General features: G+C 33.3%; 5 protein-coding genes across 6 annotated transcripts; 1 reads left to right on the top strand and 4 right to left on the bottom strand.

The window, feature by feature from the left end:
* Positions 1-71,932: 71,932 nt before the first annotated feature.
* On the bottom strand, positions 71,933-160,633 carry Tnks (tankyrase). The gene is made up of 28 exons (XM_035372492.2): positions 160,362-160,633; positions 154,107-154,331; positions 144,369-144,577; positions 133,039-133,133; positions 131,525-131,591; positions 128,752-128,938; positions 124,951-125,072; positions 121,951-122,042; positions 120,603-120,681; positions 120,165-120,336; positions 115,613-115,689; positions 112,045-112,196; positions 111,859-111,925; positions 107,449-107,547; positions 107,220-107,313; positions 106,970-107,095; positions 102,087-102,196; positions 99,130-99,252; positions 98,894-98,959; positions 97,224-97,336; positions 96,873-97,122; positions 93,561-93,678; positions 92,358-92,446; positions 92,108-92,182; positions 88,504-88,687; positions 85,977-86,085; positions 84,344-84,500; positions 71,933-79,738 (listed from the first exon to the last, which is right to left on the bottom strand). The coding sequence occupies exons 1-28, from the start codon at positions 160,549-160,551 to the stop codon at positions 79,664-79,666; spliced, it is 3,522 nt and encodes a 1,173-aa protein (XP_035228383.1). The 5' UTR covers positions 160,552-160,633; the 3' UTR covers positions 71,933-79,663.
* Positions 160,634-297,327: 136,694 nt separating this feature from the next.
* Hsc70-5 (Heat shock protein 70 cognate 5) lies at positions 297,328-364,958 on the top strand. Its single transcript, XM_085817663.1, has 17 exons — positions 297,328-297,556; positions 312,584-312,630; positions 315,190-315,459; positions 317,776-317,900; positions 335,642-335,715; positions 337,303-337,406; positions 343,853-344,015; positions 344,109-344,201; positions 346,904-347,113; positions 347,288-347,377; positions 347,790-347,927; positions 350,149-350,253; positions 350,969-351,086; positions 351,198-351,292; positions 351,385-351,477; positions 361,003-361,143; positions 364,637-364,958. The coding sequence occupies exons 1-17, from the start codon at positions 297,455-297,457 to the stop codon at positions 364,727-364,729; spliced, it is 2,061 nt and encodes a 686-aa protein (XP_085673789.1). The 5' UTR covers positions 297,328-297,454; the 3' UTR covers positions 364,730-364,958.
* Mnat9 (microtubule-associated Nat9) lies at positions 363,244-400,099 on the bottom strand. 2 transcript variants are annotated; one of them, XM_035366716.2, is made up of 8 exons: positions 399,936-400,099; positions 397,633-397,742; positions 397,486-397,542; positions 392,263-392,343; positions 391,001-391,060; positions 380,127-380,221; positions 375,499-375,525; positions 363,244-365,055 (listed from the first exon to the last, which is right to left on the bottom strand). In XM_035366716.2, the coding sequence occupies exons 1-8, from the start codon at positions 400,013-400,015 to the stop codon at positions 364,918-364,920; spliced, it is 648 nt and encodes a 215-aa protein (XP_035222607.1). In that variant the 5' UTR covers positions 400,016-400,099; the 3' UTR covers positions 363,244-364,917. The 2 variants fall into 2 exon arrangements, with proteins under 2 accessions (XP_035222607.1, XP_035222608.1); XM_035366717.2 differs by lacking the exon at positions 375,499-375,525 and having other exon boundaries at positions 399,936-400,097.
* A 17,118-nt stretch (positions 400,100-417,217) lies between these two features.
* On the bottom strand, positions 417,218-797,754 carry LOC118195411 (uncharacterized). The gene is made up of 11 exons (XM_085817665.1): positions 797,395-797,754; positions 669,390-669,580; positions 531,560-531,663; positions 505,594-505,683; positions 462,899-463,034; positions 448,214-448,287; positions 443,596-443,783; positions 440,998-441,104; positions 433,951-434,092; positions 428,651-430,001; positions 417,218-422,346 (listed from the first exon to the last, which is right to left on the bottom strand). The coding sequence occupies exons 1-11, from the start codon at positions 797,484-797,486 to the stop codon at positions 422,239-422,241; spliced, it is 2,583 nt and encodes an 860-aa protein (XP_085673791.1). The 5' UTR covers positions 797,487-797,754; the 3' UTR covers positions 417,218-422,238.
* Positions 797,755-870,251: 72,497 nt separating this feature from the next.
* On the bottom strand, positions 870,252-889,532 carry LOC118188434 (cytosol aminopeptidase-like). Its single transcript, XM_035358873.2, has 3 exons — positions 889,166-889,532; positions 873,948-874,732; positions 870,252-871,604 (listed from the first exon to the last, which is right to left on the bottom strand). The coding sequence occupies exons 1-3, from the start codon at positions 889,492-889,494 to the stop codon at positions 871,216-871,218; spliced, it is 1,503 nt and encodes a 500-aa protein (XP_035214764.1). The 5' UTR covers positions 889,495-889,532; the 3' UTR covers positions 870,252-871,215.
* Positions 889,533-1,092,940: the final 203,408 nt, after the last annotated feature.

Consider the following 1,092,940-nt stretch of genomic DNA (forward strand, 5'->3'; position numbering starts at 1 on the left):
CAATAAATTCCCGAGAAACTGTAATGACTGGACTGGGTAAGGATCCTGAGATTGGAAGCATTTATGAGTATTTAAAGGATCCTGAAAATTTTAGCCACCAAGATATTGTGGCGATAAGAAATAGGGCAGCCCATTACGAACTAATAGATGGTCTATTATTCTATACAAAAACTAGGAATTCCAACAACGAATTTCGACCTGTTATCCCAGCTAGTCTTAGATTAAATATCCTGCAGGAGCTCCATGACACCCCTTTAGCTTCTCATGCTGGTATTCGAAAAACTATCCAAAGCGTACGCGAGGCAGTCTATTTTCCTGAACTGCAAAAGTTAACAAGGGCGTATGTCCAGTCCTGCCCAACATGTCAAGCAGTTAATTATATTAATTTCCGCCCGGCCGGGTTTCTAAATAGTATTAAATCCGATTTTCCAAATGAAATAATTGGCATCGATTTATTGGGCCCTTTCCCAAAAAGTCAGTTAAATAAAAGTCGGTATCTCCTTGTTATGGTTGATGATTTTAGTAAGTGGACCGAAATTGTTCCCTTAAAACGAGCCTCCGCGAAATTAGTTACTGATTCTATTTTAAATAAATATATTTTAAAATACGGGACGTCCCTAAAAGTTATATCGGATAATGGTCCTCAATTTGTAAGTAATATATTTGAAGACATGTACCAAAAACTGGGCATACGTCATTTAAAAATGGTCCCGTATCGGCCGCAATTAAATAAGCGGAACGGGTCAATAGAAATATAGTGAAAATTATCCGTAGTTATGTTAAAAATTTTCATAAAAGCTGGGATAACTATGTCAATGAATTTGCTTTCCCCCTTAGGACCGCAAAACATGATACAACGGGCAAAACTCCTGCTGAGTTATTATTAGGCAGAAAGATTATAACGCCGTTAGATAAATTATTTTATGTTCAACAAAGAGCACCAGAATTTAAAATGGGTGATATAGAAAAATTAATTAAAGAAGCAAAAAAGAACACTGAAGTAGCACAAAGAAAACAGAAGCTCTATTATGATATGAAACGACGGGGAGTAACTTATAAAGTAGGAGATGAAGTATTAAAAATTAAGCATTCACTTTCTTCAGCACCAGAAGATAAAACCGCCAAATTTTTTCCACGATTTGAAGGACCAGATGTCATAGAAAAAATAACTCACGCTGTAGTGGTGTTAAAAGCCAGGAATGGTGAAACATGCTCCGCAAACCTTGACCAAATAAAACCATACTATGACCGTAATAAAATGCAAATATTTAAAGATCTTTTGCAGGATCCAGCACGGCAGGCACGGCAGGCACAAGCTCCAGAGGTGGAACAACGACAAGCACAAGGACAAGCCATTAGGAGGCAGGAGCAATTGAAAAGAAAGTTTCCCCGTTGGAAAATTGAAGGTAGCAAGAAAAAGAAGCCGTTCCACCGACCAGAAAAGAGAGCTCACGACCACCCCCAGAATGAAGAAGGGAGAAGTACGAAGAATGCAAAGAAAGCCAGGAGAAATAACGGCAACTATAACCCGGCTCCCAAACGGAAGATCTACTCATCGGACAGGACTCTACGCAGCAAATGTCGCCGAATTGCGGAAGGACCACCAGCGGCGGAGGAAAAGATACAAGGAAAATTTGAACGGCCAGCAACGAGATCCAAGCAGGAACGAGAGAGAAGTGTCCCGGTTCCACCAAGACCAGCTGCCATCAAACGGCCAAGACCACAGGCAGAGGCGAAAAAGAAGGTATACAAGGGTGACCGAACTGGAGGGAAAAGAAAGCTCCTAGAGGAAGGAATTGAAGGGCGAGCCCGCACAAGAAGGAGGATAAATCAAACACGAGTCTTCGCTACCTTCCAGGACTGGGCAGAGAAAGGAATGTCCGAATATCACAAAGGTAAGTAAAACTTTATGTTACTTTGCAAACTTAAGTTAATCTTTCATTCTTACTGCAAGTGGCAGAATTCAAGACGTTTTACCTCATGTGAGGTCTACCTTTATCGCCAAAAAGGCGAGAAATGAGTTGTTATCGATTTTGGTATTATGTTTTTCAATTACTCGTGCGTAAAACTAAAGTTGATGTATAATAGGAATGTGTAAATACTTGAATATTGTAAATGTTATTGTAGAAAATTTTATTTAAAAGATTCTGGCAAGAAAGAAGTTTTGGTCTGAAAGACTTTTGAAATGTAGTATTTCAATGTAGAAGAATTGGCACTTGCTTGGAAAAGAATAGAAGTTAACAATGTACTACTGATGTATGTTTTAATTTGCGTAAAATTAACGGCATGTTAATATGTTCTTATATACAATGTGAACTATTATTTTAAATGTTAAGAAATACTGTGATATGGTAAAAGTGAAAGTAATGCCAAACATTTTAAACTTATTCGTGTGACTGAAAAAAAGAGAAAAGTATTGTGAATATGTTTTAAACGTTGAATGAATGTAGTTAGGCTCTCTGACGCTACACTTCAGAGTTAGCCACTTTCAGAATAGTACCTCAGGATTTAGAGATGAAGATAAGGTGTGTTACGAGGTCTTGTTATGTTGAATTTTAACACGTTAGTGTTTGATTGTAGACGGTAGTGTTGAACACTTGTACATAAACACGTTCGTGTTTGGTGTTTTCTATTACAACACATGTCAGAGAGCACGGGGAGAGAATTAAATAAAGTCATGAATGAAATAAGAATGTTAAGAGAAATATAAGTATTCATGTTACTTGCCATTTAATTGTGTAACATTTCATTAAACTAGTTTTCCTTCCAGATCTCTGGAAGGAACCAGATTTCAATTAAGAGCTCCTGTTTAGATGCAGTACAGATGAAAAGTAATTGTCCATAGAGCTGATAATGTAAAAACAATTTTTTTTTTTTTTCAAATTTCTAGTTTTTAGTGAGGAATGTTTGTAAAAGATTGGCCTCGCGTTAGATTCTAGAGCTAAAAGTTTTCAACAAGGTCGTTTTAGACCTCAGTTTCAAACTAATTAACTCTGGCGGGAAGTATGTAAGGATCTTAAGTTTTACTAACGTTTATTTTATTTTAAATCTTTACTATCACTTCTTATTTTCTACTTCCGGCCAGAATTAAAAGCTTTAACTTATTTATGCAAATTTGTCTGGCGAACGCCAAGTACTTAAATTGTGGCTTTTTGCCAAGAGAGAGAGGAAGGAGTTAGTAGAAGGAGGCCGCTTGCCTTAGCAGTTTTACTCCGTTGCTGATTGCCTTCCAGGCCAGAGGTTTAATCCTCTTAATAATTTTAAACGTATTGTAGTGTTAACAGTTCTCTGTACTACATACGGCTTCCTGTTAATATACGGCCAATCTTCCACGTAGGCCCTTGTTTATTATTCCAAAGTTAAGTTAGAGTTTAGTTAATATTTTTATATTCTTACGTTCAGACCACAAGTGGTTAGTCTCTGTATTCCGAAGTCCGGAAATTATTGTAAAGAGTGAAAAATAAAGGGTTTCGTATACCCTTCCTGTGCATCTTGTCTACTTCCCACATTTATTGAACATAGCTATCAGTAAGCTCCCTGTTCCGAGTCAGGTTTTTGAATGTTCCCCAAGCAAGTAAGGAGAAACACTGAACCTGATATGTTCATCTCATTTTGAGTGAAATAAAGGGTAGTTAATCTTCCTCGAGTCTGCATTTTAGTTGTTTGAACTCAGCGATAAGTCGCAAAAATCTTCAACACATACTCAACGTACATTTTTGTACAAAATGAGTGAGGAACTCTGCAACTTTAATATTGCGATTTATAAAGTTTAAATTGTGAATGTAAAATCTGAAATGAAAATAAGAAAATTTTTTTAAATATGGTACTTAATATGATAATTTAAAAAATACAATGCTATCTTTGCAAACATTTATTTATTACTGTCACCTGATTGTTATGTTATAACAAATTTCACGTAAAAGGAATTATGTAACATTTGTGGTATTGAAAAGATCTCTGTTAGATTAATATTATTATACGGTATTTTAGTCTTAGCCTTTCAAGGGACATTACGGTCAGACTGATTTCCCACTGCGAAAAAGCTGCGTGCTAAAAATTTCAATCATAGGCAGTCAACTGGAATATTATAAAACGACAAAGGAACATTTGCAGTTGATAGCAGTGGTTTCTAGGAATTCGATATTATTTTGTCTGGATTTAAGGGTACTGAAGTCACCAATAACCGAGTAGCTATGTACTTGTATTTCAACTCTTTGAATCTTGACAAGTCGCTTCGTAGATTTTCTCCCGTGTCACGTAAATATGAGCAGGTTCCTTTAGAAAATATTCTAAGAAAGCATCACGCTGCCTTACGTATACTTCCTGTGGCTTTGCCACATTTAATTAAACAAATAAACAATGGTGTTGATTATTTTAAAGTACTTTTAACCTAGAAGTTCAGTGTCCACCTCCCCAAATTATTAAAGCATCCTACACATAGTTTACTTGTCGTTTTTATCATAAAAATTTCATCTGTTTAAAAATTCTCATTTAAAGTACTGTAGAAAAGATTGGTAAATCAAATGTTATTTTTCAACGTAGAGAAAAATCACATATTTTTATGCCGTATGCATAAATTTTGTTATGCGTTTTTTATGCTTTTATATGCACTATGCGACGTGAGATGGGTATATTTAATCTTTATAAATCATGTTCAAAATTTCTTTCAGTTGTTATTTCGAGCGAAAACGATTTTTATTATCCTGTGCAATATTTTTTGTTCGGTAAATTTTTCTGTTATTCTACATTTTGAGTCATAAGATAGTGCTACGAATTTTGTACATTGATAGATGATTTTATCGCAATTATGTATGAAATTGTTGCACTTTTCTGTGTAATGTAACTCGAAAAAATCAGGAGACAAGCTATGCCAAAAACGCAAGAATACAGGGGCAAGTTTATTTAATATTGAGGAAGTGGGTATCTCAGTAATTTGGCAAGATATCGCCAAGCTGGCAGCGGTTTTGAAGACTAATTTTTGTCAACAAATTTGGCAAGCAATCGCCAAAAATCGCCAAACTTGGCGACCATTTGGTGGCATTTAGGTGTGGTCTCTGTATCATCGTAATAGGTATTGTAATTGAATAAATGTAATTGATCACTATATTAGCTGTAACCGTAATTCGGCCGTCATACGCCTTCAAGTGATTTAGAGAAGCAGAAAGTACTAGAATTATCTCAATGGCGGAAAAACTTTATTAAGCCAGAGATAGCATCTGCTTTCAGTTGTTGTTGTTAGCTGTTAGCTCAGAGTGAGTTCGGAGTACTGAGATATCTCCGAGTAGTTTTTTCTTAAACTGCGCTTTGCAATGCGTTGTGTTTAACGTTCATAGTAGTTTGAAGTGCAAGTATTTATTGTATCGACTATCTTTGTGGAAAGTTTCAGACCTCTGAAGTGTTTCTTTTGATAAAATAAATTTTAATCGGAGCTGTGTACATTCAATCTATTACGAACCCGTACGCATACAACAATAGCAACAATACTTCCTATGATAATACATAAATGTTTAACACAGAAACATAAATTTTTTATACCATTTAAACACAGGTATTCTCATTTAAATAGATAGCTTTCTCCCGCCGTTTTACAATGTATATCGTTAGCTTTCCTGTGTTTAAAAACTGATATTTCTTAGTCTTACATATTCAAGCTGAAAATACCTTTTTCGCTTAATCATTACTCTGAAACCCAAACGTAATCTATAGAAATAATTCTTTTTTTTTCTGTCTAAGAATCTAAAATTATCTCTCAAAAATCCGAAACCAATTCTTTTGCTAAAACCTCCCTAAGCATATAAAATTTTCATACAACACGCATCGATCGAAAAAAAATTCAGTTATTTATTTGTATCCAGGGACAGATTTAATCGATTGGTTCATCGAAATCCTTATCATCCACCAACCTATATATCAGTGTACGTCAAAAATCAATCCCTTGGCATTTTTTCCCTCTTTCTCCCTTTGTCATTGTGAGGGCAACATTAACAAAAGGCGGGAGCTTTAAAAGAAAATAGGAGAAAAAAAAAGGTTATCAGGCCCTGTCTGCTTTGATGCATTTTTCCTTCTCACGTTAAGAAGTTATTTCAAGCTTAATATCGATAAATTATTCATAATCGATAAAGGAAAAATGAGCCAGTGTTTACCGCTGCTGAGATGGGTTTTATATTCTTCAATAACGTTACACGCACATGGTTTAATCCCTTTTGCCCCATAAAAATAATTTAATGGTATCCAGATATGTGACATGCGTTAAAATGAAAGAAACAAATTTATGTGGTAATCAAAGTTCCACCGGGTTTAACCAATCATCTGATGAAATATCTTGATGAAAAGATGCAGTACACTATCGATAAACTGTGTAAGTAATTTTTCTCTTATTATGCAGTTTTCTCTATTAATTTTAAACGCTTAATTTTCAATAATGACAAATCGCATATTTGGGGAAGCTTTATAAGAGAACATGGAGTTACAGTTTTCCGATACTTAATGCATTAAAATACGACGTTAGAAGTTAAAACAATTTTCTCTCAATGACTTTTTGATGCTTCTTTTATATTATAATTCTTTGTCTTTTCTTTTTTAGAATTATTTCATTCACTTTTAGCTAGAACTCCATTAGTTGTCACCTTTCTTCTTAAATCTTCCCAGAGATTAAACCTCCCAAAGAATGGATAAAACCACTTCTTCTCTTACTGTTAGATGCCCACCACCGGCCGAGCGATAAAATCTCTGAAAACTGGTAGTTCGTACCTGAGTTCGATTCCAGACAAACAGGCTGGCTGCATGGGCATTTTCATGGGTTTCCGCACGTGTAACGTGTATACGAGCCAGTTTCCCTTAGAAAGGCCTCCACAAACGTAACCCTGCAGTTAAGCACATAGCCCTAGTGTGCTTTGCCGTAATCAACTAAAGTAAACTAAACTTACTATTACAGTCGAACTCGCTTATAACGAGCGTGCATTGGCCGCGATGTTTGTTTGTTATAATCGAGTTCTCATGAAAAACGGGTTCGTGAAAAAAAATATAAAAATTCATACATACTTACAATATTATAAATACTTTATTTACTTTTTATTTCTGCACAATACAAAAGAAGTTAGTTAATTTGCTTTGAATTATGTTGTAGTGTCCAATAGATGAACTTCTGTCTGAAAACTGGAGTAGCAGGAGTAATCGACAAAGCACGTACTGGGAAGTTATATATTGATGTTACGGATGTCATCGTTACAAGTCCGTACAGGCTGTGAACAGTCACTGTTATGTAAAAGGCTTTAAAACCATTTGCGAGGAGTCTGAAAGAAGAAAAGATTGTATCTTCTCTACAAATAGTGGTTCTGTTCCACGGTTATATACGGCAGCATGCTACTGCTGCAGCTGTGGCTACACTACCTGAAATAGTTCTGGTCAGTACTAGAATACTCTGCATGCAACCTAGACTTGATGATATATAATTTGGGTCTACCTCAGCGCTTAAAATATACAATTAAGCGGAAACAGGTTCCCTTGCGATGGCGAAGGATGTAGTGCTAAATATTATGACACAAAGTAGGTTGTTTTACATTTTGAATCTTTCTAAAACGTTGCAAAATCTCAGTGTAATTCAGTGTGAATGACTAAATGTTAGTCAATATGAATGTAAATGAATGTGGAGACAAAAAAGAGAAAGTAGATAGAATAGATTCACCTGATACTGAATAATAAAATCAGTCTTAAAACCTTTAAATGAGTGTAGTTAGTACTGAATATTTAACCCGAAAAGTACATTTCTGTAAACAACTTTTATTTTAATGAAAAAGAATTTTTTTCGAAGAAATAGAAACATGAAACATACTTTTCGAAAATAAAGGTGAATAATCTTAAACTTGAACTCTTACTTGTGCGAAAACTTGCTTACCTAGATCAAATACTCGTCTTCATCTGTTATGCTTCCACGAAGAGATATCTTTGATCATTTTGAATAAAATAGAACATAATCAAAATGTTTTTCCGTCTTTAGAAAAATAATTTCATCAAACAAATACGAAATTATTTCCATGAACACAGTCGTGAAGCTTGAGAATTCTTTCTCAGCATATGAAACACTATCATCTCCCAAAAAATTACCCAGTTTTATGAGAAACTGGAAATTTTCTGGGAAAATTCTTAAAAACAAACTTCCTTTACTATTAGCACGACACCCCACATGGGCCATAATCTTCTCTACAACCCTCTTCCTCTTCCGTCTTCGTTAGGCTAGAATTTTGCATTTAGTAATTGTCGATACAACCATTATAGATTGGACTCTGGTTTATTTGCCCATTACTCTATATTTAATTTTTTTTAATATTAAAAAAGAAGAATTCATTCGGTAAACGTAATCAGAAAATTTGAGATTAATTTTAATGTATTTAATAATATTACATTTTTTTTATAATTTTTATAATTCTATATTAGATCTATATCCCCACAAATCGTCAGTGTTTACAATACACACAAAAAAAAATTCTTACAACTCTCCTTTCAAAAACAGCTAGAGGAGTTTCTTTCACTTTAATTTAAATTTCAAAATCAGATGAAAAGATAAGCCTTACATAAAAGGGTCTTGTATAAAAAGTTCCAAAAATTAGAAACATTTTCATTATAAAAGTTTTCTTAATCCATGATACAGTTTCTTAAACCACGATAATGCCTCTCTTAATTTCTGTATAAATAGTGTTTTAAAACTTTACCGAGATTAGAAAAATATAAAAAATAAATACTAGCCGCTAGAAATAAATCTCCAAGTACTTTGCTTCTGTTGGTTTTGAGTATAACACTGTTATTCGTATTATGAATCGCTTAGCTCATTTGGGGCTACAAGAAAAAATGCGTTATTTCGAATCACTGTTAATCGAGGTAACACTAAACGGAGTCAGTACAGTAGTTATCTTCTATAACAATATATAATAGTCCGTATAGTGTTCGTTTCTTTATTTCATTGAGAAGGAGCACAGTTTCATTATATGGCCCCTGGTCAACAGAATAACTGGAATTCTGCTGGTTTCTATTGCAGCAAAGTTCGAAATTATAACTCAAAACATTGTTGTTATTGTTACTCTCGTGTCCATATTACATAGAAAAATGGTTTCCAGAGCCTACTCCAAAGAGGCTAGACTTTTTCCACCCCATTTTGAGAGAAAACAACCTGTAGGGTCCGCCCTTTCCCATCCCTCTCCCCTTTCAGCAAACCACACGAGAGGAAAGCAAACCCTTTCAGCAAACCACACCAGTTCGCTGTATATTTAGAGTACCCCACGTCGCACAGACACTATACATTTACAAACATCAATGTCTTCTCCGGGATTCTAACCCGTGCACTTTTGTACCACAGTAGGCTCGCCTAACCATCTGGGAAGCACTCGAAGCATTACACAGTTCTTATTAAATTTACTTATATATATATATGTACTATATGCATATAAAAATTATTATAAAAATAGATTTAATGGAAAGAATGGAAATGGAAAAATTCTTTCCATTTTTTAAAGGACAGACATGTTTCAAGCACATTAATTTTGACTCCTTTGATGTATTAAGCTGGAACCTATATCCGATAAGTTTCTCCGATGCATCTCTGTATCATTTAATTTTACATTCTTTCTGTGTTTCTCGGAATAAATTTAAACTTTAGGTAAAAGTTTATCATCTCCATAACTTTTTTAAAAACTTTTCATTTTAAATATGATAAGAATTTTAATTTTAATTTCCATTTTTTCTCTGCTATAGAACTAAGCTAAATATTTTATATTATTTAAGCTTATGTGTAATTCCTGATTTTATATATTTATAAAGTGGAATTCTTTCATAAATAATCTAATCATTATTGATTAAAAATTAAACTTAAAACTGCTGTTTCTTAGTTTAAATTCCTAGACTGTCTACTTATGAATTAATTTTCTACATAATTTACGCAAATTCGATAGCGATTAAAAATTTTGCACAAATATCATGAAGAATCAAATTACTGCAATATTTTTGACAGCTTCTTTTTTCACAAGCTGCAAGTATAAAAAAAATGAGGTTAACAATTTGCAACTACTTTGCTGTTTCTTCTCAAATTTCTCTGTGACCTCCCCAAACCACAAATACCCCCATTTGTCGGTTTAACATCGGTGAAGATATCTGTATTGGTAGTATACCAAAACCGCTTTTAGGTATGCTATAGGCATGCCATCTATCTTTTTTTCAAAAACATATCTAATTTGTGGAGAATTCTGTCAAGTCATTTTAAATGTGGTAACGCGAAGGTTGTTACATGCAGAAATTGGAGAACTGAGATCCGTGCTGCCCTCTATCAGCAGCTACAATAAACGCGGAATTAAAGAATGCAAGCCCAAGACCGCGTTCATGATCATGGCATGTTTAATTGTCATAAGTTTTATAGTTTTATGTGTCATGTACATTTCATTGCTTTCCGCTTTATGAAAGCAATGAAATAGAAACGGCAGTCAAGATGTTTAAATGCACCATTAAAGTGTTCATTGCTCATACATAAAAAGGATTATATTATAACTGAATGTAAGAATAATGCCATTCGTGGATATATTTATTTTGAGCTTATATTGCGTTGGATATTTTACGACAAAATTCTAAAAAATATTTAAACTAATCTGTATATCTCGAAATATTCATACTTAAATTTGAAACTTTTCGTTTTAGTTTGAACGATGACTGGACAATACAATGAATTATGCCTTTTTGAAAAAATGCTTTAGACGCAAGATAAAGAAATTCAAAAAAAAAAAAAAAAACTGCTCGCGTTTTTCAGTTTGCTGCTTTATTAATACTAATAATGATAATTCTTTACATTTTCCTTTCGTCATTTGTTGATGGAATGGAAATGATAATTTTCTTTTGAGTGTTATAGTTAAATTGAGAAATATTCTTTTTCCATGCAAAATGTTTCTTTTTAAATATTCACTTTTCCTTTCTTGTATTCTATTCTTTTGATTTCCTAATATAATTGTGTGGTACACACAGTTTAAAGTGTTGACGCAGACAGTTTATCAAATACACAGTGCTAGCAAGTATACTATTAATACCTTTCAATAAAATCCAAGTTTACAGTACTATTAAACCCTATTTTGATAATATATTAGTATTGGACAGTTAAAATAGAAATAATGGTAATTGTACGACACTATTATTTACATTGTTAATCTGATAATTTACTGTGATATTTTTAATAATCTGAAAAATCTATCTCGAAATTTTAAAGAAAATTACATAGTTAAGATAAAGCTTAATTTTTACATTTTAATGTACACCTTTTAGTTTTTTCTTTTTCCTCTGGAGATAGATGCTATTTTGTTTTCAAAAGGCTTTAAGCCTAATTACAGCTATTTTACGTTTTCGAAAATCTTTGAGCCTTTTATTTAAATGATACAAATTTAAACTCTTACTGATGTAAGATTTACACATCAATGTCGAACTGTAAGAACTGTGTAATGTTTTGAAGGAAAGATTTGTGCTTTTCGGAAGAATTTGGTACGAAATGTCATCTGTAAGTAACAAAAGTACTCTAAATTATTAAAAGTACTTTCAACGAAAAAATATTTGGCTGAATATTTGAAAAAAGAAGATGGGTGTCAGTTCTGGTAAGTTCAATGCCAATCCAAATTTTGCTTAAAGTCAAAATTGACGTTCTCCTTCTTTTGTTCTTAGTGCTATGCTAATTACAGTGTAATTAAACATTTTACTTATACATTTTCATTAATTATTAAAATATTTTAGGATAAAAATTAAAATTAAAAAAGAATTTTTTTTAAATGTCTGAAAGCTTTCAAATTTTATATTACGCCCAAAGGGGCGTTTTTTTTAACGTTTGGTGTTACCTTTATTTATTAAATATATTTTTCTTCGCAATTAAATAACATAAAGTTCAGTTCAGTTCAACAGCAATCTCGTAAAATAATTTTAAAATGAGCATATCTTTAGAATTTCCGACACAAAGTCTCGCTTGCTAAAAATGTTTTTATGGTGTTGTCATTGCCCGCTTTGAAATCGTTGAGTTTGTTAATAAAAAATTCGTTAAAGTTTCACAAAATATGAAATAGATAATAAAACTAATTGCAGATTTCAAAGTTGGGCTTCTAGATGCCAATATCCGAGTGGAGGACTACGTTATTCAGAATTTGATGTCTCTAGGTATTTTTTTTTCCACAATGAGAGAAATATACATATATTCCTTCAGATTCTTCCTTATTTAATTTCTTTAAATGTAATGCAGAGCTCTAATATTTGGTAGCAACAATTTGGTAGCAACAGAAGGGCTATTAATTTCGTTTTGGCATTTTGCATCGTCCAGTATAAAACGCTGTGCAAATTTGCCCTTCGAGTTGATAATCCTAAGATATATTAAACTAAACGGAAATTTACTTTTAAAATTACTTAAAACTTTTTCAAGGAAAATTTATTTACCTTTAAAAAGTTCATGCCATTTATCTTCCTTAACGTATTTGTTGCCTTGCTTCCATACCAAAATCTTGCGTTCGTTTAGAATGTGTAATGCGTCCTTTTGTACCAGATTTTAAATCATGTTCTTAGCTTAAAAATTGTTGAGAAATATTGAATTGAATGTATATTCTATTTGCCATTTCTCGAATTCTAAAGCTTTAATAATTAAACTCGACTTTCTACTACAATATCTAAAACGTCTTTGAATCATCCAAATGTTACTGTTTTCTTTATTCCTGAAACATACATCCTTTGAAATGAACTACGCTATGATAATCTAGTTTTGCAATGCAACGTATTCACATCAATGACCTCAAAATGGCGGTTCGCGGGCCGCATGCGGACTTCGAAGCAGTTTTATGGGATCTATGTATACATTTAGTAAATTAATTAGCAATGCTATTATATTAATTACTATGATGAGAATTTGAAGAAAGGTTTAAATTTTAATAATTTACAGACAAATTTTCACTGCAATTAAAAACGAATGTGAATAATGCTCCAGAAAATTTACAAATGAAGCTAATTAATTTATATTGTGATATATATCTCATTCAAAAATTTTAAGGTACAGATTTTATAAACCTTTTATCTAATAATAACCAAGAGATAAGTTGCTAATGTACTCTCAGTTGCTAATTTTTGCAATAAAAATAATCAATTTGTTTGGGAATATATGAACGGCTTTTGTTTCGCGGATAAAATTTAATCAATCTAAAAAAATAACCAGATTCACGGATGAACATCTACAGTTCCTGATAGAGATAGTTTCTGGTCATTTTTTCTCCAAGGTTATAGACATTATCAAAATCGAAATGTTAATCAAAATCGAAATGTTAAAAATTTAATAAATCTAAAAAAATAACCAGATTCACGGATGAACATCTACAGTTCCTGATAGAGATAGTTTCTGGTCATTTTTTCTCCAAGGTTATAGACATTATCAAAATCGAAATGTTATCAGGTGTAAGAAATAAAGAAGTTTATTTACATGCAAATAAACATACGTATTTTCTCTTTATTGATCAAAGCAGAATTTAATAAATAAATGAAAGATTCTTAGACCAAAAGGAACATTAGTTCAAAATGGAATGTTAGTCTCGAAATGGCATTGGAATTCCGGAAAAACAACGGTACGTAGCTCCATCAGATTTTGAATAACGTAGTCCTCCACCCGAAAATGTGTACATGAAAGCCCGAGTTTTGAATTTCGAATTTGTTTTCTTTTATCTCTTTTATATTTTCTAAAACTTTAACGAAATTTTGGTTAACAGATTCAATGATTTGAAAGCGAGCAGTGGCAACACTGTACGGAATAAAACATTATTATCTCCAGCACGCAAGACGGTCTATCGGAATTTCTAAAGATATGCTGTGTTTAAATATTTCCTGATTTTGCTTTTGAATTGAATTTTATGAGGTGTAAATGCTAAGAACGTGATATTCAATATATGAAGTAAACACACAAGATTTTAATAATAAAAGAACAAGCCATTTTAGTAAGGAAACTGAACATTGATAGGATGAATTGATAAAAGACTAAAAAAAAACATAAAAGTGTATCTCAACACTGTTAACTACTGAATCTGGAGCTTTAAACATACACTACTATGCTGCTTTAAATTGCTTGTAATTTTGCTGTTGAATTGCATATGGCGTAAGTGCGAACAAAATTGTGTTTAATAATAAAGCTAAAAAGACATAAAAATGGGTTATTAATGAATCGAAAATGAGTGTAACAGCATACTGGTAGACTGCGAGCTCAGTAAGAACGTAAAAAACTTTAATAAACCCTTTTGGGTGATCATTAAAATTTGAAACTGTTCAGATTCTTTTTTTTACTTACAAATTTTGTCCCATTTTTAAATATTTCTTAATTTATTTTTCTTAAACTAAATTTAAGTTACATAATGGTATTAGAACTATTTGAAACAAACTTCAGTCTGGAAATGTAATATTAGCTATCAATATTTTTAAATTATAAAGTGTACTCTACAAAAATTTCTTTTAGGTACCAACTTATAAATTTCAGACAGAAGATAATTCAAAATGAAGTTTTTTTTTCTTTCCGTCTATATTATCATTGTACATGTACGATTTGATACATATTTTGCAAATAAAATTTAAAGAGTTTAAAATTAATTATAGTTTAAAAATTTATTTCGTTAAAAAAATTTCATTTTGGTAAAAAGTAAATGGTATTTATCCATTTATCCATTTATTAATCAATGGTGTTTATCCATTTATTTTTTACCGGTCCGTAAACTTTTTTCAAACCGTGTATTGACCCACATGCAATTTGAGCGTTTTACATAGTTATTAAATAATGGAAGAGTACTGCCATCTAGTGGATTTTATGTTAATCTTTCTTTAGAAGCGGAACGACATGAAAAATTTTGGTAAATTAACAAGGCAGTTATAGTGCGCAGAAAATGTCATAAACTTTTATGTTCAAATATTGATGCAAATAGATTTTTTCAACTTGGTGAACCTACGATGATCTTTTTTAATATAGTATATAATACACGTAATCATAAGCATATTTAATAAACCTGAGAATTAGCAATATTTAATTTAGCACCATAGTTATGAGTTGTTTCCATTTAAATTAAGATATTGGAGAACTTGAAACTTGAGAAAGAAATGAATTGAAACTGTGTAATTCTCGAAATATAAAAAATAAATTACTTAAGTCAGAAAACTAAATTACTTTATCATAAACACCGACTTACGCTGCACATTTATTAATTGAAAATATTCTCATTTTATATTTAAATATCAAACAAAAGCATAGACCGAAAATAATGATACTAAATCAACTACATTTAAGGTTACCTAGTTGCTTTTAAAAAGCCTTTAAACTTACTTCCACGTGTACATACTCAAAACGCTTGCTTCTAAGACTATGTTGGTTATCCTCTTACAAATGCATATATAAAATGGAAAGGATAATTCCTTAAGGAATTTAAGGAAAGATAAAAATTTTAAATAATGTTAGTAAAATTTTTCTTTTCTTTAATAATTTGAGGAACCAATTATTATACTGCAAATTAGGATACAATCTGTAAATAATATCTTAAACTCTTTTAAAATATTTTTAAGTTTTTCGGTAAAATTTGAATTTAGGAGAAGTTTGTTTCATGTAAGTGTGGCTGTAAGTAGCTGTACCCGTGGCTGTAAATAGTGAATTTACATTTGAAAGTATCACTGATATTATTGCAGAATATTTTATCTAAAACTTTGATAGATTGTTAAATTCGTGTAGGTCCTAAAAGCAAATAAAACATGGAGGGGGTAAATTCTTAAAAGAAATTACCTTTGGAATGCTCCTCTTGGCTAATTAGGGGTTGGACATCCCAGATTCAAATAATAGAATTACAGAGTGGTCTTAAACATCGCAGCACATGATTACCAGTATTCCACATACGCTATTTTTCAGCAATAGCTTTGAAGCAAATGTTGCACAGAGAGCATCTATACAAATCCATACAAAAAATCCTCGTTATCTGCCAGCTAAATTAGATAGATATCTCACACCCACAGAATTAAAACGATAATTGCTATCTTCACAAAATTTTACTTGTGTACTCCTCTAGGCCTAATTAGACTGCCTCCCTTTTTTCTTATCAAAACTCCGACTTTAAAAGGTAGCGTGCCGGAAAGGGTTAAATCAAAAAAAGTTATTTTCACATAGCTCTTCGACTTAACCCTTGTGTAAAATTTGTCCTGAAAGTTTTCTATTTTCACTATGCTTCTCAATTTTACCATTACTCCAGTTTTACGAACCATAGCAAAACACCACTTGCAAACCCAACCGTTGTATCCAGACTTAATTAATATTTATCTAATACAGCCTGTTTTTTACTTCCTTGTACGAAGTAAAAAGGAAGTATTGTAATCGCGAAAAGTTTCAGGCATCATATTTCAACGCAAATATCCATTTTCCCCACTATCGAATGCAATTTAATGATGTTTTTGCGTCACATGTATACACAAGGAAAGGATAAAGGACTCTTTTTCCCCCCAAAAAAAATTGTAAAACTAATTTTAAATGACTTCTGAAGATAAGTTTTTGTGGCATCTGTGCGTACGCATGTATCTCGCATAATTGAAAACCGAGCAGCCTCAGAACGTTGAAATTTTGTATATAGGACTGCTATAACATGTAGTTGTGCACCTCGTATTTTGGTTGCAATCGGCCGCACCAAAAGTATATAAATATATGTATATATATATCCACTCTATTACTCGGCTCAGTGACCTCAGTTTCTTTATTCTTATATATTTCTGAATTGCACATTTTTTGCTTTAAGAATGATTGAATTATGTTTTTCTTATCTTCCGGTTAATGTTTTTATGCCTGTAGTAAATCTGCATGCAATAGTTTTAGAATTATCAACAATTTAAAAGTTGTTTAAGTGCCTCTAAGCCTAATAATTTTTTCCATGGCGGCCAATGTTTGTTTACATTTGAAACAGCAGAATAGTAGATTTATTGGCAATCTAGAGAAAGTAAGCTTCGCAATAACAATGATAACGCCTTCTTTTATTATTGCGAATTAAATCATGGTTAATCCATTCTGGAATTTATTTGAGTAAATATGTGTTTAAGATTTACTTCATAATTTTCAATACAGATATCTTGAGTTTTAATGTATTTTTGCCTTGTCGCGAAGTGAGAATTGAATTAATTGAATGAGAAATGCTGAATCGTCTGCGAAAAAAAACTGTTTCTTTTTTTTTTTGTTGTCGTTGTTCTTTGTTTAATTTCTTTTATACATCGTTTTAGATTTATTATAATATTTGAATTGAACATGTGGCAACGATTTGATAATTCTTAAGATGATATACATTTTTTGCATTCTGAGTTAAAAAAATGAATGAAATGTAACGCTGTTAAGTGAACCTAGGACCAGAGTGTCGCTATGGTAAACAAATATAGTGAATTTTAAAGAGTGTATTTATTCTATTGTGGTTTATGCGCTATCGACGAAATAGATGTAATTCAATCCAATAAGTTTAAAATAAATGCAAGAAAAAATGGGTATAATTTAATATTCCGTACAAGGAAGTCATGTGATGGACACATGAGATTTTTTTCTGTTTAGGTACTTAACCACATGTAGTGGTAGATTGTGAGCACCGAGTGAGTTATTTTTCTGTTAATTCCAAATAAAAAGTTTGTTCTTCTAAGACCTAGCAAGAATTCGATACTGAGTCTGAGTCTATTCAGCTAGGGTCTACAGAGTATAATTCAAAAACATTCTAGAAGACTCTACAATATGAATTAAAATATAAAATAAAATTTGCATAGGAAAAGTTTATTTTTAGCCTTAAATAGCTTGTTCATTTCCTAGTTTTCATTGAAATTCTAACACCTAAGCAAACAGTTTCGTAGCTACTTATTTGCAGCAAGTACCTTAACGGTGTTTGATTAAAATGATGAGATGTGGGCTTTTTATTACTTGAAGAACTACTATATTTTGTCATTTACGCGTGTCATTTATGCGTCATTTACACGTGTTTTAAGCCGTGAATTTACACACAGGTACATTCGAGTAATACTCAAAACCGTGGTATATGAAAGGACTGTATAAATCAAAGGAGTCCTGCGTTTCTTAAGACTGATGTGTGTAGATTGGTTCATACCTATGCATTGAAGTCCCATCTCCAAACATTTGGCTGCATTTGGCGAACTTCAAAATTTTAGAGCGCGCATTATTACGGCAACCACAATTCGGGGGGGAAACCACCATGGACAGAAATGAAGGGAGAGGCACATCATACTGAGGCAAAAAAACATTGAAAGACTGGGCCTCGGAAAAAGCGGCTATTCATCAAAAACACGGGCCACTGCGCGTCGATGAATTTTTTTCCATCGATACACGAACACTATTTGAATAAAAATGGCAAATGATATTTTAATAAAATCGGTCCCTTTCAAGAGAGTTAGAATTTTATTTAAAGGACGTCATAAGTGACATAAAAATAGGAAATCTCAGATGTGTGTTTTTATGTAAGTTTTATGTAGGTGGAAAGATAAATCTCCGCTGATGAGACACTTTACGGTTCCAGTTACCATCGGGCATTAAATAACTGCTATAGCTATAAATAGGAAAAGTTACTTTTTTTACGAGGACATGAGATGGGTATATATAAATTTCGATTGAAAGGAAAAGTGGAGTTGTTTTCTTTAGATAAATATGAAATAAATATGTAACGTTTGTTAATAAATTTTTTGTTGTCCGCAACTCATGCTTGAAAGTGTGTCCATAAAAATATCACTAAAGGAAAACGTTTGTGTGTATTGCTTTTCTTGTTAAAAGCTACACTGTTATTTTAAACAGTAACTTGAAATGAAATATATGCTTTTCTATTAAAAAAAAATGAAAGCAAAAATATTTTTTTCTTTAAGTTATGTATAAGAGCGCATCATTTATATTTTATTTAAGAAATCGAGTTAAAATTTTGAAATATTTTAGGGAATTATTGCCTACAGGAATTTCTTTTAAATTAATTTAAATTTAAAAAACTAAATGTCACGATTTTTATGGATATGTATACTTAGCGGGAAAGTTAGAAATTTTCTTTCTTTTTTCTTTTTTTTTTTTTTTTTTTTTTTTTTTTTAATTATTAGAATTGAAACTTGAGCTATATTTTCCCTGTTACCAACCAATATTCCTAGTTACAAACATTTATAAAATAAATTACTTATAAATTATATTTTGGTAACTTATTTATTTCAGCTATCACACTGCTGACCATTAAAACTTCAATATCAGAAAAACATATCTGATTGCAAGTAAATTCGCCTGATTCGTAAACCATGCCAGGACTTGTAAATGATAAACTTATACAGACCGTTTGCTTCGGTAATCTCTTCCTGGAAGTAATATATAACAGGAAAGAGAAGCTAACAGCTTCTAAGAATTGGAATTGTGTTTACTTATCCTTTTTGCATCATCTCATATATGGTAGCAGGGCAGCTCGCCCTGCCAACAGATATTCGATGTTGATCACAGAAGAATTGTGAAAGATCAAGACTGCGAAATATCCTTCCGAAAAACAGATATTCTTACTGGACCGAATGCAGCCACAATGATGGGAATATGGTTTAGCTGGATAATAAAGAGAAGATCTTACCGATATAAAAAGAAATCCAACAGGCATTGTCCCACCAACAAATAATCACCTTTTGCCCATGGTCAGCTACATCACCAATTCTAGCTCACAAATTAGAGTCGCATAGCTAACAATCTCTGTACATACAGTCCGATATCTGTAAAATGAAAGATTTAAGTTCCCACTGCTTCGATTACTGTTGATAGCACATCATAGCCGTTTGGAACTTCAGTGGTACATGGAACGTCGCCACATCGTAACAAGACATCGTCTTTTGAAGACACCTAGTTGCATAACCATGTTGATTTCATCAATGCCTGGAGATCTTTTACTTGTCTCTTAACGCCGCTCGGCTCCCTCGATAACCATATGATTAAAACTGCTACATATTAGGAGTTCAGCCCAGACAAATGGGCTAGCCCTGTATGGTGTGTTTTCCCCGTGTGTATCATGAATATAAGCCGCTTTGCTTCAGAAAATCCTTCACAAAGGCATACCTTATTTTAGGCAGTTAAGCCCCTTTTTTTTTTTGCCATTGGTTTGCCTAGACTAACCCAAACCCCGCAATAACAGCTGCTAATAAATCAGTGAAATTTTAAATGTAACTGTAACCTGAATTCGAATTTGTGAAATGTGAAGTATTTTTTTAAGTAATTTACGGGATTTAAAAAAATACTCATGCTTTCGTAGAAATTGATACAAATTTTAGCTTATGTAAATACAGCAGGATACATATACAGAATGTAATTAATATATAAATAACCAAAAATCTCCAAATTTATTTCATTAAAACATCTATATATTAACATTTATTTCCTTTAATGTTGGAGATCATCTTTAAATAGTTGGAAAATCAAGACACCGCCGTGCTCGTTGTACACAAATGAACGTAGAGAAAAGAACAAATGTGAATTACCCAATGTGTAATGTTAGGTTATGCAAAGAAATCGTTACTTAGTATCATACGATGTAAAATTTATTTCATATAATGACGTTTTCTAGAATAATAGGTGTGCTTATAGTAAGTTGATTGCTACGTGTGGGACATAAGTATCCCACCGTTATATCCGGCTATTATAACTTCACAGAACACTTTTTTTTTAACATTTTGAACTGCGATTGTTATCACTTGGCTCATGCCTATAAAGTTAGATGATAAATATGGCTTTTGTATCCGTCATCTATCCTAATGTTATAAATTTAATACCCAACACTGTAGGCAATGGTTATTAAAATAATTCATTCCATAGAAAAATCAATGTGTTATAACTTATTACACGTTTTAAATATACGTTATTAAGCAGTTCATATTCCATTTAAATTTCATGATGTAGAAATTATACAAATTAAATATAATTAAATTCATAATAACTCTTAGTAACTACAAGATAGTAGTTACACAAATGAATGTACAGTACAAATGAATTTATTAATGAAAAAACATGTTTACTCTTAGAAGTGAGTCTAAATTCTTTTCTACCGATACGTTTTTCTTTAACTGGCAATATTAAAACCAAATGCTAATAAATCAGTGAAATTTTAAATGTAACTGTAACCTGAATTCGAATTTGTGAAATGTGAAGTATTTTTTTAAGTAATTTACGGGATTTAAAAAAATACTCATGCTTTCGTAGAAATTGATACAAATTTTAGCTTATGTAAATACAGCAGGATACATATACAGAATGTAATTAATATATAAATAACCAAAAATCTCCAAATTTATTTCATTAAAACATCTATATATTAACATTTATTTCCTTTAATGTTGGAGATCATCTTTAAATAGTTGGAAAATCAAGACACCGCCGTGCTCGTTGTACACAAATGAACGTAGAGAAAAGAACAAATGTGAATTACCCAATGTGTAATGTTAGGTTATGCAAAGAAATCTTTACTTAGTATCATACGATGTAAAATTTATTTCATATAATGACGTTTTCTAGAATAATAGGTGTGCTTATAGTAAGTTGATTGCTACGTGTGGGACATAAGTATCCCACCGTTAACTACGGCTGGGATATATGTGTCCCGGCCTTTGACTAAAACCTGTTTGTCAGAAATATCCAAAATGCTAAATTTGCCTTAGTTATGTCATATTTTGTTCACTAAAAATATTTTTTTATTCTTATACAAAGGGTTAGTAAACGACCAGAATGCGTAAGTGCGACTAAGAGTAATAGCTGGAGTACAAAATAGCAACGTGCGCTAGCTAGGAAAATAACCTTCTGTCCAACTTTCTCGTTGCGCTGTTTAAATGCTCTTTTCACCTAACTTAATTTGTATCCTGGTGAAGAAATGCGGGGGGAAATAAGAAGTTTAGAAAAGGTACCCAAATTAAAATAACATGTTATTCAAACTAAGGAAAACTCTACACAGTGACCTCAAAGTTCACAATATCTTCAACACTGAATGAAAGTAATCTGTCTACGAGGTAATGTTTTGACTTTTCTGTAGACCCATAACAAATTAAAAGGTTTTGAGAATAAACTTGGTTTGCAGAATAGTTATATCAAATAGAGAATTTTTCACCATTTCCAACTTAGAATATTCTCTTGTGATTGCTTATGCTCACTTGTCTGACGTAGTCAGCCCGAGTCCACGAAATTCCCCGTGGCAAAGAGAGTTAGAATATGCCTGCCTTTGGCAAAAGCCTTGAGCACCATTCAGGTATCAATGCGAATTAGCTCGGTTCCTCCCCCAATTTTGATGGAGAGCACCCCTGGGGGGACGAGTACGAGAGTCTTCGATCCCTCTCCCCTTCCACCAAACCACACGAGAAGACTTTCGGTTCGACGCATATTTAAAGTGCCGCCATGCCGCACCGACATATACAAACAAATGTATAGTGTCCGTGCCTTCTCGGGGATTTGAAACCGAACCCTTCGACAAGGCATTCAGCGACGCTAACCACTAAACCGTTTGGGCGGCATCTTCTATCGTTGAAAATTACATCATTATTAGAAACGAATTATGACTGATATATGTTGGCATCTCAAAACTCAATTCCCAGTTTGAAACTTATTTTCGAAGTGGTAAATATAACGAATTTTCAGTAGTTCTAGATCCTCTTAAGTGTGATTTTCGAAATAACAAACTATCATTGAATGAAAGAGAACATTTAATCGAGCTCTCTAACCACGCCGGACTTAAATGAAATTCAAAGTAGAAGATACGATTTATTTCTGAGCTTTCTAATCACCAATTGAAAAGGAATACAGTAAACTGTAAAATGATATTTTAAATTTAGTATTCCGTTTGCTTCTACGTATATGTATAACAAAATGTTTTCATCACTCACTCAGATAAAAACAAAGGACCGAAATCGACTTTATGAATGTGCCGATCTGAGACTTAAGCTTACTAGCATTCTGTTATGAGTTTTTGTAGCTAAGTAAATAATTTTGGTGAAGTTTTGTTTAAAATTATAGTATCTTTTGTTTGATGTAACATAAAGTCTGAAGAGAACGAAGATCTGCCGGAAAAATAAGATTAAATGGGCAATACTCTTTAACATTAAGGTAAATGGCAATCTCGATAAATTGGCATGATATCGCCGTGCTGGCGATAGTTTGGCCAACTAATTTTTGTCGTTAATTTCGGAAATAAATCGCCAAAAGTTGTCAAACTTAGCAACCATTTGGTGACATTTTGTTTTTTTCCCTTATAACTGTGTAATTGGTACTGTAAATGAATAACTGTAATTGATCCTTATATGTAACTGTAATCGTAGCTGGCCCTGATATGTAACTTTAACAGTATATGCCTTTGAGTAATTTCGAAAAATGGAAGGTGCTACATATTTCTTGGCTGCGGGAGGAAATGTATATAAAGCCCGAGAGAGCATTCAGTTCTCATTTGTCTAAATCAGTGTTGATATCGGAATATTGAGAGAATTAATTCCGAGAGAGCTTAGCCTTTTAGATGAGCTTTGCATTGCCCTGTGTTTAGTAGTGTGAAATGTAACTACTTTGAAGGTTCTTTGGAATTGTCAAATACGCTGTACGAGTATTTCGGTGGAATGTGTCGAGACCTGTGAAGGGTTTCTTTTGGTAAAATAAATTTTATCAAGCTATCATCGTTTCTTTGTATATTCAATCCATTAGGAACCAGAACGCATGCAACAATACATTCAAACATGGAGTGAAAGAATTGAAATGTTCATTCATCAAATGTTTTTTTTGACTTACATTTCAAAGAACAAATACCAAAATTTCATGTATAATTGTACTAAAATCACCTACCTATGTACAAAATTCATAACAATATCTTATGGTTTTGCTTGTCTGATCAGTCATCCCAACTAATAAAAATAAAACTGAAAAAAAGAATCAATTTTTTTAAAAAAACCAACGACAAATTTATATTGTAATAAATAATTTTCATTTACTTGATTACGGCAAAGCACACAAGGGTTATCTGCCTAAAAGCAGGGACGCCTTCGTGGAGGACTTTCTAAGCTAAACTGGCTCCTATATACGTTACACATAGGAAAAACCATAAAGGCGCTCATGCAGGCAGCCCATTCGCCGTGACTCGAGCCCCGGACCGAGCTACTAGTGTTCAACAACTTTACCGCTCGGCCGTTGAGGAGCCCATTGTTATAAATGAGACAAGCAACTGAACTGTTTCCAGATTCGCATTCGTTTTTTAAGTAGCTGTAAAATAATGATAAAAAAAGTTTTGTAAAGGAGACTATGAAGAAAAAAAATTAGTCCACCCACACCAAACTGTATTCCCTAAAAGAGGAAAATAAGCAATCAGCGCCATCTCTTGAGACAAGAAGAAAGTAGAACCAAATCATAAATCAATATGATGGAAACCGATCAAGAAATAGGGTATGAGAATTTGATTAATGATCTCGTTTCTAATTTTTTCCCATCAAACTTCAACGGAAAGGCAGATGATCGAATCATTATGTCCAAATTTATATCTTTTTTTAAAATTACAAATGCGAGAGTTCTCTTCATCTGTAGACTACATTCTGCACACAAGAAATGCAATACAAGTTCGCAGATTTTGTGAAATAAGTTTTAGTAAACAAAATTAACCCCTTGAAGCGCACATATAAAGTTTTAGAGCATTAGGCTATTTTGAAAAGCCGGAGAGATGAAAAATTAGCAACCGCCTTCGCCTGGAATCAAACCACGGACCTCTGGAATACCGGCCCAGCGTGCATAACCACTACACCACGAAGGTACGCTAGGAAAGTGTGAGAAATACCTTATAAAGTAAATAATTAGTTAAAAAATAGGATATAGAGTAACAGAATGGTGATGTTAATTTTTTCTCTTCCTTCTTTTTTGGTTGCTGTTGTTTTATGGCGTGTGCGCGTATTCTGTTATTCTAAAAGCAGTATTTTCAATGAAATGGCTTTCACACTTCTAATTCTTTCAAAGAATAGTTTCATCAAACGAAGAAGCGAAGCCGAGGAAAAGCACCATAACTAAAAAGCTGTCTGTGGTCAAATTTCCGTATGGCCAATCTTGGTAACACGCATCTCAATCATAAACAGCTAGAGTGCTTTTATTTCCACATTCACTGACAGTTTCATTGAGCTGGGCAGCGATCCAAGTCCCATTAACATCGACTTTACAAGCATTATGTTAAGGACAATACTATCATCCTCCGAGAAAAGATAATGCTCTCCTCTGGGATAGGCTTCGAAGTTGCGTTGTTTTGCTCCTGATTGTTTTTGAAAGTCCCAATGGCAATTTCTAAGTGCTTCGGAGGATTAGCTTCCCTAGATATCTCTGAAAGAATTTGCCCTAACGCGTTTCAATAATATAACACTCCAAAAACTTGTTGTCAGGATTTCTCTTTTCTGGAACTAATCTGGAATTCTGTCCTAGGAAAAGAGCATTTTATTTAACTTTTGATTTAAAGTGGGGAAGCGGGTATTCGTGTCTTATTCTTTATAGGTGTAACTTCCAGATTAAAAGCTGCAAAATATAATAACTCTTTTATTTTAATTGGGAAACTTCCATTTATTTTAAGACATTTTTAGTTAAAATCAGTGCCACACAGCTGAGGAATTCTATAGTTATTAAGAGCGACTTTATTTTAGAAAGTGAAACTAATTTGCAACTGACCTGCATTGCCTGTAGCCAACTGAGCTGTATATTCACTTTGCGAAAATAACATTTAGGCTTAGTTAAGAAGATTTAACTTCATTCTGGACTGAAATTATGTCAGTATAAATTAGAATTCTATTAATTGTTGAAAAAAAAAACCTTTTCAAGTTTGAACTTTTAATGCAGAGAATTTTGCTCCACAGCCAGATGGGAGTAACAAGAATATGAGTTAAGACATAAGTTAAAGCATAAAATTACAGACTTTGGATACTTTTATAATTTTTTATAATTTGCACAACCTCTTGTAGCAAATAAGTCTGTAGAATTTGCAACAAACAGTAATCTTATAAAATCAGCTTAAAGTGTGTGCATGTATTACTTACGTAAGTAGTCTCAAACTCCCGGTTTCGGAAGCAATTTATACTCCCCGTGGCTATATTTTAATTGTTTATTTGTTGCAAATACGGTGCTTAAAGTTTTAGAAACAAAAATACGGACTGAGCTTACACGTGCGACCGCAATTGGAAGGAAAAAAAAAAGAAGAATAAATAGGCTGGAGTTTTGTCACCTATAACGCCGGCACATCAGTCCACGTGATAATGTATAAGAATTTTCCATGTTGATGTAGTTATTAAATTTTTCCCAATCCGACAGCTGGTGGCGCTTCAATATTCGGAAGTTTCTGGTTTTCATGTTAAGCTTAAAGGTAAGTTAGTTAGTGGTTTATTCAACATATTGGAACGATCGGAAAAAATATCAATCTAAAATTTTCTGTTTAGTTAACACTGAATTTGAATTACAAAGTGTAATAAATTGAAATTTTTTGCAGGTTACTTCAGACTTTAATCTGTGCATAAAAGATAGAAAATAGATACAAATACACCATTAAAATTGCAACACCATGAAGGAAAGCAAATACAAAAAAAGATATTTATTGTGCGTAAACAGTATGGCATGAACGCACAATAAAATGACGGAATTTGTAAGCAGTCTCGTTGCGGTGTACAGGAGTGCAAAATTTGTAGAAACAGCTGCCAGCCCTGGTAGCTAAAACGGCCTTTACCCGGTTTAGCATGGAGTCGAAATGGGCTGAAATGACAGAAACGGGCAAATCATTTCATGCTGCTTCAAGTCTGTACCACACTTCACTAACCGTATTAGCTGGAAAGGGGTGGCGGGTTATTTTCTCAGCAACTCATGACCAGATGTTTTCAGTGGGTGACAGATCTGAAGACAGTGCAGGTCTGGTCAGCAATCGAATACCCTGTGTATGGAGGAAACTCATAACGTCATGTACAACACGTAGTCTTGCATTACCTTGTTGGAAGATTGCATTTGGCAGGCCTCGAAAATAGGTCACAACCACCGGACCTAAGATATCAGAAATGTACCGATGTGCGTTCAAATTACCATCGATCCGAACTAGAGATGTGCGTGTCGTGTACCCTATTGGTTGCCCAAAGCATCTCACCAGGTGCAGGGCCATGCCTATATCGAATGTAAGCTAGCGACATGTGGTCTCCTCGGAGCTTCCAGACACATATACGGCCATCAGAATACTGCACACGGAAACGGGACTATGGTCGCCGGGCTGGTGGTACACGCTCCTGCAGTCGTCGACGCACCCTACGAACCATAAAAGCAGCGACTGAAATAGCCATTTTCAAAAATATCAACGAATGTAGCATAAAATCTGACTCCCAAGCAGCTATTCTTGCTATTAAGAATCACTTACCTTCCTCTCCACTGATATCCGACATAAATTTTCTTCTTGGCAAAATTACAAACTACAAATTTCATGGATCAAAATGGACATAGTGGCCATTTTTGGTAATGATCAGGCAGATGAACTAGCCAAAAAAGCAGCTATAAATCAAGATGGTACTGAAAACATCATTCCGTGGCCTCGATCAAATTTCGAGTATCAACTAAAATATCTTGCTTCAAAATCTTGGCAAGATTTGTGGAACAATGCTCCACAGGGAAGACTGACATATAACTTGATCCCCAATGTAAGCTTCGCATCTCTATACTCGAATCCTTAACTAAATTACTTTATTACAGGACATGGACCCTTCCCCACATATTTCTACGGAAGAAATTTGGCAAATTCTGATATCTGTATATGTGGGAAACAGGGAACTCCTTATCATTACACTTTCTCATGCCCCTTAACTGAGGATATTCACATAAAATCCCCAAGAACTGATCTCCTGGCATTCCAAAGGTTTTTAATTAATGATAAACATAAGTATCCAAAGTTTCAGAAAATTATGTAACGACTCTCTTCCTACGGCCTAGATCTCTGTCAAGTCCACATACTGCTTAAACTTAGTGAACTTTTACATGCTGCGATTATGGACAAAATGGCTCCGCTCGTGAATTTTATAAACTGCAATACACCAATATATCTGAAATAACCCATGGACACCCACCCTTTTAGCATTATTAATACAATTCATTTTAGCATTGTGTTGCCAGTACTAATTATAATTATCTCATTATGTTTATCTGTTTATTAATTATTTTTATCTCCTATTTTTGTTGCACCAAATCAGATGTTCAATTTATCTTGTGTATCTCAAATCGCATTCCGACTATTTTGTAATCTACTTATGTCCTACATCATTATTTTTAATAAATACTGGATGCGGGGCGTACTGTAGAATTTCACGATGTACCGTAGCAGGCAAACTCTAGATTTTTTGGAAAGCTTCAGTCTATGTTAATTCTTATAAAACTTGCAATTTCCCCCTTTTTTTAGCGGATACTGGGCGTGCTGCAAACATACATATCAAGAGAATGTTATACATCCGATATTTACAAAATTCCATTTCTTTATCCTAATGACTCTCAAAGAGTAAAACTTCCTCAAGACAAAGCAACAACTCATACTACGAAAGGTACCACTGTATTCCTTAAAACAAATGAAGACTGATACAGGCATTGCGTATATGCATTTTCAATGTATTCCTGCAAAGTCCTCTTACGTTTCATCTCTGCACTATTTTACCTTTGATCTGTAAAGTAGAGGGATGGAAAACAATTTCCTAGAAATTTAACGAAAAACCCTTCTATTGTTGAAATCACGATGCGGACTGAGATAATCCAGAAATAAAGGCTGGAAGGATCGAAAATTTTAAAAAAATACTCATTACCTTTCAAACATTCAGTAAACGGCCTTGAAACTGTTCTAAAAATCTGTAAACATCCTCTGTATTTCTATCACAGAACATATATTAAATTAGAATTTATATGGCAGTAGGTATTAAAAGTCATCCTAATGACACAATAAATTTTCATTTATAATACAAATTAAGAGAACAAAATGATCTCCTAGAGCTTTGTTTCTGCCAAATATTTTATTAAAATAAATTTTGATATTTTTCTGTAAGAGATGAAAATCATTAATATTGTTATATAAACAGCATTTTGGTAAAATGTGCTACAAGCACAGACATACATTTTTATACAATCGGTTTGAAAACATCTCAAATTGCAAAAACAAGAAAGGCAATATATTAATTCTGCTTTTTTATGATAGTGTTTCCCTGCGAATGACATAAAAATATTTTTCTTTAAACTCAGAACTGATGAATCTTTGTTAATCAACTGGTGCGATGAACCTTCAAGAAACTAGCTTATAAATGGCTACGAAGAGCAAAAATTTTAACGGTGTTTTAAAAATTCTTCTAATTACCTTGAGGCCACAATAATGAAAATTCTTTCTGTTATGGTGATTTATACTTTATAAAAATGCTTCTTCTTTTAAGCAATTGCTAATGAATATCTTTGCTCAAATATTCATGGGTTTTATACGCTGAGCTCGTTTTCTGTCCATGCTGTCATTTTGATTTCGGAATTATTTTCTGCGTAAAAGTCATTTAGTTTGAGAGAAGAATAAACTGTTAGATGTTCCTTTGTCTTTTATTTTAAAAAAATAGTTTTCTTTCTTAAACTAAGTTCTGTAAATAAAGTAAAGTACTGCTCTTGATTGTAATTGCAAAGGGAAAATTTATTTTCATTTCCTTCGACATGCAATTTTAAATTCTGAAACACATTATTTTGTAATTAAAAATTAATCTATTTAAAAATGAGTGAACTGATTTTATTCTACAAATTTCGGACTAAAGTGGCATTTTTTATTTTAAAATAAATAACAATAACATGCAAAACACCAAAAACGAAATCATAACGATAACATTTTTAATTAGAAATACAATGCGTGAATATTCAGTCAAATATTAAATGATATTCATAACAGTATTTCAATTGAAGTTAAAGGGTAGTTTATTCACCATTATTTAAAGCACTGAAAGATTAGCTTCACCTTATATCAGATATTCAAGTTTAAATCAAAATGTTTCTTTAAATGGAAAGTGTAATTATATAATGTGATTAATTTAATTACTGTAAAACAAGCTATTATGTATTATATTTTTATAAGTAATCGTAACCGATGGGTTTAAGTCAAAATGTAACTTAAGAGTTTATAAAATAAAAAGTAAATTTCAAGGAATGGGAGCGGCATTTATTTTTCGACATATTCTTCTGCTATATTTACACACACTTTAATTAATACTTGAAAAGCTTCGACATAGAAAATTTGGTAATTCTCTTGAACAATGTTATGATGAATGGCGACTGTTTTCCACTGACATTAATCTAAAATGTCGATCTCCGAGAAATTCTTCTTTTAAGATTCAAAGAAATCTGTTTTGGATGAAAAACGCACCTTGATTTCAGTGCAAAGTTACACTCTTCTTTTCTAGACAAAAGTATAAATCTGTCTTAATGCACGGTATGCAGTTTTTTTTTTTTTTTTTTTTTTTTTTTTTTCAGAAATGTAAATATTTGTAAAACAGTTTTTTCCTTATTGTCAGAGAAAGATTCTTTTGTTGAGCAGTACCATATCAGTTACTGCTCAACAGTTATCCAGGTTACTTATCAGTTATCCAGAACCCCTGAAATAATACTGCAGATTCAGATCAGCATTACAGTAATTTCAGCAATTTTTCAATATTGAGGTTTTAAAGAGATTAGTTAAATTCTGGTGATAAGCCAGGTAATAATAATCTGGTAATTGCCAGGAACTGCAAATTATAAAAAAAAAAATCTAGTTCGCTTACAATAGCTTTCTTGCTCGCTATACGCAGCTTTATCCTAATTAAACATTTCTCCATAGAAAAACATTCAACACCATTAAACTCTTCAAAAGCGACAAAACTTGGCATATATAAGAAATATATTCTGAAAAGCATTACTTTAAATTGAAACAATTACACATACGTGAGTGAATATACATGGAACAGTAAGCTAGTCTGGATGATACAGTTTTTTGTATCCCATTTGGGTATTAAAATTTTAGATGATAAATTGTTAATTTCGCATGGCCATTTATTTAACAAATGTGTCAATTCCACCCAAGCCAAGAGTACCGTACTTTGTGACATCAGCCCAAGTTCCTAGTTCATCCTCATTAGGACGGCGTACTCACCGGACAAGAATAAGTAGGAAAATAAAATTTGATTCGTATAATAAAATGACGTTAAATACCTGAATAAATACTCGTTAAATACCTGTTCTAATGACGTTAAATACCTGAATGACTGGATTGTAGGTCCTACTCGAACAAATCGAACACAATTCTTTTGACTAAGTTTTACAGATACACTGTACGTAAATTGTAAAAGTAAAATGTCAAATGGCAATCAGAAAGTTCGCAGTTGTTTATTCGATGAAAGCTATCCAGTTTGTGAGGAAGAAACGAAACTGATGAAAAGTAAAATCGTATATGAAACAGAATATTATCTACAGTGCTATTATATGGAGCCCGAACGCAATTAAAAAAATAAAAGAATGCATGTACAAAGATGATATTAAGTATAACAAATAATAACAATAATAATAAAGATGAAGATAATATACATGTACTTCATATAATTAACTGAGCATTTAGCACAGCTTTCAACCACATATTATTTGTAGGATTACTGTAGTCATAGTACATTCTAAGTTGTCTATTTCCTGTTGGTTTTCGTGAAATTTTCTGTCTATGAGTTAGTAGTAGTTGGAAATGGACTACTTTGAATTCCTCATAAATTATGTTATTGCGAAGGTGTCAGGGATGTTTGCCGTAGAATGCGATTCTAGACAGTTCCCAATTTCCGTCTATTGGTTTACAAGAATACGAGCAAGACTGTACAGGCATAAAAAATATGAGTCGCAAAACGGATTTATAAATGCGTAACTTTTCAATAGCAGAAATCTGTTTCCATCAATTAAGGGGCAGAGTTTAGTTTTACGCGTTATAAATTTCTGAATAATAGATACAGTGACAGAATGACACAGAATTTGTGAGAATCATATCAAGATAAAGACATTCTTAGCCTGTTTAAAATACTTGAGATTCCTGTTGATTTTCTTCGTCCTGGTAAACAAAATAGTTACAGTTTTGACCATTATATTCAATTTCTCTATTCATATTTTATGTATCTGAATGTGGTTTTGTAAATGTTCGATAAGTGGACTAAGAAATGCATTATGAGGAAGTATAGATAAGCGTCAACATACATTGTAAATGCAATATTTGGTACCTGTGGAATGTAGTTCACAGTATTCAATACAGTAGGTATTTGTTAATATTTTCTTTCTTTAGGTTTCTTGTAGGTATGGGCTCAGTCAGAACTCGAGAAAAATAATTTTAATGATTACTTTATTACAGGTTCATCATCTAAATTTTTACTATGCACACAGTCAGCACATCATTCAGATTCACGAGTCATTCTCCAACAAAAACCACGCGACATTCTTCTTCAAACAGATTAACTTAGGTAAGTTTAGACACTGAATTAATTATATATCAATTTAACATAAAATATATTTAAATTATTAATTAAATCTTAAAAATTATCTGCAGTTATTTAAAAGTTAACACAGTAAGTATTCAATAGAGTGGACTCTAACAGAGATCCTTGTAACGCACTGGTTAGAATAATACGGTGAGTAGACTATGTACTTACGAAGTGAACGACAAAGTGTCTGCCTGTCAAGTGGGATTTAATTATGTTTGTAATATAATGTGATTGATCCAGCCAGACACGATCTAAAGCTTTGGCCATATCAAATAATAGGCATCCAGTGAACTTCTACGATTGAAAGCTGTCTGAAATCCTTTCGACAACTCTGTAAAGTTGGTTAAATCTAGATAGATTATTTTGAAACTCGAAGTAGTTAGGGATAATGATGTTGTGAAATTCCAGATGTCCTTGAGTTCTTTTAAGTAAGACTGCGTCAATGACTATGGTGAGCTATGTTAGTAAATTAATCAGTTGATACGTTTCCTCTGCGATATGCATTTCGTTAGGATTTAAGGTGGGTGTGATCCTTATCGTTTTCCACACGTTTGGTAAATAGTCATAAATAATTGAAAATCTTACTTACCTTTAAAATTAGTTTAGTGGGAAATAGCTTAATCATTTTGGTTGTTATTTCATCAATATCAGGGCTCTTTCTTTTCTTGAGTTTCTTAACATAGCCAAAAACTTGAAATATAATGAACAATGGAAATGAACAGAAGGATTGGAGTAATGTTTAAATTAAATTATTAAAAATTAAATTAAAATGGAGTTAGAAGTAAAATGTTTTCTTGTTGTATCGTGAATGTCATTGTTGCGAAAATGAGATTCCAAATACTGAACAAAAATTTTGGTTTTCTCAGTTTCAAAGTGCAACGGAAGGTTCATTTAACCATTCATCTTCATGCTGATATCGACAACAGCAGAAAATCTGCAGTTTTCATATACTATTAAACTCAAAAACTAGCTTAGTAGAATATCTTTTCTATCACTCTTTCAAATGATATTTTTGACCCCAAATGTCAAGCATTTAATTTCTTTCTCCAAATCTATGCTGAAATTAGCACAACTGTTACAAACTTTTTGTGCTGTTGCAGGTTTTCATTGGAATAATTTATGGTTTTAAAATAACTACTCATACAAAAGTTACCAGCTGTGTATTGCACGGCTGAACTGTATGTATGACAGTAATAATAAACTCAATAGGTAGCTATGCAATCTGCTATGACAAGAAACATCAAGACCGCATAGCTTATTCACATGCTTTCGTACAGGATTTTATTATTAATATCCCTTTACGTTTATCCTACACAGAGGGAAAACTACAAAATCTCTTATGTAATTACAATATTCATGTAGCAACCGAATACTGAGTAAAACTGCTGCTTAAAGTTTATGTTCATTCGATCACTGATTTATAGCAGAAAAGGCTAAATAGCTGCACAGCCCTCTTCATTACGTTAACTCTAATGCACAACCCTCTTCGTTACGTAACACGAATGCACAAGAAGAGGACCGTGCATTTGAGTGGACTGAAAAATTCGTTTTTTGTAAATTTAAATCACCTATAGGTGGAACAATTGCCTTTCATCAAGCGTATTTTAATGTGTGAAAATCCAAATTATATTTGTTGTTTGGTTATGGAAATCTTCCTAAACAATTCATCTTTATACTGATTGTTTGAAAGCTAAAATTTTAATATTCTACATTTCAGCTGCGCAAAACATAAAATTTTCCAATTATAAATGCAGTTTTATGACCTTGTAAAACTACAGAAACATTTGGGCGCAAAGACTTAAATGGCCAACGACAGCCATATTGTGCTTCAAACTTGTAGCCAAAGAGTTTGTTCTTACTATACTTCATTTGAGTGTTGAATCTGCTGCATTGATCGGAATCTTTTAAGTCTGAAGACAGTTCCCAATCTCAGAAAATGCCTAGAGCGTGATTAGATTTTGTGTGCTCTGTGTTTGGGACACCAGTCTTATAAATAAAAATGTGCTGCCAATCTGTGCGGACATAATAAAGCTTAATTTGTTTAATCGGCAAGAACTCTTTATAAAATTTAAACAAGAGTCCAAATCTGTGTACTGAATACACGCAATTAATTAGAAAGTCACAAGCTGCACTGGAAAATAATTATATTCATGTTTTTTCAGCTCAACAAATATTCGACAAAGTGAGACATGGCATACTACGACAATTGTTTCGATTTTCATACCAAATACTTTGTTATTAAGAAAAATTTGAAACAAAATGGCAGAATTAATAATTCAGAAATAGTTGTCTTATTTAGAGAGTAGACGGAGAAAAGGCCTTTTAATGTTTTACTATGTAAATTCAAAGTTTTTAACTTTTGCTTGTATCTGCAGGCGAAAGAAATTTTTTAGCCAATCAAAGAACATTGAGAAAATTGGCCATTGAAAAAATCGATCAGAAAACTACAAAACCTCTTGAGACAACGTTGCAGTGTAAAACCAAGACGGAAAAAAAAAGAACTCAAATACCTTAGTTGCAAGAAAGTAAAACTACCACGAATGGGTTCATGGTTTTCCTCCATGTCTTCTGAACAAACTACCCTTTGTTCTTTATTCCCAAATACTTCAGATAGAGATGAAAACATTGAATTTGATTCTGAAGGAAAAAAGGCTGTATAGCAAAACTAAAATCTTCAGCTTTTCAATAAAAATGAAATTAAAATGTTTAGCTCAGATATATCACAGAACTGGAGTCTCAGATTAGTCAGCAATAACTGTTAATGCTCTTCAAAGTATATGAAGATTTTGACCGAAAAGGACACAATGTGATGAAATGCAGCAAGATCAGAAGGGAAAGAGCAAGAACTTGAAGGAATCTTGCAACGAAAATTAAAGCAAGACCTTATTTATTACCAATGAATATGTTTATTTTGCTAGACAAACTAGTAACTCGATATACAGCCATTCCCTCATGGTGAATTCTAAGTAGTTTTTATTTTAAAAGAAAAACTAGCCCAAACCTGCACTACATAACAGGTAATTTATGGTTAGAATCACTGAAGCTGGTATTTCGCATGAGTATGAATTTTCAAGGTCAAACTGACAGCAGGTCAAATGCGTTAAGACAAAACTAGCAAAGATAACTAAATGTTTTAATCAGATTTGACATTGATTTTCTTTATCACATTTCTTACTTCTTTACATCTTGCCATGCACTTAAGAATTTCTTATGTGCATGTTATAAAATGTGACGCATTAATACATGGGCATATACAAGTTATTTTAGCAAATAGGTTACAAACTTTCAGGAGAGATAGACGATTTCCACTTAGACGATGGAAAATCACATAGAAGTGCATGGTCGAACAGGCTTTCCTAGCGCGGTTATAAGAACACAAAACACAAGAAAGGAAGAACATGCACAGGAGGAGGAATCATGTTTATTATGCTTAGTACAGCAGAAATCAAGAAATAAGAACAAACAATCGTCATCAAAGAAGATACTTGAAATTAGGAGCCCGGACCCTGATCCAGGTCTCACATCACTGGCATATGGAGAGACTGATGTTCTGGAAAATGCTGGGTATGTCCCGGACTTCCCCAGCAGCTTCCACGTTTCGTGCAACATGTTCCTCAGCACTTCTAACGAGAGTTTCGTGCACTAGTGTCTTGACGTACCCCTAGGGGAAGTAGTTAATACAAGTGAGGTTTGGCGATTCTCCTGGCCAATGCACCGGACCGCCCCAGCCGATCTCATTTTGAGCCGATCCCGTTTCGAACGTAATATCGAACGCCTTCTTTGATGAAGATTGTCTGTTTTTATTCTTATTTCTTGGTTCCGCTACACTAAGCATAATAAACGTATATTTTCATTATGTTCGTGTCCTTCCTTTCTTATACTTTGTGACATCACTACTGCGCCAAGAAAGCATTTCCGACCATGCATTGCCATGTGATTTTCAATCGTCTAGGTGTAAACTATCTCTTCTGAAAGTTTGCAACGAATTTGCTGAAACACCCTGTATATGCCAGTGAATTTCCAATGAACCTTTAGAAAAGTCTTATATCTGCATTTATATCGGCTAAAATTATTTCATTCTCGCATAAGTTTTTCCTAATCTCGACTGGTTCTTATTCACAAGGCCATCTTTTAAGCTTTATTCTAGTCCATATGTAAATCAATGATGCTTATATTATCAAGTTTCATATTATCAGTTTTTATCGATCACTTGTAGAGACAATAGATATTTTTGAAAGCAGACAAGATGAAAAATGAGCAATATCTTTTCCTGGAATCGAACAGCGAACCTCTGGGATACGCTGGCAGCTTGCAGACCACCACACCACGAAGGCATGCTAGGAAGGAGAGAGAAATACCTTATATACTCCCCCTTTTTTAAAGCGCAACTGGCGTGTTTAGGGGACCCAGTCGCCAAATCCTGGGTGTGGAGAATCATCATCCACTACCCTTTTAGTTCGGGCGCCGCTGTAGAAACATTAGGTATTTTTGGAAGCTGGCAAGATGAAAAATAAGCTACGTTTTCGCCGGAAATCGAACCGCGGACATTTGGAATACGTGGGCTGCATGCAAACCACCGCACTACAAAAGCATGCCAAGAAAGCGGGAGAAATACCTTATAATATTACGAAATCAAAAATTATTGAATCTTGCAGAAAAACTCTTTATCTTCTAGCCTTAAAAGGGATGACTGTTGTCTTAGAGTGCATCCCGGCTCACGTTGGAATTGCTGGTAATGAATGGGTTCATAAGCTAGCTAAATCTTTTGCAATCAAATGTTAGTGGGGATACCATTTACATCAATGAAATGAATAGTAAAACATACACTGAGGGAAAGTTCTGCAGTTAAATTATTTAAAGAAATCAAGAATAAGAAATGGCAGGATTCGATTTGTAAAATCCCAGACTCTTTCAGATCCATCGCAGTTGCGGGTTTCGGTTGGAGACCGGATATGATTGTTTCGCTAAACATCAGAATCGCAATGGTATATATGACAGTCCCTTGAGTGCTTTATGCAACCAGAATTTTGAGATGGACAGAGATCATTTGGTAAAATGTTCCGCTTTGAAGGAAGAAACCCTACTGATGTGATGTTTTTGACTGTATTTATGTTTTAATTCGTGTGTTAACCTTGTCTCTGTTGTGTGTGCTGCGTTAACCATGAGGCCGATTATTATCGGCCAGAAGGGTTGCACCACACTCGTATATTACATTACATTAGAGTCGATATTGGTGGGCTAGAGATTTGATGCAGTTAACATCCAGAGACTAATTTATTAATTATTTTTATCATTATTAATGTAAAAGTAGTCATTTGTTCCTTTTCCCAGCTTTGATGTAATTATTGTTATTGTAATGAGATTTATTACTGTTTTGTCTTTTTGTATTTGTATTTTTGTATTTTTTCATGCTCCAATCTCATGTATCAAAGATGCACGGGGTCCAATAATGTATGATCAAATGCCTTTGCAATAAAAAAAATAAATGAAAAACGCTTCATCATCACAGGCTTTCTAATATCCACAAACTTGAAATTAGCGGTGATGTATTTGCTTAAAAGTTTCTTGCAGCAAGCTAACGCATAAAGGCTCATTGGAATAGCACCAGGAATCTAAACAAAGACATTTGAAAAATGAAAATGTGTTCCTTATTATCTGCGTTTTGCTTCACTATTGTGTAAAATTTGCCGTTGAATGAGATGCATGGTTTGAAGTGTTTTCTAGATGTATCCACGTTTCATTTACGCCGGAACTGTACGTTGGTGTGATTTATGGTTTAAGAGCACATATTCCTGTTTAAATTAAGCGAACAGGCATATTAGTCTGCCTCGTTCTCTGCAAAGACTGTAATACAAACACATAAAGTAAGACATGACTTTTGTTTCTGAAATTGTTCCTATTGTTTGTAATGAAATATTGTGTAGCATCAAAGGATGAAAATGAAGGTTTGAAAGTTTAAAATCTTAAAGCAAATTGTTCTGACTAATTTTAATGCAACTGATATTGATGTAAAAAAACGCGTTTTAAAACGTGTTTATTGCTGCGAATAAAAATGAGTCGCAGATATATATCACATTTTATTTATTCGTTAAATGCTTTTATATTTCCTTATATTTAACACGTTGAAGTCCCTGATCTTACGGATAAGATAGGATAAAAGTAAATATAAAGCACGAAACATTGCTAAATCTTATTAATTTAAAACTCTCACTCTTGTTGTAGGGATATTAGAGCTCATTAGAAAGATAACCTACAAATATTGTTCCACAGTCGATATGTTGGCCGTATTTAAATCAGGCGGCATATAAAGTTCTTCTCAAGGTCAAATAAGCCTTTCTTACAATAAAAATTCTTTAATTTGTAGAGTCATTAGATTATTTTTAAGCTGGAGACTTGAAAAATGAGAAATGCCCTCACCTGGGCTCAAACCTGGACCTCTCGAAAACACGCCGAGTGTGCTAAGCGTTACACCACAAAGGCATGCAGAAAGGAAAGTTAAAAGGTGTACGAAAGTTAAAGACTGCTTCACTTATTAATGAAGTATAACAAAGTACCCAAGGCTAGCTACTTTGGAAAAGATGCTTTCGTGAAACATATTTTAAGGAAATAGTTTCATATACACATAGGAAATGTCCATATGCAGTCAACCTATTTGCATAAATTGAATGATACGATGACAAGCAGCCAGCATTAACCACTCTCTCACTTGTGTATACGAATATGAACGAAAAAAAAAACAAAGAGAATACAAATTATTAATTCGTAGTTTCTAAGGAAAATTTTCGGATCTAGCAATCTTTCTTAAAATAAAAGCTGTAAGTTTTATTTCCTGATATACAAAGGGATTACTTATCTGTCTGCATTAAGAATAAAGAAAATGATAAACAAGAAGCTATAAAATACATTGCACTTAACAGAATTCGAACCAACAATAGAAACATATTTGAATAACTTTAAGAAAGTCAAACGATATCAGCAGGGTAATCATGCTCAGTTTGCTACGATCAAATTTAATTATTAGAATAAATTAATAGCTGTTATGTATTTTGAGGCGTTAATTAATTAACTGAGGCAGCAAATTCTTGTAAATATCATATAGCGAAGCCATAACTCGTATTTAAAGTTAGGACATTTTCCGTCATAGAACGACACGCGGTAAATAGATTTCTGCAGAAAGATACTTTATATGAAATAACCATGGATAAATTAATTGCGTTATTTTTAACTTCGTACTAAAGCTGTTAACACCATTTTGTAGACGATTTTCATTGTATTTACAGAAATAGCTCACCTAAACCTTTTTTGTTTTAAATGTTCCATTTGATAACCCATTATCTTTGCTATCTCTCTCCACCGTAATTTCCAAGAAATTAAAGTCTTTTGTAGTATCGGAAGAGGTTATTTATCCCATTCCTCTTGACAGCTTCCCAAAGTCTGTACGTTGACGTTTGGACAATCCGCTTTTTAAACGCCCAAAAGCATAAAACTCCGTAGATGATATAGCAGAAGATTTAGTACAGATATGAGTATGGCCTTCATACGTGTTTCTTGTTTCATTATTTCCAGGAAATTAACAGTGGATTTTGATGTGCGGCTGCTTGCTTTGTCTTGAGCAGTCCTACTGATTGATGGCATTGTGGGTAATGAGAAGGTACTATTTCATATTTGAAAACTGGATATAAAATACGTTCTTGATAATATATGGAGTTGACCTTAATAGTTTTCTTCACTCTCTTTAATTTTTATTTGTTTTTATATCAAAACCGAGCAACAATCATAAATCACTTTGAAAAACTTTCTTTAGATTCTTTAAACTATGTTCTAAGATAGATATTTTTTCTTCTCTTTGGTGATAATAAATGGATCCCTTTTAATTGCAGTCATCTAAATACATCCAAGATTATTCTATTGTGACAACATATTTCCATTTCTGTCCGCATAATGGTTCCTCATAGAGAATTCTGTAGCACGTTCTACTTTCGGTGATATGTCGTGGAGAAAAAGATGCACATTACGTTTTTTCCCCCTTTTTAAGCTTCAAATCAGCATTGATCACTTTGTTTACAGTTGACACTGAGCATTTTAATGATTATGCAACTGTCCTTCTGCTTCGAAGATTTTCTTTTAATATTAAAGTTCTTACATTTCCAACATTCGAAACATTCCGTTTCTTCCTTGGATATATATTTTGAAACTTTTTCTCCTTGAAGCCAAAATTTGACGTTTATTTCCTTTCTTAGTGACAATGATATTTCTTATTGCTTTAGATACCGAAAAGTCTTTTCTTTTACAGCACTTTTTACTATCTAAATACAACTAATTTTCTTCGGAAAGTGTTCAAACATAGCCTTCCGTCCATTGTTTCTTTAAACATTTTTCAGGAAACAAATTTCATTCATTTTTCAGGAAAACAAAAATTGTGGAGAAACAAACGATAATTCACACTTTAAACATACAGCTGCAAGTAAAATTTTTTTTCCAAGCAGGCCGTTTTTTATAGCAAAGCTCAGTCGTCTAAAACGTGTGCGAACAGCCTCCATATAACAGTGTTGTTTTCGAAGTAAGTATTATAAAAAATATTTTCTTTGAAATTGGGTCTTTCTATTTCGGCCTACGTCTGATTACTTCATAATGAGATCTCCTCTTCATAATTAGCTTATTTTTGATGCATTTAGATTAATTCCAAGAATACACTGAATGTTTATTAATGTAATATGTTGTTATTAATATATGAGTTTAAAGTATTAAATTTAAGTAGTTTTGGATTATCTCATAATATATGTTTTAACGAAAATCTCTTCAGAGTTTCAAGTAAACTATTGCTTTCCGTTTATCAGTTTCAGACCAAATGTAATATGTTGTTTCCATTGATATAAATGTCTTGTGTGGTAAAACTGAAAAGTTTCCATTTATATTTTCATATAAGGTTTCATTGAAAACTGTTATTAGCTTTAAATAAAGTACCACTTTTGGTTGTTCACTAAAACCTATTATGGACTAAAACCTATTAACCTGCAACGCTCCGTTCAGACAGTGGAATAAATGTCATAAGTGGTTGTATTAGGTGTAAATGTCATAAGTGGTTGTATTAGGTGTAAATGTCATAAGTGGTATAAATGTCATAAGTGGTTGCGAAAAGTGGTATAAATGTCATAAGTGGTTGCGAAAAGTGGTATAAATGTCATAAATGGTGGTATCGTAGACACATTGGGTATTTTGCTTTTTTTGGAAGCAGGAAATATGAAAAATAGCAAACGCCTTCGCCGGGAATAGAACCACGGACCTCTGGAATACCGGCCCAGCGTGCAGAACCACTACACCACGAAGGCACGCTAGGAAGGCGGGAGAAATACCATATATATTAACCCTTTTAAGGGAAAGTATATAAGGTATTACTTTAAAGGGCAACTGGGGTTTTTAGGGTACCCAATCGCCAAATCTAGAGTAAGGAGAATCACCATCTTTTTTTTTAATTCGAGAGCCACTGTAGAGACATTACGTATTTTTTGGAAGCAGGAAAGATGAAAAATAGTAAACGCCTTCGCCAGGACTCGAACCACTAACCTCTGAAATACCAGCCCAGCGTGCAGAACCACTACACCACGAAGGCGGGAGAAATACCTTATAGTATAAATGCCATAAGTGGTGGTATAAATGTCATAAGGGGTTATGAAAAGTGATTTAAATGTCTATTGACATTTATACCACTTTTCATAACCCCTTTGGGCCATAACATATCAAAACATATTATATATGCTTACTTGTACAGTCACAATGCAACTACAAGTTGTTGAAATATTATTTATTGGCTACCACATTCGAAGCAATCTTCTTTTTTGCCTTTTGGGTTGCTTTTCTTTGGGAAAAAGCATATGCATTTCTTTTTAAGAAACTTATTCTACAGAGCTCTTATGACAATGCAACGTGAAATATCTTCACTGGTCCACCTGATTGTTTCCTTCTTTTCTAGCAATGCGTCAATCTGCGTCTTTGTAAAAATATGCTTTAGACGTTTTTCCAAATTCTCCGATCTATGCTGTTTTTTCCTAAATTTCGCTGTTTGGGATTTTAATTTCTGAATTTCCGATACAAATGTCTTTCTAGATGTCGTCCACCTTCTTTGTCGTTGAGCAAACATTCTAAAATTCTTCTTTTCTCTATTTTTTAATATTTTATTACAATTTTCTAAGGATATTAGTTTGTTCTTCAAATTATCAATACATTCTTGTTTATCTTTACACTTAGGTCATTCAGGGATATTGTCACTTAGGGCATTGCCACTTGTGAGTTTTATTTCAAAATCATTCACATTTGATTTTTTATTGTCGGCTTCAATTTCGTTTTCGGCCTCAAAATAAATTTTCTTTGGGCTTAATTCATGTAGTCTTTCAAAAGCACTCTGCATTAGTTTTCTTTTCAAATTTCTCCGATTTATTGGTGCTATTTCGTTTATTGCACAGGATAAATTTACTTTCATCACAGTATTGCATTTCAACAGTTTCTTTTGCGGCAATCCAAACAAGTGATATCGCATGTCATCTTCATAATCACTGCACAGAAAATGTTCACCTCAAATTCTTTCGTTTTTCACATTAATATAATCCTGTCTTTGAGATTTATGTATCCATTCTTTCGACTAAAGCAAATTGTCCTTTGGGAAAGCATGAAATAAAGTATCTCTTCCTTTCGTATTTCTATAAATGTTACGGCACGTTGCTACAGCACAAGAAGCCATATTACATAAAGGATACTTTAAATATAGAATTTAAAAGGAAAAACTATATATATATATACACAAATTATTAAATATTTGCATTATTAGAAAACAAATATGTATGATTAAAATTAATTTGGGATATGCGACTTCCAGAAAATCGTCTCGCAACTTAATGAAACTACAGTTTTAAATGCGCGAAATCAAAGATGCAGTACAGACACGTCAGATTACTTTCAGTCAACCCCCTCCATCAGGCTCGCGTCGGCGAGGAGTCGAACAAAGGAATGACCTAGCCCTTCTATTTATCCCTGGTCAGGTCGACACATTGTGAATTTTAAACAGTTTAATAAAGGGTATTTTCAACCCTTCTGTCTTGCAGTTCCTGTACAGTTGTCATTTAGAAGATAAGCAAGTGGTTCTTACAAACTGATGAAAAATTCTGTTTAACTTTCGAAACTATTGTACTGCAATTTTACTCATATTATGAAACCTTCCGTTGGCTTAGCATTGGCTTTCTTAGCATTTAGGCACATTAAGTATTCTAGCACTTAAGTGCATTAAGTGTAATAACATTTAAGTACATTAATTATTAATTACACATTAGCGTTTTTTTAAATACTACAGTTCTTAAAGCAGTTTCGATTTTTTTAAATATTCGTTATACTATTAATGGTTCGAAAATACGTTATAAAAAGAAAAGAAATATAAAATTTATTTGAATTAAACAGGAGAACAAGGAATACATTACAATATTTCAAACAGTTCAGCAGTTACAGGAAAAAATTCAGAAAAATGTGAGCAAAGCGTTTTACTGAGAAGCGACACATCATTATGGCTTCTGAAATTGTCGCATCGCGTGAATTGCGGACATGTTTATCTAAAAAAAAGCAATCATTTATTCCTAAGCGTAACTAAAGCTCCAACTATTCGATCGAGTCTCGCATTAATCTTTTGAGCAATCTCGAAATACAGATTTTCTTACATTTATTTTATTTTATTTTACTTTTCAAAAAGTGAAATTGAATTCTTTTTAAAAAATTCTCGTAACAATCTTTGTTTCTCTAAAAATTCTTTGTTGTCTTAAAATATCAATTACAGTTAATACAAAAACAAGCATTCTTAAAAAACCTGATTGAAAAGCTTATTATGTGTGATCAAGTATAATTTCTTTTGTTATATGTTCTGTTTTCGAAGAGACATTATTGCTTTGAAATAATAAATTATTTACTGTTTTAAATTTAATTATTACATTTTGTGTTTCTTGTATGCCTAACAATCTTAAAATCTAGTACATTTTTGTCATCATATTTTCGTACGCATTTATTTTTGAATTTGCTATTACAATTATTACTGAAAGCATTTCTTTCATTTTGCGCTATTTTTACGTCATAAATTATATATTGTTTATAATATTTATACCCTTTTCACAGTACTGCGACAATATATATATATATAAATCATACAGAGTCAAATACGATAATTTGTTGCTCCAATATATATGGGTATTCTTAACCAGAAATTTAAAGATTAACACTTCTGGAAAAATGGAGTTTGTGTAACAGAATCTGAAAATTAAGTTATGTGGTTAGATATATGACAGTGGAATACTATGAAGTCCTGATAAAGGTCATAATAATTTCGGATCCTGCTAAATAATATATAATTTGTAGAGTCATTAAAATTTTTCGAAGCAGGAAATCGAAGAAATTCGCAATGCCCTCTCCGGGTTTCATATTCCGGACCTTCCATACGCTTCGAGCAGTTACAGTTCCAGTATAACGCGAAAGCATGCGGAAAGGAAAGAAAAATACATTGTATACACCCCTTCCTTTAAAGTGCTAATTAGAAGGTTAAAGCAGAAAATATCGTGGCAAAAACATAGCGGACGGTAACGTCGCGAAGAAAAGAACGCAAGGCAAAAACGTCGTGGTACAAAACATCGTCGGAGAAAATAAAGCAAAGAGAAAACATCGCAGTTCTAAAACAGCGTGGAACAAAATATCGTTGTCGAAAATAAGGCGGTTCAAAAACTTCGCAATTTAAAAACATCATCGTCGAAAATATTGTGCTAAAAAACAAAGCTAAAAAACAATCATCGCATGACGATAACGTCGCAGACATGCGTTTTTCAGGCTTTAATAACTACAAATGGATATTCGCCTAATGATTTGTGAGCGCAAGATGGAAAAAGGATAATTTTCACATTTATATTTTTATGAACTAATAATTCTTTAAAAAAACAAAACAATTTAAATAAAACAAGAAATAATTTTCACTATAAGAATATCAGATTAACAAAAGTGAAGAAAATAATTTCATAATTAACTTAGCAATTTTTTTATAGATAAGGTCATGCAGTTACTTGTCTTTCTTTTTCTATTCTTTTTTAGATTATACTTTTCATGAAAAAATACCAGTGAAACTAAATAGAAATAATTTATTAATGGCCTTTGTTAATTACCTAAGTCAATTTAAAATTCTATTAAGTGCTATAAGTTGCATTAATTTTCTATGCTGAAGTTTCCATTTTACATTTTCAGCAAATATTTATTAGTTAATAAAAAAATGTGAAAGTAAAAATTATCCTTCTTTACATCTTGCGCTCACAAATAATTATGCGAGATTTTACATTTATTAAACAATTATTAAATTTTACAATTATTAAAGCCTGAAAAACGCATATCTGCGATGTTATCATCATGCGATGATTTGTAGGTACTTGATTTTTTACCACGATATTTTCGTCGACGATATTTTTAAACTGCGAAGTTTTTGAACAGCTTTATTTTCGGCGACGATGTTTTGTACCACGCTGTTTTAGAACTGCGACGTTTTCTCTTTATTTTCTCCCATGAGGTTTTCGCCTTGCGTTGTTTTCTCCGCGACGTATTTGTCCGCGATATTTTTGCCGCGATGTTTTCGGCAGATATCAATTAGAAGATCCATTCGCCAGATCCTAGTGACGAATTATCGCCCACCGATTCGGGCGCTTAGAGTAATTAGAATTTTTTTGAAGAAATCCTCAATAATTTATCCATAATTTCAACAATCCTCAAATTTTACAATTCTTCACTTTAATTCACCAAAACAATATAATTAAAATGTCGACAAAACTGTCTACCATTAAGGACAGTAAAAATCATAAAGATTACTATAATCATTTTTATATATTTACACGTGCTGTAAACTTTATTTAGATTGACTTTAATACATTTTAATTGATTCTATTTAAATTTGAAATTAAATTACATTTGAAAATATCAATCATTATTAACGTTCCTGCAATGATAATAATATTGTAAGGAAAACAGTTTCACAGTTAACGTGTCTGAACTTCATTTTTTATACTCAAGAAAACGTAATGTATGTCCACTAAGGGCAAATGCTTCAAGAAAGACAACAAAAAAATATTAAAAGTTTAATTACAATACTGATAAAAATATATTTATGTTACAAAATAAACTGATGAAATCTATTACATGAACTAAAACTAAATTATAACTTATCATATAAACCTATTATGCCAACTTATTTAGTATCATATTTAATGCTATCAAATGAAAATATTTACATTAAACAAAATGTGATATATGAACTTAATTAACTTTAAGAATTCGACATAAACTTATGATGTGAAATGACAACAATTCAAATAAAAGAAACGGAATCATATAATAAAGTATGTATCAAGAAACTATTATGAACTTGTGTTTACCTAATTATGGAATTATTTATTATTAACTATTATAAATACTAATTAATAAGAACTAAATGTCAATAAATTATTATAATTATTCTTGTTGTTTATGACCCCAATAATTAATTATTGCCAATAAAATATTATGAATTACTAAGGATTATTTACCAATATCCTATAAATGTGCTATTATGAACAATATACAAATTATATATGAACTATATAGCAATGAACTATTTATGAACTGTATGCCAATGCATTACTTTGAGCTTTTATGGACTATAACAGTTATAAACTATTAGGAAAAATTAACTATTTATCATTAATCTATTGAATATATAAACTGTGTTATATTTGAATATATATATATATATATATTGAATTACTATACTAAACTAAATTGAATTATACCTTGCATTATATCTATGTCTGTATTATATCTGTATATTGAATTAGTAAAATACTAAATTTTACTATTCATTTAAGTACTGTACTAATTAATTTAAATTCACAAAACTATGCCATCTATTGATAACTAGTCAAAATTGTATTGCATTAATTGTATCAATTGTATTATACCGAATACATATGTACTGCTACCACCAAGACCAAATTGTACAAGTCCAAACTGGATATGTTTCCAAAGCATATATGTGCGATGGCACCACTGTTAAATGTTATATACACTTTTGTATATATTTTCGAAATTTTAATAAATGTCTGGAGTCTTAGTTGGGAATCTCGGGACTATCAATGTGAGGTGAAACAAAGGTTTCGATGAGCTCGATGAGTTCGACAGCTCGATGAGCCCTGTGATCGTTTGGGCTTTCTCTAGATCGAAGTGTGGTGAAACTACAATTACATTACTTATAGTAAACATTGGATGTCTCACTACATTTCTACCAGATCAGGCCAGTGCCCTCGCCGGGACCTCCCGAATACGCATCGAGTGTATTTGCTGTTAAACCACAAAGACATGCTGAAAGAGGGAGAAAATATCTTATAAATTATTCCTAGCAAATTAAATTAGTATTTCATTTGCTTGTACCGGATTAAGTTAACCTAAATTATGTAAACAGAAACTGAAATGCTATATTATAAACATCAAATACGTATCAGATTATTGGAGAAGTTAAACAAAAAGAATCAGAGTAATGTTTGTAAATTATGCAGGACTAGTTTCGATGGTTTAAATACAGAGCCAACTTCTTCAGCTGTTTAAGTGAAAATCAATGAGACAGAATATGGTGATAAGATAAGAATGAATGAAAAGAAATCAAGCTACTGGCGCCATCTATTGATGAAACAAGAAAACTAAAACATAATTTCCTTAAATGCTGAGAGTAAAAATAGATTGGAATTAGAGTAGTTAACTAAAACTAAAAGAATTTTTTGAATGTGAAATGTCTGTAAAAAATCGAATTTACCAATGTATGATGCTTTTTGAATAATTTTCGCTGCAGAAAAATAGAAAGTGAGATTTTATGACCAACAGTTCTGGGCAACACAGGATTTCTGTGTTTCCTTTTTTCTAACATATGACTCGTGTTCTTTAACACGAAATTTTAAGGCTCTCTTAGTTTACCAATGCAAATTAAACCATATTGGCAAGGATTCCTGTAAATTCCCCAAAAATTCATATCCGTAATGGAGTCCTTAAGTGTGGCTATGGGAATTTTAATGATAGGAGAAAAAAACATTCCTAAAGTTAAATTTCCATAAAAGTGGTGTTATTTTATAGCTAATCGATGGAAAGAAAGGCATGACAACAGAATTCTTATAATCTCCTGAAACGAGAGGGTGTCTTTTATGTGTTGAGATGACAACTTTTTAACCGCTTGGTTAATAATGTTAGGTGAAACGCCCCTGTCAATTAGCAACTTCTTTTAAGTAATTTGGTTCTTTATCAAGAGCCAATTTGGAGGAGCAAACGTGAAGTGCACAGAAAACAAAAGAATAAAATGAAAATAACTTCTTTTCAGTTGAATAACATGACTTGAAGTGCATTGGAAAGCAAACCAATGAAAGGTTTACCGTAAACAGTAGTACTAACGTTGGATATGTTATGTGCGATCAAAATGTCCAGGAATGGAAGAGAATTGGATGTCTCGAGTTCAAAAGCGAAGTGAATAGCAGGAGCAATGGAATTCATTGTTAAAAGAACTTTATTACATCCAGACGGGGTAAAATTATCGTCTACGTGGAGAAACCATACCGAGAAATTGTAAGTTTCAAATAATTTCAATTCATAATAATGCATGTAGATATCAGCAAGGATGGGACTAAAACAGCTTCCAATGGCTGATCTCTCAGTTTGCATGTAATATTTATTTTGAAAAAACGAAATGTGTTTGTTTCAAACGGAGTTGAGTAAGCGAAGTTAGCTCATCAATTTTGATGTAGGAGAAATTAAATTCACGAAGTCGTTTTCTAGACATCTTAATACATCGGCTACTGGAACATTGATGATTCACTGGAACATTGGAACACTGGGGAACACTAAAACTTTGAATAGATTCAGGTTCGTCTATGATGATAATTTTGATGCCTGTTGTTCATCTTAACGTCCCTAACGACTATGACGGAGGACAGGCGATGACGACTATCCATCTGGAGAGGCCGCAAAACCAGGATTTTCCAACTTTTTTATTCCATGAACTGCCCTTTAAAGGTACATTTTTCTTCAATGGCTCCCTTCAAATTTTTCTCCTTAATATACAGGATGCAGCAATCATAATACAAGAAACTGCTAATAAAAAACTTTAAAATATCAATTAGATTAAGAAATAGGCAAAAGTTTTGAAAAAAATGGTTTATTAGATTTATTTTTAATTATTTTTTGTTTTGTTATTATTATTAACTTTACAAATATAAATAAGTTTTTAGAAGCAAAATTGTAGATTCCAGTTGCATAAAAAATTGATTTTTATTAATGTGATAGCTGTACTTGATGTATTGGTGCATTTTTTTAATATTTGGGCATAAAAATTGCTTAATTCTTAAATAAACTCGTTGAAAGATATTCAAAATATTTCTTGTGTCCATGTCTAGTTTTACGTTCTTTACTTTTTAGCCCAAAAGAGATACTCCCGAATGGGATATTAGTCTCAAACGGAATTTTGAGTTGAATCACTATCTATGGTTGAATCCCTATTTTGCGTATCATTTTTCAAATTTTTTAGTGTGTTTTCTTGCTTCTTACGTTTTTTTTATATTGTGTTTATTGCATAAAAAATATTTTTAAAACACATAAACTTTAAACACATAAACACTAAGATTTTTTATAAAGTAATTTTAGTGTCTTTCACCTCATATTTATTTTATATAATTTCTTCTGAACTACGTAACGCAGCTTTAATCAATAAACAATTAATTATAATTTTATTAACATCATTTCTTCCTTACTACATAACGCAGCTTTAGATCAATAAAAAATTATTAATTTTATTAATATTTTTTTTCTAACCAATAGGATCTTGTGCTTGTCAATAGCCTGCTATCGCCTTTTTTATCAATATTGACAACCTTTAAAAATTTATCGACTCGTTTGGGGCCTACCTACCCCGTTGGAAACCCCTCTTCGAGACCGCTGAACCCTCCACGCAACCCAGACTGACGGTCTTATATTTTAAAGGAAGGAAACATGCAAACGTTTACAAATACAGATACTGCAGACATACTTTAATCAACCATAGCGGACTTGATGGAAAATAAGACGCTCCCGCCAGACATTTCCAATAGCGGTTGGCGTGAACTAGATTTTCAAATGTTCCTTTTATCACTGAAACTGACGTTTTTCTTGTTTTATGTTCGTATAATGTGAACGCTATAATCAGATCACCATCTGACAACAGATGCCAATAAAAATTTTATTCTGAAGAAGATCTGTTTATAGTTTGCTACGAATGAGTTGACTTCATAAGAGGCAAAGTGTTGGCCGTTATTTGAACTATGCATGCATTTGCATTTGTATTTTAATGGAATAAAACATTCTTTCATTAAAATGACTGAGCAAGAAATTATTAATCCATTGCATCAGCTAAATAAATCTCAAACCCAGATGAATCAGAGAATATACGAATTAATCAAATATGCGATGTCATATATAGGAGATACCAAGAGGTCCTGCTTACTTACTCAAACTAAGCGGGAACAATAATATAATTCCAGTAAAAAAATTCATAACCTTAGAAAATTATCAAAATACTCCAAAAAAAGAAAACATATATTGGTCTGTTTACAAGCACCTACGAAAAAAATTCAAATATTCGAATTTTTATCCATCATGCCGCGTTCCCTTCTTTTCTTTCTATGAAATATGCTTTCGGAAAGAAAAATACATTGCTTAATGTTCTAACTACACGCAAAGAACAACAAAGTATGCATGAATAGCATTTCTTTTTAATAATAAAGGGTAACAATGGGCATTTCATTAACAGAATTATAGCTTTGTTCAAAAAATAGTTAAAAGTAACTTGAAATAAATTCGGTCAAAATAATAAATAGCTTCTGCATCTTATGTCGTAGCAGCCATGCTGTTTAATGTTGCAAATGTTATAAAGAAAATATTTGAAATATTTGGAACTACTCTGCACTGCGATTTGTTTCCCAAACTTTTTATCATCCCAAACCTTCTGCGTATAGTTGCGACTTTTTAGCCACACATGCTCATGGTTTTGTTCAACAAAAGAGGAAAAAGATGCTTACTAAAAGACAATTTACGTTAACTTATATTTTATTATTTTTCCTTATGAATGTTCTGGTCTTCAAAAATTTGCTGAAAATATGAAGTGTCCGGTTGCTATGAAGGACTGCAGGCACTTATTTGCAGAAAGTTTGTTGTTTAGACCAGTAGTCGTCAACCCTTAGAACTTCACGGACCACTACATATATAATTTTTTAATTTGTGGACCACTACTATGAATTTTAAAAAAAATCCTTAAATCAGACCTTTGAAACAACATATTAATACGCAAAAAGAATATTCAACTTTCCAATACTGCAGTTACAATACATGTAAGTCTACTCGTAATTTTCATTTGTTAATATAACTTTCGAAACATTTGATGTTCAGAAGCATGCCTTTATGGAAATTCAGGCTATGAGTAATACTTAAAACACTATTAACATCTCACTGATACACATATTTCGTTCACATTGAAAAATCATATGAAAAGTACAAAAATCTTACCTTCTTGTACTTTCATATAATTTTTCATTAGAAAGCTTCATATTTTGATATCACTGAAAAAGAACTTCACGAAGAGCAAGAACAAACCGGCGAATTCAAAGCAAAATCTATAAATTGAAAATGTTATGCCGGCAATTTTTAATTATTGTAAACATAATAATCATCGCAATGGCGCCATCGATCAACAGTTAGACGAAACAAAAACGGAAACTTCCAGTGATGCAATTATAAATAAGAATGCAGATGGTTCTCATAAAAATCCATCAAGTTGCTACTGACACGGAGAAAAACTGTGTTATTAACGACTAAAATAGCACATGTTTGTAATTCAAAAGAAAAGATAATTCCAGTTCGCGCTATTATTGATAACAGCAGCATATCCATGGATGCCCACTCCCACTTTCAAGTGTCACTAGATAACTTGCAAAAGTAGTTAAAAAGTCGCTAAATTCAGAAGGAATTTCGCTTAAAGTAGTAGCTAAAATTAAAAAAGTATAATCCATATTCCATAATAGGTTTTTGTTACTTGTCATTTTTTAAATTGAATCTTCATAAAAATATAAATAATGACCCAATTTTTCTGGGGACCATCAAAATGTTTTCACGGACCACCAGTTGTCCGTGAACCACCGCTTAGGGACCGCTGGTTCAGACCCAATGCATTACGTACAGGGATGTACTTGCACTGAAATTGCTTAGTCTTCAGTTAAATTTGGGGTTAGAGTATGTCATAGACATAGTAAATTACATAAAATCTCGACCAAGCAAGATTTTTCAAAACAGTTCACGATGGCGTTTTCGTGGTAATGTGCTACGTGGATCGTTTGAGATATATCAAGAAATTCATATTTTTCTGCAGTAGGAAGTTAATGCGATCGCTACATATTTTGCCAAACCAGACATTTTGAAATTTGCATATTAGTACGACAAATTTATACAGAACTAATCGAAAGAAAACCTTTGCAAATTACACAGAACAGTTTTCTGCGTCAAAATGTAAACTCGCCATATTATACCTTTATTATTACTTGGTATACCTTTACCAAATGATAATAAAGAGATATCTTGGTATACCTTTATTATCACATGCGATGTTATACCTCGCCATAATTATCATCACTTGGTATACAATCGACAGCTCCGTACCTTTTGCTGTCACTTGTCTCAAAATGTTTACAAAATTCTACGCACTGTTATTAATGAAGTAATTAAAATTTTCAATTATGATGTCCATGACCCTATTCACATCAGAAGGCCTAAATATATTTTAAGTGCTACTGTTTCCATTAATTACGATATTACTGTAATTATTACTTTTTAAAAAAATGTGTTTAGGTTAGCACAAAATAATCGCACTTTAATTATTTTTATTTAACTTCTGGTCACCATGTTGAAAAAATTTAATTAATAATTTAAATATAGTTAAATTATTTTGCTGTTAACATTTGAAGAAAACATTTATTCGACAAGGATAAAGTTTCTGCTGGTATATCGTGTTCTGCTGGTATACACTGGTACTATATCGTTGACCTTATTGTTTAGCGAAATTAAATGAAGTAAAACTAGTCTTATCTAAGACGAGTCCTGAGCATGCTTAAGCACTGTCATAAGAAAAAGAATTTTTCTAATCTTTACAAACATTATTAGTTACGCAAGCCCATTACTAAATCTTCAAAAACCAGCAGTATGTTTTCAGAAAACAAGCGGAAAATAACAGCACATCCTTGCCGCATATATAGTGTTATTAAACAGCAACATTACTATAAAAATACAACATTAAAAGTAGTTGATTTCATAAAAATAGTTATAAACTTCAAAGATGGTTTAGATTTAAGCTAGTCCATTTTTAGATCCTTTTCAATACATCGTTAATTATTCTCATTTGACATTCATCTCTATCATTATAGCTTTTTTCAGGATAGAAATACATAGACAGATTCTTTAGACTCCGGCAGACTACACATTTTACGGGCTAATAAATAATAAGTTTATGTCCCAAAAGAAAGTAATAAGAAGATGGTGATGGCAGAAATATGCTGTGAGGGATAAAAAAAAAAGAACTCCAGAAAGGGCATTAATAAACTAAAAGATGTTCAAGACCAGTTTTTTGTCTACCAGAAACGCACAAAATATAATTCTGTCATCGACAAAGGCAAATGAGCTAACAATGTTTATCCTGTAACATGACAATAAATCACGAAATGTAGGGTTTAAAGACTTCGCAATACTTTAATTAAAGTGCATTAATAATTTATTAACTTTAACGAGGGTAGATTACTTTTGATTGTGGAAATTGAAAAAATGCGATTTTTTTTATAAAATAAATTTAATGATACTTTGTTACTATTCGGGAAATACTGCAGTAATAAAGAAATTCCCTACAGGAAAAATCCAGTTATCTAGGCCTATAGTTAATCGGATCATTTATTGTATATTTTTAACGAGGTAAAATTAAACAGTTTTGAAACATTAGCCTTTCATCTCGCTAAATATAACGCACATGGCAATTAGATGCTAATTTAAGCATTTTAAAAATTTTTAGTATTCTGAGAAGACAATAAGCACATATAGGGTGGTCATAAAAAACACTTCTCTGAGATATGAACCCCTAGCGGCCTCTCTGATCAACCAATCGAAATAAAATTTCAAATATCATTATTTGAAAGTACGCACTCGAGATTGTGATGATTTTAAACAATAGAGTTCTCACGGTTACGGTTGTACAGTTTCTCACTTTTATCTTGTTAAATGTAATGTCGAGGAACCTAGCGAACTGCTACGTGAATAATCGCTTAAGTCCAAGAACAGAAACGTAAACTCAAAAAGGTTGTTATGATTGCAGTTACATATAGCATCAATTACAGTTATTCAGTTACAAAACCCATTACAGTTATAGAGGGACCGGAAAAATGGTCGCCAAGTTTGGTAGCTTTTGGATATTGTTCGCCACATTTGACGACAAAAAGTAGTCTCCAAAACCGTCACCAGCTTGGCGATATCTCGCCAATTTTAGTGAGATGGTGTTTTATTCAATGTTAAAAATACTTGCCTCTGTATTCCTACTTTTCCGGCAAAGCTTCGCTTCTTCAAATTTTCATTTCCATTATATGAAAAAAAAAATACTACCTTTTCATATATAATTTCACTAAAATTATTTACCTGTGTATGAAATTCGTAACAATATTAACAAAAATGTATTGCAATGACACATCTTTCGATTCCATATATATATAATTATATTATGTTCAGTTATACCATATCAGCCGCCCAGTCGGTATGGTGGTCAGGGAAGCTGACTGCGATGCCGAAGGGCCTGGGTTCGAATCCCGGAGAAGGCATGGTTGTAACTGTCCTTCCCTTTCATAGGAAAGGCGACGGTGGGCCACCTTGCCTCCATAATAAGGAGACCACATCCGGCCTTGTATAGATTAATGGACTAGGTTACATTTGTAATTGTTCACAATCTGCCATTGGAAAAAAATATTATACGTATCATTTATGTGCGAAAATTATATGAAATATTTAAATATTATAGAAATCATGTAATATTTTAAGTATGTGATATAGTTAACTACATTGTTTAACTGTAGAGACATTAGGTATTTTTGGAAGCAGGCAAGATGAAAAATTAGCAACGCCTTCGCCGGGAATCGAACCACGGACCTCTGGAATGCTGGCCCAGCGTGCAGACCTTCTACACCACGAAGGCACGCCAAGAAGGTGGGAGAAATACCTTATATACTCCCCTCTTTAAAGGGCGACTGGGATTTTTAGGGGACCCAATCGCCAAATCCTGAGTGGGGAGAAATCAGCATCCACCACCCTTTTAGTTCGGGCGCCCCTGTAGAGACATTAGGTAGTTTTAGAAGCAGGGAAGATGAAAAATAAGCAAGCGCCTTCGCCGGGAATCGAACCACCGACCTCTGGAATACTGGCCCAGCGTACAGACCCACTACACCACGAAGGCACGCCGAGAAGGTGGAAGAAATAACATTATTAAGTCAAGGAACATAATTAAGAACTCTCGAGTACGAATTATAATATGTACCTCTGATTAACATATATCTGACTGATTACACTTCATCAATTTTCAATGTTTCTCATTAATTTAATATTATTATATTAATTAATGTGATACTAATTGTATTATATTAATTAATGTGAGAATCCACCGCTCAAAACATTTTTGCCACGAATTTAGACACAATTACATCAATCGTTCAAAATCTTACTAAATAAACATTTCTTAAATATTGTAAATCTTCTTCCTAAAATGTTTCCAGTTAACTTATTTACAACACCTCTGACTGGATCTCATGCATAACTTCTGTTTTCAAAAGAAATCAATTTCTGGCTATGCATTATCTGGTATGCTGATGCTCGAGATTCCAGTGATATGAGATACGTCAGAAATCGGAAAAGCTGACAGTACGTGACATTCTTATTGGTTAGAAGAAAAGAGGGCTTATAAATGGATTAGATTTCCTTTCGCCCATCTGTAGTCATACTTACGTTCGAACACAAACTCTGATTTATGTTAATGAAATTATAGTGTACCTTATAATAGCATGCTATATTAATTTTCAATGCAGATTTTATAGGTGCTTGGATAGGAAGGAGCCTTATTTCATCAGGTAAAATATGAATTTTTTAGTCATTTTTCAAAGGATTTTGACTACGGACTTGCATTTTTATTTCCATCTTTATAGATTTTATTAACTTTAATATAACTGTTTTTATGTGCATTTTGTAGTTAATATGGACTAAAGGCATTAAGTTTTTCTAAATAGTAGAAGACTGATAAGAACTCTTTTGTATAATTTATAAATTTTCAGTGAATTAATAAAATTTTGCCTGAGATCGAACCATAGCGAACTTTCCCTATTTAACGAGTCTTAATTAGCTGAATATTACAAATTACGTATAAGGGCTCAAACAGGTTAACATTAAAGTATCAAAAAGTTTTTAAAAATGTATATCAAACATTCGAAAGAATAAAAATCATAAACGTCTAAAAATTTAAATCGTACTTTAGTTCTAGACTTCAGACAGTTTTAAGCTAAAGAGTTATGAGATGTTAATTTAAAAATTCATTCTTTGCAGAAAATCAAGATATCTATATAAAGCTCCAAAATCATAAGTTTAAAACTAGCTGTTTAAAACAGCAATGCCAAATGGTGGGGGAGGGAATCTGTTATGATAGAATTCCATCGTACATTATTGTTACATGGAGACTTACGAGTTTATTTGATAAAGATTAAATTGTTCAAGATTTAGCAGTGCACCCTGGCATCACTTGGCATGATGCCTACAGCAAAAATTTTCTTCAAGTAGCATTACTTTTGAAAGGATACCGAATTTCCTTCTTAATATCCAGAGCGTGGATTTTGATAATCTTAAACTGTCCTTAAAAATGGCCCGAAATCCCATTTTAAACGGAAAAAAAATGTTCTTAAAAATAAAATTTCCAAAATCAAATATAATAATGTAAATATAGCACATTTGGTAAGCATTGATAAATGGATTAAAACCCAAACAATTACTCGTACCTGTCACTTGAATTTTATTTTTTTCTTTCGAATTTTCAACCTTACACAAATGTATTACATTTGCACTGAATTCTTAAGTGCTTCTTGGGATTTTCGAAGATGCAAAATCCTCTTTTATCACTATATAAGTTTGTATACCTATTGTATACAAACTTATTCTCTCGACGTGCTGCAGTTATTGGAACATTCTTGAGCGAAACTGCATCACTTATTGCTAACTCTTCTTCAGTTTCGAAAGAGTCCGCTTCTTCTGTTAAGAAGAGAGATATTTTCCACGTAGTTTTGAAGTCACAGTTTTTTAGTCAAAACAGAGGATTTAAAAAATGCAATATCATAATTTATTTCGCTTCGGCCTAGTGCGCAGTGCATATGTGGAGGGGTTGGAGACTCTGACCATTATAATTTTTGACTGTCCAGGAACAAGTGCTCATCATCTCTGCGTTCCATCAGCTGAAAACAAACACATATGAGAAAATAACAACTACTGCAACACAAACGCGCTCAGATACATCCAGAAATGCACTAAAATAGCTCTTGGAATCTCCAATCGAACTAAATAACAACATGGCATCCTGCTATAGGTAAAGGCAGTAAAAGGAAATTCCATAAACTTAAAAAATGCATAATGTGTACAGTTTTTCAACATATCAGCGAACAAAATTAGAATCACTGGTAAGGCTTAAACAGGCTGTTAAGCACCATCTCCAAGTGGACCAACTGCACTGTCGGTGGAATAAATTAAAAGTGCATAATATTTAAACTCAGACTAGATTACATTTTTAGTTCAGAATTCGTTTTAGTTGCACATATCGTGTACTCTATGGACAAGCTAGATCACAAGTAGTCTGATGTAAAACAGTCTTTTTCTGCAGTTTCGTATATGTTGATCAAAGTAACATCCTGATTAGATAAGTAGATCCCAAATTAAAGTGTTCAACTGAAAACTGAAGCCCGGATTTGAAGAGTTTAACAATTACTTCAAATGAAAAAACACTGGATATCAAGACTGAAAGTAATCTTCAAAAACTCTCTGTTGTAGATTAGAAAAAGTAAAATGAAAGTTATTTAGTGTTGAAAATTCTAAACAGGATAATAAAAGACAGGTTTTATAATAATCAAAATATTGACAAAACATTTATCTGCAAATTCTCTACTTAAAGTGTGTTAAAGAAAACGTAAAAGCTTCTTATGTTACCATTTAAACCTTTTAATAGCTCAAAACGCTAACTCAGAGAGGCTATTAGTCTTGGAACGGCATTTTGCGTCGGTTCACTATAAACGACGTATCACCTTTTAAATTGCCGCCACCAAATGTAATATCCCTGTATTATATTTAAATAAATTAAATCATGAAATATCTACATGAATTTATGCATGTTTCTCGCATTGTGAAAAACAACGGTAGAGCCACCAAATTTTGAATAACGTTATTCTCCACCTGAATTTAAGCATCGAATTTTTAATTTCGAATTCGTTTTATTATGTATTTTATATTTTGTAAAACTTAAATGAAATGTTTTTCTGTATTTTACAATTTTTAATGAAGATGTTTTCAGTTTTTATGTATTTTTGCTTTGCCGCGACGTGAGAACTGAATTAATTAAATGAGAAATGTATCTCTAATGAAATTCAAGGAAATAAGTTCAAATGAAATTCAGCAAAAAAAATGTGTATAATTTAATAGGCCATATAAGGAAGTCATCTGGTGTCTACGTCATGTTTTCTTTGGCTTCGATTTAACTTATGTTCAATAAAAACGCATAGTCGTAATTTCTGAAGGTCGTAATTTGGTTCAATAATCAAAATATATCATGCATTTTTTTTTCTTTTAAATGAAGAGGTCAAATCTTTCATGATAATTTTTACCATAGGAAGGGAATGGTACTAAATAAAACTTCTAAACTGCAAGGCAGAACAATAAATATTTCTTAAAGATATATAGGAAAAATATTTCTTAAAATTTGCAGCCGAATCTTCTCCTTTATAATAAACAAATAAACGAAGACAGATAAAAAAACGCATAAAGTGTGTGCGTTCCATCTAGCAAAATATTATTTGCTGTTTTCACTGTCGTTAAAAAAAATGGTACTGAGCTTTATCACAAATGAATTGTTCGAAGTATCTTCATTGGATATTATTTACGCTTTTTTTTTTTCTTCACCGATTCTTAACTTCAATAAACGACGTCAGGCCAAATTTTACGTTCCAGTTCTCATCCATTTTTCCACTGCTCCGCACACAAATAGCTTATGAAAGCTAAAAATTTCTCAAGAGCTTGGAACTAAGAAGGGGTGTAGGGTGAGTCCATTCCAATCGAGAAAGAAATATTTGAAGTACCAAGATTCAGCTCAATAAAATGAGAATGTCATATACGCGTTGTTTTCATCTTTCACAATACTTTACAGGATACATTAGACGATTTATCACTTGTCACTTGGTTATAAACACAGGCAACGGTGACAGTCGCACCTATTCATCCTTTTCATAAAATGCATGCGCCTCAGCTTCCTTCCTCTTCCTTCCCATGCGTGTTAAAAATGGGAACAGTATTTTCCTTTTTTTATTCCGGATACTTTTATCAAGATGGATATTTCTGACGTGTGTAGGTGAATGATGAATGGATGGCTACTTTGTTATTCTTCTTTTTCCCGTTTATTCCACATCGAATCGCTTTCCCCCACCCCCACCCCTCGCCTCTTTTTTTGGCTGAGAAACCGCAAAATATTTTCAATATTTCATACTTTGGTAAAAATAAAGTAGCTGACTATGACCAGCATCAAGAAGCATTGAGACACGTGAAGGTTCGCTCAAAACTTTCGAATTTGTTCAAAGTTTTTTTATACCTTGAAGCATAAATAGAGAAAAGCTAGTTTGTTGAAGTCAGCAAAGAATATAATTTTTCTATTGCCAAAGTATAAATCTATTTCGAGGCTTGCTGGTTTTTTTTTTTTTTTTTTTTTTTTTTCAGGCTACATTTTGCATTCTGTTCTCTTGATTTTTAACGTACACACATTAACTTTAGCCTACTTAAAAAATTTAATCAAAAATTAAAATAGTGTCTTAATCTATTTTAAAGTAGATTTGCTCTCCAAAATGTTTAAATTACTATTTAGCATCTCAGAATGGAATTTGTTCTTTAATAAATAAAATTAGTACCTATTGTTACTAACTGGGAAATCTTTACCGTTAAATGATATGAAAATGAGAAAAAAAAATCAACTTTGAACTTAGTGGTGTCTGTTTCGGCATTTAGTTTTTATGCGTATGGAATAAATATAAAAATTTAAAAAACATAATTAAAGAAAAAATCTGAAAGCTTTCAGATTTTACATTACGCCTAGAAGAGCCGTTTCTTAACGTCTTCTGTGTTACCTTTATTTATTAAATATCATGTTCTTCGCATTTTACAGCAATATCGCGAAATAATTTTAAAATGTGCTTAGATTAAAAAATGTTTTTCTTCGTACAATTTTGCCATTGCTCACTTTGATATCGTTGAGTTTCTTAATCAAAAATTCGTTAAAGTGTTACGAAATTTAAAATTGATAATAAAACAAATTCCAAATTTGGGCTTCCAGATGCCCATATTCCGAGGAATATTACGTTATTCAAAATGTGATGGCTCTAGGTACCGTTGTTCTATCACAATGCAAGAAACATACATACATTTATTCAGATCCTTCATTATTTAATTCCTTTAAATATAACACAGGGCGATAATATTTGGTGGCAACAATTTGAAAAGTGATACGGATATTTACAGTGAATCGAAGCAAAATGCCAAAACGAAATTAATAACACAGTACGACAAAAAATACTGTTGAAATACATTTTATAAATATATATATATATATAAGGAAGAGAACTGCTGCTTATATATTGCTGCGTGCGTAGGGATTCGTAATAGATTGAATGCACAAGTCCGATAAAAGGTTAATAAAATTTATTCTTATTAAAAGAAATACAACAGAACACTTGAATTTTCCTCGGAGATATTCGTACAAGTGTTCACAATATCACACAATATAATAAGTAGTTATACTTTCAGTTACTAAAAACGATAAAATACAACACAATTCAAAGAGAAAGAGAAAGCTAATTCAGATTATTTCCAGTTCGCGCGGAACCAAACTCGACAATAAAACGAATCCCAAATTCCAAATTAGGATAAATTAGGCTTATATGTTATTCCAAATTAGGCTTATAGGGGCCCATATTCGGGTGAAGCACTATGTTATTCAATTTTTTTGGCTCTAGTTACCGTTGTTTATTCACAAGGCGAGAAACGTACATACATACATTCTATTTAATTTCTTTAAATATAAAACAAGCGATAATATTTGGCGACAACCATTTGAAAAGTGAAACTGACATTTATAGTGAACCGAAGCAAAATGCCTTTTCGAAACTAATAGCCTTTCTGGGCTATTTTGCCTCTGGGCTAAAAAAGATGGCCACTTTATAATTTTTCCTATAAAAAGACTCTGTTAGGCGTTTTCCAACTCGCTACCCAATAAACACGTACTTATATTGCTCAATAATTAATTCATGAACATTAATAACAAAAATCATTGGCATTTAAAAATATGTTTGAATTTTTTTTTGTCACTTTATTTAGTGTTTGAAATCTTGGGGAGTGAGGATGCAGATTTTTTCCCTATAGAGACCCGTGACTACTACGTACACCACCAACGAAAATGAGCTAGAATTTCATTACTGCCAAGCCGTGTCGAAGGATATGGTGGACAAGATGATTGCGCATGCCATTGTGTCCGTGTCAGTACCAGAGAAATACAAATGCGAAACATAATAAATCTGATTTTTGTAAGATGTTCAGCAGCTTACTGAACTCAAATGGCGACGATAAAAATCTAATGACACGTAGACGATAACATAAAGTAGTATTGCCAATGATAAACACCACTAAGATGAACGATGAGAAAGCTATAAAGACGGAGAAAGAAAATTAGCGAATTAAGAAAAGTGCAATAGTTCGAAGCGATAAAACGTTATTTCTTAGCAGAGCCCGTCCCGAAGTACCGAAGATAAAATGAAAATTCTTCTTATTCACTACCTAAAGAATACAGATACATTATTTATTAACCAACTTTCCTCCCCCATAGCAAATGGCTCTTCAGAAACCTAATAAATGCGTTTGAAAGCATTTTCGATGTTCTTTTAGACAATGCGGCAAACACTATCCTAAGCTATGGGCCTATTAAATTCGAGCGCAGTTTAATTACCTATGTAGTCTAACAGATTGTCTACATTCTCTTAGCAATAAAGATTTTACAACATTCTTCATTTCTCTATGAAAAAATTTCATTAATGTTTTTCAAGAATTATCGAAAAAATTATTGATAATATTACGTATAAGTGAATTTTTAATTTGAATTTATTATAAGGCGATATTTAAATAATCAAATATTATTTTTCCTCTTTTCCTGTCCTTTATACAGGGTGGAGCAAATAAAAATGGTCCGGTATTTTCCCGGAAACAGAGAACAGAGTTACTCTGTTTTCCGGGCCACTTTTATTTGCCCCACCCTATACTTTCTAGTAGAAAGTAATGAAAATATTGCAATCGAAATTTTCGAAACATTTCAGGTATCATATTTCAACTGAAATATCCATTTCGGCCACTCCAAAAATCCATTTGGACAATTTTTGGGGCCACGTTTGTATATACGCACAGAATAAAGGTATTTTTTGTCTCAAACAGATTTCAAATGGATTCAGAAGGGATATTTTTCATGACGTCTGTAAGGAATGTTTTCTTGACGTACGTACGAATGTGTGTACGTATGTGTAGCTCAAAAGCGATTAGCCGTAAAACGTTGTAACTTTGTGTATGGGACTCCCATAAAAATCTAACAACTTGGCAGTGCCCCTTTTTTATTGCAATTGGCCATACCAAATTTCAAATGAATTATTTTGTACTATATACATGGTGTCCATAATTAAACTTAAAATTTGCGAGCAGTCTGTAGCAAAATTTATGCAGCAGAATTGCATGGAAATTGAGTAATAACAGAATGAAATTATGGGAATTTTATCGAGTAAAAAAACAATGAGCTTCAAAAACTAGCCCTAGGTATGGCGTATCATAGCTTACATACATAACGTATAATCTACAAAAGTTTACAAAACATGCTCGATATGATGTCCACCATTCTCTACTATCATCTGGAAGCGTAAAATTGCATGTTCGACTGTTGAAAGCAGCATGAACTGAGGAATATTACGCACATGGCGTTCTATGTTTTCTTTAAGGTCAGGCAGAGATGTGATGGGATCACGGTGGACCATGGCCTTGAGTTATCCCCACATCCAAATGTCGCAATGATTCAAGTCGGAGGATGTAGGAGGTCAAGCTATAGTAAATTGTGGCTGATGATTCTGTCGTCATCGAAATAGCGGCGAAGCACTTGTTTCACACAACGGGCGATGTGTGGAGGACCACCATCCTGCATAAACACTATTGTATCACATCGCTTTGCCTGAAGAGCCAGAATAACGAATTGATCTAATAATGAAACATATCGTTGACTGTGACAGTGCATGTCACAGTCCTGTACTCTTCGTAAAAAAAAACGGACCCACAAGGTAAACAGTTACGGCCCCACAGTAAAGCCGCACCAAACCGTTACATGAGAAGAGTGTAACGGAATTTCTAGAAATTGATGTGGGTTTGTAACAGCCCAAATACGGCAATAGTGCGTATTTGCATCCACACTTTCCATATAAAAGTGGGCCTCGTCGGTCCACAAAATGTTTCATGATCATTCATCCTGAAGCTCAACTCGCGCAAGAAGCCGCAACGCAAAAGTTTGTTGACTATCGAGATCAGCTAGCTGGTAAGAGCTGCTGCAGTAGCGACAGTTTATAGGGATAGTAGCGTAAGACCTTTTGAAGAATCTTATGAACCGTGGAAAGAGGTTTGTTAGGAGATGCTGCAATATACGCCGAACATTAGTGCTGCCGATGGTTTCAATCTGTTTTCCTCCACTTGCGTCGCTACATCATCCACCACCTGTGCTACAACACGCTTTCGTCCCCTTCCTGGCTGAATCCCCAATGTTCCCGTTGCTTCTATTTTCCTAATCATGTTCGTTAGTCCTTGACTAGTGAGTGAACCTTTTCGTAACCACTTCAAAGACCAAAATTTCCGCAAATTTTCGGTAGCAGAGTCTCCGTTTTGGTAAAACAATTTCACTAGTAAAGCGCGTTCCTGCCATTACCCAATTTTCATGCAATTCTGCTGCATAGTTTTTGCTACAAACTGCTCGCAAATTTCAAGTTTAATTATGGACACCCTATATGTATATATAACTCAACCCCTTATCCGGCTCGATGAGCTCTGTTTTTTTATTATGTTTCTAAATTGTGTTATTTTTTTTTCTTTCTTTAAAAGTGATTGAATTATGCTGTTCTTATTTTCCGGTTAAGGTTTATATACTTAAGTTAAACTGCCTGCAATAGTTGAAAATTATCAAATTTAAAAGTGGTGGCTAGACCTAATATGGCGGCTGTTCGTTTACATTTGAAACTCTTAGAAGTATAGTGAATTAAGTCAGTCAGTGCACCAACTTCAGGTCTTTTTGTCCAGTGGGACCAAAAGTTAACTTTCAATTCTGTGCACAGAATATTTTGTCTTCCTGCCTGTTGGCAGAATTGCTTGTTTTCTAGTAGAAAGTCTATTTTTTATTGAAAAAAAAAATTTTTTACTGTTTTTAACTCTACTTGATGTTTTAAGTTTTTCTGATTTTACAATTTTTAAGGAAGAGGTTTTGCGTTTTTATATATTTTTCCCTTACAGCAAAGTGAAAACTGAATTGATTGAATAAGAAATATGTCTCTAATGAAATTCGAGGAAATAAGCTTAAATGAAGTGCAGGGAAAATTTTTAATAATTTAATAGGCTGTACAAGAAGTCATGTATTGTCCACATGTGACAGGTGATGGAGAACGGGGGCAACTGATGTCTAACAAAGGTGAGTAGGTATATGTTACACTCCCTACAATATCTTGAACAGGCAGTTCACGAGTCCCAGGAGACCTGCCTCGGGAATGCATTTGCTTCTCCCGCATGAAAGAACAGGGACCTGGATGATGTTACATGAATATAAGCTGTCAGAATGCGTCGCATACATGCTACAAGTGGGGAAAAACGAAAACGCCCATTCAGCCAGCCCGTTTGCGGAATTCGAGCCTCGAACCGAACTACCAGTGATCAGCCGGTGGCCCTTTTAATTTAAGAGAAAAGTTTTTATTTGATATTATATATAGAGAGGCCATAAAAGTAACTTGAACCATTTACGACGATTAGAAAATGAGAGAGAAATGAAAAAAAGTACTGAGAAGTTGAGGTAAGTGTGTTTATTACAGACTAAAGTTACAAATATTCTGTATGTCCACCATTATCACCAAGAATGTGTAGATATGGTCATTGACAAAAATGATTGCGATATGACGCACATAGTTTAGATATTCTGTACTTCTAAGCTAAGACTCTCCACTAAGCCAGTCAGCGAACTGGAGTTATTCCAGTAGACTATGAACTTAACATAACCCTACCACCGGTTTTGCATCAGAAAACGGCGAAGGTCATGAGAAAGGAAAATAATCGAAGAAAATGCGATCAACGATATGATTTTGAAGCAACCGGTTCACGCTCGTAGCCATATGTAGCGAACACTCTAGCAGCCAAACAACATTTCCGCAAAGTACAGTGCCCACAACGCAGGAGTAACATGCGTAGACAGTACTGATGCATAGCTTGTGACTATGACACTGGATGGTCTGTAAACTGTGGTGAATAATCTCCGAAAAACCATGGATCAAGGATAAAATCAGTCATCACTCCAGTCCATACGTTCACTTTGACATTATACATGGATATTGATAACAGGACATGGGGACTTTTCTCGGAGAAGTAAGCAAAATTCTTCGTAAATTCTTCAGTCATCACGTCAATCTGCACATTCACTTTCCCATTATGCATGGATATTGATAACAAGACATGGGGACTTTTGTCTGAGAAGTAAGCAAAATTCTTCGTAAATTCTTCAGTCATTACTCCAATCCACATATTCAAAATTCTTCAGTCATCACTCCAACCCACACATTCACTTTCACATTATGCATGGATATTAATAACAAGACATGGGGACTTTTGTCTGAGAAGTAAGCAAAATTCTTCGTAAAATTCTGCAGCCATCACTCCAATCCACACATACAAAATTCGTCAGTCATTACTCCAATGCACATATTCACTTTCACATTATGCATGGATATTGATAAGAAAACATGGGGACTTTTGTCGGAGAAGTAAGCAAAAGCCTTCGCAAATTCTTCAGTCATCACTCCAATCCACACATACAAAACTCTTCATTCATTACTCCAATCCACATGCATGAATACTGATAACAAGACATAGGGACCGTCGGACAAGTAAGCAAAATTCTTCGTACCCAGTTAAAGTAAAACTTTTCTCGTTCTGCAGAATTCGTAAAATGAAAATTCTTCGCCTTCTACGTAACAAATCAAAAACTTTTGAGCAAAATTATGTTCCACTGCGAGATCATTCGGTAAGCTCTTCGCATCCAAGTTTATGCCTACTATCTTTTAACTTGCCAACTAAATTAGGCACTGCTCATAACGCTTCTGGAGTGTTCTTCTGAAGAGTTTCGAATATATCCGCGCTGCTTCTGTGAGTCTGATTCTTTTTCGCGAAAGTCGTAACGAAAGTAGAAAACCGAAGAATGCGTGATTAATCTGAGTACAGTGCTAATAGGATCTGGGGAGTAAAAAGAGAACAGGGGTTCATGCACACTGTTGTTGATTTTCACCCGCAAAATTTCGTACTCATGAAATCCAGGTGTCTATAACAAGAATTTTAGAGATACGGTTACGTTAACTGTAACTATGACACATGCTCTGCTTCTATTTCTGCGCATCGCGAACACATGTCACCCTGTACTTAGCCTGCACGGCCGCCCAGATGGCAGTAGTTAGGGGAGCCTGACTGCGATATCGAAGGATCCGGTTTCGAATCCCAAAGAAGGCATGGATGTAAAATTGTCTGTCACTTTAGAGGAGGTAAGGGTGGCCGCCTATTAGGTGCCTCCACAATAAAATGGCCACCACTTCTGGCCTTAAGAGTGGCCATTGCCGTTATAGGCAAGTGCCATTGGGGGGGAGGGGGAAATACTTAGCCTGCACAACTTAGAGAATTTCACGCTATCCGTGCGAATATCGAAACACCGATGTTGATTATTTTAATATATAACGAAATAAAAATTTCCTACTTAAAAATTCAGATATTTATTCATTTGGCTTTCGATAATAAATAAAATAGGCATCTGTAATGTTAAATTAGTATACATATACAAAAGTTTGCTGTTAACTCTCTCTGAAATTGCCTATTCATTTATTTAAACCAACTTTTTTAAATATAAGCAGTGCAATAACTTGCTATTTTTATTTATTTTTTGGTAATAAATTCATTTGCAACTAAAAAATTGCCTTCCTTTAATGCGGAATTACGTTTAATTGCAGTTGATGCTTCCTTAAGTTAATTCGATTTTGCCGTCATTTAGGCAAGCTTTCAAAAACGTTAAATTTGAATTGCAATCCAATATTTTACATTTCAATTAACTTAGCAATTGTATTGATAAATTTAATTTGTCTTGAAAATACAATTCTCCTGTATATGGAATTTCCTGAACATCATATTCATAGCTATATAAATTATTTAATTTGCTTTCAAAGAGCATATTTATTATTTTATAGCATGCATTTTTTATTATAGTTAGTTTATAAATGGCTTAAAATATGTCTTTTTCTCAGTAACCTGTGTTATGAACAAATTTATAATGTTACCATTCCTCCTTTCCTTTACTTCATTTTAAATTTTAATAAAAATTTTACTGACTTGGAAAGTTAACAATTATCAATCATTACCTTTTCTAAATTTAAAAGGGAGGAAATGGGTATTTAGATTACGACAAAGCAAGCAAGTATTATCCATGTGGATGGCTTTGCAGAGGATTTTATACGGGAAATTGGTTAGGTATTCAAGTTTCACAAGATATAAAAATCATAAAAGTTGACATAAAGCCAGTCTGTTCACCTGGATATGATTATTAGCTTCAGCACTCTACTACTACAGTACAACTACTAGTTACATTCAATATAACTACTAACTACTACAAAATAACTACTAGCTTCAACAGCCATTTTCAGATTGGGTTGGATTGAATTTTTTAGATAGGAACAGCTTCAGTATAACCCACCTTCAAAACTTGGGGAGCCCACCAGCCGCCGAGTGGTAACGTCGCCAAACACTGGTAGTTCGGTCCGAGGTTCGAATCCCGCGAACGGGCTGGCTGCATGGATGTTTTCGTAGTTTTCCCATGTGTAACGTGTATACGAGCCAGTTTCCCTTAAAAAGTCCTCCACGAAGGTATCCCTCCCTTAAGGCAGATAGCCCTCGAGTGCTTTGCCATAATCTAATAAACCAAATCAAAACTTAAGAAATTTTTTGGGGGCGCCAAAGCGCGTCAAATACAGTGTTTGGGAAAATGGTTACCATCAAAATTTCCGACGAAACTGCGTGTTTCAAAAATGGCGATCATCTTGTTTTCACCAGAAATCATGAATAATAGAAATAAATTTACGACTATTATACACGATTTTAAAAGAAAAAAAAAATGTTAAGGAATGATTAATGAAAGTGATTAAGATTAAAAGGATCTAATTTTAAAAACAATGCCGAAAACCCTCTAGATATTTCTCCCTTAACAAATAACTGTAATTAAGAATTAATTAACTGTAAATTAAGCTTACTACAGGCGAACCAAGAATGAACCTAATTGATTTCTCAGCCCCACACTTTTTGCATCTCCAAATCTTGGATACTCCATTGAATGGCTTTTTCTGACTAACTAACCAGCATAGTAACTTACATTTTTCACAACAAACTCTATCCTTCAAGCCGCCTAGTCGATATAGTGGTCAGGGAAGCTGACTGCCATGCCGAAGGGCCTGGGTTCGAATCCCGGAGAAGGCATGGTTGTAACTGTCCGTCCCTTCATCGGAAAGCCGATAGTGGCCCACCTATTAGGTGCCTCCACAATAAAGAGACCACCACATCCGGCCTTGTATAGATTAATGGACGAGTTACATTTGTAATTGTTCACAATCTGCCATTGGAAAAAAAAAAAAAAAAACTCTATCCTTCAATAATCCACAATCCATCAAAATTCCTCTTAAAAGTTCATACTCTCTTGTTCATTCATACATAAAATACCTATTTGTAATACCCGGCTTTCCCAAACTTTTACGCTTGTTTGAAAATTCCAACTTTAAAATTTCCTTTAAGATATTCTGATATTTAATTACAACATCACTAACAGCAGGTTTGCAGCAAGCCATAACTAAATGCAAAATTCCCACCTCCAAAGTAGCCAAAAATCTTATCTCCAAAACAATATTCTCCGCGATGTCTGAGTGTTAAATAATCGCCGATAACAATGTTATGCATTTAGTAGTTAATTTCAGTCGAATTGTAATTAAAATTGTTGTATTTCCTCCTACAATGCCGAATGAGCCAAATTTTAAGAAAAAGCTATGGCGGAAAAGTAAGATTGCAGGGTCACATGCATTTAACTTTAAGTAAATGAATATCTCGGTAACTTGTATTGAAATTGAATAATTGACCACTATTAGCTGTAAATGTTAGCTTAACTGTAACTCCAGAAATTTACGGTTGTTTACAATGCGTTTGCCGAATGGTATGGGTTACCACATCCTATCATTTATCTCTAAGCTTGGCGATATTTTTTGGTGAAAAATCTGGGTGGGCTATACTAAAGGACAGCCGTTACTTTCAATATAACTATTAACTACTACAATATAACTACTAGGTTCAGCAACTATTCTCATATTGGGCTAGATCGATTTTTTTTTAGATAATGCCATAGTAGGCTAAGATTATCTGCCAAGACACTCTCATGGAGAATGTTTTTCAATAAATCAGCTTGTATTCATGTTGTAAATTGGAAAGACTATGAAAATTCTCATTCCTATGCAGTAAGCCATTTCCCCAGGATAAACTACTAACGTTTCACGACATTACAGTTTCCCTGTTGGTGGGCCAAAAATTTTATCTCCTTCCACACGTAACAGTACTGTATTTGTCTCTCTTTAAATATTTAATAATTTTCCTAATAAATTATAATGCACTCATTTCAACAATTCTGAAGAAAATTACTAGAACACAGCTGATGTTCTTTGTGGTGAATTATAAAATGTCAGCCCTTTACATCAAAAGTTTATAATAATTCTAATCAGCAAGGGAAATATTTTAGCATTTCTAGTCTTTTGATACAATGTTTTTCTTTATTCCTACCACCTCACAACATAAAAGCTGCAATATTATACATATCCATGTTTTAATCCAAGTAGTAAAGCTATCAGTTTCAGATCCTTTCAGAGATGCTAGTATGCTAGTAGTGTTTCTTGTTATTTATACTGCTTAGCAAAGTTTCATATTTTCCCATTATTCTCTCATATGAATAGCATAGTCAAATGATATTGATGGATGCTCATTTTTATTATGCAGTTCGATTGCATTTAAACTTACCTTTGGGGAATCTATGAACAGCCTTCTATTGAGATTGTTTTTTAAAGTTTTAAGATTTCAGCACAAAAAATCGAGAGAGACTGGAAACAGGCCAGCCGATGTTGGAGTTGAGAAAGACAGCCACACTGGCCTCTGATATAGAACAATAGCTTCACTAGGAAATTCTGCCTCAAGAAAGTGAAGTCTGGTGGAGAAATTTTGATTTCATAATCAAAATCAACACTCAACACAAAAATTACTAGAATATTTTCATGTAACAAAACTATTATTATCATAGAGAATTCTCAAGTAGCCTCTCTCAAGCCTATCATCATGTAGATATAAATTTCAGTTCCCAAAAATAAACCACTCTGATAAATTAAATACTAATATTAGCCTTTTACATTACATTAGAAATTTATTAATAATTTAACACATTTTAATGAATGCTGTCAAACGTATTAATAAGACAAATTTAACATTTGTATACCTGTTAAAATACCAAATGAAAAATAATCAATATAAAATGGATTACTTCTTAATGTAATTTAAATCATGAATTAAAATTCAAAATACATGCAAGATCTACTGAAGACTTTTTTTTCACCTTAGCATAAAATAAAGACAATTTGTATTTTAAATATTTTATTGTATAAATACTCAATATTATTTTATACAATTCAGCATAAATAAACGTTTATGTACAAAAACTTTGCATCACACATTGCAAAATATAACAAATATAACATTTATCTGAAAACAATTCACTGATCCAAAACAAATTTAGAATGAGATTCAAGAACACTTATTACAGCAAACTTCAATGGCTTAAAACCTGCAATGTATCTCATATATACATATTTTTGATAATGATAAATAGAATCATGATTTTTTATTAAAATAGCTTTAATTTATATTATTAAGCTTATTGAACATGATTAAAAACAAAATAAATGGGATGCTTTTTAAAGCATATGTAACACAAGCAATAATTTAATGCAAAATTTAGATTTTAAAACATACAGTAGGAATGGTACATCAATGATACAAATTAACACATCTTTGCTTCAAATAGTTTGGTTTTATTCCAAATAACATATAAAAATAAAGTTAAATGTTTAAGAACTTATTTAAAACATCTTTTCATCATAAGGTAAATATTCATTTGAACTCAATAACAGATAACATAAGATCAAAATTTAAGTATGTGGAAATTTGATAGCCTATAGTAATGAGAGAGGGGGGGATTTCATGACACACTTAACCATCATCAATGGCGTAACAGCTCACAGTGCACTGGGCCTTCTTTACAGCATTCTTCCAATATATTCTTCTCTTAGTGAGGATTATAAAAATTGTCTAGTCTCAAAATATAATGTGTTAATAGGCAGCATAATTATATTAATTATTATTATATTAATTATTTGCAAAGACTACATAACTGCCAAATTTTATTAAGTTTCATTAAAATCACTACAAGAGATTTGTTCAATACAACCATTGCTCAGTTATCAAACACTTTTGCAGTTCCAGATTTTTCAAGGAAATGCATTTTACATTTACTAAAATATAAATCTACATTTGTTTCCTCCTTTAATTAAAAAGAAATAAACTAAAGTAACTTCACTGATGAGACAAGTCTGATTCATTACATGCTCTATTGAGAGAAGGAAACAAACTCATGACTTACTACTTAAAAAATTATTTGTTGAAGTAAGTCAAAATGGTGATTTTAACAGTAAATTCTGATTTAAATAGTCTACTTCGAAAGAACATAATAATGGATGAAATAATTCATTAAAACAATAAAATGGTGTACACGCTTGCAGTTCATATTACATTATAAATAATGAACTTAAAAAAACGGACATGTCATTTCTTATGCCTTTTAATAATTTCAGATTTAAAAATATATAAATATTCTTTTTCATTTTCTCCAAATATGACATAATCTGTTGAAACTTTTTAAACAACATTTGAACTTTTTTTTCATTGTAAATTTTATTCTAATAATTTAAGAAAAGAAATTCAGATTTTATAGACCTGTTGTATATTTTATTTTTCAGAAAACAGATTAGGAGAATTATTAATTACGTGTAGAAAATACAAAGTGTTTCATAATCTATCAAATACTTATTTAGCAAAAATGACACAGTGATATATTAGATATGGCAAGTAAATAAAATTATTTTATTATATTATTTATTATTCAGAATAGTATTTCTATTATTACTAACTTAAAAAATTATTTATTTAAGCAGATTTTACAGATTTTTCTATAGATAATGAACTACTGTAATTACTACTATATGAATTAGCATAAAGCTAATGCTTCATTTTATATTTTCTTCTCATAACCTTCAAGCATAAAATTACATTCATGAACTGAGAAATGGTTGTTAATGAAAATTTCATATTCTGACATATCCTGATGAAAAATATAATTAACAATTTGATATGAAACTTTAAAAAAAATGCAAATGTCACACAATTAAGCAGAGATATTACTTGCCACACCTTGTACTTGCAAATTTGCAAGCAATGGGAGAAGCATCTACTTCTCTATGATACTTATTTGAACAAATTAGGTGTATTCCGATGAGGAATACATAATATCATAAATGATCCTAACTTGACAAATCAGATTCAAAATTATCAAACACAAAATCTAGACGGTAAAACATCCATAAAAGAAGTTTATATTAGTTACTTACAAATTTCCTTTATGTATGCTTTATTTTGCTTGCAAATGTAAATGACACATTTAATATTTAATGAAATAAACATTGCCAAAAAAACAAACTGAAATTGTTCAAACATGAAAGCAAGTAGCAGACGATGACAGTGAAACTTAAATAACAGAATTTAAAGCTTAAAGTTATCAGTTTTTGAAGACAAGCCAGTTGATAGAATTTGGAAGAAAGATTTTTTTTTTTTTTTTTTTTTAAATTGCTGCAGTAATAATGTAGAACTTTGGAATGTGAAGAGCCTGGAATGAAAATTCCTAATCTATCCCCTTCCCCTTACACAAGAAAAAAAAAAAATAAATAAATAAATGCTAATTAACATCTGGAACTTGAAATTTAATATACATGAAATTTAGGATATAAAAGAATACATAAAAATTTTAAACTCTGCATATTAGTAATATCACTTTCAACTACCTCAATTGAATTGTAATTGAATCCCTAAAAAAATAAATATGTTATTCAATACAGTAATTTCAAAAAATAATCAATCATACACAATAGTTAATTGATAGTTGAATTTCACTACTAATAAGGAACTACTAATAAGACAGAATATTCAAAATAAATGACAATACTATTTTAACAAAAACATAATATAATTATTGTGTAATTGGATATTATTGCAGATAATTTGCCACTCACAAATAAATAATGAAATAGTCACCCATAATTCAAATCTCAAACCCTTTAGTTTTGTTAAAATATTGCATAATTTTTTAAATACTTATATTAAAAAAGATTTGATCACAAATACTTAAGAGAATTTTTCATTTCCTTTATTTAAAAATGCAATAACTTATTACCAAATTCAAAAACAGGAAACAAATATATATGTTACTTAAACTAATAAATTTCTATTGTGTAAGTAATATAAATATCAGTTCACTAATTCATTAGATCAAAAAATTCAAATGTCAGTGCTCACCGTATTTCAACAAAAGAACATATATATAAACAGCATTTCAACAATTGTAACAAAAATAGAAACATTAAATATATTACAAATCAACATATAGCTATGAGCTTCTTAATTTCATCAATGAAAAAAAAAGTCACTGTTGAAAATAATTAATAAATGATGGAGCAAATTATGATAAAAGATGTTATACAAGTATTAAAAAGTCACGCAACTAAAAATGAATTAATTGATTAAATGTACTTCATATAATGTTCTTCACAAAAACTTAGCCCTGAAACATTGCTGTACTAGATCCTATTAATCTCATTTATAATACAATCTGTTTTAAGTTTCATTTGAATAAAATTTACAAAGATAATAAATTTTCAACACCACAGTTTAATGATCATGTACAAACAAAATTAACACAGCATGAGGGAATCCTTAGTTCATTCACTATGGTCCACTGCATTAAAAATGTCAGGCATTGTTACATTACATATCACAGGAAAGTACATGTCTAAACAATTTGAACAAGTAAAAAGTTTTTTTCTTTTATAAATTATGTAGTAAAAGTAACAAAAATTTAAATGCTTACATATGATGAAGTTTTAGCGAACAGAATAACAATGCATGCTTCATATAAAAACAAAATAATTGAAAATTTTTCTTCATAAACTCGTGCAGTAAGTGATAAAATCAATTAAATTTCTTCAAAAGCCAAAACTTATTAATACCATCTGGATATATATGCAAGCATCAAAATATTTTTTAAATTTTTTAAATGCTCAAAGAGCCCACCTTTGCAAAAATATAAATCTTACCATAAATTTTTAGGACAAGCTCTCCATTATATCCAGTTATGTATAATAATAATAAAATTTGTAGCAAACTGAAAAAATGAGTCTTTTCAATCATGGGTGCAAAAAACAACTGATAACAAATGTACACCAACTTAAAAAAAAAAAAAAAAAAAAAAAAAAAAAAAAGGACATTTCCAAATTGCCCATTTTGATGGGCCAGTTCATAAAATTCAACTTGTGTTTTCCATGCCTCAAAAGTGCAATTTAGGATATATATTAGATTTATATTATATACAGCATTGATCTAGCATAGGTATTTCAACATACAATTGTACTTTTCCTGAAATGATGTACTGACTTTTTTTCCATATTTTAATCCTGTCTCAGATTATGCCATACAACAGAGTTTCATAAAAATAACCCAAGTAATTTTTAAAAAATTTGGCCTAAAAACTTTAGATCCTCAATCTTAATTCAATTTTGCACATATTTATTAATCTCTCTTTTTTTTTTAATTAAACTTACTTGATTCCTTCTTTCCGAATTCAAAATTTACATTCAATCCACATAACACAGCACTTTTTTATGTTTTTTTAATTTTTATAGATTTTTTCAAAAAACATTTTTAATTAAAACTAAAAAAATTTTTTCCCGTGCCTTAACGAAGATGTATTTCTAGGTATACCTCCTGAGGTTTTTATAACAAATCACTCAAGATATAAGTGAATTTATACGCTGGCACATTTTGACAAATTTGGCATATTCATTATAAGCAATAATAATGACAAATGTGGTTTGTGAACTTTGTTACAATCTTAAATGCATTGCAACAGTTATTTTAAAATTTAAATTTACAAATAAACTTTTACTGAGGATTATTCATAGGGATTTTCTTTATTTTCCTTTATATTAATAATATCCAATAAATATTAATTAATAATACATGAAAAGCTATTTTTTTAATTTATAAAGAATATTAATAAAAAGGTTAGAGACCTTTTTTCCTCCTTTCCTCTTTTGCTATTTTTACCTTCCCTGTTTTATCATCTGGTGTTTTATTTAACTTCATTTTCTGTACAACTAAATTTACTTTGCTAATTTCAAAATTGTATATCATACAAGCATTCAATACTTCTGAGTAGGTCAAATAATATGCCAAAACTATAAATAAAACATGCTGTTTCTACTACAGAAATATTTAACAGTGGCAAATTTTACTAGAATATAAGAAATCTGCATTTAAAAATCACGCACAAATTTGGAGAATATCTGCCTAAGGGAAGAAATGCATCATGGAGGACTTTTGTAAGGAAAAGTGGCTTGCATTAATGTTGCACATGGGAAAAATTGCAAAAACTGTGCAACCAGTTCATCTGCCTGAGCTGGTTTCCAGGACTAACAACCACCAGCTTTTAACCACTCGGCCACTAGTGGAATTACTTAAATTAAACGCCAACCAGAATGCAAATTAGCTTTATGTGTATTTAATATGAATGTTTTGAATCTGGTTTAGAGACCTTCTCACAGTCATTTTTGCTGTTAGTATTTTTAAGCCAGTTGTGTTAAAAAATTGTATTCCGGCTTTAGTATTTTTATCTAGCTGATGCTTTAAACATAGGTATAAGCCATAGCCAATTAGAGAAGATAAATTTGCATATGCTTGGATGTGTCTACAGCTTTCCTCCTCTGTTTTCCATTCAAGTTTCACACATTCACTCTGACTGGTTGACTCTTATACCAAATCAGCATAAAGTTGGAAACTTCAAACTTTATGCCAAAGCCAATAAACTAGTTTTTGTGATGAAGCAAGGTTTGGTTACCTAGCAATGAAGCTCAGCTTAAACCAATTATGACATTTATACCTCCATCTGAATAGAGCCTAAGATACTACACTGACAAAAATTATACATTAAATAGTCTAAGAAACAACTCTTAGACTATTTAATGTACAGTCTTAGAATACTTATGAATAAAATGTTTGAATTTAATTGTCTGCTCTGTTAATTCAATATATTCACAAGTTATGGAAATTTCATCTGTAGCACTAGTTGTGGATTTATGTTCAAACTACAAGTAAAATAAGATTACTTAAACCTTCTTCTGTATTTTGTCAGTTGTTCAAGGTAAATATAATATATAGCAAGGTAAATATATAGCAATAATTCGCTGTCTAGTAGGGGCCATAGGATTTTTAATTCTAGTTTTCAGTTATAATTACAGATTCTAATTTACTATTTGATTTGCAAATATTTAAAGTATTATTATATTCTCAAGCACAAACAGCAGTTTTGTTAGTTTTAAAACTATTAAATCACAGTACAAATGAAAAATAAGTTAGATTTGCTATTATGATATCAGAGCTAAAGATAGGAGAAGATTGAAAAAAAGCATTACACATTACATAAAATAAGCTTCCTCATATATTTTACTAGCCCATATTTAAAGCATAGGCTAGCAACAATGCTGAAGATGGAATATAATTTTTAAACAGAGCAAGTTAGAAATACTAACAGCAAGACCTGATTGCCAGAAGCTCTCTCAACTACAGATTTAAAAACCCTCAGTTTAAATACACACCTAGCTAGTAATGTTGCAGAAAACAACTGTTTCAAAAGTTAGTGTGGTATATAAGGAATATATATATATATATATATATATATATATATATATATAAGAGGAGGAGGATTGCGGATGTATCAGCAAAATGCTGCCAAAAAAATATTAAGGCATTAAGGTTTTCTTGAAGCAATAAGAAATTACGAAGAAAAATTTAAGACAGAAAGTAAACAAAATGTTTAATTATTTTTTATTTATTTACATAAAATTCGGTCTTTTTTTGTTATGCTACTTGATTTTTGTGATTAAAAAAATGAAAAATTTGAACTTATTCAGAAATAATATTTTAATAAACTAAATGTAGGATAATAAAATTGTGTAAAGCAAGGCATAGTATAAAATCATGGAAAATTGTTTAAATAATACAACTTTCTCACTCATATATCTTTCCTGAATAACCCACTGAAATACATATTAACCGTGATTTACAGCAGTTTCTTTTTTTAAATGCACATTGTAGTTTTCAAAGGTATTGTGATGAATATGGGGTGATAAAGTATTCTTTCAAATAAAAAAAGGTTTAAATAAATAAAACATTTTTATGAATAAACATGTTTAGAGTACGCAACACAAATAAATGAATGAAAATTTGTAAAATAAATATTTGAAGAACTATAACTATGCAACTCAAATAATTAACATGAAATTCTAAAAAAAAAAAAATAATAAAATAAAAAAAAAATAAAAAATAAAAATAAACAGTGAGTAAAATATATAATAAAGTAAAAATAAATATAACACAAGAAAGAAAAAATCTTTTGTTTTGGAGGGGGGAGGAGCTCATGCAGAACGGAAATAGCTAAACATAAAATGGAAAGTTTGACAAATGAATTATTCTTCGCACAAAGTAAAAAAACTTAACTAAATTATTGATTAAACTTAACACCAAATTTTACAAAATTTGGTTTTTAGGCATAATTTGAGTCATAGAATCAAAATATTAAAATAAAAATTGGCATATCATTTCAGGAAAAGTCAAATTTTGTGTCAAAATGCATGTTAGAACAATACTATACAAAATTCAAATACATATATATATATAATTTAAGAAAGGAGAACAAACTAATATATATATATATATATATATATATCTAAAGTCATGGTTTCAAGACATGAAAAACGCAAACTGAATTTCATTAATCAACCAAGTAGAAATGAAGATATAGAACTATCTTCTTCTTTTTTGACTGAGTGTTAATATCCAGATTTTTCCTTGAGGAAGCATGGAAGCAATGGATGCATTTAATTCAAAGAGATGGTGAAAAAATTTCATAATCTATTTTACTAGAAGGTCATGATGAAGGAGGTGGAGGAGGTTCAGCATCTGGTTTTGCTATTTGGTATGTAATGAGATACTCTGGATATGCCTAAAAATATTAATTAATTATGATATAATAAAAAAGTAATAGCCAATCATGAAAACACTTAACACAAAAAAATTAAAAAAAAAAAAAAGGGGGGGGGGGACACATTATCCTTTTGAGTAATATTAACTGCTCTGTTTGTAAAAGGAAAAAAATAATAATAATTCTATTGCATAACATTGTTGTCAGATATTAAAATTTTAATTGTTTAACTAGTCAAGAAATAGCAATATATTTAAATAAAAACTGCAACTGAAAATATATTCAAGAGAACAGATATGTCTACAAATAAAAAATTGTTACTCTCCCTTATGCATACTAAGAATCAAAACGGAAATGTTCAGCTAACACTATAATATTAGCTACATGAAGTAAGTTCAACAATACATAATATTTTTTTCCTATAGCATAACAAAAAAAAAAAAATGATGTTGATGATGAAATGGCTTAAAGTCATATTTTTCACTTGAATTACTATAACTTAAATTTGAAGTTCAAAATTTTATTGCTGTACTACAAATAACACATTTTCTTGACTTATTATTTCTACATTTCTTATCACCAGGTTGCAATAATACGATTAATTACAGAATTAGAGAACAAATGTTGCCTAAACATGTTTAAAACTTGTATTTTTGTTATCATTTCCTACAGCTAGATATGAAATATAACAATTAACAAATTATAATTTTATTACATTTAAATATAGATAAACTAAAATGCAACAGTTTCAAATGGAAATGTTTCAGAAATAATTCCTGATTAGCTAGTTGCTGATTAATGCCATACACAACTTGTGGTTAATCTAGGTTAACAACATATGAGTAGCTCAAAAATTAAAAAAAAAAAAAAAAAAAAAAAAATTAAAAAGGAATGAGAATAACCAAAAACCCAAAAATACTATCAAAAATCAAAACAACACACTTTAATGTATCATTTAACAATATCTATGTATTTCAGATTTTGTATATTTAAACTGCATATTTTTGTGTGAATAAAAATAGCTCCCAAATACCCAACCATCATTTGCTCACACTTTTGTTCGCCATGCACTTTTATTTTCCTTTTTGAATTTTTCATACATAGTTTAGCTATATTTCGATGGTTTGTGATAGTAATTTTTCCACTGTTTAGCAATATGCATAACTTTTTTTTTTTTAAAATGGTTCAGTTAAATCACCCTTAGATAATGAGTTCCTGTAAATATATTCAACACTTAACTTTAGAGCATTATTTATTCTAATTTTCCAACAGCCTTGCTGTTGTCTTGCCATGTATTTCATGGAAGAATAGTTGTTAGAGCCTCAAGGAGGTAGGACTTCTTCTTACACCCCAATTTTGAAGGAGAGCACTGCAGGGGGAGGTCCGAGGGTATCCAATGCCTCTCCCCTACTGCCAAACCACATGAGAGGACTTTCAGCTCACCATATATTTAGAGTGCCCCCTGGTTGCAAAGACACAATACATTTACAAACAGCCATGCCTTCTACAGCCCTTCGGTACCACAGTAGGCTTTCCTAACCACTATACCCTCTGGGTGGCTCCAATAGCCTTGATGCACATTATAAAAACCACTACTTACAATTCATTTTCCAGATAAAACTATTGCAAATTACAGTGTACGCATATTTGTTTTAGTATACTGCATTTATTTATCTTGGATACTGGATTTGCATATTGGATTTTAGAATGATTTCAGGACTATTTAATTAATGTTTAAAATATAAAGAATACTTTTTAGGTAGTCGATCTGACAGCCTTTTTTCTGGACTATAAGTCAGCATCTTGATTTCCATGAGAGAGTGGCTTTTCTCAGGGTATTGACATCCATTCCTCTTCCATTACTTTTCAAAGTCCATAAATCATAGCGGCTTTATCTTGAAAGAGCTATTTTCAAGAGACCAAAGGCACAGCAGTCCATAGGTGAAATCTCACGGAACTTCGTAGAAATATGTAGAAAAGGTATATATGCAATACTTGTATCAGTCTTCACGTTTTCAAGAAATGCAGTGGTGCTTTCCAAAGTACGATTTTGTTGCTTCGTATTGATAAAGGTCCACTCTTTGAAGGATAAAGAAATGGAATTTCTTCTGTAAATATGTTAAACGTTTTCCTGATAGCATGTTGAGTTGTTTATAACATTTTTTCTTCCCACTCTTCTTAATTTTAATTCGCACTGTAACAAAATTCTTCCAACAAATATAAGTCCCTTACTAAAACTTTCTTTGCATTGACAAAAGGAGGTCCGAACATTTTTGCTTCTTCGTTTTTGATAATAGCTAGCCTTTTTTTGATGCAGTCATTTTAGTAATCAAAGGTCATCAAGGGTCGCAATGTATTTCTATTTATCTCCTGCTAAGTAGTTTTTATACAGGATTCTACAAATTGTCCTACATTGCCCACATGCCTCTGCAAAAGCTGGAAAATATTTGTTTTTTAAGTTGTAAATCTTGACTTGTTTAATTATTTTATTTATTGTTATTATAGAGGTATTTAAAAACTTTACAATAAATTTCTGCTTCATCAGAGTTTCTCTTGTTACCAACATATTCATAACTCTTGTATTTGGTGTCTTCTTTCTGCACAGAAGTAATTTCTGATAATTTTTTCCCTTCTGATTAATAATGCCATTTACTTTGCACATGGAAATTTTAATACCATGCATTTTGTGTCTTTGAATTATGGAATAGAAATATTTATCTTCAGCACAAAAACAGATCCTTCAATCTACAATTTATCTACATGCAATATTTTAAAAGAAGAATAAATTTAAACATAGTAGACAATATTTCGCATTTTGAAATAATCTATTGCCAGAAATTTTTATTCCAAAATATTTTCTTTTTCTTTTTGAATTCTTGATCAAAATCATTCTTAAATGTATAAACACCTTCTGTATATACCAACTGATATTACATCAATAAAGATGTGCAAAAATTTGACTAAGATTTGATTTTTTCTGTGATACATAGTTAATTAATTAGATACACTTCCTTTTTAGATTGGAATTGAAAACTTGAAATCATTTAGTTCAATAAATTAATATATATTTCATAATAATTTATAATAATTCCATATATAATTCATAATAATTTATAATAATTCATTATATAATTCACAATAATTCATAATAAGAAAACTTTCCATATACAATCTCCAAGGAACACAAATTCAATTTAAAACCATGAATGAAAAAACAAATTAGTCAGAATTTAAATTTTCAATCTCCTGTTGAAAAAAAAAAAAAAAAATGTGCTAAGAAAAATCTTTAATCGTTTATCTTTTGAATTTATATTCAACTAATTGCCTTTGTACTATTTTAGTAACAACCTACTCTCTATGTATTATCTCCAAGAAGAATTCCAAGTTTCTTACCAATTTAGGCTAAACTTTCTTAAATAGAAAACTTTACGACAACAATTTTACTTCCATCACTTAATACTTGAATTTCCAACCATTTGGTATAAAAATTTTTAAGGCAAGTCTGTTAATTTTAACTTAAATAATCAAACTAATTTACTAGTTTGATCTTCAAGTTTTTTTATTAACTACTTATTTTAAACTTTTATTTTAAGATTGTATCATTTTAGATCTTCTTATGATTTTGAATCAACTTTTAATATTCTAATACATTTACTTCTATTTTTGAATTTGAAAATGAGAGGTACAGAATATGTCTTCTAAAGTAAGTATCTTGTTCAGATTAATTGTGTTCTTATTTAGAACTTTAATTTTAAGATTATTTGCTATTTTACAAGATTCTATTGGCTTAAATGGACTTATGTCTGTATTTGGATTGAGTATTAATTGTGACTCATGGTTTGAATCTAGCAAATAATTGGATGCTTACTTGGAAGTAAGATGAAACACTCTATTAATTTAGTTGTTAATTGATGGTAGATTGGTTTATCCCCTTGATAAGTCAATTAATCTGCGATCAATGACAATAGCTACTTGTTTAATACTTAAAAAAATTTACTTTTGCTGTTGATATTTTTGCAATTAAAGATTTATCTTAGCAGATTTTTTTAAAAAACAACAAGAGATTGAAATTTAAAATACTAATTTAAATTCTGACTTTTTTCCCCCCTATTCATGGTTTAAATTGAATTTGTGTTCCTTGGAGATGGTATATGGAAAGTTTTCTTATTATAAATTATAAGTTTATTACTTTGCAACTTTAGCGCAAGTCATAGACAGCTTTATAAGAAAACAAGAGGTTAAAAACCTAGCTAGGACTGTAAAGAACATTTGAACATCCTATCTACTTCCAGATATTACATGCAAAACAATGTCAAATCATTTAAATCAAAGCAAAATAAAAAAATGTATGCGAAAAACCTATCTAATCTACACATAAAAAAATTGTGCCATTAAATTAAAAAAAAGGAGGCGAAAAAAAACCTATCCAATTTACATAAAATAGAAAAATCGTACATATAAAAACATGGTTAATCTTCTCTATTCAATGCTTCAAACATAACTTATCAAGGGAAAAGTGCTTGAAGCCCTCAACTAAATTGATTAACCCACAAAAACAAGCAAACACATTTCATCAAATAAATATATAGCTATATATACACACACACACATAGTTATTATATATACCTGTTCTCCTCGATATACGACATATTCAGGATAAGATAATCCACCCACACTTGGACGGCCTATAACAGAATGATGGCCAGGTGGTGCATGTGCCATTTTCATTGCACTGAACTGAAGGAAGGATTTGCCTAAAGTTACTCGACATAGAAGTAATTGCCTGCAATATAAATAACAACTTTAGATTTATAAAATAAGACCTACCACATTTACAACATAAAAATTCTTGATATCTAATGGAATATTTTGTTATGAAATAGATTTTGGTATTCAATCCTCTACATGGCATTTCCATAAATAGTGCACAAAGAATCAGTCATGATTTGCAACATGCTACTTAGAATGTGATTTAACATGCATCATATACCACATGCAAATATAGCACTCTTACAAAACATACTGATAGCAAAGAAACAGGAAATGTGATTTTGACAAGCAGTGTTAGACAATAGATAATCTACAGCCAAAACTATTAAAAAAGCATCTTTCATTGGTGAATTAGATTTCCTACAAAGCTTTTACATTAATAAACATCTTTCAGTTTTAGTAAATGATCCCAGTTCTAATCAGTCTACTTTCAGCGTTTAATGGAATAATTTCATACTTGTTTTTACTTTTTGTTAATAAATGGTGCCAGAGGCTTTGTTTTCACTTCCTTGGCTGCAACGTCCTTCAAATTTTTGCTTGCTAGCAGTTAATGTGGCCAACTGCCTAACATAGTTATCATAAGAAGGAAAATATATATAATGCTTTTAACACATCCAGCTAGTAATTATGATAAGGATGAACAGCTCCAATTACTGCTTTTAAATCACTTAATTTGCTAATTAAGAATAGACATATTTCCAAGAAAAAATTCAATATCTTATGTTTTGCTAAATGGCAGCACAATTCTTTTAAATTGCTGAGTTTGTTGATTAAATTTGAAAGACAAAACATCTTACTATTTGGTAAGTGGAAACATAAAGCTTTTAAATCATTAATATTATTAATCAAAACTTCATTAAGTTTGCAGAGAATATAACTTACATGAAAAATAAATTGAAATTTGGGCTCCAAGGGACACATTTTTAGATGGAGGAGGATGTGTGCTCAAAGTTTGTTGGCTGTGCCACTGTTTCTCCACAGTGCGAGGAACATACATACAGATTTTTCATTACTTAATAATAGAGATTTATCATATTTTATTTTAATTTAACAACAGGTTTTTATCGCATGAGCACATGCTTCCTTTCTATTAGTTTCCTGGCTGGAACTGAAGATGAAAGTTTAATTTAACCTTCGAAAGTTAATTTGGCTAATTTACGTAACTTATGCTGATTTTTATTGCTAGAGTATTTAAACATACTATGGAAATTTTAAAATATAAAACAAAATTATATTACAGAACCACATTTTAGTGCACAAAATAAATATCAGTTATGAACAATAAATGAATTTCCACTTAAGGTAAAATAATAAAACAAAGATTTTCTTATTACAATTACATCTTTAATTTTAATGTACCATCATACTCCTTAATTCTTAAGGAAACATGAAACTAATCTCCAAAAGCACATTTATAAAAATATACCACTTCACAGAATACTGCTGAAACTATTTTAAAAAACAAGTGTTTTTCTAAGCAAGTTCTTACCTATGACATACATAACATGATCTATCTTTATGGACCGGACATCCAGTGCCACCTCCAATTCCATACACATATTGATTGCTTTTAGACGAATTTTCAGCAAAATATATTCCTTGAAAACAAACATGAATATTTTATATAAAATAATTTACTGACTTATTATATAAAAACTTTTAAAATAATTTAAAACACAACACACATAAAATAAGAATAAATAAATAAAAATGATTGTTCTGAGATTATATATAATTTTTGCTATGTATTATGATTTATATCACATTAACATATTTCCTAATTTCAATGGAAATGAATGAAGTATATCCGATTAAACTGAATTTAACATAATAGCAAATAAGTGCATTTTTTTTTTTAATCCTGATAACTAAGGTGTGTTAATTAGAGCCATTCATCTCTTTCTCTAAACAAGAAGAGACTGCCATTTGTAGGAATTAAACACACTCCGAACATAAAGCTATGTGCAAAATTAAATTTGGTGCCATCAGCAGCCTAAAAAAAATTACTCTGATGTTGAGAAAATGCTGAATCACAAATGGGTATAAAACTGATGCATTATGTTTTGTCTGCTTGATGAAACTTCTATAGACATAAATGAAGTAATCATGCAGTACTAAAGCTCATATGAACAAAATGAATGAGTATGCTAATTTGTATCACAGCCAACTACTCAAGTAATTTTGTCTAACTGGTGTGATCACATTATAGTGCTATTCTGTAGCTCGTATTTCTAAACAAGCTTCGCAGAAATCATTCCTGAACTGCATTTTTGTGATTTTTCTCAAAATTTAATGTAACGCTATCAGAAAAGATGCACATATCGAAAGTTCCCATTATACACATTATCTTGTTAAATCACTTAGCACTGTTACTACATTTATTATATAATTAAGTATACAAATTTTTCTATATTGATAAGCACTATACATGTGATGATCCAGAACATTAATTTAACAATATAATACTCATTTTCTACGCACTTTCTAATTCAATAAAAGCACAAAATTTTAAATGTTTAAATATCTAAAAAATGAACAAGCTAATCTACTACATAATGCAAATAACTTCTGCTTAAAATCCATGCAAATATTTGTTTATATGGTCAAACCATGATTTAACAAGCCCAGAGTAACAACCCCCCCCCCAATGTAATAAACAAAACCTTTTGGTCTCCTCCAATTTCCTACACACTTAATGTTATTTTATACTGCTACAGCAAACCTATAAATATATGAAAATTGGTTATAATGAACCGTATGGATAACTTTTAACTGAAACTTTTTTGTGTTTTTTAGATTTTTTAAGAATTTCTGAAAGTTTAAGTGAAAAAAATACTACTCCTTAAAATAATCCATGTTTAGGATTTTAGGATCCACATTCCATCCATAACACTTTTACATCACTTTTCTTTCATCTTCACCCCACTTTTCTCTGTGTTCTGAAAAAGGATCTGTAAGACATGTATGAACCAGTTCTAGGACAATGAGGACACAATAAGCATACCTTAACATCACTTGACCACTGAACTAAAAAACATAAATAGTTTTTTTGATTACATTTAAATTCCTTGACTGAGTTGTCAGACTTTATTCAAGACTGAATTTACAATGGAAATTTTAAAATTGGTGTTCAGGAAAAGAGGAGGCAATAAATTATATGAATTTCAGGTATTGCGAGATCATATTACAAGGAAAGAAAATGATCCTTATTGTTTTGTTTTGTTTGAGCACAAATGTTCTATAAGTTATGCCCTTTAAATAAGGGTTTTGTGTTCTTCAGGTCTTCTGCAAGACACAGGTTATCCGTTTTAAAGATTACTCAACTTTGCTTTGCAACTATGAATAAACTTTTCCTGCAATTTGCACCATATCAACAGAAAATTAGAGATCATTTTTATTTTCAGGAAATAAATAAAATTTAAATAAATAACTTTGTTCATCATTTTAATGCTTTTTATACTGCTAGGGATAAAGTAATTATTCATGATTATAAACAAGCAACTCAAGGGAAGGATCAGATAAATGATATTCTATACAATGAATCTATTGTATAGAATTATTATAGACAAACTAGAAATAAACAGCCAATATATTTAATGGCTGTGCATAATTAGTAGTTAAAACTCAATGTGATTTTTTAATTAGATTTGTTATTCACTTCTTTAGGCAGATGCGACAGTATTTTTTTTGAAGGGGTTGTTTATTTGTTTTTATTGATTTATTATTATGCTTTTACATACTTTTGTGAAATAATCTTTTTTTTTTTTTTTTTTGATCAGATCGGGTACAGTGAACTTCCAGTTACGGCAAACTAAATTTCGGGCCCTTAAAATTTGTTATAATAAAGTTCAACTGCAGAATTTAATTTCATTCTAGCTACAAAATTCAGATCTTCCTTTTTACTTAAGTTTGAGACACAACTTTTAAAATGATTAAATCAATAAGATTTAAATGATGCTATTAATAAATTCTTCTATAATCAAGCATTCAATAATGAAATTTTAAAACCCACTTACCAGCTCCAAACATTCCTCCAATATAAGCATGCCTTTCATCAAAACCTTTTTGTACAATGGCATTGATAAATGGAGACCCATGAAATAACATACGCTCATTGGATTGACTGTGATTTTCTTCAGCAACTTCTTTCCGTCTGTGGCAGTATTTCTCCCATAGCTTTTTATTCCTAACTTTCTGAATCTGAAATTCAGTTTTTTTAAAAAATTTTCAGATAGCTGTAATAATACCACATTTCATATTACAATTTCTTTAAAATAAAAGCAGAAAATTTTTATTCACAAAATTTTAAGTTAAATATAAAAAAGTGGCCAAACTTCTAGTCCACAAAATCCACACATCAGAATTCAAGAATACTCTAGAAATCTAGAAGCCACATGTAAATATTTTCTTAATTAAAAAAAAAAAAAAAAAAAAAAAAAAAAACAACAGATTTTTAATAGAAGCAGATGTTTAAAGTAAATTGGCAAGGTTTATTCATATTTTAAATTAATGTGATTATTTATAAACAGAAATAAAAAAAACTCTTGTTGCTAGTACTTTGTTTTTAGAAATGTTTGTTGTTGTGATATACAAATTTTAAATTTTTTAAAGAACACTCTATATTTAGATAGAAAAATAAAATAAGATTTTTTTAACTTTTTAAATGATGATTTTTATTTATTTTAATTGAGTAAGATTAAAATTTTAAAAAAATAAGTGCTCTTTACAATATTGTAAATAGCTTTTTACTGGAATGAAAAATAATATATCAACATGCGAAATAGTACTAGTGATTTTTCTTTAATCTTAATCTATATTTACATATCTGAAAAGATTAAAACAAATTAAATGATATGGCGAATGCTGAGGGAAAACTGCAATAAGGGTAATAAAAAGCACTTTAAAAACGTTATAAAATAATTTAATAAAATTTTTGCATTTAAAAAAGTAATTAAACTTCTCCCATGCAATTCAATTGAATACCAATACTAAATTATCCTTAAATTATTTAATTTATTCATTAGATGAGAAACAGATCATCAGATGTACGTTCCCCCCTTCCAAATGCAAAAAACAATTATACCTATTTATAATAAGGATCAAGAAGATGTGTGGTTGAAGGGCTAAACAAAAATACATAAAAACACAAAATAAATTTCATTTCTTTATGAATACACAATAGGACTGATTTTTGTACTCAGGATTGCCTGAATTTTTCTTCAGAATGGGCAAACAGAAGTCGTGGATGTTGGATAATAAGATACTACACCATTCTCCATATAAAATATGCTTAAGTTCTTATAAAGATGTTGGAGGTTGAAAATATGTTCAAACCTTTTTCTCTGAAACTGATCATAAGGTCTAGTGACGGAGCCACGAAAGATGGCCATCTCATCAGCTGACTCAACAAACTATGATTGCACAACATGGGATATAGGAATTAAGGCTTTATCATTTGAATAAATTATATTTGCAAGTAGCAAAGTTTTCATCACAGAATGAGTTTGATCCTTCAGAAAGTTTATATAAATCCTCGACAGCAATATGACCTTGAAAAATAAAAATGGGAACACCAGAATAGTATGGGTCCCAAGCCATGATGGAACTTCCTGTATAGATCACTGTGTCAAAAAGCAATACAGATAAAATGCTTGATTTGACATTTGCCACAATATGGAAATAGTATGCAAGTTGATTCCTTAGACCATACGACGGTCATAATAGATCAGTAACAAGGGTAATGCATTGTTCCCTATGCCTTTCAGTATTCATTTCATCAATCAGTAATGGTTTGATAACTGCAGCTCCACCATAAATCATAAATTCCTTGCTTGTAGAATCCCCCTCGACAGGATTTGAAAGAATGTTTTCAACCCAGCAGTTACTTTTGAAGCTGATGTTTTCCTGTTTTTATTCAATCATCTACATTGTCCTTTTTAAGTCATTGAGTCAGCACTCTTGCACACACTGGTGTTAACTGATATTTATAAAAGGAATTTAGTTATAGCATCTCATGACACACAAATTTGTTACTTTGATTCTAGAAGCACTTCACTATACAAGATTTGAAAATTTCCTTTCTTTGAAACTTAAAAGCTCGAACAAATTCACTTGCAAGTATACAGAACAGTGTCTAAGAAACAAACACGACTTCTTAGTTGTTCGGCAAGCTTTTCACCACAAACGATATATGAACAATTAAGGCATCATCTAAATTTTTAAGCAAAACACTTTTTTTATTTTATATATTACTTAGCTGTTTCTTTATTTTTGTCTATCCCACGTTAATATTAATAGAGTGTGTTGTTATAGTATTTTGTAACCTGCTGTTTCGGTGGACATTACCCATGCTAAAAGTAGTACTGCCACATTAATTAGTTGAAGGTATGAGATTAAAGACCTTTCATTTATCATTTTGATACTATGCAATGCAAAATTTGAAATTCTTTAAAATTATTATATGCAGGATGTAAGTTAAATTATTAATTCTTCAAAAGGTTAATTAACCTAATTTATCTCAAATTATAACTAGAAATATAAAGAATAAATTACAGGTTATTACAACATAAGCCACATCTGCTGGGCCAAAGAAAACAGGCAGCTCACAAGCTGCAGTTTGATCATGATTAATATATACACACTAATTGGATAAAATATTATATAATACATATTTTATAAATACTATAATATTTTTTAAATACTACATATTTTTTATTAAAGAATATGTATATTTTTTCAGAACCCAATAAACTTGCTGCCTTTATTTCTTCTTCAATAGCAATGTACACTTAATATTTAAGGAATAATATTATAACGGATGAATAATATTATATTTATTTGTTAAGGAAATAATGGCTTTTGGTATATAACACACTTCAAAGAAAAATAAATAAATGAATAAAAAATATGGTTTGTCATATCAAACTTGTTTTAAGTAATTAGCATACATTATGAAATATGAAGCAGAATACAATTATAAAAACAGCTACTTTACAATATGGGATTCCATTCTATAACTATACAACAGCTTCTGTAAACAGTATCCTTTACAATTTTAATAAAAACAAGCTAGTACAGAGAAAACATTATTTAAGTTCTACGCACCTATGAAACACAGAACTCTGTAATACAGCAGCAAATGGGTAAAAAAAAAAATTAGTCCACTTTTAAAACAGGATATAATGCAATTGTGAAGATCCATGGGTTTTCATCGTAACACGAACTCAAAAATTTTGTTAACATTGCTTTCTCCTCTTTAAGTGCGCAAGTAATAATAACTTGTATTCGCACTAAATGGATTTAAGTTCATACAACATTTATATATATATATACATATACACATGAATTATGTCCTCTCCCCCTTCCTATGAAGGAAAATTTGTTTTTTTAAAAATTCTCCAGAATTTCTTTTCAATTTCATACATCTGCCCAACAAATAGATTTTTAAACACAAAATTATTAGAATTGAACGTTACTAACATTCTTGAACTGCTAACATTCTTGATACTTAGTATGCAATAGACTGCTAACATTCAAGAATTTTGAGGCTGATAAATAAGATACCATTTTAATTAATACTCAAAGTTTAAGATATTATCAACCATGTAAGACAAGTATTACCTTTAAAATATTATATCTAGCAAAAACACCACCAGCATGTCCATTATCTCTATGCTCCCGGATAGTGGCTTGCATCTGTTACAAATTAAAAAAATTTTAAACATCAGCCCATGCATTTGTTAAATAACAAAATATGTCTTGCTTAACAACACCCTTCATATATAAGAAATGTTTTAAAGTATAGCTAGCTATTTTACAAAATTTAACACATAACATTTTTCTCTACAGCAAAATAAACACTAAGCCATACTTCCTCATCAACTGCTTGATATTCTTTGTCCTCTGGACTGAGTTCAACCAACAATGTGCCAGGTTTATTTGGCATAAATGTAGATGCATCTAAAAATAATAGTTATGAAAGAGGATGTTACAAAAGCAACAAATTTTGAAGATATCCACAGACAAAAAACATCATCAAGCTAAGTAACTCTGATAAAAAAATAAAATTAAGACTTTATTATAAAAATAACTAAAATTTCATTGATTACTGAAACTTACTTCTTAAAGCTTAAAACTTTAATATAAAACAAGAATCAAATAAACAAGAATCAAAAGTGTATGTACCAAAAAAAGCACCATTTTAGATTCATTTCAATCATTTAAATATTTTGTGAGTAAAAAATATACCACCAAAAATAATGTAATGTACCGTTAGTATGATATATGTACTGAGAAATCCTAGTCTATAGGATTCAAGGAATCCGACCCCCCCCTTATAAAAAGGAAGTTGCAAAGTGTTTTTAGAATCAGAGTGTTCCAAAAATATCAAGAACACTCTAATTCATGTTCAATAAAATTATGCCTTACTATAGAAATTGAACTGCCCCATATTCTTATCATCCATCTGCAGATGCAGAATTGTACCACTCAAGACTGCAGATGGATGATAAAAATAAAATTATGAATCTGCTTAAAAGAAATCAACATATTTATGACAGGAGTATCATTTGGTTGCTGTTAGTCCATAAATTAATATCAGCCAAATCTTACTAAGAACTATCATAGACTAAAACAATTACCACAGTTTATATTATGGAAACTGAGGAAGAATCAAGCTTCCTCGCACTCAGATTCTTAGCTAAATTACACCAAGCAAACTGAAAATTTAGGGTATGTACATCAAGGTTAATACTTAATTACTGGTATCCATAATAATAAATTTAAGTACTGCTATTTGAAACAAATAAGAAGTCAGAGCATATTACATGAAATCTTTTTGACAAAATCTTATTTTTACACCAAGATCTTTGTTTGCCACTTATGTCATTACTGGTAGCCTCTGCCTTGTAGCTAAACTAACAAGCATTCTTTAAAAAACTGAAAATTAACTTTGACAGATAGTAATGAATTACCAAAATTAATACAAAGTAATAAAACTTATTAATCTTCATATTAAACTCATTATTAATGTTAACTGCTTTAATCAGAATATCAATTTAAAAAAAATACATACTATGGCCAGTATACAACTTTTCTATTCCTTTCAGGAGTTTATGCCGATGCCCATAAGCATTTACACCAATCTGTTTCAATTCTTCATGACCCATTTCAGCCAGAATATCAAGGGTAATCTAAAAAATTCCAAAATATGAAAATGAAATATTAAGTAATAATGCTTCAAAGTATACAAAACACTCGCTATTTCAGCAGTTGTAAACAAATATAAGGAGCATAAAATCCTTCAATGATCTTTTTCATTTATGTATTTTAACCTCTCAAAGTTCAGATGAAAGAAATAAAGTAGTAGAAGTATCTTGTAAAATTATTATCCTGATCTTTCTTTACTGTAATAATACTTAAATTTCAAAAAAAAAAAAAAAAAAAAAAAAAAAAAAAAAATCTGGAAGTTTTCAGATTTTAAATTACATCCAAAGAGGCATTTTTTTAAGGTTTTCTTTGTTACCTTTATTTATTAAATATCATGTTCTACATACTCAAACCATAAAATTCAGTTCAATAGCAATATCGCAAAATATCTGTGTGTCTGATTATGGCAAAGCCTCGAGGGCTATCTGCCTAAGGGGAGATGCCTTCATGGAGGACTTTCTAAGAGAAACTGGCTCGTATACACATTACACATGGGGAATACCACAAAAACAGCCATGCCACCAGCCTCAATATTGCAAAATAAGTTTAAAATGAGCATATCTTTAGAATTTCCGATGCAGAGTCTTGCATGCTGGAAAAAAAAAATTTTTTTTAAATACAGTGTTGCCATTAGTCGCTTTGAAATTGTTTAGTTTTTTTAATCAAAATTCGTTGAAGTGTTACAAAATATGAAATTGATAATAAAACAAATTAAATTTAGGCTTCCACATGCCTTCCATTCTATGGAAGATTATGTTATTCAAAATTTGATGGCTCTAGATACTGTTGTTTTATCACAATGCGAGAAACATACATACATTCATGCAGATTCTTCATTGTTTAATTTCTTTAAATATAATACAGGGCAATAATATTTGGTGGCAACAATTTGAAAAGTAATTCACTGTTTATAGTTTTCAATGCAAAATGCCAAAATGAATTTAATAGTCCTTCAGGGCAAATTGCCCCCCTTGGACTGAAAAAGGACTCAAGCTATTGATGACAAATCCTTGTTAATTCATATTCAAACCAAAATCAGAGATCACAAAATCAGGCATCAGAGCAATTGTGGATAAATAATCCAAGATACCAATATAATCTTTTATTCATTCTTCCCAAAAACTTTATCATTTTTACAATTCTTAATTTTTTTAATAAATATTTAGACTTCATTAGACAGAATTGTTGGTACTTTGAACAATTGAAATAATAGATTCAAACAACTAATTAATTTACTGTTTTGATCCAAATTTACTGTTTTTCTGAGTGATACTATAAAAGCATGTACATTAATTTGGCAAACTAATACAGTACAAAGTTTTTAATTTGGACGTCCATAATACGGAATGATCTATAATCTGGACCTCAAAGCTACACACTTTCTGCACATGCATAGCGTTTATATGCATGCACATAATACCTTTACGCATGCACGTTTAATGTATAACGGATGGTATAAGCTAGGCTAAAATTACCTAATTATCTATTTCAGTTAATGTTGCAGATTACGTTGTTCCTTAATCTTCTAATTGAATCCAGCTTATTATTTTTTGCAGACAGTTAGAGCAATTTTATAAAAAGTAAGCTTTCGATTATGTCAAAAAGAGTTTCCGATTCTGGAGCTGCCAAAGGATCTACAAAGCGAAAGCATGTTTCGATGTCCATCAAAAAAAAAAAGTGGAATTGCTGCAAAAAATGGATAAAGCATTAAGAAAGTGAGAGAGCTTAGTGAAAATGAAAAAATTTTGATTGACAAGTTAGTTGGTATTCTCAGCACAGCAATTACAGAACTTGAACAGCAGAACTTTGTAACTAAACAAGAAATTATGTCTGTTTATAGAATTAAAGAGAAAGTATTAGCACATAAAATGAAGCAACTTAAACAACTTACATTGAAAGAAATGTTTAATAAAGTAAACAAATAAATATTAAGTTTCTTTTTGTAAATTTTGATACCCTTCAGATCATAATTGCTCTTTATTTCATAAATTACGGTTTCATATTTTTAATTTTATAATTTCTGCATGCCATCTTACCAGATTTAAATTGATGATCTATAATCCGGAAAAACCCCTAATCCGGAATCGCCGAAGTCCCAACAAGTCCAGATTAAAAACTTTGTACTGTATACGCCAGATGACTACATCATGCAGCATGGTATAATTCAAATGACAGCCTACACTAATAATATTAGCTACCAAAGTTATGAATTTGTGAGTTATAAATAAATGATTTTCATTATTGTATATCTACAATGTTCAATGACAGAGGAATATAAAGAAAATATTATCAAAAATGAATGGCATCATTCAGTATCAGCCTATGTTGACTGCTCCTAGTATTTAAAATAGTGACATGAATAAGCTACCAAATGGCAAAAATGAGGCATAATATAAAATTATATATTGCTTCATATACACTCACTAATTTTGAAATACAAAATAGAAAGGATACATCCAAAGCCCTGACTGAAATGCCACTAAAATATATCATATCTAAGCAAACTTATGTTTTGATAACAGGATACCTCTGTTATCTAAACTAGTCTGATATTTCAATACTATATAAAACAGATCCTAGATTTGTATGTGTAACAGATAACTAAATCCTCAGAAGAATACTTAAAAGCATATTCAGAAACACCATGTTTATTTTCTCTAATGTCTGTCAAAGCTGACAAATTTTGACAGTGTGAAAAGATACGTCAAGCAATATTCGTGAAAAATAAATGAATGAACGGTAATAAAATATATAGTATTTCTTTGCTAATGTCTCACAATATTCTATCCCACAATATTAATTATGATCGTTCCCTGGCATGGTTCCAAATTTCTAGATTTAACACTCAGTAAAGAAAAGTATGTAATATAGTTTAAAACAATCTAAATAATAGTCACTATATTTGTCTCCTGTAAAAAATTGTTATGGTACTATCACAAGAAGCTATATAATAGCTCTGCAGTACTCTTCACAACCATTAGCTGAGTTAGGTACAATATAGCAAAAGTGGCAAATATCTTGAATTTCTGCTTTTGACTGAAAACATGGCTCATCTGCAGAGAGCAATAAAGATTTTAAATGTTGCAAAGATGCAGGTGCTTTCGTTATATTGTGATACTGAACAATATGAAACCACTCTTATTCAAACAGCAGGGGGAAAAAAATACGAATTCATTACCTGTTCTTTCTCAAATATGTCTGCTAAATGATCAAGGCCAAGATTTGAGAGAAAACCCGAAATCCCGATATTCTCCATTGTTGGATCTGGAGCTTCTGCTCTGTCGAAATCCATACAACCATCACCATGCTGTGATCCTGAGACTGATACATTAGGCATCTTCTGAGAAGAAAGTAAGTTCAATGAAAGTGGAATATCATCTTCCAACCCAATGACAGGAAAATTTGCAATGGTAGATGGAGTTGAAATACTGAAAGAAAGTTAAGCATTATATATATTCTCCATAAAAGAATAAATATTGATATCAAAAATTATGTTATAAACAAAATTCAAATAAAACTGAATGCTTACCTTGAAGAAGCAATAACTGGTATCACAGAGGTTGCAACAGTACTGCTTTTGGTGGATGGAGGTAATGATGGAGGTGGCATGGCATCAACAAGCAAACACTTCACATCTTCAGCCTAGAAGCAAAATCAATATTTAAATGAAATTGCTCAAAATGACAATATTTGAGAATATTCTAAACTATAATTATCATTCCTAAATATGTGGGACCTGAAACAAAAGGAAAAATTCCTTAAATGGAATACAATATCATCTGGTGATTTATTATGAAGAATATGGGGCAGAAACTTTTTCATGATCAAATACTGTGCAAAGTAATAAAGACAGCAAAATTTAAATTATTTGCATCAGTACTTAACAATACTTCATATTTTTAGCCATGCAATGAGCAAAATTATTTTTAAATTAAGACCCGTTTTAGCCCCTAAAATCATTTAAACTCTCTGAGATGACAGTGTTTTTATTTTATTCATGAAATCTTCCTCTTATTTTGTACTTATTATCTTATCTGTTAAAGCATTTTTTTTTTCTCTCACTTGCTTAAATGTGTTATTTAGAAATCATTTATATCATCCTTAATTTATGAAAATGAGTACCAAAACATTATGGCATAAATTAATAAATTTATAATTAGAAAGATAGAGCTAAAAATGCTACAATTCAGTTATGTTCTCACAAATACAGATGAACCTTCATTAGCAGACATTCCCTACACATGTCAGTTTCTGAATCCTAGGATCCTTGAACTACGAGATCAGTACATTCCCAACAGACAAAAGCCTTGGTCCCATGAATGTCTACTAACGACAAGTTTGACTGTACATCATACCCCATAATTTATCCCTCCTAAAAAAAAAGCACTCGTACAGTTAAAAAAGAATGAGTACAGTAGAATCCTAATTTTCTGATATAACATGAACCATGAGTACTTCCACAAAAAACTGAAGCGAAACAGAAAGGTCTCAGCTATCTTGAATAGGGGTAAGTTGCCAGTTTATATGTAATAAAATTTAACTTGCGCTTGTTTTCATACTTTGGTAAATTTAATTTATATTAAAAAAATAATACACTCTCACTTATTATTTACTATATTTTAATTATACAGTTAGACAGGGCAGTTATATTATACAGTTAGACGGGTATAAGAAGAGGTGTTTAAAAATAAAAAATATGTACTTTTGCAAGTGCATTTTACAAGCAGTTATTCTCTTACTGAAGTTAAAATGAGAAACGTAAAGAAACTGCATAGAATTTTGCAATGCCTTTTAGCATTTAAACTTTAACATGCTATTCAAAGGCTTTTGAAAGCATTTTATTTATTTATTTTTTCCCCAATGTTTTGTGGTCACTCTAGCACCAAAATGTAAGCAAATCTAATGTCTTCCAACTGTTTAATATATAAAAATGCTGCTGTGATGGCATTTTAATGTTTGCAGGAGAAATGCAGTATAGATTTTAGGTGCACTATGTACAATATTCAAAGTAAAGCTCTCCTAAATAATGAAGAAACTAGTGTATAACACTCATAGATATGCTTAATCTATAATACTGAATCTTACTTATTTATGAATCCATGTAATGATAAGGTTCATTTATAAGTAATTTTTCAAAAGAAATACCTAAATATTATTAAAATATTTCAAGAAAAAAAAGAACTCAATAAGTTTACATACAGTGGCCAAGTCAAATGGTGTTTGCCCTTCATGATTTTTTACTGTAGGATCAGCTCCATGTGCCAACTGTAAGAAAAGAACATGAAAGTTTAACACATAAGTCCCCCCCAAAAAGTTTACTGCAAAATCCAACCAAAATTTGTACTCATGACTTTAAATATGACAAGATTATAGATTAAAATAATGCAGAATTGCTTATATATGCAACATTATCAACAATAATACACAATACTAACCAACAAAGCACAAAGCTGTGTCCTGCCCTTTTGAGCAGCTTCATGGAGAGGAGTGAAGCCCCATCGATCAGTGGCATTTACAACTGTATTATACTTTATTAGTAATGCAGCTATATCTAAATGCTGAAATTAATAATAAAACTTAATAAATCCCCGATTCATAATTAGCTGAAAACACTAAAATTCAATAAACAAGTTTTAAATTACACAGAACCTAAATTCTACAATCCTAAGGCAATAAACAATATAAGGTAAAGTGGTAATGGAAATTAATTGATACCAATTTCATAAAATAAATAAACATATTTCACATTTGAGTCAAATAATACTGAATTGGTAAAATTAATAATATAATGTGAAGTAAAAGATTTGATGGTTTTTATGGCAATCTTAAGTTAAAATATATATACATAAGTGCTGTCAGAAATGGGAAGATTGTTTTATGTAATTTATTGAATAAATTCACTTCTTAAAAATTATGGTACTTTCTAATTATCTGTATTCCCACTGCATTCACAAAAAAGTATTGAGGAGAAAAGCAGTATATTGCCAAAATAGTTACGGGGAGACACACGATGTCATAAAAGGATTTATAGGGCAACCACACAGGAACCGCACACAGGAAATGTTTGTTTTGGCCTTTAAAAAAGCCAATGCTGCACGATTCTGAACCCGTGCAATTCTCTGATAGAAACAGATTACTGTGTACATGGGAGAACAAAAGTGGGAAGAAAAAAAAAGAATTTCTCAGAAAAAGTAAATATTTTATTACTGATGATTCTTGTTTTCCAAATTTTATTGACTGATTGCTCTTGAACAGAATTCCTAATGCACCACCATTCTGAAAATGGGTACTGCCTTTTGGTGCATTAGCTTGGAGAAAAATTGTCAACCAATTTGCAATTTCAGCGTAGGAGGGGGTAGATAACTAGAAAGGTATCTCTATCACAATCAATGCAAGCTGTATACAAAGATTAACATAAAATGCTGCACCATCAACTTGGCAAACTTTCACACAGAGTATGAGATTTAAACTCTTGGATACAAAATTGGGTAGCATACATTTTAGGAGAATGAAGTCTAGGACCATTAGCTCAGAAAATTAAGATGACCATACAGATCTCTAAACTGAGGAATCAAATGCCTAGAAGAGCACTGTTTGCAGAACAGTCCCTCTTAGTCTTGCAATGCATGGTGTAGTACTTGCCTTACTGAAACCAAAGGTTGGCATCAAGCATCACTTTCTACAGTTATGATAAAGAAACATGGTAGTGCATAATGTCATATTAATAGTGACAGTTTGGCTTGTGACACCAAATGCAGCCACATCACACCACTGTTATTCTTCAGATATAAAATGAGTATCTTGTGCAATTGCAATGATTTCAAGGTACTCAAATACAAGAAGTCTGATTTGTTTTGAGAGGTGAAAATATCTCACTTATGACTCTTATTTCCTTGCCTGGCTCAGAAAGTATGATTCATCAGCACTACAATACTCACACAATGTTTTCAGCCATATGAAGAGAACATCATAAACTAAAAACAATTTGCTACACTTTACCACTCAATATGATTTTATACCATTTTAAAATGGCAATGCCGCATGGAATCGGACTATGTCTTAGTACAGCAAACTCAGACTAAAACTGTCTTTGATTATTAAATTGACTATAAAAAATTGTGTCAAACTAAGTCCATACTGCAAACACACAAAGCCTCGAAAACCTTTACAGCTTCTCCTGATATTATTCAAGTGAAGTATCATCACACCAACCTTACAGAAACTGTCAATTCTCATTCACATATTCTGCTTCACTTGATACTTTGTTAATGATATATTCTTTCTTAATTTTACTTTTAAATACAGCAATTATAATAGTAGTATTCCCCTTTTATTCTTATTGTGTTTAATTAAATCACTGCAACCTAGGTGCAGGATTCTTAATAGTCCTTCCTTATTTTTGCTTAATTTGTATATCTGCATATATATGTAATAATTTAGGCTATCTAGGATGCAATTTAAGAGACAGAAGACGAATAATTTTTATCATAGTCGACGGTTGTAGATGATGCTACATCCATCAATTGTAATTGTGTAGTTGCAGTAAGATGCAGCAATTTGTGACTATTCAAACACTTTATTTCTAGACAAAGCAATTCTTTAGAAGCCAACTTTAAATAAGCGATTTTAAACAAAATTATACAATCTTAAAACTAAATGTACACTTCAAAGCAGAAAACTTGCCTTTTCATAATAGTAATGCATAAAACATTACGATAATTTGCACTAAATTTGTTCTAAACAAATACTCATTTCTTCCTGCTTGATTACTATGTAAATACAGCATGCGGATAGAGATAAATTGCTCAACCATGTCATGTTGCAGGAGAAAAGGAGAGATAAAGCTTTCCCTTTGTCCTCAATACATTATTTCATTACTGATACTGGTATAGGGATAGCACACAGAGGGAGAATCAGAGAAGACACAGCAATGCACAACTAGTTTTGAATTTCTGATTCTAAATAAAATCAATAACATTATGCAAAACTGTATATTTAAAGTAATAATAAGGATTTTACACTAGGAATGAGTGAAAAAATAAGAATTCTTTTTACACAATTTCAAATTTATTGGCATGCTTTAAAACAGCACCCCTGATGCAGACATTATTTGAAAACTTGCTAGTTCATTTATAATAAAATCAATCAAAAACAGAAATTTCATTGTGAATCAACAAATAATGTTTTTATAATCATCAGAAACATAGTTTTAAATGTTTAATACAGTTTTACACATATACATAGTGATAAAAAAATAATAACTTGATATGGTTGTATTCTTCATTACATTTAAAATTCATATAAGTGAACAGTTTATTTTGAAAACAAAATACAAAAGTTCCTTAATAACCTAATAAATAAATGTGAATGTACAATACAGATGCACACTTACTCCATAGGATGAAGCATTGTGCAAAGGAATTAGACCTCCTTTGTCTTGGGCATTAACATCAGCTCCATGTTCCAGAAGGAATTCTGCAACCTCTAAATTATTGTAACCAGCTATAGGAGAAAATTTTATCATTACCATTTTGATGGGAAAATTATCCCAAATATAAAAGGTATGCAATCAATAACTACTTACCATATAAAACTGATAAAAAAAATTCTGTCAAATTATTTAATTTTTGCATTTTATATAGTGAAGACCACAGAGACTTTAAACTTCATTGAGAGTCACCTAATGTTACTTTAAAGAGAGTGTGAAATAGCTGATACTTCTATTCTTTTCAGCTTTGGGCTTTAGGTATCTAAAGGTGCCTAGATTACTATTATTATTATTATTATTATCATCATTACAATTATTATTATCATTATTATCATCATTACAATTATTATTATCATTATTATTACTATCATTATTATTATCATTACAATTATTATTATTTACACTGTGTATTGGAAATTCTAAAGATATGCTCATTTTAAAATTATTTTGCAATATGGCTGTTGAACTGAATTTCATGGCTTAAGAGCAAAGAACATGATATTTAATAAATAAAGGTAATACACAAAAGTTTAAAAAAACACCCCCTTGGGCGTAATGTACAATCTAAAAGTGGGTTTTTGTTTGTTTGTTTGTTTGAGGCCTTTGCATGTGAAATTAGAGAGTAACAATAGAAATTACTCAATTGCTGATCTCAAGGATATTGATTTTTTGTTTTGGATCTGATTTCACAACCGGGATAAGGAACTACAATTAATATAGGTCATCCAGAAAGGTCTGCAGTCTTCAAATCAAAGCACGTTTCCGCTGATCTCAAGGATATTGATTTTTGTTTGGGATCTGATTTCATAACCAGGATAAGCCACTACAATCAATATAGGTCATCCAGGAAAGTTTGCAGTCTTCAAATCGAAGCATGTCTCCTCCTAATTATTTTGTTATTGCTGATAAGAAGCGACCTTTATCCAAAGTGAATGTTTAAACACAATATTTTCTGCTCACACAATACAATTCCAGCATGCACTGTGGCATAATTTTTGTTTCAGTTGAATGCTAAGAATGGAGAATAATATGACTCACAGCCAGAAATGAGAAGTGGGTAATATACAGTAATGTTACAGTAAAAAGATATGAGATAGGCCATAAGAGCCTCCTGTATTAACATCAAGAGGAGAGTTGCACCCTAAAAAAGTAATGTTTTGTGTATGATGAGCCAACAAAGGAATCATACACTATGAATTAAAGCTATCAAAACAGACAATAAATTCAGAAAAATACTGTTTCAAATGGTAGTTTTTAAAGCAAAAATTAAAACAAAGTGTGCAGAAGTAAGCAGTCATCACACAGGGTTCGTACACATTTCTGCACATGGAAATTAAGTACTTTTAAGGACCATTAATGAAAAAAATTTTTAAGGACTTATGAGCAAATGGGAACTGAATAAATTCTATTGAAAATATTATCTATGCCTGAATTTCACTTTTGTAATACCATCCTAAAAATAAAATAGATCCCTAAGTAGTATGCATTATTACTAAACACGAATTAATTGACATAATTGTTAATAAGTTTGAGAATAAATTAAACTTTAAATATGAAACTGTAATTTATGAAATAAAGAGCAATTTTGATCTAAAAGGTATCAAAATTTACAAAAAAAAAAAAAAAAAAAAAAAAAGCTTAATATTTATTTACTTTATTAAACATTTCTTTCAATGTAAGTTGTTCAAGTTGCTTCGTTTTTTGTGCTAATACTTTCCCTTTAATTCTCTCTTTGCTTTATCTCCTAACTTGTCAACCTCTCCACAATGTACCTATGAGGGTTTAATTGATCTGGTAAAAGTTAAATAGTCCAAAACCCCCGGCAGACATGAAGCATATTATCACTATGTCTGAAAATAACTACAATATCAGACAAAGGTTTAAATAAGCCTCTTATTTAAAAAGAACTTAGAACATAAAGGCTAGAACATAAAGTTCTGATGCTAACAAAATCAATTACAGCTCACTGTGACGTAATTAAACAAGAACAGTCAAATTCAAACTAATAATGTGGACTAGTGGTCAAAGATTATACAATTTAATTTTAATTTAATCTGGTTCAGTAACTCTATCATATGAGGAAATAGAAATGGGAAATTATAATAAAGGCTGAAATCATAAACAATTGGGTAATTTACATAATAATAACTGCACATATCTTTGAAGAATAATTTTCTTTATGTATTCAGTTTCTTTCTTCAACATGTTTCCTTTTCATTTTAGAATTTTTGGATTTAATTAAGGATTTCTGTTTTTCTAAAAAATACTAAATGCATTTAGAATGTACAGAAAATGTGGCTAATTTTTTTCTTTAGTAATATGAACATTCAGAAGAAATATGAAATATATATAGTAATGGCCGGCTACAGAGCTGGTGTGGCAGAATTTCTAGAATTAAGTGACACACCAAAACAACAAAATCTAGAAATAGCAAAACTTTTAGAATTTAGAGCATGCACTAGAAGCAGAATTTAAAAAGGCACTAGGCAGCAGAATTTAGGATCCACGAGGTGGAAAATGCCACATCAGGTGGGATCCACATCAGGCGGGAAAATGTCTAGTGCCAGCTCTGTGTATGATACATTAAGACATATTAGATGAATCTTTTAAAAATGTAAGTTTTTCAATTTCTTTATTAATAAAAAAAATTTTCTATAATGCCTGCCCATGTGATAAGATTAGAAGCATTTTTGATACTTTTCCATGTTTGTGTCTAGTGAAAAGTAGAGAAAATAAAGGGAAGATAAACATGTTAAGATTCTAGTATCAGAAGTAAAACATTCAAGTACTATTATGTTTTCATTGTTCTTCCAAACATTCTCCAAAAAGTAAGAAATTCATTGCAAACTTTCTGTATAATACATCCATTATGTGTTGACACCAAGGAGACATTTTTTATTTTGTCACATATTTTATCTTCTAGAATCATGGGTCTATAAATCTTGTCTTCAAATTCTTCTAAACTTTCCAAGCTGCAATGTCTAAAATCCTAAAGAAAAATTATCCTTACCATTTCTGTAACAGCAAAAAGCCAGAAATATTTTGGAAAAAAAAAAGGGGGGAAGAGAAAGTATAAAATTAATTTTATAGAGAAAACTGATGCACATTCTGAGAATTTTGAATATTCTGAGACAAATCACATGGGAAAAACTCTTACTATGAAAAAATTAAAAACAAGATAATTTATTACATAGCTAATATACTACATTTAATTAATTACATAGCTAATTTTGCTTTTGCTAAGAGCTGTTTCGTAAATTGTGCTTTATAGCATTATACCTTGTTTATTTTTCACATTCAAAATAGTGTATAATAAGTTGCCAAACTGAAACTTTATAATACAACAGCGAAAAGTAAAAATTTTTTATTTTAATGTTGTTTTTTAAATATAATTTCAATATAATTACCATTATTTTAATGAAATTTATCAATGTTACAATGTTTTAAAAAAAAAATCCTCGAAAAATTCTCAGATCTCGGAATTAAAAAGTTTCTATAGAAACTAATCTTAAAATCTGCAAAACGTTGAAACGTCGCCAAGTTTAGAACAGTTTAATAAAAATATTCACATCCCCAAAAGCGAAATGTTGTTTAAGAGCTCTTTATTAGAAAAAATTAATTTCGAAATGCTTATGTTTCACTTCTTGCTTAGAAACTCAAGTATCCCATGTTTTATATTAGAAATAGAAACAAATTAAAACTCATGAACCCATTCAAAAGATAACCATATATACGGCAGTGAATCGCCAAATGTATTCCTCCAGAATGCTAATTCACACTCAAAATGACAGTCATAAAAACAGAAGAAATTTCAGATGATTAAAATTAAGGACCTTCTGCTGGTTTTGGCCAAAATTAAGGACTTTTAAGGACCAAAAATCGATTCCAAAAAATCTAAGGGCTCTTAAGGACCATATGAACCCTGTCACAGTATTGTCTTGGCAATTCTCATCCTCACGTTTCGATGAATGTGAGACAAAGACTTATAAAGTATGGGGGCTGGGATGTTTTATGCCGTCCCCCATATTCACAAGACCCTGCACTCTTGGATTTTCATCTCTTTAGGTCACTTTAAAATTTAAAACTTGATGAATGGAGTTCACTTCTTTGAAGACTGTTAAACAGCACCTTGATTCTTTATAAATAAACTTACTCCCCCCCCTAGCTGCCAGAGAGATGGCAAAAGCCATAGAACAAAATCGTGTTTTTCTAATTCAATGAAATCTTCTCATACTTTTGTAATGCTTTATTTATACTGCTCATAAAAAAATAAAAACAAACAGAGAACTTTCTAGATAACCCAAAATTTAGCAATTGTACCTTAGACTGGAAACATTATCAAGAGAAATTAATTAAGCTAGCTTAATTACTTTTAAAATAATAATAATAATAAATAGCGACTCTCATTTATGCACTGGCATTTTAGTAGAGTTCAGTAAACTCTAATATTAATATTACCTTTTGAATCTCAAGACAAGAAAGTTATGCAGAATGTAAACATTATGCAAGGGAAATTAAAAAGTACATATAAATGGATAAACTAATAATACTTCTATGTATTTTAAAGATATTAACAACAATTATAACCTTCAATGTTATTCTTTTAGATCATCCTACACTGTATACTGCGACCATAAATCAGATGTTTATTTTGACAATTTTTTGAGGGGGCATATATGTGTGTATTTTATGGAAGAAAATCATTTATTCGTTAAATTTTAAAGAAAGCTTTGCAATAAAATCCACACATGCACGTTACAAACACACAAAAACAAAGCAAAACCAACCTGCAAGATGCAAAGGCGTGGAGTTTCTACCCTGAGAATCTCGGCAGTTAATATTCTCTGGTGTTACCAATTTTAAAACTCTACTGAGGTTACCTTTCTTTGCAGCATCTAATAAAGCAGCATCACCTGCAAAAGAAATAATCAAATAAGAAAGAATAGTTTTAATTCATAGAATATTACAATATATATTATTATAGTTTTTGTCAGAAAATAGTTTCATTTATCAAAAATAAATAATACAAACACCAACCTCTTAACAAATCTGCAACATCCTGATCTCCTTCTTTAACCAAATCTAAAGGTGTATGACCATCACGATTCTTTTTTGTTGGATCAGCACCATGCTGTAATCAACAAAAAATGAATTGAAAAACTTCTAAAATTCTTGTGAAATCATTTTATGAATTAAATAAGAGAGGTCACAGATATAATCCATATAAATTTATTTTATAAACCAATAAACTAAAAATTCAACAAACCTTTAAAAGCAGTTTTACAATTTCATATTTTCCTTTAGCTGCAGCTTCATGCAATGGTGTGAATTTCCAGAGGTCAGCAACATTTACATTGGCACCATACTAAAATATCGAATAGGAACAAATACATTAATTTTCTTCATTAATTTGCAATGTCTGCTTTTTTTTTTTTTTTCTTTCTAAAATTAAAATTTTAATAGCAAACATTATGAATTATCTATATTTTGATATGCTGCAGAACAGTGACATACATTTTCTAAAGATAAAATTAAAAAGAATTATATTTAATTATAAAATTTTATTTTTATAGCAATTTTAGTAAATCATCTTTTAGTAATCATCAACAAAGTAAATCATCTTTTGATTTTTAATATTTAATAAGCAATTTTCTAATGCTTAATATTAGAATACTAAAATCTAAGAAGTTAATTTCATTAATTACTTTTCCAACTTTCTCTTTTTTCATTTATTTATTTTGGCTTACTTTCCTATTTTTTGCCTTATTGTTACAGTTTTTCCCCTATTTCACACATAACTGATACTTCACATGCAATAGTTAAAAAAAAAAGTGTTTTTGTAAATGTAATAAAATACACAATCATGTAAAAATCCCTAAGCATTAAGTAATAATAACAATGCCTTCAAGGATATTTTTAAACTCCCAAGTAGTGAATTAAGATTCAGTGTAATTAGTAAAATACGAATTTACAATAGATAAAATATTTTCTAAATCGCTACACTATTATGATATGTTTTCAGCATTTCTTCTTAAATCTTATATTTACTCAAAAATAATACCCTCCTTAAATTTTAAGGTTACAAACACATAATGTGCCTGTTGTGTATTAAACTCAGTTGCTTTTTGCATTCAAACTTTCAGAAACCAAAACAAACATATACTAAACAACAGAAAAACCACCATTTATTAAACTCATCTCTTCTGCTTACAAAACTCAAACTGGTGAAAGCCTGATTATTCAGATCTAGAATGATAAAAGTTATTTGGAGTTCATTCCTTTATCTTTTATGTGGTGTTATCTTATCTTTTATGTTCCTTTATCTTTTATATCTATTATGTGGTGCTTCAATAAAACATGTTTAGGAGAAATTTCAGCCACAGAAGTTAAAACCAAGATCCCCTGGGGTGTTGGGAACACTTTCTTGTCAGAAACTGTTTGCAAATCTCTTAGTCCGTACTGCAGCTGAAAGCGACAGAGTACCTATATTTTATGATTAACAAAAGCATAGCTCTAGAGGCATTGGAGATGAGGTTTTTTATCATAAATGAATGTTTCCAGATGTGCATACACATATTAAGTTTGCAGGATGTTCGCTGTTAAAAGCTCCTATTGTTCCGTGTTTGGATATGTTGTAATATTTCCTTGCGTGCTTAAGTAACTTGTGTAAAATTAATTCTAACTTGAATATGAATAATTTGTGTCTTTATAAGGTTTTTATCAAGCATTCTATTTCTCTTCTGCAATATTTAATTTAGTTGATAAAACGGAAAATAATGGCACAGATCAAGCCACTGGAAATATAGCAATAAATATGCAGTGGTGACAGCAATCAAAAACTGTCTCTGCATGCAATATGCCGACACTGAGGAACAGCTGCTCAGAGACCTCATTTCTGGGATGCAGCTTGGCGACAAAAAACAATCATGCCTCTTATCGGAGATGCGAAGTAAGGCTGGTTCATGAATGACTGAGGATCTTCTTAAATTGCTTTTTCTGCAGTGACTTGTCAACACATGCACAACAGATTTTAGCCATTTCAAATGACTCATTAGACAAGCTCACCAAAATGGCCGATAGTATCATAGCAGCTACCAGAAATGGTGAACGAGTGTTTGAAGTAAAAACAGAAGACTCTGTGCTAAAAGAATTACTAATGGATATATCATCCCGCCTTTCTTGGATTGAAACACGCTCCAGATTGCGTTCAACTTAACGAAAGCAGCAGAACAAAAAAACCGTTCATCAAGCCGCCAACAACAAGGTAATACAGAGCACTGCTGGTACCATCAGTGTTTTAAAGAAAAAGCTACCAAGTGCACAAATCACTGTACCTTTCAGGCGGAAAACTAGTGCTGCTGTCATTCGACTCTACGGGTATGACAAAACTTAAATTTATTGTTTATACCTCTCAGATAAATCCACAGCATCAAAGTACCTGATTGATACGGGAGCAGATGTCTCGGTAGTTCCGCTCCCAGTTACAGAGTGCAATCAGCCAAAACTCAAGCATTACCTAATACATACCTAAAGGGAACGACGAAAAATGACAAAAGATCAATCGCACGAATGCAAGTAACCACAAATGCATTTGAGAAATGTACGAAAGATCTGTCAGATGCTACAATCTTATACCATCCTTCATCAGACGCCCTACTCGCAATTGTAGCTGACACGCTTCTGACACCACTATGGCTGCAGCACTTCACCAACAAGTTGAAAAAGGATGGCAAGCTCTTGGAATTTACTCCAAAAAAAAAAAACTATCTCTTGCTTTTTACACAAAAAAGCTATCTCCAATGCAACAGAGATACAGTGCATACAATAGAATGCTCCTTGCGTCATATATGCCATAAAGCACTTTCGACATTTGGTCGAAAGTCGTACCTTAATTTTATTTGACTTAAGCCAATTTACAGCTGATATTTGCTTCTTAAAAGGTTCAGACAATGTAGTAGTGGATGCAGTGTCTTAGATTCATATAGCTACTATTTGCACACCATCTGCTATCAACTACTAGCAGCTTGCCGAGGAGCGGGAAAATGATGCAGAATTGCAAAATATTTTATCAGGAAATTTGACTACTTCATTAGTGCTTCAGCCCCTCCCAATTGATCAGCCTCCAGTTATTCTGCATTGTGATATCTCCACAGGTCACATTCACCCTTTCGTTCCACAGTCATTTTGTCGAGCAGTGTTTAGCAGCCTTCCCTCTCTCACACCCAGGAGTTAAAGTCTCAGTAAAGCTGACTGACAATGTTTGGCCTTTAATGAAAGCAGATGTGGTATCTTGGGCTCATGAGTGCTTACAGGGTCAGAAATTTAAAGTGACACACAATACCACAAGTAAAATTGGTGCTTTTGTGATACCTAGTGCTAGTTTTGAACACATGCACATTGACCTCGTGGGACCTCTCCCTCCATCTAAAAGCTTTCAATACTTTCTTACATGTATCGATCATTTTTCTAAGTGGCCCGAGGCATTTTCGTTAGTAGATATATCCATACAGACTGTTGCAGCAGCCTTCTATGCAGGTTGGATCTCCATATTCGAACCCCCAATACGACTAACTACCGACCAAGGAAGACATTTTGAATCATCATTCTGTGATGCATTAACCAATCTCTTGGGTACAGCTCGACACCACACATCTCCATACCATCTGTCCGCAAATGGCCAATTTCAAAGATTTTATCGACAGCTGAAATCTGCAATCATGGCACATAGCATTAAGCAGTGGATTGCCGTATTGCTGACAATTTTATTCGGGTTCAGACCCATTTGAAAGCATGATCTGCAAGCAACCCCAGCAGAAATCGTGTACGGAGCTGCAATTCACCTCCCAGGAGAATTCCTGTGCCCTTCTCCTGGAACCCCAGACCCAGTGACTTTTTGTCAGAAAGCTTCGAGAATCTATGCAATGGCTCTTACCTCTTACAAATCAACCTCATGGCGAGCAAGCGGTATTCGTCAGCAAAGACTGCCACCTGCAGACATGTTTTTCTTCGAATGGATGTAGTAAAAAAAAGCCTTCAGCTGCCATATGAAGGCCCTTATGAAGTGATCAGTCGAGGCGACAAAGTTGTCACAATTTCCATATGGGGCAAAGCTAAGACAGTCAGCATCGATCAGCTTAAACCAGCATATATCACAAGAAAAGATGCTTAAGACTCAATGCCCTCAAACAATCGCAGAACTTTCCTCCCAACAACAGAGGATCCACCTTTGATGTTCTGAGGTATGCTGTTAAAAGCTTCTATTGTTTCGTGTTTGGTAACTTGAGTAAAATAAGAGAAAAATGAGAAAATGAGCGCTTAAGTAACTTGTGTAAAATCAATTGTAACTTGAATATGAATAATTTGCATCTTTATAAGGCTTTATCAATCATTCTAATATATATTTAGTAAAATCACCAAAAATCCATTTCAATATTTAAACTTTTTAAAACTTACTTAGACTATCACATTTTTATTCACAATCATGGTTACTAAACTTGTCTTGTTTCTATAGATTTTAATTAAAGTACACAACCACATGCTAGAGAAACTGATATTGTTTGTACCCACCAAAATTAAATGTTAATGAGTTAAAACCCAAATATACATATTATCTGTAACACTGTTATATGAGAAATAATTCAAATATCTACACTATAAATCAAGAAAACATCCATACCTTTACAAGCAATTCTGCAACCTCATAATGACCATATGAGCAAGCATTATGCAAAGGAACCAAACCTCTATAAAAAAAATTTACATAAATACATAAAGTTATACTTTTGAAGAAAATAAAAGATTTTCTACAGACAGAAATTTTATGAATGTTCATCATTAGTATAATAATGTTTAGTCCTTTTACCCTTTATCTTTAGCATGGACATCAGCACCATGCTGTAGGAGATACTCCACAACAGAGACCCTGTTGTATCCAGCAGCAAAATGCAAAGGAGTAGATTGTCTACCATCAACATCTCGGCAGTTGACAACAGGTAAATGAGTAGCTAATATCCTCTATTATACGTAGGAAAAGACAGATTTTTTTAGAATAATGTGCAATTATGAGCAAATATCTTAACTAATCATAAAGAGTGTAATTTTAAAATTAATTTCATTAAATCTATTTAAATGCTAGATTAGGATGAATAATAAAGAGAAAAAGAATTCATAAAAGTTATAAGTAATAATAATGCACAGGGTAATTAGTCAATAGGTTATGAATGGCTATAGAAATAAAACTGTATAAATTACTAGTGTAGAAATTAGTTTTATTTTTCCACTCAACCTCCACCAGTAATGAGACCCATCTATGTATCAGGGTCATAATACCTACACCATCCAAGTCTCTGGGCTGCTACAACATGAGCCTTAGCATGATCATGACATAAAATACACCATGAATCAATAAGCCTCGGTGATTTTCACTAAATTGCAGCAAAAATACTATAACACTGTATAATTCAACAGTCAAATTCATTGTTCACCTCTAGAAAGATATTAGCAGCACACAAAAAACAAGTCATATTCCCAGTGATTGGTGGCATAAATAACTGATTCAAAATGAAAGATGATTGTGTTGCTACATACAACACTTATTTAACAATTTCCAGATGGGTGTGCCATATATGCATTCCCTAAGAAAGTCTCTCACAGCCAGGTGTCTCATCCATGCATCACTAGAGCTTAAAGGATGAGTGATGCATATGTGCATTTTAAGCTGAACCATTTTAAAGACCACTAGATGGCATCCTATGTCTATTACTTTTGAACTGAACATAATTCTAGGATCCTAACCTTTAGTTTAATCACATTCCGCCTAATTTTGGTGTCAGCTGTTGGCGGGGGGGGGGGGAGTGTATTGTAAACAAAAGAGCTTCAACTCTTTAACATGCCACATGATATAAACATTCGAGTATATAACATCTCGTTTATAACATCTCTTCGAATCTTTTCTTTCATTCTTTTTTTCACTACTATGAAGGCTCTTTCAGGATTACTATGTTTGGTTCCATTTTGCTTTTATCGCTTATATTTTGCATACTTAACTTTCTATTTTGAAAAGCTTATTACGGTGAGCAAGCGTTGTTTATCAGAGGTAGGATATACTCAAATGGTAAATGAATCAATCAGTGACATGGATGAGAATGATGATTAATTTTCTAAAGATTTAGAGCATGATATGTCTAGTGATTCTGATACCAACATTTTGTCTGAGACTGAGTTTACCGAGTGCCTGCCTTCCAAATTCCATAAAAGATTTTATTACTTCTTCTCACAAATATTCTTCCTTGTATTGTTTTGTAAATAGTCTTTCTTGTATTTTTTTAATTAATTTTAAAATTTATTGATGTATTTTATCAACTTCGGAATAATTTGAACAGTGCCTCCAAAAATTATTTCTCAAAATAAACAATTTGTTTAATATATTTCCATATTAAACAAACAAAAGCCCACCATCTCAAAAAGGTTAAACTACTCATAGTTTCTGAATTACCTCAAAGCAGTTTATAACCTCTTTAATGACTTTCCACCATAATACAGTAATTAAAGAAATAACACTAAGCAAAATATGAAGCCTTTCTGAAATTTCAAAAAAAAAAAAAATTCAAGAATTCAAACAAAGGCATTTATAAATAAATATCTAATTAAGTATGTATTACTAATGATTTCAAAATGTTAACTTTAGATATAATTCAGGAAGATGGGGTATTATTTGTCAAATTAAAAATTTCAAACATTTGCTGAGGCCTGCATTAAGCCTCTGAAAGGCCCAGCTTTTTTGAATCTGCTTTTGAAGAAATGCATTTCAACAACATACTGGGAAAATTATGTGATTCCATTCAGTTCAGAAGAAGGGATAATGCAAGCTGCAGTAGGCAGAGTGAAAATCTTGTCATCTGGTGTATCTTAAGTTCAGCAGGTGTAGCAAAAAAAGACATCAAATATAAAAAGCAATATGTAGTGGTACACAAAATTTCTGGAGACAGGAAGAGTTACAGATTTGTAACAAAATAGCCAATCATGGACAGATGAAAAAATAAATCATCAAATCAGAAACAGCACAGCGATAAGCCAGAAAAAGTCTTCTATGAAGACCCTTGGAATTCATGTAACAAAATCTGTGCTACTTAGGGTTATTCAGACTTTGCATTCACGTGAAAGTTTATAAGTTGATAATTATGAACTATCTGAATGAGGAGAAGCATCAGGCTGAAACTCTGTGAGTTAATGTCCAATCGACTAAGGAATTTCAATGCACTGCTGCTGAACATTATGTTCCCAGATAAGGCTACCTTCCATATATCTAGAAAAGTAAGCCAGTACAACTGCCCCATCTGGTGAACTGGAAATCCACATGAATTTCAAACTCACAAAATGAATAACCCAAAAGTAAATGTGTGGTGTGTCAATGGAATACCAACTTAGAGATTTCTTCTTCATAGATGATACAATGATGGGCACTGTCTATCACAAAATACAACAGAAAATTCTCTTTTTTCCAACTAGTTGGTATATTTTCAGTTTTTGAGAACCTCTCTTAATTTTTCTCTTACAATCATTAACTTCTTGCATCAGGAGCGGATATCAATTTTGAATGTGATTCAGAGGCACCAATTCTGCATTTGATTGACTGGCTGTAGAGAACCCACATGATGATCCACAATATGGCCAAAAATGACTGGGTATGGACAGACAAAAGTTGCATGTAGCAAAAACAAGAGATCTGGATAATTTCAAAACAAAGATATTTGCCAATCAAAACAAAGATCACTACAAAAATTTCAAATGAACAATGCCAAACAGCCATTCTGGATTTCAGAATACGATAGCATGAACTAAATGAAGTGCATTGTGCTCAATTAGAAGTTTGGTAATAACGACAACAAATATGCAGTGTTGCCAGGTAAAATTTAAAAGATCTATTAAAAATTACAGGGAATTTAAATGCAGGAAAGACTTTAGAAAACCTTGCATAATTTTAATTTATTTTTAACACAATTATTTGAAAATATTTGCATTGCATTCAACTTCCAATGCATACCTTAATCTGATATCTAAATAAATACATGGCATTTAAAAAATCAGAATGATGCTCCAAAGAACACTTTGCAATTATTGGATATAGTCTCTAATCAATGTACATGTTCATTAAGTGTAGTTACTGGAATATGGCAAAGCACAAAATGACTATATGCCTAAGGAAAGGCATACCTCTGCAGAGCAGTATATTTGTATCAAGGGAAACTGACTCATATTCCCATTACACATACCCATACTGATGAATTACATAGAATGAAAATTATATTTTGCATAATTAAAATTGAGAATTCACAACATTGTAAAAAGTATGGCTGATCTTTAAACCCATACCATTGTATGGGTATAATATATCAAACCACAAAAAAAAATTTAAAATGATTAATCAATACCTTTACAACTTCCATGTCTCCTGCTTTTGCAGCTTCAAGAAGCTGATATTCAATATCGATGCCTACAGTTGTTGGCTCTATGGAAATACAAATTTTATTGATAACTATATAAAGTCAATAACTTACTTCTAAATTTAGTATATGAGATAGGCTAATTTATTTTATTAATTTTTTTTCAGAAAAACTACTCAGAATACTAGTTCATATTCGTCACTGTAATATCTTATTCATGAATGTCAAGAAAATAATGCAATTATTATAATCATGAATTAACCTTTAACCTTCTGAATGGCATGGCTGCTATTATTCAATCATAAAGTTTATATATATTCATAAAAATTAGGTGAATATTAGAAGGAACTCATTATTTTTCACCCCATGAAAATGGCTTTCATTAAATAATGAATAGAATACCTCAGAAGTCTTAGCAATTCTGCTTTATCACAGATTTGATACAGGCCATTCATATAATTTATCAATTTTGGGCAGAAAGAAGACTGCAGGGACATGATTATGAGGTTCCCTTAACTTCAAAACAGAAAATGCTGATGTGGTTTTATGGAAAAGAATAATAAAGCTATATCATGAATATATGTACTATAGGCACTCTTGTACTCGACTCTTTTTATTTAAACAGAAATTATATTCTACAAATTTATCCTCTTCTCCTCCCAATCTAAAAAAAAATAATGCATTACACATGAAAAAATTGCATAAAATATGCAATAGCATTTAAAAATTACTAATATAAATTAACAATATATGCAGGTGATTTTTTTAATTTAAAAAAAATTTCTAATATATGCTAATGATTTGTTTTCTTAAAGTTCTGAAAATTAATAACAAGTATTAATGATTTTTAAATTATATATTATTCTTCAAAAACCACTTGTCAACTTCAAAAACCACTATTATCATTTTCCATGTATTCAGCACAAGTTTAGTTAAATATAATGCAAAGTGCAAGCCAAATTTTTTTCAAATCAGCATGATAACATGTCTACATCAGACATGTCAAATTTGTGGCAGCATGTGGTCGTTGACTCATTCTTATGCAGCCCTCAGTTCTCCTTGTGCAAATATCAAAAATATATAATTATAATATACAGTCAAAAGTCTTTAATCCGGACTCGTCGGGACTTCGGCAATTCCGAATTATCGATTTTTCCAGATTATAGATCATCAATTTAAATCTGGTAAGATGGTATGCAGAAATTATAAAATTAAAAATATGAAACCGTCTTTTATGAAATAAAGAGCAATTATGATCTAAAGGGTATCAAAATTTACACACAAAAAAAAAGCTTTATATTTATTTGTTTACTTTTGTTTACTTTATTAAACATTTCTTTCAACGCACGCATACGTAAAGCATACACTACGCATAGCCGAAATTAGAAAATTGCAACAAGAAAACTATTTGATTTGTATTTGTGATATTTATAATGACGAGGAATTTGATTTAAATCATAAAGACGGAGCACATCGAGATGAAATACTGCATTTAGTAAGGAATTATAAGCCTAATAAAATAAAAACACCTGCTCTGAAGATAACGATAGTGCTGGCAGATCAACTTCCAGTTCATTGCGTGCCACGACATTCCCCCTCCCCTCCCCCGCGCAGAGCAGCGTGAAATTGATAAACAGATTTCGGAACGGTTAGATAAACAAAGGATATGCCTTTATCCAGCAAATCCACTTTTTGTTTGATGGACATCGAAACATACTTTCGTTTTGTAGATCCTTTGGGAGCTCCAGCATCAGAAATTCTATTTGACATAATCGAAAGTTCAATCTTACTTTATAAAATTGCTCTTACAGTCTGTAAAAAATAATAAGCCGGATCCAATTCGAAGATTAAGGAACAATGCAATCATCAACATTAACTGAAATAGATAATTAGATAATTTTAGCTTATACCGTCCGTTATACATTAAACGCGCACGCGCAAACGTATTCTGCGCTTGTGCACACACATATGCGCAGTCGTAAAGATCTTACGCGCACGCGTAAATGCCTATGCGCATGCGTCAACGCGGCACATGCGCAGAAAGTTTTTAGCTTTGAGGTCCGGATTATGGGTGTCTGAATTAACGACTTTTGACTGTATTTATAAAAATTTGAATTCTACTAAATATCAAAGCATATATACAATCTCAGGTGCCAAATGATCGAGTACTATATAATCTTGTGTGCATATATGCAATCTCTTGAGATGGTCTCTTTAGAAAAGATTTCTCAATCAAGGCTGAAAAAAGTAGCAAGCCATTTATAGATAGAATTAATAGAAATTCACTGTGACTCAACTTTAAAAGCAAAGTTTTAGTGAAAAGGATATCCCTTAATTTTACAAATACTTGATTCTGTAATTCCCCCAAAAGCATCAAATTTGCCTCGTATGTGATTTCCATGTTTGATAGTACATATTAGTTTGAAGAACTTTTTCATATAATGAAGAGAAACAAGTTCCCCTCAGAGAACCAGGTTAACAGATATACATCATCTGTTCTGAAAACTGCATGCATGAGTAGCATGTCTCCAAACATCTGAAAGCTGCTTGCTTGAAAAAATGCTACATGTTGGGAAAGGAACAACAGGTACCTACCTACGACCCAGATTTCCTTATTTCTTCTATTTTTTAAAGAATACTAATTTTTTAAAGAACTACTGTATTAGGTAAGACTTTAAGTAGTTACTAACTTACTAACTTTTTAAATATATCTTTAAGAATGAAAAGTATGTAATTAAGTTAATAACTTTTTAATACATCTTTAAGTCTTTAAGTATGAAAATGGCCTCCTCCCCCGTTCTTGCAGTCTGCATTATTGTATATTGATGATAATTTGATCCATTTGAGATATTGAATTTGGTATGCCTGGTCTACATGTTAAGATAGAAGTGCTGCATGGAAGGCAATTAAAAGTATCTTTCCAAAACTCTTATTTTGAAATTTTCTTTTCTCAATTGTTAAAAAATTCTTATGAATCTAGTTTCCACATATCTTTAAAATTTTATAGAGAGAAATAGAGGTAAAATAGGCATAATATATTATATTTCATGTGGGTGCATATTTGTGTTAGAGTTTTGAGTGTTTTCCTTTTATTTTAGTATTATTTCTAATATCTCCCCCACCAGCTTTCCTTTCCTTCATCAGTGCAGGAAATACTCAGAGATCTATATGATCTATACCTTCTTTTGTATTTTATAATTTCTATTTTATGTTTTTCAAATCTTTTTGTTAAGGCTGTTGGCTGCTGCTATTTATGGTTTGTTCTAGTGCAGCCCAGAAGAAGATCATAGGTTAATGAGAAATCTGCCAGAAAGGTCAAGCTGCATCCACAACATCACATCACACTCTCCTACTTTTTTTTCATATATAACTTATAAAATCAGAAAGTTGCAAATATATTACAGAAAGATTTCTTTATCATTCAATAAACACATTAGCACCAAATATGACATTAAAATTTTTTGACCCCCTAAACCAGTGGTTTGAAAACTTTTTGATGTGCAAAGCCCTTTTCAGAATCAATATCTATGGTGGGGCCTGCCAGACCTACTTTAAATCTTACACTTTAACAATGTTTATAAGTACTAAAAGGGGGGAAGAGAGGATAGAAAGTAAAGAAATGTAAGGAGATATCTAAACAATTGTGCAATATCCATGCAATGAAGTGGTTTAAAATATTTTCAGATTTACCAAAATATTTAGTTTATTCTCAACTATAATAAATACCCAGGATATTGTCAAACACTGTCATATAAAAAAGGTTATGCCCCAGTTCAATAAAACAAAACATAATATAAAAGATTACTGGTGAGAGAAAAATAAAAAAGCTCCATATAATAAGCATAATTCCTTCAATATAACTATTATATCAAATTCATTTAAAATACATACATATTCATTATTAATTACAGAAAACAATTACAGTCTAGCAATAATAGATAAATCATAAATAGCATATAAACATTTAGTGAGACATGTGCATTTGCATTTTTTACAATTTCTAATGTGATTTCATACTTGTTCTTCCTGCAACTTGTAAAGTGGATTTTTAAGATTTCGAAAAATATGTATGAATTGCTCATACTTTTTTGTAACACATATTAGCGAGAAATTATATGGAATCAGTGACTATATATATTAATGAGCAAAGCTTAATAGATTAGATCAGAAGGTTTTTTTTAATATGCCTAATGCAAAGTTTAAATCAATTTAAATGGTCTATCAAATGTATACGATGTTATTTTTTTAACTAAGACAAAAAAGTAAAATACAAGACACACTTGAAATTGGTATGTAAAAATAATATGTGAAATATTACATCTAAACCATTTTACAATTTAACCACGTGAAATGCCTGGCAAAAGAGAAATACCATTAGATACAGGGTTACTGAAATTAAAAAAAAAAAAAAAATACATCAAAGTCAAATTTAATAATAAAAATTAATAATATAAATATATTAATTTCAAAAAATTTATTTCTGTATTTAAAAATATAAATAAAAAATATAATACAAAATAAGCAAAAAATGTCATCATACCACTCAGTAATTTCTGAACACTTTCATTTGCAACTTGAGCTGCTGTATACCCTTGTAAACTAATAATAGATGTGTCAATATCGTAAGAAAGTAATATTCTGCATGCTTGCACATTTCCTTCTCTTGCGCATCTGTGCAGAGCAGTCTGACCCAAACCATCAAGTGCATTTACCTTCAAAGGAAAAAGTAACATATAAATTACTTTTCTGTTATTCAAGCTCACCTTTTGTTCAATCTCACATTTAAAATGGTACATAGAATAGAATTTGCATTGAGATAAAAACTGCAGAGAAATTTTTAATTTTTTCTCTTAACTTAGAGAATTTCAGGAAGAATTTCAGTCATATATAACCTTTCAATTAATTTTTGATGTGTTTACTCATTACAAAATGCAAAAACATACATTAAGTAAAGAAAACTGAACTGCCATACACTTACTTTTGCACCATGTTTAAGCAAAGCATCCGTTACATCAAAATGAGACTTATCAGCAGCAACATGAAGAGGTGTTAAGTATCTACATGAGAAGAAATATTTACTGCATACATGTTATTAAAAGTCAAATGTGTATTCAATTTATACACAAAAATTATTGGTGCCTGTAAGTCTGATTTGTTTACTTGATATGAAGACATTAAAAATGTACATATTTTTTAAATCATGCAAATAATGTGCATATTTACAAAACATATGTATTCTAACCATATGTATAAATGATGAATATACATACACCTAGTAAGCCATCATGAAAATATTATTGCTATTTTACATTATTATTGAAGAATTCATTGATCAATAAATTAAAAAATAGCATTGAGATGACCAAAGTATAACTTAAATAATAATTAAGTTATCATTAAAGTTGCATTTAGTAATAATTACTGAATTATATTCAATTATTATTATTATTATTATTAATGTTGCCACAATGGGAAGCGTGGTGACAACAGAGCAAACACTGGGCTGAATAAATTTAAACTTTCAATACAAAATATATTTACTCTTATCTGAAACAATTTGAAAGCTCTAAAAAATGCTTTATTTCATTAAACATTTATGTTACTGGCTTAAATGTTGAATATCTGAAAATAAATCACATACTGATAATCCCAAACATTTCTGTCATATCTGTAATTAAATTTGTAAATACAGGTGCAGAAAAAGCACAAAACTTACATTTAAGGACAGAGAATAAAAAGCAAGATAAGACATTCTGCAAGAATTTAGTTATAAAACGCATTTTAATTATATTTTTGTCTTTATTTCTATAGTTGTAAGCACTGCCAATATCATATTCGAGTTCATATTATATATTGAATTGATAGTGCATAAAACCACATGTGCATCCATTTATGTTTTGTGATGTCAATTTTGTGCTCTAGATCCAATATGATGAAACATATTTACTCCTTCTGAGCACTATTGCCAAATCTGACCAAGATTTATTACAATTTGTTGGCTTTCTGCAAATACCAACCAGAGGTCTGTGATTAAACCTCAGTCATACACATAAAATGGCATTTAAAAATCATTTTTTACCCCTTAATATTTATCCTAACATAGAAATCAGCAATGGGGATTCTATATCTTTGAAAAATTAGCTTAACATTCAAATCCCCCCTCCCTTATTTTTACAGTTTCTATATGAAGTTATGGTTAGAGAAAGCCACCAATCTGCCCAACTTCTTGGCCTAAATGCAACCTGTGGTGCACTTTGTGGTCTAAGAATCTTTAACAAGAATATGAAACTATTAGCAGATATAATTATGCAATAAGAAATACATACTCTTTATTTTTTTCATTCAAGCTTGCTCCTTTTCTGATGAAAACTTCAGTTACATGCTTTCGTTTTGGATATGGTGAACTTACTGAACAGTGCTAAAAATATTTTTAAAGTGTTTTAAATATTTATACTTAGATCTATAATGTCATAGTAAAACTAGATCATAGAAGAAGATTATTATGCCTAGAACACAGAAACTTTTCTATTAATAGATTTACAATTACACACACACACACATATATATATAAACATGAAATTTGTCATGAGATTCATGATAAAAGCAGGCTACATATCTGCAACGGGAATGTAATAAATCTTTATTTTAAAGTCTGCTCAGCATTTAAAAAAAAAAAAAAAAGAAAAGAAAAGAAAAATGTATTTCTGGCATTTATACCAATTGCTGATGTTACATTTGCAAGCATAACTTTTGTTTCAGTACACATAAAACTTACAGTCTCAGTCTTGCCATTTTCAGTTTTTCAAAAAAGAATGTGTTTAGTATGAATATGAACTTATTTGGTATTTTATTCAGAATAAAAGCAAACCTATTATACAAACAATATATAAACAAGGCTGTTTAATGCATTTTGCTCTAAAATACTATTGTTTTAGATATACTTTTTACTTGATATATTCACTTTATTAGCTAAGCAACAAGAGTTAAAACCTTTAATCAACTAAAGGCAGTAGAAATGAGGGTCGCCAAAGAGTAGCAGTAATAGTAAAGATTTACAAATAAATCTATAGAAATGTAGGGTTATATAATTCAAGTTGATTACTTTTGTATGCATGCTAGTTAAAGCCTGAAATCTAGCTACTTCTTGTTCTACTAAAAAAAGCTGGCCAAAACCCAAAAAGACAATTTATCATAAATCTAATTAAACATCTACACAAATATTTTATAAAATTCATCAAAAAGAATTTAAAAAGAATTTTAGCTGTACCTACTGATTACTAGCCAATCAGAGCTTTGACCAATCAGCAACTAAGGAAATTTTGCACAGACACAATACAAAGTCAGAAATCAAGATATCCAATAACTGGAGCAGTCTATTTATCCAGACTTTTTTAACTTTTCTTTCTTCTGACACAGTGCAACAACCAATAATATAATATTCAAGAAAAAGCAAATGAGCTTAAACTGATTTTTGTTTTGATTAGCTGAGATCTCTCCCCCCCCCAAAAAAAATAATCATTATCTGCGATAGTACCAAATCATCTTTCATGTTTTTTTCGATTCTAACTAGTATAGGCTAGCATTTTAAGCTCTTGAGTGGTTGTGGGGATAATGCATCAGTTTAATATCTTATCCAGCCCAGAACACAATAAGTGAACCCAAAGATCAATGTTTGTTTGGATAAATGTTAAGCATATTGGTTTCTTTTTGCTGGCATAGAAAGGAAGAAAGAAGAAAAATTAAGTTCTGATTAATTTGAGCTGAGGTAGCTCTGCTAATAGCATTTTTTCTTGATTTTCTGATTTGATCCAACTTAGTATTTTGCTAGGTTTGTTACCATTGTTGTTATCAAAATTAAGGTTATTCGTCAGTTTGCTGTCAGTATTGCCTGAAAATCAGTATAGAAAATGAGATAAGGATGGTTATATCTAGTTTAATTCCACGATTTGAAAAAATGTATGATGATCAACAGCTTCATTCATCCCATTAATTATTTTAGTAGCCCATTAAGTTTTTACTCAATCATATTTTTAATGACTCAAAAATGTGCTTTATTTTTACATAAAGCATGCACAAACTATTGGCTATTTTGCAAAATGTTTTTGTTAGAATTTGACAAAGGGTGCCTTGGGAAAATCTGAATTCAGCCAAGGGGCAGTGAATCGAAAACAATTCGTGAACCACTTATTAAACATGGCTTTATAAAATACATGAATCAGTGAGATGGCTGCTTTTATTTACTGTATCCAGCTTTCATATGCTCAATCTTGCAGCTCATACTTCCTAACTACATGCATAATAGATATCTATTTAAAAAAAGCATATAATAGGAGCTTGTTTGAAATGTGATGCATAAATTTCCATGAAAACTATACCCCCAAAAAATTAATAAAATAAAAAAACAATGACATAATGTAGCAATTTTTAATAAACTGAAGAAGGAGTATCGTTTTCACTCAAGATTAAAAATAAAATTCATAGATAAAATCATGCCTCAAAAGCTGGCAGAAAAAAAGAATAGAAAGAATTGAAAAGCAGCGTTTGTCAAATGTTGCCACCATGTAACAGTTCAGATTTTTAATTTTTCTCTTATGTACCTTCAACACAGAGCAGATTCTCTCAGTCTTGCCATTTGGCAAAATATATAGTCTTTAATTTACCTTTCAAATTTAACTAATCTGTTACTGATTAACAAACTTAGCTATTAAGTAAAACAGGCATTTTGTAGTAATTAATAAAACGTTTTCTAATATTATATGCAATGCATTGTAACATAATTGCTACACAGTTTTTTAATATGTTTTACATTTTCAGTTTTAATATTTTCTTAAATTTTCCAATTTTTTTAATGGTAAGCCCTTCTTTGAAACATTATGATGGTAATCTGAAATCTTCATACAAGAAACTATTTTTTATTTTTATTTTAATGCACATGATTAAACTGTTATAGATTCTAAATACAGATTAACAGAAATCCAATCTTAAATGAAAGAGTGGAGCAAATCAGAATCACTTCTCAAATTAAATCCAAGAATGTAAATTTGAATAGTATTTCAATAAAAAAATATTTGTTCATTACATAGCTTGTTAAAGAATAAATAGTTAAATAATGTATCTAACATTATTAACTACTATTAACTTTATTCTGAGAGCTATTATTTTGTTTCATTATAAATCAACACACAATAGCATTTTTTTCTGCTCAAAATCTAGTAATTCACTAAGTTTCATTCATTAATTTAAAAAAATGAAGCAAATTATATAAATTATCAGATGTTTATAAACTAAATAATAAAAATACTTGTATTTTAAGAAATATGTCTTACTAAAGGTGTATCTCCAGTGAATGGATGCTTAAAATTAATCACATCTAAAGATAAATATTTTTTAACCCGTGCAGGATCTGCAAGACGTGCTGCTTCTAATAAACAATGGCCTTTATATTCATCTAAAGGGGAAAAAAATGCAAATAAAAATGAGTAAATGAATGCTGAAGTTACACATATATATATAAATGAAGATCATAAATATTACCAACACATCTTTCATTATATTGATGATGTAATAGCCTTCAACAACTTCAACAAGATAGAAAATGCTAACATCTACCCTTCATGCCTAAAACTTAATACTACAAATACAGTGCAACATGATATTGTCTACCTTGATTTGCATATTATAGATTACAATTTTTTGAAAATCTATGATAAGCGAAGAGAATTCAACTGTCCAACACTTAAATTAACCAACTGGAATTCCAATATTTCAAAAAGAGTCATCCTCAATACATTTTACTCACAGCTGCTTAGAATTAAAAGAATCTGCAATACAACAAAACACCTTCAAGAAGTACTATACTTTGTAACAATTTTGAAAAATAACCTAATTCCTAAAAAAGTAATTCAAAATACGTTAAAAAAGCTGGCATTAACCTTATTTTTTAGATTTTTTGATTTATATAATGAAATTTTATGCTTAAAGCCTATGGGACAGTGTAAAGTGGATGGCTGATTCAGAAGTCCTAATGTATAAATGTACAAATAGTTCCTGTCACAGCTTCAATTTTCCTCTTAAAATTTGGCACAATAATTTTAATTCTATTAAATAGATTTTAAGCATTTTCTGGCTAATTCTTTCCTGTCATTAACTTATACGCCATTTCGTTTCTGGTAGCCAGAACGCCCTCTAGCTTAAAGAATTTCGACTTTAATTAACAAATAGCTATTTTTCATTATTTCTGCTTACCTTTGTGCCCATTTTGGTAACATTTTGTTGAATTAGCCATTTTTTCTTTCACCCAGCCCAAATTTCTTCAAATTGTTAAACCAAGACACCATCTTGAACCATTTTAGCATATTTCGACACATTGACCTCCCCCCTTGCACTGAGTTAGGTTTTTGCCAATGGTCAGTCACTTTTATTGGGTCTTTCCTAGTGACGTTTTTTCCCCTTTTTACATCATCCTGCCTTGTTGCAAAATATATATATATATTTTGCACATTGTGCTGCTTGTGTGTATATATATATATATATATATATACACACAAGGTAGGATTCAAAAGTTCCTGGACTGAGTCTACAACATAAAAAAAAAATATTATGAATTAAATTGTAGAAACACATCCTCCTTCGAAATAAGATCCTTGTGCAACAACACACTTTTGCCAGTGCCTCCAAAGTTCACTGAAGCATGTCTGGAATCCATTTTTGGTCATGTCCTTTAATTCAGCCTGCGATGCATATTTAATTTCATCTGAAGATTTAAATCGGCAACCCCGCAAGCATCTTGCCAATTCCGTAAATAGGAAGATATCGCGGGATGTGAAATCATATGAGTAAGGAGGATGAGACAAAACAGTTGTTTTCGTTTTTGCAAGAAAGTTATTTATTAGTAGGGATTGGTGACAGGAGCATTGTCATGCAACAGCACTCATGACTGCTCAGCCCACATTTTTGGTCTCTTCTTCCAGATCGACTCATGCAAACAACGCAGGATTTTGATGTGGAGTTTTTTGTTAATAGTGCGTCCTTCAGGAATAAATTCCAGATGCACAATACCCTGAATATTAAAAAACACCTTTAGCATGACCTTTCCTTTAGAGCAATCTTGGCAGAATTTCTGCTTCCGTGAAGATTGTGCCGATTTCCACATTGTCAATGTTCTCTTGGTTTGCGGGTTGTACAAAAAACGCCATTTTTCGTCTCCAGTAACAATTTTGCCAAGTAAAGAAGGATCTTTGTCAACAGCCAAGATTAAGTCTCCCGCCATTTCCATTCAAATTTGCTTTTGGTCTACGTTTAACATTTAAGGAACGATGTGCCCCTATGCACGTTAAGGTCTTTAGTCAGTATCAACTGACATGTGGCCTCAGATAACCCAACTGATTCTGCTACTTGGCAAATTGTTTACTGCCTGTTTGCACATCAATCCACAGACACCTTTTTGATGTTTTCATTGCAAGTCACGAGACGACCACAGTGTTCGTCATATTCAGCACTTTCCCTGTCTTCTCTGAATGATGATGCTACTCAAAAGCTTGCGTTCTCAATAACGTTTCATTTCTGTACACATGCTTCAACATTTTGAAAATCTCCGTAGCACTCTTTCCCAAGCAAACACAAAATTTGATATTGATTCTCTGCTCAACTGATGCCACTTCTTTCTATCACCGGTTACTAAATGCACCTGCCTACAAAAAACCATGAGCTTTCAACCATATAATTTGGGACAAACCACTTTTAGAAAAGGGGAAGAATGTAGTAACGCAAAATCGTTCCCGTAGTCGCACTACTACAAAAAAATTTTACATTATAGACTCAGTCCAGGAACTTTTGAATCCCACAATGTATACAACAGCACTGTTTTCAAGTTATATAAAATTAGTTACAAAAGATTACTAAATAAATTGAAAGAGAAACATGCAAATGTAAAATTTTAAACTAGGCAAAACAACTACTCTATTTTGGCATGGATTTTGATTCAAACTCTGAAAAAGTTTTGAAGATGATCAGACACAGGTCCATCTTCTTTAAGAGAAAATAAATAAATTCAGCAAAACTGTGAGAAGTAACAATCATATTTATAACTAAAGGCATGAGCAGAATGAAGTGAATAAATACAAACTGTCTGTTTTGCTTTGCTTGTTGCCTTGAATGATTTGCTCCTGAAGAAGTGGAATCTATGTTCGAATGCCCTCAAAACTGATAGAAGTTAATCAAAATCTATGTCAAAATAAGGTTGCTGTTTTGCCAGATTTTAGATCAAAATATACTTTTTAGAAAAAAAAAATGAATTCTAATTAAAATATTTCACTAATAATTAAAAATAATTAAAAATACTTAAAAAATCAGAGCAAAAAATAAAAAAATCAAAAAAGAATATTAATTTTAACTAAATGTACTGCTTGATATATATAACAAATCACACATAAATCATGTTATACCTAAAATTGATAACAAAATTTGCCTTCAGAGAATTTTACCAGATTTATCTTGATAATTTCGGCTATTAGAATTTTCATGCAAAATAAGTCTTTTAGTTAGAACAAAAGAAACTGACAAAAAAGCAATAAGTTTTAAGCTGATATCAATGGAAATTGCCTGGATTTGCCCTGAATGCTATTTGCAGCATTTAGTGACCTACATTTCTTCATTTTACTGATCTATGATCATCTTTCAACACCCTAAAGCGAAAAAAAAAAAAGAGAGAGAGAGAGAGAGACAAGTGGGCGAAAAATAGCAAACAATGTAGTGAAAACTGTACACAATGTTTGCTATTTTCACCCATTTACCATCTTTCTAGATCTCAAATGAACACAAAGAAACTGACCTCGACAAATAAATTATCATTTGCTAATTTTTTTTAACTCGGCCAAATTATTCAGTCATGTTACCACCAAATGATGAACAAAGCATTTTTGCGCATATTAAAAAAATTAACCAAATTACATGATCTATGAATTCAAAAACTTATAAATACAAATCTGATGTAAAACCATAAAAATTGCAGAGATAATTAAAAGAAGATTTGCAAATACACTAATGCAAATAAAGTATTCTGTATAAATTCAAATAAAAGTATTTTATAGCTTAATAAATATAAGTGATAAATCTAAAAATTAGCTTACAAGAAAGTCTTTCAGGAAGATCTCGTGCTGAAGCTACATCAATTGCACTTTTGGAATGGCAGTTGAGTAAGGTGGGGTCGGCGCCATGACTGAGAAGAAGTGAACAAACTTCAACACGAGCCTTTGAAGCTGCCTCATGTAATGGAGTAAACTGCCACAGATCCATAGCATTTACATTGGCACCATGCTGAAAGAGAAATATCACAAATTATAGCTCCAATCAAAATAACTCTGAACCCTAAATTGTTGACCTCACAATTTACCTGCAGATGCAATGAAATTTCTCAAATTAAGACTCAGTAAAATTGTTTGAATAACAAGGGAACACAAGGAAACAACAAGGACAGTTTGTATAAGTGGAAAGATCTATTTATGGAGTACAAGTACAAGTAACTGTTCCATTTACATTACACATGAGAATAGTCAAGAAAACTTAATGCAGCTGCTAGAAATAGATTTTAAAACAAAATATTACTGTTTTGTAGCTTTAGCCACTTGAAACAATTACAATAATTTAAAGGTGAAGTTCAACAATGGGATTGCTTTTGAGATTCATTTACTTTTTCCAAACATTTTAGCTGATGAACCAAAATGAAGTTGGTACTACAGTTAATACATACAAAATATATTAAAAGGGGGAAAAAAAAAGAGCGCACGAGAGGCTTTTATGCAGATGTAGATAGAAAATAAAATTATACAGACTCATTCAGATTTACCTCGGAAATCTTTAAAACTTATTCATCATATCCAAAACTCTAACCGACTTAAACATAAAGTGCAACAGATGCATTCACACTCTCTAGCCACTGAATGAGAATGTTAACATTTACAGTCAAATTCTAGCATCTAAAAATCTTTGAACATTTCCTCAAATATATAAGCATTGGATTATTCATGCTAAGTGTGAAAATTTTTTCGAAAATGTTATACAAAATTAACAAAGTATAGTTTGGAAATCAAAGGCATACCCACTGCATTCAAAATTCAAAATATAGATATTGTAGATTAGTTCGAGAATTAAATCTTTTACATGTTTGCATATTTTTAAATTATTTTAAATTATTTTGGCTTTTTTCTTTTTTTAGAATTTAAATTTGCTTTTTTACTTTTATACGTATTTGTTAAGAATTTAAATTTGTTTAAATATATATATATATGTGTGTGTGTAATGATTTTAAAATGCGTAGATGAAAGCAGTGGACCTCCCAACAGCTTACGATACTGCGTAGATGACCGAGAAGACCGTAGGCTTGAAGGTGGCAGAGTGGAAAGCATGATGACGCAATTTAGCACAACATATTTTGAAAAATCACAATCTTTATTTTTTCCATGTATATCAAATAATCCTTTTTCATACAAGATATTTCTCAATAATATTTGAATAGAATAATTCCCATTTTGAAGTACGACGTCATCTTAAGCAAGTAAGTGGCAGCAGCATGGATGAAAAGGGTCTTACCAGCAGAGCTAAAGCGGAAAAGGGGAAAGGTTATAGTACTTTCATAGCAAGAAGGCTGAAGTTTCAGTTCACAGTTTTGGTTTAGAATTAATTTGATTGGACGAGAGGCATCTGCATTAAAACGTTACATAAGATAGAAAAGTCTGGAACCTGTGAGAAGAGATGAATTTAGGGGCAGATTACCAAATTTAGAATGTTAATTTTGAGGTCGTCAATTATTTTTTTGAAACAGCTATCATATTTTGTTATATCTTACATATATCAATTCAGAATTACCAGCTTTAACTGCTGCTTTCCATTTCAGCACAAAATTATCATCAAGTAGGAATATTCCTGTTTCCTTCCCCCCCTCCTTCCCTCCAAGAATCCACCAGTAATGACTAATTCAAGACTGTAATGATGTGAAACAGCATACTGAAAAATTTAAGATTATTAAAAATACTGAAAAATTTAAGATGCTTTTTCATGCTTAAAAAGCATTTTATGAAAAAGATAGAAAGAAAGATTGTGCATATCTACAGTACAAAGTCTGAGATCCAGAAACATTGGGACATTGGTTTCCGAATTTTGGAGATTTCTGAGTTTTGAATCTAATAAGATTACATGTAAGAATATTCAAGCAGAACAAATAAGATAACTCAACTAAAGATGCACTAAATCATATCTTAAACTAATGCAGAACATCAAAATAATACAGACCACTAACGAGTTTCAGTTTTTAACTGTAAAATAATAGGAGGGTTACAGCTCACTTGTATATTACATCTTATCATTAACTAAATTCTAACTTTCTAGTTTTAATCCTAACAATGCATCTGGCAGGAAAATGGAATATTTTAATATTAAATATTTTAATTTATTACTTGAAATAATAATCAAATGATATGAAAAGAGATATTTATAGTCAATATAATTAATATGTGAAGGAGGTCAAATTATTCTTGTCAAATATATTCTCAATACAAAGATGTAACCAACATAACTCATTCCACGAAATTAAAATTCCACAGGAACAAAATCAAAAGTGCTTTTATTTCATTGGCAATATAACACTATATTGCAAAACATAATGAGCTAACTTGTTATCAACTATAACAAACAAAGTGCATAACTGGAATGGCAACAAGGACATAAATATATAAATCACTTTTGCCATTAAAAGTAATTATATCTAGTTACATCTACATGACTTCAGACAAATTACAAAATAAATATCAATGAAATACTTTATTGAGAACTAGAATAAATAAAAAAAAATTAATTTACTTCATATTTCAAAAAAATGTTTTTCCCACTTTTAAAATAAAAACTTACTTTGATTAAAATCTCTGTGACTTCAAAATGACCATATGAACAAGCATTATGCAGAGGAACTAGACCCCTAAAAACAAAATATAACATAGTAATGTATAAATAACAACATTTTATAGATTACAAACATGTAATGAAAAACAAATTTTTTTAAAGTTCCTTACCTCAAATATCTAATGAAATATTTTAAAACAAACAAGTATAGAATTTATACTTAAATGCATTTAGACTTGACTTTTCATCACAAAAGTAAACTGCAATTTGATTTAAAATACACTTTAAATGTGCAACATTCTGATGTAGTATACATATATATTAAAGATTTTGCTATGTTATTACTATATTTCTCAGATATTTAAATAGAAAGCCATGTGAAGAACACGCAAGTTGAAATATGAGGATGCATAAGGTTAGATTTGTTTGTTTGACAGTACCTAATTTCAAATGTTAGATTTGTTTCTTTGACTGTATCTTACTTCAATTTCATTTCAAAATATTCTGAATAAAACATTCTCAAATGTTTTTCCAGAAAACTTAATTTCAAAATGAATTTAATTTTAAGTTGAATGAATAAATGTTTCTGACAATTTGTTTAAAATGAAAAACTATGCATGTCTATGAAAAGGATTAATTACAATTTTATAAATGCAGTTACAATGATTATGTCTTATTTTTTAAATCACACTAGAAAAAATAAAAACTTACAGTATTCAATACATTCACAGACATACAAAAAAAAAAAAAAAAAGAGAGAAATTTTGTTTTTGTATCTTTTACTTCAAAATTCACAAAATCAACAAATATTATACAAATAAAAACTTAAACACTTCACATTTATTTAATCAACTTTTGAACATTGGTCTAAAAGACAATCTCAGCCAGATAATATGTCTTCTTCCTTCATGTAAGGTATATGGATCAAATTCCTACACTTATTATGTTTGTTTAGCAATACATAGTTATACTTTTGCACTATTTTCTGGTGCTCTTTACACATCAGAAACTTTTAAATGACTTTCAAATAAAATTAATCTACTTTAATGTATAATAATATACTTATTAATATATTTCTCTAATATTCAGATATACTGGCTTCATATCACCAAATGGAAGACAGCTTTTTGTAGAATCATTGCTGCAAATGTCAAAAGTCAACATGTTAACATTCCTGCTCAGAAGTCTAGTTCACTCAGCCACTTTTGTGCAATTCAGCTGAACTGAAATTGCATTTATTTTTACTGATGAATAGAGACATCAGCACAAATGGCAGATTTATTATGGTTCTTTGGCTAAGGCGAGCATCAAAAGTCACATGACTTGCCTTGTAACATAATTTTACAGCTTGCCAATTAGTGTTCAGGTATTTTATACATAGAGAGAGAGTTTACTCATTTGCCCTTTCATTCTAGCACGAAATAAATCTTCGTAATCCATAGTAATCAGGACTTTAAACTAGAGCATTCAAAACTTTTTAACAAATCATAACCTCAAATTTATACATTTTATACAAAACCTACCCTTTGTCTTTGGCATGAACGTCAGCTCCATGCTGTAAAAGAAGTTGAACTATTCGAATTCGGTTGTAACCAGCTGCCAAGTGTAAAGGTGTTGACTAGAAGAGGAAAATTATGATTTAATTCTCAGCACTGTTAATAGGTATAAAGATCTTAAATGTATTTATAAAATGTAATTTATGTCAAGAGATTTTAACAGGTTTTTATCATAATAATAAATTAATATAAATCAAACATTTTTAAAGCAAACATGAATTTTGCTTCAAATATAACTAAGTAGTTTTTATAGTTAATAAAATTATTGCAGAGTTAGGAAAGAATGTAATTTTGAAACCTTTCTTAGAAATTTAAAGCAAATGAGTCAAAATTTTTATTTAAGGCATTTGTAAGAATATCTGCATTACGGAATAAAAGACAAGTATTATATAACTGCTCTAAAGCTATATCATTTCTAACTTTCATTTGGTATATAAAATTATTAATTTCTTTTAGTAAATAATTTTATACATTTGATACAATTTTGCTTCAAATATAACTAAGTAGTTTTTATAGTTAATAAAATTATCGCAGAGTTAGGAAAGAATGTAATTTTGAAACCTTTCTTAGAAACTAGACTTGCATTACCAAAATAAATGGAGAATGAAGTGCCTTAGATCCTAAGTGAAGTTATGCCATAGCACCAACTGAAATTCCCAGTAGCACTTATTATATTAAGTTAAAAAAATTGTAACAACTCGCCATACTTTATTTATCAGAAGTTTTATTAGCTCCAAACCAATAATTGCAAATAATTTGTTAGAAGATCCATTTAACTACATTCTCTAGCCAAGAGGTTCTCAACAAGTGAGGAATTCCCCCCTTAGAGGGAATTTTACTGTTGCAGGGAAGAATGTAGTCAGTCTTTTATTTAGTTGTTAAGTGTTCAGTTTCAATTCATAAATATAAAAGGCCCATATGTATTAATACAACCACTCTGGCTCAAACTGATGATGTATGACAGACAGAAAAGTAAAAGCTACTGACTGGCTGCAAGTTAATGGTTTTCGAGCCTTTTTGAAAAAGACAGTCATACTTTTTAGCAACTTAAAATACAAATTTGCATTATTAAATAAAGATTACATGATATATTAAAAAAATAAAACACATTCATCTTGAAATCTTTCTGTAATTTCTCCCTCCTTTCTATTCATTTCTTGAAGTACATGGTGATCTGTTTTCTCTTAAAAAAAATCAGAGTGCAAACCTCAGCCATTTAAATCATTTAAAAAAAAAAAAAAGGATCTTGAGATATGATACACAAAACATAGTTTTCAACAAAATCCAGAATATTTCATAACATAAGAAACCAGAATTATAAGTTTTTCTCATAACAAAGAATGAATTAAATTTTCAGCAAGAAAAAGCAATTTATATATTTCCAGATGAGGGTATGTAATTCATTTCAGCAAGGAATGTAAGGGAAATTTGCTTTGGAAGGGTTACCCTCATGGAAAACTATGAGATAACTTATTTAGAGAAACTGATATGTATTTATACTAATATAAAAATAATTAGTACAAAACCATATAACACATACAAAAATAACTACTACATATAAACAAACCTATTTATTCTGGGACAGAAACTACTAGTGGTAACTTGATAAATTAATTCTCATAGTAGGCCATTAATTCTTATACTAATAAGGTCAGTCTTTTAAATATTCATGGATTCCACCAGAAAAGAGAAAAGACTAAAGTGTATCTGATGCAAGTTTACATTTTTTAATACAGCAATGAATTACATGGAAAAAAATTATTTGTATTATGTTCATATTTTTAAAACTTTTGTTTATATTTGTAAAGCTGTAACTTTTGTTTACTAAAATGTTTGTTTGTAAAACTAAAAATAATAATATAAAAAATAAAACATAAATTTAATAAAATATTTTTTTCAAAACTTTCATTCATATTCCTAGTCTAGTTGCTACCTTTAAGTTATTTATGAGCAATTACTTGCATTATTATTAACATACTATACGAAAAACTGTTAAAAATATTAGAGTTAAGAGAAAAAAGTCATTCCTTTAAAAAGGATTGATGCAAGAATATAGTTAGGATCCCTAATCTAGTCAAAGTTTTTCAAATCTAGAAACTTAAGTCTTTAGAATGATGTACACTGCTAAAAAAAAAAATGGGACAGTCCTATATCTCCCAATCTACTGGACCGATTGACAAAATTCAAATTGCGTTCTTCATGTCTCGAAAGCGTGACTTAGGATATATATTAGATTTATATATAGCACTATTCTAACATAGGTATTTTGACACAAAATCGTACTTTTTCTGAAATAACATACCAATTTTTTTCCATATTTCGATTCTACGTCTCAAATTATGCCAGAATACCAAGTTTTGTAAAAATCGTACGAGTAGTTTTTAAAATATTAGCCCTCAAAATTTTAGCTCCTCAATGTTAATTGAATTTGGCAAATATTTATTAATATCTCTTTTTTTATTAAACTTTTTTGATTTTTTCTCTCCCATTTCGAAATTTAGGTTCATTCCAAATAAAATGTACCCATTTTTTGTGTTTTATGTTTTAAATTTCTATTTTTAAATAATTTTTATAAATTTTTCGAAAAAAATTTTGAATTATAACCTATAAAATTTTTACCATCATCTTAAAGTAGGTGTATTTTTAAGCATATCTGCAAAAAATTAGACTTTTTTATTCAAAATTTTCTAAGATATACACGAATTTACATATTTTCGAGTTTTGAAATTTGGCATCTTTTTTTTGAGCGATAATAACGCCAAATGTGGTCTATGGATTTTTGTTACAGTGAATTGCCACAGCTATTTTTTAACCTTGAATTTCAAGTAAAATTTTACGAAGAATTAATTATATGACATTTTTTCCCTCAATGATGCGTAATAAATATTTATTAATACTATATGAAAAGCTATTTTTTTTAATTATAGATGATATTATTCAAATTTTTAACTATTTTTTAAAAATTTCTCTCTATCTTCCTTTTTTAAAAAAAATAAGAGTAAATTTTTGTAAGAGTAAATTTTTACCTTCGGCGTTTTATCGTCTGCTACTTTACTTCGTTTAAATCGAATTGTCTAAAACTGAGAATTTTCATTTGATATTTATTTGAATTTTATGACATTAACTGCATAATTTATTTCTAAACAAACTGTTGCTTTTGAAGTGGCTGAAAGAGCGGCTGATACTATCATCCACATTTTTAAAGCACAGTATATTTTTATAGAAACATAATATTTAGAATAATCATTTTTATAAAAGCCAAATTATGATATAAACATACAGCCCTCTAGAGACTGAATTAATGGAAGTTCAATGGTTATGTAGAAATGATCTGCAGCTACTTAATGGCTGGATAAGTCAACAGATTCTGTGGACAAGTAAGAATAATTATATAAACGCCACTCAACATTCTGGATTCAATTCACAACGAGGATACGATGTTTATTAAATGAATTTAAGAAGTTTTAAAACATAAAAAATCAACTGATTTTTATCCTAAAATGTATTTTTGTGTGTAGGGTATTTTCATTATATCCTTAAAATTCTAATTTAGAATGTAATTGTCAAGAACTGAATCCTAATCATCAGTAATATAATAAGTAATTATTAAGGTTATTAATAAATCCTTCTTATAAAATAGTTGCAAATATTTCAAAAAACTTTCTGTCTGAATGCAAATATTTTTCTATGCAAATATTTTAAATTTTATATTAATCAAGATTGCACACGATATCATTTATTTGCACTTCAATTCTTACCGTCAGTTCTAGTAGAAGTTACAAATCAATTATATTTAATTAAGGATTGGATTGGATTATTTAATTATGGCAAAGCACACGAGGGCTATCTGCCTAAAGGGAGGGATGCCTTTGTGGAGGACTTTCTAAGGTAAACTGGCTGGTATACACGTTACACATGGGGAAAACCACGAAAATGCCAATGCGGCCAGCCCGTTCGCGGGATTCGAACCTCGAACCGAAATATTAGTGATCAGCGTCTTTACCGCTCGGCCACTGGTGGGCTATTTAATTAAGGGATGACCATCTAAATTTAGACGCAGCATACTGTAACAGCAATTCAATTATTGGGGCAGGATCTTTCATGTTACTCCCGATTGGCAAGCTACATGATTTTTAATGAGTATTCGGGTTTTGCTAGTAACTTCCCTTGGAAATCGCGCTTAAACTAGGTTAGTTGGTTATTTGAACATAGAAAGAACATGGGAGCTATTTGATTAAGATGCTTTCATAGAGAACCTTTGTAAAGAGAACCTAGAAAACTACGAAAACCAAGCATGCAGCCTGGGTTAGACTTCGCAACAAACAATTAGTATTTAACAATCTTCAAATGCGAGGCAACTGGTGAGGCTCCAATTAAATCTCCAATTTAATATTTTATTTGTAAATATTTAAAATATTGTTATATTCTTAGACACAAAAGCAGAATTTTTGTTAACTCGTTAGTAAACTACCAAGCCGTAGTGCAAATGAATATTCAATTTCTTTTGCAATAATTGTATTCACTTAATATTCTTGGAATCTGAGCTAAGAAGGAACGTTCTCGGAAGATTAAAGAAGTGTTTAAATCCAGTGATATTAGGTTTGTCTTACAAGCTTAGGGTTGGGTTATGGGTTATTCAATTATGGCAAAGCACACGAGGGCTATCTGCCTAAAGGTAGGAATGCCTTCGTGGAGGACTTTCTAAGGGAAACTGGCTCGTATACACGTTACACATGGGAAAAACCACGAAAACGCCCATGCAGCCAGCCCGTTCGCGTGATTCGAACCTCAGACCGAACTACCAGTGTTCAGCGTCTTTACCGCTCGGCCGCTAGTGGGCCTTACAAGCTTAGGATCAAAATGATTCTGCAATTGCCCGAGTAGTTGACTTGTAAATGACTGTGAATTAAGCAGATGACTTTTAATCTTACGTTTTCAGTCAGAAAACGTATTCCAAATGTTTTGTATTGCATGGCAATGCATCTTTTCATTATTCAATAACCAATCAGAACCGCTTGTGCTCCGAAAATAAGTATGTGTACTCAATTCTCCTGCATGTTCTTCAAATTTGTCTTCTTATGATTTTTTCCTCCCCAAAACTAAAGGCCTCTCAAAGGAAAGTTTTTTGACATTGAAGAGACAAAAGGAGTATGACATCTACTTTTAGAGGCATGTCAAAAACAGATCTCTACAAGCCTTCTCTTCCATTACATGTTGTGCATTCAGACAAATAGTTGCATTAGCGTAAATTCTATAATCTATCTTTTGTTACACACTTATTACTTTATAAACATACAGTGAATATATACTAAACCTTTTACTTCAGCTTCAGTAATTCGGAATTTTTGACGGAATTGTTGTTGGAAATAGGACTTAGAAGATAAGTCAAATTGAATATTTCGATAATTCAATAAATTCATGGTCGAAGTTTCAATATTTTATTTTCGGAGGGAGGGGAAATTTTTTCAGTTTTGGTCTAATATCTTAAGTATATTTGCTTCGATTCTTTATTTTTTCCATAAAAGCGAAAATCTTACGCATGGTATAAGGCATAGCTTCAAATTAAAATTTAATAATATACAGGGTGGTTATAATTAAAGTTTCACTTTGAAACGGTCATAAAAGGAAAACTACTGGATCAAATGTTATCAAACTTTGTAACCGTGTAAAGGATGTCATGGGAATTTATTTTCCGCGAAAAAAAGAAAGTTGGAAACCTCACCACCAGGAGAAATGGCGCTGTATGCAATATTGTTAAACAAAATATGGGTCGGAATCTAACTTAACCTTTTGTTACACGGGTTTAATATGTTGTATACCCTTAAGAAACTCTGAAGTAGGCAAATTACCATTTAAAGGCGTTAAATTCGATAAAAGTCAAGTGTGGCATCCGTGTAAGTGAGAAATTCGTCCGTGAAAACCACGAATTAGCAATTAGAAAATGTGAGATCACAAATCACTCGCACAAGCGCGTACCATCTGGAAATCGTTTTCTTACAGATCGCTAATTTGTAATTTTTGAAGCCTGAATTCGGCACTAAAACTTGAAGATACTGATTCAAAACGCTTTTAATCGATTTGGGCCAAAGAAATCCCTCATGTTATCTATCTAGTTCCATTGCATTCTCTTACTGCATTCGATTGCATAGCAGTCATTCCACCCCATTTAGTGTTGAATGACAGCTAGTATTATAACTGAACCATTTTTCTCTGAAGAGCAGTCGACAGCTGGACCACTGTGATTGCAGCTCACTTAGAGTCAATGTTAAAATGTTTCGTTATACATGTACTGCAGTAACGTGGCATTTTAGATACTACGATTTTTATGCAGGGCTGGGCCCCACCTCATGTGTGTCGCACAGTTACTTAGGCAACATTTCACGAATGAAAGTCTTATAGGCCAAAACTTCCCCTCTTCCCACCAGATCTCAACCTCTGTGACTTTTGGCTATGGGGTTATCTCAAAAGCACTGTTTATGGTGATAATCTAAACAATTTGGCAGAAATGAAAAATGTGTTACGCTGACATGTCCGTAACATTCCTCCTGATATGCTAAGAGCTGCTGTTGAGAATGCAGTAACAGGATTTAACTTTCGAAAAATGCTGGACGCTACATTGAACATGCTTTGTAACACGTTTCGGAAAATATTAAACGCATTTTAAACAGATGTCTTCGTGTCTTATTTCATTTAACAATATTGTATACAGAGCCGATTTTTCCCTGGTGGTGAGTTTTTGAACTCTTTTTTTTTTTTTTTTTCCCACGGAAAATAAATTCTCATAACCTATTTTACACAATTCCCAAGTTTGATAACATTTGGTCCGGTAGTTCTTCTTTTATGACCATTTCAAATTGGAACTTTAATTATAACCACCATGTAAATTAAACTTTAAAAGTTTGACAGTTTGGTTCAAGTCCCAGCTTTAAAAATATATATATAAATATAATCTTTTATATTAATCTTCTTAGAAAGAACATTTTAAGAAGCTAATTTTTCTCGTGCATTATAGATCGTATAAAAAAACATGATCTTTAATATGATTTAGATTGTTTCAGCCGATATAAGAATCGGGTTACTCGGTGGTGAAGAATAAACACTGCTGGACAGTTTTATTTCTTTGTCATTTAGCAAAAAATCTCTTAATTAAAATATTTTTCCTTTGGACTTTGCTTTATACTTTGTTTATAGTTAAAATGTCTAGAAAATGAAAAGCTGTCTTCAGCTGAAACACAGTTGATGCAATTTATATTTTAAAAAATTGACAAGAATGCAAAATTTATGGAAATCTAGCAATCGAAAAAATCTTAATTTTCTTGTGTGAGCACTTAAAATAACCGTAGAAGGAAAGAAGAAAATTAGGGAGAAAAGTAAACAAAAATTTGGAGAGAAAATTTGGCTCTCAGACATACCAATGTTTCAAAAAGGTGGACACTTTTGAATATACTTTCAGGTTACTTCAAAGAATTTAGGCGTTCAAAGAGAAAAGACTTAAACGTGTACACCAGCAAATACCATCAATTGAGCGTGTGTTATCAGAAAAGACAAAAACGATATCATTGCAGATTAAAGTGAAGAGCGATTGGTTTTAGACTATATGGTTGTATAAATTTAAATTACGTTATAGAACATCATATCATACCATAAATGGAGAATCCCATGATTTTCTCAGTCGAATTATTTGAAGATTCAGGAGTTTATCCAGTATTGTATGTGGATGTAACCTAAAGGCGTTTTTTTCCCCTCCTGATGAAACAGCAGCCGAGAGGTAAAGTCGCTGAACAGTCCGAAAGTTCAGTCCGAGGTTCAAATCCCACGAACGGGCTGGCTGCATGGGCGTTTTCGTGGTTTTCCCCATGTGTAACGTGTATGCGAGCCAGTTTTCCTTAGAAAGTCCTCCACGAAGGCATCCCTCCCCTTAGGCAGATAGCACTAGTGTGCTTTGTCATAATTAAATAAACTAAAACCTCTTGATGAAACCAGTCTTTCCTTTCATCTCATACCTTCAAAATGTTTAGCCTCTAAAGACTGATAAAGGCTCTGACCAAATATTGATGAAATGGATTGAATTGGATTATTAAGTTATGTCAAAGCAGGGCTATATGCCTAAAAGGAAGGATGCCTTTGTGAAGAACTTTCTAAGGGAAACCAGCTGGCATACACGGTACACATGAGAAAATCCACGAAAACGCCCATGTAACCAGCCCATTTACCGGGATTCGAACCCCGGAGTGAACTACCAGTGTTCAGCGACTTTACCGCTTGGCCGTTTGTGGGCCTTTATGAAATGGAAAGCGATAACTTTATTTAAAATGATTGTCAGAAATATCAAGATTATTTCGAAAAGTTGGATGCTTTTTAATATACTTGCGGAATGCCTAAAGAAAAAGAGCAAGAATAAAGTAGAATGCCTGAAGAAAAAGAGAAGAAAAAATAAATTTTGGGGTAAAATTTGTATTTTTTTTTTTAATTAAAAATTTTTTACTCTTATGATATTTGATTCTTATGATTTCAATAATAAAATATTTGACTAAAATATGAATAACATTTAAGAAACCAAATGTAGGATAAAATTGTGTAAAGCAATGGGCACAATGATAAAACTGTTTAAAGCAGTGTATGCAAGTCATCCTAAGTTAAAATGTCGGTTTTACATCTCTCTTATTTATATATATCTTTTCTGAACGGAACACTGAAAGGTGTGTTTACTGTGCTGTACTGTATTTGCTCTTTTAATATATGCAGTTTTCAAATGCATCGTATTCTGGGTTACAAAGTATTCCTCCGAAAGAAACGCAATTCAAATAAATAAAATCAAATTCTGGAAAATTTATATTAATAAATATATTTAAAATGCTCAGTTCGAAGGAATAAATAGAAAATTTTAAAACAATTATCTGAAAAGACAATGCAACACAAACAATTAAAATAAAAGTATAAGAATTTAAAAATTACCTAAAATAATAACTATGACAAAAAATATATATAAAGACAACTATTTGAAATAAACGCTGCACCTTTATTTACGCAGTTCGAATAGGTAAATAGAAATTTTTAAAACAGTTATTCGAAAAAAACAATGCAACAAACAATTAAAATGAAATTCGAAAAAGAAAAAATTACTTAAAATAATAAGTTATAATTAAAAATACAATATAAAGAATATTATTTGGAAAAAAGGAACGATGGTGACTTTTTTTCCTCTCACGGGAAAGGAAACTAGGTTGCCATATATTAAGAAGTTCGCCAAGTGAACTATTCTTGGCGCAAACTGACAAAAAAGTGCCAACATAAATTTGTGAATTTCTCCGTAAATTTCGCTCCAAATTTTACAAAATTTCATATTTAGGCGTAATTTGAGTCGTAGAATCGAAATATGTAAAAAAATTGGTATGTTATTTCAGAAAAAGTACGATTTTGTGTCAAAATACTGTTAGAATAGCGCTATATATAAATCTAATATATATCCTAAGTCGCGCTTTCGAGACATGAAGAACGCAATTTAAATTTTGTCAATCGGCCCAGTAGATCGGGAGATATAGGACTGTCCCATTTTTTTTTTTTTTTTTTTTTTTTTTTTTTAGCAGTGTACTTACGTATTGTATTAAAAGTGTAAACTGAAAGGATATGGTGTTATTAAGTATTTCAATCTCATAAACTTTGAATACCTCAAAACTTTTGACTACCCTATGAACTCTCATAGAGTTACTTAAGAAGACCACTTTAAAATGCACTTAAATAGTGTTACATATTCAGTGATTTGATTCTGATTAGTAAATCCACTCTCTCGTTTTCAACTATTTATAGAAATGTTTTGGGTAGTTCAATATTAAATTTATTGAATATATATATATATATTTATATTGTTCAATATCAATATTAATAACCATCAAACACCTATGATCAAAGTACAAAGTTCAACTTTTAACCTTTTCGCGATGGCGCACCTTTGTTTAAGATGCTCGTGCGGGACGGAAGAGAATCGAAGGCAGTCACCGTAAAGGATGGAGGTTTTGCATCGCTAAGCCTAATTTTATAACAAAAATCAGAAAAATAAAAATTTTGCTTCTAGCATCGTAATTTTTGGTATCATTTTAGATTATTACTTGAGCTCTTATATATGTTAAAATTAGCCCTTAAAACATTTTTTCTTTATTTTACATGAAAATATACTTAAAAAATTGCTTATGTTCTAAAATAATTTTCAGAAGCGCTATTCAAATTATTCCAAAGTTTTAATGGATAAAATCCATCAATAAAGTTTAAAATTAATAAAAAGAACACAATAAAGACTATTTACAGTAAGAAGTAACAAAATTTAAAATGAAAACGAGTATGGTACATCTCAAAGCACAGAGAAGTATCACTTTGTAACTCTTAGAAAAAGTATAACTTTTTAACTCTTTAGAAAATGAATGAGTATTCTCATTTGCGTTAGTAAATGGTTCACTAACCATACTAGGGTATTCTTCATCTGATAAAGAGAGCCTTCCCACCGTAATAGACTGGAGGTGAGGCTTTCCTAAATAAAAAAAGAAGGAACGGAAATAGAAATATAGCCCAAGGCAATGCAAAACATAAAAAAACTCCACACAGTAACTCTAAAAGACCCTACTTAGTAGAAGAAAAAATAGAATAAAAAAAGGAATTGGATATAAACCAGATGTGAGAATGTTTTCATTGGCACGCAGGGATTTAAAGAGCCCACTCTCTGTTTACACTTTCCCTCCCCCCCACCACCACCATCGAACAGCTGATGAGTAAAATACCAAAGTCAAGCAGAATAAGAATATATCAAACTCAAGATCAGGAACCTAAAACTGTGTTCATTTCAAAAGGAATGGACACAGGATGCCATCTAGTGGTCTTCAGAAAAACGTTCCACCTTAAAATGCGTATACGCACCACCCGTCCTTTGAATGTGATCTTTACTGATACGTGGATGGGACGCCCAGCTGTAAGAGACATTCTTAGGGAATGCATATATGGGACACCCGTCCTGAAAGGGTTAAAAACCATATTCTAGATATGGCCTGAAATATATTGTCATATACATCTGATGGTTTAACATTTAACACAGTCAAGTAACAGATATGTTTAAAATTAAAAATAAAGCTGAAATCCAAGTTAGAAGTTACAACTAACTAAAACAAAAGAGGTTAAGTTTGATTTTTGAAATGGGACTATAAATTTAAAATTTTAGAGTTATAATATATACATATACATGGAGAGAGAGAGATCACTATATACCACTTTGATATAAAATAATTCAATTCATATATATATATATATATTACCTTCCTTCCATCACTTGCATGGCAATTAACATTTAGAGGTGTTAGTAATGCCATCATTTTTTCTTCATTTCCACTACGTGCAGCTTCTAGAAGCTCATCTTTTCTATACTCTCCTGTAAGAACAGCTCTAGCTGATGGATCAGCTAGATCAAGAGCTGTTTTCCCATCTGTATTACGTATAGCTGGATCAGCACCATGCTGAAGTAAGACTGAAAAAAGAATAGAAAGAATTTATTAAAAACTGAGGAATACATGATTTAAGACAATTGAATTATAAACAATTGATCTTCATTATCATTTTTTTTAAAATGATAATGAAGATCAATTGTTTATTTTTATATAACTGAAAAATTGTATATTTTTATATAACTGAAAAAATAAATTTTTAAAAGTTATATTTTATTTTAAAAAAACTTTCCACTGAATGTATAAAAAGTAAAACATAGCAATATTAGACTGAAAAGGTTATGCAAACCTCTGTTCATTGGTTTTTCTTACTAATATTTCTAAGTAATGACCCAGATCTTACCAACTTGCTAATCTCTAGACACTAGTAAGAGGTGCATATTCTTCTTCTCTTTAAATTATGCAGCAATTAACACTAAAGGAATATTCCCATGAGTATCAACTAATCAATCAATGTTTGCAAAAAACTAAATTTCATTGAGATGTTTTTTGTTTCAATTTTGCTTTGTGTTATTAGCTAGTTAGCCACCCTTTCTTAATTATTATCTCTTTATTATATGTATGTGTTTGTATATATCTGTGGTATCAGTTAGTTCTACACAGCCACCAGAGGGCATTACATATGCGCCTGCAGTGAGAGCAAGGCGAAAGACGAGGAGATAGATGTTGATTCCACACTAAGGTGGTAACAAAAGAACTCTGTTAAAATAGCAAGCACGAGTAGGCACCGAGTAGCTATTTAAATACTTAAAGTCATGCAGAACTGTATTTGTATCTAACAAAGCAGGAAAATGCGCAACTGTACTGTTATTCAATTTAAATCTGTAGCTTTTCTATTATAATTCATTCATTAAATGTTTTGTGGTGTGGAAGTGTTACTTAAGGATATCGTCTTCAACTCTCCACCCACATCATATATGTGATATTTTAATTGTGTAGAAGACACCAGTGCTTTAACTTTTAATAATTGTCATGGCTGAGGGTGAAGGCTAACTAACAGACAAAACTAACAAAAATTGGATTTTGATGAATCCCCAATCTTTATTTTCACACATATCAAATTATTTTTGTAGACATTTATCCAATCATAGTTAAATACGATAATTTTTATATACACTAGCTTTTAAAAGTACGATGTAAGTATCTTAGACAGGTGCATTAGTACAAAAAGTCATTAATTCGGACACCCATAACCCGGAATGATCTATAATCCGGACCTCAAAGCTACAAACTTTCTGCGCATGCGTCACAGGTGTTTACACATGCGCGTAAGACCTTTACGGCTGCGCATATGCATGTGCGCAAGCGCATAATACGTTTACGCATGCACGTTTAATGTATAACGGACGGTATAAGCTAAAATTATCTAATTCTCTATTTCAGATAATTTTGCAGATTGCATTGTTCCTTAATCTTTGAATTGGATCCGGCTTATTATTTTTTGCAGACTGTTAGAGCAATTTTATAAAAGTAAGCTTGAACTTTTGATCATGTCAAATAGAATTTCCGATGCTGGAGCTCCTAAAGGATCTACAAAGCAAAAGTATGTTTCGATGTCCATCAAACAAAAAGTGGAATTGCTGCAAAAAATGGATGATGAAATTCCAAAATCTTCCATTCCAAAATCTGTTTATAAATTTCACGCTGCTCTGCGGCGGGGGGGAACCGCGGCACGCAATGAACTGGAAGTTGATCTGTCAGCACTATCTTATCTTCAGGGCAGATGTTTTTATTTTATTTGGCTTATAATTCCTTACTAAATGTAGTATTTTCATCTTGATGTACTCTGTCTTTGATATGATTTAAATCAAATTCCTCGTCATTATAATTTGCTTCCGATAGTGAAGAAAGTGACACAGAGGTTATTGAAAATGAAAAAATTTCGATTGACAAATTAGTCGGTATTCTTGACACAGCAATTATAGACTTGAACAGCGGAACTTTGTAACTGAACAAGAAATTATATCTGTTTATAGAATTAAAGAGAAAGTATTATCACATAAAACGAAGCAACTTAAACAACTTACATTGAAAGAAATGTTTAATAAAGTAAACCAATAAATATTAAGCTTTTTTTTTTGTAAATTTTGATACCCTTTAGATCATAATTGTTCTTTATTTCATAAATTATGGTTTCGTATTTTTAATTTTATAATTTCTGCAAGCCATCTTACCAGATTTAAACTGATGATCTATAGTCTGGAAAAATTGATAATCCGGAATCGCTGAAGTCCCGACGAGTCCGGATTAACGACTTTTGACTGTATAGCTAAACTACTATTGGTTAATTTTAGGTTGTTATGTAATGTGGAAAGATCTCAAATTTAGGACTACCAGAGCAACAGAAAATGTTAACGGTACAAAATATCACTTCCTTGCAAGATTGGATTGCAGTAGCAAGAAAACTTTTTCCTTTATGGTCTTCTGCTTTAAGTTCACTGGAAGAAGTAAATAATACACCAACATTTTCAACTCTCAGGTTAAATTTACAGCACAATTTTTACCAGCCTAGATATCGTACTCCATGGCCTTTCTATAATAGGCAGAATGTTCCTGAAAATCAGGCCTGGAGAAATTTCCAGCCACAACAAGTGTCCTATCCTTATCAGTCATATACTTCTTTAAACTATTATAATGCAAATTCTAAAAAAAAAATGAACCAAAAAAGTGAAAATATTTTAAGGTAAATGTTCAGTGTTGTAAACTAAATCTTTCTGCCATAATTGATGCAGGGTCACAGGTCAATGTAATTTCCGAAATTACTTTAAACTGTATTAATGCACAAATTGAAATTATTGAGAATAATCCTAACACAAAATTATTATCTCTATTTGGAGGTCTTCCTGTGACTAAAGTAATTAAATTATCATGTAAATAAGTAGCCTTACTAATGATATAATATTTTATGTTGTGAATTCTAACCTGACATACTTATTATTATCATCATCTTGTGTTTCTTTATTTAAATTGCAAATGAAGTTTAATAATTATAAAGTATATCAGTTTAAACATATAATAAGTAAAGATATTCAATTAGATAAACTTTTTCAAAATAATTTTGTATGTAAAAATAGTGCAAGTACTAAGAACTTTGATAATTATGCTGAAAATAGTGAAACTGGTGATGATCATTTGCAACAATTGCTATAATCATAAGTAACTATAATCATATATTTGCTAAAAATAAATATGACGAAGGTCGTAGCAATATTGAACCTCCACAAGTAGTTGAAACTTCAGAATTACCCATAGCCTCTAGACCATACAGAGCGTCTCCTAAAGATAATAGTAAAATTAAGAAAACAAATAGATGAATTGTTAAAAATGCTGGAATAATTAAACCTTCATTCGGTCCTTATGCTGCATCTGTAAGTTTAGCTTATAAAAAAGACGAAACTAACAAAATCTGGATTTTGACGGATTACCAATCTTTATTTTACCACATATCAAATTATTTTGGTAGTCATTTATCCAATCATAGTTAACCCTTTGAAGGGCACCAGCATATAATATCAGTTATTTGTCAATTTTTTAACCTCCAAAAAAAAATGCTAATTTTTCTACACTGTAATCTTGTGTTTCAAGTGTTTCCTTTTGATTCACTGTCCTATGAATGCTCAATATGATAGTTATGAAATTAATAAACCTCTTTCAAAGGTGTCATGTTTCAATATTCATAAATTCCATTGGAGGGGAAGAAAAAAATTCAAAATCTTCAAATATATGACGCACACATGCTGAACCTTATATATTTAATGCATTTCGATCAAAACTAATAATTTAAAAGAATATTATTTATACGCTTTACTGGCGCCCCTACTGAGGGTACCTTGCCATAGATGGCAGCACCAGGCTTCTCTTTCTCTACTCTGTGAGATGAATGGATTTCTTTATATTATAATAGCATATAACGTAGTAACTTGTTTATGATTAATTTACAAGTCGTTTAGTATTCAATGTTATGTTCGAGGTGGATGGAGTGTTTAATAATCCTGTGCTAGGACTGAATACAAGTATATTATTTTGTGTTTATTCTTTGTCTACTCCACTCAAGTTTTTCATTCATCTGTTTGGCTAAAATTTTAATTTCAGAACTTTGCCCTTTCCCATGAGAAAGACTCATCGATTTCAATAATTCTCGTCTGGCATCAAAACGTTAAACAACTGTAGGAGGTTGAGTGTGGCAAGTTAGCCCCTAAAGACCCCCGTTGTTTCGTGTTTTCCAAAATCCTACAATGCATCTAAAATGAAAAGAAGTGATTGATGTGCAGGTGTCACACCATCTTCACAAAGGAACTGTGATAGCATCACACAAAAGGAAAGTTCACTTAAAAATACGGGAAACTAGAAATGAACTTTAGCTCCATCTCTTAGTGTAATGGAAAAAATGCTGATTTGAAAGCATGCTTTTATTCATTAGGGTATCTTCTTTGTTACTTTCAGATAAAAGACTAGGGAACACAAGGAAATATGGTTAGGATACAAATAGGTGGTTTTCGAAATAAATTTTCACAGTTGGTGAAAGGAGGGAAAATATTTCTAAGGCCAGTTTTAGATGCAAACATTTACCTTTGGAAGGAAAAAATGGTTAAATTTTTGAATAATTCAGAACAGTGATGTTTTATAGAAAATGCCTAAAAGAGGACTCACTGTGGAGGAAGCACTTACTCTGTTCAAAGAGCTTTCTTCTGATGGCTCAGATATTGCTGCTTCTGATAATTCTGATGAAGAATATTCAGCACAAAATAAAAAAAGTGAATGTCTCATATGAATCAGACTCAGATGAGAATCAAAGTCATGCTGATGATATGCAAGACATAGACCATCCCCTATTGCGCTATTTCTGTTTTTATTTGACATGGCGCTGGTGGAAAATGTAGTTTTCCAGACGAATTTATATGCAACACAAAAGGACAAACCTTTTAACAGTTTAAATTTAAACGAACTGTTAAAATTCTTAGGAATAAATTTATTGATGGGAATAAAGAGGATCCCCAGTTACAGGGACTATTGGTCATCTACACCAGAAATATATGATGCATACATTTCTGATCAAATGTCCGTGAAACGATTTACGTGGATTTTATCCCATCTACACCTTAATGATAATACTGTTCAACCTCAGAGGGGATCCCCAGAATTTGATAAACTATATAAATTGCGGCCAATTTTGTCAAATTTGGCTGAAAAGTTTCTAATTGCATTACAACCATAACAAAATCAAGCTGTAGACGAGTTTATGATCAAATTTAAAGGTCGTTGTTCGTTGAAGCAATACATGCCAAACAAACCGATCAAACGTGGCTACAAGGTATGGATGCGATGCGATGAAAGCGGATTCGTCTGCCAATCTGGCAAAACAGGTGAAGTAGCAGAAAAAAAATTTAGCAGAAAGAGTAGTAAAAAATTTGTGCACTCCGTTATATGGGAAAAATCACAACCTTTTTATGGACAATTTTTTCACAACGTATAATTTATTTAGGTTTCTAAAAACGCAAAATATTTATTGTTGCGGAACAGTAAATATGAATAGGAAAAACCCGCCTAAAAATCATAAAGAGGAAAAAGCCTTAGGAAGAGGAGATTTTGATTTCTCAGTTAGCAGCAACAAGATTACATGCATAAAATAGGAAGATAAGAGATGTGCGAATGTCTTATCAAATCAAAATCAACCGACTGAAATTCTTCAAGTACAAAGAAAGGAAAAAGACAGAACTATGAAAAACATTCCCTGTCTAAAAGCTATTGTGGACTATAATAATAACATGGGATTTGTAGACCACTTTCATCATTTGAAAAGTATATAGGAAATTGACAGGAAAAGCAAAAAATGGTGGCATAGAATTTTTTCCCATTTTTTAGATGTAACTCTAGTAAACTCTTATATTTTGCATAAAATATGCCACGAAAAATCTGAACACAAACCTCTGAAAGATTTTCGGCTAGAAATTGTCACAGGATTAATAAACTTGGGCAAAAGTGATAATATTCCTAAACATAAAATTTCAGTGAAATCACCTGTTGCCATAAAAGTACACAAACCCTTTTTGCAGTGGCACAAGTGTGATGCACACTAAGACGATGCACATTATGCAGCACGGAAATGAAACAAAAAAGAACAAAATGGATTTGTTCTACTTGTATTATTCCTTTATACATGCAAACAAATAGTGAAACATGTTTCAAAAAGTTTCATTCACAATAGCATTTCATGAATATGTACATGTTTATATTAATTGTAATTCATAAAAACCATTGGAGTTTTATGTATAATATTTTATGCTTTAGGTTTTATAATTTGCTACAATAATGAAATTTTATAAACTTAGAAAATTAATTGTAAAATGAATGCTATTTTTTTCTGATGAACATTTGGCCATAATATTCCAGAAAGCATCTGTATAACATATTTAGAAATATTTTGATGTTATTAGTTATATAAATTTTCTTTGGAAAAAGATTACGAAAAAGTCTAACATTTTCTTCTTTCTATTACAAATATATTATTATTATTTGTTTCATTATACACTTCATTTTAGAAGTATACCAAATTTTTTAAAATTTTCTATGGTAATATTAACAAAGTAATATAACCTGTGTTTGTGAAAAAGGTTGAAAGACAGTTCCACTGGACACATGGGCCTGATAATAAAAAAAAGAGTGTTTCGAAGTATACTAATACTTTACTTCTATTGCAGAGATTTTCTTCCTCAGCTAAATTATATATTACTACCTTATTTATTCAAGAGTTGAAAAGGGGCCCTTAGGAGGCCAAAGGGGCTAAAAATAAAAATAAGAGCTTTGAGGTGTATAAAATAATAAAATTGTTTAACAGCATTTCTCCCTGAACAAAGTGATATGTTACAACCTATATTTACAAAAAATTAAAAAGGGGCCTCTTACGGGCCTCGATAGTCGGAAATGTGTGTGTGCAGGGGGGGATTCTTGGTATCATAGCAGGAAGCATGCTCTTCTTTATATATTATCTAAAGCATAAAATATAACAATTTAAAAAATGCAATATAATTTTTTAGCTGAGTCGTAGAGTTTAATTTTTCAATTTTTTAATTTTTGGTTGAGTTACATCTCCTTGTAACATTATAATAGCTTAGTTACAGCATGATAGGCTTACACATGCAGTGTTATATTTACTAAATTTTTTCATAAAAAATTATATTGAATTTAAATCAATTTCAACACCTTTTTTACCCATATTTTACATAAATATGTTAAAACATTAATTTAATTTTTTAAATTTTAAATTTCTAGCTAAATTCTAAAAGTTTTGTCTTCAGATTTGCATAACTATTTGCATATTCAAGCACTCATCTCTACAGACGCACATCAAAAGCACGCAAAGTTAAATTAAAAAACAAAAATTAACAATTGGTAGCTACCGAGGAAAAAAAATGTCTTAGAGGGGCACCGGTATAAAATATATACCGGCTCTCAAAATTCAGGATTTCACTCTAGATTTTTTTTAAGTCTCAATTTTGTGTTCTTAGGGTCCATGCAAAATTTTACAACAATTTAAATTATTTTATATACCACCCCTCAAAGGGTTAAATATGATAATTTATATGTACACTTGCTTTAAAAGTATGATGTAAGCATCTTAGACATGAAAGCAACAGAAGAATTTAGGAGGAAGAACACCAAATTTAAAATAGTCAATTTTGAGGTTGCCAATTATTTCTTAGCATAGCCATCATATTTTATTATACCTTACATATATATATGTGTGTGTGTATGTGTAATTTCTGAAAATCTTAGGTCAAAATACCAAATTTATATTTTCAAAATATTAATGTAAATGTATTTTAATACTTTTAAGTATCTACAAACACATTGGGTAGTTAGATACTACATAGTTTTCAAAACTATATACACAGGCAAGAAAAATTAAGCAATCAACCATTTTATATTAACTCTATTAAATGAAATCCTAATGAAAGATGGCAGCTCAATATTAACATTATTACGTTATCTAATAAGATTATAGTTCATTACATAAATATAGGCCCCCCACTTTTTTTTTTTTTTTTTTTTTTTTGTATATTCTTTCCATACATGTGAAAAGGAATGCAAGAGGGTGCTTAAAATTCTAATTTCAACAGCTATACGAGTAGTCAAATAAAATATTTGCGCGTGAAATATGAAACATGTTGAGAAGGCATTTGATAGAATGTGGGAGAATGGAAACAGGACAGGTATTAACACAGGTAGCAAAAAGCATCATGTCAAGAATCTGAAAATGGTTTAAAGAGACAAGTGACATAAACTAACAACTAGTTCAAAGTCGAAAACATGTTGCAACAGACTTACATAAAATCATCAAGATTTGGAGTATCACGGATTGAAACCAAGTTCTCTTTACTGGCGAGTCTTGTTTTCCTTTGGAGAATTATTCCATGTGTGTTAAAATCTGGAGAACACACATAATATGGCAGAAAGCATCCATGAAAGTCACTGATACAAAAGTACTGGAATCCTGGTAGGGGCAGGCATCCTTCTGAATGTCCACACTGACACATTTTTACCAGTGAAACTATGAACATTGAAATACAGACAAATGATGTTCTTGATCCTAGTGTTGTTATAGGCAAGGCCGGATTTAGACTTGCCCTAAGCTATTTGAGATATGGGGGCTCTTTATAACTTTGTTATATTATATTTTAATAATATATTTATACTATATTTTAATTTGGGGGGCTAAGCTATAGCTTGTGTAGCTTATACATAAATCCTGCACTGGTTATATGTCAAGTTGTTTAAGGGTGAAATCAGTATTAACTCCTATTAAGTGATGATAATTCTTATCCCCATCATACTGCACTCATGACCGACTATCTTAAGAGTAAGGAATGGAGTGGCCCACTTATTCTTTGGATTTAAATCTGATGGAATTTGTGTGGAACACATTAGGATGCCAACTCCTATCACCTTAGCCCTCTTCAAGAGCTTCAAGACACTATTTGGCATGAATATACTTTGTTACTGGAGGAACCTGAAGCTAATAGCATGGAAAATTGCTGTAAAGCTTGCATTTTTGTCAGGAGTGACTGCACACCTCATTAATTTTTTTACATATCTCCAAAATTTTGTCAATCTGATTTTTTCTTGCCCCAGTTTATATCACATTATCTATGTTCTTATATAATCCCTCCCATATATACAATTTTGCATTTTTTAATATGTCAGGCATGACAAAATAACATTTCTGAGCAAATTCCACATTTTTAACTGAAAAATCATTCAAGTTGCATGAACTTTTATAATTGTCCTTCATGAAACAAGTTTAATGTTGAAAGAGTGTTTTTAATGTCCCATGTAAGGAAACTATTATTTAATAAATTTACCAATTAAAATAAAACCTGCTTAAAATTTACTATGGTTCAACAAAGATCAGAAAAACCACAAATTTATGAAAGGAATAATAAAAGAAATATACAATTATTCATTGTGTATAGCAAATTGCACTGTGAAAAATAATAATCAAAATATGCCACTTATATTAAACTCGTATACAAAAGAAATGAAAAATAAATATACCTATACAAACATCAGTTTTCCCTTTGATAGCTGCTTCATGCAAAGGTGTGTAATTCCAGTTATCACGGGCATTGGGATCAGCTCCATGCTTCAGCAACAGTTGAACAACTTCAGCATGGCCAAAGGAACAAGCATTATGTAATGGAATTAATCCACCATCATCTCTTGCATGAACATTAGCTCCATTCTGAAGCAAATGTTCAACAACATCTCTACGACCAAATCCTAAAATTTAAATTAAAATTAACTTGTTTTAAAAATTCTTTATTATGGTATATATGTAGCTGTAAATAGCATCTATAACAAAAATATAATTCATTTTAGAATGTTGTATGATTATACATCTTTAATTTGATTATAGGTGCAAACTGATCAGCAAACTTCTTGCAGAAATGATACAATTAAGTCTTCCTAATTCATTGTATTTAAAATTTAAAGAAATCATATTTAGGGAAAGAACATGATTCCACTTTACAAAACTATTCTAAATCAATTTTTTTTTTAATCCACTGAAATGCAACATACCCCATTAAAAAAAAATTAAAAAAAAAAAAAAAAACCCTCATCAGATAAATTATAATTGAAATCTTGAAATCATGTAAACACAATCCTGCTTTAAAAGTTTTGATTGTACACCAATTCATAACTGATGTATGTTTTAAGGAATATTTTGAATTTGAAATACATGAATTTTTAAAATTCTCACACTTATACGGTGATCATCTTCCATGAACTTCAGTAACATTATGATAGCAACTTTTATTCTTTCTTACAACAACAAAGGTACTTTCTGATTATCCACACTACTGGTTTAGGATTTTATATGTCCAAATTATCAAATGCAGAACATTCTTTCAAAAAATGCTTGACTTTTCCTACAAAGACACAACCATTTTTTATTTTACAATTCTGAAAATAGCTTACATTACAATTGTAATAACAATGATGAGGGTGTATTAGTTTTTGGTCTGGAAAAGAATGATACTTACTCATTGTATTCACTTTTTACATAAGACTTGTAATCCTCTAGCAACAGGTATTTGTAAAATATTCTATGCATTATATGTTTGAAATCATATTTCAATAGAATGATCCCATTATGTGAACATATTAGTTTATTTCTTTCTTCTGTCGAATGTGCACTGATCAGAGATTCAGTCACAGCATTACTGCTTGGTATCACAAATACAATTTACAAATTTTAAGAAGTTCGTAGAAAATTTCATCGCCATTGTTGCTTTTGAAAAATGTACATCATTCCCATGAAAAGTTAAATTTTTATTAATAACAATAGTTGTGATCTATCTTTGAATACAGGAAAACTTAACAAAACATTCGGAACCATCTGTAGTCACATTTTTGCTTTCAAGATGTTCCAGACAAAGTAATTTCATGGAGCTTGACATATTTAGAGTTAAATCCTTTGCAAACACTCAAATTCTTTCAAAGAGGTCCTCTATTTTTCAAGTAATTAAAGCACACTTCATAAAATTTACTACCTTTTCTGAAAACAATTGTCTGACTGTCATTCTCTTTCCAAATCAATTTTTATAAGTGTTTTCAAAGAAAATTTTAATTTGTATGACACACAAATTTATCCTCTATTATGTCCTTCATAGAGTTCAATACTGAAACTAGTAGATTTTTGAATTTTAATAAATTGTAACAGATAATTGTTCTAACAGATCATTGATCAGAATTCTTTTCTTTTTCCATGGCAGAAATTTTGTAGAGAAAAGCATGCATGCTAAAAATAAGAAACCACAGGTACAGTTACAGGATCAATTATCAAAAGACATATTTTGTAGGTTCAGACATAATATACGCATTTATTCCTAGAAATAAGTTAATAATTCTTTCAAATGCTGGAAATGCAAAGTCAGCTATATGGTTTTGCAAAGAGTCAAAAGCTATCGGTAAATTAATGCATAACTGAACAACACAAAAGGTTGCTACTTTAAGATTTCTTTTATTTAATGTAATTTTTTAAAGACAAAATGCAATATAGATATAAAATGTGGGGCAATATAAAAATATTTTAATCCTAGCTGGATATTGTGAAAAATGATAAAAAGCAGGACATATCTGAACCCTACCTCGGCCTCAAAAATCATTCAGATAGCTTCTGAAAAACATTATTTAAAAAGTGAATATTTTCTAAACTGAACATTTTAGTGATGATTACCAAGGACCAGATTTTGATAACATATGTATTTTCTTGGTTTGCTTTTTTTTTTTTTTTTTTACTTTTAAACCATTTTTTAAGTTTTCAGAGTATTTTTTGTGCTTTTAAAGGCCTTTTTGGGGCATTTTACAGCAAAAAAATATTTGTTTCATTTGATGAAATAAATTATGCCAATGGTCGCAGTATGAAATGTGATAATAGGTAACCTGGATGTAGATTTGACTGGCAAGACAATTTTACTTACTGTCAAGAAACTTGAAAAAGTGAACTACTCTGCAGTTTGCCAGCTGTTTGAAAAATCGCTAATCATTACATCGCCAAATAGCATACAATGCAATGCTCTGCTGCTCTTTTTAAATGATGCTGCATCACACACAGCTGAAGCAGGAAAATCAAAGAAAGAAAATTTAACTCAAACTGGTACATGCAAAGAAAATGTTTTTAAAAGCACATTATACACAGTGTTTTTAATCTCAAGCTCAAGCTCGACATGTTATTACAGGCTTTGCCACCAAAGCCTGTAATAACATGTTGGGGCACATGGCTAATGCATGCATGTATTATATTATAGTCAAAATTTTCAAACTTTGAAGTCAACTGTAAATAGCTTTGATTGAAATTACACAGAATGTTTTCTCCAGAGACAAAATTGAAGGAAATCTTGCTGCATACATCAGATCCAGTTTCAAAATCTTAAATCCAACTATTAAATCCTTATAAAACCAAAATATGGAACTAGCCAATGCAATACATTACACTGATAAATTAGATAATTATATTTTTTTTTAAATTAAACTCTTGTGTTGCTTAATTCAGTACTATTTTGACTAAATAACTATTGCTTCCAAACAATGCTGAAAATATTCCTCACCTTCACAGAAGCAGACTCTTAACTAAAGAATTAATGATAAGTGATAGTTTCGTTTTTTTTCCCCGGTTAAGCTTCAATAACTGTAATAGATGCCAAGATAAAATATATTCTCACAATATAAAAATTTATATTCTAATAACAGAAGATTTCTCAAATACATCAAGAAGCACATAAAATAATTCAGTACAACTGTAATACATTTGAATAAATTTGAAAAAAAAAAAAGTAAAATTGGTTAATCTTTAGATTATGGTAACTTAGAGATTTTTTGGCGACCAACCCTGCTACAGCAACCTGCTAGTTTTTTTCTGGACGCCATTTTGTTTTCACGAAGTAAAGGCATTTTTTTTTTTTTTAACTCAATATTTTTTTCCAACAATCTGCTAGCCGAATTACGCTTATGCTCGAACTTTTATGGAACAAAAGTGCTTAATCATGACGAAGATTAGGTGCGAAATTGGGAGAAAGTGCAGAATCGCCCACTGCTTGCCGCGTTTTTAAGAATTGCATATACACGGTATCATCCATGTATACGTCGACCTATTTTCACCTAAAAAAACATCCCAGAATTGCACAAAAATAGCATTGCGCACACTCTTGACTTTATCCATGTACACTGCTAAAGTCCTAGCTAGTAACCTTTATCGCCTTACCAAAATGTCGCCAAACTACCTGTTACCATATTCCAAAGATTAGCCGTAAAATTCAAGTAACAGGATGTGTAATTTTTGGATTTTAATCTATTTGTCAACTGTCTTTTTTTTAGTTTAGGAGAGACCTCTTTTTTATTTTTAAAGGCATTTTTCTCATTTTAAGTGCATTTTTAGCGACTTTTTAAGTCATAAAAATGCACAGAATTATAATTACATATGTTAGTATTTATTAGTTGTTTTAATTTCTGTATTTAGAGAAATTGCATATATTTGGTAGAATAAATTATTTTTTTTTTTTAGTTGAAAGAGTATTTTTTATTAACACATCTTATAATTGTTGTGTTTTGTATAAGTCAATCTCTTTTTAATAGGTAAGGGTGACTAGTTAAATGAATTTTTGGAAGTTACAAGCATAACAATGTCAAGATTAATCTAAATTTTGATAAGGTCAATATGAACATTCAAATTGTTTGAAATTATGAGACAGCAAATGGGCAACAAATTTAGTGCTTGTGAAAATTCTCACATTATATAATGCAGAAACAATGATTATACAAAAGTTAATTAATCATGATTCAGATGGAATTTAAAATGTAACATATGATACACCATTTGCTGGATAATTAAAAACCAGATAAATAAGAAAAGTAAAATTTGGAATTTCATTATGGATTAGATGAGATTATTTGGATTATTGCACAGCACACAAGGATTATCTGCCTAAGAGAAAGGATGTCTGGTACTTCTCTTTTAAAGAGACATCAGTGTATGTGTGTGTGCACATATAACACATGCACACATGCCAACTAGTGTCTCTTTAATGGAAAAGTATTAGATGAATTTATGGAAGACAGTACAGAGATAGTTAATTAAAATGCACTGGAAATTTCTTTCATTTTAATTGAATGATTCTGTTGTAAAAACAGGAAATTTAAATTTTGTTTTCGAGTTTACACATACAAAGCAGTATTTAAATACGGGAATAATGAATCTCATTACATAATAAATAACAAATTAAAAATATCATTATATAACCAGTTAAAAATACAGCAGTTGGTGTCAGAACTGCTGTGTCTGTGGGACCAAAAAATTGCGTGTATGTGTGTAAGACATACACATGCAATTTTATATATGACCAACACTTTTGGCTGGTATCTCTTTAATTAAAAAGTACCGTATGACTGTAATAAATTTAAAACCAACAAACAACAAAATGCTAAGCAATAACTAGAAAAAGATATCCAAATGCATATTTAAAAAATTCTTACTTCATAGAATACATAGCTGAAATATAATAAAATTTTGGGATTTCAGCTAGTAACACTTTCATTTACGGATTAGAAATTAAAGAACACAGGTCAAAGGTTCTGTTTCCTCTACTGAATAGTCTGGTTCCAAGCAATTTTCATGGCTTTTTCTATGTGTAATAAGAGCCATTACTAGACATTTTGCCGTCTGGTGCAATCCCTGCAGGTCCTAAGTCTGCAATCCAACACTTCCATAAATTCTAAAAATTTGTCTTTTTTTTTTTTTTTTTGTTGTTGTTGTTGTTGTTTGTTTGTTCTGTACTTTTCTAAGTTTTAAAAATTTTGCTGCCAATAAATTCTGTCGCATACTGCAGACATGCTGGCTTTGGCAATAGCCCAGTGCATAATATGAAGATGAGCTAATGCCTTTTAGAAATTTACCACAAAGATATCTATTCCCACAGACAGTCAGTAAACACAGTGTATCTTCTCATAGTTAACTAATAGTAATATTATTATTTACAACCAATAATAACATTTTCTCAAAAGACAAAAGCATTTACAATTGGGTGCCCCTTGTTTTTTGGCGATTATTTTTTGACAGTAAGATCGACGTCAAAAAAGAATACCAAATACACAAAACCAAAATAAGAAGTCAAAGAGTTGCACAAACTCTGTGTCCATGTACACATTGATCTGTTTTCACTTGAAAAAAACATCCTAGGATTGCACAAACTAGGCATTGTGCACCGTCTTAAATTTGTGCATGTACACATCAATCTAATTTCATTTAAATAAAATCAGGAAGCTAAAACGAAGTTAAAACTGTCATGGTAACCAGAAGTGAGGTTTCATCGCCAAAATTTTTAAAAAATTGTCGCTAATCGAAGGGGCACCCAATTCTACACTAGAGCCCACAAAGTATAATTGCGATTCATTACAAGGTCTCTTTAAATGAACTGTTTTCTTATTCACTTTGAAATTATCACTACTACTTCAGAATTCAAAGAATAACAGCTCAATTTTTTTTTTTTTGTCTTCGTTCAGATATTTAAAAAAAAAATTTTATGACACTACAGAAATGAAAGTGTCAGATTTATTAGCACGACAATGATACTTTTATGACATACAAACAAATACATAACTTTTCTCAAACCATAATACACTCATCTAATAATAAAACATTTTAAGTCAATTACAGCTTCGGATAGAAAGGATGTAAATTATTTTATCCCCCCCCCCCGTTTTTTTTTTTTTTTTTTTTTTTTTTGGAGAGTTTGACGAGAAAGACCCACTAACCAGCTGCAAAGTGTAATGGAGTTGATTTCCGTCCAGCAGCATCTCTGGCATTGACATTTTGAGGTGTTACAAGTTTTCTAACTCTCGAAACATCACCATAACGACAAGCATCAAATAATTCTCTGCCAATGTCAGAAATAAGAGAATTATCACTAGCGTTGGGTATACCCGAACGCCTGGTAGCCATCATCCATTATTGTTATTAAACTGTAGAGCAGACACACATCTTGGACATTAATGTCAAACCAGTTTTCACCAATTTCACCGTGCTAATTCCAGATTCAGCTCTCGTTGCATTTGGTTTTTACGGATAAAATAATTTTTAAAAATATGGATTTTTCCACCTGTGAAAAAATGCCGTAATTATTAATAGCCCAATCTGATTTTATCTTCTGTTTCAGTTTCTTTCCTCTAATATTTTAAACCCCATATTTCGTTATAACATATAATCATGGCATAAGGCTAAAAGTCTTGGCGTTATAGTGTAATTTCTTTTTTATTGCAATACAAGACGGGTGAGACTAAATTTCAACTTGGCAGGAAATTTTGATTGGTTGGCTTTGGTGACGTCATTTTGACGTATTTAAACTCCGCCTCTCATGTGGTTTACAATCAAAACACATCATGCGCCATGTTTGGTCATGACCAAAGATGGGTTCTTCTCTTGCTTTACCAAGATATCCGTATAGCCAGGGCTTAAATTGCGTCGGAGCCCACCGGAGGCTGGCTCCGATACTTCTTAGTTTTAGGAAAAATTCATAATTTTAGCCGGAGCCCTAAATAAGAAGGCTTTAGCACTTCTTTTATGTAACTGAACAATAATTTCAGTAGAAATCTGGTCTTGGAAACTTTATTTTTAATAATAAAATTATATTAAAAATTGCTTATTAAATTCTAATTTATCACTTTGCATACTATTAAATTTTAATTATTTAATTACTTTAACCATTAATTTTTTTAATAATGAATTATTTAATTTTTTAATTGTTAATGATTTGATTAGTCATCTTATTTATTCTTGTTCCTCTTTCCTGAAGGTCTTCTATAGGGCTCTGGTACTTCTAATTTTTGAAATTAAACCCTGCGTATAGCTGACCGTTTTGTTTTTCTAATATGCTTCCTTAGGGATTATGACAGCCATATACTGGTAAAAGGCCTTAGACCATTTACCAAAGCAAAGATCCGAAATGGTTTATATGGTAAATAAGAGAGTTCGTAAGGAAGGTTATATTGTAAGAAGTTCGTTTGGTATGAAAACTTCAGTTTTCATAAAGCAAATGGATTAAATGCAGATATTTTTTCCCCATGAGAGAAAAGTCCTAAAACTGCTTCAACTGTTTTATTTTGTAAATGAAGATAAAATAGCGCCTGATATGTGTATGTACTAAAGAGGACTTTAATTATTTAGTGAAATAAATAAGGACAAAATACAAAATTTGATATTGTAGTTTAAAAATATGTTTTTATTTGATTAAAACACTCGAGAGCTAACTGCCTACAAGGAAGGATGGCTTCCTGGAGAACTTTCTAAGGGAAACTGGCTCATATACACATTACACATGAGGAAAAACACAAAAACGCCTATGCAACTACCCCAAATCATGTTTAGAATAAAAATTAATTTGTTATTTATTATCATTTGCGATTATTAGTGGTAAATATGTATTGAAATCCATTTAGAGCAAGATCTGCAAAGAAATGAATGCGGAAGAATCTAAATTCTCAGAAGAGATATGCAATTATCTGATTATAATCAGTAGAATTTGCTTTGAGTTAATCCATATTATGTAACGTTATCAAGTGGCTAAAAGTATAAAACACTGGTAATTAATTCTCCTTTCCTTGATTTGTAGTAGTTGAATGAAATGATCATAAGATAATTTCATGACAAAGAAGCACTTAAAAGTCTATCATGCCTGAAATCTGCTTGAATGTTGAGTCATAAGGGTACAAGATCTCAAAATATATGTTAGAATGTGTCTGCGGTCAAAAAAGGGTTGGAGTAACTCCTATACATTTTGTGTTCATTAAATAATCTTGTACAAATGATTAGGTAAAGTTTTTTAAGTCTTTTGCCATTAGTTGATCCAGTAGCATGCTAATATAGTCTAACTTCATGCTTATTTTTACCCTATGTATCCATGATTTCTTATTATATACAGATAATATTAAGTTTTGGTCATTATTCATACTGTCAATAAATCAATATGAAGAATACATTTGTGATTTAAATTGAAAACGATTAGTTCAGTGTTTACAGATTCATGTGATGTAATGAAAGTTTATAATAAAATTAAGAATATTCTATGGTTTATTTTCTTAACCCGCGAGCACACGCAATGGGTATGTCATACCCATGGGCATTTTTCTTTTTGTATATTTATCACTTATTCTTTCATAAAAGGACGAAACTTGGTGAAGCTGAGTTCAAGGCCACATACTTAAATGCGGGAAATTCCTAAGGTGACAGGTGCAACGTTTTTTTAGGAACAGCATTGTTTGGGCATCTCATACCCGCGCGTGTACTCATGTTTCTCAGTGAGTCACTTCGCACTTCTCGTTTTCAAGCTTTTTTTTTTTCAAGTATAGGTTTTTCTTGAGTTGTAAGCATGACGCCGTATATTCCTTACGATGAAGAGATGAAAAGATTGAGAAATATTCTTAAAACAGTTTCTTCTAATGAGGATTCATTTAGTGAAGACGATGAAGATGTTGATGACGAAGAATATAATAGTCATCATGATTCATCCATAGAGAGTAGTGATTCAGATACAGAAACAGAAAAGGAAATTTTTCAATGTAGCAATGAGTTTTATGTTGGAAAAAATGGAGTAAAATGGAACAAAAATAAATTCCGGACTAATGTTAGAATTGGAGACAAAAATATTATAACTAAACTCCCTAGAAATACGAAGTATTCTAAAGACGTCTCAACACCTTTAGATTCCTGGTCACTGCTTATCGATGAAGATATGTTAAAACATGTAGTCGACAATACAAATATTTATATTGATTGTACGTGGAAATTTCACTCATGAACGGGATGCGAAAGCAACAAATGAGTTGGAAATCAAAGCTTTAATTGGATTGCTGTATTTATGTGGAGTTTATAAATCATCCCATGTGAACGTAAGAGATTTGTGGGCAACAGGCAGAACGGGAATGGACATAGTTCGGGAATAAATGTCAATGAACCGATTCCTCTTTCTTTTACGATGCCTCCGTTTTGATGACATTAGAGATCGTCCCAGTAGAAGAGACGTTGATAAATTAGCTTCGATCAGAGAATTTTTTGGAAATTTTGTCACAAATTGCCAAAAGGCTTATACTTTAGGAGAGTATGTGATCATTGATGAGAAGTTGGAATCATTCAGAGGTCGTTGTTCCTTCAAACAAAATATGCCCAACAAGCCAGCAAAGTATGGCATAAAAATATTTGCTCTTGTAGACGCAAGGGTATTTTATACCTGGAGTATGGAAATTTATGCTGGTAAACAACCAGATGGGCCATTTCAAGTTGAATTTGGTGCAAGCGAAGTTGTCAAACGTTTAATAAGGCCCTTATACAACTCTGGTCGAAATTTAACAGTTGATAATTGGTATATGGGATTTGAATTATCTCAAGATCTCCTAAAGAAGAAAATTACGATAGTAGGTACAATGCGTAAAAATGAGAGAGAAATCCCACCTGAGTTTCTGGCAGAGAAAAGAGAAGTATATTCTTCAATTTTCGGTTTTCAGAAAGAAGCAACACTTGTATCTTATGTGCCGAAAAAAAATAAGAGTGTGATCCTGTTATCCACAATGCATTCCGGCGATCAAATCGATGAATCTACTGGGGAATCTAAAAAGCCTGAAATCATTACATTATATAACATGACAAAAGGAGCAGTCGATGTTGTAGATGAGATGGCAGCTACGTATTCTACAGCAAGAGTAGCACGTCGATGGCCTATGGTGATTTTCTTTTCAGTGTTAAACGTGGCTGCCATTAATGCAAGAATAATTCTACTATCAAAGAAGGAACTACCAACGGAATACCATACAGGCGTACTTTTCTCAAAGCCTTAGGGATGCAGTTAATAGAAAATGTTCAAAATGAACGACGACGAGCATCTGTAGTTCCTGATTCTAGACAAACACTGACCACCGATGAACATGTTAACAATGAACCACCCCGCAAAAAACCTAAAATTACAAGAGGTGTACAGAGTGCCCCAAGAAAAAAGATAGAAAGACTAGATACATTTGTGAAAATTGTAGCAAAAGTACGAGTATATGTATGGAACATATGACCTCATTTTGTAAACAATGTTCAAAATATTGTAAGTAAATAATTTTACCTCTCCTTATTCTTTCATATTTTGTCTAAAATGAAGTATTAACTTGGTTTTACATTTTAATTTCTTTTAAAAATCGATTAATTTTATTCGGCAAATTTTTAATTACAAACGTTTTATTCGGGTATGACATACCCGGCGCGTGTTCTAGTGTTCGTCGGATCGGTGCGTGTGCTCGCAGGTTAAATGAAACTTTGTTTTTCCTCTGGAAAAAAATCCAAATAGCTTTATGTAAGAATCATTAAAGAGATCTTCATCAATAACAATGTGTTAATTAATGAAAACTATATACTTGTGTCTATATCAATAATAATAAGGCCCTTATACAACTTTACAAACTCTTTCCTTTGAAATCTGTGTATAAGCCTTAGTAATCTCAAGGTGTGAGATTTATAATGTTGTAATATTCTGAAAAGTCGCTTGACTTTAATATGTATGCAAGTTTCATGAAAAATTAAAAGCTGTATAATTTGCATCCATACATAAAAGCAAGAGCTATGTATACATAAATTCTACAGTTTTACTGTGTGGAGCAAATCAACAAAAGCATTATCAAAGCATCACTATCAACAGTTTCATCACAAAACAACTACATTGCAGAGCATGTTTCCAAAGTATATCAATTTTTTAAAGTACTGATTCTACTGAAAATGTATTGTTTACAAGATAAATAAATAGCTCTTGCATGCTTCGCCACTTTATAAAATTTTTTAAGATTTTATTTTTATTTCTGTTATTGGTTGTCATATATCTGCATACTTTTGCAGCCCAATGATTTATTTACTGTATGAAATTTATTAATCAATTCTCTTGGAATAATTTAAGTTTTCACTATTCATAAATTGTTATTGTAATCACTAGCGATTCAAAAATGCTCGATAACAAAATACAGTAGCATTTTCAAAAACACTAAGATTTACACTTATATGAATTTAAGAATTTTAAAGCACTTATTATATTTTTGTGGCATTTTTAATCATTTATTTAAAGAAATACCAGCATGCTCTGATTTGTCAGCAGATACTGAATTATGATTTTCCTTTGTAATAATCAAGTGCGATTGTTATTCCTATTATGTTCTCTATCTGTATATGATGTTACTATCTATATTTGACTGAATCTGTAACTGCATATTTCATGCTGAAACTTTTAGTTCTTTTGCACATATTGTTGTGATACGTCCTAATAAACACATTATATGTCGATGTTTTGTAAAATGATGTTGCTAACTGTACTGTATGTGTACCATCAACTGGAGAACTTTACACTAATAATTTAGTAGTGAAATACTGCGACAGAATATGAGATCAAAAACTGATTAATAAATTACTTGTGTAACTAGCAAGGATGAAGTAGTGACAAGATTAAGAGCATTTTAAATTTATATACTGTTTTTAATTCATCATATTTTAATTTATAAACTATTTAGAGATTATTTTATATACAATATATTTACATGATGAGATATCAATATATATGATCAAAAGAATCATGAATTATAAGAGTTTCATTATTTCCAATGGCATCTATAGCAGCTTTCTTGTATGAAGTTGTTGCAATATTTTCAGTACTGCATGGACTTTTTCTTTTCTTTCTCGTAAAAAAGAAATTCTTTTGTTTCTCTGCTTTTTTATTTGTAGGTTCATAGTTCACCATTTTCAATTTCGGCTTTTCGTTCTTTAATTTTGTAATCACTTTATTCAATGTGTTTTCAATATCTCCCAAAGTTATATTATTTACTGTTGTTGATGTTACAAGTTTTGATATGATACTCAGTTGATTTATAATATGGTGCTTGGTTCCTGATTTTTTTAATTTTTGTGCTGATAGATCAAGAAAGAGTTTTACATCATTTGATTCTTTAGTTTTAGCTGACTGTTCTCTATTAAGTAATCTTGTCTTTAAAATTATTGCATGTATATGTTTACAGACACTTCCTTTAATCGTGGCATCTGTGCATGTGCATACAAATGCATCGTTACAAATTTTGCACCATTTACAAACAATGTTACAATTAATGCATTGTGTATGTATTTGAGTAACAGTATATTCAAGAGTAGGGTCACTTTCTGAAATCACATGCCAAGAAAACTCATTGATTTCTGTGATATTATTAGCTGGAAAATTTATTGCTCTGTTGTGTCGTAAATTTGTTTGGTTGATCTTTGATGTGTTTGGCCCTTTTGTTGTTTTGATAAATCTCTGGAACCGTTTATCTTGCACCATATTAATAAGCTTCGCAATGCACCTATCAACCCTCTTGTTTTTCAATCCATCAAGATAAGAATAATTTAAAACTCGATGCAGTGCTTCAAGATGATTGTTAGTTGTGATGTTACATCTTTTTCTATAACATTTAGCCCACAACTCGCATCTGTTTACATAATTTGAAGCAAAATAATTAGCAAACTTGTCTGTATCTCTATCAGCAAAGAGTTTGCTGAGGAAATCAGATATCAGTGCTTCAAATTCTTTTATATCATGACATTCAGATACTACATTTAAAAATTTCAAAACTTCCTTTCGCTTTGAGGGATAATTGAATTTGCTGCTTGCAGCCATGCCTTTTTAACGTGCCAGGTGCATAGAATCCTAAATTTGGCATCACACATTACTGATGTCCATGCAGTATAATATACTGGTGCATCATCACTCATAAAGCAGTTTACAGACAGCAGTCCAACTTTGTCCCTAATACACTGAAAAAATTTTTGCATTGAACCTAAATTTACTCTATTGCTTAGGCAAAAAGCAGCAGGAAATCCTGAATTAAACTCGTCTATGACTAAAACTGTCGATAATTGAAAATCGTAAGCATTAGTCCCATGTGTGCTATCGATGCATATGCTATCGGATCCAAACTTTAAAAGCATATGCTTTTGAACATTTGTCATTATGATGATGCAGAAGTCACTAATTTCCAAGTGCTGATCTGCTGCTTCTCCTTGGAATTTTACAAAAAGAACTGAATTATCATCTAAACATTTCATTTTTTTCTATCCAGATCCTTAAACTGACAGCATCAGTTGGATGATATTGTTCATCATTACCAATACAGTAAGAATTAGAAATGTTATGTATGTCTTTTTTTGTCAATAAATGCTCCCTGTAAATGTCTTCTTTAATACTATTCCTTGTGGAATCTAATATTTTCTGTGGTGGAATGCCTTCTTTTAACTTACCTGAAAATATTGCATTTATATGATAATGTTGTATAATAATGTCTGTTTTATATTGAATTTCACAATCAAGTTCATAAAGAAACTTACCTGCAATCACTTCTCGCAAATCTTTTGTTAACGGCAAATGTTCTAGATCTACTGTGTGTGTGTTTGGAAGTATAAAATCTTAATAATGCCATTACTGGTAACTTCAATAGTAGATGGACAGTGCCCCTCTATTTTGCAGGTACCTTGTGATTTTATAGCTCTTACACCTTTACTTTTAGAATTATAAAATCCAGATCAATTACAAAGGAAGTAACTCTTTTTCCCACCTTCTTTAAGAGTTATTGTACTTCTCAAAAAGTAAGAAATTTTTTCCCTTCGTTCTTCCTCAATTTTCCATTGTAAGAAATCTAAATTTGAAGGGTAAACATTAGCCTACATACAATATAAAAGCCCATTATAATTGTGAACTAGTTAATCTTTAAAACAAAATTACTAATTTAAAACTAACCAAAATCTTATTTTGGCACTGATTGTAAATAGATACTGGTCACTTTAGCAGAATTTTTTTTCTCTTCAAGAAGAGGGACCTGTGTCTAATTGCTCTCAAAACTGATAGTTTTATTTAAAATCTACACTGAAATAAAGTTGCCTAATTTTAAGTCAGGGGCGTAGCTAGAGGAGGGCATCTGTCCCCGGGCGCAGATTCGAAGGGGCACCAAACTGATGTTACGACATTTTAGAATTAAATGTTTTCCATCCATGTCAAGCAGTAGAGGGTGCGAAACCTTCAGTTGTCCCTGGGCGCTGAAAACCCTAGCTACGACTCTATTTTAAGTTGTACATTGGCATATTTTTCTTCCTATTTGACAGTTACTAGTACTCATGTTCCAGCTAAACTAGACTTAAAACATATTCCCCAAAGTTGTATAATAATGCAAGAAATTTATTCTTAAGAGACAAATTGTCATCAGACATTTTCCATAGCATGAGTGTCATCTGGCCTATGTCTAAAGTAAAAAAACATTGTAGCCTGTTTCTTGATAACTGATACAATGTGTACAGGTTATTAAAATTTTAAGACATTGAATAAATTTCTTTAAGTAGTTTTAAAATAACATATAATAAATTTTAAGCCTCATTTACATATAATAAAATAAGTGTCTATCATTATGATACTAAACTTACGATTGAAGGTTGCCACTTTAATAAAGATTTTTTTATTAGGTCCACATTATTTTTGATATCTTCATCATACATATGCATTAAGAGATCCGTTTGTGTAATAACAGGATAGTCTTTTTTTTTTAATGAAGCACTGAATTACATGTATAAATAATTATGTAGCAGTACATCTCTATATATGTTTTTATTATTTAGAAAATGTTTACTTCATATTTCAAATAGTTGAGGAAGAGAAATATTACTTAATCTTAATATTATTAATAATAATTATTATTTGAAATATTTTTACTGAAGAATAATGGGGGTTTATCAGGCTAACAGAAAAAAGCAAGATGCTAAGGAAATTATTCTGTTATCAATTATACTCACAAAAATAGATGTATTTTATTCCCCAACTTGATGAATGAATTTGCAAAAATAGTAATTTGTACTCAGTTTGGGGTAATTCAAATTAAAAACGTTTATCGCAGAAAATGCAAATTTCTAATATCTTACCTTCATATGTATTACATGTCATTTCAACGGAGTTAAGAGTGTATCCATGTTGATCTCTTGCGTGATTTCTTAACTCTTCAAACGTTCTACATGAAAAATTGCAGGCATTAATAGGACATTTCAAATTTCCTTTAGCCACAACAGGTACTTTATGTACTTCCCGAATGTGTTCATATAAAACCTTTTTCTTTTTGTACTTTTTGCAGCAGTACATACATTCAAATACTGCTATCTTTTCATATTCCATTGTTATAACAAAAAGTTATGTACTACAATAGAAAATAAAAAACTTATTTTGTCATCAGAAATATTAAAAAAATGAATAAAAACTGTAGCATATATTAAAATATTTAATGTTTGACACAAAAAATGGTATAAAATATTTAATGTTTGACTGAAACTAACACGGTTTGCTATTCTGAAACATTTTTCATTTTCCTTTGTTCAACAAAGGAAATTTCAGCTAAATTTATCTGTTCTCAAAAGGCAATATATGAAAAATAAATAGATTACAAAAAGTTTGTCTCAAAAATAAATACTTTACAATAATTTGTAATCACGTGTTTAATTACAAGCAAACAATATCTAAATTACCAATTAAAATATTTTATCAAAAAATTCTTTTAGCTCGCCAAAAAATATCACTGCAGAGCTCAGAAAACAAGCAACCGAAAATGGCAGGTAATCCTGTGGGGTAAATCTAAAACACCCCGCTTTTGACGTCACATGTGACGTGTACCGTTGACCAATCAAATTTTCCTGCCGAGTTGAAATTTAGTCGCTCCCATACAAGACAGCATTTTAATTGCTAGTCAAGACCAAGTTCGAAGCAGTTGGTACTAGCCGGAGAAAGACGTTCACAAGATGAGTTCATATTCTAGCTAAGAAAGACATAATAAAGTCATCTCTCATGCTTTATTTAGAAGTTTCAGATGCATGATTGTCCTATTCGGATTTTCATCTGTGTACTAAAACTCTGGCGGAGCAAAATATAGCATTTCTTCAAATTAAAAACGTTCCGAGGTATTTCAGAAATATAAATGGTTACCTTACGTTCAGAACTGAACTGTTAAGAACGTTTTACAGTCTAACCAAAAATTTTAAGCCAAACTTTCTCATTCCAAAATAATCTGCTCACGTAGGATTATAGCTATAATGCAATAAAGTACAGACTAAGGACTTTAAATATATTCTGCTTTATAAGTATTTATTCATTTTTTGTATAAACACGTTAGCTTTAAGTAAATACAAACGGTAGTTTATTAATATAATTTGTGAGCAGCAACAATAATTAATTTCAGTTTATTGTTGTTTTGGAAATAATATTCTTTAAAATTTATGTATTAGAATGCTAAATTCTCTCGACTAACCTCGAAGAATATATGCTGTAAATTAAAACTGTCTTTATTTGGGAATCTTTTATGTGCATTTGTCCTTTCTTTAATTCTTCTTTCAATTCTTACTTGATGTGTAATGGTAATTGCTTTTGACCTGAATCTCTTGATGTGTATTGGTAATTGCTTTTGACCTGCTTTTTGTGTAATCGTAACCCGAGATTCAAATGTAAATCGTTTAGAAGCAGAAAATTCCATGAATTTTCGAATTTCATCTAACAATTTTCCGAAAAAAAATTACATAATACAAAAACTGCAAAGCGGGTTATCAATGAAATGTTTAATTGATAAATAAGGAATCAGAAATACAAATATTTATGACGTTAAAACGAATACGAACAATTATTCTAAGCTGACAGTGATTGTAACGCAAGCATTTCGAAAAGAAAATTCATGAAACTCAAACAGTACACATCAAGAGATGATTTTATATAAATATTTTAAATAATGGCGATGTGATATTATACAGTCGGTCACAAAAGTATTCGAACACCGGTACCCTATCAGAAAATGACAAGATGGCGTTTTTTTTTTCTCTTTCTCTCTGTGTGTCGTGTTATTCCATCCTAGGTTTTCTTCTCCCCCCCATCTTGGAAAAAACTGGAAAAAATTGGTCACGATCTCTTTTTGAATGGGGAGCTGCCATTTTGAGAAAAAGCTGATGACCCTATCTTGGAGAATGAACATGACCGCTCTGCACACCCTTTTACTCTCTCTCTCTCTCTCTCTTTGAATTGGGAAGCCATTTTGGGAAAAAGCAGACGACCCTATCTTGGAGAATGGAAATGAACGCCTCTCCCTCTCTCTTTGAAATGGGAAGCCATTTTGCGACCCTCTATTCTTGGGGAGGGAGAAAAACTGAAGTCTGCATTTCGCTGTCTCTGAATACGGAAAGCCCTTTTGGGAAAAGCGGACCCTCTTCTTTTGATCTTGGAGAACTGGAAATGAACGCTCTACACGATCTCTCTTTGAATTCAGAAGGTATTTTGGGACCTTCTAATGTTGGAAAACTGAAATGAACGCTCTACACCTTCTCTCTCTCTCTTTCTCTGAAATGGGTAGCCATTTGAAAACTCCCTAACTTTGGAAAAAAACAGAAATGAACGCTCTACACCATCTCTCTTTGAAAATGGGGGGGTGTCATTTTGAGACCTCCCTCCCCTAAACTTGGAAAAAAAACTGAAATGAACGCTCTACACTTTCTCTCTTTCGACATGGGTAGCCCTTTGGAGACCCTCTCCTCTTGGTAGAAAAAAAAAGAACTGAAGTGAAGGCTCTACACAATCTCTCTTGGAATGGGATCCATATTTCGGGAAACGTGGATTACCTCATGCTAGAAAACTGAAGTGAACCACCAAGATTGGACTCTATATAATATTTTTTTTTAATTGATAACATGACCCTCCTCCCATTTGTTATTAAAAAAATTTTTTTTGTTTTGGTTTTTATCCCATTTCCGATGTGATTTCAGAAATGCAATTCCATAACAGTTCAATTTCATTCGAGGTTAAATGATCTAAACAGTCTTTGACCCACCCATCCGTATGATTATTTTCTTCTCCTTCCTGTTGCACCAAATTTTGTAAGTCCATATAATCATTCCATACGGGAAGGGCTGGATCCTCACAAGGCTGTCTTGAAACACTTGGAGTCTCTTTGGGATGAGTGGAGGGATCTAGGATGTCTGGACCCGGCTGCGATTCTACCTCCATGATTTCTGGACCCGTTGGAACTTGTTTACCCGGCTGAAATTCTACCTCCATGATTTCTGGACCCGTTGGAACTTGTGAACCCGGCTGTGATTCTGCCTCCATGATTTCTGGACCTGTTGGAACTTGTGGACCCGGCTGACATTCTACCTCTACGATGTCGGGACTTTTTGAAGCTTGTGGACCCGTCTGACATTCTACCTCTACGATGTCGGGACAGGTTGGAGGAGAAGAAGAAGATACTGGAAGAGGTTCTGTCTGTGAGGAGTCCGAAAGAGGTTGCCTGTTTAAACAAGTCGGGGAAGAAGAAGAAGAAGAAGAAGAAGCTTCTGGATTCTGAAGCGGATCTTGCACGCCAGGTAGGTTCCGGTAAGTCGACCGTTTTTTAAGAGGTATTTTTTTTTCTTCCTCCTCATCTTCAATTGTGATGACTTCAATTTCATTCCGTTGCCGGGTCGATTTTGTTTCGGGCCATGACGACGGTTTGGTCCAGCTCCTCTTATCATCTAAGGAAGGGATGGGTAAAGGTGGCGGAGGGTTTTCTTCTTCTTTTTCTTGAAACATCATCGGCGATTGGAAAGAAATCTCCTCTTTCAATTGTTTCCAAAGCGAGTACGAGCACCGATCGACGAGAAAGTGACTCTTCTGGGTTGTGACGATGAGATATTGCGTTTTCGGGGGAACGACATAGTTTTGAAAAGGTCTTAGAATATATTTCTTATATTTCATCCTGTCGCTGACTTTAAAACTTCTTTCCTTCAGATTGGGGGACGATGATTCGTAATAGGCGAGAGGAGCGGCTGTGGTCTGAACAATATGAACTTCGTCCTCAGCCGTCGTTCTCACTCCAAACGTAAAATATCGTTTCGTGAGAAAAATATTCTTCCACCGAAAACTCGTGCGCGGATCTGTATATCGCCGGTCTGTTTGAATGGGCCGTCTCAAAGCTCGATCCATCCGATTCCAAGAGAAGGGAGATTCCTCTTTCGTTTGTTGCGATTCGAAAAAATTTCTGTATATATTCTGAACGAGCAGGTTGGAGGATTCGACATCTTGGTTGAAAGAAACGATCGCTTGATGAGGTGGTAAATGCGGAATAAATGTCGCACAATGACACGCCAAAAAAATTTTCAAGTTGGAGATTTGCTTTAGCGTCTTCAAATCCTCCCCGTTCGAAATCCGTTGAGTTGGAAAAACGTCTAATAGCGACATGGCTCCCAATGGAAAAGAAATGATCTCGCCCAGTACTCTCGTCTTTTTATATATCTATATAGACACACACAGACACACATAGAGGCTCTATGACGTCCGTTTTATTTGTTTCTTTTTGTTTCTCTCTCTCTTCTTTCCAAGAAATCTTATCTCCATGACCTCTTTTTCTTTTCTTAAAAAGATGAATGTGTGTGGGAATGAGGAAGTGAAAGTAATAATTTAATAAACAAAAATTTATCCAACCATGACGTTCTTTTTTTTCAAAGTCAACCTTTCCAATCCAAGGACGTCCAGAGATAGAGGAAGCAGGGAGAGAGGAGGAGGAGGGAAGGGAAGGTCACACTCTCTTTCTCTCTATAAATAAAAGGGGAGAGCCCCAAAGTCGTATTTTTGTCCAAGTGGATCATGAGGAGGCATCCCCAGCTCACTACGTGTATTCCTTTCAAATATAAATATGTTGATCTTTCCTTTTATATCATCCAAGGAGTCGTTTACCTGAAAGCCTCCGATTTTTCAAAATGTGCGGGTTATTATACCGTGGGGAGTTATCAAAAGATGCGGGACGAATTTTTGTCCGACGAAAACGTGTTGATGGCTCGTGACATTCCACCTTTGGATGCACAAATTTTGTTAATGAAACGAGCCAAATATTTTTACACGTCCCACTTTCTAACCGTCTCGCAAATGAATAGGATTATGGATCGTCTTGAGAAGACAAAAGGGATTCTCGTTCATTTTAGTGAATGGTTGCATAAATGTTTGCACGAACCTCTCTCGATCGAGAAGACTGGGAAGAATACCTATTATATTCTTCTCGAGGACTCTCCTCCTTCGTCTCATCATAGAGAGGCCACGACTTTTGAAAAAATCCTCGAGCAAGAAAAAATAGAATGGTGGAACAACTACCCCATCCCTCTCCCCGAGCATCAAGAGGAGCCTGTTCAGAAGAAAAAGAAAAAACCTTTCCAAAAGCCTATCCTCATCCTCCTCGATAATGATGGGGATGAGGAGAAGCCTGTTCAGATTCCTCTCAGTTTGTCAAAACCCGTCGAGGATGAAAAACCTCTCCCTTCCTCAAAACCCCTTGAGGAAGAGAGACCCCTCGAGAAGGAGAAATCTCTCCCATTGTCAAACCTCCTCGAAGATGAAAAACCTCTCCATTTATCAAGACCCCTCGAGAAGGAGGGACCTCTTCCTTTATCAAACCCCCTCGAAGATGAAAAACCTCTCCATTTATCAAGACCCCTCGAAAATGAGGGACCTCTCGATTTGTCAAAACCCCTCGAGGATAAGGGAACCAAAACTTCTCTCTCTTTCGAAGAGGAGGGACCTCTCAATTTGTCAAGACCCCTCAAGAATAAGGGAACCGAAAATCCTCTCCCTTTCTCAAGACTTCTCGAGGAGGAGGAGGAGGAGAGACCGCTCCATGTCTCAAGACAGGACCCCCCTCTATCTCTTGAGGATCCGAGGGAAACGATTCCTATTGAAAAACCATCTATCGACGATCCCCAGAAAAGGTCTTCGGAGGAGATTAGACTTCCATGTAGAAAACGAATCTGCCACAATCATCATAATAATAATAATAATAATATACCCCCTTCTCAACAACAGAATCCTACAACATTTGCAGATAAATGCATTCAAACCAATCCCTTTATAGTAACCCTTTTGATTGGAGAACCCGTGCATTAGCCTCGAAAAATAAAATGAGATTCTAGACTGTTTCTATGACCAGAATGTTAAGCCAATAGATAGGTCTAGCTCAGAATTTTTCTTTTTAAAAGAAAATAAATAAATAATCCAAAGACTATTCGTAAATATAAATGGTAAAGTCTTGAGTCGGCTGGAAAAAAATTTTCAGAGCTGAGAAAAATACTACAACTCAAAAAAAAAAAAAAAACTTTTGGTTAATTTTTATGATGTCTTAGACATGATAAAAATTAACGACCCTCTTCCCTTTTCGTCTGGGAATGTTGTCTCACTCTTTTGAAAACAAATCGTGATTCATTCATGGAATGATTGCCATTAGAGAAAGGATGAGTCATGGTCTATTTTTAGAAAGGGTGAGACATCCTTCCCAGACAAAAAGGGAGGGTCATTAATTTTTATCATGTCTAAGACATGATAAAAATTAACCAAAAGTTTTTTCTTTTTTTTTTTTCATTAGAGAATTTTATTTCAGCTCTGAGAAATTTTTTTTTCTCCCAGCCGATTCGAGACTTTACCATTTTTTTAAGAATGATTTCTCCCTGATCTATTATTTCAAAACTCCAAGTTTCGCTTCAGAACCATCTATGCTGTTGAAGAAGTAACGTGATATATGTATTTTTTAATGACTTCTGTCAAGATTGAATTGTGCAGGATCGACCTTGCGAATTTCTTCTCTGTGTCTTTAAATGATAATGATACCGAACTGCTTTTTGTAGAGCGCAATGGAAAAAACCTTTTGTATGGTTAGGACAATTCATGTGTTCGATCCCATTGTATTTGAGAATCTCTTGCGTCGATCCCGAAATGCAACAAATGGATCTTTGCAACCATTTCTCTAAAAACCGCCGTTTCATTTCTCCTCGCACCCAAATCATGGAAAAAGGTTCCGTCAACATCGTTAACACCCATGGAAAATAACTGTACGGAATTTCTCCTTCGTACCACGACAAGCCGTGATAATAATCACTCGCCCACACAGCGGTTCGTTTTTCTTTCTCGGTGAGCATTTGCCATGGAAACGGGGGTTTAAAAACAAATACCCCTCGAGAAGTACCGTCCAATGTGACGTAAGCCAATTCTTTCACAATAAAGGCTCCTTGAGAATCGTAGAAACCTTCAAAGTCGAGCACGAGTTCCATGTTTTTTATTTCTTTTTCTTTCCAAGGTGACCTTTATTATCATGATGATGGATGTGTATTGAGATACGCACGATATTATTCAAAAAACAAATATATATACGAATGTGACCTTTCCCAGAATTCATACGACCTGTCACGTGCAACCTTCTCTCTCTATATATATATAAAAGAGGAGACGGCGAGAGAACGCTATCCATTTTTTCCTTCAGGACACACAGCGAGAGAGAGAATTTTGTTTTCTTTTTTTCCTCAATTGAAGAAGATGGACATTTTGAGTGCCAAACCTCTCAAAGATTCCTACATTGTTCTGGACATGGAATACTTTCACTGTTATGATCCAAAGACGGGAGATATATGTTTCATCTTGAAAGAACTGGGCTACATCACTTGCGATTTAACCTTATGCGGATCCATGATTTTTCTCCCTCCTGTCCATTACGATGACTTATCGTCCCGCAATCAAGCTGTGGTCAACCAGACTACAAATAACCGACACGGCCTGCAATGGACCGAGGGTCGTCTTTCCTACGAGCATCTTCCTACAATCCTGAAAATACTGACCGAAAATGTGGAGGTGATCTACGTCAATGGATACGATAAAGCCGAATTTTTCAGCAAGCTCTGCCAGCGATCCGTTTATGAGTTTTACATCCCAGGGAAAACCGAGTGGCGGAACAAGTCGAAATGCACGCGACACCAATATTTCCAAAAGATGATTCATTGTGCCGAGAACAAGGTGAGAAATTTTCGATACCATTTGATGGAGGGTAGTTACGTTTTCCGGAAATTACATTGTTACCCCTCCGAGAGCAAAGCTGTCGAAGACGAAGGGGAGGCTGAAGAATCTCCCCAGGAGAACTCGTGCGACGATGAGGAGGAGGAGGAGGATGAACTTTCTAATAATAATAATAAATGTCTAAGTTGGGATGCTTTAGAGACCCAAGAATATTGGTCTCAACCCTTATCTCACCTAGACCTGAAAGAGGATCCTCAAGTGTACTCTTTGTGGTCCTCTTCTAAAATTTGGTCTTGGAGAGAACCCTTGAATGTTCATGAATGAAATGGTATGTAAATCCCTAGAGAAAAAAAAATAGAAAAAAAAAGTTCCTTTTTTTTGTAATATGTTGATTTCTTTCCAATCCCATTTCTTTTCCATAACTCCACCCCAATCGACGAGAAGAAGAAGAATTTTCCAAGTTACACAAGACGTAGAAATATTTCACAAGGATTTATAAATTACACGCTCACACATGATATATGTATAGAGAGAAAAAAACCCTCTGTTCTCTAGCCAATACGTCAAGACTTCCCTAAACTAAGAGAGATCATGAGTACCGAGGAAACCTTAGCAGAGCAAGTGGAAAGACTTTCAAAGAGATTAGAAGAGTTAAGACGGGATAGATTTACAGTTCCGCCGACTAAAGAGGAAACTATCATCGATTTCAACAAACCGCTGTACTTTCATCCCCTACCCCAAAGAATGAGACGAATGGACTCGCCGTTGAACAGTTCCAATGAGAAACAAAATGTCACTTATTTGAATAGTCAATTTCAACACATGAATATTTCATAAGTATTTTTTCCCTAAAGCGTAGGGAGATCGGATCAGTAGTTTTTCCCTTTTCATCGTCGAAAAAGATTGGGAGGAAAAATCTTTCTCAGCTCTCTCAGAAAAATTTTTCAGCCTTAAAAAAAAAAAAAAAAAAAAAAAAAACTTTTTGTTAATTGTTATCATGTCTTAGACATGATAAAAATTAACTCTACCCCCCTTTTGTCTGGGAATGTTGTCTCACACTTTCTAAAAATAGACCATCACTCCTCCTTTCCTAAAGAATAGAATTCCAAGAATGGGATCTGGTCTATTTTTAGAAACGGTGAGACCCTATTCCCAGACAAAAGGCGGGTAGAGTTAATTTTTATCATGTCTAAAGTTCAGGGTCCATCCATCTTCTTGTGTGAAACGGTGACCCTGACAAGATCGAGATAAACAAGTCCTGTGAGTTGTTTTGTAATCTTGACGCGATCCAAGAAAGACTTTTTATTTATTTTTTTTTGAAATAGGCGGGGGGTGGGGAGAGAAAATGTTCTCACGACCCTCAGATATCTTTTCATAAATATATTTTTTTATCAAAGTGTTTCTTTCATTCCGATCCTTTTAAGAGGTTGGAATGACCCTGACATTTAGATGGGGTCGCGATCCCGACAGATGTCGCGCGAGTATAAAAGTGTGTATCCTCCGCGAGATTTCTTCAGAGAACAGAAGAAGACGTGAACTGAGCTGGTAAGTCCCTTTGGTCCTATGAATATGGTTTAATCATAACTTCATTTAAAAAGACCTTTGAAACTTTGAAACTTCTTAACCCTTTGAAAAGAAAAATGTCTCTTTCAAGACGACGACTCTAAAACGTTTTATTGTTTTTTCCCCCTTTCTAGATCTTCCCTGTTATACATATATACCTTTTCGATTCTTTTTTTTGCTCCTGTTTGTGGAAGACATCACCGTATTCATCGCCATGGCGTGTTCAGAAAACTTTATCGTGCTCGATCTAGAGGGTTTCCAGTCCTACAACCACAAGAAGGGTGAATTTACCTACGTTTTAAAAGAATTGGGCTATGCGACAAAAGATTTTTTGACCGTGGGATCGTTGACGTTTGCTCCTCCTCACCCCTTCCACCAACTGAATGAAAAAAACCAAAAGACGAATGCCTGGCTGACGAGAAACCGGCACGGACTTCGTTGGAACGAGGGTCATATTCCCTACAACCATTTAGGACGCATTCTCCAATCGCTCACTCACAGCTTCTCCACGATTTATGTGGTGGGATGTCAGAAAGCTAAATTCTTTGCTAAAGCCTTGGATTATCAAAAACCCGTGACGGAAATTTATGTGCCAGATGGAATCATTTGGAAGTATCGGGAAAAATGTGCCCGACATCATCAAAGGATGAAATATTTCCATTGTGCCGAAAACAAAGTGCGCAACTATCGATGGCATATTACGGAAGGAGATTTTCATATCAATCACGTCTATCCAGACGGAACGGAGAAAGAGGAGAGGATTCAGGAGGAAGCAGACAATCCTCTGCAAGCTTTTGATAAGGCCTACGATCAGTTAGAGAAGGATCCGTCCCCAAAAGCGTACGATAACCTCATCCAGAAATGGGATAATCTGTCCTGTTTCCAAGTGATGGAACATCCGGATGAGCATACGCCTTTAAACTTGATGGGCTCTTCTTCTTTGTCGTCAACTTCCTCCAATAACTCGAGGAAGACGGAGGGTTGGGGAGACATACCTGAAAATATTCCCCATTACGATCCAGCAGCCTGTTGGGACGAACCTTCCAAAGAATCTCATGAGACCCCCAAAATATCTTCAGAGGATCCAAAGACAAAATCCACTGAGTGTTGGGACAATGAACGGACGACTCATGCTCTAAAATCCACTAAGACTATGTCCATTGAGTGTTGGGACAATGAACAGACGACTCATGCTCCAAAATCTACTGAGACTATGTCCACTAAATGTTGGGACAATGAGCGGACGACCCATACTCCAAAATCGACTGAGACTATGTCCACTTTTTGTATTCGAATATACTGAAAACGGGCGTTCACGTTGGTTTTTAGTATATTCCAATACAAATGGAGCTCCATCCAAGAAAAAAAATGATGTCTTTTTTTATGTTGTGGACAATCAATTTTGTATTGGAATATACTGAAAACGGGCGTTCGAGTCCTTTTTCCGACTATTTCTATACACATTCCACTATATTAAAATGACGTCATGGTTGAGTCCAAACAGAGTCGTCCCCGGATAGAGTCGTCTCCGGACAAAGTCGTCCCCGGACAATTTTATACCGAATTTGTATAGAAATATACTTAAAATGGGCTTGGAGGGGGGGCGGAGTCCAAACAAAGTCGTCCCCGGACCATCTTGATGACCAGACATATTGCCTTTTCAACAGCCCGTATTATTCTGAACAAAAACGTGGAATACTTTTATAGAAAAGAGAAGAATTGAAAGTGAAAGTCAAAAAGCAAAAAGGGATCGGCTGGGAAAAATTTCTGAGAGCCGAGAAAAAATTCTGAGTCAGAAAAAAAAAAGAAAAAATATATAATATATATATTATATAATATATATATTATATAATATATATTATATAATATATATATTATATAATATATATTATATAATGTATATATTATAAATACTTTTTGTTAATTTTTATCATGTCTTCTAGTCCCCCTTTTGTGTGGGTCTATATATATATTATAAATATATATATTATAATATATATATATTATAATATAATATCTATATATATATTATAATCTATATATATATTATAATATATATATAATATAAATATATATATATTATAAATATATTATAAATATATTATAAATATATAATATATACTATATATATATTATAAATATATTATAAATATATAATATATACTATATATATATTATAAATATATATATATATTATAAATACTTTTTGTTAATTTTTATCATGTCTTCTAGTCCCCCTTTTGTCTGGGTATGTTGTCTCACTGTTTCTAAAAATAGACCAGAACCCAGTCTTTTGTTGGAATTTAAAAGGATGAGTCATGGTCTATTTTTAGAAAGTGGGAGACAACATTTCCAGACAAAAGGGGGGTGAGTTAGAAGACATGATAAAAATTAACAAAAAGTTTTTTTTTTTTTTTTTTTTTTTTTTTTTTTACATCTCAGAATTTTTTTCTGAGGTCTGAGAAATTTTTCCTAGCCGATCCCATTTCGTTTTTCGACTTTCACTTTCAACTCTTCACTTTTCCTATCCACTGTCGTTGGAATTGTGTTCACTGGAGGCTATTTCTTTTTTTGCAATCTCGCTTTTAGTTTTCTCTGAGATTCTTTAGAAATGGCTATACAAATTTCACCATCTATATAGAGATGATGTCCAAACAGAGTCGTTCCCGGACCAACTTGATGACCGAATATGTATAGAAATAGTCTGAAAATGGGCTTGAGGGCCGGTTTCTGGACGATTCTTCTACAAATTCGGCCGCATCCAGAAAAAAAAAATACATAGTTTCTTTTTGGGTGGACAGGAGATGATAAATTTCTTTTCTCTCTCTCTCTCTTCCAAGATTGGAGGAGAGAGTGGCCCAAAAAAATGGGTCTTGGAAGGAATCGAATGCATTTTGAAATGCACTCATTCCTTGCAAGACCCATTTTTTTGGTCTCCTGATTCAACTCTCCAGTCTATGGAATAGGGAAAGCGGAGAACGTTTCCCCTTCCTTAAGCGACTGGAGACCATATCGCATCATCATCATCATCATCATCACCATCACCATCGTCCTCTTTCTGATACTTTTTAACGAAGGCTTGATGTCTCTGGATGATTTTGGGGAGATGATGGATCCCGAATAGAGTGATGAAAAAGAGAGGACTCTTTTTCCTTTCTTGTTCGTCTTGCACAGTCTCTCGGAGGGTGATATACGTTTCCCCGTCCTCCTCAATTTTCGTCAGAGGTCTCATGAATATTTTACACATCCAAGGGAAGAGCGACTTGTTATGCAGGGATTTCGAAGCGACGAAGGCCGCTTCATTCGAAGTGAGGACAATCTGGTTCGGTTGACCCCATTCTTTGGAGTAGTTGTCCAAATCGCCTAGTCGAAGAAAATGGTGTCGATTAGGAAAAAAGACTTGGAGAACACTCGTCGTATGCGAGACGTTCGTAGGCAAGAGAGTCAAGATATCTTTGGCATTCCAGTACAGGAATCCTAGATCCACATACGCGTGCACGTAATAGTCATCGTTATATTCCAGTTTGAGCAGCATGGCTTTTGTATTTTTTTTTCGTTCTCAAGGCGAAACACTCGTCTGATATGAACAAGAGCTCGCTGGCGATCCGTTTATATAGACTCCTCAGAGAGAGAGAGAGGGAGAGGGGAGGAGGAGGAACAAGGTTGATGAATTCTAAAATAAAAAAAATGATAACGAAATGAGATCGGCTGGCAAAATATTTTCAGAGCTCAAAAAAAAATTCTGAGATTAAAAAAAAAAAAAAAAAACTTTTTGTTAATTTTTATCATGTCTTCTAGACATGATAAAAATTAACTCACCCCCTTTTGTCTGGGTATGTTGTCTCACCGTTTCTAAAATAGACCAGAACCCAGTCTTTTCTTGGATTCTATTCTTTAAAAGGATGACTCATGGTCTATTTTTAGAAAGTGGGAGACAACATTCCCAGACAAAAAGGGGGGGTGAGTTAATTTTTATCATGTCTAGAAGACATGATAAAAATTAACAAAAAGTTTTTTTTTTTTTTTTTTTACATTTCAGAATTTTTTTCTGAGCTCTGAGAAATTTTTCCTAGCCGATCTCATTTCGTTTTTTCGACTTTCACTTTCAACTCTTCACTTTTCTATAAAAGCATTCCACGTTTCTGTTCAGAACAGTGTCTCTCTCTACCCAAATCTGAAACTCTAGTCACGAGAGAATATGAGACTAGAAAAATAGTTTAGCTTATTGATCTAAAAAATGTCCCATGCTAGAACTCAGAATTATAATCAGAGCGGGGCTTTCCAGTATCCACTTCCAAGATTTTAGATTTGTCATGGGTGACATGTTCCCAAATTCATAAATTCTTCAATTATATTCCCCTTCTTTGACAAATGGCTAAGAAATTCTTAAAGAATATCATGATAAAGATTTAGCTAACTATATATAACATTATGTTTTCTTTTCAAAAAAAATCCAGTCTTGATCGAAATGGACTTTATGCACAATTTATTGTATCCCCACCTTTCCAAGATTGGTTTGAAGAAGTGATAAAAAAAATGGGTCTGGAAGGAAAAGGGTGCATTTCGAGAAAAGAAAAGAGGACCCTCTTTTTCTCGCAATGCACCCGTTTCCTTCCAGACCCATTTCTTTTGCCTCCTGAGAACTCTCTTTCTTTTCTCCTCCCTCTCTCTCTTAAGAGGGATTGAAAGAAAGAGGCTAGATGGAAAAGTTTCTTTTTTTTTCTTTCGAGAAGATAAAAAAAAATTTGGAGGAGGAGCAAATTTTTTTTGGGTGGTGGTGGTTGTTTTTTTAGAAGGTGATAACTTTAGTGACATTTAAAGAGACCACCAGAGGATCCGTTTGAGTCTCGACGACCTTTTCTTGACGGGGGTCTGTCTGGCAATAAGCGCTGGCATATTGTTTAGGGTAAGTAGAAGAATCCGTCATGCCTGGATGAGGCGGTATGTAGCGCACTCCCAGATTAAAGAGGGTGATGAAGGGAAATTTCTCCCCCGGATAGAGCAGTCGGTAAACGGGTTGATTGGGTACAACTCGAACCAGCGGCTGAGTTAAAATGCTATACACCCAGGCCAGAAGCTGATTATTTTTAGGATTATTTTCGGCCAGATGTAACATTTCTTCGCTGGAGAGGACATATCCCTCTTGAGAACTGCCGAGACTCTCAAGATCTTTTATTTTCCTGAAGACGTGGTATTCGTCGAAAAACACGGAGAGAATGTCCCAGGTTCTTTTACTGGAAGTATGAATCAGAGGCAAAATGTCCGTAGCGTTCCAAAACAATCTTCCGTCATCCACATAACAGCGAATGCTCACAAACTCATTATATAAGACGCGGATCATCATCTTGAGTAGAAATATGGATACGCACAGCAGTCTCTCTCTCTGGGAAATAGAGTCTGTCTTCCACTCGCCTCTCTATATATACGAGAAGACCACGTGATGGACGACGTGACGGTTGACTTCTAGAAAAAAAAATCAACTTTGTCTATCTCTCTCTGTATGACCTTCTATTTTTTTCCTAAAGAACACCCCGTCACCTTTTCAAAGGTCATGGGATTGAGAGGAACGAAAGAAAAAAAACAACCATCCTTTGTATACTACCTATGACCTTCTCCTAGAGACCCCTGTCATTTTCTTCTCGAGAGCTACGTGATGAAAGCTTTTTTTTATTCTAAAGTTTATCAAATTTGTAGACACATGACCCCGTCACCTTCTTGGTTTTTTCTTTTGAGAAAATAAAAAATAAAACAACTCTATAATCATCTCTCTATGACCTTCACAAACACTCATGTTTTATCATTTTTTTTATTTTAGAATTCATCAACCTTGTTCCTCCTCCCCTCTCCCTCTCTCTCTCTCTCTGAGGAGTCTATATAAACGGATCGCCAGCGAGCTCTTGTTCATATCAGACGAGTGTTTCGCCTTGAGAACGGAAAAAAAAATACAAAAGCCATGCTGCTCAAACTGGAATATAACGATGACTATTACGTGCACGCGTATGTGGATCTAGGATTCCTGTACTGGAATGCCAAAGATATCTTGACTCTCTTGCCTACGAACGTCTCGCATACGACGAGTGTTCTCCAAGTCTTTTTTCCTAATCGACACCATTTTCTTCGACTAGGCGATTTGGACAACTACTCCAAAGAATGGGGTCAACCGAACCAGATTGTCCTCACTTCGAATGAAGCGGCCTTCGTCGCTTCGAAATCCCTGCATAACAAGTCGCTCTTCCCTTGGATGTGTAAAATATTCATGAGACCTCTGACGAAAATTGAGGAGGACGGGGAAACGTATATCACCCTCCGAGAGACTGTGCAAGACGAACAAGAAAGGAAAAAGAGTCCTCTCTTTTTCATCACTCTATTCGGGATCCATCATCTCCCCAAAATCATCCAGAGACATCAAGCCTTCGTTAAAAAGTATCAGAAAGAGGACGATGGTGATGGTGATGATGATGATGATGATGATGCGATATGGTCTCCAGTCGCTTAAGGAAGGGGAAACGTTCTCCGCTTTCCCTATTCCATAGACTGGAGAGTTGAATCAGGAGACCAAAAAAATGGGTCTTGGAAGGAATGAGTGCATTTCAAAATGCATTCGATTCCTTCCAAGACCCATTTTTTTGGGCCACTCTCTCCTCCAATCTTGGAAGAGAGAGAGAGAGAAAAGAAATTTATCATCTCCTGTCCACCCAAAAAGAAACTATGTATTTTTGTTTTTCTGGATGCGGCCGAATTTGTAGAGGAATCGTCCAGAAACCGGCCCTCAAGCCCATTCTCAGACTATTTCTATACATATTCGGTCATCAAGTTGGTCCGGGAACGACTCTGTTTGGACATCATCTCTATATAGATGGTGAAATTTGTATAGCCATTTCTAAAGAATCTCAGAGAAAACTAAAAGCGAGATTGCAAAAAAAAGAAATAGCCTCCAGTGAACACAATTCCAACGACAGTGGATAGGAAAAGTGAAGAGTTGAAAGTGAAAGTCGAAAAACGAAATGGGATCGGCTAGGAAAAATTTCTCAGACCTCAGAAAAAAATTCTGAGATGTAAAAAAAAAAAAAAAAAAAAAAAAAAAAAAAAAGAAAACTTTTTGTTAATTTTTATCATGTCTTCTAGACATGATAAAAATTAACTCATCCCCCTTTTGTCTGGGAATGTTGTCTCCCACTTTCTAAAAATAGACCATGACTCATCCTTTTAAATTCCAAGAAAAGACTGGGTTCTGGTCTATTTTTAGAAACGGTGAGACAACATACCCAGACAAAAGGGGGATGAGTTAATTTTTATCATGTTTAGAAGACATGATAAAAATTAACAAAAAGTATTTATAATATATATATTATATAATATATATTATATAATATATATATTATATATTTTTTCTTTTTTTTCTGACTCAGAATTTTTTCTCGGCTCTCAGAAATTTTTCCCAGCCGATCCCATTTTGCTTTTTGACTTTCACTTTCAATTCTTCTCTTTTCTATAAAAGTATTCCACGTTTTTGTTCAGAATAATACGGGCTGTTGAAAAGGCAATATGTCTGGTCATCAAGATGGTCCGGGGACGACTTTGGACTCCGCCCCCCCTCCAAGCCCATTTTAAGTATATTTCTATACAAATTCGGTATAAAATTGTCCGGGGACGACTTTGTCCGGAGACGACACTATCCGGGGACGACTCTGTTTGGACTCAACCATGACGTCATTTTAATATAGTGGAATGTGTATAGAAATAGTCGGAAAAAGGACTCGAACGCCCGTTTTCAGTATATTGCAATACAAAATTGATTGTCCACAACATAAAAAAAGACATCATTTTTTTCTTGGATGGAGCTCCATATGTATTAGAATATACTGAAAACCGACTCGAACGCCCGTTTTCAGTATATTCCAATACAAAATTGGCTGTCCACAAAATAAAAAAAAGACATCATTTTTTTCTTGGATCGAGCTCCACTTGTATTGAAATATACTGAAAACAACGTGAATGCCCGTTTTCAGTATATTCCAATACAAAATTGGCTGTCCACAAAAAATAAAAAAAAAGACATCATTTTTTTCTTGGATCCAGCTCCATTTGTATTGAAATATACTGAAAACCAACGTGAACGCCCGTTTTCAGTATATTCCAATACAAAATTGGCTGTCCACAAAATAAAAAAAAGACATCATTTTTTTCTTGGATGGAGCTCCATTTGTATTGGAATACACTGAAAACCAACGTGAACGCCCGTTTTCAGTATATTCCAATACAAAATTGGCTGTCCACAAAATAAAAAAAAAGACATCATTTTTTTCTTGGATGGAGCTCCATTTGTATTGGAATATACTGAAAACCAACGTGAACGCCCGTTTTCAGTATATTCCAATACAAAATTGGCTGTCCAAAAAATAAAAAAAAAGACATCATTTTTTTCTTGGATCGAGCTCCATTTGTATTGGAATATACTGAAAACCAACGTGAACGCCCGTTTTCAGTATATTCCAATACAAAATTGGCAGTCCACAAAATAAAAAAAAGACATCATTTTTTTCTTGGATCGAGCTCCACTTGTATTGAAATATACTGAAAACCGACTCAAACACCCGTTTTCAGTATATTCCAATACAAAATTGGCAGTCCACAAAATAAAAAAAAGACATCATTTTTTTCTTGGATCGAGTTCTATTTGTATTGGAATATACTGAAAACCGACTCAAACACCCGTTTTCAGTATATTCCAATACAAATTGGCAGTCCACAAAATAAAAAAAAAGACATCATTTCTTTCTTGGATCGAGCTCTATTTGTATTGAAATATACTGAAAACCGACTCAAACACCCGTTTTCAGTATATTCCAATACAAAATTCGCAGTCCACAAAATAAAAAAAAGACATCATTTCTTTCTTGGATCGAGCTGCATTTGTATTGAAATATACTGAAAACCGACTCAAACACCCGTTTTCAGTATATTCCAATACAAATTGGCAGTCCAGAAAATAAAAAAAAAGACATCATTTCTTTCTTGGATCGAGCTCTATTTGTATTGAAATATACTGAAAACCGACTCAAACACCCGTTTTCAGTATATTCCAATACAAATTGGCAGTCCACAAAATAAAAAAAAGACATCATTTCTTTCTTGGATCGAGCTCCATTTGTATAGAAATAGCCTAGAAATCAGTTCGAACGCCCGTTTTCAGTATATTGTAATACAAATGAAATGACATGAAAAATGCAAAAAGAGGAAAAGTAGCCTACCTTGTCGGAAATTCTATTCCAAAAGAGGAAAACTTGTATCCAGGTGGGCCCACAGCACGGCCGGAACTCAAGCGTAACTCGATAGAAAATCGAATGAAATCGATCCATTAAATAACATTCTTAAAAAACAGTAAAGTTTTATTCTATTCCAAAAGGGGAAAACTTGTATCCAGGTGGGCCCACAGCACGGCCGAAACTCAAGCGAAACTCGATAGGTTGAAATCGATCCATTAAATAACATTCTTAACAAAGAGTAAAGTTTTATTCACATCGAGTCGGCTGGGAAAAGTTTCTGAAAAATAAATTACCCCCCTTTTTAGTCTGAAAATTTGAAAATTGATGTCTTCAATTTTTGGAAAATTGAAGACATCAATTTTCAGACTAAAAGGGTTTTTTTTTTTTTTTTTTTTTTTTTTTTTTTTTTTCAGCCAGAGAAATTTTTTTCCGGCTCTCAGAAATTTTTCCGCACCCGACTGGATGAATAAAACATCCCCGTTTCTTCAGATGGATGGGATCACTGTTAACTATTTCAGCATTCGACGTTTCGCGTCCAATAATAACTGCCGGGTGTTCAAGAATGCAGATGCACCTACTAGATTTTCTACAGAGAAGCTTGACTGAATGGAGAGAGTGGATGACTTTTTCCAAGATTCTCGACTTTGGACCGTCAAGAGGTAAAGGATCTTTTTGTTTTTTTTTCTTTTAAGAAAATTTATGGATAGATTCATTTCTTTTTGAATGGACCTAGAAAAATAGGACAAAGTTCTTTTCCAAGATTGGATCAGAGAGGGACCCAAAAAAAATGGGTCTCGGAAGGAATCGAATGCATTTGCACTCATTCCTTCCAAGACCCATTTTTTTTGGTCTCCTGATTCGTCTCTCTTTCTCCCTTCTCAGTCCATTTCCATAAATATAGGGAAAGCGGAGAACCTTTCCCTACTTATTTTTAAAAAATTTTGTCTTTATTTTTTTCTCCTGAGTTTATGTATATATCAATTCAAATACTTTTGAGAACGGTCATCGCAATTCTCTGTCGTCTTTTCGGTTTCATTGTCCCAACACTCAGTGGACATAGTCTCAGTCGATTTTGGAGCATGGGTCGTCCGTTCATTGTCCCAACATTCAGTGGACATAGTCTCAGTAGATTTTGGAGCATGAGTCGTCCGTTCATTGTCCCAACACTCAGTGGATATAGTCTTAGTGGATTTTGGAGCATGAGTCGTCCCTTCATTGTCCCAACACTCAGTGGATTTTGTCTTTGGATCCTCTGAAGATATTTTGGGGGTCTCATGAGATTCTTTGGAAGGTTCGTCCCAACAGCCTGCTGGATCGTAATGGGGAATATTTTCAGGTATGTCTCCCCAACCCTCCGTCTTCCTCGAGTTATTGGAGGAAGTTGACGACAAAGAAGAAGAGCCCATCAAGTGGAAAGGCGTATGCTCATCCGGATGTTCCATCACTTGGAAACAGGACAGATTATCCCATTTCTGGATGAGGTTATCGTACGCTTTTGGGGACGGATCCTTCTCTAACTGATCGTAGGCCTTATCAAAAGCTTGCAGAGGATTGTCTGCTTCCTCCTGAATCCTCTCCTCTTTCTCCGTTCCGTCTGGATAGACGTGATTGATATGAAAATCTCCTTCCGTAATATGCCATCGATAGTTGCGCACTTTGTTTTCGGCACAATGGAAATATTTCATCCTTTGATGATGTCGGGCACATTTTTCCCGATACTTCCAAATGATTCCATCTGGCACATAAATTTCCGTCACGGGTTTTTGATAATCCAAGGCTTTAGCAAAGAATTTAGCTTTCTGACATCCCACCACATAAATCGTGGAGAAGCTGTGAGTGAGCGATTGGAGAATGCGTCCTAAATGGTTGTAGGGAATATGACCCTCGTTCCAACGAAGTCCGTGCCGGTTTCTCGTCAGCCAGGCATTCGTCTTTTGGTTTTTTTCATTCAGTTGGTGGAAGGGGTGAGGAGGAGCAAACGTCAACGATCCCACGGTCAAAAAATCTTTTGTCGCATAGCCCAATTCTTTTAAAACGTAGGTAAATTCACCCTTCTTGTGGTTGTAGGACTGGAAACCCTCTAGATCGAGCACGATAAAGTTTTCTGAACACGCCATGGCGATGAATACGGTGATGTCTTCCACAAACAGGAGCAAAAAAAAGAATCGAAAAGGTATATATGTATAACAGGGAAGATCTAGAAAGGGGGAAAAAACAATAAAACGTTTTAGAGTCGTCGTCTTGAAAGAGACATTTTTCTTTTCAAAGGGTTAAGAAGTTTCAAAGTTTCAAAGGTCTTTTTAAATGAAGTTATGATTAAACCATATTCATAGGACCAAAGGGACTTACCAGCTCAGTTCACGTCTTCTTCTGTTCTCTGAAGAAATCTCGCGGAGGATACACACTTTTATACTCGCGCGACATCTGTCGGGATCGCGACCCCATCTAAATGTCAGGGTCATTCCAACCTCTTAAAAGGATCGGAATGAAAAAAACTTATGATAAAAAAATATATTTATGAAAAGATATCTGAGGGTCGTGAGAACATTTTCTCTCCCCACCCCCCGCCTATTTCAAAAAAAAATAAATAAAAAGTCTTTCTTGGATCGCGTCAAGATTACAAAACAACTCACAGGATTTGTTTATCTCGATCATGTCAGGGTCACCGTTTCACACAAGAAGATGGATGGACCCTGAACTTTAGACATGATAAAAATTAACTCTACTCGCCTTTTGTCTGGGAATAGGGTCTCACCGTTTCTAAAAATAGACCAGATCCCATTCTTGGAATTCTATTCTTTAGGAAAGGAGGAGTGATGGTCTATTTTTAGAAAGTGTGAGACAACATTCCCAGACAAAAGGGGGGTAGAGTTAATTTTTATCATGTCTAAGACATGATAAAAATTAACAAAAAGTTTTTTTTTTTTTTTTTTTTTTTTTTTTTAAGGCTGAAAAATTTTTCTGAGAGAGCTGAGAAAGATTTTTCCTCCCAATCTTTTTCGACGATGAAAAGGGAAAAACTACTGATCCGATCTCCCTACGCTTTAGGGAAAAAAATACTTATGAAATATTCATGTGTTGAAATTGACTATTCAAATAAGTGACATTTTGTTTCTCATTGGAACTGTTCAACGGCGAGTCCACTCGTCTCATTCTTTGGGGTAGGGGATGAAAGTACAGCGGTTTGTTGAAATCGATGATAGTTTCCTCTTTAGTCGGCGGAACTGTAAATCTATCCCGTCTTAACTCTTCTAATCTCTTTGAAAGTCTTTCCACTTGCTCTGCTAAGGTTTCCTCGGTACTCATGATCGCTCTTAGTTTAGGGAAGTCTTGACGTATTGGCTAGAGAACAGAGGGTCTTTTTCTCTCTATACATATATCATGTGGGAGCGTGTGATTTATAAATCCTTGTGAAATCTTTCTACGTCTTGTGTAACTTGGAAGATTCGTCTTGTGTAACTTGGAAAATTCGTCTTCTTCTCGTCGATTGGGCTGGAGTTATAGAAAAGAAATGGGATTGGAAAGAAATCAACATATTACAAAAAAAAGGAACTTTTTTTTCTATTTTTTTTCTCTAGGGATTTACATACCATTTCATTCATGAACATTCAAGGGTTCTCTCCAAGACCAAATTTTAGAAGAGGACCACAAAGAGTACACTTGAGGATCCTCTTTCAAGTCTAGGTGAGATAAGGGTTGAGACCAATATTCTTGGGTCTCTAAAGCATCCCAACTTAGACATTTATTATTATTATTATTATTATTAGAAATTTCATCCTCCTCCTCCTCCTCCTCCTCATCGTCGCACGAGTTCTCCTGGGGAGATTCTTCCGCCTCCTCTTCGTCTTCGACAGCTTTGCTCTCGAAGGGGTAACAATGTAATTTCCGGAAAACGTAACTACCCTCCATCAAATGGTATCGAAAATTTCTCACCTTGTTCTCAATGAACAATGAATCATCTTTTGGAAATATTGGTGTCGCGTGCATTTCGACTTGTTCCGCCACTCGGTTTTCCCTGGGATGTAAAACTCGTAAACGGATCGCTGGCAGAGCTTGCTGAAAAATTCGGCTTTATCGTATCCATTGACGTAGATCACCTCCACATTTTCGGTCAGCATTTTCAGGATTGTAGGAAGATGCTCGTAGGAAAGACGACCCTCGGTCCATTGCAGGCCGTGTCGGTTATTTGTAGTGTGGTTGACCACAGTTAAATTAATGACCCTCCCTTTTTGTCTGGGAAGGATGTCTCACCCTTTCTAAAAATAGACCATGACTCATCCTTTCTCTAATGGCAATCATTCCATGAATGAATCACGATTTGTTTTTCAAAAGAGTGAGACAACATTCCCAGACGAAAAGGGAAGAGGGTCGTTAATTTTTATCATGTCTAAGACATCATAAAAATTAACCAAAAGTTTTTTTTTTTTTTTTTTTTTGAGTTGTAGAATTTTTCTCAGCTCTGAAAATTTTTTTCGAGCCGACTCAAGACTTTACCATTTATATTTACGAATAGTCTTTGGATTATTTATTTATTTTCTTTTAAAAAGAAAAATTCTGAGCTAGACCTATCTATTGGCTTAACATTCTGGTCATAGAAACAGTCTAGAATCTCATTTTATTTTTCGAGGCTAATGCACGGGTTCTCCAATCAAAAGGGTTACTATAAAGGGATTGGTTTGAATGCATTTATCTGCAAATGTTGTAGGATTCTGTTGTTGAGAAGGGGGTATATTATTATTATTATGATGATGATGATTGTGGCAGGTTCGTTTTCTACATGGAAGTCTAATCTCCTCCAAAGACCTTTTCTGGGGATCGTCGATAGATGGTTTTTCAATAGGAATCGTTTCCCTCGGATCCTCAAGAGATAGAGGGGGTCCTGTCTTGAGACATGGAGCGGTCTCTCCTCCTCCTCCTGCTCCTCCTCCTCGAGAAGTCTTGAGAAAGGGAGAGGATTTTCGGTTCCCTTATTCTTGAGGGGTCTTGACAAATTGAGAGGTCCCTCCTCTTCGAAAGAGAGAGAAGTTTTGGTTCCCTTATCCTCGAGGGGTTTTGACAAATCGAGAGGTCCCTCATTTTCGAGGGGTCTTGATAAATGGAGAGGTTTTTCATCTTCGAGGGGGTTTGATAAAGGAAGAGGTCCCTCCTTCTCGAGGGGTCTTGATAAATGGAGAGGGTTTTCATCTTCGAGGAGGTTTGACAATGGGAGAGATTTCTCCTTCTCGAGGGGTCTCTCTTCCTCAAGGGGTTTTGAGGAAGGGAGAGGTTTTTCATCCTCGACGGGTTTTGACAAACTGAGAGGAATCTGAACAGGCTTCTCCTCATCCCCATCATTATCGAGGAGGATGAGGATAGGCTTTTGGAAAGGTTTTTTCTTTTTCTTCTGAACAGGCTCCTCTTGATGCTCGGGGAGAGGGATGGGGTAGTTGTTCCACCATTCTATTTTTTCTTGCTCGAGGATTTTTTCAAAAGTCGTGGCCTCTCTATGATGAGACGAAGGAGGAGAGTCCTCGAGAAGAATATAATAGGTATTCTTCCCAGTCTTCTCGATCGAGAGAGGTTCGTGCAAACATTTATGCAACCATTCACTAAAATGAACGAGAATCCCTTTTGTCTTCTCAAGACGATCCATAATCCTATTCATTTGCGAGACGGTTAGAAAGTGGGACGTGTAAAAATATTTGGCTCGTTTCATTAACAAAATTTGTGCATCCAAAGGTGGAATGTCACGAGCCATCAACACGTTTTCGTCGGACAAAAATTCGTCCCGCATCTTTTGATAACTCCCCACGGTATAATAACCCGCACATTTTGAAAAATCGGAGGCTTTCAGGTAAACGACTCCTTGGATGATATAAAAGGAAAGATCAACATATTTATATTTGAAAGGAATACACGTAGTGAGCTGGGGATGCCTCCTCATGATCCACTTGGACAAAAATACGACTTTCGGGCTCTCCCCTTTTATTTATAGAGAGAAAGAGAGTGTGACCTTCCCTTCCCTCCTCCTCCTCTCTCCCTGCTTCCTCTATCTCTGGACGTCCTTGGATTGGAAAGGTTGACTTTGAAAAAAAAAAGAAGGTCATGGTTGGATAATTTTTTGTTTATTAAATTATTACTTTCACTTCCTCATTCCCACACACATTCATCTCTTTAAGAAAAGAAAAAGAGGTCATGGAGATAAGATTTCTTGGAAAGAAGAGAGAGAGAAACAAAAAAAAACAAATAAAACGGACGTCATAGAGCCTCTATGTGTGTCTGTGTGTGTCTATATAGATATATAAAAAGACGAGAGTACTGGGCGAGATCATTTCTTTTCCATTGGGAGCCATGTCGCTATTAGACGTTTTTCCAACTCAACGGATTTCGAACGGGGAGGATTTGAAGACGCTAAAGCAAATCTCCAACTTGAAAATTTTTTTGGCGTGTCATTGTGCGACATTTATTCCGCATTTACCACCTCATCAAGCGATCGTTTCTTTCAACCAAGATGTCGAATCCTCCAACCTGCTCGTTCAGAATATATACAGAAATTTATTCGAATCGCAACAAACGAAAGAGGAATCTCCCTTCTCTTGGAATCGGATGGATCAAGCTTTGAGACGGCCCATTCAAACAGACCGGCGATATACAGATCCGCGCACGAGTTTTCGGTGGAAGAATATTTTTCTCACGAAACGATATTTTACGTTTGGAGTGAGAACGACGGCTGAGGACGAAGTTCATATTGTTCAGACCACAGCCGCTCCTCTCGCCTATTACGAATCATCGTCCCCCAATCTGAAGGAAAGAAGTTTTAAAGTCAGCGACAGGATGAAATATAAGAAATATATTCTAAGACCTTTTCAAAACTATGTCGTTCCCCCGAAAACGCAATATCTCATTGTCACAACCCAGAAGAGTCTCTTTCTCGTCGATCGGTGCTCGTACTCGCTTTGGAAACAATTGAAAGAGGAGATTTCTTTCCAATCGCCGATGATGTTTCAAGGAAAAGAATAAGAAAACCCTCCGCCACCTTTACCCATCCCTTCCTTAGATGATAAGAGGAGCTGGACCAAACCGTCGTCATGGTCCGAAACAAAATCGACCCGGCAACGGAATGAAATTGAAGTCATCACAATTGAAGATGATGAGGAAGAAAAAAAATTACCTCTTAAAAAACGGTCGACTTACCGGAACCTACCTGGCGTGCAAGATCCGCTTCAGAATCCAGAAGCTTCTTCTTCTTCTTCTTCCCCGACTTGTTCAAACAGGCAAACTCTTTCGGACTCCTCACAGACAGAACCTCTTCCAGTATCTTCTTCTTCTCCTCCAACCTGTCCCGACATCGTAGAGGTAGAATGTCAGACGGGTCCACAAGCTTCAAAAAGTCCCGACATCGTAGAGGTAGAATGTCAGCCGGGTCCACAAGTTCCAACAGGTCCGGAAATCATGGAGGCAGAATCACAGCCGGGTTCACAAGTTCCAACGGGTCCAGAAATCATGGAGGTAGAATTTCAGCCGGGTAAACAAGTTCCAACGGGTCCAGAAATCATGGAGGTAGAATCGCAGCCGGGTCCAGACATCCTAGATTCCTCCACTCATCCCAAAGAGACTCCAAGTGTTTCAAGACAGCCTTGTGAGGATCCAGCCCTTCCCGTATGGAATGATTATATGGACTTACAAAATTTGGTGCAACAGGAAGGAGAAGAAAATAATCATACGGATGGGTGGGTCAAAGACTGTTTAGATCATTTAACCTCGAATGAAATTGAACTGTTATGGAATTGCATTTCTGAAATCACATCGGAAATGGGATAAAAACCAAAACAAAAAAAATTTTTTTTTAATAACAAATGGGAGGAGGGTCATGATGTCAATTAAAAAAAATATTATATAGAGTCCAATCTTGGTGGTTCACTTCAGTTTTCCAGCATGAGGTGATCCACGTTTCCCGAAATATGGATCCCATTCCAAGAGAGATTGTGTAGAGCCTTCACTTGAGTTCTTTTTTCTTTCTACCAAGAGGAGTGGGTCCCCAAAGGGCTACCCATTTTCAAAGAGAGATGGTGTAGAGCGTTCATTTCTGTATTTTCCAAAGTTAGGGAGTTTTCAAATGGCTACCCATTTCAGAGAAAGAGAGAGAGAGAAGGTGTAGAGCGTTCATTTCAGTTTTCCAACATTAGAAGGTCCCAAAATACCTTCTGAATTCAAAGAGAGATCGTGTAGAGCGTTCATTTCAAGTTCTCCAAGATCAAAAGAAGAGGGTCCGCTTTTCCCAAAAGGGCTTTCCGTATTCAGAGACAGCGAAATGCAGACTTCAGTTTTTCTCCCTCCCCAAGAATAGAGGGTCCCAAAATGGCTTCCCATTTCAAAGAGAGAGGGAGAGGCGTTCATTTCCATTCTCCAAGATAGGGTCGTCTGCTTTTTCACAAAATGGCTTCCCAATTCAAAGAGAGAGAGAGAGAGAGTAAAAGGGTGTGTAGAGCGGTCATGTTCATTCTCCAAGATAGGGTCGTCAGCTTTTTCTCAAAATGGCATCTCCCCATTCAAAAAGAGATCGTGACCAATTTTTTCCAGTTTTTTCCAAGATGGGGGGGAGAAGAAAACCTAGGATGGAATAACACGACACACAGAGAGAAAGAGAAAAAAAACTCCATCTTGTCATTTTCTGATAGGGTACCGGTGTTCGAATACTTTTGTGACCGACTGTCTGATTATACTGGGAGAACCATAAAATCGGAAAAGCGATAGTTTTCACAGTTAACGAGGCAATCGAAGGCAGACTGGGAAAGAGAGATCCTTTTTTTTTAGCTGAGAAGCAGATTGCCCTGGAAATCCGTGACTCTGACCATACAATATCTCCATAGAATCTTTGAACGGTATTCAGGAGACATCCTCCATGAGGGAAAAAAAATCTCCCCTTCCCCTTCTAAATCGACTGGAAAGAGAATGAGGTGGAAGAGATCCATCCACGAGAGATCATATTCTTGAACGTCAGACAAATATGAAGTCGAATAGCTTAAACAAAAAGTGCTTGAAAAGTCATCGAGTCTCGAAAATCTAGGCCTCTCTGTCTGAAGGAAATGAGAAAATGGGAATCTGCGTTTTTCTTCCTCAACGGCTGACATTCATCTGAAGTGACACTCGAAATGCTTAAATAGATAAACGAGAATCCATTCTTAAAAAAATTGCGCTGTGTCGTCAATTGGAGAATCGAGTCGGCTCGGAAAATATTTTGGGAGCCAGGAAAAAAAATTTTTCTAACTCTGAAAAAAAAAAAAAAAAAAAAAAAAAAAAAAAAAAAAAACTTTTTGTTAATTTTTATCATGTCTTTAGACATGATAAAAAATTAACTACCTTCCCCTTTTGTCTGGGAAAGGGAATGTTGTCTCACCGTTTCTAAAAATAGACCATCACTCATCCTTTCTAAAAAGAATAAAATTCCAAGAATGGGTTCTGGTCTATTTTTAGAAACGGAGAGACAACATTCCCAGACAAAAGGAGGGTAGAGTTAATTTTTATCATGTCTAGAAGACATAATAAAAATTAACCAAAAGTTTTTTTTTTTTTTTTTTTTTTTTTTTTTTTTTAGAGTTAGAGAATTTTTTTTCCCGGCTCTCAAAATTTTTTCCCACAGCCGATTCGATTCTCCATTGACAAGACAGCGCCATTTTTTTTAAGAATAAACTCTCGCTTATCTATTTAAGCATTCCCAGTTTTACTTTTATGAGTGTCAGCCGTTGAAGAAGAAGCATCCTGTCACTTGGGAGAGACATATTTTGAGGAGTCAACATGTTGTGTGGACCGTTGAGATCGATTTTTCTCTTCCCATTGTGTGGACATTGTTGAGCGTTTTGTGAAGCTTTGAAAGAATGGAGGGGTTTTGATGGAGAATATTTCTTTTTATTGAATTTTTAAAAAAAGATTTAAGATTGACATTTTATAACAGGTTTTACATGGAAAGAAGGTTTTTCTTCTAGTTTGACGACTTCTTTTTCTTGGGAGATGTTTCTATTGGAAAGATGGAAGGAAAGACGATTCCCACATTGAAGAAGGTTCATGAGAAACTCGTACGCATCTTGGTTCTCTTCTCGAGCTGATATATCGCTTCGGCTAACAACAAAGGAAACTGTTCGCGATAAAATGCGAGTCTTTTCGTCGAACAGGTGTCAATACGAATGGAGACGCGATCGATAGGAGCTAGACTATTCGAAAATTGCAGCCAGACACGCGTCACAACTCCGTCTTCATCCTGGTCTATTTGGTGTAGTGTTGCAATCGCTCCATTCATCCATCCTTTGGATCTATCGAGCGTTTTAGTCAATTGATATCGCGCTCCTCTTTGTAAATGGAGGACGGATTCGTATAGCTTTCCCACTGCTTGGGAGGAAGATGTTTCTTTCGCGGTCGGGAGTTCTTTTTAAGAACAGCATAACGTTCCCTTTGAAGTATTCGTTCTCGCTCTCGATTAGCTGAATTGCTTCGCCAGCGTCGTTTCTGTTCACGCATTCTTTCCCTAAGATGTTCTCTACTGGATAGGCTCATCGTGACACCACTCAAAAAGGTGAAGTGTGTGTATAGAAAATCACTTCCTTTAATTTATATACATATACTTTTTGAGGAGGGGGGATGTGAAATGACCTCGTCTCGAAACGAACCAATAGCACTTTGAGAAGACTTGGAACGAGATAGGTTTCTTAGAGAGAGAGAGGGACCCAAAAAATTATATAAAAAATCAGAATGATTTATCCGTCGACCTCTGGGCTAAAAGTAAACAAACAATATTTGAAAAGGTCAAGGTGAACTCACTGAATTCATCTTAGAAATCAGATAAGAAAAAAAAATGAGGGTACCCATGTTTCCTCTTCAACAACATAGACTCATCTAAAACGAAACTCGGAATGCTTACACAAATAAACAAGAATCCATTCTTAAATAAAAAATGGGGACGTCTTGTCGATTGAGTCTGCTGGAAAAAATTTCTGTTACTCAAAAAAAAAAAAAACTTTTGGTTAATTTTTATCATGTCTTCTAGACATGATAAAAATTAATGAACCCCCCTTTTTGTCTGGGAAGGATGTCTCACTCTTTCTAAAAATAGACCATCACTCACCCTTTCTAATAGCAACAATTCCAAGAATGAGTCATGGTTTGTTTTTTTCGAATGGGTGAGACATCCTTCCCAGACAAAAAGAGGGGACAGTTAATTTTTATCATGTCTATAAGACATGATAAAAATTAACCAAAAGTTTTTTTTTTTTTTTTTGTTTAACTCAGAAATTTTTTTCCCAGTCAACTTGGCTGGACAAGACATCTCCGGATTCTTTCTGGAATGGACTCTATGATCTATTTAAACATTTCGAGTTCCGAGTTTCGCTTCAGTTGAGTGTGAGCCGTTCAAGAAGAAGAAACCATCCTGTGACTGGAGAGAGAACTATTCCTTTTTCTATTCACCCATTGTGTTGAACCGTTCAGATATTTGCTTTTAGTAATATTTTTTTTCCTAACCCACCCGTCTTTAAACAATAGAATAGTTTGAAAGGGTCAACCCATTTTATAGATATCAACCTCATACCCTCATCTCAACGGGTCTCGAGTGGGAGGCAGGAAGGAGCAGGCGACGAGAACTAAGCATGTCTGTTTATCGAGTAGACGCATCGGGGAAAGAACGATACCCGACCGACCCCCAACATCCTCATTACGAATTATACGTTACGGATCCTGAAGGAAATCCTATCTTGGCTCGAGACGAAAATGGTCATGAGTATTACGCGGTAGATTTAAACGGAAACCAATACATTTTAGCTCCTCGACGGTATGCCCGAACGGCTTTTGGACGAGAATACTACCCGAAATTTCAAAATGGGGATGAGTATTCGCTTTATACGTCTGTTTTATTCCCTTATGCCAAAGACGAATCGGGGCATGAAATGTATCCTAAAAAGGCGGATGGAGTCGAATATTGTTTAACGGCCGGCGATCAAATTCGTTATGCTCGCGATGCTTGGGGAAACGAGTTTTATCCTCGAAGAGCGGATCAGCAAACGGAATACCTCTGTGAAGAAGTGGGGTATGCGAAAAGAGCGGACGGATCCGAAACGTATCCTAAATTTTATATCTACACTTCTGGTTAAGATCTCTCTCTCTATCGAAAGAGAAGAAAATAATAAAGAGTGTGTTACTGCAATGGAGCATTCTGACGCGGAACCTGTTTCGTATTCCATTTGGTGTGTGAAATGCCGAACCAAGACCGATACGGTCGACGTCCACTATCGCATGTCGAAAAATCGACGGCCGATGGTCACGGGAAAATGTCAGGCGTGTGGAACCAAGAAACAACAGTTTATTACAAATGCTTCCGTTCCACCTGGAATTCAGTTCCTGGATGAGGAGGAAGAAAAAGGAAAATGTTCCGAGTAAGAAGAAACAAGTATATTCAAATCAAAAATTGGAAAAAGATGGATCTTACTATTATCTGCTCTCCTAAAGCGGGTGGTTCACCTTTACAGTTTGGCATACAGACGGATTCGCATAATCCGGTTCCAAGACTCGTGAATTTTCCTCAACCGGCAACTCCACCCTTAGATACTTCTTCTTTGAATGAGTTTTCTAGCATTCTGAAAGAATATCTAAACGTCGTGAGAGAATTGATTCTTCCCCTGCAACGAAATGTTGAAGAAAAGAGCTCTGAATGTGGAAGCAAGGACACGGATCCAAAGCCAAATTCGGAGGGTTAAAAGGGATAGGTGAAAGTCCATTATTAAAAAAAAGGAAACAATGGTGATGTCATGTCTTGTCGATCGAGTCGGCTAGAAAAAATTCTCTAGATGAGATTGAAAAAAAAAAAAAACTTTTGGTTAATTTTTATCATGTCTTAAGACATGATAAAAATTAACTCTCTCTTCTTTTTTGTCTGGGAAGGATGTCTCACCCTTTCTAAAAATAGACCATCACTCACCCTTTTTCAAGGCAATTATTCCAAGAATGAGTCATGATCTATTTTTAGAAATGGTGAGACAACCTTCCTAGACAAAAATGAGGGACAGTTAATTTTTATCATGTCTAGAAGACATGATAAAAATTAACCAAAAGTTTTTTTTTTATCACTCAGAAAATATTTTCCAGAGCTCTGAGAATTTTTTTTTCCCAGTCGACTCGATGATCCAAACAACAAGACATCCAAAATTGTTTCTAGAAGAAACTCTCGCTTCTCTATTTAAACCCCTCGCGTTTCCAACTTCAGATCCGTGTGTGCTGTGCACTCAACCTAGAATTGCGCTTTTCCTCCCTCCTGGAAAGAGCCTTTTTTTTTCCTGAGCTCTTAGCATTTTTTTCTCAGCTTCATTTCCATTCTCCAGGTTTCTGTCTCCTCCTTTCCGTTAACACTGCAAAATTTCTAAATTTCTCATCACTCGGAGCTTGGAAATCTGTCATCAAAAAAAAACATGACATAGCTCTGTTTTCAAGGAGTCGGTTTAGATTCGTTAGGATCATGGCTGATTTTCCATGACGGCTCTCCAACCTCAATATTAGAGTTTGAAAGGAATAAGGTAAAAAAGTTCGTCCTAGATATGCAACGAAACGTAAAAAGAGCGACGAGGATCTAAAAAAGCTACGACCCTTTCCAGAAGGGGAGGGAGCAATGGATATTCAGGTGAGTCCACAGCATGGACTGCACGAAAATGAAACGGCTTCCGCAGATAACAGAATGTTCGAGATGTCTGTCGTCGATCAAGTCAGCTGGTAAAATTTTCTAAGAGCTGAGAAAAATGTTCGCATACCTTCACAGAAATTCTTTCCAAGAAGGAGAAGTGTGTATCCAGGTCGAATTCACAGCACAGACTGAACTAAAGTTGGAAACACGAGTGGTTTAAATAGAGAAGGGAGAGTTCCTTCTAGAAACAATTTGGATCTGTCTTGTTTGGATCATCGAGTCGGCTGGGAAAAAATTCTCAGAGCTTTGGAAAAAATTTCTGAGTGATAAAAAAAAAAAAACAAAAAAAAAAAACTTTTGGTTAATTGCATCCTGAACAGCATTTTCAATTCCCTGCTCGCGAGGAAGAGAGGAGAAGGAAAAGATCCAGAAGGAGGAGACACCTAAAGAGGTACTAAAAAGAAGTCGGAAGGTAGAAGCATATTTTTTTTTCATTAACGGAAAAAAAACTGTGGATCATTCTTTGTATATTTCTTGGAAAAAAAAGAAAAGACTAATAGTCATAATAGAGGGAGTTAGGAGGGACCCTATCTATATATAACTCTCTATATAAATCGGAAGCGTCAACAGGACGGTCCACCGAAAACAATCTACCTTATCTTTCTCAGAGCAGAGTGGAAGAAAGGCCAAGATGCGTGGACTCATTGAAAGCAAAAAAATTCGAGTGGTTTAAATAGATAAATGAGAAAAGATTTTGAGAGGTGTTGTTTTATGGATGGAGCTGGCTGGGAAAAAAAATTGGCAAAGCTCAGAGAAAAAATTTCTGAATTGAAAAAAAAAAAAAAAAAAAAAACTTTTTGTTAATTTTTATCATGTCTTATAGACATGATAAAAATTAACTCTCTCTTCTTTTTGTCTGGGAATGATGTCTCACCGTTTCGAAAAATAGACCATCACTCATCATCCTTTCTAAAATAATAGAATTTCAAGAATGGGATGTGTTCTATTTTTCGAAACGGTGAGACATCATTCCCAGACAAAAGGAAGAGAGAGTTAATTTTTATCATGTCTATAAGACATGATAAAAATTAACCAAAAGTTTTTTTTTTTTTTTTTTTTTTTTTTTTTTTTTTTTTTTTTTAACTCAAAATTTTTTTCCACAGCGCTGAGAAATTTTTCCCAGTCGACTCACTCATCCAAACAAGACATCTAAAATTGTTTCTAGAAGGAGCTCTCATTTTTTTCTATTTAAGGAACTTGAGTTTCGGCTTCCCATCAGTCTGTACTCTGCATTCAACCTGGATACCCGTTCTTTGGAGATAGGGGGGAAACTTTCGCAGTTTTTTTTTTCCTGAAACTCTCTATGGATCAGAGAATCTCACACATATCCTCCTCCGTGGATCGAAATGGACTAACCGCCATATCTGTTTTAGATAATAATTTTGAATTTTCCACCTCCTCCACAAGATTGGACTATCTCAATATTTTTTTTAAAGAAAAACAAAATTATTTTTTATGATTATTCTACAATTTTTAGGTTTTCTTTCCCCCCCTCCTCTTTAAGAAGAATAAAAACATAAAGCACATTGAAACAGTTCCGATAAATTTTGAAACTGAAAGTCCATCACCTTGTTCTCCACGGGACTAAAATAAGTTTCCCCGGTGTGAGAATCTTCTTGGATTTGAAGAGGTTCTCTCATCACACTCTGAAGCCAGGTCGAAAAGAGGAGAGCGTCTGGACCCAAATCGTTGAGCAGTTTTTCCAGGGAATCGAAGGTGATAAAAGGAGTATAGCGGAGAATCCGGCTAGGGCGGTCCGACGTATCGATCCAGAGATCCGTCGTTAAGGATCGGTAAGGGCGAAAAGGGGTTCGAGGGATCCATTGCTGAATAGTCCGTTGACTTTTCAGACTCATCCAAGTCCCTTGCTGGGAAAGGCAAGTTACGAGTTCCGATCCTCGAAAATAGAGCGTGCCCGACCCCAAGTAAAACGTGAGGGGAATTGTCTTGGCAAAACGGAAACGAATCGCGAGGGAAAAAGACTCTCGCCGTAACCACTCCATGGCGTTTGGTTTTCTCTCTCTTTCTCCTGAGGATGAGATGGAAAAAAAAAGAAAAGACAACTTTTCTCTCAGCTTCTTTTATATATAGGAAGAGAGAGGGGAAGGAGTGTTTTCGAAAAGACTCATGGGAAATTTCCTCTTCTTCTTCTTCTTTTTGGGGTAGGTGGGAGGAACTCGTTTTTTTTGGCGGAGAGAATGCGTCGGATGACATCCCGAGACATTAAAAAAAAAAGAATAGATAGGATGGATTCTTCAAATGGGAAATGCGGGGTGGTTAAGGGATCTTATTCCATTTTTTTTACTTTTCTAAATAACAAATAGAATCGGGTGGATTCCATTTATCTCCTTCTAAAAAATATAGCAACACTTGATCCTTCCCGTCCTTTTCATTTCCTGTTGACGTGTTAGATACTTTAGAGCCTCTTCGATTTTAATTAAGTAACCCCGATAGACCATCCGATCATCAATACTCCCGATATTGCGTTCGAGAGCCATTCTATAAGCAGCTTGAGATTGGAAAGGAGAATAATTATCAAAGTAGGTATTACGGCGTAAATGTTTAGGATGTTCGACTATAAAAAAATATTGTGTATAAATGCATTGATCTAATCCCGTAAATTCTAGTTTGATTAAGGGATACTGAGCCACGTCCGAGGGTTGGTAGGCGAATCGGTAGCCGGACTCTTCTTCAAATTCCTGATACGCGACTCTGAACCATTTGAATCGAGGGTCGTCGTCTTTCTTGAAGCGTCTTTTATCCATTTGTCCATGCGGGAAATCCCATTCATCTTCATAAGCTAATTTAGCCTTCTACCGATCATAATCGTCTTGTAAATTGGGATGGAGAGTCGGATAAATATGGTTTTCAAATTCATCTTGAAGCACCGATATTTTTTCCAAATCGAAGGGTGGTTCGATACGTTTATTTTTTAAAAGCTGAATTAAATAATTTTGAAAACAGTATGGCATTTTTCGATGAATCATCACCACCTGTCCTGATGAGGTCTTTACCATTAAACCATATGAAGTAGAGTATTTGTTTCTCTGGATCATCTGAAAAAAGGAAAAAGAGAGAAAAATTCCTTGATTACCTATCCACTCAATGAATACATTTATGAACAGCAAATTTCACTAATTGTTGGAGCGCTAGCATGGCCATAAATCGATGACAAGATTTCGATCGACAAGATGGACATTGCTGTGGCTGACGATGTTGAGGTTTGTAAATAACAGTCCATAAAAACTTGAGATGTACCTTTTGATGAATTTTTTCTCGAGTGGGTTCATTCGCCACGTACAGTTTTTCAATATGAAGTCGTTCCAGATCCGCATTCAATTACTGAATAAATTCCTTCGTATGTGTTTTCAGGTCTCTGGCTATAAACCGGACGCAGTTCGTAAGAGTATATCCATCAGAGGTGACAGCCAACACACCAACAATTTTTTGGTGGAGCTTGGTCTGTGAGGACTTCTTCTTTCTAGAGCACTGATGAGTGGATGACGAGGGAGGAGAAGACAGTATTTCCAAAGAATGAGTTGGAGAAGGAGAAGACTTTTTCGGTACTCTAAAAACGGGTGAAAATGGTCCATAAAAAGTGGGTTCCGTATCTGGAATATCCTCAAAGGGATCTTCTTCACATGAAATGACTAAGTTATCCGTTGCCATGTGTTCGCTATCTTTTTACGAAACAGAATGAACCCCGATTTCTTTTTCAACCATTTATATACTAAGAGAGGGGGGGGAATAAAATAGGTAGAGGTATCGAGATATCGTTGAAAAATATTTTTAAGAACTAGGAGAAAAAATTCTTCAGTAAAAAAAAAAAAAAAAAAAAACTTTTTGTTAATTTTTATCATGTCTTTTAGACATGATAAAAATTAACTCTACCCTCCTTTTCGTTTTGAATGATGTCAACATGTTGTCTAGACATGTTTGTAAACAATAGACTTCCAAGAAAAACATGATCATTCTTAGAAATCTATTTTTAGGAAAGGTGAGACATCATTCAAAACAAAAAGGAGGGTAGAGTTAATTTTTATCATGTCTAAAGACATAATAAAAATTAACAAAAAGTTTTTTTTTTTTTTTCACCCGATTCGATTGACAAGGCATCCCAGTTTTTTTTTAAGAATGGAATTTCTCTTCTATATATTTCAGCATTTCAAGTTTTGATTCAGATCCCTCTGTGCTGTTGAAAAAGCCTGCACCTCAACTCTCCTGGAAACAGTTTAAGCCATGTCTCTCTCAAGATTCTCTTTAGATCCAGCAAAGATGTGGATTGAGTCTCGTGAAAACAGTTCATTGTTCAAGAAATTCATAGAAGGATGGGGAGGTCTTTTTAAATGTACTATTTCTTTTTATTAACTCTTTTCTTATGTTTACGACCTTGACAACTTGTTGCTTTCTCAACTTCAGGTTCTTTGGTCGGCTGTCTAAAATCAGCTCTTACCTCAGTGGACGATGCATCAAATTCCATTGTACTGAATTCTCCATTTCCCGAAAAGACTTCTTTCAACATGTGGATGGCTTCTTTGGTCAATTCTAATGTTTTATCTATCGTTTTATTCTTTTCATTTTCTCTACGTTGGAGGATAGCGGGAGTTAAAAAAGGATTTTGACAACAGGGTTCAAATTCTTTCGTTTTGTCTTTGCGATTATGACGATGTATTTCTATAATCTTGTCATCCGTATCATCGGGGTTTATCCATATTTCCAAATCTAACTCTTTACCTTCAGAATTTTTGGGAGATTGATGAATAAGTACAGGATCCATCGCCATGGTTAAATTATTGCTTCTTCCTTTCTTATTACTCTTCTCCCTCTTCAATTTTTCAAAGTTTTTCTTATATAATCCACTCTTCAAGTCCCATATTCAAAGAATATATTTCTGACTTTCTTTAAAAGCTTGCAATAGCCACTGAAATCGGTATCGTATCAAGTAGGCCAGAGCTCCAAAGTAAAATAATAGAATTAAACAGACGACATAATAATGAATCTTCAATACGTTGCCCAGTAAAGCGAAAAGAATCGTAGGACCCGCCGTTACCAGTAGTAAATGAATGGCGAACGTTTGTCTCTTCGACCATCCTTCCTCTTTGGGGCTTTCGTCTTCCTTTTCAAACCGACTCAATTCTTGGTCCGTTTGGAAATTTTTCTCGATTCGTTTGAAATGAGATGTCATTCTTGACCTCTCGAAATTTTAGGAACACTTGTTCCATGTACAATGACATAATCGTACGCTGTGTTGCCTCGCAAGACCCGTTTTGTGAACCGTAAAACCGACTGATTCTCTGGACAATAAATCGGTCGGAATTCAACAGATTGGTCGGTCATACATTCTCGTTTTCCCGTTAACCTATGCTTTTCGTCTATGTGTGTATATTCCAAAACACAGGGGGAAGATAGATCGCCCAGAACTCGATGCACGTAGGGTCCACATTCACAGACGTGTCGTTCGGCGTCCCATCCTAGTCCGGGCACGTTCCACAAATCTCGAACGCAATAATCGACAGAACAGACCCACGGAGATGTTTGAATCATTCGATTACCTCGTCGATCTAAAGAATGGCATTGACATTGGTATCGGAACGATCCATCTTCTAACGTTTCGTAATAATCGGCTACTTCTTGAGCGGGTTGTTGGGTTTGACGATCTATTAAAACATTGAGAGAAGGATCACGGGCTTCTAGATGTTGACAGAGATGGGTGAAAGAGGAACGAGGAGCACAGAGCCATCCCGAGGCCGAAAAAATAGGAATTTCCGAGGAAGAAAGACAAGCGGTCCGGATTCGTTGGGGAATACAATAAGTACCCGGTTCGAGATGATTCCATGTTTTATCAGAAAGAGTGAGTTTTTCGTAAAACGTGGGATTTGTTTCACAGAGCTGAGAACAATCGCAATGGCTATCGGGACACTGAAAGATTTGGAAAGGGCAATACGTCTCGGTTGAAATTTCTGGTAAGGCTAATGATGATGAGGGAGGAATAGAAGGCATCCGGAGATCGGGTTTATAAAAAAGATTCAAGAGAGTCACTAGAAATACAATGCATAGAATGATCGCGCTCGGGTGCATCATTTTTCTTTCTTTCCTCCTTTATAAATTAGAACCGGTTCCAATCCCTACGAGTTCTCATTATACTGTGATTCGACACTTTTCCAAGGACAAGTCGCTTCTGCAACTGTTTCCTCAAGACGTTTACGTGTTCGTCGATCAAGGTATTTGTTATTTGTACGAGAAAACCAACGAAGAAAAAACCTATATTTCAGCTATCCGGCTCGATACGCTGAAGCGGCACGATCTTTTACATTATAAATACATGCTAAAATGGCCTCATACGATTGAAATCGTGTCGTATCCGAATCATCTCACCCATCCGATGGATATTTTAAATTACAGAGCTTGAGGTTCGGTTTTGATGAAAGGAGCCGTATTCTTCACGGCAATATCGTTTTTATTCTCCGTAGTATACCAATGAGCATCGACCTCCCAAATATTTTGAATAGCCTTGCGTTGTGTTTCATAGACGGGATCGTCGAGCGATTTGAGAGGTAATAACGCGTTCGGTTGTAACCGTTGTTCGGCATTCAAACCTTGGTGAACGATCCGTTTCAACATAAACGTAAGAAACAAGCGACGTTTTCCAAAGAAGACCAGCGACTCTTCTGTATGGGTATCCATAGCCGGATGAAAAAGTGTGAAATGGCGTCCTTTTTGGGGATCCATCACGTATTGGATGACGATATGATGATACCAATCGCGTTGCCGCATTTGCGAGAGGAAGTGAAGCCGTTGCAATTGACGAAAATAACGTCGGGTTAGACGATACGAATCCATTCTGACTTACTTTTTTATCGCGCCAAGATCTTTCTTTTTTTGTTGACAGGATAAACATTCACGATACAGAGCCGGCATTTCATCCAACGCGCGATCTTGTTTTAAAAAATGTCGATAATTCGGTTTGGAACAACACGCTGCTGCGTCCTTTTTCGGAATTTTTTGCTCTTTCCATAATTGGCACATCTCGTTTATGAATAAAGGCTGGATGCTCGCCATACTTTTATTCGTTTTGGGTTTATACTACTGCTACTTGTATTTCTATAATTTTTCGGTCCCGTCCCCGAAAGTTCCTTCTTCTCCTCGGACGACAACGACGCGTTTCCAATATCAGATCGAGACCTCAAACGATAACGAGGTTTCGTTTCACACCTCCACGGGAAAAACATGGACGTTTCCTCTCCCACCCGAATATTATTTCGCGGAAGGACGGATTTGGGAAAAAGATGAATGTTTTGGACAGCCCGATGATACTCAGCTCCCCGCAACGGGGAAAAACCTCTACCTGTTTTTATTACGATCGCAGAGTTTTGTACCCCGCGAAAAGTCCATGATGTATTATTATTATCGATGTCGGCACGGTCGTGTTCTAGACGTGCTCATGTGTCAAGAAGAACATTCTCCTTCTACCTGCATTCCTGTCAATCCCTGCATCGATCAGCATGACGGATCGGTTTTACCTGATCCAACCAATCGACGTTTTTATTACGAATGCCAGAACGAACAACCGATTCGAATCGCCTGTCCGCCCAAGACATTTTTTTACTACGACGCTTGCACTTTGCGAAAACATTTCGTATCTTACTGTGAAGACGGTCAACATTTTCCGATTGACGAGGTGACGTATATCGAGTGTCGTGGCCATCGACCGAAAATGATTCGATGTTCGCCCGGAGAAAAATATTCGACACATTATCGGCGATGCGTGTCTGATCTCTGCGACGGATTTCCGGATAATACGCAACGACCTCTCGCCATCGTCCAAAAAGGATCTTTTCTGTACTCTCCGGGTTACGCGATTTGTGAAAACGGAATGGTTCGCGACACTATATCCTGTCCTCATTCCTGGGATACATGGATCGGCGATGCCTTATTCCATTTACCGATGGTGTACGACGAAACGTCCCAAACATGTCAACCGCCTCTTTTCTGTGAAAATGTTCAACCGAGCTCAAAAGAAACTGTCGTTCCCGCTCACGAGTATACGAAACATCTCCCGTCCTATCAATTTTCAACATCTTTGGATCGAGCTGTAGCTTACACGTGTGATCCAACCCGAAAGCGTATGGTTCTAGAACCAGGCTATCGAGTGTCGGATCAATATACGGTTGAATGGGCTTGTGAGGATAAGTCGTCATCGTCGAAACTCGCGATAGGCGATACGAGCGATCAATATTTTGATTGCGCTCGGAGGGAAATTTAAACGTGTCCTTCTCAAACATTTTTTGACGGAAATGAATGTCGACCGCGCATCCCCGGCGCGTTTCAGTATCGGCATCTCGATGTGTTTAAATTCGATCATTTATCGATCGTTGCGAATTGGATTCGGCCCTGGACGACTCTTGATCATGAACCTCGTACCTCTTGTGACGAAACCAACGAAGAAGTTTATATTCCCGGCTATAATATTTGTTCTCATCCCGACTGCACGCCGTACCCATTCCTCAAACAATTGAAAACGGCTATTTATTTACCCACTTCTCCTCACATGTGTCTTTTCGAAAAGGGAAAAATTCGAAAAAAACGCGTTCGACGGCAAGGTTTGAAATTTTGGTCGCAGCGATTCATGAAACAGGCTTCGACTTATAGTGTTCCCGAAACGTGTCGTGAAGGCCATCGCATACGATCGGGACGATTTATTCCCGATTCCGTATTATATGCCACTTGTAATTGGCGTCAACCTTTTGTCTTTTGTCCTTCTTCCTCCACAGAAGGAATTCGAGCCACTCCGTACGGGTATCACGTATGCGTACCCAAAGAAGAAGCCTATGAAGGGAATTTACGGGTTGGATTAACCCTTCGACTTGAAGTTCAAGAGCTGAGTCGTATTATACCGGAACATGGAGCGCGATATAAAATAGATGGACGAGAAGCTGTTTTTGATGCGACGCAGCATCCCGAAGGTATTCCCCTCCTTACCTCAGTCTATGAAATTTGGACCGAGCGCGACATGAAATTGTTTTTTAGAATTCTCGTCACGCATCCTCGTTCAGCTTACTGGGAAGACCGAAAATTAAAAGCCCTCCCCGATCCTGACATGACGTTGTTGTACACAGGTGAAATGACCGAAAAGCCCGTCACGACCGATGACTATCCGGTCTCGGCCGACTCGTTGATTCAAATGGAATAAAGTAGAAAAAAAATGGATCGTTATTTAGGTCAAGGCATATTGTTTTACTCTACGGTTTATATCAGCATCATCCTAGTCGCAGTCACCCTCTTAACGAACCGGCTCATCTTTTTATTTTTATTAGTCCTCACGTTTGGTCTAGCTGCTTACATGGCTTATTTGACCGTTCATAATTCCGAACATCTCAAAACGACGGGCCAATCGATTGAAGACTGGATTCGAAAGATGTATCAAAAGATAACTGGATAATCGGAGGTAACTCATGTAAATATCAAGATCGGTAAAGGAAAAAAACATGGTTTCGGTTTACACCATAGATGAATTTGGAAAAGAACGATATCCAAAAGATCCTAAAAAACCTAAACAGGAGCTGTATTATTTCGATAATGACAATCGACCTATTTTTGCCAAAGACGAGCATGGAAATGAATATTACGCTGTGGAATATCGGGGTCATGAATATATAGCGCTTCCTCGTCGGTACGCCAAATCCAATTCCGGAGACGAATTTTATCCTAAATTAAACAATGGAGGAGAATACCCGTTAAATTCATTGGATGTAAATGTGAAAACGTATGCTGTCAATGCGAGGGGAGGAGAGATTTATCCTAAATCCAGCATTGGAAAAGAATATTATATACAGGATAGAATTCGGGAAAAGCCAGAGACGAATTACATCCGATATGCACGAGACGAAAATGGAAATGAGTAATACCCGAAAGATCATAAAAACGAGGAATTTCTCTATATCTATCTAAGTTATGCTAAAAAAGTGAATGGTGATGAATTTTATCCGAGAAAGTGGTATTATTGAAAGATCTTCAGAAGAACAGTATCCGCAGCACGGACTCATCTGAAACGAAACTTGGAAAGCTTAAATAGGTAAACGAGAGTCCATTATTAAAAAATGGTATCTTGTCCATCGAGTCGGCTGGGAAAAAATTTCTCACAGCTGAAAAAAAAAAAATCTGAAAGAATTCAGATTTTAGATTACGTCCAAAGGGGCATTGTCCCCGAAGGACTTTGATTGTGATTAATGATATGATAATTATTTTTCAATACAAATGATTTTTACAATAGTTTTTTTTACTAAGATCTATTTCAAAGATTTCCTCTTACTGCGGTTGCTTGACTACCGTTTTATTGAGAATGATTACTATTCTATTGTTTCATACAAAGGGGAAATGGTAACTATATGGAAATGGAGGACAAGAGAGAGGAGGATGAGAGAGTGTGGATGAGTAGAGAGAGGAGGAGGATTAGAGAGTGGAGGAGGATGGGAAAGCGAGGAGGATGGGAGAGCGAGGAGGATGAGAGAGTGGAGGAGGATGGGAGAGCGAGGAGGATAAGAGAGAGGAGGAGGATAAGACAGCGAGGAGGAGGAGAGAGTGGTTAAGGATAAGAGAGCGAGGAGGAGGTGAGGGTGGATCTGGGTAAGTGCGTTATTTTGAAAAGTGAATCGGACATTCTACGGTTGTCAACGCAAAACGCCCAAACGAAACTAATAGTCCTTCGGGGACAATGCCCCTTTGGACTAAAAAAAAAAAACTTTTTGTTAATTTTTATTATGTCTTATAGACATGATAAAAATTAACTGTCCCCTCTGTTTGTCTGGGAAGGATGTCTCACCCATTCGAAAAACAAACCAGGACTCATTCTTGGAATTCTATTCTTTAGAAAGGAGTAATGGTCTATTTTTAGAAAGTGTGAGACAACATTCCCAGACAAAAGGGGGAGGTAGTTAATTTTTATCATGTCTAAAGACATGATAAAAATTAACAAAAAGTTTTTTTTTTTTTAATCTAGAAATTTTTTTCAGCTCTTACAGTTTTTCCCCAGCCTACTTGATCCACAAAACCAGACATGTCAAAATTGTTTCTGGAAGGGATTCTTGCTTATCTATTTAAACTCCAAGTTTCACTTCAGATCACTCTGTGCTGTGAAAGAAGAAACATCTTGTAATTTGTAAGTACTAACTGATTTTTTAGTTTATTCACTGGTTAGTTACTCTCCCTCCAAGTCATTCGTTTTTTTCCCCTCCAAAAATCTTCAGCTTTCATTTAGAATGACGATAAAAATAAAACACAAATAGGAAAAAGATGGTCACGCATAAGTAATGCATGTAGGGTTGAAATAGGAAGATGAATCCTGTTAACAAATAAACAATTATCGTGAAATAAATCCAATTTTTCGGGGCTCTTTCGTCTGTTCGTGATTTTTGGAGAAATGACATTCGCGTTTGGGGTCGATCGGTCATGGGCACTTTATGGATAGCATCTAAATATTCTTGCACTTTCTCGGCAAAGAAGAGGTATCGATCGCTCGCATCTTCTTCTAACACGTCCCATAGAAGATCGGGTGTGATTTCTAGAACATGGTCCGTTTCCGATTGATAAAACTGAACGTCTAATCGCCAGTCGATATCGTAAAGAGTTCGAGCGGTCAGCACTTTATTGAAATGAAACTGATCCAATATATCGAGTACGGCGGACAGAATACTTATACACGTTAGCACATTGGAAGTAACCGAGAATCCTGTCGCGGCGATTCTGGAAAGTGTTGCGAGCGTACTTAATTGGGTCCGAACGACGGCTTGAAGGATGGCCGATTGAATGGGAAGAGACTGCATACTCAATTTGGTTAAGAGTTTAGGCATCCGTTTTTCAAGGATTTTTTGCGCGGCTTCTAATCCGATATCGATCCCTACATCAATCGCCAATTCATGAACCAAGGACCGTTTCACATGTTTCTTGGGCCAGTTTTGTACAAAGTCGGGAAGATGAGGAGGATATGGTGGTAACGTATGATTTTTTGCAGAGTGGAAATAGATCGATAGATACTGCTTCCCAAGAAAAATTCGCCAATATCTTGCCCCGTCGTCGTCACACAATCAGACCCGTTGAAAACAAGACCGTACGCTTCACAATAAGGCTGGTTGAGTCGTAAATGACCCTCGACGAGATTGAGGCCGGCATGATGACGAGGAAGAGAAGGATGATTCGATTGAAAGAAAACTTGTTCGGGCAAGAGAGCTAATAATTTCTTGGCGAGATTTACGGCTACACATTTTCCATTTCGATATTCCGTGTCCATACTCTGCTGCGTGTTGGAATATAAACGATCGCAGGCGGGTTGGCAAGCTAAACTGAAACCCGTTCCGAGTCGAATCCATCGCGGTTCATCTTCCAGGGAACACGATTCTAAATTTTCTTGGAAAGGGAAGCAGGCAATCATGTCACATCCCGTTTGCGTAAAAACAAATTTTTCGACGACGTGACATTGTTCCGGATCGAGGGTTTTAGGAATGTAGTAATCCCGTTTGGAGTCGGCTTTTCTTATTTGGAAGGTGGTATGTTTAAAAATAAAAGCGTACCGACTTTGAAGAGCTTGTTCGTAAATATAGAGTTGAGTCGCTTCTTGAGCATACCGAATAGCGTGATCGAGATCGTAAGAAGTGACAGTATATTCATTTCTATTTTGAAACGAATCCCATTTCATCTTGGAGGAGGGCTTTGTTCCTATATATCGAAAAAAAGTTCGATGTTGTTGCTTTTTTAACAACAAAAATAAAAGGATTCTTTTTTTTTATATAGTGACAAGTATAAAATGAGATTCAATTCAGTATTTACAGTTGCATATGGAACATATACAAAAACCAGTTCGAAAAAAAAATTTTTTTAATTAAAAAATAAATTGTCTCAACTATAAAATCCTATAAATTTTAGTTTTTACAGTTGCGTATGGAATAGCGATAAAAACCAGTTCTCAAAAATTTTTTTTAATGAACTATCTTATCTATAAAATCTTGTCAAAATCAGTTTTTACAGTTGAGGATGGAACCTGATGAAAAAATATTTTGGAAAGGATGCTATTCGAAAAACATTTTATCATGGTTAGTAGTTCTTCTTGTAAAGGACAAAAACAAGTTCATTTCGTCTAATATTTGTGCATCTAAAGTATTTAAATCTATTCCAAAAAAAATATATATAGTCTCCCACATACCTTCAATGTATTATTGGACTGTTCACTCTTTATATTCCATTAAAGAGCCATGGAAAAAATGTTCCGAGTCTCTAGGGGTTCATTTTGCCTTGTTCACTACTTGTAGTTTCTACATTTTCGTCTTCACACTCTAGTCTTTCGAAGGAAGCTTCTACAGGATCTTCTCCTCCCCTTTCCGATGGAGGTGGACTCTCGGGAGAAATAGGATCTTCTTTTCCGATGGAGGTGGACTCTTGGGAGAAGGATAACGAACAGGTTGCAAATCGACAATCGAAGGGTCGAAATAATCACTCGAAGCTAAAGTAAGGTCCGACATATTATTTCTGTTTTTCTTCTTGATTCTAGGATCCTCTCTCACATTCTTTCTCTTTTGAGAATTATTTTCTTGTTGATTCTTTTTCGCTTGGTAGTGTTCCAATTCTTTCGTCTTCCAGACTTTAATTTCGTAAAATATATTTGAAAATAGATCCTCTCCAAGATACTTTAAATACAATGCACCCCATTCGCTTACTTCATCACTGGTAGAAGGTGTAGTGTTTATTATTTCTTCTATAGTACGTCGAATCACATCCACGTAGAGAAGAGATTCCGATCGTTTGGAAACTTCGTGATATAAACAACGGACGATTCGAGCATGAACTGCTTTAAAATCTAGAACTTCTTGTTCGTTTAAAGGTGTTTTTTCATCTCCTCCGTACTGTAGATTAAAAACATACTTTTGCAGATCCTCGCCCAGCAATCCGTCTACGGCAAATAATTTATACACTTCTATCTTAGGTATTTCCTGTCGTTTGAATAAGATGTTGGAAAGTCTTATTAGATCGGTCGATCTAGAATAGTCTTTAGATAAAACTTTCTCGATCATATTCCATTCATCTGGCGTGGAGATGGTTTTATTTTGTACCAACTGCTGTTGCACATCCATCCATAAACGCCAAATGGTATTTAAACAGTATCGATGGACGGGTACAAGAGGTTTCAAATCTTGAATCAAGGTCCACGGAAACATCATCATATTAGCTATTCTTTTTAAAACTCTCAACTGAACGGTGGTTTTAGTCGTAAACAAATTAGATTGATTAAATTCTTCCAGCACGACTTCATCCAACACGTACTTGAGACGATCCTTCAAGGGTAATGTCAAAGGCTCCAGGGTTACAGTGTTTTCCTGATCCATCTTGTCCTCAGTATGAAATGAGAAAATCGTCTCAGCTCCAGCTGTTTATATACTGTGAAACGAAAGGGGGGAGGTAGAAAGGAGAAGCAAAAGTTGGGTAGTAGGAAAAAATTTAGCTTCGGGGAAAAAAAAAAAAAAAAAAAAAAACTTTTTGTTAATTTTAATCATGTTTTCAGACATGATTAAAATTAACTATCCCCCTTTTGTTCAAATGATGTTAATCTGTTGTCTCGATATGTTTCTAAAAATAGAACATGACTCATTTCTATCTTGGAAATTTATTTTTAGAAATATGTTCGAAAAGATGAGACATCATTCCCAGACCAAAAAAAAAAGAGAGAGTTAATTTTTATCATGTCTAAAGACATGATAAAAATTAACAAAAAGTTTTTTTTTTTTTTTTTTTTTTTTTAATACGGCTCTGGAAATTTTTCCCAGTTGGTTCGATCGATAAAACCAGAAAAAGGATTTCCACTTAACTATTTAAATTACTCGAGTTTCGGTTTCAGATCAGTTTGTGCTTTGGATACCAGCCTCGAAAGATCTTCAGTTAAAGTCTATTATATACACATTTTGGTAAGTGAACTTTATTATTTTGTTGAATTGTTTTTTGGCTTTTGTGAATTGCTTGGATATTGTTTCTTTTTCAACTCGTTGTGTTTAAGCTCTTTTCTTTCTCAAAACAATACGAGCTTGTCGTGGCAATCGATCTCGAGCTGTTGGATGCCGTCGTGAGCAATGACTTAATAGATATCGACAAGCTTTATTGGGAATTTTCTTATTTCGTATGTGGGCCCCACCTTCGGTCACAAACGTAATGGAATGGTTACCATATTTATGAAGCAATCGATTAGGACCCACACGAACGGTTCGAGATCCAAGAACGTATCCTCGACGTTTTCTCATAGGTCTTCTACGAATGGGTCTTTGTGTTCCTCTACGATTGATATTGGAAGGAGAAGAAGAAGAAGATGCAGACGATGAAAAGGAAGCCGAACGACTTCTTCTTACAGGACTTCTTCTTCTAGAATGACGTATTTCTAAACTACGACTACGATTTCTCTGACTTTTTCTTCTTCTTGGACTTGGACTTCTGCTCCTGCTTAGACTTGGACTTCTGCTCCTTCTTGGACTCGGACTGCGTTTTCTTGGACTTCTTCTTGAACTTGGACTCGAACTTCGAGAAGAAGGAGAAACGTACGGTCGAATAATGTAAGGGCTAGTGGTTACATCGGATTTGGCATACGTGTGGAGAGGAAATTGAACTTCGAAATCGTCGGGAAGGTCGACTTGGTTTTGAATTTGTGAAGGTAGAATATCGTCATAATAAATAACTTCGGGTGTTCCAAGAGGTGGAATTTCCTTCGAAACATCATCCTCGTTAGGATCATTCATTCTGACTTTATTTCAATCGAAACACGGATCCGACGACAGGATCTAAGTTATATCGCATAGAAGCTCGATACGCATCTTGAACCGATGTGCAAAGAATATATTCCAAAGGTCCGAATCGTTTCTTTTCTAAAATAATGGGAGGATCGACCGTCCCTGCTCGATAAAAAGGCGTGAGGGAGAGAATTTCATTCAATTGTAACACATTCCCGTGCTGGAATTCCCTACAACAGAGATAATCGATCCATTTCTGAACGAGTTTCTTATAAGCGCGAGCTTCCGCGGACGTTTTAAAACACAATTGCCAGCCTTCAATGCGATCGATATGATTCAGCATGTAATCAAAAGCTGTCCAAAAATGAAATAACAGTGACGACGTATTCCGGAAGGACGTGAGATCGATTAAAATCCATGACATGTTTTCTAAGGGAGTCGGATCGGGATTCTCGGGACTGATCCATCGATCCAGGGTAGGACTAGGACCGATCGAAAGAGCTTTCTTGGACTCTTTAACTTCGGGTAGATCCGTTTTGTAAAGGAACGTCTGTTCCAAATCCATCAGCTGTTTGGTTTTTTTCATATACCTTTCTAAACTTCCCGGGAAATGAAAATAGGATAAATAGGAACACGTATGGTATCGATCGATAAAAATCATGTGGCTCGTTAAAATGACGAGGTGTTGAGCCGTTTTAATGTCGTGGTGTAAAACGGCATGCGGAAAAGGTTCAATGTAGAATAATAAATCGCACGTGTTCGTGCTCAATTCTTCCGGTTTAATCACACGCACATGAGGGGAAGACGGGTACGTATAAAAGGGACAAATGACAAAAATGGTGAGGTGGGATAAATGTTTGGAAATGTAATCGTTGATCACATAGGGTAATCGACTCAGGTTCCCAAACACAATTGTTTTCTTGTGTTGGAGAAGGTACTGAAACAATTCGTCTAAATGATTCATTCTTTGCTCTTCTTTTTCTTTTTCTGAAATAAATGAAAAAAAATATTTAAAAATAAGGAACCATGAATTCAGAAACGATTATGAAACAAACTGTAGCTTACATTTCTTGGTTTTTGAATGAAACGTTCGGTCCCTCGATTGCCGATCGGTTCAACCAAGAAATTCAATGTTGGCCCGAGACGTGGAACCGGTTACGCGAATGGTTAGTTCATACGCCGATGCAGAATCCCAAAGACTGTATTTTATCGTTTGCTCAAACTCTGCCTCAGTACGAAACGTTCCAGGCCTCTTTAGAAAATTCGCTCGCTATTCACGAAGAATTTTGGAATAAAGTATTTACTAACTTGAGAGTTGCCCAGTCGCTTTTAGGATCCCCATGAATATTTCGAAGCTAGAACCGTTCGGTATCTTTGCTTTAGCGAGCGGATTACTCTATTCCATTTGCGTGTTGATTGTGCATGAGGAAGAAACTCACTTTAAATTTCATTTCACGGTCTTAACGCTCGTCATTTTTCTAGCGCTCATGGCCATCACATCTTTCAAATATTTAAAATACCGTTATCAATGTGAGAGAATGGAAGATATAATGTCCGCTTTGAAAATTCAATAATAATAATAAGAAGAAAAAAGCACTTCCATCATGAATTTTGTCGAACAGTTATACGAAATGACGTTGGATGAAATGGCCACTTATTTAAGTGAGAAAGATCCTATTTTCCGGAAATTGTTCACTGAATATGTGGAGTATGCCAATTTATTACCCGAAGAACAAACTCAAGCCGAAACGCTTTACCGACAATATTTTCCAGAATCGGAGGATACTCTCGACGCGTTTATTGACAATTGGCGACGGTTTAAATTACAGTATCATTCCGACAATGGCCGACAGGTCGAAGAAGATGTCGAACCGGACGAGGTGGAAGTTCGTTCTCAAAAAGGTGGACCTTGTCCGGGTTTCGTCTTTGATCCGAAGGGGAAACGACTTTACAGTCCGAGAGTCCTGAAACCGTTCAAATCAGATCGCCGGCCAAATGAATTTGATGTGTTCAAGTTTCTCATGGACAAAGAACGCAATCATGAAGTGTATCACCTAAATATTGAACCGAACGCCAATGAGCTGTATTTAGATATGTCTTATGAAGATAGACGCAACATGGACACTCGAGCAGATCAAGCGCTACGGAAAATGGCAAAAATGGTGACCATCTTAAATCAAAATTGCCATTATAAAATATTGGATCTCTATAGCGAAAGACGAATCACATAAACTAAACGCGAAAAGCCAAAGAAACAAAAAATATATTATTAACATACCTGAACAGAAGCTTGTATTCAAGCACAAACTGATTTGAAGTGAAACTGGGATGGTTTAAATAAATAAGTGAAAGTTCATTATTGTAAGAAAATGGTGATGTCTGGTCAATCGAGTTGGCTGGGAAAATTTCTGAGAGCTGAGAAAGATATTTTCTAGTAGTGGAAAAAAAAAAAAAAAAAAAAACTTTTTGTTAATTTTTATCATGTCTTCTAGACATGATAAAAATTAACTCTACCCTCCTTTTCGTTTTGAATGATGTCAACATGTGTCTAAAAATAGATTTCCAAGAAAAGTATGATTCATTCTTAGAGATCTATTTTTAGAAACATGTTGACATCATTCAAAACGAAAAGGAGGGTAGAGTGAATTTTTATCATGTCTAGAAGACATGATAAAAATTAACAAAAAGTTTTTTTTTTTTTTTTTAGCTCTTGGGAAATTTTTCTAGCTGACTCTGATCATTCTTGTTCTTCAAGATGTCAATAAAAGCAGTTGGTATATTTCTTCTTGGATTTAAGTTACGCCCGTCCATCACCTTGAACGTGTTTATGAATACGAGTGACTCATCGTTATGTATGAAAGTATTTCTCTGAAAGATTTTGGATTCATCTTGGGTAGGTCTTGTCATATTTTTTTAAATTAAATCATTACTTTTTCATAAAAATGCCTCCACCTAGCATCAGAGCTATAATATGTAGCATTATATTTCCGTAAAACATCCATTTGCGTTGATTAAAATGTTCGGCTCCTGTTTTGGGTGTCGCATCACTGTAAATAGCTGTTGCCAGGTAGCCGAAATTGAGTAACGAGACAAATACAATTCCTAATAAGATAATTACCATGATAGCCTTTGTATCCATCGTGATGTATTTTTGAATCTAGTCTTTATTCTCTTTTCGGTTACACGTAAAGTAATAAACCGACCATTAGTATATTGATCACATTGACAACCGTTGGAGCAATGAGCAACATTTTATTGTTGGCCCAGAAATCGCTCGCTGTCGTTCCTTTGGTCGTGACTTTATTCGGATCAGCAGCATCGTAAACGAAAGCCACACTGCCGTAGGAGAGACGATATACGATGAGGGCCATGATGACCAGTGTTGTCACCAGACATATTAAAATGGTTATGGCGAGAGTCGAACGAAGATTAAAACCAAACATTGTTTTATCCACTAATGATTCCTTTATTATGTGATTTCTTGATGGACTTGTCGATACCATTGAAGAAGATTGAAATGAAAAGGGATCGATTGTCCCGAATAATAGACGAGTAAATTTCGGTACATGAAACATTGGAATAGGTAAAGAAGAAAAAAACAGAGTACATGAAATAATATCATGATGGAAACGATTCTTGATCGTTCATCAGCTTGGATTCCTTATCAGGAAGAATTTCTAAGAAGTCAATTGTTATTGACGTATCCCAAAAATATTATTTTTACAGCTCAACTCTTAGACGCGCATTTACGATATGTAACGGAACATGTTTATCCCAATTACCCCTCGGCAGAAAAATTCAACGTGGATTCTTTAAATGAGGTGGATTGGGCTCATTCCGTGATTCTGGTGAATCAAGACAGACAATTATTAATCGCTCCTGAACCGGTTAAACAGCTCGTCAACCTTGATCGGCGTTTACGATACCATGAAGCGGCCGAAACTATATTCCATGGATTTCATTTCTTTCCTAAACTCTTCTATATATTTCAGTTTCGATGGATCGTGTTTCTGGTGTTGGTTGCGTGGTTTATCGAATGGAGAATAGACATTCAAAAAAAGAAATTCTTTTAAGAATATGGACCCAGATAAGAAGGTTTTTCCTATGATGGAGTATAAGCTTGGATCCAGTCCACAGCACTGACTGACGATTTAAATAGTTAAGTGAAAGTTTATTCTGGTTAAAAAAGGGTAACTTCTTGTCCACATCGAATTGACTATTAAAAAAAAAAAAAACTTTTTGTTAATTTTTATCATGTCTTTAGACATGATAAAAATTAACAAAAAGTTTTTTTTTTTTTTTTTTTTTTTTTTTTTTTTTTTTTTTTCAGCTGTTAGAAAATTTTTCCAACTGACATTGTCATGTTTTGTTACTAATGGACTTTCGTATTCCTAAGCTTTTTTTTTCATTGGTTATTTTTCTCCTTTTCTAGGTGTTCCGATCATTTCAAAGTCAGGCGTAGATGCAGTTGCATGATTCGCTGCGATCGCCATTAATATACTTGTCACGTATTTACTGACGGCATACATTTGCTGTGTGAAACGATTATACAAAGGGTTGGGGACTTTGAGAGGTTCCTTCTTTGACAATTCGTCTTGAATCAAAAACGAAACGCAATGGAGTTCCGTGGATACGTTCGTATCGTCTGCTTGCAGAGTTTCTTGGAATACGGCAAAAGCCCGATTCAAATCATGATCGGTGACGAGTTTCGTTAAATATGGAGCGATATATTTATCGTGAATGACTTTCCCGATCACGCCATTCAACATGTCAAAGATGGAATTAAACGCCATCAATTTTTTTAACTGAATTTCCGAATGGACGCATGTTTTAGCGATATTGTACATTTTTAAAAATCCTTCGTAGCCTTCTGGAATTTCGGTCGTTGAATCTAGAACGTGTTTACTCATGGGCAGTTTTTCAATGACTTTCCGTAGATAAGAAACGAGATATTTTTCGCGAGCCGTTTCCGATTCTCGATTCATTTGCTGACCGGGATCCGTGTGTTTATTTTGAAGCTCTAATAATAGAGACACGTCCGACTGTTTAATTCGTTTATGGGTAGGTTCTTCTTCCTCCTTCTCCCCCTCTTCATGGTCCATTTCCTTTTCGGATTCTTCATGAGCGCGTTTCATTTTTATTTTGATTATATGTCTCCCTTTCTTTTATTTTGATTTTCTCTCTCTTTCTCTTTAAAAGAAATGACCTTTTTCCAACGCTTTCGTGGGTTCTCCTTTAATATCGGGAAAGACGGCTGGATCTAACGTCGCCGCATATGTTTCTACATAAGGAGCTCGAGCAAACGTGACATGCCACATGCCTTCCTCATTCGGTTTCATCTGAATACCGTTCGATCGAAGAAGGTTTGGGAGGGTTTTCAACAGTAAATGGAAAGGATTGAGAACGACATGGCCTTGATAAATTTCGGGAACGTGTCGATCCTCCTCTGAAAAAAGACATACGGGATATCGATACAGGAGCGTGTAGGCGTTCGCGTGTTGACTTAATTTTCCATCCAGTTCTTGCTCGATCAACTGGCAACGTGTGAGCTGGTTTTGTCGAATAATGGTTTCGTAGCACGTTTTGACATGAAAAATAGGATCTTCGTGGCAGTGACGCGTATGCACCGTATAGGGAAGGTACTTAAAAACATATTGCATGTAGTCAAAAGGCCACGTTTCTTCGATTTGTAGATGGTGTTTCTTGGATTGGACCACGTAATAATTGAAAGGATAGGATAATTGAGTCGGGTCTAAATTCTCAAATTCGATGAACGCGACCGGCGAATAATCAAACATGTAGAAATAGGCAAACAGTTTCACATGATGGATCGGGGAATCGGGTTCGCTTTTAAAAATATTCGCGCAAGCATTATAGCCCTTATCGTTATTTTTCAAATAATAGGGATGATCGAGTCGCACCCCAATATTCCCATACCTCGGATCACACACACAACTTCCAAATTCTGCATGATAAAAAGTATGTTTTAAAGGCTGACCTGTAAAAGCATCGAAGGAACAGGGCTGCTGGAAGTAACCGGGTTTTTGGAAAGACGCGAGATACTTTTCGGAAAATACGGTCGGATCCCATACGTTGTTTTTTTCTTCTTCCTTCGAAAACGCTAATCGTTCGTGAGCGGTCATTTCTTCACACCCGAAACCTTGCAAAAGCGGCTTGTATCCAAAATCGCAAACACATTTACCTTCTTTCAAAGGATCTTTGTCTAAACTTTCTAATCGGCCGTGAGGTCCGCAAGCAATGTCTACGTCACAATTCCCCCCGCGTTCTTTTTGCGTGACGAGATGAGGATATTTACAAAAACAGGTCGCGAATTTCAATCCTTTTTGATTCACCAGAACCCACTCTCCCGTAGCTGAAGAACAAGTAGCATGGGGAAGGAGTTTGGGAAGACATTCAGCCCGAAAACATATTTGATCGTCGTCACAATCGGTTGCGTGAATGCAAGTCGAATAAAGCGTCGTCCGCTGAGGAGGGTGGTAGGAAATGGATTGCCAAGGATGGGTTGTAGTCGTTTGTGACTCGTTTCGAAACAGGTAGATCATGATCAGGTAAAGATAAAAGACGAGAAGAAATATCCAAAGCGTCATCTTCTTTTTTTCAATAGAGGTTCACAACTTTTATTTTATCGCCTCGATCTTCATGCACCAGACCGGCATTATCTCGTTGAGTCCCTATTTGTTCAAAATATTGCAAAAATTTATATTTGGTTTGTAGATTCTGGATTGATAATAAATACTTTCGAACACTGTAGACCATATCGTTTCGTTGAACCTTCACCATTTTGACAGGGTCGTCCATTATTTTTTAAATTACTTGTTTACGCCAAACATTTGATTCAGTGCATCCTCCGTGGAGGTTCCTGGACCCCCCTTAATAACACTTACTTTCCTAGCGTTTGGATCCTCTATTGGGTCTTTAGGAAGTCCTCTTGTGTCCATCGGTAATTCTTTCTGTTCCGTTTTCACCTTTTCCGCGATCGAGGTGGCTATTAACTGAAGGAGGAGAGGTTGATTAAAATTGCGGCAAGGAACGATTTTGTTCAAATATTGACTGTACTGAGGATCAATATTATCTTTTCGGTGTATAATGCTGGAAAGCATATGATCGGTAATCACAAAACTGTTACTCAACAGCGATTCCGATAAACCTCGATGAATAAACATATTATGAGGGGTGAGATAGGGAAGTTGATCCATTTCTTTTTGAGCCATCTTGGCAAAAAATCGGTAACGTCGTTTGGATAATAAATGTCGACGATGGATTTTCCATAAATCCATTTCTAAATGCCTTCTTCTTATTTAAAAATGAGTAACGGGTTTGAAGTAATTGGGAATGCCGATAATTTCGGGACACTTCTCTTCCCCTTCTACCATCTCTTCGACTACAGGGAGGGAAAGAGGAGTTTCGATATCCAGATCGGTCGAGAACAGAACAGATTCTTTAAATAAGATAAATTCGCGAACTAAACCTCCTACCTTGTACGAATTTTCTCCGAACGTGTACCGGTTAGAAATTTGAAGGTTTAGAATACCTAGAAAAGAAGTCGTCGTACCAAACATATTTTCAATCGAACACTGAAAAGTATTTTTTAAACCCTCTCCATTAAAGATCCGACTCTTTCGTATACACCACATATTTCTATGAATTTGAAATTTATCTTGGGCTCCTTTACAAGCAGAGCAAAACGCGGGATCGCACCGGTCCATGAAAAAACGACAATTCTCCGCAAATTTGTGTTGCGGATTCTCTTTCATGCTTTCGTCAATTTTAGTTAAAGGAGCACACAGTCGAGTCATGAACGAAGTTCCTGTTTTATTGTTCTCCCCCGGTTTCAAATACCAATAACCAGCCACGAGAACATTATAGCAATTTTGTAAACCAATAATGTTTCGGATGTGAACAGTATCTTTTCGAGTTCCTTTGGAAAATTGAACTTTTTGTTGACAATGTGTCTCGTACAGCGGATCGTGATTTAAAACATCTTCCCAGTCGGGACATATTAAGTTGAGAGCACCTTGACGTTCTTTTAATTCGTCGATAGCTTTCTCAAGGATGGGAGAAGAAAGAATATTCTTGATAATCAACGAATAATCCATTCTTACTCAATAGATTTCTTTTTTTCGAACAAAGTAGAATGTAGTGTCTTGGTTATTAGACTACTGGCCTTAGGAGATGTTACCTCTTCAGCAGCACAAACTGATTTGAAGCGAAAATGGGATGACTTAAATAGATAAGCGAGAATTCATTCTAGAAAGAATTTTGCAATGTCTTGTTTGGTTGATGAAGTCAAAAAAACATTTTGTGAGAGCTGGAAGAAAAATATCTGGAGAGTAAAAAAAAAAAAAAAAAAAAAACTTTTTGTTAATTTTTATCATGTCTTAAGACATGATAAAAATTAACACTACTAACACTACCACCCTTTTGTCTCTGAATGATGTCTTACCATTTCTAAAAATAAACTATGACTCATTCTTTTCTTGGAATTTTATTTTTAGAAATGGTGAGTCATGGTGTATTTTAGAAACATGGTGCTGAGACATCATTGAAAACAAAAAAGGGGGGTCATTAATTTTTATCATGTCTAGAAGACGATAAAAATTAACAAAAAGTTTTTTTTTTTTTTTTTTTTTAATTGTAAATTTTTTCTGACAGATTTTTTTCCAGCCAGATTTTCAACCGACCTTTTCACAATCATCATTTTTTAAAACTGGCTTACTATTGGTTTGTTTAAAAATGACGTCATTGCTTCAAGAACTATATACACATAACTTTCTCGTACTCACTTCTCTATACGGAATGGGGTTCCCAGCTGACATAGCAAAAACCCTATCTCGCTTCATCTACAACTCTCGTTGATGATCTATACAAAATTGGGTAATTTTTTCCACGACTTTATACAGTTCTTGATCACGGGGATCTATCTGCTAGTACGGCTTCACGTGAATTCTTAAATCATAGCGCTCATCCATATTTTCATTGACGTTATCATCGACCCCAATTAAAAGAATGTCGTAATCGTACAAGACTCTGATATGTTCCGAACATTTTGAAATATTATACTTTCGGCACGACTTTTCACATTGCGTGCGGCCAAATATCCGATACGCATATCGTGCAATATCGTGCAATGAACTGTTGATCACTCGCTCGACATAATCATCCGAACCTTTACTCCACAAAATGATATCGATATTGCAAAGACGTAAAAACTGGATCAGGAAATTGGTTTTGGGTCGAATTTGAAATGTTTCTCCTTCAAAGTATCCAAGCGTCTCATCCATATCTAAGACACAGACCACCACCATCTTTCTTTTTTAAAGAAAGAAGAAGATGAGTCGATCCACCACTCATACTATTATTGAACACGTGAAAGAAATTGTTTATTATGCTCCTTCCAAATGTCCTTGGCATTTTGATTATGCCTGTTTCCTCATTTTAAATAATTTCAATCAAAGATGATTCCACTGCCTGTTTACTTCCCACTCGATGCAATGGAGATCTTACAGTGCCAGCAGCTCTTGTGACTTGCCCGAACATTTTTTTGATTTGATCCTTCTTCATCGACAATTGAGTTCGGAGTATGTGTTGCCTTTTGCAACACATTTCCGAGAACGTTCGGGATATACAATAGGTCTCTTTGAAATGAATCCTGGACTTTATAGTGCTCGCATTCTTCAACCGGAATATTTAGCAGAAACGTTTTACACGTTCATTGTTTTCTTGTGTAGTATTTGTTATCGACTCGGAGGAACGGCTCCCGTTTTAAAATTATGTTCTTTTGTGTACACGGACCATCATCCCGTGCTCGTGGATATTGGAGCTCTGAATGTGGAAAAGAGAGAACGCATCGGTCATCGAGAATTTTTAAACGAGAAGAAATGGCATCGGTTCTTGAAACGACGAACGACTCGAGACATTATTCGGTACGTGAAACTCATGCATCCGGATTATTTTAAGAAGAAATGTCGTGGTCAATGCATTCTCTCCGAGAAAGTCGTCTTCAACGATGTAACGCATCAACTGATTTGTAAAAGTCGACAACGCAGTCTGGCCGAGGTTTTAGATACTTTTCAAGAACTCATGCCCCATGAGCCTATTCGTCAACTCATTCGAACGTGGCTTTCTGCGAGATAAACAAGAAGATGGATTATAAACAACTCGTCCTCGATTTATTGAAACAGAAAAAATATCCCATTTTAGTGGATTATGTGGTCATGGATATTTATTACAAAGAGGTTTATAAATCAGACGGGAAAGTAAAACGATTTGACTCCCCATGTTTCGAGTTGAATCAAAGATATTTAGAAGAACCCAATCCATATAAACTGGAATTTATCACTTCGGACGAGAGTAGTAAATTGGTTATTCGACGACAAATCGATCCTAAAGATTTTAATATAAATCAATATCCGGAAAAATGTTTTCGTGTTAAACTGTCCAGTCACCATCTTGCTGAATTTGATATGTTTAAATACAAGATGTTCGAAGAACAAATTTATAATTTCATAATGTATCTGAATAGTAACATTCCTGCCATTCGAGAATTTTTGAACTTAACTCACGACGAAAGTACTCGATATTTACCCCAGTCCATACGACTATGGGTGTATAACTATAAAACGGCCAAGATCACTCATCAAATTATGGATCCCGAATATTTTGGACCTCGTTCATCTCTTTTACTGGAAACACGCATGATTCAAGGTTTATTGTCACCGTGCACTTCTAAATCAGTATTATTGTCCCTTCGAGATGATTATGCTTGGAAGAATCATACCGATAAAGCCATTTTACCGTCTTATGTATATGATTACGATCCTTATAATTTATATTATTCGGATCACTGGAAGGCTCTTGTCCCGCTAGCTTTTAATCCGTTAGAAAATCCCATCATTTGTTAATATTCCAGTTGCAGCACGTACTCATCGTCTTCACTCCCGTCACGAACAAAATTGATGTAACGTTTCGTTTGAGGATCCTTGTAGCGACAGACTTGGCGAATACCCCGACAAATAGATCCCGGCAAATTTAAATCTCGATCCATTCCTCGAGTCGGTTTTAGAATCAGACCTGATTCGTTTGTCTCGAGGGCTTTTATAAACTTTTGATCGTAGCCAACACGAGCTTTGAGTTTAGACTTTCTCTTTCTCCCTCTTTTTTTGGGTAGAGGAGCCAAGTAATGCCGAATGGGTATATCTATACTCGAAGAGCGACTTCGGGATCGATTTCGGACTCTTGTTGGACTTGGAGATCGACTTCGGACTCTTGTTGGACTTTGAGATCGTGTTCGGACTCTCGTTGGACTTTGAGATCGACGCCGCATATTTGGATTTATTTCTACTTTATTACGGTTTAAGAAACGTTTTACATAGTCTTGGACACGAGGTTCTTCACTCATAGCGTCATACCAGTAATTTCCCGGAATGATTATAAATTTATCGTCTCGAAACTTTATAAACTCTTCTGGACTATAGCGGGGAAAAAATTTTTGTAAATGAGACAAGTCGAATAAAACGTGCCCCAACGAACATGTCCCTGTCAATTCAGAACGACGCACGTTTCGATTTAATTTCTCTTCTAACACTTTTTGAACATACTCAATAGGAACTTTGGAAGGATAAGACATTTTTTTTTGCTTTATATTCCCCAAATGACTTGTCCATAGAAATATAATCGGAAGAAAACTGAATCTCGAACGTGCTGGTGTGTATCATAGTAAGCGTGATCGTATAAATCAAACACATCTAAATGAGCCAAGGCATGTAAAGTAAAAATGAATAATAATTGCCATGTCGTTTCATTACGATAAAATCGAGTTTGATCTATATTGACCTGATTAGCATAATAGGTGTTCATATTGATCGTGCCCCTGTTTTGATCTACCAGCATCTTGTTCGAAGTGGAATAGTTTAAGCAGTAATTGCGATGAATTTTAATAAACTCGAAAAGATTAAAAATAACGTAGACGGGAATTTTTCCTTCCTCGGTTTCGGTTTCATTAATATATAACTGAACAACCTCTTTGGGTCCTCCTGGCTCTTCACAATAATACATGGACATTTCGTAACGGTCCAATCGACGAATTGGATTTTCCAAGATACGATTGAGAATCGAGACCCATCGTTCAAATATGAAATGGAATTTTTTAAAATCGATCGTGGCCCAATCATCCATGAATTTAAAGCATGCCGTACAAGCATCTCGCCAAGTATTAATTTTAGACTGAAGAGCCGTTTGACGACAAGATCGACGTTCTTCGTGTTGATCAACTCGTCTTTCCATATCCTTATCCTTTGTTTTTTTTTCCAAAGAAAAAAAAAGATGGCTGAAATGTATATATTCTTGATGATGTTTGGTCTCTTTCTATTTTTCTTTCCTACTTCTGTCATAGAATCGGATTCCATCCCCATGAACGAATCTATACCGCTTAAAGATTGTCGACGAGAAAAAGTCCGGTGTGTGGATACATGTGATTTTCTTTGCACAAACGGGGAAGAAATGCAATGTGTTCGAGGACTCTGTATGCCCAAACTGAATCCTTACCCGTGTCAAACTGAAAAAGGGGGTATGATTATTCTTACCGAAAAAAATGGATTCTATCAGTGGTCGTGTTACTGTACGGATCCAGCTTTTTACAATGGACCGGATTGTGGAGAATTGGCGAAAGACGTTTGTCAAAATGGTACATTTATCTATAGGGGGTTCAATCAGCATGAATGCATGTGTCAATTTCCACAAGTAAAGGCTATGATTCAAGGAAAACCTCAGTGTGTGCATAGGAATATAGCTCGGTTTTATCGGGATCCGTAATGAACTGGATCATTAAAAAATGTACGTCTGAAAATGTCTCAAATTTTTTGAAAAAACAAACCGTGACTCTATCTTACATTGGGTGCAATTAGAAATTACCCCTCTTTTCGTCCGAAAATGATGTCTCACAATTTCAAAAAATTGAAGACATCAATTTCGGACGAAAAGAGAGAATTTTTTTTTTTTTTCCTACCGATTTAATCGACTTGATCCTTATGGTTTTTTAATTATCCAGACTCTCACTTATCTATTTAAACAATCCGACATTCCCTACAGATCAGTCTGTACTGCTGAAGAGGTAACATCTTTCAACGCAGCTTCTACGTTACGACAAATGCTTCAATAAAGGTAAGAGATTTTTCCTTCTTAATTATTTTTCGTTTTACTAGAAAGAAATGATTATCCTATTTTTTTTTAACCTATCTAAGTGTTTTGAGTTCTACTTCAGATTACGAAGTGCTTTTGAAGATCCAATCTGGTTATCTTTTTCAATCCATAAAAGCAATGATCCCTATATTTTTTGAAAGTTTTTTAAAGAATAGACTCTTGTGTTACTGATTCCATCTCCTTTTTAGCTTCTTCTCGTATATATTTACGATATTTTGCAATTTTCATGGAACGTTTAATGATGGTATAGGAAGGACTAAAGGATCGATTCGGAAAATACTTTTGAAAGAATCGTTTTAATTTTCTTAAGCAACCATCTAATGATCGAGGGAAAAGTGGGCCGGCAATAACCCAAGCCAAAAATTCATACGAAAACCGATTACGTTGATCTCATATATTGGACGATGCCAATTTCTTTTCTGCATAATGTCGTCGAAGATCTGTTTCGTTCAGAAGTTTTAAAATTTCGTTTGCTTTTAAGTCAGTTTCAAGAATGACAAGAATAAATAAAGCCATCTCTTCATATTCATAGTGATCTATAACTATTTTTCTAAGTTTTTTGAGATCATTTAATGTAAGAAGAGGACCTTGACATCTTTTAATATGAATTTGGTTCGAGCGCTCCCTTTTTTCACCGAGCAAACGGTATAAAAACACGATTTTATTTTTTATTTTATTATACGATTTCCTCTTTTCCTCAGTCAGATACGTTTCATATATCTCTAGTGCTCTTTTATAATGATATTTTATACCGTCACCATGTTTTTGATACCAATCAAAGAATTCATTAAAATAAAATTCATACTTAGCTCGTGTTCCTTCCGAAATATTCATACGTTTAATAATATTTTGACATTCCTCCATCGACGGACATTGTTTGAATACTGTATTGTCAGGCTTATGTCTATGTTTAGGAAGAGCGTTATCCCAACATTTCCATCGTCTCATTCGTTGGTATTCTTTTTCTTTGAATCGAACGTTTGGATCTTTTCGCCTTTCTCGTTTTCTCCATCGATTTGCTTCTTTTACTTGTTCCAGTGACCAATAATGTTTCAAATATGCTTTTCTTTTTCTTTTCCTTTCAGATAAAATTGTAGGTTCCTCAGTATCCATCTTGACTCCTACCCTTCATTATTAATTATTATCTATTATTTTTCACTTCGTCTTATATTTTTTAATCTAATCCTTTTTTGGTACCTAAAAAGTAAATTGATTAAAAAAAATATAAGGATTCCATAAAACTTTTAAATTTTCCTTGACCGTAAAATAACAAAGATCCTAAAATCCTTACCTTTTAAATGTAGTGTGTCCCATAGGACAAACCGGTTTGTCCTATGGGACACACTAGATTTAAAAGGTAAGGATTTTAGGATCTTTGTTATTTTACTAAAAATTTGATAAAAAGGTTTATACTAGAAGGTTTCAAAATTTTATTAATGATATTAAATTATTATTAATGATTTTTTGAATGGGTGCCAGGATCTGACGCTATTGATAAAGAAATAACTTAATCCATAATATATATGTCTGAAAAACAAATACCATGAAGGGGGAACATAGTTTTCCTAATGTTTATCTTGCTGTGTTTTATAAATCATGTAGATGGTCAGACAAATCACTAATGTAATGACAAATAAACAGTAAAGCTGAATAGTATGAATAAAAGGCATAAATGTCTTATAATTAGATCCAAAAACGGATCGGAGAAATGATTCATAACTCATTTTATCTTGTTTATTCCTTTCTCTCTATTTACATACAAGTTCTATCAATATCCTTAATGGATCCAAGATTCTACTTCAACTATAAAATTGACTCATCGTAAGATTTTTTTACTTGCAGATACTCGAGGCAGTTTGGTCTGTTTATTAGAATTTCAAATACATTTCCCGCATCTGTTCTAACCAATGGATTCTGGATTTACAACGAGCGGTTTTTATCAGAAGCATAAAAGACTTTCCCATCTATTCTCTAGCCATGGATTTTAGATTTTATTAGACCCCTTAGCGAATGTCAGTTCGGATACTACGCCAACTATAAAATCGGCTCATCGTAAGCTTTTCCACTTGCAGATACTTTCTCAGATGTCTATTTTCTTCTTTTTTTAATCCGACCCTCTCAAAAACAAAGGATAATGAATATTCATAAATACGCTACACTTTACAGCCAATTTCATGGCTTGCATTTAGGAGGATTCAATGTGATTCAAGATACGATTTTTTTCCCTTAGCCCATATGCGGCTTCAACCTTCTGTGATTCGAAAACTCGCCCATTTCGATAAAGTCGTCCCGAGTCAGAAACCACTCGTTCTCGCCCTAGCCGCCTATTGTAAAATGTCGGACTTGTCGTGTACCGTTTTTCTTCAACGCAATGCATCATGGATCCTTCTTTTAGAAAACGAACGGGTCATTTTCCCCACGATCCCGAATTCATCGGAATCCTCCCACAATCTTTTCAAACTTTTCGCCACACCATTTTTTGTGAAAGATCCTAAAACGATCGAACGGTATTTACAAAATCCCGTGTTCGAAAACGTGTACCGCTCCCAAAATAATCATACAATTCTATATTTAGACGAATGGGATATACCGTATCCAGGAGGACATTACTTTGACGACGATAACGGGCCCAGATTACATTTACCAGAAGATGACGGAGGGAAAAAATATCGTCTTTGTTTTTTGTCCAAACAGGTCCATCACGAGAATGACCTCGTCCATAATTTCATCAACGAATGGAAAGATCGACCGGACGTTTATTACGATCCTCTGAAAACGCGAACGGCTTTTCCGTCTTCCTTTATTGAATTTTTACCGTCCGTGAATCCTGAGAAACCCATCCCGTTTCCCATTGAGTACAATAAGAGTACGGCGCTCATTCAAAAACAATGGACGTATCAGCACCATCCTCAATATATTGTCCAAGATATTTTGAATACGTACGATCAGAGAAATTCGCTTGAGAAGGTCGGACTCTTGATCGAATACCCGTTTCAAATCGGATTCGAAAATGCTACTCGATCGAATCCTAACGGGAAATGCATTGGACTCGTCGTCAACGGTTCTGAACCGGAAACGATTTTATACGTTCGATCACCGTATCAGCGGTACATGGAATATCAAGCCATCCCTACGACCGTGCACTGGATTCCTATTCTTTACGAACCAGAAACCACGTATCCACTTCAACCGGTCGTACTCTGTTCGACGGTCATCGGGTTTGAATACAAAAAGGCTTTCTTATGTTTAAGTTATGTCATGCTCGAATCTCATCCGAAACAACCTGCTAATAGAAACACGGCGTGTCTGTGAGCGAATTGACGTTTCTCGAGAGTTACGAATACGATTGTCAGCATGCGCTTCACCGAGTTCGATATGCTTCCATTCCTCATGATTTATGGTGTCTGACCAAAATCGAAGAAGAAAAACCAGTTCCACTTGCTAAACCCTATGCTCATCTACCTTACCTGGTTCAATCATGGCTGGAGTTTTATCATCAGAATCGTTCCACGGATCCAGAAATCAGGTACGGCAATCTGAAACTCTTTCAATTGGCTCTAACTTTGGCTCGACATAAAATATGCTTTTCGGCCGAAACGGTGGAAACCGAAGAAGAAGAAGGTATCATTGTACCAAGAAATTCATCGTCCCCGATCGTCATTCGCCTAAGTCGGGAAGCTCGAAAATTTCTCGATATTGTCCGGTTAAGAATTGAATTTATGGAACGACCAGTTTCCTCTCCGTGTGTTCTGTTGTAAAGAGAAAAAAAACGAAGCAAATATCTGTAGATTGAGAGATGGTGATTCCCTTAGCTCAGCTAGGAACTCAACTCACAAGAAGTGCGAAAGTTCGAAAGTTATCCACTGATATACACAATTCTTGAAACGATGACGTCATCTTGAAATGTCTTGTGAATCGAGTCGGCTGGAAAAAATTTCTGAGAGCTAAAAAAAAAAAAAAAAAAAAAAAAAAAACTTTTTGTTAATTTTTATCATGTCTTTAAGACATGATAAAAATTAACTCTCTCTTCTTTTTGGCTGGGAAGGATGTCTCACCGTTTCGAAAAACAAACCGTGACTCATTCTTGCAATGATTGCCATGAGAAAGGATGAGTTATGATTTGTTTTTTTCAAAACGGTGAGACATCCTTCCCAGACAAAAAGAAGAGAGAGTTAATTTTTATCATGTCTTAAGACATGATAAAAATTAACAAAAAGTTTTTTTTTTTTTTTTTTTCATCTACAGAAATTTTTCTGGGCTCTCAGAAATTTTTCCTAGCCGACTCGATTGGCAAGACATCTCAAAATTCTTTCTAGAATGGACTCTCGCTTATCTATTTAAACATTTCAAGTTTTACTTCAGATCGCTCAGGAGGGTTGAAGAAGAAGCATTTCGTAACTTGGAGATCATATTATATTCTTTTCCATTTCGGAATTGGTCAAGATTCGATTAGCAGCAGCAATCAAGTAATCATACATCTGATTACATCGTAGCAAATAATCAACCGTGATCCAATTGAGTTGAATATTCACAATCAACACTAAAAAATAGAGTATTTCAACGCGAGTTATTTCGTACGTCATATCTCCCCGTTGAGCGAACTGGTCGGCTATCTGATCTATTTCCGTAATGATAGTAAAAAAGTTCAATGGATCCACGACCAATTCTGTATTCCATTGAATTGTAAATGGAAGTACGAGGTTTTGTTCACTCAAAAAATACAAATAGCCGTATTTCTCTTTTTCTCGAAACAGCGTTTGAATATAGTCTCGCACCGCTTCCCGTACTTCTGGATCGCGCACCAGTTCGAGCGTGACGAGGCTCGTGAAGGGCGGAAATTTATGAAATTTGATATATTGAGGTACCACGGTATTCAGTCGAGGACGATATTTATGATGAAGAAGGTGATCGATAGGAGTCTTTAAGGATTGAAGTGTAACGATATCCATCTTTTCTTATACGAATTTCCAAATAATAAGGCCGATGATGACAAGAACGATTCCCAACAAGATTGGTTTTAGGTACGGTATATTACCCAAAACATCTAAAATACCACTCGTGATGGAACCCGTCACGTCTTGACTGAAATGCGTTAAAGCTTCTCCGATCGTGGGTCGACGGCATTTCAATTCTTGCGTCGGTGTACAATCGTGATATTGACAATCACATAATCGACAACACGTATCCTCTTTCTCGTTGTCGTACCCTTCACACGCATTCCATTGCTGAATAGGAAATCTCGTGCACGATTCGATCCCGTGAACAGGTTCGGGTTGACAACAACTCAATTCTTTAAGTTTACAAACCATGTCCCCTCCGTTGTAGAGAAAACAGCCCGAATTGTCCCGAATGTATTGGTTGACATATTGAGAACCGAGCGCGACGGCCGTCACCCCTCCTGCGGTCAGAAGAGCTTTCTTACTAAACACTTTATCAAAAGCTTTTTGAAGGGGTTTATTCTTCGCGACGACTTTAGCGACCTCCCCTGCTCGTTTGACAGGAATGTCGAATCGTTTAAATTGTTTAGCGACTTTGCCTCCAGACTTGTTAAAAAATCGCATGTCTCTTGACCCTTGCCGGATTTTCAGAAACCAAGACAATGAACGAATCCAATTGTATTTTTAGTAATCAAAAAATTCCTTGTGGGTCGGACAATATTTCGGCGTTTCGGAATATTCTCTGCCTGAACCATCTTCGAAATCCTTATGGATTGCAAATTTATTATCATCGAATGGAATCGGAATCGCATACCAAGGTTGTTGGACCTTTCCTGATTGTGAAGGAAAATTTCTCGTTTCCGAAAAATACTGTCATTTTACCGACACGCGAGTTCCTGGATAAACATTTCCGACCCGATTTACACGACGTCCAGTTGGACGATCTCACATTTAAACTCAACCCGTGCATCGAGCACTATATCAACCACCTGTATTCTCAAGACCCGACCGACTTGAAACGCAATAACGCCATGGATGTGTTTGATCGGCGTTTCCATTACGAACTGCTACGGAATTTAAGTGTTGGCAACACGAACGAAATTGGTTTAGGCGTGAACAATACCACGAAGATGCAAGAAGAAATGATGGTGCATTTCAAGAGCACGCTTCAGCAACGTCTTTGCGGTTTATACCACTATATTAATAATTCAAATGTAGCGACGCTTTTCGACAAGATAAAGGTATGCGACATGGCGAATGGAGGTCTCTTTGTCGACCCTAAAACGGAATTCTCTCCTTTTTACAATTTCCTGCTGGCGCATTGTTTATTCGATTTTCATAAATTACCCAATTTAGACCTCGTTCCCGAAACCGTCATTTCGAATGTCGCGTACAAGAAACGGGTTGGGTTTTATACGTTAGAAGATATTTGTCACCCTGAACCGATTGTTGTGATGGGAGAAGAAACAGGATCTTCGTATCTCTATCAATCCAAATGCATCACGTATCCCAAAGAAACGGCTTTAAATAAACAATTGACGAGAAAGGATTTGCCCGATAATCTCATTATGAAAAATGCCATGCAGTTTTCTGATACGCGGTTCCTAACTTGCTAAATGCGAAAAGGTTTGGAGAAAAAAATTGATTTGGTTGGGGGGGGGTTAAAAAGTCAGTACAGAAAAATTTCTATTATGTAAAAAGGAAAAAAAAACAAAATGGTAATATACCTTGACACAGAATCTGTTTTCATCATGTAGAAGCTTGTACACAGGCCACAGCATCAAACGATCTGAAATGAAACTCGAATGGCTTAAATAGATAAGTGAGAACACATTCTTGAAAAAAAATGATGGTCTTGTTGATCGAGTCGGCTGAAAAAAAAAAAAAAAAAAAAAAAAAAAAAAAAAAAAAAAAAAATTTTGTTAATTTTTATCATGTCTTTAGACATGATAAAAAATTAACAACCCCCTTCCCTTTTTGTCGGGAATGTTGTCTCACACTTCCTAAAAATAGACCATAACTCATCCTTTCTAATGGCAATCATTCCAAGAATGAGTCACGGTTTATTTTTCGAAAGAGTGAGACAACATTCCCAGAGAAAAAGGGGAGGGTAGTTAATTTTTATCATGTCTAAAGACATGATAAAAATTAACAAAAAGTTTTTTTTTTTTTTTTTTTTTTTTTTTTTTTTTTTTAACTATTAATCCTGATCATCCAGATCACGACGAGACCTGAGAGCGTACGGTTTATACGCAAATTTACTAAACTTGTTCTTCATAGAACTGGCAGAAACCTCACCTAAATAGACTGGATCCTCATTGCCTTTTACATCCTCAGCCTCCTTCTTAGGCTTCACTTTCTTGAATGGTTTGCACAGATCTGGATTGATCTTGCTTTTGATGGGAACCTGGTCTGGATCCACCTTTTCAGTTTTGATTTTCTCTTTATCGAAGGTAGTGGAAATGGTTTCGTTAATAATATTTCTCGAAGAAGGTTCTAAAATATTTAACTGAAACACGGGTTTTTCGATCATATTCAGAGCATCTTCTTGAAAGAGAATCATATCTCTACAAATGCCTCCTACTCTACAATACAAAGCGTCCGTTTCGTAAAAGTACCGCGAATTAATTTTAATATTTAAAATACCAATAAACATATCGTTATTCACAAATTCTTGGTCCAGGGTTTCTTGAAACACGTTTAAAAGGGTCGTTCCATCAAACACTTTGGTTTTGCGTAAACACCATTGATTTTGAGACATCTGAGAATTCAGATCATTTCGTTGACTCATTTGCCGACACGCTTTACAGAGAGAAGGTCTACATTTTTCAATGAAGAACCGACATTGTTCTGAAATCAGCATTTGGGAATGATCGGCGGCCACGGCTTTGGTAATGTCCACCAGAGGAGGACAGAGTTTACATATGAAAGAATGGGCATTCAGATTCCTCTTATAATTAGTAGCGCAGAGAACTCAATACCCCGCTACGAGAATATTATAATGATGATTGAAATCTTTAATATTTTCAATCTGAATATAACCTTTTTCTACGGGATGCTGGAACGGGATCGCTTTAGCTTGAAAATCTTGAAACTGAGGATTGTTGGCTAATATATTTTTCCATTCCCGGCTCACGAGGTTTAACGTTCTCGGGTTATTTTCAACGATTTCGTCAATCCCCGCTTTTAAAATCGGGTGCGCAAGAATACGATCGATTAACTCTGAATATTCCATAGTTTCCCTTTATTATTATTTTATGGACTTCTAAACATCTCGATCTGTTTCCTCAATTCTTTCGCGTACCGGTCAATGATTTCAATCGTTTGATTCATGCAATAGGTTAAGAATTCATCTTTAATGTAGGCTGTATGCGACCCCTGCCAATCTAACCCTCCTGTCAGAGTTTGTACGTCCCACTTGATGTATTGCAATAAAACATCGGTCCATTCTTTCACAGTCATATTGGATCGAATGCTTCGATCCACGAAATCCAATTTATTCAGCACGGATCTAATATATTCCTCCGACGAAAAAACGGTTTTTCCGTACACGACATCAAATCGTAATCGAAAATAGGACACGTATAATTGATAAAACAGGTCGCTGAGCATTTTGAAATCGGACGATACGGAGGGAGAAGGGGTTAGTTCGGTTTTAATGTGTTCCAATTCCTTTTGCAAGTGGGCTTTTTCATCCAGACATCGATCTAAAGCGTGTTTGGCCTCTTGTAAATCCAATGACAGACCTCTTACATAGTCTTCGTCGACCGTCGATACGTGCTTTCGTTTATATTTCGAAGTATCGGACATTTCTACATCCTGCGGAGCTACGAGAGCTTTAGCCAGTTCGTTTTCTAAAGTTTGGTTTCGAGACCGAGACACTTCCAGTTGGTTTTGTAAATCTTTCACTTCCCGCTGTAATTCCTCCACTTGATCCGTAGGATACGTAATGGCCGGTACAGTAGTGGGTTCTTTCACTTCGGTAATGTGAGGACGTTCCTCTAACTGCCGTCGGTATAGGTCTCGTTCCTGCTCGAAATATAAAATCACCGAATTCGCCAATTCTTCAATGGGATCCGGTATGTTCGGAAACTGGGCTCGAAGCGTGACAATTTGTTTATAAACGAGATCTTGAAATTGTCGATGCTCGTGAATCACGTTTTGGAGTTGATGGACAACAGCTTGCGGCCAATCTTCTCTTTGATCACTAGGGTCATTCTGAAGGATCGTTTTTAGGAACGTGGTTAATTTCGTTTTGGCGTAGAGAAGGTACTCATTACATTTCGTATAATTACTTTCGACTTGATCGAGTTTCTGTTTCAATTCGAAAAGTTGTTCTTTGGTTTTACGGAGCTCGACTTCACAATCGTTGCGATTCTCGACCTGTCGAGCCCATTCGATCATGCTCGACGCCAAATTATCGAATTGAACGACCGGTATTTCGGGAAAATGACCTTTCAGTTGCGCCAATTGCGTTTCGAGGGTCCTCTCTAGATTTTCTTTGAAATGGAATACTTTTTCGAGTTCGGAGAGAATCTGATCGTAATCCGTGGCCCCAAAATACGCATTCCATTTAGTCCGTATCAGAGTTACCAAATTCGTTTTCAGGACCTCCAGTGTCTTTTCCAAAGCGACGCGTTGCCGTTTTTCATGTTCTAGACTCTGCTGTAATTTTTTATGTTCTTGGCTACGATCCCGATGGAGTTGAGCTTGGATTTGTTGTAGGACCTCCTTCGCTTCGTTCTGGTTCTCAATCGATTGTTGAAGATCGTGCAATCGTTGCAAGAGGGTCGTGTCTTCCATCATGCTTTTAGAGGAAGAAGGGAGACTGTGAAGAATGGTATGAGCTAAATTGTCGGGCGTTAGCGATTGATTTAAAGCATTCCCCAGAAGTGTTAATTGGTTCAAAAGCTGGGTTTGCCAATTTTGTAAATACTGGATATATGTTTGAATTTGCTGGAAGAAAAACGTTTTCCAATCTTGGTTCGCACCTAAAGGTTTCCAAAATGAGGGGGGAAGGATCGTCTGTAAAAACGTCATAAACTGCGTTTCGTGGAACTCCTTCATTTGTTTAGCCATTTCGTCTCGAAGAATCGTCTCGATATGAGGATTTTTCTTTTGCAGCGTGTCAAGAACGCGTTGAATACCTTCCTGGAAATCTGTTTCGGACTCAATTTTCCATTTTTGCAGGAGGTCGGTTCGTTCTTTCTGACCCTGCTCCAACTGCTTTTCCAACATCCGTTTTTCGTTTTGACAAAGGGTCAATTGTCCTTTCAGTTCCTCGTTCAATTGCTGGACGTGCTGTTTTTGTTCCGATTGATACGATGTTAAAAACTGGTCGAGGGTTTCTTGTAATTGCTCTAATTTAGATCGCGACGACTCGATCATGAGCTGCTGAGAAGGAGGCGATTCGAGCGGTAAAGTTTCAATGACCGTAGTCGTAGAAGAAGGAGGAAGTTTCAGTTGCTCGATCATTTCTTGTAAAGCCATTTGCAAAGGGCGGATTAAACTTTCCGTTCGTTGCATCCATTCTTCAAGTCCCGTTTCGTAGCGTTGGTGGAGCATTTGCCATTCGTTCATCAAACGGTTTGGAAACTCGATATTATTATTATTATTATTATTATTATTATTATTATTATTCAATTGTTGTTGTTGTTGCTGTTCTACTATTTGCCTCTGCCATTGTATTTTTTCAGACTCGTGCGTTCGAATTTGTGTCTGTAAGGTTTCGTGATCTCGTTTCAATTGCTCCCACTGAGTTTGTAAGGTTTCGTGATTCCGTTTCAGCTGCTCCAACTCAGTCTGCAGGGTTTCTTTCTCCCATGTAAGGCGTTCCAATTGTCGTTGCAAATCCACGACTGAATGCTCTTTTCCGAATCGAGCGGTATTCACATATTGTTCTTTTTCCGCTAGAAAATAACGCATTTCGTTCCTGTGCTCTTGTTGGAGCGTCTCGATTTGTTTCTCAAAAGCTTTCCGATCTGCCTCCAATTGAGTTTCCAAAGAAGCGATTTTGTTTTCCAGGTCCTGCGATTCCATCGGAACAATCTCTTCCAAATGCAAGCCCGAAATGCGAAACAAGAAATCGATGATGCTCGAACTCTTTTTATACAGTTGAGGATAGAGATGGAGTAAAGGTCGACTCAGGAGAAAAGCATCGATCACGTCGTCTCGAAGATTTTGTTTGAGACCATCAACGACATTTAAAGATATAAAAGTGGGGTCGGACTGGTATTGAATAAGACATCGAACCAGTTCTCGTAACATTCTTTTCTTTTTGCTTTTTTTTAAATCATTAAAAGGTAGGCTACTTTGTTCAAATCGAGCAACATATATTGATATTTTTCTTCGGAGCGGGACGATAACCAAATCATGACTTCTTTCAAGTAGCGACGATTCTTTCTAAAGTGGGAAACGTATATTTTAAATCCTTCTCGGGTCCATAATTCATTATTTCGGTAAAACGGTAGCCAATAATTACATTGTTCACGATTCACGTCGAGGAACGTTTCATGATGGAATGACGCAATCATGGGCGAAACATACATCACTAAAGACATATTCAAAACGACAAACCAAACACCGGTTAATTTCGTGTCGTCAAAAGTAATTTCACAAGTATAAAAGTCCGATGGAATAGAATCCGTATGCAGGTAAGGTGGAAGGGAGCGTTTAAACAATTTATGAAGTTTGGCAGCCAATTGAGCACTCGCAGCTTGTCCCGTTAAATGTATGAAGTGGAGGATGAGCATGGGATGTAAATAGTGATACCAGTTGGACCACGATTCCCAGACGTGCGTATTTCGTTTGAAAAATCGGAGGCGCATGCAATGCTCTAACTGGAAAGGTTCTCTTTTTATGTAGGTCATCGTCAGATCGCTTAAGGCGCGAAAAGCCATATTGCGAGGAAGTACTTTCCAGAACAAGGAAAACGGATTGATGGTCGAACAAACAAATAAGGTATTATTTTCATAGGAGACCTTGATAAAATCTCGAGAGGGAAATAAACTTTGTAAAAACTGATCGGTCGTATCTCTAGAGACGTTAATCCAACGAGGATCCTCTTTTGTTCCATGCACGCAAAAGACTAAAGACCCACGAGGAAACGGATAGTCTTTGTCTAAATTTTCTCCTTGGAAAATGAGTCGATTTTCACTGATCACGAGAATGCAAGGTGCTCGAACGAGACCCGGGCTAAAATGTTTCAAAGTATCGACATGGAAGATGGGTAATTTGAAACGAACAGCTATAAAATAATATTGTCTATAAACATTTCCATACACTTCCACATAATCCGAAACATTGTAGTACTTTTCATTATCCATGACAGAGCTTACTTTATCTCGCCTTCTTCCTCGAAAGGAATAAGTCTACAGAGCCAACTTACACGCTTTATATATACATGAGAAATGACGTCATTCAAGGACATAAACAAGGACGTTTATGTCTAGAAAAGTAAAAGCTGGCTGGGAAAAATTTCTCAGATAATCTGAAATGTATATTTAAAAAAAAAAAAAAAAAAAAAAAAAAAAAACTTTTTGTTAATTTTTATCATGTCTTTTAGACATGATAAAAATTAACTGTCCCCTCTTTTTGTCAGGGAAGGATGTCTCACTCTCTAAAAAATATACCTTGACCCATTCTTTTATTGGAGTTCTATTTTTAGAAAGGATGAGTCATGTTCTATTTTCCGAAAGTGTGAGACAACATTCCCAGACAAAAGGGGAAGGTAGTTAATTTTTATCATGTCTAAAGACATGATAAAAATTAACAAAAAGTTTTTTTTTTTTTTTTTTTTTTTTTTTTTAATATCCACTTTAGAATTTTTTTCTGAGTTCTGGCTAGAAAGAACTCTGGTTTATCTATTTAAGATGTGCGAAACGAATTTCACTCTAAATCATTCTGTGCCGTGAATTCAACAGTATATAGGAACAGACTTTATGAAGGTAAAAGTGCTCAGTTTATTTATTCTTTAGAGGAGCACGTGGAGATTTTATAGGATATTTACTTACAAAGCATTGCTTGTATTTTTTTAAGAAATATTAATCAAGTTAAAGATATATAATCATGTCGCAAAGCCTCCATTATTTAACAAGGATTAATTCGGTTGGAGATGCGCCCAACGATGCTTACATTTTCTACCAGATGTCGGGAGGAATCTTTTACTGTAACCGAAAAGACTACGTACAATTTTCTCGATTTTATACTCGAACGTCTGCCGAAAATCTTTTTTTAACGATGGATCTTTGCTCGACGACCCATCATTCCCTTATCCTAGATATTGATATTAAAACCGAATGCGATGCATCCCTTCCTTCATCTATGCTCTACGATTATGTAGATTCTGTTATTCTCTCAACCTTAAAATTTTACTTTTTATCCCTTAAGCATTTTACTTTTATTGTGGCTATTCGTCCAGGAGGTGGTATTCATGTCCATTTGCCGGAAATTTCGATCGCTCATGATGATTATATTCAATTTTGCAGCCAACTTCAACCCCGGTTCTATCACGAAACATCTGAATTTATTTTCCAGTTGGACGTTTTAGCGAATGCGACGCTTGTGAATTCCTCCAAGCCCTATACGAATAAATACGAACCCATGTTGATTATTTATGTAGACGAACAAACCACCTGGCGTTTAGATTTGACCAATCCTAATGCTTTCAGCATGCGATTGTTAGGCATTCAATCAAAATTTAAACGTCGCAAGGATAATACCAATTCCTTTTTTCGTAAACTGCTCCACCTCCAGCCAATGGATATTCAAAAACAACTTTATGAATATATGATGCCTGTGGTGACACTGTACGATCCTTTGTATCGAGTATCGTATCCCACGCTTATTAGCAAAGATGAGGAAGCTGAACCCGACGATGAAAAAGTGGCTACGTTTGTGTATAAACTAAAAACCCCGATGTATATTTACAAAGGGAAGGATTTTGGAACCGAAGGTCATCATTGGTTAAAACGTTTTACTTTATCAAGTTTAACGGGTTTGTGATTTCAGACTTTGAATCGAATAACCGGGCTCTAAAACGATCGTACCGGGAAAGTCAAAATTCTATCGTCATCGAAAACGATGTATTCCAGACGGTGAATCAAGCTCTCAAGTTAGACAATCCTAGTTTGCATTCCGATCCCAATCCCCTTCGTACGATTATGCAGTACAATCAAGGTTACTATTTTTTACCTGTCTTTTGTGCCTTGTGTCAACATTTACGAATGTCCTCCCATACACTCGCATCCCATTTGCGTACGATATTAGAATCTCACGAACTCATAGATTCTGTAGAAAAAATCAACAGTAAAATTATAGATATCATTTCCCAAGATTTTACTCTCGACACGATCCTCTTTTGTGGTTCGAATCTCAATCCTAAAATTTACAAATTTAAAGATAAACTGGAAGCTATTATCAAAACCATGAAAGGCATTATTTTATATTCGGTGTCTGGAGATCAGCTCGTGGAACAAATTCATCGAATTCAAGAGCGATATTTTCCGATTCTCGTCATTACCATTCACAATTCCTGCAAGAAACCTCAACGCTATATGTGGAATAATATCCACGAGTACTGGCAAGAAGTGCCCCACCAGATAGAAATTCTAAACCTGATGAATGCCATCTGGTCCTCCATTCAGGCCTATGCTCGGGATCAGTTTGCCGATAAAACTAAAAACATGTGTCCTTTCACAGACATTATGAAACAGGTCAACATTAATTATGTGGTCTCGTCCATTCTGAGTCGAACCAACATTGATCGTAAAATCATTCAAATGGATCGACATAAATGGCATATTCGAACCCACGATGGGGTTCTGAATCTCTTGACGGGTCATGTAGGAGGGACGGTTCCGGAATTTTACCTATCGGATCGACGTCTGGGCATCAATTTTAGTCGACACGAGTTGATGCAATTTCGTCACGATCCGGATTTGATAGCCATCTATCGTTTATTAAACGACCGGAAATTTTTTCTACAATACCTGAAAAGCTGTTTTCTCGACCTCACGGACGATTTACTGGATACGCTGCGGGAAAAAGTGCGCGAGTTTCATGACAAACTAGAAACCAACCCACTCATTCAAAGCATGCTTCATTTTTATGTGCACATGTGTAAATATACGTGTTCCGAATACGATCTGTTCATGTACCTTTTAGATGTCCTGGCCAGTCTTCTCATTGCGACCAATTACGGTCGCAAATTTTTTATTTTGAAAGGCAACACGCGCAATGGAAAAAGTAAATTCTTTCAAATGATTTCGAAGGTCTTTGGAGGCTATAGTCATGGTATTCGAGCCGTCAATTTACAAACGACGAGTGGTCAAGGACTATCAGCCCAACCCGAACTGGCCTCTTCGTTATTTTGTTGTCGAGTAGTGACTGTTGAAGAAATGTCGGGAAAATTAAACGAAAACCTCGTGAAAGAAATCACGGGTAATTCGACCACCAGTTTTCGGAATTTATACGAGCAAAGTGTAGGAGCGATTCCCAGTGCCAAACTCATGGCTTCTACCAATACGTTCCCAGTGTGTACGGCCACAGAGGCATTTAATGATCGCGTGGTAGCAATTCCTTTTGACGCCGTGTTTACGAAAAATGCTCCATCCCTCACCTCAGAACAAGTGATGCAGGATCAATATTTACTCGAAACCAAAGATTCTATCGTCGAAGATTCCTATAAAGGTTTCTTTTTAATGATTTATCTGCATCTGGCCCACAATATTAACATGGAGGACGGCATGATCCGTTACCGTTCCGAACCTGAAATATTAGTAGAATTCAAAAAAGAATTTCTATCTTCGACCGATATTTTTACACAATTCAAACAGTATGCCGATGTACAAATCATTCCCGGTTCTGTTACGACCTTTAACGAACTGAAATCGGCCATTCGACAATTTTTGAAAACGATGCGCGACACCTCCATCCACGAAACGGAACTCATTATGCGTTTCAATGATGAATTTGGACATTTGAAACGGACCGAAATGGATTTCAGTTCCTTTTCAGCCGAAAATAATATTTCCTCGTCTTTGGATATATTAGAACCCCTTCAGTTTGAAAATGCCGAATTGAATTCGTCTCTCAAACGAAAGCATGACGACGAAGAGGGAGAACACTCAACCACGAAACATTTAAAAGTGGACGATGAACCCATTGATCTACCTCAGCATAAAAGACAAGTTATTTATTACGATAATGTTATCATCAAAAATCTGAAAAAAGACAAGAATTACTAACCTTTTTACATATGCATGAGGTAGGTTCCCAACATTTCATTGTGTAATGACTTGGAAAAAACAAAAGTTGACTGAAGAAAGCCAGATTTCAAGATGTTTCTTCTTCAAAAACACAGAATCATGTGAAGTGAAACTCGCAATGCTGAAATATATAAGTGAGAGTCCATTCTTAAAACATGGTGATGTCCGGTCGATCGAGTCGGGTTGGAAAAATTTCTTAACAGCTGAGAAAAAATTCTAAAGATTTAAAAAAAAAAAAAAAAAAAAACTTTTTGTTAATTTTTATCATGTCTTTAGACATGATAAAAATTAACTTTACCACCCCTCACCCCTATTTTGGTTTGAATCAGGTGTCAACATGTTTCTAAAATAAATTTCCAAGAACGATATGACTCATTCTTTTGTTTAGAAATCTAGTTTTAGAAAGGGTGAGACATCATTCACAACAAAAAGAAAAAAGGGAGTAGAGTTAATTTTTATTATGTCTAAAGACATGATAAAAATTAACAAAAAGTTTTTTTTTTTTTTTTAATAGAATTTTTTCTCAGCCAGCTTCGAGTCATTCTTTCTCTTCTCACTGACTATATATAAGAACGTTGTTCTTACAGTCCTGGTATTGACATTAACGTAGCTGCTAGAATAAAAGCCATTGTAGGTATTTCAGCTAAGCACAAACAGAGGCATGGAAACAACTTTTTAAGAATTTCTTCAACGGGTACCGTGGATTGATAAACGCAGTTTCCTGCAGCATCGCATGTGCGTTTATAATGTTCTGAGAGAAGATACTTGTGCTGTTCAAAATAATTCCAGGGAATGAGGACTTTTCCACTACATGTTTTAGCAAAGTAGATTTCACCTTGGGCATCTTTCAGGACGTAAGGTTCTTCATTTTTCACTAAATAATATTCGTTCCCTCGGAAATCCACCGGGTATCGTTCTTTTCCGTCCGCGTATTTGGCCAGAACGAATTCGTTTTGAATTTGAATAACGAGGGATTTTTTACGTTGTAGAGGATATTTTTCATTTCCTTTCCGATCTTTGGCATAATATGGAAGGCCGTCTCGAGTTTTAGCGAAAGGATCACCTTTGTCGGGATAGATTTCCCCCTTTTGGGAGTGAATGGCATACCTTTCATGACCATATTCACTTTTCACAAAGACTGGATCTTTTTTTCGATATTTGTAATATTCGCTACCATATCGATTCGGATAAAATTCCATTATATTGCTTTATCTTTTCAAAAATAAATTTCTCGTCTAATGATTTTATTTTTACTTTTCTTCCTGAGCATGTTTAGCTAATAAATATTGATGATATTTATTGCCGTGCATTAAATAATCCATTGTGATCCAAGTATATTTCGGATTCGCGAGTAGTGCGTAAAAATATAAGAGATAGATGCAAGTGACATGGTAATGAGCAGAATCTTTAGGAAAAAACTGACTGGCCATTTTGCGAATAGGGTCTAAGATTTCTTCATTCGATAAAATAAATTCTTCATCATTCCATTCCAGGGCATTAAACAGGGGCTGCTGATCGATTAAAAGATATAGGTGTCCATATTGCGACATATTATCTAACACGTGACGGATATGAGCAACGGCCTGTGATTGAAAATCTCGAACGAGTCGAGGCGTAATCTCAAAAAATAAATTCAGAAACCGGTACGTCGCTTGATAGTTTTCAAGTTGAGGATTTTGCCCAATCACGAATCGGATGAGTCGATCAATCGGTAATTGAATAGTTTTCAAAACAGAAATATCGTAATACTCTGCCATGCTTGTTTAATCCTTCGAACCGAAGAAGAAAAAAAAATTAAATTAAATTGAAAAAAAATGAATCATTCAACCTTTCTTCCATGGCGAATCACCGAACGGTTCAATCGACAAATAGGTCCCTCCTTTCGATATATTGTTCTTATTTCCCATACTGCCACTTTTAATTTGGAAAGAGATTTAAAATCGACCTTGGGTCTTCAATCTTGGTCCTTAATACAATTTCTACAAAAGTTTCGTCAACATCGAGTGGGTATAGAATATATAACTCTGTTCACTCGCAAGGATAAGATACGTCTAGGACCTATTGCAGTACAAGTATCAGAGCGGATTTGTTTCCAACAATTAAAGAAAAAATATGGAACTCAATCCATCCACTTAGTTGGAGCCACCTATCTAAAAGGCAAATTGAGAGATTTTCATGTGATAACCGTAGAGGATTTTAGATTCAATGTTCTCCTGAAACAAGATGACCGATAAAAATAAAACATGGAATCCTATATCGTTCTCAATTTCGAAGGTTTCGAATTGAATGGTGATCCTCTCGCCAAAGAACTTAATCTTTCTTATAATGATGACTTTTCCGACTATATTATTAAAGAAGTGGCTTATATCACCCATGATCATTCCCAAGGCATTATCTACGTGGAACCAGCCATACCGTGGTCTGAATTATCCTATTCCGCCAAACAAAGTGTATCGAGTGTTCATTTACTGTTAGCGGATATAACGCATGGCTTTTCATGGAATGAGGGTCATTTGCCGTACGATCAATTAAAACCGTTTCTCGTAGCTCTAACGGCAGGATATAAAAACATTTACTGCCCTCATTATTGGAAAATTAATGTTTTGTACCAGATACTGGCCCGTCCTATTTATTTCAATTTCGTCTCCAAGAACAAGGAGGCGTTTCATACCGCGCCCATACCAATGAACTATGAATATTCATCGTTTTGTCCGAAACATATAGGTCGGACCAAATATTGTGCTTTCCAAGAAGCTTTGTTTTATTTTCATCGCCTTCAAGAGTACAAGAAAGAAACCTTTCCGTTTGTCATTCATAAATCTTTAGAAAAAAATGAAAAAGAAAGAGACTTACCTCCAACATTATCCAACACGTTATAGAATACTTTTTTTTTCCTTCCCCATGAATGAGTCAACTAGGATCTAGGTGGGTCCCTCTTCAACAGCACGTACACATTTGAAGCGAAACTCGAAATGCTTAAATAGATAAGGAAGAGTTCATTCCTAAAAAAATGGTGATGACTTGTGAATCCAGTCGGCTGGAAAAAATTTCTCAGAGCTAAGAAAAAATTCTGTAATGGAAAAAAAAAAAAAAAAAAAAAAAAAAAACACCCTTTTTGTTAATTTTTATCATGTCTTCTAGACATGATAAAAATTAACTATCTACTCTTTTTGTCTAGGAATGATGTCTCACCCTTTCGAAAAATACACCATGACTCATTTATTTCTTGGAATTTTATTTTTAGAAAGGGTGAGTGATGGTCTAATTTTCGAAAGGGTGAGACATCATTCCTAGACAAAAAGAGTAGATAGTTAATTTTTATCATGTCTAGAAGACATGATAAAAATTAACAAAAAGGTTTTTTTTTTTTTTTTTTTTTTTTTTTTTTTTTTTTTTTTTTTTTTAACCGACTGGATTGAAAAGACATCCCAATCTTTTTAAGAATGGATTGTTTCAGATATTTTTCTTTCTCTCACGACTTTAGTTTTTAAACAGTATATTAATGCAGATTAGGAACGCAAATATGACCAAGATACCTATCATAGAAAGAATGATTTTTGTCCAGTTGGTGGTGGATTGATGATTATTTTCGTCAGACTGTATCGGGTTGGCATATATTTTCTTCTTTCTTTTCTTCTTTTTCTCTTCCTCTTCCACTGGATCTTCTTGTCCTGGAAGACCGCTTTCCACTTTCTCGACCACTTTACCCTCCGAGTTATTATATATAACTTTATAGGGTTGGAACCCGTGTCGAGAAGCGCGTTTAGATCTCAAATTGGTCAAATAATCCATCGGTTTCGAATGCGATCGGTACAAGTAGCCTATCAAATTTTCGGGTTCAATTCTAGGGTCTCGTATAAACGCAGGCGTCCAGGGCTTGTCATTTAAATTGGGAACAATGATGATTTGATCACACGTGATGGGGTATCCACTCGCAAAGATTTGTTCCTCACTCACTTTCTTGAACTGGACAATGTACTCGTTATTATATCGATCGACCGGGTAGTAATATTCACCCAATTTATTTTGAGCGTACCGGTTTCCTAAAGGTTTTTGGGTAATGCGCTTATCGGCATGAATAATTTCCGGATAGATTTCATTATTGTCTGCATCTTTGGCGTATCGTTTCACGGCCGGATCTTTCATCAATTGATCGTACGATCCTTTGTCCGTCACTAAATATCGTTCGTTGCCGTGTTGATCGACCGGGTAAATAATGACCCCGTTCTTATCATGAGCATAAAAGAATTCTTTCAGCCTCGTCATGGCAAATTGACCGCTATCCGGGTAAATTTCGCCTCCATCCGCTTTCCGCGCATACACTTGGTTCTGATCGGTATCTCTTCCAAAGATGACTTGCTGAGTGAAAGGGTGAAGGATTTGATAAAATTCATCGCCTGTAGCATTTTTAGGATAGATGGGTTTACCCTGAGAATTGATAGGATAGAACGGAATACCGTTTTTATCGAGGGCGTAAGACATGTATTCGGGCTTGTGTTCCGTATCGTCGGCCAACAAGGGATATTTTTCATTTCCTGTCTCATCTTTAGCATAATAATACCGCCCGTCGGCATCTCGAGCAATCATGTCGTTCCCAAACAAATCTTTGGGGTACATCTCGGCCCCGGAATGCTCTTTGGCATAAATTTCTCGACCCTGGTACTTTAGAAAGACGGGCAAGTTATTGATTTTTCCATAATACTCCTCAAATTTTTTTTCTCCACCGATATACACGGGTTTTTTAGCATAATGGGGAACTTTATATTTGTCTAGGGCATACAGTAGACTGGGATCGTCAGTGGTAATATATGTTTCAAATTCCCTTCGATCCTTTCTATATCGCTGATTTCCAAGATTGTCGACTGCATAATACTCATCTTTTGCCATCGAAGATCCTTTGGTAATCGTTTTGCTTTATTCGTCATTGTCGTCATGGTAAATTCTCGGATAATATTCGTCCAAGTTTTCATCTTTCGCATAAATGCCTCCTCCTAAAGCATCTAAGGCCGGTTCGTCCCTATTTCCAATTCGAATATACGTTTCGAAACCGTTGAGTTGCTTGGGATAGTATTCGTCCCCACTCGCTCTCTTAGCGTAATAAGGGGTTCCATCGATGTTCCTAGCCGGCATTTCATTGTGCAAACGATCTCGAGCGTAAATTTCATCGTTGAATTCGTTTACGGGATAATATTCACCTAGCGTATTGTTTCGGAAATACATTTCGTCCTGATCCGGAGAGAGTTCAAACAGCGGTCGTTTTGTGACGAGATTAAACGGGTATTGGAATTTATTGTTCTCTAAGGGAATATAGATCCGTTGACCGTTGGAATCGAGAGGGGCATATTCGATCGGGAATTGATTTACATCGAGTTTTCGAGCATAGTAAGGCTTTTGATGCTCGTCTTTGGCAAAATAGGGTCGATGGTGCTCGTCTAAAGCATAGATTTGTTCTTTGGTCTGAGGATTTTCCGGATACCATTCTTTTCCTCCGTAGAACAGATGCACCATTTTTCCGTTTTCCATGGGAAACATGGGTTCCCCATCACTATCAAATCCATACACGGGACGGTTTTGGGCGTCGACGGGTAAAATAGAACGGTTCAGATGATCGACGGCATAGACAGGGGTTATTTTACCGGTGATGGGAGAGATTTGTTTTGCAAACACAATATTTCCATCGGGATCCAGCATATAAAATTCATCTCCTTGTCGATTCTTAGCATAAATCTCATTTCCGTCAGCCAATTTGGCATAGCGCTTATCTGATTTCATTCGATCGGGGTAGTATTCTTCGTAATTCAGGAGATCTCGCCTATGCCGACGAATTATTTCCTCATCCACGTCCATGGGAATATTGCCTACATTATCATTATTAGGAGGATTGTCATGGATTGGTGGAGGATGGTTAGATGGATTGCTTGGAGGGTGATTGTTAAGGGGGTTGTCAACGACTGGGTCTCCTACATGATTAGGAGGAGCTGCTTCCATTCGAAGCAATTTTCGTTCCGCTTTATCAGATTTGGATTTATCCCTTCGAACCATTTTTTTAATTAATATGAGTTACTTTATTATTATCTCTTCTCTTCTGACTCAGAACAAAGAAAACAAAAATATGGTATCGATCCTCTTATGGATTTTATTATTTCTCTTTATCCACCATCCCGTTTATAATGCTTACCAGAATATTACGTATCGGACCCTTTATTACGAGACATTAGGTCAAGAATAGAGAAGAAGAAGAAAACAAAACAAATGGATTCCTTAACATTAGGAACGCTTTTAGTCTCTGGAGCGTATACGTCCTTCGTGATCCTGTTTTGTCTCATTTTAACACAAAGCTGGTTCTTTCTCCTTTTCCTCCTCATCAAGGGACTCATTTTTCTCTTTCTGGCTTTTGGATACATTCGCAAGCTGACGATTTTTACAACTTTCGGGGAATTGCTCGGCAGTTTGGTGCAAAATAAAGACGTGGGAGATTGGTATTGCCGTTTTCGTCAATGGTGGTTTAAGTAAAGAGAATGGATGCTCAAACCTTTAAACGTTTAAAACGAACTTATTTAGAAGATGAACCGATCGTTTCGAACGAACTCCAAGAAAGCCAGGCTCGTGTTTCACCGTTCGTGGCTCATAAAATTCATGAACTTTTACACTTCAAAACCCCTTCTTCTCCACCTCCTCCTCCGGGTATCGACGTCACCCACTTTACGACCACTTTCCGAGAAGAAGAGCCCCAACAACGATTAGATGAAGTCGTCGTCACCTATTTATTATTCATGGCCAATTTAATGAACCAAGATAAATGGGGACGGACGTTTCTACGACCTGGAGCTTGGGTAGGCGAATACAGTTGGATTCAACTCTTTAAATTGACCACGTACTGCGTCTTAACGCTCCTGTACCGTATTCGATGGAAAAGCGAATACTTTTTCTTTTTAGACGAAGCGGTGATTGAATTACTCCAGGGGAAAAGTCAGGCGATTCGAGACTTGATGACCCGGATCGGCATTTCCGTATCCCCACAACCTTTTTCAGCCGAAGATTATTTTCATCACATCAATTACCACAACACTTTGGTCTTTGGTCCTTATTACTGGCGGCTTTTACATTGGATGGCCGAAGCGTTTTCAGTTCAGGACGAGCAGGACGAGGATATTCGTCTCGCGAAAACTCTTTGGAGAGACTTTGTGACAGAATCTTTATATCGAACTCTCCGATGCGGGATTTGTGTGTATCATTACTTATCCAAACTCAAAACGTATAAAGAACGGTTTTTAGGCGAACACTTTGCCCACGTCTGGTTTCAATTTCATAATGAAGTGAATGCCAGTCTTCAAAAGCCACCTTATCCTGAATCGGAATTCCAGAAAGATTAAGAATATATGCGAGCTGCGTTAAAAAAATAAAGAAGCATGGGTTTTTTTCTGACTCGTCTCGGGAATCAAGTATGCGGAACAACTAGCATGGGTTCCATTCAAGATCTTTTCAAGAAATGTCAAGACGCACCCGTGACCGTTGTATTAGGTAATTTAGGAAGGCATCCTTCCCTCTTATCCTATCATTTGGAAACCCTTTTTGTTCGACATCATAAAACGGTCCATATTCTTCTCGACGATTCCAACGATTGGTTCGTCAGCGGGTTAGATCCGTCTTACGAATGCGACGGCACGCATTGCGATCTTCTCATCTGGATCGAACCGAATTTTGGAGACTCGGTGGTCAAACCAGCCTATGCCGATCGTCTCATTGTTTTCACGAGCCATCTTCATCTCAATTTATCTAATTGTCAGTTACTGAATTATCATTTAGGCGATCCCTACGACCTTCCTTCCAGTACCATGAAACCGTGGATCGAAGATGAGGCTGAAATATATCCCCACAATGAAGTGCTGTACCCAAGGAAATATCAAACTGGGAGATGGTGGAAGCAAGTCGAGAATGAAATGGATGTTGTATTTCATTTGAAACTGTGTCGTACAGCTCAAGAATGCTATCTCAGCATGTTAAACGCTCTCGAGATTATTGGAAAGTATCGTCCCAAAACCTGGCGATTCCTTCTTTCCGAATATATGAAAAAGTCATTGGCTTTAAATCTTCGGATGGGATTAAAGAAATGGGATGAATATCAGTCCCAATCCATTCCATCGGTTCGAGTCCAATCCCTACATCCGTCATCGGCTAATTTACTCAAACCCATCTATGGTCTCAATTCCTTTTTCCAGTCTCAATTAGTTTCCTCACTCTGGTTTTCTTCCTCAGGTTCGATTGATTCTGTTTCCTCCTCCTCTTCCTCCTCAGAAGTTTCCCAAGGTCCCAATAATTCATACATGAGTAAATCATCTAAATCAGCCTCATCGTCTGAAAACCTGATGCGGTTTTCATAATCGTAAATTACATCATATAAAAAAGAACGTCGCAAAGGGAGAAACATAGAAATTAATTTCTGCAGGGCATCTTCAAACGGTTCTCGGCAGACAGGACACGTCAATGCTTTTTCTCTCCAAATGTCAATACATTTCGTGTGGAACTGATGTTGGCACGTTAAAGTAGAAATGGTTTCTACATCTTCGGCGATGAGTTCGTCTAAGCAAATTGGACAACATTCGGCCATTTTGTTTCTACTGTTTCTTCTTCTTATTATAAATATTTTTTTGATTCAAAACCTATTAAAAAAATTATAAATAAGTAAGAGTTCTTCATTATACCAAAAATAAAAGAAGCATCATGTCTCCCTCAAAAACTAGTAAATTAGTCTACTCTATTTATGAAAATCAATATGAAACTTGGTGTTTACAAATGCATAAAGATCTAAATCATACCGAAACACTTCAAGAATATCACCAATATCTTATCGATCAAAAACAACGTTCCGCGAAATATATTTCAAATGCTTTAAATGCTATTCGACGAAAATGGTTCTTACCTTCTGCAGATGAGGTGGTGGTCAAGAAACCTCGTCGTCGAAAACACCAACTTTTTACAGCAGAGCAGATGAATCAAATCCGTAATCACTGTCTCTCCAATTATGAAACAGATGAACTGTCGCTGATAGTCTTATTACTTTTAGAAACGGAATTGAGGATGATTCACATCTTGGGCTATCTAAACGATGATCCAGAGAAACGAAAAGCGTTTGCGTCTAAATCTTTAGAAGTCTATAAGGATCCAAATCAGATAAAGTTATTCCAGTTTCTTTTCAATGCTCCTCCATCCAAACTATTTGGAAAAAATCATTACCAGTATTTATTTAATCTAAAGCGACGATTGAAGAAACAGTATAACATCAAAGGGGCTTCCTTCGAAATGCTGAAGCGGTCTCGATATCTCGTGAAAGCAAAGGCGAAAACGAATGAATCAGAACCCAGTGAGTGAAACTTATATATCGACTTATATATAGTTATCAACATCTCCAAAAAAAAGAAAGTAAAACCGACCGACTGGTGGAAAATATTTCTCAAAAAAATCTAATGTGGTATTTAAAAAAAAAAAAAAACTTTTTGTTAATTTTTATCATGTCTTAGACATGATAAAAATTAACTTTACCCTCCTTTTTGTTTGGAATGATGTCAACATGTTGTCTAGACATGTTTCTAAATATAAATTTCCAAGAAAAGCATGATTCATTCTTAGAAATCTATTTTTAGAAAAGGTGACATCATTCAAAATAAAAAAGAAGGTACAGTTCTTTTTGTCTGGGAATGATGTCTCACCGTTTCGAAAAATAGAACATATCCCATTCTTGAAATTCTATTATTTTAGAAAGGATGATGAGTGATGATCTATTTTTCGAAACGGTGAAACATCATTCCCAGACAAAAAGAAGAGAGAGTTAATTTTTATCATGTCTATAAGACATGATAAAAATTAACAAAAAGTTTTTTTTTTTTTTTTTCAATTCAGAAATTTTTCTCTGAGCTTTGCCAATTTTTTTCCCAGCCAGCTCCATCCATAAAACAACACCTCTCAAAATCTTTTTTCATTCATCTATTTAAACCACTCGAATATTTTTGCTTCCAATGAGTCCACGCATCTTGGCCTTTCTTCCAATCTGCTCTGAGAAAGATAAGGTAGATTGTTTTCGGTGGACCGTCCTGTTGACGCTTCCGATTTATATAGAGAGTTATATATAGATAGGGTCCCTCCTAACTCCCTCTATTATGACTATTAGTCTTTTTTTTCCAAGAAATATACAAAGAATGATCCACAGTTTTTTTTCCGTTAATGAAAAAAAAATATGCTTCTACCTTCCGACTTCTTTTTAGTACCTCTTTAGGTGTCTCCTCCTTCTGGATCTTTTCCTTCTCCTCTCTTCCTCGCGAGCAGGGAATTGGAAATGCTGTTCAGGATGCAACGCTCGTAAAGACTCCATTTTCTTCCTGGAGAGGGCGTCTACGGCAAACACCGTCTTGTGACGAAATTGGAGTTGGTAGTAAAGAGGTCCGTGAATAATATACACGGAGCGAGCTCGCAGTCGATAGGGAATCATACGATACCCGTCGGCTTCTGATTCCATTTCCCATCCATAAAGACGGATAGAAGCTTCTCCGGTTTGAAGAATATGAACCCACTCGGGTGAAACGTAAAACAGTTTTAAAAAGGTTCCAGCATCGACGGCGATCACATTTTCCCATCGCAGATAAGCGTGTAAGCGAAAGGTTCCTGCCTCCATCATCGATTGGAAAGCAAAGTGCTTGAAAACTTCGATGGACGAAGAATAATGCAGGATTTTTCCATCGTAACAGGATAAATAGCACATGGTTTCTTGGACGATTTGTTCCATACGCTCCGGGTCCCGAAACCATTCTTCGAAACGGGAGAGCGGTTCCCATTGATCAGCTACTTCGAGATTTCGAGATGACAGACGGGCGTGATTTCCCCCAGGGTAGGTAGAACTGCAACGGCATCGGCATTTTAGTTTTGCTCGGTTGAGAAGGAAGAACGAGAATGAACCCTGTAAGCAGAAAAACTCGGATCTATATAAATACTAGTGGAAAAAAGGCGGGGGGAAGGGAAGTTCTTCCTTCCTCCCAAAGAATAAGAAAAGTGGGTGGAAAGAAAAAAATCATTTCACTCTCAGGAAAAAAAAAAGAATTTTTTTCTTGTCAACATGTTGTCTAGACATGTTTCTAAAAATAGATTTCCAACAAAGGTTCATTCTTTTCTTAGAAATCTATTTTTAGAAAAGAATTGACATATCCTTCAAAACAAATTTCTTTTTTTTTCCCTCCCTCCAGCAGCCAACTGGATGGGCAAGCGTTTCGGGTCAGATCAGTCCGTGCTGACATTATTTTTTTTTAAATACAATGGAATTAGTATAGGAATGTACTAGAAACTGACCCAAGGTTGAAAAGAAAATATCAAAATCAATACTCACTTCTTGACGATTTCTTTTTTCCAAAAACCTGTCGAAGAATTCTTGATGGGTTATCCAATCTCTAGACCTGTCTGAAGGGAATCCAATCTAAGGTGAGCGCGCATTTACCTGACGCGAAACTCGGAATATCTGCATAAATAACAAAACGTCCATTCTTAAAAACTCGTCGTCTAGTCCATTGAGTTGGTTGGGGGGGAAAAAAATCCTCAGAGCTCTGGAAAAAATTTCTGAGTAATGAAAAAAAAAAAAAACATTTTGTTAATTTTTATCATGTCTTATAGACATGATAAAAATTAACTGTCCCCTCTTTTTGTCAAGGAAGGATGTCTCACCGTTTCGAAAACGAAACCAAAATTCATCCTTCTCATGGCAATTATTCCAAGAATGAGTCACGGTTTGTTTTTCGAAACGGTGAGACATCCTTCCCAGACAAAAAGAAGAGAGAGTTAATTTTTATCATGTCTAGAAGACATGATAAAAATTAACCAAAAGTTTTTTTTTCTTTTTTTTTTATCACTCAGAAATTTTTTCCAAAGCTCTGAGAATTTTTTCCCAGCCGACTCGATGATCCAAACAAGACAGATCCAAATTGTTTCTAGAAGGAACTCTCCCTTCTCTATTTAAACCACTCGTGTTTCCAACTTTAGTTCAGTCTGTGCTGTGAATTCGACCTGGATACACACTTCTCCCTCCTGGAAAGAATTTCTGTGAAGGTATGCGAACATTTTTCTCAGCTCTTAGAAAAATTTTACCAGCTGACTTGATCGACGAGAGACATCTCGAACATTCTGTTATCTGCGGAAGTCGTTTCATTTTCGTACAGTCCATGCTGTGGACTCACCTGAATATCCATTGCTCCCTCCCCCTTCTGGAAAGAGTCGTAGCTTTTTTAGATCCTCGTCGCTCTTTTTACGTTTCGTTGGATATCTAGGACGAACTTTTTTACCTTATTCCTTTCAAACTCTAATATTGAGGCTGGAGAGCCGTCATGGAAAATCAGCCATGATCCTGACGAATCTAAACCGACTCCTTGAAAGCAGAGCTATGTCATGTTTTTTTTTTTTTTTTTTGATGACAGATTTCCAAGCTCCGAGTGATAAGAAATTTAGAAATTTTGCAGTGTTAACGGAAAGGAGGAGACAGAAACCTGGAGAATGGAAACGAAGCTGAGAAAAAATGCTAAGAGCTAAGAAAAAAAGGCTTTTTCCAGGAGGGAGGAGAAGCGCGTAACTAGGTTGAGTGCACAGCACACACGGATCTGAAGTTGGAAACGCGAGGGGTTTAAATAGAGAAGCGAGAGTTTCTTCTAGAAAAAATTTTGGATGTCTTGTTGTCTGGATCATCGAGTTGACTGAGAAAAAAAATTCTCAGAGCTCTGGAAAAAATTTTCTCAGTGATAAAAAAAAAAAAAAACTTTTGGTTAATTTTTATCATGTCTTCTAGACATGATAAAAATTAACTGTCCCTCCTTTTTGTCTAGGAAGGTTGTCTCACCGTTTCTAAAAATAGATCATGACTCATTCTTGGAATAATTGCCTTGAGAAAGGGTGAGTGATGGTCTATTTTTAGAAAGGGTGAGACATACTTCCCAGACAAAAAAGAAGAGAGAGTTAATTTTTATCATGTCTTAAGACATGATAAAAATTAACCAAAAGTTTTTTTTTTCAATCTCATCTAGAGAATTTTTTCTAGCCGACTCGATCGACAAGACATGATATGACCATTGTTTCTTTTTTTTAATAATGGACTTTCACCTATCCCTTTCAACCCTCCGAATTTGGCTTTGGATCCGTGTCCTTGCTTCCACATTCAGAGCTCTTTTCTTCAACATTTCGTTGCAGGGGAAGAATCAATTCTCTCACGACGTTTAGATATTCTTTCAGAATGCTAGAAAACTCATTCAAAGAAGAAGTATCTAAGGGTGGAGTTGCCGGTTGAGGAAAATTCACGAGTCTTGGAACCGGATTATGCGAATCCGTCTGTATGCCAAACTGTAAAGGTGAACCACCCGCTTTAGGAGAGCAGATAATAGTAAGATCCATCTTTTTCCACTTTTTGATTTGAATATACTTGTTTCTTCTTACTCGGAACATTTTCCTTTTTCTTCCTCCTCATCCAGGAACTGAATTCCAGGTGGAACGGAAGCATTTGTAATAAACTGTTGTTTCTTGGTTCCACACGCCTGACATTTTCCCGTGACCATCGGCCGTCGATTTTTCGACATGCGATAGTGGACGTCGACCGTATCGGTCTTGGTTCGGCATTTCACACACCAAATGGAATACGAAACAGGTTCCGCGTCAGAATGCTCCATTGCAGTAACACACTCTTTATTATTTTCTTCTCTTTTGAGAGAGAGAGAGAGATCTTAACCAGAAGTGTAGATATAAAATTTAGGATACGTTTCGGATCCGTCCGCTCTTTTCGCATACCCCACTTCTTCACAGAGGTATTCCGTTTGCTCATCCGCTCTTCGAGGATAAAACTCGTTTCCTCAAGCATCGCGAGCATAACGAATTCGATCGCCGGCCGTTAAACAATATTCGACTCCATCCGCCTTTTTAGGATACATTTCATGCCCCGATTCGTCTTTGGCATAAGGGAATAAAACAGACGTATAAAGCGAATACTCGTCCCTATTTTGAAATTTCGGGTAGTATTCTCGTCCAAAAGCCGTTCGGGCATACCGTCGAGGAGCTAAAATGTATTGGTTTCCATTTAAATCTACCGCGTAATACTCATGACCGTTTTTGTCTCGAGCCAAGATAGGATTTCCTTCAGGATCCGTGACGTATAATTCGTAATGAGGATGTTGGGGGTCGGTCGGGTATCGTTCTTTCCCCGATGCGTCTACTCGATAAACAGACTTGCTTAGTTCTCGTCGCCTGCTCCTTCCTTCCTCCCACTCGAGACCCGTTGAGATGAAGGTATGAGGTTGATATCTATAAAATGGGTTGATCCTTTCAAACTATTCCATTGTTTAAAGACGCGTGGGTTAGGAAAAAAAATATTAATAAAAGCAAATATCTGAACGGTTCAACACAACGGGTGAATGGAAAAAAGGAATAGTTCTCTCTCCAGTCACAGGATGGTTTCTTCTTCTAGAACGGCTCACACTCAACTGAAGCGAAACTCGGAACTCGAAATGTTTAAATAGATCATAGAGTCCATTCCAGAAAGAATCCGGAGATGTCTTGTCCAGCCAAGTTGACTGGGAAAAAAATTTCTGAGTTTAAAAAAAAAAAAAAAAAAAAAAACTTTTGGTTAATTTTTATCATGTCTTATAGACATGATAAAAATTAACTGTCCCCTCTTTTTGTTAGGGAATGTTGTCTCTCCGTTTCTAAAAATAGACCAGAACCCATTCTTGGAATTTTATTCTTTTTAGAAAGGATGAGTGATGGTCTATTTTTAGAAACGGTGAGACAACATTCCCAGATAAAAGGGGAAGGTAGTTAATTTTTATCATGTCTAAAGACATGATAAAAATTAACAAAAAGTTTTTTTTTTTTCACAGTTACAGAAATTTTTTCCAGCCCACTCGATCGACAAGACGTCCCCATTTTTTATTTAAGAATGGATTCTTGTTTATTTGTGTAAGCATTCCGAGTTTCGTTTTAGATGTGTCTATGTTGTTGAAGAGGAAACATGGGTACCCTCATTTTTTTTCCTATCTGATTTCTAAGATGAATTCAGTGAGTTCACCTTGACCTTTTCAAATTTTGTTTGTTTACTTTTAGCCTAGAGGTCGACGGATAAATCATTCTGATTTTTTATATAATTTTTTGGGTCCCTCTCTCTCTCTAAGAAACCTATCTCGTTCCAAGTCTTCTCAAAGTGCTATTGGTTCGTTTCGAGACGAGGTCATTTCACATCCCCCCTCCTCAAAAAGTATATGTATATAAATTAAAGGAAGTGATTTTCTATACACACACTTCACCTTTTTGAGTGGTGTCACGATGAGCCTATCCAGTAGAGAACGTCTTAGGGAAAGAATGCGTGAACAGAAACGACGCTGGCGAAGCAATTCAGCTAATCGAGAGCGAGAACGAATACTTCAAAGGGAACGTTATGCTGTTCTTAAAAAGAACTCCCGACCGCCAAAGAAACATCTTCCTCCCAAGCAGTGGGAAAGCTATACGAATTTGCAGTATAAGGATATGTGGTCCGAAGAAGCCTATCAAAAATGTATTCGACAATGTAATAAAGAGCAATACAATTTCCTGATCTACGTTCTCGTCCGTTTGTACACCTATTACGCGTTACCTGAATCGAAACGTCCCCCTCCTCTGGATATTATTGTGCAAGGATCTGCCGGAACGGGTAAATCTTTCCTGATCCAAGCTTTATACCAAACCCTGATTCGAACGCCTCTTTTTAGCGAAGCGTGCTCGGTTCTCAAACTCGCACTCAGTCCTCAAGGAGCGGTTTACATTACGGGAGATACTTTGCATCATGCCCTGCGTCTTCAAATGAACGGGACTTTTGTTCGACCTCTGACCCAAGAGACTTTAGACTATTACAGACCCCTGTATGCTCCTTTACGGATGGTGATTTTGGATGACGTTTCCACAATCGGATCCAATTTATTTTCGCGCCTCGACCAGCAACTTCGACAATTGTGTCATGTGCCGGATAAACCGTTTGGGAATGTGCATATGATTAAATTCGGAGATTTGCAGCAGCTCCAACCGATTCGCGACACGCCCATTTTTTATTCTGAAGGGTGGTGGACGCCTCAATCCACGCTCTACTATGAACTAGTCGAATGTATGCGATTCTCTCTGGATTACGAGGAGAGACTCGATCGTTTAACGAGAAATCACTTTTTAGAACCGGACGATGTGGCATTTTTCCAGTCCCGCGTTCGCAGTTTCGACGAAATTCCTCGCGAAGCTATTATTCTCTGTTTTTCGAGCAAGGATGCAGAGAAATATAATATGAAACGTCTCCAATCCCGAGGGACGTACTGTTCGTGTCTGGCTCGAGACGTGATTTATTCCGAGAGCGAAAAATTGCGGAAGAGGATGATGAAACGGAGTCAACATTTACATCGATCTCAGATGGCGAATCTCGAATCCGTCCTCCATTTACAAAGAGGAGCGCGATATCAATTGACTAAAACGCTCGACAGATCCAAAGGATGGATGAATGGAGCGATTGGAACACTACACCAAAGAGACCAGGATGAAGACGGAGTTGTGACGCGAGTCTGGCTGCAATTTTCGAATAGTCTAGCTCCTATCGATCGCGTCTCCATTCGTATTGACACCTGTTCGACAAAAATACTCGCATTTTATCGCGAACAGTTTCCTTTGATGTTAGCCGAAGCGATCACGGCTCATAAAGCCCAAGGAGCCACCTTTCCGTCAATCGCAATTTACATGCACGGACCTTTTAATCGATTTCAACAATATGTCGCTTTTTCTCGAGTGACTCAACCCCAGGGATTGTATATTCTGGACCAGTTTCGTCCCCGCATGAAATTGGCGAGCAAGCAAAAATACGAGGAGGAACTGGAGCGATTGCAAAACATGTCCCGGATTCCGTATGATATTTCGGCTCGAGAAGAGAACCAAGATCCGTACGAGTTTCTCATGAACCTTCTTCAATGTGGGAATCGTCTTTCCTTCCATCTTTCCAATAGAAACATCTCCCAAGAAAAAGAAATCGTCAAACTAGAAGAAAAACCTTCTTTCCATGTAAAACCTGTTATAAAATGAGAATCTTAAATCTTTTTTTTTTTAAAAATTCAATAAAAAGAAATATTCTCTATCAAAACCCCTCCATTCTTTCAAAGCTTCACAAAACGCTCAACAATGTCCACACAATGGGAAGAGAAAAATCGATCTCAACGGTCCACACAACATGTTGACTCCTCAAAATATGTCTCTCCCAAGTGACAGGATGCTTCGTCTTCAACGGCTGACACTCATCTAAAGCCAAACTGGGAATGCTTAAATAGATAAGCGAGAGTTTATTCTTAAAAAAAATGGCGCTGTCTTGTCAATGGAGAATCGAGTCGGCTGGGAAAAAATTTTGAGAGCCGGGAAAACTCTTAAAAAAAAAAAAAAAAAAAAAAAAAAAAAAAAAAAAAAAAACTAAAATTAACTCTACCCTCCTTTTGTCTAGGAATGTTGTCTCTCTGTTTCTAAAAATAGACCAGAACCCATTCTTGGAATTTTATTCTTTTTAGAAAGGATGAGTGATGGTCTATTTTTAGAAACGGTGAGACAACATTCCCAGACAACAGGGGAAGGTAGTTAATTTTTATCATGTCTAAAGACATGATAAAAATTAACAAAAAGTTTTTTTTTTTTTAGAGTTAGAAAATTTTTTTTCCTAGCTCTCAAAATATTTTCCCAGCCGACTCGATTCTCCAATTGACGACACAGCGTCATTTTTTTAAGAATGGATTCTCGTTTATCTATTTAAACATTTCGAGTGTCACTTCAAATGAATGTTAGCCGTTTAGGAAGAAAAACGCAGATTCCCATTTTCTCATTTCCTTCAGAGAGAGAGACCTAGATTTTCGAGACTCGATGACTTTTCAAGCATTTTTTGTTTAAGCTATTCGACTTCATATTTGTTTGACGTTCAAGAGTATGATCTCTCGTGGATGGATCTCTTCCACCTCATTCTCTTTCCAGTCGATTTAGAAGGGGAAGGGGAGATTTTTTTTTCCTCATGGAGGATGTCTCCTGAATACCGTTCAAAGAGTCTATGGAGAAATTATATGGTCAGAGTCACGGATTACCAGGGCAATCTGCTTCTCGGCTAAAAAAAAAGGATCTCTGTTTCCCAGTCTGTCTTCGATTGCCTCGTTAACTGTGAAACCCATCGCTTTTCCGATTTTATGGTTCTCCCAGTATAATCAGACAGTCGGTCACAAAAGTATTCGAACACCGGTACCCTATCAGAAAATGACAAGATGGCGTTTTTTTTCTCTTTCTCTCTGTGTGTCGTGTTATTCCATCCTAGGTTTTCTTCTCCCCCCCATCTTGGAAAAAACTGGAAAAAATTGGTTACGATCTCTTTTTGAATGGCGAGATGCCATTTTGAGAAAAAGCTGACGACCCTATCTTGGAGAATGAACATGACCGCTCTACACACCCTTTTACTCTCTCTCTCTCTCTTTTTGAATTGGGAAGCCATTTTGGGAAAAAGCAGACGACCCTATCTTGGAGAATGGAAATGAACGCCTCTCCCTCTCTCTTTGAAATGGGAAGCCATTTTGGGACCCTCTATTCTTGGGGAGGGAGAAAACTGAAGTCTGCATTTCGCTGTCTCTGAATGCGGAAAGCCCTTTTGGGAAAAGCGGACCCTCTTCTTCTGATCTTGGAGAACTGGAAATGAACGCTCTACACGATCTCTCTTTGAATTCAGAAGGTATTTTGGGACCTTCTAATGTTGGAAAACTGAAATGAACGCTCTACACCTTCTCTCTCTCTCTTTCTCTGAAATGGGTAGCCATTTGAAAACTCCCTAACTTTGGAAAAAAACAGAAATGAACGCTCTACACTATCTCTCTTTGAAAATGGGGGGTGTCATTTTGAGACCTCCCTCCCCTAAACTTGGAAAAAAACTGAAATGAACGGTCTACACTTTCTCTCTTTGGACATGGGTAGCCCTTTGGGGACCCTCTCCTCTTGGTAGGAAAAAAAAAGAACTGAAGTGAAGGCTCTACACAATCTCTCTTGGAATGGGATCCATATTTCGGGAAACGTGGATCACCTCATGCTGGAAAACTGAAGTGAACCACCAAGATTGGACTCTATATAATATTTTTTTTTAATTGACATCATGACCCTCCTCCCATTTGTTATTAAAAAAAATTGTTTTTTTTTGTTTTGGTTTTTATCCCATTTCCGATGTGATTTCAGAAATGCAATTCCATAACAGTTCAATTTCATTCGAGGTTAAATGATCTAAACACTCTTTGACCCACCCATCCGTATGATTATTTTCTTCTCATTCCTGTTGCACCAAATTTTGTAAGTCCATATCATCATTCCATACGGGAAGGGCTGGATCCTCACAAGGCTGTCTTGAAACACTTGGAGTCTCTTTGGGATGAGTGGAGGGATCTAGGATGTCTGGACCCGGCTGCAATTCTACCTCCATGATTTCTGGACCCGTTGGAACTTGTTTACCCGGCTGAAATTCTACCTCCATGATTTCTGGACCCGTTGGAACTTGCGAACCCGGCTGTGATTCTGCCTCCATGATTTCTGGACCTGTTGGAACTTGTGGACCCGGCTGACATTCTACCTCTACGATGTCGGGACTTTTTGAAGCTTGTGGACCCGTCTGACATTCTACCTCTACGATGTCGGGACAGATTGGAGGAGAAGAAGAGAATACTGGAAGAGGTTCTGTCTGTGAGGAGTCCGAAAGAGGTTGCCTGTTTGAACAAGTCGGGGAAGAAGAAAAAGAAGAAGAAGCTTCTGGATTCTGAAGCGGATCTTGCACGCCAGGTAGGTTCCGGTAAGTCGACCGTTTTTTAAGAGGTAATTTTTTTCTTCCTCCTCATCTTCAATTGTGATGACTTCAATTTCATTCCGTTGCCGCGTCGATTTTGTTTCGGGAAATAACGGTTTGGTCCAGCTCCTCTTATCATCTAAGGAAGGGATGGGTAAAGGTGGCGGAGGGTTTTCTTCTTCTTTTTCTTGAAACATCATCGGCGATTGGAAAGAAATCTCCTCTTTCAATTGTTTCCAAAGCGAGTACGAGCACCGATCGACGAGAAAGAGACTCTTCTGGGTTGTGACGATGAGATATTGCGTTTTCGGGGGAACGACATAGTTTTGAAAAGGTCTTAGAATATATTTCTTATGTTTCATCCTGTCGCTGACTTTAAAACCTCTTTCCTTCAGATTGGGGGCGATGATTCGTAATAGGCGACAGGAGCGGCTGTGGTCTGAACAATATGAACTTCGTCCTCAGCCGTCGTTCTCACTCCAAACGTAAAATATCGTTTCGTGAGAAAAATATTCTTCCACCGAAAACTCGTGCGCGGATCTGTATATCGCCGGTCTGTTTGAATGGGCCGTCTCAAAGCTCGATCCATCCGATTCCAAGAGAAGGGAGATTCCTCTTTCGTTTGTTGCGATTCGAATAAATTTCTGTATATATTCTGAACGAGCAGGTTGGAGGATTCGACATCTTGGTTGAAAGAAACGATCGCTTGATGAGGTGGTAAATGCGGAATAAATGTAGCACAATGACACGCCAAAAAAATTTTCAAGTTGGAGATTTGCTTTAGCGTCTTCAAATCCTCCCTGTTCGAAATCCGTTGAGTTGGTAAAACGTCTAATAGCGACATGGCTCCCAATGAAAAAGAAATGATCTCGCCCAGTACTCTCGTCTTTTTATATATCTATATAGACACACACAGACACACATAGAGGCTCTATGACGTCCGTTTTATTTGTTTTTTTTGTTTCTCTCTCTCTTCTTTCCAAGAAATCTTATCTCCATGACCTCTTTTTCTTTTCTTAAAAAGATGAATGTGTGTGGGAATGAGGAAGTGAAAGTAATAATTTAATAAACAAAAATTTATCCAACCATGACCTTCTTTTTTTTCAAAGTCAACCTTTCCAATCCAAGGACGTCCAGAGATAGAGGAAGCAGGGAGAGAGGAGGAGGAGGGAAGGGAAGGTCACACTCTCTTTCTCTCTATAAATAAAAGGGGAGAGCCCCAAAGTCGTATTTTTGTCCAAGTGGATCATGAGGAGGCATCCCCAGCTCACTACGTGTATTCCTTTCAAATATAAATATGTTGATCTTTCCTTTTATATCATCCAAGGAGTCGTTTACCTGAAAGCCTCCGATTTTTCAAAATGTGCGGGTTATTATACCGTGGGGAGTTATCAAAAGATGCGGGACGAATTTTTGTCCGACGAAAACGTGTTGATGGCTCGTGACATTCCACCTCTGGATGCACAAATTTTGTTAATGAAAGGAGCCAAATATTTTTACACGTCCCACTTTCTAACCGTCTCGCAAATGAATAGGATTATGGATTGTCTTGAGAAGACAAAAGGGATTCTCGTTCATTTTAGTGAATGGTTGCATAAATGTTTGCACGAACCTCTCTCGATCGAGAAGACTGGGAAGAATACCTATTATATTCTTCTCGAGGACTCTCCTCCTTCGTCTCATCATAGAGAGGCCACGACTTTTGAAAAAATCCTCGAGCAATAAAAAATAGAATGGTGGAACAACTACCCCATCCCTCTCCCCGAGCATCAAGAGGAGCCTGTTCAGAAGAAAAAGAGAAAACCTTTCCAAAAGCCTATCCTCATCCTCCTCGATAATGATGGGGATGAGGAGAAGCCTGTTCAGATTCCTCTCAGTTTGTCAAAACCCATCGAGGATGAAAAACCTCTCCCTTCCTCAAAACCCCTTGAGGAAGAGAGACCCCTCGAGAAGGAGAGATCTCTCCCATTGTCAAACCTCCTCGAAGATGAAAAACCTCTCCCTTTCTCAAGACCCATCGAAGATGAAAAACCTCTCCATTTATCAAGACCCCTCGAAAATGAGGGACCTCTCGATTTGACAAAACCCCTCGAGGATAAGGGAACCAAAACTTCTCTCTCTTTCGAAGAGGAGGGACCTCTCAATTTTTCAAGACCCCTCAAGAATAAGGGAACCGAAAATCCTCTCCCTTTCTCAAGACTTCTCGAGGAGGAGGAGGAGGAGAGACCGCTCCATGTCTCAAGACAGGACCCCCCTCTATCTCTTGAGGATCCGAGGGAAACGATTCCTATTGAAAAACCATCTATCGACGATCCCCAGAAAAGGTCTTCGGAGGAGATTAGACTTCCATGTAGAAAACGAATCTGCCACAATCATCATCATCATCATAATAATAATAATAATAATAATAATAATAATATACCCCCTTCTCAACAACAGAATCCTACAACATTTGCAGATAAATGCATTCAAACCAATCCCTTTATAGTAACCCTTTTGATTGGAGAACCCGTGCATTAGCCTCGAAAAATAAAATGAGATTCTAGACTGTTTCTATGACCAGAATGCTAAGCCAATAGATAGGTCTAGCTCAGAATTTTTCTTTTAAAAGAAAATAAATAAATAATCCAAAGACTATTCGTAAATATAAATGGTAAAGTCTTGAGTCGGCTGGAAAAAAATTTTCAGAGCTGAGAAAAATTCTACAACTCAAAAAAAAAAAAAAAAAAAAAAACTTTTTGTTAATTTTTTATCATGTCTTAGACATGATAAAAATTAACGACCCTCTTCCCTTTTCGTCTGGGAATGTTGTCTCACTCTTTTGAAAAACAAATCGTGATTCATTCATGCAATGATTGCCATTAGAGAAAGGATGAGTCATGGTCTATTTTTAGAAAGGGTGAGACATCCTTCCCAGACAAAAAGGGAGGGTCATTAATTTTTATCATGTCTAAAGACATGATAAAAATTAACCAAAAGTTTTTTTTCTTTTTTCAGCTCTGAGAAATTTTTTTTTCTCCCAGCCGATTCGAGACTTTACCATTTTTTTTAAGAATGATTTCTCTCTGATCTATTATTTCAAAATTCCAAGTTTCGCTTCAGAACCATCTATGCTGTTGAAGAAGTAACGTGATATATGTATTTTTTTTAATGAGTTCTGTCAAGATTGAATTGTGCAGGATCGACCTTGCGAATTTCTTCTCCGTGTCTTTAAATAATAATGATACCGAACTGCTTTTTGTAGAGCGCAATGGAAAAAACCTTTTGTATGGTTAGGACAATTCATGTGTTCGATCCCATTGTATTTGAGAATCTCTTGCGTTGATCCCGAAATGTAATAAATGGATCTTTGCAACCATTTCTCTAAAAACCGCCGTTTCATTTCTCCTCGCACCCAAGTCATGGAAAAAGGTTCCGTCAACATCGTTAACACCCATGGAAAATAACTGTACGGAATTTCTCCTTCGTACCACGACAAGCCGTGATAATAATCACTCGCCCACACAGCGGTTCGTTTTTCTTTTTCGGTGAGCATTTGCCATGGAAACGGGGGTTTAAAAACAAATACCCCTCGAGAAGTACCGTCCAATGTGACGTAAGCCAATTCTTTCACAATAAAGGCTCCTTGAGAATCGTAGAAACCTTCAAAGTCGAGCACGAGTTCCATGTTTTTTATTTCTTTTTCTTTCCAAGGTGACCTTTATTATTATGATGATGGATGTGTATTGAGATACGCACGATATTATTCAAAAAAGAAATATATATACGAATGTGACCTTTCCCAGAATTCATACGACCTGTCACGTGCAACCTTCTCTCTATATATATATAAAAGAGGAGACGGCAAGAGAACGCTATCCATTTTTTCCTTCAGGACACACAGCGAGAGAGAGAGAATTTTGTTTTCTTTTTTTCCTCAATTGAAGAAGATGGACATTTTGAGTGCCAAACCTCTCAAAGATTCCTACATTGTTCTGGACATGGAATACTTTCACTGTTATGATCCAAAGACGGGAGATATATGTTTCATCTTGAAAGAACTGGGCTACATCACTTGCGATTTAACCTTATGCGGATCCATGATTTTTCTCCCTCCTGTCCATTACGATGACTTATCATCCCGCAATCAAGCTGTGGTCAACCAGACTACAAATAACCGACACGGCCTGCAATGGACCGAGGGTCGTCTTTCCTACGAGCATCTTCCTACAATCCTGAAAATACTGACCGAAAATGTGGAGGTGATCTACGTCAATGGATACGTTAATGCCGAATTTTTCAGCAAGCTCTGCCAGCGATCCGTTTATGAGTTTTACATCCCAGGGAAACCGAGTGGCGGAACAGGTCGAAATGCACGCGACACCAATATTTCCAAAAGATGATTTATTGTGCCGAGAACAATGTGAGAAATTTTCGATACCATTTGATGGAGGGTAGTTACGTTTTCCGGAAATTACATTGTTACCCCTCCGAGAGCAAAGCTGTCGAAGAGGAGGCGGAAGAATCTCCCCAGGAGAACTCGTGCGACGATGAGGAGGAGGAGGAGGAGGATGAACTTTCTAATAATAATAATAAATGTCTAAGTTGGGATGCTTTAGAGACCCAAGAATATTGGTCTCAACCCTTATCTCACCTAGACCTGAAAGAGGATCCTCAAGTGTACTCTTTGTGGTCCTCTTCTAAAATTTGGTCTTGGAGAGAACCCTTGAATGTTCATGAATGAAATGGTATGTAAATCCCTAGAGAAAAAAAAATAGAAAAAAAAGTTCCTTTTTTTTGTAATATGTTGATTTCTTTCCAATCCCATTTCTTTTCTATAACTCCAGCCCAATCGACGAGAAGAAGACGAATTTTCCAAGTTACACAAGACGAATCTTCCAAGTTACACAAGACGAATCTTCCAAGTTACACAAGACGTAGAAAGATTTCACAAGGATTTATAAATCACACGCTCCCACATGATATATGTATAGAGAGAAAAAGACCCTCTGTTCTCTAGCCAATACGTCAAGACTTCCCTAAACTAAGAGAGATCATGAGTACCGAGGAAACCTTAGCAGAGCAAGTGGAAAAACTTTTAAAGAGATTAGAAGAGTTAAGACGGGATAGATTTACAGTTCCGCCGACTAAAGAGGAAACTATCATCGATTTCAACAAACCGCTGTACTTTCATCCTCTACCCCAAAGAATGAGACGAGTGGACTCGCCGTTGAACAGTTCCAATGAGAAACAAAATGTCACTTATTTGAATAGCCAATTTCAACACATGAATATTTCATAAGTATTTTTTCCCTAAAGCGTAGGGAGATCGGATCAGTAGTTTTTCCCTTTTCATCGTCGAAAAAGATTGGGAGGAAAAATCTTTCTCAGCTCTCTCAGAAAATTTTTTCAGCCTTAAAAAAAAAAAAAAAATTGTTAATTTTTATCATGTCTTGGACATGATAAAAATTAACTCTACCCCCCCTTTTTGTCTGGGAATGTTGTCTCACATTTTCTAAAAATAGACCATCACTCTCCTCCTTTCCTAAAGAATAGAATTCCAAGAATGGGATCTGGTCTATTTTTAGAAACGGTGAGACCCTATTCCCAGACAAAAGGCGGGTAGAGTTAATTTTTATCATGTCTAAAGTTCAGGGTCCATCCATCTTCTTATGTGAAACGGTGACCCTGACGAGATCGAGATAAACAAGTCCTGTGAGTTGTTTTGTAATCTTGACGCGATCCAAGAAAGACTTTTTATTATTTTTTTTTGAAATAGGCGGGGGGTGGGGAGAGAAAATATTCTCACGACCCTCAGATATCTTTTCATAAATATATTTTTTATCAAAGTGTTTCTTTCATTCCGATCCTTTTAAGAGGTTGGAATGACCCTGACATTTAGATGGGGTCGCGATCCCGACAGACGTCGCGCGAGTATAAAAGTGTGTATCCTCCGGGAGATTTCTTCAGAGAACAGAAGAAGACGTGAACTGAGCTGGTAAGTCCCTTTGGTCCTATGAATATGGTTTAATCATAACTTCATTTAAAAAGACCTTTGAAACTTTGAAACTTCTTAACCCTTTGAAAAGAAAAATGTCTCTTTCAAGACGACGACTCTAAAACGTTTTATTGTTTTTTTTTCCCTTTCTAGATCTTCCTGTTATACATATATACCTTTTCGATTCTTTTTTTCGCTCCTGTTTGTGGAAGACATCACCGTATTCATCGCCATGGCGTGTTCAGAAAACTTTATCGTGCTCGATCTAGAGGGTTTCCAGTCCTACAACCACAAGAAGGGTGAATTTACCTACGTTTTAAAAGAATTGGGCTATGCGACAAAAGATTTTTTGACCGTGGGATCGTTGACGTTTCCTCCTCCTCACCCCTTCCACCAACTGAATGAAAAAAACCAAAAGACGAATGCCTGGCTGACGAGAAACCGGCACGGACTTCGTTGGAACGAGGGTCATATTCCCTACAACCATTTAGGACGCATTCTCCAATCGCTCACTCACAGCTTCTCCACGATTTATGTGGTGGGATGTCAGAAAGCTAAATTCTTTGCTAAAGCCTTGGATTATCAAAAACCCGTGACGGAAATTTATGTGCCAGATGGAATCATTTGGAAGTATCGGGAAAAATGTGCCCGACATCATCAAAGGATGAAATATTTCCATTGTGCCGAAAACAAAGTGCGCAACTATCGATGGCATATTACGGAAGGAGATTTTCATATCAATCACGTCTATCCAGACGGAACGGAGAAAGAGGAGAGGATTCAGGAGGAAGCAGACAATCCTCTGCAAGCTTTTGATAAGGCCTACGATCAGTTAGAGAAGGATCCGTCCCCAAAAGCGTACGATAACCTCATCCAGAAATGGGATAATCTGTCCTGTTTCCAAGTGATGGAACATCCGGATGAGCATACGCCTTTAAACTTGATGGGCTCTTCTTCTTTGTCGTCAACTTCCTCCAATAACTCGAGGAAGACGGAGGGTTGGGGAGACATACCTGAAAATATTCCCCATTACGATCCAGCAGCCTGTTGGGACGAACCTTCCAAAGAATCTCATGAGACCCCCAAAATATCTTCAGAGGATTCAAAGACAAAATCCACTGAGTGTTGGGACAATGAACGGACGACTCATGCTCCAAAATCCACTAAGACTATATCCACTGAGTGTTGGGACAATGAACGGACGACTCATGCTCCAAAATCTACTGGGACTATGTCCACTGAATGTTGGGACAATGAACGGACGACCCATGCTCCAAAATCGACTGAGACTATGTCCACTGAGTGTTGGGACAATGAAACCGAAAAGACGACAGAGAATTGGGATGACCGTTCTCAAAAGTATTTGAATTGATATATACATAAACTCAGGAGAAAAAAAATAAAGACAAGATTTTTTAAAAATAAGTAGGGAAAGGTTCTCTGCTTTCCCTATATTTATGGAAATGGACTGAGAAGGGAGAAAGAGAGACGAATCAGGAGACCAAAAAAAATGGGTCTTGGAAGGAATGAGTGCAAATGCTTTCGATTCCTTCCGAGACCCATTTTTTTGGGTCCCTCTCTGATCCAATCTTGGAAAAGAACTTTGTCCTATTTTTCTAGGTCCATTCAAAAAGAAATGAATCTATCCATAAATTTTCTTAGAAGAAAAAAAAAACAAAATGATCCTTTACCTCATGACGGTCCAAAGTCGAGAATCTTGGAAAAAGTTATCCACTCTCTCCATCCAGTCAAGCTTCTCTGTAGAAAATCTAGTAGGTGCATCTGCATTCTTGAACACCCGGCAGTTATTATTGGACGCGAAACGTCGAATGCTGAAATAGTTAACAGTGAGCCCATTCTTAAAGAAACGGGGATGTTTCATTCATCCAGTCGAGTGCGGAAAAATTTCTGAGAGCCGGAGAAAACTTTCTCTGGCTGAAAAAAAAAAAAAGAAAAAAAAAAAAAAAAAAAAAAAAAAAAAAACACCTTTTAGTCTGAAAATTGATGTCTTCAATTTTTCAAAAATTGAAGACATCAATTTTCAAATTTTCAGACTAAAAAGGGGGGTAATTTATTTTTCAGAAACTTTTCCCAGCCGACTCGATGTGAATAAAACTTTACTGTTTGTTAAGAATGTTATTTAATGGATCGATTTCAACCTATCGAGTTTCGCTTGAGTTCCGGCCGTGCTGTGGGCCCACCTGGATACAAGTTTTCCCCTTTTGGAATAGAATAAAACTTTACTGTTTTTTAAGAATGTTATTTAATGGATCGATTTCAACCTATCGAGTTTCGCTTGAGTTCCGGCCGTGCTGTGGGCCCACCTGGATACACGTTTTCCTCTTTTGGAATAGAATTTCCGTCAAGGTAGGCTACTTTTCCTCTTTTTGCATTTTCCATATCATTTCATTTGTATTACAATATACTGAAAACGGGCGTTCGAACTGATTTCTAGGCTATTTCTATACAAATGGAGCTCGATCCAAGAAAGAAATGATGTCTTTTTTTTATTTTGTGGACTGCCAATTTGTATTGGAATATACTGAAAACGGGTGTTTGAGTCGGTTTTCAGTATATTTCAATACAAATAGAGCTCGATCCAAGAAAAAAATGATGTCTTTTTTTTATTTTGTGGACTGCCAATTTTGTATTGGAATATACTGAAAACGGGTGTTTGAGTCGGTTTTCAGTATATTTCAATGCAAGTGGAGCTCGATCCAAGAAAAAAATTATGTCTTTTTTTTATTTTGTGGACAGCCAATTTTGTATTGGAATATACTGAAAACGGGCATTCACGTCGGTTTTCAGTATATTTCAATACAAATGGAGCTGGATCCAAGAAAAAAATGATGTCTTTTTTTTATGTTGTGGACAGCCAATTTTGTATTGGAATATACTGAAAACGGGCATTCACGTCGGTTTTCAGTATATTTCAATACAAATGGAGCTGGATCCAAGAAAAAAATGATGTCTTTTTTTTATGTTGTGGACAGCCAATTTTGTATTGGAATATACTGAAAACGGGCGTTCACGTTGGTTTTCAGTATATTACAATACAAGTGGAGCTGGATCCAAGAAAAAAATGATGTCTTTTTTTTTATGTTGTGGACAGCCAATTTTGTATTGGAATATACTGAAAACGGGCGTTCACGTTGGTTTTCAGTATATTACAATACAAGTGGAGCTAGATCCAAGAAAAAAATGATGTCTTTTTTTTATTTTGTGGACTGCCAATTTGTATTGGAATATACTGAAAACGGGTGTTTGAGTCGGTTTTCAGTATATTTCAATACAAATAGAGCTCGATCCAAGAAAAAAATGATGTCTTTTTTTTATTTTGTGGACTGCCAATTTTGTATTGGAATATACTGAAAACGGGTGTTTGAGTCGGTTTTCAGTATATTTCAATGCAAGTGGAGCTCGATCCAAGAAAAAAATTATGTCTTTTTTTTATTTTGTGGACAGCCAATTTTGTATTGGAATATACTGAAAACGGGCATTCACGTCGGTTTTCAGTATATTTCAATACAAATGGAGCTGGATCCAAGAAAAAAATGATGTCTTTTTTTTATGTTGTGGACAGCCAATTTTGTATTGGAATATACTGAAAACGGGCATTCACGTCGGTTTTCAGTATATTTCAATACAAATGGAGCTGGATCCAAGAAAAAAATGATGTCTTTTTTTTATGTTGTGGACAGCCAATTTTGTATTGGAATATACTGAAAACGGGCGTTCACGTTGGTTTTCAGTATATTACAATACAAGTGGAGCTGGATCCAAGAAAAAAATGATGTCTTTTTTTTTATGTTGTGGACAGCCAATTTTGTATTGGAATATACTGAAAACGGGCGTTCACGTTGGTTTTCAGTATATTACAATACAAGTGGAGCTGGATCCAAGAAAAAAATGATGTCTTTTTTTTATTTTGTGGACAGCCAATTTTGTATTGGAATATACTGAAAACGGGCATTCACGTCGGCTTTCAGTATATTTCAATACAAATGGAGCTGGATCCAAGAAAAAAATGATGTCTTTTTTTTATGTTGTGGACAGCCAATTTTGTATTGGAATATACTGAAAACGGGCGTTCACGTTGGTTTTCAGTATATTACAATACAAGTGGAGCTGGATCCAAGAAAAAAATGATGTCTTTTTTTTATGTTGTGGACAGCCAATTTTGTATTGGAATATACTGAAAACGGGCGTTCACGTTGGTTTTCAGTATATTTCAATACAAATGGAGCTGGATCCAAGAAAAAAATGATGTCTTTTTTTTATGTTGTGGACAGCCAATTTTGTATTGGAATATACTGAAAACGGGCATTCACGTCGGCTTTCAGTATATTTCAATACAAATGGAGCTGGATCCAAGAAAAAAATGATGTCTTTTTTTTATGTTGTGGACAGCCAATTTTGTATTGGAATATACTGAAAACGGGCGTTCACGTTGGTTTTCAGTATATTACAATACAAGTGGAGCTGGATCCAAGAAAAAAATGATGTCTTTTTTTTATGTTGTGGACAGCCAATTTTGTATTGGAATATACTGAAAACGGGCGTTCACGTTGGTTTTCAGTATATTACAATACAAGTGGAGCTGGATCCAAGAAAAAAATTATGTCTTTTTTTTATGTTGTGGACAGCCAATTTTGTATTGGAATATACTGAAAACGGGCATTCACGTTGTTTTCAGTATATTTCAATACAAGTGGAGCTCGATCCAAGAAAAAAATGATGTCTTTTATTTTATTTTGTGGACAGCCAATTTTGTATTGGAATATACTGAAAACGGGCGTTCACGTTGGTTTTCAGTATATTTCAATACAAATGGAGCTCCATCTAAGAAAAAAATGATGTCTTTTTTTATGTTGTGGACAGCCAATTTTGTATTGGAATATACTGAAAACGGGCGTTCGAGTCGGTTTTCAGTATATTGTAATACAAATGGAGCTCCATCCAAGAAAAAAATGATGTCTTTTTTTATGTTGTGGACAATCAATTTTGTATTGGAATATACTGAAAACGGGCGTTCGAGTCATTTTTCCGACTATTTCTATACACATTCCACTATATTAAAATGATGTCATGGTTGAGTCCAAACAGAGTCGTCCCCGGATAGAGTCGTCTCCGGACAAAGTCGTCCCCGGACAATTTTATACCGAGTTTGTATAGAAATATACTTAAAATGGGCTTGGAGGGGGGGCGGAGTCCAAACAAAGTCGTCCCCGGACCATCTTGATGACCAGACATATTGCATTTTCAACAGCCCGTATTATTCTGAACAAAAACGTGGAATACTTTTATAGAAAAGAGAAGAATTGAAAGTGAAAGTCAAAAAGCAAAATGGGATCGGCTGGGAAAAATTTCTGAGAGCCGAGAAAAAATTCTGAGTCAGAAAAAAAAGATAAAATATATAATATATATATTATATAATATATATATTATATAATATATATTATATAATATATATATTATAAATACATTTTGTTAATTTTTATCATGTCTTCTAGACATGATAAAAATTAACTCATCCCCCTTTTGTCTGGGTATGTTGTCTCACCGTTTCTAAAAATAGACCAGAACCCAGTCTTTTCTTGGAATTTAAAAGGATGAGTCATGGTCTATTTTTAGAAAGTGGGAGACAACATTCCCAGACAAAAGGGGGGTGAGTTAATTTTTATCATGTCTAGAAGACATGATAAAAATTAACAAAATGTTTTTTTTTTTTTTTTTTTTTTTTTTTTTTTTTTTTTTTACATCTCAGAATTTTTTTCTGAGCTCTGAGAAATTTTTCCTAGCCGATCCCATTTCGTTTTTCGACTTTCACTTTCAACTCTTCAATTTTCCTATCCACTGTCCTTGGAATTGTGTTCACTGGAGGCTATTTCTTTTTTTGCAATCTCGCTTTTAGTTTTCTCTGAGATACTTTAGAAATGGCTATACAAATTTCACCATCTATATAGAGATGATGTCCAAACAAAGTCGTCCCCGGACCATCTTGATGACCGAATATGTATAGAAATAGTCTGAAAATGGGCTTGAGGGCCGGTTTCTGGACGATTCCTCTACAAATTCGGCCGCATCCAGAAAAACAAAAATACATAGTTTCTTTTTGGGTGGACAGGAGATGATAAATTTCTTTTCTCTCTCTCTCTCCCAATATTGGAGGAGAGAGTGGCCCAAAAAAATGGGTCTTGGAAGGAATCGAATGCATTTTGAAATGCACTCATTCCTTCCAAGACCCATTTTTTTGGTCTCCTGATTCAACTCTCCAGTCTATGGAATAGGGAAAGCGGAGAACGTTTCCCCTTCCTTAAGCGACTGGAGACCATATCGCATCATCATCATCATCATCATCACCATCACCATCGTCCTCTTTCTGATACTTTTCAACGAAGGCTTGATGTCTCTGGATGATTTTGGGGAGATGATGGATCCCGAATTGAGTGATGAAAAAGAGAGGACTCTTTTTCCTTTCTAGTTCGTCTTGCACAGTCTCTCGGAGGGTGATATACGTTTCCCCGTCCTCCTCAATTTTCGTCAGAGGTCTCATGAATATTTTACACATCCAAGGGAAGAGCGACTTGTTATGCAGGGATTTCGAAGCGACGAAGGCCGCTTCATTCGAAGTGAGGACAATCTGGTTCGGTTGACCCCATTCTTTGGAGTAGTTGTCCAAATCGCCTAGTCGAAGAAAATGGTGTCGATTAGGAAAAAAGACTTGGAGAACACTCGTCGTATGCGAGACGTTCGTAGGCAAGAGAGTCAAGATATCTTTGGCATTCCAGTACAGGAATCCTAGATCCACATACGCGTGCACGTAATAGTCATCGTTATATTCCAGTTTGAGCAGCATGGCTTTTGTATTTTTTTTTCCGTTCTCAAGGCGAAACACTCGTCTGATATGAACAAGAGCTCGCTGGCGATCCGTTTATATAGACTCCTCAGAGAGAGAGAGAGAGGGAGAGGGGAGGAGGAACAAGGTTGATGAATTCTAAAATAAAAAAAATGATAAAACATGAGTGTTTGTGAAGGTCATAGAGAGATGATTATAGAGTTGTTTTATTTTTTATTTTCTCAAAAGAAAAAACCAAGAAGGTGACGGGGTCATGTGTCTACAAATTTGATAAACTTTAGAATAAAAAAAAGCTTTCATCACGTAGCTCTCGAGAAGAAAATGACAGGGGTCTCTAGGAGAAGGTCATAGGTAGTATACAAAGGATGGTTGTTTTTTTTCTTTCGTTCCTCTCAATCCCATGACCTTTGAAAAGGTGACGGGGTGTTCTTTAGGAAAAAAATAGAAGGTCATAGAGAGAGAGATAGACAAAGTTGATTTTTTTTTCTAGAAGTCAACCGTCACGTCGCCCATCACGTGGTCTTCTCGTATATATAGAGAGGCGAGTGGAAGACAGACTCTATTTCCCAGAGAGAGAGACTGCTGTGCGTATCCATATTTCTACTCAAGATGATGATCCGCGTCTTATATAATGAGTTTGTGAGCATTCGCTGTTATGTGGATGACGAAAGATTGTTTTGGAACGCTACGGACATTTTGCCTCTGATTCATACTTCCAGTAAAAGAACCTGGGACATTCTCTCCGTGTTTTTCGACGAACACCACGTCTTCAGGAAAATAAAAGATCTTGAGAGTCTCGGCAGTTCTCAAGAGGGATATGTCCTCTCCAGCGAAGAAATGTTACATCTGGCCGAAAATAATCCTAAAAATAATCAGCTTCTGGCCTGGGTGTATAGCATTTTAACTCAGCCGCTGGTTCGAGTTGTACCCAATCAACCCGTTTACCGACTGCTCTATCCGGGGGAGAAATTTCCCTTCATCACCCTCTTTAATCTGGGAGTGCGCTACATACCGCTTCATCCAGGCATGACGGATTCTTCTACTTACCCTAAACAATATGCCAGCGCTTATTGCCAGACAGACCCCCGTCAAGAAAAGGTCGTCGAGACTCAAATGGATCCTCTGGTGGTCTCTTTAAATGTCACTAAATTTATCACCTTCTAAAAAAACAACCACCACCACCCAAAAAAAATTTGCTCCTCCTCCAAATTTTTTTTTATCTTCTCGAAAGAAAAAAAAAGAAACTTTTCCATCTAGCCTCTTTCTTTCAATCCCTCTTAAGAGAGAGAGGGAGGAGAAAAGAAAGAGAGTTCTGAGGAGGCAAAAGAAATGGGTCTGGAAGGAAACGGGTGCATTGCGAGAAAAAGAGGGTCCTCTTTTCTTTTCTCGAAATGCACCCTTTTCCTTCCAGACCCATTTTTTTATCACTTCTTCAAACCAATCTTGGAAAGGTGGGGATACAATAAATTGTGCGTAAAGTCCATTTCGATCAAGACTGGATTTTGTTTTTGAAAAGAAAACATAATGTTATATATAGATAGCTAAATCTTTATCATGATATTCTTTAAGAATTTCTTAGCCATTTGTCAAAGAAGGGGACTATAATTGAAGAATTTATGAATTTGGGAACATGTCACCCATGACAAATCTAAAATCTTGGAAGTGGATACTGAAAAGCCCCGCTCTGATTATAATTCTGAGTTCTAGCATGGGACATTTTTTAGATCAATAAGCTAAACTATTTTTCTAGTCTCATATTCTCTCGTGACTAGGGTTTCAGATTTGGGTAGAGAAAGACACTGTTCTGAACAGAAACGTGGAATGCTTTTATAGAAAAGTGAAGAGTTGAAAGTGAAAGTCGAAAAACGAAATGAGATCGGCTAGGAAAAATTTCTCAGAGCTCAGAAAAAAATTCTGAAATGTAAAAAAAAAAAAAAAAAAAAAAAAAAAACTTTTTGTTAATTTTTATCATGTCTTCTAGACATGATAAAAATTAACTCACCCCCCCTTTTTGTCTGGGAATGTTGTCTCCCACTTTCTAAAAATAGACCATGACTCATCCTTTTAAATTCCAAGAAAAGACTGGGTTCTGGTCTATTTTTAGAAACGGTGAGACAACATACCCAGACAAAAGGGGGGTGAGTTAATTTTTATCATGTCTAGAAGACATGATAAAAATTAACAAAAAGTTTTTTTTTTTTTTTTTACATCTCAGAATTTTTTTTGAGCTCTGAAAATATGTTGCCAGCCGATCTCATTTCGTTATCATTTTTTTTATTTTAGAATTCATCAACCTTGTTCCTCCTCCTCCCCTCTCCCTCTCTCTCTCTCTGAGGAGTCTATATAAACGGATCGCCAGCGAGTTCTTGTTCATATCAGACGAGTGTTTCGCCTTGAGAACGGAAAAAAAAAATACAAAAGCCATGCTGCTCAAACTGGAATATAACGATGACTATTACGTGCACGCGTATGTGGATCTAGGATTCCTGTACTGGAATGCCAAAGATATGTTGACTCTCTTGCCTACGAACGTCTCGCATACGACGAGTGTTCTCCAAGTCTTTTTTCCTAATGGACACCATTTTCTTCGACTAGGCGATTTGGACAACTACTCCAAAGAATGGGGTCAACCGAACCAGATTGTCCTCACTTCGAATGAAGCGGCCTTCGTCGCTTCGAAATCCCTGCATAACAAGTCGCTCTTCCCTTGGATGTGTAAAATATTCATGAGACCTCTGACGAAAATTGAGGAGGACGGGGAAACGTATATCACCCTCCGAGAGACTGTGCAAGACGAACTAGAAAGGAAAAAGAGTCCTCTCTTTTTCATCACTCAATTCGGGATCCATCATCTCCCCAAAATCATCCAGAGACATCAAGCCTTCGTTGAAAAGTATCAGAAAGAGGACGATGGTGATGGTGTTGATGATGATGATGATGATGCGATATGGTCTCCAGTCGCTTAAGGAAGGGGAAACGTTCTCCGCTTTCCCTATTCCATAGACTGGAGAGTTGAATCAGGAGACCAAAAAAATGGGTCTTGGAAGGAATGAGTGCATTTCAAAATGCATTCGATTCCTTCCAAGACCCATTTTTTTGGGCCACTCTCTCCTCCAATATTGGGAGAGAGAGAGAGAAAAGAAATTTATCATCTCCTGTCCACCCAAAAAGAAACTATGTATTTTTGTTTTTCTGGATGCGGCCGAATTTGTAGAGGAATCGTCCAGAAACCGGCCCTCAAGCCCATTTTCAGACTATTTCTATACATATTCGGTCATCAAGATGGTCCGGGGACGACTTTGTTTGGACATCATCTCTATATAGATGGTGAAATTTGTATAGCCATTTCTAAAGTATCTCAGAGAAAACTAAAAGCGAGATTGCAAAAAAAGAACTAGCCTCCAGTGAACACAATTCCAACGACAGTGGATAGGAAAATTGAAGAGTTGAAAGTGAAAGTCGAAAAACGAAATGGGATCGGCTAGGAAAAATTTCTCAGAGCTCAGAAAAAAATTCTGAGATGTAAAAAAAAAAAAAAAAAAAAAAAAAAAAAAACATTTTGTTAATTTTTATCATGTCTTCTAGACATGATAAAAATTAACTCACCCCCCTTTTGTCTAGGAATGTTGTCTCCCACTTTCTAAAAATAGACCATGACTCATCCTTTTAAATTCCAAGAAAAGACAGGGTTCTGGTCTATTTTTAGAAACGGTGAGACAACATACCCAGACAAAAGGGGGATGAGTTAATTTTTATCATGTCTAGAAGACATGATAAAAATTAACAAAATGTATTTATAATATATATATTATATAATATATATATTATATATTTTATCTTTTTTTTCTGACTCAGAATTTTTTCTCGGCTCTCAGAAATTTTTCCCAGCCGATCCCATTTTGCTTTTTGACTTTCACTTTCAATTCTTCTCTTTTCTATAAAAGTATTCCACGTTTTTGTTCAGAATAATACGGGCTGTTGAAAAGGCAATATATGTCTGGTCATCAAGATGGTCCGGGGACGACTTTGTTTGGACTCCGCCCCCCCTCCAAGCCCATTTTAAGTATATTTCTATACAAATTCGGTATAAAATTGTCCGGGGACGACTTTGTCCGGAGACGACTCTATCCGGGGACGACTCTGTTTGGACTCAACCCTGACGTCATTTTAATATAGTGGAATGTGTATAGAAATAGTCGGAAAAAGGACTCGAACGCCCGTTTTCAGTTTATTCCAATACAAAATTGATTGTCCACAACATAAAAAAAGACATCATTTTTTTCTTGGATGGAGCTCCATTTGTATTAGAATATACTGAAAACCGACTCGAACGCCCGTTTTCAGTATATTCCAATACAAAATTGGCTGTCCACAACATAAAAAAGAGACATCATTTTTTTTTCTTGGATGGAGCTCCATTTGTATTGGAATACACTGAAAACCAACGTGAACGCCCGTTTTCAGTATATTCCAATAGAAAATTGGCTGTCCACAAAATAAAAAAAAGACATCATTTTTTTCTCGGATGGAGCTCCATTTGTATTGAAATATACTGAAAACCAACGTGAACGCCCGTTTTCAGTATATTTAAATACAAAATTGGCTGTCCACAAAATAAAAAAAAAGACATCATTTTTTTCTTGGATCGACCTCCACTTGTATTGAAATATACTGAAAACAACGTGAATGCCCGTTTTCAGTATATTCCAATACAAAATTGGCTGTCCACAAAAAATAAAAAAAAAGACATCATTTTTTTCTTGGATCCAGCTCCATTTGTATTGAAATATACTGAAAACCAACGTGAACGCCCGTTTTCAGTATATTCCAATACAAAATTGGCTGTCCACAAAATAAAAAAAGACATGATTTTTTTCTTGCATCCAGCTCCATTTGTATTGGAATATACTGAAAACCAACGTGAACGCCCGTTTTCAGTATATTCCAATACAAAATTGGCTGTCCACAAAATAAAAAAAAGACATCATTTTTTTCTTGGATGGAGCTCCATTTGTATTGGAATATACTGAAAACCAACGTGAACGCCCGTTTTCAGTATATTCCAATACAAAATTGGCTGTCCACAAAATAAAGAAAAGATATCATTTTTTTCTTGGATGGAGCTCCATTTGTATTGGAATATACTGAAAACCAACGTGAACGCCCGTTTTCAGTATATTAAAAGACATCATTTTTTTATTATTTTTTTATCATTAATAAAAAAAAGACATCATTTTTTTCTTGGATCGAGCTCCACTTGTATTGAAATATACTGAAAACCGACTCAAACACCCGTTTTCAGTATATTCCAATACAAAATTGGCAGTCCACAAAATAAAAAAAGACATCATTTTTTCTTGGATCGAGCTCTATTTGTATTGGAATATACTGAAAACCGACTCAAACACCCGTTTTCAGTATATTCCAATACAAATTGGCAGTCCACAAAATAAAAAAAAAGACATCATTTCTTTCTTGGATCGAGCTCTATTTGTATTGAAATATACTGAAAACCGACTCAAACACCCGTTTTCAGTATATTCCAATACAAAATTCGCAGTCCACAAAATAAAAAAAAGACATCATTTCTTTCTTGGATCGAGCTTCATTTGTATTGAAATATACTGAAGACCGACTCAAACACCCGTTTTCAGTATATTCCAATACAAATTGGCAGTCCAGAAAATAAAAAAAAGACATCATTTCTTTCTTGGATCGAGCTCTATTTGTATTGAAATATACTGAAAACCGACTCAAACACCCGTTTTCAGTATATTCCAATACAAATTGGCAGTCCACAAAATAAAAAAAAGACATCATTTCTTTCTTGGATCGAGCTCCATTTGTATAGAAATAGCCTAGAAATTAGTTCGAACGCCCGTTTTCAGTATATTGTAATACAAATGAAATGACATGAAAAATGCAAAAAGAGGAAAAGTAGACTACCTTGACGGAAATTCTATTCCAAAAGAGGAAAACTTGTATCCAGGTGGGCCCACAGCACGGCCGGAACTCAAGCGAAACTCGATAGGTTGAAATCGATCCATTAAATAACATTCTTAACAAACAGTAAAGTTTTATTCACATCGAGTCGGCTGGGAAAAGTTTCTGAAAAATAAATTCCCCCCCTTTTTAGTCTGAAAATTTTAAAATTGATGTCTTCAATTTTTGGAAAATTGAAGACATCAATTTTCAGACTAAAAGGTTTTTTTTTTTTTTTTTTTTTTTTTTTTTTCAGCCAGAGAAATTTTTCTCCGGCTCTCAGAAATTTTCCGCACTCGACTGGATGAATAAAACATCCCCGTTTCTTTAAGAATGGGATCACTGTTAACTATTTCAGCATTCGAAGTTTCGCGTCCAATAATAACTGCCGGGTGTTCAAGAATGCAGATGCACCTACTAGATTTTCTACAGAGAAGCTTGACTGGATGGAGAGAGTGGATGACTTTTTCCAAGATTCTCGACTTTGGACCGTCAAGAGGTAAAGGATCTTTTTGTTTTTTTTTCTTTTAAGAAAATTTATGGATAGATTCATTTCTTTTTGAATGGACCTAGAAAAATAGGACAAAGTTCTTTTCCAAGATTGGATGAGAGAGGGACCCAAAAAAATGGGTCTTGGAAGGAATCGAATGCATTTGCACTCATTCCTTCCAAGACCCATTTTTTTTGGTCTCCTGATTCGTCTCTCTTTCTCTCTCTTCTCAGTCCATTTCCATAAATATAGGGAAAGCGGAGAACCTTTCTCTACTTATTTCTAAAAATCTTTTCTTTTTTTTTCTCCTGAGTTTATGTATATATCAATTCAAATACTTTTGAGAACGGTCATCCCAATTCTCTGTCGTCTTTTCGGTTTCATCGTCCCAACACTCAGTGGACATAGTCTCAGTCGATTTTGGAGCATGGGTCGTCCGTCAATTGTCCCAACATTCAGTGGACATAGTCTCAGTAGATTTTGGAGCATGAGTCGTCTGTTCATTGTCCCAACACTCAGTGGACATAGTCTTCGTGGATTTTAGAGCATGAGTCGTCCGTTCATTGTCCCAACACTCAGTGGATTTTGTCTTTGGATCCTCTGAAGATATTTTGGGGGGTCTCATGAGATTCTTTGGAAGGTTCGTCCCAACAGGCTGCTGGACCGTAATGGGGAATATTTTCAGGTATGTCTCCCCAACCCTCCGTCTTCCTCGAGTTATTGGAGGAAGTTGACGACAAAGAAGAAGAGCCCATCAAGTGGAAAGGCGTATGCTCATCCGGATGTTCCATCACTTGGAAACAGGACAGATTATCCCATTTCTGGATGAGGTTATCGTACGCTTTTGGGGACGGATCCTTCTCTAACTGATCGTAGGCCTTATCAAAAGCTTGCAGAGGATTGTCTGCTTCCTCCTGAATCCTCTCCTCTTTCTCCGTTCCGTCTGGATAGACGTGATTGATATGAAAATCTCCTTCCATAATATGCCATCGATAGTTGCGCACTTTGTTTTCGGCACAATGGAAATATTTCATCCTTTGATGATGTCGGGCACATTTTTCCCGATACTTCCAAATGATTTCATCTGGCACATAAATTTCCGTCACGGGTTTTTGATAATCCAAGGCTTTAGCAAAAAATTTAGCTTTCTGACATCCCACCACATAAATCGTGGAGAAGCTGTGAGTGAGCGATTGGAGAATGCGTCCTAAATGGTTGTAGGGAATATGACCCTCGTTCCAACGAAGTCCGTGCCGGTTTCTCGTCAGCCAGGCATTCGTCTTTTGGTTTTTTTCATTCAGTTGGTGGAAGGGGTGAGGAGGAGCAAACGTCAACGATCCCACGGTCAAAAAATCTTTTGTCGCATAGCCCAATTCTTTTAAAACGTAGGTAAATTCACCCTTCTTGTGGTTGTAGGACTGGAAACCCTCTAGATCGAGCACGATAAAGTTTTCTGAACACGCCATGGCGATGAATACGGTGGTGTCTTCCACAAACAGGAGCAAAAAAAAGAATCGAAAAGGTATATATGTATAACAGGGAAGATCTAGAAAGGGGGGAAAAACAATAAAACGTTTTAGAGTCGTCGTCTTGAAAGAGACATTTTTCTTTTCAAAGGGTTAAGAAGTTTCAAAGTTTCAAAGGTCTTTTTAAATGAAGTTATGATTAAACCATATTCATAGGACCAAAGGGACTTACCAGCTCAGTTCACGTCTTCTTCTGTTCTCTGAAGAAATCTCGCGGAGGATACACACTTTTATACTCGCGCGACATCTGTCGGGATCGCGACCCCATCTAAATGTCAGGGTGATTCCAACCTCTTAAAAGGATCGGAATGAAAGAAACACTTTGATAAAAAAATATATTTATGAAAAGATATCTGAGGGTCGTGAGAACATTTTCTCTCCCCACCCCCCGCCTATTTCAAAAAAAAATAAATAAAAAGTCTTTCTTGGATCGCGTCAAGATTACAAAACAACTCACAGGACTTGTTTATCTCGATCTTGTCAGGGTCACCGTTTCACACAAGAAGATGGATGGACCCTGAACTTTAGACATGATAAAAATTAACTCTACCCGCCTTTTGTCTGGGAATAGGGTCTCACCGTTTCTAAAAATAGACCAGATCCCATTCTTGGAATTCTATTCTTTAGGAAAGGAGGAGTGATGGTCTATTTTTAGAAAGTGTGAGACAACATTCCCAGACAAAAAGGGGGGGTAGAGTTAGTTTTTATCATGTCCAAGACATGATAAAAATTAACAAATTTTTTTTTTTTAAGGCTGAAAAATTTTTCTGAGAGAGCTGAGAAAGATTTTTCCTCCGAATCTTTTTCGACGATGAAAAGGGAAAAACTACTGATCCGATCTCCCTACGCTTTAGGGAAAAAAACAAAAAAAAAATACTTATTAAATATTCATGTGTTGAAATTGGCTATTCAAATAAGTGACATTTTGTTTCTCATTGGAACTGTTCAACGGCGAGTCCATTCGTCTCATTCTTTGGGGTAGGGGATGAAAGTACAGCGGTTTGTTGAAATCGATGATAGTTTCCTCTTTAGTCGGCGGAACTGTAAATCTATCCCGTCTTAACTCTTCTAATCTCTTTGAAAGTCTTTCCACTTGCTCTGCTAAGGTTTCCTCGGTACTCATGATCTCTCTTAGTTTAGGGAAGTCTTGACGTATTGGCTAGAGAACAGAGGGTTTTTTTCTCTCTATACATATATCATGTGGGAGCGTGTAATTTATAAATCCTTGTGAAATATTTCTACGTCTTGTGTAACTTGAAAAATTCTTCTTCTTCTCGTCGATTGGGGTGGAGTTATGGAAAAGAAATCAACATATTACAAAAAAAAGGAACTTTTTTTTTCTATTTTTTTTCTCTAGGGATTTACATACCATTTCATTCATGAACATTCAAGGGTTCTCTCCAAGACCAAATTTTAGAAGAGGACCACAAAGAGTACACTTGAGGATCCTCTTTCAGGTCTAGGTGAGATAAGGGTTGAGACTAATATTCTTGGGTCTCTAAAGCATCCCAACTTAGACATTTATTATTATTATTAGAAAGTTCATCCTCCTCCTCCTCCTCCTCATCGTCGCACGAGTTCTCCTGGGGAGATTCTTCCGCCTCCTCTTCGACAGCTTTGCTCTCGGAGGGGTAACAATGTAATTTCCGGAAAACGTAACTACCCTCCATCAAATGGTATCGAAAATTTCTCACCTTGTTCTCGGCACAATAAATCATCTTTTGGAAATATTGGTGTCGCGTGCATTTCGACCTGTTCCGCCACTCGGTTTCCCTGGGATGTAAAACTCATAAACGGATCGCTGGCAGAGCTCGCTGAAAAATTCGGCTTTATCGTATCCATTGACGTAGATCACCTCCACATTTTCGGTCAGTATTTTCAGGATTGTAGGAAGATGCTCGTAGGAAAGACGAGCCTCGGTCCATTGCAGGCCGTGTCGGTTATTTGTAGTCTGGTTGACCACAGCTTGATTGCGGGACGATAAGTCATCGTAATGGACAGGAGGGAGAAAAATCAGGGATCCGCATAAGGTTAAATCGCAAGTGATGTAGCCCAGTTCTTTCAAGATGAAACATATATCTCCCGTCTTTGGATCATAACAGTGAAAGTATTCCATGTCCAGAACAATGTAGGAATCTTTGAGAGGTTTGGCACTCAAAATGTCCATCTTCTTCAATTGAGGAAAAAAAGAAAACAAAGTTCTCTCTCTCTCGCTTGTGTCCTGAAGGAAAAAATGGATAGCGTTCTCTCGCCGTCTCCTCTTTTATATATATAGAGAGAGAGAAGGTTGCACGTGACAGGTCGTATGAATTCTGGGAAAGGTCACATTCGTATATATATTTGTTTTTTGAATAATATCGTGCGTATCTCAATACACATCCATCATAATAATAATAAAGGTCACCTTGGAAAGAAAAAGAAATAAAAAACATGGAACTCGTGCTCGAGTCTGAAGGTTTCTACGATTCTCAAGGAGCCTTTATTGTGAAAGAATTGGCTTACGTCACATTGGACGGTACTTCTCGAGGGGTATTTGTTTTTAAACCCCCGTTTCCATGGCAAATGCTCACCGAGAAAGAAAAACGAACCGCTGTGTGGGCGAGTGATTATTATCACGGCTTGTCGTGGTACGAAGGAGAAATTCCGTACAGTTATTTTCCATGGGTGTTAACGATGTTGACGGAACCCTTTTCCATGATTTGGGTGCGAGGAGAAATGAAACGGCGGTTTTTAGAGAAATGGTTGCAAAGATCCATTTATTGCATTTCGGGATCGACGCAAGAGATTCTCAAATACAATGGGATCGAACACATGAATTGTCCTAACCATACAAAAGGTTTTTTCCATTGCGCTCTACAAAAAGCAGTTCGGTATCATTATTATTTAAAGACACAGAGAAGAAATTCGCAAGGTCGATCCTGCACAATTCAATCTTGACAGAACTCATTAAAAAAATACATATATCACGTTACTTCTTCAACAGCATAGATGGTTCTGAAGCAAAACTTGGAATTTTGAAATAATAGATCAGGGAGAAATCATTCTTAAAAAAATGGTAAAGTCTCGAATCGGCTGGGAGAAAAAAAAATTTCTCAGAGCTGAAAAAAAAAAAAAAACTTTTGGTTAATTTTTATCATGTCTTTAGACATGATAAAAATTAATGACCCTAACTTTTTGTCTGGGAAGGATGTCTCACCCTTTCTAAAAATAGATCATGACTCATCCTTTCTCTAATGGCAATCATTCCATGAATGAATCACGATTTGTTTTTCAAAAGAGTGAGACAACATTCCCAGACGAAAAGGGAAGGGGGGTCGTTAATTTTTATCATGTCTAAGACATGATAAAAATTAACAAAAAAGTTTTTTTTTTTTTTTTTTTTGAGTTGTAGAATTTTTCTCAGCTCTGAAAATTTTTTTCCAGCCGTCTCAAGACTTTACCATTTATATTTACGAATAGTCTTTGGATTATTTATTTATTTTCTTTTAAAAAGAAAAATTCTGAGCTAGACCTATCTATTGGCTTAACATTCTGGTCATAGAAACAGTCTAGAATCTCATTTTATTTTTCGAGGCTAATGCACGGGTTCTCCAATCAAAAGGGTTACTATAAAGGGATTGGTTTGAATGCATTTATCTGCAAATGTTGTAGGATTCTGTTGTTGAGAAGGGGGTATATTATTATTATTATTATTATTATTATTGTGGCAGATTCGTTTTCTACATGGAAGTCTAATCTCCTCCGAAGACCTTTTCTGGGGATCGTCGATAGATGGTTTTTCAATAGGAATCGTTTCCCTCGGATCATCAAGAGATAGAGGGGGGTCCTGTCTTGAGACATGGAGCGGTCTCTCCTCCTCCTCCTCCTCGAGAAGTCTTGAGAAAGGGAGAGGATTTTCGGTTCCCTTATTCTTGAGGGATCTTGACAAATTGAGAGGTCCCTCCTCTTCGAAAGAGAGAGAAGTTTTGGTTCCCTTATCCTCGAGGGGTTTCGACAAATCGAGAGGTCCCTCATTTTCGAGGGGTCTTGATAAATGGAGAGGTTTTTCATCTTCGAGGGGGTTTGATAAAGGAAGAGGTCCCTCCTTCTCGAGGGGTCTTGATAAATGGAGAGGTTTTTCATCTTCGAGGAGGTTTGACAATGGGAGAGATTTCTCCTTCTCGAGGGGTCTCTCTTCCTCAAGGGGTTTTGAGGAAGGGAGAGGTTTTTCATCCTCGACGGGTTTTGACAAACTGAGAGGAATCTGAACAGGCTTCTCCTCATCCCCATCATTATCGAGGAGGATGAGGATAGGCTTTTGGAAAGGTTTTCTCTTTTTCTTCTGAACAGGCTCCTCTTGATGCTCGGGGAGAGGGATGGGGTAGTTGTTCCACCATTCTATTTTTTCTTGCTCGAGGATTTTTTCAAAAGTCGTGGCCTCTCTATGATGAGACGAAGGAGGAGAGTCCTCGAGAAGAATATAATAGGTATTCTTCCCAGTCTTCTCGATCGAGAGAGGTTCGTGCAAACATTTATGCAACCATTCACTAAAATGAACGAGAATCCCTTTTGTCTTCTCAAGACGATCCATAATCCTATTCATTTGCGAGACGGTTAGAAAGTGGGACGTGTAAAAATATTTGGCTCGTTTCATTAAAAAAATTTGTGCATCCAAAGGTGGAATGTCACGAGCCATCAACACGTTTTCGTCGGACAAAAATTCGTCCCGCATCTTTTAATAACTCCCCACGGTATAATAACCCGCACATTTTGAAAAATCGGAGGCTTTCAGGTAAACGACTCCTTGGATGATATAAAAGGAAAGATCAACATATTTATATTTGAAAGGAATACACGTAGTGAGCTGGGTATGCCTCCTCATGATCCACTTGGACAAAAATACGACTTTGGGGCTCTCCCCTTTTATTTATAGAGAGAAAGAGAGTGTGACCTTCCAATCCCTCCTCCTCTATCTCTGGACGTCCTTGGATTGGGAAGGTAGACTTTGAAAAAAAAAAGAAGGTCATGGTTGGATAATTTTTTGTTTATTAAATTATTACTTTCACTTCCTCATTCCCACACACATTCATCTTTTTAAGAAGAGAAAAAGAGGTCATGGAGATAAGATTTCTTGGAAAGAAGAGAGAGAGAAACAAAAAAAAACAAATAAAACGGACGTCATAGAGCCTCTATGTGTGTCTGTGTGTGTCTATATAGATATATAAAAAGACGAGAGTACTGGGCGAGATCATTTCTTTTCCATTGGGAGCCATGTCGCTATTAGACGTTTTACCAACTCAACGGATTTCGAACAGGGAGGATTTGAGGACGCTAAAGCAAATCTCCAACTTGAAAATTTTTTGGCGTGTCATTGTGCGACATTTATTCCGCATTTACCACCTCATCAAGCGATCGTTTCTTTCAACCAAGATGTCGAATCCTCCAACCTGCTCGTTCAGAATATATACAGAAATTTTTTCGAATCGCAACAAACGAAAGAGGAATCTCCCTTCTCTTGGAATCGGATGGATCAAGCTTTGAGACGGCCCATTCAAACAGACCGGCGATATACAGATCCGCGCACGAGTTTTCGGTGGAAGAATATTTTTCTCACGAAACGATATTTTACGTTTGGAGTGAGAACGACGGCTGAGGACGAAGTTCATATTGTTCAGACCACAGCCGCTCCTCTCGCCTATTACGAATCATCGTCCCCCAATCTGAAGGAAAGAAGTTTTAAAGTCAGCGACAGGATGAAATATAAGAAATATATTCTAAGACCTTTTCAAAACTATGTCGTTCCCCCGAAAACGCAATATCTCATCGTCACAACCCAGAAGAGTCTCTTTCTCGTCGATCGGTGCTCGTACTCGCTTTGGAAACAATTGAAAGAGGAGATTTCTTTCCAATCGCCGATGATGTTTCAAGAAAAAGAAGAAGAAAACCCTCCGCCACCTTTACCCATCCCTTCCTTAGACGATAAGAGGAGCTGGACCAAACCGTTATTTCCCGAAACAAAATCGACCCGGCAACGGAATGAAATTGAAGTCATCACAATTGAAGATGAGGAGGAAGAAAAAAAATTACCTCTTAAAAAACGGTCGACTTACCGGAACCTACCTGGCGTGCAAGATCCGCTTCAGAATCCAGAAGCTTCTTCTTCTTCCCCGACTTGTTCAAACAGGCAACCTCTTTCGGACTCCTCACAGACAGAACCTCTTCCAGTATCTTCTTCTTCTCCTCCAACCTGTCCCGACATCGTAGAGGTAGAATGTCAGACGGGTCCACAAGCTTCAAAAAGTCCCGACATCGTAGAGGTAGAATGTCAGCCGGGTCCACAAGTTCCAACAGGTCCAGAAATCATGGAGGCAGAATCACAGCCGGGTTCACAAGTTCCAACGGGTCCAGAAATCATGGAGGTAGAATTTCAGCCGGGTAAACAAGTTCCAACGGGTTCAGAAATCATGGAGGTAGAATCGCAGCCGGGTCCAGACATCCTAGATTCCTCCACTCATCCCAAAGAGACTCCAAGTGTTTCAAGACAGCCTTGTGAGGATCCAGCCCTTCCCGTATGGAATGATTATATGGACTTACAAAATTTGGTGCAACAGGAAGGAGAAGAAAATAATCATACGGATGGGTGGGTCAAAGACTGTTTAGATCATTTAACCTCGAATGAAATTGAACTGTTATGGAATTGCATTTCTGAAATCACATCGGAAATGGGATAAAAACCAAAACAAAAAAAAATTTTTTTAATAACAAATGGGAGGAGGGTCATGATGTCAATTAAAAAAAAATATTATATAGAGTCCAATCTTGGTGGTTCACTTCAGTTTTCCAGCATGAGGTGATCCACGTTTCCCGAAATATGGATCCCATTCCAAGAGAGATTGTGCAGAGCCTTCACTTCAGTTCTTTTTTTTTCTACCAAGAGGAGAGGGTCCCCAAAGGGCTACCCATGTCCAAAGAGAGAAAGTGTAGAGCGTTCATTTCAGTTTTTTTTTCCAAGTTTAGGGGAGGGAGGTCTCAAAATGACACCCCCCCCCATTTTCAAAGAGAGATGGTGTAGAGCGTTCATTTCTGTTTTTTTCCAAAGTTAGGGAGTTTTCAAATGGCTACCCATTTCAGAGAAAGAGAGAGAGAGAAGGTGTAGAGCGTTCATTTCAGTTTTCCAACATTAGAAGGTCCCAAAATACCTTCTGAATTCAAAGAGAGATCGTGTAGAGCGTTCATTTCCAGTTCTCCAAGATCAAAAGAAGAGGGTCCGCTTTTCCCAAAAGGGCTTTCCGTATTCAGAGACAGCGAAATGCAGACTTCAGTTTTTCTCCCTCCCCAAGAATAGAGGGTCCCAAAATGGCTTCCCATTTCAAAGAGAGAGGGAGAGGCGTTCATTTCCATTCTCCAAGATAGGGTCGTCTGCTTTTTCCCAAAATGGCTTCCCAATTCAAAGAGAGAGAGAGAGAGAGAGTAAAAGGGTGTGTAGAGCGGTCATGTTCATTCTCCAAGATAGGGTCGTCAGCTTTTTCTCAAAATGGCATCTCCCCATTCAAAAAGAGATCGTGACCAATTTTTTCCAGTTTTTTCCAAGATGGGGGGGGGGAGAAGAAAACCTAGGATGGAATAACACGACACACAGAGAGAAAGAGAAAAAAAACGCCATCTTGTCATTTTCTGATAGGGTACCGGTGTTCGAATACTTTTGTGACCGACTGTACCTATAAAGGGACCATTTTAAAGAAGAGAGTTGGAGAAATTCATAAAGAAATGAAGCTTGAAGATTTAAGAGTAATTTCCATTTTCTCAAAATGACTCACAAGATTATATGTCATATGCTATTTAAAATGTTTTGGAAAGAACTCATGAACAGACAAAGCAGCGAGCTCATTCAATTTTCAAAAGTGTTGAGAGAAGAAGAACTGAGTACACAGCAAGTCTACAGTATAGATCAGACAGAGATATTTTTGTGGTGTCTTCTAAAAGAAACATCGGTCCATTCTACTGAAGATTGTAGCGATTGCATGGGGCGAAAGACCTCGGTAGCTTCGAGTGAGCAGTTGCTTGCTCGTGTCTCCATCTATTAGCACCCGTGACAAGTGCTGCAACACACGACTTCGCGTGATCTTGAAGATGGTGATAACCTTGGGATTCGATCTTGCGTCTGTTTATAATGCCAGTCGAATTCTCTACCACTAGAGCAAAAGAACTCCCGTGCGCTAAGTTCAAGAATTCCAACTCTTTCGTATTTGCGAGCGTTGAGTGGCTCTCGAGATCGCTACAAGGTGAAATACTGGCCGAAAGCAAAAACTGCCACAACTGACTACCACTGTAATCACTTAACTTTAAGTTGCTTATAATAAGTACTCATTTTCTCTCACTGAAAGGAATAAAAGTATTACATGTCACATACAAACAATAAAAACGCATGTAGAGAGCAAATGCGAAACACATAAAGAGCTACAAAATGCATAAAATTTATGAAAAAAAAATTAAATCCCACATTTCTTTCTAGCAAAACAGTCCAGTATCAAAAACAGGATTTCTTGCCTGTCTGAGGCATGGAATTCTTGATCACAGATATTTTAGCCCATGCACAGCAATTTTTTTTTCTTTTTGTCTTCTTTTCGTTTTTTAATTTTTTTTCCCTGTGTCATTTTTTTGTTTCAATTGAAAGTGACGCTTCAGAGTTTCCAGTTTTAAATTATCTCACTCTTTTTTAAACCAAAAAAAAAAAAAAACTAAATTTGCCTGAACTTTCAGTGGAGTTCAGATTGTTTTAGACTGGATCTGAGACTAATTTTTCTTTACAACTGAAAAATGATGAAATTATTTCAAATACACTAACGAAATTTATGAAAATTCCGACACTGGACCTGAAGCCGACCTGGACGGAAGGAAAAATTACTTTCGATAAGGATTTAATAATAGGCAAAAAGTATCGAAACATTTAAATAAGCAATGACAGACAAAGTAAGAAACTTGAAAAACTATGTTTTTTTTTTAAAGACGCATTTTTTCTCTTCCATTACTTTAACAATAATTTCTTGATAGGTTACAAACAAACAAGTAACAAAGGAGAACAATATTCCTAAACACTATCCCAACAAAGGCAATGCTGTTAGAAAAATATGTAATCATTTGTAATATATTAGGTAATAGGTACATAATACTTAATGTAATGGTTTTGTATTAAATAATACTTAATATATGAGTTTGTTTTAATCATTTCTGCTCAAATAATGTAAATTTAAAAAATAAATTCAAGAGGGAACAGTGCCAACAAATTTTCTCACAGTTCTTGCTTCCAAAGTGCGCGAATGAAGACCTCCTTCTGCATAAAATAAGTAGTACTAACTTTATGTAGCTATTAAAGATTTCTTCATTAAGGCTGTTTTTCTGACAAATTTTAATGTTGAATTGCAAAATGAGCAAATATTTATGAAGTTCTTGTGCTATCATTCCTGCCATTATTCAGTTATGGTTAATAGAGGTTCGTAACTGTTACTTTGAAAAACGTGCTTACCGATTTCGTCAGGCACTTTCAGCTTTGTCCTTCCCATTAGGGTTGTCGGCATTTTTCTATTAAATAAAAATACTTGTATATATCACTGTTATTCTATTAAAATATTAAATTTCAAAATGTGGAAAGCCATGCGAAGCGCTAGTACAACGTATATAAAGTCCTCCTTGATTCCAAATTTGTGTGGAACAAGAAACATAGCAACGCAGGTTCATGATAGGGTAAAGTGTAAATTTTTTTTTCATATTTTCGTTATTAATGTTACTTTTAAGAAATTGGATAAGTTCTATTAAAATGTCTGCATTTATAATAGGTACTTATTTCGTTTAATCTTTGTTCGCGTAGGTTTTGTAAAAAAAGTGCATGCATTATGTAACAGTCTGGCGCATTAGTTTTATGCGTATTAATTTATAGGAATGAAGTTGAAATAATCGCTCATTGATGTCTAAGCAGAATATTAATTTTTGAATTATATCATTCATTTATCCATTAGATAGTTGTTTAAAATAATTTTTTTTGAGATTAAACTTGTTTTCACCATAAAGTGTTTTACCGTATTTTTCAGATGAATCTACGTGTTATTTTTTCCCTTGTATTCTAGTAGAAGATAGATTAATTATTACCTTTTCGGTAAAAAAAAATATTTTTGTCTATTAAAATTATAAATAAAAAGGCTTAACTTTTACATTGTCTTGGCCAAAAGTATTGCGATTTGCAAATCTGTAGTAGAAATTTCGGTCGTTATATAATCTGGAATAGAAAATAATGTAAACTTATAAGTGATTTAAAACAAGCTAAATTATTATTAACTACTGTAGAATAAGTTATTTTTAAAGTAAAACATTTATCGCTTATTCAGAATAAAGCAGAACTTAGAAATTAAGAGTATTTATTAAATTGATAATAGTTAATCTGTTACCAGCTCTATGAAGTAAAGTCATTTGATTATCACACAAAATTTATTGTGGTTTTCAATTTCATGGTTGATTTTTGAAATTTTAATGTTTCAGTATATATGAATTATCAAAGATTTGTAAGTTGGTGATTGATTTACAAAGTGATGTATTATCTATGAAAGCAAAAAAAAATACTGTTGAAATCGTTAAATAATAAAGTTTTGAAAGATACCGTGAGTTTCAAACTTTTGAGGATATGGATCTATCTGGGAAACCTTCAAAGGTAAACCACTGGCATAAAGTATGCTTAAGGTTAAAGTTACTTCACAAATATATGTACTAATACTTTAAATAATTAAGTCAGCACTAAATTAAAGATCCATGGATCAGATCAAGTTACATTCTGGAGAAACCAAATCAACAGATGCTGACTAAGAATTTATGTGGTAATGGTGAAGGAGGCATCAGTTTAAGATTCTACGAGTGCTGCTGGTGTCTGCAGTGCATGTTCAGTAGAAGAAAATATAGATATGCACGTGTACACTGAAAAAAAAACTTGACTGTATCTCTTTTTTACGAAACTTAGTTTGATTGTTCCTTTCACATTTCGAAATTTAGGTTCATTCAAATAAGAGTAAAGTGAAAAGTCGCCCACCTATTTGGCGTGTTTTACAAGTGTAAGAAGAATTTGATTTTTATCAATTTTGGGAAAGTGCAGAAACACCCACTGCTTAGTGCATTTTTAAGAACTGCACATGCTCGGTATCCATGTACACATCAACCTATTTTCACTTAATCTCAGAATTGCACAAAAATGGCATTGTGCACTTCCTTTACTTTATCCATGTACACATCGACCTATTTTTGCGTAAAAAGTCAAAGAAAATTGACAAAACTCCAATTCTTGTAAAAAGTGCCAAAGAAATAAGTGGGCTATTCTGCACTTTACCCCAATTTACTTTGACTTTTTAAGTTAAAATAGATCAATGTGTACATGGAGAAAGTCAAGGGAGTGCGCAATGCTGAGTTTGTACAATTATCCGATTTTTTTTTTGAAAGTGAAAATAGGTCAGTGTGTATATGGATATAGAGTTTGAGCAATTCTTAAAAGCGTGCCTAGCAGTGGGTGATTCTGCACCCCACCAAATAAAATTCGTCTATTTTATGATTTATTTCATAATTTGTATTCTTAATAATTTTTATAAATTTTTTTTAAAAGATTTTGAATTATAACCTAAAAAATTTGTATTATCTTAAAGTAGCTGTATTTATTTCTAAACATACCTGTAAAAAATTAGTTTTTCATTCAGAGAATTCATGTATTCTAAGATATACATGAATTTATACTTTGGCATGTTTTGAAATTTTGCTAATTTATTACAAGTTATGATAATGAAAATGTGGTTTATGCACTTTGTTAAAATTATTTGAAAGTATGAACAATGACCTTTTTTTCTGCTCATGGACAATGAAGAAAAAGGAAAGGAAAATCTGTGGTTGATCTTTACATTATGGTAACTTGGCAATTTTTTGGCGAAAATTTGGCAACCAACTCTCCTACAGCAACCCTCTATTTTTTTCCTCCGCCGCCATTTTGTCTTCACGAAGTAAAGACATGTTTCTTTTCTTCTTATCTACTGAACACTTCTTCCAACAATCTACTAGCCGAATTACACTTATGCTAGAAATTTTATCAAACAAAACTGCTTAATCATGACAAATATTCACTGCAAAATTGGAAAAAAGTGCACAATACCATACTCCTTACGCGTTTTTCAAAATAACACATACACATAAACCATGTACACGCCGACTTATTTTTACTTAAAAAAACATCCCAGAATTGCACAAAAATGGCATTGCGCACACTCTTCACCATATCCATGTACACTGCTTTTTTCTCATAAATTAGAAAAATTTCACGAAAATACATGACAATTTTCTCAATCTTTAAACCCGGTAAAAAGAACATATATGAAATTACCTGATCGCGAAAAAGTATTTACCCTTTACAAATATGAACATTTCCACATATAAAATAAATAAAAGATCCAAAAACTTTTACCTCTAAATCATCTATTACATTATACACGTCACCAACGAATTCATACCGCAAGCATTACAAATACTTAGTATCAAATATTTAAATTATTTCCATGCACGTTTATTTCAACTTAAACGTATACCAAATTCCTACAAACATAAAATTCACAAAATAACTATCATTTCATTAAAATATAATTAAATTTAAAAACACTACTTAAAATATAAATGAGCACATACATTAAATTAATAAAAATTACCTTACAATCCTAATTACTTTAAACTAAATCATTGCTAATAACAATTTTCCCAATAATACCAAATTCCTTTCCACCTTACATTTAGAACAATGCATAAAAATAATATCCTCAAATAATTAAAAATACTAACTTACCTAATCTTCTTCAGAATCTTGATTACGTGGCGGATACACTTTTCTAATTCAATCAATAAAATTATTGAAAGATTTTTTCTGCAAATTTTTCCTCCATACTTCCTCTGCTAAATAAAAAGCAAACTTCTCTTTATCACAATGCCTAAATAGCCATTTCGAATTCACTTTAGTTAGGGCCATGGGATCCAAAAATTAAACAACACTGTTTCACACAACACACAATAAAACTAAATACAAAATTTCCACATTTTTCCCAATATTCCCCCTTTTCTGATTAAAGAACCGTAATTCGTCCATTAATATCACATGACATATCCCATGATCTCTCATTTCCCTCACGCAAAATAATGCGTAATCGGAACTGAGTACTGCTCACATTATTACCAAAGTCCCAGGTAGTAACCTTTATCGCCTCCAAAATGTCACCAAACTACCAGTTACCATATTGTAAAGATCAACCAAATCTGTTGCTATAAATCAAGAAGTTCGCAACGTGAATTATTTTTGACGCAAGCTGGAACAAATTTGGCAAGATAAATTTTTAAATATCTTAGCAAAACTTACGAAATTTAATATTTAGGCATAATTTGAGTTGTAGAATCAAAATATGGAAAAAAATCGGTATGTTATTTCAGAAAAAGGTCTGATTTTGTGTCAAAATAGGTCCGATCAAGTAGGGGACACCGAATTTACATACATTAATTTATTATTTACATTAATAATTTATCATTTATTTAATTATCCGTTTTAATTCTAAAAATAAAAATGAAAAGCAAAAGGGAATTTAAATTTTTTTTATTGAAACTCCAATTACGAACAATATATGTAAAAAATAAAAAGCAAAAGGGAAAAACATAAAAATAATAATTAATCTTCTTATTATATTTAATTATCCGTATACATGTAAGAAATGAAAAGCAAAAGAGAAAAAACATAAAAATAATAATTAATTACATTATTATTTATTTATAATTATCGGTTTTAATTCGCATTTACCATTATTATTTATTTATAATTATCTGTTTTAATTCGCATTTACCATTATTATTTATTTATAATTATCGGTTTTAATTCGCATTTACCATTATTATTTATTTATAATTATCGGTTTTAATTCGCATTTACCATTATTATTTATTTGTAATTGTCGGTTTTAATTCCCATTTAACATTATTATTTATTTGTAATTGTCGGTTTTAATTCCCATTTAACATTATTATTTATTTATAATTATCGGTTTTAATTCCCATTTAACATTATTATTTATTTATAATTATCGGTTTTAATTCCCATTTAACATTATTATTTATTTATAATTATCGGTTTTAATTCCCATTTAACATTATTATTTATTTATAATTATCGGTTTTAATTCGCATTTAACACTATTATTTATTTACCTACGCTCCGATCAAGTAGGAGACAAACTTCTCAACTTCTAACCACGCAGCAGAAGCGAAGAAAAATGGTCACGTGACCTTCAATATGAACACACAGAAGTTTTCCCTAAATCCCTCCCGATACTCCGGATTCTACAGTAACCTAAATGTCAGCAGAAAGTTGTCGGGGTCGGTAGCCGGGTTTGGCGGAAATCGCCACCACCGGCCGCTGTAGCGAAGTCGCCAAGAGCCGGTTATCCGAAAACTGCCCAAAATACCTGTGTTAGAACAAAGCTATATATAAGTATAAATATATCCCAAGTTGTGCTTTCAAGACATGGAAAACACAATTTGAGTTTCTTCAATTGGTCCTGTCCAATTTTTATTAATTTTTTTATTTTATAATAAAGAACAAAGAGGGGTTACTGATCATTAAATATAACCTTGATTAACAAGAGAAAGGTCTTTCATAAGCTATGTAAATACCATACGTAAACTTTGTTTCATTCATTAGTGTCATTTTTTATCTCTAAATTAATTTTATTATCTTGATATTTTCTCTTTGTAATATTCAGAAATATATGGAGTTATATTGAACTAATTGTTAATTTCAATTTTCTTTATAAAGAATTTTGTGTGTGAGACTTTTATTTAAATCATAGCTGTGTATGGAAACTCTTAAACTGTATGACTAAGAAACTGAACAGCGTCTTGTCTCTTTTGGTTTTTGATTCTTAGATACTAATTCTCTCATTTAGCTGAGCTAAAAACCATGCAAATTATTGTGTAACGCTTAGGTAATTTATAAAATAAAAATAAGCAATGTAAATTGTAATGATGATGTAATTTTTTCAAAATTTTTATCAGCTGAGTATAACATTGATTATGGTTAAATGATGCAATAATTTCAACTTTTTCATAAGCAAATACCTGACATTAATTATATTTAATTTGCTTATCAGCTGATATATACAGCATTGATTATGATATAATGATGCAATCTTTTCAACTTTTTCATCAATAAATTCATGACATTAATTATGTTTAATTTGCTGTTTTCTTGCATTTCTTTCAAGAAGAAAGAAATGTGATGCTGCTCTGTTGCTAATTGTGATTTTGTTATAAATATCTGAACCCAGCAATCATTTAGCTATTTAATCGATAAGAATGTTGTCCATAAAAGACAAGAATGTTGTCCATAAGGACTGATTACATCTGCAAGAAAGGGGGACAGACCACTAAGTGCATAGTTATAACATCATATCTTTGGGATTTGATTCAGAAGTCCACATTATGCCTGTTGGCTTTGGTCATATTGAACGTAATTATAGAAAATATTGTAATAGGTTTGATTACTAATATATATATATATACATTTATGTAATGTGTTGCTAAAACAGTTGGTAGGCTGAAGATGCTATAAAGATGTCCATGTTAAAAAATTTTATGAATTCTGTTTTTGCAAGGCATAATATTGCTTATTACTGGTTATTGCAAGTGTAGATAGTCTTACTTTATTACTGATTAAGAAGTTTTATTATGAAAACCATCAGGGAAGGATTTCATTTTTCATAATTATGTCTAGGTCTTAGCAGTATTATTATGTAAATCACGTGAAAAAATGAAAATTTGTAGAAACTGACACAAAATGGAGCTTTCTCTGGAACTTCACCTGTCCGGCAATACTTGCAGCTCTACAAAGCTTGGGGGAATTTCCTTTTCAGGGAGAGGTGTATAGAGAAAAGATTGTGGAACTGGCAAAAGCTCTAGTTTCCATGCATAGATCCATTTGACTTCTCAAAAGACACAACACCAACCAATATATGAAATATTAATTCAAGATATATATTGAAAAATTATTTATTAGTATTTTATTATTTTCAAGATATCAGTTATGAGTGTGCTATTATTAGACAGTTACCAGCTTAAAAACAGATCAATGCTTGTTGATTATAGTGGCCCTTGAGTGAAAGATCATCAAAATGATAAAGAAAAATATGTCTGGCTTTTATTTATCTATGCTGTTGCATCATTATGGCAATCCTTCAGCCAGGCTGTTCTTTACCTTTGAATTCAAAAGCAAAGTAAAATTGTTAAATTGTAAGGATCCTAAGTTTTACTAACGTTTATTTTATTTTAAAACTGTACTATCACTTCTTATTTTCTACTTCCGGCCAGAATTAAATGCTTTAACTTGTTTATGCAAATTGTCTTGCGAACGCCCAAGTATTTAAGTTGTGGCTTTTTGCCGAGCGGGAGAGAGAAAGAGTTTTAGGAAGCAAGTCGCTTGCCACTGTAGTTTTACGAGTGTCCACTCGATTGCTGGTTGCCTTTAAGGCCAGAGGTTTAGCCCTCTTGATATTTGCAGACATATTGTAGTTTCAGCAGCTCGGCGTACTACATACGTACCTTTTTTTTTTTAAATAAAGGGCAGTCTTAGTGCTAGGCATTTGTATACTAATTCAAAGTTAGCTTTTTAGTTAGTAGTTTTTATATTCTTACGTTCAGACCACAAGTGGTTGGTCTCTGTATTCCGAAGTTTGGAAGTGCCTGTAAAAGATTGAAAATAAAGCGTTTCGTATACCCTTCCCAAAGAATCTGTAAGGAAAAGAATGAAAGCTTCCATAGACGCAATGTAAACTTGTTTCGCCTCTGCGCCGCTATATCGAGGAGCCACGGCTATGCAGTGAAACAGCAGCGCAGGGTGGAATTTAAATAGCGCAGTCCGAGGAGATAGTAATTTTTTTTTACTTTGAAATTCCTCAAAATGTTTTATTTTCATACATTTCAGATAAATTGTGTAGCTGATCTTTTATCTTCTAATCTTTAATCGTCTAGATGTTTCGCATAGAACATCCTAAAATTCAATTGCAAAATAAATGAATAAATAAATAAATTTTATTATTTTTATGTTCCTTATTTTTCCCCTTAACCCTTCTTTCTGTAAACTCACATAATTGTTATTCTTTTGATATAATATCTAGCATTAATTTATAACTAACATCAGAATTAATAGAAAACAAAATTAACTACTGCCGTGATGTTAGATTTCTAACAAATCTGCAATTAATTACATAAATAACGCTATTTTTCTTTTCATATCATGCATATTATTAAATATTAAAACAAAGAATAACACATTTGAGGTAAAAAAATGATTTTTATTGACATTTCTCAAGTTTCAGAATATACATAAGCAAAATAATTTTAAGCATCTTCATAAATACCAAGAAATTTTTTAGACAATTATTTGGAATGACCATTATGAAAACAATGAGCAAATTTTGCAGCCAAGAACCAAAAGCATTTCACTTAAATTAACAAATACAAAATTACACTTAAAAGGCCTTTTAAAGAATTTCACATAAATTATTAAAATAAGTGATTTCATTACTTTTTCATAAAATATTCAATACTTCTTACATTTATTAATACAAGATTAAATACTGAACTTGAAAATCAAACCTTCCAGGTGTTATTAAAACCTGGGAAGAAATTTTATAAATAATCCGCTGAATCAAATAAATATTGTTGCAGCTCATCCTGATGAAGATTATTTCAAATTATGAAATTAGAAATTGATTTTTTTAAATAGCAATTACAAAAATGACTATTTTCCATCTTCACTATACATATAATAATTCTAAAAATGCTGTAGCTTGGATTTTACATAATTTTAATTTTGCAAAAATCTAATTAATCCCGAATTATTCGACCAATGAGTACATTTAATTCTGTAAGCTTAAAAAAGAAAAAACACATACCATACAATTCATAATAAATTTTTATAACTCCATATTTAAAATTTTATGAGCAAAATTTACATAACTAACTGAAACAAAAAAAATAATTAAAAACAATTACAAGTACCCCTAAATAAATTGAAAACGCTGAATTCATTATAATTATCTGACCTTAAAAAAAAAAAAGAAAAAAAATTTACCAAGAAATTTTAATTATTTGGAATGACTATTATGAAAACAAAGAGTCAAAAGCATTTCACTTAAATTAACAAATACAAGATTACATTCAAAATGTCTTATAAAAGTTGCACAAAAATGATTAAAATAACTAATTTCATTCTCTTGGTTCATAAAATATTCAATACTTCTCACATTTATTAATATAAGATTAAATACTTAACTTGAAAATCAAACCTATAGGTATTAAGAAGTTTTGTAAATAATCCACTGAATCAAATAAATATTGTTGCAGCTCATCCTGATGAAGATTGTTTCAAATCATGAAATTAGAAATTAATTCTTTTAAATAGCAATTACAAGAAATGCCTATTTTCCACCTTCACTATACATATAATAATTCTAAAAATGCTGAATGCTTGGATTTTACATAATTTTTAATTTTGCCAAAAATCAACAGTCAATATTTCGACTAATAACCGTCAATTTTGTTGCACAGCATTCTTTGAGCATAACATGACAGGCGATCCAAACCATCAATTTTGTTGCACAGTATTCTTTGAGCATAACATGACAGGTGATCCACTATTATTGATGAGTTATTTCTTAGATGGCGCTATTGTTAAGTATATTGAAATAATAACAATAAACACTGTAGATACCTGTTTGTTCAAAATTTTGTTGGCACTGCACAGGAATGTAAATATCGCATCTTTGGTGAACAGTAATCGTGATCTTTGAAGTGTGACGAACATATTAGTGCAGTTTTATACAAATCAGTTGGTGATTTATTTAACAAGTCTTGACAGGCGATCCAAACCATCAATTTTGTTGCACAGTATTCTTTGAGCATAACATGACAGGTGATCCACTATTATTGATGAGTTATTTCTTAGATGGCGCTATTGTTAAGCTTATTGAAATAATAACAGTAAACACTGTAGATACCTGTTTGTTCAAATTTTGTCGGCACTGCACAGGAATCTAAATATCGCATCTTTGGTGAACAGTAATCGTGATCTTTGGAGTGTGACGAACATATTAGTGCAGTTTTATACAAATCAGTTGGTGATTTATTTAACAAGTCTTGATTACTGCATGCGGGAGCCCATTGTTTTGATCTATAAAAATGAAAAACATTAATTTTTATATTTTAAATTTCAATAAATCCATTTTCAGTGTTAGTAGAAAAATAGCAAACTAAAAACATTCCTTATACATTAGTTACACAATCTCGAGAAGGGTTATATATTTTTTAAGAAATATTAAATTATAATTTAAGGAAAAATTCATGTACATAATATGATTTATTACATTTCTGACATATTTATACTAATTCTCTATTATTTTGATCTATGAAAACAAAAAACAATTTTATTTTCTTTAATTAAAAGAACCTCTTTTCAGTGTTATTAGAAATTTAACCTTGTTAAAAAATTCCTTTTACATTAGTAACAAATTCTGAAACGATTGCATTTCATCTAATTTTATTTTGATGTACGAAAAACCAATAATTTTACAGATATTGTGTTAAATTGTAGTTACCAGTCATAGTATCTAGTTAAACAATTTAGCATTTCTTTGTACAATTTTGTTAACAATATGATTAAAAAAGGATAAGGCACCAATAAAAAGTACACATTGTTCGTAAAGTGCATCTTTAAAATGTTTCCTTCCTTATTCACACTAATATGTAGTGGTTCCCTAAAGTGTTTGTACACTTATGTTTCAGTGAAATAATGCTGTGAGAATTTTTTATATATCTATAAATTTATCTTAGCAAAACTCTATAAAAGTATTATAAGAATACAGTAAAACTTTTGGGGGGAATTAATAATTAAAAAGTAACAAAAAAGTTACCTCACAAAAATCTTCGTGCACTTTAAAGAAATCTGCAGACACTATTACGAAATATTGCAGTTAAATTTCTGTCAGTTTTTGTAGGATATCCTGCACAATTCAAGCTTGTAATACATAAATTACAAAAATTATCTTCTAAAATATTAGAAGAAAAAATTTGGTTTTATTCAAAATCACTTCGAAATATGAGAAAATATTGGGCTTTATAATCAAATTCAATTCTGGGCTACAGTGCATTTTTTACAAATTCTTAAAGTGTATGAACGCTTTTGGGAGCAACTGTATCACAAGCACAGTTATCTTGGATATTTACAGAAGAACACTGAACTATTTGTCCATAATGAGGAACACTTAATGGAAAAAAACAAGCTATTTATTTAAATTATTCCAAATACATGAAATATTTGCTTCTCTATCAAAAATTGAGATATATATATATTATTAATAATCAAAGCTTAGTTTCTTTTAAACTTAGAAATGATTTACCTAATAGGATCCTTAGGAAATCTGAAGAATTTCCTGTCTGGTGTTTTTCGAGATGTTGTCCCACAAACACTACAGCGATACCAGGATTTGGGTTGTTTGCTAAGTAAAAGATAGATTGAGTTAGTCTGTTATTCACTAAACCACATCAAATATTGAGAGAAATCAAAATTATATTTTTATAATAATCAATATAAAATTTTCAAAAATAATCATAAAATACGAAAAATTGTATATAACTATCAATATACTACATTAAAAATAATCTTCAGTGACCACTAATATTAAATAAGTTTATAAATTTTCTCAGATAAATTAATTGGTAATCTATAGCATAAATTTAAAGCTGAAGCATAATACAATTTATTAATAAAATTAATTTATGCAATCATACATGCCATTAGCTGCCGCATTATTATAAATGGCAAATTTATTCCTGATCGCTCGTTTTGTCGTAATATTATTATTAGTTGAGTTTAAAGCTTAAAACTCAGTAAAAAAATTTGGAAAGAAATAGCAATATGCCTGCAAAAACTATTTTTTTTTTATTTATTATTTCTAAACGTATTTGTTTGCCATATGATTAATTATATAAATTGAGTTTCATATGTTAAAATGCAAAGTCATCTTATGATCCATCTTATGATCTGCTTAAATAACTAGAGAAAAGAACTGAAAAAAACTTTCGATGAACCTCTTCGAACAACGCGGTAAAAGATTGCTAATATGGCTGACGACATGCCGGTTTCTTGCCTGCTATTTCGCACATGCGCAGAAAGGTACGGAGGGTAGATGTATTGCCCCTTTAAAATAAGCTTCAGGTACATACACAGTGTCTCTTCAGTCTGACGGAGCCACATTTGCCTCAGGAAACCTTTATTTCTTCTCCTTAGAGATTCTTTGCCCTTCCTGCTTGTGTTGTCTACTTCACATCTTCTTGAACATAGCTTGAGTAAGCTCCCTGTTCCTATTCAGGATCATTCATGTTTCCAACGCAAATCAAGAGAAGCACAAGTCCTGACAAAATGACTTCGAAATCTTTTTCAGTCATTTGAAAAATTATGTACCGTTGGAAGTTTATAAGATATGGAAAGTACTCTTGACATTGTATAGGGATAAAAGAGTAATTATCTCAAAATATGAATTCTTTGTTTACAAGAGTGATATAAACTTTGTGGAGCATAAAGCATCATTATTGGAACATTTCAAATTGAGTTGGCATACTTATACAAATTAATATAGCACAGGTAATACAGTCAAATCCCGAAAATCCGCCAACTCCTGAAATCCGTGTTGCCTCTCAAAATAGAAACATTGAGTTTATAGGTTCCGGAAACCACAACATGGAGTACGAAATATCGAAAAAAGTACTTACCGAATAATGACATCATAATTACTGAATAATAATTAGTCATAACGGAAATAGCAAATTATTGACATTATGATAAAATAAAAGTGTTTTTTCCCTGCAATCTGCATCGAGGTAAAAAAGCAGACGAATCACTCAACTCTTCTTTCAAGTTCATGATTCACGTTGTTGTATTTTCTGAACTTTTTTATTTCACGAGATTTTAGTGCTGCTGTTTTTTTATCCAGATATTTTGTGGATCAATCAAGGATATTTTAAATTTCAGCACTTTTTAATACAATGACAGATAAGAAACACACTCATGTTTGTACTGTTTGCAAAGTTGAAAAACGTAAATACGTTGCATTGACGGTAATGCAAAAAAGTGGAAATTCTGCAAAAGATGGAGGCAGGTGCTACTCCTCACTTTATAGCAGAATCGTATGGAATAGTGACATGGATTGTGTATGATATATGGAAAAATAAATTGTTGAAATTTTACAGCAACGTTGATTCTAACACCGGAATCCGAAACTGGAAATCTTTGCATGAGGCGAAATCGGCAAACCTCGATGCTGTCTTGTACAAGTGGTTCCGGCAGTGGTGGAGTGATGAGTACTGAGAGAAAAGACGAAGGAGATTCATGTTGATTTAAAAATAGAGGAGCCGTGCCATTTCAGCAGCGTTTAGCTGAACAGATTTAAACAGAAACATGGTATACGTTATCTGAAAGCATGTGGGGAAAAACTTTCAGCAGATAAAGATGCTGCAGAGGAGTTTATTGATGAGTTTTCTGTGTTAGTGGCAGAAGAAAATCTTAGCCCAGAACAGGTTTTTTTAATATGGACGAGACTGGACTTTTTTGCCGATGTTTGCCAAGAAAGACATTTGTGACAAGTGAAGAAAGTGCACCGGCAGGGGTGAAAGATGCTAAAGAAAGAGTTACCATTTTAGTATGCAGCAATGCAGCTGGAACTTAACAAATTTAAACCAGTGGTAGTGGGTAAGAGCACCAATCCCAGAGCTCTGAAAGGAGTAAAATCCTTACCTGTGATTTACAGGAGTAATAAAACTTCCTGGTTCACAAAACAACTTATGACTGAATGGTTCATGGAGCATTTCATTAAAGAGGCGAGAAGGCATTGTAACAGTGTGGGGTTACCATCAAATTGCAAGATTTTACTATTGTTAGACAACTGCTCTGCACATCCAGATGCAAGTATTTTAATACATGATAATGTCATGGCCCTTTTTTTGCCTCCAAATACTACATCATTGATCCATACAATGGACCAGGGCATAATACACTGTTTTAAATGCCACTATAAATTGGAGTTTCTGAAAAAAATTCTTTCAGGTGACCCTTCTATTCCACTTTGTGATTATTAAAAAAAAAATTCACCATCAAAGACTGCATTTATTTGTTAGCTGAATCATTGAATTACTCGTATGTTTCCCAAATGACATTAGTAAATGCCTGGCATAATGTATGGCCATCTTCTCTGTTTATTGAAACTGACAGTGATTTTTCTGGTTTTAGGGTCAGTGCAGCAAGGATTAAAGCAAGAGAATTGCTTTTATTTTCAAAAGAAAAATTAAATGAGGAAGCTTTGCAAGAAGTAAATATTGTTGAATGGATGATGTGTTCAGATGAGCCAATGCTGGCATATCAGATGACTGATGATGAAATCATTGGCTCTGTTTTGAACTCGCCACAGCAAGAAGACAATTTTGACACTGACACAGATAGTGAATTTGATAGAAGTGAGAAAATATCTTTTAATGAGGGTCTGGAACTTGGTGAAAAATACCTAAATTTTTAAGAACAACAAAGCTGTGTCACAGAGCAAGACATTATGACTCTATATAATTAAAAAAATTAAAAAAAAAAAAAAAACTTACTCTGGAGCACCCTAAAGTTTTAAAACAAACCTCCATCAGAAAAATGTTTGAAACATGTAGAAAAAAATGAAATATTTTATGCTTTATTAATATCCCTTATTTTTATGTCTATTGAATACATCCCTAATGCTTTTAAATATCCCTGTAAGCACTAATGTAAATGAATACTAATACATATAATCAATTTATATATCTAATAATTAATGTACATAATAAATTATTGTAATAGTGTATAATAATTTAATTAAATGTATCTAATATGCCTTATTTATTTTGCACTTTTAGTCTGAATATTATGATGTATCTTTTCTATTCTGAAATCCCAAAATCCCCACAACCTTTGGTCCCAAGCTTTGCGAATTTCTGGAATTTTACTGTATAGATATGGAGATGCTTTATACTGTATTTTTATAGTACATTAAAATTATTTAGATATTATGACCTACAGATCAAGAAACTAAATATTAGTTTATGTTTGATTTATTCTTAATTGTTATTTTATGCATTTGAAATTTTATTGATCTCTTTGTTGATCTTGTATAAGTCACCATTTTGAAAATCATTTTTGCCCTTGGGGCAGTAGTTGTTACTTATGTATTTGTAACCATCTGTTTCTCACCCAAGGCCACTTATTATAACCAAGTGCCAAGAAGTCTCAGGTGTTAAGAATTAAAATAGTATCTTAGAATATATGCATAGATGTTTTGATTTCAATATATGGCACTGGCATCATGCATTAGAAGTGAGGTGCTTTTCACTTCCCCAGATCTCCACTGCACTCCCTATCTTTTTTCCCCAGTTAATTTGAATTTAGATTTTTTTGAATAGGATTATTTATGTTCCTTTTGATAAGTTATTGATTTAATTGTTAATCATTATTTGGAATAACATTTTTTCAAATCTGAGCCATCATACGAGTAAATTATGCAAATAAAACTTAACGAGTCTCTTCAGTTTTCATAATTTGAAACATGTTCTTCTCAATTACTAATAGAGTAACTTTATGTACTATTATGTTTTCAGGTTTTGTTATCACTGAGAAACAAATATGGTGCTCAAAGACGGTATAAGTAAGTGAATTATAATATTTAATATTTGAGGTGTTGATCAAATTTATAAATTATTCTTCATAATTTCTTTGTTAACTTACGAAAGAAATTAGTTAACATCATTCTGATGCTTCACATATACACTTCTGGGAATTAGTATTCTTTGGTTCATATTTTATAAAATGTTTTTGTGCAGTGTAAAATTTTCATTATTTGGAATAACATTTTTTGTTAATTTAATTTGACTTGCATGTAATTTAAGAAATCTTTTAATTAACAATTCTATGCAATTTTTATATTAGTAATTTGTAAGAAGTATCTTCAATTTACTTTGGTAGCTCAAAATTTTTTCCCTCCTTGTAATTAAAGGAGGGCCATGTGTAAACAATTTTTCTATATTTTTTTAATTATTATTTTTGTCCATTTCTTTTGTTATGAATTGAAAAAAAAAATTGATCCAAATCAATATTCTCTGCCCTCTGTGTAGTTATTCCACCAGCAGTTTTACAGTGTTTCTTTCCTAACTGAAGTTAACAGAATTTTATCCTTTTTTGACACCCCAGAAGTAAACCATATAGTTGTCCTCCCCTCAAAAAAAAAAAAAAAAAAAAAAAAAAAAAAAAAAGAGAGAGAGAGGAATTTGTAAATCTTTGATCAAGTATTCTCTCTGTAAATCTTTTTCCTTGTGTGATGCAGTACTGTTTCAGTTTCAGTAAAACATAATGCCTGTTATGACTTTCTGAATGGTCTTGATGAGACCTATGTTGTAGATGAATTTATTCAAGACTGTTCATCATTTGACAACTGCTGAATCAATTGTGCAATGCTCCCAAAGAACCATATTGGTTCTTGGTGGGGCTGTGGAGTCGCTAAAAAACATGTCGACTCCGACTCCAGTTTTTTTTAACAGATTGAATGTGAAATGAAATTAAAGTGAACTGGAAAAAAATTTAATGTCAAACTGCGATATTTTTATTTATAAACTATATACATTAATAAATAGTTATTTTCTATTTTGTTGACATATTAGTAAATAAATATAAGTTAGCAGGATGGATATGATATTTGCCATTATTTATTAAACTGATTCATTTAGTTACTAATCTCATTGGTGATTTTAGGTAAGCAGTAAGAACTCCCAAAATTGATTCCATTCTTTGGCAGCGAGCAGAAAAAAGAGCAACACAATGTAGAAGTACATATTTGATGATATAGTGGCTTGTTAGGATTAAGAACTTTTTCAGAAGATATAAATAACCCTAATATTTCACTAATAGAAAGGCCCACCAGCGGCTGAGCGGTAAAGTCACTGAACACTGGTAGTTTGGTCCGAGGTTCGAATCCCGCGGACGGGCTGGCTGCATGGGCGTTTTCGTGGTTTTCCCCATGTGTAACGTGTATCCGAGTTCGTAGTTTCCCTTAGAAAGTCCTCCACGAAGGTATCCCTCCCTTTAGGCAGATAGCCCTAGTGTGCTTTGCCATAATTAAATACACCAACACCAACCAACACTAACAGAAAGACTGGAATGATCTTGCAGATCTTGAAGAATCCTTCTTTCAACACCATATATAGCCACAAAAAAGCTACAGTCTGAAGAATTAACAGGAGACGAAAATGCTAGATGTAGATAACCGTAATGTTTCACTAACAGAAAGACAATGGAAAGATCTTGCAGTATTGGAAGCTCTTCTTTCTATACTGTATATAGCCACCAAAAAACTACAATCTGAAAAATTATCAAGAGGCAAGACTGGAAGAATGTGATGTTCGTTCCTTCTGAAATGGAGGGTTTATTGCAGAAGGAATCATTTCTTCAATAAAGAAAAGAGATTAAATCAGATCTATGGTCCTCTAAAAAAGAAGATCTTGCCGAATTTTTACTGTTTCTTAGAAATTACTAATGCCAGTTTTTCCATTTGATAATAAATGCTAATATAAAAAATTTGCTATGCATCAACTTTTTTCTGTAGCATCTATTACTTTTATTTAAAAAAAATAAGCTGTACCCATGTGTATATGTTTACATATATATGAAGGAGTTGGAGTCATTAAAATTCCAGGAATCTGAATTGGTCATTTTCCCTACCGACTCCACAGCCCTGGTTCTTGGGAGTGGCACAGCAGCATTTCAGCCAAAAAATAAAAAAAGCAGCTGAAGACCTTGAAAAAAGAAGCATCTGAAGAAAGAATTATTGATGAGGATTAATGGTCTTCTATAGCTGATTGTTCTGAAATTCTGGCCTAGAGGATACTGGGATTACCTTGTATTGTTAATTTTTTGCAAGATATTTATTTCATATTAATTGAGTGGAATGCATGTTATTAACATGTACACTCTTTTCCATATATTTTTGGATACTTGCGTGAAAACTTGGTACAAATTAATTCTGTTCATAGATTTTTCCTTTCTAAGTTATATCTTTTTTATTTGATATTTATGTGTCATTTATATCTGTTTATCAGATATTAAAATTGTAATTTATATATAGGTTACAATTACTGTTGCTGTACTTTTTTAACATAAGAGTTATTATTATTATTATTTTTTTTTTTTTTTTTTTCTTTTTGTGTGTTTTTAGATCTGATACTGTCAAAGGATCAGTAATTGGCATTGATTTGGGAACAACAAATTCTTGTGTTGCTGTCATGGAAGGTAAGACACCTAAAGTTATTGAAAATGCTGAAGGTTCTAGGACTACACCATCTGTTGTTGCATTTACAAGAGATGGTGAAAGGCTAGTGGGAATGCCTGCTAAAAGACAAGCTGTGACAAATGCTGCAAACACACTTTCAGCTACAAAACGTTTAATTGGTCGAAAGTTTGAGGATCCAGAAGTCCAGAAAGACCAGTAAGTTTAGATTTATTATTTAAATCTTTATTCCTCAAACTAGTTCCTAATTCACTGGTTTGTTTAATTAGAATTTATTCAGAAATATTATATTCCCCCTCAAAACATTTGAAATTAATCCTTTTGGGTGTATTCAGGTTAGCCTAATGGAATATGTTGTAGATCAATTTACTTTTAACCTTTTTCCGGCACGCTACCTTTTAAAGTTGGAATTTCGTTAAAAAAAAAGGTAGGCAGTTTAATTAGTTAAAATTGTAATTTATATATAGGTTACAATTACTGTTGCTGTACTTTTTCCACATAAGAGTTTAAATTATTTTATGTTTTTAGATCCGATACTGTCAAAGGATCAGTAATTGGCATTGATTTGGGAACAACAAATTCTTGTGTTGAGGAGTACTCAAGTAAAATTTTGTAAAGATAGCACGTATCATTTTAATTCTGTGGGTGTGCCCGAAGCGGGCACACCCACAGAATTCGGCACGTATCATTAAAATGATACTTGCCCGAAGCGGGCATACTGATTGAATAGAGCTTCGAAAAGAGTGCTGAAACGAGCATTGCTGGGAAGCGCGTAAGAGATTTTGCCTGCGAATAAAACACACTAGATTCTGAATACCATAGTGGATTTAGCAGTACCCAGGGTGTACTACAGGGAGATCTGCTACTCTATACCCCCCTAAAAAGCTCATTTTTAGTTATATGATGATTACATGCTTATGAATGAGAAAAAAAGTAACTTGGATATATGATATCTACATTTTAGTCTATTTTTTTTTTCATCATAGTACTTTTCGAAGAAAGTGACACCACCTTTCTGAAAATGCAAACCCAATATTGCATGTTTTGCTCAAGTGCTGGAATCCGTATCAGATTCAGTGTATGAAAGCAATTCGTGTAGCACTTTCAGTGCTTTAGAAATGGTCAGCACTCTTCGGTCCGTTTGGAAAATAATTAAAAATCCGAAAAAATAAACTAATATTATATCTACAATTTGAAATTATGAACTATAAAGTAAAGATATAAATATCTACAACTCAAAACTATTAAACTTAGCGCTAAGAAAACTTTGAACCAAAGTGAAATAGAACTGCTCTGGTGAAAAACCAAACAGCTATTTGATAAAATTATCTCTGACCTTCAGAAAATCACCCTAACAATTTCTTAGTTGATAACCAAATCTCCCCCCCCCCCAAAAAAAAAGAGAAAAGAAGAAAGGGGAAAACAGAAAATGAAACACAAATGTGGACACACCTTTCTATGTTAATGAGCTGCAGAGAAACAAAGATACAGTTGCCTCTCAGTGACCTAGACTCGCAGTGAGCCCAGTCTGGGAACACCTCGGTTTGCCGTTCGATATTAGGCAAGATTTCAAAGTAAAAATTTAAAACTAATATAGAATAAGGAGATTAGCATACAGCCAAAAAAATAACATAGAAATTTCCTTTCAAACAATTCCTTTTGTACCCTAAAAAAATCTGGAATATTTCTTTGAAAAATGAGGGTCTTAAAAAACTAAACATGGCTAAAATATATGGACTGATTTGTGTTGAGCTGCCATCTACTATAAATAAAGAAGGTTCAGAGTAACCTATTCTAACTTTCAAATCCTTTTTCATTCAATTTTTCTCTGCGTACAGAAGGAAAGTTTTAGGTGTGCCCAGATTGAGCACACTGTGCCACAAAGGGTTAAAAGTATTCATTGCCCTAATGATTCAGTCATAGTATGAAGCTCTTGTTATAACACTTTTCTGCAGAAGTGTTAAAAATTCCCCCAGAAAATGTTATGGAAATGTTAGATTCAGAATATTTTTAATTAGCTGATAATGGTAGTAAGTTGGTTGAAAAATATTGCTGGGATTTTAATTCATGTTAGGAAATGCAAATTGGCGAAAAGAGAAGAGTAAAGAAAAAATTACTAGTTTCCTCAATATACATGAGTTTGGGAAGAATAAAAATTGAGATAAATCAGTGATTGAGAAATATGAGAATAAATTTCATGTCAGTTATGGTAGATATGCTCATTTGTAATGAAAGACAAATCATGAAAATTTGGGTAATTTAGAAAATGCCAAATGATGTCTAATTTCTTTTAACTAATAAACTACAGAGTAATGAATAGCTTAGAGAGAATAATGATAGCAAAATAATAATAATAATAAATTATGCATTTTAAACATTTTAAAAGTAACATTACTATTTAAAAAGATGTCTTGAAAAATGAGTGTCTTCTGTTGATATGCGTGAGTGGGGCTTGACTGTATTTTCAAATTGAATTTTTAAACTTTTAACTAATATCTTTTTTTTTTTTTTCAGGAAGACAGCAGCTTTTAAAATAGTTAAAGCATCTAATGGGGATGCTTGGCTTGAAGCTCAAGGCAAAATGTATTCACCTAGTCAAATAGGAGCATTTATTTTAATGAAAATGAAAGAAACTGCTGGTAATTATATTTTAAAAATGCTAGTTTTCCATGATGTAAATCCTTGTTCAGTTAATATTTAGCAAAACTAATCATATTTACCCTAAAATAAATCTTTATTTACATTCGTAGAAGACCTTAACTAAAAACAACAAGCGATTTAAGTTTATAAAAACAGTGAATCTGTGCAATGATGTTCCTCTGCCTAATTCTTCATGGAAATGCTTTACTATTTTGTTACCATGAAAATTTTGTCAAATGTATTTGATATGAATACATGGTTTCCCTGTTTGCTTGCTTATTTAATTAAACCTTGTTCTTTATAATATAAATAAAGGCATTATTGTTTAGGGGGGGAACTGCTGAAATTCTGTTGCAGTACATTCCTTTTGAAAGACATACATGATGGCTTAGAAAGTATTAATAAAACTATTGTTCCCAGAAAGCATTAATAGAATCTTAGATTTGGCTACAATTTTTCATGTTTTACATAATTGCGTTATTACTTTGTAGCCATTAAAAACAAAATCAGAGTGCCTGTGAGAACAAAAGATAATGCAATTGAAATTATTTTACAGATTTCTTATACTGCAATCATACTGTGAACCGAGGACATCTTCAGGGTATTGTTCCATGCAGTGCGGTTCTCGGTGCAAGATGTAGTATAGAATAGATGGACCTTGTCTACCATTAATCATAGCAACAATTGTTCTTTGCTTTTTATTTGATGTAGCGCCTAGTATCCCAATGATCCCTTGGGAATAATAGCATTTTTCAGCCAGTATTGCATCTCTTGAAATTGTTTATTTGGGACAAATACCATTGCTTATACAGTACTTACAGTAGATGTTACAACCATGAATGCCACATCTCTTCAACTTTGTACATGTGTTTTCAATCAAACACTCTCCCAGTTTGTGATATCTCATTTTTGGTCCATTTCGAACTTTATGAACGGACAATGCACACATTTTGCTATACATTTAATCTTTTCCCTATGTAACTTTCACTGTTCTGTTCACATATATGCTGTGCTTGGTAAAAACTTGCCCTTAAAGTGTAGGCTCTCAGTAAATGCTATTTCATTTTTTTTTTTTTTTTTTTTTTTAAGTTTTTATATTGTGCAGTGAAATTCTGTTAGTGCAATCTTGTAGAACCAAGGCCTTTTATTTGTTATGAGGTAGGCTACTAAGTGGGAGTGCATTGGTTTCTTACTTCAAAGGTGTACTGGGATTCAGAAACTGTCTGTTAATAAGCTGTATATGTTATGTTATAATGTATGACAATGGAGGTTTTACTTATTTATTAGTTTTGCCTTTCATTTTGAATGGAGTGCTGCAGAACTTTGGGAAGTATTGTTTCCCAAATGTCTTGAAACCCTCCGATATTAAATTGTTAAGCTGAATCATTTACATTTTTACATAAAATGTAAAATTATGCTTTTCATACATTTCTTTTTGCCAGATTCGTGGACAAGTTAGATTAACAACAATAAATAAACAAATATTCTGTACTATAATATTTAATTTGTTTTTAAATATTATTAATTTTAGCATAAAAAAGGTCTTTTTACTTCCTGCCAATCTAATATACATAGGTAAGGGAGATAATGTTTTCAGTTTAGAAATTCGATAAGAGAAGAAAAAAAACTGATCATGTAAAGAAAATTGTCTTTCAGAGGTATATTGTTAAAACATTAATAAATTGGGAAAAGAAGCAAAGACTAGTTGGAACTGTTATTTGCTTATTGAAGCAAGTAAACTTAGATGCTAAAATATATGGAAATTTTTCAAATAAAAAAGACCCATAAATTTTTTGTTGTATATTGTTGCTACAAACAGGGTTGCCACACTACCTGGAAAACCAGAAAAAGTTCAGGTAATTTAAATATTTTAGTCAAAATCTGGAAAAGTCTAGGAATTTCATACTGCAATCCCCCTAAAGCGAGTTTTGCGATGTTGGAAGTGATCACTTTCTTGGTGAATTGTGTATCTTATTCTGATTTTCAACCTCTTTGGTTTCCTAGGAGCTCCTTTTCAACTTTTGGATAAATTTTAGTTTGCATCTAAAACAGGCCTTAGAAATATTTTCCTGCCTTGCATCAACTGTGAAAATTTATTTTGGAAACAATCTATTTGTATCCTAACCCAGAGGGCAAATTTCTCTTGAGTTCCATACTCTTTCATCTGAAATTAACAAAGAAATAAAAATAATTTTCCTAAAGAATAAAGCGTGCTTTCAAATCGGCAGTTTTTATGATTACACTAAAAGATGGACCTTAAGTGCATTTCCATTTGAGGTGAGCTTTCCCTTTGTGTGATCTTATCACACCACACAAATGGCAATTTTGAAATTGATGAGTCTTTCTCTTGGGAAAGGGTGAAGTGCTGAAATAAAAATTTTAGCTAAACCATTAAACTTGTGTGGAGTAAACAAAGAATAAAAAGAAACTAGTATTCTTGTATTCAGTCCTAGCGCAGGTCAGTAAACTCCCGATCCCTTCATGAACATAATATTGAATCCTAAACAACTTATAAATTAATCATAAAAGAATTATTACGTCATAAATTGTTATAATATAAAGAATTTCTGTCATGTCACAGAGTAAAAAAAATGAGAAGACTGGTGCTGCCATCTATTGGCGTGGTACCCTCAGTGTGAGTGCCGGTACCTGTTTTAAAATCGTATAAATAATCTTCTGTTAATTATCACTTTTGACTGAAATGAAGTAGATATATGAGATTCAGCGTGTGTCTGTGAAATATTCGCAGAATTTGAATTTTTTCTTCCCCTCCAATAGAATTATCAATCTTCAAACATGATAACTTGGAACAAGGTATGTTAATTTCATAACTGCAAAATATTGAACATTCATAGCATGGTGCTGCCATTTAGAATCAAAAGGAAACACTAGAAACTTATGATTATAGCTTTTGGTGTTGAAAATTAGCCTTTTTTAGGAGATAAAACAATTGACAAACAACCAGTATATTTTATATACTGGTGCCTTCAAAGGGTTAAAAGTATTAAATTCCTATGTACAAAAATGTGAATAAACTCTGTATTAGCTATATATGATAATTGCATCAGTTAATTATAATAATATGTAAATTCTAGTTTAATTATTTTCCAAATTGGAGTGTTGCAGAACTTTGGGAAATACTTTATTCCCAAATGTCTTGAAAGCCTCCTATATTAAACTGTCAATCAAATCATTGACATCTTTTCTACAAGAATGCTCATTTTTGATGTACATACATACTTGTTATTTGCATTAAAATGTCTGATTAATAAAAACATTAAAGATTGATTTTCTAAATGACAAAACTTTAAATTGTTAATCCAGTTCATGTACCTATTAACTCATTGTTTTCCTTAAACATTTCATTAAAATATGAATAAAAAATGTCTATTGTGAAAGAAAACTTTAATATATGTCTCCATAAATTCTTTCTGATAAAAAAATATGTATTGCAACTTGTTGAGTATTATATTCATTGAAAACAGTATGGTACAGTTGATATCTAAAGTAGCACTTCTTTGCTGTGATGAATATTTTTCGTCTCTGAGTTTCTTATTGCTGAAACATATTCTGAGCATAATGCAAAAGAACATAATTTTCATCAACTAAATTATAAACTATAAATTAATGCTTAATAAAGGAAAAAATCTTTGTACTCTTTTAAATTGTTAATGAAAGTTTTTAGCAGGCAGTTTTTAATTCTTTGTCATTTAAATCACTGGTGGCACATGAGTTTTATTTTTTGTGGCCCATAGCAAAGTTAAAATTATTTTAATTATTGACCATGCACTCTTTTTTAAGTATGTATTTTTAAGCATTCTTCTAATAATGTATAGTACCCAGAATACATCGAAGAGTCATTACATTATGACCAGCTGTCACTTAGATCAGTGAGCTCATCCGGAGACAAAAGTGACATAAATGGGAAAAGCAGCTGATTTATCGGATTTCGATAAAGGTCGAATCGTTATGGATTGGCACCTGAGAACATTGATTTCAGAAATGCCAAATTTAATGGGGCACTCGTATAAAACTGTTGTGAGTACGTATCAAAGGGTGGGTATTTGTAGTGAAATGACAAGTCTCCACACAGTTGGTTGTCAGACATGGCCATTAATTCCAGAGGAGAGTAAATACCATTATGTATTGTTTCCATAACTGAAGGGCAACAACGGCTGAAATAACCAGCAGCTATAACAGTGGTGATCCATATGGTTTCACCATATGGATATCTGTGGAATATCTGTATGTGTATGGGCCTATGCATCCGGCACCCAGATCATTTGCCTGTGCTGACAGCAATGTCATTGCCTACAGCACCTGCAGAGGGCCAAGGAAATGGGCATTGCCTGTAGAATGATGGAAGAAAGTCATCTAGTTTGACAAATAACATTTTCTGGTTAATCACAATGATGGGTGTTTGCAGATATGCTGATTTCTAATGGAAAGCCTAGCACTTCGGTGCAGAGTTGGTTGGATACAAAACGATAGTGGCAGTAGTATGGTGTGGATAATGTTTTCATGGGTCACATTAGGTATCCATTCATTCCCATAGAACAGTCCTTGACATCTGTGCATATGTGAACATAATTGCAGACCAGGGGCACCCCTTCATGGCAACAGTGTTCTCATCGAGTGTTGGTGTTTACTAACAAGATAATGCGCTATGTTATAAGAGCCGAGTAGTCAGGGAGTGGTTTTAGGAACTTCTGGTGATTTCAAGTCATGTCTGGTCCTCTGATAAGAATCAAGTCGAACATTTGTGGTTCCACTTGAAAAACTGAATTCAAGCTGCCACACTACCATCTTGCAATGTGCATGAATTTCAGGACCAGTTGGTCAGTGCCTGGTACCAGGTATTTCAAACTGCCTTGTCAAGTCAATGCCTTGTTAATTGGTGGTTGTTTTGAGGGCAAGAAACTTTACATTGTGAACATGCACTCATAATATAGTGGCACTTCAGTGTACATTGCACATATATACTTCTGAACTTAAAATGAAAGCTGGTTTTATTGATTTTTTAATAGAGTAGGTGGTATTTTCAGTTATACATGAAGGATTGAAATATTTAAAAAAAAAATAAGTTCAAAATATTTTGAATTTCTTGTTTATCTGAGACATTTAGTCTTGTTATCTGTCAGCAAAACTATTTACACAAGCTAATTTTGAAATTATTTTTTACTAATAGTATGTTTTGAAGTGATATGTGTTTACTATTCTTAACATTAGCTTAAATATTGTGCATCTTGCGGCACTGATTCTCATCATATGAATTGTTACTTGTGAGTGTAAAAGTTGACCTCCATTTAATCATTTTTATGAAATATTATATTTCTATAAATTATTTAATTAGAAATTGTGTTAATAATTTGTCTTTCTTAAAGTCTTAATTGATCTTTTCTATCCTTTTATGGCTAGCCGTTTGAAAAAAATTACTTAGTATACCTATACATATAATTGCATATCTGTTACAGTGTGAGTAAGCAGAAATATGTTCATAATAGGGTATGTGTGTTTTTAAGGAATTTTTTACCCCAAACAATTGATCTGGTAACTTGAGTGTTCTAGAAATAGCATGTTTTTGCCATGATGAATATTTTTCGTCTCTGAAATCTTAATGTTGAAATACAGTCTGAGCATTAAATAGAAAAAACTATTTCTATTATTATATGTATGAAAGGATATTTTTTACAGCTGTCAAGCCATTTTTGAAACTTATTTATGTATGGAAATGAATATAAATCATTTTACACTTATGTTGTCTTGGAAAAAATTCAGGAAAAAAAAAAAAAAAACTTAATTTCTTTATCCCTTTGCTTTCATACCTCAAAAATATTTATCCTTCTTGTTTTGATCAAAATATAATGGAGACTTCTGAACTTAAAATGAAAGTTTTAAATTTGCTTTTGCTTCTGTTGTTTTCTGCACATACTTTCCCCATTTATTAGTTTTTATATTTTTCTTTTATACTCTATTTGACTGCCTCTGAATTTTTGCAGTCTTTTATAGTTCTTAAAAACGTTTAAATTCTTGTAAAATTTTAATATTTCAAAAGAAAACTTTCTTGCAGCGTTCTGGAATGCAAGTGTGAAGACATTGCTGAGGATATTTGCATTATTTTTTATAACTGAAAAATCATTTAGAGAATGTAAAGAAGGTGTTTACACATTTTTAGAGCAATTTTGATAAAGAAAAAAAAATCAAATGTTTTGGAATAAAAATTTTTGGCAGCAGTTTATTTGAAATGAGGAATGCTACTTTTAAAATTTATTCTTCTTTCAAAATGTCACATGTTAACAAACTGGATTGAAGAATGTGTTTTTGCACAAATGTATTTCTGAAGAGATCTATTCCATAATTCAAAAATGTGAAATGCATAGTATTAAAATTTCAAAGTGCAAAATAATCAATATTATTAACAGGAGAAGGAAAAACCATCAATCATTACTTCTACATGGAAAGAAGACTCATATCTGAAAAGTACATACTAATGTTTCTAAAATTAAAATTGTCATTAATAAGAGGAAAATCCACCGATGCTGTAATCAGTTGCAAAGTCTTTAAATACATCTGCGATAACAATAAATAAAATAATAAACTAAGGTTTATGACTTAAAAAAGCTAAAAAAACATCATGTGCACCAGCTCTTTGTTGCAGGATTCTCTTACAGTTGGAAATTAAATATTATGCATTGTGTGGCACTGATTCCCATCATAAATTGTTACTTATGAGTGTAGAAGTTGACCTCCATTTAATTATTTTTATGAAATATTATATTTCTATAAATTATTTAATTAGAAATTGTGTTATAGATTTTTAGCTAAAAAATTCCTTAAATTCAGTCTGGTAGTTTAATGAATAACCCTATCAAGTAGTATACATTATTCTGCAGATAATACTTTTATGCCGTGATGAATATTTTTCGTCTCTGAATATGTTGTTGAAATATATTCTGAGCATAATAATAAAAAGAAAAATAGAAAAATGTTACTGTCAGGAGACAGTTTTACATCCGACATTTACAGAAGAAATTCTATGTTTTTAATCGTAATGACTCATAGCGTGAAACTTCACTGAGATGAAGCAGGTCATACTTCGAAAAGTACCGCTCATTTCTTGAAAAAAATAAAGACATAAAGATATTGCATATATGCCTTTTCTATGTATTTCCTGAGATGTGATCTGACGTTTCACCTATGGACATTGGCCTCTTGAAAAGAGACCATTGTCCATAGAATGTCCAAGAATATAAGTGCAAATCAACAGATGGTGGTCTCTGGAAAGTTGTGGAAAAGGAAAGGAAATCAGTGCCCCTGGAAATTTTACGAAAAGGGCTTTTTTTCTTGGAAATCAAGATGCAAACTTATAGTCCCCCCCCTCCCCCAAAAAATAGGTCTTTTAGAACAGACATTAAAAAAAATACTCTTTACATTTTAAACATTAATTAAACAGCCCTAAAATTGTTTCTAACATGTGTAAACAACCTCTGTATTATAACCCTCTTTCATTATAGTGTGAATAATTAAAATATATGTTATAGATTATAGATTTTTGGCTTTAAAAAAATTTTTAAATTCAGTCTGATAGTCTAATGAATAACCCTATCAAGCAGTATACATTACTCTGCAGATAACACTTTTATGCCGTGATGAATATTTTTCATCTCTGAATATGTTGTTGAAATATGTTCTGAGCATAATAATAAATGGTTATCTGAATGAAAGAGGGTTACTCAGGGGTAATACATCTGAACAAATCAAGTAAATAATAGGACTTCCTGAGGAATAATAAAAAGCTTGATTTTGATTTACCATCTCTTTTTTATGTTGAAGGATGTCTAGACATTTTATTCTTTCATTAAAGAAAACATTGGTGGAATTACTACAGTAGAAGTCCAGAAATCTGCAAAGCTTGGGACCAAAGATTGTGCGGATTTTAGGACAGAAAAGATAAATCATAATATTCAGACTAAAAGGGCAAAATAAATAAGGCGTATTAAATACATTTAATTAAATTATTATATACATTATTGCAATAACTTATTATATGCGTTAAATTATTATTACATATATAAATTGATTATATTGTTCATTGTATTATATATACACAACATCGAGGTTTGCCGATTTCACCTCATGCAAAGATTTCGGATTCCAGTGTTACAATCACTGTTGCTGTAAAATTTCAACAGCTTTTCACTATTTCCCCGTATATCTTACACAATCGTGTTGCAATTCCATACGATTCTGCTATAAAATGCACCTGTCTCCATCTTTTGCGGAATTTGCACTTCTTGCATTACCGTCAATGCAACGTGTTTACGTTTTTCAACGTTGCAAGCAGTAAAATCATGAGTGTGTTTCTTATCTGTAATTGTATTAAAAAGGGCTGAAATTTAAAATATTCTTAATTTATCCACAAAATATCCGGATAAAAAAAGGCAGCACGAAATAATCTCGTGAAGTAACAAAGAAAATACAACAACGTGAATCGTGAACTTGAAAGAAGAGGTGAGTGAATCATATGCTTTCTTACCTCAATGCAGATTAGAGGGGGAAAAAACTTTTATCATTATGTCAATAATTTGATATTTCCTTTGACTCATTATTATTCAGTAATTATGATGTCATTATTTGGTAAGTACTTTTTCTTCGATATTTCATACTCAGTGTTGCGGTTTCCAAAACCTATAAACTGAATGTTTATATTTTGAGAGGCATCGTAGATTTCAGGAGTCGGCGGATTTTCGGTATTTTAACTGTACTTCTTTATTGAGGTATGTATGCATCTTTGACATTAAAATAAATGCGAGTTGGCAGCTCATTTATGTTTATGGACATCGAATTTAGGCAGCTCTCTGTGATATACTGAAATAAATAATGAATTACATTAACCTGAAAATTTACACAGGTTACTGTAAAATAAACAAAAAGTAGTTAACACAAGTAGTTGATAAAGATAAAGCAAAATCAATAATTAAATATAGGACATACGTCATGAGTAAAAGTGAGAAATCAGTATTCAAAGTCTAGTGAAAACAAGGTAACAAGTCACAAATGTTCAGATTGAGAAAATGTGGGGCTATTATAAGTGTAAAATATAAATGTTTCAGGAAATATTATAATTAAGTCCTAGTTACTTGATAAATTTTACAAAGTTGATTTTATTTTCAATTATTTTATAATTATGTCAAATATTACATTATGTTTAGTAATAATTAGTAATAATACTTATAGATATTTTATTATACTTAGAATGGTATTACAAAAGTTTGGCCAAGATAGTTACTTGTGTTATTTAATTCCCACTTGGTAGGTCATTACTTTTTTCATTGATGCTCCTTAAAAATACTAAATTCTTATGTAAAAGAAAAAGGTGTACAAACTTTGTACTAGCTATATATTATAGTTGCATTTCAGGCAATTAGAATAATATGCAAGTTCTAGTTTAATTTTTTTTTTTCCAAATGGAGTGTTGCAGAACTTTGGGAAATACTTTATTCCCAAATGTCTTGAAAGCCTCCTATATTAAACTGTTAATCAAATCAATGAGAAATTTTCTACAAGAATGCTCATTTTTGATGTACATACATACTTATTATTTGTTTTGCTTGTTACTTACATATCTGATTAATAAAGTAATTAAAGATTGCTTTTCAAAATGGCAAAGCAGATTTAAGTTGTTAAGTCATTTCATGTGCCTGTTAACTCTTTGTACTGCTAAACATTTCATTAAAGTAAGAAAAATTCCTTTTATCAGGAAAGTCTCTTTGACAGTTTCATTTTTTGCCAGAATTCAGTCAAAAAAAATTTCACTTTTTTATTGCATTTTTTTGTTTCATTTTACATTTTGAAGTAAAGATATGCTATTAAAATTAACATTTCTAATATTTTTAAGCATTTATTACAACTTTTTTTCTTTAATGAAAATAATCAATTTTCCCTGCAAGTTTTTTTTTTTCACCTACATGAATGCAAAACAGGGAAGGTACATTTACAATTAAAATAGTACAATTACTTAACAGATATTTTCGATTTTAATTCAATTACATTTACTATTATGTTTTGATTTGATCTGATTTAGTGTGATATATCTTAAAGCAAGGCAACAGGCACAGTCCAACATCACAGTCTGGGCAAAAATACCTTGTCTCTTTTCTAATTCTTTTGCCGTTGTCATTTTTTTTCAATGAACACACATAACGCTGTCTTGCGAGTCGTAGTTTTTTTCTCTGTAGGTGGAATAACCTCTAAAAAATGTCTTTCTGTTAGTCTTAGTGGAGTTGGTAAATATCCAGGACAGCCTTTTCTTTCTTCTACTGCTGCATGCCCTTCAATAAGTCGATCGATAATTTCCAATCGAAACTGTAAATTCGTATCTTTACCGCCGTGCTTTTTATACAAAACATAAGCGCTCCATAAACAGATGTCTAGAAGATGAAAAAATATTTTTTTGTAGTATTTCTTTCCTCGTTTCTTTATTACAGGATTATTGCTTAGGTTCTGGTCCATTCGATCTACACCATCCATAACTACTTTAGGTTTTCATTTAATTTCATTCATCGAAGTGGATACTTGAACTATTTCCGGATTATGTATTGTAGATATGAGAGACACGGCATTTTTGTTCATCCATTTCATAATGCACACTTTTCCCCTCTGGTAAGCAAGCATTTGCCCTTTTTGAAGTTCTTTGTCAACAGTGCGTTGGGAACTTTCTTTATTTGAAGTTTTAACGTTCCGTACATATCTGTACAGTAACTAATGAGGATATCTGCTATTTCAGGAGATGAATAAAAGTTGTCAGACAGTATCCTTTATGTAAAAGTGGCTGCATAAGTGTAATAACTACCTGCGAAAATTTGCTCAAATGTTTGTAACTTTTCATCAAACACAGTTTCTTTTCCGGTGTATATTATCATAGACCATACATATCCAGACTTTGACTCACAAAGCATGTACAATTTTATTTTGAAGCGTGATCGCTTTAGAGGAATATACTGTTTCCAACTTAGCCTTCCTTTGAACAACATAAGACTATCATCTATGGTAACATCACGTTCAGGGATGATCATTTCTTCAAAACGAGTTTTTAAATGCTTTTAGCACGGGTCATATATTTGATAATTTTGGACACTCATGAGAATTTATGTCAAAATTGACATTATCTGAAAAATGCAAATAACTGTAAATTAATTGAAAGCGGCGATATGACATCACTTTTGGAAAAAGTGGCGTGGATGTTGAATGCCTCTTGCTCCAATACTGCTCAACAACTGGCTTTTTTACAATACCTTGCAGAATATTCAAAGCAAAAAGTACATTTAATTCATCTTTCGATGTTGGTGTCCATTTTTTGCTCCTGGAATGCCTACGAAGTGTACTGTTTTTTATGCATTGCTCAGCATATCTGTTTCAAAAACAATCTGGTCAAGCAAATAATCGTCTATGAAAGCATCATACAACTGAAGTTTACCTTTATTCTCATCGATATCTAAGTTAATTTTTGGAATTCCAGTGAAAGGAAATCTAGGAGGCGGATCCGAAGAATTGTCACAACTAATTTAAAAAAATTGTCTTGCTTGACTAATTCCATCTGTACTACTATCCAGGTCATCTAGTAAACTTTCGCTACTATCATTTACAGATAATTCAGTTTCTGATTCCAAGTCACAGTTTGAATAACAAGAAATTAGCTTCGTACGCTCTGAATTATCCATTATTTAAAAGTAAAAATATATTATTCAACTCTTACATCAATAAAATTATCAGGCGGTTAGTAAAATATAACGAGAAAGCTATACACTGAAAGATAACAATTTGTTTTCTGATACAAAACATGCGAAAAAACCCGCGCTTTTGAACCAATCAGACATAAAGTGCAAACTATCATTTACTATCGACATCTATACGAATAATTTGTTACTAAAATTGGAAAAAATACGGCCGAAACAGTGCAAGCGAAATAGGCATACGGGCAAAACAGGGAAGGGGTTAATATGTGTTTCCACAAAATTTTTTTAATAGAAAAATCTGTATTGTAATTTGTTGAGTATTATATTAATCGAAAACAACAGGGTACAGTTGATCTCTAAAGTAGCACTCCTATGCTGTGATGAATGTTTTTCACCATCTGAAATTTCTGTCTGTTTTTACGACTGCCATTTTGAATGTGAATTAGTATTTCGGACAAATATTTTTTGCAATTCATTGACAAATATAGTTATCTTTTAAATGGGTGAATAGGTTCATGGGTTATAATTTGTTCCTATTTCTAATATAAACGTTGGGATACTCAAGTTTCTGAGTAAGAAGTGAAGCATAAGCATTTTGAAATTATTTAATTTTTTTTTCTAATGAAGAGCTCTTAAACAACTCTTCACGTTTGGAAATGTAAATTCTTTATTAAACGGTTCCAAATTTGGCAATTTTAATATCGGTTTCTATAAAAAAAACTTTCAGTTCGGAAATCTGGGAGTTTTTCGACGATCTTTTTTTAAAAATATTATAACATTGATCAATTTTATTAAAATAATGTTAATATATTGAAATTGTATTCAAGAAACAACATTAAAATTAAACATTTTTATTTTTCGCTATCATATAAAGTAACATTATTTTCTATTTTGTCAACTTATTATACAATATTTTGAATTTGAAAAATAAACAAGGTAATATCTGCTTTCCAATTTAGCTCAATTTATGAAACAATTCTTTGCAAAAGCAAAATATCTTTGTAATTAATTAAAACTGTCTTCATTGTAATGTTTTCATGGTTAGAGTTTTTCCCATGTCATTTTTATTAACTATTTTACGCATTAACCAGATGAACTAAAAATTCATAGGTACTTTATCGAGAGATTGCCAAGTTAGGAGATAAAACAAGCAAAAACTAATGGGAATTTTGGTTTGCATATTGAAACAAATTTCTTAGAAAAGATGCTTAAAGAGAAGGAAATTGATATAATATCCAGAATGCCTGGAAAAGCTTCAAATTAAAAAGATGCACAAATATTTTGCTGAGTACTGTTGCTACAAAACGTTTTGTTTAAGAATCAATGTCATAAATAACATGTATTTTAAACTGTGACATGTTAATCAATTGTGATTTTTAATAGTGCCTTTTTAACAAATATTTTAAAAAACAAATTTAATAGTAACCATATAAATCTAAAATGACTAAGTAAGCTTATCTAACTAGCTAATTCAATTATTTGTAACATAACTGGTCACCCTTAAAAGTTATCTACATATTGTTGCCTTTCATTAATTTTTACCGTAGTCACAAGATACAGCACAAAAATGTAAAAATTATCGTGAAACTTAATTCTTTGCATCTAGTGAGACTTAAATTAATACAAAACAGCTTATCACCTCTGGTGCTTTAGTGGCTTATTGGAACTTAAAGTATATCAAGCCCTTGGCCTACATGATATCTGCCAATTGTGCGAGCTATAGTAAACAAGAAAGTCGGTCGCGTGCCGTGCCATTCAACTCCGTTCAGCCATGTACACGAACTGGAGCAAAATGTATACTTTTTCATGTCATATATATTTCAGTGTAATGAAAGGAATTGTGAAATAATGAACAATGTTTAGGTACAAAAGTAATTTTAAGATGTCTAGGGTGTAATCGTAATCAATTGATCAGTTGACAAAAGTAATTGCATGGTGGTTATGATGGGTATAAGAGTTTGGCATGATGGATTAAGGGATTTTTAATTCTTTATAAGAAATTATATTTGAAATGTGTGAACGTAATGAAGCTTTATGGGGAGCTAAAGTAAAAGATCGTAAAGTTTCGTCAGAAACAACTGAAAAAAGCAAAATATTGACGTTACAATCAAAGGGAAAATATTCGATGTAGAATAATTCCAATCGCTTGTTCTAATGATAATACGCGGCATTTTATGCGCAAATTCTTCATCATGAGTCAGACTCATGGCTTTTGTTTATGACACAAATTCTTTACCACAAGTCAGACTCGTGGTTATAGGCTCCCCAAGAACTCGAAGTTATGACACACAGTGTCAGACAAGCCAGAGCACAACTAACTTTAAAACTTCCCAAGCGGTGCCTACATAATTTCAGGTTTGTTCTGGTGGCAGGCCTCTCTCTAGACAAGCAGTAGTGGTGGGAACAGCCAATTTTCTGTAACCACTCATGCTGATTATGATTTTGCTTCTCATTTTAACCTGTGCCGTTTGATTTTAGATTCTTAAACCTCTGAAGTGAGCAAAAACAAACGACAAAACGAGACAAATAAGAAAAATATCAACATAAAGCTAAATTAGTAATATGTAAATAAAATGTCGCTAATCTTCTTTCAAATATGTTCAACTATTATAAGGGTAAAATATTTAATGCTGCCTGATAAATTTATAAAGTTTTTATTCACAAATTTGTGTTATAATTATATTTATCAAATTATGTTCAATAATAATGCATTCTACTTGTGGATCTATTTTATTCTTAGGGTGGTATCACATAAGTGAAGTTCAGGAATAGATAATATCTTTAATTGAATTTATTCAGTTTCCATTTTTTGATGGGTCCTTAATTTTTTTCATTAATGGTCCTTAAAAGTACTTAATTTCCATGTGCAGAAATGTGTACGAACCCTGTAGCTGAAAAACCGTGGGAATAGTGAAAAAAGAGAAGACTGGGTTAACTAACCTGAAACATAAGCTCAGAAGGAGTTGGACAATTGAGAAAATGTGAAATTAGACAAGAAAATAACACCAGGAATAAAATTTAAGGCAGTGGTTTTCTAACATTTCCAAGTCAAGGTGCCTTTTTTCAATTAAAATTTTTCCATGGCACCCTACCCTAAGTAAAAGTATGACTAACCATAAGAAAGAAATAAAAATAAACAAAACACCTGCATCTTCATTATTTTTTTAAACTTTATTAATAAACAGTGTGATTGATGAGCTGAAAAATGACTACCAATTTTTTCAAATCGTGGAATTAAACTGGACGCAGCCACCTTCATTTCCTTTTCCAAGTTGATTCCTCTGTACTTTCTTTTTATTACGGCTACTGCTAAAAACCCAGTTTTGCACACATATGACTTTGAAAATTGAATTAAAATCAACCAAGCCTTATTACTAGAAGGGTATTTTTTTATCTTTTATTGAAATCTAAAATCTATCAATTCTGTGCTGCCAAATTTTTATTACAGCTGTTATCATTCGATAACTCGATAAGATTTTCTTCTTCCACAGAAGTAAATTTGAACACTGGTGTTAAATGGATCTTGAATCCATGCAAACCTATAGAAATGTTCATTTTGAAAGTATTTCTCAAACAAAATAATTAGCTGTGATAAGTGCCTTTCAGAAATGGTTATATCAAGTTCATTTGATATCAGAAATCACGGCAATATTAAAAGCAATCTTTGGCTGCATCTTCATTCAATTTTCTTCTCTATAGTTTGAGTTTTTTTAAAAATAAAAACTGATATTTTTTCCATTGTCTTCAAAAAGTGCATGTTCTTCCCTTGTAGAGATTAAAGGAATTCAGCTTTTAAAAAAGTGTTGCATAAATATGGCAGTTTCATTTAAAAATCAGCATTGCAATATCTTCTGTATTTTTGTATCTTTCCTCTAAGAAAAGTAAAACATTCTTGCCACAATTTCAGAGGTATGTGATAAAAATATTGCTATTAGAAAGCTATCCTGCATTGTTACAGTATAACAAAGACGAATGTTTGGCTCCCATATCCTCACACAGTTTTTTTAAAAAACCTTGCTTTTAATGGACGAGATTTTATATAATTTACTGCATTTACCACACATTCTAATACCTTATTAAGTGCAGGATTCGAATGCTGCAACACAGTGCTTCTGTATGAATAATGCACTGGGTCTACTGTACATTTGATAGTTTGCTTTGAATAAGTCCTTGTAATCCTCTATAGCTGCCAGACATAGAGAATGAAATATAAATATAGTTAAACAAAGAGAACAGAATGAAAAAAATAATGGTGTTGCATTCAGATTTTTATTAAAACATGTTTAATATCATCTCCATCATTTGATGACCAAAAGGAAGGTGTCTTCTATTTTTGGCATTGGCAAAACTGCAAATTCCAGCAATCCTGACCTCATACTACTCTCGATAAGAGAAGCAATTAAAGCATTCATTCACTGACTAGAAGGAGAAGGAAACAATTGTTATGGAATCTGCTTCATCTCTGACATACCTATGTAACTTCAAAACCTCTGTGTAGTTGCTAAGATCATCATTATAAATGTTTCTGTCAAATTACAGCAACATTTTCATACAAATCCAGTAACGAAATTGTTATTTTTGCTGTTTATTTGACTGGTGTTTCTATGATGAGTGTAAATGATATGAAATCCGATTTACGACTGCAGGGAGAAAATGACCCCTGAAAATCGATACTCATAAATCCAAATCAAAAAACACGCTGAGTTAACTTTAGCAACAATATGAATCATGGTTTCTTTTTATGAAATGTGTCTTGGACAGGTCGTTCTAACCTTGTTCTCAGCATAGATTGTTATGAGGTTATAGCATGATCATATGAGAAGGTGCAGCATTGGTTGCTTACATTTGCAAGAATATTCTGGGCAGCTACTTTACTTTTATACAGGGTCAAGAAAATCTAGATTATTTTTACCTTCTCACTTCAGTTTTTGTTTAGTTGGGCCAAATGTCTTGCTTCAGTTAATTATGAAGCTTATAATATTTCATGGTGTCCCTGTGAAAAGGCCACAGTGCACATTTTGGGAAGCTTAGCAATGGTAAACATCTGAAAGTGGTATATTGAGATGCTTTCAGAGAATATTTTGAGTGTCTGCTGTTTGTGTAGTCATTTAAATGATATTGTAAAAAATCAGTTGTGCAGATTCTTTTTTAGATTATATGCCCTTATTTATTTATACCTGTTAAAAACAATCCTTGCTTTCATATGACTCAGTCTTGTAGATGCAATTAAACAATGTTTTTAAATTTTGTTTTTTTGGAAACACTGGTGACAATGTGTGTATGGGGTGGCTGTAAGATTTTTAAAGAAAATAATTTTGCAGTGTTTAGATTTAATGTATATGTTACCGTGAAAGACCGAAATTGGAGAATGTCGACTTTCATCGGAGAATGTCAACATTCACCAAATACGTCGGTGAAAGATCGAATATTGCATTACATTCTTGTATATTCGGACCCTCACCGGTGTATGTCGACAATCACAGATATGCTCTAGTGTAGGTCGAAAAGAGAGGAGTATATGTACACGCTGTCATTGCAAAAGAAAGTATTCCACAAATAAATACAATTGTAAAAGCAAGTACCTCTTGTGCAGTTCAAAGTGTCATACTAGTTTATGTTATTGCAATAAATAAGATTTAAATCACATAATTTAGTGTAAGTTTTTAACTTCTGTTATTTTCCTTTTCTCATTTTGAATGTACTGTGTGTTTAAAGTTCTTATTTTAAGTCTCAAGTGTTTTTTTTTCGCAATCGTTTGGATTATGGAAAAGAAAATGTAATATTCTTATATGTTCACCATTAGCACATGGTGAATGTCGACATTTACCGGTGTAAGTCAGAAATAAGATTATTTGGAAAATATTTCGGACATACACCAAGAGACTATGTGAATGTTGACATTCACCGGTGAAAGTCGACATTCTCCAGATTTTGGTGTTTCACCGAACATATACACTCAATTTGTGTATGCAGAAAAAAACTTATGTGCTGTTTTCTTTTATTAGAGAGCTATCTTGGAACACCGGTAAAAAATGCTGTAATAACTGTACCTGCTTATTTCAATGACTCACAGAGACAGGTATGTAGACCCGAGACATATTTTTATTGCTAGAGACTTTTTTTTATATAGCAGTTCCTTTTGTACTGCTATAATATTCAAAATTTTAGCATTTATAACCAAAGTATTCCTTTAAAATTTAAAATTTCTGATTTAATCTTTGAATAAATTTACACTTTAAGAAAGAATGAGATTGAGATGTACTGAATTGGGATGTCTGGGTCAACTGTTTTCTTAACTGCAGTATCCAGTTTTTGATATATAAAATATTAGCAACATTTTTAAACATTGGTTATAATTAATATTGCGTAAATTTTTCTTTTATCTAAATTGGATATCCCAATAGTTTTAAGTAATGAAATTCTAGGTGAATAGGAAGATTGCATTAGTTGTGAAAATCAGCTGATGTCAAATGTTTGCTTAATAAATTACAATACATGTATTATATTTCTAATAGAGGTTATATATATTCTACCCATTCCCTCCTAACATTTGACTTTATTTTATTCTAACCAATTATTTTTAGTTTTATTTTCCCCTCCTGATTTCAGTTTCCTGCCGGAATGTAAATTTTTAATGTTGTTGTATGCAAATCTAAACGTGTTTCAGAAGCAGTATATAAGCTCCATTTAAAGAGTTCAAAAATAGTAATAGCAGAGTTAGTTTTGAGTTTATGCTGCGTGTTTGAAATTAGCTTTCTAGTCGGTGTTGGACACTTTTCAGTTTATACTGATATTTCTAGACTTTGCTGTGTGCAACCGATTTAGTGGTTTAGTTAAGTTAAGAAGCAGGTTGTTAGCCATTTTAATTTCTTGTGATTCGTTGCATTTTTTATTTTCTGTTAAATTTAAGATAGCCACAAGTGATGAATTGTGAGAATTTTTGGTTGCATTGTAATATTTAGCTATAACTTTTGTTCTTTATGTCTATTTTTCTGGCTGTAAATTAATTATATTAATTTTGTTTTGGCATTTTGCATCAATTCACTATAAACTGTGAATCACTTTTCAGATTGTTGCCATCAAATATTATCGCCCTGTGTTATATTTAAAGATATTAAATAATGAAGAATCTGCCTAAATGCATGTAAATTTCTCAGATTGTGCTAAAACAACGGTACCTTTTTGCCTTCAAATTTTAAATAATGTAATAATCCACCAAATATGAGCTTCTTTAAGCCATAATTTGGAATTTGTTTTATTATTTTGTTTCAATTTCATATTTTGTAACATTTTAATGAATTCTTTCAAAGTGAGCAAAGGCGACACTGTATACCGGGGGGGGGTTATCTCCAGCAATACTATATTGGAAATTCTAAAGATATGCTCATTTTAAAATTATCCGGTGATATTGTTGAATTGAATTTTATGATTTAAGTGCAAAAAACATGATATCTAATAAATAAAGGTAAAACACAAAATGTTTAAAAAACTCATCTTTGGGCGTAACAAAATCTGAAAGCCTTCGGTCGGTGCAATTCATCTGCAAGATACTTTTCTGTACTTCAGTAAAAGCTAACCATGCCAGCTGAAGAGTTAATGCCAGTGTAATATCTTGAGTACTTTTACTTAATATTGTGATAGAAATTTTCCCTCCTAATTTTTATAGGCAACAAAAGATGCTGGACAGATAGCTGGTTTAAATGTTTTGCGTGTAATAAATGAGCCTACTGCTGCTGCTTTAGCTTATGGTATTGACAAGACAGATAAAATGTGAGTAGCAATTTTGTTCAGATTTAAAAAAAAATAATTGGATATATTTTAATTATGATCTTATGTGTCTTGTATTTTTCCATGAGATTGTTAAATAATTACCGTTCTCCTAAACTGTCTTCATAAAATTCAGTGCATTATGATTAGTTTTCTGTAGCTTATGATCATTTTTCAAGCTTTGCTTTTGTTATTTAAATTTATTATCTATGTTTCTTAAATGTTGCTGTTCCACTCAGACCCGTATCTGTCATGGCAAAAAATTTTAATTTACAAATTAACACAACATATTGCTGTTTGTTAAACAGTGTACATTTTATAATTTGTATTATCATGGAGCTTTATCTGTCCTTCTCCAGGTTTTGTATGATCCTTAAAAATACTTAAAAGTCCTTAGGGTTTTGGGAGACAATTTTTTTATCTTTAATTTCAGCCATAAACCTCCTTTTGGTCCTCAAAAGCTCCTTAGGTCATCTGACGTTTCTTTGTTTTTTACGACTGCCGTTTTGAGTGTGAATTAACATTTTGGAGGAATATTTTTTGTGATTCATTGATAAATATGTATTTGATGGGTGAACATTTAAATTCTTTCCTACTTCTGAATGTAAATATACTCGAGCTTTAGAAGCACTAGCCCCTGCTTTGATTAAACATTTCGAAGTAATATGTTTTTTGCGAATGAAGAGTTAAAAAAATATGTGCATCAAAAACAACTTTTTCTTTTTTGGCATATGTGTTCTTTTATTATGTGGTGCAAAGTTGGGTGACATTTTGGCAATTTCAAAATCAGTTTGTATACAAACATTTTTATTCCAAAATTAGTAAACTTTTAATTCTTTTTTTTACAAACATTGATAAATATTGTAAAAATTATGATAATAAATTAAAAAAGAAATAACATTAAAATAAAACATTTTTATTTGCTCTTGCCCTATTTTAAAGTGGTTATTTATTATTTTTTATTTTTGTGACTTCAAAATATTTTAATTTTGAAAGATAAAGAAAATGCTATAAAGAGGCACTGTTTAGAATAAAACAAAAAAGCTACTGAAATTTGTCCATTTGTCTACCATTTGTCCTTTTTCGTGTTTTTTTGTGATAAGAGTTTTTTCCCCGTGTAATTATTTGAGAATATTTAAATGTAAATCAATATTTAACTGCATTTAATTATTTGTAACTAACTGCTTACCCATTAAAGTTACCTTTACATGTTACAGTGAGTTATTGTCTTTTCTTAATTCTTATTGTGGATGTAAGATACAACTCAAAATTGTAAAAATTAACATAAAATTTTATTCTTTACAATTAATGGGACTTAAAATAATACAGAACTACTTATCACCTCAAGCAATGTCAAGCGCTCACATCTGTTCTGATCAGTGGCTCTCTGTGTCTAAGCAAGAAGCCAGAGTGAACCGCCAAGCTTTTTTTATAATCATGCTGATTATAATTTTACTTCTCATTTTAACTTATACTAGGCATAAAATCTGCGTAAACCTCTGGACTAAGCAAGTATATGATGAAATGAGGTATAAATTAAAGAATCAGTATAAAGCTGTTAGGCCTATATCACACATGCATTTGTTTCACACGAACAACTGTTTCAGACAATTTTTCTCCCTGGTTTACTACCGAAAGAAAGACGCATGATTTTTTTCCCCTTCCTTTTGAAAAAAAATTGCAAGTTGTCTATTTTCAACAATCAGCTATCAGCTTGTATGAAATGGAAAACCAGTTTCTCCTGTGTTAACCCCAGAGTGATCTGTGGTGATTGGCTGTTGCGACAAAGCAGAAAAATTGTTCCAAACAGTTGTTCTTCCAAGACAAACTCATGCATGATAGCAGCCTTAGTTAAAATTAAAATAAAAAGTGACTTATCTTCTTTAAAATATGTAGGACTGTTTGTTATAAGTGTAAAATGTAAATGTTTCAAGAAATTTTAAAATTTAATGCTAATTAATTTTTTCAATTATGAAGTAGATTTTATTTTAGATTTTGTTTTATGATTAAGTTAAGTATTAGATTAGGTTTAATAATAATGCATTCTACTTGTCAATTTATTTTATTCTTACAAATACAAAGTTAAGTTTGGGTGTAAATAATTGCTTTAGCTTATTCAACTCCAATTTGCTGATGCTGATAGGCCTTTAATTTTTTTTCATTCAGAGGTGTTTGTGCTCTGGGGAAACCCCGGAATTCCGGGGATTTTGAACTTTGATACCAGGAAATTCCGGGGATCGTCGTTCAAAAGGAAGTAGGATTAATAATGAATTATTTATTTTGATTTGGGTAATTTTGTTTGCTTTGAAAGCAGAAAACGCAAGGTCAGTGTGTGAGGTGAAAACTTTTCCTTTCTTTCTCCAAAGGCAGTGATAATGCATGAAAAGGGGGAAAAAACTTCTTTTTTGTTCTTTCCTTATTGCGAGTTATGACTCTTTCCCCCGGTTCTCGGACATTCTCTTCTGGATTCTTTTCGGCAAGTAGGCGCGGCAGAAAAAAAAGGGAGAGACTTCGTTCGACCAGATGTGCAATCACTTGACTCTGGGTTCAAAGGTCTTATCTCTCCTGGCGTGGTGCCAATAAGTAGAGAAGGGGGATTTTTCGTTGTATTAGCTATTTGTCATTGATCGCTTCTCAACTTTTTTTTCTCCGCTGTGTAAAATTTTCGTTTCATTTATTGATGCATGTGTAAATTTTTCGTTTCGTTTATTGAAATATTTTTTTATTTATGTATGCAAGAGAATTTCACTATGAAATTTCTCAATATAAATAGTGATATTATACAGTTAGAAGAAGGTGTCCGGAATGCATTTAGGTGGAATTGGATTGAACGGAGAGATGGTGCAAGAAAATAAATGTTGCTGGACAAGCATATTGTGTTTTTTGTAACTCACTGCTGAAGTATGGTGGGGAAGGATTCAAGGCTTTCACAAATCATTCTAAAACTGCGACGCACATAAAATATTCAAAGTGCATTAGACATTCAATGACTTAGAGTAATTATGCTAATTCAAAAAATACTGATGACTTACTGGAGACTGATGCTCGGCCATTGGATATAGTGACAAAAAAAGCACGCCAAGAGGTATTAATAACTTCGTTTATCGCCGAGAATTCTCTTTCTTACAATTTAGCTCCCAATTTAATTGAACTCTGCAAACAGTTGAACCACGATCAGACGGCACTAAACTCGTTGGAAATGTCCAGGACTACTGCATGTCATAAGATGAAATATGGGCTCGCAAAAACTATTAAGGAAAATATCATTAAAACTTTAAAGGAGACTCCATTTTCTCTAAATTTGAATGAAAGTACTAGCAATGCTCAAGAAAGTATACTGACAATATTGGTGCAGTTTTATGACAACAATCAAAATGAAGTTGTAGTTCATCATTTTGCATCTCTAAAGATGGAATCTTGCAATTCAGAAGCTGTTTTTAAAGCAGTTGTTAGTACTATTGAAGATAATAATATTCCATGGGCAAACTTAATTAGTGTATTAATGGACTCATGTAACACCATGCGTGGGAAAAAAAAGGGTGTTGAAACTAGACTACTATCAAACAAAGCAACCCACTTACTAGATATTGATGGTGACACATGTCACACAGCTAATAACTGTGCAAAAAAAAATTTTGCTTCATGTTTTGATAGATACTTAGATGTCTATATTACATAAAATCAAGCTCCGCCCATTTTTAGTTAAACTTTCTGTAGAAATTAATAGACAATACAATTTTTTTAATTTTGTACACCTCGTTAAATAATTTTTTCCATTAAGTAAAATTTGCAGTTATTTAAATAACAGCATTAATAATTTTAAATTTTAATGAATAAATTTAATTTTTAATTAATTTTAAATTTTAATGAATAAATTTAAGACATCTATTTTGATATGAAAAGCTGCAGTAAAAGAGAAATTTTTTTCAAAATCTGTGAATCCCTTGCCATTAAAAAAGTTAAGCCCTTGAAGAGACCAGACCATAGGTGGATGTACATTTTATGTGTTTTAGAAAGAATCAAAGATCTGTGGGGTGCTCTTATTGCATTTTATTTTCACTACTTGGATAAAACTGATAAAGGGGATTATTTTTCTTATGTTAAAACTGTATACAATAAAAGAAATAGTTCTGCAGCTCGGAAAAAAATTGTTGAAGGGGTGTATTCTTGCTTGCATTCCCAACAACTCACAAAGGATGCTTTAGCTCGGGAAAAAAGAATACTAAATGGGTTATTTGTTATGCAAAACAAAACTTTATTGCAAATGGCATTATATTCAGCAGTATTACCAGAGTTCAACACATATATTAAATTACTTGAAACAAAAAAACCAATGCTTCATTTAATACATTCCAGTATTTATAAATTGATGGCAAAATTTTTCTCTTTTTTATGAAGCCAGAAAATATAGAGTGCACATCTTATAATGATTTATTAAAAGTTGATGTCACAAATCCAGAATTCCATCTACCTAGCAAAGTAATATTTACTGGTGCAGAAGCTTCCACTCTCCTGAAGAAATTATCAAAAAATCATCCAATAGCAAAAAAATTCCAAATTTCTCTGATGAAAGCTCATACTAATACAGCACAGCATATGAAACAGAAATTACCCCTTAAAAATTCATATCTAATTAGTTTTACAGCATTAGATCCAGAGCTAAGAGGTAAAACCAGTACAATATTAGCTTTTGAAAAATTATCTTTTATGTCTCATATTTTTAGTGGTAATAAAAAGTCAAAAGTAGAAGCTGAAATAAGGTTATACCAGAATGATATTGATATCACCAAAGAAATGCTCTACACATCTGATGAAAGTGGAAATCAAGTCAAGTGTACAATTGATAAATATTGGTCTAAAGTTTTTAATTTAAAAGATTATTTCACAAATGATTATAAGTATCCTACATTGGCTAAATTGGTCAAAGCCTGCCTTAGCTGCTTCCATGGCCCATTAGTGGAAAGTGCATTCAACTTAATGGATACACTTGTCACTCATAGAACCTCTCTTAAGATTGATTCCCTAGATGCAGTGCAGACTATTAAATATGATTTAATAGCTTCTAAAGAAACCTCATGTGAAAAATATGGCTAAAAAAAATCCAATGACTGATCCAATTCACAAAGATCTCTTGCTGAATATGAACAGAAGTTGGAAAACATATCTAGAGGACTTAAAACCATGTATTTCAGATGAGTCACCTATAAAAGTCTCTGAAGAACCTTCTACATTAGCAGAAAAACAAACTGCTTCTAACTCTGCATGTGCAGTTCTCGAGGAAATTTCTTCAACTGTAAATGAGGAAAATAAAAGTCAACCTTCCTGCAATTATGAAGTTCACCACAAAAGAAAGACAAGCCCACAAACATCAGAAAATAAAAAAAAGCAGCAGAAATTAGATAATTTTAAGAATTAATTCAGGTAGTTTGAAAATTTATGGTTATTAATTTTGCAAAAAAAAGTAATTCATTGAACTTTTATAATTAGGTCATTCAATACTTCATAATTGTAATTTTTCATTTCTCTTCCCCCCCCTTCTCGAAACTCCAAAATGTCGGTAAAGTAAGTCCATAAAAGTTTCAGGGGATTTTTTGGGGTCCCACAAACACCCCTGTTCATTGATCATCCATAAAAAATCCTAAATTTCTTAAGTGTAGAAATGTGTATGAGTTCTGTTTTCACTAATGGCATCTTTTTGTGATTATAACTATAATGTTAATATTTATAAATAACATGCCACCCTTCAAAAAGCAGATATAAATGATCAATGTTGCCATTGACAAGCATGAAAATATTTTTGTTGTCATAAATATTATTACAGTTTTAAAGGTGCCATGTATGTAGTTAGCAATGTAAGTTGATTTCATGCCTATTTTCATGCTGTAAATAGTTTGAGCTAATTATTTTATATTTGATTTTAAATCTTTTTAATTAATAAATGCTTTTTTGTCCTAAATTTTATAAACATTTGTACCATTGTAAACAGTAAAAGATGTTTCTAATGTCCTGTATTGCATACATGGTTACAGATGAATTTTTTGGGTATCTCGTAACAATCAGTTTTCTGCATTTAAAAAAAACAACTAGGATTAGGTATAAAATATTTCGAGAAATACCTCATAGTCTTTCATTATAACTCTGGATGAATCTATATTTCTAATTTAGATTGTTACATTATTATTACTTGTTTTGTTTATTTTTTATTTATTGAAATGATACACAATTTTCATAGATGAACATAATTAACCTCTTGTATTATATTTTTAAGATTAAGGACTTTTAAAATGTTCTGTCACTTTCTTTTTCTGATGTTACACTTATTTTGTTGATTTTTGACTATATTCTACATAATTATATATATTGCCAAAATATTTTTATGAATATCTATTAAAAGCAAAATTACTTTTAATGACTTGCTGAAATGTATATGTGAAATTAAATTTTTACAGCATTGCAGTATATGATTTGGGTGGAGGTACCTTTGATATTTCTATTCTTGAAATACAGAAAGGTGTTTTTGAAGTGAAATCTACTAATGGAGACACATTTTTGGGAGGTGAAGATTTTGACAATGCTCTTGTTAATTATCTTGCCAAAGAGTTTAAAAAAGATGTAAGCTGTTTTCTAACTTTTATTTTAAAACTTTTTTGAGTGCATGGAATCAATTTCTTTTAATATTTAACTTTGAGTTTACTTTTTTTATAGCAAGGTGTTGATTTGTCGAAAGATACCATGTCAATGCAGAGGTTAAAAGAAGCAGCTGAAAAAGCTAAAATTGAATTATCATCATCTGTACAGGTAAAAGAATTTGTTTTAAATGTGTTGGTACTTGTTTACAATAATGAATGAAACTTCTGTTGAACAAATATAAATAATTCATAAGAGTATAATGCATGTATAAACTTTAGTTTTATTTCAGATGTATAAACCTTAAATACTTTTATTTCAGATCTGTATATTTAGAAGGAAATGGATTATGTAATTATTTATTTTAGGAATCTTTTAAGCTGCATAATTTTAATAATTTTTTTTATAATTATACGATATAAACAACTGAATTTTTTATACTCTTTCGTTATGCACTAGTCATGTTATTTGGAGCCTGTGAAAGAAAAGTAAAACACCCACCAACAGTATCATCTGGGGACTGTGCATAAACAAGACTAATTAAATATTATTACAATAGTATTGCACAAATGCATGCAGGTGCATAATGGAAAAGTACCAAATTTTTAAATTGCAGTTATAAATTTTCATATCATAGTACTTTGTTTACTAGAATAACTGATGAAGCATATAAATTTAGACAAAAAATAAATGGGAATTAGCCATATCATGCACAGAGTTGCCATCTCTCCCGATTTAGGCGGGAGACTCCCGATTTTCGACCGCTCTCCCGCCAACCCGATTTACAATGTATTTCTCCAGACTTTTCCTTATTCTTAATATTTCTCACAATTTTTATGGAACTTGGCTTAATACTTCATTATATGAACAGAAAAAAAAAAAAGTGATTTTGGACGTCTGAAAGCAACTGAATTTTCTCTAGATTATATCTAAAACAAAACCTTGCGAATCAGATGAGAATTTCTGCTTTGTAAGTAGTGACAGCATACGTATTCCAGAAACGTTGTTTTCCAGTGGGCATCGAGCTCCACTGCATGTCATCTGGCATATATTAGTCAGTGAGCACAAAACAAGCTCAAGGCCGTTATTTGGATGTTTGAACTGTCTAGAATTATGTTGTCCATCTTGACAGTTCTCCATAGTAATGCGGAGTATGAGAGGATTTTCAGTGCTGTTGTGAAAATGAGGACTAAATTTAGATCTAATATTAGTGATACACAGAAAAACTTTTATTAGCGAAAGCAGGCCTGCATGGCAATTGCTATGAACAAAATTATGAAGTTTCTTTCTAACGAAAGCAAAATTTGCCACTGTTCATAACATTTCTACGTAAACTGATTCAAGTGTCTTTTTTTTTTTTTTTTTTTTTTTTAATAGATGCAAGTAATAAAAATTTTTTATGCATAAGGTATTTTTGTGTTGCTTGCATTTAAGACTTAGTAACTATTTAAAGTTAATTCATTATTAAAAACTATATTTCTGTCATTTAAAAGTCTTTAACATTGTGAAAAATCTCCTGATTTTTTAGTGTCATAGGTTGGCAAGTATGCATGCATATTGTTATAAAATGCCCAGCTGCAGTAAGATAGCTTCCCTGCAAGGTGGGTTTAGGTTTGTCAGAAAATGGTAAGGGAAACAGTGTTGTCATATTTTGCGCAAAAATCGCCCATTTGGCGACAGAATTCTTGATATACCATAGGCGAATGCAGAACCTTCTAGAACAAATTCTTACTGGTTTGGCACAGAATGTTTTGGAGGCATCCCAAAAGCTATGTAAATCTTGCTGGTATGCAGAGTAGTGTCTTGTAGTCTGACGATCCTAAGTGTGTCTTGTCAAAGTCTCTTAGTTGAGTTGGTCATCAAGTGTATCGTGAGAATGTCACATAGTGCATCGAGTGGGATTGATGCATATTAGTGTGCATTGTTGAGGCTATCGAGTTTTATCTTGAGTGTGTTGAGCTTTAAGAACGACCAAAGTAAGTTGGAAGCTGTACCCTAGTGCTTTGCTGTGAGGCTTTCTTCACCGTTATAGCCTGAAGGCTGTGTTGCTGATTGTTTCAGCATGTTTATAGTAGTTTCTCAATGACTGTAAACATGATTTTAGAGCTGTCCTGAGCAATACTGCCTAAATGAATTGTGTTTGATTCTTCATCAAGTGCTGTTGTCAATCATTCAAAATCCACAAACCCGTACAAAATTGTAACAATATTATTGTCGAATTAAGTGTAAAGAAAGTGTTTCAGATAGCAGCAGCAGATTTTATTACCCTCCCCCAAAACCAAAGAGGTCATACATCACCTGAAGGGGGAAAAGTTAGTCATTCCATGTTTGTATCATCTATATGTAAATGTATATCAGAGCAATAGTTTTGTGTGCACATGTTCTGGTTATACTGTAAAGTTCTTGTAATGTGTTGGCTGAGGGCAGCAGATACAGTGTACTTTGTCTTCAAGCGCACACAAAAAAAATTCACGGCTTCGGGTCTGGATACCAAGGAAAATTAAATTTTAGTCCAGGTTTCATATGTAGATAACAGTGGCTGGGAACTTTCAAAACCCCAAGAAATTTATGAAATTTATTACTTGAATTTTTTTTATTCTTTTCGCTCTTTTTTTAAATTGTCATTGCATTAATACAATCCATGGTTTACTGTCAGTTATGTGAATGCCCCAAATCTCAAAAATATATATAAACTCGTTTTTCAAAAATAGTTTATCAGATGTACAAATAAAAATTCTGTTGTGTTCTTTTATACCATCAAGCATCAAAAGTAAAAGCTTTTGATAGGACAGCTTTATCGCTTTATTTTTACAAATTAATCAATAGAAACCAATTTATACTTTTCTAGTATTAAAATTTACTGTTTATTTCAGACTGATATTAATTTGCCATACCTTACTGTGGATGCCAGTGGTCCTAAACACATGAACATGAAGTTGACTAGAGCCAAGTTTGAAAGTTTAGTGTCTGATCTAATTAAGAGAACTGTTGATCCCTGCAAAAAGGCCATAAATGATGCTGATGTGAAAAAAACTGATATTCAAGAAGTAATTTTAGTGGGCGGTATGACCAGAATGCCAAAGGTAATTTTTAAAATTATTAGAAATAATACTGAATTTATAGTATACTTTTCATTACTATTGAAATTATGTACCAATTATATTTCTGTGATTTTTATGTTTTAAACTTCTTAGTTAATTACATGTTTTAATTTGATGAAATAAATATTTCTATTCAACTTTAATTGTTATTTACAGGTTCAAGAAATGGTTCAGGATATCTTTGGAAAACTTCCTAGTAAATCTGTAAATCCTGATGAAGCTGTTGCTGTAGGAGCTGCTATTCAGGTAAATAATAAATATAGACAGTGATTTAGTTAATGGGTTTACTTCAGTATTTTGACTATAAGTCGGCGAGACATCAGGATTTAGACGTGTGAAAAAATTATTTTTATGAATTTATGCATTTTGTAAAGAAATGTGAAGAATTAATATTGCAGTATTCATTCATTATGTGTTACTTACTGTTAAATAAGTCATAAATTTTTAAGTCCAGTATATATGTATCCAGTATATGTATATACTAGAATATAAGTGCCTAAAACATTAATGAGATAAAATTAACAAGTGTTCAGCTTTTTTGGAGGGGGGTTAGAATATTCTTTCATTTGTGTTTATGTACTGAAAAATTATTTTAAGCACATAATTATGTATTTTGATTATCATTATTATTTTTAACTATGTTGGTTATATTAAACAGGGTGGTGTATTAGCTGGCGATGTCACAGATGTTTTACTTTTGGATGTGACTCCATTATCCTTAGGTATTGAGACTCTTGGAGGTGTTTTCACCAAACTGATAGGAAAGAATACAACTATTCCTACTAAGAAAAGTCAAGTGAGTAAAATTTTATTTTTGCTTAAAATATGAAACTTTGTTTTTAGGTTTTCTGTTTTCATTTAGCTTTACTTGAGTAAATAAAGCCAGTAAAGCTGGAATGAACTAGTTAGAACAGTCTCTTATACACCTTATGTGTTAAATATCTTGACTAAAAAAGTTTTTTTGTATTTATCATAAAAGCGATTATCTTTTAGACAGTGGAACTTGTCCTGATGTATTTTTGACTTGGAAAATACTTTCAGAGGTATTTGTGACTTGGAAGTTAAAAATCATAAATATTGTAATCATTAATTAATTACAATAATCTACTTGAAATCGCATTTGCACTCTGGGATTCAAGTTTAGATTTAAGTGCATAAAGGAATTGCAATTTATGATCTTGTATGCTGTTTTCAAATCATATTTTCAAGAGTTTTGATACAAGTTAATTTATTAGATCGAATCTATTAGGATAATAGTTATATATATGAATCCAAAACGAGCTTCTCATAAGGTCTAATTAGAGGTATAATAAGGAACTTCAAGCTTCCATTTTCTACCTTAAGAAAATATCATGGCAATGCGTTCATGTGTTAGCATGAAGCAGGGTGCTTAACTCGTAGTGTTTTTTCAGTCGATTATTATCTGTTTTATTAGTTAGTCGATTATTATCTGTAATTATTTCTACACAAATGTTAGTCGATTATTATCTGTAATTATTTCTACACAAATGCTGCCTTTTACTAATATAGAATTTGCTTTAATTGAAAGTAAACCCCCAAAAGAAGTGTTATTTAGTGTGGTCAAGAAAACAAAAATTATCCAAACATTTTCCCTGTATATGTGTTTTGGTTAATACTCTCTGCACTTTGAAATAAATAAAAAAAATGGTTTTATATAATTTTACCAAATGCAGAATTTTTAATATAAAGATATATCCTGGAAAGTGTAAATTTAGATTAACCCGCGAGCACACGCGGCGGGTATGTCATACCCATGCGCATTTTTCTTTTTGTATATTTCTCGCCCATTATTTCATAAAAGGTCGAAACTTGGTGTAGCTGAGTTCAAGGTCACATACTTAAATGGGGGAAATTCCTGAGGTGGCAAGTGCAACGGTTTTTTAGGAACAGCATTGTTCGGGCATGTCATACCCGTGCGTGTACTCGAGTTTCTCAGTGAGTCACTTCGCACTTCTCGTTTTCAAGCTTTTAGTATAGGTTTTTCTTGAATTGTAAGCATGGCGCCGTATATTCCTTACGATGAAGAGATTTGAGAAATCTCCTTGAAACAGTTTCTTCTGATAAGGATTCATTTAGTGAAGAAGAGGAAGATGTTGATGACGAAGAATATAATAGTAATCATGATTCACCCATAGAGAGTAGTGATTCAGATACAGAAACAGAAAATGAAACTCTAGAATGTAGCAATGAGTTTTTATGTTGGAAAAAATGGAACAAAAATAAATTCTGAACTAATGTTAGAATTGGCGCCAAAAATATTATAACTAAACTCCCTGGAAAAACAAAGTATTCTAAAGACTTCTCAACACCTTTAGATTCCTTGTCATTGCTTATCGATGAAGATATATTAAAACATGTAGTTGACAGTACAAATATTTATATTGATTCAATACGAGAAAAGTTTACTCGTAAACGGAATGAGTACTTTTCTCAAAGCCTTAAGGATGCAGCTAATAGAAAATGTTCAAAATGAACGACGGCGAGCATCTGTGGTTCCTGATTCTGGACAAACACTGACCACCGATGAGCATGTTAGCAATGAACTCTCCCTCAAAAAAACCGAAAATGACTTACAAGAGGCGTACAGGGTGCTCCAAGAAAAAAGATAGAAAGACTAGATTCATTTGTGAAAATTGTAGCAAAAGTATATGTATAGAACATATGACCTCATTTTGTAAACATTGTTCAAGAAGTAAGTAAATAATTTTTCCTCTCCTTATTGTTTCCTATTTTGTCTAAAATGAAGTATTAACTTGGTTTTACATTTAATTTCTTTTGAAAAATGATTAATTTTTTTTGACAAATTTTTAATTACAATTTTTTTATTCTGGTATGACATACCCGGCGCGTGTTCTCGTGTTCGTCGGATCGTTGTGTGTGCTCGCAGGTTAAGAAAACAGTGTGAAGCTAATAAAGCATATTGAACTAAGTATTCAGCATTTTAAACTATATATATATTTGACATATATGTGTAAAAAACAATTGTTTTTTCTCAGGTATTCTCCACTGCTGCAGATGGACAGACTCAGGTAGAAATTAAAGTTTACCAAGGTGAAAGAGAAATGGCTGTAGATAATAAACTTCTTGGACAGTTTTCTTTAGTAAGTGCATTTACTGTTATGAAAAGATTTATTCTCTTTCTGTAATATGATCAGGTTTTAGCATGTTCCGGACTGTTTCATGTCAAATACCAGTTAGATCTCAAAGCTTGCAGGAGCTTTAAAAAAACAATTTCAGCAGCATTTTAGCTAATTTGTCACAATGCCAAGTTATTAAATGTGATATCTGCATCTTTACAGACTTTTTTTTTTTTTTTTTGGTGGCAGAAGTATCACATTTAATAATTTTTGAATGATGGGGAAACTACATTTGGCATTTAATTATGTGAATCGTAATGCATTGCTGAAATTGATACTAGTACTGTTATTTAACACCATCAAAGATCAGTAAAATTTTCATATATTTGAAATATTTAAATTAAAATAGAAATATGCCTATGTAAACTTAGGCCCCTGCCCTCGGAAAAAAAAGGGGGGTCACTTTTATTATCTAAATTTACTTTTTTTGTTAGATAATTTTAAAGGTGCTTACTCTTTTATAAGGGCAATCTATCAATTTTAGTTCATACTTATATTTTTATTATAATTATTCAAAAACTGAATAAAAAGAACAGTTTTAACAATGAAGAATTTATATTAACCTGATATTAAGAGTTGATTTGTATATTTTTCTATGTATGAATTTAATTTAGAAAAAGAAAATTTCTAAAGCAATGACTTAATGTTATATTGTTTATGAGTATATTTGTATCATTAGGTTGGTATTCCTCCTGCCCCTAGAGGAGTTCCACAGATTGAAGTTACTTTCGATATTGATGCTAACGGAATAGTGCATGTATCTGCTAGAGACAGAGCTACTGGAAAAGAACAGAACAGTGAGTTGGATGTGTATTTTATTAAAACAATTATTATATTTAACCCTAAAATTACATTTATTAAAAAATTATTATAAATATACCCTAAAATTATATTACATTATTTAATAGTTGTAATCCAGTCATCTGGTGGATTAAGCAAAGATGAAATTGAAAATATGATTAAGAATGCTGAAAAGTATGCTGAGCAAGATAGGATTAAGAAGGTAATGAAATCTTAAAATATTTCTAGTGCAAATGTTGTCGAGGCAATTTTAGTTGGATGTCATAACTCTGTCTCTCCTCTTCTTTTTTTAAGGAAACTGTTGAAGTAGTTAATCAAGCTGAAGGTATTATTCATGACACAGAATCCAAAATGGAAGAATTCAAAAGCCAATTACCAGAAGAGGAGGTATTTTTTAAAATTAAATTTCTACTTTACATGAGAACTTTTAATTGCTTTTTATTATTTATCCTTGTAATCAAGTTAATTGAATTATTATCCATTTTGGTTCAATTAATGTGCCAGTATTATTTTCATGTTACATACATATGCTTTTCTGTTCTTGTGGTTCTTGAGCATATTTATTTTTTGGCCATTTTGGTTTAAATATTTACAATTATGAGGAATATTCATGAAGTTCTTGCCTGAAAATTCATTTGTTTCTGTATTTGAGACAATGCAACCTTTCATGCATTATTTGAAGATGCTATTTTTAAATATTCTTGTTTTAAAGTCATATTATGTGCATAAAATTTTCAGTATATAAATTTGGTCATTGTAAGGAGATAGTGTACTCTTTATAGAAATATATGAAATGGCATTATTCAGGCCAGCAGACTTATAGAGCTTGCCTAAATCTGTGCATATTACGTTTTGAGCAAAGGAGCACATTGGTTTCTTTGATTAGAAGCATGACCCTTTCATGCTACAGTAACCTATAGGCCCGTCCACACGAGGACATTCCCGACGTAGTTGACGTAACTTTTTTGACGGCGGCGTAAATTCGCGTGACGCAGAAGACGTAAAACTGAGTACGCTCCTGTTCAGCTTTTTCGCCTGCGACGCACGCGTATAGCCAATAGCCGACCGAGTTTTTATCACATGTCATAATAAGAAAACCTTCTTGCTTACCCGTTTCAATAATATGGCGTCAGAATCACACAGAGATGAGTTTTTGCTTAGAAATATCATAACTGTATACAGCAATAAAATAATCAGCATTGTTCACGCAATCTTCAGATTTCTCAAACCGTACATATTGGTATACATTTAAAATTCTCATCAAAGGGAAAAACTGTATATTTATAAAGCAATGATCCGACCAGTATATCCATATGCTTCACCTATTTATAGCTCCGTAAGTAATAGGAACCTAAATAAATTACAGTTTCTACGAAATCAGTTTCTGCCTTACAAAATTCTCCTTAATTATTATAAATATTGGCTATATCTTGTGTAATAAAAAGCTCTATAAATATCCCAATATTAAATACACCAAAAACTAACTTCAGCAATATAACAACTTCTAAAATAAAGCAATTGACTGTGAAAGAGTATTCAATAAAATACAATTACGAAATTTTGGAGGAAAGTTACAACTTGTGTCATACGGCTATAATTTATTGAAGTTTCGTTAAATTACCTTTGCAGCGACTTCTACTTGTTACATTATTTTTCATAAGCACTGCTATCGCATATAGCTGAGTGGTTAGCGCTCTGCATTCCTCGCGGAGGAATGGAAAGATGGCGAGTTCGAACCTCACCCGTAGACGGTATATAATTCAGTTAGGTTTTCTCATTTTGAAATGTGTTTCTTATATTTAATCATGAATCATTATATTCTTATTTTACCTATTATTATTGTTTCAGGGTTGCCACGCTACCGGGAGAACCGGGAAAAGTCAGGGAATTCGAAAATTGACCAAAATATTCAGGGAAAAGTCAGGGAATTTAAGTATTTTTGTCAAAATCTGGAAAAGTCAGGGAAGTTCATACAACGATCCCGCCAAAAAAAAGCGATTTTTGCGCCGACGTCGGAAGAGATAACTTTTTGGGCGAATTATGTATCACGTGAGTGTCATTCGGGTAGCTGGCATAGAGCCAATTTTCGCAGCTCCAATTTGATTGTCTTTTAGAAAGGCAAAGCAACTTTCCCGCAACTTTTGGTTTCCAGTATTCTCGAGAATCGCATGTGCAGTGCATGAACTAAAGAAAGTACCTGTTCTCGTATAAAACAAAATGGGTTTAATCATAGTATACGGTAATATGGAGGTTAGAATCATAGATTATGTATTGTTGTGTGCGTACGGGTTCGTTATGAAATGAATGCACAAGTCCGATGAAAAAAAATGAACAAAAATTTATTATTATCATAACAAAAATGCTTAAATTTTCTCAAATTATCACGCAGTATTACAATATCTCACAGTAGTTTTCTTTTAACTACTCAAATGTCCAATAGAACGTAATTCAAAACAGCTAAAGAACGCTAATCCACGAATTCGCTACAATCAACAACAGTAGTTTTTTTTTTAAACAACAACAAACTAAGCAACTACTACAAACTGAGATGTTTTCCTCCTTTTATAAGATTTTAAAATCACGTGCTAGAATTTTCCAGTACTTTCTCGAAATCAAATAATAATTTATTTATTTAACGCACGCGCTCTTGTATTTTTAATTTTTCCGGCTTAGCTTTCTTTTAATATTCGTCACGTGCTGCACTGCGCGAGAAATAAAACCATTTAATTTATAATTGAACTAACATTAGCTTTTTAAATACCAAATTCGTAACACTGCCCCCTTCCCAAGGACTGCACGTCCCGGGCAGTACAATCCCTGGACAGGAAGCTAAACTTACAACTGTGGCATAAATGCAACTGAGGCATAAACATTACATCACAATATCAAACAACATGAACAATAAATGCAATAACTAACTTAAACAAATCAAATGCTATCATATACTAAATACAAATCAAATCAAATACACATTTAAAAACAAAAAGGACCATGGTCTGATACTATTTACAATTATTTACATTATGTACTATGGCCATAGTAATGAGCTAACCTGTCGTAAGAGTTCGAAGACTCACGGATCCGAACCACGACGTCATTCGTGTTCAGCACTGTATATGGACCATCCGAAGGTGACTGTAATTTAGGTGACAGTCCTTTTCGTTGAATCGGGTTCCACAACCACACCTTGTCTCTTTTGTTGGATCTATGTCTAGTAGCTCTTGTGTCGCATCTGGTCTTCGTTTTCTCCGCCGCCAAGTTGACTCGCTTTCGTGCAGAACGGTGCATCCCCTCAAACCAGGCCTGGGCATCTTGGATGTGTTCCTCAGGCGATGAAGGCGCATCCGTAGGGAGACTAAACAGGCGGTCACAAGGCAGACGAAGGTCTTGACTGAAGAACTTCTGAGATGGAGAATAGCTGATAGTCTTGCGTTTCTTTTCGACCCTGATATGATTTCGGCAGCTTCCCGAGCTCGATCTTTCGGACAAGGCGTCGACATTTCCAGGCGAGGATCCCTTTTGAGGATGGATAGTCAGTCATTCCAGGAAAAATTGTATTTCCTTAAAAAGTCCAATCCGAGTATGCATGGATCTGTAATATCCGCCACATATGCCGTGTGATGGTAGGCGGCACTTCCAAACGTGATTTTCAGGTTTAACTTCCCAGCTATGTCGATCTTATCACCAGACGCAGTCTGAAGGGTAACATAGGATGGCGTCCAAATAAGTTTATCTTTAAACTGTTGAGCTAAATCTTTCCTAATGATGGTAACATTAGCTCCTGTGTCAATGATCATATTGCAAGGAACTCCATCGATATTCCCATTGATGGACAGTCCGTTATTGTTGCCACTCACTATGGAGATCTTAAGCGCTTTAAAACAGGGTTTCTCATTATCTGGCAACCTCCGTTCCTTGATATGGTCATTAATTTGTTTCCTGCGTCGTTGCTCAGAAATTGTCTCAATTTTCGTACCCTGGGGTGTTCTGCAATTCTTTCGTACGTGGCCTTCAGCTCCACAGTTCCAGCACTTTGGTTTCTTGTCAGTCCTTTTCCTTCCCGTGGCATTTAATTGTCTGTTTAAATCGTATGCTTTATTTTCCGTGCTCTGGGGAGTTCTGCAGTTCCTTCGTAGGTGGCCTTCAACACCGCAATTCCAGCACTTTAGGGTCGGTTTCGTTTCACCACTATTCCGTCTTAAAGCATTCACTGGTCTTGTCAACTCATCCGTTTTATTATCCGTGCCCTGGGGTGTTCTGCAATGCCGTCGTAGGTGACCTTCAGAACCACATCTCCAGCATCTTACAGCCACTTTGTTCTCACTGCTACTCCGTATCAAAGCATCGACTTGTCTGGATAAATCATCTAAACGAGCCATCAATTGGTCCCCTGGGTCGTGGACTCGCACAGCTCTGACTGGGTAGCGATCTCTAAGAGTTGCTTGCTGGGCTGCCTCGAACTTCATGGCGTACAACAGAGCGCTTTTTATGTCCTTTACATCTGCCATTCGAAGAGCTTTCTGTATTTCAGGATCGCGGATGCCGTCGATGAAATATTGCAGCGACAGAATTTCTCTTGTTTCTGTCGGGCACTCCGAAAAGGCGAGGTGGGACAGCCTTTCAACATCCATGGCGAGCTCCTGGAGTGATTCGGTGGGCTTCTGTTGACGGGATTTTAATTGAAGCCTGCTGTAGTCTTTTAAACATTTCTCGCCAAAGCGCCGGACAGAGCTTCGAAATCTAACCTTTTGTTTTCGGGAAGAGTCTGAAGGATATCCGCTGCGTCGGCTCTTAAAGAAGCGGCGAGATGACAGGCCTTAGCTTGGGAATCCCATCCATTCGCATCCGCAACGATAGAAAACTGGGTCTTGTACACTTGCCAGGATGTCTTCCCATCATATGTAGATAGTTTCAGAACGGAATGAGCAGGCATCGATAAAAATTTAAAACCTTCAGAATTGTTTCCTACCGTCGCTACGAATTTCTTTAACGTTTCCATTTCTTTGGCAACTGCAGAAACTCTCTCATCAATTTGTTGTTCGACTTGGTGTTGGACGGCACAAACTCTTCCTTCAATTCGTTCCTCCACAGCCGAAACTCTCCCTTCTATATGTTCTTTTACAGAAGAAACTTTTTTTTCTATTTCTTCTTTCACCGAAGAAACTCTTTCTTCAATTTGATCTTTTACGAAAGAAACTTTTTCTTCAATTTGTCCAACTTTATTCTCAACTGTGTCAATTCTGCCTTCCATAGCTTCAAATTTATTTTCTATTATGCAGGTAATTTCTCTTTTCATTTCTTCTTGACATGCTTCAATCTTTTCTTGACCAGCTTGAACGGCTTTCATTTCGTCCTTAACGGATTCCTGGCCCAATTTCATTTCTTCCTTAACGGATTTGACGGCCCCTTCCATCTTTTCTTGGAAAGCAGCAAATGCATTCATCATTTGCCTGAATTGTTCTTCCATCGCTCTTGTTATTGGCATTCAAATCCCACTTCTGACACCAAAAATTGTTGCGTGCATACGGGTTCGTTATGAAATGAATGCACAAGTCCGATGAAAAAAAATGAACAAAAATTTATTATTATCACAACAAAAATGCTTAAATTTTCTCAAATTATCACGCAGTATTACAATATCTCACAGTAGTTTTCTTTTAACTACTCAAATGTCCAATAGAACGTAATTCAAAACAGCTAAAGAACGCTAATCCACGAATTCGCTACAATCAACAACAAACTAAGCAACTACTACAAACTGAGATGTTTTCCTCCTTTTATAAGATTTTAAAATCACGCGCTAGAATTTTCCAGCACTTTCTCGAAATCAAAAAGAGATATTTATTTATTTAACGCACGCGCTCTTGTATTTTTAATTTTTCCGGCTTAGCTTTCTTTTAATGTTCGTCACGCGCTGCACTGCGCGAGAAATAAAACCATTTAATTTATAATTGAAGTAACATTAGCTTTTTAAATACCAAATTCGTAACAGTATTGTAAAGAAGGAAAACCTCTCTGCAACAGACGTGGCTCCGTTCCATCATAGAGGGAAACAGCTGTGCATGCGTGATATATCTGCCGCCAAAGCTGGAAACCGGTGTCGAAGTTCGAAGGTCACGTTATCAAGAGTTCATTAAATGAATATCCTTTAAAATTTCTTTAACCACTTGCGCTAAAAAGACGTGCCACGCACGTCGAGATGTTTTTGTCTCAAACTGCGAGCGACGTGAACACCACGTCGATAAGCATTTATCGCAAAAATGAAAATAACATGGTGCACACGTCGCTTAACAACGAGATTGTTTATTTCTCAAGTTACAGCTCTGGATTGCACTCGCAGTTGCGGAGCGGCGTAAATGAGACACTTTACCGCTTGTTATAATGTAGCGCACAGCACCGCAACCGGGAAGTTTAGTCTTAGCGCAAGTGGTTAAACTCTTTTTGGCGCAAGTAAATTAATTCATGGATTAGTTATTTTCAGGCGAAAAAAAACTACGAAAATCCGTTTATAAAATTATTGCGTGGATTTTTCTCAATAATTTTAAAAACGGATTTTCGTAGTTTTCTTTTTGTCAAAGAGCGTTTCTTCTTAACACGTGTTTCTCAATTTCCTGTACACATCGCGGAGAGGGAAATTCTGGCCGCCAGGTTCCGTCGCCGAATCCCTTGGCAAATTTTTCCTCCGCATTCTAACGGCGTAATAGCATTTTACTTGTACGGAACCTTTTCTTCTTTACATAGATGTTCTTTGGTTAGAATAATAATGAGATTTGGCGACATCATGATGCGCAGTAAACGGGTCATTTTGGTCTTGGCGACAATTTTCAAAATCGTACCAAAGCCTTACCGTATACTAGAATTTTACCGCAAAATCTTTTTAAACCTTTTTTTTTTTCTTTTTAATAAATACCTTGCCATTTTGCAGTAAAATAAAAAAATAGTAATCAGTCATCTAGGCTAGCCATGTAATATAACTATATTCGCTAAAATATCGTTGATTATTATAATTCAATTTTTAAGTAATTATTTTTATGTTATTCATATAATTTAATGTTGCTTCTTCCCTCTAAATTTATTTATTATTAGTAAATAATATTTCCAAATTTCAGGAAATTTTCTCTGGCATAATCCAGAAATTAATTATAGCAGTATGATGACATACCATCACGAAATTTAATGCACATATTTTTTCGTTATGTATGCTGCGAAATAAATATAAAATACCTCAATTTATTAAAATAGATTTCTTTCTTCCGTTTAGCTGCAGAATGTCTGCAAAAAAAAAGCCTTATTTTGTTCCAGATTGGGAAGATTCTAATCTCAATCTTCAGTGGAGAAAACAACAACTATTATAATCATATTTGTGTTTTCAAGTGTTAAGGTGCCTTTTAAGAACATACCTCACGCAAATTAAATTTACCTAAAATCTAACCTAACTATTTAGCATTGTGTCGTGATTTATAAGGACCGGATTAGCCTCGTGTTGAACTGCTGATGATCATGAGTAATAATTAAATAAAACATACATTTGTTATCCAATGTATATATCTTGAATTTTATTAAGTGGAAAACTAAACAAAATTATCAAACAAAGTATACCAAGAATAATTAAGAATAAATGTCCTCTGGGATTTATTGAATAATTAAGTGAATTTGCTACACAATACAAGTAATACCATAATTAATTTACCTCTTAGCACAGCCAACGTACATTACGCGGATAGACTGGAATTTTCTTGAAACACACCTAGAAAAGTCAGGGAATTTCATTCTCCTGTTTGAGTGGCAACCCTGTTGTTTTCATTTCTTATTTTATTCATTATTATTATTGTTTTTAATTTAGTTTAAAAATGTGCAGTGTAAATAGAAATTCTTATGTAATAATATATCTGCATCTCTTTATCATATATCATCTATAAATTCTCTCTTTATTTTTACTTTATTGCATATTTTATCATACACATAATTTCTGATAAACTGTCCAAAGTTTGAACCTCATTCTAAATTCAAAAATAAATAAAAAGAAAAACAAAAGGCCAAGGGAGGATGAGTTAAAAAAATATGAAGTTGGTTTTATTTTATGGTGGATGGTGTATATAAAGAGAATTAAGTAATTTAATTCTCTTTATATATACTGTATTCCAAACCAATTTTATAAATCCTAATTTTCATACAATATATAACTTGCAAGTCTGTCAAACTGGTCGATACTCATCCTGAAGTAATTAAAAAACAAGTAATATACAAAAAAAAAAAAAAAAAAAATTAAGTCAATTCCTACTTAGGTCCACAAAGAAAAATTTAAAAAATAAAAAAATAAATAAACAAATAAAAATACAAACAAAATTTTTTTTAATTAAAAATTTAAAAAATTTTAATATGTGAAAAAGCTGTCTTAACATCAAGTATCATTCACTACAAGTTTAAAAAATTGTATTTGAACTTGAGTGGATGAATAAAAAGCATTTTATGTACTGAAAATTTCAACAAGATATAGGGAGAGTGTGAGCTAATAGTAGGAATTTAATAATTCTGTATATTCCTTTCACAAACAAGGCAGTGAAAAAAAAAAAACTCTTTGAACAGGTTGCTCTAAATAAATCTTTCGGACCCATTCTTGCCATTTTTTTGCCTCTGCTTAATAATTGCACTTAATAGTAAAGTTTCAGCTATAAAAAAAAATCATCTGATTCGGATAACTTGCCGCAAACATACAGAAAAACAGCGAAGTAATAAGATACAGCTCTGTTGATGCTATATTACAGCGTCACGTGATTTTTGCGCAAAATAATTCTATTGGTTAAACACACTCTTCGCAAGCATACTCGTTTGGACGCTTTTACGCTGGTAACATAAAAGCTCATTCGTCAGCTACGTTTCGAGCGTACTCGTGTGGACGGGCCTTATGACAAATTTCTTGCTTTCTGACCCTGATGGGTTGACATATCGTTGTACAGTTTAAGCTATCTAAAACAACACAGTGACCAGTCTGCAACAGATATCACAAAGGATATTCTGCCGGTACTTTCAGAAATGGTAGGAGTACTGAGACAAATGTTTGGGTTACGATGGAAATTTTAGTAAAGGCATAATTTTGTTGCATTTAAAATAGAATTGCTCTACAAGCATTTTTTGAAATATGTATATAATTAACATAAGATAGTTATTATAACTGAAGTTCTATAATCAAGAAAATGTCGATTTTATGTGACACCATATTTGTTAGGCTCTTATTTTCATGACATAATTTTAAGATAAAGTTCTTCTATCTCAATATTTTTCACATTGAAAGCCTTGGATTACACATATTTGATATGGCCATTAAAATATGAATGTTTTCAAAGATAATTTTGCTAAATATATATAATTTTATGATAAACTGCAATAAATAACTATTATATAAGAACAAAAGTTTTGATTTATAACTTCCTCCTAATTCCTTTCAACATAAATATTGTTTTTTCTATAATTAATAGTCAGCCCTAAGATTTGTTTGTGGGATAACTACTGTTCATGCAAGCTGAGGTTCAAATTCTAGGGCAATCATGAATACTTGGGATTGTAATAAATGGGGACATGTTAATCAGGAATGTCTCAAAAAACTGATTTGAGAGGAATTCATCAGTTGCTTATATTCCATCTCATGGATATTTTGATCAAAATCATGATGAAGCTTATACGAGAAGCCGTTATAGGTTTGCTTTAATTGAATTATCATTTACTTCTACAAGTAATCTTACAATTTTGTGGTTATTATACATCAGTCTATTTAAATATCCAGACGTGTTAAAATAATTAAAGGTTCATTAAGAGATGATCAATGGCATTCTTTTAAATTACTATTATTAGTTCTGTTCAAAAGAAGGTTTCCATATTTTATTATGGTTAATGTTTTCTTTTCTTTATTCCCAGGTGACAAATATCAAAAATAAAATTGCTGAAGTCAGGCAATTAATTTCAAATAAGGACCAAGAATCTCCAGAAATACTCCGCAAAGCTACACAAGAGTTGCAGCAGGCATCCCTTAAATTGTTTGAGGCAGCATATAAAAAGGTATCTAAATTTATTCATCATCTTTTTAATAGGCACAATTCAAAATTAATGAAAATATTTCTTTTGTTTCAAAAGAAATACCCTGTTATATTTTCATTTAAAAGTAATAAATGAAACTACTTAAAAGGTAACTAAATAAATTTAAATTGCAAATACAAGTATTGAATAATATAACCAAGGCACCATATTTCTAAGCTTTGTTAGCTTTTTAAAATTCTCCTTTAAAACTAGCATAATGAAGGTATGTGCGTTAGTATTATAAGAGAAAATTTTACTGCTAAAATGCATTCACATAAAAAGAATTACTAGTCATGTAAAATCCAAAAACCCACAAGACAAAATATCTACAGAACTCCTGTCCTATTGTTACACTTATCTTTCAATGTCTGTCCACTTCAACATTGTTTATCCATATATGTTTTGTCAGTTACTGTTATTATAAAAAGTTTTTTTTCAAATTCGTACTATTGCCATTTACCATTTTCTGAACTGTCTTGCTATGACTGTGTGCTTGATAACCGTTGGAAAACAAGAATTATGTGTTTTGTTTATTTTTCACTTGAATGTATTGTATATTTTTTACATTTAATTTTTTTACCTAACGATTGGAAAATTTGCTTTTCTTTTAATAACTAATTTACTTGAAGTACAACTTGATTCTTAAAATAAGTTTTCCCCAGGAAAAAATTATTTTATGTAAACAGATTATTTGGGATACTTCCGATATGCAAGTTTGATATAAACATAAGACTTAGGATATGCGTTAGATTTATACATAGCATTCTTCAAATATAGGTATTTGACACAAAATCTGACTTTTTCTCAAATGGCATGCCAATTTTTTTTCCATATTCCAATTCTACGACTCAAATTATGCCAACCTGCCAAGCTTTGTAAAAATCGCACAAGTAGGTTTTAAAAAATTAGCTCTCAAAATTTTAGCTCCTCTGTTAATTCAATTTGGTATGTATTTATTAATATCTCTTTTTTATCAAACTTATTTGATTCTTTTCTACACAGGTCAAAATTTAGGTTCATTCCGAATAAAATTCACCCATTTTTATGATTTATTTTTGAAATTTGTATTTTTAAATAATTTTTATAAATTTTTCGAAAAATTTTAAAATTACATATGATAAGTACTCGTACATATGATAATATATATGCATATGAAAATTACATATGATAATATACTTTAAGATGATTTTTTAAGCACAGCTGCAAAAAGTTAGAGCTTTTTATTCAAGATTTCTGAATCTATACATGAATTTATATATTTGTGCATTTTGAAATTTGGCATATTTGTTGAAAGCAATAATAATGAAAATGTGGTTTAGGCACCTTGTTAAAGTTATTTGGAAGTAGGAACGATGCGACTTTTTCCCACTTCTGATCAATGGAAGGAAAGAAAAGTACGTTGCCATATATTAAGAAGTTATGCCAAGTGAATTAGTCTTGGCTCAAACAGGAAAAAAAATGCACCAAGTTAAATTTTTGAAGTTCTCCGTAAATTTCGCACCAAATTTTACAAAATTTAATATTTAGGCATAATTTAACTCGTAGAATCAAAATATGAAAAAAAAACAGTATGTCATTTCAGTAAGTCCCATTTTGTGTTGAAATACCTATATTAGAACACAGCTATATATAAATCTAATATATATCCTAAGTCGCGCCTTCGAGGCATGAAAAACGCACTTTGAATTTCGGCAATCGGCCCAGTAGAACAGCAGGTATAGAACTGTGTCTTTTTGTGCAGTTAACTGCTTGTTATATAATCTTGTAGTGCCAACTTTTTCTGGGATTTATTTTTCTGATAAAGTATTTGTAGTTAGTGAACAAAGACTAATAGGTTAAGCTCACCAGATTTTACATAAAAGATTTTTTTAAAAAAAATACACATCTCAAATAATAATTAGAAAACTGAGTATAGTTTTGTTATTTAATCATTCATATTATTTAATTGGGCCACCCATGTTTGTTTTATAATTATCATGCACTAAATTCATAGAGGTGCAAAATTGTCAATTTGAAGACTGTAGGTGGCACTATTTTTTTTATTTAGGGGACTTTTAAGAAAAAAAAATGACAATACAAAAATTATTTTTTAATAAGTATTTTTCTACAAATTTATTTGCAATTGAGTATTTTAAGACATGTCAAGAAAAAATTTTAACGGAATAGCACACTTTATTATTCACGAAGATCTTCCATATATCATCCAGAAAGTTGGTTGGATCCTGTTTTCCTCCATTGGATATAAATTTCACAAAACACATTTTAGCACCAGAAACATAATTTATTATTTGTAAGTTGTTGAAAGCTTTGATGTAGTCTGTGTTATAAGAAGGTGTACAAGAATGAACAAAAGTATTCATGTTACCTTTTAACACAGTGCAGGTGATAAATGATAATTAACCTTTTGAGGTCCGGACTTTCCTAGTAGTAAAAGCTACCAAAGGACGGGGAATCTTGAACTGAATGCTTTCCCCCCTTTAAGAAATCACCTCCTATTTGCAACAAAGATTCTTGTGTGTAGTGTAATGGATTCTCTGAGAGGTGCATCTATGTTGCAAAAGGAAGACCTTGAAGGAGATGAGTGGTTAAAACCCTAGGGATGTCAAATTTGACATTTCAACCCACTTTTCAGCCTGGAAAATGGGGGAAAACGACATGGCCACTAAAGTGGACAACCCCGTCTTTTCAAAGAGAGGACTCTATGGCCACCCTGTCTTCAAAAGGTTAAAGATAACATCTAAAGAGGCAAAGTGCAGAGTTAGGGGATATAAACAGTATGTCAAAAAGTACAAAAGGTTAAAGATAACATCTAAAGAGGCAAAGTGCAGAGAGTTAGGGGATATAAACAGTATGTCAAAAAGTACAAAATTTTGCCATGCTATGTCTTGAATTAATTTAATGAGAAGTTTGAATGCCAAACTTTTACAGTAATTGATTTAATTACAATCTTTTCATTACTGGCTGTTTTCTTTTTAGTATTATTCTCCCAAAAATATTTTTTTAATTAAATAATATTGAAGGAATATACCTGACATATCATGTCAGGGTTTGAACTGAGGATGATTAGTTCGTAGCTTTACCATCCTCATGGGAGAATTTGACACACACACAAGTTAGCATTTCAGTCTTAGTTTTCTTTTTGAAAGATGTGACCTCTCACATATGTAATTAAGATCCTTTATAATTATGCACAATTTGTGTAAAATTAATGAGCCCTCCTTGTAAGACAAATGCATAAATTTCATTAGTAGCCTACATCTTCCTAGAATTTAGTAGTATTATAGTAGAAAATACATATTAACATGTGTATAAATGCTGCAACTTTATAGCAGTAATAATAATAATTGAGTCTATGCTAAAGTAAAGGTTTGATTTTCAGAATATAACTATATAAACTGCAGTGTGTATTTAATAAGAATTTTTTCATTAATTACTTTTGGATATTTTTTGATACATGGATTTTTAAATATTTCAGATGGCTAGTGAAAGGCAAGGTAGCACAAGTAGTGAAAGCACTAGTGAGAGCTCTACAGAAGAGACAGAGCAAAAGAAGGAAGAAAAGAATTGACATCTTTTTTTATACAGATGATGAACTCAATAGCTGGCTATAAATATTCTTCATTTTGCTTGTGTTTTGAGTTTTGAACATCAACCAAGTTCATATATAATTGTAATGATGTTCATTACTGCAGAACCACATGGCATTGTAATATAGCTCATCACTAATTATGTAGATAAAAAATTTCAAGTAAAAATTCATTTCTTTTTAATTTTAAATAAATATTCTAAGTTCTGTATTTCATAGTCAAAAGTTTTTGACATCAGCTTTTTTTCCCAGCCTTCTGTAACATTGCATATCAGTTCTATTTCTTGAAAAATATCACTTCTGTCATTCTAGAAGAGAAAAATATCATTAGTATTTCCAGTTTGCTGTAAAATGCTGTCTAAATTATTGTATAAATTTCATTGCTTGATTTGCAGATTTGTGTTGGTACAAACAAGTATTCTTAGACTTGAAATACAGTATCATTTTCTTCTTACAGTTGTGGTCAGATTTATAATGCTAGTTGATGTTCAAATTAATTATGGCTTTGTGGCTTTGATGTGATATGCGTTGCCACAAAAATAATGTACTATCTAAATTAAACAACTGGTTACAGTTCACTTTACACATAACTATGGTAAACTATGACAAGCCATACTAATGATAATTAGTAATAAAATAATTTTTCTTTCAAGTTAGGCTAATTTGTAATGAGAATGAAGACTGAAAACATTTATTCATGATTTATTATTTATCAGATATATAAAAAAGGTCAAACAGATAAAAAAATTATTAAATTTTAAAAATATGGCATAAAACTAGTTCTTTAACTTTATTGATTAAAATAAATATGACTTTAGGGCTGTCTGAATGGGAGGGATCACTAAACAGCCAGTTTATTTGCTGAGATTTGAATTAGAGTTGGAACAACCAGTATCATGATTTTATTTACCTTGCCACTAATGGCATATATTTATTTTAAAATTAGGGAAAATAAAATTGGAATCTCTAAATTGTGCTTTTTTTATTATTTATTCATAGATGTTTAAGTTAAGCTGTTTTGCAAATACAAATGTCAGTTATTGGCTGTGTTGGCAAGTTCTGAAAGTGAATCATAATTTATCTTTCTGCCCCAGTTTCTCCAATCAGCGAACGAATTCACTTTGATTGACACCTGCAATCCGGTCGATGTGCAGTGATGGATGATGTACAGATGGAAGTTCAACAATGTTCAACTTCTATCCGCATGTCTACGGAAGCATTGGGGGGTCACGTGGTAAAAAAGGAGCAATTAGGTGTCGTCACCCAAAACTGATAGCGGCAAAAGTAGCGATGAATGCTGGATCAGGGAAAGAATGTTTTGCCAAAAAATACTTATTTTTGAATTAAAATTATAGCAAGAAATTGTAATGAAAAGGTTAGCAATTAGCTGAATTTAGTTTAAAGAAAATAAGATAACTGCAACTACAGTAGTAGTTCGCAGAGAGCAGTAATTATTGTCAAGAAGATTAGGTGCAAAACATATAATTCCAAGACCATGAAATAGCAAAATTTGTCCTTATAGTTATTTCCTAGTTCCGCATACACACTTTTAATGAAGAGGCATGTCTGATTATATCAAACTATATAAACAAATCAGTTAAAAACTAATGTTAGTTATAAATTAAATTTGATATCCTTTGAAATATTCTGCTGTATTGAAGAGTATGTTAAATTTGTATTTCTCTATTTATAAATATACCATTTTGGCCAACATATATTTGTAAGAATATGGAATATATTTTTTGCACCCCGTTTAACTTCAATCGGAACACCACTTTAAAAGATAAATGTTTTGTTAAGAAATGTCCTAGAAGCTGAAGTCACAAACTGGTGAATTTTTTAGACGATAGCACACTGAAATAGGACCAAAAAATTTAGTTTTAAGAATTTATTTACTTGCTGCTGTATATAAGATAAAATTGCATACCCTGCCCATATGATGATAGCTTAGTGGTAAAGTTGACGGTAAAATGGTTTAACTTTTGGGGTTGAGAGTTCGAATCCCATATGCTTTTTCCACCCTGTCTGCAACTTTCTTAGCTTCTAGTAAAAAAATTATTTTGAAAATTTTGTAATACCAACTTAAAGCATATATATATAGTTTTTTTTTTTTTTTCTCGTTTCATTTTTATGTGAACGTACATACATACATGTGCTGAGACTTTGGGATGTTTCCAGCTCTAAACTTTCACTACCATTTAACATGACACAGTATTAATTCCCTAACCATTTTTTTTAAAAAAAATCTTATAATAATTGCTTTTAAATTCAGTCCTCTCCAGTAGAAGAGTAGGAATTAACTAATTAAGTATTTCCATTTTCTTTACCTAATGTGTATATATAAAGAGAAAATCTTATTTTTATAACTTTTATAGAAAGATATATGAATTAAAAAAATTTAAATTAAAAATATTTTATGGATTATGCATAAAATATAACTGTGCATAGTGCATTTTTAAACAAATGAGATTTCTAATAAATTATCCAGCTATGACCCTGAATAAATTAAAAATGAAGAATTCAATGCTAAAATTTCATATAACACCTGCTTTCTCTCCAAATTTGGGCATATTTTAAAAATATACAATCTCGCATGGCAGTCCGCAGTATTTACAGGCATAGCAAATTTTGTGTAAATATTGCGAACCTTTCTTTACAGTTGCTCTGTATTTTTAAAGTACCAAGTATTTTTTAATTCATTTAACTTTCTTATTTTATTAGTTTTTTCAGTAACAGTACATTTTAGTTTTAATGATATATATATTATTTCATTAATAATATTTAAGGCTTCTAGAAACGCAAAGAAAATTTACTTCAGCTTCTATGCAATTGGTGATGTTCATAATATAACCTTACTTATCTAAAAATTGCTTGCGTACTTTACTTTTGCAGTTCATAAGCAGAAATAAAAATTTCCAATAACACAGAATTTAAATCCCGTAAGTAAAATACAGAGACATCTGGTGGCAATAAATGCAACTGACTACCGATTTATGCATACTCCCGTACACATAAATCCAACACAATAGTGTAAACGGTCTTCCGCCTGTGTATAAGTTTCTCTGCCAGTTCTCTGATTTACAATAGATTTCTGATTTTTTTTCCCTTAAAATTTCTCATGATTTTCATTAGCTTGGCTTAATACTTTGTTATTTGCACTCAAAAAAGGTCATTTGGGGCATCTGAAAGCCCTTTATTTTTCTCTATATTACATACACTACCCGACATTGAAAATGAAACACCAAGGAGTGGCCCGAAAGTGATAAAACTCGGCAGAGAGACAGCAATGAACAATAAGTCATCTTTATTTCGAAATGATATGCGTAATACAATAAGGGTATATATGATACGAGAACTTGGTAAGACAGTAATTACTCAGCAGGTTGCAAGAACACCTTGGACGGTAACACATGAAGCAACCCATCTAGGTACATGGTCAGTGAGATTACGGTTGGTCTCCTGAAGAATGGCTCCCCATTCTCTGTCACAGTTCATCTATCTTCTGAATGCAGCAGTGGCAAGGTGTGCAAATGGTGTTCAATAACATCCCAAACGTGAAAGATCAGAAGAGAACGGTAGCCAGGGAATCATCTGTACAGCTTGCAGAACACGTTGGGTGATGCGAGCAGTGTGTGGTCGGATTTTATCCTGCTGATAAAGCGCACTGAGCACTCTATGAAGGGAGGGGAGTGTCACTGGCCACAGTATATCATTCATGTATTGTTGGGCTGTCAATAGAGCCTTGTATATGAACTAGAGGTGACCTGGAATCGTATAAAATAGTGGCCGAAACCATGATGCGGTTGGGCATTCTACAATTGATGCCGGATTGAACCTGTCTCTACATTGATGCCACATTTGTACTCACATTGGAGAAAAAGAAGCTCGACTCATCTGAGAACATGGATTGGATTATTCAGTTATGGCAAAGCACACGAGGGTTATCTGCCTAAAGGGAGGGATGCCTTTCTAAGGGAAACTGGCTCGTATACACGTTACGCATGGGAAAAACCATGAAAATGCCCATGCAACCAGCACGTTCACTGGATCCGTACTACCAGTGTTCAGTGACGTTATCACTCGGCCACTGGTGGGTACCATCTAAGAACATCACCCTGTGCCATTTCGTCCACATCACTCGAGCTCAGCACCATTGCAGATGGCGGAGTCCGTGATGTGGGGTCAATGGCAGTCTTTTTGATGGGCGCCACAAGTGCAGGTTCATCAATCGACAGCAAATGGTACGGTCAATATGGGAAGAATTATAAAATTTTGTAAGAAATTTATCTTAACGTTGCCAAATTTAGCACAGCAGAAAGTATTTATTTCCCAAAATGTCCCTATAGAGAGAAAAATTGCTTTTGATGTAATAATTTTCACTCTTTATTTGCAAAAAAGAAATAATTTCCAAATGTTTCCAAATCCAAGGCTTCGTGCTCAGAAACTCAAGAGTTGCGCCATTTTATATTAGAATTCAAACAAAACCTTATCAAATACAGTACAAAGTCTTTAATCCGGACTCGCCGGGACCTTGGCGATTCTGGATTATAGATCAATTTAAATCTGGTAAGATGGCATGCAGAAATTATAAAATTAAAAATATGAAACCGTAATTTATGAAATAAAAAGCAATTATGATCTAAAGGGTATCAAAATTTACAAAAATAAAAAGCTTAATATTTATTTGTTTACTTTATTAAACATTTCTTTCAATGTAAGTTGTTTAAGTTGCTTTGTTTTATGCGCTAATACTTTCTCTTTAATTTTATGAACGGACATAATTTCTTGTTCAGTTACAAAGTTCTGCTGTTCAAGTCCTGTAATTGCTGTGCTGAGAATACTGACTTGTCAATTGAAATGTTTTCGTTTTCACTAACCTCTCTGTCACTTTCTTCATGCCTTTATCCATTTTTTACAGCAATTCCACTTCTTGTTTGATGGACATCGAAACATTCTTTTGCCTTGTAGATCCTTTGGCAGCTCCAGAATCGGAAACTCTTGACATAATCGAAATTTCAAACTTACTTTTTATAAAATTGCTCTAACAGTCTGCAAAAAATCGTTAGCTGGATCCAATTAGAAGATTAAGGAACAATGCAATCTGCAACATTAACTGAAACAGATAATTAGATACTTTTAGCCTAGCTTATACCGTCCATTATACATTAAACGCACATGCGTAAACCCTATGCATGCACAGAAAGTTTGTAGCTTTGAGGTCCGGATTATAGATCATTCCGGATTAAAGACTTTGTACTGTACATACTTGTTGATAATTGCCAAAAATGTTCCTCCAGAATGTTAATTCAAAGCTGAAATTAAGGTTTTTTTAAGAACTGTATGAACCTTGTATTTGGAATCATGGAAAGGTCAAGGAGTTTAAACTTTTTAAATCTGCTTTAGAAGATTCCTCACAAAAATCCCATAAATTTATTCACTTAATTTTTTTTGTTAAAAAGAGGTTACGTGCATGTTTCATCAAAATTTAATGGCATGAATCTTCTGCATAATGAAATAATTACTGTTTACTTTTATTGCTTTCAACAAATATTATAAAATTCAAAAATTAAGTCAACAAATAATTTGCCAAATGCCATTTCAGAAGTCCTGTTAGTCCAAGAAATGAGAAACTATCAGAGTAAGTCATGAAAGAATTGATACTGTAAGCATTTGGGCAAGAAGTATTCAGAAAAACAGAAATATCCGTATTGGGAAAACTCATTAGATCAGTTTTGTTTTGCTTCCATGGAATTATGTTGAAAGTGCATTTAATAATAATCCCAAAAATGTTAAAAGATCTTTGAACATTAATCTGTTAACTGGTATGACGAAATTTTTCGTCATGCTGGGAAGACTATTTCAATAGGTATGATGAAATTTTTTGTCATGCTGGGAAGACTATTTCAATGGGCATGACGAAATTTTTCTTACATTTTTCTGCAATCTGTCACTTGACCGTTGTTCAAGAAAAATCGATCAATGGAAACACTTGTCCGCTCATAAATTGTGATAACACTCCTAATTTGCATAACTTAATTTCATTTTAGTCTGCATTTCAGTATTTTACATATTAGTAATAACTTGTTGATTTGAGTACTTGTTAGTTTTTTTTATAAATATGGCTAAAAATTATTGTGAAGCAGAAAATATTTTTGAATTGTCTGAAAGTTACTATGAAATATTGCCCGGGAGGTTTGGTAAACGAAATCGAATTCTAAGAATAAGTACCAGTTCGGAAGAAAGCGATAACGACTTCTTTACTGATGGTCCGGACATTGAATCAAAGGATGATGATGTTATAGACCAAAATACTCAACCGACTTCAGCTGAATGGAAATGTGAAAGAATATTGCGATTGCCTTTCCCGTTTTTATCTCAGTCTAGACTTGCATGTGAAGGACCTGAAGGATTGCCTTTTTTATTTCGAAAAATTTATCATGAGAATTTTGTAGAACTCATTGTGGAACAATCAAACAAATACGCCGGGCAGTTTTTTGAAAAAAATACTTCCATGAAACCGCGTTCAAAATGTTTCTAGTGGGTTGACACAGATGACCGAAAGATGAGAGTATTTATTTTTTTACTAATTTTGCAAGGAATAATAAGAAAACCTTCTTATCAGCTTTATTTCACAAAGCGAGAAAGTCTGGAGACTCCATTTTTTATAAAATTATGTCAGAAAAAAGATTCCAACTGTTAGTAAAATTTTTACGTTTTAGTGATAATGCTTTCAATCTAAAAGTGTGCAACAAAAAAAATGTACACAATCAATTCCATTTTGAACTATTTGAGAAACAAATTCAAGGTGTTATACGTACCCAGATACGGAAATATCTGTAGATCTCTTTTGCTATGGAAAGGAAGACTGTCTTGGAAACAGTACATTCCATCGAAAAGAAGTCGATTTGGTGTTAAATTGTATAAGATATGTGAAAGTAAATCCGGATACATTTCATTATATATACAGGTAAAGACACGCAGTATGGTTCGAACTATCCAGAAGAGTAGGGACCGAATCATATTGTTCTTGAATTGTGCCACAATTTGTTGGATAAGGGATATACGCTATATCTCGATAATTGGTATACTAGTACTGATCTATCTGAGAAGATGTGCAGAAGAAAAACATGTTGTAGGAACAATGCGAAAAAATAGAAAGGGAATACCATCTGATATCAAAAATTGTGTTTTGAAAAAAGATGAACATATAGCTAGGTACAGAGACAAAATAATGATTATGAAGTGGAAAGACAAAAAGGATGTAATTATATTGAGTACTATCCACGACAATAAATTTGTAGAAATAGGTGTTGGTGGTGTATTTAATTATGGCAAAGCACACTAGGGTTATCTGCCTAAGGGAAGGGAGGACTTTCTAAGGGAAACTGGCTCGTATGCACGTTACACATGGGGAAAATTACGAAAACACCCATGCAGTCAACCCGTTCGCGGGATTCGAACCTCTGACCGAACTACCAGTGTTCAGCGACTTTACCGCTCGGCCGCTGGTGGGCCTATTGTAGAAATAGAAAAACGATATCAAAACCGGAAGTTATCGCTGACTACAACAAAAATATGGGAGGAGTTGATCTTGCTGACGGACAAATGGAAACTTATGAAATCGCTAGAAACCAAGTAAAAAAGTATTACTATAAGATATTTTTACATGCCCTAGACATGGTGTGTTTGAATGCATATCTTTTATACAAGAAAGATGGCGGTCACCTAGATAGGCTTCATTTTCTTATTGAAACTGTAGAAAAAGGTGTTGAAAAATATAGAGATGGATCGCAGTTGCCATCTACTAGTACAAGACGATCATTTTTGACACCAAAACCATCTTGACTCTTTGAAAAACAGCTTGCAGACTATACCGTCCGACTCCTCAAGAGTAAATATAACGTGGAGATGCAAATTATGCTATTCCAAAGGTCTTAGGAAAGAATCGAGATTTTGGTGTCTCGACTGCAGTGTTGCTTTGTGTATGCCGCATTGCTTTAGGGAATATCATACGAAATAATTGTTTAAATTCGTTCAATTAATTTGTTTTTCCGGATTTAAAATGTTTAATTTTAATATTTAATATTATTACATATTTTAAAACGATTTTCTTTTATTTATTCCCTGCGATGTGCTGAAATTAGTGCAAAGGAAAAAGTCCCCATTGCGATACGATTTTACTGAAAGCTTATTCCCCAGTTAACAGGTTAATAGCTTACATGCTGTTAAATATTACTTGTTATCATTAAACAAAAATACAAGTGTTTGGATCTGAAAATTTCTCTCAAGAGTTCTATTCATAAAGATTTTAGGAATAATTTATCGAGTACATAGGCCAGCTTATCAAAATTCTTTATATTCCATAAAACATATTATCTTGCTAGCAGCCCCTTATTTACAATGCATATTCTAATAAAGGTTTAACCCTCTGACTGCTCAATTTTTGAACCGAAATCGCTTCAAAAATTGTGTATTTTTTATTTTGCATATTTTAAATCTGTATATGTATTGGAGAATTGAAAAATGCATTTTCCCTTTCCAGAAAATATATTTTATATAGATTTTTATCATGAGAAATTAAGCTGTCGGAAAAACCAATTTCAGATGTTATCACCAAAAAAAAAATTTTTTTTAAATAAATTTCAGTTAAATTACATTTTATTTCTATTTATTGCATAATATAAAAAGTAAAATGTATAAAATTTAAGAAAATATAAAGCACTGAGGAAAAAATACCTTAGAAATGCACTTTAGTATATGATAGAGTTCAAGTTTATTGAATCATGATCAGAGTCATCGTTATTTGCGGAGCAGTCCAAAAGATCTATATCATTATCGCTATCAAAACTAAAATCGCTTTCAGAATCTGATAAGTCATCAATAATATACTCCCTGTCAATCGCTGAACGTTTTCTAGCATTTCTGTAAGAAAAAAGCGACAAAAAGTGAAGTTTGAGCAGTGATACCATGTGCCTTCAAATGTCGTAGTTTAGTGGACAACTAATGATATCTTAATTTATTTCAATGGTAAAACGGGATGCGCTCCTTAATAAAAGAAGAAAAACACATGCCCGTGGAAATCGCGGGATGAGTAGATTTTGTTACATTTGAATTGCTCACGGGATGAGCAGCCAGAGGATTAGAAGTCTTGCTAATCATAGCTCACAGGTGAGTAGTGCGGTTCCTACGCAAACGAAATATATATACAGTCAAAAAGTCTAATCCAGACTCGTCGGGACTTCGGCGATTCCAGATTATAGATCATCAGTTTAAATCTGGTAAGATGGCATGCAGAAATTATAAAATTAAAAATATGAAACCGTAATTTATTAAATAAAGAACAATTATGATCTAAAAGTTAACAAAATTTACACACACACAAAAAAAAAAAAAGAAGCTTAATATTTATTTGTTTATTTTATTAAACATTTCTTTCAACGCGCGCATGTGTAAAGCATACATTACGGACAGTCAAAATTAGAAAATTGCAACCCGAAAACTATTTGATGTGTATTCGTGATATTTATAATGAATTTGATTTAAATCATATCAAAGACATAGTGCATTAAGATGAAATACTACATTTAGTAATAAATTATAAGCCAAATAAAATAAAAACATCTACCCTGAGTATAAGTATAGTGCTGACAGTTCAACTTCCAGTTAATTGCACGCCGCGACGTTCCCCTTCCTTGCAGATCAGCGTGAAATTGATAAATAGATTTCGGAATGGTTAGAGAAACAAAGGATATGCCTTTATCCATATTTTGCAGCAATTCCACTTTTTGTTTGATGGACATCGAAACATGCTTTCGCTTTGTAGATCCTTTGGCAGCTCCAGCATTGGAAATTCTATTTGACATAATCGAAAGTTCAAGCTTACTTTTATAAAATTGCTCATACAGTCTGCAAAAAATAATAAGCCGGATCCAATTCGAAGATTAAAGAACAACGCAATCTGCAACATTAATTGAAATAGATAATTTTAGCTTAGCTTATACCGTCCGTTATACATTAAACGCGCATACGTTAATGACGCATGCGCAGAAAGTTTGTAGCTTTGAGGTCCGGATTAACGACTTTTGACTGTATATGAAATATGGTAACTTAAACTACTCGATTTCTAAAGCAAAGTGATTAATTATTCATTTCTTTTTACATAATGTCTAAATGTAATTATTTTATTTTATGTCTTGTAAGTAAAACTTAATAAACCTATTCAAAAACAGAGGAGAAAAATTCTATCAAACAGTTTTGTGAAGAAAATCTTTAAAGTTAGACTTGCTTATGGATGCTTTACAGGAATGGTCTGCTAAATTTCTGAATCATTAATAGCGGCAGAAATTAAACTGGGATGGTCTGTGAGTGGAACAGAAAATACATGTAATGCATCAAAAACATTTAATATCATACAAATTAAAAACAATTTAGAAGCTGATTCAACAATCCAATTGAAGAGAAATTTATAGCAGTTTAGGAATTTCTAATAAATCTGATGATGGGCACAGCTTAGAAGACAATGTTACTTAGAAAATTTTAAGAATCTGTAAAATTTGAGGACAAAGATATAAAGCTTGCTTGGAATGAGCATGCAATTGAATCACAGAATAGATAGTAGAAAAAAGATCTGAGTCATGGTGCAAATTTAAGAAGAAATCAAAGTTTCATTAGCATTACAAAGCTGTAATAGATCTAAATTTACAAGAATGTGTGGCAGAAAAATTGAAGGATTAAGAAGAAAGAGTACTTACCTTTTTCAGTTTATTACCACAGAGTACCTGCAGTCAGAGAAAACAAAGACATCACAAAACTTCATGTTGCCTTCAATCATCACATGCTAAAGCAAACTGTCATTGAATGAGTGGTTATAGTCAGACATTTCTTTCCAAAACCTGTTTCACTACTTTTAAAATGATGTAAATATGAATTTGTGACTTTTGGAAAAACTATTCGTGGCTCTTGAACTTTTATGAATTCCAACATATAGTTCTTACTTACATGAAGTTTGGTTACCATGCTCTATACTGAAGTGTGGAAACATGACTGTAATATATATTCAGTATGTTATGAAAATGGATCATTTTTAAATATGCTTTAAGCCTAATGTGATATATTGTTGTGCTGAAAAAAGGCAATTCCAAGGTGAGTAGTACCCCAGGTCTGAAAGGATTTGAAATAATCCTGGATTTATGCTGAAAGGAATTCATAGACGAAAATTTCATGAGTTTGGTAATAACAGGCAATGACTTCGATTCTCAGTACCCAGGCACTGGTGAGTAATTCGCATTACATTCTGAATCTGAAAAATATAATGAAAGGAATTTAAAAAATAATGTGCATTTCATCAGTTTTTGACTGGCTGTCTAAGATACTGCGACTCCTTCCCCTTCATGAACAACAATAAAACACACATGGCAATCTCCTAATTTCCATGGGAGAAAAGTACATATAAATGATTGCCAGCTATAATTCTGAAGAAACTGTGTCTCCATAGTCTGTGTCATCCATTTTAAATATTACAACTCACTGCCTTTTGATAAAAAAACTCGAGTATGCATATAACTTTTTAAAAATAATACTGCAGGTTTGTCATGTGCTAAGAAATCAAATCAGATAATGACATAAAATCGAAATGAAAAAAAGACTAAAAATTACCAAGCAGTTATGTGTAAAATTGTATATTTTTGGGGAAAAACAGAAATTGTAATTAACTGTAAATTTTTTTCAGTTTATCAGCACTTTTGTCAGTTTTACTTTCTTATTAAGAAAAGAGCATTTTTAGTAAAAATATATATTACTCAATAAATTATATATACTCAATAAAGAGTTTAAATACACATTTATTATCACTGTAGTATGTCGAAACAATACCCCTATGTATAATTATTATTATTTTTTTTTAATGTAAAAACATTTAAGAGAAATTGGGATATATAATTGAAATTAGGGAGTGACGATCCTCATATTATCCCCGATAATTACATTGTTTATTCAATTTCATTCTCCATTTTCAGTTTATTCTTGATTCATATTTAATGCTTACATTTTAAAATGTTTCAAGATTCATTTTTAAATATCCTTATAAGTTACAATAGCATTCTCACTACACTTACTTATCCATTAGTAAATAAATTATTATTTTATTTTGTAGCTTTTGCACACATATTAGGCAATTTTTATGTGTGTGTGTGATTATGGCAAAGCCTCGAGGGCTAGCTGCCTAAAGGGAGGGATGCCCTTGTGGAGAACTTTCTAAGGGAAACTGGCTCGTATACACGTTACACATGGGGAAAACCACAAAAATGCCCATGCAGCCAGCCCGTACGTGGGATTCAAACCTCGGACCGAACTACCAGTGTTCAGCGACTTTACCGCTCAGCCGCTGGTTGGCCGGCAATTTTTATGATTAATTCAAATGTTTACTTAAATCTTTGATAATATATATACACCCAAAAATCTATCTATTTATTTATGCAATTAAACCAACACTGTTTCATTCCCTTCCCCATCCTATTGAATAAGAGTGATAAGAAGTTTGTGATAACCATGCTTCGTAATGTAGTTCAGGATAACTTTCAGTGATGCAGTTTAATTGTACCCTGGCTTTCCAAGCAGAAGGTACTGACTCAGGAGTACTTTCAGGAGAAAATTCCTGAAAGAAGCATGGATGTTTGTATTTGTCTACTCTCTAGTCTTCTTGGGAATACCAAGGTGCACTCTAGGTAATATTCTTTGGTGTTAAATGACTGGTAGGATTAGCCATTCTTAATTAATGTTTAATAAACAAATGCCTGGCTGCCGAAAAAAGAAAAGAGTCTTAATTCTGATAATTTTCAGTGAAGAGGAAAAATTTTAGTAAGCATTATTTAACACTAATATCAATACTTTTGATCAATTATTGATATCTTAAAAATATATTTCTCCTAATTATAAAAGAAAATAGAGCTGTACTGTTTGTTTTTGAACCTAACTTATTTAATACAGTACAAAGTCCGTAATCCACACTTGTCGGGACTTCGGTGATTCCAGATTATAGATCATGAATTTAAATCTGGTAAGATGGCATGCAGAAATTATACAATTAAAAATATGAAATTATAATTTATAAATTAAAGAGCAATGATCTAAAGGGTATCAAATTTTACACAAAAAAAAAAGCTTAATATTTGTTTGTTTACTTTATTAAACATTTCTTTCAACGCGCACTTTCTCTACGCGCATGCGTAAAGTTTGTGGCTTTGAGGTCCGGATTATAGATCATTCCGGATTAAAGACTTTGTACTGTACTTTATTTTCTAAAAAATGAATTCACGCAACTGGGGATATTTTTAGGAATTTAACTACTATGTCAAATGAAGAATACCTGTACATCTAAGTTTTAGCAATGAATAAAAATTTCTAAAAATAAAATAACATTATTGTAAAATTACAAGTGAGGACACACAGATATCTTTATGTTTTTCTGGCAGATTAGGGACTGTAGAAATTTAGGGACCAATTCTTTCTTTTTTGGAGAGGAGGGTTTCTTAACAACATGTTCAATAACACTAATAAACTTTCGGGACATATGCATCAGCCGCAAACGTAATTTCACAGCCAGGTGAGTCATATATGAATTGCTATTTAAATTGACACTGAGAATGGATATACCTCATATGAATTTTTGGGTACAGCATTTCATTAGTATTTTTCATTGCCATTAAATATAGGTCCAATGTATAGCAGAATTTATCATGACTGGAAAATGTTGACCTTCATTGCATTGCACTATTTTTTATTTTTTGCATTTTATTTTGGAGTGAATGCAGGAATCGTGGGGCTGAGTAGTGTACATAAATAGCTATTAGCAGCTGATATAAACACCTGCATGTGTTATCAATGTGCCAAAATACTTTGGGCCATATAGGGGTAGACAGATAGTCTATAGTTTTTAGAGGTTTTATTCATTCCTCTTAGAGTATGGCTAAGAACGAATATTTTGTTTATCATTTAGAGAAATAATTTTTATGCTTCAAATGGCAAAATGAAAACACTGTTTAACAGAACATATGATGGAGGAGTTAATTTCTAACAGTAATAACATGATATTTCTAAAAATGGAAAGTAATAGTTGTAGCAGTTCTATTACATAGACATTCACAGACAGAAATCGCAGCATGAGTGCCTTCTACATCTCAGGATAGTGCCTTAGTAGACACATTTTGGGCGAGGACGCTTAAAGATTTAAAACCTTTCGATTTTGTAGGTGCACCAAATATTAATACTGAAAATAATATCAAAGAAATTGATTTTATTATTGTTATGACAATTTTGTAAATACATTTTTAAAGAAGCAAACTGTTTCACCACCCCATCTTCTTCAAAGTAAATGAAATTTTCAGATATGACACCGAAGCAAATAAATGTGTTTCTTGGTTTCATTATTTTGATGAAAATAATCAAAAAGCCCAATCTACTTATTAAAATATTGCTTTCTTTTCATTGTTTTCATACTAGTTTTTTATGAGAGATTTTTATTAATAAAATATTATGAAATAAAATCTAGGACTGTTTGGATGTTTTTTCCACATATATTTATTTGGAATAATTATTTTTTTATATAATTCTTAAGGAAAATATAATGATAAAGTAGTAAAATTCATTCTGACAGCTACCCGAGTATTTCTCTCATATTCCCCAAAATTAGAACAGTTAGACCACAAACTTAATTTATGCAATTTTTTCCCCAAGTTAGGCTTGGGAGCCTGAAATGCCTGTCCCAACAAGAATGTGCATCTCATTAGCATGCCATCCCAAGCCAGTGGTTCGGAGACTGAGGCACGCATCGTGCAAGGGTTAAGTAATACAATTACTTTGGAATATTTTTTCTTTTTGAACGGTAAGCACTATTTTGTCTTTATTTCAAGATTGGCCACCAAGGAAGTGATCATTTTAATGTGGAAGCACCTAATAAGTGGCCACCATTACTTCCTATGAAGGGACATGCAGTTACTACCATGCCTTTTCTGGGATTCGAACCCAGGCCCTTCGATATATCATAGTCGGCTCCCCTAACCACTTCAGAATATGCAAGAAAGCTAATTAATGTAGCAGAATGACAGAATAAATAAAACTTCAACAGAATGAATAATGCTTGCCTTAAACATACGAAAAACAATGAAATAGAACAAAATTATTATTAACACAGCTTTCAATCTTTATCATTTATATGTACGAGTTCTAATATATACAAATAAGGCTTGAAAGAACTGACAGCATTAAGGATATAAATGCTGGTATCATATAAAAATTACTTGCATTTCTAAGAATTAAATTTACACTTAAATATTTTTAAGACTCAAGCAATTAAGTTAGATATAAACTAATAATGTAAGTTTACCTCAGTAAAACCTATGCTAATGAACAACTTCAAACTTCTTTCATTTTTCATTTTTATTTTTGCCACAAATTTTGTAACTTTCAGTGTGTCAACTCCTGAGAAAGAGAAACAATTTTATATATACTTGAAATCAGGGCACGTTTCATCAAGTGGTACTATGAATCTGTATTAAGCTTTTAGACAGCAGTGTATAATTTTTATTCCTATAAATTAAAAAACCTAGAATTCCTATAAAGAAGTATAAAGAAGTGATACTTTTTAGCCAGGCACAAATATCATCAATAGTCCCCCCCCCCATTTTGACAATACACTTCATCATTCTTGGCTAAAGAACTGAAATGCATACAGTGTTAGTATGAAAAGTACAAACACATTCGAAAAATGAAATACAAACAACAGTCACTCATTTAATTTTAAATAAAAAAGAAATAATTATTCTAATGAGAAGTAACATCATATGTTATATTAAATGTATTTTCTGGTTATAAAGCATTTAATTTAAACATTAAAGCAGCATCAGTAATACACATATGCAGAAATAAAAAAGATGGTGCTTTTCTTTCAATATCATTTAAAATCTGAACCATAAATAAATTTCAGAGACATTAAAAAAAAAAAAAAAAAAAAAAAAACTTGATAATTTGGATCATACTATAATTGCAATGACTGGCATAAATGTTGAGTAATAAAATACTATTTGTGAAATACAACTTCATTTTGTTATTTTCCACATAAGTTGCATTAGTAGGCAAAATGCTTTTTTTCTTGAAAAAAAAAAAAAATTACATGATTTTTTTCTTCCTTTATAGGGAAGTTCCAAACTCTCATCATAATTAAGCATATTGAAATCCTAATAAAATAATCAAACATAACTGTTAGAAATCTGCACAGAGAATAACAGGAAATCATTGCAATGTCAATGATGGCAACTGAAACAATATTTGATGATTTATCACTTGTTCCAAGCTAAAGTGTCAAAGAAGCAATATTATATCAAATACAGCAGAAGATAACAAAAAATGTGCACTAACTTGAGCATATGTGGATTTTAAAATTTTGCTATTTTCAGGTCATATATGAAAAATCTTTAAATTTAAACCAAAAAGAAGCGGGGGACATATAAAAGCAATTTCTTTTTTATTTCTGTAGATCAGGGATGTCAAACTCATAGGTACACTTGGGCCAAACAAACAAGGTTTAACTTTAGGCGAGCCGCAAAAAAAAAAAAAAAAAAAAAAAAAAAAAATTCATAGAAACGTAGATTTATTTCGAATAATACAATAAACATATATATATATTTATATAGAAAAGAACAAGAAAAATTTAATGTTTACGTCCTGATACTTGACATCTTTTCTCTGCTATTATCTTTCCTATTTCGGGAGAAATTTTGTTTGTAGTGATAACTTTCAACGCTGACCCAAGGTGAGCATCATTAATACGGTTTCTAATAGGAGACTTATTACCTTTCATGACTGAAAATAACTGCTCGCACCGATAAGTGCTACCAAACATGGAAATAATTTCATATGCGAATTTTCGAGTATTTTCAAACCTGGCTGGTAAATCAGGGTTCGTAGCCACATTTTAGTTAAAAAAATAAGCACCTATAAGCACTTTTCAAGCACATTTTAAGGAAAAAAATAAGCACCTGTCTAATTACATTACACACAACTGCTTAACCTTAAAAGAAAAATTAGACTTGTAATTTAAAATATGAGCAATGCAATATTTATTAATAGAATGCATTACCTCAACCATGGAAAACAATTAACTTTTTTGGTACTATTCGGTTTCAAGGGCCGTAAAAAATCGCCAAACTATTGTTGATGCCAATGCTGCTAAAAATAATTGCGGCAACCCTAATAATTGCGGCTAGAAAGGAAGTATAATAGTAAATAACTATCTAAGATTGATGTTTTAATTTAGATGAAAAGTTAATTTCATATAATACTTTTTTATTATTATAATTTATATAAAAATTGCTAACATAACTGAATGGATGATTGCATCGCTATTTCGCTACCGACTTATCGTTAAAGCATAATTTCATCTCGTTGGTTGTTCAAACGTAACTTTCTATAATGAATGATGCCTTTTCTCTGAAAATATTCTCGGTAAAGTGCAGAATAGCTCACTTATTTGTTCGCCTCTTTTTACAAGGGTAAAAACAATTGGATTTTTGTCAATTTTCTTTTACTTTTTAAGTGAAAATAGATCAATGTGTACATAGATAAAGTCAAGGGTGTGCGCACTGCCATTTTTGTGCAATTTTAGGATTTTTTTTTTAGTGAAAATAGGTCGATGTGCACATGGATACTGTGTATGTGCAGTTCTTGAAAACGTGTCAAGCAGTGGATGATTCTGCACTTTACCCCAAATTCTATTGCCGATTTTTCGTCATGGGCAATTCCCAAATTGTTAAATCTATAGGATATATATATATTATATATATAAATATTATATATATGTAAAAAAAAAGATTTAAAAATTAATATTAATATTTCAATGGCGTCTTAAGAAATATAGAACTATATAAACTTACGCAATCTGAAATCAGCATGTACGCTAGATTTGGTGCACTGTTAAATGGGCGCATTTGCTAGATTTGGCGCTTTTGCGTATACATTTTCGCTGTAATTTTTTTATGGCCCTCAAAACAGAATAGTACCACTTTTTTTTTTTTTTTAATTTTAAATGATAGTTCAATTTACAGAATTAGTTTACAATGACAGAAAAAAAAAAAAACTATGCAGAACTAAACTATGTTACAAGATTTAATGATGAAATTTCAGTTCAAAATATAGAAAATAAATAATAATAAGCCATATTAATTGTATTCGTTTGGCACCTAATAATAAATACAATTGATTTTTCCACTCATATTAATATTAAATAATTTAACTTAAATCAAAATTCTGAACATTTTCTAAATTTTCATTGCATAACAGTTTTCCCTTAACATATATTCCAAGCAAAGTAATTTAAGTAAAAAAGAGGCACATTTCTGAAATCAGGAGATGGGAAATTGCTTCATGCAGTCATCCTTTAATAGTAAAAGCTCAACTAACCTGCATACTCAGAAATTGCCGAATATTCCATATAGTCGAGCGTAACTGGAAAAAGAGGACGGGGGGGGGGAGATTGTAGCCGTTCTTTAGATTTTTCGGCTAAATAAATGATTTTGACATTTCGATATGTGCATCATATAAAAATAGACCAACGGAACTGAGAAATATTCTGCTTAGAAAGCACAGTAAAACTCTTTTAAGTGTTCATAAATAAATCTCAGACTGAACATCAAAATTAATTATCTCTGCAAAATACCGCAAGTGTTATTGCGCAATACGTACGGCGTAATTCTTCCATACGTGATACTACGCAATCGGAATTGGAATGAACAGCTTCCAGTATTCGGAGAATAAAGAACTAAATAAAGAAAAAGAAAGAGACTTACTAATCTGGGGTGTTTTTGATTCTAATTTTGAACAGACTGCGTTAAATTTCCGGAATAGAGTCATTCTTCGCTTGGGTTGGGTAGACCGCAAAACTTTTAGTCCTATTCAATCCAGATTGGACACTGACAAAAAAGTCTGCTGCTTCAATATTAGAGATTTTGCAGAGAAAGGGGAGAACCTCCCAACCTCCGTACTGTATAATTAATGTACCAGGGGGAAAAAAATTTTTTTTGACTATTTGATTACTTTCCTTTTATTTAAGCCATTCCGAATATTATTCTTTAGAAAGCTAATCTGTGTAAAAACACCCCATTTTTGGAAGTTTATCTATACTTCAGCAGTTACTGCAACTATATTATTATAAATATTCATGCATATGTTCATAATATAAGCATAACGATCATAATAAACACGAATATGTACTGACCACGCGGAACGAGAATGCAAATTATTAAATTCGGTAAAAGTTTACAATTGGGCGTCCCTTGTTTATTGGCGATTATTTTTTTTACGCCAAGATCGGCACCAAGAAAGCGCAATTTCAAGATGGACGCTACACGAAACCAAAATAAGAAGTCAAAGAATTGCACAAACTCTGTGTCCATGTACACATCGATCTTTTTTCACTTAAAAAAACATCCCAGAATTGCACAAACTAGGCATTGTGCACTGTTTTAAATTTGTCCATGTACACATCAATCTATTTTCATTTTAAAAAAATCAGGAAGCTAAATATTAAAACTATCATGGGAACCAGAAATGAGTTTTCCTCACCAAAATTTTTTAAAAATTTGTCACTAATCGAAGGGGCACCCAATTCTACACTTAAATTCTTGATAGAAATTCAAACGTGTATAATATTTGGGTGGGAGGAAAAGAATACCGAATGTACCGGAATTGTCTACAGTTTTCGCAATTCTTTAACCAATAGCACGACGTGCACCTGTCTGTACTCTCGCACGCGCCATAGGTTACGTTAATGCAGAGAAAGGGGGGGAAAGCAATTTCCGGGAGTATGATTCACCATCTGACGTTGCATACAAGGAAGAAAAGTTGTTTATTTAGTTTCGGCTTTGGTACGGGGAAAAATGCGCGTTCATTTAAAAAAAAAAAAAAAAAGCACTAAAAGCAAAAAATAAGCACTAAAAACAAAAAAATAAGGGCTTTAAAAAAAGTAAGCACCTATAAGGGCCTTTATATTTTATTTTCAAATATAAGGACTTATAAGCACTTGTAAGGACCGCTACGAACCCTGTAAATATTTGTAAAATTCAGGCATGCCCACTTCAATGAATTTTGCTTTCAAATTTGAGTTGCATTGAATCTCAATCACCTTCATTTGCGTATGGCTGGGTACTGAGTCAATACTTATTGAGAAAATCGAAGGGAAAAAAAAAAAAAAAAATTGTCTTCGAGGGAACTAAAATCATTAAACCTCGTTTCAAATTCAGTTGTTAAATTTGCAATTATATCTGCGTATTTTTGATACGAACAAGTATCATCTAAACTTGATTTGTTCATGCTGCACGTCGGGAAGTGCGTCAAATCTTCATTTTTAAGTTGTTTTTCCCAAAGAACTAGTTGACATTTGAATGCTTTAATTATGTCAAACATGTCCGTAATGATATGATCTTTTCCTTGTAACGATAAATTTAAATCGGTTAAGTGTTTGGTTATATCAACCAAGAAAGATAAATCTTGTATCCATATTGGATCGTAAACAAACTTACGTCTTCATTTTTCATTTTTAAAAACTGACATATTTCTTGTTTCAAATCCCAGAATTGTTTGAGAATCTTGGAGCAAGATAACCAACGTACCTTGGTATAGTAGGACAAACCCGAATATTCACTATCTAACTCACTTAAGAAAGCAGTGAATTGACGCTGATTTAAACCTCGAGATCTTATAAAATTTACAATTTTTTTATATACGACAATTCTCCATATTTATTACTTTTGTGCATAGAACTTCTTGATGTATAATACAATGCATATGATGAATGTTCGAAGGGTGAATTTCACTAAGTTTTTTTCTTAGTAATGCTACGAAGCCCTTGTTTTTCCCGGTCATTGATGGAGCGCCATCTGTAGCTACAGAATTTAATTTTGCCAAAGGTAGATTGTATTTCTGCAGAAGTCCAAAAACACAAGTAAATATATCTTCTCCTGTGGTAGTACCAGGCATGGTATTGGTTCCAGTAATTCCTCAAAAATGTTAAAATTCTTGTCACAAGAACGAAGAAACACTGCTAATTGAGCTTTGCCACTAATGTCCGTGCTCTCGTCACAGGCAATGGCGAAACTAGATGATTTTGCTTTGATCTGATCACTTAAATTCGCGGCTAAATCAGTAACTCTTTCCGCAACTGTATTTCGAGACAATGAAATTGATTGAAAAGCCTTCACATTTCCAGGACAAACAATTTCTCCAGCTTTCATTAGGCATTTCTTGATGAAATCACCGTCAGTAAAAGGCTTCGAATGTTTAGATATCAACTCGGACAAGACGTAGCTTGCATGTACCGCCGCTTCACTTTCTTGCAATACTTTACTAAACATGGACTGTTGCTTTTTCACTCCTAACTTGAGCTCTTTCAACTTTTCTTCTCTCATTAATCCTTCGTAATTGTTATATTTCGATTTGTGTTGTTCGTAATGACGTTTAATATTATATAACTTTGGTACATTAATAGTATTATTACATATCAAGCAGATTATTTTATCTTTTATTTCACAGCAAAAATATTCTAATTCCCATTTTACTTGGAATATTCTATGTTCGTCAGCGATTTTTCGTTTAATTTGACTACCACTTGGTTTTGATATAGACATACTGAATACAAAGGGCTGGAATAAACACGGTTAACGTTAAAAAGTTAACAAAAATTTATTCTTTCCACAAGAGATAAATCAAAATGCTGAAATATTTCTTCAAAAATATTCTAACAATATCACAAAACGTCAAACGTTTAGCAAAAATCAATTCAAAACAGAGAAACTAATTCTACCTCACAGCGAAATCGCTACAAATCAATCACAGCATTAAGTAAACAAACAGTTCGCTAGAACTACAGCTACTACTGAGATGAGTTGTTTGTTCTCGGCTTTTATAAGCTTTATAATTAATTTCTCGAATATACTGGAAACATCTATAAATATCTGGATTTTTGTGGATGGCAACAGCAATTACGAGATATTTATTTATTAGGTATTAAATGCACGCGCTGTTCTATTTTTAACCTTCCAATGCAGCTGTCTTTTCAAAAATCGTCTGCGTTGCTAAGGCAACATGAAGCAAATCTAATTAAAATTCTAAATAAAAAAAAACTAAATAGATAAATAACTATGAAATCCGTAACAATATGAATTAAGTAATAATTAATAATAAAGCAAAGTGCATGCACCAATATATCGTACAAAACTATGATTGGAAAACTGAGACCATGAGTTCGGCCACAATCGGCTATCGGGGGATGCGTACAAGTTCTGAGTGCACGTGTCCCCCAAAAGCCGAAGGTAGCTGAACGCAAGCTACTCACACGCATTTGTAATTTAAGTAGTGTGTGTGTCAGCTCGCTGTGAGTAATCTAACAACACTGAATAAATTATCGTTAATTACTTAGCAGTAAACATTTCATTTTTTTCTTCGTTGATATATTATTTTATTATTATATATTATTATTTGCCAATATATTGGCCGGGCCGCAAAAATATTTGTTGTGGGCCGCGAGTTTGACATCCTTGCTGTAGATAAATACATATTTATTGTATTAAGATAAAAAGCATATAAAATATGTTTGATATTTTTCAAACGCTATTTACAGAAGTTGATTTTAACCCATTGAACATGCCATTTTGATACAACCCTCCAAAAATTTTTAATTCTTTTAATAATAAAAATTTAAAAAAATTGTACTTCCTTGTTATTGGACAGCAGTCATTGTCAAATGTAAATGCTGGCCTGAAATATTGATGGCAACTACAATAAGCCTGACTAACCGGAATATTTTAAAATCATAATTTTTTAAACTAAAATTGAGCAAACAAGAGACTTTAAAAGCCATCATAAAATACATATAGGACTAAGAACAAAAAAAGCTGTTGCCAAGCAGTGTGATTTAACACCAATAATGGATAGGTACACGTCACTATATCATAGTAAGATTTTTGCCAATTCCTGATAAGCCAATTTAATTTTGGTGAAGAAAGGTATAAATTAACTGCTATATATAAATTTTCCCTCACATTTTGGAAAAAATATTAAAATTTGAGACCTGCCCTGAATGGGATGTCATGCAGCGAGTGGTATTTATTGGATTCTAACATCAAGAAAAGTGTGCATTAATGGGCATGATAAGCAACTTTATATGAAAACCAATAAACAATAGTAATCATCAGCTATTCAGTGTGAAAAATTACAACAAGCAATACAAGCAATTTAAGTCTTTATATGCTATATCCATATTTTTATCTCTTGGTAATCTAGCTAAATAAAGAAAAATCACTTCTTTCAAATATCTACCCAAATGAATGGTGCAAATTTGGCAGGATCTATGTTAACTTTCATGGTTGAGAGGATTTCATAATTTGAATAGATGTTTTATGTTCATGTGTTTAAGACATACGAAAATATATTGGCTTTTTATGTCTGAAATGCATTTTTAGAAAAAAGTTATTTAATTTTAAATGTAGGCTTTTGATATTCAAGCCGACAACAAATGAGATGACTGTTTTTGTGATTTTAGGCCGGAAATTTCTTCTTCCAATTATTTGGCTTTTTACCATGAATTGTATTTTTTACATGCATAAAATTACAGTAAACCCTTGTCAAACTGGGAAGTTACAGAACGTGATTTTGTGTATATGCGTTACCTTGATTAACTTCATTTAATTTATCCAAAGTAAGAATTTCAATTATACATACAATATGCTGCAGAGCATTGGCCATACTGCAATAGTCCTTTTTAATGACTAGTTTGAAAATTCATTTATTAAAAAATTCAAACAATGAAACTTGAGCTTTAAAGTTCTCCCAATTCTTGATAATGCTCCAAGATATGGTACTGAAGCCTCACAACATTGTAGAGGTTTTATTTCTTCCAATAACCACCATTTTCTTAATCCAATCAATGGATCAAGGAACTATAAAAACATTTAAAGCCTATTATGTTAGGCATCTTTATATCTCTGCAAATAAAGAACTAAATGAAGAAAAGCATGATGCAGTAATCGCATTTTGGAAGTAACTCAACAGAAGATACAACAAATAAATGATTAAACTTCCATGAGGATAATGAATTCATCAACAGAGAATGTTTGCTAACATGCATGCTGACCAGAATTGGATGATCTTATAATACCGGCCGACAGTGAAACCAGAGATAGTGAAGAAGATATGAATTACAGTCAAAAGTCTTTAATCTGGACATCAATAATCCGGAATGATCTATAATCCGGACCTCAAAGCTACAAATTTTCTGCGCATGCGTGTTTAATGTATAACGGATGGTATAAGCTAAGCTAAAATTATCTAATCTCTTTCAGTTAATGTTGCAGATTGCGTTGTTCCTTAATCTTCTAATTGGATCCGGCTTATTATTTTTTTGCACACTGTTAGAGCAATTTTATAAAAGTAAGCTTGAACTTTCGATTATGTCAAAAAGAATTTCCAATTCTGGAGCTGCCACAAGATATATCTACAAAGCGAAAGCACGTTTCGATATCCATCAAAACAAAAAGTGGAATTGCTGCAAAAAATGGATAAAGGCATATCCTTTGTTTTTCTAACCATTCCGAAATCTGTTTATCAATTTCACGCTACTCTGGGGAGGGGGGGGGGGGTAACATCGCAGCATGCAATGAACTGGAAGTTGATCTGTCAGCATTATCCTTATCTTCAGGCCAGATGTTTTTATTTTATTCGGCTTATAATTCCTTACTAAATGTAGTATTTTCATCTCGATGTACTCCGTCTTTGATATGATTTGAATCAAATTCCTATCATTATAAATATCACGAATAAACATCAAATAGTTTTCTGGTTGCAATTTTCTAATTTTGACTATGCGTAATATATGCTTTATGCATGCGGTAAACAAATAAATATTAACCTTTTTTTTTTTGTAAATTTTGATACCCTTTAGATCATAATTGCTCTTTATTTCATAAATTACGGTTTCATATTTTTAATTTTATAATTTTTTACCAGATTTAAACTGATGATCTATAATCCGGAAAAACCGATAATCTGGAATCGCCGAAGTGTCGACGAGTCCGGATTAACGACTTTTGACTGTATTAAGAAAAGCACAGAAACTGTTTGATTTCACAGGGAAAGTTGATTCAAACGAAGAAAGAAGGTGACACATTATGAAAGCTATTGGAGTATGCACACCTTACTGCAGAATGTTTAATAAGTTGCACCAAACATTGTCTCAAGCAAAATCATCGGCTATTTCAGGGAAAAAAAAAAAAAAAAAAAAAAAAAAAAAAATTGTATTATGTTATTTAAAAAAATTCAACTGAAGTAAAAGATTCACTGTTTTCAGAACGTTTAATTATTTCCATCTTTTTCTCGATGGAATGACATTTATGAGTCTTTAATTTCTTTTTGTTCATATCAACACTGCAGTTCCTCCGTTTGCTCCTCATGTTTATCAATTTATAAGGATGAACTATTTAAATATACACAAATAAACAGGCAAAACACAACACATTAACACATGCCCTAATGCAAGACTGAAACTGTTTTGGTGTCTTATTTGGAACAACACAGTAATGATTATGATTCCAGGAAAACCGTTATTGTAGGAAGTAATGTGTGTCTGTTGCACCTCCATACCCCAGCCCTACTCTTGTCACAGCTACAAATGCTACAGCTGATTAGAGCAAGATAAAAACAGATGGAATGAGTGCAAAACACTTGATGCGGGAGCAAACTGTTTTATTATAAAGAAAAATCTTTAAAAATTTGAATTTTTAAAAATATGTGAAAGTCAAAGGCTACCTTATTACAAAATACAAAGCATCAAATAAGTTTAAATTTTATTTCATAATTTAATGAAAAATTTATGCATTTGGCACCTTAGTTAATTATTTTAACAATTATAATTCCACCATATAATTTTATGTGTTTCTAGTATCAATTAGTTACCTTTCTTTTGCTAAGGGTTCCTTTTTTGTTTTACTTGTCAATTCTTATTTAGTGTTTTGTTGCTTATTTCTTATACTAAAAATTCAATATTCACAGTTTTCATCAATTATCATGCACCCAAAATTAAAAGTAAAGCTTGAATTTTTCTAAACTCATTCATATTCTTCAAATTTTTCAGAAAATTTTACATTCTAGAGTAACTCTCTAAGAAGGAAAAAACTCAAAGTCTTAAATTATTGTACATAACACTGCATTACTTACCATAACGTAACATGAAAAGTAATGCTTCTTTACCTTTACCTTTGGATCGATGAATAGGATCTAAAATAAAATATTTAATTTGTAATTTGTAAATGTGTATTATAAAAAATATATGCTTAAAAAGCAATATACAGCAGAATTCCAATTATCTGAATCAATTGCAACTGGACCCATTTGGATAATCAAAAATTCGGATAAATGGATTTTTCCCGAAGGGTCTATGTACACGTTAATTAATTACTGTACATTGAATAATTTCAACTGTATGTTGAAAATGGGAGAAAAAACTATTTTTACAGAAAAGAAGTTTTAATTAATTAAAAAGGCAACACTTTACCTACATGTTATATAGCATACTGTACAATAATTACAAGAGCTGAAAGTCATTGCTTGCTGAACATCTCGATCAAAGTAAGCTGACTGTCTTCATCCATTTTCGGGCAGTTAAGTCGCACATCCGCTAGACAATGAGAAGTTGCACGTGATCACACTCAGGCTGATGCTCCATCCACTTCAATGCAGTTTCAAGGCAAGCAAACCCTTCACTAGCTGATGGTCCAGTGTCCACTTCAACTTTGACATTAAGGTCTTCTTTTTCCTCAACACTTTCTTCTCTCACACTTTCAATAAGTTCATCATCATTTAGAATTTGAAACCCAGGGTCTCATAAATCACACTTCATTTGCTCCTTTTAATGTCTGAAATTGTTGATTGTCCAACACCGTACATCTCAGCCAACTGTTTATCTATAACTCATTTATCTGATTGCTCTATAATTTTTAGTTTATTCGCTAGCGATAATACAACACGTTTTCTTTTAGAAGGTATGTTGAAAAATGAAATGCACCGACATGAAAGAGCACCATCACAGTACTGTAGCAGGTCAACGACTCACTGACTGACTAGTACTCAAAACAAACAGTAACGGGTGGGCCGGGCATGTCACCTGGTGACAGCCGACAATACTGTAGCCAATAATAGAACTGAATTATGAGATGGTGACTCATCATCCCAATAATGTTCATACTTACTTCGTGGAGAGAAGCGCGCATAAACAGAATCATTACTTTGCAAATTGTAGTACATTTCCATCTTAAGTTTTCTCTTAAATTCTGAAAGCAATTCGTATAGTTGGAATTTGGATAATTGGAGTTGCACTATATATATATAAAACCAGAATTTTAAGGTACAAAAATATGTTAAGAATAAATATAGAAATAAAGAAAAGAAAAAAAATTAAAATGAAATAATGTTACATATACCAGCTATCATCACTTCAATTTCAGCAGCTCTAGGATCTTCTTGATCATTGAAATACAAGTTTACGTCTCCAATCATGGAATCTAAACAAAATAATGAGTCATTGAAAATTTATGGGCTAATAATTGTATTCAAATTTAATCCAATTTCATGATGAATTCAAAATTTAGTATATTTTTAAGAGTATTAATATTTTTATGCAATAATTCAATATTTTAGTTCTGGTTCAAATAATAAAAGTATTTACACTGATTTCCTCTTTAAAAACTGAAATTAGTAATAAATAACCATTAAACATTTGCAATTATACACATTATTGAAATATATGTAGGTAAAAAATTTATAGAACTAATTAGTTTAAGAGAGTCCCTTACATTTTTTTGAAGTTACTTGAAAGTTTTGATTTGCATTTAATAATGGATCTCTTACTTTTCCTGATTTATAACTGAAATTTCTAGTACGTATTTCAAAAAGCTTAAGTATTTACACCTCACTTTCACACTTACAGGCACTTTGTTGGAAGGCACCACTATATGGATGAAGAGAGTCAAAAGAACCACACACAAATTATTTGGAATTATACAACAGAGTGATTTCAATTGAGTTTGCATTTACTTTTTGAATAGTTCTGATTTTCTCTCATAAAGAAATCTGGTATCATCTTAATATTACCAACAATTAAAGGAAGGCCTATATGCTATTGAATAAAGAATTGAGTTAAATTCTGCTTGGATTTAAACTGTTAATTTTTAATTAACATTGTTAAAAGATCTCCTGTTTTATATCAGTGAGTATTCAAAAAGGGTATCAAAGTCAGTAGTTGAATAATGATGCTAATTGATCTGGAGGATAAATGTATACTAGGTTGGAATATAAAATGCAGAAATTTTTAAAATGATAATAATAATAGTAAAAAGGTTAATAATAGTTTAAAATTAAGAACTGCAATATGCTTGCAATGGACCTTTGTTATAACAGTCATTTGCTAAATATTACAACAATGGATCTAGACATGCTATAGACAAACATGTTCATTCAGATAGGAGAGTTGGCGGATGCCAAATTAAATAAATGTGGGTCCTTATTTTAATGAGATGGACGAGTCTATTGATTCTTGCATAGCTGTTCTATGTTTGGATACATACTGGTAAGAAGCACATCAGTCATAATGCCTTAAATTCCTCTTTTGTAGCCTAGACTAGAATAGGAAGCCCATAAATACAGTAATCAGCAATGAATTTAATAAAATATCACATTGGGGAGAAAAAGGGGATACATGATTGCCTTGTGTAACTTCTAAACTCTGACATTTACAGCTACATTATAGTACATGCAATTAATTTGATCTTATTAGTCCTAAGGGGCAATTTGCCCAGAAGGACTACTAATTTCGTTTTGGCATTTTGTGTTGATTCACTATAAATGGGGAATCACTTTTAAATTGTTACCACTAAATATTAGAACCCTGCATTATATTTAAAGAAATTAAACAATGAAGAATCTGCATAAATGTATGTATGTTTCTCGCCTTGTGATAAAACAATGGTACATAGAGCCATACAATTTTGAATAATGTATGTCTCCATCCGAATATGGGCATCTGGAAAACCAAATCTGGAATTTGTTTTATTATCTACTTCATATTTTGTACGGCATTTATGAGTTTTTGATTAAGAAAATCAATGATTTCAAAGCGAGCAATGGCAACACTGTACCGGGGAAAAAAACATTTTTATCTCCAGCACGCAAGACTGTGGATCAGAAATGCTAAAATGAATAAAGATATGCTCTTTTAAATATTTTTGTGATATTGTTATTGAATTGAATTTTATGTTTTAAGTGTAAAGAACATGATATTTAATAAATAAAGGTAACACACAAAAAGTTAAAAAATGCTCCTTTAGGCGTAATATAAAATCTGATCACAACAGCAAGCTAACAGTATCATACAGTGAGAAATACTGGCATAATTTGTGATATTACACTGATGAAATGTCTTTACTTTACACACTGCACTAGAAATTATATTTTTGGTGCAAATAATGAAATATTAAGCCAAACTACACATAAATCAGGAAAACTGTTCTCTTCTGATGCCACATATCATTTGATATTCTTCTGTAGCACTGTGTACTAGATGATACTCAAACATAATATGTCTGATGGAATAATTTCTTATGCACCTTTATTTTTTCCCTCTTGCTTATCACTTAAAAGTAATATACAATATCTGTACCAGTGTCTTTTACTAGACAGAACACTGGACAGCTGCATACTACACTACCACCAGTAAATAAACATAGGCCAAATGCTTCTAGGATAAAAAAATATTACCACAATAACAATAAAAACATTTGCACATATACAATATTGCTTTTCATCATCTTGTTATGCCAAAAATGGTAATTCAAAGATCACATATAGCAGTGTAGGGCTCGTTATCCAAATACTATAAACACGGATGATATTAAAGAAGTTTGTTAATTTTTTTGTTGAAATTATTAGAAATTAAAAAAAAAGGAGAAAGAAAATAAATATCTACATAAAAATTACAAAAATAAAAAAAATATATTCAGTTGAATAGTTAGTCTTGATAAAGTTCAGTATATCTGAGTTTCACATGTTAACAGTTAATGTAGCCATACAAAACATTACATACACAGGAAATTGTATAGGAACGAAAGCTCAGTTACTCATATCCCAAGTTTGATTGTAATTTATAAAATAAAAGGGCTCAAAACAGCAGATATTTTATAAAAAATCTTATTGGCACTAAGGAGCATAAAAATAATTCTGTTGTACTTATAAATGAATAATATACAACTTGAAAAATACATTAAAGATGCTATAAAATTTTAATAATCCATCAACTTTTAGTCTCACTCTTTCGTTCTTTTCCCTTTTCTGTTTCAGAAAAATCTGTTCCGGTTATTTCACACAAATTATATAGAAAGTAGATTTTTTTAATGACTCTATATTTTATAAAAATGTGTGAAAATGTTATCGGTGCCATTTGTACGACATCAAGACTTCATTTTAAGTAGACTTTTAATACATTATGCAGCACAACATTAATTTTCTTTTTTAAGCCAGCATGTGTTGCTCTGCTATTCCTTTTTAAATCCAGAAAAGGATAATTCAACACTTTTTTAGTTATTGGCAGATATGGGATGGTGACTGAATGCTGCTTAAAAACTTAGTGTTTGAAGTTTTCAAGAAGGTCGATACTGCATTACACACATATACATTACTTTTCTGTAATAATTCTCATGAAGGTAATATTAAAAATTTTCAGATATCTATAATATAAAGTGGTAAGGATGTTTGTCATTGGTCAGTAGTAAAACTTAGTGTTACCATTCTGCAAAATGTATGATATTAATGTTCCAAATTTAATCATAAAACTCGAAGATAAAAAAGAAATGCATTACCACTTGCTATATATTTGTCACTTAAATTAAATTTAGTCATAAAATTTAATTTTGTCACTTAAATAAGGCAGTGTTTATCCTCCAGCAAAGTAGAAGATATAATTTTTCTTTCAAATTTATTCTGTTATTTATTAACAAACTGAACAATTTAAAAGCAACAAACAGAAATTTATTTCAATGATTATTAATTGTTAACTGGACCCATACAATGGGTCATTAAAATCATCTATCCATCTACAGTGGAACCTTGAGAAACGGATTTAATTCGTTCCAGCATTGAGCTTGTATAGTGAATTTCTCGTATCTAGAAACAAACTTCCCCATTGAAAATAATGGAAATTCAGTCAATCCGTTCTGCACCTCCAAAAATATCAACATAAAAATCAATTTTTCTAATAAACACTGGTAAATAATATAACTGCAATTTACTTTTATGATAGCTTCTGACACCAACTTTAACTGTTTCTAGTTAATGAAAACCAACAACAGCTTCTAGGAGTTTTCGACAGTGTTTAGATGTAATGGTAACTCCTTTGCCTACTTCAAGTTTCTTAATTTCTTCCTTCTTCTTCAGAATAGTAAAGACTGTCGACATCGAAAAACGTAAGTCGTGCCGTAAGTCTTCGCCAATTCCATTACTCTTACACCACAAACACATAGATCAAAGAACACTTATTATCTGAGTTATCTGACGAGAGGATTCCCCGAGTCGAACTGGATCGGGAAATGACGCCACGCATACTAACAGCCTGGCTCATTGCTCGTATTTAGAGAAAAATGTTTCACTCATACTTTCCTCATATCTCGAATATAGAAGTGCTCGTACCTTGAAGCTCCAATGTATATATAAAGAAAAGTGTCTGTTTTGTTTGCTTGTGTGTGGTAATTCATACAAATCTAGTTTTATTCCAATCTTGATGAAATTTTGCATACTTGACCTTTAAAACAAAAGGATAGTCCCTGTCTACATAAGATTTCAAAAAACAACCTCACAATGTTTATATCAGAATACTGGGCTGATGTCATCCATCTTAGGTTCCCGTCGTCGTCATTGCATTTTTCCTTTATTAGTGGAATTTATGCATGCTAAATCAATATTAATATTTTTCAGTTTTAATTTTGAAATCATCATTATTCTATTTCTAATATCATTTCTTACTAAAACTGCTAGATGATGACATGTTCATTTACTCTTTAAAACAGAATGAAACCTTTTAGAATAGTGTAGAACCTTTAGAATGTAACTTTATCACTATAAAAAACTGAAGAAACTGGCCAAAGGGAATGGTGACGTTCCAAAAGCTCATTTGCGCACGTGTGTGTGTGGGGGGGATAACAAAGCAATTAGCAATTCTTACTAAAACCATTACACCCTACTGTGTTAGTACTACATTGTTCTTCAATTTTGTTTGAGCTTGTTAAAATTTTGCACAATTCATCTTGAATAAAATAGGTAGAAAATCACTGCCTATCTGAGATTTTGAAAAAACTATTTCCATCCTCCTAAATGAAGCTATATAAAAATATTTGAACAATAATTTAAAAAACTGAAAATAGTGGGAAAATCCTGAGGTTGTCATTTTATTTGATATGTGTGGAAAAATTTGTCAGTAGCTTTTGCACTGCTTAATTCTTCAAAGAAATATATCTCAATCTGGAATGATAACATTTACATAATCATTATGAATTTGAGGTTTCATTGAACTACACTTTAAAAAAATAATGAAGACAAGAAATAGATATGACTATCGCTTTCATAAAAATTCTACTTTTTGAAATAACTTATATACTCACCAGTTTCATTGCCAGTATTTTCTAAAATGTCTTTATCCAAAACTATGAAGGTACATTCTGTAAACAGATATAATATCATGAACATATATCCATGTATGAAGTGTTTTAAAAATTTCATTAAAGTCAATAAGAAAATGTAAAACATACTATCACTATCTTCAAACCAAGATTTTTGCATTAAGTACTCTTCTTCTAATGTTAGAGGCTCTGATGCTGTTAATTCCAGAAGTTCTTCATTTTGCATCCATGAATGATATCTAAATGGAGATAAATATTACTTATAATAATATGCACTTCGAAAGATTAACTAATTTTTACTATAAAAACTGTACATAAATTTAATTATTTTTAATTCTACTTTTAAAAGAAAACTGATGTAATGCACATATAACAACAGTGTAGTTAAATAGTACCTATTTCAGAAGACAGCCACTCACAACTTTTAAGGTGCTTTATAAGTCATATGAAAAATTATACAAAAATGACCTCACAAATATAAGCAATGTTAGTTAAATTTGTTTCTAATTTTTTTATAATTTCACTTAAGTTTTGAGTGCTTTGTCTTTTTATGCTTGCCCATAACAAATAAATTAAACTTGCTGGCCTATAATAAATAGTTAAATAAATTTGCTTGTTTATCATAAGTAAGCCAAAAAGACTTTGAATGAAAGCAAGAATAAATTTTACAAATTACTGCCAGAAAAGTTACTCATTTCCTTGTAAACTCTTTAAAAATAGATTATTAAAACAATTACAATAATAATAATTATCGCTTCTCGGCCTTTTCGCTAAAATCAAAGTGTAATAATAATAATAAAAATAACGTAAATGGTGAAAAGCTCAAAGATGAAAAATGTAAGTTTGTATTTTTTTCTGCAGAGATCTGGAATACGAAAGAAGTAAAATGCCCATTCACAGGAGATAAAAGGAAACAAATAATTTAATTCCATATTAAAATATGAAATAAAAATAAATCTTGGAATTTTGTAGAAACAGTTTAAGCAGGTAAACTACATATAAAATTTCTAATACCATACAACATCCGAGTTAAAGAATTGAGGGAACTTTGGCAATTCTGGAACTTACATCATGAACTAAGATGACTTATAAAATTAAAAATATGAAATGGTTATTTGTGAAATAATATGACCTTAAAAAAAAAAAAAAATTAACAACAACAAAAAAAAAAAAAAAAAAAAAAAAAAAAAGGCTTACTGCTAGCACTTATTTTGTTTTGTTAAGCATTTCTTTCAATTTAAACTGTTAAAGCAATTTATTTTTTACTGTGAATACTTTTTTATAATTTTATAGAGGGAGAAAATTTCTGGTTCAATTACAAAGTCGCATCATTGCAGTATTCAGCATCCTCTTTAAAAATCAATTTATCAATCTCTTTCTTCACTGATGGTGTTGATACTTTCTGGATTTAAAGCATTGTTACAGATTTTGTTTTCTGTTCATTATCCTCTCACTGCAATAAAGACTTCAGGTATAACATCTTCACTTAGCACTTTTTCGTATTTTCTACTAATCGAAAAATTTCATACAAACGAAAATTAGTATCTGCAACATTATACTCTAATGAAACTTTGGCCTTTGGGCTTCACTTATTGTGTATCAGGCTAGATAAGATAAAAAAATGCTACTCTTTTCCCTGTAGGACCTTACAGTTGAAAATAAAAATGTGTTTTGCTAGAAGGCAAGTGTTTAAAGATGAAACAACATGCAAGACAATTCAAAGCAAACACACATAATGACGTTTTTTGGCAAAAGAAACTTCAAGCTAATCAGAACAAAAATAGATTTATGGCAGACTTGCTTTTTCTAGAGTTATCACAACCATTCCTAATAATTCCAAGTGCATAAATTTTCCAAGGAAACATGCATTTAATTCCTTAAAAAAATAATGTATGGTTTCTTAAAACAAATATAGTACAAATTTCGATATCCAGATTTGTCTGGGCTTCAGTGATTCCGGATTTTAGATTATCAATTCAAATCTAGAAAGATGATATGTAGAAATTATAAAATTAAAATATGAAATAGTTGCTTATGAACCAATGAAGCATTCATGATCTTAAGGGAACCAAAATTTACAATAAAAGCTCATTATTTTTTTGTCTTATAATTATTATTGCATTTTTTTCAGTGTAAGTTGTTTAAGTTAAAATTTTTTGTTCTCAGTAACCTCTTTGACACATTCTTCAATACCGGTAGCGATATCTGTTGCTCCTTTTGGGTTGTTTATTAATTTTGAATTTGAGAATTTCTGCAAGTCTCTTTAGTTGAAACACAGTAAAATTTTCATTGCTCAAATTGAGAAGATCTGAATTATTCTGTGATATCATATGCACACAGTTAAAGAAACAGTATGCTCTTTGAAAACTTAATAAATTACAACGAAATCAAAAACACATAAAAAAAAAATGTTAAATATTTAGTATACAAACTTTTCTACGTGCTCTTCCTTATATGGAACCAAAATGACTTTAGAACCTACTATGCAGGTATTCGCATTAATTTTCATCATGCAATATATGTATTTGAAACACGAAACATAAAGACTTCACACCATCAGTGATTTGAAATAATAAATGCCTTGTTTTGCACCCGCTAAGTCTTTCTGTTCGCAAAGAAAATAAATAAATAAATAAATAAATAAACCTATACGTTAGAAGTTAAGGCAGAAAGGAAAGCGGACAATTTATTTGAGAGAAAAATTCACAGCATTTGATACGAATTTTTTAAGGCCAAATAAAAAAAGTGGTTTAGAGAAAAAGAAAAAAATAAGGCACAGATTGTATTAAGAATTAATTATGGGCCTAAGTAAATTAGAGAAGATGAAATAAATGCGAAAAATGATCATGAAATACCAATGAAGTACGAATGTATACATCCTTAAAGTGCAATTTATTAAAGATTGTACAATAATTAATATCGTTATTTAAACTTATCTACTACTTCACCTATGATTTTCAACATATGTTTTTGCTATTACTTTTCTCGTTTGCTGAATGGCAACAATCATTATTGCTTACAGAAAATATGCTTTCGTTTTTACGTAATGTTTCGAACGCAGTGTTCTCTGCTTATTATGTTGTTTATGTTAGCAATGAAAATTTAAGGCTGCATTTTAACTGAATAAACAGTTGTTTCATTCATCTGGAGAACTTGCAGTTCATTTGAGTGATTTGAAAGACGTCCGTAACGTTTTGTTTGCAGTTGTTCTTTACATTTTCTGGTGTATCGTGTCAAGACGTTACTTCTGATTATAAACAATATTTCAGGCAGCAAAAGGATTTAAGAAAGAGGACTTTGTCACAGAAGAAACTGGTGCGACATTGCCTCAAAAGATCACAATAATGGAACATAAGCAAAGTGTTATACTGTGCTTGAACCTCATCAAGAAGTGAAACTGTAGACAATTGAAGAGCTCCAATCATGATGTAATTCATCTTTTTGGTGACATTTTTGTGAACATTGTCTAATATTTTGCAGCTCTCCTTGACACAAAGAGCTTCTTGGTAAATGAGACAAAGACACTAAATAACTGGGTGCTTTGCTTCTATAATAAAGAACTGTATGAAACCAAATGTTGTTCCCAACATGCAAGGCGCACCATCACTAGTAATTGAAACTACTTTTTCTGGTCTTAATGTCTTGTTGCAAAAAAGCTTCCATCGCAGCATTGTAAATATCTATCCCTTTTGGGCAAAGATGCCAATTTAATCAGCTCTTCTCTCATCGTATCATCAACAACATAACGCAGAATTACTGCTAGCCTTGCATGGTTATTTATATCTATGCTTTCATCTAAGCACATTGAGTATAAGCTGCCTTTTGTAAATCAGTGGTGCCTTTTGTAAACCAGTATCACTTGCCATTCGCAGGATTCGATCTTTAATAGTGTTTCTGTTAAGTGGCATTTCAACGATGCGTTGTTTAAATTTGTCTTTTGGAAAGTCATGGAAAAGGGAATTACTCCTAAACAACATAACCTCTTTGATTAAATCCCCATCGAAAAACGGTTTACCATGTTTTTCAAGGCACAGTGAAGTTTGAAAGCTGGCCGTTGTTGGATGGTTTGTATTAGAAAGATAATTGCAAAAACCAACCTTCTGATAATGATAATTCCTCAGTTGCCTTTCAATATACATCTTCCGTTCAGCTTCATTAAGTTCGGCAACAATCTTGTGGTTGGTGTTTAAGTGCCGTCTGATATTAGGTATGCGACACACAACCCTTTCCGAGCACAGATTGCATAATACTTTTCTGTTGTATTCAGTAATCCCAAATGATTCTGTACAGGTCGCTTGAAATGATCTTCCACTATCAATGTTTAATTTTTGCCTTTTTTGCTGAAGTCGTTTGTGAGGGTTCAAGATCTGGAGTATAGAAAAGCACAAAATTTAATAATGAAGCATTAAATCTAAATCGATCATATGCTAAAAAGAGCTAACATTATTTACATATGAAAATCTTACATCTAGGCTTGGGCCCGATGCCAGTGGTATTATGCGATAAGTAAGTAAGCGAAATGTTCAAGAACAGACCAAAACACTTACTTAAATTACACAGTATCATTTTACTGTGAGTATTGATTAAGGAAGTAATATTTTAGTAGCGTGCTGGCTGATGAAGCTCTGTGTGCCAATTATATTTCATTTGTGAAATATAGTTGGCAAACTATGGCACGCGTGCCATAGGTTCGTCATCACTGCTGTGGATGCTCGAAACAAGAAATCGGACAAGAGTGATGAAAAATGTGCAAGTTCTGAAATTAGCATATCTAACATCACTTATGGCCCAAAGGTATTCCTTCAAACTACAAAACTAAAACTAGTGTCAGATAATAGGGAAATACCTATTAGGTGGTGTAGAGGTGTATTTAATTATGGCAAAGCACACTAGGGCTATCTGCCTAAAGTACTTATTAGAGAAATCCTAGATTCAGGGTCCCAAAAAAACATATATATTGAAAAATCTAGAGGAAGAAAGAGGATATAGTTCCGTGAGAAAAAGAAACTCTTTTTATTTGGAGGAATCGATTCTGAAAAATGTGAACACACATGTTGAAGAATCAGACTAAGGAATCTACAAAGTAATATAACTTGAAACATGGAAGCTTTAGACCAGCCCACAATATGTGATAATATTCCACCTGTTAGTTCAGGTCCATGAATCAAAAATTTTTAAGAAAGGAAGATAGCATTGTCAGACGTGGGTAAAGAGTCACAATCTGTTCAAGTACTCATTGGAGCTGACGTGTTAGGAGAACTTATGACAGGTCAGCGTAAAATATTGACTTGTAGACTTGTATAAATGGAAACTTCACTTGGTTGGACCTTATCAGGAAAATTACCTGATAAAGAGATATCGTAAACCAATGCTATACTCATAACTTCCCTTTTTGTGAAAGAAATGGATATTTCTGAAATGTCGAAATTGTATTCTTTAGGGATATAAGATCCTTCAGAACAAATAACTAAAGAAAAACTTCATGAGGCTTCTATGGAACATTTTTAAGAACTGTCAAAGTTGATGAAGATCAACGTTTTCTTGTTGGTTTACCATGGCCTGACGTTCATTTACCTTTGCCAGACAATTTTAACCTGGCACTAAAAGGGTTAGAAGTGACCACCCGTAAGCTTAAAACTGAGAATTTATATGAAGAGTATGGAGAAGTGTTCAAAGAATGGGAGCGAGAAGGCATCATCGAAGAGGTTCCTAAAGAAGAAATTAAGTCATCTTGTCACTATTTGCCCCATTGGCATGTGGTGAAGGCGAGGAGTACGACTAAGATTAGACCTGTGTTTAATGCTTCTTCTAAAGAAAAAGGAAATTCTAATCTCAATGATTGTGTTAAAAAGGGACTCAATTTGATAAAATTAATTCCTTCCATATTAACGAGGTTTCGCTTGTATAAATTTGGCATAACAGGTGATATATGCAAAGCGTCTTTGGAAATAAGTCTATAAAAAGAGAGAGATTTCCTCCGATTTCTGTGGTACAATGAAGCTGAAACATTATCGTCATCGCGGAGTTGTTTTTGGTGTTTCTTGTAGTCTGTTCTTGCTTGTATCAACTATCCGATACCATTTAGAAAGGAAACTAAAAGAAGCCAAAAAAAAAAATGAAGGATATTCTCTAGATATCCGACAGCCTGATGGTCAGCTTTTATGTGGTTATAATTGCTTGACTAGGGTTAAAACTGAATCACACCTAAAGCAACTTTTTGAACTTGCGACTGAAATTATGGCTGAAAGAAAATTTGATTTACGAGGAGGGAAGTACACTAACCCATCTGAATCTATTGCAAGTCCAACAAACGTCCTAGGAATGATGTGGGACAGACATATTGATACTTTTTCCATAAACATCCCTGATGTGAAAGAAGTAACGAATGTAGTAATCACCAAAAGAAATATTTTAGCTGTTTCGCACAAAGTTTTTGATCCTCTCAGCATAACTGGTCCAGTGACACTACGTCCAAAACTCTGGCTACAACTGTGCGGTCTCCTCGGCCACGCCAGACACGTATACGGTCATCAGAATATTCCACGTAGAACTGGGACTCATTTGAAAAGGCGACATTGTGCTTCTCCTGTACCCAGCGTTGTTGTCTGGAGCACCAGAGTCGCCGTCTCTCTTTATGCTGCATTGTCAAGGGAAGCCGAAGTAATGGTCGTCGTGTTGATAGCCCACGCGTGCTGCAAACGCGATACTAGGCGTGCTGCAAGCATGCCCATTTCTTGACTAATGGTCCGTGATGTGTTTTGCAGGGATGACCTCACAATATGTCTGTACTCTCGGGCGTTAGTCATAGGAGGACGTTGAGATCCAGCATACCGTTCAATATGACCCTCAGCAAACCATGGTTTCCATATTCACATGACAGTGGTTGGATGGTGACCAGTGCGACGGGAGATATCACGGGACGATAATCCACACTCTCAATAGGCAACGATCCTAACTCTATCGCATTCCGACACTTGCTGGTAAGCATTTCTTCTTATTATTCGAGACATAGTACGATATTCTGAGCAAACGCCGACCTTACAAAGTGCTTTCCGAATGAGAAATTCACTACACAGCTTTTCTTTTATACAGATTTTCAGATGTCGTTTCTCCCTCCTGCCGTCGTCTAAATTGGCTGAAATCATTTGCATATCCAACCCTCTTCTTCGTTTCATGTGATTTTGACGTTCGTCAGATCATTCCTTCCTGGTCTTGCAATTTTAATGTCCCACAGTGTATTATTACCCAAAGTAGTGCTATTAGTTTCGAAACGGTATATTGCGTTGAATCACTCTAAAAGTATGAATCATTTTTCAAAATGTTGCCACCAAATATTATCACCCTGTATTATGTTTATAGAAATTAAATAATGAAGAATCTGCACGAACATATGTATGTTTTTTGCACTGCAAAAAAACAACGGCACCTACAGCCACCAAATTTTGAATTACGCAAATCTTCACCTGAACGGGCACCTGGAAGCCCGAATTTTTAATTTCGAATTTGTTTTATTAACTATTACAGATTTTGTAAAACTTAAATGAATTTTTTATTATCAAACGCAACGATTTCAAAGCGAGCAATGAAAACACTGTACGAAAAAAAAAATATCTCTGGCGTGCGAGGCTATCTATCGGAAGTTCTAAAATATGCTGTTTTTAAATATTTTATGATATTTCTGTTGAATTGAATTTTATGTGGTTTAAGTGCGAAGAATATGCTATTTAATAAGTATAGGTAACACACAGAACGTTAAAAAAACGTTACTCCTTTTGGCGTAATATAAAATCTGAAAACTTTCAGCCTTTTTTTTTTTTTTTTTTTTTTTCTTTGTACCTTTAGCAAACTAAAGGCGTAAAAATTTCCAAATGCGGATAATAAACCTTGTGATATATTTTCATTTAAAAGAAAAAGTTTTAAGGAACACTGTTTTCAAAAGCATTTCAACAAAAATTTAGTGTCCAACTTATGTCAGTTACTGATTAGCACTTTTTGAACAAATTATTTTAGTACACGGAATGTTTTGATGCAATTTATTTTACAAAAAGCAAGGTTTAAAATAGAGAAAAAATAATATATTACCAAAAAAAAAAAAAAAAAAGAAAAGATCTGAGGTCAATGCTTAGTACAAGATCTATGCAAATAAAGTGCAAAATACAAATGTTCAAAAGCAGATGTGATGAACCACTGCATGCTGCAAATAAAAACACATTTAATTGAGAATCTTTTATGTTTCTTTGTTAAAAATTTTTTTCGTTACAGCCTCTATGTAGTCGGAGGCTCAAAGATAATAGTTTAGTAGCGAAATATTCGATGAAATTTTGTACTGCATCTTACACTTAGCTTCCGTTTATAAATATATACTTTCCGTTTGCAGTATAAAAGTAACCCAGATTTTGTTAAAGAAATTTTGTAGAATATTGTTGATGGTGAAATTAAGAAATAAGATCAAGAGTTTGAGGTGGAGAAAAAGAAACATATTCAAGAATTTGAATTAGAAGAATTAAACTAAACAATGAAGCGGAACTGCCGAAAGCACAAGCGTAAGCTAAAACCCCAGGTAGAAAATTTCTCAGCCAAATTCAGAAACTGGTAGTTTTAAACAGTTTAGCGATAATTTAAAAGACTGCCAACCCTTTTGGAGCCAACCTGAACATACTGATAGAGATGATGGTTTTGCTTTTGAAAAGAAAATCCAATATTTGGTACACGTAACTGTCATTGATTCTAGAGCAAGAGGGGTATTTGAAAGTTTTCCACCAACCACAGAGAATTATTCGAAGGCATTAGATAGTTTAAAGGTTCGTTTCGCTATAAAAGACATTTTGTATGAAGTACGTATTAGGAAATTAATAATCTGTGTAAAATACAAAAAAAAAAAAAAAAAAAAAAAAAAAAAATCACTGATATACCTCTATGACAAACTTATTTCTCGGGGCTCTTGAAAGAAACACTAGAAATTTCAACAGACAAATGTTGAGTTCCTTACACAATGGTGGAATCATGCTTTGATGAGGACTTTCTAAAAGCCTGAAATAGGATCCCATCTTTTAGTTCTGTAAAAGATGCGAAGGAACATATAAACAACTTGCTTTCATTCCTCAAGGGCGAAATAAAGGGAGAGGAAAAGATATCATTGATAATTTCAGGTTTTATTTTAACTAAAAATAAAGATACAGAGGTGCCTAGTAAAAAGAAACAGAATTTGGAAACTCAAAGAGGCAAAATTCCTACGGTATTCATGTTGCTGACAGCCACTGAAAAAGCTGAGAGAATGAAATCAAGATGCATATTTTGCAATGGTAAGCGTTCCAGTGCTGATTGTTTCAGTGCTCTAAAGCTGACACTAGAAGAGAGGCAGAAGGTAGTTTTTTTTCATTGGCGGGCACTAACCATTATAGACACGGGACAGAAAATTTACATCCATGCGTTCTCCGAGATTTGGAAGCGGGCCCTTCGTCACAGCAGTTAAACGCTTTCCCGTCTGGGGTGGCCAGGACTATTTATCCTTGTGGGGTGGCAGACAGAAGATAGTAAAGGATTAGAAATGCTGTTTTGCGTGCCTTGTTCCATATCATTCAGTTAGAAAATGGGCTCCAAATGCAGATGCCGAGCATAAAGGACATGCTTTTGTGATCTTTTCGTGGACTAAGTGTTTCTTCAATTGTCGTGGGCTTTTCGATTGGGACTGTGCTTTTAGTGCAATTTTTCTCTTGTGATTTCTAGGCATGGCTGTACGGCTGGGCACAAAGTCTAAATAATCACATTCGTGTACTTACAAAGGTGGCTCCAAATTGGAAGCAAATGCAGGATATGCTTATGCTATTCTAAAAGTACCTAAAAATAAAGTAATTCTAAAAGTAAATTTGTTTTAAAATGAAAACAGTACATCTGAAGTTGAACTCTCTGCAATAAAGATGGCCCTTACATACTACACTAAAAATAATCTAAAACATATAAAAAAAAAAAAAAAAAAAAAGTGAAATGTTTCAGATTTTAAATTACGTCCAAAGGGGCGTTTTTTAACATTTTGTGTGTTACCTTTCATTATTAAATATCATGTTCCTCGCACTTAAACCATAAGATCCAGTGCAACAGCAATATCGCAAAATAGTTTTAAAACGAGCATATCTTTAGAATTTCCGATACAGAGACTCTCGCGCTGGAGATAAAAATGTTTTTTCTGCACAACGTTGCCATTGCTCGCTTTGAAATCCTTGAGTTTGTTAATCAAAAATTCGTCAAAGTTTTAAAAAATAGGAAATCGATCATAAAACAAATTTCAAATTTCAAATTTGGTCTTCCACATGCTCATATTCGTTGGAGGATTACGTTATTCAAAATTCGATGACTCTATGTACCGTTATTTTATGACAATGTGAGAAATATACATACATTTACGCAGATTTTCATGATTTAATTTCTTCAAATATAATGCAGGACTCTAACATTTTATGGCAACAGTTTGAAAAGTGAACCGACATTTATCCGTCCGACGCAAAATGCCAAAACGAAAGTAATAGTCCTTCGGGACTCAAGTCCCTTTTGGACTAAAAATATACGCAGACTCTCAGTCTGAAATACTAGCATTGAAAAATCTTAAAATATAAGTCATCATTAATACAAAGAGTTTTGATATCATAGGATCTGACCCAGATATTCGCCCCAAAATAACTTGGGTAAAAGCAAATGTAGGAATCAAAATCGTAAAAAACAACCTTATATTTAGCGTAGGTATAATGAAATACTCAATCGATTTCGAGGGCAGCTAAAGGTCCCTCCTCATCAGGAGAAAGAAATACATAGAAAGAAGAAAATAGGAATCACAGAAACACGTGGTGCTTATCAGCACTGCACGTGGTTATAACTAGATTTTTAATCAGAGTTGCACTGGCCGCCTACTTTTACTGAGCCAGGCTGTCTGATCAAGCATAAAGGAATATTAAGCATAAAGGAATATTAAGGAATAATTAATATTAAGCATAAAGGAATATTAAGGAATAATTAATATTAATATTCCTTTATGCTTGATCAGACAGCCTGGCTCAGTAAAAGTAGGCGGCCAGTGCAACTCTGATTAAAAATCTAGTTATAACCACGTGCAGTGCTGATAAGCACCACGTGTTTCTGTGATTCCTATTTTCTTCTTTCTATGTATTTCTTTCTCCTGATGAGGAGGGACCTTTAGCTGCCCTCGAAATCGATTGAGTATTTCATTATACCTACGCTAAATATAAGGTTGTTTTTTACGATTTTGATTGTCACATTAGCGTGTTTCTCTTCTAGTCTAAATGTAGGAATATTTGGAAATGAACATGCGGATGAAGCAACAATGTCGACAATAACTTGCGCTGAAAGAAACATTTTAGGTTTGACTTGCCCGAAATCTCATCTCAGTTGAAAACTTAAATATTTGCGAAAAAGTCGCGGGAAGAAGAATGGCAAAACGGAGACTAGAGGACGTCTTTTTCGGAACTTATATCAACTGGTAGCTAACAGGTCGTCCCCTTTTCTACATTTTCCAGAAGAGAAATTTTGTACCCTCAGATACTTGGCGTATGTGGGAAAAGGGTTGATCTAAATCACTTCCCTATCAATTGCTCGTTGACCAGTAAGCATTAAATAAAGTTCAAAGCCACTATCAAATAATATATCAACTATTCAGTAAAAACGAAACAATTAGGAAAAAACAGAGGCTATTTTTCTCTACTTCTCAGGTAGAGTTGTATTGAGGTCTAAATATTTAGTACAATAGGACTATATTCTTATTACCTATGATAAAACATTAGGTGTACATTGTACTTCAAGCTGGCCTGACTTACCAAACGCTTTGTCTCTGAACCTTTGAGAACTCCATCTTAAATACTCTTATTTATATCCTGGTGAGAATTAACAAAACGCTGAAGTGATGGTATAGCTCCAAAACATATGAAAAATGGGTTAGCTAACGTGAAATATAAGGTGTCCGAAAAGAATGACTACACATTCAAATATTAATTACGAAAAACAAACATTGATTTTTCTCTTAGTGTTTTTTTTTTTTTTTTTTTTTTTTTTTTTTTTGTTCCATAAAGAAAATATCAAAGATTTTTGATGCAGTGTTTTATTCCACGATCTCAATGTAAGCACCATTAGTTGTGGGGAACACATCGAGTCTATACGAGATTTCTCACACGTTGTATAAAGAATTGCAGGATCAATACTCTGCATGGATTCTGTAATTCGACTTTTCAGTTCAGCAGTGTCACGAATTGGAGTCTGGAAAATAATGTTTTGCACGAATCTCCATAGGAAGAAGTCCAACACTATTAAGAAACCAGAAAATTTATTCTTTTGTATGCATTCTGTTTCTTGTTTACATCAATACGCACTTCTTTTTAAAAGTGTGGAATAATTTATTTGGAAATCTGAAAATCTGGAAGACTTCAGTAAAATCACTCTCAGAATGGATGCTAAATGGCAATAATTTAACAATATTTTCAACTCATTCATTTTCAAATTACCTAGTGTTACTCAGCCTGAAAGCTTAATTGCACAATAATTTCAAAACTGAAAGTATTGAAAACATCGGATTTCTGAGGAAAATAAGCAGCTTTATCAAATAAAAAGAATTTGCTACGTTACAAAAACGCAATATTGATATCAAGTAATTCCAGTATAATACCTTTTCAGACCAAAAAGTAATCTTCAGTCTTATGAATGTAATTATAATAAAAGTTTTCAAAATGATATGTTTTTAAGAAAAACGGAGAAATTTAGAAATGTTAAACAGGTAAACAGAAAAACATTTAGAGGCGTTAAATAGGCCTCTCAAAGTACAGCAGTCTGAGAACCTGTTCTCTTTTTAAATTAAATGAAAAAAAAATGCTTGAATTTCCTTTCCACCTCTTTTAATTTCATTTCCAATCATTTTCTCAGGTTAGTATTCAGATAGTGTATTGAATAATTCCTTTTTTGTGTGTTTTTGTTTTCTCAACAGAGGTTTTTGTTTTGTTTTCTCAACAGTTTTTTTTTCTCAACAGATGTTTTGATTTTGTTTTTGTACTCTCAACAGTTGTTTTTGTTTTCTCAACATTTAAAAAAAATTTCTTTCATTCCGAACATTGTTTGAGTACTTTTTAGAACTTTCTTTTTGCTTTATATCACATCTAGGTGATTTATTTTCTCATCCTTTCACCAGTTTCTGAAAAAGTGAATACAGGTTCTTTTCATAAAAACATTTCAGCCACTCAGCTTATTGATGCTCGTTGTTAAATTCTTTACGTCGAATTTGTATATTGGCGCGTTTTTCTAATTGTTTTAAATGAAATGTGTCAAATATTGTTAGATATTTTTATTTATTTATTTATTACAAATGCCCTGAAGATTGACTATGATGCCATTTAGCCTTTCAATATTTCTGAACTTTACAGTTTAAAAGCACAAGTGCAGAGCATGAATCAAGATGAGAAGCATCCAATATTTGATGTTGTCCGCACAGCACAGAGGATATGAGGGACAGTCACAAAGCCCAAGCCAATACAAGCATGCGGGCAAACAGTCATTGCCTGTATTACATATTTTAATGTAAGAGTTTTATTTTAATTCAGAGATAACTTTGAGACGTTTTTAAAGTAAAAAAAAAATATTAAAAATGTCTAATATTTCTGGCTAATTACAGTAGTCTAAAATACATATCAGTGTTTAAAATGTATAACTTCAGTGTTTATAATGTATTTAGATAATGATACTATTAGGCATAAATATGCCTAAAGTATCATTATCTAAATTTGTATTGTGTACTTATGCATTCTTGGAAAGGCACATAATGTCTGAAGTCCGTTGCAAGTAAAACAAATTCTTAATGTGGTTATAAAAATCAGAATAATACAATATACTATTTTTCTATAAATGTTATAGCCTCCAGCTTGAGGAATCAGTGCTCGTACTCTTGTCACTACATCAGCACATAACAGCCAAGATGGCAACTCTGCTCTTGTGGAACGATGCTTAAGACACCCGGGTACCTGGGCGTACCCTATCTCAGTTCGGAAAATATAAAGCTTCGAAATAGTATCTCAACTAACTTCAGATTACTTATAATAAAATTGTATCTGGATATGGATGTGGTGAAGTGTGATTGACACTCATTGTTTAACCATTAGCAATGTGTCCAGGCACACTAGTTATCCAGATAATCACCCCCAGGGCTCACAGGTGACCTTTCCAAGCGTTGCTTGTAAGGCTTTGTAATGGTACCACACCGCGGGCAGTGCCTTTTTTCCCATTATATATACATTGATGTTTTCACGGTACCTTTCGCCCTTACATGCTATGGAGGACAGCTCCAGGTCTGCTTATATACAATATTTTAAGTAATATCTTTATGTTATTCTATGTTGTGTTGCATAACACAGTGCCTCTTGTGGACAAGAAGTTCATTATATTTATGATTTATTTTCTGAGATGGTTGTTCTTGGTAGCATATCTTCTAAAAGGCGTCATCTGAATTCGGGACTTTTAAATGGTGTTCAGCTGTGAGGGAGCATGATGTAGCTAAGTTCCTTGCATAAACGTATGTAGGAAAGGGGCCATGCCCTGATAAGAACCACGTTATTTCTCTTGTTATTAAATTGAGTGCTGTGCCTACTTTTGGGAACAATTCATAAATCCTTCTTCCTTGCTCGGCATTATCCCCCCAGTTCTGCCATTCAGGTTTAGACTTGCTGCTTATGATTTTTTTAAGGTGCAAGCCAGGCCATGGTACTGATAAGTTTGTGCGTTTTGACCTCTATCTGATTCTTTGGCTAGCATCTCAGCCTCCTCGTTACCTTTGCCCCTGCATGTGACTTCAGCCAAGTGACAAAGAAGTGTTGATTTTGTGATGCTGAAGTTCTTCTGTAAACTCTTGGATTAATTTTGATCGATGGTGAGGGCTTGCGATGGCATGCATTCTGAAAGTCTGTCTGTAAAGACATATGCTGTTTTCAGGGAGTTTGTGATACTGTATTTTATTGCTTGAAGGAGCGCTACTGATTCCTATTGGAATATACTATTTTGTTGATCTAGATGGAACTTTTGTTCTGTTGTCTTGTTGGGGTCTAGGTAGATTTTGATTGCGCTGCCTTTACCTTCTTCTAGGCCGAAGCAGTCTGTATAGAGCAGGGGAAATTTATTTTTGTTTACTTCTTTTTTCATGCTTAATGTGATATTGTGAAGGGATCGGTCCTAGAAGAGTCTTGTATAGTGTAACAAGTATTTATTAACAGGTTTAAGTTACACACGGACATTACATTTAACTTTAAGAAAATTACAGAGCAAGAGTCTGGTACAACCTATCAAGTGGGACACTTGGCTTTTACTGAAGTACTTCTCTGGCTACTCACTAGAGGGCAGCCTTGTTGTCACAATTAGTTCAACACTTTATGTTAAAGGATTGGTTACAATATTATTTTTTTCATTGGATGGTGCTCATATGGGTGTACCGGTGCCTCTTACTTCTGTGCTAAAAGTTCTAATGATTTGTAATGGCTCTTCTTTCGTAGTTGTAGTACTGTTGTCTTATGGAATTCTTGTTCAGCGCGTATAAAATGTGGCATTCTGTTAGCGATTTGGTAGAGAGCCGCATTTGATGTTGTTTTGTAGTTTCCTGTGTAGTTGAGAAGGAAAGGTCGCTGGATTATATGAAGCTTTTTTGCTTTCTTTTTGTCATTGGTTCTTCCCATATGGCTGCCCCGTATAGAGCAATCTTATAGATTACTTTATGGTAGATGAGGTTTTGGATTGGTCTTCTCATCCCCCATCCTATTCCGTTCATTTGCTTTAGATTGGTTGTTATTTTGAAGGTCTTGCTTTTAATATAGTCTAGATGGCCTATAAAGTTAAGTTTTATTTTATTAATGATGACACCCAGGTATTTTAGGGAGTTAACTATTTTTATTTTAATTCCTTCTATTTCGAATCTTCGAAGTCTTGTTATCTTTTCTGAGGGTTTGTGGGTAATTAAGGCACGTGATTTTTATTGAGAAATTATTTGTTTTTGTTGTTTGCAAAGAGAATTGAAAATTTCTAATGTGTTGTTTATATTTCTTTGTAACTCGTCTCTCGAGCTACCATTCACGACAAAAGGTACATCGTCCGCTAAAGCGGTACATTTTGAGTGTTAGGGGCCATTTGTGCTATATCACTTTGTCAAACGTCAGGTTCCAAAAATCTACAGTTTTGCATGAGCCCTGTGGGCAGCCTCTGACTTGTACTTTTTCAACTGTATGGTTGTTACTTATAATGACTCTGCGTCTGTAAGTGAAGTAATTTTGAAAAATTTTGTAAAGGTTTTTTGGGCAGTTTGTGTCTTTCAGTGTTCCTAGAACCTCCGGCCAACAGAGGGAATTAAAGGCGTTTTAGAGGTCTAGGCACACTACAGCCGAGTGCAGATTCTTTACTTCATTTTCTTTTATCTGCTCTAGAATATCATTGATTGCATGTATAGTGCTTATTTTCTGAGAGAACCCGAACTGATATGGGCTTGCTGTGTTGAACTTCCTTATGTGATGCCTGAGGCGGTTCGCTAGGGCTCTCTAAAGTACTTTCCCTACTACAGGAAGAAGGTTTATTGGGAGGTAAGAACCTGGATTCGATGCATTCTGACCATTTTTATTAAAAAGAACTATCTGGCCGATTTTGAAACTTGTCGGAAAAAGACCTGTTTCTAGACATTTATTCATTAGATTGGAAGTAGATGGGAAAGTTCTTGTGCAGGATCTTGATGAGATGGTTATCGATTCAGTCTGGCCCAGGTGCTTTTTTGTTTGATAGGATTTTAACTATTCTTGAAATTTCAATGGAAGAGAATGGAATATTATTACTTGTTTCTGAGGGGTGGCTATTGTTTCTTCTGATACTCTGGAGTGGTGTTTCTTCATCTGGGGAATTATGAAGGAACACAGCATCCATTATTTTCATGATGCTTTGGGTTGTTGCATCCTCCTGTGAATTAGTTTCGTTGATGGAGTTTGGGATAAAAATTTGACACGGATGGAAGACTTTGTTGGTACATATTTTGTACACTGGTCCGTACCAGTTTTTATTGATGGTTATATACTTAATCTAGCACTTAATTTTTGTATTATAAATCTCTCTTTTATACATAGCTCTTTGCTTTGCTTTGCATCCAACTTGTTGGCTATCTCTCTTTATTCCTCAGTTCTCGTCTTTTTCATCTTCCTTTTTAATGCTCTAGTCTTGTTTCTCTCACACCTGAGTTCGGTGGTCCACCGATTGACGCGTTTGATATCGCTTGGGTATTTTATCTTGAACGAGCTTTCACAGTGCTTTTGAATTGTGTTTTGAAGTTTTGTAACTATGTTATTTAGATGCGCTTTGTTTTCTGAGCAATTTATTTCATTGTCGATTTCTTGGATAGCATTTGTAATGGACTTCATGAATTTTCGTGCTCTTGATTGGGTAATTTGGAATCTTTTGGTAGTCTTCGTGTTGAATTGAGAAGAGTATACAGTATGAAATCAGTCTATGGTCTGAGATATCCTCTTCGACGTGAACTGTCCAGTTCTGGATATACTGAGCTATCAGTTGGTTTGTGAGCGTTATATCCGACCATCCAGATCCATCGATAGTTTGGAATGTTGGTTCAGATGGATTATTGTCAATCACTGTGAGGTTCTCACTGTTAATTAAATCTTCTACCTCTTCACCTCTTGCATTCATGCGTGGGCAACCCCACATGGGATTATGCGCATTGAAATATCTCCTAATCACATGAGGAGATTTTAAAAATCTTTGCAGGATGCTCAAGTTATCTGTTATTTCTTCAGATGGAGAGGAATAGAATGATGTAAATAGTATTTCTTAATTTTCTAAATTGGGGCTATTGTTTCAATGTCTCTGGATGAATAAATTATTGCTGGAGACCAGTTTTTGTTTTGGAAGATTATCGCTGCTCTTACCGAGGTTTGATCTTTGTCTTGGTATGGGAAGATATTACAGCTAGTTGGCAGTGCTTCTACTTTTCCTTTTACGCAATACGACTCTTCGATCAGAAGAGCGTCTTATTTTCAGAAAGAAAAATTTCTAATTTAGAATTCGCTGCTTGCGCTCTTTGGAGGTTTATTTGGGTGGATTCTTGTTGTTTATGGAATTTCCATACAATTGATTGGTTTTTGATGGCTTGGGTGCTGCTAGATTATTAATATTTTGTTCTTGCTTCATTTTTGATTAACTCTTTCTGATAACTAGGGCAGACTTGGAGGTGTACTGGGTGGTCGATTTCGAAGCGAGTCTTGCTTGTACTGTTGTGTAATTCGCAGTTGATACAGTACGGGAATTCTGCTTTGCACTCTCTGATGGGATACTTTGCGCTGCAAAAAACACAGCAATTATTATTAGGGCAGTGTTTTAGCTGGTGTGAAAAGTCTTGGTAGATGAAGCATCTGCGGATTCCAGTGAATTCTTTTATTGTATGGGAGCTCCATCTCATGAGGAAGGATTTTGTTTGAATACATTTGTGAAATGCTTTTGTAGTGCATTTGAATACCTACCTAACACAATTAAGGTTCTATCACTAAGGTGGAATTTGAGGGTTTCGTCTTTTGGATCAGTTCTAGGATGGAGCTGATTTCTTGGGTGATGTTGGATTCCGAAATATGTTCCGAGATTTGGTCAATGATGATCTTCGGGGACCTCAACGAGGGGCGTTTTACATCAATATTGCTAATTACTGGTTCAGATGCTTTCAGGGTTCGTGAAAGTTCGTTAATATCTTGATCTGACTTTCAGGTCACTGCTATTCCGCCTTTTTGTAAGGGTAAAATGTTTTTGATTTCCGCCGTAATTTTGTGAATGGAAAGAACCTTTTCCGAATTTTCAGAAAGTGGTCTCTCAAGAATTTTCTTTGGGAAGATAAGGAAGTCGATGCGTCTCCTTTTTTTTAGAGCCTGTGCGTAGTAAATCAGGTTTGCTGGCGGGCATTGGGTATTCTTGTAGCAGCAAAACGCATCTCTTCTTTTTTTGGTGTGCTTCCGTGGAAAAACTGCACTAATGTCTTGATGGCACCTGGAAACTTCTACTAAGATAAGCAGGAGACAATTATACTAATTTAACGAGCCAAAAGTTAGAAATGAGCAAACATTTATTGGAGGATAAAAAGGCAGTACCGAGATCGCACCTGTATCTCCATGAGATAAATGAGTGGGCTTTCCAAGAAAGGAATCTCAGGTAAGGTATTCAAACTATGACTCAATAGTTTCAGATATTAAGCAAGTAGTTCTTGTATGAAGAACGGTTTCGATGGGTAGGAGATGAAGAATATATTTTGTTTTTGTTTTTTTATTGAAGGTTTTTTGAGGTAAATGAAGTGTTCCTCAAGAATGTTTTAGTTCGAAAAGTGTTCAGGATGAAATAGGCAATGTACCGCTGACCACGTCGTCAACCTGAGGATTTTTTTTTTCTGAATCTCTGTGGCACTGACTTCAGAAATCCAGCTTTGAATTTTTAGAGACTATAATAAAAACTGAAATAAGATCAACTCCTACTTATGCCATTTTATAAATAAAAATATTACTTTTTGATTTATCACAATATTTAAAGCTTTTGGTTGTGCAGAAGAATGTATTTTAGCCTGACTTTAATTATTTTACTTCAGTAGAACAAATACGAATTTTAGCCAGAGAGAGGCTTTTATGTAAGAAATTCTGATATTCAATGAAAAGACACAAATACGTAGCATATATAATAGTTTATTGCTAACTTATATACAATGCGAATCTGTATTAGGTCGCTGAAAGTTATAAAACATTACATTGTCTTAATAATACAGTGACCAACGAGCATGTACTTTACAAACGAACAAACATTTCAGGGTAACTAGAGACACACATTTCGAGACATCAGTCGCTGTTTACAAGAAACGAAAGTTAAAAAGAACAAAAAAATCTGTTGACATTTTTTTTTTCGAGACGTAAATTAGTGTTCTTCATATGATGAATGCATAACTATTGCTGAATATATGCTAAATTGCTTCAGAACGTAACACGTACATTAAACAACGTAAAACATGAGACATACAGAACATAAGACATACATTCAGAATGTAAGTTAAGTAAAACAATTTTACAGTGAACGAAATCTGTATGAATTTTTTGCACTTGTAAAATGGCTAAGAATAAAAGTTCGCTGAAAATGATTATTCATAATTTATGATGAATAAAAATTCTAGCAAGTTAGGAAAACATTTTAATTTCTTAAACTAAAATTTTTACTCATTATAATTTATTACTTTATAAGTTAAAAGTGTTTTTAAATGTTCAGATAATGAGAAATCAAGCTCATACATATAGTTTTACTTTTTTCAATCACTATTTACTTTTTTAACGTCATTTGGCAAAAAATAACATGTAGAATATAAATAAGTAGTGTGTAGGATATTTTACTGTGCGCACAGTTTGTTAGATTTCTTTTATTGTTAATTGCAGTGATTATTTTCATTTTCTTTTTACTTGTTAAACAAAGCAGAAAAGTGTAGGAAATTCTTGCACAGAGATAAATTTGAATACTTACTTTTTTACACATTAATCGAGTCATAGTTTAAATTTCTAAAATTATTTAGTTTACATTAATTAGGGCAAAATCATTCTCAGGTCAAATAGGATGTTCAAAAATACGTTTATAAATGTCCTAAATTTTTCTTTTATTATTCCTGTTTAGAAAATGAAAAGTTAGTTCCAATTTTAGCTATATAAAAATAAATTGAAGAAAGCAAACTAATATGAGCTAGTATGGAATTTTGGATTAGTATCTAGATTAAAATTACCCTTAATTGCTTCTTTTGCTTAATACATTTTAAGTTTTATGTAAATATATTGCTTAAAAGTCTCAAGTAATTTTTCTATTTACTTATCAGAATGACCAATTTATATAACTCGAAATTTAAATATTTTTGAATCTTCATACAAAAACGCATAAAAGTAAACAAACTTTTTTCAAATTCTGAAGAGAAATTTCCGAATATCGCTTTTAAAATTGAACTGAAGTGTGTCAAGTAAAGTATTCAAAACTCGAGTATAACAAGTTTAAAATTAATTTCATCCTTAAATTGGTTGTTCACTTCAAATTTTGAACAAATAATCTGTTCAGAGAAAGCTGAACTTTTTTATATGGAATAAATGACTTTGTATAGAGTAGCCTCTTTTCTCCTCTATTACACTTCTTAGTAATTATTAGGACATGAAACAAATATATACAGTCACAGCTAAGCAGTAAAAAATATTATGAAATCAAATTTTTTGGCATAAACTCAATGCAAAATATGGCAAATGAAAGATCATAAATAAACATGGATTTGTTGATATAAATGACAACAAATGAAAATGAAATTCATGAATGGTTAGAGTTACTCATTTTTTTACGTCGTTATGCATAAACAAAATCAAAATCAATTATATAATAAGGCTGTACTACTTTTCTCTGTTTCGGTTGCATTTAAATAGATTCTTAATGCCTAACAAATACATTTCTTTTAAACAGTTACCTTGCAGAAAACTTTAAAATTTTCAAAGTTTATTGTTGTAGGTTAATAAATAAATTAGTAGCATAAAATATTTACGAATGGAAAGGGATATGTTGTCTAAAAACAAGAAGTAAGATCTTTGGCAATTCGCCAAAATATTTAGCCCGCTTAGCAGGAATGTCAGAAAAGTATTCGCCTGAAAGAATTAAAGAACTTTCTTTTACCAATTAATTTAACTACGTTAAGGTATAATAATTATTCCTAGGAAATATTGCTGAAAGATTTTAGAATTCTTGTACAGAAATTTATACAAGATTTCCAAACTCCTTTATATAAAATAAAGAGGACTAAGGTTTTAGATGTGTATAAAATTTCATACAAGATGTAAAACATCTAAAATCCCTTATTATAAGCTACTTAAGGAGTAAAAGAAGTAAGAGCTTCTAAAAAACTTGCATGCAATTTCATACCAGACTTCCAAAATCTTTTATTCATACTTCTCATAAAATTTCTGTGTTATGTTTCAAAAGTGTAAAAATGCAGTGTTACAAATTCTTTTAAAATTACACTTTTTGTACAATAAGTACCGTGTAAGTATAATTTTTGATTGCGTACAAGATTTCTAAAATGAAACCTATTGAAATAGCTTCATAAAACACAGGCTATTAACGAGGCTATATCTTTTAATCTGTACTGCAGAAACATGACAGCTTTATCGAACTTAAACAAGTTTTTCACTACGATTTTTTATTTGAACACAAATGCAGCTATTGCGTTTTAAATAGTTGTTTTAGAATAATTCTTTATAGAGATAGGGTTGTCAGAAAAGTTAAGGTTTCAAACTAATAATTTATTGAAATAAGAACGAATATTGTACATAATTATCACACTACATCTGAAAAATAAATAGAATATTTGAAAAAGTATTTACAAATCATTCCAGAAAAAAGTAAAGACATTTTTAACGCAAAACACAAGCGGCAAAAACATAAGTATTTTGATTTATATACATAATATAATATAAAATTAGTCACCGTTTCGTGCTTTTCTTTCATAAAGATATTCATAAAAACTATTTTTAATATTACATAGAACATTTTATAAGCCATATATTTCAACTGCATAAATTCGAAAGGCAATCGTTGTTAGAGAAAAGTAATTCAGCTTTTATTCAGTTTAAATATTTTTCCCTTGCTTTATAACAGACAATTTTTAGAACAAGAAATAATTTACAGAAGTCTTACTGGGCAATTGTAAAATATTACTGATGAATAATATTTAAAAAAAAACTCACACACGTTAAAATCCCGAAGAAATAACAAAACTTATATTGCTTCTTTCTTTCAGGTTCAAAATTATGATTTTTACAACAGGTGTAAATTTTAAGAATATTTATAGAAAGGAGATAGTTCCAAGAACTAGGTTACTAATGCAAAATTCTCAAACGCAAATAGGAATTGGTTTGGAATTGTGAAATCACAATAAAAAGTGGAATGTGTGAGGAGGGCGGGAAGGAAAGATCATTTTGCACAGTTCCGTCTGCGAAGGATGATGAACCCACTGTCTTTCTGAAGAAGCCATACTGTACAAGAATAATAATGATGTTTAATTTTTGAAATCCTGCTGAAGAAGGTCCTCTCGCCTGATGAGATTCAGTCTTCGATACATCTGCTTTGATGAACAGTGTAAACCTGAGTTACCAGTAACATCTCTGCTGTCCATTATTTTGAAAAATATAGCACGATATTAAGGGTTAATAATAAACTGCGTTCAGCAATCTCATTTTTTATTTTCTGTAAAAGGCACATTAAAGAAACTTAATTAGAACAAGATACAAATGCAAGCCAATTTTTTTGTGCTAATTTTCTTTTGTTCTTTTAATGTCCTATTTATTACTTAAAATTAGCAATAGGGTTGAATTCCGACTATATTGTAAAGCAGTTAGGAATTAGTAATAATAATAATGATCCAATTTTGCATAATATTAACAAAATTGTACTGGATTTGTTTATCATTCTTATTTGCTTAGCAATAAACAAATAAGGAATGAAGAGACGAAAACGCAACAAAATAATATACAACGCCATCTGTTGAGAATAAAAACGGAGAAATATTATTATGTACAGAAGAAAAGAGAAGTCAGGGCAAAGAATAGACTTTCTTTGGTCAGGGCAAGATCTCGGCAATTTGAGGTACTTAGAGATTGGAGGATAACAATATATTTTTACAATGTGAATGATTATTCCCTTGCTTTATGCCAAACATGCTATAAATTTTTCTGTTGAAATTTTTAAGAATTTAAGAATTTTTAAGAATTTATTTATTTTTTTTACTTAGTGAGGAGACAAATTTTGTAAGTGTCTCTTTTCGCTATTTTTTGTAGCATATATTTTTTAATTTTAGTGCACTGCTGTATTAGCGTAATGATTTTAAAACCGAAAATTTTGACTGCAACGTAAAACTCTTAAAGCGCTGTCTGCGAAAAAAAAAAAAAAAAAAAAAAAAAAAAAGGGGGGGGGGAATGGAAATATATAGTATTTGAAAACATTAAGCACACTTGGGAAATTTTCAAACATTAATTTTCTTCCTTCTTATTATTTGCATTTTTTTCGCTCATTAGATGAATACTTGTGTATTTAATACGTGAACCAATATTCCAGATCTGCATAATTTGCTTTTAAAGGAAGGATATTTTCCTTTCGAAGTTATGAGCATTTTCATTTGAAATCTATGATACAGGGAACGGAATTTTTCTAAGAATTTATGTAAGAGCTAATGTTGAGTCGTGATGATAACTCTCATTACAGGGGTGACTTTCAAATTACATTATTCATGTTATTCGAATATTCTAAGGAACGTTCTTGAATCTAATTTTCCTTCCATAATAATTGCGTAAATCACGATTTTAATTTATTGCACGTTGAATAACTCACACCTAAAGCAGATTTTATAATTAGTTCTGAATTAATTATTACGGCACTTCTTAAGCTTAGCCACTGGAAATGAACCTAAACACATACTGTAAAACTATGCTAATAATATCGCTTTATGTGAATGAATTGTATGCAAATGCAATATTTCTCAAAAAATATGGAAGACCTGAGATGTTTCCTGATAAACAGTTAAGTGAACAGCATTCTCGAACACAGTGTTCGATGAATGTTTGAGATGCAATGAAACAAGAGATGAAGGTCACTTTTTTGGCGTCGCGTCACCGGTTTTTGAGTGCATACCATCTAATGATGGTCCAACAAAGTGTTCGTCACTTCCGATATAGAAAGCAGAGGATTTCCTTCTTGTTTAACGGAAGATGGTCGGATGATGTCAGACCTCACCAGTGGAAGCTGAAAGAAAGAAAAGAAGATATCAACTGACTTGCATATCATATCTTGTTTATGACAGTTTCAATTTAAAAATTTTGAATATCCATGCTATTTAAACCAATATCTCTTTAAAAGTTTTTAATACGATAAATATTTTTGCTATCTATTCAACTACTTACGTATTTTATGTCATGAAATTATAATATGTAAGGGAATTTGTCTAAGTTGTCTATCCGCACTTCCAGACGTTTTTGTTACCCTTAGAGAAATAACATTCAGTATCCAATCTCAGAAATATTGGTCGCATATTTCATATTTCATAAGTGCACATCTGTATCGACACTGAGGAAGTAGCTTCTAAAATGAAGCAATGGGCTTCCAGTAATTTTTCTGTCATTTCACATGACCTTTGCTGAGCGTTACTTAAGATGGTTGAAAATGTTTCGCCACGCTATTTCCTGTATAAAATAATTAAATCGTGGATTTCTTGTGAAAATGTTCAGTGTCAAATTAGATAAATATAAGCATACTTATATATGGAAATAGTAGAAGTCTTAGCATTTTATAGTGCAGCCTGTATGAAAAAAGATGTTCTATATAGCCAATGCACGCTTTTATTTAAAGTGAATTTTCCTAATTTGCGATGTGGAGGTTACTTTAAGTTTCTATGCTTATTTTCTTTTTCCATCTACTATTCCATACCAGAATGAGTTTTTACTATTGCGTTTTATGCAAATGAGTTAGAAGGAGTATTTAAGGAAGATTCAGCTTACTTCGAGAGAGTTTAGGAGTCCTTAGTGGCGCTTGTTTGCCGTCTGACTACTTCGTTCTGGAATCTTACGCTCAACCGTACTGTACATGCCTGTTGATAATTACCGGCTAAGTTAAATTAAGGGCCAACTAAGTTAGGTATTTGTGTCTAGCCTCTAAGTCTGTTTAGTTTAATATTAGATTAATTTCTTATTTTCCTAATTTAAAAGCCCGAGTGGAGGCTTTCCTGTAAGCCTCAGAAGGGGCCATCTGTTATTATTTCCTTGAGTAAATAAAAGGGTATTTTAACCCTTCCCAAGACTCTGTAGTGAATACTCGAACTCAGCGATAAGTCGCTACTTAGTTCACTAGGTTCCGCTACATTTTAACGTAGACAAAGTACTCAGGAACATTATAGCATTCCTACACATTTATTGGGTTAGAATTCCCATTAATAACCGTTCACTCTTAAATGAAAGAATGCCTATGCAAGAAATACTTTTCAAGCAGAATGAATTAATCTTATTCACAACGAATATATTTAATTTATTCATATATACCTTTTAATGTTAATGATAGGTATAATTAGATCAATCATAATATATATTTTGAATCTTACACTTTCAAAATCAAAGGCATGCAAACATTGAGAAAATACTAGATTCATTGTAACACTTCCAGTTATTCTCAGCTCAATAAAAAGATTATACACTTGAATTCTCATAATTCAGAGGTGTTAGTAAATGCATAATATTTGAGACTAATTGTAGCTTGAGTCATTTTCTCTATATATAAAGAGTGATAATATGCCATGAAGGTTGAATCAATTTTTCAGTGTGTGTTAAGTTTCGCGAAAGTGAAATGCTGACTATCAAATAAACAGGAACTTACAAAAATAAAAGCACTGCTAGAATTTCTAATAACATGGTAGCAGCTTATACGCCATGCATTTATAACTGGGAAAAAATGCAAAATAAAACGTAAGCAACAACATGCGCTCATATGCACAGTTTCAAATATTAAGCGTCACAAGAGCAAAAGAATCTCATTGGTCCATTTCTGAAACACCTCCCTCGATAGCGATACTAATGTGCACTTGTGAATTATGCATTGCGATCACTTTCATAGTTCAAGGTATAAGAAATTTCACTGCAATTATAGCACACTTTTCTGGTATGGACGTTATCACATATTGGGCTTTGAGGAGTTCTAGGGGGAGTTAAAGGTACGAGGGTTACTAAAGGGTCTTTTAGGAGCAAGTGAATAATAAGAACTCACTTGGAAAATCTGGTTGCTTAAACACTGTTAAAACATTTAAAGATTCCTTTGAGTGTATAATTATTATCGACTTGCATCTTTATAAGAATCATATCAATTCAGATCAATCGAACCTTCAAACAGACTGGTCCAGTTTACATGCAGTTTCATTTTTCTGTTTCATGCAATCAGAATTTGAAAACTATCAGTCTAATATTCTAAAATCATGGCCATAAAATCCCAGCTCCAATTGATGTTCGGGATAAAAATAGTATGTTTTTTCAACATATACCGTTGCCTGTGATTAATTTCTACATATTTTGCTTGTTTATTACTAATATTTATGTTTTGAGCTTATACATACCATTATTTTTCTGTTGTGTGTAAGGAAATACAATTAATACTTTGATGCAGTGCTCGTGTAATAAATACCTGAAACGTATGCGTTTTCGGTTAGATTTTACAGATTATATTCAGAAGTTGCTTCATAACATCTTGGTCGCAAGAGCAAGGGACATAGACAAACCTGAATTGGGGAAAATAGACCTTGAAAAGGCTACCGTGAGCCAAAACTGTTTGGGCGACTATAGTTTATGATACGTCAGATATTTAAACTGTTTAGGTCAAGATTGGTTTAGTTTATGTGATTACGGCAGACACTCCGTGGCTATCTGCCTGGTTAAATAAATGCCTGGTTGAGTAGAGGGATGCCTTCTTAGAGGACTTTCTAAGGGGAACTGGCTGGTATACACGTTACACGTAGGGAAAACTACGGAAACAACCATGCAGCCAGCCCTTGGACTGAACTACCAGTGATTAGTGACATTACCGCTCAGCCGATGGTAGGCTGTTTAGGTAAATTAGCTTACGGTTATCATCTGTTAATTTTTTTTTTTTGTTTTTGCACACCATTGAGCACTTATTATTTTATTGCAGAAAAAGAAGTACATAATTTTTTTTTTAATTTTTTCTTTTTCTTTGAAATGCATACAAATGCATCTTTTATAAGTTTTCTTTGAGATCTAAGAAAGAACTATTAAAAAGATCATTAAATAAAACACACAATTTACAAGTTGAATATTCTAAGTTAATAAATTTGTTTGACTATGCAAAGTTCTATTGAGCAGAAATATTTAAGGAACATTTTATTTCTAACATAAAAATGTTAAAATTTTCATTTTAAAGGAATCCTAAAATTGAGAAATCTTAATCAATGTTAAACACTTTTGTAAAATTTTTTCACCCAAAAATACCAGACATAAAAAAATTCTTTTTCTTCTCTAGAATAAATTGCTTTGACAAAGAAAATCTCTAGTTTATTATTTTGAAAGTTTATAAATTTGTTTTTCCAGCTATTCTGCTGAAAAACCATTGCTCATAGGATTATTTCTATCGTAACAATTTGTTTACAGAATAGTACAAATAATTTTGATTTTACTTGAAATAAATTTGTGAATTTGCATCTGCTCTGATGAAAATTCTGTACAATACGAATTGCATCGTTCCTTTAAAATATTAATTGAAGGATTATGTGGGTTTTCAAATCCATCAAGAGGCGTTTGTACGTTTCAAAAATAGTTTTTTAAACATAAATTTTATAACCTTTTTAAAGGAATCGTTACTTCATCAGTTTTGTAGTTAATGAACTTGAAAATATCTTGTTATGTTTGTCAACGTATTTGTACTAGATAAAAAGTTTTTAATCGTAACATTGTGTTAAAAATGAGTGTATTAATTCAATATTTAATAAGACTTTTTATACGAAAATGGTAATTGTATGCAATTTTGCTAACAATTACGTTCACTAGTGGCTAGGTGCATTTCTCATGTGCATACGGTTTCCTTCTTTGTGCTTCAAATATGAACCAGTACTTATAAGAAAAATCACCTGCGGAAGCAGCTTTTCTAAGACAACTTTAACTAGCGTGCTTTACTATAAATAAATGAATCTCGAACTTGAATATGATCATTTTTCTATAAGAAAGAATTATTTTTCGCACAGCTCTACAGAATTATACTCATTATTAATACTATGCTTGTTACATTCAGGACTGTAGACTAGTTAAAAATAGCTGAAAGTTTCTTGTTGTTCCATGATGTATTTAGATCAAGGAACGGTAACTCGATGCTATAAGCTTTTCTTAATAACTGACTGTTATTGCAATAAAGAGTTTTATAATTTTATATACTGCCTGAATGAAATGCACTTCTTTTTCAAAGGAACACAAGATACTGATGACATACAGCCATTGAATTAATTCAGATTATATTAGAAGAAATAAAGAACTACAGGAAATATGCCAAATAGTTATTGACTCTGGAAGAAATTCATGGACCTTCCAAAGCATTAAATGCCTTTTTCCCGTCGGAAATACATGATTTTACTGGAAAATGTGGCACTTTAAGAGCTATGAATATAAAGCAGAAGATTTCATCAAACAATAAAACAGAATTCGGAAAGTTATGACCCTAGCCTGGAAAACATCTTTGTCGACTGTACATCGAAATGGTAATACGATTTCGTCAACAGCTTATGAAGTATTTTAGGAGGATTAAAAGAAAAATTATGTTGCTACTTTCTCTTTCAGCTCATATGAAGAGTGCACATTTTCTTGTACACAGCTTTCCAAGAATCCTCTCAATCAGAAATAACAAGGGTTTAAATCTTGTGAAAAGAGTAAACAAGTATTTGGGTCCCTTAAAGGTAAGACTACCGTCGCTGGCGTGTCGTTTTGCGTATAAAAAGTATAGGTTATTGTTTGATCTTCCAACAAGATTAATACCCAAACATTTTCTTTGTTGCAAAACAGGAACCACTTATTGTACAAGATGGCTCTTGTGAAGTATGATCGTAACTGTACACTTTACTAGAGTTTGACGAAAAAGAACAGAATAGCAAACCTACAGTGAAACTGTCTCTTATACAATAGCAGAATTAGAATGCATAGACTGTTAGCGAACGACATCAGGATGCTTAAACCCATGTGAAGGAGCAGTGAGTGCTGACTACTTTCTGCGAGTGAAAATGTTCTTCGTCTATGAAAAGGGCCTTCGAAGGACAAGTGTTATTCACTTTTATTTTCGTCAAAGAAACATAGGTCAAAATCAAAAATTGCTTAAAAGTTTTAAAAGTTTTGCATTAATTCTGCATACACTCGAGGTATTAAAGACATTATTTCCTTTTTTTCCCCGCTAGTTTTATCAATGAAACTCCGCGCAAAATTTGCTTTATTATCCCTTTCCAAATGAATACCTATACACTGCTGTAATTTTTTTCATGGATCACAGAATTTTCTTTAAGCTGTTTATTAGTATATTATAAACATTCTTACATTTTTGTGCTGCTATTACTAATAAAAGATTTCTATTGGAAAATATCCACATTAAAATCTTCATGAGAGTCAAAGGGAAGAAAAATATAAACCGTTTGATTGGTTTATTATAATTCATGCCTTAACGATGTCACAGAAGACAGTAATAGAATAAAATGGCAATTTACGGATATGATGTCGAAGGTAATGCTGCTATTAAGAGACTTTTCTCAAGAGATAAAAATCAAAATTCAGTTTCTTTAGTTAGGGGAATAAATTACGCCGACAATTTACCTAAAAATAAACCACGAGACGACTTTAATGTAATCATCGATTAATAGGTGATTAATATCTGGTGATGTTGTAGTTTTGTAATGTAATAAAGACTAATTTTGGTTAAGAAAGTAATAATTTAAAATGTAATGTTTCTTTCTTTTAAGAAGTATTGGGATATAGGGCCAAATTCTGCTGTTATGTAATTTCGAAACGTATTCTTTCATTCAATAAAAAATTAGCAATATCGCGCAAAACAGGTATTAAAGAATATTATTTTCTCATGTTTTGGTCAGAAATTGTCAGGAAAAAATATGCAGACAGAATGTCTATGTTTTCGAATTACACATAAAAAATGCTGAAAATATGTTTAACATTATATTATAAAACATATATCCAATACCTCCTTCAGATAACAAAACCTTATCCATTAAGAATTCGGTATGTGAACAAAATATGCACTAGCATAATTATTAATATACATTATTAATAATTAATATACTGCATTAGCATATTAATTCACTATTTGGATAAGAAAGTATTAGTGTGTTAGTTAAATCACAAAAAATTACATCAATTATAAGGATTGATGGATTAGAAATGGGTTATTTTGATGAGATGCAGTACCTTCATACTAGGCAAATCACATTTATGACAGGTTTTGGTTATCTGGAGGAGATGTTGCTCCGCCTTCTCTCGAATATAACATGCGGTATATGAGGGTAATGTGTTACCTCTAACCGCATATCTTGAGTGTACGGAGTATTGCTGTAAGTGACTTGAGGGGCCACTTTTCCGCTGGCAGGGCTGGTACTATTATGAGGAGATGCAGATTTCGGCGCGGCAGCATTTCCACTCCACTTACAAGGCGAGTTGTTAACATTACCGATATCATTCTCTTGTTTACTTCCTGCCTCGCAATACCGAGGCAATTTTATGTCATAACCAGTTAAGCCAACACTTGTTGTAGCTGGGCAATCTATTGTTATGGTATCTCGCACTCCATTATTATTCCACATAAGAACGCTTTGCCTGTTGCTTTCAAACGAGGATACTTTCTCCTCCTTATGCCAGTGAGGAAGATCTCGAATGGCCATTAGTATGCTGTTGGGTGCTCCGTTGAGACCAGTTTTGGGCGCTTTGGTAGAAATTAGTCCAGAATTTATGCAGTCGGAGCTCGATGTTATGGAGGGAAGGGGAAACGTTAAATTTCCAGAACAAGCGAGGTCCCTCACTTTGATATCATGATGTTCCAATGTAACGGGTAATAAAGAAGATGGAGTCTGTATTCCCGGATTCGTATTATTAAGTAGACATCCGCGTAAGTGATCTACACCATTTGTAGCTAAATACGAGGTTGAGTCACAACAGGACGATGGCGTTGGTGTTTTGCTATCTGTAATCTGCTGTGGCGAATGGGAGGAATTCCCAAACTTTGCCGCTTCGATCTGACATTGATATAATTTATCTTCTTTGGTACTGCTTAACTGATGATTTGTGACGCTTCCCGATTCAGTTTGAAAAGCCCCCGTTGCAAAACAAGTCCTGGCAGCTGTCGCAGAGGCTGTTACGTCTAGGAAACCATTTGATGGATATTGCGCAACGGCATAGTCCGGATAATATGGCCTATATGGCAGAAAGTTTTCCGCCGATAAAAACCGTGTATTGTCTATGGCAGCTGTGAAAAAGTTCTGAGGCATCGCCGCCGCTGCTGCATACGACGCTCCTATGCCATTTACATTATCTGCAGTGCCGTATGGGTAAACATTATTATACCCTGCGGCTACTACTGCTGCTGTAGCTGCAGCCGCAGCATCGTCCATATAAGTTGAATTATCTGGCAAAGCACCTCCGACTATCGTTGGTCCGGTAGATGGACCGTTGACTGGACTCTTTCTCTTTCTACACGTAGTGATAAGATCTCGTATTTGAGACTTGTACCGTCGCGTCCTCTGGCAACGAAGCACGAAATCGCTATCTGACAGAAGGCCACTCCTGTCTGTTAGCGATCCAAGACCGCCATCGAGATATGTCACTTTGAAATCCATCGTCCTTTTTCCTAGCAGATCACGTCCTTCTTCTTCCCTGGAAAATTGAAACACAAGTGTCAAAAATTTGCTTCTAAGCAAATATACATATATATTCTGAAACACAGATACAAAGGGTTTTTGAAAAACCGGAAACACTTTTTTACAAAAGTAAATTTTACTTCTATCGATTAGGTAATTACCTGTACACTTTTTTAAGATTTTTTCTCAGAGTTATATAAAATTATAAACTTCACTTGTGGTTTATAAAACTTAGACGCTATTGATGGAAAATGAGTGATTTGACCGAGTTTCAAAGTGGTCAGATGATTGGTACCCGGCTCGTTGTTACATGTGTAATCTCAGTTGTAAAATTATTTTAGATAGTGAGAAGTACTGTATCTAAAGTCATGAAAATATACAATATTTTAAGCAAAACATCGTCTGCGACACGCAGTTATGAGAGAAAAACGAAACCTACTTACAAGAAGACTTACTCAAAGACAAGGAAAAAAAATTTTAGCCTTCCCCCAGGGAAAAAAAAAAAAAAAAAAAAAAAAAAAAAACACCCATTACTAAATTTTAAGTACTCAGCTTAATATGGAGCTAAAGAACCCAATTTCGACACACACAGTATGAAGGGGGTAGCGTAAGCTGAATGTATGGTTACAGATGAGAATATTGTGGACGAAAAAATCGATGTAAAAATAACGCAACGGAAAAACGTCATCATACATCGTGGGAGAAGAGGAAGCAAGGAGAAAGCACTTCAGTTCTAAAACATCGTGATATAATACAAAGGCTGTGAAAAACATATCAGCGTTAAAAAATCGTCGTTCACAGTATAGTGGTAAAAAAATATCTACAAATCATCGCACGGCGATAATATCGCAGAGGTGCGTTTCCTGGGTGCAAAATTTCGAGTGAATTTTCGTTTTGAATTTTGAACGTTTTGAATGAAATTTTCGTTCCGAGCGAATTTCGCGTAATGATATGGGAACTTGAGAAGTAACATTTTTATATCTATATTTCCTATTTTTATATTAACTAATAAAATTTTACTGAAAAATCAAGAACGAAATTAAAGCATTACAAATTTAGAATTTCTGAAAAATAATGCTACATAAAGCAGTTAATCGAATTTTAAATTTAAATAACTTAATTTTTCTAATTTTTTTCTACTATGCTTTTTCATGAAAACCTATTACTGCATATTTATATGAAATGTTAGCCTTTATTAGCAACATAAGTTTCAAATTCTATTAATTGCTACACGTAGCATTAATATTTCCTAATTTCCAATTTTGAATGATTCATATCTTTTAGTTGTTTACATTATTTCGAACAATCCTTGCATGTGTTTCAGAACATTAATAAAAGTAATGATTTCGGTTGAATAGATGCCCTAATGCATAATTATTGATTATGAGATTCATAGAAATAATGATTGTGATATTTATAGATCTGAGGGTGAGATGAGATTCTATTTTTGATACGCAGAACTTGTTTAATAGTTTGTGATATTTCAATAAAATTTTATTAATATTTCGTAATATTTATCTCCCTGTTAAAAGTTTACTTAATTTGGTTCAGAAAAGAAGGTTATCCTTATGAGAAAAGGATTTTGCTGTTCAATTTGAAGAAAATTGATAAAGGTGAGATGAGAAACTTAGGTAAACGTTTTTAATACTAAAGTTATATCTAATAGTATATACAAAAATGAATAATTTTCACAATAGTTTAATGCTTAGGAACTCTAATAAGTTTAGACAATTACATCAGTTTAATGTTGGTGATTATCAAATTTTTTATGGATGTTACACTCATTAGGTAACAGACGAAGAATAAACGAAAAGTAAAAACACAAAAGAATAAAAAATGAATTAAGTAAGTGGCAATTCTGAATAATTCAGCTCAACGTATGTAATTTTTCATTGAGTAATTACTTTCCCTCTACGCACGAATATTATAATTAATTAATCTCTGGAGCATTATTCACAGAAAAACCCTAAAAGCATTTTTTTTTTTTTTTTTTTTGGCCTAAATGCAATTACATAATAACTAACAGATATCCTATTCCTTTCTTATTATAACATTCAGGTTAAATATTGGTAATCAAATATTAAATAGTCAGTCGGTTTAATTAAGTTAAAAATGTGTAATTTATTTATGGTCAGTTCTAAATTGAACTAATTGTTCATTTTGAAAAATGTGGTACGATGATTGACATACATAGATAAGATCATGTAGAATATTGATGATTCTCATAATCGTATCTTGCATTTGAATGTATTCGTTTTACGGCTTCTTTCCAGAAAAATTCAAATCTGTACAATGGATTTGGTAATCATTGTGTTTTGAATTCCCTTTCAGTGTTTTGAACAGGACTTCAGATCAGATCCCTTTCCGGGACTCGAACCTGGACCTCTCGAATACGCTCTGAGTGTGCTACCGTTACACTACGAACGCATGCAAAAAAGGGGAAGAAAATACCTTATAGTTTTATCTGTTGCGATTTCATATTTCAAGAGGAATAGTTTCTTTATCCAATAATTGATTAGAAAATTATTAACTAATTCTCTTAATTTATGTTTTCTGAGCAAATTTCTATCATTAACCAGACTTTATTGATGTTTTCTGAGCAAATTTGTATTATTAACCAGACTTCATTGATAAGCTTGAAAAGAGCGGGGACTACGGCATAACACATGAGCTTTATCTGCCTAAAGGCAGGGATCTTTCGTGGAGAAATTTTTAAGTGTATCAGGCTCGTATTTACGTTAAACAGGCGGGAAAATTATTTTAAGGCCTAATCGCTGGGATTGGAATCTGGGCTAAACTATCAGTGGCCATCAATTTTATCACACGGCCGAACGTCGCATGAGCTGCTGAAGAAGTTGCGCTTATGTTGCTCACGTTATTACATTTAATTGGATTTCTTCATTATTTAATGCAGATTTTCTGTGTCAGTGTTTTAGTAAAAATGTAAATTTATAGTTACATTCCTTGATAGTGGTATTGGGAAATAAGAATGTTATATGGCTTTAATTGTTACTTGTTCACAATCCATTACAATATGTTTCTAATTCCAACCAACTTTTCCTTTAAATTTTGAGCATATCTTTAGAATTTCCGATGCACAGTCTCGCGGGTTGGAGATAAAAGTGTTTTTTCTGTACAGCGTTGCCATTGCTCGCTTTGAATTCTTTGAGTTTGTTAATCAAAAATTCGTTAAAGTTTTATAAAATCTGAAATAGATAATAAAACATTCCAAATTTGGGCTTCCACGTGCCTATATTCGGGTGGAAATGTACGTTATTCAAAATTGAATGGCTCAAGGTACCGTTTTTTCATCACAATGCGGGAAACATACATACATTTATGCAGATTCTTTATTATTTAATTTCTTTAAATATAATACAGGGTTCTAATGTTTGGTGGCAACAATTTGAAAAGTGAACCGACATAGTGACTCAATGCAAAATGCCTAAACGAAATTAACAGTCCTTCCGGGCAAATTGCCCCTTTGGGCACCACTGAGAGCAGCCATCCGAACAGACATTATTAAAAAAATCATGTGAGGGATCTCAGGCTGATTGATTGTTTCTAATAGTATGAGAAAATGTCACTTATTCATTGTTGTTCTCTAATCAGTTACGATTGTTAGAAAATCTACTAAAGAAAGAAAAACTCCTATTCTGAATTTGAGAAAATGTCATTTTGCGAAAGTGTTGCATTACCATAGGTATTTATCTTACACGTATTAAAATTATAATAATTTTAAAAGGATTGTATTACTTAGATTACGAAAATCAAACATTTAGGCTATCTGCTTAAAGGAAGGGACGCCTTCGAGGAGAATGTTATAAGTGAAACCGACTGGTATTCACGTTACCTACGGGGGAAATCATTGAAACTTCTATGCAGTCAGTCCGTTAAGAATTAACAGTTTTACTGATCGGGCGCTGGGAAATTCATTCTAAGGTGAAATAGATCACAATACGTACATCAGTGGCCTATGCGTGCATAGGATGAAGTCAGGTTTGCTGTTTTTATACACGAGTCTTGCACTTGTTTGAAGCCACTGCCAAGACCCCGTTTTTGTGACCAGGCGGTAGGCTATTAGACCAGAAGCTCCAGTCTTTAACACTGTAAAGGAAAAAGAAAACCAATTAACAAAAAATAAATAAATAAATAAATAAATAAATAAACTAAGAGAAATGAAAATAAATAATGTCAATATTAGTGACTATTTAATAATTTTGATAAAAATACAAATGCACTATCATATCAAAGTTTAACTCTTTGAAGACCAAAACGCCCCAGATGGCCCTTCAGTCAAAGAAGCACAACCGCCGGAAACGGCCGAAATTGCGTAGTTCTTTTCTTCCCCCCCCCTAAGGTATGTAGTAAGAGGTGCAGTTTCCGCAAAATACATTGTATCAGTTTATTGCAGGCAACTTGTCCTAAAAGGATTTATTTTGGGTTTCTTATCTTAATTTGTTAGGAAGTAGAAAGGATGTCATTTTAAATCTCCACACCTCTTTGTGCGTTAATGGATGGGAGGGGAGGAAACTGCTGTAAACCTCGAAAGGCATTTCGGGCGCTTCGGTATTTCAAGTGTACAGGTTAGCGAAGGCTTCGGTTTTCAAAGAGAAATATAGTTTTAATTTAACATTTTCTAGTGATTTTTTAACATTTTCTAGTGATTTTTTAACATTTTCTAGTGATTTTTTTAACATTTTCTACTGATAGTTAACCACTGTTATTGTTTAACAGAATGATAGCTACTTAAGCTCTAATTGAAACAAGAACTCTATCAGTCATCAGAACTTGATTTTTTTATATAGATTACAAAAAGAAACCTAAATTTATTTAGCAGATATTTTTGTTGCTTTACAAAATACAAATGTTTTTATTAATGATTAATTATTAAATTCAGATTTTGAGGTCAATTTATACTTTTGGTTTACACTTTTGAATCGTGTGTTAGTCTTTCCTTTCATTAGTTCATTAATTCCTTTTGAGTTTTGATACATTTTCGACTAAATTTAATCAAACATATTTTTGAAGTACTTAATATTTTATGGTAATTTATTTAATTAAATATACGTGAATGACTCATAGCAAATCTAAAATTATTTGTATTTTATGCCGTTAAGAAATTACAGCAATTTCTTAACGGCATAAAATACAAATAATTTTAGATTTCTCTAGAATTTTATTTTTTATTGATTTATCGAATTTTAGCTTTCTGAACTCAATGTTATTTTGTTGAATATATTTTGTCACAACAAAACAAGTCACAAATTTGAACAAAAAGAAGGTTTTCATTAACTTTATGTTTCATATTTGTATGGAACTGTAATAAATGAGTACACAATCATTGCGAATCTTAATAAACGAAAATGCAGTAAAATGTAAATTTAGATTTCATGAATGATTACGGAATGAGGAAGAATTCCAAATCCTCTTTATGTCGGTAGAAATAAATTTATTATCACAAAATTTAATTAAAAAAAGATAAGAGAATCATTTAGATCAGAGCTTCTTAAACGTTTTTCAGTCGCGACCCCTTTTTATCACTGAGATTTTTTTTCGCGACCCCAGGACCCCATAATATTTAAGAAAATTTTGTTAAGCATTGCGCAAATCTCTCCATAAGCATTGCGCGAATCCGATACATGCGTGAGTGAAACTGTCAATTTTTTCACTTGTACTGTAATATATTATTGCAGTTTTAGGACATTAACTTTAATTTCTAATTTTAAGACATAGAAGAATGTGAAAATTTTAAATAAGCCACAGACAAAATGACAGCGTCACGTGCAAAGCAAGTAAAATGAACGTTTATATTGAAAAAAGAATGCGTCGAAACGTTTTCGTTTTTTCTTTGTCTTTATTGTCTTGTCTTTATCTAGTTTCAGATACACTGTGCACAAATATTTGGTAATTGTAAAAAAAAATATTATAATAAGTTAAAGAAATATCAAAACTGCTAAAATTTTTGGCGATCCCATGCAGCAGGTTCCGAGACCCACAGTTTAAGAAACTCTGATTTAGATCAATCCCTTAGCTTGTTTAGTTCGGCCTGTTGTTTTTATTTGTGGTTTGGCTTCATAATTTATCACAATATTGTCAGCAGCAAATCGATACATATTGTTACGAATTTTGTACATATACGGATAATTTTAGTGAAATTGTATTATTTTTATACGTATAATATAATATGAAAATCTAGAAGGAGGATGCTCTGCCGGAAAAGTAAAACCACAGGGGCAAGTCGTTATATATCTCGCTAATTTGGCAAGATATTGCCAAGCTGGCAACGATTTTGGCGACTAATTGTGTCTCCAAATTTGACGACAAATCACCAAAAGTCGCCAAACTTGGCGACCATTTTACGATATTTTGTAACGGTTCCTGTATCACAGTAACAGGTATTGTAATTAAATAGTTGTAATTGATTTCATATGTAATTGTAACTGTATTCATCCCTCCTATTCCTTCCTTGGAGCAGCAGAAAGTACTAGAAATATCTCGGCGGTCGGATGAAATTTATAGAAGGCCGGAGAGAGCATCTGCACTCGGTTGTTGTTGTGAGTTGTTAGTTCCGAGTGATTTCGTGGTATTGAAAGCTTCGCCTTTTAGTTGCGCTTTTCATTGTATTCTGTTTAACATTCTTAGTAGTTTGAAGTGTAAATACTGATAGCACTCTGCGATACTGTGAACACCTGTAAGATTCTTTCTGCGGAAAGTTCCAGAGTCTATTACAAACACGTCCGCATGCAACAATATGTATGTAATAATATTTGCTTTGTAAGTACTATGTTTTTACATTTGTTGAAAGTGTTCGCCTATTTGGTAAAGAAAATAGTATACAAAAATTTTTAATTTTTAGATATTTGTGGTTATTTCTGAGAAGTAATAAAATCAAATGAAAGTTACCACAAATCAAAGTCACGAGTTATTAAAGCGAAGCAAACGCTATGATCTTACTCTGGAAAATTTTACGTTTAGACTGACAGCGCAAAATGTGCTATTATTATCTGGAATAGTAGAGGCTGTAAGATAAGACGTAAGATTCAATTCCGAGTTCAGTTAACTTTCTGAAGTTAGAAATTTTCTTTGCCCTTTTATATTTTGTTATTTTCGCAGACCATAGAGATCATCTATCTCAAAGAGATGAGAGTTAAGATAATATAAAAGAGCACGCAATTAAGATACGGCAGCGACTGATCTGATTTAATGAGGTTTATATTTGCATGATTACTTAAGTGGCTTTTCCCAGTTGTTGTTGTGAGGAATTAAGAAGGATCCAATGAAAATTTGCCGAAAATTAGTGCGAGATTGAACAGGTTAGCATTAGAATAAAATTATGTTAACTTATTATCTGAAGCTGCTAATTATCTGAAGAAAACAATAATCTTGTTTAAAATTATTTCTTGTTACTAAGTTTGTACGTAAGTATTTGTTTCCCTCCAAGTAGCATACATGTTTTGGTTTGAGTTTTATTTTATTGACATGCGCAGTTATTTAATTATTTTATGTAAATTCTCTTCTTATGACTATGGCTCGGCAGAAATAACCGAACCGAAGGTTAGGTAGCTCATATCAGAGTAAGATTAACACGTTATCTACCACATTAGTTTGCAAGAAAATTTTCATCAGGTCAAGAGCGCTGCTATACTATGCGCCAATTGTTTTTGATTATAAGAGTTTAGAACATCTAGAATTATACGTTTCGGAATGCTATTCGGAGGGAAACAAATACTTACGTATAAACTTAGTAACAAGAAATAATTTTAAACAAGATTATTGTTTTCTTCAGATAATTAGCTAAAGTTAACATAATTTTATTCTAATGCTAACCTGTTCAATCTCGCAAAAATTTTCGGCAAATTTTCATTGGATCTTTCTTAATTCCTCACAAAAACAACTGGGAAAAGCCACTTATGTAATCATGCAAATATAAACCTCATTAAATTAGATCAGTCGCTGCCGTATCTTAATTGCGTGCTCTTTTATATTATCTTAACTCTAATCTCTTTGAGATCGATGATCTCTATGGTCTGCGAAAATAACAAAATATAAAAGGGCAAAGAAAATTTCAAACTTCAGGAAGTTAACTGAACTCGGAATTAAATCTTACGTTTTATCTTACAGCCTCTACTATTCCAGATAATAATAGCACATTTTGCGCTGTCAATCTAAACGGAAAATTTTCCAGAATAAGATCATAGCGTTTGCTTAGCTTTAATAACTCATGACTTTGATTTGTGGTGACTTTCATTTGATTTTATTACTTCTGAGAAATAACCACAAATATTTAAAAATTAAAAGTTTTTGTATACTGTTTTCATTCAGCTGAAAATCTTTCCTGAACAGCGAAGTATCTAAGAAAGCATATGAGATTCGAAAATGATTTCTTCTTTTCCAAATATTTTTTCTGCAGTCACAAATGGTTAATTTTTTTTTAAATTGTTCCCTAGTTTTTGCAATGTCTAAAAGAAAAATGAAAGCGTTATTTTTAAATGAATCACATAGCATACGAGTTACAAAATCTCTAATAGTATCTATGAGAAACAACCAAGATTTTTCAGAAAGAATAAGTAGAATTATATCGTCAGATTCTGAATCGGATATTGATAAATGCAGTGATAATAAATATGATGTACATACCACTAATCATATTTAACAAGAATAGGCTATTTAGGAAGAAAAGAAAAACTTATACCGAAGAAAGCACAATTCAGTTTAGAGAATGGAATAAATTTAGCTGTCGGCAATAATAATTTTCGTTTCTTCCTTTCACCATTCAACAATCATTTTTTTCAAATATCTAATTTACCTTGTAAGGGCTCAAATAAGCATCAACCGTATACGGATCTTAATCAGAATTTTTGTCGTCATCCGAGCAGCAATCAACGTGTTAAGGGCCAGGCGTCACACAAATTTCTTACATGTCAACACTGAAGGGAATTAAGTTAGTTTATGAAATTATTCTACCATGGCAAAAATGATTTAGATTCTTTTCTTTCTTTTCCATTTCTGCGTGAGAAAGAAATTTTTTCGTATGTAGCTCCAGGTACACTCTTTAGGATGTTTAATGATATGCAACTGTCTTATTACAAAACTTATTTTTGGAGCGTATTCATTAGATATGAGTAATCTCTTGAGTTACCAGAGTATATACAAATTATAATAAAATGTAAGTACATGTTTTATAGCGGAATGAAAACAACAGCAAAAGATCAAAGTATTGTTAGTTCTTTCACGATTATTCTAAGAGAGCAACAAAAGAGAGTTTGAATTAAAATTGCCAAATATGCTAGAGATGTTCACTAAAAAAGACTTTTTTATAGTTCCATTATTATAAAAAAATGTTGCTAAAATTCTTCAGAAAGAAATAGGAACAGTTAATTATTCAATAATCATCAAGCAGACAAGAAATATTTAGATTAGAAGGACTCGAAATCTCGCTATGATTCTTAACTTCACTCAACATAGCTCATTTACTGTAAGCTAAAATTACCAGAAAAAGTGTTTCCAATCGTTGAGGCTGCCATAAATATGCAATAATTTAACCATAATAAGGCATATGCAATAATTAATACATATGCAATTGTTTATAGTGGATACAATATTTCAAAAACAAATGACACTTAACAGAAAATTCTAAAATCTGGGTTTTGATGAAAGGTTTGGATGTACTATTTTACACGGGAAACCTCGTGCTGTCCTCCCATGGATAGTAGACCTTTGGTATGCTTCAGCATGGTTAGTTCATTTGTTTCAGGAAGGTATGTCAGTTTCTGTGCGTATGGGGACGCTATACAGGGTGTTTCAGCAAATCAGTTACAAACTTTCAGCAAAAATAAAGTAACCTAGACAATGGAAAATCACGTGGAAATTCAATGGTCGGAAACGCTTTTCTGACACGGGTAATGATAACACAAAACACAAGAAAGGAAGAACACGAGCAGGGTGAGAAATCATGTTTATTATGTTTAGTACAGCTAAATGTTGGGAATGCTAAATTTTAGCATACATTAACGGTAAAGACTTGACAACTAAAGTGACAGATTCGACAACATTTGGCAAGAAGTAACTGAATTGACCATGGAAGAGAAATTTGCAGTAGGAAGTATGACATGACAGTTCGATTCGTGCTGTAAGGGGATAAAGGAATGCTTCCTACAAGGTGTTTCAGCAAATCAGTTGCAAATCTTCAAGAAAGATTTGTCCGATCCAATGTTGAGGGTTCATTCAGGTGCATCTGCACCTGAATGAACCCTCAACATTGGATCGGCAGGGATGGTCCAGCAAGATCGCCAGACCTCACTTGCATTGAATATTTCTTCTGTGGGTACGTCATGACATTGGTGTACGAAACTCCCTTAAACAGTGCTTAGAAAATTGTCGAACGCATCGTGGCAGCTGCTGGGGAAGTCCTGGGATCGGTATTTTGCAGAATATCAGACATTCCATACGCTGGAGATGTGACCCCCTCATCTAGGCACGGAATCGTAATTTCCAGTACCTTTTTTGATGACGATCATGGTTTATTTGTTCCTACTTCTTGGTTTCCACTGTATTAAGCACACTCACTCTATTCGTGTTCTTCTTTTCTTGTGTTTTGTGTTGTCACTACCGCACTAGGAAAGCGTTTCCGACTATGAATTGTTATGTTATTTTCCATCGTCTAGGTGTATTCTATCTTTCCTGAAGATTTGCAACTGATTTGCTGAAACACCTTGTAGGAAGCATTCCTTTATCCCCTTACAGCACGAATCGAACTGTCATGCCATACTTCCTGCTGCAAATTTCTCTTCCATGGTCAATTCAGTTACTTCTTGCCGAATGTTGTCAAATCTGTCACTTTAGTTGTAAAGTCTTTACGCCCTGCCTAAACTTAAAAAGCTACGTGTTTTCTGAGGAAATTTACTACATTTTAGCATTAAACAATAGTTAAAAATATATTTAAACGATGTATTCTGTTTATAGGTTTGGCAGTGTGTTGCAGTCTTAAATAATTTTTAATTCAGACTTACGTTCCTGGTGAGCGCTGGCTACGTAGGCAAGATCGTCATAATGGACTAGGTCGTAACATCCCTTGTCGGCAAGTTCAGAGTCGGAATATCCCAACACTTGCTTTGCCCTGGAAAAAAATTAAAAAGTGAATGTATAAATGCATACAATTTGTGACATGTGAGAGGTTTCCTTCCCCAAAGCTGGGAAAATTTTAGACAGTATTTTGATATGTAAATTGCGCACCAAGAATTACTTATAAGTTTAATTAGAAATATATGCGGTAAATATCAGAACTTATTGATTAAAAAAATCAGCTTAAAGATTTCAAAATATTCTGAATTTTGTGACCACAAAATTATAGCTTTTAATAGTTCGTAATTTTGTCAATACCTTTCAATTTGATCAGCAACTGATTTCAGAAAAACAAGAAATATCTCTTACGTATATGTTATGACTCAGTGTATGAGTTAGCACGGCTGATTAAAGATTGAAAGAGCCCAATAATAGCTTTTGTAATAAATTGTATAAACTATTGACAAAAGCTACGTGGAATGCAAATGAAAGGTAGACTTTTTTTATTGTGAGCTCCAAGAAGATTAACTGGTAAATACACAATAAAAACATAATATCATTTGGAAGTTAAAGATTGGTAAATTTGGTTTTTTTAATCATTTGCCTAAGGCAAATGACATGATAAGAAATTTATGCGTCTTTTTTTGGAATATCATAATTACTAAGAGATAACATATGAAGGGAATATTTGGGGATGACGTTTTCGCAAACACTTGTTTATATTTGTTTTAAACCTCGGAAAAGTCATAGAGACAGTAGGGCAACTAATTGGAGTCATATTATGCAGCAGAAAAAAAAACCCCAGAAAGTTTGTAACAGTATGCAGAAACGTGACACATTCCAGTGAATAAAAGGAATTTTGCTTTTATACAAATAAAAAAAAATATAGTTAAGGAACAGGATGCTTTTATTTTCTGAATTTACAAATTTCGTTTCGTATTTCATTTTTATAGTATGCACATTTCACAAATTGCTTATTTCTATTAAGCAGTAGTTTACTTAGTTTGGCCATTTTCCAAGTAATATTTTCCAAAACGTAAAAATTAACCTAAAATACAGAAAACACTATAAAAGTATCGAGAAGTCTACTGCTTGTTATATTATTTGGGGAGCAATTTTTTATACTTATTTGCCTCAGGGTTTTTTAACATCTCAAAGAAGATTATTAATTTTTACTTAATATTGGGTTGTTCAGGAAGTAATTTCGTTTCTTCCCCACAGAGGGCATAATTGTATTTTTCACAGAGAGCTTCACACTTAAGTCGCGTAGTCATTACATATTTTGACAGCTGATATAGCAAGGTTTGTGGCAAGGTTCGACTGATTCTACGCAGTAATTTTTGGTCGGGCCTCTTCAAATATGGAAAGTGAAAAGCAGCATTTTCGACACATTTTACTTTTTTACTATCGGAAAGGTTGTAGAGATATCAATTTTTTTGGAAGCAGAAGACGAAAGTGAGCAAAGCCCTCGCCGGGAATCTCGGACCTCTCGAATACGCACCGAGCGTGCTGACCGTTACACCACGAAGGAATGCTAAGGAGGCGGGAAAAATGCCTTATATGCTCCCTTTTTAAAGCGCGACTGGGGATTAGGGGACCCAATAGCCAAGTCCTAGTGGTGGAGAATCATCATCCACTATCTTTTATAGTTCGAGTGTCACTGTAGAGACATTAGGGTTTTTCCGAAGCAGAAGAGAGGAAAAATGAGCAATGCCCTCGCCGGAACTCGAACCACGGAACAGTCGAATACGCGCCGAGTGTACTGACCACTATACCACGAAGGCATAAGGCGGGAGAAACCTTATAAGGTCAAAATGCTGTTTAAGCAAGAAACGAAATATTCGATGTGTACAGCGAAAATATATTGACAGAACATCAAAACTGGTTTACAAAATTTCGATCCGGCAATTTTGATCTTGAAGACGGAGAGTTTAGGAACAGAAGGAACCCATACGTCGAGCTTTGAGTTTAAACCTAGGCCTTTCAAATGACCATGAACGCTCGAATGCGATAAATTTAATCTCTGAAAATGCTGCTTTTAACTTTCCATATTTGAAAGGGCACCAGCCAAAAAACTACTGCGTAGAATCAATCGAATGTTTTCAAAACAAGCCTTGCTCTATCAGCTGTCAAAATACATTATGAATACGATTAAGCCCTCTGTTGGGAAAAAACGAAATTACATTTCGAACAACCCAATATATAAAAATACTCTTCTCCAAATAAATTCCGTACCTTTAAAAATTAATCAATCAGTTATTGATTAACGAACCGAATTGTTCCGTGCACCCTCGAGCGGAGCCGGTTCCCATAGCAAAGTATTAACTTTCTTAGTTTTTGAATTTAATAAACGTATAACTAATAAATAATGACTTAAAATCAATAGACGTAATTTTTTAAAACTGAAATGTAATTTTACTTTTTTGATTATGCACAAATTTATCTAAATTAAAATGCATTTAATTTATAATGTGTCCAACTAATAACTTTCAGGAACGTAATACCATATATTACGTGATTGGTACAGAATAAGTTTTCTTACTCACCTTTGGTCAAGAGAGACTAGAGAGAGATCGAGTTTGTGTTTGCTTTTGAACATGGTGTCCTTGTGCGGCATTTCGAGGAGGGATGGTGGGCCGAAAGGCGTGCATACGGCAAACAAGGCCAAGGGAGGCTCTTCCGTTTTGTGATTTTGACCGTGCAGCACTTTTATTCGACCCCTGATGTCCAGCCTCTGCAAAGAGAAAAAAATAGTTATATAACGAATATTTAATCGACTCTAAATTTACAGCTTGCTTGCAAAAGGCTTAAAATACTCGTGCTTCTCAGAAGATATTATTTTAGTCATAATGTTTGAGTTAAGATTTCACATAAAACTTTTCTAACAGTTATTAAGTTCGGAATTAGCATATTTTTAGAAATGGATTTAAATAATAAAATCAAATATTTTCCCCAGTGCTTCTTTCACCGAATATTATTTACATTCTTTCTGTATTTGACATTTTAGATTAAGTTTTGGCAGAGCCTTAGCTAGGGTTTCAGCGCCCGGGGACAAGTGAAGATTTTGCGCCCCCTTTTGTATGCCAAGAATGGAAAACATTTCATTCTAAATTTTTGTAACATCAATTTGGCGCCCCCTGGATGCTGCGCCCGAGGACAGATGTTCCCTTTTGCCCCATCGTAACTATGCCTCTGAGTTTTGGTTAACCTTTGGATGGGGATTGCTGTTATTGTTCGCCGCTGAGATGGCTTTTGGCCATGATGATAAACCAAACGGAATTGCTCCATCCCAGCAGAGATTTTCTGCTGACCAAACTACATTTCCTTTTGATTCCAAAAGGGAAAGTAGTTTGCAGTGGCAAGTAAGATCTATTTTTGTTAGACTACTGGTACATTAATATGTGTTAACTAAATAACTTTGTGGTTGCATTTTCAGCTGTTTTGTTACGAAATTCTAGTACTTAGTTTTAGTTAGAAATTTTGGTTCCTACTATCATTCATCTATACAAGACTTCTTTGCACAGATTTGTTAATTAGAGCAAGGTAAATGCAAAAATCGTGATTAAGATATAGAGCTGACCCCAGTCTGAGGTATTTATCCAAACACATTAATTTTATATTTCATTGACTTGCAATACAGCCCTGTTTTTGAGTGTGTTAATTGTCCACGCGGAGTCCACTGGATTCTTAAGATGCCAAGAGCTAGTATTGGGACATTGAAAATGGTAGTTACCCACGTCACCTTCTTCTCCACAGTCACAGAGTGTTTAATCTCGAATCTAAATCTGTGGAGACAGGCCAGGTAGGATCCGTATCCCGTTAGTAGCCGGGTGAGGTTACAAATCAATGTGATTTGAGTTCTGCATTTATTTTGGGAAGAAGATGAAATATTCGCCTATCTACCTATGCGTCATTCTATCTCTTTTGTCAGTGTCAAATTAGTTTGTGAAAGGTGTCTTATTTAAAAAAAACGACCTAGGAATCTTGGCAGTTTGTTCTTGATAGCGTGTCAAGGGCCTCATTCCCTATGATTCCTTTACACACCAGAATCAGTTAAAAATAAGCACTATGACTGGTATAGTATTTTGTTGACTTGAGAGCTCCTACTGTTTTGATGTGCAATTGCCTCCAAACCTGATGAAGGGTCACCGCAAATGACAGTTCTCTGATTTTGAAGTCCAAAGGCAAACATAATCGCTGTGCTGAGAGCTATCAGCTTCGCTTAGAATACTGAGCTATTGCTTCTAAGCTTTCTGTCCATTTATAGGTGCCTGGGTCATTTTCCATGCGAAAACCTGTTCCATACCTGTGCCTTTCCTCGTTTTCAGCCGTCCGTGTAGAGATGTACAAGTATGATACTGAAGCGGTTAAATGGCAAAAAGAAAGACTCAGCAACACTTGAATTCCTACTTAACAGAATTCAAGTGGCAGCAATATGCAAGAGAAGAGAAAGCATTTTATTCTAAGAGTAGAAACTGCCGAACTGTAAACTCCAGAAAGGTAAACTAACTCTATTACTCACCTGTACACATCAAAGTTTCAGTTTCAAAGGTTGCTGTAGCTTTTTCTAATTTTCGCCAAATTAATTTTAAATGCAGCCAAATTTCAAGGCATAAGCTGGGGCCACTTTAATATGAAAGTAACCAATAAAATTTCAGATGCAGACAATAACAATTAAAAAGAAACAAACTTAAATGAAAACTTATATTTAATTTGTTTGTTTATCTGCAGTCTATGGTTTGTAATTTAATGCAACATCAAAATGTGGGATCAAGTATCTTCGTAGTATTTCTGTATATCTTGCGTCGCATGAGCTCGCCTAAGTAGAAGCCAAGTAAATGTGAAACTGTCGATGGTAATGCTTATTGCTCTACAATATTTTTGTTATTCTTGTAAATCAAACATTTGTATTTTGGAGCAATTAGTCATTTACCATTATACCATCCATGTACTGAATTTCAAAATACTAATACAACTGAATGTTGGTACAAAGTAGATGATTTCCTTTTTAGGAAAGGTCCAATAGTACAATCTTTTTCTGGTTAAGAAAAAACCCTGCAAAAGGTTTTTACTGTTATGCGCAAAGATAATTAGTTCATCAAATGGTTGCAGAATCCTGATTACGTTGATTTTCGGTTGCATTAATTCACTGATATGTCTCTAGCCCCTAGAAACTGTCAGCTTACTTTAATTTAAAATATCCTTTCAATATAAATACTGAATAAATGATGCGCAAAGCGCTATCGGAATGAAATTCTATGTCACTAATTGGCTACATCCGTACTACATTCCATTCTACATTGCAGAATTCACACTTAAAATACAATCAACTCTTTATTCAAAAACAATTTTGCTTCTGTTTCATCTAGTGACAGAAGAAACGCACGATTTTTAATGCTCACTTTACAAGCATAAAGATACGTGAACAACCTAAAGTTCATGTGCAAGTTATTATGAGAGAAATGAAAGTGAACATATTTGAATCCAGCTGTAAAAAAGATTTTGAATTCACCCATAAAGAAGAAACATGAAGGATAAGTAAAAGCTTACAACATTTATCACTTTATCGCTATTTTAGCTGTTTCTAACTCAAAGATCGCTGTGACAGACAAATACCGAATCATCTCTTACTTATATTTATTCTCTTACCGAATTTCAAACATCGGATGACGTCGATTAATTTCAAAAATAGTTACAGACAACAGTTGCGATTTTAAAATGTCATAAATACATCCTTTTCCTTTTCTTTCATAACATTTGTACGTGAAAACAGAGTACTTATACATTACCACAACCTCATTGGCGCAGTTTGGCGATTTTTTACAGAAGAAAAATGATTATGAAATTTAATAGCAAAAAATTATTTATTGCTATTAAATCAATAAACTTGCTTTACTGGTAGGATTTTATTTCTTCCTTTTTGGTGGAAGTTTTCAGCCATCGTTTTAAGAACAGATTCAAAGTCACAGTTTCTTCCATCGCAGGCAAATCTCACAAATGCATATTTTGAAATTAATTTTAAGGAAAAAAAATTCACTTTCTCTCCGAAAACCATTGGAACTTGGAATATAACAAAAAACATATGAAAATGGCAACGTTGCTTGTACATAGTTGTCATAGTGAATCATTCTAAAAATCTGGGGACTATGGTGGTTGCTCTAATACGTAAGAACCGAAGGTAAAAGCTATTCCCTTTTGGTACATTCGGGAGGGGGATATTTCATTAAAAAATTTCTAAAAAGGATATAAATTAACTATAAAAAAATTACAGCAAAGTATTATGCAAGAGAATTCATTTCAACATTTCGATTCATTGAGCATTAACATACAGTGCAAAATTCCTTGAATCTTTAAGATAATGAGTCTAAAATTTAAAACTGTGCTACTATAAGAAATCACAGGTAAATTTTCGTTAATAATTACAATAATTTTTAAAGCAGCTTATTTTAAAAACCAAGTTTCTGCTTAAAGTAAAAACAATTTCAAGTAAAATGTAAAAATGTCAGAAAAGTAAATAAAAGTGCAAAAGTGTCTTAATAATACGACACATGATGATATACTTGAAATAACCTAATAAAAATATAGTAAGGTAGCAATAAAGGGACTTTTTTCAAGAAGTAAGTTTATTTCTTTAGCGGTACCGAGTTTATATATTGCAAAGATCTTTCTAAAAGTTAGAGTACCACTAGAATCAAATCATAATTTCGTTGCATAACTAAGCACTAGAATCAAACCACTAATACATTACGTACTTAACCACTAGAAACAAATCACAATAACATTACGTACTTAAGCACTAGAATCAAATCATAATTACATTATGTACTTAATCACTAGACTCAAATCATTATTACATTACGTAAACTACTAGAGTAAAATCATAATTACATTGCCAACTTAACGTTAGAATCAAATCATAATTTCATTGCATACTTAATCACTAGAATCAAACCATTAATACATTACGTAAACTACTAGAATCAAATCAAAATTACATTGCGGACTTAACCATTACAATCAAATCATAATAGCATTGTATACTTAACCACTATAATCAAATCACAATAATATTACGTACTTAAGCCCTAAAATCAAATCATAATTACATTACGTACTTATAATTCCAAAGCGATAAAACAGAAAAATAGTTTTTAATAAACTTACCAAGAAACCGGAAGTATTGTCGAGGAGACATCGAAATCTAACAGTAAAATTTCTTTCTAATAGATGGCTGTTTTCTAAAAGAAAAACGCACGTGAGAGTATTTGCTTTGTTGGCAAGAAAAGCTTCTTTAAACAAAATAGTAATTTAAGTAATTAACTAATTACAAAGAAGAATAATAAACTCATTTGCTTGTATTGTTAAAAAATTCTAAACATTATTAAAATTGTTAACATAGCTTGTGCAAGGTGTACAATTGGAAAAGAAAAAAGAAAGGACGATTGCGTTTAAAAGTCTTTTTATAGGGACCCTATAAAATATGATTTTATTAACTGGAAACGTCGAACTGGAATCAACCCATTAAACACATATTTATATATAGAATACAGAAACAATGTTCAGAATTTCCATATTGCTTCTGAAGAAGACTTTTAGTTAATAATTTATACTTGAATCAGTCAGGAAATCTTAATGAATTAAACTTGCAAGGAGTTAAAGGTCATTTCTTTTATGCGTTGTTGTGTAACTGCCATTTCATCGATTCCATTTAAGGACTTGAAATCAATTTTGGCTTAGAATAAGATGTATTTTCCAAAGATAATTTACTGCATTTTTTGTTTCCAATAAGCAATTAAATGATACAATTTTTTAACTTACAACTGCAGGAGGAATCTTTGGAAAAAAACCTTTTTATTTCCTTGCACGATGTAAAGGAAATATTGTAATCACGAAACATTCCGGGTAACATATTTCAACGAAAATAACCATTTTGACCGCTATCGAATGCAATTTAACGATGTTTTTACATGATATCCGTACGTAAGGACAGAATAAAGGACTCTTTTTCCCAAAATGAATTATAGACCTGGTTTAATATTTAATAGAGATATTTTCGAGGCGTCTGTACTTACGTATGTATCTCGCATAACTCAAAAACAAATAGTTTCAGAACATTGAAATTTTATATATAGGACTGCTATATCATGTTGTTGTGCAACTCTCGTTTTGGTTGCAATCGTCCGCACAAAAAGTACATAAACATATATATATATATATATACCCACTCTGTTACTCGGCTCATTGCGCTCAGTATTTTGTATTCTTATATGTTGGTAAATTGCGGCTTCTTTGCTCTAAAAATGATTGAATGATGTTGTTCTTATCTTTCGGTTAAGGTTTTTATACCTTAAGTTAATCTGCATGCAATAGTTGTAGAATTATCAATAATTAAAAATTATTTAAGTGCGGCTAAGCCTAATTTTTTTTACTACAGGAGCCATATTTGTTTACATTTGAAACGTAGCAGAATATTGAATTGAGTCTTTCTGCTCCTTCTGTGTGTTTTTGCCGAGTAGGACCAAACGGAGACTTTTAATTTTGTGCACCGAAAAATCTGCCTTTTCCCCGCTGACCGAATTGCTTGTTTTCGCGTAGAAACTGTAATTTTAATTTCAAAAATGTTTAAAAATTATTTTAACTATATTTGGTGTTTTATGTTTTTCTATATCTTTCAATTTTTAATGAAAATATTTTCAGTTATTATGTATTTTTGCCTTGCCGCGAAGGGAGAACTGAATTAACTGAATGAGAAACATATGTCTAATGAAATTCGAGGAAATAAGGTTAAATGAAATGCAGGAAAAATTGTGTATAATTTAATATTCCGTACAAGGAAGTCACGTGAACTACACATCAGTTTTTTTTTTTTTTTTCATTTTCACTCATGTCTCTGTTATGATTTTGTGCAATGTTGCTAAAATCATACTTTTGTTCCAGGTATTACAGTTTAAATTCACCATGTTTTCGTTATTGAGCTTCAAGAGTTGGCAACGAGGTAAATCCTTTCTTCTATGTTTGAAAGCTGATGCAAGACTGTTACAGACAGTTTTTGCATGAAAAACATTAATATCTTTTTTTATATTAATAACCTTATTAGTCACCATTTTATAGCAGTACTTTCCTTCTTCCAAAAATAAAATATAGTGTAATATAGTTCGATAAAGTAGCCCTGCAGTATAAAGAATAAAGTTTTCTTTCCAAAGAAATTGCTATTCCCCTTTAAAAAATATTTCGCTTTTTTTTTCTTTCTCTCATTCTGATTGAAATGGCACTTTTACCATCCTTCACTTCCTCAACTCCATTTCATTTCATATCCCCGCTCCATTTTTGCTTCACTTTTGCCATCTCTTCAATACTACAATCTCTCTCGCTTATACGGGAGCGGGCAGTCGATATATCGGTACATGGAGGGAAATATATATATATATATGTATGTATATAGATATATAGATAGATAGATAGATATAAGGAAAAGAAGACGGACGGACTGTTTCGCTTTCCCAGCGTTCCGTTTATTGCTGATATAGCTATATGCAGGTAGGAATCAATACGGTACAGATACGAGGTTTGATTGTGATCTGTATCCTTTGGGATGGTCTTAGTTTAGGGGGGTTTTCGTTGCAGTTACTACGGTTGTCCACAGACACTGCGTAAAAACTCCATTTTTTATCATGGGATTTTAGTATCACTATTATCTGGTAGCGAGTGTAGGTCAAACAATAATATTTAGTATACTTGTTTGCATATGAACTACGCAAGGAAAGTTAAAATTTCGATCAGAAGAAAGAAAACTTAAAAAACTTAAAACTAGAAAAGGTTTTCATTAAAAGCATTTTAGATGAGTTTGATTTTATGCAGTTTGCTGATAGGTTAAAGTATATATACGTAAACCAAAGATGTAAATGCATACCTGCTTTTAATACTACTAATTGTTTTATTTGCTTTTGGTGATTTATGATTTTAAGCACTAAATTAAGTTTTTTGAAAATTTTTGATAGAAGTTCCTAGACTAAGTCAACTTAAATTTTTCTTAAGATCTTGCTTGGGTTTGGGGAATTAAAAATAAATAATAGTTATTTCATCTTAATATAAAGGTAAGCAATTACATAAATTCCAAATACACTTATTTACGATAATGTTAAATCCGTGATTCCGTTGTCGCATCTGCTTTGCACTTTTTGGCAACACTATTATCTTATCGCGTTTATATTCTATGAATGTGTTTTAGTGGCATTTATGTGTTTTTGTTGTTACATTTGTTCTTCTTTAAGCTTAAATAAATTTATTTAAACCAGTAATCTGAACATATAATAATCAAATAACTCAAATAATTAACAATTTGAAAAGTATTTTACACTTATTTTTACTAAACATCAAAATTATAAACCACTCATCTCCAAATTAAGGGCTCATATCTTGAAAATGTACTTTTGCTTTTTGATTTGATAATTTACCTTCCATAACAGCTATAAAATTTCTTTCAACAGCTCATATGAAATCCAGAGAGCAGCAGGTGGCCCTTCAAACAATAAAGCTTTGGATATCTAACTTGAGTTCCCAATTAAATTCAATCATCTGTATTGTTTACCTTTTACTTTTTTTATTTTACTGTTCTCTAATTCGCATATTTCTGGAGCAAGCGGATTTAAACAGTAAGGAAATGTCTTAGATGAACAATATTGAGTTGGTATTGTGATAAAAGACTAGCAAGAAGGTTTATTTATTAAATTAGATTAAGAGCACTGAAATTATTTAGCATCTTTACTATTAGTATTAGAGGTATTTTGTAGCAGTAGGGTAAAAGTCGAACGCAGATTTTGTAGCAGTGTGCTAAATGTCGAACGTAGGTATCCGCTACCCATATGGTATAGTAATTAGGGAAGCCTACTGCAGTACAGAAGGATCCGAGTTCGAATCCTGGAGAAGGCATAGATGTTTGTAAATGTATAGTGTCTGTGCGGCATGGGGCAAAACTGTGCGAAATCGTACTGTCACCTGTATGGTGCTCAATGCTCTTGCCAACGACAGGCGCAATCTTGCTCTCATTGTTGGTCTGATAGCTTTATCGCCAAACAGATGGCATCACTAGCAATGCTCCACTCACACACAGCCTTTACCTTCAAATTAGCAGGAAACTTACCTTTAAACAAACATTCGCCTTGTTTATAGATTAGAAACAACAGGCATGATGAAAACTGCTATTTCAAAAGACTGCTCCCACATACACTCTTCGGCTTATCAGAGCTGGACCTCTAAGCAACAATGCTTACATATTCTGCCAACATACTGCATGATACTATTATACAGCACGCTAAAAGCAGAGAATAGATATCTGACATGCCATTCGCATCAAGAATGCACTTTTAGTTTGGCAATATAAACATGGGGCTAGCCAGCGACAATTTCCAGGTTTGACCCCAGCTGATGAATTAGGCTTTTTGAGCAGCAGACAGTGTTTGCTCAAATGAAGTGACACTGTAGAGATATTAGGATTTTTTGAAAGCAGAAGACTTGAGACCGGCCTTCGCCAGTAATTGAACCGCGGACCTCTGGAATACGCGTACAGCGTGCAGACCACCACACCACGAAAGCATGCCAAGAAGGTGGGAGAAATACCTTATAACACTAGCAGCGTATTTCTCTATCAACCACACAAAATTGTCTTTACAAGCTTTTCCAGAAAGTCATTCAAATATTAAGGAAATTTCATGTTTCGTATGTTTTTTTAACGTATAACAAATTAATATACTGAACTGAATGAAATAGCAGACCGTTAAGATAAGCGATAAAATCATTCACGTGCTCATCAGATGGAGAAAGAAATCGCTTGCTGAGATTTTACTGACATGGAGACAAAGAAATCTGCTTAAAGTTAAAATACATTATTGCAATGTTTCATTAATTTTCGTGTTTATAACGAATATAAAATAAATTGTGTTTAAATATTAGACATCTCCATTATTCGCAAAGCAAATTAATGTTCTTTTTTAAAAGGAACTCTAATAGCTCTGATAAAAAACAGATGAATTAAATTCCTTAGCACTACATATAGACCTGACGTTTGACGGATTTCGGACTTTATGAATCAAAATTGCGAAAACCATTGTTTTTATAATTTATGCCGACAATTATCGATTTAATAATATGAATACATACCAAATTTATTTCCCCTTCAACTCTTTAATTTTAGAGATCTGTATGATGTATCTCTGCAGATACCCGTCAAAATGACCTGTAAGCTAGTTTCATAGTTAATCGCAATAAACCGGATTTTTTTCATGAAATTCTTTTCCTGTTGACAAATGGATTACTAGAGTCCTTAGAACGTTTTTACTAAATAAAAATCAAAATTCAACGGAAATATCTTTTGATAACTTCGAACCCAGTATCAAGGCATCGTGGTTCTCCAGAGCAAGAAGTATGTCATATGTCATTATCTATCAACCGTACGTGCCCAAAGCGTAAACATTAAGCAACAGGCATAATAGACTAATGAACCATCTGAAATAGTTGAGTTCCAGTCAGTGGGTTAAGAAGCCTTAGAAAAGGTTTAAGTTAGTGCGAGTAGAGAAGATCGAGAAGAAAGTATTAGAGGTATAGTAGTTAGAGAAGCGTACTGCGTAACCGAAGGCCCCGGTTTCAAGTCCCGGAGAAGGCATGGACATTGTAAATGTATGTCTCTTTGAGTAAATGTCTCTTTGAGGCAAGGGGTACTCTAAACAAGTCCTCTCCTATTGTTGGTGTTAGAGGACAGGGGTGGGAGACCATCGTAACTCCTTTTCTCAAAATTGGCGTGGAAGTCCAACCTCCTTGAGACTCTGGCAACTATTCTTGTGCGAAATACATGGAGAAGACGACAAAAACAAGATAAATATCAGCAATATCATTATAGAATTAAAGGAAAGTACTAGTTTTACTTTATTCTGACGAACTACCTTTCTTTAGCTATCACGAGTAAGTTAAAAAGAGATATTGAATTGCTGGGGAGAATAGTTAGTATTAACGAAGATTGTTCGGGTACAAGATCTGACAAATCTGTCAATACAAAAACTACTATAACTTTCTTATGACGATTAAAAAAATTACAAGTTCATCAATTTAACGTTGAACGGTAGTTCTAGAGTTAAAATTGTAAGTGTTTTCAAATTAAATGAATCGGTTTTTTTTAAGAAAGTACATGGTTTGCTATATCCGTCAGTTTGACAGATGTCCGTAAATAAAAGTATACAAAAATGTCCATAAACTTAGTGTTAAATTACGTTACTGAATTTATTGAAATTGCGTATTTGATTAAGACATAAAGAGTAACTAACTTTTAAGTAAGAAAAAAATAATGAACCAAGTTTAACTTTCTTCAAATTGGTGAACAAAGCACAAGTTGTCCTTGAAGCTATAACTACAAAACTGACACCACGTGTTCTACCAAGTTTAACTTTCTTCAAATTAATGATCAAAATACAGGCTATTCCTAAGGATGTAACTACAGAAGTGACATCATGCGTTGAAATAAATTGTAAATTTAAATAATTTAAAACAAAACTTGAGATGATAGTTATGTGTTTATGATTGTCATCAATAATGATTACAGACATGGTTATGTCCTTAACAACGGTAATCTGACAAAAGAAATAATTAGAATGAACGTTCTTTTCTAACAAATCTCATTTTAACGCTACAGCCAAATTCCTGTTAAGTGATTCCCTCATAACATACTGTTTCACATATTTAACACAAATAATGCTTCAAGTTTCGTTCTATGTCAATTGCCACTTCTCACTACAAACACTTTTCTTTCTTTCCACCGACAACGAGGCAGCCGGTCCACTGGGTAGTTAGCATATCGGCCAGGTAGCCCCGCTGACGGAAATAACTTGAACAAAAGACACACTTATAAATACATACTGTGCTCAAGACGACTGCTGGGGGCAGTGCAAACAAATGCTGGACGAAGACGATAGTGCATGATGGAAGAAGGGTGCATTGCGGGCGTGAAGAACAATTCCAGTTACATATTTACAGAGTAATGGATAGGTGGTTACAAATACTAAAAGTAATAAGAAGTAAAAAACTAGAAAGTAAAACAATGCATAAAATAAAAAAAGGCAAAACAGTGGAAACAATACATAAAATAAGGCAAAATACATAGTTCAAGGTTCATAATTCAAGGTTTACAGTTCAAGAAGATAAATATATACAGGGAATAAGAAAAGCCGAATAAGCTAACTTAAGATAAAATTAGTTCGCTACAGGTACAGAGCATACAGGGGCTGTGCTGGTGACGAGAATGGTGGCTGAGAATTACTCCAGCCTGTCTGAGATTATGCAATGTTTATGCAATCGCATATGCGTTTCAATGCATTGCGATTTTTTGAAGTAGCTTCGGCCCATGCATGGATGTGGTTTGCTACTGGTTGCTTAAGATGATATTTAGCGGTCTCTCTGCAAGCGAACAGATAGTGGTCCGGATCTCCTACCATCCCGCATGAGCAATGCTCGTTTTCGCGTCGTCTGAAGCGATGCAGGTAAGTCATGAAGGGACCATGTCCTGTTAGATACTGAGTGAAGTGAGACGAGCCAGATTTTAGAAGCCGGCAGACTTTTGGAAAAAAAAATCTGTACTATATTTGTGGCGACAAAAAAAAAAAAAAAAAAAAAAAAAAAAAAAAATCCAGTTTACAAATTTAGAAGAAAGTTCTGCAAAATCATTTGCTACTTAATAATTTAAAAATTTAGTCATATTAAACAGTTCATTACAGTAGGATGTAAGCCAAAAAATTCCATTGAAGGCTGTCCTAAGATCTGGTCCCAGTAAAAAAATTATTTTATAGCCGGAAGTTGTATACAAGGTAAAGTTATTCAACCAACATGTGTATTAGGCAGTAAATATACTAGATGATGCACAGATGTTATACTTACGAATAAGGAATTCAGTACTGAATTATTCAACTGTCGAAATATGAGTATCCACGCGTTTAAATATAACCTAAATAAGTAGAATTTTGAAGAAAAGGTGTTAGATTTAGGAGTTAATTAATAGGTAAACTTTCAAATTATGTTTTTCCTTTTATTGTCTGCATTTAAGTTGTCCTCCTTTAGTGTACTTGAAATCAGATTTTCCTTGTTTTTCCCTGGGTTATATTCTGCATGATTTTATACCTGGTTTATGAATTTTAGGCAAATAAATTAATTCTAAAGTAAAGAAGAAGAATATTATGAGAATATTTTCATGCACTATGATACATTGTCGAAAATTCCTGAGCGGTTTAAATTACTCTGTACCAGACTACTCAGAAATGTAATAGAAATTATGTCTCTTAATAATTATATCTATTATACATAATTTTGGCAGAGAAGGTTTTGGAATTAAACTGGTTCATAATTTTTTTTTCAATTTTGATTTACTTATTGAGAGTTTTAAATTAATTTTACTTAGTGTGAAATGAATATACGAATATTAGAATACAGGTATAAGTATGTAATAGTGTGGACCCGGAAGTCTTGACCTCGGTTTTTGTCGAAACAAAATTATGTAAAGCGGTATTCAATCGCAAAATAGCAAAAAGGAAACAGAAAACGAAAATCAAAATTCACAGGGTATGTGATCTAATGGAAGTTTATAAAAGTTTCCGCGCAAGAATTTTGTCTTTGTTATGGCAAAATCTTAGGTATTATATTTAATATTATTTGAAGAAATGAACATGTTTGCAATTAGTTCAATAAGAGATATTTTATGTAACAGGTAAGCTGTTGTAAAAAAGTCAAGAGCCGAGTAATTCAGAGCTGCATTATTCACGTTGAAAACCCGCGTTGAGAATTCTGAGCTTCAAAACGCGTTTTCAACTTTAGTAAGCGAAACTGACTGTGACTTTAGAAAGGAACATGCAAATAATGATGTGACCAATCAAGGCCGGTCAGCCAGTATAGTGATTAGTTACGCTGACTACAGCAGCAATAGGCCTCGGTTTGAGTTCCGGAGAAGGCATGGAGATTTGTACGCGTGTAGTGTCTGTGCGTCGAATGGGGAGAAGAAAGTCCTTTCGAGAGGTTGGTAGTGAGAGAAGAGGGGTTGAGAAACCCTCGGATCTCTTCCCAAGGGTTCTTCTTCAAACCTGCGGTGGAACTGCACAGTTAGTGTGGCGGAACTGTACCTGTATGACCAAAGGTGAATTTCTGGTGTCCCATCTACTTTTTGACTATACATATGACCAATTAGTTCTACTCTTGGCCTTAGGCAATATCTGAAGGTGATGTCTTTCTGAAGACGTTGTGAATAGTAGCTAAAACTACCGAATGAAAATTTTTAAAGGCTATTCTATCTCTGTTTTAATTAGATAAGATAAATTATGATTCAAAGAAGATCACTAGATGATTCAGAAATAGGCGCTTGAGGATCTAGCGCGGAGATACTTGGAATAAAAGCAGGTACATCATTGAATATTTCGCCCTCAAGTTGAGAGGTGTAATGGTGTGGAATCAAATTTTCTCAAAAAGAGATTTTACGCATCAGCAGTTGGTTTGGAATTTACACTGCAACGGATGATAATGCATGTTCAAATGGAGTAAACCTGGTGAAGATCTACCTCGAGAACGAAAGCATTGCTTAAATGAAGTTATCACTACATTTGGCCTCTCTTCAACCATATAGGAAACCTTTTCTTCTGGACGTGCTGTCTCTGTCCATATGCATACATCTATAGGCTCTGGCGTACTGACTCTGTCCATATGGCTAGTAAAACTCTTTTCAGAGGGCTGGAAGCTACCCTATCAGAGATATGGAAATAATTGCTGTTAGGGTACATTTGGTTGCTTGATTGGAGAGGCACAGAATATCGCGGCAGAGTTTGTTTGAAGACCAGTGGTCATGTCTATTATTACTGATAAGTTTGTTTCTTCGTTTAGCATATAATTTGCCTTTTTTATGCACAAAGTATGATGCAATATTTGAGTGATGAAACAATACTTGAACTAAGTTCGGTTATGTTTTTTATCATGATACTGTAAGGATTATGTTAATTTTATTAACAGTTAAATTTTGAGTTAAACTTCCCTTTCCTATCGCTTCTTAATTTCAACTTACCACTTCCGGCCAGAACGTAGTTTTAGAATCACGTCTGAATGCTAATGAGTAAGAGCGGTATTTAACCGCGAAGCTCTACTGTATTAGTCAGAGAGATACCAGATATTCTGGTCAGCATGCGTCTGCCTTTTTTAGGCTACTCTCTCGTAAGCTATTACTACGCTCGGCCGTACTTTAGGCCCTTGATAGTTCGCAGTCAATTAGCGTTAAGAGGCCAACTCTGTTAGAATTTTGATATCTTTGGCTATATCTCTTTAGATAAGATTAGTTTAGTTTAATTTTTAGTCTCTTAAGTTCAAGCCCAAGCGTCGTCTTTATTGTTCAACTCCAAGACGGAATTTTGTTAAACTTTAGTGGGAATAATAAAGGGTTATTTCAGCCTTCTCACTTGTTGTTTTCTATCTCACGAACTCAAGCGATTATTCGCTTACTAGTTCTTAAGATTCTTCACTTTCAAGTATGACTTAGAAATACACAGTAGAGAATCCTACAGTGGCGCCCGAACTAAAAGGGTGATGGGTAATGACTCTCCACACCCAGGATTTGGCGATTGGGTCCCCTAAAAACCCCAGTCGCCCTTTAAAAGGGAGAGTATATAAGGTATTTCTCCCAACTTCTTGGCGTGCCTTCGTGGTGTAGTGGTTCTGGATGCTGGGCCGGTATTCCAGAGGTTCCGTGGTTCGATTCTCGGCGAAGGCGATTACTCATTTTTCATCTTGCCTGCTTCCAAAAAATACCCAATGTCTCTAAAATACAACTGAATTACTAGTTTCTTATGAAAGTTTGCTCTCATGAGCAAAATTTTACATCAGATAAAGCATTACGTTTCCACTTATGTCAAATTTACTATTACCTACTTCTTCTGGAAAGCAGTGAGTTTCTTGCGAACGTGGTCGGAAAAAAATATTTCTCCAGAAAAATATTATGAATTAATCTTTTATATTCATGAATATTGATTTGAAAACATTTCCAACATTAAATGTAGAAGGCTTCTGTAAATAGAAAACCTTATTTTTAAACAGATCCCTATAAAGCAATAAGAATACTTTTTAAAATATTCATTGTGTATTCAGAGGTCAAAACGAAAACGTTCTACACATTTGCATAGAAAATTCGAGGAAATATTCGAGAGTTAATTTGGTAGAATTTCAGATACACAGTTCCGCGAGCTGAAGATAAAAAGGTTCCCCCCCCCCGGTAGAGTGTTGCCATTACTCTCTTTGAAATCCTTGAGTTTGTTAATCAAAAATTCGTTAAAGTTTTACAAAATATGAAACCGATAATAAAACAAATTCCAAATTTCAAATTTGGTCTTGCAGATGCCCATATTCGCGGTAGGATTACGTCATTCAAAATTGGATGGCTCTAAGTGTCGTTGTTTTATCACAATGCAAGAAACATACATAATTTATGTAGATTTTTCATTATTTAATTTCTTCAAATATAATACAGGGCGATAGTATTTGGTGGCAACAGTTTGAAAAGTGAAACGGACATTCAGAGTGATTCAAGGCAAAATCGCAAAACGAAAACAATAGTCCTTCAAGGACAAAGCCCCTTTGAACTAATAATAGATTGCCTTTAGTTTTAAAGCAAAACTTTGTTTTTAAAATGTCATATTAGAGTATTTCTGAAACTTATGACGCATGGTTTTCTTCTAATCGTAATCAGCAGAGAGCCGCTCTCATTTCATTTCTAAAGGAAATTCCTCATAGATTTCGTCAATATCATTTTCATATATATTTTTATACGTTAAGGTTGGATCTCTTTCGGAGAGAGATTGCCAGGAAAACAACTTTAAAATGCTTATGAAGTTACATTACATAAAGAAGACATTTACTTTGTGACCTAAACTGTCATAAACTAGAAGAAGAATATCATTTTTTAATTAATTATCGGTATTTAGATTCTTTTTTAAAAGTTTTGACTTTATATGCATCTTCGAATTATAATTTTGGGATTTCATTTCTTACATTAGTCGTTTCGTTTCGGCTGGTCGAAAAAAATTTATTATGCAATGTTTTGATAAGATTTAAACGATTTGCTGGTTTTAAAATAATAAAAGATGAATTACCTGCATCTCTGTATGTAATTTGACAATTTGGCAACAATACATTAAAGTTACCGTTAGCTATAACTATACATGATAACGACTAATTTTTAATAATATCACTAATTTTTTATTAATTAATAAAAATTTCTGTCTTAGTCGTTCAATATGTGAACACAATTACAAGCTTTTAACATACTTAGAAACTGTCAGTCCGATCATATTAACCGAATATGAGAGCAAGGACTCAGTTTTAAGGAAGTTCTATGATTTATAAGTTTATTTAAGAATGAGTACGAAATGAAAAGTAAAAAACAATGCAAAAATTGAAATTGCGAAAATTATAATGTGCAATTTACGAGCATGAACCTGGAGAAACTCAAATATGTGTTTCATAAACCATATTATATAAAAGATTGCATTTCCTATTCTGGGAAACTGAAATTTGTGGATTACCCCGAACGGTTCCTGGGAAAGAAGGCACCAATATATAGATAAACGTGTATGTATTATATACATACATAGACACACTCACACACAAACACACACACATTCAAACTCATATTTTCTATCATTCTTTCGGAAGCTTGTATTTTCTTTTTTTATATTTACTTCCTCCTCTTTTATTCAGCTCCAAATGCTGAGTTCCCACACCCACTGCTTGACAATGGCGTCGGCTGCTCGTCAAAATTCTCTCCTTATGTTTTCCTACAGTTGAATATGAATTTTCGCCTTGCTTGCAACGGAGAATTTAAACTTGTAATATTTAAATCAAAATTATGTAGGAGATTGCTGAAAAATCTCTGATCTCTTTAATCAGAAGCCAACCTTTCAGTTCTATTTATTTACTTTCACGTAACTAAATGTTCATAGAGTCTATTAAGTGAACGGATATCATTTACAAAAATAAATAAAAGCATAAATGGAGAGCTGAATTTTTATAGTTCGAAATTAAAAGTTTTCGAACGCTAAATATTATATAATGTTTAAATTTCTGTTATTTGAAGAGACACGGTAATTGTATAACTACACAAAATGTGTCTAAAAATTGGCTTAGACATTTTAGATTTAGAAGACAGAAGTTAACCATATTAGAATAAGGTGTAATAAGAGTAATTTCATTTGCTAATGGAAGTTAAAATGAGAAAGCATGTTTCGAAGAAATAGCGTATGATACTTTTCATAAAAACTATTGATATACTCCAGTTGGTGGTAAGATTTTCAATACTGCTACTATTTTTTTCTCTAAGCTATGACAGTCGAGCAGATTAGGAGGAAAATGAAAAGCAAAATTACTTTTAATATCACTTTGAATAGATAAAATTTTAAACTCTGCTTAATTTTAAGTAGTGCATACCTAACCGTCATTCTTGAAATTATTAGTTGCAAAGTTGTATTCAGTTGTTTAATAGTACTTTCTTCCATTGGGCAACATAAATAACTTCATCCATCATAAGCGACGTAACTAAGGTGTTAATTTAAATACGCATACAAGTATTTTATTATAAATTTAGCTGTAAAGATTTGTATTAAAGTGGCTTAGTTAAAAAAGTAATATATGTTTTGGACGCGTAAAGCATTTTTTAAATCTTTAGGGTTCGCTTTCCAATCATTTGATTTATGATGCTTATATAAGAAAGCAAACAATGAGTAAAATAGGAAGACAGCTGTTTCACAATTTTGTCTCAAATAATGTTGTTAGTTTTGGAATTAATGTTTAGTAAATTAAATATCTCACAAGATTCTATTTTACAGTAAGAAAACAATCTTACGCTAGTGGAGTTATCAACAGATTGAGATTATAAGGTATTTCTCCCTCCTTTACTCATGCCTCAGTGGTTTAACGGTAGTATTCTAGAGGTTTAGGTTCATGTTCTGGCAAGGGCATTGCACATTTTTCACATATGCCGTTTCATAAACATCTTCATGACTCTACAGTGGCGCCCGAACTAAAAAGGTAGTGGATGATGATTCTTCACCGCCATGATTTGGCGACTGGGTTCCCTAATAACCAATCGCTCTTTAAAAGGAGGAGTATGTAAGGTATTTTATCCCTACTTTCTGCATGCCTTCGTGGTGTAACGGTTGCACACTAGGCGAGTATTCGAGAGGTGAAGGTTCGAGTCTCGGCGAGGGCATTGCTCATTTCTTATATCTCTTGCTTAATGACTCCACAAGATGAGGATTGGAGTTTTATTATTTTAGTGCAGGGACTTTAAAGTTTCGTTTTAGTAATTGCGACAATTCATTTTTGAAATAAAATAAATATTTTAAAATTTAAATAGGTGAAGAATCATACCTAATAATATTTCATCACAAAATTGTAAAAATTATTACTGTAACTAGATTTGTATTACTGTCCGTTTGCGCGCAGTACTTTACAAATTTTAAATTTTGGGGAAAATACAAATTGTTTTTTCTTTATAAAACAAATTCTTATACACTGTTAGTAAATAAATCAAGAAACATAATTATCTATTTGTAGAGATGACACACTGAAAATTTCATATATCTATGACCATAACAATTTGACTTATTAAAACTCGAAAATCGGGAAAAATTCTTACTTTTTGTGTTGCGCAAAGGTGATTAACTCTCCTTAAGATCTTATATAAAGGCAATGAATTAAGATCAAAATGAAATACCAGTATTATACATTTTAAGTCTAAAATTATTTCGTTACCACTCGACAAGAAAGTGCTAGGAATAGACGTTGACGTACCTGTTAATAAGGCTTCCTGAAGAGTAAGACCGTTCCTGTCTGATGGAAGTTGTGAATTCCACATCAGGTGGCGTTGTAACTCTTCTCTGTCTTCTGAATGTACAAGCTCATAGACGCTTTGATGGCAAATATCCGACTAGAGGGAGAAAAAATCAATTGCATTAAATATAGTAATTTTAGTTGGCAATAATGGTAAGATATCATTTCCAAAAGTAACCTGAAAACTATTAAATAAGAATCTGGTAAAGAGTTGTTAGAAACAGCAATTGTTTTTTCAAAAGTATGAATGGTTTTTAAAATTTTGCAAATTTTGTAAATTTTATGTATGTATGTATATGGTTACATCGCAGCATACATATGTTTTATGTATATGGTTACAGCCGAAAACATCGCAGCAAAAACATCGCGGACGAAAACGTCGCGGAGAAAACAACGCAAGGCGAAAACATCGTGGTACAAAATATCGGAGGGAGAAAAGAAAGCAAAGAGAAAACATCGCAGTTCTAAAACATCACGGTACAAAATATCATCCACCAAAAATAAAACGGTTTAAAAACATCGTCGTCGAAAATATCGTGGTAAAAAAATAAAGCACCTGCAAAATCATCTCATGATGATAACATCGCACACATGCGTTTTTCAGGTTTTTAAAATTTTCAAATGTATATTCGCACAAAGATTTGGAAGCCCAAGAAATGTTAAAGACATTTAAAGAATAAATAGAAACGCAACAAGATATAATTTAATCAAAACACTATTAGATTTGTAGGGATGTATATTTATTTTAACTAACATTTTAAATTTTAAGTTCAGACTTTTCTATAAGCCTTCATTCCCCTAATTGTCAATGCCAGAATAGTTAAATATTGTAGCGCGCGAGAACGCATGCAAATTTTATAGTTTGAAGGAAGTAGTTAAAAGCTGAGTTTCGATAGGAGAAAGGGGGAGTTTAGGCTCTAGCTGCCGTCTCTGCCGTAGGTACATTTGATTATTGCTGGTTCAAGTGGCTTAATTGCATTTCCTTACTCCCACTAGCTTAAAAGGGGGTTGAAGTTCGGGATCTCGCTGAGCCCCGTAGGTTAGTTTAGCACTTGTTAAACATTTCAACTTTTAATTTTCAATTACCTGCTTTTCAGTTACCATCCAAGTAGAGGCGAAGTTTGTTAGCGTCGAGTTGATGCATTGTAAATTTTAAAGAGTTAATAAAGGGTTTGAACCCTTCTTCTGTGTAGTTTCCTGCTACTCCTGTATCCAGACAGAAGTTAACCCACCTGGACACTACAGATTAACAAACGTGAAAGAAAGTAATTTGATAATTAACTAAGCAATTTTTATTGAGGCAACCTCATGCAGTTATTTATCTTCCTTTTTATAAACATTTTTTGGCTGTATTTTTCATGAAAACTATGAGTAAAACTTTATAAAAAAGATGAATTTATTAATGACCTTTGTTAATTAACTATATAAATTAAAAATTCTATTAAATACTATAGGTTGAATTACTTTTCGACTTATTAAGTTTTCAATAAATTTTATTAGTTCATTCAAAAATATAAAATATAAAAGTAAAAATATCCCTCTTTCCTTCCTGCGTTTCCAAATCCTTATGCGAATTTACATTTACAGCTTTTAAAACATTAAAACGGCATGTATGCGATATTATAGTCATGCGACGATTTGCAGGTACTTTATTTTTTACCACGATATTTTCGGCGACGATGTTTTGAAACTGCGAAGTTTCTGAGCCGCTTTATTTTCGACGATGATTAGAACTGCAATGTTTTTCTTTGCTTTCTTTATTCCCACGATGTTTTGTAATACGACGTTTTCGCCTTGCGTTGTTTTCTATACGGTGTTTTCGTCCGCGATGTTTTCGATGGATATCGTATATATCATATTATTGAAGAACTAAGCTTTGTGAGGACCTGAAGCTGATTTTCTACATTAGTAATCTCAGTAGGGAAACTGATATTTCTAATTTAATTTCTTCTTACTTTATTATGGCTAATTATCCTTAAAGTGTGTCTAAAGAAATTTATTCTATATAGTTTGAACTATTGATTTTTATTCTTATTTTACATTGCATGCGTTCTCCGTTTTCCTATGAGCTATGGATGCTTTTTGTTTATCTGCCTTTCGATTAGTTTTATTTATTATCAGAGCACGTAATTTGTCTCGTAATTTTTCTTCATATTTTTACATATAAAAATAATTATTTTACTGCATGATATTTTGTTTTTGCATTTTTGAAATGATAATGTTTGAAATGAGAGCTGTTATACTGAATTTTCTTCAAAAAGATAAATTTGATGAATGAACCTTTGAAGTGGTAACCTCTTTTAACTTTTTCTTAACTTCAACGCACTGGGTACACTTAGATATTTTTAAATGATACTCAATTTAAAGTACCTAATCTGTTATATGTACTCTTTTTGGTAATAAATTCTTTTTAAGTCTCTAAGTAATCAGTTTTCAAAGCCCAATTTGTACGATCAAGGTTTATTTTAATTTGAATAACCAATTACTTTATGTTTGGAATTTGTACTGTAACTTTTACTTTTTCGTTTTCAAATCAGTTCATATGTGTTTAAAGGGAAGTTTTGAGATTGTTAAGTTAGAACGTGTTCTGCGTCTTGAAAGCCACGTTGCTAGGTTTGATACTTTAGATAAGAGTTTCTGTCATTGGCCTTGCATTGTACCTGCCGATAGTTGAACAAGCTGGTGAAGTTCTGAGCCAACTTCGCGTTAATTCGCTCTTAGTCTTTGGCTTTTTAGTTCTTAAAATTCAGCTTTACATATGAATTCCTACTTTGGGTTTCTCGCGATATGTGCTGACAGACTTGTAAGCATTAGGTGTGTTTTCTGTTCCTCTTGTTAAGTTTGAACCTTTTATACCCTTCTTAAGTTTCTGCTATACTTCAGATAAAGGGATAAATCGCCTGATGCCTACCAAAAGGTTGGTCGCAGTTTCCAAGTGAAAGACGTAAAACCTTATAAAGTTATATCATGTTTCAGTTAAAATAAGCAATAATTTATATTTATAGATAAAGAAGAGTAGACGAGTATTTGGTTTAGTACTAATATGAGAAGTACTAAAGGGTTAATATAATCATAAGAAAAAACTTTTAAAAAACTTAAAGAAACTAAAATATATCATTGTCTGTTTGAGAAGCCATAGTTATATTAAGACGTTATTTCATTTATTTCCCGTCTGAGGATGACAGTAGTTCTAAATTCCTTACTATTTAAAAAAATTACTTAAAAACGATTCTTGAGAATTTATGTATTTGAGAAGCAGGTAGTTTAGTAAAACGCTAGTCAAAATTGATGCCATTCTTTTGATTTCACTTTTTGTCAAGTCATGAATATCTTTGTAATTGCACTACAAAAGTAACGCATTAAAATCATACTCTAACATTATTTTCTTAACAGTGTCCTTGGAAAAACACTATGCGGGTGTTTTATTTATTTCGTTAATAGTTTTTTAATTTTTGAACGTGTGCATCCCAGACGGTATAGTGGTTAGGGCAGCTGACTGCGTTGCGTGTCTGGTAGTATACACTGGTGATCCTTAATTTAAGAGCTGGTGTTCGGTTGATTAAATTTATCTAGCATTAATTTAGTTTTATATTTGATATTTTGAATTAAAGCCCAAGTGAAGACTTCTTGTACACCCAAAAGAGACCATTTGTAAATCTATTTTGAGTCGAATAAAACGGTAATTTGACCTTTGTTTGGACTTGTTACTTACGCAACAAGAACTCAGCGAATAGTATCTACATAGTTCTTCGGTATTCTAACTTTCAAGGAACTCTATTTTAGCTGGGATATTACAATATAGATATAAAAACGGATTAACAGCCTCTCTTACGATTTTACCATTTAGTTAACCTTATTATGATTATTCAAATCTCCGACTGAAATAACTGGTTTCGTTACCTTGTGCTTTAAATTTTTCTACAGTCACCCAAATTTGTTACATTTTTATTAAAATGCTTCGATTAATTTTGACAAATGTTTCCGGATCTTATTTTATATCAAATCAATAATATATGATCTATGAATTTTAACATCCTTTTCAAAATATTTAATTTAACTTCAAAGAAATATGATATTTTCATTAAAAACTGCAAGCTCAGTGATAATCGATAATCATCATCTGAAGAAAACCATTAAAGAAAAATATACAAGCTCGTTATAAGATAATATTTTCCGAGAATAGAGAGAAATTAATCAGTGCCAGGCATGTCGATGAAAGGCGCCAGAGTCTCGTGCATGCATCACAGAATTTATTCCCTTTTTTCAAAGATTAAGAAACTATGCTGTCCTACAATAATTTAACAGCAACAACAACAACCTAAAACTTTCGACTAAAACAAAATTCCTCAGCTTCACTCGTGGACATGTGAGTCTCAAACTCTTGTTCCTTTTCCAAAATCCTCGACAAGAGCAGAAGCATGAACAACAGCGAAAAAACGAAGAGTTTCTCCTTTCTAATTAAAGCAGGTAGCGGCAAAGGAAGGTGGCCAAGAAGCACCTGGAACACCACTCACGGAACAAGTACACTCTCATCAATCTTAGGACAAGGGCAATGGATTAGCGAACTTGCTGTTTTTGGCACTTCATTTGTAGGTGTCGATGCAGAGGGAGGCGCTCTTTTGATCGTTATTCACTTTACTTTTAGAAAAATTTTGAGTTACCATCCTTCCACCTTCGAGGAAATTTTACTCCGAGATGAATTTCGGCTCGAAGAATCATCCGAAAAGCTTATTTTTCAGAGATAATCATGTTTGAGTTTCTGGCAGAGAAGGTGAAGATATGACTCCAGGAGTTTATGAAATAAAGAAGTCGATTAAAGGAAAACAGTGCTTGTTTCTACTTCGATGAGTTTAATGAATTTTGTCACGGATCTCTAGTTTTAATAAAGGAACATATTTATTTACTAAGGCCCTGAAAGCGAAACTGGAGAACCAGTTTTGGGTTCCCATAACGTGTGCTAATATTTTGATTTTCTCTTTAGTTCAGACGATGTACTGCATAGTTTGTAAAACTTTAACGAATTTTTGATTAACAAACTTAACAATTGCAAAGCGAGCAGTGGCAAAACCGTACGAAAAAACATTTTTATTTCCAGTGCTGAGGACTATCTATCGGAAATTCTAAAGATACGCTCTCTTTAAATGTGATTTTACCGTTGAATCGGATTCTTGACGTAACTGTTCTTGCCGTGAAAGCCAGGAACGTGATATTCAATAAATAAAGTAAACGTATAAAACTTTAATAAAAAAAGACAAAAAAAAAAAAGAAAAAAAAATTGGAAAAGCTATTTTAAGCAAGAAAACTGAACATCGATATGATAAACTGAGAAAATACTGAAAAAAAGAAGAAAAAAAAATTGGAAAAGCTATTTTAAGCAAGAAAACTGAACATCGATATGATAAACTGAGAAAAGACTGAAAAAAAGAAGAAAATGTATGCCAATTGTATCAGGAATTCTAAACGTACACTGCTATGCTGCTTTTAAAATTTTCGTGATTTTGCTGTTGAATTGTAATTGCCATAAGTGCAAGGAAAATGATGCTTAATAATAAATCTAAAAAGACAAAAAAAAAAAAAATGTGTTAGTAGGAGGGAGGGTAGACAGACTGGTAGACTGCGAGCTCAGCAATTTAACACACCATTTTGGGCTATCGTTAAAATCGGAAACCTTCATTGATTATTTAACAAACTCCTTTTTCTTCTCTTTTGAAACCTGAATGTAAAAAAAAAAATATTAATTGAGCGCTTTTCTATTTAAAAAAAAATCGTTGCAATCTGAAGCAAACGGGAAAAAAAAGCTTTTCGCGCGGGAAAACAGCATATGAGTTTACCATCTTGGCACATATAATTAAGAATTGGCAATATTTTTTTTTTTTTTTTCATTTTAACTTAAAGTAAAATATTCGTTGTAACATTACGTCCAATTTTTGAAACTGAATATTCAAAGCGAAATCTTCATTCTCTGCGGGACTTTCAGATATTTTGTGTTTAGCCAATTTTTATTGATTTGCGTTCTGTTCTAGTGATATGAAGCATGCAAAATGCATGCATATGTAAAAATAATATGTAGAAATATTTTTTACACATTAGTATATCTCATTTAGATGTATTCTAGCAATGCCAGAACAGAAACAAAATATACATTTCAAATACTCATGAATAGCATTACTTTTTACGAAGCAGAATAGCAGGAAAATTCAGATACTGCTCCTGTAAAACTTGTTTCTCCTTGCTTAAATTCGTTTTGAGGAGCAACAAACATTCAGGCATAGCTGAAAAACCCAGCTCAATAATCCATGGCTTTAAAACTGAAAATTTCAGGCTTCTACTTTGTTTTAATGGCCTGCTTAATGCTTATAATTACTTTGTCTCGTATTTTTTAGCTCTATAGAGCTTAAAAATTGAAATACGAAAGCATTTTGACTTGAAGAGTAAAAGCATTTTGAATGTAATAATTTTTTTGATGACACAAAATGTAAAACACGTAAAAACCTTTAAAAAAAAAAAAAAAAAAAAAAAAAAAACTGAAAAGTTGGCTTTTTTTTTTCAGCTTATGTAACTGTATTTCTAGGATACGAAATTGATACCTAGCTATAATTTATAAAATTTGCAATATGCTTCCAGATAATTTTCTTTGCTCATTAAAATTTTGTTGAATCTTATAACATTTCTAAAATTTTCTTGATTCTATAAACATATTTGAGTTTTACGACAAAGTCTTAAACTAGTAAAATTTCCTGGCTCTTTAAAGTAAAAATGCATACTTATTTTAACGTTGTTTAAGAAGCATTCAATAAAAAACGTAGTCTATTGTGGAGAACTTACAGGAAAAAGCATCAGTTGCTATGAAAGTAGCTAAACCCTTAAAGAAAATAATGAAAATGAACATTTGAAGCTAGAAAGAGCAGGAATCGTAAAACAGCTATCTAATTTTACGGCCATCTGAATGGTTTCGACTAAGAATCCGATGCCTGTGAAGAGTTCGATGGCAGGAACATTTTTATCCATTTTTAGGGCTTCGGTATGTCGTACTCTTCATAAAGAACTTCTTTTCTCATTACCTCATAATCAATTTACTCTCACTGAAGCGGCAAAGGACTGGGACTTTATGAGGAGTAATGGTGGGATGACTAAAATCCTCGCACAAAACTCCCCGCTATTTAAATCAAATAAAGTTCAATCAAACCATTATTAGACACAAGGCTTGTAATATATTGCGTTAGAAATATGTTCTATTAATTATAATACTATCTAAAATGTTGATACAAATTATTAATAGGCTGTGTTATAAATTATATCATTTATTATAAGCACTTAGTAAATTCGTTTATTGCTTCTAAATCATTAAAGAAACTACTTGCGTAATTCAGATGAATAAAAAATTAAATATCTTACATCGCAATGAATGGCAATACTCTGAAATATCTATTTCATAGGCCGAGTGGAAACTGTCATATATTTAAATCCTTAAAATTCTTTTGGAATGGTCTCACTTACCAGGCCGCATAACGTAACATAACAGCTTCCTAATTTACAAAATCATCATCTAATTTACAAAATATTTATAAAGTATATATATATATATATATATATAATAAAGCAAAGTAGACTAAATATTTTACCTCCGTATAAATGGTACTTGGGGAAATAATGGAAATCAAGGCATGAACTCAAACTGCTGGAGATAAATTGGAAATATGATGCGAAACGTTAAAAATTCCTCAAAAAATATTTTTTGTTCGTTGAGCTTTTGAGATGAAATACATAATAACATAGTGCAATTTATAATTCTTTAGAAAATTTCATTGATAATCATCAGTAAATAAAACAAATTGTAGAAATGTTAGAAGTCTGTATCGAGATCCAGCTTAAAACGTTTTTTGAATCTGCTCCTGATAATTAAAATAACAATAAGTAAGGGAATTTAAATAAGATATCTGGAAATACGAGACGATAGTCCTTCACTTAATGACAGTTTTAAGTGTTTTAATTTTACGATATAGCAAATAGGCTATGAAACCACTAGAAGTCATATTTCGAATTCTGAATTTTGGTCGTTTTCTGAGTTTACAGTGTAAAGAGTTATTGATTTGTCTTCTCTTGTGGTGTAATTGGTCAACACGTTCACTTAGCAAATGGAAGATCCGCGGTTTGAATCCCAGCAACAGCAAGATGGTTTTCCTACTTCGAAAAGCCTAATAGTCTCTACATTTGCGTCCGAACTAAAATATGGTAAACGATAACTCTTCACCATTTGGATTTAGCTAACTGAGTTTCATGCCTCTCTCCAGTCACCCTTTAAGTTTGGGAGAAACATTGCAAGGAATTATAGCAATTCCGTGCGTCCTCTTGTAGTAAAAACAGCAGTTTGAACTAACATCTGGAAGGTCAATGGTTCGAATTCCGATTAGCTCAGTTGATTATTGCTGCTCCCTGCTTCGAAAAACTTAATAATCTCTACAAAGGTAGCAAGAAATCTGTGATAAGTGAAAGACATATGAGAAGTATATACAGAATATTCTTACTTGTTAAAAATTGTTTAATTGATATTTTTTGGAAATTATTGCAAGTTAGGCGTATCCAATCTGTGGCTGTCACAAACTATTGATGCAACAGATTCGAGTCACAATTATTAACGGAAGTCGCAGTTATTGTGACAGTTTTAGCAGCGAAACTACTATATTAGTTTTCTTCATCAGTAGGTTGTTTTTTAAGCAAGCTTCATTTATTAATATCGTCTGAAATTCCGTGCCTGAGGAAGAAGGAGAATCTGCCTGACAGCAGTTTTTCGAAGAATCCGAAACTATTTACTTTCCGGACGTCGATCTGTACACTCAGTAGTGTGAAATTAAAGCGTTTAAGAAAATCGAGCAACACGCCAACTCTGAAATACCGGTTATCCGGTTCCTAACAGCAAGGAACATAAAAACTTTGATATTCATCGTCAGATAGGTGAATGGTAGAGGAACAATTTTGTAGGTGACAGTTATATGTGAAAATGTGCGAGATTTTTCAAGAAAAATCGAAACACTGATAAAGATGTGTAAACGACTGTAAAGACTATCATCACAGGCGTCAGAGTTTTATGAAGAGGGTACGCATCAAACACTGGTTGTTCGTTAAGATAAGTGCTTAAACCGACAGTATAATTAGGTACAAAAGTATAATTAAATGTAAATTTAGAAAAGAAATGTTTTTTAAAATATTTTATATTTATTTTGTTTTTATTTCAAAGTGGACCTTATTTAAAAAGATAGCCCTGTACAACCGAAACAGGAATGAAATCCGAACATTAAATTTGAAAATGGACATTGCTTAAAGGGCTTTTAATATATATGTCTGCTTTATTAAAGGAATTTAAATTATTCTCAAAGATCGTAAGAAGTTTATAAATGATGTTTTAAAGCATGGAAACGTTCGAAATTAAATTGATATTACGAAAAACTCCCTTTCATAACAACAGTTTAATTCTTTCGGGCATATTTCCTGAGCCGTCGTATAAAAGTCAATATATATGCAACACTGAATGCCATTTTGGCAACATTTGATAAATTTTAATATTTCAGGAAAATATAAACGGGATTTGTGTAGCAGTTGTCCTACCCTAAGTTTATAAGAAAATTATTTGCGAACATGGAAATGAAATGAGAAGAAATCAAATACGCAACGAAGAGAAAATTTATGTAATAGAAATATAATTTGTGCCTACTTGAAAAAAATTTCTAGTATTTCATCGATACCCATTTTTCCTGCAGGATATTTTTAAATGCATATGTATTTGCAATCTATGTTTCCGTGAATGAACTGTTTAATCCAACTGTTTTTTCCAACACTGTTTAATGTTTTTTACACTTACGTAAAAAACATTCAATGGAATATATTGAATTTACTTTTTACCTTCGAAACCACGTTTGTAAAACAAAATGTATTAGGGAAAAACTTCAGATATTAGAAAAACAGGCTCAGATTTCACAAAATCTTGCTGATGTTCTTAGTGTAATAAGTATATTTTAGCTTAAGAAAAACAAACGTAGTTTATTTTTGAAGCAGGAAACACGAAAAACGAGCAGTGCATTCACAAGCCCTCGAACCTGCACCTCTCGAATACGCGCCGAATGTGCCAACCGTTACACTGCGAAGGCATGCAGAAAGGAGGGAGAAAATACCTTATATACTCCTCCTTTTAAAGGGAGACATGGTATAAGAGGACCCAGTCGCTAAATCCTGGTGGTGAAGAATCATCATCCATTACCCTTTATTTTGGGCGCCACTTGCAGAGACATTATGTTATTTTTGAAGCACGAAACATGAAAAATGAGCAATGCCCTCGCCGGGATTCGAACCTGACCTCTCGAATACGCGCCGAGTGTGCTACCGTTACTCCACAAAGGCATGCAGAAAGGAGGGAGAAGATACCTTTTAAAGTAATGTATATTTTTCTATTCTGGCTGTTAATAAATATTGTAGCCCACCAGCGGCCGAGCTGTAAAGTCGCTGAACAGTGGTGATTCGGTCCGAGGTTTGAATTCCATGAACGCGCTGGCTGCATGGGCGTTTTCGTGGTTTTCCTCATTTGTAACGTGTATACGAGACAGTTTCCCTTAGAAAACTCTCCACGAAGGCAACTCAAGTAATAGTATTGAATCATTGTATATTTATAGTGAATCATTGTTTTAATATTCGCATATAATCATTGTTTTGAGTCATTGTATTTTAGAAATTGTATAGAATTAATGTTTTCATAGTGTATTTATAATCTAAGTTCAATTATTCATTTAACTGTATTAAATATAAAATTTTAATATAATAACTGTATCTTTAGTAGTAAGCTGTGATATAAAAGTTAATAATGACATTCAGGATAATTAGAGACCTATGTCAGATCTAAGCATTTTTATGCTTCTCCACTATAAATATTTTTTTTTAAATTGGCAATGTATGAAATATAAGCATTTGTATGCTTGTCGGTTTTTGTATACTGAGTTTAAATATTGAATTTTGCTTTAGTAAATTCATGTTGACAATGTCGTCAATTATCAATTACAGTAGTCTAATATAATCATTATGCATGGTATATCTTCTTTATGTATTGAATTGTAAGCTTTATATGTCACTTGCTAAAGTTATATTCATAACTCATAAGTACTATAAGTACTAACTCATAAGTACTAAGTTATACTATAACTCAGTACTCATAAGTACTATTCACACAGATGTAACCATTTTTAATATCTATGTCTTGTAACACTAATCAATGTGCCCTATGAATGGCTCTCGTGTGGCCCTAACATCCGGTCAGCTCTAGATAAGGGTGGACGTGGCGCTAAACCAATTAACCATAATGGTAAAGGGGTGGTGCCCACGTCCTCCGTCCCTAAACTAAACTAAACTAAACCAAACCCTCTCCTTAGGCACATAGCCCTAGAGGCTTTGCCGTAATCACATAAACGAAACGTAAATAAATATTAAAATATTCGCGCGACTATCGGAATTCACTTGTTAAATCATGCGGTCCTGAAACTCTGAAATGTTGAACACCAGCGCTTTTTGAACCAGAAATTGAGCCATAGAGACACTTATAGACACCCATGAAAGTTTAGCCAACCATCAAGAATTAACGATATATCTGCGCTTCTGAAAGCTACTACAAACAGCATAAACCTGTACAACTATATCGGTTTTAATTTTCAGGGCACAGTATTCAAGAGTAACAACTAAACACATAAACTTAAATACAAAATAAATTTTTTAGCCAAAAGGGGCAATTTGCCCAAAAGCGCTATTAATTTTGTTTCGGCACTTTGCGCTGGTTCCGCATAAACTGCGTTTCACTTTTCAAATTGTTGCCACCAAATATTATTGCCCTGCATTATATTTAAAGAAATTAAATAATGAAGAATCTGCATGAATGTATACAGGTTTCTGGCACTGTAAAAAAACGACGGTAAATTTTGAATAACATAGTCCTCGACCCGAATATGGGCATCCGGAAGTCTTAATTTGGAATTTATTTTATTATCTGTTTCATTTTTTGTAAAATTATAAGGAATTTTTGAATAAAAAACTCAACGATTTCAAAGCAAGAAATGGCAACACTGTACGAGCGAGCAAGACCCTGTATCGGAAATTCTAAAGATATGCTCTTTTTAGATTAGTTGTGATATTGCTGTTGAATTGAATTTTACGATTTAAGTGCGAAGAACGTGATATTTAATAAATCAGCTAACACACAAAACGTTAAAAAAACCCTTTGGGCGTGATATAAAATGTGAGAATGTTCAGATTTCTTTTTTATATTTTTAGCCCAAAGGGGTAATTTGCTCAGAAACGCTATTAATTTCATTTTGGCTTTTTGCGTTGATTCACTTTAAACGGCGAATAACTTTTTTAAATTGTTGTCACCAAATATTAGAGCCCTATATTTTAATTAAAGAAATTAAGTAATGATGAATCTGCATAAATGCATGTATGTGTATCGCATTGTGATTAAACAACGGTACCTATAGTCGTCAAATTTTGAATGACGCACTTCTCTACCCGAATATGGGCATCTAGAAACCCAAATTTGTAATCTGTAATTTTGTTTATTAGCTATTTTAGGTTTTATAAAGCATTTATGTTCTTTTGATTAAGAAACTGCACGATTTCAAAGCGAGCAATGGCAACACAGTACGAAAAAAAAAACATTTTTATCTCCAGCACGCGAGACAGTGTATCCGAAATTCTAAATATGCTCTTTTAAATATTTTGTGATATTGCTGTTTAATTGAATTCTATGGTTTAAGGGCGAAGACCATGATATTTGATAAGTAAAGGTAACACAGGAAACGTTAAAAAACGCCACTTTAAGCGTAATATAAAATCTGAACGCTTTCAGACATTTTTAATTAATAAATAAATTAATTTTTTTTTTATTTTTTTATTTTTTATTTAAGATTTCCATGTTTTGTAATCAGCTTTCATCACAGATTTTAGCTTTTTGCATGCAAGTTAACGAAAACGTAGGAGCTTAACTATAAGTTTATCGACACTATAACGTAAAGTATACAAGCTGATTTTCATTAAAAAGAATGAAGATTTTTTTGAGAATTATTGCAAGGGTCCATTCATCCTCACAACGCTATTTTATGGTTTATTTTTTTCAAATTAGACCTGCAAAGCTGTTTCATTTCTGAGTAATACCTTATCTCATTTCACTTTACTTCCGGTATAATATATTATTATTCATGAAAGCTTTCACTTAGAAATAGCTACATGCATTCTCTGAACAAATATTATAATTAAGAGGAAATGATAGTTATACGAAAATACCATTAAACTTTATAAGAAATGGGAAAATGTAATACACCGTCTCTCTCTCTATGCTTGTTAAATTCATTTATTTTTCTTTTTTAATCGAAAGTCGAATAACATTCACAATTCATATATAATGCAGTCATTTTAAAAATCCCGCACGCAATCCTTCGTAAAGATCAAAAAGATGTCGGACGCGCAAGGCACGCCGGGATACAAAATGGACGGCAGGAACGGAACACAAATTAGGCGCGATCAAGCAATTTTATTCCACCGACAGCAGGCGGAAGGAAGGAAAATAGTTTTCTGTCACGCCACCAAGCCTGCATCTCTATCTACGTTCTTCTTCGGGTCTTTTATTTCAATCTAGCGATTTGCTTCATTGTAATGTTTATTTTTATTCGCATTCGTGATTGTTTTGAGGTCTATTTGAATGAAGCAACTGTCTTTTATTTATTGATGTGGGAAAAAATTATTGCGACTTTCTTCTGCCGTTTTGCTGAGTCACATAATATGTTTGGAATGCTTTTCTAATTTGCTTTTATTGGCTTCTAAATGTAGGCACACTTGTAATTAATTTACAGTAATTAATTTCAATTAGAAAATTAATTTATTTCAGTTTTTTCCTATCAAAATACCATGATTATCTTAATTTATTTTATTTATGTCGCCTATTATAATAGAAATTAAAGGAAAATGTCTATAAATTTGCAATTTCTTAGTATTAACAATTTTAACTTGTATTCGAAAGAGAGAAATATTTTTAAAAAATTTCTTTCCTTGAAAAAAAAAAAAAAAAAAAAACTGAATATTTAAAATTTTTCCATTTGAAAATCTTAACTTTTAATATGAGATTTATAAAAACAAAAGTATATGTAATGTATCTTATGTCAAGAAAAATGTATGTTATGTCATTAATAGATAAAATATATAAATATCATAATAAAAATTTGTAATTTGAATTTAGAATTTCTAACTTGCTAAATAAGTAACTTTTCCATATAATGGTGTAACTATCCAATATCCAAGAGTACCTATTTAGTGCGCTACTATTGTTCAGTCCTCATTTGATTGATTATGAAATAATACAGCGTAAGTATAAATAAAACTAAACATCATTTAACTATGTAGGGATTCATATTTAATTTTAATAACCAGTTAAATTTAAGGTTATGTTCTTTCCTGTAAGCCTTCATTCCCCTGATTGTCAATGCCAGAATATTTAAATTTGGTAGTGCGTGTGAAGTAATGCAAGTTCTATGTTGAGGAGAAAAGGTTTAAGTACCGAGTTCTAGAAGGAAAAGTTAGTGAGTCTGGGCTAGCGCTGTAGCGTGAGCTTCTGTTTCTACTGTTATTGCTGGTTAACGTGGAGTAACAACTATTACTTTGCTGCCACTAGAATTTCGACGCGGTTTAGGTAACAGGATTATCTGAGCCCTGTAGAGTAATTTCTACTACTTGTTAAAATCTGCGAATTTTTAGTTAGTTCTTATTATTTGAGTTACCTCCTCAGTGAGGCGTAGTGTGTTAGCGTCAGGTCGATGCATTGTGAATTTTAAAGAATTAATAATGGGTTCTTTTTACCCTTTTCCTGTGTGGTTCCTATAGTCACTTCAGTTGTCACATTAGAAGAAAAACAAGTAGATCTTACAACTAAAGTCATCACTTGCAATTGTCTAAGCAAAGGAGAGCTAACGAAAAACTATTTTACTCCTGGCAGTGTTCTAAGATACACTACAAAATATTTATTAGTTGGAAGTATACATCACATGGGAGGAATTAAGATTTTCATCCTGCGTAATTTTGTACTATAATGCTCAGCAGGCAGAGCAGGTTATTTAGAGACGGTGTCCGCCGATAACATCGCGGTAAAAACATCGCGGACGAAAATGTCGCGGAGAAAACAACGCAAGGCGAAAACGTCGTGCTACAAAACATCGTGGGAGAAAACATCGCAAAGAGAAAACATCGCAGTTCTAAAACATCTTGGTACAAAACATCGTCGTCGAAAATATCATGGTAAAAAATAAAGTATCTACAAATCATCGCATGACGATAACTTCGCAGACATGCTTTTTTCAGGCTTTAATGACTGTAAATGGATATTCCCATAATGATTTGTGAGCGCAAGATGTAAAGAAGGATAATTTTTACTTTCATATTTTTTATTAAATATTAAATTTTTGCTGAGAAAATAAGAAGAAAACTTAAGCATAGAAAATTAATGCAACTCATAGCACTTAATAAAATTTTAAACCGACATAGTTAAGTAACAAAGACCATTAATAAATCATTTTTTATAAAGTTTTTACAGGTAATTTTTCATAAAAAGTATAATCTATTAAGTTGCACTTAATTTTCTATGCTTAAGTTTCCTTCTTATTTTTTCAGCAAAAATTTATTAGTTAATAAAAAAATGTGAAAGTAAAAATTATCCTTACATCACTTGCGCTCACAAATCATTATGGGAATATCCATTTACAGTTATTAAAGCCTGAAAAAAGCATGTCTGGGATGTTATCGTCATGCGATGATTTGTAGATACTTTATTTTTTACCACGATATTTTCGACGACGATGTTTTTAAACTGCGAAGTTTTTGAACCGCTTTATTTTCGAAGACGATGTTTTGTACCACGATGTTTTAGAACTGCGATGTTTTCTCTTTGCGATGTTTTCTCACACGATGTTTTGTAGCACGACGTTTTCGTCTTGCGTTGTTTTCTCCGCGACGTTTTCGTCCGCGATGTTTTTGCCGCGATGTTTTCGGCTGTAACCTTTAGAGACAGCTTTTTTCGAGATTTCGCTTCCTCAAATTCTTTTTCTCTTTATTCTTTAATGTATATAATACTGAAAGAGTTGAGTTTCCGAAATCCCCTAATAGTCTGTGCCAAAACTCTCTGCAAAATATCCGCAGTAAGACAAAATGAGAATTACTATATCTAAAAATGTTTAAATTTTAAATGGTTTTTTTGCACCAATCGAGACGAAATAATGAGTTTATTAAATAAGCTTTAAGTTTAATCCTAGGTAAATCGTCCGGTTGAATAATTGCTTTTCGTAGTTTTCCTCAAGTCCGATGCAAATCTTACCTTAGAAAGGTCTCAAAGAAGGCAGATTGCCCGAATGTGCTTTACCGTATTTCAGTAACCTAACCTAACCTAACAAGTACAGGTAGAAGTGTGCTGGACGCCAGAATTTCACCACTGGTTATACGGGTTATATTCTCACGGACTAACTATCTGCTCTGCCTCGGTTTTGTGATGGAGGATCCTCGAATCCATCCTCAGAGGATGGATTTGAAAGTCATCTACTCCTCTTCCCTAAGGCCGCCAGTCACTAGAGAGAGCTTAGACACTGTATAATTACGTTCATGAGAGTCGAGCCCAGGCTTAACGATATGACAGCAAGCATCGTGAACTATTACACCTATCAAGGTGCCCTTAAATGCAATATTTTACAAGTCTGCTGTCCTCTCGCTATTTATTGAATTCTAAGTTAAGCGAAATCAGTTTTTGAAAGATCAGTTCTGTTACGCGTGCATTCAGTTAAAAAAGACTGTTATAATCAAACCTTTGTACAAAATATTTAAACCTTGGTAGGAAAGCTGTATACCTGAGTTATATCTTGGTAGGAAGCCATAGCCACAAATATTTGAATTTAGGACTTCTTTTCTTATCAATCACAGGCTTTCCTCTAAGATAATCATGAATTTTCCTCTAAGATAATCATGAATTTTCCTCTAAGATAATCATGAATTTTCCTCTAAGATAATCATGAATTTTATCTTAGAGGAAAGCCTAAAATTCTCTCGCTATTACACTCTAAGTTAGATCCATTCTTGTGAGATCAGGATTACAGACGCATTCAAATATGGCAGTATTATATTAACTGTAGTAGTACATTTTTGTAGTTATGTTAATATAAGCAATATCGTCTTTTTTCAAGTATATGGGAAGAAGCTAACCCGTGCAGTAATATTTCTTTGAACTCTTCAAGTACGATTCAATACATTTTCAGTGACCCACCAGTGTGAGTAAGAGAAAGCTTCCCTTAGGAAATCCCCAAAGAAGGCAGATAGCCCAAATGTACTTTGCCGTATTTCAGTTACCCCAGCTGCCGAGCGGTAAAGTTGTTGAACCACTGCTAGTTCGGACCAGGGTTTGAATCCCGGCAAACAGGGAGGCTGCTTGTGTATTTTAGTAGTTTTTCCTATATGCAATGTGTATACGAGCCAGGTTTTCTTAGAACGTCCTCCACGAAGGCATCCTTCGCTTAGGAAGATAGCTTTTGAAAGCTTTGCAATGATTAAAATTATGTCAAACTAACTAATAATTTGTGGAAGCTTAACTTTTTCTCAAACTGGATGAGACATACAATTTGAAGATTTCTGGACTGGAAAAACTGAAGATTATAAACACAAGCATACACTTTCAGTTACTTTAATTGATTGAATAGCTTCTTAACAAAACTTTTAGGCAGGTAGGGTACTTTTGGACTGCCTGAACTTTAATGACCAAAATTAAACTGTCTTGTAATTATTTTCACTCTAGATTTTAATTTATGTTGTTACGTCTCTTATAACACATCATCTCTCTTCCTACCTTAAACAGTGATTGTATATGCCCCAACTGGAAATAGCGGAATAAAAAAAATCATTTGCATTCTATAATAACGTTTCACGTTAAAATTGAATATTTTAATACTGTTTATCAATTTTTAAAATCCAACGTTCATAAATGATTGTTTACTAATAATAAGAAATTTGGGGATCTTCATTTAAACAAAGAACTGTTTCTCAACCACAGCTTTCGTGTCTATGAAAGCAATTTATCTTTAAAATCTTTTCTAGTTTGAATATAGCTTTTTTATCATTGCATAATCAATACTGAGTTGCTAAACTGTTAATCTTTTGTTGTTTTTTTCCCCCTGATATGATGATATTAAAGGATTTAATGAGTTTAGAGGATATAATATGTATCACAGATTATCGTATGACTTCTATACGCACAAGTAGCATAAAAGACTGTTTGTTTTCCCAAATAGACTGTAAAATGCATTTAAAATGGACTCAAAAAAGATTTGTTTCCTGACGTCTATATGTACGTACGTATATATCTATTTCGCATAACTAAAAAATGATTGGTCTCAAAACGTTGTACATGGGACTGCAATGACATGTAATCTTGCACCTTCCTTTTTGGGTGCAATCAGCTGCACCAAACATATATATATACTCACGCTGTTACCTTGCACGTTGAGCTCAGTTTTCCTATTCTTATATGTTGGTAAATTTTACATTTTTTCTTTAAAAGTGATTGCATTATGTTTTTTTTATGTTCCGGTTAAGCTTTTCATGCTCTTCGTTAATCCGCATGTAGTAGTCGTAGAATTAAAAACAATTTTAAAATTTGTTTAAGTACTACTAAGTCTAACGAAGCCGCCATTTGTTTTAAGTTTGAAACTCTTAAGTAGAATATTGAATAAAGTCAATTTCTACACCAACTTCAGTGTCTAAAATCGAAAAATCTGTCTTTTTGCTCGCTGGCCGCATTGCTTGTTTTTGAGTAGAAACTCTAATTTCAACTCTAAAAATTTGTTTTCTCAAGTGTTTTATGTTTTCCTGCATTTTACACTTTTTAATAAAGGTGTGTTGAGTTGTTACGCATTTCTGTCTTGCTGCAAAAGGAGTACTAAATTAATTGAAAGAGAAATACATCTCTAATGAAATTCGAGGAAGTAAGTTTAATTGAAATGCAGCGGAAAATGTGTATAATTTAATAGGCCGTACGAGGAAATCGTGTGGTGTGCACATCAGATTTTTTTTTAACTTAGATCCTTTCAGCAAAAATATGTAATAAAAATTTAAACTTCCTGCTTCCATAATTTGTAACAAAGAATTTCTTTATTTATAAAATTATTCTATGGTTTCAGTCACACAAATGTTTTCCCTAAAAGAATTGTTTATGTTAACCTCGGTATCTTACATTTCTTATTAGAGGATGCATTTAAGCTTTTGAACAAATACATTTGAATGCCTGTGCTGTGTACTATTATTCTTTGCTATAGAAACACACTTTTCCAGTTATTTAAACAAATATAGTATTATATATTAACGAAAATACAAAAGCTGTTGTTCTGAAGTTTTTTAATGTCGGATAACAAGATGATTTTAACACTTAGAAATTTGTTTCTCTTTCTTACCTTCGTATTATCAAAATGTTAAGTTACGCTACTATTCTTGCATAAAATTTAGTTTTGTATTTTTATGCGAGAATTTCAAGATTTTTTAATGCTTTGCATTGTTTAGTTTGTTCAGTTTTTAAGATTTGTCAATTTCTCATAAATATCTCCTTCTCTTTAGTTTCTAGGTCAAATGATACTTTTGTACTAAAAATCTACATGTTTCACAATTCAGCAATTTTTATTTTTTATTTCGTAATTTTTAAATCTAGAAAAAATAAAACGAATTCTATTAATTAGGCCCGTCTAAAAAACAATATCTGTATTGAAGTGCAGTAATTTTCTTTCGCAATGTTTTGAGTGTTATAACGATTCAAACAATTTAGTTTTAAAATCTGATATTTTTTTAACTAGCTTTCTCCCTAATTCCTGTTGTTAAGACTGACTTTTATAACTAAGAATAATAACTTAATACATTTTAGCAGCTATATACATGTACAGCAAATGAGATAAATAAGATAAATATCATATTAAAGATATTTAATTTATTCTTACAAATTAGTTATTTTTATTAGTATTATTTTTATTTATTAGTCCAAAGGGATTTCAGTCCCGAAGGACTATTGCTTTCGTTTTGGCATTTTGCGTCGGACTCATAAACGTCGGTTCACTTTTCAAACTGTTGCCACAAAATGTTAGAGTCCTGCATTATATTTGAAGAAATTAAATAATGAAAAATCTGCATAAATGTATGTATATTTCTCGTATTGTGATAAAACAACGGTACACAGAGTCATCGAATTTTGAATAACGTAATCCTCCAACGAATATGAGCATGTGGAAGACCAAATTTGAAATTGGAAATTTGTTTATGATTGATTTCCTATTTTTTAAAACTTTGACGAATTTTTGATTAACAAACTCAGGGATTTCAAAGCGAGCAATGGCAACGTTGTGCAGAAAAAACATTTTTATCTCCAGCGCGTGAGTCTCTGTATCGGAAATTCTAAAGATATGCTCGTTTTAAAACTATTTTGCGATATTGCTGTTGCACTGGATCTTATGGTTTAAGTGCGAGGAACATGATATTTAATAAAGAAAGGTAACACACAAAATGTTAAAAAACGCCCCTTTGGACGTAATTTAAAATCTGAAACATTTAATTTTTTTTTTTTTTTTTTTTTTTTTTTAAATTTCTAAAAATACCATTTTTTAATCTGTATGAAAATAAGAATTGTAAAAAATCTAATTTTTATTTGTCATCGAATGCTTTGATAAATGATGATTTTTACATAAAAGCGCGTTTGTCTCTAAACGCGATTTTTTTATACTCGATGTACCTTTTCTCAGGAATTCTCATAGGTATCTAAAAGTTTTATGGCTTATTTATTAGGCTTCCTAATATTTGCTGAAACGAGCTTTTTGTGATAAACTAAGAAAAAAAATTTTTAAAAAATTTGTGGGAGAAAAGTGCTAAATTTTATTATGCCTAACAAAATATTCTGTAAATTACTCTAAATATTTCAAAAGCTCATTTCAGTATAATCAAATAGGTATACTTTAATTATACAAAAAATTTCAGACGTTTATCTACAGCAGAGTTTGAGAAAAGGTACATCGAAAATGGCCAATTTAACATTGTCGCTATGGGGGTTGCTGATACCCCTTACAAAATTCTTATTTATGTCTAATAACTATTCATTTGTTAATCGAACATAAAAAAGCTGAAACAAAAACTACTATTTTATAAATATTATTTAATTTTACATAAGTATTTGCTAATAATTAACATTTGCATACTTAATCATGTAGTTTGATACTCAGGCAAGAATTATTGAATTATTTTGAAGAGTAGTTATTACTTATTTCTTAACAAAAATATCATACTTTTTTCTTTCAAGTTATTTAGTACAAAAGCGAGGTAAGGAATTTAACTTCGGAATAAAAATCGAAAGTAAACGAAGAAAAAAATTAAAAACCACAGAGGAAAAAAGCAAAGAAAAGAAAACTAAATATAATCACTCATAACATCGCCAAAAACGCCAGAAAAAGAGCGATCATGCTACCAAATATTGCATCACTGCCATCCATAAATCAGTGAGATGCGGATAGAGGCGGTGCAGGTAGAAATAGGGCGGGGGAGGGAAGAGTGCAGTGAGGAAGGAAAACGAGCGAGCAACGATGGTACGGGGGGCAAAGGAAACTGGCATATATACAAAACTGCAATGCAAGGTGTGTAGGGGGTAGTAACAGAGGGGGAGGCACCCGAAGGTGACAGGGAACATCATTCAGATGGCTGGGAGATATTCTGCAAAAGGAGGAGGAGAGATAGGCATCAGAAACCGATGGGAGAGTAGAGTTATTGATAACCTCATTAACGGTGGAGCGCCAAGTTTCCAACGTGCTCGACTAATTATCTGTTATGTCAGGTTAATTAATGAATCGACGCGCCAGGGTGGGGTGGGGGATGAACAGTGGAAACAGAAGTGCAAGGGGGGGGCAACAGAACGTTTGGAGAATCCCCAAGAATTATAGAGACGCTGCATTTTTAGTGCTGGTTAGATTTGGATTAAGATGATTGTGAAGAGAAACTCATGGTGGCTTGTCTTTTCTGAATCTTTGAAATGGAAAGGTATTGGAAAAGCATAAAAATGTCTATTTCTTTCTCCTGTGAGAAATTCATATCAATTTTACCTTGTGCGCGCTTATTTATTAAAAACTGGCAGTTTACATTTCTGATAATTTGAATGGTATTTCAAACTAAATATTATATTATTTGCAATGAAATATTTTATTATCACATCATTTTTTAAAGTTATTTTCGAATTCATAGACTAAATTGTGATGTGAACACAGAATTAAAAAAAATTCGTTTAATAAAAGGAAATATGTTTTGATATATTTCAATTATCTTTACTTAAGCGCATTTGAAAACGCATATAATTGAAGAAATCGATATTTACATATCAACGAGTTAGCAAAGAGATCCAGTAATAAAAGGGCTTTGATCATTAAAACAAGATTCGATTATATGATTTCGTATTCTAAATATTATTAGTCCAAAGGGGCGTTATCCCAGAAAAGCTTTAGTCTCGAAACGGCATTTTGCATCGAATTATTAAAAGCGTTGAATCACTTTTCAAACTGCTGCCACCAAATAATATCGCCCGTATTACATTCAAAGAAATTAAATAATGAAGAATCTACATGAATGTATGTATATTTCTCGCATTGTGAAAAAACACAATGGTACCTAGAGCTACGAAACTTTGAATAACATAGTCCGCCACCCAAATATGAGCACCTGGAAGCTCGAATTTGGAATTTCTTTTATTATTTATTTTATATTTTGTAAAACTTTAACGAATTTTTCACTAAAAAGCTCAACGATTTCAAAGCGAGCACTGGAAGGGATAAAATATTTTTATCTCAAGCGAGTGTGTGTGTGTATGTGTGTGTATTGAGAATACGGCAAAGCACACTAGGGCTATCTGCCCAAGGGGAGGGATGCCTTTCGTGGAGGACTTTCTAAGGGAAACTGGCTCGTATACACGTTACACATGGGGAAAACCACGAAAACGCCCATGCAGCCAGCCCGTTCGCAGGATTCGAACCTCGGACCGAACTACCAGTGTTCAGCGATTTTACCGCTCGGCCGCTGGTGGACCCTCAAGCGAGTGAGACTGTTTATCGCAAATTCTAATGTTATGTTGTTTAGAAGTATTTTTAGCCCAAAGAGGCGTTAGCTCAAAAGCTCTCGAAACGTGTATGTGTGTGCAAATGAAAGATACGTCCCTTTGGGAATAATGTAAAATCTGAAAGCTTTAAGATTTTTCCCATTATTAATTTGTTTTATCTTAGCACATCGACTGCTTTTACATCACTTCGAAATATCGGCTTGAACACTGTTTATCAATTAAGAAAATCACAATTAATCGCTTTCCTTTAATCACAGCAATATTTATATAATTTTAAAAAATAATCGATTCTTTATAAACATATTAATATTAGTAAGCTTTTCTTATAACTGGCGTTCAATCTTTCTGTTTTACTGATATCCATACACCTCTGCATCCACAAATAATATACAATTCATACAGAATTCATCTATGATGTAATCTTGATTCGGTATAATAAAACAATTGGTAACTTAAGTTTAATTAATTTTGCAATACTTATATTTCATTAATTTTGGAATACTTATACTTAAGGACATGTAAAATATTGCTTTGTTAGGATTAAAATACCAATTAAATTTCAGTTATATGTTAGCGCTATCAGTAAATTTAGCAGACGACATGAGGACTTCTTCGTTTTCTGTTATTTCTTCAGTGAGAGAACTGTTAATGCTAAAATAATAATAATATGTCCCGAACATTTTAAATTTTACAATAAATTTTAGACGAAAAACTGAATAATTTAATGTTATAACTATTGCAACACTTAATTTCTTTACGAATCAATGCTAAACATACCTATAACTTCCAGGTAAGAAGCGGTTTTAGATTGGAGATAGTGTGTTAAATGTTCTTATCTAGCATTCTCTAATTTTCTCATCGTATAATATACCTTTCCGTGTAATATCTAACCCACTACAGATGAAGCAAAGTTAAAATTAAATTTTTTAATGTTCATTACATTGTGTTTTAAACAGGGCTGTGGAATCAGAGTCGAAGCTGGAGCAAAACTTTAATGAAAAACTGAGTTATTATTTTTATTTATACACTCTATGCATTAATAAATATTGCTAGATAATGAGATCTTTCTATAATCAATATACGTAGATCCAAAACACTGCATTGTTTTCGATGACAAACCAATTAAAAAGGCAAAGAGAGCCAACTATGAATTTTCATTAAGAATGAATTTATTCTAAGAACAACTGGAGTGTTATCAGACTGCAAACATTGCAAATGAGTCTCTTTCATCCTCTTCCAATTATGAATTAGATTTTGAGAAATATTTGGATAATAATGAAAAGGCTAAGGCAAGGCGAAGGGGAAAAATAATATAAAAAATCTCAAAGGTTTTAGATTTTAAATTACGTCCAAAGGGGCGTTCTTTAACGTTTTGTGTGTTACCTTTACTTATTAAATATCATGTTCTTTGCATTTAAACCATAAAATTCATTTCAATAGCAATGTCGCAAAATAATTTTAAAATTAACCTATCTTTAGAATTTTCGATACACAGTTCCGCGCGCTGGAGATAAAAAGGATTCCCCCCCCCCGTAGAGTGTTGCCACCGCTTTTAAATTGTCGAGTTTGTTACGCAAAAATTCGTTAAAGTTTTTCAAAATATGAAATAGATAATAAAACAAATTCCAAATTTCAAATTTGGTCTTCACATGTCCATATTCGCAGTAGGTTTACGTCATTCAAAATTCGATGGCTTTATGTACCAATGTCTTACCACAATGCGAGAAATATACATACATTTATGCAGATTTTTCATTATTTAATTTCTTCAAATACAATGCAGGACTCTAACATTTGGTGGCAACAGTTTGAAAAACGATTCACCGTTTATAGTGATTCAACGCAAAATCGCAAAACAGAAACAATAGTCCTTCAGAGACAAAGCCCCTTTGGACAAAAATAAAGAACTAAGAGCCTAAGATATAAAAATGAAAAAATGCAAACAACTGGCCTTGAAGAAATGTGACTGCTCTTGCAAGACACCTCTTTTAGAACGAATACAAATCTATCCTGAAAAGTTAAAAGAAGTAGCCTTAACAGTATCAGCTCTTCCTCCCATTCAGGTTGGTGCGCAAAGACTATTCTCAGCTCTTAAGTTTATCAAATCGGATCTACGGTCCTCTATTAAAGAAGATCTTACCGAAGCTACGAGTATATTCACTCCAGTTTCGATGTGAAGCTCTCCCACCCTCTTTCTCCTCACCAACCCCTCAAGACGCTTTCCGGCTCACCAAAAACTGCCCCTATACCCCTCAAGAGGCTTTTCGGATCACCAAAATCTGCTCCTATGCCTATAGTGTCTGACACTATGCATTTACAACACACACACTATACATTACCTATGAGTGCCCTTATGCCGCACAGACACTATACGTTGAGTGCTCTAATGCATCATGGACACCATACATTTACAAACATCTATGCCTTCTTCGGGATTCCAACCGGGACCCTTCGGTACGGCGAATCACTAACCACTATCCCCTTTGCGCGGCTAGATAGAAAGTAAACACTGTTAATCTTGTATACAAACAATAACTCGTATTCCACGTTGGAATGAGCTTCACTATATCAGAGCGACACACAGCTTCTCACTAAAGTATATCAGGTATAACAGAATTAGTGTAGATAAGTATGCACAGCTGTCAATTCATGCGAAGTTCATAACAACATATATTAATAACGTTGGAAAATCCTTCCTTATTCTTCGAAACAAAATAGTTAATATTACAAAACAGTACGTAATATTTACTGCGTCGGAGTGAGTTTCACTGGGTAGTTTGGGCGCGGTTAAGAAAATAAATTTTTTTCAAAGAGTTCCTTTTTGCATTTATTTTACTTTTTTTTACTTCTCACGCTTTTGCAAAAAAAAGGGAAAAGAAATTATGCATTATGTGATCCATTAAATTCGGTAAAAAGGAAAGGGAAAGGAACTCCATACATATGAGCTTAGTTTATGAATCTTTAATGAAGCTAAGTCCACTGAATGTTCCTATAATGAGTCATTAATTTATCTTCACGCGCACTAAAACACCTAAAACACGTGTTAGAAAGGCCACTTCAGCCTTTTTTGTTAATTACATCGCCCATTAGGGCGGCAACTCGATTGTTTTTGGTAATATGTCACATTTTAGGTATGTATAGAAAGGCCAAAAAATAAACCACGCAAGGGTTTTAAAGACCTTTTTAAATGGCATAAACGCTTGGCTATGTACTGAGATTTTTGGAAAAGGAAGCTGCTTTTAGTTAAGCCAAATCAAGAATACAAATCGATTCTATACCTTTTGTAATTGATCCTATACCATTAAAATCCTATACCGTCGATCTTAAACCATATATTTCTCTTTTTAGATTTCGAAAATTATATTTATTGTAAGATAATTTAGATATTAAAAAGGAAATAAGTAAATATAGACATTTTCGTACACATGCAAAACAATATATCGATTTTGATGGCTTATAAAATAAAGAAAATTTGTATTTGTTTCTGCGTCAAATCACCTCATTACCTTTCATATTCAGTGTGTGTGAACACATGCGTACATCAGCCAGTTTCGCATTTTATTGCATGTGTTGGTAAACAAGATGCGCTAAGACAGATATGAAAGTTCGAAAAAAAATTTACATAATTAAAAAAGGAACACACAGAAGAACAAAATAAGGGATTTTAAATTTAGAGTGACGCATTTCGTGAATAGGCACACCTGCCGCCGAGCGGTAAGGTCGCTAAACACTGGTAGTTTGGTTCGATCCCGCGAACTGCGGGCTTTGGGTGCATAGGCGATTTCGCGGTTTTCCCCGTGGATAAAGTGTATACGATTCATTTCCCTTAGAAAGTCTTCCACGAAGGCATTCCTCCCTTTAGGCAGATAGCCCTTGATGCTTTGCCTCAGTCACATAAACCAAACCCTTTTGCGAATCTTTTTAACTGCCGTTTTTATTAAATGTCTGTTATTTATTTCTAATAATACAATTGAAGTGACGATCCTTTTTAGTCCAAAGCGGCAATTTGCCCAGAATGGCTATTGATTTCGTTTTGGCATTTTGCGTCGATTTACGATAAGCGTTGTTTCACTTTTCAAATTGTTGCCACTAAATATTATTGCCCCGTATTATATTTAAAGAAATTAAATAATTGAAAACCTGCATGAATGTATGTATGTTTCTCGGATTGTGATAAAACAACGGTACCATCAAAATTTGACTAACATAATCTTGCATAGAATATGGGCATGCGGAAGCCCTAATTTGAATTGGAATTTTTTTTTTATTATTGATTTTATATTTTGCACACTTGAGCGAATTTTTGATTAAAAAATTCAACGATTTCAAAGTAGGCAATGGCAACACTGTACGAAAAAAAACATTTTTATCTCCAGCGCGCGAGACTTTGTATCGGAAATTCTAAATATGCTGTTTTATATATTTTGTGATATTGCTGTTCAATTGAATGCTATGTTTTAAGTGCGAAGAACATGCAATTTAATAAATAAAGGTAACGAACAAAACATTAAAGAAACGCTCCTTTGGACGTAATTTAAAATCTGAAACCTTTCAGATTTTTTTTTTTTTTTTTTTTTTTTTTTTTTTTTTGAAAGAGACAATTGTTAGTCATCACTTGCATTTAAGTGATTTTTGGCTTTTGGTTTTAGGTGCAAAAGTGGTGCAAATCCTATTTCACAAGATAGGTGGTGGTAAATGCAGCAAATAATTTGAAATGAGGCGTTTGTCTGTTTTGGTAAAGGCTATATCTGCGCTAAGTCCAATTTTTTAAATTGCATTTGAATACCTGCTTTAATTCGTATTTCAGGAAGATAGTCGTTTATTAAACCGCTATTCTTCATTGAACTGGGGTCAAAAGTAGATCTAGTGATTGTCTCTGATCTTTGCTTATATTTTCTGTAGCGAAGTACCCATGACATGATTAACTCATTTGTTGGAGGCGTGTTGTTAGTGTAGGTATAATAACTAATTTCTAGAACAACTAAATCAAGCAAGTTTGCAGACGTCTCCAAATTTTTAATTTTTCACTAGCTAGCTGTTATTATGTTTTTAACTTCACTAGCTGTTATTATTATGTTCATTATTCCGTTGATGTGTTTTATTCTTTCAGGTAGGTAAATGTACTGGTAGGCTCAAATCAAAATATTGCTTCGGATTTCTCAAAAGCTTTGATTAAATTAAAGTTTTGGTTAAAGAAACGTGTATGATTTCCTCACGTGATTCAACCTTCCCCCGATGAGTATGCGGTCCTTGGAAAGCCACCGCATTTCTAAATGACGAAGAGGTACATTATTTGAACAACACCAATTTCTTCGTACAAAGCACAAGAGAAAGAGCATTAAGCGTTGCGTTCAACCTGTGATATGCTTTACCACACTTACCTCCAGCTGTTAAATGTTATTTGAAATTCTCTGAAAACACTTTTGATGCAAGTGCATAACGAAATGCTTTTTTGTAACTTAAAGTATTCATGTCTTAATGTATGAAACAAAATCCAGAATTTTTTGTGCACATTGCAAGGTAAGCATCAGTGCAAACTGATCCTACAGCATTCATGGATATTGGATGTTCGATTGGAAACATCAATCAATCTCTTTTCTGGTCAACTCCAATGGCAAAGAAATAAAAGTTCTTGCATCATTTCTTTTCCCTTAATGTATCGCACAGATACTAGCAGATGGTTATCATTGTCAACATCAGTTGACTTGTCTATTTGATTAATCAATTTTAGAGGACTAGCTTTCCTATCTTCTGCTATCTGCAATAAATATTAGAGTTGAGATCTTGAGTGCACAATCGAATCACATCGTTTGGTACAGGAATCTGCTGAATTTGGTTTGGAACGGAAGAATGTAATACAATTTATTGAATATCAAGTACCCATGGTTTTACCAATTCCTCAAGTATTGTATGACTTTTTCGATTTTCAGCAAACGGATGTGCCCCTTTATAAATAGCTTCTAACAAAGGTTTTTGAACTGCCCCAACGTCAAATTCTGTGAGAGTGCCACTGGTATCAAATCACGCCTTCTTTGATTTAGAGATATTAAGACTATGTTCTGCAGATTCACCATCATGCGGATTGTTTAAATACTCTAACAACGTTGAAGGGTTAAGATTGGAGTCTGAAATTTTTTCCAGCATAAAATGCACTTTAATAGTTGAGTATGCCCGTTTTTTTTTTGTCATAGAAGTGAATCAATAAGCAGCGGCATCGTTTTTTATTGGCGTTTTTTCGGCTTAGCAAGATTATCTACAATCAATAAAATAACATATTTTCGAAATTTGCAGAAAGCATTTAAGTAATCAATTGATTGTATCTGGTATAGGCTTGAGCCACTAATTAATGTTGATAAAATAAAGAAAATTAGTATTTGTTTCTGCGTAAAACCACTTCGTTACCATTCATATTCAGTGTGTGTGAACACATGTGTGCCTCAGCCAATTTCGAATTTTATTACATATGTTTGTAAATGAGATGCGCTACAGATATGAAAGCACCAAATCAAAGTTTATATAATTGAAAAAGAAGCACACAGAAGGGATTTTAAATTTAGGTGTATTTGTATTTTTAATTATGGCAAAGCACACTAGGGCTATCTGCCTAAGGAGAGGGATGCCTTCGTGGAGGACTTTCTAAGGGAAACTGGCTCGTATACACGTTACACACGGGGAAAACCACGAAAACGCCCATGTAGCCAGCCCGTTCGCGGGATTCGAACCTCGGACCGAACTACCAGTGTTCAGCGACTTTACCACTCGGCCGCTGGTGGGCACTGATTTTAAATTTAGAGGGATGCATTTAGTGTCTCACTTTCTCGAATAGACCCACCAATGACGGAGCGGTAAAGTCGTTGAGCACTGGTAGTTTGGTTTGATCTCGCGAACGGGTTAGCTGAGTAAAACTGTATTGTGACCTATATGGTGCTCAAGATCTATGGTGCTATATGGTGCCAAGGACAAGCGCAATCAATAATTTAACTCCTTTAGCTAACATATACTTTAGAAACCATGATTTAATATTATGAATGCCTTTTTTCCCAGGAAAGTAATTATTTTAGTTAACATTGTTAAACATAACGAACTGAATTCTGTTAAAATCGGAATCACAATCAGTGGGTAAACAAATGAAATTTTTAAGAAGTTTCTTAAAATTACGGAGTGATAATTTTTCATAAATTTTATTCTAAATTGTTTTCAATTCATTTAATAAATTTTTTATTTATGAATTAAGTAAGTAAATATAATCAAAATACAAAATCTTTAATTAAAGTTTAAATTTCATATGATATAAGGATGTTATCAGAAATTCAGTGTTTTCTTCAGAAACATTTCACACGAAATATCGTACTTCGTTATTTACTTTTAAAATATTTAGAATGTTTAAAAACACTTTCCTTTTTCAAAAATACTTAAGTCAATAATTTAACTAGAAACTTTAACAGTGCGCAGTAAAACAGAAGAGGCAACAGTAGTAATATGTATTGAACCTAGAAGTTTTTATTTAGATTATTAACGTGACTTATTTGAGCTAGTAATAAATAAAACCATTTAAATGCGAATAGCCTGCTATAAATTTTGAGTAAATTTCCTTGGAACAAAAGAAAAGTGTTTTGTTTTGTGCGCAACATTTGTTACCTCCGTGGTAATGATTCTAACTCTGTTGTTACTAAGAACTTTTCCGTTATTATCTGAAAGGGATAATAACTGAGTTTTTTTGTTAACAAATTTGATTTCAATGTTAAAATATTCTTTTAATAATAATTTGTTTTCTTTTCTCACATTCAAAGGATACTGTATTTATGTAAATATGTAATACATGGAATTTTAATGTAGTCTATGAAAAGCTTTAGCAATAAAATTCATTATATTACTTTGAAATGAAAAATTACTTTACAAAACGACATTTTGGCAAAGTTGAAATTCTTTGCAGTTTTACAGTATCAGAACTAAAGAAAGTGTCTAAAATTAAGAAAATACAATCTTAGCTTGGCTTTTTAAAGCTAAGCGTATATATTTCAGTTTTAAAGCTAAGCTGCATATATTTCGAGGGAATGTGAAGTGAATTCTTCTGCTTCAAGAAGCAATAATACAGCTGAGGGTTTGGACAAGTGCAATCTATGTCAGATTACTTTGAAAGGCACACAGACTTTCTATGAAACGAATCCCAGTCTATGATTAAAAATTTAGTTAGTTTTACGTTTTGCGTTTTAACTATAAATAAATAAATAAATAAAAACTAAAAATCTGAAAGCTTTCAGATTTTATATTACGCCCAAAAGGGCGTTTTTTTAACGTTGTGTTACCTTTATTTATAAAAATGTTCTTCGCCCTTAAACCACATAAAATTCAGTTCAACAGCGATATCACAAAATATTTAAAAAACAGCAAAACAGCATATCTTTAGAATTTCTGATACACAGTCTCCTGCACTGTAGGTAAAAAAGAAAAATTCCGTACAATGTTGCCATTGCTCGCTTTAAAATCGTTGAGTTTGTTTATCTGAAATAGATAATAAAACAAATTCGAAATTAAAAATTTGTGGTTCCAGGTGCCCATGTTCGGGTGGAGGACTACATTATTCAAAATTAGATGGCTCTAAGTATCGTTATTTTTTCACGATGCGAGAAACTTTTACGCATTTATGAATTTATGCAGATTCTTTATCATTTAGTTTCTTTAAATAGAATATAATACATGGCGATAATATATGGTGGCAACAGTTTGAAAAGTGAGCCAACGCAGAAAGTGAAACGACGCAAAATGCCGTTTTGAAACTAATAGCCCCTTGGGTCTAATGCCCCTTTGGGCTAATAAATCATAACGGTTTAGTTGTGGTCCAGCACTACCAAATACTAGTAGTTCGTCCCGTTTTCTGGTGACTGAACAAAATGGTTTCATGTGTATTTTCATGGTTTTTCCACATGTATAATATAGATCTTTCCTAATAAGATATAGAATTCTTTTCGTGCATAAATAGTTATCCTGGCCTAGTCACTGAGTCACTGGGCCATTAGTCACTGAGAAGTCAAGACTTCTGAAGACTGTTAATTTATATTCATTTTGTTTTCTGACGAACAAGTTGGCTGCATGTCGTTTCCATGGTTCTTGGCAAATGCTACTGAATAAGAGCCAATTTTCCTTAAGAAATGGCTCGATGCAGATATATTTTTTTCTAAGACCGATAGCCTTCGCTTACTTTACGATAGCCATCCCCAATCTAGTTGAAACCAGAAGTAACAAGCTTGGCTGTAGTAATTAATTTACTAAACGTATTTTATTGATTCCACCAACAGAGTCGGAATTCCTCTATTACAGCCTCAATTAACCATACATGAAGTTAATGAACAAAAATAAATAATTATTTTTATTCTATTTATAACCAGAGAATAAAAATAATTTAGTAGATGAATTCTCAGATGCATTTCAAATAAAGGAGGAATTTCATATAAAATAATGTTCAATAATAGTATTTGTGAAGTACTACGAATAAACCGAACAGCAAGTCCATATGTGCAAATCAAATTCAACATCCAATAGATCAGATTTTGAATCACTAAACAAAAGGATTCTTTCTGTAACACAGAATAAGATATTCTAGTTTTACTTTGGAAGTATCAGATTGTCAAAATAAGTAACATAGGGATTTGTATCAGTAACATGGTCATTATTAACTTAATTATTATAATTATTCAAATTATTAGTATAATAATAAATAAATGAGGTAATAGACACGAAACAGTTTCATAAATAAATAACTCAAAAAGAAGAAGAAGAAGAAGAAAAAAAAAAAAACTCATCGAGAATCCAAATGCTTATATCGATTGCTGATCTTCATTCCCGATTGGCGACTGCTGCGCAAATTGTCGCCAAGACAGAACCTGGAGAAATCCTTTCTCTGGCAACCCTATAGGGGCAAAACCTCATTACTCAGATGATGCAATGATTCGACGTCTATCTCCCCGTTCGCATCGGAGCATACGAGAACAGCAGACGCATACGGCGCCGGGATTCGCCCGCACCATGCGAATCACCTCCCTTCTCCCCTTTTGGGAAAAAGAAATGATTAGAGGGGGGGTGAGGTAGGCAAAAAGTGGAAACCCCCCTTTTTATCCTGGGTGAAGGGAAAAAAAGGGGCGGGACAGAGAGAAGATGACGCGTCACTGGTAATGTGAGCAATCACAAGTAACTAATACACAACTAATGAGATGGCCTCTGAAGCGTTTGTTTTGGCGCTGCTAATGAATTGTTTTTCTCGCCAAAGTAAATTTCATAGTTAGGAAACAGAATACGCAGTTAATTAAGTGGTGTAATTTATTTCAAGTTTTGTTTTCAGTTTCAGAGTAAACATAGTTTTGTATGTCTACTTTTCATCGTAACTGATAATTCAACTGCAATACATGGATCAGTGGTTTAAGTTACTTTAAAATCGCCTGAAAGTTTTGAAAGAATAAAATTTGTTTCAACAATTATAAAATTATCATATATGTTGTTAAGAAACGTAAAAAAATAATAAATTTGGTTTATAACTATTTTACAATTATTTTCTGATTTCTCATATTATAAAGAATTATTTTTTTTTGATTTATGTATTTAAATTTAGCATTTATAATTTACTAGTGATGTGTGATACTTACTTTCAGTGTGATGCGATGAACCCACATAAAAATTTCGATGGAAAAATAAACTAATTCTCTCTCATTATACCAGCAACAATGTCAAGCAGTTTTTAATTATTTTCGTTTTTATAATTAAATGGTTGTTGCTCAAGTTTCATCCAATATTTCACCTATATTTAATTTTAGTCGATTAAATGTGCCAAAAATTCATCAGAAATCAATAACGCGAACAAACAAACAAACACACAAACACACAGACATTCTTCTTTATATATATAGATTTTGTAAAAATTTAAAACTTTTGATTAACAAACTCTACGATTTGAAAGCGAGCAGTGGCAACACTTCTCGAAATAAAGCAGATTTTTATCTCCAGCGTCCGATTTTTCCGAGGCGAAAATTAGCGTTTTCAGAATTTTCAGTTAATATTTCTGATTTTAGCTATTTTTTTTTTTTTTTTTTTTTTTTTATTTTTTTTTTTTGAAAAATGTAGACTTCGACCTTTTCCAGGACCCAGAAAAGAACTGTAAAAAGTTTGGTGACGATAGCTATAGTAGTGACTGAATTATTAGGGAACAAACACACAGACTTTTTTTACGTATGTAGATTTAATGAAAACAATAATATTATGTACATAAGATTCAAAATAGGAAAGCAAACTACTAATGTTGTGGACGTTATACTCAGTCAATGCATGAGTTAATTTAATAACTTAAATGATAATTCGAGAATGTATTAAGCATATTTTAATTAAAAATAATAAAAGAAGACACTAGGGTTACAACATCAAAGCGAAATCGTTTTTATTTACGTATTTTCTTCTTGCCAATCTAGAGAAAACAGACTTCGCAACAACAAAGATAAAATTGTACGCAGAGGGAGCTGCTACACTAATTTTTGCAGTAGTCTCTTTTATTTCTCATTTTAATTTGGGTACTTTTCCTTTCTGCGATAAAAATAGTAACTGTTTATAATATATAAGTCTTAACTGCGTCATTTCAAAATTAATCCGCATCAACTTTTCTTACGTAGCGTGCAATACCATCTTTTCTCCAGTCATAGATAAGGATTACAATTTGAGAATCAAGAGCTTTTTATTCTCTTACTCTTTCTTCTAAATACTTAATCATACTTCTGCTTCGTGCTAGGATGCTGTTGTTTACTTTTCTTTCTATATTACCCATCATATGACTTCAGATGTAAATCTGAAAGAATGTTATGAAGATTGTTTGCATATTGTAACTATGATGATGTAGGAATAAGAATATGTGCCTCAAGAATTAGTTATCCAGCAATAAATTATGTCGTATTTATGGTTAAGTTTGCTGCAAATATCAACCTTCTGTCTACGCCTTTCTAAGTTATTACAACGTACCTTTATCCAGTCTATTACAGTTACATTCCTACTCAATCTATAACATACGTATAAAGTTGTCACTCTCTGACTTATTGGATCCACATAACAGGCAAATATGTATAATTAACTATCACAATATTTATTACTTTATAAATAATATATATAGTAATAATCTTACAAAATAATATTTATTATTATATTTACTCCTGTTTTGTAGAATATCTTCAGTATACCAAGTTGCTATAAATGAGGTTTTTCATTTCCTTGCAAAAATTCATAGGGTCGTTTCATGTATATGGCTATAATACAGCCAGGAAATATATGAAGGATTTCTTACTCTAAAATTCTTATGCTGTCATATCCTAAGTATGTAAAAATGATATTTATAGGGCATAAATAAAAGAATTGTTTAAACAGAAATACTGAGGGAAAAAATTCTACACGCAAACACATTTTGAGAGCATTTTGGCTAACGCCTCTTTGGACTAAAAATATTTAAAAACATCATATCTTTAGAATTTACGACAGAGAGTTCTACGTACTGGAGATAAAAATTTTTTATATCGTTCTATGTTGCCACTGTTTACATTGAAATCATTGAGATTTTTAATAAAAAATTCGTTGAATTTTACAAAACATGAAAGAAATAATAAAACAAATTCGAAATGCAAGATTTAGGCTTCCAGGTGCTTATAATCGAGTGGAGGACTACATTATTCATAATTTAATTAATAGGTATCGTTGTTTTTTCACAGTGAGAGAAACATACATTCATGCAGATTCTTCTATTGATTTTCTTTAAATATAATACAGGAGGATAATATTTGGTGGCAATGAAAAGGGATTCAACGCTTTTAGTGATTCGACGCAAAATGCGGTTTCGAGACTGATAGCCCTTCTGGGCTAATGCCACCTTGAGCTAAAATTTATTAAAGTAATATGTGGGTATATAAAATTACGCACACACCAATTTAGAATTGGGATTGGTTTTGGTGAAAACATTTGACATTTGCGCGCGCACCTCCCATGTCGATTTTGTTTATATTAATAATTAATACAGAGAAGTGCTATTTTAATCATTTGAGTTCTAATACATATAGAATAAAAAACAATAGAAGAATTTTACTAAAACGTTAGCACTGAGAGAAGTACAGAAAATTCAATTTGTATGGAATGAACAATATGAATCTTTCAGTCAACAGCTAAATTTTAAATGTTATAGCTGATAGACAAATATTTTTTTTTTAATTTTGTTACAATTTCGACCAAATACTTTAAATTTTTATCGGATCCTTCTATTTCTTCACTTTCAGCTGTCAATTAATGAAGCAAACCACCCATAGACTAGATTCGGGAAAAAAATAAAGAAATGAGATGCTTGCTGGTTCAGAGAAGCAACGAATCATTTAATGGAAGCTACGCGTTTTGTTCAGAGCTTACTTAGCGTTCAATGCACGTGAAAATTAAATAAAAAAAATTGAACAAATTTTTTCGAGTGCTTAAAAGGAAAATGAGAATTTTAGTTTTCAAATAAAAGTGTGGAAAACTGCAAGCAAAATAAAAGGAACAAAAATATGAAAGCTTTTAGATTTTATACTACGTCCTAAAGGGCTCTTTTTTAATGTTTTGTGTATTTTCTAAATATCTTGTTCTTCGTTCTTAAACCATAAAACTCAATTCAACGGCAATATCACAAAATAATTTAAAAAGACCATCTCTTTAGAATTTCTAATATACAGTCTCGCGCACTGGAGATAAATTTTTTTTTTCGTACGCTGTTGCCATTGCTCGCTATGAAATCGTTGAGTTTGTTAATCAAAAATTTGTTAAAGTTTTACAAAATATTAAATAGACAGTAAAACAAATTTCAGATGCCAAATTTGGGCTTCCAGGTACTTATATTCGAGTGAAGGACTACGTTATTCACAATTGATGCCTGTAGGTATTGTTGTTTTTTCACGATGCAAGAAGCATACATACATTCATGCAGATTCTTCATTGTTTAATTTCTTTAAATATAATGCGGGGCTCTAGTATTTGGTGGCAAAAATTTGAAAATTTAAACGCCGTTTATAGTGAACCAACGCAAAATGCCAAAATGAAATTAATAGCTTTGAGCTAAAAATAGCAGAAGCAAACTGTTAATCATAAAGTCATCTTGAAATTTAAATGTTCAATCTTGATGATACATCTGTCAATTTATTATGTTTTATATAAAACGCAAAGTTTTCAGTTTAGTTGTCAACGTAACAATCATGCAGTTCTCAAAATTTATTTATAGAAAACTGCAAAACTCCCTGTGAAGAATTCGAAATTTGGAAATATGATGTACCTTCAAATAAAAGAACGGAGAAAGTATGATTAATAATATCTTAGTGTTGATAGAATAAATATTACTTATGCATCTATAGTTATTTTTTACTCATTTCTGTTCAAAAGGTGTATTCAACACACAGAAAGAATTTTAGCTTATTAAACTCGATATGATGTTTATCCACTGATTGAAGTTTAAATTACAAAACATTAAATAATGATATCTCGGTGATCTATAAAGGTAGTTGAAAAGACATTTACTTGAAAATAATTCTTTTTTTTATTAGAAGTTTGCGCGTATACTGACATGTAAACCATTTTCAAAAGTAGCTAGAATTATTTAATACAATTTAATAAGCTAGTCCTTGGTGCACCGACAGTGTTTGAAAAGAAATGCGAGATAGCGTAAATAAAAGGTTTGTTTCTTAAGCACACAGGGTAATTTGCAAGAAAGACACATTTACAGTTTAACTTGATATCTTTGAGTTTTTACGTTCCCGAATTAAAAACACTTTCCTTTTCTTTAAATTCACTTTTTTTACCCTTTTTAGACTTTAAATATTACTTTACTTCCGTTTTCAGATGGCTGAAAAGAGTTGATTCTTCTTCAACAGTGTAGGTAGAATTGGTGCTAAACATGCGCTCTTATGTCTTCTTAGCACGGAAATATCATGCCTCAAGAATTTAATTGCTGCAATATATTTTAAAAAAATGTTATAAGGTATTTTCTTTCTCTTTTTCGCGTGCCTTCGTGGTGTAATGGGAAGCATACCCGACGAGTATTCAGGAGGTCCAGAGTTTGAATGCCGGAGAGGGCATTGCACATTTTTCACGTCTTTACCTTAAAAAAAAAAAAAAAAAAATCTAATGACTCTACAAGTGGTCCCGGTGCCGCCCAGACGATAAAGTAGTTAGGGGAGCGACTGCGACACCAAAGGGCCCGGGTTTGAATCCTGGAGAAGGCATGATTGTAATTTTAACAATAACCAAGCCTAACTTTCATATCAATGCTTTTTACATTTTCCCTTCAAGACATAGTTTTTATCCCAAATCCTTTTTCTTTTTCTAATCGTACGAATCACCTACTGCACAAGGCACAATAGTCTTCGTAACAAAAACTTTCATTTTCTTATGACTATCGTTCAATTTACCACATCTGATCCGCCCCCCGGCCCTTCGCTGTGGTGTGCTAATGATAGTTTCTTCCTTCCGTGGGATGGCATCATCCTGTTCGTTGTCATACAGGACAGCTTAGGTCAGGAGCTGTCTCATCGGGTAGAGCTGTCCGTCTCTTCATAGGAGGCAACGTTGGCTCGCCTATTAGGTGCTTCCATAATAAAGTGACCACAACTGTTTCCGCTCAGACGGTATAGTGGTTAGGGAAGCCGACTGCGACACTAAAGGGCCCGGGTTTGAATCCTGGAGAAGGCATTGTTGTAACTGTAACTGTCCGTCCCTTCATAGGAGGGAAAGATGGCCGGCCTATTAGGTGCCTCCAGAATAAAGTGAACACAACTTCTGGCCTTGGTAGTGGCCAAGTCAAATTCGGCTAAAGAACCACCATTAAAAAAAAAAAAAAAAAAAAAAAAAAAAAAAAAAAAAAAAACACTGGCGTCGGAACTGAAAGGTGGTGGATGATTATTCGACACCACTAGAATCTGGTAAATGCGTCCCCTTATCCCCAGTCGCCCTTTAAAGGGAGATTATATAAAATTGTTTCTTCCTCCTTTCCGCGTGCCTTCCTTGTGTAACTGGAAGCACGTTCGACACGTAATCGAGAGGTCTGGAGTTCGAATCCTGGCGAGGGCAATGCACATTTTTCTGCTTAAAAAAAAGCCTAATCCCTTTACAAAGTTTTTATTTAAAAGGCATCGGTCTGCTAATTGTATTCAAATATAATTCCATGGTTATAAAATTTATCGTTCCTTTCTTTAATTATCAGATTGTCCAGAGGAAATCTGGTTAATCTTTTAAAAATTTGTTTGACAACCCACTGCTTTTAGAAAATTTGTTGCACGTAACTTCACAAATATTAGCAAACTGTCTACACTCGCACTCGCATATGTGAGCGTTACGCAAGTGCACACACATACAAAATGTAAATTTCAAAACTGATTTCAGCAAAAACAAGTAAAGCTCTTTATATTTCGTGTATTGAGATTCGAGCACTTGCAGAATGAGCATGGAAAAATTTATGCATTCTATAAAGCATGATGAAGAAATGATTCTAACAGTTCCGGGCAAGAGAGTACAATTTTTCGAAAAGCTTTCACTTTTAGGTGGCTGCGGATGCTGACTGTGTACTGAGTTTTGTTAAAAGGACATTTGCTTAAAAATTTTGAATTATTTCCTTGTTTACATGAGTTTTAGGATTTTTACATTTAAAAAGACTAAGCTCAAATCCGACAAACTGCACAGTTGCTTATCTGCTTCAGATCAAGCATTCTATTCAGCGGAAGAAACTCGCGAAGAGTTAAGTGTCATAAGTAAAGAGTATCGCATGAATTTATCCTCGATCATATGGCAAACAAACTGATGGCACGTATCCAACTTCTATCTATGAATATATTGCAGCATCGTTCCGCAATGTGGTTAATGGTGATGAAAATTGGATTTTTATGTTAAACAGTCTCTCAAGGGACACAAGTTCACTTCCAGTAAACGAGGAATTCCAATGCCAAAGATGCATTATGGTATGCTGAAGATCACGGTGAAATGTTTTTAAATTGTCAGTAACATCAATCCATACGTACTGCTGACAAAAGAATGTAAAATTAGAGACATAAGGTAATTTTTTGGAAGCAGAAGAGATGAAAAATTAGCAACGCCTTCGCCGGGAATCCAACCACGGACCTCTGAAATACCGGTTCAGTGTGCTGACCCCTACACCACGAAGGCAGGCTAGGAAGGCGGCGAACCTTATATACTCCCCTTTTTAAAGGGCGACTGGGGTTTTTAGGGGACCCAATCGCCAAATCCTGGGTGTGGAGAATCCTCACCCAAGACCCTTTTTTTTAGTTCGAGCGCCACTGTAGACATATACATTAGGTATATTTCTGGAAGCCGGAGAGATAAAAAATGAGCAACGCCTTCGCCGGGAATCGAACCACGAACCTCTGGAATATCGGGCCAGAGTGCAGAACCACTACACTACGAAGGCATGCTAGAAAGGCGGGGGAAATACCTTGTAAAATGACTGCGCTGTATTGCAGTAAAATACTTGACAGAACTCAAAGGAAAATAGTAAGGAAACGGTGTGTTTGTAACACGACAACATCCGTGTATACTTGATAACAACTCCAGTATTCCTTAGGAGAAAAAGACTTACAATCAACTCCTGTTTTTCGTACCCTAGCTGGTTAGTGTATCAGGGCAATATCGTTTCGTTTCTGTAGTAAAATTTTCTGGTGTCCCATGCACTTTAACCTGTGATAACTTGCAGAAATTCTAAGAGTTTGGGTTTAACTCCTTCACCCTTCATAATTCTCAAACCTTACGCTTTCAAGCAATTTCTTATATACTAAATGTTATAGTTTTGCAGCTAGCATGCTAGAAAGAGGTCGATAATCGAAGACATGAAAACCTGTATATTAAGATATTAGACCAGAAGTTTTACAAGCACGGAATCATGCGCTGGCTTAGTAGAAGAGAAGAGGCAGTAGATAATGATGATTGAGTATTACAATTACTTGTATATGTAAATTAAATAAAACAGTTACGTGTTACATTCATATTTCCCGTAAAAATGTCCTGTACATCCATTATCGGTTCAGTCCATAAGTTCATGAGCATTAAGAGTATGCGTGGAATTCACTATGACGCATTTACTAAAACAATACAATTTTGAACCTGTTGAAACTTGTCATCGTTTGACTAACATATTATTCAGTTCATGACCAACTTTTGTAAATATCGAACACATTTTAGTACCCATAGAAGATAAATATAGATAATCAGTACAAACGTGTTGTGCTACATTTTTTATTTTCGTGTGGCGAATCTGCCAGGTTTGCAGCGATAAAAATTAATTGTGTACATGGTGAACACGCTATTAGTGTAAGGACTGCCCAGAAATGGTTTAAAAAATTTAAAGTTGGAAAAAGCACCACAGATGATGAACCCCGTTCAGGACGTTTCGAACTGTTAAAACCAAATCAAACGATTCATTCAGAAGTTTATAGTGAACAACTTTGCCGTCTAAACTCAGAATAGATCAAAAAATGCCCACGATGGGTGAATATCAAGAAAGTGTTGTTTCATCATGATAACGCTAGACCGCATACGGCTCGAACAATGCTGCAAAAAATTAGCGAATTTAATTGGGAGCTTTTGCCACATCCTTCTTACTCTCCAGATATTACCCCAAGTGATTTTCACTTATTTCGTCCCTCAAAAATGTTTTATTGGGAAAAAAATTTAATTCTAAACAGGATGTACACAATGAACTTCCAAGTGTTTTTGCATCAAAACCAGAGTCGTTCTACAGCAATGGCATGAAAAAGCTGCCTGTAAGATGGCGAGACATTGCAGATAATGGAGGAAAATATATAATTGATTAAAATGTTAAATTGTGTATTTTATATTGTTTAAAAATTTACCAAAAATGCGCACGAATTTATGGACTGACACAATATTATTTGCATTTACTTGTGACATTTGATGTTAGAAATGGTTATAGAGCAGTATTTTGGACTTTGAGTTACATTATGCTAATAGGGAATTGATCATCGACGATATCTGGCAAGGGTTGCACGTTATACCAGATCTTTAATTTAGATTTTAAATTATAGTTTTTCTGGGAAATACATAACAAATAAACTGTAGTTTCTCCGAGTGTTGTCTTTTGATATGGCATAAGATCATTAAATTATCACTCAAATTATAACAATAATAGCTTAGCAAGCATATGCTATTTAAAAGATATTTATAATATATCGAAATGATAATTCTTGTGCGCATTTTCAAGAGTAATGTAATAAATATGAAATACTTCCACAGACATACGTTACATACCTAGGTGTAAGATAATCTTTTGGGTTTTTTACTTCTTTAAAGCTAACTGCAGGAGAAACAAGCGAATTTAAAATTTTAAGTGCACCCTTTTCTTCAATTTGTATCCTATTAATAATTATTTACACTGAAAAGATTTCCTCAGAATGCATTACCTTCGCGTAAAGAGAAAATTCAAGCTTACCTGATGAAAGCCCAAGTATGTTTCAACCGTGTGCGATGTGTAAAAAACTTCGCCATCACATGTGAGAATTAGAAGAAAGCCACTGAGTGCCTGTAATAATAAAACAATAGTGTTAAAATAATGTTAAAAATGTTAAAATAATCGCTGAAATTAAGCATGGATTACCTTATTAGCGGAATATTACAGAGCCATTATAGAAACTGAATTTTTAAAGCTTTGAGTACAAAATATCTTCATTTTTTTAAAAACTCGATAATTTTGAATAATTAATTAAATAGCCTGATGGGTATTCTATATTCTCCCACTAAGAGACCAAACCAAAAACCAAAAATTCAATCAACTCAAAATATACTAAATAAATTAACTAAAAATTCAATTCAAATTAAATTAATTTGTATTCAAACATTCAGTTAAACGAAGCTTCCTTTACCTCATATTTTGGATATTATAGTCAAGACATGATTTCTTTATCAATGCATTTTATTGGCAGATATCAATAAAATAGTAGTTTTTAAACAAATATCAATAATATTAGTAGGCCATGACTATTACGTTGGATGCATGCAAAGGATAAACAATATTGAAATAACTGACTAGATTACAGCTGAAGAAACAAAAAATAAATAAATAAATAAATAAATAAAAAATAAAAAAAATAATAAAAAAATAAATTAAAATTGAAACTTTTAATTTAATTCTAATAACATAAATTAATTCATACTAAGCTATATTAAAATATTAAAATGCCTAATTTAAGTAAACAAATATGGCAAGTCAAATTTTCTCTGTCCTAAAACTGAAGCTTCAGAAAAAAAAAAAAAAAAAAAAAAAAAAAAAACCATTAAGAACTGCAATTTTTAATTAAGTTAAAATTTGACTCATTAACCTGTTTTAATGAAATGTTCATGTATATCTTGAATTAAGCTACATAAAAATGTATTCATTTTAGAGATTAACAGAAATGGATTATCAGGAATTATCAGAAATAACGCAAGATTTAATTTAAAACGCAAGATTTAAATTTATTGGTCAATATTTATCAAATCCCTTGGAAAGCAATAGTTTTTGATTGAATGCACTTATTCCAACATTTCTTCAAGTCCGTGAAACAAATCTTAAAATTGTTTTCGTGAAACTTCTTCGAATTTTGTAACAAATTTCACTTTTTTGCATCAACAGACTCAAAACCATTACCACGATTTTACAGTTTCAGTGATGAAAATTAAACAAAGCTATATCCGGTGAATAGGCACCGGTAAATCTTGCGAAGCAGTATTTACTGAATTTTTTGCCAAAACTTCAGGATCAAGAACACTGGCAGTAGACCCAATATAGAGCAAAATTCATAAATTACCACAATGCAAGTAATTTTTTCAGAATTGCTTAATACCAATGCCACAGAAAATTCAAATAATTTCTTTGTTAACAATTCGGATATTATAAAGAACAATAGTATATATAGAACTAACTGCACAACCGAAGGTCTTCCTCCTTCCAGCATGCCTTCCTGGTGTAACTGTTAGCACACTCGGCGCATATTCGAGAGATCCAGGTACGTGTCCCGGTGAGGGCATTGCTCATTTTTCGTGTACTCGGCAGGATAGGGGAAAATTTAATGTTCCACATCTTGAGGTACTTTGTTTGAGCACTCACATAAATTATTTGGTCTTAGATTGAAATGAAACAGGTAACTTGCAAATTTATCGTGACTAGATAAAAACTGAGATACTTTAAAATTAATGGAGAAGACAGACTCAGAATGCAGTCTATGGTAAATAGAAGTAAATAACTTTTTGACGCCCTCAGCAGTACCATATGAAATGTATTCCCCATTACACTTAGCTAAAATCTTCATATTATGAAAGGACTTCCATTAACTCTGTGGAATGCTAATATTGATGTCGATGGATGGGTAAATTTAAGGCATCTTTAGCTAAGAAATCAGCTCTCTCATTTGCACAGAATTCATGACAAGCACGCACATAAGCAAAAGGGATATGATATAATTTGCCCCATTTAAGCGAACTGACAATAAAATACGTCGAGCATAGTTTTTGCATAAATGAAATAGTAGTTAGATAAGTTTTATTTAATTGCGCAATCATAACAAAAAATATGATGCGGACACCACATGATTTCCTTGTGCGGCCAAATTATGCACATTTCTTTATGCATTTAAACACCAAATAGAATTAAAAACCTTAAAAAAAATTTCACAATTAAAATTAATTGTTTAAATGTATTAGTTTAAATTGATAATAAATTGGTTAGTTTAAATTGATAATAAATTGATTAGTTTAAATTGATGAGTTTAAATTGATTAAAATTAAGCAGAAAGACAGATCTTTCGATGCACAGAGCTTTTGGCCCTACTCCGCAAAATGACACTGAAGTTGGTGCAGAAACTGACTTAATTCACTATGCTACTAAGTGTCAAATGCAGCGTCGTTAGGCTTAGTGGAACTTGAACAATTTTTAAATTGTTGATAATTCTACAACTATTGCATGCTAATTAACTAAATGCATAAGAATTTTAACCGGAAAACATAAGAATAATATAATTTAATCACTTATAAAGCAAAAAAGTGCACAATTTACCAACAAAAAAACATTAAAAAAACTGAGCTCATTGAGCCGAGTAACAAAGTGGGTTCACATATAAATATATATTTATATTTATATACTTTTGGTGCGTCCGATTGCAAGCAAAAAGGTAGGTGCACAACTACATGTTATAGCAGTTCTATATACAAAATTTCAACATTCTGAGGCTATTCGTTTTTCAACAGACGCCACTACTCTTCTGAATCCATTTAAAATCAGTATTGTAATATGTTTGTGGAAAAAAGAGTCCTTTACTCTGTCCTTACATACAGATGCCACGAAAAACATCGTTAAATCGCATTCTTCAGCGGCCAAAATGGGTATAGTTCGACCGCCTCATCCGCGACCATGAGCGTAAACACGCATGCGCCGTTCGGAGCGAATTATTCTTAAAATAGGGTGGAAGGATTGGGGACTTTCTTTACCTCCAGCATTAGCTATTTCCGGAAAAGAGAAGACAATTCACGTCGCGCAGCAAGTAATGCCGCCCCTTTTGGACGAGTCTATGTGTTTTGGGAGAATGCCAACGAGGGTTGCGCTTGAGACGGTCGAACTATATTTCATTGAAATATGGTACCCGGAACTTTTTTTAATTACAATACTTCCTTTACATAAACGAGGAACTAAAGTGTGGTTAAAAATCATGTAACTCTAACGGTCCGCTACGAATAAATATAATAAGGACTATGTCTAATTTTATCGAACAGTTTTAAACATTTAAAATTTACACAAAATAGTCTTTATAAAGAAGATTTCTATTTCCTATGCATCGATTAGTCTGGAAAGTTGTGCAGAAATCTCTGCTTAAAAAATTCCCCAGTTATATGCAAATTTTATTGGGAAAAATATTACTTTCTAAGTAATTTTAACGTCTTATGCATTAAGAAACAATGATCTAAGTAGGGCACAGAAAACTAAAGATATGCTTTCCTGTGGTTTGAGCGAAGTTCGTGCATTCGTTCGTGCTACCGGCATCAAGATGACCGGTGATCCCAAACTACAATAACTGTTGACGAATTTTCGAGAAAGCTGATGCCCTTAAAGTCAAGTCTTCCCAGATCAAGATGTTTAATCCGGACAAACTGAGAGTATTTTGATTGCTAAATGGAAATTACATCTCAAAAAATGACAAATGTCATTAATTTGGACAAATATTTGACTTTCAAACGAAAACGATGCAATTAGTGATTGCAAACGTAAACACGTTTTGATTTATCATATTAATAAAACATGAGAGATGAAAGATAGTCACTTTAACGAACCAGCTGTCCATCTAGATTCTATCGTGTTTCTGATGATGACTGTTCCGGTATTCTATTTTGTCAAGCATTTAACCAAGAGTACGACTAAAAAAAAAAGTTGCCTCTCTGAATTGGCATTATGTATGGATAAGGTATTATTAATGACATTCAATAAAAGTGAATTCCTGTCGAACATTTATTTTAATCCGGCCAAATAATTTTAAAAAAAAAAAATCTCAAGGTTTTCAGATTTTATGTTACGCCCAAAGGGGCTTTCTTTAATGTTTTGTGTGTTGCCTTTATTTATTAAATATCCTGTTCTTTTGCATTTAAACCATAAAATTAAATTCAACAGCAAAATCACACAATAATTTATAAGGTATTTCTCCCGCCTTCTTAGCATGTCTTCGTAGTGTAGCGGTCTGCACGCTGGGCGCGTATTCCAGACGTCCGTGGTTCGATTCCTGGCGAGGGCGTTGCTCATTTTTCATCTCCCCAGCTTCCGAAATAACCTAATGTCTCTACAAATTTAAAAAGAGCATATTTTTAGAATTTCCGATACACAGTATCGCGCGCTGGAGATAATTTTTTTTTTTTTTCCCATACAGTGCTACCATTGCTCGCCTTAAAATCGTTGAGTTTGTTGATCAAAAATTCTTTAAAGGTTGAAAAAACATGAAATAGATAATAAAGCAAATTCCAAATTCCAAATTTGAGATTTCAGATGCCCATATTCGGGTGGAAACGTACGTTGTTCAAAATTTGATGGCTCTAGGTGCCGTAGTTTTATCACAATGCGAGAAACATAGATACATTTATGCAGATTCTTCATTATTTAATTTCTTTAAGTATAACACAGTGCGATAACATTTAGTGGCAACAATTTGAAAAGTGATACAGCCTTTTAAAGTTTTCAATGCAAAATGCCAAAACGAACTTCTCAGCTAACGCCTTTTGAGCTAATAAGCAGAATTAATCTCGTAATTAAATAAACTGGAAGCTTTTGTTAAGTTATCAAATCAAGAAGTATATCTACTTGGGAAATTGCAATGATTGTGAGATAGTTGTTAAACATTAATGGATTCCATTTCCACGGTATTTCCATTTATTTAACTCTTACATTTCATACATATCAGTAACACGAGTACAATCGTATTTTAAGAATACCTAAAAGTCCATCTGCGGTGAACTATAACAGCTTCAACTAAAAAACTATTACACGAAAACATCGATCAAAGTCCTCCTTCTGTAAATTCACTCCCTGTACCCATGCTCAATTTTCTCTTTGAGGTTGTGAACACAAACACTCTTACAAATCGGCGACGGAACCAAAATTGCCTTCTTTTGTGTCCTGAGTTTTATTGGGTAAGATAGGTTAACCCGTGTGGGCAAATATTAGGCGATGTATGAGGACTGACAGTGGGTACCTTACAATGACGGGGGTCACAGGTCGAGACGGCGTCTCACTGAACAAAAGGGAGCCCTGCGGGGAGAGAAATTTGTTCTTTTCTTCGGGGTCGGAAGTCGACGGGGAAAGATACTCACTGAAATTTGAATTACTGAAGTTTGCAGTCGCAATGCTTGGCAGAAGCAGATGTTTAGTATGTTGTATATGAGATCCAAAAGTACTGCAATCCGCACTAAGCAGTTACGAGAGTACCTTTCTTACATTTTATTTGCGAATAATAGAGAAGAAATACTGAGATTTGTTTGTTTAAAGTTTAAGTCATATTAAGATATTAAAGGAGGGATTAATAATACAAGTTCGAAACTGGTTTGATAAAAAATAGTTAACCAGCAGGAAAGAATTCTCTTAGCTAAGTTACAAATTTATTAAGAAATTACTAATTTATTTATTAATAATTGCTATTATTATTTACTACTAAATTAGTTAATAAAAATTATTATCGAATTATTTATAATTAATAATTAATAATAATATATAATGTGTATAATTAATAATTAAAATTATTATTAGATTATTTATTGCTAATAACTGTTATTATTAAATTAGTTATTACTAATTTACTAAATTTACAAATTTTTAGCTGAGTTAAATTTTCTAGCTATGAAGAAAAAGAAATGTTGGAAGGAACATTTGACTGAAAGCCTTGTTTTTCTGAGAAATTATTATTGTTTTACATTTTCAAGTAACTCATTGAAAATATAAATTAATAGTCATTGGAAACATAACATTAATAGCCATTGTTGTTGTTGCTGTTGTCTAATGCTCATTTGTCTGACCTATAGTCAGGCCAAGCCCCCAAAATTCGTCGTGACAAGGAGCACAAGATACGCCTGTCGTTGGCAACAGCTTTGAGCGCTTTACAGATGACAATGCGATTTAGCTCAATTCCGCCCTCAGTTTAGATGGACAGCCCCAGAGGGAACGGGTCCAAGGCTCTCCCACCCCCTCTTCCCCTACCACAACCTCTCAAGAGGACTCTTAGATCGCCGCATATTTAGAGAGCCCTAATGCCGCACGAACACTATATACTTACAAATATCCATGCCCTTTCCGAGATTCGTGCCCGTGCTCTTGGGCAAGGCAGTCAGCGACGTTAATCACTGTACCGGTTGGGTGGTGTTAATAATCATGTAATCAGTAATACAGAAAAATTCATATTTGTCTTATTTGACACATCTAAATTGAGAAAGCAAGTTTGCAAAGATATTGTTTTGGGCGCTAGACAACATTTTAATGTCAACTTATGGGCATGTGATTGATAGTGTCTAATAAAACAGTTCATTTTTTCATCTTAACCATACTTATACTAAACAGGAAAGGTATTCTTTACAGAATATGTCTAGAAAATGGATTATGTCGTGAAATATCGGAGGCTTTGAAAAACCAGAGTTTTTCTAAATTTCACATGTTTTCGCACTCTGAACTTTGACCAAGCAAACAAAACAAAACAAAACAAAAATATCATTATTAACTTAACATTTTATTGTTATTATAAATGTGCTCTAATTAGCCTGATTCTACGATGGGGAAATTACTAAATTGAATATATTGAAAAGACTTTTAGTAGGTGATTACAATGAAAGACTGACGATCTCTAATACATATTAGAGCCATCAGATACTATGGAAGAAATATAAAAGTTAGAAGACAAACTAATTTTTACTTTGCTATAAAATAATAAGCTTTTGATTGGCTCAAACAACCGATTCCACATACGATTCTGGAATCATAAAAGAAATGTATACAGATGACCTAGACATCCTAACAAACACCTTAAGGCCATATCTTGCAATAATTATGCTCCAAGCAGCCCTCAGCAATCTTGCATGCTTATGCTTTAAGTGAAAAATGAAAGTTAATGTCAGAAAAGTTCAACGATGCTGTTTTGTCGGCACTAAACGCTACAGGTTTATGAGAACAGTATTACTTTCAGTGGTAATGTCCTCTCTCATGTCACAAGTGTTAAATACTTAGGAGATACTATAGACTCAAATTTTTTTTTCAAAGAACACACCTCAAAACACTCACTGAAAATTTTTACGGTACGGCGCTATCTCTTTCCATCATTTAGATGCAAATTTAATCTTGCCATAGGACCTAAGAGTTTTAAGTTATCTTCATCGTTAAAATTAGGGTGATATTTTCGTACATGGGTCCTGTTTAGTTATTGACCAGCAGCTAAGTCGCATAGGAAAAGACTACAAGGTCAAAACAAGGTTCTTCGCATAATCCTTATCAACCCATGGTTTATTATAAACCAGCACATTCATGATAATCTCAGACTTGAAACGCTGAATGTGTTCATCCTAAAGATATTAGATAATTTTTTTCTGCCAGTGGACAGTTACCAGAATGACGTTCTGAAGCTCAGTCTGTATATGATCCTTCCGAAATCCTTCCTAATTATGATCCTTCCGAAAATTATAAATGCAAAAGACCTATGTTTTATTAGGCTGAGTGCAAATTGATCTTTATAATTAGAACTCCGTTTCTTTAAATAATTTGAATCCCCATCTTTTAATTCGAAAATAATCTTTGTTAAATTTCTTAGCAACTATAAACAGTTCTTAGAACAGCAAAATTGAATTATCTTTTGATGCCATTCCAAATAGAACAAAAAACAAATAAAACGTTATTAATCATTATTTTGGAATTTCTGGATAAGTTCAAGCCACAAAATTTTCATCCTAAAAACATCACATAATTATTTTCTGCCAGTGGACAGTTACTAGAATGACCGTAGTAATTATGATCCTTCCAAAAATTATAAATGCAGAGGATCAAGGACAGTTTCTCACCAAGAGATATGATAGACGTCACCACAGAGTTTCAAGTAATGCTCTCATTACAGCAAGAGCTTGACCAGTTACCAATAACTAACGAACAGTGAAATACTGAATCATAATACGCTTAATCCATAAACAGCAAAATGTTATCCTGTTGTCGCTGTAGTTCTAAGTTAATTATCAAACAGATTATTAAGAAGACTTGAGTGAAGACCATAATTGCACACAAATGTCTATTCGCAGAAAATCAATACTAATCTCTAAATAACAAAAATAATACCAATCGATGCGCATACTAAATGCAAAGCCAAAAGACTCGTCACCAATTATTAATTCATATAAGCATTGCATTTGTTTTCGTTACTAAGATAAGATTCGATTGTTAATTCTGTTCCTGGATAATTTTCTCCATCTAGACAATACTTAGATTAGCGACCAAATTGCGATTGATGACCTTTGCTTTTGAAGGGTTCATTTAACAGTTACTTCTTTTGATTAAATTTGTTTTTAAGTAGTAATATTACATAACAACCGATCAAGTGCAGCAACAAAATAAGAAAAGAACCAAATGCAACAATTAGGACTGTAAACAATAAATCAAAGAATAGATTATTCATAAATTTATTAGTTTTTTTTATTTTTACCCTTACAGAAGTCATTACTGAAGATTAGCAATCGTATTATGCTTACATACAAGGCTTCAACATTATTCAGCTTGAAAAACCGTTTAAGAGGTTCTTTATTAAAATGATTTTTGAAGAACAATTGGCCCAGGACAAAATGCACACAGGTGGAAAACTGGAAAAAGAAATTTTCATTCTTAGCCCAAAGAGAAAAGCTATTAGTCTCGAAACGGTCTCAATTTCACTTTTCAAATAGCTTCCATCTAATATTATTAACCTGTATTATATTTAAAGAAATTAAATAATGAAGAATCTGCATGGATGTATATGTGTTTCCCGCAATGTGAAAAAACAACGGTACCTAGAGCCATTAAATTATGAATAACTTAGCCCTCCACCCTAACATGGGCACCTGGAAGCCTGAATGTTTAATTCGGAATTTGCTTTATTGTCTGCTTCATATTTTGTAAAACTTTAACGAATTTTTGATTAACAAACTCAACGTTTTCACAGCGAACAATGACAACACTCTACGGGAAAAAACATTTTAATCTCCCACGCCCTAGACTGTTTATCAGAAATTCTATGATATGATGTTTTCAAATATTTTTAGCCCAAACGAACATTATCCCAGATGCACCTGAAACGCGCATGTAGATGAATAGTAGTTCTGTGAAAAATAGGGTGAACTGAAATACTGTTAACGTAAGCTAACACCAAAACCAAAGAATATATGAACTAAGAAGTGTTATCTAAAGCAGTCTTTGTGGAGGAATTTACGCACTTGAGTATAAGAACATGTTTTCCATTAACTGTTTTACTTAATATTGCACTCACATAATCTCTAATGGGTATCTCGATCTGCATTATGAATGGAATTTTTTCTTCTTTAATAAAATTTAGACAATAATTATTTTAAACATATTTTCTTTGTTAGTTGAAATGCTTTTAAATATTTCAAAAGCCGGTTATATCAGCATTTAATTGGATACATTTTTAAAGTTTCCATGATCTAGAAAAGCAGTTAAATATTTACCTTCTTGTTGCTTTTCACTGCAAAATAAGATTCAGAAAGTACACGTATTCAAAACTTTAACCAAAATATGCGTTTAAATCGCTATGAAGTGGTAGCCTATGATAATATAGGTATAAATATGTAACGCTAAACGTAGACATTTCCTTTTGGCTGCAATGAGCGTTATGCAATTACCGGAGCATATATTTTGGTCATACATCTCAATTGTAAATCTATGCAGCCAATTAGATAATAGACAAGATTTATTTTGCTAAAATTCTTATTCAACGAACTCGTGTCGTTTAATCAAAAACATTATCTTGAGTTAGCATAAGTTCAATTCCGTAGATATAATAGCATGAGCAAATAGTACCGTGTTTTAAAATAAATAGGAAGTTTTAGACGATAATAATTATCTGTCGTATATATAAAAATGAATATTTGTTTGCTTGTCTTTATGCAAATCTACAGTTTCATTCTCATCTTTAAGAAACTTGTCATATTTGACCTTCAGAACAAGAGGAAGGTCACTGCCTACATATGATTTCTCAAAAACCAGTCCATGGGGTCGGCAGTCTTTATATACATATATTTTACGCTAATTTAACCAACTTTTCATTAAAAACTCAGCAATGTAAAAGCTTTGCGTTGGCACTCTGCAAAGCGTAAGATATATATGCTTCAAATTTAATTTAAAAACTCGGCGATGTAAAAAAATTGTATTGCCACTCGGGAAAACGCAATTACAGTTAATAAACAAACTCGCTATTTAAGAGAAATGTGTAGTCGCAGCCCAAACTAAAATATTTTAAAGTATGTTATCGTTCAGCAAAGCTTAAAGTATTTAAAATTTAATTTTTCATTCATTAACGTGCCTTTTATTGCATAACATGCATTTTCTTTGCTTTTTGAAAGTGAATTTGTGATAGTCGTCACAAAACATTACTTTCTCTGTGAAATCAATTATACCACCAAAATGAAAATCGATTGTTCGATCTACAATTCAAGCATGAAAGAAAAAGGTATCACGAGCTTCAGAAACAAACGAGCAACGGGAATTATGACACGAAAACGTTCGGGTACTCACTGCTCAAGCCCGTTCGTATAAGCAAACGAGCAAAGGGAAGCAAGACTGAGAAACATTCGAGTACGCACTGCTCCAAGCGCATTCGTCTGAAACAGACGAGCAACGAGAAGCAAGACTGGAAAATATTCGAGTATGGTGTGCTCGATTCAGACGAACAATGTACGTGGATTTAAATCTTGGTGCATTTCATTACGATGCTAATTATGATTACAGTCTTCATCCAACCGTGGTCGTTGGAAAAATGAATAAATTATGGATGCAATATAGATCCCTCAAATTTAAGAATGAAACACCATGAATGTACTGCGCAGGTGAAATTGCCAGAATTTAATTCACCATCTAACCATTATCAACCTTGGCATCAGGTGAAACAAGCCAATCGAAACATGCAAAACACGCATAAAGAAAAAAATTAATGACTGAATTAAAATACAAACACCTTCTTCAAGTAGCATCGCAGCGCATACCGGGTAACAGCTAGTATTAGATATTTAACCATTGAGATAGAAATTTAAGCCGTTCTTGCTCAGCCATTGAACTAATGTACTTGTTTGTTTCTAAAGAAGAGATATTATGGATTTTGAGTTTCAGAATTTATTATTAGTAATTTTTGAAGCAGTTATCAAGCAAATGTGAGTTTTGTCTCACTGCAATAGTATATTCTCTTGCACGCTTTTATTTTTGAAAAATACATATTCAAATTACCTTTTCTGTTCTTTTCGTTTTTCTTTCTTTATAATAAGTACATGTGCATGTTTTTCTTAGAATTTTAGACTCTATCATATCCTTATATCACCATCAAAGAAAATCGGTTCAATTTTAATACTTCTTACGTTTCGTGATTTCAATTTACATAAAAATTGAATTGATGTCAGCTTCGAAATTATTGTTTTTTTTTTTTTTTTTTTTTTGTAATAGTAATAAAAATTTGATATTTCTTGGAATCATTACCTTTTATGACGGAAGATAAGTCAAGAAAACAATTGCTAATCTTTTTTTTTTTTTTTAACGTAATACTGTATTTTAAACTGAAAGAAATAATAGTAAACTTGCTTGCTTCAAATTTCTCTTAAATTTTCCTGAATTACCAATGATTAAAAATGCATTAACCGCTAAAACTATTTAAATTACTTGCGGAAGAGTTTTTTTTATGATAGAATTACTAAATTTTGGTTATTTAATAAATTATACTACCAATTTCAGTTTAGTTAAATATCGCAACTGTTCATGTTTTCCACACCTTTTGTAAGGTTACATTAATTATGTAGTGTAACCAATAGTTATTTTTCTTGCGTGAACTTCTTTACATTCTTCAATGTACACAAATAGATACTTTAATGGTACCAAAATAAATTTGCCTACGGTCCCTCCAGTTGAAGGTATCGTAAAGACACCATCGGCAGGTTACCTCGACAAAGAAAACGCCGCCTCTTCTTCGAAGTGTGTGCCTCTTGTTTTTCTTAAGGGGGGTCGCAACTTGTCAAAAGCAATCTCAAATGTGTAAAGAATTTGTCTATTAATCTCTCTTTCGTTCTTTCACTGGTGGCAGCTACTAATGAGACTGAGACCCAATGACGCCTGACTTCGGAATTTCAGCTGCCGCTTTATTGCGTATTTGGTAATAAGAAAATGGGCTTATTACAAGTAGACTCCTCCGCGGGCATCTACTAATTGGAGCTCAGACCCAGTCCAAGCCTGTCATTCGGGAACAACCTATTCCTAGAGGGTGGGTAACAGAGAATGCTGAATTCTTTTTTTCAAGTTTCATCCAAGTCGAGATTATGTCATTTTCCTTTTGTATCAACATAATTAGTTTATTCCGTTGTTTCATAGCCCGAACTGTCAGCCTTATGTCATTTGGAAATTGCTGAGTGTCCGAGTCTGTAAGCTTCTTTGGATTATTAATTTGAAACAATGTAAACCTCAAATTCGAGGACGTGTGGTTAACATTACGTGAGTGCCAAATTTAGGATTTGTTTACTATTCTGCAGTTTTATTTTGGATGTAAAGAATTGTTTAAATTGAAACTTTACAAAAAAGGAGAGATGACTTCTAAAAATAATCAGACATTTTATGACTTTATTCAGAGCTTATCCGTTTAAGTCTACTCCCTTTCAATTTACTTATTAAATTCTGTGCCTGTTATAGGTCATGGTAGCCAAATATGATAGATGAAACTTTATTGAAGCAATATTCTGTTAATATATTCAGTTATAAAGTAATACTTCTATGGTTTCAATGTAAACGCTGTTGAAATAGCTAAGTTTTATTCAATTGACCTGAAAATTTATTAAATAAGTACTACTAATAAATAAATACTTTTCATGGACATCAAATGAAGTAAGAAAGAGCTGTTAAACTATTATAAAGGGAAATTAAAACAGAAATTCAAATCTCACACAATATGTTGTTATGGATAGTCAGAAATTCATGTTTTTCTTTTAGTGCCTATATGCCCCGAAAGTAAAATATTACCAATAACAGTTTATTTCTAAAAGGTTTATTTCTAAAAAGGTGTTTCTTTAACGTTTTGAGTGTTACCTTTATTTATTAAATATCACGTTCTTCGCATTTAAATCTTATAAAATTCAATTCAACAGCAATAGCGCAAAATATTTAAAAACAGCATATCTTTAGAATTTCCGATACAGTCTCGCGCGCTGGTGATAAAAATGTTTTTTTTTCCGTACAATGTTACCACTGCTCGCTTTGAAATCATTCAGTTTCTCAATCAAAAATTCCTTAGAGTTTTAGAAAATTTAAAATAGGTAATAAAACAAATTGTAAATTCAAAATTTGGGCTTCCAAGGGCCCATGTTTGCTTGAAGAACTACGTTATTCAAAATCTGATTATTCTAGGTACCATTGTTTGTTTCACAATGCGAGAAACATTTACGCAGATTCTTTATTTTTTAGTTTCTTCAAGTATAACACATGGCGATAATATTTGGTGGCAACAGTTTGAAAAGTGAACCAAAGCAGAAAGTAAAACGACGCAACATGCTGTTTTGAGACTAATAGCCCTTTGGGTTTAATGCCCCTTTGATCTAAAAAATACAGTAATCGTCAGATTATAAGGAAATTTAATCTGATCGAAATATGTAGATTCCAATTTAACACCTGAAACAATTTTAAGATAAGCTTTACGATTAGTCTATTCGTTTAAGGATTAGTGTGTGATAAATTAAAGATAATGAATATAAAATTTATTTAAATGAGTAGTTCAAAATAGCAAGGCTGAAAGATAAGGCAAAAGATTTCCTATGGGAATATTTTATAGTGAATTAGCGCTACTTAAGAACTTATTTGATAAAGAGGAAACTTAATTATTTGCAAGTTTATTTAAGCAGATCATTTGCGCACAAGATTTTTTATAACTGAATCTTTTAAGTGGCAATACGTTTTATTTTACATAACACGAAATCCGTGGATTGGGCGAAAAATGGATTCCTCGAAAACGTTTCCTTCAGGTAAGGGAAGAAAAAAAAAATAAATGCAAAATAATAAAAAAGAACAAACTTACTTTCTAAGTGAGCATAAACAAGAAATAATTATTAGAATAATTTCACACAAAATGTTTTATGGGTAAAATTTAATTTAAAGTCTTTTATGGGTTTATAAGCAAGAGTTATAAAATTAAAATGAAATTAACTTTCTATTATATACTATTTTATTCTTGAATAGGTCGATTCATGATATCTGTGAAATTTCTGAAAATGTGTTTGTATTGCTAGTAAAATTATTTAAACAGAATTTTAGGTTCACAGTTTGTTCATAGATCAAGGAAATGTTAATTTATGTATAATGCAAAGTTTTTTCAAGACAATGAATAAGCTGAAGATAATTTTAAGTAAATAAACTATATATATCAACAAGCTAAAGTGATGGTGCAGTAAATCTGTTTATTGAATCACATTATATTGTAGAAATAACCTCAGTGAGAACGAGCCTAAAGCTATTCAACAATTCATTAAAGCTGAATTTTTAGGGTTTTAGTTTAAATGACCAATTATTGTAGTTTTTGTTATCTTTTCTGAACTCCTGAACTTCCTCTCGAATTTCCTCGCTAGGTTGCAAATTAAATTAAAGTGAAGAAGATTATTTAAACGGGCGAAAAGAGGAAATTAGTCAGAGCGTGATTTCGCTAGACTAGCGAACGTTGTTAATCTGTTCTTTTGCTGTTACTCCGAGTTGCTGATACATCTTCTGGTCGTTTAGTTAAAGTCTGTTCGCCGGTGTAGGCTGTTGAATCAGCCTTAAGTAGTCTAGAACTACTCTTTGTCATTTAAATTTATTATTAAACTATTCTTAAGTTCCCACCGTAAATAGTCGGTGTTATTTTGAGCGCGAAGTACGTGCATTTTTGCTAAGAGTTTCTCGAATAATAAAGAGTTTTTGTTTACCTTTCTTCTGTACTAGTATTATTCACATCTGTGCGAGAAGTCGCCAGGTTTCATAGTAAGATCGCAATAACTGTATGATAGCAAAGAAGATGAGATCTTAAAAATTTATAAAATTTCATTTATATACTGGGTGAGTCTAAATTGTTTTTACAAAATGAGAGGGTGATGATACCCATCCCGACCATCAATAATTATCATGTAACAGAGGTTCGCATTCCGCTCTGAGAGGCAGAATATCCCGTACAGGATATGGCGGACCTGTGGCTTGGCCTCTCACCAGACATCAACTCAAGGACCTCCTTGCATCAACTCACTGGCTCTCCCATTCTTGCCACTAGATGGCGGGTATTCTTCCTTTTTTTTTCTCTAATTGGGATCTGGGAAGGAGACTAGATTCGAACCGCTCGGAGGAGCGTAAAGACGAACTTCGGATTTAGAAAACAATTAAAATGTACTGTATTAAAGTAATTATCAGCTACCATCTAAACACTGTAATTATAAAGATGTGTGTAAATAAAAAGTCATTAAGACTTAATTGAAGTTGTAATTTGAATCGAATATAAATGCCGACATAGCTCTCCCAAATAGAACTATGGATTAGAATCAACACTGGCCTTTTTCTTCTGGGTGCACATGAAATTTTTAATGTACGAGAGGCCCGTGGACTTGGCAGAAGACGTCGCAACGAGAATCGTTGTTGTACCATACAAAATCAACACACCACCAGGAATCTTCGACAGGGTGCGCCAGTCATTCATTCGCCGGTGTGAACTGTGCAACATACACGCCTGGCCGCCACTTTGAGCACTTGCTGTGAGTTTTTCTCTGATCAATAACTCAGACTGTGCACCTTCTGGTATCGTTCATTCGCTTTCCCAACACTGTTGTAAGTTCACATTGGAATTCTAATTTTACTCCTTTCTACCTCTCAGAGTGGAGTGCGGAAGGAGGGAGAAAATACCTTATAATGTATATAAAAATATGACCTTGTGCGTTGAAAAAAATCTGTTTTCCATGGTAATTATTGTTCATCTGGATGGGCACTTTCACCCCTCTTATTTTAAAAAAAGCAACTTAGACTCACCCTGTGTTTAACTTCATAGCATACAGACAATTGCTCAGATATCTGTTTTATTGCTCGGAGAATGCATGATGATTGTTTTTTTGAAAAAAACTAAAGTTTATGCAATAAGTCTGAAAACAATAAACGAATTATTTAAAATTAAATCGTGGATGTTTCACGTCTTCTTTGACACCAACTTCAGTGGCAAATCAGAGTGAACAATGCGTGATTTAATTCTTAATGTTTATAGATGTTGTAGAATCATTAGTATTTTTTTGATGCAGGAGGCATGAAAAGTGTGCAATGCCCTCGCGGGACTCGAACCGTGGACCTCTTGAATACGCACCGAGTGTGCTACCGTTACACAACGAATTTATGCAGAAAGGTAGGAAGAAAATACCTAATAGTGTATATAATAAAATATGACCTTGTGCGTTCAAAAATTTTCAAAATAGCAGCATGTAGAGTTAAGAAACTTACTTCTCAAACATAAACTTGTTTGCATGAAAAATTACCCATTATTGTCTTTATTTTTATATTTCATACTAAATATAGAATATAAGTAAATGGCTTCGAAATGCGATGTTTTGGTTTTCTCAAAGTCCGAAAGCTATGCTTATTATGTAAAAATATATTTTGAATTTTAAAATTTATCTTTTTTGTGCACAAGCAATTTGCGGTACAGTATGATACATGGAGACACGCCTGGCTGCATACAAGGGTGCTGACAAAGAAGGTAGTCTTTGTTTGAAAATTATGAGGTCAAAACTTTCTACAGAAAACTACGCCTCCTGTTGTTTATTGTTGTCTTGTGTATGTATTTAATGAAAAAATTATTGTCAGTGCCGTAAGGGAGGTTGCACTTCTACTTCGATCTCAATTTTGAGGGAGAGCACTCTAAGGTATGGTCTAGAGTGCCCCCATGACACATGCTTTCTTCGGGATTCGAATCCGGGCCCTTCGTTAGGGCGCTGGGCTAGCCTAACTTTTACACCATCTGGGTGGCTACTATACCTCCTACAAATATTGATATTGCTAATCTACTAAAACCCTGTATCTTAAGACGAAGCAAATCCGAAACCATTCTATTATGTTGCGTAGACTCAATTTTAGTTTGAGTCCTAGTTTAAAAGAATTCTTAGAACCCTTTCTTTTTCAGTAAATCATAGATGTTAACTTTAAAATGATATTGTGTACATTATTAAGCATTTATAATTAAGTATGAGAATTAAACTGAGTTTTTAGTTAAAAATAAATTCATTTATTTTTAAACAGTATGAAGCATATTTAATCGAAAATTCTGTTACCTTTATTTGATCATTCCAATATTTTGTCATTCCAATATTCCATACCTTTATTTGGTCATTCCATTTAAGTATGAGAATTAAATTGAGATTTTAGTTGAAAATACCCAATTCATTTATTTTCAAACAGTATGAAGCATATTTACTTGGAGAATCGAAAATTCTGTTACCTTTATTTGGGAACAAATTTTTAGTAACTAATTACTTACAAGAGGAGTAAATTTTGTTCAATATTTTCAAATACAGCATTTAAATTGAAGAAAAAGTATCTGATATGTACACCACATGACTTCTTTGTACGGAATATTAAAATTATACGTATTTTCCTGCATTTTATTTAAACGTATTTCCCTGAATTTCATTAACGATATATTTCTCCTTCAATTAATTTAGTGCCCACTTCGCGACAGGGCAAAAATACATAAAAAACTCAAAATATTATCATTAAAATTTAAAAGCTAAGAAAAATGTGAAACACTAGGGAAAAAAAAAACCACGATTAAAAAACAATTAAAAAATTTAAAACAATTAAAAAAACAAATTTTGCAATTAAAATTAGAGTTTCTACGCAAAAGCAAGCAATTCGGCCAGTAGTCAAGAAGGCAGATTTTTCGGTACGCAAAACTAAGTTTCCTTTTGGTCCCATTCTGCAAAAAATACACTGAAGGTGCAAAACGACTTAATTCACTATTCTGCTAACTTTCAAATGTAAACAAATATGGCTGGTACGGGAAAAAATTTACTCTTAGCCGCACTTAAACAATTTAAAAATTTTTGATAATTCTGCAACCATTATATGTAGATTAACTAAAGGCATAAAAACCTTAACCATAAAATAAGAACAACATAATTCAATCATTTTTAAAGCAAAAAATGCACAATTTAAAAACATATAAGAATAAAAAATAAGTGCGGCCGATTGTAACCAAAAGAAGAGGTGCACAACTACATGTTATATCATGTAATTGTGCATGATATAACATGTAGTTATATCATGTATATCAACAATGTCAAGTATATCAACGTTATGAGGCTGCTCGTGTTTGAGTTATACGAGATACATACATACATACATACGTACGTACAGACGCCACGAAAAACTTTCTTCTGAATCCATTTTAAATCAGTTTGAGGATTCATTTGAGGAAAAGAGTCCTTTACTCTGTCCTCCATACAGATGTCATGCAAAAACATCGTTAAATTGCATTCGATAGCGGTCAAAATGGATATTTTCTTTGAAATATGGTAACTGGAATTTTTCATGATTACAATACTTCCTTTACTTCATATAAGGAAGTAAAAGGAAGGGAAGAAAAGATTTATTTATGGATATAACAGACAAACTCTAATATACTTTTGTTGAATGTTGGCCAGGAAGGGAATTACTAAATATGGATGAGAATTACTAATATGAATTACTAAATATAGATTATCTGTTGTTGATATGGGGTGAACTGTTAATAAACGGTCTCTCCAGTGGCCGAATATTAAGATCATGAAAACTGGGAATTCGACCTGGGCTCGATTCCCAAGCGAATAGTCTGTTAATGTGGTTGATTCAGCGGTTTTCTTTAATTGTCGAGCCAAATTCCCTCAGAAAGTCCTCCTTGAAGGCATCCCTACCTTTAGGCAGATAGAAGTATGTGCTTTGCCATATTCTGATAACATAAGCTAACCTATTAGTAACGAGTCCATTTAATAATTATTACTCTAAACTACCATGAATTGTCTTCAAGTTTTATACCATGAAATTAACTGCTGAATGAGCTAATTAATTAAAGAAGTGATGCGCTCTCCTCTGTAATTAGGATACAAATTATTCGAAGAATACTGGAGTTCGCCAAAATTATTATGAAAATGGAAACTATAAATCAGAAATAAAAGAGCAGAGATCAGGAAATTAAAGAAATCAATAAAATAAATCCGAAAAGGCTAATTCAAACCCAAGAGTTTTCTACCAGTTATTCTAGATCCACACGAGACGAAAAACAAACTGATAACATTGTTATTCATAGCATTCTCACCAGCCAGCGACTGATTGAGTTCAATTCTTGAAACAGACCTTTGATCCAGCGTATATTTAGCTGCGTACATTAAGATACACTCATTCTATTTTTAACTTTTAGTGCAATAGTTCATAAATAACAGAAATATTTTTCATTTTATAATAAAATTTAAGTTAAGTAATTTTTCCCGGCCATAAGCGAATGAAAATATTTTATGTATTCTAAACACATTTATGATGGCTATGATGATGCACTTATGACAGGATAAGATGTTTAGCATGTGAGGTGTATCAGATGCACTTTCGACAGTGAGTTTACTCATCGCAAATTGACGTTAAGAGAATTAATTTCATCGCAACTCGACTTGATCTCATTGTAAGTCGAGAAGAAAGTGTAATACTGTAGAAAATTATCATTCAAAACTGACAGCTTTTAACATAAATTTGATTCACGTATGTTTTTGCTTTAAAGTTACTAACAATTTACTTGTTTAGAAAATTCTATCCACTTACACAAGTTAAATTATCGAAATCTCACCAAATAAATAACATTAAAATTGCGTAGGAATAAGTAGAAAAAGAAAAGATCTCAAAATAAATTTCTGTATATCTTGCTCTGCTCCTTTTTTTTCTATTTCAGGAAAGGAAAAGCATTATCAGCAAAATTTCATTAAATTCATGGGAGGTGCAGTGAATATTAATAAATGGGAAGCAATGTTTCATTTTAAGAAGTTAGAAAATTACAATGATGTAATACAAAAGTAATCTCCAGCTCTAGTATTTCCTCTCTGTTACACAGAAAGAGTTACTGATACCATCTTTCCTGCAATGTTCTAAGTCGCGTGCTTACCTGGCAACAGTTACCATGGAAACTAAGCGCGTGTCATTAGATGAGACGCCATTTTATAAGGCGTCCCCCCTTCTCCGCGGAAGCTGGACAGTCAGTCGGAAGTCAACGATCCCTTAGCCAATCAGAAGCTCCGTTTTGGCTGCCCTTCCAAGTGTTGCCACGACAACGGTCAAGACTCTTAAAACTAGCAGAGACCTCGACAACTAGGTAGATCTACTACTGGACCGTTTTATGTTTTTATGCCCAAAAATACAGGAGGCACTGCAGTGGTAATATTTTTATAGACCAAAATATGTCTTGGTCAACCATTTTTTTGCCCCTTTCAGTCTTTTTTCTTCCTAAGACGGATTGTACACATATTAAAATTAAACGAACATTATTCTTTATGTAATTATTTGGCTTATATTGCGTGTAGCTATTGTACTGACATAATGACACTGACCAGTGACATAATGACCAGTATCACAGATAAATTTTCGGAAAATTTTATTTATTTAAGAATAGATAGGTCATAAAGTTAGGTAGCCTATAATAATCTACAGTAGAACTTCGAATATGAGAGGTTAATGTGGATCGATGCTACGTCATATAAACTATAGTTTGGTTACAACGAAAGGAAATTTCAGAAAAAAAAAATTATTAATGTGAAAAATTCCCTCAGAGTATATGGTATATTTTTTTTCATAGCTAAATGAAATGAATGTTACATAAAAACAAAGAAAAATACACATCTGCACTCGAATTTATGATATTTCTTTTATATTATGGCAACGGTATAGTTTTGTGAATAAAAGTGCGGACTCTTTTAATTATGCTGTCGAATTCTTGAAATAAGAGAGTTGAAGGGAATTAAAATTTGCCCTTATAAATGAAATTTCTTATAATCGAATTGTGCGAAAAATTTAAAGATCTAAGTGAATAATTGCACTGTAGTTGCATTATTAGCAACTTTGATAAGCTTTGGTTTTTGCTCGACAGACAGAATTTCTTTTTCTTCTGCTTGATGTACTGATACATAAAACGCTACAGGATTGGTACCTCGAAAAGAAAGCAAATAGAAACAAAACGTTACTTTCATGGCAAGGTTTGCCATTTTGCGCATGCGATAAATGGTATATTCACTTAAGGTGACACCACGTGATTTAACATAACGTCGCAAAACTTGAAGAATCCTTGTCAAAGACATTTCAAACACTAGAACTTCCTAGAGTTCCATCTAGTATGGAAACTTGGAAGTATCTAAGTATTTTCTTAGAGTTTCATTAAAAACGGAAATCTTACTAATAAGAACTGATGAATATTGCCAGACACGCCGCCCAGATAGTACAGTTGTAGAGACATTAGGATTTTTTTTGGAAGCAGGAAAAATGAAAAATGAGCAGCGCCTTCACTGGGAATCAAACCAAGGACCCCTGGAATACGCACCCAGCGTGCAGACCACTACACCACGAAGGCATACTAAGAAGGCCGAAGAAGTACCTTATACAGGAGCTGACTGCGACACCGAAGAGCTCGGCTTCAAATCCCGAAGAAGGCATGGATGTAAAATGTCTGTCTCCTCAGTAGGAGGTAATGGTGGTCGCCTATTAGGTACTTCCATAATAAAATGATTACCCCTTGTGGTCTTAGTAGTGGCGAAATCATAACAATAGCTAGTACCCGCCATGAAAAAAAAAAGCCTCAGATATTGAATGAAATTGTATACCACCAGAAAATGATGGAGTACTAAATTTCGTAATTAAAACTTGTTTTGTTCTGAAGTATTCCCAACTTTTCTTCGGAAGGCAAAGCATATATTATATTTCAGATTAAAAGTTCGGAAATTGTAGAATATAAGATATATAATATTAATAAAACATCTAAATACTTCTTGAAAGATAAATTTACAGCAAATGTCCGTAAAACCCAATTTAATGTATGTAGGGAAAACATTTTGTGGTCTCCAAAGATCTTGGTGATGTCGTTTGTGCTATCTAACTGCCTGCTTCTAAACTATACGAATCTGTCAGGTATTACATTCCTATTTTCTTCATAATTAAAGTATTTGAAATTTTTTAATGAATGAGCATTTTTATCTCTTGTGATTCGTTTTAGGTTGTTTTTATTTGTCGCTCTTTGTTTATGGCTTGAGCACGCAGTTTACGTAAGAAGTTATATAAGTTAAGCAAAATGTTGTTTTCTTCTTTTTCTTGTATTGTGCTTGCATTTTTTGAGTTTAAATAATTTTCATATGTAGTAGAAAGGTAATTTAATTAATATTTTATAGCTTTTTACAAGCTTTATCCGTTATTATAGTGTTCCTTTGTTGGCTTTTAGCTGAACAAGCATCTTTCTACTGTAAACTCCAACGAAGTTTATTCAAAAGAAAATATGTCACCAGTAAATAAATAATAAATTAACGGTATTTATTAGTTCATCCACGACAGTTGTTCCAGAAGAAATGAGAAAAAATTACATGAGTATCTTAAAGACGTCTTTGTAAAAGACACTTATTTTAAAGATATAAATCAGTAACTTTACAAAATGTTTTGAATATGTTTCTCTTTATTTCATTTTAGAGAGCATAGCAAGAGCAGGAGGCGTAATCGAATAAAATTTATTTATTTAAACAGTAGAATTTAAATTTCAGTTTTTATCTTTCGAAAAATTAGGGAAAAATCACACATCAAAAGTACGCAAAAATAGAGTTAAAAAAAATACAGGCGGTGGTATAAAATATTATAGTACGTGCAAAATACCGCCCCTGAAAACGTTTATGTGAGCATTTGTCCAATCATTTTTTCAAATGATCAAATAATTTTTCTTGTAAAAATTAAGTATATGTACGATGTTCAAATCGATTAATTATTGACTGATTAATCTAAGGATATTTCTACGTATTTTATTTACCAGTGGGCTTATTTCCATGTGTGAGCTCTTTGCCGTGTGAGCATATTTCTAAGTGAGCATTTTTTCCATGTGAGGTTTTTTTCTCTATGTGGACATATTTCTGTGTGGGCTTTTTTCCTGTGAGCATTAATACTTGGGAGCATTATTCTGTGAGCATTTTTTCTGTGGGCTTTTTTCCTGTGGGTTTTTTCCTACAACTGGACCTCTCGAATACACTTCGAGTCTACTTCAGATTACACCATGAAGGCATGTGGAAAGGCGAGAGAAAATATCTTACAATTAGATTAACCAAAACTACGATAATTTCAAAGCCTAAGTAAAACTGAACTCCTAAAATCGGATTTCTGTGCAGGTTAATTTCTAAATTCTGACTGTGAGATTGTTTTTGTTGTAACCTCTGCTCTCAAATCGACAAGATAATGAACAAGCACGTGTTGGAGAAATGACTGAATTTATCATCGATCATAGCGCTGAGGACGTCAGTAGTGACAATATGAACTTTCGTTGGAAACTGGATCGGGATATTTAAGCTTCAGTGTTACTCTTCCTCTGACTGTAATGGCACGAGAATATTTAGCAGGGATTGATTTTACGTGTCCGACTTCATGGAAGCACAACAATCATAAATGTGTATTTCTTACTCGAGATTCGAACTCGTATCCTTTGCTTTGAGAGCTGTTACCACTAAAGCCTGAAAATGACAGGGGGATACACCTGCTGATGTACATTTATCTTAATTTAACAAGATCAACACGAAAAGGTACTACCTATCAGAGATAGATAAACATGGGAAGAGTGTATGTTTCATTCTGCAAAGAATTATGATTTATAAAATATTTGAGAAAATGAGCATGCATGTATTAAATCAGAACATTTATATTGGTTCTTACTCTATAAAGCACTAGAGGTAAAAAAGGACAAGTAGGAATAATTAAATACTTCCTATCACATTAACTAAACCAACTAACTATTAAATGACTCAGCATTTATTTTTTCATCCCTCTTTATTAAAAATTCTTAAAACCAATAATTTGCACAAATATTTCTAACAAAATATAAATATTTGTGTTATGACTTATCTCACTTGTCTGACAGTAACATCAGGACAAGCTTACGAAATTCATCGTGACAAGGACTGCATGATTGTGCCTGTCATTCGCAACAGCCTTGAGCATCATACAAGTGACAGTACGACTTTTCAGTTCCGCCCCCAATTTTGATGGAGAGCACCTCAGGGAGACAAGCCCGAGGGTCTCCCACCCCTCTTCCCTTACCACAAATATCTCGAGAGGACTTTCGGCTGTTGGTATATTTAGAGTGCCCCCATTCCGCACTGACACTATACATTTACAAACATCCCTGCCTTCTTCGGAATTCGAATGCGGGCCCTTCTTACATCATTCTTCTAAGTATTCCACCAGATGACAGACCTATCCTGATCTGGGTTCCAGATCACGTGGGTATTACTGACAACGAAGCGGTGGACGTGCTTGCAAAATCTGCAGCCAATGACTCCAGTAGACTGGAAAACGCAGTAAGTGTTCCGCAGTCCTATTTTAAAAAATAATCACGCTCAATAGCCTTTTACAAGAATGGCAGAAAAGATGGGAAAGGGAAAGCACAGGGAGGAGAACCTGCAAGTTCTTTCCGAAAGTTACATGCTCAATTAATACATACAACGGAGCACAAACTGCCCACAAACCGATATACTGCATTTAAAAATGCCAAGCTGTGAATACTGGCCGCAATGGGCGGAGAATACCTGCGGCAACAAGCAGACGAAAACTAAAATAGAGGAGGTGATCAGGCTATGCTCAGCAAGGTACTAAGAAATTCTCCCCCTTCCTTGAGAATTATATCTTCGCAGAATAATTTTAATAGCAATTCAAAATACTACAACAAGTGAAAATCAACAATAGAAAAATAACTCACCCCGTAGAATAGTAACAGGACTGTAAGAGCAAAACTATTGTAATGTAAGCATATTAATATCCAGTTGGTATGTACTTGATAAAAATGGTATTGTAAAGCACTTTAAATGATATTGAAAATCCAGTCAATGTGTAAATGAATTACGAGTTTACTTTGATTACCTCAGTAAAAGTATTGTAAATATGAATTCAGATAATGTTTAAATGTACACATAACTGTTATGATTTTATGTAACTATCACATGTAACTTGTACAAGACAATGTTTGTAATTAAGATATCTATGCTTATACAAAGGCTTTGTATGCCCATGTAATATTTATATTTATATTTTTACACGGAGGAAATATTCCCTTCTGCCAGGATGACTATTAACACTGTAAGACTTTTACAACAAAGTCAGGTCAGTGGTTATCTCAGGCGACGCTCAGTCACAGTGACTAACCACTATCCCGCTTGGCGGCATATAAATGTTTTTACCTATATAAATATTTAAACTTAGCTTAAAATATTATTCTTACTGCCGTTCGCTATAAAGGGTTTAATAGCGAAAGACAGCAAGAATCGGTACACGAAAAGTCCAAATAAAATATTAAGTTAAGATTAAAATCATAAAGAAGTCCTTACCACCATAACAAAAATATTAACTGATGTCTTAAAGATAATTACAATGTAACATTTTCATTAATTTCCCTTACCTGTAGAATGAGATCACCTTCAGCTAGGATGTCGTTGTACATGTGGTCGCGTGACTTCATGTTGTGTTCCTGAGTTGGCCTTTCTTGATCACGATACAAAGCGGCTGAAATGAAAAAAGTAAAAAAGTAAATGTTATGTAGCATTTGTTAAGCAGCGCACAGAAATGAATTATGTGATGGATGTAAATTATTACAATTGTAATATTTTTCTTCGAATAATTTAAGAGATTTCTATATATGAGATTATACAAGCGCTTCTACATGATTCTATTTATAAATGAGGTAAGTTTCATATAATCGAAGTAAGTTTCATGATGTGGAACAAATGAATTAAATATAAAATATAAAAATACAGAGTTGCACTTTAATACTTAAAAAGAAAGTTCTTTTCTTGTTTTCAGTTCGCGAATTTAATGGCTTAGTAAAATAGAAAAAATATTACAACTTGCGGAAAATATTTGTTGCAAGCTTCAAATAATACAGTGAAACAAATATACAATTAACGTCTTGAATAAACGCATCTTTTTTTCCCATTAAATAAACATTCACAGCATAAACTCTCACATTACGAATTATGATGAAACAATATAACAGAAAATCGTTTTTTGGATGTGGCTATTGATATTTATCAGTCAAGTTTTTAACAACTCGTTTTATGTATGTGATTTTGTGTTTTGTATCTTGAATTCGTCGGAAATTAATTCTAAAATTAGTTGGCTAAGCATGGCTGTTTTGTTTAAAATCGTTTAATTGAAAACTGCAGCTACCACACGAAGGCTAGAATGCAATTTTTAAAAATTTTATATTTTACATTTGAAAATATTGGTAATTTTTTAAAAGCATTTTGGAACTTTAATGTTAATCTGTACAAGATGTGTGTCAGTCCGTAATCTATAATTATAGGACTGCAGGTTTTATTTATTTATATATTCATTTTTTTTTCTCTGCTTGATATATGTACAATCAGCTCAGAAGAAGGTAAAATAAAATTCTTATTTCCGATGCACCAGAAGCAAAATATCTTTCCATTTTAGACATGTTATGAAATTCACGTAGGTTGTTTCAGGATTAGCCAAAGATTAACAAATGTTTCTGGTTCTAAATGAAGTAATCATTTTCTTTGATTTTTTATAAATATGGGGTGTTTCAAAAATCTGTATATTATCAAAGGCTGAGCATTCTTGCCAATGAGTGACCTACCAGCGGCCGAACGGTAAAGTTGCCGAACGCTGGAAGTTTTTCGAGTCCCGGAGAACGGGCTGGCTGCAAAGGCGTTTTCGTTTTCCTCGTGTGTAACGCGTATCTGATCCAGTTTCTCTTAGAAAGTCCTCCACTAAGGCATCTTTCCTCTTAGGCAGATAGCACTTGAGTTATTTGTCATAGTCAAATAAACCAACTCCTCAACGAGCTTTGCAGTTTGCGAACTTCAGAATAAACTATTAGTTGATAAAATGAAGAGTTATTTGTTTTAAAGTAATAAGATTCGTTCAGAACTACATTTATTTTAATACTGAAACTCCGCATAATTTTTAATAAATTATAAATAGACTAATTATAAACGGCGTTTGAACTATCCATACTTTCCAATACTTCTTAAATTTCATCAAATGTAAATTTTCAAGAAATCTAGACGTTGTTACCCATTTTCACTCTCGACATTCTGGAATTATAATTTACTAAATTCTCTATATACTCTGAATTTTTCTAAATATTATCTTTTACTTAAGCTGATGTTAAATATAAGTATTTCTATTGAAAAGCCAACTTCTGTTACTGTAATATGAAAAAATTCTGATTACTAGTTTCAGTTCTGATCCTCCTTCTAAGCTTCTGAAGAAGGCTAACTAATATTTTTCCTAGAAATCAATTAGGCTGTAAAGTTTGGGCGTCAAATGAGATCCAAATCTGCGCCCGCAGATGGGTATTCTACGTTAATTACTAATATAGGTAACACAGGTTCTATAATATTTACTATCAACAAACGAATAGATAATTTTTCTACAAAAGGTCCCTGAATATTGGAAATTTGCCCCGGATTGGAATTCTAACATAGGCTCATTGTATGAGTTTTTGTTTATATTTTTTAATATGGAACATGAATATGGACGAGGTCTCTTTGAAAGGTATTCCACCAATGCATCCCTTGTTGTTGTTGTCTTGTCCATGCATTTCATGGAAGAATGGTTGCCAGAGCCTCAAGGAGGTTGGACTTCTACTTTCAACTTGATTTTGATTCCCTGGGGGTTCCGAGGGTCTCCCATCCATCTCCCCTACCACCAAACGACAAGAGAAAACATTCGGCTCAGCATATATTTAGAGTGCCCTCATGCCACTAAGACACTAGCATATATTTACAAACATTCGTGCCTGATCCGGGGTTCGAACCCTGGCCCTTCGGTACCGCGGTAGACTTCCCTAACCACTATATCATCTGTGAACCAATGCATCCATTTCTTTGGGCAAATAATCCCGAACTGTTTTGTCATAAACGATTAAGCAAGCGAACTCTAATATCCACTTGCAAATTCGAAATGTTTACAGATTCCTTCTTTTAAGTAGCCTGACGATATGTCCTACAGTCCTGAGAACCCTTCCTCTTGCTCAGAACAAAATGTATCTAAGTCCTTGTGTGTAATGGCAAAGAAATGATGTAGTACCTATAAGGGTTCTATTTGGATTACAGTACTCTTCTAAGCTTCGAATTTAAATCGTTTATCCTAGAAATAAGGACAACCACAGCTCTATTGCCCCTTCTTATCTGCTTGATTATTTGTTAATTTCATACTGTAACTAATCCTTTAATATAAACTATGGCAGAGTTACTCCGGCAAGGAGGGTGCCCTCTGGTGAGTAGCTATCGAAAGACTTTAGCAAAGGGCCAGGTGATGGACCTGTTATTTTGTATCAGACTCTTGCTTTGTAATATTCTTAAAATTATATGTGATGTCCGTGTGTAACTTAAACCTTTAACAAATTATTTTTACACTATAAAGGGCTCTTTTGTGACCCCATCCAACACGATCCCCACAGTACTATTTTACAAAATCTAAATTCTGTGAAGTATATTTCATAAAAGCTTCTTCAGTTTCAAATTTTATTTTTAAGAGAGATTTATTCAGGAACTCCGTTTTCAGAGATTATTTTTATTTGCTTTTTGACATATGACCTATTTATTACTTATAACTACTTTTTTTATTTTCTTTACTTATAACTACACTGAGTTGAATCGCATTGCTCAGCAATTACAAGAAAGAATTACGACTATAGTTTTTTAGATAAAGTTGTTTGAAACTTATCCTTCACTGTCATAATTTGTTTCTTATCCCGTTTGGTAAGAAGGTAATAGTTATGCATTGTTTCCTGGGTGTAACTGTCTAACATGTCACGTATTCTGTGGGGTTTTTTTAAAGACAAATTCGCATTTTCCAAGTTTCTCTCATTGATATTCTACGTTATTTTTGCGGAAGCTGTAAATTACTACGCATTTATTAAGGATTAAATTATAGGGTTGCACCCGAGAGAAGGTTGAATGAAGACATTTTACGGATTCGCGTGCTTTTACTCTTTCTGTAGTGACAAGTACGCATTAATCCAGAGGAGATCTGAAATAATGAGAGCAAAGTCGCTCAGTCATCGGCGATTCCAATACTTGTAGAAGTCAAACAACTCAACTTTATCGCAATCGATATAAAGAGAATGCACGCTGAATGAGACAGTGGTGCAAGTTGAAATATCTTTTTTGCGCAGCGATTTTAAATCTTTTTGCTGTAAAAAAATTTATCTATCACCAGTTTGTTTCCAGCAATATATATATATATATATAGAGAGAGAGAGAGAGAGAGAGGTTTTTGAAAATGCTTTTAAAATATTTCATAGGAATATATGCCTAATCGTTTTTCACTAAAGTTATGAAACAAAATTTTAAGGAAATCTCTTCGACGAAAAAATATTTTAAATCAATAAATCTTTTAAAATAAAGTAATTAATAGTTATTTTTTTAAAAGCCTTTTTTATAAAACATGGTGTAATTAAAAATTTCTGATCTTTTAAAATTCTACATTATTTTCAAGAAGTAGTATTTTTATTTTAAATATGATCTACTGTATCCTGTGCAATACCTCATTACCTAGTCATAAACTTATTATATATAGAACTTTTCATAATAGTTAAAGTAGTTGCTTTCAGTATCAAGAACAGCTGAAAAGGCAGGATTTTGTGTAATGACCAGAAATAAAACAAAATGAGTTTTTTGAATGTTAATGGCTTTACATAACGTATGATTGCGAAAATAATTCTTGTACTTTATATGTGATAATATGATCAATCTAGAATATAATCGACAAAATACAAGTAAATAGATGCATAAGGAGGATTTAAAATGTAAAGTTTAATTACGTTTTAGAATTTTCCGTATAGAATGAGAAATTTCTAGAACTGTTTTCAGAAATGTTTGGCTCACAAGGCTGATGTGTATATCTAAGCATTTTTCACAATCTTTCAATTAATTCAATTTTTTTGTTTAATGACTAGGAACATTAGACATCATCTCAGCTAAAAGCATATACATTACAATTATTTCGTACTTGCTTTGATAAGGAGACATATTAGAATGAATTATCGCATAGATTTTTTTCAGATGAAAGTTGATAACGTTGGGACACAAAAATAATTTTAAAACTTCACCCTTTTGCTTCTTATATCTTTAATACGATATTTGTTTGCTTAATCGATTATGACAAATTAAAAGAAGGCTACTGTCTGATGGAAAGGATACTTTCGTGAAGGAGGTTTTACGGACTGGCTACATGAGCCAATCATTGGAATTCGAACTCTGGTGTTCAGTAGTTCTGTACATTTATTCACTAAAAAGCGTCTTCAATATAAAGGATAGTTTTCTTTTTTCTTAGCCCAAAAGGGCTATTAATCTTGAAATTCATGAATGAAATCAAAGGAATCAAATGAAATGATCAATGAAATCAAAGGAATCAAATTAAATCAAAGGGCATTTTGAGGCGAATCACTATAAATGGCTGTGTCACTTTTCAGTTTGTTGCCACCAAATATTATCACTGTGCATTATATTTAAAGAAATTAAATAATGAAGAATATGCATGAATGCATGTATGTTTCTGGCACTTTGAATGAACAACGAGACCTAAAGTCCTCAAATTTTAAATAGCGTAGTCCTCCACTCGAATATGAGCACCTGGAAGCCTTAAACTTCAACTTTGATTAAGAAATTCAGCGATTTCAAAGCGAGCAGTGACAACGCACTGTACGGAATGAAATATTTTTAAATTTTGCCCGCTAGACTATCTATCGTAAATCCCAAAGATATGCTGTTTTTAAATAATTTTAGCCCAAAGGAACGTTGGACCATGTGCTTTCGAAACGTGTATGCATATGTAAATGAAAACAAAACGCCGTCTTGGGCGTGATATAAAATCTGAAAGCTTTCAGATTTTTTTTTTTAACTATCACATCTTTTTACCTGATTTAGTTCCGTTTTTAAGTGCAGTGTTGTTATGATTTGGTATCTATTATCTGTGTAAAATAAACGTTTTCTAGTGCTTCCATTTCTGAATCGAATGTTCTTCAACAAACTCGTCTTGTTCGTAGCAATCACTTACGTTTCTGGAAAAGCATATATGCAGGTAATATGCATGTCAGAATACTTCTGTAGAATTCACTTTTAGATCACATACACAACACATGCGTGAAGGTCAAATTCAGTCGAATTAAAGCTGAATAGAATTCCGATAAAACTGCAAGGGTGCTAAACATGAAACAAAAGCTAATCCAAGTTGGTTGCCTGCTTGTTTCAGTGGTGATCTCATCTTTCAATAAAACGTGGGGTGTTTTAATTTCAAATCTCATCTGGAGTGCAAATCTTTACAGTTGCCCCAACTGAAATAAAACTTCTAGAAACACACGTGCCATTAAAATATTCTATACATAGTTGGGTCACGGTATTCATCTCAAACTGAGCTATTCTGTATTGCACCTCAAATTAAAGGAAAGAGATAAAAGAAGCCCTTCCCCTCCACCCGGACTCATTTCACAGTCAAATTCTAGTAGAGCTCGTTGAAATACAAAGTAGAAATTATGGAAGCTTGCTGTTAGCTTTGGAAAACTAAGAACTGAGTTAACTGTATAACGTATTTCTCCCGCTTTCTAAGCGTGAATTCGTGGTGTAGTGGTCTGCATGCTGGGCGGGTATTCTAGACGTCCGTGATTCGATTTCCGGCGAGGGAGTTGCTCATTTTTTACTTCTTCATGTTCCCAAAAAGTACCTAATGTCTTTACAGTGGCGCCCAAAATAAAAAGGGTCCTGGATGATGATTCTCCACACCCAGGATTTGGCGACTGGGTCCCCTAAAATCCCAGTCGCCCTTTAAAAGGGGAATATATAAGGTATTTCTCCCACCTTCTTAGCATGCCTTCGTAGTTTAGTGGTCTGCACGCTGGGCGCGTACTTCAGGGATCCGCTGTTCGATTCCCGGCGACAGTGTTGCTGATTTTTCATTTCTCTTGCTTTTGTGAAAACCTAATGATTCTACAACAGTTAAGGAGGAGAAGATCAGATCCTATCTGGAATTTAATTCTGTATACATATACTTAGCAAGTGAGACATATATATCACATCAACAAAACGTTTATGGCATCTAACGGAATAGAAAGATGCTGAGTCTATTGGTTTTGATGTTAAAAAGATATTGCTCTTTTTTCTTAAAAGTTGAAGTTTTTAGAAGTTCTAATTTAAAACTTCAATAATTGATTAGCTCCAAAAAGGTGGTAACACCCGAATATGGGCATCTGTAAGTCCCAGTTTGGAATTTGTTTTATTATATATTTCATATTTTGCGAAACTTTAACAAATTTTTGATTAACAATGTCAGCGATTTCAAAGCGAGCAATGGCAACATTGTACGAAAAAAAAAAAAAAAAAAAAAAAAAAAAAAAAAAAGAACATTTTTATCTCCAGCGAGCAAGACTGTGTGTCGGAAATTATAAAGATGTATTCTTTTAAAATTATTTTGTGATATTGCTGTTGAATTGAATTTTATGATTGAAGTGAAAAGAATATGATATTTAATAAATAAAAGTAACACACAAAACGTTAAAAAAAAGCCCTTTGGGCGCAATATAAAATCTGAAAACTTTCGGATTTTCGTTCTAAACATATCTTTATTCCGGTGAATAAGTTATGGATACCGTATATATATTGTCAAATCTAAAATTTAACTTATTTACTGCAGCCATAAATAATCCAGAAGCATGAGGATGGATGAAACCATTCAGTGTTTTAAGAATCTTTTGCGACTTTGCTTTTATTACCTTTAATTCAAATATATAAAACACCAATCATTCAAAAAGAACGAGTACATTGATCAAATATCAGCAAAACATTTGTAAAACACTTTGCAGAAAATTATATAAATCATTTTAAGCAGAAAAGTTTCTAAAATCTGAACAGGATATTATTAAAAATTTATTTTTCACTGAAATTTTTAGCCATTCATTTTTAAGTGTTTTATAGTGTGCATATTTTTGCTTGTCTTCTCATATCGGTGGAACGTTGTTTTAACTCATGGTAAATTTCCACACCAACATTTTGTTCATCATTCAAATCGATATGATCTCATATAACATTTCCTTGCCTATGCCAGATATTTAAAAACAGCATACTTTAAACCATTAAATTTTCAACATTATTTCCAACAGAGTTCAGATTCCGATTATCCCCGGCTTTAAATCATTAAATGGAAAACATAATTATTTTTGAAGAATATCTTTCAAGCTCTTGTTGAAAATCAATAAATTGGGAAAAGTAGAATCATAAAACGTAAACGCATATCAGCGTAAAAAATTCTCCTTTCATCATGTGCTTGCTGTCAAATGCTTTGGCTTATTACTGTCAAATACTTTGGCTTATTGCCGTCAAATGCTTTGGCTTATTACTGTCAAATGTTTTGGCTTATTGCTGTCAAATGCTTTGACTAAGCATTTATGAAATAAACTGCATGATTTCGAGCACTGGAGATTAGCAATACCTGCAACAGGGATGAATATATTCAATAAGTCGTACATTACTGAAGCCTATTACGCGAGAGCAGATCTCAAGAAAAGTTTATTTTGTGCCGCCCAACCGGTATAGTGGTTAGTGTCGCTGACTGCCGTGCCGAAGGGCCGGGTTCGAATTGCGGAGAAGGCATGGGTGTTTGTAAATGCAAAGTGTCCATGCAGCGTGAGGGCACCCTAAATATGTGGCGAGCCGAAAGTCCTCTCGAGAGGTTGATGGTAGGGAAAGAGAGTGGGACATTCTCGACCCGTGCCCCCAGGGTGCTCTCCATCCAAAGTGGGGGGGGAAGAGCTAAGTGGCACTGTCACCTGTAAGGTCCTCAAGGCCGTTGCCAACGACAGGCAAAGTCGCTCTCCTTGCCACTAGGAATTTCGTGGGCTTGGACTGGTTATAGGTCAAACAAGTGAGCATTAGTCAATAACAAAAGCAACAAGATCATTTTATTCGAAACAGAATTTTAAGTTTGTTTTGCACCTAACTGATACTTAAGTTCTGATAGTTCTAAAATTTAATTTATAATACACTATAGTCCTTGTAGATACTTAGCGTTCTTTTTTCATATATTTGAATGATATTAGATGAATTAACTGCTGAAATTTGCGATTTGGAAAGCTTTGGCAGGACAGGATGTACGATGTTTTAGGAAGAGAATTTCGACAGACCGTTAAGTATAATTACTAACTATAGCATTATATGATCGTTAAATTCTATCGTTACGAATTCAGAAATCTCATTAAATGCATCGGTATGCATTTTTATTATCCCTTAGCATACTACAAATATGCTTTTTTTTCTTATAGATAAATGGAACTATCAATTCGTTCCACATACAACATATCATCTGTGTTCTTTTTTTTCAGTCGATATCATGAGGTAAAAGAATGCTAAGATATTTGCGAGCGTCTGAGTTGTATTCGACTTCGTTTAATTTCTTAACGAAATTAATATGACCTAACTGATTTTCCTTAAAAGAAACACTTCTAGTCTTTGGGGTGTAGAAACCTACATATACAATTTTTACAGTTCCTCTCATTTTCCATAAAATATGTTAAGATGATGCTTCGAAATTCTAAGCAGAAAGGCTTAAATTAACAGTTAAAAAGTTGGTTTTATGTTTCAATCAGAATTTTGAAAACATTTGTTATAATTATGCTAATCAACAAAGCATACGTTTTGAATCATCGAAAAGTACAAACAATCATGTTTAATACATTTTTTATGTACGCTTAATACACATGAAACATGAAATTATCAGCCTGAAAGCGTTTTCAATATAATAAGTTATCTATATACAACATTGCATTAATTTAACCTGCATCAAAACTGTGGTTATCTTAAAGATTACTCCGTCAGCAGGCGAGCACAACACAGCTTAACACTAGACAGTATTTGGTTGCCGACGTCTGAACGTATTGGCTATGTGCGGTTGTCGGTGTTCTTCTGGAATGCAACAGGTCCATCAGCAGCCGAGCGGTAAACCCTGCTAGTTCGGTCCGAGGTTCAAAATCTCTCGAACGGGCTAGCTGCATGGATGTTTACGTGGTTTTCCCCATGTGTAACGTGTATACGAGCCAGTTTTCCTTCGAAAAATCTTCCACGAAGACATCCCTAACCCTTAGGCAGATAGTCCTGGTGGCTTTGCCGTAATTATATAAACCAAATCAAACCAAACTAAACTCAGGTGCAACAGGAAAATGTTTCAGTTTCGCTTCAAAAATCTTTTGCTGATATGCTAATGTGTAGTATGCCTAATTGCTAAGAAAGATATAATATGTGCATGTCCCAGTACGATTACGTATACGTCACCAGCTCAGTTGCATTGCTCTTTGACTATGAACTTTCCGTCCCGGTATGTTAAAAAAATCGATAAAACATGTTTATTTTGTTAATTTTTAAAGCAAATGTATTTAGGTTTTTAACCTGCCATTAGAGAAAGCGAAGAAATCACACCGCGTTTTTTTTGAAAGAGCAATAAACTATGTTTATTCTATTCTCTGTCGAGAAAAACCAATTCGGAATTCACTACTAATCAAATGGTCTTATTTATTATTAAACAAATTAAATACAGTAGCTTTTACATCAATGTAGGCACAAATCCTAAGACCAGAAAGAATATGGGATGTACAATTGCGGTCATTCAACCATATGTCTTTCATATGCACAGAATAACATTTAGAGAATGTATTGAAAGAAATTAACACTTATTCCTAAAGTTTTCATTAAAAGAAAATGTAGTTACTTAGTTTTGACTGAAACAGGTATTAGGATCTTCACATTTGTAAGGTCGCATTATATGAAAGCGAGTATCATAACCATTAAAATAACATAAATGCAATTTTTTTTTTTTTTAATTTCAAGGGCGCACACAAAAATCAAGTGTCTAGGGATGATTAAATGAAAGTTTTTCTAAAAAGAATTAAATCAAGTTAAATTAGTCCAGATTACTAGATAAAATAAACGGAGATATGAAATATCCCTCAAGGCCTAACTCTTCCCTAGGTCCATACTGTGAGGCAAAAGGTTTCAGGAGTCTTCTAAATAATCTTTTAATTCCTGTTTTTCTCTCAATGAGCAACAATGATATAGCGTCTCCTTTAGTTTTGCATAAAAAATTATTTTAAATTTTGGTACATTTCCTGAACCTCTCATTTTCCCTTCGCATTTCATCGCCAGGATGCAAATTTAAAGTTAAGCGAAATGAGCATTTAAACGGACGAATCTTGTAGTTTATTCAGAGCATGATTTCGCTATCCAGTGCACTCTACTAGTTTGTCCATCCTTGCTGTTACGCGGAGTTTCTGAGATGCCTTTTTGGCCGTTTATTAAGTACATCACCAGGTAGGTTGTTGAGTCAGCCTCGTTAACCTTAAATCAAATTATTAGTCCAGCACTCTTTTTTATCTTTGGATTTATTGTAACTATTCTTAAGTTCTACCGCAAGTCGTCGGTGTTTTTTGCAAGCACGAAGTGTGTGCATTTTATGTTAAGATTTTGACAAATAATAAAGGTTTATTTTACCCTTCTTCTGTACTGATATTCTTTTATGAATGTGCAAAGAGTCGCCAGATTGCCTCTAAGATGATTTTTAACTTTATGTTTGCTAAGAACGTACGATCTTACAAGGAGAGGGGACATTGCGACCCTCAGAAAGACCTCTGTACTTAGGGCTTCAATAATTTAATCGGATGTTGATGCCTAGTTTCTAAATCAAAAAATCTGATGTGTACACCACATGACTTCCTTGTACGGAATATTAAATTATACGCATTTTTTTCTTGAATTTCATTTAAATTGATTGGATTAAATTAAATCTACTTCGTCGACAGTGCATAAATCACAATAGAATAAATGCACTCGTTATAATTCACTATATTTGTTTACTATAACGACACTCTGAATGCACAAAATTTATATCATTTGAAGAATTATCGTTGCCACATGTTCTATTCAAATACTATAATAAAGTTAAAACGATGTATGAAAGAAATTAAGCAAACAAAACAGAAAAGAAACAGTTTTTCACAGACGATTTAGTATTTCTCATTCAATTAATTCAGTTCTCACTTCGCGACAAGGCAAAAATACATAAAAACTCATATATGCATTAAAAATTACGAAGTAAATCTTAAACACTTATTTCCTCGAAAAAATTCCAGAAAGGATTAAGCATGATTTAATTCGCAATAATAAATGAAGGCGTTAGTTTTGTGTTGCGAAGCTTAGTCTCTCTAGATTAGCAACAAATCTACAATTCTGCTGTTTCAAATGTAAACAAATATGTCGTCCTTGCTATATAAAACTTAACCGCATTTAAACAGCTTTTAAATTGTTGATAATTGTACAAATATTGCTTCCAGAATTACGAAAGGCATAAAAACCTTAACCGGAAGATAAAAACAACATAATTCAATCATTTTTAAAGCAAAAAATGTACAATTTACAAACATATAAGAGTAAAGAAACTGAGATCAATGAGCCGGGTAACAGAGTGAATATATATATAAATATATATATCCACTCTGTTACCCAGCTTAGTGATCAATCGGCAATATACGTTTGGTGCGGCCCATTGCAACCAAAATACGAGGTGCACATCTACATGTTATAGCAGTCCTACATACAAAATTTCAACGTTCTGAGGCTACTCGTTTTTGAGTTATGCGAGATAAGTACGTACGTACATACGTTCGTATACAGATGCCACGAAAAATTCTCTTCAGAATTAATTTTAAAGCAATTTTATATTTTTTTTTTTTTGGTGGAAAAGAGTCTTATATTCTGTCCTTACGTACATATATCGCGCAAAAACATCGTTAAATTGCATTTGATAGCGGCCAAAATGGATATTTTCTTTGAAATATGTTGCCTGAAACTTTTCGCGATTACAATACTTCCTTTTTACTTCGGGCCCACCAGCGGCCGAGCGGTAAAGTCGCTGAACACTGGTAGTTCGGTCCGAGGTTCGAATCCCGCGAACGGGCTGGCTGCATGGGCGTTTTCGTGGTTTTCCCCATGTGTAACGTATATACGAGCCAGTTTCCCTTAGAAAGTCCTCCACGAGGGCATCCCTCCCTTTAGGCAGATATCCCTAGTGTGCTTTGCCGTAATCGTAATAAACCATAATAAAAAACAATAAACCTTTTTACTTCGTACAAGGAAGTAAAAAGGATTTCTCCTACTCTGTTAAATTTCCCAAGGGATGTTCCCTAGACCCACACTGCCTCGGTCTAAGACATAAGGTTTCATGGGCCTTTCAAATTATTCCATAATTCCTGCTTTCCTCTCAAGGAAAAGCAAGCAGAGTGGACGTTGTGACCCTCAGGGAGACCATTATACTTAAGGGCTCCAAAATATTTTAATCGGGTTTAAATCAAGAAAGTTTCTAAATCAAAAAAGGACTTCTCATAGACTGTTAATATCTCCCAAGGCATGTTCCCTAGGCCCCCACCGCCTGGATCCAAGGAAAAAGGTTTCAGGGGTTTTAATCCTGTAATTCCTGTTTTCCTCTCAAGGAACTAGAAGCAGAGTGGACATTGCGACCCTCGGGGAGACCATTATACTTAAGGGCTCTAATATTTTAATCGGGTCTTAATGGCTAATTTCTAAATCAAAAAATGACTTCTCATAAACTATTAATATCTCCCCCGGCATGTTCCCTAGGTCCACAGGTTTCAGAGGTCTTTCAAATTCTGCTTTCTTCTCAAGGAACAGCAAGCAGAGTGGACATTGCGACCCTCAGGGAGATTATTATACATAAGAGCTCCAATATTTTAATCGAGTCTTGATGCCTAGTTTCTAAACTAAAAAGGGCTTCTCATAACTGTTATATTTCCCAAGGTTTTAAAGTTCCATAGGCCCACACCGCCTGGATTTAAGGCAAAAGTTTTCAGCGGTCTTTCAAATTATCCTATAATTCCTGTTTTCCTCTCAAGAAACAATAAGGAGAGTGGACATTACGACCCTCAGGGAGACCATTATACTTAAGGGCTCCAATATTTTAATCGGGTCTTGATGCCCAGTTTCTAAATCAAAAAAGAACTTCTCATAGGCTGTTATATCTCCCAAGGCCTAAATGTACCTTAGGCCCACACCGCCTGGATCCAAGGAAAAAGGTTTCAGGGGTTTTAATCCTGTAATTCCTGTTTTCCTCTCAAGGAACTAGAAGCAGAGTGGACATTGCGACCCTCGGGGAGACCATCATACTTAAGGGCTCTAATATTTTAATCGGGTCTTAATGGCTAATTTCTAAATCAAAAAATGACTTCTCATAATATTAATATCTCCTCCGGCATGTTCCCTAGGTCCACAGGTTTCAGAGGTCTTTCAAATTCTGCTTTCTTCTCAAGGAACAGCAAGCAGAGTGGACATTGCGACCCTAAGGGAGATATTATATTTAAGAGCTCCAATATTTTAATCAGGTCTTGATGCCTAGTTTCTAAACTAAAAAGGGATTCTGATAACTGTTATATTTCCCAAGGTTTTAAAGTTCGATAGGCCCACACCGCCTGGATTTAAGGCAAAAGGTTTCAGGGGTCTTTCAAATTATCCTACAATTCCTGTTTTCCTCTCAAGGAACAACAAGGAGAGTGGACATTGCGACCCTCAGAAAGACCTACATACACAGGGGCGCCAATATTTTAATCGAGTCTTGATGCCTAGTTTCTAAACCAAAAAAGAACTTCTCATAGACTGTTATATGCATGTTACCAGAGAGAGTATTGTTATGAATGCAAAAATATAATAGCATAGCCATTTTAAGAATTTAGATTGATATTTTTGTCAAATATATACCAAAATACAGAAGCTGGCTTATAATTATGCAAACCATTAAACAGCGTCTCAGCATATTAACCTTAATAACACCTTTAAAATCACGGTTTTAAATTAATATTGCTGGCACCATTTCCAAATTATAGAGAGATCGCAGAATAAACTAAGTCTTTGAACATCCGGAAATCCGTTAAGTTACTGCACTAAATATATCCACACAGCTAAATCAATCATTTTTAATGCTCATCACAGCAAAATCCGTCTTCTGTATGAAAATAAGGACTTGAACCGTTTTACCTCCCAAATCAGCAATTCATTTGCATTCTTGGCAACTCTTCCTCGGTACGCGGGGGTTGGACCACCGTTGAATGCGATTAGAACGAGTCTCTTTAAGTGTCCGTCTCGAAACACGCAAATGTCAAGTGAATTGTCACGCAATTCAAGAAAGATTCACCTCACACTGTACTTTAATGACAACAATGATAACGTTAATAGTTATAGTTACAATAATAATAATAATAACAGATGAGTCATGGATTCCAACTCAGTTTACATTACGATTCTTTATCGTGGTGTGTATTGCTATTAGAAGTCATTTGCGTCATTAAGAGGGGTTTTTCACTAATGAAAATAATTGATGTATAAATAGTTTCTCTTGCTCAAATTCCGATAGAGGTTTGTAAAAAATGCGAATGAGGCTTATTAGAGATAACTTTATACTTTGAGTAAAACTCAGTAATAAGTACTAGAACAATTATGGATTCGTTATTAAAATGAATAAAAAAGTTAATGTTAAATTTTATGTGAAGCAACTTTCTATGAGTTAAATTTAAGTTATTTATTATTTTTCTAACAGTTCCACTTACCATTCAATTGTACAACTTTCTGGGGTGAACAAACATTATAACAAGAGCCAAGAGTATAATAAGGTTTAAAACAGCTTATCTGTCAAAATTTAAGACTAATTGTCATATTTTACCACTCAATTCAGAGCATTACTTCCTTTTCTTCAATTAAAAAGTTTTGATTTGTTCCATTAAGGGTATCTTTGGCAAGAAGAAACTGACTGCCCCATCTTCTTGCAAGTTCGTTATTGTGTATAATTTTCCTTATTATACATTTGAGATGTAATAAATTAGACATAATGTCTGGCTTCATTCTTATTCAAATAAACAAACAATAAAAGGCATCAATTCTATGTGACTGAGTTACAACAACATGTTATATTTAACATCACTCATTTGTACTTCCTTGTACGAAGTAAAAAGAAAGTATTGTAATCCCGAAAAGTTTCAGGCACCATATTTCAACGAAAATATCTGCTATCGAATGCAATTTAACGATGTTTTTGAGTGACATCTGTACGTAAAGACAAAATAAAAGACTCTTTTCCTCCAAAAAAATTATAACAGTGCTTTAAAAGGAATTCTGAAGAGAAATTTTAGTGGTGTCTGTACGTACGTACGTATGTATCTCGCATAACTTAGAAACAAGTAGCCTCAGAACGTTGAAATTTTGTATATAGGACTGCTATAACATGTAGATGTGCACCTCGTATTTTGGTTGCAATCGGCCGCACCAAACGTATATAAATATATTTATATACATATATATATATATTCACTCTGTTACCCGGCTCAGTGATCTCAGTTTCTTCACTCTTATATGTTTGTAAATTGTGCATTTTTTTGCTTTGTAAAATGATTGTAATTTTTTGCTTAAAAAATGATTGTATTATTTTGTTCTTATCTTTCGGTTAAGACTTTTATGCTTTTAGGAAATCTGCAAGCAATATTTGTAGAATTATCAACAATTTAAGAGCTGTTTAAGTCCGGTTAAGCCTAATTTTTAAATAACATGGCGGACATGTTTATTTACATTTGAAACAGCAGAATAGTAGATTTGTTGCCAGAAACTAAGCTTCGCCAAAACAAGGATAACGTCTTCATTTATTATTAAGAATTAAATCAAGCTTAATCCTTTCTGGAATTGTTTCGAGGAAATAAATGTTTGAAATTTACTTCGTAATTTTTAATATAGATATTTTGAGTTATGCATTTTTGCCTTGTCGCGAAGTGAGAACTGAATTAATTGAATGAGAAATACTGAATCGTCTGTGAAAAACTGGTTCTTTTTTGTTTTGTTCGCTTAATTTCTTTTATACATAATTCTACATTTGAATAGAACATGTGGCAACGATTAGATAATTCTTCAAATAATATAAATTTTGTGCATTCTGAGTTACAATATAAACGAAATGTAACGCTGTTAAGTGAACCTAGCCCCAGAGTGTCGCTATCGTAAACATGACAGGATGACTTGTATTAACTTTGGTACTGATTTATATTCTCTAAATGAAACTAACTCGTATTCACGTTACACATAGGAAAAACTACAAAAACGGCCTTAGGAATCGATCCATTCCCCGAAACTTGAAGGGCTCACTAAAGCGGCCGAATGGGTGTGCTACTGAATACTAGTAATTCGACCGGGTTCGAATTCGGCCGAACGGGCTGGCTGCATGGACGTTTTCGTGGATTTTACATTGTGTAAACATACGAGCCACTTTTTCTTAGAACGTTCTCCAAGAACGCATCTTTTCAGCAGACGGTCCTCGAGTGCTTTGCCGTATTTAAATAAACCAAACCTAATCCCGAAATTCGAAACCTTGTCAAGACACTAGCTTTCAGCCATTCTACCTACTCGAGAATATTCGGAAATTTGTAACTCTGATCATTTTATTAAATCTATTATTAATAAATTTTTAAACTACTCATTACGTTTAATTTGATAGATGAAACAAGCTTGCCTTTAAATATTGCTAAAACTATAGAGAACTCCTGGTTGGACTTTTGTTTCGGGAAACTTTCAACAAAACATCAATAAAAATAAAATGAATATCAAGATTCAGTACCAGAACAAAAGCTAAATTATAAAGCTTAAATGTTGCTGTTTCTTTAATGCAAGAAACTTTATTAGACTCAAATGTGCATTAATGGATCCTAGTTTTCTTTTACTAGCATTAATTTCTTTGCATTATAAAATTATGTTACCAAGAAAGCGTTAAAATAATTAAAAATATAATACTAAGCTAAAGTAATATCTCATTATATTAGTTAATGAAAGGTTTCAGAACATCACATTTAAACAATTATTAGAATTATTCCCAGAATAATTATGATACCTAAATGAAACTAAAAATTCTGATGTGGAAGTCACATGAATTCCTTGTACGGAGTATTAAATCATACGCATTTTTGCTGCATTTCATTTAAACTTATGTCCTCGAATTTCATTACAGATAAATTTCTCATTCAATTAATTCAGTTCTCAATTCGCGGCAAGGCAAAAATGCGTAAAACCTCAAAATGTCTTCATTAAAAATTGAAAAATATAGAAAAAATAAAACACCAAATACAGTTAAAACAATTAAAAGAACAATTTTTTTCAATTTAAGTAAAAATTTCTACGCAAAAACAAGTAAATCAGTCAGCGGGCAGGAAGGCAAATTTTTCGGTGCACAAAACTGAAAGTTTACTTTTGGTCCCACTCGGGTTATAAAAAGAAAAAAAAATGAAGGTGCAGAAATTAAATTCACTTTTCTGCTAAGCTTGAAATGTAAAAAAATATGGCTGCTATGGTAAAAAAAATCAGGCTTAACTAAAGGCATAAAAATCTTAACCTGAAGATAAGAACATGATTCTATCATTTTAAAGCAGAAAATGCAGAATTTACCTACATATAAGAATAAAAAATACTGAGCTCAAGGAGCCGAATAACACAGTGGATATATATATATATATATATATATATCCACTCTGTTACCAAATATATATATATATGTACATCAATATAGTGGTTCGTTCTAGCGAGTAAAATACTAATGCCACTTAAGCCTGGCATTTTCTATTACTCAGAAAGATTAACGAAAAAGCTAACAGTATATGAAGCCGATTGCATTCAAAAAGGGAAGTGCACAACTACATGTTATAGCAGTTCGATGTACAAAATTTCAACGTACTGAGGTACGTTTCAGTTAACGTACAAAAAATCTCTTCTGAATCCATTTTAAATCAACTTTGATAAGTCGTTTGGGAAAAAAAGAGTCCTTCATTCTATCCTTGCGTACAGATGTCACGCAAAAACATCGTTAAATAGTATTCGATAGCGGTCGAAATGGATATTTTCGTTGAAATATAAGACCCATAATTTTTATGCGATTACAATACTTCCTTTACTTGGTACAAGGAAGTAAAAATATATAAGTAACATCTTTTGAATCTTTGTAAAAGGTTAAAAACAACCGTTTCTTTGCGAGAAATACTATTTCATCAAAAAATTCAATGTGGTTTAAGATTTAAAGTATTTAAAAAAATATAAATCCTTTTTATAAGAATCTGAAAGACAGATTTAAAAAAAAAACATACAGTTGATGAATATTAAATATCTTTACATTTTTATTTTTTTAAAGTTATTAGTTCCTTATTTTTATAAATAAACTGAAGTTATATATTAATAAAACTAATAAAAATAAAGATTTAAAAAATGTCTTCTACTTGAATGTGAAAACATAGTATCATTTCTTAAAAAACTTCAGTTCTCTTCATGCATGAATATTATCTTAAAGTGAAATTTTTTATGCCCGAAATTGACTGCCGACCATTGTTTTATACCCGACCGCTAAATACGGTCATGATTATTAAAAATTTAGGTGCAAGAAATGAAAAACCATTTCGCCATTTTAATACAAGTAGGACTCTAAAGTTAAATTTTCCAAGAAATGCATTTCATATTTAAAAACTTCCATCCATTTTGTTTTCAATTTCCAGCTGCAAATATAACACATCGTTCTCTTAAATATTTACCCATCATGATGACTAAAAAAAGAAGAGTTAGAGAAAAGAAAGAAAAAAAAAAAAAAAAAAGGACTCACGGGCAGGGGGGAGTTTCTTTTTCTCACCTTAATCGACACTTTGAGTCTCCATGTTATTACTCACTTTCTTTCCTTTGCTCCTCTCACGCACCTCTACTTAAAGAAATTGGCGGTAAAAACTACAGTAGAAAAATCAAGTCGTAAAGCACGAATGTAAAAAAAGTGGGTTACGAGAGAAGATATTAAAAAAAAAAAAAAAAAATACCGTGCTTGAGTGAATTGAAATGGTAATTTAGCTTTCGAAGGAATAAATTAAAATCGTATTTCCGTTCGAGTTATAAATGCGAAAGAAATATGCATAAAGATTGTATAAATACGCAATGAAGAACGTAATGTAGAAAGGTTACGTTATTGCTTCAAAAGTATTTTTTAAAGTTTTATTTTGAATTAAGGATTTAGTTTTCCTGTTTTAAAATATTCTTGGTAGCATAAAGAAATCATTTTGCATTTTGCAAGCACAGGTATAAAAGGCAGTACATCTCCAGTTAATCGGGTATTAGAATCACATAATCCCCGGATATTCGAAAAATTCGGATAGTATGTTTTTTACCCCTTTCCAAGTAAAGGGTTCTGCTTTTTGTTTATAATACTTTATTTTAACAAGACTAACCAAATGATGTTTTTGTTTTCGAAAAACGAAATATAAAATCCACTTTATTAAAAAAATGGATAATGAAATTGCTTATTAAGTAAGCAGTGTTTAGCCCAAAGGAGCGTTAGCCCAGAAGGGCTATTAGTCTAAAAACGGGATTTTGCGTTAAATCACTATAAAAGTCTGAATGACTTTTAAAATTTGATGCCACCAAATATTATCGTCCTGTATCATATTTAAAAAAATTAAATAATGAAGAATTTGAATGAATATATGCATGTTTTTCGCACTGTAAAAAAACAACGGTACCTAGAGCCATCAAATTCTGAATAACGCAGTTCTCCACCCGAAACCTGACACCGCAAAGCCCGAACTCGGATTTTCAAATTTGTTTTATTGTCTGTTTCATATTCTGTAAAATTTTAATGAATTTTTGATTAACAAACTCAATGATTTCAAAGCGAACAATGGCAAAACTATACGGGAAAAAACACTTTTATCTCCAGCACGCGAGACTGTCTACTGAAAATTCTAAAGATAGGCTGCTTTTTAATATTTTTAGTGTAAGGAACATTAACACAAATGCTCTCGAAACACGTATAAATGAAAGAAAACGCCCCTTCGGGCGTACTTTCAGATTTTATATTTTAATGCTCGTTTTGTTTTGTATTTAAACTGGCTTCTCATTTTGCTGTCTTGAAATCAGATCTTGATTTGTATAATAAACATAATATACAGTATTACACAACGATGTTTTTCAAAATTTGGTTTGGAAGGTTTAAAACATTAACTTTAGTTGAGTTCATTGGATAAACGGTTAAGCGATATTTAATACTGGTTAATAATATGCCAAAATCACGAATGTGAAATCACTGTAGATGTTCGAGGAAATCGCATTTAGAAATTTCATAAATTATTTAAATTTATTTTGATAAAAATTAGCTTTTACTTTTATGCAGCAATTTTGATATATTTATCAAATGAAATCTGTAATTTTCTCTTTTTTTTTATAGGCTGAACTAAGAAAACAATGATATAAAAATGTAAAGTGAAAATGCGAGACAGATAAGCAAGCAGGTTCTTTGTTTTGAGTGTTGACAATATATCACGTTAGTGTATGTTAACGAGAGAAAATTTCAGTCAATCAAAATCATCTTGTAGAGCCATTAGGTTTTTTAATCGACGTAAAAAACTATAATGCTCTCTCCGAGACTCGAACCTAAATCTCTCGAATACGCGCCGAGTGTGTTACCGTGACACCACGAAGGCATGCTGAAAGGAGGGAGAAAATGCCTTATATACACTATCTTTAAAAGGGGCGACTGGGGATTAGTGGATGCCTTCGCCAAATACTGGTGGTGATGAATCATCCTCCACCACCTTTTAATTCGGGCGCCACTGTAAAGTCATTGGGGTTTTTTTTAATGCTGGAGACGTGAAAAATGAGCAATGCCCTAACCAGGACTCGAACCTGGACCTCTCGGATGAGCACCGAGTGTGCTACCGTTACACCCCGAAGACATGCAGAAAAGAGGGAGAAAATGATAAATAAAATTGTGAATAAAATTTCGTGTATTTAAAGAAAATATTTAATGCACTTTTTAGTCCACTGCATTGGACATTAACGAACATTAAAAACATTAAAAATGTTTATTGATTTCTGAAGCGTAAACAGTTACGCTTCAGAAATCAATAAACATTTCTAATGAACAAACGTTCTAAAAAACAAATCTCAGTATGTCTTCATTTCATTACTGACAATACATAACAAGAAGCAAGTCACTTTTGTAACCTCAGATAAACGGTAAAAATCCTTAATCGTTTATAGCCCGCTAGAATTCTCGTTGCTTTCTCCTTCTACAATTTAAGAATATTCTTCGAACCCATTTATCACACTTAGAAAGGTTTTTACAGTTTCTGTTGATAGACCACACCCTGCTCATGTACTACGCAAGAAAATATTTCAAAGCATTAACGGGATTTTAAATACCTTCCAACTCATCGAGTAAATTTTCTCATAGATTGCGTTTTTTAATTTTCCTCTTTTCCTTTTATTTACAGTAGCAGCAAGTACATGCTCCGATAATTAGGCGAATTTTTCTTACGCATGTTATTGGGGTAATTTCAATTTAAGTAATTTATTGCTTTATGTTTTTGTTGGAGGAAACTACTTAAAATGATGAATTAAGGTAACCTGCTACTCGAAAAATAGATGTACGTGTATTAGCTGAGGAAAAGTAAAGGCGAGGAATTTTCCATTTTATTCATTTCATTTCAGCTTAAATAGTTAGTTAGGGGAAACACTCATCCATCCCCGAGAACCACGCATTTAAAATATAATTGTTTTTTACTCAGACACTATAAGGTACTTCTCCCTCCTTACAGCATGTCTTGGTGGTGTGACGGTTAGCAGACTCTACACGCATTCGAGAGATCCAGAGTTCGAGTCCCGGAGAGAACAATGCTCATTTGTCATGTCTTCTGCTTCAAAAATAACCTAATGACTCTACGGTGGCACATGAACTAAAAGGTGGTAAGCAATAATTCTTTACCACCAGTATTTGGCGATTAGGTCACCTAGTACCCAGTCTTCCTTTAAAAGGGAGAGTACATAAGGCATTTGTCTCTCCTGCCAGCATGCATTCTTGATGTAAAGGTTAGCACACTCGGCTCGTATTCGAGAGGCCCAGGGTTCGAGTCCCTAAGAGGGTATTGCACACTTTTCTTGTTTCCTGCTTCAAAATAATCTAATGACTCTACAACACTATGTATGCGAGATTAATGTACTATTATCAGATAATATCGTAAGTTTTGCGCCGCTTCCTCTCTTTACTGTGTAGATAATGGCACGATAAGGAACTCTAGCCTTCATCTGTGCGTACTGTTCTGGCGTAAGTGGTTAAGTATATACAGTTGGGAACTGCAAGATCCTTTGCTCTAATAACGAAGAAGGCATTGTTGACTTTTTCCTTTTCCCGCTTCATAGACTTGGTAATTTCCACAGTAGCATCGGAACTAAAATTGTCGTAAAGGGTAACTTGTCACTATTTGGATTTAGTCTACTGAGTTTTTCTACTCCTTTTTAGCCGTTCTTTAGCAATATTTTAAGTAGATATAATGTAAGAGATTATCACATTTTTTCGTACATCTTCTCGTGGTTAGATCTAGCGAGTAAAATATTAAGATCATTTAAGCCTGATATTTTTTTACTGCTCAAAAGATTAATAAAAAAGCTAATAGTATATGAAGAAATGAGGTAATAATAATGAAAAAAAGAGATTTTCGAGCATTATAAGCTAAACCAAGTGTAACCTTAATCATATTCTTATGTTTATAAATTCAGAAATCATCGTAAATGCTGTCTTAGATTTTTATATTCATTAGGAGTACAGTTATTCACCTTCTAAACGAGTAAGCAAATGAAAACGAGAAAATACAGTACTGGTTTTCTTCGTATTCTGTTTTATATAATTTTTTTTAGTTTATTTAATACAATTGAGGTTGACTAGCATCATTATTGAAATAGATAACAAATGCACAAAAGATATAGAGTGATTATGTTTTTCCTTAAAGCAGCAGAGGTGAAAAATCCTTACCGGGACTCGAACCTGGACCTTTCGAATGCGGGCCAGTTGTGCTACTGTTACATCAAGAAGGCATGCTAGAATGAGAGAGAATCCAAGGTTTTTGGAGCCTAAAATTCAGTTTTCTGAGCACCAGAATTTGACGATTAGGGAACCTAATCGCCATATTCTGGTGGTGACGAATTATCGTCCAGTGGCTTTCCTCGTGTGTGACATATATATGAGCCTGTTTCCCTTAAAAAGTCCTTCACGAAGGCATCCCTCAAGTACTTTGCAATAATAAAATACACCACCACTACCATACCGAAAACAGAATTTCAGAAGCGCTCTAAAACTTTAACTGCAAACAACTTCTTTTTAACAGCTGCAATTTAAATTTATTACATTCATTAATGCTACATCGAGCGAAAAATATTTTATGTAGTTTATAATACGAGCTGCTTTAACATTTCTCTTTCACATTTGTTCTTATGCAAATGAAATATTGAGCGTACTAAATACTTAACAATGGCAAATAATATTTCATAAGATGCAATTCTTTCATGATTCTTTTTACTATCAAAGTGCCATTTTGTCCCATACGAACTCTGTAACTGCTTTCGATAGCATCATTCTCCACTATTAAGGTTTAAGAAACAATTTAAGAAATGAATGTATGAATCTTTAGGAAATAAAGGCATTGCTCTTACGTGCAGCAGTTTCTATCGCGTGCAACCGTTAGCATACAGTTCCGGAAGATTCCGTGTTCGCTTTCGATGTGGACGAGCATTTTTCGCTGTTTACCTTTCCTTGTTATTTATACTTGGCTCCCAAATTAGAAGGATTCATCACTGAACTAGGATTTTCCAGTCGCGTTTAAGGAAGAATTAATAAAAATCAAGACATCCCTTCTACGTGCTTTTGTATTCCAACGACTTCATATCTCCTTGAGATACCATCATGTATTCGATTCCTTTGGATAATACAATGTACCTTAAAGCCCTTCCCAATTCTGGTCTCTTCTGCGATTTGTAAATTAAACTTTATGACAAGAATGTTTGGTGTAAATGTAAATAATGTTCCATTCTTAACTTTTGATAATGCAAAAAAGGTTTCTCTGCATTTATGTGAATTTGGATTTTACTGACGTTAAAATTATAGAAAAAATTATAGTATGTGTTATCCGTCATAAAATCATAAGTAATGAATATTTGCTCTGTTCATTACAATAAAAAATCAGTCCTTAAACTTAACACGTGTGTGGCACATTTGTAAATCTACACACATACGCACTTAACAAGAGAAAGCACTCTTAAATAGCACTCTTTCTCTCCTAATCTGAATAAACGCTCGCTATCTCATTTACATTCTGACATGAAAAGTGTGGGTGAAACGGAAATGACAAGAAAGCACTAAAAATTAACTATTTGGGAACTACAGATCTTCATTCTCCTAATCCTTTCCGATTTTTTTCCTTTTTACCTACAATGACGAGAAAAACTTCCAAATTATTATTTCATATCTGCTTTATTCATGCAACTGCAATTTATTTTAAAATACCGCATTTATGCATAAAGAATCCTCAGAGAACAGCAGGATTTAAAACTACAAGTATATAAAATAGAAAAGAATAAAGAAATTCAGCAATTAAATGAAAGGGCTAGATTTCTGTATAATTTATTTCGTTATGGCAAAAATTTATTAGCATCTCATTATTATCTTCAACTCATACGAGTAATGCCCGAATTATACAAAATGGATTAAAGATGTTGTATGTGTGCTAACTAGTATATGTACTAATAATAACGAGTTATAGATTCTTACTACAGTAAAATTCCAGTTATCCGAATCGCTGATTATCCTAATCTCTTTCAGAATTTTACAATTTCTCAGAATCAATTAAAGAAGAGAAGGAAAAAGAGAAAAAGGAAAACGAAGCTCCAGGAAAGGAAAGGGAAGAGACGGGAGAAGATAAGGATGATGTGTCACTTGAGGAATTAAAAAACATCCTTTTGAAAATTCCTGGATTCTCAGAAGTTAGTGCTGAAGATACAGCAGAATGGATAGTGTGTGATTCATACGACCCTGGGTTTTAAATTTTAAATGATAATAAGCTTATTGAAAGTGTGATAGAAGAAAGTGTCGAGGAAGAGGATGAAGTTGAAGTAGAAACGGGACCATCAGCTAGTGAAGCGTTTGCCGGCCTTTGAACTGCGTCGAAGTGGACGGAGCTTCAGCCGGTGTGTGACCACATGCAACTTCTCATTGTCAAGCGGATGCGCGACTTGGCTGCCCGAAAACCGATGAAGAGAGTCAAGCAGCTTACTTTGACTGAGATGTTAAGTAAGCAATCACTTACAGCACTTTTAAGTAATGTACAGTACGCTTGTACGTAAAAGTGTTGCATTTTCGTTTTAATTGAGTAAAACCTCTTTTTCTTTAAAAACAGTTTTTCCCCTCCTACATACAGTACATCTTTTAACATACATACACATACAGTACATCTTTTAACATACAGTACATCTCCTACATACAGTACATCTTTTAACATACAGTACATACAGCAATTAATTAAAGTCTACATAAACCCTTCTTTAGGAATTCCTCCAATTATCCGAATTTTTGATTATCCGAATGGCGTCCGGTTGCAGTTGATTCCTATAAATGGAGTTCTAATGTAAATAGAAAGTGGCATTCAGATGGTGAAATTCTTTCCCGCACAACTCACGTGTTCATTTTAAAACTGAATATCTCTTTATATCTGGTAAAGGTTCGGTACAAGGCAAGTCATGAAGCATACACGGGGGTTAAAAATTTCCAACAAAGATTTATTTTTCTTTTGTCGAGAAATAGCCCCACCTTAAAGCTCCACTAAGAAGTACAACTTAGGATAAGCGAATGTTTTTCACAGCAGTAACTTGCCTGCGCCGGCAAAATGATTTAAAATGAAACCAAAAAGCAAGAAAAATGCATTAAAAAGAGAGAGACCTGTTCTCTTCTGTTTTTCCCCCGTTTGCTTGTAATGACAGCCAAACGCCGGGTTTATTTCGAGAAGTGATGGGCTTTTCGGCAGTTTAGTTTGCTCCATCTTTCTCAGTTTTTTGTTTCTTCCCGCCTTTGTTTCATCATCTCTTGTCTGCTGCTGAAATTTTCTCCTTTTCGGTAAGAAAGGTTTTTCACTCCCGGAATTTTCTCTCGGTTTATTAAATGGGGAGAAAATGATTTATCGTACCCGCTTTCTAAACAGAAAGGTCAATTTCGCACGGCACCGACGAAAAACATAAAAATGCTTGAGGAGAATCCTCCCCTCTTCCTTGCCGAAGACAAGAGAGTCTGTTGTAGATGGCAACATTCGTTTCGCTGTTCGGTTGTTGATTCTTTTCACTTTCTTTTATCAACAGCTTTGAGAACTTGGCAAATTAATGTTTTGTTTCAGTAACGGCCGAACTAGAAAACTCTGTTAACGGAAGAGGATTTAATACAATAGAGGAAGGAAGATATAAGCTTTAGCAATTGTGTACGTGTTGCTTATTTCTTAAGCTGGTCGTTGGTGTAAGCCTAAATAGGTTGGCTAAAATTTCTGGACGAATAATATTAGAAAAGGCAAACGCGAAAAAAGTTTTTCAGCATTTTCTGCAATTATTGTTCCTTTATCGTAACTACTAATATCCTAAAATATATTTACAGTCACTAAAAATATTACCATAATAAACAAGTGCTTTAACAGAAGAAACTATCTCGCCACATTTCCTGCAAATAATGTTCGATCGCCCAAAGTTCTGGTGGCTTGGTGGTAGTTCTGGTGGCCCAAAGTTCTGGTGGCGCAAAGTTCTAGTGGCTTACTGTTCATTCTTTAAAGGTTTACATAAACCACAACACAAGATATTTCGCAAATAAGGATCATTTGGGTGTTTTGTGATCGTGTACTACGTGTACTCAGTAAGCATGATTCTTGCAGAAGCTGACTACCTAGTCGACGACATTGGATTCAAGTTCTCGATAAGTCATGCATGTTAGTAACTATAGTGTCTTTATAGAAAGGGGGCCCATAAATCCAAAAGGGATCTATTAACCACTTCACCGTTTATCCTGAGAGAGATTCGTCGATTTGTAAATTGTTGTCAGGCGTTAGCGACGTCACACTCTTCAAGATTAAATGTGGCCATGATTTTTACAACGGAGAGACACTCGTCATTTCGCGTTTTCTAACTCCCCCTTCCCCAGAATGCAACGAAAATGAAAAGAGGTGAGTGATAATTTAATTGGCCATAATTTCTCCAAGGCGGGGTCGCATAAAATTGATATCACGTAGAAAGATGGGACTTAGGAATGCAATTTTCCATTCAGCTGGTATTGCAATGAAACTACTTCTCATTTCAAAGGGTGCATTTTAAGGGATCATCTTTGTTAATTTTCAGATGCGAGACTATAGAACACAAACTGTCTTTTGGGTAAGTCGGGTGGTCGATTGTCTAAACAGGGCCTTGCAAGCTGTTAAAAGGACAGAAGATATATTTCTGAGGTCAATTTCAGACGTAAAATGTTTATCTTGGATGAAAAAAAGAAGCAAATATTTCAATTTCGTACATTCGGCACAAAAATTAAGACATGAAATACTGCATATTTCATCTCTAAAACTTTCTCGATGCAAACTGGAATGGAGATGAGTACTGTTTTACATTTTCAGTGATGGTGCATAATGTCAACGACAGATGTTCTTCTTAAACCAACTTGGATTATTCGAGATTCTGTTAACAGTCTGGAGATGGAATTAGCTACATCAACGATAATAACATGCGTATTGCGTCGTTAAAGTGAATCAAAATATATTTATAAATATATTTATATGTTTCTACACTAAGGCAAAAATGAGAAAATGAAACAAGAAAATATTCTTTTAGAAAGCATAGAATTAAAAAAATAGAAATTCGAAAAACGAGTAAACTCAGGAAAACTACTTGGTAAATTTCATTAAAGCTCTGAAATCATTTGACTATTTAAAATGGCCTACTTTTTAGCCCAAACAGTAAGTTTTTAGCAATTTGCCCAGAAGGGCTATTAATTTCGTTTTGCACCGTCCGCTAGAAAACAGCGTTTTACTTTTCAAATTGTTGCCATCAAATATTAGATCCCCTTCATTATATTTAAAGAAATTAAGTAATGAAAATCTGCATGAATGTATGCACGTTTCTTGCACTGTGAAAAAAAACAACGGTACCTAGAGACATGAAATTTGAATAAGTTGGTCCTCCACTTAAATACGAAGCCCAAATTTGGAACAAACTCTACGAGTTCAAAGCGAGCAATGGCAAGACTGTACGAAAAAAAAAAAAAAAATTTATCTACAGCGCTCGAGACTATGTATCAGAAATTCTAAAGATATGGTCATTTTAAGTATTTTGTGATATTGTTGTTGAATTGAATTTTCTAGTTTAAACGCGAAGAACATGACATTTAATAAATAAAAGTAATACTCAAAATGTAAATAAAAAGCTCATTTGGTCATAATGTAAAATCTGAAAGGTTTCAAATATTTTAATGATAATTCATTTTAATTATGAATGTTTTCTCCCATTTTAAACTGAATGTACTTTGAGAAAATTTTTCGATGATTGCTTTCGTGATAAGTGAATAGCTTCTCAAAAATATTTCAGAATCGAAATGCAAGTGTTATTATGTGATTTTCATCAAGTCCATGAATATAACCTAACGTTAGCAAACAAATTGACTATTTCCTTTTTTTTTTCTTTTTTCGAAAGATTATTTTACATTTTCCACCACGAAAATTGTGGATAATCTTTGTACTTTGTTTGAAATTTACAAGGTAGTTCGGAAAGAAATTATTCGTGACTTGGTTGAATTTTATCAATTATCTTATAAATTTATTGCAGAAAAAAAATGAAGAAATTATCGTAAAAATATTCAGCAATATAACGTATTCTTAGTTTTTATGAGATCGATGTTTTTTACTCATTTAACTAAATAGTCATTATTAGAACGTAAATGAAGGCACCAAAAACATCGAAAATACTAAACTGATAAAAAGCAAAAATTCATCATTCTTTTACAGGATGCCTTTCTCGCAAAGAAAATGAGAAATGGCTCACGGAAACGGTTCTGATTTGCAGCGTTTACGATCATCGAGATATGTGCGAGCGCAATATTCCTCAACATTTGCTACAAGATGCTTAGGATAGATAATATATATTTAATTAAAGTTGGAAGATAGCTGGGACTAGAGGATCGAAGGCGGATATTTTGGCGAATTTATCTCGCTTTCGCAAGACATTTGGCGAACGTTACTATAAACTAGGCTGGCTACGTTTAAATTAATATTCTACTAAACAGGTGAATTAATGTAATAAAACATTTTATTTGTCAAAAATAATCTGAAGGTTTTCAACTTTTATATTACACCCAAAGGGGCGTTTCTTGACGTTTTGCGTGTTACCTTTATTTATTAAATATCATGTTCTTTGCACTTAAGCCATAAAATTCAATTCAACAACAATATCGCAAAATATTTAAAATGAGCATATCTTTAGAATTGCCGATACACAGTCTCGCGCGCTGGTGATAAATTTTTTTTTTTCTTTTTTTTTCCCGTACAGTGTTGCCATTGTTCGCTTTGAAATTGCTCAGTTTCTTAATGAAAAATTCATAAATACTTTGCAAAATATGAAATAAATAATAAAACAAATTCAAAATTCTAAATTCGAGCTTCCAGATGCCCATATTCGGGTGGATATGTACGTTATTCAAAATTTGTTAGCTCTAAGTACCGTTATTTTATCACAACCCGACAAACATAGACAATTATGCGGATTCTTCATTATTTAATTTATTTAAATATAGCACAATATATTTAAAGAAATATAGGCGCTCAGTATTTTAGGGCTCTAATATTTGGTGGCAACAATTTAAAAAGTGATTCGCCGTTTATAGCGAACCAACGCAAAATGCGAAAACGAAATTAATAGTCCTTTTGGGCTAACGCCCTTTGAGCTAAAATTATTAATAATAAATTATTAATAAAATTAATAATATATAAATAAAAATATTAATAATGAATTTATTAATTTCAATACAAATTAATAATAAATATTAACAATAAAATTATTTTTATCTTACAGATAACAATTAGTCCACAGAGTTTCTAAATAATCATCTTTCTAGATTTATACGTTTTGACTCTGAAATTTGATTCGGTTTGTCATTCTAGGGCATTTTGCACATGTACTTTAGTTAAGAATGAGCTTATCTTTAAAGCGCAGTCTGAGGATCGAATTCCTTATCCACTACTTTTATTCTTTTTATTATGATAAATTGAAATTACGTTCACGAAATGTTGATTTTATTACATAAGGAAGTTTTGCTCCATAAAATACATATTAACACTATACATTCTGTATTAAGAAAAGCAGTGGAATATCGGCGAACAAATGTTTGGGTAGTAAAGGACATATTTACTGACGGTTCGGGTTATGACAATGGAATTGGTGCAGCATATGTGGTTTACATGTTTGGTACAGAAATAAATTATCGCAAAATTAGACTTGAACTTTACAATTCGGGTTTTCCAACCGAATTGGCTACTATCATATGTGTTCTTAAATGTATTGATGAAATCTTGACTGTAAAAGCATACATTAATATATATATATAGCACTAAAATTTGGCAGTTTTATCGCGCTTATACAGTTTTTCCAGTTTTACCAGACAAATTTCTTATTGTTTATGTAGTACTATGTTACAACATTTCGTAGAGCTACAGCTCCTGGTAACTTTTTAGCAAGGTAGCTGCAATGTTCCTAACTACTACTATATATATATATATATATATATATGTACACTCATTATCTGGGTTGGAAGCACTAGTAGATGTTGATAACACTAACATTTTGGTGTCATATATAAAAGATCTCCTTGTAAAAGTTGAGAAAATACATAAAGTGAAAATGCACTGGGTGAAGCCCATAATTGGTGTTATAGGCAAAGAGAGGGACGACATAATTGGTGTTATAGGCAAAGAGGCTGCTATAGATAATGCCGGAGATGCGTTCTATATTCAAGCATCAAAAAGAATTGTTGTTGGTAAAATCAAAGATTTCTATTACGATTGCTGGACAGAGAAATGGAACGTTTCGGGAAAAAGGAATGATTATTTGTTGAACTATGAAGTTTCTAAAAATATGAGAATGATATGTGATTTTGATTACAACTAAATAATAATTACTGGATACGGACGCTTCTCGACGTACCTGAAAAGATTTAATTTACCAAATAATAGTCTTTGTAGTTTTGTAGTGCTGAAGACAATGCACGTCAATTCGTCGAAGACTGCGTATTATATGTTAGGGAAACACATGGTTACATAAAGGAATTCTATTGCCGCAATATAGAATTTAGATTTTCAAGGGATTTGATGAACGTTATAAATGGCAACAGAACAATACTAGAGATGTTTTTGTTTGATGTTTTAGACTAGACTAGAGATTTCATGTTTCTGACTGTATCTTAATCTATGTTTTAATCTTTTAACTGTATATTTTGTTTGTCTGTGTTGGGTGTGCTGCGTTAACCATGAGGCCGATTATTATCGGCCAGTAGGGTTGCAGTACACATTACATTACCTTACCTTATCCACTATATCAGAAGAGCTAGAGTTATCAATAATAAGGAATAATAGAAATTTGAAATTTAATTTCTATCAATTAAAAATTTGAGTTGATCTGCCATTGCATGTTTGTTATTTTCCTAAACTTCATTACCCAGGGCTAGGTGAATATAATACACATACACAAAAACGCATTGCGGCTAAAGCAATGAACAGCTGACACCCTGCTGTATCTACCATTTATCTCTAGTGTATTCACGGGCCTTCTATCTAGCCGTTAGTGTGTAGAGTTAAATTTAGATTTTAGTTAAATTTAGCGCGACCCACTGCAGCTTTGCGGGCGTTTTCGATAAACGAGATTTAGTTTTTCTTTCCCAGGTTAGCAATTACTGAAAATTAAGGTAGTTAATTTGTAAGGAATTATGCCATTTCCCTGTGCGTCTTCTCAGGTGTAAATGATTAGTATGCACAACTTGTAACTGAAATATCCGTAATTCGAATTCCAAGGGCAGCACAATTAACTTTTACGTTTTGCATGTTGCAGAATTGAGTAATCTCTGCATTGGCGCCCGAACTCAAATATAGTCGGCGATAACTCGTTGCCGTTTGTATTTGGTGTGCCTTTGTGTACGGATGACTGTAAAGAATTACCTCATTTCCCTGGGTATGCTGTAAATTATTAACGTATCCAGCTAGTTAAGAACTGCGACTGTTCAAATTTTAATAGTTCATTTTTCACATTTTTGCACTTCACAACATATTCATCACTATAAATTAGTCTTTCAGAAACGAAAATTTATAAACAGTTGAATTGTACGCATGTTACTAAGCACATTATTAAATATTGTTCTTTCAAAGTAAAAATCCAATAATTATTTTTAATTTGTGTTTCTGGTATATTTTTGGCTTATAGTAATTGGTTATTTTATTTTTAGGTTATCGTAATTATTTATGTATTTAGCGAATCTGTTAATAAACAAGATGAAACAACATTTTGATCATAATCAACTAAGGATCCAGATATTTCAACATTAAACACAACTCTTTCAGAGATAAGAACATTAAGAATTGTTGATAATCAGATAGTGAAAGTAACCGAGTTTAAAAAGACAAATTAAGCTGAAAACCTTACAAGGTAGTAAATTAAATCTTTATATATCTCCTTTTTGTATTAACATAATACACTGACTACCAATAAGTATTTGGACACCTGTGATAGAAAAGAAAAACTAACTTTATTCAAAATCAATAGTTGGTACAGCCTCCACGAGAGGTAATTACAGCGTGGACCCTCCGGGGCATACTTTCCACAAGTCTTTGTATGACAGCAGGTGGTATTTTCTTCCACTCGGCTTGGAGAAGACATATAAGTTCCTTCACCGATTTTGCACGGGTAGTGCACCCCTAAATTCGGCGATGCAACTCGTCCCAGAGGTTCTCGATAGGGTTCAGGTCTGGACTCTGGGCAGGGAAGTCCATTCGATGAACTCCATTGGCACCATACCAAGCCTTGGTTAACGTCGAAACATGACAATTGGCATTGTCGTCCTGAAAGTAACAGGGGTCCAACCCGTAAAACTGCCACAACGTAGGAAGCCCATTGGCATCCAAAGTAGTGCAGTAGGCATCGGAGTTGAGGTTACCATGAATGGGAACCAAGGGTCCCAGCCCATACCAGGAGAAACACCCCCAGACCACAATTCCACCTCCGCCGAACTTGACTGTTGGCACAATGCATTCTGGCAGGAGACGTTCTCCAGGTAGACGCCAGACTCAGACCCTGCCATCCGAACGGTAAAAGGTGAACCTTGATTCGTCACTCCAAAGAACCCGTTTCCACTGATCTACGGTCCAATTTCGATGTGCTTTGCACCATATTAACCGAGCAGCGTGGTTGGACTTTGTGATCAAAGGCTTATGGGCAGCAGCACGACCATGAAAACCAAGCAGATGTGCTTCCTTACGGATGGTATTCATTGAAACAATACTCCCGGATGCCTGTTGAAACTCCTCGCGGATGAGGGCCATCGGTTGGGTGCGGTTCTTCCGAATTTCTCTGCACAGCATTCGTCGGTCTCTATCCCCCAGTTTCGTTGGCACATTCCGACAATCACCGCTCATTTTCCACTTCTTAATCACATAGGCCACTGTCGATTTTGGGTACTTCAGATCGCTAGATATGTCCCATAAGAATCGACCATATTTGTGATACCCGATAATTATACCTTTCTCGAAATCAGAGAGCTCCGAACTGCGAGGCATCTTGCATGCGACTAAAGCCGATGCTGTTTCCTACACGATATATACCGGCGGAGTCCGTGACGTACCTTAGGACCGCAGATATCGTCATTTGCATAGGTGTCCAAATACTTATTGGTAGTCAGTTTATTAAATAAGTTTTTTTAAGAAAAATAAACCTTTTACAGTGAATAGAAATCAATGTTTATTGATTAAGCATTTTAATGCCTAAAAACAGTGACAGATTTTTTTTTTATCACAAACTTTTAGACTTATGTAGACTTGAATTCGTAGATTTATAACAAAACTTTCATTATCCGAATCAAGGTGGCGAAATAACTTCGGGTAACATAATTTTTTGAATTAACAGATCGAGCTCTAATTAGCATTTAAAGGCAAAAAAATACATATACATAAAACACCATTAAATAAAGGTCCGGATTGCTACATACTTGCACATTTGTAAAACAATGTATCTGTATAATCTATATTACAATATATTTGCATACCTCTGGCTATTCAAAATAATGGCTTTAAATAATAGAATAATAATAGAAATAATGGATTAAAATAATAGAATAATAATGGAAATAATAGATTAAAATAATGGAAAAATTCTAGATGAGCAATTATCGCTTGGACAGATATTTCATAATTCAATATTCTTGGATACAGAGATAATTTATTTTTACTATAAAATATGTATTTATACCTTTAACGATTAAAATTATTGCTAATTATTAACACGTTATTTTCATGCCATTTCGTTTAAAAAAAAGTTTTAAAAGATTTTTATTGTACGCTTGTAGAGATATTATGTTTTTTTATGGTGAAGACGTGAAAAATGAGCAGTACCCTCACCGGGACTCGAACCTGGACCTCTCGAATACGCGCCGAATGTGCTACCGTTACACCACGAAGGCATGCAGAAAGGAGGGAGGACCCAAACGCCAAATCCTGGTGGTGAAGAATCATCATCCACCACGTTTTAGTTCGGGAGCCACTATAGAGAAATTAGGTTAATTTAATTGGAAATGTGAAAAAATGAGCAATTTCCTCGCCGAGATTCGAACCTGGACTTCTCGAATAAGCGCTGAGTGTGCTACCGCTACACCACAAAGGAACGCAGAAAGGAGTGAGAAAAATAAAATATTTTTCTTCAATTAAAAATTTTCCTTTACCATAAAACTACTGCTTTGCTTCTCTCACGCAACTTTAATTTGGACCATAGGATGAAATGCGGAGACACATTTGCCTATATACTGAAGTCAGAAATTCTTTTCAGATTCGAGGTTTTTTTTTTTTTTTTAAGAATGACTAAAATGTGCATAATCCTTTTAGCAGAGAAGTTTTGCCAATTAATTTTCTCAATTAATACCACGAAACGACTGAGAAGAAATATTTGATTTAAAAATAATTTTTACTTCTAGGTAAATGCTAAGTAGTAGCAAAAATAAATTGACTCTGTATTCGAATGGACCAGAATTGTGTTTATTAGTTCGTAAGGATTACTCATTAAAATTTAAAATAGGCAAAGTTATTGCACCAAACGTTTACTTTGAAATTATAAGCGAATAGCGTATAATAAATGAATTTGTTTTTATTTAGATTTAATTGTTATTTAAGGCTTAATTTATAGCAGCTGTTCTAAAGAACAATAAAAAGAAATAGTTCGATTTATTCCTTTATTTAACATATTTAGCACTAAGAAAAAGAAAACAATTGCGAAAAACTACCAATTTCTTCTTTCAGATTCAAATCGAATGCTTAAAGTATACCATGTACTGATACCATTGCAGTGTGAAACGTGCCTGGCTATCAAAAAATCAAAATTTATTACTTTAAATAGAATAACAGGACTATACAGGGTGTTTCACAAATCGCTTACAAACTTTCAGGAGAGATAGAGTATATTTACAGGATGGAAAAACACATAACAATACATGGTCGGAAACGCTTTCCTGACAAAACACAAGAAAGGAAACAAAACACAAGAAAAGAAACACACGAGAATAATGTTCATTGTGCTTAGTGCAGCGTAAATAAAGAAATAAGAACAAAAACAGACGATCGTCATCAAAGAAGGTGTTCGAATCGATTAAAGAACTCAACGATCTCAAAGCGAGCAGTGACAACACTTGCACAGGATAAAACATTTTTATATCCAGCGAGCGAGACTGTCTATCGGAAATTATAAACGTGTCCTGTTGTTAAATATTAGCCCAAAGGAGCTTTGTACGCACAATATATTTAGGCCAAAGAGGCTCTAATATCCAAATGCTCTTGAAACGTGTATATGAGTTAAATGAAAAAAAATCTCTTATTTAGACTTTCAGATTTTTATTTACTTATTAATTTAGTTTTACAGTTATAATAATAAGAATTATAAAATAAATTTTTAAACATCATTCACTTTTTTAAACTAGGAAAATAAAATAATAAATAACAATGCTATTATTTATTAAACTGGATGTTTATCATCTGCATTTATTACCATGTAAGGATTTAGAAATTAATAAACAAGAATAAATAATATACTTTCTCTTGGGCTTTAGATTTTGTACGAAATTAATTTCTGAACTCAGCTAAGCAAACATTATAGAAATATATCACAAAATTTGCCATGCGCTTTAAATATGGCAGGTAAAACCTGATACATAATAGTTATATTCTTCATTGAATTATTTAATACGTATTGAAAATTATGAAAACCACAAAAAATGGAATCACAACTAAAACCTAAAAGATTAAAATACATTATACGAAACAGTAACTCAAAAATATATTAAACACTTTTTATTTCGATTCTTTTCAAAGTTAAAATAAAATCTAGTAATTCTTTTTTGGTCTTGTAATAAAGTTTCGAGAATTGGAATTACAAATGTTTTATGCTACATATTATATGTTCATATATATATATATACCAAAAATTGACAAAATAAATTTCTATTTTGGAATTACAAATGTTTTTTTTTTTTTTTTTTTTTTTTTGTGTTGTTTTTCTAAATTGGAATTACAAATGTTTTTTTTTTTTTTTTTTTTTTTTTTTTTTTGGTGTTGTTGTTTTTCTAAATTGCAATTACAAATGTTTTACGCTACATATTATATGTTCATATATATACCAAAAATTGACAAAATAAATTTCTAAATTTTAACAAGTTTCAACAATCCAAAAGTTATAACTGTTTTTTAAAGCTAAAAAGGCAAAATGTTAGTACCTGTACCCTGAATGAAATTACTAATTTCTGTTTAACAATTTAAGAGAAATTTTCAAGAGTTTAAGTCTTCTAAAAATATTAATTCAAATGTGATAATTAATAGTGAACTTAACTATACTATAGCGCTCTTTGTTTTTGAAAAAGGCTATATAAAATTTATATTTATGCCTGGTATTAATATTTCATGTAAAATGGTCATTAAAATATATTTGATCAGATCATTCAAACCTCAGAATCGAGACAAAAGAAATTGTTTAAGTTCAGAAAATTAGATAAAAGATATTATTTTATTTTACGCTATTTTTTTCTAAAGTTTCTCCTTTCATGCTATTTCACCAGGTCATAATGCTCATAAGTCCACCAGCGGCCGAGCGGTAAAGTCGCTGAACACTGGTAGTTCGGTCTGAGGTTCGAATCCCGCGAACGGGCTGGCTGCATGGGTATTTTCGTGGTTTTCCCCATGTGTAACGTGTATACGAGCCAGTTTCCCTTAGAAAGTCCTCCACGAAGGCATCCCTCCCCTTAGGCAGATAGCCCTAGTGTGCTTTGCCATAATAAAAGCTGAAAGAAATGTAGGTAGACTTAAGGATGGGCCGAAAACGGCACATATCGAGCGTGTATCGAACAAACTCGAGCATGTATTCATGGCCAAGATTGTCATTTGTGGTATGCGGTGCTCTTGATGAGTACATTGTGGATTTGCATGACGTTCTTGCCCTTCTAAAGAAAGCAGGTTTAACTTATAGCGGGAGTATTTTTTGCTTTTAAAAGAAGCGAGGTTAAAGATAAATGCGTTCAAATACAAGTTCGCGGCTGAGAAATTTCATTATTTAGGGTACAAAATATCATATTGAGGAATTGAAACAGATGGATTCGAAATAAGAGCAGTTAAAAATTTCTCACTACCGACTATGGCAAAGAATCTAGCGTCATTTTTAGGTTTTGTGCTCACAGAAATGTTCGCGAAAATCACAAATCCCTTGTTAATCTTAGAAAAGAAAAAGATACAGTTAATCAGTGGAAGTGAATCCAGCTTTTGAGAGGTTTAAAGATGTATTAACTCAAGCTCTATTCTTGAAATTTCTGAACTGGAGGATTGTTGAGGATGTCTGTAGTATATCGTAGTAAAGCCCTTTACCAAACGCAGAGATTGCATTGTTATCGAGAAGGAAACTCTAGGGATCCCGTTACCTGCTCAGAAATTTAGGGTGTATTCCCCGGTGTAACAATATACATGGACCATATAGCTGTTACTCGTGTATATTTCGGGAAAGAAGCTATCGTCTATGTTGGCTAAGAGGACTTTCAAGTTAACTTCAAAAATTTTAGATTCTCGAGAGTCAGTAATAAATGAGTTGAATGCGGATCATGAGTTTAAAATCTATGCGTATCTATGCGTATTTAAATTTTATTTTGAGCAATAATACTAGTCGTTCTGAACATCCCGATATCACAGATATTAAGAACAGGGCTGGGAATTACAAGATTATTGGTGAACTTTTGTATTGGTGACCTACATGAAAGTAGGATATAACACTTACTAGGTAATGAACAATATTAATTATAGCCCGATAGTGTCTTCAAACAGCATAAAAGCAAGTTCTTTTTAATGAAATATTTCTAGAATTCATTTAGCAGGATCTTATTCTAGAAGTGAAATAAATAAAGACCGATTTTTGCTAGTAATAGTCGACCCCTTTTCAGAGTGAGTTGAGATAGCTCGCCTACAGCGGGATCAGCAAAAACGCTTGAGGTGTTTTAAAATGAATCTGCCTTGAAATGTGGGCCCCTACTTAAAGTAATACCCGATAATGGTCCATAATTCGGTATTTGGAATTTTAAGCTGTGGCAATCTGATGTTCGGCTGCGTGCGCCGCTAGACCACGTCATGTTTAGTAGTTTTCTGTTGTGTTATTTCGTTATGTTGTGTTTAAAATTATGGTGTAAGTGAATAAAGTATGTTTAACGAAATGGAGTCATGACTCAGGATATACACCGAGCCACTACGCACCATAAAATGGTGACCCGGCTATTCGCACGAAGCTCATACTGGTCATACTGGTTGTCCGTTCAGGAGCTTGGTTCCAGGACTTTCGTGTTTTTCCCATCAGCCACTGACATAGAGGAAACAGCAGCCGTGAACATACCAATTTACAATTTTATTGACCCGGCATTGTGGTTTGCTATGTGCGAATCAACTTTTGCTTTAGCCGCACCTAAGCCTTGTTACGGAGCCGATGACGAAATTCAGCTACTGCGTCGCTCATTTGCCGCCGGAAATTGCTTCGTTGGTTCGAGATATCATACTCCGGGAACACACAGATTCTTCTTACGAAGACCTCAAATCTGCTATTAAGGAACGCTGTGTAGAAAGCAGTACCTGTGAAAACCAGAAATTACTCGCCGGTGAGCAATTTGGAGACAGGAAGCCATCAGAACTGCTTCGTGTCATGACTATGACTAGGCGAGCTGAAAAATACAATGTGCCTGACTCTTTGTTACTACAGTTATTCATGCAGCAGATGCCTCCAAATGTCCACTCTATCCTAACATCGGTTGAGCCGCTCCATTGGTCGAAAGCTGCCAGCATTGAGGATAGAATAGTGAAAGTTACATCCGCTCAGGTAAGCGAAGTTTTTTCACCTGTATCTGTCAATGTATCTAATAATTCTAAATTGCATTCCCTGTTGGAGGAGGTCTGCAAATTGCGTAGCGAGGTTTTGTCTCTACGACGATCACGCAATGTTACCAGAATTCGCTACCAGAATTCACATGTAGAATCACACTTGGTTCACACACAAAGCACTTTAACTTGGTTCAATAACTTGGTAACTTTAACTTGGTAACGGTCACAATCAAACACTATCGAGCGGGTAAACAGAAACATGATTTAAACTATCCGAAGTTATATAAAAAGTAACTATACGTACTAGAATAGCTGCACCAATGAGTTTGCCTTAGGTCACAAAATGCAACATAATAATAATAATAATAATAATAATAATAATAATAATAATAATAAAACACCCGCAAAATTCTTTTTATGCAGGAAGTGGATTACATTGCTCGATATACTATTATTGGAGGGAAGAAGGATCTAAAAATGAAACTATTCAAAAATTAGTCAAAACGGTAGCTAGTAATGCAGATCAAGCTTCGACGAGCAGATATTCTATTGCAATAAAAAAAGAAGGGAAATTTTAAGGTCGAGAGGTTAAATGCTGAAAATTAAACTAATCTTCTGCACTGAGTCTACAGTTGGGAAGTTTTGTATAGTGTGATACTGCAGAGTGCAGATCAGTTGAAACCTTTTTATGAACGAATGGCTATGCCATTAATTAGAGAAACGTTAGAAGAAGCCCTTAAACAAAGTCAACCAAGTGCATTAGGTCAGGTAGAGGCCAATCAGCAAGTGCACTTAAGTTTGAGAGCCCGACACAGAGAGCAATGCAAAGCAGAATAGGGCTGAACAAACTCCTTAAGGGAATATCCCTTTAAAATGCCTTGAAATGATTTTAACATTTATTTTTCCACTCTTTAGATTTTTAAGTTTCCGTTTAAAGAGAATCTTGCGATAGTTATAAATCCCGTACTGAAACTTTCTTTGCATTCATGTAACTAAGTTTATACATTTTTTTCTCTTCGTTTTCGAAAATAAATAAATCTTTTTTGTTGCAGTCATTTCGGTAAATCCATGCTTCATCAATGGTCGTAATGTATTTCCATTTATCTCCTGCTGAATAGTTTTCATACAGTGTTCTCCAAATTGTTCAGCATTGAGCCAGGTGCCTCTGCAAAAACTATTCAATTATATGTCTATCTAGCTAAGTTGTAAATCTTAATTTATTATTTTATTTATATTTGCTACAGATATATTAAAGAATTTGTAACTGATTTCTGCGCCGGCTGATTTTCTCTTGTTGCTAACAATTTAACTTTAGAAACATTAGAAACAGAACGTACCTTTTTCGGGTATTCGTTTGGAATCTTCTTCCCTTGTAGAAGTAATGATTGATCCTTTTTTGATTAATATTGCTGCTTATGTTACACTTAAGAAATTTTAATACTATGCATTTCACAGCGTCTTCGAATTACGGAACAGGTCTATTTGTCTTTGGAAAGCGCAAAAACATATCCTTTCCATCCACAGCTTGTTTACATGCGTCATTTTGAAAGACAAATAAATTAAAAAGTAGTTAAAGTATTTAAAAGTGCTTAAAAGCGGCGGTCAGATTCACAAGCTAGACAATCAGTGTCATTACTAGAACTTAAAAATATTTTGCAGGTTATTTTATGCTGATGAATTCAAATCTCATTTCGAAATATTATTATATTAATTCGTTATATTATCAATATGTTTGCAATGATCCGTTACACTACCAATAAACTTAGATTATGGTTTGAAAAGGACTTCATAAAGCCCGTATCATAATTTCTCCACCCCCACAAGTTCTGATCTTAGAAATAATTTCTGCTTTCGAAACTTTTCTTTGGGTCTTTTCAATTTTTAAAATTGATCATTCTAACCAAAGGCATGAAATCAGCAAGTACTATCGCATTTGATTACCAGACATCTTATAGATTTTTGAGAAAGAGATTTGAAGATTTCTCTCTTTTCATGAATGTGTAATTTTGTCCTTGGTGTATCCATTATATTCATCAAATCAAATGACTATTTTAACAGCTTTTGTATTAACAGATTCTCTGCAAGAATAATGATATTCTGCTGCAAATATGGGTTCTTTGGTAATTTTAATATTTGTAACAGTAGTATGTTTATTAGCAAAACATTAAAATGACGTTTATTATAAAAACATTTCATTGAAAAATTCAGGAATACTGCATTTAAGATGTTGCCTGTTACTCTGATGTAAAGTAATATAATAAATGTACGTATTGTAAGGATTGCAGAGGATTTTGTTCGCTGTTTTGATAATATTCGAAAACCTTAATGTCATCAAATTATAAGGTATTTCTTTCGCCTTCCTAGCGTGCCTTCGTGGCGTAGTGGTTCTGCACGCTGGGCCGGTATTCCAGAGGTCCGTGGTTCTGGAAAACCGGCCCGGCGAAAGCGTTTGCTATTTTTCATATTTTCTGCTACGAAAAATTACCTAATGTCTGTACAGTGGCGTCCAAATTAAAAAAGGTGGTGGATGATGATTTATCCCCACCCAGGATTCTGCGATTGGGTCCCTTAAAAGCCCCAGTCGCCCTTTAAAAGGGAGAGTATATAAGGTATTTGTCCCGTTTTTCTAGCGTGCCTTCATGGTGTAGTGGTTCTGCACGATGGGCGCGTATTCCAGAGGTCCGTGGTTCGATTCCCGACGAAGGCATTTGCAATTTTTCATCTTTCCTGCTTCCAAAAATTACCTAATGTCTCTACAAACTCATAATTTTCCTGGATATTAATTTTAAGATATTGCTTTTTAAAGCTCGATATTTTATTTTTAACGATGAATTACATGAAAAAGATTAGATAAACATATACCTAATCTTTGAAACACTTTTTAATTTTAAGTTATTAAGTTTTTTTTTACGAAGGCATGCGGAAAGACGGGAGAAAATACCTTGATATACTCTGCCTTTTAAAGGGCGACTGGAGATTAGGGGACCCAATCGCCAAATCCTGGTGGTGATGAATCATCAACTACCACTTTTTTTTTTTCAGTTCGGGAGCCACTGTAGAGTCTTTTTTTTTAACATGGATGACGTGAAATGTGCAATGCCTTTGCCAGAATTCGAACCTGGAACTCTCAAATACACGCCGAGTGTGTTACCATTACACCACGAAGTCATGTGGAAAAAAGGGAGAAAATAACTTATAAAGTTACCGAATAATGCAATTAGAAATATTGAAAGTTATTTTGTGAACCCAAATGTGCTTGCTAACTTTCGTGAAAACTTTTAAACTAAGAAGAACTTTAATTATTCGAAGTTCGATAATTTAAACTGTTGGGTAAGTCGAGATAAATGTTTCCCAGCAAAAAAAAGTTAATTCAAAGTTAATATTAAATCCTTTGATAAAAAATTCTTTCATTCGAAGTGTCCCATAACTCAAATGTCTGTCGAACAGCGTTGACCCTTAACAAGCCGAAATCAAATTAATCTTCGAGCTTTGAGATGAAGTCTAAAATCGTCTTTGTAAAATCCGTTAACGAGAAGTAATTAGGCTAATTCCCATGATTTTTATGAATTTCTTTGCCATTTAAAATTTTATGAATATATAAAATATACTTTTATGAAAACTGCAGTTTGATTTGGAAATACAATCTGTTTTTATATAGATTCGAGTTAAAATGGTATTCTATATTTTCAGACTTAATTAAGCACTTAACATATTTCTTAAAGAAGTCAGGAGATAACGTCATTAAATTAACGCCATCAATAATTTTGCGATTTACTGAAAAAGAAATGCTATAAAATTCAAAGACTATAATAACTTTCATTATCATTTTCAGTGGGGCTATGTGTCATCTAATTTTTCATCAGAATCATAAGATCTCAGGCCACTATCAATTTACTTGCTTTTCTAGTTAGCTTTATATAAAGGTAACACTGATCATTTTTCTAGTACTCAATTTCGATAACTGAATAAATATTTTAAAAATCTGAAAGCTTTCAGATTTTATATTACTTTCAAAGGGGCGTTTTGTGTGTTACCTTTGCTTATTAAATATCATGTTCTTCGCATTTAAACCATAGAATTCAATTCAACAGCAATATCACAAAATATTTAAAAGAGCATAACTTTAGAATTTCCGATACACAGTCTCGCGTGCTGAAGATAAAAAATATTTCTTTTTCATACAGTGTTGCCACTGCTCGCTTTGAAATCGTTGAGTTTGTTAATCAAAAATTCTTTAATGTTTGATCAAATATGAAACAGATAATAAAACAAATTCCAAATTAGGGCTTCCAGATGCCCTGATCTGATTGACTAAATTACCAATATTGGCTTTAACTCAAAGACAGACACTATCCTAGACACTCAACTTTAAAACGTGTAGAGTCATTATGTTTTTTGAAGCAGGAGACCTGAGAAATGTACACTGCCTTCGCTAGGACTCGAACCCTGGACCTGGCGAATATGCGTCAAGTATGCTTCCATTACACCACGAAGACATGTGAAAAGGAGGGAGAAAATACCGTATATATATATATAAACACCCTTTTAAAGGGCGATTGGGGATTAGGGGTCCCAATAGCCAAGTCCTGGTGGTTACGAATTATTCTCCGCCATCTTTCAGTTCGGGTGACAATTCTAGAGTCATTAGGTTTTTTGAAGCAGGAGACGGAAAAAACATGCAATGCCCTCACGGGGACTGGATCCCTGGACCTCTCGAATATGCGTCAAGTGTGCTTCCAATTACACTACGAAGGTATGCGGAAAGGAGGGCGAAATAACCTTAACTGTTTGCGCCTTGTTGAAAGAAAAAAAAAAAAAAAAAAAAAAAAAAACGACAGCGACGTGCTTTAATCAACACAAACAATTTAGTTGTCTCTGTCCTTTCTTCCGTTCAAAGTTCTCTTAAAATAATATAAGCGGCTTATGTTTCGGTCAGTTAAAGACAAGTTTCATTGACGTAAATTTAGTTAAACATGCACAAATAATACAAAATACGCATCGCCGAGACTAATAGTAACTAAATTAGCAGCCAGGAATTATAAACTCTCCGAATTAAATAATTTGGATACTTTTCATAATATTTGGCGACATCCCGCCAATCTCCACGGCTCCCGCGTTTTCATTAATTTCCAGCAAACCTTTCTAGGGAAAAGCGATTCGGCAAATTTCGGCGTTCCCGAAGAAAATTTAGCAGACCATTAAAGACCGGAGCACTTGTAATTACCGATGAACAATACTCGTTATTAGCACATGCTGCGGTGGTGGTGGTGGTGGCCCCGCACTTCAACCCGAGCGAGGTGGTCGCCATCAATAAAGGAGTGAATGAAGGTGGGTGTTTCGGTAATTACTTAAGGATCACCGGATCGAAAGAACGCGATAGTGAGGTGAGATTCGGGGATAACGCGATTTAACTAACGATCATGAAATCTACTTGGTAAAGGAGGAAGGGTGACCTATCGAACGGTTGGGGGGACTATTAGATGAAAATACTTTCTATCAGATCCTTCTTCCAGTACATGGATTCTGGTGTTAAATTATGAGGAAAATAATTGTTTGAGGAAGTTTTTTAAATGTTAATTTAGATCTTTTAGGAAAAGATGGTAAAGAAAGATCTTTCAACGCCTGAAAATTCGTTATTATTACTATTGAAATACAGTTTAAAGTGATTAAGGGTTACGTGAGACATCTGTAAATAGAATATATCGCAATCGCAAAATGATGCAAAAATGTAAAACATTATTGTCTTTCTTTTTACTTCCTTGTACAAAGTAAAAGAAGCATTGTAATCTCGCAAAAATTAGGGTAACATATTTCAGAGGAAATATCCATTCAAACGACGTTTTTTACCACATCTGTACGTACGGACAGAATAAAGGACTCTTTTTTTCAAAACGGATTGTAAAATGGATTTAAAATCTATTCAGAGGATATTTTTTTCGTGATATCTGCACCTACGTACGTACGTATATATCTTGCATAACTCAAAAAGGAGTAGCCTCAGAACGTTGAAATTTTGTATATGGGATTACTATAACGTGTTGTTGTGTAACTTCCATTTTTGTTGCAATCGTATACATGTATCGCACCAAATGTGTATATGTATATGTATATACTCGTATATATATATACATAGAGAGAGAGAGAGAGAGAGAGGATTGGTAACTCATCTACTACCAGACTAGATGAGCTTAGTTTTTATTCTTATATGTTGGTAAATTGTATAATGTTTGCTTTAAAAGTGATTGAATTAGGTTGCTGTGTTCCGGTTTAGGTTTTTATGCCTTTAGTTAATCTGCATGCAATAATTGTAGAAATTTTATACTCTGAAACACTACTCTAATTTTGACAGGTAGTAAAACTATTTTGCATTTAGAAATGTATAACTAAATCACAACTGGTTGATTTAAATTATAAGGTAGGGACTAATAATTCAAAGAAATAGAAAAATAATGATGTGTCAGTTAATACACTCTTACACCACCACCACCACCACCAAAAAAAAAAAAAAAAAAAAAAAAAAAAAAAAAAAAAAAAAAAAAAACAAGAAGGAGTTATTCGAATGGAACGAAAATCGGTAGAAGTGATGTACATATACAAAAAAATAAATGATTACAGTTTGAGAAAAATTGGATGATTTATTGAAGTGATAGAGCTTTACAAAGTGAAAAAGTCAGTAACGCGTTTGTCCACCTCTGGCCCTTATGCAAGCAGTTATTCGGCTTAGCATCGAATGATAGAGGTTGCGGATGTCCTCCTGAGGGATATCGTGCCAAATTCTGTCCAACTGGCGCGTTAGATCGTCAACATCCCGAGCTGGTTGGAGGACACTGTTCATAATGCTCCAAACGTGCTCAATAGGAGAGAGTTCCGGCGAACTTGCTGGTCAAGGTAATGTTCGGCAAGCACTAAGGCAAGCAGTAGAAACATGTGCAGTGTGGGAGGCCATTATCTTGCTGAAATGTAAGCCCATTGTTTCGTGACATGAAGGGCAACACAACGGGCCTTAGAACTTCGTCGACGTACCGCTGTGCTATAAGGTTGCGACGGATGACAACCAAAGGAGTCCTACTATGAAATGAAATGGCAACCCAGACCATCACTCCTGGTTGTCGGCCTGTCTGCCGGAAGACAGTCAGGTTGGTATCACACCGCTGTCCGGGGCGTCTCCAGACTCGCCTTCGCTGGTCATCGGAGCTCAATTCAAAGCGGAACTCATCACTGAAGACTATTCTACTCCAGTCAGTGACATTTCAGTGCGAATGAGCCCGACACCACTGTAGAGGTCAATGGTAGTCGGCGCAAGGGGCGCCGTGACCTCAGCCCCATTTCTGTGAGCCGTCTACGAATGGTCCTTGCGGTCACTGAAGCACTAGTTGCAAGTAGAATCGATGATAATGATGCATCTGGGGCTGTGAGTGCCGCTGTGACCATTGTTCGGTCTTCACATTCTGTCGCTTCTGTAGGGCTACAGTTTCCTTCTTGACGCTGTGTGCGGCCATAGTTCACCCATTCCTGCCAACACCGTCTAATATGGTATCGCTCGTGCTCAAATGTCGAGGCTATTCACCGACCAACCAGTTTCTTTGAGCCCAAATGCACGACCTCTCTCAAATTCTGACATCTGCGCATATCGTTCGCGCACCTGTATGCGAGGCATAGTTAATGTCTACCAGAGTACACGAAATGAAATTCGTGAAGAATTTACCTGAAATCGTAATTTCTTCTCTTAAATATCCTGCCAGTTGCGCAGATCAGATGCGGTGTAGCGACAGCCGTTCATTCATTGGCAGTCAAAATGTAAAATTTTGCATTATCCGTCGAAACCTGTATGCATATCAATTTCTGTCCAATTTGCTTTATACCTTCTCGGTGCGTCTTTTTTTTTTTTGGGGGGGGGGGGTCTAAGAGTGAATGAAGTAAGAAAATAAATGAACAATGCAATCATAGATGTAAAACGGAGGCGTCTAATGGAAGAAAATATTTTATTTTAAACAGAACCCCATAAAAAATAATCCAATAAGAAATGATCGTATTAATTTCCCCACAAATACTTTTACTTCCTTATAGCATACCGAACGCCAAAATTTTGAAAGAAATAATGACATGAAAATCGCTCAAGCTTGTTCATCCGAGCATTAATCTTTAGTGTAAACGCAGGTGCTATAAACTCGACAACAGCTAATGATCTTATATCAAAGCGAGAAAATTTTTGTCATTAATCTTTAGGATTTAAAGAGATTTAATGCTGTAATAATCTTCAGTAGTTTTCAGATAGATTTTTGCTCGCAGATGTTACGAGGTCACTGGAGGTGGAAAATGATTTCTCATAAAATTTTACTCAGCTTATAAATTACAGCTCACCTTTAACGCTGTTGAAAGTTAGTTGGTTCTAAACATTAGGCCCCAGCCTACCTAAGGGGCCAGGCCAATCCAATAACAAATGAACTTTAAATAACGAAACGTAACAAAATAAAGGGTTAAATAACGGAATATAACAAACTTAATAAACATCTGGTGATAAGTTGCAAAGCTAATGTAAACACTAGATCACACAATCACACAAAACGAATATAAGAAATTCAAAAGAAAAAAAAGGGTTATAAAAGAAATAAAATCACAACACGTAAAAGCAGATACATACATCCTAAACGCTCTCGGTGAAATTATTATATAAACGTGTCGTTTCCATTTCGATGTTCTTTAATAATTTTAAAATTTTTATAAGTTTTACTTTCAATTAATATTATTATTATTCAAATTTTCTTTCTATTATCAAAATGCGTCTTAAATTTAGAAGTTCATTTCAATAATATATGTTTTCAATATGAATTTCTGTTTTGTTATATCTCGATACCAATATTCTTCTTATTCTTATTCACAATTTTCATAATATCGCTTTCAAATTTTTTAAACAATTTATAGTTACTAAATAAATCTTCAAAATTTGTAAATTTATATTTTCCTCTCACATTTCCGATCTGGCAACAGTCCTAAAGGAGAAGGATGGAAAGAATTTTAGGTATGAGAAATTTAGATACATATTCTCTTCCCAAATGCCTTTCTGGTCAAAAATTTGTCATAAATCGTTATCAATTATATTATATACCTTTATCATAGAAGTTTACCGCCTGACTATTAAGCCAACTCGTCGCTCGGCTTGAATGAAATCATTAGGTTTCCTTTTCAGTTTCTTCTTTGATTTCTTACATCAAGTATAAATTTTCTTCTTTTTTTGAAACTTTCGGTATAATTCAATTGCATGTAACACTCAGGCAGTTTTATTTACAAATGTTACGTAGCCTATAATGAAATTGAACTTCATTTTATGCCTTTAACTTTAAAAAAATGATTGGCAATGCCAATCTTGGACTTGAAAGAAGCTTAGACTTATTGTAAAACATATTTTTCCTTGTAATCTAAACAGAATGAAATGAGTGAAAAGGAGAACCGCTCGAATACATATGTGTACAGATTTTTGTATACTTATTAGCCGAAAGGAGCGCTAGCTACGGGATTTTGTGTTCTATCACTCTAAAAGGCTGAACTAGTTTTCAGATTGTTGTCACAAAATATTATCGCCCAGTATTATTTTAAAGGAATTTAAATAAAAGGAGAATGTACATGAATGTAGGTATGTTTCTCGTATTTCGAAAAAAACGGAAGTAACTAGAGCAATCAAATTTTGAATAACGTAATCCACATCCCGAACACCTGGAAGTCCGAATTTTTAATTTGGAATTTGTTTTATTATCTATTTCACATTCCGTAAAATTTCAACGAATTTTTTATTAACAAACTCAACGATTTCAAAGCGTGCAATGGCAACACTGTACGGGAAAAAACATTTTATCTCCAGCGCTCGAAACTGCCTATCGGAAACTCTAAAGATATGTTGTTTTTAAATACTATTTTGTGATTATGCTGCTGAATTGAATTGTATGGGGTTTATGGGCGATGAACATGATATTTAATAAATAAAGGTAACATACAAAACATTAAGAAAAGTCCCTTCAGGCGTAATATAAAATCTGAAAGGCTTTCAGATTTATTTATTTATATTATTTTTTTTCTCTTCATTCAAAATAATTTTGTTTTAAAACCCTGATGACTTTCATTATAAAAATACTCGTATAAAACTTTTACTAAATGAGAAGAGTATGTAGACTCATCGTTTTAGTATTTAAAGACATAGCACAAAATGCAAAAGTAGGAAACATTCCAAAGGAGGTCAATCTGATGTGACACGATTGCTTAATGAGAGTCCGTTATAGGCTATAGACTGAAGAGTGAATTTAGAAATATGGATTTCTTCCAAACGTTTGGCCTAAAGAGATAATAACGTTATGATTCTAATTTATATATATATATTTCAGATTAACTGCACGAAGTTGTAGAAATTCTATGTGGATTTAATATGATTTTCTCTTGCAGTATCTTCGGAGAAATTATGTAAGTTTTGACTGTAAGCACAGGATTTCAGCAAAGAAGTATGAAGTATCTACGTTAAATAACCAGTAGTTTGCTTATCTCTCATTTCAATTCAAAAAATAGATTGACTAATTTTTTTTTTCCAACAAAAATGTTAACGGCATAGAAGAACGATGCAAGTCAGTATTTCTTGGACATGAGCCCAGATGTCTCCTACTAAAATATTCTGCGAGCTGTTTGAAGTGGAAAAAATTAGATACTTACTATCATCCCAATAACGTCAGCGATATGGCTGCTAGGTAGTATTTCAAATAGCTCTTAAAAGTTAATTTCTATACAGGATTTTTACAGGAATTTCTATACAGTGCAGCGCTTCTTTCGTACACGTTCACATTTATTACGAGCTTCTGTGTGAGAACCAAGTTTTCGTGCCAAGAAGTATAGAATGATATTCTCAACCTTAATGGAGGCTTATGAAGTTGGAATGGGAGAGAGATTCATGTTAGAAGACAGTACCTTTCATCCGAACTTTCTAGATTATTAGAACTTTAACAGCAGACGAGCTACTGACTAGTATCATCAGAGGAACAATAATTGTTGCTTTCCTCTGAAATGACTTGGGATTCTTAACTATTAATGTATGCAACGTTTCGCTTTGAAATCATGGAATCGTACTTTTGAAAATATTATAGCTTAAAATGTCAACAACATATTAGCGAAGCTGGTCACCTGTTCTGTGCTCAAGGCTTTTGCCAACGATAGACGCAATCTTGCTGTCATTGCCAAAATGAATTTTGTAGGCTTGGTCTGATGTTACGATCAGACAAGTGAGCTAAGTCACAACAAAAGTAAGTGCCCCAGAGAGCCTATATGTGTTAGGATATTTTGTCGGGTTCTAGTAAAGTAATCATATAAGGTATTTCTCCCACTTCCTTAGCGTGCCTTCGCGGTGTAACGGTAGCACTCTGGGCCGGTATTCCAGAGGTCCGTGGTTTGATTCCCGGCGAAGGCGGTTGCATATTTTTCATCTTTTCTGCTTCCAATTAACCTAATGACTCTACAATCATATTTACCTATTACTCATTATTTCTTAAAGTCGCTGTAGACTGGTAGTTCGGTCCGAGGTTCGAATCCCGCGAACGGGCTGGCTGCATGGGCGTTTTCGCGGTTTTCCCCATGTGTAACGTGTATACGAGCCAGTTTCCCTTAGAAAGTCCTCTACGAAGGCATCCCTTCCCTTAGGCAAATAGACCTAGTGTGCTTTGCCATAATTAAATACACCATACACCACCATTATTTCTTCTTTTCGGTTTAATCCTCTTCAGAAAAATGTGAACCTAATGTACATTTGACAAAACGTGACAGGAATCGAGCTGCAACTTGTAGCAAGGTTTGCCCAGTTTTGAAGTTTGTGTAACAAGTTGTGGCCTTGCGCTTGCATGTAAATGAATTTAGTGATTAACCAAGCAGTCCGATAGAATGTTTATAAGAGACAAGTAAGTTTAAACTGTACTAGCCATGAAACTCCAACAGTATGAAAGTTTCAGTTTAGCTACCAAAGCCTTTGCTAAGCACCAGCTTTAAAGCATTAAGAATTTCTAATACTGATTTTATACTAGTTATTCCGTCAAGATAGTTTAATTTCGGTACATACGTACTATCGCAACCATCTTAGCAGAAGTAGCCAAATTTTCAGAAAGTGCCAAATTCTGGCAACCATGCGCATAACCATTCTTCAGGCAACCATGCTCATAACAATCGTTTCAGACAAGCAATGCCGCCATTTTCGTATGCGTTCTATTTTGTTGTATTTCAAGTTCCAACAGTTTTTGTGCACAAATCGTGATATCTTATTGCCTTAGCTTTAAAATAGAAACTTGTGGAATTCGTCAGCAATCGGAGAAACTGCTGTAAAATTTCGGGAGTAATACAGAATATTGATGAAAATTTTCTAGAAGGAACAACGAGGAAATGCGTTTTCTTGATAGGAGCTGTTGCCGAAAATTGCACGAAGCCGAGTTTCCGCAATTATCTGATATTTTTTTAAATGAAAACAAATCGCTGTGTACTTCGGGAAAAGCATAATGGAAAAAAAAAAAAAAAAAAAATACAGAAAGATTCGAAGAAGAATGTGTTTTATTTTTTATGATATGACATAATGGCATAACACTTATTTAATAATGCAAATTTGTATTTTAAATTGCTAAAATGTGTTTTCTTTTCCTAAGTTGATATTGTTTACCAAACTTACAGTTTCGAAATCTTTCTAATAGAAGGCGCGAAAACCACCGACTTGCACATGCTAAGTAACTTTTACACTTTTAATCCGTAAAAAATCGCCAGATTGCGCCAAGATGGTTGCGATAATACCTTAATTTCTAATACTGATTTTATATTGGCTATGATTCCGTCAAGATAGTTTATGTTCTGGAAGGAATACCTGGAACTGTAATATCAGTTTTTAAACATAGCAAAAGCAGATTTCAATTTGACTATATCGGCTGAGACTTTAAGAGACTATAAAATCTATTGTCACTAAACCTCTGTACTCTTTAAGTAGATATACAGAATAGCTGGATTTGGACTTTAAAATGTAAGCATTGAATTTTAGCAATTAAAATAGGAATATTTATATATAATTAATCATATTACGATACCTCATGCTCTTAATAAACTACACTCGAAGTTATAAAATAAAATTTATTACAGTTCTTGGCATAAATTATTGATAGTTTAAAATTATACTCTTTTATCTTTTAATGCTTCTCTAAGTGGTCAAAAAATTCCGCCAACAAAGCCAACAAAACGTATGCCGCCCACCCTCATTACATTAACACCTCCACGACGCATACGGGAACGAGCGCTATGAATAATGAGAGCAATTCTAGACATAAAACCGCATATTATTAAGTGATTTTAATGTTGAATATTTTTTTGAACTCCCAATTTTTTACGTCCCCACGCGACCGCTTAAAAAATGAGACACGAGGAATATAAATGGAAAAAAAAAAATATATAGGCGTGGCGTGGAAAGTCATCAATTATTTTCTACCAGGTGTATATCGATTTTTTCCTCGCTCGCCGTTCCAAGAGGAGGAGTTATCGATATATCGATATGGAACCATCTTTTCCGTGAATGAAGCGTCGTGAAATAATCCATCGGGCCTACCAGACCGAAATCGTTCAGAAATTGAGGTTTTTGGGATAAAACTTTAGGCTAGCAGCCACGGATCTTATTAACAGACCCTCCATTACTCTGTCAACTCGCATGATGGAAAGCGGCCATAGATAAGAATTCTTCGCAGGAATTTGGCCAAAAAAATATGAATTCTGTAGCTCCTGATTGATTTAAAGGGATGCACGATAGATCATTCATGGAACAAAAGAGATGTCGGACAACTTTTAGATAACTAAATCTGTATTTATAAAAATAGCACGATAAGTCAATAACGATTCCAATTAATTAATGATTAATGAAATTTGATATGCCTGTTTCTAGCTGCTGCAGGTAAAAGTTCTGAACAAGTTTGTGCCAATAAGATTTTGAATTTTTCAGTATATGCTTGGGTTAATTGAATGAATCCATATTATCTTATAAAAGAAATGGTGCAAGGTTGTTAATCGCAGTAATATTTAATTCATTCCAAAGAAGAAAGAAATAATTAAACGATTAGTTAACTAGTAAATTAATGTACACCAATTTTTGGTAACTATACGAAAATTCATTAAAATAGCTCTGAAAAGCTGAAAATCTGTAAAGCTGAAAAATCTCGCAATTTTTTATTGAACGGACACTCATTATTTGTATTTAGACTAACATATATAACTTGTTGTTATATAACTTGTTGATTCTATTTAACTTATGCAATGGCATTCAGTATGTATTAGTTTTAATCCTGACGTAAGGATTATGTTAATTTTATTAACAGTTAAGTTCCTTTCCTGTCAAATTCTTAACTTCAACTTACTACTTCCGGCCAGAACTTAGTTTTGGAATCTTGCTAAATATTAATGAGGAGGAGCGGTATTTAAACCACGAACTTACTTACAGAGGCAGAGAGAATCAGAGTTTCTGATTTACGCGCGTCTGCCTTTTTGGCCACTCTCTCTCTCTCAAAGCTGTTATTACGCTCGGCCGTACTCAGGCAGTCAAATAAGTAATGCGGCCAACTCGATTTGAACCTTGATAGCTTCGGCTATATTTCTTTAGTTAATCTTAGTTTTAGTTTAATTCTTAGTCTTTTAAGTTCAAGCCCAAGTGCGGGCTTTGTTTGTACACTCCCAGGTGGAGTTTTGTTAAATCTTATTGGAATAATAAAGGATTAGTTACCCTTCTATCTTATCTTGTTTCTTGTCACCGAACTTAAGCGATTATTCGCTTTTCTTAGATTCTTCACTTCCAACATTAACTTAGAATTACAAAGTGAGGAACTCTACAATGATAATGTTCCATTTAGTGCAGTTGGTTATTAGCCCAGGGGCATTAGACCTAAAGGGCTATTAGTCTCAAAACGGCATTTTGCATCGTTTCACTTTCTGCGCTGATTCACTTTTGAAACTGTTGCCGCAAAATATTACCGCTCTGCATTACATTTAAAGAAATTAAGTAATGAAGAATCTGCATGAATATACGTAAGTTTCTCGCATTGTGAAAGAAACGACACCTAGAGCCATCAAATTCTGAATAACATAGTCCTCCATTCGAATGTAGGCATCTGGAAGTCCGAATCTTGAATTTGAAATTTGTTTTATACCTATCTCGTATTTTTAAAACTTTCACGAGTTTTTTCATTAAAAAATTCGACAAGTTCAAAGCGAGCAGTGGCAACACACTCTACGGAATGAAATATTTTTATCTCCAGAATGCGAGATTGTCAATGGGAAATTCTAAAGATATGCTCTTGTTAAATATTTTTAACCCAAATACTCCCAAAACCTGTATTATGTGTACATGATAAAAAATGCAGAATCGAAAATCAGAAATCAGAAAGCCTTTCAGGTATTTATTTTATTTTTTAATTTTTATTTATTTATTTATTTTTTGTGTGTGTATGTGTAGAAAATAATGACAGCATTAGACGACCTAGAACTAAGTAGAAATAAGGAATCTTTTAATATGATATCTTTTCTATCAAAATCTTCATTAATTTTGATAACTAATGTTAAACATCATATATGAATTGTTAACTAAAAGGAAATGCCCTCCTTACTCTCACACTAATTTGAACTTGACTGGCGCATTGATATTCACCTCATATCAGGTGCTATTAACATGATTCATACTGTAGTCATATTGTCAGTTTAAAATTCAAAACGATAACTTTTCCTTGTTTTACTTACTACAATACGCACGTGATCTTTCATATAAATGAACAGCATTGCCTCAGAGCGGCCTTTAACGTAATAGTAAGATATAAAAACTTGATATTGTATATTAATTATTCCTAATCTGTTCCACTTTGTAGTTAACAGATAGTATCTAATCTACTATTCGCAGTACAAGATTAAAAAAATGCAATGTAAAAATTGACGACCCTGAACAATCAAGGAAGAAGAAGAATTTCTTCTCATTAATAAAATTTTCATCCTGCTTCGTTCTTAAAATATAAATCAAACTCTTCGCACACAAATTTGAATTTTTCATGTTATATCTCTCAGTTTCTAATCTTACAATAAAAACACCGTTGTTAGGCTGTTCGTAAAGCATTATCCTGTGTTGAGGTATATATCATATGACATTAGAGATGTGTTGCATTCATTGCAGCAGTAGTAAAAGTTATCATTTAGGTATATAATAAATGACAGGAATTAAATATAATATAAATAGCAGCAATTAGAAGTGTAATTAAAAATGCCATTCTCCTTCCCCCCCCTCGCGTATTGTTTGGGTACTGAATCTGGGGTACGCAAGATTTCCTTGACTTTTGTCTGTATAGAAAACCCTCTGTACATTTTGAATTGAAGTAGCAGCATCCGCATCAAAACTGTTGACCACTGACTTCGCAGTTTGAAATTTTTCACTATAGAACATGCATGCGTTGAGTTATAGTCCCAGATGTGTTATAACAGACTTCGACTGCAAAGCTACATCAGAAGCTTGGGATTTAAAACGCTACATATGAAATATTGCTTTTAAGTACTTCCCTTTACATTAGATACAAGCTTGTCGACATCGGGGTAATTGGCACAGAATTCTTCATCAGGATCATGCAACCCGTGAGCAAGACAAGTCATATACTTGGGATAAAATCTCTTTATTCAAGACTTAGATTAACAAGCTTGGGATAAGACCTTTTTATTGATTTTCCTACCTTAACCATGTATGGTGCAGCATCGCTAAAAAATAGCAACACGTCATTGTGTTGAGTGCCATTTGGTCATAAAATGTTTAGTAACTTCTCAAACAACTTGCGAATTGCAGACTCATTCGACGTTTTAAGTTCGTCAATATTAAGTAGAAATATATCTTGCCAACTAAATCTGGATCTAGAGTACCTAATATCAAATTGAACACATGGTGACCATTAGTAGTCAATTGAAACAAATATTTCCCTTCTCTCTTGCAGTTTCTCTAATTTTCTCTTCTGTTACCAAGAAAATATTTTCTATATAAATATTTTTCAGTGTAGATTCTTCAGGTTTCATTTGGCCGATATATTTTTCTAAAAACTGGTAAAATCTGGTGTTACTCAGTTTTCCAGAGGAATGTTTGGGAACATGAAAGCTTCACATCATTCTCTATGAAATGGCTTCTTTGGGGATGTTGCTAAAGAACTTTGCAGCAAAAGTTGAGATGTTTATCTCTTTTTCTTCGGTAATTGAGCTACTCCATTACGCTCATCTCGCCCATTAGCTTCATAACGGTACATCTTTTTACTGGTCCAACTTTACAAAATATTGCTTACAAAATAAATTAATTCCACCTGTTGAAAGCACATTTTCTTTATACTCAAGAAGAATCCGGTGTAAATAATTAGGTTTAGAAGCTTTGGACATCTACGAAGTACTGAATTACTTTCTTTTTTAAACTGGCGAACCCTTAGAATGTCACATCGAGAACTTGGAACCGTTTTAAGCAATAAATCAAACAGCATTACATCATTACAACGTTGTGGAGCAAATAACGCAAGGTGAAAACATCATCGTACAAAACATCGTAGGAGAAAAGAAACTAAAGAAAAAACACTTCATTTCTAAAACATCGTGATAAAAACCATCGTCATCGAAAATAAAGCGGTTCTAAAATTTTTCCAGATTAAAAATATTGTCGTAGAAAATATTATGATTAAAGAAAAACACCTACAGATCATCGCATGACGATGACATCGCAGAGAATGTGTTTTTAGCCTTTAAAAATTCCCATAATCGCTTTCATGAAAAATATAGTCTGAAGAAGAATAGAAAAAAAGATGAATAACTAATATGTGATTACCACTATTAAATTATTTTATTAATTATCAAATTTTAAAATTTTATTAAGTAGAATTCAACTTTTCTACTCATTTTCAGTTTTTGAATTCATAAGATTCCTTCATAATATTTTATCAAAAATCTATTAGTAAATGCAAAATATAAAAGTAAACATATTTCTCATTTTTTCTTGCGCTCACAAATCATTATGCGAATATGGCATTTACAGTTTTGCCTGAAAAACACATGCCTGCGATGTTATCGTCATGCGATGATTTGTAGGTGCTTTATTTTGAGATATTTTTGACCATGATGTTCTTAAAATGCGAAGTTTTTGAATCGCTCTATATTTGACGACGATGTTTTGTACTATGATATTTCAGAACTGCGATGTTTTCTCCTTGCTTCTCTTTTCACACGATGTTTTGTACGACGGTGTTTTCGCCTTGCGTTGTTTTCTCCGCGACGTTTGGTCCTCGACGCTTTCATCTGTAACTCCTAGTCAAGGCGGGGAGCAACAGTTGCATCCGAATACCGTTTTCTTTTTCGTGTATTTGTCCTATTCACTTCATCTTTCAGAGGAACCTTTTTGAGATAGTGTCGTCGTCTTTCTCAGTGGAGTCGAGAGAAATGGAAACATGTTCATCAAAAACTGCTTAATAACGTGTCCAAATATAGTTCGAAATGTAATTCTAAGCGAGTTTTGATCTGGAGGGAACGAAGAACTTGCAGCCTGCTTTTCCTTCCTCACGAAAGATCCTGTGGAAGCGATTTCATGGACTGGAAGCATAAAAAATGGCAATGTCTAGCTGCGCATCATGCAATCTGTCACAGATATCTGTTTAGGAGTGCTGTTGGTTCAGAATCTGCGTTACGGATGATAGTGCTCAATAACATATAGCATTTCTTTGCCAGAATACCTTTGGAAAGAAGATATCACTCGAAAGGATAAGAAAGCTTTAACTTAAACTTGAACAAACTCAGCATATGTCAAATGGCTTAAGCTTAAAATTGGCAAAGCAACAAAACCCTGTGTTTGGCATAGATTTAGACAAGAACTCAGTCGATTTCGGGAGCAAACAGGTACAGGTCCCTCTCCATCAGAAGCAAAAAAAATTCTATCAAATCAAGATGTGAGTTTTGAATTTCTATCAAAGGTGACCCTACAGTGTAACAAATACAGAACAGTGTTGCATGAAGAGGACATATTTTTTTCGTCATTTTAAAAATTTCCAGACTAATTATCTGGCACATATCGTAATTTGGGTTAAATAATTGCTCTGTTAAAATTATTTTAATCATTTTTAATAAATAGTGATTGAGTTTTATTTCAGTTAATATCCTATAATTTTGACGTGAAATGCAAATATATTTTTTCTGTAATTTAACATGCTTACTTGAAAATTATTTTTGAAAAATTTGGTAAGGTGAACAGCTAATAAACTTCCACAGTAAAATATTATACTATAGCATTCCATTTAAAATTTTGAGAGCTATCGATTATTTCAGAGGATCAGTTGTTTGAAAATTATGTTTATCACAAGCACTCCTGATGCATCTGATGAAGTTTATATTTCGTACATAAGCAGGTAGGTATGTATGTAATAAGACTGTGGCATTATTGTAATAAGATGACTTGGTGAAAAGCTGCAATGGATTGGCATTGGAGAATAACTACGTAGTTAGAAAGATGACTTGGCGGTAACTTACACACAATAATTTTACATCTTGATAATGCACATCATCAATATGGGTGCGCTATGCATCCCACAATTTTATACAGCTTACATTTCTTAAAGAATGGACGAAATTTAGAAAAGTAAACACTGTTAAGCAAAGCAGCGAAACGAAGCAAAAGAGAAGAAGAGAGGGAGCTGTTACGCAAATAACTTTTAACCGCTTCAGATCACATGACAGTTTAATGTCCAGATGTTGGGTTCAGATTTCATCGATAAATGCGCAACAGAACTGCAGAGAGTTTAGTTTGAAAAATTATTGCTCTACTATTTTCAGAATAAAAACGGACATTAAAGCGCCATTAATAATTTATTATTTGAAAGATAGATATTTTATATTTTACATATTGTGTCATCTAAAATGTCTCCGAGTTTTTTTGCCACTAGATGGTGTTGATGCCTATATATCCGGGAAACACTCATGCGATTGTCTCAAACGAACATGTGCTTAAAAAGTGACATTCAGCTTCCATAGTTTGTGAAAATAGTTTTCTAATTCGTTGCTTGTGTAAAACGTTTTATTGATTTGAAAATGAGTAAAATATCGGAAGAAATACGTTATGTGATGCTTTTGTACTGTAAAAAAGGTAAAAAGGCTGCAAAAACATGCCAAAAATTTTGTGAAGTGTATGGTGAAAATGCTGTGAGTGAGCGAAGGACCCAGGAGTGGTTTGCTCGATTCCGTTCCGGAAATTTCAATATCAAAGATGCACCTCGCTCTGGTCAGCCAGTCACTGAAAACGTCCATGAAATTTTGCAACTGGGGGAGCAGAACCGGCACATAATCTGTCAGGAAATAGCAGAGGCACTAAACGTCAACCACATGACAGTTTGGAATCACTTGGAAAGAGCAGGTTACAAAGAGAATTCACATAAATTGCAACCTGGTGCAACCTGGAGAAACCATCAATTCGGCCCTGTTTTGTGCACAACTCGACCCTTTGAACGAAGCAATTCAGAAAGAGTGACCAGAATTGGACGAAAGAAAGGGAGTTGTGTTCCATCATGAAGATGCGCGGCCACGCACATCTTTGATAACTTAGAACAAGTTGACGGAACTTGGTAGGGAAGTTTTGATGCATCCACCACATAGACCAAACCTTACACAGACAGAAAGAAGTACAGGGGGCACCAAAACATCGCCATGGGCAAAACTGGTATCGCCCCACTGCACTAACCATCTATAGAAGTGTACCCTGACCGGGCACGCTAACACCATGCTCGAGAATTTGTTTACATTGCAGCATTCATAATACACAATTATATATTAATGGTGCATAATTTGCATTGCAGACAATATTGTCTCAGATATACTTTACACGGGTACTTTGCAGCTGAATGGATAAATACAATAATTACAATGGATAATTACATTAAGTTATTTACAGATGTATATACATATTTCTTTTGTGTTTCGGTTTGGAGCTTTGTTGGCGGGAGGGGGGTTGTTTATGGTATGTGGTTCGTTTTTTTTTTTTTTTTTTTTTTTTTTTTTTTTTTTTTGTTATGCGATTCACAGTTTATAAGTTCATTCATAGTGCAGTTTATAGTACAGCATACAGTTTATGAATTCCTTTCATGGTACATAGTGTTGAGTGCGTAGTACTGGTGTATCTATCACATATTGCACAATATTAAGTTGTTCATAGTTCGTATTTTGAGTAGTATGGGAAAAGTTACGGTTATTTCAATAAATGGAGATATTTAAGTGGGTTTTCTAAAGGTACTCCTATATAGTATGAGGGTCAGAGTGGATATTCTTAATTGTTGCGTTTTATGAACTGCCCGAACCTTACACAGTCTGATTACCATTTTCTTCGGTCTCTTCAAAAGTCTTGTAATGGTAAAAAACTGGCCGACCGAAGAGCGGCTGAAAAATCACTCGCCCAAGTTTTTCGACAATAAACCACAGACGTTCTACACCGATGGAATTATGAAGCTACCCGAAAAATAGCAAAAGATCATAGATAATAATTGTCAATATGTATTTGATTAAAATTGATTTTTAATAAAGAAAATTTTTGTTCAAAAATGAACCAAAAAAGTGCAAAGACTTTTATATGACCCAATATATATAAGTAAAGCTTTGCTTTAGTGAATTTATCTTCCAAACATTCAACAAATGAATCAAAAATACCGTAGGATAAATAAATATCTTCAATCAATGTCCATTTCCAGATAAATTAAATTCACTCCAAAAGCTTTTCAGAACTTACATTGAGAAACTGGCAGCTTACTTATCAAGTATTATACAGAATATTTACAGTTTTTAGGTAAATAAGTAAGTTTGAGATTGGCTAAATTTTCTAAAATAACTCTTCTTCAAATTAAATGTTCTTTTCTGGTAAAGTCAATATTTAGGTAAATTTATTCAAGAGAGATCTCAACTTCATAAAAATCAATAATCATTGAGCTTTAGCATGTTATTTTTCTTATTGAGGATCGTTAAAGTCTGCACTAAATTCAGTCACTGACAAGCTACAGACAGAGAAGATAAGTACCCACATATTTTGTTTCATAGTCATATTTCATACGCTTCCCATTGTTAGAAAAAGCTTGAAAGAATGGAGGACGGCGGCGACATAAAAATTATTTCTACCGTAAAATATGAGTGCCAGAATGAGTTCTAAATGTGGGCAATAACCTGAAAGCCACGAGAAGTGAGTGCATCTTCTTTTTCAGTGCACTGAACTGTTAGCAATTTTTGTGTGCTCATTTCTTAGAACTACTTAATCTCTTTGATGTATAACTCTCTGGCAAGGTTACCTCTTTAACGAATGTTTTCTTCATTAACTTTTTAAGTGTTCTTTTGCTTTAACATATAAATTTCCATAATAATTAAGGCTGCTTTCTGCATTTGTTTTACGAAGTAAATTGTTTGACACTTTATTCTCAGCTATTGTTCTTGAGGCGTACCACTTAGTTGACCAACCACTTAATTTTAAATGTTTGCTACCCAGCCAACGTTTATTCTTATCTTTGAAATCAAAGTAATTTCCATTTTCGAATGATTTCGAATGAAGAAAAAATCCACGATAGACTAATAGCAAATGCAATTACAATGAGTTCCATCGTAATTGCATCCCAGATCTTTTATTTAGTGACAGAGATAGTGAGTCACTATATTTAAATACAACTTCCCAGCGGAAGTCAAACTAAATTTTATGTCATTAATTCCGCCCTGTTTTTTAACCTTATTTCAGCTTCATTATCTCATTTTTTCTACCTGGTCAAATGGAAGATAAGTTAAAAGAAATGGATCATTTTAGAACTCATTTTAATATTTTTAGTGATTTGTTAAATAAAAAATCTAATTTTTGTAATTTAATATTATAATTCGTTGAATAATTGATTTTTGTTGATGCCTAGAGAAAGATTCTTAAAAGTTGCATTAAAATACAGCTGTTCCAAATTGGTTTTACCGATCTGCATTAAAATCTGTAATAAATAACAACAGGTGAATGACTTTTATCATCTTGCAAATGTAGAATATAAGTAAAATTTTCTACGCAGAAGTTAATTCAACGGTATTTTCTCCAGTTCCTGGCTGCACATCAATACTTAAGCTTGATTGAATCGACACCACACAAGTATATTTTATATTTTGTAGAAATGAGATTTTGTATAAATTATTAATAATTTTATGATATAGTGACCATAATTTAATTTTGGCCGCCCTATTTTTTTATTTTTTCATGTAATCTTACTTAAATATAAATCAAAATTTTTGATGGTTGTAAAATATCATTTTTATATAATATTACTAATATATTACTTCGTTGCTCTTTTGTACATTCTCTTCTTCCAATTCCTAACAAATTTCAAAGTACCTCAATTTTGTTGTATGTTATTCTCGATCCAAACGATCGGAAGACTAAGAGAAAAATATAACTGTGAAACTTCAAAAATCAAAGAATGTACGTATTATAAAATATTTCAAAGACATCATTTTCAGGTTGGTTATGTATTTTACTGAATTATTTAAATATTTGATATTCAGTGTTCGTTCACTTTTGATGGCGTTCAAATCATTGTCCTCAAAAGTTGTACTTCCTTTTTGAGATCACTTCTCGTTTAGTTTCATTATTCATTAGTTTAACATAAAACATCAAGTTACATTCGGGCTTAATATTCTTCTCAATTTTTTTTACTTTGTACCTAATGTATCTAACGAAATTAAGAAGCTTGAAGTTAATAAATGAATTTCCCTTTTTTTTAGTCCAAACGGCCATTATCCTTGAAGGAGTATTAATCTCGAAACGCCATTTGAATCACTAAAAGCGTTGTATCACTTTTCAGATTGTTTCCACCAAAAATTATCCCTCTGTATTATATTTAAAGAAATTAAATAAAGAAGAATCTGCATGAACGTGTGCATGCTTCTCGCACTGGGAAAAATTAGCGGTATCTAGAGCCATCAAATTCTGAATAACGTACTCCTCCACCCGAATCTGAGCACCCAGAAACTTGGATTTGGAATCTGGACGTTGTTTTATTGTCTGTTTCATATTTTGTAAATCGTTAACGAATTTTTGATTAAAATCTCAACGATTTCAAAGCGAGCAATGGCAATAATGTAGGGAACTGAAGAAGAGAAGGAAAAAGAGAAAAGGGAAAAAGAAACTCAAGAAAAGGAAAAGCAAGAGACAAGAGAAGACGAGGATGACGTGTCACTTGAGGAATTAAGAACATTCTTTTGAAAATTCATGGATGTTCAGAAGTTAGTGCTGAGGATGCAGCAGAATGGATGGTGTGTGATTCGTCAGACCCTGTATTTCAAATTCTAAATAATGATGGACTTATTGAAAATGTGAGATAAGAAAGTGGCAAGGAAGAATGTGAGCTCAATGTCGAAGTTGAAGAAGACACTGGACCATCAGCTAGTGAAGCTTTTGCCGGTCTTGAAACTGCGTTGAAGTGAAACTGCGTCAGCCCGAGTATGACCACAAGCAACTTCTCATTGTCAAGCGGATGTGCAAGTCAAGTGGCTGCTCAAAAACGGACGAAGACAGTCAAACAGTTTGCTTTGACCGAGATGTTCAGCAAGCAATAACTTTCAGCACTTGTAAGTACTGTGCAGTACGCTACGTAACATGTACGTAAAAGTATTGCCTTTTCGTTTTAACTAAGTAGAACCTTTTTTTCTTCAAAAATATGTTTTTCTCTTGTTTTCAACATACAGTACATACAGTAATTAATTAAAGTGTATGTAGACCCTTAGAAAAAAATCCAATTATTCGAATTTTTGATTATCCGAATGGGGTCTAGTCCCAGTTGATTCAGATAATTAGAGTTCTATTGTAGTTTCTGCAATATGATTGGGCCAATTTTAATTTCCGCGTGGGCGGCCGACGGTACTGTCGGTCTAGAATCGGTACTGTCTAGAAGTTTGAACTTTGAGGAAAAAGATAACTGCTGAAAAATTGTAACATTTCCTAATTTTATTTTAAAGAAATATTCTACGTTGTCGCATAGTTAAAACTTGCATAAAACTACACTTTTCAAATTGATGTTTTCAGCCAATGTCCTGAAAAGATAGTTTGCATAAAATGCATAGTTTACTCTAAATGTGTTAAACAGGCAAATTTCTGGGAACGTCATAACCAACGTAGTGCCGTAATCAAAGAGTTTAAATACCGTCATCCCCGGTGGCAATAATATCCATCTGGAGAATTATTTAAACAACTTGCAGAAAACAATGCTTTCCCCAAACGCCAGTTCATTACCGTAAAATTCTCATAAATTCTATTCGCTTTCCAAACTATGTCCCCCTAATGCGCCATTTTTCCCTCCAAGCCGGACTCGCCCTCCATATTCATAAACGTAAAATTAAGCGCCCGGTAATCCAAACAAAAGCAACAAAAATAAACAGAGGTTCTCTCCGTGACATCACAATGCCTTATTAAAAGCTGAGCCCGACACATTTCCCCGAAAGTAATGACGAAACGCGCATATTAAAAATGAAAAGCAGGCCTTTAATATCGAGCTCGGAGATCGTATTCTCCCTTGCCGCCGCCTCGCCTACGGAATATAAAACAATAATTTCCGGTTCTTTAGCGCTAGCAAATGATTTAAGCTCCCGACTCGGAGTGCTTATTAACTTATCGCGTTTCCGGTCACGAGCGACGACTTTAGATTTCTATTGGTTTATTTATTTCTTTTCCAGATCCGCTGCCTTTTTAATGTGCGCCATCTGTGAAATTCAAAATCGCTGACTAGTGTGGATTAAGACAGAACCGCTTCGTGGAAGATCCAAGAGTTGCTTCACGAAACATCACTATTACAGCGCGGTGGTATTTTAATCTCCTCGGAAGTTATGTTCTTCGTTAATATTGCCAATATGTACTCCTTTTTATTAAAGGTTTTCCCAGATTATTAACTTGCAAGCGGAATTATTAACATGATTAAAATAAAAAGTAAAGCTTTCAAAGAAGCAAACATAGCATCCATAGCTTACTGATAAAAACACAAATCTACACACTAAACACAAAGATTAAATGTAACGATGTGGGATGAAACAATCTATACAAAACTGAACATGGATAAAGTATTTAAGCGAAACTGATTTTTTTTTTTAATCCAACTAAAGCTTTTGGAAATACCGAAACAAGACCTTGGATTAGAATGTAATTTGACTCAGATAGGCAATGATACAAGTAGCAGATTTTACCATATAAAGAGGGTTAAAAAAACAGGGTATGTAGGATTCTTGTGTTCGCGATGAAAAGAAGCCCCCCCCCTTTTTTTTGCGAATTAACTAATTTCTAACTTGATTACAATTCAAAGAAGAAAAATTCTAATTTTTAAAAGGCAATGCTGGAACTTTATTTGGGAAATGTGCGAAGCTTACATTACACAATGGTAGGAATTTTGTATACAGATAAATGATTTTAGTGCAATTATATGTGAAACTGTTGTATTTGTATATAATGTAACACGGAAAACTGAGAGAAGTGATATTCTGCCAGAAAAATAAGTCTAGTAAGCAGTTCTAATAGAAGTCTTCTTATTAGAGCAAGTCTAATAAGAAGAGGCAAGTGCAATTCACACTAAGTAAGAGTATATCTCGCTAATTTGGCAAGATATCGCCAAACTGGCAAATGTTTTGGCTTTTAATTTTTGCCTCCAAATTTGACGACAAATCGCCAAACTTCGCGACCATTTGACAACATTTGAGTCCTGTCTCTATAACTGTAATGGGCATTAATTGAACAGGTGACAGCAGGGCCGGACATCCGGACGGCTTTCAAAGACTAATCGGGTATAGTCCGGGACCCGCTCAATTTAGAGTATAACATGTTTACAGCATAAAATACCTAGCGTTTCATTACCTACACGACAGGTGGACATTGCATGGCGGCATAACATAGCTCAGCATAGACATGACATGGCATAGCATTCGACGTGACATAGTATAGAATATAGTCATTGCATAGCGATATAACATATTTGCAACATTAAATACACAACGTAATGTGACTTACAAGACAGATGGACATAGTATAGCGACATAACATAGTTAAGCATAGAGAAGATATAGCGACATAACATACTGAGGATACATGTTTACAACATACAATTCGTAGTGTGGATGACCTATGCGACAGGTGGACACTGCATGGTGACATATCATAGCGTAGCGTAGACCTAACATGACACAGCATTGCAGCATTATATGACATAGCATAAGGATTACATATTTACAGCATTAAATACACAACGTAACTTAACTACATGAGAGGTGAATACAGCGTAGCGACATACCATAGCATCTCATAAACATAACATGCATAGTATTACGACATAACATATTGACGTCACAGATTTACAACATAAAATACACAGCGTCATATAGCCTACACGGCATACAGAACATAGCCCTGCATATGAACATTGCATGGAGGCATATGTATTAACAAAACATTTTTAAAACAAACAACAACAAAAACAAAAAAATAAATAAATAAATAAATAAATAAATAAATAAACAGCATAACATGATCTGTACAGTAGGTGAGCATAGCATAGCGTAGACAAAAGTAATTGAACATAGCATAGCATATTCCCATAGCAAATACATAACTTTACATAGCTTAGCGACATGACATAGCGTAGCACATGGACATAGCTTGGAAACTTAACATCATGATATAACGTATTTACAACAGCAAAAATATAGTGTTACATAACCTACACAAATTTGCATATTATTATTAAATACTTTGCCATATGGCGCTCTTATCTGGTATTAATTGAACAACTGTAACTAATACTCTGTAACCGTATTTGGCCCTTGTATGCCTTCCAGTAATTTCGAGAAGCAGAATGTACTAGAAATACCTCGGCGACTGGGTGAAAACTGTATAAGAAAGGAAAGAGCATCTTCTCCATTTACGTACATTATGAAATTGAAATTTCAACATTAAATGACTCCAAGTAGTACCTGCAGTTAAATTTCTGCAAAATGTTTCCTTGAAGCTTAATAAAATCTCACTTTCGGAAAGAAACTTTCCCATTAGCTGATGCACATCACGTGACCAAGAAATCGCAAGTTTCAACATTCTGCGTATATAAAAGACTGTATAAATAGTATATATATGAATTAGAGACTGAATTTCAAGACCACAGTGTTCAGTTCACTCGCTGATAAGAACTTTGTGAATTTACGAACTTAGCTTTGAACTCCTGACTTTGCGAAAATAATAACGCCGCCTCCGGGTGTAAAATGCCATTGCACCATAATTAAAAAAATTACCGTCACTGGCCTTAGGGCAATAAAATAAATCGACTAGCAAAAACTAACAGTAGTTGAAGTGATGATCCGTGTGCCCTCAGCTGTTGTTTCAAGTTGTTAGTACAGAGCGACTTCAGAGTATTGAGATATTCTTTAAAGCTCTGTCTTTTAGATGCGCTTGCATTGCTTTGTGTTTAACGTTCTTAGTAGTTTGAAGTGCAACTAATGATTGCATTTTATGGTACTGTACCTGTACGAGTATTTCTGTGAATCTACGAGTATTTCTGTGAATTCTTTGATTTATTTACATGTACGAGTATTTATGTGAAAAGTTCAAGAACTCTGAAGTGTTTCATTTGATAAAATATAAATTTTATCAACCTATCATCAGACCTGTGGGCATTCAATCTAATATGAACCCGTACGCACGCAACAATACTTTCATTTAACAATCGTTAAACTTCGTTTGATTTTCGTGTTAGAATAATATGTTTTACTTAACTGATGTAATAGAGGAACTGGGAACATAGATACATTATTACAGGGTTTTACGTTTACCGGCCCTGGGTTATCCAAGGTACGGGTCATAATGAAATATTTTTATTATGATTTATTAAGCCCATTACTTGAACAAGGAATTGAGATTCTGAATAACTTTACAGTGAAAAACGGGAAGTTGTACAGTCAAAAGTCGTTAATCCGGACTCGTCGGGACTTCGGCGATTCCGGATTATCGATTTTTCCAGATTATAGATCATCAGTTTAAATCTGGTAAAATGGCATGCAAAAATTATAAAATTAAAAATATGAAAGCGTAATTTACGAAATAAAGAACAATTATGATCTAAAGGGTATCAAAATTTACAAAGAAAAAGCTTAATATTTATTTGTTTACTTTATTAAACATTTCTTTCAATGTAAGTTGTTTAAGTTGCTTCGTTTTTTATGTTATAATACATTCTCTTTAATTCTATAAACAGACATAATTTCTTGTTCAGTTACAAAGTTCCGCTGTTCAAGTCCTATAATTGCTGTGTCGAGAATACCGACTAATTTGTCAATCGAAATTTTTTCGTTTTCAATAACCTCTGTTACTTTCTTCGCTATCGGAAGCGAATTATAATGACGAGGCATTTGATTTAAATCATATCAAAGACGAGATGAAATACTACATTGAGTAAGCAATTATAAGCCAAATAAAATAAAAACATCTGCCGTTAAGATAAGGATAGTGCTGACAGATCAACTTCCAATTCAATGCACGCCGCCGCGGCGTTAAAGATAAACAAAGTTTAGATAAACAAACGTTAAAGTTTAGATAAACAAAGGATATGATTTTATCCATTTTTTGCAGCAATTCCACTTTCTGTTTAATGGACTCCGAAAGATACTTTCGCTTTGTATATCCTTTACATATTAGTAAATATATACCGGAAATTCTATTTGACATAATCGAAAGTTCAAGCTTACTTTTATAAAATTGCTCTAACAGTCTGCAAAAAATAATAATCCGGATCCAATTCGAAGATTAAGGAACAACGCAATCTGCAACATTAACTGAAATAGATAATTAGATAATTTTAGCTTAGCTTATCCCGTCCGTTATACATTAAACGCGCATTCGTAAACGTATTTTGCGCACGCGCACACGCAAATTCGCAGCGGTAAAGGTCTTACGCGCATGCGTCAACGCGACGCATGCGCGGAAAGTTTGTAGCTTTGAGGTCCGGATTATAGATCATTCCGGATTATGGGTGTCCGAATTAACGACTTTTGACTGTATTCATACGTTAACAACAGCTTAATCCTTTCTGTACCAAAATCATAGCTTCGAGTTTTAAGACAAAAACTTACTATTTCCTTTTAAAGTAGGATGTTTTTGGCTATGACTGGATGTGTGACTTTATGACTTCTGTAGGTAAATGCATAAATGATGAACTATTAAAAATTTAATCACACCTCTCTGATTTGTCCTAGAATATATTAGAACTGAATTTCAAATTCTGCTCTTTTCCAGTACTAATAGTAATAACACTTTTTCACATGACTTCGTGGTGTAACGGTAACACACTCGGCGCGCATTCGAGAGTTCTAGGTTCGAATTCTGGCAAAGCCACTGCACATTTCATGTTTTCCATCTTTTTTTTTAAAAAAAAAAAGTACCTCTGAAAAAGTGGTTAAAAAAAAGTACCTCTGAAAAAGTGGGAGTTGCTGATTCTTCACCGTTAGGACTTGGCGATTGGGTCCTCTAATCCTCATTCGCCTTTTAAAAGAAGGAGTATATAAGGTGTGTTCTCCCTCCTTTCTTGCATGGCATCCTGTGGTAGCACAGTTGGCCTGTATTCGAGAGGTCCAAGGTTCGAGCCCAGGCGAGGGCACTGCACATTTTTCATGTCTCCTGCTTTAAAAATAATCTAATGAGGCTACAGCCTTTTCCCGAAAATATTAATGATTTAGAAAACGGAAAAGGGAAAAAAAGACGTTTATTTCACGTTTAAAATCTGCTAAATGATTTACATTTACAATATTTCGTAATCTAAAGATTTCATAGCTCGTATATGTCATTTCTTTGTATGATAAAAGACGTTTCTTTCTCTGTATTAAATTTTTGTTTCAACTTTTATTTTATTTTTTTCTGCATCTTAATAAATTTTAAAACTCGCGATATCTCCTCAATCTGTGATTGAGCTCTTAAACACGACTTACTTCTATTTTGTTCATGCTAAGTTTGTTTATGAGGTAAGACAATAAGAATAATGATGTTATGCGTCATTAAACTGTATGTTTCTTTGAAGCGGTTTGGTTCGTGACGATCATAAATATTAGCTGCATACTTTCATTGATTCGTCAGCGTCTAACTTTAAGGCAGGCGCCTTTGAGAAGTTTACTTTGCGCAGATTTCCATACTCTTACAGCCGCCCTTAGTAATAAATGAGTAATTAAAATAATTTTTTTAACGTTTCGTGTGTTACCTTTATTTATTAAATATCATGTTCTTCGCACTTTAACTATGAAATTCAATTCAACAGCAATATCGCATAACAATTTAAAAAGAGCATATATTTAGAATTTCCGATACACAGTATCGCGCGCTGAAAATAAAAATGTTCTTATTCCCCCCCAACTCGTTCAGTGTTATCATTCCTTGCTTTGAAATCGCTGAGTTTGTTAATCAAAAATTCTTTGATGTTTGACAAAATATGAAGTCGATAATAAAACAAATTCCAAATTTAGGCTTCCAGATGCCCCTATTCAAATAGAGGACTGCGTTATTCAAAATTTGATGTCTCTAGCTACCGTTGTTTTTTCACAGCGCGAGAAACATGCATACATTTATGCAGATTCTTCATTATTTAATTTCTTTAAATATAATACAGGGCTCTAATATTTGGTGGCAACAATTTAAAAAGTGATTCGCCGTTTATGGTGAATCAATGCAAAATGCCAAAATTAAATTAATAGCCCTTCTGGTAAAATTGCCCTTTGGGCTAGAAACTGGGTAATATGTAATTATTTAAATCTTATACCCAAGCAGACTAATGAATTAATCTATTCGTTTCGGAAACATTTGAATAAAAGACATGAACAAATGAAGTTTCATATGGTACAAACAATAGAAGTAATCATGTGTATAATGAGGGGAAGTATTCATTATGAACTCTAATTTATATGTTTCGAAATTTTTATGAAAGGAGAGTTACACAAAACCAAATTATGTAAGAAAAAATTACTAAAAATTATCCGAAATGAATCCGAAATATCAGAAATACTTCTAAGCTGTTGTGTTGTTGCGACATATCTCACTTATCTGACAATAACACCAGACCAAGCCCACGAAATCCATCGTGGCAAGGAATGTAACATTGCACTTGTAGTTGGCAACAGCCTTGAGTACCATGCAGGTGAGAGTACGTCTTCACTCAGTTCCCCCCCCCCAATTTTGATAACGAGCAATCTGGCGGGGGAAGGTCAGAGAAACTCCCATCCCTCTTCAGGGCCGTTTCCACTGGGGTTTATCTGAGCTAACGGAGACAACTGACATAACCGACTCATCTCCAAAACCAGTTTTTTCCCATAGGGCAGCAAGTTGAAACATCTGAACTGTAGGCAAAGCAGAGCTAGTCGACACATGGAACTGACTGTGTTAGGCTCAGATAAAACCCAATGGGAGCAGCCCTTTCCTCTACCAGCAACCTCTCGAGAGGACGTTCCTCTCGCCGCATATTTAGAGTTCCCTCCATGCAGCACGAACATTATACATTTACAAGCAATCCCGCCTTCTCCGGAATTTGAAACCGGGCCTTTCGGCATCGCAGTAATTTTCACCTAACCGCTATACCATCTAAACGGCAGAAATTCTTCTTCCATGTATATTTTAAAATAAATCAGATTCCGTCTTAGTTTAATGCTGATGCAAATGAAAAGCCTAACCCTATATTTTAACCTTGATTTTACGCGAAAGAACTCTCTAATGTGAAATTAAGTTCAAATGAAATGAAAATTTTAGATTTTGCTTACTCTGAAATTTTATTTGAACATTCGCGCTGTTGGTTTATGCACTTCTTTTGATGACTGATCCACTCGCATGTAAATGTATAGTGTCGGTTCGGCATGGCGGCACTCTAAATATGCGGCGAGCCGAAAGTCCTTTCGTGTGGTTTGGTGGAAGGACGAAGTAACTAGACTAGACGAAGTAAGGTTAAATTACTTCACTCAAGTGATGTGAAATGCATTTACTTCAGCGCTGCATCCCGTTTCACATTTTTCTTACGGCAATGGTTCCATTCCTAGTATTTGATGCATTACATTTTTTATAAGTTTTCCATAGCAGTCTTAGGCTCATTTTTACTGACTCTCCTTTACAAACGGTCTCTTCATCACAATGAAACTCAGAAGCATTTGCAATGAAAGGACTAGTTTTTGCGACTTCTATAGTGTTTTCTCCAATTAGATTAATGTTCCTAACTGAAATTTCAAGGAATTATGACCTGATAGTATTATGAAAGAAACTAAATATCATTAAATAGAACTGGAGTTCAAGTGATTTTATTAAATATAAGTGCCTCCAAAATTGAATTTATTTAATAGAACCAAGATTAAATCCATCACGTAGAGCCTTTTTGGCAGATTTTAATACTTAAGACAAATCGCAAAACTGAGTACTCCAAATCTTTTATGATTTTCTCTTTAATATTTCATCTACTGCATCTAAAGTTTTCATTTCCTTCTTTTTACTTCCTTGTACGAAGTAAAGGAAGTATTGTAATCGCGAAAGATTTTGAGTATCGTATTTCAACGAACCTATCCATTTCCATTTTTCATCGCTCTCTAATCCACGATATTTCTTTGTGTCATCTGAAAGTACGGATAGAATAAAGGGTTCTTTTTCCCAAAACGGATTCAGAAGATATTTGGGGGGGGGGCGTGACGTCTGTACGTACGTATCTCGCATAATCAAAAACGAGTAACCTCACAACGTTTAAACTTTGTATATGGGACTGCTATAACATGTAGTTGTGCATACCTCCATTTTTGGTTGCAATCGGCTGCACCAAATATATATATAACCCCCTCTGTTACCCGGTTTGGTGAGCTCAGTTTTTTTATTCTTGTATGTCCGTAAAATGTACATTTTTTGCTTTAAAAGTGATTGAATTATGTTACTCTTATGTTTCGGTTAAGTTTTTGATGCCTTTAGTTAAATCTGCATGTAACAGTTGTAGAATTATCCGAAATTTAAAAGTTGTTTAATTGCTACTAAGCCTAACGAAGCTGTCATTTGTTTGAAACTCTCAGCAGAACACTGAATTAAGTCAGTTTCTGCACCAACTTCTGTGTCTTTTTGCCGAGTGAGGCCAAAAATAAACTTTTAGTTTTGTACACCGAAAAATGTGTCTGTGAAAAATGCCGAATTACTTGTTTTTTCTTTAACGAAATTTATGGAAATAAATTTATATGAAATGCAGCAAAAAAAATTATATAATTTAATAGGCCGTACAAAGAAGTCATGTGGTGTCCGCGTCAGATTTTTTATTTTTTTTTAAATCTCAGGCGCAGTTGTAACACTGAAGCAATTTTCAGGAAATTTTAATCGCATTTTGGTTCAACATTAAATCCTTTACTCTACAGACACTTTTTTAATGATCTATTCGTTTAATAGACGCATATAAGCATTTCAGAAATTTCTAAAATTTTAAAAGCAAAAAAGATTGGTTTACAGAAAGATTGGTAATAAGTATAAATACGTTATTTTATAAGAAAGTTTGAAAAGATAAATTTTTGTTTTAAATCTAAGGCGAAAAATATGCTTTCATATGACATATTTCATCATTATCTTATCTCATAGAACTCTGCATGATAAGTTTATTAGAATTACTCAACTTAAATTAAATAATCAAACAGAAATTGAAAACGAAAATCCAGAACGGAAATGCCTTCTCTATTGGTTTAACTTCCTTTTGAGACATTTGGTAGGGCAAATCAGCAGAGAAAAAGGCTAAGATAAATGATTTAGAGAAATTAAATATATTGTTTCTCATACCATTTATTTTTCTATTCAAATGAGTGCGGCATAAATAGTTATGTATAATGCTTATATGATGGTCACATGATATTTATCAAACCATTAATGCATTGTATACAAAGTTACTCTAAGGTTTAAAAAATGTTGCAAGGATTATACAAGACAGACGGAGAAAGACCGAATTAAACTGGCCTCAGTGACTGTCGGCAACGTGTCTAGTTTAGTTGAGAAGGGGCAACTGTAAACTTCTCGTAATTTAGCTCTTGTTCTCCCCGATATTTTGAGAAAACGCATGCCAAATTTGAAAGTATATAAAATACGAATAATCAAATTCCGAATCCTTCCAATGAACAGGAAGAATTGCTCAGTATCTTCGAAAAAGGTTAAAAAAATTACCTGCCGTTATCTCCTAACAAAGTAGACTAAATATGCACTAATTACCAAGATCCTTAGATAGATAATGTCAGGCGCGTTTGATTAATTTCAAAGCCGAAGATAGCGATGACCCTCGGATCCGGTTTGCAGTTCTTGAGATATTGACTTGTAAAATATTTATTTTAATTAGAGGTTAATGAAAGTAAATTTTATGCTTAAGTTAGATGTAAGTAAATTTTTATATTAATTATAAAGTGATGTTGATAAATACGGAGATTCCACATCATAAGAAAGTTCAGATTTATCCGCATCATTTAATGTTTTATCCACAGGGAGTTTGATAGTGTTATCGTCCGTTTTCTCTTCCGTCCTTATCTTTAGTGGTTTTAGTTAACTTTTACTTCTAATCTGGAAAATGGTTAAGTCTACCAGTGACCGGAATGATCAAATTAGTTTCGAATATCTGATAAAAATTTGGCGAATAATATCTAACTTCCCCTTATTGAATAAGAAAAGTAAAGATAAGAAAAAAAAAAAAAAAAATGTGCAAGCTTTCAGATTTTATATTACCATCAAAGAGGTTTTTTTTACCGTTTTGTGTGTTATCTTTATTTATTAAATATCATGTTCTTCTCACTTAAACCACAAAATTCAGTTCAACAGCAATAATTTTAAAATGAGCATATCTTTAGAATTTCCGATACACAGACTCGCGCGCTGGAGATAAAATTATTTTTTTTCCGTACAGTGCTACCATTCCTCGCTTTGAAATCGTTTTGTTAATCAAAAGTTCGTTTAAGTTTTGCAAAATATGAAATCGATAAAACAAATTCCAAATTAAGTCTTCCAGATGCCAATATTCGGGTTGAGGATTACGTTATTCAAAATTTGATAGCTCTAGGTACCGTTGTTTTATCACTATGCGATAAACTACATACATTTATGTAGATTTTTATTATTTAATTTCTTTAAATATAATACAGGGCTCTATTAGTTGGTGGCAATAATTTGGAAAGTGAACCGGCATTTAAAGTTTTCTACGCAAAACGCCGAAACGAAATTAATAGCCCTTCTGGCTAACGCCCTTTGGGCTAAAAATCATTTAAATCTGTACATACGTTTATTGAAATAATATGAAAGATCACTCCACAAGGAAGTTATCGCAAGAAATTTTAGGCTGCAGACAATAACAGTACAATACCGAAACCTCTCGTATACCAATCAGCGTATAAATGGAATTTAAAGCACATCGAAATTACTTATTCGTGTTGCATTGTTATTAGCTGAGTCTGCGGGTGATTTTGTCCTTCACATTTCTATACTGCTTTCGGCAGCTACAGATAAGGTCAAGAAATTTCTTTTATCGTAAAATTTCCCTTCACGTCTTTTTTCTTAAAACAATTACTTTATGTTTATATAGAGCTTCCTTTGTTCGTCGAAAGATTAACCAATAGCAAAATAAAATTCCAACCGCAAAAAAGTCGCAAATCCTAGAAGTGGATAATAACCCACTCAGTGTGACATTCTCGAACGAAACGAAGTGGAACGTTTTCTAACAACGGATCATAACCGGAATAATAACAATAATGATAATCGCAGACGACAGTGCCTGAAATCACGGGCAAGAAAAAATAATTACAATATAGGACCAGCCAAAACCCGCTTTTTGGTCATTAGTCACCCTTTGTCTGTGGCATCGATATAAATATGCTCACCACGTCGTCGCAGCACTCGAATTATAATGGAAAGCTCTACAAGTTGTAATTTTTTCGTCACTCCGGTGCGCAGATAGGCGGAACAATCAAACTGGCCGAGTTTTTGACGTTCGAACTTCGAAAATTACAAATGGTTTGAAATGGTCAGATAAGAGGAATCTTGTTCTTTTAGCGGCTGCTCTGTTTTTAATATTTGGTTATTATCAGTTTTGTTTTGTTTTGCTTTTTTGGTTGAAACGTCTCGTGTCTTCTTGCGCCTGTGATTATTTTGCCCAAGAGATGTGATGCCAATTTGTGATTCGAATATCATCTTCTCAATTGATAGTATAGTCGAATTTTGGAAGATTTAAAAGAATATATATAGTAGAAAGGAAATTTGCGATTTTGCGTTGAATTACTATAAATGTCCGTTTCATTTTTCAAACTGTTGCCACCCAATGTTAGAGTCCTGCATTATATTTGAAGAAATTAAATAATGAAAAATTTGCATAAATGTATGTATATTTCTCGCATTGTGATAAAACAACGGTACATAGAACCATCGAATTTTGAATGACGTAATCCTCCTACAAAGATGGGCATGTGGAAGACCAAATTTAAAATTTGGAATTTGTTTTATTATCGATTTCATATTTTGTAAAACTTTAACGAATTTTTGGTTAACAAATTCGAGGATTTCAAAGCGAGTAACGGCAACGTTGTACAGAAAAAAAAAAAAAAAAAAAAATTATCTCCAGCGCGCGGAACTGTGTATGGGAAATTCTAAAGATAGACTCATTTTTAAATTATTTTGTGACATTGCTATTGAACTGAATTTTATGGTTTAAGCGCAAAGAACATGATATTTAATAAATAAAGGTAACACACAAAACGTTAAAAAAAAACGCCCTTTTGGACGTAATTTAAAATCTGAAACCTTTCAGATTTTATTTTAATTGTTATTTTACCCGTATTAAAATGGTAGTATCTGTTTGTCAATTTGTTTTTATTTTAAAAAGTTTAATAGAATAAACTAATAACATGTATTTTTAGTCCGAAGGGAATTTTGCCCTGAAGGACTATTAATTTCTTTTTGGCATTTTGCGTTGAAAATTATAAACGGCGAATCACTTTTCAAATTGTTGCCACCAATTATTATCGCCCTGTCTTATATTTAAAGAAATTAAATAATGATGAATTTGCATAAATGTATGTATGTTTCTCTCATTGTGATAAAACGACGATACGCAGAGCCATCAAAATTTGAATAACTTAATCTTCCATAGAATATGGGCATTTGGAAGTCCTAATCTGAATCTGAAATTTGCTTATTATTAACATTATTTGTTTATTCTCATTAAAGTGTCGATTTCATGTTTTGTAACACTTCAACGAATTTTTCATTAACAAACTCAATGATTTCAAAGCGGGCAATGTCAACAATGTACGGAAAAAAAAGAAAAAAAAAAAACATTTTTATCTCTAACGCACGAGTCTCTGCATCGGATATTCTAAAGGTATGCTCATTTTAAAATTATTTCGCGATATTGCTGTTGAACTGAATTTTATGGTTTGAGTACGTAGAACATGATATTTAATAAATAAAGGTAATGCAAAAACGTTAAAAAAATACCCCTTTCGACGTAATTTAATATGACACCTTTCAGATTTTAGTTTATTTTTTTATTTTTGAAATCAATTATCTCCATAATACTTCTTTTTCTTTATACTTAACTGAGAAAGAAAGTGTAGCATGAGTTGCAACTGCCTTTAAATATGTTAAATAAAAAGAAATAGGTGAACGATACTTAATCTAATACATATTTTCGGTAATTTTAAAAAGGAGATATCTTTTACGAAATTTCAGCTACCTGTCTTCATTAAAAGACGTTTCATGAAAAGGCTGCTTAAAAATCTCTGGATTAAATTAGCTATAAATCCTAAATATATTTCTATAAATTAAATGCAGGTGAATAAAGGAATAAATATATTACGAAAAATATTTTATTTTAGTATGCTTAATTTCTTTTGAGATGAAATTTTTCTCTTACAATGAATTTTTGAGCCTTGTGAAGCATGCATGAGAAAAAGGTTTTCTGTAAAATAGTGTAAATTACTATCCTAACAATTTGTTTATACACATATTTTAATGGTTTTTCTAAAGTGTATAACATAGTTATCAGCCATATAATATTAGAACATTTTAGAGCCTTAGCTAGATATTAACCATGATTAAGGATTCTTAATTATTTATTACTATATGCAATGTTTCGCTTTGAAATTATAGAATCATACTGTAGAGACATTAATTATTTTTTGGAAGCAGGAGATTTGAAAAATTAGCAACGCCTTCGCCGGGAATCGAACTGATGAACTCTGGAATACGTGTCCAGTGTGCAGACCACCACACCACGAATGCATGCCAAGAAGGTAGGAGAAATACATTATAATACTGCTTAAAATATCAACGATATATCAGCGACGCTGACAGCCGTACCGAAGGGCCCGGTTTCAAATCCCGGAGAAGGCATGGATGTTTATAAATGAAGTGCTTATTCGGCATGGGGGCACTCTAAATATGCGGCGAACCGAAAGACTTCTCGAGAAGTTGGTGTTAGGGGAAGAGGGGTGGAAGGTCCTCGGATCCGTTCCCCGGTGGAGGATCTACATCAAAACTGGAGGCGGAGCTAAACAAAGTCTTATTGTCACCTATAGGATGCTGACGACAGGTGCAATCTTGCTCTCCTTGCCCCAATGAGTTTCGTGCGCTTGTTCTGATATTACTGTCAGTTGTCTGAGATAAGCCACAGCAACAACAACAATGTATCAGTTCTGGAAATATTTAAACATGAAAAACAAAATATGGGGCTTTCAATGCAAAAATACTATAGATGCTAAGTTATCCCTCCCAAAGAAGATAGCTACGAAATCCTTTGTGAAAATAAATCGCATACATCTCTATACCATATCAAAGTTTAATAAAGGAATAAGATGACGTATAAAAATTTAACATTTCAGAACAACTAAACTATCAGAAAACTGAAAATATTTGAGTCTCTTTACATATCGAACAGATAATCTTTAGACCGCCAGGTGTTTTCACCGTTTAAGTTATCTGTAGTCTGAAACAGATTTGGAAGATGCCTTGTATGAGGTCAAGAGACTTGCTTAGTGTGACCTCGAAAATAATTTAAACGATATAACTAGATAGTACGCACCCGCCACACCTTCCATTCCTATTTGGAATGGGCTGATTTCTGGTCATATCTGAGGTAAGGCTAAGGCTAGCTAAGGTCTAGTTAAGGCTTTAAAATTTTCTAACATTACATGGATGATAACAATGTTACACATTTTAGAAAAACCATTAAAATATATCTAACGATGCTGGAAGGTTCTTGTCCTTCAAGTCCTCTGTTTTAATTTGGCATACTGTAAGGAATAACCTCTGGTTGGATATGAAACTCAAAATTTCCTTTCCATGTGCAGATCTTGTACCTACTGAGCCACCCACTGTAATAAACAAATTTCTAATAATTTTTGCTTGACAGCTGTAATTTCATTGATTCATCTGATTCCTATAAAAAAATCTGCGCTCTGGATAGCTAGTGTAAGGGGCCTATACCTACTTATTCAGGGTAAATAATAGCTGGCCACTACACTTATACCTAACCTAACCTTATATATTCCCCTAATTATATACTGACGCCCGGTGGCGCAGTGGCTAGCGCGTCGCGCAGCAGCACCACAGGTCCGGGGTTTAATTCTCGGATTGTGCATTGTTGACTCAGCCAGCCTTTCATCCTGTGAGTTGGTCGTTAAAATGAGTACCAAGTTCGCTTGGGCACCAAACACCGGGGGGTTCTGCGACAAGCTGACCACCTGTCCAAGTAAAGATGCACAAGCATCATAGGGCTCACGGTCTAGAAAGCAGATATCAGGGCACTGACGGCCATGGCTCTCTAAGGTCTGTTTGTGCCGCCGAGTTTAGTTTAGTTTTAATTATGTACTATTTATGCTTATCTGTTAGTTCTGTTGCGCCAAACCAGATGTTCAGTTTGTTTTGTGAATTTCAAATTATATTCAAACTATGTTGTAATCCCTTTATGTCCTAAATCATTATTTTTAATTAATACCGGATGCGGAGTTTACGATGTACCATAATAGATAAACTCTAGATCCTTTGGAAAGCTTCAGTTGCTCATTTCCTCAACCTTTGTAAATTCTTATAAAGCTTGCAATTTTTTGTCCTTCTTTTTCTTTTTTCATTTTTTTAAAGAGTTAGTATGGGAAGGCATCACCAGTTGAGCTATGGTACATTGCTGGTGTCCCCATATGCTTTTGCCTGTAACCCTATGCTCTCCTCTTTAAAGAAGGAGTGTATAAGGTACAGTCCCCTAATCTAATTAGATTTTCTAATCCTTTTGATGACGAATTATTGCCCACCACTTTTTATTTCGGAAGCCACTGTAGAGTGATTAGGTTATTTTGAAGCAGGAGATGTTCAAAACGAGCAAGGCTCTGGGCGGGACTCGAACCTATACCTCTCGAATACGGGCCGAGTTTGCTACTGTTATACGAATAAGGTTGGTTGTTAAAAAGCATTCAAAAACAATCAACTGCACAGCATCATGTTTCACTAAAACATTTATTGTTTACCATCACACGCCTTATACTCCAGAATTCTACCTAAATTAATTGAAATGTTTCTAGAGATCTTTTTGAATTTCATACTTTCAGTGGGTCTCTCGGTATTCGTTGTAGCTCCTTCTGTTTCGTGAAAATTTTGCAAAATGCCTCAAATAATTTACCATGAAAAATAACCTGAGTTTTATTTTGCATTTTCTTACTACATGCTGTCCTTTAAAAGACTTTTGCACTCTTGTTAATCACAAGAAGCCTATTTGCGAAGGAAATAATAAAACACATCACTCCTTTTCAGAAACAAGGAGATTAAAACTTTGAAGCTCTATTTAAAGAAGGACAGTCATGGGAAAAAAACAGCCAGAAGGCGCTTATATCCATCTACCAGAACATCCCCTTGAATATGCAAGGGGCAGTTCTCATTAGAGATCCCAAACAATGGCTGCAAATTGAGAATTACAACATCTTTGCTGCTGTCAAGCCTAAAGCCCGAAGAAAATAAAGATGTTATGTTTCTCCAAGAAAGAATTATACAGAAGGTGAGAGGCCGAAAAAAAAAGGGGGGAAGTGTTGCGCTTATAAAAACAACACTAAAAAACAAACCCATCGTAAATTAGAAGTCCCATTAACTCTGCTTTTGGGAAATCTCGCATCATAATTCTGTCGGCTGCAAGTAGGCAATGACCGCCATTGTTGAGCGATTTTCTTCGCTAAAACATCCATCAAAGATTATTCAGAATTAATATTCCTTCGCCCATTAATGCTTGGCCGGCCCCGAAACCTATAATAATTCTGAATGTCAGGCAATAAATTTAGAAGAGGTCGATAATTGTTCATTAATTTGCAACGGGAGGCGTTACTTCTATTTTTTCTTTCCTGTCTGCTTAGTATTCCATCGTTTTTGCTGTTTCATCATATATTACATAGTTAATTTATTTCTCTTTAATTATCATCCTAGTCAGTTCATATTTTATTTTCTTGGCTTAGGAGCACATTCTTAATCTAGCGAAATCGGAAAGGGTAAGAAAGGAAATGAGGTTGAAAAGTAGGAGATAGTTTTATATGCTGTGACGCAACGGATTTATAATTCAAAACATAAATGAACATGTATATCTTTTAAGAGACTCCTTTCACACATGGTCAGTTATAATTTATTCTGATACAAAAAGAAGAAAGAACGGAAATGGAGATAGCTCTGGAGTACTTAGCCATAATTAATTAAGCAACCGTTCAAAAGATAAAGTGAATTTAATAATTTAAATGCTCTACGTAAATTAGAAGTCTCGTTTTGTCGTTTATACCTTTTCCCCTCGATCTCATACTAATGCACGGATATGCATTTGTAAGCGGAAAATATTAGATCTCAGTGTGTAGGGTTTCCCTTAGTTTGAATAAGTAATTATTCTAATTTTTGTTGTCTTTTCTGAACTCCTCAATTTCCTCTCCCATTTCGTCACGAGGATGCAAATTAAGTAAAGAAGAGTATTTAAACGGGCGAAAAGAGAAAGTTAGTCAGAGCATGATTTCGCTAGCATAGCGCACGTTGCTATTTTGTCCTTCCTGCTGTTATTCTGAGTTGCTGATACCCTTTCTGACCGTTTATTTAGAAGTCTATCGCCGGTGTAGGTTACTCAGTCAGCCTGTTAGTTTTAAGTAGTCCAGCAGTCCAGCATTACTCTTTGGCAATTAAGTTATTGTTAATTTATTCTTTTTGCCATTTAAGTTATTGCTAATGTAGTCTTAAGTTCCCACTGCAATAGTCAGTGTTACTGCGAGCACGAAGTATGTGCATTTTTATTAAAGAGTTTAATCAAATAAAAGGGCAATTTAAATCTTTTCCCTGGGTGGTATTTCTTCACGCCTGTGCCAGAAATCGCCTGGCTTAATAAGATCTTTTCCTTACATGATAGCTAAACGAACAAGATCTCACAAGTGTTTCGATATATGTTCTCTTTTAGATTTCAGGTTAGCGAAAAGTTTTTCAGTGTGCTACCCGTACACCATCAGATCCGTCGTGAAGGAATGATAGGCAAAGCTGGATCAGGAAACGTGGGGCTATCAGGTACCCTACGAAGTCCAGAATGTTTTTATAGTACCGAAAAAACTACTTTGGTTACCTAAAATAATTACGGCAGCAATTTCATGTGTAACTCTTTTGGCAATACCCATACCCGTGTTATTAAACTAATTACTAATTGTCGGAATCTGCAAAGTAGAAAAGCAATACTGTTGGAATTACCAAACTAGAAATGGCTGCGTTGCCGTCAAGAAAAGGGGCATATAAGGACTTCTAGTCCTCTAGTCCTCTAGTCTACCTCTAGTCTACCTAAGACCTCTAGTCTACGGCCTACCTTGAGCATACTTTTCATCTTTAATTTCGTGCGTCTTTATTCCGATCTTGGATCTTCAGAATAAGAGGCAAGTCACTATGTACATGAAATCACTCAAAGCCGACGGGGTCCGCTATTCTTATATCTATATATTTTACGCTAATTTAACGAATTTTTGTTTAAAAACTCAGAGATTTGTGTTGCCACTTTGCAAAGCGTAACATACTTGCGTTTCAAATTTAATCAGAAAAATCATCGATATAAAAGAACTGTGTTGTCACTTGCAAAAAAGCAATATATTAATTTGTATTTCGAATTGAACAGTTATATGGACCTCACTAGTCTACAAGTACTCACTAGTTACTGTGCATACGTTTCATTTTTAATTTCATATATCTTTATTCCAATCTTGGATCTTCAGAACAAGAGGAAAGTCACTATCTACATAAGACTTCTGAGAGCCTATCCCACGGGGATCCGCACTGTTTATACATATATATATTATGCTAATTTAACGAGTTTTTGATTAAAAACTCAAACTTTGTGTTGCCACGCTTCGAAGTGTAAAATATTTATGTTTTAAATTTAATCAGAAAACAAATTGATATAAAAGAAGTGTGTTGTTATTCGGAAAAACGCATTACATTAATTTTTCTTTCGAATTTAATAAACAAACTCGGAGACTTTAGAGAAATATGTTGCCACTGACCAGATTAAGATATTTTTAAGTGTGCTATCATTCAGTAAAGCTTAATATAATTAATTTTCCTTTCAAATATATTCTGTTATTAGTTAATAAATTAAGCGGTTTTAAAACAATAAACGCTTTCAATTATTATTAATTACTAGCTAGATCCGAGAAATAAAACTATCCGGAGCTATTAAAATCATCTATATATGTAATAAATCATCTACATATGAAGTGTGTGTTTGTAATTTTCAAAAATCTACATTTTTATTTCTATCTTGATGAAATTTTGCGTACTTAACCTTCAAAACAAGAGGCATATTACAGTTGTGTATAAATTTCGCAAATCCACCTCACAGTGTCCGCATTCGGGGCGTTACTCTCAACTCCCATCTTGACTACACATCACCAATCTTAGATTCATGCCTCCGTTGTTCGTTTCTTCCAGCAGAGTCATACATGCTAAGCAATGAATATGGGATTTTTTTATGAAAATTAAATATTAATATTTCTTCACAGTTTATGTTTTGAAATCACGTCATCAGTCTTTGCAACACATCACCGTTGTTGCATTCCCGCTATCAGTTGTTACTTAAATCTTTAGATGGCGCCATGTGCGTTTATTCTTTAGAACAGTGTAGACCGTTAACATAGAATTTAAATTCGCGCTTTGCCACTTTTTCATGAATATTGCGAAAACGATGAAGAAATTTTCCAAAGTGGTTGGTTATTTTCTCTAAGATAATCCCCCCCTCAAAAAAACACATAATATATACCAAAACAAAACTCAGGTGTTCAAATAATCGATCAACGGCTGAATTAATTAATTCACAATTCATAATTACACAACTTACAACAACACAATTACACAACAAGCGTATCTAGGAAATACTGCCCGGCCACTTTGTCCCATTTGCTTTCATTGATTCAGTAATGAATGCAGAGCTAGCTGTGCATTGCCCAATAGAATTTATAAATGCTCTTAACTGCCTAGGAATACAGCCACACAAGCTTACTTTGAACAAAGGTTACCATATCATATTATTACATAACATCGTCTCGCCACAGCTATGCAAAGGAATAAGGCTTATTAAGGAATCCGTTGCGGAACGTAATAGAGGCCACGATCATCCTGGGACATACCTCATATGAAGATATATTCATTCTTCGCATTCCGTTGGCACTACTGGCTGGGAGAAGACAGCCTTGCAAATCTCGAATCTCGTGGAACGAAGATCTCTAAATCAATAAACGAGTAGTCCATTTGGATCCAAGTCCACAGTGACTTCAACTCTTCTCCAACATTCGACCAAACTTAGACATCAGAGAAACAATAGAAGAAGACAAAATGGAATGCCGAAAAACTCCAGGGATATACATCAGTTTGAAAGCACAGTTGAAAATACAGATATATATCTTCGATATATCGAAATACAGAGACTTAAAGAAGATGTTGAAGTCCATTACCGAAACAACAATTTTTATTGAAAAATTGAGAATAGCAATATTCATGGAACTCTAATAACTGAATACTTTCAAGAAGCGGAAAATTTCTGGATAGGATTCGAACGAAAGAAGTTTTTTTGTCGAAGAGTACAAGTCTTAGGTACTTCGATTAAAAAAAAATTCTCTTTGTACAATTTTCTTCGATACATTGATGAAAAGGGAATTATGAGATTGAGAGGAAGATTGGAATTTTCTGATTCTATCTATATAATAAGCAACTAGTTATCATACACAAAAATTTTATACTGATAATGCTAATTGTGCGCAAAAAACACGAGAAGATAATGCATGGAGGAACTGCTGCGACTTTAGTCAAAGTTAGATCTCGTTTCTGGGTTCCTAAAGGACGCCTCTTAGTTAAAAAAAACATTGAAAATTTGTTTGATTTACAAAAATATTTAACGAAACCAGCGGACTATAAAAGGCATCCATACATACCGACAGAATCTGTGAAACACCTCGATTTACAATTTGAGGAAATAATTTCGTCAGCCTGGTCTACGTAAGGAATTCTAAAGACACACTTATTTGCCTGTGCAATAACAATACCTGTTCGCTTAGAACTTGCGCCCAAATACATCAACAGAGACCTTTTTACTTTTATTCTAGTTTTTTTTTTTTTTTAACAGAATAGGAAACTTTAAAGTCGTCTACTCTGACAAAGACAGTACTTTCGAAAGAACAAAGAACGAAGTTGAGAATTTTTCCAGAGTTTTGGAAGATGACAAATTCAAGAGCTTTATTGTCAAAGAAAGAAGAACCCAGCTGAAGCTTATAATCAAGGGAGCCGCATGGTAAAAAAGGCTTTTTGAGAGAGACTCGTTAGATCCATAGAAGAATATTTAAGAAACAATTTAGGGAAAGTATTGCTGACTTTAGAAAGAAATGTCCAAAATACTTGCCGAGGTAGAATCAATTCTTAACATTCGACTTCTAAGCTGTGTTCAGTACGAAAATGATGAGTCACAACTTTTAACTCGAGTGTATATTCTAAATTTTAAACAAACTGATTCGAAGTGTCCTCTGACTATGCAAGAATCATGGGTAGCTAATCATGGGTAGTAATGGCATGAGAAACTCTCATGCTGTTGAAACAGTTGCAGTGGAAGTTGAAGTAGCAATATTTCGTAGACCTTCGAACTTCCCATCATTGAAGAATCCCAAATTTGCACCAGAACTGAAATCAGGAAGTGTTATCGTTCAATTATTTTCGTTCACAGAAATAATAATAAAAAAACTGTTATAGAAATTTGGTGCAATCGTAAAAGCCATTCCTGGATGTGACAATAAAGTCTTATCATTCAAACTAAAAACTGATCATGAGATTTTAAAACGTACTGCTCAGCTCAAGTGTAATTTAACCTGGTTTTAAAATCCATGTCGTAATTCTAAGAATTAAAGAAATTATTCAAAACTATTTATTTTACTCTGAAATAATTATTTCCATTATTTGATATTCATTACTTGGAGTTTCATTAAAGTGAATCCTTCTTAAATTGACGTACAAGTGACATAGCAATAATAATAATAAAAAAAAAAAAAACATTGAACATTGGTAGTTGTATCAAATCCCATCGAATGGATTAGTTGTATAGGCGCTTGTAGTTAAGTTCTCCGTGGAAAATCATGCATGAAAGACATCCCCTATCTTAGACTAATAGCTCTTGTGTGCTTTGACTTAGTCAAAGAAGCACCCATACAACCTTCTTGAATTCCATTAAAATAAATACTTCGCATTCTTTTGAACTCTTAAACATTTAAATGAAAGTTATCGTTACATATATGTGTAAGATAAAAAAATATACAAATCAAAATTGTAATTTAAATTAACAATAGTCCCTTAATTCCTTATCTTAATTTGAGTTATTTTCCTCTCTATTCTAAAAATAGTAATAACTTTTTCTGGACGGCGTCATTTCTAGATTAATCCATAGCATATAACTTGCATAAAGCTTATGACGTAGCTAATTCAGAACTTCACTCAAAATTTCGAAAGCTGAGACCTTTTCTTTCAATAAGATAATGGATAACTGCGCACTTTGCTTCTACCTCTGTTCTCGCTAAGAGGCTACTTCATTTTCTTCTTGAAATTCCAACAATATAATAAATGTTAATGTTATTAAGAATGCTCGATAAATATGCCAGTTTGTTTGTGACCGCATATTGTTTACTGAAATAAAAAATAAATGCCTCGACTGCCAAATTTGATCTTCATTATGGACCAATATCTTCACTATCAATATTTTACGATATCGCTACATATAATATAAATTTTAATGTCTAAAATAAAAATTTAATTGAATCTTTTTTCGTTTTTTTTTTTTTTTTTTTTTTAAATCTCAAATGAACGAGGAGAACGAAACATGTTTTCGAAACATATTAATCGACTTTTATGAAGCCTTAATTCATTTTCGCCTGATGAGTTCTGAATTAGAGTTTTAGTAAAAGGAGATTAATTTTTACATTTTTATAATTTTGTATACTTTCCATTTCGCATTTTTATTTTTTGAGTTTGTTCTACTATGAATCCTTTTTTTAATTTTGATTTGTTTAGATACTGTGTTAAACCTCTTTACACCTTGCAATTATTAATATTGTTGAGGAATAATCTTGCTTTGATTCCAGTTTAACTTTAGATGCTTTAAGTTTATATATTATTCTATGATACATTATTACATATTATGTGATATATTATATGATATATTATCACACACACAAATATAATCATCTACTATAGGTACAATGTTACATAAAAATATATGACTGCTGACGAGACTATTTTTGGAATTGCTTACTATTAACAGTTTGTATTTTGATAACATGCTTTTAATTTTTTTTTCATAATACAAAAAACCCTTCTAATATTAAAGTTTAGGTATTTATGAGTGTAACTTGATCGCAGAAAAGTTAGTGAAGATTAGTTTATTTTTCTTTTTAACTTTCAGACCCAGATTTTATTAACACACTTTGTAGAGTCATTAGGTTAATTGGAAGCAGAAAAGATGAAAAATATGCAACCGCCTTCGGCCACGAACCACGGCCCTCTGAAATACCGGCTCAGTGTGCAGAACCACTACACCACGAAGGCACGCTAGGGAAATGGGAGAAATACCTTATAACTTTTCTAATTTGCATTGATTGCATATTTAAAGCACGTAAAATTTACTTTTTATCTAATAAATTAGTATAATATACCATCAAGTGAGAAAATATAAAGATATTAACAAAACATAGCTTTAAAATGTTGTCGATAACAAGACAGGACATCAAACATCTTCAGTACACTTCATGCAAGCGGACAGTATCTGTAACATTTTCGAAAAACAAAAATATTAAAAACTGTGTTTTATCTTAAAGCGTACATTTTTTATACCCAAGAATGTTTGCTAAACGTTTAAACCTTTAAAAACACAAATTTTAAGCACTAGTTCCAACAAAAAACAACAAATAAACAAACAAGAGCATATTTTTTAAACAACACATTCTTTCGTACAAAAATAAGAGGAGAAAGTGGTTTACAAACTGCTTAATGTTATTTAAATACATCAGCCCATCACAAAACCGCTCTTCGAGCTCTTCTTTTCAGAATACCAAATAAGTTTCATGGCAACATCTGCTCGGTAAGCATGTATCAAGAAAAGGGGCGGGGAGAAGTTTAAATAGTGAGTCCCCCCTTTTAAAAAAAAGAAGAAGAATCAGACGGAGGGTGGGAAGGAGGTATGGTGGAGGTAATGTGCTTCTGGTGTTGGGCGTTGTACCGTGAGAGGTTTTCCTACGACCTTGGCCTTGCTATCCGTAATCCTTGTTTATGAGGACACAGACGAAGGGCTCTACATTCTTGACGTCTGTGTTTCGCTTCGCCTCCAACAACGCAGAGGCGGTTTTGGCAATTTTGTCTGCACGAGCAGTACCACAGACAGGGTTAAAGCGTGTTATTAAGAGAAAAATACGTATTTTTCTGCTACACTTATGACAACAAATATTTTTAATTTTAAAGGTGTGTTTTACGTGGTACGATTTTTTTTTTCTTTATCATTGTTATTCTTTTATCCGTTCATTTTTTAGCCGTGGTATTTTATCCTTTCACACGGAAAATGAATTCCTTCTTTCTTAAAAAACTATGCATTATTAGTCCAAACAAGCGTTACACCCAAAGGACTATTAGTCTCAAAACGGGATTTTGTTTCGTTTCACTTTCTGCGTTGGTTCACATTTCAAATTCTTGCCACCAAATATTATTTTGAAATGTGAACCACCAAATATAAATTTTTAGCCGTGGTATTCTACCCTTTCATACGAAAAATGAATTCTTTCTTTCTTAAAAAACTATTCATTATTAGCCCAAAGAGGTGTTAGACCCATAGCGCTATTAGTTTCAGAACGGCATTTTGCGTCGTTTCACTCTCTGCGTTGGTTCACTTTTCAAACTGTTGCCACCAAATGTTATCGTCATTGATTATATTTAAAGAAACTAAATAATGAAGAATTTGCATGAATGTTTCTTGCACTGTGAAAAAACAACGGTACCTAGAGTCATCCAATTTTCAATAACGTAGTCTTCCAACCGAACATTCGCACTTGGAAGGCCCGATTTTGAATTTCGAATTTGTTTTATTATTTATTTCAAATTTTGTCAAACTTTACCGAATTTTTGATTTACTAACTCAACGATTTCAAAGCAAGCAATGGCGACACTATATATATATATATATATTAAAAAAAAAAAAATTATCTCAAGTGCGCGAGGCTGTGTATCTGAAATTCTAAAGATACGTTGTTTTGCTGTCATTAAATATTTTGTGATATCGCTGTTGAATTGAATTTTATGCGGTTTATGTGCGAAGAACATGATATTTAATAAATAAAGGCAACTGAAAGTTTTCAAATTTTTTTATTATTTTTATTTCTTTCTTTAATATTTTTTAATAATTACCAGGTTTGGCAGTACAAGCAACTAATAATTCGGAACTTGTTGAAGTCAGCTGTTGTAAAGAACTGAGTCGACAAATATCTGCTATCGGTTGCCAATTTCAAAATTCTAAATTTAAAATTAAAAGTTTGTAGAGGTACTAGAGTTGTTTTAATATTCAAAGAAAAGTTCTTCATCAGTACTTCATTAGTACTTCAGTTAGTTGATTAATTATCTTTACGTTTTAATTTAATTAAATGTTGATAATTCCATTTCAGATTTTGTTTTTCAGGAAGACAATATGAAAAGTTCTTTCCATCTTTCTTGTCCCACGTATGCAAGGAGACAAAAATCCAGATTAATTTAGGAATCTTAGATTTATATGTGGATGAATATTCTCCAGGGAAAGGAAAAAAATCTAAATGCGTCTAGAAATGGCGCCCGGCCTAAAAGGTGGTTGGACGATACATCATTCAAGACTTGGCGACTGAGGTTCTCTAATCCCCAGTCGCCCTTTGAAAGAGGAAGTATATAAGGAATTTTCTGACGTCTTTCTACATACCTTCGTGGTGTGATTGAAAGCATACTCTACGCTTATTTGAGAGATTCAGGGCTCTCTTGCTTTTAAAAAAAAAATAGCGACTCTGCAATTGTACTTGTTGTAAAATAATTACTTAAACAATAATCAAACTTCAGATAGGTGTGTATATACTTTTAAGTGGGACACCTAGTATAATTTGAAAGTTGATTATCCGAGCTGAAAGTTCTCCTGAAGAATTATATATTAATTTACCTTTAAGAGAAGCAGAGCATGCAAAACAGTAAATAAATAACGCTGCATGTAGTGTTATTCATTATAATATGATACCATCGTAAAGAACTGTAGAATTTATTCCATATATGTTTTTGTGGTGTAGTGATTAGCGTATCCACTTAGCAAGCTGGAAGATCAGTGGTTCGTTTCCCAGCGAGAAAATACTTGATTTTTATTTATTTATTTTTATGTTTCCCGCTTGCATATAAGCATTCTGTACCGCGCCACGCGCATGGGAAAAAATCCGTACTTGTGACTGGACATTGTGACTGGATTTCCGATGACATCATTTTCTCTTAACGTAAGGGCGTTTAGGAGGGATTCTTATTTTTTTTTCATTTCATGACACGCATGAGTGACACGGAAGCGTGAAAATTACCGTTTGTTTTCTTTGAAACGAAAATATTTAGCTGCAACGTTCTACACATAGCTTCCTGTGTCATGGAATAATAAAATTATGAAATCTTTCAAACATGCTCTTAACATCAGAGGCAATCTTAAGCGCTTACATTATATAAATAGCTGACTTCATGAATTTAATGCGAAAACGAAAACACGATGATCTTGATGCAACTGTAAAGGCATTTTGTGCCTAGTAAGTATATTATTATTATTGCAATTTTGTTGCATTCTGTTCGTTTTACATTTCAGAAAATATTTCCTTTACAAATGTTATGTTATTTTTATGTCAATGTCCCTGTCTTTCACATTTCTAATATTCTGTTGCCTTAAATCAAAGAATAAATAATTCAATTTAAAATACGTATCTCTATTCCTCTGTTCCAAATCTATAAAATTTTACTTTTTCAGACTGATTATAAATATTGTGAATTGGATGGTAATATAGTGAGTGGATCGGAGATTAGTTTGGCTTTACTTCAATTATAAACAGAGAAAAATTTTTAACTTTTTTGTTAATTTCGTGTATTTCGTAGTTTACGCAGTCATAGTTTCCCATTTATATTTTTCATCAAGAATTCTAATAAGTACTGCAATAAATAAACGATAAAATAAGAATAATTTGATAGCTTTCAAATAAAGGAAACGAATTCAACTTTTAACATAAGAAATTCTACCTCTTGTAAAATTTCTAAAAATAATTTATTCTTTATTTAAAAATAGAATTAAAAATGCATTTGAAATTTATTTAGTTATGTTTCAAAACTTATTTAACTCAACAAATTCTTGGATTTGCATAAAGGTGTGATTATTATCAATAAACAAATGTAAAGCCACTGATGATCCATGTTTTATATAAATCAAAAAGTCCATTTTTAAAGTTCAATGGATTACTTTTATTTGGCTGATTTGAAGGAAAGGTAATCTTCAGGAAATTAAAATTTTTTTGACATACTGGTATCTTATAAATCCATTTAATTTAATTTAATTTAAAATTAATATTTAACTTTGTATAAATAACTTAATCTAATGGAAAATTTTTCAGAAATTCAACATCTCATAAATTTTTTCAGGCGATTTTGGATTAAAAAAGGACAGATATTTTTTAATAAAGAGATTAAAACTTGAGTCAGTTTCAAAACTGTATTTAATTTAATAAATTGATGGTCATAAAGCACAAATTTCCAGAAAAAGCAAAAGGGGGAGCTTGTTGTATTTTCGACAAGAACCACAAATATTAAAAAAAATGAAATATACTTCACTTACAATACTGCTTTTAATTCCATCAACTGATGGCTGTAAAATTCAAACTTGTAAAAAAGGCAAAATAGGTAACTTATTGCTAATCTTTACAAGCAAACCTTTCCGATTTATTTGAAATCGCAAAACTAAATCAGATAAACAGTTGACAAATTAAAAACAAGTTATCCTTTAGATCAGGGGTTCTCAATCGGTGGTACGCGTACCACTGGCGGTACACAAGAGAAAAGTAGGTGGTACGTAAATAAAAAGTATTTTTAACTATTAAATTCAAAAATCTCGTGAAGAAAAAGAAAAGTTGATAGAAATTTCCTGTGACCGAACTCGAACTGAAGATCTCAAAAATAATACACTTGTTAACTTTGGTCTGAATCAAAAAATAACTTTAAAGGCATTTCAAATAAAGCTATTAAATTTTTATTCCCTTTTGGCACAATTTATTTGTGTGAACAAGGAATTTCTTCCATGTCATATTTAAAAATTAAATACAAAACAAAATTAAAAGTGGATCTTAATTTGCTGTTAAAACTAAGTGAAATAAGACTAGACACAAAGACAGTTATCTCTTTTAAACAGGCCCGAATTTCGCACTAAATTTTAGAATTAAAGTGTTATAACTTAAATTTTCATAATAAAAATGATAACCCATTTTTAAGCTAATATAATTTTTATGTATGCATATTTAATACAAATAGCCAATAAGTTGTGAAAATGGCAAAATATACTTATTTTTAATATTTCTATTGAGAAATTGAAAAATAATCATTGTAAAATGTAGCGGTGCTTCAGTTTTTATTTAGATGGTAAGCGTTAGTCGGAAGGTTGAGAACCGCTGCTTTAGATCCTTTCAAAAACTGCCTTCTCTGAAAACTTACATGCTTCTACATGAACAGCATATCATTTTTAGTCTAAAGGGGTGTTAGTCCAGAAGATCTATTAGTCTCGTAACGGCATTTTGCGTCGAGTCATTAAAAACGTTGAATCACCTTTCAAATTGTTGCCACCAAATATTATCGCCCTGTGTTATATTTAAAGAAGTTAAATAACGAATAATATCCATAAATGTATGTATGTTTCTAGCTTTGTGATAAAACAACGGTACCTAGAACCATTAAACTTTGAATAACATAGTCCTCCACCCGAATATGGGTACCTGGAAGCCCGAATTTTGAATATCGAATCTGTTTTATTATCTATTTTCTATTTTGTAAAAGTTTAACGAACTTTTCATTGGAAAAACTCAACGATTTCAAAGTGATCACTAGAAAAACTGTACGGAATGAAACATTTATATCCCCAAATCTCAAGACTGTCTATCGGAGAATCTAAAGATATGCAAGATATGCTGTTTTTAAATAGCTATTGCCTAAAGGGGAGTTAGCGCAAATGCTCTGGAAACGGCTCTTGAAAAATGTATGAGTACGTAAATGAAAAAACGTTCCCGTGTGCGTGATATAAAATCTGTAAACTTTCAAATTTTTGCATTGATTTTAAATAGTCAATATTAATAGTTAAATAATTAAACATCACATATGGCTTTTGATATATTCTTCTTTGAAATAAGATCTTTTACTTAGCGACAAAAATTTATTTTTTGTTCTGTTAATAAAAAAGAGACTATTTTTTCACTGTTATTTTGAAAAAATGGATTCTTTTAAAGGAATGAAGATTTTCAATTTTATAATCAAATTGATTCCTTTAAAGGAATGAGATTTTGAATTCGATAATCAAATTGATTCCTTTAAAGAAATGAAGACTTTGAATTTGATAATCAAAATGATTCTTTTAAAGGAATGAAAATTTTGAATTCCATAATCAAATTGATTCCTTTAAATAAATGAAAATTTTGAATTTTATAATCAAATTAATTACTTTAAAGAAATGAAGATTTTGAATTTAATAATCCTTGTAATTAAATAAGCCTAAAATTTCAAAGACAGTGAAAATTAGTTTCGATTTTTTAGTTTCAAAGATAGACATAATTTTCCAGGTTAGTCGGACTTTTCCTTAACTCTTCCAAATTTCAAATAAATCTAGAAGAACTTAATACATCTGTTATTATTAAGAAAACTTATGAAACATCAATTAAGAGTACTTTCATGGTGAAATTGAATTACAATGAATATAACTGAGAAATTCAGTTAGACGAAGATAGCTGCAAATTTAAGCCACGATTTATTATTATTATTCGAAATTTGAATAATAGCTGTATCGCAAACTGAGAAAAGTGTATTGCAGTATCAATAATATTTTAAATCTTCAGTAAAAATAAAGGTGCTCTTTCCTCACAATTTCAAGATGGAGATTTTTGTTTGCTGTTTTTAGTATTACATAAAACTTTTATTTATAATAATTTCCATGTCAAAACTGAATAAATTTAATGCAACGTAAGCTTCAAAAATAAATTAAATAGATATAATTTATTTTTAGACAGCTTAAAAACATTTCAAATCCTAAATGCTGTAGATAAATCTTCATTATTTTTAATTTAATACCAAACTAAATTTTACCGTTGACATAAATTTTATCTTTCTCCGGCAGAAGTCGGAATTGTTAAAGAGTTTAGCGTCCTGTGCTTCAGATTCCGTGCTGTTAGTTCATGAATAACTTGTCTCACGAAGGTGGTTCTGATTGTGTTGACTCTTGAAAAGAAATGGGCTTTTTTCGTGTTGGACGCAAATGATTTCGAGCAATTGAATGCCTCTTGCCATGTCATCTCCTTCATATTCTTCCAGCAAATCATTTTAGTCTCTCATACGGAACGCATATTTTGTGAAATTGACAAAATATTTGTTTTGCTATTGATTGCGACCGGCAGTTACTGAAAAAGTTAAATGCTATAATTTTACAAAAAAAGAAGGAAAAAAAAAAAAAAATCTGAAATGTTTCAGATTTTAAATTACGTCCAAAGGAGCGTTTTCTAACATTTTGTGTGTTACCTTTCTTTATTAAATATCATGTTCCTCGCACTTAAACCATAAGATCCAGTGCAACAGCAATATCGCAAAATAGTTTTAAAACGAGCATATCTTTAGAATTTCCGATACAGAGACTCACGCGCTGGAGATAAAAATGTTTTTTCTGCACAACGTTGCCATTGCTCGCTTTGAAATCCTTGAGTTTGTTAATCAAAAATTCGTCAAAGTTTTAAAAAATAGGAAATCGATCATAAAACAAATTTAAAATTTAAAATTTGGTCTTCCACATGCTCATATTCGTTGGAGGATTACGTTATTCAAAATTCGATGACTCTATGTACCGTTGTTTTATCACAATTCGAGAAATATACATACATTTATGCAGATTTTTCATTATTTAATTTCTTCAAATATAATGCAGGACTCTAACATTTTGTGGCAACAGTTTGAAAAATGAACCGACATTTATGAGTCCGACGCAAAATGCCAAAACGAAACTAATAGTCCTTCGGGATTCAAATCCCTTTGGACTAAAAATCAAAACATTAGATAAACGTATACAGAAATTGAAAATGTGAAAATCAGAAGGCTGGAGATAGAAGTTATCCAATACATTCAGATATTAAAAGAATAATTAAGGAACGTATTATTTAGTAAAAATGAAATACGTAGTATAACTGTGCAGAGAAATTAGGTTAATTAGGTTATTTGGAAGCCGGAGACGTGAAAAATGAGTAATGCCCTCACCAGGAGTCGATCTTAGACCTCTCAAATACGCACCGATTGTGCTAACCATTACACCATGGAGGCATGCTGGAAGGAAGGGGAAAACACAAGAAGAATATTTCTGGCCTCTAAAGGCTTTATAGCTGAATCATCAGCCGGGATAGCTGGGGGTAGCCCTTCAAGAATTGTAAGAAGAAGAATATTGGTATCGAGATACAACAAAACAAAAAATCATATTGAAAAAGGATATGAATGAAGTGAAATTATAAATTTAAGATTAATTTTGATAACGTAAAGAAAATTTGAATAATAATAATTGTAAGTAAAACTATAAAGATTTAAAAATTAGGAAAGAACACAGAAATGGAACCGTTACCTCTGTATACTGATGTTACCGAGAGTATTTGGGATGTATGTATCTATTTTGCGTGTTGTGATTTTATGTCTTTTATAGCCCGTTTTTTTTTCTTTTGAGCTTCTTATATTTCTGATGATTTGAACTTATCGCCATATATTTATGAAGTTTGTTATATTACGTTTTTTAACCATTTATTTAGTTATATTTCTTTATTTAACTTTCGTATGTTGTTGGATTAGCCAGTCTCCTGATATGGCAGACTTCGCCTCCTAGGTGGGCTGGGAGCCAGTGCTTAACTAACCTTATATACTCCCCCTATTAAAGGGTGACTGGGGGTTAGGGGACCCAATCGCCAAATCCTGGTGGTGAAGAATCACCATCCACCACCTTTTAGTTCAGACATCACTGTAGAGGCATTAGGTTATTTGGAAGCATGAGACATGGAAAATGAGCAATGCCATCTTCAGGACTCGAACCTGGACCTCTCGAATACGCGCCGAATGTGCTAACCGTTGCACCACGAAGGCATGCTGGAAAGAGGCAGAAAATACCTTATAAACTAGAGGTTGCAAAGGCATTGAAAATAATTCATTGAACAATACTAAGTACTATAGGGTAGAACAATAAAATGGAATATCATTTGCTATAAATTTTAACTGTAACAGAGCAGGGTGCTTTCCTTAGAAAATATCTTACAAATCAGTCGGTGCAAACATGAAAGGTAATAATTTTTCAGCTAGTGCTGTCAGTAACACAGCTTATTTAGTCAGCAGAGAATTGAACTCAGTTCACGTCTTCAAAGTCGAGTTTTCAAGTTTCAATTGCAATGTTATTCAATAGCAAATCGTCGATTATCTATTTTGACACATAATTTCATATGAGTAGCCTGAATAGCAATTCCTAATTTACAGTCATAAAGGCAGGACATTACCGTGGATGCATATTATATTAGAGCCCTTAGAAAAGTATGGGTTATAATCTTTGGAAAAACATTAGTATTACTTCATCCGGCAGCGAAATTTACGCCTTTGAGTATGAAAATAGCCCCCTGTTAAAAGTATACATCTTTAAGGCTACAAGCGCATTATAAATAACATCTTTAAGGTTATAAGGTTCAAGTGTTTATTAAGAGCAACTTTATTCAGAATTTCTGTCTTCGAATCTCAGCCTAAACGAAGTCTTGACAAAGTTAAAACAAATAGACGCTATAGAACAATGATTAATGTCGAATACGCAGTTGATATATATCTATATTTTAACTTCAAAAATACTTAAAATTAAATTTAAATCTGTAATTAAATAAAACTTTTAAGATTTTGGTAGACCAGGAAAGAATGAATTCACATACACAATTTTTTGTAAAATGTTAATTGCCATTCGTCTGTCTTGCGTTTCGTCTTTCATCTGTCTGTAGTCACTTTCCTTTCGACTTTAGGAAATAAATAAAAATGATTAGTGGTTATTGTCATTTAAATCAAACAATTAAATTATTAAATACTCAAAAGAACTACACTGGTGTGCAAAAATTAAAGACGAAGTCGAAAAATTAGCATATCAGCTGAACGAAGAGGCAGAGCGGACAGAAAGACCAATCAGGAGATTAAGTAAGGTGATGTACGGTAGCACATGCGCAGATATGCAGGTAGACGTAATGGGGAATTGTCTGAGTAGTATAAAGCATGTTGTCGGTGTAAGATCAGTATTTCTGGCAAAGAGATTGCACGCCGTATAGCAGTTAAAATCACACCGAGTTGCTGCCTCAGCGAGAAATGGCAAATAATCAATCTGTTAGACGACATCTGGATGCTTTTACCTGAGGTCGAATCATTGGGAAGTTGGAGGAAGGCCGCAGTGTGACAAGTGTGGCTGCAGAGTTCGGAATTGCTCACAGCATCGTTTCCCGACTTTGGAGACAATTTCAAACTACAGGAACAACTATCCGGGGGTTTAGTAGTGGTCGTCCACGAGGAACCACATTCGTAGATGACCGGTATATTGCCTTACAGGCCAGAAGAAACATGCGGCAGACAGCGGGAGAAATCGCTAGACACACGACACAGGCGACTGGACTACCGATATCGCGTTTTACCGTGGCCAGAAGACTACACGGTGGTGGTCTGTTTGCACGACGCCCTGTACGGTGTGTACCTCTAACGTAGAACTGTAGAAACTATGAGGTAATTTTGCTAATCAGTTGCAATCCATACCTCTGCCTAGAAACTATGGAGATAATTTTGCTAATCAGTTGCAATCCATATCTCTGTCTAGAAACTATGGAGATAATTTTGCTAATCAATTGCAACCCATACCTCTGTTGAATAATATCGTTGCCAATCCAACTAGTGACTTAGCTGAATGTGTACACCATCAACCTTTTGGAAAGTTGCGTGACAATCTGTTTTCGACTGAGCTTGTTGAGATAATAAACAGCAATAAAGATGCTGATTTCATTGCCTGTGGTCGATTTTGTGATGGTATGTCAGCAGCAGAAAAAGTACTTTTCTGCAAACTAAAAAGCAACAACACTCGCATTATTTGCTGTCTTAAATGATTTCAGAAGCGAGACAAACAAAGAGTAGAAAAACTGAATCGGAATATGCACAAATGGTGCTCATTCAATGTATGGAAGACTTCAAAGTATACAAATACTTGTGAAACAAATATCTCCACAATATGTCTGGAAACATTGCGTGATCCATAGAGAATCTCTAGCTTACATAGAAATGAGTCCTGGTCTGAATATCGTGCTAAAAATCGTTGCAACTTTAGTGAATTATATAAAAATGAGACCTTTAAAATTCAAGAATACTTTCCGCGCTTTACAAAGACATCGGTGCAGCACCTTAAGGATTACTATTACTAAGATGGTTACCACGTGGTGGGAAATTTTTGTAACGTTTTTAAAAATTAAGAGATGAAATGGTCATTTTCTAGAATAAGAAAATTGACCGGAAGCCGAAAAGGTTCGAGATGGTTGAAATTGAACAACTTTTTAGACGTATTTAAGAAATTAAATAACTTGAATTTTCAACACGAAGGAGTAAATACATATATGTTGCAACGAGTACTAAAGTCAACGCTTTTTGTAGAAACCTGGGATTGTGGAACCTAAATTTAAAGCCAAAAATCCTAGAAATGGTCACAAATGTGGGATGAATGCGTTAAAACTTACACGGCTGAAGAACAGCATGGGAAAGCTTTTTTGCAATTATTGAAAATCATACCAGCAAAGAATTTTAAATGTATTTTCTTGATGATGACTGCTTGGGAGCAGGATACGAGTAGCTTACGAGTTCATTTCAAAATACTCTCCTGAAAATCTCCCAAGTGCTGAATAAGAAATCTTCATACACTTAAGGGCAAGTGGCGAAATCAAAAGATGATTTAGTAATAAATCACTCTCTGAATTTTGGGCAGGGATGAATAATGAGTTTTCTGCACTAAGAACAAATCCAACCTTGGCGAAACCAGATTTTCTGCGGTGCCTGCTTTGAAGACAAAATTTATACGTATATCAGCTAAATACATAGGCCCATCAGCGGTCGAGCGGTAAACTCGCTGAACACTGGTAGTTCGGTCCGAGGTTCGATTCCCGCGAACTGGCTGGCAAGTGCGGGGTTTTCCCCATGTGTAACGTGTATAAAAGCCACTTCCCCTTAGAAAGTCTTCCAAGAAGGCATCCCTTCTTTTCGTGTAGTGCCTAAGTGTGGAGCACAGCTAAATACAGAAAAAGAGTGTCTATTTGTAACATTAAACCTTCCTAGGAAAATTAAGCTCTGCAAAACAAGCCTAAGGGAGTTACTTATAATTAATTACTTTTTAATTGATTATTGATAAGTTAATTATATTAAATACAGTGTGAAGTACTTTTGCAATCCTGTGTATTATATCAGTGTATATGAGTGTCAGCGGCAAAAGTATTGATACATTAGACAAGAAAGTTGAAAATCCTTTGTTATTTGCAAGGAAAATGATATAATGAGTGTTGAATGCTATTTCTATATACTTTGAAGTATTACACCCTGAATAAAAATGTAAAAAATAAGTTCTCTTTATTTCCACTTAAAACAGAAAAAGAAGTATGCATCTTTGTTCTAATTAAGCGCATTAAAAAATCCATACTCTGCACTCAAAGCAATTAATTACACATAATTTCTTGATTTTTAATTTAATTAATGTTTTTAGTCATTAGCCTCTAGCTTTTTTAAGTACTGTTAATCTTCTGGACATAAACGTAACTAAGTTTTTTAAAAATTCTGGTGCAGTTTTTTTTTCGTTCCCCTTGTAAAGCGTTTTAAATTACATAATAATAAAAATTCTATGAATTTTTCCTTTTCTGGCAGATATGCCTAAACATGTTCGACAATATTTATATCTATTGATAGAGGAGGTGTATTTTAATTGACAGGGAACATTTTACAAAAGCCACGGTTTGGTATCCAAAGTAGCATGCTTCGAACGGTTATCGTGCTGAAATTTTATAAAATACAAAATCAATTCCCAACCTTAATTTTGAGTTCTATTTTTAAACTTTCTTTTAAATATGTCTATGTGTTGAAATGTAACATTTTTCTTTCAATAAATATTAATTTACTGCATCTGTAAGCCCAAACAAGTACACTGCCACTACTCTACAGGGTGCGAGTTAAAAAGTTTATCGAAATACGGCTATTGGTTAGAAATCATATAAATCTATACGGCAGTCGTGTCCACCAGCTAACGAGTGATAAAAACATAAACACTGGTAATTCAACCTGGGCTCAAATCTGAGAAAAAGAACTGGTTGCAGGAAAGTTTTCGTAGTTTATCCCATGTCTAATGAGAATAGAGACCGGCATTCCATAAAAATTCCTCCTTGGAGGTATCCTTTCCCTTAAGCAGATAGTTCTTGTATATTTTTCCATAATCTAATGTTGTATGAACTTAAATCCATTTAGTGCGAATACAAGTTATTATTACTTGCGCAATTGCTGCAAAGTTAGTTAATAATAATTTATTTCCTAAACAGTATTGATTAATTGATTATATTACAGGGTTGCCACTCAAACAGGAGAATGAAATTCCCTGACTTTTCCAGGTGCATTTCAAGAAAATTCCAGTCTATCCGCGTAATGTACGTTGGCTACGCTAAGAGGTAAATTATGGTATTACTTGTATTGTGTAGCAAATTCACTTAATTATTCAATAAATCCCAGAGGACATTTATTCTTAATTATTCTTGGTATACTTTGTTTGATAATTTTGTTTACTTTTCCACTTAAGAAACTTAATAAAATTTAAGATATATACATTGGATGACAAATGTATGTTTTATTTAATTATTACTCATGATCATCACCAGTTCAACACGAGGCTAATCCGGTCCTTATAAATCACAACGCAATGCTAAATAGTTAGGTTAGATTTTAGGTAAATTTAATTTGTGTGAGGTATGTTCTTAAAAAGCACCTTAACACTTGAAAACACAAATATAATTATAATAGTTGTTGTTTTCTCCATTGAAGATTGAGATTAGAATCTTCCCAATCTGGAATAAAATAAGGCTTTTTTTGCAAACATTCTGCAGCTAAACGAAACAAAGAAATCTATTTTAATAAATTGAGGTATTTTATATTTAGTTCGCAGCATACATAAGAAAAAAATATGTGCATTAAATTTCGTGATGGTATGTCATCATACTGCTAGAATTAATTTCAAGATTATGCCAGAGAAAATTTCCTGAAATTTAGAAATATTATTTACTAATAATTAATAAATTTAGAGGGAAGAAGCATCATTAAATTATACGAATAACAAAAATAAAGATAATTATTTAAAAATTGAATTACAATAATCAACGATATTTTAGCGAATATAGTTATATTACATGGTTAGCCTAGATGACAGATTACTATTTTTTATTTTACTGCAAAATGGCAAGGTATTTATTAAAAAGAAAAGTTTTAAAAGATTTTGCGGTAAAATTCTAGTATACGGTTAGGCTTTGGCACGATTTTGAAAATTGTCGCCAAGACCAAAATGACCCGTTTACTGCGCATCATCATGTCGCCAAATCCATACATGGAGATTATTTTAACCAAAAAACGTCTATGCATAGAATCTCTAATTCTTTGGTCTATGTAAAGAAGAAAATTTTCCATACAAGTAAAATGCTATTACGCCGCTAGAATGCGGAGGGAAAATTTGCCAAGGGATTTGGCGACGGAACCTGGCGGCCAGAATTTCCCTCTCCGCGATGTGTACCGGAAATTGAGAAACGTGTTAAGAAGAAACGTTCTTTGACAAAAAGAAAGCTACGAAAATCCGTTTTTAAATTATTGCGAAAAATCCAAGAAGAAACGTTTTATCATAGGACGTTTCTTCTTGGATTTTTCGCAATAATTTTAAAAACGGATTTTCGTAGTTCCCCCCCCCCCTGAAAATTACTAACCTATGAATTAATTTACTTGCGCCAAAAAATATTTTCTTGTGCCGTGCGCTACAATATAGCAAGTGGTAAAGTGTCTCATTTACGCCGCTCCGCATCTGCGAGTGCAATCCAGAGCTGTAACTCGAGAAATAAACAATCTCGTTGTTAGGCGACGTGTGCACCATGTTATTTTCATTTTTGCGATAAATGCTTATCGACGTGGTGTTCACGTCGCTCGCAGTTTGAGACAAAAACATCTCGACGTGCGTGGCACGTCTTTTTAGCGCAAGTGGTTAAAGAAATTTTAAAGGATATTCATTTAATGAACTCTTGATAACGTGACCTTCGAACTTCGACACCGGTTTCCAGCTTTGGCGGCAGATATATCACGCATGCACAGCTGTTTCCCTCTATGATGGAACGGAGCCACGTCTGTTGCAGAGAGGTTTTCCTTCTTTACAATACATATTCTTTGATTCTAACCTCCATGGTACCGTATACTAAGATTAAACCCATTTTGTTTTATACGAGAACAGGTACTTTCTTTAGTTCATGCACTGCACATGCGATTCTCGAGAATACTGGAAACCAAAAGTTGCGGGAAACTTGCTTGCTTTGCCTTTCTAAAAGGCAATCAAATTGGAGCTGCGAAAATTGGCTCTATGCCAGCAGACACTCACGTGATAGGCAATTCGCCAAAAAAGTTATCTCTTCCGACGTCGGCGCAAAAATCGCTTTTTTTTGGCGGGATTATTGTATGAACTTCCCTGACTTTTCCAGATTTTGACAAAAATACTTAAATTCCCTGACTTTTCCCTGAATTTTTTGGTCAATTTTCGAATTCCCTGACTTTTCCCGGTTCTCCCGGTTTTCCAGGTAGCGTGGCAACCCTGATATTATCTCCTAAGTTTAATTAAAGTAGAATTATTTTAAAAGTGTGCATCCATACTGGTAAGTTATATTTTGAAAGATGTTTTGAAGTAATTTGAAAGCAAAATGTTAATAATGTTTTAACGGGGACTGGAGTTAAATCATCACGAAGAAAAATATATCAATTGTAAAAGGAAAATTAAAACATGTAATTATTGTCATTGATCGGAAATTAGTTGACTTTTCAAGGGGAATAAACCAACTCCCGTTCAATGAACTATAATTGATAAAAATACGTAAATATGAAAGTCTTTACTCGAGTTATAAGTTAAAGTCAAAACGGCAATTCTAGTCAGGCCAAAAATTTCCGCGAATAGTTGCTACTCAAAGACGTAATCCAACACGATCCCATATGGAACTGCAGATATAAATGTGATTTTCAGCCCATTTTACTATGCGTTTAACTCAAGAAGTCAAAATATGCTGAGAGTTAGTTGTCTAGTTTTCTTTTTATAAGGCAGCATTTTAAAAGTTTGATTTTGTTTCGTTTCTCTAATTATGGCAAAGCACACGAGGGCTATCTGCCTAAGGGGGAGAGATGCCTTCATGGAGAAATTTCTAAGAGAGACTGGATCGTATACTCGTTACGTATGGGAAAAACAATGGAAACACAGTTAAAGTCAGCCCGTTTGCCTGTATTCGAACCCCGTACCGAACTACCAGTGTTCGGCAACATTACCGCTCAGCCGCTGGTAGGCCCGCGTTTTATAAGAATGCTAACACATGGTAAAAGTTATCTTTTTTAAAACATTTAGTACCGTCTACAATTTTTTCTGGAGTTTTAATATTATGTTGCTAAAGCTTTTCCCTTCAAGCTTCATTTTGATTTTAAATAAGAAAAAAAGGGCTCAGGTAGCTAAATTTTGAGAAAAAGGGGAATTAGAGATAACTACCCGTTTCTGATTGCCAAAATTGCGCCGCACGGCAAAGCTTATGCTTTATCATAATACAAGTATAGAATCCAGTTCTCTTGACGCCATTTTCGAACCGGTCAGGTCAATTGTAGCTTATCATCTGGCCGTAGGCCTTTTCAAAGCTTACCCAAGCATTTGATGTATTTCTGCAGAATACTTTGTAGGTTTGTAGCAAAATTAAATGCACACCCGGTTCTTCTACATCATCCTTTTTGCTGCTGATTAAATTGCAAAACTCAGCAACAGCTGCTCGAGAATTGCAAGAACTACCCGTTCTCATTTCTCCTAATAAACTTAAAATAATTTGGTTTAATCCTAGTATCCGGTGCACACGGGATTTGGTTACTTTTGGTGACTTTATGATGAGCAGTAAAAACGTGACATATACGATGAGTAGTAAACAGGTCATTCAAAGAATATATATGGTTATACATAGTATATACTATATATATAGTGTATATAATATGTATATACACACATAGTATATAGTGTATAGTATATATATGGACGTTCTTTGGATCATTTTTGGTGTTGGCGATAATTTTCAAAATCGCGCCAAGGCTGCACCGTATATAGGATTTTACCAATAATTTTACATATAAAATTCCAAAGCGTCATATTTATATTCAAAAACCGTAGAACTATAACAAACTACAACAAAGATCAGATTGTTGCCACTCTTACAGAGACAAACTATGAAAAGAAAAATAGCAACTGAGGCTGGGTTCTAACAACAGCGATGCTAAAGCAAACATGCGAGGCACGAGAATGCGTTGTGATATTGTCTGAAATGGAAGAGTAACTTGCAGTCTGTTTTTAAGAAATATGTACGCAGAGATATCTGGAAGCATAAAAGAGACCTTATGAATAGCTGAAACCTTTTCTCCGACTTAATTTATGGGTAAGTATCATCATCCTAGATATTTTCTCATCTGAGGCAAGAGGATAAATGTGCACGCCTCACCTCGCATATAACGCGAGTTAATTATATATACACATTTCTAAACACGTAAAACTGTTTTAAACCATAATACCTTAACTCGGATAGCAATTTATCATAACATCTCATATATAGAACGTAACACGTAACGTGTAAAACGTTTGTAGCTTTAAAATGCAAAAGTTTAATGGTATGTTTCTGATAGTAAAAAAAAAAAAAAAAAAAAAAAAAAAAAAATCTGAAATTTTCCAGATTTTAAATTACGTCCAAAGGGGCGTTTTTTTAACGTTTTGTTTGAGTGTTACCTTTATTTATTAAATATCATGTTCTTTGCACTTAAACCATAAAATTCAGTTCAAGAGCAATATCGCAAAATAATGTTAAATTAAGCATATCTTTAGAATTTCCGATATACACAGTCTCGCGAGCTGGAGATAAAAGTATTTTTTTTTTTTTTTTCTATATAACGTTGCCATTTCTCGCTTTTAAAGCATTGAGTTTGTAAATCAAAAATTCGTTAAAGTTTTACAAAATATAAAATCTATAATAAAACAAATTCCAAATTTGGGATTTCAAATGCCCATATTCGCAGTAGGATTTCGTCATTCAAAATTCGATGGCTCTATGTACCATTGTTTTATCACAATGCGAGAAATAGACAATCATTTATGCAGATTTTTCATTATTTAATTTCTTCAAATATAATGTAGGACTCTAACATTTTGTGGCAACAGTTTGAAAAGTAAACCGAAGTTTATGAGTCCGACGCAAAATGCCAAAACGAAAGCAATAGTCCTTCGGGACTGAAATCCCTTTGGACTAAAAAGGTTAGTGTGATTTCTTAATTTTCTGATTTACTACTCATAGATAAAGGCCTACAATCATATTTCTGTAAAATAAATTTTTAACCCAAAGGGCGTGAGCCCAGAATGGCTATTAATTTCGTTTTGGCATTTTGCGTTGAATACTTTAAATGTGCGTTTCACTTTTCAAATTCGTGCCAACAAATATTATCGCCCTGTATTATATTTAAAGAAATGAAATAACGAAGAATCTGCATAAAATGTATGTATGTTTCTCGCACTGTGATAAAACAATGGTATCTAGAGCCATCAAACTTTGAATAATGTAATCCTTCACCGAATATGGACATATGGAAGCCCTAATTTGGAATTTGTTTTATTATCGATTTCATATTTTGTAACACTTTAACGAATTTTTGATTAACAAACTCAACGATTTAAAAGCGAGCAAAGGCAACACTGTACGGAGGGGGGGAATATATCCAGCGCGCGAGACTGTGTATCGGAAATTCTAAAGATATGCTTTTTTAAAAATTATTTTGCGATATTGCTGTTGAATTGAATTTATGGTTTAAGTTCGAAGAATATGATATTTAATAAATAAATGTAACGCACAAAACGTTAAAAAAACGGCCTTTTGGGCATAATGTAAAATCTGAAGGGTTTCAGATTTTTTTCCTCCTCTTTATTCAAAGTAATTTTATACAAGACGCACTTTTGATAAAATGTAGCAGAAATGTTAAATATTAAAACAGAACACTGAATATCAAATATTTTAATAAGGATGTAATTTTTTAACGTATTATTAGATTTGGAAAGAAGAAATATGTATCCAAATAATGGAGATAGGATTATCCTAAAGCAATGTTTTTTATTTCAGTGACGGTGTACTTTAATTCAAAATCATTTTCACCAACAAATGTTTTCAGAAGTATACGGATAGCAAATCCAAATATAGATGTTTGTCAGATAATAATAAAATCACATAATTTCATGTTGAAAAGTCATGCAAAACATTTCTTCAAGAGATAGTATTACCAAGAAATATGAAACTATACTTCAGCCGGTAAACAACTAAGTATAATTAAGAATAAAATTATCAATGGCATATTACATGTGTAGCGCTAAACAAACAGATGTTTTTAAATGTCCATTAGTTTTTCTTTCAAGTCCACAGTAAATATCAAAGGCAAGAGACACGACAAAAGAATTAAGAAGAAAATCGAAACCAAAAGTCAAATGCATATTTGAGCTTTCATTTTCTTTCTTTTACTGCGCCGAAAGCGACTGCTTTCCCTAAATAATTACCGAGAATTGGGACTAAAAATCCGAGATGTTCTTTTCAAATGACAAAAAAAAAAAAAAAAAAAAAATGTACATATCTGCTTTGAATAATAAGGGAAAAAAATATACGTAACGGGAAAATTATACACCTTACTTATTATTATTTCAAAGCTCCCTAGAATAACAATAAAAAAATATAAAAGAAAAATAAAACATACGCCACCTACAGACAAGCAGACGCCGTAGTCAGTTGTTGTTGTCATGGCTACGGCATCACGTGACAATTGGCTCCAGTTAAAGCGGGGTATAATGCCCCGCCCCCTTTAGCGACCCTCACTGCTTCCCCTTCCTTCTGAAGTTCAGTGCATTTTATATCGACATTTCCCACCCTCCACTCTGAATTTGGGCAACGAAACTGTTCTTTGCAATTACATTGTAATCCAGTCACATGATCACCGACATTTTCAGTTTTAGTGTTTTTTTTTTTATTATTACAATGGCTTCTTTTTTTTTAATACATGCTGCGAGTTAGTTCATAGAGCCTTATTTATTATTCCTGTGGACTCTAATCTAGCGCTTGGAGAATGTATTTAATATTGGGTAGCTGTTTTACTTCAGTGTTTGTCAAATAATGTGATTGATGATTTGAAGTTCCATTATCATTCGCTGTACAGTGTTAACACGCACCTTGTTTCGAACCAGAGTGCCTTGGAATAACTCCCTATTGTGACTTAAGACGTTAGAGGAAGGATTAACGCTTTTTGTACTGGCAGGATTTGTGGGAATTACCACACCGGACGCAGAAAAAAACGCCACAAATGAGAAACAAAATATGAGCGCCTAGAGCTGAAAAGAAATGTTAATTTTTTTGCACTTTATACCTAAAACACAAATTAATAGTCACATATGTCAAGTAAATGTTTCTTTTTTATACAAATTAAAACTTAAAATTTATTGTAAATTTAAATAAAGAAACAAAACAAAAATAAATAGATAAATAAATGCCTACCCCCCCCAAAAAAATAAAACAAAACAAAAAGCCTGTAAGCTTTCAGTTTTTATATTACGCCCAAAAGGGTGTTTTCTTAACGTTTTGTGTTTTACCTTTGCTTATTAAATATCATGTTCTTCGCACTTAAACCACATCAAATTCAGTTCAACAGCAATATCACAAAATATTTAAAAATAGCATGCCTTTAGAATTTCTGATACACAATCTCGTGCGCTGGGGATAAAAATATTTTTCTCTGTACAGTGTTGCCATTGCTCGCGTTGAAATCGTTGAGGTTATTAATAAAAAATTCGTTAAAGTTTTACAAAATATGAAATATAGATAATAAAACAAATTCCAAATTCGAAACTCGGAAGTACAGGTGCCCATGTTTGGGTGGAGCATAATGTTATTCAAATTTTGATCGAAACAGGAAAAACATTTCTATCTCCAACGTGCGAGACTGTGTATCGGAAATTCTAAAGATATGCTCATTTTAAAGTTATTTTTGGATACTGCCGTTGAACTGAATTTTATTGTTTAAGTGCAAAGAACATGATATTTAGTAAATAAATGTTATACGCTAACTGTTAAAAAAAACGCCCTTTTGGACGTAATTTAAAATTTGAAACCTTTCATATTTTCCTTCTTCTTAAAAAAAAAAAAAAAAAAAAAAAAAAAACACATACACACCCCCAAAAAAATTTCGTGAGCCATCTTACTAAGAAAATTGAACACTGGTATGTTGAACTGGAAAAATTAGAAAAGCGTATACCAACAGTTAACAACTACATTTGGGTATACTAAACATATGATGGTATGCTGTTAAAATTTTTGTAATTTTGCTGTTAAAAAAAATGGTGCTTAATAATAAAGCTAGCAGGAGTGAGTGCAATAGCAGACTGGTAGACTGCGAGCTCATCGAGAACATAAAAAAAAAAAAAAAACCTTTACAAAGCCTTTTGTGCGATCGTTAAAATCTGAACTCTTTCAGATTTTTTTTTATATGATTAACACTTATTTGTACTTTACGTAATTTTGTACGTTTACACTTTGTAAAGAATAAAAGTACTCAGTAAAAATAGCTTAATATTATTATTTTTTATATTTTATACTTTTAAATAAAAAGACGCACATTTTTTTCTTCATATAATTAAATATGACTGCAAAAAAAAATCTTGTTATTTCCTTTATATTTTACTGAATCCTTCGCCAATAATTCTGCACCCAAATAATTAAGTTGAATTATACTTTCTCCGAGTTAAATGTAAAACTGTACTTCGGGAAAATCAGTTTAATTTCCCTAGTTTAATGCAAAGTGCTAGATCAGTAAAAATCTTTAGCTTATAAATAGCCTATTGTTTTTCAGGCAAATACATAACTTCTCAAGTCATCGAAGAACGTAAGGGGAAGTCATGCTTACGAAGATTTACAGTTTCTTGCCTGGATATTTTAATCACGCAATGACTTTGCAAACACACTCGTGAGCCAGGATCAGGCACCGTGCCTTCACGCACGGAATGTCGCACTTTGTCACATGTTAACAAGGACTTCGCCAATTTTTGCCAAGATCCCAATCAAGAGTAATTTCGAAGAGCACCCAAGCATCCAGAATGTAAGTGACGTGCGAGGGCGAAAAGCACCTAGAAGCAGGCAAGCCAAGATTGAAAACGAAACGCATGACATTTGTTTCCACCTGGCGACGACAAATGACCTGTCCATTGACAACCGATAATTAGAGATATCTTCACATCCGCGGACTCTGATCGTCGAAGATCGACTGTTCGGGGTCGATAATTGCCTGTTTATGCATTTCAAGTCAATTTCTCTTTCGCTTTAAATTAGCTGTTGAAGACTAGATAGTGCTTGTAAAGGGTAACAGATGTGGCTTAAACGTGTGGCTTTCGGGAAAACTTTACGTATACAAAAATTCTGCTAGGCAATTTAGACAATTTTCCTGACTCACATCAGATATATTTTGAACTTGAAGTTACATAAATGAGCCTTGAGTAACATATTCGTGAGTAATTTTTTTACGCGTTCAAGGACTGCCACCCGTGTTACTGTAAAAACCTCGTGATCAAGCCTCCAGACTGATATAAAATTGGGATTTTATTCCAATAAGCTGAAACCTAAGAGAATGAGTATTTCTCACTGCCTAATAATATGTTATAAGTATTATGTCATAAATAATTTTCTGTAGGTTAGGATTTTTCTACGTACGCTAGATTAAAACTATTAATTTTAATTATGTTTTTCAAATCAGCGGTGCATTGTTGATTTCGAATTTCATATTTTTGCTATAATTGATACTTATAATAAAAATAGATCTTTGTAGTTAAAAAATAAATATTATTTAGTTTACATGATTTAAATGAAAATGCAAAGGGAAAGAGATAAAATAAGAACGTAAAGAAACCATCATTTAATATAAAAATGTATTAAAAATCAGCAGTTAGCTCCATTTTGTATAAAAGTATTTTTTATGGATCTTCCAACTTCTGCCCACCCCGTTGAAAAAGAACTTAATTAAAACAAATATATTCTGATACAAGTTTTTAGCTCTTTAGCTTATCGTTTCTTTACGTTTTATTATTTAATTTTTAAAAAGCTATTTTAAATTACTGTATATTGCCTTTTCTGTGTTATCGTGTTAAGTTCAATAATTTAAATTTTTATTTAAAAATCATACACACGTAATATGCATGCAGAAAAATAAATGTTTTAGACAGTATTGAGAGAATCCTAAGGAGTTAAACTTGTAAAGACAGTTGTTATTTTAAAGAAGGAGTAGATGAAAAATGTGCAATGCCCTAGCCGAGAATCGAATACGCGCCTACCTATCGAATACGCGCCAAATGTGCTATGTCATGCCACGAAGGCATGCTGGTTATCCTATTTTGGTTCACTCATATATCACATATTTACATCTTCTTAAATAAATATTTATGTGTTATAAAACGCTTTGCATTACTACAGTTATTATGTCAAACAACATAAATTTAATGTGTCACATTTCACATTGAGTCGTATTTAACTTATACTATTATTCGTACTTTATCATAGCTCTATCTCATAATATTATGGCATTATACTATGGAATACCATTCAGTTATGTATTCATGCATCTTATTACTAAATGCACTATTATTGTACTATAATATTATACACTGACGTTTTGCTTATTGCCATATGTAGCATCTTATGCAAGATGTCATGAAATCATTTTTGTAAAGTACTTTTCTATGACATTCCTGATAAGAGCAATTAATGGCACTTGGTCTTTCAGCCATTGCCTTGTTGTGGTGGCTGCTTGTTGGCTTTTCCACTGATCAGGCATCATTCCATTCGGTTTTACCTTAGATCGGAAGCCTGGTCAGTGGCGCATAACAATAACCTTATATACTCCGCCTTTTAAAGGGCGACTGGGGTGGTGAAGAATCATCATCCATCACCTTTTATTTCAGGTGCCACTGTAGAGACATTAGGTTATTTTAAAGCAGGTGTAGATGAAAGATATGTTATGCCTTCGCCGGGACTCGAACCTGGACCTCTCGAATACACGCTGAGTGTACTAACTGTTACACCACGAAGGCATGCTAAGAAGGTGGGAGAAAAACCTTATAAATTCTTGTCGAAGTCTGAAGAAAATAAGTTTCTTGCATCTCGATGAAAATGTCTATTTCTTGTGCCTTCAGTAAAATGTAATTTTGATGAAAATGACTGCTTCTCGGGTTCACTCATTGTGCATAACGTTTTTTACTTATTCTAAACTGATGTTGTGTTCGATTTAAATATATTATTCTTTTAATAGAGTTTATTTCTGAGTATCCAAATGAATACTTAAAAGCACGTACTAAAATATGGATTACGAGGTTTTCAAAAGCTCATACTAAATAATTAACAAGAGAAGGCCATTATTAACATCGTAAGCGAATTACTTCAGTCGGAGGATATCACCCGTATGGACTGGCCAGCATTTTCACCGGACTTGAATCCAGTAGAGCACGTGTGGGACATGCTTGGCCGATGAGTTGCAGCCCGTCAACCTCCTCCTACATGTCTAACGGAACTTCGGAGAGCATTGCTTTTTGAGTGGTGTAATATCCCCCAAGATCAGATCGATAATTTGATACTCAGCATGCCTAGGCGTTGTACGGACTGTATTGCATCGTCTGGGAGACATACAATGTATTAACAATCATACCAACCATGTAATATTGTTTTTTTTTGTAATTTTTTTTTCTTTTTCTTTTTCTTTTTTTTTTTTTTTAATTTGCTCCAGGAAGAAAAATCGCTAATTTTTTTAATAATATCAAACATATAGCATCTTTTTTTGCTTTTTACCTTTTGTTTAATAAATTAACTTTACAAATAAGTCAAATTTGTTTGGCTTCTAACTCTTCCTTTGCCTGATTTTGCATTACCCTTAATTTATGGATATGAGTGTAATACTCGGCTCTGTGAGCTCAGTTTTTATTCTTCAATGTTGGTAAACTGTGCATTTTTTGCTTTAAAAGTGAATGAATTATGTTGCTCTTCTGTTCCGGTTAAGGTTATTATGCCTTTAGTTAATCTGCATGCAATAAGTTTAGAATAATCAACAAATTAAAAGTTGTTTAAGTGCGACTAAGACTAACGGTGCAGCATTTGTTTACATTTGGAACTCAGCAGATTAATCAATTAAGTTAGTTTCTGCACATCCAGTGTTTTTTTGCCGAGTGGGATCAAAAGTAAATTTTCGGTTTTGTTCACCGAAAAATCTGCCTTTTTTCCCGCTGGCCAAATTACCTGTTTTTGCGTAGAAACTCTAATTTTAATTGTAATTTTTTTTTCATCTGTTTTATCTGTATTTGGTGTGTTTTATGTTTTTCTATATTTTTCAATTTTTAATGATGACGTTTTGGGTTTTTATGTGTTTTTCCCTTGCCGCGAAGTGAGAACTGAATTAATTGAATGAGAAGTTCGAGAAATTGAATTCGAGAATTGAATGAAATTAGAGGAAATAAGTTTAAATGAAATGCAGCGAAAAATGCGTATAATTTAATACCCCATGCAATTAAGTCATGGGGTGTACACATCAGATTTTTTAAGTTACACTTGGGAACAGTTGATACGATTCATATAAATAAACTCAAGTAAAAGTGAGTTTAAAACTATTTTTCACCATCGAGCGAATTATTTCACTTCTATAAGTAAATAACAAGACAAGGGATTAACCCTTCGCGGTACAGTGTGTCCGGTCTAGACACATCTAAACATTTCCTTCTGTACGCAGAGAAAAATTTAATGAAAAAGGATTTATAGGTTACTACCGGTTACTCTGAACCTTCTTTATTTATAGTAGATGGCAGCTCAACACAAACCAGTCCATATATTTTAGCCATGTTTATTTTTTTAAAACCCTCATTTTTCAAAGAAATTTTCCAGATTTTTTTAGGGTATATATATTTGTTTGAAAAAGAATTGCTATGTTATTTTTTTGGATGTATGCTAATATCCTTATTCTATATTAGTTTTAAATTTTTACCTTGAAATCTTACCTAAAATCAAACGGCGAACCCTAGGTGTGCCCAAACGGGGCTCACCGATAATCTAGGACAACTGAGAGTCTGTATTCTTTGTTTCTCCGCATCTCATCGGTCAGTTTATTGACAACAATGCTCGTTTCAGCACTCTTTTTGAAGCTCTATTCAATCAGTTCAATTCAAACCCACAGAATTAAAACAATAAGTGCTATCTTCACAAAGTTTTACTTATGTACTCCTCTAGGACTAATTAAACTGCCCACTTTTTTTTTATTTTGTATTTATTTATTTATTTTTTTTATCAAAACTCCAACGTTAAAAGGTAGCGTGCCGGAAATGGTTAAAACTGAGCAGATATGACAATAAAACAGTATGTTGTAGTAAAACATCTGGCTTCGTGAAAAAGGAAATATAATTTCCATATCCAAAATATACAAAATATTCTTACTTCTATCTGCACTCTGGTACGCAAGTGAATCCATTAAGCCGACAGCGGAAACGCATTTTCCCTGTTTTACGTTTTGGATACCTGCCTCCGGCCTGTCCATAAAGCAGTCACTTAGCGTCTCCATGTCAGTGCTATCTCTACAACTCATAGACAAGCAACTATAATTGAGTCTTTATCGCCGTATGTATTCTGTAAACGAGAGGCCAATAAAGTACCCTTTCAGTTGAAGGCTAATCAATAACAGAAATACATACTTTCCCGTTAAAATGTCAAATAAAATGTCATCTGTCTCAGCGGTTGTAGCCATTAGTTGATGAAGTAACGATATTGGTGATAATCTCTTGTTTTCTGAAATTAAGGAATTCAAGTAGTTTTCATTACAAAAATGTTTTTTCTTCTTCCCTTAAGAGTCAGATAGCTCTATAAAAATATTAAATGTTTATAGTATTAGGCAAATGCATTTCAAGTGATACTGAAAAGGTATCCAAAATATTCAAACTCAAGGTGCGAAAATATTTTCGACAAAGATACTTGAAGGAAAAAAAGGATATCTGAAAGCTTTCAGATTTTATATTACACCCAAAAGGGTCTTTTTTAACGTTTTATGTGTTGGCATTCTTTATTAAATATCATGTTCCTCACACTTAAACCGCATAAAATTCAATAGCAATGTCACAAAATATTTTAAAACAGCATATCTTTAGAATTTCCGATACGCATGTCTCGCACTCTAGAGATAAAAATGTTTTTTTTTTCCGTACAGTGTTGCCATTGCTCGCTTTGAAATCGTTGAGTTTGTTACTCAAAAATTCGTTAAAGTTTAAAAAAATTTGGAACAGATAATAATGAAAATTCGAGCTTCCAAGCGCCCATGTTCGGTTGGAAGACTACGTTATTCAAAATTCTATGGCTCTAGGTACCTTTGATTTTCACAATGCGACAAACACTCATGTAGGTTCTTCATTATTCAGTTTCCTTAAATATAATACAAGGCGATAATATTTGGTGGCAACAGTTTGGAAAGTGAAACGACGCAAAATGCCGTTTCGAGCCTAATAGCGCTTTCGGTCTAACGCCTCTTTGGGCTAATAACGAATCTCGCTTGACGAAATCCATGGAGTCTTTAAAATCAACATAAATCTAATGTTGCATTTTGCTTAGTTTCAGCGTTTATAATTGTGTCCGTTTGTAATGAAACAACCCTCTTAATCAAAATTAAAGAAAAAGAGAAAATATCATGTTATATCAATTGCTAACTTATAATTTAATGGTAATGTGCTTAAATTTATTGTGAATATCCTTTTTGTAATAAATTTAATAAATTGCTGGTAATAATCGTTTAATTTTTTAACCATTTAAAGTTAAATTTCACATTACTCTGCTTCTTCTTGGCTTCTGTCACAATATTTCCTCCAATATAGAAGTTTGTGGACAAATCAGTTACGTAACTCATGTTTACAATTGAATCACGGAGGGTTACTGATTTTTAGTTGGCGCGATTGTTAGACAAGTGATATTGCCCGTGATCTACTGCAAGCATTAACTTTGAGATTCCAAACAGGGGTCCGAGAAAACCACAATACTTTATGTATTACAAAATTCAGAAATAGTTCTTCTGTAGCTCATTTGGAATGTACAGCTAACGGAATCCAAGGCTTTTAAAAGATTCAAATAGTTAATACTGATTTTTGGTAAGTACTATCTTTAAACAAATAAAAATACTGACTTTTGAATTAGATTATTATTTGTGGCAAAACTGACCATTATCTGCCTAACTAGACGTGATATCAAGGAAGATGTTTTAAAAGGTTAGATTAAATAAATGATTACATAATAAAGTAGAAGAGACGTATCTATTTTTTGGATAAAAATTTTGTGGATCATTTTCCTTAAGAAACTGAATTTTATTTACGTAATATAATGTTACGGATTTGGTATTTAAATAGCTTATGTTAGTTGAATTGTTAATTAAATGGTTTTATTTCCCTCGCAGAGCAGCGCGTGACGAATATTAAAAGAAAGCTAAGCAGGAAAATTGAAAATACAAGAGCGCGTGCATGTAACATTTAATAAATATCTTTTTTTTTATTATTATTATTATTTCGAGAAAGTACTAGAAAATTCTCGCGCGCGATTTTAAAATCTTCTAAAAGGAGGAAAACCTCTCAGTTCGTGGTAGTTACGTAGTTTGTTGTTGTTTAGAAAACTGCTCTTGCTGACTGTAGCGAATTCGCGGATTAGCTTTCTTTAGCTGTTTTGAATTAAGTTCTATTGAACGTTTGAGTAGTTAAAAAGATAACTACTGTGAGATATTGTAATAGTGCACGAATATTTTAGGAAATTTAAGCATATTTGTTGTGATAATAATAAATTTTTATTCATTTTTCTTCGGACTTGTGCATTCATTTCGTAACGAACCCCAACAATAATATATTTAATTGCATTACGTAATATTTACGTATTACACAAATCACTTAAACGTCCACATAGCCAGGCACTTTCAAAAACACTCTAATTATGGGCGCAATTTCTAATGTGCCTTAAAAAGGGGCTCATATATACATTTTACACCCCTTATGATCTTCGAATATGTGACTGTGGCAAGAATTGAAATATTTTATTTATTTTAAAAGCAATTACTTCCAACTTTTTGCAGCTGACAACATAACATAGCTGCTTTCTCAAATAGCAATCAGAAAGTTTGTGTTGCCACAAATATTTTTGCAATTTAATCCGCTTTGGGACAAAATTTTTCGTCACGTTTCCGCCTTGCGCGCATATTTTAAAAATTGCTAATGGTACATAATTGAAATTGGGTGGAATTCTTTATATGGGCACCATTATTTAACTAAACCAAAAATCTGATCAATATTTTAATATTAAAAAATTTTATACACGAAAATATTAGAGATTTTTTTTAATAAAACACATTTTATAAACTCGACTCCAAATAAAATAAAAATTTAACATGAAATTCTTAGAATTTTTGGTTCACAATAGTTTCCAAACGTTATAAAAGCTAATATGAAATATAGAATTAAATTATGCAACAGAATGTTTTAAAGTGTATGCGCAAGGTGGAAACATGACGAAAAATTTTGTCACAAAACGGATTAAATTATAAAAATATTTGTGGCAACACAAACTTTCTGAATACTATTTAAGAAAGCAGCTATTTTATGTAGTCAGCTCTAAAATCCCCTTAATTAGTTTTCAGATTATTTCGAGTCCGCTTTAATAAACTGGCATTTTGCATTTTGTTAATTAATTTTAAAATTGGTATTTTTGGGAGAGCTGAAACTTTTATTTAAGAAAACAGCAGAATCCTTTTATTTTATCCATTAATATGTCCCAGTTATATTATCTTAAATAAATCATAATTCTTAATTCGCTTATACTGATGGATGAAAGTGCAACTATTTCAGAATATTGGAAAAACTTGAATCAACAGTAAAACAATAAGCTTCAAGAAAACTTACTCTTATGATAGTGTTTTCTTAACTTACAAAACATTTTTAGAATATTTTAATGGTAGCTTTTGAGTGTAAGGCAAACATGTAACTTTTGTTACACTTGAAATTATTACCGATGAAGGCAATGTTGTTGAACAGCAGTAAATCATTAAGCTTAGTGTTTTAATGTCAGAAGATAATTCATTATATTATTGTGAATAAGTAAATACAACTCAAGAGACTCAAGTATTGTTCTCGGGTGGGGTTGGGAAGTAATCCCTCCCTAGAAACGATTTTTTTTTTTTTTTAGCCTAAAAGGGCTAGAGTTATTAGTCTCGAAACTTCATTTTGCGTCGAATCACTAGAAGCTTTGAATCATTTTTAAAATTGTTGCCACCAAATATTATCGCACTGCCTTACTTTTAAAGAAATTAAATAATGAAGAATCTGCATGAACGTACTCTGGATGTTTCTAGCACTGTAGAAAAACAACGGTCCCTACAGCCATCAGATTTTAAATAACGTAGTCCTGCATCCGAATGTGGGCAAATGGAAGTTCGAGTTTGAAATTGCCAATTGTTTTCAATTATCTGTTTTATATTTTGTAAAACTTTAACAAATTTTAACAAACTTAACGATTTCAAAGCGAACAATGGCAATACTATACGGAATAAAACGTTTATAACTCCAGCGCGCGAGAATGTCTATAGGAAACTCTAAAGATATGCTATTTTTAAATATTTTGTGAATTTGCTGTTGAAGAGAATTTTATGTAACATAAGAACCAAGGACGTAATATTTAATAAAGTAAACACACAAACGTTAATAACAAAAAGGCAAAAGTTTTGCAAAGCCATCTTAGCAAGAAAACTGAACCTGAACATTGGTATGATGAACTCAAAAAAGACTGAAAAAAAAAAAAGAAAAAGAAATATATGCCAGCACTTAACGCTGTGTCAGGATTTAAAACGTATACTGCTATGCAGATTTTTAAATTTTTTAAATTTTTTGCTATTGAATTATATATGGCCTAAGAGCGTACAAAATTCTGCTTATTAATAAGCTAAAATACAAAGAAAAATAGGTTCGTAGGCGTAACAGCAGACTAGTAAACTGCCAGCACATCGAGAGCTTAGGAAACCCTAGCAAACCCTAGCAAACCCCTTTGGGCAACCGTTAAAATCTAAAAACTTTGCGGCTTTATCCCTGAAAGACTATTGTTTTCGTTTTGCGATTTTGCGTCGATTCACTACAAACGGCGAAACAGTTTACAAACTGTTGCCACAAAGTATTATCGCCCTGTGCTACATTTAAAGAAATTAAATAATGAAAAATCTTCATAAACGTATGTATATTTCTAGCATTGTGATAAAACAACGGTACATAGAGCTATCGAATTTTGAATGACATAATCCTCCTACGAATATAGGCATGTGAAAGATCAAATTTGAAATTTGAAATTTGTTTTTTTATTACCGATTTTCTATTTTGTAAAACTTTAACAAATTTTTGAATAACAGACTCAAGGATTTCAAAGCGAGCCATGGCAACATTGTACAGAAAAAACATTTTTATCTCCAGTGCGCGAGACTGTGCATCGGAAATTCTAAAGATATGCTTATTTTAAAGTTGTTTTGCTGTTAAACTGAATTTTATGGTTTAAGTGCCAAGAACGTGCTATTTAATAAATAAATTTGACACACAAAATTAAAAAAAAACGCCTCTTTGGAGGTAATTTAAAATCTGAAACCCTTCAGATTAATTTTTTTTTTCGGGGGGTCTATCTAGGGATACTTTCTACGATTTCAAATGTGTATTTTCGATGTGGGAAAAGGATAACACATTTTTCGCATTGCGGATGAATCGCGAGTTATGTAACCTAAGTTAAGAAAGCTGATTACATGAGAAGTACCATTTTGTTTTATTTAATACCACCCAGATTAAAACGAAAATACTGTAGTTTATCGTGACCCCGAGGAACTACGGGTCGGCACCTTGGTTTACAGGAAGAGGTGGTTCCTGCGCTTATACCTAATCTAACCTAGCACTGTAGTTATCGAGTAGGAGTGATCAGCTTGTTTACTATTCATATCGATATTTTATTCAAAATTTCGCCGCAAACTACCTGTCGAATTCGGGAAACTTAAGATTTGATTAAACAGAGATGAGATGTAAAACATTGTTAATTCTTAATTATAAAAAAAACGTGCTTTTGATGTTCTGGTATGACGCATGTTAATCTATAAAACATATTACTTAAAATCCAGGATCGACAAAAAATTTCCCACAAATGAGCATTCGATTACGAAAGACCTGTTGAACATACCTATATTCAACAGGTACTGCATAATCCATGAATTTTATTGCAGCATGAATTCACTACAAAATATAAATATCCTTAAACACCTTTATAACTTTAATCTCAGGTCCTATTAGTCACATCATTTATCCAATAAGTGTGAAGTTATTACAAAATTGTGGAACAGTGAAATGGAATTGTAAACAGTAAATAAAATTGTGAAACACTGTGAAATTGAATTTCGTGAAGGGGAATTTTATGAAGAGAAATTATGAAATGGAATTGGGAATTGTGAAACAGTGAAGTGGAATTTTGTGCAGTGGGTCGTGAAGCGGAATTTTGTATGAAGGAAAATTAATTTTCCTTTCTTAATCTCTTATGTTCTGTTTTCATATTTTCCAAGCTGAAAGCTGAAATTTACGTTTATAAATGAACTAATTAGAATTTTAAATTAATGATTTTTTCTTCTAGAGTTCGAAATAAAATTTTATGATCAGCCACGGAAATTTTTTTAAAAAAAATTATACGCTTTGGAAACTTCGAAACGTTTTTATATTTCAATTATTTATTGATGATTCGAATTATTAAGTATTACCGGTTCGCTTTTGAGAACATTTTCACATACTTCTAAATTTTCAAGAAAGGATTTTGCGTTTATCATTTATTTCAATATTCCATCAAAATTTCTCGGAATGGCATAGTTAAAAACATGTCTGAAAACATCTAAAACCAACGAGTAAACAAATTGAATTATTTATAAAATTTATATAAATTTTTGATCTAATCGCTTAAGTTGTTATTAAACATATATTTTAATATTTAATTTAAATAAAAAAGATAACTTATTTTTTCACGATTAAATGAATTGGACTATTTTGGTATTTGATGATTAAAAAAAAATAGAATTTTACCATGGATGGCAGAATTCATGAAACCGTTTGCAAGCAACTTTCTCCTTTTCATTTAAGTAAGTGAGTTCATTTCAAGGATTTCAAAGCTCCAGCAATTTATTTCAAATTGAAATACAATTAAACTGTAAAATTGCAATAAATTACTCAATATCTTAAAAAATTTCCTTTCTCTGAAGGAGGATAACTATAAGTGCTAATCGATATTATTCTTTTATAAACATATAACTCATATAATGTACATAACATTTTTCATAAAAATCTTGTACCTGGCAAATGTAGCATTGGCAGTAAAAATATAAATATTAATTAAACGAATAAACATGGACAAGAAAGAAATAGCTATTGATTCATAAGTGTAAATCGAATATATTGGGGAGCAAAATGTAAAATATTATTAAAAACTTGTGTAAAAGACATTTTAAAAGATAGAAATCTCAATCGAATGGTATCATTTCATTTCACCTTACGATTAGTTTTGGTTTGGTTTATTTGATTACGACAAAGCATTCGAGGGCTCTCTGCCTAAGGAAATCGATGCCTTCGTGAAGGGCTGTCTAAGGGAAACGCATGGGGAAAGTCATGAAAACGCCTTTGCAGCCAGCCCGTTTGGAGTAATTCAAGCAAGCTCACACCGAACTACCAGTGTTCAGTGACTTAACTGCTCTGACACTGGCAGAATCATTTCTTCGTTGGAAATCGAAGTCAGGTTGAACTAACTGCATTCAGCTGCGAATAACTCAAATTACAAAGTTAGAGCCCTTAGGTTCAAGGTTTACGCCATTGAGCATAAGGCAAAAATATTCGCTATTAGAAGTAACCTAGCAAATCGAAACTTCCCATGCAATCAGTCCAGTTAGACGGTTCCAGTTAGACGATAATTTGAAGAGAGAAGTATCTAATTTTTTAACCAAAATACAGCAGTCCGCTCAATCAATGGGACAAGTACCTTAACCCAGATCACTGTTTCTTCGAAACAGATAGTATCTGTCAGAAAATGCAACCCTCAGATGGCCATTTTTTGTTCACTCTATGTGTTATTAATGCAAATTATATACAACTATATATTTGTGTTTAGCTTTTATATCGTTTCTCCTATACATATTAGTTCATTCTTGAACCCTTTTTCTTACCAAATAAAACAATGATTCTACGCAGAAATTAAAGGAAAAAAACTCGATGAATATTTTTACAAAGAACAGCAAACCCTTTGCAGACATTTAATGAGATCATAATAAATATATGCATACTTTCCTAGGCCAGTCAATGAACGCAATGTACTAATCATCAAAAACAATGTATTAAAATATAGCCTTTCATATTAATGTCCTTAATCACCTGTGGTAAGAGGTAAAAAGAGTCCACAGACTTCAAAATGGCCCTTCATTTCTACCAGAGGTAAGCGATATTTCTGATGATATCCGATCCGTCATAATTTTTTATCTGGAGAGATATCTTTCTCTGTAATCATAGCCGCAACAAATTACCCATACTTCTTTTTTTTATGTGCGAGTTTCTTTCAAATTTAGTGGCTGAAGTTTCTGGTAATAAAAAGAAACTGCATTTCGATATTTTCTTTCCTTTTCAAGGTAAATTCCAGACTTGTTATAAAGATGTTTTAATAAAGCAGACAAATTGTCCAGCAGACACACTGGCGAAAGTGCACAAATATCTTAATATCATTGTAAAACCTTAACATAGTAAAGCTTCGAATTATCAAAATTTTACCACGTACGAGAAGAATATGTATGTACAACGTAGTAATTCTTGTTATTCATAAAATATTTGTCTTCAATTCTTCACCCAACACGTATAAAATTCACATTATATGCAGATATCAAAGTTGCACAATTATATTTTGACACAAAAAGAAAAGCCGAAGTATAACAAAAAAAAAAAAAAAAAAAAAAAAAAAAAAAAAAAAAAAATCGCTAAAATGCATTTATATATATATAAATCCAAAAGGATAAAAAAACATGATTTTTTTTTTAATTCTGAAAATTTTTAGAATTTATATTACTTTTCAAACGGGCCTTTTCCTTTTTCGTTGTAACCTTTATTTATTAAATATCATGTTCTGCTCACTTAAACCATAAAATTCAATTCAACAGCAATACCACAAAAAATAAATTAAAAACAGCATATCTTTAAAATTTCCGATACAGTCTCGTGAGCTGGAGACAATTTTTTTTTTTTTTTCGCGCAGTGTTGCCACTGTCCGCTTTGAAATCAATGTGTTTATTTATTAAAAATTCATATATGCTTCACAAAATATAAAATAGACAATAAAGCAAATTTCAAATTTCGGCTTCCAGGTGCCTATATTCGAGTGGAGACGTACGCTATTCAAAATTTAATACTCTAGGTACTACTGTTTTATTATAATGAGAGAAACAAACATCCATTTATGCAGATTCTTCATTATTTAATTTCTTTAAATACAATGCAGGGCTCTAATATTTGGTGGCATTAATTTGAAAAGTGAACCGACATTTTTAGTGAATCAACTCAAAATGCAAAAATGAAATTAATAGCCCTTTTAGGCAAATTGCTTCATTGGGCTTGTAGAGACATTAGGTATTTTCAAAAGCAGGCAAGATGAAAAATTAGCGACGCCTTTGCCGGGAATCGAACCGCGGACCTCTCAATTACGAGTGTGCAGACCACTACACCACGCAGACTCGCTAAGAAGATGGGAGAAATACGTTATAGGTTAATAACTTTTTTAGGAGAAATACCTTTTTTGCTGCATTTTTAATCTAAATGTAGGCGTCACTTTCGAAACGGAATATGTTTATACATAGACGATGTCACAGATATTTGATTTTTCTCGCTTTTCTGTGCCAAATACGATTTGGAAATCTATGATACAGTTGTCAAATTAGTATCAGGAGAGGAAAAGAAAAATTATTTCAAAGAACAAAATATTTATTTCTGCATACAGTAGAACTTTAAAACTGCGCAAAATGTTAAAAATATAGGATATAAAATAGCTTTATAGAAGTAATAAGATGTTTAAAATATTATTAATTGTTCATACCAATTCTTACTTTTATACTTAATTTAGCCACTGTGTATTCTGCACTAAGGCAATGATCCTAAATGTGAGTTCGCCCACCAACGGCCGAGCGGTAATGTCGCTGAACACTGGTAGTTCGGTCCGAGGTTCGAATCCCGCGAACGGGCTGGCTGCATGGGTGTTTTCGTGGTTTTCCCCATGTGTAACGTGTCTAAATGTGAGTTCTCCAAGTTCAATTCAGAATTAGTATTCAATCAAATTAATTTACTGAAACAAATTCCAATTCTGCAAATGACGAAGAATATGAGAAGTATCAAGAAAATTTGTTTTATCAACATACTTTTGAATTTTCTATAACAAAACCTAAGCTTCTGAATTTTGCTGAAAATTTTCTAAAGGAAATGATGAGGAAAAGCGTTTGCCGAGGATTGCATGAGATCCAGTCTCAGCAATTCTTTGACGTTTTTTAAGCGAAAACACATGGCTGTATACTTCGGGAGAAGAAGGCCACAAAAAAAAATTACAGAAAGATTTGAAAAAGAAGATAAGGTTTATCGACTTAACAACCTATGGATATTTATCGAATTCCCAAACTAAACTAAACTCTCAAACTAAATTTTAGAAAGATTTCCAAACTATCGATATTTATCGATTAAATAACGATAGTTTGGGAATCTTTCTAAAAGAAAAGACCGAAAACAGCCAACTTGCACTCGATAAGTAAATTTTACCATTTTATCTGCATAAAATCGCCAAATTACGCCAAGGTGTTTGCGTTAATACGTAAGTACCTAAAAAACTCATGCCATAGAGTACAATAAAAGTTACAGATACCTTCCTTAAGTGGAACAAATTTGCAACTTTTGTTTGTCCCTGTCAGTTTCTTTCTACGATGACAACAAATAAATTCAGTCATACAGTAAATAAATATGGATATATATAAAAAGCACCGTTAAAACAATTATATTGCACGGATTAAAATATTTCAAGAAGTATATTCTTTTCCATTGTCGAAAATTAAATATATCTAGCTCTCCATAGGAATGTGTGTGCGTATATTGCGCGAGAGAGTATTAAAATCCCTTCTCTGCATAAAAATAATATCCAAAGCGAAACCAAACACATATAAAGTATTTGAACAACGAGCTATTTTCTCTCATTTTGTCATAAATTCATTACATTGTTAAAGTTTAAGCAATATATAAAATCAAACTTATGATTCCGTCAGAGGCCCCAGTATTTTATTTTAGTTCTCATTTCTAATACCACACACGGAAATTCCGACCACGTATTACACAGAGTTCGCAATTCCCAGTGAATCATTTTTAGAGTTTCCCTACAACCTCTGACAGCAATTTTCGGACTCCCTCCACATAAAATATTCGTTAAAAAGGGGTGGGCGGGGCACAGAGACGCGCGACAACCGCCGCCCCTGGTCTCCAACGGCCAGCGGCGACTGGTCTTTCTATGCGGAAGCCCCCCATCCATGTGCGGGGAAAATGCCTCTGCTGGATGCGGCCGCACCGTTACGTGGCTTGGGTCACATTAGCAAAGCATTATCGATTAGCGCTTAACAAAGCCTGCGTGTGAGAGAAAAACAAAAAAGAATAAATTTTTACTATCATAGTTTTTTTCACTTCTTTTAAATAGCTTCTCAAGAAAAATTCTTAATGGTTATTAGCGAAAGTATATTACTTTAAGTTAAAATGGGCATAGGAAATAATGGAAAGTTTGAAATTCGAGATTCCGGCATTAAACGTGCATTTTGACTGTCATGAATTGAATTTACAATTCCTTTCAATGGCATTTCTGTTGAGTAACTTGACAACAGCTAGCTCATTGTTAATCACCCTTGTTTCTTCTACTGAATAAAGTCTGTGTACGACTTCTGGAAAATTTTAGAGTTAAAATGTTCTTTTTTATAAATAAACTTTTCGAATTTGCTTGTAAGCATTTTAACCTATGAACTGCCACGATCCCCGTTTGGGGATTTGTCTTAAGTAGCGGAAATTTAGTAACTTTAATTAGGTTGGCAACAATGGTTACTTTTTTGCCTTGTTGTTTAAACCTTTCTCCAGCTTTTGCATGAGTTGTTGAGTAGTAGTTGTTAAAGGAGTGAGTTCTAAAATATTATTCGTGAGAAGAAAGTAAAATTTTTGTGAGTTTCAAGATTTCAACAGTTTCAAAATGCTGTCCGGTATGTCATATTATTACGTACATCATTTCCAACTCCCACATACTGCCGCGTTCTCTAATGGTTTTAGAATATACTGTTTACTAACTATTTATTGTCAATGTGAATTTTATTTTCCGGCGAAGGCTACTTGAATCTCAATCCCCACTTGGGGTTCATTGCAGATTCTATCTGTACTCCAATTTCCAGTCTCTATGTCAATCTAGACACCCAGAAATAAATGTACATTGATAGAAAAAAAATTGGCAGTTAAAGGGTTAAACATTTGTATGACGTTATTTCTATATGTTTTCATGTTTATATCTGTAATAACAGGGCTTAATTTCTAAATTTAGAAGTGCAGGAGCCCTATAGAAGAGCTTCAGGAAAAAGGAGCAAGAATATATAAATAAATAAAATGACTAATAAAATCATTAATAATTAAATAATTAATTATTAAAACAATTAAATAATAAATGATTAAAGTAATCAAAAATTAATTAATTATTTAAGTCGTTGATTAAAGTAATTAAATATGATTAAACGTAAAAATGATTAAAGTAATTAAATAATTAAAATTAAAATTTAACCAAATGTAAAGAGATAAGTTAAAATTTAAAAAACGATTTTTTATATGATTTTATTACTAAAAATAAAAATTTTTAGATCAAATTTCTACCGAAAAAATGTTCAGTTACATCTTCTTATTTAGTGCTCCGGTGGGCTTCGGCTAGAATTAGGATTTATTGCAAAAACTAAAAAGTACAGGAGCGGGGCAATTTAAGCTCTGTGTAATAATATAATTTAGTATACACATTCTAATCTCTATGAGATATTTTAGGAAAGATACACAAGGCAATATTAACACGACACTTAGAATTAAATTTCGAATTTGTAGATGCATAATTCTTAAATAGTAACCGCATAGCAAACTTTTCATCATGCGGGCACAGATGATAAAACTTTATAGGTAAAATCTATTTATAATACCTAGAATTTGTGTTTTCGGTTCCATGCTAAAACCCCGAATTCCAGTTTTTCTGTTGAAATTTATGTACATTTTGCATGTTATGTTTTGCTGTTTTATTGTATGTAAAAATAAAATAAAATAGATTAATTAATTAAAAGGAATACTGTATGCGATAAATTTAAAGGAATTGACAAAATCCTAACTCGAAGCTACAAAATTAGTGTTTTGAAAAAAACTCGTTTAAATGTTACATAAGAATATTAAGTTATGATTTCGTACGGTATACGAAATATCAAGTTATGATTTCGTACGAAATATTTCAACAGAAATTATATACGTAGGTTAAAAACCATTAATTAATGTCTACAAGAAATATTAGTGTGAAGCACATTTAGTTAAATTTATTACTCGCATTTTCAATTTCCCTTAATGTTTTTGTTGATTATTGCTTAGAATTTAAATTTTGAATTGCTCTTTGATTCGAAACACTTTACTATGCAATAATTTTCCACAATTTTTTGTTCTTTGTATTTCTTAATTCGTAATAAAAATTTTCAGCTTCAGTTTACTATACTAGTATCTATTAATTTTGCCTATCTTAATTTTCATTTCATCATTGTTTGTAAAATTAATTTTTACATTGTTAAATTAAATTCACGCTTTTTCAGTTACAGGAGTAATCGAGACATCTACAAGAGCTGTTGCCAAACTGAACACTATTAGCCCAAAGGGCGTTAGCCCAGAAGGGCTATTAATTTCGTTTTGGCATTTTCCGTTGAAAACTTTAAATGTCGGTTTACTTTTCAAACTGTTGCCATCAAATATTAGAGCCCTGTATTATATTTTAAAAAAATTAAGTAATGAAGAATCTGTATAAATGTACGTATATTTCTCGCATTGTGATAAAACAACGGTACATACAGCCATCACATTTTTAATAACGTAATCTATAAGGTATTTCTCTAGCCTTCTTAGCATGTCTTCGTGGTGTAGTAGTCAGCACACTCGACGCATATTCGAAAGGTCCGTGGTTCGAGTCCCTGCTATCAAAAAAAGTACTTAATGTCTCTACAGTGGCGCTCGAACTAAAAAAGGGTGGTGAATGATGATTCTCCACTACCAGGATGGGGCGACTGAGTCCCCTAAACCCCTGTCGCCCTTAAAGGAGCAGTATATAAGGTATTATACGTTCGGACGCGTATTCCAGACGTACGTGGTTCGAATTCCGTCGAAGGCATTGCTCATTTTTCATCTCTCCTGCTTCCGAAATAACCTAATGTCTCTACAAATCCTCCTCCGAATATGAAACCCAGATTTGGAATTTATTTTATTATATTTTGTAAATTCATATTTTGTAAAACTTTAACGAATTTTTGATTAAAAAAGTTATCGATTTCAAAGCGAGCAATGGTAGCGCTGTACGGAGAATATATATATATATTCAGCGCGCGAGAATGTGTATCGGAAATTCCAAAGACATGTTCATTTTAAAATTATTTTGCGATATTACGAACATTACTGTTTTTAATTCTCTCTTCTCGGACCATTTTTATACTAATATTTGAAAAGAAATCATTTTATTACAAGTAGTGTAACTATTGATTTTATTCATAAAAACGTGTGGTGTAATTTGGAATTAAATTTTATTAGTGGGATTATTCTTTTAATTCAAATTTTATGACTTTGCTTCAGAACGAGAAATTTCCGAATGCGAAACTCCCATACGAATAAATTCTCACTTTTCGATATATTTTGATAAACCTATAACGAAATCTGCTTTATACTAATACATCTATTTTTAGGTAACTGATTTTAGATTAAAAAAATACCGCGATAGTGATTAAAGCTTAATCGGTGTATACAGGCCGAAATATGACTTACAGCATTATGCTTTATGTTTACGGCAGTTGTTACTGTAATTAAATACCATAAAAGCGAATTTTGTCTCCAAAATTTAGACGAAAGTCATCAATCCGTTTTCGAACTTTTAACTGCTCACTTATAAGAATAGGTTTTTTTGTACATCTGTCATCGAACAGTATTTTAAATGATATATTTACAATACGGTTTATGTTTACGGCATTCGTTATTATAATTTCATATAATGAAACCGAATTTTTTCCACAAAGTTTAGACGAAAGTCATCACTTCATTTTCGAGCTTTTAGTTGCTCATTTATAAGAATAGGTGTTTTAACATTTACAATACGGTTTCAGTCTTTACTATAATTATACTATATAAGTCTATACTCATCATTTCAGTGTTGAACATTTTGCCAATCATTTATAATAATAGGATATTTTTTGCATCTGTCATTGAACCGTATTGTAAATGATATGTTTTACAATAAGGTTTATGTTTACGGCAGCCATTACTATACAAGGTGTATCAGTATAGGTGACGGGTGGCAGCAGGGCCGGACACCCGAACGGCTTTCAAGACTAATCGGGTATAGTCCGGTACCCGCTCCATCTAGAACATAACATGTTTACAACATAAAATACCTAACGTTGCATTACCTACTCGACAAGTGGACATTGCATGGCGACATAATATAGCTCAGCATAGACATGACATGGCATAGCATTTCGACGTGACGTAGTATAGAATATAGTCATTGCATAGCGACATTACATATTTACAATATTAAATACACAACGGAATGTGACTTACACGACAGGTGGACATAGTATAGCGACATAACATAGGTAAGCATAGAGAAGACATAGCGACATAACATATTGAGGTTACATATTTACAACATACAATTCGCAGTGTGGCATGACCTATGTGACACGTGGACATTTCATGGTGACATATCATAGCGTAGCGTAGACATAACATGACACAGCATTGCAACATGATATGACATAGCATAGCATAAGGATTGCATATTTACCGCATTAAACATTACAGCATTTATATTTACAACGTAACTTAACTACATGAGATGTGGATATGCGACATACCATAGCATCTCATAGATATAACATAAATAATATTGCGACGTAACATATTGACGCCACAGATTTATAACATATGTGTATCAGTACAGCGTTGAGAAACTTTCAGGAGAGATAGAGTACACCTAGACGATGGGAAATCATATAGGAATGCATGGTCGGAAACGCTTTTCTAGTGCTGTAGTGACGACACAAAAGTCAAGAAAGAAAGGACACGAACGGGGTGAGAAAACATGTTTATTATTCGGAGTTCAACAATAACAAAGTATAAACAACAACGAGACAACGGTCATCATCAAAGAATGTGTTCGAAATTACGACCCGGACCGTGATGCAGGAACCGCGCGTCATGCATCTTCCATTCGTGATGCAGATCTTCCATGCGGAGATGTGAGGCCTGCATCACGGTTCGGGGTCGTCATTTCGAACACCTTCTTTAATGACGATCGTTGTTTGTTTTTGTTCTTATTTGCAGATTCCTGTTGTAGTAAACATAATAAAACATGTTTTGTCTCACTCTTTGTGTCCTTCCTTTTTTGCTTTTTGTGTCGTCACTACCGCGCCAGGAAAGCTTTTCTGACCATGCATTGCTATGTGATTTCTCATCGTCTAAGTGCACTCTTATCTCTCCTGAAAGTTTCTCAACACTTTACTGATACATCCTGTATTTTAGTATTATAAAACCGAATTTTTTCTCCAAAGTTTCGGCTAAAGTCATCCTTTCATTTTCGAACTCTTAGCAGTTTATTTATAAAAATATGGTTTTTTGTGTATCTGACATTGGAACCGTATTATAAATGATGTATTTTTCTATGTTAAACATTATGTATTTAAAATTTATTTAAAGAGTAAAAAACTTCGCTCATATCGAAAACATTATGTACTTTTATTTATTTATTTAGGAATTTGTTCATTAAATAATACTTGGAAGTTTCTGATGTAATAAATAAAATACTATTAAACAGAGGATTTGAAGTTTTATTGAAGAAGTTTTAGAATAAGAGCTTCAGCCAGGAGTAGTTTCCCTGTTTATAAAAAGTCATGAAATTATTTCATAATGATAAAAAGCGATTAAAGAGGCATAAAACTATTTTGCAGTGTAAACAAACCTTTCGTTTCGCGTAAAAGTCTAATTTGAAAATTTTGTTTGCCCACCTAAGAGGACTTTCACAGCATTTAAGTTAAGAGATAGGAAATTTTATGGAAAGATATAACTTTAGAGTAGGAATCTAATAAAACTGACTGACTTCTTTTGGTGTAGATATTTCCAGCAACCAGTTTATTTGTGTAATTTATTTTATAACATAGCCGTTTTATAACATAACTGTTAACCAGTTTATTTTTATAACATAACTGTTCGAGATCTGCAACTTAACATGACTGTTAAGCACCAGCGATATTGCAAAATTTAATTCAGCTGGAAACTCTGTTTTGGCTCTCGATCAAGAAAAGGGTGCGGCTCTTTTCTCTGAAGTTATAAGAATAATAATTTAAAAAAATAAGCTCAGTTTATTTTTCGAGGTGTAATACAGATGTAAAAGGGAAGTACTGGCAAATGAAACATTCTAGAAATTTTATATTATTTACAAGCTGCTTAGACCACATTTTATATTACTTACAAGCTGCATAGAATACACGAAGAAGGGGGAAATAGATTTTTTTTTCCCAAAGGGCCAAACTGCCCAGAAGGGTTATTACTTTCGTTTTGGCATTTTGCGTTGATTCACTATAAACGGCGAATCACTTTTTAAATTGTTGCCATCAAATATTAGAACCCTGTATTATATTTAAAGAAATTAAATAAAGAATCCGCGTAAATGCATGTATAATTCTCGCATTGTGATAAAACAACGGCACCTAGAACTATCAAATTCTAAATAACGTACGTCTCTACCCGAATATAATCGTAATATAAAATCTGAAAGCTTTTTTTTTTCAATTTTTTCAATTTTTAATAACCATAATCTGTGCAGTAAACTTGCGGTGCCAAAACTCATTATCTCTTAGTTTATGAATGGAGGTTTTTCAAGCTACGAATATTTTCTGTGGGAGAATCGGAATTTGCTTCATTTTAAAAATTTATGTTTGTTAAATGGCTTTTGTTTTGAGTTCATATTTTCTTATATTTCTAAGCTTCGTATAGGCCATTTCAAATAAAGCGAAGGTATACCAATTATTCAGAAGCTAAGCACAACTCAGAAAAACATCGTTAGGTTAACTGAAAGGTTTATAAGATTATCACATCCAGCTACGTGTGACTCCAGAACCAATTTTTCCAAGAAACGAAGTTTCTCCTGGTATTTGTTTAAAAAGTAGAGTTCTTAGTTGAGCAGTTCCGAGAAAGCTTATGTGCCGACTATGTACGCGGGACATTTTACGAAGCTGGCGAAAATATCTCCCTTACATTTCTCTCGCGTAGGTTTACGCCGAAGAGCTGGTTTTTGCGTAAATAAACCAATCCAGATATCCCAAAAGTGAGGATTCCCAGAAATGTGTTTTTCGATGCGCAGTCACGAAGCTTACAGGTCTGGTAACGGTTTTATTGATCATTCTTCTCTGGTCGAGTAAACTTGCTGTTGTTAACTAGGTCCTCTGAAATTGATTCATTGGATTGAAATTGTTAAATTATGGTTAACGGAAATTATGGTAATTGCACTAAGACTACATGCCTAACAGTCTGATCAGGCAGATAAACTATCAGACTATTTCCCTGAGAGGAAGGATACGCTCATTAAGGACCTTTAAAGTCTCATATTTACATTATGTATTGGTAAAACTGTGAAAATCCACGAGAAAATCAGTTAGTGAGGTGAAAAAAAAAAAAAACTACTACATGGACGAGCTGACTTTGAAATTTAGGGTAGCTCGCTTTCTGAACTGCTTGAAGATGTTGAAAATTACGTGAGTAGCTAAAAATTTCGAAACCTTTGCTAAAATGCAAGAGACAATTGGGTGAACGGAAAAATAGGCGAGCAAGTACAGTATCAATTTTCCTTAAAACCTGAGCTCTTTTTAGCCCAAAGGGGCGTTAGCCCAGAAGGCTGTTAGTCTCAAAACGGCATTTTGGGTCTCGAAACGGCATTTTTGGGTGAGGGACATATGATTACGATTGTTATTCTGATTTAAAAAAAAAAAAGAGTTACTTTTAATACCCAAATTTTGGAGGATAATTTTAAATTATCTTTTAAAATACTTAAGTAAAGAGCATGGTTCACTATGCCATCAATAAATACTAAAGTACCTAATCCTGATGCGAAATGAAGCGTCTCAGAAGGACACCTCCACCGCCATGCTTTACTGTACCAACCGAGGTCTTGAGATTAAGTTCCTCCTTTTTTCTTCTCCATAATATTACATGCCCGTAGAAACCAAAAATGTTAAATTTGATTTCAAATAAGACATGGTTCCAATACGCTTCTGGCTTATCTACCATTGATTTTAGGAATGAAAGAAAAGCAAAGCGCCTATGCAATCCAGCTGATATTTGTCAAACAGTTTCAGGTGAAACTGAAGTAGACGATCTTTCAGTAAATTCTGTACAAATCTTTACAGCACTCAAATATGGATTTTTCGGAAATTTTCTAACTATTAGCTAATTAATTAATTAATTAATTCTAACTATTACTGATCATGTTGAATTAACTTTCCCGGACGACGTCTTCTTACTCATTTTTCGATCCGATTTCCTCCCTAAAACGTTTTATCACATACTGCACCATAGAATGGGATAAATTTTGCAATTTAACAACATCCCGTATCCATTTTCCACCCTTCTGATGAAAGGTAGTCAATTTTCCAGGGATATTTGTTGTTTCCTTACGACTATGACAAATTTTTAAATATTTATTAAATTATGACGAAGTAAGCAAGCAAAAAATAAAGCTAAACGTCATTAAAAGCAAAAAAAAAAAAAGTGTTAGACTAATTTTATTTATGAAGTTTTACGAAAGTGTTTTGGCGCACGATCAGTTTCGTGACGTATTTTATCTATGGCTTCTTACATTTTTCAATTTTAGAGAATGAAGATAGGCCAGTATTAAAAAAAAGAAAAGCTTGGTTTTATTCAAAATTGCATGAAGGTGATGGGAAGAAATATTGGGATTTATATTCGAATTAATTCCGGGCTACACCGCTTTTTCTATAAATTCTAAAAGTGTCCAAACACTTTTGGGAGCCACTGTATAAAAATTTACTGAACATTTTACTAACTGAACTGATTCAATCACAGTCTGCAGAAACATATACGAAATTAGATCTTGTAATACACAAAACTCTCCTATCCTCAGTACGGATGGAAGTTCATAACATCACTCTTGTCTAATTTCTTTCTAATGCAGAAAATCAGAATAAATCATGCATTAATGACCTATCCCGTATCTCAATACTTTACATAAATCGCTTCGTATAAATCGATTTAGAAAATTTAAAAAGCGATTTTCTATCAGAGTTTCAAATATTTTGAAGGTTATAATATTTTGGGGAGAATTAAAAGAAGTAAAATAATATATTCTTTATTTCAAAACTTACTGCAAAGATTTAGTTACCTCTTGATTTTTCTCATAAGCCATTTTGATTCTGGTTCAAATGAATCACCACATTACTAAAAACAAACTTAGTTTGGAGTTAGCTAATTGTGTCATTAAGGCATGTTTTGCTCTGATTTTCTGTGATCTAATAAGCAGGTTGGACAGTTTTTTTTAAAAGGCGGAGAAAAAGGAAACAAACATAGCATGATATACATTAGTCTTTTTTATAGAACCCAGAAAAGTTACGCACTCGTTATTTCTACGTATCATTAAAAAAGAAAAAAAAAAAAATGCTCCTAACCGAATTGATATATAGTGACACCTTACATATAAACGAGGCATTGTTCACCCTTTTTCACCTTTCATTTCAATAAAACCCAGCAAAATTTAGTTGACTCTAATAAAGGAAAATGCGACTTTCTTTTCTCATGAGAGGAATCACTTAACGAATCTCTAAACCTACTTGAAAGTAAAATAAGGCGCAGTGGGCGTTTTCAAGAATAGAGTTTTGGTGGAACGAACATTTTTAATTAGTCTTTAGCATTTATAAATTCCTTTTATAAGGTTGTTTGGTTATGGTAATAAAACCTGAAAGCGCATAATTCTAAAAACATAAAATCAAATTCGTTTTTTTGTTTTTCATTTCCATATTTATAAGATAATATTTTACTTGAGGCACAATAATTCATAGCTAATGTATTCAGTTTTGTATATGTGCACAATGGTTTTGTTGAACTTCATGACTGAGCAAAATGTATAACTGGAAAGCAATTCAAAGTGAGACGACCTGAACTAATTGTAAGAGAAAAACTGCTAAATCTGCGAACCAAATTTCCTGCTTTGGTAGCTAAATAGTAAAATATTTATTACTTGGTTTATTACTGCTACATTAAAAATGAATTATTCTTCTAAAAATTGTGAGACTCATGCGCAATGGAATAAAGCATCAGTTTTTGTAGTAATAGAGGAAATAGAAATGTGCTGTTCATCTTAAAAGTCTACATGCGTAAAGATAGGATTTAATTACTAATACATTTCCAAAGAATTTAAGAGCAGCTAATTTTGTGAGTTATATAAAGCGATAAAATTTTGTTTTATATTTTTTATATCAAGTAGGAAAACACAATTTTCCATAGCATTAAAAATTTATAAAAGACTATTTGTTATTTAATGTCAATAGAAGCGAGAGAAAGCGTAGTGAATTAAAAAAAGAAAAATAATGTTATAAGAGCGTTATTGACAAAAATAATGAAAATATCACAGGGTACATAGTTTACATTAATGTGATAAACAGAAGTTTTCTGTTTTTACTTCCATGTACGAAGTAAGGGAAGTATTGTAACCGCGAAACATTTCGGGTATCATATCTGCACAGAAATAATTATTTTGACCGCTCTTGAATCAATTTGAATGATTTTTTGAGTGACATCTATACAGATGGGCAGAATAAAGGAGTCTTTTTCCCAAAACGGACTGCAAAATGGATTCAGAACAGATTTTTTTTTCGTGACGTCTGTACGTACGTACGTACGTATGTCTGTACGTACGCATTCTTTTTGGCAAAACGGATTGTAAAATGGATTTAGGATGGATTCCGAAGAGACTTTTTTTCGTGACGTCTGTACGCATATACGTATATTTAAAATCCTCTCCTTTCTGATTTTAAAGAAAGAACTTCACTTACCTTGGAAATAACTCTTGGTCCTGAGGTAGCTAACACTTAATCGTAGGATTGAGAGCTTATCCAGTTTCGATAACACGTTCTGGTCAAATGGCAGTAGACTTGCTAAAGTGTCCAGTTCTGCATTCAGCCTTTCACGATGCCTTTTACTGGGATTTGACTTTGTTTGGCCTTCTTTGGGTGGTACACGAACACTGAAAGAATAATACAGTTTGAATAATCAATTCTCAGAAAATTGAATTTGTTAAATCTATCAAAAAATCTATCAAAAAATGAATTTGTTAAATCTATCAAAAAATTTATCAAAAATGAATTTGTTAAATCTATCAAAAAATCTATCAAAAAATGAATTTGTTAAATCTATCAAAAGAAATATCTTCTACAGATACATAAAATGTTGATTAATTGATGAATTGAAATCATTGAGTTAGTTAAAAATTCCTTCAATTTTTACAAAACATGAAATATACAATAAAACAAATTCCTAATTCAAAATTCAGGCTTCCAAGTGTCCATATTCGGAGGACTACGTTATCTAAAATTGAATGGCTCTAGGTACCATCGTTTTATTACTATGCGAGATAAGCAGATTCTTTATTATTTCATTTCTTTAAATATAATAAAGGGCGATAATATTTGGTTGGCAACAATTTGAAAAATCATTCAGACTTTTATAACTGATTCAACGCGAAATCCCGTTTTGAGGCTAATGGTCCTTCTAGGCTAATACCATTTGGGCTAAAAGAATATGAAAGCTTTCGGATTTTATGTTACACCCAAAGGGCGTATTTTTAAAGGTTTATGTACTACATTTATTTATTAAATATCTTAAATATCATGTTCTTCGCACTTAAATCACATAAAATTCAATTCACCAGCAATATCACAAAATATTTAAAAACAACATATCTTTAAAATTTCCAGTAGACAGTTCCATACGCTGAAGATTCCCTCCCCCCCCCCCCCGCATAGTGTTGCCATTGCTCGCTTTGATATCGTCGAGTTTTTTAATCATAAAATTGTTAAAGTTTTACAAAATATGAAATAGACAATGAAACAAATTCCAAATTCGGGCTTCTGTGTGCCCATGTTCGGGTGGAGGACTATGCTATTCAGAATTTGATTACTCTAGCTACCGTTGTTATTTTACAAAGCGAGCAATAGATACACATTCATGAAGATTCTTCGTCATTTAGTTTCTTTAAATATAATACAGGACGCTAATATTTGGTGGCAACAGTTTGAAAAGTGATAGTTGAAGTGATTCAACGCAATATGCCGTTTCTAGAGTGATAGCCCTTCAGGGCCAACGCCTTTTTGGGCTGAAAGAAGGGGCTGGATATCAGATTCTTTTTTTTTAACTCTATTCAATATCTACAACCACTATATCCCTTTTAAATGCCGCAGCTACACAGCTAACAAATGTCAAAAGAAGGTTTGCTTTAACAGCAATCAGGAGGAAAGGAATAAAGAGAACGGGATACTGTATAGGGAAAGGCAGAAAAGGGGAGCGGAGTCAGCAGCAGTTCGGACGTTGTAAGTACATTACCAAATGACATGTAATAGCTACCTTGTATCATTCATTCCGCCGAACGTCATGCTGTGCCGTCAGGTGGTACAGAGGAAGGGGGTCGGCAGCACGTGCATACTCGCTAGTCGGTTTGGCTACCTGAATCCCCATTCATGAGGTTTACAGGGCATTCAGCGACGGCCTTTTATGCAGAGGAACATATATAGTGACAAGTGGAATACAATAACGAGGACTGTTTAGTGCTTGGAAAAATAAGTTTAAAATTTTATTGAATTAGATTGAATAAAAGAAAAAGGGTTTGAGTTAAAAGTTGCTTAACTAGCGGACATTCATTTGTCTTTAATATTTTAAAATAAAGGTTTGTTTACTAATATTTAGTTACTTCTCCCTTAGTAATTTTCTGTAAATAACGTTTAGATTTTGCTTATATATAACCCACGTTTTATTCCAGACACTGATATTTAATTTAAATAATCTCATTATTAATGAACAAAAATTAGTTTTAATGCCTCCTCTCCACATATCCTGTACATATAAGGTATTTCATGCAATATCTAAATCTAAATTAAAATTTAATGTGCCTCCCAACCGGGATGCATATTTCGGAAGTGCATATATGTATCGCCACCGTGGAAGTGGCTTTTAGAACGGACCAATGGGCTTCCAGTAATATTTCTGTCATTTCACATAATTTCTGACGCGCTTTAAGCAAGATGGTTGAAAACGTTTTGTCAAGCAATTTCCTGCACAAAGTAATTAAAGCATCGCGGATTTCTTGTGAAAATTTTCCTTGCGAAGTTATATCAAATATGAACATGATTATGTGTGTATATAGTAGAAGTCTTAACATTTTTTATTACGGTCTATATGAAAATGATATTCTGTAATAATAGCCAGTGCACAGTTTTATTTAAAGTGTATTTGCCTAATTTGCATTCCTAAATATTTAGTGTGTTAAATTTCACTTTAATAATTGTTCATTCTTAAATGTCTTGCCTGCACAAGAAATACTCTTCAAACTTAATTTACATATCTTATTAAAAACGAGTATACTTAATTTATTCATATATAACTTTTGATGTAAACAGTAAGTACAATCAGATCATTTACAATATATATTTTGAATCTTACACTTTCAAAATCAAAGGAATGCAAGCACTGGAAATTAAAGAATACTATATTCATTGTAACACTTCCACTTATTCTCGGCTTAGTAAAATATATATATATATATATATATACTTGAATTCTTTTAATCTACAGGTGTTTCTAAATGCATAATATTCGACGCTAATTGTAGCTTTAGTCATTTTCTCGATATAAAGACCGATAACATGGCACGAACATTGATTCGAATATCCATTGCGTGATAAGTTTCGCGAAAGTGAAATGTTGACGATTAAATAAACGTATAAAATGAAAGCAGCATTTCTACGCCATACATTTATAACTGCGAAACAAATGCAAAACAAAGCGTAAACAACAACATGAGCTCATATGCACAGTTTCGTACATTCAGCGTCACAAGAGCAACAGCTTATTGCTCCGCTTTTGAAACTCTTCCTTCAGTGGCGATACTAATGTGCACTTGTGAATTATGCGACCGGGATAATGGTTAGTAACGTAGACTGGCGTACCGAAGGACCCGGGTTTGAATCCCGGAGAAGGCATGGATGTTTGTAAATGTACAGTGTCAGTCAGCATAGAGTCACTCTAAATATGGAGCGAGCCGAAAGTCCTCCCGAGAGATTGGTCGTTTGGTTAAAAAGGGCGGGAGACCCTGGAATCTCACTGTGGCCCCGTTATTTGAACGATCACCATACAAAATATCAAAATGTATTATAATTAGCAATTTACTAATTTAAATGAAGTAGTTAAAATGATATCGAAAAAAATTCTTAAGACTGAAGGAAAAACAACTTATATCTAGCAGACAAACATATATTTGAAAAGGCTTATTAACCTACCACTTTTGATGATTTGAAAATGGAGTTTCGGGTTAGCAGAATAAAGATTTTTTGTTTTCCTCGTGTGCAGCAGCTCGTTTTCAGGAGCTATGAAAAAGTCTTCCGCGAGGGCATATTTCTTAAGCCAGATAGCATTCGAATGGTTACAAGCAGTTAAATATTAAGTACTGCATCTTCTAGGTTAACATGTAAGGTATTTCTCCGCCTTCTAAGCATGCCTTTGTAGTGTAATGCTCATCATTTTCGGCGTGTACTTTGAGAGGTCTGTGGTTCGAGTCCTGGCGAGAGCATTGCTTATTTTTACGTCTCTTAGCATCAAAAATCCTAGTGTCTTTACAATGATGCCCGAACTAAAAACGGTAGTGGATGATGATTATCCGCCACCACTATTATTTGGCGATTGGGTCCCTTAATCTTCAGTCGCCCTTTAAAAGGGGGAGTATATAAGGTATTTCTCTCGCCCTCTTAGCACGCTCTCGTATCATAATGGTCAGCACGCTTGGCGCGTACATCGAGAGTTCCGTGGTTCGAGTCCCGGGGAGGGCATTGCTCATTTTCACGTGTCTCAGCATCAAAAATTCTAATGTCTCTATAAACACACTGAAGTTAATATCTGTTTAAAAAAAAAAGTAGAATGCGTATAAGAATTATGTCATATTACTTTAATTGGGCTAAATAAAAATTATGCTGTTTATAGAAAGTGAAATGTACAAGTTAATGCTATTACGTCCATGTCTGCTCCTTAGTATATCAGACTAAGCCGTTTACTTTTGAAATAATAAATATTAAAATAAATAAATATTCTTCATAAAAATAAATATTCTTTATTAATTTTGGTTAGTAAATTCCCTATTAACTAGAGTAATATCGGCTACTGTAAACATAGTTAACCTAAAATGGCAGTTATCGGCTACTGTAAACACAGTTAACCTAAAATAGCAGTTAATCCTGCAGCAGTTAAAAAAACTTACGAAAGTGTGTGTGTGTGTGCGATTATGGCAAAGCCTCGAGGGCTATCTGCCTAAGGGGAGTAATGCCTTCGTGGAGGACTTTCTAAGGGAAACTGGCTCGTATACACGTTACACATGGGGAAAACCACGAAAACTTACGAAAGAGAAACTTAGAATAATTCATGTTATAATTAATAGAAACATTTTATTAATGATTTACGTGTATTTCTAAGCAGTTCGAAAAATAAGTTCATTTGTCCATATAAATTAAATTAGCATTCAAAACAAGAATTATTGCTTTTGCATCTCAATAGAAATCTGTGGGAAACAGAAGATTTAAGGCAGCTGAAACTACCAGTGTTCCGAGATTTTGCCGCTCTGACAGGCACTGGTGGGCCTGCCGTTGTCAATCGAAGATAGCTTTTAATGCCAAATATAAGTTAGGAACTCGCGCTTAGAATTCCATTCTCACAATAAGCTGTAATATTTTCTATGCAGTCAACGTTTTAGCTTCGTCATTTTTTATACTTCTACATACAGGTACAAAATTTAATCTATTTTCACTACTGAGCAATTTATAATGGATGCTTTAACAAAATTTATACATTCCAGATTATGTACAATTAAATTACATAATATTATGGAAAAAATCAATCTAAATAATGTGACATCATCTACTATAAGTACTATAATCCCGCATATTTTCTCCTATTGTTTATGATCCCCGTAGGAACTTTTCTTTACCTTGGTAGCTTGTGACAACTTGTCCATTATTCTGAGATACACAATAACAAAACTCAGTTAATCCTCTGCCTTTAGTTAATCGAGTATTTGGCTCAATATTTTCAACAGTACTTTTGGCTTATTACAGTTATCTGCTGCACTTATTAATTTTATATATTTATAACAGCAATTGCGTAAAATAAATCAATACTATGTGTTTCAGAATTATATAAATGTTGTTGTAATAATGTTTATATTATTTGAAACTGGTTTAGTTTTTTCTGAAATGTTTTAGTTTTTTCAATAGCTCAAAAAGAGATGTAATAAGAAAAGATTATTTAGTAAAGATAAAGCACTTAAAAATTGACTTAGGGTGTACAATACTCCAGAGGAGGCCAGGAATTTGAAAATCTCATATCCTTTCACTTTCCCCGGCATAAGAATTTTGTTCTCGAAAAGATTTCTGCCCCGAAAGTATTTTCGAATCCACGGGTTATTTAAGTATCATTTCTGAAAGACAGGACATTCACAAACATCTGCGTCTTATCATTACAAAATTCGAACTCGTACTTATCAGTGCGCATCAAACTACCCATTTATCATTATAATAACTGAGGCCTCATTTAGTAAAATAACTCATACCTTTTCTTTTCTTTCTTTCTTTTTTTGGTAAAACACATTAAAATTTATTGACTTGAATTCTAAAATGCATACAACGATGCAAAATTATAAAAAATTGTTGATGAAAGCTAGAAGCAAGCAGCCTGATCAAAATAAAAATTTTATTTTTACTTTAAACCATATAATAATTAGTTCAGATAAATTTTTTTCTAATCAAAGTCTAGATTTTGATATAGAGGAAAAAAAAAAAAATCCGAAAGCTCTTACACCCAAAGGGACGTTTCATTTATGCACACATACACGTTTCGGGGCATTGAAGCTTACGTTCCTTCAGGCTAAAAATCTTTTAAAACGGCCTATCCTCAGAATTTCTGATAGACATTCTCGCGTTCTGGAGATGAAAATGCTTTTAACCCAAAGGAGCGTTAGCTCAGAAGGGCTATTAATTTCGCTTTGGCGTTTTGCATCGATTCACTGTAAATGTCCGTATCACTTTTCAAACTGTTGCCACCAAATATTATCACCTTGTGTTACATTTAGAGAAATTAAATAATGAAGAATTTGTATAAATATATGTATGTTTCTCGGAATGTGATAAATTAACGGCACCTACAGCCATCAAATTTTGAATAACGTAATCCTCCTGCGAATATTGGCATCTGGAAGCCCAAATTTGGGATTTGTTTTCTTATCGATTTCGTATTTTGTAACATTTTAACGAATTTTTGATTAAAAAACTCAACGATTTCAAAGCGAGTAATGGCAACACTGTACGAAAAAAAAAAATCTCCAGCGCGCGAGACTGCGTATGGGAAATTCTAAAGATATGCTCATTTTAAAATTATTCTGCGATGTTGCTGCTGAATTGAATTTTATGCTTTAAGTGCGATGAATATGACATTTAATAAATAAAGGTAACACAGGAAACGTTAAAAAAACGCCCTTTTGAGTGTAATGTAAAATCTGAAAGTTTTCAGAGTTTTTTTTTTTTTTTTTTTTTTTTTTTTTTTTCGTACAGTGTTGCCGTCTGAAATAATTGAGTTTGTTAATCAAAAGTTCGTTAAAGTTTTGCAAAATTTGAAGTGCACAAAATTTTTTTTAAAAACAGCATATCTTTAGAATTTCCGATACACAGTTTCGCTCACCGGAGATAAAAATGTTTTATTTCTTATAGCGTTGCCACAGCTCGTTCTGAAATCAATGAGTTTTTAATCAAAAATTCGTTAAAGTTTTAGAAAATATGAAATAGGTAATAAAACAAAGTCGAAATTTAAAATTCGGTTTGCTTCCATGTGCCCATGGTCGGGTGAAGGACTACATTATGCAAAATTTTATGTCTCTAAGGTATGATTGTTTTCTCACAGTGTAAACAAATTTTTTACACAATGCACTTATTCATGCAGATTTTTCATTATTTAATTTCTTTAAAATAATATAGGGCGATAATATTTGGTGGCAACAATTCGAAAAGTGATTCAATGCTTTTAGTGATTCGAAGCAAAATACCATTTTGAGGCTAATATCCCATTTGGTTGAAAATTTTCCTAATTTGGCTAATAAATTTTCATTCGGCCTATTTAGGCTAATAAAGCATAACACCATCATTTGCTTTCATGTCACATATAGTTTATTATCAGTATCCTAACAAAAGCTTATAACTGATGGTTGAAATCATTATGATCTAATTTTCGTTGTTATGCATCGTTTATTAACACAAATAAATTAGAGATACAAGTATCTTTAACATCATAAAGTTAATTTCAGTAACATGTAAGAGACAATGTTTCAGTAGCTAGTAAAAGTAGAAAGTTTTTTTTTTTTTTTAAGCGTTCCTAAGGCACAATTTCTTTACAATTTCTCAAATGTATTATCATCGACTTCCTTGCGGAACAATTATTTCAGTTTCATTATGTTCCTATTTATAAGCCCTTGAAATGGGTAACTTTTCACGACAAATACCATTTTAAAGTACACTGACCTCCGCATTCCAGCAGTATTAAAATACAACGTTGCTAGCGTGCCTTGTTCAGAAGACACGCAAAGTTATCATTCTGTCAGCCATTAACGAATGATCTCATTTTCATGGCAAAATATTCGTATCTTAGTACAAAATCTTGATAAAGATCTGTGTCACAAACCTCTTCTAACGAACCGACTTCCGGATCATAAAAAAACTTTATTCTGGCTGATGAAGTCACTGAAATGCAACAGACGAAGAATTTAGCCATTAACGCCTAATCATCGATATATCTGTACTTCTGTTTTGACATCTATATGGAAGAGATAAAATTCAAGTGAACTGTTGATGGTCATTTAAAAACTTTATATATTCTTATCTTCTTCCGGATCTATAGGTATTAAATTTTTTTCCAAACTTAAGGTCAATAGCAACCACGTCTTCTCATCAAAATGTCGTATCTCTAATAAAATAATGAATTTTAATGCTTGCAACAAGACACTTTCGGACAGCTATACATACAGAGCTCCCCAGATAAATTTCCGTAACACAATAATAAAGATAAGAAAGACGCTGCATTGCACAAGTAGTACAGGTATAATTTGAAATTTGACGTTGTTAGGGTAAATTTGACATAGTTTTTGACTTTGGTCAGTCAAAAAGTTAGTTGTTAGTTGCACTGCTTTAGAAAACAAAAGAGGAGAGAAATTTTACAATAAATTTATTTGTATCTTAAAGTTCCATTCAAAATATACTTTTCAACGCAATTAACCTCCGTTATTTAAGCATCTGTCGAGTCGTGGTACAAGTTTGTCGATGCCTTCTGCAAAGAAATCTCGTCCAATGTCCGATAACCATTCTTGGGTTGCCGTTTTCACCTTGTCATCCCAGTGATATCATCATTTTGAAAGTTCTGCTATTATGGGACCAAAACCAAATCACGTTTCAAGGTGTGGGTATTTGGGGATTGTATCCGTAATCCCCAGTCGCCCTGTAAAAGGTGTAATGGTAGCACACTCGGCGCGTATTGGTGCGGTCCAAGTTTGAGTCTCAGCGAGGGTACTGCTCATTTTTCATGTACTCCTTCTTCAAAATAACCTAATGAATCTTCAGTAGCGCCAGAAAGAAAAGATGGTGGGCGATAATTCGTCAACACCAGGATTTGGCGATTGGGTCCCATAATCCCCAGTCGTCTTCTAAAGAAGGGATTATATTAAGGTATATTCTCCTTTCTCCCAGCATGCCTTCATGATGTAACGGTAACACACTCGGAGCGTATTCGAGAGGTCCAGGTTGGAGGCCTGGCTAGGGCATTGCTCATTTTTCACGTACTCATGCTTCAAAATAATCTAATGACTCTACATCATGTCCTGGGAGAAATCTTATCACAAAGCCAATGTTACCACTTGATGACATTCTGTGGCTTCTATGTTTAGAGACTTCGCAATTTTTCATATGGCGAATCTCCAAAGTAAAAGTCTGTATACGCAAACACTGGACAATTGAAGAACTCTTGGGTTACCGCAATTTTGAGGAAATTACAGTAATATCTCAGATGACGAAAAGAGGCACATAAAACTCAATAATTAGGTTTTGGAGCTGCATGTAAAGAGGTGAAAACATTCGGATATGAATATTCACTCTCATATAATCACAACGTTCAATATGGTAACGCAACAAACATAACTTAGCGATCCAAAACCTTTTGGGCGAAATCTCCGCCAAGGACATACATAATGTCAAAAATCCCGGGTCGAAAAGCAAAAATACATCTAAAAAAAAAAAAAAAAAAAAAAAAAAAAAAAAAAATCTTAAAGGGTTCAGATTTTAAATTACGTCCAAAGTGGCGTTTTTTAACGTTTGGTGTGTTACCTTTATTTATTAAATATCGTGTTCTTTGCACTTCATTTATTAAATATCATGTTCTTTGCACTTCATTTATTAAATATCATGTTCTTTCACTGACCATAAAATTCAGTTCAATAGCAGTGACGCAAAATAATTTTAAAATGAGCCTTTTTCCGATACACAGTTCTGCGCGCTAGATATAAAAAGGTTCCCCCACCCCGTAGAGTGTTGCCATTGGTCGCTTTTAAATCCTTGAGTTTGTTAATCAAAAATTCATTTTTGCAAAATATGAAATCGATAATAAAACAAATTCCAAATTTCAAATTTGGTCTTCCACATGCCCATATTCGTAGGAGGATTACGTTATTCGAAATTCGATGGCTCTATGTACCGTTGTTTTATCACAATGCGAGATATATACATACATTTATGTAGATTTTTTATTATTTAATTTATTTCATTATTTCATTATTTTTATTATTTATATTTATATTTTATTTATATTTATTATTTATATTTTTTATTTATTTTTATTATTTTTTATTATTTATTATTTTTTATTATTTTTTTATTATTTCATTATTTAATATAATGCAGGACTCTAACATTTGATGGCAACAGTTTTAAAAGTGAAACGGACATTTATAGCGATTCAACGCAAAATCGCAAAACGAAAACAATAGTCCTTCAGGGACAAAGCCCCTTTGGACTAATTAATTGTTATTTAGTGGATTTTCTTGGAATATCAGTAACTTAAACAGCACAATTAAATATAAAAATAAAAAATAAACGGTCAGTTACTCAAAAGTAGCTCCAATAAATTCAGTAAATACTGCATACAGAGTTTGTTTCATTAGCATAATAGGCTAAGGAAATTTATACCTTAAGACAATCATCAAACCAACCGAAACCCATATATTACAAATCTGACGACACCTTAGCAAAGTTTGAAGCAGAAGATTGCATTAAACTACGATGAATTTGGGGCCTCAGATGCAGTCAGAATTATGACCAATTCAACAAGAATATTGAAAGAAGGCTTTGTCCCGAAACGCGTCGGTAAACTAGCCAGGTGGGTAGATTAAAAAAAAAAGCACGAAAAAGAAAACGGTTAAAAAAAAGCTGCGGTGGTAAGCATAGGAGGAATCTCAGTAGTCGCTTCTCAACAAGAAACAGATACTAAAAGCTAACTCGGAAACTGCAATAATTCTAGTGGCTCCCCCCTCTCCTCTTTCATTTCTCTTTTCTAAACGTTTGCCAGACTTTTTATTAACGTTTCTGTTTAGGGTAATTGTATAAGGGCCCGTACTTAAACTAATGTTGAATCTTTACCGATCTCATTTTTTTTTTTTTTTTAATCTTTTCTCATTACACGTGCGCATAGTGAATAAGTTCCGTGTAATTATTTCAATTAGTGTTCACAAGATAAAGATTATTTACTTGGGCAATTCATTTCTATTAGGAATTTCGATCAAGAATCGGTGCTTTGAACAAGTTAAAAGATATTATTTGCGCGACCAGAATTTTTCAATTATATTTTATTTTATTACGCGTTAACTTCAGATTTTTTTTTTTTTTTTTTTTTTCATTTTTATTTGAAGCGACTATAAAAATAGCTCAAGTAATGTAAATTTCCCAAGCAGTTAAGCGGCTAAAATAAAAAGAACTTCAGCGTTGGTTACTTGAGCAATTGGCTGGGAAAGCGAAATTCTAAGCAATATCCTTAAAGCATTACCAAAAAACTTTCAATAATTCTTCCAGTTTAATTTCTTGTATTTTCCTTGCCGTAGAAAAAAATGTAGCTTAATCTGCTTCTAGTTCAGCTCATGTCGTAAGTTTGTAATATGCATTCATGTCCAGAAATTACAAAACGTACTTTTATTTTATTTGAAACAAAATCTGGTGTGGAAGCCACATGATTTCCTCGCAAGGCCTGTTGAATTATATACATTTTTTGCTACATTTAATTTAAACTTATTTCCTCTAATTTCATTAGAAATATATTTCTCAATTCAATTAATCATGTTCTTCGCACTTAAACCACATAAAACGTAATTCAACAACAATATCACAAAATATTAAAAAAAAAAACAGCATATCTTTAAAATTTCCGATAGACGGTCCCGCGCGCTGGAGATAAAAATGTTCTCCCTCCCCCCCCCCGGTATAGTGTTGCTATGGCTCGCTTTGAAATTGTTGACCTTGTTAAGAAAAAATTCATTAAAGTTTTACCAAATATGAAATAGATAATAAAACAAATTTGAAATTCAAAATTTGGGCTTCGATGTGGTGTTCGGGTGGAGGATTACGTTATTCAAAATTTGATGGTTCTAGGTACTATAGTTTTTTCACAGTGAGAGAAACATATGCACATTCTTCATTACTTAATTTCTTTAAATTTCATAATATTTGATGGCAACAATTAAAAAAGTAGTGCGTCGTTTATAATGAACCGACGCCAGAATGCCGTTTCGAGACAAATAGCCCTTTTAGGCTAAATATTCCTAGATTTTTTTGCAACTATTTAATTATTGCACATCATTTCCACACAAGTTAACAAATAAAATATTGTTTATTTGTGTTTTAATGATTTAATTTGTAATGTTTATTTGCTTTTGGATGTTTCATTTGACTTCAAACATAGAGATAGAGATCTGACTTGGCGTAATATGTTGAGGGAAACACTCACTATATTACATCAGGTCAGATCTCTATGTCAGGTCGGATCTCTATGTTTGAGGGGATCTCTATGTTTGAGGAGATCTCTATGTTTGATCAGATCTCTATGTCGGGACAGATCTCTATGTTTGAATAGATTGAGATCTGACGTGTGTTTCGCTCAATATATTACATTTGCATTCTGCTAATCGTGATCCTGTAAATGGTACCAGTTGTAAGCAGAATTGATTTTAGGTTTGTCTTTAAAATTCTAAGCATCACATTACTTTATTTTAACCAATGGCGGGCCGTCAGTTGACTTCGGCTTAGCCACTACTAAGGCTAGATGTGGTGGTCACTTTATTACGGAAACGCCCAGTAGGTGGGCCACCTTTTCTCCTAGGAAGGGACACACAGTTGCAACCATGCGTTCTCCGGGATTCGAACCCAGGCCCTTTGGTATCGCAGTCGGCTCCCCTAACCACTATACCGTCTGGGGGGGGGGTAGTTTTCTATTATAACATAACAAAAATTATTAAATTACATCTCGATTAAGACTCGAGACGACGAAAAATAAACAAGAAAATGATTTACCAACTGAGATAATTTATTTCACTTCTTAAGTTTTCCATACGTTCTGACGCATGAATATGCTTTGCTTTCACTGACAAGGGATCAATATTTTGTATTACGTCATTTCTTTTATTCTATCCGCAAAGTGCATCTAGAAAAGCAAAAATTCCCTTTTAAAGGCCAACTTTGTGAAAAATACACCAAATCACATAAAAGTTCTTCTTCCACATCTTTCTTTACGCCTAATCCATTGAAAGAGATCTCAAAAATTCTCTTGCTAAAAGTGGTTTTGAATAAGAGGTTTGTCCGGTTGAGCTAGCGTCACTTTCTACCATCCTGGATTTACGGTCCATGTGACTCCGCGTAACGGGAACAATGGAACGCCACCGTGATACTTGTTCCACGCCAGAAAATGTCAAAGACATGATTTTTCTGAAGTGAATGATCGCAGGGAAGAAAAAGAGTTTGAATGGATGTGTGCGTCTATTCTTTGAAGAAGATTCTAAGATAGTACGTTGTTAACAGCTTTCTGTAATGTTGAAGTTTTCGAGGAGATAAACAGATATATTTAATCTTGAATTGGCTCTTTCTCAAAATCTTCAGTGCAAGCGCAGTATTTAATGTGCTCAAATAACATTCTATAAGGAAAGGGGCGGTACCATCCTATGCGTTTTACTTACATATTGAATACAAAAGTAAGGATGGAATGAGAAAAGTATTTATATTTTGATAAAACTCACCTTATAACCTTTACTGCTTATCTGACAGTTTTCAAGATGCTATTTGGAAATGTATAAGAGTATGAAACTCCAGGTACGCACTTTCTTTGTTTAGTTAGTTTAACAACAAAGCACTCGAGGTTATCTGCCCAGCAAGAGAGATGAACCCTAGAAGACTATTTAAGGAAAACCAGCTCTCATTTGCTATATATGTTACGGTGAAACACTGAAATCTGGAGAATGTCGACTTTCACCGGTGAATGTCAACATTCACACAGTCTCTTGGTGTATGTCCGAAATATTTTCCAAATACTCTTATTTCTGATTTACACCGGTCAATGTCGACATTAATAATGCAATAATATGCATGTACTAATGGTGAATGTTGAACATATAATAATATTATATTTTCTTCTCCGTAATTCAGTCGCGAATAAACGCACTTGAGACTTGAAATAAGAACTTAAGAACATGAGAACCTAAAATACACAATACATTCAAAATGAGAAAGGAAAATAATAGAAGTTAAAAATTTACATAATTATACAGTACGTTCTAAATAAGAAAATAAAATAACAGTAATAAAAAACTTACTAAATTATGTCATTCAAATCTTATTTATTGCAACAACTTAAACTATTAAGGCACTTTATGACCTTTCTTTTCGACTTTCACCAGAACATATCTGTGATTGTCGACATACACCGGTGAGGGTCCGAATATACAAGAATGTAGTGAAATATTCGGTCTTTCACCGACGTATTTGGTGAATGTTGATATTCTCCGGAGAAAGACGACATTCTCCAATTTCGGTCTTTCACGGTAACATATACATAGGAAAATCTTGAAGTATATCGCTAGCCCGCTCAACTTCCTAGAACCGAGATGGGAGCTGTCTGATATTTATGGGTTATTTGACTAATGATTGGCAACATTTAAGTATACATCTTGAGGTAGCTTTTTCAGTACTACCTAAACTTTTCTCGAGACAAATTAAAAATAATGACTTGAAAACTTGCTTGTAAAAAAAAGCGAGCGAGACTTTTACAGATTGAAAAGATACATTTAAGGATTATATTGTCAGTGTCAAAATTCAATATTAATGAATACAATTTTCTAAGTTACAATACCGTTTTGAGTACCATAGCTAATTTAAACTCCCAGAGAGCATATTCACTCAGTTTGACATTATAGTAATCATTTAATTATAATTTGATAATTAGTCCAAAGGGGCTATGTCCCTGAAGGACTGCTTTCGTTTTGCGATTTGCGTTGAATCACTATAAATGTCCGTTTCACTTTTCAAACTGTTGCCACCAAATGTTAGAGTCCTGCATTATATTTGAAGAAATTAGAGCCATCGAATTTTGAATGACGTAATATCCTCCTACGTAATATCCCCCTAATGAATATCGGGATGTGGTGTTTTCCTTTAAATTTGCTTTTTACGAATAAAGAATGTTTTTTAATTACTTTTCTTGGAAATATCTCTCAAACAGCTAGATCGCATGGATGAGACTGCCTGATATAAGAACTATCATCATTTGAAAGGCAGCTTTAAGAATACTTTCCACACTATCATGCAATGTAAATATTAAAAATTCAGTCAATAATGTAAATAATTTCATGAGATTGGATTATTTAAAAATACTTCCAAAAGTATTACGTCAATAATGTAAATAATTTTACGAGATTGCAATATTTAAGATTACTTTCCAAACTATCACATCAATAATGTAAATAGTTTAAATAATTTCTTAAGAAATAAGAAGTAGAATTAAGAAGAATTCTTAAGAAGTATTCTTAACAATACTTCCCAAGCTACTACATCAACAATACAAATAATTTAAATAATTTGATGAGATCAGATTATTTAAGACTACTTCCCAAACTATTGCATCAATAATGCATATAACTTAAATAATTTGATGAGATTGGATTATTTAAGAATACTTTCCAAATTGTTACATTAGAAATGTAAATAATTTATATAATTTCTTAAGAATTAATAAGTATTCTTAAAAATACTTCCCAAACTACATCAGCAGTGTTAATAATAGTCAATAATGAAAATGTAAATAATTTACAATAATAATAATGTAAATAATTTAATGAAAATAATTAATAATGTAAATAATTTAGTGAAAATAATTAATAATGTAAATAATTTAAATTAATTACATCAATAATGTAAATAATTTTAATAATTTGTTGCGGCTGGATTATCTAAGAATGTTTCTCAAACTATTACATCAATAATGCAAATAATCTAAATAATTTGATGAGACTGAATTGTTTAAGAATATTTCCCAAACTTCATCAATAATGAAATTAAATAATTTGATGAGATTGAATTATGTAAGAATAATTCCCAAACTATTACATCGATAATGTAAATAACTTAACTAATATGATGAGACTGAATTGCTTAATACTGAATTGCTGAATTGCTTTGGGATATTTCCCAAATTATTGCATCAATAATGAAATTAAATAATTTTATGAGATTGGATTATGGAAGTTTCGAAGATATTCTTGACGGGTTGAAGTAGATGGAAGGAAGCAAATGGGACATTGAAGAATTTCACTATTGAAATACCTTAAATATGGCCACTCATATTATTAGAACGAAATTCCCTGTTTAATTAATCATTGTACGAAATCGTGCACCCCTTTTCTGACACCGACAATTTCCTTTCCTTACTAAATCCTCCCAGAAGGTAACGTCGAAGGAATATATAAATTTAAACTGCCCCTTTATGTAAATAATGATCATCGTAATGAGCTCTTCATTTAGCAAATCTCTACGCCGCGTTTAGCAAGTACATGGGCACTTACGTATCCCTTTAAGTAGTCATGTATTTAGTTTAAAAGTGAAATTAAGTCTGACGTGACAGCGGTTTGGTTCCTGGATTGATGCCTGGATTGTTATGCAGATGGAAGCTGGTATATGTTTAACTCTTTGTCATTTCTATGACCGAGAGTTAATAAATTATTACTGCAAATCACGCATTGCGCAGCATCACGCAGTTACTTTCTTGTCTTTAAAGACATCTGTTGCAGATAAAGATGTGGAATAAAAAGAATCAAATATTCTTATCAGTCTTTAAAGCGACACTTAAGATGAAAGCCGAAGAGTTCTACTTGTTGATATATTACTTCACCTGAAAGAAATGTAAATGAAACTTAAAATATAACATAAATGCAATTATCCAGGTATGTGATACCCAGTAGCTTCAGTTGTCCAGATAACTTGATCTTTGAATGTCAAATAAAATTAAATAAGTAATAAAAAAAATCTGAAAGTTGACAGATTTTATATTACGCTCAAATGGGCGTTTTGTTTCATTTACATACACATACACGTTTCCAGAGCATTTGGGCTAGTGTTCATTTGGGCTAAAATTATTTAAAAACAACCTCTCTTTAGAATTTCAGATAGACAGTCTCACGCGCTGGAGATAAAAATGTTTTATTCCGTACAGTATTGCTACTGCTCGATCAGAAATCGATGAGTTTTTCTAGTGAAAAGTTCTTTAAAGTTTTACAAAATAGGAAATAGGTAATAAAAACTAATTCGAAATTCAAAATTCGGGCTCTTCACCATGTTCTTCGCACTTAAACTGGAAAATTAAATTCAGCAGCAATATTACAAAATAATATAAAAAGAGCAAATTCTTAGAATTTCAAATAGACTGTCTCGCGCGCTGTATACAAAAATGCTTTTTTTTTTTTTTTTTTTTTTTGTACAATATTGCCATTGCTCGCTTTGAAATCGCTGAGTTTGTTAATCAAAAATTCGCTAAATTTTTACAAAATTTGAAATACACAATAAAATATTTAAAAACAGCATATATTTAGAATTTCCCATTGACAGTCTCGCTCGCTGGAGAAAAAAATGTTTGTTCATGTTCAGTACAGCCGTTGCTCGTTTTGAAATTATTGGATTTGGTAATAAAAAATTTGTTAAACTTTTACAAAATATGAAATACTCAATAAAACAAATCCGAAAATCAAAATTCGGGCTTCCAGGTGTCCATATTCGGGTGAAGAAGTACGTTATTCAGAATCTGACGGCAGTAGGTACCGTCGTTTTATCACAATACGAAAAACATGCATACATTCATGCAAATTCTTCATCATTTAATTTCTTAAAATATAATTCAGAGCGATAATATTTGTCACCAACAATTTGATAAGGGATTCCGGCTTTTATAGTGATTCAACGCAAAATCCTTTTAGGAGACCACTACCCCTTGTGGGCTAATGCTCCTAGGGGCTAAAAAAATATATTTACATGCTTTTAATGTTTTTCATTGATTTAATATGATATTAAGATTATGCAGTATGATTCATGCAATTTAGGGCTAATTTAGATCAATGTAATATGTAAGACAAGTTAATTGGCTACTATATTTTGCAAATATGCACCCCATTAACATTAATACAAGTATGTACTGTTCATAGAATTCCTGCTCTTTATTTATTTTACTAGCTATTACTTATCCATTAAAAAAAAGAAAAAATGAAAATTATGAGGAGACTTTATTGTCAAACCTCTTTCACTCAAAGAAATTTTATCTTGCAACAAGCAGGTAAATGCCATCAGTTACTTTCTGTTGCCATTTTGTTCCATGATGCATTATTTTATATTTGTGCAAATGTTTATAAGTTGTACTATTAAAATATTTGCTTCTCTGTCAGTTTGATCGCTTGTTTGTTTGTAACATCATCTCCTCCGGAACGGTGGGGAGTTGAGTTTCGAGAAAGGTACCTCTCGGATTCCATACATTCGTGGAAAGCCATTTCGACCATTCTCATTTTCGCTGAACTTGACTGTTGCTCGGCGTCAAGGCTAGTACGAGGGGGAATTTCAAAATTACCATCTGCCTTTTCTAAACAGATGTAGAGTAAAATTTATATTATGGAATCACATAGCTCGTTTATTATTATTAAAATATATAGAACTTATTTCATTCATACTGAAATATTTGAACACTTTTCTTTTCGCGTAATAGAATGCTGAATAATGCAAAGTTCCATTACACCATTACATAATACTTTATGTTCCTCTAATATCTATTTGTTTATAAAATAACACATTTTCATCCCTACTAGAACTGCCCATTCCCTACTAAAACAGTCTACTAATTATTTCCCTACTATTATTACCTCTGTCTGCCACAATTCGAATTTATATCATACTGAAAATAAGTATAAATATTAACTTAATTATTAAATAACTTAATTATTAAATATAAGTATAATTTTACGATCAAGAATATTCCTTATTGGAGAAGTTAAGTAACAAAAATCAGCAGAATGTTTGTAATATTTTTAGTCCAAAAGGGCAATTTGCCCAGAAGAACTATTAATTTCGTTTTAGCATTTTGCGTTTATTCACAAAAAGCGTTGTTTCACTTTTCAAATTGTTGCCACCAAATATTATCGCCCTGTATTATATTTAAAGAAATTAAATAACGAAGAATCTGCGTAAATGTATGTATGCTTCTCACATTGTGATAAAACAACGGTCCCTAGAGCCATTCAATTTTGAATAACGTAATCCTCCTGCGAATATGGGCATCTGGAAGCCCAAATTTGAAATTTGGAATTTTTTTTTATTATCGATTTCATATTTTGTAAAACTTTAACGAATTTATTATTAACAAACTCAAGAATTTCAAAGCGAGCAATGGCAATGTTGTACAGAAGAAATATTTTTATCTCCAGCGCGCGAGACTGCGCATCGGAAATTCTAAAGTTATGCCCATTTTAAAATTATTTTGCGATATTGTTCTTGAACTGAATTTTATGGTTTAAGTGCAAAGAACATGATATTTAATAAATAAAGGTAACACTCAAAACCTTAAAAAACGTAATTTAAAATCTGAAACCTTTTAGATATTTTTTTATTGTTTTCTCTAAAATGGAGAAAACAATTGGATAAAAGCAAACTAAATTTGTCTTTCTTAAATTTTTAGATATTTTTTTTTTTTTTTTTTTAGTTTTCCTTTTGTAAAGTAATTTTTATTTTGAACGATTTTCTTTTTTAGCTGTTCTTAGAAACATCGTACCCTTTTTGTAGCAAAGCATATTAACAAATTTGTTTGAGAATGGAACTATCTTTCTTAACATAATATTATTTAAAATGCGCACAATTTCCTTACTATAAAACACTTTTAAAAGATTCGTATCCAGATGAATTCCATGCATGTAAACCTAAAACTTTATTATTTAAATTTAGTGCGATAATAAATGCAATAATACAATAATAAATTACCATAGTATTATTATCACTCTCTGTAACCTGTATGTCTAGGTCTATAAGTACCTAAATTAATTTATGGATACATCATTCATAATATAGTTCTCTAACTTACAACAGCTAATGAACATGCCTTCCATCCTAAATTCTATGACAGAACATCTGTCCCTTTTGCTCCAGAAATTCCTACCGTGATTGCGTAGGTCAGCGGAGATGAGCAATGTTCCCCATAGAATCAGATACACGTGCTTCTGATAGGAACACGGGAGGGGGATCATCCAATGTACATACCTATTATGCTTGAATATAGGAAAGGGGATTGGAGGGAAACGGGAAGCGCGGGAGGAAGGGTTGTTGTCATTGATGAGAGAGAGACCAATCCAGCATGCCTTCCTTTCCGATTGGGGAGATTGGAACGACAATATCCTTCCATTGTTGACTCTAACTGCTAAGCTCTTATTGTGACAAGAAGATCTCTAGGTTTGTTCTGTATCGGTTGTATAAAATTAGTGCTGAAAAAGCTTGCGGAAACAGCTAATGATATTTATTGCAGATACTAGTTGAAAAGAATAATGAAGAAAAATTTAGTTTGCTTTTATCCAATTGTTTTCTCCATTTTAGAGAAAACAAAGGAAAAAAAAATCTGAAAGTTTTCAGATTTTAAATTACGTCCAAAGGGACTTTTTTTAACGCTTTGTGTGTTACCTTTATTTATTAAATATCATATTCTTTGCACTTAAACCATAAAATTCAGTTCAATAGCAATGTCGCAAAATAATTTTAAAATGAGCATATCTTTAGAATTTCCGATACACAGTTTCGCGCGCTGGAGATACAAAGGTTTTTTTTCACCCGTAGAGTGTTGCTATTGCTCGCTTTGAAATCCTTGAGTTTGTCACTCAAAAAATCGTTAAAATTTTACAAAATATGAAGTCGATCATAAAATAGATTCCAATTTTCAAATATGGTCTTCCACATGCCCATATTCTTAGGAGGATTATTTCATTCAAAACTCGATGGCTGTAGGTTCCGTTGCTTTATCACAATGCGAGAAATATACATAAATTTATGCAGATTTTTCATTATTTAATTTCTTCAAATATAATGCAGGACTATAGCATTGGGTGGCAACAGTTTGAAAAGTGAAATGGACATTTATAGTGATTCAACGCAAAATCGCAAAACGAAAACAATAGTCCTTCAAGGACACCTTTGGACTAAAAATTGGAATATATGATGTCTGTTTCAAATTATCCAAAGATAGCAAAAGTTTTAAGATGAAAAGTATCCAATTCGCGAAAACTAAGTAGCGTAGCATCTTAAAATAAAGATTTTAGTATACTCAAACTGTAAGTATCTTAATTAAATTTAATTTATTAGTCAGAGTATAAGATTTTAGCTGTTTTCACTAACTATTCTCAAAATTTGCTACATTTTTAGCTAATCATATCTCAAAAAATAAATTAAATTATAAGTAGCTACAGATTTTGTAAAATAATAATTCAAGTTTATTTTAATCTCAGTTCATATTTAAAGCTAAAATAAGCACAGCTAATTGAGAATTTCATTCACTCAACCCATTTTGTAATTAACAATGTAATAGAAAATCTCTTTGCAATATATATTTTAATTGAGATGGGGCACTAAATTCCGTAATCCATTAAATTCTTTTCGGAGGAACGCCTTTTTCTTCCTTGTAAGAAGTGAAGGAAATATAGTAATCACGACAAATATCAAGTATCGTATTTCAACAAAAATATCCATTGTGACCGCTCTCGAATCCATTTCAACAATGTTTTTGCGAGACATCTGTACGTACGGACAGAGTAAAGGACACTATTTTCCAAAACGAATTGTAAAATGGATTTACAATCGATTCCGAAGAGACTTTTTTCGTGACTTCTGTACGTATGTATGAACGTATGTATATGCCTCGTGTAACAGAACAACGAGTAGACTCAGAAGGTTGACATTTTGTATATGGAACTGCTATAACATGTAGTTTTCCACCTGCTTTTACGCTGCAATCAGCCGCACCCAAAAAAACATATAAATATGTACTTATATATGCCCACTCTGTTGCTCGGCCCGGAGAGCTCAGTTTTTTATTCTTATATGTTAGTAAATTGCGCATTTTTTCCCGAATTATTTACAATTTAGAAGTTGTTTAAGTGCTACTAAGCCTAACGAATCCTCCACTTGTTTGCATTTGAAACTGTTAGTAGAATAGTGAATTAAATCAGTTTGTGTATCAACTTCAGTGTCTTTTTATCGAGTAGAATCAAAAGTAAACTTCCACTTTTGTGCCCCAAAAAATATGTTTTCTTGCTCGCTGACAGAATAAATATTTTGCGTAGAAATTCTAATTTTAATAGTAATCATTTTTAAACTGTATTTGGTATTTTCACAATTTTTAATGAAGGCATTTTGGTTTTTGGTGAGAACTGAATTGATTGAATGAGATATATATCTGTAATGAAATTCGAAGAAATAAGTTTAAGTGAAATGTAGTAAAAAGTGCCTATAATTTGATAGGCAAGGAAGTTATCTGGTGTACACATCATATTTAAAAAAAAAATCCAGAAATATTTTTCAAATCTTATTTTAAGTGTGTGAACTGGAAAAAGCATATATGACCCTTTACCAACTGAGGTATTTAAAATAATATTTCTGAGCAAGGAAGGTCTACAGATCATTATGAGGAAACTATAGCTTTGTGCTGTGTGTTATCTATAGCTTTGTGCTGTGTGTTATCTATAGCTTTGTGCTGTGTGTTATCTATACACTATAGCTTTGTGCTGTGTGTTATCTATACACTATAGCTTTGTGCTGTGTGTTATCCCTGCAAGTATTATTACAGAGAAAAATGAGATCTCAGTTAGGTCAAATCAGTTCCCGATTATGGACATAGGTTAAAAGTAAAGTTTCAGAAATTATTAAACTGAAGTGTGTATATATATATATATATATATATATATAATTTACAATTATATATATTACAATTATATATATATATATTCCTGTATATATATGAAAAAATAAACGTATTTTTTTATATCAACTAAATTTCTTCCTCACAAATATTTTGCACGAATAATATACACATTCGAAAAGCTGCAAAAAATTTATTGATATAAAATAAGAAGTGGAGGATGATTTCTAAAATTCTTTATTACAGCGAGTTTGAAACGAGTCGCAAATTCCAGAATTCGCAAAACTGGCCAAAACAATACAGCGTGTGTGCCTGCAACTTCAGTGCCATTGACATTAAAGTTCGATTGGATAATATTATAACTCAGCATTTAAGCCTAAAAATAATAATTTTGTTTATTTGAAATTGTGGTAAAATACAGAAAATTATAAGTTTGGTAAAAAAAAAAAAAAAAAAAAAAAAAAACCTGACTGGAAGCCAATTATTGCTTAAATGCTTAAATATTAACTGAAGATTTCTTAAAACGAATAGAAATGCATTATATTTCATTCAAGTATAACGGCAACGTTTGGTAGAATTTTAAAGATTTAATACTTAAGAAGGGATTGCTTCACAATTATTTTAAAATTTTCTGTTTCTTTTAAAGTGCATCGTTTCTGTAGTAAACATAAGAAAGAAAACCTAGTTAATTTTTAATGCGTTTGTTAGAGTTACTTCTATCGGTGAATTTTAGGTAAAATTTTATGAAATCCATTACTCAGTTAATCTATGGATTAACCGAGTAAAGATTTTATTAATCGAATTCTTAAAAGTGGCGTAACAAAAGGGCTTTAAAGGGCATACTAACTTGATTTCTCCATAAAAAAAATCCAAGATAAAATAGTTCGTAATTAAAATTGACAACAATTGTTCTGAATAGTTATGAGTCTCTCGCTATAGCTAAATTGAAATCTCTTTGTTTTTTTATCTTTCATTTCGGCAGCAAGAAAGCAGACAATTTCGGCAGGGACGAGGCACACAGCTCACTAACTATATTTAGAGCGCAAAATTAAGAAAATTTGCATTCTACATCAAAATTCTAAAAACTAATGGACATATTTTAATGAACTTTGCTGTGAGTATACATTTACACTGGAAACATAGATATACCACTCTAAACTCATTTTATGTACGCATGATTATCAATACAGCTCATAGTGCAAGATGTCCAAAATCCATGTCGTGATATCGAACTGAAAATGAGTTTAATATAGGGTATGGTCCCCTCTCACAGCCAGACAGATCGCGCAGCATGACGGCATACCGAACAGGAGGCAGATGAGGACTTCTTGTGGCAGTCGATACCACTCCTGAAGCAAGGCAGCTTTCAACACCGGTATAGTTCTCGGAGAGGGATGGAAAGATAAATTTGCCCTCAAAATATCGTCCCAGATTTGCTGTATAGGGTTAATGTCAGGAAATCTGACTGGCCAACCCATGCGGCGAATACCTTTACTTTCCATGTAATCATCGAACAGCTGAGATCTATATGGATGAGCATTATCCTCCATTAAGCCAGAACAAACTGAGACCCTGAAAAGTCAAACATAGAGTTCTAAGGGCTACTCTATACCTCACAGTGGTCAGAGAATCTTTGTAAAACACATGCATGGGTGTGAGGCCGTCCAACATAATGCCTACCCAAATCACTTCTCCTCCACCACTGTAATAGTCCTTTTCCCCGAAGAGGGAGGAATAGATCTTGTTTCAGGGTCTTCGCAGATACAGATGATCCAAGAATCAGTGTCCAGGCTGAGTCTCGACTTATCTGTGAAAAGCATGGTGTTCCACTGAAGTTTGGTCCAAGGTCTGGCAGTAGATAGAAAATGGGGGTTCTGCCACACGCGGTGTGCGGTGTGGGCGTGGTCAATGACGTCACACAGAGGGCGGGGCCAAAGGCAACGTCATCACACTAGTAGGCGTGGTTTCGAGTGGAGTTGAGTTGTTTTTAGATTTCTGATTGAGTTGTAGACCTCCTGCTTTTCATTTAAAGTTAGTTTTTTTTTAAATTGGCAACGGGAAATATTTTCTGCATCTTAATTTTGATGATATAGCGATGCTGCCCTCTATTAATGAAAAAGTGAATTATATGTTTTAGAAATATATTTTTTAAGTCTGGTGTTAAAATTATTCAATGTGCGACTCTGAAAACAATGTAAAAGAAACAAATATAAAGAAAAGACTTTCCTTTAATGAAACTACAAGATAATTTTTTTTTTATTACTCAATTTTATTCTGATACTTTTATTCTTTCTAGTTTTCCATGAAACTTTAACTTATTTCTCAGGTTTTCTGTTCATAATAACATATTTATTTACTGTCATATTTTTTTAATACTTAACGTTTCTAATTTGTAATATTTTATTTAATTTCCACATACTATTTTTTTTTCATACCTTTCATACCATTTCAGCATACCCTGATTTTTAACTTATATATTATATTTCACAAACGTTCCCGCACATGCTGTTTATTTGTTACACTACTTAATTTTAGATGCAATTTCACACTTTTTTTAACGTTATAATGTTCAATATATTCTGAATTTTAACTTCATTTACTTTTTTTAAACCATTCTAGTATTCTATACACACTTTAACTTAGTGGTTTGAAATTCTATTTAAAAAGAAACGTTTATTTTTCGTGATCTTAGTTCTTTTACTAAATTTTCTACAGAATTTCTAATTTCTTTTACATGTTTAACAATATCTTCCTTACATTACCGAATATTTTTTTAAAAAACTTAAGTCTATAACTGTTAATTGCGTTTCTTACGTTCATGATTTCCCTTCTGTGTTTATATTTCTTAATTCTAGTTTAACTTATTTATTATAATGTTTTTATTTCTGTCTCATCATTCGTAATTCCAACATTTTATCCCTTTTTATTCATTTTAACGATATGGATTGTTTTCATTTACTCCATATTCAAATATTTCCTTACAATTTTTAAAATACTTGTTTTATTCTCCGATCATAATAGATCATCTACAGGTTTTACTCAGAAAATTCCATTCACAACTTTACAGTTTAATACCATTTATATCTAAATGCATTTCTTTCTCATATAGTTTTACGATCTTCAAAGTTTCTAACATCATGTTTAGTTTTAAATCCCTATTACCTTTATGTGTGTTGATAATTTTCATTTCTAATTTTACAACCACGTTCAGTGTTTCATCCACACATACCAAAATATTTCTTACATCTTCTGGTATTTAGTCTATGTCATATTTCAGTACTTCAAATGAATTTACACTGCTCACACTATTATTTTTTCATGTTTTAGAGACACTGACTATATTAATTTTACTATTTTTCATACACTAGTTGCATCTATGTCAGCACTCATGATAAAGTAGCAATTGTTTTGCATCACATGCATAAAGAAATTCTTAAAACCAACTTTTTCAATATCGTATTCAAATTACTGTTTTCCAGATGGGAATTACCAGTATTCTTTGGTTTTACTCTGTTACATCTTTTTAAATTTTAACATCTTACTTTTAATTCTAACATACATCTTTCGAACAGTTTTTTCTTTTAATAATAGCCTTACCTTATTTGTTCAAATTAATTCTTTAATTCACCTTCTTTACTACCTTTCAATACCTTCATAATTCACTATGCAAACGCAATGTCTTTCACTGACATTCTGTTTAATAATACTACAAGTTTCCTTAATTGACAAAAAGCGAATCATTTCTCAGTTCAAAATAGAACTACTATATTTCGCACAAACATTACCTTCATCCATTCAAGACACCCCTTAACCTGTAACTGACGTAGCGATAGGAAAGGAAACTCTTATCATATGCTCTTTCGACATTTGAAGTTTCTAGAACTTCTTTGACAAGTATATCAATACCATCAGAAAATATACTTAACATTTTTACCCAGTTTAAAGGCAACATACTGTTATAAGAATGGTTTTAGTTAAATTTATAAGACAAATAAACACATTTTGTGCTAAATAGGCATAAACATTTAGATTCAGAATATTTCTTTTTAATCCGATGTAAGACTTGAATTTCATTCATGATAACGATTGTCTCTTGATTTTTTTGTTTACCTTACACTAATAGAAAATTTTTATTTTACAAGTTCAGCTTTTAACGAAATAGAAATAAAAACTACGATACACCTGGTGTTTTTAAGAAAAGGAACTTTGATATAATTCTGGAAATGTAAATGCTTTTAGAGTTTTTTTCTTTCAATAACGTTGATTTTCATTACTTTACTAACTTCAATAATTCTCTTATTAGCTAATATGAATGAAAGAAGATTGTCAAAAATGTGACACAGTATAATTCTTACGAACATACGTACCTTTACCAGCATACAGATATTACCGATTGAAATGAAGAAAGATACAGATATTTTACTCCAATCTGATGTTTCTTTCATGAGATTTCAAATATCTCTTCAGATTACTCGTATTCAAGAAACCTCGCAAATATATCACATAAGTTCAGCGAATGATCGCTTCATAAACTCTTAATGCTATTATGCTTTTCAACACGAGTGAATCACTTGAAGCATATACTGCACTGTAAACATACAATACTTAAAAAAATTGTTATAAAAAATAAAAATACATTCATTTCACCAAGAAGCTTTTCTATTTAAATACATTTATTTATTTCCAAAGAACAAGTTTCTGTATTATACATAAAATATACTTAGAATTTTCTTTCATTAGTTAATATCAAATTAACAACAATATCCATTTACTGATATTTGATATATATATGTTTGCTTTAAAATTAAAACTAAAATTTCAATATATTTCTATTAAGAAAAACATAAGGAAAAAAAAAAAAATACTCATAACATCAACCAAAGACAGAAATTTAAATAGAATAGCTGTACTTATATTAGTGCATTTTTATAATCTTCATAACATTTCGATTCAAAAAACCTATTACAAAATAAATGAAACATTTTTTTCTGCCTTAAAGAATCTCTTATATTTTTAAAATTAATACATAAAAATATATCTTCCCCAATATATTTAATTCTATCCTCAACACTTATTATAATGCAATCATGTCTTGTTTGTGAAGGATGATTTACAATACAACCTTCGCATTTAAATAGTTTTGTAATCACTGAATTTAATTCAGTTTTGATAGAGTTTGCAGTAAATGCAGAAATAAAAGAGCTTTGGCGAATTTAATAAACGCGGTTCAATGTGGTTGATGGAAAAATTTGTTCCATGTGAATTAAATAGTGTAAGATATGAACCTCTTTCTCTCAATAGTTAATTATTCAATTGTAAGACAATTAAACTTTAAATATATATGCATATAGTACATGTAATGATTAATATTACATTGAATTATGTAAATAACTGATGATATGTGTATTAACATAGTGAATGTTCGCTTTTATGAAGTTCTAAGCATTACTTTAAATACCATTCATAAAACTTTTATCTCATATATACAAACATGACAATATCTATTGAGTTTTCGTTTATTCTTTGGAATGTATGAAAGTTTAAATATTTTTTTAATTTAATGTAGATTGGAGTAAAATATCTGTATCTTTCTTCATTTCAATCGGTAATATCTGTATGCTGGTAAAGGTACGTATGTTCGTGAGAATTATACTGTGTCACATTTTTGACAATCTTCTTTCATTCATATTAGCTAATAAGAGAATTATTGAAGTTAGTAAAGTAATGAAAATCAACGTTATTGAAAGAAAAAAACTCTAAAAGCATTTACATTTCCAGAATTATATCAAAGTTCCTTTTCTTAAAAACACCAGGTGTATCGTAGTTTTTATTTCTATTTCGTTAAAAGCTGAACTTGTAAAATAAAAATTTTCTATTAGTGTAAGGTAAACAAAAAAATCAAGAGACAATCGTTATCATGAATGAAATTCAAGTCTTACATCGGATTAAAAAGAAATATTCTGAATCTAAATGTTTATGCCTATTTAGCACAAAATGTGTTTATTTGTCTTATAAATTTAACTAAAACCATTCTTATAACAGTATGTTGCCTTTAAACTGGGTAAAAATGTTAAGTATATTTTCTGATGGTATTGATATACTTGTCAAAGAAGTTCTAGAAACTTCAAATGTCGAAAGAGCATATGATAAGAGTTTCCTTTCCTATCGCTACGTCAGTTACAGGTTAAGGGGTGTCTTGAATGGATGAAGGTAATGTTTGTGCGAAATATAGTAGTTCTATTTTGAACTGAGAAATGATTCGCTTTTTGTCAATTAAGGAAACTTGTAGTATTATTAAACAGAATGTCAGTGAAAGACATTGCGTTTGCATAGTGAATTATGAAGGTATTGAAAGGTAGTAAAGAAGGTGAATTAAAGAATTAATTTGAACAAATAAGGTAAGGCTATTATTAAAAGAAAAAACTGTTCGAAAGATGTATGTTAGAATTAAAAGTAAGATGTTAAAATTTAAAAAGATGTAACAGAGTAAAACCAAAGAATACTGGTAATTCCCATCTGGAAAACAGTAATTTGAATACGATATTGAAAAAGTTGGTTTTAAGAATTTCTTTATGCATGTGATGCAAAACAATTGCTACTTTATCATGAGTGCTGACATAGATGCAACTAGTGTATGAAAAATAGTAAAATTAATATAGTCAGTGTCTCTAAAACATGAAAAAATAATAGTGTGAGCAGTGTAAATTCATTTGAAGTACTGAAATATGACATAGACTAAATACCAGAAGATGTAAGAAATATTTTGGTATGTGTGGATGAAACACTGAACGTGGTTGTAAAATTAGAAATGAAAATTATCAACACACATAAAGGTAATAGGGATTTAAAACTAAACATGATGTTAGAAACTTTGAAGATCGTAAAACTATATGAGAAAGAAATGCATTTAGATATAAATGGTATTAAACTGTAAAGTTGTGAATGGAATTTTCTGAGTAAAACCTGTAGATGATCTATTATGATCGGAGAATAAAACAAGTATTTTAAAAATTGTAAGGAAATATTTGAATATGGAGTAAATGAAAACAATCCATATCGTTAAAATGAATAAAAAGGGATAAAATGTTGGAATTACGAATGATGAGACAGAAATAAAAACATTATAATAAATAAGTTAAACTAGAATTAAGAAATATAAACACAGAAGGGAAATCATGAACGTAAGAAACGCAATTAACAGTTATAGACTTAAGTTTTTTAAAAAAATATTCGGTAATGTAAGGAAGATATTGTTAAACATGTAAAAGAAATTAGAAATTCTGTAGAAAATTTAGTAAAAGAACTAAGATCACGAAAAATAAACGTTTCTTTTTAAATAGAATTTCAAACCACTAAGTTAAAGTGTGTATAGAATACTAGAATGGTTTAAAAAAAGTAAATGAAGTTAAAATTCAGAATATATTGAACATTATAACGTTAAAAAAAGTGTGAAATTGCATCTAAAATTAAGTAGTGTAACAAATAAACAGCATGTGCGGGAACGTTTGTGAAATATAATATATAAGTTAAAAATCAGGGTATGCTGAAATGGTATGAAAGGTATGAAAAAAAAATAGTATGTGGAAATTAAATAAAATATTACAAATTAGAAACGTTAAGTATTAAAAAAATATGACAGTAAATAAATATGTTATTATGAACAGAAAACCTGAGAAATAAGTTAAAGTTTCATGGAAAACTAGAAAGAATAAAAGTATCAGAATAAAATTGAGTAATAAAAAAAAATTATCTTGTAGTTTCATTAAAGGAAAGTCTTTTCTTTATATTTGTTTCTTTTACATTGTTTTCAGAGTCGCACATTGAATAATTTTAACACCAGACTTAAAAAATATATTTCTAAAACATATAATTCACTTTTTCATTAATAGAGGGCAGCATCGCTATATCATCAAAATTAAGATGCAGAAAATATTTCCCGTTGCCAATTTAAAAAAAAACTAACTTTAAATGAAAAGCAGGAGGTCTACAACTCAATCAGAAATCTAAAAACAACTCAACTCCACTCGAAACCACACCTACTAGTGTGATGACGTTGCCTTTGGCCCCGCCCTCTGTGTGACGTCATTGACCACGCCCACACCGCACACCGCGTGTGGCAGAACCCCCATTTTCTATCTACTTCTGGCCCATGTTGTCTGCACCATGGTAAATACGCTTTATTGTGTGCTGTGGCGAGCGAGTTGCAAACAGCATGTCTTCTGGCATACAGTCCTATTTTATATAACCTTCGGGCAACTGTAGACTATGTATTCCGAGTTTTAGCGGCAGCATACTGCTCAGGTGAGAGCTGTGAAGCTGTAGAGTCCTGTGTCACTGCGCTGAAAATACCAAATAACGATTCTTATTCGTCGTTGTGATCTTCGTCAAACTTAACCATGTCTTCAAGATATGGAACCAGTGTCCTGAAACTGTTTCCACAAATTGCAGACGACATTGGGCCTTGCACTGAACTATGTATCTACCTGTTTCTGACTGGCCTGACTGGAACTAATCTGTTGTAGAAAGTTCGCCCACTAGTTCGACTTGGGTTCGTTTCCAAGCAAACGGGCTGTTTGCATGGATGTTTTCGTGGTTCTCTCCATACGTAACGAGGATACGAGCCAGTTTTCCTTAGAAAGTTCTCAGCGAAAACATCCTTTCCCATAGGTAGATGGCCCTCACGTGTTTTGCCATAACTAAATAAACCAAACCAAACCTTCCAGATAATCCTTCAAGACGGTTGTCTTGAGAAAACGTGATATGTGGTAATTATCTGCTTGTTCTTAAAAATAAATTAACACTTGTAGATCCAATAGAATATAGAATAGTAATTCCAACTGATGAGAAAAAGTTATAAACAATAGCAGACTGGATATGATATACTTTATTAACAGTAAATAATTAAGCATTATTAAATGCATTGTACTCGTACTTAAAATAAATAAAAAAAGAGAGAATTCAAAATTTTTAATGTCATGCGCTAATTGTCAGATTAGTAAATTTGTGTGATTTGGGTATAGCTGTTGAATTTCTTCTAGTGAAGATTAGAAGTGTAGCAGTATCAAAAAATCTTTATTAAAACACATTCTATTATGAACAACTTTTTCATCTAGCAAAACTTATAGGATCTCAACATTAAAAGTGAGAATCATTAATATAGGCTATTTCTCAACATGAGTAAACATGTTAAAATTTTCGAAGGGTATTCAGTTCACATGATGCTCAATGCAGGCATCTGAAAAGAAACCTTTTTTATGTAATGGCAACTTGCATGTGATTGGATAAGGTGTCCAAGTTTTATATATTTCCAATAAAAGACATGAGAAATAATTGCGTTTCTGGAACTTAGGGCTATAGTGATGCATTTTCAAAGTCAGTAGGGACTTTCTGGACAGCGGGAAACGCAAATATAACAGCTATACGCTACGTTAACAATATTCATCGAATTTCACTAAACTACTTTGCGAATGTTTAGGGCAGTAACTTCTGCTGGAAATAACAAATACGTATCTAATGACTCAAGCTCTAACTAATTCTAATTCTTAAAATAAACTGGTAAGCACTGAAATGTGAATATTCTATTTTAGCTCAAGTGGGCATTATCCTAGAAGGGCTATTAGTCTGAAAACGGCATTGTGCGTCCAATCACTTTAAATGTCTGAATCACTTTCAAATTGTTGCCACCCAATACTATCGCCCTGTATTACATTTAAAGATACTAAATAATGAAGAATCTACATGAATGTATGTATGTTCCTGGCACTGTGAAAAATAATGGTACCTAGAGTCATCTGAATAACATAGTCCTCCACCCGATCGTGGACACCAGGAACCTAGATTTGGAATTTGGAATTTTTTTATTATCTATTTCTTATTTTGTAAAAATTTAACTAATTTTTTATTAGCAAACTCAACAATTTCAAAGCTGACAGTGGCAACATTGTAGGGAATAAAACATTTTTATCTCCAACGCGCAAGACTGTCTATGGGAATTTCCAAAGATCTGATGTTTTTAAATATTTTTAGCACAATGTGGCCTTAGCCCAAATGCTGTCAAAACGTGTATGTGTCTGCAAATGGGTGGGTGGACTCCCGTTTGTGCACAATATAAAATCTAAAACTAAATTTATATATATATATATATATCTTAAATGTAATTTTTGCTCAGCGAACGTTATAACTTTTCGCATATTTCCCCCCTCCCCCCTTGAGAAATATGTATGAGTTAAAAAGTATGAAAAGCTGATTTTACTTTTCTGCTAATACGTTATTTTTCCCTCGAAAGAAAATGGTTTTATTACTTTTGCGGAGAACAATATGTGCTTTCTATCTAAATTTACTCATATTAGAATTAGTGTAGAGTGAAAATCAGAAGAAAATGCTTATTTTTCTATCTGGAAAGAAAGTTATGGACACTGTAAAGTTCAAAATCTAACGGATGTCTTGAAACACAACACGAATAACAAGATTTATTTACTTTTGCAAATAAGCAACACCTTAATTAAAAATAGTATATCGTTTTTAATTTACTAATTGTCCGATTCTGTAGTTAAGTCTCTGGTGCCCCATGCACTTTTATCTGTTTATCTGTTTAATATACCAAGCATTTCTTTCTATTTAAAAACAGATGATATAAATACTTGCTTACAGCTCGTAGAAAGTGCAGTAGTGGCTATTGGAATTTGTAAAGTCTAACATGCATTTGCAACAGATATAAAATTGATAGTCTTTGTTAAAAATTAATAAGGTTTGGAGGAAAGTACAAATGTGGCAGTACCAATATTAATCATTTCCCCCTCACTTCCGTTCCGGTATTTTTCCTTTGTTGAAAATTTGAAAAGTTTTAAGACATTTAAATTATCCCCTACTAAAAATGTCGTTTAACAAAAATGCATGTTTCCTGAAATGAAAAAAGAACTTATGCTAATGTTAGATTCTAAAACACGCTGGAACGGTTTGGTCTTAATGATAGAACCAATTTTGAAATTAAAAAATTCAATTACAGATATAAAATTGATAGTCTTTGTTAAAAATTAATAAGGTTTGGAGGAAAGTACAAATGTGGCAGTACCAATATTAATCATTTCCCCCTCACTTCCGTTCCGGTATTTTTCCTTTGTTGAAAATTTGAAAAGTTTTAAGACATTTAAATTATCCCCTACTAAAAATGTCGTTTAACAAAAATGCATGTTTCCTGAAATGAAAAAAGAACTTATGCTAATGTTAGATTCTAAAACACGCTGGAACGGTTTGGTCTTAATGATAGAACCAATTTTGAAATTAAAAAATTCAATTCAGAAAGCATTAATTGACTTAAATTTACAAATTAATTTCCCCGATGGTGAATTCGATTTAATATCGAGAATTATATCCGCTCCTGCTTCCAAAAAAGCTGACTATGGAGGCATTATGTCGGAAGAATTTCAACTTATTAACAGAGAATGCAGGAACAAATTTTATTTTGCAATCACTTAAAGATCAGGGCTCGCCGCTATCTGAGGAATTATACAGTACATTGAAAATTCGCATAGAAGAGAGGCATGTTGAACTAGGAAATATTTAAAAGCATTTATATGTGTTAATAACGTAAAAGAATTCTCTCTCGAGAGGAAGTTATAATTAAAAAAATAAGAAAATAGCCGTATACAGTAATGCGCAAGTAATACAAAAAAGTATACTTATCCAAAACCTACATAAGTTGTTATCCATCAGTTGTGAAAAGGTGAAGGACTTGGCGAAGGCAAATAGTTAAAGGGAGTTTATCACTCGTTAAAATAACAGTACCACCAACCAGCGTAGATGAAGAAAGAGCATTTTCAACTACAGGTAATTTGTGCACAAGTATGCGTTCTAGACATAATGACAGATCAATAGCTGTATTATGTTTTTATATTTTATATTTGAACGTGAGAAAATAGCTTAAATTTTTAAAGTTTATGCCTTTTTTGTATAAAACTAATAAATATGGCAAAAAACAACTGTGTTTTTGTAACTTTTTTGAAAAATTTCTAATACCGGTAAAGTGTTTTTGGTTCAGTATTGCAGTCACTAACAGAGAAAATTTCAAAATAAAAAAGTATTCTTCAAAAAATAATTTCAGAATAAATATCAGTGAAAGAATATAGAATGATGTAACTGATTTACTATCCTAAACTTATTATTCTAAATTAAAGAAATTGCCTGCGTGGCTCTAATTTAATTAAACTAATTATTGTATACATTTAAACATAAAGCATCCGAAATTAAAAGTAAAATTAAACTGGAATCAAGACAACGCAATTCTCTATTAATGTTAATAATCGAAACCGTGGAAAAAGGTCTACATTATAACTAAACATAATCAAATTAAAATAAATGCTCATCAGTTTATTTACAATATAGACCTTTTTCCACGGTTTCAATTATTAATATTAATAGGGAATTGTCTTGTTTTGATTCCAATTTAATTTTATTTTTAATTTTGGATGCTTTATGTTTAATTTGCCTCGATCTTGCAGCTATAGCGCAGGATAGGTTAAATTTTTGTTTTTCGCCTAGTACTTTGTTTTTCTTTAGGTCTTTCTTCTGTCCTTTTTGTTTTTCAGGAATAATAGTCTGTTCACATCTAGTAATTAAATGGATATAAGAATTTAGTATATTTGTCAGCATACACATACATTGATATTACTACAGAATAAGAGCAAAATATGTATGAAATTAAGTTATTTGAATTCTTTCAAAATTTAGGTGAGATATTTATCTATGTTTAGCTTAAACTAACATAAGACAAATGAAAAGAAGTTAAATAAATATCTGTATGAGTTTTCTGCTATGAAAATAAGAAAAAAAAATAAAAATGGTAAAAAATTTAAAAAAAAAAAAAAAAATTGAAAGGTTTCAGATTTTGACGTTCGCCCAAAAGGGTTTGTTAAGATTTTTTAGTTCTCTCTGAGATTGCAGTCTACCAGTCTTCAAATACACTCACTCATACCAATATCTTTTTTGTCTTTACAGCTTTATTATTAAGCACCATTTTCTTCGCATTTACTCCATATACAATTCAACAGCAAAATTGTAAAAATTTTAAAAGTAGCATAGCGTAAGTTTAGAATTCCCGATGTAGTCGGTATATATTTGGTATATATTTTTTTGTGTTGGTATATATTTTTCTGCTTTTTCAGTCTTCTTTCAGTTCATCATATCAATGTTCAGTTTTCTTACTAAAATAGCTTTGTAAAACTTTTTAATGCCAATATCTGGTGTGCTAACTTTATTTATTATATATCACGTTCTGGACGCTTAAGCCACATAAAATTCGATTTAACAGCAAAATCACAGAATATTTAAAAACAGCATATCTTTAGGCAGTCTCGCGCGCAGGCGTTAAAAATGTTTTTCTGTACTGTGTTGCCACTGCTCGCTATGAAATCGTTGAGTTTGCTAGTCAAAAGTTCTGTAAAGGTTTACAAAGTATAGAAAAGATAATAAAACAAATTAGAAATTCAAAATTCGGGCTTCAAGGTGCCCACGTTTGGGTGGAGGACTACGTTACTCAAAATTTGATGGATGTAGTTGTTTTTTCACGATGCGAGAAACATCCGGACATTTATGCAGATTCTTCATTATTTAAGTTCTTTAAATATAAAATAGGACGATAATGTTTGGTGGCAACAATTTCAAACTAATATATACAACGTATTTAAGTGTTCGGAAATGTCTCGACGGAAACTGCCGTTTCGAGACTAATGTCCCTTTTGGGTTATAATAACCCATGGATACATTTCTCTTTCCTTTATGTAGTATAATATTTTGCCCAACAATTTCAATTGATTTAAACTGCTAAATTAAATGAATTTTAATTACATTAAGTTAGGATTATAGCATATTATATTTCATTTCGGTATAATAAAACAATATGTATTTTGTTACATGTTTATATAACATGTTATTTCTAGGATTATTACCCTTAACAACAAGCAACAAATATTTGATTCGAAAAATCAGATTTTATTCCACGAAAAATGCAGTCTGAAACAATCGGAATGAATTTCAAGCATTTGACGCTTCCACGATTCAATTATTAACGAAATATTCTGTAGGGGGAAAGGAATTTCTGCGAAAAGAGGGAGGAGAAGAGAACTCTACGAAGGGGGGAGGAAGTTCATTAATTTCATCGGAAAAGGGGGTTGGGGAAGGGGGAAGAAAGCATCATCCCGCTGTGTGTTGCAGTTCCGACAGGCGGCATCGTTTCCTCACATGGGGGGCAAATGTGAGGGGTCGAGAGCTCACCGGGATAGTTCAGCAGTTGGAGAGCGACGGTCACAGGTAAGGGGAGGTTTACTCATTGCAATTCTTTCACATCTTATCTTTAAATTTCCGATAGATGTAACTTGTAATGTAACTTGTAATGATGTAAAGTTTAAGTGGTATGTATGCTACAAAATATTTAGACAAAAATTATTAATAAATAATTTATTTAAATACGTTTATGAAATTTTTATTTTCAAATACTTTAATGAAAATTTATTAATATTTTTTTTATTTTTAGTCTTTTAATATGTTGGAGAAATAATTTCTTTATATTTAAATTCATTTTGTATTTAATTATTAAAACTTTTAATGAAATACATATTTAATTAATTCAATAGTTATATTAAAATATTAAGTACTTGAATTATTTTTGGTCAAACTAACTAAAATAATTATTAAGCATAGAGCATCTTCTTACAGTAGAAAAAGAAAAATAAAGAATCCAAAAAAAAAAAAAAAAAAAAAAAAAAAAAAAAAAAAAGAAAAAAGACATTTAAAGGGAAAAAAAACGGAAATCTGAAAGCCTTCAGATTTTATATTACGCCCAAAAGGGCGTTCGTGTTGCCATTGCTCACTTTAAAACCGTTAAGTTTTGTTATCAAAAATTCATTAACGTTTTACAAATTTGAAATAGTTAATAAAACAAATTCAAAATTTGATATATTTTGTGGCAACAGTTTGAAAGGTGAACCAACGCAGAAAATGAAGCGACGCAAAATGCCGCTTTGAAACTACTTGCCCTTTGGGTCTAACTCCTCTTTGGGCTAAAGCCCAATAGCGGCCGAGCGGTAAAGTCGCTGAACACTGGTAGTTCGGTCCAAGGTTCGAATCCAGCGAACGGGCTGGCTGCATGGGTGTTTTCGTGGTTTTCCCCATGTGTAACGTGTATACGAGCCAGTTTCCCTTAAAAAGCCCTCCACGAAGGCATCCCTCTCTTAGGCAGATAGCCCTCGAGTGCTTTGGCATAATTAAATACACCACCACCTCTTTATGCTAAAAAGCCAATTTATAATAAATATACAAATTTATAATCTAGCAGCGAAAGCGAAAAATGGTATTTGTTTTAATTATCGTATAATTTAACTGGATTTCACATTCCTAAGATTTCGTTTAAGTAACAAAAGCCAAAAAATGTCTTCTCAATAACCATTTGGCAGCGATTATCATTTCAAACTGATGTAATCCGAAACCAATTGTTTGTTTCGGCAGCTTAGAAGTATTCCTGTCGATGCATAGAAGTGAGTCATGAGCTAAAATTAATTAGAAGCTTATATCCTGGTATTTTTTAAATATTAAATTTAACATTTTTTCCCTTTGGAATTCCATTGTTACTGAATAAACGAAGTGTATTTTTTCATTTATAACTTTTTCTCGTAGTATTTTTAACTTCGAATTATCATTTAATCCATTTCCCCATCTTACGTACGCTGCTGCTAATTTGCACTTTTGGTTCAGTAATTTTCTTGGGTTCTTTCACTCACAAAAGTATTCATAGCATGGAAATGCTCAGAAAAGAGCATTCCAATAAGCAAAAATTTTCTCATTAAACGAGTAATATAAGAATCGAAATATTTTATAAATAGATTAAATTTAAAAAGTATTTTCTCCCTCCTTTCCGTATGATTTAGTTCTGTAACTGGAAGCAAACACCACCAGGATTAGGTGGTGACGAATTATAGTTGGATTCCCTCATTTCCATTCTCCTTTAAAAAAAGGAGTATATAAGGTACTTTCTCTCTCCATTCCGCATGCCTTCCAAGTGTAACTGGAAGAACTATCGACGCTTATTCGGGTGGTTCGAATTTCGAATCCCAACGAGGGCACTGGTCGTTTTGTCCAGTCTCCAGCATCGAAAACCCTGATGACTATACAAGTTTAATTATAAAGACAACTTTTTTCTGCAAGACGACCGCTGGCTACCACTGATTTAAAAACTTCATTGATTTTATACTATTTCAAAGTATTTAGATTCTTAAGAATATAATTTGATTTAAATTTAATGCGAAGTAATGAAATGCGCATATAAGTATAAAAAGCACTTAATAATGAATGGAGTAATTTGAATTGAAATTTAACTCGTATTAGGCTGTTCATAAATTGAGAGACATGTTAAGCAAATATTTAGTTTTTAATTGCCTGTGACACATCTCTGTACGCATGAGCGTGTACGCATGAGCGTGATAATTTCAGCTTTCATTGCAAAATAACTCGGAAAACCAAACGGCTTACGCATGCAAAATAAAATTTACATTTATGCGAATAGTTAAATAAATATGCCTAAACTTCTCCAATGAGCAAGATCATTTTCTAAATTACCTGAATTCATGTTAGCATTCTGCTTTACATTTGGTCTAAGAATGCCACATTTTCCGCTTTTTACAAATAGTTGCAAAATAATAGATGCATAATAGAGTTCAAACGATTCTGTTTTGTGTGCGTCTGTTTGTATATATGGCATTTGAAATACTCTTAAATAAATATTTGCAGACGTATTTTAATTATAATAATGCTGCTAGTATACATCACTTGAATATATTGAAAATGAAATTATTAGTCCACAGGAGCAATTTGCCTAGAAGGACTATTAATTTCGTTTTGGCATTTTGCGTCGATTCACTATAAACGTTGATTCCCTTTTCAAATTGCTGTCACTAAATATCAGAGCCCTGTATTTTATTTAAAGAAATTAAACAGTGGAGAATCTGCATATAAATGTAGGTATGTTTCTTGCATTCTGATAAAACAACCACCTCTACGTACCTAGAGCCATGAAATTTTGAATAACTTACGATTCTACCCGTATATGGGCATATGGAAGACCAAATTTGGAGTTTGAAATTTCTTTTATTATCTATTTCATATTCTGTAAAACTTTAACGAATTTTTGATTAAGAATCTCAAAGAGTTCAAAGCGAGAAACGGTAACATTGTATGGGGGGGGAACCATTTTTATCTCCATCGCGCCAGACTGTGTTTCGGAAATTCTAAAAATATGCTCATTTTAAAATTATTTTGCGATATTGCTGTTGAACTGAATTTTTGGTTTAAATGCGAAGAACGTGATATTTAATAAATAAAGGCACCACTCAAAATGTTAAAAAAAGTCCCTTTGGGCATAATGTAAAATCTAAAAGCTTTCAGATTTTTTTCCTTTATTTTTCTTAAACTAGTTTTAAATTATTTTAGTCGTACATATTAAAAAAAAACATAAATTATAAAGAAGTAGACTTATTGCTTTTAAATTGCTCAGTTTGTTATGTATCTGTACAAACTATTTAAAATCTGCGAACGTCTGTTTGTTTGTTTGTAACATCTCCTCCGGAACGGCGAGGATTTCAGTTTCGACAGAAGTACCCTCGGATTCCAAAAATTCATGGAAAGCCATTTCGATTATTCTCATCTTCGTACAGCTTTAATCAGCCGAGATATTAATTAAAAATTATGAAAACGCTAATTTTGGCACTCATTTTTCCAAATGGTAACGGTCTCGCACGCTGGGAATACAAATCTGCTTTTTCGAAAAGTGTTGTCACTGCTCGCTTTCAAATCGTACAGTCTGGTAACACAAAATTTGTAAGTTTTACAAAGTATGAAATAAAAATAGCATTGCCAAGCATTAAATAAATTGTTATTGTATAAAATGTCCTGATGTTGAACAAAGCACGCGATTTCATGTAACGTCATTGTATGTCGAAAATTGTTCGTTAATGTCAGCATTTTAAATAAATAACTACTGTTGGCAACTTTTTTGTTTCAGACTGAGATAACTGACACGGTATATTATTGTCACATTAATTCTTTTATCGATATTGAGAAAAAGTAGTTGTATTACATTAAATTTGACGTCATACGTATACGTATTAACCATAAGTGTCCAGAGTTTTTGTTTTCTGGTTTAGCAACAAAAAATTACTTACTAATTGGTTGTTGCTTGGAAAGAATTCATACTAAAATATTTTTATACATTTTCTTTTTAGGTGTGCATAGGACTTATAAATGTTGCTTTGGACGCAAGCCCACTCATCTGGAGAGCTTGCCGACTAGTTACTAATATAACTGTTATATATAAAAAAAAGTGTTATCTGAGAAAACGCAAATAGGTTACTCCGAAATTCAACGCTCTAGAAACTGGTAGTTTAGCAGACAATGTCAACGATAGCGATATTATGTCTCGCGAAGTGGTAATATTTCCTCAAAAGCGTGCATGATAGATACCACTGTAGCTTAAAGTAACGTAAAGTAACTTTCTCCAAAATCTGAAACAATTCTGCTTAAAGATGTTAAAGTTTGAAAAATATTCTTCGTTAGCAACTAGAGAGTAAGCATAACTAAAGAAATGTTTTCTAAATTTCGTAATTTTAAGAAATAAAAACTTGTGTGAGGAGAACACGCATTTTTTAAATTTTATATAAAATAAAATGTGATAGCTGAGCAAAAACTCTTAAATTCACATTTATAGACCTCGGATTAAGACCTACAAATAAAAAAATTAATTTGCTCTAGTTTCAGACTTTTCCAGTACCTCACCACCTGGTCGATCCCTCCTTTCCTCTGTTGCCCCCCTCCAAGGCCACTACAAGAGGTTTTACATGGTCGACGGGCCACATTGTGAGGACGGGCCGTAGGCTATTACGAAAATCCACTGCCCCTGGTCTGGTCATTTGGTTGGAATGACGTGTAATTACGGGGCTGATTAGTCTTTTTGTTGTGAAATGCACACAATGTGATAGATCCCATCCGTCACAACAGAATTAGCTTTTACCCAGTTCTTTCATGAACCATATGCACCGAACGAATAGCAGAAAATATTGAATGTATTATACTGTATCTCTTTATGATTTTTCTCAGAGGGGGGAGGGAAGGTTATTGGATTTTCATTTTATTTTTTATTCGCTTTTATTTTACTGTTTTTTTTAGCCATTGCATTAGTTTTTTCTTCACTTTTTTTTTAATCGGTATCACTATTTTTTCCCTCAGTCTTAAAAAAATAAGCTCAAATATTTTTTTTTCTTCTCTCTAAAGAATAAAAGTGATAAATCCACCGATTTATTGAAGCGAATTGGTCTACTGAAGGTCTATTGAAGCGAAATATATAATCGCAAAAAAACAATACTTAATAAAATGAAATATATAGCAATAATAAAGTAATTAAAATGTATAATGGCAATAAAATTCCAATACTTAATAAAATGAAATATATAGCAATAATAAAGTAATTAAAATGTATAATGGCAATAAAATTCCAATACTTATGCATTTTTGTTTGTACGCAGACTCATTACCTGGTTTGGAAGCACTAGCAGATGTTGATAACAGTAATATTTTGGTCTCATATACGAGTATAACAGATCTCTTTGTAAAAGGTGAGAAAATACATGAAGTGAAAATGAATACATGAAAGCCCATATTGGTGTTACAGGCAATGAGAGGGCCGACATACTGGCCAAAGAGGCTGCTGTGGGTAATGCCCGAGATGCGTTCAATATTCAAGTATTTTTTTTTTTTTTTTTTTTTTTTTTTTTTTTTAAATGTTACTGGCAAAATCAAGGTTTTCTGTTATGATAGCTGGAAAGAGGAATGAAACATTTCGGGAAAAAGGAAAGATTAATTGTTGAACTTTGAAGTTTCTAAAAATATGAGAATGGCATGTGATTTTGATTACAATCAAATAATTACTCGACACGGGTGCTTCCTGGCGTACCTGAAAAGTTTTAGTTTGCGAAATAATAGTCTTTGTAGTGTTTGGAGGCAGCGTGCGACATTTCGTCAAGACTGCGTATTATTGCGATATGTTAGGGAAAAACATGGTAACACAAAGGAATTCTACTGCCGTAATGAATAATTTAAATTTGCAAAGGATTTGATGAACTTTATAAATGGCAATATACTGGGAACAATACTGGGAATTTACTGGGAATAGTGGAACTGGAATCTTACTGGGAATTACTAGGAATACTGGGAATAGTGGAACAATACTGGGAATTTTGGTTTGACGCTTTTTGACTGTATTTTTGTTTGTCTGTGTTGGGTGTGCTGGGTTAACCCATGAGGCCGATTATTATCGGCCAGGAGGGTTGCAGCACACTCGTATTGTGCATTATTAAAAATAAATTAAAACTAAATTGATTAAATATTAAAATTATTTTTAATAATGCACAGTAAAAATATATGCAATTTGCTTTATTATCAAGTTAAAAGTGATAAGGTATGATCGCCAACATAAAATGAGAACTCCGTGTGGGAATTTAACATTTAGAATACAAATTTACTGTTATTCCATAAATAACAATTATTACAAGTGATATAATATGACGCCAAATATTATTCACAAGAAACATAAAAAAATAACAAATGCCCATTTTAGGGGTAACGTATTTAGTTCCTGTTAAAACTAATTTTACAAAAGTTACTAAAACCAAAATACAAAAGTAACAAAATAAATTTTTACACCATCAAAATAATTCGTTTCTGACTTTGAAGTCAACTACCAATACATGCAACAATAGGTACTTTTCATCGAACTCGTTTATAACATTTATTTCAAAAAAGAATTTCATAAAATTTGCTCTTCTTAGGTAATTTTTTTTTTTTTTTTTTTTTTTTTGAAAAAAATTTAAAAAAAAATTAGAAAAAAATAGCGGAAAGTGAAAGAAAGAGAAATTCCCAATACGAAAATGTTTAATGCAATAAAAGAATGAATAAGTTAAATATATTATTTTTTTATTTAATAACGGCGATACACATAATAGTATCCTGCAAAGGAAGTGATATGCGTGGAGGACTTTTAGGGAAAACTGCCTCGTATCCACGTTACACATGGGAAAAAACACTTAAATTGGTATTGAATTTTATTTTATGAATAAGTAGCGATGTTCTGTTACCTGTCTTTCAAAGTAAAGAAAGTTTTGTTATATTAATGTGAGGGTAGACTCTTAGGTTTATTTTATATTTAAGTAACAGCTGCAGATTTTAGTTATGTTATAATTTTGACTCGCTGTTTAGACGGGAAAGTGCTTAGTACTCTCACTGCCGTACGAAGGGCTCGGGTTCGAATCTCTGAGAAAGCGTGGATGTAATTTGTCCGTCCCTTCGTAGAAGACAACGATGACCTATCTATTACGGACTTCCGTTACAAAGTTGTAGATATATTAAGACTTTTTCTAGCAATGCCCTCTTCAGGCAGCGAACCACGGACCTCTCGAATACGCGTCGAGCGTGCTAACTGCTACACCACGAAGGCATGCTAAGAAGGCGGGAGTAATACCTCATAAAGTGACCGCCGATTACGGCTGTAGTAGTGGCCAATGCATACAAAAGGTAGAGCTTGCGATTCAAGGGATATTTTTAACTCATTTCTAAAAGGCTGATTGAGACTACCCCATTTCTCTTTGCTGATGATAGACGATGCAACTCTATGCTAGGTTTTATGAAGATGCATACTGGGTGTTTACTAGGTAACATTAACATGTCTGAACTTACAAGATGGACAATCATTGTTTTTAGCCTTTGGCCATAACGGTAGAAGCACCTAGTACGTTTTGTAGTAACGGATGACGAAAGATAGTTGCAAAACAATTGTGCAGAAATTATATTGAATTTTGTGTTAAAACTTGGAAAGAATGGTATGACGACATTTAGTTGTGGTGAAGGGCTTAACGATGCTTCAGAACTTAAATTCTGGAGGTACTTCGAAAAAGATACTCGTGAATGATCGACAAAGAATGTTTTAGCAGACCATTCTCTGAAGGTAAGGATGTAAATATTCCGAACTTATGGACAGATAATGAATGCTGTCTGTCATGCAAACGTCACGAAACCTGCCTGTGTGGTGCCGTGAAGGAGAAAAGACCAGATTTACAGAAGCTTTTTCTCCTAGAACATTAGTAGCAAGATTTGAAACCGATGACTCAAAATTAGAATACAATAATGTTTTCTCCATGTCAGACGAATTTACCGCCATTTGATTGTTGGGTATTTTCAGCACTGAAAAGTCAACTCTACGGACGTAGAAAAACATTCTTTTCAGATGAGGAAGTAACTTTATAAATATATGTATATATACATGTTTTTAAAATCCTCATTTGGTATGTGCTTATCTTCTATCTTTTACGGAAATGTGGTTTGATACATGCGCGACATTCAAACATCTAAGTGTCACTGCAACATGAATCCACTCAAGAAGTACTACCGTACGATGCATAATTGCAAGCTAATACTGCCAGAAAAGTATAAATACATATTTGCTTAGATCTTTATCCATTGGTCTTCCATTGATTAGCAACTAACGGGGAGATTCTTAATTAGTTTATGTTAATCACTAAGCATTTTCCCTAAAGTTCTAAATTTACTAATTTAAGAATTAAATCATGACCTTAGAAAGTTTATCAATAATTGAATGTGATGTGAATATTTGAAGTAATAAAATTTTGAATGATACAGGATGGCTAACAAAATATCAATATATTAAAATTTAGTGTACAAAATGTTAATATATTACAATTTAGTGTAATTAAGTAATAGTAAAACTTAAGACATAGCCTTAATAATCAGAGACATATATTTAATTAAAGTAGCAGAGGGAAGTCCTTAAGCTAGACAAGTAAAATCGTTTTACTTCCTTGCAAGAAGTAATGAAAGCATGGTAATTGCGAAAAATTTCAGATATAATATTCCGACGAAAATATCCATTTTGACCTATCTCGAATCGATTTAAAGGATGTTTTTGCTTGACAATCTGAAAGAGTGGCCAGGAAAAAAGACTTTTTTTCACAAAACGGATTATAAAATGAATTTAAAATGGATTCAGATGAAATTTTTCCCCCTTGATGCCTCTACGTACGTGTGCACATATGCATGTATCTCGCATAACTGAAAAACGAATAGCCTCAGAACATTTAAATTTTGTACGTGGGACTACTATAACATGTAGTTGAGCCCCTATTTTTGGTTGCAATCAGCCGTACCAAACGTATATATACTCATCCTGTTACCCTACTCGATGAGCTTAGGTTTTGTATGCTTATATGTTGTTAAAATGTGCATTTTTTGCCTTAAAAGTGATTGACTGATGTTGTTCTTATGTTCCAGTTAAGGTTTTTATGCCTTAACTAATCCACATGCAATAGTTGTAGAATTATCAACAATTTAAAAGTTGTTGTGGCGCTTCGTTATTCTTAGTAGCAATTATCTACTAAGAATAACGAAGCGCCATTTGTTTACATTTGAAACAAACTTAGTATACTTAAACACCGAAATATCTGTTTTCCTGCCCGTCAGCCGAATTGCTTGTTTTAGCGTAGAAATTCTAATTTTAATTGTCAAAAAAAAAAAAAAAAAAAAAGTTAAGTGTTTTTAATTGTATTTTGTGTTTTTTTAATTTTTAATGAAGACATTTTAAGTTTTTATGTATTTTTGTCTTGCGGCGAAGTAACTGATTGCATGAAAAATATATATCTAATGAAATTCGATGATATAAGTTTAAATGAACTACAACAAAAATGTGTATAATTAAATAGTCCGTACATGTCCACATCATATTTTTTAAAATGCAGACTTAGTGGAATAGCTTTCAGCTTAGCTCTTCAAGGCTCAGTATACTGTATTCATATTTTTATCAGTTCAAACTAAGTTTGTATTAAATTTATGCGTGTATACGAGCCAGTTTCCCTTAGAAAGTCCTCCACGAAGGTATCCCTGTCTTTAGGAAGATAGCCCTCGAGGCTTTGCCATAATTAAATAACCTATCCTAACCTATTAAATTTGTGACTTCCTTTTTTAAACGTGTATTATAATTCATGATACAAAATTGAATTTTAGTGATAAAAGATCATTTTATACTTGCAAAAATAAACTTATAAAAAATCAATTACGCAAGTAGCAAAGGCTATAAGTCTGAGCTCACAATATAAGTTTATAGTTAATTGCATAAATTATAGTTAATTGCACAAGTTAGTTAATTGCATAAGATAATTTAATCTTTGATAATAAAGTGACTGCAATATATATAACTAATAATTATTATCTGTACCATATTCTACATTTAATTTATACATATCATAGTAACTAAGTAGAAAACGTTATCTAATATTTAAACTTTTTTTAAGGAAATTAACATTCAAGTTTGCCGAAACAGTTAATTCAAAGACGCAAAAAATGGACAGGTAAATATGTTCAGTACCTTTCTATCATTACCTCTTTCAAATAATACTTCTATAGTACCAAGGAATTATTTACATTGAAGCTATTTGTTACGTTATCCTGATATAGAAACCTCTGGGGCGTAAAAGCGAGAGGGTTCAGTTCCCTTCTTTACCCCCAACAGCTGTGGATGACCTCAAATATCCCATTTTCAGGAGGAAGCACTTTTTTGAGACCCCAGCAAGCGGAAACAGATTTTCCTGGCATGCCTGAATTGATATCAAGCATGGATCACGAAACCAATTTCCGACAATGAAACCAAATTATTAACTGAAAACTTCGAACTATTAGCGTCGTAAATAATGGAAGAATTTTTCTTTACTTCTGTTATAAGAAAGCTTATGGTGTGAAACAGAAAATATTTTATACTTAAAAGAAAAGTGCAAATATTCCATTATGTAGCATGGATTTTAAATATAGTTATCAAAGAAATTATTTGTTTTTAATATTTTTCAAAAGACATTCAAGAATACCGTTGCGTGAGTACGGGTTCGTATTAAATTAAACGCATAAGTGCGATAAAAGGTTAATAAAATGTATTTTTATTGCAAGAAATATAACAAAACGCTGGAATTTCCCTCAGACATATTCGTACAAAATCACGCAATATAATCAGAAGCTATACTTTAAACTACTCAAAACGTTAAAATAAAAGCAAAGAGAAAGCTAATCCGATCTCACCCCGAATTTGAAAAAAGAAAAAAAAAAAAAAAAAAAAAAAAAAAAAACCAGCTAGCTAAACAACAACTGAGCTGAGATGTTTCACTCCGGCTTTTTAAAGCTTTTAATCGGTCGCGAGAGAGTTCTAGTAATTTCCTTTGCTTCTTGAGATTTCTGGAAACCAGAAGAGTAGAACAACGGTTACAGCCAAGAAAGTAGTCAATTGCATTTATTCAATGTTAAATGCACGTGCTCTTGCATTTCCACTTTTCTGGCGCAAAATATGTCTCGTGCCGCATTGCACAGGAAAATAACTTTAATTCTAATAAAAAAAATTTAAAAAAAAAAAAAAAACTCATTGGCGTAACAGCCCTAATGTGTCAAAGCCTGCAGTGCCCGAAATCCGCTTTCTTGACCGTGGGCCGCGGGGTGCGTAATCATATGCCCTGAAAAAGTGGTCAGCTTGTCGCAGGTCCCCCAGTGTTTTATCACCCAACCGAACTTAGTACTCATTTTATCGATTCAAGTGATGGGAATCAAGGGGTGAAGGGCTGAGTCGACCTTGTCTAGTCCGGGATTCGAGTCCCGGACCTGTGGTGCTGCTGCGCGATGCGCTAGCCACTGCGCCGCCGGGCCTTCTAATATCAAAAATATCCAACTAAATACGAAATTGTATCAATACTTAACACTTGTTTTGCTAAGACAAATAAATATTTCGTACAAAAAACAGAGAACAATGGCTATGTCACTTTGGCTATGTCTGAAGACAGTTAAAAGAATAAAAGCAAAAGTTTTTAAGTCAAAATTTCTCTTAAACTTCGAACTTTGACTAATGCTGAGTCGAATCTGAGTATCTGAAAATTGAAATCAATCTATTCATCGAAGAATATGTAACGCCTTCTGAATTTCCGTTTATAAATCTTAAATACGTTCACTCATACAAATGTATACATTATTTCAAGAAAAATACGACAGGAGGAAATAATTTACCCTTTAATTTTAATTGTTTCAGTTGATTAATTCAGGTTAGGAAGCAGAACTTCTAAACTTTATTCCTGATTAACTGCTGATAACGTAAGAGATACAAACTCTAAATTTTAATAATAAAAAGCATTTGAAAGCTTTCAGATTTTATATTACGAACAAAGCGGCATTTTTATGAACGTTCTGTGTGTTACCTTTATTTAGTAAATATCATGTTCTTCGAACTTAAACCACATAAAATTCAATTCACAAAATATTTAAAAGTAGCATATCTTTAGAATTTCCTACAGACAGCCTCGCGCGGTGGAGATAAAACTGTTTTTTTCCCCCTCACCAGTGTTGCCATTACTCGCTTTGAAATCGTTGAGTTTGTTAATCAAAAAGTTTTACAAAATGTTAAATAGATAAAAAGAAAAAATTCCAAATTCCAAATTCGAGCTTCCAGGTACCCAGTGTTCGGGTGGCGATTATGTTATTCAAAATTTGATGGCCCTACGTACCTTCGTTTTGACAAAGCGAGAAACCTACATTCATGTATATTCTTTATTCTTTAATTTCTTTAAATATAATATAAGGCGATATTTGGTGGCAACAACCTGAAAAGTGATTCAGCCGTTTATAGTGATTCAACTGAAAATCCCGTTTCGAGATTAACAGCCCTTCTGAGCTAACGCCTCTTTGGGCTATGGGCTAATAACTAGTCTAGAGCTGAGATATAGACGGTTTAAACATTTATAATGTTTTATCTGCATATTTTTTATTTATGATATATTATATATATTAGACGCACTGCATGAAATCAGGATGGTAATAGAGTAGAGAATAATAAGCTTGGCATTTTTAGCATGAAATAAAAACCAAGCATTTATACATATTTAATTATCTGTAAACCTTATAAATGTAGCTTTATCTTGGAATTATCTAAGTATCTTGGAATTATTAGTGCATATTTTATTAGTTTTTAATTACTTATTTGCTTGATAGGTATTCATTATTAATATTTTTTCTCAACGGTAAACTCATATTTGTGCTTATAAAGCCCTTATTTACGGTACTATAAAAAAAAGAGCAAATGCCTTATGGATGCTTTTATAATTATGTCTTTTATGTACATAACATTTTTGTATCTGCACAGTTCACTTCAAATTATGAGCGTTATGGATGCAAAAAGCAAATACGTTATGGATGCTTTAAAAATTATGCCTTTTATATACATAACATTTTTGTATCTAAAGAGTTCACTTTAAATTCTGAGCGTTATGGACACTTTTATTCTGAGCGTTATGGATGCAAAGAGCATTATTATCATTTCAAATTTTGTAAAACTTTAACGAATTTTCAATTAACAAACTCGACGATTTCGAAGCGAGCCATGGCTATACTGTACCGAAAAAAGCATTTTTATCTCCAGAGCGCGAGACTGTGTATCGGAAATTCTAAAGATATGCTGTTTTTAAATATTTTGTGATATTGCTATTGAATTGAATTTTATGTGGTTTAAGTGCGAAGAAGGTGATATTTAATGATAAAAATAACACACAAAATGTTTAAAAAGCGCCCTTATGCGCTCAATATAAAATCTGAAAGCTTTCAGATTTTCTTTTTTGGTTAAATTATTTTTCAGTTAAAAAATTGTATATTCCTAAGTTGGAAATGTTGATATGATCTCTAGGAAATGCGTGGCAACCAGAGGAATCTCGCAAAGGAAAGTCTCATAAGTTTATAACCAAGCATTTCTAGTAAAGATGAGATATCACTCACAGATATGACACAAATTTCATTGAAAGGACTTATTCATTGAAAGGAATTTCCTCCTTAAATTTCAGTGTTATGCATGGCGTTTCATGCACGTACGAGAAGAAGAGGACACTGATAAATCGCCACTTTAAAAATACGTATCAGAAGTAATCATTTCGTCGTAATTTCAGTTATGAATCAATCATTTCGTCGTAATTTCAGTTATGAATTGACAACAGCGAGATGTCCTTAGAAAGTAATATTTGTCAGCTTCTTCAAATATTTCGGAACACTAAGGATTACGCATTACTGGTTATGAAATTTTTATTTTGACTTCATCAGTTAGCAGACCGAATGAGTTTCTAGTTTGTGAATTTCTAATGAGTGTTCTCATCTTTGAATGGGAATATACACAAAAGCAGATCCTCGAAACAGCTAAGGTAACGGAGGAAGTACCGATATCACGTGGTATAAATATCGATCGAAGCTGGGGTCCATTAGCACCTGGTCACTTTAAATATTCATGTAACCATGGAGACGGACGCCAAGGTGAAAATCTGTTGCCTGTAATCAGCGGGCCACGGGGACCAAATTACCCGGGTCAAAGGTCACGTGATTCAGCCGCGGAGACCGGCCAGGTGATAGCGACGAATATGGGAAAATGGAACTTCTCTGCGCGAGAGGCTTTACGGATAGGGATGCGTGATCCTAGCCAATAGGTGTCGGTAAAGAGATCAATGAAACGAAAGTGAGTCCAATAGCAGTCGAGGAAGAGGTACGAACCTTATCCCTCTTCCGATGAATAGCGTGTGCAAGCGATTTCGCAAAGTATCTGTGAAGAAAGTCACGCTGAAAGCACTAAAGTTAGAAGCACAGTGTTCTTGGGTAATCACTGTAAGAATAATGGTTTTTATGTTTAGATTATTTAGAAAGCTGATGTAGGAAATAATATGTTGCATTAGGACTATTAATTGTTAGCTATGTGGGCTACAATGAACATTAAATTAACTAACGTAATATTTTATTCGCTTTGTTTTAACCTGGAAAATACTAAGTTTAAACAAAGAGCGATATAATTAGGCGTAAGAAATAACCGAATAATAATTTATTATAGCTGTATCTCACACATTAATCATTTAGGCTTACCTCTGCAATGCTTTGCATTTTGTAAGACATTTAAACGCTTTTTAATTGATACTTAATAAGTTTCTCACTTTTGTATTTTCTCATTTTAAAAACAAACTTTTTTTTTTCTATAATTTTAAAAGTTTCTGAGTTCGTTTTCAAAGAGGGTTATCTAACGAAACCTAGACAGAAAATTCGCGTTAAGCATTTTGTAGGGTTTATTATTTTAATTTTTTAATAATTATTTTTATTTTGGATCAAACCTTTCTTTTATTTTCTCATTTTGCATCTACATCTTCCTACCAGAATGAGTTTTCGGGATTATGTTTTATGTAAAAGATGTAAAAACAAGTACTTGAGCTAAAGTCTAATTCACTTTAAGAAGAGCTTAGAAGCTCTTGTCTGCCTTCCGGCCATGTTATTTTTTCCCCCAATGGCAGATTGTAAACATTTACAGTGTAACCCAGTCCATTAATCTAAACAAGGCCAGATGTGGTGGTCTCTTTATTATGGAAGCACCTAATAGGTGGGCCATCATTGCCTTCTATGAAGGGACGGACAGTTACAACCATGCCTTCTCCGAGATTCGAACCCAGGCTCTTCGGTATCACAGTCAGTCTTCCCTAACTATTATACCATCTGGGCGCCTCGGCCACGTTAATGCTGCTAGTATAATCTTGCTATTATTTATTGCTATAGTATCCGACGGTGATTTTAAATAAGGGTCAACTCTGTTAGTTAATTCCGTGCATAGTTTATAGTTCTATGTATAGCTAATAGTCTGAATATTAATAGTTATTTGTCTGCATAGTTGATAATTCTATGAATAGTTAATGGTTAATTCTATTTAGTTAATTCTATCTAGTTAATTCCATTTATATATAATTTTAGTTAGCATTAGATTAATTTCTTTTTTTCTATCTTCAGTTAAAGTCCAGGTGAAGGTTTATTGTAAGCCCGAGAAGGAAGCCATCTGCCAATTATTTTGAGTTGGAATAAAGGGTAAATTTAACCCTTCTTTGGACTCTTCTTGAACAGAACTGTGCGATGAGTCGTTACACAGTTCTTAAGTAATTATTCTAGCTTTCAAGGACTACTAATTAAGCTAGCATATTACAATTTTAAAAAAAAAGGGGGAGAGGCATGATTAGAAAAGATCGATCTATTTCAGTCGGAAATAGAAATAAATAGAATTAATGGTTATTTATGTCTGGTTGTAACTAGGTTCTTTCATTTTATAACCAGAGCCATTTCGTCTCGTTATAAGGCCCTGTTCGTTCTCCATTACAAAGTGTGTCCAGTATTTTCCAGAACTGGTTAATAAAAGTCCAATTATTAGAAAATAATTCTAATGTATATTATAAAACATAATTTTCTTTGTGCATCGATACACTTATTTCAGCCACATACAGGCTTTCTTGCATTCTCACTTAGTCTTTCTTCGAACACTATTCAAAAACTGGGATTTTTTTCTTTAAAACCTCAAAATTTGCAATCTCTTTCAGCTTATGGTATATAAATTAGTACGGGTGGAATGAATTTAATGGATAAGAATAAGCTGAAACGCAGTAATTTTCTTAAGCTAAAAATTAGTGGACAGGCGCAGTCATGCAAAAGAGTTCCACATTCTCATCTTAGGTCTTGTAGACGTTCAAAACAAACAAACATGTGCAAAAGGGCATAAGCCCCTCAATAAAATTTTGCATATAGGTAGTTTAAAACATTTGGCGATAATTCTAGAAAGAAAATATTTCTGAATAAATCCATTAGAAAGGAAGCATGCATATGGCAAGCATTTTCTTGGTGTTGCACAGCACTTTTCTTGGTGATTCACATTCTTCGGGTGGGGAATTCTGAGCTATTTCTTATCGAATTTTTAAGGTTGCTGCTTAAAATATAATGAATCATTTTCATGACAGTTTCCTAATCTAATTTTTCAAAGCATGTATGCAATCACTGTAGTATTAAAGAAATTTGAATCCTGTCTATAGTACTTCTCTTTTGTTTTGGGGGAAGGGGAAGGGATCTTGCTCTTCTCTTTCTTAAAAACTACGGAAACAAACTGCTTATTTTTCCATATCTTTCATGACATGCGGTGAAGAGCAATTTTATTTAATATGATGTGATTTTTACAGGTCTTATTAATATATATCTATTAGAGAGCAAAATTTGTTAGTTTATTTTGTAGAGTCTTACTTGTTGTACACCCTACTGAAGACGAGATAGCGAAGTCTCGCTATGTCTTGGGAAACAGATGACTGCCGACGAAGGAGATAACAACCTTTTTATTTTAACTAAATTGAACAAAACATGCACACAGTTGGAGCCCACAAACTAATCACCACTTGTGGCTAAGTAACTTAAACACGTAACACTGAAGGAAAAATATGTGGGACAGCTCGATATCTCCGATTCTAGTGAACCGATTGACGATATTCAAATTGCGTTTTTCATTTCTCGAAAGCGCGACATAGGATATATATTAGATTTATATATAGCGCATTGTTCTAATACAGGTATTTTGACACAAAATAGGACTTTTTCTGAAATGACATGCCCATTTTTTCCCCTGTTTCGATCCTACGACTCAAATTATGCCTAAATATTAAATTTTGTAAAATTTGGTGCAAAGTTTACGGAGAAATTCAAAAATTTATCCTGGCGCATTTTTTTCAGTTTGCGCCAAGAATAACTCCCTTGGCGAACTTCTTAACTTAAAGCAACCTTTTTCCTTTCTCTTTTTTCCATTGTACACGAGCGGGAAAAAAGTCGTCGTTCTAATAATTTCAAATAATTTTAGCAAAGTGCGTAAACCACATTTGGCGTTATTATCGCTTATATGCCAAATTTCAAAACGCCCAATATGTAAATTCAGGTATATTTTAGAAAATTTTGGATAAAAAACACCAATGTTTTGCAGGTGGGCCTAGAAATACTTTAAGATGGTATTAAAAATCTTATACGTTATAACAAAGAAATGTTTTCGAAAAAATTATAAAAAATATTTAAAATTACAAATTTTAAAAATAAATCATAAGAAATACGCGAATTATATTTGAATTAAGCATAAATTTCAAATTCTGAAAGAAGGAATCAAGTAAGTTGAATAAAAAGAGATATTAATAAATATATATGAAATTCAATTAAGGATTTTACGGAGGAGCTAAAATTTTGAGAGCTAATTTCTTAAAAACTACTTTTGCGATTTTTTACAAAACTTGACAGTTTGGCATAATTTGAGTCGTAAGATCGAAACAGGGGAAAAAAATCAGCATGTCATATCAGAAAAAGTCCGATTTTGTGTCAAAATGACTAATGCTATATATAAATCTAATACATATCCTAAGTCGTGCTTTCGAGACATGAAAAACGCAAGCTGAATTTCGTCAATGGGGCCAGTAGAACGTGAGATATAGAACTGTCCTTTTTTTTTTTTTTTTTTTTTTTTTTCCCGCAGAGTACAATCAGAATGCAGCAAATTTTGACTACGCGAGTGGCTCCTACTTCAATCTAAATCGGATTTGTCGGCTGCACACAACAAAGGCGAGTCTAAAATATCGATACAATCTAAACGTAAGTGGCTAGCACAAATATTCAGCTGCAGAGTCACTTGCAAACAGGCGGCATGACGCGTTTTCGGCGTAACCCGCTCTTCATGTAACTATTAACTCTTACACTGCGAACTCTTCAATTCTGGTACTTAAATACTATTTCCGAACTCATAGAGATTTCGCGTATATGTCATTCTAATTTGCATTCTAGCAGGAAATTGAAATCAGAAGGGAAAGGAAAGTTTCTTAAAATAAAAATAATTAATTAATACAAAATAAGGTGTTTAGAATTTTAATTTAGTCTTGTATGTTGGCCCTCGTTGAAAAATTGTATATGATATCCTAAAATTGTTTGAATCACTACTAACATCTGAAATGGTCAAATGATTATAATCATAAAATTGTTTCTGAAAATATCCCTGATTTGTTATAAAATTTGGTGTTTTATTATTACTTGATATGATACCGTAATTGTTACCGTAATAGTAGTAAGCGGAGGTACTCGGTAGGCGGAAGTGACGTCACAGAAAAGGGGCGTGGTCGCCGCCATCTTGAATCACGTGACAACCGGAAATGACGTAGATGGAAGGAATGACGTAGACGGAATGATATCCTCAAAAGTTTCGTTTTGATTCTGTGGCAAGATTTTATGTCTCAAAGTTTTTATTTTTTGTGGCATTGAATATATATTTTTAGGTTTTGTGGCAACGAACTCTTGAACCACGTGTTTGGAATAACATCACTTTTAATTTATTATTTTTAATTATTTGACATGTGATTAATATTATTTTGTTATTTGATTAATTTTTAATACGTCATTAATTTTAACTTTTTAATTATTAACTATTTAGTACATCATTATTTTACTTATTACCTTTAATGATTTTTTGTGGAAATTAATATTATTTTCCCTGAATTTTAAAAGTAACTCCACCGCTGGGATTCGAACTCGCTATCTCTGGGATGGGAGTCTAGCGCTTTACCGCTCGGCTACCCTGTCCTCTTATCAGACTTGTTATTTGAAACTCTAATTGTCCCTTTGAGTTTTTGCACCATTGATGACATAAGTCTGAAAGTCTGCGCATGCGCTTTGACATGAAAACCGCGTCACACATTTGTTTTTACACGACGGCTAGGATTTCTTTTGGCTTCTTAATCATTACTTTATTCATTGCTGTTTTAAATGTAAGATTTTCCCACGGTTTAATTTTTTTATTATTAAGATATTTTTAATTGTTTTCAATTTTCATCTCATTCTTACTTTTTTAAGTTATTAGTTAATTTATTAATTTTTATTTTATTTTTTTCCCTTTCCCAAACATAAATTTTATTTTTAACTTCAACAAAAGTGAATTTAAATTTTCTTTTTACTTTTTATCTTGCAAAGTTTATTTTTTTTTTTTATATTTAATTTTCTTTTTGGTTTTACAAAAGTAATATTTATTTTTACGAATTAAATTTTTCCTTTTCACTTTTTTATTTTGCAAAAGTTTTTTTTTTTTTTTTTTTCCAAAATTTTTTCCTTTTTGTATTTTTACTTTATTTTAAATTTTGTTTAACTTTCTTTTTGGTTTTACAAAAGTAATATTTTTATTTACGAATTGAATTTTTCTTTTTCACTTTTTTATTTTGCAAAAGTTTTTTTTTTCCCAAAATTTATTCCTTTTCGTATTTTTACTTTACTTTATTTTAATTTTTTGTTTAAACTTTTTTTTTGGTTTTACAAAAGAAATATTTATTTTTCCAAATTTAATTTTCCTTTCCGCTTTTTATTTTAAAAAAAGTTGTTACTACATTTTTAACTTAATTTTTTTACAAAAGTAATATTTAGTTTCATAATTTTAATTTTTTTGAGTTTTTTGTTTACACAAATGTTTTTTTGTTACATTTTTATTTTACCCTTAACTTTTTTCCCTTGTTTTAAATACAATACGATGCTACATTTCCATTTCTCCAAAAGTAAACTTACCTACATTTCTGTGTCTTTGAAATTTTAAGCTGGAATTTACATGCATATAACTTCACTAGATAATATTTTCTGTAACATTAAGCCAATATACACAATGCTCTTTCTATATAGTTTAACTGGAATACTACATTTCTTACTTTTTTTACTACTAAGTTGGAGATACTCAGAACTTTTCCTTCTAATGCATTGTACTAACTATTAATGTCTGTATTAACTTTTTTGGCCAACTATACAAAACTTTGTTGATTCCCTTTTACACGTCTTACTTTTATTCAAAGGATTCACCAAACTATGTCTGACAAATGTAATTTTTACACTTTCCATTTACACATTTACCCTTATATTTAACTTATAAAACATATTCATGCTGTATTTCTGATTCCTTTTTCCCACAATAAATAGACTTACACATGTTTCTTTATTGTAAGACTTACTAACTTTAAAACAAATCTTACAAGGAGCAATAAATTTTCATGGTATGAAGCCCACTCAAACCAATGCATGGAGCATTTCTACCCAGTTAAGTTTAGATACATACCAATAGTACTTCATTTTTTCTTATTTTACTCTACAGATATTTATACATATATATTCAGAACACTCCCTTTCATTCAGTAAGATTCATTTATACTACTAACACAAATTTTGCTAACTCTTTGAAATATTTTACGAAAATATCTTGTATTTTCTTGCACACATCCTACTTAAATCACCAAACATACACTGAACCTTGATTTTTCCTTCATGTGAAAACGTCACTCGGATTTTTAATATGATTCCACCATTACCGCAGAACTTTATAAACACTACTCTATTTGAACTTATCACAGCCTAACTCTCTTAACAAGGTACAGAAGATTGAATTATATTTTAACTACAGAGAAGAATATCCACATTGTAATGAATTATTTTAAATTTGAATTATAATCACATTTTGTGAAGGAGAACTTAAAGTCTATAATACACATGGAATTAATATTCAGCCATGGAAATGAAACTTTATCGCCTTTTTCCCAATTTGGAATATAAAAATTTGTTAACTTGGAATATTTTTAACGTATTCATTGTAACTTAACTGAAAAATACTCATATTTCCCATTGTCAATAATTTACTTAGCACTGAACTCTTACAGCCTTTTGAGAACGAAATTTAATTTATCATACCTGACAAATGACTCCTACATAGTTATGATACATTACACGAAATACTGAGTAGAGTTCCAAATAATGATCTAACATAGTAATTAACATAAAAGACCTAACACAAATAATTTTAAGATAGAAATTTCAAACTGACATTGCTTACTAATGAACTTTTACAGCTTTTTTGACTGACATTTAACTTCTCATAGATAATAAATAAAATTACACACAAATAATTATACAAAATAGGTAATAATGACAGAAAGTCCATATAATGATCTACTATAGTCACCAACTTTAAAAATTTTAACGCATTTCTAATATAAGAAAGACCACACTTTTTTGAAAAGCATTATTTTAATTAAACATTGGAGCCACGCAGTCCTGCGCACATGCATGACATCTTTATTTATCATGAGCATGACACATAATAAGTAAATAAAATTTTCACAAAGTGCGAAACACATTTCTCTCTTAACTGAACTGTACTCTTAAGAAAAATGCAGTATGGAATGCTTAGAACACTCAGGGCCACAGTTCCTCATTTCCCCACGCATTGACCAAAATATACATGTACTTTAAAATCAGTTAAACAAATTCAAATGTTAGTATTCAAAGAGGAATACTTCACAAATTAGATGAAAGAAAGGTACACAATGAACTTGAGTGAAAAATACACAAAAGCATGTAAGGACCGAGAAAAAGATGTATTCGTGGAGAACTTTTTTAAGATAAACTTGCTCTATTTTTGCACATGGGTTACATTTTGCATTTCAGATTAAGGAAACATTCAAGATAATTCCTGTATAACTAGGGATTTTATTCACACTTGTTAGTACTGTAATTTATTAGAACAGTCACAGACATATAGGACAAGTATGCCATTTCCAAGGAAAACAATTTTCCCAAGCCAGACTTTAACAGTGAAATATAAAAGGGAATAAGAATATCCCATATTTCAAACAAAATTAGTATCTGAGTATGCAAAAACATGAACAAGAAACGAATATTTTTTCTGAAAATGTTCCGAATGGTTTAAGTCAGAACTAGTTTCATGAACAGAGCATGAAAAATAATGATGAATTTTTAATTTTATTTTGTCTGTAGTACATTTACTTATGCTAAAATCTTCCATTTTGGTTGACTGTACTTTACATTCAGACCTAAGTTGATAAATCAGAGTGATTTTGTGTTTTAAAGCTTCAAATTCAGAAATACTACAACTCAAAAGCAAAAAGATTAAAACGACAAGAGAATATACTGCAAGCAAGCGAACGTGATAAATGACTTTTTGGGCTGAATTTCATGAATTCATAGATGGGGTGCAAAATTTTAATGCACTGTATATGAACTATTTTTCAAATGTATTACGATCACCAACTTTACATAGACTTTAAGTAAACATTTCATGTTAATTTACCATTTTATCTATGTATTTACTAAATTTTTGCATTTTGTTTATAAATATAATAACAAAAGGACATAAGAGAACATTTGTTTCTTGAAAATGTCCATAATTTTACCCAACTGTTATTTCTTTCATAGCTTTGAAGTAACCTATTAAACACATAGTTATCTTGTATTGACCAGACAGCCGTTGGTCTTGCCAATGTCTGAGGGAAGTCACAAAGCTAGAGAATTTAAGTAATATTTTACCAGTACGGAGAACTTCTTACGGCGTTTTCGATGAAAATTGACCGAATTTAGTAGTTCATTACTAACCTAGGAGCCTTTAACTATTTTTTTATTCGAAAAAAACACACCAGAAATTATCATCAAGATTTTCCATACAGATATATTGTACTACTTCTCATGCCATTACATTTCAAATGAAATTTGATTCATTGTCAGATAGTTAAATGTTTGTTATTTTTTCGCATACGAATGCATTTTCGTGTCTCACATACGCTCATTACATATGATTTAACAAAATTACGAACAAGTTAGAAGTTAAATGAATATTTCCTGAAATACTGTACATTTCATTCCGGAAAGTTTACATGAGTACCTTCATTTCGAAACCCCTAATGTTTCTTTTCCTGAATTCAAAGTAAATTTTGAGTGTAGAATTTTCAGTTTTGACAGAAGTTATTTGTAAGTGGCTGTGATGTGTTCGTGTTTTCATAAACCGTTTTTGTGAAACACCCTATTGGTAACCTTTAGAACAGTTTAAATATTACCATTTTTTACCTTACTGCCACTGCAAATCATTGAATTTTCAAATATTTTCCTTTTTTATCGTTTACAGTGCCTCGTAAAGTCTTGAGAACAAATTTTTACTAAATACTTATATCATTCGATTTAATAATTTTGTTACACGTTTGGAAGATTTAACTTCACTATCACGCTAAACCAGAAGTTAAGAAAAGAAATGTAATTGTTATCTTAGTATTCTATGGGGATAGATTAATTTTCTCTGACATTGACGTATTCGTATGTAGATAATAGAGACTTTTAACCCAGCTCATACAGACTTGGAATATTTTCTCTAAGTCACCACGATGACAGACTTGCATTGTCATAGACGTTTTTCTCGTGAAATATATTTCTTTCTTAAAAGTTTATATACTAATTTCTTTAGAAACATGTCTACGAAAATACCTCATCTTCATAAGAAACATCAGATTTGATTTAAATTAATAATAAAATAAGAATCATTAATTTGTAAATATATTTCTCTTTGACTCAAAAGTTTCTTTATCATATTCGAAATGAACAATTAATTGTACATAACTAATATATTGTATTGATGAACCAGAGTTATATTTTACCTTACTGCATTATATTTCAAAGTGAATGTGTTTTATTGCATATTTTAATAAAATCTTAAAAGCTTAAATGAGTGTTTCATTACAAAATTTGAACTTTCTAACTTCATTCTATTGAAACGAAAACATTAATAACTTATTACGAAGAAAAAGTTTTACATATTATACTTTTTGATTAATTTTCATACCACAGTATTATCTTTGAAAATTTGTTTCCTAATCCAATGCTAATATATTACTAATTTTCGCTCTTTCAATACACTTCGTACGTGATAAAAAAACTCAGTTTAGAAACTTTTTTCCTTAACGCCTTGTATTGCATTGCTGAACCGGGGCCATGCTTTCATTTTTATTACATATCATGCGAATATTTTAAAAAAAGCATATTTTTTCCTTCTGTTAGCACAATTTTAACCAGCATTTTACTATTACAGAGACTTCTTTAGTAAAATTTCAAGGGTTAAATTGATCGTTTCATTATTAATTTTGAAGATTCTGGATATATCCTATTTAAAAGTTCATAACCGATTAGCAAAATAATTTATATATGTACTTTGTTGTCGTCTTGGTTAATTTTTAAAGCGTTTTTCAACTATAACACTTGATTTCTAGCGAAGTATCGAAATGATTATTTACTTTCCACTTTTTCCAAAGAATTTCGTAGACACTTATGTTCAGTACAGAATATTTTCCTAACTTAAAAATATTATTACCAAAATAGAAAAATATGCAAAATTTTCCTAAAAATTTATATATTTGTTTTTTAAAAACATGTACACGAATATCCACATTTAATTACTTAATGTGTACTTTCCTATATCAGAACTAAAATTTCGAACGAAAATTTTTTAAATAATGTCATATTCCATAAAATTTATGTCTTTGTGATGTCATCGTCTTTTCGCAAACGTTTTGAGAGTAGACGTTTAGACATTTCGAAACTGTTTTCTCTTTGCTATTGGAAACTATTTTATCTTTGCTGTTGGTATATGCCAATGAATTCTGGATACTTTTTTCTCTTGGTTTATCTTCAGCTTATGAGTTATTTAAATACTTAAAAATATATTTGTAGATCTTTTATGTTGACACTTGTGATAGATTTTTTTGGACGTTTTTGGAAAATGTATTTTATTCACTTGAATGAAACTGATGTTTTCTTAAAATTTTATTATTCAGAGTGTTAGTCAATTACGATAGAATGCCGGATTTGTTCTCTTTATTCAACATTCATATGAACTTCGGTATTCCAAATCCCTCACGCAAAATGTAATTTTTCTATCAGTAATAGGAAGACGAATGGAATAAATGCAGGTTATGCAGACATAAGATAAAAAATCTGGAAGTAAAAGACATTCTCCAGATCTAAACAATTCAGTAGAATGTGCAAATATTCATCCTATTCGAAGCTTATTTTTTCAATTACATAGAATGTAAAATGTAAATTTAATAAAAAGAGATATAATGAAGATCGAGTATTCTGCAAAATCTGGATGGTAATTATACAAAATTAGTCATAAAGCAGGTTTTCGTAAAAAGTGGCTCCAGCGGAGGAAACACGCCAGCAGTCTCCTGAAACTCTAAGTGGTCATTTGATCTTCGCTCTTACGTAGAATTTACAATTCTACTTAGCTTTTGTAAGAGCAAAGATCAGGTGCTCACTTAGAGCTTCAGAAGTCTGCCGGCGTGTTTCCTCCGCTGGAGCCACTTTTTACGAAAACCTGCTTTATGACTAATTTTGTATAATTACCATCCAGATTTTGCAGAATACTCGATCTTCATTATATCTCTTTTTATTAAATTTACATTTTACATTCTATGTAATTGAAAAAATAAGCTTCGAATAGGATGAATATTTGCACATTCTACTGAATTGTTTAGATCTGGAGAATGTCTTTTACTTCCAGATTTTTTATCTTATGTCTGCATAACCTGCATTTATTCCATTCGTCTTCCTATTACTGATAGAAAAATTACATTTTGCGTGAGGGATTTGGAATACCGAAGTTCATATGAATGTTGAATAAAGAGAACAAATCCGGCATTCTATCGTAATTGACTAACACTCTGAATAATAAAATTTTAAGAAAACATCAGTTTCATTCAAGTGAATAAAATACATTTTCCAAAAACGTCCAAAAAAATCTATCACAAGTGTCAACATAAAAGATCTACAAATATATTTTTAAGTATTTAAATAACTCATAAGCTGAAGATAAACCAAGAGAAAAAAGTATCCAGAATTCATTGGCATATACCAACAGCAAAGATAAAATAGTTTCCAATAGCAAAGAGAAAACAGTTTCGAAATGTCTAAACGTCTACTCTCAAAACGTTTGCGAAAAGACGATGACATCACAAAGACATAAATTTTATGGAATATGACATTATTTAAAAAATTTTCGTTCGAAATTTTAGTTCTGATATAGGAAAGTACACATTAAGTAATTAAATGTGGATATTCGTGTACATGTTTTTAAAAAACAAATATATAAATTTTTAGGAAAATTTTGCATATTTTTCTATTTTGGTAATAATATTTTTAAGTTAGGAAAATATTCTGTACTGAACATAAGTGTCTACGAAATTCTTTGGAAAAAGTGGAAAGTAAATAATCATTTCGATACTTCGCTAGAAATCAAGTGTTATAGTTGAAAAACGCTTTAAAAATTAACCAAGACGACAACAAAGTACATATATAAATTATTTTGCTAATCGGTTATGAACTTTTAAATAGGATATATCCAGAATCTTCAAAATTAATAATGAAACGATCAATTTAACCCTTGAAATTTTACTAAAGAAGTCTCTGTAATAGTAAAATGCTGGTTAAAATTGTGCTAACAGAAGGAAAAAATATGCTTTTTTTAAAATATACGCATGATATGTAATAAAAATGAAAGCATGGCCCCGGTTCAGCAATGCAATACAAGGCGTTAAGGAAAAAAGTTTCTAAACTGAGTTTTTTTATCACGTACGAAGTGTATTGAAAGAGCGAAAATTAGTAATATATTAGCATTGGATTAGGAAACAAATTTTCAAAGATATCTGTGGTATGAAAATTAATCAAAAAGTATAATATGTAAAACTTTTTCTTCGTAATAAGTTATTAATGTTTTCGTTTCAATAGAATGAAGTTAGAAAGTTCAAATTTTGTAATGAAACACTCATTTAAGCTTTTAAGATTTTATTAAAATATGCAATAAAACACATTCACTTTGAAATATAATGCAGTAAGGTAAAATATAACTCTGGTTCATCAATACAATATATTAGTTATGTACAATTAATTGTTCATTTCGAATATGATAAAGAAACTTTTGAGTCAAAGAGAAATATATTTACAAATTAATGATTCTTATTTTATTATTAATTTAAATCAAATCTGATGTTTCTTATGAAGATGAGGTATTTTCGTAGACATGTTTCTAAAGAAATTAGTATATAAACTTTTAAGAAAGAAATATATTTCACGAGAAAAACGTCTATGACAATGCAAGTCTGTCATCGTGGTGACTTAGAGAAAATATTCCAAGTCTGTATGAGCTGGGTTAAAAGTCTCTATTATCTACATACGAATACGTCAATGTCAGAGAAAATTAATCTATCCCCATAGAATACTAAGATAACAATTACATTTCTTTTCTTAACTTCTGGTTTAGCGTGATAGTGAAGTTAAATCTTCCAAACGTGTAACAAAATTATTAAATCGAATGATATAAGTATTTAGTAAAAATTTGTTCTCAAGACTTTACGAGGCACTGTAAACGATAAAAAAGGAAAATATTTGAAAATTCAATGATTTGCAGTGGCAGTAAGGTAAAAAATGGTAATATTTAAACTGTTCTAAAGGTTACCAATAGGGTGTTTCACAAAAACGGTTTATGAAAACACGAACACATCACAGCCACTTACAAATAACTTCTGTCAAAACTGAAAATTCTACACTCAAAATTTACTTTGAATTCAGGAAAAGAAACATTAGGGGTTTCGAAATGAAGGTACTCATGTAAACTTTCCGGAATGAAATGTACAGTATTTCAGGAAATATTCATTTAACTTCTAACTTGTTCGTAATTTTGTTAAATCATATGTAATGAGCGTATGTGAGACACGAAAATGCATTCGTATGCGAAAAAATAACAAACATTTAACTATCTGACAATGAATCAAATTTCATTTGAAATGTAATGGCATGAGAAGTAGTACAATATATCTGTATGGAAAATCTTGATGATAATTTCTGGTGTGTTTTTTTCGAATAAAAAAATAGTTAAAGGCTCCTAGGTTAGTAATGAACTACTAAATTCGGTCAATTTTCATCGAAAACGCCGTAAGAAGTTCTCCGTACTGGTAAAATATTACTTAAATTCTCTAGCTTTGTGACTTCCCTCAGACATTGGCAAGACCAACGGCTGTCTGGTCAATACAAGATAACTATGTGTTTAATAGGTTACTTCAAAGCTATGAAAGAAATAACAGTTGGGTAAAATTATGGACATTTTCAAGAAACAAATGTTCTCTTATGTCCTTTTGTTATTATATTTATAAACAAAATGCAAAAATTTAGTAAATACATAGATAAAATGGTAAATTAACATGAAATGTTTACTTAAAGTCTATGTAAAGTTGGTGATCGTAATACATTTGAAAAATAGTTCATATACAGTGCATTAAAATTTTGCACCCCATCTATGAATTCATGAAATTCAGCCCAAAAAGTCATTTATCACGTTCGCTTGCTTGCAGTATATTCTCTTGTCGTTTTAATCTTTTTGCTTTTGAGTTGTAGTATTTCTGAATTTGAAGCTTTAAAACACAAAATCACTCTGATTTATCAACTTAGGTCTGAATGTAAAGTACAGTCAACCAAAATGGAAGATTTTAGCATAAGTAAATGTACTACAGACAAAATAAAATTAAAAATTCATCATTATTTTTCATGCTCTGTTCATGAAACTAGTCCTGACTTAAACCATTCGGAACATTTTCAGAAAAAATATTCGTTTCTTGTTCATGGTTTTGCATACTCAGATACTAATTTTGTTTGAAATATGGGATATTCTTATTCCCTTTTATATTTCACTGTTAAAGTCTGGCTTGGGAAAATTGTTTTCCTTGGAAATGGCATACTTGTCCTATATGTCTGTGACTGTTCTAATAAATTACAGTACTAACAAGTGTGAATAAAATCCCTAGTTATACAGGAATTATCTTGAATGTTTCCTTAATCTGAAATGCAAAATGTAACCCATGTGCAAAAATAGAGCAAGTTTATCTTAAAAAAGTTCTCCACGAATACATCTTTTTCTCGGTCCTTACATGCTTTTGTGTATTTTTCACTCAAGTTCATTGTGTACCTTTCTTTCATCTAATTTGTGAAGTATTCCTCTTTGAATACTAACATTTGAATTTGTTTAACTGATTTTAAAGTACATGTATATTTTGGTCAATGCGTGGGGAAATGAGGAACTGTGGCCCTGAGTGTTCTAAGCATTCCATACTGCATTTTTCTTAAGAGTACAGTTCAGTTAAGAGAGAAATGTGTTTCGTACTTTGTGAAAATTTTATTTACTTATTATGTGTCATGCTCATGATAAATAAAGATGTCATGCATGTGCGCAGGACTGCGTGGCTCCAATGTTTAATTAAAATAATGCTTTTCAAAAAAGTGTGGTCTTTCTTATATTAGAAATGCGTTAAAATTTTTAAAGTTGGTGACTATAGTAGATCATTATATGGACTTTCTGTCATTATTACCTATTTTGTATAATTATTTGTGTGTAATTTTATTTATTATCTATGAGAAGTTAAATGTCAGTCAAAAAAGCTGTAAAAGTTCATTAGTAAGCAATGTCAGTTTGAAATTTCTATCTTAAAATTATTTGTGTTAGGTCTTTTATGTTAATTACTATGTTAGATCATTATTTGGAACTCTACTCAGTATTTCGTTTAATGTATCATAACTATGTAGGAGTCATTTGTCAGGTATGATAAATTAAATTTCGTTCTCAAAAGGCTGTAAGAGTTCAGTGCTAAGTAAATTATTGACAATGGGAAATATGAGTATTTTTCAGTTAAGTTACAATGAATACGTTAAAAATATTCCAAGTTAACAAATTTTTATATTCCAAATTGGGAAAAAGGCGATAAAGTTTCATTTCCATGGCTGAATATTAATTCCATGTGTATTATAGACTTTAAGTTCTCCTTCACAAAATGTGATTATAATTCAAATTTAAAATAATTCATTACAATGTGGATATTCTTCTCTGTAGTTAAAATATAATTCAATCTTCTGTACCTTGTTAAGAGAGTTAGGCTGTGATAAGTTCAAATAGAGTAGTGTTTATAAAGTTCTGCGATAATGGTGGAATCATATTAAAAATCCGAGTGACGTTTTCACATGAAGGAAAAATCAAGGTTCAGTGTATGTTTGGTGATTTAAGTAGGATGTGTGCAAGAAAATACAAGATATTTTCGTAAAATATTTCAAAGAGTTAGCAAAATTTGTGTTAGTAGTATAAATGAATCTTACTGAATGAAAGGGAGTGTTCTGAATATATATGTATAAATATCTGTAGAGTAAAATAAGAAAAAATGAAGTACTATTGGTATGTATCTAAACTTAACTGGGTAGAAATGCTCCATGCATTGGTTTGAGTGGGCTTCATACCATGAAAATTTATTGCTCCTTGTAAGATTTGTTTTAAAGTTAGTAAGTCTTACAATAAAGAAACATGTGTAAGTCTGTATTTATTGTGGGAAAAAGGAATCAGAAATACAGCATGAATATGTTTTATAAGTTAAATATAAGGGTAAATGTGTAAATGGAAAGTGTAAAAATTACATTTGTCAGACATAGTTTGGTGAATCCTTTGAATAAAAGTAAGACGTGTAAAAGGGAATCAACAAAGTTTTGTATAGTTGGCCAAAAAAGTTAATACAGGCATTAATAGTTAGTACAATGCATTAGAAGAAAAAGTTCTGAGTATCTCCAACTTAGTAGTAAAAAAAGTAAGAAATGTAGTATTCCAGTTAAACTATATAGAAAGAGCATTGTGTATATTGGCTTAATGTTACAGAAAATATTATCTAGTGAAGTTATATGCATGTAAATTCCAGCTTAAAATTTCAAAGACACAGAAATGTAGGTAAGTTTACTTTTGGAGAAATGGAAATGTAGCATCGTATTGTATTTAAAACAAGGGAAAAAAGTTAAGGGTAAAATAAAAATGCAACGAAAAAACATTTGTGTAAACAAAAAACTCAAAAAAATTAAAATTATGAAACTAAATATTACTTTTGTAAAAAAATTAAGTTAAAAATGTAGTAACAACTTTTTTTAAAATAAAAAGCGGAAAGGAAAATTAAATTTGGAAAAATAAATATTTCTTTTGTAAAACCAAAAAAAAGTTTAAACAAAAAATTAAAATAAAGTAAAGTAAAAATACGAAAAGGAATAAATTTTGGGAAAAAAAAAAAAACTTTTGCAAAATAAAAAAGTGAAAAAGAAAAATTCAATTCGTAAATAAAAATATTACTTTTGTAAAACCAAAAAGAAAGTTAAACAAAAAATTAAAATAAAGTAAAAATACAAAAAGGAAAAAATTTTGGAAAAAAAAAAAAAAAAAAAAAAACTTTTGCAAAATAAAAAAGTGAAAAGGAAAAATTCAATTCGTAAAAATAAATATTACTTTTGTAAAACCAAAAAGAAAATTAAATATAAAAAAAAATAAACTTTGCAAGATAAAAAGTAAAAAGAAAATTTAAATTCACTTTTGTTGAAGTTAAAAATAAAATTTATGTTTGGGAAAGGGAAAAAAATAAAATAAAAATTAATAAATTAACTAATAACTTAAAAACGTAAGAATGAGATGAAAATTGAAAACAATTAAAAATATCTTAATAATAAAAAAATTAAACCGTGGGAAAATCTTACATTTAAAACAGCAATGAATAAAGTAATGATTAAGAAGCCAAAAGAAATCCTAGCCGTCGTGTAAAAACAAATGTGTGACGCGGTTTTCATGTCAAAGCGCATGCGCAGACTTTCAGACTTATGTCATCAATGGTGCAAAAACTCAAAGGGACAATTAGAGTTTCAAATAACAAGTCTGATAAGAGGACAGGGTAGCCGAGCGGTAAAGCGCTAGACTCCCATCCCAGAGATAGCGAGTTCGAATCCCAGCGGTGGAGTTACTTTTAAAATTCAGGGAAAATAATATTAATTTCCACAAAAAATCATTAAAGGTAATAAGTAAAATAATGATGTACTAAATAGTTAATAATTAAAAAGTTAAAATTAATGACGTATTAAAAATTAATCAAATAACAAAATAATATTAATCACATGTCAAATAATTAAAAATAATAAATTAAAAGTGATGTTATTCCAAACACGTGGTTCAAGAGTTCGTTGCCACAAAACCTAAAAATATATATTCAATGCCACAAAAAATAAAAACTTTGAGACATAAAATCTTGCCACAGAATCAAAACGAAACTTTTGAGGATATCATTCCGTCTACGTCATTCCTTCCATCTACGTCATTTCCGGTTGTCACGTGATTCAAGATGGCGGCGACCACGCCCCTTTTCTGTGACGTCACTTCCGCCTACCGAGTACCTCCGCTTACTACTCGTAATCTTTATCAAGGAGACATTACTTTAAAGCTCGTTTAAAAAAATTGTATAACGGAAAAATTATTTACAAATGATTCAATTTTAGATTGAGAAATAAAGTAAATCCTTCGAATTATGTGACACCCCATGTGAAAAGAAAAATGTATTATTTCCCGTCAGTAAAAACAAATTGTCTTAAGACGAAGATCGTATCGAATTCTTTTACCTCAATGAGGCATAATGATTTGGCAGAATTTCCGTCTTTTTATGCTTGAAATTTATATCAAGATTTATGTTTTCTTTACCGGCTTCTTTTATGGCTATAAGTATGCCAATTTTTGTACCAAAGCATACCTACTCTCAACGATTCACCAATTTTATGGGTCACACTTGATAAATTAGCGCTGGAGATCAAAACTTGCCCTTCAGATGACATGGGTTTCCGGATCTACTGCATCACTGGAAATGATTATGAATTCATGCTTGATACTTTTACTTTAATCCCTTGAGTAATTTTCAATCCGATCTATAAGGATTTTCCATTTTATTTCTATTACCAGAGCATTTGCAGAAAAGACTGCATGTTATAAAGCGTAATTTATTGTTGATGCGTTAAAGCTAAAGCTGTTTTATGACTGTTAAAGTAAATATGTATTTTTTCTTCTCTTTTTCTTACAATATATCTAAGGAACAAGTAAAGAAATAATCTGTTTTGGAATAAGAAATTTCCACTCTATTCAATTGCATAACGTTATAAAAAAGAGAGGTATTTTCTAAATGTAAACTCTTCTGGAAAACAGAAAAGTGTTATCAAAGATTCTACGTTTTAAATGAGCAGAGAAGTATTTATTTTAATGCTAAATAAATGAAGAACATTTATTATCCTATAAGGCATTTCTCTCGTCTCGTGCTGGTGTAGTGGTCAGCACACTCGGCGCATATTCGAGAGTTCCGAGGTTCGAGTGCCGGAGAGGGCATTGCTTATTTTTCACGTCTTCCGGCTTCAAAATAACATAATGCCTCTACAACCGCTTAGAAGGATTTTGAAGAAGTGAATGACATGTAGTTAAATGTATACTAGTAAACAGCAGGAAGGATTGTTTAGATATCTAAGATAAAAACACTGAAAAATTAAAAATTAAGCACTTGCCGGTTTTGCCCGTGCGGCATACGGGCACTGCTTTCGGGCCTTTGCTGATGTGTCCGTGCAGTGCTTGTACAGAATGCGAGCAGTATTCTTTCTCTCTTCTTTTTACAGTTTTTCTCATATCTTTACTAATTGTACATATCAGATTAGTCATGTAGATCTCATTAAGCGTCCATAAAGTGGTAGTTTGGGACACTTTATGAAGTTAATATAATTAATTACTTTGTAGAGACATTAGGTTTATTTTAAAGCAGGAAACTTGAAAAATGAGCAATGCCCTCGCCGGGATTTGAATCACGGACCTCTCGAATACGCACCGAGCGTGCTGACCACTACGCCACGAAGGCTTGCTAAGAGGTCGGGAGGAATACCTTATATACATCCCCTTTTAAAGGACGACTGAGGATTAGGAGACCCAGTCGCCAAATCTTGGTGTTGAAGAATCATCATCCACCACCTTTTTCTAGTTCGGGCGCCACTATAGAGACATTAAATATTTTTGAAAGGAGGAGTCATGAAAAATGAGCAGTGGCCTCCCCGGCAATCTAACCTCGTACCTCTCGAATACGCGTCGAGCGTGCTGACCATTATACCACGAAGGCATGCTAAAAGGGCAGGAGGAATACTTCATAACTTTATGGAGATATTTTAATTTAAAGTCTATTTGTTCTATTTCGGGATTGGATCAAAAGTGCGTGTTTGTTTGGCGTCTTTGCTGGGTATTTACTAGCTCCACTGAGACTAGTGTAAGGACATTTTTTAGAGACGATTTTAACAACAGAAGAAAGGGGGGGGAAACTTAGACTTTGTGCTATGTCTGCTCACTGGAAAAAAAAAAAAAAAAGGCAAGGGTTGAAAAAATTGTAGTTGTAAATAACTGTGATCAAACATAATTGTGAAGTTGCCGTATTTTTTATGCATACAACCCTTGTGAATGTAAATTCCGTGTTAATCGCTGATGTAAGAAGAAAAGATAACTTTCAGGGAAAATATTATTTTATTTTCAGTAAAAATGTTGTTCTAAATGCCTAAAAATATTACAAATCTTAATTTTAATAACATCTTACTAGTTAAAAATGTAAAATAAAAAAATGCAATAAAAGTATGATACATTTTAGGTCGAATTCGAAAAAAAAAATGAAGCGGTTAAATAGTTAATCATATTGTTGTTTGTAGCAAAACTCATTCAGTTACTTCTTTGTGAGGAAACCGTGGTGGACAAACAGCCTTAACTGCAGAAACTGATATTTCATAGCTGGTTAGAACCTTGTTGGTTAAGCGGTATGATTCGCTTAGCCACCAAGGGACGGGAGACGGTATTTTGGAACGGGAGGAGTGTAAAATGAGAATGCCTTCGCCAGTACTCGAACCACGAACTTCTCGAATACACGCCGAGCGTGCTGACCACTACACCACGAAAGCATTCTAAGAAGGCGGGAGAATAACTCATATACTCCCCTTTTTAAAGGACGACTTGGGTTTAGGGAATCCAGTCGCCAAATCCTAGTGGTGAAGAATCATCATTCACCACCTTTTAGTTCGGGTGCCACTGTAGAGTCTTCAGGTATTTTGGAGTGGGAGACGTGAAAAAGGAGCAATGTCCTCGGCGGGAATCAAACCACGGACCTCTCGAATACGCGTCGACTGCTGACCACTACACCACGAAGGTATGCTAAGAAGGCGGGAGAAATACCTTATAATGTAACGTGAGTAAAAGTCAGTTTATTCAAGGTGTACCCTTTGAAAGCGATTCACAATATCTTTCCATAAATAGCGAATCCTAATGTAAGTATATATGTTCGTAAATACATGCTGTAAGTTCATGAAATTAGCTGTTATCTTATTATCTTGGTTTTTTTCATAACATCAGCTTTCGTCATCTACGATCAGAGTATAAATTAGTTTAAAGTACAAACAAGGATCTAGTTTCAAAATACATTAAAAAGCATTTCGCAGCTTAAGCTTCTAGTTACTCTGCTTTAGATTTCTGCTGTTACATTTAGCTAACCAGCTAAAACTAAAGTGTTTGGTCATAATTATATTCTTAAGTTATGTTCATACGCGTATTCTCTGCATTCAGAAAAAATTCTGTAGCCGAAGTAAATGGTGAATAATCGGTGCTGAAAATAGAATTGTCTACAGTCTATTCTTTCCTCCTGACGCTTACTTACATAGAGTTAATCTGAGTTAATACCTTTCATTTTCCAGGGATCCTGGATTTTCCGCGCTGCTATATTCTTCCATATCATGCTGCTGGCTGAAATCACTTTCCGCATATTATATTAATTTTCAAACTATTCAGTATTAAGACTAAAAGTCAATTTCAATGATAAATGAAAATGCTGGGGATGAATGTACATATACAGAAACAATTCGCGTGTTTTAAAATCGGAAGTAGTCCAAATATACTTTTATGCCAAATGTACTACCAGTTTATCTTCCGATTAATAGCGAATTGCTTATCAATATAAAAAATAAGCCACTTAAAAAACAATGTGTTTTACACCAATTTATATATATATTAATAAATTATTTACAAATATTATTTATAGTATAAAGTGATATACCTAATTGATAGTTTTCATATATATTTCAGTCGTTAGTTTAATTAAAAAGAGATATTTGGGGCACCAGATAAGAGGTCGCTTTCATAAATAGGCCCAAAAGGGACAATTTGCCCAGAAGGGCCATTAATTTCGTTTAGGCATTTTGCGTTGATTCACTATAAATGGCGAATAACATTTTAAATTCTTGCCACCAAATAGTACAGCCCTGTATTATATTTAAAGAAATTAAATAGTAAAGAATCTGTATAAACGTCTGTATATTTCTCACACTGTGATAAAACAGCGGTACTTAGAGGCATCAAATTCTGAATAACTTACGTCTCCACTCGAATATGGGCATCTTCAAGCCCAAATTTCGCATTTGTTTTATTACCTATTTCATATTTTGTAAAGCATATACGGGTTTTTGATTAAGAAACTAACCGGTTTCAAAGCTAGCCATGGCAACACTGTACAGAAAAAAAAAAAAAAAAAAAAAAAAGCATTTTTATCTCTAGCGTGCGAGATTGTGTAGCGGAAATTCTAAAGACATGCTCTTGTAAAAATTATTTGCTGTTGAATTGAATTTTATGGCTTAAGGGCGAAGAAGATGATATTTAATAAATAAAGGTAACACACAAAACGTTTAAAAAAACCTCATTGGGCGTTATATAAAATCTGAAAACTTTCAGTTTCTTTTTTTTTTTTTTTTTCTTTTTTAGTCAGACATTTTGCGTTGATTCACTACAAGCGTTTTTTCACTTTTTAAATTGTTGCCACCGAATATTATCGCCCTGTATTATATTTAAAGAAATTAAATAATGAAAAATCTGCATAAATGTATGTATGTTTCTCGCATTGTGATAAACCATCGGTACCTAGAGCCATCCAAATTTGAATAACGTAATCTTCCATAGAATACGGACATGTGGAAGCCCTAATTTGAATTTGAAATTCGTTTTATTATCTATTTTATATTTTGTAAGACTTCAACGAATTTTTTGTTAACAAACTAAATGATTTCAAAGCGAGCAATGGCAATACTGTACGAAAAAAAAAAAAAAAAAAAAAAAAAAACATTTTTGTCTCTAGGTAGAGAGACTGTGTATCGTAAATTCTAAAAATATGCTCATTTTAAAATTATTTTGCGATATTGCTCTTGAACTGAATTTTATGGTTTAAGTGAAGAACATAATATTTAATAAATAAAGGTAATACACAAAATGTTAAAAAAAAGTCCCTTTGGGCGTAATTTGAAATCTGAAAGGTTTCAGATTTTTTTTAATAATTTTTTTTAATAAATACTTTTTTCTCTCCACTTTCCAGAAGACTTATGTTTTAAAGAATACTCTTCTTATATTCGGTTGGAATTTTTCTGTCACAATGTAAATTGTTTTGGAAAATAAGCAATTTTTTTTTTTTTTTTTTTTTTTTTTTTTTTTTTTTTACTTCACAAGTACTGTTACTTTTAATAAAAATATTCATTTATGAAAAGACAAAAATTCTTAGCTTTCCTTCCAATACCCGGTTATCTATTTTACGGCAAGCAATTTAACTTGAGTCTCAGAATTATTTTCAATAACATTCCAAGAAAAAAACTTCAATTTTTTCCAAGAAAAATTCCAAGAAAAAAAGTTCATTGTGGCAACAGAAATCACTGAAAGCAATACGTTTTGAAAGACCTGCCATCCATCTATTGGGATCACAGCAATAGCTTCCAGTCTTCAAAGCAAAAAGCCGCTTGCTTCTATGAGGTATGAGTCAATACTTAATTGAATAAAAAGCAACAAAACGAAACATTATTTATGACATTTTGAAGACACTATTAAGAAACTCTTCAGAAGGCGATGTCAAAAGTACAGACAGTGGGTAGAAGAGATGATGTGATGAATAAAGTCGGTCGGCGAAAGTCTTAAGTGATTTATAAGAACTTGTATGCTCTTAAACACTCTCTCCCTCAGTCCCCCCCCCTATTTCAATTAATATCTGTACTGTGTAGGTTTAAGGGTCATCTTAATTCATAACAATGAATCACCAAATTTACACATACTGATAATACTGCAATTCAGATATCTTTTGAATCAAATAGCTATCATGGAACACGAAAATTGATTTCTGTGGGGATGAAAGTATAGAAGCAGATATCTTAGAAAAACCAATGAATCACTGAAATAAAAAAGGGCTTAGTACTGTTTCGTCCTTTTCATTTTCATCCCCACCTCAAAAGAGGGGCGTTTCATCCTCTGCTCTCCCCTACAGAATTTTTTTATCTGCTTTTCGAAAAATCACTTTACGATACTGCAAACACTCGTTTTGGTCAATTAAAACGATCAAGACAAGGTGACCTTTATTACTTTTCCCTCACTAAGTTTTATAAAGTATTCTTTCCCTCTTTTCTGCATGCCTTAGTAGTGTAACGGTAGCACACTCGGTGCGTATTTGAGAGCTCTAGGTTCGAGTTCCGGCAAGGGCACTGTTCATTTTTACAATCTCCTGCTTAAAATAACCTAATGACTATACAGTGGCGCCCGATTTAAAATAGCACACTCGGCGCGTATTCGAGAGGTGTAGATGCGAGTCCCAGCTAGGGCATTGCTCATTTTTTACATCTCCTGCTTAAAATAACCTAATGATACAGTAGTGCCCGAACTTAAAAGTTGGTGGATGATGATTCTTCACCAACAGGATTTGGCGACTGGGTCCCCTAATCCCCAGTCATCCTTTAAAATGGGGAGTGTATTTCCTCCCTCCTTTCTGCATGCCTTCGTGGTGTAATGGTCAGCACACTTGGTGCGTATTCGAGAGGTCCAGATTCGAGTCCTGGCGAGAGCATTGCTCATTTTCCACTTCACCAGCACAAAAAATCCTAATGACTCTGCATTTTTTAATTTCCAATATTTATTAAATATTTTCCTTAGAAAAATTATTATGAACAGGTTAATGACTTTGAGGCATGTTCAAAAAATGTATTTCTGAATATAGTTGCATTTTTATTATATAAAGTCCATTTTTTAAGTTTCACATATATCTAAAGCAACAGAACCGCGGTCATCCTATTTTAAAGGAAAATAGTAATGTAACACATGTGTAATTAAGATTAATGTAAAGTGAGCCGTCTCTGCGAATATTTATGTTCTCAGGAATAAGGTCTCTTTCAAAAGACACCTTCTTAGAGAAGTCGTCAGCACGGGATTCACTATAATAATTTTCTAAAAGATAAATGGAATCAATTCAATCTAATATCAATTAAAAATGACTCTTTATACTAATGGTAATGTAACAGTAATAAGCTATTATATAAGCTTAATATTTTTCAGTGCATAATAACTGATGTATACTGAAATAGAGTTAGTTCATAACGAACCATTTCTTTTTTCATTTTGCGATATATATCTTTATCATGATCTTACCTGTGTTAGGAATGCAAATATAGTTTCCTTCTTACAATACATCCTCTTCGGAATTTATCAATTAAATTCCGTTTGTAGTGAGTTTCTCGGCAAATCCAGCGTTTATTGTCGTTTTTAAAATTTCATTTTATTGTATATGGTCAATATTCAAATATTACAGCTAGATGACAAAATCTGGTTTCAATAAGTTCAAGTTTCGATAAACTCATGGTCACGTATCAAACTGAGATGAACGAAAATATCAAGATACAAATTCAGAATAATTGCATATGATTGAAAAAAGAACTATGTTTCGCGCCTGTTCATCGCTCTGAAACTGCTTCACAGCAATTAATGTATTTATCAGATTGTTAAGTGTAGCAGTGTAGTTAGCATTTATCATGAAATGTTGCCTGTCTCTTTGAAAAAAGGATGAATAGGGGAAAATCCAGTCTTCCATCAGTAGGGATACTGAAGAGGAGGATGGGGAAAGTCGGTGGAGAAACGGGAAAAATTTTATCAGTAGTGGTTGCTGATCAAATGCATGGGGGCTAACATTGGATGAAACAAACGATACTGACCACAGGATGGAAAGGGAAACGATGAAACGGCAAACTCCCTAAGGAAGAAATGATTGACAAAAGCTAAACTACTTCGCATACTAAGTATCTAATACATGACTTTGGAAACTTCATTTTTTAAATTACAATAGCACTGTAGATGTTTCTAAAAATTATCAATGAAATAATAATCATGTTATTATTCCATATGAATTGTGTGGATACATTAACTATAGCTTAAACTGTAACTTAAAAATTGGCAGTCACACGTACGGAATATGTTTGGATTTCTTATCAGTGAGAACTAGTGTTTACGACAATGCATCAATCTTTCGTTTTTTGAAACTGAAAAGATTATATTTGTACCTTGTAGCCCTAAACATAAATTAAATAAGGATTAAATAATAAAAAAGAAAAGAAATAAAATTTGAAAGGTTTCAGATTTTAAATTATGTCCAAAGATGCGTTTCTTTAACATTTTGTGTGTTACCTTTATTTATTAAATATCATGTCCTACATACTCAAACCGTAAAATTCAGTTCAACAGCAATATCGCAAAATAATTTTAAAATGAGCATATCTTTAGAATTTCTGATATAGAGACTGGCGCGCTGGAGTTTTTTCCCATATAGCGTTGCTATGGTTCGCTTTGAAATCGTTGAGTTTGTAAATCAAAAATTCGTTGAAGTGTTACAAAATATGAAATCAATAATAAAACAAATTTAAAATTCAAATTTGGACTTCCACATACCCATATTCTATGGAAAACTACCTTATTCAAATTTTATGGCTCTGGGTGTCGTTTTTTCACAGTGCGTGAAACATACATACATTCATGCAGATTCTTTATTATTTAATTTCTTTAAATATAATGCAGGTGGCAACAATTTGGTAAATAAAACGCCGTTTATAGTGAACCAACGCACAGTAGTGCCAAAACGAAATTAATAGTTCTTGTGGGCAAATTTCCCCTTTGGGCTAATAATGAGTAAAATGAAAGAGCAATCTTGAATTTATTTAGTTACGAATTATACATTTATAAGCATGCGTAAGAGAATACAGACTTAATATGAAAACATTATTAGTGAAGCTTTATATTAACGCAATATAAATGCATCAGATAAAGCAATAAATATAATTCGTATGTGTATATAGCAATAAGCTTTAAACCTTAATTACGTATTTGAAATCAAATGGTCAAATCTACATATGATGATTTTTAGCTATTGAGCAATGTAGTTTATACAAAATAAAGGGCCTTCTAAAAGCATAAACGGAAATTTAAATTGCCAATGAGTAGTACGATTTACATAATCGATGGATTTCATTGCTGAAGAACATATATCGGATGTATTTCTTATTGCCTTGGCTATGATTTCCTAAAGCCAAAAATTCGTAACTGGTTTTATTGTCGAGAGTCATTATTGCCTCCCTTTATTTTGAAACATCTAACTGAAAGCATATATTAATTTTTAATTATTATCAATTGTGATTATGTAAGATATATCTGATTACATTGCATAATATGTCTTACTCCAAGGCTAAGATATTTAAATTCATCAGATTCCATTCTTCAGTTTTGTTGTTTTCTTTTAAACTTAAGCTAATGGTAGTGTATCTATAAAATGGCGATTAAATCTCTCTTTGAAGTTTGGGTAAAATTATGGGATATTCTGTATTATAAAGGATTTCATTACGCAAGAGTCTGAAGACAAGTCTTTATATTGATGAAAGTTGTGTTTAGCGACACTTTAAAGAGTTCATAAGTACGTAGTGTATTTAAGGGCAACTCACGTTTGTTAGCTGACCTCAGTTGCCTAATGAAAGCAATTTTTCAACAAAACGGAGAAATTTTATATTGTACAGTCAATGCAGTAGTATTACACAATAATTTCCGAAACCGAAAAGTGATTATTCTTTGCTTTTCAACTTGTTTCCCTTCTGCTTTCCATGCGGATTTTGCTTTTGCGGATATTTGGAAACTTATCGTGACAGTGAATTTAATCTGTCAGCCTTAAAAGACAACCTAATTCAACGAAGAAAAAACATCCCTTTTAAGACGCGCTACATTCTGTCACTGAAACGCATGTGCACCGAATGGAACTTTTGGTAAGTAAAAATTATTATTTTTGTTTTTATTTAAATCTTTCTCCTACACGAGCTTTTGCAAAAAAAGTTTCTTTGATTTCTGGATATTCTTATTTTATTGGCTTTTCTATACATTAAAATAAAATTTCTTTTGCTCTAGTATATTAACAAAATGATGGTTAACCACCATAAATTATTTCCTGTTGTCGTAATTAAACACAATAATAATTTCATGTGATTTCATGCTTAGGCAAATCTAAAAAACGCTTCAAAAAGAAAAACTCATTTTAAAACCATAATGTCTTTAACAAATATAAAGTATATAGCCATTATTTAAAGTTAAAACAATATTTTTTTTTACTATTCTAACACATGATTAACAATTAAGACACAATAACACGCCGAATAAATACTAATTCAGAAGTCAAACAACAAAAATCAGCGTTATTTCATGCATTTTGCTTACGTTTTGTTTTCTATTAATTTCAGTGAGGGATTTTTCTGCTGCTTTGTGTGTGCTTTATTATTGTTTATTTAATTTAGTTTGATTTTCTGTATTGTTTATCATGCCTTCATCCGTTAATCGTTTCACTAAATTACGCCTGAAACGGCAAAAATTCCTGAATCATCTTGACTTTTTACTTAAATGTAAATGTAAAAAATTGATCCCAAATTTTATTCAAATCAAATCTAATCAAAAACCTTCGAGTCGCGTTTCAAGAATTCTGTTAAATTGCAAGCTTGCCTTACTTCGGTCCGTCATAAGGGATACACGTCAACAATTGTCCAAAATTGAACGTGAACTCTATAAGCTTCATCTGGAACTCGCTAAAACATATCCAAAATTCACTGCCCTTGAACAAAAGTCTTGGTCTAGAACGGAGAATGCAGTTAACCGTCATAAAAACACCCTTGCAGTTAAATTCGAAAAACTTCTTTTACAATCTTCCAGTTCAAGTAGTTCAAAAAATCTTCCCATTGTAAACATCAAGCCAATAGTTAATATTTCTAATGTTAGTCTTTCAGAAGAACAAGAGAGAATTCTAAAATATAATTTTAACTTCTCACAAACCTGTAAACCCTCGATTCCAAAGATTTTGGCTCCTATCGAAAAAGCTTTCAAGTTCAGTAAAGTTTCAGATTCACAAAAAGAAATGATTAGGCATCTTATCGCTCATAATGTGAAATTCAATAATAAACCTTTGAAACCAAATCTAACTGCGAGAGAAAGAGCTACAATGCGTGAAATTCATTCTAACCCGGATATTATCATTTCAAAGGCCGACAAAGGTGGCCAGATAGTCGTCATGGATAAGAACACTTACATCGATGGTGTCACTAAACTCTTAAACGAAGGACCATATAATCCGATCCCTAAAGATCCTTCACCTTCGGACTTATACAAAATAAAAACTGCGATCAAATCTTCGCAAATCATTTCAAGCAACTTAAAACATTCGCTTATCCCATCTGTTGCGAATTGTGCCAGATTATATGATCTTCCCAAAATTCATAAAAGTGGTATTCCTTTCCGCCCTATTGTATCAAATTTAGGTACTGCCTCGTATCCATTAGCTAAATATTTAGTTTCTAGATTTTCCACTCTATTAGACAATAACATTTACACCATAAAAAATTCAATAGAGTTTGTAAAAAAGGTTAAAAACATTTCTCCTAGTAATTTACTCATGGTTTCTTTTGATGTAAAATCATTATTCACCAATGTCCCAGTGGAGGGTGCATTAAGATGTCTAGAAACCAGACTTCGCGAATTTCATTTCTCTTGCATCGAAATTGATGAGCTAATTTCTCTCACTCAACTCTGTTTGAAACAAACACATTTTGTTTTCCAAAATAAATATTACAAGCAAACTGAGGGATTAGCCATGGGAAGCCCCCTCAGTCCCATCCTGGCTGATATCTACATGCATTATTATGAATCAAAATTGTTTGAAACTTTAAACTTCCCGGCATGGTTCCGCTACGTAGACGATACTTTTACCCTGTTTGAAGGTAATAAAGATGATTTAAATAAAGTTCTTTCAACAATGAATTCTATTGATCCTGCTATTCAGTTCACTTTTGAACTTGAGACTTGCAATTCTCTTCCGTTTCTCGACATTTTGGTCACACGTAACACATCCAACTTCAGTACTACGGTTTACCGTAAACCTTCATCGGTTTGCCTTCCACCACACTTTAAATCATGTCATCCGACTAAACCTTCATTTTATTCCTATGTTTTCCGTGCTCTTCAAGTTTGCTCCTCCAAACTAGCCCTTGATGAAGAACTAAATTATTTAAAAGCAATAGCTATTGACAGGGGCTTTCCACCCAACATTATTAATCAAGCAGTTAAAAAATTCTCATCTCAACACACTAAAAGGCACACTCTTGTTTTAGGAGATTATAAAAATCCTGTTGTCATTCCCTTCTTTCCATCAATTAGCTATAAAGTTGCACATATTTTGCAGAAATTTAACTTTCGGGTTGTTTATTCTCCCATCAATAAAATTCCGAGTTCCATACTCAAGGACCCCATTCCGGATATGAATTCCTGGGGTATTTATAGGATTCCTTGCCAGTGTGGTTTAATTTACATTGGCCAAACTAAGAGAGCCTTAAAATTTCGCGTCAAGGAACATGAGGCATATGTTAGAAAAAAGGAAACACAGAAGTCTTCTGTTGCTCAACATTGTTGGTCCGAAAACCACACTTTCAGTTTTTCTGCTGCCAAAATTATTCAAAAAACATCTTCCATTGGAGAACTGGATTTTCTAGAGGCATTTCACATTCATAAAAATCTTTCTGTTCTAGTTAACGATCCTAATTCCAATCCAAATTTGCCTTCGGCCTTTAAAGAAATTATGTTTTAGTTCTGGTTTTACCAACAGATGGCGCCACTTGCTTATTCTTGTCCAGGCTTTCTTATCTTATCTAATCATTATTTCCTATCTGGTTCATTTGCGGTTTTGCAGCTGAAGATGGTGGTTCGGTAAAACCATCGAAACTAGTCCTGTGAAAATTTGGTAAATATAACGCTGATTTTTGTTGTTTGACTTCTGAATTAGTACATGATTAACAATTCAATAATTTCATTACAAATTTTCAAATATTTGCCAAAACATACCACTCGATAATATGTGATTAGATTTTTCAGTGCACTATTATTATTACCTTGTAGACCGTTTGTCTTGGCAAATTCTCTTTTTTTAATCGCCTTCCAATATTACAAATGATGTAATTAAATGCAGCGAATATTTCAAAGGTTTGTAATCAACAAAGAACTCTCTCTATATAAAATTGAATGTTTATTTGTTTGTCTTTTACACAAATTTATAGTTGAATACCGATCTTTATATTTTCGAATAAATTTTCTTTATATTTTCGAATAAATTTCGATATATTTTTCGAATTTGTTATGAAACTTGTTATACTCAACCTTCAAAACAACAGGAAAGTCATTGTCTACATAAGATTTCTCAAAAACTAGCCCATATGGACTGCATTTTTTACATACGTATACTTTACGCTAATTCAACAAACTTTTGATTAAAACCCCAGCGATTAAAAGCTTTGAGTTGCCATTTTGCAGAGCATAAGATATATATATTCCAAATTTAATCAGAAAATTCGGCAAAAGTGTAACGGGTAGCAAGACTGGAGAAAGTTCGAGTATGCACTGCTCAAGGCGTACGTCTCAAACAGACGACCAATGGGAAGTAACATTGAAAAATGTTCGAGTACGCACTGCTCAAGCGCATACGTCTGAAACAGACGAGTAATAGAAAGCAATATTGGAAATCGTTCGAGTAAGCACTGCTCCGTTCGAACACTGCAAGCTGATTTAAATCTTGATGCATTCCATTAAAATGCGAGTTATGATTACAGTCTTCATCGAAATGCTGTCGTTGGAAAGAAGGATAAATTATACATGTATAGCAGAGCCCTCAAACTTAAGAATAAAGCACTAGGAATGTGCTGCGAGAGTGTAAAAGTGGAATTGCCGGAATTAAAATTCGCCATTCGAACCATTATCAAACTTGATATCAGGTGACACAAGCCAATCGAAACATGCAAAATGTGCATAAAGAAAAAATTCCGTAACAGAATTAAAACATGGACATTTTCTTTTCTTTAAGTAGCATTATAACGCATGCCGGGTAACAAATAGTTATCAATAAAATCAAGTAATTTTTCTAATATTTTAATAAGTTGGCAACAGTCATTTGAGCCATCTCTATAATCATTTAATGGGCAGCAATGCCTGATCGAGCTAATTCAACAATTTTTAGAAGAACTTCATTAAATACAGCGGCATTCTATTTTCACTTATAGCCATGTTGTAAACTTTCGAAAAAATAGCAACTACTCTGTTTTCAGGTATTTAAGCTCTTTGACATTAATGAACTTATCCAATAATTTTATGGCTTGAAGCATATTTATAGACAAATTGTTTTCCTCTGAAGGTTATTAAAATAAAAGAGAAGGCAACATTTCAATTATAGCAATCATGAAATGTGACAATCAAGGTCACAGAACAAATCGCAACCAAAAAGAAAAAAAACTTTTTTATTATTTGTGCCACAGATAAAAAAGGAAAGAGGAGATTTAGAGGAAATAATTTTGCTAGTGAATATAAATATGAAAACAAAATATTTCATACAGATAATTTTTTTTTAAATACAGGGTCTTTGAAACGCTTGGGAATAAGGAGACTAAATTTCCGTTGCGAAAGACTTTCAACGGCTTTTATGACATTAAATCATATTTTTGATTTATCCCGCCGGAGAAAGTATACAGTCTGTTTCGACATTATCATAACAAGTTTTCATTCATTTTATCATCTTTCATTCGATATTTCAGGCAGCAGTGCCAAGTTTATAACAGACGTAAAGAATTAATTGCGCAAAATGGTGCATTTAAACGAATCATACAACTAAATCACATCCTGATTAACACAATCTAGATTCTTAAGGGGAAAACTAGCTTTAAGACCCCAGAAACAGATTTTCGTAATTTTTTAGAGGATAAAATGTAGATTCTCAACAATTATGTATTATTGAGTTTTAGTTTATGAGGCTGTCCAAATTTATTGCTTTATGTTCAGGTCTTACAGACCCTTACCTGTAAGACCTAAACATAAAGCCCTCTTTGAGCCTGCCTTCAGGGTCTGCTAATATAGAAAGAGCGAAATGAATTGTGGTAGAAAAATAGGATTAACTTAAAAAAAAAAAAAAAAAAAAATCCAAGCTTGACGTCCGGGAGTTCGTTCAAATGAAGACATTATGTACTCGCTGCAGAAGTTTAAGCAGATAATAAATGCTAAAAACCAGTTACAGTGAAGCAGTACAATTAAATGTTTGTTTTCTGAAGCTCCAGAGTGTTTTTGGAACTACGATAAAGCAGTCAGAGAAAATATACATGCATTTTAACAAGGTATTTTTTACAAATTATTCTCTTAAAATTGTTTGAAAGACAGAAAGTCAATTGCGAACATTTTGGGTAATTTTCATACAGCAGAACTCTAGTTTTTAGTCCAAATGGGCAATTTGCCCAGAAGGACTATTAATTTCGTTTTGGGATTTTGCGTCGATTCACGATAAGCGTTATTTCACTTTTCAAATTGTTGCCACCAAATATTATCAGCCTGTATTATATTTAAGGAAATTTAATAAGGAAGAATCTGCATGAATATATGTACGAGTATGTTTCTCGCATTGTGATAAAACAACGGTACCATCAAAATTTGAATAACGTAATCTTCCATAGAATACCGGCATATGGAAGCCCTAATCTGAATTTGAAATGTGTTTTATTATCGATTTTGTAATTTGTAACACTTCAACGAATTTTTGATTAACAAATTAAACGATTTGAAAGCGAGCAGTGGCAACACTGTACGGAAAAAAAGACATTTTTTATCTCCAGCTAGCGAGACTGTGTATCGGAAAGTCTAAAGATGTGCTTTACTTTAAAATTCTTAGAATTCTTAATTACTTTCTTAATTTAAAATTCTTAATTACTTTAAAAATTTTTGGCGATATTGCTCTTGAACTGAATTTTATGGTTTAAGGACGAAGAACGTGATATTTAATAAATAAAGGTAATACACAAAATTAAAAAAAAAAAAAAAAAAAAAAAAAAAAAAACGCCCCTTTGGACGTAATTTAAAATCTGAAACCTTTCCGATTTTTTTTTTCTTTTTTAAATTTGCCAAGTATCTGTAGAAAAAATAAAAATTATATTGAGAGAGCTGGCTGGTACTGAAGATGGGTAAATGAAAATAAATTTTCAACAGTTATACAGAATAAATAACAAATTAATATGCTTAGTACAGAGTTGGCGTTTGCGTAATCAATGATTGTTAAAAATTATCAGAGATATCTCCAGCCTTCTTAGCATGCCTTCGCGGTGTAATTGCCAGCACACTCGGCGCGTATTCGAGAGGTTCATGCTTCGAATCCCGGCAAGGGCATTGTTCATTTTTCATATCTCCTGCTTCGAAATAAACTAACGTCTCTACAAGATGCTGAAAAAGGAAAAGAAATGGAAAAATATTCAATGTATTCTAATAACAGTTTCAGATATAGCAACTATATCGTTTCCTGATAGGTCAAACACAAACGCATACAAGCGTTTGGGCCGGTATAACTCGTGCCAGGTGACAGAATTTAGTAGTGGTAAAATTTACATAATTTAAAGAAGAGCTAAGCAACAAAATTCTGGAAAGGCAAAATATTTAGTGTGCCGAGTGGCGGAACCGCAGAGACTTGTACGGAGCGGCAAAATACTATTTTACAAGCAAGGATGCTTTGAACCTCTTTGATGATAGAAAATGAAGCATTGCCTCAGACCAAATAATGGTACCTTTAACTCAAGCTATGGTTCTTTTTATTAATTAAATTTTTGTACAGCTTTATGAAGTATCAGGCTGGTAAATAATTTACCGATAAAACTGATTCCATAGAAGCTAGCTGCTACTATTTGCAACAAATATATTCCAGTGTTATCATGGAAAATTTATAAATTAAATGTAAATCACATAAAGATAAATGTAACAAATACAGATAAAAAGATAAATAAGTAGAAAAAATTTAAAAATATATATTTTTTTCGATTGGGTACAGCGCAGCAAACACCTCTTACTACAATTATAAAACAGTAAAGCTAAAAAATATTGATTCTATTGCTCTTAATTAGATTAGTAAGTAGATGAATATATATATATCTATATAATAAAGACAAGATTCAGCAGTAATATCGTTCAAATACTAAACAAGAAGATAAGCTTAGATTTCAATACATTTTTCAAACCTCTAGACACCTTGAAAAGAGGCAGGGGAGAACTAAAGATAGGTATCCACAAAAATAATTAAAATAAATTCCGAATTGAGGATAAAACTATTATTAATTTTTATTCTGTAGCTTCTTTTGTGGACATAATCGCACACTCGGTATTTATTTTCTATGTTAGTATTTATACTATTAAAATTCTCTGCTAGTCTGTTTGTTTGTGGCATTATCTCCTCCGGAACGGCGGGGAGTTGAGTTTTGAAAGAGGTATCCGCGGATTCCAAAAATTCGTGTAAAGCCATTTTGACCATTCTCATCTTCGTACGACTTCAATTAGCCGAGATATTAACTAAATTAAAAACTGTATAAACTAGAAACGCTGATTTTCATTCTCATTTTTCCGAGTGGCAACGATCTCCCACGCCGGAGATAAAAATCTGCTTTATTTCGAAAAGCGTTGCCATTGCTCGCTTTCGAATCGCAGTTTGTTAATAAAAAATTTGTAAGTTTTACAAAATATGTAAAAAAAAAAAAATCTGAAAGCTTTTAGATCTTATATTACACCAAAAGGGGCGTATTTTTAACGTTCTTTGTGTTACTTTTATTTATTAAATATCATGTTCTTCGCACTTAAACTGTAAAATTCAATTCAACAGCAGTATCGTTAAATATTTAAAAGAGCATATCTTTAGAATTTCCGCTTCTAATTTTTCTTCTTTAGAATTTACAAACTATCTTAGTCTTCACGCTGGAAATAAAAAGGCTTTATTTTTCCCCGTACACTGTTGCCATGGCTAGCCTCAAAATGGTTGAGTTTCTTAATCAAAGGTCACAAATGCGTTACAAAATATGAAATAGATAATAAAACAAATTGCAAATTGCAAACTTGGGCATCCAGATGACCATAATCGGGTGGAGATATGCGTTATTCAAAATTCGATATTTCTAGGTACCGTTGTTTTATCACAGTGCGAGAAACATACATACATTTATGCAGATTCTTCATTAATAATTCTTTCTTTAAATCTAATATTTGGTGGCAACAATTTAAAAATTAATTCGCCTTTTATAGTGAATCAACGAAAAATGCCGAATCGAAATTAATAGCCCTTCTGGGATAACGTCCTTTGGGCTAAAAAGTAGAATTGCCAAACAATAAATGTATTATTATTATTAAGATCATGTTCTATCGTTGAAGAAAGCATGAGATTTCATCTGACGTCCTTTCATGTGAAAAAGATTGCGTGAATGTCAGCATTTTAAATAAATAACTACTATTGGTAACCTTTTTGTCTGAGGTTAAAATAATTGACACGGTGTGCTGTTTCCACATTAATTCTTTTATTGTACTGAGAAAAAGTTGTTGTATAACATTAAGTTGAAATCATGTCGTTATACCTATATGAAAACTAAGTAAAATGGTGAAGTTTTTTACTTAATTGAAAGCCCGTATTTCTTTGAATAACACAGCAATATGAGCTTTTAATTCAGTAGTTAACTTCTGTACAGCTTTTAATTCAGTATTTAAACAGTGCATAGACTTCAAGTTACAAATGTAGAACTTATTGCCAAAACGTTATCATTGGCTATAGACTCAATGTAAAATCTTAAGGCATTTATACAAAATTATGAAAAGAAAGGTTAATACAGGTAATGTATCGAAATATTTTTAGGAGATATAGGTTTGAACGAGAATTTTCTCAAAGTTTGGATCAAAGACAATGGTCTGATTGTACTTTACAGAAAATCGTCGACCCTCTATAGTCTGTAGGGTTCATTTTAATTTTTTAACCGACTTTCCTATCAAGCCTCGTTTTATTTCCCGGCCAGAATGCAAATTTTCAGCTCACAAATATTCAAATTACGTAGAAAGAAGGGAGTATTTAAAGGAAGGTCTTGTGAGGGGGAATAATCAGAGCGTGTTCTGTCTGCTTGAAGACCACGTTGCTAATTTTGATCCTCTAGTGATTAGAACTCCGCGGCGTTAAGTTATTCTTGTCATTAGGCTTATTTGGGCCGACTTCGGTCAGAGCCAACTTGCACGTGAGTTAAACTGTGAGGCCGTTAGGCTAGAGTTAAATTTTATTAAGTTAGTTTATCCATTATCTGTGATTTAAAGCCAAACGTGCTGGCTTCTATAAGCACAAGTTGGTGCCATCTATTAAAATTTATTTGGGTTAATAAAATGATCCTTTACATATTTTTCCTGTTTCTGTAGTACTTGAAAGGCATAGCCATGATTCATACGTTGTCTTTTAGAGTTTTTGATCTAGTTTATGCTACCAAAGAACACCAAACTTTATATAAGTTTCTCAGAAATATAATAATGGGTCCTGTCTTACTCCGGTGGCATTATAATGCAGGAATAAGCCAAGAACGTTGAGTATTATAAACATTTGTGATATATAAACATATGCAGCTGCAACTTCATAATTCAGAGAATGAAATTGAAAATAAAATGAAGATCTGCTGTGAGAGGTGTGGAATAAGATCGACATAAAATGAGAAAGAATGGACTTTGAAGTTCTGCTGGCTATAAGTGGAGCAAGTACAAAACTTACGAAAAGAAAAAAAAGAAAAAAGTACATACGAAATTTTTTTAGTGTTTTAGCGCTTGAATCATGAAATGTGTTTAACAGCTTTTTTAAGTTAAGCCTTATGCATAGTATATACTTTTGCTGAATTTTCATCGTGGCTTAAATGGTATAATTTATCTATACATCTAAAGGAACCTGTCCAATAATGCGGGAAAAAAAATATTTAACAAAATAGCGTCTTTTATTTCATTTCAAATTGAGATCATTTAATACCCTGAAAACCTAAGCATTTTATCTTTCCATCAAAATCTGGTTGGAGAAATCAAAGAACTCAGAACTTTGGCTAGAATCAGAATCCAACACATCGTCACAGAGTCGGAAACGGATGGAGGGGCATCATGTGAGAACGAGTTTGAAAATATTCCCCCTCTCCGATAAGGCATTTGTTTCCCTTTGCGCTCGCGTATTAAGTGTGTTGATGAGAGCGAGAGATGTAATTGGGCATTTTCCCGTCACGGATTAATTGTCACCCTCCCTTTTTCGGGGTGCCTTCCATGCGTGATGTTTCAGACACGCCCACGGACGAAGAGACACTCACTGCAGCTTTCATTAGCGATGTTTTAGGATTGAAAAGAGTTGCACTAATGGGAAGATAGAACAGCCCACTCTTTCATGGAATCATTGATCATATTGAGCATTTAGATGAGTATCAAGTTTTCGGTCATATTTAACTTACAAATTCTACTTAATCTAAGTTTAAATAAAAAAATATCAATAAATATTAATTTTAATGACAAGAGAGGACATTAGTAAATTAACGCAGCTGGGTTTGCAATTAACCGTATTTGCCATGAATGTGCATAAAGCCAAAAGAGAACTGATTTAATATAGTAGATTGCAGCGCCTAACTTCAACTACTTTTTGTGGCCGTCAACATTTACAATCGCCGAAAGTTTCTGTTAAGGGTATTCGTTTCCTCAATTATATCCAAGCCTACCTATTATTTAGAAGTAAATGAAACTTTAAAAAATATTTAATTATTAAATGCAAATGAAACTGGAATGCAAAACGAGTACCCTTTTTAAAAATGCACGTTTAACTTTAGTTTTTGAATATATTTTTATTCACGTGGTACAATGAGAATCTCCAAAGAAAACACAAATCTGATGTGGACATTACATGACTTCCTTGTACGGCTTATTAAATTATACACATTTTTTTCTGCATTTCATTTAACTTACTTCCTCAAATTTCATTAGAGATATATATTTCTCATTCAATTAATTCACTTCTCATTTCGCGACAAAGCAAAATTACATAAAAACTCAAAACTTCTTCATTTAAAAATTGTAAAACACAGAAAAACATAAAAAACCAAATACATTTAAAACGGTTAAAAAAATTTTTTTTAAGATTAAAATTAGAGTTTCTACTCAAAAAAGAAGCAATTCGACCAGCGGGCAAGAAGGCAAATTTTTCGGTGCACAAAACTGAAAGTTTACTTTTGGTCCCACTCGGCAAAAAGACACTGAAGGTGCAGAAAGTGACTTAATTTATTATTCTAAACTAAACTCAATGTCGTAACAGACCTAATGGGCCAAGGCCTGCAGTGCCCGAAAATCCGCTTTCTTGACCATGGGCACCAGGGTGCGTAAGCATATGCCCTGAACTTAGTGGTCAGCTTGGTCCCAGGACTCCCAGTGTTTAGTCCCCAAGCGAACTTGGTACTCATTTTATCGACCCAAACGATGGAAATCAAGGGATGAAAGGCTGAGTCAGCTTTGTTCAGCCCGGGAAACGAACCCCGGGCCTGTGGTGCTGCTGCGCGATGCGCTAGCCACTGCGCCACCGGTCCAATTCATTATTCTCCTGAGTTCCAAACGTAAACAAATGACGATTCGTTAGGCTTAACTCGCCACTTTTAAATTGTTGATAATTCTACAACTTTGCATGCACATTAACTAAAGTCATAAAACCGGAACATAAAAACCACATAATTCAATCACATTTAAAGCAGAAAATGCACAATTTACCAGCATATAAGAATAAAAATACTATTATGTGGAATTATGTGGTTTTTATGTTCCGGTTTTATGACTATAGTTAATCTGCATGCAAAGTTGTAGAATTATCAACAATTTAAAAGTGGCGAGTTAAGCCTAACGAATCTTTATTTGTTTACATTTGAAACTCATATATATGTATATAATATTTTAATATGCCGCTTGAAAACTGCGTAGTTCAATTTTCGGCAGTCGTCATGGCTAAGGGTGAAGGCATGAATACTAAGCTAACAAAAATGAATTTAAAGAATCAGCAATCTTTATTTTTGCACACATCACATCATTTCATTGTAGACAACACACTTTTCGATCATAGTTGAATACAATAATTTTTATATACACGGAGAGCAAAATGGGATAATTAAGCAAAGAAGCGCAGAGATGTTTGCAAGGCAGAAGTTAAGAAATAGAATGACGTAATTGCACGCGAAGCAGTCTTTATACTAGGCAGGTGCATATGTGCAGCTAAGCTGCGATTGGTTAATTTTAGGTTTTAGTTCCCTTTGCAAGAAGTGTTATGTAATTTGGAAAGATCTCCAATTTGGGAGGATAGATAAACATAGGGGGAGAACATAAAATTTGGAATAGTCAATTTTAAGATTTCAAATTATCTCTTAACGTAGCCATCGTATTTTATTATATCTTAGATATATATAGTATAGCGCGCGAGACTGTGTATCGGAAATTCTAAAGATAGCCTCATTGTAAAAATAATTTTGCAATAAAGCTGTTAAATTGAATTTTATGGCTTAAGGGCGAAGAACATGATATTTAATATCATGTAATATCACCTTTTTATTTGAATTTTATAGATATCAGATAGGCATCTAGTTTAATGCAAATTTCGAATAGAAATTTAAAGTTATAAATGCTGAGATACTTTTATCTTTGTCTCTTTTTCATATTTGAGTTTGAAAAAAAGAAAAACCTATCTTATTTAATATAAAAATTCTAAGAGCTCAAATCATAAATTTTAAAACAATTCTAAAAAGAAAATTAAATAAATCTATGTACGAGTCTACGCTTCTACATTTATTCCATCATGAAGATGACTTGAATTAAAATGAGTTTTGAAAATACAATGAAATCAAACGGGAATGCCCATTAAAAAATGTTCAGCATTTAAGTCGTTAAGTCAGCTTGAAAAATATCAGCATACAGTTTGTTTTTCATTTATTTAATCACTCATTAGAAAACTTCTAAATAAATGTGATATCGCTGTTTAGCGAAATGAATAACATTACATGGTTAAATATTTAATTAAAAATTTCTTATTTGAATGGAGTACTTATTACAGCATTGCATTAGAAGGCTTTCCGTCTCAGACAGGGTGTCTTCATTGAGGGCTTTCTAAGGGAAATGACTTAGTTAACTGAGACAAAGCACACCAGAGCTACATGCCTAACCTCCAGTCGAGTTTTAACGAACAGCTCACTAAAGGATGGAATATCTGAGTGACTAACCCATCTTTGCCTAGTGCTAATCTAGTCCATCAGCGGCCGAGCGGCAAAGTCGCTGAACACTGGTAGTTTAGCCCGAGGCTGAACGTGCTGGCTGCATGAGCGTTTTCGTTGTTTTCCCCATGTGTAACGTGCATACGAGCTAGTTTCCCTTAGAAAGTCTTCCCTTCTCTTAGGCAAATAACCCTCGAGTGCTTTGCCAAACTCAAATAAACCTAACACTAATCTTTTGAGATGACATTCGCGTTACAGATTTAACTGCTTTTATTCATCAAAGACACTAAAAGCCGCCCAACGGTACAGTGGTTATTAGAGACCGGTACCGTAGGTTCGAAAGGTCCGGTTTTGAATCCCGGAGAAGACCGAACCGAAAGGTCCGGGTTTGAATCTCGGAGAAGGAATGGATGATTATAAATGTACAGTGTCTGTGCGCCATGGGGGCACTCTAAACATGCGACGAGACGAAAGTCCTCTCGAAAGGTTGAGGGTACGGGAAGATGTGTGGAAGGTCTTTGGACTCGTCTCCCGGGTGCTCTCTATTAAAATTGGGGGGGGGCGGGAACTGAGCGAAGTCATACTGTATGTTGCTCAAGGTTCTTGCCAACGACAGGCGCAGCCTTGCGTTCTTTGCCACTATGAATTTCATGGACTTGTTCTGATGTTACTGTCAGACGAGTGAGATAAGTCATTACAACAGCACATTAAAATTAAAACCCTTCATGCTTTGTTCAAGATCCGAGGCCTTTCGCAATGATACGTTGAACTCTACCTCCTCTGATCACCATACAGACTTTCTAAGGAAGATCAATTGATATTTAAGTTACGATTAGAGAAAGCAGGCACATCCCATGTAGCTAGTTCTTTTAGGCATTGGTTACTGAAAGCTCAAGTTTTGAGTAGAAATTAGCATTACAAAACGCTTATTTACTTTAGTTCCGAATCTACCTTTAAATATAAAATTCTCAATTACTGTAGAAAGAAAACAATGATAATAAACCAAAGTAGATAGCTTTAAGCAAAAGTCATCTTGCAATTTCTGAACCAAATCCAATATTTGCAATTTAGTTCACTTTTTCTTAATGAACTCTCATTAAGAAGTCTTGAATCAGCCATTCAATTTACAGATGTTTCAAAATGACCGTTTTCATTCCAGATTTACCTCCTCTCGAGAACAAAGAGGGATTAAATAAAACTCTTAAGCACTTTAAAAAAATCCTTCTTTTCTTTGCCCATCTGAAATGCGATAAAGATAGCCTAATAAAAATCGCTTAATCTACCACTTAAAATGTTGCTGATAGTGCATATTACAGCTTTCATGTGGATGATAGCAATCATTAAATGCAGAGAATATTTGGAAAGAAAATGACACTCTTCAGATCTTTTTTTCATCCTCTTTCCCCATTCGCGTTTGATATAAGCTATAAATATAGAAATACAAAGGGATTTTTATAGCCTCTTCTATTATGCTTCAAAGTGATTTAAAACAGATGTGATTGGAATTCTCTGTTTTTTAAAAGTGTGTAATGTATATTTTTAGTGGAGTGCTTAATTCATTAGTTTTTTTTAATGTTAAAAAAGAGTACTTATTATTGCTAAAAGATAAATTTTTATTTCGTAGGTATTTCAAATTTCAGATTATAAATGCATTGTTACTTTCTTTTTTCTTTGCATTGCTTGTTAAAAATATAACACTAAGAACATTTTTTAAAACATGCAAAACTAAAAATAGGTTATTATAAAATAAGCAAAGCAAAAATCACTTATTAAAAATGTAAAACTAAAATCAATGAAATCAAAGGAAACAAAAATAACGTTTATTATTTATTTGCACCTCCCTTCTTTGATTTTATGCGGCATTTAAAAAAAATTTATAACATACATCTTAAATTTACGATGTCATATATGATATTCTACAAGGAAAGAAAATGATTATGTAATTTAGCCAAGCATTATAAGTATCACTTAGTATGATTTTTCTGTATTATTTGCGTTTTCTGTATTTCTTTCTATTTATACCGATAACGGGTTCCTATGCTTATTCGCTAAATTCTATATATATGTAAGATATAAGAAAACACGATAGCTACTTTAAAAGTAATTAGCGACCTTAAAATTAACAATTCTAGATTTGGTGCTTTCCCCTTAAATTTATCTGTTCTCCCAAATTCGAGATCCTTCTATGTTGTGTAACAACCTCAAGTTAACCAATCATGGCTTCTCTCTAAAATTACATCAGACTTAGTATGAATATTCTTAGCACAAAAAACTAAGTCCTTCCATTGCTTTCCTTAGTTTCCGCCACGTCAACATGCACGCTACTTTGCTTTCCCCGTCCCAAATGCCTATGTCATTTCTTTAAAAAAACAATATATATAGAAATTTATCATATTTTGTTATGATTCAATAAGTGTCTGCCAAATTAATTGGATATGTGTGTAATTAAAGGCTGGTGATTTATAGGAATCTAGTTTCGTCATCTTTGTCTCTTCTTTTCACTCTGCCACCACCACTACGCATCAAGATTATTACATATATATTTAAAAAAAAAATTATTCTCTGAAGTATTTTATACGTTTATGTTTTCAAAAGAAAAACACCTGAATTTTGTTTCTTTCAAGTGGTTATTCTGACATATTTATCATCAGTATTGGTACGACAGCTCCTTGTGGGCCCTAGCCTTCTTCAAAAGCCTTTTCTATTCCTCCCTGCATCCAGCAACTGACCTCCAGTTCTTAAATTTTACAATAGCAAAATCCTCATCCAGGTAGTCCCTCCATGTTCTGATATCTTCTGATTGCATTTTTCTACGCATTTACTGTGAGTTTTCGTTAGATGAATGAATATATATATATATACATACAATACGTATATCCAGCATTATAGTTTTGCGCGTATAAACAGAAGAAAGTGTACTCCTATTGTTTACATTTGCGTTATCATGCTTTATTTACACATTTTTTATGTTTTGATCGCATCATAAATTCAATACTCTTGTTTTATTCTAAAATTTTTTTAGCATTTAAATAATGTTTTTCTTTTTATATGATGTTCTAAATAATCTTTAAATTGATATACATCACGTAGGGGAGTTCTAGATATGCTTATGAGTTTGCTAAATTTGGGGAAATTAATTATTTACGTATAATTTTTATTTTTATGTTTAACTTGCATATGCATCGCAAGGACAAAACACGATGTCTGAACACTTGTAATGAATGTAAAATAAGCTCATTCAGCCTGAAGAGTCAGTATTCTTTCGCAATTTTTTCTTTTGTTCATTTTAGGTAATTTTCTTTATATGGCTATAATTATTATAATTATTATTTGCAATTATTGCATATCAGTTTTATGCATTTCTGTTACTAGTGGCCAGTGCTTGTAGAACAATTTTTCCAACTGCCTCTTTTTGTTTTACTATTAAATACTTTTAAAAATTTCAAATACCTTTAAAATTTTTCAAAATCGTTTAATTTTTATTTTATCTTTAATTTAATTTTAATTTTTCTATCTATCTTTAAATATTACAGCTTTGTAAATTGGAATTTATGTAGACTTCAAATTGCAATTCTTAGTTTTCTTAATAGGCTTTCTTTATTTTACTTTGAAATATTGGAATTTTAATGGGAGTATTCCCCTTTCATGCTTATGATTATGTTTAATTAAATCATTGCGGCCTAGGCTCAGGATTCTTAATAGTCCTTTCTTCTTGTTGTTTATATGTAAATAAATATATTTTGCGAGCAAAACTCTCTCTGCACACTTTGACCAAGCGTTTCGCTCATATACTTGTAATGAAGAGCGAAGTCACTACAAAACTGGGAAAGAAAACCCTAAAGCCCTTTTAAAAAGTTTTTAAAAAAAGAAAGTGGGTACACCCCTAGGTTAATCAAGTTCCCTGAAAGCAATCAGCAAAGAATTAAAATGCAAACTTAAAGAAAAACCTCCGCTGCCGTCTGCTATAGACATTTCTGCCAAAATCAGCAGCAAAATAGACACGTTTGTATCCCCCCCTCCTTCCACCTCGAAGAAATGCATTTGCAATATAATGCGTAGCCATGGTTTCACATTTAACAATAAAAGCACTCTCGAAATCAGATTTCTAATCTGTGTCCAACAACGTCAGCCAAACATCAACAACGTGTCTGTGGAAAAACTAAAAAAGAAACCAAAACACACGAGCTGGTACTTCATTTGAAAATTATGCCTGTTTTCTGAAGATCAGGCATTTGGAAGAGGCAGTGGGGAGGAGGTAGGTGGAAAGATCCGGGGCTTGTGTTTGTTTGCCGAGAGACAATATTAGCGCTGCGGCTACCAAGGCAACCAACCTTCGCGGTGTAACTCATAAACATTCCGGCAGCGGCGCACTTTCTGTGTTATCGACCGAGCCTCACATAGCGTTGTATGTATATTAAGCCAAGCTGAAAGCAGGAACGAATAGGCTGAAGGAAGTACAGGTGGAAATCTTGAAGGTTAAAAACTTATCGGCGAGCCATGAACTGCAAATACATGCTTCTTGATGAAGACTTCTAAGCAAGCGAACATCCTTTTTGTCAATCTTTACCTCACGAAGGTCTGCACTTTCATCACAGAATAGATTTAAATTAAGATATAATTACAATTATATTAATTAAAAGAAAAATAATATAATAAGGGAATAGATAAATTGTATAGCTTAATCAAATTATCACAATTAATTTAGTAAAAGGTTCGTTCGAATAATTAAGCATTAAAATAACAATTTAAGAAAATTACTGTAATAAAAGAAGATTAAATAATTTGTTATCTATTCGTAAAATAATTACGAATTGACATCAAAAGCGTTATCATAATCGAATTGTTTGAATTATGAAACTAAACAATCGGAATTAAATTAGAAAATGTTATTTGAGCGAAAGTTCAATTTTCTGAGCTATTCTCTCTCTCGTTTTCAATTGATTGCTAACGTTTCAAAGTGACGACATATATGTGTGCTCGTGGACAAGCAAATTGGTATTCACAAAAAGCAGTTGTCTGTTTATATACTAGAGTTTGAGGATACTCGTACGTTGGTGTTGGACCTATACACTTGGACTCCTCTATTCTCCTGCTATGAAAAAAAAAAAAAAAAAAAAATCTGAAACATTTCAGATTTTAAATTATGTCTAAAGGGGCGTTTTTTAAACGTTTTGTGTGTTATCTTTATTTATTAAATATTATGTTCTTCTCACTTAAACCATAAAATTCAGTTCAATAGCAATGTCGCAAAATAATTTTAAAATAAGCAAATCTTTAGAATTTTCGATACACTGTTCCTCGCCCGCTGGAGATAAAAAGTCCCCCCCCCCCACCGTAGAGTGTTGCCACTGCTCGCTTTGAAATCTTTGAATTGGTTAATCAAAAATTCATTAAAGTTTTACAAAATGTGAAATCGATCATAAAACAAATTTCAAATTTCAAATTTGGTCTTCCACATGCCCATATTCGTAGGAGGATCACGTCATTCAAAATTCGATGGCTCTATGTGCCGTTGTTTTATCACAATGCGAGAAATAGACATACATTTATGCTGATTTTTCATTATTTAATTTCTTCAAATATAATGCAGGACTCTAACATTGGGTGGCAACAGTTTGAAAAGTGAAACGGACATTTATAGTGACTCAACGCAAAATCGCAAAACGAAAACTATAGTCCTTCAGGAACAAAGCCCCTTTGGACTAAAAAACCTATTTTTCTATTACTAAAATTTTCCCCCTGACATTTCCTATACTCTTCATGATCTTTTCAATTTTGAGCAGTAATCTAGGGTACGTTGTTGTTTGTTTAGTAATATATGGCATTTTTAGTCGAAACAATTAAGTATACTCTGTCATGTTTACTCACAAAAGTACTAGTAATTCATTCGATTTGTTCAAAGTGTACAAATCGACATTCACTTATATCTTACAACTTAAGTATCAAGACTGTTACTGGAACTAAATCAATAGATTTGTGTAAAAAAAAACATTTGAAATCTGGAAGAAGTGATATACGATGTTATATTTTAAGACAGAAGAGCCAAGTGAGGAAAATTAAATGATATTATTGTATGGTTAGGAATTCGCGGTATTTACTGAAACTAAAAGTTTTGTCTGATAGAAAATTCTACGAGCAAATCTGCTTAAACAATGTAAGAAATTTTCATATAATTTTGGCAGAAGTAGAATTAAACTTGTAGTAATAAAGTAACCAAAAAATGATGGAAGACATGAATTTTTTTTTTCAGACTGAAATTATTTGTTTGTTAAATATACATTTTATGACTATTCTAATATTGTCACACAGATATATGCTGCTTTTCAAATCACGAAAGAAAAATTCTCAATTAGTACTCTCCTTTAAATAAATTAAACAATGATTCTGATAGTAACAGCAAGCAAACATCTACTAAAAATATAATTTTATAGAATGCCATTAGAGATGTTACCATAATGAGCTAATATTAATCCATAATTACTTCTTTTCGTAGCTCCATGGGGTAAGAAATACTCAATTACTCTGGTCACTAATTACAATTACTGTAATATTCAACTACACTAAAATTCCATTTAGAGCAGAAATGACTTCAAAAGACCTCTGAAAATATAAAGAGGATTCTCGTTTTGTTAACAGTGGAGTTGATAAAATTGCAGGTGTAGGAATAAAATTACCATCATGTGAATAAATGTATAATAAAGCGACCGAAAATCTCTTTGCACACACAGATGATTCCAAGACTTAGAAGCGAATCCACACAAATTACCATTTACAGACATTTCTGCAGTTCTTTTCTAAGGTCACTAATCTCTTTTTCCAAGAAACTCTCACCATGCAGCACATGTAATTTGACATAACGTTAAAAAAAAAAAGTAAGTACAAGAACAAAAACTCCCCTTATCATTTAAATACGAATCTTCCGTATAATAGACGTTCATTGGTTCCACACCCAATAATCACACAACCGTGAGAAAGACAAAAAGTAATAATTTTACACTTAGTTTCATATCCCCCCCCCTCCCTGACCACCAAGAAATAACGAAAGAAGAAAAAGATAAGATTTGGAACCTTAAATAAATGTCGCTTCCAAACTGTGACAAGACAGCGGGACATCTCCGTGAGAATACGACCTGACGCTTACCCAAGGCACGCGCCTAGTAGAAAAAAAGGTCACATCTGCCGGCTCATCCGTGAATTCCCCCTACGCTAGTGACCCCCCATCGCATTACTGAGTTCTAACGTACAATTAGCTGTCTGCCCCTGGGCTAGGCGCTTAGAAAGCAGTGGGTAAGATCGCACAGGTATCTGCTTTTGTAGCTTAATGAACATTAAATGTACAGATTTGATAGTGGGTTGCATACACAGTGGCCACGTCTTTTCAAGGATTGCTTTAATAGCCTTTTCTTTTTGGAATCCTGTAGCTTTAATAGTGAAACTATTACGCAAAACTCACTCACTTTTAAATGAGGAGAGCTTGTGTAGCGGAAATCATGCCCTCATGAAGCGAATACGTGATAGTGTGGAAGTGCTCTTGCTCCTGAAATTGCCCTTTGTTCCCCACATTCTGCGTTTAATTGTCACAAATGGAAACTTGTTTCTGCATAATTTACGTGATCTTGAGTGACAGATGGATTTGTTTCTCTTTTTCGCTTTTTGGCTAAAACAACTGTTTACACTGTAGAATTTACTCTATTGTTTGGAAGTTGTTTAGTTGTCAAAAATAACTCTATAGCAAATATCTCCAAACCTTTTTCGAACAACATCAGTGCACAGTATTAGTCTTTTTTAAGGTAATCGATCTCGTTCCAAGGGCTTTTTTCAAAATGTTTATTATATTTCTGAATTCATGAGATATTTTACTGGACTGCATTTACACTTAAACACTTCAAAAATGATAAAAAATTCATTATTTTGGGAAATAAAAATTTAAAAAAAAACTGAAAATTTTAGATCGACATTAACTAAAACATCAATCATGACTGACAAGAAAACAATGGTGTTAGAAACCATATTTTTGATTTTATGTTATATGTACTAACCATAAGTGAAGATAGATAACTGGAAAATATTGATTCACTACTGGCCAAATATGTTAGTCAACACTCAAAAATTAAAATAAAAAATACATACACTATTGATGAAAAAATAATATAATTTAAATTCTGTAATGCTAATTTTTTAACTTTCACTCTGCATTCATGCATAATAATGTACAATATCATGTACTACACCATGCATAACAATGTACAAATTATGTGTGCAGAATTTCAAGTGATTCTATCGGGAGTTATCACGGAGAAAGATTAGGATTATTCAATTATGGCAAAGCACACGAGGGCTATCTACCTAAAGGGAAGGATGCCTTCGTGGAGGACGTTCTAAGGGAAAATTGGCTCGTATACACGTTACACATGGGGTAAACCACGAAAACGCCCGTGTTCAGCGCCTTTACCGCTCGGCCGCTGGTGGGCCACGGAGAAAGAATCGGTTAGGGACTTCATAAAGAACGTTTGTATTTTAGTTCCGACTTTTCAGTTTTAACCATATGATATATATATATATAACAATAATAATAATTAAAAAATCAAAAATTGCAAATACAGTTTTCAGATTAACGTTACATGATATATATACACAACTATTCCTCCTATCAAACGAAAGCGAGAAAATACATAATAAAAATATTTTGCCAGATTCTGCAGACATATTGAAATTCTTAAAATTATTAAATTAAAAAACAGCATTAAAAGATTGAAAACTGCATCTTTAATTTGCTGTTGAAACTTCGACTTCCGGTGCGAGAGACAGTAACTTCCGGTTTGTCATCAGTCAGAAAAACTGGTATGTCTCCATTTCTAATCAACATATCAAGAAAAAAGTTGTCTTTGATAGCTAAGAATGTGGTCTTTAAAAATGTTAAATAATAATAAAAAAAAATATTGAGATTTTTAGCAAAATCAACCTTCTGAACGAAGTCGATTACTTTAAGATGAAGTTTTATCATTTGAAAAATGAAAATTGAGACTATTTCAAATAATTTTTAGAGCCTCATTTTTGAAATTTATAGTTTTATTTTTTAAACTTTTGATTATATGCATTACTCAGATTTTTAAGAGCAAAATTTATTATGATAATATTAACATGCGATCTGAAAGAAAGAATTCATTACATGTATTATAAGATATTTCTCCCACCTTCTTAGCGAGCCTTCGGGTGTAGTGGTCAGCCCACTCAGGGCGTAATTGAGAGGTCCGCGGTTCGATTCCCGGCTAATTTGCTAATTTTTCATTTCTCCTGCTTCTAAAAATACCTAATGTCTCTATATTATTAATAAACTAAAATGATATGCGTTCTTAATTTTCTCTTTTGTCTGTCAAAACTGCATTTATAAAACGATAAATGATAAGAGCAGTTTACCAATTATTATCCTGTTTTGAATAGAATAGTTTATTCTATGCAGAAATGGAAACACTTTCATCATATATGTTAGTTTTTTCTGGCCATTCCCATTGTTATGATCATACGGCCGGCTTGTGCCGGCTAGGAATATCGGGCTGTGCCCTTATAATAATAACGTTAGTTTGGAATATATCTTTATTAAATGGTAAAGAAGCGTTTCAGTTCTTTAACCAGCTATTTTATGTTAGAGAGCTTTTTTAGTCTCTTCATTTCCCTTTTCCTGCCAGAACGTAAATTTCTAGTTCGCGCGATGTTCAAATGAGGTAGAAAGAAAATAGTGTTTAAAGGAAGGTTTTAGATGGTAGAATCAGAGCATGTTATGGCTGTTGAAGGCCACATTGTGAAACGGATTCTCTTGCTAGTAGTATTATTCTGCAGCCCTGCGTTATTCTCCTCACCCCCGCATTAGGCTTCTTGTGTCGACCTTAGGTCAGAGCTAATTTGCGCGTTAGGCTCTGTTCGGACGGCGATATAAATGTCATAGAGCCATAGTCAAAAGGCATAAAATTCCAGAGTTCCGTTCACATTTGCGAGACAGGATTTAAATTGTAGTCAGTTAAAAAATCTAAATTCGCTCATGTGTGGATGTGTCTACAGCTTCCGCGCTCATAAAGTTTCTGGCGTTCTTTTTAATTGGTCAACTCTTACACCAAGTCGGCATAAAGTTGAAACCTTCAAACTTTATGCCCAAACCCTTAAACCAGTTTTTGTGACGTAGCAAGGTCTTGTTTCTTAGCAATGAAGCTTGGCTTAAACCAGTTATGATATTTATACCACCGTCTGAACGGAGCCTTAGTCCAATTGTGCAGCCGTTAGGGTAACTAATTTGTCGTAGTTATCGTTGATTTAAGCCATAATTGTTGGTTTCTGGAAGCAAGAGTGGTGTCATCTGTTAACTTTTATTTATATTCAAATAAAAGGGACTTTACACCCTTTTCTTGTCTCTGTGGTGTTATAAAGCATAGTAATAAGTCAGTGCAAAGTATTTTTTGCTAGCAAAGAAAACCAAACGCCATAAAACTACTACTATTTTTAACTATAATGTAATATTATGTAAATACAGTATTAGTTCATTTTAAAAAGAATTTCTTTGGTAAAAATACGTCGACTGTTATTTAGAGCATGCACTGCGTCCCAAGTAAAACATTACCAGAATTAACAATGACTTTTATTTTCACGAAATAAGCTTCAAAATATAATAAATCAATTGAGTATTTTACGGTATTTTGCTTACTATTTCAATTTATTTAACATGTATTAATTTACAATAATAGATAGAATAATTAGCCCAACTTGTTAAATTAATTGGTTTTATGTATCACATACTTCTTCTGATCAATTATAAGTTGAAATTCTATTCCTTAAATTAAGTTTAGGCGCACGCGGAAAAGTCCCTTTCCACTTTCCCACATGAGAAATATCATTCATAAAAAATTACATGAATATGAAATCATGTTATTGTTAACATTGCAGAGAAGGAAGCAACCTAAGTCCTGACATAGGCTGCTTTCTTTTTATTATTCACATATTTACTTCAGGTATGGTAAACAAACATGTAAGAAACAAAAGCATTTTATACCAGGAGCATTGAAAACACAGAAGCATAGAAGACCTACTTATTTCTTGTTTAGTATAAGAAGATTAAAAAAAAGATGATTTCTTTCAGCTTACTTTTTTCTTTCTAAATAGTTCGGATCTTTTGACAAGAGAATACACTACAACACTTATATCATGCGATATGTAAAGAGTTCATTTTTTTCTCTATTGGATAGTATTTCGACTTTAAGCTTCTGTTTCCATTTATTGCTGAGCTGTTAACGAACATCCTAAAATCTGTGCGTTTTGTATGAGAGCTATTTCAAACTTAAGTGGAGCAACAAATTGTATTTATGGCGGCAACATCTCTCTGCTCTAGAAATGTAATGGTAACGGTGCAGAGACATTAGGTTTTTTTTGAAGCAAGTGTACGTGAAAAATGAGCGCTGCCTTCGCCGGGACTCGAATCCTTGATCTCTAGGATCGCGTCGAGGATTCTTCCAATTACACCACGAAGGCATACAGAAAAGAGGGAGGAAATGCCTTAAATACCCCCTTCTAAAGTGCGACTTCCAATTATGGGACCAAATCCTGGGGGTGAACAATCATCATCAGAAAATAACCAAGTACAAAGCTTGATAGCGTCTGAAAATTAAAATCTTGATTTAAATTATATAAATATGTCAAAGAAATTGTAAAAATTTAAGGTAAACAACAAGCTAATCCTGAAAATGGCAATGTGCTTGACATTTTGGTCATAGTTTAATCCTTTAACTATCCGCTTAAAAAAGGAAGAGCATTTTCTAATTCATCTGTTATAATTTAATATGAAACGTAACTGCGAACCTGCTTGACGCATACCGTTTCAAATAGATTTAAAAACAAATATGCACATTAAACTCACGATGAAAAATGAACAGGAAAGATTGATTACATTATTTCAGAACAGGAAAAATATTGTGATTGTTAAATACTGTGAACGTTTTCTGCAACTTATTACAGATTAGGAAGACGTTAAAGAGTTCGAGATTGTCTGGCCCATTTCTTTCTTCGGCAAAGGAAACATTTATGATTTATCACTTATGACTAACACAAAAGAAAGACCAACTGACAGGAAAAATTTCGTGGATTTATGCAACATCCTACTACTCTTGTTTTTCTAAGGTCCTAGTACTAGTTACAGAAAGCGAAGAAGAAGGCAAAATTATTCTTTGCCTCCCTCCACCCATTCTTACCCGAGACATAACATTGTTCATTTCGCATCAACAACACCGCTACCACTATTAAGTTGGCATGACAAATCTGTGCAGTGGCGCGGAAAGATTAACCATTTTCGAAGGTCTTGGACGGCTTATCTGCTATTATTATTATTTTGGAATCGAGATTTTATGTTACATTGTTCTGTGAAAGTTAAGCTGAGGCTTAGCGGACAGGGAGAAATGACAAGAAATTCTGAACCGGTGCACCCAAGAGGTTGGGTGAAATGCTAGACTATGTTTTCTGTTGTGGCTTTACTTTTCCAAAAGATGGGGCGGGTCTCTGGAAATTTCTCGATTGGAAACCACAGATTAGGAAGTCATACTCGTGTAGTTGATTCCAACAGGACATGAATGAAGATACCATCAAGATGTGAAGTTTGAAGGTCATGTCTCAACCGTGTCAGCATAGTCTAAGAACAATAACAGTAGTTTATGATATAATAAAAGGGATAGAAATACATCCCCTTACAACACAATGTTATATTTTACTTCTATTTTATACTTATTAATTACGCGTTTTATTATATAAATTACGTAATAATTAAATAATCTGATCTGTAGGTTTTATATCTTTGTTAGCTTCGCAACAAATACTGCACGGGTTTGACATATTCTCATAATTCTTTCTGTTTACGAAAAGACTTGTATATTTTTGTACAAATGTTTATAACTCGAATAGCGTAGGTACATTTAATTTGTGAATTATTGAATCCTTTCAAAATTAAATTAATAAGACTTCACTAGGCAGTAAGAAGTGAAAAAAATATAAAAATTTAATCATTATGTTACTGTAGCTGAACGCTTAGAAGCCAAAAACATCATTTCACTTATGTGGTGAAAAGTAGGGAAAACACTATCGTATTTAATAACAAAAAAATGTGCACTTCTCTTTTCAGAAAATTCAATCTAAAATTTCTAAAGTTATGACTGAGTTTAATTTTCTAAATTATTCTTTTTCACTATTAATTTTTGAGACAATTTCCCAAACAACTAATATAACGAATGCTCTAAAGACCACTATATATAAACATAATTATTCTCAAAGCAGAGGCATTTGATGAAAATTAACGTTTTTCAGGCCAACAGGCGTAGATTAAATTAGATCACAGGCATCTTATATTTCCATAGCAAAAATGGTAATCTCATATAGATATATTCTGAGGATATTGGCGTGAATTATTACTAAAAAACTACCATAATTTTTTAGATAAAAGAACTAACATGAAATTTTATCACTACCATTTAGATAAAAGTTTGAGAAATAATTTGTTAAACTTTCAAAATTTCATCTTTGTATGTGAGTATGATGGCAAGCTCACACATTTTTTCACTCAGAATTCCATTTCGACAGTGGCAATGGATATTGGCTAAAAAGACTATAAATAAACTGGTTTGAAGTTCATTCGTTCTCTTTTTCTTCCTCCCTTCACTTTGAGAGGAATAATATCAATATAACTTCAATAAACTCTACGCAAAGATAGCTTGGAAAAATCTGAGGCAAACAGAAAAAACAAGAAGGCTAACAGGAGAAACTTCCTTGATTGCAAGCGGGAAAACTGCATCAATATTAATTTAAGGAGGTAGGGGAGATTGTTCAGGAGTTTGCTTAAAATATCATCTAAAGTTTCATTCAATATTTTTTTCAGTCCAGTTAACAAGAAAAACTGAAATTTAATATTTGAAATGGATGTATGTGAAACATTTTCTTTCAGAAAGGAGGCATTTAAGGAAATTTTTCGGTTGATGCATTTTTCGTTCAGTTTCAACTTGTCAGTTTTCAACTTAAAGTAGAGTCTAAAATTCATTAGGATTCCTATCAAATCAGGGATGATTCAAATTATTGAAGTACCATCAAGAATTTGGGTTTGTAACTGAAATGGTGGAAGCAGAAGCGTGTCATAGACTTTGCATAACAGAACATTTGATGACGCAATTATAATTTCTCTCAGAGAATTTCTGGCTCGCTTAAACAGAGAAATTAAAATTAAAATTTTTGTGGTTTCTTTAAGCCCGAATTGTTAACCCATTATTATATGCATTGAATGCATTGTTACAGCAAATTAAAATTTTATTTAAATTGGCCTGAAATTTTTAATTTTACATTAAAGTGTTTACCTTCCAATTTAATGTTACGCATTTAGTTTTGACATCTTTGCCATTCACAACATTACACAAGCCAGAACTTTTCATAAAGTGAACACTAAATTATTCTTCAATGAAAATGACTCTAATTTAGGGTAAAACGGTTAAGGAAATGAGTTAAAAAAAATTTTTAAGCTACATCTTCAACTCGCTTCAGCTTTGGATTATACCCTAGCGAAGGAAAATTTAATTAAGCATTTCCTTCCTATATCATAATAACACGGTATAAAATACTACAGAGATAACTACACATACATTTCTTGCAATCATTAAAAGATAATTACATAGTTTTCAGGTATCAGTTAAAGAAAACAGCGAAATTCTCAGCAGTTGAAGATATTAGGTACATAACTTTCGCACGAAGGAATTAGGTTTCAGTATAACATCAACATTAGTATTAATCAGCGTTGAAGTTATAATGCAATGCAGCCTATAATGCAGTGCATAAACCAAGAAAGGAATAAAAAGATATTACATTTCGCAGATAAGTCCTCATTTTGAAATAAATCTTAAGCTTTTTAGTGAGAATGATGTTCTTAATACACCAAAACTCTGTAATTAGAGATAGTGATTCCTTTTAATGCGGCTGTTAAGTTGTAATAAAACTTCGAAACATCCGTCCTTTGTATTCGTTGAAATAATTGCAACTCCAAGTATTTAAGACAATAAAATCTAGAATTAAACAATCGCCAATAACGACAAAAGTCAATTCGACTGCCAATACCCGCAAGCATTTTCAGCTTTATTGTCATTTAAAGAACTCTTCTTGTTTATGGTTTTAATTTCCCAGGCAAAACCAGAAAGCAGATCGTTGTTTCAAAGGAGTGAGGAACACTAGTTCCATAAAACAGTTTAATGATTCCGCCCATAAACGCAGTGATGGGATTCTACAGCAGCGCCCCCTGTCGATAAGTAAGGGCTTCTCAGTACTAAGAAATGTTTTCTACGCAAAAAATTGCGAAAAGAGCTGCATAAATTATATTCTACGCCAACCTGAAGTAGAAAAGGGTTTCAGGCGCAGAGCTCAATTAAAAGAAAAAAAAAAAAAAAAAAAAAAAAAAAAACATTTTTTAGCTAACTGTTTTTAATTCTGGAGGTCTTTATTTGTTTTCACGACGGGATAAGTTCTTCACCTTCACGGGTGGGAGGCACAAGGGAGGGAGAACGAAGTGGAAACGGCTCGTAAAACATAATTTATGTAGGCTACTGTCGCTGCGTCTCAGAAACCCAGGGTCTCGAGTTCCAAGAAATCGTATTTAACCATTCGAAGGCTCTGACTCATTGAACAAGTAAAACGAAACAAAGAAAGTGGATAAAAATTTCTACTTTTCGAACCTCGGCCTCTTTATATGACATCATTCCGTAAGATTTTATTACATAGGATTAATAGGAAAAGCGGGATTAATTTATGAAAGTTTGCCATTTTTTTTCGCATAATCTTAGAATCTGTCTCGAAAGCAGTACATGTTGTGCGCATTATTTCTGCATTTTAGCGCATTAGCTCCTAAACACTGGTGGAAAGAAGGCCTCCTGAGTGGTACTTTGGCAACGCTATCTGGTTTAGGATTCCTGAAGCGCATTAGGACACTTGAAATCTAACTGCTTAATTGACAGTAAAAGTAGTTATGATGAATCTGTATCTTTTACAAAATGTTACAACGTGTTAGTTTTTCGATCAATTAGTTGTCAGTATTTGCCAACTACTTCAGTATTCCTTATTCTGCTGAAAGGCCAGAGCTTACTTTCTCTATTTTTGGTTATTGTTGTTGACTAAATTTCGAACTGGGAAAAAGGAAATCAATTAAGTTTAATTAAAAAAACAGAGATTAATAAGTATATACCAAATTGAATTAATAATGAAAAGCTAAAATTATGAGAGGTTATTTTTTAGAAACTACTCTAGTGCGATTTTTCCAAAACTTCCACTTCGGCATAGTTTGAGTCGTACAATCGAAATATATATATAAAAAAAAATCGATATGAAATTTCAGAAAAAGTCCAATTTTGTGTCAGAATCTAAGTCACACGTTCGAGACATGAAAAATCGAAGTTAAATTTCAATTGGCTTAATAGAATTGAGGATATAGAACTGTTCCATTTGGTTTTGTGCAGAGTATATCTTATTTTAATTTTTTTTAATACAAATTTTATTCAGACATGCATATCTTGGAAAATTGCTTACTGTTCGGAAATACTGTAACAAATTCGAAGCAGGAATTTGAATTCGTATTAGGTACTCTAAATATCTACTAAAATTTTACAAGATTTAAAAGTTCTAAATTTAATTAATTTTACTTTCGGTACTCATATAATTTTTCCATAATTTTCTACGTTAAATCCTCGATCAAAAATTATTATAGGTATCTTCGGTATCCGTCATGACCTTATTGTTTCATTTGAATAAGATTCTGAAATTTTCAGTCTCAAGTTATTAAAATAATACAAATGATTAGAAACTTTAACGATCTTAGTTGAGGTTAGTGTTGAAACCTTTTACGTCAGTGAAGAACTAATCAACCAACAGGGGCGTAGCTAGGATGGGGCAAGGGGGACATCTGTCCCTAGGCGCAGCATCCACGGGGGGGGGAATTGATGTTAAGAAATTTTAGAATGAAATGTTAATGTAGAAGTCAAACAACAAAAATCAGGGTTATATTTGGAAATTTTCACAGGACTAGTTCCGATGGTTTTACCGAACCATCACCCTCAGCTGTCAAAGTGCAAATGTGCGAGATGAGATATAGTGATAAGATTAGATAAGCATGGCTGGACAGGAGTTAAACTACTGGCGCCATCTATTGATGAAACAAGAAAACTAAAACATAAATTCCCTAAAATATGAAGGTAAAGATGGATTGGAATTAGGATCGTTAACTAGAAAGGGAAGATTTTTTTGAATGTAAAACGTCTCTAGAAAATCTAATTCACCAACGGAAGATGGTTTTCGAATAATTTTGGCTGCAGAAAAATGGAAAGTGTGATTTTCGGACCAACAATGCTAGGCGACAGAGGACTTCTATGTCTCTTTTTTCCTAACATATGCCTCATGTTTCTTAACGCGAAATTTTAAGGCTCTCTTAGTTTGACCAATATAAAATAAACCACACTGGTAAGGAATCCTATAAATACCCCAGGAGTTCATTTCCGGAATGGGGTCCTTGAGTATAGAACTCGGAATTTTATTGATGGGAGAATAAACGACCCGAAAGTTAAATTTCTGTAAAATACGTGCATCTTTATAGCTAATTGATGGAAAGAAAGCAATGACAACGAATTCTTATAATCTCCTAAAACAAGAGTATGCCTTTGAAATGAAATGTCTCTGTACGAAGAATGAAATGTTTTTCATTCTTGCACACAGAAAGGGGCGCAAAATCTTCATTTGTCCCCGGGAGTTGAAAACCCTAGCTACGCCGCTATCACAGTCATCTATCTACATGCAAAATTAGCAAGCCATTGTTAAACCTGAGGTCTCCATTCGTTGATGCCCATTCTCTTTCTGAACATCTGTCCCACAAGAAGGGAATGCACACTAAGTCACTCATCATAAAGACTGTGATAAATTAATTCATTAACCTTCTATCATTAAGCTTAAATTGGAAAACGTGCTCGGCACATTTACATGGAAGGGGTTAAGCCTTTAGGTATTCGTCAGTGACAGAACATTTAATAAATGGATTCATTAACCAGAGTCGTTAGCGTGAAATCATTAAGAAGTTTGAGAGAAAAAAAGATATCCGTTCTGATGGCGCGTAACCCAATAAAACGGTTTGCCGCATATTTGGATGAATACATGTAATCAGATCGGGAAAGCGTGAGTAGAATAGTTTTTAACATAAATTGTTTTTTGATGATCCTCAACCGAGCAGTGATGGATGTTGAGGATTATTTACGTTAAGAAAACTGTGTATAAACGCAAACTGAAAGGAGAAAGTTATCAGAAACTGTGAACGGAAAAATAAATATATTGTTTTGTAGTTGTGGCTTCGCACACAAAGCTCTGATAGTTTTCCGTATCATTAATCTTAAAGACCAAAACTATTTAAAAGAAATTACGTACGTTCTGCAATCGTTATGCCATTTAACGAAAACAATGTATCGAAGAAGTGAAATTTCACTAATTGCATACTGTTTCAAAGAATGTGTGTTTAAAAGAAATCTCTGAAAAATATTGAACCTAAGCTTTATAAGGTATTTTCTCCCTCCTTGAAACATGCCTTCGTGGTGTAACAGTAGCACATTCGGCGCGTATTCGCGGGGAGGGTACTGCACATTTTTCACATCCCCTGCTTCGAAATAACCTAATGACTCTACAGTAGCGCTTGAACTGAACAGGTGGTGAACAATAATTCGTCACAACCAAGATTTGGCGACTGGGACCCCTGATCCCCAATCGCTTTTAAAAGGGGGATTATATAAGGTATTTTCTCCCTCCTTTCAAGATGTCTTCGTGGTGCAACAGTAGCACACTCGGCGTATATTTGAGAGGTCCAAGTTCGAGTCCCGGCGAAGGCATTGCTCAGTTTTCACATTTCCTGACATCGAAAAGCCTAATGACTCTAAAGCTTCATTATTTGTCACAGAGCTGATTAAAAAACCCCACTCGTTACAAAAAGTTTTTTTATAGTATTTTGTAAGACATTGTCTCATTCCCCTATTCCGTGTTCTTGATGCGCAAGTGCTTAGCATGTGCAATTAGCAAATGGATGATCCATGGCTTAAAGCCTGACGACAGCACTATTGGTTTTTCACATTTCGTGCTCCAAAAAATCCTAATAATCTTTTTAATATTACATATTGCTCTCACGAGCTTTCATTGATAGAGTTAGCATAAATAATGCAGTCATCTGAGTTAATATGCACATTGCGTGATAAGAAGATGTGGGAAATGTTTAAATGAATTTAAAAATACTCTAAAAGTCATTTTGTCATCAGTGCTTTTGAGAACATTCTTCCTCACTTCGAAAACACTTATATCATTGTTTTTGCCATTTTTGAAACAACATTAGGAGTCCTCTTTCGTGAGTAGCTTCAGTTGCGCTATCGTAGTTGCCTCGATGCCTCGAATCAATTCGCAACTTTTATCTTTAGTGTCAATTTTATCATTATGGAAAAAAAATCATGGGGCCAGTCTGGTGAATATGGTGGATGAGCATACACTGTAACACTTTCACTTGTCAAAATTGTGACATTAAGAGTAATGAGCAACACAGCGCGCTGCCATGATAAAGGATGAAATTTTTTTTTCCTTGTATTTCCGACCGATTTCTAGCCACAAATTTTTGAAGGGCTCTCATAAGCTCTTATAATATTTAAAATTTATTTTAGTGTTTTGGGTGCAGATTCAGTTCGCGCATTTCTGTCAAAATACGGAAGGAAGTGAGTTTGAGTGACTTTGATGTTAGATCTTGATTGACGAATCTTTTATTTATATAAAATTTTTCATATATTTATTGTTTTTTATTATTGTTTCATAAGCAGTCTCTTAAACAACTTTTAAGCCTTTTTATCAGCAGTATCTTAAATTTATTTTACACATTTCATTTTATCCAGCACTTTTTTGGAGTTCGAAAGAAAATTTCCTGCTGATAGATAATTCCTCATCAAAGTTTTTCGGTATGCAATAAAGTAATTTTTTTTTCCCACTGTAATTCATATCTGACAGATTGCACCAAACAAGTTCAAACTTGTTAGACAGATTTAAGGCCGCTTTCCATAACGAAGATTTTTGAAATCGGCATATCAAACCTTAGTACATTATCTTTCCGTTGGATAGCATTCATCGCTACCATGCATCGTATTTTTTAAACCGTAGCTTGAATATACATTACGCTTTTTAATAACGACCTACTTATCATTTTAGCCAAACTAATATAATAATTTGGCATTCAGTTCTGCTTTGGGTTACTGAATACCGAACGTATTTAATTAAGGACTGTGCGAAAATAAACATAAGTAGTGGAACCCTTTTTTTGATATAAATGTATATACTATTTATTAAGAAAAAGTGGCCAGTGTCAAATATAATTAAATCAAGGGGCACTGAGAAGCAGGAAGATGAACCTCTTGTTGGAATAAACAAGCATGAAGATATAATACTCTCGGAATAAGAATGATCTCTCGAACTAAAGAATAATGTGCTGAAACTTGCGGTCCAATTAATTTTTTAAATTCTAGTCCATTAGCGTCATATAGGGACAAGAAAGTATGGGATCGTTAAAAGAACAGCAAAGAATGATTTCAGTGTTAGAACATGGGAAATCATGTATGTCGTTTTCCAGTTACAGTTAGTCACAAAAGTCTGCGTACAGACTAAATTTTAAATTAAAAAAACACTTAAAGCATAGAAAAATGTATTTTAATCATTACATTTTTTTTTCTTCTATTAGCTAAAATTGTAAGCTTAAATAAAAAGTAAATAATATCAGTGTAATACTTTTTACATTTTTTTCAAAAATATATTTTGTCAAAAATACTCAGAAATTCCCTCCAATAAGTCTGCGTACACTTAAAAAAAAGCGAAATATAAGTTTTTTACATTACTTTAATACTTTGTAGGATATCATTTATTCTTCAAAACAGCTTGCAGACGTCTGGGCATTGACTGAACTAGTTTTTCAGTGTCATCCGACGTAAATTTCGCCCATTCTTCCTGCAATTAACTAATTAGCTTATTTCGCGACGTAATATTGTGTTTTCGAATTCGTTTCTCCAATTTTGCCCACAAATATTCGATTGGATTGAGGTCTGGTGACTGTGGAGGAGTACGCAACTGTCTTGGAGTGTGATAGAGGAGATATTCCTTCAATATTTTAGCTGTAAGTTTCGGGTCGTTGTCTTGTTGGAAAATAAAGGTATTAGAAAGGTTTAAATTTCGGGTATTGTCTCGTAGATTTTTCTTCAGAATATCCAGATAAACATACTTATCCATGACTTTATCAATAATGTGAAAATTTCCAACTCCTTTCGACGACATACACCCCCATACCATCACACCGCCAACTCCATGTTTGACAGTTGGATTTAAATTTCTCAGATTCAGTTCTGTTCCTGGTTTTCTCTATACAATAGGGTGGCCATTAACTTTAAATATTGTAAATTTACTTTCATCTGACCAAATTACATTGTTCCAGAAGTCCTGCGAAGAGTTTAAATATGTTTTGGCAAAAGCAATTCTTTTCTTTCTATTTGTCTCGGAAATGTGTGGCTTAGACCTAGGTTTGCATCCATGATAATCGGACGTTCACAGCACTTTTCGTACAGTTTCGGGAGAAATTTCCTTGTTGCTAGTTAAAAAAATGTCTTTTGCAATGCTTGCAGCAGAAAGTTTAGGATTTTGTTTAATTCGTAAAAGAATTTTTCTTTCTTCTCTCTGCATTAGCTTCTTCGGTTTCCCACATCTTGGTTTTACAGCAAGACTACCAGTGTCAAGATAGTTTTGAATAACTCTTTGCACACTAGAAAATGTTTTTCCAATGGTTTTACCAATATAACGAAGAGTTTTACCTTCATCTCTCAATTTGATAATTAGTTGTCTCGTAACTAAAGGAATTTCTTTATCGGTTGTAATTTTCGTCAAAGAAAAAGAAATAGCAACTTCCAATCAACGTGAAATTTGCTTCGGAAGTCAATGACCTTAAAAGCGTAACCTTCTTTGCATTCTCAAATTTGAAGTTTAAAAATTAGATAAGAAATCCCCCGTCTCCTTCGCGTTGTACGCAAACTTTATTGGCTTTGATTTCTGGCCACTTATCTTTTAAAAATTAGTGTGCATAAATTATTAGATATGAAAATATTACAGTTAAATAATTTCAAAGTCCCTTATTGAAACTAAATATTTAAAAAATAAAACTTTAAGAAATTACCCTTTTCGCACCTTAAAATTTGGATTTGATATTACTTTTCTTGATGTACGCAGACTTTATTAACTAACTGAATCTCTGCAGGCCCATCAGCGGCCGAGCGGTAAAGTCGCTGAACACTGGTAGTTCAATCCCGCGGACGGGCTAGCTGCTTGGGCGTTTTCGTGGTTTTCCCCATGTGTAACGTGTATGCGAGCTAGTTTTCATTAAAAAGACTTCCACGAAGGCATCCCTCCCCTTAGACAGATAGCCTCCGAGCCTTTGCCATAATCATATAGTTTAGTTAGTTCCGAGACAGTCTAGCTGAGACCAACGACCCAGTTCACTTTAAAACGTATGTCCTGCCTCAGTTTAGAAGAAGCTATAAAATTACTCAGTTCACTAACAGATAATCATGGCACTTGTCTGAAAACATAAGCCCGTTTTATTTTAGATCGAAGCTGATTTTTTTTATGATCTTACCATTTTAAATTAATTTAGATCTTCGAAATTTTACAAAAGGATTTATCTCTAAAGACATGAGTGTCAAATTTCATTCCCTTTTGTCAAAATATGAAATCTATCACTGAATCTATTTTATCAGTATACTGGTGGCAATTTTGTATTTCTATAGGCGTAATGGAAGCTTTCATATATATTAACTGAGATCATAGCTTTTATATTAAATCAGTTGTAGATACATTAGAATTTTTTTGGAGGCCGGAGAGATGAAAAATTAGCAATCGCCTTCGCCGGGAATCGAACCACGGACCTCTGAAATACAGGCTCAGTGTGCTGACAACTACACCACGAAGGCGGAAGAAATACCTTATACAGTTATGAATCAAAGAGAATGTGTGACCCTTATATGTCCATAGAGTAAATTAATTAATCTTACAATGTGTTTGATTAATGTATTTAAGAGATATTTTCTAAATTTGAGTTACAAATTAACTGTAATAAAATCTTACGCAGCTAAAACGATTATGAAAAATAACATTGGATCAGGGATTCATAAATTCAGTCATTTTCAATTTTTTTAATCAACTTTCCTTTATTGCTTTATTCTTCAGTAGGAAGATCATAGTTTACGATAAAGATAAATGATCTCAGTAATACTGTACTCAAAAGTTATAAACTACAAAATGAATCTCTTCAGGATATGAACTCAAATATCTATGTACTTATTTATAGATTTTATGCAAATTAAAATTCCCGTTATATGAGAAGTGTTACCAAAATGTTGCTAGAATAAAAAAAAAAAAAAAAAAAAAAAAAAAAACAGCTTTAACCAGCTATTACTCATATCGTATTCGCTTTAAGTTACCCTTTTTACTTCCTTGTATGAAGTGAAAAGGAAGTATTGTAATCGCGAAAAGTTTCAGGCAGCATATTTCAACGAAAATATCCATTTTGACCGCTATCGAATGCAATTTAATGATGTTTTTGCGTGATATCCGTACATAAGGACAGAATAAAATACTCTTTTCCTTCAAAAAAAAATTATAAAACTGCTTTAAAATTAATTTTGAAGAGAATTTTTCGTGGCGTCTGTACGAACGTATGTACGTACGTATCTCGCTTAACTCAAAAACGAGTAGCTTCAGAACGTTGAAATTTTGTATATAGGACTTCTATAACATGTAGATGTGCACCTCGTATTTTGGTTGCAATCGGCCGCACCAAACGTATATAAATATATTTATATATATATCCACTCTTTTACCCGGCTCAGTGATCTCCGTTTCTTTACCCTTATATGTTTGTAAATTGTACATTTTCTGCTTTAAAAATGATTGTATTATGTTGATTTTATCTTCCGGTTAAAGTTTTAATGCCTTTAGTAAATCTGTGTGCAATATTTTTAGAATTATCTACAACTTTAAAGTTGTTTAAGTGCAGCTAAGCCTTTTTTTTATGGCGGCCATTGATGTTTACATTTGAAACAGGAGACTAGTGGATTTGTTGCCAATCTAGAGAAACTTAGCTTCGCAACAACAAAGATAACGCATTCATTTATTATTGCCAATTAAATCATGCTTAATTTTTTCTGGAATTTTTTCGAGTAAATAAGTGTTTGAGATTTACTTGGTAATTTTTAATATAGATATTTTGAGTTTTTATGTATTTTTGCCTTCTCGCGAAGTGAGAACTGAATTAATTAAATGAGAAATACTCAATCGTCTGTGGAAAACTGTTTCTTTTTTGTTTTGTTTGCTTAATTTCTTTTATACATCATTCTAGCTTTATTAAAGTATTTGAATAGAACATGTGGCAACGATTAGATAATTCTATTCTTTCAATGATATAAATTTTGTGCATTATAAGTTATAATATGAACGAAATATATTAACTCTTATATAATTATTGGATTATATAACAGTTAACTTATTTTCCGTTATATAATTATTATATAAGTTAACTGTTATATAATTATTAATACTGTTAAGTGAATGTAGCGCCGGAGTGTCGTTATGGTAAACAAATACTAGAGTGAATTTTAAAGAATGCATTTATTCTATTGTGGTTTATGCGCTGTCGGCGAAGTAGATTTAATTCAATCCAATACGTTTAAATGAAATGCAAGAAAAAATGCGTATAATTTAATATTCAAGTACAAGGAAGTCATGTGGTGTACACATCAGATTTTTTTATATAAGAGTTTGCTTAATAGGGTTATAAATGCTTACTTATAATTTTAAAATGTCTAAAATAAAGCCACTGTATATCTGTAAAAGTTTTCATCCCAAATATCTTCTATTTAGTTCAGATAAGCGTCTCCCTCCCTGTAATATAGATACATGACAAAATTACTATAAATTATAACTATTTTTTCAGTATTGATAAAACGTTTTTATTCTTATATTTCCAGGGTATATTTTACTATTTAATGTAAAATTAAACTGAATTTTACATTACGATTCCTTTCTTCGATACGTTTATCAGTTTGTTAAATTTGCAATGAGATTATTCTGCAGTCTGAAACTGGTAGCGTCTATGATCATGCGCAAAATCGAAACATGGTCGCGAATGGTAATTTTATTCACGCCAAAAGTGTCAGTGTTTCTGCTCAAAAAGAAATTTCTCTAGGCATCGCTTTCGAAACAGATTTTGAAAAAAAAAAAAAAAAAAAAAAAAAGTTTGACATTCTATTTTACAAATAAAGTCTTCACTATATATGAAATTTTTAAGTCAGGAAAAGTCACACTGCTTGAAATAGTTTCTTGAAATTGCTCAGTTTTTGATACAAACACTCGTATTTAAACAGATGCTATTTTTTTTTAAGGTTTTAGTGCAACAAAACCGAGAGCTTAACTACATTCAAGGACACTAAATATATGTTAACCTTAACCTTTTTATTTCTTCATCTTTGCTTGTATTAAATGTATTATATTTAAAGGCTTAGAAGGTTAATTCATCTTTCAAAACACACTTAATATCGGTGGTTCCAACCAGGGCTGTGGAGTAGGAGTCGGGCAGATTTTGGGGTAAAAGGAGTCGGAGCTGCAGTCGCTAAAAACAGGTCAACTCCGACTCCAGTTTTTGTTGGATAGTTTGAATTTAAATGAATTGAAAAAAAAAAAAAAAAAAAAAAAAAAAATGAAAAGCTGACTTATTATTTTTATTTATGGACTACATACATTAATAAATAGTTATTTTCTAATTTATTGACATATTAATAAATAAACATAAGAGATGTGATATTTGCCATTAGTGATGTAACTGATTCATTTAGTTACAGATCTCACTGGTAAATTTAGGTAAGCAGCAAGAACTCCTAAAATGATGCCATTCTTAGGAAGCGAGCAGAAAAAGGAGCAAGTATGGATCAAGCAACGCGATAAGGAAGTACATATTTGATGATGAGATTTTTAGAATTAAGATTTCTAGAAGACGTAGATAACCCTAATGTTTCACTAACAGAAAGACTGTGGAATGATCTTGCAGAATTGGAAAATCTTCTTTCTACACCGCACATAGCCACAAAAAAGCTGCAGTCTGAAGTATTGACAGGAGACGAGAATGGAAGAATGGACTGTTTGTTCTTTCTGAAATGAAGGCTTTATTGCAGAAGGAGTCATTTCTTCAATGAAGAAAAGAGAAACTAGTTTGCTAGACAATGAGATCTTACTGGGTTCAATATATGTAGATCCGAAACACCGAATTTTCTTGGATGACAAACAAATTAAAAAGGCAAAGAAAGCCATCTATGAACTTCAATTAAGAATGAAATTATTCTCAAAAGAATTGCGGAGAATTCGAATCAGGACAGTCACGCTGCAGACATCGCAATTGAATCTCTATCATACTCTTCCAGTGATGAATTAGATTCTGAGAAATATTTTTGGATAATCTTGAAAAGGCTAAGGTAAAGCGAATGAAAATAAAGAACCAAGAGCCTTTAGATACAAAAATTATAAAATACAAAGAAAATTTTTACACGGCCTTCGAAGAAATAGAGAAATATGATTGCGCTTGCAAGACACCTCTTTTAAAACTTTTAAAAATCTATCCTGAAAAGTTAAAAGAAGTAGCCCTAACAATAATAGTTCTTGCTCCTATTCACGTTAGAATGGAAAGACTCTTCTCAGCTCTGAAGTTTATCAAATCGGATCTATGACCCTCCAACAAAGATTTTTCCGAAGCTAGAATGTTTCTTAGAAATAACTAATGGCAGTTTTTCCATTTCATAATAAATGCTATTTAATGTAAATAATGTGCTATGCCATCAATTATTTTCTGTAGCATCTATTACTTTTTTATATTAAAAAATAAGCTGTAACTCATGTGTATATGTTTACGTACATATATGTATATATATGGGGGATTCTTGAAAATTCCAGGAATCGGAGTCGGTCGTTTTCCATACCGATTCCACAGCCCTGATTCCAACAATGAAGTGCCATTTTGTGGACATCATTAATATTGCATTTCATTTATATTAAAAGAAAATTTATGTGTACCTGCATATGTTTATAAGCGGTGTAACAAAATTTGCAGAAGATGGGAGTTGAGACCTTTATTAATCTACTGTGTGCTATTACATATTACATATTTACCAACTATCTGCTGTAACATAAAATGCATTTACTCGTTTACTATAGTCGAGCCGACCAACTGAAATAGTGGCTAGCTATGCTGACTGCCGTACCAAAGGGCTCGGGTTCGAATCCCGGAGGAGACATGGATGTTTGTAAATGTATAGTGTCTATGCGGCATGGGGGGCACTCTAAATATGCGGCGAGCTGAAAGTCCTCTCGAGATGTTAGTAGGGGAAGAGAAGTGGGAGACCCTTGGACCGCTCCCCAGGAGTACTCTACATAAAGTTGAGGGCAGAACTAAGCAAACTCGTACTCTCACCTGTATGGTGATCAATGCTCTTGCCAACGACAGACCCAATCTTGCACTCGTTGCCACGATGAATTTCGTTGGCAAGTTGCAACAATTAAAATAGTAGAGTCCAATATATATATATATTTTTTTTTTTTTTTTTTTTTTTAAATTTTCAGCAAAGAAGAGAAAATAGGATAGGTATTCGTAAGATATCTGGATTCTTAAGATATCTATACGTAAGATATCTGGATGGCATGAAGATATAACATTTACATCTACCAACATATTACAAATATTACGTAATATAAAAATTTCAAAGTTAAGGTTTTATTATGGTAATTCAAGTTATTTATTACTCGAGATTGAGTTTATTTATGATAATTTTTTTCCAAATTGTTTTTCAAAGATTGAGGTTATTACTGGAAGGCTATTTCCTTATGTGGGTTACTTTCGTGGAGGGAGCAAAAAAGAACGAAAACACAGCAATCTAATATAAGCAGACCGTCACAGGAAGTCAACCTACTCGTAGTCAGTTATCTTAACCACTTAGTAACATGCGGATTCTTTTAAAATTTTAATGCCAATTGACACAGCATTTTCATTTTAAATGTCGTAACATAAAAAGAATTTAAGTACGTAACAGGAAAACATAAATAAATAAATGAAATCGAAGCATATTTGGACCATCTCTATATTTTGGTTTGTCAGCTAGTCAGTGAGGTTGTTGTGTTAACAATCAATCCTCTTACTCTATCTAAGAAACATGGTGAAAATATAATTCTGAATTGGTATTCATTCATCAGCGCTCATGTGGTTTTTCCTTCTCTAGATGCCACGAATTGGTATTCAAGTTGTGATGAAGAATAAAATGGCAAAATTTTTTACAATTTATAAAGATAGATATGTTATAAATAGTTATGTGTTTTATTTAATTTCTGTATACTGTGATGTGGGCAGCTGCTATGGCAAAATGGTTGTAAAAAATTGTAAGAATCAAGATCTATGTTCACTTCAAACGGAGGCATTATGTTTTCGTGCCGAATTCATTGTTTGGAGAATTTAGATCTAGAACCTCCAATTACCTATAATCAGTTATCACGAAAGCTATGAAAAGAGGAGCTGCATAACAATACAGTACAAAGCATTACTTATGAAAATCTTTATACATATTAAATATTCCACATAAATATAAAGATTTCGTTAAAAACTATCACACTTAAATAGCTATATAGACCTATAGCTGGCGATTTACATATTGAATTTCATAGGATTATGAAGCAGAATTTTTTTGTTATCAAATAAGCAATTAAGAAGTTATCGTCCTGGATTGCACACGCACTATTAATTCATTCATATAAAAAAATTCATAGGAAAAATCAAAGGGAGAAATTCTTTTTCGAAAATAACAGATACGTAAATTTCTTTCTCTTTGTAATTTAAAAACTGTGTGTATTTTAAATAAAATCTTTTTAAATTACGAATATGTCCATTTAAGTGATCTGAGACACAGTTTATTTTTATAATAAGTATTGCAGTTAAACATACTGCCAAACAAAATGCCTTTAAGCAATAATTTCATATTCGCAGCCAGAAATTTCTGCTGCAGAAACTTTTATATAACTCTACTATTGTTCTTCTAAATGTTACCTGAATTGTTCATAGTACACAATATAAAATACAGCTAATAAAACGCACTTCTTTGGTGAGTTTTAAGCTTGTGTTAAATTTTAATTTGCACAAACAATCTCCGAACGTGCACAAAGTGAACAATTTAAATTTTCTTCTCACTTATTCAAATATCTATTGCTTCGATATGCAATTTACTTAAAAGATAAGAAATTTAGTATTTCAAAATTAATGAATTTATGTGTTGTAAAACGAAGAATCTACTTAAAGATTTCAAATGGTATCAATACGTTTGCAAATACTGAAATTACTAATAAAATAGGAATTATGCAAATAATTACTTATGTCGTAAAAAAATCGACCAAACAAGGTTTGACAAAAATCGCATCCTCCTCCCTTCGAAAATCAAGTTGTGTATCAAACATGTGTAAAGTTGATGAACTTTGTTTTGGTTTTGTACTGAGGATTCACCGACGTGAATTAAATTCTCAAATGGGAAATGAAGGAAACTGATAATCCCAAAATTGGAAAGGATGAAAATTTGGTAAAAGATTATACAAGAGATTAAGAAATATTAAGAAAGAAAAGATTCAGAGATAGAGATTCAGAAATGGAATCAATTAGAAAAAAGTGTCGAAGTTAAAGAAATAAATAGGTAAAAAAATTAAAAGAAAAGATTTTTCAACAATTAGATAGTTTAAATATTCTCCATTGAAATGTGCACATGCTAGATTTAATGTAATTTATTGCATTTATAAATTCAAATTTTTGATCATATTATACAGCTAAATATATTGAATTATATTTCATTTTCCAATACAAACTTTGGTGAAATAACATTCCATGTTAAAATAAACCACTTTGAACACTTTTCATTTTGATTTTTAGGGTAGGTTTTGATTTTAGGTTTATTGCTTTCCTTTAATTAAATTAGGTTATTAAATTATCCCAATTTAATTAAAGGAAAGCAATAAAATATGAAACCAGCATTTGAAAATAAATTTAATAAATTATTTAAAATAACATACTGGTAGAAAACTGTACATTTGTTTATTTAAAAATCGTTAAACCTACATATATAAGTTTCTAAATATTAAGAAAAATTAACCGGAACACAACAAATCCAAATTTCTGAGAAACTTCATTCGAATTTAAAATTTAAGGATTTTTCTGTGTTTATTTACTTTTCGACCAAAAAGTGTGTTCAGTTCTTATAATTTATAAAAAATAATTAATACATCTCAGTCATAAATTTTCAGTATGAAGAAATTTATTGTTTAGAAACGATTATAATCCGTACTACGAGAAACAGATGATACCGTTTTCCTGTCCGAATGGGAATGCTAGCGGACATACGGAAGCTCTTTACCCTATGCATGTTGACGATAAGCCCGCAGCAGTGTTTTCACTGTGCGGTGCGGTGCAGAAGTTCACGACTCGGAGCTTTTCTCACGCACTGAACAAACCACTCTTCACAATTCTCTGAAATGCGATTCACGTTTAATTCTACTACCTTTTTTTGAACACGCATTCAGAAAAGCGCGTGCTAGAAAATATGTTGTGTATTTTAAATATGTGCAAGAAAATGTTTTGATGCAGTGCAAATATGCAGTTAATCACATTGCGGTTTATTTCAATTGCATTGACTTGTAAATTGGAGAAAAAATATTGAATTGTTATTTATCGGAGTAGGTTGAGTGAATATTACGGCAAAAATTATGCAAAATTATGCTGTCTTTTTCACCCCCACCATTTTTTTTTTGGGCGTGTAATCCTAAATAGACACTAATCCCGAATAGGATATTAGGCTCCAAACGGCATTTTGCGTTGACTCACTATAAATGGGTGTCACTTTTCGAATTGTTCCCACCAAATATTATCGCCCTGTATTATAGTAAAGAAATTAAATAATGAAAATCTGCATCAGTGTATGTATGTTTCTCGTAATGTGAATAAACAACGGTACCTAGAACCATCAAATTTTGAATAACATTGTCCTCCACCCGAACATGGACACCTGAAATCCCGAATTTGGAATTTGTTTTATTATCTGTTGTATAGTTTGTAAAATGTTAACAAATTTTTTAATAACAAACTCAACGATTTCAAAGCAAGCAGTAGCAACATTTTGTGTAAAAAAAAAAAATATATATATTTCGTGATTTTGCTGTTGAGTCGAATTTATGTGGAGTAAGTGCCCACCAGAACGTGATATTTAATAAATAAAGAAAACACACTAAACGTTAGTAATAAAAAGACAGGAAAAGCTTTGTAAAACCATCTTAGTACGAAAACTGAACACTGATTTGATGAACTGAGAAAAGACTAAAAAAAAAAAAAAAACAGAAAAATGTATGCTAACACTTAACGCTGCATCTGAAATTACAAGCATGCATGTACTGCTATTAAAATAGTTGTCAATTTGCTATTCAATTGTGCATGGCGTATCTTCCAAAAAAATAAATGTCTTATAATAAAGCTAAAAATAAAAAATAGGGGGTTAGTAAGAGTGAATGTAACAACAGACTAGCAGAATGCGAACGCAACGAGAGCGAAACAAACCTTAACAAACCCTTTTACATGGGCGATCGTTAAAATGTGAAACCTTTCAGACTTTTTAAAATTAGTTTGATGCAGAAAATTGTCGAAATTTTAATTAAAATATTCTTATTATTAGTTTTAAGGTGAAGAATTTTTAGCTAAAACTTAATGTTACATTTCAGAACCGGAATAGAGCATATGTTTAACATATGGAATACTTTCGATTGCAATTATCCGTACATTGTATTTTATTCATTTATTTATTTGTTTGTTTTTAGATTCAGAGTTGCACCTCAAATTCTTTAAAAAATTACTGTAGTTTCATGAATGTTTGTTCATCATACATTTTACATTAGGCGATCGAAAACTGCTATGTTATATAGAGTAATATTGCACGCTGATTCAAAAACATTTAAATTATAATACAAATGATCTAAATCCAAAGCTTTCCTACTAATGTTCCAAGAGAATTTACTTAAAATACGTATGCTTAAATTTACTTATTTTAATTATTTCAGCATGTCCTTAAGAAATGTTTTCATCGTTGATAAATAAATTTATTATAGATTGAGAATTATATATTGATTAAAAAGAATCTATTTGGCTGTCTGATTTTGAATTTAAAGGAAATAATCGTTTATTATTCAAATTAATTAAAAGTTCTGTTGTTACTCTGTTACTATTTTAAATGAAGAATTCTCATATAAACTATTCTCAATCTTATAAATTTTCTGCTACTAATTGTTTAGATGCTGGGAGATAAAATGGTTTTAAAATGTTTTTTTAAATATATATATTAGCTAAATTACAATAAATAACTTAAAAATCCATATTTCGTTTTCGGAGGTGCTAAAATTGTTTGTTTATTTGGTACCATGGTTAATTATAAGTGTGCAGAAACAGAAAACTTTTCTGAAGGAAAAGAGGTGACTTACCTCCCCTTGATAAAGTAAAAGTCAAACAGTGACAATACAGCTTTATCCATGTGTATTTTTATTTCTACTTTTAATTTGTTCCTTTTTAAAAGGTTGTTTTGCCATTTTTTTACACTGTCAGTGCTGTTTTGATTTTTATAATTTTAACAATTGCAATATCATTGTTTTATGTTTTGGATCAATTTCTTTTGCCTGTTTAGTTACAATTATTACTTTACATTATATAGATAAATATATAGATATATAAGGTAAAAACTAAACTATTCTACTTCAAGAATTTCTTACCAGCAGAACATTTGACATGCGATACCTGATAGAAAGAAACCTAAATCTTGTAAAAAAATATTACTTCAAAAGGGTAACATTCCTTTTACATAAAGCACCATTTCAAAGAAAATAGTTTTATTTTAGTGAGTGAGTTACTAATTTTGATTTAGATTACATCTTGAATTTCTTTAACTGACAGAGAGATAAATAATTGAAACATTGGGAGTAGAGAAATAAATGTATTTATAAATGCATGTGTCTTTAAAATGCATTTCTATCAGACTAATATTTTAAGATTAGAACCATTCCTCTAGAATAGAACTCATAACCAACCTTCGAGACTTAACTGCCAGGGTATGAAATATATCGGGGAATCTGCAGAAACCTTCAAATGGAAAAGTGCATATTAAAAAAAGTTTCTTTACTACTGCTTTCAGTATTCATATGCGCAGATCTCAGAAATCAAGATCCCAGTTTATCTTAATCTTAATGTAGTTACTATTTTCTATTCGTTTTTCACACACACAAAAAAAAAAAAAAAAAAAAAAAAAAAATCTGTTAATAGTAAAATTTTTTATTTAACTGATGAAATTAACTTGACTTAACTATATAAAACTTTAACTGTAAATATAGTTATAACTAATTAATTGTTGTAGCGAATAATAATTAATTTTTATTATAGAAATAATTAGTTTAAATATAATTTGCAAATTACTTTTAAACACATTGCTGTGCCAGGCTATATGTCAAGATAGTGAGCTAGCATAGTCACTAACATATGTCAAGATGGTGAGCTATAGCATAGTCACTAAAACTTAAATGGACGTGAAACTAAAACTTTATTACCATAACTTGCAAGACCCACAACAAAACTCACAGATATTTATTTTAACAGTGGAAATATATCACTTATAATTCTAATTAAACAGTTCAAACAACATATGTTGTTGTATGTTGTCATACCTATATATAACATATATACATGTTGTCTAGAACCTATATTATAAAATTATATAAGAGTGACTAAAACTGTTAAACTTAACTATCTGCTAACTATTATAATTTGATATACTCCTTGTCACCTGCAATCTTCGTACAAAGTTAGATTACTTGAATATGGCAAAGCATACGCAGGTTGTTTGCCTAAGGTAGAGGATGCATCCGTAGACAACTTTCTAAAGGAAAACAGCTCGTATTTACATTGCACATGGGAAAAACTATGAAAACCAACCATATGAGCAGCCCGTTCACCTGTTATAGAGACTGTTTCAAACTCCTATTATTCATGTGTCTTAATCACTATGCCATTGGAGGGGTTGATTCTTCGCTCGAAGTTCCAGGTGACAGATAATCTATTTTAACCGGAAACAAGGATGTGAGATAAAATTATTTTACCAGCTACGGTTAACGCGATGTATTTAAATTGACCCCAACTAATCTAGGTGTTATCTAATTTATATATTCTGATGTGAGACTTTGCGCATACGAAATCGAAAGAGATAGAAGACAAAAATTAAAAAACAGTAAATCGAGAGTATAGAATTAAAGTCATAACATTATTAAAAGAATTGGCTTATCGCGGCTACTTCTGAATCTTTTCTGAATGTGGAGAAAAATTCTCTTCATACGCTATATACGTATCGCTTAAAAATATCTGAACAAGAAAGTTTCATTGTATTAATATATGTTCATCAAATTTACCAAGCAGACGGAAATGTTACACATTTTTATTAATCTCTTGAATGCAAACCCTTATTGCATTATAATTCTATTTACTGTTGTAAACTGTGTGATAAATGCGATTGAACATTTCTTTTATAGTATTAATTTAATGTAAGAATTTGCAAACACTCTTTGTAATGTATAGCATTAGTAATTTTTTTCTAATTACGACTTAATGGCTCTTAAATAATGGCAACGAAAAAGAAGGAAATGGCGGGAAATTTCGAAAGAGCTGAGTGTCAAAACACATTATCTATAATAGCATGTTTTAAAGATAAACATTTCCTATCATATTATATAAAAAGAATATTAGGTAATTTTCTTACTTTTTTTTTAACAGGCTATTAGATTTACGTATTTATTTAGACTGCTAGAAAGAAAAGTGTACTTAAAACAGTTTTAATTTCAAAATTTTGTATTTAATGTGTTTTGATACGTAACTCTTAAAATATTAAGGTAATTGAAGGCACTGACCTTTTGCTATTCCTTCTTCTTCTCTTGGTTGCATACATAGTACTAAGGTGGTTCATGATGCACAAAGGCGACCGCCGCAAAGGGCTACACATTAAAAGAGAAGAAAGGGGAAAAGCCGGCAGGCCCTCGCCGGTCAGGGTCCGTCGGCCTGCCGCATCATGAGCCGCCGCATCCCCTGGCCGTTAATCCTTTTTTTCCTTAGCAAGTATATTCCGGTCAAAACAAAACAAGGTTTTCCTAAAGTCGAGTAATTACGAAATTCTAACGTCACATTTTCCTACGCTCCTCACGGTTCCAGAGCTCACACCGCACTGACATGCTGTTCGGAGTTCTCTTCATTTCGGAAAGGGGGTTCGTCTGCTTCCGCCCCCTTGTTTCCCCTTCCTCTTCCACCCCTCTAGCGCTCTCCTAATATCTCAAACAAATCTTGATTGATAGGTTATCTCTGCTCGCAGTCCAGCGCTGCTACGGACACGCCCACTCGGTGACACTCAGCCAATGGGAGATAACGGATGGGAATGACGTCACAGGTAAGGGGAGAAGGTATAGTGCCGTGAAGCAAGAGCCGGTGGTGAAAAGACGGTTTGAGGATTAGGCTCCGTCGTGAGCGATCAGGACGGAAATTGTAGTGAACGGACGTAGCCCTTTATTAACAGTGAGCGGAAGAGCAAAGAATAAAATGTCTGTTAGTCATACGCTGAGGAACGATTTGCAAAACTCAAAACACCTGAAAGAATCACGTTAGTGGCTAAACTTCTTCAGCGATTCAGTTTAAAAGGAATGTGAATGTTCTGAAAACTCAATGTTATATTTTCAAAGACGCCACGGAATGACTTTAACTGATAATTTCTTCACTTACGTCTAAAATTAAGAAAAGAAATAATTAAATAATGTGATGCTTAATATGCTTCAATTACTTTTAAAATATTAAAAAAATTAAATAATGGGTGCTTTTTTATAAATTATTGTAATATAGTGGAAGCTCACTTAACGAGCATAATTTGTTCCCGAATTTTACTTTTTACGAAACACTCGTTTAGCGAAGCAATTTTTTACGAAGAAATCAGTATAAAATAGGTTAATGCTGAACTTTCAAATTCCAGTCTGAAGCAAATATTCTAACCCTCCTTCCAGCATGCCTTCGTGGCGCAGCGGTAGCTCACTCCATGCCTAATCGAGTAGCAAACTCGGGGCATATTCAAGAGGTCCAGGTTCGAGTACAGGCGAGGGCATTGTACATTTTTCACGTCTCCTGCATAAAAAAAAACTCAATTACTCTACAGTGGCGCCCGAGCGAAAAGTTGGTGGACAATATTCGTCGCCACTAGGATTTGGCGATTGGGTCCCTTAATCCCCAGTCGCCCTTTAAGGGGGAGTATTTTCGCCCTCCTATCAGCATGCCTTTGTGGTATAATGGTAACAAACTCGTTGCGTGTTCTAGAGGTCCAGGTTCGAGTCCCGGCCAGGGCACAATACATTTTTCATGTCGCCTGCATCAAGAAAAACTCTACAACTCAAAGAAGTTTATAATAACGTAGTTTATTATATATAATACATTCTTTTCCGAGAAAGTTGTGTTTCGCCTACGCTTCAAAAATTGGCTAAAATGAGACACAACATTATATTTCAACAAACTTGTAGCTCACTTATCTACTGTTTTATCTGAGTGATGCTTCTCAACGTATAACGCTACAGTTTTCCATGCTTTCTGCAATCTCCCTTAATTCACTGGAAGGTTGTGGTTTTGTTGGGGCCATTACCTCGTCCCGTCCTACTCTGACGAAACCTCCTTTACAACTGTGGCACAAAATGCAGATCCCTAAGTTGTTCGATGGTGAGCTCCTGTCTCAGCTCTTCCACCAGCCCATCGATGTCATTGCTATTTACCTATTGCCCCATAATCTTGGCAAAAGACTCAATCTAGTCGATTGGAGATTTCACAGGCATTTGATAAGCAACAGTAAAAGACGCTAGCTGAAGGAGAGCCAAATATAGACTGGTAGCTACATCTAAGTGTAGAATTTGCTCATATCCTGATATCAATAGCCTCTGTCTGATATCCACAAATCACTCATCCACAAATTTCACCTATAGTTATTAAATTACGAATTCCTTAAAATTTTTTCTCTAGAACAGTATCCGGGTCACATCACTTAGTTTACATAAAGAAGGAAATACCATTTTACAATTTAATTTTTTTTTTTTTCGATTTTTCTGGAATTTCGAATCAATGCTAGATTAGATTACCTTGACAAGAACTTTTCGTCCCCCTTCTTCAAAACGCCAATGAAACATAGCATGGTTAGAGAAATTAACACTTTTCATTAATCAAAAATTATTATTTCTTACCTTCTTCTGACAACTGCGAATGTAATAGACTAGCTCCGAATAAAACAGAATAAGTGTAAAATTGTATTACGAGTATTCCTAAATAAAAGAGAATCTATGCAATATGAAATAGAAGTTGCAAATGATAGAATTCAAGAGTATTAGCTTTTCCGCTTGGAAATACATTTTAAATAATTTATGTTTTATGGATTTTACTTAATTTATGTTTTATGAATTTGTACATTTTAATTACACAGTACTCATATGCTTTAAATTTTGAATTTTTTAGGATATCTAATCGGAAATAGCACTTAATCTCTCTTAGTTACAAGTGAAGAGTAAAATACTGTACCAAATATTTCGGAAATTGTAATTTCTTCCCTTCAACATAATGACAAAAATAATCTGACTTCATCTCTTTTATACTAGCTGTAACTGGGGGATGGGCGGAATTTTATTTTATATATATATTTATATATAAAGTAATATATTTTTATAATATGTATTTATTTTGAAATTATATTCATATCCGGGATATTTGTTTTGTAATGTCATCAATAATATCACCCGTAATATTTACTTTAAAAATTTTTTTCCCTCCTAAAGAATAAGAAGAATAAATTGAAGGAGGGAAAAAATACCTTATAATAATAAAGTATTTTCTTCCAGCATGTCTTTGTAGTGTAACGGTAGCACACTCGGCGCGTATTCGAGAGAGGTCCTGGTTCGAGTTCCGGCGAAGGCATTGCTCATTTTTCATGTCTCTTGCCTCAAGAAAGTTCCTAATGACTCTGAAAAATAAATAAAAGATGCTACTGGAAAATCGAGAAAAATCTATCAAATGATGGCGCAGACTGCGCTGAAAAAGAAGGGCTCTGTAATGTTGAATAAGAAATTAATTAACAAGAAAATTAATAAACAATGTAATCCGAAATTGTTTATACACAAGCATCAACAATTACGTAATCTGAAATTTAGTAGGTTGTGAGATTTCCTTCTACCTTTCAAAAGTAATTTGATGATATTTCTGTACCATAGCAAAAAATATCTTTGGTTAAAATTTCGTAAAAATCCAACTAGACTTCCTCTTTCCTATGATTAGACATTTATCTGTTCATCGCATCTATCGGGAATGGAAGAATCCATTGTTTATTTAGCCGCTTTATCATCGAAAGGACTGCTTGGGATGCACCACAGAAAGCGACTGATAATAAGCCCGCCAAAAGGGAAATGGGAGAAATAAATAAATAAATAAAATCTGAAAGGTTTCAGATTTTAAATTACGTCTATAGGGGCGTTTTTTTTAAAGGTTTTGTGTGTTACCTTTATTTATTAAATATCTTGTTCTTCGCACTTAAACCATAAAATTCAGTTCAAGAGCAATATCGCAAAATAATTTTAAAATGAGCCATCTTTAGAATTTCCGATACACAGTTCCGCGCGCTAGAGATAAAAAGGTTCCCACCCCCTCCCCGTAGAGTGTTGCCATTGCTCGCTTTGAAATTCTTGAGTTTGTTGATCAAAAATTTATTAAAGTTTTACAAAATATGAAATCGATAATAAAACAAACTCCAAATTTCAAATTTGGCCTTCCACATGCCCATATTCGTATCACAATGCGAGAAATAGGCATACATTTATGCAGATTTTTCATTATTTAATTTCTTCAAGTATAATGCAGGACTCTAACATTTGGTGGCAGCACTTTGAAAAGCGGAACGGACATTTATAGTGATTCAACGCAAAATCGCAAAACGAAAACAATAGTCCTTCAGGGACAAAGCCCCTTTGGACTAAAAACAAATCCTTAAGCGAAAATTTGATTCGCAGCCCTGAATTCGACTAGAAATGAGCCTTCATTAACCACTATGCTGTTTACAGAGATTCATTTACACAGCTGGGATAGGTAAAAGTACCTCTTTTTACAATACTCTTTGAAATTAGTCTAATTCCTATTTGAATGTATAGATAGATAGATAGATAGCTTATGAGTTTTTTTAGTTTTGGTTCTAGTTGATTATGGCAAAGTGCACTAAGGCCATCTGCTTAAAGGGAAGGATGCCTTTGTGGAGGATATTCTAAGTGAATTTGGCTCATATACCCGTTACACATGAGGAACACTACGAAAACATTCATGCAGGCAGCCCGTTCACCTAGCATCGAACCCAGGTCAGAACAATTAGTTTTCAGCGATTTTACACCTCCACTGGTGGGCCTATATAGCTTATGAATGCTCACCAGCGGCGCCGAGCGGTAAAGTTCCTGAACACTGGTAGTTCGGTCCAAGGTTCAAATCACGTGAATGGCTGCTTGGATGTTTTCGTGGTTTTTCCCTATGTGTAAAGTGTTAATACGAGCCAGTTTCCCTTAAGAAGTGTCAACAACCTTATACCGACAATGTTAAATTAGCCATTTTCGATGTACCTTTTCTCAAAATCTGCTGTAGATACACGCTTGAAATTTTTTGTGTAATTAAAGTATACCTATTTGATTATACCGAAATGAGCTTTTGAAACATTTTGAAGTTTTGAGTAATTTACAGAATATTTTGTTAGGCACAGTAAAATTTAGCACTTTTCTCACACACAAAATTAAAAAAAAATTTTTTTTCCTTAGTTTATCGCAAAAAACTCATTTCAGTAAATATTAGGAAACCTAATAAATAAGCCATACAAAATTTTACATACCTATGAGCAGTAGTTCCTGAGAAAAGGTACGTCGAGTATAAAAAATCACGTTTGAGAAAAACGCGTTTTTATGTAAAAATCCTCATTGATCAAAGCATTCGAGGACAAATTAAAACTAGATTTTTTTACAGTTGTAATTTTCATAGAAATTAAAGAATGGTAATTTTAGAAAGATAAAAGTGTAGAGAATTTGAAAATGCAAAAATGCAAAATCACCATTTTTTGAACATTTTTGGTTTTCAACACCCCATAAAAAGTCCTCCAACGAAGGCATTTTTCCCTTTCGTTTAGTGCCTTAGGGCGGAACACATATATAATAATAATAATAGCTTATGAGCAGTTGAAATATAACTACTCAGTTGGCTTTCTTCTTCGAGAAGCAAGCATAATTCGAAGTACTTTTTTTAAATTCAGAATAAATTAGGGATTAGGATAAAGCGTTCTATAAATCGAGATTTTTTTTGCTTAACTTATTGTTGTTGTTGTCGTGGTGATATTATATGGAAGAATGATTGCCAGAGCCCACTCCAGAGAGAGAGAGAGTGGAATTCAATTTTCTAACCATATTTTGAGACAGAGCACCCCGCGGGCTGTCCGAGGGTCTCCAACCACACGAGAGGACTTTCGGCTCACCGCATATTTAGCGAGCCCTAATGCCGCACATATACTATACATTTACAAACATCCATGTCTTCTAAGGGATGGGAACTCGGGCCCTTCGGTACCGCAATAGGCTCCCTTAACCTTTATATCGTCTAGGCTGCTTTGCTTAACTTGCACTGAGAAAATGGGGGGGGGAGGTGGAAAATGGGAAATAGAGAAAATCCTTCAATCGTATTTTTTATATCGGAATTTGATTGTAAATTTAGGGCTTTTTCAAATAACATCTTCCTGAAAATGTTGTTTTAGTTTTAAACTTCAAAGGAATGGTATCAAATTTTCTGCTTTACTTATATGTGTAACTTAAAAGACTGAAGGAGATGTATTGCTTCTTTTATTACAGTATTTCCGGAATGCAAAGTAGATCTACCTCCTCGTGGTTCATTTCGGGCAACGTCTTGTTACGACAAAATGATCTACAAAATTAGACATTCAGTTAAAACTTAACACTGCTTTCAGTTTATTGCTGCGGAATATAGTTGAACCCACAATCAGAGATGTTCTTAAGCTACGAACTTAAATGTTCTTGCAATGAATTTTCAGAATTTGTGCAAATTATTTTACTTCTTGAGCGAACGATTAGCTATAGCATACTGATATCAGAACTTGCAAAATGATGAAGAAATGCAATAAATGTATAACTATAATTTGACTGACAGCAGCTACATTTTTGCATGTAAGAAAAATTAGTAAGAACACCGTATAGGTTGGGTCACTGTATAAGGTATTTTCTGCCTCCTATCTGCATGCCTTCGTGGTGTAACGGTAGCACACTCGGCGCGTATTCGAGAGATCCAGATTCGAGCCACGGCGAGGGCATTGCTCATTTTTTCCGTTTTCTGCTTCAAAAAATCCTAATATCTCTGCAGGGGCGCCCGAACTAGAAAGGTAGGGGATGATGATTCTTCAGTACCCGAATTTGACGACTGAGTCCCTTAATCTGCAGTCTCTCTTTAAAAGGGGGGTATATAAGATATTCTCTTCCTCCTTTCTGTTTGCCTTCTTGGTGTAACTGTAGCAGACTCGGCGCATAATAGAGAGATCCACATTCGAGTCCCGGCCAGACATTGCTAATTTTTCCCGTTTTCTGCTTCGAAATATCCTATCAGTACATGGCAGCATTTCAAACACGTCTACTCTTCTGGAAGATATTGCAAATAAATCTCTAAAAGTAAGAATAGATGTTTTTCTGATTATCAGAAAATATCCTATGAAATTTGAGATAAAAATTTCTTTAAAATCCCCCTTCTCTTCTGAATGAATACAAGATCTTACTATTGTAACATGCTTAGAATTAAAATTTGAGATGAACTGCTGCTGGATGAAAAAACTTTATACTTCATTATTATCAAATTTTGGTGTTGTTTAATTCTAAACAGAGTTTTTTTTCTGCTGACGATTAAAATATGTTAATTTAATTATTCCAAAATGGTAGACGCTAGTTTGATTATGCCCAGTTAAATGAAACTTTATTTATTAAATGCATTTCAAGTTTACCCCGTTATCCCATACAATATTTAATTTATTAACGTATTTTTAATAAACGGTATAATTAAACTTGTTGTTTAATTATATCGATTAAAATCATTATATCGAGTCATTAGGTTATTTTGAAGCAGAAGAATGAAAAATGAGCAATGCCCTCTCCCGGACTCGAACCTGGACATCTTGAATACGCGTTAAGCGTTGAGTATGCTAACCGTTACACCACGAAGGCATGCTGGAAAGAGAGAGTAAATACCTTGCATACTCCTATGTATATTTATGATTCTTAATAACACTGATGATAACTAAACAATTACTGGACATGGACAATTTCCATTCTATCTTCATGGGTTTGGCATGCAAGAAAGTTAAAACTGTTTAATATGCGGTACACTAAAGGAGATAAAGACCACTTCTTGGAGACATGCAGCTTCACAAAGGATATAATTCGGAGACATCAATTTAACGTTAAACAGATATGGAAAACCAAACTAAAATTAGAAGAGTTAAAAAAAAAAAAAAAAACATTAAAATCCTTTTGCCAGGAGAACCCGCAAAAATTGTGTTTCTGATAATTCTTAAATCAGCATCTGTCATTATTTTTCTCACAATAAATTCTCTTCAGCAAGGAAACATAAAAAAAAAAAAAAACACAATAGATGGTTTTTGCCGGGGAACACGACGCTGGTCCAATGACGTATAATAGAAGAAAACGACCATTGTTTCTGCTTTTTATTTATTTATATCTACCCGTACAATCCACATATCGCGCTAATTAGGACGCTATCTCATAAAAAGCCGAACTCTGGCGCGCGACCAAAATCGAGCAGTTGATTTCCGGAGGAATCGGCTAGAGGACACGCCTTTGGCTCAATCTGGCTCGCATCCAACCTGATATTCCCCGACTGATAATCAAGGAACACACTCTGATACTCTGCCCTCCTTTCAGTGCAGAAAACTGCAGTCAAAGCTTTATAGGTATCCACGCATACACCCGAAAGCAAATCGCTTATAGAAAATGAAGTGTCCACAATAAACACAGGATTAGATGAATGAGTTTCGGTAATAGCGAAGTTGAAATACCTAAGCATGTTTGAAATAGCCAACGCACTTGCGAGGTTCCCAAAATAATTGAGATGAAAACAGCTGAGTGTACACCTATGTAAACACAGAAAAAATAAAACAGAATAAAAGCTCCCCCCTAAAAAAATCTGAATTTAAATTACGTACAAAGGGGCGTTTTTTTAACGTTTTGTCTGTTACCTTTATTTATTAAATATCATGTTCTTTGCACTTAAAACCATAAAATTCATTTTAGTAGCAATGTTGCAAAAATAATTTTAAAATGAGCCTATCTTTAGAATTTCCGATACGCAGTTCCGCGTCCGATGGAGATAAAAAGCTTTTTTTACCCCGCCGTAGAGTGTTCCCATTGCTCGCTTTCAAGTCGTCGAGTTTGTTACTCAAAAATTCGTTAAAGTTTTACAAAATATAAAATCAATAATAAAACAAATTCCAAATTTGGTCTTCCACATGCCCGTTATTCGTAGGAGGATTACGTCATTCAAAATTCTATGGCTCTATGTACCGTTGTTTTATCACAATGCGAGAAATAGATATACATTTATGCAGATTTTTCATTATTTAATTTTATAATGCAAGACTCTAACATTTGGTGGCAACAGTTTAAAAAGTGAAACGAACATTTATAGGTATTCAACGCAAAATCGCAAAACGAAAACAATAGTCCTTCAGGGACAAAGCCCCTGAAGGACTAATAAATAGAAAATTTTAGTTAGAAAAAATTATTAAAATGATCGTAACTGTCGTCTTTAGAGCGTCAATTTTCAAAAATCCATAGAAGAAATCTTTTGCTCTGTACACTATGCGAGTTGAAATTCATTAATTTCAATGTAATTTATTTTCAGAACTTAGAAGAAGTCACCTTCACAAGCTCAAAGAGAAGTCATGTCACATTTTTATTTATTAAATTTCTACTATTATCTCACACTGTCCCTATATCTTGTTAAAACTTTCAATCACTGATAAAATACTTTTTATTCATCCACTGAAGTTCAAAAACATTTTTTATAAACTTGTAGTGGCTGGTACTTGATGTTAATGCAGTTCTTTCACATATTAAAGTACTAAATTCCTACTTATTTATTCCTTTTTATAGGAACTAAAGATACTCTGTTTTTAAATGTATTATAAGACTTACAAATAATGACCGTTTATTAGGTATTCTCACATGCTGTAAAAATTAATTTTATAACAACTTATAAATAATAGTACATGACAGTGATCAATGGGATTGTAATATTTAACAAAAGTAAGTGGCAGCTGTAAGATAGAGTTCTAAAAGATTTTTAAAGCTACGGTACTGCTGAACGTAGAATGCTACCATTAATACTATCATGGGCAACAACAGTACATAAGATGCAAGGTAGTACTGTAGATTATGCAGTAATATATCTAGGACAAAAACTCTTCTCAGCAAGTCAAGCATATGTAGCCTTGAGTCGTGCGAAATTATTAGATGGAATATTAACTGAATAACTGGACTGGACTATGAAGCATTTCAAGAGATGGATAGAATGAGAAATTATAGACTACCATCAGCTTCTTTAATTAGAAACGAAAAAATTTTAATAAAAAGTAACTAAAATAAAAATTTCCTTTTTTGACCTAAATAGAAATTTTTTTTATATATATATGTTCTTGTTAAACGTAAAGATACATTTGTAAGAGGAAAAATATTGTTCATCCACACATAAGATTAAACTAGCGAGCAAGCCCGCCGGACGAGCGAGCTGCGGCCAAAGCAAAATTTTTTAGTTCTATGTACAGACTGTCTGTCGGAAATTCTAAAGATATGCTGCTTTAAAATATTTTGTGATTTTGCTGTTGAATCGAAGCGCCAAGAACGTGATATTCAATAAATAAAGTAAATACACAAGACGTTAATAATAAAAATAAGAAAAAAATGTGAAGCCATCTTGTTAAGGAAAATTAACATTGATACGATAAACCAAGAAAAGACTGAAAAAAACAGAAAAATATATGCCAACACTTACCGAGTTTCTTTTAAAATTTTTGTAATTTTGCTGTAGAATTGTGTATGGCGTAAGAACGAAAAAAATAATGCTTAATAATAAAGCTTAAAAAAAAAAAAAAGTCTAAAAAGTTTCAGATTTTAAATTACGTCCAAAGGAGCATTTTTTAAACGTTTTGTGAACTATTCTTATATATTAAATATCATGTTCTACGTACTATCTCAAAATAATTTTAAAATGAGCATCTCTTTACAATTTCCCATACAGAGTTTCGTGCGCTCAAGATTAAAATGCTTTTTTTTTTTTTTTTTCGTACAGTGTTGCTATTGCTCGCTTTGAAATCGTCGAGTTTGTTAATGAATAATTCGTTGAAATGTTACATAATCTGAAATCGATAATAAAACCAATTTCGAATTCATATTAGGGTTTTCACATGGTTATATTCTATGGAACATTACGTTATTAAAATTTTGTTGGCTCTAGGTCCCGTTGTTTTATCAAAATGCGAAAAACATACATACATTCATGCAGATTCTTCATTATTGAATTTCTTTAAATATAAGGCAGGGCTGTAATATTTGCTGGCAACAACTTGAAAAGTGATTCGCCGTTTATAGTTTTCAATGCAAAATGCCAAAACGAAATTAATATTTCTTCAGATTAAATTGCCCTTTTGAAAAAAAAAAAAAAAAAAAAAAAGTGGAGTTGGTAGGAGTTAGTGTAGCAGCAGACTGGTAGACTGCGAGCTCACTAAGAACGTAAAAAACCTTAACAAATCCTTTCGGTGGTCATTAAAATGTGAAACCTTTCAGACATCCCCCGGTTCTGAAATTCCTTGTAGCAATATTCTTTAATCGCATCAGTATCAGATTGTTGGCAAGTAGCATACTGTGCTATTTACCAACTATAATTCCTATTTTGCAGGTATTCAGGCCCTCTATATAAAAAAATCGAAGTGTGCACCTTTCATGAATAGGAAAAATAGCTTATATTACATTTACAAATTTGCCTCGTAAGGCGTGTTACCCAAAGTTGCTTTGCAGCCGGCATTAAAGCCGCACCGGGTGGTTCAATCAAAACGAATTTATATTCTTAAAATAATATCAAATTAAAAAAAATATAAATCGGTATGTTATTTAAACAATTTTGTCTAATATCTATATATTAAATCCGTAATATCTACGTATAATATCGGTATGTTATTTAAAATAAATATTTTGGACCAGTAAAAAAACGGTATCCCTAACTGGAAAATGGAGCTGTTTTGTTGATTTCTCACGAAAGTGTAATTAAATTTCATATCAATATATTATATCTTATTTCAGTTCTCTGAGCTCTGGTTTCAATGAATTGTTCTTCCTTAAGTCAACTTTTACTTTCCCACGTCATAATAAGATGGGTTGGTAAAAATTTTAATTGTTTTTTCCTTAAAAAAGCCTAATTCTACCTAGGGGTTCCCAACTCTATGCCAAGGCGCCCGCTGCTGTGTGATCACAGTAAAAATGTTTTAGTTTTCAATAAAATTCTATGCGAAAGTTTTCACATTTTTAATGAAATAGAATTTGCGTCCAACACATATGATACAACACAAAGCGAAAAGCAACCGATCTCTTTTCTTTAGTTGCATGTATTATTAATTCTATCCAGCTGTAAATTCATCTTGTAAAAGTAAACGGTGCCCGCCGTCCTGCAGATATTCTAGAATGTGCACTTAGGAAAAAAAAGTTGGGAACCCCTGCTCTACCTTTTTTATTTACTTTAAATCAGACCCCCCCCACACACACAAAATAAAGAAAAAAACGCAGAATTAAAAGAATTATGAGAAATCTAGCCTTTTATAACCTTCGCCCTGTAGTTTTCAGGTTGTTTTTGTTGTCATAAGTATTGTTGCGTTCTTTCTTACTTCTGACATCTTTCTTACTTCTGACACCAACTCGATACTGACTATCTCGCACTCGCACTCTAGACGAGGCACACTCATACTCGCCCTCTCGATGAAGCACACTCTGACTGACTGCGGACCAGCAGGGTTTATACAGCTTTCGGCTTGTGTTCGAGAACATTCTGGGCTAAACCGGTAAGAATTCGTTAAAGAAGGTTCTCCATCCGTCCATGGCATATTGCCAATTTTGTCGCCAAATATTGCCAAAAGTACGATTTCTCGCCAAGTGTGGCAACCCTGCCTTCCCTTGCATTTTATGGCAACCCTAAACTGCTTTGCGGGGAAGCCATCTTACCGCACCTGTACATTTCCTAACAGTATATTTTCACCTAATTGCATAAATCTAATGACTTTAGACATTAGGATTTTTTTTGGAAGCAGGCAAGATGAAAAATGAGCAAACACCTTCGCCGGGAATCGAACCACGGACCTCTGAAATACCGGCCCAGCGTGCAGAACCACTATACCACGAAGGCACGCCAAGAAGGGATACCTCTCACTCTAGACGAGGCACACTTTAAAAGGAGATAACTCCCCCTTTTAAAGGGCGACTGGGGTTTTTAGGGGACCAAATCGCCAAATCCTGGGTGTGGAGAGTCATCATCCACAACCCTTTTAGTTCGGGCGCCACTGTTTAGACATTAGGTTTTTTTTTGGAAGCAGAAGAGATGGAAAAATTAGCAATCGCCTTCGCCGGGAATCGAACCACGGACCTCTGAAATACTGGCTCAGTGTGCTGGCTACTACACTACGAAGGCTCGCTAGGGAGGCAGGAGAAATACCTTATAACGTTATTGATTTAATTCAGAAATTTAAATAAAAGTCGGAAGGACAAAAGTGTGTAGGGAAAGATATGCCTTCACAGGAACTTCTCTCATTTTTTATTGTTGTAGATTTCTGAAATCTTAAAAGGAAACTAAAATCCAGTCTAACAGCAACAATTTATTAAAATATCATTACTGGAACAAAGGAATGTATCATCTCTAGAAAAACTTACTGTCTCGTAATGCATAGTATTTTGGAAGAAGTCTGTAATTTCATTTTTATTTATTCCTAACATAACGGACTAACGTACTGGTTAAAAGCTGAGTGGAGAATCTTTCAGGTCAGGCGGTCGGCGGGCAATTTTTTGCTTCGTTGACCCCATCGTTCGGAATAACTCAGCGAAGCACGCGAAATTGGCGTGTCACTTTCTCTGCTGAATTGCATTTTCTGCTCGTTTTATCGCAGATTTCAATGAAATGAAGCAATGAATGGCTGTCATTGAATTTTAGTTCACTGTTTTCTCGTCGATATGTAGGTGAATGGGAATACTGAACTACTTTTGTTACACAACCATGATTTATCTGTTCTGTAAATAATGCTTACTGAGAAATGTCACTGCTAATAAAACCTCGCCGTCAACTCTGGCTAAACAGTTAAGCAATGCAAAAAATGCACATTAACTTAACCTTTAATAAATTGCGAAATTCAATTTTCATTATTGAATCTAAGTGCAAATGCCAAATGAATTCTTGAAAATACAATATACAATATCCTTTCTCTCCACCCTGACCGGAAATTGGTTAGTGACGCTGACTACTGTGCCGGAGGGCCCGGGTTTGAATCCCGGAGAAGACATGGATGTGACTTGTCTGTTACTTCACAGCAGGTAATAGTGGCCCACTCTCAGGTGCCTCCACAATAAAGTGACCACCGCTTCCAGCCTTAGTAGCGGCCAACGTCTGTAACTTCTTGTGGAGGAAGGCAGAGAAAGTAAAAATAAAAGAACAGTTTGAACTAATTTAAAATCTGAGTAATGCATTTACAGCAAGATAAAAAAGTGAAAATTATTGATTAATGGTTTTGAAAATAAAGGCTTTCAAATTTTTGTAATTATTAACTAATTAATTTATAAGAACCAGATCAAGAGCGCTAAAGCGAGTTTCACTAGAACGGCACACAAATAATATTTTAATGGCAGATTCAACTAAAAACGAAGAAAAAGGAGAAAAATTCATAATTAAGCACAACAGGTTGAAACACAAGTGTCCGTGGTTATTTTTTTTTAGTCCAATGGGGCTTTATCACTGAAGGACTATTCTTTTCGTTTTGCGTGCGATTTTGCGTTGAATCACTATAAATGTCCATTTCACTTTTCAAACTGTTGCCACCTAATGTTAGAGTCCTGCATTACATTTGAAGAAATTAAATAATGAAAAATCTGCATAAATGTATGTACGTTTCTCGCATTATGATAAAACAACGGTACATAGAGCCATCGAATTTTGAATGACGTAATCCTGCTAATATGGGCATGTGGAAGACCAAATTTGAAATTTGGAATTTGCTTAATTATCGATTTCATATTTTGTAAAAGTTTTACAAAATATGAAATCGATAATTTTGTAACGAATTTTTGATTAACAAACTCAAGGATTTCAAAGCGAGAAATAGCAACATTCTACGGGGGAAGGGGAACCTTTTTATCTCCAGCGCGCGGAACTATGCATCGGAAATTCTAAAGATCTGCTCATTTTAAAACTATTTTGCGACATTGCTATTGAACTGAATTTTATGATTTAATTGCAAAGAACGGGATATTTAATAAATAAAAGTAGCACAGAAAACTTTAAAAAAACGCTCCTTTAGACGTAATTTAAAATCTGAAATCTGCAGATTTTTTTTTTCTACTGTCATAATTGCAATACATCTGAAAAGGTCATCACTGCGATATGTGATATGACAAATACCGTTTTATCAGAATCCTCATAGTTACATTTCTTATAAATGCAACATTTCATTCTCATGTATAAGTTATTGTCTCCCTCTTTTCCACGTACCTTCGTGATTTCGTGCTTTCCACGTACCTTCGTTTTTCACGTCTATAGCTTCAAAAAAACTGAATGACTCTACAAGTACAATTCGAGATAAAAGGTGTTGTATGAAAATTCATCAGCACCAGCATTTGGCGACTGGCTCCCAGTAGCCTAATGCTACTAATTCCCAGTAGCCCTTTAAAAAGGAGAGTACATAAGGCATTTTCTCCTCCTTTCCGCATTTTCCTTTCCACATTTATTAGCCAGCAACAGGGGTGACAACCCATCTGAATCAAAGATTATTTTACAATAATAATATTTCAATTGAATAATATTTTATTGTTTGTACTTGGTACAAACAATAAAATATTATTCAGTTGTACTTTGCATTAAAATATCATTCAGTTGTACTTTGAAAGTTTATTGTTTGTACTTTGCATTTTGCTTAGTGCCTCGTATTAATGGGTTTGAAGACCATCCTCATTACAGAACGAAAAACCTATATTAACAAGTTCATTTTTTACGTTAATGTATTGAAACGTCTTTCAATACGTAAATGCGTCTTCCAATTCTATAAGTCTAGCTCTTCAAAATCCTTGATTTAATCCTTGAAAGTATCCTTGATCGTATTTGATATTATTATATTTTATGAAATTTTTAGTTTCCTAAGGAAAATTTGCGAATTTTTGGTCGCGTAATTTATTTTAAAATCTTTTCGATTTTTGCCGCTCAGACGGAAAAATGATTACTGACTCTGACTACCCTAACTAAGGGCTCGGTTTCAAATCCCGGAGAAGGCATTGAATGTAAACTGTCTGTTCCTTATAGCGGTGGCTGTCTATTAGGTGCTTCTACCTTCTATGACCACCGCTTCTAGCCTTAGTAGTGGCCAAAGCCTAAAATGGCTAGTGCCCGCCATTAAAAAAAATCGATGTTGAATTTACGTCAGTATGGCTACGGAGGAAGACTGTATAAGAAACATCTGCAATCAGAAAGTTAATAATCTTCCGTATGCAATCAACATTGCTGATATGCATAGGCAAATCAAATTATTGAAGAAATGCATGTAAAGTATTCCGCAGATTAAAAGTAATCCCATTCAATATAATATATGCTTAAATTTAGATGTCGAGAGCCCCTTTAAGTTATGGCTAATTTTAATGGGACTATATAAGTTTAATCTTTAGTACCGTCTATTAAACAATGTCCTTTATCTCCTGAATTCAGCATGAAAGACAGTGAGAAATGCTTTCTCATGAGAATAAATTCCGAAAACAAAACTGCGACATCAACAAAAAGGTTCTAAAAAGAAACTGCGTTGGAAAAATGATGCATTACGTCCTTGCCCCCTCCCTGCATATCTCTGGTTTATTTTATAACGGTCTACAGATCACATACGAATCAGTAGAATTCAGCCAGGTGCAGCCTACTAAAATGGGGGGGGGGAAGGGAGAGCACGTACCACTATCTATTCATGATTCTACTGTCTCCCCCCCCCCTTTTTTTTTTTTTTTTTGATAATAATGCTGCCATCCCCTTGCAATCGTATGAACCAGTGCATGTGTGCTGCGTGCTAATGCATGCTAATTGCATGGGTGATGAGCCCTGGGCATGTTACCCTACTCCCGCTTCCCCCTTCCACTGTCGCAGTTAATTACTGACGTAAAAACCGTCGTATTACGCGATTCGAGTCCCCGGGCCATATTTTGGGGTCCATTAGCAAACGGAAGGTGACTAACTCCGTGGTTGAATGGACAAGTGACTCTTCTCTTTGTATGCTAGTTGTCAAAAGAGAAGAAAAGGTTATCAAGGGCAAAAGCAAGGTGAGGCAATGGATATTTTCAGTCTTTTTGTTGTCTGCGTTTCTTAAGAGACATTTTTTCAGAGAACAAATGCCCCAGGATGGTACAAAAGAAGTAATATAGTATTTTGTCGTTGCTCGCTAAATTTAAATTTGTATTTATTAATGGTAATAGAAGCACGTCTTTAGAAACAATGTTGTTATATTGTTGACAGTAAAGGAGACAACTGTCTGCTATGATACTTCTGAGAGGCTGTTCACTTCTTTATCCAATCTTCGAAAATGCTAAGAGTTCAGAATACAGCAATTTTAATTTCATGAGCTCAATTCCTTCTGAATTTTTATTCTTCCCCGTGAATTCGATTTAACGTCAAATGGATCCCTAAAAGTTGCGAATATTCTCTCCTTGAGCTCGTTGCTAGTATGTGCTTAATAAACAAATATGCAGGGCCATACTCTTGATATAATCCTTTATTTATTCTAGCAACTTGAAGAACTTAACTGTTCTCTAGAAATCAAGTGCGTAAGACCACTGGATTCTCTAGAAATCAAATGAATAAGACCACTGTATTCTTTTAGCTTCTTCGGAGTTCGATTACAGGTGATTGTTAGAGTTGGGTGCAGAGAAATTCGAAGGCTTTCCTTACACCATGTAACTTCGTATGAACTCCACATAACCTTCATATTAATTTTTTACATATTCACCATTAATTTATCGCTAAGGATTTCCAGCGTTTACACTATGCTTTCCGTAGAATGGCAAATATTATTTAGGCAAAAGTATAAAAAATGCTCATGATAAAGATACTATTTAGAAGATGTGAATTCTTCAAAAATATAAATATTATTTTGAAAAAATGCTGAAAGAGTGCCGTTAAAATATTTTATTCAAAATACGTAAAGAAAAATGTTGCGCAAAACAAAATTTATGCCTTTCTTATTAAAGAAATCAAAATTAATCTGTCATTTATAACACGGTACGTTTGAAAAACATTTTGAATTACACTTCATAACTTTTTTCATGAAAAGACGTTTTATAATTTGACACTTTGTTTTACACATACACTTGACGAATCGTTGGCCGCGTACACTGTACTGAGCAACTGCAATGACCGGAATATCCTAGTCGGGAATATCTTCTATTCTAAGTAAGTTCTATGAGGGCATAGAGTGAAATATGATCTCTCATATTGTTGTTTTAAAATTCCATCAGAAATTCCAAGTTCATAGAAAACCGTCCTCAGTCACACTCACTACTACTACCAATGCATTGCGTTAATCATAATACAGTTTCCCTAGGTATTGAATAATACTGTGATTATTTCATATTTTGCCTGTTTATTATTTAGCATTCTACAGAAAGCCTAGAAAATGTATGAAATGTTAATCTTTTTATACATTGATGGCCAGTTTTAGACCTTTTATAAAATGTGCTTTTACAGAATGCCGGTTTTCATACAACATATTTCTGCAGACGAGACAAGATTATGGGTACGCTATTACAATTTATTTCAAAGCACACTACAGTGTTACCACTGCTGCTTTTGAGATCGTTGAATATTTTAATTAAAAATTAGAAAATATGAAATAGGTTAATAAAACAAATTCCAAATTCGGGCTTTCAGGTTTCCATTTTCGAGTGGGGGGGGGCTACGTTACTCAAAATTTGATGGCTCTAGGTAGCGTTGCGTTTTTTCTTAATGCGAGAAACATACCTATATTCATGCGCATTCTTCATTATTTAATTTCTTTAAATATAATACAAGGCGATAATATTGGGTGGCAACAATTTGAAAACTGGTTCAACGTTTTTAGTGATTCGACGCAAAATGCGGTTTCAAGACTAATACCCATTCTGAGTTAAGCCCCTTTTGGGCTAATAGTAATAATTAAAAATAATTAATAAATAACTTTAATATAGTAATACTAAGTTTTTAAACATTATTAATTATTTCATGATGTCAATATCTTAGTTTTAAATGGCAAATTTCATTTATACAGCAGTCGTAAATAAATATTAAATTTATCGACTTATACATAAGCTATTATTTTAAACGTATTCCTTTTAGTAAGTGCAAAGTTGATGCAAAATTTTTGCTCAGAATTAAATAGTCATTTAAAGATTCAGGAAAAAGTAATTAAATATTACTTTTCCTTTCAAAGTAAAATTAATTATTACATATGGCAGGAACCTGACAAATTGGATACCATATTAAAATAATGGAACGAAGCCCAAAACAGACATGGACTTTCTTTCTGGGTTTTCGTCTCCTCTCGTTTAATCCTATTTTAGCAGCTTTTTTTTTTTTTTTTTTTTTTTTTTTAAATCATTAATGATTACTTAAGCAGTCCACAGTGACTTCAATCCAAAATTTGGAATTTTTATCCCATTTCCAATTCTTTTCTATCCGATTTTTAGTCCAAAGGGTGTTAGCCCAGAAGGGCTATTAATTTCATTTTGGCATTTTGCATTGAAAACTTTTTTTTAATTGTTGCCACCAAATATTAGAGCCCTGTGTTATATTTAAAGAAATTAAATAATGAAGAATCTGCATAAATGTATGTGTGTTTTTAGAATTGTGATAAAACAGCGGTACCTACAGCCATCAAATTTTGAATGACGTGATCTTCCAACGAATATGGGCATCTGGAAGCCCTAATTTGGAATTTGTTTTATTGTGGATTTCATATTTTATAACATTTGAATCTGGAATTTGTTTTATGATCGATTCCATATTTTGTACCACTTTAACGAATTTTTGAGTAACAAACTGAACGATTTCTAAGCGAGCAATAGCAACACTTATACGGGAGGAATAAAAACATTTTTATCTCCAGCACCACAAGACTGGCGTTTGAATAGACATTTAGGTAGGCCGAATAACGTATTTATGCAAATCCAATGTGGGAAGTTCTTTATTTTCGTTTACACTAGTTTATTTCAACAAAGATATAGAGATAAAAGTATTTTACTCTTAACTCAAGGTGGGCAAATGACACTTTATCTGCAGAAAAAAAAAAATACGCCCGAAAAACAATGCAACGTTTTGTGTGCTATCATTATTTATTAAATATCATCTTCTTCGCACTAAACCATAAAATTAAATTTAACAGCAATATCACAAAATAATTTAAAAAGAGCGTATCTTTAAAAATTTCGATACACAGTCTCGCGTGCTGGAGATTCCCTCCCCCCCCCCGTACAGTTTTGCCATTACTCTCTTTGAAATCGCTGAGTTTGTTAATCATAAAATCTTGAAAGTTTTACAAAATACGAAATCGATAATAAAACAAATTCAAAATTTGGGCTTCCAGATGCCCATATTCGAGTAAAGGACTATGTTATTCAGAATTTAATGTAGGTACTGTTGGTTTTTGACTGTGCGAGAAACATACATATATTCATGCATATTCTTCATTATTTAATTTCTATGAATATAATGCAGGGTTCTGATATTTGGTGGCAACAATTTGAAAAGTGAAACCTCGTTTATAGTGAGCCAACGCGAAATACCAAAACGAAATTTGAAATTTGCCCTTCTGGGCAAATTGCTCCTTTGGGCTAAAATATTTTACGCACTTATTCCCCCCTCCCTTTTTAAGCATTTTAGATCAGAAGATAAAGTTTTAAAGGTTTATTTTAATTAAGTACATTTTAGTTACTTTTATTTATTTATTTTTTTTAATTATTATTTTTTTATTTTATTTATTTATTTATTTTTTTAACTTTCTGCTTTTTCGTCGACTGTTACCGGAACGCAGATTGTGTTAAGTTTAAATAACGAACTCAATCAATATTTAGTGAGCGTAGATCGACAACTTAATGCTTCATTGCTCTAGTGATTCAGCTATTGATACTCAGTTGCTAGCAGCTGACCTTCTGATATCTGGTGGGTGATTGTTTATCTGTTCGTTGTTTAGCGCTAATTTAATAAAACTGTGTAATTTATTACACATTCATTTAGTAAGTTAACTAAAATAGCGCAGTTTGAGTCTATTTCAATGTAAGTGAAATTTTGTAGACATAATTATGATTACTGTAATTTCAAATGGTGAGACACTTACAACTTAACGCATTCACTGCGTATGACCAATACCCATCAGTAATTTACGCATGTCATAACCGAGAACGTTGGCTTAGATGCGCCATCTGTTTCACAGCTGCGAGAACTGGGAAGATAAATTTTGATCAAGAACACACTGGGAGATTCATCTCAGAGCTCACACTTTTCCTCATACCACCAAACCTCTCAAAAGGATTTCGGCTTGTCAGTATTTTAAGTATCCCCATGCCCCACAAACCTTATACATTTGCAAATAACTAAGTATTTTTCTGGGATTCGGTCTCGGACACAACCATACGGCAGCCAACAGCGCTAATCTCTATACCGATGAGGTTATGATTACGATTGTGTTCTTGAATCTTTTCCTTCTATTAATTTGAAATTCTGAAAGCAATGACAAACAGTTTTTTGCTATTCAAAAGGGGCTGTTAGTCTCGAAATGGGTTTTTGCTTCAAATCACTATAAATGAGTCGTTTCTCTTTTCTTTCGTTTCTGTTGCCATTTAGCAAAATGTAATATATTTTTCATTTGAACTGTATCTGTCTGTTGTGGATTAACAAACTAAGCTATCTGAAAGCAATAGATGAAGTTCTTAAGAATAATTGTTTTTTACTTTTGAAGCGGACTGATTTAAATAATAAAAATGCATTTAATTCGTGATTTGTCTAATTAAAAATATTCCGTATTTTCATAGAATGACGTTATTATATATTTTAACATTTATTTCATATTTTGTAAAACTTTGATGAACTTTTGATTAACAAACTCAACGATTTGGAAGCGAACAGTGGCAACGCTGCACGGAATAAAACATTTTTATCTCCAGCAAGCGAGACTGTCTGTCGGAAATTCTAAAGATATTATGTTTTTAAATATTTTGTGGTTTTGCTACTGAATTGAATTTTATGTGGTCTAAGTTCTAAGAATATGCTATTTAATAAGTTAAATTAGCACATAAAATATTAATAATAAAAAGACAAAAAAAGAAGTTTTGTGAGCCATCTTCCTAAGAAAACTGAGCATTGATATGATAAACTAAGAAAAGATTGAAGAAGATAGAAAAAAATGTAAGCCAAACATGCAACTTCGCATTGGGAATTTTAAACACGCGCTGCTATGCTGCTGTTAAAAAGATTCTGCAGTTCAGTTGTATATGTTATAAGCACGAAGAAAATGACGTTTAATAATAACTCCAAAAAGACAAAATAATGATAATAATAATAAACTCTGAAAGCTTTCAGATTTTATATTATGCCCCAAAGGGGAGCTTTTTTAACGTTTTGTATATTATCTTTATTTATTAAATATCATGTTCTTCCTATTTAAAACATAAAATTCAATTCAACAGCAATATCAAAAAAATATTTAAAAGAGCATATCTATAGAATTTCCGATACACAGTCTCGCGCGCTGGAGATAAAAAAAAAAATTTCCCGTCTGTACAGTATTGTCATTACTTGTTTTGAAATCGTTGAGTTTCTTAATCAAAAATTTGTTAAAGTTTTACAAAATATGAAATAGATAATAAAACAAATTCGGAATTCGAAACTCCTGCGTCCAGGTGCCTATGTTCGGGTGGTGGATTATGTTATTCAAATTTTGATGGCTCTAAGTACCGTCGTTTTCCATAACGCGAGAAATATACACACATTCTCCTTTATTTAATTTCTTTTAAAATAATACAGGGTGATAATATATAGTGGCAACAATTTGAAAAGTGATTTGCCGTTTATAATGAAACAACACAAAATGCCAAAAAGGCAAAAAAAAAAAAAAAAAAAAAAAAGGAGGGGTAGCAAGAGTTTGGTAGACTGCAAGCTCAGGCATAGCGTAAAAAACTTTACCAAACCCTTTTTCAGTGCCCATTAAAATATGAAACCTTTCAAATTTTTTTTTAATACGAGTTTTTAGTTTTATTTAGTATCCTATAATTATTTAGTTTAATTTTAGTTTTTATGCATCAGAAATTTAATAATAAATTTGCGACTATGATGAATTTCTAAGCAAGATAAAGTTAGACAAGTAGAGAAAGCTAAGTAAAAGAAAATTTTTTTCCTGTTGAAATTTTTTACCTGTAGGTAAAAACATTTGTGTTAGCAATTAAATACATCAGACAAAAAAAAAAAAAAAAAAAAAAAAAAAAAAAAACCCACCCTTTATTAAAACTTAATTTTATCAGTTCCCCAATCACACACTAGAGTATATTTTATGTTCAAAATGAAACACCATATTGCTTTTTATATAAGTTGGATCTTTTATGAACTTCTTATAAGACATTTCATGTCTAATATTTTTGTATTCAACTGTGAAAGAATTTGTAAGAGTAATATCCCACCACTCTATACTAGTTTTAGCTCAAAGGAGCGTTAACCCAGAAGGGCTGTTAGTCTCAAAACGGGATTTTGAGTTGAATCGCTATAAAAGTCTGAAACATTTTTCAAATCATTGCCACCAAATATTATTGCCTTATATTATATTTAAAGAAATTAAATAATGAAGAACCTGCACGAGTCAGTGCATGTTTCTCCCTTTGTGAAACAACGACGGTACCTAGAGCCATCAAATTTTGAATAACGCTGTCCTCCACCCGAATATGGACACCTGGAAACTCGAGTTTTGAATTTCAAATTTGTTTTGTTGGGTTATAGCAATAGTAGAAAAGCAATAGTAAAACGAAAAAAAAAAAAAAAAAAAAAAAATCACCATTTTTAGTTCCAGTGAGCGAGACTGTTTATCAGAAATTCTAAAAATATGATGTTTCTAAATATATCATTCGGCATTTCAAATTTTGTAAAATTTGAACGAAGTTTTGATTAATAAACCCAGCGATTTCAAAGTGAGCAACGGCAACATTGTAAAAAAAAAAAAAAAAAAAAAAAATCTCGGTTCGCGAGACTATTTATCAGAAATTTTAAAGATAAGCTGTTTTTAAATATTTGTAGCAGAAAGGAACATTAGCCCAAATGCTCTAGAAAAGATATGTGCATGTAAATGAAAAAAAAAAAAAAAAAAAAAACCGCCTCTTTGGTTGTAATATAACTCTCATATTTTTTAAAACTTTATAAGTTATTTCTCCTGGCTTCCTAGCATGCCTTATTGGTGTAGTGGTTCTGAACGCTGGGCCAGTATTCCAGAGGTCTGTGGTTCGATTCCCCACGAAGGCGATTGCTCGTTTTTCATCTTGCTTGCTTCCAAAATACCTAATGTCTCTACAACTTTAACAATTTTTTTTCTTTTATTATTTCAATATTAGGGTACGATTGTTTGCTATAAAAAAGATGCAATGCTTAAGAAAAAAGTAGTGAGAATAAACAAATATGCACGTTATTCTGAAATAAAGAAACAAATTAAAATAAAGTTAATGAATTACTGGAAATAATTAGAAAAATTCTGAGTTTTAAAAGTCAAGAAAAATGTTTTATGCTACATGAACACTTCCTTGAATATTTGGGTTTATTAAGTACTAAATTTCAGTTTCTACAACAAATGTTACTACTTTATAAACTGGCAAAGCTCTACATGTAAGAAAAGAAAGAGTCTGTCTGTGTGTGTATGTCATTCGTTCGTGCTGGGTGTAAGTTAATAGACCCAGGGCTACGAAATTCGATACATAGGTGCCTCTAGACAAGAGCCAGTGCACCTCGAAGCGATTTTTTCTAAGTTCGAATCATATTTTTTTTTTATTTTACCTTTTTTGATGAAATCGCATCATTTTTAATAGTTTCATTCTTTTAGAAATGTGGTTTTGGCAGCAGTTTTTCATTCAATGCTTTGTATACTGGACTGCTGACTGTTGAAAATATGAGATAAAACATTTATTGCTTATTTCACTGAAATTTATTGCTTATTTCACTATTTTGAATTACGTCATCCCCAAAGGACAATTTTGATTGATTATTGCTTTCTGATGATAGTTTCAGTTTTTTTAGAAATGGGGTTTTGGCAACAGTTTTTCTTCATTGCTTTGGATACTGGACTGCTGACTGTTTTCTCTTGAAAATATGAGATTTATTGCTTATTTTATTGTAATTTTTTATGTTATGTTTTAATTATATATAGTTTTAATTATGTAAAAAGTTTTGCATGATTTTTTTTAGGAAACAATGTTCTTAACTTCCTTTATATCATTTCAATTCTTAAGATTTTGCAACGGGAAGTTGGTTAATTTATTTATTAGGATAATTAATATTTGTATTAAGGATATTGCTTATTTCATTGTAATTTTTTTAATATTTGTTACATTTTTATTTATTTATTTATTTTTTGATAAAGTTGTTGTGCAGAGTAAAATTCTGTGCAGGTTTTAAATTTAATGCTTGGTGTTCCCTTGAGACATTTTTATGGTACATTTAAAAACCAGATGAAGATTGGCGGCTTAGCGGTTAGACATTGATATTTAAGTGAAAGACGATTAAGATTCATTACTTCTTAATTTCGTCAATGTTTGGTTACGGTAAATAACTTAAATTTCTTACACTATAGTGGCAACTTGACTGATTTTTTTTTCCCCCTGGTGGAGAAGTTCCTAATTTCTATTCATGCGCCACATTAGTAAATCTTAGCGCAGGTGACGGTTATCGCTTTGGCTTTTCGATCCCCACAAAACACTTCGGGGGTAATCTTCCTGTCAATTACTCTAAACTTACTCGGAACTGAGCTAATAATCCCTTCTTCGACTCCGGTCGAATCAAACTCTCTTTTATTGCAATTACTTGAAGCTCCGGTAATTGTCCGAGTCGCCTTCTGAGTGACGTGGTAGCCAATTAAAGTTGAAAAGCGGGACACTTCGACGTGCGTTATCGCGGCGCTGTCGAAAGTGGTTTTCAGCTGTCTACCCGTTAAAGGGCAAACCGAAGAAGGGAGCATCTCAAGGCGCTTATTTGTTCGCTCTTAAACCGTGAAGCTGGGGTTGATAAGTTAAACGCTTCGCGATCAGATTTATCGCAGACTACAGAAAATCACCAATCGTCAATTCTGATGCTTCGTCGGACTGATTACAGAATGAAGTAACTCTCCGATTAGCGATAAGTAAATGATTTGAAAAGCCATGAAAAGAGGACGTACAGCAATTCGTGACAGTTTCTGCAAGATAAAGGTCATGTTAACTAAATAAAATTAGTTCAAGCTAGATTCAGCAAGAAATATTTTCAGTTCGATGCAATTAAATAAAAATTTAATATGATTGCTATAAGATTGTCTTCAGCAAATGAACGTAAATGGTGTGCTTATAGTTTCTATATATTTATCAATAATTTATTTTAGTACCGTGACGTTCTTCTGATCTGTTTTAAGACTGATAGAATATAAATATTAATGATATACAGCATCTTAAATAATGGGTAATCTAAAATTCAAACAGAAACGTGATTATGATTCTTCTTATATTTACTTTAAACTTTTGCATGATTTAATGGCGCAAATTTCATTATACATTTAGCGAAGTTTTGAAATATTACGAAAGTAAACAAACTATATGATATCAATTGAAATGTTGTAAAAATGAAATTCATAAATTGTCTGCTTTTGTCGATAAATAAATGAAAAAATTATAATAATTTGAAATCATCAATAAGAAATACAGAATTAATACCTGCTAGTTTCAACAAAATAATAATGAAACATTTCAGATTATGTTAAGAAATACCAGAACGGTACACACAGTTATGGAACAACGAAGCGTGCCTGGCAAAAAAATTCCGACAAAGACGTCTGAGGCAAAAACGCCTCAAAATTTCTTAGAGACTAAAATAATATAAAAAAAATAATAATAAATAAAAAATCTGAAAGGTTTCAGATTTTAAATTTCGTTCAAAGGGGCCTTTTTTTAACATTTTTTGTTGCTTTTCTTTATTAAATATAATGTTTTTCGCACTTAAACCATAAAATTCAGTTTAAGAGCAATATCGCAAAGTAATTTTAAAATGAGCATATCTTTATAATTTCCGATACACAGTCACGCGCGCAGATACAAGTGATTTTTCTGTACAACGTTGCCATGGCTCGATTTGAAATCCTTGAGTTTGTTAATCAAAAATTCGTCAAAGTTTTACCAAATAGGAAATCGATCATAAAACAAATTCCAAATTTCCAATTTGTGCTTCCAGATGTCTATCTTCGCAGTAGGATTACGTCATTCAAAATTGGATGGCTCTAGGTACCGTTGTTTTATCACAATGTGAGAAACATCTATACTTTTATGCAAAATCTTCATTATTGAATTTTTTAAATTATAATACAGGGCCATAATATTTGGTGGCAACAATCCGAAAAGTGAAACGACGCTTGTAGAGAATCAACGCAAAATGTCAAAACGAAATTAATAGTCCTTCTGGGCAAATTGGTCCTTTGGACTGATAAAGTAAAATACAGTACCTAGAATGTTTACTAAATTAAGTTTAATAAAAGAGAAACTTTGCCTTTGTTTAAAGATTTTCATATGCATCATACCTCTTTCAGTATCATATTTTTATAGTTTCATATCGTAACTCGCAAATTTTTGCTTTTGTACAGTCAAACTATTTCCTCCACCACTCTCAGAAAAAAGAATTTCTAAGTGCCATCATTTCATTATGCTTTGAGTCCACATAGTCTTAAAGGCCAGTTTAATAACGTATTTTTCAGCTTTAAGTTGGCAGTGATGAATAGTGGTATCCTCAATGTAATGATTTCATCTACATTTTTTCAACATCTACATTGCTAAGCACATTGGCTTAGTTAATCCTTTCAAAGAGAATCTTAGAATCCCAAAAGTACGCTACGGAAGAAGTGTAATATTCAACACAATGGTTGCAATTACTTTGAAAAGAAAAGCTTGCGCCAGATCTTTTCACAACTAAATGAAACTTATTTTAAATTAAAATTAGAGTCAAGTATCAACAAACTCTTAAATTTGCTTATTTTTAAAATTCCTGTCGTCTGTCATCTTTCTCGAATGTTAAAGTAATGCAGAAAAAGCTGGTGTTTACACCAAATGACTTCTTTGTACGGAATATTAAACTATACGCATTTTTTCCTACATTTCATTTAAACTTATTTCCTCGAATTTCAGAATAAATATATTTCTCCTTCAATTAATTTAGTTTTCACTTTGCGGCAAGGCAAAAATACATAAAAACTCACAATATTTTGATTAAAAATTGAAAGATATAGGAAAACGTAAAACATCAAATACAGCAAAAACAATTAGAAAACAAATTTTGCAATAACAATTTCAGTTTCTTCGCAAAAACAAGCAATTCGCCCAGCGAACAAGAATGCAGAATTTTAGGCGAACAAAACTAAAAGTTTCTTTTTGGTCCCACTCGGTAAAAAGACACTGAAGGTGCAGAAAGACACTTCACTACTCTGCTAAGTTTCAAATATAAGCAAATATGGTTGCTATGGTAAAAAAAAAAAAAAAAAAAAAAAAAAAAAAAAAATTAGGCTTGGCCGCACTTTTAATTTTTTGATAATTCTTCAATTATTCCATGCACATTAACTAAAGGCACAAAAATCTTAATCGGGAGACAAGAACAACATAATTCAATCATTTTTAAAGCAAAAAAAATGTACAATAAGAATAAAAAACACTGAGCTCAGTGAGCCGAGTAAAAGAGTGGGTATATACTTTTGGAGCATCCGATTGCAACCAAAAAGGGAAGTGCACAAATACGTGTTATAGCAGTTCTCTACCCGCGCTTTTTGTACAACTTCTTCTAATGCCTTGACTGTGCTTGCAGGCATTATTCCATTGCCTCTACGCACTCTACAGGAGGCAGCTTATCAAACAGTTCGCCAATTTCAGCAATCTGTAAATTTTCATGATGACATATTTCTTCCAACCAACTATGAAAAGCAAACACAGCATTTGGATAATCATCCTGCTCAACAAGGATATGGACTCAATGTCTTTTTGAAATGTGACAATTTGCTACAACTACCTCACTTACAGATATTCACTGATGGTTCGAAAATTGAGCAACAAACTGGTTGCGTCCTTGTGGCTTATCACAATGAAGACCAAATATTTAAATGGTTAGGACATCTTACTGCTGAAAACAGCGTTTTTCAAGCAGAAGCGATGGCTATTCTTAAAGCTGTTCAATATCTTAAACAAACCAGCGAGATGGAAAGTATAATAATAACGGATAGCCTTTCATCTCTTTTTGCAATTAAAAATCTAAGGCATTCTTCGCCTATTATCTCTGCCATTCAGCAGGAATTGCACATGTCCGGAAATTCTAAAATACTGATGGCCTGGACAAAAGGTCATGCAGATAACATTGGCAATATCCAAGCAGACTTGTTTGCAAAAATAGCTTCCCAAAAAAGTATTGATCATATTGGTGAAATTGAAAACCTAATGGTAAAATGGCCAATTTCGTATTTTAAAAAGGAAATTTTACTCAAGACTATTTCTGCGTGGCAAACAAACTGGGATGACTCCGACACAGGTCGTCGTACTTATTTTCATATTTCATATGTTGATATACATAGACAGGTTACCAATCATCCTTTGGTACGTTATATTACAGGGCATGGACCCTATCCAGTTTACTATTATCGACATGGGATTTCAAATACTGATATGTGTGTATGTGGTGAACTTGGAAATCCTGAACATTATGTGACTCAGTGTCCTATTACACAAGATTATCACATTCCCATACCAAATACCAACACTCGTGCATTTTGTAAGTTTTTAATTAAACAAAAATACTTAGTTAAAAAACTGATCAAAATTATGAAAATACTTCATTCCTATGGTACTGACTTGTGCTTGGTAACATAATTTACAATTTTATTATATTGTACGCATACATGTTAGTGTTAATCTACTATTCCCATATGTCAACTTATCACATGCTTGGATTGGTATTTGTCTCATTGAATCTTCGTTGAATTTTGTTCAATAAGAATGTTTATATATATATATATTATTTATCTCTGTTAGAAGTACCATTTGATATATGCATTTACTTTTCTATTAGTATCTGGATTATTTTAGTATTTGAATTTGTATTGTATAGATCTTATCGATTGTATTGGGTTGTTTTCTCGATATGTCTTTAACTTGTTATGCATTTATAATTATATCAGTATATATCTACTGACTATATTTGAATATGCATTGCATAGATATTTTAAGAATAACATTTTGCTTTTGTATTGGTCATATGTTCGGATTTTTATTTGAGTTTATTATTATAATTATATTTTAATACTGTTGGTATTTAAATTGCAATACCATTCTGTTGTAAGAATATGACTTTCTTTTGTATAGTATATCTATATATAACATTGTATACTACTAGTCTTTAACTTTATGTTTTGCATTGATATGCATAGTCCTTTAACTTAGTATTGTTTTGCACTGATGGTTCATGAAATATTAACATTTGTAATTACATACTCGTGTTTGCATTATATTGTACTGTTGGACTTGTATTGTATTATACAGTCTATTTATATTTACAATCTCATTATGTACCAATTGATCATTGTATTATAATTGTCAGAGAATTTCAGTATTGTTATCATATGTACTAATATTTGAAGCAGTAGTCCTTTAACTTACTATTATTTTGCACTTATGGTTCACGAAATATTTGCATTTGTAATTATATCTTACTTTTTACATTGATATTGTACTATTGGACTTGTATTATGCAGTATATTTATAATTGCAATTTCATTATGTACCAATTGCACATTGTATTATAACCGTCAGAGATTCTCAGTATTTGCTATCATGTGTACTAATGCCTGGGCGGTTGGGTGAGCTTTGTGTGGAGGGCGCTTTTGGTCAGTTTGACTGCCCTCTGGATGGTCCGAGCGTTGGGCCTCGGCTTTTGGTGCTGGGCGCAAATGTGGCTCCTACACATTGGCTCTAGACAGTGGTGGGCACGGTGCAATACCCATTAACCATTATGGTAAAGGGACAGTGCCCGTGCTCCCCGTTACCTATACCTATACCTATACAAAATTTCAACTTTCTGAGACTATTCGTTTTTTTGGTTATGCGAGATACATACATACGTAGGTAAAGACGCCAAGAAGAAACCTCTTCTGAATCCATTTTAAATCAGTTTTGTCATTCGTTTGGGGAAAAAGAGACCTTTATTCTGTCCTTACGTACAAATGTCAAGCAAAAACATCGTTAAAAAATGTATAATTTTGTTGAAATATGGTTCCCCAAATTTTTCGTGATTACAATACTTCCTCTATTTCATACAAGGAAGTAAAAAGAAAGAGTGAGTATCTTCGAAATTGAAAGAATAGTTGTCAAATATTTCACTTTGAAAGAAGGAAAACCACGAGGATTAGATTGCATTTTGCGTAAACATCAAGAACAACAGGATAGCATTTTCAGTAACCTATACGCAAAACTTTGTAAGGTTTACCACTGTGTAATTGCAGTCAAAAGTGAGTAACCTTAAGAACTAGTTGGCGAATAATCGCTTAAGTTCGTGTAGCAAGAAACAACAAGATGGAAGGGTAATTAACCCTTTATTATTCCAATAAGATTTTAAAAAAACTCCGTCTTGGAGTGTGCAATAAAAGCCAACACTTATACTTGAACTTAAGAGACTAAGAAATAAACTAAAACTGAGATTAACTAAGAGATATAGCCGAAGTTATCAAGATTCTAACTTAGTTGGCCCCTTAACTCAATTTGACTACGAAGCTTATTAAGGGCCTGAGTACGGCCGAGCGTAATAACAGCTTTGAGAGAGAGTAGCCAAAAGGCAGACGCGCGTAAATCAGAAACTCTGATTCTCTCTCACTCAGCAAGTAGAACTTCGCTGTTTAAATACCGCTCTTCCTCATTAAGTATTCAGAGTGATTCCAAAACTATGTTCTGGCCGGAAGTTGAAGTTAAGAATTTGACAGGAAAGGAACTTTAACTTAAAATTTAACTTTTAATAAAACTAACATAATCCTTACAACTTCATAGCTGAGAAATTTTAAAGAATGCCTTAAAATAAAATAACTTTCAATAAGGAGAAAAACGGAAAATGATGAAATATGATAAAGAAAAGTAGATAAATAATATTAAGCTTCTTTACCATTTCAATGAATAAACGGGATTTAAATTAAATAGACACGCATTTTATATATCAGGGCTAATTATGAAGAACGCCTGACAGTTAGATATGCACCTGTTCGGATAAGCACATCAAATGCAGGAAATGTATGAAGATATAGAATGGTAAATAAAAAGATATTTAGTCTTTCTTAGTAGTCTGGGCACTTTCAAAATTCCTAAATCGTGTTTAACTATTTCTGTTTTCAAAAAGAGATTCAATAAATCCTCTTTCATGAAGACGTAAGAGAACAGATTTCGTTTTCAGTTTCCGTGCTGATGATCCGTCTGTGGTTTAAAAGATTCTTCTGCGCTAAAGATCTTCATTTCGGACTGACCCGAGATTCAAAGGCCAGGTGTTTAGAGACGAAACAACCCGAAGGCATGAAACGATGCTCTTTCCTTTCTCCCTGCACCTCCTGAACCCCCTCTCTCCACCAACACCCGCGGTGATGTCTTACGGTGCTCATAAAACCTGACATGCAATCTAATCTGAGATCTGGCAAGGTTCCTATACTCAGGTTGAGAAGTCCGATGGAAGATATTTCCTCGCCGAATCTTCGCAAAAAACATGGAACGGTTAAATGCTCTCCGTGGCCCCGTTTGAAGGACAACTCCTGCCTAATCATCGTCGCGGCAGTTCATTTCACGCTTTAACGCTAGGCAATTTAAAAATTGAGAAGAAATTGTCTTTGACACCTGCCGTCCTTGCACTATTGAGCACATTGCATGATTTATAATGATGTTGTGATTCATATAGAATAACATCAAGGATAGATGCACCCAAGACTCTTAAAACGCTAATTTTTTTATGTTTTCATTGCAGAAAAGAATAGTTATAATTTTGACTGACTGTTTAGGCCATAGAATCGAATGGGAATGGAAGTAGGGTTTCACGTCTGAATATATTTTCTGTTTCAGTTATTTTTGTGTTCAAAGATAGAACTGAGCAATTAGCGCGTGTTGGTTCCTATGTAATCTCCATTCCAGTTTCATCGTAAGGAGGTATTGAAGAAATATAAAAAATTCAGTTGATAGTGTAAGATAAAAAAATGATGTTATTTTCAAATAAATAATATATCAGTGACAAAAAAAAAGTTGATTTTGAAATTTATTGCATTTTCTTTTACTTATAATCTTTGTTTTTTGACTTTTAACCAATATTTAAAACTTTTATTATTAGCCCAAAGGGAAATTAGCACAGAAAAAACGGAATTTAGTGTCGAATCACTAATAATACACGAGCAAAAATTCTCGAGAAAGGAATACTTCTTGAATTAAACGGTGTCACTTTTCAGATTATTGCCACCAAATATTATCGTCCTGTATTATATTTAAAGAAATTAAATAATGAAGAACCTGTGTGAATGTATGCATGTTTCTCGCATTGTGAAAAAAATAATGATACTATCAAATTTTGAATAAATTAAATTTATCAAATTTTGAATAATCACCCGAATGTGGGGACCTGAATGTCCGAATCTTGAATTTCGAATTTTTTTTAATTATCTTTTTCATATTTTTAAACTTTAGCGAATTTTTTATTAACAAACTTTACGATTTCAAAGCGAGCAGCGACAACACATTTTAAATCAGAACACGGAATAAAATATTTTTATATCCAGAGCGCGAGACTGTCTATGGGAAATTCTAAAAATATGTTGTTTTTAAATATTTTTAGCTCAAAGAGCGTCGCTAGCCCAAATGCTCTCGAAACATGTACGTATGCATAAATAAATAAATAAATAAATAAAAATTAGGGAAAAAAAAAAAAAAAAAAACCTCTTTGGGAGTAATATAAAATCTGAAAGCTTTCAGATTTTTTTTATTATTGTTACTATTATAAAAATACCTCTTCGGGAGTAATATAAAATCTGGAAAGCTATTAGATTTTCTTTATTATTGTTACTATTATTAACCGATACCTTATGATTTTGATACTCGTAAAATTTTCTTATCTCTACTAACTAGAGATTATTTCACTTCGCCCCCCCCTTTTTTTTTTTTTTTTTTTTTTTGAAGCAAGAGTACCTGAAAAATGAGCGATGCCCTCTTCGGGACTCGAACCTGGACCTTTCAAATGCTCGCCAATTCGGGGTGTGCTGCTGTAATACCTGGAAGGCGGGAGAAAGTACCTTATAAAGCATTGTATCTATTCAGCAATGCGTTTGCTTCGTGTCACAGTTTCGTATCCTTGAGTAAGTTTCATGACGTATTATTGTTCAATTCTAAGCAAGGTTTTCTTAATTACCCATCACTGTTTTGCGAAAGTAAATTGTTGAAAATGGACATAAGTGGTTTTTGTCTTTTTGTCTATTTATAGGGTTAAACTGAGCAGCTCGAAATATACAGAGAGCTTTAATTGTAAACACACTAAAGAATGAAATATGTTAAAGAGCTTTGTGAAGTGCAGATTTCGAGATATGAATCTTTAAAATACTTTGAGTGGCGGACAGATATTCAGTATTAGTGATGATCTCTTAAAAGAATTGGTTGAATATAATGCGAGAAATATCAACTTAGACTTAAAATAACAGCTTAATTTTTCTTACATTTTTATTAGAATAATTTCTCTGCATTGGGAAACGCAAAAGTGCTAGAGAAAGGAGTATTTCTTGAATGAAACTAATGGTAAATGGAGAAGCACTCTGAAATAAGTTATTCGCTAAACTAAGTGTAAGAGAAAATGTTTATTGACACAGATTTTGCTGTAATAGTTTCTGCCATTCAACATGATCTCCTTCTTCAGTTGCTCAATTCATTGTGACAATCGAAACGTCAATTAAATTACGTTATTGCAAAATGTTTTAAAAAAGAAGTAGAAGCTTTGCCGCTTAAAAATTATTTTTAAGAAATTCGTACTAAAAGAGCCTTTTGTGAGGATTTAGTTTCCAATCATTCGTATGCATCAATGCATTAAACAACAGGCAGTTAACATGTATGTAGTAAAAAGAATTCTGGAGTAAGTGAAATTCACTAGTTCCAAGAACTAAAGATCCGTATTTGTTAGAATTCATAATAATTGTTTTTTTTTTTATTTGTGCGAATAATTTTATGCTTCATTTGGCATCTTCTTCACATGTCTATATTTGTTGCGGCAACGATTTCCTTTGAATATTGATTGATACCTTGATGAATTTAGTTTACGTTTCATCACTAATTGTACCTCATTTTTACTTCCTTATACGAAGTAACGGAAGTATTGTAATAACGAAAAATTCCGGGTATCATATTTCAACGAAAATATTCATTTTAACGGCTATTAAATGCAGTTTAAGGATGTTTTTGCATGATATCTGTACGTAAGGACAGAATAAAGGGCATTTTCTCCTCCAAACAAATTATAAAACTAATTTAAAATAGAAGAAATTTTTTCGTGGCGTCTGTACGTACATATGTACAGTATATATATGTACGTACATACGTATGTACATATGTACAGTATACATATGTACGTACATACGTACGTATGTACGTACATATGTATGTATCTCGCATAACTCAAATTCGAAGTCACATAACTCAAGTCTCAGAAGGTTGAAATTTTGTATATAGGACTACTATAACTTGCAGATGTGTACCTCCTATTTTGATTGCAATCGGCTGCACCAAACGTATATAAATATAGTTATATATATATATATATCCACTCTGTTACTCGGCTCAGTGAGTTCAGTTTCTTTACTCTTATATATTTGTAAACTGTGCATATTTTGCAAAAGGATTGAATTCTGTGGTTCTTGTCTCCCGGTTAAGGTTTTCACGCCTTTAGTAAATCTACATGCAGTAGTTGTAGAAGTATCAATAATTTAAAAGCTACATAAGTCATATTTGTTTACATTTGAAACTTGGCAGAATGTGAAGTAAGTCAATTTCTGTACCTTCAGTATCTTTTTGCCGAGTGGGACCAACATTAAACTTTCAGTTTTGTGCACTGATAAATCTGCTTTCTTGCCCGTTGGCTGAATTAATTGTTTGGCGTAGAAACTGTAATTTTAATTGTAAAAATTTTTTTTAATTGTTTTGACTGTATTTGGTGTTTTATGGTTTTCTATATCCTTCAATTTTTAATACAGATATTTCGAGTTTTTATTTGGAAACTAAACTGAATTAATTGAGAACTCAATTAAATGAATGAGGAATATATTTCTAATAAATTCGAAGAAATAAGTTTAAATGAAAGGCAGAAAAGAAATGGGTATAACTTAATATTCCGTACAAGGAAGTCATGTGATGTACACAGCAGATTTTTTACTTCCTTGTACGAAGTAAAGAAGGTACCGTAATCGCGATTAGGTTCGGGTATCATATTACAAAGAAAATATTCATTTTAACAGCTCTGGAATTCATTTGAACGATATTTTTGATTGACATCTGTACCAACGGATAGCATAAAGGAATCGTTTTTCCAAAACGCATTCTAAATGGATTTAAAATGGATTTAAAAGAGATTTTTTTTCATGACGTCTGTACGTACGTAAGTATGTATCTCCCATAATTCAAAAACAAATAGACTTAGAACTCAAATTTGTATATGGGATTGCTATAACTATTGTGCACCTCCTTTCTCCGTTACAATCGGCCGCACCAAACGTATATATGACTCTTTTACCTTGCTTTGAGAGTCCAGTTTTTCTTATGTGTTAGTGGATATTTTTGCTCTTAAAGTGATTGAATAATGCTGTTCTTATATTCCGGTCAAGGTTTTTATGCGTGTAGTTAATCTGCATACAATAGTTGTAGCTATCAAAATTTAAATGTTTAAATGCCGTTAAGCCTAAAGAGGCCTCAGTTTGTTTACATCTGAAATTCGTAGTAGAACAGTTATAGTAGAATTCGTAGTAGAATTTGGTGCGCCAAATTCACTGTGTTTTTGCCCAGTGTGGCCAAAAGTAAACTTTCAGTTTTGTGCACGAAACTGTTTATCTTCTTGCACGCTGTTCGACTTGCTTGTTTTTGTGATTTTAGTTGTAAAAATTTTACTTGTAAAATTTTAATTGTAAATTTTTTTAAAACCTATTTTAACTGCATTTGGTGTTTCAGGTTTTCTTGTATTTTGCAATTTTTAATAAAATTTGAATTTTTATGCATTTTTGCTTTTTTGCGAAGTTAGAACTGAATTGATTGAATTAGAAACACATCTCTAATGAAATTCGGGGAAAGAAGTTTAAAAAGAAGTGCAGCAAAAAATGTGCATAATTTAGTAGGATACAAAATACAAGATGTCATATAGTGCCCACATCAGATAATTTTTTTACTGAAAACGTACTGTTAAGGTTTTGTGCTTGAAACTTAATATTTAGCTCAAGCCACTATTATTGCAAAGGATATTATTAAAAATTTACTAAGAAATAATAAAAAACAAAATTGATTATATCATTATGTGTAAATATAAATCTTTATTAAAAATACGAGCTGTCCAGTATTCTTTTAAAAGGTTATGCAAGCCATCTTATTGATTATATATCAAGTACAAATCTTTCAAATTATTTTTTTTTTCAGTACAGATGAGAATATAGCGTGTATTTTGTGAAACACATTTAAATAAACGTTAAGAAGAATAATCATTTTGAGCGAGAGTTGTAAATTTTGCTTAATCAACTGGTTCCAGTTAACAACAAGATATTTGTAGAATCGTTAAGTTTTCTCAGTGTGAGAAAACTGAAGATATCAGCAAAGCCCTCAACGGGCATCTAAATCCGGACTCCCAGAAAACGCGTCCAGTTACTTCATGAAAGATGCTTCCAGTTACTTCATGAAAGCATGCTGAAAGGAAGGAGAAAATACATTTTATACATACACAATATATTGTACATTTTATACATTATGCATACACATACATTGTACATTTTATACATTATACATACACATACATTGTACGTTTTTCCCATTATGCATACACATACATTGTACATTTTATACATTATACATACACATACATTGTACGTTTTTCCCATTATGCATACACATACATTGTACATTTTATACATTATACATACACATACATTGTACGTTTTTCCCATTATGCATACACATACATTGTACATTTTATACATTATACATACATATACTCGTACTATGTACATTTTATACATTAAGCATTCACATACATTTTACATTTTACGCATTATACATACACATATATTGTACATTTTATACATTGTACATTTAATACATTAAACATACAATATATGTATCTTAAATTTGTTAAATTTAAAAAAAAAGAGAAAGGGATTAAATTTAAGAACACATCTTAAATTTGTTTTATTTGAACAATATATTTTTTGCCATAATTATTATACTTGATTTTCCCTTTTTTTTTTAGTTTATTAATTCATAAGAATAAACGAAATTCTAATGGACCCAAATAATTTCCATTTCGTTTTCTACGACCAAAATAAAAAAGAACCCCCCCCTTTTTTTTTTTTTTAATAGGAAATAAAAGGGTTACGAAATGTAGCTCCATTACCAAGCTGCTATAATATACACTATTTCTTAAGTAAATGACAATCTTATTCCATTTGTTTCTTAAGCACAGAGTTCGATTAGACAGATCAAGCATTGCCTACTGCCTCCTTTCATAAACCTTCCCATACAAAAGAAGTATGGTCGAAAGTTTATTTCCTTTTAAACACTTTTTATAATACATGCAAGGTCTGTTAAATAAATAAATAAATGCAACATTGAAATTCAAGCAGTGGCCGTGTAATCTACTGTTATTAGTGAAAAGTGAAGGTTTTCAGCCCTCAGAATGATGTACAAGCCCTTTATGATTATTTGATTATACCATTTATAAGCTGTTCTGCGTTCTGTTTTCTAGTTCAACAATTCAACAAATCGTTTCGTGCTTAACAACACCATAACGTGTCGCTCTGTCGCCAAAGGGCATCTTCGCAATATCTCCAGCTTTCACTGCGGCGTTACCAATTTCAGAAACCTCATTCTAGTCATGCTCGCGGTACCCAGGCTTTCAACACCTGAAGGGCGGTTGATAGGCATCTTCGAATCAGCGTTCATCTTCTTTCCGTTGTGTCACACATAGATCAGTGTCATACCTTTCCATGCGTGTCATACTGTGACAAGATAAAGGAGAGGATGGAAAATATTTTTGACGATGCGGACATCGACCACTCGGGTTTATCATAACACAAGAACTCATGTGTGACAAAATTTGTTCTTAATAATGCGGTAAAAAATACTTCGATTGTTTGTACCAGAAATAAGCAGTTCTTTGGTAATAATTTATTTAATTCAATACGTCAAGTCACTAACAAAGGGATCGGCATCGAATAGTGTTTACAACAAAAGACAATATATAGCATGTATGAATATGTACTGACAAAAACACTTATTATTTGAAGACAGTAAATAATTATTTCAAATAATCTGTAAACAGTCCTGCAGCAATTTCTCAGTAATTGACGTAGCATTTAAGTCGTAAAATTTGTAAATTATATAATTTATTGTTCATGGTATAAAACAAGCTTATACGAAAAACATTATTACAAAATTAATAAATACGGACAGTTTTGAACTAAGTATGATAAATATCTTTCATTGTTTTCCTTTCGAAAAATCGTTTCTCGTACAATTGAAGGATAAACATGAAATGTCATGATGTAACAGTATGGTTACTGCAAACAGAGTCCAACAACCAGTGTCTATACTATTAAAATATATGCGCGTTTCTCTATCTGTTTGTGACATAACTGGGGTTTAACAGAGGTAAACAGGCATATGTCCCGCGTCCAGAGGCAACAACTCCCTGTAGCCGCACGAGGCCGTACCGGGAGTTTATATAAGATTTAAGAAAGGTTTACAAGGCCATACAGGGGCAACTGTTTGACATAAATTGGTAGTAATGCAGAAGTCAAACAACAAAAATCAGCGTTATATTTTCAAAATTTTCGCAGGACTAGTTTCGATGGTTTTTACCGAACCACCATCCTCAGCTGCAACGCTGATTTTTGTTGTTTGACTTCTGAATTAGTATTTATTAGGCGTGTTATTGTGTCTTAATTATAACTTGGTAGATTACATATGTGGTTGAGGTGACATACAAATTACATTACATAGTGAATAACACATAAAAACACAAAATAGAAAACAAATACATACGCGAACGCAACCAAGTAAACACATAACACACACTGAACACAGCACATAACACAGAAAATAAGAACATAATCACGTAAAGACATATAATATAAAAGGAGGACTGAACGCCTAAGAATTACTCTAGGACGTGGTACATTTTGCAGGGATAAATACTTAAAATTGTTTAGGTACATAATGCGGGACTTAATGCATAGTACATAGATGCTTAGTGCATTACTTACTACAATACACATTACTTACTACAATGCTCATTACGTAAGATATTATATATTAGTACAACTATGTATTTAGTACATTATGCTGACACATTACACTACACAGCATTTACTACAAAACGCATTACTTAAGATATAATATATTAATGCAATTATAAATTTAGTACAATATGATGACACAATACGTAATACTATACTTGATACAGTACGCAACACATGAGACATTATTATGCGGAACGCAGTGCACGGTATGTTGTGAGGAGGTAAAAAAAAATATTTACGAATTGGTTGTTGCTTGGAAAGAAGGAAATGATGTAAGTTTTGCTTTGGCCGCAACCCGCTCATCTGGCGGGAAAATTCGCTCGTCTTACAATCTTAAACATTATATGATATAATTATATGATAATCTTAAATATAATGAAAGATTGAAACTAATCATCTAAAAAAATTGCAGTTTGATTTTTACATTCTAGTTTAATACTTGAAAACAATATTTTTATTAGTCTTTGACACTAATATTCTTATTATGATTATTATTATTGGTATTAACAGTAGTATTAGTAGACTTTGTCTACTGTTTCTTATATTCTGTCATATAAATGTTTATATTCCTGTATATACTATAATAGCTTCCATAATTTTCATACTGTGACTTGCAAATAAGGCGTCAGTTGTAATATCCTTGCTGGTATAATATTTTAGATTACAAGAACAAAGCTAAATATTTCAGCCGTAATTATAAAAGAATGTTTCCAAAATATTAGTAATAAGTCACACTTTGAAATCCTCGACAAGTATCGTAAGAGCTTTGAAATACTTTCGAACAACTACTGCGAAATACTATGCTAAACAAGCATAGTATGCTAATACGTATTACTATGCTTGTTTATTAATTAACAAGCATAGTATTTCGCAGCCAGTCAGTTTCGCAGTATATAATGTCCCCCAGGCTCATAGCAAGTCTTTCTGCGCCCTTTATCAAAGCATTCCTTCATTTTGCCTTATTTCTGTTCGCCACTCACCTTGATTTGAGGTGTCAAACGAGCGAATTCTTTCAGATACGGCGTGTCGTTATCAATAAGGACTCTTAAATTGTTATTAATGTAAGCCGAGGTTCTAAATTCTCTTCCAAACTGCAAATAAGCAGCGGCGTGACCTGTTGTGTCATATTTTGCTGTATTAATTGCAAAACGAATCATTAGAAGTTTTTCTTCAAGTATCATGAGTATCGCCGACTAGTATAGCTGGTCTTTGGTTTAAATCTCTGTTCTTTCGTTCAAAGGGCTTCGCTTGGGGGCAATAAATAGGAATGAGTTTTTGATTAATACCAAAGAAATTGTAAGTTTGTCCTTTGCAATACTAATAAACCGTGTACCATTATCATTAATCCGACTGTTGAGTAAATCATAGCGTAAGAAAACCTCTTTAATTAAGATTTTTGCACAGTTTATTGCAGTGGCATCTTCAAAGGCGAACAGATCTACCCATTTAGCATTGGTGTCTTCACTAAGAAAAATTCATTTTTGTTTCATTTGGGGTTTCTAGAAATGGGTCAAAGAGGTCCATGACAAGTTTCTCAAACGTTTGAGTATACACAGGTGTTCTAAGCAATCCAGCAGATTTCTGGTTATTCGGTTTATACCGATTGAACACGGCATAGTTTTTCATATATTCTGTGATACACTTTCTCATACCTGGAAAGTAATACCTGGAGGCAATTTTATGATATGTGCCCTCAGCTCCATAATGTCCTGCAAGGGAAGAATCGTAATAATATCACTGTAGGACTCGTTTACTCTCTTAACAAGGGACCACTCTCTGAGCCTCTTCGGAGTCTGTGTCGGGAGAATAAAAATACAAATTTCCTCGGATTCATGAGATATCCTCTGCTAGTGCAGTTTACATAATTTTCACCTCTTTCATCACAAAGCAGTCTGTAATCTTCCTTCTATCATCGTCTTTCATTTGCTCATCACCAATGTTTTTAGATTTCTGGGATGGTAAATCTATAGAAACAGCTTTTAAATCACAAAAAAATTATTATTTGCATAAAATGGTCTAGAAAGAATGTATGCCATAACATTCGATTTCCCTGTAGTATAAACAATTTTTGAGTTATATGACTGGATCGAGTCAAACTGCCATATGATGATTTAATACTTATTCGCCACATCAGGAGTTTGGAGTTTGTGGTCAGATGCAATTATTGATTCTTGATTTCCTACGTAACCTCGGAATATCTGAAGACACAAAACTACGGTAACAGCTTTTCTCTCTGTAGTACAACAATTTCTTTCTGCTGAGTTTAGCACTCGACTTGCATACTCAATGTGTTCTTCTGGGCTTTCTCCTTGGGTAAGGACTACTCCAAAAGCAATATTACTGGCATGCGTTCTACTGATGAAAATTTAGTTCCATTAGGTTGAGATAACACATCTAATGAAATCAACCTTCTTTTCAACTCTTCAACTGCTTTTTGCTCATTTTCACCTCATGTCCATTGTTTATTCTTTTTTTCTGAAGTCACTAAGGGACCTAGCAACTTCTCAAAAATTTGGCACATATTTACGGAATCAGGAGCAAGTGTGTAGAAAAGACTGAACTTCCTTTACGCTGTTGGTTTAAAAATTTTCTGAATGGAAGATACTTTTTCGGTATCAGTTTCTATATCTTCTTCCATAATGCAGTGACTTAGATACTTTGTCGCAAGCAAAATGACATTTGTTCTTACTAGCATTTAGTTCAAAGATAGAAAGTCAAATACTTTTCTCAAATCTGATAAATGATCATCGAAAGTTTCTGATAACACTATAATATCGTCGAGATATGACAACTCAAAAACGTCTCTTAACCCTTATCTAAATTTATTAGTAAGTCATTGAAAATTTGCAGGGACGTTGCGCAAATCAAATAGCATTCGCAAAATTTTGAAAATCCCGATTGGACAAGCAAAGGCAGTCTTTTCTTGACCTGCTTCATGAACTTAACTTCATGATAACGTGCTGTTAGGTCAGTCGTAGATATATACATCATTGATTTGGCTTCAGTTAGCAAATCGTCCATTTTGGATAATGGTCAGGTATCTGGAATAGTTTTGGAGTTTAATTTCATATAATCTATACACAGTCTGAGGGAACAATTAGGTTTAGGGACCAACGCAACAGGATTGGCGTAAGTTGATTTACATTGCCATTTTCTTTTAGAATGTACCGTTGTTTTACCGGCTAGCAGAAAAAATGTAAGTATGACAAAATTAAATTTAGAAAATAAACTTTATGCATTTAGGAAAGTAAATTTAATTAAAGCACAAACATTGCATAAAAGAATTACATTCCAAAATTAATAAAAAGCAGCATAAAGAAATTTACTGTGGAACAAAAGGAAAAGTTAAGTAAATGAAAAAACCCGCCGCATCCTCAACTAAAGGCCGAGTTGTTAGTTTTCCTTTTTTAAAAACTTTTTCTAGTGTTGTTATTTGCTGTTAGGTCACACGCTTAGTTTTAGCCAAATACCTCAAATGCAGTGATTTTAGATAGTTTCTTCAAAAAAATAATAACAAAATTTTAAAATAAATATTTTTGTTTCTCAGTTTGGAGTTTTCCTGAAAATTCTGCCAAGCGTTAAGAAATTACATATTCAGTACTCTGTATTTATTAGCCCATTACGGAAAGCTTAATGAAGTTTTTATACGCAATTCTTACCACTTTTTAGATAAGATTATCAGGTTCAATGTTCCGTCTTACTTTCTTCGGGAACATGCAAGGACCTGACTCGGAACAGAGAGCTTACTAAAGCTATGTTCAATAACTGCGGGAAGTAGACAGGATACGCAAGAAGGGTATACAAAACCCTTTATTTTTCTCTATTTACAATAACTTCCGTACTTCGGAATACAAAGACCCACTACTTGTGGTCTAAACGTAAAAGTATAAAAATAAAACTAAACTCTAATTTAACTTTAAAATAATAAACGTGGAAGATTGGCCTTATATTATCAGGAAGCCGTATGTAGTACAGAGAACTGTGAACACTACAATACGTTTAAAATTATCAAGAGGATTAAAACCTCTGGCCTGGAAGGCAACCAGCAACTGAGTAAAACTTCTAAGGTAAGCGGCCTGCTTCGACTAACTGCTTCCTCTGTCTCGCTTGGCAAAAAGCCACAACTTAAATACTTGGCGTTCGCCAGACAAACTTTGCATAAATATGTAGGGTTTATATTTATTTTAACTAACATTTATTTTAAGTTTAAACTATCTTTCCTGTCAATCCTTACTTTCCCCTGGAACTGCCAATGCCAGAATATGTAAATTTGAGTAGAACGCGCAAGCATTCAAATTATCAGCGGAAGTAGTATGATTTAAATAGAAGGAAACAAGTTCGGTGAGAGAGAGTTATTCTTACTTAGCGAGCGCGGAGGTAGTTATAGAGATTTGAAAAACCCCGCGTTGCGGCCTATGTGCTTGGCGGGAAGTAGTTGCAATTGTTTCAGTGAGCTTCAAGTCTGCTGAATTAGCAGCCGTATTGTAAAACGCGGTGAGTTAGTTATTTGAGAGAGCCTCGTAGTTAGAATATTGTCTTTAATTTCTTTTCAGGTTTTTATTTTTATTTTGACTGCCGAGTTGGCACCGTTTGTAAGCGTCAAGAGAACGCAATTGTAAATTAGTACGTTGAATAAAAAGGGACTTAAACCCGTTATAAGACTCTGTGGTTTATACAAGCTTTCACAGTCACCTCTTGGTTGCGTGCTAGTTAGAGGCGCGCAACGTTATAAATACATTAACGCTTATAATTCTGGCCGGAAGTAGAAAATAAGAAGTGATAGTAAAGATTTAAAATAAAATAAACGTTAGTAAAACTTAAGATCCTTTCAAGATTAAAACAGATTCTGAACAAATTAAAAATAATAATAATAAATGTACTTTAATATTAAATTATTTTGATTATGGGATAATTTAATGAAAGTTATAAGTTCTTAAGTTTTCTAAAATCATCGTTCATATTTTAAAAGCTTCTCTCATGTCTAAAATCATCATTGATCTTTCATGTTTCATCTTTCATCTAAAATCATCTCTCATGTTCATATCGAAAATCATTTTTCATATTCAAGGACAATATTAAGTTAAAATACTCAAAATGCCAATTTATAAGGCTTAGAAGCTTTATAAGTAAAATTAACTTTATGCATGCATATATGTATACATATATATTCAGTGCTTTTTTTCCCCTAAAAATTGTTTAAGGGTGCGAATTTATCCCTAAAAAGCGTATACATTATTAACTTTGAGCTGAATTTCATCTAAAAATATCATGTATGTAATAAATCCGAAATTTTATGTCTATAAGATGACGTTATAAGGTATTTCTCCCGCCTTCTTAGCATGCCTTCGTAGTGTAGAACACTTCGTAGCACGCTCGGCGCGTATTCGAGAGGCCCGTGGTTCGAGTCCCGAAGAAGGCGTTACTCATTTTTCATCTCTCTTGCTTCGAAATAACCTAATGTCACTATAGTGGCGCCCGAACTAAAAGGGTGGTGGATGATGATTCTCCACCCCCAGGATTTGGCGATTGAATTCCCCAATCCCCAGTCGCCCTTTAAAAGGGGGAATATATAAGGTATTTCTACCACCTTCGTAGTATAGTGGTCAGCACGCTCGGCGCGTATTTGAAAGGCCCGTGGTTAGAGTCCCGGGGAAGGCGTTGCTCATTTTCCATCTCTCCTGCTTCGAAATAACCTAATGTCTCTACGACGTCACTGCCATTGTTTTCAAAAAGTATTTTAAATTTAACAAAAGTAATGTAAATGTTTTCTTATAGTTATAAAAGTAATAATATTTTGTCATGAATTAGTGCCTATCAGTTGGAAAACTTATTTGAATGAGTTGAATAATGTGTAGCATGTGTTTTGTTAACAAAGTTTTATTTCTAAAACTAAGACAGCAAATCTGTCGACGTTTCTTTTAAGTGTGGTGTGATCTATGTCACCTACTTTCCAATCTGTGATGATGTGGGGGCCTATTTAATTCTATATTCGTTTCCAACAGGTGGGAAGTGTGGAAGGAACTTTCGAGGTGAATAATATCAACAGAAGGTCAGACAGACCCAACCCAAGTAGTAGACCGCAGGAGGAGGTCGTGTTTGTTTGCACAATCTCTTTTCGTGACTTTGGATTCCTAATGATGAGATTGAGACACGCACATCTAGTGGTGACGTCATTCTTGATTTATACGTCACTAATGTACGTCACGATTTTGGGCCTGCGTTTTTGTTTTCCCATTGTTTACACTGATTTAAAATTTGCATGTGGCAAAGGCGCCGCCCTGCTGGGATACAGTTAAAAGAGTTCCACTTCTGCTAGTAGTCATGATTAAAAACTGAATTTTCTATTTAACAGCCTTTAGATGTCGGTGCGGTTATGTTACAAGACCCATGAAATATGAACAAGACTACAAATTGCTAATAACGCTGCTGTAAAGCATATAAACGAAGTTTAATGTTTAATAGCCTAGCAAATGAAGCCTTTTGTGTCGCCGACGAACACTCTATAAAAGGCTGCGTGGAGAATTAAGTATACTGGATGCAAATTTCGCTAGAGAATCAAAAATTCTGTTAAGGTTCTCACTTTTTATTTGTTTTTGGTAGGAAGAGCATGCGTTAACAATTAATTTTATTATTTTTAAATTACGTGGTTAACTGCTTAATTCAATTTTCACTCATTTTATACTTTTTTTTTTTTTTTTTTTTTGTTTACGTTAAGTCGTATGCGTAAAAGCTGTTTGCGTGGCTTTGGTAATAACTTACCCAGTATAATGTGATTCATGATTCCTTCCTGAATTTTAAAGTTACAGTAACGACAAAAAAAAAAAAAAAGTGCTTAATAAAAGATGGCCAATATATTAAGTTTTTCCTTAGCCTCCATCACGTGATTCTAGAATTATCGACTATGCTCCATTTTACGTAGTAGAGCTAATTATTACTCTTAGGTTTTTAAACCATTATATAGTATTTTGTGTATTTATTTTATAGTATTTTGTGAAGTGCTCCGTGTTGTGGAAAAATGAAGTACGCACTGCCTTCCTATAATTTGTAGTTTTAAACCACTATTAGGTACTATTAGGTATATTTTTAGGTTTTAACCAACTCTAGGCGCAATGTACCTAGAGAATGGTTAAAACCTAAGAATATACCTAAGAGTACCTAATAGTGGTTAAAACTACAATGCACCTAGAGAATGGTTAAAACCTAAGAATATACCTAATAGTACCTAATAGTGGTTAAAACTACAAATTATAGGAAGGCAATGCGTACTTCATTTTTCCACAACACGGAGCACTTCACAAAATACTATATTATAAATGGAGGGGATACATAGTACCAGCATACTTTTCTGAATTAAATTAAAACGAATTAACAAAAATTATATAAAAATCAAAAATTTCATCGCTCGTAATGATAAAATGGTAGCTACCTTGGGAAAAGTATGGAATACGACAATTAGGAAAATTAGGGATTTAAAATAAGGAGTGTGAGAAAAGATTTATAGTATTGTTAATTAATTTGTACATAGATAGGTGATTTTAGTGCAATTATATGTTGTATTTTCCTATGCAATGTAACTAGAAACAAATTGTAAGTGAAAGCTATACCAGGAAAGTAAGAATACACAGGTAAGTATACTGCGGAAAAAAATGGGACAGTTCTATATCTCCCGTTTTACTGGGCCGATTGATGAAATTCAACTTGCGGTTTTCATGTCTCGGAAGCCCGACTTAGGATATGTATTAGATTTATATATAGCATTGTTCTAATGTAGATATTTTGATACAAAATCGGACTATTTCTGAAATAACATGTCAATTTTTTTCCACATTTCGATTCTACCACTCAAATGATGCCAAACTGCTAAGTTTCGTAAAAGTCGCCCGAATTGTTTTTAAAAATTAGCTCTCATAGTTCTAGTTCCTCAATGTTAATTCAATTTGGTATGTATTTATTAATATCATTTTTAATACACTTACTTGATTCCTTCCTTCACAGTACGAAATTTAGGTTTATTCCAAATAAAATTCCCCCAATTTTTAGGATTTATTCTTAAAATTTTTATTTTTAAATAATTTTTATAAATTTTTCAATTTTGAAAAATTTATAAAAATAACCTATAAAACTTTTACCACTATCTTAAAGTAGATGTACTTCTAAGCATACCTGCAAAAAATTTTTATTCAAAATTTCCTAAAATTTACGTGAATTTATATATTGGCTCTTTTTGCAATTTGGCATATTTGTTGAAAGCGATAATAACATTAAATGTGATTTACGTAATTTGTTAAAATTCTTTCAAAAGTAGGACCGATGTGACTCTTTTTCCCCACTCAGGAACAATGTAAACAGGGAAAGCAAAATAGGTTGCCATAAACTGAGAAGTTTGCCAAGTGAATTATTCTTGGCTGAAATTGAAAAAAATGCGCCAAGATAAATTTCTGAATTTCTCCGTAAGTTTCGCACCAAACTTTATAGAATTTAATATTTAGGCATAATTTGACTCGTAGAACCGAAATATGGAAAAGCATTGGCATGTCATTTCAGAGAAAGTCCGATTTTGTGTCAAAAAACCTATATTAGAACAATGCTATATATAAATCTAATACATATCCTAAGTCGTGCTTTCGGGACATGAAAAACGCAAGTGGGATTTCGTCAATCGGCCCAGTAGAACGGGAGATACAGAATTGTTCCATTTTTTTCCCCGCAGTGTACATTTAACATTGAATAAATAGGCATCTCGGTTATTTGGCGAGGTATCGCCAAATGACAACGGTTTTAATGTTTCATTTTGTCACCAAATGTGGCGAAAAATCGCCAAAAGTCGCCAAGTTTGGCGACCATTTGGCAACATTTTGGTCCGGTCTCTGTATCACCGTAATATGTATTGAAATTGAATAAATGTAATTTACCACTCTACGCGAAAATATATATATATATATATATATCCAGCGCGCGAGACTGTGTATCGGAAATTCTAAAGATATGCTCATTTAAAAATTATTTTGCGATATTGCTGTTGAATTGAATTTTATGGTTTAAGTGCGCAGAACATGATATTTAATAAATAAAGATAACACACAAAATGTAAAAAAAAAAGTAATGTAAAATATGAAAGCTTTCAGTTTTTTTAATTATTAACTTTCTAACAATTATATGTAATAATTTGTTTAAATTTTTATTAAATTTAGTGAAATAAAATTCGAAAAGTGTACAACCGTTCACGGCCAGCAAAGTACTGGGCCAAAGCTGCCCGCTAGCCCAGAATGCTGGGAATGGGGACGCAACGCCGCTTACTGTGCATACGCGCAGCGGTTATGACCATCGTCGAAATTCCCCTGATTTTCGGTAACTTTGTTACTCAGTTGTAGCTGAAAAATGATACTAAATTCCAAAATTCTTTTTTTTGATTTTTGTAATGTACACCTTTGTTTATCAAACGAAACACAAAACAACTCTTTATATTTTGTAGCTGAGGAGATCTAAGCTTTTTCGTAACCAGTGAAAGCGTCATTATTTTTCCTTTGCACAGACCACCATGGAAGAACGTCTATGTTTAAAAGCTAGCAATAATTTTAATAAGTTTTGTCTTCGCGAAGCATACAGTTCTGTTCACTGAACATTTCACATTTATGAAGCTTCTACCGAATAAAAATTTTCTAAAAACAATCACCTGGGATTATGTACTGTACATTGTTTCTTCGAATATTGTGCATACACAAATTTTAAAGATCTTTCTAATTCGAAAAGCCCTTTGTTCGAAAAAGGCCAATTTGCTATAATACTTAATATCTTTGCTAATGATTGTTTTTAGCTTTGAATTTTAAATATATTTCTCTCTGCCGATATTTCAAATATCTTACTGAGTTCTTCCTTTACGTATGAATGTTTAGCCCAAAAGCCCAGAAGATCTATTAATTTCGCTTTGGTATATTGCGTTGAATCACTGTAAACGACATATCACTTTTCGAATTGTTGCAACCAAATTTTAGAGCCCTTTATTACATTTAAAGAAATTAAATAGTGAAGAAGCTGCATAAATATATATATGCTTATCGCATTGTGATTAAACAACAGTACCTAGGGTCATCAAATTTTGAAAAATGCGTAATCACCCTTCCGAATATGGGCATTTGGAAGCCTTAATTTGGGAATCTATTTTATTATCTATTTCATTTTTTTAAAAAATTTTTTTTGTAAAACTTTAACGAATTGTTGATTAACGAACTCAACGATTTCAAAGCGAGCAATAGCAACACTGTACGAAAAAAATCACTTTTATCTCCAGCGTGTGAGAATGTGTATCGAAAATTCTAAAGATATACTCATTTTAAAATTATTTTGCGATAATGTTCTTGAAGGCTCAGGCACGTAAGCACGTGAAAACAGGTCCCTGGGCTAATAAGCCTCATCCTGCGTGTCACGCGTGGAGAAAAACATGACTTTCCTACCATGACGTAGATGGATGTTGGAATTCCAGAGAATTCTGGATGATGCGATGATGAGCCTTACATATAACACAATCGTAGCTACTCTGACTAAGAAAGAAAACGGTCACTTCGCTTCAGCATGGCTGGAGAGCTGCGTGAATTTCGTGCAATCTTATTGGTCCGTCGTAGGAGGGGAGCTTGTACTTTTCTAATTTTCCGCTTCGGCAAAATTTAAAAATTGTAGTGAGCGTGAGCGGTGCTGAGGACCGAACCCACGATGTGAAGATTTACATCTTGAGGATTTCTGCCGCTCGGCTCTGCTCGTCTTCAATGTTCTTGAATTGAATTTTATGGTTTAAGTGCGAAGAACATGATATTTAAATAAATAAAGGTAACACACAAAACGTTAAAAAAAAAGTCCCTTTGGACCTAATTTAAAATCTGAAACCTTTCAGAATTTTTTATGCTTCTTCCATTTTACTTCCTTGTACGAAGTAAAAAGGAAGTATTGTAATCGCGAAAAGTTTCAGGCAACATATTTCAACGAAAATATCCATTTTGACCGCTATCGAATGCAATTTAACGATGTTTTTGCGTGATATCTGTGCGTAAGGACAGAATAAAAGACACCTTTCCCCCAAAAAAATTATAAAACTGCTTTAAAATTAATTCTGAAGAGAATTTTTCGTGGCGTCTGTACGAACGTATGTACGTACGTGCGTACATACGTATCTCGCCTAACTCAAAAACGAGTAGCCTCAGAACGTTGAAATTTTGTATATAGGACTGCTATAACATGTAGATGTGCACCTCGTATTTTGGTTGCAATCGGCCGCACCAAACGTATATAAATATATTTATATATATATCCACTCTGTTACTCGGCTCAGTGATCTCAGTATCTTTACTCTTATATGTTTGTAAATTGTACATTTTTTGCTTTAAAAAAATGATTGAATTATGTTGTTTTTATCTTCCGGTTAAGGATTTTATGCCTTTCGTAATTCTGGAAGCAATATTTGTACAATTATCAACAATTTAAAAGCTGTTTAAGTGCGGTTAAGTTTTAAATAACATGGCGGACATATTTGTTTACATTTGAAACAGCAGAATTGTAGATTTGTTGCCAATCTAGAGAGACTAAGCTTCGCAACACAAAAATAACGCCTTCATTTATTATTGCGAATTAAATCATGCTTAATACTTTCTGGAATTTTTTCGAGGAAATAAGTGTTTAAGATTTACTTCGTAAGTTTTAATGCAGATATTTTGAGTTTTTATGTATTTTTGCCTTGTCGGGAAGTGAGAGCTGAATTAATTGAAAGAGAAATACTAAATCGTCTGTGAAAAACTGTTTCTTTTCTGTTTTGTTGGCTTAATTTCTTTCATACATCGTTTTAGCTTTATTATAGTATTTGAATAGAACATGTGGCAACGATAATTCTTCAAATGATATAAATTTTGTGCATTCAGAGTGTCGTTATAGTAAACAAATATAGTGAATTTTAAAGAGTGCATTTATTCTATTGTGGTTTATGCGCTGTCGACGAAGTAGATTTAATTCAACCCAATCAATTTAAATGAAATTCAAGAAAAATGCGTATAATTTAATATTCCGTACAAGGAAGTCATGAGGTGTACACATCAGATTTTTTTTATTAATCTCTACAAATCTGTTATTATTTACGTAATTCAACTAAGTACAGGCAATTGATTCTGACTTTGAAAAAAATTAATCTGCATTTTGTTGCAAGATTTTTATTTTCATTTTATTTTTTTAGTCATAAATAAATTTTCTTCTATCACCATTTAGTGTTTTTAATCTGTTTTCTTAATTTGGACTCTCTTGCCTAGTTATCACAGATATAGCATAGTATAGATAAAATTTAATACCTTTGAGTTTTCATATTAAAAATTCTTTCTGAAATATGCAGATTCCATCTAATTAATTTCCTATTCATTGATAAATATACGTTTAGTTACATCTATAACCACTCAGATTGCCAACTTAAGTGGAGTGTTTCGACCCACCCGGCTCATCCTCAGGCTCTGTGCCTCGACCTTCTCTGCTTGCTCTCTACCACCCAAGCATATCACGCACAATTGCAACCAACATCCTAATTGGAATTGTGACAACTGTCAGCGGTGTGCCGCTATCTGCTCGTTGGTCGCCTATTTATAAAGAAGGCCTATGTGGGAATAACCTCTCCTCCCCGGAAAGGACCATCCATATTAATTAACCGACAGTTGAAACGGCATCCCCATTCAAATGTCCCTCGTAGAGCGTGATTTAATCTCAGATCTCTTCTCAGCAGATGTCGGGGGTTTGCGTGACTCTTCTGTTATTCGGTTGCGAAGGGCAGGGACGGGGGAGGGCAATCACAGCTAAGGAAAAAAAAAGCCGCGATTACGAAATCTTGCTTTTCTTAGAATGTTAAGATGACATATCGTAACAGTCTGTGATAGATGCATGCCGAACAAAACTGCGAAGTCAAAACGTACAGTAGCATCATTAGCAGTTCTATTAGAATGATTTGAATTCAATAATTGCATAAACAGCAGTAATTAGTAATATCAAGATAATTAACAACTTATGACATATTTGTTGAGCTATTATATTTATAATTGGAGAAAGAAAGATGAGAGAACCAGCCATGTGCTCAGTGGTATTCGAACTCCGGATCATGCGAGTGTTGACCGGAAGAGTTACCAATTTACAACAAAGGCATGCAGTGGAGAAGTAGAAATTACTTTATATATTTAAAATATTTTTTTAACTTCCTTTCTACGAAGTAAAGAGAGTATCGTACTCGCAAAAAATTTCGGGTATCATATTTCAACGGAAATACCCATTTTTGATCATTCCCGAATCTATTTAAACAATTTTTTTTTTGCATGATATATATATATACTTATGGAAAAAATAAAGGACTTACAGAATTTTTTTTTCTAAAACAGACTGTAACATTAATTTAAAATGGATTCAAAATTCAATTTAAAATGGATTTTTTTTATGATATCTATACGTACACAGCGAAAACAAAATTGGGCAGTTATATATATCCCGTCTTACTGGGTCAATTGACGAAATTCAAACTGCGTTTTTCCATGTCTCGAAAGCGTGATGTAGGATATACAATATTGGATTTATATATAGCATCATTCTAATATAGGTATTTTGAAACAAAATCGGAGTTTTTTAAATGACATGGTGATGTTTTTCCATATTTCGATTCTACGACTCAAAGTATGCCAAACTGCCAAGTTTTGCAAAAATCGTTCGAGTAGTTTTTAAAAAATCAGCTTTCAAAATTTTAACTCCTTACTGTTAAATGAATTTGATAAATATATTTATTAATATCTCTTTTTTTATTAAAATGACTTGATTCCTCCTTCCAAAATTCGAAATTTAGGTTTAATCCAAATATAATTCACACATTTTTTATGGTTTATTTTTAAAATTTGTATTTTTAATTATTTTTTATAAATTTTTCGAAAACTTTTTGTGTTATAATCTATAAAATTGTTAACATCGTCGTAAAGCAGATGTATTTCTAGGCACATGTGCAAAAAATTAGAGTTTTTTATTCAAAATTTTCTAACATATATATGAATTTACATAACGGAGCGTTTTGAAATTTAGCATCTTTTTTTTTTTTTTTTTGAGCTCCAAATGTGGCTTACGCAATTAATTAAAATTATTTGAGAGCATGAACAATGACTTTTTTCCCCTCTCGTCTACAATGAAAAAAGAAAAGGAAAATTGGTTGTTATAAATTAAGAAGTTCGCGAAGTAAATTATTCTTGGCGAAAACTGAAAAAAAAAAAAAAAAAAAAAAAAAAAATACGCCGAGATAAATTTTTGAATTTCTCCATAAATTTTGCACCAGATTTTACAAAATTTAATATTTAGGCATAATTTGAGTCCTAGGATGGAATTATGGAAAACAACTGGCATGTCATTTCTGAAAATGGTCCTACTTTGTGTCAAAAGATTTAAGTTAGAATGATGCTATATATAAATCTAACATATATCCTAAGTAGCGCTTTCCAGCCATGAAATACGCAAGTTCAATTTTGTCATTTGGCCCAGTAGAACGGGAGATATAGAACTGTCCCTTTTTTTCTTTCTTTCGTTCTTCTTTTTTTTTTTTTTTATTCTTGGGCGCAATGTATATCTCGCATAGCTCAAAAATGATTAGCCGTGGAAAGTTGAAATTTTATATGTGGGACTTCTATATATCATTTAGCTGTTCACCTCCCCTTTTTATTACAATAGGCAGTACCAAACATATATATCATCCACAGTCTCATCGAATTTAAAAGTCCTTGTTGTTGTCTCTTATCCATCAATTTCATGGAAGAATGGTTGCCAGAGCCGCAGTGAAGTTGCACTTCTGCTTCCACCCCAGTTTTGAGTGAGATCACCCATGGGGGGTCGGAGAGTCTAACATCCCTCTCCCCTGCTATCAAACCACACGAGAGAACTTTTGCCTCGCCATATATTTAAAGTACCCTCATGCCGCAAAGACACTATACATTTACAAACACCTTCTTTGGGATTCGAGGATGGGCCCTTCGGTATCGCAGTAGTCTCCTCTAACCACAATACTGTCTGGGCGGCCTTAACATTCCTTACCCGGCCTTTATTTTTACGTTCGTCGTAGATCTATACGTCTAGTTACTGGAGTGTTTTAAATGACGAAAATATTCATGTTTTGGAACTACCAAATTTAAAATTGAAACTAATTTTCGACAAATAATGAAATCTAAAATTTAATGTGGTTTGCTTATTCCTATACTTCTATTTCGGAAAGTTTTACATTCGTTATGAAAAAATAAAATTATTACAAGTTTGACTCCCGTACAACAGAAACTGAGAGGAGTATTTAACTTCAAAATTTTCAGTTTTTGTTGTCATTTCAACTTGCTTTGAGGGAGGATCGGTTAATTCAGTCAGAATAATTCAAGAAAGTTTAAACGAAGTGCAGTAAAAAATGTTTATTTTTTAATAGGCCGTACAATGAAGTCATATGGTGTCCATCTCAATTTTTTTTTTTTTTTTTTTTTTTTTTTTTTTTAAATTTTGAGTGCGTGTTCGTGTTTAGGTTTATTTCGAAACAAGGAAAAAATAGCAAATTATAAAGCAAAGCATTTTCATGAGCATGAACATCAAGAAATTTAATTTTTATTAAATGAAGTTAACATTAAGTTTTATTTGTGAATTTTTAATAAAAAATTATTTAAAGAACTAAATGTGTACAGCTTTTTCAGGTATACTCATTTCTTTTTGTTATATCCCTTCTTTCATGTCATAGATATTCATTATTCATTTCTTCCTTCATATCATGTCATCCCTTTGCTCAGATTTCATACCTTGTGGAAACAGATTCGAAGCAATCGTAAATGGATTCGTACCTTATAATTTATTGAAAGATCGTAAATACAATTAATTTCAGGTAGTTATGCAAATGCTAGCTTCGAACAATCTTATGCAAATGCTAGCTTTATGCAACTTATGCAAATGCTAACTTTATGTTTCTGCATTAAAATATAAAAGCAAGAAAAGTAACGGTAATAAAAGCCGTACTTTACTCTTTAACTTCACTAACTTTTCACAAAAATTATTCATTTAACACTTTTTAACCATAAATGTTAAAAAAGTCTCTGAAAATTATTTAAATGCATATTAGTTAACTTCCTGCGCAAGCGATCAGTTACTTGTTTCAAAAATTACTTTCAAAATTCAAATACAAAATTAGTTTCAAAATTCAAATAACACTTACTTATAGAGCCATTAGGTTATTTTGAATCAGGAGACATGAAAAATGAGCAATGCCCTCCCGGGACTCGAACCTGGACCTCTCGAATACGTCCAGAGTATGCTAACTATTACACTAATGAAGGCATACTGGAAGGAGGGAGAAATTATATATTTCCCCTTTTAAGGGATACTGGGAATTAACGGATCCAATCACCAGATCCTGGTGTGAAGAATCATCATCCGCCGCCTTTTAGTTCGGGCGCCATTGTAAAGTGATTAGGTTATTTTGAAGCACGGGACATGAAATATGTGTCGTACCCTCGCCGGAACTCGAACCCTGGACCCCTCGAATTCGTCCCGAGTGTGCTAACCGCTACACCACGAAGACATGCTGGAAAGAAGGAGATTATACCTTATATATTTTTGAAATTTTATACATTCCATGGAGAATGCATATTTGTCACAATTTTCATTGTTTCCTAATAGTACTTAGCATATCTGGTCAGAAATGGTTTTTATTATATTCTTTTAATCATAGAAACTCACACCGCGAGAAATTATTTTGATTTATAATGTTAAATCTGTTCATTTTGATTTATAACTTTAAATCTGAAAGAATAACTGCGTCATGCGTCTTCTCATATCGAAGCTAGGATCTGCACCACAAGTTCTGAGCTCTGGGTACCATTCTAAGGATGAATGAAAGCAGAAAATCTTCAGAAGCATTTTTCAAGTCACATTTAATAACCGGCCTCGACAATTTGATGCAACGTCGCTAGAGTGGACACGTTTCGAGTCCACGAAAGAAATATTATCAATACTCTTTGGCATCACTTTATGAGAGCCAGATGTCACGACAAAGAGCACCCAAATAACAGACTGCAAGCTGGACATCACTGGACTGTGACCAGGGGGACAGTATTTACTCTTCCATTACTGTTCTGAATCGTTCTTTCCGGGCACATGGCTAAGTTCATGGTCGAATGGTTCCTCTTGGGAAAGAGATTCAGAAGTTTATTACGTGGTTCATTACTAGCTATTGCTATGCTTTATTGCCTTCCATTAAGAGCCGATTGTATATCAATTAGCAGTATGGGCTTGGCTCCTGTCTGTGATGGATAAAACCTGTCACACCCATGAAAACGAGAATTGCCCACCTGTTTAAAAAATTTGAAAAAAAGTAGATAGTTATTGATATTTTTTTTTTTTTTTTTTTTTTTTGAATTCTTCTCCTGTTTATGTTGTGATACAAAGATTTTAATTGAATGCAGTAGAGTTAAATACTTTTTAGACCCGCAGAAAAGTAGCAAACTTCCGAATATTCAGTTACACTTTAATAATGTTAATGTAAAAATAAATTTCTGTTCTAAACGCTGGCAACATTAAAATTCCAGGTACATAAAATCTTCCGTTTATGTTGAGTTACAAAGAATTCAACCGAATGCAAGAAAGTTACATAATTTTTTAGGCCCCCAGAAAAGTAGCAAACTTCCCAATTTTCAGCTACACTTTAATAACATTGATGGAAAAATAAATTTCTGTTCTAAAATTTGGCACCATTAAATTCCAAATAAATTCTATTTCTGTTTCAAATTCCTCTGTTTATGTTGAGATACAAATAATTTAACTGAAAGCAGTAAAGTTAAATAATTTTTAGGCCCCAGAAAAGTAGCAAACTTCCAAATTTTCAGCTACACTTTAGTAATATTGACAGAAAATTAAATTTCTGTTCTAAAGCTTGGCAACATTATACTCCAAGTACACAAATTCTTCTGTTTATGTTGAGATACAAAGAATTGAACTGAATGCAGTAAAGTTACATAATTTTTTAGGTCCGCAGAAAAGTAGCAAACTTCCAAATTTTCAGCTACACTTTAATAATATTGATAGAAAAGTAAATTTCGTCTCTGAAGTTTGGCAAAATTAAAAAGGCTGGAAAAGGTAAAAGCGAGTAGTGTTTTGGGCTAAAAAAGCAAGCGCATTGAGACTACTTACTCATTAATAGCGAAAGGAATAAGATCCTTGAATAATAGTTTTCATGATGGGTTATTTTTGCATTTTGAAACGGACAGTCTGCATGAGATTTTAGCAATTCTCTCTGTGTCTTGTGCGAGAATGAACGAATTTTCTTTAGAAAGTTCTCCACGAATGCACCTCTCCTGAGGCAAGCAGCTTTAGTAGAATAAATAACCTAATCTTTTTACACTGTTCAAATTTTTAATAATTTTCAACATGTGTCGGTCCTAGAGTAGGTAAGACTAATTAACAATAAAAATTCGCCTCGGATTCGATTCCCGAACACTGAACACACTGGCTGTAGGGGATTTTCGTGGTTTTTCCTGTGCTTTTCTATGCGTAAGGGGAATGCGAGCCAACTGCATTTTTCAAATCCTCTCTCGTTAGACAAGAGAGACCTCGAGTGTTTGTCTTAGAGAATAATCTACCAATTCAGAAATTTTCAAGTTGTATGTTTAAATATAATAATTTTATACATTATTTGATTTGTTTTTACAAAGATAGCATTATGTTTCTTAATATTCTAATGTTTATTTCAATTACTTTGAGTTATATTTCATAATTCCAATTAAGATTACCAATGTTTAATTTTTATACAAATAGTTTTGAATTAACATGCATAAAAGCGAAGGTGTCGGGGGACAATTACTCAAGCATTTTTTTCAATTTTACTACATAAATTGCTTTTCACTCAAAATTTGTATTAGCGAAAATGCTTAATTCAGAATGAGTTCTTTGGTACTCTACTTTGGTTCTAAATCCCATCACTTCAAGGAACTATTTAGCCTAAATTAATTTGCCAGTTTGGCATAATAATTATTACTTGAGTAAAAGACGAAACACTTTCGTATTTATTAATTATTGTTCATTGAACGGGAGTTGGTTTGTTCCCCTTGAAAAGTCAACTAATTTCCGATCAATAGCGATAATTACTTGCTTTTAATTGTATTTCTTTTTCAAAGTTCGAAATTTTGTTATTCGTGATTTAATTCAAGTCCCAGTAAAAACATTTGAAGAATTTACATCCAAGTTACTTTAAAACACAATTTTCGTAATTAAACTTTCTACATATGGGTTCACTCTTTTTAGATACTTCTACCAAATTTACATTAGGAGATAATATAATCAATCTTTAGTAAATAAATTATTATTATCTTACTTTGCAGCTATTGCGCAAGTATTAGACAAACTTGTTTTCGACTAAGTGAATTTAAGATCATACAACATATATATATATATGTGTGTGATGTACCAGCTTTAGTCGTAGCTTAAATTATCAGATGATAAGTTTAAAAAAAAAACAGGATCCATTTATTATTATTCAGGAGAAATAGCAGTTACAAAATTAGATATCCGGAGTAAATAAAAATAATTACTAATAACTTTTTGTATGAAGTTTACTGCATTGTGACATTTAAGAAAAAGCCCCCGATATTCCTTTGCGAGTCCTTTTATAGCCTCTGGAAAGGCGGAGCTTCCAAGAAATGACGTTAGCCTCGTCAGCCAATCCAGTTCGCTTTAAATATTTCCAGAATATTCTATAATTGTACGTGTAGAAAAGGCGGGAAAAAACAACTTGACTACGAGGCTGTGCATTTAATTCCACTTACTTTTAAATAAGAGACCGTCGCCATTAAAAATGAAAAGAACATACAGTTAGAATTTTAAGTGTATTCTTGACTACACTTAAAATTCTAACTGTTTTATTATTACATATATATATATATATATATATATATAATTTATTTACTAAATAATATTGATTATATTATCTCCTAAGTTTAATTACAGTAGAATTATCTTAAAAGAGTGAATCCATACTCAGTAAGTTCTAACAAATTAATAAATTGGAACTCCAACATATCCAAAAAAGTAATTAACAATACTATAATTAATCAAATACAACGAATTAAAACTATATGCACAGATACAATAGATTTACAACGCGAAATTTTGATCCTTATCAAAATTCTCAAAAATAATCTAATTCCCTTTCAATTTATCAACCATTGCCTTAAAAGAGCAGGCGTTAAATACTCACTCTAAATCATTTAACTGATAGGGATATGATAATTTATTCCTAAACCTGAGAAGGCGGTATAAGTTGGATGACTGTCAGTTGAAAGATTTGTATATAGTGTAATTACTCAATTGTATATATTGTAAAAAGCTAATTGTCTTCAGACATATACTGTTACTATACTGTTACTAAAAAAATGGGCCTATTTCCTGCCTTTAGACTGTCTACTAGCTTTTGGACAGCGAAAATGCCTTTTTCCTTTCTTAAATTCTTAATCATTGCGACACGACAATTAGCCAGAAATTAATTAATTTCCATTCACTAGTATTTTAAAAAAAATCTTAACAGACGGTCTCTCTCAGATAAGAACTCCACAAAATACATCCCTCAAGAATTCCAAGTCCCACCCACTACCATAAATTTCTTCACCCAAGTCTTACCGACTGATATAATTCAAAGCCCCTACTGCCGCTAAGAATTTTCGGACACCCTACACTTCTGAGTCAGACACGAAGAGAACAAACACATTGCCAACTCCCCCACTAGAAAGAATGTAAGTTACTTAATACCTTTCTGGCCTTTATATCTTCATGTACATTCACTGATCTTATTTATATTATTTTCTATTTTATTTTTATATTATTTTTATATTATTTTTATGTTCTCTTTGATTTGTTTTTACAAAGTTTGCATTATTTATCTTTTTTATAATCTTCTATGTTTATTTCAACTTTACTTTGATTTCGATTTTATAATGACAATTTCCAATGTTTAATTTCTACAAATAATATAGTACTCAAATACATAAAGATGATAGTGTCGGGGACGATTACTCGAGTTTTACAGGATTTCTCTACAGTAATTGATTTTTACTCCAAATTGAATTGACTAAAATGCTTCATGAGAATAAGTTCTTTGAGTAACAACTATTCGCGGAAATATTTGGCATGACTAGAATTGCCGGTTTGGCTTTAACTTATAACTCGAGTAAAGACGAAACACTTTCATATTTACGTATTTTTATCAATTGTTGATCATTGAACGGGAGTTGGTTTGTTCCCCTTGAAAAGTCAACTAATTTCCGATCAATGACAATAATTACATGTTTTAATTTTTACTTTTACAATTGTAATATTATTCTTCGTGATGATTTAACTCCAGTCCCCGTTAAAACATTATTAACATTTTGCTTTCAAATTACTTCAAAACATCTTTCAAAATATAACTTACCAGTATGGATGCACACTTTTAAAATAATTCTACTTTAATTAAACTTAGGAGATAATATAATCAATTAATCAATACTGTTTAGGAAATAAATTATATATATATATATATATATATATATATATATGTATATACAAAACAATTCTTTTGAAAACAAAATACAAACATGCCTAGTGTTTTCGCGCATTAGGCTGCAGAAAAATTATCATTAAAGACATATAAGGTAAGAAATTTAGAATTAATATTTCACAAAGACCAGAAACTGAAATTCATAATTAATAAATTTCAAATAATTGCAACAAAGAATTTAAAAAATGTTAAAAGCAAAACGTTTCAAACAAGCAAAATTCCATTTAAAAAAATTAATGAAATTTAAAGAAAAATGAACAAAAACAGAAGAGGAATTCAATCAACCTCAGTACCACTTCATCAGTGGGGAGGAACACTGAAATTTATTGAAATCCGTCTTCTACAAAAATCCTTACCTTTCTGTATCCAGAATTAGACGATGGACCATTTCAATGTATTTTAATTTTAATAGTTCACGCGAAAATTATTTCCCTTCCCAAAGCAAGGAAAAAACAAAGTAAATTCTAATTAGAATAATTAGAATAATCTTAAATAAAGAGACTTCCATTTTATTAAAAGAATTGAAAACAAAAGTAAAGAAGCAACACACTTCAGTGAAAAATTTTAAATCAAAATGTTTGCCTTTAAACAGATAATTCAAGGAATTAAGATGTGAGTGAGCTCATAAAACATAGTTGCAAAAAAACTAATTAGAACACACAAAAAGTAATTAAGAACTTCGAGCACTCTCATTAGACACCAGTCTAAAGTATGAGATGCCAAACAGTAAGGGACGTACAGGTTTGCCATTTAGGCTTCATTGGCGAAACTAAAATATTTGGCTGGAAAGTAATCACTCAAAATGCTAAAATCTTGTACGAAATGTGTAATTTTGAAACCAAAAGAAAAACTTTTAAGTATTTCAATGAAAATTTATTTTTATTTTTTAGTCAAAGAAAAAGATTGCATATGTATGTAAGATTGTATGAAATTTAAGTAAATTCTTACTTTTGTAAAACCAAAATGGGAATAAATAATATTATTTAGTGTAAAAGTTTAATTAAATTTTAAAATCAATTAATCCTTAAAAAAAAAAAAAAGAGTCAAAAAAGTTGCCCAAAACGGGATCAAATAGTTTTTAATAATTTTTTTGTAGATATGAGTAGAAAAAAATCTATAAAGCTGAATTTTAGTTTTTAAATTTTGTAATTTAAAATTACAGAAAAAAGTTTAAAAAGGTAGTAAAGGAATTATGTTAAAAAAGTAAAAAGTTTTCATGTCATGGGCTTCTCATACGACTTTATTATAAAAAAATATATATGTATATTCACAGAAATTATATATATATACATATTTAATTTCTCTGAAATGTTTCTTTCATTTAGAGCTGAATGCATTCACTGCATATCCGAGTAACTGAATTTCGAGTAGACTCGAATCCTACTGCGTCAAGTATTTAAAGTTTAGAGGCCAAAAAGAAAGTCAGATAAAAGCGAAGCGTTTTGATGAAAGCTCGAATAAATCAAGGGAAAAACATAAAACACAAATTCCCACGATTCATACCATCTCATTTTTTATTCACAACTTGATATCCCGCTGTTCTAAGAAACATGTCGATTTCCAGCTCTTTCCTGTCAACATTTTCCTGCTAGAAATCACCGAACAAGTCGCCTTGCTTCCTCTGTTTCTTAAACTCGAGCGACGTTGCTTAATTTGAGGGGCGCCCGAGGGCATCGAGTTTTAAATGATGTACCTCTATTAAATAATGGAAGCAAACAGCTCGAGGTCCGGAAACGGGGTTGCGCCCGGGGTGTACAAAAAGGCCTTCTTGTCGCCGGCGGGCAGAGTCAAATCGCTTAGCAAGTGTCTTCCCCTTTCCTGTTGTCCTTTTCGGGCGGCAGCAGAGACAAAGTTTATCGCAGTTCTTTGCTCCGAAAAAAACTTAATTGTGTTTGATTTCGCAATGGATAGTTTTCACCTTTTGAATGATAAAGGCGGTTTATTGGGACCAAGCCCAGAATAGCAGCTGAGATAAAATCTAAAGTTTCTACCCCCCCTTGTGTTTAGTGCCAGCAAACTGAGCTCGTGCTGAATTGTTATTTAAAAGTTTTTCGTTATATCCGGTTGGTTTCATTTAGGTGGCAAGTTAATCTCATCAGCAATCGTTTACGTTATTGTGTTAGGTGCTAAATGATATTCAGTTTAAATTTATGCTGTTATGATAATTATTTAAAGAAGCTTAAAGAAAGAAATGTGCGCTTCCTAGACCACAGAATGGGAATTGCGCTGAAATGCGTTCAGTATTACTGAATTATTCTCTCTTATCCTTGGAAATGACGTAGCTCTTTCAATTTGACAACTATTGGGGGAGGAAAGAGGGAATAGAAAACTTATGATTTCTTTCAAGCTGTGAAAATCCCGCGATTTTAGTCATTTCCCCCCTCTAAATAACCGGATACATGCTTCCTAGCCATTCGGTTTCGTCTGGAATAGCTTAACCTTTCGGTCATTTAACCGTTTGTTCATGGACAGCATTGCCCAGGGAGTAGGAGTAGACCGATATTACACCCGAAAGAAGGAGGAAAGAAAGATACAAACAACTGTGCCTTATGCGAGAATCGAGCGATTACCCTTGGTTTCGGAGTGGACAGTTCCCAACCAGTTAGTGTACTGATCAGGACAACAAAGTTCTAATCATATAAACAACTCTTCACATAGAAGTATAGAGAAGAATTAAAAAAGTCATTGTTATTTAGGAGAGCTGGGAATAGACAAAGATAGAAGGGTTTAGATTTCTTACTAGGAAGACGGACAGACTTTTCTAAGACTATTTTCTCTGTACTTTTTTAATAACTTTTGTACTTTTTTTTCGGTAATACTTCTTAAACTGTAAGAAGAAATGAAAACATATAGTTATTTTATTTATATTGCTATATTTAATTTTTAATTATTATACCATTCTGAAAAGGTATGTTGTATTATTCCTTGCCAAGCTATTTGTTATAAGAGATGCATTAAGAGTAATTAATAAATTAACATACAATAATTAAATAAATGAGGAATTTTGATAATGAACATTGTATTAATTTTCAATAGAGAAGTTCTATGTAAAAAGCATTTATTATTTTTTTTTACATTTATACAGAATTTTTTACATTTATATAGCATTTATTATTTTTTTTTACATTTATACAGAAAACGTAATAACAATTTTAATATCCCTTTCACTTTTATCTATTGAAGAAATAAATTTGATTATTTATTAGAGCCTTCATTAAATGATGTAAAAATTGAATAACATAATCAAACTGTTATTTATTATTAACAACGGATTAAGTGCCATGGAACCTCGTTTAACGAGCATAACCTGTTTCCGAATCTTACTTATAACGTGAACGTATTTTTTCATTCTTGTCCGCATGCCTTCGTGGTGTAACGGTAGCATAATCGGTGCATATTCGAGAGGTTCAGGTTCGAGTCCCGGCGAGGGTATTGCTCATTTTTCATGTCTTTTGCTTCAAAATAATCTAATGATTCTACACTAAAGTGACCACGTTTTCATTGAGACAAAGTGGGACAAATGGAATGAAATGAGAATTACAATTTAGTTATGAAAGCAGACCAATAATTCAAAAAATATATTTTATTATATACATTCGTATACTCGTCTATAAATATATAAAAATATATTTATTATTAACTATTGATAGCTATAAAATATTTGTAAAAAACAATAATTTGAATATTATGTTTTTTTAATTAATTTAATGTTTTATTTTTTAAAAATATGATTTTCTTTCACGGTTATATTTTTTTCCAATTGAATACTTTGCAGTAGATTCGGATCATTTATTAAAATGTCATGAAATTTCTCACATGAATTGGTCAAATTATATTTTAGGCTTAATACAGATTTTAAAGTTTTAATGTTCAACTGCGTTTTTTTTCTGTTTTCCATATTTTATTGATGCTAGAAAAAACACGCCCTGTAGCTGCATTTGTTCCTAGAAGGGAGAGCGTGTGTTCTACAATTTTCAAAATATTTTCATAAAGAATATTATTCTGTTTAAAATGAAGGAATAACTCCGTCCATTTTTTTGTCTGTTTCCACATTTACAGACAACCAAGACTTAATTTTTTCATCAGTAACGTATATTTTAACCAATGATACCTCATCAAAAAGATCATTTTCGCAAGTATTATTTTTCGGAGAATGGTTACTAATATATTAAAAAGATTTTTTCACATATTCCCATAAAATCACCTTTTTTAATGTCACCCAATGAAAAATTTTAATATCCTCGAATTGAACTGTCCGTTCTTCAAGATATTCCAAGCAGTTATTAAAAAAATCTCTGACTTCTTTCAGAAAATCAGGTTGTTTAATATGGCACATTGTTCTTCCAACCTAGTGATGTCCTTTCGAATAATTAAAGGAATGTAATCGTTACCAATTCTTTCTCGCAATTTTGTTTTTAAATTATTGATTTCATTTGACACTTCCGCAATTGAAATTTTGTCCTCTTCAATAATTTTGATAGCATTGTGAAATAATATAATAACTTTGTACAAAAGCTTTCCAAATCAACACATTTAATACCGTAAGATTCCCAATACGTAAGGACATGAGTAATGTAAGCAACACTTACTAAAAGAGAAATGAGAGGGATAAAAAGAAGCTTTATTGAAAAAGTAGCATGGAGCGCAATGCGACTGAAGGCCGAAACATCCCTGTGATGGGTGTCCAGCAAGAAAAATCCGGTCTTTAATAGGGGATATGATCTCCCCTGACTGCTAGGCAGGTTTCACAGCATCTGCCCATGCTGAGAATGAGGGTGTCAATGAGTTGTTGAGGCACTGCTGCCCATTCGTCTTGCAGCGCCAACCGAAGCTCCGGAATCGTTACTGGTGGTAAGGTACGAGCTGCCAAGCGTCTGCCTAGAAAATCCTATACATGCTCGATGGGATTGAGATCCGGAGATCGTGCCGGCCAATCCATACGTTCAATATCCTCACTCTCTAAGAGCTGTTCGGCAGCTACTGTGCGATGACATGGTGCATTGTCGTCCATGAAAAGGAACTGCGGACCCATAGCGCCTCTAAAAAGACGCACATATGGAAGAAGAATCTCGTTACAATAACGGGTCTCGTTGACTGAACCTACGTCGAAGATGTGAAGGTCTGTACGACTACCAAGCATGATGCCTTCCCAAACGAGAACACCGCTACCTCCATACCTGTCCCTTTCAATGATGTTCGAGGGATGATTGCGGCTTCCCCGCTCTCTCCAGATGAGTATGCGATGAGAATCGCTACTCAGACTGAATCTGCTCTCATCTGTAAATAGTACTCGTCTCCATTCATTGTCTCTCCAATTCCGGTATTGCCGGCACCACAGAGAACGCCTTATCCGATGGGCAGGCGTTAGAGGTACGCACCGTACAGGGCGTCGTGCAAACAGACCACCACCGTGCAGTCTTCTGGCCACGGTAAAACGCGATATCGGTCTTCCAGTCGCCTGTGTTGTGTGTCTAGCGACTTCTCCCGCTGTCTGCCGCCTGTTTCTTCTGGCGTGTAAGGCAATATACCGGTCATCTGCGGGTGTGGTTCCTCGTGGACGACCACTACTAAACCCCCGGATAGCTGTTCCTGTAGTTTGAAATTGTCTCCAAAGTCGTGAAACGATGCTGTGAGCAATTCCGAACTCTGCAGCCACACTTGTCACACTGCGGCCTTCCTCCAACTTCCCAATGGTTCGACCTCGGGTAAAAGCATCCAGATGTCGTCTAACAGATTGATTATTCGCCATTTCTCGCTGAGGCAGCAACTCGGTGTGATTTTAACTGCTATACGGCGTGCAATCTCTTTGCCAGGAATACTGTTCTTACACCGACAACATGCTTTATACTACTGAGACACTCCCCCATTACGTCTACCTGCATATCTGCGCATGTGCTACCGTACATCACCTTACTTAATCTCCTGATTGGTCTTTCTGTCCGCTCTGCCTCTTCGTTCAGCTGATACGCTAATTCTTCGACTTCGTCTTTAATTTTTGCACACCAGTGTACTTGGACATTCTTGTGATAAAAAGTATGATTTTAATGGTTCTTATACTTTTTAAATATTTTCTACAGCTGGTAAAAGAGCTAGCCATTGTGCTTCGCTGTAACCAATAATTCTTTTATATTCGATTTCTGCGCTTTCACAAAAATTTTCAAACTTTCGATACGCACAGTATATATATAAAAATAGGAATAAATTTTTGAAATAAAATTCTGGAGAACTTAAATGCAGCTATGCTTCGAAAATAAAGTAGCCCATATAACACAGCAGGATCACACATGTATCCATTACTTTCTTAGAAATAATTTACGTGCTCAAAATTAAAATTAACCTTTATGTTGAAATAAAATTCTGGAGAACTCGAATGCAGCTATTTTGCGAAAATAAAGTAGCCCATATAACACAGCAAGATCACACACCTATCCATTACTTTCTTAGAAATAATTTACATACTCGAAATTAAAATTAACTTTTATGTTGAAATAAAATTCTGGAGACTTGAGTACAGCTATGCTTCGAAAATAAAGTAGTACTGAACTTCGTGCTTCTGCTTGAGATTACCGAAATTAAAGGTGTTATGATATAATAGAAGATTATTTATAAATGACGCCTCTGGTAATTCTCAAACAAAGGCTCACGCATCAACGTCTACAATAAAATTTAATATAAGACGACACAAACTGCATATTAAACACGATGCTTAGTTAGAACCGATAACGATGAAGTAGAGAGAGAGAGTGTGTATTTCATTAATCAAAATCTAACCCAGGAGTTGGATATGCTTTAGCCTAAAAAGAACAACTGCACGAATATTCGCTTTCTTCAGCGATCCAAATTATCGCATTCATCAATGATTCCAACCAAGAGTCTCACGTCTGACTTGCCAAAAGCCATCGCGAAAATAGCGTCAGAGTCTCCACCCTTCCTTTTTTCTGAAGGCTTATAAAGGATACAACCCCCCTACCTTCTCCATCCGCGGTAATTTCTTGTGATGTTCTATCCTCCCCTCCTTTTCCGCCGATGACCAGATAAAGAACCGAGTTTGATGACCAGTTATATAAAGTTAGATGGTGGGGAGAGATCGAACAGAAATTTGGACAAAAGCAGGGATGCGGGTTAAATGGGGCTTATTCCGGATTAAGGAAGAATTTTGTAGCCATTTTGTTTGATTGCGTCACGTAATTGGCAGAATAATTTTCGAATTAATCCTTCTTTACTTTTAAATGTGCTAAAACTACCCCCTCAAAGTAATCTTAACATAATGTTTGCAGTTTCGGAACCTAGTTGCTTATTACGAGGAAGAATTTAATCTTTATGACTAAGCTGGCTAAGGGCAGCTTAAAAGGTTCAAATGGATACTTCCAATTAAAAACATTAAAATAAGATAAAAGCTGGTTATTCAGTACGGAGATTTTTTTCTTAGCCCAAAGGGCAGGTAGCGCAGAAGGGCTATTAGTCTCAAAAAGCCATTTTGTGGCATTTCACTATAACATTGCCACCAAATATTATCCCCTGTATTATATTAAAAGTAATTAAATACTGAAGAATCTTCATCAGTGTATGTATATTTCTAGCATCGTGAAAGAAGAACTGTACCTAGAGTCATAAAATTTTAAATAACGTAGTCCTCCACCCAAACATGATCACCTGGAAGCCCGAATTTTGGATTTGTTTTATCCTTTTCGTATTTTGTAAAAGTAAACGAATTTTTGATCAACAAACTTAATAATTTCAAAGCGAGCAATGGTAACACTGTACGAGAAATAACATTTTTATCTCCAGCGCGTCGAGACTGTGTAACGGAAATTCTAAAGATATGCTCATTTTAAAATTATTTTGCGATATTGCTGTTGAATTGAATCTTATGGGGTTTAAGAGTGAAGAACATGATTTTCAATAAATAAAGATAACACACAAAAAGTTTTGGTCCACAAAAGTCTCATTAGGCGTAATATCAAATCTGAAAGATTTCGGATTTTTTTTAAAATTTCCTTTTTGTTTTAATAGCGAAGTAATGAGAAAACTAAAACGCTTTTTTTAAGATTATAAAATCTATTGCAATGTATCTCAGTCTGTTACAAGCGTACATGGGTTATATTTTTATGGGTAATATGTAATGTCGCTAGAAACATAATGCAAATATGGAATAGTTATAAAATATTTTAAATGAGGTGCATACACGCATATATTGTAAAAATGCATAAAATGTTCGTAAAACAGGTAGAAATCGCTTAAGGATTATTTTACAGTTATTTAAGAAACAAAAGTTTACAAATTCTTATGGAGAATTTTATATTGTTTATAGATTTCTAAGAAATGAACGTTGATTTACAATTATTCAGAGTTGTTTAAAAAATATACTATAATAAATTGCAGAATACAAACTTTGTTAGTATTGTAATGAATACTTTTGTAGATCACTATCATTAATTTATTCAGTTTGATCGACAATATATTATGTGTATATTTCATTCATAACAGGAAAATTAAAGCCAAGAACAAACGTTAATATGCAATTTACATCATTAATTTTTCTTTCATTTGCATTTTAAAATAAGTTTTAATATTTTAATTATTTTAAAACTAAGCAAGTGTTGTAGCCAATAGATATATTTGTTTGCATAAAATTGGAATATATTGTTTCTATTCGAACATGAAAGGAATATATATATATATATATATAAGTGTGTTCATCGCATATCCTAGGTGATGAAAAGTTTCATTAATACATAAAGTTCATTTGAACTTCGCAGAAATATTGTCTAAGAATCACCCTTCAACTTTAGTTTAAAAAGTAGTAAGTTAAATTTTGCTAGCTAGTGAACTACTGACGTTAAATTATATTTAAACTTTATAGAAGTATAATAAGGTTATTATATTACTTTAAGTGCTTTCTTAGCATTTTTCAAATTAATTTAAAGTAATGCTAGTTTTAGTAAAGCAAGTTTAAATTCATGTGAAAAGCCTTACCATTAATTCACCAATGCCTATAAATTTATTCACAGAATCATTAAATGACGCTACAAGTTATATATAATAGTGAATATATAAATGAAAACTATCTCCTGGGAAAAGTGAAATTTAGATAGTAAACTCTAGTATTGTGGAATTCAAAACTTGGAATATGTAATTAATAGCTGGAAGTGTAAAAGAAATAAAACAAGAGAATCATTGTCGGGATCTTTCTATGAAATCAACTATGATTCTCTTGTTTGAATTATTTAATTGAGCATTTTAATCACCACTTCCAGTTTTATTAATTACAAATTCCAATTTTTAATTTCCACAGTACTACACTTTACTATCTAAATTTCATTTCATATTTCCTTGAAGATAATTTTAATTTTTATATCCTGTATTAAATTTTTAATCTTTGCAACGAAAGCGAAAAATTTTACTTTTTAAATCCTTTTTAAATCAATTTTGAGATTCATTAATTTTTAAAGTTTCTCTCATTGTATTTCTTTACAAATTATATACATATAGATATGACAAAAACAAAGTGGGAAGAGTGTAACAACTCACTTGAAAATTATACAATTTAGGCTCAGAAATATTTTTACTAATAATTTTTTTTTCCTCCGTTATTGCACGAATGAATAGTTAATCAACAGAATAATGGTAAAGCACTTGAGCGGTATCTACCTCAAAAAGAAATGACTTCGTGGTAAATTTTCTGAAGAAAATTACATCCTATTTATGCCACACACGCAGAAAAGCATGAAAGCATCATGCAGTCGCCGGAATAGAATTCGAATCTAACCAGTGTTTCGAGGTTTTAGCTCCTGGGCTATTGGTATTCACTACGATGAATGGATTATCAATATTTAGATAGAGTTTCTAAATATTGATATTTTATTCATCGCAGTGAACACTATTTAAGTTATAACACTAACTTTTAATTTGTTTTATTAGTGTTTACCTGTTTGTTTTATTAGTGTTTCTAATGAAATGTTTTATTTATAAAATCGATAAAAATTCTAGTTTCTAACGGAATTTTCTTTGGTGTTAAAATTAATTTCGGTTTTAAATTAATAAAATCAGTTCTAAAGTTATATGCTGCAATTAGAAGACAAACTGAAATTACCATTAATTCAGATCTCTGTCAAGATCTTCAGATCTCTTTATGCTGCCGTTTTTAAACGTGGACATTTATTCTCTGGAAGTGGACATATTTTATGAATATATTGAAATTATCTCGGATAATTAGATGAATGAGATTTTTTTTTAAAATAAATTTCTTCACTTTTTTTCTTCGAAAACAGTTACAAAGTGAAAATCTGACTTGTAATTTCGGTACTTACGTATTATCGCCACCACCTCAATAGAAGTCGACAAACTCTGGCAATCATGTGCTTAATAGCTCTTTAGGTAATCAGATTAATTGTTAAGCTGCAAACCGAAAATTCACCGAATCACCTTTATTTCTGTAAAAAATCGCTAGTGTGCTCCAAGCTAGTTGCGTTTAATGCCTAAATATCATAACTTTACGTTGAAGCATTTTATCTTATAGGCCAATGAAAATCTTATGAGTTTGAGAGTTTTATCAAGAGTTTAAGTAAAATTCAACACTAAGCTCATCAGTACTTAGTGTTGAATTTTAATCATGTATTTCTTGTTTAAATTCCCTCTCAAACAATTTTAATAACCAAAGTGGGAAATAAAGAGCAGTTTCTATCCTCATACTAAGAACATGAGCGATACTGAGTGGAGGGAAAGGAAATTGATTTTTTTTTCATTTTAAAAGCTTTTCAGGAGTAAATATGCGTGTTTAAAATTTTTCAAAGAAATGACTTTAAAGGGATATTTTTGGTAATTTTCAAAATCATCTGCAGCTGGGCTGAATCAGTATTGGATCAAGAAGTAAGTATATGTAAATGATTATCAAATTTTCTTGTAGGGAAATATAATAAGAATTAATTTCCTAAACAACTATAAACTCAATAACAACATGGAAATAACAATTAAAGGGAAACAAGAAAACATGGTACAAGAAATTCTCGATATATTAAACATGGTAATTTAATTTTCTATTAGATTTTTAACTTAAATGTAGACGCGTGTAGAGTTAAAATCTTAATTTTTCCTACGAGGAAATTAAAATATTTTTGTCAAATCAAAGTTTGTTTTTTGAGTGTATTAGCCGCCAGCAATTTAAAGGGTTAAAACATGCTTACAGAGTATTCATACATCTAATTAACAGAGAATATATTGAGTAGAGATGAAAATTAAATTTCTTTTTTCTTTCTTTTTGCATTTTGAATTTGCGATCTCCAAAGAGCGAGAAGGTAATTTACTGATACATGATAAAATATACGCGAAAGTTGCTTGACTTGAGGGCAGGAATTCATGGAGAACATTTTAAATCCTGTTTTCTTATGGAGAGTATAAGTTTCTGCATGCTGACAGATTACCAATAGGTCACAGAAAAGCGAGATCTCTATCAAAGAGCATTTTGTAAATAAGACAGTAGTAGCTTTTTGTTCGCCCATTCTCCTAGGTTCTAGATATTACTGATATATCTCCCTTGAAGAATAGATTACGGATATTTCTCTCCTATGAGGAGCACTATTCGTTTATTCTATGTGATCTTTGATATTAAAGACATCTTCAGTGAGGATCATTTTCTAAATAAGGTTTTAATGACTTCTTATTTGTCCTAGGTTCTAGATATTACTGATATCTCTCTCTTGAGAAGCACTATTTGTTTATTCTATGTGATCTTCGATATTAAAGAGATCTTCAGTGAGAAGCATTTTCTAATATAGTTATAATGACTTCTTATTTGTTCATTATTCATTGTCCTTGATATGATACCAGACCAAAGATATTTTCTAGCATTTTCATGAAAGGTGTAAATAGTGTATTGTTCCAGTGACCATAAGCCGCATCAAAACATTATCTAATTTGTTAGTTGCATATGATTAAAGCATGCGCTTATTTTCTTTTTATACTGGAACTTATCTTTTATTTGCCACCTTTTTTGAAGTATTCTACACAAAATTCAGTCAATAACCTTGTTGACCGACCTGTTGCCCAATCGTTCAAATATTCCTTCTTGCCCGTGCACTGGCAAACTGCGCTGATGTCCAGATGAGCCCATGAATCATTCGATTTGACAAATTCGCAAAGAAATGCAGCCAATTTACAAGCGATGGCGGTCTTTTCGCTCTCTCCGACACAACAAATATTTGCAGATTTAGTTGTTTTCAGAAATTCATTGAAACAGTCGTAAAGAGGAAGTCGCCAAATTTTTTCGCCGGAAGTGCACGAAGCTTGCTGAATTAACTTGAACAAAAGATCGTCTCTTGTGAAAACTGCAACGTAGGAATTACCAATCAGTTCATCAACGTAACCTGAAATGGAATCAATTGCAATCAAATGTAGTTTGAAACGTCAAGAGAGTAGGATTCAGAAATAATAAAACTTTCAAAAGTGTTAAGAGAGTTAAAATTTTGCTGAATTTAATTTTGGTATTTCTATTTGAAATGATTTGAGATTATGATCTCTAAATAGTACTGTGCACTTCATATTTTTATGAAGATCAGAAATCAAGTGTAAATGAACAAAAATATTAATAAAATACAAAATTCATTAATTCTTTCACAGCGAAATCCCTGCAACGCCCGAGCATTTGAAGTCATCGACAAGGTCGCCCGAATATCTATGTCAGTTTGCTACTCCATGCTTTACCTCAGCACATAATTGCATGGCTCATTAGTTATGCGAGTTTTTAAATGACATGCCTTTCTCTCGAAGTGTCTTTACTCTCCTTTCTTTAGCGTCAAAGTTTAGCTATTGATGCTCGCAATTGCAATCCTGTTCTTAAAGGAAACTGCACACAGTGGGTGAAACTGCACAAAGATCCCAAGACAGAAGTAATCACTTCACTTAAGTAGGTTATTGTTAACACTGTAGCATTCTACTTGGCAGGGGGAAGGAAATCCATTTCAACAGAAATTCGTATACATGGGCGTCTTAGATGGTTGAGAGAGGGTTAGCATTTACCCCCTCTCGATGAGAAAGAGTTAAGGTGTAATTTCTCAACTCAGATGTAAAATAACCAATTTCAGTTGAGATTACTGACATAATCCATTTTTGCTCCACCTCGTGTTTATATAACGAGTTATTAGTACAGCCTTCCTTTTACAGGATAAATGGAAGAAACAATACAATATTCACAGAAATAAAAAATTTTTAATTTACGCAGTTTGGTTTTAAATTTGAAAAGAGAAATTATGCTTCTAAATTTGAAAAATAAACATTAACGGTATTTTACTGCCGCTAAATCAATTGAGATAAAATTTAGATATCGCATTTTTAGCTATTTTAACAATAATAAAATCAAAAGAGATTTTCTTCTTAAATCAAAAATTCCTTTGTGGTAAGTAAAATTTATTCGCAACTGAACAAGCAGGTAAAAAGCTTGATAAGTTGTGTTGGTACGTCGGACGGACTGAATTCGCTGCGTACGTTAGTATAGAATTAACAGAGGTTGTAAGGATCTTAAGTTTTACTAACGTTTATTTTATTTTAAATCTTTACTATCACTTCTTATTTTCTACTTCCGGCCAGAATTAAAAGCGTTAACTTATTTATGTAAAATTTGTCTGGCGAACGCCAAGTACTTAAGTTGTGGCTTTTTGCCAAGCGAGAGAGAGGAAGGAGTTAGTCGAAGCAGGCCACTTACCTTAGAAGTTTTACTCAGTTGCTAGTTGCCTTCCATGCCAGAGGTTTAATCCTCGTGATAATTTTAAACGTATTGTAGTGTTAACAGTTCTCTGTACTACATACGGCTTCCTGTTAATATAAGGCCAATCTTCCACGTTTATTATTCCAAATTTAAGTTAGAGTTTAGTTATATTTTTATATTCTTACGTTCAGACCACAAGTAGTTGGTCTCTGTATTCCGAAGTACGGAAATTATTGTAAAGAGTGAAAAATAAAGGGTTTTGTATACCCTTCTTGTGTATCTTGTCTACTTCCCACAGTTATTGAACATAACTTTAGTAAGCTCCCTGTTCCGGGTCAGGTCCTTGCATGTTCATAAAGAAAGTAAGACGGAACATAGAACCTGATAAGGTCACCTAAACGGAATAGTGGTTAGTGACGCTGACTGCCATACCACAACGCCCGCTTTCGAATCTCGAAGAAGGCATGGAGGTTTGTAAATGTATAGTGTCCACGAAAACTGGGAGTGGAACTGGACAAAGTCGTACTTTCACTTGTATGGTTCTCAAGGTCCTTGCCAACCACAAGGGCAGTCTTGTACTCCTTGTGACGATGAATTTCGTGGGATAAGTCACAACAACAACAGAATTAATATAGTCTAGTTTCTAGTATAATTGTTAACAGTTACACGAGAAAGGCAATCGTTGGCGATGAACACTAAAAAAATTACTTTAAATTTCTTTAAATATTTTATTTAACTCATTGTATTTATGCAAGTTGTTAACTTCGGAATGAGAGTTTTAATTACGAAAGGATAATGTTAACCTGCTAAAGAATGAATAATGATAAACTAATGCAGCTAAATGATAAACTAATGAATAATAAACTAATGAATTTTGAATGATATTATTTGATTTGAATTTAATTATTTAATTTGAATTTAATGAATGATAAACTAATGAATTTTGGAAGGAAAGTGACTTTATATTAGAAATGCAACTTATCAAAAACATAGAAGCTTAACTTACTGGCTATAGAGGTTACATCAACAATGGCTGCTGCATCAAAAGTATCCGCATAACAGAGAGCGTCTGCCATGATGAGTCGGCCTTCAGGCCTAGGATAATCTAATTGGATAGTTGTCCCATTCATTGTGCAAATTATGTTTTCGCATCTGCTGACCACTTCGGTTTGTTGTTGACAAACTAAAACCAAGATGCAGTGCACATAAACCCTAACCTGAAGTTTGCAAAGCGAGTAAAGACATCCTACAAGAGAAGAAGCACCTCCCATACTTGTCTTGAAAGGAAATTCCTGCAAATCTGGTTTATTCTTTAAAGCTAAGGAACTGTGTTCATAAGGAGTTGCTTTACTAACCAATATTAAGGGCTTCACGCCAGCATTCAAACTTTTACATGCGATTTCCAAGATTACTGGATCTTCTACGGATCCCACAGAAGCACTCAGCAAGGCTTCCATCTTCTTCTCTCGTATCCAGTTTTTATCTCTTTTGATGACAGGCACATTGATCTTCTGTAGGAAAGTTTGAACAGTCGAAATAAAGTCAGACAGCGATGTAGATTTCATGAGTAGTTGAGCCAAAGTTTGGCCATTGCCCAAGATGATTCCCTGCTCAAATTCTCGTTTACCTTCTTGATGATTCTTGTCGAAATATTTGATGTGGATTTGCGGTTCTAAATTTCTGTTTAACAGGAAGTAATCAGGAAGCGTAAGAGCTGCTGCAGTGCCAACTATTTTTGGATTTCCACAAGATTCAATGTAGATATCAGTAAATAATCGGGTTGTAAGTAACCTGTCGAATTAAATACGAAAGTCATCATACAATGTGAATAGCTGAGAAAACAATTACTAGAAGTAAAGGACAAAATATTAACACGGATAAAAGAGAAAAGTATAGCAATCTTTTAAGTGAATTATGAGATAATATTTCTTGAAAATTTCCTCTCTTACAATTAAAAATATTTCGTTATCACATTTTATTTTCTGAAGAATTATATTTCCAATAACTTTAGTAATAACTAATATAATTCCAATAACTAATAGTAATAATAATAATTCCAATAACTAGTAAAAGTACTTTTTTTCAACATGAAGTAAGCGAATACTAATCTTAAAATGAAAGAAGTTATAAAATTTCGGTACTTTTCTGTCATCGGCAGCGGATTTAGAAATGTATGGATGTATGCATGTACGTACATACATATGTATGTACGGACGTATGTGATACATGTGACAAGTAAAGTGTGACATACCTACATACATGCATCCATACATTTCTATATCCGGTCCAGATAATATAAAAGTACCAAAACTTTTTAAAACTTTACGCCATTCTGCATCACGTATTTTTAATAGTTATTTATATTTAGTTAATTAAGTATAATTAATTATTAAAAATACTTGTTTAAATGGAACTGATTACTTTTAACTGTAATGGATTGTGAGGTTACATTGGGTTAATTTAGCCAATTATTATGATTTATATCTTTACTGTTACTTTTCCCTTCCGTTTCCCTACCAGAATCCAAATAAGATTAAGAGTATTTAATTTGAGGTGCGCGGTTTGTAAGACAGAGTGTGTTTCTGCCTCTCGAGGCCACATTACTAGATTTTGCTAGCTCAGGTAAGATTGTAGTCTTCGGCTTTGCATTATAATTGCCGACATTTAAATTGTTATGCCGGTTTAACCAACTCACTAAATTCAAGTTGAGCCAAATTCCCAATAAATAGTCTTAGACTACTAAATTTAATTTGAATTTGAATTTCACTGTTACTTTTAAGTTATCTCGCCACAAGTGGCTGTCTGACGTTGCTAAGCACAAGGTGCATTTTATGTTCAACGTTTTGATTTAATAAAAAGGTTATTTTGTAACCATCTCAAGTCCTTGTCGTTATGAACATCGGTCGTTGAGCGATAATTCGCTCCAAAGCTGCTTGGATACCAATTTATGCTACCAAATAACCCCAAACCGCATGAGACACTATCTGAATGTTTGGTAAATTAATATATAAATATGTATGTTTTAAAATTTAATTAAAAAAATCTGAAATGTTTCAGATTTTAAATTACGTTCAAAGGGGCGTTTTTTTAACGTTTTGAGTGTTACCTGTATTTATTAAATATCATGTTCTTTGCACTTAAACCATAAAATTCAGTTCAAGAGCAATATCGCAAAATAATGTTAAATTAAGCATATCTTTAGAATTTCCGATATACACAGTCTCGCGAGCTGGAGATAAAAGTATTTTTTTTCTATATAACGTTGCCATTTCTCGCTTTTAAAGCATTGAGTTTGTAAATCAAAAATTCGTTAAAGTTTTACAAAATATAAAATCTATAATAAAACAAATTCCAAATTTGGGATTTCAGATGCCCATATTCGCAGTAGGATTTCGTCATTCAAAATTCGATGGCTCTATGTACCATTGTTTTATCACAATGCGAGAAATAGACAATCATTTATGCAGATTTTTCATTATTTAATTTCTTCAAATATAATGCAGGACTCTAACATTTTGTGGCAACAGTTTGAAAAGTGAACCAACGTTTATGAGTCCGACGCAAAATCGCAAAACGAAAACAATAGTCCTTCAGGGACAAAGCCCCTTTGGACTAAATAAAAATAAATGTTATAAACAGTAACTGCCCATCTTACCCAAAATTGCGCCATACCAAATGGCACAATTTTCTTTTCATTCGCTGCTTAAACAGCTTATATTCACGTATACAGGATTCCCACATTTCGTTACATAATTTTTGCTAGTAAATCAACGGGAAAAATATTCGTTATAACCAATGCTTATAATTAATGCAGATTTTCTAATAAGTGTGGGATTTGAATTACGCGCTATTGATATCATAAAAACACATAGGACATTAATTTAGATAACATGTTAATTTTCGCATTTATTCATAGTTATTTGTCCCAATGGTAGCCGAGTAGATAGGACCATTCAATACTTCTACTTGTACTAGAATCCTTACGAAGGGCTTCGCTGCAAAGGCGTTTCATCTTATCTGCAACCAGGACGCCTATTCTATACCAAGACGGGTGCAACTGATGCGCTCTGGCGAAGTACTGGCACACGCTCTGGGGCAGCAAAATTTTAAAATTTAGAACGCCGGGCGGCAGAATTTTGGAGTAGCAGAGTTTGCTCTTGCTTTTATTTACGTTATATACGTTATACGTGCATTCGATACAGGTGCATTCGAAGTCTAGCGCCAACCCTGTGTATAACGTAAATAAAAGCAAGTTGCCTTAGTGAATAATTCACGAAGGATCCTTCTTAGGCGGAGAGTCCTCGCTTTACCTGGTTTAATTAAAATCAACGAGCTATTTATTTAATTAAAATCAACGAGCTATTGTGAATCATAAGCCTAAAAAATCTGAAAAAAAATATTGCAACACAGCTACTTAAAATTAGTTAAGCCAGAATTCCGGAAAACAACGCTCCGTAAAAAATTCTATTTCTTAATAACATTATAGCATTAATTATTTACCAAACGTGCATGAATTATTACGAATTCTCTTATTTCAGATACAGCTGTTTATCAATTACAAAAACATGTTATCACTTTGAAAATTAATTCTGTCCTTATATAAAAATTTATATAAAAATTAAAATTGGAACTTCTATAAGGTATTTTCTGCCTTCGTACTGTTTTTCTTCGAGGTGTAAGGAGAATCACATCCAGATAGAAATTGGCAGGTCCACATTTCGAAGCCCATTTAGAGCATTTTTCATTTTTTCCATGTTTACTGCTTCGCAATAAGCGCAATGACTTTACACATTCAACGGGTATAATTTTTTATCAAGTAATTTTTATAAATCGAATGGATTTGATAGGTGACAGGTAAGAGCAGGGTCCGGACACCCGGGCGGCTTTCACTGACTATTCGGGTATCCTCCAAATCCCGCAACTGTCCAGAAAAAGAATAATGGAAACAGGGGCAGATGGTGGAAAACAGGGGGATTGCGGATTCCTACAATAGCAATGCTTATTATATAATATAAAGATACTTACATCAAAAAGTGCTGTCACTACGTTAAATTACCACAGTAGTAATATATCGTATTACATTATACATTAATAATGCATTATTATAATAGTCGACGCAGGGACGATAAATTAATACATACAATAATAAAATTTCCTGAACTCTACAGACATTGCAGAGCTGTATCAGTGGGCATTGTATAACCTATAGCTATATATATTACACATTAATATTACATGCATACATACAATACATTAATACACAGATAACATAAAAGGTGCATTCGATACATTAATACACTATACATTAGTGCACTCGATATATTAAAACTTACAATAAAAAGTACCTAGACTCTACAGACATTTTGGAGAGTAATACCAATGCGCATTACGCACTTTATAGCTATATATACTATACATTAATAACACATACACACGTCCATTACTTTGATACATACATAACATGACAGGCGCATTCGATATATCAATTATACATACATTAATAGTGCACTCGATATAAATTTTCTAAACTCTACAGACATATACCAGTGCAAATTGTACAACGTATAACTATATACATCGTTATATATTATACACTAATAGTACATGCATACATACGTTACATTAATACATACATAAGATAAAATATGCATAATGGATTTGATAATGAATTTCGGATGGATTCGGACTCACGACTTGAAGAAAATTCGATTTGCGATAAACAAAACACAAGCCCAGCAGCGACCGAGCGATAAAAGCCCCTGAACACTGGTAGTTCAGTCCGGGGTCCAAATATTGGCAAACGGGCTGGCTGCATGGGCATTTTCGTAGTTTTCCCCTGTGTAACGTCGATAAGAGGCAATTTTCCTTAAAAAGACCTCCACAGGGCAACCCTCCCTTTCCGTGTAGCGCCTAAGGGCGAAGCACATAATAAGTAAGTAAAATAAGGAAAACACTGCATTATTTGAACGAATTTAGATGCTTTCGATAATTTGCTTGAAAGATTTTTTTTTCAATGCTGAAAAATGTTTTGGCGAGGACAGAGAACAATTCAATTCTAAATATAATAATTGCACAATCTTAAAAGCTGCTCAACATGCCCACTGTTTCCAATTACCGTTTATGCGTAACGTTAGTTCTGTTACGGATAACAACAATCTCCTGAATAACGAACTCTAATCCTTTTCAAAATGGTTAATAGAAATTCTTCATAATTTTATCATGACTAAACATTTAGAAGTAAAATTTCAGAAGCAGGAAACTGCTCAGTTCATATTTTTAATTGCTTGATAATTATAGGAAGAACTCAAAGTAAAGGAAGAATGATACCCTTAATTGCTCGCTAATAAGCACCCTCTCAGACTGAGATTGAAAAGGATGCAGTTCTGAAATTGTAAATAATGCTTATAAATTCTGGTCGTAACGTTGATGTTTGAAGTCTAGAAATAAGTTTGATCAATCAGCTAGTTCAAAACTGCACAATTATTTTTATTATTTCATGATACCCCATTAAAAACCAAACAATTGAATAAAGCTGATATCTGATTATAGCAGATGTTTTCATCCGAAGAACGCCACGAGGCTGCGTAGATAAGATTAAAAATCATGAATTTTATTTAATTGGACATTATGAAAGAAAAGGATAAAAAAAATGGGTTTTGTATCACTAATTATTTACGAGATGAATTAAGGAATATTTTAGCGCACCTTAACTTATTGGAATGAATAACATGAATACATTTTTAAACTTATTCCTATTTCAGACGCCTCGTGAATTCTTTGAATGAGCATAGAAGCTTCAGATCTAAATAATTATAAATTTTAATTCACTAATAATGTTTCTCTTTTTGTACTTTTTACTCTGACGGTTTATTGTACTGTAATATGTCTTTCTTTATTTCCTATTTACGTATCATGTAAGATTGTTTTCTACTCAGCCAATCGTTTTTTGGAAATTAAGGTAAAATTTTGTGTTAATTAACCACCGAATAAGGAATATGTAGCTCCCTTTTCTAATATACCTCTAACCTCCACCCTCTACATCAGAGGTGGGCAAAAGCCGACCCGACGGCCAGATCCGGCCCTTTTGCTTACTTATCCGGCCCGTTGAAATTGCATGCAATTTTTTAATCTCTTATATGCCGTAACATCCTCTTAAAATATGTCTTATTTAATCTCTCATATATATATGTCTTATTTCTTAATAATATATATATGTTACGGTGAAACACCGAAATCTGGAGAATGTCGACTTTCACCGGTGAATGTCAACATTCACATAGTCGCTTCCGAAATATGACTCAGAATAAGAACTTAAAACGCACGTACATTCAAAATGAGAAAGGAAAATAATAGAAGTTATAAACTTACCAAATTATGTCATTCAAATCTTATTTATTGCAACAACTCAAACTATTATGATACTTTGAATTGCACAAGAGGCCCTTGCTACAACTGCATTTATTTGTGGAACACTTCCTTTTGGAATGGCAGCGTGTACATATACTCCTCTCTTTGCGACCTACTCCAGAGCATATCTGTGATTGTCGACATACACCGGTGAGGGTCCGAATGTACAAGAATGTAAAGAAATATTCGATCTTTCACCGACGTATTTGCTGAATGTCGACATTCTCCAATTTCGGTCTTTCACGGTAACATATATATTATTTTATTGTAATAATTAAATTATTTATTTGTAGGCCTTTGTAAAATGAGTCAATCTAAAAGAAGAAAAGTTGATTTGGAGTGCAGAAATTTCAATGAAGCATGGACGGTAAAATACCTTTTTTTCAATGAATACAATTTAAACAGGCATTTTAAATCAAAACATCCAAATATGCATTACTTTCTTTAAAAGAACTTCAAAGTGCAGCAGAAAACATGACAAAAAACTTGAATAGGCAACAAAATATTTGTACCAAACAAAGTAATATCGAGAAATCTACCACAAAAGCAAGTTATGTTGTTGCACACAAAATTGCTAAGTTCTGTAAACCTTTTACTGAAGCAGAATTTGTTAAACAATGCATGATACGTCGGTGATATGTTGTCCTGAAAAGAAACATATTTTTGAAAATGTAAGCCTTTCGAGAAGAACAATAGTACGACGGATCGAAAATATTGCAGAAAATTTACTTGACTAGCTAAGAACAAAAATTGCTGATTTTACATATTGTTCTCTGGCTTTAGATGAGTTCAGATATTACTGACACAAATCAATTATTAATATTTATCCGAGGTATTAACAAGAAATGTGAAATTAGTAAATTATTAAAATAAAAAAAATCCTTCTCTAAGGGGCCAGAGAGGAGGTTGAACCTCCGAGTCTGGTTCTAACATGGAGGTAGGAAAGGGAGGAGGGGCCATTCCGCGCTAGAAGTGAAGCACTGCTTTGAAGCTTGGGTCACCAGACGGGGTGTTCTTTGTTTACATTCAGAAGCTCGCTTGACAAGATTCTGATAGTATTTCGACACACGACAGTTCCATAGAAATCGAAAAAGGGACACTCTCGCATGAAAGAAACATTCATAGTGTGATGGATAATAGCAATTTGTATAGTTTACTGACATTTACACAAAAGTCACATCTTGGTTATTTTTCGATAACTAACAACAGCGATTTTGATTATGAATTTGTTTTATAAAATTCTAAGCTGTTGCACTACAAAAATATAGATTTTAAAAAAATTGCTAAAAGAGATCTGCCAAAATTTATTTTCTAGAAGATTTGAAAAGTTTGAAACTTGATGGCTAAATGTAAATATAAAATTATGTATGTTAAAATATTTGTAATTAGGCACATAGGTCAGATTAAGTTTTTATTAAATAGAGTAACGCATGCAAGGGCTATCTGCCTAAAGAGAGAGATGCCATCGTGGAGGAATTTTGAAGAAAAACTGACCTTTGAGTGGGTATTAAAAATAATACTTATAATTTTCATTCAAATTATATTCATATATATTTTTTATGTAAAACTTTCGGGTGTATGCTAAATTAGTGTAAATTACTTTACATGAAAAATATAGTGAATGCACAGAAATTAAAGATTTGCACATGCCGGAAATGATAAATAGGAAATATGTATGGGTATTTATGCATGTGCTTGCAAAAAGCATGTATCTGCCTTTGACAAAATACTTAAATATTCATTAAATTATTTATAAATGTATTTGAAATGAAGAATTTATTCACTTATAAACAACTGTGAAAGTACTGTGAAGAAATTTAATGATTAAATTTATCTAATTTATAATAATTATAAATGTTATCTAAATATACAATAACCTTAATATTGAACTGTAAACATAAATTGAAATCCTGTTGACAAATACGTTATAAAACTATTTAAGCAAGAATTGTTCGCATTGGAAAGCAATCTGTTAAAAGGTATTGTAAAGCAAATGCTATGAGATGCGCACTTAAGAAGGTAATAAAGAGTTTTGGAATATGTATTGTTGAAATGAAGGGTAAAAAAAAAAGAAATCTGATAAGTATAATTAAAAGAATTATTCCCTTTACATTTTATAATAACTCAGTTACAAGTTTTAAATAATACTTAAAAAAAAAAAAAAAAAAAAAAAAAAAAAAAAAAAAAAAACTTATTTTATTCCCTTTCAGAAATGTTCAGAGAAAGTCAAATACTATTTAATACCTATTTAATTATTAGGAATTAGCGAAATACTTATTTAAAGTATTTCGCTAATTCCTAATAATTCTCTAATTTAAAATGAACCGAATAGAGCATTAATTATAAATTGACTTACATTTTTCGATTTAAAAGAAGCCAAAAAATCATGTCATATTTAAGAAAGTATTTTAGGAAGAAGCTCTATAAATAGAAAAGAAATAATGCATAATTTTAATATTAATAATACAATAAACTTTGATCTTAATTTTTTTTTCTAATGTAATTAACGAAAACTTGTGAAAATATTTCATTCAAATTAAACCATTCTGAGAAAACTGTCCTGTGAAAAGTATAGCATTTAATTCCGTTCAGAATGAAATGTTGTTTAAAAATATGTTGTTTACACATACTTAGGACTCTGAAGTGTTGTAGAAAAAGAAAATATATACATTTATATGTATATTTGCGACGTAATTACAAAATATTTACACCCCAACGCGTCAAATCCCATAGAACTCAATGGTAAATGACCTAATGTTTTGGTCACCACGTAGGGATCGCCGGTGCTTCAGAGCAGGGTACGGAGAAACTTGTTTGGGCGACTCCATCTTACTTCCTACCTCCATGGGTTCTAAGGAGTGGGGGGGGGGACCTATAGTGCGATAACAGATTCGCGGAACAGGGCATGCCAAAAATTGTTGTCGATTTAAAAAAAAAAAAAAAAAAAAAAAAACTACATGATTTTCCTGAATTGCAAAATGAGGCATGGCTAAACGATTTTTCGTTTGCAGTAGATATTGTAAAATATTTGCATGAACTAAATATAAATCTACAAGGGAAAATTAATTAAAATTTAATTAAAATTAATTATTAAATTATTAAAGACCATTAATTTAATATAATGAATCATATTTCTTTAAAAATTACGTGACATATTTTACTGGGCACAAATTGTTTGCATATACACTTAAGTAAGACAATTTATTATTATTACTATTATCTTTTATTAACTGTCAACTTTCTCTGTCCAAATGCTTTAAATTTTAAAGTTTAAAATTTTAAAGTTTTAAATTCTAAAGTTTAAAATTTTAAAGTTTTAAATTCTAAAGTTTTAAATTTTAAAGTTTAAAATGATACTTACAGGGTTTTTGTCAAAAAATTTTCTTAGGCCGGGAAAAAAACTCCATCTAAAACATTCGCGTGTGCACAGCGTACGCGGTATAGTCCCGGGAGACATTTTGAAAATTTCATTTTGGCTCGCGCTTAAAAGTATTTGCCTTCCCCTGCTCTACATTCTATCTAAACTGTATGTCTTTCGTCTAAGCTACTCTGCCCTAAGTTCTATTTTCTACTTAAGGTTAACGAGGATGTGAAGTTATGACTTAAGACTATAGCCATCTCTCATACTGGCTAAAAAGCATGCCCTAGCTCGCCTAGAACAGTATGGTATATGAGTTTGTAAAGTCTTGTCGTCTAGAGTACACTATAGACTTTGAAAATACAGTTAAAGAATTATCTTCTAGACTTGTGAAACAAAAAAAAAAAAAAAAAAAGTTATGAGAAGGGTGTATAAGACTCTTTTATTCGAACACAAAAATAACAATTACTAAACTTGAGTTTACACAAGCCAAACACTTCTGGATTAACAGAAATACATAACCATGAACCAGCAGATTAGCTTAACGGCTCAGAGGACAATTTAACGCGCAGGCAAGGCTCTGGTTTGTAGAAAAAAGCTAAATGGCTAGAAACACTGAACACCACTAAATCAAGTCGTTAATAATCACACAACGTAGCCTGGAATATTCAGACACGCTCTGAAGCTAAACTTCCGAAACTCTTGCTTAAATAGTACTTCTTTCTACTTCTAATAACACCCATCACTGCTTCTATTAGTGATGGGTGTTATATGATTTGCTCTATACCCTTCCTCATTTCGAAATGACGGATATGTCACAGCGCATGACACGTGAACTAACTCTCTCTTTCTGAGTTTACCGGAGCTTGCTTATTTGTCTCAAAGTATTGAAGCTCACACATGTGTCCATCAGCCATTGGGACTCAGCGTGCGAGTGCAGTTGAGCTTTTGTGTTCGCTATCTGATTCAGTATCCGTGGTTTCAGTTATCCGCAGTTTACAACAGCTCAGTCAAAATAATAATGAGTGCTGCATAAAGTTCTGAAATGCATAATAAGTAACAATGGGCCATAACATAATTAATATTAAATGCAGAGCTCATACGAAGACTTTAAAGGAAGACTAATAAATACTAACGCAACTTGAGTAATTTTGCAGCTTTGATACGGAGTTCCGTGCAATAGGTCTTTATTTTGTCACGCGTTACATATCTTCAAGATACATGGTGTCTCATTTCTGTAAAAACTAAATTTAATTAAGAATATAAGAAATTTAATATGAACTGCGCAAGAAGAAAGGTCGGTGTTGAAATATTTTAGAGGTACTAAATATTTTAGAGATACTAACACAGCAAAAATGTTATAAAGTGAATGATCACTTTTAACCGAAATGCAGGCGTTAAGGCGAATTTTCATGCCATGTTTTAGATTGTCCAGAAGTTTCTGCATAACAAAGTACATTCACAAGAATGTGCTGCTGTGATGAATAGTTGGGGACTCCTGTGATGTATTTACATCCCATACGCATTGTATCACACTAAATCCGGAGAATATGTGACCATTCCATCCGATGACATCCTTTGTCCTAGATATAGATCCCTGTCTAATAATCCAACAAATCCAAAACCAATTTAGCAAGCCGCTTCAGATCTCTCAGCTGCCAACCTGAAAGTTGTAATTTCGGAAAGACTAGACACTGACTAGAAGTAAAATGTTGCTGAGTTTACTTTTTTTATTAATAGAACTAAATATTTTGATGACCACATTTTATCTGCACTGTCACACATGATGCTTCCCTTTTCATGATGCATGATTGTAATCAATGACTGGAGTTATTTTTTTTAAGGAGAAGACAAAGCAACATAGCAACTCTTTCTAAATATTCAGGAGACTTCATTCTTCAGAGAATTCTTATTGATTTAAGAAAGGAGTTTAGGAACTGCTAGTTCCATTCATAAAAGATCAACTTTCAGTATTTGTAATCGTAAAGAAGTCGAAATTAACTGGAATTGCAGCATGTTATCTGGTCAATAAAAGCGAGAAATATCGATGCTATTACTGATATTAAACAGCTGTATCTTAGCTTTAAACTTATGTTAAATCTAAACTTGTGTTAATCAATTAAATAGATGCATAACATTCAATGTTTGTGTATGTAATAGTAACAAAGATGATAATATTAATTTTATTTGAAAGTTTTAACTTTTAAATATATTTCGTAGAGTTAGGTAACTATCATAAAATGTGTCAGAAGACATTTAAATTTAGCAACCACTCTGGTAAAATTTCCTCATATAGTCAAAAATCACTGATAAGCAGTTTCGCTTAAAATAGGTTTTAATAATTAATAGAATCGACGTTAGGTATAACAAACTATTAAGCCCTGAAGAAAAAGGACGTTACGATTAGCGGTTGCTGTAAAGTGTATTTAATGTACGGTTACCAGATGAGGCCTTCTGGCACCGTTTGAACTGTTCCATGTAATGAATTTCTTGTATTGTTCTGTGTTATAGAATACTGGCCCAAACTCATTGACTTTTAAAAAAAGCTTCGATTGTATCTAATAACTTCTTAGTTAGAATTCGAATCTAGTTGTTGTATGAAAAGATAGAAATACAGACGTACGACCACATTATTTCTAAATGATAGTCAAAAAATGAAACAAAACAGCTTCGTCTAATTTCAACTGAACATTCCAAATTCCCGTTTCTGCTAACAGATTCTGATGTTTCAGTTTTACAACAAAAGATTGTCATAAACAATGTTTTATGTTAAGTAAATAAAATTACTTATATTTAAAATTCATAACAAAATAACAAAATAACAACGTCACAACTAGATATCCAATTATAAATACAAACTAATTAAGTGTTTTTATTTTGGTTTCGTATTCTGCAACTGTTTAGTGGCCCTTTTGGTGGTACGAGAGACATCCGTGAGTTATTCAGAACATTTATTCAGATTTACTGGAAATTTGAATGACGCCACAGATGAAAGTAAGAATTAATAATTACTTTCTCTTTCATCAAGACAGTTTTCGGTTCGCTATCACTGGTACTATTATTTTGAGTACTTGAATGAAAATTCACCACAAGATAGGAAATTTTGTGAAAGAATCTGAACGAGAAGAAACGCGTTAACGAGAAGTCCACCTTAGCCTTCGGCTTTAATCCCATGCCACTTTATCAAGGATACTGTCTTTAATTTCACTAGTCCAGGATCTTTGTGTATCCTCCAGTCGCCATACCACCGATACTGGAATAGAATTCAGGAGATTCGTCATTAAGCACCGTAAAGTCTTCTAAAACATCAAAAATATTATTGATTTCCTAAATTGCCAAGGACTGGACATGTGTCATCAACAATAAGTCAATTGTCAAATGCAACAATAGGAGTATCCACTCTCCAACCTCATACTATGCAGGAGTACCTTTAGAAAACACACATAAATATCTCCATTTATTGAGACAAACATCACTTTTCTCATACCTACTCAAACTACGAACTATGCACTGACTTCACACTGTGTAAAGTGCGACAGCTACACCAGTACTACGCACTCAACACTATGTACCATGAAATTAATTCATAAACTGTGTGCTGTTATGAACTGTAATATGAATGAACTTATACTGCGCACCGTGTAATAGAAAACTAAATAAACAACGAACCATGTATTATTATATCACCCCTCACCAACAAAGATCGAAACCGAAACACAAAAGAAATATATGTATATACCTGTAAAAAACTTATTGTATTCATCCATGCAACTGCAAAATACTCGTGTAAAGTATACTTTAGGTCAATTTTGTCTGTAATGTAAATTGTGAACCATTAATATGTAACTATTTTGAATGCTGCAATGTAAACAAATGCCCGAGCATGGCATTAGTGTGCTCCGTGAGGATGTACTTCCATAAATGGTTAGTGCAGTGGGGCGATACCACGTTTGCCTATGGCGATGTTTTGGTGTCACCTGCACTTGTTTCTGTCTGTGTATCCTTCAGTATTACTAATAAATAGCATATAGTCAATTCAAATTTTTCATACTCTAGCTGCTTAGTGTATTGGGGTAATACCTGTTCAATTCTGTAGTGACGTTTCTGGTGCTCCATGCACTTTTACCCTGTTTACCTATAACCGCATTCTCATATACTGTGGTTGGTGATCTGTATAGAAATATACTGGCACGCCTATGTGATAAAATGTATAATCCGATAAAAATCAGACAGTTATCTATTGAATCAGTACAGGTGAATATAATAAATATCTCTGGAATGATGCGTAAATAAATCAAAGCATCAATTTAAAAAGGCGTGATCAGTTTACTTTTGTTTTCTATAATAAAATTTGGTATCAGTTATGTAATTTATCCGTTACGAATTAAAAAAGAAATAAGTACTTATGTACTATTGCAACCATCTTAGTAGAAGTAGCCAAATTTAGAAAGTGTCAAACTCTGGCAACCATGCGTATAAACATTCTTCTAGTAACCATCGTTTCAGTCAAGCAGCGCCGCCATTTTCGTATGCGTTCTATTTTGTTGTATAAGTTCCAACAGCTTTTGTACACAAATCGTGATACGTGATATTTTTTGCCTTAAACATCATTTTTAAATATGAGCTCCTGGAATTAGCCAACAATGGAAGAAACTGTGGTAAAATTCGGCAGTGATATAGAATTCTGAGGAAAATTTTCTACAGGGAACAACTAGAAAATGCGTTTTCTAGATAGCTGCTGCTACCGAATATTGCATGAAGTGAAGTCTCGGTAATTTCTAATGTTTTTTATGTGAAAACAGGTAGCTGTGTTCTTCGGAAGTAGAATAACCCCCAAAAATTACATAAAGATTTGAAGAAGAATGTAAGTGTTTTAATTTTTTAATGTATGACATAATCCTTATTTAATGATTCAAATTTGTATTTTAAATTTCTAAAGTATGGTTTCTTTTCCTATGTTGATATTTTTTTACCAAACTTGCATATGCTAAATAACTTTTACATTATCATCCGTAAAAAATCCCTAAATTGCGCCAAACTGGCTGCGAAAGTATGTAAGTACCAAAAAGTTAAAATGTTTCTGGGAATACTGAATAGTTTTGGATTTTGTCATTTTGGTGCCATGACACTATTTCTGTGTCTTACTTTCTGAAATATCTTGTATGGCACTTTAATTAAATTCCAAGACTATATATTTGTCAAGCAAAGTAATTCCTCTTTAGAAGTGTATAATTTTATTTAATTTAAAGATTATTAAATATTAGGGATTACAGCTATAAAAAAACTGTACTCACGGAAAATATTTTGCCCTTTAAATATTGTGAAGCACCTTTCTCTTCCATTTTTTCTAATGCTCAAAGCAAAGAAAGCATTCATGTAGCTACATATATATACTGATCTTTTACGAAAATATGCATAAAGCTATTAATTCGCCTTATGATTCTGAATAGTTACCTTACCTTAAGGCAGATGAAATTCCACGCATCAAGTTATCTATTCTTTTGTCAACATTTTCCACTCCTTTTGGTACGCATAATGGTCCTAGATATGCTACCGCAACCCGATCAAAACCTTTCAAAATTTCATCCGTCAGCGGATCTTCGAAATGAAAAATTTTGACTTTTTCTTCTGCGACTGATTTTTCGCATTCAGTTAAAGCGGTGGTTAAAGCTCCTTTAAGACTAATATCCCAGAGTTTCGCATTTTCTGTCAATACGAAAGTTTTTGAACTCTTACGCGTGTCGATATAAGAACCAAGTAAGAGAACAGATTTGCCTTTATAGTTCATTAGAAAGCAGTTTACAGAATTGTATTTTATTAGTTTAAAGATTTCTTAAATTATCCGCTTTATGAGCATTTAACATGTCGATCACGTGAAAATGATAATTGTAGGAATTTTGTTTATGTGTTTTCACGTCACGAGTTTTTGAATCTTACTTAGCTTTTATCTATATGTATAAAGAAGTCTATGTGTTTATTTAGATATTAATTAAAAACGCTAATTTTCGCCCTCTTTTTTTCCGAGTGGCAACAGTGCTGGTATCAGCAAAAATGGCAACAGTGATATATCAACAACAATGGCTGCGTGCCATTGTTGCTGATATTATGAGAAAGAATTAGTTTATTTTTCTATCGAAATTTTTATGTGGGTTCCATATCTCTCAAAATAATGATGTATTTGTTTTTATTTCTGCTGACCCAAATGTCATATGGGCATATGTACCATATGATTGTATGATTACGTAGTCAGTTGTGGTGCATGTATTGAATATTACTTTGTTTCCTTGGCATTACAATGACGCATCATATTCCTCATGATGTGTAATATGCTATTATAATTTTCAAATGATGTATATAATAAGTAAAATAATACATTATTCTCAATATAACTTAACTGATATCAGGTACTACCGCTAGTTTTAAATATTTTCTGGGTAATTGTTTAGCTAAGAAAATAAGTACAATTATCCAGCGTAGTTACAAATAGCCAATCCTGGTGAAAGATTGAATATTTATGACTTTTTTCCTATGACATACAGTTAACCATTATGCATTATCAATTAACTCTTCTTATTTACTGCGTTTCTGATAAAGAAACGAAACAAATTGCCATATATTGTTTTGAGACGGAACTGTCACAAACTCCGGCTAAACTTCGAGTTTCAAGTAACTCTCAGAGGAAATATAATCCAGCTTGACGATAAAAATATCATGTGTACGGCTTGTTAAATTAAACACATTTTTGTGCTGCATTTCATTTAAACTTCTTTCCTCGAATTTCATTAGAGATAAATTCCTCATTCAATGAATTCACTTCTCACATCACGGTAAAGCAAAAATATATGAAAGTTAAAAACATCTTCATTAAAATATTGTAAAATACAGTAAAACATAAAACACAAAATTCAGTTTAAAACAGTAAAAGAAATTATGAATGCGTTCAGATTTTTTTTTTTTTTTTTTTTTTTTTTTAACGTTTAAAGGGCCATTTGTTTTCATTTACATACACATACACGTTCGAGAGCATTTGAGCTAATGTTCCTTTGGGCTAAAAATATTTAAAAACAGACTATCCTTAGGAATTCCGAAAGACAGTCTCGCTCGCTGGAGATAAAAATGTGTTTTCTTTACAGTGTTGCCATTAATCGCTTTGAAATCGTTCAGTTTGTTAATTAAAAATTCGTTAAAGTTTTACAAAATTTTTGGCTAACCCTTTGGGCTAACAATTTCGTTTGTTCGAGGTTCGTGGTAATGTACCAGAAATTAATATACCGGAAATCCTTCTTTGCAAGCTGCAAGACGTTAGAATAAGAAACTGCTCGAAGTTTGATTTGCCTGGAGGAACCATATATGCTGCTCTAGATATTGAACACTGGGCCGGTAAAATGTCGTATATGAAGAAAAGAAAGTTTAGAATGCCTGTAGCTAAAAATATCACGTAAATTAAGACTTTGATATTAGGCTTAAAGCAACCGTATCAGCGACATAACGAAGGGTATTGAAAAGTGTTTGCCAGTTACGTTTCCTAGATATCTATCTCCAGAGACAGACACTGCGAGTCGTAAAGGGTTTATTGCTTTGCTCTTGTTTTACTGTTGAAATGTAGAATATGCTGAAATACATTTTATTCATGCACAAAAGAAGTACAATTTAGAAAAATTATAGAGCCTACACCACAGAACATATTCAGACAAACCGGCATGTTAAATGTTTCACTGGGGTTGAACCGGTTCTTTTGCAATTGCAAGAACAGATCATAAATTACACCGTGATATGCAAATGCTGTTGTTAAAAGAAATATTAGCCAAAGCAATCTTGACAGATCTCGGAAGAAGAAGGAATCCCATGTCCAATCAATGAGCACATTTACAACAAAACTGTGCTCTTAGCAAGTGCAATACATATAGGAGTCGACACCAACTGATTACCCACTGCAGACAGCTTTTGCACAGCGAAAGTTGTGCAAAAAAGAAAAGGGCAGAAAATCTACATTAGTAAATTTGATTGTATCTGAAGAGATCTTTACATATGAAGTATAATTCTAGCAAGATGGATCGTTAGCATTTCGCTATAATTATGCTTTCAGAACAAGTATGTGGTCGATAATTAAATCCCATTCCAGCAGCAATGTAAATGAATGGTCATGAATTGTGATATTCTTGTAGATTTGTAATTCCTGTCGTCAATTCATCTCGAAGGCCAATAACTAGGCTTCTTGGAAAATGAGTTTCTATTGGCACTGTAAGATGCATCTCTGAGCACACATCGTCGCATACGGTTGATTCATTATGCTGTTCTTGCATGAACTCCAGCAACGGACTGAACATACGTTTCTGTAACCCATCTGTATTGTTCGAACAGATCCAGTAGCCTGAAAAATGGCGCTGTGCCGCTTCTGTCATTGCTGGTGGCTCATATTTGGAACATTTATTATAATGCCTACTTGCATATGTTTCAGTCTTTTTATTTCTTGTATTCTGTTCCATATTAAAGGTGCTATATGTTCCATAATAAAGATGCTATAAATTACATATCAAAAGTGCTTCTTGCCAGTTTTTCTCGTTCCATTACTATGGATTTCCTGTAGTATATTCATCGGATACCTCCTCCCCCGTTATACCATCCCTCCTGGTGTTTGGCTAGTTCAGAGATACTCTGTACTCTCAAAGGCATTTACGGTGTGATGACATCTAAAAATATGACATGTTATTAAATTATATCATATCTTTCCTTAATTCATTTTGTGACACTGGTAAACTTGTTTAAATTCGCTATAATTTAAAAGGCCAAAAAAATATTACATTTTAGGACTAGAAAAGACTTCCATGGCTGTACCATTTATTTAAGTTAATTAAGTAGGATCTGAGAACATCAGCTCTTTCAGCTATTAAAAAAGGATAATTAAACTTAATAGATGTAGTTCTAATGTTTTCTTTACATTTTCTTTCAAAACATTAATTAATGCATGTAAGCCTAATGTTACCTCTCTTCGAGTAGACTCTGGCAACCATTGTGCCATGCGATATGGACAAGACAACAACAACAACAAGTCTAATGTTTTCCTTTTATCTGAAGCAGTAAAATTGAGATGTTTCAATATTGTTAGTTTATTTCTTTGAGCGAACTATATACGTAATTTGTGTCCCATAAAAGTGATAGAAGGCCACTTCCAAAAACGGCGACACTTGACATCCATAAAATTACTTTTGGATGCTCTGATTCAAATTAATCAACTAATTATTCAAACATTCAACAATTTTGAATTTTTCTGTAGAGATAATTCATAATAATAAGATTCATAATTTAATTAAATAAAATAAATATATTTTATAGGCTTAAACTATGGATGCCACAGAGGAACAAGAAAATACGTTTTCGTATAATTCTCCAATTATACCAAAGAAGTTTGAATAATATAGCAAAATTGCTTCTCGCACGATATTAATAAATTATTAACGTCAACGAATAGCCTTCAGCTTCAAGTGATAAACTTATCTTTTCTTATTGGCAACTACCTATTTTATGTTTTATAATTCCTAGGAAGCAGGGCAAAATAAAAAAAAGAAGCATTTATCTGTAAGCGCATTACAAAATTTATAACACGTGTTGCTCTTATTTCGTGACAAAGGCTTAAAGAAGAGCAATTTTAATCAAATTATCTACCATTTGTATTAACAGGTTATGCTGATACCAATTTATCTTTCAAACATTGAAGCACGATTTATCCAGAGGAACATGTAATCGGAAATGTTACTAAATGCGTTTAAGTCAATGCAAAATTGCTGAGTTTATGGAGAATAGTATTTCATGGATATTTTTAACTTTCTACTACTCACCTGACACAGCAAATACCATAAGGAAACCTTTATTTGAACTTGATTTCCAGTGATGTTTCAGTAAATTTCGAATGGCAAATGATGCCGTATTACGTAAGAATGTCTACAGATTATTCTGGAAGAATTATTAACAGAATATTCTGGAAGAATGTCTACAGAATATCACACGACGCTTGAAAAAGTTATGAACACCAAATAATTCCTATTGCAGTTTATCAAAAGCAAATATTTAAAAACGTACAGCATCTCTTACTAATATCTTTCTTGTGGTACAACATCCATGAATTGATAACTATTCATTCTGACAATTGCTATCTAGCAAAATTCTCATTTTAATTTAATCTTAGAAATATAAGGCTAGGATTTTAGGAAAAAACGTACTAGTTTTTTGGAGGACTAATTATGTCCATAATTGCACGAATGATTAAAATCTGTGCATGCTCGTAGTCCTTTAAGAGACTCGTTTTCATGTGGAACGATTATGTATGTATAAGGGATGTTTATATGGCTTTTCCCTTTATGCATTGCAAATACAAGCCCCTTTGACTAGAAAATGCTACAGGTACTCGCAATCTAACGCAAATACCCATTTCCACTGTAAATACCGGTGTCCATATTTTAGAAATGGTTACTATTTCAGTTAGTGGATCTGCGAAATCTACAAGAACCTCAGACCAGAAGTTATTTTTCAGCTGTGATATTCATTATTAGACATGAAAGAGTATAATTTGTCTTAGAGTGGTTATATACTTTAAAATCACATCATAATACCGTTTTATGAATTTGAAATATCTGATGGGGACTCCGTATGACTTCCTTGCACTTATTAAATCATGGACACTTTTTGCTGCGCTTCATTTAAATTTATATCCTCAAATTATTTTAAATTAATCAATCTCTCAGAGAAAGTTGAAGATGACATCAAAAATTAAAAATTTTGAAAAAAATATACAGGTCAATTTTTGTCGTATGGGCGTTAAACTTCTTAGAATTTTATTTTTTCATAACCAGTGTAAAACTTTCCGAAATATAAATAGAATATCCAGTAATATGGAAGTACTTGTGCACATTCTGTGTTAGATCTCAGAGATTACTAGCGAGGGAGGCTCCTATGCCGCCGTCCGTAGAATAAGTTCGTAGAATAAGTGAACGAATGAGGCGCTCGTGTGGCGCCATCTATTATGAGGGATAAAAAGCATTTTAGTTGACTGGAGTTCTGGTTGCGCCATCTCTTGAAGGATGTACTGTAAGGCATTTTTAAAATTTCATAAAAATTATTCTTCTGATAAGCAACAATTGGAAAGTGGAATGATGAAAAACACAATTTGCAGTACATTGAAACGTTTCACAAGCGTAAAAACTATTTACATACAAAGTCTACCTGCTTTGGCAGGAACAAAGTCCATAGCGCATTGTAATTTGATAAGTAAATCTATATGTAAAGAAAAAGAAGGAAAATTTTGGCTAATAAGAAGAAAACGAAAATATATACATTACCATCGACTATTATGGTGAATAGTGCGGGGCCTCTTGTGGCGTTGTTCGATTGTGGAATCATAATTTCCTAGTTTTTTGATGATATTCTTAGGATGACTGTCACATTTCATAAAAAAGTTATGAGACGGTTTTAGAATTTCAGAATCCGTGGGTCTAATTTAAGTCATTGTGAAGAGTGCTGTTTCGTACGAACCAACCTTTTGTTCGTACTTTACTTGTTTCGTACTTTACGAGGCGCATTTGTAATTATTCGGATGGCCTTGTTTGAATTCTTTGTATTTTTTCGCGATGAGTTCCTGCAGTTACAGCCCACGCTGGAAAAGCATACAGTAAAATCGGGCGGATAGCTTATAGATAAATAACTCTTTTTGTAGCCAGACTAAGTTTAGAATTTCTCCCTATGAGTGCACAGATACTGCCTATTGCTTGGTTGGCTTTTTTACAGATATTTTCGATATGGTTTTTGATCGAGATAAACGCGTAAATATTTAACACATTTTTCATTTGGGATGGAGATATTATTAATTGTGATATTATTGAGATGTCTTCTGGAAGGGTTCTTTTGTAAATATATTGTAGTGGATTTGCTTTCATTAATTTTAATTTTCCAAACGTTAAACCATGGGAAGATATCATATTATAACTCAGAAAGCACAAAATTTATATCATCTGAAGAATTATCTAATCGTTGCCATATGTTCTATTCAAATACTATAATAAATGTACAACGATGTATAAAAGAAATTAAGCAAACAAAACAAAAAAGAAACAGTTTTTCACAGACGATTCAGTATTTCTCATTCAATTAATTCAGTTCTCACTTCGCGATAAGGCAAAAATACATAAAAACTGAAAATATCTATATTAAAAATTACGAAGTAAATCTTAAACACTTATTTCCTCGGAAAAATTCCAGAAAGGAACAAACAATATTTAATTCACAATAATAAACGAAGGCATTATCTTTGTTGTTGCGAAGCTTAATCTCTCTAGATTGGCAACAAATCTACTATTCCGCTGTTTCAAATATAAACAAATATGTCCGCCATGTTATTTAAAAATGAGGCTTAACCGCACTTAAACAGCTATTAAATTGTTGATAATTGTACAAATATTGCATGCAGATTTACTAAAGGCATAAAAACCTTAACCGGAAGATAAGAACAACATAATTCAATCATTTTTAAAGCAAAAATTGCACAATTTACAGACATATAAGAGCAAAGAAACTGAGATCACTAAGCCGGGTAACAGAGTATATACGTTTGGTGCGGCCGATTGCAACCAAAATACGAGGTTCACTATTAACCTAAATGTTATATCAGTCCTATATACAAAATTTCAACGTTCTGAGGCTACTCGTTTTTGAGTTAAGTGAGATATGTACGTACGTACATACGTATGTACAGACGCCACGAAAAATTCTTTTCAGAATTCATTTTAAAGCAGTTTTTATAATTTTTTGGAGGAAAAGAGTCTTTCTGTCCTTACGTACAGATGTCACGCAAAAACATCGTTAAATTGCATTCGATAGCGGTGGAAATGCATATTTTCGTTGAACTGTCCTTAAGTACAGATGTCACGCAAAAACATCGTTAAATTGCATTCGATAGCGGTGGAAATGCATATTTTCGTTGAAATAAATTCATTGTTCTCCTGGAACTTTTCGCGACTACAATACTTCCTTTTTACTTCATACAAGGAAGTAAAAAGAACAAACATTTATAAAGTAAGAATCAGAGTAAATGAGCATGAGAACAAAAGTAAAAAGTTAAAAATTTAAACAACAATGAAAGGAACATAAGAGATGTAGTTTTTACAAGGAGTTCATGAAAGCTCTAGCATTCCAATACAGTTTACTTATCTCACCACGTTTTCTGAGACACTTTATCTGGTTCTTGACATATAAGAAGATGGTCTGCATTTATGATGCCCGAATTGCAAATTTGGCAAGTACTAGATCGAAGGATGCCACTTTTATCTAGATGATGTGCCATGCAATTGTGACCCGTTTGCAGTCTGAAGTTTGCCATAGCTTCTTTTACAGGTCTTCTGACAAAACGTTTTCCATGTGCTTGAATGTTCCATTCAAAAATGATTGTTCTGTTGTTTTATGAAGAAAGTTCAAGGTTTGTGTTATTTCTGAGATAATCTGGGTATCTGTGTAACGATTTATAACTACAGCTTAGATGGCTACTTTCGAATCGACAAGAATAACTGCTTTAGAGAAACAATCGATCTTTATCTTGAGGTTTTCTGGAGCCAGTGAAATTGCAAGGAAAATTCGACATAAAGTGTTTCACAGGAGTACATTGGGAAAAAGTTTACTGTATACACCAGCCCCAGTATTGTCTTGTATTTTAGAGCCATCAGTGTAGACTCAGTCCATTCAGGTTGAGGGTATTGTTCTTTGATTTTAATATTGCATCAGGAATACTTTTCTTTCCTGAGCCATATATATCTAGCTGGTATTTGATCTTAGTATATTCAAGGGGATTAACCATGACCTTGTTACAATTCATTGAGTTGTTTTCATCTATTTCTCGTAATAACTTCTCACAAGCCTCTAGGGGAGACATTTGGGTCTTCATAGTACTTGGTTTGCATCCGTTGAAATATGATACCCGAAATTTTTCTACAATACTTCTTCATACGAGACAATACTTCTTCATACGAGAAAGTAGAAAACTAGTTTGAAACTAGAGTTCAGATCCTGTTTCACTATCAATGAGTAGATATCTTTTATATATATTTAAATATCTCCGAAAATATATTCTATTATTATTATTTACATGTTCTGCCCTAAGGCACTACACGGAAGGAAGGGATGCTTTTGCGGAGGATTTACTAAAAAAAACTGGTATGTATTGACACGTTATACATGGAGAAAACAACAAAAACGACCATGCAGCCAGCTCGTTCGCAGGATTTGAACCTCGGATCAAACTATCAGTGTACAGGGATTTTACCTCTCGGCCCGAAAATGTATTCGTACTGCTAAGATTAACAGGTAATGTATTTGAAGTTTTGAAGGTATTATGTTGTAATTTAATCATTAGGCAACATAATACCTAATGAATTATGTAGGTATTATGTTGAAAATACGGCTATATGTTCTGCTCACAGATAGTCATAGATGTATACATACTCAACGCAGAGCCAAAAGAATTGACAAAAACTCATGTTGTATCATCTGTACATGTACGAGCATGGCAGCGAGTTTCATATGATGAAAGAGATATTCTGTTTTGAAGAAGAATAAATATTGGCGAATATTCTTACTTCTGTATAAACAGAAAATTTTCACCGAGTCGGTGAGGCTGAGAAAAATACCTCAGGAGTCTTTTTCATAACTTATGCGACTGAGATTGAAATTTATTTCTTTCTCGTTTACGATATGCTATCACAGATGATATCACGGACGATAGTGCTTCTTTTCAGCGTATATAACTAAATACAAATGTACTGGAAGATGAGATTGTGATGCACATAGATTAAACTACATGTTCCTTAAATTAAAATTTTATCCGACATGTATGAAACATGATTGAAGGAAGAAATGCTGCCATCAGAGACATCAAAAGTATCTTACTGAAGTAGAATATGTGTTCAGCAAAATCTGGCAAAGCTACCTCAAGAATTCCTAATTATTATCCGTTTACCATCATCTGGTAAATATGCTGAAATTATAAAAGCTCGCAGGGGCCGTGCATCTTATAAGAGATGTTTAGGTACACATTTTTTATTGTTTACCTATATCGAATACCTGCAACTTCTCTTTTAATGCTGGAAATTTTGTACGTAAATTAAGTATTTTTTTTTATTATTTCGTCTTTCCTTTTGGTTGATTTAATTCCTCCTTTTGTATCTTTCATAACAGTTTCAAATTTACAATTTTACTGGGAAAATTTAATCTGTTATAAACCCGTTTTCGTTGCATACTCTGTTACTCATTTATTTTGGTAAGCGCTCATCACCCATTAATTTTGCTAAATGCTATTACTCATTAATTGTGCTAATTTCTAATTGATTATAATTGTGCTCATATGATTATACCTGTTTTATTTGATTATATCAAAACATTCGACAGCTATCTGCCTAAAGGAAGGAAAACCACCGTGGAGGACTTTCTAAGTGAGAATAGCTCCTTGATACGCTGCACATAGGGAAAACCACAAAAATGCTCCTGCAGTCAGCCCGTGCGCGGGATTCGCAACCTCGGACCAAACTACTAGTATTCAACGACTTTACCGCTCGCCCTCTGGTGGGCTGATCATCCATGTATCATACATTTATTAATAGAAGCAGAGAAGCTTTTAATTATTTCTAAAATTAACTCTTAATTAATATTTTCAACTAATTAATTTGCTAAATTATTTATTTCAAGGTTTAAAATATCTCGCATTTCATCACTCCTTTTCCTTCCAAACACTTTTGATTGCAACTGTCACGAACGAAAACAAATCTTAGTTAAAGCAAAATTTATGTTATTACGAATTTCATATAACGCATTACAACTCTTGTTTTCTCCTAATGAAAACATGGCATGGAATTATTTTCAAGGCAAAACATAAATCAAGTAATAGACATTTTTTTCAATAATACAAAAGTCTTAATTGTTCCAACATCCAACTCCTGTAAATAGCTATAAATGAAAAGGAAACTTTCTCAGCTGAAAGCAAATGACACATTTGCTTGTCATATTTTACAATATAATATAATCAAAGGGACAAAGTGAATTCTTTCTCCAAGACGACCTCTCAAAGAATTTCAAAATTAAAAGGATCATAAATCTTTAAGAAACGTGTCCGACAGCCTTATAGATGATACCATCAAAATCCCTTTGTCATGTCAAAGAAACTGATTTCGCAACTGATTTCTGATGATGATGATAATGATGCTTTTGCTTTATCTCTAGAGTTTAAAGAGGAAACAAAAAATAATCATTGATATCATCTGGGTTCAAGCTTTCCTTTCTTTTTAATTTTTATACATTCAATACCCTTCTTAAACTCCTATATATTTGCTGCCAGGATAACATTAATGAACTTAGGAAACAATTACTTTTAGGAAACAAATGTATAGGATTAAAATTATAACAGTTCTTATTAAGCAATCAATATTTTAGAGTAACTTCTGATGAAATAAAAACCTTTTCGCCAAATAATGCTATCTTCCATTAATAAGTCGGTAAAGGTTATTTTAAGTTTCTAAGAGTTATTTTAATTTTTAAACATGCTTTACTGTCTATTCGCGTTTCCCACCTACTATTCTCTACCAGAATAAGTTTTTAGTAAAGTGCTGCATGTAAATGAGGTAGAAAGAGTATTTAAAGGAAGGTTTCCCTTACTTCAGCAGAAGAGCTTAGGAATCGTTAGTGGCGCTTGTTTCCCGTCAGGTTACTTCGTTGTTTAAAGCTAAATTTTACTACGCTCGGCAGTATTGTACGTGCCTGCTGATATTCGCCGGTTGATTTAATTAAGGGCCAACTGCGTTAGAAAGTTTTGTACAGCTCCGGCTAAGTTTAGTTTAGCATTAGATTAGTTCCTTATTTTATTATCTTGAGTTAAAGCCCAAGTGGAGACTTTTCTGTAAGCCTGAAAATGGGCCATCTCTGTTTTTAGTTTGGGATAGCAAAGTTTAACCCTTCTTTGGATTTTTCCATTTACAGCGATAAGTCGCTACACAGTTTAGCATTGTTTCTACTAAGTTAAGCATAGACAAAGTTGTTAGAAACATTACATTTTGTATGAATAAAAAGTAGTCGTTACGATGAATCCTGCATTTTTTTTAAATGCAGATCTTTAAAGTCGCTCTTATCTTTCGAATCTCCGATTTCTTGAATCTTTCATAATGAGAGAGCACAAGAAAACGAGAAAGACCTTTATCTGATATTATCAAAATTATTAAATTAACGGAAATTTACATTAATAATACTATTTTAGCATTTCATTAACAACAAAATAATAAGCATAATTTTTTAAAAAATGTGATAATTTTAACTAATCATTTAATAAAAAATATACCTATATTGATTAAGAAGAGAGAAATGCGATTTAGTAAATGAATTACATAATTAAAATTTTTGAAGCTTGACGATAACTTTGTCAATGTAATTTGATAAAATATATTCGAATTACAGCTATATAGTATTAGAGGTACTATTAGATTCTACACTCACTTTTGGTCCGTATCAGTTTTGTCCCCGACACCATTTTTTAAACTGTTGCCAATAAATGTTATCGCCATGCGTAATTTTTACAGAAATTAAATAATTATGAATTTGTATGTATGATTCTGGCATTGTAGAAAAACGATGGTGAAATCTTTGAGTTAAATCTTTATTTTAGAAGCGCTTGGACTGTAAATAGTGTAAATTCCCATACTTTGCTATACAACTAAAGGAAGCTGTAGTATTTATTCAACATTTCTTTTAGAGTTATTAAAATATGCCTTATTTTCTTTGCAAGAGCAAAATACCTGAGAAAAACTCGAATCCGAAAAAAGAACATATTCTCTCTTTCGAAATATGACTTCTTCAGGAAAAGAAATGTTGAAGGCCTTAAATAAGTTTGGAAATCATAATTAGGAAACAATTTTATTTGACTTCAAAGAATAATATTCGAAAGCTTTCTTTTGTCCTCAATATCATGCTGTATTTAAATTTAACCATTTTTATTTCAGTTTTAAGATTCTAAGATATATTATTGTAACCGAATTTAATTATTTTTCTAATTACAATTAATTTGTGTTAATTTATAAATATTTCTGTTTACTTTTTATATTTAATTTAATTTTAGTTAATTATTAATCATTTTTAAGCTTATTATTAGTTTTACTTTTCTGTTCTCTTCGCCATTTCTTTTCAACAAAACTCTCCTGCTAAAAATGCCCCATAGAAACCAGTAAAACTTTTTACGGATACCCATATTTTTTTAAATATGAAACTTAAAACAGTACTTTACAATACATATTTATTCTGATGCTCTCTCGGCCCTACAAGGCTTGGCAAATCCAGAACCAAGCAATAGACTTATTTTGGATATAAAAAACATTTATAACAAAATAAGAGAGAAAAATAGTATATATTTTCATTGGGTCAAAGCACATATTGGTGTTATCGGGAATGAAAGGGCGGATATGCTAGCTAAAGAGGCTGCCCTGGGAGAGGGTGATATATGAGGCTATTAATGATTTCAGAAGAATTACCTTGAGAAAAATGAAAGCAAGTATAATTGAGAAATGGGCTCGGGAATGGAATGGTACAAATAAAAATAAGGGTTACTTGAGGATTTTGACCATAAAAAGAAAAATGGATCTATTTAATAATATAGATACTATTTAAGTTATCACGGATCATGGTAGATTCCCGGCTTATTTAAAACGTTTTAATCTCCAGGGCAATGATCAATGCTTGGCTTGTGGGAAGTACGGAAATGCAGCTCATTTTATGGAAGAATGTAAACTGACCGAGAGTGTGAGGACGAGATTTGGAAAAATAAATGAACAAAATGTAATTGAAAAAAGAAAATTCTTGACTAGCTATACAACAGAAATTATGAGGATTGTGAATGAAAACAAGACTATCATAGGAATAGGACTTTAAATATTTTAATCTTTTATTTATTTCATTATTATTATTATTATTTTGTTGTTGTTTGTCTGCGTCGGGTGTGCTGCGTTAACCATGAGGCCGATTATTGTCGGCCAGGAGGGTTGCAGCATACTCGTAAACCAAACTAAACTAAACTAAACACCACACACAACGAGGTCTCTCTAAGGCAACCAGCTGCAAATAAAAATCCATTTTTGCAAGTGGTCTCCTTAGAGAGGTGATGCACAATACCAATATATACTCACGTTCTCAGAAATACGGTCGCCTTATAGAAGGAATACCAAAATATAATTACCAACAATTTGTGTTAATTTATAAATATTTCTGTTTACTTTTATATTTAATTCAATTTTAATTATTAATTAATCTTTTTAAGCTTATTATTAGTTTTATTTTTCTGTTCTCTTCCCCATTTCTTTTCCACAAAAATCTAGAACTTCTAGTTTCACAAATTAAGTGATTCTTGCATAATGGAGCTCCTGCATAAAAGTCTCCAAAAGTAATGAAAGCGCTACAGTTCAAGCCTTACAAAAATGTCCAAAAACAAAATGTTACAAAAATGCATGGCATGTTATGTACTGAAAACATAATTATGTTTCTCAAACTTCGCTAGCATTTTAGCTAGAGTCGTTTAAACATTATATAGTTACCCTTTAAACAAAAAGAAAGTATAATTATTCATACTTGTAGTTAATTCGGGTAATTAATCATGAAATATTATAAATACGAAATTACTGTGCTTATAATTAACTACAAAAATCTTATATATTTAGCTTGTATAATTAGCTTATAAATATATAAATATATATAAGCTAAATATGTGATTAGCTTATATATTGAGCTTATATATATTTATATTACTTTATATAATCTTATATAAAGCAATGATTTTGCAATGAAAATTTCCTTTTTCTTTAATAATAGCTTGTTCCTACATATTTAATTAAGTACGGAAGTAAATAATTTTAAGAACATAGCAGAATACAAAAAAATCATCTCAAGTACTCTTAGGCTATAAGGTAATTCTCCCACTTTTCTAGCTTGCCTTCGTGTTGTAGTGGTCTGTACACTGAGCCGGTATTTCAGAGATCCGTGGTTCGATTCCCGGCGAAGGCGTTGGTAATTTTTCAATCTCTCTTGCTTTCAAAAATTCTAATGTCACTACAGTGGCGCCCGAACTAAAAGGGTGTTGGATGAAGTTTCTCCACACCCAGAATTTGGCGATTGCGTCCCGTAAAATCCCCAGTCGCCATTTAAAAAGGAGAGTATATAAGGTATTTCTCGCGCCTCCCTAGCGTGCCTTTGTGGTGTAGTGGTTCTGCACGCTGGGCCGGTATTCCAGAAGTCCGTGGTCCGATTCCCGGCGAAGGTGTTGTTAATTTTTCATCTTGCCTGCTTCTAAAAAAGAAAAGGAAAATAAAAACTACTTAATGTCTCTACAAGCCTTATAGAAGCTATTCGAACAGTTTCCTTGCTTTGTTCTGTTTGATGACCCTTAGTCTTCACTATCTTTCAAAGTCGCAATTTCAGAAACAATAGAGCTTTTTGTAGTATCGAAAGAAGTATTTTATTCCATTCCTCTTAAACAGCTTTCCAAAGTCGAGGAAGGGCTGTAGGTCGACATTTGGACAATCCGCTTTTTAAAAGTCCAAACGCTCAAAAATCCATGAACGATACATCAATATTTAGTAGGGATATGAGCGAAGGGTAGGGGTTTGATACCCGATTTTTACTCCATTTTTTTTCCAGGAAATTAACAGTGGATTTTGGCCTGCGGTTGCTAACTTTGTCTTGATGAATACCTACTGATTGATGGCACTGTGGTTAAAGAAAAGGTATATCATATCGGGTTGTCCGGAAAATAATGCAGGTTTTTGCAATTGTTTATCTTTCCTGTACATTTTTAGCAACAAAAATATTTTGAATTACACTGTTTTATATATCATTTTGAAGCTCTATTTTCGCTCTATATTTCTATAATAATAATTTTGTTCCAAAATTATTTTAAAAAATATTTGCTAGATGTGTTTGTTTAGATGTCGAAACGGGATTTTCTGCAAATTTAATTTCATGAGTACAAGCTAAGCCACCGCGCAGCACAAACGGCTCGAAATGTCAACGAAGTATGGGGCGAGAAAAGTGTTAATGAATCTACAGTTCAACGGTGGTACTAAAAGTTTCCTCGGGGAGAATTTGACCTGGAACATCGAGAGCGTTGTGGACGCTCTTCTGCTGGTGCTGCTGCTGATTTGAAGAGTTAAGTTGAAACAAACCCGTGCACAACTGTTCGAGAGCTTGCGGAGCAGCTTGGCGTAAGCAAAACAATGATTTCTGATCACTTGAATCGTTTAGGGAAGTCAAGGAAGCTCAATAAGTGTGTGCCTCACAAATTTAAGCAAAAATTAAAAAAAAATCGTTGTGAAGACGTATCGTATGCTTTTCTTCTCTATAACAAAAACGATCCTTTTCTTCATCGAATTGTTACGTGCGATGAAAAGCGGATTCGCTCTAACAACTGGCGACATTCGGCTCAGTGGTTGGACCGCGGTCAGACACCACAACATTTTCCAAAGCCAAATTTGCACCAAAAGATAAATTATGGTGACTGTTTGGTGGTCTGAGGCCGGTCTCATCCGCAACAGCTTCCTAAATCCAGGCGAAACAATTACGGCAGATACGTACTGTCAGCAAATCAACGAACGTATGAATCAACGAACGTTGATTGTCAGCAAATCAACGAAAATTGCAACGTATGTGCTCGGCATTGTCAACAGAAAGCGGCCAGTTCCATGACAATGCTCAGCCGCACATCGTGCAACTGACCCTACAGAAATTCAATGAATCGGGATATGAGACTCTCCCTCTTCCCCATATTCGCCTGACCTCTCGCCGACCGATTACCACTTTTTCAAACATCTGGATAATATTCTGCAGAAGAAATGCTTCAGAAACCAAGACGAGGTCAAAAACGCCTTTGACAACTTTATCGCGTCCAGAGCTACAGAATTTTATTCTAACAACATAAATAAACTTATATCTCGTTGGCAAAAATGCATTGATTCGGCTGGTGCTTATTTTGATTAATAAAATTTTGAGTAATGATGTAAGGATCTTAAGTTTTACTAACATTTATTTTATTTTAAATCTTTACTATCACTTCTTATTTTCTACTTCCGGCCAGAATTAAAAGCTTTAACTTATTTATGCAAATTTGTCTGGCGAACGCCAAGTACTTAAGTTGTGGCTTTTTGCCAAGCGGAAGAGAGGAAGGAGTTAGTCGAAGCAGGCCGCTTGCCTTAGAAGTTTTACTCGGTTGCTGGTTGTCTTCCAGGCCAGAGGTTTAATCCTCTTGATAATTTTAAACTTATTGTAGTGTTAACAGTTCTCTGTACTACATACGGCTTCCTGTTAATATACGGCCAATCTTCCACGTTTATTATTCCAAAGTTAAGTTAGAGTTTAGTTAAATATTTTTATATTCTTACGTTCAGGTCACAAGTAGTTGGTCTTTGTATTCGGAAGTACGGAAATTATTGTAAAGAGTGAAAAAAAAAGGGTTTCGTATACCCTTCCTGTATATCTTGTCTACTTCCCACATTTATTAAACATAGCTTTAGTAAGCTCCCTGTTCCGAGTCAGGTTCCTCAATGTTCCCCAAGCAAGTAAGGAGAAACACAGAACCTGATAGTGGAGCCCAACGAAGAAGAATAACCATGGCCGAGTTTCAAGAAGAACCTGTGCTGCCTGCAGAAGCGGCCCAGAATCCAGAAATGCCAGCTGCCGCCCTGGAAGGATTTGGTTACATCGTCCAGACCATGCGCGATTCGATGAAACCAGAAGCAACATTTGATGGAAACTCACCGGTAATCAGTTTTTTGGAAAAATTGGAGGACCACTTCATGATATATCCCGTGTACGAGTTCCAAAAAGTCACCTTAGCTACCAGCGCTTTGAGGGGCCAAGCGCTTAACTGGTTCAAATGTATAGGCAGAAGTCTCTTGGGTCAAGCAGGAAGTCTCACCTATACTTACGAGAATTTCAAGACTGCCCTAGTAAAAGCCTTCCCTGTCGTAAGGGATCGTGCGAAATTAGAAACGGAACTTTTCAGCATATATCAGCAAAGAATCGAAAATCTCTCAAGCTTTATTTTAAGAAAAATTCACGTCTTCAAACTCTTGTATGGAAACCGTCCGGATCCTAAGATAATTCAAGTGGTTTTGCCGAGGTTACTTCCCCAAGTACAAGACTTTATTGAATTAAGGAATCCGACTACACTGGAAAAATTATTTGAGCTAGCAATTCAGTTTGAAAGTAGAAGAACGGCGGACATTGAAAGAAGACGCCAATATCAACAACGAAACCAATTTGGTGCGCCAAGACCACAGCAAAGTCAAGCACACGGCTACGGAAGCAAAGCGAATCAGTGGGCAAGGAAACCCGAGCATCCAAAAACAGCCGGCGAACGTCGACAGTTCAATAGCAATCCAGGAAAGAAGTCTCAAGGCCAGTGGAAAAAGAAGGAAAGCATGGAAATGAAAAATGATTTAAACTAAAACGGATTTCTGCTGACGAGAGGGTGCGGAAATCCGAAGGCCAAGAAAACCCCTCTTCCTTCAAGTTAAATACAGTAATGGTGAAAAATTTGACTCTTCCGAAGATTGAAGTGTTGGCGAATAATATCCCAGCCACCGCACTCCTGGATACAGGCGCGCAGTGTTCCTGTGTGACAGAAGATTTTTTTAGGAAGTATTTTCGTAAATATCGCATATATAATTCGGATAATACGACAGTGTTAGCTGCGCAAGGAGAAAGATGTAAGTGCATAGGTAAATTACCGCTATACGTCCGTATCAAGGACGAACAAGTAAAGGTTATGTTTTTCATAGTAAAAAATCTGAAAGCACATATTATCTTAGGAATAGATTTTCTTTCAGAGGCACAAGCAACGCTGGATTTTAATTAGGCGTCCCTTAAGCTGACGATGAAACCAGTTCGAGAAGAAAAATCGGAGCCGCCGATGTTAAACCTTGACCACCTGCCTAATGAAGAGCAACAAAGAATCCGACAAGTGGTAAGTGAATTTGCTTCGTTATTCAGTGATATTCCAGGATTTACTCAAGTTACTAACCATAGTATTGACACCGGAGATTCAATGCGAGTTCGCCACAAAGCATACCAGTATGATAAGAATAAAGAAAAAATTATAGAATGGCACATCAGCGATATGCTACGTAAAAAGATCATAACGCCCATCTCAAGTAGTTATGCTAGCCCGGTGGTTTTATGTAAGAAAAATAATAACTATCCATTGACACATCCAAAAAGGTGGCGATTCGCGATTGACTATCGTAAACTAAACTCCATAACTAAATATCCGGTATATCCGTTACCTATTATTGAAGAAATTCTAAGGAACATAACGTCTACCAAATATATGACGATTTTAGACTTAACGACTGGTTATTTTCAAATAGGGGTTAGACCTGAGGACGTGCCTAAGACTGCTTTTATAACCAAGTCTGGCACTTATGCATTTCTGCGTATGCCGTTTGGCCTTTCAGGGGCACCGGCAACATTTCAGCGATGTATGGACATTGTGTTAAGGCCTGCTCTTGGAAAGTCCACATTTATCTATTTAGACGATATCATTATTACTAGTGATAATCTCGACCAACATGTACAGGATTTAAGACAGGTGTTTTCTTTATTAAATGAGGCCGGTCTAAAAGTTAATGTCGAAAAGTGCAAATTTGCAGCCCCTGAATTAAAATACTTAGGTTACAAAATATCTCAGAAAGGAATCGAGACAGACGAATCAAAAATAATCGCTGTGCAAAAGTACCCACCGCCAAACACGGCGAAGAAGCTCTCTTCTTTTCTAGGACTTTGTTTATATTATAGGTCCTTTATAAAAGATTTTGCATCTATTGCTGAACCATTGTTAAAATTAAAAAGGAAAAAGGCAAGATTCTCCTGGACGGCCGAAGCCAATAGTGCTTTCGAAAACTTAAAACAAGCATTAACGCAAGCCCCTGTGTTGAAATTTCCTGAAAAGGATGAGAATTTAGAAATTTCAGCGGATGCTTCGGATTATGCGGTAGGAGCGGTACTTTCGCAAAATCAGCAGTCCGTGGCATTTTTTAGTCGAACTTTAAATCAAACACAAAGAAATTATTCCGCGACTGAAAGAGAGGCACTTTCAGTTCTGTTAGCAGTGCAAAAGTTCCGAGTCTATTTTCGAAAGGCGCCAATAACAGTGTATTCTGATCATGCGGCGGTAACTAGATTGTACTCAGGGAAAAACTTATCCCCAAGGTTAATAAGATGGGCACTCAAGCTACAAGAATATAATCTGGTAATCAAGCATACCCCCGGAAAGGAAAATATCGTAGCAGATGCCCTATCCAGAATTAAAATAGATGAAGAAGGTAATACTGTAAAAGTGACAATGCTCACAGCATGTACAATAAATTCCCGAGAAACTGTAATAACCGAACTGGGTAAGGATCCTGAGTTTGGAAGCATTTATGAGTATTTAAAGGATCCTGAAAATTTTAGCCACCAAGATATTGTGGCGATAAGAAATAGGGCGGCCCATTACGAACTAATAGATGGTCTATTATTTTATACAAAAATTACAAATTCCAACAACGAATTTCGACCTGTTATCCCAGCTAGTCTTAGATTAAATATCCTGCAGGAGTTGCATGACAGCCCTTTAGCTTCTCATGCTGGTATTCGAAAAACTATCCAACGCGTACGCGAGGCAGTCTATTTTCCTGAACTGCAAAAGTTAACAAGGGCGTATGTCCAGTCCTGCCCAACATGTCAAGCAGTTAATTATATTAATTTCCGCCCGGCCGGGTTTCTAAATAGTATTAAATCCGAATTTCCAAATGAAATAATTGGCATCGATTTATTGGGCCCTTTTCCAAAAAGTCAGTTAAATAAAAGTCGCTATCTCCTTGTTATGGTTGATCATTTTAGTAAGTGGACCGAAATTGTTCCCTTAAAACGAGCCTCCGCGAAATTAGTTACTGATTCGATTTTAAATAAATATATTTTAAAATACGGGGCGCCCCTAAAAGTTATATCGGATAATGGTCCTCAATTTGTAAGTAATATATTTGAAGACATGTGCCAAAAACTGGGCATACGTCATTTAAAAATGGTCCCGTATCGGCCGCAATCAAATATAGCGGAACGGGTCAATAGAAATATAGTGAAAATTATCCGTAGTTATGTTAAAAATTTTCATAAAAGCTGGGATAACTATGTCAATGAATTTGCTTTCGCCCTTAGGACCGCAAAACATGATACAACGGGCAAAACTCCTGCTGAGTTATTTTTAGGCAGAAAGATTATAACGCCGTTAGATAAATTATTTTATGTGCAACAAAGAGCCCCAGAATTTAAAATGGGTGATATAGAAAATTAATTAAAGAAGCAAAAAAGAATACTGAAGTAGCACAGAGAAAAAAAAACTTTATTATGATTTGAAACGACGGGGAGTAACTTATAAAGTAGGAGATGAAGTATTAAGAATTAAGCATTCACTTTCTTCAGCACCAGAAGATAAAACCGCCAAATTTTTTCCACGATTTGAAGGACCATATGTCATAGAAAAAATAACTCGCTGTAGTGGTGTTAAAAGCCAGGAATGGTGAAACATGCTCCGCAAACTTTGATCAAATAAAACCTTACTATGACCGTAATAAAATGCAAATATTCACTGATCTTTTGCAGGATCCGGCACGGCAGGCACGGCAGGTACAAGCTCCAGAGGTGGAACAACGACAAGTACAAGAGCAAGCCATTAGGAAGCAGGAGCAATTGAAAAGAAAGTTTCCCCCCTGGAAAATTGAAGGTAACAAGAAAAAGAAGCCGTTCCACCGTCCAGAAAAGAGAGCTCACGACCATCCCCAGAATGAAGAAGGGAGAAGTACGACGAATGCAAAGAGAGCCAGGAGAAATAACGGCAACTATAACCCGGCTCCCAAACGGAAGATCTACTCATCGGACTGGACTCTCCGCAGCAAATGTCGCCGAACTGCGGAAGGGGGCCACCAGCGGCGGAGGAAAAGATACAAGGAAAATTTGAACGGCCAGCAACGAGGTCCAAGCAGGAACGAGAAAGAAGTGTCCCGGTTCCGCCAAGACCAGCTGCCATCAAACGGCCAGGACCACAGGCAGAGGCGAAAAAGAAGGTATTCAAGGGTGACCGAACTGGAGGGAAAAGAAAGCTTCTAGAGGAAGGCACTGAAGGGCGAGCCCGTACAAGAAGGAGGATAAATCAAACAACTATCTGCAATACCTTTAAGGACTGGGCCCAGAAAAGGATGTCCGAATATCACAAAGATAAGTAAAATTTTATGTTACTTTGCAAACTTAAGTTAATCTTTCATTCTTACTGCAAGTGGCAGATTTCAAGAAGTTTTACCTCATGTGAGGTCTACCTTTATCGCCAAAAAGGCGAGAAATGTGTTGTTACCGATTTTGGTATTATGTTTTTCAATTGCTCGCGAGTAAAACTAAAGTTGATGTATAATAGGAATGTGTAAATACTTGAATATTGTAAAATTTATTGTATAAATTTTATTTAAAACATTCTGGCAAGAAAGAAGTTTTAGTCTGAAAGACTTTTGAAATGTAGTATTTCAATGTAGAAGAATTGGCACTTGCTTGGAAAAGAATAGAAGTTAACAATGTACTAGTAATGTATGTTTTAAAATGCGTAAAATTAACGGCATGTTAATATGTTCTTATATACAATGTGAACTGTTATTTTAAATGTTAAGAAATACTGTGATATGGTAAAAGTGAAAGTAATGAAAAAAAAAAAAAAATTAAACTTATTCGTGTGACTGTAAAAAGACCAAATTATGGTGAATATGTGTTAAAGGTTGAATGAATGTAGTTAGGCTCTCTAACGCTACACTTCAGAGTTAGCCACTTTCAGAATAGTACCTCAGGGTTTAGAGTTGAAGATAGGGTGTGTTACGAGGTCTTGTTATGTTGAATTTTAACACGTTAGTGTTTTGATTGTATGAGGCAGTGTTGAACACGTATACATAAACACATTCGTGTTTGGTGTTTTCTTTTACAACACATGTCAGAGAGCACGGGGAGAGATAATTAAAATAAAGTCATGAATGAAATAAGAATGTTAAGAGAAATATAAATATGCATGTTACTTGCCATTTCACTGTGTAACATTTCATTAAACTAGTTTTCCTTCCAGATCTCTGGAAGGAACCAGATTTGAATAAAAGCTCCTGTTTAGATGCAGTACAGATGAAAAATTGGTTGTCCATGGAGCTGATGTTGTAAAAACAAATTTTTTTTTTTTAAATTTCTAGTTTCTAGTGAGAAATGTTTGTACAAGATTGGCCTCGCGTTAGATTCTAGAGCTAAAAGTTTTCAACAAGGTCGTTTTAGACTTCAGTTTCAAACTAATTAACTCTGGCGGGAAGTATGTAAGGATCTTAAGTTTTACTAACATTTATTTTATTTTAAATCTTTACTATCACTTCTTATTTTCTACTTCCGGCCGGAATTAAAAGCTTTAACTTATTTAGGCAAATTTGTCTGGCGAACGCCAAGTACTTAAGTTGTGGCTTTTTGCCAAGCGGAAGAGAGGAAGGAGTTAGTCGAAGCAGGCCGCTTGCCTTAGAAGTTTTACTCGGTTGCTGGTTGCCTTCCAGGCCAGAGGTTTAATCCTCTTGATAATTTTAAACGTATTGTAGTGTTAACAGTTCTCTGTACTACATACGGCTTCCTGTTAATATACGGCCAATCTTCCACGTTTATTATTCCAAAGTTAAGTTAGAGTTTAGTTAAATATTTTTATATTCTTACGTTCAGGTCACAAGTAGTTGGTCTTTGTATTCGGAAGTACGGAAATTATTGTAAAGAGTGAAAAAAAAAGGGTTTCGTATACCCTTCCTGTGTATCTTGTCTACTTCCCACATTTATTGAACATAGCTTTAGTAAGCTCCCTGTTCCGAGTCAGGTTCCTCAATGTTCCCCAAGCAAGTAAGGAGAAACACAGAATCTGATAATGATACTTTAAAGATATAGATTAAAAACCTGCATTATTTTCCGAACAACCTGATATTTGAAATTTGGATATCAGATATGTCTGATAATTTGTAGAATTTATCTTAATATTTTTCTACACTCTCTTTATTTTTAATTTACAGTTATATGAAAAAGCAGCAACAATCATAAATCTCTTCGAAAAGCTTTCTTTAGATTCTTTGAACCATGTTTTAAGGTAGGCGTCTTCAACCTTTCACGCCCGAAGCCACATCAATAAATTCACAAAGATCCGCGGGCCACGTGTTTGTTAAAAAAATAGTGTAGTCAGAAATTTTATATAAAAAAGGAGGCGAAGAGATAGTGTTACAGATTTTGTATATGTATACATTGGTTCCAAAATGTCAATCCAACAGTCGGAAATCCAATTAAAATGTTTTGTAACTTTTTTTAACCAGAAAGAAAAGTATAAAGATGACTGTACAGAACGATATTATGAAATACATTTACAATAAAAACAAAATAAATAAATAAAAACTTGCATTACTGGCGGGAGATGGAAGTTACTTTGGTTTCAATGTGAAATTTGACATTTGTTTTGCTTGATTAAAGCTTCGATATCTGGTTTAATCTGTGCTGTTGCAATTCGTAAAAGTTTATTACAAATGTCTGCCTGTCGTGTTCTTGTCTTTGATTTTAGGCTTTTCATTTTACTAAAACGCTGTTCGCATATGTAGGCAAGGCCAAAGATAGAAGATTACCTATCGTAGCTTTAGATAGTGAAAACCCATACCTTTCACAGCGTTTTTCAATAGCTAAATGCGAATAATTTTCTTCGGAAAAAGCACAAACTTTGGCTTTAAAACCATTGCTTCTTTAAAACCGTCATTTTGCATGTCAACAAAACTATCAAGAAACAGATGATAATTAATATTTCCAAACATATGGCTGCGCTATAAAGCCAAAGATTAAAATATTTTTAAATGTATATCATAGTTATGATAGTTATGATGCTATAATAATCATCCGTTTCCCATTTATTGATATTTATAGAAGAACAATAGAGAAATAGAAGGATTTCAAGAAAATAGAAAAAAAAAATCTGAAACGTTTCAGATTTTAAATTACGTCCAAAGGGAAGTTTTTTTAACATTTTGTTTGTTACTTTTATTTATTAAATATCACGTTCTTCGCAATTAAACCATAAAATTCAGTTCAATGCAATGTCGCAAATTAATTTTACAATGAGCATATCTTTAGAATTTCCGATACATAGTCTCGCGCTCTGGCGATAAAAATGCTTTTTCGGTACAGTATAGCCATTGCTCGCTTTGAAATCGTCGAGTTTGTAAATCAAAAATTCGTTAAAGTTTTACAAAATATGAAATAGATAATGAAACAAATTCCAAATTTAACATTTGGGCTTCCACGTGCCCATATTCGCAGTAGGGTTACGACATTCAAAATTCTATGGCTCTAGGTACCATATCACAATGCGAAAAATATACATACATTTATGCATATTTTTCATTATTTAATTTCTTCAAATATAATGCAGGACTCTAACATTTGGTGGCAACAGTTTGAAAAGTGAAACGGACATTTATAGTGAATCAACGCAAAATCGCAAAATGAAAATAATAGTCCTTCAGGGACAAAGCCCCTTTGGACTAAAAATGTTTCTGCATGCGTACAAAACTTGATGCGAAACAAAATCAAAACTTCTTTATAGTTCTCGAATTAAAATTTCTCAACTCCTCAGCCATTGATAAATTGCTAAACGTTCGTGCTGTTAAGTGAAGGCATAGGAAGCTTCGATTAAATATATTCGAAGGTCAATTCAGATCCAGTCTCCTGACTCATCGGACGACCTTGACCTCCAATTAAAGGTCATCCACCCGAAATCAACAAATAACTCTCAATCGACTATTTAAATTAAGAATCACACAGTCGGGATGAAATTCTTGTTTGTTATCGCTTCTACTGGTTTCGGGGAGGGATGAGATTTATATATTATTTTTTTCACGGTCTACATTTAACCATTAATTACTCACTTCCGCTTCAGGTTGGGTTGACACGCATTGTTTGGGCGAGAAATATGTAAAGAAGAGGACAAAACGAAGGAAAATAAATAAAAATAAAACAAAATAAAAACGGCGTTATCTGGCTTTTTCATCTGAGCCATGAACCGATAACTGCATATAAACGAAGACATTAGGACCTGTAATTGTTATGCTTATCTCCCGGGGGACGCAGAAATTCTGTATTCTGCGTAGATCCGAGCTAGAACAATGCGAATCCGGGGAAAAAGAAGATAAATTGGAAGAGCAGAAGAGTTGTGCAGATCATTATCAAGCAGCGTTTCATTTGAGCGTTGACACCTGCGCTCGTAAGGCGAAGGACAGGCTGAATAAAAATTTCTCTGCATCATGATTTTTACCATTAATATTTAACCTTCAATATTTTAGAAGATCAAATTATGTCCAAATCAGCCACTTGAATGATTGCTATCTATTTTTAGAAAGAAGGACGTTCAAAGGGAGTTAGTTAATTGTTTTAACGTTATAAATAAGCCATTTTGTTGTTACTCTGATGCTAAATGTTAATTTTTGTAATAACATGTTTCCATTGTAATGTAAACTAATTAAAAATCTATCGAGGCATAACATCACCTCCAATCCTGCATGGCATAATGATCAGAGGAACCTGACTACTTGTCCGAATTTCAGGATGCGAATTCGATTGTCGTATAACGTTTGGTTGTTTGATTGTCCTAAATGATGAGTTCGGCGATTCCTAGCAAATGCTTCAGAAGCAAATATTTTTCCATTTAGGATGAGGGATTCATCTTACACACTCTTAATAACAATAATGAAAACGATACTTTTGACTTCAACATTGGAAGTTTTAATCAGTTTTAGTTGAACAGTTTTAAAAGTACTAACGCTCAGGAACTTGAATTTGGCTCATAATCATAGACTTCAATCAATTTCTTTTGGCTCATAAGCGTAGACTCCAATCAGTTTCTGTTTGCTTATAATCGTAGACGCCAATCGATTTCTTTTGGCTCATAATCGTAGACGCCAATCAATTTCTTTTGGCTCATAATCGTAGACGCCAATCAGTTTCTTTTGGCTCATAATCGTAGACGCCAATCAATTTCTTTTGGCTCATAATCGTAGACTCCGATCAGTTTCCTTTGGCTCATAATCGTTGACTCCAATCGATTTCTTTAAAAAAAGCCGTATAGTTGTTTCTTAGCACATTGCGCATAGTGTCCAAAAGTCCAAATAACAAAGTGTCCCATTCATCGAACATATTAAACCTTGATCGTGATTTTCCAGGATACTGCGCAAGTCACCGGAAGAGACCAGAACTGATAACATTTGACTTTTGCTTGTGGAATCGGTTAAGCTTTGGATTAAGCCTAGAAGATAATTGGCCTGTGCACCTGAAAGTTGTTGTTTATCCGACTACAGTAAAGCAAGTGAAGGCTACTTCCTTAACCAGAGGGATACCATCGCGGAAGACCTTCTAAGAAAACTGACTCATTCTAACATTGGACATGGAGAACATTCCGAAAACTTTCATACGGCTAATTCTTTCGTCGAGATTTTAATCCTTGTTAAAATATCCATTGCACTTATCTTCAGTTTTATAGTACCTTTGTTGAATATGTGTTGCTAGAAGAAGAACGTGTGTGAATCTGTTATAAAGTATAGTAATCATTTTGAAGAAATTCTTTAAATTATTTATAATGCTAAAGTTTATGGGGTGCATAAGATGCTGAGGTTCTAGTAGCTGTGCAGATTTACTATTTATTTTAATACTTCTACTGATTTGAGATCAATCTATGAAATTTATATACGAAAAGAGGTAATCAATATTTACCAGATGTCGTAAAAAACGGCATACATATATCTCACTAGCCTTCTGAGGATTAGCAACATAATACAAGCTTATATTAGCAATATACTTTGTCCACTTAGTTGACATTTTAAGGACAAAGTCATTGTCTTAAAATTGAAATCAGCGAAATTCAAACCGAAATACTGTATTTTAACTCTTTGACTTGCGAAAGCTGTATATAGTACATGCAGTGTGTTTTGAAGATAACAGAACAAATTTTAAAAAGGTAACAGAATGCACGGAAACAAGCTTTTTTTTTTTTTTTTTTTTTTTTTTTTTTTTGGTTATACGTTGTTGACTAATGCTCACTTGTCTGACTTACAGTCAGCCCAAGTCAACGAAATTCCTCTTGGCAAGGAAGCGCAAGATACGCCTGTCGTTGGCAACAGCCTTAGAGCGATTTAGATGAGGTCCTTCGCCAATTTTGATGGAGAGGACACGGGGAGGAGGACAGGTTCGAGGGTCTCCCACCCCTCTTCCCCTACCTCCTCTCTCAAACAACTGAAAAAACATAGAACTCCCAAACAACTGAACTTACTTGAGCTAATTCTACGAATTTTATCAGCAAATGATTCAATACCAGACAAGTATTTATTGTTCAGAAATGTTACTCGATAACTAGTATTAGATGATTGTTTTTAAAGTCGTAAATCAAGTTTGCTTTCTGTCCATATTACTTTATTCAATAGATAGTGCCTCTACATTTAAATACACAAAAATTTTTAATAAAATTGCTCAGAAATATATTCAAAACAATTCTGAAAATTTTAAGATTGACATCTATGATTACAGTTTAACTTCACTGATACAGATTCTCACAGCAGACCTTGAATGAGATTCGAGAAGAAAAAAAAAATGCTTGTAAGCATTGAATCAACAAAACATTTCAAAGAAATTTTTTGGGTTTACGTTTTTATTTTTTATATGTAGTCGGAAAGACTCTGGTCCACAATCCATAAAGAAACGGGCGCCTCAGGGCTATGAGTAAATCGAATTTTTTGCTCCATCTATCACTTTCACGCCAACCAAACGCTTGCTGGATTAATCACAAAAACAACTCCGTTTTGCTATTTTTTTTCTTCATCCAATCTTATTGCAGGTTTGCCATACTTGGCGATATATCCTTAAAAATCTTTCAAAGTGCCTGATGAATCTTTTCTTGTGTTTACGGAGCGGTAGAGAAAACATTCAAATCTATTTACTCTTACATCAAATTACAGAGATGATTTTAAAATATCAATGTGTAAAAAATGAAAATTTTCTGAAAATTTCGAGTAATTAACAGAAAGATCAGTGTAATTAAATTATTTAAATATGGGATACTTATATTAATCACTTTCAAAAGCTTCTTATTCAACTTAGTATCTTATAATCATTTCAACTCTGAAAATATATTATATTTGTAAATCATTTATTAAGTCGGTTTAGGTATAACAGGAAAAAAGAATTCTTAGCGTATTTTTCGAAGTAATTTAACGATTTTTCAATTTTATTGAAAAGTTATATCATATATAACTGGTATAGACACCTAAGAACCTTCTTTCATTATGTTTCTGTCCCAAGTTTTTATTGCTAATTTCGAAGAACTGAAAAAAATTAGAAAAAACTACCACAAGTTTAAAAAATTATCCAGTTTTGTCCTTTTAATTTTATTTTGTACTTAAAAAAAGGTGTCTTTTTTTCAATTATTAGATAAAATCTTGTTCTGGCGAAATCAATCGTTGCCATTGCTCAAAAGATTTAAAAAAAGGCCTTTAATTTATCTTACAGGCGCTCAAGCATAGCTTTGTGTTGGAATTTAGAAAAATATAGCATCTTTTATTTACCTTTAAAATTGAAGCAGCCTTAATTATACATGTTTTTTGCCGCACTTCATTCTCATTTCCTCGAATTTCATTACAGATATATTTCTCATTCAATCATAACTCAGCTTTCATTTTGCGGCAACGCTAAAATGCATAAAAACTCAAAACAACTTCATTTAAAATTATAGAATACAGAAACACCTTAGATACCAAATGCTAAACGGTTAAAAATGCAATTTTTACAATTAAAATTAGAGTTTTTACGCAAAAACAAGCAATTCGGCCAGCGTGTAAGAAGATAAATTTTCGGTTCACAAAAAACTGGAAGTTAACTTTTGGCTTCACTGTGCAGAAAGGCACATAAGTTGGTGCACCAAACTGACTTTCACTCTTCTGCTACGAGTTTCGAATGCAAACAAATGGCAGCCTCGTTAAGAATCACTTAAACTTTTAAATTCTTGATAATTCTACAACCATTGCAGGCAGATTAACTAAAGGCATGAAACCACTGGAACATAAGAACAACATAATTCAAACACTTTTAAACCAAAAAAATGCGCAATTTATCAACATATAAGAATAAAAAACTGAGCTCACCGAAATGGGAACAGAGTAGGAATATATATATGTATACATGTTGGTGAGTCCGATTACAATGAAAAAGGGAGAGGCACAGCTATATGTTGTAGCAGTCCCATTTACAAAATTTTAACGTTCTGAGGCTGCTCTCGTTTTTGAGTTATGCCAGATACGTACGTACATACGTACGTACAGACACCACTAAAAATATCCTCTCTGAATCCATTTTGCAATCCGTTTTGGAAAAAAGAGTCCTTTATTATGTCCGTATTTACAGATGTCACGGAAAAACATCGTTCGAATGGATTCGAGAGAGGTCAAAATTGATATTTTCTTTGAAATATAATATCCGACATTTTTTGCGATTACAATACTTCCTTTAGTTCGTACAAGGAAATGAAAGCTGAACGATTAAAAAATGGTAAACGCACTTCTTACAGATTTCAGTCTTTATTTTATTTTTTTAAATAATATTAATTGATATAATTTAAAATGTATATAATTTATAATAAATTAAATTGATAATTCTTACGAAGATGTACAGACTTGTTGCAATTATAGAAATATTTCTAATGTCATATGTTTCGTACCTGGTACAGAATCATTTACTGTTCTCCCTTAAACGTGCAAAATTGTTTGTTAATTTAATCTTTTGATTTTTTTTTTTTTTTTTCTTTTTTCCTTTTCCTCCCTTCTTTGAAATTTTTAATGATTATTCTCGGTGTCAATCTGTAATTTGAAGTCCTCTCATCACATTATGTTTCTTCTCGGGAGAGCTATCTTGCTTTGCACATTGATATTATGCTATGAATTCAGATCAACATTTAATTACTATAATTCCATATTAATCACTCGCCAACTCCAATCCCTTAAAACGTTTGCTATATTAAGAAACTTTCAGAAGTTACACAGCTACAGAAGTAACTAAAAGCTTTCTGCAATCTGAAATTTAGCTGAACAATTGCAAGAGTCAGAAAAGAGGATTGTGTAATCATCAGAGGGTTAGCATAGTTTAACATTCAAATTGCACTCCTAACTTATGGCTACTAATCTAGTCTGAGTGAATTGCTCAACGAGTTTCTTACAGAGCCAAGTTGCTCCAAAAGGGGCTGAATGTGCTAGAGTTTTCAGATGTTTCCCAGTTTAGTTCATTGTTTTATTTGTTAAAAAAAACATCATTACTGGAATTTACCATAATTTTTACGACTTACCAATCTTTACGGTGCCACATTTATGAGCGAAGTTTTCAGAAATTGAATAAATAACTCATGTTCTTACTTATTTAATTAATTTTCTTATGATGTGATTATGAATTGTTCGATATTGTAACTAATGGAATACAATTAGTTATTTAAACGTATAACGTACAATATTAAATCTAATGCAGATTATATAATTAAAGGTATGTAAGGTATTTTCTTCTTCGTTTCCGCATGCTTTCGTGGCGTAATTGGAAGCATACTCGACACGTATTCGACAAGTCCCGAGTTCAAGTCTCGGCGAAGGCACTACATGTTTTTCACTTCTTCAGCTTCAGAAAAATCCTAATGACTCTACAATAACGCCCGAACTAAAATATGGTGGACGATAATTCGTCACGACCGGGATCTGGCGATTGGGTTCCCCTAAGTCCCAGTCACCCCTTAAAGTACATAAGTACCCAGTACACCCAGTACATATAAATAGTAGCAGGAAGAAAATACTACAGAAGTAGTATTTTCTTCCTGCTTTCCGCATGCCTTCGTGGTGTAATTGGAAGCAAATTCGAAGCATATTCGAGAGATCCAGGTTTGGAGTCACATTTTTCAAGTCTCCTGCTTCCAAAAAACTTAATGCTCCTATAGGTAGTTGAAGTTCATTTTGCTAATATAAGCTATATTCAAATTTTTTTTTTATTTCTGTCGCGGTATTATAAGCGTGTGAGACAGAAATTGTAATATAATGTTTTACCGAACCCAAAATTAAGTAAGCCATTCGCTTCCGTTTTAACCCATTTATTTATATTTGAAAAAAAAATTCAAATCACTTTTAAATTATGAAATGATAAACATTGTTTTCCAAATCATAAAAATTATCCGTATTATTTCGGCTTAGATTGCAATATTAGTTACTAAAATGAATGAAGAGGACCAATAAGGTAATTTGTCTTCTTCAAAAAAAAAAAAAAAAAAAAAAAAAAAATCTGAAATGTTTCAAATTTTAAATTACGTCCAAAGGGGCGTTTTTTAACATTTTGTGTGTTACCTTTCTTTATTAAATATCATGTTCCTCGCACTTAAACCATAAGATCCAGTGCAACAGCAATATCGCAAAATAGTTTTAAAACGAGCATATCTTTAGAATTTCCGATACAGAGACTCACGCGCTGGAGATAAAAATGTTTTTTCTGCACAACGTTGCCATTGCTCGCTTTGAAATCCTTGAGTTTGTTAATCAAAAATTCGTCAAAGTTTTAAAAAATAGGAAATCGATCATAAAACTAATTTCAAATTTCAAATTTGGTCTTCCACATGCTCATATTCGTTGGAGGATTGCGTTATTCAAAATTCGATGACTCTATGTACCGTTATTTTATGACAATATGAGAAATATACATACATTTACACAGATTTTCATTATTTAATTTCTTCAAATATAATGCAGGACTCTAACATTTTATGGCAACAGTTTGAAAAGTGAACCGACATTTATCCGTCCGACGCAAAATGCCAAAACGGAACTAATAGTCCTTCGGGATTCAAATCCCTTTGGACAAAAAAAAAAAAAAAAAAAAGATGACGAACCATCAATTGCTCTTTTAAAGTTTTAACATAATGGAGTAATAATAAGCTGGTAATATACTCGAGCTTTTGTAACGTTGCAAATAACAGTGATATAAATGACATATTTAAATTACCATAATATTACAAATTCAAAAAAAAAAGGGGGGGGGAAGAAAGAAAGAAAACTGAAAAGATTTCTGATTTTACATTACGTCTAAAGAGACCTTTTTTTAACGTTTTGTGTGTTACCTTTATTCATTAAATATCATGTCTTCACACTTAAGCCACGTAAAATTGAATTCAACAGCAATATCATAAAATATTTAAAAACAGCATATCTTTGGAATTCTATCGCGCGTTGGCGATAAAAACGTTTTTTTCGTATAGTTTCGTTATTGCTCGCTTTGAAATCGTTGAGGTTGTTAATAAAAAAATTCGTTAAAGTTTTACAAAATATAAAATAAATAATAAAACAAATTCAAAGTTCAAAATTGGGACTTCCACGTGCCCATTTTTGGATGGAGGATTACGTAATTCAAAATTTGATGTGTCTAGATTTTTCACTGTTCGAAAAATATACATACATTCATGCAAATTCTTCATTACTTAATTTCCTTAAATATAATACAGGGCCATAGTACTTGGTGGCATCATTTTGAAAAAAGGATTTAGACTTTTAGAGTGATTCAATGCAAAATACCGTTTCGAGACTAATAGCTCTTCTGGGCTAACGTTCTTTTGGGCTAATAATTTATCATAATATTAAAATTACCTTAAATACCGTGATAGTCATACTGCATTTAACAATCATTTCAAAAGATAATTAGTTAATTGCACTCTTGCGTTACTGTGCATTCGTTATTAAGGAGAAACGACACGTCATATATATTATATGTATATAGGGTGTAATTCGCAATATTTTGGTAATTTAAATATGTCATTTATTATATATGCCATTATTTATATATGTTACGGTGAAACATCGAAATCTGGAGAATGTCAACATTCACATAGTCGCTTGGTGTATGTCCGAAATATTTTCCAAATACTCTTATTTCTGACTTACACCGGTCAATGTCGACATTCACCCTGTACTAATGGTGAATGTTGAACATATAAAGAATATTAAATTTTCTTCTCCGTAATTCAGTCGCGAAAAAACGCACTTGAGACTTAAAATAAGAACTTAAGAATATAAGAACTTAAAACACACAGTACATTCAAAATGAGAAAGGAAAATAATAGTAGTTAAAAACTTACTTAATTATACAGTATACGCTCTAAATGAGAAAATAAAATAATGGTAATAAAAAACTTACTAAATTATGTGATTCAAATCTTATTTATTGCAACAACTTAAACTATTGTGACAATTTATGACCACTCTTTTCGACCTACACCAGAGCATATCTGTGATTGTCGACATACACCGGTGAGGGTCCGAATGTACAAGAATGTAATGCAATATTAGATCTTTCACCGACGTATTTGGTGAATGTTGACATTCTCCAGTGAAAGGCGACATTCACCAATTTCGGTCTTTCACAGTAACATATACACCATATAATTATTATTTATATACACCAAAATATATTTAATTTTATTTGTGAATAGCGAATATTTGTTGTTAGGCTACCTCTCAGGTAAGCTGAAAATTAGTTTCGGGGAATTCTACGGTGTACAAATGGTCTTTGAGAGCAATTATTACACGACCTCTATTAACTAAATGTTCTTTCCCTCACTTCGGGTCTTCATTCTAAGAGGTAACATGACAGGAAGATATGGCAGAAAGGAAGATGTGAAGGGAAGCCACTAAGGTGGCCCACAAATCTGCCCCCTCCGACCTCTTCCAAGAGTGTGTCACGTCGTCGCATGACATATAACCCGTAGGGAGCCATCATTTACTGCTGAGCTTTTGTTCTAGTGACAGCTTCGATACTTTTTTTTGCCCTCTTCAGCGAGCTGATTTATTCTTTTTTTCTTCCCTTCAAAAATTTCTGCAACCTCGTCTGTCTCCTCACACCTTGGAAAAATTGGAACTGCCCGTTCAGGAATAGTGACGTGACTGATGCTTCGATTCTAGTGACGTTCTCAGCAGGAAGTCCTTGTCGAAGTTGCACAAAACTGCTCCAGCGATTATATAAATGCGGGACATGTAGTTGGGAAAATGGAAATAAATGGGTATAAGAGAAACCTTGTTTTATTCGTGGCGCCAGATGCAGAAAATAGCTTCTTAATAATGATCAAAAGAATCTCCAGAAATTATTCAGTTCTGAAATGTTTTAACAGTATTGATAATGTTCAAGTAATTACAAGTGAACATTTATATATTTAGTTATATTTACAAAGTGAAGGAACGTTGCGATAGATGGAAATTGAAAAAAATGGTAAACGTGAACTGGAAACCTAATAATTACCTGTAATTATTAGGTTTCCAGTTCACGTTTATCACGAATTTAATCACAGAAGTAAATTACTTCTGTGATTAATTCGAAAACTTAAAAAAAGCATTCTCATAGAATAAGTTGAATCTAACATAATAGTAAATTACATTAAAATAAGGGTATCAGCAACCTCTATACCTACAATGTTAGATTGGCCATTTTCGATGTACCTTTTCTCAAAGTCTGTTGCAGATACACTCTTGAAATTTTTTGTGTAATTAAAGTATACCTATCTGATAATACTGAAATGAGCTTTTGAAACAGTTTGAAGTTTTAGTAATTTACAGAACATTTTATTAGGCATAGTAAAATTTAGCGTTTTTCTCACACAAAAAGTTTTTAAAAATTTGTTTCTTAGTTTGTCACAAAAAGCTCATTACAGTAAATATTAAGAAACCTAATAAATAAGCCATAAAAATTTTAGATACCTGTGAGCAGTAGTTCCTGAGAAAAGGTACATCCAGTATAAAAAATCACGTTTGGAGAAAAACGCGGTTTTATGTAAAAATCCTCATTGATCAAAGCAGTCGATGACAAATTAAAACTAGATTTTTTGCAGTTCTAATTTTCATAGAGATTAAAGAATGGTAATTTTAGAAATATAAAAGTTCCCTCTCCGGGACTTGAACCTCGGACCTCTCGAATACGCGTCGAGTATGCTGATTATTACATAAAAGACATGCTAAGAAGGCCGGAGAAATACCTTATATACTTTCCCTTTTAAAGAACGTCTGGGGATTAGGGGGTTCAGTCGCCAAATCTTGGTGGTGGAGAATCATCATCCATCACCTTTTTTAGTTCGGACGCCACTGTAGAGTCATTAGGTTATTTCGAACCAGGAGACAAGAAAAACGTGCAGTGGCCTTGCTGGGACTCGAACCTCGGACCTCTCGAATACGCATCGAGTATGCTAACCATTACACCACGCAGGCATGCTACGAAGGCGGGAGAAATACCTTATACATTCACTCAGTTTTTAACTTGAGTTTAGACTAATGTTTCTTAATTATACAATTTTTTTCATTCTTACATAATATACATTATATATGTTAATTACTCCTTACAAATACCTTATATATATGTTGAAAGGGGGTGGTTTGTTATGACCATGAGACCAATTAGTTTGGCTAGATTGGTCGGGCTGCACCCACTACTGGTTACTTATATCCCCTTTTAAATGGCTACTGGGGATTAGGGTACCCAATCGCCGCATCCTCGTGATAGCGAATTATCGTACACAACATTTTAGTTAGGGCGCCATTGTAGATTCATTACGTTTTTTTGGAAACTGGAGAGGTGAAAAATACGCAGGCCGTCGCCGGTACTTGAACCTCTGGACCTCGAGAATAGACGTCAAGTATGTTTCCAATTACACCTTATAAGGTACAATGATTTTCTTTCTTTTCACATCATGCCTTTTTTATGTAACTGGAAAGCTTGTCCGGCTAGCAACTAGAAGGCACGGAATTAGAATCCGGCGAGGGACGTTGCTGATTTTTTTCGGTTTTCGAACTCGAAATAAAGCTAATGACTCTTCTGCATTCGGCAACTCCTTAGTAGTCCTTTAACAATGTGAATAATGTAATGATTTTCCATCTTCCCGATGTATGGGTTTGTGGAAAGTAGATGTGTTCTGAAGGCCGGAGTTTGAAAGCCAAAGAAGACATTAGTGATTTTTCGTATTCTCTACTCTGAAATAAAACTGATAACTCTGTAAAAATATTGTGACTTCTTTAAAATGCGAAATGGTACAAATTTCGTCACGTGAAAAAAAGAAGAGAAGAAAAAAAAAAAAAATAAAGATGCCCATTGGCGCGACATCAAACTGTCACGGAAATTTCTTCTTCCAACCGGAATAATGACGGATATGAACTCCTCTGTAATGTGTGATTTTTTCGAATAGTAACACATATTTTATATCTGCTATGCATGCTCTTAATTAAAGTGTTAAGGAGAGTTTGGACGATGTTATCCCATTCGTCATTAAAGTTATTTTCAGCTCTTGCACGTTTCGAGGAATATTTCTTCGTTCAACATGTTTATGGAGAATGTTCTGTAGGATGTAAGTATTGTAAATATGTAAGCACTTTCATGCACTCAACGTCTTCGCTTTATGGGGTCTCAGACAAGTCAACTTTGAAGGAATTTCACCTCGTCTTCGTAATGAAATTGGAAGCATGTCCGGCTAGCATTTAAATGCTGGACCATTAAAACTATGCTGGGCATTCAAACTATGGACCTGCCCCTGGTGAGGCAATCTTTGATTTTTCATGTTTTTGGCAACGAAGGGCTTATCAGGTTGTACAAACGTCCTGTTGGGCGTGCATTGTCCTCGGGTAAAATCCAGTGTATTACTGAAAAGGAGAAACCTAGGAGTCCTCGGAAAATCCCGTTGCATTATCACTGAAATGTAACAGTGCCTACATCAAGCTGTGCTCAACCATTGGACGTAATGCCGCCCCCACAATGAAACCTCCCACATAATGATGCTTCATGGATCATGGATATTCTTCATTCTTAATGGATATTCTGTTACTGATATCGAGTTGCGTTTTTTCTGCACATCAGCTGGTGTGCAACAGAGTATATATGAAGTTGATAGGTGATCAATGAAGTTGATAGTTAAGGAAAAAAAGACACTTCATATATGGTAGAGGAAGAGCATTATCCCTGATGTCAGAATACCACATGATAATTTTGATGTAGGTACTGCTGCACCCCAGTAATACTACGCGGATACTCTGTTGGGTTATATCTGTCTTTTAAGAGACGTACAGACTTTCTGTTCACGAATGACAATGCACACCCACGTAGAACAGTTGAAGTGTCTGAAACCATTTAAATGGAAGGTGTTGAGCACATGGAATGGCTGACATATTATCCAGACTTAAATTCCACATGCCTGGGACGTTCTGGCTAGATGAGTTGCTCCCCAAAACACCCTCCCCGAACCGTGTTGGACCTCGAAATCATCTTGAGAGATGAATGCTACAATATCTCCCCAATTCTTCCTAACAGCATACTTAGCACGTATAAAACATGCGTTAGTATCTAAGAAGATTACAATCTACAAAGATGTCTTCTTGATATATTTTAAAAATGGTTTTTAAAATGCAAATCGGTAGCATTTATTCCCCAAGAACCTTTTTCAGCAGCAACGAATAATTGATCTACCCCCCCCCAATAAAACAACTTTGTATTGTAACAGAAGTAGAGAAATAATTTATATCCATTGTGAAAAACACTTTTTCCTCTATTTCTGATTCGTTTATTTGTCACGATGAATAACTACAACTTTTATTTCAAAATTAAGCCTAAAGAGAAATAATGGTCTTAATTGAAGTTTAAGATTTCAAAAAAAAATTGGATATGATTAAATTGTTGTTTCTATGCCTCTCATGGCGTTGGTTTTATTTCTTGCTGCATCATTTTTGTTCTAATCTACTAAATTGGGATTAATATTCAGTGGATAATAGAAGAGCTAATGTAGTACTTAAAATGCAATTAATATTTCTTTATCTGCTTAAGAAACTAAATTAAGATTCGTTGAAAAATTCTCATAATTTTCATCAATGCTTAAGTGCTGATTCAGAAGAATGATTTTAGTTTCGCATTAATCCGCTGAGAAAAAAAATCCGTTTTAGAAAGATCTTTTTCTTCCTTCTGAAGATTCTAATTTCTGATGCAATTTAGCATTTAGTTTCGTTTTCTTTATCTTTAGAAAACTTGTCAAGTCTATATAAGTTTTCTTGATTTTGTTCTGCAACAACTAAGATCTTTTGTTTGCTTCAATCCCTTCACGTGCTCATTCTGCTCTTCCAGGAAATATTCCATATCATTATATTAAAATTTAAAATAATATACTCTTCTCAGAAAATGACAGGTAAGATTTTTTGATTCCAGACAGCAGGAAGCTAATACAAATATACAAGAATATCTGCAAAGAAGAAGTATGGGTTTTCCCAGGAGAAGAATTATAGGTAATTGCTAATTTTTTTCTGCTTTACTCAACACTTAGTACGGTGATTATAGACAGCTTGCTCGTTTCCATAAGTTTCTCCTGATCGTATATCATCTATTCACGCATAATTGGGAAAATGCTCAAAATATTGCGAAGCTGTTGAATTTATACATTTTTATAGCAAAAAATTTATTTTAAAACAGTCATGAATAATTCTTGCTTTTTAGCCTAAAGAGCGTAATCCCAGAAGGACTGTTAATTTCGTTTCGGCATTTTGTAGCGTTTCACTATAAACGGACTTCGCACTTGAAAACCACAAAATTTAACCATTAAAAAAAACCCCATAAAATTCCATTCCACAGCAATATCACAAAATAATATAAAAAGGGCATATCTTTAGAATTTCCGATACACAGTATCGCGCTGGGGACTTCCTTCCCTCCCCACATACAGTGTTGCCATTGCTCGCTTTAAAATCGCTAAGTTTGTTAATCAAGAAATAGCTAAAATTTTTTGCAAAGTATGAAATTGATAATAAAACAAATTACAAATGTTAATTATGGCCTCCATGGGCCCATGTTCAAGTGGAGGATTAAGTTACAGTTCAGAATTGGAGAATTCTAGTTATAGTTGTTTTTTCGCAGTGCTAGAAACATATATACATTCAATACACATTCTTCATTACTTAATTTCTTGAAATATAACGCTGGGCTCTAATATTCGGTGGCAACAATTTGAAAAGCAAAACGCCGTTTATAATGAACCAAAGCAAAATGCCAAAACTAAATCAATAGCGCTTCTGGGCAAACTGCCTCTTTGGGCTAAGAATAAATTTTTCTATAATGTATTTTATGGATTGAATTGATTTGTTTTAAAATGTCCCGTAGAATACCCTTTTCATCCTGTTGATAATTCCTGTATTCATTATCTTTTATACACGAAATTTATAACGTCTTCCTGCAATAAATATTCAGCAGTGTTGGTATCGTATCTTCTACACTATCTGTATGAAAATCTGTAGATTTCTCGTAGTTTCAATGAGTATTTTAACGCAGAATTTTAAGGCAGTATGGTAGAAAATAGCTCATTACACCTTCAGATTCACCCTTGACAATATAAAACCTCATTTAATTACGGCATAATTACGAATTTACCCTGAAGTGTAAAAACTATTTATTCGGTAAGATTTATTGATAACTATTAGTCTTTAAAAACTATCGAAAAGACTGAGTGTAGAAATACCGGCAATTAAAAGATCTAAATTCTCTTACATGTGGAGTTAGAAATATCATTTGTAAATTATGGAGAAATAGACACCAAGAAGACCAGGATTGCCATCAGATCATTTTGTACTGTTATTTATACTTCGAAAGATAAATTATAAATCTTTTCACACATGAAAGGGTAATACCATGAAGAAATGGCAGTTTCTTAGGCTGTATGAAAAGAATGATGATCTTGCAGCATAATGTAATGAAGAAAAAAATAATAATAAATAAAATCTGAAAGCTTTCAGATTTTATATTACGCCTAAAGGGGCGTTTATTTTACATCTTTATCCCCCAGGGGAAGTTATTAACTCTTATAAAGTGATTGGAAGCGTTATTTATTGAAAGTATTTTATTTACTTGCAAATTTTGATAAGCTAATTGAAGAAAACTTCCCAGGAGTTTGGAACCTTGTCGTGGTCTGGGGGCACCTCCTCCTAAGGGGGAAGGTCTAATCCAAACTCCACATAGAGTGCTTGATAATGGATGAAAGTGTACAGACAGAGACTGCTGTTCAATCAGAACTTATTGAGAAGGCTCGTTCACTTATTAGTGAACTAGAAACTTGTCTAGAAGATGCCTCTAGAGTTACAATACCTCTTCGTAAGACGATTTTTAAAGCACAAGAAGTGCTATTTGGTTATATTGTTTCACAAGCGTTGGAAATAGAGAACCTGAAAGGAAAAAAAAAAAAGTGGTAAAGAAACCACAACCTTTTATTGAAAAGTCCTTTGCTGAAATCGTTCAAGAACAAAGAGTTGAAAAGAAATTGATTCAAAAGAAGGATAAATTTAAGAAAAAAGAAGAACATGTAGCATTGTTATACCCTAAGGTGAAAGGGGTTTCATCTGAAGAAGTGAAAATGAAGGTGGTTGAAGCAATAGATCCGGCTCAGCTGAAGATTGGAATAAAAAATGTGAGAAAAATTAACAACGGAGGAATTGTTATAGAATGTGTAAATAAAGAAGAAGTTGAAATTTTAGAAGAAGAAATAAGATCAAATATATTGTTGAAAGAAGATGTTGAAACAAAGGCTCTAAAAAAGAAAAGTCCAAAGATAATATTATATAATATAGAAGCTGATTTAAAAAAGAAAGAGATTCAAGAATCGGTGATTAAACAAAATCACATTTTTGAAAATGGAGGTTTTGAACTTTTGTTTTCAATCAAAGCAAAAAATAATAAGTTGCATTAGGTGGCTGAAGTTCAGCCTGCTAAATTTAAATCTATTATAAATCAAGGATAAATTAACTTGAAATGGTTCCGAATATCGGTTAAAGAGTATTTGAATGTTGTTAAGTGCCAAGAATTTGGCCATTTTCATAAAAATTGTATAAAAAGTCAGATTTGTCCTAGATGTGCTCGAGAAGGTCACAATCATTGGGATTGTAAAGAAGATCCAGAATGCATTAATTGTAAAGAAGCCAACAAAAAATATAAACTTGGGTTCGATTCTAGACATTCTAGTCTAGATAAAAATTGTGAATGTCTAAAAAGACAATATGACTTTTGATTAGAAGAACTGATTATGGTTAATGGTTCTATTAAATTAAAATATGCAAAGGATTTGTATTTTTATTTGAAAATGTAATAAGTTATTAATGAGATTAATAGTTTGTTTATTGAATTTGTAAGAAAAGAATATTTTTAGTCTCTGTTTTAATTATAAAATAATTTTTGTTATTAAAGAAAATGATCAAATTATTTTATGAAATACAGATTGTATAAATGATTTATTTTATGTATGAAATACAAGTTGTATAAATGTTTGTTTAAAATGTCGTAATCCTAAATAGGATATTTTGTTATGTAAAATTTTATGTAAATATGTAAATTTAATGATTTGTATTTTTGATTTTGATTAATAAAAGGATATTTGTTGGCGAGGACAGTGGATCTTTCGGCCAGTGGAGGGTACAGTATGGTGGATGTATTTATCCTAAATAGAAGTTCCATTAAACCCTGCATATACCAAAAGGTTCGCAGGATAGATTATCAGTCTTACATCTTTATGTTACCTTTATTTATTAAATATCATGTTCTTTGCACTTAAACCATAAATTAAATTCAACAGCAATTTCACAAAATATTTAACACAGCATATCTTTAGAAATTCCGATACACAGTCTCGCGCGCTGGAGATAAAAATAATTTTTTTCCCATACATTGCTGCCCATTTTCCCCCATAATTGCTCGCTTTGAAATCATTTGAAATTGTTGATCAGAAATTCGTTAAAGTTTTACAAAATATGAAATAGGTAATAAAACAAATTCCAAATAAGGGTTTCCAGATGCCCAAGTGGAAGATTACTTTATTCAAAATTTGATGGCTCTAGATGTTGTTTTAACACAATGCGAGAAACATGCATACATTTATGCAGATTCTTCATTATTTAATTCCTCTAAATGTACCACGAGGCGATAATATTTGGTAGGTAGGTAGATAGGTGACGGAGGACGGGGACGCCTGATGTGTAACATAGGTAAAGAGGCTGTTCCCGCGTCCTCCCAGGGCCGAATAAGGAGTTTATTTATTTTTATATTTATTTTATATTTATTTATTTATTTAGCTTTAAAAGAAATGCATACATTGCCATATAAGGACTCTTTTGACATACATTACGTACATTGCTATATTTTTTACATGCGTTCAGATGATGGGGGACATATACATACATATAAATAATAAACATACAATTAAACATATAGTTAAAAATATAAATATACACATAAATAAACATAAATAAATACGGATTTAAAGAAATTGAAACACTTCTTACAAATATTAACATACATAAGATAATATTTGGTCTTGCCCGGTCATATACCAACTTCGCGGAATTAATTGAAGCCCCCCTCAATTCTCCTCGACAACTAACAATGGTCAACTTTTCAGTCTCCCTCTTTAATGTACGAAGGGTGACACACAAAGGAGAAACTATGAATTACGAATGAATTACTTTCTTTTATACTCATATTATATTTTTATAATAAAGAATAATGAATCAGAACATGTTTATGCTTTACAGGAATTAAAAAATTTTCAAGTCGCAACTTTTAGATGCTATATGTTATTTTTGACAATTATTATATAAAGGTGAAATTGGGACTTAGATCTTGCAAAGTGATAGGTAATGTACTAAAATATTGTCTCCCAATTCTTGATATTAAAAGTGGTCAATTAATGCCAAAAAAATAAATAGGAAAAACCTGAAATTAAACTGAGTTATTGTGTTTCTTAAAATTACCATCCATATTTATGGATGTAATTTTAAGAAGTGTAATAAGAGTTTACAGATAATATTTGGTAGCAACAATTTGAACGTGAACCGACATTTATAGTGAATCAACACAAAATGTCAAAATGAAATAAATAGTCCTTTTCTGGGCTGACGCCCTTTGGGCTAAAAACGTATTTAAAAAAAAAATCTGAAAGCTTCCTACAGATTTTATAAATCTACAGATTTTATATTATGTCCAATGGGTGTTTTATTTTAACGTTTTGTGTGTTACCTTTATTTATTAAACATCTTTGCACTTAAACAATAAAATTTAATTCAACAATAATATCAAAAAATATTTAAAAGAGCATATGCTTAGAATTTCCGATACACAGTCTCGCACGCTGAACATAATTTTTTATTTATTTATTTTTTTTTTTCCGTGCAGTGTTTCCATTTTTTGCTTTGAAATCGTTGAGTTTCTTAAACAAGAACTCATAAATGCTTTACAAAGTCTGAAATAGATAATGAAACAAATTCCAAATTCCGAATTTGGGCTTCCAGATGCCCCTATACGGGTGGAGACGTCCGTTATTCAAAACTGGATGGATCTACATACCGTTGTTTTATCACAATGCGAGAAACATTTGTATGTTTATGCAGATTCTTAATTATGTAATTTCTTTACATACAGCACAGGGCGATAATATTTGGCAACAACTTAAAAAGTGAAACAGACGTTAAAGTTTTCAACGCAAAATGCCAAAACGAAATTTAATAGCTCTTCTAGGCCTTTGGGCTGAAAAAAAGCCATATATGTTTATGATGTCAATAAATTGCAAGTATTTAATATTCTGCTATTATTTATCATCATCCTAAATCTGCAATAAATATAATTCTGAAAACCTTCGGTTTACGAATGATTTTATAGATAACTAAGTATAGCGTATTACAAATCTATGAGGTCATCAGTTTAATTCTCTGATTGTTCCTCATGAATAATTCGAAATAGGGAAGCTCCAATTCGGTCGAAGTCGTTAAATATCGGAAAGTGAGGAACAAGTCTTCGTGTGCTTCATGAATGAAACATTTTCTCGGTCAGACATAATTGGTCCGTTGTTGTCGTTATAGTTCTGTTGGTATTAAGAAAGTTACTTTTTTTTTTTCCCCGTCCTTCTTTTTTGATTTTTCCTTCTTTAAATCTGAAGTTTCAACCTCTATTATGGCGTTCTGTCCGCTTTTTAATGAGTGGATAGCGGAAACAAACAATTTTTCATTCATTTTCTGTTTTGTATTCATCCGCATTTAAACTAGCGTTTAGCCCGTAACCGTTGTCGATTTTATCTGCGTTTACTTCTCATTATCCAGAGACATTGCGTGGGCACAGGTCGATGACGTTCGAACGTAGTAGATTTAATCGGTCAATTAATTTCGTCATTTGTTTTTCACTCTATGAGAATTACTTTACATTTACCTAATATGCTATCACGAAGGTAAAAAGGTTCAATAACATCTTAAAACGGTATTTAGTTTGATCGTATATCTCTTTATTGACGGAATTTTGTGTGTATTCGTGTATAATGTCTGTTCTTTACCGCTGATCGGGAACCTCCATTTTCGTTACTTTCTCCAGCTTATACTGACAGAAATTTTCGTCAAAGTGGCATCGCTGGTTTTTTGTAAGATCACAGTATTTAATAAAATCATATATCATAATTTACTGAAATCGTATATCAGAGCTGCATGGCGCCCTTGATATAATCTTGAAACTCGATGGTACATGTCATAATTACATCAGGAAGAAAATGTGTTATTTGTGTCACAATGTGTTTGTGAAATGTGTTTAAATGTGTATGTCGAGGATTATATATGGGGATTTAGCGCATTTCTGCTTAGGGCACAGAAGTATGTGTAGAGACAGGCAGTGTTAGATGTGCTGGGTTTTAATAAGCTATATCTATTAAGAGCGATTTTCTATTTTATGTGAGGAAATCACGTTGAAATATGGTACTAAGGATGCTAGTGCATTTTAACTTCGGAAAGATAACAATGCAGTTTTCCCAAAGAACTAGTCTGATTCTTTAAGGGGGCTATATACCTTCGAACACTTTTTTAAAAATCTTAAGCTTGTGCATTTAATTTTGGCTTTTAGAAATGAAAAAAAATGAAGAAGCTGAGTTATTTAATGACCATTAATTTTGTATTTTTGGCGTAAAGTAAGAAAACAAGCAAAAACACAGCAATATTTACAATAAATTAGAAACACTGCGTGAAAGAAGTATAATATATTTTCATATTTTGCAAAATGCAAACCCTTCATAATGATATTCTCGAGGAGGTAGACTATTATTTTAAAGTTAGGAAGTTATTAAAAGAATTTTAAGCTAGAATGTGTAATATATAACAAAGAAAAAGCATATATTTTATCATTAAAATTCATGTTTAACACATAATAACGTTATAAGAAATACATTTATCAATTAGTAAATAGTCTATCTCCTTACACGAAGTGTTTTAAACGTGTGTACCAAATTGCATAAGATTTCAATAATAATTTTTAAATTGTGTTTCTTTTTAGCATTAAAACACGAAATATGAAAAACGAGATAAACGCATTTAAAGAATTCAAACACTCGATTACCTACTTTTAATTAGTTTGTAAACTTAAAATTCCCTGATTTATAATTAATGCCCTCTTTTGTTTTCAGAATTTACATTTTTTTGCTTTCTTACAGCTTTTAAAAATTTTCTCAGCTTTTTGAAGTCAAATCAGGGAATGTCGTTTTGCATTGTCGATACGATTAACTTCAAACCTTCCATACTCATTTGCAGTGTAGTAGCCAATATCTATATCTAATTTACCTAATCTATACCAATATCTATCTATACCTATAAAAATTAATGGATTACTCAGTAATAAATAAAAAAAGCGCTTATCAGCAATGTAAACACAGAATCAAAACACGAGTGAAAATGCGGTAGTGAATTCATAACACACAGCTTGAAAATATGCTAGAACTTTGTTTTGTTGCAATCATAAAAATACTTCTTGGTCTTCAAAATGCAATTAAATAAAGTTTTACGCTTCAAAAATAAGAGTAAACAACTCTGACACACCCACTTCGGCCTTTTAAATATCTACATCTTGTGCACTTCCGGTATGCTTTTCGAGGACAAGGTGTAAATAAAGTATCACAACTCCGGTTTAAATGAACGTAGGAGCAAAAGTCAAACAGTTTTCAAACATAAGAAATAAGACTTTCATCTACCGTAAGAAAAAAATGAGTTTTTGACCAAAATCTGGATTTCTAAGGTATACAGCCCCCTTAAAATAGGCTCTTCAAGGTCATTTTTCCTGACCTCTTTTCCTCGTTACCATGGCAACAACTGCGGAAGACGGTTGAGTCTGCTAATGTTTTTTGACCTGCTTCACTTTAGTTTAACGTGCTTTCTTCATGGGGAGCACACAAATGAAAGCCGACTTGAAGTATAATTTCAGATTAGGTGGAAACAACTGAAAAAAAAATCTGAAAGGTTTCAGATTTCAAATTACGTCCAAAGGGGCGTTTTTTAACGTTTTGTGGGTTACCTTTTCTTTATTAAGTAACATGTTCTTCGCACGTAAACCATAAAATTCAGTTCAACAACAATATCACAAAATAATTTTAAAATGGTCATATCTTTAGAATTTCGGATACACAGACTCACGCGCTGGAGATAAAAATTTTTTTATGTACAGCGTTGCCATTGCTCACTTTGAAATCCTTCAGTTTGTTAATCAAAAATTCGTTACAGTTTTAGAAAATATGAAATCGATAATAAAACAAATTCCAAATCCCGAATTACGGCTACCAGATGCCCATATTTCGGTGAAAGGTTACGTTATTCAAAATTGGATGGGTCTAAGTACCGTTGTTTTAACACAATGCGAGAAACGTACGTACATTTATGCATATTCTTCCTTATTTAATTTCTTCAAATATAAAACCGGACGAGAATATTTGGTGGCAACAACTTGAAAAGTGAAACAACCCAGAAAGTGTATCGACGCAAAATGCCAAAGCGAAATTAATCGTCCTTGTGGGCAAATTGCTCCTTTGGACTAAAAATAAGTGCTGTGCGATGATATTTAATAGTCTAGTGAACAGCGTGGAATCTGAGAGACATTTTCGTATCAATAACATTACAGTTTCGGGTAGAAGATAAAGATTTACCCCCCAAAAATATTATGACTACAAAAAGTTTAGTTCTGCGTTATTTTTTTTTCGTATTATTGCACTAATTTATTTCATGATAATATATATTTGAAAAACAGTAGTTTACTTTCTTAATCTCCTCCTCCCCCCTTCAAATAAAAAAAACTTTTCATTTTTCACTTTTTATTTGCTGTACAATTTCAGTTTTTTTTTTTTTTTTTTTTTTTTTTTTTTTTTTTTTTTTATGTGACAATACGTATTCTTACTCAAAATCTATATCAGTTTGCAGCAACTGCAATATCTTGATTATTTCATTATTTAATCTTAATTTCCTTAACAAACTGGTGATTATTCCAAACGTACAATTTGGAGTTGGAATTATATTCTAGTACACTTTCATTCTCAAAAACTGATCTTGAATTAAATTAATCCAGCTAGCATTAAGCCTTTCAATTTCCTTGGAAGCATTTTAAATTTTCTTCACATTAGTTCCTACTATAGCTTTCTCTGCATGAAAATGGATATAGTACAATTTCTCTCGAAAATTTAGACAAAATGTTCATTACTTTTAAATTCTGTGCAGATGGAAAACGAAATCTCAACATTAAGAACAAGTTGTATAGACAAGCGAAATTTTGGAAGCGTGTTTCCACATCTAAAAGATAACTTCAATTCAAATTCCGCGCTACACCAGTAAGTGTGGCGCAAGACGCACCACTATGAAGATGCAAATCACGTTTACTTTAAATACGCAATGTAAAATTTAGTTTATTTATCCTTCGTACTGGGCGTTGTGAGCGAGATTCAAATCAATACCTTTAAGGAGGCAAAGAAATCAGCTTATGGAGTTTGAACGAAGCCATGCAATATGGGTACGCGAAGGTAGATTTCCTTTTACTGTGGAATACTGCCTAGATACTGCGGAAAGACTTATGCAAGGATATATCTACGGTGTATGCCTGTTCGGCAACAGTGGTCACAAAAAGGTACTTTCTTTACTTTTTGCCATCGACAGAATAGCTGATCCACTGGGTAGTGTGCTCATCAGCCTGCTCAATCCCATTGATGGAACAATAAATAAATAAATAAATAAAAGATAAACTTGAGCTCAGCCCAGTGTTCGGGACAATATAAAGTGGAAATGGGAGGATACTGTCCCAAGAAGACCGAGGTCCTGCTACCGCTCAAAGGAAAGACCTCCGTATTTGCCGTATATCTGTGGCGCATCGCCCTGCATCTGACGCAGATCTTCGAACTTTTGTTGCCACCAGACCAGTGTGACACAGCGAACTATAACAAACTGATTGCTTGAGGAACATATTCAAGCTAGATGCTCTGTAGCTGCTATAACACTCACTGCAAATCACCGCCATTAGCGACTTTAGTAGTGATATACTAGAGCTCATTGGAAGGAGTGGAGATCTGTTGTGTTCTCATATGAGAACCTTTACTGCATTTTGGTGCCAGTAATCGCTGTACCTTTGTTAGAAGGAGACCATGTGAGTGCTTTAAATAAAACTGTCTTCGACGTATACAAGTTGGACCTATATCAGGAGTTACTGTCTGTTTGAGGAGCAGTTTCCTATGGTAACAGGAGCACTCTCATCTTTGCCCACACATACCTGAGTAGCAAATTTGTACGTCAAACTGATGACTGCACCGGTTGTCCTGCCATTTTTGAGCAATATTACAGGGGTATTTTTCAGCAGGATGATTGATGCTCGTCTCCATACCGCTGTCACCCAACGTACTCTACTGTCGATACGTTGTTATGGCTTACGAAATCATCCTATTTTTCTGCCATTGGGCACGTCGTTGAATTTGTCGTTCAATCATTGGACATGAGTAGATTAAAAATCCAGCATCATTCACAATCAGCATCGACCGTTGCTTATTTGGTTGAACAATCGCATCAGGCATGGAATTCCATCTCATAAAATGACATAAGGCACCACCAGTATTGGCATTTTACGTTGATTCACTATAAACGGCGAATCACTTTTCAAATTTTTGCCACCAAATATTGAAACCAAAATTGTGGCCAAATTGGCAACCAGTGTGGCATCAAAATATTGGCACCAAAATTGTTTTCTGTATTATATTTAAAGAAATTAAATAATGAAGAATCTGCATAAATGCATGTATGTTTCTCGCATTGTGATAAAGCAACGGTACCTAGAGCCATTCAATTTTGAATAACATACGTCTCCACCCGAATATGGGCTTCTTGAAGCCCAAATTTAGAATTTATTTTATTATCTATTTCATATTTTGTAAAGCATTTATGAGTTTTTGATTAAGAAACTCAACAATTTCAAAACGAGCAATGGCAACACTGTACGAAATAAATAAATAAATAAAAGATTAAAAAAAAATTCTGAAAGCTTACAGATTTTCTACTACGCTCAAAGGGTAGTTTTTTTATCGTTCTGTGTGTTACCTTTATTTATTAAACATAATGTTCTTTGCACTCAAACCATAAAATTCAACAACAATATCGCAAAATATTTAAAAGAGCATATCTTTAGATTTTCCGATATGCAGTCTCGCGCGCTGCTGATCAATTTTTTTTTCGTACAGTGTTGCCATTGCTGGCTTTGAAATTGAGTTTCTTAATCAAAAACTCATAAATGCTTTACAAAATATGAAACAGATAATGAAACAAATTCCAAATTTCAAATTTGGGCTTCCAGATGCCAATATTCGGGTAGAGATGTACATTATTCAAACTTTGATGCCTCTAGGTACCGTTGTTTTATCACAATGCGAGAAAAATACATACATTTCTTCATTATTTAATTTCTTTAAATATAATACAGGGATCTAATATTTGGGGACAACAGTTTAAAAAGTGATTATCCGTTTATAGTGAATCAGCGCAAAATGCCAAAACGAAATTCCCTTTCTGTGCTAAAAACATTTTTATCATATCCGGCGCGCGAGAATGTGCATCTGAAATTCTAAGGATTTTTAAAATTATTTTGCGGCGATGCGGTTGAATTGAATTTTATGGTTTTAGTGCTAAGAACATGACATTTAATAAATAAAGGTAACACACAAAACGTTAAAACAACACCCCTTTGGGCGTAATATAAATCTGAAGGTCTTCAGATTGTTTATATTTAGTTATTTTTCTTTAAATTAGTAAATTCTGCATTATGTGAAAAATTTTCATTAGATACATGTTGCTTACTTAATGGATAAAAAAAATTATCCAGCATTCGATACAGAATATTGAATATTGATTGAATATTTTAGCATTAAGGCGCAAAAAACGTAATCGATTACAGGATTAATTCATCTCCATTAAATATGTTACGTAAGTTGTGTGTGAAGCTTATCAATAGCCATTAATTCAGTTGTATGAAGATGTGCGCATAATATAACATTTTAAGCTTCCCTTTTGTGCAGAAAAGTAACGCTTAGTGAAACGCGTAAACCCCATTCATACTTTTTCTCACTTAAGTCAGAGACGAGTACTCAAGAAGTGAAATAAAAACCGCAAGAAATAACCAACTAAATGTTACAACGTTCCTCAAAACGCCTTATTAACGATACATGTTTTGAGAATTATTTTTTAGCAACCCAAAACCCAAGGCAGTAATAACCGCAGGCGTTATCCTTTATATCGGTAAACCCACCCCCTAAACTAGGCGAAAAATAAAAATAATATGATAAGAATTCGCTTATGATTGGAGGATACTCAGTGACGACATCGCCGCTGCCCACGCGATCTGAGTTTTCGGAGTGTTTTCGAACTAATGAGGCTTTGTGCGGCGATAGCATCGGCAGCTTCTACGGTTAGAAAGGAGGCATAATTTCCAATAAATGGTCTTTACCTTTCCCAATTAGTTCCCATTCCTGATTGGACCAAGATAAAGAGGGAATAAAAATTTATGTCACAGACTTTTCCGGTTAATGACGTTTCGGAACAAGCCTATGAAGAATAGCAATGTAGACTTTTCCTCCCCGCTTTTTTTGCTTGCTTTTTGCGTTGACTTTTTCATTATTTTTATATTCGCTATATTTTCATCGCATTTATTCTGGTTTTCGTCTAAACAAACAACAAGAAAATGAGTTGCTTTCGTCTCAGTAAGACAAAATAAATAAATAAATAAATAAATAAATATTTCTTATGTTGTTTCTCGTAAGTATAAAGCTTTGCATTTCTTTTTTAAAAAGCAAGGCGGCAAGTTGAAAACCAGAGAGATAATTATTTTCCATTGAGTAAGATAATGGTAACCATAAGCTTAATTATATGGATTGCAGAAAAGACGGTGAAGAAAACAAATTTAAGATTTAAAGATTGCGCACATTTATCGGCCACTAACCAGTGATACTAAGTAGACCAGACTCAGTCATTTAATTTCAGAATTGCGATAAATTTAGAGTTTGACTTATCAAGAAATAATTATTGTCAACCATTGTAAAATTCAGTCATTTTTGACCACGAAGTTCGCCACGCATTCGATTCACAGATTTTACACTTACATTATTATAGTACGCTCGGAAAACTGCGTCAGCTCCTCGCTTCCTTTTTTGTGATATTTTCTGCTTTCGTAACGGAAGGCTAAGGCGACGCACGAGACCCAGTCAACTAAATCCAAATAAAAACGAGTTGTCATTTTCTAGATTTCTAGTTTGAGTGCTACTGTAGCGACTTTTCTGCCCTCTTAGAAGTGACCTGTACATTCGGAAACTCACCAACCTAGACTTTAAACGACTGGTTATATCTCAACACCACCTTGTAGAGACATTAGATATTTTTTAGGACTGTGTCGGACTTAGGTGGCCCAGTCGCCAAATCCTGGTGGTGGAGAATGATCATCCACCACCTTTTTTAGTTCGGGCACCACTGTAGGGACATTAGGTATTTTTTTGAAACCGAAGAGATGAAAAATGAGCAATGCCGTCTTCGGGAATCGAATCACGAACCTCTCGAATATGCGCCGAGTGTGCTGACCACTACACCATGAAGACAAGCTAAAAAGACGAGAGAAATGTCTTATAACTTATATCTAAAAATCATGAAAATACACCAAAAGCTCAGTGCTGTAGGACTGGACCTATACCACATGACACCTTAGGACGAAAACAAAAAAGCCGAAAAAGTAATGACTAGGCTACACCCCAATAACTCATTCCGAACAACATCAACAATTCCCATAATGCTTCAAAACAACTAATACACTGATTTGAGCCTATGAACTTTGGACTGAAAGATTTTGAGTTCAGTACCGTCTTCAGACATTCCAATATATTAGCAAAATCAAATCATATATGTTTATCTGTAGAGTCATTAGGATTTTTTGGAAGCCAGAGAGATGAAAAATTAGCAACCGCCTTCGCCGGGAATCAAAACACGGACCTCTGGAATACCGGCCCAGCGTGCAGAACCACTACACCACGAAGGAGGCTAGGAAAATGGGAGAAATACCTTATATACTCCCCTTTTTAAAGGGCGACTAGGGTTTTAGGGGACCTAGTCGCCAAGTCCTGGGTGCGGAGAATCATCATCCACAGCCCTTTTAGTTCGGACGCCACTTGTAAAGTCATTGGGATTTTTTGGAAGCCAGAGAGATGAAAAATTAACAACCGCCTTCGCCGGGAATCAAACCACGGACCTCTACCGGCCCAGCGTGCAGAACCACTACACCAGGAAGGACGCTAGGAAAGTGGGAGAAATACCTTATATATCTACCTACATAAAAAAATGCAAAAATTCCAGTGCAGCGATTTCCAAAATGTCAACACTATTGTATTTATGAAATCTAGTAATTATTGAGTATACTGAACAGTTTATGTAACATCATGTAACTTTGCCCAATTTTATGTTATTATCTTCTTACATTTAAATGTAATAACTCCAACATATAACTCCAGTGTTCTTATGAGAAAAAGCATACAGTTCCAGTTTTTTATACTTTAGCTGGTTAGTGTAGTGGAACAATACCTGCTCGATTCTGTAGCGAAGTCTCTTGTGACCCATGCACTTTTACCTGTTTACCTATAGTGTTTACTTGTAGTGACCCTCATACACTTCGCATCAAGAAACAATAAAGTCAACTGTAGCTGCAATTAAAACCATGGATCTTCCACCTAAGCCGCTAGACCTTTCAACCGCCTATAGTATGAGAATACCTACGGTAGAATGAAAGGAGTACATACAGCCATGCTTTTCATATAAAAAGCTGAATTAACGTCGGTTGCCCTCAGTTACTATTTTTTTTTTTTGGCAACATTCAGCTGAATTGATTTATGATGAAATTTCTTCAGTATTCACGTTAAGTATTTTTGCTGTTCCTCTCCTTAAAAAATGCGACTATATTTAAATTGATCAAACCTTGAGTTACGTACACATACGAAATTTTTAAAAGCTCAAGTAAACGATTTAACTTTTTTTAAAGTCCAGTCTTTTGCACTGAAATCACTTCTTGCTCTAGGAAAACTTTAAATTATTGCTTTGAAATTTTACCCAGCGCTTTTTAACAGCGATTTCCTTGAGCTCTAAGACTCCATCACCAAGAAAAACTTAATACTATGTCCTCTTTTATTATACATTTTAATTAAAATAATTAATTTTTCCTAGTATTCTCAATTCCTTTTCTAGTTTTCAATGTTAACTTTCCTCTTAGGATGGACTATTAATTTCGTTTCGGTATTTTGCGTTGAAAACTTTAAATGTCGGTTCACTTTTCAAACTGTTGCCACCAAATATTAACGCCATGTTTTATATTTAAAGAAATTAAGGAATGAAGAATCTGCATAAATGTATGTATGCTTCTCGCAGTTTGATAAAACAACGGCACCTACAGCCATCAGATTTTGAATGACGTAATATTCTACCGGATATGGGCATCTGGAAGTCGTAATTTGGAATTTGAAAGTTCTTTTATTATTTATATCATATTTTGTAATACTTCAACGAATTTTTGATTAAGAAACTCAACGATTTCAAAGCAAGCAATGGCAAAACTGTTCGAAAAAAAAAAAAAAAAAAAAAAAAAAAAAATTATCTCCAGCGCGCGAGACTGTCTATCGGAGATCTAAAGATTGCTCACTTTAAAATTATTTTGCGATATTGCTGTTGAATTGAATTTTATGATTTAAGTTCAAAGAACATTTAATAAATAAAGGTTATAAAAAGTCCCCTTGGGCGTAATGTAAAATCTGAAAGCTTTCAGAATTTTTTTTTTTTTTTTTTTTTTTTTATGTTTTAATTTTTCTTTTATATTTAATGTTCTGTTATTTATTAATTATGTAATTTATTTTTGCATATATATAATAACTGTAAATTAAACTAGAAATATCTGGCTTGAAAAATGTAATTCTCGGAACGATTTATTAAGAAAAGCTAGCCTGATATTTAGCTCGTATACGAAGAAAACTTCAGTACCACCAATCTGCTTTTACAGTAAAAACAGCAGCAGCAAAACTAGAGTTATTCAGTAATTTTTGTTAGTAGATTGCAGACGGACTTCATTATTTTGCTTTAATATTTATGTTTTCTCATTTACGTTTGTCATCATTCATTAATTATTTACAGCGGTTTTGAATTAGTACATAATGAAAAAGAATATAATTGTAACCTTATCAAATATTAGGTTATTTTTTTCTGGAGTAAGCATATTCTTTCCTTCTTTTCTTCTCTTTTAGCCTGTAACAGCTGTTAGTCTCGAAACGGCATTTTCCGTCTCAGCGCTATAACTATCGGCTCTATAACTTTTTATATTGTTGCCACCAAATATTAAAACCTGTAATATGATATTTAAAGATATTAAATAACGAAGAATCTGCATGAATGAATGTATGTTCCTCGCATTGTGAAAAAACAACCGCACCTAGAAACATCAAATTTTGAATAACATATTCCTCTACCCAAACATGGGCACCTGGAAGCCCGAATCAGGAAGTTCGAATTTGTTTTATTGTCTATTTCATATTTTGTAAAACTTTAACGAGCTTTTGATTAAAAACCTCAACAATTTCAAAGCGAGCAGTGGCAACACTGTAGGGAATAAAATACTTTTATCTCCAGCGGGCCAGACTGTCAATCAGAAATTCTAAGGATATGCTGTTTTTAAATATACTTAGCCCAATGTGGCGTTATCCCAAATGCTTTTGAAACATCTATATGTCTGTAAAGGGAAAAAAATGTTTGGACATATATAAAATCTGAAATCTTTCAGATAATACGCACTTTATTTATATGTAAACTCTTTTTAAATTCTAAACGATTTTTTCTTACATTACTTTAACGCATGTTTCCTGTGTCCGATGAAAGCATACAATTTAACTGTCAGATCTGTTTATATTTTCAGAGTTTTGAAAGAAATAAAATAAAAGATTTTATTCCAATTTTTATTTTAAAAACATTAAATTTTTAAAAATCATTTGCTTTTTTCTTTTATAAATGATCATTAATTCCATGATTCACTGCTTCACAGCTAAAATGTTTCAAAAGAAATATAATTTCATTCATAAAGAAGTGCACTTATAAAAGTGATTTAAATTTCAAAAAAGTGTCCAGTGGTTGAGTATAAATAAAATTTAACAAATCCACGGCTACTATAGTTTAGATGACAGCCATTCGGCATGGGATTGTAAAAATCTGAACTGAACATTATTGGCCATGTGTTATTTATTCGTCAAAACTGATTCATCCTCTTTACGGAGGTGCTACAGAGTTTTTTTTTAAACACCAATCAGTTATGACATATATGCGGTGATAGATACGGGAATCATATACGTATGTTGCGAAAGATAAGAGGATCGTGTTAGCCAAGGATCATTTGGACAAGAAATATTTTCTGGAATAAACTGTGTTTAAGTATAAATTATTCTTCGGAAAATACTATGATACAACAATTCAACCAACTGCTTTACCACATTAACATATCAACGTTCCGTCATTGTCCCATTTATGCTTCCTGGAAAACAGTCAACTGTTGATGCTGATGATGGTACCCAACTTATTGCTGAATCAAAGTGAATACTTCACCACTTTTCCGGTAATATTCAGGCAACTCATTCAAGGTCAGCAGAGGCATCGAAGATAGTTTCGTGTTTATGGCAGTTTTCGCAAACAGAGTTTGGCGATAAACCAGCGTCAGCTGAATAAAGAAAAAATGTCTACATCGATAGGATAGAAATCCTCCAATGCATCCCTCGAAACGCCTCGAAATCTTTTCAGTTTTTCATGTTTAACGAAGTTATTGCATGGATATCTGGCACTGTTAAAATCCGAAGACAGATAAATCTTAGAATTTAACAAGATCCAATATCGTACAGAAAAACTTAAACATGTAAACTTTCGATTTTTACCAGCAAATCGTGTGTCGAGTTTTACCAATACGTGCTGTAAAAGTTATTTCAGACCAATTTCAATACGGGTATAAGCAAATAAATATTGTGTACGTAATAATATGTAAATTAGTGTTCTTGTAAGATGTTGCCTTATTCACAGCTTATCTAAATGAATAATATTAAATCTGTTGTTGTGACTTATCTCACTTGCCTGACAGTAACATCAGCACAAGCCCACGAGATTTATCTGCGCCTGTCGTTGGCAATAGCCTTGAGCAACATACTGTGACAGTACGAATTAATCAGTTCCGCCCCCCAATTTGATGGAAAGCCCCCCCCCGAGTGGACTCTGGAGAGGACTTTCGACTCACCACATATTTTGAGTACTCCTATGCCGCACATTCATTAGACATTTACAAACATGCATGCCTTCTTTGGGTTTCGAACCCGGGACCTTCGGTATGGCAGTCAGCATCGCTAACCACTATCCTAGATGGACGGCCAAGTCCATCTGGGTCCAAGTAGATTTGATTTGAGAGAATCAATGATTAATAGAAGAAAGTAATATATTTTACTTCACTAATGAAAAATATCTATCTTTTTTGATGTGCAATATGCAAAATCTCTAGCCGGTAGCCAGTTAGTTACTAGAATTTGAAATAGTATGATGTTCTCGACATCGCTTTGCTTGTTGGAAAATAAATTGTTTTTCGAATCTTTTAACACGAATGTAGAGAATTTTATCATCAATGGCCATGGGAAAAGGACTTGGATATTTATGGTACTCAATCTTTATATAAAAAGTAACAGATCTTCCACACTGGTGCTCTGGTTTGATTCATTTTACTGTTTCAAAGCTGCCATTGCCATCACAGACCCACATCTGAATCCAATGGAAGTTCGCTAGTTGGATAAAGAAGCAGACTGCGTTTAACGCTAGATTGCCCAAGGAAGTCATTTTGACTGTTTTTTTAATTTTAATTAAAAAACAATTATGTATATAATGACACAATTTCTTAGAATTTTGTGACTTTTTATGCAACATATAAATGCGTTCATTAATAATTGTAGTTACCTCCCCCCTCTTTAATTTACGGTATATATATTATATGTGTGTGTTATACCTATATTGCCCAAAAGCAATCATTTTGATTGCTTGGGAAATTTTAAATAATCAAATGACTCTTATCATTGAATTGAGTAAATTTCATATATGACCAGTTCAACTCTGTATTGAAATAGCAGTTTTAATTTTTTTGTTCGATTACCGTCACATGATAACATACAAGTACATTATAAATTGTCGATTTGGGCGTATATTTGATAAGTTGCAGTTTCTCAATAAGCTAAAGTAGTACTTGTTATTCGAATCTTTATGCAGTGATACTTGTTCTAACAAGTTGTTTATTTTATTTTTTTTTGCGCCCTAAATTCATGAAAGGAATGTCGCATAGAAGTGAGTTATTGTAAAAGCTAACCTATATATAAATGAAGAGTGCTCCGATATTTTAGAATCAGATGCAACAAATTCTGAACTATCATCTGAAGATGAAGCGGATTATATTCCAAGCGAAACATCTGACACTGAAGATAGCAATGAAGAGTCGATCACCAACGATGAAAATGAAAGTGTCATCAACATGCCCAGGAAAAGGTGTCGGGTGCTAAGCAGTTCAGACTGAAAAAACTGAAAACACCTTTCAAGAGACCGAAACACTTGCCGATGGTACTGTGTGGTGAAAATTTGACGAAGGGGGTATTCCTGGAAGGTTACCATTTACTTGTATTTTCAAGAGTGTGAAGGGGCCAACAGGCTACGCAGATTTGTCAAGTACGATTCGCCACAACAACAAAACAAATTATATATGTGAAAAATGTCAAAAGTATATTTTCGGAAAATGTACACATAAAAAGATTTCCATTTTCATTTGCAAAAAAAGCACAAATAATAATGCATAAATTATTTTTTTCCAAGTGAAGTAAATTTATTTATTATTAATATTTACTAATAACTTGTTATATAACTGTAAATAATATAAAAAATATTAAAAATTAATTTTAAACAAATTTCTTTACACATTAGTTATTCTCTCACAATGCAGTCATTTTGACTGCTTTTGGGCAATATAGGTATATACTAAGTTTCAACTTTTCTAGTGTTAATCGTAATATACGGTAAACATGGGATTTGGCGACTTTCGGCGACATTATGATGAGCTGTAAACGCAGTATTTATGATAAGCAAGGTTCGCCAAGGCTCTACCTTATGCTATGATTTTACCTGCAGACTGTACATTCAAGAGCCTTAGTCGCTAAATTTAATAGTTAAATAAATGCATTAGAAAATTAATTCAAATAACCTATTACCCTGCTGTGAATACCACAATAAAATTATGTCAAAGGTATGAAAATATCGTCGCTTGGAGCTAGATACTATAGCTAGTTAGAGAAAGTGATATCATTTGTTCGAATTGGGCAGTTATAGGCCATTATGCTCAAATAATTGAGCTAGAGTTGACAGCTCATCGATGTGTAGCAGTAAATTTATTGAAAAACCAATTTAGTCGATTATTTGATAAAGTTATCCGAATCATCGCATTTCCCATTTGTGGACTTTCTTGTCTGTGTATTTTTTATGTATCACCAGTTCTATTAATGCAGCTTTTGATATCTATCCAAATAAAATTTGAGAGACGTCCGTAAAAAAGTAAATTGCCTATAAGTAATATATATTTAACAAGTCGTAGAAGGTAAATTCAGAGTTTTTTATACGATATCCTCCTGCACATTTGCTGCCACAAAACATTCTTTTGATTACTAAGCAAGTGTATAAAACAAGGCGTTCTCAAAGCATTGTAAGCCTGATTATAAGACGTACATATCATGAGATGTGAAACACCTAGGGGGCTATAATTAATGATAGCAGGAGATTTCAAAGGCAATTAGTTTATAATTGCAGGTGTTTCACTGTATGCTAATATTATACATTTTACTCTTTGAAAATTTTAAATTCAAACTACAGCTATATAACGAAAAGATTTTAATTTTACCACCATCGTTGTAGTATAGAAAATTATCGGTGGCCCTTTTATTAAAAAAACAAGATTTTTTTGTAGAGAAATGTGAGGCATTATTTAATCAAGCTTAGAATTCAATATAATTTAAGAGACATGTTCTAAAATATAGTACAAGATCAGTAATTATCGGTAACGAGAAGTATTTATCTTAGTTTCACATAGAGCATTATAAGAACTGAAAGAAGGGGGGGGAAGAAACATTTCCTGGAACATTCATTACATTTTATTTCTTTCGTTCCATGGACTTGTGAAAGTTGTTTTCCCATGCATACACAAGCCAGCACAAACCAATGGTAGCATTTGAGGTCACGTGATCGACGCCTCGGGGGAGGGGCGTCGAATGCTGACAATGATTAACGACCCGATCAAAGTGAAAGTTTTGGCGAAGTTTTTTGTCGCCAAGCGCAACCGATTTATCGCAGTGTATTTTTCGATGCTTTGTATTCTTAGCACATTTTTTCGCCAATATTCGCCTCAAAATGTTCTATGTATAAAAGGCCGTGGCATTATACTCAGTGCAGCTGACGAGCAATTTCAGTTACTTCAAATTTAACACCAATAAATAAGGACTCTAGAATAGTTTATCAAATAACAAGTTTAGAGGATTGCATAAAAATAACGAAAGGTTAGTTAACAGCAGATTGTGTGTTTGCGTGTTTAAAATGTTCTTTAATTTATATGCGTTTATAAGGATTTTGTGACTGCATAATTCAAGGTCTACAACTATATGATTAAGTTTCATAAACTTAATCATAGTCTACAACTACATGATTAAGTTTCATAAACGTAATCATGAAGTTGTAGATTATGTTTGTTAATAAGTCGGTATCACATATCATATAAAAATATAACTGACTGTAAAAAACAAATGTGTAGTTCCGTTGACGTCAGATGTGAAGGGAAAACAGAACATTTAAGATGCTTTTTCGAAATAAAATTTTTCCAACAAATTATAATAATGCTTATTACTAATTAGTGCCGCCCAACCGGGATCCAATCGAATCCCGGAGAAGGCATGAAGGCATGGATGTTTGTAAATGTATAGTGTCTGTGCGGCATGGGGGCACTCTAAATATCCGGAGAGCAGAAAGTGCTGAGAAGAGGGGTGGGAGACTCTGGGACCCGTCCCCCAGAGGTGTTCTTTATCAAACCTTGGAGGGGAACGGAGCAAAGTCGTACTGTCACCTGCATGGGGTTCAAGGCTTTTGCGAACGACAGGCGCAATCTTGCACTCCTTGCCACGAGGAATTTTTGGGGCTTTTCTCATGTTGCTGTCAGACAAGTGAGATAAGTCACAACAATAATTAATATGTACTAAAACTACATTTATTACAAAATGTAATCAATCAAACTGTTTATAACGATAAATAAGATTTTTTATTAATGTTTCATTAATTTTATTTGTAACTTTTCCATCCGTTGAAAAATTTTTTATTCATGGTAAATTTAAAAACAAAGGTACATGATTCTGCATCTGCCTCTGCATGTTTTTAAACTGAATACGTAGGTAGAGCTGTTCGAGATACGTGCGTACGCGAGCTTTACGTATCCAAATTCGAAGAGGATACCACAGGAAGAGTCTGTATACCTTCACGTTTTACGGCACGCTTCAATTCTGACAAATCTTTTGGATTTGATGTGTACAGGCTACAGACAAACCCAGAACCAGAAATCCATCGGAGTGAGGTCAGGAGATAGCGGGGCTCACAAAACTGGATTACTACGGGAGATGACTCTGTCTTGAAAAGTTGTACGCGTTGAAAAATTTGCAGTTCCAATTTTTTTTTTTTTTTTTTCTATTTCCTCTCTTGTATTGTCACTGGTCTTTACAATGCTCTTCTTTGCAAATGTTCGAATCCGCCAATTTTCATCATGCGTGTATAATTCCAACGCCGTTTAGATTTTTTCAGTGCTCTGATCAATATATGTGGGAAAAAAGTGAGTGTTGTCATTCGAAAATGTGTCACTCTAACTGTTATTGTAATAGCTCTATTGTTTTAAATCATCACAATCTCGAGTGCATACCTTCAAGTAACAATATCTGAAATTTTATTTTGATTGGTTGAGAGGCTAGGCCAATACGGGTTCATATATTGGAGAAGAATTTTTATGACCACCCTGTATTATACTCATATAGTAAGCTGGCCCACCAGCGGCCGAGCGGTAAAGTCGCTGAACCTGTGTTCAGCGACTTTACCGCTCGGTCCGAGGTTCGAATCCCGCGAAAGGGCTGTCTGCATGGGCTTTTTCGTGGTTTTCCCCATGTGTAACGTGTATACGAGCCAGTTTTCCTTAGAATGTCCTCCACGAAGGCATCCCTCCCCTTAGGCAGATAGCTCTAGTGTGCTTTTCCGTCATCTCAATAAACCAAACGAAAACCATATATTAAGCTAGTGATTTTGTTTTATTCATTACAACATGAAATATGCGTTTAATGTAAGTTTTTCATTTAAAGAGGTTGCTTTTCCGTCAAAGTATTCTGAAACAAAGAAATTTGAGCTTGAATAGGCACACAAAGAACTGAATTCTCTCTCCTCGCTTTGCTTATGAGCCTGTGACAAGCATCATATAAATTCTATGTGTGATGTAAAAAAGACTTGTAATATATCTATAGATGTTCCGAAGCTTAAGTTTCATTTAATTTGCCATCATTATCATTTACATCTTTAATTCATACGCCTTGGCAATGTTAATAATACATAAATGTGAATGATGCAGTTGATGCAAACCGAAATTGGAAAGAAGTATAAAAAAAAAAAAAAAAAAAAAAAAAAAAAAATCTGAAATGTTTCAGATTTTAAATTACGTCCAAAGGGGCGTTTTTTAACATTTTGTGTGTTACCTTTCTTTATTAAATATCATGTTCCTCGCACTTAAACCATAAGATCCAGTGCAACAGCAATATCGCAAAATAGTTTTAAAACGAGCATATCTTTAGAATTTCCGATACAGAGACTCACGCGCTGGAGATAAAAATGTTTTTTCTGCACAATGTTGCCATTGCTCGCTTTGAAATCCTTGAGTTTGTTAATCAAAAATTTGTCAAAGTTTTAAAAAATAGGAAATCGATCATAAAACAAATTTCAAATTTCAAATTTGGTCTTGCACATGCTCATATTCGTTGGAGGATTACGTTATTCAAAATTCGATGACACTACGTACCGTTATTTTATGACAATGTGAGAAATATACATACATTTACACAGATTTTCATTATTTAATTTCTTCAAATATAATGCAGGACTCTAACATTTTATGGCAACAGTTTGAAAAGTGAACCGACATTTATCCGTCCGACGCAAAATGCCAAAACGAAACTAATAGTCCTTCGGGATTCAAATCCCTTTGGACTGAAAAAAAAAAAAAAAAAAAGGGGGGGGCTCTCCTTTAAAACAACAATATTAATAAAAGGCTTAAGACATATGAAAGGATCGCATTGCTTTCCTTGACATCCACTTCTCAACTTCCATTTAACATTTTGAATGAAGTTTACGACGCATAAAGGATGCAATTTAATACAAGAAATGTAAAATAAGTAAATAAATAAAATCTGAAAGCTTTCAGATTTTACATTACGCCCAAAGCGGCGTTTTTTAAAGCTTTGTGTGTTACCTTTTTTTATTAAATATCATATTCTTCGCACTTAAATCATTATATTCAGTTCAACAGCAATATCGCAAAATAATTTTAATATCTAACATTGGGCTAAGTATATTTAAAAACAGCATATCTTTAGAATTTCAGATACACAGTTTCGCGCGCTGGAGATATATTTTTTTTTCCGTACAGTGTTGCCATTGCTCGCTTTGAAATCGTTTAGTTTGTTAATCAGAAATTCGTTAAAGTTTTACAAAATATGAAATAGATAATATAAGAAATTCCAAATTAGGGCTTCCAGATGCCCATATTAGAGTGGAAACGTACGTTATTCAAAATTGGATGGCTCTAGGTACCGTCGTTTTATCACAGTGCGAGAAACATATATACATTTATGCAGATGCTTCATTATTTAATTTCGTTAAATACAATACAGGGCTGTATTTATTTGGTGGTAACAATTTGAACCGACATTTATAATGAACCGAACCTTAATGCCAAAACGAAATTAATAACCTATCTGGGTTAACGCTCTTAGGGCTAATAAATAAAAATTTTAAAGGAAATAAATAAAAGAAAAGAAAAAGCTTTTTTTTTATTAAAAAATTTTACTTATTTATTTTAAAATTTTATTTATTTATTTTTTTATTAAAAAATTTTATTTATTTATTTATTTTATATTTATATTATTTTTCTTTTATTAAAAAATTTTATTTAAAGCTTCTTCTAGAATAAAGCGAGTCTTCTAGAAATAAATATAAGAAGAATAAATATAGAAATAAATATAAGAAGAATAAATATAGAAATAAATATAAGAAGTAAAAATTTTTAAGAATTGTAATTCTGAAATTTTCTGAGAAGTTTATGGCTTCTAAGGAAAAAAAAATGCATTCGAAACCTCGTATGCAGATTTTAGTTTAAAGCCTCAAATAGTTTGAAGATAAGTGGTTGCAATATGCCTGCTAGTTTAAGAATTAGTATCTCCTTTCCAGAAATTAAGGATATACAAAGAATATAAAATCTCCATAGTGAAAAAAGGCGCTGTTCTTTTCGTTTCAATGTAAGATCAAACAATTTATGTGAACGTTGAAGAAAGTACCTCAAGATGTGGAACATTTGATTTTCTCATGCCCTACCTTTGACGGCCCTAGATTATGTTTGCAGAACGATTTGAAAATGTTCGGCGTGCCTTGGCCAGTGAACTTATCTGTTTTCGTGAAGTTCAGACTGCTGCTTTCTGCTTTTGTTCATATTATTTATGTATGTAACATTTAATGTTTTAGTAAACTGTCTTCTGTTAGCCCCGTGTTGTGCATCTGTAGTACATGGAGAGATTGTATGAGTTAAAAAAAAATAAACATGAAAAAAATTGCTATGACACTGCATTCGTGTGCAAAATTAAGAGAATTTGCACATTATATCGATTTTCTGAAAATCTAAGGGACAAATTTTAATGGAATTTGGTATGAATATGCATCTTAACAGAGAAAGGGAAGTACCATTCAGAAGTCATTTGATTATCAGTAAAGCTCATAGTGCAGGAATGTCCAAAATCCACTCTGTAATACAGAACTGAAAATGAATCTAATATACATGTTTAATATGGTCCTCTGTCACAGCCAGATAGATCGCGCAGCATGACGGCATATTGGACAGGAGGCAGCTGCGGAGTTCCAGTGTCAGTCGATTCCTCTCTGCAACAGCAAGGCAGTTAGTTATCAGTTCCAGATAGTTCTCGAAGGAGAATGGCGAAATGAAATTGCCATTCCAAGAACGTCCCAGACGTGCTGTATAGTTTTAAAGTCAAGCGATCTGGCTGGCCAATCCGTGCGGCGAATAGCTTTACTTTTCAGGTAATCACCGACCAGCTGAACCCTATGTAGACGAGCGTTGTCGTCTATTAACAGGAACCCAGAAACAACTGCGCCTCTGAAGTGTCGAACATCAGATGTACCTCCTATCAGCCTTTGTCTAACATATTCAGGTGTGAGCGGCCGTCCAACATAATACCCGCCCAACCATTACACCCCCCACAGTACTGATCTTTTACCCTGAGAAGGGTGGAGTGGTATCGTGTTCCATGCTCTCTCCAGGGACTATGCTCAGAATCAGTGTCAAGGCTCAATTTCGATCTACAAAAATCATGTTGTTCCACTAAAATCTGGTTCAAGGCACATGCTTTCTGCACCATGCTAAATACATTCTCTTGTGTGCTGCAGTGAGCGGGACGCATAAAGCGAGTCTTCTAGAAATACAATTCTATGTCATGAAGTCATATATGTTCTATGTCATATGTTCTGTGCCATGTTTGGTAATGTCTCTCAGACGCTGTTGGGTGTTGCCTGCTTCATGCGGCAATTCCTAACAAAGTTTCGTGAAGATTGCCAGCAACTGTAGACCGTGAAACTCAGGGCCCAACTACCGCAGGGTGTTCAGCTTCCGCAAGGGCTGAGAAATTGTAGCAGACTACGAGGAAAGTGCCTTATTTGTTGTTGTGGATCTCAGTCGATTTTGTCCAAGTCTTCTCAATATGGATCCAGTGTTCTGAATTTTTTTCCACAAATTGCAGACGACACTGGTCGTTACAAGCTGTGCAACTACATGCGCTTGTGATTGTTCTGCCTCCGAACTACTGAAAATTTTCCATCGTATTCCGTCATCCATACGTTTGTGACTGTGAATTTTGACTGATACCTTACGAAATTTATCCAACTCTTGCAAGAGACACTGCAAATGTCGTGAAGGAATACAAGCACACAAATCGCCGAAAACGTTTATATGCCGCCCTCAATCATACACTTCTACGATTACTCATTGACTCTGAATATTTGCATAATTTTTCGGCGGCGTAATTGGTACCTTAGGTTCAATACGTTGCGCAAAAATTTACATAATTTGCGAATTTCTTAATTTATTATAGTTAATTAACGCCACGTGGAAATTTAAACTCTTAAATTCATAAAAATCCAAGTAAGTAAAATTAAACTGAGTTAAATTTATCTAAAGATATTTTGAAGTAAATATATCCCTATTCAGCTAAGATAACAAACACTTATTTATTTACTACTTTGCTCACGAACGGAAAATAATAATACATCAAAGGAAAAGTGTCATATAATTTTCATTAATTTGTCTGAATATTTTGCAGTTTCTATTGAAGAAAATCTCTTTCATTCTGACCATAACTGAGGACAGAAATTGACATTTTGCAAAATGTCATGAATTCTAGATTTTGAAATCAAGGCAATCTTTCCACTTATCTCTTTGCATTAGCATTTGGGTAATAACCAGCTGGTTCTTTAGCCAGAGAATTCCGCCCCTCCCAGACAGTATTCATGAGATGAGCAGCTGCAAAAGAGTTTACTGATTAGAAATGAATCGAAATTACAGATAAAATGCAAGAATTAGTGCATTTTCTCTTGATTAAAATGTTGAATTTATGGTGATGAAGATCATACTAATATCAACGAATGACAATAAATAAATTGCATGATATCTGAAAGGTGAGACAACCTGTTGATGAGAAAATTATTTTAATAAGTTTACTATTTTCTTTACTGTGCAGAATAAAAATGGAAGCAGTGAGTTTAAAATATTTTAAGCTCAGTTTAAATGAATGGTGTTTTAAGAATTAGAAGATTTATAAAGAGAAAAAAAGAGAAACTCTAATGGAAATTAACCTTCAATTGATAACTCGAAAATTACCAATGTCATATCAGATGCAAAATCAAAAGCAGGCCAAATTTTTAAGAAACACAGACTACTTTGTCTAAATGCAACATACATGAAAACTTTCTTATGGAAACTTCCCATTCTACAACAAAAAGAATGTATATATTAAAAAAAAAAAAAATAATAATACGAAAAAAAAAAAAATGACAAACTGATCTTAGAATAAATGAAAATATTGTTGCATGCTTACGGGTTCGTAATAAATTGAATGCACAAGTCTGATGAAAAGTGAATAAAATTTATTCTTATCACAACAAATAAAAACAAAATGCATGCTTAAGTTTCCTTTGAGATATTCGTACAATATCCCAATATCTCACAGTAGTTATACAAAACTACTAAAACGTTCAACAGAACTTGATTCAAAACAGAGAAAGCTAATCCGACTTCACCGCGAATTCGCTACAGTAAACAACAGCAGTTTTCTAAACAACTGAATTGAGATGTTTTCCACCCGCTTTTATAAGCGTTTTAATCAGCACGAAAATATTCTGGTATTTTCTCCATTTTTCTGGAAAATAAAAGCGTACAATTACGAGATATCCATTTATAAAATGCGCGTGCTCCTATATTTTAAATTTTTTCGGCGTAGATTTCACTTCAAATAAGTCTCCTGTTGCATTGCACGGAATATAAAACAATTTAATAACAATTCTACTAAAAATTAGCAAATTAAATACAAAATCCGTAACAATATGTTTAATGCATAAAAATTCAAAGTTTTCATTAACATGCTAAAAAAAGAATACTTATTAGCAAAAATTTAACTGAGTTGAAATAATTTTTATTTATTTCAACGTACTTTCAAGAATAATCTGTTATTAAATGAAAGACGGGGGGGGGAAGGTAATCGTTTTCTTTTAAGGTGTTATCACATCTAGCGACGGTCCCTGTTAGATAGGATTTTTCTCAGAAATGATATTCTAGTAGCATTGGCTTAAACGGGAGGGTTCCTAGAAGAAACAGCTTAGCTACGGAAACGATGTTACGCAGGATATTTTAAAAATTTGCCGAAAATTTTCCGTCTGCAGCTCTGTCTCGCGTAGACATCAACCAATGAAACGAAAGTTATACTTCTTATCTGAGCGATAAGTGATTACTGTGTGGCGTTCAAGTCTGTTTAGTAAGAAAAAATGATAATCTAGCTATGTCGGTTTCTTGGGAATGCGGGTTCTGAGAAATGTCCCTTTCGACGTCCAGTCCCGCGTAGCGGAAGCATATGTGATAGGGGCATAACCCTCAAACATAAAAGATTTTCAGCTATGTATGAAGAAGCATATGCTTAATATTTGCACAGTTTAAACAATTTTGGTGCAAAATTTTGCAAATAAGATTTCAGTGACTAGATATAAAACATTTTTGTAGAATTTGTTGCTATATATGAATGTGTTTTAAATCTAGATTTTAAGCCCTTTTTTTATCATAAAATTTTTAAAGAGATTAAAATTCCCAAAATTAAAGAGATTAAAGTTCCCGAAATCTCAAAATAAAATTTACAGAAAGCTTTTCTTCATATTGTAGAGTCATTAGGCTTATTTCGAAAGCAGGAGAAATAAAAAATATGCAACATCTTCACCGGAAATCGAACCGTGGGCCTCTGGAATACGTGTCCAGCTTGCAGACCACGACACCACGAAGGCATGCCAAGAAGGCGGGAGAAATACCTTATATACTCCCTCTTTTAAAGGGCGGCTGGTGTTTTTAAGGGACCCAATTGCCAAATTCTGGGTGGGAAGATTCACCATCCACCACCCTTTTAGTTCGGACGCCACTTGTACAGTCATTAGTTTTTTTTTTTTTTTTTTTTTTTTTAAAGCAGGAGAAATGAAAAATGAGCAAAGGCCTTCGCCGGGAATCGAACCACGGACCCCTGGAATACGTGGCCAGCGTGCAGACCACCACACCGCGAAGGCATGCCAAGAAGGCGGGAGAATATACCTTATAATATTTATCGTAATTTTGCTTAACATTCACATATGGTCCGTAAAAGTTGAAGGAGCAATTCTTGATCTAAAACAGAATATCATTATATTAAGCCAAATAACATAGTATGGATATGAGGTAAAGTGTATATAATATAGGAGTTACACCATTAAAAAAAATTCATCTGAGATTTAATCTTTTGGGTTTTAAGAATAACTACGGCAATAAACGTCAATCAAAGTTTAGTAAACTCTGTTTCCAAGCGTTTCAGTTTTTTTCATTACCTTTTGTCCCATGCTTTCAGTAAAGGACACGGTAGAATCTATGTTGATCGGACATCTAACGACCTAGTTATCTGTTATCAATTTAAAACAATCAGTTTAAAGAAATCTTTGGGAAAATATAGTAACGTTAGAAAATGTACAACGAAACTTGGGAAAATTCGTTTATTATCCTGTCAGCAATTGATCTTTCGGTCTTTCAGTGATGTGTCATTTAATGTTCTTCCTGTTGTGCAATGCGGTAAAAAGTGAGGTTTAGTTGTATTTTTAAAAACGTGTTATCTGTGTTAAAATGTTACTTATTTTAAGGTGTTGATCATTACACTTTATGCCTCTTAAATGAGGATAATCACAGAAAATCCCCACAAACTCATCGCCTGGCATTCCAAAGGTTTCTAATTAAAGATAAACATCAGTATCCGAAGTTTCAAGAAATTATGCAACGACTGTCTTTCTACGGCCTAGACCTTTGTCAGGTATAAGATTTCATATTGCATAAATTTAATGAACATTTACATCATGTTAAATGTGTTCAAAAGGATTTCACTTGCCAGCTTTATAAAATGAAGCAAACTTTTATAACTCTAATAACCCCGTGGACACCTCTTTAGTTGTATTATTACAGTTCATTATAACTTTGTTTCTCAGTACTTACTGTGTTTATCTCATTATGTTTATTAGTCCATAGGGGCTTTATCCCTGAGGGATATTGTTTCCGTTTTGCGATTTTGCGTTGAAACACTATAAATGGCTGTGCCACTTTTCAAACTGTTGCCACCAAATAGTATCGCCCTGTATTATAGTTGAAGAAATTAAATAATAAAGAATCTGCATAAATGTATGTATGTTTCTCGCATTGCGATAAGAAAACGGTACCTAGAGCCGTCCAATTTTGAACGACGTAATCCTACTGCGAATGTGGGCATCTGAAAGTCCAAATTTGAAATTTGGAATTTGTTTTATTATCAATTTCATATTTTATAAAACTTTAACGAAATTTTGATTAACAAACTCAAGAATTTCAAAGCGAGAAATAGCAAAGTTGTACAGAAAAAAAAAAAAAAAAAAAAAAAATTATCTCCAGCGCGTGAAACTGCGTATCGGAAATTCTAAAGATATGCTGAATTGAAAATTATTTTGGGATATTGCTCTTGAACTGAATTTTATGGTTTAAGTGAGAAGAACATGATATGTTCTTCGCACTAAAGGTAACACACAAAATATTTAAAATAAAGGCCCCTTTTGACGTAATATAAAATCTGAAACCTTTCAGATTTCCTTTTTTTATCTGTTCTTTTTGTTACACCAAAAGAGGTGTTCAATTTAATTTGCGAATTTCAAATTATACTTTGTGACAGAACTATTTAAGTGTAATTGAACTATTTTATTCAACGCCATGAACTCATGAATTGTAACCGAACTATTTTATTTAAACGCCATCTAATGGCGATATGAAAAAAACGTCAGTCGACCTCCAGCCGCCATGATGTTAGTTTACTATGTCTCTGTTATTCAAATGTTTGATGTTCCATTTGGTATATGTTTCATTTTTATGTATATTTCTTTTGTTTGTAACCGTTCCTGTGTGCTCTGGTAATAAATCCTTTTAAAGCTAGTCGGCATTAGTGTCTATTGAGGAACGGCTACATCACAACTTTTTTAAAATGTGAGAAGTGTATATATGTAGGGATGCTTATTGCACTCAGCTTATTGATGTAAAAAGGATAATATGTGTCAGAAATTTTTAATCAAGAAATAAAATTATGTGTCTTGGTACCTTCAAAGTATTCCACGTTCCACGCAATTTTCAAACTACTGTGAAGATGATTGTAAAGATCTTGTTCTATTAGGTTCCAAAGCGTAGGACCGAATAAAGAGCCTTGAGGACAACCTTCTTCCAGAGAATAGCTTTTAAGCAGGTTATAAGTATTATGCGGTATTCTAATATATTTTTGAATTTTTAAAGCAGATAGCGATCAACCATTATCAAAAGCACCTTGATTTTTCGAAAAATAAGGACTATTTTAAACTTCATTTGTTTTCCATATTGCTAGATATTACTAAGGCGAAGAATGGCAGCTTGAATAGACTTTTGAGGAGCAAACCCGAACTGAAAATAACTATGTTTCTGTGTCTTATACTGCTTTATTCTATTAATGAAGAAAACTTCAATGTAAACTTCCAAAGCAAGTAGTAATAGACTAATGCATCTAATACTGTCAAGGTACTAGTCCTTACATTTAAAATTTTAGGGATCAAAACAACTCGAGCTTCTTTGTGTTAGAAAGATTCGTAATGAAAGGTTGAGAGGTTTGTGCAAAAAAGTGTTATCCATTGCATAAAATCGCTGTATAATTTCACTAGAAATAGAATCTGGCCTAAGTGATTTGTTTTCTTTAGAGTTTTAATAACGCTATTAACTTCTTAAGTAGAGATCTGGCAGTCAATGAGAAAAACATGACGTATGTCGATTTTTAAATTATGTATATTTTTTTCATATTTGGATTTGCAGTCACTGAAGATAATTCATTTTTATAAGCGTGTTGTCTAAAACGTTCTTATCTGATAAGGCATATTATCCATTAGTCAAATTAAATAGCTGCTGAAAGAAGCAAAGGCTTAAGGAAGCGTTTCTTAAATTTTTTGTCAAGTGGAGATCATTTTATAATTTAGAAAGTTCTGCTGACCACCTTAATCTTGCCACTTCTGATAAGTAATTCTAAATAATTTTTCAACTTGTATTACTACTAGTTAACTTTTGAAATAAACTGAATGTATTTTAAAATCATTAATTAGTTTTTCGGAAAATCTTTAATTAAAATTAATTTAATTTTATAAATTAATTTTTTAAAATCATTAATTAAAATGGTATTGAAATTTTGAATTTTTGAAATATCATTAATTAAAATGAATTTAATTTTATGTCGGTATTAAGTTAATAAAGCGAATATAAATTCGTTTTTAATAATTTAAAGCTATTAGAGTTTGGATAATCTATATCAGCTAAAATTAGATAAAAGTTGGTACTCACATTAAGGAGATAGATGAGCCTGTCCATTCTTGAACAGCTGCCTGTATGTAAGAACCACAATCTTAGTGCTTTAAATTCTTCTTTTGTTACTAAGACTAGAGTGGGAAGTCCTTAGGTAGGGTAACAGTTATAAGGTATTTTTCCGGCCTTCGTAGCGTGCCTTCATGGTGTAGTGGTCAGCACACTGAGCCGGTATTTCAGAGGTCCGTGGTTGAATTCCCGGCGAAGGCAGCTGATAATTTTTCATCTCTCTTGATTCAAATATAGAAGAGTTAATGTCTCTACAGTGGCGCTCGAGCTAAAATGGTCGTGGTTGATGAATCTCCACACCCAGGATTTGGCGATTAGGTCCTCTAAAAACCCCAGTTGCCCTTTAAAAGGGGGGAGTATATAAGGTATTTCCGCCGCCTTCGTGGTGTAGTGGTCAGAACACTAAGCCGGTATTTCAGAGGTCTGTGGTTTGATTCCCGGCGGAGGCAGTTGCTAATGTTTTCTCTCTTTTGCTCCAAAAATACCTAATGTCTTTACACAGTAATAAATTTGATAAAATGTCAGACTTATGACTAAAAGTGATAGACAGTTGCCATGTGTAATTTCTAAATTCTGAGATTTTCAGCTGTAGTGTGGTATATGCAGTTAATTTGAATTTTATGTTTTGCCTTTTCAGGAAATCTTGAGGGGCCACAAGAGCAGACTTCGAGAACATCATGGGGTTGCTATTTAAAAAAAATGATTATCCTATGAAAAAATTAAGGAGACAACTTTAATTGACTAAATTATTCGTTTTGCTCAATTAAGTTGTAAAACACATAAAATTATGAATATTGTAGAATTAAATTTATGTTCAGATTTATTATGACATGATATGCTGGTAATAGTATCTTACCTTAATTATTTTCCGATATTATGATATAATAAAGCAATTAATACTAATTTCGTAGTGAATAACAATATTTCTAAACGAATAATAAACATTTCTGCCTTCAAATAAGACAATTAATTCATGAACAAAAATGAGCAGAAAAACTGTAGCGATAATAAAATTCGTAACGAAAGCTGTATCGTGATTTCTGCTGTAGCAAGAAATAGCGTAGTTTATCGAAATGTTTTCCAATATTATTGATCAAGTACTGGAAATTCTTTTTTGTTATTAAATATGGTTTATCTAAGATTTTTTTATTCCAAAGTATTCCCTAGTACCAAACAGTTTCCCTTACAGACCATCGGGTAACTTGGAAAAACCTTATGGTATTGTCCCACAGTCGTGAGTTTTCGATATAACTATTGATATTATCTAATTTCTTCTTTTGCTTACTTCTCGTTTTGTGGTACGCTCTGAGTGAAAAAAATCCTAGGCAAGTGCAAGACTGAAAAGTACGTAAGTAAAAAATAAAATATTAATAGTGGAGATTTCTGAATCTCTAAGAATACAATAAATCAAGTAATTAACAAAATTAAACTGCGGTTGTTCAGTTGGAAATACAGTTATCAGTAAATTTATATTAAGCCCGCCAGACCAAAATGGCAAACCACGTTAGGCTCTTCCCAGCACCTGACGTCACTTACTTATTGAAGTGGGAGAAACGAAGGGACAAAGTAAATACGGAAGAAATTGCTTTTGATCAGATTAGGGGTCATTGACGTCATAGAAGAGTTAACCGTGTACCTTACTTACGTTTAGATTAAGCACGCCAGACCAAAATGACAAACAAGGCTAGGCTCTTCCCAGCACCTGACGTCACTTACTTATAGAAATGGGAGAAACGAAGACACAAAGTGAATAGGGAAGAAACTGCTTTTGATCAGATTAGGAGTCAATGATGTCACAGAAGAGTTAACCGTGTAGTATTGTAATCTTGCTTCAGGCAGCATATAACTAATTACATTGCCTTTTATCAGTTGTGGCAAGTTGGATAGGGCCACTAAGGATGATAATTCCTCTTGAATTCCCCCCCCCCCCACATAAGAACAATCTTGGCTTCTCTCCTGCGGTCTTAAACAGAAACCAGCTTCACGTTTCAACCTACAAACAAATTTTTGATACCTACATTATTATAGCACAGATATTTTAATGTTTTATCCTTACATCATTTCTCAGATTTCATGTAATCGGCATGTCAATTAGCATATCCAAAACTGTTTTTAGTTCATAGAAAGATCAATCCATTATGCATGGAAAATAAGCATCGTGTTTTCTTTGATATTAGGTATTGCGTGTCATTAAAACTTCAGAACTACTTGATTTCAACAAACTTTCCTACTTTAAAATATATTGTTATGTACTTTGTGTGCACTTAAATAAATTTAGCGAAATTATAAAATTAGTATTTCTTATACAATGTAATATGAAAGGCCTCAAGAGTGATGCTTCACCGGAAAAATAAGGCTACAAGGAAACGTCCATTTAACATTGAGGTTAATGGCTATCTCACCAAATTTGCGAGATGGTGCTAATTTAGTGATGGTTTTGGCCATTCATTTTTGCCGCCAAATTTGACGAAAAATCGTCAAATATCGCGCAATTTGGCAGTATTTTAGTCCGTTCCCTGTATAAGTGTAATTTGTATTGTAATAGAATAACTGTAATTGATCCCTGTATGTAAGTGAACGTATCCGGCCCTTATATGTAATTTTAACATATATTTCTTCCAGAAATTTCGAGAAATGGAAGATGCTGGAAATTTTGGGATGACTAGGGGAAAATTACATAAGGCCAGAGGGCATCAGTTTTCAGTTATTTAATCCAGAGCTTAGTTCGGAGTAGTGAGAGATCTCCGTGCGAGCCTCGCTCTTTAGATGCACTTGCATTGCTTTGTGTTTAATATTATTTAGTAGTTTAAAGTGGTACTACTGATTGTGCTCTGTCATTCTGGGAAGAGCTTGTAAAGACATTAGGTTATCTCGGAAGCAGGAGATAGGAAAAATGAGCAACATCTTCGTTGGGAATCGAATTACGAACCTCTGGAATACGCGCCCAGCGTGCTGACCACTACACTACGAAGGCATGCTAAGATGGCGGTAGAAATACCTTATATACTCTCCCTTTTAAAGGGCGACTGTCGTTTTAGGAGACCCAATCGCCAAATCCTGGGTGTGGAGAATCATCATCCACCACCCTTTTAATTCAGAGGCCAATGTAGAGACATTAGGTTATTTCGAAGCAAGAAAGATGAAAAATGAGCAACGATCTTGCCGGGGGTGGAACCAAGGACCTCTGGAATACGCGCCCATCGTGATGACCACTGTACTACGAAGGCATGCTAAGAAGGCGGGAGAAATGCCTTATAAGCTATACGAATACTTTTGCGAAATGTTCCAGAACTGTAAAGTGTTCCTTTTGGAAAGGTAAATTTTATCAATCTATCATCGGTACCGTGTGCATTCAATCCATTACAAATATGTACGCACAGGACAATATATATCTATTCGAGACCTGAATTCTATAACTGCACATGATACTCGATGATTACTGAGTTATGCTCAGCAAATAAAACTTTTTACAAACCCTCTTTCAAGAATCAGAAATCAACTTTCAGGAATGATATTTCCTGAGTTATGAACTGTAATTTTAAGCATAATTCATAACTCGCGTAGTTTTATTCCTCCAGTAACCCCATTTCACCTCCAGTACCGACACTCAAAACAAACTAAAGCTGCTGCATTTAATCTGCTCCGCGTAAGCGTAAAGCTAACTACTTCTAATAAAATAACCTACAATAACATAAATAATAAAAAATAATACAGATAAAATGATACACTGCGTAAGGAAATAATAATAAAAAATATTTTGAGTATGATGCGTTTATGGATTATATTGCAAGCTAAACCTCCACTGATATTCATCATCGGCCCAAGTAGTATGGGGGGAAAAGTACATGGTAGGAACTAACCTTCAATGTGAAGACAGCAGAGTCACTGGATTCACTGAACGAGCAGCTGCTCCTAGGTGACAAGTAATTTAAGGCTTCATTAATCCGGATTATCAGTGACACCTGCAAGTAGAACGCGACTTGCTTAGGTGACTAGGAATATATGGCACAAGGAGGGTTATTTATGGACTTGTCACAGAATATTTCCCTTCGACGGTGAAGCTTGTTCTAGTTTGTTATTTAAGGATGCAGCAAGCAGTTCTACGGTATGTTTCGCAGCCCAAGGAATATGATTGATTTTGAAATTGATATATGTTTCAAACAACTGCCTTTAACCTGAAATTGATGGTATATTAGCTGAAGAAAAAAATAATTTATGGTTATTACAGGAGTTTAAGTAAGTATATGACACCAAAACATTAATTTATTTGTGTGGTATAGACGGATCGCAAATATTAATTTTCTATCAACTCTAAAATGCTTGAACTTCATTCTCTGGTGAAAATAAATGATTGAATTAGGATTAGAATACACAAAGAAACAACAGAAAAATAAATTAATTAAATAAATAAAAAAATCTGAGAGCTTTCAGATTTTATATTACGCCTAAAGGTGCGTTTTTTTTTAATGTTTACATACTCGTATACTTTTCGAGAACATTTGGACGAATGTCTCTTTAGGCTAAACATATTTTAAAACAACATATCTTTAGAATTTTTATATAGAGAGTCTTGGGCGCTGGAGATAAAAGTGTTCCTTTTTTTTTTCCTATTGCTCGCTTTGAAATCGTTGAGTTTGTTAATCAAAAATTCGTTAAAGTTTTACAAAATTTGAAATAGATAGTGAAACAAATTCCAAATTCCAAATTCGGGCTTTCATGGGCTCATTGTCGGGTGGAAGACAACGTTATTCAAAATTTGATGGCTCTTACGTACCGTTGTTTTTTCGCAGTGCGAGAATCATACACACAAGGGCGTAGCTAGAGGGGGGAAAGGGTGCATCTGTCTCCGGGCGCAGAATCCAAGGGGCGCCAAACTGATGTTACGACATTTTAGAATTAAATGTTTTCCATCCTTGGCAAGCAGTAGGGGGCGCGAAATCTTCAGTTGTCCCTGGGCGCTGAAAACCCTAACTACGACTCTGCATACACACATTCATGCAGATTCTTCATTATTTAATTTTTTAACTATAATACAGAGCGATAATATTTGATGGCAACAATCTGAAAAGTGATTCAACGCAAAATGCTGTTTTGAGACTAAGAGCCCTTCTGTGTTAACGCCCCTTTGGGCTAATAAAAATTTTTAAATATAAAGATATTAAAAAAAACAATAAAATTTTAAAAAATGTTGAATAAAGATAAATAAAGTAAAATAAAAAATTGAATAAAAATAAATTAATTAAATAATAATAAAGTTTAAGAAATATTTTGAATAAAAATAAATTAATTAAATAATAATAAAGTTTAAGAAATATTTTGAATAAAAATAAATAAATAATGAATAAATAAAATAATAATACATACACAATTAATATAACCGACGAAATGTAGAAGAATAGTTGTTTTGCTTAGTTAAAAATTTAATTGGAAATTTGATTTTTTTTGTGTTAAAGGGTTATACTTTTCAACACTTAACAATTTTCATGGAAGCGATGCATTTTCCATGACTCTTTGAAACTTCACTTTTGCTCAAATTAATGCTAAGCAAAGATTCGATTTTTTAATTTATTGAATTATTATAATACTTGCTAATATTTGTATATAAGTATAAAAAGTCTTATTAAATATAAAAGAAAAATTGTTCATATGAAACTGACTTCATTTGTCAATACTTAGACCCAAGACCACAAAAATGCATTACCCTAGTTAAGATGATATTAGTAATAAAAGGATATCAAGCAGGAACAAGAAAATGAATTTTTAACGATAATTATCAGGAAATGCGATAAAAGGAAGACAAGAATACATATTAAAATATGCAAGTACATTTATAAAACATATCCTGATAGTGGTAATTTAAAATATATTATTTTCTTAGGAAGTAAGAACAGTTTGATTAAAGCAAAAACTAAGTCATATAGCATATATGTAAATAAATTGAAGCAACAGTACTTAAATTCGCTTAAAACGTTCAGTACTTTAAGCGAAAGCTAACAAAAAAAAAATTTGGATGAGGAAAATTGTAAAAATGAATGAAACTATTTTTTTGTAATATTTGTCATGATTACAGACAGTTAGAAAATCATTAGAATGAGGTCAACATAATTTTTTTTTCTCCTGTTTCGTCGTACAGTGTTTTAATAAATGTTACGATTATACGTATACACACACACATTTAATAGGTTTGCAAAATTTCGAAAATGAAAAAGGAGGGTACGGCAAAAGTGTCGAAGATGCAATAAATTTAAGCTTATTTACAGTAAATTTGCTGGAAAAAAAAAAAAAAAAAAAAAAAAAAAACCTCTCTCACTCTTTTATTTTTCAAAGAATGTAAGGGGAAGTTTGTATTGTTTTTTACTCAACAAAAGAAAGCAGCTTTTCTAGTATTTCTTGTCACTTAGAGCTGCTTTGATTAAAAGCTTTTTCCCCATTTGAGCTGGTTATAACTCAACCATGCTTCAAATTAAGTACCCCAAAATTACTAGAGAAAGCATTCCTTAGTGAGACTATATATTTCTTCGTCTGATGCAGCTTGCTTTATTTTCTCAGATGGCATTATTTCTTTAATGAAAAAAATTTTCTAAGCAAAATTAATCTAAGATCCTCATTTAACTTCTCAATAACAGAATCTACACTCGTGTGCCAAATCAAGAGAATTTTCACATTATAATGAGTTTTTGAAATGCTAATAGAAAGATTTCAATGAAAATTTGTATATACAATTATAGTAGATGTACACTGAAGGGAAAAGAAGGAAAAAAAAAAGTGGGGGTCAGTTCTGTATCTCGCGTTCTACTGGGCCGATTGACGAAATTTAAATTGCGTTTTTCATGTCACGAAAGCGCAACTTAGGATATGTATTAGCTTTATATATAACAATGCTCTAAATATAGGTGTGAAATTTACGAAGAAATTCAAAAATTTATCTTGGCGCATTTGCTTGAGTTTGCGCCAAAGAATAATTCACTTGGCAAACTTCTTAATGTACGGCAACATATTTTCCTTTCCCTTTTTTCATTGTGTATGAGCGAAGAAAAGTCACATCGTTCCTACTTTCAAATAATTTTAACAAAGTGCCTAAGCAACGTTTGATGTTATTATCATTATCGCTTTCAAGAAATATGCCAAATTTCAAAACGCGCCAAAATATAAATTCACGTATATATCTTCGGAAATTTTGAATAAAAAATTGTAATTTTTTGCAGGTATGGTTAGAAATGCATCTACATTAGGATGACAGTAAACATTTTATAGATTATAATTCAAAATTGTATTTGATATAGTTACAACAATTATTTTAAAATGCAAATTTTTAAAATAAATCATAAAAAATGGGCGAATTTTATTTGGAATGAACCTAAATTTCGAAATGTGAAAGGAAGAATCAAATAGGTTAATAGAAAAAGAGATTTTAATAGATATATGTGAAATTCAATTAACATTGAGTAGATAACATTTTGAGAGCTAATTTTTTAAAAAACTACTCGTGCGATTTTCACAAAACTTGGGAGTTTGGTATAATTTGAGTCGTAGAATCGAAATATGGAAAAAACGTGGCATGTCATTTCAGAAAAAGTCCGATTTTGTGTCAGAATTCCTATATCAGAACAATGCTTTATATAAATTTAATACATATCCTAAGTCGCGCTTTCAGGACATAAAAAACACAAGTTAAATTTTGTCAATGGGCTCAGTAGAACAGGAGATATAGAACTGTCCCTTTTTTCTCGCAGTATACCATTCAAAAGTCATTTTATGTACTCATGGTTATCAGTAAAGTTTTAATGTAAGAATAGCTAAAATATACGTTGTGATATCAAACTGAAAAGGAGTTTAATATGTGGTATAGTGCCCTGTCACAGCGAGTTAGATCGGGCAGCGTAACTGCATTGAGGAAAATTAGAATTTTCATGCAAAAAGGGTGCTGGAAATAGATTAATAATTGTGCTCCCTGGGAACCAGGATGTACTTACAGATGGAGCAAGTTTGGTATTCCAGCCTGGCACCACCTAATGGCATTATCGTAGGCAGATGAATATTGTTAATTTTTCAGAAACTCCTTCGTAATACTCCATCAAATAGCGTGATTTGTATGGGAAATGCCTCTTACCGTATCAAGGTTCTAAATCTAAAGTCAGCCAAGTATGCCTCTGAAAAGCAGTTGTCCTAGTAGTTAAAGATGAATCAAATTCCTCACAATCTTCAACTGATGAAAATTGAATTTTCTGGATTAGTTGATGCGAATGCCCTCCAACAAAAAAGACACGATTTAATGAACACTTGAAAGTGTGGTTTAGTTTGATTTATATGATTATGAGAAAGCACTCGAGGGCTAGTTGCCTAAGGTGAGGGACTTTATAAGAAAATTGTCTGGCATCCCCGTTATACATGGGGAAAAGCATCGAAAAGCCTATACAACCTAGACAAAAAAAAAAAAAAAAAAAAAAAAAAAAAAAAAAAAAAAACCTTGTTTATACCCACGTCTGTAAATATTTACACTGACTGCCTGTCACTTCTCCATGCGCTCTACCGCCCAGACAATTTCAATGCATTAATTGTCGAAATTAAGAGTCATTTAGAAACTTTGAGTTCATATTTAAATATTAAGCTACATTAGGTTAAAGCCCATATAGACTTTATTGGTAATGAGAGGGCCGACAGCCTGGCCAAGCGGTCGGTCTCAAATGCAATGGATATTGAAGTAACAGGTTCGAAGAGAATTGCTATTCGAAGAATGAAAAAATTTTACGTTAACAAATGGAAAATACAGTGGTTCTCTTCACCTAAAAACAAAGGATTTATGAAACTAATTAAAATCACGAATAACATAAAATGTATGAACAACATTGATGTTAATCAGGTTTTAACTGGACATGGTAGATTTCCGTTCTATTTCAACCGATTTTATCTGCAGGAAAAGTAAACTATGTAATAGTTGTCAGGTTGATGGTAATGCTAGGCATTTTGTTGTTGATTGTAGTTTAACAGCCCCTATTAGACAGATTTTTCACATTACTGATTTTAATGTAAGTGTCATTAATTTTAAAGCTTTTAAATCATATTCTATTGCTCTAATGAAGTTTATCAATGAAAATAGGGCGCTGGTAGGAATCTTCTGTTAAAATTGAATTTTGTATTTATATGGGTTTTAGATATCTGTAGTGTTCTATGTTATGAATTTGTGTTTATAGATTTTGTTTTGTTTGTTTGTTGTTCTGTAATTTTGTGTTAGATGTGCTTACTTATTTTTGATTTAGTATTTTTGTTTGTTGTTTGGGGGTGGCTAGGTTACTGGCTGCCCTCGTTTGCTGGAGATACGGGGCCCCTTCTTTTGAGCTATGGGGACACTCGTGTCCAGTTGGGCTGAAGGGAGCCTCCAATTCTTACAATTCTTACAACTAGACCATTCGCCTGCAATCAATCCCAGGTCGAACTACCAGTGCTCAGCGACTTTACCGTTCGGCCGCTGGTAGCCGAAATTTTGAAGGAAAGAAGTCATGTATAACAATGTACACTGCGAAGAAAAAATGGGACAGTTCTATATCTCTCGTTCTGATGGACCGATTGACGAAATTCAACTTGCGTTTTTCCTGTCTCGAAAGCGCGACGTTGGATATATATCAGTATATATCGCATTGTTCAAATATAGGTATTTTAACACAAAATCGGACTTTTTCTGAAATAACATATCAATTGTTTTCTATATTTCGATTCTATGACTCAAATTATGCAAAACTGCCAAGTTTTGTAAAAATTGCACCAGTAGTTTTGAAAAAATTATCTCTCAAAATTTAGCTCCACCATCTCAATTGAATTTTGGATATATTTATTAATATCTCGTGTTTTATTAAATTTATTTGGTTCTGCCTTTGGCATTTCGAAGTTTAGGTTCATTCCAACGAAATTTCACTCATTTTTATAACTTATTTTTTAAATTTATATTTAAAAAATTTATGAATTTTTCGAAAAAAATTTTGAATTATAAGGTATAAAATATTTACCATCATCTTAAAATATTTCTAAGCATACCTGTAAAAAATTACAGTTTTTTATTCAAACTTTCCTAGGATATACGCGAATTTACATGTTGGTGCCTTTTGAAATCTGGCATATTTATTTTCAGCGATAATAACGCCATATATGGTTTACGCATTTTGTTAAAATTATTTGAAAGTATGAACGGTGACATTTTTTTTCCACTCGTGTACAATGAAAAAAAAATCTGATGTGTACACCACATGACTTCCTTGTGCGGAATAATAATTATACGCATTTTTTCTTGCATTTCGTTTAAACTTACTGGATTGAATTAAATCTACTTCGCCGACAGCGCATAAACCACAATAGAATAAATGCACTCTTTAAAATTTACTCTATTTGTTTACCATAGCGACACTCTGGCGCTAGGTTCACTTAACAGAGTTATATTTCGTTCATATTTTAACGCAGAATGCACAAAATTTATATAATTTGATGAATTATCTAATCGTTGATACATGTTCTCTTCAAATACTATAATAAAGCTAAAACTATGTATAAAAGAAATTAAGCAAACAAAACAAAAAAGAAAGTTTTTCATAAACAATGGAGTATTTCTCATTCAATTAATTCAATTCTCACTTCGCGACAAGGCAAAAATACATAAAAACTCAAAATATCTGTATTAAAAATTACGAAGCAAATCTTAAACACTTATTTCCTCGAAAAATTCCAGAAAGGATTAAGCATCATTTAATTCGCAATAATAAATGAAGGCGTTATCTTTGTTGTTGTGAAGCTAAGTTTCTCTAGATTGGCAACAAATCCACTACTCTTCTGTTTCAAATGTAAACAAGCAATGGCCGCCATCAAAAAAATTATTAGGCTTAGCGGCACTTAAACAACTTTAAAATTGTTGATAATTCTAAAAATATTGCATACAGATTTACTAAAGGCATAAAAACCTTAACCGGAAGATAAGAACAACATAATTCAATCATTTTTAAAGCAGAAAAATGTACAATTTACAAACATATAAGAGTAAAGAAACTGAGATCACTGAGCCGGGTAACAGAGTGGATATTGTTGCGTGCGTACGGGTTCGTTATGAAATGAATGCACAAGTCCGATGAAAAAAAATGAACAAAAATTTATTATTATCACAACAAAAATGCTTAAATTTTCTCAAATTATCACGCAGTATTACAATATCTCACAGTAGTTTTCTTTTAACTACTCAAATGTCCAATAGAACGTAATTCAAAACAGCTAAAGAACGCTAATCCACGAATTCGCTACAATCAACAACAGTAGTTTTTTTAAACAACAACAAACTAAGCAACTACTACAAACTGAGATGCTTTTCTCCTTTTATAAGATTTTAAAATCACGCGCTAGAATTTTCCAGTACTTTCTCGAAATCAAAAAGAGATATTTATTTATTTAATGCACGCGCTCTTGTATTTTCAATTTTCCGGCTTAGCTTTCTTTTAATATTCGTCACGCGCTGCACTGCGCGAGAAATAAAACCAATTAATTTATAATTGAACTAATATTAGCTTTTTAAATACCAAATTCGTAACACTGCCCCCTTTCCAAGGACTGCACGTCCCGGGCAGTACAATCCCTGGAGAGGAAGCTAAATTTACAACTGTGGCATAAATGCAACTGAGGCATAAACATTACATTACAATATCAAACAATATAAACAATAAATGCAATAACTAACTTGAACAAATCAAATGCTATCAAATACTAAATACAAAACAAATACTAAATACAAATCAAATACTAAATACAAATCAAATACTAAATGCAAATCAAATACTAAATACAAATCAAATCAAATACACATTTATAAACAAAAAGGACCATGGTCTTATACTATTTACAATTATTTACATTATGTACTATGGCCATAGTAATGTGCTAACCTGTCGTAATGAACGACTTTAGGTTTAGAGTTCGAAGACTTACGAATCCGAACCACGACGTCATTCAGCCTGTTTAGGACTGTGTACGGGCCATCCCAAGGTGACTGTAATTTCGGACAAAGTCCTTTCCGTCGAGTCGGATTCCACAACCACACCTTGTCTCCTTCGTGGAATTGATGTTCAGTAGCTCTTGTGTCGTATCGGGTCTTCATCTTCTCCGTCGCTAAGTTGACTCGCTCTTGTGCAAAGTTGTGCATCACTTCAAACCGGGCCTGGAGATCTTGAATATATTCCTCAGACGATGAAGGAGCATCCGGAGGGCGGCCAAACAATAGATCACAAGGCAGACGAATATCACGACCGAAAAGCATTTGTGATGGAGAATAGCCGGTAGTCTCGTGGACAGCACTGCGGTAAGCCAGTAAAAAGAGTGGTAATTTCTTGTCCCAGTCCTGTTGGTTTCTGGAAACCACTAATGAGAGGTTATTAAGGATGGTTCGATTGAACCTCTCTACCATGCCGTCCGACTGGGGATGCAATGGCGTCGTTTGAGTTTTGTCAATGCCGAGTAGTTTGCATAGTTCTTTGATTACTGCCGAGGTAAAATTCCTTCCCTGATCGGAATGTAACTGAAGAGGCACTCCGAACCTGGAAATCCAGTGCTGTATTATTACCTCAGCTACTGTGACAGCCTCTTGATCAGGAACAGGGTACGCTTCAGGCCACTTGGTGAAGTAATCAATGACAACGAGTATGTATTTGTTGCCATCAGCAGTTCGTGGCAGAGGTCCTAAGATGTCAAAGGCGATACGTTCAAAAGGCGCCCCTACGTTGTAACGTTGCAGCTTGCCTCGGCTGCGTCTCTTCGGTCCTTTCCGACCTGCACAGGCATCGCAGGATCGGCACCACTTTTGCACGTCATCCTTTGCATTATTCCAGTAAAAGCGCTCACGAACTCTCTGTAAGGTCTTCATTATTCCAAAGTGACCTCCCGTAGGGCTGTTATGTAGTTCTTTAAGGACATCAGGAATGCGGGATCTTGGAAGTATCAGCTGCCATCGGAACGTCTTCCCATCATCCGATTCAAATTTCCGGTATAAGACGCCGTTTCGAATGTGAAGTGAATCCCAGAGTGCCCAATACTGTTTGGTTGTAGGACTACAGATAGAAATGTCCTGCCAGATACGTTTGCTGTTTGATGAATCCATTAAATCAATTATGGGTTTAATGTCGCAGTCTTCCAGCTGGTTATTCCTGACTTCAGCATCACTCCACGGGTCTCGATCAGCCGATGTTGATGTTGTAATTTGTCTTGTGACCGGAGTCAGCAGCTCGTATTTCGCTTCCACCCTGGAACAATATCGGCAGCTTTTTTGGCAAGATCTTCTAGACAGGGCGTCGGCGTTTCCGTGTGATGATCCCTTACGATGACGGATAGTGATGTCATATTCTTGGAGTCTCTGTATCCACCTGGCTATTTGACCCTCAGGATTCTTGAAATTTAAAAGCCAGGTCAATGATGCATGATCGGTGCGGAGCAGGAATTTTCTGCCATATAGATAGTGATGGAACTGTTCTACGGCTTTGACTATGGCGAGCAACTCTTTCCTGGTGACACAATAATTCCTCTCCGGTTTAGACAGGCACTTGCTCCAGTAGGCCACTACACGTTCTTGGCCGTCTATTTCTTGGGACAAAACAGCACCGACACTTTCATTGCTCGCGTCGGTGTCAAGAATAAATGGTCGGTCGAGCTGAGGATACGTCAGGATTGGAGCAGATGTTAAAGCCTCCTTTAAGTTGTTAAATGCATCCTCGCATTCTTTTGTCCACAAGAATCTTTGCTTGCTCTCTGTCAACTTGTGAAGGGGTCTTGCGATGGAAGAAAAGTCCTTCACGAATCTCCTATAGTAGGTGCAAAGCCCTAGGAAGCTTCTCAGCTGATGGACATTTTCAGGACGTTTCCAGGATTTAACCGCTGATACCTTTTCAGGATCCGTGCGCACACCTTCTGCAGAGATGACATGTCCCAGGTAAGTCACTTCCTTTCGGAACAATTTGCATTTAGCGGGACTCAGCTTCAGATTGGCTTCTTTCAGTTTCTGAAGCACCTTCCTAAGAGTTTCTAAATGTTCTTCAAAACTCTTTCCGACGATGATGATGTCGTCCAGGTATATCAGGCAGGCTTCGTAGGAAAGACCTTTCAAAACAATCTCCATAAGACGTTCGAATGTTGCCGGCGCATTACACAGTCCAAACAGCATCACCTTGAATTACCAAAGCCCTTGTCCCGTAGTAAATGCCGTCTTTTCTCGGTCTTCAGGCTGTATTTCTACCTGCCAATACCCACTCTTTAAATCAAGTGTTGAGAACCACTTGCTTCCAGAAAGAGTGTCTAGAATGTCGTCAATTCTAGGAAGAGGGTAACTGTCTTTCTTCGTAACCTCATTCAACCGGCGATAGTCAACGCAAAATCTTGTTGAGCCGTCTTTCTTTCTGACGAGAACGATGGGAGATGCCCATGGACTCGCTGAAGGCTCGATGACATCGCCTTCTTCCATATCTTTTAACAGTGTTCGCACCTCTTCCTGTTTAGCAAACGGTAGACGTCTTGGATGTTGCTTGATCGGGGGATGATCGCCGGTATCTATTCTATGTTGTGTCAAACTAGTTCGACCCACGTCAGAAGACGAGCAGGAGAAAACAACTTGAAGATCTTTGATGACGCGATCGGCAGCATTCTTCTCTTCATCGTTCAATTGCGCATTCTGCAATAACTCCGATGTAATGCTCTCTGATGAGGACACGGATTCTTGGATATTGCTCTTTCTTTCAACGCTGGTTACTGGAGTACATGCTGCAACCACGTCGCCTTTCTTAATAACTCTCGCCTTCTCAGTTACATTGGCAACTCTCACCGGGATAACCATTCTCGATAGGTCGACGAGTGTTGAGGCTACTAGTACTCCTTTCGGGCTATTACAGTTATTGGGATATTCTATGATGCCGTAGCGGAAATCTCTGTTTTCGGCTATAGATCCAGGGAGTAAAATTTCTGTTCTTGCCGGTATTGTGATATTGTCTTGTGCTATGATTCTGTGGACAGATTTAGCTTCTTCATTATTAATTCCAAATAACGTTATGTCCTCAGACGCAGAATGCAATTCGTTATTTTTAAAGTCCAAGGAAAAATTGTATTTCCTTAGAAAGTCCAATCCGAGTATGCAAGAATCAGTGATCTCTGCTACATATGCCGTGTGATGGTAAGCGGCACTTCCAAACGTGATGTTAACATTTACTTTCCCATTGATGTCGATCTTCTCACCGGACACAGTCTGTAGGGTAACGCAGGGCGGCGTCCAGATAAGTTTGCTTTCCAGTTGTTGAGCCAAATCTTTTCGGATGATGGTAACGTTGGCTCCTGTGTCTATCGTCATATTGCAGGGGACTCCGTTAATATGTCTTATTATGAAAAGTCCATTACTGCCGCCTCTCACTGCAGAAATCTGAAGCGCTTTAAACTGGGGCTTTTCATTATCTGGCAACCTCCGCCCCGCGAGATGGCCACTAATTAGTTTCCCTGCTGCTTGTTAGAAGCGGTCTTAACATCCGTACCCTGGGGTATTCTGCAGTTTCGTCGTATGTGTCCTTCAGCACCGCAGTTCCAGCACTTAACGGTCGGTTTCTTCTCACCAATATTCCGTCTCAAGGCGTTCAGTTGTCTAGTTAAATCGTCTAGACGAGCGGTGACTTGATCCCCTGGCTCCTGGACTTGAGCAGCTCTGACTGGGTGGCGGTCTCGACGAGTGGCTTGCTGGGCTGCCTCGAATTTCATGGCGTACACTAGAGCGCTTTTTAAATCTTTTATATCCGCCATTCCTAGAGCTTTTTGTATTTCAGTATCCCGGATGCCATCGATGAAATATTGCAGGGACAGGATTTCCCTTGTTTCTGTCGGGCACTCCGAAAAGGCGTGATGTGACAGCCTTTCAACATCCGTGGCGAGCTCCTGAAGTGATTCAGTGGGCTTCTGTTGACGGGATTTTAATTGAAGCCTGCTGTAGTCTTTTAAACATTTCTCGCCAAAGCGCAGCTCCAAAGCGCCGGACAGAGCTTCGAAATCTAACCTTTTGTTTTCGGGAAGAGTCTGAAGGATATCCGCTGCGTCGGCTCTTAAAGAAGCGGCGAGATGACAGGCCTTAGCTTGGGAATCCCCTCCATTCGCATCCGCAACGATAGAAAACTGGGTCTTGTACACTTGCCAGGATGTCTTCCCATCATATGTGGATAGCTTCAGAAATGGACGAGCAGGCATCGGTAAGAATTTAAAATCATCATTCTTGCTCCCTGCCGTCGCTACGAATTTCTTTAACGTTTCCATTTCTTTGGCAACTGCAGAAACTCTCTCATCAATTTGTTGTTCGACTTGGTGTTGGACGGCACAAACTCTTCCTTCAATTCGTTCCTCCACAGCCGAAACTCTCCCTTCTATATGTTCTTTTACAGAAGAAACTTTTTTTTCTATTTCTTCTTTCACCGAAGAAACTCTTTCTTCAATTTGATCTTTTACGAAAGAAACTTTTTCTTCAATTTGTCCAACTTTATTTTCAACTGTGTCAATTCTGCCTTCCATAGCTTCAAATTTATTTTCTATTATGCAGGTAATTTCTCTTTTCATTTCTTCTTGACATGCTTCAATCTTTTCTTGACCAGCTTGAACGGCTTTCATTTCGTCCTTAACGGATTCCTGGCCCAATTTCATTTCTTCCTTAACGGATTCCTGGCCCAATTTCATTTCTTCCTTAACGGATTCCTGGCCCAATTTCATTTCTTCCTTAACGGATTTGACGGCCCCTTCCATCTTTTCTTGGAAAGCAGCAAATGCAGTCATCATTTGCCTGAATTGTTTTTCCATCGCTCTTGTTATTGGCATTCAAACCCCATTCCTGACACCAAAAATTGTTGCGTGCGTACGGGTTCGTTATGAAATGAATGCACAAGTCCGATGAAAGAAAATGAACAAAAATTTATTATTATCACAACAAAAATGCTTAAATTTTCTCAAATTATCACGCAGTATTACAATATCTCACAGTAGTTTTCTTTTAACTACTCAAATGTCCAATAGAACGTAATTCAAAACAGCTAAAGAACGCTAATCCACGAATTCGCTACAATCAACAACAGTAGTTTTTTTAAACAACAACAAACTAAGCAACTACTACAAACTGAGATGTTTTCCTCCTTTTATAAGATTTTAAAATCACGCGCTAGAATTTTCCAGTACTTTCTCGAAATCAAAAAGAGATATTTATTTATTTAATGCACGCGCTCTTGTATTTTCAATTTTCCGGCTTAGCTTTCTTTTAATATTCGTCACGCGCTGCACTGCGCGAGAAATAAAACCAATTAATTTATAATTGAACTAATATTAGCTTTTTAAATACCAAATTCGTAACACTATATATGTTAAAATATTTCGTGGAGCTACAGCTCCTGGTAACTTTTTAGCAAGATCGCTGCAATGTTTCTACCTACTACTATTATTTCATATCTTTTTGCAGCATTATGCGCAAAAGTTTTTGAGACCAAATAGGTCTTACGGCTAATTACTTGTTAGCTTTACATTTTTTCTTTCTCAATTATATAAATATATTTATATACGTTTGGCGCGTCCGATTGCAAGCAAAATACGAGGAGCACATCTACATGTTATAGCAGTCCTATATACAAAATTTCAACGTTCTGTGGCTACTCGCATCTGAGTTATGCGAGATACGTACGTACATACGTTCGTACAGACGCCACAAAAAATTCTCTTCAGAATTCATTTTAAAGCAGTTTTATAATTTTTTTGGAGGAAAAGAGTATTTTATTCTGTCCTTATGTACAGATATCAGGCAAAAACATCGTTAAAAGCTGTAAAAATGGATATTTTCGTTGAAATATGCTGCCTGAAACTTTTCGAGATTACAATACTTAATTTTTACTTCGTACAAGGAAGTAAAAACGAAAGGAAAATAGGTTGCTATAAATTGAGAAGTTCGCCATGTAAATTATTCTTGGCGCAAACTGAAAAAAATGTGACAAAAAACATTTTTAAATTTCTCCGTAAATTTCTCACCAGAAATTACAAAATCTAATACTTGGCGCAAACTGAAAAAATGGGCCAAGTTAAATTTTTAAATTTCTCCATAAATTTCGCAACAAATTTTACAAAATTTAATTCTTAGGTATAATTTGAGTCGTCGAATCGAAATATGGAACGAAAATGGCATGTCATTTCAAAAAACGTCCGATTTTGTGTCAAAATGCCTATGATAGCACAATGCTATATATGAATCTAATATATATCGTAAGTCGCGCTTTCGAGACATGGAAAATGCAATTTGAATTTAGTCAAGCGGCCCAGTAGAACGGGAGATATAGAATTACCCTTTTTTTTTTTTTTTTTTTTTTTTTTTGCAGTGTACATCAAATAGCCCCATAAATGAACCACAAATTATTGCGATCTGGATGCATAGAATTGACTGGGCTGCCACAAAAAGGTATGCGCGAAAGAGGTACTTCAGTGGTAAATTCAACTGAACAACAATGAAACCATTAATTACTGAAGCACTTGAAAGCATGTCTAAAACCCCAGCATAAAATATAATGAGCAGGTCGTAGTATATGAAAACCAATATATGGAACTGTAGGGTCCTATTATTTTCACTAATAGTTATTTTAGTTTATTAGCCTTTCCTGTCCCTCCTGATTTATTTCGCGTTTTCTCACCCAGATGTAAATTAGTTAGGGTGAACGAGAGAGTATTTAAACTGAAGTAGCGAAAAGGTTAGTTAGAGCGTGGTTTCACTATTGACAGCGCACGTTATTAATTCTGCCAGGTGATGAGCTTTGAATCTCGGCTTCGCGTTCTTGCTTCCGAAATTATTATTTCACTGGTGTAGGTTTCTGAGTAAATCTGCTAGGTTAAATTGAATTGTGTAATCCTCCTGATCTGAGCAGATTCTAAATGACGTCTACGAATTTATGATGGCTAATAAGAAAGCACATGTGGTATGCGAAGCCACTGGGCACATTATAAGCGGCAGAAAAACTCTATCTAGCTCTGCCTCAATCTCTTAGGGATGATCTGGGGAATGAAATATATGGATCTCGTAACCTTCTTCCTGTACCAATAATTTTCTGTGAACGTTCGGTACTTTTCTTCGGTAATTTCTGTGAACGTTCGGTACTTTTCTGCTATCGAGACCAGATTCAGAAGTGCACGTACGTATGCAAGTATGAGTGCATGTCTGTGTGCACCTACGTACGTGCGTACATGTATATATTCACACGTACATGCATACATGTATGCAGACATTTCTGAATCTGGTGCCGATAACAGAAAAGTTACGAATACTCTTTCGAGAGGTTCCTAGGAAGAACTTCAAATATGAATGATTTTAAATGCCCCCATATTACAAAATTGCTAAATATTTACAAATATCCTTGTCATCTTCGGGTTTCGATCTCGGGGGAAGTGATATGTTAGCATAGAGAGTGACCATATAATATTTAAAAGTTAAAAAAATATATTTTCGAGTTCTCATTAATTTTAGAATATTTTTAATAAATGCGAATTTTAATCAGAATCGCCCAACGTAGGGTTATTCCATTTGCTCTCTAAACATTTCATATGTACGAATTTCTGCGAAAAGAATCTTTTTCTCCAAACACAAATTTCAGTGTATCAATGATTATAATTTTTCATTCGTTTACATTTATCAAAGAACTAAGAACAAAGGCAAATTTAAAAGCTGAAGACAGTAGTTCTTTCTCTATTTTGTACTCGACCCCTTCTCATAAACCTCTCGTCATCCATTAGTAAGGAAGGGATTAGTTCGATGTCTTCTATGCATGCAGAGAATAGACGTCCAGCTGTTCTATTCAAGGACTTTGATCTGCTTCTAATTAATTACTTTTTTGGCGCCGGCGATTTTAATTATTTAAGTAGCCACTTAGAACGAAACCCAGCTTTTGTTCGAAAAGTTTTTCTTTCGTTTATTCGACCGCACTCCGATCGCTGGTGACATCTTTGATCACGGTCTCCTAATAAGTTGTCCAGATAAAAGAATATTGTTGTCACTATCATCCTGTCATCACGCGACGATAAATCATGTTCTGCAATGTCATCGGAGAACTAGTCAATGCAGTGAAACTCTTGCTAATGATTTTAGACGATTGTTCAATTCTATTTCCAGAATGTAAATTATGAAAAGAAGCATAGCGTTAAAACTGAAGGAGATGGAGATTAAAAAAGAAAAGAATTTGGGTGCGAAAATTGGAAATGTTGATAAAAAAAAAGGAAGGGAAGAGAAGTTCCTTGTTAAAGTTCGTTTGGTTTTTTGTTAGAGTTTTCAGCCTATGTTTTCAACAGCTATTTTTGAGATGTGATCGCTAATTTAATATTTTATCTTTTTAAAAACTGCACTACGAAGGCACGCAGTAAGGAGGAAGAAAATACCTTGCATTCTCCCCCACTTAAAGAGCGAATGAAGTGGAGCGGACACAGTCCGCAGCAGGAGAATATCTTACAAATGTGTATAAGACTCATTAGAAATTATGAAAGTCTATTGAGTATATATTTCTCAAAAGCATTTTTATTGTAATATTTCTCATTTAACAAAGAAAGAGTATCAGAATACCATAGTTTTGGTTATAATATTTTTGAAATTTGAGTTTTATGGGATTTTATTCAATTTAACTAACAGTGAATTTTATTTTGAAGCAATCTTCCCTTTTATTCTTGTTTTCAACCCAGGCTTTCTTGCCAGAATAAGATTTCAGTTTCGCATGATATGCAAAGTGGGCTAGAAAGATGCTATTTAAGCTAGTGTTTGAGTTAATTTAGACAGAGCGTGTTCTGCCTTCAGCCCACATTGTTTCTCTATTGCTTAAGCTTGCAATTCTACGGCCGTGCATATTAACTGCCGGTTAGTCGGTGGTAGGTCTAGAAGCCAACGTGCTACGTCGGTGGTAGGGCTAAGAGCCAACTACGCGTTAAAATATCTCTGTGCACCTTTGGCTGATTTATTCAACTTAAGATTAGTTTTCATTTTACATTTCTATTTTGAGTTGGAGCCAGCCAATGGTAGTAAGCTCTAAGACTGCCATCTGTAAATACTGTTCTTGAGTTGAATAAAAGAGTCTTTCCACCCTTTCCACGTGTTGTTATTGATACAATAAATTGAATTTAGTAAATAGTCGCTTCACAGTTCAAATAAAGATCTAGACAACAAAATTAACATTAATTTTCTAGGCTTTTACATATTTAATACGGAGGTTGTATAGCACTTAACATAATAAAGACATCAATGTGCTGCTTGTGGAATATGTTAAAACAGTTTAATTTTGAGGGAACTACACGCAAGAAACTTTGTAAATATTTCCCAAAAGGTCTGATGCTTCTAATAAATTTGTAATGGTATCTTGGAACATGCTTTCTCTGGAAACTTCTTATGATGAACATTAAATGCACGTTATTTCATTTTTTCTAAATATTTTACATGTCGTTTTTATAATGTAACTTGTTAGGAATAAATAAGCCATCTACAAATATTTTATCCCCAAAAATATTTCTTATCTACCTTCTCATTATGGTTTGCCTTATTAAGATAGTTGAGAAACATTCCCGTTTGCGCTAATGCTATTTAATTAAATGGTGTCTCAAAATTAACGCAAGATTTGAATTTGGCACTATTCGTGCAGTTACATGTTGGCAACCTTATTAAAATAAAATCTGATATCTGATAGTTTAGGGTATTCGAAAACAAGCATTACACAATAGTACAACGTGTTTTCATTGATAAAAATATTTCAGTACTAATGAAAGTCTGGCGACCACAGTTCAAAAATTTCGATGAAGCCCATCACCTTGATGGCTTTGTTAATCGTCCAAATTGCTGCATTTAGGGTTCCGGGAACCGACATGTGACTGCCGAAAAACAAATGCATCCTCGAAGTGTCACTGTTTGGTGAGGAATTTTGACTAGAGGTATCATTGGACCATAAAGCTGATCAAGCAGTCAATGTTACTGGTGCTGGATATCACGAGATGATAACACAGTTCTTTCTGCCTAAATTGGATGATACTGACGTGGACGACATGCGGTTTCAACAAGATCGTGTCACATGCCATGCAGCTCGTGAAACAATTCAGTTACTGCGTGAGACATTTTCTGACCGTGTAATCTCTCGTTTAGGTAATGGGAATCGTTCCCCTAGAATCTTGTGATTTAACACCACTGTATTTCTTTTTATGGTGTTATTTGAAGTCAAATGTCTATGGCAAGAAGCCCACAAGCACACATGCACTGAAGTAGGAAATTCAACTGTGTATCAACGAAATTTAACCACATTTATGTAAAATGGTCATGAAAAATTTCGACAAAAAAGTGCGTATGTGACAGCAAAACCGTGGAGGCTATTTGCCTGATGTGTTATTCCATACATAACCTATCCGGTGTACTTTACAATTGAATAAAAAAATAAGTTTAAAGAAAAAAACTGCTTTTTTTATTTAATTTAAATCTTGCGTTAATTATGGGACACACTTTACAAATAATATTCGACAAAATTTTACTTTGTTAAGTCTGAATGATAATCTATTTCAAGTTGTTTATGTTGATAAGTTGGATTCTAAGACTGTTTATTTTTTGAAGAACTAAAGAAATTACTTTCATTTAGTTTCCTCGATAGGTTTTTCAATAAAATGTAGCAAATGAATAGGTTTTTAGGAAAAATGTTGGTAACTATGTATTCCGTACCGTTCAAAACTTCATTTATTTTTTTTTTTTACCTATTTATCTTTAATTTAGCTACCTTAATATAGCTTTCTAAAGAAAGAAAGTGCCTGGAAAAAATACGTGAAGCATCCTCCTCATAATTACTTTCGATCCATAACTTAATTTATTAATTGAATTAATTAATTGAATAACTTTTTTCAAAAAATTCATTAATAAAATATGGGAGAAGTAGGCTTATATTAAATCTTAATTAAAGCATAAAATATTTCAAAATGCAAATAGTAAGTGTTTTCTATAAACAAGAAATGTATTATCACTGTTAGAAATGCACCGTTAAAGCTTATTTTAATTATCTCGTTTATATATATATATATATATATATATATATATAAACTGAAGAAAAGTTGGAAACGGAACACTCTTTGTAGAATCTACAATGACACCAAAATAATTACCAGTTAGCCGCTATTACCAAATTGGAGCCTCAAGCGATCAAGCGATAAAATCGCTGAATACTGGTAGTTCGGTCCGAGTTTCAAATCCCGTGAACGGAGTGGCTGCATGGGCTTTTTCCTGGTTCTTCTCACGTGTAACGTGTATATGAGCCGGTGTCCTTTAGAAAGTCTTCCATGAAGGCATCACTTCCATTAGGCAGATAGCCCTTGCCTTAAACATATAAACCAAACCAAACTAAAGAGAGAAGTAGTATTTTGTAAGAGATGACTTCGTGATGCCTTTTCCAGAACCCACAAAAATTTCCATGAAGTTAGCACGTTCGGCAGTATTTACATACAGGGCGAACTATTAGTGCTTGACGCTGGGCCACTAGTGGGTCATAATATTTGAGACTGTTAAATGTATTTTTCTTTAGAGGATGAATTAATTTTTAGCTGCTAGTTGATTAAGAGAGTAGCGAATTGATAATTCTGGTGTAATGTGAGTCTCAAAGTATTGATTCGTAGATGTACTCTCTTATGTTTCTAACGCTGTTCTTATGCTGTTCTCATCTTCCGGTTAAGGTTTTTATGCCTTTAGTTAACCTGCATGTTATAGTTATAGAACTATCAACAATTTAAAAGTTTTTTAAGTACGACTAAGCCAAATTTTTTCTCCACAGCAGCCATATTTGTTTATATTTGAAACTTAGCAGAATAGTGGATTTGTTACCCATCTAGAAAAACTAAGCTTCGCAACAACAAAGTAACGTCTTTTATTATTGCGAATTAAATTATGCTTAATTCATTCTAGAATTATCATTTAATTTATTAAATTATCCCATATATTAACTCAGCATAGCATCTACAACAAATTCTATCAATTTCTATGCCTTCAGTGTCTTTTTGCCGAGCGAGGCCAAAAGTAAACTTTCAGTTTTGTGCACCGAAAAATCTGTTTTCTTGACCGCTGGCCGAATTGCTTATTTTTGCGTAGAAACTTCAATTTTTAATGAAGATATTTTGAATTTTTATGTATTTTTGCCTTATCGCGAAGTAAGAATTGAATTAATTGAATGAGAAATATATCTCTAATGAAATTCCAGGAAATAAGTTTAAATGAAACGTAGGGGAAAATGCGTAGAATTTAATATTGCGTAGAATTAAGTCATGTGGTGTACACATCAGATTTAAGTATTTGAAACCAAAGCAAATCCTTTCAGAAGTGCTTACCACCACTGAGTTAGAATTTTAATTGTTATTTTCAACAGAGCACTCACTTTAAGTACTAGTGAAATTCAGAAGTATCATTTACCGTTATTTTAGACACATTAAAACGTTTCACTTGGTTCCGTTATTTATTTCCTAAAGGTATCAAATAAGTTTAATTAAGTGATCCAGTTTGTAGTATGGACTCTCAATAGACAGCTGCCCAAAGGCTTTAATCCCAATTAAATTGCAAGTGGCAAAAAAGGTATAATATAAGTGTCAGATTTCTGAAGCACACAATTAAAAAAAATCATTCTCCAAATCCAGATAGCTATTAGTATTTATATACGTACTTTTTTTTAGCGTATTGCAAGCATAGAATGAACTCAAAGAAACACAGGTGTTAGTCTTTCCAATTAAACTACATCCTGGTTAGGTGATCACAATCCTTTTAAGCACCAGAAAAAGTTTCCCCAAGAGCCTATTACTATGCAAAATGAGTTTTGAAGTTGAGTCAAATTACACTAATCAGGCGATGAAGTGGTCAATTTCTCTGTCATTTGGGTTTTGACAACCTGGAAGTGACAAACTTCTGGTTCCATTTACAACTGTTCGAGAGCTGCTTTGTGTTCAACGTGCAATTACCCTATCAAACTGCCGCTGGAACGCATTCAGTGGAAGGTGCCTTCAGTAATAGATAATCCTCGACTAGACTAGTTTGTGTTCTAGCTAGGTAGGTTGTCAAGGAAAAAATCGATTCTTTTTCACGTGTTCAGAATAGATACAATGTCTAGATCTTGTATTAATTCTTGTTCAATTTTCGCAAAAAAACTAAAATGAAAATTTTCTTTCAATCATACACTATCTGTGTTTGGACTGGTAGGTAATTATAGGCATACTATTCCATCATCCGGGACCTTTTCATCTAAAGGTCGAAAGAGAAATGGTGCTTTCTCCAGCCTACAATACAAATAACGTTCATTACAATAAATTTGGTCAAATAAACTGTGGTTTAAATAGGAATCAAGCAATGAAATACAACCAGGTTTCGAATTAATTGGCCTCCGTCTTGGCCAATTAAATGGGTTTACTGCGGAATGATGAAGAAATTTCTATTCCAAATTAATCTTCGGCCATTAATTTTCTGTTTTACTTTCACGCCTATTGAAGTTCTAAAATAATATTGTTACGAATTTGGTATTTAAAAAGCTAATGTTAGTTCAATTATAAATTAAATGGTTTTATTTCTCGCGCAGTGCAGCGCGTGACGAATATTAAAAGAAAGCTAAGCCGGAAAATTGAAAATACAAGAGCGCGTGCATTAAATAAATAAATATCTCTTTTTGATTTCGAGAAAGTACTGGAAACTTCTAGCGCGTGATTTTAAAATTTTATAAAAGGAGGAAAACATCTCAGTTTGTAGTAGTTGCTTAGTTTGTTGTTGTTTAAAAAAACTACTGTTGTTGATTGTAGCGAATTCGTGGATTAGCGTTCTTTAGCTGTTTTGAATTACGTTCTATTGGACATTTGAGTAGTTAAAAGATAACTACTGTGAGATATTGTAATACTGCATGATAATTTGAAACAATATGAACAAAAACATTTTTTTAAATGTGTTCTTTTTTGTTTCGAATGCTGATTTAATTTAGATAACCAAATGATCTTATTCATCAGATTAAACTGCTCGAAAATACAGGCAGTTTCTTAATATTATTTTTCTGTTAATCATAATACGAGTTTTTCTCCTTTCCTTTGCTTTTCCGGATTAAAGGTGGCTTTGAGATAAATGTGGAAGACATCCACGATGTTATTCCGGTTAATAGAAAGTCTGCTATGTGTTTAAATAGCATTAAATAAAGACACACATAATGTTTATTTTACTTGCGAAAGAGGAATTCACATTCACCGAAAAATGCAGAGTGGTTTATTAGCTAAGTTTCCAAAGTTCTTAATACATTAACTATGAATATTACAGCAAAATGGTGCATGTTAGTATATAAGAATCTATACAAAATTTCATGAACATGAAATTTCATGTCACTGGAAGTATATCTCGAATTGCTATATATGTATCCCAGTGACTTAGGGAATATTAATCCTAAATTTAAATTCCTGTCATAATATCTCATGATCGGTACCAAAAGAGTAAAATCATTTCTAGAAGGACCTTCAATTCAACAACAAGAAAGTTCAGTACTATACACCGCGAAGATGACATCCGTCCTAGTTCTTGCAGTACGGAATTGAACGTCATTTCTGCGGAAATCAGTTACATTGGCATACAAGGCCTGTTGTTCAGTACATATTATTTTCTTTTGTTACAAGATATTTTGAAAAGCACAGTATTACATATGAACACTCTTATAACATAAATCAGTACTATATATTAGTGAAATTATATTGTATGTATACACATATATGCATTTGGCAGAGCATTAAATGAATGCTACATTTGGTATATGAATAAGTCAAATGTGATACATTTAAATGATGACAATAAATGTGGAAGAAATCTTTTTACACTACAGAAATATATAGACATTATGCAACATTGTTATTGGTATTTCATGTGTTAGGTTGGCATATTTACTATATTGGAATGAACACTTATATTACAAAAGTTAGATGACTGTTTGAACAATATATTACACCGGATGAGTACAAATATTTGTATAGGTCAAGAAGTTGATTCGATGGAACAAAGATTTTTATAACAAAAGGGTTAAATAAATATATTTATGAAAAAAAATTAAAAAAAATAAATACTTATATTACAGGAGCTGAAAAAACAGTAATTTATCTATTTGGGGAATGACTGTGATGAGAGCTGTTCCAGGTTACTTTGTTTTTGCAGCGCAGTAGGTAGTGATAGCATGTAGTTTCGATACAGCAACATTGTTATTTTGAATATTATTCCACCACGCTGCGCGAAACATGGGTGCTGGTTTTTTTAGATGGAACTTCGCCGTCAAGCGGCATTCAAAGTAATAGTGGTCTGGACTGCCCACTTTCCCACAATCGCAGATGTCTGTGTTGGATAGACCAAACCTATGCAGATAGGCTTTGTACGGTCCATGTCTTGTTAGGAAATGTGACATGCTGCCAGTTTTGCTCTGCAGATCCATGCTTACACTTGGGAGCATTGCATGTGTACGTCGACCCGTTGCAGCATCATTCCAGCGGGTTTGCCACTGTCTCATAAGAAGTTTGCATGTGGAATGCTTTAGCAGCGAGGTTGGAAGTGTTGTTGGGCACTCAAGTAAAGATGCACTATTGGCAGCTTCTTTAGCCACAACGTCTGCTCTTTCATTTCCTAGAATTCCTACGTGCGCTGGCACCCAGTATCCAATTCGCAGAATCCACATCCTGTGCCAGCCTTTGTCTTAGATCCATCAGTGTATAATGCATGATCATTTTGCGCCGGTAAATCTGATTTTATATGGATGGTGTCCATTAGGTCAAATTGTGCTGGGTGACAAAGATAACGAGATTTGTATTTTTCATAGTCTGTGTGGATTATGCTCTGTCCCCACAGTGATGTATTTTATTAAGCCTTGTAGCTTTTAGCACTGCGGCTTCCCTCTCGACTACAAGATCAAGAGGGGGAACACCCGTAATGACTTGTAGGGCAGATGTTGGAGAAGTCCGATAAGCCCGAAAGATGAGCAGAAGTTGACTTCTTTGTATGGAAAGCAAAGTTTTCCTCATAGTAGAAGTGAGGTTCTGGCCCCAGATGGAGGCTCCGTACAAAATAATGCGTTCTGAAATGGTTTTGTATCGAGATTTCAGGAGATTTGCCGGTATGCCCCATTTCATACCTGTTTCATACTGTTAGTGAGATTGCCAATGCGCTGCCTGAGAATTTTAAGATGAGGAGTCCATGAAAGTTTATTATCAAAAGAGAGACCTAGGTATGTCATTTCTGAGACTGTTTTTAATGAATGCCCCTATAGTTTTAGATAGGTTCTTCTCCTAAGGGGATGATGACGTCCTATTATCATGGATTGCGTTTTTTCTGCACTTATTTCAAGTTTATGTTCCTTGGCCCAATGAGCAAAGATATCTAGACAATCCTGAGATCTTTGTTGGATATCGCTGCGGCCCGCTACAACAATGAGGAAATCATCAGCGTATGCCAGAATCTTGACTTGGTGAAGGTTGCTGAAACGCTGGAATGCAGTGTTTGCTACTAAGTTCCACAGGGTGGGACCTAAGCACGAACCCTGAGGACAGTCACGAGTAATTTTTTTGGTGATGATGTCATTATTCATCGTGATTTGTACTTCTCTGTCGTCCAGGTAACTTCTAATGAGATCTATTATCACACCAGGGCAGGAAAGAGAGAACAAGCTGCTGATAATGTCTGGCCACCAGATGGTGTCGAATGCTCCCTGGATATCAATGGAAATAATGAGGGAGTGCATGTCTGCGCTCTTATTATTTGACAGCATTGTCATTAGATCATCCAATGCATTTTCAGTTGACATTCCGGCCCGAAAACCATACTGATTAGGATGCAAAGCATTAGTGGTTGCAAGGTGGTGGTTGAGCCTCGTAAGGATGATACGTTCTAGCACTTTTCCAAGGGTTGGCAATAAACAGATGGGCCGGTATGATCATGGTATAGCCGGATCCTTCCCTTTTTTGCAGAAGAGGGCTACTTCTGCCACTTTCATTCCTTGTCGAAAATGACGTTGCCTCCAACATGCATTGAAGAGGGAGTGTAGTAGGGAAGGAAAGTGCTGGTAGATGATTTTGATAATCATATTATCTAACCCATCTGGGCCAGGGGCTTTCTTTCTTAGGAGCTAAGTATTTTATTATGTGGTTAAGCTCATATGTTGTGGGAAGTGGCTCTTTTCTTTGCCTTGTTGACCACCTGCGTTTGTTGAAGAGCTGCCTTGCATGCCTTTGTGCTGCTGAACTATCTTCGTTGTTATCTGTGTGAAATATGCAGTCCATAATTCGTCTCGCCACGTCTGAACCTGACTTAGCAGAAGGTAGGAGTGAGGCTGTCAGCATTGTGGGTAGAAATACTTTGTCGCAGGCTATTTTCTGCACTACACCATAAGTTTTCGTCGCTGTGGAACAGTAGGGCATCCAAGAAGAAAGTTTTGCTGCCGTAATGTTGCGCTTGTATTGCGGCCTGGCCTTGCGAAATTCCAGCATGCATTGACTTCTAAGTGGCTGCTCTGTTGTTGCTTGTGCTCTTCTGCGCAAAGCCCGGATTTTACTACGTTCTGCATTTGGTGTAGGAGTCCACCAAGAAAGGCTTTTGGTTACAAATATGGCCTTCTTGCGAAAGGTATTATCGCAAGCTTTTATTAAGTGTTGCACAAGTTTATTGTAATGATAATCAAGTTGCTCTGGGCTTCGACAATTATCTAAGTTTGCTTCAAGAGTTGCTATGTGCGGTTGGAGTTGAATTCTGAATGCTTCATACCCACTATAGCATGTTCTGTAGCGACGTTTTATGAAGTAGGTATGCGAGGTTCCCAGGTGAAATGCGATAATGCGGTGATCACTGACAGAAGGTAAGTCGCTGACTTCCCAGTTCTGTATTAATGCTGCTGTATTAGCTGATGCAATTGTTAGATCGGGCCAGCCTTGTGCCCGTGTGGTCCAGAACGTTGATTTTGACTCTGGGTCATTGAGAATAGTCATGTTATAAGACATTACAAATTCTTGCACTATTCTTGCTTGTGGAGTTTCCAAACGTGCTCCCCATTGTGGGCTGGTTGCATTAAAGTCTGCTCCTATTATTCTATGTGTGGGTTGAGTTGTTACCCAGTTTCTAATTCTGCTAGTGATGTTGCCATATCAGCTCTGGGCGGGAAGTAGACAGACGTAATTTCAAGTGAGGTTGCAACTGACTCGAGTAGCACAGTGACTGTGTGATCTGTAGTTTTCTTATGGACTGGAGCTAGTGAGCCTTTATAAATTATAGCTGCTAGGTAGTTTGTGGACAGGAATACTTTGAAGAGTGTTGGGATTCCTGGTATATATCCATTTAAAGTTTAAGGTTCTTGTAGAAGGCCTACATCTGCTTGAAGTTGTGTCATTGCCTGAATTGCATTTAACGTGGCTGCTTTTGAGCGTTGTAGGTTGACCTGCATACAATTTAGATTGCTAGCCAGTTTTAGAAGCGGAGATGTGGGGTCTATTGTTTGTTCGAGGCATTCGACTTGCTGTCGAGAACTGCTCTGTATACTGGACATGTTGAAGAACTTACTAAGTGATCTTTTGAGAACTCTGTGCCTTTTGTGGAATTAGAAATATGGCAGTTGATACAGTTCACTTCTTCTGACTGACAGCATTGCACTAAGTGAGCTTTTCCACACTTGGAGCAAGAAGGTGCGGCTCGGCAACTTTTACTAATATGGCCAAATTGTTGGCAATTATAACAACGTGCTACTCGAACGTAAGAGCGAAAAGGACAAGACACAAAATCTATGAAAACCTTGCCCTTTGGTAGCAGCTTTTCCTTAATACCAGAATCTATGTCTAAGATCCAGTTTATGTTGCCGTCTCGTCCAGGCAATGACCTCTTGGGAGAGATATTACTTGTTGATGACTGTGGCAAGAGGTCTTTAAGCGCTTGGACTATATTTTCCTCAGTCGCTTCTGGTGGGACGCCAAAGACAATTATGGATTCTCTTGGTGGTTTGGGTTCCCGTAATATGAGACAGTCACTTAATTGTGGTTGTTCTTCAATTGCCTTGCGAAGTCTAGGGATATGTGTGCTCTCTCTGCACCTGATCAGCAATTCCTTTGAGCGCGTTGGCCGAATTTGAACTATTGTGACCCCTAGTTGTGAGGGCCGGAGTTCTGCAACTAATTGGGATTTAATATTCTCTGGGGTGCTTCTATTCTAGAGTATTTAGCGCTTATTAACAGCACGTGAGGGAAATGTTCAGTCGAAATTACTGCAGTGGGGATATATTTTATGCTGATGTTGACGGACAATTTTTCTTACGGGATGTGACTTCGATGAACGGTATGTCGTTGGGTTGAATTTCAGGTGCGCCTAAAGGAGCAAAATCTATCTGAGCAGGAGTGCACTGAACTTACTGAGGTAGCAACTCTTGAAGCTTTCTGACTGCAATTGTCCTTCAATTTGACCCTGTAAGCGGGAGATATGCAGTTCTTGTTCTGTGAGAATGCTTCTCACGCTAAAGACAGATTTCTTTAATAATTCCCTATCCGATTTACTAAACCTGTTCTTTGGTGTGCTGGAGGAAACTAAGTCTAGTATCTTATCACACTCTGTGTTCAGTGTCTGTAATCTTGAGGATGCTGGCTCGTTAGTAAAAGAACGAGTGTAAGGAGCTGGTTGTGTTTGAATCAGAGAAGTTCAGTACTGAACTAAGCCCAGATGCTCATCTGAAAGTGTAAGAATCCCAGTCTTGTTGGAAACTGATTTCCTCGCAGTCATCCAGTAACTGTGGGATTAGGTACCGTTAAAATATGACTAACCAACCAGAGGGTATAATGGCTAGTGAAGCGTACTACCGTACCTAAGTACCCGGATTCGAATCCTGGAGAAGTCATAGATGTTTGTAAATTTATAGTGTGTTTGCGGCATGAGGGCACTCTAAATATATGGCGAGCCAAAAGTCCTCTCGTGTGGCTTGGTAGTAGGGGAGAGGGGTGGGAGGCAATCGGACCATCCTCTGGCGTGCTCTTCCTCAAAACTGGAGGAATGTAGAAGTCCAACCTCTTTGAGGCTGTGGCAAACATTCTTCTATGAATTATACGGACAATACAACAATAGCAAAAGTATGTCTAATCTACTCTATCCATAACAGTATGTTCTACAAAGCAAAATGGTTCATGGCGGTTAAATTTACAGTTACGTGAAGACGCTTTTATTACGAATGCAAACTTGGACCGATTTGTTTTTCAGTATTGCGCATATGTTTGCTCCATTTATCATAGTTACTATGCTATAAATTTCTAATAATAAAAATCTCTGTAATATTACCAGGAATAATAACAGTAAATTCCTTATACATGTTAGACGTCGTGAACACAATGACATGCTTTAATATTTCTTTAATAATTAAGTGGCAATGAAATTAAAATTATTATTTACATTGCGAGTTCTGCTGAACTTTTATTTAAAGGTGTAAATAAAGAAATACTAAAAATAATTTCTATCTCATTACATTTTAAAATCTAACGGTGCTACCTTATTTCTTAAATCTATTTATCATATGATGTGATGAAGTGTTCCGTATGTTGCAACTCAAACAATAAAGTTCTACTGATTTTATCATATGGCTAAAAGCTGTTCAAATGCATTTGTTTTACTTCATAATATGTAAGTACCCAAATGTAAACAATGTAATTGCTTAATTTCATTAAACTTTATACTTAATACTTTATGGGATGGGTGGAATTCGTTGTGAAAGCGTACAATGACTTTAAAAATTTTATTTCTCAAGGGTATTAACACTAATATCTTGTTGAAAATTCATCAACACTCTATATTTAGCTTTAAGTGATTTGATTATTTAAATAGTTATTGATTAATAAACAGAGTTTCTTAAGTTAATTAACTAAATATCTTGCATTTCTAAAACTCTGAATGACCCATCAACAATCGAGAACAGATAAACTTACCGAAATGCAAATATTTTGTCTGGGGTTCAATTTTCGGTGATTAAGTGATTAAGTGAGAATTTCGGTGATTAAGTGATTAAGTGATTCGGTGATTAAGTGATTAAGTTGATTAAGTGAGATTTTCATTGTTTTCTCCATTCACAAAGTAAATACAAATCATTTCCTCTTAAAAAGGCTTCATGAAACGTCTCGGTCTCTTATGCAGATTGATCGTAGGCCTTTCTCTTTAAGTAATTTTAAAATGTCTTAAAAGAAATTACTTAAAACTAGTAAAGTCTATCTCAACCTATTGCTTCTGGATGTTCTTTCGAGCTAATAATTTGCCTGAAAGAATAATTGGAAAGAAACCCAAATCAGATATTTAGTAGTGCATAGAAAATTAAGCACTCAACAAGTGATTCAGTTTTGGAAAACATGAAACTGTAAGACATTGCGATGTACAGGACTAAGAAAGTTTGAATTATGTCTTGGGTTATTGAGCACCACGCATTGTTTATGTGATTCCTCTATTTATATTCTTTTCGTGAAGGAAGGGATGTATTGAATCGACACTCAGTCATATCCCTTAAATGCTCGATTGGCAATAAATGGACCTATCGTGCTGACCAAGAGAACACTTGCACACCTTTCAATGCATTCAGAGTGTACTGAGCAGTGTGTGAGAGGGCGTCATCTTGATGAAAAACTGGCGTTTGGGATTCCCTGAAGCTACAGAGAAGATAGGGCTGCAGCAAGTCGTCAATACAACAGCGTCCTGTTAATGTGTCTATAATGAGCACCAGACACGAAAAGTTATTAGCTCTACTGACACAGCAAACTATTACTCTACGCTTATGGGTTACCGCAAAATATTACTGACAACGCAAAATATTACTCTACGCTTGCGTGTCGCTCGAAAATGTGGACATTAGTCCAATGGTCAGGTCACCCTCACATGTTGGTCATCATTTGTGAACCAGAAGCGACATTTAGACTACACTGTTCCATCCAGTACCCCACGAAACTCCTTTGCGACATCATTGCTTACGTTCATACGATGTCTCGCTGTTAACGGTTTACTTACAAAAAGTAATATCTTACATGTGCATATATTTTACATTGCTACCATAAAACAGAATTTCTAAATCATAAGCTGAAACAACAAGACGGAAAATACGCGAGGGGGGGCTAGAATATGGGAGTAAATTCAGTATTATTTTTAAAGAAGGTATTAAAATAAAATTTGTTTGTTCTAGAAAATTTCTTAGAATTCTGGTTTGTATTTTTGAACAGGATGAATTCGCAATTTATTTCTTTATTTGTAAATTCTAATAAAAATGTAGTTAAAGTTATTTACATTAAAAAAAAGCATCTAACACATTAGAAATGTATAAATTAAAAAATAATAGAAATTAAAAACTATAAAAGCTTTCGAAATTCTAACCTATATTAAATATTTGATAAAGAGAGTAATACTCATGAAATGTTTGAAAATCTCTTAGGAAATTAGGTAGATTCATACCGCGATTAGATTATCTCCTTAACTATAGTGTAAAAGAAGAATATATACAGCTTTACTTAAATCAGTATTCAATTTTTTTTTAAATTTCTGGGCGTTGAGTTAAGAATAAAGTGGGTAAAAATTTAGAATAACGATAGTTATCCCATTGTTCGATTCCTAATAAAAAGGAATAGAATTTTTATAGACTTTCCATACATAACTTAAGCACTTTTAAGTTTTATTTAAAAATAAATTAAAGTTGTCCAATGATAATCTTTCTTAGAAGGAAATCAGTCGTCTCCTTACCCATGCAAAAGTGCTTATTTTGCAATATTTCAATTAGCAGTATAATGTAATGTTATTTACAAGAGATATTGCCTTTTTAACTCGTGAAAAGTAATACCTTACTAGATAAATTAAACTGGCATGTGTAAAACTTCCTCTTCGGTAGTTATACTATTTTTATCACGTCTATCAAAACCATTCGTTAAACGTCAGATATCCGGAGGTTTTAATTCTTCGAAATCGGAGCCTCTCTGCGGGACCTGTCAATCAAGAAAAAGAATTCATTCACACAACAATTCTGTTGGCAATTAATGATAGGTTGATCAATCGACGGGTGCGTTTGCCTACACCGGATGTGAATGATAACATCAGACACAGGTCGTCGCGAAAAGTCTTCGCCAACGTGAGCAAAATTAACACGGGATTAAAGGATTGCCTAAGGTTCCGAAAAAGCGTGATGTTTTTGATACTTAATAAATTAGACCAATTTATTGCTGTTCATCGCGTCTTGGAGAGGAAATAAATGGAAGGGAAGTTTGGTTTTATTTGTTGTAACACTTAAAATGTTGTCAAAGACATGTAAATATATGCACAAAATTAGTTGTCGTTATAATAACCTGTGTGTTTCCTCATTATAGCAAAGAGAGCGACTCATGATCAAAAACGTGCAATGGTAATTATTGCCCATTAGATTAGGTAAGAGTATTCAATAACGATTCCTGATAGGCCACTAAAAATTCCTGCAGATATTTTATTATTGAAAACAAATCTCCTATAATTCTTTCAAATTTTTTAATTGCATTTCAGCTTATTAAAAAGTGTAAAATTATTAAATCTGTGTAGCGCGCTTTTAAAGTTTTCGCTGTTGTTGTGACTGATCATCACTTGTCTGGCCTCATTAGAACAAGCTCACGAAATTTCATCGTGAAAAGAAGTATAACATTACGCCTGACCTTGCAAAAGCAAAAGTGACCTTGAAAAAGCTTTGGGCACCATAAAGGTGACAGTACGAGTTTGCCCTTTCGAACCCAATTTTGAGTGAGACCACTCCGGATCCGACGGTCTCCCTAACATTAAACACACGAGACGTGTTTCGGCTCATCATATACTTAGAGTGCCCTATGCTACAAAGACACTATACATTTACAAATATCCACACCTTCTCCGGTATTCGAACCTGAGACCTTCGGTACTGTAGTCAGAATTACTAACTACTGTTCCGTTTAGGCGGCTTTTGGAAGTTTCCGGACAATTAAAAAGAGATTAACTTATTGTATAAATTAAAAAAATTAACTTATTGTAAAATTAACCAATCGCAGCTTAGCTGTATGTATGCACCTGCCTAGTATAAATATGGTTTCCCAGCAATTATGTCATTCCTTTCCTTGAACATATAATGCCCTGCGCTGCAATGCTTAATTTTCCTGTTTTGTTCTTCATCTAAGATAACGTAGTATGGTGTTAACTCACGTACATAAAAATTATTGTTGTTCACTATGATCTAGAACACCGGTTTTCCACCTTTTGACTAACGCGTAACATCTAAACAAAGATTGAAAACCTTCAGTACCACCACTACAAAGTACTACTACCACCACCACTCTTGAACAAAGCTCAGATTGCATAAATTTACGAGTGTAGAGAAAAAAACTCAATCAAGATGTTGGGATTTTAATTTTTGAATTTAATAGTTAAAAATACATTGATTCTTTGCGTACCACCTAATCTTCTCTCGCGTATCCGCAGCAGTACGCGTACCACCGGTACGTAGTCTCCATTCCTTTACACTTAACCATTGCGACTGAGCGTGCATTAAAATATCACAGTTAATAACAAATCGGTAGGATTCGAACTTGTGCACGAAACCCCAATGGGTATCAGGAAAGTGACAGCGGGAAAAAAAAAAAAAAAAAAAAAGTTTTAAGATGACATAATGTTGATTTCAGATATGACGCAATTTAGAGAACGTTATTACTAGAGAGAAAGTACCCAGATTAAAGATAAGCAATCAAGAGGCCTTTTTAAGCTATAATTTTTATTTGCATTTTTTTTTATCTCACATATATACAAACAAAAAATTAGAAATTTAGAATCACAAAGATAAAAGAAAAGAAATTCTAAACCAGTAAAACCCAAAATTCCCTATATATATATATATATAAATATCAATCAATTGTCACCAAACTAGAAGAATTTCAAAAATTACAGATATGTGAAATACAAAAATTACAAAAAAATGTTTAGGAATAGGAATGCAATCAAAATTTGGTTCAATGTTATCAAAAGAAGGCAGATCAGATTCAATTCAATTGAATTTCAAATAAAAAATTGTGATACTATTTATATGTATAAGCAGAAGTAATGAAAAGAATTATCTTTTTTCCTCGAGCGTCCATTGTTTTCACATGAATTGTAAAAGTTTTCTAAAGGTATTAACTACGCTATTGATTAATAAAGATTTCCCACATCGTTGCGTTTGTTAAGAATGTCTCTGTAAAATGCTCAAAATATGTTTAAATCTTTGAGTTTTGAAATGCAAAATTTCTATGAAATTAATTGCTTCTTGGGCTATTAGAAAATTGTCTGTGATGGCTGTGCTGAAATATTTGCAATTAGTTTAATACAGTATGTAGAGACATCGGGTATTTTTTGGAAGCAGGAGAATTGAAAAATTAGCAAACGCCTATGCCGAGAATCGAACCACGGACCTCTGGAATGCCAGCCCAGCGTGCAGAACTACTACACCACGAAGGCACGCTAGGAAAGTGGGAGAAGTACCTTATAAGTATTACAAAAAAGTCCTAGACAAACTGTGTCAAAATAAGAATGATCTTATAAATGAGTGAATAAGCAGGTGCACTAAGCTAATACTCTAAACTAAATAAAAAAATCTGATGTGTACACCATATGATTTCCTTGTACAGAATATTAAATTATACGCAATTTTTCCTGCATTTCATTTAAACTTATTTTCTCGAATTTTATTAGAAATATATTTCTCATTCAATTAATTCAATTCTCCCTTCGCAGCAAGGCAAAAATTCATAAAAATTCAAAATATCTTCCCTAAAAATTAAAAGATAGAAAATTTACAATTAAAATGGCAGTTTCTACGCAAAAAACAAGTAATTTTCCCAGCGGGCAAGAAGGCAGATTTTTTGGCGCACAAATGTAAAAGTTTTCTTTTGGTCCCATTCCACAAAAGACGCTGAAGATGCAGAAAGACGTAATTTAACATTCTGCTACGTTTAAAATATGAACAAATATGCCCGCTATGGTAAAAAATAGGCTTAGCCGAACTTAAACAACTTTTAAATTGTTGATAATTCTATAACTATTGCATGCAGATTAACTAAAGGCATAAAAGCCTTAACCGAAAGATAATAATATAATTCAATGATTTTAAAGCAAAATAATGCACAATTTACCAACATATAAGAATTAAAAAAATCTTAGTACATTGAGTCGAGTAACAGAGTGGGTATGTATACATATATATATATAGTATAATACTAATAACTCAGGTTAAATTCTACAGACCGTCATACTTTCGGGCATGAAAATTTGCAAACTCAGCTGTGGTATTCTTATCATTATGTCTTACAATTGATAGCTAGACGAGTGATCTAAACTCTTATACAATTAGAGCACACATGGAGAAATACGATAATGATAATTACAAACTGTTCCATATTTCGAGTTAAGCAAGAACTAGTATTATTTCACTCTATCACACTCTTGATTATCGTGAATATTAAATTCTCTTTAAGCGAGATTTTCTATGGAAGTTTAAAAAAAGAAACATCTAAGCATTACACTAAGACATAATATGTTTTCATTTCTGAATCGAATTTTTTATTACCACACAATATCTTTCCAGTATTCGGTTTCTTTGTTTCTAAGTTTTTTTGAAAATTACTTCGCTCTATTTAATTTTCTGTTAGCATTTAAAAAAATATAGTCTCTCTAACATTGCTATAGGGTGGGCCAAATAAGACCTACTAATGTTAAACATGGATAACTCTTGTAATAATCATTTATTTTGATTAATTCTTTTATACATTAAATATATTTATGTAAATTATGCACGAAATATGACATTAGACAAATGTTCACCATTTTTCTCGATACAGAGATTGGATCTTTTTTAACGTTTTCCATTACACCACGTAATGTTTCTGGTTGAAGGCTCAGTATTTCGTCTCAAATATTCTGCTTCAGCTGTCTAATAGTCTTTGGTTTATTAACATACACTTTGTCTTTTAAATATCCCCATAAAAAAGAATTCTGCTTCGCCGTTGGCCGCAAAAAAGTTTCAACCATTGTTCTGTAAGAAGCTCCGGAAATCGTTTCCGGCGTTCCATCCTCATTCTAGAAGAAATATGGGCCGATAACTTTGTTTGCCAAATAACACCGCACCAAACAGTACATTTAAATTAAAATATTGCCGATATTTACGCTGTGTCATAGCAATTGCTCGTTGACAAGAATAGAAAGTCTTGATAATTTCAACGCGTTGTTTTGTATTGTATCGTTCCATAATAAATTTCCAAGAATTCAATTATAACCTACAAAAAGAAAAAAATAATAATATCAAAAAAATAAAAAAGTTATTTGTGTTTAACATTGGTAGGTCTTATTTGGCCCACCTTATATAATATAGTGTAAAAGAAATGGAATTTTAGAAGGCAGTTTTATGAATATAAAATAAGTAACTCAGTTGTAGACTTCTATTATTTTCCGCCAAAAGAGGTTTAAAGTATACTCACGCTAAAGTCCCCCCCCCAAAAAAAAAGAAAATAAATAAATAAAAAAGACACGGAAGTAACACCAATTAAAATATTTTAATTAAGAGTCGTCAAAAAGACAATAGGTAATCATATTATTTATAGAGATTAAACTATCAAAAGTCTCATCTTATATGTAATCTATACAAAATCCTATTGTTTCAGCAGTCATTGCGGTCACTGATTTCAGCTAAATCCGAAGTGCATAGCTGATTTAATCCAATAGAATTGCTTGAGGTGGTAAGTCTGACTTGAGAGAGCTGAAGTGTTTCAGCTTCAATGAACATGAAATATCTTAAATTGGTAATAAAACTTCAGTACTGAAACTAAAATAATTGGTAAGTAGTCGTTATTTGATGCACTATGTTAACATTAAATATAAATTTTAAGTAACGATCCTTCATTGTGCATTTCGAAGTAATTAAAAACCTGTAAAAATAACCGGTAATATATATTTCTTTATACTTCTGCACTTCAATTTATTACCGCTGATTAGTTATTACAGTCTGTCACTGGGATACAGTTTACATATTCACGGTGATTCACAAAATCCGTGGTCCTACTATTATCGCACAATCTAAGAAAGCAATTTTATAAAAATATGTTGTTTTCCTTTAAACACCTTCCCCCATTTCTGCGTGCCTTCGTGGTATAACAGTAGCATACTCGGCGCGTAATCGAGAGGTCCAGGTTCGAGTCCAGGCTAAGCCATTGCACATTTTCCCCGTCTCCTGCTTCAAAATAATCCAATGTCCCTATAGTGACACGTGAGGTAAAAAAGATGATGGATGATGATGATGACTCTTCACCACCAGGATTTTGCGATTGGTTCCAGTCGCCCTTTAAAAGGAGGAGTAAAGATTTAAGCAGTTTAAAAGGAAAAATGAAAAGCTGTCCATTGATAGGAAATTTGAGAAAATGAATTTTTAGTTAGCGTAATCTCAATGATAAAGAAAATATTGTGATGAAATCATACAAAAATTTTGTAATGAACTTATTTAATGAAATCCGTATCTAAACGAAATTTGTAACAGAAACAAAAACATATACAACAAAACATGAGAGAAACGATTTTAAATTTTTTTTTGTAGGTGATTTAAGATTTTTTCCCCTTGTTTCATCCGTTAATCTTCGGAACACAAATCTTCTCTCAGAATTGGCTCTTCCTCAAACGAAGTTCCTTTTACATCACTTTATTTCAGGTCTTTAATCAGCTTGGCCTTTTTTTTTTTTTTTTTTTTTTTTTTGGGTCCTTCAGCAAGTTTTTCCCATTTTTGGCAAGCAGATCAATCTCTGCTTTTATCGTGTCATAAAGTGCCATTTCATGGGTGATCGAATCCGGTGTTAAACTTCAAAATATCTCTGAATTTATCATACGACACTGGATTATTCGAACTGCTCGTTTCGTACATGTGTAATTTTGTGATATTTAATTCTTCCGGGAAGTATATTTTCTTATTCATTCTTAAGAAATAAGGAGACGCTCTTCCCTTCCGATAATCTATTCCCTTCCGAAATCGATAAGCTGGATTATTACTCCAAATGGATGTTAGTCTAGAAGGGGTATTAGTTCCGAAACAGTATTTTACGTTGATTCACTTATGCGATGTATCGCTTTTCAGACTGTTGCTACCATATATTATCGACCTGTATTACATTTAAAGAAACTAAATAATGAGGAATCTACATGAATTTATGTATGTTTCTCGCATTCTGAAAAAACAGTGGTAACTAGACTCATCAAATTTTTAAAAGTAATCTTCCACCCGAACATGGCCAACCGAAAGCCGAATTTGTTTTATTGTCTATTTCATGTTTCGTAAAACTTTAACGATTTTTTTATTAAAAAACTCAATAATTTCCAAGCCAGCAGTGGCAAAACCGTAGGAAATAAAAGCATTTTTATCTCCAGCGCGCGATCTTGTTCTAAGCCTACTATGCTGTTTTTAAATATTGGGGTCATATAAAAAAGACTTATCGCTTTTTTGACGCTAGATGGTGTTTATGTCTACGCACCTGATTGTCTCAAACCAACATGTGCTTAAAAGGTGCATTCCTCTCCCAGTGTTAGTGAAAATAATTTTCTAATTTGTTGCTCTTGTCAAAAGTTATATTGGTTTGAAAATGTGTGAAATATCTGAAGAAATACGGTATATGATGCTTTTTTACCATCAAAAAGGTAAAAAGGCTTCAAAAACACGTCGATAAATTTGTAAAGTACAGTAAGATCCCGCTTAACGCTGTTTCGTTTAGCGCTGTTTCGGTTTAGCGCGCTTTTATTTCAACCCGGGGATTCCCCGAAATTGTGCGCAGCGCTAGGTTTCCAAATAACATATCCGAAAGAGTGTAATTGTGTTTCTTGTTTGGTGCGGTGCTGTACGGACGCATTTTTATCATTTGAAACACTTGTTGGCATTATTGTAAGTATAAATTTATATAATACTATAAGGAATAATACAGCGACAAATATTATGATGTTTAGTTTTTATCATGGGCGATAATAAAAAAACAAGAAAAGAAAGCAACCAGAAAAGCATTTCACTGGTAACTAAAATGCAAGTGATTAGAAGATTAGATTCTGGTAAACGTCAATCTCAAATTAGTGCTGCATTGAATTTTGCAACTTCAACAATAAGGACAATTCTTAAGAATAAAGAAAAAATACTGTCATCGGCAACTGCAACTACGTCCAGCTCTGCAACTAGAATTACCCGTTCTAGAAATAACATTATAGAGGAAATGGAAAAACAACTGTCTATATGGATTGACGGCGAAATTGAACGCAGTATGCCATTAAGCCAATCTATCATAATGGAAAAAGCTGGAAGAATTTTTAATTACATTTAGGCTGAGGCAAGTGACATAAGTGAAACTTTCGTTGCTAGTCGAGCATGATTTAATAGATTTAAACATCGAAATAATCTTCACAACATGAAGATTACAGGAGAAGCAGCAAGTGGTGATACGAAAGCGGCTGCTGAATTTCCAGCGACATTAAAAACAATAATTGAACAAGGAAACTATCCTCCAGAATTGGTTTTTAATGTTGATGAAACAGGCCTGTTTTGGAAAAGAATGCCAAAACGAACATTTCTGTCCCGTGAAGAGAAACGAGCATCAGGATTTAAAGCTGCAAAAGATCACTTAACACTTCTACTAGGTGGTAACGCAAGCGGAGATTTCAAATTAAAACCACTACTAGTTTACCACTCTAAAAACCCGAGAGCAATGAAAGGCATATCTAAATCAACTTTACCTATAAGTTGGGAGTCTAATAAAAAATCGTGGATAAGTATGAAAATTTTCCAGAATTGGTTCACTGAACATTTCTGCCCGACTGTTAAACGTTATTGCGAAATTAAAAAACTTGAACAAAGTGCACTTCTATTAATTGATAATGCTCCAAGCCACCCAACAAATTTATCAGACTTAACAGCATGCATTCCAGTCGGAGTGATTTTCTTGCCGCCCAACACAACTGCCTTAATCCAACCAATGGACCAAGGCGTTATATCCAATTTTAAGGCTTATTACTTGCGGCGAACATTTAAGCAGATGTTTGAAAAAACAGACGGAGAAGAGAAGCAATCATAAGAGAATTTTGGAAAAACTACAATATAATGACTGCTGTAGAAAACATAAACCTTTTTTGGAATGAGATAACAGAAAGATCTTTGAAAGGAGTATGGAAGAACATTTGGCCAGATTTAAGTAAGAGCGAAGACGTTGGACACTCTATCGATATGGATGAAATAGTGGAAGAAATAGAGGAATTAGCGAAACAAACCGGTTTAGATGAGGTAATAAATGTGGAAGACGTCGAAGAAATAGTTCAAGAAACAGCAGCTAGTCTTTCTAATGATGAGCTCAAGGAATTAACTGAGCAACAAGAAAACAAAAATATTGATAGTAGTGATTTCGAAGAAGAGCAAAAAGAACTTTCGATGGCGTTTGTAAGAAGGAGTTTGACCACTATAACTGAAATTATGGACCAATTTTTTGAAAATGATCAAAATTTTGGCAGGAGTTCAAAAGCAAGACGGGATGTTATAGATGCTTTATCCACTTTTCAACAACTTCTAACAGAATGCAAAAGGAAAACGCAAACTACATTAGATGCCTTCTTGACAAAAAGGCAGAAAATTGGAACACAGAATAGACTGAATGATCTGACTGAGAATTTTATTTGTTTTTATAAGTATATTCGTTTATATTGTTTTAAATTTGGAAGAAATAAATGTTGCTCTATTTTGATGGAACGTATCCCCCGCGTTAAGCGGGGTCTTACTGCATACGGTGAGAATGTTCTGAATGAACGAAGGACCCAACAGTGATTTGCATGATTCCATTCCTGAAATTTCGATGTCGAGATTGGAAGGCAATTGTCCATTATGAGCTGCTGCAACCTGGCGAAACTATCAATTCAGCCTTGTACTGTACACAAGTCGACCGTTTGAACGAAGCAGTCCAGAAAGAGCGATCAGACTTGGCCAACATAAAGGGAGTTGTGTTCCATCATGACAATGCGCGGCTACATAAATTTTTGATGACTCGGAACAAATTGACAGATTACTTGGTTGGGAAGTTTTGATGCACTCACCGTATAGCCTGGACTTATATAATACTATAACGAATAATACAGCGAATAATACACCGTCTGACTACCATTTGTTTCGGTCTCTGCAAAACTCTCTTGATGATAAAAAATTGGCCGACCGATGCGCCGCTGAAAATCACTTGGGCCAAGTTTATCGACGATCAACCACAAAAGTTCTACACCGATGCAATTATGAAGCTACCTGAAAAATGTCCAAAGGTCATAGATAATAATGGTTAGTACGTACTTGATTAAAATTTATTTTCAACAAAGAAAATTTTTGTTCAAAAATGTACCAAAAAGGCGCGGAGACTTTTTATATGACCCAATATTTTTAGCCCAATGTGGCGTTAGCCCAAATGCTCTCGAAACGTGTATGGAAAACGCCGATTGGGACATAATATAAAATCTGAAAGCTTTCAGGTTTTATTAGTAGATATATTTTCCTTAGGAAGTGTATGTTTTCCTCTGCCGTCTACAGCTGATTTTCCCTCAATGGCCAAAGCTTCTGTCACTTTCTGAACCCGATTTTTAGCAACGCAGCGTTTATGCAAACTTGCATATCACTGTGTTGCTATCTTGGAAACAGGGTAATCGCTAAGAATAAGATGTAATATGTGAAGATTCCTCATTTCCTGAACAAGAATGTCGGCACATCACAAGTAAAGGCGTTATAAGACAAGAGAGATAATGATCTTTAGTACAATAGTTCCCAAGTTTATTGAAAACTTTGAGAATTCATTCGTTTTCTCTATGATAAGTCAAAGAAAATATTGAATGTTTTCACTTGCAATCAATTCGTAAGTTACGTCTGGTCGCTCTTAGAACTTTTATAACATCGTAGATTCTTCTTTTTATCTTATTCTTCTATGTAGAAAACTCGGCCACTGAATCGGAGCCTGCACATGAGTCTTCACTTTACATGTTCACAGTCACTGAAGAATTCATAGACGATAAGATCTTATATGTAAAAGCCTGATAAAGAAAGTTGGATATAAATGCTTCTTATGTCTTGGCGCATGGGCAAAAATTGCTTTATTTCTAAAGTTATTGCCACTGCTCGCTTTTCAAATCCTAGAGTTTGTTGATAAAACATTTCTAAGTTTTACAATGACATAATATAGCATTGCCAAACATTAAATATATTATTCCCGATTCCAAAAATTCGCGGACAGCTATTTCGACTATTCCCATCTTCGTACAACTTTGATTAGCCGAAATATTAATTAAAAACTCTGAAAAGTACTCATTTTTCCGACTGGAAAGAGTCTCCCGTGTTGGAGATAATTCGAAAAGTGTTGCTACTGCTCGCTCTCAAACCGTAGAGTTTGTTAATTAAACGTTTTACAAAATCTATACATATAAAGAAGAATGTTTGTGTGTTTGTTTGCGTTATTGATTTCTGATCAATTAAGATCAATTTTTTGCCACATTTAATCGACTAAAATTGAATACAGGTGAAATATTGGATGGAGCGTGAGCTTTTACGACCATTTGATTAGAAAAACGAAACTTATTCAAAACTGAGTGCCAGTGTTGCTGATATAATGAGAGAGAATTGGTTTATTTTTCTACGGAAATTTTTTAAGTCTGTTCCAAATCGCTACAGAGTGAAAAATGTAACGACTATGAATTGTATTTTTTGCATCGTTGTTAGAGAAGGATTACAGCGGTATCGTTCTCTCTGTTGTTAGATGCTTTACTCTGAATCTAACTTAACTAGCATCGAGTACTTCTAGTTAAAACTAAACTGCAGTTTAAAACATTACTTCTTTTAGGGATTATTAAAATATTTACAGTTTCAGTGATAGCTAACATCATTCATTTTAACGTAGCAAATTTAATTCAAGTGAACTGGCTAAAATTAAACTCTTCACCAAGTGCTGGCACTACAGATAACAAATTGCAAATATTCTTGTCACGATCTAACCTCCAACTTACGTTTCTCAATATGCCAATAAGTGGCTTTTGTTACAGAAGAGCAGGAAAAAATACATTATCTAAAACAAAGCTTTGTTTAAATTAAAAAATTCTACAAATTCTTCCAAAAATCTTTTAAAACTAAGTAATGATAAATTGTTTTATCATTACCTGTTTAAGAATGCCTCAAAAATTTAGCAATAATTATGAAACATACTTAATTACTTATTTTTTTCAAATCCTGTGACGCAAGAATGCCTTTTTAATTTACTGTTGATTATTATTGCCCTGAAAAATTTCTATATGGCATTACATTTATGTGTAAAGGCAAAGTATTAAAAAGAGGATATCACAAACTAAGCTAAGAAACAAAACACTAAGAATGCACTTAGCTTTTAATTACACAAAGCATTTTATTTCTCACTAGCCGCTATGCAGTCAGCTTCGTCTGGCTTTTAAATGTACCAGAAAAATGCCTAAAGGGAACACCAAACGATAAATTTAAAAACTGCACAGAATTTTACTCTGCAGAACAACTTTATCAAACAAAAACAAACAAACAAACAAACAAACAAAAAACAGAAATTTCAATAAAAATGTATTATGTATGAAAAGAATTACAATTAAATAAGCAATATCCCTTAACACAAATATTAATTATCCTAATAAATAAATTAATGGTACTATTCCGTTTTGAGGACCGTAAAAAACTGCAGCGAAAATGTATGCGAAAAATGTGCCAAATGTAGTAAACGCGCCCATTTAACAGCGCCCTAAATCTAGCGTTCGAGCTGATTTCAAATTGCGTAAGTTTAGATAGTTCTATATTTCTTAAGACGCTATTGAAATACTAGTTTAATTTTTAAATCCTTTTTTGATATCCAATGGATTTAACAATTTGGGAATTGCCCATGATGGAAAGTCTGCAATAGAATTTTTTCAAAGAAAAGGCATCATTTATTATAGAAAATTATGTTTGAACAACCGACGAGATGAAATTATGCTTTAGTGATAACTCGGTAACGAAATAACGATGCAGGAATCCATTCAGTTATGTTTAGCCTTTTTTATGTAAATTATAATAATAAAAAAGTATTATATGAAATTAACCTTTCATATAAATTAAAACATCTTAATCTTTAGCTAAAACATTATAATCTTTAGTTATTTACTATTGCACTTCCTTTCTTACGTTAGGGTTGCCGCAATTATTTTTGGCAGCACTGGCATTAAAAATAGTTTGGCGATTTTTTTATGGTCCTCAAAACGGAATAGTACCAAATTAACTAACTTCCCTTTAAAAAATCTTAAGAATTTGAAATGTATAAAGGAAGTTAAGAACTTTGTTTCCTAAAACAAAATCCTTGCAAAACTACTTATATAATTAAAATTATATATACTTAAACGGAATAGTATACAAAACGGAATAGTACCAAATTAACTAACTTCCCGTTAATTCAGAAGTCAAACAACAAAACTTCCCGTTGAAAAATCTTAAGAATTTGAAAGGTATAAAGGAAGTTAAGAACTTTGTTTCCTAAAACAAAATCCTTGCAAAACTACTTATATAATTAAAATTATATATACTTAAAACATAATATAAAATAATTACAATGAAATAAGCAATAAATCTCATATTTTCAAGAGAAATCAGTCAGCAGTCTAGTGAAAAACTGTTGCCAAAGGTCTATTTCTAAAAGAATGAAACTATCATCAGAAAGCAAAAACCAATCAAAATTGTGCTTTGTGGATAACCTAATTCAAAATATATAAACCTCTTTGCCATTAGCTAATAAATAGATAGAGAGAGAGGAAAAAAAGGAAATTCTTTCCTTACGAGACACATGCGCGTAAGAAGATTGCGATGTGCGTGTTGCATGTATAATTAATAATATTTTATGTCATATTTTAAATAGTCAGCAGTCCAGTATATAAAGCACTGAATGAAAAACTTTTGCCAAAATCACATTTCTATAAGAATGAAATTGATCAAAATGATCAAAAATGATTCAATCAAAAAAGATAAAATAAAAAAATCTGATTCGAATTTTGAAAAACTCGCTTCCAGGTACAGTGGCTCTTGTCTAGATGCACTTATGTGCGAAATTTTGAAGTCCTGGGTCTATTATCTTTCGCGCAGCACGAACGAAAGACACACACACACAGACAGACTCTTTCTTTAATTATATGTAGAGATTACGCCAACGAAATCTGATTTCTTGCAACTAATTTAATATAAATAAATTAGAGTTATATGTCATCTACAACATAAACTTAAGATTGAAAAAACTGACTTAATCTTGCTTGTTGCTTAAGAAGATTCCTTGTATTCTCTTAATCAACACTTTTCTCACGTTAAGAGACTCCACCTGCAGAATACTTTATAAATTTATCTCGCAAGATTAACAGTGCAAAGACACTACTGCACTTAAGTTTTACGAAAAATCGATTACGTTCGATGTAAAAGGGCTGATAAAATCTTAATTACAAACCTAGTTGGCAAGAATCAATTAAACGCCTGATCGATTGTTTTGGAAAATGAAATCGATAACTGACTTTGATTTACCGATTCATCGTTCCCGGCTATTCTTCAAGTGTCGTCCATGAATATTTTGCGTTGGCGAATTCTAGATAATGAGTGTGATATGATTTTATAAATGAATTCTCTGTGCCTACATGGTTTTTATCGTCTGTTGTATAAGTGCATGAAAATCGAATAAGTTATAAACGAAAGTTATTCAACTCGAATTCGAGATAGTAATGATTATATCTTTAATATAAGTCTTTGTTGGTCACAGCCTTTTTTTTACCACTGAATATGCTCTGCGGCTAAGGTACGTAGACCCCCAATAAAACGTTATTCTATGCAACCGCTGCAATTAAAATATGTTTTATCGCTTTCCACCCGTTTAATAATTCTCTTTTCCTGTCATAATTCAAGACTTTTTGCTAATTTATCTTTCCGCCTTACTTACCCTTTGAATCGAGTTAGCTGAGTTAGCTATATAATTACTTTACTTCGGTGCTCCCGCTATACTCCTTCCCCCCACTTTTTAAACAAACCTCTCCTCTGATTGGATCATTAAGATTTAAATGCGGTAAGGAAGAAATTATTATTAATCACATTTGATAAAAATTAGGAGGGGGAGAAGGCAGAGAGCATTAATACTCCTCTTGACAGGTGGCATGGAAAATTTCCGGATTTGTATGTTTCTTTTTCATTTCCGTCTGTTTTTTGTTCATTTTTTGCAATGTGTATGTGAATTTTTTTAATTTGTGTATTTATGCTTGTTAATTATGAGTTTATTAACAGCAAGTGGGCATAGTTTTCCTTTAATACAATATATTTCATCCGAATTAATGCGTGTGACTTTTTAATTGCTGTCACAATTACTCCAATAAAGATAATTCTGGATTTTTTCTTTAAATTACGTATTATTTTGCTTTGTTTAAGGAATCAAGCACTGAGTTGTTATGTTGTTTTATTCGTTATTCCCTTTTTAATTTTACTTTTATTTTTTTCAGATTACCTTTGCGAGAAGGAAAAAAATTAGTTTCTAACATTTAAAGCATAAAATTAATATTTCCTGCTTTTCTAAGCTCTTTTGGATTATAATGTAATAAAAACAAGCATTATTGAATGCAGTTTCCATTCGTTGAAGCAGATATGAAAATCTAAGAACTTTTAAAAAGGAATAACTATTTTTCTATATAAAGTTAAATAATTTACTGATTTATTAAAACATTTTACCTTTCACAACATGTAAATACAGAAAGATAAAAAAAAGTAATAAGATTTTATCACAATAACGCGTTTTGAATTCTTTTATTCTGTTAAAGTTTTAAAAATATTTCTTTCGAATTTAGAAGAATACAAATTTTAATATAATCAGCACATGCAAAAAATTATTAATTAATCATATCAAATTCTTCTGGGGAGGGTAAAATCCAGCAGTTTTTTTTAATCTAAGATTACTTATGTTTAATTTTGGCAATCTAGGATTTGTCATTTAAAATTATGAAGAAGGATCAGGTTAGTGTTGAAATAAGGTAAACTTAGATAAGCTTTAATTTTATACAAAAGCTGTATGCATTTTTTGGGGAATATGACACTTGATTTTCTCTTTAAGAAATAAGTTATTTTGGTATAAAAAGATATGTCTAAAAATGTTTTAAAAAATGCTGTACCTGCTCATGATTTTTGCTCTGAATTTCTCATACCCAACTAGAAGGCATACATCTAAATTCTGATTTAAATATCAGCAAATCTGTAATGTAAAACGTGTATGTATCTGTAAAATGAAAAACAAAAATAACCGTTGTTGGTAATATAAAATCTGAAAGCTTTCAGATTTTTAATTTTTTATAATTATTATTATGATTTTTATTTTTCTAAAGTTTTTAAACTACCACAACATTTAACAAGGGTGGCGCTTCCTTCTTATAAAAAGAAGGAAAAGAGCTTAAGCAATGTTGCCCATTGCTCTTCCGCCATTTGAACATTTAAAACAAAGATTTTAAATGGTTATTTCCGTGCAAGGCAAATGGTAAATAAGTAGATAAAGTCCCAAACTGCCACCAAATATATAGTAAAAGATCCCATCTCTAAATTCAGAGGGTCAGTTAAATCGTTAAGACATCCCAATTTGATGAAGAGCCGATTCAATCCTTCCCAAACCACCAAATGCAAACTCTTGACCAAACAAGGGTGCGATGGAGAACCTGAAAAATAAATTAAATAAGAAGGACAGAGTACTTCCTCAAGCTAAGTCGCCAGGTGGTGTATATAGATTTGATATCTATATTTATATTCCAAAACACAGCTGTGAGAGGGAATGCCCTGCACAGTTTCTTTTACCAAAAAAAAAAAAAAAAAAAAAGGGGGGGGGAGGGACTCACAGGGAGTCTCATTGCTTGTTTTTTGTGGTTCCAAATTCACCTTTCCTGTAGGTGTTTAGTATACATTAGGAACACTATTATGCCAGACAGCCCTTTCTATAGAAGGGCTTGATCAAAGATGATGTAGGGAAACCCAAGAAATTTGTTTCTAGAGACAGAAAACACCGAACATCGTCCCAGGAAGTGAATAGGTGTTTCCTCTTCTTCTCCACAAGCTGGACAGAGAGGAGATTCGACAAGAACCACAACATTTAATTTTATGAGCAATACTTTTGTTTAATCTAAGTTGAAGTATCTTTTCTCATACAGACGCCAAACATAATGCAATGTTTTACATTCATGTGCATCCTCAGTTGCCAGTCATTTCGTGAAATCTCCCACCTTTTATTGAAACTTTTCCGTCTCTTTCCTTGTTATTGTTGGTAAATATGTGATGTTATATAACTTTCTTAATCAAAAATGGCATTTTACACCTTTTTCATTTTCTATACTGATGCCGATCAGACAGTATAGTGGTTAGGGAAACCTGACTTCGATACCAAAGGTCCCGGGTTCGAATCACGGAGAAGGCATGGACGCAAAGTTGTCTGTCCCTTCATAGTATGGTGGTCGCCTATTAGGTGCCTCCACAATAAAATGGCCACCACTTCTGACCTTAGTAGTGGCCAATGACAATATAAGCAAGAGCCCGCCATTGGAAAAAAAAATCTCAAAGTTCTGCTTGATAGGACAGAAACTACCGTAAGGAACTTAGGTGCATCCTAATTCTTATTAATACTGAAAGAGCTATGGAATATTGAATGATTTATGGGCAGCAATTATGTATAATTACTTGAATACTAGCAATTATATGTAATACTTTTAATTACTGGAATAGTTTATAAGGTATTTCTCCCACCTTCTTAGCCTGCCTTCGTAGTGTAGTGGTGTGCACGCTGGGCGCTTATCCCAGAGGTCCGAGGTTCGAGTCTCGGCAAGTACATTGCTCATTTTTCATTTTTTCTACTTTCAAAAAATATCTAATGTCTCTACAGTGGCGTCCGAACTAAAAGGGTGGTGGATGATGATTCTCCACACCCAGGATTTGGCGATTGGGTCCCCCCAAAACCCCAATCGCCATTTAAAAGGGGGGTCTACAAGGTATTTCTCTCGCCTTCTTAGCATGCCTCCGTAGTGTAGTGGTATGTACGCTGGGCGCGTATTCCAGAGGTCCGTGGTTCGATTCACAGCAAGGCATTGTTCATTTTTCACTTCTCCTGCTTCCCAAAAAATACCTAATGTCTCTACAAGTTTCTGGATTGTGTTTAGATTTCCTTTACAGATACTAGAAGAACACAGGACTGTGTCCAGATATACTAGCATAGACCTTTTATATTATAACATAGACCTTGTATATTATGGTTGACCTTATGATTTTGTTTCAGATAAAGTATTTCTCTGGCAACATGTCTATTAACTTGATGAAAACAGCATTTTATAGCTGAAGGTTAGAAATAATTAAAGAGAAATGGCGTACAATAAAAGAACATTGTGAGGTTAAAGAGAATAGTTATTAACGCTTGGCAATTACCCTAAAGGACAAGGTAATGATGGCAAAAGTAACCATAAAATCCTTAAACTTTTGAAAATATTTATTAGTGACGCGTTTATTGTTACAAGTTTCAACAAGGCCACCTTCCTATTATCAGTTTTACGATGCTTAGAAAGAGAGCAAATAAACCAACAATCAGTTCTTATTATAATTTAAATACTTTCTCTAATACAGTCTATTCTAGAAGAAAGAAACAATCAGTTTCCTCCTCCAGTGAAAGGATTTCACGTTCGCAGTGTTTGCAGTTAGTTGAGTTGAACAAGTTAACCGAATTATCCAATGTCAATACAGAAAACCGCATACTTAATAAGAAAAAAAAAAAAAAAAAGCTTCAGAATTGTACCGCTTTTAGTGAGTCCTGAAAAAAAAAAAAATTAAGAAAACAAACGTGACTTCAGCGTGTTTGCCGTGTTTAATATAAGAAAACATCCTCTCCCGATTATCCACCCCCCTCCTCCACAGCGCGGCAAGCAGTAAGCTTGAAAAATAGCATCTGTCACGCAAGCATAGGAAGTGATGTCAAGTTACAGTTTTAGCCTTCCGAATGGAATGTTTTGATTTAAAATAAGGATTTGGTTATACGGTTATCGTGATCAAGGAAATTGCCTCGTTAGCAAAACTGTTTCGGAATTGAGGCTTTGGAAAGTTGCTGTAATTTAATTGTATTAAAACGCAAGCTGCTGTGAATATACGACTTAAATGATGAATTAAGCTCTTTGGTAGTTGAACGGTGAAAGTTTTATGATCTTTTTTCAGGAAAATTATTAAATGATTTCGAAAACCTAAATATTTTCGAGGTGCTACTTTGGTAGACGGTTGCACGGATTTTGGCGATTTTTTTGGCGAGTAATACGACTTATGGTAAACCCATTGCTGGATAAATTATTTATGGTAACCGATACTTTGTTGTCATTTTATTTAAAAAATAATGCGTTTTATTATGCATAAATTCCGCGTTTTAAATATTATTTATAGCTTCTAAATTATTAAAAATATTATTAAATTAAAATATTAAAAATCAATTTAGTTTTGCATTTTTATTTGTAATAAAAATTTTATTGTTTATAATATTTTATGTTGTGGATGATGTAAATCAATGACGTCACCTTACTTTAAAAGTAGTTGGTTTTAATATCTATAAATTTAATCTAATGTTTTAAACATTATTTATGGCTATTAAATATTAAAATACAACTTAATTTTGCGTTTTTAAATGATTTTTATTATGTATGGTTATTTAAATAATTTTAATTCTAGGCGTGATGTAATCAGCTCTCTGATTGGTTATAGAATATTTGTGCATTAACGAGCTGTAATCAACTCCCTTATAGGTTACTGAAAATTTGTGCATTACCGCGGCATTTTAAAATTTAATTCATATCTTCGAATTCCTTAAAAAATGTCTTTTTCAAAGATGAATGTTGTTATTGGAAAGTACCAAGAATTATTGGAGTAGGAATCAAAAAATTGTCCTCTGAGACCTTATTTTAGCCAGCCAGGCTTTCCTAATCTAAGATTTATTTATAAATTCTTACAAGGGTCAGAGGAAATTTATTTTAAATTTTTGGGTTAGAAGAGCCGATTCTGAGGACGGCCGTATATGGAATTGTGTTCATGTAGGAAGAAATAACCTCTGTAACGGTAAGAAAAGTATTAGAAATTCCTCCTTTTTTTTTTTTTTTTTTACATACTCCTTTTTTACAGACATAAACTAATTGCTGTCATTTTAGCTCTAGTGTCCGAAGCGTTCTTATTTACTTATTTTAAAGTATTTAATTTAAGTAATATTTTAATTCTTTTAAACGTTGGTATGATGGCTCTTAATTCGATATTCAGTTTACGTAATATTTTAATCCAATTAAACGTTGGCGCAGTGTTTTTATAGCGGTATTTTTATTCTATTTTTGTGCTATATGAAAGTAACAATTTAACCTTTCTTTAGTATTTTATACTCGTAGTAAATGTATTTATTTACATTTGCCTGCCATCTTAAAAAACAACGTTTTCAACAAAAAATTAATCCATTATTTTTAACGATATTTATTTTTTAAATTTTCGAATACTTTACTATGCGGAAAATAAAAGTAAAAACGGCGTTTTTCAAGATGGCTGACGATTGTAAGAACCGCGCCAACAATTGCGCCAAAGTAAATCGCCAAAAATCCGTGCAACCGTCTACCAAAGTAACGCCATTTTCGATAGCTTGAAAGCTAAAGAGATTTCATGGATGTTATCTTCATACTTTCATATCATAATATTAACTATGTTTAAGTTCCGGCTAATCAAAGTTATGAGAAATACAGGTGAAGCTCATAATTACAGTATTTCTATTTTAAATCGTGAAGATTTTTTTATACGTATGTACACCGCGTAATAACACTCTTCCTCTTTCAAATCATGGAAGATCTTTTATAAGTAATGTATGCAGCGTAGTAATACTGTTACGTTTTTCTTCTCTGTCACCAGTTGTTAGGTTATTTTCTTCTTTAACATTCGTACGGGGTTCGTGTGGATTTGGAGTGAATAATGACGACACTACTTGCTGATGTATCGAAACACACTTTATTGGCCGGTATTAAGCAGGACAGCTCCAAAGTCACGTTTTACAGTCGTCGAAGATCTACTATACACTCGCTGGAACAATCAGCGACACAGGCTTCAGGTTATCAGGGTACAACGGTGGAGACAGCTTCACTGCAAAGCACCAGAGCACAGCTCCCGACTCTGCTCGGTCATTCTCGAAACTCCGCGTACTCTTGAGACTCTCGATGCTACAACTCGTGATGCACTCAACGACACACAGAGCACAGCTCCCTACTCTTCGGTTCAGTCGCTCCCGGAGCTTAACACACTCTCTCGACGATGCACTGACCGCGATACACTAAGGGACTCTTCGATGCACTCGACGACCCACTCGGCACTCGCTGCCCGGTTGTCAACTCGATCGACTCCACACGGACTGACTAACTCGAGACTAACTATCTCGCACTCCAGACGAGGCACTCACGCTGACTGCGGACCAGTAAGTTTTATATAGCTTTCGGCTTGTGTTCGAGAACATTCTGGGCTAAACCGGTAAGAATTCGTTCCAGAGGATTCTCCATCCGTCCATGTCATATCGCCAATTTTGTCGCCAAACGGGCGATTTTTCGCTAAATGTGGCAACCCTGCCTTCCTTGCTATTTTATGGCAACCCTAAACCCTCTTTGTGGGGAAGCTATCTCACAGCGCCTGTACATTTCGTAACAATACTCTTTTAAGTTATATAATTTTTTTTTTTTTTTTTTTCTGGTCCGAAATAAAGGAAGTGTTGTAATCGCGAAAAATTTCTGGTATCATGTTTCAACAAAAATATCCATTTAGACCGCTCTCGAATCCCTTTGAATGATGTTTTTGCGTGACATCTGTACGAACGGACAGAATAAAGAATTTGCCAAAACGGTTTACAAAATGGAATTAAAAGGGATTCAGGAGAGACTTTATTATTGATATTTGTACGTACGTATGTATGTATCTTGCATAACTCAAAAACGGGTAGCCGTAGAACACTGAAATTTTGTATATGGGACTGCTGTAACAAATAGCTATGCACCTCCCTTTACGGTTGCAATCCGCCACACCAAACAAATATGTGTTTACACTAGTCAATTTCACAATTTTCTATAAATATGTAAAATAAAACAAGGTCAGAAGAATTAAACAAATACAAAACCACCAAAAAATTCAAAATCCACAAAAAGAAATACATAGAAAAAGAAATGCAATCAAATCTGATATAACGTTATCAAGAGGAGGTATATCCGACTTAGTTTATAGAAAATATAAATATTTGGGACACTATAGAAACAAGAAATTTACAGGACATGTTAACTAAACAGTTCTTTAATGAATGCGACATAGAATGTTTCTAAAGTTCAACACAAACATGAATTACAACAAAAAATTGCACTCTTGGAAAAGAAATCCAGTCTTAGAGAAACAGTATATCACAGTTTGAGGAAAAATGGGGTGGTAAACATTACAAAAATATGTTCTAATAAGGAATGTGTCCAGCTCCTAGCAACAATACATTGGCGGCAGCGACGTTCCATACTGTCAATTAAGTTGTTTGTCAGTGAAATGGGAAGCAACGAACAGACAAGGAGTAATCCTCGTTCAAGCTCATCTAACGATCTTGAAGGAGTACATAAAACAGCAACCTGTCTCCCAAGATAGTCCCAAAGATGCTCTATCGGATTCAGGTCTGGGGATGGAGCTGGCCATTCCATCCGCTCCCTACCGTGACCCTCAAGATATTCTTCAACAACCCGGTCTCGGTGCGGTAGCGCATTGTTATCCACGAGAAAAAATTCAGGATCAATAGCAACGGCATACGAGCGGACAAATTGATCAAGGTTCTTGTCTCGATAAGTTCTTCCATGCAGGTCACATGCAGGTCAGTGTGACCACCGAGAGAGATCCCAGCCCAAACCATTATTCCACGACCTCTGTAACTGAGTCCTACCACAATGTGGGATTGGTTGTATCTGGTTCGTTGTTCCTTCCAGTTTAGCTAACGACCTGAATGGCTATGTGAACCTGGCCTCATCTGTGAAGAGATAAGATGCCCATTGTTGATTGGTCCACGAGACGTGCCCTTGCCCAAAATAAACGGGCACCTCTGTGTCCTCGGTTCAAGGGAACAGTAATGTTACTCCTTCCCTTCCGGCCGAAAGAGCTAACTAACGGACTCCCGCAGGTATTGAAACTCTAGGTCTGCCTGGAACATGTCTTTTAGACACATAATCCTCGGATTCAAACCGGTAATACGGAATATTATCTCGTAGTGGGGTCCACCGACATTCCATAGTCGGTGGACCCCACTACGAGAGACATTGAGACGTCTAGCAGCATCAGCTTCCATTTATCCGATCGCCCGCCACCTCAACGAATCGGGGAAACAACTTCTCCGGGACATTGATACTCTCCTGGATATTGCCCACGAAGCTGTAATCAACACTCGTGAACAAAAATTGCAATTTTTTCATTTTTTCTCCAACTCCTATATAAGTACTAATTTCTATAAAATAAAAGCGGTAGCTATTGGTTTTGCATATATTTTCTTAAACTTCGTTATTGTCATGTATATGAACTATGAATTTAAACGTTACTGAGATTTTTATGACCTTTAAAAAACATGCTATTCGTTAACTTTTGGAGGGCAGTGTATTTGTGTATACCCATTTTTTTACCCCCTCTGTGAGCTTAGTTTTTTAATTCTTATATGTTGGTAAATTGTACACTTTTTGCTTTAAAAGTGATTGAATTATATTATCATTATTTTTCGGTGAAGGGTTTTATGCTTTTAGTTAATCTGCATGCAATAGTTGTAGAATTATCAACAATTTAAAAGTGGCTTGGGTCTAATTCGGCTGCTATATGTTAACATTAACAGAATTGTTACTCTGTTACATTAACAAAATAGTGAATTAATTAATAGCGTAGTTGACATAAACAGAATAGTGAATTAATTAAGTTTTGCATCAAATTCAGTGTCGTTTTGCTTAGTGGAATCAAAAGTTAACTTTCAGTTTTATGCACCCAACATTTTGTCTTCCTGTCCGCTGGCCGAATTGCTTGTTTTCGCTCAGAAACTCTAATTTTAATTGCAAAAATTGTTTTTTTTTGAACTTCTTTGAACTGCATTTGGTGTTTTAGGTGTTTCTGTTTTTAGGTCTCAAAATATCCTTTTAATGAATATGCTTTAGGTTTTATGTATTTTTGCCTTGCCGCGAACTGAATTGGTTGAATTAGAAGTATACCTCCAATGAATTCCAAGGAATAAGTTTAAATGAAGTGCAGAAAAGAATTGTGTATAATTTAGTAGGCCGTACGAGGAAGTCGTGTGGTATCTACAACACATTGTTTATAAATAGTGTACGCAAATCTAATAACATTATTTTTCTTTAAATCATATGCTTTTTTTATAAACAGTGTATCCAGGGCATCTTTCCAAAATTTATCATATAGAAAGTCGAAATGCTATGGCAACAGCGTATTTTCGATTCAAAGGGCAGAAGATAATTCACGTGATGATATTTTATTCAAGCAATTGCAGCACATTGCGGCAAAGTTGATCGAAACTGTAATAAAATGTTAGAAACTCATATAGATTTTTTTAAAAAGGTTGAATGTACTGCAATAATGACCCATTTATAGGGATTCAATAGTGACAGGCATTTCTAATAACACTTACTTTCATTATACTAATAACATTTATTTATTTCTTTACTATATAACTTGTGGGAGCTATTTTACCCTAAGCTAACACATTTTTAAAAGTGGAAATAAATGCGTATCATGCTGCTATGTAAACGTGTCAGTTGCATTATATTTTAGCTACGAGTTAAATTTTGAGTTGCTTTCTCGCAATGTTTACAAGCAGCTGTTTTGTTTGATGAATAATATATATGAAATAGATCCACACTGTAACAAAATTCCAAAATCCTTATTTTGGGCATCAGCAGCATATAGAAATCCATCTTTGCATCATAAGTCATTGGGTTGTAGAGTCATTAGGTTATTTTGGAGTATGAGACAAGGAAAATATTCAGTGTCTTCGCCCGGACTAGAACAATGGAACTCTCAAATAAGCATCGAATATACTTCCAATTGCACCACGAAGGCATCCGGAAAGGAAGGAGAAATACCTTAGATATCCTCCCTTTAAAAGGTTTGTCTGAAGATTAGAGGACCCAATCTCCAAATCTTGATGAAGAATTATCGTCCATCACGTTTTAGTTCGAGCCCCAATGTCGAGTCATTAGGATTTTCACGCAGGCGATGCAAAAAATATGCAGTACCCTCGCCGGGGCTCGAAACCTGGACCTCTATGTGTCGAGTATCCTTCCAGTTACACAACGAAGGCATGTGGAAAGGACCTTATAAGTCTACAAACTTTATCAGAAGAGAAACGCCATCAAGAACCAAACTGTAGTAAAAAATACAGATGATTATAATTATTTACTCTCATACATTTTTCATTTATGTTTTGATTTTTATTTAACTTTTATTTATGCTTATATATATATATATATATATATACTATAGTCATTTGAATTTTTTATTTAAAATTTAGAAGCCGTTGTGTCAGACAAAACGCCGGTGCAGAAGACTCCTCCGCCTTCTTTTAAAACAGCATTACCAAGTAAATAAAATAAAATCTGTCATCATCATAAAAATAAAGGTATTCCGGTATATTAAACACTCGGAATTTCATAGTTGCCAGTTTGTAAGTCCACAAAATAATACTACATATTTTAAACCAGTTTGAAAATAGCTTCCTCATTAGAAATGAAATATTTAACATAATCTTATTTAACACAATCTTTAAACTTTTGTGTATTTGTAGTTAATAAAACGTACTATATGCCTGATTAAATATTAATTCTAGGAAAATATACCTTTTTGAATATATTTTAAATCATCGCAAAAGAAGAAAACACGAAATTTATTTTAAAATTCCTGACAAGAGGGCATGCAATTGTCGCCATCTTAAAACAATTAAAATATCTAGTCGTAAGTACTTGATTCAAAATATAATCGCATGACAACCATGCTATCTTTTCTTTGAAAAAAAAAAAACTTAAACTCTGTCTATGCTTGTCATCTTATAACCATCGTTTTTGCTATATATATATTAATATAGGTTTTTTTAAGTCTTCTTTTTATTGTTAAATAGATAATAACTTCTCGGCAAACATCATTTAAGATTGCAACCTTTCGCACAAAATTCAGTCTTTTCATTCCCTTTAATTCCTATATGTCTGTTAATTTAAAAGAGATTTAAAATTTTACCTTTAGCATTAGCACCAGACTAACTGAATATTTAACTTAAATATTTGATAAATTTGGCTCTCTTTTTTGTCAACATATATTTATCAAATTCATATATACAATGTGATACTTAATGATTTTCAGCATACTTATTAAATACCCTTCATATATACCTACCAAATACCGCCTATCAGCTTGCATTTTCTTTCGTTTACCTAACTTAGATTTAACCAGTTACCGAGTAAAGTTAAATCTAGCTTTTGAAGCTTTCAAATGTGAGAATATCCAATTAAATAATATGTTTCTATACAATAAAATTCTTTGAATCAAAAACAGAATCGCGGATTTTCTTTTCAGTAATACTTAACATTTTAGCTTATTACTTTGTAAGCATTTATATTTATTTTAAATAACCAATTTTATTTAATTTGTTATTCTTTTCTATAAGTCTTCATTCCTTTAATTGACAGTGCTTGAATGTTTAAATTTAGTACCGCGCATGAAGGAATGCAAATTCCACCTTGAAGAAAGAGTTTAAAAACCGAGTTTCAGTAGGAAAGAGAGAAAGTTAGGCACTTGCTGTCACCTCTGCTGCTTAAGCATCTGCTCTCAGAATTATTGCTATTCCGCGGGGCTTAAATTGCATTTACTCGCTGCCACTAGTTTTCGACGGGGATTTAAGAAAGAGGAATTATTCTGAGCCCTGTAGTTTAGTTCAACGACTTGTATATATATCTTAAATCTTTAGTTAGTCCTTCGATTTTAGTTACCACCCAAGCAGAGGCATTGTTTGTTAGCGTTGCGCTGACGCATTGCAAAGTTTAAAGAGTTAATAAAGGGTACTTTTAACCCTTCTTCTGTGAAGTTATTACATTTACAGTTCTCACGCAGAAGTTATCCTAGTGGACTCTAAAACTTTCAATTTGAAGTTAATCAATTTATTTATTTTATTTAAAAAGCAATATTTTAAAAGCATAGAACTGATGCTGACTTTCTTGTTTCATTAACTAAGAATCTTTTAGACTATTATCTTTTCCATACAATGATTACAACGCAGTTAACATTATACTCAACGAGTTCATTTCTATGCATTTTGTAAAGTTTTGAACATTTATTACTGACAAGGAGTTACATAAGCATCTGTGATTAACTCTGTGGTGTCAATCATAAATTTAATTTTAAAAAACTCTTCGAAATATTTGTTATTATCAGTTAAAGGTGACAGCCCTCTTAATCAGTTGCTTTCACCAGGACCATTTAATTCCTTGCAAGAAAAAAAAAAAAAAAAAAAAAAAAAAAAAAAAAAAAAAAAAAAAACATAACTATAAATACTTTAACGGTGAAAATAAAAATGGTGTACGACGCCAGGTTTGCTGGGGTCTTTGACCAGCAAACTTAGATAGACGTCATGTGAAATTAAACGACATTTGAAAAGCCTATTTCATCTGTCTGAAGCAATCCATTCGAATTACGGGCAGACATACAGACACTAACCATCCCAAAATACATCCCTTCCCACCAAGACCCCTAGCTGATGACCATTTTGTTCATCAGTACCAACTAGATCATCTTTCTTTATTGCTAAAAAGGCCTTTTTCCTCTTCCGAAGTTCCATTAAAGCAATTGCGGGCGCAGAGCTGCGGATGACTTTTTAATGAATATCATTAGAAAGCCGCGCAAGCAGGTGAAGAATAATAGAAAAAGGGTTCCTTGGAGCTGATTGCCCCCATTCGAAGCTCCCCCACCCTGAGAACTACGTCCCTTTACCTCCAGGAGTAATAAATGTCTCTACAGGTCTGATTCTCCGACTAACCCTTTATTACTTTGGGCCAGAGAAGCCTCTTTTAAATGTTGACACTATAATTAGGGAGCGGACTGCTTCGAAAGTGGGAGGATACTTAACTTCTGGTTTCTTTTAAAAAGAATGGGAAGAATATGGCAGAAAAAGTCAGTGCCGCTTTTGTATGACAAGTACATGAACTACTTACAACACAGATACGCTTGTTTCCGATTTAATCGTCATGATTTTTATTTATTTGTTCATTTATTCTTTTTTTTTTCCCTAACCTTAGCTCTCTTCCTTCCCGAGGTTCCAGAGATATTTCGGGATGGTCGGTAAATTGAGTTTCGTATAGTTAAAGTTAGAATCCTCAGTTACCTTATAGATAACAGGTGTGCGTTTTGACACAAGGTATGTCATTTAATATAAATAAAAAAACTGATGTGTACATCACATGATTTCCTTGTACGAAACGTTAAATTAAACGAATTTTTAACTTATTGGATTGAATTAAATCTACTTCGTCGATAGCGCATAAACCACAATAGAATAAATGTACGTTTTAAAATTCACGATATTTGTGTACCGTAACGACACTCTGGCTCTAGGTTCACTTAACAGCGTTATATTTCGTTCATATTATAACTCAGAATGCACAAAATTTATATCGTTTTAAGAATTATCTCATCGCTGCCACATGTTCTATTCAAATACTATAATAAATCTAGAACGATGTATAAAAGAAATTAAGCAAACAAAACAAAAAAAGAAACAGTTTTTCACAGACGATTCAGTATTTGTCATTCAATTAATTCAGTTCTCACTTCGTGACAAGACAAAAATACATAAAAACTCAAAATATCTATATTAAAAATTACGAAGCAAATCTTAAACACTTACTAATTCAGAAGTCAAACAACAAAAATCAGCGTTATATTTTCAAATTCTTAACATTTCTTCCTCTCTAGTATTTCTAGTGTTTAAGAAATAAGTGTTCTTAAACACTTATTTCCTCGAAACATTCCAGAAAGGATTAAGCATAATTTATTTCGCAATAATAAATGAAGGCGTTATCTTTGTTGTTGCGAAGCTTAGTCTGTCTAGACTGGCAACAAATCTACTAATCTGCTGTTTCAAATGTAAACAAATATGCCCGCTATGTTATTTAAAAATTAGGCTTAGCCGCACTTAAACAGCTTTTAAATTGTTGATAATTGTTCAAATATTGCTTGCAGATTTACTAAAGGCATAAAACCTTAACTGGAAGATAAGAACGGTATAATTCAATCATTTTTAAAGCAAAAAATGCACAATTTGCAAACACATAAGACTAAAGAAACTGAGATCACTGAGCCGGGTAACAGAGTGGATATATATATAAATATATTTATAAACGTTTGGTGCTGCCGATTGCAACCAAAATACGAGGTGCACATCTACATGTTATAGCAGTCCTATATACAAAATTTCAACGTTCGGAGGCTACTCGTTTTTGAGTTATGCGAGATACATACGAACGGACACCATGAAAAATTCTCTTCAGATTTCTAATTTCTTTTGCTAGAAAGGTAACTAGGACATGACGTTAAATAATAAATTTCAACTAAATGTTAAATTTAATCAGAAATTTAATGTAAGAGCTTTTTCGAAATTGAATGTAATGTCAGTCTGCTAACTGAGCTACTGTCTTAACATTTAAAATTTCGGCGCTGATAGCTTATCAGATAGTTGCGTTTAATTTGTAGATATTATCATTATATTGTAGACACTTCTAGATAGTTGCATTTAGTTGTATTAGTATATACTAAATGTATTTCTTAGGTATCTTTCTCAGACGATATATCAGAAACACATTTTGAAAAATCTTTGCATTAACAGTGCTTCAGTTGTTCATAACTTATTGTAAATTATGAATGAAATTCTTAATGAATGAAATCCTTAAATGAAATTCTTGCATTAAAAAAGAAACTTTATCACATAATTTAGTTTACTGTTCTTTTTATAAATTGCTGCTATTCATCAGCGGCTAAACGGTTTAGTATCTGAACACGGGTATTTCGACGAGTTCGGACACCGGTGAATGGGCTGGCTTCATGGGAATTTACCTGGTTTTCCCATGTGTAACATAAATATTTGCCAGTTTCCTTTGAAATGTCTCCCGCGAAGGCATTTCTCCCTATATAAATATAATCTCCGAGTTGCTTTGCCTTAATTAATTAAATTGATCTTAGATAGATAAGCAGAAGTAGAGGTGATACCTAATATGGACAATGAGTAAACAGGTATCGTCTCCTCAAGCTATCTAAGACAAAACAGCGGGTTATATTTCTATTTGAGGTTATTGCTGTTGCATTTTTATGTTTCTGCATTTCTTGACTCTAAAGATGGAAGTAAGTTCAACACCACAAGAGTGAAGACGAATCATTATATCAATTAATTTACAATTCATAGATTGCTGTATGATATCCTTCGTAACATTGCACCTGTGGTGATTATAAAGGAATCTATATTCAGGGCAGTTGTCTTTATACAGAACACAAAATCAAAGCTATTTTAGAGGTATTCTAACGTTGTTTCTACCATTTCAGGTAAGGCTGCCAGTATTCCACCGTCAACAATCAGTTCATCATCGTCAGGGAGTAAAAACCACTACTTCTTGAACAAATCTAGTTTTCTCTACCTTATGTCTCCATACAAACGGATCTTCGGAAGTTTCCGTGGCATTTACTTTTCATTGTCCTTAAGCAGAATAGCTATGGCCAATTAAGATGTGCTTTGTCGATCATTTGTTTTTGCCATCTTTGAAATGCCCTTATCATTGAAATACTTAAATACGGTTAAGGTTTTCATTATTCAATGTTTGTCGCAATTTCATTTGAGCCATTAGTGGACGCTGTATGAATTGGTCTTCTTTCAGGGGTGTTAGCCATATGGAGATAGTTATCAAATTGCCGAAAGATTCTAGAGTTATAATGCACTGGGACATAGGTTCTGTGGATTTGATGTTTATAGAATTCAATATGTTTATCGCAATTTCCTGTGACCCATTAGTGGACGCTGTATGAATTGGTCTCCTTTCGGGGTGTTAGCCACATGGAGATAGTTATCAAATTGCCGAAAGATTTTAGAGTTATAATGCACTGGGACATTAACATAGGTTCTGTGGATTTGATGTTTATGGAATGCAATATGTTTCATAAAGAAAACATTAACTACTTGATTTAAGCATCCTGAAGTCTTCTGCACACGTATTATTTTGAGCCGCTAGGAAGAGACAAAATCAACCTATCATTATATAACAGAAATGCAGATGTTTAGTTTAATGGGTATGGTCATGTTATGTATATGGCATATCACAATCAAAACAAGTGAACAGTTGACGAAAACTTATAAACAAGGTATGAAGATATATATAGGCATAAAGATAGCATTATATTAATGATGTTTGTAGGAAGCTATACGCATGGTACAATAAGGAATTATACATATACAGAGCTACATCTGCAGAACTGAATATGAAACAATTCATTTCAGTAAAAGCACTGAACATAGAAAAGGAGCGTGTTGTTGCACTATTGTAATTATGGGAAACTTAAAGCGGTGGGTGTTTGAAAAAGGTTGCATACGGCTTGACCTGACTTAGTAAGCATCATCACAGTATAATATGACAGAACCAATCTTCTGACGTGCAGTTGTGTTATGTTGAGTATTACCAGCACACAAAGCGACCATCACGTAGAAGCTATTTTTTAAGGTGGTATTTGTTTGCGAACAGTTGAATACGAAGTGGTAAGCCATTCCTTCACTATCACATACATAAAGATCTGCATTCCTGCGCTGAAAACGGTACAATTAAGTAGAGAGCATATTTTATCTAGAGAAAAAAAAGTATTATTGAGTCATCGATGGGAAGCTTTTTCGTAGCTCTTTACCGCCTTTGATAAAAAAAAAAAAAAGCAGGAACGTCCTGAGATTCGAGGTGGATAATGCATCTCTCCTGTCACATTTTGAGTACGTACCCCTTTCTGAATGATCCGTTTAAGATGTGAAGTTGGGAGAAGAGGTGAGATTTCTTCATCATAAAGGTTATTTACTGATCTTTTCTCCAGCTCATCATCCAGTTCATTTCCAGTAATTCTGTTGGTGAACTGGAACGCAGCATACAATAGACTGGTAAGGAGTTCGTAACATTAGGCAGTGAATGCTATATTAAAGACCACTCTGCTTCATATGGTTAGATGGCTAGATGCTCTATCACTAAATCGCCGCATTCGACGCATGGCTAAGAATATAGCAGATTGCAGCCTACAGAGCTTTTAATTTCGCACGGAAAACTGCGTTGTTTAGTTAAGCATGAGTGTTCACTTGTACTAAACGAAGTTGTTGTGCAGGCAACAAAAGCCGCTGACAGTACCTCTATCCATCTTCGATAAGTCCGACTTCGACAACAGAGCGCACTGTAGAGGTATACGCGTTATGTTTCAGATCTTGGTGTTCAGAATAGCAAGCGTTCTATATATCGGTCTTGCGTTTAGTGTTCGTTTATTATTCTCTTCAGGTTTAAATCAAAACTCAATTATACTTCCGCAGCATTTATACAAATACCGGGAAGGGAAAACCATTTATTTCCAATAACAGAAATTTTGAGAAAATTGAATTTTTAGTTTGTGTAACTTTAATGGTAAAGAAAAGATTTTTATAAAATCCTGCAAAGAACTCATAATAAAATTTAAACATTTATTTAACAAAATTTATATCATAAATAAATACGTATATATATATATATATATACAAAATAGGAGAGAAACGAATTAAAATTTTTTTTAGGTAACTAAAATTTTTTTCTTCCTAGTTTCTTCTGTAAATCTTAGGAACAAAAATCTTTTCCTCTGTCATTTTTGGCTCTTCCTCAAACGTTGTTCCTTTTTGGACGTTTTATTTGAATCAGTTTTGATTCTTCTTGACCATCGACAGGTTTTTCCAAATTTTTGACAAGCATATTAGTCTCAGCTTTTAATGTACCACAAAGACTACAAGTCTTCTTTATTGCGTAATCGGAATCCGATGTCCAACTTAGAATTTAAAATATTTCTGAATTTATCATATGCCCTAGATTGTTGGTTTTAATTCTGTAATGTTTAACTCTTCAGGCATGCACACATTCTTACTCTTTTTAAGGAATAATGAAACATTTTTCTCTTGAAAGAGCTGATAAACTCCATTAGTTTAGAAATTTTTTTCCTCGGGAATTGCATGTTTTCTTTGCTGTCTACTTGAGCTTTACCGTCAATGATCAAAGCTTCTTTCATTTTTTTTAAATTTAGTTTTTCGTTATACCGTGAAATAAAGTAGAGGCGTTAAGCACACTTACACCTGATTACATTCTTTTACCTTGGAAACAATGTACTCATAAGAGTAAGACACACTGTATTAAGTCGAATAGTGACGATAAGGGTAAGACGGAGATCCTTCATTTCCCAAATGAGAATTTCAGCGTATCAGAGGTAAACGCGTTAGACTAGCAAAACAAGGAGTTTGTTTTGCAAAACAAGGAGTTTGTTTTGCAAAACAAGGAGTTTGTTTTACAAACAAGGAGAAACGAATTAAACGAAAATTTTAATTCGTTTCTCTCCTATTTTGTATATATATATATATATTTATATGGTATTATAATTCCCAAGTTCACTTAAAGCTCTGAGAATTCGTTGTAGCAGCCAAATAGCGGTTAGCTACGCTGACTACCTTACTGAAGGGCCGGGTTCTAATCCCGGAGAAGGCGTGGTTGTTTGTAAATGTATAGAGTCTGAGCGGCAGGGGGCACTGTAAATGCGCGGCGAACCAGAAATCCTCTCGAGAGGTTGCTGGTGGAGGACCTTCGGACTCGTCCGCCCGGGTGTTCTCCATCAAACTTGGGAGCAGAACTGATCAAAGTTGTACTGTCACCTATATAATGCTAAAGGCTCTTGCCAACGATATGCGCAGTCTTGCACTTCTGACCACGAAGAATTTCGTGGGTTTTTTTCTGATGTGACTATCACTCAAAGGAGGTAAGTCACAACACAACAACAAGAATTCGTTGTTTTCACTATCACAAACTCGTTCCACCGAATCGGAGCCTGCATTGGAATCTGCGCTTTCCATGTTCACAAGCACTGCTGAAGAATTGATGAACGAAACCAACAGGTCGTAGTGACAAGAGACAAGAACGAACATGAATAAGCCTGACAAAGGAAGTTGAATATAAATGCTTCTTCTCTATTGGCGCGTGAACAAAAACTTTTTCCCCCCAGTACCGGAAAATCTGTGATCGTTATGGTTACGGACGTGAATACTTTTTCTCCTGAAGCGATTCCCCTAATGCAGAAGTTACTAGTGTTGCTTGCTATTGCTAAATGGCATTATTACTTAATTTTTTACAAATATGAACATAGTTTTTTTTCCTTCCGTGTCCACAAATGTTTTCTTCATCTGCAGCAAGAAATATCACACACTTTTTCTTTTGTTCCGATCAAATACTGCAGTCCATCTGCAGGTTGAAGCAAATTGATGTACGCATTGCAAAATCCAATATATGTATTATATTCACAAATAATATCAGGAAAGAGAAGTGTAGAAAGTCTTAGAATTTTTAATTTGGTTCTTGTACATAAAATAATCATTTACTTTAAAGTAATTTTTATCAGTAAAGTGATGAAATACTAAAAATATAACGCAGAAATGATTATTTTATTTATGCTTGTTCTCTTATAAACTAAGATAATCATAAATCATTAAGGTGAAGAAATACTTTCAATACAGAAGCTACGTTTTTGAATATAATCATCACTCAAACAAGTTTTGAGATTAGAATTTTTTCGGCATGGGTTTGGATTTAATTAAAAGTTGCAAAAATACTAATACAGCTAAGTGTATTTGTTTTAAAAAGTGTTAAAGTCAGTGCAAGTCGTTTTTATTTCTGAATCTACTTCAGGAAATTTCTTCAGTTTCGTACCTAAATTTAGAACTTCCCGATTCAGGCGCTCAGATATTCTTTTATTTTGATTTGCTTTATTCCATTACGGAAATCTAACAGTAAATAAACCTTAAAGATTCATTAGAATGTTGAAACGATTTACAGATAGATGGAACTAAATCTTTAATTAAAAGAAATTTAAATGCTCGGAGATTTAATTTCGAATATTAACAAGCTATTACGATGCGAAATAGGAAGGAAAAAACTACTTTTATTTCAAGAAATATTTTACTAATTAGTTAAAAACTTATTTTCAGCCTTTCGCATTATTTTCTTTATGAGAATAAAAACTAATGCAGACTCAAATTTAAAAATTTATCATTCGTTAACTATCAGCTTTTTATTATATACTCCGCTAATGATGTAAAGGTTTTTGCCCACCAGATAATATCATTTTATTATATATAACTTTCAGTCACTGAATTACCCAAAGCCTCATTACGAAATAATGTAAAGGAATGGGGAAAAATCAATTCTATTTATTTATAGTTGGCTATATTAGTGTAATAACAGTTATTCGCTTCAGTATTCCATTCATTTCTGATTGAATTGCTGCTTTTAATCACTGGTTATTTAAGCTATTCAAACTTAATACTTTGCGTGAGGCACTACAACTTTTCCAGATTAGGATTAGTATTCTTGTTAGCATTTTTTTTTTTCAATATTTTGTGATAAGACAATTGATTGCATCATATTTTTCTGCGGAGAAATGTTAATAATATATCAAGAAGCTCTTTGTAATTATCAAACATAGCAATTGGTTCAATTTCATAATACTTAGACATAATTATTAAATTTTTTTAAAGATTTATTAAGTTTTTAAATCGAGATATGCTCAGATTTTTTTATGTAAAATGATGATTACAGCTCTAGGTGAAAACAAAGTTGTTTCAGAATGAAATGAATACATTGCACTGCATTTAAAAGTTTGTTACTCAAAATAAGCAAATAATTTAACATTCGTTCTCATTGTAGGGTCCAGTTTGTAAAGAAAATGAACTTATTAATGTAATAGTTTGGTTTGGTTTATTTAATTATGGCAAAGCACACTAGGTCTATCTGCCTAAGGGGACGGATGCCTTCGTGGAGGACTTTCTAAGGAAACTGGCTAGTATACACGTTACACATGGGGAAACACACGAAAACGCCCATGCAGCCAGCCCGTTCGCGGGATTTGAACCTCGGATCGAACTACTAGTGTTCAGCGACTTTACCGCTCGGCCGCTGGTGGGCTAATGTAATAGTTTAAACTCATTTGCTTATTACTTTACTTAATTTTTGCTAACTATTACAGCTTCCTAGGAACAAGTTAAATTATTAGCCCAGATGGGCTATTAGTTTCGAACGGCATTTTGTGTTGAATCACTTAAATCACTTTTCGTTGTATCACTTTTCAAACTGTTGCCACCAAATATTACCACCCTGTATTATAATGAAGAATCTCTACATGAATATATGTACGTTTCTCGCATTGTGAAAAAACAGCGGCACCTAGAGCTAACCAATTTTGAACAGCGTATTCCTCCACCCGAATATAGTCACTTGGAAGACCAAATTAGGAATTTGTTTTATTGTTTATTTCACATTTTGTAAAACTTTCATTTTATTTAAGCACATTCTTGATTAAAAAACTACACTATTTCAAAGTAAGCAATGACAAAACTGCAAAGAGAAAAATATTTTTATCTCCAGTGCGCGAGACTGTCTATAAGAAGTTTTAAAGATATGCTGTTTTTAAATATTTTCAGCCCAAAGGGACAAAGCCAAATGTTCTCAAAACGTGTATTTATGTTTAAATAAAAAAGACGCCTCTTTGGGCGTAATATAAAATTTGAAAGATTTCAGAGTTTTTTAAATAATTTTATTAGAAGAAAAATTCATTTAATTTACATTCGAGTTTTAAAACAAATTTAAGTTTTTCTAAGAATCTCCTCGATATTTTCATTTATACTTTTCTGCACCTCACCCACCCACCCATACACACACACACACCAAAAAATTACCCTTTATTGCTCAGATAATTTTTGTGGAACCTGTTTAATTTCACTATAGTACAGTTTTACTATAATATTCCTACTATATATTCGTACTATTTCATATATTACGAATACCTAAGAAAGAGTCTTCTTAAGCGATAACTCTGTGTATTATAATAAGTAAGAAATAGCGATTTTATTTTCTTGGTTTGGCTTAATTTAAGACTTTTCCCCTTGTTTTGTGAATTTCTAATTTCTGCCACAATGAAAATAGAAAAACAAATATTAAATCAAATTATTCTGTAAATTTTAATTCAACAAACATTACATCTGTTACACTGTCTGTTTAAAAACAGCATCTAAATTTTGAAAATTGTTAAAACATTTACTAGATGAAAGAGATTTATACTTCATTATTATCAAAATTTGATAATAATTCATTATTATCAAACTATCAAATTTGTGGTTTATTTCTGAACAGAGTTTATTTTTCTACTGACAATGAAGATACGTTAATTTAATAATCCGAAATGGTAGAAGCTAGTTTTATTATACCCACTTAAATGAAACTGCCAGTGCTTTATTTATTAACTGTGTTTCAACTTTACCCCGTTATCCCATATAATATTTAATTTATTAACTTTTTTTAATAATAGCTATAGTTAAACAACTTGTAGAGTCATTAGGTTATTTTGAAGCAAGAGAATGAAAAATGAGCAATGCCCTCGCCGGACTCGAACCTGGACCTCTTGAACATGCGTCGAAAGTACTAATCATTACACTCCGAAGTCATGCTAGGAGAAGGGAGAAAATACCTTATATACTCCCCCTTTTAGAGAATAACTGGGGATTAAGGGAGGACCTAGTCGCTAAGTCCTAGTGGGGAAGAATCATCATCTACCACCTTTTTAGTTCGGGCGCCAAATGAGCAATGAACTCGCCGGGACTCGAACCTGGATCTCTCAAAATACTTTCCTAGTGTGCTATTACACCACGAAGGCATGCTGGAAGGAAAGAGAATACCTTATATACTCCCCCCTTTTTAAAGGGCGACTGCGGGATCAAGGGTTCTAATCGACAAATCCTGGGGGTGAAGAATTATTTTCCACCATCTTTTAGTTCGTGTACCATTGTATTGAGTCATTTAGAAGTTTTCGATGTTAATAAAATGAAAAATGTGCAGTGTCCTCACCGGGATTCCAACCTGGACCTCTAGAAATACGCCCCGAATGTGCTACCGTTACACTACGAAACCATGCTGGTAGAAGAGAGAAAATATCTTAAAATAAAGATCTAAATTTTGTTAAAAAATGACGTTGAGTTCATATAAAAGCGAAATCACTTTCATTAAGTTTACTCAAAATAAAAGAAGTTTTTTGTGAATAGATCCTAGCTTAGTTCAGAGGTGAATGATTAACTATGTAAGAAGCTGTTTAAATTTAACTTGTAAAAAGTATACATTTTCTAATTTTTTTAAAATAGAGCTAGATTTGAAGGAGGGAATAGAGAGAGATTAAAATCTTAAGAAATCAACATACGACAGTTATCATAGCAAAGTATCTTCACTAATATGTAGTTATTTGGCACTTTGTATTAACTATAGGACCAAACTAAAGTCCAAGGAGGCAAAACTATACATATTAACTATAGTCCAAGGAGGCTAAACTGTAGCTATTAACCATAGGCCAGGGAGAAATATGAATTTATTTCTGCATCAAATAAGTTTATTTCTTCAAATCAGGTCACAAATTTGTAAGCCTTCTTTCTTTTTAAGTGTCCACCGGATTATCATTTAATTCTGATTCTGGTAACTGCTGAAGATCCTGTTTCTTATATGAAATATATCTGAAATAGGACCGGCACAATTATAACCACTGTAGTGTTAAAGTATCTGGAACTTCCATTCTGAATAACAGGAGAGGATACGTACATAAATTTCATTTTTAGATATCAGTCTCTAGATTCTAATGATAATTTATTACACCTTTGCATCCGAATTCTACTGATAATTTATTAGATTTTAATGCGACCTATTTCGGCTATTTCATTCAGATTTCTCTTCAATATTATATAGTTTCCGCAGGTTTCTATTTAACATGCTAAAACAGAGAAAACAACAAAAATAGTATTTCGATGTGGAACGTGATAAAATATAAAAAAAACTGTGAATATTAATGGAGGCTCGGTAATGAAACCGACTTGATGAAGTTGCGTTATCAATATCTTCTGGGAAATTAGTGCTATGATAAATGGTCAATGAATCTAGATTTCCTTTAACCTGATATAACCTGATATATTTAACCTGATATATTTTCCGAAAAAGAAGTCCATTAAAATGTTTCTTGCCAAATTTTTCCTTCTAAAGCTTAAAATTCTGTATGATAGTTTTCAAAATGCAGTTCTTGTAACGCGCTCTGTAGAAATAATTTGTGAATCGCGCTTTTCAAATCTATTAAAAATGTACGTGTTTCAAAATAAGGGTCACTGTACTTCCAAGTCTTCCAATACTCTGGGGAAAAAGGCACCGGTACCCTAATGAACCATGAAACATAATCTGAAATGATTTAATTCAGCTTGTTGTAATTAATATCGCTATAAATGTAAAACAGACAATAGCTATAAGTACGTTTTCAATCATTTATTCTAGTAGCATTGTGAACACAATTTGTCTGGGTAACGAACATTCAGATGAAATTCTACTTCCCAGTTGTCTTGTATTTTGTGACTCGGAATCTAAAAACGCCATATAGTGTAACATTCACATGTAACAAACACCCTTGGGAGCTTTAGGGATGATGGAGATTTTGCCATTGAAAATCAGAGAGGAAACCAGGAAGAGAAATGTTAGTATTGGTTATCGAAGTACTGGAAGATAAGAGGAAAATAATTATACTTAAAATTAATAAGAATAGAAAATGAGAACTGGAAGCTGAAATAAAACTCTTACCCACTTAAGGTAAATAGTTTGTTAGGGATCATGAAAGACAAATCCCACCACTAAGCGAATGGGTAAGAATGCTGAACACGGGGAGTTGGTTACTGGTTGAAAACATTGAAAAACAGACTGGCTGAAAAGATGTTTTCGTGTGTTTTTCTTCGTGTAACGTGAATAGGAGCCAGTGTTACTTAGAAATACTTCCATGAAAGCATTTCTCTCTTTAAGCGGACAGGCGTAGAATGCTTTGCGGTATTCGAATGAAAAATACTAAAGACAAAAATGCTTACAGTAAACAGTTAAAAGTAACAAGTCAAGAAAAAAATATTGAGTAAAAGGGCTGTTCTTTTCATTACAGCCTTCGCTTATGTAATTTTAAATTAACAGTAATTTTAGGAGAGATTTCGTGCGAAATATTGAAATACATATGCATTCTATAGTTCTGCATGCTGATTAAAGGAAGTTGAGCATCCTTGATCATCCTTGATCTGATCGTGTGTGTCCGTCACAGCGTAATAAAGGGGATATTTTCTAATATATTTTTAATGGTTTAAAATGTAACAAAAGCGTATATAATGTAGAAACATATATGTGGGACAACAAAACGATTACAAGACGCAAGTACTCTAGTGGATATAATCATAAATAAAGTATTTATACAGTAAAACTCTTCAAACATTTTCGTAACTAAATATATATTTTTTTATAATTGCCTTACCATACATTTTAATGGAACTCATATTTCTGAAAAGTTTACTGACTTTTGGATCGTTGCGTACAGGATGAATCGGTTTTGAAAATCTCCATAACAGTCTATAAATAAAACAAACTACTTCTTCCTTATAAGAAGCGCATGGTGGTTTCCATAAATAAAACTGCAATTTTAAGCAACAAAAATTGCCTTGCATATAATTATCACCCATTTAGATGGCTTTCTTTCTGATGCTATCAAAATAGGAAAAGCAATGCCCGACGACCTGCATTGCAAAAGTAAAGTCCTCCTCCCACGAGAAGGCACAATGCCCAAATTTCCGTTACACCTCTAAATTGCAATCATTAAGGCGGTCGAAGTCATCTCCTCCCAGGCGCACAACGGTAGCGTGTGACCGTTATCCTCTTATTAACACCTTATAAAGAGAGTCGGCGAGATCTCGATGTAGCTTGGTGTCACGCAAGCTGTGAAGGATTCGAGTAAAGACAACGCCCGCCGTGGATGATAAACAGAAGTCCCTGCTGGTAAAATAACGTCTAGTTAAGATTATGTCTAACTGGAAATCAGAGAAAAAAACACGATTTGAATTTTGTGTATCTGCATGTGTTTGGGTAAAACAGCTTGAAAATTTTAATGGCGTCTTGGGTTTGGTTGATTAAGAACGCACAGAGGAGACGTATTCTTGTACTATTTTACGACCGCTTTTAAAATGGAACTCTTTTGAAATCGGAATTCATTTTTGAGAATGGCGAAAGAAAAGTTACTTATATTTTTGAAAACTTTTGATTTTGTTTGGAAATATGTATTCTTGAAGTGCAGCAGAAGGAACTAAAAATATATAAGTCCTTGAAAAAAGATTTATTAAAAAAAATCCCTTTAACAAAAATGACTACAAAGATTACTTTAAAAAAAAAAAATCACTTCTGCTGCTTCGAGAAAGAAAATTATGGTTATATCTGTTTCGAATCACTAATTTTTAATTGTCTTCAAACATCTTCAATTTTAAACTTCCGTTTTTCATGTCGTGTGATAATTAAAATATAAGATATCATTTATGCCTATTTATTCTGTTTAAAAGAAGTTAATTACTGAAAATAATATCTTAAGATTATTTACTTTTCAGTTGTTAAAGCCAGAATTTGGATTATTTTCCTTAACCGTAGCAAAGCAATTTCCGATACTTATTTTCACGATGACATTAAAGTGATATAGGGAAACTCAAATTAAAAAATTCATGTTCTCAAGCGGAGTTGAACAGATTTGACCTCATTCGTGCCAGACCGATACGTTAACCACAGTATCAAACCAGCATATATGAAGAATATCTTAATTCCTTGCAATATTCTAGCATTATTGTAATAATTCCTAATTTGATGAATGTTAATTTGTTTAGATGAGTACTGGACAGCATGGTAAAGATACGTGTACGAGTATAAGTGAAGATGCCTTGGTAGACGAAGAGGTAAAAGTAAAGGGATCCCCAGAACTATCTGATAAATCACCCGGTACTGTTCGCACTTACTAGCCTTCTTTTCCTATTCAAAGCTATGTTATTTCACGCTTCGCTATCTTCGGCTGTACATCATGCCCTTCTGAGCAATAAGATCTTAATATTTCTTGCACTAAATGAAAGAAATGCATTATAACAACGTAACATTAACAGACTGAACTAATTAGGTTTCTACAAGGCTATTAGATTTTCATCAATTATCACGCTCGACAAAACTATGCTATTTACTTTTAGGCAATATATTGACATATGCATGCATATGTACGTATATAGGCATATGCGCATATACATGCACGTACATATGCATGTATATGTGTACGTACATATGCACGTATATGTGCACGTACATATGCATGCACGCATATGTATGTGCATACGTATATATATATATATATATGCGTGTGTATGTATGTGCATACCTATATATATATGGATATATGTTGTATAAAGAGTATTCATTTTTATAGTATTTTCTAAAGTAAAATGGCTCGTATTCAGGTGAAGGAAAAAAGTCATAAAAATTAGACCTACAAGATTTATTATCTATTAGATTTTGAATAACGTACGTCTCTACCCGAATATGGGCATCTAGAAGCCCAAATTTGGAATTAGTTTTATTATCTATTTGATATTTTGGAAAGCATTTATGAGTTTTTTGATTAAGAAACTCAACGATTTCAAAGCGAGCAATGGAAAAAATGTACAGAAAAAAACAAAACAAACAAAAAAACAAATTTTTGTCTCCAGCTCGGGAAACTGTGTATATATGCTCTTTTAAATATTTTGTAATATTGTTGTTGAATTAAATTTTATGGTTTAAGTGCAAAGAACATGATATTTAATAAATAAAGGTAACACTCAAAACGTTAAAAATATAAAATCCGAAAGCTTCCAGATTTTGTTTTTTACTTGTGCTTCATTCCTTTCAGCATGTTATCTTCTTTTATGGAATATACTACTGATAATATTGCCTAATATGTAAGCCTGAAACTACTTAAAACTTATAAATGAGTATCTCATAAGTTCTTTACTTCAATACTTCGATATAAGTGTTTGCAAAGACTTAACTTTGATTTGTATTCTATTTGAGTTGAGCAAACTCTCTAAGTAAAAAATCAAGGGTTTGATAGATTGTACACTCATTGTACTGTAATGAGCAAAAACTTACTAATTATATAATATAATAACAGCATTACTATTATTCTAAAACTTCTTCATGAAATGTATGTTTGCGGGTAAGGTTTGCGATAAACCTCGACTACTAAATTTACTCCTTAATATATTTCTTTAAACATTCATTATTTAATAATTTCTGTAATACCTAATTATCTTCTCTAAGAACAGCAAGCTTTTCTGAGGCAACAAGAATAAACAAAGAGTCACGTATGCCAAATATTATTTTATTGTAGCCCTTGTACACTTCTGGTTCCGCCCCAAAGAACCAAGTTCCTTTTTTTCTACTCGTAACCTTTTTTGCGGCCATAAATTTCCGTCGTAATCTTTTGCTAAGTTTTACGCACAGTGATTATTTCCTCTGAAGACCTTTGTGTGCATTTCATCCAAAGGAACAGCCCTAGGCAGTAGATAAAGGAGCATTTATGATGTCCACTGCAGATGGTTCAGACGAAAGAAGATATTTTTTATGGCGAACGAAAATGCGAATGAAGCCTCATAAAACAGCGATCGATATTGCTGACCTTCTGGAAATAGTTTCCGACATCAAAAAATCTTTGAAAGATAGTTTCCATTAAGGGGGCCGAGACCATTAGATGCTTGCAGGGCTATTCGGACCATAAATGTAAAATAATATATTTAGTTTTCCTCTATTCCAGATAAAAGCTGCAGGTTTACTCACATAATCAAATCATTACATCCCACAGCTAAATAGCTTACATTAATACTCTCGTCTTCAGCAAGTATACTGAATTTCGTTTTTAAACGTGTAGAATTTTTTTAGTGTGTAAACTCTGTTTTGGAGGGCGCTACCCATCCCTCTTTTACGTCGTCAGTATGAAACTAAAGCCAGGAATTCTTATTTTATTTTCAATTAAATGCAGTTTACAGTTGTTTCCCTATACTTTACACTAAACCCAAACAGGAAGATGTATATTTTCATATTATTTTAATTATGACGCTCCTTCGTAATTAAAACTGTTATTTGTCTTATATGTAGATTACGTGAATAATCAGAGGCCCACATATGAGTCATCACTGTTCATTCTCAGTTATTGTTGGACCGTTCAAAGTGATGAGTGACGCTTTAAAAACCAATGGTCACAGTATTACTTAAACCTCTTACTATGCCAGTTTCGGGGTATAGGATTTGGTCCGAAAATTTGCACCCATTTTCAAGGAAATGGGACTATTCGCCGTGGCCATTTCGCGATGGCCGTCTCGCCGTCGGGAAGTTTCGCCGTCAAGACATATTTTTCTTTACACGACTGTATTATATCTTGCCGTATTACATTAAGCTGATTTAAACTAATAACTCTGTTTAGTTTAAACATTTAATTAAATTTGACTCATTTTATATAAAATGTTTTTGTGTATAGTTTTATACAAATACACCGTTACACATGACACATTTTTAGAGATGACGAATCATGTAAACATTGTACCCGCATAATTTTAAAATCGATTATATAACTTTTGTTATATCAGAAGTTTAGCCCCAGTTCTCTTTGATACTGACATTTATTTTCTAACTAACTATGCGTAATTTCTTTCTATCTCATACTTATAAATAACTACTACGTATATATATATATATTAAAAGTACACGAAATTTATATATATATTAAAAGTACACGAAATTTATATATATATTTAATATATATATATTAAAGTACACGAAAGGTAAACAGAATTATTAAACTAAATAAATTTAATACGAGTATAATACGGCAAGATAAAATAGAGTCATGTAAAGAAAAATATGTCTTGACGGCGACGCGGTAAAATGGCGACGGTGAAAAGGCCTAGACCCTTTTTTAACGTGCCTAAGCACTTTCGTAGAGACGGATTTTGAATGTTCTTACTTCACCTAAGACACTGCAGTCACACTCTTATGATGGGTTCATTTCCGGGCCTTTAGTTTAATAGAAGCTTGTGGCGATCCCAGTAGAAATCAAGAAAACAAATTTACATAAACTTTTATGTAGCTTTGCTTTTACTGAATGTCATAAATGTAAATGTAATTTTCTTGAAACGAAGTTTTTCCAGTTCTGTTGTTTCAGTGCGATGTTGATGCTATATATTGCTTGATGTTTCAAGCTATTTACTAAGAGTAGCAAAGATTTTTTTCATAGCTAAATTTTTGCTTTTCTTATCAGTGATTTCTATATTTGTTTCACTCTCTTTCTAGGAAATATTGTGACCTATAAAATCACTTAATACGCCATTAAAAGAGAATTGTTTTAATCAGACCGAGAGTAATTAACGTGTTCTTCTTGCCTTTTCCTGTCGGCTCTTATATGTTGAATTAGCTATTACTAATTAGCCAAAGGACACTTAAATACCTTAGAGTTTCGTTTGAAATTACTCTTTCAGGATTAACGTATTAATGACGGGAACATCGCTAGACATCCAATTCTATTTTTTATATATTATTGAGATATCTGTAAATTATTATTAATTTTCTCTATCTGATTTGTGTGAATAATTAAACTGATAAATGAAGCGAAATCAACAGAGATTATTTCAGACAGGAACATTAAGTTTATTATTATAAAAATTAATTTTTCTAAACCCCAGTTTTTTCATCGTTGTCCAACTGCGAAATTCAAGTAGGTTTCTTCTTCTGATAATGACTTAATTATTATTTGTTATCGTAAATAATTAATTTGCTGCTGGGGCAATTGCCCATTTTTATCAATCTATAACTAAAGCTGAGAAATATAGTCTTAATTCGTCCAAGTAACATGCGCAATTATTAGCCCAAACAGCGTTATCCCAGAAGGGCTATTAATTTCGCTTTGGTAATTTGCGTTCATTCACCATAAATGTCGGTTTACTTTTCAAATTATAGCCACTAAGTATTATTAAGAAATTAAATAATGAAGAATCTGCATAAATGTATGTATGTTTCTCGCATTGTGATAAAACGACGGTACCTGGAGCCCTCCAATTTTGAATAACGAACGTTTCCACCCGAATATGGGCATCTGAAAGCCCAAATTTGGAATTTGGAATTTCATTTATTATCGATCTCATAATGTGTAAAATTTTAACGAATTTTTTGTTAACGAATTCAAAGATTTCAAAGGAAGCGATGGCAACGTTGAACACAAAATGTAAAAAAAAAACTTCCATGTAGACGTAATTTAAAATCTGAAACCTTTCAGATTTTTTTTCTTTTTTTTGGGGGGGGGGTCAATCTTGCGATAGCATTATTGTTTTACTGAAAACGCACCATGATTTTCACGCATTGTGTTATTTTTATAATAAATCAATTTCAGTTGTAATATTTTATGGTATATTTAATCTAAAATAACTGTAATGCTTCGATAATCAAAAGTAGCAATCTTGTTTTGAATAAGTAAAGTGAAAGCTATAGCTTTGTTATGTCATAAAATTTACAGTCTACTCATAAGTTTGTTACAAGTAACAGCAATTTAAAAATTTGTAGAATCCAATTCGATTTTTACCTCATAAGATGCTAGAAAAAACAGGTCTTTCTTCAACGTTTTTCTCTTCCCTTGAGAGGTGAACTTAGTTCTTAGGTTATTTGTTACTGTATCAGTGCGCCGTGCACTTACATTCAGGGTTTAAACATTATTCGAACCACTTTGAGCATCCGTGACTGTAGAGTGTAGTTAGAGAGAGTGGATAAGGTGACTTAATTAATAAGGTGTTATGTGGCTTTCCTTATCAATTAGGTTCAACAATTTAAACGTATAGAACTAGAAGTAGCATAAACAAAATAAATACAAGAAATAAGGAGATGAAACTAAAAAATGCTTAGCCTTTAATTTCAAATGAATAGTTGCACTCATAATTTTAAGCACTGCTTCAGAATTCCAGAGAATTTTATTTTCATTCTTTTTCCGTCTTCCAAATTAAGCACAGTTAAGTTGGTTACTGACTATAACAGAACATGTAAAGATTATAACATTTCTTTCGATCTGTTTGAAGAGTTTCAAAGGATTTATGTTTATTTTACACGAGACAAAATACGAAATAATCAGTTCGCTTTGCAGCTACTAGCTTTCAGAAGATTTAACTGAGATTAATTCAATAGATTTAACGATTTAACTGAGACTAAGTCTGAGGGTTTTTCCCCTTTAAAATTTATATTATTCTGCCTAGTATTCGCTTAGCGAATCGGCTAAGTGAATGTTGCGCCCAATGACATAAGTTTTAAAGAAATCATATAAAATATGCATAAATTAATATTTTATTATTCATTATTTTGCATATAAGTTCTATAAGACACACTTGGTTTTAAAATTTAAACAAAGAAGATTAATAAACTAAATAAAAATATCTCTTGTACAATATGTACAATGACAATATTCTTCATTTTCCCTTACATAACGCATATATGTAAGGTAAATGAAGATAATTTATAAAATATCATCTCTTATAGTTCATAAAGTTCTGTGTAAGATGCCAATGCCATTTATTTAAAGCAGATTTCAGTTTAAAAGACGTATTCAGTATTTAAAAGGAGATTCGAAGATAGTAATTTTAGAATGCGGATAATAAAAATTTACTTGGCAGAATTCTAATTCATGCATTATTATTATTTACATGTTCGGCCCTAAAGCACTACATGGAAGGGATGGATGCCTTCGTGGAGGACTTTCTAAGAGAAACTGCCTCGTATTAACACGTTATACATGTGGAAAACCTCGAAAACAGCCCGTTCGCGGGATTTAAATCTCGAACCGATCTACCACTATTCACGGACTTTACCGCTCGTTACCGTGGGATTACTACTTTTTCTTTTCTTTATTTTCATTTCTTTTTTCAAATTTAAAAAGAAAAAAATAATTGTTAAAAAAATTTGAAATTTTTCAGATTTTGTATCACGCCCTAAGGGGCGTTTTTTCCGATACGCAGTCTCGCGCGCTTAAAATAAGTTTTTTTTCCTGTACAGTGTTGCCATTGTTCGCTTTGAAATCGTTCAGTTTGTAAATCAAAAATTCGTTAAAGTTTTACAAAATATGAAATAGATAATAAAACAAATTCCAAATTCGGGCTTCTAGATGCCCATATTCAAGCTGAGGACTACGTTATACAAAATTTGATATCTCTAGGTACCGTTGTTTTTACACAGTGCTAGAAACGTACATTCATGCAGATTCTTCACTAAGTAATTTCTTTAAATATAATACAGGGCTCTAATATTTGGTGGCAACAATTTAGAAAGTGATTCGCCGTTTATAGTGAACAGCGCAAAATGCCAAAACGGAATTAATAGCCTTTCTGGGCAAATTGCCCATTTTCGCTTAAAATGCATTATTATTACATCTGCGTACAACAAGGTATGCCGCACAAATGAGGCAGCGATTAAATGTGTAATATAATAAATTAACACCTATGCTTCTTGATTGCGCAAAGTGCTTTTAATTTAAATGAAGGTTATACATGAAAATTATTTACAAATGCATAGGTCATGTACACAAACCACATTTTAATATTAACCCTTAACTGGAATTACCTGTAAATAATTCTCTACTACAATGGAGGCATTGTTGAACATTTTAAATGTTAGATACATATTACACAAAAATGAAGCCATTACGGTAGTCATTTATCTACTCAACTCCATAACCGGAGGAAGAATCTCCGGCAACGATCCAATCTCCGGACAGTCACGTCCACGGATCTATTCTCTTCACCGGCAGTGATAAATGTTCGAATCCGGGAAGAAGTAATTGAAAACGAAGAAAGGTTCGTAACACTTTCGACCTTTCTGAAGAGAAAGCTGCAACTACAACCTCTACTCACCTACTTTGGCTCTGTTCCTAGTTCTTTCAGAGGGTGTAAAATATGTAACCAGGTGAACCCTAAAAAGCTCATTAGTTCATGCGATTTTAATGTGCATTCATAACTTTTCTAGAGGATGGGTGACCATGAAATCGACACGGATGGAAAAGCACACAACTTATGACTTACAGTGCTTGTCTTGGCATTGAGTGTGATCAAAATATCAATTGCTTGAACACCTTAGTTTTCATTTATCTTTTTGTTATGTGTAATTTAAAATGTAATGTGAAGAAGATCTCCCACATTGAGGGGTCAATGGAGATCAAACCTCCTCAATTTCTGTCACGAATTTGCTTATTAATTAATACAAAATTCTCATTACAGCATCAGTTAAAGCTATCATGATCAATGATTCTCTTTTACGCACATGTTACGAATTAAAAACATTGCGTATTGGATTTCATAATGTTCTATCACAAAGGATTTAATTTTAAAAAAAGATAAAAAAATCTGAAAGGTTTCAGATTTTAAATTACTTCCAAAGGGCCTTTTTTTAAAGTTTTGTATTAGATAACGGCTTTTTTTTGTGTTACCCTTATTTATTAAATACCATGTTCTACGTACTCAAAATATAAAATTCAACAATATCGCATATTAATTTTAAAATGAGCATATCTTTAGAATTTCCGATACGCAGTCTCGCGCGCTGGAGATAAAAATGTTTTTTTTTTCCGTACAGTGTTGCCATTACTCGCCTTGAAATCGTTTAGTTTTTTAATCAAAAATTCGTTCAAGTGTTACAAAATCTGAAATCGATAATAAAACAAATTTCAAATTGAAATTAGGGCTTCCACATGCCGTTATTCTATGGAAGATTACGTTATTCAAATTTTGAGGCCTCTAAGTACTTCTGTTTTATCACAATGTCAGAAACATACATACATTTATGCAGATTCTTCATTACTTAATTTCTTTAACTATAAGACAGGGCGATAATATATGGTGGCAACGATTTTAGAAGTGACACAGCCTTTTAAAGTTTTCGGCGCAAAATGCCGAAACGAAATTAATAATCCACATCAGATTTTTAGTCCAAAGGAGAAATTTTCCCTTTGGACTAAAAATCTGATGTGGACATCACGTGACTTCCATATATGGCCTGTTAAATTATACACATTTTTTTGCTGCACTTTATTTAAACTTATTTCCTGAGTTATTCTCACTTAACTAAAAGATTCCTCAAACAAATGACATCAAAAATTTCAAAATTGAAATTAAATACCCCCAGGTCAATTTATTGCAGATCGATTAAGTGATCATTAAAGAATCATCAGGAGAATTTTATAATAAGTTCTTATTTTTATGAGTATATTTAATTAACATGATTTGTATTTAATGTATTTACTATTAATAAAATTCAGATCGATTAAGTGATCATCAGAGAATCATCAGAAGATTTTTATAATCACATAAGTCCTTATTTTTTATGTGTATTATAAGGTATTTCTCCCACCGTCTTAGCATGCCGTCGCGGTGTAATGGTCAGCACACTTGGCGCGTGCTCGAGAGGTCCGAGGTTCGAGTCCCGGCGAGTCCACTGCGCATTTTTCATGTCTCCTGCTTCGAAATAACCTAATATCTCTACAGTGGCTCCCGAACTAAAAACGGTGGTGGATGATAATTGTCCACCACCAGGATTTAGCGATTGGATCCCCTAATCCTCAGTCTCCCTTTAAAAGGAGGTGTATATAAGGTATATCTACCGCCTTCTGGCATGTTTTCGTGGTGTTGATAGTCAGTACACTCGGCGCGTATTCGAGAGGTCCGTGGTTCGAGTCCCGCCGAGGGCATTGCTCATTTTTCACGATTCCTGCTTCAAAAAATCCTAATGATGCTATAGTATATTTAAGTAATATGATTTATAATTAATGTATTTATTATTAATAAAATTCAAACCGATTAATTGATCAAGAAAGAATCATCAAAAGAATTTTATAATCAAATAAGTCCTTATTTTTATGTGTATATTTAATTAACATAATTTGTGTTTAATGCATTTACTATTAATAAAATTCAGATCGATTAAGTGATCATCAGAGAATCATAAGACGATTTTGTAATAACATAAGTCCTTATTTTTTACGTGTATTATAAGGTATTTCTCCCACCTTCTTAGCATACCGTCGCGGTGTAATGGTCAGCACACTCGGCGCGTACTCGAGATGTCCGAGGTTCGAGTTCGGCGAGTGCGCTGCTCATTTTTCATGTCTCCAGCTTCGAAATAACCTAATGTCTCTACAGTGGCTCCCGAACTAAAAAAGATGATGGATGATAATTGTCCACCACCAGGATTTAGCGATTGGATCCCCTAATCCCCAGTCGCTCTTTAAAAGGAGGTGTATATAAGGTATTTCTATCGCCTTCTGGCATGCTTTTCGTGGTGTTAATAGTCAGTAAACTCAGCGCGTATTCGAGAGACTCGTGGTTCGAGTCCCGTCGAGGGCATTACTTCTTTTTTCATGATTCCTGCTTTAAAAATTCCTAATGATGCTACAGTATATTTAAGCAATATGATTTGTAATTAATGTATTTACTATTAATAAAATTGAGATCGATTAAGTGATCATAAAAGAATCATCAAAGGATTTTTATAATCACGTAAGGACTTACTTTTTATGTATATTATAAGGTATTTCACTCGCCTTCATAGCATGCCTTCGTGGTCAGCACACTTGGCGCCTATTTGAGAGGTCCGATGTTCGAGTCTCGGCGATGGTACGGCTCATTTTTCATGTCTGCTGCTTCAAAATAACCTAATATATCTACAGTGGCGCCTGAACTAAAAAAAAAAAAAAAAAAAAAAGTGGTGTCTGATGATTCTCGACCACCAGGATTATGAGATTCGGTCCCCTAATCCCCAGTCGTCCTTTAAAAGAGCGAAGTATTTAAAATATATAAGATAATTCTCTTGCCTTTTAGCATGCCTTCCTGGTGTAATGGTCAGCACACTCGGGGCGTTCTCGAGAAGTCCATTGTTCGAGTCCCGTCGAAGGCATTGCTGATTTTTCACGATTCTTGCTTCGAAACATCCTAATGACTGTAGTCGCATTGTTTAAGCAATAATTAAATTTGCCTTCATGTATACGGTATTTTTACCTTATTAATGCAGCCCCTGGAAACTAAGAATAATGCGTTTCTATTGAACAACATTTTAAATCAAATTTCAAAAACACCTAGCGTTTTTTAAATTCAGCTCTTTAAATGATAGCCCTAATCGACTTTTCAAAACACGTTAAAACACCTTACAAGTACACTAAAAGTATTCTAATACTTGCTTTCAATCACTTTAATAATTACCCCGAGAATCAAGTTCGGGACATTTTACGAGCCAAGTTTGGAAACTTTTCGAAAACTCGGTGCGTGAAAAAGATACAGAAGCCCCGTAATCTCAAGATGATGATTCATGCACACACTCGAGATTCGAAAATTTCTCAAATAGATTTTTAGCTTGGAAAAGCGAAATGTTTAAAAAGGAAAAAACTCTTTATTTAAGGCGGGGAACAAGCGTATCATTATTATACCAACACTTAAGCTTGTTTTAAGAGCGCACTCCGATCTTTTAAGTCCAAGAGGAACTTTTAATTGCCATCAAGTGATCCAATTTCTGCAACATCGGAGGAAGCTACCTTCTCTACGTGAGGAGAATTGACTGAAGAAAATTTCCAACCATCTCTCCATAAAACTCATTTTGTTCCCTTCTTGATAAGGAGGGAGGTAATAAATTTTAACAGCTGCAGATCATCATTCAGCTAAGAACTTTTCTCTAGGAAAAATCTCTAATTACAAAACTTGGTAGATTTTACTTTGAATATAGAGTTTGCTTTTGCCTAGAAACTTGGCGTAAAAATATGAAATTTCGTGACCGAGTTTGTGCTGGGTACCTGAGAACAGATCATGAGATTATGGTTGTTAGGGATTTTATTAAAATTTAAATGAAACGTGATCGACGTCGTTTATCAGAAGTAGCGAACCTGAAGTAGCGATTACTGTAAACAATAACCGTCAATCGCTTTCAATCATTAATTACTTATAAAATTTCTGAAACTTGTGCAGTTGAAACTTATTTGCTTTAAGTTTTCACAAAAATCGCCGTAACTCTAACAGTCGTAATTGATGAGCAGTATCCTTGAGTATAAAGTAAAAGTTATGCTTTAGTAATTTTACTATCAAAAGTTTAAGTAAAATAACTTTTCAGACATAAGAAGAATTTCACGAAATATTATATTAGTAAAAGGTAAATAAATGGAAGTATTAGCATAAAGAAAAAGGAATATTTACAAGATAGATGAATATATATACTTTTAATTACAATATTGAAAAATTCAGGTAGATAGTTACCAGTTAATGTATTGTTTCCTATTCTAGCTATTTTCTATACCTAATTCGAAATAAGGCTCGAGAATTTTTGTTATTAGATGAAAATATTATAAAAAAGTTATAAAAGCATTGAACCGTTTCTTAATCATATATATGTATTTATGAAATATTTTATTAATGTAAATTGATCTTAAAATCTTGTACAAAAACAAATCGGTAAGGTGAACAAAATTTTCGGTTCAAAAATAAGTCGAATTTGTGATACTATCGATAAAAGACATAAAAAGCTCTCGAAATCTTAATTCAAAAGGTGTACATTTTCCAGAAACTTGTATTCAAGTTTTTTGGCAAAACGTCGTAAGATATTAGTTTTTCTAACTTAGTTATACCGAAAGCAGACAAAATTTTATGCTGAATTATTGTATGAAAAAAAGGCTTTCGCCTAATTCGTGAAGACTTAAAGTGTCAAATTTAGTCAGCCTACAGATGGTTTTTTCCGTGCTTTTCTCGTCTAAAATCAAACCATCTAAAAACTGTTTGCAGTGCATTTCTATGGAATTTAAAGGGAAAAAATGATTATTCTTCAAAAATTCAATAAATTAAAAAAAATTGTTAAAGTTTTACAAAGTATGAAATCGATAATAAAACAAATTCCAAATTTCAAATTTGGGCTTCCAGATGCCCATATTCGCAGTAGGATTACGTCAATCAAAACTGGATGGCTCTAGGTACCGTTGTTTTATCACAATGCGAGAAACATACATACATTTATGCAGATTCTTCATTAGTTAATTTCTTTAATTATAATATAGGGCGATAATATTCGATGGCAACAATTTGAAAAGTGAAACAACGCTTGTAGTGAATCAACGGAAAATGCCAAAACCAAATTAATAAACCTTCTGGGCAACTTGCCTCTTTGGACTAAAAATCGAAGAAATTATAATCTCTTACCTTGCCATTTAATCATTTTTTACATTGCATCTTACTCATCGCTTTTGTATCCCACTTTCCTCATGATGGTTGTAACAAATTTAAAAATTCAAATTTCTAGTATAACATATATTCTCCCTGAATGTGTTCAGACGACAGGTACACAGTCGTGTGAGGAAAACTGTCCGTGATAGATAGATGGGCCATTCATCATGAAGGAGTGATCACGGAATATTCCCTTCCATCAGCCTGGTTGGGCAAGTTCGGTCCCGATTTTCCGTCGTTCGTCATCTCCGAAAGCTCTTCCATCAAACATTAGGGATCGAAGCTGTTCTGTGACCATCCGTCCGATGACAATTCCTGTTCAAGGAGAATGTAGCACTACATATGTCTGTATCCACTGAGTATATTTACTTCATGTAAGAGAACGTACATAATGGAAATACAAGAAATAATATCCCAGCTGATTACATTTTTGATATCCATGAAGAATCATCCTTCTGCAGAGTTTTCCAGATCAATTATCTGGCTTTCGTTTCAGTCGAAATAAACATTTAAGCATCTCTTTTTCCCCACTTTTTAAGAATTATTAGGATATTTGTTTCACTGGTTACATTTACATTAAAGGCATGAAACGATGTACACTCTTATTTATCAACTTAATTTAAATTTCGTTGTCCTGTAGAGTCATTAGGTTATTTCGAAGCAGGAGAGATAAAAAATGAGCAATGCTCTCTCCGGGAATCGAACCATGGACCTCTCGAATACGCGCCGAGCTTACTGACCATTACACGAAGGCATACTAAGAATGTTGGTGAAATACCTTATAGTCCATATGAAAAATTAAGAAAGAAATGCGAAAAATATTCAAAAAATAACTCCCCAATAATCATGAGTGTCACACAGCGAGGTTTACAATGATCATGAGTGTCACACAGGGTCAGCATGTCCAGGTCTTTCAAGTATCATATTTAAGTTTAATTTTCAAGCCGACAATATTTGAACAGCTTGTTAGTTTAAATTTTCAATGAGAAACAGCAGTCTGGCCGTGATGTGGGTGGATTCTGGATTCGAATTTCAGCCAAAATTCAGGGTTTACTCTGTAATAACCACTTGTCTATCTAAAGTGACAGCTGCAGTATGTGTAGGAACCTCACAGGAGAAGGGTTAAAAGTTCCTTTTATTAAACTCTTTAAAATTTATAATGCGTCGTCTTGACGCTAACACACTACGCCTCACTCGGGCTGTAACTCAAATAACAAGAACTAAACTAAAATTCGAAGACATTAACAAGTAGTAGAAATTAAGCTACAGGGCTCAGAAACTCTCGTTATTTAAAACCAATAGCTGTTATGCCATGTAAACTACCAAAAAATACAGAAATAGAAGCTCACGCTACAGAGGTGACGGCAATTGCCCAAACTCTCCCACTTTCCTTCTAGAACTCAGTATTTAAACTTTCTCTTCTCAAGGTAGAATTTGCATTACTTCACGCGCGCTACCAAATTTAAATATTCTGGCATTGACAAATATAGAGAAATGAAGGTTTATAGGAACGAACTTTCAAAATATAACTATTCGTTATATTTTGACATTAAATTGGTTATTTAAAATAAATATAAATCCCTACGACTCAAACACAGAATTTCATTTTTCTCTTTCCTTTAAATACCATTGATAGAATCAAAGGAATAATTACAGCAACCAGATTCACCCCCTTCCCCAATGATGGGCCCACAGCCGACTTCCATGGAGGTAGGAAAGGAGGAGATTCCATGGAGGTTACTTCCTACCTCCATGCCGACTTCGGCCTAGCCACAACTAAGGCCAGAAGTAGTCGTCACTTTCTTATGGAGACAACCCACCTAGTGCAAATCGCTATACCGTCTGCAAATCGCTATACCGTCTGGGCGACCTACAGCAACCAGATATCCAAACCTAAAGCATAATGATTTTTATCCTTCAGCTGCAGATAAAAGAAATTATTAGGTAGGTATACGTAGACATTAATAAGGGAGAAAAGAAGTATAAAGAGATGATAGTATGAAAGCGTGAAAAAATTCTTTGAAATTAAAAGGTACAGAAGTAATTAGGATTTGAATAGTAGTGAATACCGATTGCCTACAACGGGACGACATGATCAGTGGCTTCAATAATTCAGTGTTCAAAGTCATGGAATCATTTCTCGATAAAAGTTTATTTCCCCATGTCCACGAACATAGGGACATGGGGAAATGATGAATGATGACATGAACGTTGATGATTTTTCTCAATTTTTTTTATTTTGAACGATGAGTGAAAAACTTTTGGTTTCCCATCATTAAATTAATTTTTCATAATTTGATTGCCCATAATTAATTTATAATTGTAAATATTCTTAATTGTTCATATTCGCGTTCGTAGATGTGCTTTTCTTTGCATTATGTCTAACGTTTATAGTAGTTTGAAGTGCAACTACTGATTCTACTTTATGATACTGGACCGGTATTTTTGTGGAACTTTTCAGACATGTGAATTGTTTCTTTCGGTAAAATAAATTTTATCAAGCCAATATCAATTCTGTGTCCATTAAATCTACTATGAAACCTGTACGCCCAAAGCAATATTCATAAGTTTTATATAATGCTCTAAAAATTTCTGATGAAAATTAGCAAGCATTATTAATTTCCTTTTGAATTTCAGGTGGGATTGTGTGCAGGAATAATTTTTTCCACTGGTCACACCCATACTTTGAATACAGCTGAAGCTTTGTATTATTTGTTTTCTAATCCAAATGGGAAAGAATAACTTGTTTGGGTATTTCAATAGTGGGATGCGAATAACCGAACCTTCAAAACATCATGAAAATATACTTTACTTGCAAAAAGAATGCCAAGATGATAGGGCAAAAGAAAGAATGAATCCAACGAAAGAAACAATTCATTTTGGAATGACCCGTGATGGCCTTCACATTCAGAGACAAACAATGGTAAAGGTTCAGCATTTTATACATGAACTGCGTATCTATTAACTGAAATTCTTTTCTTATACAGTTACACATTTTTTTTTTTTTTTTTTTTTTTTTTTTTTTTATGGCTAGCACTAGCGATTTTAGGCTTTGACAAGTACTAAGGCCAGAAGTAGTGCTCATTTCATTATGGAGGCACCTAATAGGGGAGCAGCGTTACCTCCTATGAAGGAACAATCAATTTTACATCTATGCCTTCTCCGGGATACGAACCCGGGCCCTTCGGTACGGCAGTCATTGTCACTAACTACTGTCATTGTCACTAACTACTTCCCCGTCTGAGTGGCTACAGTTACACATATAAACATTGAACAGTGTTCACAAGCTATGCATGATAATCCTTTAACACAGCGTTTATTTTCTAAAATTTCAGTTAACACGTGTTGTTAGCATCAAACTATAATTTTAAAAATATATGAGTTTAACAAATTACTTTTTATTGTCATATTTTATTACATTGGATAAAAATTACCAATGCACTGAATGCTTCAGAAGTCTACATCATTCATTCATTTTTTTAGAGTTTAAATAAAGATTTATTACGTAAAATCTAAATCATTATAATAATTTATTGTCACGTAAACCGAAATAAATGTTAAATTTTTTATTATTTTGCCAAATATGTTTTTACTAAATTTATCATTATACATACATACTTAAATATTTAATTCAAATCAAATATTATTATGCACATTATTATGTTACAGAAGAAACTATTCCATTATTTATCTAAGAATTATAAAGAAATATATGTTTTATTTATCGCTACAGAAACTGGGAAAAAAAAAGAAAGCTACAAAAATCAAGGCATTACTGTAGAATTCATCGAACAGCCATGTTTTTATATATTCAGTTCCAAACATACGTATGTCTGTTTCTGTTTTCCAACTTTATAAAAGTCTAAATTCAAAAAGGAATTTTACTTTTTCAGACTTCATAAATATCGTGAATTTACTGTGTGTTGTATTAGCTCCTAAAATATCTGTTTGTGAAAACCGTTTTCTCTTATGCCTTCAATTCGCATAGCTACACCCAGCATCAATATACAATTGTAAAATTAGCATACTTTATGAAATTACAATTAGTCTCACCCCCCCAGAAAAAAGAAAAAAGAAACCACTCTCCATCTTTTATATTAAATTCACCACACTACAGTGTTATAAGAAATGTAATCTCAGGGTAAAAGAGTATCAAAATGTAAACAAATGCTATGAAGATATACTCTCGAGCCCAAACAACGCCAAGACGCTCCATCGCCCAAGACGTCCCGATGGAATGGTATCCATCGGGAGGGCATATCCAATTATGGAGGATGGATTTTTCCCTATACTCGCGGGCGGGGTGAAGACTTTGTTGATCATAGCTGCAGTCAGAATTAACTCAAAAGCGTTTATTTAAAGTGAATTTTTACCAGCCAAATGCCAGTTAAGCAAGACATTTTTTCATTATGTAATGACATATATACAATTGATATTAAGGTGCTGCACGAAAGTAAAAAAATCATTATGGTATTAAATGTCCATGCGTATGTAAAACTTACTTTTTACTTCCTATTTTTGCCTCTTATTGACAACAAGAGTTCTCATAATTCATTCGAAAAAAGTATTATTTGAAATAATTCAGCTCCATTTAAAAATTTTAAAAGTTTAAAAATTGTGTTATCTGAAATTCTGATTTTTTTTCTTTTACAAGTAAATTATCAATAACATATTCTCAAAAGCACCTTTTCTCTGTAACAAATTTGCTATAACATTACAATGAATTGCATTTCCAATACGCAGTTTCTAAGGAAGCTCCTTTTTTTTTTAATAAACTGCAATATGTATAAAGCACAGAATTTTGAATATGGCCAATACAATGTAAACTAAAATCATAAAAAATTGTTCAAAAATTATTATCCGAAACTAGTTTATTAACCCTTAAATGCATGTAGTTGCCATTTGGCAACATATTTATATTTAGTCATGTAAATCAAATCAAAAGACAAATCTAGCTTACTGCATAGTGTAACCAACTAGATACATACTGTTTACGTATTTAATAGTTTTGAAAATTTGAGTGTGGTGGCACCACTAACGGTGTAACGGTCATTATAGTGAGCTGATGTGTAGAGTGTAGACATCATTTGTGTTAAGGAATTTTTGATTTTGTGTTTGTTGGTAATTTGATATATTCGACATTTTTAAATTTTTTTAACAAGTTTATAAGTTATATGTATTCCTCCTACTTTATTTGCTATCACTTCTAATGTATTTTTGACTTTAAAAATAAAAAGAAAAATTCATTCGTTTAAGGGTTAAGAATTTTACTAAATCATCTAACTTAATAAAGAAAATTTAAATATCATAACATTGCAACTAACTAACATTGCACCTATAGTTACATACTGAGTCTAGACTTAATCGTTTCATTCTGAAACTAATGACATAGCGTAATTTTATTACCGTCATATAGTGTTCAGAGTCCTGAATTCACTATTGCCCAAGATGCTGAGATAATATTTTTCTTCCTTTCACTAAAAATTAAATATAAAAACAATCTAAAAGCTTTTAGATGTTATACTACTCCCAAAGGGTTCTTTTTTTAATGATTTGCGTGTTACCTTTATTTATTAAAGATCATGTTCTTTGCACTTAAACTACGTAAAATTCAATTCAACAGCAATATAAAAAAATATTGAAAAACAGCATATCTTTAGAAATTTTTTTTGTCCCGTATAGTGTTGCCGTTGTTCGTTTCGAAATCGTTGAGTTTGTTAATCAAAAATTCGATTAAGTTTTACAAAATATGAAATAGATAATAAAACAAATGATAAATTCAAAATTCCGGCTTCCAGGTGCCACTGTTCGGGTGGAGGCTTACGTTATTTAGAATTTGATAGCTCTAGGTACCATCATTTTTCAAAATTCGAGAAACATACATACATACATTCATGCAGATTCTACATTATTTAATTTCTTAGATATAATATAGGGCGATAGTATTTGGTGGCAACAATTTGAAAAGTGATACGCCGTTTATGAACCAACGCAAAATGCAGTTTCGAGACTAGTAGCCCATCTGGACTAACTCTCCTTTGGGCTAAAAAGCATTACTTTTAAACAATTTTTTACTTCCTTGTACGAAGTAAAAAGGAAGTACTGTAATCGTGAAAAGTTTCGCGCAGCATATTTTAACGAAAATATCCATTTTAACCGCTATCGAATGCAATTTAACGATGTTTTTGCGTAACATCTGTACGTAAGCACAGAATAAAAGACGCTTTTCCTCCAAAAAAATTATAAACCTGCTTTAAAATGAATTCTGAAGAGAATTTTCGTGGTGTCTGTACGTACGTATGTACGTATCTCGCCTAACTCAAAAACGAATAGCCTCAGAACGTTGAAATTTTGTATATAGGGCTGCTATAACATGTAGATGTGCACCTCGTACTTTGGTTGCAATCGGTCGCGCCAAACGTATATAAATAAATTTATGTATATATCCACTCTGCTACCCAGTTCAGTGTGCTCAGTTTCTTTACTCTTATATGTTTGTAAATTGTGAATTTTTTTGCTTTAATGATTGAATTATATTGTTCTTATCTTCCAGTTAAGGTTTTTATGCTTTTAGGAAATCTGCAAGCAATATTTGTATTATCAACAATTTAAAAGGTGTGGTGGGGTGTATTTAATTATGGCAAAGCAAACTAGGGCTATCTGCCTAAGGGGATGGATGCCTTCGTGGAGGACGTTCTAAGGGCAACTGGCTTGTATACACGTTACACATGGGGAAAACTACGAAAACACCCATGCAGCCAGCCCGTTCCCGGGATTCGAACCTCGGACCGAACTACCAGTGTTCAGCGACTTTACCGCTCGGCCGCTGGTGGGCGCCAACAATTTAAAAGCTTTTTAGGTGCGGTTAAGCCTCATTTTTAAATAACATAGCGGACATATTTGTTTACATTTGAAACAGCAGAATAGTAGATTTGTTGCGAATCTAGAGAGACTAAGCTTCGCAACAACAAAGATAACGCCTTCATTTATCATTGCGAATTAAATCATGCTTAGTACTTTCTTGAATTTTTTCGAGGAAATAAGTGTTTAAGATTAACTTCGTCATTTTTAATGTAGATATTTTGAGTTTTTATGTATTTTTGCCTTGTCGCGAAGTGAGAACTGAATTAAATGAATGAGAAATACTGAATCGTCTGTGAAAAACTGTTTCTTTTTTGTTTTGTTTGCTTAATTTCTTTTATACATCGTTCTAGATTTATTATAGTATTTGAATAGAACATATATCAACGATTAGATGATATAAATTTTGTGCGTTCTGAGTTATAATATGAACGAAATGTAACGCTGTTAAGTGAACCTAGTGTCAGAGTGTCGCTATGGTAAGCAAATATAGTGAATTTTACAGAGGGGATTTATTCTATTGTGGTTTATGTTTTATCGACGAAGTAGATTTAAAATTCAATCCAATAAGTTTAAATGAAATGCAAGAAGCAATGCGAATAATTTAATATTCCGTATAAATATTCCGTTAAGGAATTCATGGGGTGTACACATCAGATATTTTAGTATTAATTTCTTTGTTGCTACTGCATATTGAATATTATTTAATTTTTATTTTACTTTAAAAAATATAGTATACCTTAGGATTTACATGTTACATAAATTAAATTATTTTCTTAATATATTAAGCCGAAAGTGCGTTGGCATTTTATAACAATTAAAAAAGTTTGTGTTTTCAGTTATTAATAGAGTTTTGTCAAAATTCAGTAAAAATCCATTAATATCTATCTGTATTAATGGATTCAAAGGAGGAAAGCGTTCTTAATCATTTATTGTAATAGTGTTATCTTAACAAAATAATACTCAAATCAAAAAATTATGTGTCCAAGAATTTCAATTAAAATGCACATTTCAGCCAGCTACCTTAGTATTAACACAACCATTATCAGCATTAAATTACACATCGCTCTTTAATTAATTACTTGATTTAGCTTCAGTTATTCATCAAACTGGGAAAACATCCGGTATGTTGCATCAACAAGCAGCTGCAAGAAAACCACACTGCTGTGATAGAAGTTAATTACTCGTATTTTATGATGATATCAATTGATTAATATTATTATATAATTATGAAAGAACTGCTTACTGCTCCTTATTTTTGGGATATCAGTAAGCAATATCGACACTTCTGGATAACCACACAAAAGCATTTTAAAGAAAAATTACTTATCATAGATTGAACAAAAAGATTATATAGTGTAATAAATTTGTATTAAAATTTTAAAAGCGACTTCATTTTTGGAATTAATCGTTAATTATACCGTTATGTTTATGAAGCATAAAATATGCAGCGAATATAACTTTTTGAATGCAATTAAAAAAACGAATTTATATGTTAAAAAATTGTAGTTTTTTATGACATTTTTACTTCCTTGAATGAAGTAAAGTAACATCATATGTACGAAGAAAATACAGTACTCTTTTTCCCAAAGCGGATTGTAAAATGGGTTTAAAATTAATTCAAATGGGTTTTTTTTTGTGACGTCTGTACGTGCATAAGTGCATATATGTGTATCTCGCATAATTCAAAAAACAATTTTTTTTAACAAAACTAAATCTTAAATGTTATTTAATAATTTTTTATCAATTCTTACTCAAACAATAGTAATGAGGAAAAAAATCCAGTTTATATTTATTTTCTGTCTGGAACGTAAAGAATGGTGTCTTCAAGAACGTTTTGGCAGTTACACTTTGTAACTCAAACGTATTGACAGCTAAAATTTAAATTTTCAGACTGACGTTTATTTCAAATAATTTTAATGTTTTGAATAAGAAATTAAATATCTCACTTAAAGAAATGCAAAAATTTCCTGAAGTGAGGAAAACTTGGAAAAAAAAAAAAAAATGGCAAAATAATCTCTCCTTTTACTGATTAAATTTTTCTTTGACACATATAGAAAAAATCTGATGTGTACACTGCATGACTTCTTTGTACGGAATATTAAATTATACGCATTTTTTGCTTCATTTCATTTAAACGTATTCCTTCGAATTTCATTAGAGATATATTTCTCATTCAATTAATTCAGTTCTCACTTCGTGGCAAAGCAAACTTACATAAAAATTCAAAATATCTTTATTAAAAATTGTAAAATACAGAAAAGCATAAAACACCAAATAGAATAAAACACTTATGAAAGCAGTTTTTACAATTAAAATTAGAAAAAAACAAGCAATTCGACTAGCGGGCAAGAAGGCAGATTTTTCGGTTTACTTTTTGTCCCGCTCTGCAAAAAGACATTGAAGGTGCAGAAACTGACATAATTTACTATTCTGCTGAGTTTCAACTGTAAACAAATGGTTGTTCTTTAGGCTTGACTCACCACTTTTTAAATTCTTGATAATTCTACAGCTATTGCATGCATATTAACTAAATTCCTAAAACCTTAACCGGAACATTATATATATATATATATATATATATATATATAGGTTATTTTAAGCAGGATAAATGAAAAATGAGCAATGCCCTCGCCGGGCCTCGAACCTGGACTTCTCGAATATGCACCGAGTGTGCCGAGTACACCACGAAGGCATACAGAAAATTGGAAGAAAATACCTTATGCACTCCCCCTTGTATAGGGTGACTGTCAATTAGGTGACCCATTCGCCAAATCCTGGTAGTGAATAATCACCATCCACCGCCTTTTAGTTCGGTCACCACTGTAGAGACATTAGGCTATTTTAAGCAGGAGAAAAATAAGCAATGCTCTCACCGGGACTCGGACCTCTCGAATACGCGCTGATTATGCTGCGGTTACATCACTACTACCATCTACCGCTTCAACGAAAGTAGGGAGAAAATACTCTATAATACTCTATAATATATATATGATTGGTGTAGCCTATTGCAACGAAAAAGAGAGGTGCACAACTGCATGTTATAGTAGTCCCACATACAAAATTTCAACGTTCTGTGGCTACTCGTTCTTAATTTATGCGAGATATATATATAGGTATATACGTACAGACTTAAAAAAAAAGTGCTCTGCTGAATTTATTTTACAAACAGTCCTTTCTTCTGTTCTTACAAAAAGAGTTCCTTCTTCTGTCCTTAAGTGAAGATGACACGCAGAAACATCGTTCAAATAATTGCAATACCGTTGAAATTGATATTTTCGTTGAAATATTATACTCAAAATTGTTCGGGATTATAATACTTCCTCTACATTGTACGAGGAAGTAAAAATGTAAATATTTGTATGTAAATAATTATAAACGTTTCCGTTTCTTATTACAGTTTTCAGCTACACGACCACATGGTGTTTTATTCCGATAAAATCTTAATCTTGGAGCAAATTTGCTAGAAACTATCTTTATCACGAACTATATATGCAAACCGGTCCTTCTGGTTCTTTTTTTTTTTTTTATAGTCTTATTAATTTTCAGCTGAGGAAGAAAAGGAAGAAGAAAGAAACTGTTCAAAAGATAGTGTTCACATACAAATATACTCCCAAACATTCTTTCGTAACTGGGTATTTATTTATTGATAAGTACGAAAATAGTGCATTAAAGCTATATATATTCAGGTGTTTGAAAAATTTATGTAAAAGTGCAAATTAATTAGCTTCATTTGTGAATTTTCTGGGGCGTTACTCTACTCGTTTTTAATGATAAAAAAAATTAACATAAAGTTGTTCTCCAGGCCATTCAAATCATAAACCTTTCTTCAAACTCTCGTCGTAATAATACTATTTAATTAAAGAGAAATGTATTTGCTGGCCGAGAAAAATTGCTTCGGAAGACGCATGGGGATCACGGATCGCCAGTTTAAGACCAAAGCTCTAACTCAATTTTTGTCTCTCTGTCTATATTACGCCTGAGTGTACGGTTTAAGTACAGTCTTTAAAGCAAAGGTGATTGGCAAACAAAGCTTAAAAATATATGCGAGTAACGAGAAATAAGGTCACTGCAACTGTGGGAAACTTAGTCGGAGGTGTGACTGGACTTTAAGGACAGAATTTCTTTCTTTATCTGTAATTAAAAAGTCATAAAAGCCACCATAGCTACCGAACATTTTTTTCCTTTTAAAGCTCACCTCAGTGTCGAATTTCTTCCGTCTGCAGCATTTTTCATCCATTTCTTCTTTTTCTTTTCACCGCGGCGGTTGATTAGGCTTTGTTTTGCCAATAAATAGGGGTTTAGGCTCTGGCTGTTGAGGTGTTTTACAACTGAGAACGCCAACCAGTGGTTATTAGCACTGCTATTTGCTGAATCGTAAATTAGCGGTTTTAAAGAACATCTGTTCCTTGGTTATTATTAGAGGCTTGGTTTTTAGGAAGATTATTTTTTCTTGTGTCTTTTTAAACAAGTGTAGGTAAGTATACATCCTTAGAGATGAAGGACATAAAACAAATCAATTAATGAGGCTAATATTTTTCACGATTCAGCTTCACTGCTGCAGGGTATGATGGGAAAATATATAAATGGTGATTAAGAATATTTTTAAGGTATTTGCTTCTGTCTATCGCAGGGAAATCACCGTCGTTTTGGTTTTATTGAAGACATTTGTGGTTAGGAATTTAGCACTACATAAGAACATTTTAGGTAGTGTATAAAAGCATTTAAGAAGTTTTATTTCTTGATCTATTTCGATGAATAGAAGAGTAAAAGAATGATATGTTTTACTTTTTTTGGACTATTATTTTATGCAAAATGAGTCTACGAATTTTTTTGTATTTAAGTATGGATTTTTGCCTTTAATATTTTATTTAGTTTGACGGTTGATTTACTTTTTATTATTATAGTGAGACATTAAAATGTAAACTAGAAGCCTGTCGAAACTGTTAAAAAATTTATCGTGAGAATATTATCTAAAATTTAAAATGTATAATTATTTTGTGTAGCACATATATACTCCCCCCCCCGAAAACAAACTAGAAAAATAAATATAAATTGAAAAAATAATTGAAATAAAGTAAATAAATAAATAAATAAAGGAAATAAAATAAATAAAAATTAATGAAGTAAAATAATAAATAAAAATTAATGAAATAATAAAAATAAAAAACTCAAAGGGTTCAGATTTTAATGATCGTCCAAAAGGCTTTTTAAAGTATACATTATCAAAAGAAATGGTTCAGGTGATGTAAAAGTGACTAACATATTATTCAGTTCATCACCAACTTTCGTAAATATCGAACGCATTTTAGTACCCATAGAAGATGAATCTAGATAATCAGTACAAACGTGCTGTGCTACATTTTTTATTTTCGTGGGGTGAATCTGCCAGGTTGGCAGCGGTAAAAATTAATAGTGTACGTGGTGAGCACACTATTAGTGTAAGGACTACCCAGAAATGGTTTAAAAAATTTTAAGTTGGAAAAAGCAGCATTGATGATGAACCCCGGAGTCAAAACCAGAGTCTTTGTACATCAAAGGCATAAAAAAACTATCAATAAGATGGCGAGACATTGTAGCTAATGGAGGAATATATATAATTGATTAAAATGTTAAATTGTGTTTTTTTATATTATTTAAAAATTTACCAAAAAATGCGCACGAATTTATGGACTGACCCAATATATATATATATATATATATATATTTTTGGTGAGGCCGATAGCAGCCAAAAAGGGAGGTGCACAACTACATGTTACAGCAATCCCATAAACAAAATTTCAACGTTCTGAGGTTACTCGTGTTTGTGTTTTTCAAAACACTACATACATACGTACGTACAGATGTACAGAAAAATCAACGAAAATGTACACGATGTGCACGAAAAAAATCTCTTCTGAATTCCTTTTAAATACATTTTTCAATCCGTTTTGGGGAAAAGCGTTTTTTATTCTGCCCATAATATCACTCAAAAACGTGTTTCAATTAAGACACCATAACACGCCGAATAAATACTAATTCAGAAGTCAAACAACAAAAATCAGCGTTATATTTACAAAATTTTCACAGGACTAGTTTCGATGGTTTTACCGAAACACCATCCTCAGCTGCAAAATGGTTGGAATAACTATTTATTTCAAAGTGATGCTAATACTTGATAATTGAATTAAATTAAAATTCCTGTGCTGTTTACTGGAAAGCATTGTGACTTGTCAAAAACTTATTTATGACTTACTAAAGTAGAGACCTATTAAAAAAACTTCGAAAAGACATACAGACTTACTAAAAATTTTTTATGTATTTTAAAGCAGGCTAAATGTGATTTAAAAACTTTTGTTATAATTTACGATTCTGTTATATCTGTACTGAAATAAAATTACAACCAAGTTTACTGATATGAAACTGTAACTTATGAAGGTATTTTCCCTGCAAGAGTAAAATAAATAAATAAAAAGTAAAAAACAGCTCGAAAGAAAATAGACAACATAGTCATCGATAAACTTGATGTTGTCAATAATTCGAAAATTTTAACTCAACTCTGAATTGAAGCATATTCTTTGAAAAATATTCTTGTTATCATAATTCTTCCCCTTATGTCATTCATTACTAAACTTCTTTAGTAATGAATATGATTTTGAAAAGAATATGAATTCTACGATTTACGAATTTTAAACGCAATTGATGGAAATGCCCTGAAGAATTTCGCAATTTTTACGCATTTAATCTTCCACTGTCGCTTTTTCTGTGAATGTTTGGGGGGGGGGAGGAGAGACGAGTAAGGAGGAAAGGAAAGACTTTAAGAAAATTTTCAAAGTACGTAGCAGCCACGAGTAATGATATATTACAAAATGGGACAATGAAGTCGCATCTAACAATTAGTGAAGATTCGAAGTCGTTGTATTATCTTCGAGCTTTAAAAGAGGGACTTCTGAACATGACCTACAATTCCCTTGAAGATGAGAACTGATTCCGGAACAATAAAATAATTGCTGAGAAGCGGGGGGAAAACAACGAACGTTTTTAACTTTGCTACATATCACTTCTAGGAAATAAAGGTCTTTCGCTCTTAAGATCTTTCGCTCATTTATATTTAGAACAATTAAAAAAAAGAAAAAAAAATATGAGCGAGGCATGAACTATTCATTTAAACTTTAAAACATTAGCTCTTAAAGTTTTCATAATGACAACGATTAGCTTTTATAAGACTAGGATTGTTTGCTAGACTACTCAGATAGCCGCGCAGATTGCTTATACCAGACTCCACACCCAATTAATTAAATGATTTATTATAGTAATCTGTTATTATCTAGTTGCAATAAAAAAACGAAACAGGAGAGTAAAAGAAAACTTAACACATGATAAAAAGCTGCTGCTGGGGTCATCTAGGGCAAGGGTTCTCAATGTTGCTGTTGTTGTTACTTATGCTCATTTGTTTGACGAAGCCCACGAAATTGCTCGTGGCAAGGAGCGCAAGATTACGCCTGTCGTTGGCAACAGCCTTGAGCTCTTTGTAGCTCATAGCGCGATTTAACTCAGTCCCTCCCCAATTCTGATAGAGAGCACCCCAGGCGGACGGGTCCGAGGGTCTCCCACACATCTTCCCTTCCGCCAAGCCACACGAGAGGACTTTCGACTCGCCGCATATTTAAAGTGTACCGAAACCAACACTACACATTTACAAACATCCATGCCTTCTCCAGGATTCGAACCCGGACCCTTCGGCACTACAGTCAGCGACGCTTGTGATGGACGACTACTACACCGGTTGGGCGGCTGGGATTCTCAATAGAGGGGAATTTATTAGTTTCAGGGGGAAGCGGTGAGCATTTTATTTACCTGTTAAATATTTAGTTTTAGTTTGCGAATACAAAAAAAAACCTCATTTTATTGAAGTTTTGGTATTTATTAACACTTTCTATACTTATTTAATTTGTTAAACACTTAAAAAAATAATCTAAATTTAAATAGATGTTTATGTATTTTTCGAGTTATGGAATGGGAAAACGTGGTTGTCCATCATTGGCGAAAGGCATGCATGGGACAAAAAGGTTGATGACCCCTGATCTAGCATTTATTGCTAAAAAAAAATCAATCGGCTTATTTCTTATTTGCTTCCAGCTGCAATAAGGTCCAGGAGATGTTTATACACCTTAAGCAGCAAAAAAATTAATTAAAAAAAGTCTTTATTTAGTTCAGTAGCTTTTCGAAAGGAAAATAGAGCTGAACAAATGATATTCATTTGCTGTTCATTGAAACCTGAAAGCACTGAATGTAAGAAAATACAAATGTTAATTGAACGTAGAGATTTTAATTGAACATAGATGTTAATTGAACATAGAGATTTTATTTAAGCATAAGGTACTATCAGTGGTTGAACATTATCGCCATTTTCAGCTGCAACTTTATGAAAGACAAGTACCAAATTGAAAGACAGATTGACGAATTTTTGAGAACATATTGTAGTAATTAACCCCGACGCTCTCTATAATGAAGCTGGAAAAGGACATGTTGGTAAAAAGAAACAAAGCAAATAGCGCCACCTAGGAGTGGAAAATGTAATCAGAAGTGATCTGTTTGCAGACGGATGAGAAAAACATGTTAGAATTTGAGTCACTGACCAATACACAGAGATTATTATGAATACGAAAATTTTCAATATGATTTACCGAAATGATTTTTTCGGGAAGTGGATGATTTTTGACTGGAATAAAATTGAGTGGAAAATCGGAAAAAAATTTGAAGTTTGCAGCCCAACAATGCTTATTTCTAGAGGATTTATTTTTTTCCATTTTTCAACTAATTCATGCCTTCTGTAAAATAAGCTTCAACTTGTAACTGAAAATGGTTAAAAAAAGGAAAAACTACCAAATTCTTATTATTATTTGGAGTAAATTAATACTTTTCTATATATAATTGAAAATGTTTTTATCTGCTTGGTCAATGATTTGAAACGAGAAACATCTGAAATAGTTCCATTCCTGAACAAGGCCTAATTTAGAGAATGCACGAAAAACGAAAGTGAAAAAGAGGTTAAATTTTATTTAGAAAAATGACAATATACGTCATGTGGTGAGAGACAATCTGTGAAAGTTGAGCTGTGTGAAAGTGATGTGGTGAGAGACAATCTGTGAAAGCAATCTGAGCAGTGAGATGGCAAAACTTGAATTGTTTATTTTGACATAAATGTCTAGAAATCATAAGAAACTGAATTCCTCAAGTTTTTGAAAGTTTCTTGATGTTTTAAAATTCACTGGATGGCAAGACCAATAGAATTTATGACCAATAGAATTATCTTCTTGTAAGTCTGGAGGTAAGTCTTCTTTATTGCTTGAAAGTACTTTTTCTGAAATTGGCAACAATGCTAAAAATGAAAAATGAAATCACATTTTCTGAATTAAAGAAGAATCCAGAAAAGCACAAAACCAGAAATTTCATGTAAAATGTAACAGACTAATCTGTTTTCATCTGTGATTGATTGTTTAAAGAATTTTACCGTTTACACGTAAAAATGAAGATGAGTGATTCAAAGCTAAGAAATGGAATGTGTTAAGCGATACAATTGTATTATCACTTGAGGTGAGTACCTATAAACACGATTTCATCAAAACCACTTACAAAACAAATATTTTAGCCTAAATAAGCTTTGACTCATGCTTAATATTGCCACAAAGGAATTACAGCTAGTGAAACTAAAGCCGATTAAACAATAGAAATCAGCAGCAAGAAATGGTCGTAATGTATACGGTAAATGATAGCTTCCAAAGGCTCTCTTTCGAACTCAAGAATTCTGCATTTAAATACATCTAGTTTTCATCATTTAAATACATCTAGGAGCAGACTAAAGTAGAAGTGAAAGTAAAGAAAGAAATAATAAGGTAATTGGTTAACAAACGTAAAACTATATAAATATGAAAAGTGCATTCAGAGTTAAAATAATGTGGATTTCCCCTTCTGAATTTACTCTTCTGTATTGCATGTGGATTTTACCTTCTGTATGTAACGACATTCCGTTTTCGTACAAATAAGTTAATTTGGTTAGACAAAGTTGTCGTCCTTCACAAAAAAGCCTCTTTCCGAAGTATTGTCTTACATGATATATATAAGGCTTCTATTTTATCTTTCAAATTTTTGTTAGTTACAGTGCTTGACAAAGAGAGAATTTAAAAATAATATATGCACTTTGTAATAATTAAAATATTTATTTTAAGTAATAAATGATAAGGTATTTTCTCCCTCCTTTTAGCATGCCTTCGTGGTGTAACGGTAGCACATTCGACGCGTATTCGAGAGATCCAAGTTAGAGTTCAGGCGAGAATATTGCTCATTTTTCATGTATCCTGCTTCAAAATAACCTAATTATTCTACAAATAACGCCCAAAGTAAAAGAACATGCACGATAATTAGTCACCACCAGGATTTCGCAATTGGGTACCCTAATCCCTCAGTCGCCCTTTAAAAGGGGGAGTACATAAGGTTATTTTGCTTGGAATTGCCGGATAAAATCGGACAGCACAGAACGGCGTTTGAGAGTCGTTACCAAACAGCCAGGAGTACATAAGGTATTTTCTGCTTCCTTCCAGCATGCTTTCGTGGTGCAACGACAGCATACTGGGGGCATATTCGAGAGGTCCAGGTTCGAATCCCGGCGAGGACATTGTTCATGTCTCCTGCTCCAAAATAACCTAATGACTCTACAAAATCTAATAGACATAAATTGAAATGCGTTTATTTTTTGATATATCCAACTTGTAATTTTCATAAACATTTATAGTTTTATTGTCTAATTAATAAAAATATTTTTTAATTCTATACAGCACGTGTCTCAGTGAAGATCCATTTTTAATGTACTTTTATTTTAAATCTGTTGCCAACATAAAGAATACGCAAGTAACACGTGTTCTTTTTCATTTATTTTTAGTAAAACATATCTCTCGTTATTGTGCGTAAGTCCTTTGAAAGGAAGTATTTTTCCTAAAATCATCTTCTATTTTTCGCTAATATGAGTAAAAGATTTCTATGTGTCACGTATTTAATTAATATTAAATGAAAGGAACATCATTAGAAACTAAAAAATAAAGAAGAAGAGTAGAATAATTTTATAAGCAAATAGCAATAGTTATACAGAAAATAAATTATATTATCGAAGCATGTTCTGCTTTTCAGAATACATAACAAATCGGACTTTAGAGAAAATTCATCTCAGTTCATTCCTGCTTAATGATATATCCCTGAATATATTCTGAGGATAAAATGCTTAAGTGGCTTTTGTTTTTACCTTCACAAAGAACGAAACCACTCTTCACATATCCATAAATTAAGTCATTTTGCAAACCTACAGAGCTAAGCAATTAGCTATTGTCCCACCCATGTAATAAGTGCATGCATTTACAAATTACATGGTTAGCCAGTTATATGTTTATTCGTAAATACTAGTACCTAGCACTTACAAATAAATATATAATTGGTTAAACAAGAAAGGCATGCAGTTTCCCGAACCCCTGTCTGAATATGGTCATTGATCATAGCAGCGAGTCCACCGAGATCACCTGTTTACACAGGTGGTACTGATAGTTCCGTCTTATGCGTCACCTGCTGTTAGGACTGATGGAATACCATCAAAGTACAAATTTAACTTTAGAATCTAAATCTGTCTATGTTAGTGTACCTGAAGTAGCTTAGATTTGTAAAGATATCTGCTAGCTTCACAAATAATAATCTTTATTCGTTCTTAAGCGCTTGATGAAACAAAGTGTTACAGATGTTGCAGAGAAAATACATCCAGACGTTAGTAACAAGGTCTTCCTTCTATGGTTGCTTCATTCGAAAGAACAGTTATGAGTGGTGATGACAAAGCAAAGTTGTAATGCCTATCACTTCTACTACCCCCTGAGTTTAAACTGTGAATCTTACCAACATGAATTGAAGTCAGACTCGGTTTTGACTAGTATATTCAATGTTTAAAATTTTCGAATGCCATATGAATTTATTTCTATAAATAACTTACAAAACGATTTTTGAAATATGTTTATTTACCATCGATTACGATACTTAATGTGCTACTTACTACATAAAATTCAGTTTAGCAGTTTTTACTACTTTTCTATAAAGTGAACAGGTGAACGAGCTTTTATCAACCAAGGCTCCTTTATAAACCAAGACTTAATGCTTCGTGGGACTTCGCTAGTTCTTCGAGAAACAATAATGAATTTCGCTATAAATCCAATGTCCTGAAAATTATTTATTAAAAAGTCTCTGCATTACTAATTTCATGGATCTGGAATGTTAGAAAGCTTGAAAAATACGATGGCTCATCTGTAAATAATGCTAGATCAATAGTAGCAAATGAAAAACTCAAAATTATCAAAAAGAGCTAGAAAATGCGATGATACATGTTGCTTTAAATTTACTTGAGACTAATAAAAATGGCTTTAAAATGACATTGTGTTGAAAATCGAAAGTGAAGATAAGTAATTGTGAAACGATATAATTTTATGTAAAATTTATTTTTCATTTTTTATCTATTTATTTACTTTATTGTATTCTATCATTGCTTTTCTTTCTTATTAGCATTTGACATATTGTTTTTTTTTTTTAAGTTTCTCTTTACATTAATGCTTTATTAATTTTGTCAAGTGAAGAAGTTTTCTGTGTATTTGTTTTCGAGAGGAAGTAACTAGGGAAGTAAATTTAATTCAAATTAAAATTGTAGAGACATTAGGTATTTTTTGGCAGCAGGCAAGATGAAAAATATGCAACGCCTTCGTCGAGATTCGAACCGCGGACCTTTTATTTACGCGCTGAGCGTGGAGACCACCACACCACGAAGGCTCGTTAAGAAGGCTGGAGAAATACCTTATAAAATGTAATTTTTATAACCATGACTTTTAAAAAGAAAGGTGAATAACCTAACTTACTTCCTTGAATTCATAAGTCGTTAAGAGAATAAGTAAGTTACCCCAAAAGAAACTTCTAGAAGACAGTATTCGTCCAATCATGAATTTGAATTCTAAAATTTCAGTATCATTTTGGCTTTCAAATCAAACAAAAAGTATTATTGCAAATAAAATCCCAGAAACTGGTGCACTTATTTCAATACCTCCAAGAATTAATTTCCAAATTTAATAGATACTCCCTATTAAAGCGAGAAATCTGAAAATAAAATTCCTAAAAGGTTTCTACTACTTTCTGAAGGTGTTGAGCTTAGTTTGCATGTTTTGCATTTTAATCTAATTAATTAAATATCATCTTAGACGAAATATCAACATTTGTATTTCTATTAATCTGCTTGGCAAACATGACATGTCCTGATTCGACAGGGAGTTTGACTACAAACTATGTCTTGTGGAGTATAACAAGAATGACAAGATAAGAAGGGTTAAATTACTCTTTATTTTCCATGATATTACAGGCGATCCCGCACTTCGGAATATAAAGACCAACCAGTTGTGGTCTGAACGTAAAAATATTAAAACTGCTGACTAACTAAAATTTAAATAAAAGCTGACTTTGAATACTTTAAACAAATGACTAACCCTAAGACTGGCCTTTTAAATTACTACGTATGTAGTACGCAAACTGCGGAAAACTACAATACGTCTTTAGCTTTCGAGAGGAATAAAACCTTTGGCCTTAAAAGCAACTGATAGCAACTGATTGAAACACGCGTGAAATGCAGTGGCAAGGCGGCTTACTTTCTCTCCATCTAATTCTGTTCTTGGCGAAAAGCCACAAGTTAAATACTTGGGCGTTAGCAAGTACAATTTGCATAAGCAAGTTAACGTGTTTATTCTGGCCGGAAGTGTAAAATAAGTGAGTACAGTACAGTTTTAAAATAAAATAAACGTTAGTAAAACTTAAGCTCCTTACAGTATATCCGTTTTTATGTAATGATTAGATCAAATGTTATTAAAGTGCAAGGAAAATTTACGATGGTTAATTATTCTGTCAAATTGATGGTTAAAAATATAAAAATAAAAAACACCTCTGAGTTATTCCGAATATCAAAACAACCTTTCAATAAGTTTTAATTAACTACATATTAATTAATGAAATTACGTAATTTTAATGAATAGAAAAATGCTATTTTTTGATAGTTCATGAATCTCCTATAAAATACCTATTAAAAAGAAATCTAAATTCTAATTTAAGATTTATTGGCCATGGAAAAGCTATTTCTATCATTACTTTGTTCTGCTTCCAAAACATGCTTAAACTCAAAGTTTTATGTTTAACAAAAATATTAAAATGCGGCATATACCAAGGCTCCTTGAGACTTAATGCTTCGTGGGACTTCGCTAGTTCTTCGAGAAACAATAATGAATTTCGCTATAAATCCAATGTCCTGAAAATTATTTATTAAAAAGTCTCTGCATTACTAATTTCATGGATCTGGAATGTTAGAAAGCTTGAAAAATACGATGGCTCATCTGTAAATAATGCTAGATCAATAGTAGCAAATGAAAAACTCAAAATTATCAAAAAGAGCTAGAAAATGCGATGACACATGTTGCTTTAAATTTACTTGAGACTAATAAAAATGGCTTTAAAATGACATTGTGTTGAAAATCGAAAGTGAAGATAAGTAATTGTGAAACGATATAATTTTATGTAAAATTTATTTTTCATTCTTTATCTATTTATTTACTTTATTGTATTCTATCATTGCTTTTCTTTCTTATTAGCTTTTGACATATTGTTTTTTTTTTTAAGTTTCTCTTTACATTAGTGCTTTATTAATTTTGTCAAGTGAAGAAGTTTTCTGTGTATTTGTTTTCGAGAGGAAGTAACTAGGGAAGTAAATTTAATTCAAATTAAAATTGTAGAGACATTAGGTATTTTTTGGCAGCAGGCAAGATGAAAAATATGCAACGCCTTCGTCGAGATTCGAACCGCGGACCTTTCATTTACGCGCTGAGCGTGGAGACCACCACACCACGAAGGCTCGTTAAGAAGGCTGGAGAAATACCTTATAAAATGTAATTTTTATAACCATGACTTTTAAAAAGAAAGGTGAATAACCTAACTTACTTCCTTGAATTCATAAGTCGTTAAGAGAATAAGTAAGTTACCCCAAAAGAAACTTCTAGAAGACAGTATTCGTCCAATCATGAATTTGAATTCTAAAATTTCAGTATCATTTTGGCTTTCAAATCAAACAAAAAGTATTATTGCAAATAAAATCCCAGAAACTGGTGCACTTATTTCAATACCTCCAAGAATTAATTTCCAAATTTAATAGATACTCCCTATTAAAACGAGAAATCTCAAAATAAAATTTCTAAAAGGTTTCTACTACTTTCTGAAGGTGTTGAGCTTAGTTTGCATGTTTTGAATTTTAATCTAATTAATTAAATATCATCTTAGACGAAATATCAACATTTGTATTTCTATTAATCTGCTTGGCAAACATGACATGTCCTGATTCGACAGGGAGTTTGACTACAAACTATGTCTTGTGGAGTATAACAAGAATGACAAGATAAGAAGGGTTAAATTACTCTTTATTTTCCATGATATTACAGGCGATCCCGCACTTCGGAATATAAAGACCAACCAGTTGTGGTCTGAACGTAAAAATATTAAAACTGCTGACTAACTAAAATTTAAATAAAAGCTGACTTTGAATACTTTAAACAAATGACTAACCCTAAGACTGGCCTTTTAAATTACTACGTATGTAGTACGCAAACTGCGGAAAACTACAATACGTCTTTAGCTTTCGAGAGGAATAAAACCTTTGGCCTTAAAAGCAACTGATAGCAACTGATTGAAACACGCGTGAAATGCAGTGGCAAGGCGGCTTACTTTCTCTCCATCTAATTCTGTTCTTGGCGAAAAGCCACAAGTTAAATACTTGGGCGTTAGCAAGTACAATTTGCATAAGCAAGTTAACGTGTTTATTCTGGCCGGAAGTGTAAAATAAGTGAGTACAGTACAGTTTTAAAATAAAATAAACGTTAGTAAAACTTAAGCTCCTTACAGTATATCCGTTTTTATGTAATGATTAGATCAAATGTTATTAAAGTGCAAGGAAAATTTACGATGGTTAATTATTCTGTCAAATTGATGGTTAAAAATATAAAAATAAAAAACACCTCTGAGTTATTCCGAATATCAAAACAACCTTTCAATAAGTTTTAATTAACTACATATTAATTAATGAAATTACGTAATTTTAATGAATAGAAAAATGCTATTTTTTGATAGTTCATGAATCTCCTATAAAATACCTATTAAAAAGAAATCTAAATTCTAATTTAAGATTTATTGGCCATGGAAAAGCTATTTCTATCATTACTTTGTTCTGCTTCCAAAACATGCTTAAACTCAAAGTTTTATGTTTAACAAAAATATTAAAATGCGGCATATACCAAGGCTCCTTGAGACTTAATGCTTCGTGGGACTTCGCTAGTTCTTCGAGAAACAATAATGAATTTCGCTATAAATCCAATGTCCTGAAAATTATTTATTAAAAAGTCTCTGCATTACTAATTTCATGGATCTGGAATGTTAGAAAGCTTGAAAAATACGATGGCTCATCTGTAAATAATGCTAGATCAATAGTAGCAAATGAAAAACTCAAAATTATCAAAAAGAGCTAGAAAATGCGATGACACATGTTGCTTTAAATTTACTTGAGACTAATAAAAATGGCTTTAAAATGACATTGTGTTGAAAATCGAAAGTGAAGATAAGTAATTGTGAAACGATATAATTTTATGTAAAATTTATTTTTCATTTTTTATCTATTTATTTACTTTATTGTATTCTATCATTGCTTTTCTTTCTTATTAGCATTTGACATATTGTTTTTTTTTTTTTTAAGTTTCTCTTTACATTAGTGCTTTATTAATTTTGTCAAGTGAAGAAGTTTTCTGTGTATTTGTTTTCGAGAGGAAGTAACTAGGGAAGTAAATTTAATTCAAATTAAAATTGTAGAGACATTAGGTATTTTTTGGCAGCAGGCAAGATGAAAAATATGCAACGCCTTCGTCATATATATATGTCATTTTAGGAAACAAAGATTTTGTCACAGAACAAATAACTTTCTTTTTTCCAAATATTCGTGTACGTTGATTTCAAGCAGCAGCTTGGAATTTTATCATCACTTACAGGGTTTTAGTAGCAAAGTTTTGCTGACATCCTTTTCTAGTACATAAATGATTTCTAAGTATAAGCAAGTGATAAACGTAGCTGTAATGAAAATTAAATGACAAATTTGTTTTAATTTATGTTCATGAGCTCTTTTTTAGTTAAGTTCCAATTTTAGTCCATCCCATCTGCGGCTTCCATTTAACTGTCGCCATAAACCGAACAATAGTTCTGAATAAAAAGTAAAAAAAAATCGGATTAACAGCATTAGCTCACATGATCAGAGTGAAGCAATCTTAGCAGACAACCTTGGGCTGTCGACTGAGCCTATAGTTTATAGTCTCAATCGTCATAGAGAATACTACTATTATTATCAATATTGATAATAAGCTCTATGTGCTAAATAAGTAAGGATACTTAGGCCCAAAATAGTTATACAGAATTGAAACGCAATGATCTCTCTTTCTCAGATAGACGACCACCTGTGAAAGTGACCAGCATTTTTGAGAGCTTATCATCAATAATGATGATAATAGTATTATTCTCTATGACGATTGAGACCATTAAATATAGGCTAAGATGACTGCCCAAACGCCTATTTTAACTATCAAACTAAAGTATTTTATGTGCTAAATAAGTAAGGATACTAAGGCTGTTCTTACATTTTTAGACAATTTTTATTGAATTTACAGGAATATTTTACCTAAAGATTTTGTATTTTAAATATTCCATTTGATAACCCTTCTTCATTATCTTTCTACACCGTAATTTTCAAGACAATAAAGATGTTTTTAGTAACGAAAGAGATTTTTTATCCCATTCCTCTTTAGAAAGCTTTTTAAAGTCCATAAAAGGTTGTAGGTCGAGGTCTGGACAATCCGCTTTTTAAAAGTCCAAAAGCGCAAATTTCCTTAGTGGTACTGTATACGAGCCAGTTTTCCTTAGAAAGTCCTCCACAAAGGCATTCCTCCCCTTAGGCAGGTACCCCTCGAGGCTTTGCCGTAATTAAATAACCTAACCTAACCTAACCTTAGTGGTACATCAGAAGATTTAGTAGAGATATGAATGAAGGTTATTGCCTTGTTGTACATTCCTTGTTCCATTTTTTCCAGGAAATTAAAAGTGCATTTTTGATGTGCCACTGCTAGCTTTGTCTTGATGCAGTTCTATTGATTGATGGCACTGTGGTTAAAGAGAAAGTACATGATATTTGAAAAATTGAGTACAAAATATGTTCTTGATAATACGTAAAATTGACCTTAACGGTTTTCTGCACTCTTTTTAATTTTTATTTGTCGTTGTTTCAAAAACGAGCAACAATCATAAATCTCTTTGAAAAACTTTCTTTAGATTTTTTTAACCCTGCTCTAAGATTCGTTTTCCTTCCATTTGATGATAATAAATGGTTCCCTGTTTATTGCGTCATTTAAATATACCAAAGAATTATCTATTATGATAATAGTTTTCCGAATAATTGTTTCTCATACAGAATTCTGCAACGCATTCTGCTTTCGGCGATATGTCGTGGAAAAAGAAGATGCACATTAGACACTGAGCATTTAATGATTATGCAACTGTTCTTTGTCTTCGAAGATTTTCTTTCAGTATTAAATTTCTTACCTTTGCAATTCAGGTTTTCCCTTGGATATATATTTTGAACAATGTTCTTCTTGAACCCACACTTTGACATTTTTGTCTTTCCTATTGACAATATTATCTGTCTTTGCTAGATACTGAAAAATCATGGCTTCCAATAACTAAATGCGAATAATTTTCTTCAGAGAGAGCACAAACATAACCTTCCGTCCATTGCTTCTTTGAAACGCCATTTTGCATGGAAAAAAAGAGTTATCAAATAGAAGATGATAATTTACACTTTCAAAAATATCACTAAAATATTTTTTTTAATTCCAAGATAGCTATTTTTTTATAACAAAACAAAGTCATCTAAAAAATGTGCGAATAGCCTTTTTATACGTCTTCAGTTCTTATTTTAACAACAATGTTATTAATACAATAACTGGAAGTTAATGATGAACTCCTCATAAAATCATTTCATCTTGTGGACTTTATTTGGATTATTCAAAGAACCGTCTTTTAAATAACAATTGATCACATTCCTATTTTTTATACTTTCTGTCTCCACTCTGATAAATTTAGTTTTCTATTTGAATATGTATCTATGTTTGCATGCGAAAATCCGAAATAAAGAAAACGTTAAATCTTCAGGGCTTTATTTGTTTTATAGCAAAATGCATTTTTCTCAGTCAATGGTTTTCGTCTGCGTGCATTTCTTTTCATATGAAATTTTGTAAGAAATGTTATTTTTCCTTCATTATGAAAGAAAATTATTATTACATCGCTTAACTACCCAAAAATATCATTTTATTTAAATATGCGATAGTCTGTTACAAAACGAACTAGAGTTAACCCAAATCATTTCCACTTTTGATTTTATTCATTAATGCATTTGGTCGCGTTTATACGAAGCTGATAGTATAAGTGTGTTTCTAAATTTATAAATGATTAGCTTTAAGATAAAGATTACAACTTTACAATTAGCCTTTTAGATTGTCTGCGAAACAAAAAATAAAAGAACAATTGTGTTTTATTAATAGAAGCATCAATATTGATTATTTCGATAGTGTATCTCAAAGCAGTTTGACAGATTTCGTTGAATGAATGCTTTATTAAGAACAGAATGTTTTTGCAATTTATAAATAAATTTTGTCTTTGAACTTTTTGCTGTATTTTGCTTTACCATTAGAAATAAAAATGAAAATAAAATAAAGCTTCTCTTTTTATTTAGACGTAAGGTCTGTTCCTTATATTTTGATATCTTGTATTCATTTAAACTCAAAATAACATCAGTATTTCAGAAAACTGAGAGCTAGAAAAATTCCCAATGATACTTTATTTCGTGTGAATGTTTTGTTTTCATTATTTAATACTTGCAATTAATTTGTAACTTTCTTAATGCAACAACTAAGTGGCCAAAGTATTAGATACTCGTTTTTTAACACAAGACCTTCTGCCAGTAACGCACAGTAACATAACAGCCAGGAATTGCTTACGTAAGAACATTTAACTTGAAGTTTTAGAAGATAACTTTAAAGCGTGTTTACGTCTGCTTGAAGGCCACGATGCTATCCTGGATTACTAACGATTAGATTTTTCTGCAATTGAGCGCTTCTAAAATTGTTTACGCAAATAATTTTGCTATCTATCAATCAAATCAATGCTATCAATGCTAATCAATGCTATCCTTGTTTACGTCTGCTTGAAGCGCTTCTAGAATTGTTTACGCAAATAATTTTAACACAGGGTATAAAACAGGTGTGGCGTAATTATCGTTTGAAACAAATAAGCAAAATTTCGAAACGCGCCAGTACATAAACTCACATATATCTTGGGAAATTTTGAATTAAGAATTCTAATTTTTGGCAGGTATGCCTAGAAAAACATCTACTTAAAGATGATGTAAAATTTTATAGGTTATAATTAAAAATGTTTTCGAAAAATTTATAAAAATTTCTAAAAATACGAATTTTAGAAACAAATCAGAAAATGAGTTTTATTTGCATAGAAACTAAATTTCGAATTATAAAAGAAGTAATTAAAAAGTTTAATAAAAAAGGATATATTAATAAATATATACCGAATTCAATCAACACTGAGGAGCTAAAATTTCGAGAGCTAAATTTTTAAAACACGTGCGATTTTTACAAAACTTGGCATTTTGTCATAATTTGATTCGTAGAATCGAAATACGGAAGAAAATAGGTATATCGTTTCAGAAAAGTCCTATTTTGTGTCAAAATACCGACGTTTTAACAATGATATATATAAATCTAATATATATCCTAAGTGGCGCTTTCGAGGCATGAAAAACGCAAATTTAATTTCGTCAATCGACGCATTAAAGCGGTAGATATAGAACTATCCCTTTTTGTTGTGCAAGGTGTACCTCTGGTAGAACCATAAATTATAAAACTATTTGAAAATCAAAAATTTATTTCTTGGATTTATCGATTACAACAATATACTGATTCAGAAATTGGATCAGCAATTACTCTTGGAAGAAGTTAAATGCAGTCTTTCAATAACACTTACAAACTTTTTCTGGAAAATGAAGAATAGAGAACTGCTAAAAATAATATCAGAAATCAGAAAAATGAACGAGGCTTTATATATTACCATTTTTTAGTACCATGTTAAATCTTTTACTAGATTCGAGAAAATGAGAGCTGAGCTCAGTGAACAAATTTATGTGGAAGTTCTCTAACACTGATAAAAGATATCAAGGACAGAGGATTTCCAGTGTACTTGCTGACTTAATTAGTTTGTGAGAAATATAATAACAGGTAATTAGCTCTTCAGGCTCCTGACTTAATTGCTGAGATATTTAATTAGCTCCTCAGTTTAAGTAAAGCAGAAAGTTATAGATTCCCACCTTATGGGTGATTTCTTTCGGTACACTTCTCAAATTCGCATATACTCATGCCGGTATGTAAATTTACATATATTCATAGGAACGATGGGCTATGTTTCATATATTTGATAAACAACTTTAACTAATTGTCGTGTAAATGTTTTCCGGGATAGGAAAATTCTGATTATATTTCGAATTCAGCAACAGAAATTTAATCAGCCTCATAAAATTTGATTCACCTAATAAACAAACAAACAAAAAAAAAAAAAAAAAAAAACACTTATTCCCTGTCGTTATGTAATATTCACCTTCTAAATGATGATGGAAAATGGAAGAAAATAGAACTTTGCTTATCTGAAACGGCAATGGGTTAGAATTTGTACTCACTGCTTCTCCTGAACTCCTTACAATTAGGAGGTTCGAATGCCGCGAACGGGCTGGCTGCATGGGTGTTTTCGTGGTTTTCTCCGTGCGTAACATGTATATGAGCCAGTTTCCCTTAGAAAATCCTTCACGAAGGCATCCCTCCCCTTAGGCAGATAGCCTTCGAGGCTTTGCCGTAATTAAATAACCTAACCTAACGTAACCTTACAATTAGACATGCCTAGATCTGGCTCTAGCACTTTTTGGTGCCCCAGACATGCAGTATAATTAGCGTTCTGTGAAATTAAATACTCAAAGCTAAATAGCCTCAAATCTAAATAGACGTTTATTTAGTAGAGTTATCAGGACTACTGCGTCTTCTAATCTGTTTAGGAAACACGCAAGCGTCCTGAAAAGAACAGTAAGCTTACTGGGAGCTATGTTCTGTTGAATTGTAGAAGAGATAACAAAGATGAGAAGAGTTTAATTGCCCTTTATTCTCCACGAATTACAGGTGTTCCCGCACTTCGGGATACAAAGACCAAACACTTGTGTTCTTAACGTAAGAAAATAATAACTACTAGCTAACTAAATTTAAATCGAATACTTTACACAGACGAATAACAATAAGATTGGCCTTTTAGATTTTTACGTATGTAGTGCGCAAACTGCAAAAAAATTCAATACGTCTTCAATATCAAGAGGACTAAATGTCTGGCAGAAAAGGCGGACCGCAACTAACTTAAAACGCGCGTAAAGTGGCGAGAAGACTTACTCTCTCTCTCTCTCTCTTACGTCTTCTTGGCGAAAAGCCACAACTTAAATACTTAAGTGTTAGCAAGCACAATTTGCATAAACAGAAAAGGCATTTATTCTGGCCAAAAGTGGAAAATAAGAGAGGACAGTAAAGTTTTAAAATAAAATAATCGTTAGTAAATTTTAAGATCCTTATAGAGTTTGTTTATGTTATTAGGCTTGGAGCCTATAAGTAATTGCAAAAGCAATACGTTTTCAAAGATCTACGTCGTTTTTCTGGTAAGTAAGCTAGAAAATTGCATCCAAAATTTTCATAGAATGTATATTATTTCAATTGTTCAAATACGGAAGGCCTTTTTATTTCAGCCGCAGGCAGCAGGTAGGTCTAAGAGGAAAATCCTGGTGACTGTACCTGTTTTCTTTTACTGGTCTTTTTACTTAACACAAAATTTATTCGTAAAAGAAGTTTAATTTACAATTTTGTTTTCCTGTGAGTCTGCCTTAACGTTGCAACTTTCTACGGTAATGTCATATTTTTTATCAAAAAATATAATCGAAATTTATTTTATTACTTATTAACCCAAAGAAGCATTACCTCAGAAGAACTATTAATTTCGTTTTGGCATTTTACAGTGATTCACCATAAACGGCGAATCACTTTTTAAATTCTTGCCACCAAAAATTATCGCCCTATATTATAGTTAAAGAAATTAAATAATAAAGAATCTGCATAAATGTATGTATGTTTCTCGCATTGTGATAAAACAAAGGTACCTAGAGCCATCCAATTTTGAATAACGTACGTCTCCACCCCAGTACGGGCATCTGGAAGACCCAATCTGTAATTTGTTTTATTATCTATTTCATATTTTGTAAAGCATTTACGAGTTTTTAATTAAGGAACTCAACGATTTCAAAGCGAGCAATGGCAACACTGTACGAAAAGGAAAACATTTTTATCTCCAGCACGCGAGACTGTGTATCGGAAATTCTAAAGATACGCTCTTTTAAATATTTTATGATATTGCTGTCGAATTGAATTTTATGGTTTAAGTGCGAAGAACATGATATTTCATAAATAAAGGTAATACACAAAACGTTAACAAAACGCCGCTTTGGGCGTAATATAAAATCTGATAGCTTTCAGATTTTGTTTTTTATTTTGTATTTTTGTTTTTGGATTTTTGTTTATTATTTTGTATTTTAATTTTTAAAACATTTTTGTAGGAAATAAAAATAATGAAATGCATTATGAACTAAAGACTATATTATTTTATTAAAAATTGGAACATATTCAATTAAATTTATATGGGTTTGCATCAAAATTATTGATTCATTGTATTCGCCTTCTTTTTTCGTAGCCAAATTTAACGGAACGTATCTGGGCTGTAAAATGATATGGGTGTATATGTTTTTTTTTTTTTTTTTTTTTTTTTTTTTTTTTTTTTGTATTTGTATGTTTGTATCTTATAAATTTTTAAATATATTTCCCCTTTTTTAAAGTTTTATTGATAAACTCTTTTTTGAACTGCTACAGTATAGCCTAAAGTTGTCAGTCAGCAAGTTAATTTGTAATAGTTAATTTGTAATTTGTGTAAGTTACCATAAAAGTATATTCACTGTAGTTAGTTATTAATTTGTATGCAATAATTTTACAAGGAAGTATTCTGAAGATATCCCCCTTTAATAAATGTCTTCATTTTGTTTATTCTTCTCAGTGGCTCATCACCTTTGGAATGTATGAGTACCAATCAAGTATGAGTATGATTGTGGTGCAGTGGAATAAAAACAAGTATTTTTAGTTACATAACCTCACCACTACTTCCTAAATTACTTTTTTTCCAGAATAAAAAACTGACGGATTAATAGATTCCAGAATGAATATCAACCCGTTCTCTGCGAATTATCAGCTAGTATTTTCTATATCCTTCCTATAGTGGATCTGATTCCAGATGAACGGCGGTTTCGTGATTTTCTACATGTCTAACGTGGATACAAGCTAAGTTTCCTTACAAAGTCCTCCACGAAGGTATACACCTCTCAGGCAGATAGCCGTTGAGTGCTTTGCCATAATCGGATAAACTAAACCAAGCTTTCTGTTCATAAACAGAAGTTTAGCTATGCGATATAAAATTGTGTTTAGATCTAGTACAAAAGCAATCATCAAAACGAATTTGTGTCGTTGCATGTATCAGGAAATAAAATTAGTTTTCAATAAATTTCTTTCAAATAACGTACTTTGACGATGCTGTTCCCTTATCCTTGATCCATTTGACGACAAGATAATTACAGAGACGTTCTGCTTGAAAAACTGTGCATTTATTCCGTATACGGTGATTAAAAATGAGATTTGCTATTTTAAACACCGTATGCACCATGAATGCACACTTTTTCAAGCAGCACTGCTCTATTTATCTTGCCTGCAAATGGATCAAGGATAGTGAAAGAGCATACCGAATATACCTCATTTGTTCTCATTCTCTTTCTTCTCTTCACTGCTTAAACAGTATTACCAGCAGCGACAAATTAGTAATCTAAATTCTATTAATTGTCAGTCACTTAAAAATAGGGAAATGAATACGCGTTTTCTTATGCACGTGCTCATTATGGATTCTATGGAAGCGAAAGCGCTGATTTCTTAGCTAAAAATACCTTAAATTTGCCTATAGATATCAATATTAGCGTTCCTAAGAGCTAATGAAAGTCCTTTCATTATGAGAAGTTTTTAGCTAAGTAGAATAAAGAATATATATCATCTTGTAATACTGAGGGCACCAAAGAGTTCTTTTTTTCTGTTTATCATAGCCTGCATTCCGAATCTTTCCTCTCAATTAATTTTAAAGTATTTCAATATTTATCTGGTCGCGGTAAATTTGCATGTTACCTGTTTCGTTTCAATCTAAGATTAAATAATTTATGCGAATGTTAAGTACCTCAAGATGTAAAGCATTTGATGTTTCATGTCCTACATTTGAAAGCCTTAAACTATGCTTGCAAAACGATTTGAAAATGTTCGGCGTGACCTGGCCAGTAAACTTATCTGTTTTCGTGAAGTCCAGACTGCTGTTATCTGTTTCTGTTCGTTTTATTTATGCATGTAATATTAATTTATGCATTAATTTATGCATGTTATGTTTAATGTTTTAGTTAACTTTATAAGGTATTTCTCCCACCATCTTGTCGAGCCTTCGTGGTGAGGTGGTCTGCACAATAGGCCGGTATTGCAGAGGTCCGCGGTTCGATTTCCGGCGAAGGCGTTGCTAATTTTTCATCTTCCCTGCTTCTAAAAAATCCTAATGTCTCTACAGAGGCGCCCGAACTAAAAGCATGGTGGATGATGAATCTCCACACCCAGGATTTGGCGATTGGGTATCCAAAAAACCCCAGTCGCCCTTTAAAAGGAGGAGTATATAAGGTATTTCTCCCACCTTCTTGTCGAGCCTTCGGTGCGGTGGTCTGCACACTGGGCCGACATTCCAGAGCTGCGCGGTTCGATTCCTGGCGAAGGTGTTGTTAATTTTTCATCTTTCCTGCTTCCAAAAAATGCCTATTATTTATTACAAATTACTTTTGTAAGCCCCGTGTTGTACATCTCTGAAGGACGAGGAGATTGTATGTGTTCAAAATAGCAATAAATAAATAAATTTCTAAAGTTAAGGAATTATTTATTAGCTTGTTCATTACAGATATTGAAAATAATATGAAAGTTAGTTTAGAGTAGACGACATTTGGGTTTTCCAATCCCAAATAAACAAATGTGTGTATTTTATTTTATTATTAATTGCTTCGAGAAGTGGGATAAAATTTTTTTGCATCAAGTTATTTTTTTTTCCAAGAAGCTTTTGTTCTATATTTTTAGACAATGAAAATTCTTAAGTTTTGAAAAAGGGAGACATTAATATATAAACATCATTCACTTTATATATTGAAGCTGCCTTTCTTTTGAAGATTTGTGACATATTTCTGAAGTAAATTACTTATTTAGCTAGTTAAAGTTTTCTGTAAGTAGAATTAAAGGATTCCGATATCATTAGAATTAAAGGATCCAATTTTGATTTTAATTCTTCCATTAAGTATAAAAATTCATACTACAAGTACATTTCATAATTACGTTCAAAGGAGATGTTATACTTAAACTGGCATGTATAAATATAGAACTTCAAAGTGCTGCCACAACGAGAAAATCCGAACTAGATGTTATTTAAGCGCAATTAATTTAATTAAATTCCACCCATCGACAAACATTAACGATTTGCAAACTCCGCTTCCCGCCAAAAGAATAAAACTGAGCAAACACTGAAGCTGAGGGAGAAGAGGAAAAAAGGAAAAACCATAAGAATTATTCGAAACGCAAACCTCTTTAATCATGATCGCCCGCCGTAGTCGCGATTACGAAGAAGAAAAGAAGCGGAACGATACGATTCTTCATCGATTAGGCGCCTTCGATGATGGAACGGAAGCGAGGAAGGAACTCACCCTCCGAAATGATTCATGAGGAATATCCGGGCGAATCAAATGGACGAAAAGTAATTAAAATTGTAGCGATTTTCACGGATACCCGAGTTTCTGATCACGCGATCTTCGATCAGGCAGAACTGTACAGAAGTCTTTGTGTGATAATCACAAAGAGGAAAGGTTCGCTGTCTTTGAATTAATATTATATTTTCGTTCCTTGCAAAATGATTCAATATGTTACTTACTTTTCGGGAAGGCAGTGATTGTAAATCAAAACCTACACCTGAACCACGGATTTGTAAAATGCTTAAGTAATATTATTAACATTTCAGTCTCTAGGCTTAAATTAGAACTATACAATGTACTTATAAGTGAAGTAGACACTTCCCTCCCCCCTCAAAAAGAAAAGAAAAAGAAAAAAATCTGAAAGCTTTCAGATTTTACATAACGCCCAAAGGGGCGTTTTTTTAACGTTTTGTGTGTTACCTTTATTTATTAAATATCATGTTCTTGGCACTTGAACTATAAAATTATATTCAACAGCAATATCGCAAAATAATTTTTAAATGAGCATATCTTTTAAATTTCCGATATACAGTCACGCAGGCGTTGGAGATAAAAATGCTTTTTTTTTCGTACAGTGTTGCCATTGCTCGCTTTGAAATCGTTAAGTTTGTTAATCTAAAATTCGTTAAAGCGTTACAAAATACGAAATTGATAATAAAGCAAATTCCAAATTCAAATTAGGGCTTACAGATTTCTGTATTCAGTGGAAGATTACGTTATTCAGAATTATATGGTTCTAGGTAACGTTGTTTTATCACAATGTGAGAAACATACATTACATTTATGCAGATTGTTCATTATTTAATTTCTTTAAATATAACACAGGGCGATCATATTTGGTGGAAACAATTTGTAAAGTGAAACGAACATTTAAAGTTTTCGACGCAAAATGCAAAAACGAAACTAAGAACGTCCTTTGAGTTAATAATTTATTACACAAAAGGTGGGTCTAATATCACGTTCTTATGCTTTTCCTTGAAATAAAAATCTGATGTGGAATAAAATTGATGACTTTCTTGTATAGCCTATTAAATTATACAAATTTTTCTGCGCTACATTTTAACTTATTCGAATTTTTCTTTGAATTTTTAAAATTTCTTCGAATTATTCTAACTTGAATAACCGATCCCTCAAGGTAAGTTGAAAATAACATCAAAAACTGAAAATTTTGAAATTAAATATTCTGGTCAATTTTTATAGCACGGGAGTCAAACGTTTTACAATTTTTTTTATCATAACAAGTACAAAACTTTCTTAAATGTATGTATGTGTACCGAGAGATCGCATTAGAACTTAGATTTTCTTATTTGTCCAAAGTGAATTTTTTAAAAAATTTAACATTGCCTGAACATGAATATTTTTGTCATTTAAGACACTTGGAATCATATGACTACGAATAACGATTGCAAAAATAAAGCCGGGTTTTATGTTTCTTTATGTATAGAGATAGATAGATAGATATAGATGTGTGGGGGGGGCTGTGAGTATCAGGAGGAGAACAACGCAACACGACTGACAGTCCCGCAGACAAAAGCATGATGGGAAATAAGAGAGTGCAAGAGCTGCGACTAAACGTTAAGCTTGAAGATGTAAACTCTCATTCATCACTCCTTTTTCACTTGTAAATAGTTATGATTATAACGCCACCAATAGGTAAATTAAATAATTTAGTCACCTAGCTGTGTTTTGTTTATCAAGAAATCTCTTAGATTTCGAGCTTACAAATATATATGCGTTTGATACTGCCAATTGCAATAAAAAAGGGAGGTGCACAACTAGACGTTATAGCAATCCCATATACAAAATTTCAACATTCTAAGGCTAATCGATTTTGATTTACTCGAGATTGGTGCATACATACATACCTATGTATGTACGTATGTACTGATGTCATGAAAACAATCCATTTTAATCCTTTTACATCCATTTTACAATCAATTTTGGAATAAAGAATCCTTTATTTTGTCTGTATATAATAGACGTCTCGCAAAAACGTTTTCCAAATGGATTCGGAAACAGTCAAAATGGATATTTCTGTTGAATTACAATACGCAAAGTTTCACAATTTCAATAAAGATAGGTAAATTTTCTCTTCATCTCATGATAAGCATTCGCTACCAGAATCCTTAATGAATTGCCACACATTTACACATTTATCCCATTCGTGATGTCTTCTTTCTAACACAGTTTTGTGACTGAAGCAAAAGTTTCTAAACTCTGCTGTTTCTGGCTGTTAGATAACTGATCTCTAACATAGTCTTTCAAAACCAAATTGTCAAAAGCTTTACTAGACATTTCAATAAACATTTACTCCAGTACAGCCTATCATTCGGCTGCATAATTTCACACAGTTTAACATATGATAGGGATGTTATTCTTACTCTTTCAAGTTTTCTTATCGTTTATAATATGTCCTAATATTAATACTTAACACTGAATGTTCAGAATTTCCAAAGATTAATTTAACGTGATGCAAGAGATTAACAATTATAGTTTTATGACACAAATATTCAGATTAAACGCTCTTGCTAAATGAAACATAGAATAAATTATATCCAGTTTAGTAAGATTATCATTATACAGCCTGTTTAGGGAATATTACATATGTACAATATTTGGTACTTAACTGCTATTAGTGGTTGCAACTGGTGTAGCATCAAGTTCATGATGTCTTCTACCTTTATTTTTTAAAGGAAGTCAATAATTTTTAGTTGAGGATTTAATAGACAGTAGAGTAGTAAACAATTACAGATATTGGCAATAAACTGTAATAAACATGCTACAATATTTTTATTTTGATATTGAAATACACTGGTGTGCAAAAATTAAGGACGAAGTCGAAAAATCAGCTGAACGAAGAGGCAGAGCGGACAGAAAGACCAATCAGGAGATTAAGTAAGGTGATGTACGGTAGCACATGCGCAGATATGCAGGTAGATGTAATGGGGGAGTGTCTGAGTAGTATAAAGCATGTTGTCGGTGTAAGATCAGTATTTCTGGCAAAGAGATTGCACACCGTATAGCAGTTAAAATCACACCGAGTTGCTCCCTCAGCGAGAAATGGCGAATAATCAATCTGTTAGACGACATCTGGATGCTTTTACCCGAGGTCGAATCATTGGGAAGTTGGAGGAAGCCCGCAGTGTGACAAGTGGGGCTGCAGAGTTCGGAATTGCTCACAGCATCGTTTCACGACTTTGGAGACAATTTCAAACTACAGGAACAGCTATCCGGGGATTTAGTAGTGGTCGTCCACGAGGAACCACACCCGCAGATGACCGGTATATTGCCTTACAGGCCAGAAGAAACAGGCGGCAGACACAGGGATAAATTGCTAGACACACGACACAGGCGACTGGACGACCGATATCGCGTTTTACCGTGGCCAGATGACTGCACGGTGGTGGTCTGTTTGCACGACGCCCTGTACGGTGTGTATCTCTAACGCCTGCCCATCGGAGAAGGCATTCTCTGTGGTGCCGGAAACACCGGAATTGGAGAGACAATGAATGGGGACGAGTACTCTTTACAGATGAGAGCAGATTCAGTCTGAATAGCGATTCTCATCGCATACTCATCTGGAGAGAGCGGGGAAGCCGCAATCATCTCTCGAACATCATTGAAAGGGACAGGTATGGAGGTGGCGACCCGTTATTGTAACGACATTCTTCTTCCATATGTGCGTCTTTTTAGAGGCGCTATGGGTCCGCAGTTCCTTTTCATGGACGACAATGCACCATGTCATCACACAGTAGCTGCCGAACAGCTCTTAAAGAGTGAGGATATTGAACGTATGGATTGGCCGGCACGATCTCCGGTTCTCAATCCCATCGAGCATGTATGGGATTTTCTAGGCAGACGCTTGGCAGCTCGTACCTTACCACCAGGAACGATTCCGGAGCTTCGATTGGCGCTGCAAGACGAATGGGCAGCAATGCCTCAAAAACTCATTGACACCCTCATTCTCAACATGGGCAGACGCTGTGAAACCTGCCTAGCAGTCAGGGGAGATCATATCCCCAATTAAAGACCGGATGTTTCTTGCTGGACACCCATCACAGGGATGTTTCGGCCTTCAGTCGCATTGCGCTCCATACTATTTTTTCAATAAAGCTTCTTTTTATCCCTCTGATTTCTCTTTTAGTAAGTGTTGCTTACATTACTCATGTCCTTACGTATTGGGGATCTTACGGTATTAAATGTGTTGATTTGGAAAGCTTTTGTGCAAAGTTATATTGCAAAAACCGTCTCGTCCTTAATTTTTACACACCAGTGTATGTTGCTTCATTATTATAACCATAAGTGATATCTGTATAAATGTCAGTCTTTACCTCATGTTCTAAACATGAATAAAGCGATTCGAAGTATATATTTTATTCGAATAACTACTAGATATCTGGCAATTGAGCTTCTACTGCAAGCCGTTGGCTGGCTCAAGACAAGTTAGCTCGACGTGCAGCGTGTAAACCCAAAGTCTCAAAGGTTCAATTATGAACTACTGAAAATTTTTCCTGTTACAAACAAATTAAAATTTTCAGTCTTCGTCTAGTCTTGTATTATTAAATATATATATATATATATATATATGTTACTCGTGTTATGGAAAACACGGCGGCATCTAGAGCTAGCAAATTGTGAACACATAATTATCCACTCATATATGTGCATCTCAAAGCCGAAACTTTGAATTTAGAATTTATTTTTTATCTACTTCGTCTTTTATGCAAATTCAATTATTTTCTGGTTAAACTCCGTGATTTAAAAGCAGCGTGTTGCCACTCGGCAAACAGTGAGACATTTCTCTCTCATATTTAATCAACAAACTCAGCAATATAAATGAAATGTATTGCCACTGCCCGAAATAAAATATTTTTATCTTCCTTGCGGAAGTTTGATACAACTTGGGAAAACGTTAAGTTATTTAATTTTTCTTTCAAATTTAATGTGTCTATTATTGAAAAAGCAATGAACGCAGTTCTTCATCTCTATTTTTATTAATTACTTCTATTTTTATTAATTTTATTAATTCTCTATTTTTATTAATTACTTACTTAAATTAATACATGAAATTACACTCTGAACTCCTTAAAATCATTATATATATATTTTTATAACACTTTTGTGTTGCTAGCCACACAAGCACCCAGTATTTCAAAAATGCTAAAAGGCAATCAAACCCTGCCTGAAAGGTGGCTTTCCTGCATGACTTATCTGCACGCAAAGGAACAGTTTTACAGGAAATATTAAGTTGGTTCTTACCAGAAAACTAAGCTACAATTTATTTCTCTCACTAGCATTAGCATTAGCATTAAATATGCTATGACAAATTGCGAAAATAAGGAACTGAAAACTGTTTTGCTATCTGAAAGAGAATCAATTATTAGAATAGCAGAGAAATTTTTCGGTTCAAAAACGTTTTGAAGCGTAACCGAAATTTTTACAATAACTGACATAAATATGATAATACGCCATATGATATATATGTAATATTATTTATTCGATAGGAATGATGAAGGAGATATTTGATGACGAGGGCTGGCTATTGCACGATGAAGGCAGTCGTCGTGGCCGGTTTGATATTTCTTTAATCTTGATAAATTTCTTAACATAAAATATATACTTTATAGTGAAAATCTGAGCCTGAACCATTTCAGAATTAATCAATGATACACGATTCTCATGTAATGCTAATGACGTAGGTACTTATATAATGCTTCAAACAATAATAATGCTGAATTTTGAGATTTAGTCTCATAATTATCCAATAGGAATAATAGCCAAACCCACTCTATATAACTTTTAATCTAAATTAGGTATGCTAGGTGCGTTCAAAGTTTGGTATCCCTATATAATCTGCCCATTCTGCACTCGCTTGCTGCTATATAGTAGTATGTCACAGCTAGTATTTCTCTTTCTTCAATTATATTGTAATAAAGACCTCAAAAAGGAGCAAATGATTAAGGATGACCTTCAGAATGAGCTTATTAAAGTACATATTTATGTCAGGAATGTGTTTGGGAAGAATAAATGAATATTAATCAGCACCATGACTATTGCTTTCGTCTAACATCCAGGTTTCCTCAACATGCACCTACGTCATCGAACCCCATTAAAAATATGATTCATCTTAATTTATGATTTAAATGTGTCCGAATTATGCAGTAATAAATAAAGAATTTTAAGAAAAATATTGTAGTTTTTGTAGTTCTAGATATTTTTTGAAATTTAGCTAAAATTCTTTGTGAACTTTTTTATTATATTTGATTTAATTAAACAATTCCTCTATCTTATTAAAATGGGTAGAATTGTCAGATTAAAATTGTAATTGAAAGCCAAGTAAATATAAAATAATAAAAAACTTACAGTCTGGTAACTTCAGATTTTGAACCTCAGAAGGACTCTGTAAAATATTTAAATTGTTGCAACTGAGAAAACTAAGTCCTTTCTACTGAATAAAATTAATAATCAACTCAAAAATTAATTGCAGTCGGATCTTTTTATTCCGAGTCCACTTAAAATGATTATGGTAAACAGATACGGTAGGTTTAGTAGTTAAAAAAGTAATGCCTATCAATTCAAGATATAGAACATAAAATCAAATATCTAAAAGGAGGTAAAGACACAAATTTGCAAAAAATATTTCTAGCAAGTGCTGTGACAATAATTTATGTTTTGATAGATAGCACGTTTTATGTTATAGAAACGACAGCATCTGACTGCAGGTGTAGAAATGGGTAATTTTTGGAAATTTCTTAACTTGTTTTTTAATTTTTGTTTTGAACATTAAGTGATACAAATTAGAAAACATCAAAATTTTAAATAGCTCATAACTCTTTGATTTGTAAATTTATTTGATTTGTAAAAAACTCTTTGATCTGCAATTTGTACGTACGTGACTGAAATTTTTTTATTATTTTCATTGTTAAATAAATTTAAAACTTGTCGAGTCATTAGGTTATTTTGATGCTGGAGACGTTAAAATTAAGCAATGCCCTCGCCGGGACTCGAACCTGAACCTCTCGAATACCAGTTTAGTAGCTATGTAGAGACTATTGAGTTTATTCAGAACCAAGTAATGTAAGCGATCAATTGTACCCTGGCCAGGAATCGAACCACTAATCTCCTAGCTGCTAAGGCAGAGGTGCTAACCTTTTAGACCACAAAGCTCTCTCGGCGTAGTGAAGTAATTCCTTACTTCTTCCCCACTTAAATTTCGACTGGGAAGATAGATGAGACCGAGTAGAGACGAATTATCGTTCCACCACATTTTGATTCAGATTTCGTAGTCTCCTCCTGCATTCAAACCACTGATCTTCCAATTTTCTAACCACTTAACACTAACTAGAAGAAGAAATGCCATATTTTTTTCTATCTGAGATGTTCAGAGAAGTAAAGATCAATATGGTGAATAATTCAGTTCATAGTCTATTTTTATCGCATGAAAATACTTCAGAATTAGAAATAAATTACATTCCGAATTTTGAGTTCATTATCATAATTACTAGAAAAATGTTTTTGAATAAAGAGTTGTCGAATTTACAAGTTTCTCGTTTTGGAAGTTAAAAGCTTTTCACACGTAAATTTAGAAGAAAAAAAATTTTTCAGCTAAGATTGTAAATAAGAAAAATTATGTAATTTTCTTGTAAATACGTTTCGTATAAAAACCAAAACCTTAGCAATAGCAGTGAGAATGTCAAATTAACTCTTTGAGTAGAAAAATGCCAAATTTCTGATATTTAGCATAAGAGATGCGAAGCCAGGATCGCTTACTTTAGAATAAAGGGAACGAAAGGCATACGCATACGTGTGTCGTAAAGTTAGCGATTAAAGAGCATTGAAAAGTTAGCAATTAAATGCCAAATATAGTAACCCCTATATTTTCGCATTTACCATTCCATAATATTACCGAAATAAACTGCTTTACTGCTTTTCTATGAGCTGTTATCGGACTCGCCGGGAACTCAAAGACAAAGCATGGGAGGAGTCACAAAAGGGGACAAAACACTGAGGGTTGGAGGGAACAAAGGTATCGAATATTCCAGGATGATGGGTGGAGCTCCCCATTGTCACAAGCCGAGGATGAGCTAGCAAGTGGGAGGAATAATTAATTCTTTCGAAGCATCTGAAAATTGCAGACGTTAGATTTTGCACATAATCCATAATTAGTCATCGAAAATTGGAGTTTCAGTAAAAATACTCTCAGTAATATGTTTTATTAAAAAAATTAAAATAACAGTTTGTTCTGTCTTGAATATATTATTATTTCTTTTATCAACTTGAGAAGTTCTTTTATACAAAGTTCTTGTCTTATCCTTTTAAGACGTTTTAAATGAAAACTGAAATATTCTAACGCGTAATGCTACAACATAATCATTAGCGGATATGATTTTATATTCAGAAATAGATTTATTAATTTAAACCGTTATACAAAATCGTTACAAAACAAATCCATAAAAGCAGTTTTACAATACTGGTGCTGAGTACTATTTATTGCTAAAATTATACTAAATATTTTTAGCCCAAAGACGTAATTTGCCTAGAAGGT

Source organism: Stegodyphus dumicola, chromosome 5, assembly GCF_044657685.1.
Source record: "Stegodyphus dumicola isolate Sdum_Otavi_A_Nest chromosome 5, ASM4465768v1".
NCBI lineage: Eukaryota > Metazoa > Arthropoda > Arachnida > Araneae > Eresidae > Stegodyphus > Stegodyphus dumicola.

Excerpts from the sequence above, each read along its gene's own strand:
- Tnks (XM_035372492.2), bottom strand. The coding sequence starts at position 160,551 with ATGATGGCTACCAGGCGTTCGGGTATACCCAACGCTAGTGATAATTCT. Across the intron at positions 120,337-120,602 it reads TGCTTAAACATGGTGCAAAA|GTAAATGCACTTGATGGTTT; the intron begins GTAAGTGTATGG and ends TTTCCTTTGAAG. Across the intron at positions 115,690-120,164 it reads TGTTCAGAAATTACTGAGTG|AGCCAACAACTGTAGGCATC; the intron begins GTATGATGACAT and ends GTATTTCCATAG.
- Hsc70-5 (XM_085817663.1), top strand. The coding sequence starts at position 297,455 with ATGTGGAAAGCCATGCGAAGCGCTAGTACAACGTATATAAAGTCCTCC. Across the intron at positions 335,716-337,302 it reads TCAATGACTCACAGAGACAG|GCAACAAAAGATGCTGGACA; the intron begins GTATGTAGACCC and ends TAATTTTTATAG. Across the intron at positions 347,378-347,789 it reads CTGTAGGAGCTGCTATTCAG|GGTGGTGTATTAGCTGGCGA; the intron begins GTAAATAATAAA and ends TATATTAAACAG.
- Mnat9 (XM_035366716.2), bottom strand. The coding sequence starts at position 400,015 with ATGATGAAAATTAATGCGAATACCTGCATAGTAGGTTCTAAAGTCATT. Across the intron at positions 397,743-399,935 it reads AAGGAAGAGCACGTAGAAAA|ATATCATTCATGGATGCAAA; the intron begins GTTTGTATACTA and ends ATCTCCATTTAG. Across the intron at positions 392,344-397,485 it reads AAATACTGGCAATGAAACTG|ATTCCATGATTGGAGACGTA; the intron begins GTGAGTATATAA and ends TATTTTGTTTAG.
- LOC118195411 (XM_085817665.1), bottom strand. The coding sequence starts at position 797,486 with ATGTGTAGCCCTTTGCGGCGGTCGCCTTTGTGCATCATGAACCACCTT. Across the intron at positions 505,684-531,559 it reads AAGGTGATCTCATTCTACAG|GCACTCAGTGGCTTTCTTCT; the intron begins GTAAGGGAAATT and ends TTATTATTACAG. Across the intron at positions 441,105-443,595 it reads CTAGTCTCTCTTGACCAAAG|GGCAAAGCAAGTGTTGGGAT; the intron begins GTGAGTAAGAAA and ends ATTTTTTTCCAG.
- LOC118188434 (XM_035358873.2), bottom strand. The coding sequence starts at position 889,494 with ATGAACTATAAAGGCAAATCTGTTCTCTTACTTGGTTCTTATATCGAC. Across the intron at positions 874,733-889,165 it reads GGAATTTCATCTGCCTTAAG|GTTACTTACAACCCGATTAT; the intron begins GTAAGGTAACTA and ends TTAATTCGACAG. Across the intron at positions 871,605-873,947 it reads TGATGTAACCTCTATAGCCA|GTTACGTTGATGAACTGATT; the intron begins GTAAGTTAAGCT and ends ATTCCATTTCAG.